The sequence below is a fragment of the Topomyia yanbarensis genome, chromosome 3 (assembly GCF_030247195.1).
Source record: "Topomyia yanbarensis strain Yona2022 chromosome 3, ASM3024719v1, whole genome shotgun sequence".
Taxonomy (NCBI): domain Eukaryota; kingdom Metazoa; phylum Arthropoda; class Insecta; order Diptera; family Culicidae; genus Topomyia; species Topomyia yanbarensis.
The window spans coordinates 364,898,584-366,013,457 of record NC_080672.1 but is presented as its reverse complement, the minus strand read 5'-3'; the positions used below and the strand labels follow the sequence as shown (position 1 = coordinate 366,013,457).

General features: G+C 38.0%; 14 protein-coding genes, 3 long non-coding RNA genes and 2 pseudogenes across 31 annotated transcripts; 10 read left to right on the top strand and 9 right to left on the bottom strand.

Moving 5' to 3' along the window:
* Positions 1-26,627: 26,627 nt before the first annotated feature.
* LOC131687657 (purine nucleoside phosphorylase) lies at positions 26,628-79,488 on the top strand. Of its 2 annotated transcripts, none has more exons than XM_058971754.1 (3): positions 26,628-26,886; positions 78,346-78,619; positions 78,685-79,488. In XM_058971754.1, the coding sequence occupies exons 1-3, from the start codon at positions 26,846-26,848 to the stop codon at positions 79,264-79,266; spliced, it is 897 nt and encodes a 298-aa protein (XP_058827737.1). In that variant the 5' UTR covers positions 26,628-26,845; the 3' UTR covers positions 79,267-79,488. The 2 variants fall into 2 exon arrangements, with proteins under 2 accessions (XP_058827737.1, XP_058827736.1); XM_058971753.1 differs by lacking the exon at positions 26,628-26,886 and adding an exon at positions 49,696-50,313.
* A 6,558-nt stretch (positions 79,489-86,046) lies between these two features.
* LOC131690090 (uncharacterized) lies at positions 86,047-88,756 on the top strand. The gene is made up of 2 exons (XM_058975603.1): positions 86,047-86,265; positions 86,351-88,756. The coding sequence occupies exon 2, from the start codon at positions 86,357-86,359 to the stop codon at positions 88,391-88,393; it is 2,037 nt and encodes a 678-aa protein (XP_058831586.1). The 5' UTR covers positions 86,047-86,265; positions 86,351-86,356; the 3' UTR covers positions 88,394-88,756.
* Positions 88,757-97,769: 9,013 nt separating this feature from the next.
* On the top strand, positions 97,770-240,073 carry LOC131693257 (cAMP-dependent protein kinase type I regulatory subunit). Of its 5 annotated transcripts, none has more exons than XM_058980946.1 (6): positions 126,580-126,705; positions 171,833-172,126; positions 222,931-223,290; positions 236,397-236,616; positions 236,693-236,847; positions 237,082-240,073. In XM_058980946.1, the coding sequence occupies exons 2-6, from the start codon at positions 172,109-172,111 to the stop codon at positions 237,301-237,303; spliced, it is 975 nt and encodes a 324-aa protein (XP_058836929.1). In that variant the 5' UTR covers positions 126,580-126,705; positions 171,833-172,108; the 3' UTR covers positions 237,304-240,073. The 5 variants fall into 5 exon arrangements, with proteins under 5 accessions (XP_058836927.1, XP_058836929.1, XP_058836930.1 ...); XM_058980947.1 differs by having other exon boundaries at positions 126,614-126,710; XM_058980945.1 differs by having other exon boundaries at positions 126,639-126,797.
* A 15,147-nt stretch (positions 240,074-255,220) lies between these two features.
* Positions 255,221-258,132, bottom strand: LOC131690962 (COP9 signalosome complex subunit 3). Its single transcript, XM_058977065.1, has 7 exons — positions 257,694-258,132; positions 257,470-257,624; positions 257,320-257,410; positions 256,528-257,258; positions 256,285-256,467; positions 256,145-256,215; positions 255,221-256,078 (listed from the first exon to the last, which is right to left on the bottom strand). The coding sequence occupies exons 1-7, from the start codon at positions 257,746-257,748 to the stop codon at positions 256,063-256,065; spliced, it is 1,302 nt and encodes a 433-aa protein (XP_058833048.1). The 5' UTR covers positions 257,749-258,132; the 3' UTR covers positions 255,221-256,062.
* Positions 258,133-267,423: 9,291 nt separating this feature from the next.
* On the top strand, positions 267,424-270,288 carry LOC131690970 (zinc finger protein 569). The gene is made up of 5 exons (XM_058977083.1): positions 267,424-267,702; positions 267,761-268,949; positions 269,009-269,439; positions 269,499-269,606; positions 269,667-270,288. The coding sequence occupies exons 1-5, from the start codon at positions 267,685-267,687 to the stop codon at positions 270,033-270,035; spliced, it is 2,115 nt and encodes a 704-aa protein (XP_058833066.1). The 5' UTR covers positions 267,424-267,684; the 3' UTR covers positions 270,036-270,288.
* A 14,309-nt stretch (positions 270,289-284,597) lies between these two features.
* LOC131690508 (uncharacterized) lies at positions 284,598-286,840 on the bottom strand. Its single transcript, XM_058976349.1, has one exon. The coding sequence runs from the start codon at positions 286,832-286,834 to the stop codon at positions 286,148-286,150; it is 687 nt and encodes a 228-aa protein (XP_058832332.1). The 5' UTR covers positions 286,835-286,840; the 3' UTR covers positions 284,598-286,147.
* Positions 286,841-307,917: 21,077 nt separating this feature from the next.
* LOC131693017 (uncharacterized) lies at positions 307,918-854,567 on the bottom strand. Of its 5 annotated transcripts, none has more exons than XM_058980473.1 (18): positions 853,618-854,567; positions 821,853-822,208; positions 726,111-726,129; positions 463,386-464,258; positions 439,874-440,010; positions 421,609-421,796; positions 421,099-421,544; positions 420,627-420,757; positions 397,723-397,923; positions 350,024-350,053; positions 312,558-312,749; positions 312,252-312,401; positions 311,921-312,156; positions 311,463-311,867; positions 310,986-311,400; positions 310,537-310,924; positions 310,268-310,481; positions 307,918-310,210 (listed from the first exon to the last, which is right to left on the bottom strand). In XM_058980473.1, exons 4-18 carry the CDS (start codon positions 464,071-464,073, stop codon positions 310,105-310,107), a joined length of 3,927 nt encoding a protein of 1,308 aa, XP_058836456.1. In that variant the 5' UTR covers positions 464,074-464,258; positions 726,111-726,129; positions 821,853-822,208; positions 853,618-854,567; the 3' UTR covers positions 307,918-310,104. The 5 variants fall into 5 exon arrangements, with proteins under 5 accessions (XP_058836456.1, XP_058836457.1, XP_058836452.1 ...); XM_058980474.1 differs by lacking the exon at positions 726,111-726,129 and adding an exon at positions 611,873-611,911; XM_058980469.1 differs by lacking the exon at positions 726,111-726,129 and having other exon boundaries at positions 307,919-310,210.
* On the bottom strand, positions 365,506-366,838 carry LOC131693021 (general odorant-binding protein 45-like). Its single transcript, XM_058980484.1, has one exon. The coding sequence runs from the start codon at positions 366,692-366,694 to the stop codon at positions 365,795-365,797; it is 900 nt and encodes a 299-aa protein (XP_058836467.1). The 5' UTR covers positions 366,695-366,838; the 3' UTR covers positions 365,506-365,794.
* LOC131693020 (serine protease snake-like) lies at positions 419,182-420,505 on the top strand. Its single transcript, XM_058980483.1, has 5 exons — positions 419,182-419,339; positions 419,406-419,426; positions 419,493-419,772; positions 419,829-420,082; positions 420,156-420,505. Exons 1-5 carry the CDS (start codon positions 419,270-419,272, stop codon positions 420,500-420,502), a joined length of 972 nt encoding a protein of 323 aa, XP_058836466.1. The 5' UTR covers positions 419,182-419,269; the 3' UTR covers positions 420,503-420,505.
* Positions 685,368-689,716, bottom strand: LOC131693018 (transmembrane protease serine 9-like). Its single transcript, XM_058980475.1, has 4 exons — positions 687,619-689,716; positions 687,390-687,562; positions 687,230-687,326; positions 685,368-687,165 (listed from the first exon to the last, which is right to left on the bottom strand). The coding sequence occupies exons 1-4, from the start codon at positions 689,186-689,188 to the stop codon at positions 686,948-686,950; spliced, it is 2,058 nt and encodes a 685-aa protein (XP_058836458.1). The 5' UTR covers positions 689,189-689,716; the 3' UTR covers positions 685,368-686,947.
* LOC131693023 (uncharacterized) lies at positions 763,683-765,378 on the top strand. The gene is made up of 4 exons (XR_009306134.1): positions 763,683-763,826; positions 763,905-764,514; positions 764,653-764,972; positions 765,052-765,378. It is a non-coding gene; the product is annotated as an uncharacterized LOC131693023 (long non-coding RNA).
* Positions 765,589-767,010, top strand: LOC131692665 (DEAD-box helicase Dbp80-like; annotated as a pseudogene).
* Positions 784,652-785,494, bottom strand: LOC131693022 (uncharacterized). The gene is made up of 2 exons (XM_058980485.1): positions 785,245-785,494; positions 784,652-785,124 (listed from the first exon to the last, which is right to left on the bottom strand). The coding sequence occupies exons 1-2, from the start codon at positions 785,419-785,421 to the stop codon at positions 784,942-784,944; spliced, it is 360 nt and encodes a 119-aa protein (XP_058836468.1). The 5' UTR covers positions 785,422-785,494; the 3' UTR covers positions 784,652-784,941.
* Positions 854,568-875,510: 20,943 nt separating the features above from the next.
* Positions 875,511-879,656, bottom strand: LOC131688225 (uncharacterized protein K02A2.6-like). Its single transcript, XM_058972397.1, has one exon. The coding sequence runs from the start codon at positions 879,654-879,656 to the stop codon at positions 875,511-875,513; it is 4,146 nt and encodes a 1,381-aa protein (XP_058828380.1).
* Positions 879,657-903,836: 24,180 nt separating this feature from the next.
* Positions 903,837-904,392, top strand: LOC131693025 (uncharacterized). The gene is made up of 3 exons (XR_009306136.1): positions 903,837-903,988; positions 904,068-904,193; positions 904,257-904,392. It is a non-coding gene; the product is annotated as an uncharacterized LOC131693025 (long non-coding RNA).
* Positions 904,393-906,803: 2,411 nt separating this feature from the next.
* Positions 906,804-908,816, bottom strand: LOC131688224 (DEAD-box helicase Dbp80-like; annotated as a pseudogene).
* Positions 908,817-912,816: 4,000 nt separating this feature from the next.
* LOC131688223 (uncharacterized) lies at positions 912,817-914,955 on the top strand. The gene has a single exon (XM_058972395.1). It carries the CDS (start codon positions 912,817-912,819, stop codon positions 914,953-914,955), a length of 2,139 nt encoding a protein of 712 aa, XP_058828378.1.
* A 44,609-nt stretch (positions 914,956-959,564) lies between these two features.
* LOC131693024 (uncharacterized) lies at positions 959,565-965,266 on the bottom strand. The gene is made up of 3 exons (XR_009306135.1): positions 965,221-965,266; positions 959,997-960,079; positions 959,565-959,728 (listed from the first exon to the last, which is right to left on the bottom strand). It is a non-coding gene; the product is annotated as an uncharacterized LOC131693024 (long non-coding RNA).
* A 12,302-nt stretch (positions 965,267-977,568) lies between these two features.
* LOC131693019 (GTP cyclohydrolase 1) lies at positions 977,569-1,083,108 on the top strand. 6 transcript variants are annotated; one of them, XM_058980479.1, is made up of 7 exons: positions 1,014,604-1,014,622; positions 1,036,112-1,036,547; positions 1,048,302-1,048,435; positions 1,048,930-1,049,005; positions 1,081,708-1,081,873; positions 1,082,073-1,082,189; positions 1,082,255-1,083,108. In XM_058980479.1, the coding sequence occupies exons 2-7, from the start codon at positions 1,036,166-1,036,168 to the stop codon at positions 1,082,382-1,082,384; spliced, it is 1,005 nt and encodes a 334-aa protein (XP_058836462.1). In that variant the 5' UTR covers positions 1,014,604-1,014,622; positions 1,036,112-1,036,165; the 3' UTR covers positions 1,082,385-1,083,108. The 6 variants fall into 6 exon arrangements, with proteins under 6 accessions (XP_058836465.1, XP_058836462.1, XP_058836461.1 ...); XM_058980478.1 differs by lacking the exon at positions 1,014,604-1,014,622 and adding an exon at positions 1,014,630-1,014,805; XM_058980477.1 differs by lacking the exon at positions 1,014,604-1,014,622 and adding an exon at positions 1,014,630-1,014,805 and having other exon boundaries at positions 1,036,077-1,036,547.
* The last annotated feature ends 31,766 nt before the right edge of the window (positions 1,083,109-1,114,874 follow it).

Sequence of the window (1,114,874 nt, the reverse complement as noted above, 5' to 3'; positions counted from 1 at the left end):
CCCTTTATTTTTTTACACTTTTCTTTTTATTATTACTCTACACTTCCGAGATTTTGCTTTACTCTTTACTCTTAGCTGGTTTTTACTCCTTACTCCATAGAGTTTACTCTTTATTCTATACTCTTTACTCTTTGGCCCTTACCTTTTATTCTTTACACTTTGCTTTTCACTCTTTACTCTCTGGCCTTTACACTTTACTCTTTATCCTTCACACATTATTCACAACTCTTTAGTCTTTTTTGACCGAGCCACCAACCTTCAATCCGTCATACCATCAAATGAGATCCTCATCCCATTTCGGCAACTGATCACCGATGCTCACTCAGCATAGTTTGGTTTTCTATCTCTCTCTTGCAGTATCAATCTGTAAATAAGCAACTGCGTTCGTTCGTGCATCGTGCTGTAAACTCATTTCTCCTTTTATTTTTATTTGACCTGTGTTTGTCAAATATAAAAGAATCCCCTATTTCACCAACCCAATACAAATGCCACAACCACAGATCAGTTCCACACTGGCATAAATTTCCGATGCACTTAAAACCCTTTTTTAGAAGGTATAAATGTTAAACATTCATTTTTCTACTACTGGTCCTGCTTCAAAAGCAACGAGCAGGCACTCTCGTGATATAAAGGTTAACACCAATTTAACACGACACCTTATGTACGGTGCAGAAGCTCAATAGCAAGCACCTTTGCAAAACAAGAAGAGCGCGAGTGCATTCTTTCACTACTTTCGCACACCGCGTACGCGCAAAAATAAACCCATAGCAACGAGCCATGACAATCTCGTGATACGGAGAGGCATTGTCAATTCAATCTATCAACTTCTTTGTTCCGATGCATTCCCGCTCAAGGGAAATATTTAAATCACTCATACACTCACATGTTTGCAAAATTCCCACTCGGAGGAACACAATTTTAATTTCAATCAATTTCCGAATGATGCCACTCGAGGCGGAAGCACTCCCATTTCCAGAATTGCACTAATACAAAAAACTGCCCACTCAGAGGACGTACTTAAAATGCTAATATTTGACCACTCGCGGCCAAATCATTCCCACACAAAGGAATCAGTTATGAAAAGCCACTCAGGGCCAATTTATTCCCGCACAGAGGAAGCGTCAGCCACTCGAGGTTGAGACACAACCGCCATTTTACTGAATTTCGGATAGTAAAATATTAGTTGCCGCTCGAGGCAAATATCTCTAAAAAACGCGCGACAAGTTTTTCAGGCTTGTCCGCTCTTTTGTTCAGGGCAATAACATACTTACTCGGGAGCGTTTCTTGCGCCATTGTCGTGACCGGAGCTGTTAGAACACAATTTGCGTCCGTTCTCGTCAACTTTCTTCCAAAATCTGGAGCTTGGTTGTCTGTCACAACAATCAAGGCTTGCTCATCTAAAATCGATAAGTTAATAATATTTTTCTTTTCTACTTTCTTATATCCTACATTCCGAACATCGTGTTTTTTTCACGAAGAAATTTTTTTAAATTGGACAGTTCGTAAACTCTCAAAACGATAGGTTTTACTTGACCGACCGTTCATAAGAGAATTTAAGTCATCGGTTGGCCACCCGGTGGCAACACCCACCACAAATAATGGTTTGGGTCGCTGTAACCGCTATCTCCAATCGTTTTCATCGTGCCTGGCGTCAGAGTAAGTACGACATATTATCAGGAAAGTGTTCTGGAGACTGCTTTGAAGTCGTGAACAGAGAAACATTTTGAACGAAAACCATGGATGTTTCAACAAGACTCGGCACCGTCTAACAAAGCGCGAGTGAACACAGGAATGGCTGAAAACCAACACTCCGAACTACATTACGACCACACACTGGCTCTCGTATGCATCATACGCGAATCCAATGAATTATTCGCTCAGGGTCGTTTTGGAGAGCAAGGTCCGAAGTAAGAAATATACAAGGGTCGAGCCACTGAAGAAAGTTATTGTCCGTGAGTGGGACAAAATACCGGCAAGTTACATTCGGGCAGCTTGCGATTCGCAAGGCTATAATCAATGAATTGATTCTTAATTTTTGTTTATTCTTACACATTCTGTACTTTGAAGTAAATTTAAATACTATTCCAAACCGAATTTATGATCTTTTTAAACGGTTACACTTGTTTCATTATTAACATTTTATTTCAGCAGCACGTACATTTTGTCATTATCTTCTCATTTCGGTATACTAATTTCATGTGTTAAATTCATTTTATGTACTATTTTTCGTTTATTTTACTTACTTTTACCACAGTTAACAGATGTTTAGGCTGGATTCGAAACGTGTGTAAATACTTCTGAATAACTCAGACACTAAAACACGTTTGGTAAACGTTTGTAGGTGGCGCAGTGATCGACGAAATGCAGATGGAGTTGAAACCGCTTACAGATAGCGCTGGAAGCAAAGTGTTGCTGATTTGATTCTGTTCTGTCATAGTGCATATATTTTCTGTAAACATTGGTAAAAATAACTTTTAAACACCAAATCACCGATCAATTTGTTGATAATTGTTTATGAAAATAAAGGAAAACCGCCATTTTATAAGATGATGAGTAAACATCTTGCGAAAAGGGTGTAAAACATAGTGGTTTCTTATATTATTCGCAGAGCTATATGTGTGTTGCTCCGAAATGTAATTTGTTGAGCACCGTAGCCGTCGCAACATCATTTCCCGTTCCTACTAAGTTAAGCTAAACCTTCATTAGATGGTGTAAATTCATGAAACTCTCCAGATCACGCGAGGAAAGAATATATCCGGCTAATAGGAAAGTGTCAGCTTTGTATCATACACAGCCGATCCTTCTCTCTGATAGTCCTCAGTGGCTCTCCTACGTAGTCCAAAATATGTAGGAGTTTGACTTTGTACTGATTGTGTCTCGGTTTCGAGTTGGAACTTTATTTATGGAACGATTTTTTTTTAACCACAATAATACCCCGATTACATTTCGAAGAAGCTAAATAGTTGCAAATGGCTGTAATTTCAGAATAATTGCAAATAAAACTAAATCTCTTACTCGTTTCATTCATATTTTGGCAGTGGTAAGCTTTTTCTGAGAAAATGTTTTTGTTGTAAGCTACGACTCACCTGCGGATGAAAAAAGCAAACTGTATCACTTCGTCAGTTCATGAGCTGAATCATAGGTGTCGCATGACTAATTTTGGTTTTGCTGCAAGTCGTCAAATGAATTGGCGATTTGCGGCAAAACCAAAATTAGTCATGCTACACCTATGATTCAGCTCATGAACTAACAAAGTGATACAGTTTGCTTTTTTTTCTCCCGCAAGTGAGTCGTAGTTTACAACAAAAACATCATTTTCTTCTCGGAAAATGCTTAGCACTGCCAAATTACAAATGAAACGCGTAAGAAATTTAGTTGTATTTGCAATTTATCTGACATTACAGCCATTTGCGACTATTTGGCTCATACATTTCTTCGAAATGTAATCGGGGTATTATTGTGGTTATAAAAAATCGTTCCATAAATAAAGTTCTAACTCGAAACCGAGACCCAATCAGTACCAATGTCAAACTCCTTCACTATCAGAGAAAAGGATCGGCTGTGTATGATACAAAGCTGACACTTTCCTATTAGCCGGATATATTCTTTCCTCGCGTGATCTGGAGAGTTTCATGAATTTACACCATCTCATGAAAGTTTAGCTTAACTTAGGAGGAACGGGAAATAATGCTGCTGCGGCTACAGTGCTCAACAAATTACATTTCGGAACAGCACACATATAGCTCTGCGAATAATATTAGAAACCACTATGTTTTACACTCTTTTCGCAAGATGGTTACTTATCATCTTATAAATTGATGGTTTTCCTTCATTTTCATAAACAATTATCTACAAATTGATCGGTGATTTGGGGTTTAAAAGTTATTTTTTACCAATGCTTACAGAAAATATATGCACTATGACAGAAAAGAATCAAATCAGCAACACTTTGCTTCCAGCGCTATCTGTGAGCGGTTTCAACGTAGAATCGCCAATAGAAAAAAAAGAAGAAAATATCCATCCGCAAGTCATGTCCCAGGTTACAATGGGTCGCTGAATGGCCTAACTGTTTGTAACGAAAAAGGGATTATGACCCGAGACACAAAAAGGCGACTAGGCAGACAGACCCGATTCAAAAGAACATAGTTTGGCAAAGCTGAGCCGGTAAATGTCATCTTTTGTGAGGCCGTCGGAGAATAAGTTTTCTTATCTACAGCGATTGCAATTAAATGAAGAATACACTTCTTTTATTACATAAATCTAACGACGCTGAATCCCTCTGGATAAAGACTCGACACGTCTATCGTTTGTTTACCATTTATCTGTCAGTGTCATTCCAATCGACCACGGGACCTGTCAATGGCCCTCGTTCCAGAAGGATTCGAAACGATTTTTTTTCGTTTTGAGTGTTTTTGACAAGTCTCGTGCTCGATTTGAATGACGTTTACAGATAAATAAGAAGAATAAGATAGACATGTCGAGTCTTTATGCACAGGGATTCAGCGTCGATAGAGCTCAACTTTTTAAATGTTACTGTATATTTCTCGACAAACATGTCAAGTGGTCCTAAGTACAAATGAGAGCCTCTCTTTCGATTATTACGGTGTCTTCATAAAACTTTTCAATATTGTTTCAGTATATATCGAAAAACTCTGATTTCGACTAGCATATTATGCTAAAAGTTAAGGAACAAACTTAAAAACGGCGGAGTTAATAGCGAAAGAAAAAGTAAACAAAGATAAACTTTCATTTGCCTTTAAGACCATTTGACATGTTTGGCTAGATTTACCTACCTCTTCAGACTTCAGCACGATTTTTAATTGATTTTCTACGAAAATGTAAACGCGCCCCATACTTCAGTAGATCTCTGCATGCCAACCCCGTTTGGGTGATTGCTCCATCAATTTTAACTGCCCGTGCTGATATGTACAAGCACGATACTTCTTCGCAACAATCTCGCTGCTGGCCATCTTTTTTGTCCGGTCAAAAGTGCAAGTTAATTACAGCTACTCTAAATCTATCTGACTGAACCTTAGTTATATCGTTGTCGCTATGTTATGATGACCTTGAAGGGATTATTTTTGTTTCCGGAAAAAACACCACGAAAGCACTGAGCGAACTGTGTGAATAATCTTTGCACCATTGGGTTTATCTGTTCTAGTTTTTCCATCCGAGCGTTTAGAAATAAAAGCAACAACCAAATGAGAAGAAAAAGCCAAAATAGGAAAGACTACAGACACTTTATTACAGCCAAACGGACTGTCAAAAAGTGCAGCCAAACGAGCTTGAGGGTTTTGAGAGGGGAAGTACAAGAGGAAGCCCATGCAAAGCTTATTCATAAAGTGTCTGTAGGTAAGACGTGAAACTTTGTTATGAGGCGCATGCATGCATGCAGTGTAGAATCCACTTTAAAAACCAGTCTTCCCAATTGAACATCGAACACTATGTTCGCTTTAGTTCTGTGCTCATCCTACACCACCATTTCGTGTGCAAACTCGAACGCGCTAATGCGTACCAAAACACGAGCACATGTTCGTCTGCACAACCGAACCTCATGTACGTATGCGGTGTTCGTACACACAGGTCACTCGCATTGACTCATTCTGTTTTGTGTTTGCCTTTCTTATGTACGCACACGGTGTACGTACACGGTGTTTAAACCTAAGTTTTTGACAAGATGGACCACACGGTCTTAGCCGTCTTTTTGACAACACAAAAAAAACCTAAGTTTGCACATCATTCGATGCGAACCTGTACACAAAGGCAAAGCGTGTTTGAGGTTGAACGCGTGCACGAAATTTTGTATACGGGTGCAAACTTGTCGATGTTCATGGGAAGACTGCTAAAAACAATGCACGATTTAATCGCAAATCAAAACACAAGTAAAAACTGGTCCTTCTCGGTCGCGAGCTAACACGATTCGATATATTGCATTTTTAAACTTCGTCATCCGAAAACTTTGCGTTTTTGAAATTCCATCTTTTATAACGTTTAATGTTCTACTTTTTGGATTTAGTCTTATGAATTGTTTGCCGTTAGATTCTCGGCCTTATTTCACAATATGCTTTCCGGACAATGATGAAATTTTCAGTATTTGTTAAATCTGGATGATTAACATTCTGGGGTGCTGAATTTGTTCAAAACGAATTTGTTTTTCTAGCATATCAATGTTAGGCATATGCCCTTTATGCATAAGTTTGGGTTTAACCCAATTTGCTTCCTAGGGAGAAAGAACATATTGTCACTTTGACACCTGTCCAGTAAGTAATTATCTGTGCGATTTATGTATTTGCGTTTTTTCCCGAATATTCACTTGTAATGGAGATTTGAAAATCAATCGAAAATGACATTAACTGCTCACACCAAGAACAGCTCATTTTACCAAAAACTCATAACGCTCTTGAAGATTTCAAATGAAGTTAATCCACCGCCAAAGTTTGATACAACCGATACGATCTATACAAAGCAAAGAAGAACCAAGCTAATATGCACAACATTTTACTATATGTACTGACAAAAACGGCAGAAGCTACTGTCGCGAACATACCGATTTTGTATAAATTATTTTTGGACTCCGCGTTTTGTTCGAACGGAAATTTATATTCGAGGCACAGCCACCAACACATGGATGAAACTGAAAATAGTCCGGAAATATTTTTCCGAAAATCGCAAACTACAAACCTTTTTAAAACTCTTTTAATCATGTATACAAGTTAAGGGTTAAAGGTTTAGGTCAAATGTTTAGCTCAAGAGCGTCTAGTCTTAAACATTCAATCTCGAGTAAACTCCAGTTCGTTGAATCAAAAATCATTACAACAAACATTATACTATTCGATATGATTATTATTATTACTCTACTATTACGGAAAACAGTATTCACAACGTCCAACTTTTGTTAGCTATGATACGCAATGAAAAGAGAATGCGTTAATAAATAAAATCCAGGCCGTTAATTTTAAAGTGAACTACATTCATTCTGAATGTGAAAAATTGTACTCATCTAAAATAATACACCTAATATGCAATATGTCACAATGAAGCGGGATAACACAAGCACATTTAACCGAATAAAAAAACATAACACACGAATGAACATCGTTGATAGTTGTTGAAAAACCACATTGAAAGAAAATAATACCATTATACACATAAACGAAAAGAGTCATGTTTTTTCGAAGTTATACACATAAATGAAACCATTGCTATTCATAGATCGAATCTACTCAAGATAGCGGAACAAGCGCGCGAACGAAATTAAACTAACACATTCCTCAGCCAAATATTGAAAACAGCATCAAACTTTTCTGGTTTTTTAAATGCAAAAAAAAAACAACAAATCCATGAACTCCTAAAATAATAAACGAATGAAACAAGGTGTAGTTAAATAAAAAAAAATGTTTTCGTTTTTGTGCACGAGTCGAATATCACTTTACCATGTCAACTCAGCAGTAATTCTAGAATTATCAGAAGCCACAAAAGGTCGAAAACAGTTTGGCATTCCACTCTCTAGAAGTAGTTCTAGAGTTATTCGTATCCACGACATCATCAAACATGTTGGAAATGATCTAATCATAGAACACTATTCCTAGATGTTCTTACATTTGGAATTTCAGTGATTAAATATGATTATGTATTAATGTATTATTATTAACGGTGGTTATTTGATCATTAATACGTCGGTTTATACAAGTCTGTTCTCTAACTCTTGCGTTATACTGTCGGAGCAGAGAGTCATATATAGCACCCCTTCTTCCACATCGTGTAAATGTTGTGCGATTCCCTGCGTTGATCATATGCAGATTCATGGTACTTCAGTTGTTATGTTTCAAGTACCAGGATTACAGCATCTTCGTGTACACTTATAAATATTTAAATCTGGTACGCACTATTTCAGACACCGGAACAGCTGCTGGTACTGTGTTTTAGGTATACTTATTTGAACTCATCTAAAAACGCAAGTTTGACTGTTTTCAATCACTTTCTAATCCAACGGTAAGCGACAAAAATCAATTCATTTGGTCCTTAGTCGTGTTGGTTTTTATAGTAATTTGGAGTCATTTGGAGTCTAACTAATAAACCAGGTTGCCAAAATAAAATTGATGATTAAATGAGTGACCGAAAATAAAAGTCGCAAGAACCGAACATGCTTCGTAAAACCCGCTTCAAATATATTAAAATATAAAAACCGGATATAAACTTCATGCATAAAAATCGGACTGGGACTCTCCTTTGAAGGATTCGGGTAAAGATACCTTCACTATAAATAACAAAAAAATCAATTCGATTATTACAAAGTAGTTTTTAAGCCGACGGACGGTTATACGGATGCTCCTGCGAAAGATTTATTTATTTTGAACCGGTTTTTATACTGGAGGTTCAACTTTGCCGAGTTTTACGGGGGTTAAATATTTTAGCGATTCTTATGCTGAAGGATCTATGTCGGATTTTTACGCTTGAAGTTTATTTCCGATCATTATTATATAATATATTTGAAACAGGTTTTACGAATTCTTTTTCCTTTTTTCATTAACGACTATTGAGTCAATTTTTAACTGTTGTAACGGCATTTAATTAGCAAGGGACTGGAAGGTGTGAAGTATATTTTTCAATATTAAGAGCCATAGTACTCAAGGATGAGCAAGGAGTTGAAAAAAGAAAGTGTAGAATAGCGCGGGATAGCGCAAGCTTAGAATTTCCCGGCGACTCAACTCTTTGTCTTATACCGCAAGAATCAGAGTATTTTGGCGATTGAAATGCGAATCACCTGAGTCTGCAGCATATCCGGACGAGCGTAAAGTAACTTTGTACTTCATGAAGTATTAATCTTCAGCATAGCACGTGCAGCAACTACGAATCTACCTATAACTTCCATAACTTTGGTTCAAGAGCCTTATTTCCAGAAAGGAAACTTCTATATTGGAAATCTACTTAACCCCGTCTTCATAGGTTTTTTTTTCAAAAATTGCATGACAAATCCACTTGAAATACCTCGTGCGTGTATACTTACGAATAGTGCTATTGCGCATATCTTATATCCGACCACACCACTTGCAATATTTGTGATATCACAGTCAATATTACTGTTGCCAACATAAACAAGAAATATGTCTATTGTTCGGCATATTTGCCGCATAATGAATCATCACCTTCTGATGATTTTCAAAGCGTTGTATCATACTGTAGCAGATATAAATTTGAGTGGTAGAGAAGATGTGTTAGATGTAACTCTCTGCTCTGATGGTATTACGTATGAATTGGCAAACTGGCTCGCGTCAAACGAGCTCGAGCCGTCGTTATCTGATCATAAGTGCATCGTCTTTGATCATTGAAACGTATCGCTATCACATATCATAATCCCAAATCTACGAAAAGAAAAAAAAGCTTGGCGACTAGGTTTCATGGGTATTTTCCGACTATAGAGTGACTTGGATGAGGTCGTGGATAAAACAAACTCACGCATAGTAGCAGTATACCAAGAGGCTTGGCCGCTTCGAGTTATGCGTGCCTCTAGAGGAACACGTTAGTGTAATACCTTGTTCGACTCAAAAGGTTATGTAGAAGAGTTTAGAATCGCTGACGCAGGAACGGGTCGGAGGCCTTTAAGTTGGTTTGCAAAGAATACATAAATGTCCTTCGATCCTCTGAACGAAGTGGTTGGAAAAGCCTCTCCACAAATGTCTCAAGTCTCAACGAGACTAGCAGATTAAATAAGTTACTTTCGAAATCTTTCACTTTCATGTCAGTTCGATTAGAACTGCTAATGGTGAATATTCGTCTGACGAAGATGTAGTACTAACTGTCTTTTTGACACACACACTTTCCAGGCTGTACAGAGACATCACTAACGACAGCCCCTGAGTTATTTTCCAGTAGATCTGATTCTTGAGCATTTGCTCGTAGAATTGTATTAACCTAATCGATCATATGGGCGATTGAAAACTCCGTATAAGTCTTCGGGAAAAGATGGAATCATTCCAGTTCTATTACAAAGAGGATATAAACACTTCAAGCATATTTTGAAAAAAGTTCTTACTTGTAGTCTCGCAACAGGATACATTCCATTAGCGTGGCTGGAAATAATTGTAAAATTCATTCCCAAAGGTGGCCGCGTTACTTATACGGAGACAAAGAGTTTTAGACCGATCAGTGTGACCTCCTTTCTTCTGAAAACAGTGGAACGTTTAATCGACTATTACATTCGGGATTTTAGCTTGGGTGAGCAGCCGCTACATGCATATCAGCGAGGGAAGTCTACTACCGCCCTGTTATACAACGCTGTCTACAGTATTGGAAAAGCTTTCTCGCAAAAGCAAGTTTATTAGTTTTTCTTGTATTGAAGGGGCTTTTGACGACGTGCCTTTCGAATCAATTTCGGAAGCAGCAAAAGGTCATGGAGTACCTGCATATACCACGAACTGGATGCACGCAATGCTTAGCAACCGACATCTGTGCTCATCGTTAAGACAAGTAGAGAATTATAGGAACTGAGTTTTCTGTGGATGTGGTCAAGGCGGTGTGCTATTACCACTTCCTTGGACCCTTGTCGTCGATGGCTTATTGTGAAAACCTAATGAGCTTGGGTTTCTGACATATAGTTTCGCCAAACATTATCATATAATGATCACCAGTATCTGCATTAGCATACTTTTTGATAATATGTAACAAGTCTTATGTGTTGTTGAGCAATGGTGTCTTCATGTTGGACTATCAAAAAATAAAACATCAATGGAGCATTTCACGCAACGAAGGATTACAACCGGAGCTCGTCCGTTGCAGTTCTTTGACTCTGAAATTATTGTCGCAGGTCAAGTTAAGTACGTTAGGGTAGTTCTCGCATTGCTTTCAGACAATGTAGACCGCCTTTTTGCTAAATTTGGTGACTCAAACCCAAGTACATTCAGTGGATCTACACAACAATTGTTAGACCAATACTGGGATACGTGTGCCTTATGTGATGGCAGAAGGGGGAAGTCATGGCAATCCAATCAAAGTTGAGCCATTTTTAGAGGATGGCCTTTTTTTTTTCATACGTTTATTTGACACGGCATTTGCAAAAGCTCTTTACGCCAGTTTCTTTTTTTTACATAGCACGTTACAAAAATCCTTAAGACTAATTTTAACTATACTAGTACTTTGTCTAAAACTAACACTGAAATCACTTTATTGTTTGCTTTTTTCCTTACATTGTTGTATTTCATAATGATCTAGTATTTTCGGGTGTATTTATTTACTTTTTTTCTGTTATTGTCTAAATTTAAAAACTAAATATTCTAGGACACTTTAATTGGTGAATGATTAGCCTTGGATGAGAGTATGAGGAGATGAATTTAATTAAATTTTGACAGACGCTGTTTTTAGAAAATGATAGATAAGTTCCATGTATAGAGGATCGCGATACGCCAGGATGTCTCTAACAGGAACATGGATTGGTCTTCCTCGGACTTGTAAAGAATCTACTAATTGTGATCTGGCTTCACGATATTCAGTGCAGGACCAAACAACATGCTCAATGTCATGGTAACCTTCCACAAGCACAATGATTACCCTCAGCGAGCCCAATACGACGGAGATGCGCATCTAAAGTATAATGATTGGACATGAGCCTAGACATCACACGGATGAAGTCCCGACTTACATCCAATCCTTTGAACCATGCCTTCGTTGATACTTTAGGGATAATTGAGTGTAGCCATCGTCCCATATCTCCATTGTCCCAAGATGTTTGCCAACTAGCAAGTGTCCTCTGTCGAGAAGCGCTATAAAATTCATTGTAAGCGATGGGTCTTTCATATATTTCACCATCTAGTGCACCAATCTTGGCTAAATTATCAGCTTTCTCATTGCCCGCAATAGAGCAATGGGCGGGGAGCCACACTAGGGTAAATTTATAACATTTTCTTGTCAGGTTACTCAGAGATTCTCGTATCTTCCCCAAAAAGAATGGATCGTGATTATCAATCCTCTTTGAGCGTAGAGCTGCAATTGTGCTGAGACTATCAGTGAGGATAAAGTAATGGTTCGGGGGTAAAGTATTAATTATTTGAAAACTATAGTGAACTGCTGCTAGTTCCGCTATATAAACAGAGGCGGGTTCTGCAAGTTTGAGAGAAATTGAAAAATTATTGTTGAAAATACCGAAACCAGTGGCCTCACTGATTCGTGACCCATCAGTGTAAAACATTTTAAGGCAGTCTATGTGTTGATATTTACTTGTGAATATTTTAGGGATCTCCCGCGAGCGTAGATGATCCGGAATTCCACGAATCTCTGCTTGCATGGACGTGTCGAAGAATAAAGTGGATTCAGGAGTATCTAGTATATTGACGCATGTGGGAACATACCTAGCAGGCGTTATTTCTTGTGACATGTGATTGAAATACACTGTCATGAATCTGGTTTGGGGTTGAAGCGCGACAAGTCTTTCAAAATTTTCAATTACCAGTGGGTTCATAACCTCACATCGAATAAGTAAACGAGAAGAGAGATCCCAGAATCGGTCTTTTAAAGGAAGAACTCCCGCTAGTACTTCAAGACTCATTGTATGGGTCGACTGCATGCAACCTAAGGCAATTCGTAAACAGCGATACTGTATCCGTTCCAGTTTAATAATGTGAGTGTTCGCAGCTGAACGGAAACAGATGCACCCATATTCCATTACTGAAAGTATTGTTGTTTGATACAATCTTATCATGTCACTTGGATGAGAACCCCACCATGATCCAGTTATTGTTCGCAGAAAATTTATCCTTTGTTGGCATTTCGTTATTAGATACCTAATGTGGCCTCCCCATGTGCCTTTAGAATCGAACCAAATTCCAAGGTATTTAAAAGTCAGGACTTGGGCTATCGTTCTACCAACCAACTGAAGCTGAAGCTGAGCTGGATCACGCTTCCTTGAGAAAACGACCAACTCTGTTTTCTCCGTAGAGAAATCGATGCCCAGCTTTAAAGCCCAAATTGATAAATTATCCAAGCTATCTTGCAATGGTTGTTGTAAATTTATAGCTTTTGGTCCTGTGGCAGAAACCACCCCATCATCTGCAAGTTGTCTTAAAGTGCATGGGCTGACAATACAATTATCAATGTCATTCACGTAAAAATTATAGAGAAGGGGGCTTAGACAAGAGCCTTGTGGGAGGCCCATGTAACTTATTCTGAGTGTCGCCAAATCGCCATATGAAAAATGCATGTGCTTTTCTGACAATAAATTGTATAAATAATTATTTAATATCGGTGAAAGACCACATTGATGTAGCTTCTCCGAGAGAACATCAATGGAGACTGAGTCGAATGCTCCTTTTATGTCTAAGAACACAGACGCCATTTGTTCTTTTTTTGCGTAAGCGAGTTGGATTTCTGACGAAAGTAGCGCCAGACAATCATTCGTTCCCTTTCCCCTCCGAAAACCAAACTGGGTATCTGATAGCAAGCCGTTCGCCTCAACCCAATTGTCGAGACGTCGTAGGATAATTTTTTCCAACAATTTCCTGATGCAGGATAGCATTGCAATCGGTCGATACGAGTTATGGTCGGAGGCTGGTTTTCCCGGTTTTGGAATGGCGATAACTCTCACTTGTCTCCAGTCGTGCGGGACTATGTTCTGCTCAAGAAGCTTATTGAATAAATTCAACAAGCGTCTTTTTGCTAGGTCAGGTAGATTCTTCACCAAGTTGAATTTAATTCTGTCTAGTCCCGGAGCATTATTGTTGCATGAGAGGAGTGCAATTGAGAATTCCATCATTGTCAAAGGCGAATCTATGAAATCGTTACTTGTGGGAGCATCGCGAGTGATTTTCTGCGCAGGAGCAGAATCGGGACAAATTTTCTTGGCAAAATTAAATATCCAACGATTCGAAAAATCTTCGCTTTCATTAGTCACGTTTCGATTCCTCATTCTTCTGGCTGTGTTCCAAAGAGTACTCATTGATGTTTCTCTTGACAAGCCATTAACGAAGTGTCTCCAATAACTAGACTTTTTGGCACGACGTATACTGTCAAATTTGTTTTGCAAAATGAAATAATTTTCAAAGTTCTCACGTATACCCCCTTTCTGTTTCATAATTTCTTTGTAGGCAACTTGTTTAGCTTCATATGCATCAGAGCACTCTTTGTCCCACCAAGGATTAGGGGGCCGTCTATTTATTGTCATTCCAGGATTGCATTTCGTTTGGGCTTGTTCTGCTGCTTCAATAATTAAACCCGCTAAGAATTCATATTCTTCGGTAGGGGGTAGCTCTTCTGTCGAAGCAAGAGAAGTGGAAATTAATGTTTCGTATGTTTTCCAATCAATATTTCGTGTTAAGTCATAAGGAACATTGATTGAATTCGTAAGGCCTAATTCACTGTTAATTGAAACAACGATTGGCAAATGATCGCTACCGTGAGGATCAGGTACAACCTTCCACGTGCAATCTAACCGAAGTGATGTCGAGCACAGAGATAGATCTAATGCACTTGGACGTGCAGGAGGTCTGGGGATGCGTGTTGTTTCGCCAGTATTTAAAACTGTCATATTAAATTCGTCACAAACATTGTATATCAAAGAGGATCGATTATCATTGTAGAGGGAACCCCACAATACTCCGTGCGAGTTGAAGTCTCCCAGTATCAGACGCGGAGCAGCCATGGATTCCACTACCTCAAAAATTTGACGTTGTCCAATTTGAACTTTGGGAGGTATATATATAGAAGCGATAGACATGTCTTTGCCTTTAATGTTCGTTTGGACAGCTACAGCCTCAATGCCCGCAAACAAGGGGATGTTAATTCTATAGAAAGAATAGCACTTTTTAATTCCTAGAAGCACTCCTCCATACGGGGTGTCTCGGTCTAGGCGAATAATGTTGAAATCATTTAAGTTGAAATTAATGTTTGAGGTAAGCCATGTTTCACATAGAGCAAAAGCATCGCATTTTAAATTATGCAGTAAAATTTTTAAGGAATCAATTTTAGGTATGATACTTCTGCAATTCCACTGTAAAACAGTGATGGAATCTTTCATTGGAGGAGGTGAATTACCCATTGAAAGATACAATCGCTGCAAGGATGGGCCATTGAGCAATCAGCTGCTCTAAAAATGTTCTAATTGTTGGGAGGAAAGCTGAAAGTATACTCTTTAGTGGTTCCGAAATATTGAATGCTTTAAAAATCCAATCAACAATTTCAGAAAATTTCAATAATCCTACCCCCGGCTGAGGCTCAGAGGAAGTCGAAATTTTATTATTTCCAGTAATGGTGTTCTGTTTGGATTGTACGTTCCCAAAACCGGGCGGAATTGATTTCGGTTTTGAATCGGAATTTTTCGGTTTTGGGCGCAGTTTATCTATTGGTGGAGAAATTTTAAGGCCCTTTCTTGGCAGCTTGGGAAAAGAAGACTGTTTTCTTTTTCTGGAATTTCCGGGTAAAACAAATGATGTACCTTCGCACGCTCCGTCAGAGTCAGACTGTTCCGAAAATAGAGATGTGTAAGTGTTTTCTAAGAAGATGGGTTTAGGGGTAGCATTTTTCAACATTTCTGCATAGGAGCGCTTAGACCTCTCCTTCAAGGATCGTTTAATTTTATCCTCACGCAATTTATAAATGGGGCATGCAGGGAGCTCATGTGAGTTTTCTCCGCACATTAAACATTTTTCTGAATTTTCATTGCATGTATCCTCTTGATGAGAACCCCCACATTTGCCACACCGTGCCTTATTGGAACAGTAAGTGGCTGTGTGGCCAAGCTGTTTGCAATTAAGGCAATTCATTACACGAGGGATAAAAAGGCGAACAGGGAGACGAATCTTATCGATAATGACATAGTTGGGCAGCGCAGACCCAGCGAAAGTCACTCGAAATGAGTCAGACAGTCGATAAACTTTTTTATCTCCTTCGTGTGATACTGAATGCAATTGCTTGCATTCAAGTATTTTTACGTCTTTAAGTATGGTGTCTTTGAAACGACCAACCCCATGCTTAATTATGTCATCAACAGTCAAACTCGATTCTGTGATGACCCCATCAATTTCAATTTCCTTTGAAGGAATATACGCTCTATACTCACGCGTAAAAAGCTCGCAAGAAGCAATTGCATTGGCTTGTTTGAGACTACCAACGACAATGCGTATTTTATCTTTATTGACTTTGACGATCTCTTTTACATCCGAGAATCGCGAAGTCAAATCTTTAGAAATTTGAATAATATTTAGCGCCTTTACTTTACGCCTAATAAATACAATCCATGGTCCCGTTGACGACTCTGGGTAAATTTTAATTCTAGTCGGATTTACATTTTCAGCATAAGGCTTAGGGGGAGGGTCTGTTACTCGTTCTCCCATCTCTTCATCCATTTTACCTAGCAAGAAAACTATCACAAAAAGAAATGAAGAATATACCTGTTATACCTGTAGAACACACCTCATGTGTTACGTTGTAAACTCGGTGCCCGTTGTTTGACAATGTGACACTTGCTGTCCTTCTTCGTCGCGTTGCTTCTTCAGTAGAGAAATATGCCTACCTGCAACACTTCAAAACTCTCTCCGGTTAAGCTGCTCGTCGGTATCACCACCACAAGCGCGCTCTCTTCGTATCCACCGCCGCGGTAAACAAATGTGGCTACCTGTGGCTTGCTGCGAAAATCCCACTGACGATGCGGAACTTTTCGGTGCCACTTGTTTTCCTTATTCGTCGTACCACTTCTGCGGTAGACGAATAGAGCAAATGGGTCTACCTGTGACGCTTCCCCTCTCGTCGATTAGAATTGCCCGACGACACCAATACAATATATTTTTTCTGTGTGTACAGGCACGATCACTGTCGATTTCTGCCACCGCGGTAGGCAAATTCGTCTACCCGCGGTTTGCTGTCCAAACACCGAGGATGCCGTTGACCACGCCTCCGACGTATCAACTGTCGACTCACACTTAACAAACTGGTCTCTCTCTCTCCCACAAAAACGCATACAGCGTCTCGCACTCCGTCACTCTCTCGAGAACAAAACCTTCCACCTGGAGGCACAACCGTCTCGGCCGGTTGCAAAAACTGTTATGAGGATGGCCTTTATAGCGCTGACTGTTGCGTTCTCGACAGACAACACATTCCGTCTCATGGTTACTGGCCATTGAAACAGTAACCCAATAGGTCGTGCAACTAGCCACACAAGCCTATGGCCCCAAATTATTAATTACTTGGAATGAGCATATACCTGCTCCCAGTGACCTTTCACTTACGTGTAGTTTTCCTTTTTAAACTTTCAATGTGAGAATTCCTTCTTGCGAGAAATGACCGTCTGGCTGGATAGAACGATAACTTGAAGAATACGTAGTTTGTTGTACTGACTGTTCTTTGTTGGAGGACCGAACCTGCTGGTGTCTATTGTTGTGATGATGATTAAGCCAATCTCATTCGCTTGGTAGATACTGTACCGTATTCCAAGCAGAAATTTTCGCGTTTCTGTGTGGCTCTTCAACAGGGAATTTGTGGCTAAGAATCTTTTTTTTCTCTGCCAGCCAGGCTGCCCTGAAAGCACTAAGAACGACAGATTCGAGATTTAAATTAGTAATCGCATGTCGAGCTCAAATCGAAGAACTTAGCTTTTCAAATGCTATCCAATTTCTATGGGTACCCGGTCAGTCCGGTATTACTGGAAATGAATGGGCGGACGAATTGGTTAGAGCTGGCGCTGCGACTGGCTTCGTTGGTTCAGAACCAGTTCTACCATTGCCAATAAGTTGGATAGAGCACAAAATTCGCTCTTGGGCTGCATCCGAACATGCCAACCATTGGTGTAGCTTGCAAACTTGCGTTTAAACAATTTTTTTGCATTTTTTCAAGCACAATTGCAATATTTTAGTCAGGTCACCGATTGGACATTGCAAACTCAATTATCACATAACTACTATTCAGCGTGCTGAGTAATATTTGTGTGATCTTTGTGAATCCGATTACGGAACTTCTTATCATTTGATATGTAACTGCCCTGCAGTAATGCAATTGTGTCTCGCGGATTTTTGGTTCTCCTTACATAGATCAATATGCACGGAGAGCTGAAACTCAAAGGTATGCTATTGTTCCTAAACCAGTGTGGTAAAGAGCTATAGTTTAAGCCGTATTTGAATGACATCATTTCTTCTAGGGTGTTGGTATATCCGCTCATCGAGAAGTGTCTTTTATTACCTTGGGAGCCTTCTCTGAGAGTTCCTTATCCCTAATCTTACCACTTCCGTAATTCTTCCCATCAGGAAACGATGAAAAGACAAATCACGGCTAGGCACAAATCTCCGATCAACATGGGAAACGTGCTATTTGAGCCAGTTTGCTACTGATCCCTAATGATCTCATTCATACTCAAAGTAGTGGAATGCTTAATTCTCTGCTACTTTCGGGATGTTAGCTTGAACAGGCAGCTGCTTTATGCAATCATTAGTAAAATTATTTTGTAGTGACACATTAAGGAATCATCTTATATAATGTGATGCTGTGAGTAGGCATCCTATTTCACTCCGTGTTCTGTAACATTGAAATATCTTTTCGCATTTTAAAAGTTAAAAGAAGTTCCACGAGATTTTACACATAGATTTATAGATTTTTGCAATTAGTGGAGGCATATAGACACTATTTGCTGGCACATAAACCTAATGTGTGTATTTACCAGTCTTCCCAAATGAACATCGTACACAATGTTCGCTCTTGTTTTGTGCTTCACAAAACCCACACACAGTGTACGAACTCGAACACGCTATTTCGTACCAAAACATGTGCACATGTTTGTGGCACCAGTTCTCTCTTTCTCACTCTCATTATCACTAGCGTTGACGCTGTTTGCCTTATATGAATCGTTCTCGTGTACGCACCCGGTGTACGTACACGGATGTTTGAACTAGAGTTTGTACATCGTTCACTTGTGTTCGACGTTCGAGGCGAACCTGTACATCGAGACGAAACATTTTTGAACGCGTGCACGAAATTTTGTACGCAGGTACAAACTTTTCGATGTTCATCGGAAGGCTGGTATTTACAAAAAAATATAAATCTTACGTTCACATTTCATAACTATAAAGCACATAAATTCCGTTTCTATCACAATATGCACATATAACTTATGTGTGTGTAATACACACTGTGTATACATAGTTTATACAGTTGACACATAGAATGTATTTATGCGCGTGATAAGATAAGCATTTCTTCTTCATATGGATTTTAAGTGGTTTGAAGGAAATATAATTACCGTTAGAATTTTTATCAGGGTATGTATATTGGATACCCACAATGCTTAGCAACCGACATCTATGCTCATTGACATTGTGTCCGTGGCTAACCTCAAGATGGTGTGCTGTCGCCATTGTCTTGTCGTCGACGGCTTGTTGAGAAAGCTGACTTGCAAATCACAACCACATTCTTTGTTTTGACACTGTAGGAAATCCAACATGAAGATGATTATTGGTTAATTTAAACAAAACACCAATAATGGCTTCACACAATCATCGGTTAGAGCCGGAGCTCCTTTAGACTTCTGGGACTTCTTGAATCATGACTTAATTGGTCTGCTCGATTGATTTCAGAGTCAAGAGCTTTTGGTCAATGCAGGCAAGCTTTTGGGAAAATATAGAAACATGGAAAAAAATGTTGAACCAATATTGGATCTTGTGTGATGACAGAAGCAATTTTTTGTGCACACCATCTTCAGACTTTTGAATAGTAATCGTGTAACTCGTCACACGCGATTGAGACTCCCATGTAGTTTTGTTTTCAAAATCTTCAATAGGGGCCATGCATAAATGACGTAGCATTTTGGGGGGTAGGGAGGGTATACCAAATTTGTGACGAAGTGTGACGAGGGGGAGGGTAGGGTCAGAAGTTGTGCGACGTAGCATTAAGTTTAAAACCCATTGTTCAGAGAAAACAATTTAATGATCCTCCATTCCCTAGAGAAATGAATTTAAATTCAAACAAGTTACTTTTGATGCGATTTTTCATAAGGTAAATTTTACGATTCGCGGAATTACACGTTTGCAAAAATACGAAAAGATTTTGTAAGCGGATTTAACTTGCTACATTAGTTAGCTAATGTTGCTAACCTGTAGACTTAGTTTGGAAGCTGAATTAAATTTTCACTTTGAATTCAACCAATTTAGTAATTTAGATGAATGAATGGTTCTTAGAATAATTTGCAGCTGCTCGATTGTGAACTGAGAGAACTTGTCTTCATGCCCCCTTGACATATAAAATTCAAAACAAAACTATCAACACTATATTTGTCATGAAATGGGCTTATTTTGCACGCAATTTGCTGTTATAATGAAAATGTTGATAAAAGTCGTCAAACATTTTGAAAGGACATGTATTTAAAATAATTGAAAAAAATATGTAATTTTTTTTCATCTCCCGGGCGCTTTGCATGGGACGAGGGGGAGGGGGTAGGTAAATGCTACGTTATTTACGAGGGGGAGGTTAGAATTTTGTGACCAAATGCTACGAGGGGGGAGGGAGGGGTCAAAAATCGTCGAAAAAAAGCTACGTCATTTGTGTACGGCCCCATATGAGAATTTCTCCTCGCGAAGAATTGCTGTATATAGTAACGATTCGAAGAATATGTAATTTGTTACAGTGACGGCTGTCGATCCGGTGCTGGGTATACTATCGTGAAATGAGATTGAACCAAGCTAATTCGTTAAGGTAGATACTATACGGTATTCCCGTGGAAATCGAACAATCGGAACTTTGATATGGGATTTAGCGCAAAGAATTTTTTCTCTTACAGATAACCCTTATGCCCTGAAAATTTCTAGAACTAAACTGTCAAACGAACGAACTAGAGCAGGCCCTGCAACTAGTTTTGTTCATTCAGAACCATTTCTATCATTGTCGATTCACACTGACTGGGCATACCAAACTATTTTATCAAGTGGCTACAGCAGGGGAGCGGGCCATCTGGCATAAAGTTATTTGGCATAATGGACATTTGGTATAACGTTTATTTGGAGCTATTAGTTCCAAATAGCTATTTGGCATAGTTTTGAGAATTGATTACACTGAAGGTCATTTGGCATAATGGACCTTATGTGATAATTTATTTTATCTTCAGTATAACGGCCATTTGGCATAATTTCTAATTTTGCGTAAAGTGACATTTGGCATATCATACATTTGGCATAACGGGCATTTGGCATAATTTTGCTAAGTGATCTCACTGAAGGTCATTTTGCATAACAAACGAATGTGTAGTTTATTAGGTGAATAACCCATAAGGTTAAAGCTACACTAAGCAATAAGAATAATGTGTTGTTTTCCAACATACGGGCCATAAATTAGTTTGAAGTCCGACGGAACGACAGCGATGTCGGACAGTACGCGACTTGAAGCGATGTGGCGTAGCTACATTAGGCATAAATGTTATTTATTAATTGGTAAAGAAGAATAAGCTAATTAATTTTGGTTCAAGTTCAATTTTAGTACTATTGGTAAAAAACTCATTTAAATTCATTTAAATATTTAGGTAGTATACGTTATGCTCAAACATTTGAGCTACATGCCAGCTGCTTACAACTGCACAAGTAACTTTCCCTCGAAAAATGAACATTGTTGTCAACATACATACAGGAAATGATATACTCAAAAAACATCTTCGTAATTATAAACTTTATCGCTACATATGCCTATGCCAAATGACCGTTATGCCAAATTACTGTTTTCCTTAACATAAAAATATTTATACGGAAAGACCTTCAGCAGTAGCACGCCTCGAAATTATGTCGAATTACCTGACTTTTCGAACAGTCTTAAATTATGTGGTGCGCTGTAGTTGCAAAAATGGCAAATAACCTCCAGTGTAATTGCTTCTCAAAATTATGCCAAATATACGTTACGTCAAATGTCCCTCACTTTGCGCAAAATTAGAAATTATGCCAAATAACCGTTATTCTGCAGATAAAATATCCCAATCAGAAAGAAATAACAAAATTATTACAGACTGAGTTACTTTGTTACGATATCAAGTTGTGTTATAAATTTGGTCTCGTTAGTTGGTAAAATAACAGAAAACATAACAGAAATTCTTCTAGTATATATCAAAAATATTACAACCTGTGATAGGCTTCTATCAGAATTATAACAAAATTTGTTAGGTTCTCCCACGGCCAATATAGCTTTTATTACCTATTGTATAGTATCAACGAATTTAGTGTGCAGGTCTAAAAATAGAATAAAATAGAAAAATATAGCATACATTAAGGCGCTTTTCGGTTGGAAGCAAAAAGCTTCATGTAGCAGCAAAAGCTTTCTATAGTTTTGTCAAATGATTGCATACATGCTGGCTGATTGTTATTATGAATATGTATATGACACGCTGATTATTATTAATGGATATAGCGATTTGAACCTGGGTATTCTGAGTTTTATGAGGATGTTTCCTGCATGAACCAACGACGTTGCTTTCAACTGATGTTTAATGTTAGCATAATATTCTACGCATTCGTCAAGGTCAAAACGATTATAGATGCAGAAGATGTTTCCAGAACGCACACATTGAACTTTGCCAAAGCCAAAGGACTGTTTGTTTTCCTTGTATAATACGCTTTGTTTTCATACAGTTTTGCTCACTACTACAGCTTCCTATATTACGATAGACTGAATAGCTTTATAATATCTTTTCAGATTAGGAAAGTGGGGCTATTTTTAGATTCTGAATTGTGCGCTTCGGTGCTTCTCTTGTACGTTAACATGATTTACACGATTTTTAGGAATAATGTCGATGCGATATGGTAACATTTAGCGGATAATTTACCTACATTAGTTTACGGAAAATTCGACAAATGTTACTTATAATTCCTAGTAGATTCAAAGAAACAAATACCAAAGTTTTGAGGCTTGCATTTTGAGATTTCAAGTAAAGTCGCTTTTGGGGTTTTGTTATTGGCATTTTTAAAATGGGAAAGATTAAGCAAACCAGCACAATTATCTCACATCTAATAAATTCTCAGAAAAACAATTTTTTATAATAGTTCAATCTATCAACTGCGAATATTATAACAGATAATCATAAAATACGAGAAATTGTTGAGGATTCTTCAGTGTGACGAATTTTAGAATATTTCATGTTTTCTAAAATACATTTTCTTTTCTAAATTTTATTTAGTTTTAAGGAGGAAATTTTTCAATATTTTTACATTAAAGTTTTCAGCTATTTCAAGCACTATCCAAAACACATATTGAAATTGTAACAGCAAACAATAATACCAGCTGGGATGTGTATTTATTCAGAGATTTCTAGGCCATTTTGAAATATTGATAGCTTTATGCAACATACTCACAAATATTAATCTTTCAACAATTTGAACAGGTTGCATTATTCCTTTTTTAACTTTCTACAAAATGAATCAAGTATCAAGATATTGACTTGATTATTGCGAAAATTTGTTAGTTCGATGTTTTTTTTAAGACGAACGAAGCACCATCGAATACAACGGAAACATTAGTACAAATGCGCATTCAAAGTAATTGTCAGTTCATTGTAAATGTCAAACTGTCTTAGGTGGAATGAAAAGATACAACAATCTCAAACTTAAACATTTTTATGCGGGGGTTGAAATAAAAGAAATTACAATGCTTTGGTAATTCGGAGAACGCACAAAATCAGATACCCACAAACTGGACAAGTTTCGGTTGTTTATGAAAAACCCGCATAAATTGGAGAAATCGGACTGAGGATTCTCGAAGATCCTCAAAATTCATGACGGTATTGTGGAAATCAGTATATATCAAACAGTTTTTTAAGTTCTGAAAATTCGTTTTCGCAATATACCCAATTAATTAAAAGGAAAAAATTTATAGAATCATTTGACTAAACCATTAAAAATAGTTTAAAAATGCTTTTTTATTTGAATCCGCGCTTCTTTATTTCATCTGGAGTGCTTGATACTTCCTGCATCTTCTTTAAAATAAGTTTTAAATGAAAATTATATTCTTTAGAATAGCTTGTTGATAACTTTGCGATTCCAAAACTTTTTGAATAAAGGCTTCAACATTGAAATCATAAGCCACATATTCGAAATTGCGTATCAGACGAGTGTTTCACAAAAAGGTAATCTCAATCGAAATGCAACCAAGTAAATTAAACACCTACCTTATTTTTAAATTTTCCGACCTCTTGCATCTAAAACTTATCTATTCTCGTGGAACTTTGAATGTCCATTTGAATAACGCAAATATATGGAAATCAATAAAAACTTCGAAAATTTGCTTTAAAAAGTTGAATAAATACGCATAAAAAGAGGCTTCAGCGTATTAGCAAATAGACGATCATTGGTGTAATATAACAATCATTCACAGTTGATCGATTGATTTGTTTATTGGGGCTTTAACCGACTGGTCATTTGCCCGCTTTACAGTTTACAGTTAGCGTTCAAAGATAATTGTTAAAGAATATGCAATATATTATAACATCATCGTTATATGCGTACATTAAAATCATATTAGCAGTTCAATGATATCAGCAGAAGATATAATCTTGATATAAGTTTGCTTTCCTTGCTGCTAGGGATATCACAAAAATAACACAGTGAGTAATAAATATCAACATGAGATATAAATTTGATAGCTTTCTGTTATGTCGTTCTGATCGGGATATTATGCCAAAAGTCAGTTATGCCAAATAACCTTCAGTATGTTAAATTCTCAAAATTATACCAAATGACCATTATCCCAAATAACTGTTATACCAAATGTCCGTCATACTAATGACCTTATGCCAATTGACCCAGACCTGTGCTGAGTATAGTTCCTGTGGCCTTTGTGAATCCGATTACGGAAGTTCATATCTGCAGATATTGAGTACACCACAGTAATACAAATACTTATCATTTATTGTGCTCCACTCATAGACAAACTTATGTACAGGGATACAATTAGGGTTGCCACCCCTCCGAGTTTCGTCCGGAGACTCCGGGTTTCACCCGGAGACTCCGATTTTCATGCGGAGGCGATCTCTGGGCCTCCAGGTTTTACATCAATTTCTCCGGGTCTGGTGAGACGACGGATAATTTTTACTTTTATAGTACTGAATTTCTAACGATTCCTTCCGGTTTTCTCGCTAGCTGTTCATGCAGCGTCTGTTTTCCAAAGAGGAGAGCTCTGCTACTTTGTAGGAACTTCCCTAGCGACTGTGGTGACGAATAACCGGATTCTTTGCACTCCGCCAAGCATTCCGGAAGACAACGCAGTGTGCTTCCCACACTGCTCTGAAGGAGAGGAATTCTCGTTTGGTTTATGCGCCATAGCGAGAGTGGCTGGTGCTTTTGGATTTTTCATCTATCTAAAAACGCGAGCAATTTGCAGCTTAATGTGACCGGTACACACATGTGGCGCGCATTATGCTTTGCCAAAACAAAGCACTCAACTGTCAATATGAGCTAATTTGGTAATTTTCCAACCAGTGCTAAATTGATGACCTGAAGAGTTGGATTCAAAGAAATAAACTTGCTTCTGTTCAACTCAGTAGGTAATAGAAATCGTCAAAAATATTCTAAAATGTCAAGCGATCGCTTTGATTCAAATTTCTGTCTGGTTTCGGCGTTTACTCATGTTTCTCTTGACACCTATTCTATGTCATTAAAAATCTCTGGGTGAAAGCATCACCTGAGGTGGTAACCCTAGATCCAATAGATAAGAATATGTAGTTGTTCTATCCCTATGTGGTAATGAGCTATTGGCTTTATCAGGAGAGTTCATAATTCCCTGAGAAGTGAAGAATCCAGGTTTATGTGTTACATTTCCGCACATTTTTTCTCCTCTTTTCCAGGAATATCGTATTATCGGTTATTGGAGTAGAAACAAACCACCCACGTAAGGAGACGTTTCTAGGGAATAGAGATGTAAAGTATCCCAATCTGTGTGTTCACTAATTCCGAATCCTATAGAGATGACATGGCAAAGAACTGATCTCCAAGCAGCGTAGAGGACGTACAAATCGAGCCATTTTATTCTAATTTTTGATACAAAATGTTTATCGAATCAAGAGATTCTTTCGATGCAAAAGCTCGAAACTTGATTTTCAAACAGTAGTAAGTAAATTAGTTCTGGAATTGGCGTTTCGACTTCGTCTCATCAGAATCCGACACTAGCTTAGTGACGCCGGATTGATGCTAACTCCAAAAAACGGAGACACAATTTGTGGTTCTGAGCAGACCCCTAGTCAAGCGTAGTAATATTTTTACTAACGACTAAAAGAAATAATGCTACCTTGAGTCTCACACGTTTAGTAAACAACGTTAACCGATTATGGCACCACAATATTCAGCAAGTGAAAACAACCGATGACGCGTCACTTTAATGAAAACAATAATACCCGCAAGCAATGAACTATACTGATCCGATAAGGTATTCTAGCCAATACTGAAACATATCTCTGTCGCTCAACGGCAATTCGTCCAGGATGACGTCCAATGAGAGCTTCATGAAAACGAGTTCGCGCCTGCGTGCTATGCAATTAAGGAAGAGTAATCGCATGTTTCTGTTTTGTTTTGTCGGTATCATCGATGAATACATCATTTTGCAGTGAGTCGATTGATTCTGTTGCCATTACGTGTTCCTGTGTTATTATGTCAAAACAAAACTATTTCGATTATAAATAGTGGATCGATCGGATTGCGCGAATCAATAAGTATTGAGTTGTCAAGCGTGAAACACGAGCCAGATCCTACGGCAGAAGTATTGAAAGAATATCTATCTCTAAAAGTGTGTGTTTACCATAGATATTGAACACTGTAAATGATATTAGATTACGACTTAAAGTGAGCGCTTGATAAGTTTAACGTGTATTTATTGGTATAAATTATTTTCTGTGTATTGTGCACCCACGAAACAAGACAGAATGACATCTTTTAACGATTGCAAGATGAATTTTTCAAGAATGTGAGTATTAAAACAGAACAAAATATTTTTTTTGGGTTTTTTTGATTAAATTACTATTATCTTTGACTTAAATACGAAGTTTATGCAACAGTACTGGTTGTCTATCTATATATAAATTTACCAGAATTGGGGAAGTTGGGCATTAATAGGTCAATGTGATCCGTCATTATAGATAGAGACGAATGTGTGAAGCAGAAAAAAAACAATACAACAGACCAATGTTTGCAAAATATAATCACAGCTACCTGTGGAAGCGATTGCCAAAATCACAATTTTGAAATTATATTTAAGGTTGTGATGCCGTTTTGGCTGATATTTTACTCTACTCATTTGCTCCAATTCTCTCTGAATCTGATAACCTCTCGATCTTCTGGAATCATTCGAGTTTTTCAGTAAAATAAATCGAACATTTTTTCATAGTGTATGTCGTATTTTAGTTGAACAAGAAGGGGTATGGTTATATTAAATATGATTCATCAAACAAAAATATGAATACACTAGAATCTTTTTTAAAATGAAGCTGTGTAAATAATCTAATGAAACTTCCTTCCTGGAAGGGGTTGATGATTTAAGGTAGAGTGTATCATTTTTCATCTTATATATTTGAAGCCATTGATTACAGCAACGTCTGCCATCTTTGCTCAACACCTTGGCTAACAGACGACACCTACCCTAATAGGGTCAAAGTAGGTCCACTACCGTGTTATTCAATTTCATGATTGAATTACACGGAACTGAATTAATCTTGATTTAACCATTGCCCTAGAAATTAAAATCATCAATCATTGCTTGAGAAATGTTATTATTTTTAGCGACGTTAGCAAGTCTTTACTCGGTCAAAGTTGACAACGCAAAACCAGTGGTTCGCTAGGTCATTTTTTAGTACAATAATAATAAAATATAATCTAAACGGAACATAGCGTGAGGTTTAATAGAAAAACGACCCCCTCGATGGCAATTGAAAGTGAACAGGCTACTTCGGGGCGATATCTGTTGCGTTAATCAAAACATGAAAATATTATTGTTCACAAGCTGATGGGCAAATAAAAAGAATGCCTACTTCGAAAACAACCGTTGATATGGCTACGGAGAAGAGTTTACGACAAACAACGCTGTCAACATGAACCCCCTATGTAGCGATGAGCTAATTTGCATAAGCGTAGCTATTGCTAGGCGGTCTTATCAGCTGCCGGTGACGATCAGGATTATTACACACTTACATGTTCGGGCATGCATAAACAGCAATCCGTGCGATTTATAATACTGAGGCAAGAAATTATTTTTGTTATTATTTTATAGTGGTTTTCTTAGTATGTAATCTGGTTGATGAGAAATTGAAATTGAGAATTCTTTACACAACCACAGTCTGCAATACTACTACCTCAGCTACAACTAATTGCCAACGTTGTGACAGCCGTTCAGCAAAGATGATAAAGTACAAGATATCCCACTGTCAGATTACACGAACACACCTTCGTCAACATCATTTTAGTGATTCCAACACCATCTTTCGAGTTCTCATTGAACCAGCAGAACGCACTTGTACTAATTTCTTTCAGCGTGCAATTGCGCGAGCATATCAGATGCTTTCGGAAATGTGGTTCTTTTCGCACCGGAATGAGAGTGAGCAGAATGGCAAATGGAATGAAATGATCAATAGGAAAACCAATGAAATTCTTTTGTAATTGATCGGCTCTAAATTCAGAAAGCACCTATGAGGAAGGATTATAATTTTCGTTTGGAGAACTGTTTGTATCGTTAATGAAATATGCGAGCATATCGTTTGTAGCGAACATTATCAAAGGAAATTAAATCCAAAAAGGCCAACCGGTTACTTCTTCCTGTAATATTTATAATAGGGTCGCAGATTTTGGAGGAAGCAAATAATAATGGTTTCAAGGTAATAGGAATGATTTCGGCGTGTAGATCTTTTAGGAACTGACCGAACACTTCATTATTTTAAATAAAATAATGCGAGTCCCGGCAGACTGACTCAGCTAGGGACTAGGCTATAGATCTCTCCAATCTGTATTGGTAGCAGCAGAATGTAAACGAGAATCGAAAAATATTTTTCAAGCAGACTCTTTCAGTATACTTTTTCCAGTTACTACCCGTCATTCTTTACCGCTTATGGCATTTTCGTTTTTGACAGTGCACTACACCGGTATAGTCGGTGCTACACTCATTCAAACTTGGGTGTAATCAGTTTATCTGGTTCTTGGCACTACACTGGTGTAGCACCAAGAAAAAACAAAAACGCTATTAGCTAATGCACTTCAGAAGGATGTGCTCCTTTTTCTTTGATGATGTCGTTTCATCTATCATTCTCTGCGCTCGCATGTCGGTGCGAACAGAACGTTATTCACAAACGTGCCGTGTGCATTGGGGCGACGAAAAGAAAAAAAATGACAGCTCTCACATATGCGCGCGCTTTGCGATACTCTTTAGTAGTGAAGGTGTTGGAAATAGGTAGATGATTAGTTCTATGTGAACACGTTCGATGGCGTTGGTGAGCTGAAGACTGATTTTTTTCAAAGTGAACAGGGTCTGCGTTCAGGTAATATCACAGGCTAACAGACATAACACTCAAAAACAAAGCTTCGCCCGCTTTAACGGTCAATTTAAATATATTTGTAGTTGGGACTGTGGCCACATTTAAAATTATGGCGCCACTGACATATGAATAAGCATATGGGGGATAGACCACTAGTGAAAAATTGTTCCCAAACCTGAGGGGTAACCCACCAGTAAATGAGTGTTTGGGACTGTGAATAAAAGGTGGAGCTAGTGTGCTGGGAAAATCGTCGGATCGATGTTTTTTGAGGGAATTCCCTCATAGTGTTATGTCTGTTAGTCTGTGATATTAGTTTTGGTTATGCCATTAGAAGCCGGACGACCAAGTACTTTCGACCAAGTACTGCGTTGATCGGTTTTACTACTCTTTTATCATCCAGTTGCTGTTCTATGGAACAGTAGCTGCTTTCGACCTTCACTGCCTGCTTAGCCTCATTTGGTTCCATCCGTATATAATCAAGGTGTCTGCCATGGGCCATAATCTTCTCTAGCTTGTTACTGAATACATCACTCATTTCGTAGAGCTTTTTGGCAATTTCCGGCACCGAACGTCTAAGCAATGCTTGCATGAGCTCTTCTTTCGACTGATCCAGCTCGAATTCACAAAACTTCGCTTGAGTCTCCAATCGCAAAACCCAATCGACGAACGGTTCCGTGTCTCCCATTCTCAACTCGCGAAATTTCATTCGTTCCTTCATATAATCGCACGTCTGATCGAAGTACTTATTCAGTGCAAATATTGTAGCAGTGTAAATATTGTCCGTGTCGCTCGCAAGAAGCTTTTCTTGTAGTTCGATTACACTTAGTAAATAATTACCAGTAAAAAGCTTCATTCCGGCTAGCTGCATTTCAGGTCCCACGGGTTCCTTGCAAGCAACAATTCGCTCAAACTGATTCCGAAACCGAATCCACTCAGCCTTGCGTTTGTTGAGTGGCAATTTTTCCTCGAACGGTTTTAACGGCCAAGAGCCTGAAAGCCATTTCGCAGTTGATTTTCTTCGCACTTCCATCCGCTTAGAATTTTCGCTATATAAATCATCCGACACTGAAAACTCCTCTGCCGCAGCGGCTTTTTCTAAATAGTCTTTTTTCTCAGCACTCTCGACTTCCGAACTTGATTCGTTAGATGACAATTTTTTTTCAAATTTTCCAATCGATCTCCAACTAGAGGAAACAAATAGACTTCTACAAATGGCTGCTTACTTGCGATCTCAGTATTCTTTTTGCGACTCTACTCACACATACCATTTCATCGGCGTTCCTTTCCCGTCTCAAGCCATTAACTGTCTTCATATATGCAAGTCATTTCATACACACCACTTGCAGTGTTTTTTCGGCTGTTACGGCCAAACTGTTTTTTTCTGCCAGAGGTTGGACATTCGTAGAACCAACAGCCATCATATCGAATGAAGAGTAGGGCGAAACTTTGCAAATGATACGTGTTTGCCTTTTCGCGATAGTTTACTAACACAGTTACAGACTGCAAAGTGCTCTATACAAATACGCAATGTCACATCGACAGTTCGGTGCTTGGTATTGTAAGCATTCCAGACAGTGCGGCCATCTGTGCTGCTTTTCGTTAATTCGATTATTTGCATTTTCTATATCTGATATTTTTTTGGATTTTGGCATAAAATCCAATTAACCATATCGATTGCAATTATGTTGGCCTTGAGCTAAACTCGGCGCATGTTATTTTCAAGGATGGTTTTAGGCTTAACCTGACTCACATGAAAAATGTTTGGCCTTGAGCTGAACTCGGCGCATGTTTTTCTTTGTTTTTTTTAGAGACGGCCTGAGATTTACCCTCACGTGAAATAAAAAACTTTTGGCCTTGAGCTAAACTCGGCGCAGAACTTCGACGTACAGCTTTGTTTTGGCTTTAACCTAACTCTACTGTCAGGCCTATTTGTTGGCCTCGAGATGAATAATCGATGTGAGAAACTAATGTGATGGTCATGGGCCTCAAAACTATTAATTTTTTAATGTTTTTTTTTTCATTTCAATGTAATTAATAGTTAGTTGGTCATGAACTTTACTCGACTCAGCTGTATCTTGACGGTAGCGAGTGGCAATTATGGCAAGTGGCAATTATTTTTTTTATGACTCCTCGAAACACTGGTTCTCTCACGCACTCTGAGAAACTGCAGCGATACACACGCTAATCCAGGATGCCAGATTTCCATTTGTCGTAGTGATATCGTATGCATTATACGCAGATTTCACGCAAACAATTAAAAACTTTCACCCATTGATTTTTTTATCTTTCCTCAAACTATCCTCTTCCATGAATTTAATTACTCACCTATTGCAGACTACTTATACTGCAAAACACTTCCACGGCGCATCAATCATGGCAGAATCGCCAATGTGATATTCTCAAAAATAACATACTTAAATAGCTTTACATTCTATTTACTGTCTCTATGAACGTCTGAGACTCGTCGTTCGAACGTTTTCACCCCTCGACACTCCAAGACACCCTCTTCTCTTTAACCTACACATTTATCTAGAATACCACAGGCAGTTCTTTTTATTGTTGGATGACAGTTTGCTAACTTGAAACAATTTAATTTACTCTCTTAATTTCATAGTTTTTTTGATATTGTCTAATTTCCATTTAAGATATTTTGATTTATTTTATTAATTTGATTTATATTAATCCTTTTAAACTATAAATATAAAACCTATAAATTTCGACTGTTTTTGACTACCTTTTCCAAGCTATTGAACTATTTTAAAATTTCTAGGAGAATTGTATTGAGCATAGAAAGGTAAAAGTTGAGTTGCTCTAGCAATGCAACAAAAGCACCACATGGATAAGAAAAAAAGTTGGTCATGAAAGGGTTAAGCAGCTGCGTGGATCAACATTTCATATTGATAAAGGTCAGCGAGAGGTTCTCGAGAAATATAAGTTGGAAGTTGTTTTTGCAGACAAGTTTGCCGGTAAGCCGGTTATCTGGCAGGGAATCTGCAGTTATGGCCATAAGACTCTGATTTCCAATACAATCGACAATATGAACCGAACGGATGAACGGATGCCTGAAAAACGAGTCATGATTCCTTAGGTTCCACCGACCGGGTCCCTACCAAGTTTTAGTCAGATTTGGCGAGTAGCCACCACAGTAAGAACGCGCAACAACATACCGAGATAATGACACTATTGTCCTTGATAATGGGATGAACTCCCTAAACTGCCCGGAATTTCACTCAACCGACATACATACATTCTACAAATGTATGTAGTGGAAACATGGCTAAAGATACTGTTTCAATGACAAGATATAATTAAAAAGCAGTCGGTGATGTTGGGCAGCAGCTTGTGAAGAAGTTGAAGATACGTATCAACCCCAAAGTTCGAATTTTAATTCGAGAGGATTGAAACCGCAAACCCTACAATGGATCTTTTACCTACAAAAAATAGGCAATTTCCTTCTATTTTTAGCAGGGTTAAAATTTATTACATGTAGAATGCATAAGTTAAATTATTAAAAAAGACATGTTTTAAATTTTTTTCCAGTTAGTTTATACTGAGTGTCGAATTTTGTAAACAAAGATTTATAACTTGAAATATAAAATAGATTGCAGAAAAAAAGTGTTGGTTATTTTACGCTAAAGAGCGCAAGAATTTTTTCGTGAAGATGTTGAAAAATTGGTTCGCAAATCTGACATGAAATTAAGTACATTTTTAAGAAACAAAAAAGATCAGCGAAAAATACTTTTTTTTTTGAGGAACCAGTTTCTGGATTGAGGAAATGAATAATGCGAATTTCAATAAAACTAAGTAAAATAACTGTTTTGGTATTAAACCGAAAATCTAACTGATACTGAAGGCTTGATAAAACTGGAAGAATTTGAGCTGTTAGCCCTCCTCCTAATGGAAAATGTTGCGCACGCCTGTGATTATGGTATTTTATGCCAACGTCACAGCTTGGATCCGTTTTACTTGAAGGTCAAACGAGTGTTTTCTTGACAGTAGTTCTCAACAGTAAACCTTGCCTGTGTAACCATCCTCTACCAGTATCCAAAAGTCCACACTAGAACAACAAGTGAAAGTAAATGTTTTCGCATCAATATATCACAACACTTCATCCATTGTCTATAGTAGGTATTATTAACAAATTCTGGCTCGTGCGTATGAGAACCACTCTCAAGTACCCACGTGCTCAGCGCCTTTGTTTCATAGCGGAATCAACTGAAACGAAGCTCAGGTGATTGGTTGAACTTGAATGCATGCTGGATTGTTGTGAGGCATTCCGTATTGTCTTGTATCAACCTATAAAAAATTCAATAAAATTTTAATATATGTAGTGGATTGTAAATAAAAAAAATCCCCTTAACCAGAGCTTAACATGAGACAGCACAATCGACACCCGTAAAATTTATTTTTTAGAAGAACTTGAGGAAGTCGAAGTGATGAAAAAGTAGCCTGGTCCGAAACGGTTGATCGTGCAAAACTTGGAATCACTTTCACAGCACGGTTCGATCATCCTACGGAAAGATGATAACAGACAGTTTGATTTTATTTTATTAAATAACCAGTAGTCCCTAGAGTAGTCCAGTGAGAACTCATTATATTTTTGCTGTCAGCAAAACTTGAGCCAGCGTGTGACGCACGTAATAGAGTCCAACTGCAACAGCACCAACTATCACTTTATCACTATAGCCGACGAAGGCCGGTTGGATGCTACGGAAAATTTATGCCATTTTATGTCGTTATTTTGTACCATCCTCTCAAGGATTGCAGTCGGCTACGGGATGATTATCAACAAATTATGGTAATTTTCCTTCCCACTGAACAAGATCTGAGCCATTGAGCGATTTGAAAATATTTCATCCTGGTTGAGAATAGCATAAGTGGAACGGTTCAAATCGAGCACCTGTTGTTTCGATAAACTGACCTGTGTCTTTTGAGTGATAGAAACCTGATTGTCCGAAAACGAGTTTCGTTTAGTCTTCCTTAAAATGATCACCAGGCTGTCCGGTTGTTGTGGTTCGCAGCGACGATTGATGCCATTAGTATTCTGAGGTTTTGGACACATGATTGGGGGCCGGTTCAAGACTCCAGCTCGGGATTGGGTTTTACCGCTTATCGTAGCACACGAGCAGCGGGGAAACGAAACGAGCACCGATTTCGATTTGCTTGTTTTTTTGCCTTTCCTTGTTCAGGTCTGGTTGATCTTTTTTTACCAGTGACAATTTAAATACAGAAAACATTTTTGAAGTTCATTGAAAATTAACAATTTTGCTTATTCTGCCAATATTTTTGAAATCAACGTAATGGCATATATTCAATGAAGTTAAAAAAACTTTCGCATGAGCTTGTGCGACCGCCCCAGGTTGCTACTACGGTATTGATCAGTACTAGCTGAAATTACACAGGGAATCAATAGATGATAAAGCATGAAAGCAACAAATCATAATCATTTATTGATTAATACAAGCGGTGGTCAGACTCTAACGTAGATTCCAATAGGAAAAGGAAGGAATGTTAGTCCGGCACTTGCTTTTACTCAGTACCGTCTTTACGCATGGGCACACTGGGCTTGGGCCAGGGCCCCTTGATTTTGGGGGCCCCGTACCGAGGGTGGATATAAGTGTAGCATCGTCGTCATGATTAGTCGTCACAACAACCGTGTGACATCAGCATCCATCATCGTCACACACTCTGTGCAACATCGACCGTATATTCGACAAAACCAAGCTACCAATTGTTCTCGATTTGCGCAATCTTTTTTTCCTATTCTCAAAAGCTAGCGAATAGAATTAATAAAACAAAACCCGATGATTTGTTTGAAAATGGGTTATTGTTTCAAGTCATAAACCAAATGAAATGGAAATAGATTTAGTCTTTATAGTTTATTACGAAACACGCTGTTTCCTTTACACCGCACCGAAAGAGCCATATGAGTCAATCCTAAAACCTTTATTCAAAAAAAACTTACGCTCGATCATTTATAGCTCCTTAGTGCGATGCTAAAAATGACTGAAAGTTGAAATGAAAGTCGTCTATCGTTCCAATTATATTTTGATTTATTAATATGCCAATGCGTATTGTCGACGAATTGGCATCGTTCAAACATGTCGATTCAAGTTTCAATATATTTTCGTTACAGTTGAAAACTGAAAAACCCAACCAGCGACAATCATTTTTTCTCTTGTTCAGTGCTAAACCACCATCTCGGAAGTAATGCGCATTATAGCGTATCAATTTACGAATAATGCGCACTACTTTCAACGTAATTCCCTTGTTTAGAACAAAAGAAAATACGATTGTCGCTAATTGGATTTCAGTTTTTGACGGTAATTAGAGTATTTTGAGCATAATCAGTAATATGTTTTGGACTACATGCATATTAGACATCTCCACATTTTGAAAAAGATTTGAAATATGCATGGGTCAGCTCAGATTTTTGTTCTAGGTCTGAATTTAAAAACTTTCGCCAAAAATGGCTTAATTTGGACATGATTTAGAGGTGTTTCCAATCAAAAATCGTATTTTTGCTATGTTTCCTATGTAAGATAACTTACACTCTGATTTTATAGGCCGTAGACGCCCACATATCACCAAAGGTTGTTTCTTATACTATCTTAACATGTTTTAACAAGTAAACATAGCTCTAATCGCAATACAATAGAATATTTGTTAGCTGGATTTTTATAAAGGAAAAATATCAAAACCAAGATAAAATATTGCTAATTTTCCTTGGTTTTGATACATTTTTCTATACAACACTCCAACAAATTTTCTATTGCGATTAAAGCTATGTTCACCTGTTAAAACATGTTAAGATATGTCTAAGTAACAAGCTTTGATGACATGTGGGCACGTAGGGCCTATAAAATCAGAGTGTAAGTGATCTTCCTATGGAAACATAGCAAAAACACGATTTTTGATTGGAGACACCTCTAAATCATGTCCAAATTAAGCCATTTTTGGCGAAAGTTTTTAAATTCACAACTAGAACAAAAATCTGAGCTGACCCATGTATATTTCAAAACTTTTTCAAAATGTGGAGAGGTCTAATGTATATGAAGCTCGGAATCGTAAGAACAAACAGAAAACGTGTTTGGCAAGCGTTTTGCGGTTGTGGTAAAATTATTCAGCTCTTTATTACATTTGGGACCATAAACGGCCAAACCTACAAAGACAAAACATTTCAATTTCTGCTTTTTTAAAGTCTCATGACGGTCTGGCAATGATTTGGCCAGATTCAGCATGCTCTACTATGGTGGAACCGTTTTAGACTGGTACGGATCCTACAATGTTGCTTTTGGAACTAACAGAGGTCAACCTTCAAATATCCCAGAGCTTCGCCCTGTCGAGAAAATTTTTTATCGTTTCTAAGCCAAATCTACGTAAACTCTCAAACGTATTTAAAAATGAACTTTAACACCATAAAACTGCAAAAATACAATGACCCCTGTTATTTTGTCACTAATAATATTTTTATGAGCATGCTTTTATTATGGAGAAATCCTGTAATCAAAAAGTACAATGGTTTAAATTTTAGATTGTAGTTTGTATTTGTTAAATTTAGAACCTCAGTTTACGGCCAAACGATAAACGCAAAGTCAAGTAATCTTAGAAAAACCCAATAACCACGAATGGGATTAAACCTAGACACGCTACGATGAAAAGCCGTTTGGCTCACTAGTTCCAAAATGCAAGTAGGAAGATTATTATTATATAAAATGTTGTATTTAGTTTATTTTTTACGTCTTGCCAATCTGGTCATAATAAACGAGTGTACAAAACGTCTATTGAATTGACAACAAAAAACCTACCCCAAAAAAAAAATGAACAACATGAACAACAAATAATTGTTTCTATATTTTAATCGCGTTGTATACAAGTATCACACATTTTTATTCTTACTCATAGTCCTCCAAAATAGTAACTATTGACATAGAATGCACCAATTGACAAGCGCACTTTGAACATGCGAAAACCATCCTGTTAAAAATATTTAAGATATAAGAAACGTCACGGTTAATTTACGAAAACCGCCTTGACACATGACGAAGACCTCAAACAACACCATGCAACTATGAAGGGCAGATTATTACATGTTAACTCTGACAGTACCCTTCATATTATGCAAACCTCACCTTATATCTTTATATCTTTCCAACTACCATCCAACTACCATAGGACCATTCATAAATTACGTAACGCGTTTAGTGGGGAGAGGGTACGTGAAGTTGTGACATATGGGAGAGGGGGAGTAACCTAGATCGTTACGTAACATGTTTTCACTGAACAAAAAAAAATTTTCAAGAAATTTGTTACGTAATAGGGGAGGGGGGATAGAGAAATTTGTGACAATTTGTTACATGGGGGGAGGGGGGAGTCAATTTTGGGCGATTTTTGCGTTACGTAATTTATGAATGGTTCCCATTACAATATGTCTCTTTTTGAAAATGTTGGATTGAAACGCGAATCTTCTTTTTGATATAATGCTTTATCATTTTTATCGCTAGGAACTCAACCTTAAGATGCCCGGCATGTTCATTCTTAGGAATCTTGCGCATGACCGAGTCATTTACCAAAATCTTTTCTCGATCTACTCAGATCAACTTACGTGTGTAATTCGGAATCTAAAACCATGTCTTTCTTCATATATTTTGATGAATTTTCCAATATAAATTTAATTCTAGGCTCAAATTTGGAAGAGTCTTACAATGGTATGGAGATCCATCTATGAACTATAGATCTGTTTACACCTTTTGAATGGTAGAGGCCCCTTAATTCAATTGTGCCCAGGGGCCCCGAGTGGTCTTGAAACGTGAATTCCACAAGTGTCACGGCGGGAGAGAGATTGTCAGTAAAGATGGGGGTTCAAAATTGTGTTAGACTAATCGGGTGCACAAAATATATTTTAGGAATGTCGTAATGGCGGATAACGAGACAATGTTTAAAATTATTCCTAATATTTTTACAGAAGCCAAACTAGTAAAAAGAAAGCAACAAAAATTCCAAAATAAAACTGGGGCCATAAATGAAAATATCGATTATTTTCACGACAAGGATATGTAAAAAATTTGAGCGGTGCAAAATCAACTGATCTGAAAACCCTTTTTTATTATTATCACAACTACTAGAAAGAAAAGCAAGTAGGTTTATCACGAATAGAAAAAGGAATGATAAAAAAATTACTAATTTCTTTCTCATGAATTGTCAATTCTCAAACCCGATACACGATTGAGTCATTATTCCACTCAGACAAGACCATGCGTTTTCCCTATTCACATTTAATGTCTTGTGGATAACTTCCCTACTTGGTCAAATAAACACTATACTAACATAGAAATTGGTTCCCTCAGTCCCAAAAAATCTCAGCTCGATTGGCATCACCCGGCGGATACGCGTTCTCTTACAATGCCATCAAATCAACGAACATTTAAAAAGACATACGACAAATTATGTGCTATTTTGAAAATTATGAAATGAATGTTACTAGTTATTTACAATAAAATAAGAATGGAAAAATAGTACCATAACCAAGGTGACTTATTTTCACAGTTAGCACTTTTGATGAATCGTCTAAAAAAATAGGTGATAAGGAATGCGCACGAAAATAGCTAACCACCGCCCCAATGAATTTCAAAAAAGTTTCTAAATTTTAGCCTATATTAATTGCAATCGATTGATATATAAATATACATTGAATAGTTTCGAATTCAAAAATTTAGGCTGAATAACTGTTAGCCATATTTGCTTGCCGCGCTTTTATTAATTATTATTTGATAATGCAACAAAAGCTGCAACAGCCATGTTGGTTCATGCGGGTTCGGGCCACGCATGCTCTTTACGTCATCAGTACGTAGTTCGAAATACGTTCGCGGCATTATTTATTTACAAATGATAACCCTTTTTTCTCGGCGGCATGTTGTTACGAACTAAATGTAGTATATGTGTTTTTAGAATAAAAGAGAAGTCCTCTTTCCCTGTTGTTATGAACTTTTCAAATTGTAACAAACCACGATGAATCTATATCTCTTGACGATTTCATTACTGATTGAATCGCTAAAATCGGCCAATTGTGTTGCCCGTAATATCTGGATTTGATATTGCAACGGCAAAAACTACCGAAAATGAAATTGTAGTTTAACTATTTTGGGTGGCTGGTTTGGGAAATTTTGACTTTATGAGCAACTTGTGGTTATGTATCTGGGGTACGTGTACCCCTAATGAAGATAAGGTATCCAACCTCAGTGTGGTATTAGGGTTGTGGTACCGGTAATACCGGTACCGAAAATCCCGGGAATACCGACCCATTTTTGGTACCGTAATACCGGTACTGAACAAAAGCCAGTACCGGTATTTTCGGTACTATACAATTTTTTATGACAAATATGTTAACTCTGCCGGGGGATCTGTTTCAAAATATCGGTCTGCAAGATAACGATTAATTGTGTTAATTTTCCTTCTAGATAAATCGTTGAGATAACACCTTTGTGTGGGAATGAGGTGGGGCCATAATCATAGTAATTCTTGAAGTTAAAGTTTTATTAGCGACATTCTGATTGGTTTCCATTATTCACCGGGTGGCGCGTAATAAGACTATGGTCTAAGTTATGTCTGCATTTGGTTTGCTCTTAAACCTTTATCTATAAAAGAACGAATAGCGATTTAGTAACCAACAGTTTTAGACTTGGTGAACTGCTTCAAATGGGGCGATTTGTAATTATTGGTGATCGGAAAATTCAGAAAACCTCCATAGTTTACAGGAAAGCAAGGAGCCTTGATATGAATTAGAGAACAGTAGGAAAACGACATAAAGGTTGAAACCAATTTTCAGAAAGGCAAGAGAGGAAAAGGAAATGCGATTAACCTGCTCGGATTTACTGCCATTCTCGCTTTGATTTACTGTTGATAATAGGGTTTCATACATTTACCATCTGTTCAAGTCGATGAAAGTCGCACCACTTAGCAGTTATTGATTTCAAAGTGGCCTAGATTTCGAAATAAAAGAAGGTGCCCTATACGAAAAATATCTTCTGTGAAATGAGTCTTGCCATTCCGAAGCAATCAAAAACAATAAACTTGTTTTTGATCAGCACAAATCAATCATTTGAGAAAAAGATCATCAGTATGAGCATTCAATTTCAGTTTGAAGCTTTTTTTCGAATTTTTTAAAGAAATATTCGAGTACCGGTACTTTACCGGTACTACCGGTACTGAGGGCTTCAGTACCGTAGTACCGGTTCTCGCCAAAAAGGGTCGGTACTGCGAACCCTATGTGGTATCTTTGATCGAAAACTGACAGCGAAATGGGAAACCGGCTAAGCGCCTACTTCCTACGCCAAGAGCGGCTTATCACTAAAACCGCAATTTTAACGGCAAGAGACTGGCAAAGGCTTTCAGGAGGGATGAGTCCCAAGAGCTACCACTAAAAACGGACGGAGATAGCAGCTATTAACGGCACAGAGGAAGTAACGCTGCTCCTGTGAGGAATGTTGTGAGTCACTACTTCTCACAGTACGATCATGTGCACGACGGAGATGAACAACATTGTGATCCATTTTCATCAGCATTGTGATCAAACAATCCGGGTACTTCGAATCATGACCGCATGGATTTTAGATTTCCATCGTACTCGATCTTGGGTCGTCAGTCTTTTTGAATACCCGCCGCACGCGCCTCAAGCAATTGCGGGGTGTGCTCCGAACTCGACAATCTTTTCCAGGCTCTCTGCTGAGCTTAGCAGATCTTCTCGCATTCGCACTACATGCCCAATCCACTGTAGTCTGACGTGTTCTATCTGTCTTCCGGTGTCAGCATGTTTTATACTTGGTACAGTTCGTGGTTCATGCATCTGGGACATTCTCTATTTTCTATGCCGAGCTCGTTTGCTTCCTTCAACACCCATATCGCGTGGCTGAACAGAGCAACAGGGAGTATTAGCGATTTGTATAGAGCAAATTTTGTGCGTGGCTGTAGGTTACGGGACTTTAACTGATTACGCAAACCATAGCAAGTCCTATTCGCAGCAGCAACACGCTTTTTACCTCTCGGCGAATATAGTTATCACATATCGCAGGTGTTTCAAGAGACGACACTGGTGGCTGAGTGGTAGGTGTGACTGCAGCTCAGTGGGTCTCGGTTTAACTCCAGCCGCGATCGTTGGGGGTTTCAGAGGCGGAAATCGCGTTGATCACGTCTTTCTTCAGAAGGGAGGATGTTGGTCTCGGTCCATGTTTTGATTGGCCGAAATCTAGGGCTCAGATGGTGAAGCCCCCTCTCTAGCTTCGGCGTTAGGTACTCAGTGCGGGCAGAAAAAAATATGAATAAAGAAATGTTCTAAGATATATAAACTCGTACTCGGTTTGGTTGCCGTTCTGGCAGGATCAGCAGTGATGCGTCGCTGTAGCGGGCTGTACGGCTTGTGCAAATGTAAATGTGCCGAAAAATATAGTTCACCCGTACCATATCCACGTGAAGTACCTCGTGCATGTATACTAGCGACTAGTGCTATTGGCGCAAGTCGTATATTCAACCTCACAACTAGCAATATTTGTGCTGACACAGTCAATATGACTGTTGATAACATAAATAAGAAATACGTCTATTGTTCGGCATATTTATCACATAATTAACTTTTGATAATTTCAAAAGGGTTGTATCATATTGTGGCTGAAATGGGCATTCACTCATAATCGGCAGTGATATAAATGCTCTCCACATCATTTTGGGCAGCTCAGATATTGATTTGAGAGGCATCAACTTGATGGAATTCTTAAGTAGGATAAATTTGCATAACTTAATGTTGAAAATCGCCCAACATTAGCACGATCTGTCAGGGAAGAGGTGTTAGATGTAACTCTCTGCTCCGGCGGTATTACGCATGAGTTGGAAAACTGGCCCGTACCCAACGTGCTCGAACCGTCCTTACCTGATCATAAGTACATTGTCTTTGATCATATATACGTCTCGCTAGATATCGTCACATATCGTAATCCCAGATCTTTGTAGAGGGCTTTGTTACTATGTTCATGGGTATTTTCTCATGATTGAATCTCCAAGTTACTTGAATGAGGACGTGGATAAAGCAAACATACTCATAGTAGCAGCATATCAAGAGGCTTGTCCGCTTCGAGTTGTGTGTGCTTCTAAAGGAACATCTTGGTTGAATACGGGACTTGTTAAACTCAGCGGTACGGGTCGGAGACATTTAAGTTGGCTCGCAAAGCATACAGAAATGCCCTTCCATCCGCAGTGGTTGGAAAAGCCTCTGCTAGATTAGACAAGATTAATAGATTATATAAGTTATTTTCGAAAGCGAAAAACTTTAATGTCAGTCCGATTAGAACTGCTAATGGTGAATAGTCATCTGACGAAGATGTAGTACTCAACTGCCTTTTTGACACACACACACTTTCCAGCCTGTGCCCCTGAGTTTTTTGCAGGTAGTTCTGATTCTTGGGCATTTGCTCGTCGATGGTGCGTTTCATGTAACGATGGTGTACTACCAAAGATAGTCCATTGTAGTTCCTTGATTCTGAAATAATTGTCGCAGATCAATTTAAATACGCCACTTCGTTACATCGATTCCTTGGTGGCCTAGTTCTCAGAATATCATTACTTTATTCCGCGTTGTCAGTTGTTGTAAAGATGTGATGCACTCCAACCAAACCAATTTGGACTCACATTTCGACGACGTTAATGCCAACAGTGCTGCTTGGCTGTCCAAGAAGATTGCGATTTTTCCATGGCTGTAGTTTTGTTTTCTAAAGATCTCCAAGCAGGTATATATTGCATATACATCTGCCTGGAAAACTGTAGGCCACTTTCCCATTGATATCGCTTCTTTAATTCTTGGTCCGTAGACTCCCGAGCCAGTTAGCTAACCCATTTTAGAACCATACGTATAGAATGATATTGTACCTTGAGGGGGGTATGGGACCCCCTACATCCCATATCTGACGATCCACTATGTGGATCTCATATGAGATATCGAAGTTAGGTTTAGCCTCCATTTTTTCGTGAACTGTAGTCAAGACAGGGTTAAGTTAGACTTCCTTTATTATACTCAGCTGACCATTTAAATCCTTATCAAATAGTGGTTTACCGTTTAGCACTCTCAGAGAGCCAAGTCTCGTATCCCCCATAACATGTTTGTGCAATGAAGGTAGATGAAGCATGGCTTCCATAGCTGTAGTGGATGTTGATTTCATAGCGCCAGTGATAGAGAGGCAGGCTAGCCTCTGAATTTTAGTTAGTTTAGCTTGGGCGGTCTTTTGCTTAACTTTGGGCCAGCACACAATGGAGGAATAAGTTAATCGTGTTCTCCACACATAAATGAACCTACGTGTCAATCGAGCAAATAAATTCCGACTCTAGTTTGTCGGCATTCAAGCATCATCTGCCACAGTTAGTTTAGTTTCACTAAATCGTACGCAGCCTTGAAATATATAAACAGTTGGTGAATCCGCAAGTCGTATTCTCGGAATTTATCTAGAATTGTCGCAGGGTAAAAATTTGGTTTATCGTTGACCGTCCTTCTCGAAACCTGCTTTGTTATCGCCGATTCAACCAATGGGCGCAGTCTGCTAAACAGAACAAGACGCTGCGGATCGTTATACCTCGATAGGTATTACACTTGAGTTTGTAGCCTTACCGTTTTTCAGCTATCGTCTAATGTGGATCCCTCTACAGCTTGTCAATCATCCTCAATCCTCATTCTGTGTATGCCTTCTCTACTGGTTTGTTCGGTCAATAGCTACGCAAAGTGCTCCTTCCGCCTGGCTGTCACTCCTGTACGATCTGTCAACAGATTCCTGTCCCGGTTGTTAATCATGACCAGCATCGGGATACTTTTCTTCCTCATGTTTTTGATCGCTTTGTACAACTTCCGCGAATCATTCCTTGCAAAGCTTCTTTCTGCCTCAGCGAGTACCATTTCGTTGTGCCCAATGTTACATTAGTGCGCAGTTACCTTATTCTATTTAGATTTGTTATTAACTTCATGATTTTAACCGGAAGTCGCGGTTATGGCCCACTGAATGAGCAGCCGCTGGTGCCTAAGACGATTTCGCTAGATTTTCAGAGCAGCGTGCACTCAGTGCACTAGCGCGACTGCCAGAAGGTTAAACAGTACAATATTACCGGTATATTGAAATGAAAATTATATTTCAGTAAAACCACAGATAACAGACGTTTAGGCTAGAACAAAATTTCTTCAAAAACCTGTGTAAACTTTCAAATTGATAAACGTTGGAAATCCGTGTTTCACTATTGCCATCTGCGCAACTATTTGCTACACGTGTTTGACAGCTGCACTCTAACTGCATTGTATCGATCACTGCGCCATCTACAAACGTTTGCCAAATGTGTTCCAGACGTCTGATTTATTCGGAATTTCAGTAGCGGGTATTTACACACTATTCAAACCGAGCCTAAATGTCTGTTATCTGTGGTAAAACCGAAGAAGACTGTATATCAAGAAGACTGGCAACTCTGTCCAGAATCTGGAGACAGTAACGGCAACGCCACTTTCGTGTGAAAGGTAGTACTTTTCATAGTGATGCACACACACACTTTTACCACACACATAACACTATGAGGGAATTCCCTTAAAAATATCGATCCGGCTATTTTTCCAGAACACTAGCTCCACCTTTTATTCACGGTCCCAAACACTTATTTGCTGGTGGGTTACCCCTCAGACTTGGGAACAATTTTTCACTAGTGGTCTATCCTCCATATCCATATGTCCATATGTCAGAGGCGCCATAATTTCAAAAGCGGCCACAGTCCCAACTACGAATATATTTAAAATGACCGTTAAAGTGGGCGAAGCATTATTTTTGAGTGTTATGTCTATTACTCTGTGCTTTTACGTTAAGCTTCCTACCTTCCTCCAATAGAGGCGCTGTTTGTCTCGTTTACTCAGTTTTGAGTTTTGGATGCAAATATGCAAATTTGAGTACATTTTACTCAAAAAGCAAATGCGAAAAATAATAATTTAGTATCTTTAATAATATTATAAAGAATGTCATTGGTACTTCAATTACCTGTACCTCCAGACGCTAGCGATGTCCGGAAATATAATCCGACGACGTTTCTGGACGTCTCATTCATGCCAATCTGTGTCTCCTAGTAACTATAAAAACACGAAAGGAAATTAGATTTGAATAGAAGCAAAACTCAGAGAAACCTACCTTTTTGTTTTCTGAATGATTCACATGGACTCTACAATTACTAGGTGCGATGCTTGATCTTTTATATCATGGTTTTAATCGACGTCAAGCTTTACGCACTTGAGGATGACTTTTTCTTTCACGCAAAACTTTAAAAATTTAATGGTTACACACCAGATTAGTCAATTCTACTCAAATTAAAACTTATTTTTGACATTCCCAACAAACAACAAAAGCTGAACAAACCTTTATTACGAGGGAATAAGCTGAACAATAACTGTTCAAGCCATAATCCAGCTAAATTGTTTGTTGGGTTGCTTCTATTTATGAAATTGAGTGCTCTGAACTCAAATTTTAAGTATTTTTGAATAAGCATGTATATGTAGTCTTCGGTAAAACATTACACTTCACCGAATCTTGCAATTTGTGACATCAATTGTAAATACATTATTTCCAAGCGCGTGTATCGCCTTATGGTAAACTCATTTTCTATCCACACATACCTTACTGTAGGTATAGAAAACATAGGATCAATATTTTCCCTTTTTGTACGAATATTTTGTCACGGCAGTTTTTTTATAAATATTCTTTGCCTTTCTAGGATATGCAATTACTCTAAAAATCGTCAAAGTAATCCCGGCCCGGAGGGCCGTGCGTCATATCCCATTCGACTCAGTTCGTCAAGATCAGCAAGTGTCTGTATGTGTGCGTATGTGTTTTCTAAACTCACTCATTTTTCTCAGAGATGGCTGAACCGAATCTCTCAAACTTAATTTCAAATGAAATGTATAAGGCTCCCATAAGCTGCTATTGATTTTTTTGTCGATCGGACTTCCGGTTCCGGAGCTACGGGTTTAAAAGTGCGACCGCCCAGAAATTTTTGCCTTTCTCATATAGAAAGGATATGCAATCACTCTAAAAATCGTCAACCTAATGACCAATTTTTTTACTGACATGAAGTTTTTAGATTTTAACAGGGGCGTTGCTAGGGGTGTGCGTAGAAGGGTTACACTCCCCTCCCCTCACTGGTAACCACCCATGTAAATCTCCCTTAGATCACCCCTCGTTGCACGCCCCTCAGACCACCACCCCATCCATTACTCATACCCCTCTCCTTCTCAACCCCATCATCTTTATACCACCGCTACATCACAAGGCATCCCAAATTAGGCTGGGGAGTGGTTCGTTCGTGGGTTTTTCACCCTCCACACACACACCCATGACGCATGACAAAATTAGTTAGCAGGAAGACAACATTGAACTAATGGCTAATTAAGTAGGATATTTTTTGTTTCAAGTGTTTCACCGTCAACAAGTAGCTCATCAAGTTCGTGGCTGGCAAGCCATTGTGTGTAGGTGCAATGTGTACTAAGAATGTATTAAGTATTTCCATAATTGAAACAACATAACCAGCCATGGAATCATAGCTTGGAGAAATGAGAAAGGCACAATTGCACCACTAGGTGGATTAAATCAGGTTTTTATTTTGTTTATCTGACACGGCTCAATGCGTGAGCATACCTGAGCCGTGGGTCATTTCTGATTTTTGCAATATGTAAAAATAAAAAATTAGCCTTCAAAAAGGCTGTTGATCGGGTCTTGTTAACGCAGCTTACTACTGCGTGTTAAGATCCTCTTCTTTGGTGGTGAAAAATTAGCCATAACTCGAGGGTTATTTGGTTAGCTTTCTCTTGCGTTTTCGCTCACGTCTATGTCGTCATCGGTACTGTATTCTTGTTGCTCATTGTCGCATTTTCTTATTTGTTTTTTTATGCTTACGGGTCGCTGTTGTAAATTCGGAAGATTCCTGGGTGTGTGATCAATGTTCGCTGACTATATATGAAAACATGAATTTATTTGCATTCGATGGTCTAGTAGGAGGGGATAGGGTTTGTCGGATGTATTCTCACCACACAAAACGTCGCTGCGAGGGCCTGAGAAGAAGTAACTTCAAGCATTACCTTTAGCGGCACCCACATCTCCATATGTTGACATCTGTTGTTTGATAATACTAGCATTCGTCATGTAGCTTTACCTCAATAGTGTCATCGTCTATATATGCTGGAATTCTGTATAAAGTGCCATTACATTGGACAACGTGTTTCAAACTGCTCTGTCAAGCAAATTGTTTTCCTTGGCTAACGAGTTTGAACATAATCAGTAGACCTCTCCACATTTTGAAAAAGTTTTGAAATATACATCGGTCAGCGCAAATTTTTGTTCTAGGTGTGAATTTAAGAACTTTCGACAAAAATGGCTTAAATTGGACATGATTTAGAGGTGTCTCCAATCAAAAATCGTGTTTTTGCTTTGTTTACATAGAAATATTACTTACACTCTGATTCAATAGGCCCTACGTGCCCACATATCGTCAAAGGTTGTTCCTTAGACACATCTTAACATGTTTTAACAGGTGAACATAGCTCTAATCGCAATAGAAAATTTGTTAATTGGATTTTTATATAGAAAATATATAAAATACTACTAATTTTCCTTGGTTTTGATATACTTTTATGAAAATCCAATTAACAAATTTTCTTTTGCGATTATATTTTGATTGTGGAATATTTACTGCAAATTCCACATAATCCGACAATGTTCAAGTTTTCATAGCGTCGCCAGTGTAGTTTCGTTTAGGCAAAGTTCAGATATTGTATCAATTTTGTTGGCTATTTTCGGCAAATTTGAGACTAAGAGAAACGAAAGCAATGAAATTGAAAGACAAATAGGTATTCTAGAGCGAATCAGTTATAAACTTAGAACGGAAAATTAGAACTGGGCAGGCTCATATGGGCATGATCGAAAGGAAATGTGAAGAATTCTTTGCCTTCTGCAGAGTAGGAGTTGGGCGTTGCACCCAAGTCTACCGCATGGTCTATGGTAGAACATAGCTCATCATCATGTTTTACCGCCGGCGTCGTACCTACCATCAAAGAATGTGAGCTGACATCAAACGCAGCAGCTGCGCTACGCTTAAAAGTTCAGAACACAAACTAACGAATTTTTCCTGTGTTCCCTTTTTATACGCGTCGCAGTTCATTCGATGAAAAAGAAGCAGTCCCAGCAGCGCTTGCTTTTTGAGCGAATTGTACCGACCAATCATGGATCAGAAAATAACTACTTTCATAAAATCCATTATTTCCGCTATTTTTAGAAATTGTACATACTACCGAATTGGATACAAAATTGTTGTACATATTTCCAATCAGATAGCGTAATAATCTTATTTTGCCATTCAGTACAAAGGCAGATATTCACGTTTAAAAAATCGGGTAAAATTCCGGTTTTTTAAATTTTTGAAACGGGATCCCTATGTTGAAACGATACAAGTATTCTACTTCAAAAAAGGATAAGTTGCTTTTGGAATGATTTGTCTGTTGAGGGTCCTAGAGGCGATGAAGAGTTGAATAATTTTGCCGCATCCACAGATCGCTTGGAAAACAAATATTCTTTGCTAAACTACTTCCTGTATAGATTTCTTGCGTGAGTTCTAGCCAGTGTGTTCTATTTGTCGCTATGGTACGGTACCATCCGAACTTTGTATAAGTTTGATTTTCTTCTAAGATGGTTTTCTGGTAACAAATAAGCTTGCTTTTTGATGTTGCATACTGAAATAACAAAGAAAAATAAAACACTTCATAAAGTAATGGCAATAATATATCACCTCAATTGTCATCTGACAAATTATTCCAATTGATGAAAAAAACCATCCTTCATATGCATTACATGAAGTGCGAATCTTGAGCGATTTATTCAACATAAGACGAGCTCACTGGTAATCAGTGACACTGTAATTCATCATCGGAATGGAGCACGACCGAGCAGAAAATGAATCTGGATCACCACATACTCTATCATCAGGGCTATGTATATAGGAACTCAATGATTCCGAGGAGCAGGGCGAGTTCGACCGACCGACCGACCGAGATCAAGTTCAATCAAAATGCCATCACCGCCGGCTACCGCTACCGAGAGGAAGCAAAGAACGCGCGAATGAACAACTGAACTGACCAACCACCTTCCACGCGACGACGGACGTGTCGGACGGGCTGAGAATCCAGAGCTCACATACAAACCACTTCAAATCAGCAGGCTCAGCTCAGTCCTAATCAGCGGTTCGCGACGAGTAGTCGAGTTCGTTTCAATCTCCAACACTTTGTCGGTTCGGTTCGTTTTCGTCCGTATATCCTGTTGAACGCCGTTTTTGTGATCTTGTAACATTAATTAGGAAATATCGAAACGAGTTTCGACCGTGGTGACATTCAAAGTTGTGACAAGTTTTGTAATTAGTCGACAATCCTTGCGGTTGATGCTTGCAAAAAGTGCTTATATTTAAAAACAAACACAAAAAAACGCCCGACACGCTATAAAGATTAAGGCTTCGGAGGAAATAAGCCGATCGAGGCGCAGTGTACATTTGAATTGCATTAGTCAATCATACAAAAAACAGCAATAATAACGGTGCCTTGCGTAATATCGCGCAGCGATAGAGGAAGAATATTTTCGCGCGTGCATTAAAATTGCACTGTTATCATTTAAACTTGATTCGGCTCTCAGTACCGCCTTACACGAAAAGGTTGAAACAATGAGTGACAAGATCTGCCTCAACGGAAACAGTGTGGATTCCAATGGAACCGGTATGACCAACGGAATCGGCGAGAATGAGAAAATTGCTGGCGTTTTTTACACTGCCAAGGAGTCCTCGGGGTAAGAATTACTATGCTGCGTTTGAAACGATATGCAGGCTGGTCATCAACTGATTGACGTCGTTTTTCCTTTTGGGTGATATAAGGACTTATACGGCATGTGTTGTAACTAACGATGTATAATAACCGTGTTGGATTTACTTCAGATTATGTGGTGTTTTCTGGTGTGAATCCAAACATTACGTCGCTCAAAATAAAAAGAAATCGCAAAGTTCACTCACAGTCTTGAGGACCATTCATAAATAACGTAACGCAAAAATTGTCTATAATTGACTCCCCATCTCCTGATGTAATATATTGTAACAAATTTCTCTGCCCCCCTCTTCTATTACGTAAAAAATTCTTTGATAAAAATTTGTTTTCGTCAGCAAAAATATTTTACGCAACGTTCTGACTTACTCCCCCTTCCCCATATGTCACAACATGTCACAATCTGTCGGAAGAATCGCTTAAAAAGTTCTCACCCGTAAAACTCGGCAAGGTTAAACCTCCTATATAAAACCCGGTTAAAAATAAATAAATAGTTCGCTGGAGCATTCGTATATAGTGATGTTCAAGCTTAAAAGTCGGCTAAAAAGATCTAATTTGTAAGAATCGGATATGTTTTTTTCCGATATTTATACTGAAGATTTTTTTAGAAAGAAAAGTCCCAGTTTGATTTTTATACTTGAAGCACAGAAAACAGACATCCATGATCGAGCAAATGTGGTAATAAAATTTGTGTAAACTTTTGAATGAATATTCTTTAAAACGCTAGCACTGGATTCATTTTGGAATCTGGCTCAAAGGAAACAACCGATTCCGACTCAATCGGTTGATGCATTTGAGGTGGAATCCATACTGAATCCACTCAGAAGTCCGAACTGGTTCCGGAATGGTTTGACTGGGTAGGGGTAGAACCGATGTAAATTTAGTTGAACTCAGCCACTAAAAACATGACGACAGTAGTGCAACTGGTGGAGATATCCCAACTACCTTCGAAAACGTTAAGGATTTTTACACAGGACTCAGGAATCAGAATATATTGGCTTAAATGGCACGTTCCCCGTATGTAGTCGGGGATTTGTGCCTTGGCGTGTGTTTTCATCTTTTTCTGAGCGGAAGGAAAGGACAAGGAGGTGTTGGGAAGCAGGGCCGGCGGAAAGCGTGGGTAGTATGGGTAGTAATACCCAGTCGAAAAAAACCGAGTGGGTAATTACCCACTCGAAATTTTGAACCGTTTCAAAAAAATTAGATGTGCAACGCATGTATCTCGCACTACACACATTTGAAAACATCGATGTACCACAATTGCATTTGCATAAACGAACGTGATTTAATGTGAATGTAATGTAGGCGTGTGTATTGCGAAAAGGGAAAAAATCCTTACTAATGGACCCCTCACCCTATGCTTTCTACCCACTCGGGTGTAAAGTGTTTCGCCGCCCCTGTTGGGAAGTAGAATTGAAAGGGTGGGGAAAATAACAGCACAAAAACAAAAACTAACAGCAGGTAAATTAAACTCACAAGTAGTTCAACTCACCTGCGAGTAAGCCTAAAGCTCTTTACCACATTGGATAAGAAACTTTAGTATGTCTCTGAGTTTCAGTCGTCCAAACATGGTTTCCTCTATATAGGGACGGCTGAAGACTCGAAATCGCAATTGCGCTACCGCTGGACAGTTGCATATCAGATGGTATGAGGTTCCGTAGTCGGATTCACAAAGATCACATGAAAAAGACTCAGCGCACTGAATAGTTGCCATGTGATAATTGAGTTTGCAGTGGCCGGTTAACGCCCTGGTCAGCATGCTGCAGTGGAGCTTCGAAAAATGTAGTAGATTTTTCGAAACCACTGGGCATGGTTGTTCTAGAAACGCCTTTTTTGGCGACATGTTTGTAGATTTCTCCAATAATTGCGGTGCTCGGACGAAGCCCAGGGCCGTATTTTTTCCCTTATCCAGCTTGTCGAAATAGGCAGCGCGGGCTCAGGACCGACGAAGTCAATCGCTGAACCTGCCCTGGCCAATTTGTCAGCCCATTCATTTCCAGTAATACCGCAATGTCCGGGCACCCAGACAAGGTAGATAGTGTTGACAATGCTTAGTTCTTCGATTTGGGTTCGGCACGCGATCACTAGCTTGGACCGGGATTTGTCTGAGCTAAGGGCCTTGATTGCAGCCTGACTATCGGAGCAGAAGTTTATAACACTGCCGGACAAACTCAGTTGAAGGGCCGATTGCACCCCGCACATAATCGCAAAGATTTCTGCTTGGAATACAGTACAGTATCTACCTAGTGAGCGAGATTGTTCCAACCTCATTTCACAACAGTAGACACCAGCACCAGCACGTCCCTCCATCAGAGAACCGTCAGTGTAACAGACTACTTGCGTTTGTTGTTGTCTTTCCATAAAGCCAGACAACCACTCCTCTCGAGAGGGAATCTTCACATAGAATGTCCTGTAAGGAAAACTACAAGTGAGTGTAATATCGCTGGGTGCAAGAATATCTTCACCCCATGTAACCATTTGTGACCACAATCGTGTATGACTGGTAGCAAGATCAACATGATTACTGTTCCAAAGCCCAGTAACCTGCAGTCTGTATGCACATGATAGTGCTTCTTGTTTGAGGTGTATGTGTAATGGTTTGATATTTAGAAGTGCCTCAAGAGCAGCAGTCGGAGTCGTGGTGAAAGCACCAGTCAACGCCATGAGTGCCATTCTTTGCAGATGGTTTAGCTTTGACTGGACTCCCGAGCAAACGGAAAGCCCATAACACCCCCATGCTCATGGGGCTTGACATGGGTGTTTGAAATGGGTTCAACCCATGAAAACACCATTACCATGGTCCGTTAGATCCCATATAAATTACCATATGGTGGTGTATTTATGGGTTATTGAGACCATTTTATGGTGTCTTGATGGTTGGGAATTTTGGCACGGACCATGTTTAAGGTCTTTTCAAGGGGCTATGTGGTGTTTGAACCCAAGAGTATTTGCTCGGGCTGTCACCACCTCCTCCCTCTGCCACCACACAAGGCATCCGTATGACAGTATTGGACGTACAATTGTCGTGTAAATCCAATAGATGTATTTAGGTTTGAGACCCCGGGTCTTTCCAAAAGTTCGTCTGCACTGCCCGAAGGCAGTGCACGCTTTCTTGACTCTGAACTCAATCTGAGCAGACCAATTCAGTTTGGAATCCAATATGACTCCAACGTATTTGACTTGATCTGCACACAGTAGCTCAGAATCAAAGAACTGCAAGGGACGAACCCCGGTTGTTATTCGCTTCTTCGTGAAAAGAACCATTGAAGTTTTGCTTGGGTTAACTGATAGTTTAACTTGTCGACACCACTGTTCGACAGCTCTTAATGCCTGTTGCATCAAGTCAAAGATTGTTCCGATGCAAAATCCAGTAATTAGTATTTGGTAATCGTCAGCAAACCCGTAGGTTGGAAATCCAATCTCATTGAGTTTCTTCAACAAGCCGTCAGCTACCAAGTTCCATAACAAAGGTGACAGAACGCCGCCCTGAGGACAACCGCAAATACTCAACTTCCGTATCTCAGCCTGTCGCAGTGACGAGCAAAGTATGCGGTTACTAAGCATTGCCTTTATCCAACCCGAGATACATGCAGGTATCCCATGACCGCGCGTCGCTTCCAGAATAGACTGGAAGGACACATTGTCAAAAGCAACCTCAATATCTAGGAATACATCCAAGCTAGATTGCTTAACGAGAAGGGTTTCTCAATGTTGTAAACAACATCGTGAAGCAGAGTGATCGTGGATTTCCCACATTGATATGCATGTTGCATTTTGTGCAGTGGATATTCAACTAAACTAACGTTCCTGATGTGATGATCGATTATCCGTTCCAAAGCTTTCAGAAGAAAAGAACTTAAGCTGATAGGCCTAAAATTCTTGGCTTCTTCATAGCTTGAGCGCCCCCCTTTGGGAATAAATCTAGCAGTTATTTCTCGCCATGCTTTCGGGATATACCCGGTTGCAAGACTGGAAAGCAAAATCTTTTTCAAGACATGTTTAAGAATATCAAATCCCTTTTGCAGTAGCACGGGAAGTATTCCATCTTTTCCGGGTGATTTGTATGGAGCAAAGCTGTCAACTGCCCACTTGACCGATTCAGTGGAAACCAATGTGCGTGCTAACGTCAACGAGTCCGAATCACCAGAATGAGATCTGTGAACATTGTGCAACTCCGGATCGATACAACCTGGAAAGTGTGTGTCGAAGAGACAATTAAGAACATCTTTTTCGTCCGTCACATAAACACCATCTCTGGTTTTTAAGGAGTTCATCTGAAAATCATTCGATTTGGAGAGAATTTTATTTAACCTGCTAGCCTCGTTCAGACTAGAGACATTAGTGCATAGGCTTTGCCAGCCAGCCCGTTCTGCAGATCTAAGACATTTCTTATATGCACTACGAGCTGACCTGAAAGCCCTAGAGGCATCACGCTGACGCCGGTTCCAAGCTCTTCTCATGACTTTCTTCATTCTTTCAAGCTCAGCCCTCCACCAAGGGGTTCCCCTAGTCGATTTAACAGTACGAAGTGGAGAAGCTTCTTTGTAGGATGCTAATATGAATGAGTTTGTCGTATCCACGACGTCGTCTTAGTCGTCTAGTTGACTAATTGTTGGAAAATATCCATGAAATTTAGTCGCCAAGTTTTCCAAAAAGAGGTCCCAGTTTGTAGATTTAGGATTACGATATGTTACCACATTGAAGGTGACATCAAAATAATCGAAAAATATATATTTATGTTCGGATAGAGACGGTTCAGTTTCATTTGGATCCTGCCAATCTCTCAGCTCATGCAAAATTCTATCAGAGCAAAGTGTTATGTCTAACACCTCCTCCCTCTCAGACCTCGCAAAAGTTGGTCGGTTTCACACATTCAGAATGCATGCACGAAGCATTTCACGTGGATTTGTCATGTCAATTTTGTCGAAAGCTACGAAAACGGGATTAAGTAGCTTTCCAACATAGAAGTTTCATTTATGGAAACACGGTTCTTGAAACAACGCAATGGAAGCTTTTCCTTCCTGCACAAGGCGAGATAGAATCGAAGATGGTGTACGTTTATGCTGAAGATTAATTAGGGCTACTCTAACCATACTCGAATAGGCCACTACGCAATTCATCACCAACACTTATTTCATCACCGGCAGGCACGTACAACTAGAAGATATCAAACACGTTGACTTAAAATCGGCTATAGTGAACCCCGAAATGGGTATTATGGATATGATCATCATTTGAATCCCATGATTTGCGAAGAAACAAACGTCCACTGTGTCAAAGATTCGCTTAACACAGCAAGGTGACACTCCGTGCACGACTGCCACATTTTAGACCTGCCAGTCATTCAGTCGTCGACACGGAGAAACACCTTGACTTGAGGAGTCCTGTTTTTAGTTGCCGATAGGGGAGCAGGAAGCTAGTGGATCAATTCTTGGTTGAGATGCCGTTGTGTCAGAATGCTAGAAAGTACTGCTGCAAGTGATACTTCCGCAAACGTGAGTTTAAGTCTTTAATGTGACCATAAGTGTGAAGCAATCATTCCAAACGAATTGAGAACCATCTTCCGCTTTATGCTCAACGAGCGTATCAAGTCACGAATTAAGAAATAGTGAGGGTGTCCATCAATTGGGCTGCTGACAAAGTGAGCGCAAACGCATCAACCTAGTTGTAAAAAACGACGCGTCCGCTTATGACTAAACTATAGACTGACGCGTTCACGCAGAGAAATGAATTTTACATTCAACAAAATGTTGGGTCAATATCGACGAACATGTTAGTCATCTATGGGCCTACAAATATTTTTGTTGATTTCAATGTTTATTGTCGTGACTCGACAACACAGGCATTTTTTTCACAATTTCGTTGATTCGACCAAGCAAAATTTCTGTACGTGTCAGCATTCGCGCTCACGTTTAGTTTTACAGCACATAGCCTAACATATTGTTCAATTGCGCGTAAATTGAGACGCGCAGATGCCTTCTTATCATTTTCTTCCTGCAGTGACCTTAGATTAGAGTAAATCAAGCATAGGTCGCTAAAATGCTTTCATTTTTTTTTTCTAAAGCAAAAACGGAAACGCGCTACTCTGCGTGTGGACTTTATGGTGAAAACATTGGTTGTGACGCACGCACAATACATCAATAACTACAATGAACAATGAAAGTTCTAGTAGGGTTTCCGGGTCAGCTAGAAAAACAAAAAAACATTCACAGAAGCACTGGTTTATCTAACCCCTGAATTGAATTGGAACCTCGTGCAGGGGTCAATAGCGATAGGACCCGTGACGATTGATTTTATTTCCAATTGATAAGTAAAATTGTGCTTATTTTGTTTTTTTCCATATTCTTTTATGGTAACAATAACTTGAGGAATGGTCGAGGAACAGGGACGACCCGTGAGCCATCAACAGGCCATCAGGGGTGATTAATGGGTTTTTCTTATCTACACTTGAAGCTGACCGGGCCAGTCGAATCAATGATTAGAGTGGTCGAGCCTCTCGTTCCGTTGTTAACTCTCGTGCTTTTGTTTCAGCAGTCGGCTTCCACAGATGTTCGGTTCACACTTGTTAGCTCTACTGGCCGGTTTTCGTGGAAATTTGTTTGTAGTGGAAAAGAATTTTATCAGAGACCATTTATTTTGATTGACGGCTTTACCTATGCCCCTATGACTTTCACCGTGCTTTGCGTCGTAGTAGCCATAGAAATTAATTGCTTTCAGAGGTTAGATTAAAATTGAGGTGTTCGGTTTAGCAAAAAAAAACCCGTTGTTTACATATTTTCAATTTTAAAACAATAATGAATAGATGTTTTATAAATATAGGATTTTATTTTATATACTTTTATAGACGGAAGACATCTGTCCTAAGAGGATTAATAAAAAAAGATAACCAAATGGGCTTAGAGTAAATTAAGGATATAATAAATCAAATGTTAACGCGTGTATCACTTAGTATTGCGCACTTCCCACCAAACTGGACTCCGCACTTTCAAAGTGCGAGTGATCAAACTGCTACTGAAAACTTCGAGCTGTCAAAACACGTGTAGTGATAGAGTGATAGAGATGGTGCTTTCATAGACAGACCAGTCGAACTAACCAGTCTATGAGAAGAATTTAATAGAAGAATAGTAAAAGCACAGTGCGGTTAGAATCCAGTTTTTAGTGCCACAAGCAATATTTGGAGACTTTATTATTTCCGTAGCAATGGTCTATACTAGAGATCCGACTTAGAAAGTTCTAACAGCAGTTTGCTTGGAAAATACACGTGTTTCAGTGGGAAAAAGTTTCGTCTTGGTATGATCAGTAAATAGTTGTGCTAGATGGAAGACGAGAACAAAAACAAGGGTGCGTAATGTCAGAGACATAACCGCAATGAAGTAGAATACACTTACACGCAGAAAAAATATTTTTAATTTCAAATAATATGAGGGTTGAAACAAAAAATATTCCAAGTTGTTCTGTGTTCAATAAAAAAATATGTTGATATGAGTAAATCAATCGTTAAAACAACTGTGAACAATTTATTAGTTCAAACATGGAAAATAGATTGGATCAAACATTTTTTTTTGTTGATCTGAACATAACAATAATAGAAATAAAATATAATTTTGTTGTTTCAATAAGTTCGTTTTGTTGTTTTGAGCCCATTAAATATTTAAATCAGTGCGTGTCAGATATTAAATCAAAAAAACTATTTTGTTGATTCAAATTGTATATTTTATTGTTAATGCATTCAGTCATTTTGAATCAATCATAGGCATGCTTTTGCTTTAATCACAGATTATTTTATAACAAAAAATAATTTGGCTGATCTTCGAAATGCGCACACAAAAAATTGTAAGATTGATTCAATAGATATTCTTGTTGATCCAGCCCAGAATTCGGTTTGTTTCAAAAAATTTCTTGATTTAAAATAAAAAACGTTCTGAATTTTAAAAGGAACAAATAATTTTTCGAATCAAACATGGACAATTATTTTGCGTGTAAGTTTTTTTTTTCCTTCTAACTTGTGCTGTCAATTGGGTCATTAAGATATATTTAGTATTCCGTTCCATTCGATAATTTTTTGGTCCAATATTCATAATATAACATCATTTAAAAAAAAATTCTTTGTAATATGTAAAAACGATTTTTTTGATTTTTTTAAATAAATCTTATGTAAACATAGACAACCACATATAGGAAAACTGTGGCTGTTTACAAAGAGAATTGGGAAAGAGACGGAGAGTGAAAATCAGTCAGAACGGCAACACTCCCTTTATGATGATTTTAGCACTAGAATTTTGGCAACCGCTTCCACAGGCAGCACTTTAAATGACTCCTATTATATTTTGAAAACAAACCGTACGTCGATCGTTGGATTTGTTTATCAAAGGATGTGCATTTCGAACAAAGAAATGAAATAATTTGCTTTTACTCATACATATACTCTAGAATGCACCTTACAATCACGATTGAACTAAGTTCTGACGAAAACTCAAATTTCTTTTTTGATAGATGTACAATACTTATCTCCTCTAACTCAGGCATGAGTAATGTTTATTTACATTGCACGATTGGTCTGCTCAATAAGGTATTTTTGGCTTCACACTACCCAAGTAACCACTAAGCCATGAAAATGACATCAATTCGGTCCTATATTCGCTTATAGATCAATGGTAGCAGAGCTAATAGGTTCAATATCGTACTTTAGTGCTGCTTTAAGGCCACTTTTGGCGAAATATTCGGCTGATATACTGCCTACTCCTACTTTTCCACCGCGCCTATGGAGATATGTCAAAACAATTTGTGGTGGGTAGAACCCACTGGTTGGATAAAACCGAAACAAAAACACAGAATAAAGCTTTTTTTTTCTCGTTCTTTCATTCAAGGTCTTTCTGTCGCATGAGCCGTTTGATTTTTTTGCAGTATAGCGTACGTTTCAGGCTCGAACTTCTGCCTTTAGAAGATTTGGAAGTTACTTTGCTCCAGCGCGCTTGACGTTTGATCCATGCGGGAGTTGGCTAATCTTACTGATATTTGGCGTTCTTAAATTGAGAGATTTCTGTTGTGATTATACTTATAATTGGGTGCAAGTTTTTGATCATATTTTTTAAACTATCATCAGATGTATACTAAATTGAAACTAGGGTTCGCAGTACCGACCCTTTTTGGCGAGAACCGGTACTACGGTACTGAAGCCCTCAGTACCGGTAGTACCGGTAAAGTACCGGTACTCGAATATTTCTTTAAAAAATTCGAAAAAAAGCTTCAAACTGAAATTGAATGCTCATACTGATGATCTTTTTCTCAAATGATTGATTTGTGCTGATCAAAAACAAGTTTATTGTTTTTGATTGCTTCGGAATGGCAAGACTCATTTCACAGAAGATATTTTTCGTATAGGGCACCTTCTTTTATTTCGAAATCTAGGCCACTTTGAAATCAATAACTGCTAAGTGGTGCGACTTTCATCGACTTGAACAGATGGTAAATGTATGAAACCCTATTATCAACAGTAAATCAAAGCGAGAATGGCAGTAAATCCGAGCAGGTTAATCGCATTTCCTTTTCCTCTCTTGCCTTTCTGAAAATTGGTTTCAACCTTTATGTCGTTTTCCTACTGTTCTCTAATTCATATCAAGGCTCCTTGCTTTCCTGTAAACTATGGAGGTTTTCTGAATTTTCCGATCACCAATAATTACAAATCGCCCCATTTGAAGCAGTTCACCAAGTCTAAAACTGTTGGTTACTAAATCGCTATTCGTTCTTTTATAGATAAAGGTTTAAGAGCAAACCAAATGCAGACATAACTTAGACCATAGTCTTATTACGCGCCACCCGGTGAATAATGGAAACCAATCAGAATGTCGCTAATAAAACTTTAACTTCAAGAATTACTATGATTATGGCCCCACCTCATTCCCACACAAAGGTGTTATCTCAACGATTTATCTAGAAGGAAAATTAACACAATTAATCGTTATCTTGCAGACCGATATTTTGAAACAGATCCCCCGGCAGAGTTAACATATTTGTCATAAAAAATTGTATAGTACCGAAAATACCGGTACTGGCTTTTGTTCAGTACCGGTATTACGGTACCAAAAATGGGTCGGTATTCCCGGGATTTTCGGTACCGGTATTACCGGTACCACAACCCTAATTGAAACAAACCATCGCAATGTACCATATCATTTTATGGCTCGAGGGTTTCGTGCCCTTTAATTTATTTACGACGACATGCCCAAACCTCGGAAGCTGATAAGGTTTTCTATGCTTACAATGTGTCTCATATCATATTTGTTTTGATTTGGAATTTATTATTTAGAGTAATGGAAATGTCAACTATAACAGGCATTAAAATGGCATCGGTGACAACCGTATCTGGCTTATAGCTGTAAGGTTTATAAGCTTTACAATAGAGCCTCATATACCCATATACGACCTGTTTTAATGCTTAAAATTCGTAGTGCTTATAAGCATTAGTAAAGCTTGTATAAAGCTTATAGACATTTGCAAAGCTTGTATAGAACCTATGAGCATCGAAAAGCTGTTATAAGGTGAATATAATGCTTGCTTTAGTGCTTAGTGGTTACTTGGGTATTCGTCTCTTTCCCTATTCTCTTTGGCTGTTTACATCTTACATCCCAGAATGAAAAAAACTATATGCATGGCGTTTATGTCAAATAAAAATAACCCTGCGGGAAAACCGGGAAAACATGTATTCATTTTTTCTGACGGCATCATTTGTCGTGAAATTTGATGGCAAATGCTTCTGATAGTGTCAAATCAAGGCTGTCAACATATATCTTTATTTTAAATTTAAATTTTATTTTCACGTTTCCTGTGTTGGAAATAAACATTGTTGTAATCACGAAAATCAGCTTTGTCGATGAATGTAATAAAAAATATTTTTTTCTCGTTTAATGACCCAATTGTTATCGGTAACTTTTTGTAAGTCGTTTGGGAAGATTTTTTTTTTCAATTTGGTAAACAAAAATCTCAATCGTTATTTATCAAATTAAAAAAAACCATCGCATTCAGTGTTCTGCAATGTGCAAGCACTTTAAAAGAATGAACATTTTCTCTAGGACGATATTATGACCTATAAAAAATCTAGGACTGAACCACTCCTGAACGTGTCCTGCGGTCATTACTTGACTCGAAACTATTTTCTCTAGTCGATCTAATCTGAGTGTAGTGTGCTGGATACTCTTTTTTTTTTTTTTTCAAAACACAGATCTAAATGTTCTTCAAATGAAGCAACAAAGACAACGGCAGCATACATTAATTTCGAAGTTTGAAACAAAACTGTTTGAAATAATAAATAAAAATGCTCTGCTGGAGATGAGATCATTTGATCGGTAAAAAAAACTAATGCTTGCAAAACTGTGGTAAAAATAAAAACCATCCTTGGTCCCTGCTCTAACATAATTCAATCACCTCACCCACCAAAATGTTCATCTAATCCCCGCCTTTAAGTAAGCACAAACCCAGTTGAGTCCACCCGTGCTTTATAAAAACCTACAGAAGCATGTTATCAGATGCCTTGATGATAAAAACGCATCACGTATATCCGAATTAGAAACGTATGCCAATAGGTTAATTACCCTAGGTACCTACAAACCACCAAAAGCATGTTGATATGATAATTGTCAATCCAAAACACACACAAGCATAAAAATAAACTATTTATCACCAACACTATCTAACAAGCAGCACTCACATGTCGCATTCAGCAGTGTGCTGAACTACATCCAAACGAACTCTACCAATTTCAGTTTTGCAATCATCGAGTGTACACGACTCGAACCATCCCATAACATTACTATACTTGTTCGTTTCAAATCGTATGATAAGCTTAGCACACAGCAAAGAAATGAGTGCAAATTCGAACATGGTGAACGATGTTTGACCACTTATTGTACCGTCTGGATGTTATAGCCATGATGTTGCTCGTTAGACAGGCGAGCGACGAATGATACAAACGGAAACGCACCACTTCTATTTATAACTTCACGTATTTCATTGAGTCTCTCGGATGTCACACCCCTATATTGATGGCTCTGGCTAACCAACCAAAAGCAGATCGCCTTTGATAAGTAACTGCAATCATTCTGAAGGCTGCTACGGTGTCAAAAAGATGGGTGGGTAATGTCTGCGACATAACCGGAGAGATGTAGAATACATAAGGAACACGTTCTTCAAATATGTTGATACTCATTGGAATTTTCGGACAAAAGGTGATTTGGGCGAGGAATATTTCAAATTAATCTTTACAAAAATGATGGTGGTCCTGAAAAGGACCGTTTTTGTTGGCGTTGTTGGCCTTGGTGAGGGAGATGGCTAACGATGAAATGAATTGTTAGCATGAGGAAGTCGCATAGTACTGGCCAATGGCAGAACAGATAATAATTGATTCCTGAAAATCAATTTTTCTTTATTCATGCAAATTATACATACTTACAAATCTAATAGAAGATTCCTGGTCATATTTCTGAATCATTAGTGCGAACATTGTGTAATTTGGTTAAGTACAATGAAAGTTGCAAACTTTCCAAACTCGACCTTCTGTTCCTTCCTTGAAATGGGGTGTCTATATTAAACCGTTAGTCGTGGTAACAATAAAAAAAGATGGGTGCGTAATGTCTGTGACATAACCGGAGCGTCGTGACTTCAATTCGAGACGTTAATTTAAATCTAATAATATTCAACAGAATCACGTTTGAATGAGAAATAATTCTCTATGGTAATAATAGTGGTTCTGAAAAGAACCTTTGGTTTCGACGTTTGTGTTGATGGTGATGCGCTGGATCGTTGGATATATTTGGCATGATAGTTACGTGCCTGGCGAACTGTTTTGTACCCTCGAACAAAACGACAAGACTGGCTTCTTCGGGTACCATTACGGCTGAACTTTATAAGCTTAGCTCGACTTTGAAATCCTGCACAATCTCACGAATCAGACGCTGGTAGGGCCATTTGGTTTGCTACTAGCATGGAGCTGCACAAACAAATCATTTAATGCAGTTAGTTCACGGAGGCTCCCAAAAAGCTCGAATAGAGGCATGCGCCTTCAATGTTTCTCTTAAACACATGCAATTGAAGCAACACTGATCACTAGAGGGATGGTGAGGAAACACGCACATTCGTTTTGGTAATACTGATAATAACAGTAGAAAGGAATGGAAAAGCAGTGCACGAAACGAGCGAGAGGATAATTTAAATTTTTGTTCCGTGTGCAAGCTACTTCTTTCCACACAACGTATTATGTTGCTTGTTGAAAATTTGTTACACATCTTAAAATGAAAGTTTCAGTTTAACTCTCACTAGAACACAATTGATTGGTCCTGAAAAGAACCGTTGCTTTTATTGTAATTTACGCCCACTCCCAGCGGACACTGTGAGCCAGTTTGATTTCTTTTGCGAGAAAGTTACGTACTTGGCGCACTATTTTGTATCCTCAAACAAACCGACCAAGTAGTCATCACTGGCTTCATTACGGCTGAGTTTTGTAAGCGTAGCTCGACTTTGAAGTAATACACAACATTACGAACCAGACGCTGGAATGTTAGCCAGCGGATTAGTTGCTCCGTTGCCCTTTAGTTGGGGCGAAATACTGGCATGGCGACAGTTCCTGATCGGTAGTTGGTTGCGATGGGCCACCAGTAGCTGGGGCACTTTTTCGGACCGTCATCATTGCCAACTGCTTTCCTCCGGTGGACTAGCTGCTTGCTAGTGCTTGAACGAATACTAATGATGAGAAAAACCGATCGACCAATACACTCAAGTTTTTTTACGCGGTTTTTTTTACGCGGGTTTTGAGATTTACGCGGTTTTCATTTACGCGGATTTTGAAATTTACGCGGTTTTCATTTAGGCGGATTTTGAAATTTACGCGGTTTTCATTTACGCGGTTTTTGAAATTTACGCGGTTTTCATTTACGCGGATTTTGGAATTTACGCGGTTTTCATTTACGCGGATTTTGAAATTTACGCGGTTTTCATTTACGCGACTTGTATCCCCCACGTAAAAAAACCTGAATGTATTCATATATGAACACACGAGAAAGCACTACTATCGCTCTCTCGCTCGTTTTCGTGCCATTCCTATGCCTTTCCTTTCCGTTCGGCTACCAATACTAGCATAACCAAAACGAATATTCTGTCTTTCCATCGCCTTCAATCTAGTGGCCAGTGCTAGCAAACTTGCATGTTCAGTTTTTCAATAACAACATTCCAACAATATTTTCAAAGATTGCAGATTTGAAAAGAAGGAAGGAAAAGATTTTCACAAATTTAAATTCTTTTGTCTTATTTGTTAGCGCTGATACTGACCATGGGATGGTGGGGGAACACGCACATTCGTTTTAGTTATGATGGTATTAGCAGCAGAAAGGAATGGAAAAGCAGTGCACGAAAACGAGCGAGAGAGGATGATTAAAATCTCTTTCTTTCTTTCCACACATCGTATTTCTTATATAGCTTTCTGAAAATTATTTGTTATACACCATAAAATGTAATTTTCAATTTAACTCTTATTAGAACACAATTAATTGGTCCTGTAAAGAACCGTTTATTGTTTTATTGCGGGAGCATAATTCAGTCGCACTCCCCGCGGACACGTTGAGCCAATTTAATGTAGTTTGCCTGAAAGTTATGCGCTTGGCGCACTATTTTGCATTCTCACACAAACCGACCAAGTAGGCATCGTTGGCTTCTCGGGGCATCATTACGACTGAGCTTTGTAAGCGTAGCTCGGCTTTGCTGTCCTGTACAATCTTACGAACCAGACGATGGAACGATAGCCTACAGATTAGTTGCTCTTTTAGTTGGGGCGAAATTCTTGCAGGGCGACAGTTCCTGATCGGTAGTTGGTTGCGATGGGTCACCAGTAGCTGGGGCACTTTTCGGACCGTCGTCATTGCCAACTGCTTTCCTTCGGTAGACTGGCTGCTTGCTAGCACTTGAACGTTGCCCTTTAGTTAGGGCGAAATACTGGCATGGCGACAGTTCCTGATCGGTAGCTGGTTGCGATGGGTCCTGATCGGTAGGATGGGTGCGAACAGTCTGCTTTAAATGTATTCTACATTAAAAGCAGACTGATGAATTTTTCTTCTGGATCATGCCTTATACGTGGTCGCAGTTTATTTGACAACAAAGGGGCCGTGATAACAATGGTAGCTCACTCGGTCGAATAGTACGGACCAATCATGGTGCAGATATTTACTGCTTTCACAAAATCCATTTTCGTTATTTGCACTTCATTCTACGGAACTAGTTAAAGTTTTGAAACGGGGTCCTCGTATTGAAACTTTAAAAGTATTCTACTTCAAAAATTTATCCTGCACACACCCATCGTGTAGAAATCCCGTGTTTGCATACTCCAGGACAAAAGTTTTATCAGGCTACATTACAAGGTGCCCCGCAAATTCAAGATTGTTTTAGACAATGCATTTGCGCAGAAAATGATCATCTAGCAATACTGTTTGATTGATTGTTTGGTTTAGGAAAAAGTGATTTTAAATCATCTAGCAAGAAATTTTCAGCTGCGGATTCAAAACCAAGCTTTTCACTCCAAAAAAAAAAAAGGATGGGCAGTGGTACCGAGACCAGAAAGTGATTTTTGTCCACAAGGATATTAATGCACCAAACTGCCCGCAAATTCGCCAAATTGAAAAGTATTGGTAAGTAATTATCAAGCGGAAGTTATAGAAAACTGTAAAAACGACTGAGAACGCTGCATATGAGTTTGACAGGCCAGTGTCGGGTTTTCGAAGGAAGTGTGTATGAACAATTTTGTTTTCTCATCTTCCATCCGTGCTATGGTTTTGCACACAAATGTCAAACAATATTAACTATACCTATATGCACGAACAAAATGCGAAAATGAACAAAAAATTTACAACTAAATGTGAACAGTCTTCCCAAATGGACATCGTATGCACTGTCCGCTCTGGTTGGTTATGTACTCATATTAAACCCACACTTCGTGTACGAACTCGAACGCGCTATTTCGTACCAAAACACGTGCACATGTTCGCCTGCACAACCGAACCCCATGTACGTACACGGTGTGCATATACATAGGTTCGTGACACCAGTTTTCTCTTTCTCACTCTCATCATCACCAGCGTTGACTCTTTTTGCCTTGTGCGAATCATTCTTGATTACGCACCCGGTGTTTGAACTAGTGTTTGTACATCGTTCGCTTGGGCTCGATGTTCGAGGCAAACCTGTCTCGATGTACAATATACAAACAAAGCATGTTTGAGATTGAACGCGTGCACGAAATTTTGTACACAGGTACAAATTTATCGATAATCATGGGAAATCTGAATATGAACGGTACAAAACAACGGTGAGTATAATGTGGCAATAACAAATACACTCTACGGAAAGAGTACGAAAATATTTCCACCCAGAGCTAAATTGTTACCCTGGCGGGTTGCAATATTATGGATTTCAAAGAAAAATGGCAAATAAAAACATAAGATTATAATTGGACTTGGTAATAAATGCGATAACAAGCACGAAATTTATATTTCTAGTTAGAAGGGTAACCAACCAATTTGTTAACTTAACAAAGCAGCATTAAATGTTATGCAATGGAGTTAACAATAGTATATTTCGTGTAACATTTATAAACAGTATTATGGAATAACATCCTCAAGTGATAAATCAAAGGTTCAAAGTTCGTCAGAAATCTTCTTGTACTAAATATTAATATTTAATTCTTTTGTTTACGAGTTTATACTCTTGTTATCATCATTTAACTGTAATGTGCTGCTTAGTTTTGTCAACATATATCTCGTCGAATTCAACAAATTCGAACTGGATTTCAGAAGTCTCCTCTTTGGTCATATTCTGTCTTCAATGAAATGTTCCCGAGGGGAATGTCACTTCAGAATAATTGTTATATTCCGTTCGCTTCTGCATGAATGCGTATTTTTCCGGTAATTTTAGAAAATTTAAACGATTAGGCAATCCATGAGACGTTTCTGATCAGCTGATTATTTCTTGTTTACTTCTTCTGACGTTACTCCGAGGGGTGCGACGTCCGACAATATCGTTGATTCGGTCCAACATCAAACGAATCGGACTAACGAAAGATGCTTGCCGGACGAGTTTTTCTGTTTGCAGGAGTAGACTTGTTGACAGAACCCACCGCTGAATTGTCAAACAAACGTCTAATGGATTGCCTAATTTTCTATCAATTGGGTCATTAAGCTATATATAGTTTTCCGTTCCATTCGATAAATTTTAGGTCCAATATACATAATATAACATTATTTCAAAATAAAATTTCGTTGTAATACGTAAAAACGATTTTTTTTTTGTTTTTTAAAATAAATCTTATGTAATCTGGGCAACCATACATAGGAAAACTGCGATTGTTTACATCTGGCCTATCAGGACAACACCCAAAATGAAAAAAAACTATATGCAATGGATGGTGTTATTGTCAAATAAAAATAACCCTGCGGAAAAACCGAGAAAACATGCCTTAATTTTTTTTCTGACAGGGCATCATTTGTCGTGAAATTCGATATGTCAAATCCTTTCTATAGTATCAAATCCAGACTGTCAACATATTTCTTTATTTTAAATTTTAATATTATTTTCACGTTTCCTGAGTTGGAAAAAACATTGTTGCAATTACGAAAATCAGTTTTATCGATGTAAGTAATAAAAAACGACTTTTTTTTCTCATTTAATGACCCAATTCAAGTATTGCTAAAAAATCGAATAAATTACAATATATTTATTCAACCTCCTTCCAATTTTGCTCGAATTCCGACGAATTTTATGCAACTGGTAAGTCTGCATTCTCTATTTTCGAATCTTTCCACAATTCTGGCAACAAAATTTCTGTTTGTTTTGATTTGTTCCTGCAGTTCTGCTGCTGGCAATGTTTTGTTTTGATTTCAGTGAGCACTGTCAAAACGTGAATTTTTTAATTTAAATTTTTCTTGACGCATTTCAAACCATCATTGGCCATTGTAAACCATTATCAATTAATGTTGGAAATTCGAATCTATTCCAAGCTAACCAATGCCAATTTTCATCAATCAAATCATAATTTCAAATTTTAAGCTCATTTCATCAACAAATCACGGAGTGTCGTTCCCCTCGAATGTTCCTCAATCGTTTGATTTTCGTCATCCATTGATTTGAACATATTTAAATAATTTCACCAAAAAGAGCAGGCGACCTACCATTACGATTTTTTTCACTTTTTGATTATTCTAACTCGATAAACAAATCCAGCTTTTTTCGTGCCATGATGGCGGTCTAAATTGTTCAGTTCGTAATACGTTTAATGGCCCTTTTTTGACTTTGGGCCCATATTATTGGCTCGAATCAAAACTCGTCGAAATGTCAATTGACGATAGGTTCATCCGGAGTGTTCATTTGTGTTTACCTTTTGCTAGCATTGCCAATTTTATTTTGTGTCCAGCACCCAATGTGGCTACGCCACATCGCTTTTGCACGTGCTGTCCGACTTCGCTACCGCTCAGTCGGACTTAAACTAGGGATAGCCCCTATGTTTGAGTAAGCCGGGCAAACGAGTGGATCACAGGTTCGCTTGCTTCCGACGGCGGGTCGGTGGCCACCTCGCCCGGGCCTCGGTTATGCGGCTAAGTCGCATCGATATGGCACCCCTTAAACATTCTAACTTGAATCGGTTGTGTCACCGGAGCCGGAATACGAATTAGATCCAGCCAGCATTCCGGCTGAGTTAAACTGGGAAGTTTAGTAAAATTTAATCTCGAAATAAATTTTTTTTTGGCAACGCTCCAGCACCCCGTTGATTTCACCACCTGGGCGCCAGGTTGACGATATGAAATGAACTTTGTTTACTTTCGACAAGTTTTGATTCGAGCCAACAACATCCAGCCTAATCGTTTACGTCAACCGCCCAGTGAGATTAAGTCATCCTACGTTAGTCCAATGCGTTGGATGTTTATTCAATGAACGCCCGATATCTTCAACTGGGCGTTACTGTCAAGCTGTCGTAAACGATTATTGTCAAAAAGAGGCCTTTAAACGTATTACGTACTGAACAATTTAGAAAGCCATTATGGCACGTAAAAAGCTGGATAGCTGTCAAGAAAGAAAATATTTTGATAGCAATTTTTTAAGACGTATTGTGGACTTTTTAGATAAAACATTACGAAGAGAACTTTTCAAACACGTAATTAGAGCAAATTACACGGTTAAAATAAAGTACCCATGAGTATTGTAATGCATATCTCCTACAAAACTGGGAAAACTCATTTATTGGGTACATATGACATTCGCAATAATGGGTACTAACTGTATACGTCAAAAAATGGGTATTTTTCTACCCAGTTTTATATATTGAATGAAATTGAAAATGGGTAAAAAAGTGCTCAGCTTTGAGTACTTTTCAACTGGGAAACCTTTTATATTTTAAGAAAATCTAGTTTGTATAGTATATAATGAGAAAAACTAGCAGACTAATAATTTATTGATTATGACATGTTTTAGATGCATTATCCAAAAATATTCATTTTAATTTTGCAACCAATTATGTTGCATTATGTTTATCAGATTCAGCAGAATGTCCGAAACGTCACCAAAATGGCCAAGCAAAAATTCGCCCCAGGAGTGGGAGGGTAGAAAAATCCGAGGAAAAATCTTTAAATCAGTGGGTACTTGTGATCGGCCATTCCGGAATTGCCAGAGCAGTTGTTTAAAACACTGCCAGTTTGAATAACGATTTGCATATTTTTTGGTGATCCGATGAACGGAATATAAAGCCAGCTTCAAAACCCTGGAAGAAATGAAATATTCTATTATACTCGAATCAAATTTCTTTCGTTGGCGCGACTAAAACTTACCTATTCAACAATAAGAACTATTTTACACTCATTTATTAATATTTGGTACTGTACAAAGGAAGGCAAAGTGTTTTTCAACCATTTATGAGTATTGTTTTACCCATTTTTATGGTTGAATAGTAATAATGAGATGGGTGATATTTTACCCAGTTCCTTATTAAAAAAATACCCAAATTGTGACAGCTGGGAATAAAACATGAAATTGGGTGTTTTCGATACTCATAAAAGGGTACTTTATTTTAACCGTGTAAACAAACTAATTAAATCAATAAAAAAATAACGATTGTACATTCAAATCCAATTTGAAAATGCATCACTTCCACCGGTTCCTCTTGACTATCGTTGAAATATGAAACGTTTTCGGTAATATTTTTTAAAACTGTTGATTCGGTTTAATGTTAACCCTTGTGAAGGCAAGCTAAAATCCTAACATTAAAGGGCAAGTCGGGCCTCTCCTCTTTGCCGTTCTCATATAGAAAGGTTATGCAATCGGTCGAAATTTCGACTTTTTAACCGAGACCCGCAGGGGCAAACCTCTTATACCATTCGACTCAGTTCGTCGAGATCGTAAAATGTCTGTATGTGTGTGTGTATGTGTGTATGTATGGATGTATGTGTGTGGCAAACAATCTCACCGATTTTTTTCAGAGGTGGCTGGACCGATTTGTACAAATTTAGTCTCAAATGAAAAGTACAGCCTTCCCATCGGTCGCTTTTGATTTTTTATTGATCCGACTTTCGGTTCTAGTTCTAGGTTCACTAGTGGTCTATCCCCCATATGCTTGTTCATGTCAGTGGCGCCATAATTTCAAATGTGGCCACAGTCCCAACTACAAATATATTTAAAATGACAGTTAAAGCGGGCGAAGCTTTGTTTTTGAGTGTTATGTCTGTTAGTCTGTGGTTACGCGTTGAAGAGTATAATCACACAGCAAATTTCTATAGAAACTGATACCACCATGATGTCCAAATGATGCAATATATATTAAAATATGTGCAACATTACTTGGCTTCGCATGTCTAGATCATTAATGATCCACCGAAGGCACTTCGACCACATTGGCCAGCTATGGCGGTTCTTGATGCCCCGGGAGAACTTACCAAGTTCGTAAGATAATGTCATACATATTTCTCAGCGAATTCTTTACCAATTTTTACAAACTTGGTTTCAAATGAAAGGTACAACATGCCCATTGGCTGCTGTTGTATTTATAATTGATCCAACTTCCGGTTCCGGAATTACAGGATGATGAGTACGAACACGCAGCAAATCCCGATTACAGCGTATAAGGCGATAGATGTAAAAAGGTCAATTTTTCCAAAAGGTGAGTACTCGGAAGATCACGTTGACTGTCGATTGGTTCTGAGCTCCATTTCGTTTGAACACGACCAATAAATGTTTCTGGGTTGCTATTAATTTCTTCTCATGCATAACCGGAGTACATATTCAGATTTTTCTTCCAAATCTGCATCAGATTCATCGTCGGAAGCAATATCATTCACATCTTCTTCCTCGCTTTGCGAATCCGTTTTGGAATCGTCTGCTGTTCAATTTGCTTGAATTTCTTCCGTTATTTCAGATTCTTTGAGACGATTGAAAACATGGCCATATCGTCTTATAGCCATTTCAATTTTTTGTTGCTTCTAGATCCTACAATTTGAATAATTACGACAACTATAACACAAAGAATAGACAACAAAAATAGACAATAACGACAGAGTTAGGTTATGTTGTATCCAAATAATTGTCAAGTAGACCACAGGGGGTGAAATAAAAGTATTTACCCAAAAAATATGACACACGTCATTATCGTATAAAAGAAATGTATAGAATTCGCTCAAACTTTCAAGAATTTTTTCTTATAAGAAAAGGTAAAAAGATAAAATCAATCGAAACATGAAAAAAGTTCCTGCTAATATGAAGATGAACTCATCAAAATGTTTTTTTTTTCAGATAAATATTAATATATAAAACTCGTGGTATTCCTAGTAAATATTGCATGCACACCGGGCCTGTCAGGCCCGGCTTGCCTTTTTGTGCATGTAAAAAATTCAAACATAGCTGCGCATCACTCCATAGATGAAAATTTCATAATTCTTTATTTTTGTTATATATTTCAAAGCTACTTATCAAAATTTCCATGCCCAAGCTTATACTGCATACGCTTGCCTTTTTGAGGGTTAAGCAATTAGAGATGAACTAATGATATTGAAACTTAATAGACAACTCAAGAAATTTAATTGTTGCATCAAACCAAATAAATGCAGAGAAACCTGGCAGTGTAGGGGTCCAAATTAGGTTGGTTACCCAACTAATCGTGTTTGTGTTGTAACATTTAAAAACAAAGAAAATTTTAAGAACAAATCGAACTAGTTTCATTGGTGGGCCAAACTATGAGCGCTATCATGTCGATGAAACGATGATTATCAGAGCTTCTTGTAGTTTAAAAAGTCTTCTAATCGAAGCCCCGACAGATTACTTTTTGTGCTTCTGAAAAGGAATATTGACGTTTTGGTGACTCCGTTTCTTCACATCTTTCGACATTCATAAGTAATGTGGAATAACTTCATTGAACAATTTCTTGAACTGGTGATTATGGAACTGCCTTAGGCTCAGATCAAACAGGAACCTGCTATGTCTAACACCCCACACGACAGAGAGTTTGGAGCGTCACGACACAACAAGTGTTGTTTGCATCGACCTTTCTGCCGCTTTTGATCAAGTGAACCACGATATAACAATCGGTAAAATGTAGAAAATTGGAATCAACGGTACTTTGGCAGATACTTCGTACCCAGGTCACAGATCGAGAGATAATGGTTGCCACTGAAGCTTTTTAGCCACCCACATTTACTTTTACGTCAGGTAGAACCGAGGGAAGCTAATTGGGACTATTGATGTTTCTGCTTTACTTTAATGACGTGCATTTTGTGCTGAAGACTGCTCGCCGGTCATTCGCGGACAATCGCAAAATATTTCGTATCATCCGCTGAGTTGAGGAATGTAGATTTCTCCAACAACAGCGTGATCGAGCTCTCGCGAAACACATTCTGGTCGAGCTATGCCTACCAGACCCACAGAAATATTTCATGATTGACGAAACCTTGGGGAAAACTTCGCCAGGCGAGTTCATCGACGAATATTTTAAATTTTGTGAAATAATTAAACTGACATTTTTCCCAGTACCGTCTTTACGCATGGGCACACTGGGCCAGGGCCAGGGGCCCCGGGCTTTTAGGGGTCCCCAACTTAGGATGAATATAGAATCATAGTTCCAAAAAATAGTAGCACTTAATTGTTTATAATTCTTTAGCATGCGGGGTAACAATGGATCAGTTGCTCGGATTGCACCTTATCCCATGTGATTTTTAGAGAGCATCAGACAATCAACCGGAGTGATGGTAGCGATAGGGAACTAGGCACTACATGATCAGGATAGTATTGGACCAATTCAAACGTCAATCGAACATTTTAATTCAAGTTTCTAATCATTTTGAACAAAAATAATGAATTATTTTCTACAATGCTAGTTTAGTCTAGTCTACACATACACAGCCAATACATGTAGGAATCCTGGAAAATTGCAGACTTTCACGTACAATTTTTCTTGTCAGTATTAATGTTTGTGTCACATATGGTATGTGACACAATCATCAAAACAGCCAGGCCAACTGTGCAGCGTACAGAATAAAGATGATTCAAAATTATACGGCAATCAAATTATTCATTTAATGAAGAATTCAATCAACGAATCATTTTGAACCTTGAATAAGGAAGAAACGTAAACAACCGTACGGACCGTTTCAATTTGATGGGGATATGGTAAATCGTTAGGAGTGATTTGGCTAAAAAGGTTAATGTCACTCCTTTGGTCCTAAGCTCCTGGGATGGGACAGAGGTATTTAGTCCTGCCCTGGCTAATGAGCTCAGATTATAGCGCATTTGTTGTATTGTATTGTCTTCGATTTAAAAAAAAAGTTACATCGTACAGACTTAGACTAAACACTAACTTAATCCTATTTTTAATTTAAACGATTCTTTACTAATATTAAAATCAAACAAATGATAGACACTATTGAAGAGTTGACAGCAAACATCCAAAGGATTATTCTGGCCGTACTGCGTGCGATGTGTTGAGCGTCGGAAAAAATCAATTCTTCGGAAAGATCTTCCCGGAACGCTGAGGTCGAGTTTTGCTAGAAGCGCAGGAGAGTTTATGTTATCCGTCAGAAGGTCGAAAATGAAAAGTCGTTGCAGAAAGATCCGTCTGTTTCGCAGTGTAGGGAGATTGATGAGGATACAGCGATCTTCATAGGGAGGAAGCTGGAAACGGTTTTGCCAGGGTAACCGACGAAGTGCAAACCTGATAAAGTTCTTCTGCACCCGTTCGATACGATTAATGTGTATGGTGTGATACGGAGCCCTCGAACTTAATTGGAGTATGTACTCGTGTAAAAGTGATTGTACTGTATTTTTGAATATTTACACTCATTCCGTTTCTGTCGCTCCAGTCAATGATCCTATCGACGTCCATTTGCAATGCACAACAGTCTACCATAGTTGTTATGACACGGAAATTTTTCAGATCATCAGCATACATGACTTTAGAAGACGATAATTCACTGCAGAGGTCGTACAAATAGAAGAGGTCCGAGATAACTCCCTTGAGGAACGCCCGATGAAATGTGGAAAGGATCCGAGAGTGTAGTTCCAAGTCGCACCGAGGCGCTACGGTTCGCAACATACGAGGAGATCCAATTAGTCAGCCAGTCCGGCAGTCTAGTCCGTCTTAGCTTTTCCACAGCAAGCTGATGAGGAACACGGTCGAAGCTTTCGAGAAGTCGATGTACACCGCATCGATCTGTTGTCGTTTTTCCAATTTATCAACTAGCGACGACACGTAGCTCATCAGATTTGTAGTTATCGAGCGCTTTTTTACAAAACCATGCTGGTCCAAAGTGATGATGTGTTTTAACGCGGGGTAACATCTAACAACATACTCTCGAAGATTTTAGGGAGGCAGCTTAAGATTGAAATTCCTCTATAATTGGTGACATCATGTACGTTGCCTGTTTTGTGGATTGGAGTTATCAAAGCTTCCTTCCACTTCGTGGGGAAAACATCTTCAACAAGAGAGCGATTGAATAGTAGAGATGCTGGTAGTGCCAAAGATGAAGAGCAACTCTTGATGAACGATGGTTGTAGCCCGTCGGACCCCGGGCCCTTGGAACTGTCAATCCCCCGAAGATTAATATGTACCTGATGTTCGGTGAATGATGTTGCAGGCAAATTCAGAGTGAACATTGGCAAACTACTCAAGTACGATTCAGACAAAGGTGGTGAGTTATTACTTAGCACGTTTCGAAAGAATGACGAGAATAGATTTGCTGACTCCGCTGGTGACGTTGATGTCCTGTCTCGATAGTTGACGCATTCCGGAACACATTTACGCGCTCCAATGAAATGTTTTCTACAATACGTATATAAAGTCCGAAAGGCACCAGAAGCGCCAACATGGTGGCAAAATTTGCGCAAGGAAGCTGTACAGAAAGTGGAAGAAGAAGATGTCGAAATTCGGTGCACAGTTCTTGTTTGGCAAGCGAACCACGCATGTGGAAAATTTTAATTTCTTCATCACATCAGGGATTGTGAATGGACACATCTTCATGAAAACCTCTAAAAATGACTCCTGGATTTTTTTTTATTCAGTTCGTTTATTTGATAGGCACAAATGCGTTAGCTTGGCGGTGCCATCCTCGTTTGTTTTTACATTTCGGATATCTTGAAACTAGGAGGTTACAATGTTGAAATATTTTTTTTATAAAAAAATTTTTTACAGCTATCCTAAAACGAGAAATTCAATGCTATATAAGTGGGTTGCAATAGTCTGTTGATTTTTTTGCAACTATCTTAAAACTAGGAATCCAGTTTGATTCTCCTCCTGAACTTCTTGAGATTTCACGATACTTTCGCGGCCAGGCATTTCCACTATGCCGTCGTAGTCTGGTACAGAATCAAATATGTTATTTTTGTACGGCACTTCGCCTTATCAAAAATATATTGGGCCGTCAGAATCAGGAATCAGCAGTCGAGAATTTGTGCCTCACGGCCACGTGAATTCGATGTGTTTCCTATTTTGAGTGTTTTACAGTGCTGGCATTGAAATGAATTTTTTTGTAACTTTAATTTATATTCATTTATATTTGGTTTTACATTTTGTATAATTTTGCTGTCATTCATCATTTGCTTGTCGTATTTGATGAGCTTCGTTGGTAGATGGTTGCATTTCTGTTTATGGCTGATTATGAATGAACTGCCAATAGTTGTGGTAGTGAATTGTTGAAATGAATTGTGTTGTTCATATTAATAGGTTCGAATAATTTCGAAAGTTGAAAAGGCTAATTATTGTTATTATTTTTTCTTTCTTTCTGTCTCCTTCTGCACTGAGTGCTTATCACCGACATCAGAGAGGCGATTCTACCATCAAAATCCTAGACTTACCACTTAACTACCGGCGCCGTCTTTGAGATACTAATTCGTTGAATATGAAAATACGTATTTGTTTGCTATCTTCGCCTCTCCAAACCGTTCACTATAAAAGATAGCACAAAACTTATGTTAAAATATATAACAAAAATCTACCTCATCGGCAATTTGTGTATGAAGAGACACTATTTCAAAGAATCCTGCAGCGAAAAATACGAATATATAAAAAGAATAAGCCTCGAATCGCGCACTTAGGTTCGACATAATATCGATTCATTTCAATGGCTGTAATATTCAATATTATCATTTGTAAATGTAGTTGAATTATGATTGAAATGTGTTGCTTTTTTAAAGTTGGGAATTGACTTTTTCCAACTGCATCGTACCAGGAACAGTAAGAAATTGAGAACAACTTTGTACGAATCAACTTTTGTAAATCACGTAGTCGTCATCTATTAACAATTTTAATTTTATTGGCATATTGTTAAATATTTTTCTTAGATTGTCATAGTGTCAGGACAATGATTGAATTAATCGTCCATATTGTAGAGTTGACGTTTAACTCTCCTTAATAAATCATTCCTCATTATTGACCCCAAACAACGTCTTACAACTATGAAGATCAGATTATATCATATGGGTTGGGAATAGCGCAGCTGGTAAGTCCATTACACTGTACACAGCTCACCTGAGTTCGAACTCCCATAACCGCAAATAGTATGTTATGCTCTTTGCCACTTTCGGTAAAATTGATTTTGATACCTACAGTACTTTTAATACTTTCATATGGTTGAATGATTTGGCTTAAATTTGAAAAATATATCTCAAGGTAGCATAGATGGCTCCCTGATGCTGGGGATCATTTTTTGATCATCTCTACAGCTACTCTACAGCAGTGTATGCCTGTTCAATTATAGGGGCCCCTCAACTCAGTTGTGCCCAGAGGCCCCAAGTGGTCTTAAGACGGCTCTGATTTTTCCTCATAGCATAAAAATTAAGTCTTTTAAATTTGTGAACTTGTTCATTAGTACATAAGTGAGATCGTGATTAATATAATATTAAACTAGAAGCAGTTCGCGAAGCAAACATGAACAATTTCTGAGATCCGTGAAATTGTTCACGTGAAAATATTAATTATGCGCCAAATTATTTATTTTATGATCTATAACTCATACATTTATAAAATAGAATGATTTTAGAGATTTGTCATGCGACAACCTAGCTTCTGGTGGTGAATTCATCAGTGCATCAGTGTTATTGTATGTTTGCTTTCATTTATGATATTAAAGACGTCTTATAAATAAATATCCTCACCAAAAAATACGTATACAGCAGATTCTACAACAAATAAATTCTATTGATCGATTTATTGCGAAGTCTATCATGTTCGCACCAGTAATTGATTTACCTAATGGGTATGTGTATAAATTAATTTATACCGCTTGCCACTTCCTGTACCGTATCAATTAGGATATGATTCTGTGACACATAGCAGAGCGGTCTACGTTCGCGTAATTATAGAACCGGTAGAGCTCTCGCATCGCACTGTATCGAAAAAATATAGATTTATATCACTTGTGATTAAGCCGCTAACGATCGCGCACATTCCTCTCACGTGTGCTTCTCCTTAATTAAGCCACAACTAATACGCTAACTTGTCAACTTCTAGGTACACCTACGACACGCTACAGGAAATCGCAAACCATCTGCTGCAGCGAACTCAACTACGGCCCAAGATTGGTATCATACTGGGCACCGGGCTGGGATTGCTGGCCAATCAGCTGACGGATGCAGACTACATCGAGTACCAGACGATTCCACACTTTCCCGTCTCGACGGTTGAAGGTCACGTAGGGCGGTTGATCTTCGGCTATCTAAAGGGTATTCCGGTTATGTGCATGCAAGGCCGATTCCACTACTATGAAGGTTATCCACTGGCAAAGGTTAGACTCGGTTATCATAGCAAGTGCGAAACTTTCTAAAATTCATCATTCTTATTGAATTTCAGTGCTCAATGCCGGTTCGCGTAATGAAGCTAGTTGGATGTAGCCATCTTATCGCCACCAATGCCGCTGGTGGGCTAAATCCTAACTATAAAGTTGGCGATATTATGCTGATGAAGGATCACATCAACATTATGGGTTTCGCAGGCAATAACCCCCTGCAGGGTCCCAATGATTCCCGCTTCGGACCACGCTTTCCCAACATGGTCAACGCGTACGATTGGAAACTACTGAAGAAAGCCAAAGAGATTGGAAAGGATATGGGTATTGAAAACAACCTACACGAAGGAGTCTACATCTGTCTGGGAGGCCCGAACTTCGAAACGGTCGCCGAACTTAAGATGCTGCGCATTTGGGGCGTGGATGCCGTGGGGATGTCAACGGTGCACGAAATATCCACCGCTCGGCACTGTGGACTAACGTGCTTCGCCTTCAGTCTGATAACGAATCTCTGCGTGCCAAGCTATGACGATGAAGAAACGCCCTGCCACGAAGATATCGTCGGAATAGGAAAACGACTGGAATCTACCCTGACGGAGTTGGTTCATCGAATGGCCAAGCATATTCACATGGAACTGAAGCAGTAAAGTGGTGTAATAGTTAGATCAGCAGCGAAGGTGTTTTTATTTTAGGGCAATTTTATTACTATTAGAATCCCGATAGTGCATTGGCAACTATTGTTATATTTTAAGTTTTAATAGTCCTAAGAGAACAAATATCTTATACTGACAATAAATACATATGTAAAATTTAATTTTAGTGAAGCCATAGATTGAAATAAATCGATAGATATATGTATTTTGCTAGAACTCGCGCGTCCATTTAGTTCGTTTGTGAAATTTACTTTACCATTTAGGCTAAAGCCGTAAGGTATTTTGTTGTACCTGGAAAAGCTCTTTCGCGTCTTTTTGAGGTTCCACGAGACGGTTGTCCAATATCTTTCTATTGAGCGGAGCTCTGGCGTGTTGTGAGCGTTGTGAGGGTTCATGTAATTGGAAACCATCTGAACATTGTGATCTGTCACCGTCGAATGAAGCGCTGCGTTCGGTATAGTGTCGCCGTAGCGAGGGGTTTCGTCGTAACATTCCCCCGCCCGTAAGACTTGGTGAGGAATAGAAACTCCTGCAATACCAGAACTGGGTTTGCTCTTCGGCTCGACATCCAAAACAACCAGTTTCGCGGCTGGTCTTCGAAGTAGACCCGTTGTGATTCGCACCAGGGCCTGCCGCACTCTACCGTCTTGTCCAGGAAACACTGCTTCGATCCGCCTCCGAGTCCACTGGTTCCTCACAACCTTGCCAACCACCAATACCAGATCGTCGTCCTCCAGATCCTCGAGCTCCTGGAACCACCTGCATCTGCGCGTAATTATTGGCTATTCCTTTAGCCATCTGTGTCAGAATCCGTCGGTGATGAACCGCGGTAACTTCCAGCTGCTTCTCCGTTCTATCGGCAGGCAGAAACTTGATGCCAGATGATTTTCTCAGGAAGAAGTGGTTTGGACTGCACCATATGTGGAGAAGCAGGTGGAATAAACTTCCATGTGTTTGTGCAGTAGTGAACTTCTCGGCGAGAAACGAAACTTTGAACAGCCATGATGCACAACTCCATACTCAGCGAGTGTATCACTTCTAAACGGATAGCTCTGGAAGTCAGTCGCGTTAAGAGGGCCACCCAGCGCTTTAAGTTGCTTCTACCTATCATGACAAGCACCGGCCCGAAGTAATCCAGTCCGGCGAAAGTAAATGGCTGGATGAACGAAGTAAGATGCATTTTCGGTAGTGGGGTCATAAGGAGTGGGGTCATAAGAGGGGATCATTAGAGCTCCTTTCTCGGTCCAATTCTTTGTAACGGGATGTACGATGGGGTCTTAATACTGCGGCTTCTCGGGAAAGTGAAAATCGTGAGTTTCGCGGACGACGTGTCACTAACGGTGATGAGCGAGTTATCGCCGAGATGATCCCCATCTGCATCACCCTTGCGGAGGATATCAAGTGCTACAATCACTGAAACGTGAGGAGAATCGATTCGATGGTGACGTGGTAGCAGGAATGGGACAAAACGGAGAATTCGAATTTTTCTCGCTGGGGAACACTTTGTCGGAGTGGGCTAGATCCATCTTCGGGAACTATACTGAGTAGTTCATGAACAAATCGGAAGTTCAACGAGGAAGTGGTACTAAATGGCACAAGGGAACCGAACGGCTCAGTAAATTAGACAGTCTTGCCGCCCAGATTATCCTCGTAAGGGAAGAGCACTAATTCTCGACCCAAAGCTAGCTTTCCTAATACCATACAGAAATTGCTACGTTGTGTGGCTGGTCGAAAACTGGTAGTGTGTCAAGAATGGGTGCTGTAACCCTACTGAATGAACTAACTGCTAAGTAGTTAGATACGATTGAGTGCTGTGCACATAAAAAACCTCTTCCCGAAGTAATGCCGTAAGGTAATGCCAGGGAGGAATCAGGTTGCGTGCAAAGTAGTTGTATACATGTATTAGCGGTTCGGGTGGCTACCCAAACCCGTTAAGTTGTTGATTTTTGTACATTTCTTCCTGCTCAGGTTTCTACGCACTACGCCACTGGTTCTTCATGAATGTGCATAATGTTTCTTCGTGCACTAAGTCGTTCGCTAGTGTATCCGGAATCGAGGAGAGTAGGTTATGGTCTCGTCAAAGATCTTCGAACTTCCACAAGTAAGTGCTCCACAGTGACTCTTGTGTTGCAAGTCGCACATATTTGAGGGTCGTTGCCGGTGATTTATGGGTGATCTTTGTATGTCCCATCAGAAGGCTCTTTGTCCATGCGGTTTTTGTGGTCAGTCAATTTTTCAATATCTTCTTTTCCTTTCTGAGCGTATCATTACAGGTTTCTCCTGTAAGTGACAAAGTGCACGTAGACTTAATAATGTCGGACGCCAGGATCCCTATAAAATAGAGCGCGTGAGTGGAGACCGAGCGCAACCAAGCGTTCTGCATCCTCGTCACCACAGATTCCGCTGTGCCCAGGAATCCAGAATATGGGGATCAACGGATCACAGGATTCTGGATGATGGTCGGCGGCGGCTTCTGCGGAGAAATCTGAGCAGACGGATGATACGGGACGGGCGGGACCTAGTCTGGCTTCTGGTGTCAGAATCGTATATGATGTCCTGTACTGTGTTACGGGTTCAGCTTATACAGCGATATGAAGGCTTTCTTAGATCGGGATCTCACACAGCGGGCACATATCTGGATCCTTAGGACCGATTTTGTGATGAGGAAAAGATCAGATCAGAGGCCCCTCGTTTCCTAGCTCGTTGATGGCTTGCAATAGTGTCTTCCGCTGATCTATTACGTCTCAGGACTTTAAGTAGCTGGGAGGAGGAAGAGGAATTCCCCGACCCAATTTGAGAATAGAGGGCATGATCTTATGCTTAATGGACAGACTTACTGGTTTGCAGGTTAACTGCACTGCTTGTTGGCTGTGTAGATCTTCGTTGTTTGAACTGTCGGGTCGCTAAGAGGCACGAAACGCTCTTCTAACACTCTCGTACAGGTGACTTTGCACGCGCACTCCGATTCGATTTTTTTCCATTAAGGCTTTGATACATCACACGCGTACAAGTCGCGATGGTTGGCGCACAAGTTTTTACTCGGTTTAGTTTTTACGGTTTTTACCTACTTAAGATCACTGAGAACTGACATATAAGTAAAGTTTTCAATTTGTGTAAGAAATAAAACCGTCGCTTTGAAATGACACCAGCAGCACAGAGAACAGACATCCATGATCGAACAAAAATATTTTAAAAACGTGTGTAAATATTTGAATTAGTATACTAAACACACTAGCGCCGCCACACCAAGCTATCCCAACTATCCGTCAAATCGATTCCGGAACCGGTTCGAAATCCTGGATGGATTCTGCATGGAATCTAGCTCAAAGAAAACAACCGATTCCGACTCTATCGGTTGACGCATTTGAGCTGGAATTCATGCTGGAAGGCCGAATCGGTTCCGGACTAGTTTGACTGGGTAGAGGAATAACCGCTGTCAATTCTGTCGCACTCAGCCACAAAAAAACATGACGACAGTAGCGCACCTGGTTTAGATATCCAAACTACCTTCGAAACCGTTAGAGATTTTACACAAGTTGAATGCTGAAGATGGACGTCTGTTCTCTGTGTCAGCAGGTAGCAACTTGCCACTGATCGGCGCTTCGATCACCCAGCAATCGCTATACGGGGCTTGTGTGCAAACTGGGATGCAATGGTGATTCACGCATGCGAACCTGTATGGATTTTGAACGTATTTTCATTTAAATGTTTACGCAGGTTTTTCGGGAAAGTTTGCTCTAGCTTATATCCCGTATAAATAAATACCATTCCAGAAATCTTCGGAACCATTTCCAAACTATTCGTATAATGGTCACCATATTGGGAATACTACTGATATATTTCACCATTATAATTGAACTGTTATACTACCATACCCATTTTAGTTACCATTTCCAATATCTTCCGTGTATCCTATATTGGAGATTTGTATACTACATTGTCCTTTGGCGCCAGAGGTTAATATTGCTCTGGTGGGCTTTGTTATTCGTATATCCACAGAGAACAGACGTCCATCTTCAGCATTCAACTTGTGTAAAATCTCTAACGGTTTCGAAGGTAGTTTGGATATCTAAACCAGGTGCGCTACTGTCGTCATGTTTTTTGTGGCTGAGTGCGACAGAATTGACAGCGGTTATTCCTCTACCCAGTCAAACTAGTCCGGAACCGATTCGGCCTTCCAGCATGAATTCCAGCTCAAATGTGTCAACCGATAGAGTCGGAATCGGTTGTTTTCTTTGAGCTAGATTCCATGCAGAATCCATCCAGGATTTCGAACCGGTTCCGGAATCGATTTGACGGATAGTTGGGATAGCTTGGTGTGGCGGCGCTAGTGTGTTTAGTATACTAATTCAAATATTTACACACGTTTTTTAAATATTTTTGTTCGATCATGGATGTCTGTTCTCTGTGGTATATCTGTTTACTCTGCTCCAAAAATCTGTAGTTTAAGACGATCAAAAATCCTCGTCTAACAATATTACGGAGATAGCTCAATTGGATAAAGTGTCAGTCCACTTAGTGTCAACGAAGCATTCTTCAGAAGATGGCGAGAGCAAAATAATGTTTCATCAATCGATAGAATTGAAATGTGAAAAGGGGAAGATTTCGTTTCGTTTCGTTTTTTTATTTACGAGACTTTAAAAAATTTTCATTCGTCACGTTAAAAAGGGGAAGAGATTTTTTTCTCCGGCTAATATTTTATCCATCGCTAGACCTAAAATATGCATGCCACCATAATCTGTATGGTTCTTGAATGGTATGTTGTCAAAATGTATATGGAAAACAGCACATTTTGGTATGGTGACTGCTCTTAACAACCCGTTGTTTGTATGATCGAGTATGGAAAAACGATACTGGTTATGTTCGATATTATACTAGGCAATGATTAATCTATTGTTGAACGAACCATATCGAAAATGGTTTTGAAACGATTGATGCAATGGTTGGCATATGGTACACATTTATGCGGGATGTCTGTTCTCTGTGTTAAGAGTCTATGCTCCTGATACCTGTAATGTCCTTTGGACAATTTTCTCGCGTCAAAACCTTTGTATTATTGGGACGTAGGTGATTTAGGTTCAAAACAAGCCTTTAGGCGTTGGAAACCGAAGACTCGTCGGTAGGCGGGTAACGAAGCATTCGATTATCGCGCTACTGATCGTGTAACGGAACACTGTACTCGAGTAAAGGCTCGCTTGGGTAGCGAGAAACTGTGCCGATTGGTACAAGATGGCAGAAGTCGAGCACTAGAGAAGGACCTAGATCAAAATCCTAAATGTATTACGAACTAGACAATTTGGACCGCCATTATGGCACGTAAAAAGCTGGACGTTTATGTTGTATAGGGTAACCCTGAGACGAGACATGCAAATAAGGAAAAACTGAACTTCAAATGCAGTCAGGGGGTAATGTCAAATGCAACCAGTCTATTTAAAATGTGTGAGGCACACTGAGTGGTTAGGCGAGATTAAAGATAAAATAAACAGAAAAAAATGGAAAACATCTATCCGCAGGTCCCGTCCCAGGAGTAAAGCACTATTTAGAGTCTCCGTGAAAATTTGAGACAAAATTTCTGACAAACCGTAACTCAACGAGAATGGATGATAACATTTTATAGAAGAGAAAAGTTTTCTCCTTCGTCTACTACTATGATTCATAATCTGCGATTAATGGTTTGTCCGGAATTTCTCCTCAAAGTGAATTGTGACAGTATACTGATTGGCTCTTTTCAAAAAAACACACGAGACGTCGTAAACAGTTGCAGCCGCGAACAACGATTTAACACTCAACTGGCAGTTTACAGTTTGTCAGAATGTAATCTGGTATTCAAAGGCGAACGTTGACCGTGAACAGCGATGACATTTGTATTCACCACTCCGCATCGATTCCGTCCATCGTTGTGTTTACACTTTCGGTGAACAAGGGAACTATCCACTGCAAACATATTTGGCCGTGGAATTAATGATCAGGGAATGTGAATATTATTTCATTGAATCCATTATATCCAATAACTGATACAGTAAATTCACATTAAATTTTACTGTTATCGAGAAAAAAAGTATAGAAAGAAAATCGATTTTTTAATGTTAAGATACATAACCATCCCTATTTTTTACCATAAAAGTTGATTTTACTTTGGAATTTACAGTAGAAACGTTAAAGTTTATTGTTTTTGTATTGTTAAATTACTGTACTGTCGCAGTGAAAATCATGGTTTTGTTACTGTACATTTCTCGACAAACATATGATTACGGCCTAAAAGCCAACTGTCAAAATCCACTTTGAATGGAAATTCCGGACAAACCGTTACTAGTCGAACACAGTTCACAATAGTTTATGAAAGAGAAAACTTTTCTCTTTCGTTTAATATCAACATTTGTGATTGGCGTGTAACGGTTTGTCCGGAATTTCCATTCAAAGTGGATTTTGACAGTTGGCTTTTAGGCCGTAATCATATGTTTATCGAGATTTCTATTCGCGCTGCATCCGCCCGGTCAAACCATTCGGAATCCTGAATGGAGTCAGTATGGATTCCAAATCAAATGCAACAACCGATTCTGAAACCGATTGAGTCGGAATCGGTTGTTGGATTTGATTTGGAATCCATAATGACTCCATTCAGAAATCCGAACCGTTTCCGGAATGAGTTTAACTGGGCGGTATAAACGTAAAGGAATCTGCATAAATGACAGCTCTGGAATTCACACTAGTTTTCACAGTTATCAAAAGGCGACTCGAGCTGCGACTCACCCCTCGAAATCTTGTTGTCAGTTTTTGACAGCACAGCAATCTCAATTCCTTCAAAAATAATAATAGAAATATAATTGCGCTGTATGTGAACATGAAAATTTCCGTTTTTCGTTAGAAAAAGGTGTTTTTTATCGACTCTTATAAATTTGAGTATAGTTTTTCGATAGTATTCAAAAATGGCAAAAAGTACATCACCCATCATTTTAGTTATTCTTCAATTCTAACTTAGCAAGATAGCGAAAGGTTCGGAATGTGTTTATCGATTATTTCCGCTGTGGCTGCACACTAATGCTCTTTATTCTTTCTATTGATTTGACCTGGATTGCAGCGCGTTATGCCTAATAGTGACTCGTCCGGTGGAATTTACACCCCCATTCCGCAAACAACGATAACAGATTCCGAGAGTGAAGAGGACGTGCACAGCGCAGCGCCTAGATCGCACCAGCTATATTCGGGTGTACGATTCGGAAAGAACTTAATTGCAATGAACGGTGGCAGCGGTGCGGTAGGGAAGGGACGAATGGTTTTCCTGCCTGCCTCAAACGGGTCCAGCATTCCAGCGGGACAACCTAGGAGCTTTCTGGTTAGTGGAGAGAACGGAAGTGCCATTTGTAACAGTTTATACAATGGATTGCCTAGTCCCAGTGATGTGGATGATGCCAACGGAGTATTTCATCCAGATAATGTTGCGATCTTGCAAGAAACTGGATCCATAGGGGCGAGAAAAATGTCCTTTCCAAGAAAATGTTGCTTTGTAGCTTCGCTTGCTGTATGTTTCTTATCGTTGGTTGTTTTCCTATGGGTGATTCCCTGCTCGGATGAACTTGCATGCCCGGCCGGATCGGAGAGAACCAAGACCCAGAACTGGATCAAGAACTATGAGAAAATAGAACTGAAAGGAGTGATTAATGTGGTTGAAGGAGTGCGTGGCAAAAGTAAGAATTTGATATTTATGTATCGTGGCGATAAACTGTTTCCGGAGTTCGAAGAATCGTACACACGAAGGAATGGAATAATTTCGCTAATTGGTAGTACCGGGCAGGTGGCTTGGTACGATCAGATGATTAATGAACCAAAAAGTATCGATTGTACGTTGATTGATGCGGATTTGAATGGTTCTCCGGATTGCCTAATTATGGATGAGTACGGACAGTTGGAATGCATTAATCCACTGTCAGGGGAATGGATCTGGCATTCACCAATCTATGATCGAAAGAATATTTTAAAGCAAAACGATCTTCTGGATTTTCCATTGGTGATTCCGGATGTGGATGGCGATGGTGTGAAGGATTTGTTCTTCATTACTAGCTTTGGTGAAACGAAACACAACAAATTCGTTATGATCTCCGGTCGAAAGGGCGAGCTGATCGGCGATTCCTATATTGTGAAGGAATGTATCTACGTTCATAAACTGATGATAGACGCTGAGTATAATGTAATGTTCAACTGTGTTCGGGAAAAGTCTGAACAGCAAAGATCTAAGCCATTGGCAGAATTGTACAAACTAATAAAACGAAAGGCGCTAGATATGAAGAAAATAAAAAAGCAGACGGATCTTCTACAGCATAAGTTTTATGGCCAGCGAAAGAACACGGAAAAGCAAAGAACCATCACGTATGTTGGCGGCAAACAGTTGGTTATCGAAAATCGCGGAAAATGTCCAGATAACTGTACGACATCCGTTTTGCTGACTGAAAGGTCAACCGGTAAGCTGCTGTGGAATGTATCAGGAAAGCAGTTATATGGAATGCAACCAGTTCGGCTAACATTTAACAACTTTGCAACCGACAATCGATCCACAATTTACGGGTTTGTTATTAAATTCTGGGAGTGGAGCCAGGAAGAACCAGATAATAGTAGCACTCGCAACAAACGCGATTCAAGTTCAAGCAATCCGTTCTCAAAACTGCTAGTTAAAAAACAAACGTGGGTACTTCCGGACGAGGACACCGGAACGGCATCTACTGTTAAGATCCGTCGTAGCGTAAATCAAACCCTGCGTCCAGGAATCTACAAAACCCGCATGCGTTATCTCAAAGAAACAGTGAAATTGATCGTTTTCAATTCTACCGATATCAAGATCGAGAATACCAGCCAATCCAACGTCATACAGTTTTGTCGTGAAAGTATGAAAGATACGTCGGACGTGATCTGTCAACCGGATCTTAACTATCAGGAAAACTCTTTGTTAATAGCCGATCTAGACGATGATGGTTCCCAGGAGTTGGTGTCGTACTACTCAACTTTCGTCAAAGCCGAACCGGAAGCAGGCGAACGCTCCGGTATGAAACTTAAAACATTTGTTCAATTATTACGCCTCGAATCTGAACTTCCCAAGCTCTATAATGCAATCGAGTCGATCAGAAACTGAACCGAACTAGCGCCATTTCCAAGTGGCAGTAAATTAAGGATAATTGTGTGATCTCATACCTAGTTAGTTTAGAACGTGTATTCTGGAACACGGTTTAATCGTATACAGTCATTCCCATGGATCTCGATGTTTGTAGGGAAACACACTTTTGTGATTACGAAGCTAGTCAGAACCATCTGAACACCCTTTGGATATCGTAGCCATTATGTAGAAGTGACGCACGTAGGCAAAGAACAATCTTAAACAAATCATCTCTCTTGTTAATTATTTTTACTGCACTTTGCTTAGGTGTATAACGTAGAAATAATACAGACAAATATTGTGCTGATCTATACTTGCAATATAATGTAGTATTTAGACTTATTAGGTTTAATAACGTTTCAGGTGACTAACGGAAAGAAAATCCTTTCATGCTTCGCTTTTTACTTCTACCTTCAAAACACCGGTTCCTCGAATAATGCGAGAAACATGATAACACCTTTTTTCAGTATGACAAAATAGTTTTGCTTCCTGAAAAAATGTGGAATATTTTTTATTTTTACTTATGTTGGTGCTCGAGCAATGTCTTATAAATGCAGTCCTGCTTTTATTTCAAAACTTCATTGAAATATTTAAAATTGCTGAATTTTAAACATAAGAGCAACGAGTGATCGTTCTAATCGATTGAAAAGCTTATCAATATGTTCTATCTATCTTGAGATAATCTAGCAATTCGTCGAGTTGTTGCTATAGACTTTTCTACGGCTCATGTACGTACACGCCACATGACACAACTACTACATCACAAGCTGGTGGAAAATAATAAACAAAGACGGCAAAAGTAAATGGGATTGTTTTCAACCAGGAAACTTCATTAGTGTTCGTGAGACCGGTCGCAAAGAACTCAATATGATAAACACTCGAGTGCAAACGAAACAAAAACATCAAAGCGCTTGCTCACCCGCACTGATGCAATTTAAATGGTCGCTTAACTGAAACGCGACTGAAAAATTGCAATGTGAATTTAAGAAAAATCGCAATATACGTTGGCAAATACCACAAATAGCACACGGCGCATAACGATCCAATATAAAATTTTGTGTTAGGCATTGACCGTTTAATGTAGCATAGTTCCCATAGTTCCAATTCGATCGACATGTAAAATTTATCCTAAATAAGTGCACGCACTCTTAGCGTGCAAACTGCAAAGATTGTCAAACTAAAAGGCACCACCAGGGTTTGCTATAATTTCAGATTACCAAAAAATCTCGAGTACTTTTTCAAATGGCCCTATGTAACTTTTGGTGGACCCCGAGAAAAACGGGTTTTATGTTTCTTGTCAAAATGTTTGAATCCTATTTCAAAAATATTGATGAAATTCCAACATCATTTATACATTAAAAATTCATTTTATGTTCATGTAACATAACAGTTCTATATGTTCGATGCGTGCATCACGTTAAAACTTAGAAAATATCTGCTACGTCTTTTCGATTTCCTGACAGTATCATACACTGTCGTAACCGTCGTTTAGAAATATATGTTGCGTGATACACGTCAAGCAGATAAGACTGCATGTGTTCGAACAAATAAGTTTATAATACTTGTGTAAACATGAGGAACGGATATCCGTTAAGGTTGGACAGAGAATGCGCAAAAATCGAAAACGAAAAAAGCAGTTTTTTCCACACCGTGTGTTAGATCTTCATAAAAATCAATCAGCATATGTAGAATTTTAATACTGCTGATTGATTTTTATGAAGATCTAAAAAAATTGCATTTATCGTTTCCGATTTTTGTGCGTTCTCTGTCCAACCTTAAAACAATCGTGTCGCCATAGCAGCCTATCTGTAATAAAAAAAAAATTAACCACAGATAACAGACGTTTAGGCTCGATTTGAATCGTGTGGAAATACCCGCTGCTGAAATTCCGAATAAATCAGACATCTGGAACATGTTTGGCAAACGTTTGCAGATGGCGCAGTGATCACTACAATGCAGTTAGAGTGCAGCTGTCAAACACGTGTAGCAAACAGTTGCGCAGATGGCAATAGTGAAACACGGATTTTCAACGTATATCAATTTGAAAGTTTACACAGGTTTTTGAAGAAATTTTGTTCTAGCCTAAACGTCTGTTATCTGTGCTTTAACTTTAAGTGCTTTAACCCATGTAGTGCAACGATTCCACATATCCCTGAACAGGTCGTTAGGCTCTTAAATCATACGATGTTTATTAGGGATCCCAACTAGAGGCATAATCTAGTGGCGGATCACTCTACGAATGTATAATATTGTCCGTGTTTTTCCAAAAGAGACGCGTCGATTATTTTTCGTTGCAGCAAGATTTATAGCGCTACTCGGCGCACGATTCGTCGCAATGTATTTCTTACGGGATGAATGACACTTTAATAAAAGGTGGTGCAATTTTGTGTATAAAACTCACTGTAAATAAAAATACGAAAACCTGGAATTTTAGAAGATCAGTTTTCATTCAGTTTTATTGGTAAATTCAGTTAAAGTAGTAAATAATTATCACACATTAAACTTGGGTAATACATATTGTTCGACGTTTTTGAGCATTTATTATCAAATGCGCCAATTCAATTCGTCGCATCAAAATTATTGAATAGCTCGTTTCCAATGAAACGTACAATAAATGTACATCAAATTGAAAAAATGCATTTCATTTCCATTTTTGCATCAACTTTGCTCTCCCTCGTAGACAAGTCCGTTTAACAAGCGTCTTACGCTGATCCCCTTCGTTTGGTTGGATATAGAGCTAGCTTTTCGTAAAGACACTTTATACACACGTAAAACAATTATCCATGTTTGATTCTACAATTTATATCTTTATTTTTAATCGTGATATTATTATTATTATTTTAAGTCATAGAGTTTATTGAAATAAAACGAATTTTTGGGTTGGATGAATCAAAATATTCATTGAATTAATCTTACAGGAATTGTTATCTATACTTTTCGTAGATCAACAAAATTATTGTTTATTGCAAATAAATCGGCGATTGATGCAAAAACATGCTACTGATTGAATCAAAAGGGTTGACTGCATTATTTCAACAATCCTTGTTAGATTGGAACAAAGAGATAAAAATTTGTTCCAACGTGTAGAACAGTTGTTTACACGTGCACAAAACTGGAGATATTCACCCGTCAAAAGGCGCCAGACCGGTACTAATGACTATTCTTATTATTACCTCACAATAAGAGGGTTCTAACAACGACGTTGGTTCTAAATAGTGGTAAATCATCAATTATTTAGTTTATTGTAATGAGTTTATTGATATATTCATTTATTTCTTTAAAGGCACGACTTCCACGAAGAATCAATGGATTATTTGCAGATTGCATGACGCGCAAAGGATTCAACATGAATGTTCGTATCCATAGAGCGTTGTTTCCAATGCAATAGCTGTAGCTGTTTGAAGCGTCAGACCCGTTACATAGATGGCAGCTATGAATTTTCCAACGGATACCTGAAAGATATGTTTCCTCCAAAGGACAGTCCAAGCAAGAAAATTCCCTTTGCTCATTCTTCGTTTGTATATTGTTCTGGTGGGACACGCATTGAAAATCGCCATTACATCCAGCGTACACAACATGGACGTTCGACTGGAATGACTACTGGGCTAATCATCTGTTTGCACTAGCCGTGCAAACATGTTTCGCAAGTGAAGCAGGATGTCACAAGTGGATTGCATATGATCATGATGCAATATGCGTACTGATGAACAAATCGCTGCCACAAATTTCATCAATTTAATTCTCGATTATCTTTTTCTATCTATCGCAGCTATCGTCAACACCAACGCATGTGAGTTAAGATACAGGATACAGCGACAACCGTCCTTATGCTGTTTACGCTGAACTTCGAGAATCACTGTTTGCAGCCGTTTATACAGCGTTAGGCGGATTATCTCATCATTTATCAAGTGGTACAAATCGAAGCGGTTCATAGACTAAAATTTTCCTTAGAATCAACAAATTCGGCAGATGAATCGGTTAGGCTCGCTAAGATTGTCGGCATGTCCTGAAAGATGTACTGATTGTTCTTTTACCTCTTAGGTTATAACTAACGTTGAAGTAGCTGTGATTGGTATGATATGCCCTGCAAAAAATAAAATTGCGACTCAACTTATAAAGTGCGTTAATTTGAACATATATTCCATTTGAAACAATAAAAGGTATAATCTGAATTAACAAAACTGTTTTTTCGTTTGAATGTTTGCCATACATTGACTCAAATATTTATAGTGTTTACAATGACAAAACAACGTTATTGAAACAACAAAATTGTATTTTTGTTTCCATTGTTGTTAAGACGAATTTCACAATTTTTTTTTGTATTCTATATTTGATTCAACAAATTATTCAGTTTTATTTCAACTATTATTTTATTTATGTCAACGTACATATTTAATTGAACGCAGAACAACTTTGAAAATTTGTTGTTTCAACTTCCATATTACAGTCGTGATTCGCTGGTTGAACACTTTTTAACTGGACCGCTTTTTAGTTGGACCTCCGCTAGTTGGACCATTGTCCAACTAAAAAGCATCTGAACGTCAAAATTTAGTGTCAAATTTACTTTGACAATCAATCTGACAATATTTAGAGATGTGAACAGATGCATTTATACTGCCAACATCTCCTTTGGAGAGTTTTTGACATTTGTCAGTCGGTCCAACTAGCGAATCAAATTCGTTAGTTGGACAAGGCTGTGGCCCAACCAGCGAATCACGACTGTATTTGAGATTAAAAATATTTTTTCTGCGTGCACAGACTAGCGAAGTGTCGAAAATTGCAGCCAAACGGACTGTCAAAAAGTGCAGCCAAACGAGTATGAGCGCTTTGAGAGGGGAAGTACTTATGGGAGCTTCCGTGATGCCAGTTTACATTCATGGCTGCTAGTTTTACTGTTTTTCTCTCCGCAAGTCTGTTATATAAAGTGTCTGTACATTCTGAATTTCTAATTTTATTGAAAAAAAGCATTCAATTTCGCTGATTTGTAAAAATGCTTCGCAAGTAATTGGCTCTTAGGGCATAATTATGACGGCTGTTTTTAAATTTATGTGATCGAAAGAGATTATAACTACTAAACTACATGCATAACTTAAAGCTCAATTGCCGCCAACCCGAGATTTGGGACGTTTTGTTGTTCTTCGTTTAGTTTAAAATTTAAATCCTTTTTCAGTGGATAACAAAATGTTTTTCTTTTGCTTCTTCTGTATCACAGACCACGTTCAGTATCACGACCATGGAACAGACGATGCGGCTGCGAATCTAAATCTAGTACTACAGGCTGATTCACTTGCACGTCACGTAACGTGCCAATTAGATCGGTCATTGGCCTGTTTTCGCAAGTGCACAAACTTTGCATACGCATTCTATAGAAATTCAGTCAAAATCCGGAGTGTTTAATTTTACTAAACCTAAACGCTCGAGATGGACGTCTTCTCTGTGATATTACGAATTGAAATTAACATTAGCGTTTACCCTACAAACAATCAAAGAACCAAGTATAGAACACAATATTAGGGTTATAAATGTTTGTAAATTATGTGTCGCAGAGTGCTTTTAGCAAATACACAACTTAACTAACAGTTGATTAATCTGTCCAACAAAAATGATATGGTCCCTGAGGTCAGAATCAGCGCAAGGTGTGAGAGGGAGGGCAAAATTGCTGAAAAATGAAAATAAGATGAATTTTTTTTCAAATTTCATGCAAATTTGTAATAAATTACTCGACAAACATGTGATTAAAGGACTCTCCGCTTTGGAGAGAAATTCCGGACGAACCGTTAGTTGCCCAGCATAGTCGTTGATAGCAAACAAAAGAGAAAAGTTTTATCTTTCGTTGATTGCTATGCACCGTGCTTGGGTATTAACAGTTTCTCCAGAATTTCTCCTCAAAGTGATTTTTGGCAATTTGAGCCCAAATCATATGTATGTTTTTCGAGATTTCTAGAGTGCGATATGCCCCTGATATAATCCGCACTATTTTTATAGTTAACGCCCACATGTCAACCATTTTTTCATATCTATGGCACAACAGTGCAATGTAGTACACAATTCTTCAAAATAGGATACAGCTAGGGATACACGGAAGATATCGGAAATGGTAACTAAAATTGGTATGGTATAGTATGGTAGTTTAATAGTTGAATTATAATGATGGAATATATCAGTACTATTCGCAATATGGTTATGAATAGTTCGGAAATACTTTCTGGAATGGAATTTATTTATACGGGCGACAAGTTACGGCGCGTAGGATAGAACAAAGTTTCAATAGGCTGTCGCTTGGCGCAGCATATATTTCAATCCGCCAAGTCACCTTTTCTTTTTCAAGGAGTCAATTAACAATAAATTTCGCAGTTTCTGAGAAAAAATGTCTGATTTTTTTTTCAACTTTTCAATGTTGAATAAATAAGCTCTCCTCTTTTAAATGGCCCTTACACGTTCATTATTTTTTGTCAATGCATAGCATTGACGATATTGTTACAATATTTCAATCCTATTTGAAATCTACATCGTCAGTACAATTTTTTTCCGTTACACGTACAATATCTTTGTCAATACTCTCTAGTATTGTTAAAAATATTGAACGTGTAAGGGCCGCTTTACACCGTAAAGGCTAGTTTATAGTTCGGAAAACGTGTCACGGGATTTGGGTCCCTGTGTATTTTAAATGGAGCTCGGGATCTGAAATCCCGTGACGGGAAATGAGTCTACACAAAAATGACAGTTTTCCTGAAGTGTAATCCGGCCGGAAACAATTCATCACAAATTGTTTCCGACGGGGAAAATAGTATTTTTATAAGGTTTGCAATTCGCTGCAAGTTTGGTACTGTTTGTATTTTTAAGAAACAGGAGAGTTTTTGGTTCGACAGTTATGAGAGCCCAAGTAACCAATAAGCATTATAACGTAGCCTAATATCTGCTTTAGATCCACATATAAAGCTGTCCTACAAAGCCATGAAGCCCTAAATACTTATATAATGCCGATATTATGCCAGAAAAGACGAAATATTGTGCTATTACTGTGCAGAGATTGACAGCTCGTTTCTGCAGTACTAATGCTATTATATGGCAAAAGCGTACAAATGTCAAATTTGAAAGCTTTATATTGGCAATACTAATGCTATTAAAAACTTCAGTTGGTTGTCATTGTCCGCCATGGTTTTAAAACCATTTCTTATTTTTCTTTCGGTATGATGAGCAAACAGGAAATTTTTTAAAATATTCTGTTTAAAACCGTAATAGGGATCTTTAATTTGGAAAAATTGTGCCAGTTTTTCATATGTATTGGTAGCGGGTGTCCTTACGAGTACACTTATATCATTCTTAAACCTTAATTATTCTTTTATGATTTTTAAATTTAAAAAAAACCAAATGAAATTCAACCAGCAAACTGATAGTTGTCCTACTAAATGACGTATCTGCAAATGTCTCGTTCGCCTCATTGTTAACCGGGACAGAACCCCACACAGCATGATCTGGTACTTTGTCAATCCGCTAGCAACCTGCCATCCCAAGTTTCATCTGCAAACTATGGTAGATTTGATAAGGCAACCTATAGAGTCGTGCAAGTCGCATGGGTTTGGATGTGTTATTGTCCTAAAAGGAAACAAACTAAAAAATGTTTTTTTCAATAGTTTCGGGCCAAAAAATTTAAAAAGACCTGAGATATTAACTCACGGTACTAATCTGCACCAGAATATGCACACCCGCACACCCCTAAAGATCCCTATTGACCCTGTTCTAATGCATTGTAATGAATATCCTTAATGGGTTTTCGTTCTCAGATGATATGAATGTTTACGAAAATTACCTTTAGTAAGTCTCGAACTGAGGTACCTTACCTCGTCCTTCACGGTAAGTGTGCTGCGTTTGCTTCCTGGACTATATTGCATATGTTCGATTGAAATGAAATATGCAGAATATAATCTTCAAGAAGAGTTGCATAACAAATAAACCCACAGCATTACAATAGCATTATATCAGCTTTTTATTTGCTCTATAATGGCATTAAATGCACTTGTAAAGCTTACATGCTTTAAAGATCCTTGATGCATGTACGCGTTATATCAGCTTTATATACGCATATAGACCAAGCTATAATGCTATATGTCGCCTGTGCAGTTATGCATTATTGATGCTAATATAGAGCGTTATTGCGTTGTTAATGCGGTAATGGAGTTTCAATGCAACATTAGTGCAAATGTATAGCAAATATAGTGCAATGGCTTAATGCTTATGGTTACTTGGGAGATCTCGACAGGAAATTTTCCCTGATCAAATCCCAACGCAAATCCCGTGCGAAATCCCATGATCCATTTCCCGAACTGTAAACTAGCCTTAAGAGTCAATTTTATATTTGATTTTAGATTGTACATTGCTGTAGACACGTTAAATTTGATCTTTATTGTAGCTTAACATTACAGTCGAATTACTGTAAAATGAGTGTACATTAATGTACATTTAGTTTCAACGAAAATTATCATGGTTTTGTTACTGTACAATTCTCATCGGGATAGCATTAATGCTATATTGTGTCTGCAAACAAAAATCAGAAGCGACTTGTCGCTCGTCAGCATACGTTACCCCAGCGAAGTTCATAGTTTCTTGATGTAGTGTAGACTTTGTTAAATGTGTTGGTTATAAACAAATAATTCAAAACCAATCTTTTTGTGATTCTTAAGGAAAAAAATCAAATTAGAGCCATACAATCGCATTTAAAAGTTTTATTCCTTTGTCATGATCTCACATGATTAAAATAAATAAGAAAGTGATTGATTTTAGTAGCATGTCGACTATAACCATGACAACACAAAATATAAGATTAACTATAGTTTTATTGACGAAAATTTATTTGTTTATTTTATTCATGAAATGACAATTCCACTGACGTCGCTAGAAATCTTCGCGTCGCTGGACTGTTCAGCGCAGCGACAATAATTATAGCACGAAAAAAATGAAATATAAAATCAAAATCTTCAAATCTCTGGCATCACTGCGCCCATGACAGCGTTTGCTTCATATTATTCCTTATCTTTTATTCTGTCCATTTGTCAAATGTAAATATCTGAAGTTACTTTTGTCCCGAGGATCAGAGATGCCAGATTTGCAGACAAGTCTGCAAATTCGCAGACTTTTAATTTAAGCTGCAGATTTTTTCGATGACGCAGATATTTGCAGATTTTCTAGTTTGGTTGCAGATATTTGCAGATTTTTTAGTTTTGTTGCAGATATTTGCAGATTTTTGAATATAAAAGCTTTTGGTTACACTAGCTTTCCTGACATTTTTTGTTCTTTCCAGACTTTTAAAATTATTATTGCAGACATTTGAAAAAAGTACCTGGCATCTCTGCCGAGGATTCCCTTCTACGTTTCTCAACATACAACACCTATCATCATTCGCTGTTAGGCGTATGTGACTGCCGTAATACAATTGAAAATTGTCGCGCATTAAAAATAGTTCAGAAGAAAACAGACAAAACATTAATCAGTGATCGAAAGGTACGTCAAGCTCTTCACCCAGTTATCGCAGTGGTCGCTGTGAACGGAAGCAGTTTTTTGCATCTGCTACCCACGTAGTTGAAGCGTTCCCCCTTTCTAATCTGGCTGCGATAGCCAGTGTTTTGTTTTGATTGTTCTAGAATATAGACGTATCCGTTGGGGATCCCGTCCCAATCCCTGTTCTCCACAAGTAGTGATCTGTCGTGTTTTGTGCAATCGTAAGTGATCCATTACTAAACCCGTAACAAAGTGCGAAAAGTGTGTGCGTGTGTGCGTCGTTGTTGCATTTGTGAAAGTTGGAAAGGGTTTTCCCCAGTATAACGGTTTCGAAAATTGCCCGTGAGTTGCACAAACCCCCAACGGATCTACCTCTAGATCCCAGCAGCAGCAGTAGCCACAGCAGAAGAAGGAATCACGAAATCACAGCATCGATTATGGCATCTCTGCTGGAGGAGGAGCAAAGCCTACGCGAATGCGAGGCGTACATCCAAACGCACCGGATCCAGCGGGTCCTCAAGGACTGTATCGTGCAGCTGTGTGTGGTTCGGCCCGAAAATCCGATCGCATTCCTGCGGCAGTACTTCCAGAAATTGGAGCGGGTAAGTTTTGTGGGCGAAAAATGATTATGATGATGAGGGATGGCATAGTTAGTAGCAAACCCAGTGTGTTCGAAACTTTTAAAACAGCTCATAAAATTTCATTTTTCGTAAAAAAAATTGTTAGTTAATTTAAAGATGTTTGAGACCAAATTTAGTCAATTTATAAATCTAACTGAACGGGGTCAAGCAAGAAATTTATTGGGAATAGGCTGTAACTGTTTCGAATCACAAACGCAACAACAAAATGCGATGTATCTAGTTCCCTTTTACATCCGTTGCTCCCTTCCGTTCTCGGCCCATCAATGCACAAAGTTCAACAGGGCTCAATTCGACTTAACAATTTCAACCTTCGCACCAAGTTCGATCGTGAGGCAACCAATTAACACCACACGAAACGGAATCACACAATACGGTTGTTTTCTCCATGATTCAAAGTTTGTCGTTCTACAAAGTAGGAATTCAAATATTTCAAACGTTACTCCCCCGTTATGAACAGATTTGTTGTATAATATCTTCTCGACATTGTCCTGGTTCATAGGAAAATTGTGAATGGCACCTAATTTGAAAGCCTTTCCATCATAATAATCATAATTTGAATGATCGACATTTCACTTAATTGTATAATCACTATTGAGTGAGTAAATTATAAAACACCCTATTTCAACAGATTTCGCGTGCGTTTGTTTGCATGTAGGGCTAGTGTTGCGATCATTCCACGGCATGAATCCTTTAGCAATGTGCCTTATCAAATAGACGAACTATATAAAAACTCTCAATCGCTCTTGGCTTTGGCTCGAACATACGACAATTGGCCAATGAAACTGGTACCTTGCCTCGTGATCTATCAGACCAAAGCAATGGGTGAGCAAGCAAATGTTAAGAATATGATAAAATGTGCTTCGCTCTCCAACATTCACGAGCACTAATCAATCCTACACGTTTCACGGCTAATAAAAAAGATTGTGAATAATAACTGCCATTACTCGTAGTACAGCGCTTGTCGCAGTACCACTGCATCGTCGCGGTTTCAGTTTGATTGACTCATTTGTCGGCGGTGACGTGATCGATTTGCTTGCCGCCCATGTTTCTGCTTCCGACAGACACGACCCGAAAGTGGCAATAATGCTGATGGGTTTGCGTGGGTGACATGATTGATATTGTTCAGAAGATTGCGAAACAAACGCTGATAGGAATAAGTTGGTTGCTGGTCGCAAGTGGAACTTCTTGTGTCGTACGTAAACCGAACATATCGTCTCGGTGAGGTAATCTCTGGGTAGAACTTAGCCTGCTATCGTACTACGGCTCGGGCTGGTACTTGAGATCGCTATATTTAGAGACACTTCAGAATGTTTAGTGATTTCTCATGGTTGTAGTTTGCGGGGACTTTAGTTGCAATTAGAGCAGACTTTTCAAAAATTAGCTGCAACATTCTAGGTTAGCTAATTAACCATCGCGACCTTGAAAGACGGAACACATCCTAATCTTCGAATAATCGTTCACTTTGTCCACCATTTTTACCCTAGACAATCAGCATTCGTGTCGAATAAACGAGATTCGATTCCTAGAATTGCGACAGGAATTTGAAAAAATCTGGTTTTCTATTACAGGACTGAATTATAAACATAATTATAATCCTGCTCTAGCCTTCTGTGTCTACTGTTTAAGAGATAAGCCTCTGCGTTGACGTCGCATTGTAATCCATTTTGAAAAGCAGCTTTGGACTCGTACACTCATTCATCGCAGTTTACTGCCGAAATGTTGTTAATCTACGGCGTAAACAAATTGCAGCATCGTACGGAGTTGAGCGTTGGTACCAACGTGAATCCACGATGAATTAACGAAGCGAACTGAAACTGCCACCAATTGGCAAATGTCGTGATTGATGATAAGGTTGTAATTATAATTCGTTTGCCATCGTGAAATTTGCAGGTCGCTGGAGGTGATGAGATTGTTTGTTTATTTCTTGATTCCGCTGTACAACATTAAGCTGCTCAGACTATTGTCGACGTAAATTGCTTACAACGAACTCAAAGTATGATTGCTCACGTGGGCACTAATCAGTCGGTAAACTAGAGATCAAGTAAAGTGGATTGTTTCGGCATTAGATTGTATGACGAGATGGAGACTATATTGGTGTAGGTTTTTTAGACTATGCTAAAGGGACTAAAATCTTATTTAAGGCTGTACATTAGGGTGACAATAAAACAAACATTTTTAAAATCGGTAATGTAAACCACCCAGCGTCGTTCAAAATCAAGAAAAAATGACTGTCCAAATATGGGTGAAATCGGTTAACCCGACAGAATCCCCCTAAGATCTTAAACTGTGTATGGGATTTTTGCCCAAAATGTAAGGGGAAACACTCACAGTTCACGAAACCCCCGTTAAGGTCACCGTAAACACCCTAACACGTGCTCAGGAAGGAATTAAGCTTTTCAATATATGCCGATCAACTCTGTCGAAGACTACAAGATAATTAATGTTGGATACTGCTGCTAAACATTCGCAAAGGTGTAAGTAGCGGGTTGGCCACTACTCGGGTTCTGATTTGCCAGGCAGACCCTTTTGTCTAGGCGGTCTAGGTGCTTCGACAAGAATTTCAGATTTTCGCGCATAAACAAGAAAAGGTGAACAAACAAATATAAATTTCGATTTACCGACTTTAATTCTCCTCTGCTATACTGTGCACTGCTGGATATCGCCGATCTGCTGCTACCGTTGGCAGGAAGACGGGAGGTTTCTTTCGACTGGCCGGGACAACAACGGCCGAGTTCGCCCGATTTACGTTGGCTGCTCCGACAGAGGGCCTTAACAATTTGCTTGGTTTGGTTCTTTTGTTGGAATTTCCCTAGCGACGTTGGTGACGAATCATAGGATTCCCTTGCTTCCCGCAAGGAATCCCGGAAGACATAGCAGTATTCTCTTCCCAGGTGAAGCCGCTGTCCTACCTGTTTCCCTCTCATTGACTGTTACCTGTAGAGGAGAGCAAGGCTTGTTTATTCTCTACAGCGAGAGAGGCGGGTGCGTCGGATTCTTAATGATTACCCAGGGAAGCGAAAACTCCTTTGCACTTTGCTTCTCTTGGCGGTGATCGGGCACCACAAGTCTCACGAGCGCCCAAGCCATGCGCCAGCACTTTTGACGAATATTCTTCCGTCACAAGCCCGCTTTTCACTAAATTGTTGCTGTGGCGGTAAGCAGTCCCGAAACTGCGCATCGAGGACGTCTTTCCTTCACCGTGGTCTGTCACTATCTCCCCTATTACTCAATGGCCGCCTTCCTCACCACCAAAACAAATCGTCCAAGCGCCTCGCCTCATAACTGTCAGCAAGAGGAGAGCGTTGGCCTATCGAATCCCTATGTTATTTATTCACAAATCTTCAACAAAACTTTGTACACCTATCTCCACGCACAAGACCGTTCACAAACGCGAAAATGAACAAAATTTACAAGAAAAAATGAACGATCATAAGGAACAGTGGTGAGCATTATGTTACGTAAACAATACACTCTACGGAGTGTATACACAAATAAGGGTATATTTCCACCCAGTGCTAAATTGTTACCCTGGCGGGCTGGCTGAAAATCATGAGGCCGAATTTACATAAGGCTGAATCTAAAAGGCTGAAAAATCAAAAGGCGGCCTTTCAAAAACTAAACTTACTGAAAAGTGAAATTTCAAAAGTCAAACTGATATCAGCTTTTCGTTTCATTGCATTTTGATACGAAATTAGGCAATCCATGAGACGTTTCTGATCGGCTGATTATTTCTTGTTTACTTTTTCTGACGTTACTCCGAGGGGTGCGACGTCCGACAATATCGTTGATTCGATTCAACATGAAACGAATCGGACTAACGAAAGACGTTTGTCGGACAAGTTTTTGTGTTCGCAGGAGTAGACTCGTTGACAGAACCCACCGCTGAATTGTCAAACAAACGTCTGATGGATTGCCCAATTTCTTCCACAACGATCGAACCGTGGTTATGACATTTTTAGTGCAGGACGGTCTCTATACGCACACTCCCAATTAAGCAATCCATTAGACGTTTTTTTGACAATTCAGCGGTGGGTTCTGTCAACAAGTCTACTACTGCGAACAGAAAAACTCGTCCTACAAACAACTTTCGTTAGTCCGATTCGTTTGACGTTGGATCGAATCAACGATATTGTCGGACGTCTCAGCCCGCAGAATAAGTAAACAAGAAATAATCAGCTGATCAGAAACGTCTCATGGATTGCCTAATAATATTTTTGTTTTTTTCTGTATTTAATTTATCGGCTCAAAATAGCTCAACTTCTTCAAAAGGGCTGAAGAGATTTTTGTAAACAAACTTATTTCGCTCTTTATTCCGCTGCCGAGTTGAATTACCTGAAAAATACACATGAATCAGCATCTCAACCCTTGGTAGAATCAATTGCAAATGTTTTCTGGGTTGAAATTACAACAAATTAAGAGAAATCAGCAAAACAAAAGTTTGTTTGCAAATCTGTTTACCCTTATTCAAATGTTGATATGGAATTATAGAATCCATTTATCATTACACAGTGGCACGACATTAATTGGCATTTGCCATATCGGTACAAATAGGACGGTTTTATGTAATTTTGCTGTGCTGAATTCGTTTTTGATACTAACCCTATTAAAAATGAACATTTACTATTCCTTAGGGTGTCTCAAAAATATAAATTTTGTCGAAAATGTTTTTAAAATTTTTGTATATTAATTTTTGTGTACTAGATCGTTTTTGATATTAACACTTGTTAAAAAAGCCTTCATTATATATTAGGGTGGCTCAAAAATAATTATTTTGTTGCGAAGGTTGATAATTTTTTTTGAGACCTCTGACAGACAATTGCTTTAAGATCATTACACCTCGATAGTGGTACACCGAGGAGACCAAGAGGGCTTATGGCCCTTTTTATGTTTTGTGTTTTTTCATACCCTGTGCGGGTCATTGTGTGTCCATTTATCGGTCGACTTCGTCATCGTGCACAGGCTAATAAAATTAATTTAATAATTAAATTAATTTAATAATTAAATTAGTTAAATATTACATAGGTAGAAATCCATTAGTTGTCGTTTTGTAATAATTGTTGATTTTAGTACTAGTGTACAATTGTTGTGTGCTAGTTGTATGTCTATCTGTGTTCGTCTAAGTATTTGTGACAGTTGCGTTTATGATAGAATAGTGGCTAATACTTCCGGTGTTCAATTTGAGCATTCGATTCTATTCATTCGGGATAAATTAAGCTACAATTAATTTACCGACACACGTGAATCATCCATTCCCGGTCAGCATAGCATAATGAAATTCTAGACGAGTTAAAGTAGTTTGATTGCGTGTTAAATGTGTTTTACTATTCTACTTCATTAGTCTGTTTCTTTTGTACTTCTATTCGTTTGCTTTTCCATTACCCATGTATACCAAAATAGTTTCGGTCAATTTATACACTTCTAATCGATCTATTTGCATCTTTTTTTCTTTGTGTGGCATGTTATGATTCATTTCATTTCTATATCCCTATACTATACGCTATCTATACTCATATAGATACAAACGTACAAACGATCGTGGCTTTCGCGATAACACAGACCTGGTCGCAAACTGCAGTTGCAATCATGTACATATACTTACACCCGCGATTTCGCCGACATTAAAACACCCCGGTAGTTAAGTAAACGTTGTAGCACCTATAAACTTACAAACGTCACTTCCGGAAGTCTAACCTCGGTCCAAGCAGCCTAGACTAATGCTTCAGTTGAACCAATAAAAATGACGCCCATATTCACTGAACAACGCGTTCCTTGGCGACATGACCTGGAACTTTAGTGATATGAGGAAACTGACTCTCTTCTACCATCTGTGCCATACACTAAAATTAAGCATCATATTCACGGTCCTCGCGCGATCATTCAAGAATACACGCCACAGCTCGAGTCCTTCGCGATGATATACACTATCGTGAAGTCCCTACGCCCGCACATATATGTGTCCGCAATTGTAGTGTGTGATTCTGACGGGGAGCCTTTCTGAGAACCTAGCTCTACAGCTCCAGTAGGACAACTATCGAAAAATTGTACAAAAAAGATTCGCCAGCACCTAACCCTCGAGTGCGGAATCTGCACCAACGTCAACAACCTAATCCGGGCTCACAGCGGAACACAACGTTAGTTGTTCTATCTTCCGGTAAACTAGCTAGCATGTACGGCCAAGTGTAGTCTGCCATGCTTTATATGCCTTGCGATATTAGCGTGCTTGTATACAGAAACCAGTGGTTTTGTGCGTTTCAAGTGACTTATAGTATGGGTTGTAGATATCATCAAATGCGAAATAATGTATGAAAAATGTTGTATGCCCTCAAAATCTTGATTTATAGCAACAAAACAATTTTCGGGACTTTCGGCCCAGAAAAATTTTCTATTTAGTCAATTTTCAACCGATTGTTTTGTGTTCTGGAAAGTAGAAGAAATTACCTTTCCAACGGTACGCTATGTTATGTTCTTTTGTTAAAAATACTATGCGGTTTTGGGACAACAATAACAAAACAACCATCATTTTGAAATTTTTTCATGAAATTTATGAAAATTGCTTAACGTTCTTTTAAGGAAGCGTCTTTTTTAATGAAAATTTAGTGAGAATATTCAATGACAATGAACAATGACAGAGTTATTATTTTATTCCAATTTGAATACTTGTTCGCATGAACTTTTCCAGTGCCGAAAGTCCTGAAAAATAGTTTTTTTGCTATGAATCAAGATTTTGAGGGTATATTAAATTGATCAAACGTGGTTTTGTGATGTATTTGACCAGACATACAACCTTTAAAAGACGACTTGAAAAGTACATGATATTTTTTTTATTTTGTGGTACCGTATTATCAAACTTCAACCGAATACACAAATCGTAGAAGATCCCATTTGCACACCCAATTCCCTTTGTATGTGACGGCTATCTTCTTTATCTCCCAGCATTAATGTTACTAGTCTTCCGAGATATATGAACTCGTCGGCAACCATGTACCCAAGTAACCATAAGCATTAAGCCATTGCACTATATTGGCTATACATTTGCACTAATGTTGCATTGAAACTCCATTACAGCATTAACAACGAAATAAAGCTCTATATTAGCATCAATAATGCATAACTGCAGAGCCAACATATAGCATTAAAGCTTGCTCTATATGCGTATATAAAGCTGATATAAAGCGTACATGCTTCAAGGATCTTTAAAGCATGTAAGCTTTACAAGTGCATTTAATGCCATTATAGAGCAAATAAAAAGCTGATATAATGCTATTGTGATGCTGTGGGTTTATTTGTTATGCAACTCTTCTTGAAGATTATATTCGGCATATTTCATTTCAATCGAACATATGTATTATGGTCCAGGAAGCAAACGCAGCGCACTTACCGTGAAGGACGAGGCAAGGTACCTCAGTTCGAGACTTACTAAAGGTAATTTTCGTAAACATTCATATCATGTGAGAACGAAAACCCATTAAGGATATTCAATACAATGCATTAGAACAGAGTTAATTACGGTTTTGAATAGAATATTTTATTTTAAAATTTTTCCTTTTTGCTCATCATACCGAAAGGAAACATAAGAAATGGTTTTAAAACCATGGCGGACAATGACAACCAACTGAAGCTTTACAATAGCATTAGTAGTGCCAATATAAGGCTTTCAAATTTGACATTTGTACGCTTTTGCTATATAATAGCATTAGAACTACAGAAACGAGCTGTCCATCTCTGCACAGTAATAGCACTATATTTCGCCTTTTCTGGCATAATATCAGCATTATATAAGTATTTAGGGCTTCATGGCTTTTTAGGACAGCTGTATATGTGGACCTAAAGCAGATATTAGGCTACGTTATAATGCTTATTGGTTACTTGGGACCGCGTCCATTTCTACCTCGGCGACCTGGTACTCTATCAACTGCCATTTACATTATTTTGCCAGAGTTTCTAGTCAGTCCGATGTTGGCAGCTTCTCTTACAAAAGGCTCTTCCACTGCTCAACGATCGACTCCAATGGTGTCCGGAAGCCAAGAAGCATGTGAGATCTCGTAATGACAGTGCCGTTCCTTTGCACACCAGATCTTAGCATCGCACTTTCAACCACGTTTGAACAACAAATCAACGGCATAAACGAGTCGGATGTCACTTTGGTTATTATGATGCTTGTCTTGGCCTAACCTATTCAGTTTGTTGGGAAGCCATGGTCAAGCATTATCTGGAACCACCATTCGTTTCGATGCACTGGACCTCGTGCACTGTCTTCAAATCCACTAACAGGTGATGAGTTCGAAAGTTGTATTCCCGAAATCTAGGATTTGTCTTGCAAAGAGCAATTATTGAAATCGAGAGCCATTATTTCGATGCATTGGTTCCTATCCGTGTAAAAAGTGCTATATTGAAAGTGCAACACTGTTGAAATTTTAATGGTTCACAACACACTACAAAATATATTTAATTAATATTTTTCAAATTTCGAGCAAAAAAATATTACATTGCACAAATTTGAAGAAAATATTCTGGTTCCACAAAATATCCCAATAACACTATTTCAGAATCTTCAATTGGAAAAATTTGTTGAGTTCATTGATGATCTAGGTATTCGCGTTGCTCTGCACTCCAAATGAATCTTTACGAACTGTTTAATTTTAATCCACTAGATTCAATACCAGTCAAATCTTGCTGAAATTTTATTCAGAAGTTTTCCCTATTTCTGCTTAACTGCATCAACCGATTCCGGTTCGATTGATTTCTTCCAATCTTGAGTACAAGGAAAAGCAACAACTGTTGGGCGTTCATGATAGAAATTTGATTGAAAAAAAACGAATGCGTATTATTTCTACTAAACTTCCATAGAATTCTGAATAAGTTATGAAATTTCCGTTGATGCCGCGAGTTGAGCCGTAGATCCGTAGAAAGGACAGAAATCCGTAAATCTACGGGAAAATCTGTACAGTAGGCCACCCTTAACCATATGGCAAAAAACTGCTAAAATTGATCTACACAAAACACACACTGACAAACAGCCTTCGACTGCTTAAACATAGGTAGTCAGTTAAGCAATAATTCAACATTCAGCGTACCTAGCGAAGGAATAACCAAAGAAGCAGATGGATACACCAGAAACACAAGAAGCATAAAAACATCCAACAGTCAAAACCAAAACTTCCCTAGCGACAACGACATGGAAGTGCACGAGAGCAAGGGAGAGGAGTAGACTGAACAACATCCAGCAGAGTAAAGCGCATAAAGGAAATAACGATTGCCTCCGCGAAAGAAGATCACGTGTAACAGCAAGCAGTGCGGACAGTATAGACGACCACAGGCATTGCATTTATCACGCATATGAGTAAATGGGTCCGGATAATTTACAACGCCGACAATAAAACCTCACATTTTCACACGAAAAGTTATTGACACTCACACAAGTTCTCCGGATAAATAAAACCGCCGGAGAATAAGCGAATGAGTTTATCATGGTATCCTTTTTGCACTCGTTGCCTTGCTGGGGTACTATCCCAAAACACGACAAAACAAGTCTAACGTACTTCTCCGGCGGTTTTCGTTGAAATGGTGTGCATATTTTGGCACTATTATTAATTTCCACGGAAATAAAATTTTATCACCTTCTCCGGTGGGAAGGAAAAAATCTAAAAATTTTAATCGGAAAAAATATTCCCGCGCTATTTGTGCAGAGGGAGAATTTTGCGACTCATCTTATCCTGGAAAAGTTGAACATCGGATAAGCTGGCTCTCGCGTGAGTGAGTGAGAATTGCAATGTTTTTGTTTTTTTCTTCTTGAATTATGTTCATTTAAAATGTATATTAATTCCGAAAAAGTCAAATGACATTTGAGTTTAAAATCATTTTAAATAAATATTTTCCATATTTTGGTCGCATATTAAAAATGATTATGCGATATTTCAGACCTCTCAAGTACCGTGCAAGGCCCATCTACCGATAAATTAACAGCCATTTTAACTTTTAGCGCACATTAAAAAATAAGAATAAAAGATAAATCTAATAGAGGTCCGTTTTCAACTAAAGTATTTAGACCCCTACTAAGAAAAAATACACAAATTTTCAAAAGAATTAGTGGAAAGTGAAAAAGAGCCGAAACGCCCAACTATTCTAGAGGGCCATTCGCCGATCTATACAAATAATGAGTATCAATTCTCCGATCACTTGTTATTACTCATCTTCTGGCCGATTAACAGTTTATAAATGAAAATTCTAGTAATATTTAAGGAGGTTTTAGTGATTTGAAAATCATGTAATACAGGAAAAACTAATTAATCCATCTAACAGTGTTACGACACCCTATACCACTAAACATATGTATTATTTGTATAATTGATTATGAAAATGCTCTCGATTTTATCTGCCAGGAAAATTGATCAATTCACTTGAGTGGGATTACGCAAGGTTCCTTCTAGTTGTTGAGTCTTTTGACCTTGAGTGGGAGGTTTGTTCAGGAAACGAGGGCAGAACTTGCACCATAGAGAGAGCGATTATTTGGGTGTTTTTTTCAAACTTCGCATAACCCTGGTTCTTGTAAATGTTAAGTCGCTTACTTAAATCGCTGTGGTTTGTTCAGGCGGAAAGCCCAGTTTGTTCAGACGGGTATACTGTTCGAACAGATTGGGTTCTTTCGGGGTTCCATGACATTAGCAATGATATTTACCATGTGATACTTATAAACACTTTCGCATGAAATTTTTTTCGTTGGGATTATTCTGTCAACAGATAGAGCTAGTCTAGGTCAGCCTAGGTACCTTTACAGTCGAACCGTAGTTCGATTCGAGTCACCGTAAAATGGGGCAACATGGATCACGTTTTGAGCTTGAGCTTGTTCGACCACCCCTGTTTGCTACTCCGTTATCGATCTGGACTAGCTGAAGTTGCACAGAGAATAAGTAGATAATTATGCTTGGGAGTAGTGAAACATCTTTCAATGTGCAACTCCTGGTAATCCTAAAGTATTGATCAAAACCGGCGCCGGTCAGGCCCAAACGTAGATCGCGGATGGAAGGGGAAGGAATGGTTAGTCCGTTACTTGCTTTTGATAGAGGCCGTATATACTACTACGCACTCCACAAGTATCACAGGAGGAGGATATTTTTGTTAGTAAGAGTATAGAAGTAGGATCACTTCTTCTTAACCGACGCCAGAGAGGTGACTTCAGTATCTGGACTAGATATCGATCCACCAAACTCATAGACCGGGGACCAACGGATTTACTTCCCTTCCAAAAGAAGACGTGACCACAGATTTTTTCACCTCAGAAAAATCTCAACGACCTCGGCTGGAATTGAACCCAGGCAAATTGGAATGAGTGGCGGTCACGCTTACCACTCAACCACCGGCGCCGTCAAGGGGCAACATTGATCACGTTTTCAAACGATTTTCGAATAACTTTCATGGTATCAATTAGATGTAATTGTTTGTATTATTCAAGCAGGTAGTGATACCCATAGATTCAAACCGTTGGGTGATTTATTTTGTTTTTGTGCAATAATATAACAATTTTATTTTGAATTTACAATCTTTGCTCTCGAGGTAACTTAAATTGCATACCTTCAGTCAAATTCCTGCCCAATATTGTTACGTCCCCAAAAAAAACAAAATTGCCTCTATAGATACAAAGTGCTTTCATCGAAGTTTTCCAGTAATTGTTTTTGTTTTGTTTTTGTAATTGTTTTTGTTTTTGAATTTTCTTATCGTACAGTTGTGTCCATGTGGTCAAAGTTCCCTCGTTGATCAAAGATACCACCAAGGTACGTTATTTAAATGTGAAGACTTGACCAATAGCTTAACACAGCGATTCTCAATCTGGGGTCCGCGGACCCCTAGGGGGCCATGAAATCGTTGTTGGGTGTCCGCGAAGAATAAAATCTTTTCCGGACGGATATTGAAATTTCAATATCCGTCCGTTTTTTTATCGTATCAGACTGAAAATAATACATTGACAGCATATAAATCGATGTTAAGCCGTGCGGTTCCGCAACCGCCCAGGGAAATTTCGAAGGGGTCCGCGACCGTCCGGGATAATTTCGAAGGGGTCCGCGATGACCAGGGTTGTTAATCGATAATTAATCGTCATCGTCGATAACGTTAACCACCCGTCAACGTCATCGGAAACTCCGTTAACGATAATTTATCGTCGGATTCATCGTCATCGTCGATAATTCATCGGTGGTTATCGCGATACATTTTGCGTTACATTCCCGTTAATTGGAGTTGAAGTTGATGCGGTTAACTTTCAATTGTTTTGAAATAAATAACTATTGCAGGACATGTTGTTGGGAGTTGAAAATCAATAGTTTTGGACATTTTCTATGACAGGGTGGTCCGACGATGTGTCAAAATGGAATTTTTTGTCAACTTTTCGGGAGAGTTTTATATTGAAAGGAAAGTTATTGGCAGTTGACAATCAATAGTTTTGGACATTTTTAATACACAGGGGGTTCGACGATGTGTCAAGATGGATTTTTTCAACTTTTGGGGAAAGTTTATGATATTGAAGAAGTTATTGCTAAGTGAAAATCAATAGTTTTGGGCATTTTCAATGTACCGTCGGTGCGTCAAAATAGAAATTTTTTCAACTTTTCGCGAACTTTTTATATTGAAGGGCAGGTTATTGGCGGTTGAAAATCGATAGTTTTGGACATTTTCAATTCACAGGAGGATCCACCAGTGGACAGTGTTTTCAAAGTGGCAAAAAGGTGAAAGAAATTCTTTGAACCACGAAAAACATTTTTTAGCTATAGTGTCTTCAGCAAAGTTTATTTATATTTTTTGCATTTAAAAAGTATTAGTTGGGTGGTTAATCCCTCTAAAGCTGAGCAGCAAGTTTTTGTTTGGTCATTTATGAAAATAAAAAAAACTTTCTTTGGCAAAGTTGTTGAGAATATCTTAAGTATTAACTTCACTGAAGAGACTATGTGTCTATCTGTCGATTTTAAATTACATTTGTGGAGATTTCTTTGATATACCCCTGAAAAATGCTTTTAAAAAATACTTTTCCTGGTAATTTTGTAGAATTTCAAAATGTTCCAAGATTTTGTTCAGCATAAGAAAATACAGAATTTTTGTAATGTAAGTTGATTTGTATCTCTTACAACTTAGAATGTTTTAGTGCCCAAAAAGCAATATTTTGGTATGGAAGCCGCAAATTTCCACAGACGAATACCAATACGAATCTGTAAAACAAACACTATCAAAATCGTTTGGTGGGCTCTAGCCTACGTTCAAGTTCGAGTAAATTCCTTCTTTAGCATATTTTTCTTATCTTAGAGATGCAAAATATACAAAAATAATAATACTGTACTGTAAGACCTCCTTAAGGCAAATTTTTACTAAATGATTAGAACGTGTTAAGAGGCTTTGTCGAGGGACTAAAGAAGAATATTTTAACCGCTCCGATTTATTAAAAAGAAAGAAAAAATATGTTAGTCCAGGTGTTTGCGTTTCGACTTCGTCTCTTCAGAACCAGAAAAAATATGTGCCGATTTTGCCAATGTCATCGATTTATCACCCTAAAATTCGCCAAGGGTCTGATAAAAACGGGTCTTCACTGTATTCAAAAAACGACTAAAACTCTATTATGAGGCCGTTCATAAATTACACTACATATTTAAGGGTAAAGAAGGAAGAATGAAGCATCTTGTTACATAGTGTAGAGAAGAAAGAGGGAGCTAAAAGCTTCCTAACTAGAAAAGGTAATCAAACATTGGAAATATGTAAGTATTTTCTCTTTTTTTAAATCCGAAATCTTCTAGTTTAAATTAAAATTATAATAAAATCTGTTAATCACCACACCACTAAAATGTGTAGTGTAATTTGTGGAAGGTCTAATAATAGCGGTTTAGAAGTTTTTTTTTCAATACACTACAATTTTGCGTGCTATAAATTACTAATTACACAATAGCTCAAAATTTGTTTTTTTCATGGTCAAAACAATTTTGATCACCTTTTTGCCGCTTGGAAACACTGTGCACCTGGGACTCTTCTGTGCACAAACTTACTCGAAAAGTTGAAAAATTTAATTTTGACACATCGTCGGACCCTTCTGCGTATTGAAATGTCCAAAATTATTGATTTTCAATTGCCAACAACTCTCTTCAATATAATACACTTTCCCGAAAAGTTTAAATAATTTCATTTTGACGCATCGTTGGACCCCGCTGTGCATAGAAAATGTCCAAAACTATTGATTTTCAACTGCCAACAACATGTCCTTCAATAGGATTTATTTCTAAACAATTGAAAGTTAACCGGATCAACTTCAACTCCAATAAATGGGAAAGTAACGCAAAATGTATCGCGATAACCGATGAACCGACGATGACGATGAAAACGACGATACAATTATCGACGATGACGATGAAAGCGACGATACATTATCGGAGTTTCCGATGACGATACATTATCGTTAACGAGTAACGCCGATAAATTATCGTGAAAAATGTATCGTATTAACAACCCTGGCGATGACCCAAGGTGATTTCGAAGAGGTCCGCGGAGCAATCAAGGTTGAGAACCGCTGGCTTAACACATCAAGAGAGTACACGTTGACGCATTCTAGAAATTACAACTAGATACCTACTCGGTAATTCGCATCTTCATCATTGGAAAGCACTGGTTATTTTCCGCATATTTTGTCCGAATTTCAACCAGATATGTTTTTGAAAGGAATACATTAACATGCCACGTTCAACTACAGCTATCACTCATATGAGCAAATGGGTGCCAATTACAGTTGCTTATCGGACTATTCAAACCTTTTGGATATCGCAAACTAAATGATATTAATTATTTCGTGATCGGTAAATAGAAGACACTTCATTTTCAAAGACCCGTTTACCGATCATTGTTTATTTTGAAAATTCTGGGTTAATAAGGTTTTATTCGCAGAAAATTAGATCAAAATGTTCTCTGCATGCCTTGTTCATTCTGTTTGTATATTGATTACTTAGAAATATTAACCATAAAACATTTATTTCCTTAAATTGCAAGTTTGCGTTTTAAGCGACAAAAATAACAAAAGCGCAGAAATGACGCTTGATGTGATGCAGCATACAAAAATGACAATTTGGCGAAATAATAAGAGATGCATACTGAAAATTTATATTATATTGATGTTGTAAGTACTGCTTCCATGTTTCGCTTTAATTTTAATTTCTTAATTCCATTTAATAATCGAAATACAACGATTTTTGCATCAAGATGATCGGTGAATGGTACCCGATCGGTGGATGGGCTCTGTACGGTAGTAATTTTCGCTCATCTGTCAACGTAGTAGGGCATCTACTGAAATTATAAGAAAGGTAGATTTACCATGTGAAATTTGTACTACGTGAAAAATTTGTGGTATTATAAATAGTAAATCGCGTCGTTTACAAAATCTACATTCAGTATTCTTCGCTAGTCTAGACAACAATTCGAATGATTATCATATACTCCACTATATTCCGTGTTTAGTTTAGTTTTATTGGTAGCGAATTTCGGGTTCTGCTCACTCGCCCAATAGCAGAATATGATGAAAACTACTGCGTCAAATTAATCAATTGACTTTTTAACCTAAATTTTAATTTGGTACAAGGCATAATATAACAAATAGATACTATCCATTCTGTGAGGGAAACAGATATGCAGGGATACGTCACAGCTGTCATTTGTGTTATTGTGAGCCACGCATGTTCAACAATTATCTAGTTTCACTAAGCCATATCAGTTGCAGCATGTCCAACAAAAATGCTATCAGCACAAAACATTGATAACGGTGAAAGTCGAAACCTCAGCTGGATAAATCCACCAGTTGCGATGTACTAACTTTGAACGCTTACCCCCAACAAAATCGATCACGGTGTAGCGTCAGTCAGTAATCAGTCATTATCATAACGACAAACTTATTCGACGGTTCGTTCCGTGAAGTATCTTCCACCTACGCTGGGTCTCCATTAAATTGCTTGCAAATAATTTAGCAGCTCTATCCGACGGTCGTCCTACTTGAGGGATACAAACGGTTGTCATTAAAAAATAATTTTTCTTCGTCACAATCATCTGAAGCTCTGCTTCTTCCTCGTTCTGTGCAGTACTTGAAAAGTAATTAGGACTTGTTGGATTACACTCACCCACCCTTTGGAAACCGAACGGGGCCGCATGGGAAATCAATTGATTGCACGCCTGGGAGGCACATTTGGTGCAGCTCGGAAGGTTGAACAGCCGCGAAGGCAACACGAATCGGAAGGGAACAAACCATCCGGTAAGTTTACCCGTATGAGATCGATAATTCGTGCCGCTAGCAGCGTAAGGAAATCATGGCGCAAGGATCGTAATCAGCAAAACACGGTGATCAACGAGGAAGAAGATTATCATCAATATGGTACGCCTGGCGGTGGTGGTGGTGGTGGGGATGATGGCGTTGGTAGTGCAGCAAGCCAGGATTTGCTCCCCGATAAACCTGATGAAGGACTCTTTCGCCGGAGAGTACATCATTTCGAGAAGGATGCTATTAACGCTAATTGGATAACTGATGCCAACGAAGGGAAGCAGGCGAGTGTGGATTTCGAGACATCCGAACAGGTAATTTGCGTGGGAAGAAATGCACGCTGAATAGAGGACTGATAGGGAAGTGATATTATAGCTATAGTGATGATTGATGTTTTGTTACGGTTTTGGCAGTCATTTTTTGTTTGCTGTACTGGGCTCCGAACGAACTAAAATTGCAATTTTTACAATTACAGTAACGTAAGTTAAAACGAAATTTGCTACATTCAACCAACATTTTCACACCAGCTTTGAACGTTCACGCTATTCACGCTAGTTAACATTTGATTTGAAAGACGCCTACTAATTTTCCAACTACTGTCTTCAGATCTGATGGAAAACAGAAAATAAATTAAGTGCAACGAATCTCAGCAAAAGATATGTTAAGGATTCAGGACAGCAGCTACTCACAGTAGATTTTGCATGGGTATGCCCCCTTGAATAATGCATCACAATTTGCTATGAAATGGAAACAGATGGTGAGAATGGAAATTGCTCAAACGGGGGGAAAACTTCGAGCTGTTCAGGTCCTACCCTTTGGATGTAGGAATTATTCACGTTTTATCGACTCATAGCTACCCAAGCATGTATTGCCATGTTTATGATCATTAATAATTAAGTGTCAATCCTGGGGTGACATTGCGCATCTGGATATGGAAGATTTTTCGAACGAAGGCTTGTGTGGGAAAGTCGTTTCGTCTTGGTTGCATGATATGGTGGCCCCTGAACTGACGGTCTGAGGAAAGACGCTGATCTCTTAAATGTCAGAGGTTATCCGTTCCTACCTCGAGCAGTAAGAATACGAATTCTTTGCGTCTAGAAAATGATTGTACTAACTCTGCCTTGCCTTGTACGCTGAATGCGTGTTGCGGAGGTTATCAAAATATAAGCTCAAGCGCCGTTGCGAACTGTAGTACCGAGGCTTTTCTTTTGCCAGCTCAAATTTGCACATTCATCTATCTGATTATGACGGGCAGGTCGCTTCTGTTTAAAGAACTGCCTTTACGGTTAGGTATTATGGCAATCATTCGTGTAAATATATCTAATGTCGAAAGTCGGGGTCGTATAAACTTTTCATAGCATATGATTGGATTGCGATTTGAAAAATTCTGTGTACAATAATGCCATTTGTATTTTTTCTGCATTGATTCTAGAAATATCTAAATGGTCTCTTCTATTGATTTTTATAGTTACGCGATTAATGTTTGATTTCTAGTCTAGTCTAGTCTAGTGTAGTTTAGTCTATGAAAGTAGATGAAAGGATCCTGGAAAATGTTCGCCTACCCTTTTACTTGACAATATTAATGATTGTAAGACACGGAAATGTTCAGGAATCAGGAATTAGTAGCGAATGGTTCAAATGGCACGCTCCTCATGTTGATCGAAGATTTGTGCTGTGATTCGTGTTTTCATCATTTTCTTGGGTTTAGGTACAAAAGGTCGAAGAGACGAAAAGCCGAAAGTCAAATGGTCGAAAGACAAACAGTTGAAAGGACAAAAGGTCGAAAAGACAAAAGGTCCAAGGGACAAAATGTCGAAAAGGACAGAGGGTCGAAAGGGGCGAAAAGTCGAGCACAGCAAAAGCTCGGAAAAACAAAAGGAATGACCAACACATATGAACAAATGTAGTTATTTTGTAGAATTAGAGTAGTAAACAAAAACAAAGGAGCGAATAGAACCGTTAACTGTATGTTAAAATGAAATAAAATTCAACCTTTAAAATGCCAGAGAAAATTGATAAATTTAAAATTAAATCAAAAAGTTTACAAATATCATACCATAATTGATTCCAACTAATATTTTTCCTTCTTTATAGCATGAGCAGTTTTTAATTGGTGATTGACCTAGTAATTATATTGTTTTATCAAGGATAATTTTCGATTTACGGTACAGTCGTAGCAAGCGATTTTCATACCGTTTTGAAGACTTTCTTTTACTTTTAAATGTGAGTTTTTCTACGAATTACCAATGTTTTAATATATGGATCGTTTACTGTGAATAGACGGTGACCGACGGTGGCCACTGGTTTTGTATGACCGGAGCAGGGTAGTGGAATTTGCTTCAGATTTGCCTGTACCGGACTCGGTCAAGCGTAAATTATTTCGTTTCTTTCGCACAATTATAGACCCGCAAGAAGCACTAAAATTCACTAGATTTATTTGTTTTACGATACACATAGGTTGAATGTCCCACTTACTTTTAATCACTAATCTTTGATACGCTGTAAGAGATAAAATACTCTACTACTCAAGACTATCTAACACTGCACGTCGCGCGTGCGTACGGTAATTACAATGACTATTTCGAAACCTAGGCACAGAATGATCACCGTCCAAATCATTTTCGCTTCAGCATAATCTTCGCTCAAAATAATTCTTTTTCTAAATGCCTGTATGGCTTATTCCATCGCTTAAGCAGATCACTGCTCCTCACAATCACCTTCTACTCTCGCGCCGGTCGCGGCAGGGCGATCACTTAGTACCGTTTGACTACTTAACAAATCATTATGACTTCTTATACACATAACCCTAGTAACAATCGAGGTTTTATGGTAGTTCTATAGCCATTGATAAAACTTAGATTGCACTTGTAGCATGCTGTTAAACGTCAAATTGTTACTTGGGGAGTGTCACATGTCCGCAAGAGAAGCCCGGAGATCACGACGCCTAAAAACAAAACATTTCCACTTTACTCGCGAGAGCAGTCGGTTACTCGTGGTTTGCTGTGGCAATTTTAAAAACAATAAACAGTCGCTCCCATGAAAACGCAAGCATCTTAGGCCGATGACAAGCTGAAGCGGAAAGCGAAGCGTTTGCGGGCGCGTCTGAGCGCTTTACATAGTGTTTTGCCGCGTTCGCCCCTCTTTTACTATGACAGTATTACGCGTTTTACATGCACACACGAAAGAGATAGGTCAAACGCATTCGCTTCGCTTACCGCTACCGCTTCGCAAATCGCGTAAGCATGTCATCGGCCTTAAAACATACAGCGGCGGTTGTTGCTTAGTTCGAAGTACATGACCTAGGCACAACGTCGGTGCCCGTGTGTTAAACAAATAGCTTGGTTTAAAGGCCGCTGCCCTATGATGTAACCTATCCATGAAATCTAGTTTTCATTATTTGATGAAAATGGAAAGTTTACCAGGATTGTACCTGGAGAAGGTTATCGGCTCAGCAACTGCTATGAAGATAGAAATAGAAAATAGTTTTTGAAGGCCTAAAGGCTTTATAAATTTAATTATCCCTACTATCACCTGTCATCTGTCTAACGGCATGCGAGATTCTAGAGCATACGTCACGTAGAACAACCGACGGTTTCGAGACAAACCCTGGAAATTTATCAACCGTCCTTCCCAAACAGCTACCTCAACTTTGTGTAGGTTGCAGTTGGAGAAATGACTTGACAAAGATCCGGATCGGCGGGAGCGAGTGATGCAACTGATCAAGAAGTATGACATCATACTCATCATATGCACTAGATCACCCAGAAGGAGCTAGAATCGTTAGTGTGGAGTCTAAAGAAGCCGTAATTCCTCAACGACATGCTTTTGAAAGGGCCAGACATACTGACGTCATTCTTTGCTGTTCTGTTACTTTTCCGTCAAAGGGCGGTCGCTGTATATGGAGGCATTCGCCAGATGTTCCACCAAACCTGCATCATCGCACAGAACAAACAATCACAGAGATTTCTGTTTCGTGTCTCGAAGCACCTTACGTGATGGATGTGGCCACCTTCGGTGCTTGTCATGTTCAGCTTAGTTCGTAAAGAACAAGAACGCACGAGAATTTGAACAGTAGTATCCCAGAGCGGTCGAAGTCATCATCAACGCTCATTACGTGGACGATTTCCTGGACAGTTTGGATACTTGGTGCAGCATCTAGCAAAAGTCTATAAATCTGGACGTTTCCATATACGCCGAATGTGTATTGGGAAACCCACCGTAGGTCTTTTTGCGTTTGACAATTCACTGAAGGTGAATGCATGCACCATATCTGGCGAACTGGCACCAGGCATTGCATTTATCGCTCATATGAGTAAATGTGTCCGGATAATTCGCTATTGCGACAATAAAAACTCAAATTTTCACACGAAAAGTTATTGGCAATCACACAACTTCGCCGGATTAATACAATGTGTTATTTCTCCGGATAAATAAAACCGCTGGAGAATGAACGAACGAGTTTATCACGTTATCCTTTTTACGCACGCTGCCTTGCTGTCGCTATTCCAAAATACGAAAAAACACGTCTATCGTACTTATTTGCCGCATTTCTTTGAAATTAGGTGTAGGTATATTTTGATGCTTTTAAGTATTTCCACGAAATTAACCTGCGGTGAGAAGGAAAAAAACAAATAAATTTTATCCGGAATATTATGCTCATGCTATTTGTGGAGACGGAGAATTTTGCGATTCATCTTATCTCGGAAAAGTTGGACATCGGATAAGGTTCTTCTCGCGTGAGTGAGAGAGAACTACAATGCCTGACTGGCACAGATTGGGACGAATAAATTACGACAGAATTACACGACTTGTGGATGGATTGGACTTGTCTACTAAATCGGCTGGGCGAGGTCTAAGTTCCTCGTTTTTATTCGGCGACGCATTAGTAAGCTACCCGCTAGTATCCAGTTATATCTCTTCGTCGACGCGAGTGAGCTTGCGTATGCGTGTGTGGCTTACCTTCGAATCGTTCAAGCTGGGTTGTTGTCGCTTGATCCATGGAATATGCGCAGCGTTGAATATCCTAATCGAGGGTGATATATCTGGACGGAATCCACAACGGTACTAGCTTGGATCAGATCCGACTGCCGCTGTTATCATCCGTATGTGACGTTTCGGGTTGGCGCAATCCTGAATAGCACCAACGCCGACGAATGGTATCACCTACCCTCCTGTAGAACGTGGCTGATGGTGCCACAAAGTGGGGAAATGGACCGGACTTCAATCCAAGTAGCACATGGTACAGCTCGACAGCGTTTCTTTACCAGCCGATGGTGGATGGTGGCCCAAGCAAGTCGAGAGTCAGTGGACTACGAATGAAGAACTTCGTGCGGTATTTCACCAGCGCAGAGAACTACCGTTGTCGTTGATCATTATTAGCAGGTTTTCAAATTCGAGTCGATTGATGCAAGCAGTAACATACATATAACAAGCAGTGCTAAAGTTTCGTGGACATAAGGTCTCAACGATCTACTGCGGGCTGAGAACTTCCTTTGGCGGCAAGTGCAGAGCCAATCCTATGCCGACGAGTATTGTACGCTACAGCACCTCGAAGTAACACCTAAGCAGCTCGAGAAGTGTAGCGATCTCTACAAGGAATCACCCTTTTTGGACGATGCAGGGGATATCAGGATGAACAGCCGAATTGCGGCTGCATCTACCGCCCCATTTGAAGCTAAGTATCTAATAATCTTGCCAAAAGATCACCGTTTAACGCACCTCCTTGTTGGCAGCTGCATGCAACAATGATACGGTGTTCAACGAGATTCGATAGCGGTTTAGATTTTCGCAACTGCGTTGTATGATTAAGAAGGCAACGACCCGACCGCCGATGATGGCGCCACTTCCAGAGGTTCAGCTTACACCACACATTCGTGCATTCAGCTACACCGGCGTAGACTACTTCGGTCCCTTCCAGGTCAAGCAGAATCGCAGCTTGGTGAAACGTTGGGTGACGCTGTTCACATGCCTCACTATTCGTGTGGTACACCTAGAGGTTGTCCACAGCCTATCGACACAGTCTTGCGTGATAGTGATTCGTAAATTCGTGAGCCGTAGAGCATTTTACTCCGACAACGGAACGAGTTTCAAGAGGGGTAAACAACTATCAGAACAGATGCAGAACATCCATGAGAACTAGACAGAGACCTTCTCGAATGCGGGAACAAGCTAGCACTTTAACCCACCATCAGCACCACATATGTGTGGATTCTGGGAGCGGATGGTCCGTTCTGTCAATGCAGCCATAGCAGCTGGCGCAGAACATTCACGTCAACCTACTGATGTGGTACTAGAGATTGTTGTGCTGCACGCGGAAGCAGTCTTCCCATGAACATCGACAAGTTTGTACCCGTGTACCAAATTTCATGCACGCGTTCAACCTCAAACATGCTTTGACTTTGTGTACGCATCGAACACCGAACCCAACCGAACGATGTGCAAACTTAGGTTTAAACACCGTGTACGTACACCATGTGCGTACATAAGAAAGACACACACAAAACAGAATGAGTCAATGCTAGTGATGATGGGTGAAAGAAAGAGAAAACTAGTATCAAGAACCTGTGTGTACGAACACCGCGTACGTATATGGGGTTCGGTTGTGCAGACGAACATGTGCTCGTGTTTTGGTACGCATTAACGCGTTCGAGTTTGCACACGAAATTATGGTGTAGGATGAGCACAGAACTAGAGCGAACATGGTGTTCCATGTTCATTTGGGAAAACTGCGCGGAAGCGATGGTCAGCTCGCGACCGCTAACTTGCATTCCGCTAGACGACGTCGATCAAAAAGCCCTCATACCCAATCACTTCCTGCTTTACTTATTTTGTGAAAGTCAAATTTTGGGCGCAAAAATATAATTTCACCTATCGAGCTAAAAACATGCACAGTTATCCTTGAGCCCAAATGATACCCAAAAAGTTGCTCGGAGCACGAATGTAATTTTTGTCCCACCTTAATGTCCATTATGTCAGATATTCGCTTAATACTACAAGGGTGAGATCCACGACGCTTCGTACGCGGCTAGCATATTTTAATCGTGCCAGCCAATCAGTCCTCGGCACAGAATAACACCTCGACTTGAGGACTCCTGTTTTCAGTCGCCTCTTACGAAATGGGAGCATGAGCACAGTGGATCAATTATTGGCTGAGATTCTTCAATATGCCGGATACCGCACGGCCTGTAGGCTGGTTTTGCCCAGAGAAAGATAATAGCCTGTTACCAAGCCCCTACTGAACCACAGCTACATCTGTTGTTAGTCGCCTCTTACCACATGAGAACAAAAACTCAGTGGGTCAATTATGGAACTCTAGTGATATGTGGAAACTCACTCTCTTCTAGCATCTAAACTGAAAATTATGAATCAAATTCACGGTCCGCGCGATCATTCAAGAACATACGCGAATGGCTACACGGTTATAAAATCGAATTCATGTACGCGATGTTACATACATGCTATCACACGTGACATACAAGCACCCACGTTATCAAACATGATTATATACAAACGCTCGGGCCCTTCACGATGGTACACCGCGATCATCCACGCACAACTAGGCCCGCAAACACAAAAACACCCTGACGATTTGTTTACTAAATAGAAGAAGCTATAGAACTTATAATATGATTACTCAGTCTCAAGTGCGAACAAATGAACGCTCACTCCCAAGCGATCCCACACATCTAAACCGTAGCCGCAAAATCACAATCAGAATCATGGCCCACTGCAATTGACCATAAGGGGAGGTTCTCATTCAAATGATCAAAAAGTAAGCAAAATTTGGAATACTTTTGTTAGCCAATGAAACAGTTTTAGAATTTAAAAAGCTTATGTTTTCGTCTTCATTTAGACTTTTTTTTAAACGAAAAAACGAAATGGTCTGCCTCAGATTCAATCTGAAACACAAAACTAAGAATAAGGCTCCAACGTAAACTAAATTTATTGAAGGAATGACCTAAGATCGGGTAAAAAACTATGTTGCAAATTTGACGTAATGGTGCGATATCAAACTTTGAGATTGGTTTTTAGCCCTTTTTTCACTTCACTAAAAATAGTGAGAGTTTGTGGATTTTATAGGTCATTCCTTCAATGAAAAAAGTTTTCTTTCGAGAGGTCAAATGCTGAAATCTAGAGCTTTTATTCAAAACGAAATATCTACAATTAGTGACTCTCTTTCTTTACTTTCTCTTCTGTTAATAAATCGGTCACTTTAACATTTATCCCTCAATTCTTTTCATAATACGCCAGTCAAAACTACCATCTTTCGATCTGTACTGTAAAATAAGTGAAAAGTTCTATAGTGACGCTATAAAAATCGAAAGAGAAAGTAAACAAAGAGAGTCACTCATTGTAGATATGTCGTTTTGAATAAAAGCTCTAGAAATTTTTAAATTGAACCGTTTTCAAATGAGAGTGCACGCAGTTTTGAAAAATTATGTTTTGAGACAAACGCATTTAAAGTTTTGAGAACGCTTTCGATGTCAATATTTTGTAACAATTGCATGGAATTGCATATTGCATGGAAATGCATATTGCATATTTTCGAAATTTAAAATGGTCAATCCAATATGGCAGACCCCATTTAAAAATAAGTGGTATTCCAACCAAAATCGAGTTAATATGTATAAAAATAAAAAATGGCGATTCCAACATGGCGGACCAAAATGTGACTAACAATTTTGACAAACATTTTTCGTTTTCTGTGGTTGTTTGATAACTCACGATTGGTTTGCGATTTTACTACCGATCAGGCCGTGAGATTCTCGAGACCTGTACACATATACAGTGCAACGTGAAGCATTCTGAGAACGTGAATAATGCCATGAAAAGGTTTCTACCTGAGGCGCGTGTCTCGAGTCGAGAGCGTCCCATGGCAGCAGGGACGGTGTTTGACCTGTAGAAACTTTCTTAACGAGCGACACTATACCTTTCAAAAATGCAAAAAAATAATCATTTTTTGAAACTTTTGAATGAGAGCCTCCCTTTAAGCAATGTTTTAGGGGGTGACATTTCCTGTCTCATCTGTAATTGTAGTGTGTGATGGGAAGTTCTTCTGAGAACCCAGCTCTACAACTTCAATAGGATAACCTTAATAAAAAATGACTTTTGGATGGAAGCATTAGAACTTGAGCTAGACCTATTTATTGGGCGCTACTATTTCAAAAGAACATATATCGATACGGAATATTCGATTTAAACACTTCACTTCACTTCGTACAAGGCGATGTTCTCGAAATCATATTTTCCATTAACCGGTCAATTTCAAATCAATCCAATTTTGTTAGAGAAAATCGTGACAAACCATATGAAATAATTTGCATAATGTAGCTACTATGATTTCGGAACAAAGAATGTTGTTTTTAGAGTTTTTAGTTGTTTACATAAAACAACTTTTGCAGGCACATAAAAACATGTATTCTTTCACACTCTAAAAATATACTGCTTTAATAAAAATCAAATAATAAATATGAATTATTAGTATGATAAGAAGTAAGCCTTATTATACTGGTAGGTAGATATAATCAGCGATCAGCGACCAAAAATTGACAAAAGAAATATAGTTTTGCATCGAAGTTTTCCTTCAATCCTTTCGTAAGATTTGGAATCACAGTAAAACGGTATTTTAATGTTGCTTAGATGCGCTATATTGATGGCTTTGGCAGAGATACGTGTACATATGTAAAGAATACATATATACATAGAAACTGTTATTTTTTCGCAAACCTTTGTTTAATCGATTGATGGTAAAACAAGGGCATTCTATCTATGGACGGATTCTCCTCGTCAGTAACTAATACCAACTTAATGCTAGTTAGATAAGTCCACACCTGCACCAAATTGGCGCTAGTTAGACACTAAAATCCAAAAATCCAAATGACTGACTTATACGAGTGATGTCTCGATAGTAAGCACAGAGGTTCTGTTTGCTGACGAGGAATGTGAACCGAAACTGTTTTTTGGTATAAGAACCAATCGCCTGGTACTATGCACAACTCCCTAATGGGATAAATTTTGGACATAACATGAAGTAAGTTTTTTTAGAGTTTCGAATTCTCCTCATCAGTAACTAACACCAACTTAATGCTAGTTAGATAAGTCCACCAAGCACCACTTTCAGTTGGTACTGGTGTGGACTTATCTAACTAGCATTAAGTTGGTGTTAGTTACTGAGGAGGAGAATTCGAAACACCAAAAAAACCATACTTTATGTTAGGTATGTTAGGTTAGGTCTTATGCACAAAAATTTGGTCTTGTTCAAATTTCTTCCCATTTAGGAATTTTGTATGAAAAGATTCGTTTTTAACTAATAACTATTAGGAATTGATAAGACGATCAACGGCATTTATATACAAAATTAATCGACTAGGAGTTAATTTGCTTTTAGAAAATGTGCAGTACAAATAGTGACTCACAAAAATTGTAAACATTCATTCAACTTGTGCCTAAAATTATAACCAACACTGTTGATAACACATACGACATTCTCTCGCAGTCTCTCAGTAAATCATTTCAACACACACTGAAACAGCTTTACATTTTGCTTGAACTTGACCCTGGTTGGAAAACATGTGCTTTTCCATACATAACTGAGAACTTTCCGTCGAAGCTTTCGTCGTTGTACATATACGCTCCCGAAAGCTTCTCGTCTTTTCACTTTTGCGTGCTTATTTGTATACTAATACCAACAGAAACCATAAGTGAATCAATATCGTAGGTAAGAAGCTTATTTCTGGTAATTTGTCATTCTCACAGTATTGATGCCGTTTGTTATAAACAAACTGTTACTATAAACATAACGAAACTGACATAATTTTTAGCTTTAGCTCTGCACATAATATTACTAGTTGGAACCACTGTTTTCGATTTGTACATATTAGAAAATAATTAGAAAATTTTATAAACAGCTCCGAATCTCAAAAAAATTGAGCTCTAAAATCACATTCGTTGTTTGAAAAACAAAGATGTATGACAAATAGCTTTAGTGTCTAAATGTGCTTATAACGTCAAGCAGAATGAATGAATATGAATCGTTGAGTGCCACTACTTGGATCTCACGACAGAAACAGACAATCGAACAAGAAGTCTACTACCGCTCTACAAATCGTCATCGGCTTGTTATGAATCTCACGTGCTATCCCGGGAGATAAGCTACTCGCACGAGATCGTGTGCGTATGCCCGATGCAAATTTCCCAATGGATTTTCCCTCGTTAAAACACTCTGGGTAGAGTAACGCAGGTCGAGATTTTTCAATTCACAGGTGGCAAATATGGCGGTGGCGGAATTAATATGATTTACCTCAAAAATTTACTGTCACGGGTCAAAGACCACCAGAACGCCTAATGTGACCGTTACATGTTGGCCAATTTGCTAGCCTTAGAACCCGTTGTGCAAAGGAATCAGGCTTCTCGTGCCAATGTGAGTGAACAGCGAAGAGAGAGAGCAACTTTCGCCCCAGCCTTTGTCCGTTCGATTGACGTCACACGGCGGTGTTGCGGCGACGGGCGGTTCGATGGTCGCGTGAATTTCACTCCTGAATTGGCGGAATCCTCCCGGTAGGGGATGACGGTGCGGTCAGGACGTGAGACGACACTTGGTGCTTTTATGGATAGCGTCGGACCTGTTTTTGCTCGTGGTTTTATGTGTGCGAATCTTCACGCTCGGATCGGAAGCAACCATGCACATAGATCGGCGTTTTACGATGATGGGTTGTGGGACAGCACGGAAGGTAGCAAACGCGAGTCGAACCGAGTGCTTTTTTCGAGAGTGCTGAGAAGATCGAAATCCGGTGGAAGTCATAAGAATTATTTTCGCTTTCAGTTTTCAATTTGAGGTTGCGATTATTGGTTGATGAATTGAAGTGGTGGCTTCAGCGGTTGAGCTGAGTGAAGTGAAGTATTGCTGTGAAGGGGTTTTACGAGCTTATTAAGTGTTATACAATCGTGACTCTTCAACAGGGTGGTGGATTTGAATCGAACACAGGTTTAGCATTCCACAATTTATTGATTCACGTACACGGGGCCCGTTGATTATAGTGATTCTAATTGGTGTGCAGAATTTCCGGATGACCTTGCCCTTGATAGTAGGGATCGGGTTGAGGTCCAATTGATAATTTATTGGATCGAACACATCACGATAGATGTTGTCACGCGGGCTCACAATAGCTTTCTCTCACCTTTGATTTGCATGCGTGTAACAAAACATACTTATGTGTTGTCAGACAAAGTATATAAAGTAGTGGAGAAGTGGACACATTACAATAAGAAGCAATCAGATTATGATGGATCCTCTTCCGTTGTCTTTGTCGCTATATTAATATGTAGTTATGTTTCCATGAGCCTGCAGATGCTTGGTAGGGTTCGAGTTGTGTATGTGACAGTATGGGTCGTTTTTCTCCGAAGGCTCCATTTATGATTAGTGTGAGAAGGGATCGATGGTAAACATAACCTGATTGAATTTTGTTTTGCTGAACATGGGCATATTCTTTCTTGACGGGGGTCTATGGAGTACTTCAATGTGTATGTTAGGCGCCGGGGTTATTGCGAAAAAATACCTGTTGTTTGGTTAAGCTTATGTAGTAAACGGAGTCATTACTACAGTTTTTGCTGTTACATGCCAACATCAAAGTTTTTCCATTCTTTTGTAGATATTTGTTTTTTATACATATTTCTCCTAGTTTGAATGACTGCTGGACGAAAACCCATTTTTCACCTAATAAACGCAAAACGGGTACGCGAAATTAGGCACAAATACGTTAAGCATAATTACCGATTGGCTTAATATACTTTTGGCATAATGGAGGATGGGCATTATTCACAAAAATAAAAATAGTCGCAAGGCTTTCTTTGTTGTAGTGATTGTAACCTTACAGTCGTTTTTTGAGTTAGAAAGAATCTGCGCTATGCTATACCATTTCTTCGTATAACTTTAACGAGAGATTGCGAAGTGAACAATTCCATGTGCCTCCTTACTCCTTACACGCGCAGACTTTTTTACGTTCTGTGCAAAGGAAAGACTTTCTTCATTTAAATATATCAGACAGTTTCCGTAGCTCTATCTTTGATGGCAACAAAAATATAAACAATGGACTGAATAGTGTGGGAGATGATCATTATAGAACCAGAAATATTTTTATATTCGTTGAATAAATAATAAAATGCATCATTCTTCATTTCATGAGCTGTTCTTCAAGGTTAATATTTTCTTTTTGAACAATTGTAACAAATATGTATGTAAGAACTAATCAAAGTTAGTGTGCGTTATTTATACCTACATATAAATGAGATTCATTTTAAACAAGAGGGTTTAGCCGATTTCAGTTCAGTAAAATTCATCGGTTTTACATCGAGAAATATGTACAAAAATAGCTTTCCCGCGGCAAACATTGGGTCTGCTTGCTTTATTTAGTAAAGAATCATTAAAATATATACAGGATAAACTGTTGATCGAGTTTGATCATCTTCTAGAGTAGTTCTAAAAAATCAACCAAAGTTCAAACATTCTTCCCCTTATCACCCGATGCCATCACCACTAAAAAATGAGTGTTTTAAGTAATACATCAACATGATAATTTATTCTTAATGTACATTATGAGGGATTCCATGAGAAACCGGCCGACCGCAAAATATGACCATCGTCGATTCGAACGAAACTTTGCAGGTGTGTTCGGTTTATGAATCTCCATGATATTCTCTGGCAATTGGAATATTTTGATACAAGAGCAATTTTTCAAAAGGGCGTAAACGTTTCTACGTGCATGAATTTCAAAATTTTGTTGTTCGATTACTGTATTTTATACAGCAAAACTATCGGAGAACGAGTTACAGGAAATGAATACTTCTGCCCGAAAAAAATATATACTGAAAAAAATGTTGTGTCATTTTTCAAAAAAACAAAAATTTATGTTAAAACTTAAAATTGCGACGAAACCCATTTTTTTTAATTTTTTATATTTTGTCAACAAAAACCTAAAGAGAAAAGAAACATTTTGAATGTAATCGCATGATGGAGAACTTATCGGTAAAAAGTTTTTCTAACAATAAATAAAGATACATGTTTTTAAATTTCATGTTAATTGGCATACAAAATTGTAATATTATTACAGAATATCATTTTAAGCATTATTTAAAATCAAAATGTATTTAACAAAAATCTTCCAAAATGCGATAGTTTTCGAGATATTTGGAATTTTGCTCCATCAAAAACAATTAATTCGAGTAATTATGCTTAAAGTTATTCGCGTTACCCCATCATAAAATGTCAACAATCTAATGTTTATCGTTTTAAAGACGTAAAAGCAACTTTTTTAGTGTATTTGGATCATGGAGAAACTTTCAATAAAAAAGTTTTCCTAACAACTTTTGACATATTTTTATAATTCATACTATTTGCAGTCAAAAATGAAATTTTCTGTTTGAATATGATTCTAAACGCCATTTTAAATCGAAATGCTTATAACAAAAAATTTCTGAAATGTATTAGTTCTCAAGATATTTTAACTTTTGTTTTAACAACACAATTATTTTGTTTTATTACGACCTTTTCATAAGTTATTCGCGTTTCTCCATCAACAATAATAGGTTTTTCAAAAGGCCCATAAACTTTACTGCAACTTTCCCTTTGACATCAAGGCGATATTGTAAACCATTTGAAAGTTACATGAAAGCAACCAAAATATTATTCAACCACAGAGACTGATGATTAAACTTTAAAGTTGAATCATGTTATGGTTGTTCTCTTGTAACTATTAAATGCTTTACAATATCGCCCTGATGTCAAAGGAAAAGTTGCAGGAAAGTTTATGGGCCTTTTGAAAAACCTATTATTGTTGATGGAGAAACGAGAATAACTTATGAAAAGGTCGTTATTAAACAAAATAATTGTGTTGTCAAAACAAAAGTTAAAATATCTCGAGAACTAATACATTTCAGAAAATTTTTGTTAGGAGCATTTCGATTGAAAATGGCGTTTAGAATCATATTCAAAAAGAAAATTGTATTTTTGACTGCAAATAGTATGAATTATAAAAATATGTCAAAAGTTGTTGTTAGGAAAACTTTTTTATTGAAAGCTTCTCCATGATCCAAATACACTAAAAAAGTTGCATTTACGTCTTTAAAATGATAAACATTAGATTGTTGACATTTAATGATGGGGTAATGCGAATAACTTTTAAAAAGAGCATAATTACACAAATTAATTGTTTTTGTTGGGCAAAATTCCAAATATCTCGAAAACTATAGCATTTTGGAAGATTTTTGTTAAATGCATTTTGATTTTAAATGAAGCTTAGAATTATATTCCGTAATAAAATTACAGTTTTGTATGTCAATTAGTAGTAAATTTAAAAACATGTATAAAGTTATTGTTAGAAAAACTTTTTTACCGATAAGTTCTCCATCATGCAATCACATTGAAAATGTTTCTTTTCTCTTTAGGTTTTTGTTGACAAAATATAAAAAATTAAAAAAATGGATTTGTTCGCAATTTAAAATTTTAAAATAAATTTTTATTTTTTTGAGAAATGACACATTTTTTCAGTGTATATTTTTTTCGGACAGAAGTATTCATTCCCTGTAACTCGTTCTCCGATAGTTTTGCTGTATAAAATACAGTAAACGAACAACAAAATTTTGAAATTCATACACGTGGAAACCTTTACGCCCTTTTGAAAAGTTGCTCTTGAGGCAAAATAATCTTGTTACCTGTGGAAATTTTTAGTCTTCCATGCCAGTGAAACGCGTAAAGTTTCATCGGAATCGAAGATGGTCGGTCACGAGTTTAAAGATTTTCGGACGGATCTTCGTGGAATTCCACTTAGGGGCCGTTCATAAACCACGTAGACTCATAGGGGGGACGGGGGGGTCTGGCAAAAGTCTACGTTTGTCTACGAGGGGGGACGGGGGGTCTTTGAAAAAGTCTACGTAGACTTTTATTTTTTGTTATTCTCGTATTACTAATTATGAATGGGATTTAAAGAGAGTTGTATTCAAAATATCGGTCTATTCAGTATTTATGCAGAAACTTCAGAGCTAGTACATTATTGAGGTAACTACTCGTTAAGCGACCACTCAACCCAGAACCCACGATTTTTTTTGGACAACCTCACACGTTTTTGTTTCTTGCGTATATTTTGATATAGTTTTGATCTGAGAATAATACAAAATGACAGTTCCAAAGACGATCGCCAAAAATTCCTCTCGTCGGAAGATTTTGACTGTGAAATCATCTGAAGCACCACTAGTTAGCAGACATGCATGGACCATTAAATGCAAGAACCATAAAAAGTTAAAACATGTTCAAAGTTAAGCATTGTAACAACAAAACACCCGATTTTTAACAATAAGTAGATTATTTTTTTAAATTTTTATTTAATAATTTCGGTGGTTAAAGCAGTAGTGTAGTTAAATTTCTACAACAAAGTGATTACTCGAGTTAATCAGTTTCTCTTGCAATCATTTACACTGATTTCAAAATCTTTAAACACCCGTTAAATTTTACGTCTTGACCCTATGCAACTCCGTGCAAACCGGCTCTACTATATTAATCTTCGAAAATATTCGGAGTTAAACTTTGATACTTTGCGATAATACTCTAACGTGATAATTAATTACATAATAAATATAAATATTTTTGGGAAGATTTAAATAGCTTCGTTCCCTTAATCAAATAAGGCAATTTAGATTATCTTATTATCTTAGAAATATTGAAATTTGTTCACGAAAAGTTAGATTTGTGTGCATGTTTGGTTTATTATTTTAGTCTAGATGATAGTACACATCAACAGTATTAATTTGTAATTGTTTCTTATTATTTAACAATTTTGAATGCACCAGTAAAGCTCAAAAAGTTTTTAGCAATTCTGCATTGTTGGTGTAGGTCGCACTTCGGCCAAAATTTAAGCTAGTTATAGTAATGTATCATTTTACATATATTTGAGTGACTAACCTTGAAAAGAAGTATTCCGCTACAAAAACGTTGGAAAACACCTTGAATCGGTATTAATTGATTTGATCAATCATAGACAAAAAACCAATGTGAAAAATCTTTCTTTAATATTTAAAAAGCTTGAAATAAATCTGAACGCTTATTTTTAATTGAACATTATAATGTGCTTCTTGCTAAATTCATATTTCCTGCGAATAAAAAAAATTAAAAGTCTACGTAGACTTTTGGCGGGGGGAGAGGGGTTGGTAAAAGTCTGCTAAGGTCTACTAGGGGGGAGGGTGGGTTAAAAATTCTGAAATTTCGGTCTACGTGGTTTATGAACGGTCCCTTATGCCAATCGTCTAGTATGCCTAATGTACATTTTCCCTAACATCTTTATGTCTAACGTCCATTATGTCTAACGTACGTACTCTTAACTGTTGTATGCCTAAAGTATTTCTGCCTAATTTCATACACCCCTCAAAAGCAACCCGGTATGAGTCATATTTAAGTAAGCATCGTTAGCTCAAATAGCAATAATTGACAGCGCAGTGTTTTTCTTTGCCTAAATCGTACTATCTATTCATTACGTCTAAATCGTTAAAGAATTTGTCATTTCTTCGGAGGAATTTGTGGACATTACGAGCCTTTTGCCAATAACTTTGCTGAAGACATAAAGTCTTTACTGGCAACCTTCTCACATACACATTCACCAAGCTGGAGTGTTCGCCGAAGTGAGCTTTTGGCCAAATGACGGCCGAAGATCCCTGTATTTTTTTGCACTATACTGATTTTCGCTCGTAGTATCCAGTCATATTTTCCACCTCTAGATTTGTTTTGCTTTGCACGATCAAGCGCCAGTGTTTCCCGGTAATGTTTAAGTATGGTATTCACAATCGATGCTGAAAATTTGGCACCTTTGTCGATCATTTCCGTTGACCTCGTACGTTTTCAATATGAATGAGCAAAATTATTTATATCTTTCTCGTTTCATCTTTGATTACATTTAAACGTGTTTATGAATCTCGATAAAAATTTTACCACTAAACACACAATTCTTCCTGATCAAAATACAGTATTATGCTACTCGCTACGACAACCATAAGGGCAACAGTAATTAAAAGTACGAGTCCAAATATTAAACAAAAAATCTTATAATCCGTCTACGTCTCCACTTAATCAACGATTACGCAAAAACTGGCAAATTCAGGCAAGATTTGTAATATCTCCCAAATGGACAATCCCTTGAGGAGCACGAATTGCCTCGGAACACTGTGGACATACTTTGATACTTGATGGGCAACAATTCGCTTCGTTGAATCTACGCCGAGTGAAGAAATCTCCTCCACTGGACTCGGTCCTGGGCCAATCTCTTCCAGTCACCCTGGACATTGAGTGCTTTTAGGTCCTCTCCCACTGCAAACAGCCATCGTGTACGCGGCCTGCCACGGAGTCGTCGGCCTCTTCCCGGTTCTCTACTGAATATTATCTTCGCCTGTCGTTCTTCCGGCATTCGAGCCACAAGACCAGCCCACCGCAGCCTGCCGTTTTTTATTAGCTTGACAATATCCACTCCTTTATATACTTGGTATAACTCGTGATTCGTGCGACGCCGACAGGTGTCATTTTCTTTTTTACCACCGAGTATTGTTCGCAGCACCTTACGTTCGAAGACACCGAACGCTCTACGATTAACTTCCTTTAAGGAATTGAGCGCTTGGTAGTATGCGTAGGAAAAATTGTGCGCAGCTTTGCCGCCGATTTATCCTATAGAGCATTCAGTAAACTGAAAAAGAAGAAAATCAGTCGATTTATTAGATTATCAGGCTTCAAATCATGCAAAATAGTTGGTATAAAATCAATTGACCGGGCGGGATGGTGCTTTTGAAAAAGTGGCTGTGGTTTTTTCACTACGCAGTTGTGTCGCGTGCCCCGGCACAGTGTGGTGATGTGACGAAAAATCACCGTCACTTTTTCAAAAGCATCATTCCACCCGGTAAATAGTTTTTCCACCAACTATTTTGCATGATTTGAATCCTGATATTCTAATATTCTTACTTTGATTAGTTCTTACATACATGTTTGTTACAATTGTTCAAAAAGACAATATTCACCTTGAAGACCAGCTCATGAAATGAAGAATGTTTCATTTTGTTATTTATTCAACGAATACAAAAATACTGCTGCTTCTATAATGATTATCTCCCACATTATTCAGTCCATTGTTTATATTCTTGTTGCCATCAAAGAGAGAGCGACGGAAACTGACTGATGCCAAATAGGATTTCTTCCGTATACTGCGATGAGTTGCCGAAACAAGCAAGGTACCGTCGGAAACGTAACATACTCAGACTGTCCAAAACACTGCAAGTTTTTATAGATTACAAAATTTTATTTTCCTCAATACTTTTCAATTTCGGTACCAATCGTATCGGTAATACATGTAACAGGCTTGAAATGTTCTTGAACCAAAACTGTTCATTTAAATGAAGAAAATCTTTCCTTTGCACGGAAAGAAAAAAGTCTGCGCGTGTAAGAGGTAAGGAGGCACGTGGAATTGTCCACGTCGCAATCTCTCGTTTAAGTTATTCGAAGAAATGGTGTAACATAGCGCAGATTCTTTATAACCCAAAAAACGAATGTAAGGTTACAATAATTCTAATATTCTATCAATATCTTGTACAACGCGAATTCTGTCTTCGTCTGCAAACTACGGGACATCGGCTGGCTATGAACTCCGTGAAAAGCCCTATTTGCAGCTGCAAGACGCCTTTTCACCTCGCGGGTAACATCATTATCGCACGTCACTAGAGTTCCAAGGTACACAAATTCTTCCACTACTTCAAATTTATCACCACCTAACATCACTTCACCACCAACGCCACTATTGGACCAACGTTTTCTTCCAGCTATCACGTACTTCGTCTTGCTGGTGTTGATTGTGAGACCAATTCTTGCTGTCTCCCTTTTAAAAGGCACGAATGCCTCTTCCACGGCTCGGCGGTCGATTCCAATGATATCAAAATCTTCCGCAAATCCTAGAAGCATATGCGACCGAGTGACGATTTTTGTTAGGGGAAACTTTGCCACTGCGACCACTATTCAGGTTATCTTTTGTGGCTGACAATGGTACCGTTCCTTTGCACGCCTGCTCTCCTGATGGCACCTTCAAGAGCAATGTTGAACAGCAAGTTTGACAGCGCTTCACCCTGCTTCAATCCGTCTAAGTTTACGAAGGACGTCGAAATCTCATCCGCAACCCGAACACTTGATTTCGATCCATCCAGCGTTGCACGAATTAGCCTAATCAGTTTCGTCGGAAAACCATGTTCTACCATTATCTGCTATAACTCGTTTCTTTTCACTGAATCGTACGCCGCTTTGAAATCACTAAAAGATGGTGTGTCTGCAAATTGTATTCCCGGAATTTATCTTGGATCTGTCGCAGGGTAAACATTTGATCCGTTGTTGATCGGCCTTCACGAAAACCACCTTGGTATTCGCCGACGAAAGATTCCTCCAACGGCCTCAATCTGTTGAACAGAATACGTGACATAATTTTGTACGCCGAATTGAGGAGCGATATTCCTCGATAATTGGCGTACTCCAGTCTTTGTCCCTTTTTGTATAAGGGACAAATGAGGCCCTCTAGCCAGTCAGCAGGTAGTTCTTCTTCTTCCCATACCTTCAAAAGACTACGGTGAAGTATTTCGTGCAGCTGCTCACTACCGTGTTTGAAAAGTTCGGCCGGGAGCTCGTCCTTTCCAGCAGCCTTACAGTTTTTCAGCTCTTTGATTGCCTTTTTCACCTCTTCTAGCGTCGGAGGCTCCACAGCTTGTCCATCGTCACTTATCCTTATTCTGTTCGTTGACGCGCTAACATTCTCTCCATTCAATAATGTCTCGAAGTGCTCTCTCCACCTGGCTGCTGCCATAGTTTTATCTTTCAGCAAGTTACCTTCATGATCATTGCACATGACGGGAGACGGCGCTGTTTTTCTCCGTACGCCATTGACAGTTTCATATAATTTCCGCATATCATTTTGTTCCATACTGTTTTGCTCTTCAGTAATGACGTTCTCCTCATACTGCTTTTTCTTTCTGCGGTGAATTCTTTTTTCGGCTCCTCTTGCTGCCTTGTACCGCTCTCTGTTCCGCCGGGTACCAGACGCTAACATCCGGCTTCTGGCAACATTTTTCTCATCCGTCACTCTCTGGCACTCTAATCGAACCAACTGTTTCTGGGTCGTCTCTGAGTTGTCGTCTACGTTGATTCCCCTTATCCGCTAATCAAGCTTCTGGCGGTACTCGTCCGTCACACCTTCTGCTGAGAAGCGCTCGATATTGAAACGCAACGGTCGCTGAGTTCTTGAGTCCGCTACGATTGATAACCGTGCTCGAATCTTACTGACAACGAGATAGTGATCAGAGTCGATGTTTGGTCCTCTGAAGGTCCTCACATCTATAACATCCGAGAAGTGTCGGTCGTCTACCAGAACATGGCCTATTTGATTGCAAGTTTCGCCATTCGGGTGCATCCAGGTGTGCTTACGGATGTCTTTGCGTGCAAAGTAAGTGCTGCTGATGGCCATCCCTCTAGCTGCAGCGAAGGTCACTAGTCTCGGGCCGTTGTCATTGGTTACAGAGTGAAGGCTCTCCTTACCAATGATTGGACGGAAAAAGTCCTCTCTACCGACCTGAGCGTTGGCGTCCCCGATAACAATTTTCACGTCATGCTTTGGGCACTCTCCGTAGGTTTTGTCGAGACACTCGTAAAACGCGTCCTTCACGTCATCAGGTGTATCGTTTGTCGGTCCATAGATGTTGATCAAGCTGTAGTTGAAAAATTTGCCCCGTACCCTCAATACACAGATTCGCTCGCTAACCAGTTTCCACCTTATAACACGCTTCATCTGCTTGCCGATCACTATGAAACCGACACCATGTTCTGTCTTTTCGCCGCCGCTATAGTAGATGTTGTATTTGAAGGAAGTGTTGGCGATAGGATTCACCGCCCTGAATTCACGTTCTCCTGTTCTAGGCCACCGCACCTCCTGAATTGCAGCCACGCTCACTCCAACCGTCTGCAGTTCGCGAGCCAAAAGACTCGCTCGTCCGGGTTCATTCAAAATCCTGACATTCCATGTTCCGAGTTTCCAATCATTGTCCTTATTTCGTAGCCGGGTCGGTTGCCGAAGGTATCGTTCGTTTTTCTTTTCTTCTTCATTTTTCGTGGTAAGTGGGAGGGTTCGGTATGCTACCTTACCGGGGCCGCGCTACCTACATCGCGCTGGTGTGGCTGCCACCTTAGGTATAGCTGACGCGATACAGTATTTCATACTCAGCCGCTGGATGCCAGAACTGACGCTGTTTGAGCCGCACCTCCTTGGTGAACAGACGCTCGGGACGTACCTCCTCAATCTATCTGAAGTCAGAAGGACAACAGTGCCCAGGCTGCACTACCAGCTAAGCACACAACTCTTAGCTGGCGGTCGTTGTAATCATATAACCCGGGAAAGCATGAGGTAGGGACTTGTGAGGACCACAGCTATGTTGGACGCTCCTTCCAGGTTGTCGAGTCACCGTTTTGCAGCCCTTTAAACCGGTTAAAAATACTATATCTTTCATACCGAAGACATTTTCAAAGTTTTAACGAAATTGAATTGCCTATTTGGCCCGTTTCGGGCAAGTTTTTTTTCCTGATGATGGCCTACTAACTCAGTACCGAAAGCAGACATTACAGCACAACAAATTGATTGAGGTTTATACAATGCAATGTCTGCCCATCAAAAACCAGGCAGCAAGTACTTCCAAACAACAAGCTCACTTTTATTCATTCTCTGTTTTTATCCCCCCGCTTTATGGTTTCCATTCGTTCGTTCCGCACCCGAAAAGCAGCATTCGTCGTATTTTTTTTTCAAGGAGGACATTTTTCAGGACTCACATTTAGTCTCGTGTTACTATGGGGAAAGGAAAATTTCTCCTCATTCTTGACCCCGATGTTTTCCTCTACCAGGGGAAATAATCAAGACGACGCCATCACGTCGCTATCGAAAAGATGATTGAGGTTAAGTAAATGGTACATGAACTACTATACTAGCTATGGCAATCATTTTATTTTAATTTTGCAACAGGACATTAAAAATGTAGCTTTTTTCAAGAGCGTGCAATACAATTCGCGAATGAATTTCAATCTACAACTACTATCTACACATTTAGAACTTTCAACAGCTGAATGTCGGTAATCAGTACGGTAATTGAATAAATTATTTAACGTTCGGTAATTAGATTTTTTGATGATCTGTCAAAAACTACCGAATAGTTGCGTAATGTTAGCAAAAGATTTACCGTGGATTTTCGAAACATTCAGTATTGATTTTCTATGGAAGTAAAATATTTACTGTATCGATTTTGTTGGCTATTTTCGGCAAATTTGAGACTAACAGAAACGAAAGCAATGAAATTGAAAGACGGATAGGTATTTTAGAGCGAATCAGTTATAAACTTAGAACGGAAAACTAGGACTAGGCAGGCTCCTATGGGCATTATAGAAAGGAAATGTGAAGAATTCTTTGCCTTCTGCTAAGTAGGAGTTGGGCGTTGCACCCAAGTCTACCGCATAGTCTATGGTAAAACATAACCCATCATCATGTTTTACCGTCGACGCCGGTAAAACAACAAGTAAAATATTTATAGGTGTTTCGGATTTGTTTATAAATAAAACCTGTTCAAACTATTTTGCGTTGGGAATTTTTAGCATTTGTTTAGCGATATTTAAGACACTAGATATACAATTCCTTTTACAATACGGATAAAAATGCTCCCGGTCGTCAGCATAACACGAGCCTGAAAAACAGTGTTGATTCAACGTGGCCTAAGCACAAGGTACCGGAACGGCCACGGGATAATGCATGGAAAAAATAAAATCTGTCACTACAGTTCCTGCTGCATAGTGTTTAAACTTTTATATTTACGATAAACGGAGCATTTTGTTCTTTTTATTACATTGATCTGCACTTCACATCTCTTTAGATTTACAAATGGCCACGGTTTGACAGTTCATATTTGTGAACCGGCAGTTTTACCAAAATTCGATATAAAACAATAATGCAAACTTCAGTCAGTGCTTTCTTTTGGTCAGATGATGGTATTGCTTTTGGGTTTACTACCAAGAACAGCTATAGATTACCTCGCAACTTTTTGAAAACAAATAAAAAATAAGCTGCTCTAACATAACTCAGCCTCGTCGCTCAGCTAAATCTCCAACTAACCCTCGCCATTTTTAGATGCAAATCCAGTCGATTCCGCCCGTGCTTTGAAAATAACTACAGAAGCATGTTGTCGGATGCCTTAGTGATAAAAAACTCCATACCTTACTCGACCTACAAGCCACAGAAAACATCGTCAATCCAACACACACAAGCATAAATCTAAATTATTTTTTTCAAACGCAAACTTTCAAGCAGCACACACACGTCGCACACTGCAGTATTGAACTCAATCCAAAACCAAACACCCACTTTGCAAACCATTCTGTGACACCATGCTGGCACCCGAAAGATTCGTACACGAATAAACTGTGTGCGCTTATTGTAGCGTCCAGACGCTATTGTCATGGTGTTGCTCGTTTGGCATGAGAGCACAAACTGATTCAAGTTACTCATTTTCGACAAAAATCCATATGGGACTCTTATGCTTTTATGTGCCGTAATTTTGTTGTACAAATAATAAATTATTACCAATATTCAAGTTAGGCAGCTGGTGAATAACTGATTTAAGGGGTTATATACAAAGTTGTGGCAAAATAGTGAGCTAAGTTCGTGATTTTTTAAAGTATTTTGTGCATTTTTTTTTGAAAAAGCGAAAAATAGTTCGTTAGTAGCATTATCGAAGATAGATAAAACAAGTGGAAATAAAAAAATATTCAAGACTGTCGGAGTTATGGCCCATCGCCCGAAATGTGTTTTTGCAGAGGTTTACGGTGAACGCCCTCCAAGCCAAACCGCTCAACTGAAATCCAAAAACTAAAAAGATTATAGAAGAAAAATGTATTGTGGTGTACTTGAACGGATCGGTTTCCCAACAAGATTTTTTTTCTTACAAATAGTTGACCACAAAATTAAGTTTTTCTGCGTTCAAAATTTTAAATAGGACTCCATTGCAAAGAATCCAAATTTTTTTGATGAAAAAGGAACCGTTCAAGTACACGAGAATGTAAATACAAACAATTCATAAAAAATGTTTGAAAATCGGATGAATAGTTTTTGAGATATCACGTTCACCGCAACGGTACTTTTCAAAAAACGTAATTCCGAGATAATTACGTTCCAAGTGTTAACTTCATTCGTAGAAGAACCAGCGCGCTGCAAACGGCTGTAATTTAAAATCTAGTACTCCGATCTAGATGAAATTTCGCACAGATATTTTCAAAAGTATGTACTTTCAGAATATTCAATATTTTTTTCGATTTTTTTGAGTTCCAACTTTGTATATAACCCCTTAAATCCGTTTTTACGACATAGTGAACTCAGCGTTATCAATCGAAGAAGTTACTATTGTCAAACCGAAATATTTCTCTTGGTCGTATAGTGACAAACTATAAATGGCCCAATTGCACTACTAGATGGATTAAAAAATTTCGATAATTTTCTTTTTGTGTCTAAGAACCTTTCGTAGAAAAAAAATGACAAAATAAAGCAAAAATAAAAGAAATCGGTCGTATCGTTCTTGAGTTATGCGATTACGAATGAAAACCTACTTACATCACTCAGGACAAGTCAGTCGCTTAGACGTTCACATATGTTCTGTGAACTGTTTTGAATTTTTATTTTGTGTCTAACTAGTGCTAATTTGGGTACTAGTCTAGATACAACGCCTAACTAGACACCTAGTTGGTGCTAGTTATTGACGAGATGAATTCGAAACACAAAAGAAAGTCAAACTTCATGTTATCGTAACTTAACTTCGCACAGTGGGACGAGCCCAGACTTATGTCATTATTTGAAGGTTATGCGATATTCTCACTAGTATTTTACTCGTATCAGCTGAGTCATCAGATATATTTTCGTGAGATTTTAGGTGATTTGAACGTAAAATGAATTTTTGACAGCTTTTTGAAGGGCATAACTTAGGTGTTTTTTGCAATATTTGACCATAGGAACTACATACAATTATTTTAGTTTTTCAAAGAAACGGTTGATTTTATGCTTTGCATTACTTCACCAAAATTATCCATGTGATAAAATTACATCGTAAAATCGCCAAAAATAAGTCACTTTTTCGTTTAGTTAGTGTTTAGATAACTGTTTGTCATGATTTTTTATTGAATTCGAACTTCTAATGCGATAACAACAACGATGCCCGTGAATGCCCGTGATCACACTATACTCATTCGAACGCTTCTCTTTAAAATGAGTCTATGCTAGTTTTGCAAAAACTTGCTATAAGCAATCCAAATTTAAAAAAAATATGAATGGAGACGCATGGTTAGTACTGATATTGAATTTGAATAATCACTTTATAGCTAGAGCATGATCTACAAGGGTTTCACTTGTGATCAAGATTAAGAAATCGAGTGAGAAGTATGTTTTTTTTTAAATTGTAAAGGTATTAAGAATGTTTAAAAATCTGTAAATTTTTTCAACTATCTGAAATATGTCATAAAATATTTCTAGAACTATTTCTTGCTAACTTTCGCAATAACTGTCAAATTGAGTGCAAAAAGTTGACTTCTAGTCATTTGGTGAGACTATTTTGATCCGAATTTGCATAGCACTAATATAACTTAAGGGTGCTAATATAAGATCATTTTTAAATCAACCATATTCGTGAAAAAAAGGTTTTGGATTTATTTTTATTTAAGCTTTGAAATAAGCAATCTAAGTAACTTAAAACACACCTGCGAAAAAAACTTTAATCATCTTGTTGATTAGTGAATGTATTTAAACATTCCACTAAGACGCTCAAAATGTTTGTTTTGAAAATGAAAGAAAATGTAGTTTTCATATCAAGTAACCCACTAATGAATTAAATGTCTCAAAATTAGTCAAACACAACTTATTTGATCCGTAAAAACAAAATAGTCATTTCTGAAGCCCCATAATGAGATTAATTCGTTTCAATATGGAAAAGAAATTCCAAAATCACTATTGAGAAAAATCACTATAAAGGACAAAATACTTACTTTTGATCCACTGTAATAAGTAGTAAAGCTAATTTCTATTTTTTATAACCAAAATAGGAATTAGGCGCACAAAAATTCCTTTAAAAAATGTTTGAACCTTCACAACAAAATAATTATTTTTGAGCCACTCTAATGTATAATGAATTTTTTTTACAGTTGTTAATATCAAAAACGATTTAGCACACGAAAATTAATATACACAAATTTTAGAAACTTCGAAAAAAAAAATATTTTTGAGACACCCTAATGAATAGTAAATGTTTATTTTTAAAATATTTTAATATTAAAAAAGAAATCAGCGTACCAAAATTACATAAAACCGTCCTATTTGAACCGATACGGCAATGTTTGGACTTTAGTCCACCTTTTGTTCTCTAAGTCGTGCCACTGTGCTTCGGCCTGCCGCCGACCAAGGGCTGCGATACCTAGCCTCGTAATATAGCGCCATCTTGGATATAGCTGACTAATGACCACCTTTTTCCTCCAGTCGCCTGTTCCGGGACAGACCCAGTTTAGAGCTGCTCCTAACATGGAGAACAGTCGCTCTTCCATTTCCCCCTTCCCTGTCAGAATACGACCAGAGGTCCCGCCGGGCCTTGTTATCCTATCTTCACTAAGGTTGTTCGTACCTCAGCTAGAGTAGGAATTCTATACCGGAAGTGCATGATTACATAATTTGGTCTTGTGTTGCACATGCTTCCTAAACGATGTGCATCCCGGCCAGAAACACATAACAAAAAGATTTCAAAAGTATATCTCGTTTTGTTACTTGCTATAATTTCCTGTTATTTTGACTACTAACCAGTCCTAAATAAGGTATTGGCACTTAAGTCAAAAGACCAAAAATTGAATTATTAGTTTAATTCCAACGGCGGGTTCGCTCCCGTCATACCTCTGTTCACTGGGCAAGGGACCAGAAATCGACAGTCTTCATTAGCTCTGTCACCCACTGAAGTACGATGGGTAAAACTAGACATCAGGCGATAATAAAAACCCGGGCCTTGGTATCTAGCGGGGAAATTAAAATTGATCACATGTGTTGGGGTGATCAGCTGCCGTTGTGTGTTGATTCTCGCTTTGCAGGCAGAGTACGATCACCGTCGCCAGTGGGATAACCATATGTTCTTTCTGGGATGTCACCATACCCAGGGATAGCATAAGGGTTAGTGCATTGGGCCGGAGTCTCAAAGCTTGCGAGTTCGAATCTCGCCTCTGGGGGGGAATTTTTTCACATGATTGTTAAGCTTCACTCACCATTTCCGATCATTTTTCCCCGTTGGATACCACCAGTCCTAATAACCAGAGCTAATTTATAACACAAAATGTTATGAAAATTGATTTCTGTTACAATCTTGTTATTTCATTCTGATCGGGATGCCACAATAGATCTGTATACTAGCCTGGTTCGTCTTCAACATCAAATTCAATATTGGCTTTCCAAATCTATTTTTGATTGGCTTTCCAAATCTATATTTTGTTCACGATGGAGGTCGAATATATAGTGGATTGAAACAAATTATTCACTCCAAAATTATCCTTAAGTTGACTGAAGATTACTGCAGTGAAAATGGGTTCTGCAAATGTTATGTGAATTAAATCGTTTTTCTAAGAAACTCTCTGTAGGATATTGGTGAATTCTTGTAAAATGAAAGGTGTACAATGGAACTTCCACGTTTGCAGCTATCTTTTTTTTAAATTAGTTGTCCTACAACTTTATTGAAGATAGTGTAGATATCCAGAACAATCAAAAAGATAATTTACAGATCTTGTTAAAATTAAAATCACCCTAACTGATTTTAGACAAAACGGGACATTATACAGATTACGAATATTTCCTCAAATTTACAATGAGGTTAAGTTGTAAAATTTTAGTAATAATTGAAAAAATAAAATAATAGGAAAAAAGAAAGAAGTTAGAGCATTAGATTCACAGTTTTGCTTCATCGAGATACGAGAACTTCACATTGTTAACGGTTTCAAAGGTTTGCTATTATACTGTTTCTTAGGAACAAACTGATTCCAGTCGATGCGCTATTCATTTATTGTGAACCGACTAATTAAGCTGCACCCTTTCTAATTGGACTAAATAGCTGACAAAGACCACCCGTGGTTGTGTTTGAAAACTTTTTGCGAGACATTGCTTTTCATTACCGCATTTAAAAATGATCCTACCTAATTCTCCCACAGCTTTCCGCCCACCGGACAAAAACACGAAAACAATATTGAATGTTTTGCATAATGAAAAATATGATGAATGAGAATACCGCCCTGCTTTGGTTTTGATGATTTCTGAGCATCGTCCCACTCAAAAAACTAATTGGGTGCATGAAAAGCAACGTAGTATTATTACGAGGAAAATTATACTACCGAAAAAAACAATTCCCTCACGCGAAAAAGAATACATTTTGATCAATCCGGAAACACATTATTATTTAGAAGAATGCAGGCCACGAATGACATTGTAGTGCTTCTGTTCCTGACAAAACCATCAGCAACAACCCACTGACTGACGCGTACCCGCATTTGAATACGTAGTTTGATCTACATCGTTGCGAAACCGAAAGCACACCCCGGTCAGATTGGCGCCGGAACGACATTAAATTACGGAAACAACGTTCAACATTACTTCATATGACGGATGCATTTGTACACACTACTACTCCCGCGCTTTACGTGAAGGTGTTTCCGCTTGAAAATAGACGCCGCCCGGCTCGTTTCCCCTTAATCTTTAGCCTGGTGCCTTTCTTTCTATTTAACAATACCTATGTACATATATACAAACTTGGCCGTAATCAAGTTCTTTTGTGTATGAAGTACGCTGTTACACCTATGGGTGGTGTATGCCAGTATGGCACTATTGCCCCCAGGCGGAAGTAACTACATGTTCGTAAAATTATACGAGTAGTACTAGTTAGTCCTATGACAGAGCACGGAACTGTGCTACTGAAAGCATATTGTCACCAGATGATGCTTATACACAGTAGAATGGTGTTACTTTTTAGGGAGCACAGTCTAATCGAATGTAATTGACTCGCGAAAATTTATTTCAAATTTTTGAAAAAGCTTTTTCTCAAAAGCAATCCAGCCTAACAGTTTTTCTTGATTTTGAAGGTTCTTTTGACAACATGTTTCTCGAATTCATTTTTAAAGCAGCACGAAGGAGTACTTTTATTTATCCCGAATACACGCAATGCTTAGCAACCGATATCTGTGCTTATCGTTAAGATATGAAGAGATAAGAAATTTGAGAGTCTGTAGATGTTCTCAAGGTGGTGTACGGTCGCCACTTCTATGGAACCTTGTCGCCGATGTTTGGTTAAAGAAACTTACTGTGCTTGGGGTTCCGACATATGGTTTCGCCGATTATTATCATATAATGCTCACCGGTATTTGCATTAACACACTTTTTGATTTGATGCAGCAATCCTTATGTGTTGTTAAGCAATGGTGTCTTCATGATGGACTATCAGTTAATCCAAATAAAACATCAATGGTGCTTTTCACGCAACGAAGTATTACAACCGGAGCTTTTCCGTTGTAGTTTTATGACTCCGAAACTGTTGTCGTCTATTAAGTTAAATAGGTTAGGGTAATTCTTGACTTAAAACTAAATCATATCGATTTCAGAATTAAGAAACCTTACGTGACCTTCGGCCAATGTAGACGTACTTTCAGCAAATCTTGGGGACTCAAACTCAAGTACATTCAGTGGATCTACACAAGAATTATTAGATCAATACTGACATATGGGTGCCTTGTGTGGTAACAGAAAGGAGTAGTCATGACAATCCATTCGAAGTAAAACCATCTTCAAATTATATGTATTTCTGAAACAAAAAACGCTTTCTATTCAGCCCGCTGTGTATTATTCGTGTGAATCCGATTACTTCTTATCGGTTGATATGTAACTGTTCTGCAGTAATGTAGTGGCGTATCAGGATTTTTGGTTAGCTAAAAATGAACCTATACACAGGGAGCTAAAACTCAAGAATATGCTATTGTTCCTAACTCAGTGTGGAAAAGTGCTATAGGCTTTATCAGTAGGGCTTATTATTCCTTCAGGAGTGAAGATATCAGGCTGTTTATTGTTTTGTGTGAGCGTAGTATGTCGTCATTTTTCATTTCCCTACGTTTTTCTTTTATTTCTCCTTCTTTTCACACCTGGAAAGTCATGAGACGACTTGGAAAGGACAAATCTTCGAATAACATGGGGAACGTGCCAATCGTATCAATATATTCTAATTCCTAAAAGGTGGTCTCAAGCGCCTACATACAAATGCTCGCTCTCGCGCGATCGTGAACCATATTCAACCTGGAGAACTAGGCAACAAGTCTCAGAGTGCCATAGTTGAAGACTTCAGTGAGATGGGGAAGCTCACTTTCTTCCTTCATTTGAGTACAAAATTAAACTCATAATTAATCATTAGAATGCAGGACCGCGCGGACTTTCAAACGTCGACGCGAATTTTCCCACAGTTACAAAGTTATATAAACGAATTTAATCACGCGACATAAAACGCCTACGCGATCAAACACGTTAACATAGAAACGCTTATGACCTTCGCGATAATACAAATCTGGTGGCGCATGCGAGCTTGCAATCGCAATCAGCCGCGCGCACCTCCGTTAGCGATCTCGCATACGTAAAATCATCATGCTCATGTTAATATGTTAGCACTTGCGAATTTATAAACGTCTCAAGTGCGATCATACCAACGCCCGTTCTCATGCGATCATTAATCGATCACATCCAGAAGCCTTTGGTCTTAGCAGCCTGGGCGTTCACTCTTTGTCTATAAAAACAAACTCGTGTGTACTAGGACTTTCTGGGTGTTACGATATCCGACCCTTGTGATATGGGGAAACCCACTCGCTTCTAACATCCGAGTCTCACTCCCAGGGATGCCAACGGTACCGATAAACTACATTTTTTTCGGTATATTTACATTTGAACAAGCCGTACAGCCCGCTACAGCGACGCATCTCTACAGCTCTTGCCAGAACGGTAGCCAAACCGAGTACATTTTCCCGTACAGCAGTAGAATACATTTTTGTTTTGCTGCTGTACTCCGACTGCTCGGTGAGAGTGTGGCGTAGTAAAGTTTGTTCTCTCGCTTTGTACATTTTTCTCTGCATAGTCAAAGGGAGAGGCCCGCACACGAAAGCGTTGATGCCGGCCGTGGCGTAAATGAGCCGCATTCATTGTCGTAAGTTTTGAATAAAAATATTAAAAAGATTGAAAATATCAAAAAATGTAAAATAAGGAAAGAGAAGCTGTACCTCTCGCGTCTGGCGGCTGTACTGGGGACAGTAGTTTTTTGTCATGTTACTGCTTTGCACACAGGCAGCCGTACAGCGCTGGGCGTCCTGCACTAGCGAATGACAGCAGCATCGAGAGAGAAATGAGAATGTAGGCAGAAAAATTACAGCCGCAGAAAAGGTAGGCATTTTGCATCGTTGCTCACTCCCAAAATTACACATTAATCTCACGAACTACCAAGAAGTCACACGAATATGCAAATGGTTTTACGTTAATATAATCGAATTCATCCACACGGAGTTACATATACATTGGCACACGTGCCATACAAAGGTCCACTCGATTAAAGTCGTTAGCATACAAAAATTGAATGTAGCTGAATAAATTCTTTATCCAGTGCTATCATTATCTTACTTTGTGAGATTTTGCGACTTAGTCCGATCTGACTTAACACCGACCAATTGGCAGAATACTTGCACGGAAATTAGTATTCGTGGACAGTACGGTTACCGGCGCTCCCTGATTTAGTTAACCTTTTCGAGCCCAACTTTTTTCTCGTACATATAGGGTTCCAAAGCTATTTTTTCCTTAAAAATGTTGGGGAACGTTGGGAAAAACCTTTTTTCATAAAGTTAGGTGCTTCCCTCGCAGTGTTAGTAGAAGCTGCTCAATTTTTACATTCCAATGCTCTATACAATTTTCGTAAAATTTTCACTTGTTCAAAAAATATTTTGGTTGTAGAACAGAACATACGAGTCTGTTTGTTCCAGCAATTGTGTGTGTGTGTGTGTGTGTGTACGTGTGTGTATACAATCTATTTCCCACTGTCCGGCAGTGCTTTTGTGAAAGAAACTTGTTTGCATCTACGTAATGATATATTTGTTTTCATCGATAGATGTACACAAGTTTAGCCCTGGAAATAAAAGGCGAGTCTGTTTGTTCCAGCAATTGGCACAAAAAGAACGTACGAATATAAAAATTAAATTATATTTGTCATAATGACCATGTCAGCTATGGAAGCGTCGCTGAGTCGGTGGCCTTCCTTAAGTAGGCATTACATAAGCATTTTCTACACTGTTTTAAGTATCGGAGAATATAGTCGTGGCCAGCAATGATGATTCAGCGTTGTGGTACCGGTAATACCGGTACCGTAAATCCCGGGAATACCGACCCAATGTTGGTACCGTAATACCGGCACTGAACAAAAGCCAGTACCGGTATTTTCGGAACCATACAAAAATTTTTATGAAAAATATGTAGACTGCATAGCGGGACCCGCTTCCAAATATCGGTCTGCAAGGTGGGTTTTAATTATATTTAATTATCTTCTAGATAAATCGTTCAGATTATCTAGAAGATAATCTACATTCTGATTGGTTCTAATTATTCACTGGGTGGCGCGTAATAAGGCTGTGCTCTATGTCATGTCTGTATTTGGTTTGCGCTTAAATCTTTATCTATAAAAGAACGAACAACGATATAGTAGCTTACAGTTTTAGAGTTGTATCGATTTTGTTGGCTATTTTCGGCAAATTTAAGACTAAGATAAACGAAAGCAATGAAATTGAAAGACGGATAGGTATTCGAGAGCGAATCAGTTATAAACTTAGAACGTAAAACTAAGACTAGACAGGCTCATATGGTGGACATGATCGAGAGGAAATGTGAAGAATCCTTTGCCTTCTGCTAAGTAAGAGTTGGGCATTGCACCCAAGTCTACCGCATGGTCGTTGATAGAACATAACTCATCATCGTGATTTACCGCTGGCTCACGCAAGAAATTCTTCACAAATCACACGAAGCGTGTCGGTTGAATGCATACGTCACGGATTGATGCTAGCAAAAGGGGAAAAGGATGATCGCATGGTCGTTCTAAGCGAGGAAAGTCGCTCCGCTTAGCAGTTATTGAATTCAAGCTGGCTTAGATCTCGAAGTAAATGAAGGTGCCGCATTCGAAAAATACCTTCTGCTGCAATGAGACATTAGTTTAATAATTCAATTTTACTTTGATGCGTTCCTCGAATCTTTTAAAAAAATTAAGAGTATCGGTACTTTACCGGTACTACCGGTACTGGGGGCTTCAGTACCGCAGTGTCGATTCTCGCCAAAACTGGTCGGTACTACGAACTCTATGATGATTCTCATGTTATTGGTTTATTAATTTCAAAAGAGATAAAGTTCATTTCCGAACATTTATCTCATAAGCAGGATAGTTAAACTACCTACAGGCAACATGATTATCGTTAGTATGCAATCTACGTATAGCGCCGTACTTCGCAATGCAACCTAGAACCGTTTCAAATAAACGAAATTTAGAAACCATCAACCAAGTTTGCAACCTATAAGGGTTGGGAGGTATGTCAAAATGGGTGCGCGACGTTAAGCATAATATACGTTATGCATAATGTACGTTAGGCATATTGAACGATAGGCATAATTCACAAAATCTAAAAGTAATCGTAAGGTTTTATTTATTGTAGAAATTTCAAACTTACGCTCGTTTTTTCGGGTTAGAAAAAAACCTACGTTTGGCTGTATGCAATTGCACAGCTTCGTAAATGAATGACAGCAAGCGAGATACTTGTTCCGTACAAGCGTACAATTTGTTTCTATTTTTCTGTGCAAGAGCTGAATGCTTTCTACATTTAAGTGAACAGTTTTGATTGAAGCACATTTCAAGCCCATTAGGTGTATTACCAATAGAAAAATATCAAAATACTGGAAAATAAAACAAAATAATGAACAAACATTAAGTTTTGGAACCTATGGAAACTTGTAGTGTTATGGACAGCATCACTATTAGGGTACGGATGTTATGTTTGTGCCGATACCTTTTTTGTTTCGGTAACTCACGAAAAATTCTTACTAGTATCAAACAGTTCTCGTAGTTCTATCTTTGATAGCATCAAGAATATAATCATTGAACTGAATAATACGGAAGATAATTAATATAGAAGCAGCGAATGTATCATTCTTTCTTTCATGAGCCGTTCTCAAAATATATATTTTCTTCTTGGACAATTGCACCATGCATGTATGTAAGAACAAATCTAAGTTAATATAAGTTGCTCATACCTCAAGACAAATGAGATTGATTTAAAACAAGAGTGTTGAAGCTATTTTAATCATGTGCAATTTATCGCTTGCACGTTTAGAAATTAACTCAAGCTGAGTTTCCGCATGCCCCAAGCATTCGGTCTGCTTCTTTTATTTGAACAAAGTTTTCTTCAAGTATATGCAGCTGATTTAAGTGTTGATCGAGTTTAATTAGCTTCCATAGTATTGGTACAACATCAAAAAAGGTTCAACCATTCACGCTCTTACCACTCCTCCAAAAAATAAGTTCCGTTAAGTGATACTTCAGTATGATAATTTATGCCTAATGTCCATTATGCCAATCGTCCACTATGTCTGACTAATATCATGCCTAACGTCAATTATACCTAACGTCTATTATGCCTAACGTAGGTATTTATGCCTAATGGAGTACACCCGACAAAATGTGGTGATAAAAAATGGAACAAGGGAAGGAGGAGTCAAATTTGAGCGATTTTTTCGTTTCGTAATTCATGAACGGTATAAAAACGCTGTCCTTAGTTTCCCGCTACGACAACTAGAACCGCTACAGTAATTGCAGAGAAATAATCAAATTCAAAAAGGGAACAGATTCTATAAATCAATAAGATCCAAATATCAAAACTCTGGAGTTGCTTATTCCAATATTAAAGCAGAACTATCCTCTTCAGACACTAATTTTATTCGGTGTCGTTGTATATATTTTCATCTTATTCCCCTCGAGATGAATCGTTGTTTGGCAAAAAAGATACACGTGCGTGATAAAAAGGAAATTTCTTTCCGTCCAAAACAACAAAACAGCTTGGAATGGAATCCTCGTTCGCTCAAGGACAAACTGGAAGTGGGGTAATAGGAAACCGGAGATGGAGCATTGTTAGAGTTCTAAAAAAGCGACAATGCAGGAAGCGTTCGCATGGAGTATATTTTCAATGGGACGTAAGTAACGTTGAGTACTCTCTTTTTGTTTACTTCTCTATCAATTATTGCGGCGCCATTATAAAATTTGTCAATACATATCCGTAGACGATGGTTTTGTCTATCGTATATTTACGGAAAACAAAATAAACAAACAGAACCTCTTATTATTAGTTACGTCCTATTGAAATTTGTCTCCAGATTTAGTATTCTGCAGTGTACAATCGAAACCGTTACAGATCGTCGTCGTCGACGTTGTAGTCGGGAGGGAAATGACACCTTCAGCAGTTTCTCGATTTTTGGCGTTCAAAGCAACAAGTTTTTCACCTTTTGGGCGTGTCGTGTGTTTGTTATCGGAAATGTTGGTGCCGGTGTTGTTTTTCAAAATTTTACAAATTTTCAATAGTATTACATCGAGCGCTGTCGTTCCTGGGGATGTCGGTTTATGATTTAACTGACTTTTTCCGTTAAGAAATCTGAAAACAAGAATTTGCGTAAAATCTGGAGAAAATTTATAATAGGATCTAAGTAACATTGAGAGACTCTTTTTGTTCACTTTCACTTCCGGCTATTCCCGATCAGAAACACATAACAGAAATATTTCAAAATTATATCTCGCATTATTACTTGTTATAAATTTCTGTTATTTTAACTACTAACGAGACCTAATTTATAACACAGTATGTTACAAAAATTGTGTTCTGTTATAATCTTATTATTTCATTCTGATCGGGTTACGACGTCACAATAAATGTTTCCCCAAACTTTGCAGCGCAGATCGAAAGACGAAAATTTTGACTGGAATATTATGTAATGAGGAGGGTAAATGTTAAGACCGAGTTATTAATAGAAAAGATAGTATTTAAAAATTTCCCTAGGAATCATATCTTGTATTGTTTTTTTGCTAAATCCAATATATGCGAGGCTTCGATCCTTTCCTTCGCCTATCTCATGGCATACAATATGTTATGCGATTATATTATATAGCCTACGAGCAGGTGTAATCTATTATTAACCGAATGAACCCCAATAAAGAGTTTGAATGGACGACAATGACCGTGGTCCCCGGTTCTGTTCCTTTTTATCTAGCAAAAGTCGTTAATATTTACCACTTGTTCCGAAAAACAGTTATTTTTCCTTCTTAGCGACCTTCGGAAGAAACTTTAAACCGTTATGCGATATAGTAAGCATATAGCCTCTTAGCACATTTTATCAGTATTATTTCCTACCATTCAAAGGTAAAAATAAACACGCACTTTCCCCACATTCAGTGCCACATTATGACGCGATATATATTTTTATTGTTCTTGTTGTTCATTGTAACATGCTCGAATCACGCCGAAAAAGGTCAGCTCACGTCTGCTAGAATTAACCTTTACGAAAGCAATATATGGAAGGGTCCCGTTCTACCTTAGCGATACGGTATATTCAGCGGTGTACTTTGTCCCACTTACAACCGGGCATAAAACGATTACGTGCCTTTGAAATGGCGTTGTTTTATATCCGGTCAAAGAACGGCTCATCACGTTTATTCGCGCTGTATTGCCGTGGGTGTAGGCAAAGCGAATCTAATTAGGCTTATATAAATTCACAAAATGGCTATCATCGTTTTTTGCTGTTACGGGATACTCTGATAACGGACCGAAATGACCTTTTTCTAACAAGCGTGACCAGAAGCGATATTTTGATTGCGTGAGAAGCTTCTCAAGGACAAAATGTCATCGTTGTTGAATGAAGGTGGCATACCGAATCTGCACTTGTTTTGTTTTTACGTGCTCAAGGCGCTAGCGATGTATTTTGCATTGTTTTTCTGAGATGATGCAAATGCTAGAGAAAAAGGAATATCTCAACAAGGCTCGAGTGATATATGTCAGTTGAGCTCGTTTGTGTATGAAGCTTTTCAATAACTGAAAACAATTGCTTTCGTACACTCGGGAGTTTTGATTTGTGCAACAAGCATTTCAAAATTAAACGATATAAGTTTATTATTTTTATAATCTACAATGAAAGGATCACGTGGATAGTGTCAATAAATAGGTAGGATGATTTATGTGTATTGTTAGAGATTAGTAAGAGAAGATCGCAGATTACCGACGAGGTCTCAATTCAGTTTTTCGCAGCACTCCTGTTTCTGCCACTCTTTGCAATGGGCTTATGGGCTTTGAAAACGAGTCGATACATTTCTTTATGGAGATATTTCATCCGCTTGACACAAACCGTTCTCTTGGCTGGTTTTTGGTACTAATGGACCACCGCCAAGAACGTAGCAAGAAACAGGGCTCGGGCCCCTTTCGAAACCAAATTAAAAGGTTTTTATTTAAGCCGAAAACAATGTACCCGTACAATGTAGTTTGCGGTCCCTAAAAACCCGTGGTGAAGCTATTTATAAAATTGGAAGGAGGCTGCACAATTTAAAACCAAAGTTTCTATGGACAAACCCTAAACCCCTATTAATTTTTGTTTTTATTCGTTTTCGCGGCTCAATTCGTTTGGAAAATCCAATGGTAAAAAGTTCAATGATAAAAAATGATTTTTCAAAAATTATCCTCAGGAAAATTTTGTTTCTCATTATCAAGGTATCAAGAAATAATGGAGAAAGATTTAGGTAAACACTATTGTTTCTCCATAAGGGTTCAATTGAGAAAGCATGGAAAAGCGACCATCTTGGAAAACAAAAAAATACAGTTTTTTCTCGCACCGTAGGAAAAATCTTCATGAAAATGAATCAGTAATACTCTACCAATGCCCCGAATACTTAAATTCATTTTCATGAAGATTTTTCCAACGGCTTCCTTTTGCGTTTTCCAAGATGGCCGCTTACGGAGAAAATTGTTTATAACCATCTTTGCGCGCGACGAACTCAAAACTTACAACTAAATTAATTGTGGAATATACGTTTCGACGTCTTCTCGTCAGAATCCGACACTAACTTAGGGACAGGACGAAGTTTTTGATTTTCGAGCAAATCCTACTTCCTATTTATAGTAATTTTCCGTTGAAACGTAATTGTCGATTAGTAACATTTATTATAATATATTTATAAAAGATAATATTAAAGAATATTAGGTGTAATTACAGATATTCACAGACACAACAAAATATAAGAAAACGGTGATATTCATTTTTATAGTTTTAGGAGAAAATAACATTTGTATGTGAGTAAGTTATACAATACAATATTTACTTTGTGCGTGTGTTCACTAACTATTGGAAAACATTATGATAGATCAAATTCAATATTGAATTTTGTAAAGTAACCCGACCCACATAAACATGTTATATGGTGGGTCAAAACTATCAACTATTTATTTTGTAAAGTATATTTTTAGAGGAACGTACCTGGGCCATGTTTTTGAAACAAACTAGACAAAAGAAAATTATCTGATAGAGGAAAGCTAACATAAGGTGCCTGTCCACGATTTAGTTAGGTAAAAAGGGTAATGGATGTGTTTCTTTTGTGACATAGTATTGAGTTGAAAATATTTTTTCTTGAATTGCCCATACAAAATTGAATGCTAAACTTAATTGTGTGTTGTTAATTGTTTTGGTTGTTTGAACGGTTAATAGATCAATATTGAAAGTAAAAAATGCCCTATGACATCAAACAGAAAACTATTACTGCTAAAGGGTTTCCCACATCAAATTACATCACGAAAAAAGCGTTGTAGAAAATAACCTATTGGGTATTTTCTCTTGTAAATTTGGGTAGACGTAGTTGAGAGCGTATTGTTTACACTGTATTTTTATAGCTGTATCCCGATCAGAAACACATAACATAAATATTTCAAAACTATATCTCGCATTGTTACTTGTTATAAATTTCTGTTATTTTAACTACTAACGAGACCTAATTTATAACACAATATGTTACAAAAATTGTGTTCTGTTATAATCTTGTTATTTCATTCTGATCGGGATGACACCCGAAAAGCAACGTCGCGAATTGATTTTGCGCTAGCACCTGGAAAATCCTCAACTCTCTTATTGGAACATCGGAAACAACTTGCAACCGTGCAGTCGTGTGATTAAACGTTACTACAAAACTCTGAGCACCGAACGGAAAGAGAAATGCGGTCAGCGTGTATTGAAAGTTGTTCGAAAATATGCGAAAAATCGTATCTCGAACCTCTTCCATATCAAATGAAGCAAAGTAACCTGGCGCAGCGATAACAAAAAACAAAAAAGGAAGCAAATCCATTGCTTTTTTGTTCTATCCCTTCGTAGCATGGAGCTCAATTTTAATATCTTTTTCGCACAATTCAATAATTACTTGGATAACCATTTATTATTTATTGGATATCCGAAAATCGTAGAGATCGCTGATCGATATCACTATTATCTTGCTCTAAACAAACCCAACCTAGAGGCCATGTCGTCGCTGTTGTGCTATCTTATGACAAGCGCCATTTAGCACATTTCGAGGAAAACGATTTTTAAAGTTTGAGATTGAAAATGTTGAAACTTATAAATGGTATAAACTATTCAAAGAACACAATTGATGCTTCTATCAATTCTGTATTAATCTCTAAAATATTACGAAGATCGGTTGACTATGTTGCAGGTTTTTACTGTAAATGTAAACAAAAGTCGCTCTCACACGTGTCATATTTAGGTGTGTATTGATGACAAAATTTGTGTGGCGTGTCATAATCGTGCATGGAAAATTTTCCATAGAAAAAAATCATCAATTTATAACTTTTATTTACATCTTTGGCTTCATTTGGTCTATAAACATTCGGGATCATCCATAAATGACGTAGCATTTTTTTTAGCAATAGCTTGACGGTAACTCTCCCCCTGTCCCCGCTTTTTTTTAAATAAAAACGATGTTAGTTATTCCCCTTTAAAAAATCTTCGTAGCCTGACATGACCCCCTACCCCCCCCCCCCCCCGTCGTCACACATCGTCACAAAATGCAAAACTCCCCCCCCCATATAATGCTACGTCATTTATGGATGATCCCTTCGGTGCATTGCATTTTGAAGGAAATGAGTCAGGGAATCTAGAAAAATAGTTATTTTTGGTTTCAGTGTTGCCAAATAAGCTATATTTTCAGTTTAAAACTCAAATTGCATTTTTCTCTGAATTCGTGTACTTTTGTTTTGAAATAGATTATGCCATTGTGTTTCTCAGATTGTTTTACACATAAGACTGTGTGTGGGGATTGGCTAAAGTTATCTTGATGTATAAGATAATCAAGATAACTTTAGCCAATCCCCACATACAGTCATTTGAAGCAAACAATTAAAAATTTCTCAGCACGTTTCTAAATAACCAAGCTGAAATTCTGAAAACGCCACTTTGTAGAGATTTTTTAGACCACATGCATATCTAACTCAGTTTACCCCAAATAGGCGTTTGTCATAAGATAGCACAACAGCGACGATGTGGCATCCGATGGCAGAAGCCAAGAATTGTCGTTCAATCTAACATTGTGGAAATGTCTATTACAGTCTTATTACACTTGGTAAGCATTAGACTGGCAACAATTTAGACTTTTTTTGGAACACTGTTAACCCTTGTGAAGGCAAGCTAAAATCCTAACATTAAAGGGCAAGCCGGGCCTCTCAGGCCCGTCTAAATTCAAGCTCCTTTTTGCCGTTCTCATATAGAAAGGTTATGCAATCGGTCGAAAATCTCTTATATCATTCGACTCAGTTCGTCGAGATCGTAAAATGTCTGTATGTGTGTGTGTGTGTATGTATGTATGTATGGATGTATGTATGTGGCAAATAATCTCACTGATTTTTATCTGAGGTGGCTGGACCGATTTGTACAAATTTAGTCTCAAATGAAAGGTGCAGCCTTCCCATCGGTCGCCATTGATTTTTTTTATTGATCCGACTTTCGGTTCTGGAGTTACGTGTTGAAGAGTACAATCACAGAGCAAATTTCCATAGAAACTGATACCACCATGATGTCCAAATGATGCAATATATATTAAAATATGTCCAACATTACTTGGCTTTGCATGCCTAGATCATTAATGACCCACCGAAGGCATTACGACCACATTGGCCAGCTATGGCGGTTCTTGATGGCCCGGGGGAACTTACCAAGTTCCTAAGATAATGTCATGCCTATTTCTCAGCGAATTATTTACCGATTTTTACAAACTTGGTTTCAAATGAAAGGTACTGCATTCCCATTGGCTCCTGTTGAATTTCTAATTTATCCGTCTTCCGGTTCCGGAATTACAGGATGATGAGTACGAACGCGCAGCAAATCCCGATTTCAGCGTATAAGGTGATGGATGTAAAAAGGTCAAATTTTTTTTCCAAAAGGTGAGTACTCGGAAGATCACGTCGACTGTCGATTGGTTCTGAGCTCCATTTCGTTTGAACACGACCAATAAATGTTTCTGGGTTGCTATTAATTTCTTCTGATGCATAACCGGAGTACATATCCACATTTTTCTGCATCAGATTCATCGTCGGAAGCAATATCATTCACATCTTCTTCCTCGCTTTGCAAATCAGTTTCGGAATCGTCTGCTGTTGAATTTGCTCGAATTTCTTCCATTATTTCAGATTCTTTGAGCCGATTGAAAACATGGGCATATCGTCTTATAGCCATTTCAATTTTTTATTGCTTTTAGATCCTACAATTTGAATAATTACGACAACTATAACACAAAGAATAACCAACAAAAATAGACAATAACGACAGAGTTAGGTTATGTTGTATCCAAATAATTGTCAAGTACACCACAGTGGGTGAAATAAAAGTATTTACCCAAAAAAATATGACACACGTCATTATCGTATGCTATTTTTACATTCCTTATAAAATAAATGTATAGAATTCGCTCAAACTTTCAAGATTTTTTTCTTATAAGAAAAGGTAAAGATAAAATCAATCAAAACATGAAAAAAAAAATCCTGCTAATATGAAGATGAACTCATCAAAATGTTTTTTTCAGATAAATATTAATGTATAAAACCCGTGGTATTCCTAGTAATTATTGCATGCACACCGGGCCTGCCAGGCCCGGCTTGCCTTTTTGTGAATGTAAAAAATTCAAACATAGCTGCGCATCATTCCATAGATGAAAATTTCACAATTCTTTATTTTTGTTATAGATTTCAAAGCTACTTATCAAAATTTCCATGCCCAAGCTTATACTGCATACACATTTTTTTGTAACTAAAAAATTGTAACGTGCCGGGCCTCTGAGACCCGGTTGCCTTTTTGAGGGTTAAATCAAACGGTAATTGGCTTCACATAGCTTTTATCAAATATGAACTTTTTTCCAAAAAACTCTAGTTCACTCACAAGAGTTTTGAAGTTTGTATGTGAAAATATATGAAAAATAGGGAATAAATTCAGTACAAAATGCCAGTGTCATCTTGTGAATTCCAAAATCTGCAAATATATAGTTTAAGGTGTAAGGATCAACATTGCCGAAGACTGCAAATTGATCCGATTTTGTAGTAAAAAGATATTGTCATATAAAGTTATGTGTTACCACTCTTTCTCACAAATGCTTAGAATAGGACTTTTCAAAAAAAAAAAATCCGTTGATCTTCAAAGTTAAATAACTTAATCGAGGAACCTCCAATAAATATGCAATCTGCAACAAAGCTATTCGTTATAAAATAATCTACGCGACCATAAGTGTTAAGGTATGCCGAGTTACTGTGGAATTTTTTATTGGATTTTAAGTTTTTATTTCCGAATTTCCATATATATTACTATAGAAACTTGAAACCACTTGTGGGTGTACTAAAGCTATCGAAAAAAGCTCATATTTAGTATATGATCTGTGCATGCAATTACCATTTGAATTTGCAGTGCTCCGAAAAAAGTCAAAATTGTTGCCGGTTTAGTAAGCATATATAAGTGCACGATTGTCAGGAACCTGATAAGCAACATGTCGACCCTAACACACTTGAAACAAAAATATAACATTTAATTAGCTTCATCACGATGAGTTCAATGTTGTCTTCATGTTAACATAATTTCAAATACGGTGTGGTGGGAGGGGGTAGGTGTATAATTACAGTCGGGTCTCCTACTACGCGGATTTCTACTGTGCGGATTCACACTGCGCGGTACCCCCGTATTAGGAATCCCATAGCTTATGGGATTTTGACTAATTAGGGCTGTGGTCGAATATTTCATCTGTTTTAACATTTAGCGCAATACTTTCTTTGGCAAAGTGGTTATACTTAGACCTATAATTTAGAGTAATTGGGTATCCAATTAGTTGAAAACTGTGCCGACAGGGGTGCTTAAGAGAGTAAATAAATCGAACCTCTCGTCGTGAATGTCACTGAATGGGTTTAACATGAGTTATATCGAAACACTGATTATTTTAAAAGGTGGTGTCTCAGGAAGATTTGTCTAGAAAGTCAAAAACTTCTGGATGGTGAAAATAATAACTCGGAATTGTCCCACCAGATGGCGAATGCAAATGTTGAACATTGTCAAATGTCAAAATCATTCTGTATCTCAATAACAAGAAAATTTGGAGGGGTACTGTCTTCAGTAAAATGTCTCGAGGAATCAAAGATAGATTAGTTTGGGATACTCTCACCATGTGGCGCTAGTGAGCGTATCACTTTTCAGCACATTGTAGAATATGATACATCTCAAAAGTCTAATAACTTAGAAAGATAGTGTTTTCAGCAAAGTTCTAGAGGATATCAAGGGCTACTTGATTATGGACAAATCATATAGAAATAAATCCGCTAGTCGGCGCTAGTGAGTATGTACTATTTTTCAAATTCTATATCTCGAGATCATGATAATGTTGGCCTTTCAAAATAATCAGTGTTTTGGATATATTTCATGTTAAACCCATTCTATGGTAGACAAATTCACGACGAGAGATCCGATTTATTTACTCTCTTTTAAAACACTCCTGGTGGTACAGTTCCCAACTTTTTTATGACGAAGTTGATATATCAACTTAATTTTTCTTTGTTCAGTTTTCATCACAGTTTTATCGTGTCAAAAATATACGCTTGAACAACGTCTTCAAATCTTGGAATGTTCAATAGAAAATGACCTTTCGATAAAGCAAACTTTACGTCATTAGCTGTAAAAAATTCATCTTTTTATGCGAAACTCATTTTTGGTGTATGGGATATTAAATAAACTAAACGGTTTATTCAGTGCGACGAACAACCAGAGATGAGCCTGAAGACGCCATTTTATCCCAATACAGTCACTGTGTGGTGCCGTTTGTAGACGATGCCATTTTCTTCAAAATTGACGCTATAGTAGTCGTATATCTATCTGTGTAGATGTTCGTCTAAGTTTTTGTGACAGCTGGATCAGGGAATGAATGCAGAGCTGACTTATATGATAGAATAGTGCGTAATTTATCATCTTACGTGTTATTTTTCCTTGTTAAAATTCGTTGGTCACTTTTTTTCGGTGTTCAATTCAAGCATACACTGGAAATTAAGCATCAGACTCACGGTTTATTTTGTTTTTTTTTATTGTATTAGCACCAACAGACCCCTTGGGCCCAATGGTTGTTCTTAGCCTAGTTAAAGTAGAGAAGCAATATTATTGGTCCGAGATGGCTTCCTTGTGGGATGCCAGATGTAGCGCAAAATGGTGCAGATAGACAGTCCTGAATACTGATTTGGAGTTGCCTTCCATCGAAGTAGGAACGAAACCAGTGCAGAAGTTGTCCATGAATACCGAGTTTGTCCAGCTTTGCTATTGCGATATCAAGGTTGATTTTATCGAAGGCCGCAGATAGATCCATGTAAATAGCATCGGTTTGCAAATCCGTCAGCGAATCCATCTAGTAGATATATTGTGAACGGAAGCAGGTTGGTCGTTGTGGATCGTTTAGGCATAAAACCATGTTGGTCAACCGCAATGTAGTGTTTACAGTGAAAGCAAATAGGGTATAAAACAACCAGCTTGAACAGTTTTGATACGGCACCTAAACACGAGATTCCCCGATAATTATCAATATTCGATTTGTTTCCTTCTCTATGAACTGAAACATGTTTCCAGCAGGAAGGGAATTTCAGTTTGGAATTTTCCGCAAGAATGGCAGCATTATCGACGCAAATTCGGTTGATGATTCGTTCTATAGAAGGAGTTAAATTGGCAGGGCAGCGATTTGTTTTGGTGGAAGGCTCTCATTGGAAAACGCTTGAAAATTTGTTGGAATACAGTTAGCAAATTTCCTTAGTGTGGGTGCCTAAAACTCCGGTCCGCGCGATCATTCAAGAACACACGCGAATATGCGAGTGGCCACATGGTTATAAAATCAAATTTATCCACACGAATTTACATACATGTTAGCAGATCTGACAAATACGTTAACATGCTAACGCTTGAGCTTCGTCCACGAACAACAACGCCCGCGGTATCACAAAAATGAAAACACTTGTTGTGATTAAGTGACCGTTTTAGCACTTATAAGCTTCTAAACGCGGTCTCAAGCGCGGACTTACAATCACATGTGTTTGCGCGATCATCAATCGGTCACGTCCTGAAATCTCTAATTTCGGTCTTAGCAACCTAGGTCTTTGCTTTCAGTTGGACAAAAAAAAATGAAGCTCATGTTCACTAGACAACACGCTCCATGGCGGTATGACCGGGAACTCTAGTGATATGGGCAGAGGCGACGCGTCGGTACGTTCAACCTGTTCATTGAACAGGTTGCCAAGATCAGCCGACTCGAAACCCATTTTGAGTTAACAGTAGAACGATAACTATTTTAAATGAAAGTAATAATATCCAAACCTTGAAGTTCGACAATTTCTAGAGCATTTTTTTCAAAACGACGTACCTACAATGAGTGACTCTTTGTTTACTTTCTCTTCTGTTAAAATGTAATTCGGTCGCTTTAACATTTATCCCTCAACTCTTTGCATAATATCCTAGCCAAAACCACTGTCTTTCGATCTGTACTGTGAAATAAGTGATAAGTGATGTAGTTACGTCGTTAAAAATCGAAAGAGAAAGAAAACAAAGAGAGTCACTCATTGTAGATGTGTCGTTTTGAATAGAAGCTCTAAATTTGATCTGAACCATAAACCAACTCAGCGTCTCCAGCGAGTAGAATTCAGAGATTTTCTGCTTTCCCATGACCGGTTCAACCAGAAACTTGCACGTACTCTCACCGCATGCTCTGGATGGAGCCATCTTGATGAGCGATGGATGGAATAGTAAGGTGAGAGTCATGGGTGAATGCTTTTTCTATTCTCTTTTGCACCGGTTCAAATCAAATATTGAACCAGCGTGCATTGTTGCGATGTCCACATGGGCGTTGGAGCGGTGTGCAAAACGAGAGCGTTTTATAATTTTTAAACACATTGCGTCATAAGTTCATAGCTGTCGGTTGTACGCTTGTTTTCTTGGGTAACCTAGCAAAATGTATCTGCTCTTGGGACATACTAGTAAGCGCGTATGTATTTAGTTGGTTCAACGATAATAATGAACCGTCCACTTTTGCTTCAAAGAAATTGTTTGTTTTTTGCATTTATGTACTGAAAATATGTCTACTGATGTTATCTTGTTCTACGGTACATTGAGCATTCTACAAGACTTTTGTTGAACAATTCATGGATGGGTTTTGACAACCAATTTGTTTTGTTCAGATCCGGCGAACAGTTTCCTGTCACAAATTCATTGGTCCTATTCGTTAGATGTTGGATGGAATCGACGACGAAATAAGCATATGATCAGAAAAGTAATGGAATCGAACTAGAGACGTTTCTGATCAGCTGCTTATTTCGTGACGTTTTGAGGGCCCTCGTGATATATTGAACAGGTTGATGGTGGAACCACGCGTCGCCTCTGGATATGGGGAAACTTACTCCCTTCTCGAATCTGAACCGTACATTAAAAATTAAGTATCAGGTTCACAGTCCGCGCACGATCATTCAAGAATTCAGGCGAATATGCGATTGGCCGCACGGTTATAAAATCAAATTTATGCACAAAAAGTTACACACATGCTAACACACGCGACAAATACGTTAACACTCAAACGCTCGAGCCCTTCGCGGTCATACAGGCCCGGCCCGCGATCTCACAAACATGATAACGTCCCGTTATCTAAGTGAGTGAAACTACAAATGCTCGTGTCAGCGCGGTCACCAATCGGTTACGCCTGAAAGCCCCTACTCTCGGCCCTGGCAGCCTAGGTCCATGCCTTGAGTTGGACCAATAAAAAATGACGCTCATATCAAACGGTGACATGACCTGGAACTCTTATGATATGGAAGAACCCGCACTCTTCTAGCATCGGAAACGTTCATCGAAAATTAGGAATCAGATTCACGGTCTGCGCGTGATCATCCAAGAACATACGCGAATATGCGAATGGATACACGATTATAAAATCGAATTTATACACGCGATGTTACAAACGCGCTAGCAAACGCGACATTCAAATGCCAACGTTAACGTACAAACGCTCGAGCTCCTCGCGATGATATACACGATCGCGAAGTCGCTTCACCCGCATATATCTGAACCGTACAATGAATATCACATTGAGAATCTCGACCCGCTGCAATTGGCCTTAAGCAGTGTTTTAGTGGGTGATATTTCCCGTCTCGTCTGCAATTGTAGTGTGTGATTCTGACGGGGAGCACTTCCGAGAACCTAGCTCTACAGCTCCAGTAGGGCAACTGAGCATGATATTAGAAACAACTTATTCGAAGACACAAAAATCTTCAAATGGTCATTAAAACCTATCCTGACGTACTAGAAACAAACGGAAATGTCATTTTTCATCATTTTTTGTACTTCCCGAAAAACAATGTTTTCAGTACACTCAAGATTTGTTTTGTCGAGCAGTCTTATTTTACGAAGCTCTTTTATCGACCCGTGATTTTTTTTTTGGTTTTGTTTTGGTAAACAGTGCTAACAAAAATTGACAAAAGATATATGCAACGTGGTTGAAAGATGTAGCTCTACAAATGCCAGCTTAAAAATGAGCTTATGAGGTTTGTTAGAAAATATTGAAAAACTAATATGTACAAACTACACTCACGACGGTACCTGATTAATTCACTATCATGCTGCTATATTTGTTGAAATTAAGCGATACCTCGAAACGTACCAAATTATTCTCGCAGGACCTGTTGCATCGGAAAATACATAAAATCGAAAACGATACCGCTTGGCATAGACAATTTTACAAAACATTAAAAATGATTCAGTAAATTAATCAAATTACCGGCAACTACTGTGAAAAGTCTTTGGCGAGCCACTAGTTTTCCTAGTATCGTATACCACAGATACAGTCAGAACATGTGCAGTACGATCGGTGGCCGTACGGAAAATTGCGTTTGGTTTATCTTGGTACTGGTTACCATTCGATTGCCTGAATACTACAAAAAAATCACTAGGCATTGGCGAACTTTGACATTTTGGGTCCTATTTTGGGCATGTTGACACATATTTTGATCGATTTCGGTTAGATACATTGAAACCTTGTAGATAAATATTAAGTAGTGGTAAGAAAACAAATCAACCACATACTATTTTTTTGTACAGGAACTATGAATCTTGGCTAAACGACTTTGCAAAATAATATCCCAAAAACCGTCCCCCATTTGATACTGGTCGAAGCAATTTCGTAACCCCCATGGCCATTACCCGCTTGCAGAACAGCACGAACCTGCCTGTGTCCAAAGGATCGCGTGCTAGGAGAGCTTTTTTCAGCTTCCGTGGGAGAATTTCAGCTCCACTAGCAGCCGGTCGGTTCGGTTTGGTTTGGAATACCCATTGGAACTAAAAAGGAAGCGGTAGCGGAAAAGTGAATTATGCATACTCGATTGCAGCGTTTTTGTTGAGGTGTTATTTTTAGCTTATTTGCCATCATTATCCTTGGTCACGCCACTTTCACTAGCCTCACACTTTTCCATGATCGTGTGCTATCACAAATTTTGTCGCACAATTACCGTTGGTTGTTTTTTTTTGTTGGGCCCACTCTGACGCAAAACATACGTTTTAGAATTCTGTGAATTCAAGCTTCGGTTGTTATCAGCTCATTATATCCATGATGATCCTTTTTCGGTTCGTTCGCACGGCTGGCATATGTAAAGAAAAGTCATCTCGTCTAGAAGCTTAGTTTTATGTTTCAGATGTTAACCTTTGACTTTTCAACGTTGAATCGATTCATTTGTGCTCGTTGTGTTCGGATATCAAACCAGCTAAAAATGAACTCTCAAAACTGAAACTTTTCCTACTTAGTTCCAAAAGGTCACTTGCCGCTATTTTCTCTCTCTCTCTCTCACTCTCTCTCTCTCTCTCTCTCTCTCTCTCTCCAAAGATCATCCGTTTGCTTAGCAAACGGAAATACACCAATTTGTTCTTCATTTGCTTGCTTGATAGGACTGCTTCGAAAACAAAGTTGCTCCTTGGCATTCAGATGCTATATTCGTAACAAAACGATTCACGGCGCGGATTCAACTTGACTCGTTCCTGCTGGAGAAGGACGACAACGACGCGCATCACCTCTTCGACCGAATAGAAAAGGGAAAAGCCCGGTTCCCGAACTTAATTTCACCCACGGGTGGCTTTGTCCAGCCGGGATGGGCTACAACCCGATGAATTCTCGTCGATTGGTTTTATTAGCCTGTGAAAAATTGCTTCCGGGAAACAGCATAATTGATGAAAGGAGAAGCGGAATAGAGTGTAGTTGTTTGGTTTTGTCCGCTCCGCTCGTAATTTCCTGATCGGGGAAAAGTTTATAATTGATATTTAAATTTCATTCGGTATACTAATTGCACTAGGAAGAAGGTTTCGTATTTTAGATACCGTTACCGTTAAGTACACGTGGCGGGCGATGAAACCGATCACTTACATATAACTATGGTGTATCCCCTTTTTGTGCATTGGACAATGCTTAGTTATCCGTTAATTTTTTTTAAAGAACCTTAATGTTGAATTTCGGATCTCTTATGGATCTGGAAATCTACTAACGATCGCTAAGCTCATTTTGATTCTAACTAGAGCTGGGCAATTATATAAAGGGTGTTACGATTAAAAATTGGTCAAACAAGAATGTGCGTAAATCGGTCAAACTTTTATTATTAAATCAAATCATGTTTTATTTGTAAGATCAATTCATATGTAATAAACAAAACGTTCATTCCAGCTTTATTTTTTAACCTTTCGTTTGATTCCTTCCATCAAGTTTTGCGCAGCCTCCTCGGTCATTATCCTCACCGCGGAATGCCAGTTTGCTTGCTTGAGGAAAGAACCCGACGTTTTGCCTTTATCATATAGAAAACTTATTTTTCCATGCAGTGCTATCGAACCTTTTTTATGATTTATTTTTATGAAAGATTTTGTTTACTGATGACTTATATCAATAGAATCATAAAAAATGGACAACACTACTTCAAATCCATTGTATAACGTGGTTATTGACTTTAGATTTTCTAATTATCGTGCACTAAACACCATGCGCCTCCCTATAAGTAACCAAAATTTAAAATCTCTTTAAACCTCTTAGTGCAGAATGGGACCATGATATTTGATAATTGACCATAGAATGTATTTATCCGTTCCGAACTGTTTCGCCTGATTGTACATAGCACATTTCAAAAATACGTATTTTTATCAGACCGCCTTATTTTAACAGGGATGTAATAGTTCAAAGTAAAGTTCTTTCATTTCCCTTCAAAATGGAACTAGTTGTGCCAAGTCGAATCAAAATCAAAAGAGCAACATGCATTTGAAGTGAATGTAGAAATTGTATTTCCGGATATGACAACCTTTTAAATATCCTGACATAGCTACGTTTGAATGGCTGTTAAAAATCTTGTTCTCATCCAATAGTCATACAATTTTGAATATATTTCAATCAATATATGAGAAGCTTATAAATAATATAACATCAATTATTAAAACATATTTTTGTGAGGTTTTGTCCGGCCTCCAGCCAACCAACGCCCGGTGTCAAAACAGCTGGCAACCAACGCCGGCTGGCATCTCTAGAGCGTGGAGCGGAAGGCCGGTAGTGGCCGTCCGGTGAAGATGAAGAAAAAGCTGCTCGATGACAAAGACGTAACGAGTGGAAAATATCACTGCACTCATACCTTGATTCACCGAACCCTCAAGATGGAGGACATCATCTGTAGGAAGAAGACTCGTACCCCCGAGTACACGTATGAGCAGATAGCGATCGTGAAATCGCAGTGCCGGTGGATGACGAAGAACTACCGCGGGACGTAGTGGAAAGTTACTTTCCACTCAGGAAAGATTCATATTCCAGGAAATGACAGCTACTATTCCAGCGACAAGTCGGCCACACCCCCCGAATTAAAAAATAAGTTTAAGAATAAATTTAAAAAAAAAGTTACGCTGTACATCGCCTTATCGGATAGAGAGATTTCAAAGCCGTGGTTCAAGCCGAGCGGTCTGGCCATCAATCAACAAGTGTGCCAGGAGGAGTGTCTTGAGAAAATTCTTCTGCCGTTCTTAAATGAGCATCATGCGGATAGGAAGTACGTCTTCTGGTCGGCCAAGGCGTCTTCCATTACGCCAAGAAGACGCTGGAGTATCTTGAGTAGAAAAAGATAACGTACGTGCCGAAAAAAGGAACCCGACCAACTTGCCCCAGTGCCGTCCCATTGAGGGTTTTTTCGGCTCCCTCAGTACCCTAGTGTACACAAATAATTGGCGGGCCAAGGATTCGAATCAGTTGACCACCAGGATCCGGAATTGTATCCGGAAGATGGACGTCAGTGCCGTCCAGCGCTCTTGTGAGAGCCTCACGACTAAGGGCCCCTTCTCCAATATTCATTGACGTTTTTTGAAGAATAAACATTATGTTTTTAATAAAAAATACTGAATTCGTTGAAAATTTTTGTTTCGTTTTTTAACTACATGACTGAAAAAATTCTCATTTTTTATTGAACACCCGTTAGACCAGATGTGCTTTGGGAGAGCAATGGGCAGTTAATAGGTCAGTTTAGTAGATAATTCTGGCTTTTTTCATCCATAAGAAGGGTTTGTAGCATCTGTGAAACCAATGCAACCAGCTAATTCAATCAAACATCGAACAGCGTGATCATTCAACTACTGTCCATCTGATGCTCATAACACAATAATTTCGTCATTGGCGAAATGTCAGTTCAATGAAACGACGTAGCCGCGACCTTTCGCTTATTTCAAGTATCCACTTTTGCCATTCATTGAAAGCTGTACAGAACCGCAATAGCAGCAGCCAGTGATTGGCATGATAGTTCGTTATTGGCTTATAAAGTTTTGATTTGGAGAGTCATCATAAAAAGACAATAGGGAATGTCACGAGAATAGTGACCTACACGTATACTACGAATGGTGGGGTGCATAGATTACCAAAAAATAGTTTTAATAATAGTACCTATCTATTTTATTTCATATGTTCTCAACTCTATTTGGACACTTGTAGACATGTCTATAATGGGTGTTAAGTTCCTTATCCAGAATGATACCATGTTTAAGCAGTGGACAGTATATAAAACACCACGAATTCTGGAACAATTCTGTTTCTACATAACGAAAACAGGACCGTGAACAAAAATCATGTGTTTTAGAATTATGTTCAATTTTCTTTCAGTAACGGTTGAAAAACGTTTTTCTTTATGGTGATACAGTGAAGACCCGTTTTTATCAGCCCCTTGGTGAATTTTAGGTTTTTAAAACCGGGACATTGATAAAATCGGGACATATATTTTTCTTTCTTTTTAAGAAACCGAAGCCCTTAAAATATTCTTCTTTAGTCCCTAGATATAGCCTCATAACCTTTCTTGATTATTTAGCTTAAACCTCCCTTAATTTTTTTTGCATATTTCGGATCTCTAGGATAAGAAAAAAAATAAAAAATATAGCATAGTAAGAAAAACATGCTCAAGAAAGGATTTACTCGAATTCAATTTGGTTCGTCTGCTAGAGCCTATCAAACTACCAACAATAAATTTTCATATGATGCTGATAAAGTCGGGTCAAAAAGCTGATAACATCGGGGGTAGATAAAATCGGGTGCTGATAAAATCGGGTTTTCACTGTATTTCAATTTATTTTGTGAACGGTTTCCGCTGTCATTTTTACATTTTTTTAAATATTTTATATTTTTTAAATTTTTTTCATTTTTGCATTTTAAGATTCTTTTACATTTTTTACCTTTTTTCCATTTTTTACATTTTTAACATTTTTAAATTTTTAATGTTTCTAACATTTTGAACTTTTTTAACATTTTTAACCTTTTGACATTTTTTAATTTTTTTGCATTTTTAACATTTTTGCGTTTTTTTACAGTTTTTACCATTTTTTACATTTTTAATATTTTTTACATTTTTTAAATTTTGCGCATTTTTTACATTTTTACATCTTTACAATTTTTACATTTTTTACATTTTGAACGATTTTTACATTTTTTACATTTTACAGTTTTAAATTTTTTACGATCTTTACATTCATTTGACATTCTTTATATTTTTTTTACATTTTTAACATATTTAACATTTTTCATATGTTCTATTTCTTTACTTTTTTTGCATTTTTTACATTTTTTGAATGTTTTTAATATTTTCCATTTTTTACATTTTTTACATCTTTTACATTTTTTACATTTTTAACGTTTCTAACACATCACTTACAACATTTTTAACATTTTAACAACTTTTATTTTTTTAAATTTTGCACATTTTTTACATTTCCGTTATTTTAAGTTTTTTACATTTTTACATTTTTTACATTTTTTCAAAATTTTGACATTCGTTACATTTTTAACTTTTTTACATTTTTACAGCTTTAATTTTTTTACATTTTGTTCATTATCCAGTTATCATGATTGTGAATTAGTTCACAAAGTCAAAACATCCTGTATATTTTTTCGGGAACTATTTCAAGAAATTTGAAACATTATTCATGAATGAATTCATGCCTCATGAACTAAATCATGATTCCTAATGTTTACAGTGTTTTTTTCCGTGATGCAATTTGACGTGGAACACCCTTTATACATTGACATCAGCATCTTTACTTTGTTCTTAAGAACTAATATAAAATAACAAATGGCCTAAGAAAGATTAAATGCTCGTGTTTGAGCGCACCGAAAACTCGAATCGAGTGCCCCAATCATTGCCCTACTTTTTGAGCCAATGCGTTAAACAAAGATGGCAACCAACGGCTTCAAATGGGTATGGTGATAATAGAAACAGGGCGAAAATAATCTCACTACCCTACTTATAACACATTCAATGCAATGGATTTTTCGGAAAAAAAATCGTTCATAGTATAACAAGTGCTCGTAACTATTTAAAAATATATTTCATCAAACAATTCCTCTGACTAATGAAACCGATTCGTAAGAAGCCTACGTAATTCTTTCTATTAATATACACCACACTATTGTTATTATACACCCGAACGAGTCAAGTGAACACAGAAATAAAATATTGATTTGATTTTTTGTTCTTTCACTCAGGTTGACGTAGGAATTATTGTAGGAATAATATATTCATTTCATCCTCTACCTCTAACGTAGCATTTTCATCTGCTTGTTTTTCATGCCCTCTTGTGTTTTCCCTAATTACGGTTCTCTGCTTCAACATGACCTGCTCGCTAATCAAGTGGAAGTTGTAGCCTCACGGCTACGGAGTCCAGTGTTTTTATACAACGACCATCAAGAGAATAACAGACAACCAACTAATCAACCATACACCGAGCTGACAACACGGCTTGAGTAAGAGTCCCTTGAGAACCTTTTATGTGAGCTTTGAATACATTTTCCATCCCACAAGATGGACCGTGTGATTCATCTGCCAACGTGTGTTACTCTCCATACTCGGCTTACGAAATTCAAATATGCACAAAAATTAAGCTTTGTGATGATTTAAAAAGCCAAGAGAAAGAAAAACTTGTAACATTAATTATTCGTTCTACCATCTAAATCGTTTCGACCGACTGCATCAGATATTTTGCCTTAGTAAAAGTGCTTTGAACATGAATCGGTTCCTAATATGTTGTAATATACATCGTCAAAGAGCAAAATTTGTTGCTAAACAAATTCAAATTATCCTCTACAAGCAACCACTCAACTCCATCAATCAAGCTCAACGGCGACGCATGGTAGGTCACGTCCATCGATCTCTATGCTGTTGTTGGCTCTTTCGGATTTCTTCCTAGCATTAACAAATTCGATTATCATAAATTATCATACCTTCACCATTTCGCCACCATTGTCATTATCAGGTGTCACACGCTAATGGAGCTACTCGACATTTTCCCCCACATTTAATTCGATCGTTCCACCACCGGGATCATCGTCGTCGTCGTTATATTTTACGCGTATTTTTCTTTTGTGTCATTCACGCCTGTCCGGCACTACGCTAGCTAAAGCTAGAAGATTAGGTGCGTGACTGCAAATTTATTTTTTTCCGGGAAATAACGCCACTATTCAGTGGCACGTTTTCACAGCGTTTCCGATTTAGAATGGTTATTGTACGCGCTGTCGACGGAAAAAACAAGCGCAATTTTGTGCGATACTGTACAGTATCAGAAATTATCTTTCTTACTTCCCGATTCCCGGCAACAGATCACCGAAAGCAAGAGCTGTTTTTTTTCTGAAAAATACGTACACTGTGATTCACTTTCCATTGGGCGCGATTTAGTCATTCGGGAATGCTTGCTCAATTGTGGAATGCAAATTTATTTTAATATTGCCTTTTGTCAGCCGCCCATAAACGTTGAATGAACGAAAGATCGAAATGAATTTTCAAGGACAAAGAAACCCATCGAGAACGATAATACAATCACTCACGGAGGATAAAGACTGGTAGGAGTGATAAAGTTAACTTTGAATCCGGTAAATTGATTCTCAGAAGGACAAACTTCGTTAAAGTGAATAGGAGTAAATTTTTCCTGGAGCTGGAGCTCTTATATCGAAACAGAAGATCTAAAATAATCATTCTATCACAATCAACTTAATAACATTGGGCCGAGGACAATCATGTTGACACTGCCACTGGTAAGCCAATTATTATGCCACTTCGTTATTAAAAGAAAGAAAACTTTGTCAATCTGCGCATATTTAACACCCCTCTTTTCCGTTAGCAAGATAATAATGTATATTTTCTCTATCTTTTTCAGGTAAGTCTGGTATAAATGTACAAAGCCACGGCCAAAGGTCTTCAAAGATATTGCTTGCAGATAAGTGAACAGTTTAATTTTTTAAAATTTACTTTTCAGGTCAATCAATAAATAAATAATCTAACTCATTAAATATTCTGACCATATTGGGTGAAGTTGATGAAAAAGCGTGCTTCGAACTAATATCGCGGTCGTTTTTTTGTTGTGCTATATGGCCGAGTATTCGTGATGTGGCAGATTTTCGAAAAAAGGAGGCTTGGACTTACCGATGTCGCCTTTATCCAGTTCCATCATCTAAGTCATTCCGTACTGACATCATTCTACAGGTTATTCCAAGCAGCAAATTTGGATTTCTGATGCCCATTAGACTGCTCAGAATAAAACGAATTTTTGAAAATTCTATCGGCCTCTGAGTCACCAGGAGACTCTGCTTCAAATTTGAGTTAAATTGGACAAATATAGCTACCGGACCAACGTGTTCAAAGCTTGTATGAGACTCTCAACTCATCTCTGTACATGGAGAAAGCCAACTAAGTTGCATTTTCACCGTTAGGTGGCACTGTATGCATCAGTTTATCACTGCAAATGAATATTAGATCGATAGTTTTATTACCTACAACTATGTCGAGAATTAGAAATAAAATCAACTTCATTGCTTATACCGAATTCCCACGATTTTGCAAAATAATGGTTGGGTTTAATTAAATAGTATTTTTCGAATTTGTCATCGTTCTACTACAACATTTTAGTTGAACATTTCACCGCACAAAGGGCGCTAACCTAACTTTTAAAGGAAGAGAGATAGAATATGGATTTGTTCACAAGAATTACTGGAAAAGACTTGTTTCGCAATTTCGTAGAAGACAGGTGATTTCTATCTCTCTCCGTCGAAAAGTTAGCTCTGATGCCCTCTATGTGGTGAAATGTAGAGTTGAAATTTGTACTATACTATACCTGTACTATACCTCTTTCAAAAAACCATTCAGCCATTATTTCGCAAAAAATAAAGTTCGAGGGAATCGACTACTGATTCACCACCATTTGGCTGTTAGGATCCATGCAAAACTGACTCGGCCATCACTTAATTAAAAGTTTAATAACTTCTCCTAAAGAATTCAATTATCTTTCTAATTTTCACTTGCAGTGATAAACTGACGCATGCAGTGCCACCTAGTGGTGAACATGCAAGTGAGTAGTCTTTCATGTAAATTGTCGAAAAACTCCATACAAACTATAAACACTCCGTTCGCTAGACTTGTGCGATTTGGCTGAAATTGGGAGCAGCCGCTCCCGGAATCGACTCAGGGTAGCCCGATGGGGGGGGGGGGGGTTTATTTTTTCTTGTCACTCAAAGAAGATGACACAATAGAAGTGCAACTGCACTGCATACCCGATCAGAAACACATAACAATATATTGTGTTGTTACTTGTTATAATTCTCTGTTGTTATGTTCCCAAACTTGTTTTTTGTGGTAAGGATGTGGGCGGAAAACCCTATTCCTCCCTAAACCTCTCTATCTATCTATCTATCTTTCTTTATATATAAAAGTTAATGTTTGTATGTATATGATTTATGGATCCCCAAACGGCTTAACCGATTGTCGTCAAAATTTATACATAGTAGGCATTTCTTATGGAGCGTGTTTGTGTACTATTGATTGGGGATTATTTGCCCACCAGATGGCGCTTCGGAACAAATTTTGTTTTCCGCCTATTTCGTTGAAATTCGCAGCAACGCGTGATGGGTATTAGCTAGTACAATATAAAATACACGGAATTAAAATTACACAAATCACGCTATGAACCCACCAAGGACAGATTTCTACGGGAAGCATCACAACTAGTTACTCACTCATCTGTGGCAATCATAATCAAAAAACGGTCTTCAGTACCATAACCTGAATCACAAACAGTTGTAAAATTTGTGACTGCTGTTCGGGTCATGATGACAACTGCAAAAGCAGCATACATCACCTCCAATTCAATAGCCAGAGCCATCAGAGAGGAATGTAATACCAATGCACAATGGTCCAGAATGTAAATTAAGCAGGAATTTTAACTTTTTGCTGAAACTAAATAGCTTAGCCTTATCATATGCTTAGGGAAGTTGTTGTACTTTACAAGAGCATTCTTTTCATTTGAACAGAAACTAGGGTGGTTCTTATTTTAGCAAGATCTAAAATTGAACTTTTTGATAGTTCGAGGTACAGCTTAACTGTCTTCAATGAAGTTGCAGAACGACATATTTTAGACAAATTTGCTGAAGATACGCCCCTGGGCTTGGGTGATGAGCCTAATGGGCGCGTACTCTTGCTTGGTCGATAAGAGTGGGAGATCCGAGCGAGTGCTGGTTCATTGACCTCTGAATCTCATGACTAATAATCATTCGATCGAGTGTTTTGGCGGGCGGCTGATATGGATGTTTCTACTTTCAAATGGGGGAACATGCTGGTTCGGTTGTTCGGGGACTCATTTGATCTTGAGCATAGTGATCGAGTCATTCGATTCGGATCGATGGACTGTCATCTATAAGAGATGATCAGACTGAAGGTGGGTGTTTTTATCTCTTAAATCGCTCTGTCGCTCTGGCTCGTGAAGATGGCGAGTAACACTCGTTTATAACGAATCGGATTCGCTGTTTTCAGAAACAGAGATGACAATCTCTTATGGATGGAACCTTCTCTTAAACATACTGTTCAGCCACTAGTTAATGCTCAATTAGATCAACTTAATAAACTGAAACACGTAGTTTTTGAAGAAATCCAATCCACGTGAACCACATCACCAAACACCTAAAAGTAGTTTAGATGCATGTAATATCTATTTCTGTGTTATCTATTATCGTATCTATTCTATTATCTATAAATATCTATTTCTTTATCCCTCTCGCAAGAGGATTGACGGTATTGTAAACATCATCAAGCCACAATAGACTAAATAGAATTATATAAATATAAGGACCCTTCGCTCTTTTTGGTTTCTATTTGCACCAAGTGCTACTACTAGAGGTTAATTAGTTCTTATGTTAATAATCCACCAATCATTATGACGCAAGATTTTATTTATATAAGAAGCCCGCTTCAAGATGTTGATTACAATACGCCTCGATAGTGGTGTATCGAGGAGGCCGGGAGAACTGATAGGAGCTTTTTTTTCTGTTCTTTATCTTTCTTCTATTCACCCGCTCATAAACAACAGTCAACTAGTAACAAATAGATAATTGAGAAAGGATGTGCTATGTGTGAAGTACTAATGTATGTCTTTCATGTTATGATCATAACTTTAGCTGTATCTTGTACCTGTTTTATCTATTGCGTCTCTCATATATTGTCTTTTATCTCTTCTTTTCGAATCCTATACTGCCATTCTACTCTCGCCTTCAGCTGGGTCAGCAAAAATGGTGATAGCCAACATCTTAACACTCACACATTCTCAAACGCGGTCTCAAGCGGGACCTACAAAAATGCCCTCGCGCGCGCGATTATGAATCGGTCACGTCCGGAGGTCTACCGTTGATCCCAGAAGCCTGGGTCCATGCCTTCAGCTGGACCAATCGGGCAAATACGCTCGTACCTATTCGGCGGCACGTCTCATGGCGACATAACCGGGAAGCTTATCGATATAAGGGATCCCACTCTCTGCCAGAATTCTGGCCGCACACCGAAAATTTAATATCAGACTCACGGTTCGCGCGACCATTCAAGAACACACAACACACGCAAATATGTTAGAAAATCATGTTAGCGTACAAACGTTAGAACCCCTCGCGATTTTCTAAACAACCTACGCCCACCAACTCGCAAGCATGATTATACCCCGGTGATAAGGTTAACGTCTTAGCGCTCATAAACTTATTAACGCGATCTCAAGCATTAATCTACAAACTACCGCGTTCGCGCCATCATGAATCGGATTCGTCCGGAAGTCTCTATCCTCGGTACCAACAGTCTAGGTCCATGTTAATTTAAAAAAAATAAATAAAATTGAAGAATTAAAAAAAAATTGCTCCCATATCCACTAGACAAAACGTTCCATGGCGACATGACCGGGAACTCTAGTGATATGGGATAACTCACTCCCTGTCAGAATGTGATCCGTACACCAAACTAAATATCAGAATGACGGTCCGCGAATATATGAATGGCCGCAGGGTTTCAAAATCGAATTTATACACGCGAAGTCACATACACGCGAGCACACGCGACAAACACGTCAACATACGAACGCTTAAGCCCTTCGCGATCATCTACGCACACCTATGCCCGCTATCGCGCAAACTTGATAACACTCCGGTAATTATGTGAACGTTTTAGTACTTACGAAGTTACGAACGCGAATCCGCAAACGCGCGCGATCATGAATCGGTCACGTCCGGAAATCTTTAGCCTTCATTCTAGTAATTTAGGTCCATACATTCAGTTGGACCAATCAAAAAAATAAAGCTCATATCCACTAGACCACACGCTCTACGGCGACATCGCCGGGAACTCGTGATATGGAAGATCTCACTTTCATTTAGCATCTGAGCCGTACACCAAATATAAAGTATTAGATTCACGGTCCGCGCACGATTATCCAAAGAACACACGCGAATATGCGAAATGCACACGGTTATAAAATAGATTTTATATACGCGAGGTTACATACACGTTAGCACACGCGACATACAAACGCACACGCGATCGAACACGTACAAATGCTCGAACCCTTCGCGATGATATATGCGATCGCGAGTCCCTACGTCAGCACATACCTGAACCGTACAATGAATATCACATTCAGAATCACGGCCTGCTACAATTGGCCTAATGCAGTGTTTTATTGGGCGACATTGCCTGTCTCGTCTGCAAATTGTAGTATGTGATTCTGACGGGGAGCCCTTCCGAGAACCTAGCTCTACAGCTCCAGTAGGACAACTCTCGAAAAAAAAATTGCTGAAGATACGCAAGCTCTATCTACCGTAAGTTCCATTGCACGAAAGATCCAAATGTAACCTCTAGGGTGTTCCTTAAAAAACAGTTCTATTTATATAACTGTTTTAGGTTCTACTTTACACTAAATGAGCTTCAAACAACTTGAAGATGATTTTGGAACCCTTAATTTGTTCCTATTCTTTCAAGCACTAAACTATTTTCATTTTACATAACATTTTACATTTTTACATGAAAAATATAACTATTTCAAATATCATCATCTTCGATTAGAGCACTAGCATTCAATACCACTTCTGCCATATTAAATATCATACCTTGTAGTATCACCAGCAAAATGGCAAGAGCGATTTTTTTAAATCTTGCAATAATAAGCTAGAGATTCAGTATATTGAGACGAAGCTGTTCTTCAAAATATCTGAAAAAATTCTAAACTCATCTTAACGAAAAATCAAAATTACAAAAGTTATATAAATAAAAACTTTTTTAAGTAGCACCCTATTTTTTGGTAAATGTCTTGTAAAATGAAAAATATAAGATATATAGCTGCAGCGTCTTCGACAAAGTTTTTAAAATTGTATCTTCTTAAATTTTCTAAAAGACCATGAATTTAATTAATCGAGAACCACTATTTTTCGAGTGTTTTTCCTACTGGTGCTGTCGAACTATGTTCTCGGAAGGGCTCTCCGTCAGAATCACTCGGTACAATTGCAGATTAGACGGGAACTTGCAGCGGGTCGTAATTCTGAGTGTGCTATTCATTGTACGGTTCAGATATATGCGGGCGAAGGGACTTCGCGATTGCTTGTATCATCTCGAAGGGCTCGAGCGTTTGTACGTTAACTTGTTCGATTGTTTAGTTAATATGAGCGTCATTTTTTGTTTGGTCAACTTGAAGGCACTGGATCTATGCAAATAGACTCGAGGGTAGGGACTTCCGATCGTAACCGGTTCATGATCCCGCAAACGCGGGCGTTTGTAGGTTCACACCTAAGACCGCGTTTGTGAATTTAAAAGTGCCAAAACGTTCACCTAGTCACCGGGGTGTTATCCTGTTTACGAGATTATGTGTGCGTGGATGATCGCGAAGGGCTCGAGTATTTGTATGTTAACGTTGTTGTCGCGTGTGCTAGCGTGTATGTAGCTTCGCGCGTATAAATTATTTTCTATAACCGCATGGTAATTCGCATGTCCTTGAATGATCGCTTACGGACCGTGAATCTTATAGCTAATTTTTAGTGCATGGTTCAGATGTTAGAAAAAAGCGAGTTCTCCCATTTAACTAGAGTTCCCTGCCATGTCAGCATGGAACGTGTGGTCTAGTGAATGTGAGCGTCATTTTTTATTGGTCTAATCGAAGGCATGAGTCTAAATTTCTAGGATCAAGGGTAGAGATCGTAAGTGCCCACAAACACTGCCACAATGCTTGCAAACACAGCGCACAGAAAAAGTCAATCCACGGTGATCCGTCAGTCGGCAGTGTGTACAGGCTATTGGTTTACCGTTAGTTTGGGCTTGTGCAGAGTATAAAAAAAACATATAACATGAAAAAGGCCCATAAGCCCTCTCGGTCTCCTCGATGCATCACTATTGAGGCGTATGCTTGATGATGTTTGCAATACCGTCAAACCCCTCAACCGAGGGGAGGGGAGAACCACTCTTCCCCACTATCTCTAAATATAAAAATAAAATGGTTTCCGTGCGTTATCCCATAACTCAAGAACGACACGACGGATTTCATTGATTTTAAGTTATTTCCTGTGAAAGGTTCTTTGGCACGAACGCAAAATATTAAAAAAAGATTTAATCCACCTCTTTGTGCAATTCGGACATTTTTAGTTTGGGATTGTTTGCATAGTTTACCATTATATGAAGCTACGTAATAAAATGTTATTGGTATGTTATTGGGTTTCAGTCCCAATAATTACAGATATAATTCCAGATATGTCCTCAAGCAAGAATCGAACCTGCGATATCCTAGTCGCTAGTTGTGTGCGTTAACCAATCCGCCATCTAGGAATTGTGATGATGTCATCACAGATTCCCCAACAGCATTGGTGTAGGACGGCCCACTGTAGGTATTGGGGCTGTGAATTCTGGTGAAACGAAGTCGAAAAGCAAATTCCATAATTAATTCAACATTAATACATAAAATAAGTATCAAATTGTCATGTAGTGCACTTACTTGAAGCGATTAGGAGAGGCTATTTTTATCAAACATAATATGGTATGCATTGCATTTCAGTTTTAATCTACGCGTGTATCCGTTTGATACTGAAACCTTCCGGGATACTAACCGCACCCAAAACAAAACAGAAAGTCATCATACAGATATAGCACACTATAATATCAAGCTCGTTGGATTGGTTTGTCCCTTTTTTGCGTTGCTTTCGCTCTCCGTTTTCCTCATTAATTGAATGTTCATATGCTGTGCTCAGCATTGGATACCATCATGGATGGAGAGATACTGTACTAACAGGATTCGAATCCAATCCTTATTTTAAGCTTTCTTCGTGCCATTCCAAAGTGAAAAGAGTATTTTGTGAAGAGCAATCCTAAAATCAAACTTTAATGATTATTACCCGCCTGCCAAGCACTAGACTCCAAATAATTATTTCTGAATTTGACTGGCGCTCATGCTTATGAGCCTTTTTTGAAGCTTGCTGGAATCCATTAAAAGTTCGTTATGGTATATACTCGATGTAAAGTTGACTAAGTAAATCGCATTTTCCGTTAGTGAAGCTTTTAGGTCAGCAGCCTGTCATCGCCATAAAATTGAAATGATATCGACTCTGTTTACAATTTTGTCTCTATGAAACCCGGGAGTTAATGCTATGATAACCGGTCATAGCCCAGGATTGTTTTTGTTTCCCGATGTGATGAGAATATCTTACCCTTAGCACTGTTCAGTTTTTATCAATTAGCCCTGATTATCGAGCATTTACGATACCGAATACAAAGTTCATCAAAAAATTAAATAATAAACAGTTCCTGATGTTCACCGCATTGGAATTACACATACGTTTTGGATGATTTATTACTAAAATCAAAAAAGTTCGTAAAACCCAATACTCTCTGTAATTTCACGCAGTAGTAAGCGAATTACTCTTCCCATTCATTACTAATTTTTATTTCTACTGACATGCTTTCCTACCTTCGATAGAGCGTGATTTCCACCATGTATCCATATTGTCGGCTAAAACATAATTGTCCACACCTCATTAATACTAGGTAACTAAATTCGCGGACTATGCTTGTATTTTTGTCGGTTTTAAAATTCCACTCTCTTGAGAAACGAAAACAACAACAAGACTTGCGCGACACTCTCTTGCTCTCGAATACCATTGAACGATTATACCTACGCGAATGGACGACACGACAGAGCGACGACGACGACGACTGCGACAACAACAACGCTGCGACGTTAGAGCAAAGATATTCAGTGTGAGACAGAAGCTGCTATCGCGTGGGGTGGTTCGACAAATTTACTAAATAGCCACCAGGAATTCATAACTGCATCTTTCCATTGTTGTTTGATATGATACCTTGGGTAAAGTTATACAGTTTCGACTAGGTCATTGCAAGGGGTGGTTGACATCCTATTGTGCTATACTATTTCGGTAATTACTAGATACATAATTGATGAATTATGTCTGACCCTGGATAGTGTTTTTCAACTGCAATAGTCCAAAAAAATCAATTCTGAAATCTCACTTCTAGGTGGAATTATTCCTAAAACATTGCATCGTATGACAAACCTTACTATTTTTGTTACTTATCCGATAATACTACGGACCAGCCATTTTAACGTAAACTAGTAGTCACAATTTTTTTTCCAAAATTGCCAAAATATTCCGAAAATACATTAAATAAGTGTTGTAACGGCATTTAATTAGTAAGGGACTGGAAGGTGAAGAATATTTTTTTTAATATTAAGAGCCATAGTACTCATGGAAGAGCAAGGAGTTGAAGAAAGAAAGTTCAGAAAAGCGTGGAATAGGGTCATATGAGCAAGCTTAGAGTTTCCCGGCGACTTAGCCCTTTGTCTTCTATCGCAGGAGTCAGGATATTTTGTCATTTAAAAAGCGAGATCTATTTTCTTCCTATCGACACCCAAACATTCGTTGCTCGTGTTTCCAAACACGACTTACCATAGATTGGACCATTCACAAAGTCTTGCTAATGGCACGGTGAGAAAGATCCGAATTTTCAAGGTGCGTGCGAAAAATTTGTTTATGCCGCTGATGTTCTCCATTTTCGCGACGATTGCGCAATTGCTAGTGAAACTTGCACAATGTAAGCTATACATAATGCACTAACTTTTTCCTAAAACTAAATTTGTTTGGAGATAATTATGGCACAAGTGGCTTTAACATAATTCTAGTTTTTAGGAAGAATATTCATATTGTTTATAATTTTTTAAATTGAGTTAATCACACATTCTCCGGAAGTTCGTTATATCTCCAGTGACCAATTGCCCCCATATCCAATAAAGTTTTTTTTTGAATTTAGACAGGCCTTCTCGACGGGTGGCTCTGGCCGAATAAAATTTCATCCATTTTTTCCGGAATCTATGAAGCTGTATGTGAATTGTCCATTCACATAATTCGGAATTCCTTTTTTTATTTATAGGTATCCAATGCAGCGAGTTTAATATTTTTCAATACCGTTTTTGACATACATTTGCTACTCAGTCTATCTTCTTATCTCGCACAAAGCAGAAGCAAAGAACCGCTTTGCTACAGACATCAGTGAAACAAGCAAGCAATATTCAATATTGTATCGTTACCCCCCACTGCACAGGAAGATAAGTCAACCAAAAGAAAATAAAAGTACCTGTACTACGGGATAACACAGTTTCGATTGACTTTAAGGGGTTAAGCCATTGTTGAATGTTGATAGAAATCGATTTTCTAATTATCGGTCTACAATGTGCTTTAGAATGTTAAAAATGATATCCCAAAACATGGAAGACAAAAACAATACATTAATGTCCAAATTTTCAATTCTGCCGCAACGACTCTTATGTAGGGTAAGGTGGGGCAAAGCCGACCGTTGGGTAAACCCGACCCCCTTCTGTTATCGGAAATCGGAAGCACTACGCGAACTAATGTCAATGTTGTCGTGTAGAGCATCGAAAATGATCATAATGGTGGCATGACAGCATTTTATTAGTCTGCATTGAGATGCTCAAACGACAATAAGTGTGTTTTTACAACTTTTGATTTGATTTTTGTGCATCATTGACTTCAAGATATTTCTGATTGTTAAAGTGATGGCATAATAAATGTAAGTGGATTTAAATTCTTTGATTTAAGTCCTGCAAAGTGCATAGATGAATTTAGGCCAACTTTTTTCATATTTTTTTTAATCGCGTCGTAATGAAAAATGTCGCGGTGGGGCAAATCCGACCTCTAAATAGTGGGGTAAATCCGACCGCTTTTTTTATTATTATTATTTTATTATTTTTAGCACAATGGTTCATAATTACAAACGAAAAACACAAAAACGTGATGAATATAGTATTCGTCGAGCAATTGCTCCGATGCGAATGGGAATATTTTTACGTGTTACTGCTCGTGATTTTGACATTCCAAAATTGACATTGATTTCCATTTTCTTCATGTTACAATTGAATAACATAACATTCATCGATTTATTATTGAACAACCATAAAATTTGGTAATATATGAACTAAATCAACCAAAAACATAGGCGGTCGGGTTTACCCCACCATTTTTGAAAACAGCAAAAATGAACGTTTCCGAAAAACGCTTTTATCTCCAATTTTTTCTAAAGATACAAATAAAATGCTTTATATAGAAATATTGCCCAGAAGTATAACCTTTAATTTGGTATATAAAACGACTTGATCCGATGTAAAATGAGCATTTTACAGCCAAAACCATTTACTAGGTCGGATTTGCCCCACCTTACCCTATATATAACTTTAACCGCGTTGTTCTCGAAACTAATTTTTTTGAGCTGGCCGGGAATGTAACTCGAACTGATTTTTAATTGCTTTAAAATTTTCACAGTATATTCGAAATTGATTTCTTCAGTGGCGTACGTAAGATTTAATTTTTTATTGCTTAACCGTTTTTAATGAAAAATTTTGCGTTGATTTTTATGACTTCCTAAATCCTATGTGCGTCACTTGCTATTAACATAAGGAATCAGGGAAACTTTAGTTTTAGGCTCTAGGTCAAAAATTACGTGAGATAGATTTCCAACCGTTGACCTTGACCCCTTTCAAAAAAATGCCATAGGGGAAAATGCTGCACAGCCGCCAACTTGTGATGAAATTGCGCGAAAAAAATTATTTTTGTTGATTCAATACTTATGTTATAAATCACATTTAACAAAATCTCGATGCACCTCTTTATTGCGCCAAGAAAAATTCTCGAAAAATGGCAATTTTTTCGTGCTCTATAGAGGTGTAATCCCTTAAATTCTCTTAAAATTCTTCATTTTATTTGATTAACAGAATTCTAACAGAGAGAATATCCCACATATATTGTGAAGCAAGCCCAAGAAAGAATTGAGATCGGAACGGTTCAATAAGTTGACCCAGAGAGAATAAAAAATTCCCATTCTTCAAAAAATTGAATAACTTTCAGAATTTCCATCCGATTTAAACTAATAATAGCTTATTTTTATTGGTTATTAGCAGGCAAACGACCGAAAGCGCATTCAACTACCTTTAATTCAACATAATAATATTTCACATCGACGCACTACAACCGAAGATATTTATATTTTACTGAACGTACTTTTTATTTTAAAGATGAAATTTATTTTTATTGTAACTCGAAAACTGTTGTACTGAAAATTTTTGGGACTTCATTTTCGGATTCAGCAAAATTTTACATCAGAAATGATGTTCAAATGTTTAAGTTCAGATTTTTGTTTTTATTTTGTAAACTAGTGTAATTTTTTTCCTGAATTTTAATGAATGAAAAAAAAGCCAAGCCTACATGACACTGTAAACCGTTTATGAGAAGTCTATCCTGAATGAGTAGAGAAATTCCGAAAGCAAAACTCGGCCAACCAGCCCCGGTCTCTTCTAATACATATCAAAAAGGATGCAACATTACCTGGAATTGCGGGTCTATATCACTATTGAGCAAACAAACTAGCTTTGACTACATTGTCACCTATGACGATTCTTGAGGCCCCCTTCGCCATGTTCCTAAACTAGCAAATTCCTAACCGATTTTTACAATTTACGGTGGGTTCCAAGCATATTCCAGAGTTAAAGTCGTATCGGTTCTTTGAACCGATTTGTACAAATCAAGTTTCAAATGGAGGACCCGGTTTCCGAGGCGTCCTACTCCTTCATACTAATTCACCCTGTATTCCAAAATATGCCAAAATAATGACAACATTGTACTCCTGCTGATTAAGTCAATTAAATAGTTTATTTTTGTGATTACAATGTTTCAGAGCCGATATGTTGCTCATCAGGTTCGTGGCAGTCGTATGTTTGTCAATGCGTGCCAAGTATAATGTAATAAACATTTCTACAATTATATTGAACATAACTAGCTATTGAATCAAAGTTTGAATATATGAGAAGGACACAATTGCACCACTAGGTAGATCGAATTTTTTTTTAAATTAGTCATTTGTGGAGAAATTCGACATCTGCTACTTTGAATTTGAAGACAAACATTCCAAAGGAAGTCATTTGAGATCATTTTTTTTGTTACTATGTTTTAATTGCCGCAAGGTTCTATTTTGTTGATTTTTTCGGCAAATTTATGACTAAAAGAAACGATAGCAATGAAATTGAAAGACGGATAGGTATACTATAGTGAATCAGTTATAAACTTAGAACGAAAAACTAGGGCTTTTTTGTTTCATTTATCAACAACTAATGAAATGTGGCCACAGTCTAGTTTCTACCTTTGTCGGAATCATACCTACCATCGAGCCAAGTGAACTACAACTAGCAGCCAGTGGATTATTTTTGTAATCATGAGTAAAGTTGGCGAAAAAGCTCCAATCCAGGAATCAGGAATCAGAATATATTGGCTTAAATAGCTCGTTCCCCGTATGTAGCCGGGGATTTGTGCCTTGGCGTGTGTTTTCATCATTTCCTGAGCGGAAGGAAAGGATAAGGAGGTGTGGGGAAGTAGAATTGGAAGGGTGGGAAAAATAACAGCACAAAACAAAAATAAACAACAGGTAAGTTAAACTCACAAGTAGTTCAACTTGCCTGCGAATAAGCCACATTGGATAAGAAACTTTAGTATGTCTCTGAGTTTCAGTCGTGCAAACATGGTTTCGTCAATACAAGGACGGCCGAAGACTCAAAATCGCAATTGCGCTACCGCAGGACAGTTGCATATCAGATGATATGAGGTTCCATAGTCGGATTCACAAAGATCACATGAAAAAGACTCAGCGCGCTGAATAGTTGCCATGTGATAATTGAGTTTGCAGTGGCCGGTTAAAGCCCCGGTCAGCATGCCGCAATGGAGCTTCGAAAAATGTAGGAGATTTTTCGAAATCACTGGGCACGGTTGTTCTAGAAACGCCTTTGTTTGGCGACACGTTTGTAGATTTTTCCAATAATTGCGGTGCTCGGACAAAGCCCAGGACCGTATTTTTTCCCTTATCCAACTTGTCGAAATTGGCAGCGCGGGCTCAGAACCAACGAAGTCAATCGCTGGACCTCCCCTGGCCAATTCGTCAGCCCATTCATTTCCAGTAATACCAGAATTTCCGGGCACCCAGACAACCCGAGCAAATACTCATGGGTTCAAACACCACATAGCCCCTTGAAAAGACCTTAAATATGGTCCGTGACAAAATTCACAACCATCAAGATACCATAAAATGGTCTCAATAACCCATAAATACACCAACATATGGTATTTTATATGGGATCTACCGGACCATGGTGATGGTATTTTCATGGTTTGAACCCATTTCAAACACCCATGTCAAACCCCATGACCATGGGGGTATTATGGGCTTTTCATTTGCTCGGGAAGGTAAATAGTGTTGACAATGCTTAGTTTTTCGATTTGGGTTCGGCACGCGATCACTAGCTTGGACCGGGATTTGTCTGAGCTAAGGGCCTTGATTGTAGCCTGACTATCGGAGCAGAAGTTTATAATTCTGCCGGACAAACTCAATTGAAGGGCCGATTGTACCCTGCACATAATCGCAAAGATTTCTGCTTGAAATACAGTACAGTATCTACCTAGTTAGTGAGATTTTTCCAATCTCATTTCACGACAGTAGAAACCAGCACCAGCACGTCCCTCCATCAGAGAACCGCCAGTGTAACAGACCACTTGCGTTTGTTGTTCTCTTTCCATAAAGCCAGACAACCACTCCTCTCGAGAGAGAATCTTCACATGGAATGTCCTGTAAGGAAAACTACAAGTGAGTGTAATATCGCTGTGAGCAAGAATATATTCACCCCATGTAACCATTTGTGACCACAATCGTGTATGACTGGTAGCAAGATCAACATGATTACTGTTCCAAAGCCCAGTAACCTGCAGTCTGTATGCACATGATAGTGCTTCTTGTTTTAAGTGTATGTGTAATGGTTTGATATTTAGAAGTGCCTCAAGAGCAGCAGTCGGAGACGTGGTGAAAGCACCAGTCAACGCCATGAGCGCCATTCTTTGCAGAGGGTTTAGCTTTGACTGGACTGTCACCACCCTCTGCCACCACACAAGGCATCCGTATGACAGTATTGGACGTACAATTGTCGTGTAAATCCAATAGATGTATTTAGGTTTGAGACCCCAGGTCTTTCCAAAAGTTCGTCTGCGCTGCCCGAAGGCCATGCACGCTTTCTTGACTCTGAACTCAATGTGAGCAGACCAATTCAGTTTGGAATCCAATATGACTCCAACGTATGTGACTTGATCTGCACACAGTAGCTCAGAATCAAAGAACTGCAAGGGACGAACCTCGGTTGTTATTCGCCTCTTCGTGAAAAGAACCATTGAACTTTGCTTGGGTTAACTGATAGTTTATCTTGTCGACACCACTGTTCGACAGCTCTTAATGCCTGTTGCATTAAGTCGAAGATTGTTCCGATGCAAAATCCAGTAATTAGTATTTGGTAATCGTCAGCAAACCCGTAGGTTGGAAATCGAAGCTCATTGAGTTGCTTCAACAAGCCGTCAGCTACCAAGTTCCATAACAAAGGTGACAGAACGCCGCCCTGAGGACAACCGCAAATACTCAACTTCCGTACCTCAGCCTGTCGCAGTGACGAGCAAAGTATGCGGTTACTAAGCATTGCGTTTATCCAACCCGAGATACATGCAGGTATCACATGACCGCGCGTCGCTGCCAATCGAGCCAAAAGAACGACAACTAGCAACCAGTGGATTATTTTTGTAATCATGAGTAAAGTTGGCGAAAAAGCTCCAATACAACCCAACGTCGCGGTCGTTGACTTAAAATTTTGTTCAATGCGACCAAGTATTTGTGAAGAGGAATACCTTCTGAAGGTGAAAATGAAGCCAAAGTTTACGGAGGTCCCGTGCCTTCAATATCATCATCTCCGCAAGGCAGTATTAATATCATTCCACACGTTAGCGCAAGCTGAACGATTCGTTTTGCAAAAGAACTTAAAGCACGTTTAATGGTTTAAAGTGACAACGTAGAAATTAAGGGGCATCTGGTGTAGTGGGCAAAAAATCGACTTCTTTTTTATACGCTTTACTGTTAGTTTGAATCTCAAGAATAGTTGCCCGCAATCTCGGTGGCCACGCTGAGCTTCTAAACAGTCATGCATTCCTCGCGCGTATTTGCTGTCATCAAATTGGCGAACACGATAACTCAAAAACTAATCAACAAATTGACTTGATTTTTTTATGGGATAATAATAATGCATAATATGTGTAGCCAGTCGATGAACCACAGAAAACTGAAGAAATTTTTTCTTCTCCCTATTATTTTGAAGGAAAAATGAGCGAATTTTACAGTAAAATATGAGATTTTTGCGTGACTGAAAATAGTTTTTTTTCGTGCACAATGAATGTATAAATTAATCTTATCATTACACAAAATATCCCTTGTTACCTTGCCTTCAAAATCGTGAAACAAAATAACTTTCGGTTTGAGTACTTTACACTAGACGCCCCCCGTAAGATTCCCGTGTACAAAATGTTACAAAATGCATGACGCAATAGGGAGAAGTAGAATCCGTTTCTTCTGATACTTGGAGCGACTTCTTCCCGGGTATTCCTATAGGTGTTCTTGTGGTGAGGATGCGGGTCGAAACTACTCTACTATAAAACTCAAAACTCACGGAATTACCATTAAACACACTACGCCATGAACCTATGAGGAACACACTCCGACGTGCAAGTGTTGCAATCAAACAGGGAACCATGGACAACCTTGCATTTAAACCGATCGCCAAGTCATCGGCGGAGAACCAGTCCAAAATACAGTTTTAATTACCAATACCTGAACCACAAACGGTGGTCAAATTTGTGGCTTCTGTCCAGGTTACAATGACTACTGCAAAAGAAGCATCAAGCATCTCAAAACCTAGTGAAAGCACTAGGTTGATAACAACACGAAGAAGATATGATGGCGGGTACCAAAACAGCTTGAACGATGATGACCTTGACATAAAATACACGAAAGAATTGAAAGAAGGTCTCCGTGCGCAGTAGAACGTTGTGTGCACAAGATCCAACGGATAATCAATAACATTTGTTTTTTTATACACTCTTAGAAAAAATGAAAATTACATTTGACATAAACAACGTAACGACGTATTTTTCCATCCGATATTAGGATTTTACATGTTATGATATGTAAAATAAAATATTGCGACTCTTTTTATGTAAAGCTTAGGCTGAATGACCTAGGAAAAGCCGAACAACTCACATTTTTACATGTAATTACATGTAAATTTATGTGAATTGGGACTGCATCTGGCAAGACGTAAAGTTACACCGCTTTTTTTTGCTGTGTATGTTTTACATATTGTAAACAGATCAAAGATCCACGGCTCAGTTAAGCTATTGCTGCGAACCGTGTTAAAATAAATGAATTAAAAAATAATAATAAAATGTTGTTCGACCAAAGCATCCTTCGGGTAAAAAGGTCAGTTATCATAAAAATGACTTGATTGAATATGGTGGCCATTGACCACAGGAGATGCTACGGATTTTAAATTACGGGTACGTCAAAAACTCAATTTTTTCGATGCTTCAAAATTTCTCGGTGGGTTTTTCTGGTCGAAACAAATAGCATCAATTTTTGCTTAGATTCTTTGAAGCAGCGGGGAAACTTACATTCACATAAAATTTAAAAAAAATGAAAATCAAGTTGTCCATTACTGCGATTTCAATAATATTCTAAAACCGTCTTGATATATATATTTGGAACTGAGTTCCTGTGTAGCTGAGATTTGCGCATAGCGAAACTAACTGCTTTATTTTTTATCTTTAAATAATCTACCCCGAATACCGAAAGTTGCAAAACTTTAACGACTCCTTTTCAAGCAGAAATCGAGTGGGACCACCCTGTGCAAGTATGCTCTATACATATCAGCGGGGTAAGATTCGTGTGATACATTCGGACGGAGCAACTGCCGTAAGGCGTGAAACGTCTTTTACCTTTCCTTTCGAGTGCAACACTTTTCAGTCGACTGGCGCGTTTCTCGGCGGTAGCATCAAACTCTCCGTTCTCTTAGAAGTGTTTTTGAGCTGGTATCGTTTTGCATTAGGTACAGGTGCGAGAATCTTAACCGAAGATACTATTTACGGACTATTTTGACGATCTGTGCGCGAACGGTTCATCCGAAATATTCTGTGTATTTGTGGTCTAGTTAGATAAGCGAACAATTTTGAACAATTTGATTAGATAAATTCCTCTGTTCTTTGGGTCTTTGCTAATTTCGTAGCCGAATATCAGTGTCAATTTCGTGTAGGAGCTTATGTTAATCCAGTAAATGTGAGGTGATATTAAAACAAGTGGAACGCTACAAACGAGTTTCATTTTAATGCAAATCAATAGGAGGAGCTTATAACGGCAGTCTAAAGGTGAACCAACTAATTCAATTAGTTTTCTGGAACGGTTGAAAAGGTAGCAAAGTGAAAAATTGCCACTCGCAATCTGCGACCCACTTAGAAGTGCAAAATAGTGAAGCTATTTAAAATTTACAATTCCAAATCATCCTAACTGCGTTAAGGTGGTCGTACTCTGATTCTCGGTTCGGGAAAAATACCACTCAAAACCGCAAGTGGCTACTAAAAATAGATAGCTCTCCTTTCTGAGTTGAAGATACGAATAGTCGAACCACTGTCGGAAAATAAGTTTGTGATGATTTTCCATGAAAGTGTGTAGCAAAACAAGACAAGCGGGATGTCTCAGCGTTTGTTTCGTCAGTAGAGGAAAATCAACAGCTGTGTCGGGGAAATTCTTGTCTGTCAAGAGCACATTGCATTGCATTTATAGCCAGCGTTGGAGCTACAAGTAGAGGGCGGAATCGTGTGAAAATTGTGTGCTCAGCAAAGCAGAGAGTGTCAGGTTTTTCTTTTACTGTCCTGGGTGACAAACAGCTGTTCCAACCCCCCGAAGAGGAGCCAATAAACTAATAAACTAGTCAATTGCGGGTGAATCGGATATAAACCGGTCGACACTCACGTACTGCATCAACTGGTCAATCCAACAAAAATGAGCGAGCAGGTTAGAAAAGATAGATAAATAAGTGCACTTTCAATGAGGATCATGTTATTTTTAAATGAGTCTGAATTGGTCTGTCTGATTGCGGTGGGGGGATAGTTGACAGCTACGGCAAAGTCTGATTGATGGATGATGAACCATCATGCAAGTGAATAATTTCACGTGCTTGATTCGAGGTGATGCGCGCCGACATTTGCCATCCGAGGAATGTGAGGGTAATCTAGCGGTTAAATGATTCACCCCGTTCGACCGTTGTTGTTGTGTGCGGTTCGTCTGCTGAACTGTCGATGGAGACGGACGATGTTTGATGTGGGGTTGTTTCTTTTCTCTGTAACAAAAATCATTCCTCACTTACGATATTTATTTTTACGCCGTACATGAATCGGCACTTACTGCTCTAGATTATTAGTGTTTAGAGTTGGACGTTTTCTTGTTTTGTTTTGTAACCGAGTTTACTGAGACAAACTGATGGATTCGATCTTTAAGTTTCAATGCAGATAAGAAAATATAATTTATTAATATATTTATTTGTAGCTTTCTCCGCAATATTCAATTGATGTATCTAATTTAGTGCCAGTACTGGTGCCATTCTATTCCAAACCGAGCACTACAATAGAGATTTGAATTTTTTTTGGTTATATACAGATTGGAATAATTATTCGCTATAACAATGACGTTCCTCAACAATTGAATTAAAAAAGTTGGTCCCCAAAATTGTATCATGGGATCATCGGTCCACGGCGAGAGTATCAACAAAAAATTAGCAGCCTTCCCTCCCTGATTCATCGTCTCTTTTTCTGTAACCAGATTTGTCTAATCTTGTTGTTTGATGTGACACTAGCGTCTAATCGCGTATTACCGGTCGGTTCCAGTCGTAAACCCGGTGGCTGTCGCGTGTTGCCTACCAATCGCAAATGGCATCGTTTTGGGCAACAAGATTCAACTTCCAAAAACGGATGGTGGACAACAAGGGCGACAACACCTATGAATGGACCATTGCGAGTTACCAAATATAGCCAAAGCTGAGTGGTTTTTGGTTCCGAGATCCGCTATCGCCATTTGTGCGTATGTCTACCTGCTATTCAGTATCGATGAACCATTACTATAGGATAGTGGATAACTGAAGAGCGCTTGTTATATCTTTCTGTAATCCGACCATCATAGACGAATAGTTTTTTCGGCGCGCTGGCCGACTGTCATCAGGTGCATATGTTTGCGAAAACGCACATGAAACGTTCCAAAGCTGAGTCGGCTTAGTTTGTATACTTTAATAGCTGTACATCCAAAAATAGAGAGCTTCGCTCCCAACTGGTGAATATAAATAATACACATTATAAAACCGAAATAGTACACTCGCTATTCAGGCGTAATTGAAACGAGTAGGAGATAGTGCCGTGCACCGACCAATAGACAGCGTTTTCGATGCTAGCAACCAACTGTTAATAACCGCCCCCGCAGCAAATATTACCCGAATTCGACGCATGATGTTTGAAGATTGGAATAGCGCGATCCGATAGAGCTGTTATTAGGTCATTAGCGAAAGATCAGTTCTCAACCAATCGAAAAACGAGCACCTACTTAAAATTTCTATTAGCCAGTTGTTGATGAGTGTTGAGCACTCCGAAGGACTTACTATTTGTGCACTTTGATGTTTTTGCGTCAATAGCGTCATTTTACTATTTGATCTCTTCAGGCCTAAATAATAAATTATCTCGAAAACTAAACGTAGGGGTTGGGTATTTTTTACATAGAATGTGCATGCAAAATTTGAAATAGATCGGTTAAGTAGTTTTTAAATGGCAGTTAACACCGCAAATCGTGTTTTTTCCAGAGATGTTCTACAAAAAGCTTTCTCATCGAGTCGCTCGATATTTGCATTGCATAGAAAAATTACAGAATGTTATTGAAATGATCCATTATAACTACAAAATCTTGATCAAATTTATAAGAAATGGCAAAAAAGTGTTCTTTTCACGCTGTAACATTTACACCCCCTTCAAATGTTCAAATGATCAAAAAGTAGACCAGAATTTGGCATTTTTTGCGGGCCAATAAAAAACATAGCAGTTTTAGGATTCAACAAGTTTATATTTTCGTCTTCATCTAGACGAAAAAACAAAATGGCGCTAGTCGTGACGTTCTGTCTAATGTTAGGTGCGTGTGGAATTCCAAAACTGCGTACATCTTGCTGCCTCAGGATCGATCTGAAACAAAAAAAACTTATATTATTATCAGTCTCTAAAGTAAAGCTAATTTATTGAAAGAATGGACCTTTTCCAATTGAAGGCTTCACTAAAAATAGTGAATACAAAAAATTTGTAAATTTTATAGATAATTCCGCCGATGAAAAATATTTTCTTTCGAGAGGTCGAAAGATACAGTCTTTAAATTGAACCGTTTTCAATTGAGAGTGTACGCTGTTTTAAAATATCATGTTTTGAGATAAATGCGTTTAAGGTTTTGAGAACGTAGCAAACAGACTCGTATATTCTGTTCTACAGCCAAAATATATTTTGAACAAGTGAAAATCTATTCAAAAGTTTTTTTTTGATCATTTGCAACACTGAGCAAATTATCAAAAAAAACTTTTGAGTAGCAAGAAGTAAATTTGCAATCACGCCCTTTGGAAATTCGTACTTATAAAATAGTTGTGAAATTGACCCTCTTAGTTAAAAATTATTTGCTCCGATAATCTTCCTGGTTAAAATGTCAAACCATATTGCCATAAAAACTAAATGACCCCCTAATCTTACGAAAATTCAATCACCCTCTTGTGAATATGTATAAGATAGCTATAAAATCTCCTTAGTTTCATTTAAAAAAATCAATATGTAATCTCCTAGTTTTAAGTTAATAATTCAATTTGTTTGTCTTTTGACTTAAGTGCCAATACCTTATTTAGGACTGGTGGTATCCAACGGGGAAAAACGATCGGAAATGGTGAGTGAAGCTAAGCAATCATGTGAAAGAAATTCCCCCCAGAGGCGAGACTCGAACTCGCAACCTTTGAGACTCCGGCCCAATGCACTAACCCTTATGCTATCCCTGGGTATGGTGACATCCCAGAAAGAACATATGATTATCCCACTGGCGACGGTGATCGTACCCTGCCTGCAAAGCGAGAATCACACACAACGGCAGCTGATCACCCCAACACATTTGATCTATTTAATTTCCCCGCTAGATACCAAGGCCCGGGTTTTTATAATCGTCTGATGTCTAATTTTTAGTTCATTACCCATCGTACTTCGGTCAGTCTTCATTAGCTCTGTCACCCACCGAAGTACGATGGGTAATGAACTAAAAATTAGACATCAGACGATTATAAAAACCCGGGCCTTGGTATCTAGCGGGGAAATTAAATAGATCAAATGTGTTGGGGTGATCAGCTGCCGTTGTGTGTGATTCTCGCTTTGCAGGCAGGGTACGATCACTGTCGCCAGTGGGATAATCATATGTTCTTTCTGGGATGTCACCATACCCAGGGATAGCATAAGGGTTAGTGCATTGGGCCGGAGTCTCAAAGGTTGCGAGTTCGAGTCTCGCTTCTGGGGGGAATTTCTTTCACATGATTGCTTAGCTTCACTCACCATTTCCGATCGTTTTTCCCCGTTGGATACCACCAGTCCTAGTTTTAAGTAATTTAAAATGTAAAACAAAGCAAAATTGGCATCTTTAAACTAACGCAAACGTGTCTTATCAAATAAACGAATTGAATAAAAGAAAAGAAGAAGATTGATAGAAAAAGTACGCGCATTGATTATTTAAAAAGTGAATTTATTCTATTTTGTTTTTTTTACCCTCCTTTTTACCAAGCATCAATTGCTTTAAGATGGGTATTGCATTACACCTCGATAGTGGTGCATCGAGGAGACCGAGAGGGCTTATGCGCCTTTTTTATGTTATATGTCTCTTCATACTCTGCGCTTGCGCATACCAACGTTAAACCACTGGTCTATGCGCGGTGGCGTGGCTGACTGGCGGATCGACGTAGATTGACTTTTGCTGTGTGCCGTGTTTGCAAATATTGTTCTATTGGCGGTATTCGTGGACGGGGCTCACGGAGGGAGTCATTGTGTGTCCATTTATCGGCTGACTTCGCCATCGTGCATATACTAATTAAATTAATTTAATAATTAAATTAATTTAATAAAGTAGGATAAGTAGAAACCTATTAGTTGTAGATTTGTGATAATCGTAGTTTTCCGTATTAGTGTTCAACTGTTATGTGCTAGTCGTATGTCTATCTGTGTATGTATTCGTCTGAGTATTTGTGACAGTTGAGACAGGGAATGGATGCAGAAGTGACGTATATAATAGAATAGCGGCTAATATTTCTGGTGATCAATCTGAGCATTTGGTTCTATTCATTCGGGAAAGTCGGGTTGGATAAATTAGGGTAAAATAAATTTACCGACGCACGCGAATCATCCATTCCCGGCCAGCATAGCATGATGAAAGTCTAACAGAATGCAATTGTCGTTACTGATAAATATACAACATTTGCTGCATTTAGACGAGTTTGATTGCATGTTACATGTGTTTTTTTCTATTCTATTTCATTAGTCTGTTTCTTTTGTACACCTATTAGTTTGCTTTTCCATGAATTGGTCACGTCCGGAAACCATTACTCTCTGTCCTAATAACTCAGGTCCATACATTCAGTAGGACCAATCAAAAAATAAAGCACATATCCACTAGACGACACGTTCCATGGCGACATCACCGGGAACTCTAGTGATATGGAAGGTCTCACACTCTTTTAGCATCTTAGCAGTACACCAAAAAATAAAGTATTAGATTCACGGTCCGCGCGATTATCCAAGAACACACGCGAATATGCGAAAGGCACACGGTTATAAAATAAAATTCATACACGCGAAGTTACATACACGTTAACACACGCGACATACAAACGCACACGCGATCGAACACGTTAACGTACGAATGCGCGAGCCCTTCGCGATGATACACGCGATTGCGAGTCCCTACACCCGCACATATCTAAACCGTACAATGAATATCACATTCAGAATTACGGCTCGCTACAATTGGCCTAAAGCAATGTTTTAGTGGGCGCCATTACCTGTCTCGTCTGTAATTGTAGTGTGTGATTCTGACGGGGAGCCCTTCCGAGAACCTTTCTCTACAGCTCCAGTTGGATAACTCTCGAAAAAAACTATGTTTCATTATTACGAATATATCTTAAGTGGGTTGATAGCAAATTCTAATAATATCAAAATCAGCCTTAACTATTTCCAAATTATTCGTAGCTATCTGGTCTCTTCGGGAAAGTTGCGGGTTTGTGACGATAAAAAATATCTTGGAACGTTGTTAACACGATAAGTCAGAAACAAAAAAACTGAGAATTTAAGGTGTTCATTATAGAAAACGTCACATAACTCGATTACTGTGAGTGACAGAGACAACATGTCTTCTGAAAAATTTATAAAATACTCTCCGCTACAACTTTGTCGAAGAGGGCCAAGCACTACCTCATTCGGTTCAACAGTTAAATTTTTCATAGAGATATTGCCAAAAGATGTTTTTTTTACACACCCACATACAGAATATATTTAAAATGACGAATTTCGCGCTAAATCGTATTCAGAGTTGGCAGCATCCTCTCAGATTTTAATGAAACTTTTTGTACATGAGAACTTTGTCACAAAAAGCCACTTTGCATACTTTGTTTTTCCAAAAATGATATAAATTGTCTTTTGAAAAGGGTCAAAATTTTTTCACCAACTTTTTTCAAATGTTTATAGTCTAAAAATGACAAAAAATGTAGTAAGAGTAATTTTTACAAAATTAGTCAAATTTTTGAATAAAAATATTGAAAAAAATCTTCATTGACTCCTACACTGAAAAAAATCGATTTTAAAAATTTAAAGTCAATTTTCAAAATAAAACCATCTTTGATTTGGATGAAATTTTGTTCCAAAATATGTACTTATGTTTCCTACCTACCATCAAAAATTCAAGTTGGCCACTTTCAAGGTAAAATAGTTAATGGAAAAAAAACTCTTTTTTGTCCGAACTGAATACTTTTTTCAGTCTATTTTTATCGAAAATTAAACCATTGAAATTCAATCATCTCAGAATCCAAATTCACAACTGTTAGTTGCCTGATACATGCAAAAAGTATCAGTAACGAATTTGGTATATATTCATAACAAACTTGAATGAGGGCAAAGATAAGCCATTTAACATCATCGCTATATGCGAGATTTAACTAAATACCACTTGGCCGTGTACGAAGAAGTATCTATGTACCCGCTCAGGCAGTAGTGATTGATGGTGTAGTCTCCAAAAAGGGCCTTAATTGCGAAGTATGGGGTTCGCTCCTTTAAGAAACCTTTTGCTTTGGCCAGTGAAAATTCTGGTTCGCAAGCAATTGCGATCAGGAAAAATCAAGGAGTGTATGAAAACAACTTATTTTCCATCAGCCTCATTTTGAACCTTTCACCGTATCTGCTCTTCTAATCTTTTGATCTTTTGGACCGGTCTACCTGTTGTGCCACGAGGCATGAACTGCCGTCGTTGCAAACAATTGGAAAATGCGGAGAGAATCATGAAAAGTTTTCCTACTGTGGAGAGACTCCGCATGAACTCTCGACATATCCCGCATATAAATTATGTGGGGACAAAATGAAACATTCTTTCGATGAACGCTCCGATAAGAAATGCAAAAGAGCGCTACAGCGCTACGCCACCGAAAACGACCAATTTCTTTACGTTTCCTTGTACACTAGTGAGCAGGAGTCTGACCATCCCATTGTGGGAACATCTTCTAATGTGCCTGTAAATTTCCGAAAGAAGAAAATCAGTTTTCTCTCCTAAGTTTCCTCGTAAAGGCCTGAGAGTGTCCCTTGAAGGGTGCTGTTACAAAACCAAAGTAAGTGGTTCCTCGGACACGGTAATCGTGGAAAATAGCAGGAATTTCCACATGGGACATCAAAAAAACCCCAAGCATCCCTATATTTCAGTCTCTGCATTTTTCCCCAGGTTTTAAACAATGCATTTGCACTACGATTAAAGGTCAGACGAAACGAGTACCCGACGCGAATAACCGTGAACAGTCTCCTACTTTGTGGTGGGCAGAGATTGCTTAGAATTGTACGCGAAGTGAACTTTTGAACGTCGGATCGCCCAAATTTTTCCCAATATACGCGACGCTACAAATGCAAATGAAAAACTTAATGAAAGCTGAAAACGCGATTATTGGCACCGGTTCGTCGAAGGATTAACGGACGGATCATCAGAGAAGCAATGTTTCGTCTGGAGGCTAGGGCCTACGTTGCGTATTCGATTTATCCTGTGATTGGAATCCACGGAACGTTCGTCATATGATGACAGCTATGCATCGCTTTTATGCTAACCATTATGACAGTAGTGGTGAGTGCAATCATAAAAGAGGCTGTGTTGCCAACATTCTCCCCACAAAACTGATGGTTTTATATTTATCTATCAACGATTATGCCTACATCGTTACAGTTACAGGAGGCTCTCCGTTTAATGGAGCATGGAAAGCACTCTTTGTATTTCCTGGAGAAAACATGGGAGTTTTTGAGTACTTCATCTGAAAAATCTTAGCAGATTACCTTAGTTTGAGTTCCTTCACAGTGCTCCATTCCAGGTAATGAGAAGGCGGACACTTGGATTGGAAAAATAATGAGAAGGTGAACATTCAGGCATTAGAAGGCGATATTTATGAAAGATCGCGTGGCTTCAACGAGTTTTTAATTATTTCTTCTCAGAGGATGCTCGAAAATTGGCAAATTTCGTGGAGCGATGGAAGCTTAGAAATCGCAAAGATATCAACAAACCTTGGTCCAAGAGAATGGATGAGGATCATGACTTCATTCGGGTGATATCTCGGATCATGTACAACATTATACGTAGAATGCCCATGTCCGGCGTATTAGGGTCGTGGAAATCGGTCTCTAAACTTGTGGTGCCGGTTATCGCTATATTAAACATGTTGTTTGGTCGTGCGCTAAGTGTTCTAGTACCAGATCTCCGTTAAACGAATCGCTTCGGCCTCGTTCCAGTCCAGTCCGAGATACTAATTCGTTACTGATACTTTTTGCATGTATCAGGCAACTAGCAGTTGGGAAATTGGGTTCTGAGATGATTATGACTTTTATTGGTTTAGTTTTCGATAAAAACACACTGAAAAAAAATCATTGTTTTCCTTGAAAGTGCACAACTTGAATTTTTAACGGTTGGTAGGAAACATAATTACGCATCGTAAAACTAAATTTCATCTAAATCAAAGATGATTTTTTTTTGTAAATCGACTTTGAATTTTTAAAATCAATTTTTTGTAGGACGGTCAATGAAGAATTTTTTCAATATTTTTATTAAAAAATTTGACTAATTTTGTGGAAATCACTCCTACAACATTTTTTTGTAGGATTTGTCATGTTTAGCCATTTGAAAAAAAATGGTAATAATGTTTGACCCTTTTCAAAAGGCAGTCTAGATCATTTTTGGAAAAAAACAAGGTATGCAAAGTGGCTTTTTGTGACAAATTTCTCATGTACAGAAAGTTTTATTAAAATCTGAGAGAGTGCTGCCAACATTTGTTCGAGTTGGCGTGAAATTCGTCATATTTAAAATCTATAAAATAGACAGTTTTGACTCCAATGAATCAAGTATCTCAAAACGCTGTTTTGAGTCACTGTGCATTGGCTCAAATAGTAGGGTCATAATTGGGGCACTCGGTTCAAGTTTTCATTGTGCTAAACCATAAATATTTCACCATTGTCAGGCCATTTTTACCCTACATATATTTTTGTTCACGCGGATGTTATTTGGAATAAATCGAATTCGATCCACAAAAAGAAACAAAATTTCAGCTACTTACAATCAGCAAACACTAGCGACATATGGTGATAAGATGTTATCGTGCTATAAGCAGGTCGTATCACATGCCCGACCCGCTGACGGTCAGATATCATCGGTTCGGTAGCCATGTTCACAAGTCGATGCTTCATCCTTGACATCGGCACTGACGCTTTGGTCGTTTCTTATTGATATGTAGGTAGCTATGTGTACAACAAAAACGAATGAGCACCACCCGGTTTGGGGAAAGGAAACATGAGCCCCGTCTATTGCACGATCAAAAGCAACTGCCCTTTGCCGAATGTTTGGCGTTTCCTTATATGGAGTAAGCTGTTTGCTGTCATGTGTATTTTTGCCGTGGCGAATGGCCCAATACCGGCAATAAACATTCTCTAACTCTATCTCGTTGTTTCGCACTAGCGCATTCGAATGACGGATCAAAAAGCAGGGTTACAATATGTTTCATAGTATTTATGGATGGAAGTTTCCAGCGCCAAATATGTACAGGATTTTACACCGAAGATCCAAGATTACGTTGATGAACCATCTGAGTAATGGTATATTTCGAATTGCATTGTGCCCGGAATCTACCGTAATCTCACATTAGAGCCCTCCTACAGGACCGAGACAGGAGTAAGCTGAAGGAAATTGCTTACAGCAACAGCTCACCCACCAATCCATGCAATCTAAGGGCTTGGGTGGAGGAAGAATAAGCCATGTAACTGCATCTGCAATTGAGGAGTGTAAGCATTTTCTCGCTGTTAGCTCCCGTTGACAAATGTACTCACTGCCACTTCGGCTCGCAATACTGTGGTAAGTAGTCATGCAGTGCTATATTGCGCACTTCAGCTCACCACGCCATGTACAGTGCATGGGGATGCGAGTAGGGCCATTCAGCGTTGACATTTGAAAGCAGAGGAGCCACTCTCAAGGACGCTACTGATTGTATATCGCCGACAACAGATGAAGACGTTTCATTCCACTATTCTTCCGGCGCTAGAATATCGGAAATTGGTCTGAGGGAAGAGGTACGAGCCTTTGTGTTGGACAATGGGAGGAATGTTATCATATTGTGTAGTCGTAATCAATCTATAATCCGCTGCGGTGCGACTGCATGGAAAAGACGGACAGAACCCGAAAAATAGTTGAAATTGATGGGAAATTAAGTTTGAGGCACTGAACTTGATTTTGATGAGAATGACACGGTAATCTGAATTTTCGCTGATTGTTGTTGCTGGATTGTTGTCGGCTCGGATTGTTGCGAATTATTTGCTGGTTTATTTATCATTCCAAAAATTGAATTATTTTCAACTATGATACTACTTAATGCCACATCAACAACATTTGTGTTCAAGATAATTCAATCATTATAAATATTGAAATGGGTCTTCTTAGTTTAAAACCAATGTATGTATGGAGAACTAGGGATAAAGAAGATTTCAATGAACATGGTCATCTTAATTTTTTTCATAAAATGTTAATCAAAATGTCAATCGTCAACTTTGGAGAATCAGGATCTTTCGATTGATCTGTACGCAGCTCACCTGTGTTCAATTCCCAACCGAATATAGGGTTAGAGATTTTTCCAAAAAAAAATTCTCCAACCCCAAAAGTTTCATAATATTATGCAGTGCATATTTTTGGAAAAAATAATTTTGGTGAATAATTCTAGAAATAATAATGGAGAAACCCCTCTTTAAAAACAATATTTAGAAGTTTGGTGTCTTCCGTAAAGTTGTTAAGATTGGTAACAACTTTGTTGAGGGCATGAATACTCTATGTATTCAGGATATCGAGATATATTAAAATATTTGCGAAACACCCTTTTAAGGCTAGAAGAATTTTCCACGTTCAACAAGGTACAATTTATTAAAATTGAGTGAAGAATAATAGAGATATATGCACGAGAAAATGATTCAATTTAATATGAATGATAAAAAGCCCTACAACCCCAACTTTTCGTATTCGGACAAAGGTCAAAAAGGTTCCGTTAGATTTCTAAAATTTTCACACATTAGAAAAACTGCAAAACGTGTATCATTTGCATCACGGAGCAGAAAAATTATTAAAAAATAGGGGATTTTGGGGACAAAATGGCCCAGTACCCCACTTTCCCATATTTTTCGAAAAACAAAAATATCTCCATTCAAATACTAAGGTTATTTCCTTTAAAAACAATTATGAATTTTAATTTTCTGAGTGCTACTTCAAAAGCTATAGCATTTAATATATTTTTCTTCCATATTTTCTCATAGCACCAATTTCAAAAAAATTCAAACGAAGTGGGCGGGGTCTAGAATTGTCCAAATGATGTGAAATCTGGCATATGTGCTTAATTTGACCTTTGTCACAAGATGAGAGAGGTGGAATTTGGGGATTAAAAAATTTTTTTGCAATGCCCTAGTGTGCACTGACAACTTCCCAAACAAACATCGTTCTGTGTTCATATTAAACCCACACGTCGTGTACGAACTCAAACACGCTATTTCGTGCCAAAACACGTGCACTTGATCGCCTGCACAACCGAACCCCATGTACGTACACGGTGTGCGTACACACGTACACACGAGACGAGGCATGTTTAAGGTTGAACGCGAGCACGAAATTTTGTGCACAGATACAAACTTGGTGATGTTTATGGGATGTCTGCTGACAACACGCTGATCGGGCCGGTATTCCGCGGTACAACAGCAAAATACGAAATTACTTGCAAATTTATCTATTTCTTATTTGCGGCTCACCATTCATAGATATAAAATGGGCGTTACTAACAACGCAGCCGGAGGAACTGTCAATTGCAGCTAGTCCATATAAAGTGTATGAGGCAGAGTGAGAGGCGATAAAATGAACAGAAAAAAAGAACACAAATGAGCTCCCCAGGTCCCTTCTTAGGTGCGGACCAATCATGGCGTAGATAATCGCTGCTTTCACAAAATCCATCATTTTAGTTATTTGTAGTAGTTGCACATTTACGGAATACATTTCAAAAAAGATACACATATTTTCATTCAGATAGAACAAAAGTATAGTGATTTCGTTCAACGAAAATTATTCACATTTAAAAACTGGAAAACTATCCCAGGAGAAATTTTTGAAACGAGTCCCTTGTATTGAAACTTCAAAATCCGATAGATAAAACATCCGACCGAAGCAAAGCTTTTAATTACTGGGTCTGCTGTGGTTATCAACAGCAATCCAATCAGTAATATACCTATTGAAACAATTTGGAATTTGATCATCTTATTATAGTGCATCCCACAAAATATTTGGACTTGTACTAAATTATGGTGAATATGGTTTGAACGAATCTGACACCAGTTTGATTTTACTATCATTATTGAGAATGAAAGTCATATTCGACCAAAAAGCGTTCCGTCATAATCCAACAACAACTGATTAACAAAATTTACATGCGTATCATAGTATGGGCGAAGAAATTTTTAGTTTGCCTTCTTACCCCACTATCTGACCGCGCATCGCCGTGCTTCCAATTCGACAAGCAAAAGTCAAATGGAGCACAAAATATATGCGGGCCTGTATTACTTCCCAATATTCGATCAGGCCTCTTAGATGCTCCATATTGACGGCTCTGTCTGCGGTAGACTGGTAAATTTCGGTTTTCTGCCAATCACCTGAGTCTAATGCATGCCCTTATAGCTTAAAGTAACTATGGTTCTGCAATCGGTTCCAGCTCATCATATCAAAAAGCTCAAGCTCCATAAACGTTTTAACCCATTCATGCCCATGTTGTTTGTGGACAAAAACGTTTTTAAACAGCTATAACTTTTGATTGAGGCAAGATTTGCTCACAAAAACAAGTAAGGCTAATAAATGTGACTATTGGCTTACATTTGAGTATTAACAGTTACAAGGATCAGCTCTAGAACTGAAGTTATTGCAATTAGTCGGATTGAACTCCGATGGAGCAGTGCTGCCAGGGACAGTTTACGTTCCTATTTATTTATTTATTTATTTATTGAATACCTTGTAACGTAAGACATGTATCTTTTTTAATACGTTGACGACGGAAAATGAATTTTTCATATAACTTCGTTATGTTGCAATGTTAGTGAAAACTGATAAAACTTATCAATTTAGACTATTTTTGGCTACGTTTTCCACGGAGTTGAACTATTGTAAATATTCTACGAGAATTGTAGTGAGCATTGGAAGGTAAAAATTGAGCAGCTTCTAGCACTGCAAGAGAAGCACCTGCTTTTATGAAAAAAGGGTTTTCGAGTTTCTTGACCCCATCACTTTCAAGAAAAAATAGTTTTGAAACCCTACACGTACTAGAAAAAAGTTGGGCATGAAAGGGTTAAGTGCAAATCAATTTATTTAAAATAAATAGCGATTTATTGATAATGTCAAACGAATAACAGATCGAAATGTTGTGAGTTAAACGGGGCAATTATGCACCCAAAACACACTCACATTTTTATGCCAAAAGCACAATTTTTTGCAAATGGAGCTTTTCGCGCACAGTTTGAGGTAAGTGCAACGTTGGTATGTGTTATTCAAGTTATCTCTGCATTGCCAAGTAGCTATGGGGTTCAATATCGTATTGCACAAGTATGAGATTGGTTGAACACTAACGAATCCTTTGGGAGCTTTTCGCTTAGAGTTCTAGAGCGAAAAAAACAGATGCATTTACGCTCCCGAATATTCGTTTTGGGAGTGCGAATAAATGTGGGTCTCCTACACAACGCACTAACCTTTGTGCTATCACTGGCACTTACGTTTAAAAAATATATTATATAATTGTAGCAATTTATTACTTGCTGAAACCGGGATGAAAACAACGTGCATGTTTACTAAATAATGTTGTGCTCGTAAATAATATATATCTCAGGACTAAAGCTAATCCAATCTCAAGTACTGTCATACCATAAATAAGTTAAAAACCGCTCGTTTTGCTACAATGAAATCCTGCTCCCCCCTTTGCCAACCCAGTATTCATTGTTCACCTCTTTCCACAAAGGAAAATCTAACAGACTTGAAAAGTTGGCTAATGGCAGCAAGGCGGTGAACAATGGCTTCATAAAGATTGTTGCTTTTGCAAGCAAAATAGGTTTAACTATATATCATATAAAATATACTGAGACAGCTGGCGGGGGTCCCATTGGCGTAATTCCGGGATAGAAAAGGAGGTATGGTAGTAGGAAGGTGGTGCAGTGCAAAGATGCGTTCTAAACGCGATATTTGCAACAGTGTTTTATTGTACCGGTGTGTCAAATTCAGTGTACAGATATGCTACCAAATGAGAATCACTTATAGCTAGTAACTTATGTCTACCTCTTCCATTTGAACGTTTGTGTCTAATTACATATTGAACATAGGCTAATGCAAATGTCGTATGGTTGGAAAATGATTGCATTGCTTGAATATATAAACAGTTCAATAGTCGATTGCAAATGCTTCCGAAAGCCTGCTTCGCATGTAATTAGTTCAATCCTAAAGGTTATATATCACTGTTAAATCCACCGAACAATACACTTTGGCACTATGCAAGGCTGATGAATCCTTGATAATTGAATATGTACCTACTATATAAATAATTTAAGTTTGCTAGCGTGCCGTCTCATTTAATGAATACAATACTTATTCGCTCATAGCTCGAAGGAGTTTTAATACCTTACAACCCAGTAGATATGAGGCATTAGTCCTTCGAGCTGAAGCAGCAGATCTTAAAGAGTGAATCTATTACCCAAAAGAAACTTTTCTGTAGAGTGGTTCAAATTTTAGCGGCCGTTCCAAAAGACTGTAGAACTAGAAATAACTCATCAATTATTCGCTTTCACACTAGAATATATTGAAGTTGTTATAGTAAATAGAAGCAGAATATTATTCAAAATCGATTTGCATACGTTTTCCAATGCATGCGAATACCCACACTGATATGGAAGAAGATAGAATTTGAAACACCCTTTTACTCACCTACATTCAGTTGCTTCGGTAGAAAACTTATGTGAACCTCTGGACACCCACCCACCTATTTAATATGCAATAGCAAATTATCTGTCAAGGGTACTAAAGCGAGCAAGTTAGTTGGTCTACGAAGAATGGTGCAAAAGTGGAAAACTTTCAAGTTTTATTGCGAGTGGTTATTATTCTTCTTCGACATAATGCTAATAATAAAGTAGACTAGGTGTATCATACAGTGATGTTGAGCAGCTTCCAGCTCAGTAGACTAGAAACGGTGGAAAATTGAATACGGACCTTATCTACGATAGGGATCGAACCAAAAGGGGATTATTTCAGCGGATGGATGGTTTTTGAGTTTGCCACGATGATAGCGGGGATGAAAAATACATGTATGGTACCTTCATGCCAGTGTATATTTTTCATTTATAACAATATGGTACTTGCGGGTGATATTGAATACACTACACATTTTTTCTAGTCTGTTCTTGCGCCCAATTTGTAATACTTAGTTAACAACAGGTAAAAGGTATCCATAAAGGGGTTCTGATTTCCCTTTGGAATCACCCCCGCTCGTTTTGGGTAACGAACAACGTACCTTCCATTAAAGTGAGCAAATATTTTTCATTGAAAGTACTTTCCATCTAGATTCCACCAACGAACCGAACGATTCTTCAGTGGCAACGAAAAACGATAGTTTCTGCCGGTGGGCGAAAAACGGTTATTACTTTTTCATCGTTGTTTCACTCTCGATTGTTGTTGTTTCCTGGTTGAGTAAATGTTAGTCTTTTGTAGTTAGATTTTTGCGAAATGGTCCAGTGCCAAGATTACATAAAATTATTGCTCTTATTTTAATAAAAACGAACCTGGAGGCCATAGAGTTCTAATCATAACCATAGCAATCTTAAGCTTTGGTTTGTTGGGAATTTGGGATGGTAAATTAGAGTTAAGAGCCTCTATTTTGGTATTATTAAGGAGCTGCCGCTCTATTCCCTCCCCTTGGCTGAGGGGTGTGCCTATATTGTAAAAAATATCAAGCATATTGCGTGCATCAGTGCTACAGAACCTCTGACAGACAATTGCTTTAAGATGATTATTGCATTACGTCTCGATAGTAGTGTATCGAGGAAACCGAGAGGGCTTATGGGTCTTTTTAAGTTTTGTGTTTTTTCATACTCTGCACCTGCTCATACTAACGCTCAACCACTGCCTGTGCGCGATGGCGTGGCCGGTAAACATTGTTTCACTGTTTAATGGCAGTGTTGGTGGATGGGGGGTCATTGTGTATCCATTTATCAGTCGACATCGTCACGGTGTGTATAATGGAACAATATTATGACAAAAAAATAAGCATCGCTGAATTGTTCATTATTGGATGAAGGAAACTTTTACCTTTAATTTAAAACTAATTCGGAAATAATCCACCGAGAGATCCAGAACAAATTTTTTTCCAGTTCAAATCTAAATATCATGATTTATGAAACATACTGTATTAGGCTGCTCCAAAACAATCGATGTACGAAAAGTCATGGTGCTCAACCCTATAATGAAAGCATATTCTAAGCACTTTTGTAGAACAAATCAAGTTTCTAAAAAAATCATCTAGAGGTTCCACAAATGCGATTTATGAAAAATGGCCATTTTTGAGTAAAATTGCTTATATCAATGATAGAACAAAATGATCAATGATTAAACAAAGCGAAAACAATATTTTTTCAGTCAATTCTAAAGAAAATCCACACAAATCATTTTTTTTTCATTAAACTAAAGGCATCTATTGGAAAGTACTAATCATTACAAAAGTTTTCGTGAATAAATATTGTGAAAATTCGGCTGAGATATGGTATTTTTAGTAAACGCTTTCAAACCATGAAACTTTGTCACATTTTTTATTGATCAATATCTCAACCTTAACTTCACCAGTGTAGGTATTTTGGGTGTCGAATAAAAAGGATTTCCCTCTATCTTACAAAAATTTTCCATATGTGGAATTTACCATAACCAGTATAACATTCACGATTGATTAGATTTATTTATTAATATAAATGTATGATAAGTCTTGTAATAAAACACTCAAACTCGTGTCCACTGGAAAACAGACAGAGCAAGAATGACCCGAACGGTGAGAATGAAGAAACGGGGGTCGATAGGTCAATTAGTAGAGTATTGGAGGCTGTGGCGGTGATCACGATACCGTCGGGAATATCTGATGGCATCATCACAGTTCCTCGATGGCGGAGTTGTTAACGCACCCAACTAGAGACTGGGAGATCGCAGGTTCGATTCCTGCTTGAGGACATATCTTTTCCCAGTGCTTCCAATAAAAAGGTGAATTTTCACCGTTTCTTCATTCTCACCGTTCCGTTCGTTCTTTCTCTTTCTGTGTTCCAGTTCCGTTTCTAAAAACCCTTGCAAAAGGAAAAAAACAAAAACTCACGTCAAAACAAGGTATATATACTCAAATTGAAACCATTTTATATGATATCGAATACATATGGCATGATTGATTATTTTGACCCCTTCTGCTTTTGGCGATAGTTAGCCACCCTCATTGAACTGAAAAAAAATGTTCGTCGACCCTCGGTGGATTATTTTCAAACAAATCTTAAATTAAAGGTAAAAACGCTTTTAATCCACCTAACAGTGTGATGAGACATTTCTTATAACTCTTATCACTCTCTTCGGATATTATATCGTTTGAGAACATTTAGAACGTGATGCTTCGCGATGTTTTTGATAACACATATTACATGGGATAGTGGCAGGACTCAGAGAATCGCTCAAATCAGCATAGGACAACATCAGTGCTAGAAATCTCAAACCAAATCAATGGGAAAGCGAAAAAATGGCCCATAAAATAAAATATCTAAATTGTGGTGGGAAAACTGAATTTATATATTGTACTGAGCCAAAAAAATCGAATTTTTTGCCTTTCTCATATAAAGAAAGGCTATGCAATCACTGTAAAAATCGACTTTTTAACCGAGGCCCGGAGGGCCGAGTGTCATACACCATTCGATTCAGTTCGTCGAGATCGGCAAATGTCTGTGTGTGTGTATGTATGTGTGTGTGTATGTGTGTGTGTATGTGTGTGTGTGTCATTTAAACTCACACAATTTTCTCAGAGATGGCTGAACCGATTTTTGCAAACTTAGTTTCATCTGAAAGGTATAACGCTCCCATAAGCTGCTATTGAATTTTTAGTTGATCCGACTTCCGGTTCCGGAGTTACGGGTTGAAGAGTGCGGTCACACAGCAAATTCCCATATAAACTGGTACCACCATGATGTTCAAATGATGTAAAACATATTAAAATTGATGTAACATTACTCTAGTTTGCGGGTCTGGATCACTAATGATCAATCAAAGCAGCTTTGACCACATTGGCCACCTATGACGGTTCATGACGCCCCCGGGGAACCCGCCAAGTTCCTAAGCTAATATCACACCCATTCCTCAACGAATTCTATACCGATTTTTACAAACTTGATTTCAAATGAAAGATACAGTAATACCATTGACTGCTGCTGAATTTCATTCGGTTCTGACTCTTACTTCCGGAGTTACAGGAGTGTTAGTAAGGATACACTGGAATTTCCCATATAAATCGGTACAATCGTAATACCTCAGAGGCTAAAAACTATTGAAATGGTCACCAAATTATTTCTAATCGCAGATCTAGATCACTGATTGCCAATCAAACATTCTTTGAATATATTGTCCACTATCGACGATTCCGGAAGTCCGGAATTCCGGGCATATTCCACAATTAAAGTCACATCGGTTCTTCGGTGATGACTGAACCGATTTTCTCAAACCAAGTCTCAAATGGAAGGCAAAATATGCAGTTGAGTATTCCGTCGCCACCCCTCCCCCCCCCGCCTTGCCCTTACACCTCCCTCCTTCATCACTCCCCTCCCCTTGGACTACCCTCACGCCCGCATTTCCTTCATCCACCCCGTATACCGAAATAAGATGAAGGATTTCTGACGCATCCTCCACTCCCACTCTACTAACCCCCCATTCCCTCCACTTTCAAACCCATTCCACCAACATTTCAAAATATAATCACATGAAGATAACATTGAACTCATGCTGATTAAGCTAATTAAATATTTTTCTTTTGCCTCTCTCATATAGAAAGGTTATGCATTTGCTCCAAAAACCGACTTTCTAACCGAGGACCGGAGGGCCGAGTCTCATGTAACATTCGACTCAGTTCGCCAAGATCGCAAAATATCTGTGTGTATGTATGTATGTGTGTTTGTATGTGTGTTTGTATGTGTGTATGTATGTATGTATGTATGTATGTATGTATGTATGTGTGTGTATGTGCGGATTTGTTAACAAAATGTCCACATCGGTTTCTCGGAGATGGCTGAACCGATTTTTACAAACTAAGATTCAAATGAAAGGTATAATATTCCCATAGGTTGCTATTGAATTTCATTTTCAACCGACATCTTGTTCCGGATTACGAGTTGAAGAGTATGGTTACAAAACAAAATTTGTTGATTTGTCCACATCTGTTTCTCGGAATTTTCTGAACCGATTTTGACAAACTTGATTTTAAATGAAAGGTCCATCAGCTGCTGTTGAATTTTGTGTGGATCCGAGTTCTGGTACAGGGTGAGACGTACGATCACGCAGCAAATCCTGATTCTAACGCGATGAATGTAAAAAGGTGAAATTTTTTCCAAAATGTAAACACAGCTGTTGAATTTGTAGATCTAGGTCACCAACAGTCATTCAAAGTCTCTTTGGCCACACTGGCCACCATCGATGGATCCGGAAGCATCCAAATTCAGAATAACGGTTATATTGGTTTTTCGAAAATGGCTAGAACGATTTGATCAACTTAGTCTCAAATGAAAGGTGTTGCGTCCCCGGAAACTGATATTAAATTCCATCTCCATCCGACTTCCAGCTCCGGAGTTACGGGTTGTGGAGTGCGATCACATAGAAAACTCCGATTCAAACCGATACCGCGATAAATGCAAAAAGGTGCTCTTATATATACTTACCAAGTGTAATAAGAATGAAAGACATTTCCATAATGTTATATTGTACGAACCAGCTATTAAATCATAGTTTGGAGAAATGAGAAAGGCACAATTGCACCTCTAGGTGGATTAAAACAGGTTTTTTGAATCGATTTGAAGTTTATACTTTACTCAAATTTCCAACGCGACTGAGAACTAAGAAAATTTAATGAAATCGCAGCTCCTGATATCACGCTATCTCTGAAGTGCATGCGTGCATAGTTCCAAATTTTACTTCGACATCGACTTTTTCTAAAGGTGACTTCCCAGTAGTATCCTTGATTTGAATTATTATCGCTAATCCTAATGCCAAAGAACAAATAAAAACCTCTCGAAAACGAACCGTTTGGGAAAATCATCATCATTACTGGCATTTTCATTTTCACAAAACTTTTCGATAACCTTCCGTCACCTGCGTTAATGCACTGGGTGCACAGTGCTCTGAAAATCTAGCGAAATCGTCTTAGTGCACCAGCGGGTCTAATTCAGAGCTATCTGCGCGGCGAGTTAAATCTGTAAAGAATACTAAAAATTAATTTCTATTCCATAATTTTCAGTTCAGCAATTCGAGAGATCGTGCTCACCGTAAGCCATGAAAAATAGACTACGTTGTGAAGCGATGGTCACTATTTATTAAAAAATCACGGTTAAATAAAAAATAAATCTATTTAAAAATTTCAAATAGTTTATAATTTTCACAAACTTATTAGGAAAAATTGCTTTCGTAATATTGTGTAGGAAAAAGCTGAAAATTTCAGTATTTTCTCTATCTGCAACATATAAACCGTTAAGTATACCGATTAATTGGTATACGAATTGGAATAGGTTCGCCAAATTTTGGAAGAACCCCTTGAAAACTACCTAAAAATTGTTGTAGTTCGATGCAATAAAAAAATCCCCAAAAGTGAAATATACCTATTAATGTGAACAGTATTTCAGGCTCACAAAATGTGTACATTGACTAAATCGGGCAATTTTTTTCTTTATAATAAACTGAAGCTGTTAAAATATTCTTCCCGTCCCTTGATGTAGTCTGATAACTATTTCTGATTACGATGAACTTTTTACTTTACATCTTTCCATCTCCATGATAAGGAAAACGTGCTCAAGAAAGGATTTACTCGAATTCTGTCTTGTTCGTCTGCTAGAGCCCATCAAACAGATGTTCATATTTGGCTGATAAAATCAGGGTTTCAATGTATTATAATAGATATTCAGCATTCGAAGAAGTTTCTTGTGAACGAGTGTAGAACGACTTTGTTTCTACTTACTTGAAGTCGGCGGCGTAGCCAGAAATTCGGTTTGGTGGGGGTTTGGTGAAAATCGATCATACTGTCCAAACGGCATAATTCCGAAACCGTAATTTTTGAAGTTTTAAAATTATGCAGAATTATTTTTTCAGAAAATAGCAACAGAGTTCGTGTCTTTAGCGAATTTGTTGAGACTTTATTGTAGTCCTGAATATTAACCTGAGAAAATTCACCATAAATACTTCTTGGACGATATGCCGTCAAAATTATTTTATCAAATGATGTGCTGTTTAACATTTGTAACACTCATCGAAGATACTAAACCTCCGAAATTGCCGGTTTCAAAATGATGCGATCTTGACCTTAAATTACTGTTTTTGAACATTTGACTTATACATATAATCGAACAGGACCTGCTAGAGTCGAATGGAAATCGTCATTTTTCATAAATTTCTCTCTACATTCGGAAAGTGTTATCCTCGTTATTAATCATATTACGTTCTCGTCTCAACTCGACGCATTCCCAAAATAAAAACCTGTTTTAATTCACCTAGTGGTGCAATTGTGCTTTTCTCATTCACCAGACTACGATTCCATGGCTGGTTATGTTCCATACAATGGTGGAAATGAATATTACATGTTCAGTACGATTTGCACATACATACAATGGATCGTCAGCCACGATCTTGAGATACTATGTGATACTGAAACATCGCTTGAAACCAGCGGCGGATTATGGAGAAAGATCCGGGAGATCCGGGTCCTGCCGAAAATTTTCAACTTGTTAAGAAATTTTAAACTAGTTTGAATTTTAAAGTAGCAACCCCTCACTGCATATTCTCTCCGGGCCGGTATGATTGACGATTTTTAGAGTGATTGCATAACCTTTCTATATGAAAAAGGCAAAAATGTACCAAAGTCCAAAAAAGTCAATTTTTGTCATGCATTTTAATGTTTCATGCATTTTAAAGTCATTTGGCATCCAAAATACAAATTTGATTTTGAAGAATTTTCATTTCAGTTTATATGGGAATTTGCTGTGTGATTGCACTCTTCAACTCGTAACTCCGGAACCGGAAGTCCAATCAATAGAAAATTCAATAGCAGCCGATGGGAAGGTTGTACCTTTCATTTGAGACTAACTTTGTGCAAATCAGTCTAGCCATCTCTGAGAAACAGAGGTCAAATTTTTTTTCCACATATACACATACACGCATACAGACATACACATACACACAGACATTTTCCGATCTCGACGAACTGAGTCGATTGGCATATGACACTCGGCCCTCCGGGTCGGGATTAGATTGACGAATTTTAGAGTGAATGAGAAAGGCAAGAACATTTTTAGCAAATGTTGAAAGTTATGCAATGTTTTGGTGAGCAGTTCTATGTTTCATAGACATTAAATCAATTTTAACTTCGCTTTCTATTAAATAAAGACCCTTATTACAAAATCGATCTCAATTTGAAAAGAAATCTGAGGATTATGATTGATTACAGAACTCTGGAATTTTCTATTGGAATGTTTTCAGGCAGGAATTTGATATTGATGCTATTAGACAACTGTGAAATCAAGACCAATAGATCAGTTACATTTCAGGACCCCATTCCGATAATTTATCAAAAGTCCTCATGATGTTTACAACAACAGGTTATCAATGTACGGATTAGATAATTGTTATTGTAATTTTGAATTAAATCAGTCAGCATCAATTAATTTTCAACTTCAATCCAATTTTTTTTTTGTTGGGGTGGGGAGGGGGGGGGGGGGCGTTGTATGGTGTTCAACCCCAAAACCTTCTCTGGGCTACGCCGTTGCTTGGAGTTATTTATTTCGCTTTTCATTTTCCGATATGTTTCAGATCGATCCGATGGTCATTAGTTAGAAAAATTGCAGTCAGAAGGTTCGCAGAAATGAACATTTTTGCACTGATAAGTTATCAAGTTCCTTCCAGACAACTTGGAAGTGTTCGGTGATTATTTCTAGCGGTTGTAGACAGAAAAATGAAATACAAAATTCGATTTGTCGTAATAATGTTTGGCTTATTTCAATGGATTATTTCTATATTGAACAATAAATAGGCGACAAAGAGTAATCCACAAACAACAAGCCATAACTTTTAAAGTATTCAAAATAGATATTTGAAGTCTTCAGTAAAGTTATTCGCAAAAGTAAGAGCTACAAATTTGCTGAAGGCATCATTTCGATATAATCACTTCCAAGAAAATTTGTGAAAATATCTCACTCATAGGGGGATTAATCAGCAAAAGCACAATACCAAAAGAAAGGGCATATTTCCTCCATTAAATTCTCCGAAGATACTATTGACCTAAAATAAGCCGTGATGATAAATAATGATGATAAAAATGATAAAAATCTTTCGTCCGCATTTAATGTTAAATATCTCTTTTGATAATAGTCCGATTTCAACAATCTATAGCTTGTTCGAAAGGTATTCGTTAGAGCTGTTTAAAAACATATAAATTGTTAATCTATAATGTCAATTTCGGCAGACAATTCAAAAAAACTGCAAAAAACGCCATTTTTACGCATTCAAACATTCATATCTTGGAAACTAAACATCAGAATCAAAAACAAATTAATAGCGTTCATACTGTTTTTTAGTTTTTTCATTTAAAATTGGTTTGGATAAGATCGGTTCAGCCGATGCTGAGAAACACGAATGAGAATTTGTCCGTTACATACACACACACAGACATTGTCCCAAATCGTCGAGCTGAGTCGATTGGTATATAAGACTCGGCCCTCCGGGCCTCGGAAAAAATCTTGAAAGTTTGAGCGGATTCTATACATTTCTTTTATAAGAAATGTAAAAGGTCTGCTATCGAATAGCGAAAGATTCAGCGATGCTTTTTTTGTAATAAGGTTATTTTATATTACACTCCGTGTCATCATCGTGCACAAGCTAATAACAGAAAAGAAAAATCCTAAGCCTATTAGAGGTTGTTTTGTAATAGTTGTAGTCTTTAGTACCTGCTAATGTACATTTGTTATGTGCTAGTCGTATGTCCATCTGTGTACGTGTTCGTCTGAGTATTTGTGGCAGTTCGGTCAGGGAATGGATGTAGAACTGGCGTATATGATAAAATAGTGGCTAATACTTCCGGTGCACAGAGGAGTAATTGGGCTCAAATCCTGGTCAAAATTATCTGTTGCTGCTATTGCTTTTATTATGCATTAATATGAACAATAACTAGTTTTTGTAACAAAGTTACATATACGTTAGCACACGGGACCTTCAAACGCACACGCGATCAAACACGTTAACGTACAAATGCTCGAATCCTTCGCGATGACACACGCGCCTCGGGTTAGAAATTTTGGAAATTTAACTCAGATTTTCACAGATTTTTTTCCTGTTTTTTGACCGAAACACAAATTTCAATGTGGCATCCCTGCTCATAGCCTTTTTTGATTATTTAGTCTAAATTCCCCTTAAGAAGGTTTTATAACGCAAAATTAAAAAAAAAAAAAATGTTTTTATTTTTGCCTATTTTGCATCTTGCATTCTTCTCAAGAAATGATTAACTCAAATTTGACTTTGTTCGTCTGCTAGCGCCTATTAATCGTACGAGGCTGACAAAATTGGGTTAAAAAGCTGACAAAACCGGAGGTAGACAAAGTCGCGTACAGGCAGAAAAAATTGGGTCTTCACTGTATTGTCAAATTTTTCATTTAGTGAGCTGAACTAATTTGACTTATTGTCTTTTTAATTTGATTCATGAAATGGGTAGAATGTTTTACGAGCTTGATATTTTTTTGCATCATATTTTTTTTAATTTATTCAGTTTATTCGAGGTTTTATTCGTGCAGGACTTGACACTGTAATCATTCTGGTAAAGATGGGTGCCTACTTCTCATGAATTCTGAAAACTAATAAATGATCCATCAGTGATATGTGTAGGAAATGTCTCATGTCTCTGTTAGGTGGATTAAGTCGGGTTTTTATTATTATAGTTCATTTATTTATATTAGAAAGATTTCAGGATGTTAATCATGTTACCGTACTATTATATTCAAGAGTTTAATATCGAATTATTCAGACAGTATAATATGATTCATGTACATGATTTCACAAGCTTACTCACGATTTGCATAATGTTTCTTCAAGCTATTTTTAGTTCACTCTCGTTTTTAGTGGATGTAATATGGCTCATATTCATGACTTCAAGAGCTTAAACACAGTTTTTGTAATTTCTTTGTGTTACCTTAACATTTTATTCTCGAGTTTTCTATCTAATTTGACGAGCGGAGTAATGGGCTCATGATTTTCGTAGATTCTCTTCGCATAATCTTAATGTGTTATTTTTCTCATTATCGGATTTTTTTACGCGGAGTAAGGTGACAATTTGAACTAGATCATGAAAATATAGCTGATCGGTGGCATCTCATGATTTTACGAACTATTTAACGAACATGAATTGTGACTCTGTAATGCATTTTTGGCGCTCAGCGCAGTTAGATCGTAAATAATATAGGGAAGTGTTCTAACGTCTAGATTGTGAGTGAATTCCGAACAGACATCGTCTATCTGCATTGTCTGTGCTGAACACAGTATTGAAGTGATTTTTTCAATATTAGCGATTTTTTCTCTCATAAATTTGTCGACAGACGGTGAGTAAAAAATGTATAAACTACGTATTAAGTATTAAGCTGCAAGCATACGAAGCGACAGGACACACGCCACAAAAAATATTCACTATGGATTTTGTTCTAGCTATTCCAACACAATAACAGCTACAGCGTCAGCCGCTCCTACAATTTTTTTTTTGCGGAGCGTTCCTAACTCGTTAGGATGATATTCAAAGAGGTGATTCGAAGACAAGAATCAATAACGTTAAATGTATTGAAGATAAAGACTTTGCGTCTTCGGCGAAAGATGTACATTATTGCTGAAGACACAATCATAAAACCATGTGAAAGGGCTTCACGAATTCCTCCGAAGTCGCCATTTACTCGAAGTTAACGATTTCGACACAAATAATCAAGTGTGGATTTTAGTAAAAAAAAAGACTGTACTGTGATGTTTTTTTATCTGTTACTGTATATACAACTAAGTCGGTTTTATTCCAATTGATAGTTTTCCTTCTTTACAACATGAGTTATTTTTTAGGTGGTCAGTAATCTGCATATTAAATATTTTATTCAAGGATGTGCTTTGAGACTGTAAACTTGTGCGTCGAGCGATTGCGTTAATTTTATTGATCAGTTTATTCCACTTATGCACATTTTTAAAACAGCCAATACAACATATTTAACGAAACGATTCATCGTGTGATCAAAACACCGACAATATTTTAATAACATGCTTGCGATTGTTTAAATTGCACTCGGACAAATTGCTCTTTTTGGTAAATATCACCACACACACACTCAATTCGGCTCGGTAATTTCCCAACAGCTGTGTAGTCAGCAAATTTCCCGATCAGAATGAAATAACAAGATTATAACAGAACACAATTTTTGTAACATATTGTGTTATAAATTAGGTCTCGTTAGTAGTTAAAATAACAGAAATTTATAACAAGTAACACTGCGAGATATAGTTTTGAAATATTACTGTTATGTATTTCTGATCGGGTCAGAAAACTGATATATCAGTAAAGTGAGATTAGTTTGCTGATTTTCGGTGAAATATTTTCCGAGCCTCAGCACTCAAACGTCACTTTTACTGAGATCTCAGCAAAAAATAATGTTTGCTGAATCTCAGCTGTTGAGATTTCAGCAAAAGATGCAGAAAAGCTGAGATTCGGCTGAAAAAATCATGTGTGCACACACGCAAACTCTGTACGTTGTTCGAAATAGGGCAGTATGTTTTGCCTTTTTTGTTAAGTGCACGAGCAGAAATATTGTTAATAAATCGATTATTCATTAATATAGAGGGTGTATGCAATCAAATTGCATCACAAGAAAAAAAATCATGAAAAATCGCCCATTCCACCATTCGTTTTCAAATTTTCAGGTAATAAAATCACATCCAACCCGAAAAGCGTAGGGCTATCGTTAAACCTCAGAAATGGAAGTAGACGCTGTTGGAGGCATTGTTTTAAGCACACTTTTATTGGCCGTTCCCATTTGTCGCGAACGAGATTTTCACACTAGCAAATTGCCTGTCAATTCATGATTTTTTTTTGCAAGCTTGGACATCTTATGTTTTCTAACTTCCCCAGGAACGTCGATCTTATAAAGAGCAGTGACGCAGAGGAACCTAGGAAGCTGTCGGAAATCTGCTTTCACATAAGTCTGGTCATCCATAACAAGACAATGCGGTTTCGTTAGCAACTGATTGTGAAGTTTTTGCGCACGTGATTTCCTCGTTGTATTCTGCCGTTGCGAGAATGCCGGACAACAACCCTGCTAAAATTGTGTTCTGCTCAAATTCGGCAGGTACAAGACGACGCGGAGCAGGGGGCTAGCTGGGTTGATCAGGTGCAGCAAGATCTGGAAGGTATCGGACGCAACCGTGGGTGGAGAGAAGCAGCCGCGAACCGAGTGTTATGGGAAAAGAATTATTGATCAGATTTTATCACATTGATTGATGTAACATCATATAGATAATAATTCTGCCATTCATGACGGCGCGAAGTCTTCCGATCATAACGACAAGAATAAAATAATACAACAGATTTAATTCTAGAAGGGGCTTATCCGTAGCAATAACGAAACGACTAACAAGAATTTTGAAAATATACTGCTAGCGCACATTAGAAAACGTCAGTCTTTGTACTGTTTGATGTATTTCCAACGAGATTGGTGCAAATATAAAGACATATCGAGCTGGATCAGAAATTCAAAAAGAAATTAAGGTGGGTTACTGGTTTTTACCTGATTAACAGTAAATAACCCCTGGATTCTGAGGATAAGTTGAAAAATGAGACCACAGATTACAGATGTTGATTTATTCATTTTATTTTTTTTTCTTTGCAATATTTACCACTCAAACCAAATTTTCGGATTAAAAATATTTGTTTTTAGAAATTTGCATCGCCAACTTATAGGGTCTAGAGTATTTTTTTCAAAATCAAGTTAATTGTATTGTTCAAAAGGAAATTACCGTATTTTTTTTAAACTCTCCACCAATCTGACACTTTTCACTGTATCTCAATAAAAAGTAATAAGAAGAGTTGCCAGACTCCTAACAAGTAGATTTCATAAGATTGAAATACTTCTCACTTCATATTCCTGCATTATGAACGAAACGAAAAGGTGGCTATATAGTTGCCACTGCCTTATAAAGGGTTAAATTATCTTTCTTATTTTCACTTACAGTGATAATACATACAGTGTCACCTAGCGGTGAAAATGCGAGATAGTGGGTTTTCTCCTTGTAAATTGTCGAAAAATCCCATATAAATTTTAGGATAGTTGGTCCGGTAGCTAGACTTGTCCGATTTGCTTCAAATTTGGAGTAAGTACTCCTGGTGGGACTAGAAATCGACTTAGGGGGCCGATTGAGTATTCAAAAATTTATTATTTTTCTAGGCAGTCTAATATACATAGATGTAGACAGTATTGAAACAAAGCTACGTGACATGACACCACGTACTAGTTTCGCTGCTATCAAACAACTCATGTCAAAATAAGGAGAGTTGAATTGTGTTGAGGAAGATACTTGGAGGAACTTCTTCCCAGGACTTCGCAACGGCGTTCGTGTAGTGAGAATGCGTCCAACTAAAGCTATTCCCTCCTCTACTTGACCCTAACATTCAATGATCCGCAAGGTGTTGAATATTCTCAACGAACACTAGTCACGTACCCAGGGCAGATTTCTACATGCCGATATTGTGATCAACCGCTACACCACGGAAAACCTTGCGCGGAGACCGGCAAGGAAATTCCACCTGATACCTTAAAAGCCGGTATACAGTCGTCGTGTAACCGTAAACCGGTTGGTAAACCAACGACTGCGGACCGGGCAGTAACAAATACCAGCACAACAACACAAAGTAACAACGATTACACCAAATGTCTTCTTCCAACAACAAAAAATCAATAACCGATGAAGAAGGATTTACAACAGTGAGCCGTAATTACAATAAACAAACAAGAACAAGCAACCGTGAGAATCATGAATGCAGTACCGATGACGACATGGACGTGAACGAAAACGCGAGAGAAGATGGACCGAATGACCCCCAAGATGCGATGGATAAGGCAACTAATGCTTAACCGCTAAGGAAAAGGATCTCAATACGCAGTAGCAAACTGCGTCAACAAAATCTGCCAGACGGGTATTCTTAGTGTTTTTGCCTTTCTCATATAGAAAGGTTATGCAATCACTGCAATCATATGCCATTCGCCCCTACTCGTCGAGATCGGAAAATGTATGTGTATGTATGTATGTAGGTGTGTATGTGGAAAAAAAGGTCACCTCTGTTTCTCAGAGATGGCTGGACTGGTTTGCACAAACTTAGTCTTAAATTCCCATCCGCTGCTATTGATTTTTTTTTATTGATTGGATTTCCGGTTCCGGAGTTACGGATTGAAGAGTGCAGCCACACAGCAAATTCCCATATAAACTGAACTGAAAATTGCTCAAAGGGGGAGGTAAAGGAAAATTTCAAACAACACATAAAAAACCCCTCGCCGTGGTTTTTAACGGGTCGGGTGGCAGCCCAAACCCGTTCCTTCTCAGGGCTTTTTTGAAAGTTTTTTTTTGTGCTCTAAAAAACACACACACAAACAAATTCTGTACGTTACACAGAGGAGTAACTAGAACAAGTTCCTGGCCAATAACCAAAATATTTTTTTTTCAATTTTTGTTTCATTATCTTTTTTTACTTACCTAAAAGCCTACTGTATAATTTGGCAAAATTAGAAGTATGTCAAAAATCGTTAGAGAATTTTCGCATGGATGCAAAATGGTGATATTTTAAGATGTCTTTTTATCATTTTTATTATATATCCAGCAATATCGCTATCTAGTGATGATGGCGCTATTAAATAAGACAATATTATTACAAACGTAGTTGAACACAATCATTTGTATAACTTAAGCCTAAACCTAACTCAAAATAGTAGTGTTGCTGTGCATTGCACCAACTTTAAGAATCACGTTTTTTGAACATTTTATTCCAAACTTGAACGATAAAAAAGTGATATTAAACGGCAGGATCCGGCAAAGTTGCTGAAGCAGCATTACAAAACAAGATTCCAGCTATCCAAAAAACATTCGAACTCTTCCGATCTTGTCTGATCCTCCAATTCCAAGCGATTTGAAAATATTGTAATTTTTACTAATTTGAGGTACACCGAAATGCTTTAGGGTCGAATACCATGTTTGAGAAAATGTACTTCTACGAATACGTGCACAAGCGTCCCTTCTCTTCTCCCTTTTCCACTGATCATCTGTTTATGCAACTAGAAAAACGAATGTATGTAATGTAATAGATCTACTCGAAATTACTAGTATTCGAAAGACTATAGAAAATTGGCCAGATGCCAATTAGTCATTGTCTATTTTTACTTCACATTAAGACATAATAACAGCAATAGCAGCAATAAATAATTTTGGCCAGGATTCGACCCCAGTTACTCCTCTGTGCGTAATTGGAAATATGGCGATATTTTTTGTCTGCTGTTTGCTAAGCGAATCCTATACGCGCAGAAATATTGACAATAAATCTATTATTCATTAATATAGAGGGTGCATGGAATCGAATTACATCACAAGAAAAGCTATGTCAAAATTTACACATTCAACATTCAGGTAATAAGATCACATGCGACCAGAAAAGCGTAGTGCCGTCGTTAGACCTCACAAATGGAAGCAGATGCTTTGCGAGGCGTTCTCTCAAGTTGACTCAAGTTATTGAACGTTCCGGTTGTCACGAACGAGGTGCTCCACACGAGCAAATTGCCTGCCAAACCATGATTTTTGTTTTCGCAAACATCTTATGTTTTCTATTTTCAGCAGGGACGTCGAACTGATGACAATCAGTAATGAAGGGGAACCCTGTCGGAAATCTGCTTTTACATATGTTTCGTCATCCATGACGAGATAATGCAATTTCGTCAACAGCTGAGTGTGGGGCTTCAGCGCACGTGATTTTCTCACTGTATTCTGATGTTAATCGCGCTTCGACACTTTTTGGGTTTTGGGCACGTGTCCTTCATGTTTTTTGCATCTTACACATAAGTTTTGCTTTAATGCAGTTTTTTTTGCCACGTCTCTCACTGAACTATTGGAATTGAAATGTTTCGACTACCCACTTGTGATTCTTCACACTCCATTTTGACAACTTTTTTCCTTCCTATGGGCGCGCCGGTTACATGTTCGGTGTGTTGTTTCAAAACGCGACCTACCTTAGATTAGACCATTCTCAGCTTATTGCTAAATACAGGTTGAGAAAGATCCAGATGTTCTAGGAACGTGCGAAAAATTGTCGGAAAAAGTTACAGCAATTTGAGAATTATGCAATATGATACCGTACACCCTATTATTGTTAGTGTAAAGATATCTTGAAAATACTAAACCTGGAGAATTCAAATAGGATTGGCGTACTGAAGCAGCCTTGGTAATATTTTTATTGTCATCTAAACATATCTTGTCTCATATCGGGTCCGTTTAATAGAATTCAGGTTAAAAAAGTTAACGAAACTGGTAGCCTAGAACTCGAAATATAGCAGCAGAGAAATGCTAAACTATGTTCAAACCGCACCCTAACCACCAGCAGCAATAAATTCTCGCTCGGTCAGCTCCTGCTGTCAGTGTGTATCCATCTAATTTGTGGTGGATAATTTGTGGGTTTGATCCTTTCCGATAGTAGGTAAATTGCTAATGGTTTGCGTGGCAATGCGTGATATAAATTTATTTTGGGGCGAGCGAGTGGTTTGATGTATCCGACAGCCGATTAACAAAATAACACACTTCGTATAGCTTTCTCTTCGATTCGATGGCCGTGTTTATTTTCTGTTTATGTACCACCAATTTGGGGTGTTTATTAATGGCCGTTTCGTTTTAATTTCTCTATTTTCAGGAACAGGCAAAACTGGATGCCAGCAAACAGGCTGCCAGCCCGGACGATCTGGATGATCTGAGCCCGATGCCGCAAACGGCCGTTCCGCCGGTGCGACGACGTGGTGGAATCTCAGCTGAACCGGTCAGCGAAGAGGATGCCACTAGCTACGTGAAGAAGGTCGTTCCCAAAGATTACAAAACGATGGCCGCTCTGTCGAAGGCGATTGCGAAGAATGTGCTCTTTTCCCACCTGGATGAAAACGAACGATCGGATATATTCGATGCTATGTTTCCGTGCAATTTTTTGCCAGGGGAATCGATCATCCAGCAGGGCGACGAGGGTGACAATTTTTACGTTATAGATATTGGTGAAGTTGAGGTGAGTGACAAACTTGATTTTTTATGATAAGCATAGAAAAATATCAAATTAGTCCCTGGACTAGTCGAACCGTTAAACAGATTACCTTCGGATAGTGGCATCACTATCTACATTCAGGCGACCGCCTGTAGCTCTAAGACGATTTTGTCTGAATTTCAGAAAGTTGTGCTTTCAGTATACTGCGCGACTTCCGGTGGGTTAAGTTAGCAGTCGTTAAATTTTTGAGTTTCGACCATCATAGACACAGGGTCAGTAGTATTATTGTACCTACCATTTTTGTACTTTAAGAATCGGTAGCGAGATATATCGAATTTGGATGTTAAATTCCCTAATGTTACGCGAATTTAGTATTCACCAAAATATTTCTAGTGAATGAATATGCTTTAACTGAACTTCACGATCTGAAGGTTTCATCTTGCTATTAGTAAACACTAATTTTTATTGTAATGATTCGTTATCAACATAGATTTTTTACATTTCAGATGTGTGTTGAGTATGCAGAGGATAAAAAAATTGATAAATTATAAATACCTGAAAAGTTGAAAGGAACAAAATTAAACCTGCTTCGAAAAAAAGACTCCAATCATTCGAGTGAATAAATTCGTTATTAGCAAAATTTTTTGCTTCACCTATCGTAAAATCTCCAACCCATCAAACACTAGACATTTCAGCTAGATTTTTTTAACAAACATCAAAGCGCATTCCTCCCAGCTAAATCTTACATCCTCCAGTAGCGAGTTTACCGCGCAATAACCTGTTACTTTCTGAACAAACAGAAACATTCATTTCAATTTTTCGCCCTGAATGCAAGCAGCCACAAACGCAGCACGATGGGAGCACGCCGGCCGTCTCAGCCGGGGGGAGTTTGGGCATGCTGTGATTCTGGCTGATGCATTGATTGATTAGTCTCTATAAACAAAGAAGATCGAACTGAAGCGCGGTTAAACATTGCCCGTCCCTACGGGAAGAGAACTTTCAAAACTCATCAAGCCCACTAATGTATGTATGTATGTTTATGGTAGCGCCCGGTGTGGGGTGGAGCAATGTGCTTGGATTTTGTTTATTTATTTGCTCGCTGGATAGCTCAATCACAACGGTAAACACCGTTGAAAAAGTCCGCATTCTAAATATTTCACTCAAGTTCTTTTCCTGTGCGGTCATTTGCGAAATTGGCAAGCGGATTTTATTGATCCAGTAATTGATTCGTGTTTGAGTTTATTGGGTATTGGAACTATTATGATAGAGTGAATGTTTTCCTGAATTGACAGGTTTACAATCTGTTGTATAGCCATGATGGATGTATTTACTAATGAATATATTTTAAACACGTAACAGTTTTGGTGCAGTTTTTCCTTCAGGCTGTGAGCATCTATGAGCGATGGACAGAGGATAAACTGTCTGCTAGCTTATCTAATTTGGGCTGGATTTACTTGAAATTTTAATAGAATCGTTCTGTTTACAAATAATTCGATTGCTTCAACATGTCTATTCTCATGCCAGCTTATAAGTACTCTATGCAGGTGCTATAAACAAAAGTTGAGAACTTTGTCAGCAGTCGGGAGGAACCCCGAACTGAAAATATAAAACTTGTTCCAAAATCATAAAAATGACATTGTATTCTGACCTTGTTCACAGATATTTCTGTGTCTCGAAAAATACGGGAAGGTGGGGTACCGGGAATGAGCCAGTACCCCACTTTCCGGTATTTTTTGAGAAACAGAAATATCTCCATTCAAACACCAAGGTTATTTTCCTTAAAAAAGTGTTATGAATTGTAATTTTCTGAGAGCTACTTCAAAAGTAATAGCATTTTATATATTTTTCCTCCATATTTTTCCATAGCACCAATTTCAAAAATTTCAAGCGAAGTGGGCGGCGTTCTAGAATTGTTCAAATGATGTGAAATTCGGCATCTGAGCTTACTTTGACATTTGTCACAATATGAGATTTTAATTTTTTTTTCTGAGCCAGGATGCAAATCATACATCTTTTGCAGTTTTTCTAAAGTGAGAATATCTCAGAAATCGACCGGAACCTTTTTGACCTTTGTCCTAATACGAGAAGGTCATAGATCCTTTTGTCATCCATATTCACTTTTATCATTTTCCCGTGCATATATCTCTATTATTGGTTATTCAATTTTAATAAAATGTACCTTGTAGTAAGTAGTAAATTAAATAAGAATTTATTGTTAAATGGAGTTAATATGTGCGATTTAATGATAAAAATGTGGAATCGACACTAAATGTCAGAAAATTTTATGTTTCTGAATTTTACCGGTAACGAATCCATTTTTATTTTGTTCCTAAGGATTTTCCACACATTTCAACAAGGTACATTTTATTAAAATTGACTGGTGAATAATAGCGATATATGCAAGAGAAAATGATAAAATTTGATATGAATGACAAAAGGCCCTATAACCCCAACTTGTCAGTTGTTTCCAAATTTTTGAACGGAGCAGATCGTTATACTTTACAGTGGTATTCGGTGTGTAATTCTCAGTGAGTGAAGCTCAGCCTTTGTTCGTTCGTTAGCCGCTGTTCTGCTGGTGCCGGTTGCATATCCAGTACATTGTTTTCGCTGGTGCGGAACAATCGACGTTGCTGCAGATAAGTTTTGTTTGTTTTTTCCCTTCGTTTGCTTTCTTTCCTTTTCTCTTCTCTTACTCTACCTTGTAATTAAATCATAAGACACATCGCCGTTTTTACAACGCTCTCCCCTCGAGCTTAAATGGCTGAGGGCGAAGTACCATCTGATGTTATCATGGAAGTCCCGGATTCCACTAACACGTGCATTGTCCCTCGTAACATTACCCTCTAGATTCTTCTGGGCCATAGGTGGTGTACTTTCGGAACGGGGAGAAACCTGTTAATATATTGAAACTGTCTCGGGACTTGACTACTCAGTTCCTGGTGGTAACTTAGATCACATGTGTTCGGCCAAACAAGATACGAGTTTTAGTGAATGATCTCGGTCAGGCAAACGAGATTGCTCGCTGTGAGCGCTTCACGCGGAATTTTAAAGCCTACGTGCCTTGTGTGGCCGTGAAAATCGATGGGGTAATGTCAGAACCGGGCCTGGAGTGCGAAGAACTGTTGGAGAACGGGGTTGGCTGCTTTAAGGACCTCTCACTTCAACAGATTAGGATCCTAGAAAGCAAGCAATTGTATACCACAAACACCGAGGGAGGTAAGACTACCTACTCTCTATCATGCTCGCTTCGGGTGACCTTCGCCGGATCTTCTCTTCCCAATTACATCCTCCTTGACAAAGTTCGCCTACTTGTTTGCCTGTTTGTACCGCGGGTCATGAGCTGCAGCAATTGTAAGCAGTTGGGCCACACAGCCACCTATTGAGGAAATAAAAAACGATGCGGCAAGTGCGAGGGAGAGCATGAGGATGACTCTTGCGGCAAAGAAACTGAAAAGTGTATTTGCTGTGGGGGCTCTTCGCATGCTCATAAATCATGCCCTGCGTACAAGCAGCGCGGGGATAAAATTAAGCACTCCCTTAAGGAACGCTCGAGACGCTCTTATGCAGAAATGCTAAAGAATGCTTCGCCATCTATCCTGTCCGAAAATGCCTTTGCTGATTTGGCTAGCGTTGAGAAAAAATCTGATGATCCTCAAGAAGGAACATCTCTCGTTAACCCGGGGGAGACCAGGAAGAGGGAAAATCTTGCCTCCCCTAGACTACCTCGTAAGGGTCCCAAGGTATTCTCCTCTGAGAGTGCGCCAACAACATCTAACAAATCTAACGGAAGTGCTGCCCCAAAGCCGAAGCAAGTTGCTCCAGGACTTGAAAATTTTAGTTCTAACAAGAATCCTCCACTTCCAGGGACACCAAAAACCCAAAGTGTACCCTTTTTTCAAACAGACACTCAGTCCAGTAACGGACTAATGAAATGTTCTAACATAGTGGACCTAATTTTCACAGCTTTCAATGTTGCTGATCCTCTTAAAAGCATTCACGGTGTTCCTAAAACAGTTATTAACAAAAAATGACCATAGATTTGTCATACGGCATTCGAAAGATACAGTATCCAAGCATCTTCTCAGTCAATTTCAAAATGATCCATCGAGAGATTCGAGAGAAATTGCGATTTGAAGTTTTATGACACGTTTCATAAGGCTACCAGCAAACACCCACGGGTTTGGTCCTATCTCTATAAACAAAAAAATATTTGTCTACTTATTTAGTACATGGCATTCGAAAGATATAGTAATAAAGTATATCCCCTGCAAGTTTGAAAATATTTCATTGACGGAATCGAAATTTATAACGGTTTGGATGTGGCATGCGGTCATAGATGGGTTTTCTACCAGACTTCAAGCGTGAATCCATGTTTGTCCATTGTGTCTATTTAGATCGTTTATACGTGCCGCGGTTTTTAAAGGAAAACCTGACCATTTAATTACATAAATATAATGAACAAAAGGTGTTATTTATATGGTACACTGAAAAAATATGAAAATAGGGTTGTCTACCAAACGTTAAATATAATGAGTAAATTAAAAAAATGGATAAAAGTCGGAATGTTTACTTCAAAAGGCCATATCTCAATGGTTTGTTGACCGATTCTAATTATTTTTTCATTATTGAACAAGTAGACGTTTCATCGTTAATTTTCATTAAGAAGAATATAAAATAGAGTTGCCTACTAGACAACATAAATATCCTCAACGCACGGATCGCTAATATGGTTCCGGAAATATAGACTGAACCGTCCGGTCACATATGAAATTCTCACAAAAGCCGGAAATCAAAAAAATTAAAAAAAATTTCAAAGGGGGACTCCATGAAATTTCAGAAATCGAATTCGTATTTTTGATGCCAAACATCTTTAAAATGCATGAAACGTCGAGATTTTATGTTATTACGAAAACATTTTTTTTTATAAAAATCTACTTTGGAACTTTGCCGATTTCGCACCTTTTTTTTCAGTTCAATATTACCGTGGCTGTTTTTTTTTCTTTTACAAAATTTTAGAACTCGAATAATGATTTCTTTTCTTGTATATAGTTGTCATGTCATGTATAATATTAAAATGTAATATATGCATTTGAAAACTTTTAAGGAATATAAACAGCGCAAACATTCTCGTGTTCATGATTGAGAAAGGCACAATTGCACCGCTAGGTGGATTAAAACAGGTTTTTTTTTATATGAAATATTATTCGCGAAGAAATTGGAAGAAATATGTTCAGGTAAAATTTTCCTGTTATGGTAAATGTAAATGTATCTATTTTGACCCTAGTCGATTTTTCAGAATTTCAAGTTGTGATTTGTATTTTCAGTTGGTTTCCATTTATCATTTATATTCGTAACGAGTTAACGGTATGTATTAGTTGTATATAGATATTTGTGCAAGAATTCTAAGACAAACTTTTTAATAAGGTGTGTCTTCTGCAATACAGGTCGAACTCGATTACCCGGGGCTTCGATTTTCCAGGGTAAATGATTCGATTACTGGTATACTAGAAAAAATAACGTAAGTAAGCTGGGGGTCGTCTGTTTCTTGGCTTCTGTTTAATTTACGTTGTGGTGTCACATATAACAGCCTAACGTTTCTTTTAACCCACTTTTTAGTTAGAAGAGGGCGCATTGCGCATCCAAAAAGAGATCCTTATCTTTGTAGCATCATTTAGTTGACCAATGGCGCACCGGATTGTCAGGTTAGGGACCATCCATAAATGACGTAGCATTATATGAGGGAGGAGGGAGTTTTGTAATTTGTGATGATGTGTGACGACAGGGGGTAGGGGGTCATATCATGCTACGTAGCTTTTTTAAAGGGATTAGGGGTTGACCTGATGTCACGACAATCTTACCAGTTTCATCTAACTGAGATCGTTTTTTTATTTTTTACGGGGACAAGGGGAGGGGTAGGGTTACCGTCAAGCTACGTAATTATCAGGGGGTGTTTAGAGGTTTGTGACGAAATGCTACGATGGGGGAGGAAGGTGTTAAAAATCACTCAAAAAATGCTACGTCATTTATGGATGATCCCTTATCACTACGCATATAGTCTTCGCAAACTCTCCAATTATGTTCGTCACCAGCGAAGGACTACAGATGGTTACGTAGATGATGGGTTCCCGGCGGCCTCAACGACTGTACTGCTGGCACACTCTTTACATAGCCCAACCGAAGAATTGAAATAAATGAATAAACAAATGATGCCAAAAGGAAAGTGTTTTTCCTTTTGGCATCATGAAACACGAAAAACCTAGTTTTATGAATATATAGGTGCTTCTTTCGAAGTGCTAGAAGCTGCTCTATATTTACCTTCCGATAAAGTTTTTTTTCCTGAAAAAAGTAGTTGAAGGCAGTCTAAATAATATTTACATATATTAGGCTAGTAAAATATTCCAAAATTTCATTTTCACCATTAACAAAAACTATCCCTGGTAGCACTATTTCAGCGGAATCCAATCAGATTAATTGTAATAATTTCTGTTCTACTGATAATATTTATAATTGTTAGCGCTCAAAAGAAAGATATTCGTCCCAGTTATTAGCCTTACTTGTCGTTGTAAACATACGTTGAGTAAACCAATAGTTATAGTCGTTTAAAAACGTGGTTTATCAACAACATTGGCATGAATGGATTAAAGATGCCATTGGAAATCTGAGCATGATCAATTGTTGAAGGAAAAAGAGCAATATTGTATCAAAGTCCACTGGAACTCAGAGCAGGATATTCATCAGAATTTTACACCGGATTTGATTGAAAATAGGAACATGATTCTATAAGCTTCTTTGCGCGGAATAACCCATATATAAGCTATTTTTGAGGTAAGCCAAAAATTGAGAGGAGGTTAGACACAGACTCCCCGAAAAAAAGTTTTGTTGGCTGTAATGGTCTAATTAGCACTATAATTAGACATTCTAGTTGAAAGTTGATTTTTTTGTAGCACCCGGATAATCGAATCATTTTCCAAGGATAATCGAATCACGGATAATCGAATCCGACCTGTAGTGCAAACACTTTTGAAGCAGTTGACTGCTAAATGGCCCCTCCTTGCAGCGATCGTATCCTTCGATGGCTAAGTCATCAAACGAGGTCACTGGTTCGATCACTGTTCTACAGTGGAATTGCAGAAGTTTTTTTACTAAACGGTTTAAAATGTGATGTTTTCGCATTATGTGAAACTTGGTTAACTTCTGATATAGTTTTCAACTTCCACGAGAAAACCCTTACGGATGCTTAGCACTTTTGGGGATGCTATTTTTTCATTCCTACACCACCAGAACGCGCAAGTGCGTCGGATTTATCGCTACAGTTAGATTACATGTGGAAGGTGATCCCTGATCCCCACGGTAGCGATCATTTGCGTATCGTAATTTCAATTGCTAACGGTTCAACACCATCAGAAACAATCAATGTCTCGTATGACCTCACACGGAACATTGATTGGAAGAGTTACGCGACCGCGATATCCGCTAAAATCGAATCCACCCAAGAACTTCCTCCGGAGAAAGAGTACAGATTTTTGGCTGGTTTAATTCTCGACAGCGCGAATCAAGCTCAGACTCTCGTTAGGTACCTCAAGTTATGTGAAACCCATTATCCAATGTGTTTTGGTTGCAAAACATTTTGTTTTGTGGAAGTAATATTGTGTTTTCGAGCATACCAAGTAAATTTCCTAAATTTTAAACACTGTGTTATTTAGGGCGATTTTCAATCTATTTCTCGAATGATTAGATTTTTCGATAGTTCGTGAAATGAGCTTTTTGTATCCGTATAGATATTACATCTATTCACAAACAAAAGTTCTCTTTTAAATAGTTTTTTATAAAATATGCGGTTGGGGCAAGTTGGCGGTACTATTTACGGTGCAAAAATAGTCTTCAAAAATTTTTATTTCTGGAATTCACTCCAAAGTAAGAAAACCTTTTTCTTGTGTAGCTCGTCAATGCAGGAAACATTTACTTCGGCCAATCGCCTGAAAATTTTCGATGGAGTACGCGTCAAAGTCAATATTCCGGGGTATTGAGAATGAAATTTAGTAGCAAATGTCGGTTATTATACAGTTTTCTTGAAAAAACATTCTGCACGTTCCAAAAGGACCCATATAGTATTTGATTCTCCATTTGATTGCTTATTTTTTGGCGTATCTACATATACCGCCAACTTACCCCGGGGCCGGGGCAAGTTGGCGCTTTTTCCGCGTCACATATTTTTGTCTCTAAAAATGGAGATACCCCGAACGAAACACCGTTTTCGATGGTGGAGTTCTCACTTGCTCTCTTATCATGCAACAATAACGTCCCAGGGTTAGACAGAATCAAATTCAATTTGCTGAAGAATCTGCCTGACACTGCAAAAAGGCGCTTGTTGAACCTATTTAACAAGTTTCTTGAGGGTAACATTGTCCCTCATGACTGGAGGCAAGTGAAGGTCATCGCCATCCAAAAACCAGGAAAACCAACCTCCGACCACAACTCGTATCGACCGATTGCAATGCTTTCCTGTCCTCGGAGGTTGTTCGGGAAAATGATATTATTTCGCCTCGACAATTGGGTCGAACAAATGGCTTACTGACAGATACACAATTTGGCTTCCGAGAAGGCAAAGGGACGAACGATTGCCTTGCGTTGCTTTCTACAGAAATCCAAATGGCCTATGCTAACAAAGAGCAGATAGTATCAGTCTTCTTGGATATTAAGGAGGCTTTTGATTCAGTTCCTATCAATATTCTGTCAGAGAAGCTGAACCAGCATGGTCTTTCACCAATTTTAAATAACTGTTTGCTAAACCTGTTGTCTGCCCTTTTCACGTGGCGATTTAACAACATCGCGATTTAGCTACATGGGTCTTCCCAGGGCTCATGTCTAAGTCCCCTGCTCTACAATTTTTACGTGAATGACATTGACGATTGTCTTGTAAATTCATGCACGGTAAGGCAACTTGCAGACGACGGGGCGGTCTCTGTTACAGGGCACAAAGCTGCCGATTTGCAAGCACCATTGCAAGATACTTTGGACAATTTGTCCGCTTGGGCTCTCCAGCTGGGTATCCAGTTCTCCACGGAGAAAACTGAATTGATTGTCTTTTCTAGGAAGCGTGAGCCGGCGCAACTCCAGCGTTCTCCCGCTGAAAAATCAATTTTGGGAGCTCTCATATCGATTGCTCATCCGATGTGACATATGACGCCGGGTCTCAGTTAAAGGATTCTCTTTGGGCCCGAGGTAGAACACCCAATGTCCCAGTTCGTGATATTCTGGCAAATCGCGATCTCCCATATATGTCCCTTATTTACATTTTTATAAAAACAATAAATATCCCAATCTAGCCCATCCCCTTTATTTCTCGTTTTTAGAAGTTCCCTGTCCTGCCTTATGGAGCCGACCAGCACTAGAGTATCACTATGTGACTGCCGTTGCCCTTACCATGCCTCAGGGTTGTTAATCGATAATTAATCGTCATCGTCGATAACGTTAACCACACGTCAACGTCATCGGAAACTCCGTTAACGATAATGTATCGTCGGATTCATCGTCATCGTCGATAATTCATCGGTGGTTATCGCGATACATTTTGCGTTACTTTCCCGTTTATTGAAGTTGAAGTTGATGCGGTTAACTTTCAAATGTTTAGACAAAAATAACTTTTGAGGGACATGTTGTTGGCAGTTGAAAATCAATAGTTTTGGACATTTTATATGCAAATGCAAATCCGACGATGTGTCAAAATGGAATTTTTTGTCAACTTTTCGGCAGAGTTTTATATTGAAGGGAAAGTTATTGGCAGTTGACAATCAATAATTTTGGACATTTTCAATACACAGGGGGTTCGACGATGTGTCAAAATGGATTTTTTCAACCTTTGGGGAAAGTTTATTATATTGAAGAAGTTATTGGTAAGTGAAAATCAATAGCTTTGGGCATTTTCAATATACCGTCGGTGCGTCAAAATAGATTGAACCAAATTCATTGAACCACGAAGAACATTTTTAGCTATAGTGACTTCAGCAAAGTTTATTTATATTTTTTGCATTTAAAAAGTATTAGTTGGGTGATTAATCCCTCTAAAGCTGTGAAGCAAGTGAAAATAAAAAAAAACTTTATTTGGCAAAGTTCGATTTTAATTTACATTTGTGGAGATTTCTTTGATATACCCCTTGAAAATTGCTTTAAAAAAAAACTTTTCCTTGTAATTTTGTAGAATTTCAAAATGTTCCAAGGTTTTGTTCAGCATAAGAAAATACAGAATTTTTGTAATGTAAGTTTATTTGTATCTCTTACGACTTAGAAGTTATCGAATGTTTTAGTGTCCAAAAAACAATATTGTTGTATGGAAGCCGCAATTTTCCGCAGACGAATACCAATACGAATCTGTAAAACAAACACTATCAAAATCGTTTGGTGGGCTCTAGCTTACTTTCAAGTCAAATTCGAGTAAATTCATTCTTTAGCATATTTTTCTTATCTTAGAGATGCAAAATATACAAAAATAATAATACTGTACTGTAAGCTCTCCTTAAGGAAAATTTTTACTAAATAATCAGAACGGGTCATGAGGCTATGTCGAGGGACTAAAGAAGAATATTTTAACCGCTGCGGTTTATAAAAAAAAAAGAAAAAAATATGTTAGTCCAGGTGTTTGCGTTTCGACTTCGTCTCTTCAAAACCAGAAAAAAATATGTGCCGATTTTGTCAATGTCATCGTTTTATCAGCCTAAATCCGGCAAGGGGCTGATAAAAACGGGTCTTCACTTTATTCAAAAAACGACTAAAGCTCTATTATGAGGCCGTTCATAATTATTTAAGGGTAAAAGAAGAAAGCATGAAGCATCTTGTTACATAGTGGAGAGAAGAAACGGAGGAGGGGACTAAAAGCTTCCCAACTAGAAAAGGAAATCAAACATTGGAAATAAGCATGTCCTTTTTAAAATCCAAAATCTTCTAGTTTAAATTAAATTGTGAATGGCCTAATAATAGTTGTTTAGTAGTTTTTTCAAAATATGTTTTTGCGTGCCAAAAATTACACAACAATTACACAATAACTCAAAATTTGTTTTCTTCTCGGTCAAAACAATTTTGATCACCTTTTTGCCGCTTGGAAACACTGTGAACCTGGGACTCTTCTGTGCACCAACTTACTCGAAAAGTTGAAAAAATTCTAGTTTGACACATCGACCTTTTGCGTATTGAAATGTCCAAAATTAACATCCGGATTTTTAACTGCCAACAACTTTCCCTTTAATATAATACACTTTCCCGAAAAGATGAAAAAAATTCATTTTGACGCATCGTCGGACTCCGCTGTGCATAGAAAATGTCCAAAACTATTGATTTTCAACTGCCAACAACAAGTCCTTCAATAGGTATTTATTTCTAAAAAAATTTAAAGTTAATCGCATCAACTTCAACTCCAATAAACGGGAAAGTAACGAAAAATGTATCGCGATAACCGACGATGACGATGAATACGACGATACAATTATCGATGATGACGATGAAGGTGACGATACATTATCGTTAACGAGTAACGCCGATAAATTACCGTGAAAAATGTATCGTTTTAACAACCCTGGTTGCACAAAATGAATTTAAAGCGAGAACGGGTTGATGATCTTCCCCACGGGTCCGAAGAATTCCACCCGTCAACCCGTTTCTTGACATCTTGGTAGCCTGAGGATCTAACTTATGCCGCTGATCTCCCGTTTGCCTGCAAGTTGCAAGTTTTGTTCTTTTTCCCATCATCGTGTCCGCCTACTCTCCCCTGTCCCTGATACAACTGCTGCTGCTGTTACAAAAATCAAATTTGTATTATATTCCTAGTTTTAAGATACTTTAAACTTTTTTTCATAAAAAAAAAATTGTCTTCCCCATCTTGTATACCTTATTGTATTCCTAGTTTTAAGATAGCTGTCGAATGTCTCATAAAAACTTATTCCCCTTCTTGTATATTAATAAGCATTCTTAAGATAGCTGTAATTTTTTTTCGTAAAAAAACATTTGTAACCTCTTGGTTTTAAGATATTCCAAATGTAAAAAAAAGAATTTGGCACCGCTAAGCTAACGCATGTGTTTTTCACATTAGAAAAACTGCAAAATATGTATGATTTGTACCAGGAAGCATAATTTTTTTTTAAATTGGGGATTTTGGGGACAAAATGACCCAGTACCCACCTTTTCCGTATTTCTCTAGCAGCAGAAGTACTTCCATTCAAATACTAAGGTTATTTCCTTTAAAAAGAGGTATGAATTGTAATTTTCTGAGTGCTACTTCAAAAGTGAACACTGGTCTAAAATTGTCCAAATGATGGGAAATTTGGCATCTGAGCTTACTTTGACATTTGTCACAGTGCACAGTGGTCCAGGAAGCGAATTTTGCGCGATCTTTGGATTTAGAGATTTGGTGTCTCAGAAACATTTATTGTGCGTGACCACTACTTCTTTTTGCATCGATTTTGTTGGCTATTTCCGGCAAATTTAAGACTAAGAGAAACGAAAGCAATGAAATTGAGAGACAGATAGGTATTCTAGAGCGAATCAGTTATAAGCTTAAAACGGAAAACTAGGACTAGGCAGGCTCATATTGACATGATCGAAAGGAAATGTGAGGAATTCTTTGTCTTCTGCTAAATAGGAGTTGGGCGTTGCACCCAAGTCTACCGCATGGTCTTTGATAGAACATAACTCATCATCATGTTTTACCGCCGGCGTCGGATGTAAAGTTGGAGAAAGGTCACTATTCGATTGCGCTGAGGGATGATCTTTTAAAAGATCTTCACGGGTGTCTCTTTTCAATCCCTCCTAACTCTTTCATCCCCAGCTTCTGCGTGTTTGCTTAAGGTATGGTATTGTTTGGTCCTCTCCGGATAACATTGCTAATTTCGCTATACTGAATCATACACTACTTTAAAATCATCAAATAGGTAATGAGTCCTTAAGTTATATGTTCGGAAGTTAACCAGGTCCGTCGTTGATCGTCATTTGTATTATTTCTATGGATAATGTTCACTGGTTCTTCCGGTTAAATCGAGCCAAACGGTATAAACATACTTATGAAATGTTTAAGATAACTACATAAATATAAACTTTATTCTAGCGGTACTGAATAATTATAATATCTTTGCATTTCTCCGTAGGTCTTTGTAAATAACGAGCAAGTGACGACAATTAGCGAGGGTGGTAGCTTCGGTGAGCTGGCTCTGATCTACGGAACACCCCGAGCCGCTACGGTACGTGCCAAAACTGACGTCAAGCTGTGGGGAATCGACCGGGATAGCTATCGGCGTATTCTGATGGGTTCTACCATCCGGAAGCGGAAAATGTACGAGGAATTCTTGTCACGAGTTTCGATTCTAGGTAATCTTCGAAAGCGAGCGTCACATCTAACATGTTCGAACTAAAAATGACGATTTTTTTAAACAACAAATTACAGAAAGTTTAGACAAATGGGAGCGTCTCACTGTGGCAGATGCGCTGGAACCGGTCACATTCGAGGATGGCGAAACAATTGTTAAACAGGGCGAACCAGGAAATGATTTCTACATCATCGTGGAAGGATGTGCCACCGTTAGGCAGAAGCGGGACGAGGTAAGTGCCGTAAATTGGAACTACTAATTGGGTAATTTCGTAGCCGTGTTTAATTAGTATTGTGGAGAGAGAGAGGGGGGAGCTGTTTACTTTTCATAGCGTCGTGGTTATAATAAGTTTTTCAGTTTGCTTTGCTAATGAAGTTAGACTAGGGAATTATTTTTAATTGTTTAATTGAATCAATTGGTTTGAACAATAAATGCTGATTTGGTGAATTTTTGTTCTGCTTTTCAGAACGAGGAACCCGCCGAAGTTGGCCGGCTGGGACCGAGCGACTATTTTGGCGAAATTGCCCTGCTACTGGACCGTCCACGAGCTGCAACCGTAATCGCGCGAGGATCGCTAAAATGTGTCAAACTGGATCGCGCCCGCTTCGAGCGGGTGCTCGGCCTATGCGCGGATATTCTCAAACGAAACATCACACAGTACAACAGCTTCGTTTCGCTATCGGTCTAAGTGTCTCAGTGTAGAACAAGTCCATCAAAACAAAACATAATGCGAAATAGAACCGCATCACTTTTATGCAACAAACCGCAGTAGGAAAAAAACAAATGACACACTTTACTGCTTACGAAACAATGAACAAAACACAAAAAAGCCAATGTTACGTAGTGAACAAATATTTAAAATCCCTTTTCCTTGATTCGGATCGGTTCAATGGATGTGAATCAATGTGACAATTTATGTTATCGTTCTTAACTACAATCCAGGCCAACTGGCAAATATTTGCCAGCATCGGCTCTGCCACATATTTACTTAACTTCCAAGATTCTAGATAGCAGCGATTAGCACACACTTTGACATTAGGTTCTTATCTTTCATCTTGTATTGCCCATTTAGAAAAGCATGTAGCAAATGTTGGAAAATAAACATAACAAAATTACAACAAACTGAAACAAACCGTGACTTTAGAGGAGTTGTCTTATTCTCATTGTAACATTTATTAGTGTTTATTCAAATTACATGTAAACAGAAAAGAAAATGACTATATAATACAATTACTGTAGATCAGCTGTAAGAGTGTATTTAAACAATATGTTGAATGATCAAGCATGCAGTAGAAAAACAAAATGTGTTATCTGTTAAGGAACGAGCTGAAACAAGCGCAGACGAAATTAGTTAGATTTTTTCTCTATACTATTTGTAGTGTTGCTGCTAAGGAAACAGTGTCTGTGTGTGCCGAGCAAATATCAATCCGCATGTGTGCAAAAAATAGCCACAAACATTAGGGACAGAAAAGAAAACTTAAAAAAAAAACAAATTACAGTAAATTTATATTGCAACACAATAACACTCAAACGTTGCAGTTCATTTTATTAGAAGATATGGGCAGCAAAGATGGAATTGAGCACGTGATCGATTCTATGGAAGCACTAGATAACATTGATGCACGAGAACGTGACTCTGTACGAGGGTGTGAGTAGAAGGTGAAACAGATGCCGAAGGGAAAGCCAACTATTTTTTAGGGAAAACTTTGCTTACAATAAAACAAGAAGTAAAAGATTATAGACATTCACACGACAAAATAGTACACAAAGAAACATACACATTCATTAATGCATATTTGCGGTGATGTTCAATGAAATATTCTAGAATGGGATAAAGTGATAAGTTTGCTCTCCATCTTAACTGTTAGGTGTATAACCAAACCGTCTGTTGGAAGTTTAATCAATGGATGAAGAAGAAACAACCTAGAAGCAACAATAGTACATGTAACATTGTTCAACAACCGGGAAAAATATTTACGTTTTCCAGCAGCATACATGGTTCATATATTTTCCGTATATTCTATCGGATACTTTAAATTTCTAATCTCTACAGATGATCCCCAATGAAATTGTTCTGTTAAAATTAAATAACATTAACTATTTGTTTTAGTAATGTGACTTGTTAGAATCTGAATAGTCAGTTCCTAACCACAAATACTGTTAAAATGCATGATTTTGCAGCAGCCAGAATGTGACTCAGCTTCAGCCTCAAGTAACTACGACATTTGTTTATTTTTGCATTGTATTGCTTTAGCATATAAAGCGATGGACAACTCTTCAATTTTTTAGCAAAAATATGTACGAATTATGAGTTCAATGCAAACATTTTTCGTTAGTACATAGACTAAAAAATTAACACATCATCCCTTGTTGTGTACTTCCATGGAATGTACTCTTCTGAAAGTGTCAACAGAATGTCTCGACGTCGGTATTCAACAAATCAAAAGAACGAAAGCCGACCCTTCATACCATCGAAAATTCATAAATTAAACACAAGAACTACAAAGCTGGGATGCTCTTGCTTTCATAAAACGTGATTTCCGCTACATTTATCTCATATAATATATACACACATACCTTTAGACGTAATCGACGAAGGAATTACAATTTTAACATCTACGTTATATTTACTAACTTTAATATGTTCACAGCGTAGAATTCATCAACTTTAGTGACATGGACGAAAAAAAGTGCTGATACTTTAGCGAAACAAAAAAAAAGGCTGGACCTTTTCAGTAAAACACAGATGACTAACTTTACTAACTGCGCATGTGAAATCGTTAACATTTGCTTCGTTACATTAGCTATCCCAATATACTTAGCACGTGGATAGTGCAGACACGGGAAGCTCATATATAATTTACATATAGTAGCACTTTTATTCCCTTCGCCAGAACGAGAATGATCGTGGAATCAGCCCTTGTTTATCCTTCTCCCGCTATCTTAATCCGTTAAAATTCAATTATTAACGTGAAAAAGTGAAACTACAGTACGAATGAGTCGTGATTTCATAGAAGAACAACAAACGTTGAAGATTAAGGATAAAACTGTGCTGTTTCCTGTGTGATGTAATTCATGAATGCTCCCTCAAGAAGAAGCTTATTTCTGTCCATTTATTCAAAGGCCAAATCAATGTAGGTTGTACCTAATCTGTCGTGAACTTTAGAGCAAACCAAATTTGCACCAATAGACAGCTCATTGAATCTTCTTTTACCGTCTGTATGCCTTTGTTAAAACTGTACACGTTTATTTTAACATTTGTATTGTAGCAGTAGAAAAATAGCAGAAGTAGCAGTTCAGCAATTGGTTGGTATAGTTAGTCCTGTTTGGCTTGTCTAGTGAAACATTCAATTTTATTCTATAGGAAAACACTCTACATTTAAAGAAAATGTTCGTTTGTAACCTATGTTTTAAGCAAATATTTACGGAGACTAATAAAAATGGAAGAGATCACAAAACACTTGATTGATTTCGTTGAGAAATGCCTCTCGACTACCTCCGAGCCCCGGTCTATGGTTAGAAACGTGTCAGTTTCTAGTTATACTAATTTGATTTAGTTGGAATTTCTTTATATTTAACAGTCGGATTTTTTCTGTGGGTGAATGGAGAACAGTGAGTCTACTTAAGTAAGGTATGCAAACTAGGCTCGATGGAACTACCCAAGTCAGTCTTGGATCACATACATTTGGAGCAACATCAATTGCTGCTTCAAACTGTTCTCAACCCCTATTCGGCAGTTTTCACCTGCGTTACGGCTTGGTAAGGCCGAACTTTAGTCATAGGGTATCAATTAAGGCTATCTGATGTATTATTGATGGTCACATATTACTATTTCTGCATTAGAAACGCCGCTGCTGACTATAAGATTAGGGATTCGCACCAGCAGAGCTCCGAAGGAAATGGCGGATCCGATAACAGAGATTTCGATTCTATGAGACTACAGCCACCAAAATGGCATCTGTAAGTAGCACTATCATACATTATAATTCCAGATCAAATAGTTTGGGAACTGTACGGTATGGCACTGGGTTTGTGGCCTTCGAGTGGCATAGCCCATCTCATTGGTTCGAACATCGTCATGACTGGTTGGTAGACATGTGCTAAGTGGATATATCTATTCGCTTGAGTGGAGAAACATGTGGATCCTGCTAGTTCTCGACTCTTGACCGTAGGTATGGGTTAGTTCGGACTTCATCCTGGCCATATCGACGCAGCAAGCATTGCCCCAGGGGTTAGATTCTACTTTCCTGAATAGCTCTTTGTAGCAGGTGGACTTGCTTAGCACTATCTAACGTATTAAAGTGGCCCTGGCCGCCCAAAATGTTACCTTATACTCTTCTCTGATGGCCACAGATCTTGCTCTCTAAACGCGTCTTCTGGCTTTCAAGCAGGCAGCCCGGCAAACGCAAAGGCTAAGCATCCTAGCCTTTCGTTCCACCAGTATGCCAGCAGTTCCTCGGCTCCATTTCCTCGGCATTGTTACATCAGATGCCCTCGCTACTGTTTCCGACAGCTCATCTGCACTCGGAATTGGAGAAACGCTGTCAGCACAAAGTGCTTGCACAAAAAGTCCTTATCGAAGTCCTTTATTTTCCACTTCCGCTCGCCCGTCCTCACTCTTGACGATAGCGTACAATTTCGCCGACTAATGGTGTAGTGGATCGCTTGGTGGTCACTATGTGTATACTGCTCACAAACTCGCCAATTCATGTTATCCATCAGCGAAGGACTGCAGAATGTTATGTCGATGATGGATTCTCGACCGTCTTTACGGAATGTGCTAGCGGAACCTTCGTTGCACAGTCTCACATCTAGCTTCTCCAATGCTTCCAACAAGCGGTAATCTCTTACGTTGGTCAGCCTGCTACCCCACTCGACGGCCCAAGCGTTAAAGTCTCCTCTTATAACAACTGGCGTTCGTCCGAGTAACGAGGCGGTTAGTGCGTCCAGCATCCAGCTACAGACGAATACACCGTTGATCGTCGCGATCGCTAAACCTTTGTGTGTGTTATCCACCACCTCTTGGACAGCTAAAGCGCCCGTTACTTGGATTGCTGAATCGCTGCAGTTCGAGTGCCTCCATATGACCTCTAAATCTGAATAGTCTCCGGTACATGTAGTTTACACTCAGTGGCGTAGTAAGAAAATTTTTCGGAGGGGGGGGGGTAAAGAAATTTTTGGTATATATATGAAAAAATGTTCAAAAACATTCTGAGCAGGAAAAAAATGTGCAAAACCAACAACTCAGCGAACGGGTTTGGGTAGTCAAGGTAGGAAAGCTAGCTGTATAGAATTAATGCTCTTCCCCTACGAGGACAATCTGGGCGGCAAACTTCAGACTGTCTAATTTACTGAGCCCTTCAGTTCCCTTGTGCAATTCAGTACCACTTTTTCGTTGAGCTTCCGACTGCTTCGCGAACTACTCGGTCTAGTCCCCGACGATAGATCTAGCCTACTCCGATGAAAAATTCCCCGGCGAGAGAAGTTCGAAAGCGAGCCAACCAGCCAGGTGCTGCGGTCAGTTCGGCGATTCCGGTAGAGTAGGGCATCCGATTTGCTGGAGCCCCGGCGCGGCTGGTGATGTATCGTCGCGATCTACGCGGTCTCGTTCCCGGCGGTGAATCTGACTGTACGCTGACGGAGAGGTCCCAGACGAAAGAAGTTCTCCCGATACCGATTCTTCAGTACTACAACTTCTTGAGCCCTTTGGCTCCGCAACTCCTTTAAGCCCTTTAGTTCTCTTCTTGGGCCATTTAGCACTACTTCCTTGATGATCCATTCAGCTCCTCGACTTGTTCACGAACAACTCGGTCTAGTCCCCGACGATGGACCTGACCTACTCCGACAGAGAATTCCCCAGCGAGAGAAGTTCTCCCGAGATCGCTAGGTGCCGATTCTGGTGAAGCAGGGTGTCCGGTGCACTGGTGCGGCGATGACCCGTGACTAGTGGTGTCTCGTCGCTGTCTACTCAGTCTAGTCCCCAGCGGTGAATCTAGCCTACGCTAACGGAGAGTTCCCTGGCGAAAAAAGTTCTCCCAATATCGATTATTCTTTGGTTTTCGCTATTTTTCTATCGGAACAACCGGTGGGGTGCCGTGGTCGGTCTGACGAATCCGCATGGAGCGTGACGTCCGGTTCGCTGGCGTTTCGACGACTCATACTCGCTGCTCTGTTGCAGTCTACTCGACTAGTCCTCGGCGGTGAATCTAGCTTATTCCTGCGGAGAGTTCCCTGGCGGTGATTGCTCTCCCGAAACCGTTGTTCAATGTCCATTCCGTTGTAAGACGGTCATGATCTACATCAGTGGTTCTCAACCTTTTTAGTACCACGGACTCCTTAGATATGACACTGGGTTGCTGCGGACCCCCATAGATAAACATCAATTTTGTATGCTATCAATATGTTATTTTCAATTTGTTAGGAAACATGACTCGAAATTTCAATATGCACTCGGAAAATATATTTTTCTTCGCAGACTCCCAGCAATGACTTCGCGGCTCCCTAGGGGTCCGCGGACCTCAGGTTGAGAATCACTTGTAGCAACCTGCCCACAGTCCTATCCCTCAGCAGAGTATTACCCCTCAATTTTTCTCTGCGTCTAGCTGTCACTTTGACAAGTCTGCGTTCATGCGGATCCGCTAACCTTTCAGAAAAAAGGTCTAACAAGTTTTCTGCTCGACGTGTGCTTCATTCTCAACCAGACCGTCACGTAATAAAGTACGCTACTCTTTTTTTTTTATGTAAAAATGTGTTCAGTGTAAAATCGCTTCCGAACGTCCCGTAAAATACCACACACTGATCTACATCATATCTCTGTTTACTGTGTTCCACGTCTTTACGTCGCTTGTCATTCTGTAGGCTACATTATCCGGGTTGATGTCTGGTCCTCCCGTTTTAAGTAGCTCCCTGCACGTCACTTCAAACCTCGGACATTCAAAGACTCTCCTCGGACATTCAAAGACTTCAAACCTCGGACATTCAAAGACGCTCCGGTGTCTCCTCGACAATCTCAGGAATCAGAATATATTGGCTCAAATGGCACGTTCCCCGTACATAGTCGGGGATTTGTGCCTGCCTGATCGATTCTCATCATCTTCCTCACGTTTCTGGCGTTTCATTGTTTGTAGTACTTGATATCCTCCGTCAGGGTAATGTAGATGGGGATCATCTCGGCGACAAGGCATACTGCCTCCGGTACACAATCGCAACTCGTACGACCAGCAGTCGAAGCGTCCTGTTCAGCTTTTCGCGGTTTCATTGTCTCCGTCACCGACACCTCCATTTGTTCAAGTGTCTCACCGTTAGTGACACATCGTCCACGAAACCAACGATTTTCACTTTCCTGGGAAGCCGCAGTGTTAAGACCCCATCGTACATCTCATTCCAAAGAGTTGGACAGAGAATGGAGCCCTGAGGAACGCCCGCTGTGACTCGCATTGCCTATTGCCCGTTTGTTCGTCTGGTACAGCAGTGCTCTACTATGGAAGTAGCTCTTCAGGATCTAGCTCATTCTTTTATGCCACGCTGCGGCATTGGTCTATTCGAGGTTGCATGGCTCGGTGACTTCCCACACTTTGGCAGCAACATCAATTTCTGCACCTTTCTCATTTCGGGGATTACCATCATCTAAAGACTTCAGCAGTAGCATCCTGAACATGTCCGGATACGCCAGGATCGCAGCTATCAGCGCCACGGTTGGTATTCCATCCGGACCGGGGGTTTTCTTTGATTTTAGTCACATCGACGCTTCTTTGAGCTCGTCGTTAGTCACTTACCACTCGGCTGTGTTACCTCCTTCTTCTTCATCGTATGATGTCGGTGACCAGGTAGTTGAATCGTGATTTGGGAAGAGACCCTCAACGATTATCTTTAGTTTTCCCGTGTATATTTCAGCTGGTGTCGCAGACCCTCGTCTTCGTCATGACGACTCAGTACGCGTCCCCCAGGGATTGCCGTTTATTTCTCAGCACAGCTACTTATGGAAATTGGCTTGCTAAGCTTGATCTCCCGTTTTAAAGAGTCCCTACCTTCTCGAAACGTCGTTTGCGCTCCTCTCGCACTCTCCGATCTTACGCTCTGAGCCCGCCTTCTGGATCTAAAACAAGCAGCGTGTAGCGTACTGAGCTACTCATTTAACCCGTAATCTGCACGCCGTCTACTGCATGGCCCTAGTTTTGTGACGTCACAACGTCACAAGCCGTCACAATCCTTCTTGCCGCATCAACGTACTTGATTCCGTTGTTCGCCGAAGTAACTCAACAAAGAGGTTTTCGTTAAAGGCTTTCGTCTTCCACTTTAGCTTGCGTCCTTCTTCGTGCTGCAGAATCGCCTGGTGGTCTCTATGGGGATACTTCTCTCACACTCTCCAGTCCATGTTCGCCGTCAGTCAAGGACTACAGAATGTGGCGAAATTTCTCTCGGAATCGATATCCGTTTCGTGAACCAATAAGCTCCCAGCTCCTCGCTTCGCCGCGATCTACTTGTTATAGTCCTCGGCGGTTGAACTAGCCTCCACAGCGTGCCGTCAGGTAGGTGTCGAGTCTGCAGCCAATTTTCACTACAAGGAAATATTTTCACAAGATAACTTTTGCAAATGAAACTTTCATTTCATTCGAAATTTTAGGCATATTTTTGTTTAACATATTGATTTTTTTCAAAATTCTCCAAAATATTTCGGGGGGGGGGGGGGGGGGTTCGTACCCAAACCCCCCCCCCCTTACTACGCCACTGTTACACTGCTCGATCAGTGCACCCTTCAGTTCATCTGCAGTCGGTATCTCGTCTAGACCCTTGCATTCGACGTTTACTTTGCTGCCCAAGGATTTGGCAACGAGCTCGCGGTAGGTCGAGCTCTTGACGGAGGGATCCTTCTTCAGCTAGAAGATCATCTTGCCCTTCTGAGTGCGCCTCGTTCTAACAACATTCTCTCCCAACTCCTTTTGCTCTGAGTCTTCTCTAACTTTCTTGAGAAGTGCGGTGTAGAACGTCGTATTGTTCGCATCTCCCTTTGGCGCCTTCTGACGAGCCGGAGGTTTTCCTTTCTTCTTCTGCTCCCTTTTTTGCTCTTCCTTCTGCTTTGGTTGTTTCCCTTGTTTCTCCTTCCGACCTACAACGGTACTTTAGCTTTCTCCCTGTTGGGTGTCGTCCTTTTCTTCGGAAACAGCAATAGCATCCTCGAGCGTCTGCTTCTTTGGCCCACCTGTTCTTCGTCTCCTGGCGAGGTTCTTGTCCTCTTGGAGTCGAGGAAACTGGCGTGTTCTCCACTCCAATCTGCTTCGAAGGGACTAGGAAGATGCTCACTCAGCTACATCAGCCCTCCGCGTTGCCGTGTCATACTCATTCATGGCAGACCGTAGCTCCTTTCGGATTCTGATTACCACCTCCTTAATGCTCCTCCATCAAGTGTTTCGCTGCCACTACTTTTGGCTTCTGTGGGGTGTAATTTATTCCGCTCTGCTCTGGCTGTTGTTGCTGCTACTGCTGCTACTGTTGCCGTTTTTCTCTCCTCCTGCTTTTGCTGAATAAGTTCAGCTGCTGGTGGTGGTGGAGGTGACCTCGCCAAACCACCTCTGGCGAAAGGAATTGCCATGCCTGCTCCGTATATTTGAGTTTACTGTTTTTTCTCCATTTTATTGGATCCTAACTCCGGGCCGCTATCTCCACTCGTTGTACATAGTCGCCTCTCGTGATCCCATGATTATCTATGCGAGCAGTAAGGTTGGTTGCTAGGGATGACATTATCCCTCATGGGGAGTAGTGTTTAGAGCCGGATCGGCGTAATATCGCGAATACTTCAACGGAATCTAGTCCCACTAACTGACGAGTTTCGAATGTACCCAAAGACCTGCCAGTGTTTTGTCGGGAAAGAGAGAGCCATGCTGTTAGCCCACTCGCCATTATAAGTCGGTGTAATCCTTCCTTACTCAGGGAGTAGAACAGCACACCTGTCAGCCCATAGTCATCGTTCAATTCGTGATCCGTGTCCTGTCCGTTGACGTTCGCCATGGCCAGTATGTCATAATCAGGATTGGCGTCGAACCTGATGTGCCGGTTGGCACTCCGGTTGGGCTAGAGTGCTTTTATTGCTAAGATCTTAGATAGCAGTCGGAAAGCTGGCTGGGAGTCGAGACTTAGTGCTCCTCCCTTACGAAGGCAATCTGGGCGGCAAACTTCAGATTGTTTAATTCACCGAACCCTTGGGCTCCCTTATGCCATTCAGCACCACGACTCGGCTCCATTGTGCCAGTTAGCACCGCAACTCCCTTCTCGCACCATTCAGCGCCATTTACTCGTTGAGTTTCCGGCTTGTTCGCGAACTACTAGGTCTAGTCCCCAACAGTGGACCTAGCCTACTCCGACGGAAAATTCCCCGGCGAGAGAAGTTCTCCCGAAACCGAGCCAACCTGCCAGGTGTAGAGGTCAGTTCGACGATTTCGGTGGAGCAGGGCGTCCTGTTCGCTGATGCTCCGACGATCCGCAACTGGTGGTGTCTAGTTGCGGTCTACTCAGTCTAGTCCCCGGTGTTGAATCTAGCTTACGCCAGCAGAGAGTTCCCCGGCGAAGAAAGTTCTCCCGATACCGATTCTTCTTTAGTTTTAGCACTACATTTTCTTGATCCTTTTGGCTCCCTGTCCGGTGCCATTTAGCACCGCTACTCTTTTAGGCCGTGTGGCTCCTCTCGATCCATTTCGCTCAACTTCCCCGATAAGGCATTCAGCTCCCGCCCTTACTTGTTCGCGAACTAGTCGGTCTAGTCCCTGACGATGGATCTAGCCTACTCCGATAGAGAATTCCCCGGTGAGAGAGGCTCTCCCGAAGCCGAGCGGTAGATTTCTCCCGATACTGATGTTCATTTTCGTGAGCCATTTAGCTTCTCGCTTCGTCCAGATTTACTCGATCGGTTCGCTTGTCCGGACATGCCGTAGACTCAGGTGATTCGCATTTCTAATGCCAAAAGATCTTGACTCCTACGGTAGCAGACAAAAAGTTAAGTCGCCGGTGAGCTCTAAGCTTGCATATATGATCCTTCCACGCTTTTCTAAAATTTCTCCCTTCTACTCCTTGCTCTCCCTTGAGTACTATGGCTCTTAATATTGAAAAATATACTTCACCTTCCAGTCCCTTGCTAATTAAATGCCGTAACAACTGTTGACAAATTGACTCAATAGGTCGTTAACAATAATGGTTAACAAAAAAATGGTAAAAATACACATCTTTTCAATGATATTGTCCACTATCGCACCAGTCATACCGCTTCGAACTTCATCGAACCTAGGGCATTCAAATACCATGTGTTCCGGTGTGTTTTGCACGTCCCCACACTCCGGGCAAAGGGGTGACGAAGCATGTCCAACCCGATGCAGGTACTTCCGGAAGCATCCGTGCCCGGACAAAAATCTCTCTATGCACCAAGCAGACACATTTGGGATGAATCGGTGGGTCCACCTTCCTTTCTCCGAGTTGTCCTACTCCTACTGCCATTTAGCAAACGAGTCCATTATGCATTACGTGCATTTCTCCGCTGGTAGCATTCCACGTCCTCAGCCAGAGTATTGCAGGTGGGGATTATCTAGGCGATAATGCATACTGCCTCCGACGATATTGGTCTGTAAGCACTCGCGACTCGTACGGCCATGAGCCGGAATGTCCCGTTCAGCTTTTCACAGTTCCGCTTGGTTTTCAGCGCAGCACCCGAGGCAGGAACCCCATATCGAAGTATCGATGACGAAACAGTAGATTGCAGACGTCTCGTGCTGCTTTTTGAGCCGCTGATGTTTGGCATGATTCTCGCTATTGCGTTCGTTGCCTTCGCCGACTTTTCACAGACGTTGTCAACGTGGTTGTTGAAGCTCAACCGGTCGTCGATTATCACTCCCAATAACTGCAGTGCACGCTTCGATGCAATCACGTGCCCTCCGACGTCGATCTGCATCCACTGAACCGCTTTGCAGCTACTGACCAACAACACCTCCGTCTTGTGGTGAGCTATTTGCAGCTTGACCCCGTTCATCCAGCTCTCGATCGCGTCTATTGTCTCCGTTACCGACACCTCCACTTTCAAGTGTCACCGTTAGTGACACGTCGTCCGCGAAACCCAAGATTTTCACTTTCCTGGGCAGCTGAAGCGTTAAGACTCCATCTTATATCCCGTTCCAAAGAATTGGACCAAGAATAGAGCCCTGAGGAACGCTCGCTGTGACTCGCATTGACTTCTGCCCTTCGCTCGTCTCGTACAGCAGCACTCTGCTTTGGAAGTAGCTCCTCAGGATTTGACAGTTGGGAACCGTCATTCTGTGCAGCGCTGCAGCGATGGTTTCCCAGCTGGCGCTGTTAAATGCATTCTTCACATTTATCGTGACCACAGCGCAGTTTTGATCTCCTCTTCGCTTCTGTTCAGATGTCTTCTCAGCACTCTCAAGCACTGTCCGAATTGCGTCCAGTGTCGATGCTTCTTAGTGGAATCCTAACTGCATCTTGGACAGTCCGCGCTCATCTTCCGTGAATTTCGTCAACCTGTTAAGGATGATCCTTTCCAGGAGTTTTCTGAGTGTATCCAATCCAGCAAACATATGAGCCTTCGGCAGCAACACCAGCTTCTGGACCTTCCACATTTCGGGAAAAATGCCTTCATTTAGATACATCTGCCACACCATCCTGAGCATGTCCGGATATGCCAGGATCGCAGCTTTCAGTACCACGTTTGGTATTCCATCCGGACCAAGGTTTTTTTTTATTTCAGGCGCTTCGATGCTTCTGAGAGCACGTAGTTAGTCACTTGCCGATCGTCCGTGTTTGCTCCTTCTTCTTCACCGTGTGGTGTTGGTGGCCAGATAGATGGATCGTGCTTCGGGAAATGACCCTCGGCGATTATTTTCAGCTTACTCGGGCACATTTCGGCTAGAAAAACTCTAGAAAGAGAACAACGGAGACTCCATTTTGGATCGATTGGATTCGCATTTGGCTGTCAAAAAACGAATCCAATCGAACGCTGCCTATCCTTATAACATTGGACGTGTTGCCATACAATGCTGCGGCGTACGTTGCCAAAAATGCTGTTTTTCTCTCCGCAGTTCTCTAATTTTCTAATTTCGGCTGGTGTCGTCGAGCTCTTCATTTTCGCCATCACGACTCGGTACGCGTCGCCCCAGGGATTGGCGTCTTCTTCTCGGCACAGCTTTTGTGGCAATCTGACTTACTAAGTCTGAAACACTTCCTTGTGCTCTTCTCTATCCGGCTCCGATATTGCTTTCTGAGCCCGCCTTCTGACTCCGAGACAAGCGGCGCGTAGCGTACTAAGCGTCTCGTTCCACCAGTAAGCTGGACGCCGTTTATTGCGTTGTTCCAGTTTTCGCGGCATTGTGGCGTCACAAGTCGCCCCAATCCTTCTCGTTAGGTCAACCGCATCCACTTTCTCGGTCCCGCCCCTGGGCACAACTGAGTTGAGGGGCCCCTATAATTGAACAGGTATAAACTGATGTAGAGTAGGATGATCAAAAAATGATCCCCAGCATCAGGGAACCATGTATTCCACCTTGAGATTGATTTTTCAAATTTAAGCCAAATCATTCAACCATGTGTAAATATTAAAAATACTGCAGAAATAAAATTATATGCAGAAAAAATATAGATTTCCACCACTATAGGTGGCATGGTAAATGTGCAGGTACCCTCGAAAAACGGATGATTTTGATAGATCTTAACAAATATTAGCATTTCTAACCAATCTGACCGAATGTGGTAAAGAGTCTAGCACACTAAATATATGTGGTTGTGGGAGTTCGAGGCGAGCAACGTTCAGTGTTATGTACTTACCAGCTGCGCTATTCCCCCAAATGATATAGTCTGATCTTAATATTTGTAAGACGCTGTTTGCGGCTGAAGAGTGCCTCCGTCAATAATGAGGAATGATGGAGTAAGGCAGGTTAAACGACAACACTACAATATCAACGATTCCTTCGATAATTGTTCTTTCACTAAAACCAGCTAGGAAAAATATTTAGCAATATGCCAATAAAATTCAACTTGTTAATCTTCATGCATAAATTGTTGGTGGGTAGATTTTCGTTATAAATTACGACAGAATTTTTTTTTGCTTTCTTTTAAAGTGAACGGTTTAGAGAGGTGAAGATAGAAAACAAGTATTATAAGTAATATTAATGTATTCATATTCAATGAATTAGTATCTCTACGATGGCGCTGATAGTTAAGTGGCAAGTCTAAGATTTGATGGTAGAGTCGCCTCTTTGGTGTCGTTGATAAGCACTCAGGCCAAAGAAAGAGAGAAAAAAATTAAATAATAACAATTATTAGCATTTTCACTTTTCGAAAGTACAAATTTTCAATACCTTCATTGTAACGTAAACAAACAAACATAGCGAAACTTCGAAATTACTCGAACCTATCAATATGAACAACACAATTCATTTCAACAATCATCTACCAACGAAGCTCATCAAAGGCGAAAAGCAAATGCTATATCACTTTACTGCAATATTATACAACATGTAAACCCAAACATCTTCTCGGGCAGCCAAGCAGCACTGTTGGCATTAAGGTCGTCGAAATGTGAGTCCAAACTGGTTTGGGAGTGCATCACATCTTTACAATAACTGGCAACTCGAAATAAAGTAATGATATTTTGGGTACCTGGCCACCAAGGAATCGGTGGTAACGAAGTGGCCGACGAATTAGCCAGGCGTGGTTCATCAAACATGTTTGTTGGACCAGAACCACTTCTAGGTATATCTACCTGTGCCATTAAACTAGAACTTTCGGCTTGGGCAAGAGACCAACTACTAAACGACTGGCGTAACGTAGAAGGCGCTCGACAAGCTAAGAAAATCATGCATCCAGATACAACGAGAGCCAAAAAACTAATGGATCTAAAACGTAAAGACAGGTTTATTTACGGGACATTGTCCTGCTAAGAATCATCTGAAAAAATTGGCAAAAGTCAAGATGACATTTGTCGATTTTGTAACTACAAGCCCGAGAGCTCGAAACATATTCTCTGCCAGTGTGTGCAGTACTATTTCTTCGAAGGAAGCGATACTTCGGATGGCATCTTATGACGCCTCACGAGATCTGACATACCAACGGATTCTCAGCTACATTAATAATGTACTACCCTTTTGGGACGACACATGTTTGTAACCAATCCACGACTACTGATTCCGGATTCTAACGGCCCAAAAAATGCCTAATCTGGCCGCGAAAGTATCGTCAAATCACAAGAAGTTCAGGAGTCATTTTTAGAGGTTTTCATGAAGATTTGTCGATTCACAATTCCTGATGAAATGAAGGAATTAAAATTTGCCACATGCGCGGATCGCTTGCCAAACAAGGATTGTGTACCGAATTTCGACATCTTCTCTTTCACTTTCTGTATAACTTCAATTTGCAAATTTTGCCACCTTGTTGCCGCTCCTGCTTGGTGTCTTTCGATCTTTCTATACGTATTGTAGAAAATATTTCATTGGGGCGAATAAAGCGGCTATAACCCAAGCTCATTAGCTAGTGCAGGGCTAAATACCTCTGTCCCATCTCAGAAGCTTACGACAAAAGGAATGACATTAATCCTCTTAGCCAAATCACTCCCAACGATTTACTAAACCCCCATCAAATTGAAACGGTCGGTCTGCGAACGTCTGCAATTTTCCAGGTTTATTACATATATTGGCTGTGTATGTGTAGACTTGGTGAGACTAGTATTGTAGAAATCAACATTTCGTTGTTTTTACTCAAAATGATTTGAAACTTGAATCGAAATGTTGGATTAACATTTGAATTGGTCCAATACCATCCTAGTCATGTAGTGCCTCGTTACCTACCGCTACAATCACTCCGTTTGATTGTCTGATGCTCTTTAACCCTTTCATGCCCAACTTTTTTCTAGTGCATATAGGCTTTCAAAACTATTTTCCTTTTTTTTCATAAAAATAGGTGCTTCCCTTGCAGTGTTAGAAGCTGCTCAATTTTTACCTTTCCATGCCCAATACAATTCTCCTAGAATATTTACAATAGTCTACTTGTGTGGAAAATGTAGCCAAAGACAGTCTTAATTGATAAGTTTTATCAGGTTTGAGTAATATTGAAACATAACGAAGATATATGGAAAATTAAATTTCCGTCGTTAACATAAACTGCCCCTGGTAGCACTGCTCTACTTCAATCCAATCAGACTAATTGCAATAACTTCAGTTCTAGAGCTGATTCTTGTAACTGTTAATACTCAAATGAAAGGTAATAGACATATTTATCAGCCTAACTTGTTTTTATGAGCAAATCTTGTCTCAATCGAAAGTTATAGCTATTTAAAAACATTGTTGTCCACAAACAAAATGGGCATAAACGGGTTAAACCTCACATGGGATAAGGTGCAATGTGTGAATCCGAGCAACTGATCCATTGTTACCCCAACCGCTAGAGTAATAAACAATTAAGTGCTACCATTTTTTGGAACTTAGCCTTCAAAATGATTCTATATTCGTTCTATGTAGGGGGCCCCTAAAAACCCGGGGCCCCTGGCCCTGGCCCAGTGTGCCCATGCGTAAAGACGGTACTGGTCCCGCCGTTCGGCTGAAGCGCCTCAACGAAGAGGTCTTTGTTGAAAGTTTTCGTCTTCCACTTTCGCCACCGGTAATCCTGCTCCGTACTGCAGCAAGGTTCCTTTAACCGATACGGTAGCGAATCGCCTGGTGGTCACTATGCGTATACGTTTCGCATACTGTCTAATCCATGGTCGCTATCAATGAAGAACTACAGAATGTGACGTCGCTGATAGACGATGATCTCCGTCCCGTCTCTCCGAAATGTGCTAACAGAACCTACATTGCACAATCGTACGTCTAACTTCGCTAGAGCTTCCCGCAGGATACACCTTTTTGTGTTGATTACTCTACTGCCCCACTCCACAATCCAGTCATTAAAGTCACTACTAACGACTACCGGTTTACGACCAATAAACTGTTCGGTTAACTGCTCCAGCATTAGGCTAAACTGCTCTACTGTCCACCTTGGAGGAGCGTAACAGCTGCACACGAAGACGCCGTTGATTTTGGCAATCACGGAGCCCTCTTATAAGAGTTCTATCACTTCTTGAATGGGGAATCTGCCCACAACTTGTATCGCAACTGTTCCCGATCTTTCCGCCACCCAGTTACAGTTATAAGGGGGGACTTGATACGGCTCTGCAATCGAAGCGACATCACACATTGTTTCTGTCGTAGACTGCCACAACGGCCACAACAGTTGCTCTGTGGTATCATAGTGATTCAGATTTATCTGGGTTATTTCCATTACCGTTGGGCTGTAATCGCCTTCTTATAGGCAGGGCATTTAAAGCCACCCGACTGTCGTTTCCGTCCGCTGGGGTGCAAAGCAAGCACTTCGGCCTCTGTGCAGTCTCTCGCAAGATAGCCTGTCTTCCCGCATTTCCAGCGCGTCTCGGATCTATCCGGGCTTTTGCAAGCCCCTGCCAAGTGTCCAAAGCCCAAACACTTGAAGCATTTCTCCGTTTGTTGTTTCGCTCGTGGCGAGGCTCTCAATGGGCATCTCGACCATCCAACCGTAACTTTGCCTGCCTTATCGGCAGCGGTTACCGGTAAACGAATCATCGCTGTCTGAGTTTCTCCGTATCCCTTCTTAAGCCGAATCGTCATATGCACCTCGCCCAGGTTACACTGCTGCTTCAGTGCTCCTCTCAGCTTGCCTTCCGTCATGATTTCATCAAGGTCATTGCACACAATCACCATCTCCGGGTTCAACGCTTTAACTTCTGCCTTTTCACCCATCGATTTGGTAATAGTCTCCTGCAAGTTGTGCGACGGTGTGTTTTCAACGATTTGTAGGTACGTACGGTGATGAGCCTATTGACACACACGTTCCATATTTCTAATATACGTGATGCAGACTCAACTTGATTTGCGCGTACTGAAAGGCGTGGGAAAGATTATTGGAACGGAAACAATTTTATCCTCAGCGTTTTGATTTAAATTGGCTAGGGAATTTGCGTTTCGACTTTGTCTCATCAGAATCCGACACTAACTTAGTGATAGAACTAACCTAGCCCCGAATTGAGGCTAGCTCCAAAAACGAAAACACTATTTGTGTTTATAAGCAAACCATAGTCACGCGTGATGGCTCGCAAGAAAAGGAGTTGTGAATTAACTGATTAGAATTAGTGAAATCAAAACTTTTGGTTTGGCTTAGCCAGCCAATGCAATATGCACTATGCTACATTTATCCTTAGTGGAGAAGGTAAACATTGGTTTTTCTTTGTTAAGGAGAAAATTGTCTAAAATCAGCTTTGCGCGTGAAGACATGTCCCCCATCCAAACGCATTGATATATCCACTTGTAAGTAGGAGCACAGTCTACCAACCAGCCATGAGGACATCCGAACCAATGAGAATGGACCAGGCCAGTCGTAGGCCCAGCGGCATCCCGTACAGTTCCTGAACTGTTTGAGCTGAATTTAGGCCCTATTCTCACAGTCACGTCACCTAGTGACTAGAAAAAATTTCCTTCTAGTCACTAGGTGACGTGACTGTGAGAATAGGGCCCTTTGTAATTTATTGCTACTTCATACAATAAAAAACGTGAAACTTCCTTTTGAAATATTTTTTATTGAGAGAATTCTTCCAAAAATCTTCTTCGTTGGCTACGTACTCTCACTATTCACTCGTCCCTTCTCGATCTCTCTAAACACAACAAACACGCGTTATCCTTTGCAAGTTTCCCGCTCGCTTTCTTTTTTACGATACATTTCATCTCTTTCTTTCTCAGAGCAAGCAAAATTAACAGCACGTTTCACTTGAACCCGTCAAGGGCCACCTACGCATGTTTAAAAGTTGAATCTTGCCTTCCTTCGTTCTCCGATGACTTCAAAACAAAAGCTGGATTTATTATTCTCACGGGTTTCTTTTTAATTATTTTGTAACAAAGCTTTTGCTCAACGTTTTACTTTTCGCTTTGAAGCTCATCTCATCTTGCGGAATCCCGAACCCACAAACGTCACTGTCCGTGAAAAAAAAACAGAAAAATTTCATTCGAAATTGGTTTCCTTTTCCTATGGTACTGTTTTGCTTTTCCGAACAGAACAGTGCAGTTTCTATTTCATGCTATTATCGCTATAATTGGTTGTAAATGTGTTATTCAACTGGGTTCCAAGCTTGTCTTAATTAGTTTGAATCACATCAACAACAAAATAGTTCGTTCGGAATTATCTACGCCGATTTCTGTTTGTGATTTGTGTGTATTTGTGTTTGTGTCTGCTGCTGGTGAATTCTAGGTCTGTTGCAGGACTTTGAGTCGCATTCTTTATTCGTGTTTACTTCACTGCGGCTGTTGTATTGTATTTAGTATTCTCGCATTCATTTTTTCCTACACAACTACTGCTAGCTTCCGGTGTTGTCAGTCGATTGGGTCGAGTCCACCCGCTGGTTGCATTATTCGGTGGGATCACTGGAAACGAAATGGAATGGACATTAAAAAGAAATATGATGCATCCCGAAAGGTGCCAATACCAACCCAGAGCATGATTTCGAATGCTGGCCGCCAAGAATATCGTCGTCCTGATTGCCCATGGATTTCTTAATGTACTATAAGGTACAAAATTATATGTATCAGCTTTTGTGCCAAAAACCACCAATTTAAATTCAGATACTAACCACAGGATTGAGCATAATGTCCTCTTCCATTTTGAGAATCTGTTTATTCAGGTCCATCACGCGACTGATTTCATGCTGCACCTTGTTAAACATGTCCGGGCTGTCGTACTTTTCCGGATCGTCTTTGAACACCACCATGCCGTCCTTCTGATTGATGGAGGCGAATATTTCACCCGATTTTATCTGAATGTCAAAAAAATGATTAAAAATCACGCTCATGCAAAGGAAAGTAACAATACTCACCATGTTCAGGATATACTTTTCCGCCTCGGCCGGCCCGGACAGCTGTACCCGGCTGGCCACATCCGCCAGCGACAGTGTCAAGAACGTCTTTGTTAGGCGCTGTATGTTTTTCTTGTACAACGACGAAACGACCTGCTTCACCAGACCCATATTGGTGTCCCGGATGAACGAATCCCGATACTTGTTGACCACAATCCGAACCTCATCGCTGTTGGAACTATTGTATGCACTGGACAGGTCATGGTAAGCGTGACTCAGGGGCTTCATAAACCGCGAGATGACTTGTGAGGAATATTTCGGTATGGGAATCACTTTCCCGTGCAGTATTAGCGAGACGAGTATGTACTTTTTGTACGATTCTAGCATGATGTGAGACATGGCCAGTGCTGGCGTCGAAACTGCCACCTCGAAGAAGTACAGTGCCCGTTCGTAGTTTTTGACTGTCGCGTACAACATACCACCGTAGTAATAGTACAGCAGGAAGTACTTCGTGTCATGGTTGCTGTCCTCGGTGTTGGCAATCGCCGTGACATCCGTATCGAGAAACCGTAGCGCCGGACTGAACACCTTCGCGCACAGGCACAGCTGGCACAAATCGGCGTGGACGGGGGTCAGTTGAGTGTCGAAAAGCCGGATTTTCTCTACCGCCAACGCTAGCACCTGGATTCCCTGAATAGTGTACTGCTTGTTCTTTGCCAGGGCAGAAGTGAATTGGTGGCAAAGCTCAAAATCTAAACATCGAACAAAGCATTAAATCGAATCATTGCATCTGCCGGTAAAAACAAAACTTACATGGTTGCGTGGCGAATCTGACTTGTTCCCCGTTGCAAAGTGTGATAAACTCTCTCACAACCCGTAGTACATTCTCGGCATCGTCGTGATTCTAAAAGCGAACAGCACATTGAACAATCGTCGCAAGGTAAAAAAAAACAACCAACTTACGTTCGGCTCGCTAAATTTGATCACTAGCACGAACAGCACCCCCAGTGAGTGCTGCTGAATGTCTAGCGTTTCCAACACATTGTCCAATATATTTCCATTTTTTGCCAACAGTTCCGTTGATTCTAGCAAATATTCCACCAGTTCTCGAAAGTTTCCTGTAACACAAGTTCGTTTTTTATCATTGCTCTAAATCCTGTTACACCCGGTTTAAAAATAATACTCACCAGCACTGCTCATTGTGCGGACATGATTCACGTAGTGTTCTAGCGGTGATGCCATTTCGTAACACTCGGTGGAATATCCGAAACTAACCAAATTAGAAAACCTCAGCTGTCTGCTTCTCCAGTGCTACAAAAAAAATCCTAAGAGCAAGCAGATCACTAGCATCAACAAAAGAACGGACCGATTTTTTTCCCGAATGTGTCAAAGTGAACACGCGAAGGGGAGAGGTTTGCGAATTATTTTCGCATAGCGCTTTTCCCCTGCGAACGATAGTCGAATTTGGTCGCAATCTCACCGAATGTTATCTATTTTTACGTATACGCTGACTAGCGACGCTATATCCACCGAAAAGGCAATTTATGCTGGCGTTATTTCACTCTCGGCTGCGGAAGATGTTGAAAAAGTGACAATCAGTGCTGATTGAAAAACGCGAAAAAATCGGCGAGCTGTCGTCGGAGTTGCACACAGCGAGCGGCTTTGCTAGTCCGACACTTGAGCTAACGTTGCGCGGAGTTGTCAGATTAGACACAAGATTTAAATAAAGCAAAGAGAATAGTGAAAGAGACGCAGAGTGAAAATCAGTCAAAACGGCAACACTCCCTTTACGATGATTTCAACACTAGAATTTGGCAACCGTTTCCAAAGGCAGCACTTTAAATGACTCCTATTATATTTTGAAAACAAACCTTTTGTCGATCGTTGGATTTGTTTATCAAACGATGTGCATTTCGAAACAAAGAGATGAAATAATTCTAAAACTTGTTTTTACTCATACATAGACTCTAGAATGCACCTTACAATCACGATTGCACTAAATTCTGACGAAAATTCAATTTTTTTTTTGATAGATTTACAATACTTATCTCCTCCAACTCAGGCATGAGTAATGTTTATTTACATTGCACGATTGGTCTGCTCAATAAGGTATTTTTGGCTTCACACTATTCGTCTCTTTTCCTATTCTCTTTGAAATAAAGGGGCGCCGACAGCAGTGTTGTCAGGTATACTGAGTTATCGATGTTTATTCTCATAATATTAACCCATTCATGCCCATGTTGTTTGTGAACAACAACGTTTTTAAACAGCTATAACTTTTGTTTGAGGCAAGATTTCTTCACAAAAACAAGTAAGGCTAATAAATGTAACTATTGCCTTTCATTTGAGTATCAACAGTTGCAAGGAACAGCTCTAGAACTGAAGTTATTACAATTAGTCTGATTGGATTTCGATGTAGCAGTGCTGCCAGGACAGTTTATGTTGATGACGGAAAATGAATTTTTCATATATCTTCGTTCTGTTGCAATATTTTTAAAAACTGATAAAACTTATCAATGTAGACTGTCTTTGGTTACGTTTTCCGCACAATTGGACTATTGTAAATATTCTACAAGAATTGCATTAAGCATTAGAAGGTAAAAATTGAGCAGCTTCTAGCACTGCAAGGGGAGCACCTATTTTTACGAAAAAAGGCATTTTGTGTTTCTTGATCCCACCGTTTTCAAGGAAAAATAGTTTTGAAACCCCACATGCACTAGAAAAAAAGTTGGGCATGAAAGGGTTAAGGGTAAAAGAGGTGTTTTGTTACACTTTAGGACATAGTTTTAAAATTTTGCGAATAAGACATATAACGACTGCAAGGTTGGTAAATATCATCAATAAAGAATCAGATTCCGATGGAAATGGATTTACAACAGCGACACGTAGGTACAAGAACCAAATAATAGCATCAGAACGCGAGCATCATGAATGCAGTACAGCGCAAATTCGTTAGTTGGGTATTCGCTAGTTGGGATGTTCGTTAGTTGGGTGTTCGCTAGTTGGGGCATGCCCCAACTAAAAGACACTCTTATGTCAAAACTGAAAGTCAAAAACTGATTGACGTTTGAATGTCATTGATTTCAAGAGGTTCATTGGTTGATTTCTGTGGCGATCCAGAAAAAGCATACTTTGAAATTCAATGAAATTTTATTTTTTGAATTCATATTTCGGAATGTTTATAATGAAATAAATGTGTTAAATATATCGCTTCTTCCATTCAGCATCAATTAGTTTGTGTCGCAGAGAGGTTAGTTTACTAACTTTTGAAGGTCATGTCTGATGTATTCAATCACATTATCCAATCTTTTTTAACTAGTGGCAACGTAGTATGTTTGTGCTTTATCGGCTTTTTCCCGGCGGTGTATCCATTTCCTGTTTTATGTGAAGGAATTTATCAAAAAATAATTGATGGCAAAAAGAACATTAATGACATACTTTGTCACAAAAAAAACAAATTTAAACTGGAAGGAAACAGCCAACTTTTGTGAATTGTAAAATATTTCTGTTTGTTTTTTATGAAAGTAAACAAAAAATCAGCGTTTCCCTTGTGTAATTTTTGTCAGCTGTCAGTTGCCCCAATTAACGGATACGATTCGCTAGTTGGGGCGCAGTCGTGACCCAACTAACGAATTTGCGCTGTATTGATGACGACACAGACGTGAGTAAAAACGCGAGACAAGATGATCCGAATGATCCCCAAGGCGCGGTAGACAACGCAGCTAATGTTTCATTGCCAAGGAAGAGGATCAACACGCAGCAGTAAGCTGCGGCAACAAGACCTGATAGGCAGATATTCTGGAAGTTAATTTTAATTTTTTGCACAGTATAAAAAATCTTAAAAGTCCCACGGCTCAGTTATGCTAATACGTTGAGCAGTATCAAATAAGTAAGAAGGAAAAATATGCGAAGCAACAAGCTTTGCCGCGTACACTCTTCATTGAGTACCAATTACGCTAAGAAACGAATGAAACGGTAAATTGCAGCAGATGTGGTTGAAATATGTTTTTGCCTACATCGTACAATATATTGTGGTCATACCTTATTGTACGATCTGCGGTGTATTTTTTGGTATAATTTATGCAATTTTACTTTCATAGATTAGTTGCTTGTTGTATAAATTATGATACTGTAATTGTAACAGTATCATAATTTATACAACACAACATGCCGCATTTTAATTACAATATGTTTTCAAAGTAGTTCACCAATGACACGACCTGAAACTTAATGAAAATTGCCAAACAAAAAGTTTTCATGTTATTTATCGCCAGGTACAAGCACATTGAGTTACCCCTCGATACGCAACATAAAATAATTTCTGCAGCAAGATTTTTCGTTTATTGGATTTTCAGTTGCTGAGCAACCGCATATGTAATGTTTACAACTTTTAAAAATCTTAAGTCGTTGTTGATACTTTATCGAGTTTTTCCAGGTATCTCCAACAATTATCTTGATATACAATAACTGTAATAACCGTTTTTCGTTAAAACTATTTCTAGATTATCAAAATTTCTTTCAGTATACTCAGATTCCCAAAAAGATTGCCTTCAAGAAAATTATTGCACAGAGAACAGACATCCATGATCGAACAAAAATATTTAAAAAACGTGTGTAAACATTTGAATTAATATACGATAAACACTAGCGCCACCACACCAACCTATCCCAACTATCCGTCAAATCCATTCTTGAACCGGTTCGAAATCCTGAATGGATTCAGTATGGAATCTTGCTCAAAGAAAACAACCGATTCCGACTCTATCGGTTGATGCGTTTGAGCTGGAATTCATGCTGGAAGTCCGAACCGGTTCCGGACTAGTTTGACTGGGTAGAAGAATAACCGCTGTCAATTCTGTCGAACTCAGCCACAAAAAACATGACGACAGTAGCGCACCTGGTTTGGATATCCCAACTACCTTCGAAACCGTTAGAGATTTTACACAAGTTGAATGCTGAAGATGGACGTCTGTTCTCTGTGATTATTGTTTCTTCGCAGCCTTAGTGCACTCTTTTTGGCTTCCATTTGCACGTATTGATTCAGTGGAAGCTTATTAAGAGCTGCCTCTATGGTCTTTGTTGGTGTACTATACATTGCTCCTGTTATGGCCATGCAGGCCAAGCGTTGTAATTTGTCTAATTTTTTCCGGGCCGTACATTGCTTTGTTTTCGGCCAACATACTAGTGCAGTATACACTATCTTGAGTCTTACTGTAACCGTGTAGATCCAATGAATCATTTTAGGTTTAATCCCCACTTTTTTCCAAAAGTTTTCTTACTTATCCAGAGAGCATTTGTGGCTTTGCTTATTACCTGCTCTAAGTGTAAGTTCCAGTTAAGTTTCGCATCTAGAATGACTCCAAAATATTTTGCACTTGACGAATATTTTAGGATAGATCCATTAATTGTCAGACTTTTGAGCGTCACTTTTCTTCTGCGAGTAAACGGAACCAAAACTGCTTTAGAGGGGTTTATGTTTAACCCTTCTCCTTGGCACCACTGGAAAGTGCAGTTCAATGCAGATTGCATTCGGTCTGTTATGATGTCGTCGAACTTCCCACGAACTATTATGACCACGTCGTTAGCAAACCCAACAACTTCAAAGCCTTTTTCCGCAAGTTTATTGAGTAGCTCGTCTACAATAAGCGACCATAGCAAGGGCGACAATACACCTCCTTGAGGACATCCCTTGGTGGTCGTTATTATTATGGACGATTCCCCCAATTCAGCAGATGCTTTTTTGTTATTCAGCATTTCCATGATCCAGACTTTAATGCAAGGATCAAAGTTTTTTTTCTCCATTGATTTTTTTTTATCGATTTGTAAGATGTGCTATCGAAAGCACCCTCTATGTCAAGAAATGCTACTAGAGCAATTTCTTTTTTCTCGAGAGTGCTCTCTATTTTGGTTACTAATGTATGTGGAGCTGTGACAGTAGATTTATTTGATTGGTATGCAAATTGAGATCTACTAAGGGGATTTAGTTGTAAATATTTTGATTTTATGTGTTCGTCAATTATCTTTTCCATGGCTTTAAGCACGGTAGATGTTAGGCTTATTGGTCTAAAAGATTTTTGGTTTTTTTGCTTGTTTTAGGAATGAAGACAACGCGAACTTGGTTCCATATTTTTGGTATGTGACCAAGTTTTAAACTTGCTTCGAAAATTGTTGTTAAGGAATCAAGCAATGCGTCTCCACCCTTCTGTAGAAGTGCAGGAAATATACCATCCCTTTCAGGAGATTTGAACGGTTCAAAGGAATTCACGGCCCATTCAACTTTAGATTGTGTGAATATGGTGTTAGGTAGGAATGAGTTGTTGCTCGTAGCCCTAGCTGGCCTCCTGCTCTCTTCAACCCCTACATCTATACTAAGTTTGACCCTGGAAAGTGTGTTTCCATCATTATTTCCAGAGTTTCTTTTGTATTTATAGTAAAATTACCATCTGGTTCCTTTAGATTTCCTAGGCCATTTGAATGGTCTTTAGAAAGTACTTTTTGTAGTTTTGCTATTTCTGGGGTTTTTTCAATGTTCTCACAATAGCTCCTCCAGGTTATTCTTCGTGATTTTCTTAGCTCTTTATTATAGGTTGTCAGGGCCTTTTTATATTCTTCCCATTGGCCCGAAGTTTTTGCTTTATTAAAAAGCTTTCGAGATTTTTTTCTTAAAATATTTAAAGTTCTATTCCACCAAGGAACACCTCTGTTTGAGATTTCTTTCTTAATTGGACAGCTGGCATCATACGCCTGTATAATTCTTTCAGTGATATCTTTTGCAACTCTGTCCAATTGTTTTGTTGATTCAATTGTACTATTCGATAAAGTGCTATCAGATTGCATTTTTGACTTATACCTCTCCCAGTTGGTGTTCCTAGGATTTTTGTAGACAACTTTGATTAATTCGCCAGCATTGTACATACTCAAACACTATGTGTTTATGGTCAGATAAAGATTCTTCATCTGAGACATGCCAGTTTTTAATATTTGTCGAAAGTATAGGACAAATTGTTAGATCCAATACTTCTTGTCTAGTTTTTGTAACAAATGTAGGCTGATCTCCTTTATTACATAAATCGATATTGTTCGAAGATATGTATTCAAAAAGGTCTTCGCCTCTTCTGTTAATGTCGGTGCTTCCCCATATGGTATGATGGGCGTTCGCATCGCACCAAACAATGAAATGTTTATTATTCATTTTTCAGAAACTAATAAAAGCAGTTAATTCGGGTGGAGGTACCGTATCCATATCTCCGGGGAAATAGGCTGAAGCTATATAAGCTTCGGTTTTCCCCCATGTTATGGGAATCTCCAATCGAATCGCAACTACATCTTTGGTAATAAATTGTGATATGGGTACGAAATTGATCCCCGTTTTTATTAGAATAGCTGTTCGAGGGTTAGGACAATTTTCATCATAAATCAGCTTACCTGTTTGTGCATCTATTCCAAGAACTTGGTGATTATGCGCCCAGGGTTCTTGTATAAGTGCTACGCATATACTTTCTTTCAAGAATCTTCGGCAAAGGATTCCTTTGGCATGATGTAAATTTATTTGCACGAACTTAATGTTACCAGCCATCTTTTGTTTGTTTTTTTGTTATTTTTTTCTTTTCTTTATTATTTTAGTGTGGATTGTCTTGTATGCATCTGGTCTTCTGAGAGCCCAGCGCATTTTTGGTCCTTTGAAGGCCCAGAGTGAGTTTGCTCATTAGACCCAGAATGATATTGGTTTTTTGGACGCCCAAATATAATCCGATTGTTTTGAGACCCAGAATTCTTCCGGTCCTTCGAAAACTCCGGAACACTCCGGTCCCTTTGGGACCCATAACCTTTCCGGTCTTCTGGAGGCCCGGTAAACTTCCAGTCCTTTGAAAGCCCAGAAACTTTCTGGTCTTTTGAAGGCCCAGCAACATTCCCGTCCTTTGAAGGCCCAGAACGATTTTGGTGCTTTGAAAGTCCTGAATGTTTTTTGTCCTTCGAAAAGCCAGAAAGACTCCAGTCCTTAAATTGCCTAGAGGCGTTCCAGTCCTTCCAATGCCCCGAAGAATTCCGGTCCATTGGTTTGCCTGAACTTTTCTGGTCCTTCGTGAGCCAAGAGCTCATCTGATCCACTGGGGGCCCAGAGTGACTCGAGTTCTTTAAGTTCCCAGAAAGATATTGGTCGTAAAAATTGCTTTGGCGATTTTGAGCTAAAAAGGGGTCAGAATTTGACTTTGAATTTAATTGTTTTTGAAGGACTCTATATTCGGTAAATTTTTATCCGTTTCACTGGATTCCGGGACATTTAGGTTTCCAGTACTTACCGGTTCCTCGTCATTTGATATTAGCATAACATCTGACTTGGGCTTATACATACCTTTTTTCGTAGTTGTTTGCCCAAACTAATAAGGAAGTTACTCGCTTTAAAATGTTGCATGGAGGCCTCATCAACAGTGAAGAACCATTCAACGTGTTTCTCGAAAAGAGTGTTACGTCGAATTATTTTCCATCTGTCGGTGCTCAAGCCATCGTTTTGGCTCTCTATGTAAATCCTGATAGTGTCGTTGTCGTCATTTACACTTTGAGGGAAAAAGTCAATCATTACGTCTAATCTTGGGATATCGTTCGCGTCAACTACCATTAACTGAGCGTTTTCCCACGGGATTAGCGTAGGAACCACAGAGTCTAGCCAATCCGCCGTTTCCGTGTCTAGACAGTTTACAACCAGATGTCCGGTACGTTACCAGCAGTTGGTATACTTAGGCTTGCAAGACTCTTTCCTTTGCTCTGTGATTTTTTGTAGAATGGCCTCCTGTACGATATTCAGTTGGTTCATCGTCAGTTGGATTTGTGGGTAGTCCTTTGGCAGTATTCCTACCTTTACCCATTTGGCCACGTCACTGTAGGTCGGTTGTTGTTCTCCGGAGATTGTTGTTGATTGCTCTTGCCTGATAATTTTCATCCGTTTGTTAACAGAATGATGGGTGTGCATTCCTTTTTGCTTTTTAGGAAGGGGTTTTCCGTCACTATTGTTACTGCTGTTAATGTTCCTTGGTCTTTTCGGTGTCGATACGTTTTGCGGCACTAGAACCATCGAAAGCGCTTCTTCCCGACCATGCCTACTCTGCAGAAATTTTTTAAACCTCTTCCATTTCGCTCCACTTAACTTTGGCTTAAGAGTTTGCCTTTGTTCATTTTTCTGTCGATTTTATTGTACCTCTTTGATGGTGACATTTATCCCATCGTCCTCGTCGGAGTTTAGAATGGGAGATGAAACTGAACCTGCACCCCCAACATCATCCATCGAACCACTTTGCAGAAGATCATTTTCTTCATCGTTCCCTTCTACCTCCATCGTATTTTCGGTTGCAGTATTTATGATGGATTCTTCGATTGACTCCATAATTCTGCACGATACAACGTATTTTTATTTATTTATTTACATTTATTTAAAGAGAAAAAAACAATTTTAAAGTTCCCAAAAAAGGATGGAAAAAAGATTATTTTTTATCCTTTTGTCGGCGCCGCGCACTATTTTGAGTGATTTGCAGTTTCCCTTATCACGTATCGGTAGTGGTAGTGGTGTCTCGATAGCACCTACCCGCTCTCTTGCTATGCGATAAATTAGCACTGGTACTAAACACGCGTCTATAGCCGGCACATTTGGGTTACTTTTTATTCCCTTACTCTCCACTACCAATACCCGCCTAATTACTATTTCACAATGCAATATTTTGACAAGGGGGCTTGCACTTTTCGGCGTTTTTTTCGCATGAAACACTGCAATATCCTAATGAACTCCACTTGCACGATGCACTATGGCACTTTAATTAGACTTTGTTTAAAATTTTGACCCGAATGGGACCACTTTGAATGTTATATTTAAGAGAATAAAAGAAGCTTATATCCAGCTAAGTAGCTGTCTTACTCAGGGTCATTAGAACAGGCTCAATATCTTTCGGGCTTAACTTTTGTCTTCGGCTAATGGGGGTCGAGCTTAGGCAGCATAACTACGAATTACTCGAGTTTACAGCAAATCTCCTGGCATACACAGACTTGTCCATCTTTTCCGTGAGAACCGACAAAAGAAAAGCCACGCAAGATCACCACTGAAAACCTGTCGACGATTAGCATCAATCAATGGTGATTGCTGCTGTTCATCTCTGTTTGCCTTTCGAATGTCGGGATAGATTTTATTAGACTATTGTCACTGCGCTTACAGTCGTAGTGGGTTTGCTACATTGTGTAAGGTGGTGGCTGTGTCTAAATAATAATTAGCACACATTAAACTTGGGTAATACATACACACAGAAAAAAATATTGGTAAAACTAAGAGTGTTCCGCTCTTAGCAAAAAAACCAACGTCAACTATTAGGTTGAAAGTAAAACTTTTAAATTAAGAATAATAATCAAAGTAAGTTTTCCTTTTAAGCAAATGAAGAATAGTACTCAAAACAAAAGTTTTATTTTTAAACTAAGAGTATGCGTTGGTTGTTTTTTGCTAAGAGTGAAAAACTCTTATTTTTACCAACATTTTTTTCTGTGTGTAATTTTCGACGCGTTTTTGAGCATTTATTATCAAATGCGCCAATTCAATTCGTCGCATCAAAATGATTGAATGGCTCGTTTCCAATGAAACGTACAATATTCTAGTACAATTTTTCTAAATAGTATTACTCTTTTAAAAGTGTGTAGATTTCTAACTACGTCTGTAGGAGGCTATCAAAAGTCTGTAAAATACACACATTTCTGTAAATCTGGCATCGCTCGCGTTGAGCGATAAAGCAAAATGAAATCAGCAACACTTTGCTTCCAGCGCTATCTGTGAGCGGTTCTAATGTAGAATCGCCAACAGCATGTTGTTGTCGTCGTGTGCCGAGTTAGCTCGAAGCTACTCCGACAACTAATTTTCGGTTGTGGTGCATACCATTCTTGCTTTAGTGTTTTTTGTGGATCAAAATTTTCTGTCTGTGGTTAAAAAATGGAATTAAGTCTGAACTGTTAGTCGCAATTACTGGTGAAATAGACTAGATAAAATAGCGTCGAATTATTGTGATATTTTACCAAATGTTTGAGTGTTTTATTATGTGTTGTTTCGTTGAATCGCTTCCAAATGATTGTGACTAAAGCTGGTTTAACAAGTTGGCCAACGGTCAAGTGATTTTTGTTTAGTCTTGCTGCGAAAACAATTTGCGGCTGGAAATGGAATCCGGCGTTGCTGTAAGTGTTTTTAATTGGCTGTATAATCCAATACGTTTTTATATTTTATTCTACGTAGGCTTTTGATCCGAACGATCTTATCAGTTACTCGCCGGAAGAGTCGGAGGATGATGGCGAACCGCCACCTGCGCAGCAGGGCTCACAATCGGTCCGTCGACCGCAACAATCAGTACAACCGGAAGGAAGCTCAGTTGATTTAGCCGCCATTTCCGGCGAAGAGATACAACTTACTGTGCCATCCGCGTCCCACGTAACGGTTCAGCTTCGTAGTCCTTTGCAGGGAGCTCGCTTCAAGTGCAAGTTTTGTCCAACTTTTACCAACACGGCCGAAGATTTCATCAAACACTTCATTATGCATTTCGGTAGGAACAGAATTTCTTATAAGCAGATGTCCCAGGAAGAAGTTCGCGCACTACCGAATGCAAACGAGAAATTTGTCTGTGGAGTTTGTGGCCGTTGCTTCGAGGTGCGTGATGATGTTAAGGATCATATGATTAGCGATCATGGCTTTGTTGAGGCGAAACCGAAAGATTCACACGAAGGCCCCAAATCGAGTCCATGCGCGGGGGTTGCGGTAAAGAAGAGGAAACTGGAAGACGAATTCGTTGATTCGCAGAAGTTATCGATAAGTGATAGTTCCTCCTGTTCGTCTGATGAGGTCAAGGAGGAACAGCTTCCCATGGGACAAACCACTACGGTCGTAACGGTTCCGCAGCCTGTTATTAGTGAAACTGCACTAGTAACACCCGCTGCGGTAATTACTCAGCAGTCCTCGTTGGTTCGCGAATGCCAATTGCCACCATCTTCCGTGAATCAGCAGCAGTCGCAAAATCAAGTTGGACCAACTAAGCCAGTATCAGTCCCTCTCCTTCCTAAGGTGGACCAATCGGAAGACGCAGAGCTTAACGAGTTTCTTCAGCCGATGACACTGAAGCAACTCAAACTCAAATTGCTAGCCGGTCTAAAGCTGAAATGTCCTCAAAAGGGATGTGTCTATAAATTTGAAACTCGCGCCAAAAGAGACATCCACATCAAGTGTCATAATATCGAACCGATACTAATTGGTCCGGGTGGGCCAGTTCCAACTGGAACCGGAAAAGATGAGAAAAAAGATAACTTCAAATGTTACCAGTGCGGGATTGAGTATCCCCGCTGGAGGGAGTGCTCCCAACATCTCTGGAAGCAGCATCAGGTGGACACAAATATGTTGAAGTGTCCGGTTTGTGATGTTAGGTTTGATTTTGCTGGTAAGTGTTAACCATTCAGCTTCCTACTTGTATTTTTTTCGTATGTTTTCGTTTTTTAGTCAAGGTGTACCGTCATTTGCAAACACATCGACCGGTTAAGGCTTTTGCCTGCTCGTCCTGTACAAAATCTTTTGCGACGAAATCTCAACTATTGGTTCATGAAGACATTCACAAGAAACAGCTGCTATCGCGTCCTAAACCAAAACCGGCCTCCACCACAAGCGGAATCGCTGATGGTGGTAAGGCACTGGGAACCGGCGACGAGGAGCGTGATGTGGATGCTGAAGATGAAGACGATGAGCCGAAAGATCCGGACGGAAAACCCGCCGACAAGCTACCGTGGTACGCGGAACGAAAATGTGACATTTGCGGGCACATGTTCAGCACATCGAAGGTACTGTCCAAGCACATCAAAACGGTACATCATAAGATCAAACCATTCATCTGCAGTGTGTGTGGGTACAAATCAGCCCGAAAGGTTACGCTGACGGTAAGATTATGTACTTCTAAGTAAGGTGTTTAATTGAAGAATTGTTTTGTATTTGGTAGATTCACATGCGTCAGCATTCGGGGCAGAAACCACTGGAGTGCAAAGAGTGTCAATTCCGGACGGCGGATCCAAGTGCACTCAAGTATCACGAGAAGCGTCACACCAAGGTTAGTGAGAGGAATTCTTACCATATCCATAATTTGATCCTAAAATCTGCTATTTTGCAGGACAAATGGTACGAGTGCAAGTTTTGTGGGCTACTCACCATCCAAGCCAGTGCCCTGAAGACCCACATCCGTCTGAACCACCCGAAAGAGTATGAATCGATCAAGTGCGATCTGTGCAACTTCACCTCGGTTAATGCGGAATTGTTGACGCGGCACAAGAGCGACCACAAGGCCGGTTTGATCAAGAGTGAGGATTCGCACGATTCGGTGTCTTCTAAGCGTTCGAAGAATGCTCCGGAAAGTTCGTCGGATTGTTTCTTACCGATAGAAAGCACGGATTCGGTGGTTCATGACGCCGGTGGATTCACTATTCCTGCTGTGATCAATGCACCAGTGGCACACTCGGAGGAAACGCAGTTTCCTACCTGATAAGTGCGGGGTGTATCTTGTTTTTTTCTGCATGTATTGGACGTTGTAGTATCTGCCTATATTTGTTTTCTACACTGTGTTGGTTTCTACTCGACACAGTGTGTGCATGTCGATTACTACTGTAGTAGCATAAATCATGTTTTATTTATTGATTAGTTTTACGATGGTAACCAATTGACTGTATTCTACGGTACAATATTTGTCACATTATGGTTAAACAGGTAATTAAAGTCAAACATGCTTGCTATAGTAAGTTCTTGTTTTTTTTTAATTTTTGTTAATTCTAGTTTGAAGAACTCCGAAATTTATCGATGACAAAGAATACTTTTGGAAACCGAAATGATCAAATACTACTACTATTCTGAGTTTTGTTTATCAAAGAGCGCCTAGACATCACTCTTCTACAGGAGTCTTGGGAGCGCAAAATCTTTGGCCTAAATTCCTCAGCTCACACCAGTAACGACCAGTTTACTCAGAGTTGCAGTTTTGATAAACAGAGCAGAAAAATTCTCGCCAATTACAAGATTCATTCAACGAGACGTCGTTGCAATAACAGTGGAGGCACCGACGGCTAGGGGAAAGCAGGAGATTGTGATCGATTCTGCCTAGTTCCCTGGCAATGCAATACAGCACCACCTTCTGAAATAGATGCCCTCACAAAGTGCTGCAGAAACATAAACAAACCCTTTATCATTGGATGTGATGCCAATGCACATCACACAATATGGGGTTGCACGGATATAAATACCAGAGGTGAGTACCTTCTAGAATACCTTTCGTCAAATGATGTCAATATATGTAACAAGGGAGTTGTACCTACATTTATGGACGCAGTTAGGAGCGAAGTACTGGACCTTACGTTATGCAGTGCTCAAATAAGGGAGAAGATAATAAGAACCAATCTCCAGCAAATATGGATAATGCAGCAAACGATCTACAAAAGAGTATCATAATCGCCTACAATGCCAGTTACCCTCTTGAAACGAGGTCTGTATCAAGGAGCTTTTATTCTCAGGTGATACGATCCTCGAAATCGCCGATCAGCCATGTTGGTTCTAGAAACGATAGCTAACAACATTGTTTACTATATTCCCATGCATGTTTGCTTGGATTTCGGTATGTAAACAAAGTTTTTCGCCGTCATATTTCTACTCCACAGCTTGCTGCACGCTTACCTCACTCCTCACCTAGTTACTGCCAAAGACGAAGCACCTTATAACTCTAAGCACCTTGGTCTGTATGTCGTGATGTTCCCTGGTGGAATGGAAATCTAGCAACACAGGAAGGAAACTAGGCGCCTTTTCAACAAAGCGAATATTATTGGTAACTGGTCAAACTACAGGAACGCACTTACAGAATACAAGGCCAAAAAACTATCAATACGCGAGTTTTGTGAAAACACTGGAAACTTTCCAGAGGCAGTTCGCCTCCAAAAAGCCTTATCAAAGGATCACACAAATGGCCTAGGGCAAGTGAAAAAAGGCGATGGTTCTCTCGCAATTGGCAATAGTGAAACATTGGATGCTCTAATGAACACCCACTTTCCTGGGTCGGTTGCGAAAGACGAGAATTCGACAGGTCAGGATTGTGATGGACTCCGTCCTAACAGGACTTGCGAGGCATCACAAAAACTGGCCTGTCAGATTTTTACACCATCTCTAATTAAATGGGCTATCAACACCTTCGAACCCTACAAATCCGCCGGCCCTGATAACATTCTTCCAATATTTCTACAAAAATCGGTAGACATAATTCTTCTGGATCTACTAAACATCCTGAGATCCAGTCTTATGCTTGGGCACACACCTAATAAGCTGGAGAGAAGTTAGGGTAATATTTATTCAAAAACGGGTAAAAAAGACCTGACACTACCCAAGCCCTTTAGTCCTATTAGTTTGACAACAACACTTCTGAAACTGATGGAAAAACTGCTGGACCGCTATATTCGAACGGAGCACTTAAAGGTCCGCTAAACAAGTACCAGGTTGCATATCAGATTCGACAACGAGTCGTGCTCGCAGTTAGACGTGATCTTCATTATCTCTTATAGATTAATCCACACGCTTTGTCTCAACCGGAACAATGGATTCGTCCATTGTGTGAATAATCAGTTGCCTTAAACCGAAGACTCCATATTAAGAATAGTGATATCTCTTTCCTTCCTCCATACAAACGAAGAGCGACAGAGGTTCCAGCGCCTCTACTGGAGGAAGGTAGGAAGCTTAATGTAAAAGTGTATATGTGTGTGTGCATCACTATGGGAAGTACCACTTTTACCCGCAAGTGGCGTTGCTGTTACTGTCTCCAGATTCTGGACAGAGTTGCCAGTCTTCTTGATATGCAGTCTTCGCTTAAACCGTATTGTGTGATCTAAGTGAGGTTATAATCAAACGACCACGTTTTTTGAAATGGCAGAGTCGAACACGTTAAAGTTTACCTTCGAGCGTGGTGCTAGTGAGCCTACGGATGCGGAAATGTTCAACTTCTGTCGAGAGCTACAGTTCAAACCGGAGGATGTTTACTCAGTTCACAAAGAAAGAGATGCAGGCGCAATTTTCGTTAAACTGAAGAGCGAAAGTGTAATGAGGGCTGCGCTGCAATCGATGCATCAAGTAGTAACTTTTAGTTACAATAATGGAACAACGACCAATGTAACGGTATCGGAAGCAGACAATTCCTTCAAGTATGTCCGGATATTCAATCTCCCTCCAGAGATTGAAGACAAAGAAATCCACATGGTTTTTGCGTAACATGGCCTTATTCGACAGCAAGTACGAGAACGATATCATCAAGACACCGGATTCCCAGTGTTCTCAACAGTTCGCGGATTGTATATGGAAATAACTAAGGAAATTCCCTCACCGATTCGGATTCGACACTTCCAAGCCAGAATATATTATGATGGTCTTGTGAACAAATGCTTCATATGTCGAAGCCCCAATCATGTAAAAATGAATTGTCCTAAACGTCCAGCACAGGTCCCGAAAACTCCAGCACAGGACCGACTGCACAGTGATGTGGCTGCTGCTCGGTCATTACTCCCACGATTTCTTAATCCTCCATCCACGGGAATAGAGGTCTGCCAGATGACCACTCTCGGCAAGCGTCCCGATGGCATCCAACCTACATTGACTATCGGAGGCGTTTCGAAATCACCGTCGCTCCCCAATAACCCGTCGGTGCCAGGTCAAGCGACAGGTTTGACAAGTTCGCCAGCAGATTTGCAGATAACAACAGAAGTTCAACCAACAGAGACACAAAGCGTAGAAGGAATCATGGATGTAGAACGAGACGCAGAAACATGGGAGAAGCAACGTAAGACAGGTCACCCGAAAAAACGAGAAGATTCCAGTTCACCAGGGTCCGAAGCAGTTGCGAGAAAGCGCGACGGGAATTCATTGCTGGCAGCACAATCGCAGCGTACTCGCAGCAGGAGTGAAAGACGAAAACCTAAGGGAAAACCGGTCACTACGACAACGTCAGCCGAGTCATCAATGCCCAAACAAGTTAACAAGCGTGACGACACCACCAACAACAATGACAGCGAATCACCATTTAATGCGTAAGTTATCGAATTCTCTAAAATGACTTTCACGAAGAAAATTGCTACTATTAATCTGAATAGTATTAGGACAAACGTCAACAAATCTTTGCTCAAAGATTTTATCATCAACGAAAATTTATATTTTGTTTTCTTGCAAGAAGTTTTATTTGAAGACTTTTCATTTATAAGCACGCATAGAGCGTTTGTGAACATAAGCGATCAAGACAAAGGTACCGCCATTCTTATCAGGAAAAATCAAAGTTTCAGGAACTTAATTTACGATCCAAATGGACGGATTTTATCTATTGTTTGCGATGATATCAATCTTGTAAATATTCATGCTCACTCAGGGACTAACAAGAAGCGCGACAGAGATGAATTGTTCAGAAATTGCATTACACCTCACGTTACGAAGGGTAATTGCACACAAACAATAGTTGGGGGTGACTTCAACTGTGTTCTTAGCAAACGAGACAGTCGAAGTACAACGACGAACTTTTGTCCTGGTTTAAAAGATTTGGTAACTTCGATGCAGCTCAAGGACGTAGCAAATGAGCAAAATGGATATAATGTTGAGCACACATTTCTCAGAGCCGAATCCGCCTCACGATTAGATCGATTTTATGTTACTGAGCAGTTTCTTGGAAAGGTCGTTGATATACGAACAATTCCAGTTGCTTTCTCAAATCATTCAGCAGTGGTAATGAAATATGAACTGAACCAATCAGATCTTTGTATACGGGGAAGAGGATATAGGAAACTAAACAACAGTCTCCTAACGAACGATGAAATCTGATCCAGATACGTTGCGGACTATGAACAGTTGAAAACTCGGCATATTCACTCGACTAATAAAAGTACTTGGTGGAACACTGTTGTGAAACTATTTTTCTTCAAGAATGGGAGCAAACAGTTAAACTATCGGATAAACGCTGCTAAGAGCACTCTTTATGGCACGATGTATGAACTTTCAGCTGATCGTGCTAGAGGAGTTGATAATAACAGGAATCAACCTCAAGTAATTAAATCAAAACTGATGGAAATCGAATTGGACAGATTAAAGTTTTATGGTTCAAAAATTTCGAATATATCCTTAATAAAGAGGGAAAAATGAGCGTTTTCCATGTGACCAATCAAAGGCATAAGTACAACACTTCGGGTAATTTTCAATTGAAAGACGGTATCCACATTATTCAAGATTCTAACCGTTTGAAAGAAATTTTTCATGATTATTTTACGAACATATTTCAAAAAGAAGACCCTAACCTGGAAAATGTAGCAACATAATTAAATAATATCTCCAAATCACTCGACCATCAGCAAATGCTGGACTTCGTTAGACCAATCACAGAGATTGAACTGATTTCGGACGAATTTTACTCTACCTACTTTGAGACCTTAAAGAATGAACTACTGCACCTATTCAATCGCTACTTGGATGGCTCTCTAAAGCCACCTAAGGAATTCACTGCCGGAATAATTATATTAATTCCGAAAGTGAAAAACTCTGAAACATTAGATGACTTCCGACCAATTTCAATGTTGAATACAGATTACAAAATATTTGCAAAGATTGTGGGGAATCGCCTTCAATCTGTAGTAGAACATTTATTGGGACCAGGTCAAGTAGCATGTACAAAAAATCAGTCATGTTCTTCAAATTTAATTGATTTAAGAGCAATTATTACAAAAGCTACTGAATCGAAGCGCTTCAAAGCTTTCTTACTAAGCATTGACCATGAAAAAGCTTTTGATAAGGCGAGCCACGATTTCCTGTGGAAGGTGTTACAGAAGTTTCGAATTCCGGAAAGATTTATAAACTGCATTAAAAATCTATTCTACTGCTTCATCACGGATTATTTTTAATGGCTTTCTCACATCGGATATCAAAATTAACAGTTCTGTGCGCCAGGGCTGTCCGCTGAGCATGCTTCTCTTCGTACTGTATATTGAAGGATTGATTCGGAAAATTTCATTGAACATCCGGGGAGTTTTACTATCTGGAAAATTCATTCGGGTGTTGGCGTACGCGGACGATTTAGTAATACTCATCAGGGATGACGCTGAGTTTGATTTGATCCTTCAAATTATCAACTCCTATGCAGAAGCATCCTGCATAAAGCTTAACCTACATAAATCAGCATTCATTCGTCTCAACAACGCAAAAAGTGGTCCGCAGCAATTCAAGGAAGCAGACGAAATCAAGATTTGGGGAGTCATTTTCAAAGAGAAATGATCATCCATTATCAAACGGAATTACGATAAGCTGGTTGATGACATCCGATATCGCTTATCCAAGCACAGAATACGTAACCTGAACATAATTGAGAGGTCATGGCTGCTGTATGTTTTCGTGCTGTCAAAAATGTGGTACATTTGCCAAATTTTTCCCCCAGATAATAAGCACATTGCCAAGCTGAGGAGGATAATTGGAAGTTTTATCCGGGGACCCAAACAATTTTTTAAAGTGGAGCGGAATCAGTTGTACCTCGACTTTGAGCAAGGTGGAATAAAGCTCGTCGATCTAGAAGCAAAAGCTAAGGTTTTGTTCATTACAAAAACGCTGTGCGGATGTGGAAGTGAGAATCTCGAAGACTCTACCCTTTTGTATTTCACCAAAAAACAAGCGTTGAGTAGAAATACAAAGAAATGGCTTTAGATTGCTTTGCAACTGAATCAGAATAACATGTTAACATCAGTACAAATACTGTACAACTACTTCAGAAATGAGAGAAATACAGCCCCCAAAGTCGTAGAGCATTTTCTGGAACTATGTTGGGAAAACCTATGGGGAAATCTAGGACATAGCTTCTTAACCAGTGAGTGTCGATCGCATATGTTTCTTCTCTACAATGATCTAGTGGTCTCGAAAGAAAAATTATTTGAATACAACATCGAACGTCTAACGGATAACTTGTGTGAGTACTGTGGTGTCTCGGAGAGTAATGAGCATAAAATTAAGCATTGTGACAAAACGCGTGAGGTATGGGAATGGCTTAGGAAAACTTTGAGTTCCCGTTTCAAAATTGTAGTAGACCCAGAAAATATTTTAAGTTGGCGAATAGATACCAAAAATCAAAAAGAAAAAGCAGCGCTTTGGCTAACCATGTATGTTATTTCATTCATCATCAAAACTTATCCTAATAGCAGCTTGTTTTGCCTCCAGAAAGGAATCAGAGATAATAGATGGAACAATCGACTGTATTGCAAAAATGTTTTCAATGGCTTGATGTATGCTAGGTATAGTAATATGATATAAAATGTAAATGTAAATAATTTGGACACAATAAAAAAATGTAGTAAAAAAAAGAAAAATCCCTTTAGTCCTATTAGTTTGACAACAACACTTCTGAAACTGATGGAAAAACTGCTGGTCCGCTATATTCGAACGGAGCACTTAAAGCTCCGCTAAACAAGTACCAGTTTGCATGTCAAAAGGGCAAATCTACGGAAACAGCCCTACATACATTAGTGACCCTTTTTGAGAAAACCCTCGACTTAAAGGAAATAGCAATTTGCGCTTTTCTTGACATCGAGGGTGCTTTTGATAATACGTCCTACATATCAATTCACAAGGCCCTGGCAAAAAGAGGAGTGGAAAAACCGATAGAGGACTGGATTCTTGCAATGCTCAAGAGTCGAGAGATCACAGCAACGTTGGGAGACACGAAAGCAACTATAACAGCCAATAGAGGTTGTCCCCAGGGAGGTGTGCTACCACCCCTGCTCTGATCACTAGTGGTGGACGATCTTCTCAATGATCTGACTGAAATGGGTTTCGAGATTGTTGGATATTAGAGTGGGACATCAGAGACTAATTGAGACGGAGGACTCGCGAGTTTCTCGTGGCTCAAGAAGTACCAGTTCATGTAGTACTAGAGGGTTCCTCGATATGTTAAACAGACAAACGCGGTGTTGTTCGGGATAATCGAGCATGCTTTGCGTTGCCTAGTGAGTTTGTTTTTCTGACAAGCTGTTTGTTTATCTGCAACGTTGGGCGTAGATCGGAGGAATCTACTCTTACGAAGGATACTGCAAGTAGCAACGGCAACTGTAGCAGAAACGACTAAATCGTGTAGTTCATGGTTGTGAAAAATGGATACCAACTCCAATATGTACCTTCACTTGTAACGTTATGCACATCTAAGGCTCATTACTGGCTCCTTTCAGCAGCACTGTAGAAACTTGCAAAGTGTCATTCCACTTTGCATGTTTCTACAGTAATTTTTCCTAAGGATGGTCTCCGAATATATACTATGAGATCCGTAAAAATATAATTCTAAATTCTCCATATAAACCAAATTTCTTTTTCGCAGGTCCGAGTTGCAAGAAAATATGCTTCTTCAACTTTCTTAAGACATGAATATGAAGGAAAACAAACTATTAAAAGCAAATTCAGATATGACTCATTTCAAATCAAACGCATTAGGTCTATACGGAATAACTTAATGTTTCCTCTACTGAAGTGGGCTTTTCTGTATCAAGTACCTCGGTGAGAATTTGAATGGCATGGTAGAAGATATAGGTATCCGCAAGATAAACAGCAACATTTGAGCGGGGATGGAAAGGATGCCTATGTTATGTGCTATGACCTAAGTTCATAAAATTGGCTAGAGATATAAGAAAAAAGTAATTTAAAATAGAAATTGAGAGATCAGTTACCTCTGGCCTCATAGAATAACATCTGTTACGTTAGTATATTTACGTGCCTGCGAAATTGATGTAATTTAAGTTTATGGGTCCGTGTACAGCAATTGTATAAATTGAAGATTAAAAATACAATTCAACAAAAATGCTCAAAGGTTTGACTTATTATAATTTTTAACATTTAACAACGGACCAAAAAGTTTGTGAGGTTAGTACATCGACGAATTAGTCTTTACGCGTCGTTTAACCACGGTTTTTCCCTCATACATTTTTCATATCGTTTTAGCGTTTAGTTCTTTATTGCACTCGGAATCATTCTATCAACGCATAGGTGAGAAACGGCTAAACCTTTTTGCACAGAAACGTACAGGCAAAAAAAAACGATTTTGTAAACAATGCTTGAAACCGGGTTGCTATGAATGCAACGTAGCAACGGTATTTATAAAACAAGAGTTTCTACCAACTTTACCATCTTAAAGAAAGCAGAACACTAGATTGTTTCGTGAAGGTTGGCAGAACTGAAAGGACCGACATACCTCTACTACTTCAAATTATCTAGTACCTAATGTAGCATAAAATATCGAAGGTTTCTTCGTGAGTTGGTAGTCTCTATTGGTCTCTGGGGACATGGTTATATGAAAAAAAAATGAAATTTCGCACCAAGTAACTTTTTGGGTCCCATTTAGCTCCCAGAACAACGCTGCAAATTTTTAGCTCGATCGATGAAACTATATTTTTGCGCCCACGGTTTAAAGTTCACATAGGATTTCGTATGGGGGAATCGTCTTTTGCAAAATAATTCTTCCAAGAGTCGCCCGTTACTTCCTAAAAATAAATTGATGTTTGATTTTTATAGGAAATTTGTCAAGGAAACAAAGTCTAGAGGACTGCGAAACAATCTGATGCTTGTGGAAAAAGTTATTAAGCAAAAACCGGTTGATGCCCTGAAGATTGATAAAAATTTCACTTTTCATAGCATCACTGCTGCTGACGGTCGAATTATATACACAATTTTTAACTTTCTCTTATTATGTACAAAACAATAGATAAATTATTTAGACACATTAAGAGAAGATTAAAACAAAATTGCGTATAATTGGTCAACCGACAGCAGTGGTGCTAGAAAAAAATGAATATTTTATCAATTGTCAGAGCATCAATTGGTTGCTGCTTAATAACTTTTTTCTCAAGCGTCAGGTCGTTTCGTGGTTTTCGAGACTTTGTTTCTTTGTTAAATTTCCTATAAAAGCCACATAATGATTTATTTTTAGGAAGTAATGGGTGACTTCTGGAGAAATTATTTTGTGAAAATTAATTTTCCCATACAAAATCCCATATAAACTTTAAACAGTGGGCGCAAAAATATAGTTTCAGGGATCGAGCTAAGAATTTACACAGTTGTTTTAGGACCTAAATGGTACCTAAAAAGTTGCTCGGAACTGAAATCTATTTTAGTTCCACTCTATTGGATATGCAGATGACATTGTCCTAATTGTGAGGGGAAAACATGAATCTTTACTAAGCGATCGGAGTCAACTAGCCCTAAACTTCATCATGACATGGTGTTTCAAAGAGGGTTATTGTACCGTTTTCCAATAGGAAAAATACAAAGGTGGTTCCCCCAACTCCCAGTGGAACTACAATCAACTACTCAGAATAAGCGAAACGCCTAGGTGTTATCCTAGACAAAAAACTGAACTAGAACTCGCACATGACATGCGCCATAGACAAAGCAACAACAGCACTGTGGGCGTGCAGTAAACTCTTCGGGATAACTTGGGGTCTCAAACCGAGGTTCGCTGAACCACGATTAACTTATTCCTTCATTGTGTGGTGGCCCAAAGATCGCGCAAGCTAAATTAACTGAATTTCAGAGGCTAGCTCTATCTATCACAGGCGCTATGAAATCAATACCCACTACAGCTACAGCTTCATTGCACAAACATGTTATGGGGGAGGCGAGACTTGGTTCTCTTTTTTTACAATGGAGAATGCAGTTACGCACTTACCCAGTACACGTACTTAGTAGTTGCTAAGCTACCACACGGAAGTGTACTGGCGTGTCGGGCTCGACCAGGAGGTCATACCGCTTAAACTCCATTGGGTTCCGCCATCTTTCCCCCATTACTTTTGGAAGGATGGCAGTACTTAATGTACTCACTCACTGTCGCTTATTGTTCGCACTCACGCTCACCCTACATTCCTTTGCCACGCCACGAGGTATCAATATCGTTAGGTACCAACATTTTACGCTACGCTACGACCCTCCCATCTCGACATGGACAGTCCATACATACTCGCTCTTCTGCCATGCTTCGGCATGATTATCGCGGTTGTCACCGCTGTACCACACTTGTCTCAGCATGACCATTCACTCACTTCTCCGCGCTCAGCCCTTTCCGCTCTAACTAACCAATCACAAGCTAGTCATGCTTGTCGTCTGCTGCTCGACGCGCCATATTCTCTGCAACCTGCAGGCAATCTAAGTGGTTGCTGTCGAGACTGCGTTCCACTTCTCCACCGCTTAACACATCCTCTGTATAAGGGTATCAGGGTTTGTGTCCCAGCCGCAGACGTCTAGCATTGCTCTTCTTTCGACGTCGAAACGAGGACATACGAACAGTATGTGTTCCGCAGTTTCGTCAACACCTGGGCAGTCAAGGCAGACTGGGGTCTCCGCGTGCCCAAATCTGTGGAGATACTGTCGGAAGCAGCCATGGCCTGACAGGAATTGTGTCAGATGGAAGTGAACTTCTCCATGGGGTCTACCCACCCAGCACGATATGTTAGGTATCAGCCGGTGGGTCCACCTACCTTTCGAGGAGTTATCCTACTTACGCTGCCATCTGGCGACCGAAGCCACCCTGGGGCGCTCGCGGGCTCCTCTATTGCAACGTTGCTCAAAGCACTCATCTTCCCGGATGACCAGCCCGACTGGCATCAAGCTCGCTATCACGCAGGATGCATCGTGTGATACCGTGCGGTAGGCAGCTATCACTCTGAGGCACATCCAGCGGTAGGTGCTCTCCAGTTTCCGAAGGTAACTGGTTACTCCCAGTGCTCTCGCCCTACCTAAGGATAGATACGGCAACACCTGCCAGTAACCTACGTCTACTGGCGCACGCCTTTGAGCTGTTGGACGTCATCCTCGATAGTGCCACAACAGCCGTCGAAGCCCTCTTGCACGCATAGCCGACATGGCTGTCGAAGGTCAGCTTGTCATCTATGCCGGCCCTAAGAATCATCACCTCCGTCTTATGTTGAGCGAGTTCCAGGCCCATTCCGTCACAGTGCTGATCGCGTGTGCTGCAGTCAGTTCTACCTCGGGGATTGACTCCCCGTAAACCACCAAGGATACATCATCGGCGAAGCCGACGATCTTGACATCAGGAGGGAACTTTAGTCTCAGAACCCCGTCATACATAAGGTTCCATAATACCGGGCCTAGGATCGAGCATTGCGGGACTCCTGCGGTAATAGGAACACTTCTCTGACCGGCATCGGTCTCGTATAATAGTACACGGTTCTGGAAGTAGCTTTCCAAGATCCGGTACAGACCCACCGGCAGGTTAAGCATAACGAGAGCTCGATGGCATCCCAGCTTGCGCGGCTTCTTCTTACTGGCCTCACCGAAGGGTCGAAAAAGTCATAACGTGGTTAAGGCATTTTGGTGCCCTATCGCATTTCTGCGCCTTGTGTCCCTCCTCACCACAGCGACGACACAACTTGCTCCTGTCTTAGCTCTTGCAGTCGTATGACTTGTGGCCGGAGTCTAGGCACCGATATAATATGTTCACTGAAGGCGGCTGGGGTACGCTTACTGGACATACTGACTAGCCGATCTTCAGCTTTCCTCTTTCGATGACCTTTTTGGCTTCCGTAACCGGTAGCCTGAAATAGGCTACCTGCGTGCCAAAGAGTCTATCCCTTAGGCATACACAGGTCCGCTCAATCTGCTCCATGACGGCTGAGACGACGTCGTCTGCGTTTTTTAACCTCATCTAGTTGCTTGCACTGGAGGGTCACTTCCGCACTTAACGACCTCACCTGAGCGCCGTCTCCCAAGACCTCTTGAGCCAACTTCCTGTACGCCGCCGATTGCGCACCTTGTTTCAGCACCAAGATCATTTTGCCGACCTTGGTGCGTCTAACGCTGCGCACATCCTGTCCTAGATTCGAGAGGCGCCCGCATTGATTTCAGGGCGTTGGCATACTTCTCCTTGTCGGTTTTCACCAACAGAGCTTCTCCTCTGTATTTGACCTTCTTTGCGGGTCGAGGTGCGTTGCGACTTCCGCTTAGGCCTGCTGACCAGCTGCCATGAATTTCCGATCTCTTGTGCCGATGGCACCGGCTGGCTGATACCTACTTGTGGCCCGACACTGCGCCCGGTTGGTGCCTTTCGTCTTCTTAGGCCGAGAAGTCACCTTTGGGGGTCGACGCCCTTCGGAATCCTTTGCACCCCGATCTGCATCTTCCAAACGACGTTTGGCCTTTGTGGTTGCGCGTCGTTTCGCAGTCTTGCCCTCAATTAAATTCTTTGTGGCCGTCAATGCGATATCTATCACCTGTAGCTCCTCCAATGAAGGAGAAGACCTCAGTTTGGGCGCCTTTATCGGAGAGACTGTGCTCTCTGAGAGTGCAAAAGAGTAAACCACTATTTGATGGTCACGTGAGTATATTAAAAAAACTCAAACTAAACCCTGTCTTGACTACAGTTCAAGATAAAATGGGGGCTAAACTGAACTTGATCCTAGAAGTCCAAATTCATGCCTTTAGTTGGACCAATAGAAATAAAAACTAGACAGGACGTCCACGCTCGATCATTGAAGAATACGCGAACATGCGAATTGCCACATGCTTATATAAATAATGTGTCTACGCGAAGTTACATACATACTAGCACACGCGACAAAAACGTCCACATACAAACGCTCGAGTCCTTCGCGATTATCCACGCACGACCACACCCACGATCTCGTGATGACCTGGTGACTAAGTGAATGGTTTAGCACTTATAAATTACCAATCCCGGTCTCGAGAGTAAACCTCCAAATGCCCGTGTTCGTGCGATCATGAATCGGTTTCGTCCGGAATCGCCTATTCTCGGCCCTAGTAGCATAAGTCCAATGCCGTCAATCAAAAATATAATGCTCATATCCACTAAACTACATAAAAATCGAATATATACACACAAAGTCACATACACGCGACAAACAGATAAAAAAATGCTTGAGCCCTTCGCGACCATCCACGCAACCTATACCCGCGCTCTTCCAGACATTATAACATCCCGGTGATAATATGAACGTCTCAGGACTTATAATCACTCAAACGCAATCTCAAGCGTGAACCTACAGTCCCCCGCACTCGCGCGATCATGAATCGTTCACGTCTGGAAGTCTCTATCCTCGATTCCAGAAGTCTAGGTCCATGCCTCAATTGAAAAGAAAGCTCTCATATACACTGGACAACACGGTCCATGGCGACATGACCGGGAAATCTAGTGATATGGAGTAACTCACTCCCTGTCAGAATGTGATCCGTACACCGAAAACTAAATATCAGAATGACGGTCCGCGTGGCACATACACACGAGCACACGCGACAAACACGTCAACAAACGATACTTCAGCTCTTCGCGATCATCTACGCACACCTACATTCGCGATCGCAACACTCCGGTAGAAACGTGAACGTTTTAGTACTTACGAAGTTACAAACGCGGTCTCAAACGCGCGCCATCATGAATCGGTCACGTCTGGAATTTTTTATCCTCCATTCTAGTAACTTAGGTCCATATATTCAGTTATACCAATCTAAAAATAAAGCTCATATCCACAAGGTAACACGTTCCTTGGCGACATGACTGAGAACTCTAGTGATATGTAAGAACCGACTTTTTTCTAGAATCTGAACCGCACACGAAAAATTTAGTATCAGATTCACGGTCCGCGCGCGATCATTCTAGAATACACGCGAATATGCGAAAACAAACGGCATTTATATAGAATTTATGCACGCGAAGTTACATACACGTTAGCACACGCGACATACAAAGGCACACGCGATCGAACACGTTTACGTACAAATGCTCGAGCTCTTCGCGATGATACACGCGATCGCGAGTCCCTACACCTGCACATACATGAACCGTACAATGAATATCACATTCAGAATCACGGCCTGCTACAGTTGGCTTAAAGCAGTATTTTAGTGGGCGACATTGCCTGTCTCGTCTGCAAATTGTAGTATGTGATTCTGACGGGGAGCCTTTCCGAGAACCTAGCTCTACAGCTCCAGTAGGACAACTCTCGAAAAAAAATACGGCATATTATTAATACTAAATAACAATACTAACTCTTCCCTTTATTTTATTTTTATTTATTTTCGGCCTCATGCGTTATATTCTTGTGATGACCTTTTCGAGCTCATACATCCAAGAAAAGCAACATTGCTGCCAACAATGATTCTTCTCTGTCATCAGACGTCGCCCGGTTTTAGAACAATGGATATGTATTCTCATACTAGATGGAATCAGATAAGTAGGAACGATCAACAAACTGCAAGTAGTATATTGCACATTTCTTATTTTAACGTATAAAATATTATTCGTATTAAAATATTATTTACAGGCTTCACACATATCTCAACACACAAATACACAACTACGTGACAGGTGACTGGGCCACGTGCATTCACTCATAGGATCTATCATTTCGCCTCGATTCTGCGAAACCAGTGCACAAGTAAGCTGACATAAGCTGACATAAGCTAGTCTGGTGAATGCATGTAACCTGGAAACCCCAGACACGACAGGACGAGACGGACAGACTGGACTCGACGAAGCCTAGTTCAGAGTTTTTGGGCATTTTTCAATGCACGGTTAGTGACCTAATAAAAAGAAACATTCGGCATGTTATGTTTCCTTTAATTACTATATCTTAAGTTAGGTTCATTACTCAGTAACACAATCAATTGCATATTTCCCATATACACTCACAACCAAAACGCACAAACGCCCCTAACTTTCGCGATAACACAAACCTGGTCAAAAACGCGATCTTACATTACAATTTCAATCATCCACACACACCTACGCTCGCAACTTCGCCAACATTAAAACACTACCTTACTTAAGTGTACTTTTCAGCACCTATAACTTTACAACCGCGGTCTCAAGCATTAACCCACCACTCGCGCGATCATAGACCGGCTACGTTCGGAATTCTCTACTCTCGATCAGTCTGGACTCATGCCTTCAGTTGGACCAATCAAGAATGATGCTCATATTCACCAGTCAACACGTTCCTCTACCATACACTAAAAATTAACTATCAGATTCACGGTCCGCGCGCGATCGTTCAAGAATACACGTAAATATGCGAATGGCCACACGAATCTAAAATCGAATTTATGCACGCAAAGTTAGAGACACGCTAGCATTCAAATGCTCGAGCCTCTAGCGATCAAACTATTACACAATTAGTAAACTCCCACGCTAATCCAGACAGATATGCACTCCTGGACTCGAACGCTAAAAATCACACCTTCCACGCATACACCACCCAGAACTTCATACATACAAAGCAACAAGGATTAATTACAATTAATTAACATTAGATTCATACATACAAAGCAACAAGTATTAATTACAGGTATTCGTCTGGCAACCGGGGGAAGTACATCTCAAACGCAGAACTTATCATTTCAATGATGGCCTTGGATCTGCGTTTCCTGTGTTCGAGGCACCATAGCTTTGTTCGTCAGGTCAAGGATGTATGAAACCCGCTAGCCACCACCCTCGGCCCTAGCTGCCCATAAAGGGATAAAAAAAAATAATATTGTTACATTTTTGTTATGATTTAGGATATGCCGTGGGAATACTAAAACTCGACGATTATACAGGAACATAAGAGATTACTATTCATTCATTGAAGCTAAATGCCCTATAGCCATTGTAAACGTTTTAGCTTCCAAGTGTGATTCTCTTCCGGCAAAAACCTGTTGTTGGGACTCGTTCCGATATTCATTGTACGGAACCGAATAAACACACGTCATACCAAGCTGTTTGAAGAGTTGGGCCGAATACAATCCCGTAGCATCTGTGCTGACCACTTCGACACCACATTTTTCCGCCTGCTCAAATTGTTTCTTCATCAGCAGCTTTCCAAGAGATCTTCCACGAACTTCCGGTGCAACGGCCAGACAGTGAATGTGATACGCTTTGGCCACTGTAAACCGTTGGCAGATGTTTGCTCCTTTGGCCATGTGAGCAAGAAAAAGTAAAATATCAGCAAACTTGACAGTATCAACTTTCGAAGCCAGATCCAACAGCTTTTCCGGCTCATCGGGTTCGATTATTCCTCCAATCGAAAGACCTACAATTTTTCCATTTTTTTTATCCACTGCTAGTATTACAAAACCATCGTCGATCATGGAAAGAGTAAAGTGCATGTCGTCCGCCGTAACTTCACTTCCACCGTAGTAACTGCTCGTAACCGGTTCATCGGGATAGAAGAAACGCCCCAAGGCGTCACGAACATCCTCTCTGTCCGCGGCAGTAGCCAAACGAAACACGATAGGAAAATGGTTGGAAACTGTGTCCATTGTGCGAGTGAGTTGTAGACTGATCGCTAATGGAGGCTGAAAAGTTCAAGATTCCGTTCAAACTATATCTGAGACTTGCATCTCATTTACACGAGTGATAACACCGTTTTTCCACGATGCATAAATTGTGTTTCATTTGAGATTTATATCGTGACTATTAACGGGTCGGGTTTTCTCCAGCCACTGGACAGATCAGTGTGTTACGATTGAATAATTCATCTAAAGCGTGCCCTTAGGCGTATTACACAAACAATTGAATCGATTACCTCACAATTATTTAGAATAGATTATATGGTGGGAATATCGTTATTCGTACCTTTTGATTATGGTAGTTTTAATTTTGGAATTATTTGCTTCTATTTTTGAGTAAGTTTATAATTCATTGTACCGGGGTGGGGAATCGAACTCAGAATGACTACATATAAGGCGAATATCTTAGCAACTGCTTTATGCTACCCCTACAATTATCTACTTTATCTTGATCCATGAACAGAATGTGAAGTGAGGCTGTGCTTCCCAGATCGAAAGAATGTTGCATTATTGGTTTCAATTTTTTGTTCTTTTAATTAGTAACGAGAGCTGTTTTATAATGCTTAGATATGAATGTGGATCTAACATAACGGTAGGGGAGAGTGGGTACACTTGATCCAACCTTTGTATTTTTATCTCATAATCATTTAGTTAAATAAAAATTTTAATGTCGAAAAGCACTATTTTGCAGTCAATTCGAATTGTAAGAGCTGTGAATAATGTGTAAATCCGAATACCACGTCCTGTCAGTAATATGAATAGTTTTGAAAACCATGCCAAAACGAAGTTTTTGTAAAAACGTGTGGTAACTCGATCTCCTGCCTACGAGCGCTAAAGAAATAAAGCACACTATGACCAATAGACACGAAAATTCAGCTAATCACCAAACAAGGCCAATTCATTAATAAGACTACCTTTTTAGATGCACGACAAACTTTAACCACAGTTGGAATTCAAGATAGTTATTTGCGGTACTGTTTAACTGGTTTTTCCAATATTCAATAACTTATATCATAATTTGTTCACGAAAAATCCTTTTAGATCAATTAATAGTCCAGGTCCTTGCTGAAAATGATCTTTTTCTATTCCTATACAGTTCGAATAAGGTTTGGGAGAGCTAATGATAGGGATCAAGAATACCCAGCGTTGCAGGGATCAAAGATCGTTGTATAAGGTGACCAAAATTTATTTTTTTGAATGTATTGTGAAACTTTTCATTCGAAAAACGTCTTTTTCTTGACAAAAGTTCTTAGAAAGTAATTGCACTTGAAAATATTCATATAGAAATAGTACGACGATCTCATACAAACCTTCAAAACATTTGTAAAAAGATCTTCGAGATAGATTTGAACCCATATTTTCAAATATATTATATAACTTTTCCAAAACAAATATTTCGTTTTCTTATTATACTGTGATAACTTGTTGTGTACAGATTTTGAGATATGGCCAGGAAATCAAATATCCCCAAGTGTCCTCACTCTCCCCTATTGGTCGCGCTTCCTCCGGTGGCCGCGGCTTATCGGTGTGATGTTTTGCGTCAAAATAGTCGGCGGCACAATTCGGCTTGATAGTAGATACAGAACACTAGATTAGGATTGTCGCTGGTGTTCCCATTGTTTTCGTTTCGAAGCATGTTTGTTTTGTTTTCGGTATATATCTGTCAAGGTATCGCACGGATTTTGGATTGTGAATCATAAGTTTTAAAATCGTTTAACTATTTTTTGAAAACTCGTAGCTAGTTACCGTCTGGTAAGAAAGCAAGTAAATCTCCTTCTCTGTCGTCGTTTCAGATGGCAACCCTACTATCGAGAACAGACACTCGCGTAAGTAGAAGATGAGGAAGGAAATAGAAAAACTGGTATATTTTTCTATAGACATTCTAATTTATATATACAAAAATTAAATAAATATACTAAATGCGCGTCGATTTCTTCCCTTATGTAAGGAATCGAAAGTCTTATTGTAATGTTATAATCCATTTGATACAAACATTACAGTAAGACGGGGCTGGTTGCTGGAACGATGACCTCGGAACATGTCTGGTGCTGTATACGAAATGGGTAATCGGAAAGTCAATTGAGCTAACACCTACCTAAATCCTTATACCAAGTTATTTGCATGGATATGTTAAAATACTTGCAAACATCTTTTTTCTGTAAATCACTACCAGCTAGTGGGAGTTAGGATGGTTAACACATACACATATCTGTTAAGGTATCGCACGTCTCTCTGGGAAAAGTCTTTGGTCCACATTTTTGGTACACGCAGAAAAATTTGGCTTGTTTGCAACAACAAACTATTTAATTGAGGTTCAAATTGGTGAAATGTAGAGTTTGCATATTTTCCATTTGCGTTTCTTTTATACTGCTGTGATGTTTATGCATTCAAGACAAGCATAACATTTACAGCAGAAAAAACGAGAGGCAGACAGAAAAATTATGTGAAATTTGCTATGAATCAAATTTCTGCGTATCGTATTACTATAATTTTGATTCACGGCACAGCAATTTCAATAGCTTTGACATGATATTTATGTGTGACAGATAATTTTTATGTGCTGCAAAAAATCAGGTGTGAAATCAATAGATTCAATATAGCGATTTTTCTCGGTGTAAATTTTCGACTGTTATTGTTATGAAATGAAAGAGTTTGTATATGGGTCATTCCATGCGAAGTGATCAAGGCACGTGTAATCGACCTTCACGGATTTGAACCAAATTTGGAGGAATTGTTCATCCAGGGTCAATATATAAAAACCCAAATTTTTGTAACAATTGAACCACCCCTCGGGTCATGGGAGCACCCCCCGTTTTGGCAAATTGCCAAAACCCTTGATTTTCTTTTGATCATATCTCCGGTTCTATTTACTCTAGAATCAAACCGCAATTTGGCTTTTGAAGAAAATTGTTCAAGGAGTCTAGAAATAATTTGCCAAAACGGGGGGTGCTCCCATGACCCGAGGGGTGGTTCAATTGACACAAATATTTGGGTTTTTATATATTGGCCCAAGATGAACAATTCCTCCAAATTTGGTTCAAATCCGTGAAGGTCGATTTCAAGTTTCCATCTTTTTTTGATCACTTCGCGTGGAATGACCCATATGCCACACAAAGAAATAAAAACTTATCAAAATTCAATACACGTTTAGACAATTTGTGCATTCTAATTAATGAAAACACACCAGCCAAGAATGGTCATTGTCTTGCTGGTTACAAGACAAAAAAAGATTAATCGCTATGAAATGACGATAGAGGATTTTTTTTGCTTTTTTTCTATTTGGCCCGTTTGACAGGTATATGCCGGAATCAAAACAATGATGTTCCTACCACTGATGTCAGCGACAATCCTAGTCTAGTGTTCTGTATGTACTGGTCTGATAAATAATTCCTCCTGCTTATCGATTGACTGGTGGAATAGTGTGGTTAAATTGTTTTTTTTTCCAAATGAATCTATGTTATGAATTTTTCAGCCAATCGAGTTATTTATTGATTTGAACTTGTCTGGATTCGCACAGATAATCCGTTGGCCGTTTTGTGACAACAATTCTTTTAACTAATAATAGGTATATAAGTCCTGATCCATCCTAGATGTTGGTTGAAAAAGTAATTTGTTATTCGATTGTAAGCCCCTACATGACTAGTCTGCTTTTGTTGTACTTCTATTAGTTTGACTTTTCATTGCTTCTGTACATAAAAAATATCGTTCAATTTTTACGCTCTTTTTAATCTGTTTGCACCTTTTTTGTTTTTATTAAGCATGTTATGTTTTCTTTTTTTTCTACATCCTCAATTAGACTTATACTAACATTCACTAACACAATAAATTGCATATTCTTTCATATACACTCACAATCTCTCTCACTTCAAACATACAAACGCTCATGACCTGCGCGATAACACAGACATTATCACAAACACGATCATGCAATTCATACACATATACGTAAGCCCGCGATTTTGTCTACATCAGAACTCCCCGGTAATTATGTAAACGTTTTAGCACTAATGAATTCACAAAAGCGATCTCAACGATTATCCACCGCTTGCGCGATCATGATTCGGTCACGTCCGACAATCGCTACCCTAGGTCTAAGTTGGACCAATAAAAAGTGTTGCTCATATCCACTAGACAATTCGTTCCATGGCTATATGACCGTGAACTCTAGTGATATGGGGAATCTCACTCTCTTCTAGCATTCAGAATGTTAACATACACACGCTAAAGATTTTCGCGATCATCCAGGCACACACAAGGCCACGGTCTCACGGTGTTTTAAGACCCCGGTGATTAAGTGAAGGTTTTAGCACTCAACGCGGTCTCAAACGGGAACTTACAAACGCCCATATTCGCGCAATAAAGTGTCGGTCATGCTCGGAAATCTTTACCTTCGGTCCTAGTTGCTTAGTTAAGCATCAGATTCACGGTCCGCGCCGGATCACTCAAGAAAACACGCGAATGACTATAAAATCGAATTTGGGATCGCGAAGTTACATAGACGCTAGCTCACGCTGAAACAAATTTACATACAAACGCTCGAGCCCTTCACGATAATCCACACACACACCTACGCCCGCGATCTCGCAAACAGGATAATAACCCAATAACTACGTGAACGGTTTAGAACTTATAAATGTGTAAACACGGTCTCAAGAGTGCACCTACAAAATCCGCCCATACCTTCAGTTGGAGCAATCTAAAAATCACGCTTATATCCACTAGACAATACGTTCCTTGGCAACATGACCGGGAACTCACTCTCTTCTAGTATCTGAACCGTAGAATGCATATTAAGTGATAGATTCACGGTCCGTGTGATCATCTAAGAATACATGCGAATATGCAAACGGACACACGGTTTATACACGCAGTTTCATATACTCTAGCACACGCGACATAAAAACGAACACCCCCCCCCGTCATACATTAACCATTCAAGTAATAGTCATCATAAAGGTTATCGTTTGTAGAGTAGAGTGGGGTCAACATACTCAATTCGGCTCGGTAATTTCCCAACAGCCGTGAAGTCAGTAAATTTAAAAACTGAAATCTCAGTAAAGTATATGATGACAAATGATGTAAAATGTTTGAAGTATTCGTAAAATATAACGCTGATTTTTCCATTTCTTATAGATTAATCCACGTAAATACATAAAATATGTGTACGTTTCGTTGGCATTAAATAACTTAATTGATGTTTGGCAACCCGGTTGTCAACGACTACTCGACAAAATGAATACTTTGTCCGTGAAGAGATTCATTCATTCGATTATTGTATCGATTTTGTGGGCTGTTTTCGGCAAATTTAAGACTAAGAGAAACGAAAGCAATGAAATTGAAAGATAGGTATTCTAGAGCGAATCAGTTATACAAATAACACGAAGCACTAGGACTAGGCAGGTCGTATGGTCGTTGATAGAACATAACTCATCATGTTTTATCGTCGACGCCGCGAATTATATTGCACACTACATTTTCAATGTCGCCGAGGCCGTGTCCTGCACACAACCCTTAATTTTTTTTACATACAGTGTGTTTGGTTCATGGTTAAGAACCTCTCGAGGGATGATTGATTGTCATATTTGGAGAAAAAAATCGTTCTACACATACCATGAAATCTCAACCGTTACTAAGTTATTGAACTTTTTGTGTTAAAAACTTAGTTGTCTTAAAATAGCTCTAACTCAAAAAATATACTTTGTATTTCAAATCTTTTAGATCCATTGGATAAGTGAGAAAATTTTCCACTGAAAAATGTCCTCAAATATTTCAGCTAATGAAGTTAAGTAATCTTTTCACAGTAGTTCATTTAAAATTTAACAATTTTGATCGATTTTTCGTTCACTTCGCGAAAATCTTAATAGTTAACATCACTATTTTAATAATTCAAATTATTAGTCTTGAAAAGTTGTATAATATGTTCTTGGACATGATATCTTGTCTTGTTTTCATGTGTTTGGGTTATTGAACTTAGATATTTTTATCTCATATTCACTAATACTAGCTCTTTTTGAAAAAAGTATGGCACTTATTATACCTTTTCTTATTTTTATTAGTTGTAGATAATATTAAGGGGCACCAAATGAACAATAGTGATGATAAATTTAGTTAAATAATAATTAGAATAATTACAAAAATCGCAAATTTTGAGTTAATTTACAAGTAAACAGTCATGTAGTACACTTAACTAAAAGATATCTGTACATACATCGAAAGGAAATTTTCTCAGCTTTCCAATGAAGCCCTGATAATAACGATATAAAGCACATTTTTTAGATTAGAGTCATTTAAGAACTTGCAAGTCGATTACAGGAAAAGTTTAGAAGTCAAATTACAAGGAAACGAGAAGAGATAGGAATATTATGTTGAAGAACGAATTATGAATCGTCCTCAAACCCAACTTTTGGATAATAGATATTGCTATAATCATAATTCATTATTTTGAGAAAATTAACAAAAACCTCATCAAAAACACTAATTTTTAATTTCAACTAAAAGGTAATTAAAACTAATTATGAAGGATATGAGAACATTATTCAATAGAAAATTTTCTCACCTTTCCACTGGCACTAAAAGATTCAAAATACGAGGTATACTTTTTGAGTTAGAGGTGTTTTAAGATAAACAAATTTTTTACACAAAAAGTTCAATAACTCTGTAACGGTTGAGATTCGATGGTATGTGTAGAACGATTTTTTGCTCCAAATATGACAGTAAATCACCCCTCGAGAGATTCTTACGCATGAACCAAACACCCTGTATAATTAATATAATACGATATTGAATATGATTAATATTATGATATATGAATTTTTAACGGATAATTAATAATATGACAATCTGGAAAATAATTAATGAGATGTGCCTTTTTAAAAATGCGGCTCGACTCGAGCCGCCATGAATTCACCAAATCACCACAAAATGTGCTTATTAGTTCAATACAGAGGAGCTGTCAAGTTGTCGCCGGGCTGCGGTGACATTAACACATCTTAAACCTAAAACAAGTGAAAAACAACCTATTTAAAATAAGAAAGAAAATCGGAAATTTCTCAATGTAACCTTCTTTTGGCACAACAAATTAATTCGTTGCATTTGACAGCTGAACTACAGTGATACACTGTTTGGCCCTGTGTAAAACGATTTCTGTCATAACCTCGTAAGAATTTGAATAACTTCGCCGGATTTAAAATAATTATTTTTTGATATGCAACATAAACGTACCCCATTTCGGATCATGAAAAACGCAAATTTCAAATTCAATGATATGGATGATTTTATTTTTTTTTCATTTCATTACTCCTAATTATACTTTCAAAATTTTCTTTAATAATGTTTTTTTGGTTTCTAATAAATTTCAGTTTTCAATTTTAATCGCCTCACTTAAGATCAACAGAGTTGCCTCTTCTTAATTGCTATTTTGTTTAATAATTAGATTTAGTTTTTAATCTTCTCCCATAACTGTTAGATTGCATTAGAGTGTCCCAGATTACACACAACAAACTATAGACTTCTTTCTTCTTTTTTTTTTGATTCGTTAAGAAAATTAGACGACCCTAACTTGAAACTATCCAATATTTTTGGAACAACAATAATGTTCGCAATACGTTACCTATTTTTACTGTCCGTGTTTTTTTCTTTTATTCTCCGCTAAAGACTAACGCAAAAATGTGACAGCTTTGGTTTGTTTTGATGATGATGATGATATAACCCACTGCAGCGGTTACGTAATTCCATGGCGGTTTTCAAATTTAAATATATATAAACATCTCTTTTATTTTCTCTCTCTCTCTCTCTCTTTCGGTTCTCTCTTGTCTTGTTTACTAGCAATATTTTATTGTCATAGTCTCTTCAACATGATTCTATGCTGGCTGTAGATTTCTGTTCTATTGCGCTCTCTGCAGAATGCCAAAAAATTTCGATAACCTAAAATTGATAAACATCATAGATTCTTTTTTTATTTTCACTGTTGGCTAAAGCTTTTGCTGGAAGATGTGTAAACTTAACAAAATTAGATTTTGTTTGTCGCAATGCAAACTATTTACAATTTTACTAAGTATCAGTTTATTCAAAACTTTTGCTACTGTTGGAGGACTTTCATTTTTTTTAACTGGTTCAGCTAAGCTTCATACTTTTGAGGGAAAGTGATGGCTCAGGCTAAGATTGAACCATTTTCTTTAACAAGTGTACCGGCTGGAAATGGATCTTTGTTTGTTTGCTCAGTAAATTTTTGATGTGATTTCTTTCTTTTCTGTACACACTGCATGTTTTTAGTTTTACTATTTTACCGACCGTTTGATAGCTGCGAGTGTTAGTTTTGTTTAAATTCCTAAATATTAAAATATCATCAACTCAACACGTTTTTTTGGCAGTTTATACTATAGACAATATTCCAATGCACGAGCAATGGTTCGACTCGGAAAATAAACACGTCCGCCATTGTTGTAGATCACCGTCAGGAGGGATAGGGTTGCACCTTTGTAAACATTCCGTAATTTATATGATCTTTTCAGTTAGTGCGAATAACAGTGGCAGTTTTAATTGGCGATGATTGGTTTATGAAATCACACATTTTGCAACTTAGTTATATTAAAAACGTCAGGTCGAGGATCTCATGGAAGCGGTCGAGCGTTGTTTAGTATAGAGATTGTGCTCGAAGTACAGGAAATCAATTATCAGCTGCAGTGGCGTAGCCAGAGGAGAGGGAGGTTGGTGTTTAACCTCCGCCCAAGCAAAATAATGTAGAATGAAGAAATAAAACTTAAAATAGTTTTAAAATAATATATTATCGTATTTATTTTTCAAGAGTATTATTTGATTATCATTTCGGAAACTCTCTAGTAGGGTGTCCCAAAATGACATCATGTTAAAAAAGTCATTGGGCTCACTTCTTAAATGAAATGTTAGGGTATTGGGACCACTTTCTTTTTCGGAGTGAGTTTGCTAAAACGCTTCCTACTGGTGGCGACTTTTGATTTTTTGAAAAATGGGCCGATTTTGGATAAAATTTCAAATTTATGCCTGTTGAAGTGGTCCTGAACTGTCTTAGATTTTTTTTCAGCATTTTTTATTTTTCTGGAGATCCAAACGGAGAAGTTTGGTTAGTTAGTTTGTACAAATTTAGAATTATAAGAGCGGCAGAGCCTTAATAACTTAGTAAAAAGTGAAATTTTTGGTGCTTTTCAGTATTTTTTCTTCAAAACTGGGTATCTACAAAATTTTAAAAGTACAGAAAACACTTTATATAGTTGAGCCGAGTTCAGGGGCGTAATTTTGCTGAAGAAAGTGTGTAGCTATGGCTAATGGGGTATGAGTTATTCAAGTTTTTGTTAGATAACCTTTGACATTTTCAGCAATTTATCAAAAATAATGCTGTTTCTAAAAATTAAATCAGTCCAAATGTGCTTTGACCACACATTGTTTTTCGAAAAATAGAAGGAAAATTATGAAAAATGACGTTTTCTGTACGTCTTTAGTATGTCAGGACGAGGTTTAATGAGCATCTAATGATTTTTTTTGTAACTTAAATTATAAAAATAATAACATTGCTAATGAAGCCAAGTTTCTAATTATTTTTTGAAGAGTTAATTCTCCATAATTACTTCTAGGAGGCATCTTCAACAAAACGATTGTGTTAGAAGATGCGCTGTATTCTGTTGTAAAACTTTTTCGAGGATATTTGCTCCAAATTTGACTATTTCGGAATTATGTGATCTAAACAGTAAATATCAGTTTTTCACCACTCACCTCACTCTTCTGCATTTTTATCCACTTCAAAGTTCCTAACATGAAAAAAAAGACTTTATATATAAAATGTAAGTACGTTAATCAATTCAGCCTTCAAATATACGCTATAACTTGCCATTCACTCAACATATTTGTTTAATTTTAGTGATTTTCAAACCCGCTAGGTGGCTATTAGTATAGAAAATATTTTTTTAAAAAATCGTCAAATGCTCATAAAAACCGATTCTGATGTACTAGAGACAAGCGAAAAACGCCATTTTTCATCATTTTCCTTCTATTTTCCGAAAAATAATATGCGGACTAAGCCCACTTAAGTTGTTTTATTTTGCAGAACAGTGTTATTTTTTATGAATATCATAAAATGTCAAAAGGTTATTTAACAAAAACGTAAATAACTTATACCCCATTGGCCGTAGCTATACACTTTCTTCAGCAAAATTACGCCCCTGCATTCGGCTCAACTATATAAAGTGTTTTCTGTACTTTTAAAATTTTGTAGATACCCAGTTTTGAAGAAAAAATACTGAAAAACTCCAAAAATTTCACTTTTTTCTAAGTTTTAATGGCTCTGCCGCTCTAATAATTCAAAATTTGTACAAACTAACTAACCAAACTTCTCCGTTTGGATCTCCAAAAAAATAAAAAATGCTGAAAAAATATCAAAGACAGTGCAGGACCGCTTCAACAGGCATAAATTTGAAATTTTATCAAAAATCGGCCCATTTTTCAAAAAATCAAAAGTCGCCACCAGTAGGAAGCGTTTTAGCAAACTCACTCCGAAGAAGAAAGTGGTCCTAATACCCTAATCTTTCATTTCAGAAGTGAGCCCCATGACTTTTTAACATGTCATTTTGGGACACCCTACTCTCTAGTTTACTTGTACGCACGCGCTTCTTCTACTCGCCAGCGAGTGCGAAGTCTGCCCGAAATCGTCTACCACTACCAAGTTCTCTGCTGCACATTACTTCAGCTGGTCTTTTTTTCAGGCATTCGTGCTACATGGCCAATCCACTCTAAAGAGTGTTACGATAGAGCATTGAACAATCGTGTTACTACAGGAAAGCCAACAGATGTTGTATCAGACATTCGCGCACGAAAAATTCGTGCTTGACGATACCGGTTGCAATGTAAATGTTTCTTTTCAAGCTACAGATACAGACATTCGGCCAAACTAGATATTATTTAGCAAACTACGACGATTTTATTTGTTGCCACATAAAAGCTCTGCGCAGGAAACTGTTTGATGTCTGCCTTGGTGTTTTCGTTTTTTAGAGCCACCGTCAATCCTGCGCTAACATAGTCCCGTCACTAAGTTAGTATTGGATTCTGATGAGAGAAAGTCGAAACGCATATTGCATAAATAATTTGTGATCGCTGCTGTAATAATGGGAAATAAATGTTTTGTTGGCTTTAATCTAGGAATCTGATAGCCAAATGCAGCGCGCAGCAATGATAAGAATGAGCGTGACTGGCAAGTGAGGATGTAGGTGCAAAGGAAAGTGAATATTTGTGAATTTCGTACACCCAAAATCCGACGGGTATGTTTCTATTACTTTTGAGTAAGATTCTATTGTCTTTTCGGTAACAGACCACGCAATTGCGCATTGCGGTATTAAACTCATATTCTTACAAATGCAGTAAACGGTGGAATGACGAATTTCGGTTGCTGTTCATGTACGTGTATCAACCTCGCCTCTGTACGCATGTAGGATAATTCGGTCGATTTCTATGATAGTATTAGTACCGAGTAAAACCAACCGGAATTCTGACGGAGATCCAACCAAATTCAGGCTGGAATCTGCCCCAATATTGGCAGAAACCAGCCGGAATTACGGATGTTTTACTGGGTAGGTTGGTCAGCGAAATAAAAATTTTAGGCGGTTTCTGGATCCGGCCTAGTTGCCAGATCCGGTACAGTTCCCGATCCGGACCAGTTCCCAAATCCGGACCAGTACCCAGATCCGGACTAGTTCCCGAATCTGGACCAGTAACCGGATCCGGACCAGTACCCGGATCTAGCCCATCCCCTTTTCAAGTCCGGACCTGAACCAGGCCCAGACTTGGTGCTTAGATCCAGATAATTGTCTGGATCCGGACCCTCGGTTCGGATACGTGGATCTAAACCATAGGTCTTGCTTCCCGTACATGACGGGAAGGACTGTTCATGTTTTGTGCAGTGTTGCCACTATTTTTCAAAGAATATCTGGCAGATCAACTAAAAATGTCTGGCAAAATCTGTCACTTAACAGCGACCTCAAAGTCATCAAAATTTATCAATAGTTTTTTAATAAATTTGGGAAAATATGTCCAAATTTCCAAAATATGAGTGCAAACACTTCTATAATTCAAAAATCTGGCAGAATGAGAGGTTTGTCTTTTTGTCTGGAAGCTGCAAAAAACTCTGGCTGTGCCAGATAAATCTGGCATAATGGCATCCCTGGTTTTGTGCAGTCGCTACCTTGCTGTTAACGTCCGTGATAGAAAAGAAATTTCAATTTAACACCGGCCGAAGTACCCTACCACTATTCCGAGTCGTTTTTTTTTTCGGACTATGCTTTGAAGCTAGCCGAGTGTGAGCCGAGCTTCAAATAATTTGTGTTGGTATTGCTGTTTGGGAAATTTTTTGTTGGGACCGTTTTAGCATGAAATGTCTTGCTATTAAAGAATTTTTTTTTCTTATTACCGTAAAGGTATTACGGTCGAGTTTTGAGTGTAAGCAACAAATAAATAAGAAACCAAATACCCAACTAAGTCTATTTTATGTGTGAATGTGATCCGATATTTTTGGAGCGCTTTGTGCTCACCTCAAACTGTGCGCGAATCAGTCCATGTTCAAAAGAAATTACTTTTTGACGTAGGACTACGTCTTTGTTTTCGATATGGGGGTGCACTCTGCAAATTCTACAAAAATGGTATGTAACGAAAAGTGGTCCAATTTTAAACGCATATAATTCAGCCATCTCTCGATAAATTTTCAAATTTTTTGCACAAATCGCCCCGAAACACTTCTAAGAATAGATTCCAACAGATAAACCCAAAGATTTTTAATATCATAGCATTAAAAAATTAAATAATATACAACCTTGTCAAAATATCGCGCATTAACACACAGAAGATAGCGCTTCCCAAGCCCTGTACGACAGATTGGTGTACCTAGCGCGCTACGCTTCTATTAATGACGTCATCATCGACTATTTAAAGAACGGACTTGGCCAGACACGCTCAGTTCCCTGTTGAACGGCTGGCGAAGCAGATCACTGCGCTGTGTTTTTTACAGCCAGTGTAGCTGAGTTAGAAGTCCGTTACACTGGCTGTGGAGGGACGCTACACTGTGTCGTCCAACAGGCGACCACTCCAACTGCTTCCTAAATGCCGCTGTAATGTTGCCAGTAATTTTTTGGTTTAACTAGCACATGTATTTGCTATTTGCGCTTGAAATTAAGTAATGTAGTGGTAGTAATAAGCTTCCCATTTTGGTTTAAACGCAAGGAAAGTTTTTAAAACAGGATTTGATTAATTAGTTTAGCTCATCCCAGCAATTTTATCAATTCTGTAATTTAAAAGGAATTTTACGGAACTTGGTGAATTTGACCCCACTTGCAACTGGTATAATCAACCTGCACAAAGTGTTGCATAACGCAGGACTGTTTTTGGAACAAAATGTGTTATCATTCAGCCCTTCGATATGCAAAATCACGATATTATGACAAATGGGCTAAGCGCGGCCGTTCCTTTCAATCGGGAATGGCCGCGTTGAATTTTGGTGAAATGCGCTAATAGTGTCGTGGTGGTACTAGTTGTCCCTTTCCCGCTACCCATCATCATCAGCGTTGACTCATTTTGCATTGTGCGCTTGGGTTCAATGTTTGGCACGAATGTGTTGGTAGGTAGGGGAACTGGCGGTAAAATGAACACGTTAAGCAAAGTCATTATTTTCTAACTAATAAGTGAATGAGATATTACAATCACCTTATATGAGATATTATAATCACCTTATATGTTTCTTGTTCTTGTACTTCGTCATAAACACATTTTTTCAAACATGATTCTTGATTTCCAACCATGTCCAAAAATGAGACATGTTTATAGCGAGTGGGTAAATTGAACATGTGGCGGTGGTAAAATGAACAGCTTCTGGTGAACTGCAAAATGTCCTGTATGTATGCAATGCGCAGCGTTGGAAAGCATTTTCCGATCAATGCTAATATCCCAACAAATCATGAGCTTTGCATACACACAGGGCATTTTGCAGGCAAAAAAAAATGTCACGGAAGAATTGAATTTTCATGACGTAATATTAACCATTTTACAATCCTGTGGCATCGAAACACATCTACAAACTTAGGGTTATCCAAGGGTGTATGAACTTTTAGGATCTGTTTGAGAGCAACTAGAAAGCTTGGTGTATACATGAGATGTGATTATATTGTCTAAAATTTGATTTTTCTTCACCGGTCCGGGTGTTTTTCCCACACACTAAGTACTAAGAAAATAAATATTTTACATTAAGTAGTATAGTCCTACGTCTACAGTTCGTGCAACCCCATAGGGCTGCCCTTTGTAGTTTTTTACTTTTAAAAAGACAAAAACGTCTCTTCCACAGCTGTGCGATCGACTCCAAAGATGTCGGTGTAGTCCGTGATAGTGTGTGATAGTGATAGTTCCGTCCGTTTGACACCATATTTTCGTATCGCACCTTTGAGCGCTATGTTAAACAATAAATAAAGATAAATATCGCCATCCTTTATCCCGTCAATAATTCCTAATCAGTCTACTTTTGACTGAGTCAGGCGTACAATCGAGCCAAGTAAACAACTACTAGTAGTCGATCTAGTGTGCATTTTTCGAGAACTAAGGAAACATTGCATTTATTCTTGTCACCATGAGTAAAGTTGACGAAAAGCTTTGCTTCGACCACACTTTGACCAAACGATCGAGTTTTCGTAAAGTGGAATATCTTCTAAAGGTGAAAATGTAGCTTAGGCTTAATGAAATTGCCTATCTTCAGTATCATCATCTCCGCAATGCAGTGTTGATATCGTCCAACATGATAGCTCCAGGCGAAAGTTTCGTTTTGCAGAACAGCTTAAAACAGGTGGTTGGCAACGTTTGAATTCTGAGCTAATTGCAAAATGCATGTCGCAATACGGAGAAGTAAATTCGTTTCACCTGATACTTGAAGGAACTTCTTTCCGGCTATTCCTAATGGTGTTCTTGTAGTGAGGATGCGGGTTTGAAGACCTATTCCCTTCTACTTGATTACAAAACTCAAAACTCACGGAACTACTATTAAACAAACCACACTATATAACTATGAGCGATAAACTCCTGCGTGGAAGTACTGTAATCAGAAATACGCCGTGGACAACCATGCGCAGAAGATGCAGAGGAAAATGCATCTCAACCACTTACAAACTCATCTACGGAATACCAAACCGAAACAAAATTTTCAATGTAAATACCTGAACCACAGACTGCGGCCGAATTAGTGGTAGCTATTCAGGCAATAATGACAACCGTAAAAGGAGCATCCAGTACCCCAAATTCAACTGTAAGCAACATCGCGAGGAAGTTAATAACAATGACGATAGATTGGCACTGGTCACCCGTAAGTGCAAGGAGCAGGGAAGAACATCTGATCGCGGCCACCAAACCAGTTTCAACCATGATGACTTTGACGTGAAAGACGGGAGAGATTTACATGACCTCCCTTACGCAGTAGGCGTGTAGACAAATGTTTCCCCGTCGCGAAAGATCTTCGCGCGAAATAAAAAGTTGTGTCCGCGAGATCCATCGGTTAATCAATAATATTGCTTTCATATTTTTGCATATTGTTAACATGTCAAAGATCCATGGCTCCGTATAGCTACGAAATCAAAGAATTAATAAACAATATAAATACTAATAATAAACAATGGTGTCCAATTCAATTTAAGCCAACACACAGACTTCAACGTCTTCAAAATGACTGTTTTGGACTTGCCAACCAACAACACTCGGCCAATTCACAGTCTACTTACTACTTCTGCCCAAGTCAAACGAACAATTGAACCAAGTGAACAACAACTAGCAATCTCTCGATCTAGTGTGCATTGTCTGGAGAACAAAGAAAAGATTTAATTTATGTTTGCCATCATGAGTAAAGTTGACGAAAAAACTCTGCTACACTCCAACACAGCCGTCGTTGACTTTAAATTCTGTTCAATACGATTGAGTTTTCGTGAAGTGGAATACCTGCTGAAGGTGAAGATGGAGCTTAGGCTCAAGGAGGTATCATCATCTTCGCAATGTAGAACTCGTACCATTCAACACATTAGCCCAAGCCGAACGTTTCGTTTTGCAGAACAACTTGAAGCACGTGGCTGAAAGTGATAAACTTGGAATTAAGATTCCCGTATATATAGAAAAAGACTACGTTAATGTAAAGCTACATGACCTATCACCACGTACCTCTCCTCATCTAATTGCAAAATACATGTCGCAATACGGAGAAGTAGAATCCGTTACACGTGATTCGTGGAGAAATTTCTTCCCAGGTACACCTAAAGGTGTTCTTGTGGTGAGGATGCGGATCGAAAGGCCTATCCCCTCCCACTTGACTATAAAACTCAAAACCCACGAAGCTACTATTAATAAAACTACGTTATGCACCCATGAGGGGCAAACTCCTACATGCAAGTATTGTAATCAGACAGCGCACAACGGACAACCTTGCGCGGAAGATACAAAGATACAGAAGAGAATGCATCTCTACTGATTGCCAAAGCACCCACGGCAAACCAGCCAAAGAAAGAGTTTTCAATAACAACACCTGAACCACAAACGGTTGCCAAATTTGTGACAGCTGTTCAGTCCATATAAAAATAAAAAAAACACTCGGCCAATTTTTTTTGACTAATATAGGTTTTCTCTATTTTAACAGCGGCGTAACTATGGGTATGTGGCGAGGGGTTACCCCCCACATGCCGATCAGAAACACATAACAAAAAGATTTCTAAACTATATCTCGCGTTGTTACTTGTTATAATTTTCTGTTATTTTAACTACTAACGAGACCAAATTTATAACACAATCTGTAACGAAAATTTTATTGTGTTATAATCTTGTTATTTCATTTTGATCGGGATTACATACCAGCCTTCCCTAAATCCCCATCAAGCCCCCCAACAGATCCCCCTCAAACGACCACTTCATCCACGCTTTTCAGATCCATCCTTCTCATCCCAATCACCTTCATCAAAGTTTTCGAATCGCTCATCAACGAGATATTGTTCTCAGATTGGCGACACTAGATCAGCGATTGTCAGCACGGTATCTTCCCTGGTCGATCGGTTGAAGTAAATCTTTTATATTTTACGTCGTTTTGCACAGCATAAGTATCCAAAAAAAACTCCAAGTGGTGGCGATCTATACAGATCTTAAGTCGGTTTTTAAGAGTGTTAACCATGAGCTAACGATGAAATTTTAACCACAGACTAACAGCCATAACACTTAAAAACAAAGCTTCACTCGTTTTAACGGTCAGTTTAAATATATTTGGGGTTGGGACTGTGGCCACATTTGAAATTATGGCGCCACTGACATATGAACAAGCATATGGGGGATAGACCACTAGTGAAAAATTGTTCCCAAACCTGAGGGGTAACCCCCCACTAAATGAATGTATGGGACCATGAATAAAAGGTGAATAACAGTCAACATGAACACTAGGTACACGACCAGACAACATATTTACTGTCGCGATAGTCATCAGCACAAGCACAGAGAGCGCTCTCCACGACCCCAACCCGCCGTAGATGCGCATTCAGCGTATTCCTAAACATCCATTGTCCCACAAAATTTGCCAATTTTCGAGCGTCACCTGACAAGAAATACTGCAAGATCGTTGATGCTGCGCGATCTTTCACAAATATTACCTTCTAATGCCCAAGTGTTACTTTTCTCATTACCCCGAATAGAATTATGTGAAAGAACTCAAACTATATCGGGTAATCGGGAACGATTTCGTCATAAAGAATCTAGGAACTCCCTTATTTTCTACAGGAAAAATAAGGAGTGCTTGAGTGCTTTCCATGCTCCATCGAACGAAGTGCCTACTAGGAACTGTGACGATGTGGGCATGGTCGTTGATAGGTAAATATAAAACTATAAGTTTTTTGGGCAAAAAGGCGAACAAGTAGACGAGCCCGGTTCAAAAGAACAAATTTTGGAAGAACAAATCCGGCGAAAAACTCGAAATGTGGCTGAAGGAATATAAGTTGTTCTCTTATACTCCTCGATTTTTGCTGAACGCAATTGCTTGCATACCAGAATTTTCACGCACTGAAGCAAAGGGATCTGGAAGGAGCTAACCCCATATTTTGCAATAGAGGCCCTTCTCGGAGAATACACCATCAATCTTTACTTCCCGGGCGGATACGTAGACAAAATACTTCTTCGTACATGGTCGAGTGTTGTTTAGTTAGATCACGCGATATATCGATGATGTTAAATGGCTTGTCTATGGTCCGGAAGAAGACCATCGAGGGGCTGGTTGCATTAGATGTAATTTGTATCGAAAGCGAGACTTATCGGCATTATTTTTCCCATCGGCGAAATATTCAAATCGTGATCTACTAAGCCTGAAAGGATGTCGGTCGTCGAAGATACCTTCCCATTAGTCTACACTATCATGCGGGCTTCAGTACCAGCGAAAGAAAGGTTTAATCGCAGAGATCGGAAAACTAATGCAACGAAATCTAAAAGAATGGAGTAATTGGTACTTAGGTGTGGAACATTTGTAGTATCTGTATTCAACACACACAGTACGGGGAGAAATCACCTTGAATCTTACTACCCACCCGGGGAAAAAGGTGTTCCGCCGGCCCTGTGTAATTTCGGTATTCACATTTGTTTACTAAAAAAAAATTCACTATTATTTCGCAGAATAACAATAATGAAATCTTGAGCGTTTTTCAAAAAGACATCTACAATAAGTGACTCTCATTGTTTACTTTCTTTTCTGTTAATAATTCGGTCGCATTTATCCCTCAACTCTTTACATAATATGCTAGCCAAAACTACAGACACTTTATATAACAGACTAGCGGAGAGAAAAACAGTAAAACTAGCAACCATGGATGTAAACTTATATACACTGATAAAATCAAGTACCCATTTATGCGTAGAAAACCACTCATTTTCAATGAAAGTGGAATAACCCATTAAATGGGTAAAGCGTTTGTACCCATAAATGAGTACAGACCTTGTACGTCAATGAACGTTCATGAAATTCGCGCCAGAATGAAAAATATTGTCAATATAATTTTTTCTGAATTAAAAAAAACATTCATTTCACATTATTGTTTCCTTATAAAAGTATAGGAATCTAGATAGAAATCCTATTCTAATAATACTTAACAAAATAAAACCGCCAACTGGTTATATTTTTGATGGCTGGATCTTTTGGCTGCTCTAAAATTGCCGAACTGGCGCATATTTTCAACATCCTCAGTAGTCTAAACAGACGTTGTTTTCGGAGCATTGCCGAAATGTTCCGTTTCCGCCACGGACTCCGATGCAGGACGATAATTTGCAGGTTCCACTACGATCCTTAGTTTGCAGGTTAACTCGCTTGAAATAATGCTTAAGGATTTTTCACCCATTATCAAGATCAGTATACCCATTGACATTACCTCATCGAGTAGTTGTGAAATGGATAAAAAGTACTCATTGTTAGAAACAAAAAAATACCCATTTTTTGACAGCTTGAATAACTTCCGAAAATGGGCAATTTGAATACATAAAATGGGTAAAGTTTTTTTTATCGTGTAACAGACTTTATATAACAGACTAGCGAAGTGTCAAAAATTGCATCCAAATGGACTGTCAAAAAGTGCAGCCAAAGAGAAAGCCCATGCAAAGCTTCCCTGTCAAAAAAATGCGGACGAACATGGTCAGGCGATTTAAAAAGTTTGACGTTTGACTCAACTCACCTGTGCTAATTGCCTCTAGGAACAAATGCAATTTGCGAATGCGATTTAAAGGCAATTTCAATACTTAGACAAATTTTCTGGCGGCTGAAATGGACTTGGTTGTTTTTTGCGTTTTTCAAACATGGCGGTTCATGTTTGGCTTAAGTTTAAAATTATATTTTTTTTTAAACAATTGGCGTGTTCCCGCTTGTGATTTGTTTGTTTAGTGCACTTAATTTAGCCAACGAATGTGGAAAATTGTGGAATCGTGTGTAAGTATAGTGGAACAAGATCTCTGAGTCTAAATGAAAGTCAGATTGTGGTAAGTTTTTGTGTGCAATACGAATTTCTCCATCGAATCTTCCTATAGTCAGGTGGTGATTACCTAGTGTACCGATATGTGAGTAGATAGTGAATCCGAAAATATTTAATATTTTTAATTTTCATATCAGGCAATTAAGGGCGATTAAATGACGCGTTCCCTGGGCGATTTAGGGGCGATTTAAGGGCGGGTAGAGCGGCAAAAAAAATGACGGCGGCAAATCGCCCAAATGTTGCATATAAAATAGCCCCCTAATTGCCAGCAACGTGCTGGCAAATTGTAGGGCAATTAGCGCATCCGAGTTGGCAAATAGCCCCCCGCTAGCCAGCAACTTGCCCTTTTTGACTGGGTTATGGGAGCTTCCATGATGCCAGTTTACATCCATTGTTACTAGTTTTACTGTTTTTCTCTCCGTTAGTCTGTTATAAAGTGTCTGTACTTTTTACGCATTTCACATTTCATTGCTGCCCTCAACGATGATAATTGATATGAATTTCGTTACACTGTTATAACTGTTTTCACGCAATATTGGCGGATAAGTGAACAGATTTTTTTCAATTTTGATAACCTTCAAACTAACTTTGAACATTGCTTAACGTTGCAGGCGCATTCAAATGTTCATAAATCGAAAGCTGGTAATGATAGAAAAAACTGCCTGGAAAATTAATGTGAGACTTGCGGATCTCTACAATGTGCAATTGTACAGTAATCTGAATCTGTCGTTTTTTGTAGACTTAACTGAAATGTGCGTAGCAGTTCAACCCAGTGAGCAAATTTTCTGGCAGAGACCGCTCAGCTAGATTTCTGTAAGTCTTGGTTTGGCAGCCCTGTCAGATTTCTACGCGTATCCTGTCGGGTTAGTTGAGCTAGGGCGAACTCAGATTCGCTCGCGTTTTCTGGCAAATTTTGACAGGAACCGAGCAAAGCCCTGACATAACTCGGACATAAACTGTGCAAAGATCCTGGCAATTCATACCTGGTAGAATTTAGCACGAATCGAGCAAAACATCTGACAAGGATGTGGCAGGAAGCGTGCAGAGATCTTAGCCGTACATTACTGGCTGGATTCTGGATAAAAGTGAGCAGCATCGGTTGGTTTAACCGCTTCTGTCAGAAACGGTTGTTGCATTTGAGCGAATTCGTTGCCAGAATTCTCGCACAAATCGCGCAAAATGCTCGCAGAAACTCTGCCAGCATCAATTTCGCTTTGCTCAACTTTTGCTAACTTCCTGCTTGCCACGCTGACCGGGAACGTGACAGATCCAAGCCTTGACCACCTTCATATTTTGCATAATTTTTGGTTGAAATTGAACATTATTAATAGAATGATTCGTATAGAATCAGAGCGGTGGCATCAATTAAGTTGGCGAAAGTTGTGCGGTTTCTGAAGGTAACCGTCACCATCTCGAATTTCAAAACGGCTTCAAGTTTCGATTTCCGTCATCTACTTATTCCCCTTTTTCAAATGACACCAATTTGATATGGGTTGTTAATGTTTAGTGGTAATTCTAAGTCGCTATCTTGAATTTAAAAATAGCTTTAATCTAAAATAAATTATTTATTACGCTTGTTCCTATAAATCATGTTACGCACTTGAAATATCCCAGCAGTTACTTATAATTTTTCGACGGTTACTTAATGCGATTCTCGGAATACCTCTGCGTGTATGAGGTAACTGGTACGTAAGGTAACGGTAACTCAAGTGAGGTGAGGAGCGGTGATAGAGTAGGACCCAAAAAGATCAACATTCATCATTGAATTGTTCGAAAGCCGTGCTGCCATCGAAGAACTTTCACACGGCGACCGTGTGCCTGATGATCCCAAATTAAAAGTAACTATACAAAAAAACGACTCGACCGCTTCCGATGACCTCAATTGCTTACGATACCGTTTGGTCTGTGTGGTTCCTTGCGCTGGTGCATAGTTATTAGGCAGCTGGCAGTAGTTGACTGTTGTTAGAGATTTGGTTTACCGCGTATGTTTTTTTTCGTAATGTTTTAGGAGATCTTAAAAAATAAAAAATAGAACAAGATAAAACCAAACTTATTCGATTCGAATCAGAATATCGGTAAATGATTGTGTTTGTCTGCTGACATTTTTTTTCTTATCGTTTAAATTTAACTCTATTAACTCGCTAGGTTTGGTTTTTGTAGTCTTGGAAAACTTGGCTCAATCTCATTCGTTTCCTTAGTTTTATGACCGACATTTCGCTTTCTTCTTGATTTTTAAATATTGGTCCATTTATATAAAACCGACATAAGTAACAATGCAACAATCCTGAACTTCCTAAGCTTGTTCTGTCCATAAAGGTTCATCTAGTTTTTTTTCTTCTCTTATATAATTGTATTACTTTGAATGATTAAAATTCACTAATTGTTCTCTTGTTACTGCTTGCTTTAAGGGATATATTTAGTAAATATTGTAATACTTTATTCATACTAAAACGTGTTACTTCATTCAACCAATTTTTATTTATTTTAGTTTTATATTTTGATTTTAGTAAATTTTCTTTAGCTTTTTTTTCTTTTCAACCTCTTGAAATGAGATCACTCTTTTCTTTCTGTTTAGCTGTGTAGTAGTATGGTAGACCTAAAAGCTCATCGCTTGCATGCATCTTTGAGAAATGTGTCTAAAGTTTTGTCTATCATAAAATTTTCTCAGAAAACAGTGTTTGTTTTATGGTTTTGATCCTACTTATAGTTTAACGTTATTTTAGTTCTAGAAACAGCGAGCATTTTGCCTCGTCCTTGCCGAAAGTCGATAGGATCGTTCGTAGGATTTTGTTTATCTAGCCGTCTCTTCGTTAAGTAGATTGGTTTAAAACACCTTCTAATCAGTTAGTTTTGTTTTGGTTTTTGTTTTGGAATCGTAGTTTCGTTATTAAAGTATTACTAAAACGTAGTACAAAAATGACAGTTTAGTCTCTTCCGTTTGTCCTCACTATAGCTGCGGTCTCCATCACCATCTTCTGAAATCTATTCTTATCTATTCACGCTTGCCTTCCTAAATGCTGCTCCGATTGTAGTTTGCCGGTGTCCGTTGCACACCGCTTTTTAAAACTTATTGATTATGCGAAAGGTAAAACAGAGTACAGTACAGTAGTCGGAGTGTTTTTTTAACATAATCCGCAATCGTGGAAGCTGTAGACAATTCTGTACGGTGCGTAGTCAGACCGTGGTAACCCGATCGATCTCCACGTACCGTACAGAATTGTCGTTTTGTCAGCAAATCACTTCCTTCTCGTCAAACACGGCCGTATCCATCGAGCTGAGCGATTTAAGTCGGGTCTGGAGAACGGACGTCCTCCGACAGCTGCGTTTGATTTTGCTGAAATGGATCGAGAGGTTATTAGTTCAGGTTCCTGTGCGTATGACGCCCTCTTACCGATACAAATAGGCGGTCAGTCCGAGGCAGATCAGTAGTAGCAGCACACAAAAGCCTGCTAGGATTTCGGCTGGAAGCCGTAGCAGTGCCGAGCAGTTGGTAAACGATTCGTCTTCTCCAGAGGGACACTGCTCGATTCCGTCGCACCAGATGGATGCGTTAACGCATGCGTTCAGGTCTGGACACAGGTATGGGCATTCTTCAGCGACGAGTGCTGTGAAATTCCGAAATTATCTGTTTGCTAGTTACTCTACTGTCTTTGATCTTACCGAAACTTGGGGAACGTTTAGACAACTCGAGCCAGCTGAATGAGTACGGTCCACTATCAGGATGTAGGAACTCTACGGAGATTACCTTCGATGGATCAGCTCCAAAGTAGGGATGCTTCCGACTCCAGCCGGCACTGAAGACTTCAACCACGTGACGGTGTCCTGTGTCGTCTGGAAGGGGACACGCAGTGATGGAAACTCCCTCACCATCAGTGATCACGACACGAGCCTTGGTATTACACCGAATCGGAGTTACCGTACTGAGGCTGGCGTTGTACCGCATCGGTACAGCCGGATTATTTCTCCGCAGGAAAAGCCCCCGCAAACGTACGTACAGGTATTTGTCGTGGGAGGGTTCTATTAGCCAGGGTCGGTTGCGGCACTCCGTCTGGAATTAATAGAATCAATTATCATCAGGATCAGGATCAAAAAATAACTTCACTATTTACCTCTCCACCGGAAAGACTAACGATCCCCGTCACAGCATTCTTCCGTCGCACGTCCTTGCACACAATCGGCGCTTTGATGAATTCGAAAGTAGCCTCGAAGTTTATCGAATCCGGATCGTCGCCACTGGTCATGTTTTCTGAGATAAAGTGGATCTCTACCTCCCTGCCAGTGGAGGTAAAAACGATCGGTAGAAACGATTTGTTCGTCGAGTTGCAGATGCAACCCCTCGGAAATAGAATTGACTCATGCCAGGGTCGCTCAAAGATCTCTATCCTAGTGCTGTGATTACCGAAGCAGTAGGATCGACCGATGTCAGGATCCACCCGCGAATCGCACGTTCGATTTCCTGTCATCGCCCGCATAACCTCCAGCCGTATCCGTTCTCCACGTTGGGCTTCAAAACGGTAGACGCAGCTGGAATTAAATCGAAAACAACTTGACAACTACTGACTAAAACCTTGAAATAGAATACGCACTGCAGCTGCTTCGCTCCACCCCGTCCAAAGAGGAAGATATTACGCACACTCCGCACCGGATGAGGTCCCTTTTTGTCAATTTGACTACTCAGGAATCGTCTATTGCATTCACTTTCCCTGCCAATTGGAGTTCCGTCCTGAAGAAAATCAACGAATTCATACCGCAAAGCGAACTGTAGTGGTCGAAGAACCGTCGATTCCGTAGTCTTCAACTCCAGTGTAACGAAGTCACTACTCGAAACGAAACTCTCCGTTAAGGTGCAGGGTCGCGAACTGGTCATATTAAGCATCCCATGATCACACGATCGCGGAATAGAACCTCGACAAAACCTAGCTATCACGTTGGTACTGTTCTGACCGAATCGGATGGTCGGCCTCTGGTATCCGTCCTTGTCAATTGTTACACTGTAAAACAATTCAATTTAATCCAACCTTTCGGATCATATCCAACTACTCACCAGTCGATATCTTTGCAAATGGGTACCTCCCTCAGCGGACCATCCCAAATCCGCAGCATTCCGCTGCAGTCTTCCTTCGACTGGTACTGCAGCAGCTGTTCGTCGGTGGACCCAAATTCCGGCTGCAGTTCAAATTTCATCACCGAAATCCACACCTTGAACCTAGTCGGCGACGTGGAAAGTGCTCCCGATCGCCGTGGAATGTTGATGGCATCTAGCGAGCGAGCTTCCGTACCCTGTAAAAAAAGTAGCAAAAAGACCAAACAGTGCCCAACCCGGAAGCAAACGGCTAGTATCGCAATTTGCTGCTGAATTCTGTGTGGATGCCTACTTGCAAGTGATAGAGACAGGTGGTGTTCGGGGCTAACGAGTGCTGGGGATTCTGCAGGACCCCGTGACCGGTACCTCGTAGCCAGAATTCGCAGATGCGTTTGCTTTTCGCGTACGTTGGACTCTGGAGGTCGACGAATTTCACCGAGACCTGCAGGGTGTTGTTGCGTTGTTGAACGGTTTTTTTTTGAAACGGTGCATGATTGATTGAACGAAGAGAAATTAAGGAAAAGAAAGAAAAAGAAAAAAACACAGGACAGCATTTGAAGAGTTGAGTAAATTGGTGTAAGAATCGCAGATGTGGTACCTCTAGCTGGAATCCGTGCAGCGAGTGACGTCTCGTTTCCGGACTGCTGAAAGTGCCGAAGGGGGAAGTCGTAAACTCCACCAGCAGTTCCGGACCACTGGAGATGGAGGGTGGAACGGGTTCTCCTCCGCCGCACAGTTTCAGTATGATCGGATCCCGGGTCGTGTAGCCATCGTAAACAGTGATGTAGTCCTATGGGATAAATGGTTAACGGAGTGTTAGTATGATGACTTCGCAATGGATTGAGAAAATTGTTAGATTTTCGCTACTTTCCAATTGTGATTGTTGTATGTTAAAGAGAGACAGAGAAAGAGAAAATTTCGTTTTTCCGCCTATGACGTGTGCATGTGATTACATTTAAAACTAGGTTTCCTATTGATTGAACGGGCATGCTCTACATTTCTAAGCGAGTGCGTTGAGGATTATTTCAGAGTGCGAATTTGTTATTTTTGTTGTTCTGATCTGAGGGTCCAGAGGGTACGGTACTGGCCGCAGAAGCCATTTGTATCATAGTACGTTCGTGGAGACCTATTCAGGAGGCATCCTTAGTGTTAGCAGAATCGTATCTTCGACCTTGTTTGGTCTATACAATGTACCATAAATGACAAAACACAATGCTGTGTCACTGACGAAGCGCCCAAAAGCGTTTCAAGAAGCATACCAAAACATGGACCGAGCGAGACAATGTTGTCATGACAATTTGGAAACTTTTCATTTTAGGTCAGACGCTACGTCAACGATAGAGCATTTTTTTCGAAGCTTCAATTATTTTCCAAGTTATGGCTGTTGTTCTCGCGATTGGTAACATAGATCTTGTTTCGAAGACTCTCGGAGCGTGTACGAGTTTTTTTCAGTTCCTGCAGTATAACGCTATAAAACGCTATATAACAAAACTTGCTAATCTGCTTTTAATGTTAAATCTTAAGCGTTCTCCGCCTGTTTGAGGTTTTTAAATTTCGTGTGTGCGGGTTAACCGTTATTCGAACAGCAGAGCAGTGGCAGTGTTTCTCATCACGTGAGCTGCCTGGATACTGTTATGAAAGATAAGTACCGCTATTGTATGAGCGACTGAAAATAAAAGTCGCTTCGCAAAAACCGTTTCAAATATATTAGAATATAAAAATCGCAAATAAACGTCAAACATAAAAATCGGACAGAAATTCTTCAGCAGAATAATCCCTTAAAAAGTTTTCACCTGTAAAACTCGGCAAGGATGAACAATCAGTATAAAATCCGGTTAAAAATAAACAAATCGTTCGCAGGAGCATCCGCATACTGCCCATGATCGCATATTTGTCCCGTTTTCTATGGGATTTCCTATCTTTATGGGACTGATTTGCGATCATGGGCAGCATATCGATTAAAAGTTGGCTAAAAAACTATTTTGTAAGAATCCGATGTTTTTCCGGTTTTTAAACTGAAGGTTTTTTTATCCGACTCTTACAAAGGAGAGTTCCTATCCGATTTTTATACTTGAAGTTTGAATCCGGTTTTTATATTCTAATATATTAGAAGCGGATTTTACGAAGCAAATTTTGTCCTTGCGACTTTTATTTTAGGTAGCTCATATTAGCATCCCCTTTCTTGGTTCTCTTATTAACGTTCACTGGACAATAGACCCGTGCAAGAATGATTTCCCCTGACAATGGTTGGCCTCAAAGGTTGGAGGAATATCGGAATAAAATCGACTCCCCGGTTCAAGCTATACTCATGTTCCTCAACTGGGCCCGTTGTGATCTTTTCCCGGGTCAAAGACTAAAAGTGTTTGAATTTATAACGTATTTCTCGTGATCTGACGCAACGATATTCGTCCGTGTTGCAAGAACATCGAAAATTCGCCCTGACAAGCTTCGGGTGGTAGCAAATAGTTTGAAGCGAGCAAATTATTTTGTTGGCTACGGGCTTTTCACTGAGGAGTACAGAGTATATGTACCAACTAATTAGGTTGAAATTGATGAGGTCGTTTCCGACTCGAGTTCAGGAATCGGTGACGACTGCCTCAAATGGCACGTTCCTTATGTTAATCTGAGATTGGTGTCTTTTCATCATTTCCCTAATGGAAAATGAACGTGGTAAGATTATCCGATCAGAAACACTTAACAAAAAGATTTCATAATTATATCTCGGGTTTTTATTTACTATAATTTTCTGTAATTTTAACTACTAACGAGACCTAATTTATAACACAATATGTTACGAAAATTGTGTTCTGTTATAATCTTGTTATTTCATTCTGATCGGGTAACGCGACCACATTTATAACACAGCTTACTACGAAAATTGCGTTGTGTTATAATTTTGTGATCGGGTAGGGATAAGGAAAATAACGACACAAAGAACGTAGACGATACGGAATTATTCTTCAATATCTAAGGGAATAAAAGACACTTCTTGATGATCGGGTATATCAACATCTCCGATGAGATATTGAAATAGCAGAACGACAACACCCCCGAAGAGATGTCATTCAAATTCGGCTTAAAATGAATACTGTTTAGAAACTTTCGCCGTGACTTTTTGGAATCCATACTTCAGATAACCTTTTTAGCCGAAAATTCCAGAGATCGGTCGTCAATATTGCAAAAGCACTGCTGTATTTTCTCTGTAATCGACTTGATTCTCAGAACCTCCCATTCTCAGCAAACTGCACGCTTACAAGGATTATGTAAATGTAGCCTCATCAAAACATGAGAATTCTTAAAACATTCATTGGGATTCCACAAAATATTAAGAAATACCTTATTCTGGGGATGGCCATATGGCCCTCCCACTTATCTCCTCCAATTTCCGTTTCAGTCAGGTACAGCTTAGTTCGTTATCCGGAAAGAATCAAATAATACCCTACCTTAAGCCAAACCCACTGAAACTGGGAATGAAAGAGTTAGGAGAGATTGCAAAGAGATACCAGTGAAGATCTTTTAACAAATCAATTCTTAACTTATAACTAGATTTAGTTGAATGAAGGTCGTAAACTAGAGCAGTTTCGGTGAATTTGCTACAACATCTGTTCACCGGATTATTCTGGCCATAAGCTGTACGACTTCTAGGAATCCACAAAGGCGGACGATTCCTTATACCACGAGGAGGAACAAGCAAATTAATCCTAGAAAGAATGTCGGGACAGTCAATATTGTTCGATCGCATATCGTAGATAAACATTCTTTGCAAGAAACTACGGCGAGACTCTAGTTGATCTGCATGCCGTTTAGTAAGCACCATTCCTCCATATTGTCTATATCATCTTAAAACACAGCAGAGTCGAGTCCTGATGCAATTGAGTGAAAGATTTTCAGATCATCAGCATAGAGTAATTTTTCAGACTTGATGCGGGTGCAGAGATCGTTGATGAATAAGAGAAAGATAAGTGGCCCTAAGTGACTTCCTTCAGGCACACCGGTTGGCGTTTCGAACGTGCTTGAACGTATGGTACCGATTCTAACGAAAGCGGATCGCTCGGAGAGGTAGGAATGTAGCCATCTGGTTACCCATCCAGGAAAACCCAATCGAATGTCTTTGCGAAATCAAAATGTATTGCTGGAACCAGAAAAGTTGTGTACGTCATCAAGTTCGAAGTGGCGGAACGTTTTTTTGACAAATCCGTGTTGATGTTTGTCGATTATGTAGGAAGAAGCAGCGTACATTGCATTGTAGATAAAAATTTGCAGAACTTAGACAGTTCAGCAGCGAGATTCCTCTGTAGTTTTCGATATTGTGGATGGGAACTATAGCAGCTTCTTTCCATACACTTGGGAAAACATTTTCCGAGATTGAGAGCTGGAAAATTATGTTTGCTGGTGCAGAGAGAGCTCGGGCACAATGTTTTATAAACGCAGGAGGCAAGCAATCCGGACCAGGCCCTTTCAATGGATCAACGCTGGACGGAGCGCTGAATACATCAGCATCATTTACGTTAGGAAGAGGTAGGTTGATAGTATACGTTGGTAATGTTTCAAGGTACTGTTGCGATGGATAGACAGGAGGGCAGGTAAATACATCTTGAAAGTGCTCTGAAAATAGGTCCGCCGACTGTGAATTTTTGTTTCGTAGATTTTCTGGTATACCCCCGGAACGTTTTCTGGTATTTATAAACGTCCCCGAATGTCGAGGGATTGTTTCGAAGGCTGCGTTGGACTTGGTTCAGATAGTCACCGAATGCACTGTTACGGGCTGTTTTATATTGCAGTTCCATTTGACGAAGAATAGTTTTTTGTCGTCGGTCCTACGACGTGAGTATCGCTTTCGTAGTTTCTGGAGTACGTTGCGTAGGCGACCAAGCTCGGGATTCAACTACGGAAACTTATAATCTGCTTTTCTGGTGATACGTTTTTAGGAACATTGCGATGAAGAATCTCATATATTGCCTCGTAGAACGCCGCAACTGCCTGATCTAAATCGTTTCCATCCATCATATCACGCCAATTGACTGCACTAATGGCCATTGAGGCTTAATCGAGGTTGCATCGAGTAAAGTCAAAGTTGATATCGTCGTTGATTGTATCAAAAGCGTCACTACCATCAGAACACATATCAAATCTCAAAACTAAGGGTTTATGGTGAGGGTCTACTAAATCAAGGGTCCGTCCATTCACGTTGCTAAGAGAGCAGATTTGATACAAGTGACCAGCGTTTCTGTGATAGCCATCTCTTGTTCCGATGTTGCATTTTCAGGAATGTAGCACTTTAGGTCGTCATCGAAGATCCACCGAAGGGGAGATTGTAATCGCCTACAACAAGTACATTGTTTTGTCGGTTGGTCTTCTCGAGAATATTCTGGATCGCAGAGGAGTGAAAGTTATACATGTCAAGATCGCTGTTCGGTCTCAGATAAATACAGCAAACATATAAAGATCGGCCTGGCAGTGAAATACGTACGGCAACTTGTTCCAAATGTTCACATCCAGGTAGCTTTGGTACAGTTCCAGTTAGATTTTTCTTTATCGCTATAAGAACACCACCTCCGCGGCTTAGATGACTGGTAGAAGAGTTGCTATCGCATTGGTAGATTGCTTAGTTCGTCGATAGCTCAGCGTTTAATATATCATAACGTAGCCAGGTTTCGGTGAGAACAATAATATCGTAGTCGCAGGAAGTGATGGCAAGCAAGAAGGCCTGCGTTTTAGTTTTCATTCCGCGAACGTTCTGGTAGTAGGCGTACAGGAAATCATGTCCCGGTGAAGGCAGCGCGGCATAAGTTTGTAGATGTAATCTCGATGATGGTATGGCTGTTATGCTTTGTTCAAGAAACGACGGAGTGCTCAAACGTATTGTACTCGATGGCACGCTAGAGCCCGAGTGATTTTCAGAAAGCGAACTGTCATGTAAAGCAAAATACTTGCCTGAGAAGGGAGTTCGGAAGACCCCCTCAAGACTTTCGAACGCAGGGCCGGGACGACTGAGCTGGTCGCTGGCTGGTTGCCCAACTGCGTCGGAGCGCTCGGGGGCTTCCGTAGAACTGTATAACGGGCGTCCCTGTGATGTTGTGGGAAGTGACTCAATTTTTAAATGATCAAAAAAGATGTACCTATAATCAGATAACGACGGTTCGAGATCGTTGGGTACGAGTCAGTTTGCCAACTCATGCGTAATACCGTCAGAGCAGAGGGTTACATCAAACCCCTCTTCTCTGCTGGATCGTGCAAATCTAGGACGACTTCTTACATTAAGTAGGTATATGCAAATTTGTGCTACTTAGGTATTCTATCATTTCGGTGCATTTCAAAGTGATATCAAAGCTGCCCCAAGTTATGTGCAATGCACGAATCCATTCGTCGTTTTCTGCAACGAAGCATTTTCGTGTTTTGTAAATAGTTGGTTTCGTTCATTTCACGATCTAAAAACATGGCGAGTTGATGGATGGAAATTTATTTAGTGTACATTGCAAGAAATTCATCATAGAAAGCGAAACTTTTTTTCGTGATTGAAACGAAATGTTTCTTTATTTTACCAAATTACGTATATTTTTTCAGTCGATCTTTAACCCTCAAAAACGCAAGCTAAAATTGTGACATTTAGACCTAATGGAATTAAAAGCCTCGTTTCAACAGTGAGGGAATTGAAAGCTCGAAAACGCCCGATTGCTTGAATTTCAAATTACTAGTTAAATGAAACTAGCCGGGCCTCTGAGACCCCTTGCCTTGTTGATGTTTAACAGCATCGATTATTTTATATGAAAGAGACCGATCTGTCAAAATCGATTTCATTTCAAACAATTTTTTTGTGTTGATCAAGAATCTAATTCGTTAATAGCAACAATATGCTATAAACATCTGTCGTAGTGATGCACTTTTTATAAAAAATAAATTGCCGCATCGATCTCTTTAATATAAAAAAATTGATATTGTCAAACAACGAGCCTTAAAGATCGGATGAAAAAATATACGAAAATTTAGTTCGTTGAAGCATAATGAAATCGTACGACTAACGAAACATTCGTGCAATGTACACTAAATATTTAACATTACGAAAATTTTCGTTCCACAAGTCGCTATGTTTTTAGTTCACGAAATGAAAGCATCTTATCTATTTTGAGCATATTTACGGATAAATTCGTTTAGCGATATGAATTTTTTGTGTATAATTATTTTGAGGATTCTTCAGAAAAAATCGTTCATATTACGAATGATGCTCGTAAATATTATAATAAAGACTTTCGTGTATTGTGTCAAACAATTATTGCAGTTAGTCTGATTGGATTCCAATGGAGCAGTGCTGCCAGGAACAGTTTAATTTGAGGACGGTAAATAAATTTTTCATATATCTTCGTTATGTTGCAATATTGTTGAAAACTGATAAAACTTATCAATTTAGAGTGCCTTTGGCTACGTTTTCCACGCAAGTAACTATTGTAAAAATTCTAGGATAATTGTATTGAGCATTGGAAGTTAAAAATTGAGCAGCTTCTAGCAGTGCGAGGGAAGCTCCTATCTTTATGAAAAATGGCTTTTCGTGTTTTTTGGCCCCACCATTTTCAAGGAAAAATAGTTTTGTAATCCTAAATGCACTACAAAACGGTTGGGCATGAAAGGGTTAAGTAGCTTTTTAACATAGAGGTTTCCTTTATGGAACTACGGTACTTGAACCAAAGCAATGATAATTTGTGCTACTCTAATCATACTCGATCACAGCACACACTAGGGCATTGCAAAAAAAACTTTTTTTTGAATTCTCAAAGGCCCCCCCTCTCATATTGTGACAAATGTCAAAGTAAGCTCAGATGCCAAATTTCACATCATTTGGACAATTTTAGACCCCCGCCCACTTCGCTTGAAATTTTTTGAAAATGGTACTATGGGAAAATATGGAGGAAAAATACATTAAATGCTCTAACTTTTGAAATAGCAATCAGAAAATTACAATTTATACCTCTTTTGAAAAAAAATAATCTAAGTATTTGAATGAAGGTATATTTGTCTCTTGAAAAATACGGGAAAGTGGGGTACTGGGTCATTTTGACCCCAAAATCCCCTATTTTTAATGATTTTTCTGCTCCGTGATGCAAAACATACATATTTTGTAGTTTTTCTAATGTGAAAAAATTTCAGAAATCGATCGGAACCCTTTTGACCTTAGTTCGAATACGAGAAGTTGGGGTTAAATGGCATTTTGACATGTGAAATTTGGCATCTGAGCTTACTTTGACATTTGTCACAATATGAGAGGGGGGGCCTTTGAGAATTCAAAAAAATTTTTTTTTTGCAATGCCCTAGCACACACATTACATCGTCAGCACTTGTTGTACAGCAACTAAAAGATACCAAACACGTTGGCTTATAATCGCCTATAGTGACCCCGAAACGGGTATTAGGGACATAACCATCCTTTCCATCCTACGATTTGCGAAGAAACAAACTTCCACTGTGTCAGAGATCTGCCTTACATAACCAGGGTAAGACCCAAGACACTCCGTGCGTGCCTGGTATATTTTAGTCCTGCAAGTCATTTAATCATCGGGACGGAGAAGCACCTTGACTTGAGGACTCCTGTTTTCAGTCGCCTCTTACGACATGGGTGCAGAAACTCAGTGGATCAATTGTTCAAAACCTGGGATATCACGGGTTTTGTCCGGAGTAAGATAATAGACTGACCCAAACTTGCAACATTAAACGGAAGATCAGCGATATTAATTACAGCCTTGATTGCCTTGACATAATGAACTGGTTCGACGGGTGGTACTCTTCGGGCCCGCAGGGAATCCTCCAAACGTGGTCAGACCATCAGGTCGCGCTGGTTTTAAATTCAATTAGTACCGGCATAGTGGTGCGGGCAGAAGTGGTCACATGATGGCACTTTGGTACAAGTCGGTCCCACAAAAGCAGTGCAGGATGATTCTGAAGACGATAGATAGAATAGAGGGGTAAGATTAGGATATTTATCGTTTCAATAAAAAGGTAGATGAGGGGCATATAGGAAAGATCGCGACTTGCCAAGCTATCCCGAATTGAAACATTGGGCAGTCTTCCTCGGGCCCAGAGGGAATCCTTCAACTGTGATCTGACGCCACAACACCCGGCGCACAACCAGACAACGCGATCGATGTCATGATAACCTTCATCAGAAGTGCACCGACTAGGCTCTCTGCAAGCCCAATACGGCGCAAATGTGCATCCAACGTATAGTGATTAGAAATAAGCCGGGACATTACACGAATGAAATCCTGACCCACATTTATCCCCCTGAACCAAGGCTTCGTCGATACTTTCGGGATTATAGAATGTAGGTATCGTCCAAGTGATCTTGAGCTTGAGCTTGTGCGACCACCCCTGGCTGCTACTCCGTTATAGATCTGGACTAGCTGAAGTTGCACACAGAATAAGTAGATAATTATGCTTGGGAATAGCGAAACATCTTTCAATGTGCAACTCCTGGTAATCCTAAAGTATTGATTAATACCGGCGCCGGCCAGGCCCGAACGTAGATCGCGGAAGGAAAGGGAAGGAATGGTTAGTCCGATACTTGCTTTTACTAGAGGCCGTATATACTACTGCGCACTCCACAAGTATCACAGGAGGAGGATATTTTTGTTAGTAAGAGTATAGAAGTTGGATCACTTCTTCTTTACCGACGCCAGAGAGGTGACTTCACTATCTGGACTAGATATCGATCCACCAAACTCATAGACCGGGGACCAACGGCTTTACTTCCCTTCCGAAGGAAAACCTTCCCTTCCGAAGGAAGACAGACCACGGAAAAATCTCAACGACCTCGGCTGGAATTGAACTCAGACAAATTGGAATGAGTGGCGGTCACGCTTACCACTCAACCACCGGCGCCGTCTATAGAATGTAGGCATCGTCCAAGTTCCCCATTGCTCCACGATGTTTGCCAACTGTTGAGTGTCCTCTCACGACAGATACTGAAAAGCTCATTGAAGCAAATTGGTCTTTCGTAGATATCACCTTGTAATGCGCCCATCTTTGCTTAAGAGTCGGCAGCTTCATTACCTGGGATGAACCAATGAGAAGGGCCCAAATAAAGGTAATCTTGTAGGATTTTTCAGCTAATGTACACAGAGACTCACGTATCTTCTCCAGAAAATACGGGAACTGCTTTTTAGGCTGCATCGCACGAAGAGCCTCGATGGAGCTGAGGCTGTCTGAAATGATGAAGTAGTGATCTGTAGGCTGAGTGTCGATGATCCCAAGGGTGTACACTGAATAGTAGCTAATTCTGCGATGTAAACTGAAGCGGGATCATTGAGCTTGAATGGAGTGATGATAGAATTATTGAAGCAACCGGAATCATCGAGATTTGATCCGATAGTGTTGAATATTGTGTTTCAGTTGACTTCTCGGAATTTATTATAAAACACATTGTGGATCACTTGCGGGTGTACATGATCCGGCATTCCACGAATCTCTTCCTTCATGGATGTGTCGAAGAATACAGTGGAATTAGAAGTATCTAGGAAACAGACACGACTGGGATCATATGAAGAAAGATTGATGTTCCGTGCCATGTAATCGAAGTACAAGGACATAAATCGGGTTTGATAATTAAGCTCGACGAGCCTCTCGAAGTGTTAAATCACCAACGGGTTTAAGATGTCGCATCGGGTGAGCAATCGACATGAAAGTTCCCAAAATTGATTTTTCAGCGGAAAATACCTACCAGCACTTCGAGACCGTTCGCAGTAGAGCGGAAACAGAAACTTCCGTACTCCATCACCGACAATATTGTTGTTTGGTCTTCTTGGTGGACACTCTACCATGTTCCGGTTATTGTCCGGAGAAAATTGATTCGTTGTTGGAATTTCTGTTTCAGATACTTAATGTCACATCTCTAGGTACCTTTAGAATCGAACCAGATCCCCAGATATTTAAATGTGAAGACCTGATTGATCGATACACCTGTTAATATAAGCTGGAGTTGTGCCGGCTCACGTTTTCTTGAAAAGCCGACCAGCTTCGTTTTCTCCAGGGAGAACTCGATACCCAGCTGAAGAACCCAAGCAGACAAATTGTCCAAAGTATCTTGTAATGGTCCTTGCAAATCGGCACGACAATTGTCAATGTCATTCACGTAAAAATTGTAGAGTAGACTTAGACATGAGTTCTGGGGAAGACCCATGTAGCTAAATCGTGATGTTTTTAGGTCGCCATGCGAAAAATGCATATGCTTTTCAAGCAAGAGGTTGCTAAACCTGTTGTTCTTATTTAAAATCGGTCAAAAACCATGCTGATGCAGCTTCTCTATAATAACATTGATGGTCATTGAGCCAATAGCCCCTTAATATCCAGGACAACTGATGCCATCTGCTGTTTGCTAGCATCCCAAGTAACAGTGCCCAAAGAGCGCTCATCGATGTCTCTCTCGTTAGTCCGTCAATGAACCGGCGCTAGTAACTCCGTTTCTTAGCTTCCATCAAACTCTTCATTCACGTGTCTAACGTCGCGTACTGTCGATAATGAATCGCTGGGTATATATGTTCTTTGACTCCAGCGAGCGTGTGCAATTTCTTGCAGTTTAATATTTTCACCGGTTGGAGTAGGATGTTTTTAAAACAGCCAGCCACATGTCAAGCTCGCCTCGGTGATAACCCCGTCAATTTCTACATCCATACGCAGTACATATACTCTATAGTGCTGCGTAAAGCGGGTACTGGAAATAATTTAATTTGCCTGTGAGATGTCGCTAACAATATTTTTTAACGTGTTCGCGCAAACTCTTGCAATCTGGGTTACGTTCGGGTAATGGTCTGTCAGATCACGTGCTATTTTCAAAATATCGTATGATTTATTTGTTGCTCGGAAGTAGACCACATATGGCGCAATAGAGTTCTGTGCGTTTGCTTTTGGGCGTGGGGTTTTGTAGGAGGTAAATCAGGGGAGGTTTCGTCATCCTTTTTATCATCGGTGGACTGACCACCGGGAGACATTTAAGTGTGAGATCAAAAGGATAAAATAAGAATATGATAATAATAGAAGTGTTAATTGCTTCCATCATATATTCAAGAAGAAAGACTTTTAAGGTCGTTTTAGAAGCGTGAACTTCTTTGAATACCGTTTAGGCGGTTTAAGTTCTGAGTTTTCAATATGTAAAGCAATTTCAAAAAGAAACCAACGATTTACATAAACCATTCTGGCCCTCTCACCACATCCCTCAAATAGCTGGCTACACTACTGTAAATGTCTAAACAGTCAAAATTCCATTGGACAGAAAATTGCATCGTAACGTTTATTACATGAAATGTTTTTATTGATTTTTTTCTTACTTTGTACACCATTGCTCATATTGTCCCACTAGAAACCATTTCCAATGGGTCAAGTGGTAGCAAGGTAATATTGCGGAGCAAACGTCCTGTTTATGGCTGAAACTGACCGCAACCGTGATGGCGAATCAAACCGGGGAAGTACGGTCCCTGGACAGTTTCATAGGTAGTCTGGCAATCACGGCCGCTCCTTTTATGTATGAATATGGTCATTAAATTGCCCGTAAGCGTCGAAACGGCCATCCGTATAATATACACAGATACACAACGTCCATTTCGCCATCGAGCCGAATCTGGCCTTGATCCTAATGCTCTCCCTGCCTAGAACATATTACCTACCGACCGAGGCAAACCGTGGATGATACGCTGGAATGGTGGCTCTAAATTTGACTTCTCTTCGCTTTTTTCCCAAAGGGGCGCCCGACGGTCACGATTTTCCGCATTCAGGACGCGTTCGGGACATTTTTCATCGTCGACCAGCCAGCGTTATGAGTTGACGCAACGCGTCATTTACCGCGCCATGTTACACTTGGCCATCGCTTTACGCGACTAGTACGTGCGGGAAAACAAGAAAAAGTTGTGATTTCTAAATTAAGCGACATCTCAGATTTGACGAAACTGGTTTCCCATTTTTGTTAAGGTTGGACAGAGAATGTCCAAATTCTCAAACGAAAAAAGCAGTTTTTTCCACACCGTATGTCAGATCTTCATAAAAATCAATCAGCGTATGTAGAATGTTGTTACAGTACTGCTGATTGATTTTTATGAAGATATGACATACGGTGTGGAAAAAAACTGCTTTTTTCGTTTGCGAATTTTACCCTTTCTCTATCCAACCTTAAGCAAAATATAGGTAAAATTGTTCATCCCTTAAATGTGCAAATTAATTTCTGTTTGCCAAATTTGGTGAAAAACTGCCTACTACGTTTTTTTTCTAGATGCTCCTCGAATTGAGAATTCTGCTGGAATTAATTACAATTAATTGGTTAATGCAAATGTGTAGGTTATCGCTTTAAATTCAAAACTATTTATAAAGCAAGATTTTTTTTTAAATTTTTACAAAATTTTTGTGAGTTTAAAATCAATATTGTCTTTGAAATTACACTTCAGTAACTACGAAATTTTTTTTAGAATCCTTAAAAAAGGTGGAATAAACCCATCGAAACGTTGGAAGTAAAAACAATATTGTGGTTTTCGTTGTCAAATTCACGAAAAATACCCTAGCAAAAAAAATCACACAATGTCGAGAAAATTTCCGGAAAATTCACGCAAAAAACACATAAGATAAGAAAGCATAAAAACAGGATCCACTGTATTGTTTTTGTTTTAGCTGGTACGGCAGGCTGGTCTGTCGGTGCCAAAACCTCAGTCATGCCCCGATGCCGATAAGAGGGACAATGGTATGTGACAGCACAATAGCAAAATGCGGATTGTCTGAAATGCCAATTCATTCCGGGATCCTGATCGAATTTTCCCCTGAGGAAAGGGATGCTAATTGCTGGTTGATTTCTTATCTAGCTTGTCGGTATATATTCCAACGCGTGCAGAATTAATTTTTTATGGTCTAAAAAACTTTCCTTGTCATTATTTTGAGCACTCAGGTAGAATAATTTAATCAATGACATGGAAGGATGTCCGTTTGTATTTAAGTAAATTACGGCATTGGATATTATACCTATAATATCTTTCCTTGCGTGTCTGCTGCAGGATATTTTTCCTTGTATCGCCCAACCTAATGACTAGTAGCATGCAATCCATCTCTGACGGGATTTGCTGGACTATTCAAAGTACGCTTTTATAAAGAAGTAAAAAGAACGTCCTTCTTTCGATTTCAATTTATCTAAATGCAGCACATAATAGTGGTCCAGAGCGAAATGAAAACAAGTTTACATCAGAGCGTTTATAGTGCACATTATTCCCCATCGGCACCAAGGTCAGAAGAATCATTCGCCAGGGTGTCTGAGCCGTACCAGGGATTTCACAATTTCCTTTTCAGAATCCACTCGAGCACACACTCTCTCACACACACAAATATATAAATTGATATCTGGAGATTATTTATCTGTAAGACATCAACCCTACGGGGCGAATTGATGTCAACTGAAGAAATTTCGCAAGAAAAGTTCGAGTGGTAAACCGAAACATGTTTTCACACACAAAACCTTTACTGTTGAAGCAGACATTTTTTACTTTTTGTGATTATTGAAGCTTTTATCGTAAGATCATTCGACTCTTTGGTTGGATATTTAATTCAGGTTAGTTGAGCACCAAGCGAGGACCGTACCAATTTACCAACTGCTGCTTCCTTAGCGAAGAAGATGTGAAAAACTTTCTTTATATCGGTTGGGTGATTCGAAACAGATGTTAAATAAAGCCATCAAATGAAGAAAATAATTGCTATTTTTCTTCTCTCACTCAAAAAGGCTGTTAAATAACTTCTGTTTGTATGTGGCCAAATAGTCCACACATGTATTTTAGAGAGAGAGCCAAGCCGATTTCTGACTTAGACTGGGATGACAAATGCAATATTGCCATTTATTGCTTTTAGATTTTATTTCGATCGGAATTTCGGTTGTGGAGATTTGAATTGATGAGTGCGCACATTGGGTTATTCACATCTTTCACATAACCACCCCCGCATATTAAAACAAGTTTGCACGAAGACAATACTCAACTAAGGCTGATTAGGCTAATTAAGTTTTCTATTTTGGTGTTTGTGTTTCAGTGTCGACAAATAGCTCAACTTGATGACGTGGCTGGCGAGCCATTTTATATATAAATACAAAGTGTACTAAGAGTGTAAAAGACATATCCACAGTTTTTTTTTAGCATAACCATCCATGGAACTATAGTTTGAGCCATGAAAAACGCACAATTGCACAACTAAGTGGATAAAGTAAAGCAGGTTTTTTTAAACAGTGCTATCTTTACCCGCCAAATACTGTCAGTTTATTTAGTGCGAATATAAGTATCGAAGGAATTCAATAGTGAGCGCGAACAGAGTCTGCAGCTGCTACCTGTTATTGTTTAACCTAGCGGTTCTCAACCGTTTTCGTCAGTCTCCCACACTCCCTTCTCAACTCGCACAGAGCAGAAGCACAAAATATTTACCTATCGCTTGTTCTTTATTCAGTGCTTTTTTCTCTTTTTGTTTACGACTGAGAGTAAGTCAATCGTTTTCCTTTTTTATATTGTAACGACATTTAATTTGCAAGGGACTGGAAGGTGAAATATTTTTCAAATATTAAGAGCCATCGTACTCAAGGAAGAGCAAGGATTTGAAGTAGGAAAACTTAGAAAAGCGTGGAGTAGAGTCAAAGAGCAAGCTTAGAGTTTCCCGACTCTTTGTCTTCTGCAACGCAGGAGTCAGGATCTTTTGGCATTAAATGCGAGTCTGCGGCATGTCCGGACAAGCGTTAAGTTACTTTAATGATTTATGCAGTCGGAACCGACTAACGTTAAAATCAGCATCCCTACAGGGATGACAATGACTCTATAGAAGTTGACTTACATGATTTATCTCCGCGCACTCTTGACATCGTGATTAGAAAATACACGTCAAGATACGCAGAAGTGGATTCCGTCACAGCTGGTACTCGGTAGAATGTCTTCCTGGGTGTGCTCGTGTGGTGAGAATGCGTCCGACCAAACCAATCCCTTCATACGTGACCGTTACATGCAGATCAACCGAAAATGCGGCTTTTAATCAGAGACCGCTGCACAGTGGTTTAAAACGCAAAAGAACGTTATCGTTTTGAATGACTCCAAAACGGTTTGATATACTATCTTCGGAAGAATTTATGATATTGAGACGCCCCATCTTTTCAAGTCAAAAGTTTGACGATTAATCCTCCTATAAGTGAGATTCAAAATTTATTTCTTGTATAATTAGAGATAGCGAGTTCGTATATTCTGCAAAGTTGTAGTAAATTCTTCTACAAGAAACTTTACTGAAGGTGGTAATAGTCTATCTTTAAAAATCTTTTATATATAGTTTAATAGTAGTTTAGTCTTTTTAGTTCACCGAATATGTTTCGTATAAATATTTTAGACTGCTAAATGATATTTTTGCATTTCTCATATAAAGAAAGGCTATGCAATCACTGTAAAAATCGACTTTTTAACCGAGGCCCGGAGGGCCGAGTATCATACACCATTCGATTCAGTTCGTCGAGATCGGCAAATGTCTGTGTGTGTGTATGTATGTGTGTGTGTATGTGTGTGTGTATGTGTGTGTGTGTCATTTAAACTCACACAATTTTCTCAGAGATGGCTGAACCGATTTTCGCAAACTTAGTTTCATCTGAAAGGTATAACGCTCCCATAAGCTGCTATTGAATTTTTAGTTGATCCAATTTCCGGTTCCGGAGTTACGGGTTGAAGAGTGCGGTCACACAGCAAATTCCCATATAAACTGGTACCACCATAATGTTCAAATGATGTAAAACATATTAAAATTGATGTAACATTACTCTAGTTTGCGGGTCTGGATCACTAATGATCAATCAAAGCAGCTTTGACCACATTGGCCACCTATGACGGTTCATGACGCCCTCGGGGAACCCGCCAAGTTCCTAAGCTAATATCACACCCATTCCACAACGAATTCTCTACCGATTTTTACAAACTTAATTTCAAATGAAATATACAGTAATGCCATTGACTGCTGCTGAATTTCATTCGGTTCTGACTCTTGCTTCCGGAGTTACAGGGGTGTTTGTAAGGATACACTGGAATTTCCCATATAAATCGGTACAATCGTAATACCTCAGAGGCTAAAAACTATTGAAATGGTCACCAAATTACTTCTAATCGTAGATCTAGATCACTGATTGCCAATCAAACATTCTTTGAATATATTGTCCACTATCGACGATTCCGGAAGTCTGGAATTCCGGGCATATTACACAATTAAAGTCACATCGGTTCATCGGTGATGACTGAACCGATTTTCTCAAACCAAGTCTCAAATGGAAGGCAAAATATGCAGTTGAGTATTGCGTAGCCGCCCCTTCCCCCCTCCCCACCTTGCCCTTACACATCCCTCCTTCATCACTCCCCTCTTCTTGGATCACCCTCACGCCCAGATTTCCTTCATCCACCCCGTATACCGAAATAAGATGAAGGATTTCTGACGCATCCTCCACACCCACTCTACTAAACCCCCATTCCCTACACGTTCAAACGCATTCCACCAACCTTTGCAAATTATAATCACATGAACATAACATTGAACTCATGCTTATTAAGCTAATTAAATATTATTCTTTTGCCTTTCTTATATAGAAAGGTTATGCAATTGCTCCAAAAACCGACTTTCTAACCGAGGCCCGGAGGGCCGAGTCTCATATAACATTCGACTTAGTTCGCCGAGATCGCAAAATATCTGTGTGTATGTATGTGTGTATGTATATATGTGTGTATGTGTATGTGTGTATGTATGTGTGTGTATGTGCGGATTTGTTAACAAAATGTCCACATCGGTTACTCGGAGATGGCTGAACCGATTTTTACAAACTAAGATTCAAATGAAAGGTATAATATTCCCATAGGTTGCTATTGAATTTCATTTTCAACCGACATCTTGTTCCGGATTACGAGTTGAAGAGTATGGTTACAAAACAAAATTTGTTGATTTTTCCAAATCGGTTTCTCGGAATTTTCTGAACCGATTTTGACAAACTTAATTTTAAATGAAAGGTCCATCAGCTTCTGTTGAATTTTGTGTGGATCCGAGTTCTGGTTCCTGAATTACAGGGTGATACGTACGATCACGCAGCAAATCCCGATTCTAACGAATTCTGCGATGAATGTAAAAAGGTGATTTTTTTTCCAAAATGTAAACACAACTGTTGAATTTATAGATCTAGGTCCCCAACAGTCATTCAAAGTCTCTTTGGCCACACTGGCCACCATCGACGGATCCGGAAGCATCCAAAGTCAGAATAACGGTTATATTGGTTTCTCGAAAATGGCTAGATTTGCTCAACTTAGTCTCAAATGAAAGGTGTTGCGTCCCCAGAAACTGATATTAAATTCCATCTCCATCCGACTTCCAGCACCGGAGTTACGGGTTGTGGAGGTCGATCACATAGAAAACTCCGATTCAAACCGATACCGCGATGAATGCAAAAAGGTGCTCTTATATATACTTACCAAGTGTAATAAGAATGAAAGACATTTCCATAAAGTTATATTGTACGAACCAGCTATTAAATCATAGTTTGGAGAAATGAGAAAGGCACAATTGCACCTCTAGGTGGATTAAAACAGGTTTTTTAATTACTGCTACCAGAGCCATGGATACAACCGGATACAAGTGATTCATACAGAACCTTGTAGCATCTTTCTTGTACTTTCAACTGCATACTGAGTGGTATGCCCGGTTTTGCCGTTCTTGAGTTATTTGAGGGCAAAGTTGGCCCTTTTGACGTAGGACTACGTCTTTGTTTTCGATATGGGGGTGCACTCAGCAAATTCTACAAAAATGGTATGTAACGAAAAGTGGTCCTATTTTAAAAGCATATAATTCAGCCATCTCACGATAAATTTTCAAATTTTTTGCACAAATCGCCCCGAAATACTTCTAAGAATAGATTCCAATAGATAAACCCAAAGATTTTTGATATCATAGCATTAAAAAATTAAATAATATACAACTTTGTCAAAATATCGCGCATTAACACACAGAAGATAGCGCTTCCCAAGCCCTGTACGACAGATTGGTGTACCTAGCGTGCTACGCTTCTATGAATGACGTCATCATCGACTATTTAAAGAACGGACTTCGCCAGACACGCTCAGTTCCCTGTTGAACGGCTGGCGAAGCAGATCACTGCGCTGTGTTTTTTACAGCCAGTGTAGCTGAGTTAGACGTTCGTTACACTGGCTGTGGAGGGACACTACACTGTGTCGTCCAACAGGCGACCGCTCAAACTGCTTCCTAAATGCCGCTGTAATGTTGCCAGTAAATTTTTGGTTTAACTAGCACATGTATTTGCTATTTGCGCTTGAAATTAAGTAATGTAGTGGTAGTAATAAGCTTCCCATTTTGGTTTAAACGCGATGACAGTCTTTAAAACAGGATTTGATTAATTAGTTTAGCTCATCTAAGCAATTTTATCAATTCTGTAATTTAAAAGGAATTTTACGGAACTTGGTGAATTTGACCCCACTTGCAACTGGTATAATCAACCTGCATAACGCAGGGCTGTTTTTTGGAACAAAATGTGTTATCATTCAGCCCTTCGCTATGCAAAATCACGATTATATGACAGATGGGCTAAGCGCGGCCGTTCCTTTCAATCGGGAAAGGCCGCGTGGAATTTTGGTGAAATTAATTGATTAATTAGTTTAGCTCATCTAAGCAATTTTATCAATTCTGTAATTTAAAAGGAATTTTACGGAACTTGGTGAATTTGACCCCACTTGCAACTGGTATAATCAACCTGCATAACGCAGGGCTGTTTTTTGGAACAAAATGTGTTATCATTCAGCCCTTCGCTATGCAAAATCACGATTATATGACAGATGGGCTAAGCGCGGCCGTTCCTTTCAATCGGGAAAGGCCGCGTGGAATTTTGGTGAAATGCGCTAATAGTGTCGTGGTGGTACTAGTTGTCTCTTTTGCTCTACCCATCATCATCAGCGTTGACTCATTTTGCATTCTGCGCTTGGGTTCAATGTTTGTGGCGAATGTGTTGGTAGGTAGGGGAACTGGCGATAAAATGAACATGTTAAGCAAAGTCATTATTTTCTAACTAATAAGTGAATGAGATATTACAATCACCTTATATGTTTCTTGTTAGACATGTTTTGTACATATCCGGTAAAAATACTTCGTCATAAACACATTTTTTCAAACATGATTCTTGATTTCTAAACATGTCCAAAAATGAGACATGTTAGCGAGTGAGTAAAATGAACATGTGGCGGTGGTAAAATGAACAGCTTCTGGTGACCTGCAAAATGTCCTGTATGTATGCAATGCACAGCATTGGAAAGCATTTTCCGATCAATGCTAATATCCCAACAAATCATGAGCTTTGCATACACACAGGGCATTTTGCAGAAAAAAAAAATTGTCACGGAAGAATTGAATTTTCATGACGTAATATTAATTATTTTAAAATCCTGTGGCATCGAAACACATCTACAAACTTGGGGTTATCCATGGGTGTTTGAACTTTTAGGATCTATTTGAGAGCAACTAGAAAGCTTGGTCTATACATGAGCTGTGATTATATTGTCTAAAATTTGATTTTTCTTCACCGGTCCGGGTGTTTTTTCCCACACACTAAGTACTAAGAAAATAAATATTTTACATTAAGTAGTATAGTCCTACGTCTACAGTTCGTGCAACCCCATAGGGCTGCCCCTTGTAGTTTTTCGAACAAAAATTGTAAATATCTCAGAAACTACTCAACATTATAAGTTGCTTACTTCACCGAGATTTTATATTTCATTAATTGTGACAGTTTTGTAGAACATTTTGAACTTCTAAAAAATCTTGGAAAGAAGTTATAATGAAAAAAATGCTTTTTTATGTGTTTTCTCTAATAATGCTCCATATCTCAAAGATTATTAAAGATAGACTATCGCCTTCAGTAAAGTTTCTTGTAAAAGAATTTACTACAACTTTGCAGAATACACCAACTCTCTAATTATACGAGAAAAAAAATTAAGAATCTCACTTATAGGAGGATTAATCATCAAAATTTTGACTTAAAAAGATGGGGCATCTCATTACCATAAATTCATCCGATCACGTTTTTCGCATTTTCAATCACTATGCGCTAGTCTCCGGTCCATGAGTTGATGGATCGATATCTATTCCAGATAGTGTAGTCACCGCTTTGGCGTCGATAACGAAGAAGTAGAATACAACTTCTATACTTACTAACAAATATACTCTTCCCGTGATACTTGGGGAGTGCGCAGTAGTGTGTACGGCCTCTAGAAAAAGCAAGTATAGGACTAATATCGCTTCCCTTTTCTGCCGCGATCTACGTTCAGGCCTGGCCGGTATTGATCAATAAACACTTTAGAATTTCCAGAAGTTGCATAATGAATGATGTTTTGCTACTCCCAGGCATTAATTTTATTTTATTTTTTTATTTATCATCTGACCTGGTTGATCTTAATGAATGTGGGGATGGGGTAAAGCCAATTTGAGTGAAACATTAACTATTCTCAAATTGGCATAAACACCCCATATCTTTTCAATTAAAATACAGAACTTAACAATAACAATAATAATTTAACAATAAAAATAAAAGAAAAAAAATGTAACAAAACAGGCTAATACAAAAAAGTAAATATATATATATATATATATATATATATATATATATATATATATATATATATATATATATATATATATATATATATATATATATATATATATATATATATATATATATATATATATATATATATATATATATATATATATATATATATATATATATAAAAGAAAAGAAAAGAAGCAAATAAAACTACAGATTAAAAGTCGTCGGTAAATAACTGTCAAGTCAGAGACTCCTTAGCAGCCGGTTCTTGAAAGTGGTGGAAGACACGTTGAAATCGAAATCCGCAAACACCTCGTTGAATATGGCAGACATGAAACGAATCGGATCATGACCACCATATAGGGAGTACCTATGTTCCAACAGCAAAAAACTTCGTTGACGGAGCACACGTTCTGGTGCATAGATGTGGAGTTGACCTAATAATTCCGGCGTATCCAACTCACCTAGAAGAATCTTAGCGACGAAAACAGCTTGGGATACTCTCCTTCTCGTTTCAAGCGTGTGTAGACCTAATAATATACAGCGGTCTTCGTACGGCGGAAGATTAATAGGGTCCTGCCACGGAAGGCGCCTTAATGCATAACGAACGAATTTTCTTTGAATGGCTTCAATTCTTGCTGTCCATGTTGCTTGATACGGACACCATATTATGGAGTTAGATTCCAATATCGACCGTACCCACGCGCAGTACAGTGAGCGAAGACAAAGAGGGTCGTTAAATTCATTCGAAATTTTAAACATGAATCCCATCTGGCGGTTTGCCTTGTTAATGATATAGTCGAAGTGAGGTCGGAAAGTGAGTGCAGAATCCAAAGTGACTCCAAGGTCACACACTTGTCGTCACGCTCAAGATGTTGATCTCCAATACAGTAGTCGTACGAAATTGGCTTGTGCTTGCGATGATACGATATTACACTGCACTTGTGAATACTAATTGTAAGCTAGTTTAAGGAGCACCAGTCATTGAAAGTGTCAAAGAGCTGTTGTAAAGCTAAGCAATCCCTGATGCACTTGACCGATCATGTATAATTTAACGTCATCAGCGTAGAATATACGACAACCCGGAGGTAATACCGTGCATAGACCATTGATAAAGAGTGTGAATAAGAGTGGGCCCAAATTACTTCCTTGGGGAACACCCGGGTTGTTCGTAAAAGGGGCAGAGAATACAATCCAATTTTTACTACAAGTGTTCGATCTCTCAGATATGATTGGAGCCAACGGATCAGGTCAAGAGACACTCCTAATAACTTCAGCCGTTCCAAAAGTATTGCCTGGTCAACTCTGTCAAATACTGATTTCAAGTCGGTGTATACAGTGTCAACCTGAGCACCAGCGTCCATATTACGTAAGCAGAATGACACGAATTGAGCGAGATTCGTGGAAGTTGATCTTTTTGGGATGAATCCGTGTTGATCAGGGGAAATGTAGCTTTGGCAGGATGCAGAGAGCACATCGTTCATTATGATCTCAAAAACTTTGGAGCAGGCACACAACGATGTAATTCCTCTGTAATTTTCAACATTTCGCCTATCTCCTTTTTTGAATACAGGAAACATAATTAATCTTTTTCAGCTGGAAGGATAACGACACTGCCTGAAGGAACTGTTGAATAGAGTTGTCAGCGGTAAAATTAGTACATTCGCGCATTTCTCGAGAACACATGAAGGTATGCCGTCAAGACCAGGAGTGACTGAATATTTTAGCTTATTGATTGTTGCAATAACCTGCCGATCTGTAACAGTGAAACTTCTCAAAGGACAAATATTTAATGGAGTGTCTCTACAAGCGTGCGAATTTGATCTGCAGATGAAATTGTTGAATGCGCTTTTAAAACGAGTAGTGAATAGGTCACACTTCTCCGAAGCCAGATTGGCAGTCTGCTCCTTCAAAAACATATCTGTAGGTAAACCGTTCTCCTTCCGCTTGGAGTTCACAAATTTCCAAAACTGTCGGGGATTACTGCGCAGATCTGCTTGTGTTCGAATGAAGTAGCGTTTGTACAAGAGAAGGTTATAAGATCGATAATTACTACTCGCTTCCGCAAAATGATATTTGGCGAAACGACAGCGTGTACAGCAATACAATCGAAGTGCCTTAGATCTGAGCCGTTTAAGATATCGTAGATGTGCATTACCCCACGGTGGCTTACGAGCTGGCCTACGCAAAGGAACATAATCAGCCATGAGAGCATTAATCACGGCAGTGAAATATTCAACGGTGGAGTCAATATCTTCCGTATCCTCAAGTGAATGCCAATCTGTATGAAGGAGTGCTGATGCAAGTCCCAAGAAATCAGCTCGGTGAAAGTCAAAACCAAGATCATTCAGGATATCCTCAAAAATAACAGGTTTCGGCTGACTGATAATAACTTCTACTGGTGGATGATTTGCGTCAATAACAAAGATGGATTCGGCAGGTTCGCCGATCTGACAGTCGGCAAGTGCAGTCTCATTCAATAAGACAAAGTCCAGGATACGACCATAACGGTTTTCCACGCTATTAAATTGTGTGAGACAGTTGAAGCTGAATCCATCTAATAGCGCAGCGCAAGCGGTAGAAATGTAAGATCGAAGTACGTTGACTACTGGTGCGACATTGTCATGTGTGTCCCAAATGAGGCCGGACTGCTTGTAGTCTCCAAACAATAATGCGCAGTCATTACTTCCAAGGCAAGAAAAAACAGCATCAATTGATCGCACATGGTTGTTTGCGCTGACTAGATCACTCTTACGATCTGGTGGTAAGTAAATTACATCTATGCTGACAAAACGATTATGTAACTTCAGTTTAACGAACAGCTGTTCAAGCGAAACAACAACAGGTGTTGGATCAACGAAACTATTCAATGCAGTAGATACGGCTATGAGTACGTCCCCTCCGCGTGATTTATGGCTGTTCACAAAACTGCGATCGTTTCTATAGACAGCATATGAATCACCAAAAAGCTGACGAGAAAGAATTCTATCATCTAACCAAGTCTCGGTGAGAACAATTACATCGTAATGGGAGGAAGAGATTGCTATGAAAACTTCGTCGATTTTTGTGCGTAGGCCTCGGACGTTCTGGTAATAAATCGTCAGTTTACCATTCAAGTCTGCGTCGAGAGTCAATTCCTCAAATTCCCCCACATCACTCCAAAGATGATCACCTAACGGTGTAAGGTTACAGGCTTGAAGACCAAGCAGATCTGATGAAGCGACAAAGCTTTGATGATCGGATGACGTCACGCACGCCTGGAAGGTACCATTACTTTAAAGGCGAGCAGTACCAGTCGAAGCTTCAGCAGGACAACTATCTACTGATTCCCTGTGCAACTTCAGTTAGTCCAGATCGATAACGGAGTAGCAGCAAGGGGTAGTCGCACAAGCTCAAGCTCAAGCTACTGGAACGCATACGTATATTTGTTATTGTTCGATGTCTAAAAGCACTATAAAAAGATTCTATATTAGCACTTAGAGTTTTCAATAAATGCTTCATAGCATTTATATTCAAAAGCTCTTTAGCACGATGTCTGTGTTCTGTATGTCATATAGTGCTACATTTAATGCTTTACATTTTAGATGCATTGAAGCATTACAAATGCTTCTATACGGCTAGTTACCAATGGAAATGCTAACTTATAGCTTATCTAGAGTTTTAAATTAGAGCTTATGGTTACTTGGGTTACGACACAAAAAAATTAAAACAGAACCTTCTGCACCCCAGGAAGGATGCTGAACGATCTGCAGGTGATATACGGAGGGATTTAGAATTTTTATTTTGACAGCGGATATATTCGGTTTTCTGCTTGATTGATGGTCTGGAACATAATCAGCACGATAAGTCTAACATGGTGAAATTGTAGGGTGTAAACATTGGCCATCTTTAGCTACTTTTAACAATAGATCTTAAGGAACGTCTCGAAAAGTAAACAAGAATATAGTTTGACCACAATAGGCCACTTTCTGCTTGTAATCGTCACCCATTTTTTTCGACATAGTGGGTTGGAATACGATATTTTGCTTTTACTGTGCAGACAAAACGACACACGGATTGATTTATTTGCTGGTAGCAATGGAGCTGTTTTTAGCTTTTGTTGTAAGCAAAATGAGAAGGTAGCAGATGCTGTTCGAAATTCTCGTTTAAAATCATGAAATCAAAAAGATTTTCAATTTACATAAGTTTATCTCATATTGAATCCAAAAAGTTCGTTAGTAACTAACTTCAAATCCTGGCCAAAAAAAGAAAAAATATTGTTTTTGTTTATTTGTCCATATTTTCAGCTTAAATTGTTCTTCGAAACATACTCTAACGTTTTGCTTAAAAAGAAAAGTGTTTTCGTTTGATAATTTTTGTATACAATTATTTGAAATAAGTGATTTTTTTTAGCTTGAAAGCCATTATCCCTAAAATTTTCAGAATGCTCAAGAACTAACTCAAACTCAAAGTCAATATATAAATCAAAATCGTGCTTTTCGTAGCAAACTCCAGCAACTACAATCAATTGGGGTCAATTTTAGCTTTTCTTTGTCATTTTTGGGTAGGTTTTATCTATTATCAATTTTCCACATATTCGTTAGTAAAAAAAGTACCTTGTCGGGCAATGTCGAGTAAATCTGTTAAACAGAGAAGATTATTTGGAGTGTCCTCTCACTGTTCGACGAAGAAAACATTCCCAATTAATCCCATTCGGTTTTTTACAGCTGTTTGAAAATGTAGTGTTGTTTGCTCAAATTTAAGAGAATACAATTTAAAAAAAAGGCTATTTAAAAGATCTTATAAGAAAAGAATAATTTGAGATGGCGCTGGTGGTTGAGTGGTAAGCGTTACCGCCACTCATTTTACTCGCAAGATTTTTCTGAGGTGAAAAAATCTGTGGTGATGTCTTCCTTCGGAAGGGAAGTAAAGCCGTTGTTCCCCGGTCCATGAGTTGATGGATAGATATCTAGTTCAGAAGGGAAGTCACCTCTATGGCGTCGGTAAAGAAGAAGTAGTATCCAACTTCTATACTTACTAACAAATATCCTCCTCCCGTGATACTTGTGGAGTGCGCAGTAGTATATACGGCCTCTAGAAAAAGCAAGTATCGGACTAACCATTCCTTCACTTTCCTCCCACGATCTACGTTCGGGCCTGGCCGGCGCCAGCATTGATCAATAAACAATTTAGGATTAGCAGGAGTTGCACATTGAAAGATGTTTCGCTACTCCCAAGCATAATTATCCTCTTATTCCCTGTGCAGCTTCAGCTTGTCCAGATCGATAACGGAGTAGCGGCCAAGGGTGGTGGTCGCACAAGCTCAAGCTCAAGCTTATATGACAAGAATGATTAAATTGAGTCCCCCATACTATTTTTTGTGAACCTGAAACAAAGTATTTTAATTTATGAAAACAAAAAAATAATAATGCTCGTGGAATTCGTTTATTTTTGGCTTTGCATCACACTGCAAGGAGGTTTAATATTTTCATATTTTGGTTATAAATTGTCTAAAACAATGAAAAACCATTGTTCATCACTTGTTATCGTATAAAAAAGCTTCAAAACATGTGAAATATTTTGGCCATGGATTTGATATAGTTACGCCACTGTGCGTAGATTTGGTACAGGTTTAATTGATAAACAATGTGATATGTCTAACATAGGAGCCGGTTTTTATATGCTGTGAGAATATGTAAGACGCGTCAGCAATATTGACACAGAACGCAATAATAAGACGCAACAACTTAACCCTTTCATGCCCAACTTTTTTCTAGTGCATGTAGGGTTTCAAAACTATTTTTCCTTGCAAACGGTTGGGGCAAGAAACACGAAGAGCCTATTTTCATAAAAATAGGTGCTTCCATGGCAGTGCTAGAAGCTGGTCAATTTTTATCTTCTAATGCTCAATACATTTCTCCTAGAATAATTACAATAGTCCAATTACGTGGAAAACGTTGCCATCGACAGTCTAAATTGATAAGTTTTATCAGTTTTCAATAATATTGCACCATAACGAAGATATATGAAAAAAATCCTTTTCCGTTGTCAACGTAAACTGTCCCTGGCAGCACTGCTCCATCGGAATCCAATCAGACTAATTGCAATAACTTCAGTTCTAGAGCTGATCCTTGTAACTGTTAATACTCAAATTAAAGGCAATAATCACATTAATGAGCCTTACTTGTTTTTGTGAGCAAATCTCGCCTCAATCAAAAGTTATAGCTGTTTAAAAACGTTGTTGCGTTGCGTTGCGTTGCGTAAGCACGGTATACTTCGTAGATTGCAGACTGATGACTCTCATTTCCAGCCAGACTACTTGAGGAGCATTGTTTGGGAATAACAATTGATCCAGTCCAAGCGAGAATTTCGCCTGAGAGCCACCATTGCGGGCCACGGCCATCTTTACCGTAACTTGGGATGAGAAAGGAAGTGTTGATGTGGTACTTACTTAACGGAAGGCCCCGACTCAGTGACACTCCCATAAGTACCACGGATTGGATAGTGGGTGGGTTGTTAGTCAGGATTCGCTTCAAGCAAGCGATGCGACTGAGAATATACTTTCGTGCATAAGATGTTTGAATAGTTTATTGACTGAAGGATACGTAAATGTTCTAGGCGTTTAAACTCTGGGTAATCGTCTATCGAAATTGTTTCATCGAAAACAACTTGAACTCCGAACAACCGGCTGTCGGGAGTGTTGTTGACAATGTAAAATGGACCGCAAACAATGAGTTTAAAAGTGGTGTTGTGGAACATTCACAAATTATGTCACGCAAAGATTACCCAACAATAACTAAGTCTCTGTCATATTACCACGTTATTTTTATCCTTGGTCTAATACGAATCAAATGATTTTAGTTTTTGCTTCATTTTGTAGTAGCACATTAATGCCGCTACTTGCAAAAGTATTCATGTTCCATGGAATTTCCTATATACATGGCGCAATCGTGCGTAAAACGGCCGATTGCGTCAAAGCACATCACGTGCTTCCCTCCCATTTATGTCACAATTAGTCATATCTCTTCCTCCTAATAGCGTGGCAGAATTTATAAATCGTCCTTAAGCATATTGTGATCCCGTAACTTGAAATTTTCCACCTCGTTCGAGTAAATGCTGCGTTCCTAAACGATATTAATGATGCACGAATCAAACACCCCCCGTTTCCAAATACTACGTACTTATTCTCAGCTCAGTATAATTAACTGATTAGTTAATGGACTAAAAGTTAACCATTATATATGACCATAAAAAATTTTTTATCTTGAAATGATTGCCGCAAATTGGTAATTGGATTTGAATTGATCTTGCGAATTGTCAATTCTCCACACTCATACATAATTCAAAAGTCATACACTCAGACAAGACCATGCGTATTTCCCACACGCATTAAAGACCCAGTGGATTCGTTACCTAGTTGGTCAAATAAACACGAAACAAACAAATAACTTAGTTTGCTCAGTCTAAAGAAATGTCAGCTCGATTAGCATCAACCGGCGGATACGTGTTCCCTTACAATGCCATCAAATGAAAGTACATTTAAAATTACATACGACAAAATATGTGCAATTCAGAATATAACGAAATGAAGATTGCTTAATTATTTGCATTCAAAAAAAAACCTGAAAAATTAGTTGCATAACCAAGGTGGTTCATTTTCAAAGATAGCACTGCTGATGAATCACTTTATAAAAATAGGTGATAAGGGACGCGGACGAAAATAGCTGACCACCGCCTATAGCTGTTTAAAAACGTTGTTGTCCACAAACAACACGGGGCATGAATGGGTTAAACAACTGCGAGCACAGTGGGCAACCGAGTACTGCTGCTGTTGGATGAACTCAACTGATTTGATTTCTTTATTTCGCACATTATAATTAGGTTCTTATAGACACGCATCTTTGGCGAGGCCCAAAATCACCGTTCTATCTCAACTTTTAGAAGAAAAATTCCTTAAACGTGCTATAAAAATACAAAATACAAAAATTATCTATTTTAATCACCTTCTACCAGTCTACCTTCTCATCTTATCCAGAGTAGAAACTAAAAATCGTTCCGCTATAGATACACGGAAAAAAAATCATCCCCGCAGGGCTCTAGAGAGATGTGCTTGCACGAATTATCTCCACACGCCTCTGACATCGTGATTAACAAATTTATGTCAAGATACGGAGAAGTGGCTTCCATGAGAGCTGTAACTTCGCATTTTCCCGGGTGTCCCTAAAGTTGTTATTGTGGTGAGAATGCTTCCGTTCAAATCAACTTTTTCATATGCAACCATTTTATGCGGATCAACCGAAAATGGCACGTTTCATCAGACAATACTGGTTATGCAACCATGGTAGATTCCTATGCGCGTATTCTACAAAAAGACACTGCACAACGGAAAACTTTAGGCAACAGCGGCTTAGAAAAGCCCACCTACTATAACCATAAACAGCACACCGTTATCTTATGCCAAACCACACACGGCTACAAAATCAATATCTACGGATCTGACAGGAACAAATATTCACTCAGCAACAATCACGCCCAGTGTCTCCAAGCCAACAACCGGCACCATCAGTAAAGAAGCGAACGTAGAAGAGGACGGATGCGTTTGTCCGTGCCCTCGCATTTCTGTTTGACGCTTTCTTTGCAAATACTTTGAATTGGCTTCTCAATATTTTGTAGTGTATTCCGGCGATTCAAGCAATAAAACTCGTTTCATAAACTTGTACACAAAGTAGACTCCCTTGAGAACGTTTGTTTTAACAAATGTCAAACGCTGTATTGTAAAGAAATTACTATTGCTATTTTTATTGGTCTTCTATGAATACCCGACGTGTTCGTCTATTTTCCAGGTAAAAACGCGGGCCCCCAAATGCGACCCGGGCCCCAGGGCAATTGCCCTGGCTGCCTCCCCCTCTCATCGGGCCTGCCTCCATTATGTCTATCTCCGCTACTAAAACAAATGTAAATATGTATAGAAATGTGTGAAGTTCGTGTGATTACCTTGATAGGGAGTCGGGGACAGCACAGTAGATGGTTGATTTTAAACACAGTAAAATCTGTTGGCGAAGTGAAACATTTCATGATATTGAATCCGAAGCTGTGCATCGCAGATACCAAAGGGTACTCTGAAAAATATGAGGTACGGAAAGACACTCAAGATTCCCGTGAATGTCGACATCGGAATCCGACGCTACCTGGGGCGGCATGGAGAAAGCTAGTCCTGGATGACAATGGTTCCGCATTGTTGGCAATATTGGGAACGGCACAAGATAATGTATGTGAATTCAAAGTGTACCGTAGTTTGTATCTTGCTCTTTCTTGATTCTTGATGTTACGTACACACAGTACAACACACAACAAAGCGGAATATTTTACCGTAAACTACTTTCCCACAAACGAATATACTCTATCTCGTTATGCACTCCATAATGATCCACTCCAAATCCAGGCTCAGCTTCGCCATAATCAATAATAATAGTTTCTCCTTCACGTATCTTCAAAATCCTAACAAGCTCAACTTTCAACATCAGCCTGAATGATGCACCGAAGACGACCACTGCCCAACCACCGATTAAACTACCAGGGGAGGCTCAACGGCTTTGACTCCGTTCGTTTCCATCCCATCACCAGGACTAAGTCCTGGTCCTTCATTTACAAGTGACATACTATGCAAGCCACCTTGAGCAGTCCGTTCCAAGAATGGTGACGGTGGGATGTGGGGGTACGTTTATTGGTTTTCTCCCATTCATTCAATCTAGAGCTTTATTGCACCCGGAACTAAGCGATGGTACGAAAAAGAACACAGTCCTGAAGTGAGCCATTCATGCATATTTCATTCCCTCCTCCCGGGTTGGTCAAAGTCGAGTCCACCGCTGTCTCCGCTGTCGCCGTTCGTTTGGCTTTGTTCTGAGTCTCGCTCGATGCCAGTGCAGTCAAGCAGTCAAGATCGGGTAGTGCTTGTTCTGGAAATAAGCAAACGGAAGGAAACTGCAGCGACAAGTTTTGCACCAGTTGACTTTAATTCAATTTGCTCCGGCAATCTCATGCCTCTTGAGTAACTAGCTTTGCCCATCCGGTTGTACTTTTCGCTTGCCCATCAGTTACGGATTTAATTTTATGGATCAATCCCACTTTAGAGCGAGAGAGAGAAACTAATTTCATTTCCTGGTAACAAAATTTACTTCTCTATCAGTTGCAATCAATTCCAGATGAGTGGAATCGGCTCTGAACAAGTTGTTGAAACTAATGTTGAAAGTTGCTTAGCAAATGAAGCGGCAACTAGATTTAAAGGCGATTAAACTCTGGTTCACGAATATGCGTGGGAAATCCGCATTGCTATGTATGAGTAGGTTTTAAGTCGACCTTTTTGGTAGTACTAGAATATCAGAACAAGGCATCAATTTCATACTGTTTGTGTTGTTAAGAATAAGAAGTCAATCTTTTTATTCTTGGTGTTCCAAAAGTATAACTTATAACGGGAATTACGAAACGGAAAATTTAAAAATCCGGGCAAGTCTATTTCTAAGATTTTTCGAATATATTTTTGATTTTGACGTGAAAGTAGTCAATACCTGTTCAATTGTGGTTGTGGTAACAGGGAAACAAATCGAGAAATGAAAAAGTGGAATAGCGTAAATGAAACGCATGAAAAAGGGAACAGATGATTGCACACACTGCTTCTTTGATCCTGTCATCACAAAGTCAGTGCACATGTTGCAATTACTAATAGTAATGTGAAAGCCGGTAAAGATCAAATACCTTTGAGCGGAAGGAGAATAGGGATTGCCTACAAAACAGTATCACCTACAATCAATCAAACGAATTGATCATCTGAGAGGTCTTAAGACCCGCACTATTTCTCATGCGCTGTGATAGTTCTCTATCCATCGCTGTACTGTAGCATAGGGCAATATGATTGCGTCGGAGTCGATAAGGATGTCAGGATCAAACCCTGGTGATAGAGTGGAAAATTCTTTTTCGCATGTTTTCGTTTGAGCTATTCCACTTGTTTATTTTGTGATATGTTCGCAAGTCATTACAACTATAGTGAAACGTCATTTTGTTTTGTTGGGTTTACTTGTAAATAAATAGATATAATAGAAATGGCTTATTTCTCTACTGGTTCACGTGATTTTTATCAATTTAGGAAGCGCAATAGATGTTATGTTGTCTTTAAGAGTATTAAATTGCATTGCTTAAAATCTGTTCTCCGCAATTGTACATTACTGGAACTCACTTTTATCCTTTCTAAGCATTTTATTTTCAGTTTTCTTTTTCGGTTTATTGTTTTTGATTGTTCGTTTTTCTTTTGTGGTTTTACGTTTCGCTTTTTCTATTCTTCGTTTTTTGATTTTTCGTTTTGAAATTTCCATTTCTTGTTTCTCGTTTTTAGTTTTTCGATTTTTAGTTTAGTTTGGTTTTTGGTATTTGGTATTTGGTATTTGTTTTTGGTTTTTGGTTTTTGGTTTTTGGGTTTGGGTTTTTCGTTTTCTGCTTTTCGTTTTCTCTTTTTCGGTTTCTGTTTTCCGTTTTTTGTTTTCCGTTGTTCGTTTTTCGATTTTAGTTTTTGGTGTTTCGTTTTAGTTTGCGTTTTCATTTTTAGTGCTTCGTTTTAGTTTCGCTTTGTTTTCATTTTCCATTTTATTTTTCTGTTCTTAGTTTTTCTGTTTCCCTCTTTTCCTGTTTTCTGCTTTTCTGTTTTTGTTTATTCCGGTTTTTTCCGTTTTCCGTTCTTCCGTTTTTCCGTTTTTTCGTTTTCCGATCTTCCGTTTTTCTGTTTTTTTCCGTTTTTCCGTTTTTTCCGTTTTTTTCGTTTTTTTGTTTTTTTTTGGTTTTTTCGTTTTTTCGTTTTTTCGTTTTTTCGTTTTTTCGTTTTTTGGTTTTTTGGTTTTTTCGTTTTTTCGTTATTCCGTTTTTCCGTTTTTCCGTTTTTCCGTTTTTTCGTTTTTTCGTTTTTTGGTTTTTTGGTTTTTTGGTTTTTTTGGTTTTTTGGTTTTTTGGTTTTTTGGTTTTTTGGTTTTTTGGTTTTTTGGTTTTTTTGTTTTTTTGTTTTTTCGTTTTTTCGTTTTTTCGTTTTTTCGTTTTTTCGTTTTTTCGTTTTTTCGTTTTTTCGTTTTTTCGTTTTTTCGTTTTTTCGTTTTTTCGTTTTTTCGTTTTTTCGTTTTTTCGTTTTTTCGTTTTTTTGTTTTTTCGTTTTTTCGTTTTTTCGTTTTTTCGTTTTTTCGTTTTTTCGTTTTTTTTTGTTTTTTCGTTTTTTTGTTTTTTCGTTTTTTCGTTTTTTTAGTTTTTTCGTTTTTTCGTTTTTTCGTTTTTTCGTTTTTTCGTTTTTTCGTTTTTTCGTTTTTTCGTTTTTTCGTTTTTTCGTTTTTTCGTTTTTTCGTTTTTTCGTTTTTTCGTTTTTTCGTTTTTTCGTTTTTTTCGTTTTTTTCGTTTTTTCGTTTTTTCGTTTTTTCGTTTTTTCGTTTTTTCGTTTTTTCGTTTTTTCGTTTTTTCGTTTTTTCGTTTTTTCGTTTTTTCGTTTTTTCGTTTTTTCGTTTTTTCGTTTTTTGGTTTTTTCGTTTTTTTGTTTTTTCGTTTTTTCGTTTTTTCGTTTTTTGGTTTTTTCGTTTTTTCGTTTTTTCGTTTTTTCGTTTTTTCGTTTTTTCGTTTTTTCGTTTTTTAGTTTTTTCGTTTTTTCGTTTTTTCGTTTTTTCGTTTTTTCGTTTTTTCGTTTTTTCGTTTTTTCGTTTTTTCGTTTTTTCGTTTCTTCGTTTTTTCGTTTTTTCGTTTTTTTGTTTTTTGGTTTTTTCGTTTTTTCGTTTTTTCGTTTTTTCGTTTTTTCGTTTTTTCGTTTTTTCGTTTTTTCGTTTTTTCGTTTTTTCGTTTTTTCGTTTTTTCGTTTTTTCGTTTTTTCGTTTTTTCGTTTTTTCGTTTTTTCGTTTTTTCGTTTTTTCGTTTTTTCGTTTTTTCGTTTTTTCGTTTTTTCGTTTTTTCGTTTTTTCGTTTTTTTGTTTTTTCGTTTTTTCGTTTTTTCGTTTTTTCGTTTTTTCGTTTTTTCGTTTTTTCGTTTTTTCGTTTTTTCGTTTTTTCGTTTTTTCGTTTTTTCGTTTTTTCGTTTTTTCGTTTTTTCGTTTTTTCGTTTTTTCGTTTTTTCGTTTTTTCGTTTTTTCGTTTTTTCGTTTTTTCGTTTTTTCGTTTTTTCGTTTTTTCGTTTTTTCGTTTTTTCGTTTTTTCGTTTTTTCGTTTTTTCGTTTTTTCGTTTTTTCGTTTTCGTTTTCGTTTTCATTTTCGTTTTCATTCTCGTTTTTGTTTTCCACTTTTTGTTTTTATGTTTTCCACTTTCTGTTTTCATGTTTTCCTGTTTTGTTTACTTTTCTTTGTTTCTGTTCTTTTGTTGTTTTGTATTTTCTTCTTCTGCTTTCGCTTTTCTGTTTTTCGTTTTGCTGTTCTTCTGTTTTATTTGTTGTGCAGTTTTTTTCTGTTTTTTGTTTAACTGTTTTTTATTTCTCTTTTTTGCTTCTCTGTTTTTCTGTTTTTGTTTTTTATTTTTCTGTTTTTCTGTCTTTTTGTTTTTTTTGTTTTTCTGTTTATCTGTTTTTCTGTTTTTCTGTTTTTCTGTTTTTCTGTTTTTTTGTTTTTCTGTTTTTCTGTTTTTCTGTTTTTCTGTTTTTCTGTTCTTCTGTTTTTCTGTTTTTCTGTTTTTCTGTTTTTCTGTTTTTCTGTTTTTCTGTTTTGCTGTTTTTCTGTTTTTCCGTTTTTCTGTTTTTCTGCTTTTCTGCTTTTCTGTTTTTCAGTTTTTCTGTTCTTCTGCTTTTCTTTTTTTCTGTTTTTTTGTTTTCTGTTTACGGTTTACTTTTTCCTTTCCTGTTTTATTTGTTTTTCGTGTCTTCTATTTCTTGTTTCTTTTTTTCCTGTTTCCTGTTTCCTGTTTCCAGTTTCCTGTTTCCAGTTTCCTGTTTCCAGTTTCCTGTTTCTTGTTTTTGTGAAGGGACCAAATACGAAGGAGGGAAAGACGAAAGAAGAAAAATGGAAAGCCAAAAAGACATAAAAATAAAACATAAAAAGACGGAAAGACGGAAAGACGGATAGACGGAAAGACGGAAAGACGGATAGACGGATAGACGGATAGACGGAAAGACGGAAAGACGGAAAAACGGAAAGACGGAAAGACGGAAAGACGGAAAGACGGAAAGACGGAAAGACGGAAAGACGGAAAGACGGAAAGACGGAAAGACGGAAAGACGGAAAGACGGAAAGACGGAAAGACGGAAAGACGGAAAGACGGAAAGACGGAAAGACGGAAAGACGGAAAGACGGAAAGACGGAAAGACGGAAAGACGGAAAGACGGAAAGACGGAAAGACGGAAAGACGGAAAGACGGAAAGACGGAAAGACGGAAAGACGGAAAGACGGAAAGACGGAACGACGGAAAGACGGAAAAACGGAAAAACGGAAAGACGGAAAGACGGAAAGATGGAAAGACGGAAAAACGGAAAAACGGAAAGACGGAAAGACGGAAAGACGGAAAGACGGAAAGACGGAAAGACGGAAAGACGGAAAGACGGAAAGACGGAAAGACGGAAAGACGGAAAGACGGAAAGACGGAACGACGGAAAGACGGAAAAACGGAAAAACGGAAAGACGGAAAGACGGAAAGACGGAAAGATGGAAAGACGGAAAAACGGAAAAACGGAAAGACGGAAAGACGGAAAGACGGAAAGACGGAAAGACGGAAAGACGGAAAGACGGAAAGACGGAAAGACGGAAAGACGGAAAGACGGAAAGACGGAAAGACGGAAAGACGGAACGACGGAAAGACGGAAAAACGGAAAAACGGAAAGACGGAAAGACGGAAAGACGGAAAGACGGAAAAACGGAAAGACGGAAAGACGGAAAGACGGATAGACGGAAAAACGGAAAGACGGAAAGACGGAAAGACGGAACGACGGAAAAACGGAAAGACGGAAAGACGGAAAAACGGAAAAACGGAAAAACGGAAAGACGGAAAGACGGAAAGACGGAAAGGCGGAAAGACGGAAAAACGGAAAAACGGAAAGACGGAAAGATGGAAAGACGGATAGACGGAAAAACGGAAAAACGGAAAAACGGAAAGACGGAAAGATGGAAAGACGGATAGACGGAAAAACGGAAAGACGGAAAAATGAAAAAATTAAAAAATGGAGTTGAAAAAATAAGAAGAGCACATTATTTCGATTATGGCGGACGTCTAGTATGTAGTGTAATTCCAGCTCACAATTTATTGCTGGATATGAATCCATATTCCTATTTTGTAGCTTTCGTCTGTTAGGTGTTATTTGTCAGAAATAAGTAACGAAAATTGATTCAATGGAACTTGTTGCAATCATAGCATGACTACAAATAGATTTAACGCAAACGGCAATAAATTTACGTTCAGAGAAAAATATTTCCAAATTCAACAGCTCCTTATTTTTCATGGTGTTGTAAATACAGGTGATTGTGTTACGATTGAATGTACAGTTATCATATTTACTGATTTATTGTTAAATGCTGCAAAAAAATGGAAATCGAGACAGAAATTTATTCAATAAATGAATTATTTATGAAACCTACGGATCCGCACCTGAACGCTTCGGCAAAAGTTCCTATTTACCTACCCAAAACATAATACCATTATCCGTTCGGATTTGCACGTTCTATCTACCGTTTTCTATTGACTCTCTGTGTGCAAGGATGGATTACACATTTCCACCGTACCAGTTTTTCCGCTGGATGAAATTTGATTATGCCCGGTCTCGGTTGGATTGTGCAATTGTGCCAGGGTCGCTTGTGATATTGTGTACCATTCATTGTCGGAACGAGTGGCCGCAGGAGGGAACGAAGGTTGATCCCAGTAACTCTTGGAATGTTTAATTAATTTTCAGAGAGGCTACCGATATTTCTCATTAATACCATTGTTGGTCGTATTTCATGCGGTGGCAAAATCCTACAAAACCACCATCGAAATACGCACTTTATCCTATTGCCAAATGAACGATCCATGCATTTTCATTCCGTTTTGCCTGCTGCAGGGATTTATATAGTCAGTTCTTCATGGTGAATACCAATCGATAGTGGCAAGTGGATTTATTGATGTAGTTTCAAGTGGTACTTTCGAGGAGATCACTCGAAATAGAAGTGTTAAAGCGAAGCAGGCAAAAGTCGGGGAATCGAAAAAAGATCATTTTTTATACTACTGTCTATGACTATCATTAATTTCGCTATTTTGAGATTGAAAAGAAAATGAAGTAACATTTCTATAATGGAGGTGCTTGGTGATTATTGATTGGGCTTCTCTAATAGGGGGGATTATCCTAAGTGGAAAAACACCGTTAGTGGAAATTGCAGGCTTTTTGTCATTATTAAGAACTACTTTTCCGAATTCGAATAGCGTACAGAAGAATAACGACTATGTAATACATTACTAGAAAATTGAACAGTGTGGAAGATGGGGGGTGCAAGAGGATACATCTATAAACACAGCTAATGGAATTTACCGTCGATTTCCACTTGGGATTCGTACTGTCCTGTTATGTGTTTTTATTCGGTTGTTATCGTAAGGTTTGATATTACGGTTGAAGATATGGAAGAAATAAACGAATGATACATTGTGTGGGTAATAACGAAAGATAGTTGTTTTAATTAGCTATTCGTTTGGTACGGGTTTCAGCTTTATCTACATTTTACAGCTGAGCAATTGCTATTTATGGAAAAAGGGATAAAGGCAAGACTATCTACACCATTTAAATCGAATGGGGTTAAATCTAAAATTAGTTTCTAGTTCAGTGCTTCTCTCTTTTCCGAATCGTCCCATCAAACTCTGAAAATCAGCTTCATCTACATGGACGGTAGTATGTGGAGAAGGATAATCAACAGTTGCAGAGGGGAACGCTACTGGCATCGTACTGTTTGCTTAACCACATCACAGAGCATTTCCAGTATAGAAACGGTTACTGATTGAGGTTCGATGCTCTACACAGGTTGATCGAACTGGCTGCTCGGGGCAAAATTGCAGTTAGTCAGGATTGAGCTAACTACTGCTGATATCAGTTTTGAAATCGAGTCAGGATAGATTCGCTTGTAAACATCCTCTTAATAAAGGAAGTTTGTAACCATGCTTTAGTCAAATACAAATATACATATTAATACGATATGTTCTGACGCTTTCTCGAGGACTCGTTTCAGGCTACTGGAAAAGTACATTGTCAAAGTGACAGTGTACTTAGGTGAAATAGTGGTGAAGCTGGTAGCATGGTAAATTGTAACATTTTGCGAATGTTTTCGTTTGCTGCTGTAAAACTTACAACTGATAAAATTCAGAACATTTTAAGATGTTCCGTACCTGTAAGTTGGCATTGATCTCCTTCACCAGACCGACGGTTCTGCTGCGAGTAGATATCAAATGCCTGCACGTTTTCCCGCTACTAACGAGCACAACTTGTTGTAAATCGAAAACGATTTGCTGCGGAGATTTTTGCATTTTCAGAACGCTTTTTTTCCTAGAAAATGTTCGTGGTTGAGTAAAACTGAGATTTTAACTGCGTAGTATTTACGACTACGGAGTGAAAGACAGTGAGGGTAATCGTTTTTTTTCGAAACCAACTCACTGTTCCTTTTTTGCGAATTAGTTTTTAACCTATCACTGCATAGAGAATCTGATGAAACGATAATAAGGAACTAAATATGTGTTGCCATTAAGGTTGCAGTATCGGGATTATTAAGGCCTATTTTGGTTCCATTTTGTCAAGGTGTTACATATGTTGAGGTCGATCAAAAAATCGAATTTTTTTCTTCTATCGTAAAGTTGAAGGTTCTTAAGAATGTTATCTCAAATTTTTATAGAGATCGGAGCAGTCGACGCAAAGTTATAGCATTTTTCATCTTGCTCCCTTATGGAGATTTCATCTTGCTCCCTTATGGAGATGTGGCTTATAGTTGAAACTTCAAACGCGATTGTCTCGAAATAATATTTTCCAAAAACGTCTTTGCGGTGACTACGATTGCCGAATAAGTTATCAACCGATTTCAAAACTTTTTTTGGCTTGTTCGTATTTTAACTGCCGTGTCCTTGAACGATTCCATTTTTCGTCAAAATTTTCATATTAATGTTATGAATTCTTTAATAATTTTGATCAGGTGAAAATAGTGATTTTTTTTGGAAAAATCGTCCCCTTTTCGAAAAAGAAGATAATTATTTTTTAATCAATCGTCCAAGGGCACCACAGGTACTTATGACTTTTTTTTTAATTTATTGGTTTCAGTTGAGCTGTTGGACTGGAATCGTAGTCACGGCAAATCTCTTTGAAATATACGGGTTTTGCGGAAATTACTATAGCTTTGAAAATTATTGATATTTTTTCATGTTCTCAAGTGGATTTTGCAAATTGGACATTGTACTACGTTAGACGTATAACATGTATTTCATAAAAATATGACTACATACCTTTATAAAAATTTAAACTGTCCCTTTTTTTTCGGCATCTCTTCATTTTTAAAATTATTAATGGAATGCTGCCTCGATATTTGTGTGATCGAATTGAAAGAGGAAGTGATGTGCATAGGTACAACACTAGAAACGCGTCTGATGCAAGAACACCTAACTTTTTATTTAGTAGATCACAGAACTCCTTGTTGTACAAAGGAATAAGTTTTTTCAATTCGATGCCTAGACATATTAAACGTGCGGCAACATTAGCGGAGTTCAAAACACTATGTATTTCACACGTAAAATCTGTTTTGCAGACAGATTTTTTGAATTTTTATATTTTGGAGTTATTTGAATAACTATGTAATACCACGAAGATTGTATTTTTTTCTCTTCTATTATTTGCATTTAGTCACACTAAGTTATTATATTCGCTATGATGATGATGGATTTTTGTTAATTGTTTATTATAGTTTTTAAAAATAATGAGATGTCTACAGAAGTCTGAGCCACGCGCGCGATAAGCAGATAGAGACTAACTTGAAATCGAACATGGTGACCAGTACTAAGAGCTCATCGGGTTGAATCGAAGCTTTTAGACTTTTGTTGTGATCAGGGTCTGATTTGATGATGGAGTTGATTTGCTGGCTTTGCTCGACAATTGAGTTAATCTCGGTTATTGCTGCCATAGCGGCAATAACGGAGTTGGTCCGTTGAGTAGGGGGCTTGGTGACTTCTTCTGATAAAACAAGATATCGGGTTCAATTCCTGATCAATCCAGGGTATTCCCGGAAAGGAACATCCCTGGATTGCCTTGGGTTAGTGGTACGCAACTTTCAATAAAGGAGCCTGATGTGGATGATATAACTCGATTAGACTCTGCACTGCCACTAGGCTCGTCACTTCTCACCTTAGCAGGTGGTAGTATCGATGTCTTGGTCAGGCGGGAGGAGTCTTACAGAGAATTATCAGAAATGGAAGCTATTGGGTTCAATTCCCGATTCTATCAAGTATCTTCCCGGAATGGAAATTTTCTTGATGGACCCTGGTTGTTGATGGAATATTCGAAATATATCTGGTTACGTTCTTTTGAAGGAAAGGCTATGTCTGTAAATTGAACCAGTCCGTTTTTTTGTTAACTGGTCTTGTCATGATTTAAAATATTAATTATCTTCTAGATAACTCGTTCAGCTCACACCTTTGTGGGGGTATGAGGTGGGACCATCATCATCATCATCTCAACATATATAACCCCTTAAATACTTGCTAGAGCTTCCATTTCCCAATGGTTTTCAACTTCCCAGGATTCGGGAAATAAATGAGAAATTTCCCGGAACATCCTGGGAATACAGAAGAAAAATAAAAAGTGAATTGTTTTCTTAGAAACAAAAGAATAAAATGAAAAGTTTTGAAACCCGATAGATTGCATGTTTATTAGACCTCTCCACATTTTGAAAAAGTTTTGAAATATAGATGGGTCAGCTCAGATTTTTGTTCTAGGTGTGAATTTAAAAACTTTTGCCAAAAATGACCTAATTTGGACATGATTTAGAGGTGTCTGCAATTAAAACTCGTATTTTTGCTATGTTTCCATAGTAATTTCATTTATTCTGATTTTTAAAAAGTTTTGGCCTCCAACAAAACAACAGACATTGTTCCTTGGACATATTTTAACATGTTTTAATAGGTAAACATAGTTCTAATCGCAACAGAAAATTTGTTAACTGGATTTTTGTATAGAAAATAATATCAAAACCAAGAAAAAAAACCTGTTTTAATCCACCTAGTGGTGCAATTATGCCTTTCTCATTTATCTAAACTATGATTTAATGCCTCATTACGTTCAATATAACATTGTGGAAATGTCTATTACATTCTTCACACTTGATAAGCATACATATAGTATATATATACTTCAAACAAAAATATAATATTTATATAGCTTAATCAGCGTGAATTCAATGTTGTCTTCGTGTTAACTTCATGGTGGAGAAGGGAAGGGATATAATTAGTGGGAGGGGTAGGATGCGTCGGGAATCATTTAAATTACGTTAGTATACGGGGTGGATGAAGGGAATGTAGGAGGGAGGTTGGTCTGAGGGGGGGGGGGTGAGAGAAGGGGAAGGGGGGTTGAGAGGTAAGAGTCGGAGGAGCAGATGGATGGTTCAACACCGAACTTCATATTATACCATCCATTTGGGACTAGGTTAGTGAAAATTGGTTCAGTCATCACCGAAGTGTCTTTAGATTTTAAATATGCCCGGAACCCGGGACTTCCGGAATTATCGATAGTGGACAATAATCCAATTATCTAGGCCTGCGAATCGAAGAAATTTTATTTTCATTTTAATAGAATTTAAACCTTTGAGGTATTCAGGAATCAGTAGCGTCTGGCTCAAATGGCACGTTCCCCATGTTGATCGGAGATTTGTGCCTGGGATGGGAATTTGCTGTGCACTCTTCAGCCCGTAACTCCGGAACCGAAAGTCCGATCAACTAAAAATTCAATAGCGTCTTATGGGAGTGTTACACCGTTCATTTGAGTTTGTGAAAATCGGTTCAGCCATCTCTGAGAAAATTAAGTGACATTATTTGACACACTCACACATACATACACACACAGACATTTTGCGATCTCGACGAACTGAATCGAGGGATATGACACTCGGCCCTCCTGGCCTCGGTTGGAAAATCGATTTTTGGAGTGATTGCATAGCCTTTCTTTATATGAGAAAGACAAAAATGCTACTAATTTTCCCTGGTTTTGATATACTTTTCTATATAAAAATCCAGTTAACAAATTTTCTATTGCGGTTAGACCTATGTTCAGCTGTTAAAACATGTTAAGAAATGTCTATGGAACAACTTTTGATGATTTGTGGGTGCGTAGGGCCTATTAAATCAGAGTGTAGGTGATCTTACTATGTAAACATAGTAAAAACATGATTTTTGATTTCAGACTTACTTTCCAATTACGTTTATGTTATTTAAAAAATCGTTCTGAAAAGTTCTTTCGAAGATTTGTTTTCTTCTGCGATAATACGATATTGCGATATTGAAATGTAGCTATTACTTTTACATTTGCAGGGTTATATAAACAATACATTTCTGCGATGAATTTGATCCTTTTAATTTGAAATTGTAATAGTATTTTTTATTAAAATATGCTAGCAAGTTGTTGTTTTCAATGAAGTTATTCTGGATTGTACTCCTTCCTACGTAACCCAGGAAAACGAAACACAATGCGGTACCATTAAACAAAGAACTATTTACAGATTTAAAGGACAATTTATTACTTAAGGACCAATTTTATACTCGACATCATATCACAGAAAACCATGTTCAGACACCGCTAAGAAAAAACTCACTCAGGGCATAATTACAGAAAAAGGCGCATCCAGTACCTCAAAATCAACATCATGTATCATACACGAGAGAGCATTTGTGAAATTCGACGGGTTCGCAATCGTAACCAGCAAGGGTAAGTAAGCAATTAAGAACATCGGATCGTAGCAATCACGGTGACGATATGGTGACGTATCCGAAAACAGCGCAAGAAGGTCTCCAATAAAAACGGGAAGTCGCGTAGTTTGTAGGACAGCCACTAATAAAGAATGAGTCGTCAAATATTGCGTCAATTTAGGTTGATTGGTAAATCGGCTGTAGTTATCGAAATGAAACCAAATCAGGATTCTTTTCTTGGCCTACTAGACGAAACTTCGCGAAATATCTAGTTTTCTGGCTAAGACCCGTGTCGAAATATTCGGATTCTACTTGAAATGAGCAATCAATGGTCTGTCGTTTTTTTTGCGTTGTTTCTAGTTTTTGTCCAGGTCCTGACTTGTGGTCCACTATCATCCGTTCCAGCAACCTTAGTTGAAATTTTGATACGATGAAATGATGTATATCAATCAGTTTTCCTAAGGCTCGAGGCGACAACCCAGGTTTTCGCATGAGGGTGAAATAAATTCTTTCGCGAACGGTTTGCTGATTTTCTTCCATCTCGACCGAAATTTGACTGACAACTGCTGAACTTAGAGGAAATAAACAATACATTCTAAAGAGAAACTGAGCAAATTTGAGTTAATTTCGGTCATGTATGAAAAAGTTACGCAAGTTTCAAGCTATCGCAATAATCTACTCACTTTTTATTCGTTTATTTAATTTTATTTTCCATCTTTTGAACTTATAAAATAAACTAAGGTTCAATTAAGCTAACGCATTGAGCCGTATCGAATAAATGATTTGTATAAAAAAGGTTTTATTTGAAAGGTCTACTTTCTACTTCTACCCAAGTCAGACGTACAATCGAACCAAGTGAACGACAACTAGCAACCTCTCGATCTAGTGTGCATTGTCTCGTGAACAAAGGAAGCGTTTAATTTATTATTTTCATCATTAGTAGAGTTGACGAAAAAACACTGCTCCGACCCAACACAGCGGTCATTGACTTTAAATTCTGTTCAATACGATTGAGTTTTCGTGACGTGGAATACCTGCTGAAGGTGAAGATGTAGGTTGAGCTTAAGGAGGCTGTGTATCTCCAGTATTATCATCTTCGTAATGTAGTACTCGTATCATTCAACACGTTAGCCCAAGCCGAACGTTTCGTTTTGCAGAACTACTTCAAGTACGTCGCTAAAAGTGATAAAGTTGGAATTAAGATTCCCGTGTATATAGAAAAAGACTATCTATCACCACGTAACCCTCCTGATCTAATTGCAGAATACATGTCGCAATACGGAGAACTAGAATCCGTTACACCTGATACGTGGAGAAATTTCTTCTCAGGTACACCTAACAGTGTTCTTGTGGTGAGGATGCGGATCGAAAGGCCTATCCCCTCCCACTTGACTATAAAACTCAAAACCCACGAAGCTACTATTAATCAAACTACATTATGCACCCATGAGGGACAAACTCCTACGTGCAAGTATTGTAATCAGACAGCGCACCACGGACAACCTTGCGCGGAAGATACAGAGGAGAATGCATATCTATCGATTGCCATACGGCATACACGCATACACAGCAAAGTGTTCAATACCAATACCTGAACCACAAACCTTAGCCAAATTTGTGGCAGCTGTTCAGTCCAATAGCAGCATCCAGCACTCCAAAAACCACTGTAAGCAACATCGGTGAAGAAGATAATAACAATGACAACGGAGATACATTAATCACCCGTAAGTGCAAGAAGCAGGAACGAACATCTGATCGCGAGCACCAAGACACTTTTATCGATGATGACCTTGATGTAAAGAACAGGAGAGAATTAAATGATCTCCATGGCGCACTAGGCGAGCCGCGAAAGAAGGTCTCCGCTCGCAAAAAAAGTTGCGCGCACGAGATCCAACGGATAATCAATAATATTTGTTTTTATTTTTATTTTTTACATATTGTATACGCATGAAAGATCCCTGGCTCCGTTAAGCTACCGCTATGAGCCGTGTCAAATAAACGAAGTTAAAAAAACTCCCCGGCTCTGTCAAGCTATCACATTGAACTGTCCCAAATTAACTAACTGTAAAAAAGCATGGGTAGAGTTGTTTGCACTAAAATCAGGATCATGAAAATATAAATTATGTTGGATATCCACATTCGAGATTTTATTCACGGCACACACACTGAGTCGCGATCAATATATGATGAATAATGAACGAGTTCACGAAGCATAAACAGAATTCACCATTTGGATATTGTGAACTTATTTATTATCACAAAATCCCGATGGCGATTGGAATGCAAACGTTATTCCTTAATGAATGAATTAAATAGAAAATCAGAATTATGATTGAAGTTCTAAAACTTGTGAACCAATTCACAGATATCATAAAAGGAATTAGATTTATTTACAGCAGGAACCATGATTGAAATTGACAAACAAACATATAAAGTAGTAAATTAAACTGTTACACAGTTACGGGAGAAAAACTGGATCTCATGAAGTGACTGTTCCAAAATTCTTAATTCATTGTTCACGAATTTCAGAAGATAATTTTCTCTGTAGTTCAAAAACCAGCAATTCACGATAGCACTGTATGATTCTATAATTTTCTATGGTTCTATAGTTTTTGTAATTTGAATTTTGGCTTTTCTATCTTTTCAATACGTGTCAACTCGCTTTTTTCTTTTCCTTGACCTTTATTTGTTCTAACCCGAAAGATGCGGCGAATGAACAAAACAACATGACACATTTAATCGAATTGACGAATTTCGCGCAAAATCGTATTCAGAGTTGGCAGCACCCTCTCAGATTTTAATGAAACTTACTGTACATAAAGACTTTGTCACAAAAAGCCACTTTGCATACTTCGTTTTTCCAAAAATAATCTAGACTGTCTTTTGAAAAGGGTTCAAACTTTTTTTACCAATTTTTTTTCAAATGGCTATAGTCTAAAAATGACAAATCCTACAAAAAAATGTTGTAGGAGTGATTTTCACAAAATTAGTCAAATTTTCGATAAAAATACACTGAAAAAAAAAATCAGTTTTCCTTGAAAGTGCCCAACTTTTGACGGTAGGTAGGGAACATACTTATCTATCTTACAACAAAATTTCATCCAAATCAAAATTGTTTTTTTGTAAATCGACTTTAAATTTTAAAAATCAATGAAGAATTTTTTCAATATTTTTATTCGAAAATTTGACTAATTTTGTGAAAATCACTCCTACAATATTTTTTGTAGGATTTGTCATTTTTAGACTATAGCCATTTAAAAAAAATGGTAAAAAAAAGTTAGCCCTTTTTAAAAGACAGTCTAGATCATTTTTGGAAAAACAAAGTATGCATGCTTTTTGTGGCAAAGTCTTCATGTACAGAAAGTTTCATTAAAATCTGAGAGGCTGCTGCCAACATTTGTTCGAGTTGGCGCGAAATCGTCAATTAGAAAACCAGTGTAATAGTTTTGGGCTATTTTTGAAACTGATTGCCGTTAGTTGATCGATCAACCACATAAGAGGGATTCCATGAGAAACCAGCCGACCAGAAAATATGACCATCGTCGATTCGAACGAAACTTTGAAGTTGTGTTCGGTTTATGAATCTCCATGATTTTCTTGATTAATTGCAATAATTTGGTACAAGAGCAATTTTTCAAAAGGGGGTAAACATTTCTACCTGCATTAATTTCAATTTTTTTTGTTCGAATTCTGTATTTTATACATCAAAACTTTCTGAGAACGAATTTCAGAGAATGAATATTTATGTACGAACAAAATATACACCGAAAAAAAATCACAAAAACAAAATTTTGTGTTAAAAATTTAAATTGCAAAAAAAAAAATTTTTTATTTTTTTTTTGTATTTTGTCAACAAAATCCTAAAGAGAAAAGAAACATTTTGAATATAATTGTATGATGGAGAACTTATCGGTAAAAAGTTTTTCTAACAATAACTTTATACATGTTTTAAAATTTCATACTAATTGACATACAAAACGCAATTTTATTACTGAATATAATTCTAAGTATCATTTTAAATCAAAGTGCATTTAACAAAAATCTTCCAAAATGCGATAGTTCTCGAGATATTTGGAATTTTATTCCAGCCAAACAGTTAATTCGTGTGATTATGCCCTCATTAAAAGTTATTCGCGGTACCCCATCATATAATGTCAAAAATCTACTTTGCATCGTTTTAAAGACGTAAATTTCAGTGTATTTGGATCATGGAGAAGCTTCCTATAAAAAAGTTTTCTTAAAAACAACTTTTGACATATTTTCATAATTCATGCTATTTGCAGTCAAAAGCACAATTTAATTTTTGAATGTGATTCTGAACTCGATTTTAAATCAAAATTTTAAATGTAGTGATTCTCGAGATATTTTGAATTCAATTCTTTTCTTTTACTACGACCTTTTCAGAAGTTATTCGCGTTTCTCCATCAACAGCAATAGGTTTTTCAAAACGTTCATAACATTTTCTGTAACTTCTCTTTTGATATCAAGGCGATATTATAACCCATTTGAAAGCTACATGAAAACAACCAAAATATGATCGAACTACCCAAGTAACCAGTAAGCATTATAACGTAGCCTAATATCTGTTTTAGATCCACATATAAAGCAGCGCTTTAGAGCTGTGAAGCCCTAAATACTGATATAATGCTGGTATTATGCCAGAAAAGGCGAAATATAGTGCTATTACTTTGCAGAGATTGAGAGCTCGTATCTGCAGTACTAATGCTATTATATAGCACCAGTACATAAATGTCAAATTTGAAAGCCTTATATTGGCACTACTAATGCTATTAAAAAGCTTCTGCTGGCTGTCATTGTCCGCCATGGTTTTAAAACCATTTCTTATGTTTCCTTTCGGTATGATGAGCAAAAAGGAAAAAAATTAAAACAAAATGTTCTGTTTAAAACCGTGATTGACTCTCTTCTAATGAATTGTAATGAATATCCTTAATGGGTTTTCGTTCTGACATGATATGAATATTTTTCGAAAATTACCTTTAGTAAGTCTCGAACTGAGGTACCTTACCTCGTCCTTCACGGTAAGTGCGCTGCGTTTGCTCCCTGGACTATATTGCATATGTTCGGTTGAAATGAAATATGCCGAATATAATCTTCAAGAAGAGCATTACAGTTACGGGAGCATTACAATAGCATTATATCAGCTTTTTATTTGCTCTATAATGGCATTAAATGCACTTGTGATGCTTACATGCTTTAAAGATCCTTGAAGCATGTACGCGTTATATCAGCTTTACATACGCATATAGCGCATATATAGTGCAAATGTATAGCCAATATAGTGCAATGGCTTAATGCTTATGGTTACTTGGGTATGACCCTATGGTTGAATAGTATTTTGATAGTTTTCTTATAGCTTTCAAATGGTCAACAATATCACCTTGATGTCAAAGAGAAAGTTACAGGAAATGTTATGAGCCTTTCGAAAAATTTATTATTGTTAATGGAGAAACGCGAATAACTTCTGTAAAGGTCATAATTAAACAAAAGTATTGTGTCGTTAAAACAAAATTTGAAATATCTCGAGAATTACCACATTTCAGAAAATTTTTGTATGAGCATTTTGGTTTAAAATAGCGTTTTGAATCATATTAAAAAAAATGTATTTTTGACTGCAAATAGTATGAATTATAAAAATATGTCAAAAGTTGTTGTTAGGAAAACTTCTTTATTGAAAGCTTCTCCATGATCCAAATACATTGAAAAAGTTTCTTTCACGTCTTTAAAACGATATACGTTAGATTTTTGACATTTTATGATAGGGTAACGCGAATAACTTTTAAAAATGGCATAATCATACGAATTAACTGTTTCGCTGGAACAAAATTCCAAATATCTCGAAAACTATCGCATTTTGCAAGATTTTTGTTAAATGCATTTTGATTTAATATAAGACTAAGAATTATATTCTGTAATAAAATTACAGTTTTGTCTGTCAATTAGTATGAAATTTAAAAACATGTATAAAGTAATGTATTGTGTGTAAAGTTATTGTTAGAAAAACTTTTTTACCGATAAGTTCTCCATTCAAAATGTTTCTTTTCCCTTTATATTTTTGTTGAAAAAACATAAAAAAATTGAAAAAATAGGTTTTTTGCAATTTAAATTTTTAACACAAATTTTTGTTTTTGTGAAAAATGACAACATTTTTTTCAGTGTATATTTTTTCGTACATACATATTCATTCCCTAAAACTTGTTCTCAGTAAGTTTTTCTGTATAAAACACATTAATTGAACAAAAAAATATTGAAATTAATGCACGTAGAAATGTTTACGCCCTTTTACAAAATTACACTTGAGTCAAAATAATCTTACTGATTGTGGAAAATGTTCAGTCTTCCATGCCGATCAAACGTGTAAAGTTTCGAAATAATCTAAGGGTGTCGGTCACGATTTTAAATAAATTTCGGACGGATCTTCATGGAATTCCTCATAAGCAGGAAAATTAAATAGTGAAACAGTTCACGAGCGCACAGTGCACTATGGTCCCAAAGCTGTATTTAGGAAGACAAAACTGTTTGCGCCTAAACCGTTGGTTATAGATATAGTATAGTATCTTCGGAAAATTTTCTTAGAACTTTCTTGCCAAATTTTTTATATTAGTTGAATTAGGGTGGTCCTTTTGGTTAGGGTGTTCAAAGTATCAAATTCTTAGATATGTGAAATTTTGCTACATAATTTTCTACAAAGTTATAAATCAATTAAATTGAAGCAACTTTTGCCAAGAAACTATGTGGCTATCTCTAATGGTTCATGTGTTATGACTTTTGCAATATTTAAGGTAGGGTGGTTCTTGAAAAATTGGTTTTCTAATAATATATTTTTATGTGTTAATGAGTGTATTAGCGAGATACTTTGTTCTAGAGGTTTTAAGAACCTTTGTAAATCCACATTTTTTCCGAAGCAATGAAGTTTCTATCTCTTTTGTTTGCATAGTTCAAGCGATTTTCAAAACAAAAATGGGTTTTTTCAAAGCTATATCTTCCAACATTGCAAATGAATTTTCAATCTTTTAATTTCATTTGAGAGATCGGAACTTGTCTACTTTTTGGTGAAAAAACTGCAGGAGCGTTATGTCTGTAAAAAAAAATAATTTTTGAAAAATGGTGTATTTTTTAACAAAAATCGTTCATAACTTTTCAAATAGATGGGATAATAACTTTGTTACTTCAGCAAAAATCTTCGCCATGCAAAGTTCTAAAAGTGCTTCAAACAAAGTATTTACTATAAATCAATGTATGAAGTGAAAAATGAGAAATAGTGATATTAAGGGGTTACGTTTTCATCGCTCAATCTGTTATGGTAAAATCAACTGAGAAATAGTCAATGTGTGTGATAATGCCAAAAGCCACAGAAAATCTATTGAATATGTGACACTTTTTGAAAATAAAACAGTCTAACAGTATGATTTTTGTTGAAAAATACACCATCTTTAAATTTTTTTTTTACAGAAATAACGCTCCCGCAGTTTTTTTTACCAAAAACTAGAAAAGTTCTGACCTTTCAAATGAAATTAAAAGATTGAAAATTCATTTGCAATGTTGGAAGATATAGCTTTGAAAAAACCCATTTTTGCTTTGAAAATCGCTTATAACTATGCAAACAAAAGAGATAGAAACTTCATTGCTTCGGAAAAAATGTTTATTTACAAAAGTTCTAAAAACCTCTAGAACAAAGTATTTGCAAGAAATTAACACATAAAAAGATATTAATAGAAAACCAATTTTTCAAAAACCACCCTACCTTAAATATTGCAAAAATCATAGCACATGAACCATTAGAGATAGCCACATAGTTTCTTCACAAAAGTTGCTTCAATTTGATTGATTTATAACTTTGTAGAGCATTATGTAGCTGAATTTTACCTATCTAAGAAGTTGATACTTTGAACACCCTAACCACAAGGACCACCCTAATTCACTTAATATAAAACAAACTTTTTTACCATTGGGTAAAAATCAACCAAATTTTGCACACTTTGTCATTGATGTGTATTGTTTACATGCTGTCAAACTCGAAGTCGTGTTTTTCGATTCAACGAAAATGGAGGTGAACCAACGCGAACCGAGAGAACAAATTCTTTCCAAACACCTGGAATTTCCTGACCTGTCGCACCGGCAGTTGGGAAAAATGTTGAACATTCACCATTCAACCGTCTCCAGAGTGTTGAAGCGGTTCCAGGAGCGGTTGATGTTGGACCACGGCAAAGGAGCTGGAAGAAAACCGGGACCGGAGAACAAAAAGACGGAGGGAAAGGTGAAGCGGATGATTAAAGCAAATCCCAACGTCTCAAGCCGTGATTTGGCTAAAAAGATCGGCATGTCGCAGAGCTACGTCCAGAATGCAAAGAAGAGAGCTGGACTACATACATACAAGGTACAGAGCTTCCCAAACCGCGATGAGCGGCAACAATCGACGGCTAAAACTCGGGCATGGAAGCTCTACGAGAAGATGCTGACAAAATATGGCTGCTGTGTGATGGACGACGAAACGTATATAAAAGCCGATTTTAAGCAAATTCCGGGGTTGGAGTTTTTCACCGGCAAGAGCAAGTTCTATGTGGACGACAAATTTAAGAAGAAGAAAATGTCGAAGTTCGCCTCCATATGTCTCATTTGGCAGGCCATCTGCTCTCGCGGACTGAGGAGTGAGCCTTTCGTGACAAAGGGCACAGTAAATGGCGAGATCTACAAATCTGAGTGCCTCGAGAAGCGCCTTTTGCCGTTCTTGTAGCAACACGACGAAGCTCCGCTATTTTGGCCTGATTTGGCATCATGCCACTATTCTAAAAGTGTCCTGGAGTGGTATGAGGCCAGTTCTGTCCATTTTGTTCCAAAGGACATGAGTCCGCAAAACTGTCCGGAGCTGCGCCCGGTGGAGCAGTACTGGGCAATGATGAAGCGAGAACTTCGGAAGAGCAAGAAGACAGTCAAAGACGAGACGGACATGTTAAAAAAATGGAGAAAAAAAACTAAGAAACTGGTACCGGATGACACTGTAAAGACTTTGATGGAGGGCATCAAGCGAAAATGCGTTCAATTTTACACTCAAGGCTCCACCGATTAACTTTTCCTTTGATTTTTGAAGTAAATATATGTATAAAACTACCGTAAAATTTTGGTTTGATTTTAAACATTATAAGAAAATTGGCATGACATTTTCGGTGTCGCAATAATTTCGTGTTCGCCCTTTATAATTCAAAATCAATTCTTCAAAATGATGAGATTTTTGTAAACCAACTTGTTTTGCTCATTATTTCGCTGCTGAGTGGAATTTCATTGAAAATAAACGGTAGTCAACATCTTCACCCTTTGTTCCACATGTTTTCTGCGTTGAAATTATAGCCAACTTAGAGAAATCAGCAAAACAAAAGCTTGTTTACAAATCTTATTAACTCTTTTGAAAAGTTAATATGGAATTGTTTTTGAAACTAATCAATTAAGTAATTTTTGACGCTCGTATTTGTCAGGTTCAGGAGACGTAAATTTACACTATTTTTTCTAAGTGTGTACAGGAAGTACAATACTTACTAATTTCCATTACAGTTTATTGCAAAATAAACTTATATAATTACTAAAGCAATACAAAAAATGTGTTTAAGTATCACCATATGCCTGCAAATATGTCTGAAATTTATTGGTTTTAAATAACCACATTGCGACACTAAAGCCAACAATTGACGTTTTCCATGTTGTTAGAAAACTTCATCTGTGTGTGTTAGGACCACCCTTATCAATCCAAAACCATTTTTTTTGAAATCATATATGCCGAAATGGAATCGAGGGTACTAAAAATATCCTAGTTTCGTGATTGGAAAGTTTTAAAGATTTTGGCTAACTTTTGTTCTGAATGGTATCACTGTGGAGCGCTTTAAGCTGAACGTATGGCATATGTCAAGTAACATGGACCACTTACAAATACAATGAGCGAATCGTAAACAATGAAGCTTAAATACACAAATTATTTTTTTTTCAATTTGGTGAAAATTATCTCGTAGTTGTGACAATTATTTTGAGATGTGTTTCTTCTCAAAAGAACATTGCGCATTCAACGAATGAATTAAGTCCATGTGCCTTAGAAAAAAGGACGTTACGGGAGACAAGTTGAACACGGACTTAACTACCGGGGGTATCGGGATAAATTGTCGAAGTTTGGGCGGTTTCTATACCTCGTCTTAATAGACAAGACAAAAAGTGACTGCTTCAGAACCGTATTGTTACTGAATTTTTTCCCAAATTCTTGGCCGGGAAGTGAAAACAAGTCATGAGTAATAAATAAATGTCTATATTAAATATATTCTAGTATGTACACAGCTAATTTAGTTTTCCTTCCAACTCGCACCCTAAGTTAAAAATTGGTAACCTAATCCGCCTCAATGGTTAACGAAACATCCACTAAAGGATGCAGCGGAATCCCGCCCGTTTTCGGAATATGCACATAGCTTGGTCCCGCGAAAATAGAAGCCACTCCCGGCGAAGATACGGCTTGTGCGACTGACCCTAGGAGAGTCGTTGCCGCTGCCACTGGGCCCGAGTTCTGTGGGAAACACTCCTTCGCGATTCGTGCGGCCAGCGTGCAGTTATCCAAACACTCGGCCCTCAACCGGTCGACGCACCGTTGAGCGTCCCGTTTAAACAGCTCTTCGGGGGTGTCATAGCCGCCACACTGTACGTACATCCGGTCCAGGTTGGGTCCACGGGCGTCATCGTATAGACCCTGACGGGTGATAATACACCGGATCAGACAGCGAGCTTGCTGATTGAACTGGAACTGGGTGCTGGCGTACACTGGAAGCTCGTGGGGCGCAATCTGCAGGATGCTGGCACATTCGAGTATGGTGCTTATTTGGAGCAGCTTAGGCAGCGGAACAAGCTGCGGTGTTTCAAGGGCGCTCCCGTAGTTCTGACGGAAGCAGTCCAATGATACGGAAGCCCGTTTGCACACTTCACACGTGGGAATATCACGTAGCCTGCACTCTAGACAGCTACTTGTGCGATTGTAAATGCTGCTGTAGTCTTGTTTGCTGTAGTGGTAGTGGCGTGCCAGTGGTAGTCCAATGATACCAGTCGAATCGTTCCAGGCTCGAAGAACGCGCAGTGTGCAGCGATTGTGACAAAAGTCCTGCTGGTAGCTCGGTTGGGAGAGATACTGTGTGCATTCATTTTGAGCTTGACTCAGACTTTTCAACACTACTTTGTGGTTCCCGTTGGCGGTGGTAGCTACCAATAGAACTATGGTAAATATGGTTGATAATCGGTTCATTTTGGCGTGGAACTGTTGTTCGTCGCTTCTGAGGCACTGGCACGAATTGAGGTGTTTTCGTTGTGTAACGTTTTTTTATACCGTTCTAATGACCCGTAATGAAAGATTCCGTGTTGCTTATTTTATTTTAACAACAAAGTTGCGTGATTTTTTTCTGCGCAGATGTAGAAAAAAACCGCAAGTTCCAAAAATTACAAGTATGCTTTCAAAACAATTCACCTTAATTTGGTCATATTTTTGTAGAACACAGCTGAAAGGCATGTGCATGTGATTGATGTTCGACTTAAATTGCACCAGCGTGACTGAAACTAGAGCACACCAGGGGAAATGTTGTGGTTTTTATTGGCATCCATCACAGTTGTGCTTACTACGAATGAGGCGTAACACCGGTTTGTAAACAATAACATCAACCAGCGTATGATGTTGTTTTACTCGTCCACAGCAAGTCATTCACACGCCTCTCGTCTAATAACCGACAGCAGAGTGTGATTATAAGCAGCTTTCGCTAATGTCCCCAACCATGATTTTCAAAATCAACGGAATAGCATCATGGCTGCAGTCTTCCGTTCAATCAATATTTGAGAATTTCGTGAAATGGTTATTGATTAGCATCTTAATAATTTATATTAAGGATAAATAGAATATCCAGAATCGTGGCCAAATGTTTTTTGAAAAGGTAAAAAATGTAATACGAAAGCAAGATATTTTACCTGTTTAGTCTATCACAAAAAGATAGATAAATTGTGAAAAATAGCTGTGATATACCTATAATTTTTTCCGCCGAATCCCAGCATTTGTTGCATGTTTTGCCGAGATATGAACAGCCGAACGCTCTGCAAAACCATTTTTAGCCGAGATCTCAGTTAAAGCTATAATTGTTGGCTGAGTCTCGGGAAATCTTTCGGTGAAAATCAAACAAATGAAATTTTTCCGAGATATCGCTATAAACATTTACTGATTACTCTGCTGTGCGAGAAATTGAGCTTAACTAAGTGTGTACCCAAGAAACAATTCTGGTTTTATAGCACACTACAAGTGCATTCTAAGTTTTAAGAAGGGCTTCAAGAGTGTCATTTGTTACTAGGGTAGGGAACATGCGCCGAAGATGATCACCCCGAGTAAGATGAGCACCCCTAAAAGTTTTGTTACAAACCATGTTTTCTAAATAATTTTTCTGATTTGAACTAGGTAAGGAATTTGCATTTCTCATCAGAATCCGGCACAATATTAGTGGCTAAGCTAGTGCCGAATTGACACTAGCTCCAAACTAATACAGTTTAGTTACTAATAGTGAACAAGTCCTTTTGAATCACACCTCACATAGCTGTTATGACAACTATCAAAAATATCAACAAAAACAAAGCAAAAATGGATAAACATGCTCGCAAGTCCAATTTATCTTGATACTGTAAAATGGGGGAACATTGATCAATTTTTAAAAAGTTTTTCGAATAACTATCTTCAATTAAAGTAGATGTAACTGTTTGAATTTTTAAAACAAGTACTGGTACCCATAGATTGAAAATGTTCAAATTGTTGGGTATTTTCTTTTGTTTTACTATAAAAATAAAATTACTTTCTTGTAAATTTTCATTCGTTGTTTTTGGGGTAACATTGATTAGCAAAATATGTGTATCGAAATGAGAGATAACGCTGGAAATGTTGTGTAAATTGAATATCCGTAGGCAATGGCCTGGCATTGTGTCGTCTCGTATAAAACCAAAATTGCCTAGAAGGATATAGCCGACTTTTAGCGAACTTTTGGGGAAAGTAGTCAAAATTACATAACAACCAAAATCTCGGATTTTTTAAACGAATTATAGGATAAAATTTTTACGGTTTCTAAAAAAGTGATCAGTTTAGTTGAAGTTAATTTATTTCATTAATATTCAAGGAATTGTTTGAACAGATTGAAACTATGCATAAAAGTTGCATCATTTTCAATTTGAATTTGTGTTCATAAAAGATACATTAAATGACGAAATAATCGTTGCCGATAGATGCTGAACATGTTTGGAATATGGTTTGAATGTTGTTTCGATGATTTTGTTAGAGAGAATCATCTTATCGTACATTACTGAAAAAAGTCTTATGTGATCAAACTTACTCCAGTGATCAAAGATACCCCGTTTTACGGTAGCCATTTTTCTAATAATGGGATTTTCAAAAACATTTAATAAATTTCTTATTTTCTCAAATTCGTACAATCCAGTTTATTATTTTACTTTATTAAAAATGTTTTTAATTTCATTCTAAATAGGGTACAATTACAACACTGGAAATGTGAAACAATCCTTATTATTAACTCACGACAATATTATTTACGTTTATGTGCGTCCAGTTGCATCACAAAGCGCTGAAAATTTTTCAGTACCACATTAAAATTTGTTATTTTTAAAACTATTCGATTCTTTTTGGTAAATCATGCATCGGTTGAATAGCTGGGACCTTTTAGAAGACATTCTGATCATGAGCACGGTCATCCACAGCTTCAGAGGAAAATGTCGTCGTTCGGCATCTCCTCTGCCATACAATTGGGAGAGATGCCGCATCAAAATTGCGGGTGAGATGCCGCACTCGATGGCGGAGGATACGTAGCTAAAATGTATTTTTTTCATCTCGGAATGTCATTAAATGATCATTTGCGTCAGGTATAGGTTATTAATAAGGCATATCCACAAACTAACGGACCTAATACAGTGACATATCGTCGCTGTTGTGCTATCTTATGACAAGCGCCATTTTGCACATTTTAAGAAAAACGATTTTTAAAGTTTGAGATTGTATATCTTGAAACTTATAAATGGTAGGAACAATTCATAGAAGACAATTGATGCTTCTATCTATTCTGTATTAATCTCTCAAATATTACGAAGATCAGTTGACTATATTGCGAGTTTTTACTATAAAAGTAAACGAAAGTCGCGCTAAGACGTGTAATAGGTGTATATTGATGATAAAATTTGTATGGCGTGTCATAATCGTGCCTGGAAAATTTTCCATGGAAAAAAAATCATAAATTATTAACTTTTATTCATATCTTTGGCTTCATTTGGTCTATAAACAATCGGTGAGCTGCATTTTGAAGTAAATGAGTCAGGGAATCTAGAAAAATAGTTATTTTTACTATCAGTGTTGCCAAATATGCTATATTTCCAGTTTAAAACTTAAACTGCAGTTTTCTCACAAGTCGTGTATTTTTGTTTTGAAAATGATTATGCCATTGTCTTTATCAGATAGTTTTACAATAAAAACATCGTATACACTAAGATAATTTGAGGCAATCCCCAGACACAGTCATTGGAAGCATAAAACTAACAATTTCTCAGCACGTTTCTCGCTATATCTCAGTAACCAAGCAAAATGTCAAAATTCTGTAAACGCCACTTTGTAGAGATTTTTTAGACAAGTAATGTGGCATTTCTAACTCCGTTTACCCCAAAATGGCGTTTGTCATAATATAGCACAACAGCGACGATATAGGAGTATGAGTTTATTTATCTATATATTTAAACTGGCGATATGTATCTAAGTATTAGTTACTTGAAAATTTCAACGAATTGATACTTTTTCAAAATGAATCTTTCAAGAACAAACCTAAGTTTTATAAATTCATTGTTGGGAGAAACAGCCAAACACTGCTTTCTAGGAACCCCTACCAACACATAGATGTATATCGCTCGTACAGACATATAAATAAATAGTGGTTACTCCAAGTTAACCGTTACACAAGGTTGCAAAAGAAAAATATTTTTAAAATGTTGAATAAAAAAATGTTTCTAGAAATGGTATTACTCCCTTAAGAAAAATGAAGATGCTGGCCGATTTATAGGTGTAATCAAACCTCATGAAACTCAGCTGAAGAACCCTAATCACAAAAACATCAACGGGAGCGAAAAATACTACTATACACCATTTTTCAGTTTGTGACCATGGTGCGGCATCTCTCCCGCAATGACCTTTTTTTTTAAAAATATTCATGGAAATTTCATGAATTTTTTTTCGTGACAAAAACCATTTCATAGTATTTTAGAAACTTGTCGCAATTGGAACAAAATGATTTTATCAAATATTTAATGGTTTACTTTGATGCAGGATCGATTTGAAGAAAAGTGCGGCATCTCTCCCCAAATTATCCTAGTAATTTTTTCAGTTTTCTTCATTTCAATGATTTTATTCGTCTTGTTTATTTTATTCATTTTGAATATTTGACTAATTCTATATATATATATATATATATATATATATATATATATATATATATATATATATATATATATATATATATATATATATATATATATATATATATATATATATATATATATATATATATATATATATATATATATATATATATATATATATATATATATGATAATTACATTTTAATTATTTATTTAATTCATCATTCTTCTATTCATTTTGTTCATTTGGGTTCATTTTATCTATTTTATTCACTTCATTGTTTAAATTCACTCTGGTCAGATTATTCTTTTCATTCATTTTATTCATATCATTCATTTAACTTATTTTATTCAATGTTTTCATTCTATGTATTCTATAATTTTTTTCTAGTTCATACATTTTATTCAGTTTTTTCACTTTAATAATCTGATTATTTTTTCAGTTTTATTCATTTCATCTAAATTATTTATTTGACACAGTTTATTTTTTTCAATTAATTTATAACCTTTTACCGTCGTTCAATTTTTCATTTTAACCAATTTATTTCATTCTGCTAATTTTCTTCTTTTTATTCATTTTATCAACTCTATTCGTTTTGTTAATTTGATTTGTTTGTTTTGTATTCATTCTATTCATTACACTCATTCCATTAATTTTATTCGTTTGATCCATTCCATTCATTTGATTCATTGCTTTCACTGGATAAATAAAATTCATTTGATTCATTTGTCTCATTTGATTCATTTAATTCATTCGATTTTTTACTCATTTTGCTCATTTGATTTATTTGATTAATTAGATTTATTTTAATTATTTGATTAAATTGAATTAATTTGATTAATTTGATTCATTGAGTCCATTTGATTCATTTGATTCATTTGATTCATTTGATTCATTTGATTCATTTGATTCATTTGATTCATTTGATTCATTTGATTCATTTGATTCATTTGATTCATTTGATTCATTTGATTCATTTGATTCATTTGATTCATTTGATTCATTTGATTCATTTGATTCATTTGATTCATTTGATTTATTTGAAGACTTTTTTTCATTAGGTCCAACCGGCAAATGAGAGCTCTCTTTTTTCGCTTTTTCTTTTGATTTTTGCCGTGATACCACAACACTTTTGAAACATTTATCGGTATCTTTCGAAAGACCAAGATTTTTACTAGCTTATTATGCATACAGTTGACGGGAAATCAAAAAGGTGACCGTGTAATTCGTGGAAGAGAAAGTAAACAAAGAGAGGCTCTTCTATGGCACCTCCTCTTCAAGTCTATTCCGAAAACACCCATATTGAATGGGTTATAGCAAATTTCGCTAAACCGGAAGTCGCCATCTTTGATTTTAAAATTACGCCAAAAACCAATTTCTGGAACCTACTGTTCAAGACCATTCCGAAAATACCCATATTGATTGGGTTATAGCGAATTTTACTAAACCGGAAGTCGCCATCTTTGATTTCAAAATGGCGTCAAAAACCAATTTCTGGAACCTACTCTTCAAGACCATTCCGAAAATACCCATATTGATTGAGTTATAGCGAATTTTACTAAACCGGAAGTCGCCATCTTTGATTTCAAAATTACGCCAAAAACCAATTTCTGGAACCTACTGTTCAAGACCATTCCGAAAATACCCATATTGATTGGGTTATAGCGAATTTCACTAAACCTGAAGTCGCCATCTTTGATTTCAAAATGGCGTCAAAAACCAATTTCTGGAACCTACTCTTCAAGACCATTCCGAAAATACCCATATTGATTGAGTTATAGCGAATTTTACTAAACCGGAAGTCGCCATCTTTGATTTCAAAATGGCGTCAAAAACCAATTTCTGGAACCTACTCTTCAAGACCATTCCGAAAATACCCATATTGTTGGGGTGCGGACCATAAGGAATCTTCCAGACCCGTCTCTTCCATCTTTCCGAAAATCTTCTGCATTCAAAAGGACTTAGAATATTTTTTGCAAAAACCTTGTTTATGGCGAAATCCGCGCAAAATAAAAACTGCCAAAATTCTTCTAAGTTCTTTGCATTTAAAAGGACTTGGAAATTTTTTTCAGAAAAAAGTCGAAGTCTTTTGCATTCAAAAGGACTTAGAATATTTTTGCAAAAACCCGCGGTAATTGGAAAATCCGCGAAAAAAAAACCGCGTTAATTGGAAAATCCGCGTAAAAAAACCTCGTAATAAAACCGCGCAAAAAACCGTGCAAAAAAACCGCGTAAAGAAAACCTGGGTGTATAACACCATATATTTCTAAAGGTATTCTTCAAGTTAACATTTTCGTGGAACATTGCAAGGTTTGTAAAAATTCGCTGAGAAAAGTTTTTAACTAAAGAAGCAGCATGACTTCAAAACAACTGGATATTATTATTATTCATGGCAGCCCTGTTTGAATAGCTAATTGATGCAGCTACCTGAGAATCTGAACCCAAACGGGTTCCCAGCGGATCCAAGGAGGCCAGTATGAAAAGCTCAATAGTGTTTCCACTTGTTTCAATTTTCAATCCAATAATACTTCTGGTATACGATTGAATATTTAGTTTATAAAAATATTACTAACTGCATCCTTTAGTCTGGATAAAAAAGCAAAAATATTTTTTTTGTAAATCGATCTAAATTCCTTGTTTTAAGTTGTAGATGTGTCAAAATATATTCCCCTTAATATTGATATAAAAAATTATTTCAAATTTCAAAAAAAATATTGTTATCCCACATTTTCAAAAACTTCAAATTGTAATACAAAAATCAGACAAAGGTTGCATCTGTATAAAAATATGAAATTGTTGTATGTCGGGATTTTCAGATGCATGCGTTTTGTTCCAAACTTTCGAGTGGGTAATTCCCCCCTCGGAAATTTTCGAGTGGGTAGTATTACCCATACTACCCACGTGTGTTTCGCCGGCTCTGCCCTCGGAGGTGTTGATATATCCGCTCATCGAGAAGTGTCTTTATTCCCATAGCAGTGAAGAATACTTCCGTATTATCTATGTTTTCAGTGTCGTTATTTTGCTTACCTCTAAACTTATCACTTCCACAATCCTGCCCATCAGGAAACGATGAAAAGACAAATCACGGCAAGGCACAAATCTCCGATCAACATGGGGAACGTGTTGTTTGAGCCAGTCGCTACTGATTTCTGGTAGATCTCAGATACACTTCATGGAAAGTTATAGGCCCTTCGTAGGTTACTTCTGAATAAATTTCATGTTGCACAGAACTGTGCTCCGTTCAGCCACGAGAGGACTCCATTTGATAAGGGGTAATGAGCCTATTTTCAGTATACCAAAGCATATTCTCATGGGCTCAGACACCATACAACCCCTAAAAAGACCATAATTTTGGTTTGTGCCAAGTTTCACAACCATCCAAACACCATAAAAACCCATAAATACACCAAAATATGGTTTGTATATGGGATCTAGCGGATCAGGTAGATAGTGTTTTTATGGGTTGATCCTATTTGAAACACTATCAAAACACCATACAATAGGGGTGAGATTGGACCATGACTAAAATGGCCTAGACATGATGAAATATTTGTGTTTGAGTGCAATACAAATTTAATTGAGTGTGACGTATCCAAATAGGCAGGTTGATAGTAGGAATACGGTAAAAATAGGTCATTTACCCTGCATATATTTACGCAAACAAACATTCTCGCGTAATGTTCACGTTTGTCGGTAGCCGGTGCTGCTTATTTCCCCGAAGAAAAATGAAAAACAATATTTAGGCTGCGATGATGAGCTGCAGCGCACGTATCGCTGCTTCCTGTAGTAAATAAAAAAGAAGCTCGATTTCTCGGTGGTATAAAAGAGTACTTTTTGTTATGTTCTTTCGTCATACCACCTGCGTGTCTCTAAAGTATATTGACAAGGTTACCAAAGTGCAACATGTGGTGGCTTCTTAGTGTACTGGCGATGCTATTCGTCACCATCATCGCCGATAGTAATCACAAAGCAGTACTGAAAAGTCTTCGCCAGGCTAAGAAAGAGTGCAAGATGTACCTGAACCAACCGGACTACTTAGATGAACCTTGTCAAGATCGTTGTGAGCTGCTGGTTCTACGTTCGTGGAACGATTCGACTGGAGTAATCGGGATACCTCTGGCACGTCATTATTCGAGTCGAGACTGTGGAAACGTACAGCGCACCACCGACTGCCTCAAATGTAAACTAAGTCAAATCCCATCCTGTGATGTCTGCAAACGAGCTTCCGTATCGCATGATTGTTTCCGCCAAAATTACGGACCTGCAGTGCAAACCCCACAGCTGGCTCCCCTGCCGGAGTTGGTGCGATTGAACATCATTCTTGAATGTGCCAAAATCCTGCAGATTGATACTAGTGAGTTGCCATTGTACGCCAGCTCTCAGTTCATGTTCAATCAGAAATCTCGCTGCCTGATTCGCTGCGTGATCACTCGTGAAGGATTGTATAACGATGTTGCAGGACCGGATCTGGATCGTATGTACGTACAGTGCGGCGGATATGACACATCTGAGCAAGTGTTCAAACGAGAAGCTCAGCAGTGTATCGATCGGTTGAGGTCCGAGTGTATTGATAATTGTACGCTGGCTGCTAGAATCACGAACGAGTGCTTCCCGCAGAATTCCGGTCCCAAATCGGATATGATTAATATTATAACCACTTCATTGGGTGGTGTGTCATCAGGTATAACACCGCCACCGGTAATATCCTCAATTAATATCCAACAACCAGCCGCTGCACTATCCATAATACCGGCAGCAACGTCTTTGGTAACTAACGTACTACAGGGATTACCACTGTCGCAAATCGTGCCAAGTTCGTTGATCAGCTCACTGCAAGGTTTATTACCGACGCAAATTATTTCCTTACTGACGGGATTGCCAATCTCTCAGCTTGCACCAAGTCAAATCACCGGAATACTACAAGGCTTACCAACATCCCAAATAACAGCCGTACTCCAGGGATTACTATCCATTCTTGCACCTGGACAATTATCCGCTCTACTTCAAGGCTTACAACCATCACAAACTACAACCATTCTTCAAGGATTGCCATTGGGTCAACTTGCACCAGGTTCATTGACCGGCTTGTTGCAAGGCTTATCGCCTTCCCAAATAATTGCAGTTTTACAAGCACTTCCGATAACTCAACTCTCTCCAACCCAATTGGCCGCATTACTTCAAGGACTACCTACGTCGCAACTGATTGCAATACTACAGGGATTACCAGTATCACTAATCTCGCCAGCCCAACTGGGAGCCATCATTCAAAGTCTAGCAACGTTGGATATCATAGGGCTGCTACAGGGAATACTGTCCCTTCTATCGCCAGCTCAAATCACCGGTCTACTGCAAGGCCTATCAACATCGCAAATAATCGCCATTCTACAAGGATTGCCCTTGACTTCACTCGTCCCAGGTCAATTGAGCGCTCTACTGGCCGGTCTACCAACGTCTCAAATAACTTCAATCCTGCACGGGTTACCGCTGTCCACACTCTCGCCGGATCTGCTGACTGGTATACTGCAAGGCCTTTCGACGGCACAGATTATCACCCTACTGCAGGGAATCCCGCTGTCGCTACTTTCCCCAGCGCAATTGACCTCGCTGCTGCAAGGATTACCTTCGTCGCAAATAACAGAAATTCTACGAGGATTACCGATTTCAGCCCTTTCATCGGGTCAGTTAGCTTCTTTGCTGCTATCGTTGCCAGTTTCGTTACCAGTGACGGTGCCGTCGGTGACGGGATCACCGGTGACGGTTCCCACGGTAACACCTGGCAATCTCATCACGAATCTGCTGACTGGTTTGGGAATAGGATCAATCGGCTGAAAGACCTATGTTTTGATGGGTTCACGCAATTATTTTAGCACGCCGGTAATGAAATAAAATAATTTTATAGAATTTTATGTGTTGTGATATTAGAAGTCCATTGTATCAAATCACTTACTAATACTGAACTAACAGAAATGCATCATTTATGTGATTTAAAATCTCAGTTTATTTAAATTATTTCTAAAACGGGAACCCTTGAAAAAAAAATTTCTCTCTCGTCAAGATGAAGTACAATGTCAAAAATCATAAGTCTTGCCACCATGAGTAAGTTTGATGAAATTGCGTTGCTCCTGCCCGCAAACCCGTTTGTCGACTTCGAATATCACGTGGCGGAAATTGTCTGAGGGAGAAATCAGACCATACACTTACGCAAGCCTCCTTCATCCAGTTCAATCACCTACGTAATGTAGTGCTGATATTTTTCAATAGGTTAACCTAAGAAAAGAGTTTTGTGTTACAGAGCAACATAAAACTTATAATTGCAAGTAGAGATGGGCGAAACAGTTCACTTCGCAGAACCATTCCCGACTGAACAGTTCTGTAAAAAGAACTAGTTCAGATGAACCGTTCTTCCGTTCAGCTGATATTTTACTTGTATCTAGCGAATGTCTCTCAAAACATTCGATTCTTGGAGAGGAACCAAACAGATGGTGCCCAAACTATTATACCCCTGTATGCTTAACAAGTTCATCAAGGGTAGCGATTTCTTCATGATGTATAACTAGAGAAATAGAGAATGTGATGAGTCGTTCTTCGCCGGTTCCATTCTCGGAGAGCACAGAGAGCGGTTTGTGGGACGGCAAGTCGGTTCATTTTCATTCGTTCACCTAAAAATCGGTCCGAGAAATTCGCCAAACGGCTTTGGGTCAGGTTCAGTTCATTCGCTTTGAAGAGAATTGTGAACTACCGTTCTTTTAAAAAGAACTTCCGTTCGCTCATTCTCTTCGAAGAACCAGTTCACTTGAACCGTTCGCGAACGAATGGCCCATCCCTAATTGCAAGTGAGAGCGTTAAATTCAAAATCCTTGTGCATTAGTAAGATAGTAAAATATTGAGGCAACTATACGACTTGAAATGGGCAAACCGATTCAGTTTAGTGAGTGAATCGTGTCCGATTCACTCACAAGAAAAGAATCGACTCGTGGTCGATTCAGTGCGATCTATTAATCACGCCTAAATCGGTAAATTTGGGTCGATGACGTCTTCGGAGGAATTTTCCGACATCACAACCATTTCCATATGGTATTGCGATTTTGATGATTATTCTCCCTAAAATTGAAATATACTTATCCACATTCTTGCAAGCACATATATTAAGATTGTATCTTCAGCAAAATTGTAGAGTAAGCTTTTGCCAACAACTTTGAGGAAGACACAAAGACTTTATCTTTAATATCTTTAACATTATTGCTAGTTGTTTGTGGACGACCATTTAAAAGCCAGTTTATTAATATGCTTTAATATCATGCTGTCTAGTAGGGTCTTAAGTATTTTGACATTTTATGATAAATAATAGCAACTAGAGCTGGTTGCCCGTTTTGCCCGTTCAAAAGTTAATTTTTTTTTTAAATTTTCGCGAATTTTATGAAAAATTGTCCAATATCTTCTAAGTCACGAAAGATAGACCAATGATCTTTTCTGGAGAGATACATATGTACTTTGATAAGACGAATAACTTTTTGGAATATTCTGAAGCTTCATCTACGATATTTAAGAAGCTATCGTGAAAAAACTTTCTAGGGGCTTTTAAAAAACAGTCTAATACTTCGAGTGTATTATAAATAGATATTTTTTCTTTTTAGTAAAGATGTTCGAAAAAAAAACAAGTCCTTTGACATTTCTGAAAACTTCATCGTATTTTTCATACTTTGAAAAATTTGTAACTAATATCTCACTCCAACGAGGATTAATCACTATATAAAAAAACTGTTTTGTTAGAAAATTATAACAAAACCACACCAAACCCCCAAAAAGCCTTCAAAATGAACTTTGACCCACATTTAGACCCACAGACCCAAACAAGTGGCTACAACGATTTGTATAGGAGTTGTCAAGTTGTTCCCCCTCTGCAGATAAGCCGTTTATCATGGTCCCCGATAAGCCGTTTATCATGAGACATAAAAGGTGATCCATGGTAACAGCTGAGGGCTTCCATGAGAAACCGGCCGACCGCAAAATATGACCATCGTCGATTCGAACGAAACTTTGCAGGTGTGTTCGCTGTATGAATCTCCATGATATTCTCTGGCAATTGTAATATTTTGATACAAGAGTAATTTTTCAAAAGGGCGTAAACGTTTCTACGTGTATGAATTTCGATTTTTTTTTTGTTCGATTACTGTATATTACACAGCAAAACTATCTGAGAACAAGTTACCGGGAATAAATACTTCTGTCCGAATAAAATATACACTGAAAAAAAAATGTTGTGTCATTTTTCAAAAAAACAAAAATTTATGATCAAAATTTAAATTGCGAAAAAACCCATTTTTTTAAATTTTTTATATTTTGTTACCAAAAATCTAAATAGAAAAGAAACATTTTGATTGTGATTGCATGATGGAGAAAAAATCGGTAAAATAGTTTTTCTAACAATAACTTCGTACATGTTTTTAAATTTCATACTAATAGACATACAAAATTGTAATTCTATTACAGAATATAATTCTAAGCACCATTTAAAATCAAAATGGATTTAACAAAAATCTTCCAAAATGCGATAGTTTTCGAAATATTTGAAATTTTGCTACTTCAAAAACAATTAATTCGTGTAATTATGCTCTTTTTAAAAGTTATTCGGGTTACCCCATCAAAAAATGTCAAAAATTTAATGTTTATCGTTTTAAAGACGTTAAATTAAAGACGTTGCTTTTCAACCTTTTTAGTGTATTTGGATCATGGAGAAGCTTTCAGTAAAAAAGTTTTCCTAACAACAACTTTTGACATTTTTTTTATAATTCTTACTATTTGCAGTCAAAAATACAATTTTCTTTTTGAATATGATTCTAAACGCCATTTTAAATCGAAATGCTTTTAACAAAAATTTTCTAAAATGTAGTAGTTCTCGAGATATTTAAACTTTTGTTTTAACAACACAATTATTTTGTTTTATTACGACCTTTTCATAAGTTAGTCGCGTTTCTCCATCAACAATAATAGGTTTTTCAAAAGGCCCGTAAACTTTCGTGCAACTTTCTCTTTGAAATCAAGGTGATATTGTAAACCATTTGAAAGTTACATGAAAGCAACCAAAATATATTTCAACCATAGGGTCTGTTGATTAAACTATATAGCGAAAGAAGCGTAAGGTTCTTAATACCGACCCTCTTTAGCGAAAACCGGTTCTGAAGACGAATTTCGCGCCAACTCGAACAGATGTTGGCAGCACCCTCTCAGATTTTGATGAAACTTTCTGTACATGAGAACTTTGTCACAAAGAGCCACTTTGCATACTTTGTTTTTTATAAAATGATCTAGACTGTCTTTTGAGAAGGGCCAAACTTTTTTATCAATTTTTTCAAATGGCTATAGTCTAAAAATGACAAATTCTACAAAAAATGTTTTAGGAGTGATTTTAATAAAATTAGTAAAAAATTTATAATAAAAATATTGAAAAAATTCTTAATTTTAAAAATTTAAAGTCGATTTACAAAAAAACCCTTTTTTGATATGGATGAAATTTTGTTGCAAGATAGGTAATTATGTTCCCTACCTACCGTCAAAAAATGAAAAAAAGTTATTTGAAAAAAACTTTTCCTTGTCCAAACTGATTTTTTTCAGTGATTTTTTATCGAAAACTAAACCAATGAAAGTCATAATCATCTCAGAATCCCTTTTCCCAGCTGCTAGTTGCCTGATACATGCAAAAACAATCAGTAACGAATTTGGTATATATTCATAACAAACTTGAATGAAGACTGGACGATAGGAAGATTGGCAGACTAAATGACCGGAAGACTTGAAGACTGCAGTTCATTTGTTCCTCTCAACACTGATAAATTTTATGAAACAATTGACAAACTTTTCTAAAATTTATTTTATGTCTGATGGAGTAGCAGCATAATACAAAAATAAAAAAAAACTTTGCAAGCTTGTGTAGATTCCAGTCAAAGTATGAATTAAGCGCAGAATGGAATTTTGTTGCAACATCCCATGGAAAAGGACACTGTGATGCTATTGGTGGCACTCTCAAGCGAATGGCAAAAAGAGCCAGTCTTGCTCGCGACTATGGAAATACCATAACAAGTCTCCGAGAGTGATATAACTGGGCAGTTGAACAAACTGATAAAAATATCACAAAAAAAATTTTCTGCTGCATATTTACTGAACAGTACAACAAAATGTCAGAAGAACTGTAAGAGCTGTATAATAACGCCAAAACAATATCTGGAACTCAAAAATTCCACAGTTTTATGCCTATTCCTGGGGGCAAACTAGAGACGTATGTACCGTAACCAGTCTTCCCAAATGAACATCGAACATTATGTTCGCTCTAGTTCTGTGCTCATCTTAAACCCACATTTCGTGTGCAAACTCGAACACGCTAATGCGTACTAAAACGCGAGCACATGTTCGTCTGGATAACCGAACCCCATGTAGGTACGCGGTGTTCGTATACACAGGTTCTTGATACTAGTTTTCTCTTTCTCTCACTCATCATCACTAGCATTGACTCATTCTGTTTTGTGGGTGCCTTGCTTGTGTACGCACTCGGTGTACGTACACGGTGTTTAAACCTAAGTTTACACATCGTTCGCTTGGGTTCGGTGTTCGATGCGAACCTGTACACAAAGGCAAGGCATGTTTAAGGTTGAACGCGTGCACAAAATTTTGTGCACGGATGCAAACTTGTCGATGTTCATGGGAAGACTGACCGTAACGCTTACGCAACGCGTCACAATTTGTTTACGGATCTGCGGAAATGAAGAAAAAACGCAACGGATTATAAAAGAAACGAACACTATATATTTTCCCTACTTCTTTTACACGATCTCACCTCCTAAACTACCCTACTGCGCGATTCTTTTGCGTCTAACTATACTTTTATTGGTCTAAGGTCTTAGTAGCCAGAGGTACGCATAGTACATGGGCCGACTATCAAGACTTATCGCTTAGAAATAAGCACAAGAGCATAACAGCACAAAAGAACAAAAGAGACGAATTCAGAAGATGAACCAAAAATATTTTTCTTGTATAGAAATAATACAAAATAGCATGCATGAAGATAGTTTTAAGACAAATGCAATATATAAAAATGAATAAAAAATTATGTAAAATTCAATACATAATGTTGTGGTGGTTATTTCTTTCTATTAATGGAATATTAGTAATAATGGAATATTTGTTTAACAACATAAACTCTTTTCAATGGGATTCTTGATTAAGGGGTTACATACTATTTAGTGCTATTGTCCCCCATCTGATAAATAGAATTGTATCCCTAGTTTTAAGATATCTGGGAAATTTCTCATAAATATTTGTTCCCCCTTTTATATACCAAACTATATATTTAGTTTTAAGATAACTGTAAAATATTTCGTAAAAAACTATTCCTTCCATTTTGAGTATCAAACTGAATTCCTTGTTTCAAAATTTTTTATAAAAAAAATCTTTTGCCCCCACTCTTGTATATTGAACTGTATTTCTAGTCTTAAGATAGCTGTAGAATTCTTCCTCTCAATTTAAAAAAAATATTTGAACATTGTATCCTCCTAGTTTTAAGTATTTAAAACGTAAAAAACAGAAGAATTTGGCACCGCCAAGCTAACGAATTTGTGCCTATCAAACGAACTGAATAAAAAGTACTATTTAGTGATAAAAATATCAAGAAAGTTTGAATTTAAGTAAAGGAATAAAGCAGTGATTTCATTACATCAAACTTATGATATTTTTGTAGTACATTTTTCAGTAAAATAAATAAGCATAAGTTTATAAAAATAAATTGATAATGGGCGGAGTTATGGCTTTTTCCCCGGAACCCTATTTTATTTAAGAGGTTTGCAGTGATCACGATTGGAGACCAATAGATCATATAAAATCCCAAAATTCAAAAAATTCCATTAATATATGAGTATTCTTCGTACCTTAACGATTAGTTGAATAAATAATAATTTTGTCCTGCATTCGAGAACGTTTTTAGTAAAAAATCGCTGTTTTAAGCTCTAAAAATTGTACTAAAAAATTCTTATCTATGAAACAAAAATTTACGAATATAAAAGGAATCGTTAAAGTACGAAAAAAAAAAAAATTAATTGCGATCAATCAAAAAAAAATTAAGAAAATTGATTAAGTAGTTTTTCGGCAATCGTGATCAAGGAAAACCATTTTTAGCAAAACGACATTTCGAGATAATCGAGTTTAAAATTTCAAATTATAACTGCTCTTGGTGGACGAAGCGCGCTTGGAAGCGCTGTAACTGTCGATCCTTTTCTCGGATCTTTATAAAAATTTGGGAAAATAATCTCAAGGAGTTGTACTTTCAGATAAAGTAATAAAAAAATCTATTTCATGAAAAATGAAAAAGTAATAATTAGTAAAAATATGCTTAGTTACTAAATTAGACAATATCTTCTCACAAACTGAGTTTTATTGGATTCTGAGATGATTATGACTTTCATTGGTTTAGCTTTCGATAAAAATACACTGAAGAAAAGAATTCAGTTTGGACAAGGAAAAGTTTTTTTCAAATAACTTTTTTTCTTGAAAGTGCCCAACTTGAATTTTTAACGGTAGTTAGGGAAAATAATTAATCTTGGAATCAAACATGGGTTTATTTGTAAATCGACTATAAACTTTTTGAAATCGATTTTTTTAGTGTAGGAGTCAATGAAGAATTTTTCAATATTTTTATTCAAAAATTTGACTAATTTTGTGAAAATTGCTCCTACGCGATTTTTTTTGTAGGATTTGTCATTTTTAGACTATAGCCATTTGAAAAAATTGGTAAAAAAAAGTTTGGCCCTTTTCAAAAGACAGTCTAGATCATTTTTGGAAAAAAATATGCAAAGTGGCTGTTTGTGACAAAGTCTTCATGTACAGAAAGTTGCATTAGAATCTGAGAGGGTGCTGCCAACTCTGAATACGATTTGGCGCGAAATTCGTCTGCATTACTGAAGCCCTTTCAGTACCGGTGTTTTACTTTTATATTATTTTTAATTTATAATAGTATTTATTTTTAGGTATAGTAGAATGAGATTAGGTATTAGGTGGACGATTTTAGAGTGATTGCATATCCTTTCTATAGGAGAAAGGCAAAAAGGATTTCATCGAAATCGATACACGAACCCTAGTAGGGATGGGTGACACTTCCCCGAAACGGCGGTTAGGCAAATGCTACTGATTGCTCCCGTCCCGTTAAAACTTTGGTAGGTCTCCAAGTACGTTTGAAACCATAGCCGGTGGAAGTAGGTTCAGTTGAACGTTCCTGATTAGCACCGATCGGGCTCTGAACGCGGTACCTCATGAAGGACCTCGTCAGCCCTCGCGTGCGACCTCACTGCTTGCAAAGATAATCATGGGACCAGATAGGAGCGACTACTTGTTACGGACATAGATAGCGGTTTGGAGATGGGACTCAAAAAATCATAGATGAAGACAAAAACAAACAAAAAATTAAAAAAAAACATCGAAGCAAGTGTGGCCAATCCTTTCACCAAAGGTGGACTAGCGAGGTCGCCGGCCCAGAAAAACGACCAAGTGCAACGGTAAACGCAACCGCAAGAGCTGCTAAGGAGGCCTTATCGAGCACGATCGGCGACAAACCAATAGGAAGGACGCCAAGGAAAGCTAGGGTTTCAGGTGCGCACACTGAAACCTACATTACCCAAGACGATTAGCAGTCTGGGTTATCTAAAGTGACGAAGCTGTGGCAAAAAATCGAAGAACTTTATAAATTCGTGAAAAGCAAGGGCCATGTGCACGTACAGATCAGGGATCTTGTGGTTAGCAACAAATACACCGTGGCAGCAGCCGTATGCGACAGACGGCGTTACTGTAGAGAACTCAAAGCATTATTTTCACCTATCCGATCCGATTAAGTGACGGTTCAGTACCGTGCGAGCATTCACACTTCTCCGGAACAGGAACCGTGCCGGACAAGTGTAATTGCTCGTATTTAGACGGCACTCAACCGTCACTGAATCGCTTCGGATAGATGTAAATTTGGCTTCAAACGCCGAAAAGACACTGAAAACCACGGATATAGCGAAAGTAGAAGCCCATGAGACGCCGAAGGGTGACCGGTATTCCCGTTCTGTGAAAAGAGTAAAGATCCATTGATCAAGAGCTCGGCCTGTCGGGAACTCGTAGCAGAAGCAGTGGGAGGAGAACCGAATGTGAGCTTTAACGACGCCAGCTGAAAATTATCCGCGTGGCCGCTTACATCGTACATTGATGCAGACGATGGAAATGCTGGTGGCAATCGAGTCTTCAACGACGAGCTCCTTATAGTAGCAAAAGGGCTGAAAGCGAAGAAAGCTCCCGGTCCGAACGGTATCACCAACGTGGCACTGAAGACCGCGATTCTGGCGTTACCGAACATGTTCAGGATAGTGTTACAGAAATGCCTAGATGAAAGCTACTTCGTGGATAGATGGAAGATCCAGAAGCTGGAGCTGCTGCCGAAACCAGGGAAACCTCCAGGAGATCCAGCATCGTATCGACCTATATGCCTGCTGGATACTCTTGGTAAGCTCCTGGAAAGAGTCATCCTCAACAGGTTGACGACCTACGCTGAAAGTGAGAACGAACTGCCGCAGAGGCAGTTCGTGTTCCAAAAAGGGATATCGGCGGACGCAATCGAATGCGGGTCCCGGACTGTGCAAGGTTCTGAAAAGTTAGGAGTCTAGAAAAATATTAACTTTTGGGGGCAGTGCTGCCAACTATGCGATTTTTTCAGTTAAATTATAAAAGTTAATTTTTCTCCCAATACATATATTTTAATTTTCAAAATTGTAATGCCATCGTGTTCCTCAGACATTATTACATAAAAACACTTATAATCCCAATATAATTTGGGCGCATCCTAAGATACACCGTTTTGAAGGGAAAAAGTCGCATTTTCTCATATAAAAATTAAAAAAATCTTCAAGCGGTCATAAAAATCGACCCTGATCTGCTAGAAGCAAACTAAAAACGTAGTTTTTCATCATTTCTTGTCTACTTCACGATAAATTATATGTGAACTCAGAATACCCAAGTTGGTTTTTATTGTTGTGCGCTTGTGATTTTATATGGGAAATTGCGACTTTTTTGCTTCAAAACAGAGTATCTCAGGATGCGCACAAATTATATTGAGAATAAAAGTGTTTTTATGTAAAATGTCTGAGGAACACGATGGCATTAGAATTTTTAAAATTAAAATATATGTATTGGGAGAAAAATTAACTTTTAATATTTAACCAAAAAAAATTGCATAGTTGGCAGCACTTTCACCAAAAATCAATATTTTTTCTAGACTCTTTGAACAATTTTCTTGCTGTTTGATTCTAGAGTAAATAGAACCGGAGATATGATCTAAAGAAAATCAAGGGTTTTGGCAGATTGTCAAAACGGGGGGTGCTTCCATGGTCCGAGGGGTGGTTTGATCGACACAAAAATTTGGGTTTTTATATATTGGCTCTAGATGAACAATTCCTCCAAATTTGGTTCAAATCCGTGAAGGTCGATTACACGTGCCTTTATCACTTCGCGTGGAATGACCCATATCTTCCTTTGTTACTTGTTATAATAATAATTGTGACGGATATCTATTGTGTGGTTCACTGTCAATTCAGTAAAACTCACGCACTAAACGGAATAAGGACAGAACCGCTTCTGGAGGTTACATCACAATTATCTTTGGATGTGTCGTAAATTTGTTAGCTAATTTTTTACGCTTTAGATAGACATCTGTTCTTTGTGCCTAAATTGAGGTTGCTTCTAAGTTTTGCACGACCCAGAGGGAACTTGGTCTTAACCCCACTGCTCTGTCATCGATGTTACGTGATATTCGTTATGAAATACTCATAAACTCTGTCTCGCAGAAAAGAAAAAAACAGTCTAAAATACACTTTCCCTTACAAGCATCTTGCAAATTGTTGTTGGTTTTATTATCTCCGCTCCACTAGCACGTCTCAAGTGCATTTTTAGTTTTTATCTCGATAGTTTATGTTACGTCACGCTCTTTCCTAACTGTCAACATACGACATCACTTATGGACGGCCCTTTGGTGATGTATTTAGAGTAGACAATGAAAAATAGGATTGACAGGATTTCAGTGGGTTTTTAGCACATTGTGTCACATTTTATGTTCGTTATGCATAATAAGAATACCAAATCATGTGATGCCATGGCCGGAAGATTGAAGGTGAACCTCCCCCGCCTCATCGCATGTTTAAAAAGAACCTCAGTTTTGGTGAAAAAGTGCTCATAAAATTTCACAGAAAATAGTTTGATATGTGATGCCACGAACAAATTATACGTCAATCTTAAAGTTGTTCGAAGATTACTGCCGGTATAAGCTTAATTGTCCCATATTCTATGGGATTCCTTATATATATATATATATATATATATATATATATATATATATATATATATATATATATATATATATATATTATATATATATATATAATATATATATATATATATTATATATATATATATATATATATATATATATAATATATATTATATATATATATATATATATATATTATATATATATTATATATATATATATATATATATAATATATATATATATATATAAATATATTATATATATATATATATATATATAATATATATATATATATATATATATATAATATATATATAATATATATATTAGTATAATATATATATATATATATATATATATATATATATATATATATATATATATATATATATATATATATATATATATATATATATATATATATATATATATATATATATATATATATATATATATAGAACGGCAGATTACTTCAGCTTCAAATCAACACCTCAAAAGTTATATACTTAAAACAGTTTTTCTAATAAACACCCTGAACCTTGATTTTAAATTTCTTTGAAAATAAAAAGTATGACAGAGAGCTTCCATGTCTTCAGCAAACTTTTCTAATATTTGTCGCCCTACAATTTTACTGAAAGTAGTATGACTGTAAGTTAATTTTTTGATCTTGGTAAAATTAGAATCATCCTAATTATTGTTTGAACAAGAAGAAGGGGTTACAAACTATGAAAACATATCCCAAGATGTAATGAGGCTAAGTTCTTCAGTTTTCGTAAAAATTTAAAATTCCTACTAAATACAGTGAAAACCCGATTTTATTAGCCTACGATTTTGTCTGCTCTCGTTATTGTCTTGCCAAGAATTTGGCAGCTTTTTGTCCCGATTTTGTCAACCTCTTATGAAAAAATGTTTGACTGACTCGGCACGCACGAAGCCAAGTTAGAGTGAATCCTTTCTGGAGCATATTTTCCTTATCTAAAGGGGCGAGTGGGGGTACTAGGGGTTTCGGCGTGAAAAAAAAAATTGGGCGAGAGCTTTGGGTGAGCGAATTGACTGAAACTGTTGTGCATAATAAAGTATCATTTCAGTAATTTTCTGCGGTGTAAACTCTCATTCAAAAACTACTTAACCGACTTATTTTATATTTTGCTTCACCCAAAGTTCTAAAAAAATTCCCAAAAAAGTAAAAAGTTTTCTCACGCCGACCCCCTTAGGTTCTCCATCCTTAAGATAAGAAAAATATGCCTGTTTTTTCGCGCAGAAACTATTAGCTCCCCTTAAAGATAAAAATATGATTTTTGTTTCATTTCGCACCGGAAAACCCCCCCTAAGGAAAATTTTAAATGATCAGAAAGGGTTATGAGACTACATCAAGGGACTGAAGAAGAATATTTTAATAGCTTCGGTTTTTTTTTAAAGAAAGAAAAAAATATGTCCCGATTTGGTAATTAGAGTGGGACATGGTTATATGAAAAAAATAAAATTTGGCTCCATGTAACTTTTTGGGTTCCATTTAGCTCCCAACACAACTCTGCAAATTTTTAGCTCGATCGGTGAAACTATATTTTTGCGCCCACAGTTTAAAGTTTGCATGGGATTTCGTATGGAAAAATTGCCTTTTGCAAATTAATTCTTCCAAGAGTCGCCCGTTATCTCCTAAAAATAAACAGATGTCTGATTTTTATAGGAAATTTGTCAAGGAAACAAAGTCTAGAAGACTTCAAATCGATCTGATGCTTATGGAAAAAGTTATTAAGCAAAAACCGATTGATGCCCTGAATATTGATGAAAATTTCACTTTTCATAGCATCACTGCTTCTGACGGTTTTATTATATACAAAATTTTTAACTTTCTCTCCTTATGTACAAAAGAAGCCTCAATTTATCCCTCAAAGCCTTTCGAAGTGGCCAAATAGTATAGATAAACGATTTAAGAGAGGATTAAAACAAAATTGCATATAATTGGACAACCAACAGCAGTGGTGCTAGAAAAAATGAATATTTTATCAATCGTCAGAGCATTAATCGGTTTCTGCTAAATAACTTTTTTCTCAAGCATCAGATCGTTTCGTGGTTTTCGAAACTTTTTTCTTTGTTAAGCTTCCTATACAAGCTACATAACGATTTATTTTTAGGAAGTAATGGGCGACTCCTGGAGGAATTATTTTGTAAACGTTAACTTCCCCATGCAAAATCCCATGTAAATATTAAACAGTGGGCGCAAAAATATAGTTTCACCGATCGAGCTTGCCCAGTTTTTCTAGGACCCAAATGGTACCAAAAAAGTTGCTCGTAGCTGGAATCTATTTTTTCCCACCCTATTGGTCATACATATTATCAATTGTCAACCCAAAATACACTAAGGGGTTGATAAAACTGGATCTTCACTGTAATATCATATGTTGTAATTAGCTGATTTTTTTTTCTGCGAAATAATACAGCTTTTTGTCTGCCTTGAATTACAACAATTCCGCCCCTTAGGCACTAGTTTGGCGTTCCAAAATAAAGTTTTTTTTACATTTAAAAAGTCTTGTGTCCAGTAGTATTTGACCAGATATTTTAACAAATTGGCCGCTTCATTCCGATTTCATTGGAAATATGTCGAAATAATTTTATCGTTTTATTTAGTCAACTTTCATTTTGAGAACTTTATATTTAAATCAATCCTAACCAGAGCGCCGGATTCCAACTGAACCATACTTTAGATTTGCCAACGCCAAGGGACAAACCAATCCGAAGTAGAACATGGATTAGCATTTTTACCCGCAAGAATGATATGAAAATTCCCGTTTTATACCGCAAACTGCAACAGCTATCACATCGGGAGCCTTATGCTGTATTGAATTAATTTAACACAGAAAAAGTTTAGAATGCTGCCTACTGACTCGGCTTAAAAACCTGGTGCGTTTTGAAACATCGATGCGGCACTACAACTGGACCGAAGTCCCGAATAGTCGTCGTTCACTGCTGCGTAGGACTACTAACTCCTACGCATACCAGCAGTGCTAGTTATTCAGCAGGATTAGGGATCATTTCCAGTTTCGATGAATGACGACCAACCGGGTGGTTATACCATTTGAATTGCAAATTTTCGGATTCCTACAGACGCAGTCCCGAAAATGGTTGCAGCTGATGACGAAGGGACGTTTGTGCGTATACATGTATTTGCATCGATGTACAGGATTACACCCCGGGTTTTCCGATACCAGGCGGGCGGAAATTATTTGGCAACGCAGGATTTGGAACGAAATAAATTAAAATGTTATCGAATTTTATGAACATGATGCGGTGGATGAATGAATTGGCATAGTTTTGCGCCTTTTGCGTTTTTGGTACGGAACCCTGTTGAATAGTGGGGAATGGTTTCGAAGGCAGATTGAAGTTTAAGAGATTTTCGCACTGAACTAGAAACGTTTGATTCGACGGAGGTTGAAATTCTTTATAAAACATAATAATTTAGTTTAAAAGCTACTCAGGAAATGGTGGAACAGTTGAAAAAACTAGTAAAAGGATATCTTCAGTAGTGGCTGAAATGAATAAGCTGGATGGCATGAGAAATTTCACTATATGAATCGCTTTAATTATAACATTGGATAAGAACATAGAGAAGATGAAAATGATAACCATATAGTCATTGTTGCTGGATATTTGTTTCATAAATCACATCACGTAGCGAGTAACTAATTTGAATCGTACTCATTAAAGAGTTCAACAATATTGATAGTAGGCTCTGAAACGTGGCCTGCTTCGACGGCGAGTTTGTTAATCCGTCAGTTTACAGGAAGGTGTGCAGTACACGGAAAATCGAGCGCTCGAAAAAAAAATTTCCGCTGTTTTCATCTCTATTTCCTCTAACTTCCCAATAATGAGACTTTTATATATTCTAACGACATTTAAAATATCAAGGGAGACTTCAAGCTTACTTAATATTTTTACTTATTTTATGAAACAGGCCAATAGCAAATGAGAGTCTCTCGTTGTTTACTTTTCCATTCGATTATTACGGATTTATTAGAAAACTTTACTGTAATTTTCTAGTAATCTCAAAAGATGATTGGCTAACAGGAGTTAAGGAACAAACATAAAAGCGACCGAAATATTAACGGAAGAGAATGTATACCAAAGAATGTAGGCTTCATTTGCAATGACGTTGTTTTTTCAAAAAATATAGTTCAATTAAATGTTGTTGAACTCAAAAAAATTAAAACTTTTACATCTTATTTTTGCTGATCCTTTAAACATATATTTCCCGTGAACTGGTAGGTAGTTCAATACTCTCCCCTCTCTACAAGGGAGAAATCACACTAAAGTTTGACCAAAAAGAGAAAACTTTTTCCCAACTCGTACCCAAATAATCCCATCCTATTTCATCTAGTCTTGTCAATCTTGCTTAACTTTTCTTAACTGAAAAAGTTAAGAAGTTATCATAGTTTATAACTTCATAACTTTTTCCGGTCGACGTTAGCTTCAGACAGGACTAAGTTGTAGAGTGATTTCCCCCTCGACTTCATTTTATCTTCAAGTAGAAAACCAATTTTGTGAAGGTTAAACTCAAATCGAATCAGTAAATTGCTAATCCGCAGCTTTCCGTGTGAGCATGTTTTGCGACCGTCGCGACGGTGGGAGTGGAACATGGAACTAAGTTTGAAATGTTTGCTTGTCATACGGTTGGGTTAAACACCCACCTGATTGGCTAGCAGTGTTCTAAGAGTGTGTCGTATCGTGTGGGTGGCAGGAAAATTAATAATGGATGGGATGTTTGCAGAGGATTTTCGCAGAATGTATTATGTTGATCACAATTTGCAGTGTCGGTGCTGGGAGGCGTGGAGCGGTTGGGTGTGGGTGAGCTTACGTATATCGGGTGTTGAGTCTAAATTCATCTTCATTTTAAGATGTTGGTTAGAGCTGCGTTTACCATTTTTGATCAACGTACCGGCTTTATTAGTAGCATGAAATTAAGCCCGTCACCCTATGTGTTTTCTGACGATTCACTCTGTGGATGATTCAAGCTTTATGTACATTTGTATGCTTATCTGCTCAGACTTTTCTTAGCACCTTGGCACGATGCTGATGGATCTCGCTGGAAACGTTTTGACAAAAGCAAACGAGTTGCGGTTTTGAAGATAATTACCACAGCATCGCTGACAGAACCGATTCCGTTTAATTACTTTACCTAATTGGAACTGTTTCTAATCGAGCCACATTCTTTCGCTTGCCCGTCATCCAAAGACCTGGAAGAAGTCAGAATATTTTAACAGACGTTCTTAATTTATTTTGATCTGTTAGGAATCCAATTTAAAACCGCAGGTTCAACGTCCTTGAAGTTTGTAGATTTTTCTATATATGGAGAAAACCCCACTAGATTAAATTTTCGCCACTAGATGGAACTCTAGGCATCAAAACAGCACAAGAATCGACATTCTACAACTTGGCCGAAGACTGTTAAAATATTAGATCCCGTCTGTCCAAATAAGCTCCACATTGTGATATCCTGTCTAAACCAAGCAAATGATATTGCTCACAACCATTATTTTATAAAAGGCTACCGTGTCTACATTCCCGCCTACGAAGTAGAGACCGATGGCGTGATCATCGACTAGTTTTAAATTCTATTTAAAGCCGCCTTTGCAAAGTGTAAGGCTGTATTACTTCATTGCCACTAAAATTGCTTTTTTACTGTTAGTTAACGGGCTAAGCTAGCGCCGGATTGACGCTAGCTCCAAAAAAACGTAGAAACAATTTGTGTTTCCTGTGCAAACCCCCACTCAAGCGTGATGTCCCACAACAAACTTTGTGTTATTGCGGATCTCCTTCCGACAGTAAGGGGACTTTTATCCTCGCGGTATGATATGGAGTTGCTTTCTCGATTTTTTTCAATTGGATTATAAAAGTTTGCAAGCTAGATAAAACTTTTTATTGCAAGAAAAAATGCAATCTTTTTGTAAAACCGTTTCAGCGCTTCAGCATTGCACAGTAGAGGAAAATTTGGAAAGATAATGAAATCCGATTAGATGACTGAAAAGAAATCCGATTCGATTAGAACACGTTTCGGAATGGAAGATTTTCTTAACGGCATAAACCAAACAGACTCAGGTCTGAGAGTAATTTAGCTAATTTTGAATTTTGCTTTTGAAATATTTCCGGAGATAGTTCTGAGTCTAACAATTAATGACATCTATAAGCAGGAACACCTTACTTTGGCGTAAAAAAGAAACTCATTTTAATTAAAATTTGTATTCCCATTTTTAGGAAGTTTAGCAATAGTTTTGAAAATTGTAAAAAAAACATTTTATTCAGATACTCAAAAAAAACTGATTTGGCAAGGGATCTGTCCCTCTGGCAAGAAAACCATCATTTTCATGACAACAATATAAATTCAGCAGTAAATGGAGGGAATAAGTTCCAAAATTGTGCAGTTCCCTTCTGGCCAGATCTAGTCAGCTGCCATAACAGAAAAATCACTCTACAATGGCCAAAAGAGTTATCTCTATATACGTATATAAAGGTGATGTAACGCTTCAAAGACCGCTAAAGCATGTATAATAGAGTGACAGAAAAAAATGACCCCCATCGGCCCACCCCTGAGTCGATTCCTAGTCCCACCAGGAGTGTCTGTTCCAAATTTGAGCCAAATCGAACAAGTCTAGCTACCGGACCAACGTGCTTGACGTTTCTATGGGATTTTTCGACAATTTACATGGAGAAAACCCACTTGCTCACATTTTCGCCACTAGGTGGCACTGTATACATCAGATTATCACCAAAAGTGAAACTTAAGAAGATAATTTTATTATCTACAACTTTGTTGAAGACTGCAAAGCGATCCGACTCCAATAGGAAAAGTTATTAAACTTTTAACGAAGTGATGTCTGAGTCAGTTTTGCATGGGGCCTAGCAGTGCATGATAGTGTATCAGTACTAGGTTCTAACAAACTAAACATTTTTATGGAATAATGGTTAGATTTAGCTGAATAGTATGTTCGGAAGAATTGTAGTACAATTCATGGTTTCGGTTTTAGTTTCGGTTTCTGTTTTGGTTTCAATTTTGATTTCAGCTTCGGTTTCGATTTCAGTTTTTGCTTCGGATTCGATTTCGTTTTCAGGATGGGTTTGGGTTTCGGTTTTGGTTTTAGTTTCGTTTTTGATTTTCGGTTTCGGCTTGGGATTCGGCTTCGATTCCTGTTTCAGGTTGGGGTTCTATTTCGGGTTGGCTTTCGGTTTGGGTTTTGTTTTCGGTTTTGGTTTTGGTTTCGGTTTCGTTTTCGGTTTCGGTTTCGGTTTCGGTTTCGGTTTCGGTTTTGGTTTCAGTTTCAGTTTCAGTTTCAGTTTCAGTTTCGCTTTCGCTTTCGCGTTCGGTTTCGGTTTTGGTTTCGGTTTCGGCTTTGGTTTCGGTTTTGGTTTGGGTTTCGGTTTGGGTTTCGGTTTCGGTTTTCAATTTCGGTATCAGTTTCGGTTTTAATTTCGGTTTCGGTTGCGGTTTCAGGTTAGGGTTCTACTTCGGGTTGGTTTCGGTTTCGGTTTTGGTTTCGGTTTAGATTTCGGTTTCGGTTCCGGTTTTCAATTTTCGGTTTTCAGTTTTCGGCTTTCGATTACGATTTCGGTTTCGGACTCGATTTATATTTTCGGTGATCGATTTCGGTTATTCTGTTTTTCTATTTTTCTGTTTCCCTGTTTTTGTGTTTATTCTGTTTTTCTGTTTTTCTGTTTTTCTGTTTTTCTGTTTTTTTGTTTTTCTGTTTTTCTATTTTTCTCTTTTTCTGTTTTTCTGTTTTTCTGTTCTTCTGTTTTTTTTCTGTTTTTTTGTTTATCTGTTTTTCTGTTTTTCACTTTTTGTTGTTTTCCGTTTCTCTGCTTTTCTGATTTTCCTTTTCTGTTTTTCTTCACTTTGGAATTTCTGTTCTTCTGTTTTTCTTTTTTTTGTTTTTCTGTTTTTTTCAGTTCTTAGTTTTTCTGTTTTTCGTTATTTTCTGTTTTTCTGCTTTTCAGCCTTTCCGTTTTATAGTTTTTCTGTTTTTTTCTGTTTTTCTGTTTCTCTTTGTTTTTGTTGCTTCGTTTTTCTGTGTTTCTAATTATCTGCTTTTGCAGTTTTTTGTATTTCTGTATTTCTGAATTTTCTTTCTATTTCTCTGTTTTATATTTTTCTGCTTTCCTGTTTTTTCAGCTCTTAGTTTTTCTGTTTTTCGTTATTTTCTGTTTTTCTGCTTTTCCGTTTTATAGTTTTTCTGTTTTTATGTTTTTCTGTTTTTCTGTTTTTATGTTTCTCTGTTTTTCTGATTTTTGTTTTTTGTTTTTCTGTATTTTTGTAATCATGCACTTCTGTTTTTTCAGTTTTTCATTTTTTGTTTGTTTTTTAGTTTTTCTGGTTTTCTCTTTTTCGTTATTTTCTTGTTTTCTGCTTTTCAGTTTTTCCGTTTTATAGTTTTTCGGTTCTGCTACTTTTCTTCTTTTCCTGAATTTAGTTTTTGGTTTCTAGTCTGTCTCTTTTCCTGTTTTTGTGTTTATCTGTTTTACTGTTTTTTTAATAATTTGTTTTCTGTTGTCTATTTTCTGTTACCAGTTTCAAATATTCAGTGTTTCTAGAGATAAGATTTCGTTTTCCATATTCCAGTTTCCTGTTTCCTGTTTCCAGTTTCCAGGTTCCTGGTTCCTGGTTCCAGGTTCCAGGTTCCAGGTTCCAGGTTCCAGGTTCCAGGTTCCAGGTTCCAGGTTCCAGGTTCCAGGCTCCAGGTTCCAGGTTCCAGGTTCCAGGTTCCAGGTTCCAGGTTCCAGGTTCCAGGTTCCAGGTTCCAGGTTCCAGGTTCCAGGTTCCAGGTTCCAGGTTCCAGGTTCCAGGTTCCAGGTTCCAGGTTCCAGGTTCCAGGTTCCAGGTTCCAGGTTCCAGGTTCCAGGTTCCAGGTTCCAGGTTCCAGGTTCCAGGTTCCAGGTTCCAGGTTCCAGGTTCCAGGTTCCAGGTTCCAGGTTCCAGGTTCCAGGTTCCAGGTTCCAGGTTCCAGGTTCCAGGTTCCAGGTTCCAGGTTCCAGGTTCCAGGTTCCAGGTTCCAGGTTCCAGGTTCCAGGTTCCAGGTTCCAGGTTCCAGTTTCTTGTTTCCAGTTTCTTGTTTCTTTGTTTCCTTCTTTCTGGATTGTCTTGTGCAATGAAATTGTAAATTTTAATTTTGTTTTGCAGATGAGTACGTAATGCAGGTGATAGTCGGAGTAAAACTTAATTTTGTTCCTTACTGCTGAATGCTTTTTTCCTGTTGTCGAGAAAATTCATAAAGAGGAGAAGTTAAAACGGTGTGATTTCAAATTAATTTTTAGTCAGGTCACTTCCCTTAGCTTCCCAGCAAGCTAAAATCAGTCGTATTTTCTGGGTAGTTTTCCGGAATAAAGTGTGTTTCGGCAGCTGCATTTAACGGCCTTATCCAACATTAGATGATGAGAGATGAGGTTAATGATAAAATGTGGCTAAATTACTTTAAAAAAATCAGTACTATTTAAATAGACGGCCATCTTTAGTCTTAAAAAGTTCAGGCATAAGTTGCCATACCGAAAGTTCAGAAATCTTAAACTTGTGATGAAATCGGCTACAGCGAACCTTCTCCCGCGATTTGCCCACCCAATGTTTCCATAAAACATCTTGAAGCCCTTGTAAGTAACAGTGATTTACATAACACGCCGACGCTTTCGAGCATATAACGTAAACCGTACGCATTAGAATGGAACCATTAGCGAAGGAACGACGCGATAGCTACACCATCAGTTCCTTAAATACTTCATTAAAAAGTGTGTTCGGAGAAAGCATCCCCGAAAAACCTGTCTAATCAGATTCGCCCACCGTAAGGCGGGGATGAACTCTGATTTGATGGTTCCCACAGAAATAAAAATATTAAACGAGAACAGAATTTCTTATGAGACTAACCCTAATCGGCTGCTGTATTTGCCATGCCGTGAAAGCTCTTCCTGTTCCTTTATCTAAATTTATTGTTCAGCATGTGGGCGCACAGATTATGCTTTAAAAGCAGTAGCAAATAGCATACTTACAAAAGCACACAAAAACAGCACCGGGACAATTTGCGCACTGCAAGCACATCGGCTTATACATTAAGGCTGTTTTTATTACATTACGTGGCTGGTATTTTCATGCTACTGATGCAGTTTATGTAAGCAGAATCGTTCCGTTTTTATGGGCTGCCAGTTATGTGTGTGAGTTTAAATGTATGAAACGGGGTTGTTGGATTGCGTGTGTTTTTGTATGTGTTTTGTACAGATGAAAAGGATTTTGGTTGGAAAGCTTTGATCTAGGATCATGTTTACATTCATCGAATTTGAGTTTGACCACCGTTAATTTTAATAGTACTAACCACTTAATGGGAGATACTGTTGCATAAACAAACCCAATTTGATTTTCACAGCTACACTGAAAAGCTGGCATGGCCGTACCTATCTACTGTACAAGCAATAGGAGTTGGAAAAGTACCGCCGAACTATACACAGTAAGGGAACAGAATGAACTGGCAACTTACCTGGACACTGTCGCACTCGTTCCAGGTATGCAGCCGAGGTTTATACTTTTCCTTATCGCTGGTAGTACTGCTGCCACCGCCGCCAGTTCCACTGCCACTACCGCCCGGGGTGACCGCTGAAGCATCGGTCGAAACCCAGACCAGATTGCCTTTCGGTTGGCTGATCACGATGAAGGCATGCTTGCCCGGTGGGACGTCGTGCTGCGGAAATAGACATAAACAAACAGATTTCAAAAATGTAGACCACTTTCCCCGCCATTAACTATTCGATCGTAATGTGAAGGGATTGTTGTTGTTGTTGTTGCTGTGGTTATCGCTGCTGGAAAGAGTGATGCCTGTCAGGTACAATAAGGACAATGTGTAAAATGGACATTTTTAGAGTACTTGCGAATCGTCACAACATGGTGCAATACCACACAGGAGGGAATTCTGGTATGGGGCCGTACACAAATGACGTAGCTTTTTTTCGGCGTTTTTCGACCCCTCCCTCCCCCCTCGTAGCATTTTGTCACAAAACTCTAACCTCCCCCTTGTAAATAACGTAGCATTTCTGACAACCCCCCCCCCCCCCCTTTCCAACGCGACCGGGGAATGAAAAAAAAATTTAATATGTTTTACAATTTTTTTAAATATATGTATTTACAAAATTTTTGACGGCTTTTATTAACATTTTGATTATAAAAGCAAATTGCGAACAAAATAAACCCATTTCATGAAAAATATAGCGTTAATAATTTTGTTTTGAGTTTTATATGTCATGGAATATGAACAAAAGATCTCTCAGTTCACGATGCTGCAGCTGCCCATGATTCTAAGAAGCATACATTCGATAAAATTACTAAATTTTGTTTGGTTGAATCCGAAGAGAAAACTTAATTCAGCTAACAAACTAAGTCTACTAGATAGCAAGATTAGCTAACTAATGTAGCAGGTTAAATCCGCATACACGTAAACTTACTACATTAAAAATTTCATGAAAAGTACCTTGTGTGAATTTAAATTTATTTCTCTTGGGTCCTCCATTCCCATCATCCATCAAATTGTTTTTTTTCTAATCAATGGGTTTTAATTCCCGTAAAAAAAATCTTAACGCTACGTCGCGCAACTTCTGACCCTACCCTCCCCCTCGTCACACTTCGTCACAAATTTAGTATACCCCCCCTACCCCCCAAAATGCTACGTCATTTATGCATGGCCCCTATACTATGAAAGGACGTTCGAGGTGGTCGGAGTCCATACACTACACTGAGAAATGCGTTGTCTAGTGAAATATATTTACATATTTTATTGCTTTTATTGCATTTGCATTTTATTACTGATGATTACGTATAGATTGCATAGTTTTTTACATCGTTTGTTGTGAGTATAATATTTCAAGAGAAAATTTTACCGATGAATTTGAAATTTGGTAATGTTGTTAGAAATTGTCAAATGCGCACTCTGAGAGTTGGCATTTGTTTGACCGTAAAAATTGATCTACGCTTCCAGAGCTCAGCAGTAATAGCCTCCCATAAGCCAGCGAAGCCTTCTTGAAAAGGTTGTTCACACTGTGCGCTATCTACGCCAAGTGAGTGACATGCCGGAAAAGAAAATTAAATATTCTTCCAGCTTGAATTATTTGCAATCTTGATGATGCTGTGCGGCGGGGCACTTGTTTTCAGTGTAATTGAAAATGTAGGTGTGCACTTTTTCCTCAAAAGTTTCTCAGGTGTGTGTTGTTTTCAAAAGGTTGAACAAAAAACAAACTAGCTTGGGAAGAGCGAGAGGGAGAGAGGGTCCAATAAATAGGAAAATAGTAAGATGAGAAACTATTTAAAATATCAACTGAACGGACTATTAAATGATAGACTTCTTAGTTGAAATAAAAATCGACTTAATCCACCTAGCAGTGAGACGAGACGTTTCTTTCTCATATCATTGTAGGATCATTCATAATATAATAAGCTGAATAAAATGTATGTCCTGGAAATATAAATATGAATAAAAAAAGTTACTAAAGCGACTTTTGAATTGACAAAAATTAATGAAATAAAAAAAGAAAAGAAAAGGATAAAAATAATAAAATAAAGCAATAAAAATATAATTTTAAATAATGAAAACACTACAATGAATTGAATGAATAAAAAAAAACAAATTGAATAGAATGCATAAAATCAATAAGAAGAAGAAAAAGATAAACAAAAGAAAATGCATTAAATGTTTGAAATGAAAAATTACATGATATTGAAAAAATATGGAATTAAATTATGTCAAAATTGTGTCAAATAAATAATTTGAATGATATTAATAAAATTAGTGACTACAAAAATAGTCAGATTATTAAAATAAAGAAACAAATGGAGCAACCATATCATATCTTCAGCAATTTCTATTGTAGTAACATTTGCTACAACTTTGTCGAAGACACAAATTATTTATCTTAATTATTCCAGAAAATAAATTTCGTGCATCACTTATAGTTGTATTATTCACTAAACGATAAGTTCCTGTAGATGTACTATCATAAAGGCAAGAATTTATCCGAGCAAACTGTACTACAGCTCGCGACACGCGGCACAAAAATGCGAACAGTTAGTCGAACCTTGTCAAAGAGGGGGTAGTTAGGTAGAGCAGAGCCATCGAAGGTAACCCTATGTTCTCTTCCAGTCAGCTGCGATTGTAGCTAAATGCAAACGTTTTTTTTTTTTTTTTTTTTTTTTAATTTTATTAGGATCATTGGTTTCCCATTACAGAGCCGAATATCAAATGCACAATAAATAAAATCTTTTGAAAATTGTTAGAATTCGAATTTTTGATTAAAGGTTAGTTTAGTTAAACAGTAAGGTTATGAGCTTCTTTAGACTTATGTTAGATTTGTGTTTTAGTATTCATGAGGAAATTGTTTATCATCATCATATACGGTATGTCCATTGTCCCCAACACATTTCGAATCGGTATACTTGTTTCTCGGCCAATGCTGATTAGGTCTTGTACTAGATTATTCCTAGGAGTATCGAATCGGTCGCAGTTCCAAATCAAATGGTCTATGTCACCATAACCCTTCCTGCACTCGCAAAGATGTTTATTCTGAAAAGATGCGCATTTTGAGTGTAGTGGTTGGCAATTAAACGGGACATATTTTTTATAAAAGGTCTCTCAACGTTTTTTCCGGAAAACCATGGAGTTCTATTCACAGTAGGTAAAATGCTATGGCAGTGCCTTCCTAATTCACCTTCCGTCCACATTCGCTGCCAGTTTTCGGTTGCGATTTTATCGACCAAAGGAAAGAAATCTTGTGGTTCTATTGCTCTATGAAAAACACTGCCTTCTCTAGCCCCTTTCTTAGCCAGCAAGTCTGCACGCTCATTACCGTTTATATTGGAATGTGCTGGAACCCATAGCAGAGATATTTTAGATTGGTGTTCAGACAGGTAGTGGACGGATTTTCGTATTTTAATCACAGCTTGCACTGATTTGCTATTAATTTTTATCGACTCCAAAGCTTTAATTGAGCTGTAACTATCTGAGCATATTAAAAAGTTCCCTTGAGGAAGGGACCGGATATACTCGCACACATACAGAATAGCAGTTAGTTCGGCTGTATACACAGAACATGGGCTTTCCAGTTTGAAGAAAGCTTCATGCTGGCTGTTATAAACTCCAAAGCCTGTGGAGTCGTTTATCATCGAGCCGTCTGTGAAAAATATGTTTTCTTGCGGGAAAGAAGACATTTTTTCATCGCACAAAAGTTTTATTGGAGATGGACGGATATAATCCGGAATGGATTTCATATCGCGAATAAGAGATGTATCTGATGGGATTACATAAGTACGAGATTGTATGGAAAGATCATAATAATGCATTAGGCTAGATGTTGATGACGGAATGGACAAACATTCTCTATAGACAAATAAAAACTTGCATTGTGGGTTTACCTCAAAAAGCAAATCAAGCCTTTCCATGATTTTTGTGGACCTGACATGACAGGAAATTAAATATCGAGAGTTTAGTTGACAGAAACGGATAAATAATGGCGGGACACCAGCTATAACCTCCACAGACATGGTATGGGTCGAAATCATCAAACCTAGACATATTCTCAGGCAACGGTATTGCACACGTTCAATTTTTGCCAAATGAGTTTTAGCCATCATTTGGAACGCAACACATCCATACTCTATGACGGAAAGAATTGTTGTCTTGTACAACATAATCATGTCCGAGGGTTGCGCACCCCACCATGTGCTAGAAATTGTTTTTAAAAAGTTTGTACGTCGTTGACATTTACTCATCAAATATTCCACATGAGCTTTCCAGGTACATTTGGAGTCAAACCAGAGACCAAGATACTTGAAAATTAGAGATTGCGTGATCACAACATCATATAAGAATAATTGAATAGATGAAGCAGGACGTTTTCTCGAGAAAACTACCATTTCAATTTTGGCTACTGAAAATCTAACTCCAATCTGGTCTGCCCATCTAGCTATGTTATTCAGGCTCTCCTGTAGATGTTGTTTAATATCATCACATTTCTTTCCCGTGGCCCATACACAGTAATCATCTGCATATTGCACTAAAACACAATCACTTTGTAAACAACTATCGATATCACTAGTGTACACATTGAATAGCAAAGGACTAAGGGTCGACCCTTGTGTCAATCCCATATGACTAGTGCGAAAAGCCTTGATTTCGTTGTTATGAGCAAAATGCATCTGTTTTGTATAAAGAAGATTGTATATAAAACCACTCATGGCCCGCGGAACTCCGTTGTTGTTAAGCTTTTTACACAACACATCAATTAACACTGAGTCGTAGGCACCTTTGATATCCAAGAAAACTGCTGCCAATTCTTCCTTGGATTCGAAAGCCAGTTGAATGTCTGTAGCTAACAAGGCATGGCAATCTCTTGTGCTACGGGTCTGTCGAAAACCGTACTGAGTTGGAGAGAGACAACCGTGCTTTTCGGCCCAGCTTTCAAGTCTTGTGAAAATCATTTTTTCTAAAGTTTTACGCAGACATGAAATAAGACCTACTGGGCGATATGAAGTGAAATCGTTGGCATCTTTCCCTGGTTTGGCAATGGCAACTATTTTAATCTGTCTCCAAGCCTCCGGTACTACGTTATTCGAGAACATCCAGTTGAATGCGTCTATCAAAACTAGTTTTGCGGGCAGCGGTAGATTTTTTATAAGTGAAAAGCGGATATTATCTAATCCAGGAGAGGAATTGTTACAATCATGCAATGCACATTCTAATTCACCAACAGTAAATTTATCGTCCAGAGAGCAGATTGATTTATGGGAGTTGTGAAATATTGGGGTATTTACAGCAACAAATGCAGGGCATAAATTGTCTGCAAATTGCTCCATCCAATTAGAATTATATTCTTCGCGATTGCTAAGTTCCGGCTGCAAATTTCGCAGTTTCCGAGCAGTAGACCACAGTGTGGACATTGCTGTTTCTCTAGTCAATGATTGGACAAATTTTTTCCAATATTCCCGTTTTTTTCTTTTTAATATTTTCTTGCTTTTAGCCTCAGCTTCTTTATATTTTAGAAACTGTTCGAATAAACCCTCTTTCCTAAATATTACAAACGCTTCCGATCTTATTTTAATAATATCTGTGCATTCTTTATCCCACCATATTGTCGCCAGATTGGTGAATCGGTTTGGTCTGCGCTTGGAGGGCAGAATCCACGATCAACTGAGATATAAACGAATACAATTCACTTGGGTGAACCGGCCTGTAGCTTTCAACGTTTTCCAAAATAATAGCAGAATATGCTTCCCAATCTATATTTTTACACATATCAAATGACACATAGCACTCATTTTTTGAGTGGGTTGCGTACTTTAACAGAATAGGGAGATGATCGCTTCCCGCTGGATCATCAAGTGTGCTCCATGAGCAATTAAGAGCAATCGTAGATGAACACAGAGACAAATCAACTCTGCTACATCGTGCTGGAGGACAAGCTATTCGTGTTATCTCTCCTGTATTGAGAACAGAGAGGTTGTAATCGTCTAGCAACTCGTAAATCACCCTAGATCTAGTATCGTCGGTAGATTCTCCCCACATACATCCATGCGAATTGAAGTCTCCAAGTATGAATGTTGGGTGGGGAAGGCGCGCAATCAGTTCTCTCAACTTTTGAGGATCTAGTTTGTTTGGTAATGGTGGAATGTATACCGGAGCAATGTTGAACAGTTCGTTTTTAATTGTCACTGAACAAGCTATAGCTTCGATGGGTAGAATATTGGGAAGATTAATTCGACGATATGAATATAAGTTTTTGATACCGAGCATAACACCTCCCGCTCGAATTTGTCTATCCGACCTGATGATATTGAAAGACGGAATGTCAAAGAATAAATCTTGTGTTAGCATCGTTTCGCATATGGCAAAGCAGTCTATATCGTATGTTTGAATAAATGAACGTAAATTAGCAGATTTTGGAATTATACTTCTACTGTTCCATTGGAGCATCGTGAGCATTCTATTTCGGGTGTGTCTATCCATCGATCGTCAATAAAGATCCAAGGAGTGGCCAAGATAAAATGAGCTTCTCGATAAAGGTATTCAGAATGGGTGACAGTTGGATCAGAAGGGACTTCCACGTTGGGTCTAAATTCAATAGATTTGCAAAGAAATTAATTACATCAGAAATTGTAAACTTTTTCACTGGAGCCGTCTCTTGGTTTTTCGGATTATCCAATTTGTTTTTTTTCTTTTGTATCATTAGATAGGCTAGGGAAATCGTTCTTATTAAACTGAAAGCCCGAAGTAGCGGAAAGCTTTAGATGAGATGGCTGCGACGAGAGTGATCTAGCGGACAGAGATTGAGAAGTTGGGCAAGGTTTAACTCTTTTAGGGTGAGATATACGTTGAACTTTTTTACGTTTGGGGGTTTCTGCGTAACTACTGTGAGGGATTGCTTCGTCAATATCTGAAAGCTCACTGAGAGAGCTAAACTGGTTCTCGTGAGTAATATCGACGGAATTACTGGTTTGTATGGCAGCAGCGTAGCTCAATTTAGATTTTTGGATTATCCGTGCTCTAGCTAGTGAAACTCTTTGCTTATACACTGGACAGTCCCGTTGCGAAGCATGAGCGCCTTGGCAATTCAGGCAGACCTTTTCTTGTATTTGGCACTCATCTTCATTGTGAACTTGCCCACAACTACATCTAAATTTGTTGGCACACATCGCTTCTGTGTGTCCGTACCTTTTGCATTTGTTACAGATCATCAATTTAGGAGAGTATAATCGAACCGGAATCAGAACCCCATCTATTTGCACAAAGTCCGGGAGAATAGTTCCTGAGAAAGTTACACGGATCGAGTTGGAAGGGGCATATTGTTTAGAGTTTCCTTTGAAGATTGATTCTGCAAGTTGATGGCATTCGAGAATGGATACCGATGGAACACGTGGATCTTTGAACTTTCCGATGCCGTCGTTAATGACACGAATAAAATCAAGATCAGATTGATGGATTACTCCGTCAATTTCTACTTTTTCACTGGGCACATAAATTCTGTACAAACGGTTTAGGAGCTCATTGAAGACGACCTTGTTAGCTTCTTCTCGATTCGAGAACACTATGCGGAGCTTACTAAAATTCACTTTGCGTATCTCCTTAACGGACTTGTAGTGCTTATGTAGCTCAGCTGCAACAAGCAACGCGTTAATGGGTTTATCGATTTGTCGAGCGAACACCTCATACGGGCCTTTGGAAGATTCCGGATATTGCCGAACACGTTTTGGCTTTTTTGTTATCGATTGAGGGGTGTCGAGGTTAGATTCAATTGCCGTATCGGCGGGGGAGGACTGATTATCAGGTGTTTCTATTGATAGAGGCGGCGAAGTATTCTGATTCTCGGTAGGAGGAGGGTCTGCTGAGTTATTGGAAATCTCAAATTCCATGGTTTTCGGATGGAGCCAAGCTCCCAACCAACCGGAGATTTAACCTCACTAATTACAGTTAATGTGGAAAAAAGATGTAAGATACACAATCACTTATCTGTTAGAAGAGCTACGAGCAGACGACGCTGGTGTAAACCGAACAATAGACCACTATTCACTCACAATCTTCTACCTATGATAACACAACCGAACACGCCGAGAGTTGAATATCGACTGGAATGCAAACGTTTAACAGCCAACCTCATGCGTCAGTTAATCCGCACAATTCAAACTCGAATCGGAGACGACCCCATCACATTAAAACCAATTCGATGGTACATATACTCTAAACTCTTTCGTAAAAAGGTTACGAGAGAGATTTTTTTCAATTTCATTTGCGTATGATTGTAATTTATTAAAACGTATTATTGATAATATTTGTGCGACCATTGTTGGTCTGTTTTGGGACTGCGGAATCTGATTCTCTGGGCCGAATGACAATGTTTAAGTTCCACGGTATGCTGTACCACGCTTTACGACCGGTTTGGAGTATTTAGGAAATCGGTTAGCGGACTGAAATATATCTTCAGAAATTCTTGAATGGTGGATACAATCACTTTTTTCATACCTCGGGGCAGAAAGGGGCAAAACAAGACATTCATTTTCGGAAACTAATTTTCAAGCGTCATTAACTACAAACGATCGTTCCGAACTGTTTCAAAAAATGTACAGTCACTTTGAACATTATAAGTTTAATTTAATGCGTGATTTTTTTTGTTCTTCATATATGAGCGTGAAAAAAACTTGCATCAACTTAATCGAATGGCAAGTATAAGCTTAGCGAATAATCTTTAAAATGAAACCAGTTCGACCCTAATCGGAATCTAAACTAAAAAATTATAGTCATTTTAATTAAAATAGGTTTGAATAGAGATTTTTTCAAGAATTGATCATCTTTTCACCTTTAAAGTTCTGTAAAAAATCTATCTTTCTTAAGACTTAATATTTTGAGAAGACTCTATTCAATCTGTTTACAAACATAAAAAAATTGTATATCATGAAAAATTCATAATAAAATTTTGAGGTTTAGTCTGGTTAGGCGACACTGTGCGCCGCTAGTGAAACACGTTCGACATCATCCCCCCTTGCATCTCGCGCTCCAGGACGGTCCGAATTCAAAATTTGTGAATAATTCTTCTAATCCACTTCACAATTTCAAGCGCGCCGATTATGTCAGTATGCTGGATGTACTTAATGATATCGACTGGGACTCTGTTCTGGATACTAATGATGTAAACACTGCCACACAGACTTTCTGTAACATCTTGACCTACCTGATGGATCGCCATGTTCCTAGAATGAGTAGTCACCAAGCTGACAAATCCATATCAACATTAGAATAGGGCTAATAAGATTTGTAAACAAACTTTTGTTTTGCTGATTTCTCTTAATTTGTTATATTTTCAACCCAGAAGACATTTGAAATTGATTCTACCAAGGGTAAAGATGTTGATTCATGTGTATCTTTCATGAAATTTGACTCGACAGCGGAATAATGAGCGAAATAAGTTTGTTTATAAAAATCTTATTAGCCCTTTTGAAGAATTGATATTGAAATATCCGTGGTACACTGCAGAGCTTCATCGTCGGCTAAAAACAGCTAAACGTGCAGCGCTTCGAAAATTTAGCAAGCACCGCACTTTGTTCTTAAGAGATTACTACATCAGACTAAATCATGATTATAAAAAACGCGATCTGTTTTTCCAGCTACGAACGATGAATGCAACGCAAGCTGAAAGCGGATCCAAAGTATTTCTGGAGATATGTGAATGAGCAGTGAAACGAAACTGGTTTACCCTCGACGATGTTTTTAGATGGCGAAATCGAGAACAATACGCAAGGTATCTGCAAAATGTTCGCCACAAAATTCTCCAGCGTTTTTGTCGCCGAAACCTTGTTTGCGCACCAGGTTGCCACTGCCACCAGTAGTGTACCTCAACTTGAACACTCGATAAATGAGCTTCATGTGAGTAATTTGCAAATTATCTCAGCTGACTCTCGGCTAAAATTATCGTCCTCTCCTGGCCCGGATGATATTCCGTCTGTGCTTCTGAATAAATGTATTAGCGGCTTGGCCGAACTACTGCGTCGGTTGTTCGAATTATCGCTGTAATCGGCAACGTTTCCATTGTTATGGAAATCAGCATTCGTGTTTCCAGTTCATAAGAAAGGAGATAAAAAGAACATAGAAAACTACCGTGGAATTTCTGCACTATGTGCTGTATCTAAACTTTTCGAGTTAGTTGTAATGGAGCCGGTGTTTTTTCAATGCAAGCAATATATTTCAGATGACCAACATGGATTCATGCAAAGCCGATCAACTATGACGAATATATTGTCGTTCACTTCATTCGTCTCTGAAGGATTCGAGGATGGCTTGCAAACCGACGCTATCTACACCGATCTGTCCACCGCTTTTGACAAAATTAATCACGACATCGCCATCGCCAAATTGGCCGAACTGGGATTCAATGGATCACTCCTTCGTTGGTTCCAGTCGTATCTCGTCGGTCGCCAACTTAGCGTGAATATAGGCAGCGACTACTCTGAAATGCTACCTCTGGCATCCCACAGGGAAGCCATCTTGGACCACTCATCTTCCTACTTTACTTCAATGATGTGAATTATAGACTCAGTGGACCACCATTCAACGCAAATTTATACGATTTGCTTCCTTGGTGCGATCCTTTTCGGCTACCGTAAAACGGGGTATCTTTGATCAGCGGGGTAAGTTTGATCAATTGAGATTTTTTTCAGTACCATACCATAAGATGATTCCCTCTAACAAAATCATCGAAATAAAAAACAAACCATGTTCTAAACATGTTCAGCATCTATCGACAACGATTATTTTATCATTTATTGTATCTTTTATGACCATAAATTCAAATTGAAAATGACACAACTTTACTGCATCGTATCAATCTGTTCAAACAATCCCTTGTATCTTTATGAAATCAATCAACTTTAACTGAACTGATCACTTTTTTAGAAACCGTAAATATGTTTGTTCAATAATCCATTTTAAAAACCCGAGATTTTTGTTGTTAACTATTTAATTTCGACTATTTTCCTGAAAACGTTCGATAAAAGTTATCAGTATCCTTCTAGGGGAATTATGGTTAAAACCGACACCTTAAGCTTAACACTTTTTCTAAGTTGCCACAAAACCAATAAAATTATAATTTTAATGCACAATTCTTCTTCAGAAAATTCTTAACAAGACTTCATTTTTCAGCGCTTCGAAAAATTAATTTCATTAACAATTATTGGTTGTAAAACTTGGAAAACAAAGTGACTTTTTGGAAGCACTGCGGGTAAAACCGACACCCTATAGGGGTAAGATCGACACCCCCTTTAATTTATTTTCTCTCCACTTTATTAAAATCTTTTTCTTTATTAAAAATTAGATATATGCGTGATTAATAAAGTATGAGTATGTATGATGCAAATATGTGCTTTTTATTGCTTCATCATGTAGTGAGGGAAGAAAGTTGGAAAGCGTAGTACTATAAATAAGAGTATTTTAAGCTATAGGATTATTTATTGATATGAGTATTTCCAAATAATCCTTGCGCACATCATTGCAACCTCCAGTGTCATTTTATAAGAGAATATTTGCAAGCGTTCTACGTTCTGCTAATTGAATTCATTCACACACACACACACACACACACACACACACACACACACTTCTAAGTAAAACTATCTTTTTAAGATTTGATTTTTCGGACTCTGATCATCAACGATCTATTGGGGTATACATAAGATCATTGTCTCATTGTGATAAAGTTCGTCTATGACAAACCAAGAGAACACTAGAAATTCGGTTTGATGAGCTTTTTGCAGAAATAGCAAAAGCTTCGATAGAAGCACAAATTCCAATTTTTGATTTTTAAAGAGACTCACAAGAAATAAACACAATAAAAGTATTTCTGTGTATTTCTGCTAATACTATAGTGTTCAAATAGGCTAATTGAAGTGTCACAAAAATCCCCAGTATTTTGAAATGAATCGCAAGTATACACAACCATCTTAACAGCGTGTCGGTTTTACCCTAACCATAGGGTGTCGGTTTTACCCCAACAGCGCACATTTTTTTTATAAAAGCAATTAAAAATATTGAATTTTTCAAACTCGTCTTCAATGCAGCTAGTTGATCATAGGAAAGGCCGATAATAATAGGTACAGAAAATGGGGTGATTTGAAAAGCTTTTGTTCGGTTAAAACCTTAAAATCTGCCAACGAAATTTTACATCCAGACGAGTATGAACGCTGCTGTCGTATGTTTTGTTTATTTTTATGACATTCGGCGCACTGACGTAGATCGAATTTTTCTTCAAATGCTCTACATAAACGTACTAATAATAATGTATCATTATGAAATGAATAAAAATTTGATTTCTAGGAAAAGTTGTGGGGTGTCAGTTTTACCCACAGTGTCGGTTTTTCCCACAATTCCCCTACACAATTCAGTTCTCGTTCGAGACGTCGCAATTAGAGATGGGCGGGTACGGGTATTTTTACCCGATACCCGACCCGAACCCGTACCCGTAGGATTCGGCGCGGGTTCGGGTTTTGTTATCACCGGGTACGGGTCGGGTCGGGTACATTTAAAAATATTTATTCCGGGTACGGGTTGGGTCGGGTTTTTACGAAATATTCTGCATTTACCCGTTTAAATATTTTTGAATGTTTGGGTCACCTTTTCTCACCAATATCAAAAAGTGATAACTTATCCTCGTAGAAAAATATTAAAACAAGCGTTATATTCCCATTTTGATATACCGTCGTCCTATAGGTCAGCGTGAATTGAATGAACGGGACCATTCATAGATTTTGAGCTGGAAGTTCATAATCTAAATTTTGCTATACTATTAAACGGGGAAACATTGTTTTTTGTGAAGTTCCTCGAGCATTTTTGAAGTATTAATGTTGTAAATTTCCTTCACCTTTCCAACATTCAGAAAGACAAACAAGTGTATGGGAAAGATATGACTTCTATCGGCCTGTTTAAGGAAAATAGTCTAGATTAACCACCAAACATAAATGTAGATTTTTTATGGTTTTATTGACAAAAACGTTTAGCGTTACTACAAAATTTATTGATACACAAGATTATTCCGATTAATAAAAAAGCAGATAAATTGTACCCTTTTCAATTGTAAAATCATTTAATAAATTACAAAACAATCATGGATAGAAGTTGAGCGTATTTAGAATAAAATTGATGTTTGTTTAGATGTTTTTGGAAGAATTTATCTTATCGAAAATTTACTAAAAGAAGCCCATTAAACTGAAATATACCCTGATTTTAAGGTAAAATAGTTCCTCAAAAAATGTCCTCGCATCTCACTAACTACACCGTGATTAGTGGCAGCTTCTATGTCAAATGCTGTTGCCGAGAGGAATCTGGAACTGTGGTATTTCTGGTTTCGTTCACATGGAAAGATTTATGCCGAAAGATAAGCATTTCTGAACTCAATAAATTGATAGTCATTTTCAATGTAAAATCGTATACTGAATCCAGAATCCAAAAAATTTACCGTAGAACAGTTTTCGACTTAGAGTGAAGAAATAAATTTCATCTTTAAAATAAAATGTACGTTTAGTAAAGCACAATTATCTACGGTTAAAGTACATCGACATGGAATATTATTATGTTAAAGTAAGGATAATTGCATGTATTTTTGGTTGACCGAGCATTCTGTTTTAATACGACTAACAGTTCTGACCGTTGTTACGAGTTTGTAAAACTTTTTCTTATTTTTTCCTCGTTTAATTAGAAAAATGAGCGCTTGGTCAATATTTTGGGCAAGAGAAAGCAATTGAGAAAATTATTTTTGAGGAAAACTGAAAGCTTACTAATATCCAATGAATATAAACACTTGTTTGTTTGAATCAGATGAAAATTGCGAAAGTTATTCATTTTTTGTAAAATAGAATTTCCAATTTGAGTTTCTCTGGGTCAATTTTTTGAACCCTCTCTTTTTCATTTAGAACTCTGTTAAAAAATAAAATGAAGAATTTTGAGAGATTTTGAGCTATGGTAATATTCAACTATAACAATAATTTCAGGCTAATTGAAGTGATAAGTCATCGAATGATTGGTATATAATACTGCGTGTAATATTTATACGAGTTATACAGAAAATAATGATACAAAATTCGTTGCAAACTTAACCCTTACACGTCATAAAGTTCTTATCTTGAAAGTCAAGCTGCAGGACTATGTTTTGTGCAATAATAATACAAATTTTGCTACATACTACTACATACGTTAAGTATTGTAAAGCTAATTTTTTTTCCTAGAGCATCTAGCAGTTCGTACAAAGCTCATTTTAGTTTTAAAACCTGAAAATGTGAAGTTCAAAATAATTTGAAGAACCTAAAATATTTTGTAGCTTACTCACGCACGTAACACTTCTGCAATGTATTTTAATATAGAAGTTTTGTGGATCAGTGCAGTGAAATCGATACGTCGTAAAAGCCTATGTGAATTTAGTATAATTTCAAATTACAAACTTCTAGCCGTTTTATTAAAACTGTTCTACTATAATTTTTTTGAACTTCTTGTTCGGATTCAGCACACAAATCTACATCGAAAATGGAAGTGATATATTGAAGTTCAGAATTTTATTTTTATTTTGTTTATCAGTGTCCCTTGGCCTGGATAACAGTTTTCGAACGTAATAAGCGAATTTCCTTCAAAAATTAAAATACCGCTATGTAGCCTTGGGCACGCCTACTCCTTCGAATCACGTAGATCAAATTTATTGATTGAAAATCGGGATTGGGTCGGGCACGGTTTTTAATTTTTTTTAATGCTGGTGCGGGTCGGGGTTGGGTCGGGTTCGGGTCGGGTACGGGCCGGGTTCGGGTTCGGATTCTTTTTCATGCTCGGGTACGGGTCGGGTTCGGGTTTTGTATTTTTATAAAATCCGGGTACGGGTCGGGTTCGGGTAAGCTTACAAAAATAATATTCGGGTTCGGGTCGGGTCCGGGTACGAAAAATCCCATATCCGCCCATCTCTAGTCGCAATATGGGGCCATGAAATAGCCTGCAGATATGCAATTTACACAACATTTCGAGCGTTATCTCTCATTGCGGTAGACATATTTTGCTGATCAAAGTTTCCCCGAAAACAACGAATGAAAATTTACAAAAATCTAATTTCATTGTAATAGTAAAACGAAATGAAATACCCAACAATTTGTACAGTACTTGTTTTAAAAATGCAAACAGTTACATCTACTTGAATTGAAGATAGTTATTTGAAAAACTTTTGAAAAAGTGATCAATGTTCCCCCAATTTACGGTACCTAGTTACGAGAGTCGCTGTCAACTTATTCAACTCGACACTCTCCAACAACGCAGAAATACAGCAAGAGCCCTAGTTGTTGCCGATATGCTGTCAGCACGCATCGATTCTCCAGCCCTAATAGAACGAGTCATACAGCGAATGCGATTACAACGCATTTTGAATCGCGTGACGCATTTGTTTGATTTTTATTTGTCCCGTAATAATCAAGTCTAAGTTTTTGAATTTTTTTAAGAGTGTTTAGATTAAGATATCATTATTGGGGCCGATTGCGGCCTGTTAATGATTTTCGTTCATTTATAAAATAAATAAATAAATAAATCAAACATCTGCGGGTTCTATTGTAGATAGACACCTGTATACGATTTTCTGCACATGGCCGTTGCTGGTCAAGGGTATACCAGACAAGTATAGCCAAAAGATTCTTGGTGCTGTCGCTGATATGATAGATGGAATTATATCACGGTGTGTTTAGTAGAATAATTTTATTCGAAAAAAATCAACATCGCTAAAACTTCAGCATGTGATAGAATGGGCTTTTCCCTTTCATTTGAAAGTAAAATTAAAATATTCTGTCGGGGGCTCCAGAACAACTATTTTATTTTAAAGGTTTTTTGTTTGAAGACCTGGGTTTTTCAATGAAACTGGTTCACATTTTTGCCCCTAGGTAGTACTTTAGATATTCAAATATTACAAAAGTGAGAATATGATGGACAATTTCATTGTGTACAACTTTTTAGAAAATTACATCGCGATCTAAAATCGCCAGAGAAAGCTATTAAATTTTCATCAAAGTTTCTAGATTCGCACGGGGCCTATTGGTTAAGAAGCTTTATTCCAAAAACATTTTTATTTGTCAAAAAAATGGATCGCCTTATTTTAACAGTGTTCTCAGAAGAAACTGAATGTTAGCAAAGTCCCACCTTTAAGCGTAAAAAGCATAATTCCAGATTCCACCGTTTTATGCGCACCAATGATATTTTAGGAGCATGGAGATATAGAGAAGAGTAGATAAAATTTGAACGAAATTAAGCGTTTTTTGAAAGATGCTGGGTAATGCAGCTGAATGAAACAGTTTTTTTCTGTCACAGATATATTTGTTTCTTCTTTTTTTTTCTTCACTCATTCTGGAGTATGCTTGATGTAATCTTGAATCAACCTTTTTGCTCGTTACCGTCTTGTGGGATATATTTGGCCTAAATTTTAACTTTATATTTGATCAAACTCGATTAGATATTCAGTCATTTGATTTGATTACGATTGAGAATCCTGATTGACAGTTTCATGAAAGATAGAAAAATAACTCGATGAGATTTATGTTCAAGTTTGTTAACTTTTGGGAATCGCTGTACATTGAACAGAAATCGCATAGTAAATGAGAAATAAAGGTTTTGTCTATTGTACGAAGATAGCGATCTCAATATAAAAGTAGATATAGAATGTATCACCTTTACCCGAAAGACGTGTTGCTGTTAATGTTTTCAGATTCTGAACTTAACTAGCACCTCTGTCTTCTTGATATGTTGTCTTTGCTCTTATCCCATATTATGAGGGAAATCTTCAATAAACAGACTTACTTTGAGAAGTTACTGAATGTATGGTCCAGCCTGATATTTTCTTGTTCGTTTTCTGTTGTGATCCATGTTCAACGAGTAACGACTCCGGAATTTCTTCTTAAAGGAAATTATGAAACTTTGTTTTGTTCTTTTTTCTAAGATTATGTGAAGTGTGTTCGATTTGGAAATAAAATTTGAGGACTAGCAAAAATCTGCATCTATAAATTCTGATGAAATGAATTTACCCCAAAAGATAACAAACTTGGATCCAAAACTCGAAGAGTTTTTTTCTTTTTCAATCATCTTGCTTTTAATGTTGATAAAGACAAACAGAATTCTCAACTCAAAATTGCAAAAAATCCGTCGTTTATTTCAATGACTAGAACTGTCTACTTTTGTTCATTCAAATATAAAGCTTTGAATTTAAGCCAATTGTATTTTACCAGGCAGAATAGGATCAGGAAGAAGGGTCATTCTAGTTTACATTAGCTATCCCCCAGAGCGAGAAAAGAAATGAAAAAGGCATGATAAAATCCGTTACTATATTAATCAACAAGATGTAAGATTATCGAATAAATTTGGTCAACACCTTTCCACACCTCCTTGTTCATAAAGTGTCATTTTCGCCCAAGACCCGGAGAAATCTGAAAATATATTTTTTCTGCTGAGAATGGGACTTTGTATATACAGTAAGATTCCGTTTTTGGCACGTTCTGTTTTTGGCATGCTCCATTTTTGGCAACAAAAATGTTCCGTTTTTGGCAACATTGTTGTTGTACATAGTAAATCTTTTACAAAATGCTCATACACATTTAGTTTTAATAATTGATATCACTTTTGACTTTTTGCCTTTCTCATATAGAAAGGTTATGCAATCACACTGAAAAACGTCAATCTAATCCCGGCCCGGAGGGCCGAGTGTCATATCCCATTCGACTCAGTTCGTCGAGGTCGGAAAAAGTCTGTATGTGTGTGTGTGTATGTGTGTGTGTATGTGTGTGTATGTGTGTGTATGTGTGTGTGTATGTGTGTGTATGTATGTGCGTATGTGTCAAATAATGTCACTCATTTTTCTCAGAGATGGCTGGACCGATTTGCCCAAACTTAGTCTCAAATGAAAGGTGCAACCTTCCCATCGGCTGCTATTGAATTTTGGATCGATCGGAATTCTGGTTCCGGAATTACGGGTTTCAGAGTGCGGCCACACAGAAATTTCTCATAAAAACTATAGGAAAAATTAAAAATAGAATTTTTATTTTTGATGCTAAATGTATTCAAGGTGCATAAAACGTCGAGATTTGATGCAAACACGAAAAAAATTTGACGAAGATTCACTTTTTTGGATTTTGCACATTTTTGCCTTTCTCCTATAGAAAGGTTATGCAATCACTCTGAAAAACGTCAACCTAATCCTAATTTTTTTTCGACTCGCTTAAGGTTTCTGGATTTTAACAGAGGCGTAGTTGATGGTTTACGGAGAGGGGTTACACTCCTCCTCTACTGTTCACTCCCCTCCTTTAAAAATCTCCTTAAATCACCCCTCAGGCCATCACCTCATACCCCTCCCTTTCAACCCCATCATCTTTAAACCACCACTATATTACAAAGCATACCAATTTAAGCTGGGGAGTCATTCGTTCATGGGACTTTCGCCCTCCTCACATATCCATCCCCGCATGACAAAATGAGTTAGCAAGCAGATAACATTGATCTAATGCTGATTAGGCTAATGGAGTATGATATTTTTTTGTTTCAAGTGTTTCACCGTCGACACGTAGCTCATCAAATTCGTGGCTGGCATGCCATTGTGTATAAGTGCAAAGTGTACTAAGAATGTAATGGACATTTCCACAATTATGTTGAACATAAAAAGCCTCCGTGCCATAGTTTAGAGAAATGAGAAAGGCACAATTGCACCGTTAGGTGGATTAAAACAGGTTTTTCCAGTCATATTTACTACATTTTATGGGGGCAGGCATAAAATTATATTTGCTGATTTTCTTCTATCATTTCATTTCATATGACATATTCTTATATAATTACTGTTGTTGTAACATTTATGATGTAACAAATTGAAAATAAAAGCTTTTAAAGTAAGGTTCCATTTTTGGCACGGTTCTTGTTTTAGCAACTGAAAAAAAAATTATTGTTGCCAAAAACGGAATCCTACTGTATTGAAATTTATCTGAATTTACTGTTCATTTAAACCCAACGTTTTTTGTAAGTCCTTGTTAATCGACTTGTGACTTAATCCATATGCCCCACGCACACCTAAAAACTGATAAAATTTTAATAACTTTCTCGGGTGATTTTATATCGATTTATAGCATTCTACGAAGTTGTAGACAATGATATTGTTCATCAGATTTTCACTTTTAGTATTTTTGAATGTCTATAGTATCAATTATTGTCAAAAATGCGATTTAATTTCATTAAAAATCTTAAGTTTTCAATCAAAAAACTTTAAAATAAAAAGTTGTTCTAGACCCCCCGACAAAATATTTTCATTTTACTTTCAAATGAAAGGGAAAAGTCCATTCTTCCATATCCCGAAGTTTTGCAGATGCAGAATTTTTTTGAATAAAGTTGTTAGACAAAGACACCGTGATATAGCAGAGAATAATTCGTTTGCCTAATGAATCCGTTTCGTAATGAGCCAACAAAAGTCGTTTCGTGGTTTTCACGAAAAACTCGTAATAAAAAATAAAAGTGTTTCAATAGAACTACGAATGAATCATCATTTGCACGAGAAATTCGAATATTTTAGGAAAATTGTCTGTACGAAACTAATTTGCACGGTTTTACAAATATATTCTATCAGTGTGAGCACTAACAGTTACAAGTATTAGCTCTAGAACTGAAGTTATTGCAATTAGTCTGATTGGATTCCAATGGAACGGCGCTGCCAGGAACAGTTTACGTTGACGACGAAAACTGAAATTTTGATATGTCTCCGTTATTTTGCCATATTATTGAAAACTGATAAAATCTATCGATTTAGGCTGTCTTGTACGTAGTTGGATTCACGGTATATAAAAATGGATAGGCCGCTATTTTTAAAACAAAAATATTCACTAAATAATGATAATACATATAGTTGAGATCAATTATATTGTCTATTTATTGATGTAGACAACTCTATTTTATGTACTTCTTAGTGAAAATTAACGATAAAACGTCTACCTGTTCAATAATGAAAAAAATAATTAGAATCGGTCAACAAACCATTGAGATATGGCCTTTTGAAGTAAACATTCCAACTGTTATCCATTTTTTTAATTTATACATTATATTTAACGTTTGGTAGACAACCCTATTTTCATATTTTTTCAGTGCACCATATAAATAACACCTTTTGTACATTATATTTATGTAATTAAATGGTAAGGTTTCCCTTTAAAAACCGCGACACGTATAAACGATCTAAATAGTCAATGGACAAACATGGATTCACGCTTGAAGTTTGGTACAAAACCCTTCTATGACCGCATACCACATCCAAACCGTTATAAATTTCGATTCCGTCAATGAAATATTTTCAAACTTGCAGGGGATATACTTGATTACTATATCCTTCGAATGCCATGTACTAAATAAGTAGACAAATATTTTTTGTTTATAGAGATAGGACCAAACCCGTGGGTGTTTGCTAGTAGCCTTAAGAAAGTATCATAAAACTTCAAATCACCATATCTCTCGAATCTCTCGATGGATCATTTTGAAATTCACTGAGAAGATGTTTGGATACTGTATCTTTCGAATGCCGTATGACAAATTTATGATCATTTTTTTGTTAATAACGGTTTTAGGAACACCGTGCGGATTATGTTAAATATTCTACGAAAATTGTATTAAGCATTGGATGGAAAAACTTGAGCATCTTCTAGCACTGGTACCACGTATCTTTAGGAAAAAGGATTTTCGTGTTTTTTGATCCCACTACTTTCAAGAAAAAATAGTTTTGGACCCCTACATGCACAAGAAAAAAGTAAAGCATGAAAGAGTTAACACAATCTGCAGAAAACGTATTTCGACTGTGATGGATGAAAGTGGCGTGAAAAATTTCAGTTTCGGAAGCGGAGCAGTTTGCATCATTCTATTCTGAGATTTTTGCCAGAGAAGACGGTTGGATCCAAGGTTGAGTCCCTTAGCATTAGCTGATCGGTAGGGAATTCCGAGAAGTCAATATCGTCGTCATCGTTTGGTTGATCGGCACTATAGTTCATTATTCGGTAATATCTGGCCAAAAAAACATAAGTGTCTTGTTTCAGCTTTGTGAAAAAGTAAGAATATTCTACATAAATTTAGAAGACTGGCAACACGCACCACTAAACATTCTAAGTCATCAGAGCGATGCTCTCTCACCTTTAGACTATGCATTTATGCATTGCTTTGCATAAATATTCCATATAGCGTGGTCCAACCGCTCAACAACAGACAGATCAGATAGGGCGTTGAGCCTATTTGCATCTTGTTGCTAGTATTCGAGCTTCTCAGAAACGAAAACAAAATACCGAATATTAATTGATTTGAATGGATTCTAAATATAGGCAAATCACCCTATCTCCCGTCGAGATGTGCAAACAAAAACACGTTCGGTACCTGTTGCTATCGATCATTCCACTTATTCGGCTCGGCAAGGTGTGACCAACTGACCAAACCGCGCACGGTTGACGCGCAATTTCATTCGGCGCAACATGTGAACGGATCATCTTCATCAACCATGTTGTTGATCGTTGTCGCGAGCTTGTCATTGACCTTGGTTACCTTTCGGATGGCGTCAATTGTTGGTGGTAAGTTTTCTCTCTCTAAGGAGAGGATCTCCTTAAGACGTTTGATTAAAATGAATATTTTTTCAGCTCAATGGACAGCCGAAATGAGTAAGTTTCTGCTAATCGAGTAATTGAGAAAATTTAGCCACGAATTATGAGTAACTTCTCCGACAGAGTGTCGAGAATATCGCAACCTGACGGTGTTGAGAACGGCGATCATTCCCTTAACCGCAAGACCGATTCCGGTGTTCCAGGAGGTGTTCAACTGTTCCCACACTGTTGACGTGATCGTTGGCGGTGAGGAGGCGCAGGAAGGTGAATTTCCGCATCAGGCTTTGATCGGTTGGCCGGCGGAGGAGAATCATGATGAGCAGTATGACTTCCTCTGTGGCGGATCGCTGATTAGCGAGAGATTTGTGGTGACTGCAGCTCATTGTGGCTCTGAGAGTAGCAGGTACTTTTTGACAGTAAATGACAGTAAAATAAATAACCGTAAACATTTTATTTCAGAGGTCGCCCGGTGGTGGTTCGTCTGGGTGAGCACGACCTGGACAATGAGCTGGATCATCAGGTGGATTTCGATATCATTGACATTGTGAGGCATCCGGAGTACAGAGGCAGAAGTGCCTATTATGACATTGCGTTGATTAAGTTGAAACGAACGGTGAAATTTTCCTCCTACATACGTCCAGCCTGTCTGTGGACATCGATATCACTAAACTACACGACGGCAATTGCCAGTGGATTTGGTCAGTTGGGATTCTGTAAGATATAATCTCATCCCCGAACGGTTTTGGAATGTCGTTAGTTCTAATCACCCACCTTCAATCGTTTCAGTAACAAGCCCGGCTCGTAAACTGAATAAAGTTTCATTGCAATTTTTCGGCTCGGAACGTTGCAACAAAGCCTTTCCAAGGAACCGCAAAATGGAAACTGGAATACGTGATAGCCAGATCTGTGCCGGTAGTGCCGATGGACGGGACACCTGCAAGGGAGATTCTGGTGGACCGCTTCAAGTGAGAACCGAAGAGAAGGGCTGTCTGTATCATCTGATAGGGATTATTTCCTGGGGTCAGGATGCCTGCGGCTACGGACACAGTCTGGCAATCTACACTAGAATTGCATCCTATGTGCGTTGGATCGAACAAATTGTTTGGGAAACAGATAAGTGGATTTGGGACTGAATAAATGACTTCTATTGATAAAATCATCTCCTCCCTATTTGGCAATCAATTTTCCTGACAGTGTTCTCTCCAGCAGCTGCAAAACTAGAGGAATAGGAATTTGTAATGAAACTGTTCCACTCACCTGTCGCACTGCAAAGTAGCAGGTCAAATTTCTCGGATAGACTCCCGGGAAATTGGGCGATTGAAGCCGGCAGGCTTTCTTATCACAGTTGGTGAATATCCGAGAGCAGTACGTCCCCGGCATTAGGTCACCTGTTGCAAGTGTCCATTGGATTCAAGCCCCGATTGAAAGGATGGAAGAGAAAATGTGTAACAAGATTTCAGTTGAGCTTTTGTTCGTGTGCAAATCAACAAGGACATCAAAGCCCCGAAAAGAGCTGCCGCTACTAGTTGCTGTGTAGGATTGTGAGCAAGTACAATCTTGCAGCGTTCGCTAGATTGCACTTTCTATTTGGTGTCATCCTGATTCAAGGCGTGTTAGGGTGGTCTAAATTTTTGGCGAAATTTATTTCTAGAGCTTAGAACGCTTGCAAACCAGACCACCCTACCTCCACCCCACTGGTGATGTATCTGAAACGGACCGGTCCCATTACCTAGGTAATATTTCGGTTCGGTGTAGTTCTCCTGCTGGCCACTCATCGGTGGGAATGCCAGTGATGTAAGATTTCGAATTGAGTACGGACGTTCTCGGTTCTGGGCGAACAGACCACTGCCGCCGGTCGCCGCTTGGCTACTGCTTCGGCCCAACCCGAACGACGAGGACGCACCTCTTCCGGTTGAATTGTCAAAGCTCAGTTCGACTGCTCCACGCTGACGATTGCCTCCGGTCGCATCGTAACTGCCGTACTGTTGCTCCGAGTGGGCTGTCGAGTTGGTGAAATCGTCAATTAACGGATAATTGGGAATGTAGGTAATATTGGTCCAGGGCGGGATGTGTTCGTGCTTGATGCCACCGTACCGGACGACGGCACTGTTCCTCGACAGCATTTTGTACTGTATTCGAAAGTCAAAGTTGTATCCGCTTTGATCTCGCGATAATCTGCCGATGGGGGAAACAGGGCTTTTAGATAAGCGATAGGGTTAACTAAAACAACTAATCTTACTTGAGCAATTTAACAGTCATTATGAGCGAGCGGGTTTCACTGTAGAAAATTGCCGGTCCCCAGGTCGTCCCGCACCACATTCCGCCGACGGGAGTCCGGGCCGCTTCCGCCACCTGCAGGTATCCATCGGGGCAGCCATTGTCGGTGTAGGAAACGAACCTTCCCAGTGTGAAGCTCTCCAGTGTGACCTGAAAGGAAGGGAAACGATTGACGCTATAATTTACTGCTTGTCACAATCAACCATTCAATTCAACCAGTCATCGTAATCGATCTCAAAGACGACAAACAATTTGTTAGTTCAAGTTACTCTTCTATACAGTATGGCACTTGGAAGGCATATTATGGCCACGCACACAATGCCGGTACGTTCTCAAGTTTTCATTTTCAGATTCATCAATCAATGTTCCACGCCCATCTTCATTATTTATAGTGCCTCGAAATAATCGAATGGGAAAGTGGAAAGTGCTCCTTTATTCAATGTTTTCATATTGGTTATGCTGTTAAGTTGTTAGCATGGGCGGCATCAACCAATAGGTAATGGAGGGAGGGTAGCTCTGTTTCGTGACAAAGTGTCTTATTAACGATTTAAAATATATCCAACGGAAGCTACAAAAGTATGAGATTTCAAACTAGTATACCTTCCGCTTTCTGAACACGTTGTCTTAAGCTGCCAGGCCCGATGAAGGGGGGGGGGGGGGGGGGGAGGGGCAGCCAGGGCGTTTGCCCTGGGGCCCGGGTCGTATTTGGGGCCCGCGTTTTTACCCGGAAGATGGTTGAAGACGTCCGGTACTCATGCACTGATAATAAAAATTCGTAAATATAATGAAATCGATCATGCAATGCACAAATTCATTCGTCGTTTTCTGCAACGAAGCGTTTTCGTGCATTCTAACGAAAGCTTTCGTAAATTTTACACGTTTAATGTATGCTGCACGAATGTTATCGTAGATAACGACATTATTTTTCGTGAATGAAACGAAATGTTTTGTTTATTTTAATAAACGTGTGTGTATATTACGAACGATTTCGTTGGTCGCACGAATTCATTTCGTTTATCTTATAAAAGTTTTCGTATTTATCAGCCTCTTATTGTTTTCAGTCGATCATTCGGGATCGACGTTTGACAACATCGATTTTTTTTTTATTTAAAAAAATGGATGTGGCCAAATCTATTTTACTGTGGTACGAAGAAATAAGGTGAACTTTACTTATTTAGTTTACATTGCACGAATGTATCCGTTGATAACGACATTATTTTTCGTGAATGAAGCGAAATGTTTCGTGTATTTTAATGAACGTTTATGTATATTACAAACGATTTCGTTTGTCGTATTCGATCTTTTAGGACAGCACCGATTTTTTATTAATTAAAAAGATCGATCTGGCAAATTCGATTCTATTTAAACTGCTCGTCATTATTGAGGACTAGAAAGATTGTGGTGTGAAGAAATGGACGCTTGATGAACAATAGTTTCAGTAACTTTTACTTATCTATTGTACATGGCACGAATGTTATCGTTGATAACATTATTTTTCGTGAATGAAACGAAATGATTCGTTTAATTCGATAAATATATATTATATATTACGAACGACTTCGTTGGTCGCACGAATTCATTTCGTTCATCTTAGAAAAGTTTTCGTATTTATTAGCCTTTTATTGTTTACAGCCGATTTTTTTTAGTTAAATGTTAAATGACAACACCGATTTTTTTTAGTTAAAGTTGATGAACGAAAGTTTTCGTAAATTTTACTTATTTAGTGTACATTGCAGGAATGTCGACGTTGAAAACGACATTAATTTTCGTGAATGACACAAAATGTTTTGTTTATTTTAATAAACGTCTATGTATATTACGAACAATCTCGTTGGTCGCACGAATTCATTTCGTTCATCTAAGAGAAGTTTTTGTATTTAATAGCATATTCTTTTGACATTGCTTCGGCAGAGAAAAACTCAAACTTATTTATACAAAACCAACGAGCTACTACTTACTAAAAATAACGGAAATAGTGGATTTTATGAAAACAGTAATTATCTAATGACTGGTCGGTACAATTTAACCAAGCAGCGAGCGTTGCTAGGACCGCCTCTTTGTCATCGAATAAACTGCGACACATATAAAAAGGGAACTTAAGAAAAATTCGTTAGTTTGTGTTCTGACGTTGTAAGCGTAGCAGCTGCTGCGTTTCATGTCAGCTCTCATTCTTCGGTGGTAGGTAATACATCTCATGACTGCCGCCAGGCGCTGATAGCATTTCATTCTAACGATGCACTGGCGTTCCAGTTTCATGTATACACGGAAAATACAATGTTGACACACCACAGAAAAATCAGAAAGTTCGTTCTCTTGCTCTTTAAATTATTGGGGAAGATCGGCGTTGTGTAAAGGAGATGATGTTGGTTTGATACGAGTTACTTCGTAAAGCTTATTTACGAGTTCGTAGGGCTTTTGTACACTACCCGGGGAAACTTAAAATAATCGGTTCTCGGGGCAAACGAAAAAAGTTTTACGTATCATCAATGTTTAAACACAGATGCATGACAGGATTTTTATATCCACATTAAGACCAGCTTAGTTCACGTGCGGCTAGATGACGCAATGTGCATTTTACTTGTTTTGTTTACAAATATTGCGGCTTAACAAGTGAAAAGTTCCATTAAATATGATGTCCTGGTAAGGGAACTGTGGGTAAAATGAACAGGGGGGGGGAGGTGGTAAAATGTTAGTTAAATTTAGAACAAACTTTACAGAAACCTAACCTGTCAAGTATTCAAAGTATTTTGAAACCATTTCTTTTGATGAAAAGCTGTCGAATGTGAAATAAATACGATAAAAATCATAATCGACGTTCATATTTGTCGCTGATGTTAAATTCGGCATGTAGAAAAAAAGTTCTTTTGAGGTGAATTTTAATTTTATTCTGAAAATGGTGTTTCGTCACAGTAATTGAGCCTCTTGTCGATATTTCACTGCAATAAGTAGAGATCAAGACAAAATGGCTCAATCGGAACGGCTGTTTAAAAATAAAATGTCTTGGGGGTAAAATGGACAGGTTGTAGTGGGGGCAATATGAACCATATTCATATATCTAAGTACCAAGCCTCAAAATTAGTCGGAACGCTAACCTTAAGTTGCTATATCTTCACCGTTTTTCAACTCATCAAAAAGTTGGAAAAAATTTCCATCTTGACGCATCGACGGATCCCCCTGCGCATTGAAAATGTCCAAAACTACTGATTTTCAACGGCCAATAACTTCCCCTTCGACGATACTAGGTGGCCGCTAAAATTTTGCTTGCAGTTCTTTCCTATAGCAAGCGAAAAAGAACTGCCGTATATTCCAATCTTGCAAATATAAGCCATGAATGTCGCTCATTACATTCATTTTGAACCGCTGCTATGAAATTTATTTGCAACATTTCCAACGCAACGGATTATGAAAGTTAGACACACGGGGATTCACATACTTTTGCAACTGTCAGCGAACCAAACCAAACTACGGCACCAAGCCGAATAACCGAACTTTCACGAACATTCAACAGGCACGCTCAGTAGCACGAACGTTTTTGCTTTTCTCTCGTACGTTTACATGCACAGCAGCCGTAGTCAAACTTGCACCGGTGCTGTCGTGTTGGTTTTTTCCCGAACTTTCGCATAAAAATGTCATTTGAAATTACTTCTTCCAGCCTTGAGGCATAACCGGAGTGAAGCAGAATACACTTTAGGCTGTTAATACAAATGCTACAATTTTTACTATCTTCTGATAGGTTGTACTGAAACCAGCTATTTCGTTATTTCTAATGGAAATATCGAAATATCGGTACCGTAAAACGGGGTATCTTTGATCACCGGGGTAAGTTTGATCAAATGAGACTTTCTAAACAAAATCATCCTCTAACAAAATCATCGAAACAAAATACAAACCATATTCTAAACATGTTCAGCATCTACCAGCAACGATTATTTCGTCATTTAATGTACCTTCCATGAGCACAAATTCAAATTGAAAATGATACAACTTTCATGCATCGTTTCAATCAGTTCAAACAATTCCTTGTATATTAATGAAATCAATCAACTTCAGCTGAACTGATCACTTTTTTTAGAAACCGTAAATATTTTTGTCCAATAATTTATTTAAAAATGAGAGATTTTTATTGTTAACTATTTAATTTCGACTATTTTCCTGAAAAAGTTCAATAAAAGTCTGCTGTATCCTTCTCAGCAATTTTGTTCTCTCTCAATATCGGGCAAAAGCGTCTACAGATATTTACACAACATTTGGAGCGTTATTTCTCATTTCGATACACAAATTGTGTTGATCAAAGTTACCCCGAAAACAGAACGAAAATTTACAACAAATTTATTTTATTTTTATGGTAAAACGAAAAAAATTCGCAAACAATTTGGACGTTTTCAATCTATGGGTACCAGTACTTATTTTAAAAATGCAAACAGTTACATCTACTTAAATTGAAGAACGTTATTCGAAAAACTGTAGAAAACTTGATCAATGTTCCCCCGTTTTACGGTACACGTACATCGAAATCTAAAACATTCGAACATATTTATCCTCTTGTGGTAACCCTGAAACGAGTATTTAATGAAAGTGAAACAATTCATTTTGGCAACAGTAGAGAATCGGATATACTAGTACCGTTACTTCGCTATTTCTTTTAGTAATACCGAAATAACTTATTTTAATAAAACCTTTCAGAAATTAGTAAAAATTGCAGCATTCGTATTAACAGCGTAAAATGCAGTCAAAAAAAAATGCAGACGAACATGGTCGTAGAAATGGTCGGGTTTCAATTTTTTTGAACCCGAACCCGAGAGCTTAAAATTTGAAAAACCCGCACCGAGCCCGAAAATTTTAAAATTAGAAAATCCGGACCAGACCCGTACCCGAAAATGACTATTTTGTAAAACCCGAACCCGACCCGACCCCGAGAATTTTTAAATTTGAGAAACCCGAACCCAACTTGCTAATATGGAGAATCCACCAAAGATCTAGAAGATTTTTAATTTTAGGCACCCTAGGCTCATCTTAGAATAGTAGAATCACTCGAATCTGAAGTAGCACTATACGCGTTGAGTTATATCTGCATATGGCATCACTGGCGAGTAGAATCCGCATTTCTATTTGCTATTATTGAACGTCGAATTTGTAATGTTATGAGAAACTTACAAATCGTATTAACCGGAATGCAGAATAAATCGGTCGCTAACTCATGGGGAAACAACTTAATGGTGAGAGTTTCAAACAACCTTGCCCGTCGTACTTAACCAAAATTTCTAATTTTATATCAAAAGTGAATTCTATACATTTCTTTTCTAAGAAATGTAAAACCATTCCTGCAAGGCAGTTTTGTATGATTTATCACATGTATTAAATTAGCTATGGTAATTCAAGGTGTTCCTAAAACCGTTATTTACAAAAAAATGACCATAAATTTGTCATACGGCATTCGAAAGATACAGTATCCAAGTATCTTCTCAGTGAATTTCAAAATGATCCATCGAGGGATTCGAAAGAAATTGCAATTTGAAGTTTTATGACACGTTTCATAAGGCTACCAGCAAACACCCACGGGTTTGGTCCTATCTCTACAAACAAAATTTTTTTTGTCTACTTATTTAGTACATGGCATTTGAAAGATATAGTAATCAAGTATATCTCCTGCAAGTTTGTAAATATTTCATTGACGGAATCGAAATTGATAACGGTTTGGATGTGGTATGCGGTCATAGATGGGTTTTCTACCAGACTTCAAGCGTGAATCCATGTTTGTCCATTGACTATTTAGATCGTTTATACGTGCCGCGGTTTTTAAAGGAAAACCTGACCATTTCATTACATAAATATAATGTACAAAAGGTGTTATTTATATGGTACACTGAAAAAATATGAAAATAGGGTTCTCTACCAAACGTAAAATATAATGTGTAAATTAAAAAAAATGGATAAAAGTCGGAATGTTTACTTCAAAAGGCCATATTTCAATGGTTTGTGGACCGATTCTAATTATTTTTTCATTATTGAACAAGTAGACGTTTCATCGTTAATTTTCATTAAGAATATAAAATAAAGTTGCCTACTTCAAACAATAGACAACATAATTATCCTCAATTATATGTATTATCACTATTTAGTGAATATCTTTGTATTCAAAACGATGACCTATACATTAGTTGAATGCAACGAACGCAAACTACAAATGATGGAAAAATAAAACCATAAATTTAAAAAATATGAAGGTATTTGCTGATTCAGATCAATTTATGTTATGATACGGTTTTTGTTGGAAATTTTGTACAATCGCTGGTTGCGTTGACAGATGTTAAAACTGGTCAAAGGGGATGTTATTAGTACAAGCTCATATCTCTAACTATTGTCAGTTTTATTGTCGAATTGAACTTATCATGAGAATTTGACATTCAGATGTTTATACAGCAATTGCAATCAACTAGTATATAAAAATGGATAGGCATCTATTTTTAAAACAAAAATATTTACTAAATAATGATAATACATATAGTTGAGATTCACTGTATCGCCTATTTATTGATGTAGATGGCTCTGTTTTATATTCTTCTTAATGTAAATTAACAATGCAACGTTTACCTGTTCAATAGTAAAAAAAAAAATTAGAATCGGTCAACAAACCATTGAGATATGGCCTTTTGAAGTAAACATTCCAACTTTTATCCATTTTTTTAGTTTTCACATTATATTTAACGTTTGGTAGACAACCCTATTTTCATATTTTTTCAGTGCACCATATAAATAACACCTTTTGTACATTATATTTATGTAATTAAATGGTCAGGTTTTCCTTTAAAAACCGCGGCACGTATAAACGATCTAAATAGTCAATGGACAAACATGGATTCACGCTTGAAGTCTGGTAGAAAACCCATCTATGACCGCATACCACATCCAAACCGTTATAAATTTCGATTCCGTCAATGAAATATTTTCAAACTTGCAGGAGATATACTTGATTACTATATCTTTCGAATGCCATGTACTAAATAGGTTCACTGAGAAGATGCTTGGATACTGTATCTTTCGAATGCCGTATGACAAATTTATGGTCATTTTTTTGTTAATAACGGTTTTAGGAACACCGTGAATTGGCAACAGCAATACCACCAAATTCATTTTTGTACACCGCCATGCGGAATGTTTATATGTATTTTTCAAGTAAAACATTAGTTTACGTGACATTTTATATATGTAGAAATAGTTTACTAGATAGCATAGGGAAGATACAATAATTATCTTTGTACAACAAATGCTCATTTAAAAAAAAAAAAATCATTATTCTAAAGATAGTCAAATATACACGCAATCTCATATTCGTACAGCACACATATATTTTTTCAAAAATCAATTGAAATTTCTATAATAAATATTCAATGTGGTACCTTTTGTTTGTAATTACAGTTTTCAATCGTATTGGAATGCTGACCACTAGTTTTATCCCATTCTTTTAAATAGTATTTTCTAAGATGATTCTTATTATAATCCGGATAGTTCTGCACTTTTTATCCAAATGCTCCCATTTATTTTTCTAATCAGTTAATAAATGGGGTCCGCAGTGGAGAATTCATAACATTTAAACAATTATAAATTTACTCTAAACGTTTTTTGCACTCCTTGTGCTTTAGGTTCTTCTCCTGATCAATTTTTCAATATCCACCATTTTAGTAAAAGTACCATTTTACGGAAGCTTTACTTTAAAATTTATTTTAAGATATTCATATTAAAATACACATTTTGATCCATCATTCCATCAATGAAGACCAAATTTCTAGTACTTCTAGTGGACATATAATACCCCATACAATTACTCCACTGTCCCTGCGCTTAGTTACTGTTATAAGACTATTACGTCCAGGTCTGAGTTCGATTTTCTCCACTTAAAACAACAGCCATTTGAGTCAAAGATGTTGAATTTGGACTCGTAGACAATGTTTACAATCTTTCCAATATTCCAATAAAGTTATTTAGTGTATAAAAATCAATTATTTGTTCTTCTCATTGATGAATAGCTTCTTGCTCAGAACACAGGCATTGTAATTGTCCGTTCTCCGTACATTACGAGCCGTACCAGAGCAGACTTATACTTAAATGCTATGATTCAATTTATTTACCATGTATATAACATTAATTACTCGATTTTCCCAAATTTTTCTAATTAAAAATCGTTTATACCTCATCGTAAATTTTTCACAGTTCAAGTTTTCCGCAATATCTTTTCTGCATTTCGCCACATCAAAGTTTTTAACATGTTAAATAGTTGGACGCAACCTTTGAACAATTTCAAAGATTTTATGAAGTGATTTAGCTTCATTTTGGGGAGTAATAATTAGTGTCCGTCCCACAACGGCAGTTAGTTTACTTTTTTTTTAACCATTACATTAATTTAAGGGAATTTCTTAAACTGTTGAGGAAACTGTGCCAATGAACACTTTTCTGTAGTCATAAAATCTTTTTTGTAAGTAAAACAAAATAAAATAAAGAAATAACAGGTCTTAAATAACAAATTAATCGACTTTTCAAAAGTGTACGAATATGAAATTGTGCCGTTTTCACACCAAGTAATGATATTTTATGGAAACTTGCACACTTTTGATTACAAACGATAAGAAAATGACAGATTATGATTCTACTACCACATTTACAAAACAATAGCTATATTAAATAGCGCAAACATTTATTAAACAATATTAAACATATACACTAGAGGTGTACGAATATGAGATCATTGTATGGGAATTGTGAAATCGTCCCCGGGCTACAACGCCCTTTTTAGTCAATGGTAACAGTTTACTTTAACTGCAAGCAATCTTTATCATAACTCAAAAATAGTTTGATCAAAATTGTTCTCCACTAAGTGGAAATATAGCATAGAAAAAATATTGTTTATTTTCGTTTCTCTATGCTCGAAAACATAAAGAAAGAGTAAAATAATTATCACCATAATCAAACGTATTACCTTTAAAGCCTTATACCTTATATCTTTACCAATTAAGGTATTTGACATGTTCAATTGGCTTCACTCAGTGTTTCCGCCTAACTATGAATATAGTAACCATAGTCAAAACGGGCTGAGTGGATTCGTGAGCAGAAACGCTCACGCGCACTCCACGGGAGACAAGATTCCCTTACAACAATAATATCCAGTCGGGAGATAAAACACTTCACCATACGTACTTGAACCCATCAGACGGTTTGTTTTGGGAAGGATGCGTCAATCTCATACCAGACCTTCTGAAGGAAACAAGTTTCCTTCAAAGTACTTGGGCTGGTTATCCACGTTCCCTCGTCCAGTCCTTATCGAATCAAAACCAATTAACTACATTGACATTGACGAATGCGTAACCGATCCATAACGACAAAGAACGTTGATTATTAAAATAGCTGAACACTCGGTGCCGCTAAGAATGGTAATTACGTCAGCTTTAATAAACGGCTCTAGCATCTGTATGACCGACGTAATGTGAAACGCCACAACACGTTAAAACTACACAGGTTAAGCTTTATATAACGCTTCTTATTTCATGTTCACCCCGGAGCTCTGCTCTTTTCACTGCTTCACCTTAACCTTCACCGTCTTCAATTGTAGCAGTTTAAGTTACACAACACAAAACATGTTGACACACACAGTTTTTTTTTTCCTTTCATAGCTGATACACTGAAAATTAAAATTATGCATTTTACAGGTAAAATTGGCTTTCTTTTCGGAAATTCCGCATTGATGTTGGTAATTTTTATTCGAAGAAATTTATCACTTGCGAAAACTGTGCCAAACAGGTAACGACTTTGACCCCTGTCAGCATGTTCATGGATATAGCAGTATCTCAAATAATCGTGTACCAGCACATACGGAGCATTTATAAGGCGACAAAACATTTGACGGCGTTATTACAGCTTAGCGCCTCGTCCGTTCGATTGTCTACCACACACCTGCCCACTTAGCGCTTCACGTGGTTACTCAGATTCCAAGTTAATCCTCAGCACTTGACCGACAAGTGGATTCATTTAGGTGAGACATAAGCATAAAGTAAAACACTTAGAAGACTTTAATTGAATTAGTTTGTATACAACATGCGGGTGAGGGCGCCACCCCACACCATATTCGTCGGCTCAACCTCGGTTACGATTTGCCATAATGGAATGAAATCGATTTGCTACCGAAATAATCACTGCATATATATGGGGTTATATGTTTTTCCAAGCAAATTGTAAGTGGAGTATAGTACCTCCAGTTACAAGTTACCTAATTGGCAATGATTGCCTGTCGAAAGTCAACGAACAGCCATCGAGAAAATTCTATCAAAGTTAATACACCGCTATTTTGCAATTAATTTCCTGTTCGGGCAGGTGGCCTATACCATGAAAATGCGGCCCGGAACGTGAAACTTTTCGAATTTTCGCGAAAAGTCGCCGGCGAAAAGTCAGCAGCGAAAAGCCGTCGTCGATATTGGTTGGGCTTACGAAACGAAACTCACAATTATTGACAAAGTGAGTTTAAGCATGGCGCACCGCCGGTGACGGGGATTAAACTTTAATTAAAATTTGATTACACTTGCGAAAGTCTTTGTGTAGGTAGCGGATGCCGATTGAAGCTGAGTCATATTTTTTTCCGGTTGCGCATTCTGGCTCCAACACGGATCGGTCGTACGGTGGTTGAAATGAAATTCGCTTCTGTATGGTCTGGCACTTTGAAAGCTTGTTATTGTTTTTTCGGTTCTCTGTTCGGATATTTTATTTGTTTTTCCTTTACGGCTAAAGCACGGAAAGTTGCAATACGGCGGAACTGACCGTATATGAGAACAATGAAAATTGAACTATACTGACACAAACAAATTGATCCGGCGGCAGCGTCAGCAGGAAATGACTTTTACAGCTCACCCATCCTGGTGGTTCGGTGTCTACAGATTTAAAGCGGAATAACCAGGCCCCTGGCTGCCTAGCATTTTGTCCTAGCCAACATCAGCCTTTGTTAAAATCAAAACAACCCAATGCTATTGCACGGGCGACATGGGCAAAGAGGCGGCTAGGCCCACATATGTTGACTACTGTCTGTATATATCCATAGCGGATGACAGAAGTGACACCCCCCTGGGAATGACAGTCGAAGTAGTTGAACGTAATGTGAACAGAAGGAGTATTAAATTTTACGTCAACAAATTTTCAGTGGTACTTTATCCAGTGTTTTTATTCAACACATATTATTGCTACAGACACTGAATCACTCTACTTTTAAGACTAGCTAACATTTGTTTATTATTTATCTGTCAGTGTCATTCCAATCGAGCACTAGACATGTTAAAAGCACACAAGCCGACGAAAATCTAGACGGCGCTGGTGGTTGACCACCACTTACCCCAGTTGGTCTGAGTTCAATCCTAGCCGAGGTCGTTAAGATTTTACTGGGGGTTTTTTTTTATAATTGTCACGCCTTCCTATGGAAGGAAAGTGAGGCCGTTGGTTCGCGGTCCTTGAGTTGATGGATCGACATCTAGTTCCAGATGATCTCTGGGGTCGGTGTTTGGACTCGTAGCCGAAATAGGCCGATAAAAAGACATGTGAAGAAGAAGAAGAAAATCTTTCCGAATCCATATAGAACGAGGGCCACTGACAGGTCTTGTGCTCCATTGTAATGACAATGACAGATAAATGATAAACGAACAATGGATATGACGAGTCTTCATACCAGGGAGATTCAGGAACTTCCGGGGATTGAATGTCTACTTTGACCATTAGCTAGTGGCGTGTAAGATTCGCTCAAGAATATCTATAGTTTAACCGGTTTCAGGTCTAAGAGAACCGTACAATTGAACATACAGCGACTGCAGGCAGAATATTTTGCTGAGGAATAGTCCCGGAATCAAGATGAACAAATCGAAGAACGGGTCAACCAGTGACAATCTGAATGCAGCGTTGCGGTTGATCCTTGAGGTGATATGTACAGCTGCTACATTAGAGTTGGGTACCACACCTGGGAATCAACGTGAAATGGCTGGTTCGACGTTGATTGCCATAAAGTGACGGATGAGAAAAACCTGGCTAGAAGCCGAATGCTTACAGCGGCGGCCACACGTCAGAGTAGAGAACAATATAGTGAGCTTTCATCCCAGTTGGTCTTGGTTCAATCCCAGCCGAGGTTTTTGAGATTATGCTGAGGTGAAAAAATCTGTGGTCACTAGACCTCTCCACATTTTGAAAAAGTTTTGAAATATACATGGGTCAGCTCAAATTTTTGTTCTAGGTGTGAATTTAAGAACTTTCACCAAAAATGGCTTAATTTGTACATGATTTAGAGGTGTCTCCAATCAAATATCGTGTTTTTGCTATATGTCCATAGGAAGACCACTTACACTCTGATTTAATAGGCCCTACATGCCCACATATCATCAAAGGTTGTTCCTTAGACATATCTTAACATGTTTTAACAGGTGAACATAGCTCTAATCGCAACAGAAAATTTGTTTACTGGATTTTTATATAGAAAAGAATACCAAAATCAAGAAAAAATGCTACTAATTTTCCTTGGTTTTGATATAAATTTTTGTATTGTTGTATTGATGTACTTTTAGTTTTTAGTATTTTTCGAATTTGTTGCATTTTATGTATTGTTTGTATTTCTTTTATTTTTTGCATTGTTTGTACTTTTTATATTTTTTTACGATTTTTGCATTTTTGTGTCTTGCATTTTTTACATTTTTGCTATTTTTTGTATATTTTGTATTTGTTGTAGTTTTCGTTTTTTTGTGCATTTTGCATATTTAGTATAATTAGTGTATTTAGTATATTTAGTATATTTAGCATATTTAGTATATTTAGTATATTTAGTATATTTAGTATATTTAGTATATTTAGTATATTTAGTATATTTAGTATATTTAGTATATTTAGTATATTTAGTATATTTAGTGTATTTAGTATATTTAGCATGTTTAGTATGTTTAGCATATTTAGTATTTTTAGTATTTTCAATATTAGCGCGTTTAGTATTTGTTGCATTTTTATTAATTTTGGTATATTCAGCATTTTTTGTGCATTTAGTATATTTAGCATTTGTAGTATTTCTAGCATTTTAGTAATATTTGTATTTCTCGTATTTTCAGCATTTTTGGTATTTTGGAAAGTTGCATTATTTTTAGTATTTATAGTAACTTAAGTAACTTAAGTATTTTTGGTATTTTTAGAATTTTAAGCATTCTTAAGATGTTTAGTATTTTTAGTATCTTCAGTATTTTGAGCATTTTAAGTGTGTAGAGTATTTTTAGTATTGATTTTAGTATTTTTAGTACATGTAGCATTTTTAGTATTTTTAGCATTTCTAGCTTTTTTGGCATTTTCAGTATTTTTAGTATTTTCAGATTTTTTTGTTATTTTTAGTATTTAAAGTATTTATAGCATTTTTAGTATTTTTAGTATTTTATAGTATTTTTAGCCTTTCTACTATTTTTGGTATTTTAGTATTTTTAGCATTTTTAGTACTTCTAGTATTCTTAGTATTTATAGTGTTTTTAGTTTCCTTAGTACTTTTAGTACTGGTAGCATTTTTGGTATTTTTAGAACTTTTAGTATTTTTAGTATATTTAGTATTTTTAGCATTTTTGGTGTTTTTATAATTTTTAGCATTTTTAGCATTTTTACTATTTTTAGTATTTTTAGTATTATTAGTATTTTTAGTATTTTTAGTATTTTTAGCATTTTTAGTATTTTTAGTATTTTTAGTATTTTTAGTATTTTTAGTATTTTTAGCATTTTTAGCATTTTTAGTATTTTTAGTATTTTTAGTATTTTTAGTATTTTTAGTATTTTTAGTATTTTTAGTATTTTTAGTATTTTTAGTATTTTTAGTATTTTTAGTATTTTTAGTATTTTTAGTATTTTTAGTATTTTTAGTATTTTTAGTGTTTTTAGTATTTTTAGTATTTTTAGTATTTTTAGTATTTTTAGCATTTTTAGTTTTTTAAGTATTTTTAGTATTTTTAGAATTTTTAGAATTTTTAGTATTTTTAGTATTTTTAGTATTTTTAGTATTTTTAGTATTCTTAGTATTTTTAGTATTTTTAGTATTTTTAGTATTTTTAGTATTTTTAATATTTTTAGTATTTTTAGTATTTTTAGCATTTTTAGTATTTTTAGTATTTTTAGTACTTTTAGCATTTCTAGAATTGTTGGTATTTTCAGTATTTTTAGTATTTTCAGCATTCTTAGTATTCTTAGTAGTTTCAGTATTTTTAGTATTTTCAGTGTTTTCAAATTTGTAAATATTTTAACATTGTTAGCATTTTAGTATTTTTAGCATTTTCAGTATTTTTAGCATTTTTAGTGTTTTTAATATCTTTAGTATTTCTAGTATTTCTAGTATTTTCAGTATCTTTAGCATGTTTAGAATTTATAGTATTTTTAGTATTTTTAGTGCTTTTAGCATTTTAGTATTTTAAATATTTTTAACATTTTTAGTATTTTTAGTATTTTTAGTATTTTCAGAATTTGTAGTATTTTAAGTATTTCTGGTATTTTTAGTATTTTTAGTGTTATTGGTATTTTTAGCATTTTTAGCATTTTTAGTATTTTTAGTATTTTTAGTGCTTTAGTACTTTTAGTATTTTTAGTATTTTTGGTATTTTTAGTATTTTTAGTATTTTTGTATTTTTAGTATTTTTAGAATATTCAGTATTTTTAGTATTTTTACTATTTTTAGTATTTTTAGTATTTTTAGAATTTTTTAGTATTTTTAGTATTTTTAGTATTTTAGTATTTTTAGCATTTTTAGTATTTTTAGTATTTTTAGTATTTTTAGTATTTTTAGTATTTTAGTATTTTTAGTATTTTTAGTATTTTTAGTATTTTTAGTATTTTTAGTATTTTTAGTATTTTTACTATTTTTAGTATTTTCAGTATCTTTAGCATGTTTAGAATTTATAGTATTTTTAGTATTTTTAGTGCTTTTAGCATTTTAGTATTTTAAATATTTTTAACATTTTTAGTATTTTTAGTATTTTTAGTATTTTCAGAATTTGTAGTATTTTAAGTATTTCTGGTATTTTTAGTATTTTTAGTGTTATTGGTATTTTTAGCATTTTTAGCATTTTTAGTATTTTTAGTATTTTTAGTGCTTTAGTACTTTTAGTATTTTTAGTATTTTTGGTATTTTTAGTATTTTTAGTATTTTTGTATTTTTAGTATTTTTAGAATATTCAGTATTTTTAGTATTTTTACTATTTTTAGTATTTTTAGTATTTTTAGAATTTTTTAGTATTTTTAGTATTTTTAGTATTTTAGTATTTTTAGCATTTTTAGTATTTTTAGTATTTTTAGTATTTTTAGTATTTTTAGTATTTTAGTATTTTTAGTATTTTTAGTATTTTTAGTATTTTTAGTATTTTTAGTATTTTTAGTATTTTTAGTATTTTTAGTATTTTTATTATTTTTAGTATTTTTAGGGTTTTTAGTGGTTCTAGTATTTTAGCATTTTTGGTATTTTTAGCATTTTTAGTATCTTTAAATTTTTAGCATTTGTAGTATTTTTAGCATTTTTAGTATTTTTAGCATTTTTAGTATTTTTAATATTTTTAGCATTTTTAGTATTTTAGTATTTTTAGCATTTTTAGTATTTTTGGTACTTTTAGCATTTTTAGTTTTTCAGCATTTTGAATATTTTTAGCATTTTTAGTACTTTTAGTTGTTATAGAATTTTTTAGAGTTTTTAGTATTTTTAGAATTTCTATTTTTTAGCATTTTTAGCATTTTTTGTATTTTAGTATGTTTAGTATTTTTAGTATCTTTAATATTTCTAGTATTTTTAGTATTCCTAGTATTTTCTAGCATTTTTAGCTTTCTTAGAATTTTTAGTATTTTTTGTATCTGTGCTATTTTTAGTATTTTCGGCATATTTAGTATGCTTAGTATTTATAGTATTTTTTATTATTTTTGGCATTTTTAGATTTTTAGTATTTTTAGTACACTTAGCATTTTTAGTATTTTAATATTTTAGCATTATTAGTGTTTTTAGTTTTGTCAGTTTTTTAGTAATTTTAATGCGTCTAGTATTTTAGTTTTTTAGTATTTCTAGTATTTTTAGTATTTTAGTGTTTTTAGTATTTTTAGTATGTTTGGTATTCTTTTAATTTTTTGTATTTTTAAACCTTTTACATTTTTGGTATTTTTTATAGCCTTTTGATTTCTTGTATTTTTTAGTATTCTGTCTTTTTTTGATTTTGTTGTAGCTATTGTTTTTTGCATTTGGTGAATTATTTGGGCTTTTTGTGTATTTTTTGTAATATTGCATTTTTGCAATATGTTGTATGTTTTTGTTAATTTGTATTTCTTGTTTCTTTTTGCTTTTTTAGAATTTTCAGTATTTTTTCTGTAATATTTGTAATTTTTGTGTACTTTTTGTTTTTTTATTTTGTATAATTTTTATTTCTTGCATTTTTCGCATTTTCGGATATTTCGGATTTTTGTATTTTGCGTATATTTTTAATATACTTTGCAGCTTTGCATTTTTTGTAAAGGTGGTATAGTTTGTAGATTAGTGATTTTTGTTGTATGTTGTTGTTTATTTGTTTATTTAGAATAGTTTGTATTTTATTGAACTCGTTCTATTTTTTGTATTTATAGTATTTCTTGTACTTTTGTGAAGTTTTTGCATTTTTCGTATTCCTTTATATCTGAATTTTTAATTTTCTGTTTTTGATAATTTCTAATTTTTCGCGATTCTTACATTTTTTCTGTTTCTCGTATTTTTGTATATTTAGTTTTCGTGAATTTTTCGTACTGTTGTATTTTTTGTACTTTTACTATTTTAAAATTTTATTTGGTATTTTTTGTATTTTTGTTAATTTAGTTTTTTTTCTATTTTTCGAAATTTTGTTTTATTTTTTGCTTCTGTTTCTGTTTGTATTTTCTCTAATTTTTGGAATCGCTTCCATTTTTTGTATTTACTGTATGTTATGTATTTTGTTGTAATTTCTGCATCTTGCATTTTTTGTATTTTTTGCATTTATTTTGCTATTTTGACTGTTTTTTGCATCGTTTGTGTTTATTTTCTTTTTAGCATTTTACATATTTTGGTGATGATTGTGTTTGGTTGTGTTTACATTTCCAGTATTTGTGTTTAGTAATGTTTGAATTTTACTTGCATTTTTTTATGTTTCTATGTAAATTTTTCTATTCATTAGATTTCTGCATTATTTGTATTTTTTGTAATTTAAATATTTTTAGTGTTCATCATGTTTCTGCAGTTTTGGTGTTTTTTTAACTTTTGTTGAGTTTTTAATATTTTTTTTCGATTGTATGTGTTGTTTAAATTTGAATATTTTTTGTGGCATTTATTTTTTATTTTCGCATTTTTGGTATATTTTATATTATTTGATTTTCGTTTCATTTTCAACCTATTTGTGTTCAGTTGCATATTTTTTAAATTTCTTGTTTATTTTGTATCTTTTATATTATTTATATAATTAGTATTTTTGCAATTTAATTATTTTAGTTGTTTATTCGTTGCATTTTTCCATATTTTGTAAGTTATACATTATTAGTTTTTCGGCAATAATTCAAACGCTGCATAGTCTTGCATTTTTTTTATATTTTAAATTATGTGGGTTTGTTCATTCCTCAAATATTATACTGTTTGTATGTTGTCAATATTTGCATTTTTGGATTTTCTTGTATTTAATTTGTTTGTACTTTTTTAATTTCTTGCATTCTTCTTAATTTTGTATTTTTAGCATTTTTTAATTTAATTCACTATGGTAGTTAAAATTTGCGTTTCAAGTTTTGATAAAGGTTTTCATATAAGCTTGCGTGTACGTTTGCGTTCAAGTTTACTTACAAGTTAGTGTGCCAGATTTGAAGCCAAGTTCGCATTTTTTTATTGATTATTTTTTTTGCATTTGTAATTTTGTATAGTTTGTATTTGGGGTATTTTTGGTTTTGTACCGCTTATGTTTTATTTGTATTTTAGATGTTTTTATGTTATTAAACATAATATGAGGGGTGGGGATGTGTACCCAAACGAAATGCGTACACAGTAATCAATCCAATTTTTTCCAATTTTTATATAATGGATTTTAAAATTGAGATTTCTTATCGCTTTTTGTTCTGAGCTTCAACTTTCGTCTAAACAATTTTAAAATAAGGAACTCCTGGTATCATTCCTCTACCCTACATTCTCGTTTGTCGTCCAAGGATATTATGCTCGGATATCTGTAAACAAATCATCTTACCTGCACAATATCGCCTTGATTGCCACCAGCCGCGGTAAACGTCAGGATGCACACGTACGGTATTCGATCCTCTTTCGGCCGATGCAGTTCCAGATCGTACGACAAACCAATGTTGCCATAGTAGGTCCGATTACATCCTGAAACAAGAAGAAAATACTAAGCTGAGCATTCGTGAAATCAATTAACCATCGATTTTCGTTTATTATTTAAACCAGTCATTCAGAAATGATTACTAGCTACAGGTGTCAGTGTCCGAGCATTTTTAGCGATCATTTGAACTTGAAATTTGTCGTTACAGAATGTCCGGTTTTACTAAATCCCGAAGGTAAACAAGGGAAACTGCTGTCGACACAATCTGTAAACAGTCGGAAAAAATCGGCGTTTTCCTTTGTCGCACCAAAGTCGTTCCACCCCGTTCCAGTCGTTGCACAAGCACTCATCCAAGAAAAGAAACAAACAAAAGAGAAAGAAAACAGGCGACCGGTTGATGAATTAGTTAGAGGAAGGAAGCAGCGAAAACTGCCGGAAAATAGCTATTATTCTTGACCAAAAACAGCAACAGACGGGTAATAAAAAACAACACTCTGAAAACTGGGTCCCCTACTCGCTAACAACAGTATCGACCCGTAAGTATGACTAGTTCTAGTTTTGTGGAGTTGAAAGTAGGTTGTGCTTTGTTACTCTCGCTATATACATGCCCAGTTAGCAAGGATATACTGTGTATGAGAAGAAAAATCTCTACTCCTTTCATTGTGGGAAATGTATAAAAAAATAAGAAGAAAAAACCTCTTCAAATATACAATTTCAACATAAACAATCACAGCTTTCGACTAATCGCATGTGGGATTCTTCATTGCTGAATCTACCGCACGATGATAATGCAATGTGGCCTCGCCTTCCACTGCATAATGTGTTCCATCTGACTCCAAACGGATTAAGCTGTTACTTCCCACCGTCATCCAATCATGCCCGTGGCTTTTTCCAGGTACAATGATTTGAAACAACAAACCTGGCTGCTCACTTCTTTACGTGGGAAGTAATTTATTACACTAACAGCGTAACGAGATGGAAAAATTAAATTACAGTCGTTTGCTTGAATACCATTTCACCGTTTGCACAGTTACACGCACATACACCAACCTTCATTCAAATACACTCATACCGTTTCCACTTGACGGGCTGTTTCAGTTTTTATTCCTTTACAATTTTCCCTCTTTAGTTTTTCATCAGCGTCAGCATCCTTCAGTTCTAGAACCGGGCGGTGGTCGCCCGCAGGCAGTTTCGTTTCATTGGGAAAAAAGTGATCCTAGCTGAGAGGGTGCTTAAAGGTGAAGAGTAATTCAATCAGGCGCACTGAGCTGTTGGTTTCAAAAAAACAATTGCGCGCAGCGCTCGTATCGGACAGGTTAACCGCGTGTTCAGGGTGTGTTAGCATAATGAGTTTTCTTTTGAAGACGATAGGAAGTAATTTGAAATATCTTCTTAATGGATATATAATTAGAGTACATTTTGTACTGGCATGAAAACATGGTACAGTACATTTTGACAGTAAAGTATAACGCATTGGCTTGCTAGCGATGCGATCTCATCAGCTAACAGAACATCAGCACCTACGGGACATCGACCGAGGCCAGTCGTGGGCTTGAACCCAAAGTCAATATGGTTGACAAATCGGTTGCCTTATACTGATACGGCTAAGTCAAAGCCTTAATCCTGGCTTACTAAAACCAATTTGAATCCCCTTGATGGTATCATAATCTTTTTTGTATACAGTTCACAAATGCCTGATAAAAAGCAAATTTGTAATACTACTGAGGAATTACGATGTAACGTCCGAAAATAATTAAAATCCTGATCGACTATCTTAGATTCCTATGAAACTTTACACATTTCATCGGCATGGAAGACTAAACATTTTGCACAATCAGTAAGATTATTTTGACTCAGCAATATTTTAAAAGGGGCGTAAACATTTCTACGTGCATTAATTTCAATTTTTTTCTGTTCGATTACTGTATTCTATACAGCAAAACTTTCTGAGAACGAGTTTCAGAGAATAAATATTTATGTACGAAAAAAAATACGCTGAAAAAAATGTTGTCATTTTCCACAAAAAAAAAAATTTGTGTTAAAAATTGAAATTGTAAAAAAAACTTTTTTTCTTTTTTTATATTTTGTCAATAAAAACCTCAAGGGAATAGAAACATTCTGAATGTGATTGTATGATCGAGAACTTATCGGTAAAAAAGTTATACATGTTTTTAAATTTCATACTAATTGACATACAAAATTGTAATTTTATTACAGAATACAATTCTAAGTCTCATTTTAAATCAAAATGTATTTATCTTCCAAAATGCGATAGTTTTCGAGATATTTGAAATTTTTTTCAACAAAAACAGTTAATTCGTGTGATTATACCCATTTTTAAAGTTACGCGTTACCCAATCGTAAAATGTCAAAAATCTAATGTTTATCATTTTAAAGACGCAAAAGAAACTTTTTCAGTATATCTGGTTCATGGAGAAGCATTCAACAAAAAAATTTCCTTACAACAACTTTTGACATATTTTTATAATTCATAATATTTGCAGTAAAAAATACAATTTTCTTTTTAAATATGATTCTAAACGCTATTTTAAATCAAAATGCTAATAACAAAATTTTTCTGAAATGTTGTAGTTCTCGAGATATTTCAAATTTTGTTTTAAAAACATAATTCTTTTGTTTTCTTACGACCTTTTCAGAAATTATTCTCGTTTCTCCATCAACAATAATAAGTTTTTCAAAAGGCCAATAACATTTTCTGTAACTTTCTTTTTGACATCAAGGTGATATTGTAAACCATTTGAAAGCTATACGAAACAAACAAAATACTATTCAACCATAGGGTCTTATGATTAAACTAAATAGTTCGATCACATTTTGGTTATATTATTATATATTTTATATTATTATATTATGAATTATAAAAATATGTCAAAAGTTGTTGTTAGGAAAACTTTTTTATTGAAAGCTTTTCCATGATCCAAATACACTTAAAAAGTTTCTTTTACGTCTTTAAAACGATAAACATTAGATTTTTGACATTTATGATGGGGTAATGCGAATAACTTTTAAAAAGGGCATAATCACACAAAAACCAAACAGTTAATTTTTTGTTGGAACAAAATTCCAAATATCTCGAAAACTATTGCATTTAGGAAGATTTTTGTTAAATACATTTAGTTTTAAAATAAGACTAAAAATTTATATTCTGTAATGAAATTACAGTTTTGTATGTCAATTAGTATGAAATTTAAAAACATGTATAAAGTTATTGTTAGAAAAACTTTTTTACCGATAAGTTCTCCATCATACAATCACATTCAAAATATTTCTTTTCTCTATAAGTTTTTGTTTCTAAAATATAAAAAATTAGAAAAAATGGGTTTTTTTGCAATTTAAATTTTTAGCACACCTTTTTGTTTTTGTGCAAAATGACATTATTTTAAGTATATATTTTTTTCGTACATAAATATTCATTCTCTGAAACTTGTTCTCAGAAAGTTTTACTGTATAGAATACAGTAATCGAACAAAAAAAATTGAATTTGATGCACTTAGAAATGTTTACGCCCTTTTGAAAAATTGCTCTTGCATCAAATATTGCAATTGTCAGAGAAAATATTAGAGACTCATAAACCGAACACAACTTCAAAGTTTCGTTCGAATCGACGATGGTTATATTTAGTGGTCGGCCGGTTTTTCATGGAATTCCTCTACTGCTACTGACATTAGTAATACCCTTCTTGGTTGGATATCGAACACACGACCGACGACTGCTTCGTGAGACAAACGCCTTACTCTCTGTACCGTCAAATTTAGCCAAAAAGGATGTGTTGGTGACGTCAGTGATATAACCGAGGTGAAGTAGAATATATGTTGAATTGTCAATTCCCGTGATTACCAAGTAATTTATTAAAATCAGATTTTTCGATGTTATTGAAATTGAGGCAAAAAAAAATTCAAACGGGTCTCCCAAATTAGGTAAAATTTCAATTTCGATGGAAGATTCAATTTTTCGGGAGTGCCATTGCAAAATTAAATCCAGGTGGATCCTGCGAAAAAATATAACCTGTTTCTAAAACTAATTGTTCTAAATTATTTATGGAATTTGCGTTTCGACTTCGTCTCATCGGAATCCAACACTAACTTAGTGAAAGGAATAAGCTAGTGCCGAATTGATGCTTGCTCCAAAAACACTATTTGTGTCTCTGAGCAAACCTCTAGACATGCGTGATGTCCCACAAGAAAAGAGGTTCTGATTTAAGCTGATGAGAATTAATGAACCGAAACTTGGTTAGGCTTTGCGGGCGACGAGCATAAAATCTATAACTAAATTATTTATGAATCCAGCGCTAGATTAGTCCTGTCACTAAGTTAGTGTCGTATTCCATAACTAATTTAGTTATAGGTTTTAAACAATTTTCTCCTTAAATGTTTTCGCTGAATTGTTCTCCACTAAGGAGAAATATAGCACAGTACCGTATTCCTTCCTACGTGACCCTACAATCTGGATCTGCCTATTCTCAGACCACACTGTATACCTACGGTGATCAGTGATCCACACGTCAATAGCTTTATCAGCTTATTAAACATTTTGCACACCGCATATTGCCGTGAAGAGATTCGGTCCGTTTTCTCCGTTACGAAAGCAGGTGCTAGTCCATTCCTTTGTAATCCATCTTTGTTCGAAGGAATACATCACTGATATTTTGTGAGGTCATATGGTTTGCTCAGTTAGTTTGGAATAGATATATAGAAACGTCGCACCTCGAGCAACGTGAAACAATTTTATGCTCCGATTACCAATTAGACTTGGCCAAACTTTGCGTCTACGATTTTCCAGAACCCTCAATGGATCCGTTAACTTCGGTTGACTCCTCTTTTAGATCGTTGAAATTGTAATTTTCGTTTTATTAATATTATTATTTTAATAACGATTTTGTAAAGATTTGCCTGTTAGCAATAAGTTTAAAATAAGTCATCATTAGGGCTTTAGAATGTTGGTAGGCTAATTGAGAAAACAGCCGTGTAAGAAAAAATACGAAATTTATTGAATCAATGATACATAAATTTGTATGAACAAAAAAAATTTAAAAGATCGTGGTTTTGACTTTTTTCACAAAAATTACTATAACTTTGCGAATTTTCAACCGATTTGAAGAAAATTAAATGATTCTAAAAGTTGAAAGAATGGTCTAAAAACGTTTTAAAATGGATTTCCAAAATTTTTGAAAAAGTGCAATTATTTGGAAGAGTGAATGTTTAAAAATCCAGTTTTGGAAAATGCCACTAAATTTGGTGAAAATTGAAATGAATAAAATATTTCTGATCAGTAATACAATTGTAACACACAACGTTACTGTTACAGCAGATACTATGCGCAAATTATACTTGCGAGTCATTATTTTGATTGAAAATAAACAATAAAACAATAAAAATCAGCAAAAATGAGAACAATTTTTTTCTACTTGAAAATTAAATTAAATTAATTGAATAAATGATTAAAAACGAATATATAATACTAATTGTTACTTACGTAGTAAAACAATCAGTATTTAAACTGGTATTGTCACAAATCACATTTCCACTGACAGCACGAAACCTGACAAAACACTAACGGCAACCGTTCACTGGGGCACAAATGTACCCCACGCCATCTTTGACACCTGCTTCCACGAAGGCTATAAGCAAACTGGTTATGCCACCTTTTCCTACTCTTACTAGGAACTCTAATTTGAATAATGGTTATGGTCCGAGGTCAGTAAATGCCGAATTCTCGTCTTCACACGGCTCCAAAGATGGCGTGGGGTACATTTGTACCCCAGTGCAACGTTCCATACCAAATTCGCTTTTGAAGAGAAAAAAGGAATTGCAGCAATGAACCTATTTAGTTTGCAAGTCTTATTTAACTTATTCTAAGCATAAAAAGAATGTTTTTGGGCTATAAAACCAACACAGTATAAAAAATTAAATAATCTATGAAAAAAGACTGTTACGTTACAAATTGTTTTTGGCTCTACACAATGACATATATAAATATACCACCATAGTTTTATTTTTTTTTTAGAAAATAGGTCAAAAACGCTCGAAGAAAATTTCATGTTTTTGGAAGATTTTCGACTGCTGGTGGAGTTTGAGGTTATATATCGGCTTGAAAAAGGCGCAGTATGTGTCGCCGAAACGTCGGATATAAAGTACATAAACCGTGTTTGACATTATCTCCAGACTGAAAGCCGATATATAACCTCAAAGAAAATTTCATGTTTATGTTTTGTTGACGTGGTAATCTACGCACAAAAAGACGTTTTGGGATTTTGGACTGTTACGTTACATTGAAAAAAGCAACCGAATACGTTATCAAAACTGATCAATATTTGTTTCTTTGAGTACTCCTTACAGTTACATTTACTTAACTTTAATCTACTTGAAAAAAATTATAACACGTAAAAATTACATATGTCGAATATAGCTTTTCAGTTCAGCGTTAATTTTTTGCTTGTTTTTAATTACTAAGAGACAATGTAAAATCGAGCGTGATATTTTCGATATCTATAACAATTTTAAAGTAACAGTTGCATTGCTCGATACTTCAGGATGTCTAAGTGCACGACTGCCGCGAACGTGATGAGTAACATGTCGACGCTGACACACTTGAAACAAACAAAAATATAAAATTTAATTAGTTTAATCAGCGTGAGTTCAACATGGTCTTCATGTTAACATATTTTGAAATGAGGGGTGGTGAGGAAGTGGGGGATAATTAGTGGGAGGAGGAGGATACGTCGGGAACACCCTATCGTATTTTGGTATACAGGTGAATGAAGCGAATGCGGGTGTGAGGTTGGTCTGAGAGGGAGAGGTGCGAGAGATGAGGAGCGGTGTGAGAGGAAAGAGGGAGAGGAATAAATGGGCAGTGCAGCACCCAACTTCATATTATAGCTTTCATTTGAGACTAGGTTAATGATAATTGCTTCAGTCATCACCGAAGTGGCTTTAGTTCTGGAATATGCCCGAGACCCAGGAATTATCGATAGTGAAAAATATGCTCCAAGAATCTTTGATTCACCAACACGGACACCATTTTGTTACCAGTTCATATGGAAATTTGCTGTGTGACCGTACTTTTCAACCCGACGACGGATCAACTAACAAATCAATAGCAGCTTATGTGAGCGGTATACCGTTCATTTTGACCTTCCGGCAGTCGCGCTAGTGCACTGAGTGCACGCTGCTCTGAAAATCTAGCGAAATCGTCTTAGAGCAAATGCGGGCGCTCGTTCAGTGAGCCATTTGCGCGACTTCCGGAGGGTTATACTGTGCAAATCGGTTCAGCCATCTTTGATAAAATTGAGTGACATTATTTGACACACACAAACATACATACATACATATACACATTTTGCGATCTCGACGAAGTGAATCGAATGGTATAAGATAATCGGCCTTGCGGGCCTCGGTTAAGTCTAGTCGAAATTTCGACCGAATGCATAACCTTTACAAAAAGTCCCAAAAAATCGATTATTAAATTATTTTTTGGGATAACATAAAATCTCGACGCTTCATGCATTTTAATGAAATTTGGCATCAAAAATACGAATTCGGTTTCTACAATTTTATTGTTTCGGAAATTTTAGTGACCGGACGATTAATTCTATATTTCCGGAACCAATGCGTACGAAATTTCATAGCAGTCTGTCGAGATAATGTACATGATGTAGATAATCATTTGAAACTAAGTTTGTGAAAATCTGCCCAACCGTCTCCGAGAATCTAATGTGAGTTTGTTAAGGGGGCGTCTGTAAAGTGTTCAAACCGAAAGTAATTTTGTTTTAGGCAAGGACTAAAGGAGTGACATTAACTATCTTAGCCAAGTCATTTGCAACGATTTATCAAACCCCCATCAAATTGAACCGGTCGGTACGGTTGTTCACGTTTCTTCCTTATTCAAGGTTCAAAATAATTTGCTGATTAAATTCTACATTAAATAAATAATTTGATTGCCGTATAATTTTGAATCAGCTTCATTTTGTACGCTGCATAGTTGGCCTGGCCGCTTTAATGATTGTATCACATACCACATGTTCCACAAACATTAATATTTACAAGAAAAATTGTAGGCGAACGTCTGCAGTGTAGACTAGACTAGACTAGACAAACCGAAAGTAATTTTGTTTTACGATTTCGAAGATAAGGCAACAATGTACTTGTGCAATGTAAGGATTTATTTACACATTCAACGTGTACGAATTAGTATTTTTCAGTCACGCAGAGCCACACATACGAGTGTGCCAAGAGTAGATGTCCAACCATTTCCACGTGCCGGCTGTTCGGCCATCTATGGGAGCTGTCCATCAATGTCAGCTTCTTTCTCTGAACAGCCTAGATAAGCCGTGTAGTGTCGGTAGTGGTTGTTTCAACCGGCTAAGAATTACACTACGGACTACCTGTTCCGGTGGTAACACCAAACAGGGAACCCCAATTCCATAGTGTCATGCGACCCGTGCTATGGGTAAAATTGTTGAGGGGGTTTGAAATATTCTCAATGGCGAACGGAGCCTGGGAAGAGCCGGGCGAACTCCCCAGTAACTGGCTGTGGTCCACTAGGAGGTTGATAATTCTATTATCTTTCTCCGGACATGGAAATAACTGTCAAATTCATTCCCAAAGGTGGCCGCGTCACTTATGAGGAGGCAAAGAGCTTTAGACCGATCAGTCTGACCTCCTTCCTTCTCAAATCAGTGGAACGTTTAATCGACCACTACATTCGGGATGGTAGCTTGGGCGAGCACCCGCTGCATGCAATGCAACATGGATATCAGCGGGGGAAGTCTACTACCACCCTGTTACACAATGTTGTCTACAACATTGAAAAAGCTTTTTCATAAAAGCAATCAAGTTTAGGAGTTTTTCTCGATATTGAAGGTGCTTTTGACAACGTGTCTTTCGAATCCATTTTGGAAGCAGCACGAGATCATGGAGTACCTTCATATATCACGAACTGGATACACGCAATGCTTAGCAACCGACATCTGTGCTCATCGTTAAGACAAGTAGAGATGAGGAAACTGAGTGTCTGCGGATGTCCTCAAGGTGGTGTGCTTTCACCACTTCTATGGAACCTTGTCGCCGATAGCTTGTTGAGAAAACTAAATGAGCTTGGGTTTCCGACGTATGGTTTCGCCGATGATTATCATATAATGATCACCGGTATTTGCATTAACACACTTTTTGATTTGATGCAACAAGCCTTATGTGTTGTTGAGCGGTGGTGTCTTCATGTTGGACTATCAGTTAATCCAAATAAAACCTCAATGGTGCTTTTCACGCAACGAAGGATTACAACCGGAGCTCGTCCATTGCAGTTTTTTGACTCTGAAATTATTGTCGAAGATCCAGTTAAGTACGTTGGGGTAATTCTCGACTCAAAACTTAATTGGACAGCTCACATCGATTTCAGGATCAAGAAAGCTTGCATGGCCTTTGGCCAATGTAGACGGGCTTTCGGCAAATCCTGGGGACTCAAACCCAAGTACATTCAGTGGATCTACACAACAATTGTTAGACCAATACTGCCATACGGGTGCCTTGTTTGGTGGCAGAAGGGAGGAGTCACGACAATCCAATCAAAGTTAAACTTTCTTCAGAGGATGGTCTTGATGGCGATGACTGGTGCGTTCTCGACAACACCTACTGCTGCTCTCGAGGCACTCTTGATCATAAAACCACTACATGTGTTTCTGAAACAAGAAGCACTTTCTTGTGCATACCGTCTTAAGGTTACTGGGCTCTGGAACAGTAACCCAATAGATCGTGTAACTAGCCACACAAGACTGTGGCCCCAAATGGTTACTTGGGATGAATATACACTTGCTCCCAGTGACCTTACACTCACATGTAGTTTTCCTACTAAAATTTTCAATGTGAGAATTCCTCTTCGTGAGGGATGTCTGTCTGGCTGGATGGAGCGACAACTTGAAGAATACGTAGTTTGTTATACGGACGGTTCTTTGTTGGAGGGCCGAGCCGGTGCTGGTGTCATGAGATGAGATTAAACCAATCTCATTCGTTTGGTAGATACTGTACCGTATTCCAAGCAGAAATCTTTGCGATTCTGTGTGGCGTACAATCCGCACTTCAACAGGGAATTTGCGGTAAAAGAAACTATTTTTGCTCTGACAGTCAGGCAAATCGAAGAACTTAGCATTTCAAATGCTATCTACCTTCTATGGGTACCCGGTCATTCCGGAATTACTGGAAATGAATGGGCGGACGAATTGGCTAGAGCTGGCGCTGCGACTGATTTCGTTGGTCCAGAACCAGTTCTACCACTGTCAATAAGTTGGATAAAGCACAAGATTCGCTCTTGGGCTGCATTCGAACATGCCAACCATTGGCGTAGCTTGCAAACTTGCGTTCAAACAAAGGCTTTTCTGCCGGATGTGAGTCCGAAAATGTCAAGAAATTTGTTGCATTTTTCCAAGCACAACTGCAGTATTCTGGTCAGGGCACTGACTGGACATTGCAAACTCAATTATCACATGGCTACTATTCAGCGCGCTGAGTATTATTCATGTGATCTTTGTGAATCCGATTACGGAACATCATATCATTTGATATACAATTTCCCTGTATTAATGCAATTGCGCATCCGGATTTTTAGTTCTCCATACATCGATGAACCTATGTACAGAGAGCTGAAATTTAAGGATATGCTTTTGTTCCTAACCCAGTGTGGTAAAGATCTATAGTTTTTTAGCCGTATTTGAATGACAATATCTCTTCGGGGGTGTTGTCGTTCTGTTATCTCAATATCCCCTCGGGGGTGTTGATATATCCGCTCACTGTTTGAGTAGAGGTTCTAAATCCCTCCGGGGGTTGGAAGTTTTATTCCTGCTGTTGTAGCACCTGCATATCGTTCAGCATCACTCCGGGGGCGCAGAATGCTCTGTTTTAATTGTTATGTGTCGTTGTTTTCCTTACCCCTAACCTTACCACTTCCCCAATCCTTCCCATCAGGAAAATGATGAAAAGACGATTCTTGGCAAGGCACAAATCTCCGATCAACATGGGGAACGTGCCATTTGAGCCAGACGCTACTGATTCCTGATTCCTGAAAGTGTTCAAATCGAAAGTAATTTTGTTTTAGGCAAGGACTAAAGGAGTGACATTAACTCCCTTAGCCAAGTCACAACGACGCAACGATTTATCAAACCCCCATCAAATTGAACCGGTCGGTACGGTTGTTCACGTTTCTTCCTTATTCAAGGTTCAAAATGATTTGCTGATTGAATTCTTCATTAAATAAATAAGTTGATGGCCGTATAATTTTGAATCAGCTTCATTTTGTACGCTGCACAGTTGGTCTGGCTTAATGATTGTATCACATACCACGTGTGCCACAAATTAGGAAAAATTTTAGGCGGAGGTCTGCAATTTTCCAGGACCTCTACATGTTTTGGCCGTGTAGGTGTAGACAAACCGAAAGTAATTTTGTTTTACGATTTCGAAGATAAGGCAACAATGTACTTGTGTAATGTAAGGAATAATTTATACATTCAACATGTACGAATTAGTATTTTTCAGTCACGCAGAGCCACACATACGAGCGTGCCAAGAGTAGATGTTCAACCATTTCCACGTCGTGAAGCGCCATGGCGGACATGATAACTCTTGATGCAATTGTCTGAAATAGGAAAATCATTAAGATTTTTAAAGCTAAGAATTGTAGTTACTCGATGATCCAAAAAAAATAGAAAAAAACTAAAAATTTCTAACAATTCATAAAACCCGAAAAAAATCATATTTTAGTGTAGAATTCACTCACTATAATGGGGAGAAACTTTTTTTTATTCAGTTTCCCGTGGTTCATCGGGTGCTTACACTAGGGCATTGCAAAATTATTTTTTTTGAATTCTCAAAAGCTGTGACAAATGTCATAGTAAACTCAGAAGCCAAATTTCACATCATTTGGACAATTCTAGACTCCCGCCCACTTCACTTGAATTTTTTTAAAATTGGTGCTATGGGAAAATATGGAGGAAAAATATATTAAATGCTATAACTCTTGAAGTAGCAATTAGAAAATTACAATTTATACCTCTTTTTAAAGGAAATAACTTTAGCATTCCTGTTTCTAGAAAAATACGGAAAGTGGTGTACTGGGTCATTTTGGCCCCAAAATCCTCTATTTTTAATAATTATTACAACAAAACTAGATTCGTTAACGGTAAAATTCAGCATCAAATTAATTTTTTTGACATTAACTCTACAAATCAAATTTTTTTTCGTTAAATGTCCTAATACCTCAACTTCCCTATTTTCCCAGAAATTAAGTTTTTCTCATGTGATCCCTAAGCGTTTTTTACACTAAAATTAGTAAATTGAATAAGAATTTTGTTGTTAAATGGAGTTAAAATGTGCAATTTTATGATAAAAATGTGAAATCGAGATTATATATCAGATAATTTGATGATTCTGAATTTTACCGGTAACGAATATATTTTTATTTTGTTCCTAAGGATTTTCCACGTTCAACAAGTTACAACTTATTAAAATTTTGTTAAGGATAATCGAGATATATGCACGAGAAAATGATAAAATTTAATATGAATGACAAAAGGCCCTACAATCCAAACTTCTCGTATTTGGACAAAGGTCAAAATGGTTTCTTTCGATTTCTGCGATTTTTCACATTAGAAAAATGAAAAAAGTGTAATTTGCATCACGGAGCAGAAAAATGATTAAAAATAGGGGATTTTGGAGTCCTAATAACTTTCCTGTATTTTGTTAGAAACAAAAATATCTCCATTCAAATACTAAGGTTATTTGTTTTAAAGAGAGGTATAGATTATAATTTTCTGATTGCTACTTCAAAAATTGTAGCCTTTAATATATTTTTCGTCCATATTTTCTCATAGTACCAATTTGAAAAATTTCAGGGGTCTAGAATTGTCCAAATGATGTGAAAATTGGCATCTGAGCTTACTTTGATATTTGTCACAATATGAGAGAGGAGGCTTTTGAGAATTAAAATTTTTTTTTGCGTTGTCCTAATAACCGTAGACGTCCATCAGGGTGGTTCTTCACTGCAGGAAGTACGACGAAGCTAGGAAAAAATATTGTGAATTTAAAATTGTGATGTAAAGTGGATGAATACGATTATTGGAACCTTTTTTCCGACACTAATACACCCTTCTGGTTTCAGTTATCGTTAATAAACAACCACAATAACATTCCATTTTGCTAACAGAGCACTCGTTGAAGGCGACCAGTTCAGAAAGTGATTTAGTTATGCACATTTCAAAAAAAATAATAATAACAAACTTCATACTTAATTATTAAACATTTTACCAGTTGGAAAAAATAAATATTGATTGCTTATTTTTAAAGATAAAGTTTAATTCAAATTATTTTCATAGCTAAACTTGGAAATCACTCGAATCTATTAATATTGACCAAACAACTTATTTCAAAACCAATCATGAATTTATTAAGATACAATAGAAAACACGTCAAGTGTATCAGACCGTCGTCCGTTATTTTGCCATAGTTTTTGGCGTTTGTCAATAGCTGGACAGATGCAGGCTTTGTATTCCATATTTAAAAAAATGTGTTTCAGTAGCAGAAGAATTTTCTGTTTGGGTTTAATATATTGTTTGGTTCTTCATAATTATATATAGGGGCCCAGTTTCAAAATTTCGAAAGGAAAAGTATGCGATTCTGACCATTAATACATTTAGTTGGTTGTTGTTAAATCAGATCGGACTAAGTCACAAAATCTCAAGAAATAAATTTCTTCAGCTACTTTCGACTTTTGCCAGATTATAAATATGTTATATTATGGAAGAATTATGGCAAAAATTTATTTTGAATTATTGCGTAAAGATACTGCGATTCAAACTTTAAACTCCGTAAACTGTATTAATATCCGATGATCATAATAAGTACCGAAAAATCGATATTGATGCTATCCTGTCAAACGCACGTAAAAATGGTGCATTCGAACTGCCTCAAGTGTATTCTGCCTCGCTTTAATTGTGTATCTGACAGTACTCACCCATCTTTTTTCGTGACAAAAAGAATAAGAACGCCTCTTTTCTATACTTTGGGTATTGCCACCAGCAAGGATGCAAAATGCCTGCTGTAAAATTTTTGCCTACATTCTCCTTTCTTCTATAACGCTGCAGCCGTTCGCTACTGCATGACGCCCAGCGCTGTATGGCTGCCTGTGTGCAAAGCAGTACCATGATAACAAAATACTGCTCCTAGTACGCCACCAGACGCGAGCGGTACAGTTTCTCTTTCTTTATAATACACGTGTCGCCGATACCCCTTGTTGTGGCGCGTCACTGGTGAACCATATGTCCTATCCCTCGCTAACCTAACATCACGACCAGGCAGTGCGAGCGCTTTGACAGATGATCAACATAATTATTCAGCAGAATTGATAGCGAAGTGACAAAAGTAATCCAACTCACGTTTTTCCGTACAATCACAGTTCTGTCGCGAGTTGTAATTAAATTAATAGTAGTTATTATACGTTGCGCTATATTAGCCACACAAGTGGAAACCTAATTAAAAAGCAGAGACTAGAAAGTGAATTCAGGTATGAAATTACAAACTAATACTTACCTAGATTTATTACTTACCACTAAAACCTAACCTAAACTTACCGTTAACCTTTGTAGAATACACTGGAGTATCCTTCCACTGTAAAACAGGAACCTGAAAAGATAGGGAAACACTGTAAATGTAAGCAAACACACATACAAATACTTACCAATTACCACTAATGAAATTCAATAAATTACAGCCTTTTAGCTGTGCAGTAATCAACTAAAAGAACGGTGTTTGTTCCGACTTCGGGAACATTCTAAAAGGATTTACATCCTAAGTTGGATGATTGATTGCTACCCTTGGAAGTTCCTCCAACCGATATCCTGTAACCGGGAAAAGATACACCGCCGGGAAACGAGCCAATCTATAAGGTTTGAGAGTGCATTGGTTTTGATCGTTCGAGTAGAACTGTTGACAATTAGTCCCGTCATTCAGTCGCGAGTCCCGTATAGTTTCCCAACCGGGCTGGTGTAAATTAACACAGTTGAGTTGCTCCGTTTCTCGAGATGTCAGAAGAACGTGACAATACGAAACCGGAAGGCAATGACAGGCACTGTAAAAGGTGCGACCGTGCCGATGCGGATGACGATATGGTGTGTTGCGATATGTGCGAGTCGTGGATCCATTTCCAGTGCGCCGGTGTCAGCGAGTCCATTGCTGAACCGGATAGAAGTTTTAAGTGTAGCAATTGTCTGGCAGACTGGGATGGTGCGTCGAAGTCGGGTGTGTCATTCAACGAGTCATCCGTCAGCAAGAGCAGTCGAGCGTCGCAGAGGTTGCATCTCAGTTTACAACTTCTAGAAGAGCAACGGAAGCTGAAAAAGATGCGTGCGGAAGAAGAAATTAAAACCAGGAAAATGGAAGAAGCAGCCAAATTGAAGGAAATCGAAGAGGAACAGGAATACTTGAAGCAGAGATACGATTTGCTGTTGCAAATCGGCGATGAAAATGATTCGGCAACTAGGAAAAGCGGGGTCAGTGTCAAAAAGAAGCGCGAACAGATGGAGAACTGGCTTAATAAGGGAGCACAAGTGGACGAGGTTGGTAAGTTGAAACCAACAGCGTCTGAACAGAAAGCTACCCTGTCAGTACCGGCTGTTAGCAAACAGGATCGCGTAGTAGTAGTACCAACAACAACAATCTCTGTTTCGAACAAGCTTGCTTCCTTGAATACGGATAAGCTTCATCCTGATCCGACTATTCCAGTTCCTGGTGGGAGTGTCAGTGCTTTGACTAAATCTTTCGAGTCGTTGGTCGTATCGATGCCAGAAAAAGCGACCTCTACAGTTCCAGGAATAACAGGGGATGCAGTAGGTGGAAGTGTAGTCACGTCGGTCTTCCACGCGCCGACGAGTGCTGCATCGACAATCGGGCCCATGTTGACAGTTCCTAAAGTGACTCTTGCAGGAGTTCGAAATTCTCTGGTTTGTCCTGGTACAGCACCGGTTTACTCGTACCCAGGAACGACCGTCACACTGTCGAGTGTAGCCGAGAGGGTTCCGGCGATGCCGTATGTTTCTAGTAGTTTTTATGGAAACCAGGAACAGTATCTGACTACAGTCGCGTACAGTTCGTCACAGTTGCCAACTTCGATTAATACCGATCCACTATATATCGTTCCAAAGAATCCTCTTGTCTCTTCTGCTGGCCAGTGGCAGTATGACGGTGTCGTACCACGGAATCCAATCTTAATACCAAACTCCAGAATTTCAAATAATGTAAATATACACACTGAGTATCCGAATCCGCTTCCACCGACAAGTGTTCCGTATCCCGGGCTGAGGCCGGAAATCGTACCCTCGATAGTACCACCATCTTTAGGATTCCACGGGAATGGGAACAGTTTTCGGCCAGTGTAGGGCCAAATAGTGCGCAATTAGCAGCTCGACAAGTAATGCCACGCGAATTGCCGAGGTTTAGCGGGGATCCTCAGGATTGGCCTATGTTCCACAGTTCTTTCAAAAACACGACGGAGGTCTGCGGATATTCCGACGCTGAAAATCTAGCCAGATTACAGCGTAGTTTGGGAGGGGCAGCACTGGAAGCAGTTAGAAGTCGCTTACTTCTGCCAGCATCTGTACCCTACGTGATGGAAACGCTACATAAGCTGTATGGTAGACCAGAGATTTTAATAAGTTCTCTTCTGAAGAAGGTGAGAAATGTTCCGCCGCCAAAGTCGGATAACCTGAGCTCGATCGTTGCCTACGGATTGGCAATTCAAAATCTTGTCGATCATATCATTCTGTCTGATCAGCAAGCACATTTGTGGAATCCAATGTTGCTCCAGGAGTTGATCGATAAATTACCCACCTCACTGAAGATGCAATGGGGTACATTCAAGCAAGCGTTTGCGAACGTCAACTTGGCGACATTCAACAGTTTCATGTCGGGATTAGTAAATCTGGCTTCCGAGTTGAGTATCGATGTGAGTTCTGTCCAGAACTACCACCAGCCACAGAGAGCGGAGAAGTCAAAGCCGAAGGAGAAGCTTTTCACTCATGCGAACGAACCACCAAGCGTATCGAAGGAGTTTGCGATAAAAGGACATACGTCAAAAGCGTGCTCCTATTGTGAGGAAGACAGTCATCTGATCCTAAACTGTCCTCGCTTTAAATCATTGGACATCGGAGGCCGATGGAAGGTGATGCGGCAGAAAAACCTATGTCGACTGTGTTTAATCCCGCATAGTAAATGGCCGTGTCGTTCAAAAAGGGAATGCGGGGTAAACGGGTGTCGCGTTCGACATCATATGCTGCTGCATAGTAATCGTAGCGATACTTCCGACGGTTCAAGGTCTGGAGAGATTGTTCACCAAAATCACCATTCTACGAAATCATTTTCACTGTTCCGCTACCTGCCAGTAACACTGTACGGAGACGGGAAACAAGTAGAAACATTCGTATTCTTGGACGATGGGTCGTCATGTACACTACTCGAGGAAGGAATCGCAGCACAGTTGGGCATAGAAGGTGAACCTGATAACCTGTGGTTGAGTTGGACCGGCAAGATTAGCAGGCACGAGAAGACTTCAAAGCGAATGAGCGTGAAAATATCCGGTAATGGACATAGGGAAACGTTTCAACTAGCCAACGTACGCACGGTGCGGGAATTAGGCCTTCCAAGTCAAACGTTGGACTATACAGAGCTGTCGAATACGTACCCGCATCTTCAAGGCCTTCCTGTGGCCAGTTACACCGATGCAAAGCCCGGCATGATCATCGGACTTGAACATGTACGGTTGTTAACAAGTTTGAAGACCCGTGAAGGCAGCAGCAACGAACCAGTAGCAGCTAAGACTCGGCTTGGTTGGTGCGTGTACGGGAGAAATAACGGAACTGAAGGTTCAATTGAACAAGTGCACGTCCATACTTGCGGAGAGATAACGAATAGCGACCTACACGATTCAATGCGAAAGTTCTTCGCAGTTGAAGATGCTGCTTCCGTGCAGCAGTTGGAATCCGAGGAGGACAAGCGAGCACGCAGTATTCTTGAGGCAACTACGGTACGAAAGGGAAGTCGAATGGAGACGGGTTTGCTTTGGCGAAAAGAAGACGTGAACTTCCCGGATAGCTACCAAATGGCGATCAGCCGTTTGAAAGGTTTGGAGAAACGACTGGCGAAAGATCCCGAGCTGCGTAAGAAAGTCAACGAGCAAATTGAGAGCTATGAACAGAAGCAGTACGTCTGCAAAGTATCATCGGCAGAGATGGCGAACGCAAACCCTCGGCGAGTGTGGTACCTCCCGTTGGGGGTGGTGACGAATCCCAAGAAACCAAACAAAATCCGACTGGTGTGGGATGCGGCCGCGAAGGCTTGTGGAGTTGCTTTCAACGACATGCTTCTCAAGGGCCCGGATCTACTCGTATCGCTAGTGAACGTCTTGTTGCGATTCAGGGAAGGCAAGATAGCAGTATGCTCCGATATCCGAGAGATGTTCCTGAGAATTCTTATCCGGGAGGAAGACAAGTGGTCACAGTGCTTTGTATGGCGTAGCTGTCCGTCGGATGAAGTTCAGATATACACAATCAACGTCGCTATGTTCGGGGCAACCAGTTCCCCGTGCACGGCTCAGTTCGTGAAGAACAAAAATGCTCTCGAATACGCGCAATCATACCCCAGAGCGGTAAACGCAATCATCTACAACCATTACGTGGATGATTTCCTTGACAGTGTCAACTCGGTAGAAGAAGCAGTACAGCTTGTCAAACAAGTGCAGTTTATCCACGCAGCAGCGGGGTTCGAATTCGGCAAAATTATGTCCAACTCGCAGGAGGTTCTTGATCGTCTTGGGGAAACTAGTTCGCCGGACAGTAAGTCACTAGTATTGGACAACGATCACACGTATGAGCGCGTCTTAGGTGTAGTGTGGGTTCCATCAGCGGATCACTTCACCTTTGACCGATATGGGGTCGTAGACGTTTCGGGCAGTGACCAAACAGTTCCAACGAAGAGACAGGTGCTACGAATCGTGATGAAGCTGTACGACCCTTTGGGATTTGTGGCGCATTTCGTAGTACAGGGAAAAATCTTAATGCAAGAGATTTGGAGAACGGGAACAAATTGGGACGAGCCCATATCAGAGCAACTGTATGATCTGTGGAGTAGGTGGATCGAGCTGTACGAGACGATTGATGAAGTGCAAGTACCGCGTTGCTTCTTCGAGAATTCTACAACGCCAGAGGTGGACGAAATCGAGATTCACGTGTTCACGGATGCTAGCGTAGCGGCATGCGCGTGTGTAGTGTATCTGAGGATGGCAAACAGCGGCGGTAGTTGGTGTTCGCTAGTAGCAGCAAAAACTAAAGTCGCACCACTTCGTGCGCTCTCCATCCCGCGCTTGGAGCTACAAGCTGCTATGATGGGAGCACGATTGCTGCACAACGTTTGTTCGGCACTCACTCTCAACATACATAAACGCTACCTGTGGACGGACTCCAGTACAGTTCTGGCGTGGCTTCGCTCGGACAGTCGCCGATATCACCAGTTCGTCTCGTTCCGAGTCGGAGAAATTCTTTCACTCACCAGCGTAGATGAGTGGTACCACGTACCTTCGAAGCTAAACGTAGCGGATGATGCCACCAAGTGGAATTCAGGACCATCGTTTGATCCGAATAGTCGCTGGTTTCAAGGCGGGTTCCTACGAAATGCGAAAGACCAGTGGCCAAAGCAATCAAACAAGGTAGATGAAGTAGATGCGTCAATCGAAGAGATACAAATGGTAGCTGTACATCTGACGTCGGAGGAGATCGTAGACATCGAACGCTTTTCAAATTGGAATCGTTTAGTTCGAACGATGGCCTACGTTCATCGGGCGATAAGAAGCTGGAAGCAGATTGGGAATAGTAAACACCGAAGACAAAATCCAGATCAAGAGGATTTCGTAAAGGCAGAAGAAACCCTTTGGCGTCAGGCTCAATCGCAGGCATACAGTGAAGAGATTCATCAACTAAAAATCGATGGCAGCGTTGACAAACGGAGTTCACTGCGTTCGCTGCTCCCTTTTTCCGACGAGCACGGAGTCATGCGGGTACGAGGTCGGATTGAAAACGCGCCGCATATTCCGTACGCTGCAAAGTATCCCGTAGTATTGCCGAGGGAACATCGCATAACTTTTCTTCTGGTGAATTACTACCACCAACGGTTCCTTCACGCCAACGGAGAAACTGTGTACAACGAACTACGCCAGAAGTTTTACATTCCGAAGCTTCGAATGCTAATACGTAAAGTTGGCAGGAGTTGTCAGTACTGTAAGGTACAGAAAGCTGTTCCAGTGCCGCCGCAGATGGCGCCACTTCCGAAGGAACGCCTAACCCCATTCGTCCGGCCGTTCACGTACGTTGGCGTCGACTACATGGGGCCCTTCGAAGTTAAAGTCGGCCGCAGTCTGGTGAAAAGATGGATCTGCTTGTTTACCTGTCTTACGGTACGGGCGGTTCATCTGGAGCTAGCACACAGTCTTTCAACATCGTCCTGCGTGATGGCCTTTAGGAGATTCGTGGCCCGACGGGGTGCGCCGCTGGAGGTTTTCTCCGATAATGGCACTAACTTTGTCGGAGCCAATCGCCAGCTGTCGGAAGAAAAACAGAAACTTCAAGAGATCGTCGTAGACTGCGCCAACACATTCACCAACGCACACACTCAGTGGCACTTCAACGTTCCTGCAGCCCCGCACATGGGGGGACCCTGGGAGCGCATGGTCAAGTCAGTGAAAGTCGCAATGAAAGCTGTTTCTGACAGTCCCCGTCATCCTAGCGACGAAGTATTAGAAACGATCATGCTGGAGGCCGAAGGTATTGTGAATTCGCGACCGTTAACCTATGTTCCCCTGGAAGCTGCAGATCAGGAGGCACTCACACCAAACCACTTCCTGTTACATGGGTCGAACGGAATCAAGCAACCAGCAAGCGAACCTGCGATCACAGGAAACGTTCTTCGGGACAGCTGGAAGCTGGCCCAGCACATTGGAAACGAATTCTGGCGAAGGTGGATCCGGGAATATCTCCCAATGTTGACACGGCGGGTGAAATGGTTCGATACCGTGAAGCCCCTGGAACCTGGCGATCTAGTCGTCATAGTCGACGAACATGCGAGGAACCGCTGGGAACGAGGACGCATCCTGGAAACCTTCCCAGATAAGTCCGGACAGGTGAGACGCGCAACAGTACAGACTAATAGAGGTGTGTTCGAGAGACCTGCTGTAAAGCTCGCTGTTCTGGACGTCGTAAGCTGTAACCAGAAGTCGGATGAAGCCGCTGCGGGACCGGTAATGGTTCACGGGTCGGGGGATGTCGCCGATACCCCTTGTTGTGGCGCGTCACTGGTGAACCATATGTCCTATCCCTCGCTAACCTAACATCACGACCAGGCAGTGCGAGCGCTTTGACAGATGATCAACATAATTATTCAGCAGAATTGATAGCGAAGTGACAAAAGTAATCCAACTCACGTTTTTCCGTACAATCACAGTTCTGTCGCGAGTTGTAATTAAATTAATAGTAGTTATTATACGTTGCGCTATATTAGCCACACAAGTGGAAACCTAACTAAAAAGCAGAGACTAGAAAGTGAATTCAGGTATGAAATTACAAACTAATACTTACCTAGATTTATTACTTACCACTAAAACCTAACCTAAACTTACCGTTAACCTTTGTAGAATACACTGGAGTATCCTTCCACTGTAAAACAGGAACCTGAAAAGATAGGGAAACACTGTAAATGTAAGCAAACACACATACAAATACTTACCAATTACACCTAATGAAATTCAATAAATTACAGCCTTTTAGCTGTGCAGTAATCAACTAAAAGAACGGTGTTTGTTCCGACTTCGAGAACAACACGTTTTATAATTTTTAATCTATTTAATATTTTTAACCACAAACAACGACAATGAATGAGGTTCATTTACGAAACGACCGGCATCATTGCTTCTGTGTGCGGTCCTCTCTCTTTGAATGGACAGAGAAGAGTGTATAAAGCGAGAGGCAAATTTTACTGCACCATACTCTCACCGAGCAGTCGGAGTACAGCAACAAAACAAAAATCTTGAGCGTTTTTTCAAAACGTCATATCTGCAATGAGATACTCTCTTTGTTTACTTTCTCTTCTGTTAATAATTCGGTCACTTTAACACTTACCCCTCAACTCTTTTCATAATATGCTAGTTAAAACCACCGTCTTTCGATCTGTACTGTAAAATAAGTGAAAAGTGTTATAGTGACGCCTTAAAAATCGAAAGAGAAAGTAAACAAAGAACTAACTAAAACTGGACTCCGCTTTTACATTAAATCGTTTTCATGTATGAGGCGCATTTATTCCTCGTTGGATAATACAAAAGTGCGCAATAGACACCAAGACAATTCAATGTAAAAGCGCAGTTTTATTTGTGTTTCCGCACTTTTAGTCGCACTTATTATGTGCGCAATGCGCTATATTTTACTGCTGTATGGAAAAGTTTCGCGTGTTTTTTGAAAAGGGCCAATTAGCATACTGTCAAAATTCACTTTGAGAGAAAATTCTTGATAAACCATTAATCGCCGATTATAAATTACAACAGCATACGAAAGAGAAAACTTTTCTCTTTCATAAAATGTTAACATCCATTCTCGGCGAGCTACGGTTTGTCCGGAATTTTCTCTCAAAGTGAATTTTGACAGCATGCTTATTGACCGTTTACAAATAACACGCGAGAAGTGTACTCGGTCTGGCTACCGTTCTGGCAGCAGCAGCAGTGATGCGTCGCTGTAGCGGGCTGTACGGCTTGTGTAAATGTAAATATACCAGAAAATATGTAGTTTACCGGTACCGTTCGCATCCCTGGCCACCAGTATGGGTAGCTAGTATAATTTTATATCAATTCTAAGTGTGGGACTCCTGGCCCTAGCCCAGCATGTCCATACGTAAAGAACATTTTCTGGCGTATTCACTAGAAACAAGTTTGTTAAGGGTTGAAGAGATTTTTTTTTGAATTTTTCATCACCTTGCAAACACGTTGCAGTGTTTTATTTAATCTCCATTTTTCTTCACCAAAATTTCCGGAGAAGGGGGAGAAATATAAATATTGGACTGCAATAAAATGTTAATGTCGTGTGGAGATGGTTTGGGCTACATTATTCATCCCCAAAAATTGTCACGTACTGCCCGGTTGCCTCGATGTAGGTTGAAACACTGGAACATCATCCGGAAGTTATATTAAACCATCAAGCTCTCCAAGAACTGCTGTAAACAAAACTGCCAACAGAAATCTCAATCGGCTACTCGCGAACATGTGCGCCATCGGAAGTCAATAATCTCACTAGCAACGATCCCCCCGCACACATTTCCCCGCAAGCAAACAGGATACTTACTCGTGCAGTATCGCGGCTCATCGCTTCCGTCCCCGCAGTCGTTCACATTATTGCAATATTTGTTGAGCGGTACACAGCGTCCGTTGTTGCAGGTGTGTTCCGAAATTGCACACTGGTGGCGCTGTTTCTGTGCCGCCGCCACCGGATCCGTGGCCGCACCGGGACTGCTGCTTATTTGCTGACCTGATTTGGCCGCGATTGCCGTCCCCAGCACCGTCGACGACGTCATGCAGCAACCGAGCAACACTAACAATGCCACCAGCGGAATTGGGACACAGTTCCAACTCCAACTCCGGTGGCCGCTAGGCAGATGGTTAAACCCACTCCATCCACAACAATGCTTCCAGCTGCTGGCGACTGTGGCAGTGGTAATGTTTACTACAAGTGGATCCTGCCGCCGTGATTGGCGATGCCGGAACCGGTGGTGACTGGGATGCTGCTTACTCCTCCCGGTGGCCTCCTCACTTGCAGTTCGCCAATGGTCCCCGGAGGAGTGCGAGTATGAGTAACCGTTTGGGTGCAGGAAACGGATTGTTACATTTTCCGTACTACTACCGTTGTGCATAGTGTTTGTGCCACTGCCTCCAGCAGCTGCGGCGGCCGGGGTAGCTACGTTGCTAGGAATGAGGTTTTGTTCCCTTTCGTTAGCCGTTTGCTTTTTATGGCGATGTCGATGGAAGCTGCTCATTCGCCGGGAGCGCTTCCGAAACGTTGCCGCGGTCCGACTGCTGTTCGTGACGGGATTGGTGTTTCTGGATGACGCAGATACTAGGCCGTCGAGATCAGTCGACTCTGCTGACGCAACGGTTGCTGCCGTTTCTGCTGGCGATACTGCTTCTGTTCCCGACGGTTGTGCTGAGTGTGGGGAAGAGCCTGGAAAAAAAGGAGAAAAAAAATGCAAGGATGTATTAATTTCGAGCCGAAACACGTTTCTCATTTTGTGATGGTGGGATGAAATGATGTAATTTTCCAGATGAAGCGTTTAGTTATAAAACGTTTGTGATATGCAAGATTCGAAGAAGAAAAGTTGCCGGAAATCGAGTTTTCTGGCGCAGTTTGATGGAATTACACACAGAAGGTACTGTATTTCAGATCGGTCGATAAATTGGAACTTTTCGCAGGTTCTATTCAATTTTGACCAGTTTCATTTTATTTATAAAAAAACCAAAGAACGTAATTTTTACAAGGTTCGAAGGAGTCTTAGGTAGTAATCGACTTAACTCGACGATTTGGGATATATGTGAGTGTTTGTACCGTAATATCACGATATGCTTTCCTGGCGGCTTCTTAGTGATAATATGATGATGGCAGCTATTCAAATCATCTGTACACATTAGACCTCTCCACATTTTGAAAATGTTTTGAAACATACTTCGGTCAGCTCAAATTTTTGTTCTAGGTGTGAATTAAAGAACTTTCGCCAAAAATGGCTTAATTTGGACATGATTTAGAGGTGTCTCCAATCAAAAATCGTGTTTTTGCTATGTTTCCACAGGAAGATCACTTACACTCTGATTTAATAGGCTCTACATGCCCACATATCATGAAAGGTTGTTCCTTAGACATATCTAAACATGTTTTTTTTTATAAAAAAAATAGTTAACTGGATTTTTATATAGAAAAGAATAACAAAACCAAGGAAAATTAGTAGTATTTTTTCTTGGTTTTGGTCCTTTTCTATATAAAAATCCAGTTAACAATTTTTTTATTGCGATTACAGCTATGTTCACCTGTTAAAACATGTTAAGATATGTCTAAGGAACAAGCTTTGATGATATGTGGGCATGTAGAGCCTATTAAATCAGAATGTAAGTGATCTTCCTGTGGAAACATAGCAAAAACACTTTTGATTTGATTTTTGATTGGAGACACCTCTAAATCATGTCCAAATTAAGCCATTTTTCGCGAAAGTTCTTTAATTCACACCTAGAATAAAAATTTGAGCTGACCGATGTATATTTCAAATCTTTTTCAAAATGTGGAGAGGTCTAGTACACATATAGCCGACAGCATTCCGAAAATATCCGTATCGTTGGAGTTATATCACGATACGCCTACCTGAAAATTTATCTGAACCGAAAATTCCCTTCTTTAATTTCAAAATGGCTTCAGATATCGATTTCAGTCATCTACTCGTCAACCCCATTCCGAAAACACTAATATTATTGAGGTTATCGAGAATTTATGTAAACTGAAAGTTGCCATCTTGGTTTTCAAAATGGTTTCAAACATTTCCGTCATGCACTCGTCAACCCCGTTCCGAAAATACCTTTTATTGGTAACAGTTAGCAAAGAATATGTGAAATTGTATTCAACTTCATATTGCTATTTAAACTTTTTTTAGAATTCGTTATTTCGAATTTGATTCGTGAAAAAATTAAGTAAATCACATATAACGTAAAAGAGAGTTCATGAATTGAGGTTTCAGTGTATTGTTTTCAAACAAATTGCAAAGATTGGTCGAGTAATAATAAAGATTTCGCGGGTTAACTAATTTTTTAATTTATTTTTTTTTGCTGCATTGAAAAAAAAACCTAACGATGAATCGCCACGTATTTATCAAATTACGAAAATTTTAAGGAAAACTTGACTTGCTGTATATGAACAATAGTCCTGCAAAGTTAATACATGAAAACGTCGGTGCTAAGCTCAAAAGTTTCAGAATTGTTATAAATCGGTTTCATCAAGTGAGCCAGATTTCAATTAGGGGGTAAAACGTATCCCTGGGGCAAAATGCACTCCTTGCTTATATCGAAAACAGCTGAAAATTTCTAGAAAATAGTAACGCCAGTCGGAAGTCTGGCATAGTAAACATACACTGTCCAAGTTTGATAACCGTTAGGGCATCGCACAATTTTTTTTTTTTAATTCTCAAAGACCCCCTCCCCCCGCTCATATTGTGAAAAATGTCAAAGTAAGCCCAGATGCCAAATTTCACATCATTTGGACAATTCTAGACTCCCGCCCACTTCGCTTGAAATTGCTATTATGGGAAAATATGGAGGAAAAATATATTAAACACACCAAAAAATTATGAGTTTTATCGTTGACGTAATTGCAAACATGACACAATTACACAAATCGTAATTTACGAAATGACGGAACATTACCGTGTTCCGTTTAATTTTACATGAAACATATACTTTACATGCGCAATGACATAAAATTACACTTCCTACCATTCAGAACAAACGCTGTATGAGGAGTAAAATTACATGATTTACGAAATTCAACGTCATGTAAAATTAAAATCAAACGTAAAACTAAATCATTTTTGATGCTCGTATATGTCAGGGTCAGAAGACGTAAATTTACTCTATTTTTTCTAGGTGTGAATGCTATAACTTTTGAACTAGCAATCAGAAAATTACAATTTATACCTCTTTTTAGAGGAAATAACCTTAGTATTTGAATGAATTTTGTTTCCAGAAAAATACGGGAAAGTGGGGCTTTGGGTCATTTTGGCCTTAAAATCCCCTATTTTTAATAATTTTCCTGCACCGTGATGCAAATCATACATATTTTGCAGTTTTTCTAATGTGAAAAAATCTCAGAAATCGAAAGAAACCTTTTGATCTTTGTCCGATTACGGGAAGTTGAAGTTATAGGGCATCTTGTCGTTCATATTAAATTTTATAATTTCCTCATGCATATATCTCTATTATTATCATGCATATATCTCTATTATCTCTATTATTCAATTTTCATAAAATGTAACTTGTTGAACGTGAAAAATTCTTAGGAATATAACAAAAATATATTCGTTAGCGGTAAAATTCAAAAACATCAATTTTTTTGACATTAATTCTCTAATACCTCAACTTTCCCTATTTTTCCAGGATTGCAACTCTTCTCATGTGATCCCGTAGCGTATTTTACACTAAAAGTAGTAAATTAGATAAGAATTTTGTTGTTAAGTGGAGTTAATATGTGCGATTTTATGATAAAAATGGGAAAGCGAGACTATATGTCAGATAATTTGATGTTTCTGAATTTACCGGTAACGAATCCATTTTTATGTTGTTCCTAAGAATTTTCCACGTTCAACAAGGTACAATTTATTAAAATTGAGTCAAGAATAATAGAGATATATGCACGAGATAATGATAAAATTTAATATGAACGACAAAAGGCCCTATAACCCCAACTTCTCGTATTCGGACGAAGGTCAAAAAGGTTCCGTTCGATTTCTTTTTATTTTTTCACATTAGAAAAACTGCAGAATATGTATGATTTGCATCACGGTGCAGAAAAATTATTAAAAATGGGGGATTTTGGGGCCAAAATGACCCAGTACCCAACTTTCCCGTATTTTTCTAAAAAAAATATCTCCATTCAAGTATTAAGGTTATTTTCTTTAAAAAGAGGTATTAATTATAATTTTCTGATCGCTACTTCAAAAATTATAGCATTTAATATATTTTTCCTCCATATTTTCGCATAGTACCAATTTCGAAAATTTCAAGCGAAGTGGGCGGGAGTCTAGAATTGTCCAAATGATGTGAAATTTGGCATCTGTGCTTACTTTGACATTTGTCACAATATGAGAGGGGGGCCTTTGAGAAGTCAAAAAAAAAAATTGCAATGCCCTAATAACCGTACATCAATAGCAGTTCTAGAAATAAACAAAAAAAACAATAACGTGCTCTTCTCATGAAAATATTGTGGCTCGTGCAACAAGGATTTTCAGCTCTTATAAATGTTGTTTTAATATTATATCAGAGCACTCCAGTTCTATTTATACCGATGTTCATTATCCTGTCGCACTACCTATGGAAAATCTACTAAATAATTCACTTTTTGCTATATTTATATCTCTGCTTCATCAGGGGCAAAATGCCCACCTTTTATGATTTTGCTGTTTTTTAAATCGAAAACAGAAAAATCTTTCTGAAAACCTACTAATTGCATAACCTGAGGCTACACCCAAAACAATTTCCCAATGCAAAAAAGGCATTACATCCTTTCGTGCACATTCCGAATTAGAATCATGCCATCTTCGCATTGTAGACCAATCATAGTTACTGCATTAAGCCAACACAGCTTGATTCATGATGAAAGAAATTGATTGAGAATACACGCTACCATATTATCTGCCCGCATGTAAAAGTATTTGTTGGTTTTGCTTGCTGAGTCTGCCAAAAAGGTGGTGTATTCTATACATGAATACCTCTGTGGTGTTTGTAAGAACTTCTGTCTTCATACACAGTTACGCTTTTTTGTCTGCGAACAGCTCAATTCCAACCACACTAAACGCGTGAACAGTTTACGTTCACGAGAGTGTGTGATATACGCGTTATTTTTCCATCGCGAATCGTGTTTGCAGTAAAATCATCGCTCTCTCATTCTGTGCTTCAGAGAAGAGTGGAAGAAAATGATTTGTGCTCAGATTGATTTGCGATGATCGTTGCCCAGGGCGATGATGTGCGCTGGATTCGCATGTTCGGGAAATAATACAAACTGAAATGAGTAACTGCCACTGCAGCTCAAAAGTGCAAAACCATGTCATCACTGCCCTTATAGTTTATGATACTTTAAACTTAGATACTTTTACTGCGAAATACTGATATGATATCACCTGAAAGTACTGTTAATATGAGGAATGCCAGAAATGATTGGCGGACGGCTTCTATCCGACAAATGTTGAATTAACTTGTTAACCCAATGTTTCCATATAGGTAACTTTCTCCTGCGTATAGTGCGCTTAAATAATCATTAATCATTATTTATGAACCTATCTAGTGGCTAGAAGTCGCATATCGCCGGTAAATTTAGGGTTTAGAGAACGCCGAAAGCTCAACATATTATCAAAACAAAATCATCATCCACACCCCACCAATTTGATGATGCTATAAATTGTTCTCTCCAATGTGCAGCATGTGATCAGTAGAAAGGCGAAATGGAAACTGTTCTTTGAGCGTGTATTAGTATTTTCAGAGCGAACATGTATCCGAGTGGAGATGTCCTTTACATGTGTATTAGTGCGGAGTCATTTTAATACTAATACTCCGATATCGTTGAATTCACTAATACATTCCCAACTGTGGGTTTGTGTGTGTTTCTGTGATGTAATCGCCTTAATGCATTTTTGTTCCGGACCAATATCGCTTTATATGCATTATACCAGTTACAATGCAAAATTCTCATTAGAATCATGCTTATTCGCATGTAATTCATACGGTTCGCGTTTTGGGTGTATTTAATGACACACTTCTGTGAAGTCCGTCAGAAAACAAAACTACTTGCTTGTTCGCCGAGCATTCTGCCCCGTAGTTGCGGTGCATTCTACCTCGTTGTTGTGGTGCATTTTACACCCGCACTGGTGTATTTTGCCCCGCTTATTTTGCAAAAAGTAATTTTAAATGATTTTGAAAAATTGAATATTGTTCAGGTTTTTTGAATATTTTTCAAAGTGTTATGATTTTGATTACAGAGGAAAATGTTAGCTAAACGATACCATTAAATAAATTCTCCTAATTGATGCTCTATAGCTGAATTATGATCCCATTTTCTTAGGGGGTGTGTTTTACCCCATCTTCCCCTGAAGAATTCATTTTCATACCATTCGTTTTCGAGCGCTCGATCGAGACACAAGTGTTTTGTTCCAGTCAGTGAAGTGTATAGCTACAAAGAATAGTGCTAATCCGCGTTCAAGGCTATCTTTCGCATTTTCTGCCTCTTCGAGGTTTCGGACTTTTTTTTTCTTTTGTGCGTGTGTTAACCATTAGGCAGCATTCCTCAGCCATTTGTTTGCACAGTGAGGATTGAACAATAGCCAGCTATATAAGTTGGACTGGTGCATCGTGGGTAACAAATATAGGGGAAAGCCGGCTAATACGGGCAATGTGGGTAAGACGGACACCTTGCGTTTCTCACAAACTGCAAAACTAAAGAAAAATATAATGATATGGTAACATTTCTAAAAGATTTCAAATGCTTCTGAAAGATACTGAAAAAATGTAGAACTATCAAATATACAAGGAAAACAATTTGTTTTTTCGACAGCTTGGTAATGAATATAATTTTTTGATAGTAGACAATAACGATTAAAACTTGAAAATCGTTGACCTCGTGAAATATTTCCAAGTGGGCATGCGGTACTGGGTATTTAACACTTGACTAGCGAAACATACAGAAGCTTTACATAATCATTCTGAATAAAGGCACATATTTCAAAATTTGTATCATGTTGGGTACAACGGACACAGTAGGGTAGGGTAAGATGTACCTATTATATTTGATCTAATATGAGACTTATTTTAGTAAATGTTCGAAAACACATTTCTTCAAACAATTACCAACCATCTTTACCAATGCTGCATGTTCATCTTACCTACCCCAGGTGTCCATCTTTCCCATACCACTTTTGAAATGGCGATTTTGGGCCTCTTTTTCATAACCTTTTAAACCGTTTGAAATTTTATTAGAATAAGTTCTTATATTGCTGCAATATGATCTCAAATCACGGTTTTCGTGCAGTTTGCGAGCAATGCACAGTGGAAGAAATCCGACCAAAAAGGCATTTAATTGGAAGCCGCTGGAAAAGTATTACAATATATACCAGAAGTTGCGAAATTTTGTAGGAAACAAAATACAATCAAATTTGATCACCGCACGAAACTCTGGTCAGAGATATAGGGCTTTGAAAATCTGGAACATTACCGGTTTTTATCAAATCAGGCGTAATAATGCCAGTAGTCACGATGTTTGTGAGATGTGGGATTTTTTTTTCGAAGCTGTTTTACCATTAAATTAGGGTATCTTTGATTTTATATGAGACTTATTTTAGTAAATGTTCGAAAACACATTTCTTCAAAAAATCATCTTAACAAACATTAATATGAATCTAAACTCTCTGAACTTCTGAAAATTTGAATTGTGAAATCATAATAATTAATACCCCGAAGTTTAAGAAAGGAAATTTTCAACAAAACTATTTCAAAAATGCTCGAGAAACTTCACAAAAAGTCATAAATATTTCCACGTCTATCAGTACAGCAAAATTTCCCACAATTTTTTCCAAACTTCAAAATCTATGAATAGTCGCGTTAACCCGATAAACGCTCACTTATGGGACGAAATTTTGCAGGTTAAAATGGAAAAATTATGCTTATTTAAATATTTTTCTAAGGGTATCCCCTTAGAAAAATATCTATTCCTTTTTGATATTTACGGAAAGGGAGCATCCAAACATTCAAAACCATTTAAACAGGTAAGTACGAAATGTTTCGAAAAAACCCGTCCCGGCCCGTACCCGGACTAAATATTTTTTAAAGTACTTGACTCGACCCGTACCCTGTGATAACAAAACCTGAACCTACCCCAATTCCTACGCGTACAGGTTCGGGTTGGGTATCGGATAAAATTATTTTAGTGTATAATTCTTTGTAGTTTTGCAGCGGCTTCTGCATTGGGCCTCTGATTTGAAGAAAACCGGTAATGTTCCGGATTTTCAATGCCTTATATCTCTGGCCAGAGTTGCGTGCGGTGAACAAATTTGATTGCATTTTGTTTCCTACAATATTACGCAACTTTTGGTATATATATATATATATATATATATATATATATATATATATATATATATATATATATATATATATATATATATATATATATATATATATATATATATATATATATATATATATATATATATATATATATATATATATATATATATATATATATATATATATATATATATATATATATATATATATATATATATATATATATATATATATATATATATATATATATATATATATATATATATATATATATATATATATATATATATATATATATATATATATATATATATATATATATATATATATATATATATATATATATATATATATATATATATATATATATATATATATATATATATATAATGTTATAACTTCTCCAACGGCTTCCAATTAAAAGCCTTTTTGGTTGGATTTCTTCCACTGTGCGGTCCCTTTGTGGTCTTCTTTCGGCCCAAAACAAAATCACTGATTCTCTTACAGATTTCGAAAGACCTGACGGAACGGTTCTCGTCTGTAACCGAAAGAAGAAAGGTCCGCTCAGACAGGATCAGGGTCGTGTTCAGGATCAGGGTCGTGTTCACTAATTCAAAGCAGGCAAACGATATTGCTTGCTGCGAGCACTTTACGAAGGACTACTATGTATATATTCCAGCTGTAAAAGTACAGTCTGAAGGCGTTGTCACCGATGAGAGTTTGACATGCGAGGATCTGCTATGGTAAGGGGTTGGCCGTTTTAGAGACCGCTTACTTCAGCCAGTGAAAATACTTGAGTGCAAGCGTTTGCACTCAGGATTAGTTGCGGAGGATGGTTCAAAAATGCACCCCCAATCAAACTCTTATCGGGTGACCTTTGCTGGTACCGCTTTGCCAAATTATGTCCTTTTGCACAAGGTTCGTCTGCCTGTGCGTCTGCTTGTACCGCGGGTCATGAATTGCACAAAGTATAAACAATTGCATAGATATAGATCTCAACTTCCACGACTTTAATCGAGGAGTGCTTTTGGGGATCAAAAAGTGCTATTCCTTCTACAGAATTAACCTTCCCTTGATAACAGGTATTGAAGTTGTCGCTTGTCAAGTAACAACCAAAGGCAAAAGCCTTTGCATAGCTTACATATATATTCCCCCCAACACCGCGGTTGGGCACCGACGGCTTCAAGACATCTTAGAATCCTTGCCAGCACCGCGACTAGTTTTAGGAGACTTTAACTCTCACGGTACAGCATGGGGTTGCCTCTATGATGATAACCGGTCTTCCTTAATTCACGATCTTTGCGATAACTTCAATTTGATAATTTTAAACACGGGTGAAATGACACGGATTCCTGCTCCTCCAGCGCGCCCGAGCGTCTTAGACTTGTCCCTTTGCTCAACATCGCTGCGGTTAAATTGCACGTGGAAGGTAATTCCTGATCCCCACGGCAGCGACCATCTACCGATCGTAGTCCCAATCAATAACGGTTCAAGGCCATTGAAATCAATCAATATTCCGTATGACCTCACACGAGATATCGATTGGAAGAGCTATGCTGCCGCGATATCCGACAACATCGAATCTACCCAAGAACTTCCTCCGGAGGAAGAGTACAGCTTTTTGGCTGGCTTGATTCTCGACAGCGCGAATCAAGCTCAGACTAAGCCAGTACCCGGCGCGAACATACAAAAACGCTCTCCTAATCCGTGGTGGGACAAAGAGTGCTCAGACGTGTACGCGGAGAAGGCCGCCGCGTATAAGACCTTCCGGGATGACAAGTTACCCGCTAGCTATCGACAATATGCGACGTTAGAAACGCAAATGAAGAGTTTGATGAAAGCCAAGAAACATAGTTACTGACGCCGGTTCGTTGACGGACTAACGAGAGAAACATCGATGAGCTCTCTTTGGGCAACGGCCCAAAGAGCGAAACCGAAACAGTACTAACGAGAGTGCAGAATAATCAAACCGTTGGATATTCGATTTCGCCAAGAAGGTTTGTCCGGATTCCGCCCCTGCACAGAAGATCTACCGCGCCGCGAACGAAACACCTTTTTCGATGGTGGAGTTCTCACTTGCTCTCTTATCATGTAACAATAAAGTTCCAGGGCCAGACAGAATCAAATTCAACTTGTTGAAGAATCTGCCAGACTCTGCCAAGAGACGCTTGTTGAACTTATTTAATAAGTTTCTTGAGGCTAACATTGTCCCACACGATTGGAGGCAAGTGAAGGTCATCGCCATCCAAAAACCAGGAAAACCAGCCTCCGACCACAATTCGTATCGACCGATCGCAATGCTATCTTGTATCCGGAAGTTGTTCGAGAAAATGATCCTATCCCGCCTCGACAATTGGGTCGAAGCAAATGGCTTACTGTCAGATACACAATTTGGCTTTCGCAAAGGCAAATGGACGAATGATTGTCTTGCGTTGCTCTCAACCGAAATTCAACTGGCCTATGCTAGTAAAGAGCAGATGGCATCAGTGTTCCTAGATATAAAGGGGGCTTTTGATTCAGTTTCTATCAACATTCTTTCAGAGAAGCTGCACCAGCATGGTCTTTCAGCGACATTAAACAACTTTTTACTAAACTTGTTGTCGGAAAAGCACATGCATTTTTCACATGGTGACTTATCGACATCACAATTTCTATGTCAACGACATTGATGAATGTCTTGACAATTTCTGCACGTTAAGGCAACTTGCAGACGATGGCGTGGTTTCTGTAACGGGACCCAAAGCTGTCGATCTACTAGGACCATTACAGAATACCTTGGACAATTTGTCTGCTTGGGCTATTAAGCTGGGTATCGAATTCTCCACGGAGAGAGCTAGTTGTATTTTCTAAGAAGCGTGAACCAGCACAATTACAGCTTCTATTAACTAACTATAGCTCAGGACTTCACAGTAAAATATCTAGGGGACTGGTTCGACTCTAAAGGTACTTGGGTATGCCACATTAGGTATCTGAAACAGAAATGCCAACAAAGGTTCAACTTTCCTTGTACAATAACCGGAACATGGTGGAGTGCCCACCCAGGAGACCTAATTAGGTTGTATAAAACAACGATACTGTCGGTAATGGAATACGGATACTTCTGCTTTCGCTCCGCCGCGAACATAAATTTCATCAAACTTGAAAGCATTCAATATCGTTGTTTGCATATCGCCTTAGGGTGCATGCAGTCAACTCATACGATGAGTCTCGAAGTCCTGTCGGGCGTTCTCCCGCTGAAAAATCGATTTTGGGAACTCTCATATCGATTGCTCATTCGATGCGATATCTTGAACCCGTTGGTGATTGAAAATTTCGAAAGGCTTGTTGAGCTCAATTCTCAGACCCGTTTTATGTCCCTGTACTTTGACTACATGGCGCAAAATATTAATCCTTCTTCTTACAATCCCAACCGTGTGCATTTCATAAATACTTCTGAATCTACTGTTTTCTTCGACACATCCATGAAAGATGAGATTATTGGAATTCCGGACCACATACGCCCACAAGTGGTTCCAAATATTTTTTATAATAAATTCCGAAAAGTCGACTGTTCTAAGATGTTTTATACTGACGGATCAAACCTCGAAGGGTCCACTGGCTTCGGTATTTTCAATCAAAAGTTCACCGCCTCCTACAAACTCAGTGACCCTGCTTCAGTTTACGCCGCAGAACTAGCTGCTATTCAGTATACCCTTGGAGTCATTGACACATTACCCGCAGACCATTACTTCATCGTCTCGCATAGTCTGAGTTCTATTGACACTATTCGCTCGATGAAACATGGAATGCACTCCTCGTATTTTTTGGGGAAAATACGGGAGCTACTGAGTGCTTTATCTGACAAATCTTTCCAGATTACATTGGTGTGGGTCCCTTCTCATTGCTCCATTCCGGGCAATGAGAAGGCGGACTCCTTAGCTAAGGTGGGTGCCCTTGAAGGTGACGTTTTTGAAAGACCAATTTGCTTCCACGAATTTTTCAGTATTACTCATCAGAGTACCCCCGAAAGTTGGCAAACCTCGTGGAGCAATGGGGAGCTAGGAAGGTGGCTACATTCGATAGTCCCTAAGGTATCGACGAAACCTTGGTTCAAGGGGATGGATGTGGGTTGTGACTTCATTCGTGTGATGTCCCGACTCATGGCAAACCATTACACGCTGGATGCACACTTCCGGTGTATTGGGCTCGTGGATAGTGGTATCTGCGCTTGTGGCGACAGCTACCACGATATCGAGCACGTTGTCTGGGCGCGCACCGAGTACAGTTCCGCCAGGTCTCGGATAATGGATACCCTCCGGGCCTGAGGAAGACCAACCAACGTCCCGGTTCGAGATGCACTGGCAAACCATGATCTCCTCTATATGTCCCTCGAATACACCTTCCTAAAAACTATTAATATACAAATTTAACTGCTGCTTCTTATGTTTCTTATCATTCTCAGAAGCGCCCTCTTCCACCTGTACCATATACCCACGATGGTTTGATGCGACTTCAAGGCGACACAAAACAATTTTTTTTGAGTGAGCCAACAAACACGGGACCTACAGTACGAACATCACACGCGCAACTCGAAGTGTTGCCGATCCACATCTGAGCCGTACTACGAAATCGTCTGGAGAAACCTTTGCCGTCTAGAGGAGTATCACCCAGTGTCCCAGTAAATGATTCTTCTTGATGAAGGCCATAATCTATGCCATTGATCTTCAGATGCCAGAAACTGGAAGTTTATAATTTGCTCCACCCTGTTATCTTTGTCCACCTTCCTTCCCCTGACTCTTATACCCAGAAGTAAAACCCCTAGTTATTCCTACTTTTAAGATAGTTGTAAAATTGTCCCCCTTAGTTAAATATTATTTGCTACAATAATCTCCCTGCTAAAAATGTCAAACCATATTGCCATAAAAACTAAATGACCTCCCGAATCTCACGAAAATTAAATTGCCCCCTTGTTTATATGCATAATATAGCTAAAAAATCTTCTTAGTTTCATTTGACGGGGGGTTGACGAAAATCGTTGATTTTTCGAAAATGCTTCAATATAATGTAAATTTGATAAAATATTAAAAGTTCACACACAAAAACAGTTCAGCGGTTACCATTCTATTCTAAAAAAAAAAATTAAAGGGTTGTGTACAGGACACGACCACGGGGACATTAAAAATATAGCTTTTTTCAAGAGCGTGCAAATGAATTTTATCTATCACACATATCGACACACGTTCTTGTTCACTCGCCTGTTTTCATATGTTACAATTTGCTATATACCCTCCCCATTAAAACATAATTTATTGAAGGTCTTTTAACGGTAATCTATTAATTAATCAAGTATCTTACTAGGTGATTGGCATTATTTGGCTGATCCATCTAGTAAAAATAGGCTGGTCTGTCCAGAAAATATATTCAAAGGAAAAGTTCCATATTGAAAGCTGTGATGAGGAAGCCCACGCCCGCCAACGGAAATATACAGATTCTCCAGAAAATATGAAATTTCATTTTCCATTTAAATTTTCAATAATGTACTAATGAACTTAAGTAAACAATCTTAAGTTTAAGTATTTCTTGATCGATTAGTGGTGGAAAAATGAAATTATTTGATAAATTACATTGTTATGCAACGTTCGCACTACCAGTTAAAACGGGTTTTTATGCTATCTTGGTGACATTTTTCTTGTTGCTAATTATTAAAACGTGTTATAACTCTGTAGTGTAGACATTGTATTATTAAACCAATTCTGCAGCGTTTTATGTTATATAGGTGTTTTATGTGGTAATAGGACTGACATAATTATATCTTCAGTACAGCGGTTTGTTTCATAATTTAAAACAGATTTATTTTAAAATTTAAATTAGTATACTCAACCGTATTTGTTGTGTACCTTAAAACGCAATTAGAACTGTGTTTTAAATACATAGGGTAGGACAGATATTCTGACTGGTTAAACTGGGAAAACAATTTTAAATCCAGTAACGCTTAAGACATGGCTTGAATTTGAATCGAAAAAGAACACCCGCTTCAACTGCTGCTGGGACGGTAAGTTCTGTTTTAAAATTTTCCGTTGTGTGCAGTACGAAACAAAAGTGTTTGAAATTAGAAAACAAAAAGTTCTGCTGGGAATGTGATTGTTTCCGATGCAATTACACTCAGATTTTTCACGCAGGGGATACAGGCCGTGTAAATGAAAACCGCATAAATTTAAAAAAAACGCGTTAATGAAAACCGCGTAAATTTCAAAATCCGCGTAAAAAACCTGAGTGTGCTCTCCTATATAAAATACTACGCTGCTGAACAGTGCAATAACTACAGAAGCACGTTGTCAGATGCCTTACTGATAAAAAACATATAACCGAAATATGAAACATGAAAACCAAAAGGCTCTTTACCCTACGCAGCTACAAAGCGCCGTAAACATGGATTAACAAGTTACAACGCACACGTATGCATAAAAATATATTTTTTTTTCAAACGCAACACTCTTAAGCAGCACACACCGTATTGAATTAAATCCAAACCACCCCGCCCACCCACTTTGAAAATCATTCTGTGACACCATGCTGGTACCCGACAAATCCGCACACGGCCACCGCTGCCGAAAATGTATAGCGTCTACCGCTTATCGTAGTGCCCAGACACTGCAGCCATGATCTTACCCGTTCGACATAAGAACAAAAACTGATTCAAACGGGTACGCGTCACCTCTATTTATAAACTAACCGTATATGGTTCAGTCACTTAGGTGCGAGTGTGTGCAAATGCCAACGTTACCGAAAATCGATAGCGCTTATTGCATCGCCCGGAGACGACGTTGCTCGTGTGGGATAAGAGCAACAACTGATTTAAACGGACATGCGTTGCTTCTATTTATGACTTTTCGTGTTTCATTGAGCAACTAAGCTGCCCTCTTTTGACGGCTGTGTCTGAGAAATCTGCCTCACGAATGGTATTTTTCCCGTTTTTCGTGAACTTTTTAATTTTACCAATTTCCAAAAGTCTACTTTTATTGGGGAGATATTAAATTATTACCAATATTTAAGTTAGGTGTTTCTGAATCGGTTGGTGTATGAATGATTAAAATCCATCTAGTAATATCGGAGTTATAAGCGTGCAAACCTTACATAGTTTCGTTACATGGGAGATAGTTTAGAGTTTAGAATGACACCTAGCCCCAGATAGTGGAGTAAGACATTTTTAATGTCAAAAGAAAAAAATAAAGAATACCTTCAATATCTTCATAGAGTTTTACAATGGAATATATCTTACGGTCAACATCACAAAATTTCGAAACCATCAACTTCGAAGGTTGGTCATCAAATAGTGAATACTTCCCAGTGTTCACAAGCTCCTATCTCATGCTTTCCTGTGGCGCGTCTATTGATGACCCGGCATCGACTGGGTATCCCGGCATCGACTGGGTACTACCGTCTTCTGCAGTAGAAACGAATTGAGAAGGTGCGAGTGGGCATGTGCGCTATAACCCTACCGTAGACAGAGCTGAATACTTGAGGTGGCAAAAAAACCCGCGCGGCTGTCCGAGGAGACATGAGGTTGTGTCAAACCCAACAAGCCGACCGGAAAACACCACACTACGAAGTATCAGGAGGACAAGGCGGATCGGAATAATCGATCAAAGCCCACGTAACGAAAAAAGGACTACAATTGGAAACTTGGTACATCGAACTGTAAATCTTTTTGCTTCCCTGGGTTCGAACGAATCCTACACAATGAGCTGAAAACTCGCAACTTCAAAGACGTAGCATTGTAGGAACTTTGCTTGGCGGGACAGAATGTGTCGAAACGCGGGCATTGCGCGGTTACATTCTACTAGAGCGACGGCACATCAAACAAGTTGTGAATCAGCTTTGTAGTGCTGGGCAAGATGCACCAACACGTAATCTAGTACCAAACGATCAGAGAAAGGAGGTGTGTGGACCAAAGGCCTTTTCTACAACTACAGCATCGTTAACGTGCACTGCCCTCACGAAGCGTAACCCGAGAACGAGAAACCTCATTAACATTAACCTCACCCCTGAGATCACCTGATTAACAAATTTAGAGCCAAATCGATCACGTTCTAATGAACGTAAAAATTTTCTCCAGCATCACAAATGTGCGCACCTACCACAGTGCGAATATAGATTCGAAATCGCCTACAGGAAGATAGGCGATGGAGCATCTGTATAGAGTTATGAAACTTCTACGAGTAGGTAAATCGCTCAAGCAATGGCTATGTGCCATAGGCTGACATAGGAAGAGATACTAATGGAGACCTTCTCACGACCGAGTGCGAGCTGATCGATAAGTGTATTATGACGAACATCGAAATAGCAGTAGACGACAAGAGTATCGCAAGAATCAGTCTGGGGACATGCGCAGCTGACAACAGATTCCTAGCACAAGATCTACCGATGATTCATGAGGTGATCGGCGGGTTGAGGACTGCTAAAGCCGCTGGCAATGATCAACTACCATGTAAGCTGCTAGAACAAGGAAGAGGGGCGTTGTGTAGAGCACTCCACTGGGTGGTTTTAAAGATCTGGGAGAAACAGATTTTACTGGAAGATTGGATGGAGGAAGTAGTATGTCCCATCTTTAAAAAGAGTGTTAAGCGGGAGAGTGGCGAGTTACAGCGGGTAGCCTAGAACAATGTTTCAATAGCCTACCACTCGTCGGCATGTTTTAACCCGTCTAGTCGCCATTTCGTTTACTGGGTGAGCTCGTGTATTTGGGCTCACTAATGATCGCCAATAATGACACCAACAGAGAAATTTAGAAAAGTATTCTAGCTGGTGAACGTTGTTACTTTGGGCTTCGAAAAACCCTTCGATCGACGAAGGTACGACACCGAATGAAGTTAATCTTCTACAAATCGCTCTTTGGACCGGTTGTCTTCTACGGTCAAGAAACCTGGAGCATGCTGGCGGGAGATCAACGCGTTCTTAGTGATTTTGAATGCAACGTGTTGAGAACGATTAGTTTCTAGAGCCATTTTACCGAGTTGTTCACCATTCTGAAAACATGCAGCTGCCCAAATTTCGCTGAGCGAACAATGGATGGTTCTCCAAGCTACTGTTGCAATTCGTTGTCCATACGCCGTCTCCGCATTCCGTCTTTCATATGCATCCCATCGTAGTACTTCCAAAATTATTATTTGAATATTAAAAATTAAATATTTTTTATATTAATTTGGTCATTACCAATCATTGTTTTTCAATTAAATTAATTTTAGTTTGGGGGGGGGGGGGTTTAACCCCCAAAATCCCCCTGGCTACGCCACTGAAATTACTATTCGGTTTTTCGCCGACTGGTATATATTTTAAGCATGCCCTTGGTCGATTGTGTATCAAATAATTAAAAAGGCTAAGCGAATCCGGGTTTTGATTAAATTTGATCAAGCCACTTCAAAGTGGAAGTAGAAGGCTAGTTAATTTTTATGTTTTTACATTTCTTACGAAAGAAATGTGTAGGATTCGCTCAAACTTTGAAAACTTTTGTAAAGAAAAATTACATTTTAAAGTCATTTCTTCAATTTACGATTCTCGCGAAGTTTTGCTCCCGAAATGAATTTTTCGTATGAATAATTTTAAAACAGTGTTCATGCATCAAAAAGCACGCGAACTGACTGGCCAATGAGTTGTGGAAGGCTCGTCAAGAGCTAGTCATTTGGGCGTGTGTGCATAACTGAAAAGCACACGAGTTGTCATGGTGGCTGAAATTCGGTTATGAATGTGCATATACCCTGCCACAGCAGATTTTTTTTGTGGGTTACCAAAAAAAGAAGAACCTATTGCCCGACTTACATCAGTAGCACATCCCACAGCAGCAAATATAACTTTTTCCATTTATTACCACACCAAACTATCATGGTGCATCAGTGAGAAAGCGCCTTCCCGCCTTCGCCACTGTTATTTATGGCGATTTCGCTTGAACCTGAAACTGAGTCAGGTTCTAACCCCAACTGCTGTCAGTTCATACATTTTGACAGCAGTTGGGGTTAGGAACTGACTCAGTTTCGCTTCAAACGAAAACCACATTAGTGCGGTGTGTGTGTAGAAAAGAGAGGTCGGGAAAACGGTGGATAAATGGAAATTTATCGCGCACCACCAAAGGCACGGACAGCCCTAAAATTTCAACTGTTTGCCTTAAACTATCCAGCATTCGGGCATCCTCCTTTGGCGTTCCTTCGCGTGGACTGTGGCAATGATGATGATGATGCTGGCAGATTTAAGCACGTCCTGCCAGTCAAGCACATTTGCGCAGATTTGCCCCTTTTTTGCCAACCTCATACCCCATGGGGTTCAGTGCGGTGCGGTGTTGAGTACTAGCGAAATCTGTTTGCACAATATTTCACCGGTCCTCCGTGGAATTTGGTGTGGGACCGTCCAACTGGCTGTTGAAGTTTGCAGTACTCGTATTCTTATTTGCAAAGGTACAGCGAATGGGTTCGACTGCTCAAAACGTACGTTAAGGGAGATCGGGCAACTGGAAAGTCGGTTATATGTAAATTTGTTTTTCCTTAATAAAAACCAGTACAGGTTATTTAACTATACAGTTTATTTGAACAATTATGCAAACCTAATATATATTAATATATACGATACGAAATAGTGCAGAGTTTATTTTAAATATTGAATGTTTATTAACTCGCTACAAAATAAACCTTGAATCACTTCAATATCAGTTTTTTTTCTAGTCAAATTTGAACAACGCGATTTCCGTCCAGCGAGCAGTACGAGCCCCGCCCCCCCCCCCTATGTACAGTTGCACTGTCGTCACTGCGCGGATTCGACTCAGTGTTCATCCGTTTCATTCGAAACATTTAATGCTTTACAAGCTGAATTATAATTTGCACAATTAGTTTTCGAAAATTGACCCATCGAATAAAAAAAAAATAAACCAGTTTTGTCATCGCTCTAGTCGACGGGCATCCCTTAAGTCAGTGGGAAGTCAGTGGGGCAAATTTTTGTGGCTATCAAATTCCGCAAAACGCTTACCCATCGCAAGGGTCAACCAAATGACCGAATAACTCCCACTGGCCAGGAGCAGTTGACAGGCTGACACTAAGGACAAAAACCACAAAACTGGATTTAAATTAAATATGCATGGCAGCTGCCTGTGTTTGCACACATCCCGTGTACCCGTGATATGGGTTAAATTGAAATTTTTCACTTTCATCCTGACCGGTACGTGGAAACGATGTCACTTTGGTGAAGCATGCACCGAGTATACGGATTTCAATGTCCCACTTCTGCACTGTCCGTGTTCATTAGCAATAATATTTATTTAAAACCAGACCGAACAATCTACCTCCCCCACTTCTATTCCAGTTTTACTCGGAACTGTCCACCAATATTAAATATTCTTTGCTCAGCTGCAGTTTAGCCCTCCGCAATCGGACACATGAATCTATGCATTCCGGGAAAACGATTTTTCATTTTGGGGCAAATCGTTTTTTTCTGGTAGCTGGCAAAGACCGTGCCGGTGAAGTGTTAGTTGGGTTGAAATAGTTCTACTGGGTAAATTTGACCAGCCCTATTTTTAGAGGTGGGTATTTTCCATACGGAATCCACTCGGTCTGTTTCACGGCTAAAGTGCATAAATGGCTGCACAGGGTTTTAATTACATTTGCAGCGATGATTATTTGATATGGTTTGAGTTTTTGTCATTCCGGAGGATATTTAGCTGGTTTGGATCCTTAATTGGTACTGGAGGGCTTTTTTGTAGGTATGTAGGTCAAATGGCTAGGTTATTACTGAGTTTACTGTTTTGGGCTGTTTTCATTAGCATTTTACGTAATTGTATTTGCTTGATAATTGTAGATCTGTTTCAGAGCTTGCCCGTGGGTTTTCAGTTTCCCGAGATTCAGGAAATTAAAATTCCCGGGAATGCAGGAGAAAGATGCAACAATTTGTCTACAGGACGTAGATGTTCTCGTAGCTGTTCGGAAGGATCGAAACTCGTACTTGCTGTCGTCATTTTCCGGGACACTCGTCTGATACACAACTTCGAATATGAGATATATGATTTAAATGTTAAAGCCTTTATTCATAAAACGTTTTGGAATTGTGAAGTTATTAAAAAGGTTTTCTAAGGATTGTAATTTTGTTAACTGGTGTAACGGCATTGAAATAGCATGGGATTATTTTTCAATATTGGTAGCCATAGCACTCAAGGGAGAGCAAGGATTTGAAGGAAGAAAGTTTAGAAAAGCGTGGAATAGAGTCATATGAGCAAGCTTAGAGTTTCCCGGCTACTTAACCCTTTGTCTGCTACCGCTGCAGTCATGAGCTTTTGGCATTAGAAAGGCGAATCACCTGAGTCTGCGTCATGTCCGGACGAGCGTAAAGTAACTTTGTGCTTCATGCTGTCGGAACCGACAAAAAGTTAAGTCATGGAGAACTTCATGACTCTATTCAATCTAGACTACTGTTAAAGATTTGTATTTCTGGGAATTTATTAGATGTGAGATAATTCTTCTGGTTTACTTAGTCTTTCCCATATCAAAAAGGCCAATAAACAAACCCCAAAAGAGACTTAACTTCATACGTAAACCTCAAAACTTTGGCATTTATTTCTTTGAATCTACTCAACGTCATAAATAATGTTTGTCGTATTATCCGTAAAATGATACCATATCGCATCGACTTTGTTTCTAGAAATCGTGTAAAACATGTTAACGTACAAGAGAAACGCCGAAGTACAGTATTTAGAATCTAAAAATAGCCCAACTTTCCTAATCTGAAAAGATGTTATAAAGCTATTCAATCAATCGTAATGGATTTATGCCGAAACGTTAAACATCTACAAATCTTCTGTCGTTCACAACATATGTGATAGATGCCATGTCTGATGGCCCTTCAAACTGACATTATCTACACGGGCCTTTTGGCAAGATTAATCACGCTATTGCAGTGGCAAAGTTGGATCGACTTGACTTTGGTACTAATATTCTCCGTTGGATGCAATCGTATCTCAGTGATCGTCGTCTAGCAGTCAAGACAGGTTCTTCGCTTCATCCGGAATTCCGCAAGGCAGCCATCTCGGGCCATTGATTTGTCTTCTGTATTTCAACGACGTCAACTTTTGTTTAGAAGGACCACAGTTGTCTTTCGCTGACAACCTCAAGTTATACCACAAAATCCGGAATGCTGATGATGCAGCTTTCTTTCAACGCCAACTGGTAACCTTTGCGGAATGGTGCGAAATCAACCGAATGACCCTACAGCCCAAGAAATGCACGGTCATTACGTTCTCGAGGAAAAAAACGCCAATTCGATTCGAATACTGTCTAGCTGAATCCACGATTGACAGAGCGAATTGTGTCAAAGATCTTGGAATTTTTCTCGATGAACAACTGACGTTTAAGCAGTATATCAGCTATATTGTCACAAAGGCATCACGCTGCTTGGGGTTCATTATGAGAATATCTAAGCACTTTTCAGATATTTACTGCTTGAAATCTCTTTACTGCTCACTCGGTCGTTCAACACTGGAATATTGTTCAGTTATGTGGAATCCTCATTATCTAAACGGTGTCCATCGAATTGAGACAGTACAGCGCAGATTTGTTCGGTTTGCTCTTCGTCGATTGTCTTGGTACAACCCTCACCAGCTGCCAAGTTACGAATGTCGTGGTTTGTTAATTGGACTAGACACATTGCAAGTGCCGCTATCAGGTCGTCAAAGGGTGAGATTACATAGTCTTCACCAAAAGGGATTGGAATGGCAAGGAGACGCCATGTTCCGTTTGGAGTTTCAATTCAGCTGTAGAAGCTTATAGCTGAGTTCGGATTGAGGACGGAGCATGTCGTTTCTTTGTTTTTTTTATCTCTTTAGTTCTTACAAGTCTCCTATCTCATGCCTCCACGCGAGTCTAAGTCTATTGATGACATTTGGTCCTTAGACCGGCGACGACTGGGTGCTATCAGCCTCAGGACCGGCGGAACACCTTTTTCCCGAGTGGGTAGTAAGATTCGAAGTGATTTTTTCTCGTACTGACGAAAGTTCAGATATGGCGTGTGTAAGTGAAAATGAAAATTCCCTGATAATATCTGGTGGCTATTTGGAAACACTCTTTGTTAACAGGGCTGTTTGTCCGACGGCTCAGCGAAAATGTGTTTGTTGAATACTACACCGAAAAACAGACCACGTAATTGCGCATTTCGGTATTATACTCATATTACCGCAAAGGTAGTAAACGGCGGAAAGACGGTGTAGGACAATTCGGTCGATTTCTATAATGGTATTAGTATCGAGTCGAACCAGCCGGAGTTCTGGCGGATTTCTACCCAAATTCAGGCTGGAATCTGCACCAATTTTGACGGAAATAGGCGGAATTACGGATTTTTTATAGGGTAACTTGGATAGTGAAAGAATAATTTTAGGCAGTTTTCGGATCCGGCCTAGTTTCCGGATTCGACACAGCTCCTGATTTGGACCAGTTCCCATATTTGGACCTCCCGGATCAGGATCAGTTTCGGGATCTGGACTAGTTCCCGATCCGGACTAGTTTCCGGATCCGGACAAGTTCCCGAATCTGGACCAATACCCGGTAAAGGACCAGTCCCTGGATCTAGCCGATCCCCTTTTCCCCTTACCAGGTCGGGACTTGAACCAGGCCCAGATTTGGTGCTTAGATCTAGACAAGAGTCTGGATCCGGACTCTCGGATCGGATACGTGGATCCAAACTATATGTCTTGCTTTTCGTACCTGACGGGAAGGACTGTTCATGTTTTGTGCTGTCGCTATCTTGCTGTTGACGTTCGTGATAGAAAAAAAAATCAATTTAACTACGACCGAAGTACTCCACCACTATCCGAGTCGGCTTTTTTCTGACTGTGCTTTGAAGCTAGCTGAGTGTGAACCGATGGGTAGCTTCGACGACCGACATCCTTTCAGGCTTAGTGTAGGTCAATTTGAATATTTCTCCGTTGGCAAAAATAATACCAATAAGTCTCATTTTCGATACAAATTATATCTAATACAACCGGCCCCCGAATGGTCCACTTTCGGACCAAAGACAAGCCATTTCACATCATCGATAAATCGCGTGATCTAACTGAACAACACTCGACCGTGTACGATTTGTCTGCGTACCCGCCCGGGAAGTAGAGATTGATGGTGTAGTCTCCGAGAAGGGCATTGATTGCGAAATAGGGGGTGGCTCCTTCCAGATCCCTGTGCTTCATTCATTGTAAATTCTGGTATGCAAGCAATTGTGTTCAGTAAAAATCGAGGAGCATTAGAAAACTTATTTTCCATCAGCCTCATTTCGAGCCTTTCGCCGGATTTGTTCTTCCAAAATTTGTTCTTTTGAACGGGGACTTTTTGTAACCCGGGGCATGAACTAAAGAACCTATTCTAGAAATAAGGCACGGTGTGGAAAATGCGGAGAAGATTAAGACATTGGCTCCTGGGCTCGGAAAGTCCACATGGGACATCCAAAACTTCAAGTGTCTCTATATTTCACTTATATTATTTTTCTAGGTTTACTTCCGACGTAGATCTTCCTCAATTTTAGCATTATTCGCCATGGCCGAAAACAATATTAAGCAGCGTTTTGGGGATCAAAACGTGCGAATATTTCAATCGGATTAGCTTTTGCTCGGTACCAGATATTGAAGTTTTCGCTTGTTAAATCTGAATCATAGGCAAAGATTTATTGATATTCTTTCCATATACATCGCACCTCAACTAGGGTTGTGGTACCGGTAATACCGGTACCAAAAATCCCGGGAATACCAACTCATTTTTGGTACCGTAATACTGGTAATGAACAAAAGCCAGTACCGGTATTTTCGGTACCATACATAACCTCTCTAGGGGGACCTGTTTCAAAATATCGGTTTGCAAAATGATTTTTAATTATATTAATTACCTTCTTGATAAATAGTTGACCTAACACCTTTGTGGGGGAATGAGGTGGGACCATTATTGTAATGATTCTAGAAGTTAAACATTACTAGCTCCCGTTGTACTGAACGGTATGTCTAAATTTCTGTTTTATTTTGTCGAAATTAAATTTTAACGATCTTGCACTAAATTTCAAAATATTCACATCTAGCGCAAGAGACGTAAAAATTTGCTATGAATTTTTTATTTGCGACATTCCGATTGCTTTCCATTTTTTTTTTTATATTTCGTTTATTTGACACGGCTCATAGCGGTAGCTAAACGGAGCCGTGGATCTTTCATATGTTAACAATATGTGAAAATTAAAAATAAAAGCAAATATTATTGATTACCCGATGGATCTCGTGCGCGCAACTTTTTATTGCGAGCGGAGACCTTCTTTCGCGGCTCGCCTACTGCGTCATGGGGATCATTTAATTCTCTTCTATCGTTGTCTTGGTGCTCAGATGGTCTTTCCTGCTTATTACCCTTACGGGTGACCAGTGTAAATCCGTCGTCATTATTTTTATCTTCTTCGCCGATATTGCTTACAGTGGTATTTGGGGCGCTGGATGCTGCTTTTGCAGTTGTCAATATGGACTGAACAGCTGCCACAAATTTTGCAACCGTTTGTGGTTCAGGTATTGGTATTGAAAACTCTTTTTTGGGTTGGTTTTCCGTGGATTCGTTGGGAATCGGTAGTGATGAATTCTCCTCTGTATCTTCCGCGCAAGGTTGTCCGTGGTGTGCTGTCTGATTACAATACTTGCACGTAGGAGTTTGCCCCTCGTGGGTGCATAACGTAGTTTGATTAATAGTAGATTCGTGGGTTTTAAGTTTTATAGTCAAGTGGGAGGGGATAGGTTTTTCGATCCGCATCCTCACCACAAGAACACCGTTAGGTGTACCCGGGAAGAAATTTCTCCACGTATCAGGTGTAACGGATTCTACTTCTCCGTATCGCGACATGTATTCTGCAACTAGATTAGGAGGGGTACGTGGTGATAGGTCATGTAACTTTACATCTACATAGTCTTTTTCTATATACGCGGGAATCTTAATTCCAACTTTATCACTTTCAGCCACGTGCTTCAAGTTGTTCAGCAAAACAAAACGTTCAGCTTTGGCTAACGTGTTGAATGATATGAGTACTACATTGCGAAGATGATGATACTGAAGGTACATAACCTCCTTGAGCCTAAGCTGCATCTTCACCTTCAGCAGGTATTCCACTTCACTAAAACTCAATCGTATTGAACAGAATTTAAAGTCAACGACCGCTGTGTTGGGTCGGAGCAGACTTTTTTCGTCAACTTTACTCATGACGGCACGAATAAATTGAATGTTTCCTTTGTTCTCGAGACAATGCACACTAGATCGAGAGGTTGCTAGCTGTTGTTCACTTGGTTCGATTGTACGTCTGGCTTGGGCAGAAGTAGAAAGTAGACTGATTGCTTTCCATTATTCACTGAGTGCTGCGTAATGCCCTTAAACCTAAAAGAATGAACAGCGATTTAGTAGCTAACAATTTTAGACTTGGTGAACTACTCCAAATGGAGCGATTTGTAATTATTGGTGATAGGAAAATTCAGCAAAACTCCATAGTTTACAGGAAAGCAAGGAGCCTTGATATGCAGGTCGAAACCAGTTTACAGAAAAGCAAAAGAGAAAATGAGAGCAACCTGCTCGGATTTACTGCCATTCTCGCTTTGATTTACTGTTATTAATAGGGTTTCATACATTTACCATCTGTTGAAGTCGACAAAGTCGCACCGCTTAGAAGTTATTGATTTCAAAGTGGCCTAGATTTCGAAATAAAAGAAGATGCCGCATACAAAATTTATCGTCTGCTGAGATGAGTCATGCCATTCCGAAGCAATTAAAAACAATGAACATGTTTTTTTGACCAGCACACATCAATCATCTGAGAATAAGGTCATCAGTTTGAGCATTCAATTTCACTGAAGCTTTTTTCGATTTAAAAAAAAAAATATTCGAGTACCGGTACTTTACGGTGCTGAGGGCTTCAGTACCGTAGTACCGGTTCTCGCCAAAAAGGGTAGGTACTGCGAACCGTAACCTCAACTGGTTCGAGAAGATTTCAACTCCAACGGCTTGTCATGAGGATGTCTTCATGCTGAAAACCGATCTATCTTACTGCATGATATTCGCGACAATTTCAGTATGACCATCTTAAATACAGTGGAAATAACACGAATGCCTACCAGCGCGGCCAAATGCGTTAGATTTATCGTTGTACTCTACCTCATTAGTGTGCCCATTGATTGAAAGAGCTACGCATCCACCATACCCGAAACAATTGAATCAAAATGAGAAATTCCTCCGGTGGCAGTGTGCATCGTTTTGACTGGCTTGGTTTTCTACACTGAGATTAAAGGTCAAACGAAACGAATACCTGTCGCGAACAATCGTGGACAGTTTCCCACTCCGTTGTGGACAGAGAGTGCTCAGAATTGTATGCGAAAAGGTCCTATGAGGAATTTTTGAACGTCAGATCGCCCAAATTTTCCCGAATAAACGCGACGTTAGAAACGCAAATAAAAAACTTGATGCAAACTGAAAAACGTGGTTATTGGCACCGGTTCGTCAACGGATTAACGAGAGAAACAATATTTCGTCTAGCAGCTGGGCCCTACGTCGTGTACTCGATTCGACCTTTGATCTGAATACACGGAACTAAGAATAACTATATTCGAAATAAAAAAGTAAGGAATTCTGCCTAAATACCGTTACAATAGTTAGTGATCCGGCCCATTACGCTGATAAGATTAGCTTTTCTAGGTAATACTCCCACGGTCGGCTGTGTAGCGTTCAAATTGCTTTTGTTTAGGAAACATAGGATACTCTCGGTAGCCGGCTGCCCAGAGTTTAAAAAGAACTAAAAACTAAACAAGATCTTTTCTTTTTCGAGTGATCGTGTACTCGATGACTATATAACAACTATATAATAAAATATTCTTCACAGGTCGCATCGCTTGCTTGAAGCGAATCCTAGACCTGATACCCTTCCAAACTACCAACTCCGCGACACCTATGGAAAAGTCTGATGAATCGTCGTCCTTCCGTTAAGTAGGTAGAGCATCAACACTTCCTGTCTACCTTATCCTTTATCCTTCCCCGTGAACAATGAAGATGGGGGCGGCCGGCAATGATGGCTATCATGCTGTTGAGGTTTTAATGTGGGTCGGATTGGTATGAATTCCTACTTACCATTTCCTAAGCAACTCTTATTAGATAATCAGCAGTCATACATGATGAAGTCAGTGTGCAATCCGCCAAAATCATCGTCACAACGCAACGCAACGCAACGTACCGCAGCAGTCAGGAGCTTTTAGCATTAGAAATGCGAATCACCTGAGTCTGCGTCATGTCCGGACGAGCGTAAAGTAACTTTGTGCTTCATGCTGTCGGAACCGACAAAAAGTTGTCATGGAAAACTTCCACACTAAGCTTCCACTGGGTGAAGGTTGCCGACACCGTGACATGTGTCTATATGACACAGATACTGATGCAGTTACAATAGTCGATCAAATAAAATACTCAGGCAGGCAATTTATGAGGGACAAAAAACAAAAAGCTAGCTCATTCAAGAGTTTAACGTCACAAAGGCTTAGTGTGGAAGTTTTCCGTGACTTAATTATTGTCGGTTTCGACAGCATGATGTACAAAGTTACTTTACGCTCGTTCGGACATGACGCAGACTCAGATGATTCGCCTTTCTAATGTCAAATGATCCTGACTTCTGCAGTAGCAGGTAAAGGAGTAAGTCGCCGGGAAATTTCAAGCTTGCTCATATGATCCTATTCCACGCTTTTCTATAAACTTTCTTTCTTCAACTCCTTGCTCTTCCTTGAGTACTATGGCTCGTAATATTGAAAAATATAGTTCACCTTCTTGTCCCTTGCTAATTGATTGCCGTTACAACATTTAACAAATTGGCTCGTCGTTAATAAAAAATAAGAAAAAAAGATTGTAATTTTCCTATAAAACTTAGTGTGAATTGAAATCAAAATCAAAAAACACTTTTAAACCTTTTTTATGGTTTAGTCGAATGACTATGTACTAAATTTTGATTTTATCTAAGATGCATATCGCGAAAATGAATTTTCAGAGCATAAAAACTATCTGACTGATCTCCATAATTATCGTTATGCATTATGTATCTTTAAATTGATATCACTTTCAATGCGATTTCTCCAGTTTATGCGAGTTTTTATGAACACTTAAAACTTATCAAGTTTGTGAGTTTCCCAGTTTGTGCGTTTTTTTGAATTTCCAAACTAGCACGATTTTTTTTTAATTTATCCCTCTCATAAAAAGTGTTTGAGTTTACTTGAGTATTATATCTTTTCATCTTCCGTAAGATAAGTTTGACATTATACGGTTGAACTGACAAGTGTTTTGAACGTCCATATTTTCTACTGTTTCCGCTGTGATCGATGGTGCTACGTTCCTCTCAAAAAATTTTTCATAGATCTAACGAATTCCCGTGATAAACAAGATGCTTGAAAATACTAGTTTCATTTTGTAGAAAGTTTAAAAAAGTAATATGGCGACCTTTTCAAATTGTTGAAAGATGAATATTTCTTCGTATGCATAAAGCTATCATTATTTCGAAATGGCTCAAACCTCCGAAACCTTTCAAATGGGAAATAAAATTCATAAGCGAATAGTAACCTCTGACAATATGCCCAACGGGCATTATTAATTGTTGTTACAATTTAAATATTTAAATATTATTTAATTTCCTCCTAAAAATTAAATCTGATTAGATAGTTAAACACGGAAAAATATTTGTTCATGAATTCATGAACAAAGATCACAATTTCGTGAACTGAACCATTTACGAAAGCTGTAACCAAGTTCCTGAAATTATGAATAATAAACCTCGTGTTTATGAAATTATTTGTGTTTTCAAAAAACTAGGTCGCCTTGAGTACGTACATGGTGTTACATTCGAGTGTTTGGTTGGGTTTTAGTTTTTGTTATGATTCTTGTTCATGATTTGGAAATACGCAGCCGGTAGTCAAACGATGTTCATGATTTCAGGAGCGGTTTTTGTGATTTCTCAGCACGTAACTGTGCAATTTTATTCATGAGTTTACTATCGGATTTTTTCTTTCAGACTAGCGTGATTTATGTTATTGATTTCAGGATCTTAGTTGCGATTTTTGTAATTTATATTAACGTTATTGTGATACTTTAGTCATGAGTAGAGTGATTAATGTTACTGATTTCAGGATCGTAGTTACGATTTTCGTACTTTCTGTTCACGTAATCATAATATTTTATTTTAGAGCTCACTTTCGACTTTCACACGTGGAGTAATGTGACGCATTTTCATGATATCAGCAGTTTAATCGTGGTATTCGTAATATCTTCGCCTTACTACGATTTGTTATTTTATTGGTTACTATCGTTTTTGCCTTTCTCAATAGAAAGGTATTGCAATTGCTCTGAAAACCGACTTTTTAACGGAGGCCCGGAGGGCCGAGTGACATATACCATTCGATTCAGTTCGTCGAGTTCGGCAAAGGTCTGTGTGTGTATGTATGTGTGTATGTATGTATGTGTGTGTATGTGCGTAGGTGTGTGTGCATGTGACCAAAAATGTCACTTTTTCTCAGAGATGGCTGAACCGATTTTGACAAACTTAGTCTCAAATGAAAGGTGCAACGTTCCCATAGGCTGCTATTGAATTTCTAATGGATCCGACTTCCGGTTCCGGAATTACAGGGTGATGAGTACGAACACGCAGAAAATGTCGATTTTAATAAATTCTGCAATGAATGTATAAAGGTGAATTTTTTTCCAAAATATGACCACAACTGCTTCGATTTGTAGTATTAGGTCACTAACATCCATTCAAAGTCTATTTGGCCACATTGGCCACCATCATCGGTTCCGGAAGCCCAGACGGAAGTATCTAAATTCAGAATAACAGTCATATCGGTTTCTCGGAGATGGCTAGACCGAATCAACCAAACTTAGTCTCAAATGAAAGATGTTGCGTCCCCGTAAATGGCTATTAAATTTTATCTACAACCGACTTCCGGTTCCGGAGTTACAGGTTGTGGCGTGCGATCACATAGCAAATTGTGATTCAAACCGATACTCCGATGAAAGCAAAAAAGGTAAAAATTTCGCTAAAATGTCTCTCAAACAACTTAAATTTGCTGTTCTAGGTCACCGACGGCCAACCAAACTTTCGTTGACTACATTGACCACCATAGACGGTTCCGGAAATGTCCGGGAAAAGCGGCCATCTTTCAAAATTTACGAACTCACATCAGTTTCCCGGAAATGGTTGGGCCAATTTTCACAAACTTAGTCCCAAACGATAGCTATAATATCCCCATAGATGTCTATAAAATTTCATACGGATCGCTTATATGGTTCCGGAAATATACACTAAACCGTCCGGTCACATATGAAATTCCCATATAAGCCGGAACTCAAATTTTTTTCAAAGGGGTGACCTCATGAAATTTCAGAAATCGAATTCGTATTTTTGATGCCAAACATCTTTAAAATGCATGAAACGTCGAGATTTTATGTTATCTCGAAATTTTTTTTTTTTATAAAAATCGACTTTTTGAGACTTTGCCGATTTCGCACCTTTTTTCAGTTCAATATTACCGTGGCTGTTTTTTCTTTTTCAAAATTTTAGAACTCGAATAATGATTTATTTTCCTGTATATAGTTGTCATGTGATGTATGATAATAAAATGTAATATATGCATTTAAAAGTTTTTAATGAGTATAAACAACGCACACATTCTCGTGATTCATGATTGAGAAAGGCACAATTGCACCGCTAGGTGGATTAAAATAGGTTTTTTTTACTTGGAGTAACGTCACAATATGAACCGTATCATAAAAGTGTGACTGATTCACATTATTTTGTACTGTGAACTGCATCACGAACACGATTTGTGGTGCCCCACGCAGTTTTCGTTTTCTGTCCAGACATCACACTGAAACTTATCAAATGAATAACGAAGTTCGAGGTCCTTTTAATTTTCCTATAACTACTGCTCGTTCCTCGTTCGCTAGCAGCTGGACATTTCATGAAAAAGTGCATGGAACAAAAATGATTCCACGAATAATACTCCGAATTTTGTGTGAAATTGAAAATGATTAGGGATATCTTCTTAATATCACTATCACGCAAAATAGATCACAAATTGTGTACTAGAAATCATGAACCAGATCAGGAATACATGAATAATATTTCATGATTTTGTAAACTATTTCACGAGCACGGATACAGGATCGTGACTAATATATTAGGAATCATGAATTAGTTATTGAGGATTGAAGGAATTCATAAATAAAATTCCGAGTTTCGTGAAATATCCAGAATGTTTTGATTTCGTGAACAAATGCTTCTAAATCTATGAATAACATCATGAGTCAACTTGTAATTTTATGAATAATGTTCATAAAGTTGTGAACTAGTTCACGTGCAGAACACCGGTTTTAGTGGTGACATGGCGGAAATTGTGAATGAAGTACACAGGACAAAATTAAATATTTCCACTCATGAAAGCGTTATGCGGGCGTTACTAAAGGAAAATGGAACATGATTATAAAACACATAATGTTTTGTCCTGTTTCTGTAACGTAAAAACGTCATTGTTCCCGAATTCATGGCAATCCATTCCCAAAAATTCCCGGCAAAAAAAATCCGTTCAGAAAAACATGAAATTTTCAAGAATTTGAGAATCAAGGTTGACCACTGTTAAAGATTTGTATTTCTGGGAATTTATTAAACAATAAACCAATAGACAAACCCCAAAAGAGACTTTACTTCATACGTAAACCTCAAAACTTTGGCATTTATTTCTTTGAATCTAAGAGGAATTCCACGAAGATCCGTCCGAAAATCTTTAAAATCGTGACCGACCATCTTAGATTCCAATGAAACTTTACACGTTTCACCGTCATGCAAGACTAAATATTTTCCACAGGTAATAAGATTATTTTGACTCAAGAGCAACTTTTCAAAAGGGCGTAAACGTTTCTTCGTGTATGAATTTCAAAATTTTTTTGTTCGATTACTGTATTTTATACAGCAAAACTATCTGAGAACGAGTTACAGGGAATGAATACTTCTATCTGAAAAAAAATTACACTGAAAAAAATGTTGTCATTTTTCAAAAAAACAAAAATTTATGATAAAAATTTAAATTGCGAAAAAACCCATTTTCTTAAATTTTTTATATTTTGTTACCAAAAACTTAAAGAGAAAAGAAACATTTTGATTGTGATTGCATGATGGAGAAAAAATCGGTAAAAAAGTTTTCCTAACAATAACTTCGGACATGTTTTTAAATTTCATACTAATAGACATACAAAATTGTAATTCTATTACAGAATATAATTCTAAGCACCATTTAAAATCTAAATGCATTTAACAAAAATCTTCCAAAATGCGATAGTTTTCGAGATATTTGAAATTTTGCTCCTTCAAAAACAATTAATTCGTGTAATTATGCTCTTTTTAAAAGTTATTCGCGTTACCCCATCAAAAAATGTCAAAAATTTAATGTTTATCGTTTTAAAGACGTAAAAGCAACTTTTTAGTGTATTCGGATCCTGTTAGAGTTAGCAATCTCTTCACAATTTTCTCAACAGTTTGTTCACCCCAAACGAGATACAAATTTGTTAAGAGATACATGTTATTCCTTTTTTCAATTTTTGGAAATTTTCGGGAGGGGTTTTAGTTCTCCTCATCTGGCTACATGCCTGTTAAATAAAATAAGTCGAGCGTTCTTTCACACAATAAATAGCACCTGTCGACAGAGTATGTTAACACTGAACGAAAAATCGGCCAAAAAACCACCGTACACAATGTGACATTCCCATTCGCTATTTAGTAGGATATTCACCGTTCCAATTTGCTCCCTTCCTCAACCAAACTTGTGTTAACTACATCGGTTAGAATACATCACCACAAATTCGGGAGGGGAGCGGAATGTAACATGTAATAAAAGGGAGCCATCATAAAATAAAATCCACTTTGCCTGCACTTGTCTGTGGAGGTAAATACCTACCACGCACATCGTTAGATAGAGCTCCCACATCGGAAAGTCGTTTATTGAACCTTGCCAGGACAAGAGAGTACCCACTAGAGTAGAACTAAGAGGACGGAGAAAAAACATCTAGGTGGGAGCTAAGTTATGAGTGGAATTTAAATTGAGTTTTAATTAAATTTTGAAACTTTTGCATTTTGTCCTCTATACCAGCTACTAGCTGATGGAGGTGACTCCCAATGTGCTGTATCTCGTCATTACTAGAATGGAGCTAAGTAGGGTTTGCGTCGTTATCTCCGATGTTTTCGAGAGTTTTGACACATAACACAGCTTTAGAAGGGTCTCATCAGGTGAATGGGATTCAATCAGCTTACAATTATGTGCATTAAAGTGACGTTAAAAATGATCGAAACTGACTGGCTCCTGAATCAATTTCTAGTTCTTGATGTCTACTGTAGTCGTGCTGGGTTATTTCCAGTAATATAAGAAAGGTGGTTTGAAGAAGCTCGCCAGACCTCTACTGGTTAGACAATCACCATTAATTTTCAGTTAAAATTTAGAATTGATTTATCATACAGAGGTTAAAGCGAACATAAGATGAATTTACTGGCCAACCTCATGTAATCAATTGAATGCTCAATTTTGAACACACCAGAGCCATAAATCCTGTCAACCTTGGCAATTACAAATGCATGTGCTTAAGCATAATCCATATTAAACAATATCTACCTTGTTACTTCCACCATTCACCCATCCCAGAAACACCTCAAATTGATTCAAAGAACATTGAAAACCGCTCAACACAATGCTCGCTCGCTCAGAACACGTCCGAGAAGCATCCCCGAGTGGCAAGTTCAATGAATAAATTACTCTGGGCAATTAAAGTGTTTGCATATGACACATTCTTTCGTGACGTTACAACGATTTGACGCGTCTCTGTTCCGTAAATATACCATAACTTTTTTAAATGAACAGTTACATCAAATATTTTTAATGATGCAGAAAGTAGACAAAATTTCCTATAGGAATCGAAGTACATAACTTGCGTTCAGTTAAAGACGAATCTTTTATAAGCGGTAGTCTAACGTGACGTTACAACGCGTCACGAATCAGTACTTTCCACCTCTTTTCATTAAAGTCCAAAAGTCTGCTCTATAAGATTTTTTTTGGAAAATCAGTCTTCTAGGATTCATTTACAGATGGAAAATGGATGATTTGGCGAGATAAAAGATATTTTTTAAAAACTGATTTATTTACCATCAACTTTTATTTTTCGTGACGTTACAACGCTGCCTATTCAGAAAACAGATATCTCATTGCGTTGTAACGTCACGAAAATCTTGAACTATTTCAACACTTCGTAAATTGCACGTACTGTAACTTTTGGAGTGATATAAATAAGTATTAATCATAATTTGGCATTTTTATAATAATTTGCCTAAAAATAGGGGGTCGTTGATAAATCGCGACACATTTAAGAGTCGACAATAAATCACGAAATGATGATTGAAGTATTAATTTAGTTTAATATTTAACTAATCAAGCAGAGGAGAACATTATTTTCACCTTGTATGCGAATGTATTTCTTTTTGTCCACTGATCAATTCTCAGGCTTTGTGTACTTATTTGAGATGTTTATTTATTATTTGATTTGAAGATACAATCTCAGTATTTAATTTTAATTCTTGAACTCAAGTGCGTTGTTGGCGCTAATAATTTTTCCATCCGGATATATACGAAATATGTGTTGCTTGCTGATTCCGGGATAAGGAGAGGAATCTTCGAAAATTCGGTGCTCTTCATTGAGCTGCGTTATATCACATTCTAAAACTTCAGATACATAAATATTTGGAAGATTATTTCTGGCAATGCGTACAAAATCTCTCGCTGAATTGACTGTATCAATACGGTTGGCTTGAGCAAGAAGTTTCTCCCGAACCACCATTTTCGCCTTTCCACCAATAGCATCACACTTGCCCTTGCCGTGAGATGTACAAAAAAATTTCCACGTGAAGTTTTTATTGTACTTTTTGGCCAAGTATAGAAGTATGCGCAGCATGAATTGATTCTTGAACTCACTAGCTGCGCCATCGCTCCAAATAACTTCTTGTATCTTTGAATCGCTGACGTTCGATAGTTGACCGTAGATATGATCTAAAAAAGTGAACACTGCCTTCTTTTCCTTACTCTTATAATTCGAAACAAGTAGCATTGATTGATCAGTTCTATTTAATTCCACAGCCACTGTGAATAGAGTTATTGATGATCTCGACCATAGGGCGCTCTGAATTTCTCGCTGAGGTTCCGGGATGAAGTTCATAGCGAAGTCCACATTCACCAATCTCACATTATTCGTGTTTTGATCTTTTTTGTGTTCAGAGAACTGGATTCGTTTCAAATTTACATGATTTACAAAGGTTTTCCACTGAGAATGGATTTCGACAACGACTTGTTCTATCGTCGTTTCTTCAGTGATACGTTGCAATCGTTTATCGGGTTGCTTCTTCCAAACGCACCGATTGACAATGTTTGATAGCGGCATGTCAATGGAAAAAAGTTTACCATTGCTGCACTGAGAGCAATTATTATTCCAGCAACTAGAGTTTGCTGTCGGGTCACAAAGCGTCTTGACCCAGAAACTGTCTTCATAATGTATGCCCAGTGCAGCAAGCGCGAATTGAAAATTCGCATGCTTTTCGCACAGACATTGTTCTTGTGGAGTATTCTTCAGGAGTAGAACGTTCTGAGGACGATACTTACAGAATGTTGAAAATGCAACTGAATCATCTTGATGCTCTTCACAAAACATGACGAAAGCTTCTCGCAGATACATAGTCAAAAAGTGTTTTTTGAGTTTTTATTTGCCATTTGGCGTTTGTATGATGACGTGATCTCGATTAGACATGCCTTGATTTAAAAAGAAGTTATTGTACATTACTCTTACTATTGAATTTTTTAACAAATACCAGGTGTTGTATATGATATATCTCTACGTAAATAGAATTTATGAATACAATCGATGAGTTGATTCGGTTCATTGGCCTGTTGAAGTTGCACTCTCATAGGTGATTGTTTATTTTCCGCATTTACTGCTTCGAGTATGTAGCCATGTTCGATACCAATACGCTGCCAGACATATTTTCGCAAAACATCGTCTTGAGGTAGTACTGCTTTTGCTCTAGCAACAGCCTTTCCAGCAGAGCTCCGCGATTTGTATGGAGAAGCAAGGTCGCATCGACTTTTAACACCTGAATTCGACAGCTCTTCCGATATGATGACGGCTTTGGATTGCCGATAGTTTTTTGTTGAATGGCACGTCTTTCCTTAAACTCTTGACTTAGAAATGATCGAAAACGCTGCTGTCTTACGAGCCCTTTTTGTTTTTCTGTCACAAGTTGCTCTGAACTTCGAAATTTAGCCTTTTTATTGTCGCGATATTTTTTTGCACGTTCTGCAGCCGTAAGTGCTGTTTTACCCATTATTTTTGTATTGTTTTCACTATAACCTGTCAACTACTATGAGTTATATGTCAGAGAAAATATGTTTGTAAACAAATGTCTCAATTTTCAGACTGTAAACTGCTTAAGAGAGCTTAACTAATTTGTAGAGAGACTTAAAACTTATTCTCCTCTCACTTTTGAGAGTATTTAATACCTTATCCCGTCAAACCATACGGAAACCGTTGCGATTCCTGTGATGTGATTTTAGATCCTAGATTTTCGCCTTGAACCGACAGTGTCAAAAACTATCATATAAACAATTGAATGAATTCAGAAAAAAACTGCACTGGCTATAGTACGGACTTACGGAACAGAGTGCAGCGAAAATCATATAAAAGATGTTTACAGGTATAAAAGATAGTTGTTTTTCTAATTCTAGAAAACTAATTTTATTAGGGTAATTAACCCTCCGGCACTCGTACCGTTGTATTTTGTTCAACACCTTCAGATAATCTAGCGAAATCTTCTTTCAGCACCAGCGGCTGCTCATTCGGGGAGCCATTCGCGCGAGTGCCGGAGGGTTAATATATACTGAAATTCGTGACGTTACAACGCAAACTTAATCCTGTTGTAATTTCAGTTCCACACATTCGATTTACGAAATTAAAAGTGTTTTGGAAAGGCATTTTTAGGTTGGAAGAGAATTGGGGATATCAGTTTGAACAAAATTATAGTTTTCTGATGAATTAAAAAAATATATATTTTTCGTGACGTTACAACGCGGAAACAAGCAAAACTTCAATCAGTTCAAAAGCAGTTAGTTTTCAAATATTGGTGAAAATCTTTCTAGTTCCTTTATTCTGCACTTAATTACGAACAACTTGCTTCAAACAGGATTAAAAAATCAACACTAGCTTCTTGAAATACAACTTTTCAAGAATTCAATAATTCAGAAAGCATTTTTCCATGAAATTCAATGAACTTTTCTATGCATTTTTGTATAATTTCTTGACATGTCAGAAGTTCGACTATATAACATTCCAATGGTTTAAACACCCCAGAATCGAGAATGACTTACTGGTGTACCAAAATAAAACATAAAAAGAATGTCCTTCTAGTGTACAAGCCCGCGGAATGGGTCATATACATTATGTTTTGCCAGAGTGCACGGTCCATCGGTTACATTGTGTCAGTCCATCCAGTTGTGCAGGCATGCAATTGAAACTAATCAAGCCAGGTTTGCTCCGTCAGCAAACGAGTCAGGTCCAATTGTATACGAGTACTGGGAAGCAGGTGGATGCTTCCCACGGAAATCTTGATAGCAGACTGTGCGAATATTCCTACACAAATAGGTGATGATTATAATTACCCGAGTTGGGAGTGTTGTCGGTTGATGTTGTTTTGTTCGGGTTTAGGGAACACCGTACCGTTATCGTGGGAATAACAAATTACTAGCAACACTGACTGAAGTTAAACTGCTCGGTTTCAAGTTGCACCCGCCAGCTCGAATTAAATCCTACATTTCTTTCCACCACCTAGTGTGCGACCTGCACTACAGTATCTGACCTAAACGGTAAGGATAAACATCAGGTAGATAGATCCTATTAACACGCCTACAGTCAACGTTGCTTCTCGCTCCAATGCAATACAAACTCGGCGTGGGAGACTCCATTAACTGCCAGTTTTTTTTTGTTGTTGTTGCAATCAGTGCAAATCCCTTTCACGGGTGAGACGGTGTAACGCTCAACTAAAAGCTAAACTTGCTTCCCTACAACTCAACACCACACTTCCTTTACCTCCTTAATCACCTACGTCATCACCACCGCCACCACCACCGAAAGGGCTATCGCTGGCTACAGTTTGAAATCCATCAACATAGTTTTACGCCATAGTTATGCAATAGATGCGCTGTGCACTGCAAAAAGGACTCTTGCCGTTCGTAGCGGTTGCAGTTTTTTTGCCTCTGTCTTCAAACCCTTTCGCATGAGTAAATCCGGAACGGCGACGCGCTCCGCCTCCACATGACGTGCATGACCCGCTTGAGTTCGCTGTCACGGTTCTCCGGCGAGCTGTGTTTCACGGTCGGCCAAGCATTGAGGGCTTCCTCGCGATATTCTATGCTGTGATACGGAGTTTGAGCTAGTTTTTTTTGTTGTTGTTGTTTTAATGCAGAATACGAGGTGTTTTATACGCAGTTCCTAGCCAACAAGCAGGAGTGAGGGTATTGCCTTCGTTCATTAGTGACGCTGACACGACGGGATGTAATGAAACTTGAGCAGGGCATAATGATTTCGTTTTGATACATGTTTGCACATGTAAAGTGTGTGCTCTTTTTTTTAGTTGTATATCGAACGACGGGGGATTATAGGTAAATCTTTTCCTTCCTCAAACTGAAAAAATTGTAAGTGAAGGAAATTTACGGGGAAAATGCGACTTTTAAAATTATAATGAATTTTGCTAAATAAGATTCATGTTAGAGTACACGAAAATAATCTGTTCATGAATTTATGAAAAAAAAACACGATATCGTGAACTGAATTGTTTACGAGAATCGTGATCAAGTTCTTGAAATCATGAATAATAAATTCATGAAACTATTTGTATTTCCAAAAAAACTAGGGTAGGCCAAAAATATACATAGCGTTGTTCGGTTGGGTTACTGTGGTTGTTTCCTGGACAGTTAAACGATTTTCCTGATATAAGGACTTTATTCGCCATTTTCGTAATTCCTCTTCACGCTACCGTAACATGTAATTCTTGAGTTATTATCGGGTGTATTACCCTGAGTAAGTTGACAATATGGACTGGACCACAAAAGTGTAACCGACTCGCAGTATCTTGTTTCATGAACTGTTTCACGAACACGATTTGTGACTCCATAATGCTTTCGTTTTCTGTCAGGCAGTCTTCCCATATGCACATCGTACACAATGTTCGCTCTGGTTCTGTGCTCATATTAAACCCACACTTCGTGTACGAACTCAAACGCGCTATTTCGTACCTAAACACGTGCACATGTTCGCCTGCACAACTGAACCCCATGTACGTACACGGTGTTCGTACACATCGGTTCGTGGCACCAGTTTTCTCTTTCTCACTCCCATCGTCACTAGCGCTGACTTTTTTTGCCATGAGCGAATCGTTCTCGTCTGCGCACCCGGTTTACGTACACGGATGTTTAAACTAGAGTTTGCACATCGTTCGCTTGAGTTCGATGTTCGAGGCGAACTTGTACATCGAGACGAAGCATGTTTGAAGTTGAACGCGTGCACGAAATTTTGTACACAGGTACATAGTTGTACATGTTCATGGGAAGTCTGCTGTCAGGGCGTCACACTGAACCAAAAAATATCATAAAATTCTCATATCCTTTTAATGAAAGATGATTCGACTTCGTCTTTTTGTTTTTTATTCATTTCGTTTAATTGATAGGCACAAATGCATTAGCTTGGCGGTGCCAAATTCTGTTGTTTTTACATTTTAGATATCTTAAAACTAGGAGGTTACAATGTTGAAATATTTTTTTTTATAAAAGCTTAAATTTTTACAGCTAAGATTAGAAATAAAATTCTATATACAAAAGAGAGAAAAAGGGAAACAAGGGATTCAGTTTGATATACAAGAGGAGGAGTAATAGTTTTTTACGAAATATTACCCAATATACCCAAAAAGGGGAACAAATATTTATAAGAAATTTCACAGATGTCTTAAAACTAAGGATACAATTCTATTTACAAGATGGAGGACAATAGTTTTAATACAGAGTAAAAATTACAGCTATCTTAAAACTAGGAATACAGACTTTGATTTTTTAACGAAGACTTATGTTTGGTCAAGATATTCATAGGGGGCCTTATTTCCACATCAGTGTAGCAGCAGTTGTATCAAGGACAGGCGAAGAAGGTGTATATGGTGACAGGGAAAGAAGAGCAAAACTTGCAACTTTCGGGCAAACGGGAGATCAGCGAAACAATTTAGCGCCTCAGTCTAGTAAGTCGTCGAGTACCGGATTGGCGGATGGTATTCTTCGGACCCGCGGGAAATCCTTCAAAAGTCATCGGACCTCGAAGTCGCTCTCGATTCAGTTTCCTTCTATGCAGACGTAGTGGTAAGGGCGACGACGGTTACATAGTGGCACTCTGGAGCTGATCGGTACCAAGATCGGCAAGAGAAAATTTCTAAAAACGAGAAATGAAAGAGAGGGGCTGAATTGGGATATTTATCGTTTTTATGAAAGTATAAATTAGGGACATATAGCGAAGATAGCGATTTACCAGCATATCTCGAACTGGGACATTGGGTGGTCTACCTCGGGCCCGAAGGGAATGCTTTAACTGAGACCTGGCGTCCAAATACCCGGTGCATACCCAGACAACGTGCTCGATGTCGTGATATCCCTCGTCACAAGCGCACAGACTACTCTCCGCAAGCCCAATGCGCCGTAAATGCGCCGTAAATGCGCATCCAAGGTGTAGTAGTTGGACATAAGTCGGGATATTATACGAATGAAATCCGGACCCACATCCATCCCCCTGAACCAAGGCTTCGTTGATACCTTTGGGATAATCGAATATAGCCATCGTCCAAGTTCCCCATTGCTCCACGAGGTTTGCTAACTGTTGACTGTTCTCTGACGACAAATACCAAAAAAAAAAAATCGTTGAAGCTAATTGGTCTTTCGTATATGTCACCATTTAATGCACCCACCTTTGCTAAAGAGTCGGCCTTTTCATTGCCCGAGATAGAGCAATGAGAGGGGACCCAAATAAAGGTAATCTGGTAAGATTTTTCAGTTAACTTGCGCAGAGACTTCCGTATCTTCCTCAGAAAATACGGGAATTGCTTTTTAGGCTTCAGCACACGAAGAGCCTCGATAGAGCTGAGACTGTCCGAAATCATAAAGTAGTGATCTGTGGGCAATGTGTCGATGATCCCAAGGGTGTACTGAATAGCAGCCAATTCGGCGACGTAAACTGAAGCAGGATTATCGAGCTTGAATGAAGCGGTGACATTACCATTGAAGATACCGAAGCCAGTGGACCCATCGAGATTTGATCCGTCAGTGTAAAACATTTTGTCACAGTCGACTTCTCGGAATTTATTATAAAATATATTGGGGATCACCTGCGGGCGTATATGGTCCGGGATTCCACGAATCTCTTCCTTAATGGATGTGTCGAAGAACACAGTAGAATCAGAAGTATCTAGAAAACGAACACGGTTGGGACTATACGAAGAAGGATTAATGCTCTGTGCCATGTAGTCGAAGTAGAAGGCCATAAATCGGGTTTGAGAATTAAGCTCGACGAGCCTCTCGAAGTTTTCAACCACCAACGGGTTCAAAATGTCGCAGCAATCGATATGAGAGTTCCCAAAATCTATTTTTTAGCGGGAGAACGTCCGCCGGCACTTCGAAAGTCGTCGTGTGGATCGAGTGCATGCAATTTTGATAGAAACTGAGTCAAAAGCCCCCCTAATATCCAAGAAGACTGATGCCATCTGCTCCTAGTTAGCATAGGCCATTTGGATTTCTGTAGAAAGCAACGCAAGGCAATCGTTCGTCCCTTTGTCTTTGCGGACGCTAAATTGTGTATCTGATAGTAAGGCAGCATGGTCAGTAAGCCAGCTTCGACACAATTGTCGAGGCGAAACAAGATAATTTTCTCGAACAACTTCCGAATACAGGACAGCATTGCAATCGGTCGATACGAGTTGTGGTCGGAGGCTGGTTATTCTGGGTTTTGGATGGCGATGACCTTCACTTGCCTTCAGTCATGAGGGACAATGTTACCCTCAAGAAACTTGTTAAATAAATTCAACAAGCACCTTTTTGCAGTGTCAGGCAGATTCTTCAGCAAGTTCAATTTGAATCTGTCTTACCTTGGGGCGTTATTGTTGCTGAATTCCACCATCGAAAACGGTGTTTCGTTCGCGGTATCGTAAGGAGACGCGGCGCGGTGCATTTTCTGTACCGGGACAGAGTCCGGACAGATCTTTTTGGCGAAAGCGAATATCCAACGGTTTGAATATTCCTCGTTCTCGTTGGTACTGTTTCGGTTACGCATACATCGAACCGTACCCCAAAGAGTGCTCATCGATGTTTCTCTCGTTAACCCGTCGACGAACCGGCGCCAATAACTGCGTTTTTGGCTTTCATTAGACTCTTCATTCGCCTTTCTAACGATGCGTATTGTTGATAGCTAGTGGGTAACCCGTCAGATCGTCTTTTTGTTGCCTCATTCGTTACTAATTACATACAAAGTAAAACGAAAAAGACAAAGTCGGCTTCTTCTTTCGTTTCTATGAAAACGAATAGCAGAAGTAGCAACTTTCGTTTTCCTATGACAATACGAAAATTCAATCTCGTTTCAACTTTAAATCAGCAATTTTGATTCTCATTTTAAATTCAATTAAACCAACCAAGCAACCACGGGAAATATGCACACCAATAGTGCTTCAGTCGTCCAATATCATCGCTAGCTCGTAATTCCACGAAATCAAACAAGGACAAGCAAATATCGTCAATTCGCCCATGCACCATGTCAAAGCAAAAACGAGTGTGCGGAGGAAATAATAAAATTGAATTTACACGTATGAATTGTTCTAGGCGGTTGTCTCATTTTCGTTTTCACAAATTTCTGGTGCTTTACAAAGTTCCGTCACGTCTTATCATTTTCGCCTGTTTTTGGAAAATTAACAAAAAAAACATTTTTAGACACTGCACTGAACCATATCATTTGAATTACGCAGGCCCGTAGCCAGGATTTTGTTTCGGGAGGGGCTAAGAATACAATACCTCAAACGGGTTTACTTGCAACACTTTTTGTGTTCAAAGCTATATAACTAAAAATACTGAAACTTTTAATTAATAATCAATATGCACAAGCGCTAATGGGGGAATTTTGAATACTACGTGGTACTTATTAAACCAAAATATCGTTTCCCTCTTTCAGGATTAACAAAAATCATGCATGTTGCAAGTTACCCCGTATATGGGGTTACTTGCAACACATGATCTGCGTTGTAGTTGGCCGGAGTATATTATAGTTTACCTCTAGTACATTGGTAAGGGGTTGTATAGCTTGGTCACATAAACACAAACAATGATGAAAAAAATATTTTATTTAATTAATGTTGATGTTTGTGGTATTGATGAGGTATTCAAGTTTTCTTTTCCTTCGTCGGCCTTTTTGAAGTCAACGTCTTCGTGTTCCTCTTTGCTCTCTGCTTTCGATTTCTTTTGGCTTGTACTTCTTTATTCTTCATTTCTGATTGTTGTTTATCTATGTTACTTACATTCAATGCCTTCTTGCGTATAATTTGGGTCACCTTTTTTACCGGTAATAATTCCGTTAAATCGTCGACTTTGACTACCTGCCCTGGTTCAACTTGGATCCTCTTTTTAAGCTTTTGAGGAACGGATTGATTTCCAAAGCGAGCTTCTTTGAGAACATCTACAAATGCACTTGACCATGCATCGTCAGCTTGATTTCCCGTCCTTTTGGCATCGTTTGGTAGTTTCTTTAAAACCTGAGTACGATTCAAAGGATAAATTCCAGTTGCTCTAAAGCCGGAACGCAAATTATCACCAGCCCTCTCCCTATTATCAATGGCTTTTTTTAAAAGTCCAGGAAATGCAGTTTTTGGAGTAGTACCTCTGTATTTGGCCTTGTATTCCAAGAGTACATCCCTCCATTTAATTTTAAGAGGCCTAAAGAATGCGACATCTAGAGGCTGACAAATATGTGTGCTATTAGGAGGCAAAAACACGAAGCGGATGTTGTGATGTTGACATGCTGCAATCACTTGAATTGACAAGTGGCTTGCCAAATTATCCCCGATAAGCAATTTAGGGGCTTTTTTCCAGTGGTAGAATCAGCAGCTTTAAGGTGGGGTAGAGCAATCTTAAAAAAGCACTGCTCGAATAAATAGCTGTCAAACCATCCACTACACGAACGATCATAAACCGCTCCTGCAGGCCCATAGCTAGTCCATGTGTCATAGAGGAACTTACTTTTATACACCACAAAAGGAGGAAGCATTTTTCCGGAAGCTGTTCCCGCAAACATCACCGAAGTACTTGTTTTAGTGGAGTCCATAATCCGCTCAGCATGCTTAGCGTCGCACGATTACTTTAGAGCGACCCGGATCATCCGTTAAATTGGTTTCGTCATAATTAATGATGTGACTAGGAGAAATACCTTTTATAGAAACGTCCAAGTTATCAAAATACTTCTCAATAAGTTCTTTGGACACAGCAGCTCTTGATCTCTTAATGTTTTCACAACAGCTGATCTTCAGCTCTTTGTTTCGATTCAAAAACGAGTTACACCAGTCGACTCCAGGGAAGTCGTTCTTGAAACGGTTTTCTCTTCTGCCCGTCTGATCAAGAAAGAGCTTGACAACAGATCGCAAGTCCGTTTGGTCGAAAGGCATCCCCATTCAGCAGCTATTAGGAGACCTTGTACGAGCTTCTTCTCTTCTTGCGTCGTTAGTACAATGGGCCTCCCGTACGATCGTTCCGTACATGCTTTTTCACTTTTTAAGTGCCGGCTTATTGTAGAGGGACACAAACTGTACTTTTTTGCTGCTTCTCTAATACTGATGGATTTATTTTTAAAGCCTTTTCCAACGCATCAATAGAAAAGTTTGAATAGTGTCGACTTCCTGGCATTTTTTTGTGTTTACGGGGCATGTTTATACCGTAGTTGCAAATTAAACCTATGAACAGCGATTTAAAACTTTACCAAGACTATTATTTCTAATGATTTATTCTGCCAGCTAGCGATAGGATTAATAGTAATAAAACAAAATAGTGTTGCAAGTAACCCCACATGGGAAGTCAATATCGTCAATGCGTCATTTCATGCTGATTAAAGATGGTAAACAAATTGTTATCAGGCAATAACGTTTGCTATTGTTTACTCAACTTGTACAAAAGAAAGACAAGTAAAATGTTCTTACCGTTGAAGTGGAGTAAAGCACGACGTTTAGGCTTCTTTTCTATTGGGAAAACTCGAAACTCAAATAATTACACTGTCGCTCTAACGATACAACAAATAATGCCTGCTAGTGCATAATTATATTTTGACATATACCAACATTGGGCAGCCAGGTTGCCAGATTGTCATCATTATTATTAGCGTTGCCAAATTTACGTTATTTTAAACATGTCAAAGTGTTGCAAGTTACCCCGCTGTTGCAAGTTACCCCGTTTGACGGTATGTAATTTTAATAGTGTTTATGATTTGAGATGACCGAGCATACAGTACCAGAAAACCTAATGATATTTCGAAACATCGTTGCTGTCTAAGCCTATGTATTTGCGAGCAACTTAAAGACTTAATCACTCGCAACACGGCTCAATGTGCTAGGTTAACGAAGCCGTGGATCTATCATATATTTACAATACAAACACGCAACCAGCTATTTGCTGTGGATATCTTCTTTCATCTGGGAGAAACAAAGGCTTCTTCGCCTACTTTATCTTGGAGGTCATCCAAATCACTCTCGATGTCGTTATCGTCATCGTTAACGCTGTGATGGTGTTCGTGTTCAGATGTTCTTTCTTGTTTCAACTTACGGATCACAAACTGTCTTTGGTATTAGCTTCCTGCTGGCTGTTTATTTGGGGGTACCGTAATCTGCATTTTGATGTCTCTGCTGTTTCATCATACATTGCGCCTGTGTGTATATATACAATCATGTAAAGAGACTAAAATGTTGTTACTGATAGTAACATTGAGTTCTTTATGATAAAATCACCTAAGAACAATGATGGAAGCAAAACTTGATACAAATTAATGTGACTATTGAACTTATATGTGATTGGTATCTGACCAAAAGAGACGACTGAATCACGTAGCTTATTTTAAGGGGAGGTTTTCAAGTAAACTCAATTTATTTGGGGAACGACCTAAGTACGGGTAAAAAACTTCAAATCTGACGTAATAGTGCGATCTCAAACTCTGAGATCGATTTTTTAGCCCTTTTTGCCTTTCTCAATAGAAAGGTATTGCAATTGCTCTGAAAACCGACTTTTTAACGGAGGCCCGGAGGGCCGAGTGACATATACCATTCGATTCAGTTCGTCGAGTTCGGCAAATGTCTGTGTGTGTATGTATGTGTGTGTGTGTATGTGCGTCTGTGTGTGTGTACGCGAACACAATCTCACTCACTTTTCTCAGAGATGGATGAACCGATTTTTACAAACTTAGTCCCAAATGAAAGGTGCAACGTTCCCATAGGCTGCTATTGAATTTCTAATGGATCCGACTTCCGGTTCCGGAATTACAGGGTGATGAGTACGATCACGCAGAAAACGTCGATTTTAAGAAATTCTGCAATGAATGTATAATGGTGAAAATTTTTCCAAAATGTGACCACAACTGCTTCGATTTGTAGTACTAGGTCATTAACAGCCATTCAAAGTCTCTTTGGTCACATTGGCCACCATCATCGGTTCCGGAAGCCCCGGCGGAAGTATCCAAATTCAGAGTAACAGTCACATCGGTTTCTCGGAGATGGCTAGACCGATTCGACTAAACTTGACCTCAAATGAAAGGTATTGCGTCCCCGTAAATGGCTATTAAATTTTATCCCCAACCGACTTCCGGTTCCGGAGTTACGGGTTGTGGCGTGCGATCACATAGCAAATTGTGATTCAAACCGATACCCCGATGGAAGCAAAAAAGGTAAAAATTTCGCTAAAATGTCTCTCAAATAACTTAACTTTGCAGTTCTAGGTCACCGACGGCCAAACAAACTTTCGTTGACTACATTGACCACCATAGACGGTTCCGGAAGTGCCCGGGAAAAGCGGCCATCTTTCATAACTAGCAAACTCATATCAGTTTCTCGGAAATGGTTGGGCCGATTTTCACAAACTTAGTCCCAAATGATAGCTATATTATCCCCACAGATGTCTATAAAATTTCGTACGGATCGCTTATATGGGTCCGGAAATATAGACTAAATCGTCCGGTCACATATGAAATTCCCATATAAGCCGGAACTCAAATTTTTTCCAAAGGGGGGACCCCATGAAATTTCAGAAATCGAATTCGTATTTTTGATGCCAAACATCTTTAAAATGCATGAAACGTCGAGATTTTATGTTATCTCGAAAATTTTTTTTTTTTTATAAAAATCGACTTTTTGGGACTTTGCCGATTTCGCACCTTTTTGCCTTTCTCAATAGAAAGGTATTGCAATTGCTCTGAAAACCGACTTTTTAACGGAGGCCCGGAGGGCCGAGTGACATATACGAGTCCGCTAACTATGAAAGCTTGAGGCAAAAAATTAATGCAATAAACTGGCAAATGATTTTAAGAAATGAAGAAAATGTTGAAGCTGCCGTAGACATCTTCTACAAAATATTATTTGAAGTCATTCACGAAGATATACCATTGAAAAGAAGAAGGCGTCACTATAACTCAAAACATCCCATCTGGTTTAATAGAGAAATCAAAAATTTAAAAAATCGTAAGCAGAAAGCACACAAAATCTACAAAAAATACAACAGCGAAGATAGCTTAACAAACTATTTAAATCTATGCGATCAATTGAACCTTGCCATTGATATCGCGTTTGAAGAGTACAATGCAAGAACAGAACGCAATATAAAAACTTGCCCAAAAAACTTCTTTAATTACGTAAAAACTAAAATAAAATCGGATTATTTCCCAACAGAAAAGCATCTTGATGAAAAGGTAGGCGATAACTCAGAGGAAATCTGCAATCTTTTTGCAATATTCTTCCAGGAAGTTTACACTACATTTTCAGAGAAGGATCGAGAGCGTGAATACTTTTCATTCCTCCCAGAACTTTCAAGAGATATTAACATTAAACAGATAAAAGTACATACAATCATGGATGCCTTAAAAAACTTGGATAGCTCTAAAAGCCCTGGACCTGATGGCGTTCCACCGGTGTTTTTAAAAACTTTGTCAATAGAACTAACCGCTCCTTTATTTTGGCTTTTTAACATGTCTCTAGAATCAGGTTGTTTTCCTAAAACATGGAAAAGCTCTTTCCTAGTTCCAATTTTTAAAAATGGTAAAAAATCCGATGTGCGTAACTATCGTGGAATAGCTATCATCTCGTGCATTCCCAAGATTTTCGAGGCGATTGTTAATGAAAATTTATTCCACCAAATCAAGAACAGAATTACCCATGTGCAACATGGTTTTTTCAAAGGGCGTTCTACAAGTACAAATCTACTCGAATTCATTAACTACACATTAACAGCAATGGATAACGGAAACCACGTTGAAGCTCTTTATACAGATTTTAGCAAAGCATTTGATCGCATCGACATACCCATGCTACTTTTTAAATTAGAAAAAATGGGGTTTGAGCCAGGACTTCTTACATGGGTACAATCATATCTTACAAATCGTGAACAAGCTGTTAGATTTAAAGGGATAAAATCAATCCCAATTCAAGTTACATCAGGAGTCCCTCAAGGGTCTCATTTGGGGCCGCTATTCTTTATTTTATTTGTTAACGACATTTCCTTCATTCTAAAAAATGTAAAAGTTCTTATATATGCTGATGATATGAAACTATTTCTAGAAATAAGAAATGGTGAAGACTTTCAGACATTTCAAAACGAAGTAAATATATTTTATACATGGTGTAATAAAAGCCTGCTGAAACTGAATGTAAAAAAATGTAATTCCATAACATTGAGTAGAAAGAATAATATACAGAACAATAGAATCTTATTGGGAAATCAACAAGTAGAAAAGTGTGACAGAATAAGAGATCTAGGAGTTATTATAGATTCCAAAATAACATTCATAGATCATTATAACACAATAATTAACAAAGCAAATAGCACACTAGGTTTTATTAAACGCTTCTGCTATAATTTCCAAGATCCCTACACAATAAAAACATTATATGTAGCCTATGTGCGTTCAACACTAGAATATTGTAGTATAGTTTGGTCGCCTTTTTCAGCAACACATGCAAACCGGATAGAATCAGTACAAAAGCAGTTTTTGATGTTCGCTCTTCGTAAACTAGGTTGGACTGGACTACATTTGCCATCTTATGAAGCACGGTGCATGCTAATTGACGTTCAAACCTTGAAAGATCGTCGTGAATTTTCTATGGTATCATTTGTAAATATACCATACCATACCATATTGTAAATATACATATACCATTCGATTCAGTTCGTCGAGTTCGGCAAATGTCTGTGTGTGTATGTATGTGTGTATGTATGTGTGTGTGTATGTGCGTCTTAGTCCCAAATGAAAGGTGCAACGTTCCCATAGGCTGCTATTGAATTTCTAATGGATCCGACTTCCGGTTCCGGAATTACAGGGTGATGAGTACGATCACGCAGAAAACGTCGATTTTAAGAAATTCTGCAATGAATGTATAATGGTGAAAATTTTTCCAAAATGTGACCACAATTGCTTCGATTTGTAGTACTAGGTCATGAACAGCCATTCAAAGTCTCTTTGGTCACATTGGCCACCATCATCGGTTCCGGAAGCCCCGGCGGAAGTATCCAAATTCTGACTAACAGTCACATCGGTTTCTCGGAGGTGGCTAGACCGAATCAACCAAACTTAGTCTCAAATGAAAGATGTTGCGTCCCCGTAAATGGCTATTAAATTTTATCCCCAACCGACTTCCGGTTCCGGAGTTACGGGTTGTGGCGTGCGATCACATAGCAAATTGTGATTCAAGCCGATACCCCGATGGAAGCAAAAAAGGTAAAAATTTCGCTAAAATGTCTCTCAAATAACTTAACTTTGCAGTTCTAGGTCACCGACGGCCAAACAAACTTTCGTTGACTACATTGACCACCATAGACGGTTCCGGAAGTGCCCGGGAAAAGCGGCCATCTTTCATAACTAGCAAACTCATATCAGTTTCTCGGAAATGGTTGGGCCGATTTTCACAAACTTAGTCCCAAATGATAGCTATATTATCCCCACAGATGTCTATAAAATTTCGCACGGATCGCTTGTATGGTTCCGGAAATATAGACTGAACGGTCCGGTCACACATGAAATTCCCATATAAGCCGGAACTCTAATTATTTTTCAAAGGGGGGACCCCATGAAATTTCAGAAATCGAATTCGTATTTTTGATGCCAAACATCTTTAAAATGCATGAAACGTCGAGATTTTATGTTATCACGAAATTTTTTTTTTAAATCGACTTTTTGGGACTTTGCCGATTTCGCACCTTTTTGCCTTTCTCATATAAAGAAAGGCTATGCAATCACTGTAAAAATCGACTTTTTAACCGAGGCCCGGAGGGCCGAGTATAGTACACCATTCGATTCAGTTCGTCGAGATCGGCAAATGTCTGTGTGTATGTGTGTGTATGTGTGTGTGTGTCATTTAAACTCACACAATTTTCTCAGAGATGGCTGAACCGATTTTCGCAAACTTAGTTTCATCTGAAAGGTATAACGCTCCCATAAGCTGCTATTGAATTTTTAGTTGATCCGACTTCCGGTTCCGGAGTTACGGGTTGAAGAGTGCGGTCACACAGCAAATTCCCATATAAACTGGTACCACCATAATGTTCAAATGATGTAAAACATATTAAAATTGATGTAACATTACTCTAGTTTGCGGGTCTGGATCACTAATGATCAATCAAAGCAGCTTTGACCGCATTGGCCACCTATGACGGTTCATGCCGCCCTCGGGGAACCCGCCAAGTTCCTAAGCTAATATCACACCCATTCCACAACGAATTCTCTACCGATTTTTACGAACTTAATTTCAAATGAAAGATACAGTAATGCCATTAACTGCTGCTGAATTTCATTCGGTTCTGACTCTTGCTTCCGGAGTTACAGGGGTGTTAGTAAGGATACACTGGAATTTCCCATATAAATCGGTACAATCGTAATACCTCAGAGGCTAAAAACTATTGAAATGGTCACCAAATTACTTCTAATCGTAGATCTAGATCACTGATTGCCAATCAAACATTCTTTGAATATATTGTCCACTATCGACGATTCCGGAAGTCCGGAATTCCGGGCATATTCCACAATTAAAGTCACATCGGTTCATCGGTGATGACTGAACCGATTTTCTCAAACCAAGTCTCAAATGGAAGGCACAATATGCAGTTGAGTATTGCGTAGCCGCCCCTTCCCCCCTCCCCACCTTGCCCTTACACCTCCCTCCTTCATCACTCCCCTCTTCTTGGATCACCCTCACGCCCAGATTTCCTTCATCCACCCCGTATACCGAAATAAGATGAAGGATTTCTGACGCATCCTCCACACCCACTCTACTAAACCCCCATTCCCTACACGTTCAAACGCATTCCACCAACCTTTGCAAATTATAATCACATGAAGATAACATTGAACTCATGCTTATTAAGCTAATTAAATATTATTCTTTTGCCTTTCTTATATAGAAATGTTATGCAATTGCTCCAAAAACCGACTTTTTAACCGAGGCCCGGAGGGCCGAGTCTCATATAACATTCGACTCAGTTCGCCGAGATCGCAAAATATCTGTGTGTATGTATGTATGTGTGTATGTGTATGTGTGTATGTATGTGTGTGTATGTGCGGATTTGTTAACAAAATGTCCACATCGGTTACTCGGAGATGGCTGAACCGATTTTTACAAACTAAGATTCAAATGAAAGGTATAATATTCCCATAGATTGCTATTGAATTTCATTTTCAACCGACATCTTGTTCCGAATTACGAGTTGAAGAATATGGTTACAAAACAAAATTTGTTGATTTTTCCAAATCGGTTTCTCGGAATTTTCTGAACCGATTTTGACAAACTTAATTTTAAATGAAAGGTCCATCAGCTGCTGTTGAATTTTGTGTGGATCCGAGTTCTGGTTCCTGAATTACAGGGTGATACGTACGATCACGCAGCAAATCCCGATTCTAACGAATTCTGCGATGAATGTAAAAAGGTGATTTTTTTTCCAAAATGTAAACACAACTGTTGAATTTGTAGATCTAGGTCCCCAACAGTCATTCAAAGTCTCTTTGGCCACACTGGCCACCATCGACGGATCCGGAAGCATCCAAAGTCAGAATAACGGTTATATTGGTTTCTCGAAAATGGCTAGATTTGCTCAACTTAGTTTCAAATGAAAGGTGTTGCGTCCCCAGAAACTGATATTAAATTCCATCTCCATCCGACTTCCAGCACCGGAGTTACGGGTTGTGGAGGTCCGATAGAAAACTCCGATTCAAACCGATACCGCGATGAATGCAAAAAGGTGCTCTTATATATACTTACCAAGTGTAATAAGAATGAAAGACATTTCCATAAAGTTATATTGTACGAACCAGCTATTAAATCATAGTTTGGAGAAATGAGAAAGGCACAATTGCACCTCTAGGTGGATTAAAACAGGTTTTTCAGTTCAATATTACCGTGGCTGTTTTTTCTTTTTCAAAATTTTAGAACTCGAATGATGATTTATTTTCCTGTATATAGTTGTCATGTGATGTACAATAATAAAATGTAATATATGCATTTAAAAGCTTTTAATGAATATAAACAACGCACACATTCTCGTGATTCATGATTGAGAAAGGCACAATTGCACCGCTAGGTGGATTAAAATAGGTTTTTTTTTTGGAAATCGACTTTTTGGGACTTTGCCGATTTTGCACCTTTTTGCCTTTCTCAATAGAAAGGTATTGCAATTGCTCTGAAAACCGACTTTTTAACGGAGGCCCGGAGGGCCGAGTGACATATACCATTCGATTCAGTTCGTCGAGTTCGGCAAATGTCTGTGTGTGTATGTATGTGTGTGTGTATGTATGTGTGTGTGTATGTGCGTCTGTGTGTGTGTACGCGAACACAATCTCACTCACTTTTCTCAGAGATGGATGAACCGATTTTTACAAACTTAGTCCCAAATGAAAGGTGCAACGTTCCCATAGGCTGCTATTGAATTTCTAATGGATCCGACTTCCGGTTCCGGAATTACAGGGTGATGAGTACGATCACGCAGAAAACGTCGATTTTAAGAAATTCTGCAATGAATGTATAATGGTGAAAATTTTTCCAAAATGTGACCACAACTGCTTCGATTTGTAGTACTAGGTCATTAACAGCCATTCAAAGTCTCTTTGGTCACATTGGCCACCATCATCGGTTCCGGAAGCCCCGGCGGAAGTATCCAAATTCAGAGTAGCAGTCACATCGGTTTCTCGGAGATGGCTAGACCGATTCGACTAAACTTGACCTCAAATGAAAGGTATTGCGTCCCCGTAAGTGGCTATTAAATTTTATCCTCAACCGACTTCCGGTTCCGGAGTTACGGGTTGTGGCGTGCGATCACATAGCAAATTGTGATTCAAACCGATACCCCGATGGAAGCAAAAAAGGTAAAAATTTCGCTAAAATGTCTCTCAAATAACTTAACTTTGCAGTTCTAGGTCACCGACGGCCAAACAAACTTTCGTTGACTACATTGACCACCATAGACGGTTCCGGAAGTGCCCGGGAAAAGCGGCCATCTTTCATAACTAGCAAACTCATATCAGTTTCTCGGAAATGGTTGGGCCGATTTTCACAAACTTAGTCCCAAATGATAGCTATATTATCCCCACAGATGTCTGTAAAATTTCGCACGGATCGCTTGTATGGTTCCGGAAATATAGACTGAACGGTCCGGTCACACATGAAATTCCCATATAAGCCGGAACTCAAAATTTTTTTTCAAAGGGGGGACCCCATGAAATTTCAGAAATCGAATTCGTATTTTTGATGCCAAACATCTTTAAAATGCATGAAACGTCGAGATTTAATGTTATCTCGAAAAATTTTTTTTTATAAAAATCGACTTTTTGGGACTTTGCCGATTTCGCACCTTTTTTCAGTTCAATATTACCGTGGCTGTTTTTTCTTTTTCAAAATTTTAGAACTCGAATAATGATTTATTTTCCTGTATATAGTTGTCATGTGATGTATGATAATAAAATGTAATATATGCATTTAAAAGTTTTTAATGAGTATAAACAACGCACACATTCTCGTGATTCATGATTGAGAAAGGCACAATTGCACCGCTAGGTGGATTAAAATAGGTTTTTCCACTTAAGGGCTTCATTAAAAATAGTGAATACAAAGAATTGGTAGATTTTATAGGAGGAAGAATGAAACAGGTTTTCTTTCTACAGGTCAAAAGATAGTCTTTAAATTAAACCATTTTCCAATGAGATTGCACGCAGTTTTGAAAAATGGTGTTTTGAGATAAACGCGTTTAATGTTTTGAGAACACTTTTGATAAATTATTAGTGGTAGAATGTTAATATTACATACAATTATGAGCAGAGTTGCACGAAATCATGACTATCACCTTTTCATCAAAATGTACGTAAAACTTCGGTCACAAATCAAAATGATCGTCGTTTTTAGTTGAGAGAACTTGAGCAACCAAAACTTAGCATAGTGAGTGCCAGCAACAGTGACGAGGGGGAGTGAGAAAAAAAAAATGACGGCGCGCAGCGCAGACAGCAGAGTCAAGTGAGCACACAATGCAAATTCTCCTCTTTCCGTTTTGTTTACCTCGCGCTGTTTTGTCTACCTCGTAAATTCAACAAGCTTAGTTTTATTCATTGAATTATCACCATATGATTCAATCACTAGACAGTATTTATTGACCCTTCTGCGCTTGCCTTATATTCGAACGAAAACAGTAATATACTGAAATTTAAACTTGAAAGATACGTATATGCTTTTTGACCTGGTTACCTGTAAACATATTTATCAAGAGATAGAGCACATTTTTAACTAACCAAACACATCAATATGACGAAAAAACTAAAATCTATTTGTTTTGTTTTCCTTGCATTTCAACTCTGCCTACTGCGATTGCGAATAAATAAAAGTCAGTTTCATATTATTAGGGAAGCCCATAGAATGCAACACGAATATTATATTATTAAATATTACATTGCTTTAGCTAGTTCCATAGTCATACATCAAATGAATTTATGAATGCGCGTAATTCTATTACAGCTCTTATCCAAACGGCGAAGGAAATTGAAATACAATTTTTCTCGAACAATCTTTGGTTAGCAACCAAACCACTTTTAAATAGGTAATGTATTTGAACTGTAATATTGAATTCAAGGTTTGTATCGTGCAGAATTTAAAACTTCCCTTGCCAGACTTAATGACAATAATTTTCGAAACTGACTGTCATCGAGAGGTTTCAGTCAAGCTGAAACGAAACGAAGTGAGCAAAAGAGCAAAAAGACAGAACATTTTTCCGCAAAGGTACTCACGTAGTATGACTGACAGTATATGTTGCTATCTCAGTGTGAGAACTTACATGGAAAGAGAGTCGAATATGAGTGCTTGCGACCGTGTAGGATGGTTTTCTGTTTACGGTTACCGAATGCAGCACTGATTATGAGTTTTTAGGTTTCTCAAAATTCAAAATAGCCTATCCAATATGGCGCACCACCACTAAAAAAATAAATGATATTTCATCTAAAAGCGAGAAAAAATTTTTGTGATTCGAAAACAATAGTTAAAGTTTATATGAAACAACATAAAATATAAAAGTGGCGATACCAATATGACGAACTAAAATGTGACTTCAACAATATTCACCAACATTTTTCGTTTTTCACGATATTTTGTGTTTTGCCTTTCTCAATAGAAAGGTATTGCAATTGCTCTGAAAACCGACTTTTTAACGGAGGCCCGGAGGGCCGAGTGACATATACCATTCGATTCAGTTCGTCGAGTTCGGCAAATGTCTGTGTGTGTATGTATGTATTTGTGTATGTATGTATGTGTGTGTATGTGTGTGTATGTGACCAAAAATGTCACTCATTTTTCTCAGAGATGGCTGAACCGATTTTGACAAACTTAGTCTCAAATGAAAGGTGCAACGTTCCCATAGGCTGCTATTGAATTTCTAATGGATCAGACTTCCGGTTTCGGAATTACAGGGTGATGAGTACGATCACGCAGAAAATGTCGATTTTAAGAAATTCGGCAATGAATGTATAATGGTGAAAATTTTTCCAAAATGTGACCACAACTGCTTCGATTTGTAGTACTAGGTCATTAACAGCCATTCAAAGTCTCTTTGGTCACATTGGCCACCATCATCGGTTCCGGAAGCCCCGGCGGAAGTATCCAAATTCAGACTAACAGTCACATCGGTTTCTCGGAGGTGGCTAGACCGAATCAACCAAACTTAGTCTCAAATGAAAGATGTTGCGTCCCCGTATATGGCTATTAAATTTTATCCCCAACCGACTTCCGGTTCCGGAGTTACGGGTTGTGGCGTGCGATCACATAGCAAATTGTGATTCAAACCGATACCCCGATGGAAGCAAAAAATTTCGCTAAAATGTCTCTCAAATAACTTAACTTTGCAGTTCTAGGTCACCGACGGCCAAACAAACTTTCGTTGACTACATTGACCACCATAGACGGTTCCGGAAGTGCCCGGGAAAAGCGGCCATCTTTCATAACTAGCAAACTCATATCAGTTTCTCGAAAATGGTTGGGCCGATTTTCACAAACTTAGTCCCAAATGATAGCTATATTATCCCCACAGATGTCTGTAAAATTTCGCACGGATCGCTTGTATGGTTCCGGAAATATAGACTGAACGGTCCGGTCACACATGAAATTCCCATATAAGCCGGAACTCAAATTTTTTTTTCAAAGGGGGGACCCCATGAAATTTCAGAAATCGAATTCGTATTTTTGATGCCAAACATCTTTAAAATGCATGAAACGTCGAGATTTAATGTTATCTCGAAAATTTTTTTTTTATAAAAATCGACTTTTTGGGACTTTACCGATTTCGCACCTTTTTTCAGTTCAATATTACCGTGGCTGTTTTTTCTTTTTCAAAATTTTAGAACTCGAATAATGATTTATTTTCCTGTATATAGTTGTCATGTGATGTATGATAATAAAATGTAATATATGCATTTAAAAGTTTTTAATGAGTATAAACAACGCACACATTCTCGTGATTCATGATTGAGAAAGGCACAATTGCACCGCTAGGTGGATTAAAATAGGTTTTTTATTGATAAGTTTGCGATGCCTCTACGGATTAAGCCGTGAAATACGTTCACGAGACCTGTTCACATACGTACAGTGCAACACGAAGCTTTCTGGGAACGTGCATAATGCCATAAAAAGATGTCTCGGGCCGAGAGATTCCTATCACGGCCAGGACGCCGCTTCAAACAATGGCTCGTAGGAACGAATCGAAAAACCCGTTTAACACAATACAGTAGATACTTATACCTTTCAAAAATGCAAAGAAAAAAAATCAATTTTTTGGAAATTTTGAATGAGAACCCCTTAAAAATTTTATCCGATACTATTAGTGTATACGAGCTCAAGTGGTCGGTGTTATGTCAGACCGGACTAAGTGACAATTTATTGATTTGGAGAAAAACGAGTTTAAAGTTTGAATCGCAGCATCCTTTATACTATAACTAAAAATATATTTTTGCAATAACTATTGCTAGGTGTTACATATTAAAATTCTGACAAAAGTCGAATGCAGCTAAAAAATTCTTTATCCAGTGCTATCGTTACCTATTTTTTTTTATATTTTGCGACCTAATCCGGTCGGACTTGACACCGACCAATTCTTGCTAACATAGGCTCTCATAACTAGATTCGCAAACCGTTTAACTCTTATTGAATACCTGTATAAGTAATTATCTGTTGTTTATTATCCTAGCAATCGGTAGCGGGCTAGAATTGTGAGGTGAGCCATGGAAGGAAGCATGAACTATTTTACGAATCCATGAATGTAGTTTGCGGGCACGAATAGGGACCATTCATAAGATTCGTAACGAAAAAAATGCGCATAATTGACTCCCCCTTCCGCCCATGTAATAAATTGTCACAAATTTCTTTATTCCCCCCTTCGCTATTATATAACACAGCGATTCTCAACCTGGGGTCCGCGGACCCCTAAGGGGCCGTGAAGTCGTTGCTGGGGGTTCGCGAAGAGGAAATTTTTTTCCGGACAGATATTGAAACTTCAAGCTTTTTTTTATCGTATCAGACTGAAAATAATATATTGACAGCATATAAATCGATGTTAAGCCGTGGGAGTCTGCGACCGCCCACGATAATTTCGAAGGGGTCCGCGAGGACCCAAGGTGATTTCGAAGGGGTCCGCGGAGCAAACAAGGTTGAGAACCGTTGACGTAACACATTCTTTAACGAAATTGTTTTTCTTGCGTTGCGTTGTGTAAGCACGGTATATTTCGTAGATTGCAGACCGATGACTCTCATTTCTAGCCACACTACTTGAGGAGCATTGTTTGGGAATAACAATTAATCCAGTCCAAGCGAGAATTTCGCCTGAGAACCACCATTGCGGGCCACAACCATCTTTACCGTAACTTGGGATATGAGAAAGGAAATGTTGATGTGGCACTTACTTAACGGAAGGCCCCGATTCAGTGACACTCCCATAAGTACCACGGATTGGGTAGTGGGTGGGTTTTTAGTCAGGATTCGCCTCAAGCAATCGATGCGACTGAGAATGTTTGAGTTTAGTGACTGTAGGATACGTAAATGTTCTAGATGTTAAGGCGGATAAACTGGGTAAACGTTTATCAAGAAAATAACTTGAACTCCGGACAGCCGGCTGTCGGGAGTGTTGTCGTCAATAGAAAATAGACCATAAACAATGAGTTTTAAGGGATGCGTTAGTCTGTATAAATCTCAGCGAATTGGAAAATTAGTATTGGGGACCATTCATAAATTATGTCACGCAAAGATTTCCTAATACTAGCTATCTCTCTCTCATATTACCACTTTCTTTATCTCCTTAGTCTAATACGAATCGAATGATTTCAGTTCTTCCCTTTTTTGTAGGAGCACATTACTGCCGTTACATACAAAAGTGTCCATGGTCTATGGAATTTCTTATATATTTATACATGGCACAGTCGCGCGTAAAACGGCCGAATGCGTCAAAGCGCATGACGTGCTCCCAATCTTATTTATGTCACAATTTGTCATAGCTCTTTCCTCCAATAGCGCGGAAGAATTTATAAACGGTCCTTTATAGGTATTATCACAAGCTTTTTGAGATCCCGTAACTTCACATTTTCCACCTCGTTCGAGTAAACGTTGCGATATTACAAAGTAAACCATTAAATATGACAATAAAACATTTGTTCCTCGCGCTGAATAGATTGCCGCAAATTGGTAATTGGTTTTAAGTTGTTCATGCGAATTGTCAATTCTCACCCCTCATACACAATACAAAAGTCATCATGTGCTCAGTCAAAACCATGCGTATTCCCCAAATGCATTAAATACCCAGTGGATTAGTTTCCTAGTTGGCCAAAAAAACACTAAACAAACAAAGAAATTAGTTTGCTCTGTCTAAAGAAATGTCAGCTCGATTGGCATCAACCGGCAGATATGTGTTCCCTTACAATACCATCAAATTAAAGAACATTTAAAATTACATACAACAAAATATGTGCGAAATGAAGACTGCTTAATTATTTGCATTAAAAGAAGATAGGAAAAATTATTTGCATAATCGAGGTAGATCATTTTCAAAGATAGCACTGCTGATGAATCTCTTTATAAAAATAAGTGATAAGGGACGCGGACGAAAATAGCTGACCACCGCCTATCCTGGCCGCCTGTCCCGCATTACTGACAAAGTCGCCGCTTTGTCCGGATACTGCTCACACTGCACCCAATGAAAGATTGTTGTCTCAGTCTTTGCGATTTCTTCTCGAGTGAGTGGTCCGTCCACTCGAGTCGAGTGTACGTAAACATGAATCGCTCCCCCCTCACAAGTTGCGGTACGATATCCTCTTTATGCACCAAACACGATCTCAGCTCTTCATCGGTTGTCGCGCCGATTGAATCTGCATCTACGGTCCATTGCCATCTTCTGGCAAATATAAATCGTTGTCACCACGAAACCAAAGGCCGCCTGAGGACAACCACGGCCCTTTTCCCTGCTTTGTCGCATCGTCGGCGACGTTCTTTCTGGATAATATCCAACGCCATTGCTTCGCTTCTCACTTGGACCCAAATCTCACCCACTCGGCAGCGACAAACAGGCGATACCTTCGATGATCCGAATTTATCCAAGCCAGCACCGTCTTAGATTCACACCATAATACTCTGTTGTCTCGACTACCAACGAGGATGATCTTCATCAAGCGTACTCCGATTACTGCTGCCATCAACTCCAACCGTAGGATGGAGTGTGCCTTCAATGGAGCTACCTTGGATTTCACACCGACTAACGCCACAATTTTAAAGAAATTGCTAGATTTTAGCGACATTCAATTAGCTAGAGAGAGGTTATCATGGTAAAGAGGAGCAAGTCTGTGTTTGCCGAGAGACATGTTGGTAGAATTGAGCGATTCGTGGCAATGCTCGACTCCCATCAGCAGAAGACAAAAGATTAGTCCGCAAGATTTTAAGCCTGCTCCTAATGACCCTGTCACTGCTAGTTTTCCTAGTCTGTATATTTCAACTCTTTGCTCTCACTAGAGTACTATGGCTCTAAATTGTTCTAACTTTCCCTACTCAGTAATCTCCAGCTAATTGAATGTCGTTAAAAAGTAAAAACAGAAAATGTGACTACATATTAGTTGAAATATCCCCCCTAAATGCGTAACGTAAAAAATTATGATTGGTCTCATAATGAGTTGTGATTGATATGTTAAGAATCGTGGACCAATTCACGAATCAATGAACAGTATTTTATGATTTCGAAAACTATTGTACGAGCGCAAATTGTGAGTCCTAACCAATATATAATAGAAATCATTAACCAGTTAATTGTTATAATTTTGTGAGCACGAATGTTCAATGGTGACTAATGTTTTAGGAACCATTTATAAATTACGTAATGATATCCGGGGCGGAGGGGGGGTGCGTGGTTTTGACAATATGTTACATTTTGTGACATATGAAGAAGCGGGAGTAAGCTAGAACCTGACGTAACGTGTTTTTACTGAGGATGAAAAGCTTAAAGCTTAATACGCGGGGAGGATGAGTCAATTTTGGGCAATTTTCGAGTTACGTAATTTCTGAATGGTTCCTTAGGTATCATGGATTGGTTCGTGAATAATATTGTGAGTTTCGTGAAATAGTTCACCAAAAATATCCAGTATGTTTAGATTTTGTGAGCTAAATCACAGCTACGAAAACCATATACCCAGGTTTTTACGCGGTTTTTTGCGCGGTTTTTTACGAAGTTTTTTTAGGCGGATTTTCCAAATAACGCTTTTTTTACGCGGATTTTCTAATAAACGCGGTTTTTTACGCGGATTTTCCAATTAACGCGGTTTTTGCAAAAATAAGTCCATTTGAATGCAAAAGACTTAGATTTTTTTTCTGAATAAAATCTTTAGTGCTTTTAATTGCAAAGAGCTTAAAAGAATTTTGGCAGTTTTTTTTTTGCCCGTATTTCGCAATTAACAAGGGTTTTGCAAAAAATATTCTGTCCTTTTGAATGCAAAAGACTTAGAAGATTTTCGGAAAGGTGGAAGAGACGGCTCTGGAAGATTTCTTATGGCCCGCACCCCAACAATATGGGTTTTTTCGGAATGGTCTTGAAGAGTAGGTTCCAGAAATTGATTTATGACGCAATTTTGAAATCAAAGATGGCGATTTCCGGTTTAGTGAAATTCGCTATAACCCAATCAATATGGGTATTTTCGGAATGGTCTTGAAGAGTATGCACCTGAAATTGATTTTTGACGCCATTTTGAACTCAAAAATGGCGATTTCCGGTTTAGCGAAATTCGCTATAACCCAAGCAATATGGGTATTTTCGGAATGATATTGACAAGTAGGTGCTAGAAATTTATGTTTGACGCAATTTTGAAATCCAAGATGGCGACATCCGGTTTAGCGGAAATTCCCTACAACCCATGCAATATGGATATTGTCGGAATGGTCTTGAAGAGTAGGTACCAGAAATTTATGTTTGGCGCCATTTTGAAATCCAAAGTGGCGACTTCCGGTTTAGCGAAATTCGCTATAACCCAATCAATATGGGTATTTACGGAATTATATTGACAAGTAGGTGCTAGAAATTTATGCTTGACGCAATTTTGAAATCCAAGATGGCGACATCCGGTTTAACGGAAATTCCCTACAACCCATGCAATATGGATATTGTCGGAATGGTCTTGAAGAGTAGGTACCAGAAATTTATGTTTGGCGCCATTTTGAAATCCAAAGTGGCGACTTCCGGTTTAGCGAAATTCGCTATAACCCAATCAATATGGGTATTTTCGGAATGGTCTTGACGAGTAGTAGACAAAGATCGATGTTTGACACCATTTTGAATTCCAAGATGGCGACCTCCGGGCTAGCCACATTCACTATAACCCTGTCAATATGAGTGTTTTTGGAATGATCTTAATGAGTAGGTTCCAAAAATGGTTTTTTGACACCATTTTTAAATCCAAGATGGCGATTTCCGATTTCGCGAAATTCGCTATAACCCAAACAATATTGGTATTTTTGGAAGTTGAAGTTGTAGTTAGTGGTGTGCGCCGCACCGCCGATTTCAGGTAAAGGTCGGCGGCGCGCCGGCGCACAGTGATTCAACTTCATACAAAAGTCGGAAAAAATTAAAAAAGTGTATTAAATATTTTCAAACAATGGTTTCTTGGGTAATTTTGGGTCGCTGATTACGAATATGATGTCTACATAGCCCTAATACCTGAAGATATCATGATAGGGAGGTAAATGGGGGGTGGCTGTATGACGGTCAAGACGGCTGTCATGTGCTGAAGAGCGGAACGCGAAACGTTAAAAACAATTTCAAATAATTTAAAGAAAATTTCACGTGGTTACTTGGGTCCAGGAAGGATTGTACAAAATCTCTAAACAATTGATCCAGTACATTTTGAGTTATGATGGACACTGCATTTTTTCAAAGTGCCTCTGGAGATTCACTATCACTCGCTCAATTTCTAGCACTTTGCTATGCAAACTAAAGAAATTATTCTTCAAATGTTGCCATATACAGTGGAAATTGGTTGACTATTACCACTCTCTGTATCGCAAAGAAATCTAAAAATTATTCCTTTTTTAACCAAATTACTTGAAAATTAAAAATTGTGAAATTTGCTTGAAATAAGGTGTTTGGATAAATCAATGTATCGACTATAGTAGTTTTGAATCGAAAGGACACTGAATCGTCAATAAAATGCACAGAATTTTTTTTATAATTTTAAATTTATGTTCATGCACATATTTGGAGCATGAATATTTATGTAAAATTAAGTCCCACCACACACACACCACTTGTCGTGCTTTCTTCAACGATTTTTTTTATAAATTTTCACGTTGATTGAAAATTACAGCTCCATTAAACGGGATACCAATGCACTTTAATGTATTTTTAAACCAATATTGCTGTAAAATAAATGACATGTAATATCACACGAACGAAACTGTAAAATCGTATGCTTTTTGATGCTCCCATTGAGTACATCGCATTCAACGTAATTTTCAATCAAATTTTTGATTCAAGCTGTGTATGTTTACATTCGTATTGATTTACATGTCGTTTGAATTTCATTATTTTCTGGTGTGTGGTGAAACACATAACTTTATTTAAATAAAATAGACTCGCATGAATATTCATTTTCTCTTTCGGTAGTACTCCCATTTCAATATGTTTGATTCATTAACTTTTTACGGTTCTAAAATGAAAAAAAATCTGGTTTTTGAAATTATCCAAATTAGATTTGGAATGATGCCAAATTGTAGATCCTTTATTTTATTCGATTTTATAATAAAAAAGTTGAGAGAAAAAAACAATTTTGAACTAAAGTCACACAGATAAAAAACGCTTTTAATCCACCTAACAGTGTGATGAGACATTTCTTATAACTCTTAGCACTCTCTTCGAATATTATTTCGATTGAGAACATTTAGAACATGATGTTTCGCGATGCTTTTGATAACACATACTCAGAGAAACGCTCAAATCAGCATAGGACAACATCAGTGCTAGAAATCTCAAAGGCTGAACCAAATCATTGGAAAAGCGGAAAAATGGCTCATAAAATAGACGGACAAACGAATTATTGTTAATGCTCTGTTAATAACATATCTAAATTCTTCAATCAATGCATTGTGTAGGAAAAACTGAATTTTCCTAAAGTGCTGGGCCAAAAAAATCGAATTTTTTTTAATCTATTTGAATTTCATACTCTCAATTGCTTTATTTTCCATGAAACATACCCGTTGTTTAGTTTCTTTTTTTTACAGCATGGGACACTCTTTCTGGAGATCGATTAATAGAAGTTCTTCCGGCCGAAGTTTCAGTGACGAACGCAAAAACAATAGCAATATAATTTTTTTTTTGTAAAATAATTGTAATTAATTTAAAAAATTAGGTGAATGACCCTCGGGGTTAAAACCTAACAATAAACAACAACAACAACAACTCTCAATTGCGCTTACTCAACTTTCCAACACGACTGTGAACTAAGAACTGAAATTGCAGCTCTTGATATCAAGCTACCTCTGAAGTGCATGCGTGAATAGTTCAAACTTTACTTCGATATCGACTTTTTTTAAAAGTGACTTCCCAGTAATATCTTTGATTTGAATTAATGTTACTAATCCTGTCAATGTCAAAGAACATATTATAAAAAAACTCTCATATCTCGTCACGGAAAATCATTATCATTACTAAAACATTTTTTTCGCGAAACTCTTCGACAAACTTCTGTCACCCGCGCTAGTGCACTGTTCACGCTGCTCTGAAAATCTAGTGAAATCGTCTTAGGGGTCTGATTCAGAGCCATTTGCGCGATTTAAATCTGGGTGAGTAAAATCTGTAAAGAATATTAAAAACTAACGCCTATTCTATAATATTCAGTTCAGCAATTGGAGAGATCGTGCTCACCGCAAGCCTTGAAAAATAAACTGCGTTATGGAGCGACGGTCATTACTCAGTTTATTAAAAAATAATACTCAATTCGCAATATATAAGCCCTTAAGCATACCAAATAATTTAGGATATCCTTTTAACATAAACTATCGCACGAATGAGAGTAATCGTCGACAGGTTTTTAGTGGTGATCTTACTTGACTTCTCTTTTATCGGTTCTCACGTTAAAGAGGGACAAGTCTGTTTTTGCCGTTGAGACATGTTGGTAGACTTGAGCGATTCGTAGTAATTCTGCCTAAGCTCAACTGCTAGCAGCAGAAGACAAAAGATTAGACCGTAAGATTTGAAGCCTGTTTCTAATGACCTTGCCACTTCCAGTTTTCCGATCTGTATATTTCACATCCTTGCTCTTACTTGAGTACAATGGCTCTAAATTTTCATAACTTTCCCTACTCAGTAATCTCTAGCTAACTGAATATCGTTAAAAAGTAAAAAAGAAAATTTGGCTACATAATAGTCGAAATAAAGAAGGGAAAAAGAATGGGAGTAGGTTCGCCAAATTTTGGAAGAAGTCGATAAAATAAATCCTTGAAAACTACTAAAATATTAGTGTAGTTCGTTGCAATTGAAAAAATTATCCTCAAAAAAAATGTACCTATTAATGTGGGGCAAATTGAATAATAAATACAGTAAAGACCCGTTTGTATCAGCCGCATGGTGTATTTTAGGCTGACGAAACGGGGACTAAATCGGGACATATTTCTTTCTCTCTTTAGAATAAACCGAAGCTGTTAGAATATTCTTCTTTAATTCCTGAAGCCTCATAACTATTTCTGATTATTTAATATAAATTTCGCTTAGAGGGAAAACTTTAAGTAGATTGATCTTTTTATTTTTGCATCTTTGCATCTTTAAGATAAGAAAAATATGCTCAAGAAAGGATTTACTCGGATTCAGCCTTGTTTGTCTGCTGGAGCCCATAGAACATAGTTTGATATGAAGCTGACAAAATCGGGTCAAAAAGCTGACAAAATCGGGGGCTGACAAAATCGGGGGCAGACTGAATCGGGGGCTGTTCAAATCGGGGGCTGATTAAATCGGGTCTTCACCGAATTATAATAGATAAGCAGTATTCGAAGAAGTTTCTTGTGGACGAGTGTAGAACGACTTTGTTTCTACTGACTTGGAGTCAGCGGCCAGAAATTCGGTTTGGTGAAAACTTACTGTCAAAATGGCATTCCGAAACCGTCACCTTTGAAGTTTTAAAAATGTGCAGAATAAATTTTTCAAAAACAATAGTAGCAGACTTCGTGTCTTTAGCGAATTTGTTGAGGCTGTCATTTGAAACAACCTTGTTGAAGGCATGAATACTTCGTGTGGGGAGTATATCGAGCTATAAAATGATATCTTTCAAAAATAACTTATTATTGTGAGCTTCACAAACTCAAGCTTTGGATAAAATTTAAATTTTATTGTTTAAAGTAGAAAAGATTTCTCATAAACAGTAAAATCATAATGTTTTTAAATGAAACAAAAATAAAGCTTCAAATTTAATGAGACAAAACCTCGAACAAAACTTACCATTAACTGGTGCATTCATGACGTATGCACAGAATTGAGGAGAATAACAAGTGGTTAGTATATCAAGTGATAATCTTCATAAAGAAAATATGTTTTTTGAACCATAAACATAACGTAGCACTTGTGAGTTAATACGAACTGATTAGTTTAGATGGCCAATTTTAAGTGATTCAACCAGATACAAGTAGGTAAGATCAATCATAGATGCAAAATGTCGATGACTACTTGATCAAAATTTGTCATATGTGTCAATAAACAACAACCATATATCAAAAACTGCTATTTAGAACACAAACCAAATTAAAAACGTTAAAATCAAATATTACAAGCAAAATGCCACTAATGCACCGAACCCCTCCCTCCTCCCTTCTCATTCTTTATATGTGAACTCCCACTCGCCATATTTTATCAAAGTAATATATTAACCACCAGAACGCAGACTGTCAATAGCGCATGTTGGATGAAATCTTCTAAAAAATGTTCTTTGTTGGCCTTACGAACTAAAAACCTCACATGATACACATGCTATTACAACCTATACATATTAAGGAGGGGATAAGGTTAATTTGGTACAAAGACACGTTTTCTTTAAATTTGGAGATACAGAGTGTGTTAGTAGATTAGTTTGTATAGTGTACATCGCATTTGTTCGAGGTATCTCCTGAAGATTCAGTGTCACTCACCCAATTTTCAATATATTGCTATGAAAATTAAGGAAAACATTGTTCAAATGTTGCATTGTTGTATGGAAATTCATACTCTACATCACCAAAAAATGTTTTTTGAGTTAGATAGTTTTTACCGAGAATACCTTACCTTACTCTTAGTTGATAGAAGAAAGGTTTCATCGGACGAATTTCGCGCCAACTCGAACAAATGTTGGCAGCACCCTCTCAGATTTTAATGAAACTTTCTGTACATGAAAACTTTGTCACAAAAAGCCACTTTGCATACTTTGTTTTTCCAAAAATCATCTAGACTGTCTTTTGAAACGGGTCAAACTTTTTTTTACCTTTTTTTTTCAAATGGCTATAGTCTAAAAATGACAAATCCTACAAAAAAATGTTGTAGGATTGATTTTCTCAAAATTAGTAAAATTTTTGAATAAAAGTATTGAAAAAACTCTTCATCGACTCCTACACTGAAAAAAATCGATTTAAAAAATTTAAAGTCGTTTTACAAAAAAAACCATTTTTGATTTGGATGAAATTTTGTTTGTTGATAGGTAATTATGTTCCCTACCTACCGTCAAAATTTCAAGTTGGGCACTTTCAAGGAAAAAAAGTTATTTGAAAAAAACTTTTCCTTGTCCAAACTGATTTTTTTCAGTGTATTTTTAAACCAATGAAAGTCATAATCATCTCAGAATACAATTTCCCAACTACCTATTGGCCGGATACATGCAAAAAGTATCAGTAACGAATTTGGTATATATTCATAACAAACTTGAATGTAAACTTTAAATTAGCAAGTGGTCGTTACTGGTCGTTACTGGTGGATAATATAAGCTAAAGTGGGTAAGACAAAGCGAAGTACTCACGCTCACATAGCAACACTCAGGAAATACGCCTTAATATACAACATTAGGTCAAGATCATTCCACCCGTGCTTCATTCAAGTTTGTTATGAATATATACCAAATTCGTTACTGATAGTTTTTGCATGTATCCGGCCAATAGGCAGTTGGGAAATTGGATTCTGAGATGATTATGACTTTCATTGGTTTAGTTTTCGATAAAAATACACTGAAAAAAAATCATTGGACAAGAAAAAGTTTTTTTCAAATTACTTTTTTTCCTTGAAAGTGCCCAACTTGAAATTGTGACGGTAGGTAGGGAACTTAATTACCTATCTTGAAAAAAAAATTCATCCAAATCAAAAATGGGGTTTTGTGCAAATCGATTTTAAATTTTTAAAATCGATTTTTTTTTAGTGTAGGAGTCAATGGAGAATTTTTTCAATATTTTTATTCAAAAATTTGACTAATTTTGGGAAAATCACTCACACAACATTTTTTTGTAGGATTTGTCATTTTTAGACTATAGCCATTTGAAAAAAATTGGTAAATAAAGTTTGACCCTTTTCAAAAGACAGATCTTTTTTGGAAAAACAAAGCATGCAAAGTGGCTTTTTGTGACAAAATCTTCATGTACAGAAAGTTTCATTAAAATCTGAGAGGGTGCTGCCAACTCTGAATACGATTTGGCGCGAAATTCGTCATCGCACTACTAGGTGAATTCAATCGATTTCGTCTCTCATACATGTATCTAGATATTTTATGAAAACATTTTTCTTTGAGTTTCGGCTTAATTTTGGAGTTTACAAACTCTTATTTAATTTAATTTAAACTCTTCTTGATCGAAAAGAAAAAAGAAAGTTTTCTTAACAACTTTTAGCATATTATTAAAATTCATACTCCTTTCAATAAAGAATGTTATTTTATTATTGAATATAATTCCAAATACTATTTCAAATCAAAATGCTCATAACAAATAATTTCGAAAATGCATTAGTTTTCGATATATTTTAAATTTTGTTTTAACCAAAACTATTATTTTGTTTGATTACGACCTTTTCATAAGATGTGCGCGTTTCTCTTTCAAAAATAGTAGGTTTATGAAAATGCTCATTGAATTTCCTGTGGCTTTTCTTTTGACATCAAGGTGTTATTGTAAACCTTTTGAAAGCTATCAGAAAACTACAAAAATATGATTCAACTATATAGTTTGATCATCTAATCCTATAGCTGAATCATATATTCATTGTTTTCTTGTAGCTTTCAACTTGTTCCCAATATCGCTTTGATGTCAACGGGAAAGTTGCAGGATATTTTATGAGCATTTTGCAAAACCTTCTGTTCTTGATGAAGAAACACAAATAACTTATGAAAAGGTCGTAAACAAATGGAATAATTGTTATTGCATTTATTGGAACAAAATTTAAAATATTTCGAAAACTACAATATTTAAAAAAATCAGTGTATATTTTTTCGTGTAGAAGTTTCCATTCCCTGCAACTATTTCTCAGATAGTTTTGCTGCATAAAATACGGTAACCGAGAAATTTTCATTCTCATGCTGCATGCAAAAATTTCTACGCCCTTTTAAAAAAATGCTCTTGTATCAAAATTGACAGAGAAAATCATGGAGATTCATGATCCGAACACAACTGCAAAGTTATGTTCGATTCGGAGATGGTCATATTTTATGGCCACTTTCACATGGAATCCCTCAAGTACGTTAAATCGATGTATACCTGTATACTGTTAATACCAAAAAGATGTGGTTTGCGCAAAATTGCGCAAGATGTCATAGAGATTTTCGAAAAGCTGATAAAAAAATCTTCAAAATGGGCCTAGTGTTACATGAGAAAGTTTGTTTCAGTTTCTCCATATATTTTACAAGGGAAGAAAAAATCGAACAATGAGCGCACTGAACTTTGAAATACTGTAGCGGGCCAACCACTCATCCAAACGTCCTGAAATTTTGGCAAATCATTTCTCATATACTGTACAATAATACAAAAATAACCTTGGAACAAAATTAAAAGGTGCATTTTTTGACTTTTTTCCGCCTCGGCATCACTGTGCGGCGTCACGCCGATGTGCTTACTATTTTTACATGCAATCGTCGGCGCGGCGCGAATTTTGCTAAACCGGAAGTCGCCATCTTTGATTTCAAAATGACATCAAAAATCAATTTCTGGCACCTACTCTTCAAGACCATTCCAAATATACTCATATTGATTGGGTTATAGCGGATTTCGCTAAACCGGAAGTCGCCATCTTTGATTTCAAAGTGTCATTCAAAAGGACTTTGAATATTTTTTGCAAAAACCGTGCGAAATCCGCACAAAAAAAAACTTCCGAAAATATTCTTTTGCTGAGAGTTTTTTATTACGCGGATTTTCGAATTAACGCGGTTTTTTACGTGGATTTTCCAATAAACGCGGTTTATTTTTACGCGGTTTTTTACGCGGTACGTATCCCACGCCTTAAAAAAACCTGGGTGTATCATGCTCTAGATGTAATAATTCATGAATCGGTTCACGTGGTATAGTCAGACCGTATACAATGTTCCTAAATTTATAAATAAAACCATGAGTGCAGGACAGATGCAGCAATTGACTTCCTTTGGTCCTGAACTCGCTTAGCCAATTCCGATAAGTTGGATAAGAGAAAAAATCCTGGGCTGCATCCGAGCCACTCAACTTTTGTAGAAATCTACAAACGTGTCGGCAAACAAAGGCGTTTCTAGAACAAACGTGGTGCTCTGTGATTTCGAAAAATCTATTACATTCCTTGAAATTCCACAGTGGGATGCTGACCAGGGCTTTAACCGGCCACTGCAAACTCAATTGTCACAACTATTCAGCGCGCTGAGTCATTTTCATGTAATCTTTGTAAAGCCAACTATGGAATCTCATATCATCTGATATGCAAGTAGCGTGCTATTATAGAGCAAATATGGAGCCAATAAGATGCTAGTGTAATAATGTGGATTTACTAGTTATATATCTTTCGACGATGAAAAGTATTTCGGTTTGAGCCTCACTAATTTTTCGTATCAATAGTACGATATAGTGTTAAAAAAAGTTCTGTTACTATTAAAAGATTCATCTCATATCATTACAAGACATTTAAAATGCGATAAAAAATCATTGCGAGAAATGACAACAAATTAAAGCTGTCTAGAAGCATGAGCAGTGCCGATAACGGTCATGATTACTCTATAATAGAGTGAGTAATGCAGGGATATCGATCTCTAGTAGCACAGGAATTCGTTTTTTTCTAGCACTATATCAGCATTAAATCAGTATATAGAGCGTAAAGGCATTATTTGGTTTTTATCATCTTGTCATGTACATGACAATTTCAGTGCCTACTAACATTAACACAATTTGGGGATCGAACATGCGACAGTTGGCTTGTGATACCAGTGCCGTACTCTCTGAGCCACCACATCGAAAAAATATCTACGGCGAGCAATTAATTTTAAAAATGTTCCTTAGTACTTCACAGCCAGTTCTGAATTCATTGTCACGAGAATCCGTTTTACACAGTGGATTAAGTTGGTTTATCCCCGAAGCGACATTTTCGACGTTCGTGCGTCCCGCCCAATCAGATTCGCAGCGAGAACTCGTCCATCACCGGTACTTACGTCCCCATTCCAATTGTCACAAAGCCTAATTGTTTATCTGCACCCATCCACCATCCATCAGGACAGTTTTAAATGTTCATTTAAATACGTTCCGACTCGATGGAGTATTGTGCAAAAGAGAAACAGCAAATGAACGGTTTCGTTTAATTTAATTAATTAACAATTTTCCAGAGAAACGCGCGGGAGTGATTATCGCAATTGGTCGCAATTGACTCACAGTTCGCGAAGGATCCTTTGTTCCTCCGCGCCGGAAGTGTTCGCTGCTTCAACGACTGCTGCTGCTCAGACGACCGAATAAATATTAGCTGATGGGTTACTCTAAAGTTAAATGAATCGTAAATAACGTGAAGTTTTGTCTTTTTTCCGGTCGATAACCTTCGATCGTGTCGTGTGGGATGTAGTGAAGCAGAATAACAAGTGTAGTACACATTTCCCGGGAAGCTAGTTATTCCATTCGACTGGGGTACAGCCCACTAGCATCCGTAAATAGAGGCAGTAGAAATCAATTTCGATTTCCAAAGAGGAGAAAAAAATCCCGCGACTTCTACACAAATGCGCCGGCAGTCGCGGTCGTTCGGAAATTTTAGGACTCTATATCGTGAGCCGGTCGGCGCGTGATGTCAGAATGAAATGAATCTATTTTCGATTTTATTTTCTATTATCAGACGTTGGAGTCCCGGTAGCAGTTTGCTCTGCGGGAGGGTAAGAGGTGGAGAAGGTTCGAGTCGTGCAGTGAAGTATAACAAATCGCTCGGGAAACGAACCGTACCCCGCACGCCACACGTTTGTCGGCCGTCATTCATGCGGTACGGACTGGCCGACATGGATCCCCCTCCCACCCTGGTGCAGATCGTACAATGTTAGCATCAATGGAAGGACGAAGCGTGTACCTACAAATGCTGGCCAATTGTCGCAATACGTTCTGTAACTTTTTTCCTTTTTTTTTTCTTTTCACACCATTGTTGGAGGAGGTGGTAGAAGGGAGCACGGAAAAAATCGATATGCCATTTGTTTTGGTCTGGTACGCGGGATGCCGATGTGGGCGTGGATAAAGCTGCTTCTGTTTGCTGTGAGTCTCAATCTGGACCATGTCTAAAAGTTTGTTCTTTAGAGATTTTAACGATATTCCATTTATTATTTAACAAGTGTGGGTTGTCTTAGTCGCACTTTCCGTGACATTCAGCATTCAGAAGTAGTAGATTGGGTCCTATCAACTTCTTCGGTACATGGCTTTCCACAATGTTCAGTTTGGTTACATAACTGGTACGGATTCGTGGTACTTGTACAGAGTTAATTACAATAGTCAATGTTTTCCCCTCCCATTAGGTTCAAAATTTAAATCGGAAAGAATAGATTTGGTAAGCCGTACATTCTCCACATGAACGCCACTGGAAACGAAAAAGTTTCTCCAAATAACGAATACGTCTTTCCTGTATTTTGACATGTGTTTTTAAGGGTATCCTATACAGAGTGTTTGGTTCACGGTTAGGAATCTCTCGAGGGGTGATAGAGGATCATATTTGAAGAAACAAATGGTTCCACACATATCATATTCAATACCGTGTTGCATGTTGTACATTACAATAAAGTTTCCTACATTTACGGACCTGGTCTCGAAGTTAATCTCCATTTTCACAATTGTTACATCTCAAACGCTGTAACTTCAAGACGAGCTTTGCGTTTTTCGGTTGTGTAGATGTTTTTAATTTTTTTTTGGCTTACGCATTTCACTGCGCAGTACAAACCAAACAAACCGTACTTATTGTGTGGTGCATATGTAACAAAGTGGTAGCTACAATAGCTTTAATTGATTATTTGTTATGTTCCATTTTAGTCTTCTGTCTCTTTTAGTCTTTTCCTGTTGTTTTTTTTCATTTTCTTTTACGTCAGTTCCACGATAATCCAGCCGACCACGTAATATGATCATCGTCGATTTAAACAAAACCTTGCAGTTGTGTTCGGTTCATGATGTACTCTGGCAAATACAACATTTTTATACAAGAACTAATTTTTCAAAATGCCGTAGACGATTTTGTGCGCATTACTTTAAAAAAATTGTTTGATTACCGTACTTTATACAGCAGAACTATCTAAGTAAGAGTTACAGGGAATGAATACTTTTGTACGAAAGAAATATACACTAAGCAAAATGTAGTGTCATTTTTCTCAATAGTAAAACACTATGTTAAAAATTTAAATAACAAAACCCATTCGTTTAATTTTTTACTTTTTTGTCAACACTAACCTGAAACGAAAAGGAATTGCACATATTATGTCGCATGTAATTTTAAATGTACTTTCATTTGATGGCACTGTAAGGTAACACGTATCTGCCGGTTGATGCCAATCGAGCTGACATTTCTTTCGACTGAACAAACTAATTTATTTGTATGTTTAGTGTTTATTTGACCAACTAGGAAACGAATCTACTTTAATGCGGGTGGGAAATACGCATGGTCTTGTCTGAGTGAATGACTTTTGAATTATGTATGAGGGTGGAGAATTGACAATTCGCAAGATCAATTTAAATCCAAATACTAATTTGCGGCAATCATTTCAGCACGAGGAACAAATGTTTTATGGTCAAATTTAATGCTTTACTTTTAGTCGATTAACTCATCAGTCAATTATACTGAGCTAAGAATAAGTACGTACTATTTGGAAACGGGGGGTGTTTGATTCGTGCATCATGTTAATATCGTTTAGGAACGCAGTATTTGTATATTTCCTGTAACTATTCCTTGGACTTCAAGGCGATATTGTAAACCATTTGAAAGCTACATGTAAACAAGCGTAATATGATTCAACCAAAGGATCTGACTATCAAACTACATAGTTGAACCATATTTTTTCTCTGCAACTTTTTAATGGTTCACAATATTGCCAATACAATATACAGACCATTTTATGAACATATTGGAAAACCTATTGTTCTTAGTGGACAATCCCGAATAACTTATAAAAAGATCGTAATAAATGAAATTAAATATTTTGATAAAATTAAATTGAAAATATCTCGAAAACTAATAATTTTTCGAAACCTTTTATTATGACCATTTTGATTTTAAATGTCATTAAGACTCATATTTAATAAAAAAAAAATTGTATTTATGACTGCAAATAGTGCGAATTATAAAAATATGTTAAAAGTTGTTGTTAGCAAAACTTTTCTTATGAAAGTTTCTCCATGATATAAATACACTAAAAAGTTTTTACTTCTTTAAAGTGATCAACATTTGATTGTTGACATTTTATGGATGGAGAAACGCGAATAATTTTGAACAAGGGCATAATTTTATGAATTAATTGTTTTTGTTGGAAACAAATACCAAATATCTCGACAACTGTCGCATTTTGGAAGATTTTTGTTAAATGTATTTTGGTTTACTTAGACTTTTATTCTGTAATGAAATTATAGTTTAATAAGTCTAGTATAGTATAAAATGTAAAAACATCTATTAAGTTATTGTTAGAAAAACTTTTTTATCGATAAGTTCCTCATCATGCAAGCATTCAAAATGTTTCTTTCTTCTTTGGGGTTTTGTTGACAATTATTAAAAAATATAGTAATGGTTTTCCCGCTATTTAAATTATTAACATAACTTTTTGTAAAAAATGACATTTATTTCAGTGTATTTTTTCATGCAGAAGTATTCATTATTCGTGGTAAATCGTGCGTTGACAGTTTTGTTGTATATATTACAGTAATCGATTTTTTTAAGATGTTACATGCAAAAATTTCGGCGCCCTTTTAAAAAATTATACTTGAGTCAAAATGATCTTTTTGACTTTGGAAAATGTTTAGTGTTCCATGCTGGTAAGACGTGTAAAGCTTCATCGGAATAGAAGAAGGTCGGTTATCTTTTTCTTTGTTATTTTGCTTTTTAAACTTCTTCCTCTTTGTTTCCTACTTTTTGCATTGCGTTTTAATCGTTAATCAATTTGTCTTTCTTACTTTTGTTTGTGTTCGTCTATTTTTTTATTTTTGCTTTACTTGTCGTTCTTTTATTTTGTTTTTTTTTGTTTTTTATTTCCTCCCTCTTTTCTCGTTTTCTCGTTTTCTCGTTTTCTCGTTTTCTCGTTTTCTCGTTCTCTCGTTTTCTCGTTTTCTCGTTTTCTCGTTTTCTCGTTTTCTCGTTTTCTCGTTTTCTCGTTTTCTCGTTTTCTCGTTTTCTCGTTTTCTCGTTTTCTCGTTTTCTCGTTTTCTCGTTTTCTCGTTTTCTCGTTTTCTCGTTTTCTCGTTTTCTCGTTTTCTCGTTTTCTCGTTTTCTCGTTTTCTCGTTTTCTCGTTTTCTCGTTTTCTCGTTTTCTCGTTTTCTCGTTTTCTCGTTTTCTCGTTTTCTCGTTTTCTCGTTTTCTCGTTTTCTCGTTTTCTCGTTTTCTCGTTTTCTCGTTTTCTCGTTTTCTCGTTTTCTCGTTTTCTCGTTTTCTCGTTTTCTCGTTTTCTCGTTTTCTCGTTTTCTCGTTTTCTCGTTTTCTCGTTTTCTCGTTTTCTCGTTTTCTCGTTTTCTCGTTTTCTCGTTTTCTCGTTTTCTCGTTTTCTCGTTTTCTCGTTTTCTCGTTTTCTCGTTTTCTCGTTTTCTCGTTTTCTCGTTTTCTCGTTTTCTCGTTTTCTCGTTTTCTCGTTTTCTCGTTTTCTCGTTTTCTCGTTTTCTCGTTTTCTCGTTTTCTCGTTTTCTCGTTTTCTCGTTTTCTCGTTTTCTCGTTTTCTCGTTTTCTCGTTTTCTCGTTTTCTCGTTTTCTCGTTTTCTCGTTTTCTCGTTTTCTCGTTTTCTCGTTTTCTCGTTTTCTCGTTTTCTCGTTTTCTCGTTTTCTCGTTTTCTCGTTTTCTCGTTTTCTCGTTTTCTCGTTTTCTCGTTTTCTCGTTTTCTCGTTTTCTCGTTTTCTCGTTTTCTCGTTTTCTCGTTTTCTCGTTTTCTCGTTTTCTCGTTTTCTCGTTTTCTCGTTTTCTCGTTTTCTCGTTTTCTCGTTTTCTCGTTTTCTCGTTTTCTCGTTTTCTCGTTTTCTCGTTTTCTCGTTTTCTCGTTTTCTCGTTTTCTCGTTTTCTCGTTTTCTCGTTTTCTCGTTTTCTCGTTTTCTCGTTTTCTCGTTTTCTCGTTTTCTCGTTTTCTCGTTTTCTCGTTTTCTCGTTTTCTCGTTTTCTCGTTTTCTCGTTTTCTCGTTTTCTCGTTTTCTCGTTTTCTCGTTTTCTCGTTTTCTCGTTTTCTCGTTTTCTCGTTTTCTCGTTTTCTCGTTTTCTCGTTTTCTCGTTTTCTCGTTTTCTCGTTTTCTCGTTTTCTCGTTTTCTCGTTTTCTCGTTTTCTCGTTTTCTCGTTTTCTCGTTTTTTCGTTTTTTCGTTTTCTCGTTTTCTCGTTTTCTCGTTTTCTCGTTTTCTCGTTTTCTCGTTTTCTCGTTTTCTCGTTTTCTCGTTTTCTCGTTTTCTCGTTTTCTCGTTTTCTCGTTTTCTCGTTTTCTCGTTTTCTCGTTTTCTCGTTTTCTCGTTTTCTCGTTTTCTCGTTTTCTCGTTTTCTCGTTTTCTCGTTTTCTCGTTTTCTCGTTTTCTCGTTTTCTCGTTTTCTCGTTTTCTCGTTTTCTCGTTTTCTCGTTTTCTCGTTTTCTCGTTTTCTCGTTTTCTCGTTTTCTCGTTTTCTCGTTTTCTCGTTTTCTCGTTTTCTCGTTTTTTCGTTTTTTCGTTTTCTCGTTTTCTCGTTTTTTCGTTTTCTCGTTTTCTCGTTTTCTCGTTTTCTCGTTTTCTCGTTTTCTCGTTTTCTCGTTTTCTCGTTTTCTCGTTTTCTCGTTTTCTCGTTTTCTCGTTTTCTCGTTTTCTCGTTTTCTCGTTTTCTCGTTTTCTCGTTTTCTCGTTTTCTCGTTTTCTCGTTTTCTCGTTTTCTCGTTTTCTCGTTTTCTCGTTTTCTCGTTTTCTCGTTTTCTCGTTTTCTCGTTTTCTCGTTTTCTCGTTTTCTCGTTTTCTCGTTTTCTCGTTTTCTCGTTTTCTCGTTTTCTCGTTTTCTCGTTTTCTCGTTTTCTCGTTTTCTCGTTTTCTCGTTTTCTCGTTTTCTCGTTTTCTCGTTTTCTCGTTTTCTCGTTTTCTCGTTTTCTCGTTTTCTCGTTTTCTCGTTTTCTCGTTTTCTCGTTTTCTCGTTTTCTCGTTTTCTCGTTTTCTCGTTTTCTCGTTTTCTCGTTTTCTCGTTTTCTCGTTTTCTCGTTTTCTCGTTTTCTCGTTTTCTCGTTTTCTCGTTTTCTCGTTTTCTCGTTTTCTCGTTTTCTCGTTTTCTCGTTTTCTCGTTTTCTCGTTTTCTCGTTTTCTCGTTTTCTCGTTTTCTCGTTTTCTCGTTTTCTCGTTTTCTCGTTTTCTCGTTTTCTCGTTTTCTCGTTTTCTCGTTTTCTCGTTTTCTCGTTTTCTCGTTTTCTCGTTTTCTCGTTTTCTCGTTTTCTCTTTTTCTCGTTTTCTCGTTTTCTCGTTTTCTCGTTTTCTCGTTTTCTCGTTTTCTCGTTTTCTCGTTTTCTCGTTTTCTCGTTTTCTCGTTTTCTCGTTTTCTCGTTTTCTCGTTTTCTCGTTTTCTCGTTTTCTCGTTTTCTCTTTTCTCTTCTCCCTTTTTAAAATGAATTAAACTATTTTTTGTGCAGAAGTATTTATTATTCCCTGTAAATCTTCTGCTGATAGCTTTGCTCTATAAATTAAAGTAAACGATCATTTTTTTAAAGATATCACATGAAAAAAACTTCTGCGCCCTTTTAAAAAAATACACTTGATTTCTTGACTTTGGAAAATATTTAATCTTCCATGCTTGCAAAACGTTGCATTGGAATCGAAGAAAGTCGGTTACTTTTTTCATTGTTATTTTACCTTTTTAACTTTTCCTTCTTTGTTTTCTACTTTGTGCTTTTCCCTTTCATCGTTTTTCTTTTCAGCTTTTTCGCTTCTTTTTATTTTTTTCTATTTTGCCTCTCTTTGTTTTTTTTTCATTTCCTCCTTTCTTTTAACTATTTTTCTTTTTTAAATAATTTTGTTTTCTTCTCCTTATTTCTTCTACTTTTTGGTTATTTGCTTTTCCTTTTTAGTGTGAATTTGAATATTGTACCTTTTGTACTACTTCTTTTCTTTTTTATTTTCCTTAGCTTTACTGTTCCTCTGTTTTCCTTTTTTAATGCAGACTTTTAATTTTTCTTTTCTTACTCTTTGTCTATTCGATTCTATTTTGCCATTTATATTTTTTTCTCTTTCCTTCATTCCTATTGTTCGTTTTGTTTTTTCGATTTTTTATGCCTATTTGAAGTATTACTTATTCGTTTCCCTTATTTTATTTCTATCTTATTCTTATTCCCTTTTCTTATTCTTCTTGTTTTATTTGTGCTTTTTTCTCTTCTTGTTAATGTTGTTTTTTTTCTGTTTGGTTATTGGCTTTCTCAGTCTAGTGTATATGTATCAAACGACTTAATTTTTGATAATCAAAAATTAAGTCGTTTGATACATATACACTAGACTGAGAAAGCCAATAACCAAACATAAATCACCCCCAGTCGTTCAAAAAAATTGCTTTTTTTCTTTTTACCGATTTCTATTTCGATTTCCTTTTTTCCTTTTTTACCCTTTCCTTTTTCTTTCTTCCGCTTACCTTTTCTTTTCCCTTTCTTCTTTTTTTCTTTTGGGGTTTCCTCTTTTCTTTTACCCCTTTCCTTTTTGGTTTATCTTGATCCTTTTCTCTTTGTTTGTTTTTCCTTTTCCAATTTTCGCTTTCCCTTTTTCGGTTTCTTTTTATTCCTTTATTCCGTTATTCCTTTATTCCTTTATTCCGTTATTCCTTTATTCCTTTATTCCTTTATTCCTTTATTCCTTTATCCCTTTATTCCTTTATTACTTTATTCCTTTATTCCTTTATTCCTTTATTCCTTTATTCCTTTATTCCTTTATTCCTTTATTCCTTTATTCCTTTATTCCTTTATTCCTTTATTCCTTTATTCCTTTATTCCTTTATTCCTTTATTCCTTTATTCCTTTATTCCTTTATTCCTTTATTCCTTTATTCCTTTATTCTTTTATTCCTTTATTCCTTTATTCCTTTATTCCTTTATTCCTTTATTCCTTTATTCCTTTATTCCTTTATTCCTTTATTCCTTTATTCCTTTATTCCTTTATTCCTTTATTCCTTTATTCCTTTATTCCTTTATTCCTTTATTCCTTTATTCCTTTATTCCTTTATTCCTTTATTCCTTTGTTCCTTAATTCCTTTATTTCTTTATTCCTTTATTCCTTTATTCCTTTATTCCTTTATTCCTTTATTCCTTTATTCCTTTATTCCTTTATTCCTTTATTCCTTTATTCCTTTATTCCTTTATTCCTTTATTCCTTTATTCCTTTATTCCTTTATTCCTTTATTCCTTTATTCCTTTATTCCTTTATTCCTTTATTCCTTTATTCCTTTATTCCTTTATTCCTTTATTCCTTTATTCCTTTATTCCTTTATTCCTTTATTCCTTTATTCCTTTATTCCTTTATTCCTTTATTCCTTTATTCCTTTATTCCTTTATTCCTTTATTCCTTTATTCCTTTATTCCTTTATTCTTTTATTCTTTTACTCGTATTTCCTTTATTTCTTTATTCTTTTATTCTTTTACTCGTATTTCCTTTATTTCTTTATTCCTTTATTCTTTTATTCTTTATTTCTTTATTTCTCTATTTCATCGAGAAAATTTTGGCCTTACATTTATTTTTTAATATAGTATTATACTGAACCGAAACTATTAGAAATGAGTAGTAATTAACGCAAATAAAATTATGCTTTTGTGGTTGGGTAATTTTACAACTTCTTCAGTTACTAACTTAATCCGATTAGCCCGTATTTCTTCTATCGACAAAACACCCCCGTCGGTCGTGGTCACGAATTGCCCCAAATCTATGTCAATTAGCCGACGCGATAAAAGATACTGACAGTCTCCTATGCCTACTGTATTAGCATCAACAGACGATGACTACTGTGGCGGCGAAGAAGAAGTTTCTTTTTTTCCGTTTGCCGTCTGGCGGCATGCAGGCAGTTCAGCCTATCAAGATTGATTATCGGCGGAAAGTTTCGGCCATTAAATACTGGGAAGCTTGACTTAAATTAGTCTCGATTACCCGCGAGCACGCAACGAAATATACATATATTACTGTTCACGAAAATTGTGCCCGTACTGGTTGATGGACTCATTAATGACGAAACGAATATCTGAAACTAGACGCATATTCATATTGATCTAATAGCAAGCCTTGATTAGTGTCGAAAGCTGTTTTTATGGAACACCATCCGCCTCCATCAAAATAAATTAGTATGGAGAAGCCAAATCCACCCAGTTCCATTTTGATCGGCAACTCGTGAAACAACGGAGGAAGCAAATCAATTCACGGAATTAGCCTACATTCTGGGACGGGGATGGCTTCAGGTCTGCAGTTCCGCCGTAAATCATATCGTGGATTGCTGGAAGGCGCATGGAAAGTCAAAACGTGCCGACAGCTCCTAATGATAGTTGTAACGAGAATGTAGCGGATTACATACATTAAGGCTGCTGCATGGCAGGGCAGACCATTGGTATGATAAACAGGCCTGGATTGGCTGGAAGACAGCTGCGAAGCGCCCAGCGAAGGACTGGGACTCGTTATACCATTAAATTACATTTGCTTGCCGCAAATTGCCCTTCTACGGCTGTGTGTGTGGGTGTTTGCTCGGCCGTCGGCGCCTTCAAATCGAAAATGTTAGTATTTGAACTAACTCGATGAAAACATGCTTGCGGCGGCGGTGGCGATTGCTGTAATATGCTTCCGACATATTAGCCAATCGGGGGTCAGCGCAGTGTTTAGATGATTACACAGTCGATGATACAAGAGATGTCAGAGAGAGAGAGAGAGGGGTCCGTCCAGTAGGACCGTGGTAGATAGTATAGTGAGTGAAAACAAACATTTGCTGGCGGGTGATGTTTGACCGGTAATGTTTGTCTTTGAGCTTGCTTTGGCTTGTATGTGTACCCCCAAAACGAACTGGATTCCCGCCACATGTCATCAACAGAGCCGGAGTGTTTTGGCACCGGTTGCCATTCAAAGCTTCGGACCCTGTTGATATTAAGTTGATGCCACAGTATCAGTAAACAGTCGGTGCTTTCGATGGTAAATAAATTCGATGGTAAATAAAGTGGTTGATCTGAGATTTGAGTCATACGTGTTGCCATCAGCACATGGATTTAGAGGCGGATACTGGGGTACATATTCGTGAGATGGCAGCACTTAATTTTTAGCATTTTTTTTATATTTTTACCATGAATTTGCACGTTCAAATAAAAGCTCTTTTGGATCCAGCTTTTGGAAGTGACACCCGGTAAATAACGACTTTTCATGTGAACAAGTAAACACGAACCGTTTTCGCCTACGGGTGCAATTTCAGTGTTTCTCCTCTCTTCTCGCAATATCGCAATTTTGTTTGGCGCTGATCGTTTGGTTTGTTTTGCAAGCCAAGCGCTAAATAGCGGGAAAAACAAACTTCATCATACCGATGTAACTGACATTGCTATTTATGGAGCTGTTTTCTCTGTGGGATGTTTAAATTCATTGTCTTTGTGCAAGGATACTTGTAGAACAAAAACACGACGCGGCGAATGAAAGCTAAAACTGAATTTAAAACTAGTTTGACAAAGAAATAAAATAAGTTGGTTTTGAATGTTTCGTGTTTCACTCGTCAGTAACTAACACCAACTTGCTGTTAGTTAGATATATCGTCTAACACCAAATTGGCATTACACAGTTATAAAGTTTTATGCTTGGATTGTTCGATTCGATAATAATCTGATTTTTTCCCATGACACATTTTTTATTCATATTTAATTTTCAAAAATTCTACATTCGCAATTTGAAAATTCGAAGACTCAGGAATTCAAAAATTCTAGAAATTAAAAATTCGAATGATAAAAAATTAAAAAATCAGGAATTCGAAAATTCAAAAATCCGAAAATTCGAGAATTGGAATGTTCGAAAATTCGAAACTCGGAAGTTTGAGCTTTTGCTAAAATTTTTTAAAAACAATTCGAAAATTTGGAAGCTCGAAAAATCGAAAATTTGAAGATTCTAAAATTCGATAACTTGAAAATTTGTAAATTCGAAAATGCGAAAATTCGAAAATTTTAAAATTTGAGAATTCGGAAATACAAAAATTCAAAAATTTGAAATTCGAAAACTTGAAACTTGTAATTTGAAACTTGAAATTTGCAATTTGAAATTTAAATCTGAAATTTGAAATTTGGAATTTGAAATTTGAAACTTGAAATTTGCAATTTGCAATTTGCAATTTGCAATTTGCAATTTGCAATTTGCAATTTGCAATTTGCAATTTGCAAATTGCAAATTGCAAATTGCAATTTGCAATTTGCAATTTGCAATTTGCAATTTGCAATTTGCAATTTGCAATTTGCAATTTGCAATTTGCAATTTGCAATTTGCAATTTGCAATTTGCAATTTGCAATTTGCAATTTGCAATTTGCAATTTGCAATTTGCAATTTGCAATTTGCAATTTGCAATTTGCAATTTGCAATTTGCAATTTGCAATTTGCAATTTGCAATTTGCAATTTGCAATTTGCAATTTGCAATTTGCAATTTGCAATTTGCAATTTGCAATTTGCAATTTGCAATTTGCAATTTGCAATTTGCAATTTGCAATTTGCAATTTGCAATTTGCAATTTGCAATTTGCAATTTGCAATTTGCAATTTGCAATTTGCAATTTGCAATTTGCAATTTGCAATTTGCAATTTGCAATTTGCAATTTGCAATTTGCAATTTGCAATTTGCAATTTGCAATTTGCAATTTGCAATTTGCAATTTGCAATTTGCAATTTGCAATTTGCAATTTGCAATTTGCAATTTGCAATTTGCAATTTGCAATTTGCAATTTGCAATTTGCAATTTGCAATTTGCAATTTGCAATTTGCAATTTGCAATTTGCAATTTGCAATTTGCAATTTGCAATTTGCAATTTGCAATTTGCAATTTGCAATTTGCAATTTGCAATTTGCAATTTGCAATTTGCAATTTGCAATTTGCAATTTGCAATTTGCAATTTGCAATTTGCAATTTGCAATTTGCAATTTGCAATTTGCAATTTGCAATTTGCAATTTGCAATTTGCAATTTGCAATTTGCAATTTGCAATTTGCAATTTGCAATTTGCAATTTGCAATTTGCAATTTGCAATTTGCAATTTGCAATTTGCAATTTGCAATTTGCAATTTGCAATTTGCAATTTGCAATTTGCAATTTGCAATTTGCAATTTGCAATTTGCAATTTGCAATTTGCAATTTGCAATTTGCAATTTGCAATTTGCAATTTGCAATTTGCAATTTGCAATTTGCAATTTGCAATTTGCAATTTGCAATTTGCAATTTGCAATTTGCAATTTGCAATTTGCAATTTGCAATTTGCAATTTGCAATTTGCAATTTGCAATTTGCAATTTGCAATTTGCAATTTGCAATTTGCAATTTGCAATTTGCAATTTCAAATTTCAATTTTTTTTTTTGAAATTTGAAATTTGAAATTTGAAATTTGAAATTTGAAATTTGAAATTTGAAATTTGAAATTTGAAATTTGAAATTTGAAATTTGAAATTTGAAATTTGAAATTTGAAATTTGAAATTTGAAATTTGAAATTTGAAATTTGAAATTTGAAATTGGAAAGTTGAAATTTGAAATTTGAAATTTGATTTTTTTCAATTTGAAACTTTGAAACTTTGAAATTTAAAATTTCAATTTTCCAATTTCCAATTACCAATTTTCAATTTCCAAGTTCCAATTTCCAATTTCCAATTTCCAATTTCCAATTTCCAATTTCCAATTTCCAATTTCCAATTTCCAATTTCCAATTTCCAATTTCCAATTTCCAATTTCCAATTTCCAATTTCCAATTTCCAATTTCCAATTTCCAATTTCCAATTTCCAATTTCCAATTTCCAATTTCCAATTTCCAATTTCCAATTTCCAATTTCCAATTTCCAATTTCCAATTTCCAATTTCCAATTTCCAATGTCCAATTTCCAATTTCCAAATTCCAATTTATGTTCGGAACACTTGGATCGTTTGACCACTGTAATTATGATTATTACAGCAAATAAAAAATCTCGGCAGCTGGCTGCTCAGAGAGTTTAAGATATGTTAGCAAAATGACCCTCTACTATCAAAATATCTTATGTTGCGGTACATGGATATGGTTAATTTTATTTCCTTCCCCAACAGTTCAGCATTCGGTTGCAGCTGATGTCGGTATTGATCAACATTCATGGTAGAAAATTTGTTGCATATCAACTTCAACTATGCGCTTCATCATGGTTCAACGCTAGACTGTACATATGTCTATTGCAGTCTGGTCTAGTCGAAGTTGGAGCATGCAGTCGAGCAACTCCCGCCTCAAACGCACGCTGGTACCATAGCGAAAGACGCACAATGATTGATTGATAAATGTGCCAGTTGACGTGCTGAATGCATTCCGTAGTTCTGCTACATTATCGAATTAAGTGCATTCTCACTTAAATAATGCTGTCTGTCAGCATAGAAGCAGCTGAGTTGGATCTGTCTTATGCAAAGTGCATATCGTAGAATTTTCCAGCTGTACATGCATGAATAATTTATAAAACTATATGCTTGGAACGTAAAGTTGATAAAACAGAATAATAAGAATGAAGCAAATTGTTACTCATAGCTCGCTACATTAATCCCCCCGGATACATATCATACTTCGCAACCATAATGCATGGAACCAGAGTACACCCTCATTATCCGCGGTTTTCGGAAGAAAACGCGACTAGACAAGGCTGAGAACCCGCGTCGAAAGCTACCACCGCTATCATCACAACCGGTGCTGGTAAATAATTTCCCACCCATGCGTACGGTTGAATATCCTCTTCCAGTCTCGTCTAGCACTCAATGCCGGCCAAAGAATAATCAGGTGTGAAAAGAAGTGAAAAATGAAAAATGAAAATAACAAATCACTCTTCATCACAATTCAGCACGGACCATTGAACTCTCTATCTCCGGACCGGGCGGATAGGTAGGTCTTCCTCCGAACGCTACGAAAAAGGCTTTTATTCTGTCGGAAAAAGTGGGAAAGATAGATACGGGGCTAGAATGAAGAGGAAGCGGAAGAACATAAAAATGTGTGTTTCGTTAGGATATGGGTTTATAGTTAGTGTTACCTACCGAGCAGGATGGAGCGAAAAAGATACGGCACATACTCAGCCAGCCAGTCAGCGAACTACTTTCCATCAAGATTCAACATTATACTCGACTGATTGTAGACACTCTTTCAACCTTCGCGGCGGGAAAGGTGTTCGTTAGGCAACGAATCATCGGGTGCTTGGATGGGATATATCAGCTTTTAAGTTAGGGTTAGGGCGTTCGATACTTGTTCCTTGAAATTACTATTTGGGAAAGTTTTGTTTTATTACTTCTCGACATTTATTACTCGCAATGTTTCTACATTCCCAATCAGTAAAACCAATTAAATAATACGTTTCTTTGATATTACTGCACGCTGGGCCACAGATGGTAATTGATGAGACTATTTGAAAAAGTTGGCCAATACTATCGAGCATGCAGGTGAAATACGCATGGTGTTATCTGAGTGGGTGAGTTTTTTCCCTTACGTGCTTCTAAGGATCAAATCAGTTTTCTATGCAAACTTACAGCGTAGTATTTCATTCGCTTTGAACTTCTATTGCAAACGAATGCACATCTATTCAGCTACGTATTTTTATCAAATTATATTCTAAAAATCTGCTAAGAAGAACACGAAAAACCTGAAAATTCGTCATCATGTCCGTAAACTAAGGTCCCATCTCAACGTGCACGGTCACACGGGCGAAAGCTGCATTCGCATCTACTAAATATACAAATTCGTACCGTCTGCAAATCTCAATCTGGAGCGGGGGGATCTATTTCGCATTACATTAAACGAATTCATTGTACGACGTGAGTCTGTACTAATTCAGACGAGTTTCGGTGGGAACTAACGATGCCGCGCAATCTCAATCCAGCTCGGAGGAACCAACGGCAAAAAAAACCGTTTCCCGGCGCCCTTTTCAGCAGCAGAGCTACTGTAGCAGTACCATTTATACATTAAAGAAACGAGATTGAATGCAGTACTAACTAGGGTAAAGTGTGTTTGCGCTGCTGTATTCTGGTTTTGTACCTACCCTATTTTACGATGGAATGCAACTGCAGAGCTACATCATATGTGTACAGGTTGGTAATGGTTGCTTTTTGCCTGCGAAGGGAGTGCGCTAGGCGGGGGCAGAACATGAAACGATTTCAGCGCACCGGCAGATAAAAGGGCATGGAAAGTATTTTCATTAGAAAATTACTTCAGAAGAAATTGATGGCTATGTTGGGTGGCGAATTGATTGCCTCTGTTGAGAGATGTTTCGAGGAAAAGTATTTGTGATTATGTAATATTTATTCTGAGTGGGAAAAATTGGATTATACCAATTTGTGCATAAAGGGAACATGACCTAACTTAAATTTTTGTGTTTCGTCAGTAACTAGCATCAACTTGGGGCCAAGTTAGACGAGGTATCAAAACAAATACTCAAATTAGCAGACACTATATTTCAACAGTCACACGAAATATCTGACGCCTAAAGTATCTGGCAAGTGCCAATTTGGTTACTAATTTTGATTCAACGTCTAACTTGGCCTCAAGTTGGTGTTAGTTACTGAAGAGATGAATTTTAAACACACAAATCCAACTCAATTTATTTGTGATTGTAAAAAGTTGCTCAAATGCTATTTGAAGGTTATTTTTCTGGAGGCTTGCTTAGTTATTGATTTATTATAGTGATTAAAATTCAGAAATGAGAATCAGATCTGGAATAAGTAAGCACTATATCTGAAACAAAAATGCTTTTTTGAAAAATACCAGGGGAATTTTTTGACGAAAATAACAGCTCTTCTCTATCGAAAAAATCGATACTTGATTTGACGCAACAGAAACGAATATTTTTTTTACATTTAACACGCCCATAAAAATAGCATTCTTGTATCGGCAAAGACAACGAAGTAGCCAATTGAACCGACGGAATAAATCCCGCATATAAACACGTTCCACCGGATTCTTTACTGGCTGCCGCAGCAGAAACGTCATCAACAAACCGACCGCAGCTGCCGTTGTCGAGCGGAGCCTGAATCCTGGGGAAATATTTGAAAAATCCATTTCCGCTTGTTTACGACGGGATAACATCTGTACGCAGTACGGACCCTTTTCTGTGCCAACTGTAAAACTGGGACGGACGAAGCGTCACCACGTATACGGGCTTTTCTGACTGCTCGCATCCAATTTGCTTGCAATATGTAAACACGAAAGTATAATCTAGGACGAATGGTTGTACGGGGCTAATTTGACGTTATGAGTGTGTTTCTGAAACAGAAGTAAAAATTCAGACGAAGTGAGGACTGGTGACTCTATACCCTATATCTTCGGAAAAAATATGCGACGGCAGACAACATATACATAAACAACTTCATATAAATTACGGTGGGGTAACAATTTTTTGAGAAGAAATTTCATTTTTGATTCCAATTATGTTCGCTAATGACTGCTACCAAAAAATAAGGTACAATATATTGTCACCCGTCATAACGCATCGAATTGAGTTAAAAATTTGTATGAAACTCAGTATGGGAAATTTCATTCGATTTTTTAACGTGAATCACTGAATCAAAAACATACGATTTTTGCGCTTTCAGATTGAAAATATTCACAACAATTTTGTAACAAATTTCGTTAAATGTACAGCATAATTGCAGTTGCCTGTCAAACGTGGATCGCTCGTGTGTCAGCTAGAGCCGTCAATATGGGGCAATTAAGAGACTCACCAAATACGTGAATTTATAAATAGAGGTTCCGCGTGTCCGTTGGAATCATTCGTCGCTTGCATGCCAAACGAGCAACATCATGATTATAACGTCCGGGTGCACAGTGATCATTTTCCATGCAAAAGTTGGCAAAACTTCAAAAGTGGCCCGAATTTGAAAACTTCACATTTTTGTAATTTTGTGGCACTGAATTCATATTTGATGTTTATCCCTTCCCTAGGTTAACGGGTTTGACGGTATTGTGAACATTATCAAGCTTATTTGTGCATCAGTTTAAATAAAACCTCTGACAGATAACTGCTTTATGATAATTATTATTTTTTATTCATTTCGTTTATTTGATAGGCACAAATACGTTAGCTTGGCGGCTCCAAATTTTTTGTTTTTACATTTTGGATATCTTAAAACTAGGAGGCTACAATATTAAAATAATTTTTTACATTTACATGCAAATTTTACAGCTATGTTAAGACTAGAAATAATATTCTATATACCAGAGTGATGATTATTTCATTACGACTCGATGGTGGTGCATCGAGGAGACTGAGAGGGCTTATGGGCCTTTCTTACGTTTTGTGTTTTTTTTCATACTCTGCACCAGCCCAAACAAACGGTCAACCAGCCTGTGCACAGTGGCTAGTCGCCGTAGATTGACTTTTCTGTGGGCTGTGTATGCAAATATTGTTCAACAGCATAATACCAGTGTTTGTGAGCACGGCTCGCAGTGGGGGTCAATTTATCGGCCGACTTATTCGTGCACTGGCTAATTAAAAATATAAAAATAGCCTATTAGTGGTTATGTTGTAATTATTGTGTTTTTAGTACTAGTGTGTCTGAATATTTGTGACAGCTGATTCAGAGAATGGATGCAGAACTGGCGTACACCCAGATTTTTTTACGTGGGAAATACGTGCCGCGTAAAAAAACGCGTTGATTGGAAAATCCGCGTAAAAACCGCGTTAATTCGAAAATCCGCGTAAAAAAAAGCAAAAGACTTTGGAAGAATGCTTTTGGAAGTTTTTTTGCACGGATTTCGCAATTAACACGGTTTTTGCAAAAATGTAGTCCATTTGAACGCAAAAGACTTAGATTTTTTCCTGCAAAAAAAATTCTAAGTCCTTTTAAATGCAAAGAACTTAGAATAATTTTTGCAATTTTTTGAGCGGATTTCGCAATTACCACGGTTTTTGCCAAACATATTTTAAGTCATTTTGAATGCAACAGAGTTAGTAGATTTTCGGAAAGATGGAAGAGACGGGTACTGGACTCCTTATGGCCCGCACCCCAACAATATGGGTATTTTCGGAATTGTCTTGGTAGGTACCAGAAATAAATAAATAAATAAATCTGCTCTTTCCCCGCGAGGTTTTCCATGAAAAATTGATTTTTGACGCCATTTTCAAATCCAAGATAGCGACTTCCGGCTTAACGAGATTCTCTACAACTCAATCAATGAGTATTTTCGGAATGGTTTTGACGAGTAGGAGACAAACGTCGATGTTTGGCGTTATTTTAAAATTCTAGATGGCGACTTCCGGTTCACCGAAATTCCCGTATGAAAAATCTGGGCAGTCATCCAAAACATCCTCAAATATAAGATCGAATCATAACCCAGCAAAATGCAAAATATTTTTATGTGTTCATCCAGAAGAGTGCGGTGAGAATGGAAGAGACATGAGTTGGGGGTTTGAATTGATTAAAATTAAACACATTGCTTAAATTCAAGTACATTCAACTGTTTAAATAAAACTATTTGTACTACAACTTCAACTTCCAAAAATACCCATGTCGAATTTCGCTAAATCGCAAATCGTCGCCATCACGGCTTTCAAAATGCCGTCCAAAATCAATTTCTGACACCTACTTTTCAAGATCATTCCGAAAATAACCATATTGATTGGGTTATATTTCACTAAATCGGAAGTCGCCATCTTTGATTTCAAAATGGCGTCAAAGATCAATTTCTGGCACCCACTCTTCAAGACCATTCCGAAAATACCCATATTGTTAGAGTGTGGGCCATAAGGAGTCTTCCAGACCCGTCTCTTCCATCTTTCCGAAAATCTTCTAAGTCTTTTGCATTCAAAAGGACTTAGAATATTTTTTGCAAAAACCGTGTTAATTGCGAAATCCACGCAAAAAAAACTTCCAAAAATATTCTAAGTCTTTTGCTGAGATTTTTTTACACGGATTTTCGAATCAACACGGTTTTTTCTACGCGGATTTTCCAATTAACGCGTTTTTTACGCGGATTTTCCAATTAACGCGGTTTTTTACGCGGTACGTATCCCCCGCGTAAAAAAAACCTGGGTGTACATGTACTACTTACCAATTTACGAGCATTTTCGGGGGGACAAAACCGTGGGTACCTAACGTCCAAAAGCAGGTAACCCACAATTTACACGTCCATTTCCTAGCTTTCATTATAGAGTTGAAGTGTTTTTAGTGAAATTTGATCATTACATATTAGTTCGTGATTCAGTCGCTATGGCGGCGCTGATATCAGCTTTTTAATGGTACGAGGTAGAAAGATGGTGTCTACGACAAAGTTGTATGTCAGGTAATTATAAGTGTATCTTGTGAAAATACTAACTTTCCTACAAGTTATGAAATATAGTGCATTTTTGAAAACATAATCTGTAAGTAAAATTTTTACCCAAAACATACTCCATCTCTAAACATACAGGACCTACAAAGTTCGCATCTTCAGAAGATATAGATGAATTTCGCGATAAATCGTATTCAGAGTTGGTAGCACCCTCTCAGATTTTAATGAAACTTTCTGTACATGAGACCATTGCACTGTGGTCGGAAACGCCAAAAACGTGAACTTAATTGACTAGAGGCCAAACCATCGAATATATTAGCTAATATATTCGTATGAATATTCCCCACAATCTGATAACAATTGAAATTAGGCATGGCTTACTATGATCGAACTAAAAAAAATAACTTTGTATCCTGACGAGGTAGAAAGTTGGTATCTTCGACAAAGTTTTAGAAATACTCATAGTGAAGAATTTTGTTGAAGAACTGTAAAAGTCTTTATTAACTTTTAAACGTAAAATGTAAAAGTCTTTATTAACTTTTAAACGAATGAGTATTTTTACATGCAGTCTTCGGAAATATTATGTAGTTTTGATACCTACACATTTGTCTAGAACATAGTTTGCACGAAAAGTCACAATGAAAGAAGTTATATTAAAAAAAACTAGATTTAAGGGGATTGCCATAGAAAACGCCTTATAAATCGATAACCCTTAGTCGTACAAGCTCAAGTTCTTCAACAAAATTCTTCACTATGAGCATTTCAAAAACTTTGTCGAAGACACCAACTTTCTACCTCTTCAGGATAAAAAGTTAATTTTTTTAGTTCCATCATAGTAAGCCATGCCTTATTTTAATTATTATCAGATTGTGGGGAATATTCATACGAACAATTTCTCCAAAGACGCCCTGTGAATATATTCGATGGTTTGGCTTGGAATTAAGTTCACGTTTTTGGCGTTTCCAACCACTGTGCATTGTCATGAAAAGCCACTTTGCATACTTTGTTTTTCCAAAAATGATCTAACTGTTTTTTGAAAAGGGTCAAACTTTTTTATCATTTTTTTTTCGAATGGCTATAGTCTAACAATGATAAATCCTACAAAAGATATTGTAGGTGTGATTTTTACAAAATTAGTCAAATTTTTCAATAAAAATGTTGAAAACATTCTTCATCGACTCCTACACTGGAAAAAATCGATTTCAAATATTTAAAGCCGATTTACAAAAAAATCCCATCTTTGAATTGGGTGAAATTTTGTTACAAGCTAGGTAATTATGTTCCCTACCTACCGTCAAAAATTGAAGCTGGGCACTTTCAAGGATAAAAAGTTATTTGAAAAAAAATTCCTTGTTCAAACTGATTTTGTTTAGCGTATTTTTATTCAGGGTCCATATCCCAGAGACCAGAACCCATAATCCCGAGGAGACCAGAGTTCAGAGTACCTAGGAGAGAGACCAGAATCCAGAGTCGCGAACCACTAACCCAAAATACTGAGGCGAGTCTAGAGTCCAGAATACATATTTCAATGTCGGGAATGCAGAGTCCAAAGTTCATAGCGCAGCGATCAGAACCCAGAGTTCCGAAGACAAAGCTCAGAGTCTAGAGTTCTCATCACCCCACTGAGCCCAGAGTCCTCAGCACATACTCCGTAGTCCAGAACCCAGCGTGAACAGTGCAGCATCCAGAGCTCAAAGTCGAGAGTCTAGAGCTCAGAATCCAGAGACGAGAATTCTGAGACCAGAGTTCAGAGGCAGCCAAAATACTGAGCCCAGTGTCCCGAGTTCGGAGCCCAGAATCCAGAGCACAGAACCCAGAATCCAGAGAGCAGAGTCCTCAGGCACAAAAAACTGAGCCCAGTGTTCCAAGTTCAGAGTCCAGAGCCCAGAGACCAGAGAAGAGAGCGCACAGTCCAGAATCCTGAAACTCGAGTGCAGAGCCTAAAATTTAGAGTCCAGAGTTTAGAGTTAAGATTCCAGTAAAGTGAAGAGTCCAGAATCTAAAGTTCGGTGTCCATAGTCCAGAACACAGAATCCAGAGTCCCGAAGGGAGAGCCAAGAGTCCAGAATCCAGAGTGCAGATTGCACTGTTCAGAGTCCAGACTTCAAAGTCTAGAGTTTGGAGTCCAGAGTCCAAAATCAAGACTCCAGAGACCATAGTTCAGGGCCTAGAGTTCATAGCATAGAATACCGAGGCCAGAAGCCAACGTGAAGAGTGCAGAGTCCAGAGTTTACAGTGTAGAATCTAGACAGACAGGGTATTTTAGGAATGGTCTTGACGAGTAGGTGCCAGAAATTTATGTCTGACGCCATGTTGAAATCTAAGATGGCGACTTCCGGACGTAAATTATTACGATTACACTTCGAATTGATTATCTTTGCACAGCACTTGATACTGTTTAACTTTGATTTATACAATTGATCCATAATGATATTTTTACTAGAACTGCTCTTCACAACTATAGTTACTAGACTGCTTTAAGGCCTTAGTTTTATAGTACTGTTATTTGGTAAAATGAGTATTGATGCAGGTAAGGTACAGGTAACCAGGGTAATATGCCAAATGACTACCAAATTCGTTACTGATACTTTTTGCACGTATCGGACAACTAGCAGTTGGAAAATTGGATTCTGAGCTGATTATGACTTTCATTGGATTAGTTTTCGATAAAAATACACTGATAAAAAAATCAATTTTGGGGTGGGCGTAGCGTAGTTGGTAAATCGATTGCCTTGTACGCAGCGCACCTGGGTTCGAGTCCCGACCCCATACATAGGGTTAGAAATTTTTCATAAGAGATTTTTCTAACCCGAAGAGGCGAATGACCTTAAGGTTAAAACCTCTATAATCGAAATAAAAAAAATCAGTTTGGACAAGGGAAAGTTTTTTTCAAATAGCTTTTTTTCCTTGAAAGTGTCCAACTTGAATTTTTGACGGTAGGTAGGGAACATAATTACCTATCTTGGAACAAATTATCATCCAAATCAAAGATGGGTTTTTTTTGTAAATCGACTTTAAATATTTAAAATCGATTTTTTCTAGTGTAGGAGTCGATGTAGAATTTTTTCAACATTTTCATTCAAAAATTTGACTAATTTTGTAAAAATCACTTCTGCAGTATTTTTTGCAGGATTTGTCATTTTTAGACTATAAAATGGCAAAATGAAAAAAAAAAAATGGTAAAAAAAGTTCGACCCTTTTCAAAAAACATTCTAAATTTTTGAAAGATTAAAGTATGCAAAGTGGCTTTTTGTGACAAATTTCTCATGTACAGAAATTTGCATTAAAATCTGAGAGGGTGCTGTCAACATTTGTTCGAGTTGGCGCGAAATTCGTCTATATTTAAAATGATATGACCTTCAACTTTTTCGAAGACACCACATTGCCATCTAGTGTGATAAAAAAGTTGATAACCGTGCTGCCCTAGCGGCTGAATCTCGAACTAGTATGATTCAACCAAATTAAACGCTAAGTGCCATACAGTAACTTTTCTGGAGACACTATAACTCTATAGCTTATGATAATAATTGATTCTACTTTTTTTGCCAACCACCATGTACCTTTTTTTCTCAATCCGTTATTGCTCGGTCATCTTTCAATGTAGAGACATGCTATGTTTAATGGAATTTTCAAAAAAAAAAAAAATGCGCTCAACAATATACATTCATGCAAGAAATGTATTAGAGAGAAAATAGCCATACATAGCAAGTATGTGAGCGGCACTCACCTTCAGGAACGACTGTTTGGGCCGAAACGTCAACATATAATGCAATCCAACTAAAAGCAGTATTATGTCGAGTTCACGGAAATATGAGCTACAACATAATATTCGTTGATGGCGATCGATAGACTACTTTTTCTTAAAACCTCGGAAAACGAATGGAAAAAACTTGAATTTCCATAAGACACAACGTGGGGTTTCTCTCTTTTGGGCGCCAGTTAGTACTGGGGTTGCCTTTATGATGAACTTTGCCTGCTAATAGAAAAAAATCTAAAAATTATTTTCGAATTTCTCAAATCGCAGTCCACGTGAATTACTTAAAACTATTAAAAAACGCAAAAATCTCAATTTTGGAAAAATGTGGGTTAGTCGTGTTTGAACGCCAGCCATTCAATTGCAGTTGCCCGTCAAACGTGGATCGCTCGTTTGTTAGCTAGATCCGTCAATATGGGGCACCTAAGAGACTTGATCAAATACGTGAATTTATAAATAGAGGTGTCGCGTGTTCGTTTGAATCATTCGTCGCTCGCATGCCAAACGAGCAACATCATGACTATAACATTCGAACGGTACAACAAACACCGTTAAACGTATACGAATTCGCATTTGTTTTTTGCCTGTGTGTAAAGTTTATAGTGATTTATTCTCCGTTTTGCGCGATTTGAAACGAACGAGTACACCAAAAAATAATGAAAATTAAACGACATGTAAATCAATACGAATGTATATATACAAAGCTTGAATCAAAAATTTGATTGAAAATTAAGTAAAATTCGATGCACTCAATGAGAGCATCAGAAAGCATGTGATTTTACACTTTCGTCCTTGTAATATTACATGACATATATTTTACAGCAATATGGGATTAAAAATACATTCAAGAGCATTGGTTTGCCGTTCAATGAAACTTTAATTTCTAATCAACGTGTAATATTACAATATTAAAAAGCACGACAAGCTGTGTGTGTTTGCGCTGGTACTTAATTTTACATTTATATTCATGCTCCAAATATGTGCATGAAAATAAATTTAAAATTGCAAAATATTTTTTTCTGTGTAGAAATATTATGGTTTGGTTCGAGATGTGTACACACAATGTTTTGTAATATGGGTATGGATTGAGTTCAACATACTGCAAGGTGTGACGTGTGTGTGCTGTTAGATTACTTTGGAAAAAAAATTAATTTATTTTTATATTTGTGTGTGCGTTGAGTTGGCAATTTTCATGCCAAAATCAGTGAAGCCAATTTTTATCAAAATTAACAGTCATTGCCAATCAAACCTGATGATAATCCACGGTTTCGATGCACGAACATGTGTACAGATGAAAACCTTCCGTAGTAATCTAGTTTCAAGTTGCAAACAAATCTAAATCTATAAAAAGCGGGACCAAGTTCGCTTGTTTGTATTCCTTCCATTCAGTCATTACGCGTGATCATTTTTCAATCTGAGTGTGCTACACTATCTTCAATCCATATCCATTCAGAAGTAAGGCACGAGCTCCATAATATTTTGCGCATTCTATCGAAGTGATTGAGACAGTTTTGATGCTCTAATGCTTAGGAAGGGAATTTGAAAGCTATAGTTAAGGGCCTTTATGACACTAGAATCTCGGTTAGAACTAGTAATATCCTCATTTTAGCTCAACAAATTGCAACGAATGCTATTTGAATCATTCATCAAGCATCGAAAGTTATCGATTGCAATGAGGAAACATCCATATTGATCCCATCTTCACTCAATGCTGGGTTTCCTCTGATAACACGTAGTACAGCATTTATTAACGAATGCATTCTATTTAGCGCCTTTTGATTTTGGATTTGATCACCTACTACACTGACCGGATAAGCAAGGACGATTGCTTCGGTATTCAACATTCGACGTTGATATGCATCATTTTGGATCATCAATATTTCCATCGATCACCATCACTGGCCCTAATTTTTTCAGGCGCTTTCTAGGTATCTATGGTAATGAGCATATTGACACACTCGTTCCGCATTTCGGATATATGTGATGCGTTTTTATCACTAAGGCATCTGACCACCCTTTTCTGTAGGTATTACTAAAGCACGGGTGGACTCAACCGGGTTTGAGTTTACTTAAAGGCGGGGACAAGTCAGTTGCAGATTTTGGTGGGTGAAGAAATTTAGTTATGTTAGAGCAGCAACCAAGAGAATGCACTAATTGATTTTTATTGTTATCACAGGTTAGCAAGCATTAGTATTCTATATCGTTCAGCTACGTAGTATTTTATATAGTAGTTTCAAAGTGCACTTCGAACGGAAACGATCGCATACCCAGCAGAGCGTTTTGATTTATTACTTCAAACTGTTTTGTTTCGAACTTTGAAACTGGACTATGCTTCCGTTCTTTTTGTAGCTTCATGTGAAACTAGTTTAGAATTCTGTTTTGAATTAAGGACGCGTTCAGAAGTGGTTTAGCTCAAGATTTTTAGTTGTTTACAAGTAGGTACAATCCTTGCAAATATCGGCATGGAGAAAATTGTAACGGACTTACTTTCTAGCATCACAAATTATTCCCACAAAACCAATCCCTACATGCACCAATGTGAATCCTTCTCAGGTCACAGGTCATAAAAACCAAATTTAACATATCCTTTAGTCAGGCCACTTGAAACGAGGCCACACTCATATTTTCCCACAGATCGTAAATTACTTGAACGATCGTTTTCAAATCCAACTTGCATAACCAGATGGGCGCATTTCAGTTAAACTATTCTGGGTCGCACCACTTGTTATAGCAACATTCTCACTAGGTCATTATTATGCTGAGGCGACAAATAAACAGCCTTGCGTAACCAAACAAGCACCGATAGCAACCGATGCACCCATATTTATGCATTGATTTGTTTTCCCCTTTTTACGCTACCCGTACATAATTATGTACTTTGAAATTGTAACTGACTCCTCCCATTTTGATGTACATAGAATAGTTTAAGTCAGGTTAGCTAAGTTAGCTCGTAAGATTTTAAAATGGAATAAAACACATTATGCTAAACAGCCAACAAGTGTACAGGCTAAAAGTCTAAAAGTAATATCACGTATCCAAAAAAACATTCGTTGTTTTAAATAGCTTGCATATTTCAGAACACTGAAATCGATGATAATTTTATTTCGAATGTGATAAAAAACGATTGAGATTGTTGTTTACCAAATTTGAAAAAAATCATCTTAAACAACTTACTTGGAGATTCTTGGATGACAATTTACCGCACAAGTTAGAAAAGAAAAGTTAGGTGTATTCTACTTCATTACGGTTATGTCTCTGACAATACGCACCCATCTTTTTGAAGTAGAATACATCTAACGTTTAAATACAGGGGTCCCGTTTCAAAAATTTCTGCTAAGCTACTGTCCCAGTTTTTAAATGCAAATAACTTCCATTGCACTGAACGAAATCACTATATTTTGCATTGTCTGAAAAATAACGAATTTTTGGAAACTCAATTCGGCCACCCCTTAGTCGATTTCTTATCCCACCAGGAGTACTTGTACCGAATTTGAAGCAAATCGGACAAGTCTAGCTACCGGACCAACGTGCCTTAACTGTATATGGGATGTTTTGATAATTTACATGGATAAAACCCACTATCTCGCATTTCCGCCGCTAGGTGGCACAGTATGCATCGTATCATCACTATAAGTAAAAATAGGAAAGATAATTTAACTGTCTGCAACTTTCTCGAAGGCTGCTAGTCAATCCGGTTTTGTTAAAAGATGTTATTAAATGTTTAACGAAGTGATGTCTGAGTCAGTTTTGCATGGGGCCTAGCGGTGCATGGTTGTGTATCAGTACTCAATTCCCACGAACTTAAACATTCCAAGAAAATTATTAACTACAACAGTCAAATTTCAAACCAAAGTATTCTGTTTCAAAGGCAAGTGAATATTTTTCAACGACGACGACTATTAACGAGGCAACATGAAATACGACCTTCGATTCCACAATTCATCTCGGTACCTACCTTTCAGCATGACAAAAACAAACGACCCACTTCTGCACTGTGCCGTTGGCGCGTCGCCACCCAGACATTGTGATTAATGATGCGGGATAAATAACCGATTTCCTCTGCACAACGATCCTTTTCGATTTCTGCTTCTTACGGTCGGTAGAACCTCTCACCTGATGCAAAACACCAATCACCGGAGACGATATATGCACATTCACATAGAAGTTTCATATGTGTATAAGGCTAACCCAGTTGAATAACAACACATACCAATCGCGATCGGATCGATTGTTATTTTTTGCATATTTTAGTGCTCCCATTAATTACACTAATGCCGCAAGTTGCGTGACACAAAAAACTGATCACCCAGTATAGTCCATTCAAGGGAAATCAGGATTCCATTACTAAACCCGGTATTACAGTAGCTTTAGGTCCTGTCTGCTACACGGGCACAGCCCATTCAGAAGGGACCGAAGCGGCCAACTCCTATGCGAGCTTTTTCTACACCCGGCAGACGGCAAACGTTCTGGGTTGGCGGATTCAATCGAGTCTGTAGAAGCGAGAAGCCAAGGGAAGGGAATCCGGCGGAAGCTTTTATGTAGTCAGCCACCGTAAAAGTGTTGCAGGATATTAAATTTGCATTTTTATCACATTGTGAGGCAATTTTTTTTATCAGGTGTTTTCAGTTAGTCAGAACTCAGAACGAGACGAAGATAATGACGTTATTGCGGAGAGTAGTGTCAGCTTCATACTCGACACAGAGTCGATGGCCGACAACTGGGGACGGTCACGCGATGGTGGCAACGGTACGAGTGTCAATTGTATTACGGGGCGTGGAATGTTTTGATTGATTAATAGTCGATCGCTGAACTGGTTGGAACTTGGTGTTGTTTTTATGCGGTTTATGGATAGATAGTTTCGTATATTCGCATATTCGGAATTTATGGGGCAAATTTGAAGACTGACGGTGTTTGGTGACGTGGAGAATTTCTCAACAGTATTGTTTCTATACATATATAGGCAGTAGGCACACAGAGCGTTATGAAAATCATAATATGAATTATCCAGCATGGGAAAAATCGCATCGCGAACAGTACGTTCATTTTCTTCAGTTGTGAAGCATTATGTTAGCTTTAAAAATGATACCTAGTAACCTGTCGCTACGAACACACGCGATCCAAAGCTACAACAACCAACGAAGAAGCACATAAGTTGCGTCTTTATTCTGTCCTTCCCCAGCGCGGATGGCTTCGTTAGCGAGGCTTTTCTCGAGCGGTTCGCGGTTTGCATAGGATTATCATTACACAGATTTGTTTCATTTTAATATACGCGCAATATAATTAATACTTGGAAAACTATCTACCATTTTAAGAATAGCCGATAATCAATGTTTTTTCAAAATTTGCAACCATGTATCGCTAACAACTGAGCCGCAAAGAACTTCAGTAGATCAAATTGCTTGTAGTGTGTCGCAAAACTACACATAACGCGCTCTGTCAGCAAAAAATGCAGTGAACAAAATAGGTACTATGTCATATTCATGCATCAAGAAACCATTGTGAGCTTCGTGAAGCTATGTGACAAACATTCACGAGCGAAGATGTGACGCTGCTCTTAAAAATTTTAAACTGCTCTGTTTATTCCCAGTTTTTTTCCATCTGTGAAGTTTTTAGACCTATCCCTTGGTGCGTTGTTCGTGGTTAATTAGTGAGCACAAAATTTTGGTTACTTTGTGATCCACATTTAGCAACAATCACGCGAGTGAGCGAATTTTCCCATGCCTGAATGGATAACGCTATAACAGCAAACAGCCTGCGTGGTCTCCCAATAATGTCTTCTCAGTATACCGATTTCGATGTACAGTTCTGAAATAGCAGCTTCGTTAAATTCACCTGCCCTTCAATCCTCAATTCTGTTGGCGCAAATTCAATTGAGTCCGCCCGTACTTTGTAAAAGTCGAATAAAAAAACCTTTAGCAAAAAAACCGGAATAAATATATCCGATTCTTACAAAGTAGTTTTGACATTGAAAATGTCTTACTGCACTATCTGGGGTGGGGTGTCATTCTAAAATCTAAAATCAAACGATGTCACGTTTTTGCGTCACTATTTTGAACACTAATAACTTTGTTATTTATGAGCGGATTTTCGTTTGGTTATCACCAAACAATTCGGAATTAACTAAAATTATGTTTTACTGCTATAGTGTTTTGTATTTCAATAGCACACTATTGAAAAACAAGAAAAAATGAATAGATCTCGGAAAACGTGAAAACTCCCATGCATCAGTCAATCTATCCCCGGCAGAGCCGTCAATAGGGAGCACCTTAATGACTCAAAAGAACACGAAAAGTTATAAATAAATGTGCCGCGTGCCTGTTTGAATCAGTTGTTGCTCTTTTACCAGACAAGTAACATCGTGCCTATAGCGTCTCGTACAACAGATTTGAGCACCTAGCACACTACGCTTCTATGAATGACGCCATCCTCGATTATTTAAAGAATATCATTCCTAGCGCGAGTTCATTCCCCCGTCGAACGTCGGGCCGTAAAGAACAGCAGTAGTAATCAGGCATGTTGACAATGCGCTGCGATGAGTGTTGCATTTGATCACTGCTACCGCTGGGGGTAAACTCCGCTAGCGAATGACGGATCTCAATAGTAGCATGTCCGTAATAACCTACGAACTTGGAACTATTGAGAACCAGAGCTACAGGTCCAAAGCCCTGGCAAAGGAGGATGGTTGTGATGATCTGGGCCGCGATCATCACGTAAAGCAACAAAGGTCATAACCCCAAGTCCAAGGCGTGAAGCGACCAGTGCCGAGGGATGAGTGGTCGAGGGGGTGAAAAAGATACTCGATCGTTAACGGAGCCTGTGGGGTACCTGGGCAACCCCCACAGTAAGCGTCTCTTACCACGTTACTGCGGAGCTCTGGCGTGGCGGACCTTTCTTTCTCGCGCAACTCATGTGAACAATATGAGTGAAGTAAATAAAAATAAAAACCAAAAAACGGAGGTGCCGCACCCCTTTGCCAAAGGTGGTTTGGCGAGGTCTCCCCCCAGTGGGGGAGGTAGTGGAGCGACGAGGGCTGCATTCGACAGCACCAGTGACGCTGGGGGTGGGGACGACGACAGGTCTAGGTATCCAGTGGTCAAGTACTCGTGATGTCTCCTGTCCATGGCTCTGATTGGCTGTATTGATTTTGCCGATGACATCATCCTCGGATATAAAGCTTTCAGCATTTCTCGGGCGGGCTCATTCTCTGGTCGAACGTCGAAGCGGAGACGACAGCAGTAGCCGACAGATATATTTGAATTATGCAGTGCGCTGTTTACTGCTTTGCACCACCACGCGTCGACTGCTGTTGCGGCTCTATCGAGAATGATGTCCAACAGCTCAAAGGTGTGCGCCAGTAGACGTAGGTTACTGGCAGGCGTTGCCGTATCTATCCTCAGGTACGGCAGCCCGTCATGGTCAAAAGCACTGAGGGTAACCAGTTACCTACAGAAACTGGAGAGCACCTACCGCGTGATTTGCCTCAGAGTAATATCTGCCTACCGCACGATATCACACGATACATCCTGCGTGATAGCGAGCATGATGCCAGTAGGGCCGGTCATTCGGGAATATGAGGAGTGCTTCGAGCCACGTGGAAATAGGGAAGCACGCGAGCGCACCAGGGTGACCTCGGTCGCCAGGCTGGCAGCGTGAGTGGGATAACTCCTCGAAATGTAGGTGAACCCACCGGCTGATACCTAGCATATCGAGCTGGGTGGGAAGACCCCACGGGGAAGTTCACTTCCATCTGACACAATTCCTGTCAGGCCATGGCTGTTTCCGACAGTACCTCCACAGGTTCGGGCACGCGGAGGTCCCAGCCTGCCCCGACTGACCAGATGTAGACGAAACTGCCGGGTCGTAGTGTAGTATGTTGGGACTTAGCTATCCATGCCTCGTGGCGTGGCAGAGGAGTGAAAGTCAGTCTCACACGGTATGTTAAGGGTGAGCACAAAAGTCAGCCTCACAAGGTATGAAAACGGTGAGCACCCAAGTAAGCCTCGCATGGTATGTCAGAAGTGGGGCCTAAGAAAAATGTCCCACATGGGATGCCAGGGGGAGCGACAGGGGTATAATAGTGTGATACGATCGAGAGTGAACCAGGTGATAGGGTGAGCATCCAAGTCAGCCTTGCAAGGAAAAGGTGAGCACAAAAGTCAGCCTCATGTGAAGTGTTAGAGAGTGAATCAAGGTGCGGTAGAGAGAGAGCACCCAAGTAAGCCTCATACAAGACGTATGAGCGCGTGAGCGAGAGTGAATGAGTACATCAAGTACAGCCATCCCCCCAGAAGTAATACCGAGAGGTAGTTCCTGGGGGGAACGATGGCGGAGCCCAATGGAGTTTAGTCGGTATTAATGGCAGCGTCATCATTCGAGCCCGACTCGCCCCCAGTACACCCCGTGTGGTAGCTTGGCATCTACTAATAGCACGTGTACTGGGCTAGTACGTAAACGTCTTCTCCATTGTAAAAAAAACACCACAACTGGAGAGCTACGGCACTCAATGCTAGTTGAGAGCATGCCGTTGCGATGAGTCTTGTACCGCGTTGCTTTTTGCGAAACTAGAGTTTATAAACTGACAAAAATACAAATCGAAGGTTCTCAAATTTGGAAAGCCGATTATTTTGAGCTTCGTGGAACACCTTGAAGCTCGGTGTATTATTACCCACCGATGAACAAGGCTCTAACGGTAGAAGTGACTCTGGTATCGGCAGCGCCGGATGACGGACGACGGTCTTTTACGATTAGGCGCGGAATCCTCCCGGATTCGCTTGTTGAACCGTGTGCTGGTGTTTGGTGCAAAGATGCGCTAAGAGGTCCTGAACGAATCGATGCACTTAAAACAGACTTCCCGCTTCGCAATGGGGGGGGGGGGGCTATACACTCAACTTTAATTAAAATTAAAACTTCAGCACACGGACACCTGATCTACAAAGAGACCAAAGTTATGCACTACTGGTCCTTTTATATAATTTTGAGGTGCATGTCCCTCTAATTTTCACTCGAAAACCATTTTTTGCTGACTGGGTGGATCTCCTACCCACTGAGACGGACAGACAGCTTACAGCGGTACGCACCCTTTCGCTACCCTGCATACTGTTATTGTGTATTTTTTTTCGAGAGTTGTCCTACTGGAGCTGTAGAGCTAGGTTCTCGGAAGGGCTCCCCGTCAGAATCACATACTACAATTTGCAGACGAGACAGGCGAATGACGCCCACTAAAACACTGCTTTAGGCCAATTGTAGCGGGCCGTGATTCTGAATGTGATATTCATTGTACTGTTCAGGTATGTGCGGGCGTACGGCTAAGATGCTAAAAGAGAGTGAGATCTTTCATATCACTAGCGTTCCCGGTCATGTCGCCATGGAACGTGTTGTCCAGTGGATATGAGCTTTATTTTTTGATTGGTCCTACTGAATGTATGGACCTAAGTTACTAAGACAGAGAGTAATGGTTTCCGGACGTGACCGATTCATGAGCGCGCGAAAACGGACGTTTGTAGGTTCGCGTTTGGGACAGCGTTTGAAACTTCAGCCATCTCACGATAAATTTTCAAATTTTTTGCGCATATCGCCCCGAACTACTTCTCAGAATAGATTCCAATAGATAAACCCAAAGATTTTTGATATCATGGCATTAAAAATTTAAATAATGAGCAACCTAGTCAAAACATCGCGCATTTACACACAGAAGATAGCGCTTCCCTAGTCCAGCACGACAGATTTGTGTACCTAGCGCGCTACGCTGCTATGAATGACGTCATCATCGACTATTTAAACGGACGGATTTCGCCAGTGCAGCTCAGTTGCCTGTTGAGCGGCATACGAAGCAGGTCACTGCGTTGTGTGATTTCACAGCCAGTGTAGCTTAGTTAGAAGTCCGTTACACTGCCTGTGGTCCTGTGGAGGTACGCTACCCAGTGAATGCGACTGTGCTTGCCGTTCAAACACTATCTTTTGTGTTGTGCTCGTTTCCAGCACACTTTTATGTCTAATTATTCGTACACAAAATAGTTTGTACATGCGAGCTCCATTTGCAAAGACGGTTAACATAGTGTCGTGGTATTAGTTGTCTCTTTCGCTCTACCCATCATCATCAGCGTTGATTCATTTTTCTTTGTGCGCTTGGGTTTAACGTTTGAGTCGAATGTGTAGGTAGTTAGATCTAGTTTGTTACTAAATTGCACAACGAAAGTTTATTATTTACGTTCGATCAATTCATTGATTCATTTCCCCTTCACGTGATTCATTTCCACTCAGCCTATAGTATTTTGATTCTACTAATAGGTACATACTTTATGAATGAATACACTGCCACTTGAAAAACCGTTGCAAAAACGTTTTCGATTCTTGTATATTTATAGTTTCGATATATGATTAAGACCACTGCATTCGCTATATTTGTATGCGTACTTTAGGAAAGTTACAATAATGGCAAAATATAACTAGACCAAGCATTCTGGTCTATACATGAAATGTGATTATATTGTCTAAAATTTGATTTTTCTTCACTGCTCCGGGGTTACAATCGAAAAGTTTTTAACAGCTAATCTTACGCTATAAAGATTTAGTTCCAGATATTAGTTCGGTCACAGTTTTCTGTCTTCTTTCTTCAGATCTTCTTAAATAAGTTCAATCGGATTCGATCACCTACTACAAATGAAATGACCTGATAACCAAGTAGGTTTGGTTCAATATGTAATACTCGATGTTGATTGGTTGTGATTGCACCATACGCAAGAAATATATTTGATTTATTATTACTATAAATGTACCAAGAAAATAAATATTTTACATTAAGTATTATAGTCCTACGTCTACAGCTCGTGCAACCCCCTAGGGCTGCTCCTTGTAGTTTTTAGTTATGTACGATGTTACTTCAAGTAACGAGAAGCCCACTATTTCCCGTAGCAGATCACAAAACCGTAGTCGTATTAGGATCAGCTGTAGCTGAAATTTATTTTGATTTGATTAATGCAATAAAGTTTTAAGCGTAAGTCCTACTTACAATTTTATAGTGATAGGCCAATTCTTTTTCATGCGGTATGAGACTTAATCTCCTATTTCGCTTGTTTAGACCACAACCAAACTTCAACTATTTCCTATAGTAATTATAATAATAATTTAAGGGCATTGCGATTAAGTAAGCTGTAAGTTACCTTTCCAATCGTTTAGCTATTTCTTGCTGACTCACTAGGCAGCGACTCATTCGCTAAGGTTATGTCTAGTTTAAGAATGCATGTGTAAATATGTATATATAGAATCCGAATTTTAACAATAATATTAATGTTATTTACTTTAGGATAATTTAGCTTAAGAATTTCTCGTAGAAGTATATAATTATAATAAAAAAATCAACTAATAAGGTAGGAAATAATAGGAAAATTTAGAAAATTTACTGGGCTGATAACTGGCACTTGCACTAAGTTTACTCTGCCGAACCACTATCGTCTTTGTTTTGACAATTGCTTTCAGTGATTAATAATGATCTCGTCGTTGGGGTTCCGCTCGCAAATGAGCAGCTCAATTTGTTGCATACTGGCGTCGTAATATACGGAAAAACTGTATATACTTTTAATATGATGATAATCGATGTAAACTGTTTGAAGTATTCGTAAAATATAACGCTGTTTTTTCCATTTCATATATATTAATCCACCTATATAAACATAAAACACAAACATAAAATATGAGCACGTTTCGTTGGCATCAAATAACTCAATTGATGTTTGACAACCCGGTTGTCAACGACTACCCGACAAAATGAATACTTTGTCCGACCATATCCGTCAAGAGAGTATACGTGCGATATTTCGACTAAGACTAAGAGAAACGAAAGCAATGAAATTGAAAGATGGGTATTGTAGAGCGAATCAATTATAAACATAACACGGAAAACTAGAACAAGGCAGATATGGCAATGATCGAAAGGAAATGTGAAGAATCCATTGCCTTCTGCTGGTAGGAGCTTTCCACCCAAGTTTACCGCCTGGTCGTTGATAGAACATAACTTATCATCATGTTTTACCGCCGGCGCCGCGAATTATATTGCACACTACACTACATCAATGTCGCCGTGGTCGTGTCCTGCACGCAATCCTTGCATTTTTTTTTGTCAAATTTGACGTCGTCATTAACAGAAGACAAAGATTAAGCCCGTACGATATTAAGCCTGTTCTAATGACCCTGCCACTTCTAGTTTTCCGCTCTGTTTACTTCACATCCTTGCTCTCACTTGAGTACTATGGCTCTAATTTTCATAACTTTGCCTACCCAGTAATCTCTAGCTAATTGAATGTCGTTAAAATGTAAAAAAAATCAAAAATAATAATGTTCCAAAAATAAAACAATTCAAATGTGCTTTGACCACATATTGTTTGTCTAACTAGACATATTTGTTTAATTTTCATGATTTTCAACCCCACTATGTGGTTATTAATATACTAAATAATTTAAAAAGAAAAATCGTCAAATGCTCATAAAAACCGATTCTGATGTAGTAGACACAAGAAGAAAACGCCATTTTTCATTATTTTCCTCCTATTTTACGAAAAACAAAATGCGGACTAAGCACACTGAAATTGTTTTATTTTGCAGAACAGTGTTTTTTTATGAATAGCATAAAATGTCAAAAGGTTATCTAACAAAAACTTAAATAACTCATCTCTCACTAGCCGTAGGTATACACTTTCTTCAGCAAAAATACGCCCCTTTATTTGGGTCAAATACTTGAAGAGTTTCCTATACTTTTAAAATGTTTTAGATACCCAGTTTGAAGAAAAACTAAAGAAAAACACCAAAAATTACACGCTTTACTAAGCTTTCAAGGCTCTGTCGCTCTTATATTCCACAATTTGTACATACTAACTAACCAAACTTCTCCACTTGGATCTCCAGAAAAATAAAAAAATGCTGAAAAAAATCTAAGACAGTTCAGGAGCACTTCAACAAGCATAAATTTGAAATTTTACCCAAAATTGTCCCATTTTTCGAAAAATCAAAATTCGTCACCAGTAGGGAGCGTTTTAACAAATTCACTCCGAAGAAGAAAGTGGTCCTGATACCCTAACCTTTCATTTAAGAAGTGAGCCCGATGACTTTTTTAACATGATGTCTGTTGTGAGCCAGGATAAGCGCGTTCCTCTTAGATTTCTCGCGGCACAGGAAACACAAGTGTTAATTAAAAATAGGTACTATTTTATTGCGCTAGAGAAACACTTAATTAGTGACCTATTCGGTTGGTGGTTAACACTAGACTACTTGAGTATATTTTATAATCAGTTGTTCGCATATACACATAAAACATTTGAAAAATGGGACAATATAAAACTAAACTTCCTGAATTAAAACTTATCGTTTTTCAGCCGTGCTACGTTGTGCGCTTCGCTGGCAGCCCTAGCTGCTACCAAGCAACTGTTCCGACCTGCAACAATGTCATTTTGGGACACCCTACTACATATCTTTTGTTGAAGTTGCATTCTTATAAAGTTGAAGAAATTTTGAATTCTTTTAAAGGTATGAAGCAATGATTTTATGACATCAAAGTTATAGTATTTTGATAGCACATAATTAGCGTGATAAAAATTGTAGAAAGAATCGAAAAAAATGAATGAAAAAAGTAAAGTTGATATGATAACACAGTCATCAAAAAATATCGTTTAAAAAAATGATGAAAATCACCTTTACAAGCACATCGAATAACATAATTTTCAAAATATTTTTAATTAGTTGTGTAGTCCTACGTCAACTGCTCGGAGAACCTCATACCTTGTAGTTTCGGGCAACCTTTTCAAATTTCTATATTAGAAATCATTATACGGCATTATCCAATTGCTGAAGCTGTGTTACACTGCATGAGCCCAGTTATTCATACAACATTCAGACTCATTTAATCTTATTCAAGCACCTGAATGTTTTCAATACATCTGGTCACAATTCAAAAATATCCAGGTTGATTATTGGCACCATTTTATCTTTAGTTTTCTGTTTCAAGAATATATTTTCCGCAATTAAATAGTGCGTAAGCCCCAAATAGCAAGTTGAAGAATTCTTATGCCCGCCTCGGCCTTTGCATACTAGCCAGAAGTCGTTCCAATAATGGGTAACAGGACGAACGTACATACGTTCGTACCGGTATTTTATCCTCCGAGGTCATCCGCTGGTAGACTAGTTGTCGTCTCGGTACCACAAACCCGCGTCTAGCTGCGTGCTTCCATTGCAAATGGGTGGCACGTTTCGGGCTGCTGCCAAAGTTTCCAAACGCGCCACCAAAAAAAAAGACATTGAATTAGTGAACCAACTTTGTGGAGCCGGTCTTACAATGAACCAATTTTTTTTTTTCGCGGAGCGAAAATCTGCCACGAGTACGCTTTTCTCGGTCTGAATGAGAGCTTGAAAGAATTAAAAGTTTGCTCCGCTTTTGTTTGCGAAATGCGAAACTCGAATGCCGAGACGCACAAGACGCCGGGCGTTGGGGCAATTATGTCAAATTAAAAGTTCGGCGTAATGAAAAAGATCAGATGGGTTCCAACCCGCGAATGAACTCGGTGGCACGTATCTACTACAACTCATCATCGTGGCAGCATCGCATCCACAGACAAGAAGGGAGTAAGTTCACTAATTAGTTTCACCTACGAAGAACAAAGCCCGGGGGGGGGGGGGGTAGTTTCGTTGAAGTTTGCTAAATTTTTGATGCACCGCGACGAAATTAGTTCATTCATTTCCATTTCAGCAGCATCCCTCGACGCGGTGACTTTTTCGTCAGCGTTTGAGCCGCGTTGAAAAGACATCAATCCGTGGAAATGGTATTATTACATCTATCTTCCAATTCGGTTATTGTCAGTTCCGAGATAATTTAGCGATCATCGTGTTGCGCTCAAGCTGATGTAAATGACGTGTCGCGTAGTTCGGCGCTTTACTCGCCAGTCGCAGCACTACGGAAAGGATTTTAGAAAAGATTTGCAATACAGTGTTATTTCCCATTCGCAACGGAAATGGGCCAAAACGAACCGCATACGAAACAACTTTTGCCAACGAATCCGATTAACTGGGATAGGCGTTCGTGGCTTTCCTTTCCGGTGTGTTACTTAGCGTTGGGAAATTTTGCAGCTGAATTTCAGCTTTCAGCGCAAAATGAATTATGGCAGAAATTTTAGTGCATTTTAAAGTCACGCGCGAAAGCATTCAAGTGGATCTCAATGGCAATACTACTTGGGAAAAAAATATAATATTTAAACTAGCAGCCGACTGGTAGCTACTATCGCGGAGAAGCAAGAAAAGTAACGTACCATTTGCTTCGGCCGTTTGTTGTTGGAAAAAGGAACATTTCCTTCGATAAGCATCTGAGATTGTGAAAAATCCGGGTTTGGGTTCTGGTTGTGTTTGGTTCATAGAGGCTGCGAAAGTAAATGTACTTTTTTACTCTTATCTGTGCTAACCATTTTCATTACGAACTCCTTCTACTAGAAACCATCAGCGGTTGTGATAAAAACGCAGAGCAGGGCAAAATGACAATTTTGCCTCTCAAGAAGGGCTGTCATTAGGCATTGAAGATAGCACTGAAAGATGGTTGATGATATTTAAGATCTTCAGCTCTCGACAGCATTTGAAAAATAATATTTTTTCTATTCTATTTTAACTCTAACACCATCTGTATCCTGGAAAAAACTGCAGTCAATTTATACTGTTTCTCTTGTCTGTATTAATATGTCAAACATGTTATAATATGTCGCAAATATTAAAACGGCCAGGCCCATTGTGCAGAGTTGAATTTGAAGATGTTTCAAAATTATACGGCAATTAAATAAGTCATTTAATGAACAATCTAATTAATTAATCATTTCGAATCTTGAAATTGGAAGAAACGAGGATGACCGCACTTGGCTAAGAAGTTTGTCACTCTTTTTGTCCCTTGGGATGGGACAGAGGTATTCGCCCTGGCTAATGAGCCTAGGTTAAAGCGCCTTTACTCGCTTTCTAAAAACAAGAGATGAATTTAAAAAAAAAAATGCTTTCGCTATATCCTCTTGCAACTGACCCAAGATGTTCATGTAATTTGTTATTAGACGAATTTCGCACTAAATCGTATTCAGAGTTGGAAGCACCCTCTCAGATTTTAATGAAACTTTCTGTACATGAGAACTTTGTCACAAAAAGCCACTTTGCATACTTCTTTTTTTCAAAAATGATCTAGACTGTCATTTGAAAAGGGTCAAACTTTTTTAACTATTTTTTCAAATGTTTATAGTCCAAAAATGACAAATCTTACAAAAAAACGTTGTAGAATTTAAATAAAAATATTGAAATAATTTCTCATCGTCTCCTACACTGAAAAAAATCGATTTAAAAAATTTAAAGTCGAATTGCAAAAAACCCATCTTTGATTTGGACGAAATCTTGTTCTAAGATAGGTAATTATGTTCCCTACCTACCGTCAAAAATTCAAGTAGGGCACTTTTAAGGAAAAAAGTTATTTAGAAAAAAACTTTTCCTTGTCCAAACCGAATTTATTTTTTCCGTGTATTTTTATCGAAAACTAAACCAATGAAAGTCATAATCATCTCAGAATTCAATTTCTCGACTGCTAGTTGCCTGATACATGCAAAAGGTATCAGTAACGAATTTGGTATATATTCATAACAAACTTGAATGAGGGCAAAGATGGGCCATTTAACATCATCGATATATGCGAGATTTAACTAAATACTACTTCGCCGCGTATAAAAAATTATCTAGTCTATGTACCCGCCCGGGAAGTAGAGATTGATGGTGTAGTCTCCAACAGAGGCCTTAATTGCGAAGTATGGGGTTCGCTCCTTCAAGAACCCTTTGTTTCAGCCAGAGTCGGAAAATGTTTTTTTCCTTTTGCCAAAATCAAGCGAAACTGACGAAAGAACGAAGCTTCTTTCCATACCACTAGCACTTTGCGAAATCGAAAATGAGACAACGGGCTAGGACAAAGCAAGCATGTAGCAGAGCGTTTTCATTATTCTCTCCGCACGCTCGTTTTCGCTTTGAGATTCAGAATGATATTGGTAACTTCGACATTGAACTTACTGCTGGGGAAACGAAAATACACTAGCAATGATATTTATTTGTCGATGCTCGATTCTGTAGATTTGCGAGCTAATGATGGTATTGTAAGACGGAAGCCTGATCGATGTGCATATTTCTCATTTTAACTATGTTATAGTTGCATTATTAGATGCACATTACATTAATTTCATTTAATGAATGAGAATCGCAAATTACTGAGCATGCATCAAAACGAAATTGCAAGTTCGGATTGTCATAGGAAAATGAAAATCGCTGCTGCTGCTACTCGTTTTCGTAGAATCGAGAGAGGAGGGGACATCGCCTGTATTGTTTTAATTTTTCATGTGTTTAGCGACGAAAGAGGCAGGGAAAGGACGAAGATGAATTCTCTGAATTTCGTCGTTCATTGAATAGGTATGAGAATTTTGGGCTCTAGTTTCAGCCAGTGCAAATTCTGTTTCGCAAGCAATTGCGTTCAGGAAAAAATCAAGGAGTATTTGAACACGACGTATTTTCTATCAGCCTTATGTCAAACCTTTTGCCGAATCTGCTCTTCCAAACTTTGACATTTTTGGCGGGGCTAGTCTACCTGTTCGCCTTTTCGTGCCGCGAGGCATGAACTTATTGTAGAAACAAAGCACGCTTAGGAAAATGCATATCAATTATGTTCTTTTAAGGAACACTCCGAAAATGCAAAAGAGCGCTACGCCACCGACAACGACTAGTTTCTACGTTTTCTTGTCCACTAAAGTGCGAGAGTCTGACCATCCCATTGTGGGAACATCTTCTAATGAGCCTAAAAATTTCCGAAAGAGGAAAATCAGTTTTCTCTCTTAAGCTTCCTCGTAAAGGTCTGAAAGTGTTCCTTGAAGAGTGCTGTTATAAAACCAAAGTAGGTGGTTCCTGGTCTTGGTAATCTTAGAAACTAGCAGGAATTTCCACATGGGACATCAAAAACCCCAAGTGTCCTAATATTTCAGTCCCTATATTTTCCTCCAGGTTTTACACAATGCATTTGCATTACGATTAAAGGACAAGCGAAACGAGTACACAACGCGAACAAACGTGAACAGTTTCCTACCTTGTGGTGGGCAGAGATTGCTTAGAATTATACACGAAAAGGACTTTTGATCATCGGATTGTCCGATTTTTTCCCAATATACGCGACGTTACAAATGCAAATAAAAAACTTGATGAAAGCTGAAAAACTCGATTATTGGCACCGGTCCGTCGACGGATTAACGGACGAATCATCAGAGAAACAATGTTTCGTGTGGTGACCAGGGCCTACGTTGTGTATTCGATTCATCCTGTGATTGGAATACACGGAACGTTCGTCATATGATGACAGCTATGCATCGCTTTTATGCTAATTTTTATGACAGTAGTGGTGAGTGCAATCATAAAAGAGGCTGTGCTGCCAATATTCTCCTCACAAAATTGATAGTTTTATATTTACCCATCAACGACCATGCCCACATCGTTACAGTTACAGTAGGCTCTCCGTTTGATGGAGCATGGAAAGCACTCTTTGTATTTCCTGGGGTAAGCATAGGAGTTTTTGAGTACTTTATCTGAAAAATCATAGCAGATTATATTAGTTTGAATTCTTTCGCAGTGCTCCATTCCGGGTAATGAGAAAGCGGACACTTGGATTAGAATGATAATGAGAAGGTGGACATTTAGGCATTAGAAGTTTTAAAATATTTCTCCCCAGAGGACGGAATCCCAAAGGTATCAACGAACCTTGGTCCAAGAGAATGGATGATGGCAAGGCCAATTTCCGGCGTATTGAGGTCGTGGAGAGCGATCTCTGTGCTTGTGGTGGCGGTTATCGCGATATTAAACATATTGTCTGGTCGTGCGCTAAGTATTCTAGTACCAGATCTCCGTTAAACGAATCCTTTCGACCTCGTTTCAGTGCAGTCTGAGATGCTATACCAAATTTGTTACTGATACTTTTTGCATGTATGGGAAATTGGATTCTGGTGATGATTATGACTTTTATTGGTTCAATTCTCGATAGAAATACACTGAAAAAAATCAGTTTGAACAAGGAAAAGTTTTTTTTTAAATAGCTTTTGTTCCTTAAAAGTGCCCAACTTGATTTTTTTTTCGGTAGGTAGGGAACATAGTTACCTATCTTGGAACAAAATTTCATCCAAATCAAAGATGGGGTTTTTTGTAAATTGACTTTAAATTTTTTAAATCGATTTTTTTCAGTGACGGAGTCGAAGAATTTTTTCAATATTTTTATTCAAAAGTTTGACTAATTTTGTGAAAATCACTCTTACAACATTTTTTGTAGGATTTATCATTTTTAGAATTTAACCATTTGAAAAAAAAAATTGGTTAAAAAGTTTGACCCTTTTCAAAAGTTAGTCTAAATCATTTTAGGAAAAACAAAGTATGCAAAGTGGCTTTTTGTGAGAAAGTTCTTATGTACAGAAAGTTTCATTAAAATCGGAGAGGGTGCTTGTTCGAGTTGGCGCGAATTTCGTCAAAGCCTGTAGCGGTTGGCCAGGTTAGCCTCCGCCAAGGGCGCCAACGGGCGCTGAAATCTTGATCTGCTCAATAAAATAAATTAGGATAAGTCATAAAACAAATTAGGTTAAGTCTTCCATTTTCAGGTACATTAATGTTCGATAGTCGGACTGGGAAGAAAGCCAATGTAAACATCAAGGGGCGCAAAACTGAGACTCCACCAAAGGTCCACAAGACCACGATACGGCCCTGTCAATCGTATTTAATTCACAATAAATAGTGTTATTCTGAAATGTAAAAAAAGATAAAAGAATAATTGACAATCGTGTATGAGTTGCACGACACGAAAACTTCAACCGCAATGACGCCAAATTAAAGAATAGAGAACTTCATTACAAATTTTATCCCTCGTTTCCTTAATTTTATAGATACACAAATGGACAGATAAGTGGCCAAGGGCAGTAAAGTAGCGTCCTCCTTAAAGATGTAGCAAAGATCGTGGAGTAAGCTTATGTCATACCGCCACAATTGAAGTTGTCCGCGGTGCTCGAAGTAGTTCCGCGATATCAAAACGTTGCCGGCACCCTACCAGTCAGTCCTGTATTAAGTTGAATCTCTGGTTGAAAAGTGAGATGAGATTAAGGTGTTCATGGAAGCACTGGAAACTCCTTGTTCAATTTCAAATTTCTAAGACCAAGAGCTTTGTATCAGAGCTTTATCAAGATCATGTAGACTCTGTCCACAATAGGTGCACTCTTAAGTCCCCCATGAAAATCAGCCTAACTCATGTCATTATCACACTGGGTCGTATTGCTATGATGGCTTGTATTTAGTGCGATGCAGCAATGCATGAAGCGATGGTAAAATCATCTATCAGGCAGACGATCTTTATCGAAGAACCGCAAAGTAGTTCCACCAAAGATCACCTGATACGGGTTTGAAGGGACACACAATTTTGTTTCGTCCAGTGCGATCGCTAGAGTAAGGGGCCAACATGTACATTTGTAGATCCATACACTCGAATCGGTGACCACATCGTTGATCTCAACTTTGTGAGAGGGCATGTAGACGCGGTAATGGTTCATGAAAGACTGTCATTAGTAACGTCATTTGCTTGCTTTAGACGGAATATGGAATGAGGTTATCTGGGCAAACTTTCGATCTTTGTCACGGCTGAATTTTTGTGTGGCTGAATATTTCTGCGTCAGCTTATTCGAGAATACTCAATCTTAGAATCTTGTTTCACATCCATTTGATCATCAGCTGGGTCTTTTTAGGAGAGTATGTTTATGCTGGGGCTAGAGTTCATTGCGAAGTGACGAATACGAAAGAATGGACAGAAAATACGAGAGACATAATAAATTGAAAGACTAGTCAGAGGATAGCAAAGCAAAAATGCGGTTACCTCTCTTCCCTCGATGTATGACTGGGTGCTAGCGATTTTTTTTAAATAACTGGCACGTATAATATGCAAAAACTTTATCATTAATAGATTATAAAATCATCTTTGATTCATGTGCAAAATTATAGCACATAACCGGAATATTGTGACTGCCATTGGACTGTTAACACAAACGTAATGCTATGCACCATAATCAACAATCCACCAACCAGGTCAAAGCTCATGAAAATTATCTCCTCCGTATACTGGACTTAACATACAGTTTTCTGAATAGATACTCCCATTGTCGCTTTTACATACCTAACGTCAACTGATTTAACAAAAAATCCAGTTGTACATACAGTTTCCCTGAACAGTTCTGCGCCCGTTGCCTTCAAATGCCAATGGAAAAACGTCAACTGATTTCACAAAGTCCCACAAAAGATGCTCCGCTCGTCACCTTAAAACATCTGACATCGAGTGATATTACAGACAAATATACAGTGAACTTATAATTTAAATTTTACAAAATTTGAGTGTTCTGTTGGGGCTCCATACTGATGGCTTTACCTGAAATAGGGTGAGAATTTTCGGTTATCCGCGATGCTTTCAAAAGATTTTTTTCAAAATTAGTTTCCACATCTTTTTAAAAGTTATACATACTTCTAAATTGAATGAAAATTGGATAAATCTGCACAATTTTCCGTCGGCGTATTTCGCCGTCTGTGCACATTGTTTGAGTAAAGAATAAACCTTTGGGTTTGAAAGAGACAGTCCCAACTGTTTTAACCCAAACTGCCATGTCAAATTAATAAAACTTTTTTGGATTGTCTGTAAATGAGAAAAAACAGCAAGCTGCATTTTAACGGTACATTCACAGTCCTAAAAAAACACCGAAATCTTGAACTACTTTATAAACTAACGGGCATTCAATAAAAAATTAGAATGATTTCAATACCTTTCTGTAATTAAAGTAAAGAGCGTATTTTTTTCTCTTCAAGAGAATTGCTCTCTGGACTCCCTAGAAATGGGTGACATGTTTCTTTTCGCTCGGGTGCTGTCAGTTCAATCGAAGATGGCATCGAAACAGCAAGCACTCCGCGAGCGTGTTGTACGGTTTTACGAAATGCATGGTCATCGTGAAGAAAAAGTTTTCGGTAGACCACTTCGCAGTGCGACGAGCCCGGACTTAAGTCCATATATGAATGTTATGCGATATTCTCACTAGTATTTTTCTCGTATCAGCTGAGCCATCAGATACATTTTCGCGAGATTTTAGGTGATTTGAATGTAAAATGAATTTTTGACAGCTTTTTCAAGGGCATTACTCATGTGTTTTTTGCATTATTTGACTATAGGAACTATATACGGTTATTCTCGTTTTTCAAAGAAACGGTTGATTTTATGCATTGCATTACTTCACCAAAATTATCCGTGTGATAAAATTACATCGTAAAATCGCCAAAAATAAGTCACTAGTTGGTTTAGTTAGTGTTTAGATAACTGTTTGTCATTAATTTTTATTGAATTCGAACTTCTAAAGCGATAACAACAACGACACCTGTGAATGCCCGCGATCACACTATGCTCATTCGAAAGCTTTTCATTTTCTCTTTAAAATGAGCCTATGCTAGTTAGCGAAAACTTGCGATAAGCAGTCAAAATTTAAAAAAACTGTGAATGGAGACGCATGGTTATTACTGATATTTAATTTGAATATTCACTTTATGACTAGAATAATGACACTAATTTATGCACAACTTTCAAATAGCATTTAGAGCATGATCTTAGGTTTACTAGTGATCAAGAGTAAGGAGCGAAGTGGGAAGTGTGGTTTTTAAGTGGTAAAGGAATTAAGAATGTTTAAAATTCAGTAAATATTTTCAACCATCTGAAATGTGTCATAAAATGTTTCCTGAACTATTTTTGCTAACTTACGCAATAACTGTCAAATTCAGTGAACACAGTTGAGTTCTAGTCATTTGGTGAGACTATTTTTTCCGAGTTTGCATAGCACTGATATAGCTTAAGGGTATGCGATATTATCCAAATAAAATAAGACCATTTTTAAATGAACCATATACGCGAAAAAAGGATTTTGGATTTATTTTAATTTAAGGTATGAAATAAGCAATCTAAGCAACTTAAAACACACCTGCGAAAACAAAATCGGTAACCATCTTGTTGATTAGTGAATGTAAATCAATATTCCACTAAGACGCTCAAAATGTTTGTTTTGAAAATGAAAAAAAAAATGTAGTTTTCATACCAAGTAACCCACTAATGAATTAAACGTTCCAAAATTAGACAGTCACATCTTATTTGATCCTTAAAAATAATATAGTCATTTCTAAAGCCCCATTATGAGAGGTCAATCAATTCGTTTCAATTCTGAAAATAAATTTCAAAATTACAATTGAAAGAAATCTTTATAAAAGACAAAATATTTACTTTTGAGCCACTCTAATAAGAAGTAAAGTTAATTTCTATTTTCTATAACCAACATAGGAATTCAACGCACAAAAATGTCTTTAAAAAAAATTGAACCTTCACAACAAAATAATTATTTTTGAGCCACCCTAATGTACAATGAATTTTTTTTTTGCAAATGTTAATATCAAAAACGATTTAGCGCACGAAAATTAATATACACAAATTTTAAGAACGATTAGAAAATAAATATTTTTGAGACACCCTAATGAACAGTAAATGTTCATTTTTGAAATGTTTTAATAAAAATGTAGAGAAATTTTTATATTTTCAATGAAAAAGTCGCAAAATAATGGTTACTTTCATATTGTTGTCCCAGTATCGCATAGTATGTACTTTTAACAAAAGAACATAGCATAGCACACCGTTAAAAAATTGAAGAAGCAGAAAAATAAAGCAGCATTGGATAATTCAATCAATCAAATCATACGAAGAAAATGAAACTAGACAAAAATTGAAAAAAATGAAAAATTATTGCAAAATGGTAATCATAAAAAAAAAAATACCATAAACATAAACGACTAAAGGAAGAAAAATAAATACAACAATAAATAGAAAAACAATGTGACAAAAAGTAAACAAACATAGAATCCATTTCATCTACTGAGTTAGACACAGAAATAACAATGATACAAAATATTTGAAATATAAAACGAATGAAAACAGGAAAATGGGAAAACAAATTTTAAAAATGTTTCAACATACAAGAAACGATAAAAAAGAAAAATGAAATCAATATGAAGACATAAAAATAGCCATAAAAATCAAAAAGAGAACAAACTGTTTTTTTTTAAATGATCCAATTTAGAATTAAATAAGTGCAATGGAATACACGCAGGTTTTTTTTACGCGGGGATACGTACCGCGTAAAAAAACCGCGTAAAAAACCGTGTTAATTGGAAAATCCGCGTAAAAAGAACTGCGTTATTTGGAAAATCCACGTAAAAAAACCGCGTTAATTCGAAAATCCGCGCAAAAAAAAACTCTCAGCAAAAGACTTGGAGATGGAAGAGACGGGTCTGGAAGATTCCTTATGGCCCGCACCAATAATATGGGTATTTTCGGAATGGTCTTGAAGAGTTGATGCCAGAAATTGATTTTTGACGCCATTTTGCAATCCAAGATGGCGACTTCCGGTTTAGCGAATTCGTTGTAACCCAATCAATATGGGTATTTTCGGAATGGTTTTGACGTGTAGCAGACAAACGTCGATGTTTGCCGTCAAAATTCTAGATGGCGACTTCCGGTTTACCGAAATTCTCGCATGAAAAATTTGGGCAATCATCTAAATCACCCTTAAATATAAGATCTAATCATAAACCAGCAAAATGCAAAATATTTTTATGTGTTCATCCAGGAAAGTGCGGTGAGAATGGAAGAGAGAGGAGAAAGAGACGTATGTGGTGTGAGTTGGGGGTTTGAATTTATTCAAATTAAACATATTGCTTAAATTTAAGTAAATTCAATTGTTTAATTAAAACTATTTGTACTACAACTTCAACTTCAAAAAATACCAATATTGATTGGGTTATAGCGAATTTCGCGAAATCGAAAATCGCCATCTTGGCTTTAAAAATGGCGTCAAAAATCAATGTTTGGAGCCTACTCGTTAAGATCATTCCAAAAACACTCATATTGACTGGGTTATAGTGAATGTGGCTAACCCGGAAGTCGCCATCTTGGAATTCAAAATGGTATCAAAAATCAATTTCTGGAACCTACTCTTCAAGACCATTCCGAAAATACCCATATTGTTGGGGTGCGGGCCATAAGGAATCTTCCAGACGCGTCTCTTCCATCTTTCCGAAAATCTTCTAAGTCTTTTGCATTTAAAAGGACTTAGAATATTTTTGCAAAAACCGCGGTAATTGGAAAATCCGCGTAAAAAAACCGCGTTAATTGGAAAATCCGCGTAAAAACCTCGTGAAAAAACCGCGCAAAAAAACGCGTAAAGAAACCTGGTTAGAAATAGAAATAAATAGGAACAAATGGACGGAATTTATTGGGGAAAATTAAACAGAAAACAGAAATTAGTGGAAATAGCTCAAAAAGTGGCAAAAGCTATGTCCTAGAAAACATGTAAAATCAAAATGGTTTAAATGAATAAAAATGTAAATGTTGGAAAAATTGCGAGAAATTAGAGCAAAATAAGAGAAAATTAAAATTATATATAAGTAGGTATAAAGTAAAAGTGGGAAAAAATTAAAATTTGATGAAATGGAAAACAAAACATGCGTAAAACGCAAATAGATCAAAATGAAACAATGGAAAAAATATTCAAATGCAAAAATAAACAAAATAGAAAACATTGAATTCAAAATTTTTTCAAAGGGTAAACGAGAAAAATACGAAAAAGACAAAAAACTATTTCAAAGGTACATACAAGAAACCTAAAAATAGGATACGGACGTAAAGAGAAAATAATATGATAGGTCTATTGAAAAATAAGAAAAAATGAATGAAAAGCTTAGTGTAATAAATCAAATAAATTCAATGAAATCAATTGAACAAACATTGAAAAAGAAACAAACAAAACGATAGATAAAATGAATAAAATTAAATAACGGCAAAAGATGAAACGAACTGAAAAACGTTAGGCGAATAAAAAATTGGACGATTTTTTGGAAGAAACAAAAATGGTAAAAAAAGAAAAAGGAAAATATGTAGCAAAATAAAGCAGAATTCACAGTGGTCCAGAATGCAAATTTAGCAGGAATTTTAACTTTTTGCTAAAATTAAATTAGCCTTACAACGTGTTTGGCAAAGTTGTTGTACTTTGCAAGGCCTTTCTTTTTGTTTAAACCGATGCTAGGGTGGTTCTAAATTTAGCAATATTTACAATAGAACTTTTTAACGGTTTGAGATAGAGCTTTACTGTCTTTGATGAAGTTGTAGAGCAACACATTTTAGACAAATTTGCTGAAGACATGCAAGCTCTAGCTTTTATATTTTCCATTGCACGGGAAATTCAAATGTAAGCTTTAGGGTGTTCCTTAAAAAACGGTTTTATTTCTATAACTTTTGAAGTTTTTATTTTACGCTAAAGCACCCTTTGGACAACTTAAAGATTATTTTAGGGCGCATAATTTGCTTTAAAGCACCAACTACTTAACCTTTTTCGTTTTAAAGTTATAAGAACTTTTATATAAAAAGTATAACTTTTTCAAATAGAATTATCTTCGATTCGGGCACTCAACATTGAATACTGTTGCTTTCATATGAAATAGCATGCTTTGTAGTATAGATCACCAAAAAATGGCAAATACGATATTTTTTTATATCTTGCAATATTTACTCAACAAATTGTTTATTTTTGGTAAAAAGTATATATAACTTTCTAACGAGCGAAGCTAAAGGTTCAATATATTAAGACAAATTGTTCTACTTCAAAATATCTGAAAGTTTTTCCAAGTGAAAGTGATCTTAATGAAAAATCAAAACTGCAAAAGTTATACAAAGAAAACCATTTTTTAAGAAACACCCTAAGTTTTTTTGGTAAATTTCTTGTAAAATGAAAAGTATACGACATAGAGTTTCAGTGTCTTCGACAAAGTTTTTCAAAATTTCATTATATTCAATTTTGTGCAAGACAGCGAAACTCTATCTCGAACCATTAAAAAGTTATTTTTCTGATTTTAAAAAATTTAGAACCACCCTAATCACTATTTAAAACAATAGAAAAATATTGTAAAGTGTAGTATTTTATCATGAAAACGAAACTACATTTTTTATATTGTTCACCGTGAAAGTAATTTAAACATATATTACAAAGAGTCAATTCATGAAAAACCAAATTTTTAATATTGCTTTTTCAGTTTTCATTTTTTTACAACCTATCCTTCAGATGTTTTTCAGAGTTTTTGAAGACGAACATTTTCTTCTAATACATCAAAACTCTAGCTTTTATTGTTCAGAAGATATAAGCACATAATATTTCAAAAATAGATTTTTTTAAATCAATTTTATGAAATTTTAAAAAAAATATCGTAATCGCCATTTTTTGCTCAATTATAACTCTAATCATGACCTTGTTTATAGTTCAAAAAGAATTATCTTTTATTTGCCCCAAATGAGTGATATTGTTATTCAAAACAACCTCATTTTTGGCGAAAAAGTGCTCATAACTTTTCAACGCAAATAGCTAGATATATAGTGCCATGAAACAAATTATTCGCCTTGAAACAATCTTAAAGTTGTTTGAAGACTACTTCAGTTTTTAATGAATACAGCAAAAGTTATTGGAATAAAACTGTATTTCGAAGAAACACCCTAAGCTTCGACTTTAAATTTATTGTAAAATAAAAAGTATGACAGATAGAGCTTACATGTCTTCAGCAAACTTTTCCAAAATTTGTCGTTCTAAAACTTCGCTGAAGGTCGTTCGGCTCTAGCTAGAATGATTAAAATGTTAATTTTTTGATCTTGGTAAAATTAGCACAACCCTAACTGTTGCTTTAACAAAGGGAAGGGGCTCATAAACTACACAAACTTCTCCAAAGACTTAATAAGGCTAAGTTGTTTAGTTTTAGTAAAATCTCAAAATTCCTGCTAAATTTGCATTCTGGACCACTGTGGAATGGAGTCAAAAAGGGATGTACCCCATTAGGCATAAATAGGTTAGGCATACGGACGTTTGGCCTACATACGTTAGGCATAATGGACGTTAAGCATAAAGACGTTAGGCATAATGGACGTTAGGCATAATATATGTTAGGCATAATGGACGTTAGGCATAATGGACGATTGGCATAAATTATCATGTATCACTTAGAGCAGCGGTTTTCAACCTTTTTCGTTCCATTGACCCCTTTCCGAATATTGATGTCCACGATGTACCTCTTCCAGAAAATTGCTCACCATCATTACCCTGTCAGAAAAAAAATATTTTCGTTTGGATGGAAACCCTATTTTTCCAATTTGAAACCTGCTCCGGAGCACTCTCAATAAGCATCTTAATTTTGGCCACACTGAACCAATATAAAGAGACAAAGTCCCTCTGAGTCAGTGGTTGAAAACCACTGACTCAGAGGGACTTATTTTTCGGCAGTGATGGCCTCGGGTGGTACGAGCTTGTATATTTGAATTTTTCGATGTTGTAGAATTACACTCAACAAATAAATCACTTTGATTTTGAGTGATTATTCACGTAAATGTACAAATTTCACCTTTCGAAAGACATCACATGGTTCCTGTAAACCACATCTGACATCCTGTAGAACAGGGGTTTTCAACCGGGGGTGAATTCACCCCCAGGGGTAAATTAGTCTAATGTAGGGGGTGGTTTATGCGGGATTAACTTTAACCTGTTAGCCTTACATTCCCATTGGATATTTGTCTTTATATATTGGTTCAGTGTGACCATAATTAAGATTCTTACTGAGGGCGCTCAGGAACAGGTTTCCAAGTGGAAAAATATGTGTTCCATCCAATTGAAAATAATTTTTTTCTGGTGAGCAATTTTCAGGAAGAGGTACATCGTGGAGATCAATATTCGGAAAGGGGTAAATGGAATGAAAAAGGTTGAAAACCACTGCTGTAGAACCTATCGGATTTACACATAACCCTGAAGTGACGCGACAATGAATCGTCCATTATGCTTAACGTCCATTATGCCTAACGTATGTATGCTAAACGTACTTATGCCCAACGAATTTATGCCTAACGTCGCGCACCCGTCAAAGAGGTACGGGGTACAAGATGTATATGACATTATCTTTGCTATTCTATTGCAGAGCTCGCTCGTGTTGCGTGAATTAGAAACATGGTATTGAACATCGTTGACGACTATCATTTCGGCTGTTATCGTGGATTAGCCGTATCAGCTGTATTAGCTACGGCGTCGTTTATCTTTTCTGCAAAAGCAAATTGTCTTTCATCCTCAGTACAGTACATACAATCTATGTAAAAAGTGAGTTTTTTCTTACCTAAAAATTAATGCTGGACATGAATTTTATGTTGGTTTTCCGAAATTTTTGGATTTTAAAAACAAACGGACATCAACATGCAACCTACGTTTGGGGCACGATAGGTCAGTTATTTGGGGGCAGTAGTGACATATAGCACTATTATAATGGAAATTTGAATTATTTTGACAGTAAAATGGCACGTAATTTTGCCTGAAAAATGCTAAAACGAAGTGAAGAAGGTATAAAGAACGCATATGCAGCTATTCAAGATGGTGCAATTATTCGATCAATCTCTAAACAATTCAAGGCTCCCTTAGAAACATTACATGCTCGTATGAAAGGAAAGTGCTTGTCAACAATGAAAGCACGTTAGATATTTAGCGTGAGTTTAAAATATAATAATTTAAGGTGTTGTTAAAGTAGATAATCGAAGAAACATGATCGAAAAAGAGAAAGAAAAGGAATCCAAAAAATGCTCCCAAGCGCAAACGCGTGGTCGTCCAACAGCCAAGCAACCATGTGGGCCGGAATGCACAACTTCCATTCCACACTCTGGCGATGACGACGACACCGCAGAAGTCATTCACAAGTGCACAGCCAGACGCAGATGCTGAAAAACACACTTTTTTCTACGCGGTTCTTTCGTGATTTTTCAAATCATTTGCTGCTACCTTCTCATTGTCTCACCCGAATGACTTGAATGGATTCCATTTATTATTTGAGCTATTAATTTCCAAATAATCTGCATTATGCACACTCTTCAAGTAAAGTTGAACCGTCGGTTTTCTAGGTGTGTATATTGTTTTATTTAACCCCGAATATAGTGACATATCGTACCCCCAGATTTTAAAAACATCGAATAAAAGTACTTTCGCCCTATTGACTTTAGCTTGAAATTTTTTTAACTAGGCATAAAAATCATAATCAGAATCATTCGTTTTGTTCAAAGTCTGGGCCCAGTATTTATAAAAATGGATGGTCTTTAACAAAATTTCAGTCAAATTTACTATCATTAGTAAACTACATATATTATGAATAAAATGAGGTTACGAAATATTAACAATTTTTATATTTAAGCAGAAACAGAAAATTTCGGGAGGGGTCTGAAATTTCGATTTTAAAATAAACATTGAACAATTCGTCATGCGTAATAACCTTATTTAATGAATACATATACATCCACATTTTGTTGGTGGGAATTTGGGTTGAAATGATTTTGAGTTTGAAACTAATATAAACTTGAAACTAATTTAAAATTTCTCAAAAAGTAAAAATTTCGGAGAATGGAGTCCGTGCTCATCTCTGGAGTCGTCCATGATCACCAATATTGTAAAAATTGTTTGATCATTTTATCTGTACCCGTTGACATCAACTACACCCATCGAAGCAATCAATGTCCTGATACCGTGTTTGTTCGCCCCCATCATCATATGATTTTACCTTTGAAAAGTCATCCATTAACCTGCGATTCAATTTCGTTGATCAAATAATATTGGCATTCATGTGCCAACGGGCAAATTTCAACCCTTGTGCTAGCATACATATGTGGTTCACTTGCTCCATCAGTTCAACGATTCGACCCACTTTCATTTGGACCATGTTTATACATTTACATTGTGCAATTTGTTTTTCCCCCGAGCGGATTATTCGGCCTTGTGGAAAAATCCCCAATGGAGGTTGTTGTCCATTCTCCTGGCAGCTGGCAGGCACACAGTTATATTTACAAGTGCTCTTGAATTTAGTTTTTTTCCAATAACCTAGAAACTAGGCTGACCGATTCTGCTTCACAACAACACGAAACGGCCGAACACGACGGGTGCGCCTACCGAAAAACTACACAACCCTCATCAGTTGAGGTCATCTCAAGCCCTAAAGCGAACGAAAGAGAACACTAGCCACTTTTTGAAGGAAGGAAAAAAAAGCTTGTGCATGTCCTCCAGCTCTGGTGCACTTTCCGGTTTTGCGGGAGCAACATAATTTGGACTCGACTTGTTACCATGATACTCGAGACCGGTGTATGTAGGGGGCTTGTTCTTGCACTTTCTTTGGTTAGCTACTAGGTACCTACCTACTGACGGAGTGGTACAGTTCTTCCAGTCAGTCCAACCAGAAATATATAACGTTACTCAGCTCGACAGCAGGGGATGCTTGAGCAAACATAAGGGAATCGATTTTTTTCCGGCTGAGCTATCTGTCTTGTACCATTTTCGACATAGGAAGGCAGGCTAGGAGTGGTTAGATTTATGTTAAAGGATGCAGAAAGCTAAGTTTCACGGCCAAGAGCGCTGCTTAGGCCTTTCGAACAAGGTTGAGCCGGAGGGATAATAATTCTTCTGGTTGTTGCAGAGGATTGACTGATTTGCTGAGGTGGCTTTAGTGTAATACTTTTGACACGTAATAGGAAGGGCGTTTCGTGTTGTTTTTTTGTCGGATATATTCGAGTTCGGATACGATACAACGCATATCCCGGAACACTAGCTCACGATATCTACATTTAACCATGCAATTTCAGTCGAATTCAATTTCTTTTTGACGAAGCATGTTTTTGTCAGCAAACCGTCCATTACAAGGGTAAATGCAAAACCCTAATTCCTAATAAATATTTTCCGAAGTACCTGACCCGACCCGGACCCAATAGTATAAGAACACATACTTGCCGTGATTCTCACGGATACAGGTTCGGGTCGAGTTTCGCTTAAAATACCTTTATCCAATCAGAAGAAACATAGTAGCAATTGATTGTTGATTGAAGATTCGTCCCTCTGCTGTTCGTGAAGTTGAATATTAGTTTAGCTTCACACAGCTTCAAGTTATATTGTATAAGGTACGTGGTGCTTAATTCATCCAAGAAGATAGTTAGCGCAGATATCTTCATTTGTCGAACCAGCTTGAAAGACTACACTGAACACAACAGTGTTTAGGTTAAGATCTCTGATTTTGAGGACGATATCACAATCGAGGTAAGAGTACATCATCGATGCAACCGAAGATTCGATTCATAATGCATTACGAAGAAAAGAAATTCATTACAAATGATACTTGGAGATTGATAACTACGGACGAACTGTTGAAAATGCATTTAGCTCGAGTTTCCCTTCTTTCGGATCAATGACCTTCCTAAGTTCTATATGCTTAGACCACGGCGCCTACTTATGGAAATCAGGTTGTCACGTGTGCTAGCTTTTTACACAAATTACCCTCTGCGGAATTTTATAAGGAAATGACGACAACTCTAGAGGAATTCCACGAAGATCCGTCCGAAAATAATTAAAATCCTGATGGACCATCTTGGATGTCTCTGAAACTTTACACATTTCATCGGCATGGAAGACTAAACATTTTTCACAATCAGTAAGATTATTTTGATTCAAGAGCATTTTTTTAAAAGGGCGTAAACATTACCACGTGCATTAATTTCAATTTTTTTTGTGCGATTACTGTATTTTATACAGCAAAACTTTCTGAGGACGAGTTTGAGAGAATGAATATTTATGTGCGAAAAAAAATATACACTGAAAAAAATAATGTCATTTTTCACAAAAACAAAAATTTGTGTTAAAAATTTAAATGGTAAAAAACCCATTTTTCTAATTTTTTATATTTTAGAAACAAAAACCTAAAGAGAAAAGAAATATTTTGAATGTGATTGTATGATGGAGAACTTATCGGTAAAAAAGTTTTTCTAACAATAACTTTATACATGTTTTTAAATTTCATGCTAATTGACATACAAAACTGTAATTTTATTAGATAATATAATTCTAACTCTCATTTTAGATCTAAATAAATACAAAAAATTTCCAAAATGCGGTAGTTTTCGAGATATTTGGAATTCTGTTTCAACAAAAACAGTTCGTGTGATTATACTCTTTTTAAAAGTTATTCGCGTTACCCAATTATAAAATATCAAAAATCTAACGCTCATCGTTTTAAAGACGTAAAAGAAACTTTTTCAGTGTATTTGGATCATGGAGAAGCCTTCAATAAAAAATTTCCTATCAACAATGTTTGACATATTTTTATTATTCTTACTATTTGCAGTCAAAAATTCAATTTTCTTTTTGAATGTCATTCTAAACGCTATTTTAAATCAGAATGCTCATAACAAAAATTTTCTGAAATGTGGTAGTTCTCGAGATATTTCAAATTTTGTTTTAACAACATAATACTCTTGTTTTATTACGACCTTTTCAGAAGTTATTCGCGTTTCTTCATCAACAATAACAACTTTTTCAAAAGGCCCATAACATTTCCTGTAACTCTCTCTCTCTTTGACATCAAGGTGATATTGTAAACCATTTGAAAGCTATACGACAACAATTAAAATACTATTCAACCATAGGGTCTTATGTTTAAACTAAATAGTTCGATCATATTTTGGTTGTTTTCGTATAGCTTTCAAATGGTTTACAATATCACCTTGACGTCAAAGAGAAAGTTACAGGAAATGTTGTGAGCCTTTTGTAAAACTTATTATTGTTGATGGAGAAACGCGAATAATTTCTGAAAAGGTCGTAAGAAAACAAAAGAATTGTTGATATTAACATTTTGATTTTAAAGAGCGTTTAATATCATATTCAAAAAGAAAATTGTATTTTTTACTACAAATAGTATGAATTATAAAAATATGTCAAAAGTTGTTGTTAGGAAAACTTATATATTGAAAGCTTCTCCATGATCCAAATACACTGAAAAAGTTTCTTTTACGTCTTTAAAACGATAAACATCAGATTTTTGACATTTTATGATGGGGTAACGCGAATAACTTTTAAAAAGCGCATAATCACACGAATTAACTATTTTTGTTGGAACAAAATTCCAAATATATCAAAAACTATCGCATTTTGAAAGATTTTTGTTAAATACATTTTGATTTAAAATAAGACTAAGAATTATATTCTGTAATAAAATTAGAGTTTTGTATGTCAATTAGTATGAAATTTAAAAACATGTATAAAGTTATTGTTAGAAAAACTTGTTTACTAGTAAATTCTCCATCATACAATCACATTAAAAAAATTTCTTTTCTCTTTAGGTTTTTGTTTTTATGATATAAAACATTAGAAAAAATGGGTTTTTTACAATTTAAATTTTTAATTCAAATTTTTGTTTTTGTGAAAAATGACACATTTTTTTCAGTGTACATTTCTTTTTCGCACATAAATATTCATTCCCTGAAACTCGTTCTCAGAAAGTTTTGTGTATAAAATACAGTAATCGAACAAAAAAAATTGAAATTAATGCACGTGCGAATGTTTACGCCCTTTTGAAAAATTGCTCTTGTATCAAAATATTGCAATTGTCAGAGAAAATAATGGAGATTCATAAACCGAACACAACTTCAAAGTTTCGTTCGAATCGACGATGGTCATATTTTGTAGTCGGCCCCTCTCTAACGAAAGCAAAGTGAATACGATTTAAGGTAGTTCGTCCAAATATAGAAGTACGGTATCTAAATAATCTTTAGAATCTGGACGAGTTTGTCGGCGCCTACGATGCTCAAGGGCTGCACGAAATCTCCTCCTTTCTGTAACCTCGGGGTTTGCCAGAGGGCCCTGGGAAAACATCATAGATTTAATGGAAAAGATTTACATCTTCGGGACGCCGATGTTGCCCAAGATTACGCACAGCGGCTGGAAGCAGCACTACCCACGGAAGAACAGCTTGGCGCAGCTACTCTTGAAGATGGCTGGAGGGAGATCCGTTCCGCCATGGGAAGTACTGCTATAGCGGCACTAGGTACAGCGATTCCGAATCGAGGAAAGGACTGGTTCGATGACGAATGAAAGTAGTTAATAGAGGAGAAGAATGCGACACGGAACGAGGCAGAATGTGGAGCGATACGATCAAGCACGGAACAGGCAAACCTCGGCGCTCCGGAGAAAGAAGCGCCCACAGGAGGAACAAGATCGCGAAGCGATGGAACATCTGTACCGCGTAAACGACACACGGAAGTTCTACGAGATGCTGAACAGTTCGTGCAAAGGCTACGTTCCGCAAGCCGATATGTGCAGGGACTTAGACGGCAACCTTCTTACGAACGAGTGTGAGGTGATTGAGTGGAGGAAGCAGTACTATGACGAGCATCTCAACAGTGAAGTAGCAGAGGACGAAGGCGTTATGCCAACGGATCTTGGAGCACGCGCAGAAGACGATAGGCTGCCGGCCTCTGATCTTCTAGAAGTCAAGGAGGAGATCAGTCGGCTGAAAAACAACAAAGCTGCCGGTGTAGATCAACTACCCAGCGAGCTATTAAAATACGGTGGTGAAACACTGGCTAGAGCGCTGCACTAGGTAATCACCAAAATTTAGGAGGGGGAGATTCTTCCGGAGGAGAGGATTGCCCAATCTGCAAAAAGGGTGACAAGTTGGATTGCTGCAACTACCGCGCGATTACACTACTTAGCGCCGCCTACAAGGTCCTCTTCCAAATTCATTGCCGTCGATTGTCACCATTTGCAATGGAGTTCGTGGGGCACTACCAAGCGGAATTCATGGGTTCCCGCGCCACCACGGACCAAATATTCGCGATGCGGCAGGTTCTGCAGAAGTCCCGCGAATTCAACGTGCCCACATCCATTTTTAAATTGTGACATAAGATTTTTTACTAATCTGAAACATTTGTTTCCGAAGACAAAACTACTTTTTGTTTGCTGTTTCTCTAAAAATCGTTTTTGCACTTTAGTATACTAAGGAGTCGCTCACGGAAACAAATATGTTTATATTATGAGAAAAATATAACTAAATAATGCTCAACCCTTGCTCTTCCCTTCGAAACGTTGCACTATGGGAAGGCATCTGACAAAAAAATCCAATTTAATCTAATTCCACACTGCGCGTTTATATACACTAGAATCATTGTGACTCAGGACAATATTTGACTTAACTGGGTTATATGGATGTTTGAAAATGAATATTTTGAAATGAGGTATTCCACGTATTTTTAAACTTCTCGTTTTTCTATTGAATTTTGAATGAAACAAATGTTCAAGTATGTCATTAGAAAACTAAAAATACCTGTTTTATGATAATATATGAAGATAGTTTGCGACAAACAAAGTTACCCAAAGAACTCTGAACTCTGGATGCGGGATTTAAGTATAATGCTTGTTATTACTTTGTAATATTTGTAAACATTGTTAGTAAATGTCTAAATGTGAAATAAATGTCATAGCTTACGTGTTTACATGATTGAAAAATGGGGCACGGCGGAATAAAAAGGGCTTCCGGGGTCGAGAACAAGATCAGATAATAAAATCCAGTCCGTGGAGTGAAGTTCAGTGGCAGTAGGTCTCTTCGCCATATTGGGATAGTGTATTTCACTCGTTTCTATGGAAAAGCAAAAGTGGGATCAGACAGATTCGAAGAACGATCCGCCAGAAGCACTATACGGACGTTTATTCCTGGCCGAGCGAGTGTGGGTCCAAGTGAAGTGTCACACACAGTATAGTCTCAGCGTGACACTGAAGACTGCGATCCTGGCTTTTCCGGACATGCTCAGGATAGTCCTACAGAAATGTCTGGACGATGGCTATTTCCCGGATAGATGGAAGATCCAGAAGCTGGTGTTACTGCCAAAACCAGGAAAACCACCAGGAGATCCAGCATCGTATCGACCTATATGCCTGCTGGATACTCTCGGTAAACTCCTGGAAAGAGCCAACCTCAACAGGCTGACGACCTACGCTGAAAGTGAGAACGGACTATCGCAGAGACAGCTCGGGTTCCGGAAAGGTATATCGACGGTGGACGCCATCCGCATCGTCATCGCGAACGCGGAGAAAGCATTGAAGCAAAAGAGAAGGGGTAATCGCTACTGCGCCGTGGTAACAATAGACGTGAAGAACGCGTTCAACAGTGCTAGCTGGGGAGCCGTCGCCGTAGCGCTGCATAGAATGCGGGTTCCGGACTATCTGTGCAAGGTTCTGAAACGTTACTTTCAGAACCGAGTACTGGTCTACGAAACGAACACTGGGCAGAGGTCGATTAGGGTAACGGCGGGAGTACCTCAGGGCTCCATACTCGGCCCAACGCTCTGGAATATTATGTACAACGGAGTGTTAACACTAGAACTACCCAGGGGAGTGGAGATCGTCGGCTTTGCGGATGATGTTGTCCTGACGATAACGGGCGAGACCCTTGAGGAGGTGGAGATGCTGACGGCAGAGACAATAGGCATCGTGGAAACCTGGATGGTTAACGTCAAGTTGCAGCTGGCTCACCACAAGACTGAGGTAGTGCTGGTTAGCAACCGTAAGCAAATCCAGCGTCTCAAGATCAGCGTCGGGGGACAATCCATTCCATCGATGTGCGCTAAAGCACCTGGGTGTGACGGTTGACGATCGGTTGAATTACAACTGCCATGTCGACTATGTATGTGAGAAGGCTGCGAAGACAACTAACGCATTGGTAAGGATCATGCCGAACCACGGATGAGCAAGAAACGTTTCCTGGCGGGTGTCTCATCCTCAATCCTGAGATATGGCGTACCGGCCTGGGCTGCTGCGCTGAACTCAAAGCGGAACCGGACGAAGTTGACAAGCACTTTTCGCCTAATGGTTGTTCGTGTCGCGAGTGCGTACAGAACGATATCGTCGGAGGCGGTTTGCGTAATTGCCGGGATGATTCTCATCTGGATCACTCTGGCTGAGGACGTGGAATGCTACCAGCGGAAAACACACGTAATGCAAGGAGACTGGTCCGAGTGGACTCGTTGACTAAGCGGAAGCAAAAGTGGGACAACACGGAAAAAGGAAGGTGAACCCACCGACTCATCCCAAATGTTTATGTGCTTGGGTACATAAAAGGATGGAGAGGTAAACTACCATTTGACGCATTTTTTGTTCGAGCATGGATGTTTCCGGAAGTACCTGCATCGGTTTGGACATGCTTCGTCACCCCTTTGCCCGAAGTGTGTGGGGACGTGCAAGAGACACCGGAACACGTTGTATTTGAATGCCCTAGGTTCGAAGAAGTTCGTAGGTGTATGCCAGATATAACAGCGGATAATATCGTCGAAAAGATGTGCCACGAAGAGCGTATCTAAGACGCTGTCAACAGAGTGGTTACGAGTATACTCTGCGAGCTACAGAGGAAGTGGCGAAGCGACCAATAAAGTAGCGTTTCGGTTTCGGGAGAAATTCCGTCGCCGGGAAACTCTCCGACGGTGTAGACTAGGTCCATCGCCGGGGACCAGTTGACTAGTACGCGACATAGCACCGGGCTTAGGTCGTCGGGACGCCAGCTTCACCGGAATCGCCCGAATGACCTCGACACCCTACCGGGTAGCTCGTGAATAGGCTAGATCCACCGCCGGGGATCAGACCGAGTAGACCGTGTCGAATTGCTAGCAGTGGGTACTTGGGGCGCCAGTGAACCGAAAGCTACGCTCCACCCGGAATCGCTGGAGGACCTCAGCACCTACTGGCTGGCCCGTTGAGTAGGCTAGGTCCACCGCCGGGGACTAGACCGAGTAGACGGAGCGGGGAGCTAAATGGCTCACAGAAAGGTACATCGCTATAGGGAGCAATCTACCGCCTGGCAATTCACGGTAGGGTAGGGTTTCGCCGCCGTGGACTACTCGATAGTATCGTGACGAAAAGGGGAGCTAATTGGTTCACGAAACAAACATCGGTACCGACAGAAATACCGTTGCCAGAGAACTCTCAGTTGGAGTAGGAAAATATTCGAGTTGATCTCGATAAAGCTAGGAGCTAAATGGCTCAAGGAAGCGAGTATCGATGTCGTGGGAAATTCCTCCGTCGAGGAAATATCGGTCGGAGTAGAGTGAGTTTACTGTTGAAGACTATCCATGTGGATCGTGATAAGGCGGGGAGCTAAATGACGCACGGAAATTTGAGCTAAATGGGTCAAGAAATCAGCACCTAAAAGGCTCAGAGGACGAGAGCTAAACGGCGAAGTAATAGATGAAGACAAGAGGCGAGAGAAGAGTCGAGAGTTAAACCAAAGCTCATAGGTCGAGCCACTCCATGAACCAAGTGAGGCTCCGAGATAGAGCAGAAGGCTCCGAGATAGAGAATCTCGGCGAGCTGAGTTGAATGGTTTTAGAGATTTGGTCCGGCTGGCCGCGGTTGTAAAGTCGGAATTCAGACCGATTGCATAACCTTTCTATATGAGAAAGGCAAAAAAAGATTCAAAATCCATTGAGTAGATGCTTTACAATTTATCTCCAAAAAAGTGCTCATTTTTAGGCCTCGCGAGTAGAACCCCCTTAATAGTCCTGGGTTCTCCTATTATTTATATTTTTTATTGCAAAGTTGGATTTGGCCGAGAGGTCTAATTAGATTTGTGCATTACTAATGAAGAATATAACATATTTTTGCACACATTTTTATCTAAACAGATATTGTCAGTATCTCATATGCTTGGTTCGAAACCAAGAGGTTCGAAATAGGGTCACAATACGCTCTATTGTTGTAATAGGCACAATACCCTATACGCAGATTTGTGCTGCGTAAGTATTCCATCAATTCGGTGACTCTCAAACTGGTATCTGTGCTGCCACAAATTAGTAGGCATTTGGACACTCCCGTTTACGAGTGGAAACCCACTTCTGCCACAGTATGATACAACCCTTGTGAAATCACCAGAAGGTGATGATTCATTATACGGCAAATATACCAAACAATAGACGTATTTGCTGTTTATGTTATCAGCAGTTATATTGACTGTGACAACACAAATATCACGAGTGGAGAGGTCGGATCTAAGAGGTGCGTTAATAGCCCTATTTGCAAGTATACTTGCAAGAGGCATTTCACGCGGATTTGCAAGGCAATTTTTGTTGGAAGCTGCGAAGACGGACTGTGTCCGAGATTCGCTTAACACAGCAAGACCCACGACACTCTGTGCGCGACCGGCATATTTTAGTCCTACCAGCCATTTAGTTCTCGGAACAGAGAAACGCCTTGTCTTGAGGACTCCTGTCTTGAATCGCCTCTTACGACAGGGGAGCAGGAACCCAGTGGATCAATTATTGGCTGAGATACTTCAACGCTCCGGATACCAGACGGTCTCTAGGCTAGTTTTGTCTGGAGAAAGATAATCGACAGTTATCAACCCAGTGGACCACAGCCGGATGTGCATTCAATTTATGCCAATCGTCCATTACGCCTAGTACACATAATACCAAAGATACGCGTGACAAAAGCAAAACAATTAGCAATTATTCCGATAATACATAAGTGTTATACATACTCCAATGATAGACCTCTAATGTAGCAATAATCGCCTACACATAGAAAAAAAATGTTGGTAAAAATAAGAGTTTTTCTTTCTTAGCAAAAAACAACCAACACATAGCCTATGGTGATGAATGGATATAGCCAGGGGCATCGAAACGATATAGGGATGCACTGCATCGGTCTGTCGTCTATACGTTGCGCATAGTGTGAGTGGAACCAATGCCAATACTCCACGCACACTTGGACCTCGCCGTCGCGTCCTATCTTTGTTCACCAGCACTGGTGCGTGCCGCGTAGGTACTCAGATGGGTCTGGTGCGAGGATGGGTGATTCGCGCTTGCTCTCTCATTGCATACTCGGACGAGAGTGTGCGTGCGTTCGTGGTTGACCCAGCGTAGTGGGCTGATGGCAACCGTTTTCTTTCTCTTTCGCACTAGTGAATGAAGCTCTCGTCGATTGTATATCTTTTCAAGGGCATTCTACAGAACTACACTTTGTAACAGCAGCGCATCAGTGAGTACCAACACACCCTCAGTTGGCTCTCACTATCTTGCCATCTCCTTTGGTAGATTTCGCATACAGCGTTATAGATCGATCTGACCCGATGCGCTACCGTGCTCGAGCAGTGTTGTATTTGCGAGGGGGTGTTTACTCATAAAAATGGGGAATTTTTCATGAAAAATAGTAGTATTTATTTAAAATGAGTTAGGAACCCCTTTAATTGAAGATTTGTCTCAGGAACTCAACATGGGGGTTGGGTGTTTTTGGTATGGAATATGTGTGCAGGGTTTGAAAGGGATCGGTTGGGTGGTTTTGCAATGGCAGGATGCAACACGAGTCGTGTTTTTCCGGAGACGAAGGTTTCGTCACCGAGTCGTTTGTCGATGTTTTTGCATGGAGGGATTGCAGTGTGTTGTTGGGGTGGTGCGCTGTGGTGTGCAGGGGTTTCGATCTGTTCGCTTCACGCGGGGTTTTAGAAGGGAGTGTTCTTTTTTTCTCGCTGAAACCCTTACCCATCCTTAACCTTCCGGAAGTCGCGCTAGTGCACTGAGTACACGCTGCTCTGAAAATCTAGCGAAATCGTTTTAGCGCACCAGCGGCTGCTCGTACAGTGGGCCATCTGCGCGACTTCCGGAGGGTTAATACAGTTTAATATTAATAAAAGCCCCTCTTATTACTAAATCATTATACATGTGCAATTCCAACTATCTAAAAAATAGCACTCGACGCCAGAAAAAAAAATAAAGACGCACTCAAATATCTTCTGTATAAGATTCCGCATTTTATTCAAACGATCGCCGGGTAAAATCAGCACCGACACGCTAGAAACCTCGAAAAAAAATCGTCGCGTGATTGAATATTATTAAAATATAAGCAGTGTTCCTTATAGCCGGCTATCCGGAGTTCAAGTTGCTTATTTTGCTAATCGTATTAATACAACAAATGATAAATACTCCAAATTGTCTGCAGCCAGCTGCCCAGAGCAATTATTACATGATAACGCTATTGGCACACTTACTAACAACTCTCCCCTTCCCGTGATAGATGTGGAGATGCAGAGGATTCCTCGGTCTCTAGTAGCAACATGTATCTGACTAACATTCCTTCCTTTCCCAGAAGATCTGCATTCGGACGTGGCCGGCGTCGGTATTTATCAGTATGTAGGGATTAATATAGATTGTACAATGTGGCTCATCGTGTTATTCCCAAGCATGTTGTTCCAATTAACATTTTGCAACCTCATTTGGTTCTGGTCAATAACGGAGTAGCAACTACGGGCGATCTCTTATGCTTATGCTTATGCTTAGCAAAAACAACCAACGCATACTCTTAGTTTAAAAATAAAACTTTTGTTTTGAGTATTATTTTTCAATTGCTTAAAAAGAAAACTTTTACTTTGATTATTATTCTTGATTAATTTAAAAGTTTTACTTTCAACCTAATAGTTGGCGTTGGTTGTTTTTTGCTAAGAGCGGAACACTCTTATTTTTACCAATAGTTTTTTTTTTCGTGTGTATCGGATAACGATATACGACATATACTGACGAAGTAGAGCTTCGATGTGACGTAGATCAAATTCAAAGTTTGAAAATCGCACTACTTAGGCTGTTTAAGAACTGAAAAATGTATCACAAAGTGCGAAGAATGGTCTTGATAACGAAGTTCGAATAGAGAGTAATATTCCATCATTCCTTAATCTTAGCCAAGGCAAGGCATCCTCAAACAACGATATTTCACTATATGACCAGATTGATATGTGTTAGCTCTGTTAGTATAATGCTAACTGCGGATTATATTACAAGCAAAGTTTGTTCTAGCCTTCGAATGTTTCGTTATCTTTCCAATTTTTATAACCATAAGTTTCAATTTGGTAACCTTTGATTGGAATATGTTCTGCTGAACTCAATCATCTCTGTGTCGTAATGCGTCATTGTTTCAATCAAATGTAGCAACAAGGTTAAAAACAATTAATCTTCGAAGGACAAAGTACTAAAATATGCTGATCGAGAAATTTTCTGCTTATTTTTTTTTTAAAGAACATATATCAGCGCTTTGTATCTAGTGCTGATTCCACACAATGAAGCTGCGACTACCTTAGACAAAACGCTGGAATTTCAGTATTTTTTTTGTTACATATGTCAGTCGTGGACACTTTAAAATTTAGCACAAGATTTATGAAGGTATTTTCGACCATACAGCGCAAAAATCTGTTGCTGTACTCTGTAAAACGGCAGTTTGAAACATTCAAAATCTCATGTAGCTTTTATTCCTTAATTTTTAAATGGGATAGGGATACATATTCAATTGTTAGACTTACACACATTATCAACAAAATAATTTAATTTTGAAAAACCATAAATATGTGGAGACACTAGAAACATTGTAACATATTCCAACCTTCTCCGATTCCAGCCAGTGAGACTGTTTCTTGGTGACATCCTGGAATATGCTATTAAAAAAAATCGTGCGACTCGCTCAACTTCCCAAGAAACTTGACTACCAGACGGAACCATCTCATGCATACAAAATAAGTGTAATTCATCCATCCGCAACCGGGCCGGTCTCATCTAGGTCCGGGATAATGAATGGTACTTTGTCACGCAATGCATCACGCACGGAGAATTAAAGCATCAATTTCGCTGGGTGTCGTCGTCGACTGTAGTGGGGAATGGGAATTGTTTGTCACGTAACTACGTACCTATAGAATCTGTGTGCCACCATACTACAGGGAACACGGCTTCCGGGCGTGTTGAACCGTTTGGTTGCTGTGACATAATAGCCTACTACCACTACTGGGTATGGGTTTCGATCAAAACACTGAGTTATGACGGGACTGGCAGTAGTTGGTACGGACTTGTTCGGTCGCCATATTGGTTGCGCTGTCACGTTTGTGATTGCTCTAAATTATGCGTGTGCCATGTTCGAGTCGCTTTGCTGGGACTAATTTAGCGAATCTCGTGTAATTTTGAAATTCGTTCCAAGCCAGGTCCGTTATTTAGGATAATGATGTCTGCAACAGCTCAAACCAGAAATTATTTCGTTTTTTTTGTTCGGACTGTTCAGAAATATTAGAAAATGTAATATGTAAAACATGCCGGTTGCGAACGGCGGATGGCGCTAATAGCACGAAGCTCGAACATGGTACAGTTTTCGTGTAACATCTGTGACCGTGTTTCCCTTATACCAAGTGTCCACAGAGAACGATGTTTTTGTTGAAGCCCAAAATTATCTGGACACCGATTGCCGGAATGGCATTTCTACGATTAATTATTATCGTTATAATGTTTTTGTTATGCCTCGGGGTCATTCTGGCAACGTATGAAATCGGTGGAATCGGATCGCTGGCGTTGAGTGCTGACTACCACCGAGATGGGAATAATGATGCTGATAATGATAGTGATAGTCAAACAGATTTCGATGCAATCGTTTGTGAAATACACTTATTGATTGAAAACCACCGATAACGGACGGCTGTCGATGCCAGTGTCAATTTTAATTTACTGGATAGGTTTCAGCACACATTGGAAATAGGGAAGCGACGTTCGCCATTGTAAAGTGTTCGCTACAGTATAGGCTCTCTTACGAACACAGGCACAGATTTGATTTCATAACGGAATCGCAGCCGCCGAAATTTTAATAATTTTGTTTGATCAAGATAATTATTATAATGCTGGTTCGTGTAACACTCCAACAAGTTTGTTGTTGAAAATCTTGACTCCGCCTAAGTGATACTCTAACGCACTCAAGCATTTTCGTCCCTCTCGACTCTACACGGCTAAAAGGATTCTTTTATTTGGTAGCTGCTATTTCTATTCGACCCTTCCTTTATTCCTGCACGCTCTTGTAGAAGTTTGCTTTTTTCGGTATGATTGAATGATTCTTTTTTTCAGTTGGTAGAGAAGCAAACACTTCTATCCAACATAGGTACCCATAGTATTTGATTTTAATTCGTTTCTGCTGCCATGCTCAACCAAAGTTCTTACGGACAAAGTGGAAGTTTTCAAAACAGCCTGGCCGAAGTTTTGCAACAATTTGGATCGAATTTAGAAACAATGTTGCTCGTTTGTTCTTATTCGGTGGTAAAGTTGACTGTGCAAACTGTCGAACGATATGTAATATAACTACGTGTACTTTAACCCTGTTAATGTTGCTTTGAATCAATACTGCGAAAACCATCTCCAAATAGTCGCCCGTAGCCAGGATTTTGTTTCGTGCTTTTGAAAAGATCTTAATGAAAAAATTTCCAAAGCTAAGACAATATAATATAAAAGTCCTAAAAATATGTTATCCGTTGGAAGAAAGTCATCACATCGACGGATTATTGATTTTGAATTTGATTTTAATTATTATCGCTAATCCTAATGCCAAAGAACAAATAAAAATCTCTCGAAAACCGTTTGGGAAAATCATCATCATCACTGGAATTTTCATTTTCACGAAACTTTTCGATAACCTTCCATCACTTGCGTTAATGCATTGGGTGCACAGTGCTCTGAAAATCTAGCGAAATCGTCTTAGGGCACCAGCGGGTCTAATTCAGAGCTATCTGCGCGGCGAGTTAAATCTGTAAAGAATATTAAAAAATAATTTCTATTCCATAATTTTCAGTTCAGCAATTCGAGAGATCGTGCTCACCGCAAGCCATAAAAAATAGACTACGTTGTGAAACGATGGTCACTATTTATTAAAAAATCGTGGTTAAATAAAAAATAAAAGAATTCCAAATAGTTTATAATTTTCACAAACTTATTAGGAAAAATTGTTTAATAAGCTTTCGTAATATTGTGTAGGAAAAAAGCTGAAAATTTCAGTATTTTCTCTATCTGCAACACATAAACCCTTAAGTATATCAATTAATTGGTATACGAATTGGAATAGGTTCGCCAAATTTTGGAAGAAGTCTATGAAATAACCCCTAAGGGATTCCATGAGAAACCGGCCGACCGCAAAATATGACCATCGTCGATTCGAACGAAACTTTGCAGGTGTGTTCGCTGTATGAATCTCCATGATATTCTCTGGCAATTGGAATATTTTGATACAAGAGTAATTTTTCAAAAGGGCGTAAACGTTTCTACGTGTACGAATTTCAATTTTTTTTTGTTCGATTACTGTATTTTATACAGCAAAACTATCTGAGAACAAGTTACAGCGAATGAATACTTCTTTCCGAAAAAAATATACACTGAAAAAAATGTTGTGTCATTTTTCAAAAAAAAACAAAAATTTATGATAAAAATTTAAATTGCGAAAAAACCCATTTTTTTAATTTTTTTCTATTTTGTTACCAAAAACCTAAAGAGAAAAGAAACATTTTGATTGTGATTGCATGATGGAGAAAAAATCGGTAAAAAAGTTTTTCTAACAATAACTTCGTACATGTTTTTAAATTTCATACTAATTGACATACAAAATTGTAATTTTATTACAGAATATAATTCTAAGCACCATTTAAAATCAAAATGCATTTAACAAGAATCTTCCAAAATGCGATAGTTTTCGAGATATTTGAAATTTTGCTACTTCAAAAACAATTAATTCGTGTAATTATGCTCTTTTTAAAAGTTATTCGCGTTACACCATCAAAAAATGTCAAAAATTTAATGTTTATCGTTTTAAAGACGTAAAAGCAACCTTTTTAGTGTATTTGGATCATGGAGAAGCTTTTAATAAAAAAGTTTTCCTAACAACAACTTTTGACATTTTTTTATAATTTTTACTATTTGCAGTCAAAAATACAATTTTTGATATGATTTTAAACGCCATTTTAAATCGAAATGCTCCTAACCAAAAAATTTCTAAAATGTAGTAGTTCTCGAGATATTTTTACTTTTGTTTTAACAACACAATTATTTTGTTTTATTACAACCTTTTCATAAGTTAGTCGCGTTTTCCCATCAACAATATTAGGTTTTTCAAAAGGCCCGTAAACTTTCGTGCAACTTTCTCTTTGACATCAAGGCGATATTGTAAACTATTTGAAAGTTACATGAAAGTAACCAAAATATATTTCAACCATAGGGTCTGTTGATTAAACTATATAGCTGAATCATATGTTGCACAGAGGAGTATTTGACCGAAAAAGCTGGCCGAAAGTCATATTTTCCAAAAACCATTATCAAGGACATTATATTATATCATAATATTGCCTAGTGATTTCTGTATTAGATGGCAATCACGTTACGTGTATTTATTAAAGTTTGGCAACGCTGTTCACTGTTAAAGGTAGGGTTTTTTTAATACTCCAGGCTGATTTAAAGTTGCGCGTGGAAACAAAATTTTCCAAACATTAATGATTCGAATTGTTTCGACTCAAATATCCTATATTTTAAATAAACCAAGGTCAGGGTTATATTTTGGTGTAGATGGATCCATATACTCTAAAAATAGTAATCTTATTAAACTTAAATACAAAGAAAAAAATCCGCCATTTTCTCACTTTTCAAAATTGAAAAAGTTCATGTTCCCAATCTGCCCCAGTGAAAACTCTTATGCCCTGATTCAGTTTAACCTAAATACTACTAGATCGACGAAAAAAACTTGCGCATAATTGCTCCATTTTGAATGGGAGCTATTTGAAAAATTTGATATTTTTGACATTTTTTCTCGTTTTATTACATTGTCCGTGCTAAGTTTAAACTTTTACAAGGATATTTCGTTTCGAAATAATGGGAACCAAAATGATGGTTTTATTGAACCAGAGCGCTCCAAAGTGCTTCGAATCGTTTAGTTTTAGTACTGAATTGAACTACATATGTTGCTTCAACTGTGTTCCGAAATGACTCAGTTGGTGCCGAAGCACTTTGAAGCACTCTGGTTCAATAAAATCATCATTTCGTTTCCCAGCTAACTAAACCTAAATCTTGCCAAGAATTACACATTATTTCGAAACGAAATATCCTTGTAAAAGTTTGAACTTAGCACGGACAATGTAATAAAACGAGGAAAATGTCAAAAATATCAAATTTTTCAAATAGCTCTCATTCAAAATGGAGCAATTATGTACAAGTTTTTTTTCATCGAATTTTGAAAAGTAACAAAAAATGGCGGATTTTTTTTCTTTGTATTTTTGTTTAATAAGACTGATATTTTTTTAGAGTACATTGATCCATCTACACCAAAATATGAACCTGACCTTGTTTTATTAAAAACATAAGATATTTGAGTCAGAACAATTCGAATAACTAATGTTTGGAAGATTTTGTTTCCACGCGCAACTTTAAATCAGCCAGGAGTATTAAAAACCCCTACATTTGAACTGTCAACGTTGCCAAACTTTACTAAATACACGCAACGTGGTTGCCATCTAATGCAGAAATCACTAGGGAATATTATGATATAATATAATGTCATTGATAACGGTTTTTGAAAATTTGACTTTCGGCCAGCTTTTTCGGTCAAATACTCCTCTGTGGTGTTGGTTGTTTTCATGTAACTTTAAAATGTTTCACAATTGCACCACTAGGTGGATTAAAAAAGGGTTTTGAGAATTTTTTTTGCTTAAAACAGTGTTTTAAGAATTTTTTTGCTCTACTTTCGTTTAATCAAAAAAATGTTTATTTACTAAGTTGTAGAATAATATTGTGAACATCCTATGAAGAAATGCTGACTCTAAAATGAAACCTGAGGTCTCAGATACAATGTGTCCCACATTTTGACATTGAATATGTCTTATTGCACTATCTGGGGCGGGGTGTCATTCATGTTAAACGATGTCACGTTTTTGCGTCACTATTTTGAACGCTAATGACTTTGTTATTTATGACCGGATTTCCGTCTGGTTATCACCAAATAATTCGGAATTAACTGAAATTATGTTTTATTGCTATAGTGTTTTTGTATTTCAATAGCGTACTATTGAACAACAAGCAAAAATGAATAGATCTCGGAAAACGTGAAAACTCCCATACATCAGTCAATCTATCCCCGGCAGAGCCGTCAATAGGGAGCACCTTAGTGACTAAAACGAACACGAAAAGTTATATAGAAATGTGTCACGTGCCTGTTTGAATCAGTAGTTGTTCTTTTGCCAGACAAATAACATCGTGCCTATAGCGTCTCGTACGACAGATTTGAGCACCCAGTACACTACGCTTTTATGAATGACGCCATCCTCGACTATTTAAAGCAGCGGTTCTCAACTTTGTTTGCTCCGCGGACTCCTTCGAAATCACCTTGGATCATCGCGGACCCCTTCGAAATTATCCTGGGCGGTCGCGGACCCCTTCAGAATTACCCTGAGCGGTTTCGGACCCCCACGGCTTAACATCGATTTAAATGCTGTCAATATATTATTTTCAGTCTGATACGATAAAAAAAACTTGAAGTTTCAATATCCGTCCGGAAAAGATTTTCCTCTTTGCGGACTCCCTCTCAACGACGTCACGGCCCCCTATCGGTCCGCGGACCCCAGGTTGAGAATCGTTGATTTATAGCATATCATTCCTCGAGCGAGTTTATTTTCCCGCCGAACGTCGGGCCGTAAATAACAGCAGTAGCAGCCAGGCATGTTAAGACAATACACTACGATGGGCACTGCATTTGATCACTGCTAGATCTAGGCATCAAGCGGTCAAGCGCTCGTGATGTCTCCTTTCCATGGCTCTGATTGACTGTATTGATTTTGCCGATGACGTCATCCTCGGATACATAACTTTCAGCATTGCTCGGGCAAGCTCATTCTCTGGTCGAACGTCGGAGCGGAGACGACAGTAGAAGCCGACAGATATATTTTAATTAGGCAGTGTGCTGTGTACTGCTTTGCACACCACAACTTGAGAGTTACGGCACTCAGTGCTAGTTGAGAGCATGCCGTTGCGATGAGTCTAGTACTGCGTTGCTTTTTGCGACACTAGAGTTCATAAATTGACATAAAACAAATCGACGGATCTCAAATTTGGAAAGCCGATTGTTTTGAGCTTCGGAGAACACCTTGAAGTTCGGTGTATTTACACAGGCACACTCTCGCTCATTTCGATTTATTTAGGTACTTGTTGTGCGTATCGAAAATGTTGTGCCTTAGTTAGCTTGAGCCATATCGTAACCCTTACCATTGGGGCCGTACAGAAATGACGTAGGTTTTTCTGCGAATTTTGACCCCTCCCTCCCCCTCGTAGAGTTTCGTGACAATTGTTGGAAATATTTTTCGACTTTTCCTCAATAATTTGTTCAAACCAAACGAGCTACTATTTTTTTTGTAAAGTCGCCGAGAAACATGTTTTTTTTAAATTTGGAGAGGTTATTAAACCCCCCCCCCCTCCCCCTTCTGGCTACGTACCTGCGCCTACCGCAGCAACGTAGATGCACAGTTTGTCGCAATATTACACTGAGAAACAAAAATATGCATAGTTAGCACTTTTTATTCCCTTTTTTTCTTCTGCTGTGATTTTTATGCATTTTCATGCATATACTTCTAGTAAGCATTCAATGAATGGATATACCGAATATGTCCAATGCATAAAATTACAGCAGAAGAAACGAGAGGCAGATAGAAAAGTATTCTATCGATGCATAAATAAAATTGTGCGTGTAGTTGATACGGATACACACTTAATTTTTTCTGTCAATTCTCAGCTTTTTTTGTTCCTTTTGCCGAAATCTCAACAGCCTAGATTCAGTAAACAATTTTTTTGCTGAGATCTCAGTAAAAGTGACGTTTGATAGCTGAGACTCGGACAATATTTCACCAAAAATCAGCAAACAAATCTCACTTTGCTGATATATCAGTTTCTAAGTTTCGACTGCACAGCTGTTGGGAAATTACTGGGCTGAAGTGGTCCATCAGAAGATTGATAACAGTCTATTGGCTTCCTCCGAAAAAAGATACTAGAGGCCGTGTGGAATCTGGCGAATTTAAGTACCTCAATCAAGAATCGATCCACTGGGCCTGTTTTTCCCCCTGCCGTATAAGGCGATTAAAAACAGGAGTTCTCAAGTCAAGGTGTTTCTCCGTGCTGAGCACTAAATGGCTGGCGTGACCAAAATATATTTCACTCGCGCACCACGACAAGACTTAGTGCTACTCTGTAATAACACATTTCTCACGAACTTAATATCTAATTAATGAAAATAACATCAATTTGAGCTTATGCCAAAATCCCATCTAAAATACTCTTCAAAATACACGTCGACTAACTTCTTGTAAGACATTTTCCGAGTGCATTCATGTGGTTACAGTTCACGAAACACACACACACACGCACACACATACAAGCCACATTATTGACAGTAATCCCACAATCGATTGCAAACACTTCAAGAGTGCATCGAAAAGCGCATTCAGAACTGTTTGAGAACTCGAAAGTACAATACACAATCACCGCAAACATCTTCCCTGAAGGACCCGTCCGTACACCGACATCCATTAGTCAATGCCGGATCTTTTCGGTTGGCAGCAGCAGCAATGTACAGTATCGGTAAGTAGGTATGTTTAAACGTGTGTGTGTGTATTTAGGTAGCGAAGGAATGAAACAATCTCATCCCACGCCACCAACGCAACTCATCTCGATGTCGATTTTCATCTCGGATGCGGTTGCTGCTTCTAGCGGGAAATCGGAAACACTTTTACGCCCTTAACGGTGGAGAAAGTGCCTTTCGATAAAGTTTTCCCAGCGCCAGCAGCGGAACCATACCATCGCCACATCGCAATGCGATGTGGCGGGTGTACTGGTCGTGTACGGGATAGAACGTCCGCAAAGCGAACGCAACGGGCAGGGATCGGGCAGGGATCGAACGCCACTTCCGGTGAATTTAATTCGACAATGTTTGGACATTGTTTCTGGGCTTTGGTGGGTTGGGGGAAACGGGTGCGGCTCTAGGATCAGGTAGTGGCATGCATGCCGCGAGGGTTCGACAAGAGGAAGGATAAGGAAAAGTTTTGTCTTTTGTTTGAGGAATGTTTCGGCTAAGAAAAGTAATAACAAGAACAAGTTAGGTTGGCCTAAATACGATGGTTTCGAGCTGTGCATTCGTGATGTGGTTGCAAAATACAGCTGCTTCTCAGCTATGATATAATTCAAATTGTAGCCAATTGTAACAAATGCTTGTGGTAAATAGCTAATTTTAACAACTAATCATGAATATAAATGAATTTCGAAGTTGTGTGTTTTTTGTAACAATCTAGGAATTGACTCAATCGAATACTCGTAAAAAAATTGTGTGCTCTCATGGAACATCCGGAGAATCTGTAATCAAACCGTGTTAAGAGTACTAGTTAAAAAGGTTTAAGGGTCGGTTCACGTAGGATCACCAACTCGGAGCAGGTAGAGAGCACTCAATTTTCTACCTGCATAATCAAGAAACGTTACGTTTTTGGATTTAGTGACTCTCTGGATAACAAGCCGGTGCCAGACACTGATGAGACGAAGTCGAAGTACAATACATGATTAGGTTGGTTCTTGGTAAATGATTAATTGTTAAGATCAGTCTAAAGAGTCGAACACGATTGGCTGTCATTGACGGAGCTTCAATAGCAGAGTTTGAAATTTTTTCTAACTATAGGGATTGCATTCTGTAACGAGCGTGGCGATGTGTTCTCGACAACTGAGGAGTTTTTCAAATCGAGTCAGACACAAATGGAGCATTCTGTTTAACCCTTAACTGTAGAATGAGTCGGAAGAGCAGATTAATCTTGGCTGGTGTTTCGGTGCTAATTCTATCGTTCACTTACAGCTTTCTCAAGATGTCCCCGCTTTGTTCTTGGGTGTAGCCTGACGAGCCAAATAAATATTGACTCAACTCAAGAGGATGTTAAAATCATTAATATGTTTTTCAATTGGTGCATAGTACTCACTTTAACGGTTGTAATAGGGCATATTTCCTCGATTCTCACCTGCAAATAAAAAAAGGAAACAAAATAAGATAATGCTGACATGTACACCAAATCAGTTTAAATAAGTTCGGTTCCGAAGGTACGTCATATTTAAAATTTCCATATAGTAAAATCAAATCGTTTGACTTGCAATCAGTACAGACATAAAAATGATTGAATTAAGTGAAAAAAATATATTAACTCGTTTTATAATACGGTATGGAGTCGATAAAGTGGATGTTTTGTGTTTCGAATTTATCTCATCAGTAACTAGCACCAACTTGGAGCTAGATAGACGATAAACCCAAACTAGTACCAATTTGACACAATTATTGAATGTTTATCTTGGTCGCATATGACATACAATTTGATGCTTTGAAATAGTTTTAGATTTTTTCGAGAAAAATTGGAAAAATTTCGTGAATTACGCATTCAATGTTGCCCTGTAGCTTATCAGTTGCTTGCTATTTGTCGGTGTCGACGAGAAAATTAATCTAGTATCATGAAAAACATATCAAGGACGTCAAATCGCAGGAACGACGAAACTAATCGTCATTCCTTATTTTCAATTAAATTCATCTATCGAATATTTTCTTTAATAAATCGATGCACTGATAGAATATATTCGTAAATCGCTGTGCATTAGTTTCGTACAGATAATTTTCATAAAATATACGAATTTTTCGTATATATGATGTTCGTAGTTCTATTTAAACACATTTATTTTTTATTACGAGTGTTTCGTGAAAACCACGAAACGACTTTCGTTAGCTTATTACGAAACTGCTTCGTTCGGCAAACGAATTGTTCGCTGCTATATACGAATATGTTTATAATACTTACGACTACCATTCGTCGAACCGTCAACGTCAACAGAGCTTCAATATGGAGTCATTGTTGCTATATGTCAGATAAGTGTTGATCATCAGTCTATTTGCAACCATCAAACACATCGGTCACGATACTCAGTGTGCTCCTGCTTCTGTCCGAGCCAGTGCAAAGCAAACGAAAAAAAAGTTACTTGTGCGCATTGTCTGAACAACAAAGGATACCGTTATTTTTATTCTCGCGTGACCTATCATGATGACTGAGTCTCATCAACAAAACGTTATTATTCGGCCTAACACAGTGGCCATTGACTTCAGGTCTTTTCGCAAGTTAAGAAAAAGAGTTTGTGATACTCTTTTTTAAAAAACAACTACCCTACTCTACTGTTCAACATCGAATGCCTATATTTCAATTAATTAGCCCTAACTACAGTTCAATACTGCTAACTCTGCAATCCACGCGGTGGTGCCATCCATCCGGTCACACGTTGCCATCGATTGGGTCGCACGTTGTCGTCGTCTAACAAAAATGCCTGGCTTGGCGATTGCGATGTTTGCCGGTTGTCTCGAGGAACTTCGACGTCAGCACCTGAGTCGCGTGGCTTCATCGTTAACTCGCTAAGACCAAGTATTCGTGATGTGGAACATCTGCTGAAGGTGAAAATGCAGCTTCGGTTTTCGGAAGTCACCTCCATACAGCTTGAGCACGTCAGGCATGCGGTGCTGATAACCTTCAACAAATTCGCCCAGGCGAAAAGATTCATTTCGCAGAACATCTTAAAACACGTGCTTGTTTGTGACAACGCTGAAATCAAGATCCCTATATACATGGATAATGGAAATATAGAAGTTAAATTACACGATTTATCTCCACTTACTTGTAAAGTGGCAATTAAAAGATTTATGTCGTATTTCGGAGCAGTGGAATCTATTACGGAGGACACATGGAGAAACTACTTCCCAGGTATTTCAAATGGTGTCTTTATGGTGAGAATACGGGTAGACCAACCTATTCCCTCTTACCTTACCCTGCAGTACAACACAGAAGGGGGTGATACCATTACACAGCGAACTCTTTGTACATATCAAGGACAAACTAAAACGTGCCAATTCTGTTAACAAACGGCGCACTACGGACAACCCTGCCCAGAAACTGCTAAGGAAAGCTCAGTTGCAGAAAAAATATCTTTACCTGAACCACAATCGGTTGCCAAATTTGTGGCTGCAGTTAAGGTAATAATGACAACTGCAAACGCTGCGTTAAGTAATTCGAACGTAACAACTAATACCACCAGTGAAGAAGCTACCACCAAGGATGGAGTGTTCACATTCGTGGCCCACAAGGGCAAGAAGCCAGGAAGAACATCTGATCGCGAGTATCAAGGTAGTAATCAAGATGATGATACGAACCTAAACGACAACGAGAGAGAGTTGTTGTAGTTGCAGTTGTAGCAAGTTGCGCGCACGGGATCTTACAGGCTCAAAATAAAATGTATTGTAATTTTTATTTTTTACATATTGTAAATATAGAAAAGACCCATGGCTCCTCTAAGCTAACGCATTGAGCCGTGTCAAATAAACCAATTAAAAAAACCTGTTTTAATCCACCTAGAGGAGCAATTGTGCCTTTCTTATTTCTCCAAACTATGATTTAATAGCTAGTTCGGGATTCCGATCACAGTAAGCGTACGCGTCGGGTGCAGATTTTTTTCGCTCCTGACATTTCTTCAATTACAAGTTGAAAATTGTAAAATTTTAAAGTTTTTTATCTGTAGTCGTCGCGATTTGTTGACAAGTGGAAACACACATGTTCCTATCAACGTTAATCTGCTTCAGTGCGTCATGCGAAGGTGGCAGAGGAACAGTGCCTTCGGGAAATCCACCTGTTAACTATATTCCAGTTGAAGGATGGATTTCAAATTCAATACCAGCTACTAGGTCCATTGCGGTTGGCCAGGAATTAATTACTACAATCGTGAAAAGAGATTAGTTGTTCGAAAATTACCTTTCACCTACACCGAAGCATATCGTGGTTTTTCTGAGGACCAGCCGGTGAATGAAGACCTACATGCGGTACTCCAGATGATTTACTATGAGCTAGAGTTGGTGTAGGGATGATTCCGCAACATACTGTAAGTTGTTTATGGGTAGGATGCCGTGTCACCGAAGTAACCAGTAAGTACTACTATGACTGTATTCAATATATTCAATGTGGTACACAGTCCCAAGTCGTTCGCCGTGGTTTTAGGAAGTTCCGGAGGATTTTCCTAATGTTACTGGTTATGGTTTCTTATCGTTTTTATCTTTTGTGTTTGTGTATTTGTTTGAGGAATCACTATAGTTCCTTTGAGCCAAATAGAAATAGCAATGACTTCTCAGTTAATTTTTAGTATCGGTTTGGCCTATTGTGAAATATACGGTACAATACGGTCAACGCTCAACGAACGCGGAAGGTTTCTGTTTTCAGGATCCTGTACTGCCTATTAGGACATAGAAGTCCTGTATGGATTTTTGTCGAAGGTGCGTTGTCTGTTGGTTTGTATTTTTTATGCGTTTTTTGTTTATATTACTACTAATTAACCGATTTCGCCAATTTTCTCTATTGTTTCAGAGAGCGAGTAAGGGCGCTATAACCCTGGCTCATTAGCCAGGGCAGGGCTAAATACTCCTGTCCCATCCCAGGAACCTAGGACCAATGGAGTGACATTAACCCTCTTAGCAAAGTCACTCCCAACGATTTATCAAACCCCCATCAAATTGAAACGGTTGTGTACGGTTGTCCACGTTTCTTTCTCATTCAAGGTTCAAAATAATCCGTTGATTAAATTATTCATTGAATGCGTAATTTGATTGCCGTATAATTTTGAATCATCTTTATTTTGTACACTGCACAGTTGGCCTGGCCGCTTTAATGCTTGTGTCATGTTCAATATGTACCACAAACATTAATAATGACAAGAAAAATTGTGGACGAACGTCTGCAATTTTCCAGGATCCCTACATGTATTGGCTGTGTATGTGTAGACTAGACTAGACTAGACTAGACTAGATTTAATAGCTAGTTCGTACAATATAACATTATGGAAATGTCTTTCATTCTTATTACACTTGGTAAGTATATATAAGAGCACCTTTTTGCATTCATCGCGGTATCGGGTTGAATCGGAGTTTTCTATGTGATCGCACTCCACAACCCGTAACTCCGGAGCCGGAAGTCGGATGGAGATGGAATTTAATATCAGTTTCCGGGGACGCAACACCTTTCATTTGAGACTAAGTTGACCAAATCGGTCTAGCCATTTTCGAGAAACCAATATAACCGTTATTCTGAATTTGGATGCTTCCGGATCCGTCGATGGTGGCCAGTGTGGCCAACGAGACTTTGAGTGACTGTTGGGGACCTAGATCTACAAATTCAACAGTTGTATTTACATTTTGGAAAAAAATCACCTTTTTACATTCATCGCAAAATTCGTTAGAATCGGGATTTGCTGCGTGATCGTACGTATCACCCTGTAGTTCAGGAACCAGAACTCGGATCCTCACAAAATTCAACAGCAGCTGATGAACCTTTCATTTAAAATCAAGTTTGTCAAAATCGGTTCAGAAAATTCCGAGAAACCGATGTGGACAAATTAACAAATTTTGTTTTGTAACCATACTCTTCAACTCGTAATCCGGAACAAGATGTCGGTTGAAAATGAAATTCAATAGCAACCAATGGGAATGTTATACCTTTCATTTGAATTTTAGTTTGTAAAAATCGGTTCAGCCATCTCCGAGTAACCGATGTGGATATTTTGTTAACAAATCCGCACATACACACACATACATACATACATACATACATACATTCACACATACATACACACAGATATTTTGCGATCTCGGCGAACTGAGTCGAATGTTGTATGAGACTCGGCCCTCCGAGCCTCGGTTAGAAAGTCGGTTTTTGGAGCAATTGCATAACCTTTCTATATGAGAAAGGCATAAGAATAATATTTAATTAGCTTAATAAGCATGAGTTCAATGTTATCTTCATGTGATTATAATTTGGAAAGGTTGGTGGAATGGGTTTGAACGTGTAGGGAATGGGGGGTTAGTACACACCAAAAAAATCTGAATTTTATCTTTGACGTAATTGCAAACATGACACAATTCAACAAACCGTAATTTACGATATGACGGAACATTACCGTGTTCCGTTTAATTTTACATGAAACATATACTTTACATGCGCAATGACATAAAATTACACTTCCTACCATTCAGAACAAACGCTGTATGTGGAGTAAAATTACATGATTTACGAAATTAAACGTCATGTAAAATTAAAATCAATCGTAAAACTAAGTCATTTTTGATGCTCGTATATGTCAGGGTCAGGAGACGTACATTTACACTATTTTTTCTAGGTGTGTAGATTGGGAATGGAGGATGCGTCAGAAATCCAGAATGCGTCAGAAATTATTTCGGTATACGAGGTGGATGAAGGAAATGCGGGCATGAGGGTGGTCCAAAAGGAGGGGAGTGATGAAGGAGAGAGGTGTAAGGGCAAGGCGGGGGGGAGGGGCGGCGACGCAATACTCAACTGCATATTTTGCCTTCCATTTGAGACTTGGTTTGAGAAAATCGGTTCAGTCATCACCGAAGAACCGATGTGACTTTAATTGTAGAATATGCCCGGAATTCCGGACTTCCGGAATCGTCGATAGTGGACAATATATTCAAAGAATGTTTGATTGGCAATTAGTGATCTAGATCTGCGATTAGAAGTAATTTGGTGACCATTTTAGCCTCTGAGGTATTACGATTGTACCGATTTATATGGGAAATTCCAGTGTATCCTTACTAACACCCCTGTAACTCCGGAAGCAAGAGTCAGAACCGAATGAAATTCAGCAGCAGTCAATGGCATTACTGTATCTTTCATTTGAAATCAAACTTGTAAAAATCGGTAGAGAATTCGTTGTGGAATGGGTGTGATATTAGCTTAGGAACTTGGCGGGTTCCCCGAGGGCGTCATGGACCGTCATAGGTGGCCAATGTGGTCAAAGCTGCTTTGATTGATCATTAGTGATCGAGACCCGCAAACTAGAGTAATGTTACATCAATTTTAATATGTTTTACATCATTTGAACATCATGGTGGTACCAGTTTATATGGGAATTTGCTGTGTGACCGCACTCTTCAACCCGTAACTCCGGAACCGGAAGTCGGATCAACTAAAAATTCAATAGCAGCTTATGGGAGCGTTATACCTTTCAGATTAAACTAAGTTTGCGAAAATCGGTTCAGCCATCTCTGAGAAAATTGTGTGAGTTTAAATGACACACACACACATACACACACATACACACACTCACATACATACACACACAGACATTTGCCGATCTCGACGAACTGAATCGAATGGTGTATGACACTCGGCCCTCCGGGCCTCGGTTAAAAAGTCGATTTTTACAGTGATTGCATAGCCTTTCTTTATATGAGAAAGGCAAAAATCGGTCCTAACAGATCGAATACGACAAACGAAATCGTTTGTAATATACATAAACGTTTATTATAATACACGAAACATTTCGTTTCATTTACGAAAAATAATGTCGTTATCAACGGATACATTCGTGCAATGTAAACTAAATAAGTAAAATTCAACTCATTTCTTCGTACCACAGTAAAATAGATTTGGCCACATCCATTTTTAAATAAAAAAAACCGGTTTTAATTCACCTAGAGGTGCAATTGGGCCTTTCTCATTTCTCCAAACTATGATTTAATAGCTGGTTCGTACAATATAACTTTATGGAAATGTCTTTCATTCTTATTACACTTGGTAAGTATATATAAGAGCACCTTTTTGCATTCATCGCGGTATCGGTTTGAATCGGAGTTTTCTATGTGATCGACCTCCACAACCCGTAACTCCGGTGCTGGAAGTCGGATGGAGATGGAATTTAATATCAGTTTCTGGGGACGCAACACCTTTCATTTGAGACTAAGTTTAGCAAATCTAGCCATTTTCGAGAAACCAATATAACCGTTATTCTGACTTTGGATGCTTCCGGATCCGTCGATGGTGGCCAGTGTGGCCAAAGAGACTTTGAATGACTGTTGGGGACCTAGATCTACAAATTCAACAGTTGTGTTTACATTTTGGAAAAAAATCACCTTTTTACATTCATCGCAGAATTCGTTAGAATCGGGATTTGCTGCGTGATCGTACGTATCATCCTGTAATTCAGGAACCAGAACTCGGATCCACACAAAATTCAACAGCAGCTGATGGACCTTTCATTTAAAATTAAGTTTGTCAAAATCGGTTCAGAAAATTCCGAGAAACCGATTTGGAAAAATCAACAAATTTTGTTTTGTAACCATACTCTTCAACTCGTAATTCGGAACAAGATGTCGGTTGAAAATGAAATTCAATAGCAACCTATGGGAATATTATACCTTTCATTTGAATCTTAGTTTGTAAAAATCGGTTCAGCCATCTCCGAGTAACCGATGTGGACATTTTGTTAACAAATCCGCACATACACACACATACATACACACATACACATACACACATACATACATACACACAGATATTTTGCGATCTCGGCGAACTGAGTCGAATGTTATATGAGACTCGGCCCTCCGGGCCTCGGTTAAAAAGTCGGTTTTTGGAGCAATTGCATAACATTTCTATATAAGAAAGGCAAAAGAATAATATTTAATTAGCTTAATAAGCATGAGTTCAATGTTATCTTCATGTGATTATAATTTGCAAAGGTTGGTGGAATGCGTTTGAACGTGTAGGGAATGGGGGTTTAGTAGAGTGGGTGTGGAGGATGCGTCAGAAATCCTTCATCTTATTTCGGTATACGGGGTGGATGAAGGAAATCTGGGCGTGAGGGTGATCCAAGAAGAGGGGAGTGATGAAGGAGGGAGGTGTAAGGGCAAGGTGGGGAGGGGGGAAGGGGCGGCTACGCAATACTCAACTGCATATTGTGCCTTCCATTTGAGACTTGGTTTGAGAAAATCGGTTCAGTCATCACCGATGAACCGATGTGACTTTATTTGTGGAATATGCCCGGAATTCCGGACTTCCGGAATCGTCGATAGTGGACAATATATTCAAAGAATGTTTGATTGGCAATCAGTGATCTAGATCTACGATTAGAAGTAATTTGGTGACCATTTCAATAGTTTTTAGCCTCTGAGGTATTACGATTGTACCGATTTATATGGGAAATTCCAGTGTATCCTTACTAACAACCCTGTAACTCCGGAAGCAAGAGTCAGAACCGAATGAAATTCAGCAGCAGTCAATGGCATTACTGTATCTTTCATTTGAAATTAAGTTCGTAAAAATCGGTAGAGAATTCGTTGTGGAATGGGTGTGATATTAGCTTAGGAACTTGGCGGGTTCCCCGAGGGCGTCATGAACCGTCATAGGTGGCCAATGTGGTCAAAGCTGCTTTGATTGATCATTAGTGATCCAGACCCGCAAACTAGAGTAATGTTACATCAATTTTAATATGTTTTACATAATTTGAACATTATGGTAGTACCAGTTTATATGGGAATTTGCTGTGTGACCGCACTCTTCAACCCGTAACTCCGGAACCGGAAGTCGGATCAACTAAAAATTCAATAGCAGCTTATGGGAGCGTTATACCTTTCAGATGAAACTAAGTTTGCGAAAATCGGTTCAGCCATCTCTGAGAAAATTGTGTGAGTTTAAATGACACACACACATACACACACACATACACACACACATACATACACACACAGACATTTGCCGATCTCGACGAACTGAATCGAATGGTGTATGATACTCGGCCCTCCGGGCCTCGGTTAAAAAGTCGATTTTTACAGTGATTGCATAGCCTTTCTTTATATGAGAAAGGCAAAAATCGATGTTGTCAAACATCGATCCCGAATGATCGACTGAAACAATAAGTGGCTGATAAATACGAAAACTTTTCTAAGATAAACGAAATGAATTCGCGCGACCAACGAAATCGTTCGTAATATACACACACGTTTATTAAAATAAACAAAACATTTCGTTTTATTCACGAAAAATAAAGTCGTTATCTACGATAACATTCGTGCAGTATACATTAAACGTGTAAAATTTACGAAAGCTTTCGTTCACCAAGCGGCCATTCTTGTTCATGAAATGAACGAAACCTACTATTTAGAATGCACGAAAATGCTTCGTTGCAGAAAACGACGAATGAATTCGTGCATTGCATGATCGATTTCATAATATTTACGAATTTATATTATCAGTGTGGTTGCAGCGGCCGTCCGACTTGTTACCCCAACTTATTTAGATAAAAGGTCTTCTAAATCTTTGACAAGCAGTGCGAATTTCGTTATTCAATCAGTTGGATCATACTGTTGGAAGGAGATTTTTTGATTCCCACGGATACCGAGTAGGTGTGTTTGCTGACGGGTTCCCCCTTTTGGGCCCTTCATATAGCGGTACGTTGGATGCAAAATGGTAACGAGATTTTAGCTTACTATCAAGTGTAGCTGCAAGCAGAGCAAAACTGAAGCTAGGATGGTGGCAGCCTACATATCTACAAACATACATACATACATGTAGATTTTTACCTAAGTTTTAGTGTAAACTTTGTCAAGTCCCCACTTTTATTATTTATTTCATTTTATTGTTTTTTTTTCAAACAGAAAAAAAGTATAAATTGACATCTAGTTAGGAACCTATAATCGCATCTGTTCTGCAAATTGAGGAATGATCCAACAGTGATATGTGCAAGAAATATCTCATTTCTCATGTACCATGCTAAGTGGATTAAGTCGGGTTTTTATTGCATAACACCGATAAACTGAACGTGACACGAATGTTTTCTTAATTATAAGCAACAATATTTCATCCACTTCCATTCGCATACAATCGATGGACTCGAACCTCAAATAAATTCTATTCAATTATAAACATGCTCTCTATCTGATGAAAACAGGTTTATCACGCTCCACAGTGGCGGATTTGCCTAAAAACCTGGCCAAAAGTCGAAAATTGCATGTTAGTACTTTGGGTTCTAGTACATATATTGTCCTTCAGATGGTGCTGCCGCATGCTATTGTAAGTAAAACGCTCCAAAATGTCCATATTTGAGGTGTTGGCATATCCAAACAGTTTAAACCATCGCATTTTGCTCATCTTTTTTATTACATTTCTTACAAAAGAAATGTATAGGATTCGCTCCAACTTTGAAAACTTTTTCCGAGGCCCGGAGGGCCGAGTCTCATATACCAATCGACTCAGCTCGACGATTTGGGACAATGTCTGTGTGTGTGTGTGTATGTAACGGACAAATTCTCATTCGTGTTTCTCAGCAATGGCTGAACCGATCTTATCCAAACCAATTTTAAATGAAAGAACGAAAAAACAGTATGAACGCTATTAATTTGTTTTTGATTCTGATGTTTAGTTTTTAAGATATGAATGTTTGAATGCGTAAAAATGGCGTTTTTTGCAGTTTTTTTTAAATTATCTGCCGGAATTGACAATATAGATTAACAATTTATATGTTTTTAGACAGCTTTAACGAATACCTTTCGAACAAGCTATAGATTGTTGAAATCGGACTATTATCAAAAGAGATGTTTATGTTTATGTTTATTACCTTCACCAACAAGCCCCTTGGCCCCAATGGTGGTTGCTTAAACTAATTACATTTTAAAATTGACAACATTTTCGCTTTTATAGCATTCCGCGTCCGGTTGAAGTCGAAGGCCGTCGCCACACTGTTAAAAATTCGTTGGAGTCCGGTTACAGCGCTCTGGCAACCATAGTTGGTTCTCCTGAACAGAACTCGCAGAAGGGAGTTATTACGTAAAGCTCGAACGCGGGCTTGAAGATCCAGACGTCCGAGGATTGTAGGGCAATCCACTCTGGCAGAGAGTAAGTTCGAGACGAACAGGGCTCGAGAGCAGTCCCTCCGAATACTGAGTGTATCGAGGTGTATAAGCTGGCAACGGTTTTCATAGCTCGGCAGCTGAAATCTGTTTCGCCATGGGAGATGACGAAGGGCGAAGCGTATGAACCTGCGTTGGACAGCCTCGATTCTGTCAATCCCGTTCTGGTAGTACGGATTCCAAACAGCTGAACAATATTCTAACGTTGAGCGGACCAACGCACAGTAAAGCGATTTAAGACAATATACGTCCCTGAAGTTTTTCGCTATTCGGAAGGTGAACCCAAGCTGTCGTGATGCCTTATCCACGATGTATGACGTATGTGGTTTGAATGTTAATGCCGAATCCATGATGACTCCGAGATCTTTGATGTGAGAGTGTCTTGGAATGCTCGAGCCGAAGAAATGGTAGTTAAACTGAGTCGGTTGGCGTTTCCGCGTGAACGTAACGATTGAGCATTTGCTCGGGTTTAAAACCATTCTGTTTTGATCACACCACGTGCTAAAGCTGTCCAGATCCCTCTGAAGAAGCTCGGCATCGGTTTTATCCCGTATTTGTTGAAAAATTTTCATGTCGTCGGCGAAAGAAAGGCGGGGTCCTTGTAATGTGAAATTGACGTCATTAAAGTAGAGGAGGAATATTACTGGACCGAGATGGCTTCCTTGTGGTATGCCGGATGTAGCGAAGAATGGTGCAGATAGACAGTCCTTAATGCTGATTTGGAGTTGCCTTCCATCGAGGTAGGAACGAAACCAGCACAGAAGTTGTCCATGAATGCCGAGTTTGTCCAGCTTCGCTATTGCGATATCATGGTTGATTTTGTCGAAGGCCGCAGATAGATCCATATAAATAGCATCGGTTTGCAATCCGTCAGCGAATCCATCCATTACATATGTTGTGAACGAGAGCAGGTTTGTCGTTGTCGATCGTATAGGCATGAAACCGTGTTGGTCATCTGCAATGTAGTGTTTGCAGTGAAAGAAAATAGGATCTAACACAACCAGCTCGAACAGTTTTGATACAGCACTTAAACACGAGATTCCCCGATAATTGTCAATGTTCGATTTGTTTCCTTTTTTATGAACTGGAAACATGTGCGCTGCTTTCCAGCAGGAAGGAAATATATTTAACTTTAAATGCGGACGAAAGATTTTTATCATTTCCCATTGCCAGAAATATGACCAAAAACATGTAATCTATTATTAACGCCAAAACGGCTTATTTTAGGTCCATAGTATCTTCGGAGAATTTAATGGAAGTAATATGCCCTTTCTTTTGGTATTGTGCTTTTGCTGATTAATCCCCCTATGAGTGAGATATTTTCACAAATTTTCTTGGAAGTGATTATAACGAAATGATGCCTTCAGCAAATTTGTAGCTCTTACTTTTGCGAATAACTTTACTGAAGACTTCAAATATCTATTTTGAATACTTTAAAAGTTATGGATTGTTGTTTGTGGATTACTCTTCGTCGCCTATTTATTGTTCAATATAGTAATAATCCATTGAAATAAGCCAAACATTATTTCGATAAATCGAATTTTGTATTTCATTTTTCTATCTACAACCGATAGAAATAGTCACCGAACACTTCCAAGTTGTCTGGAAGGAACTTGATAACTTATCAGTGCAAAAATGTTCATTTGTGCGAACCTTCTGACTGCAATTTTTCTAACTTATGACCATCGGATCGATCTGAAACCTTTCGGAAAATGAAAAGCGAAATAAATAACTCCATGCAACGGCGTAGCCAAGAGAAGGTTTTGGGGTTTAACACCATACAGCCCCCCCCCCCCATCACTCCAAAAAAAAAAAAAAAATATTGGATTGGAGTTGAAAATTTATTGATGCAAACTGATTTAATTCAATATTACAATAACATTATCTGATCCGTAGATTGATAACCTGTTGTTGTAAACATCATGAGGACTTTTGATAAATTGTCGGAATGGGATCCTGATATGTAACTGATCTATTGGTCTTGATTTCACAGTTGTCTAATAGCATCAATATCAAATTCCTGCCTGAAAACATTCCAATAGAAAATTCTAGAGTTCTGTAATCAATCATAATCCTCAGATTTCTTTTCAAATTTTCAGCTTTTTTCCTACACAATATTACGAAAGCTTATTAAACAATTTTTCCTAATAAGTTTGTGAAAATTATAAACTATTTGAAATTTTTTAATAGTTTTATTTTTTATTTAACCGTGATTTTTTAATAAATAGTGACCATCGCTTCACAACGTAGTCTAATTTTCATGGCTTGCGGTGAGCACGATCTCTCGAATTGCTGAACTGAAAATTATGGAATAGAAATTAATTTTTAGTATTCTTTACAGACTCGCTGGTGCCCTAAGACGATTTCGCTAGATTTTTAGAGCACTGTGCACTAGACTGCCCAGAAAAATGATGAATTTTTGAAAACTCAATCGGCCTACCCCTGAGTCGATTCCTAGTCCCACCAGGAGTACTTGTACCAAATTTGAAGCAAATCGGACAAGTCTAACTACCGGACCAACATGCCTGAAGTTTATATTGGATTTTGCAACAATTTACATAGAGAAGACTCACTAGTTCGTATTTTCGCCGCTAGGTGGCACTGTATACATCGTATTATCACTGTAAGTGAAAATAAGAAAGATATTTTAATTATCTACAACTTTGTCGAAGACTGCTAGTCAATCCGGCTATGTTAAAAGAAGTTATTAAACTTTTAACGAAGTGATGTCTGAGTCAGTTTTGCATGGGGCCTAGCAGTGCATGGTTGTGTATCAGCACTCGAGTCCCGCGAACTATATATTTTTGTGAAATAATGGTTAGATTTAGCCGAATAGTATGTTTACAAGAATTATAGTAAATAATACGAGTTATGTTTTGGTTAGAAAATTTTAGTTCCACCTGTGACCGCATAGAGGGCGCCACTACTAACTTTTCATAGAAGAGAGATAGAGTATCAAGATGTTCAGAAGAAATACTGAAAAATGCCTGTTCTATAACTTTGTAGAAGACACCAAATTTCTATCTCCGTTGAAAAGTTAGTGTTGGCGCCCTCTATGTGGTAACAGGTGGAACTAAAATTTTCTAATCAAAGCATGACTCGTATTATTTACTATAATTCTTTTGAACATACCATTGGGCTAAACCTAACGATTATTTCACAAAAATGTTTAGTTCGTGTGAATCGAGTACTGATACACAACCATGCACTATTAGGCCCCATGCAAAACTGACTCAGACATCACTTCGTTAAAAGTTTAATAACTTCTTTTAACAAAGTCGGATTTACTTGCAGTCTTCGACAAAGTTGTAGACAATTCAATTATCCTTCTTATTTTCACTTACAGTGATAATACGATGCATACAGTGCCACCTAGCGGCGAAAATGCGTGCTGGTGGGTTTTCTCCATGTAAATTGTTGAAAATGCCCATACAAACTTCAGGCCCGTTGGTCCGGTAGTTAGACTAGTCCGATTTGCTTCAAATTTGGTGCAAGTACTCTTGGTGGGACTAGGAATCGACGCAGAGGTGGGCCGATAGGGGTCATTTTTTCCTGTCACCCTACTGTGCACCCAGTGCATTAACGCAAGTGACGGAAGGTTATCGAAAAGTTTCGTGAAAATGAAAGTTCCAGTAATGATGATGATTTTTCCAAACGGTTCGTTTTCGTGAGGTTTTTATTTGTTCTTTGGCATTGAGATTAGCGATAATAATTCAAATCAAGAATACTACTGGGAAGACACCTTTAAAAAAAAAGTCGATGTCGAAGTAAAATTTGAAACTATGCACGCATGCACTTCAGAGATAGCGTGATATCAGGAGCTGCGATTTCATTTCAACGCTTTTTTTGTGAAAAGGGCGATACTTACAAATGTAAATATAGGGCTTTTTTCTTACATGCGAATGAGGGCTTTGAAACGCAACAAATTAACCTAAAAATTTTGATTCTACGATATTGCTTTCTTAAACTACAGCAAAAAATACAACGGGCGAAACTGTATTTTTGTTTGTTTATTTAAAGTTTCGTCCTCCACGCTCCATGCAAACAAACAGAGCGATACTTTTTTTGCTAGCAGTTTAGAGGCGAAACTGTTATTTTCGTATTTTTTAGGATTATCAAAATGATACCAGCTGTAAATAGTAACAATGATCTCTATTGAAAAAACCCGGACGAAATCGGTGGTGTAAAACGGTAGTTATTGTAAAAAAAAACGTAAGGGCGATACTTCAATGCTGATAGATGGGACCGAAAAAGTAAACAATCGCCAAAGGGGCGATACTATCATTTTGTCAATTTCAATAGCAAAAACAAATTTTAATTTAATAATTTCAAATACTTTATGAAGTTTTGGGTTTCGATCACTGAATCATGCAATCTAGGATGTCAAAAATCACAATAGTTCTTAAATAGGAAATAAAACCAAGTCTGGAAATATTCACTGTTGATTTTCTTTGAATGGTATCACTGCTAGTATCGCCCTTTTCAAGAAAAAGCGTTGATTTCTTAGTTCTCAGTCGCGTTGGAAATTTGAGTAAAATATAAAATTCAAATCGATTCAAAAAAAAATTCGTTTTTTTGTTTCGGTACAATATATAACCCCTTTAGGAAAATTCAGTTTTCCCACCACAATTTAGATATTTTATTATCAGAGCATTAACAATAATTCGTAGCTATGTCTATTTTATGGGCCATTTTTTCGCTTTCCCATTGATTTGGTTTGAGATTTCTAGCACTGATGTTGTCCTATGCTGATTTGAGCGATTCTCTGAGTCCTGCCACTATCCCATGTAGTATGTGTTATCAAAAACATCGCGAAGCATCAAGTTCTAAATGCTCTCAAACGATATAATAGCCGAAGAGAGTGATAAGAGTTATAAGAAATGTCTCATCACACTGTTAGGTGGATTAAACACGTTTTTTATCGAGCGTTCGAAATATCAGTATTATTCAAATGTAGCTGGATTTTGATAAAACTACCGGTTTCGAATATGGAATAATGGAAAGTTATGCTAAAGGTATGTACTTTATTTATATGTATTGATGTCAAAAGATATTATTTTGTTTGTTTATAGAAAATATCAATAACTTTCACGATTTTGTAGCAGACGGTTTCAGCACACATTTTTGCAAAATTATTGAAATACTTTTTTTGTCCACGTATATCCACCATGTTTCAAGGCAATTTGTGTTCCTTGAACGATTCTCCATTTGGAACACTATAGAATTCTTGCCCGAATTTGCCCGTTTTTGAGTAATCTTTGATTAAGTGGAGACGGAGATGGATTATAAGATTTTCAGTTCAAAATTTAGACTCGTACTTTTAATTACTACTGCACCTCCGGTTGTCATAGCGAGTCGCACAATACTGCATTTTGCACAGGAAGAATTGTGTATTAAGTGGTGAAAATTTCATCGAGATTCATTAACATTTTCAAAACTTATCAAAAGTTGAACGCAAAAGACGTGGATAATTTTGGTCATTCATATTGAAAACCAACGGAGTGAGCAGAAGTGATCGCCAAAGGTTCCAAATTTCAAAAACCGTTTACGAATACCATGGTTAAACGTTACCGGGCAACTATGACGTTTGATCATGCAAAGTAAACCAAATCTAGAGGTGGAATATATGACTGGATTCTACGAGCGAAAATCAGTAATGAGTGAGGGCAGAGTAGTGCAAAAGAATACTAGGAATACTTCGGCCGTGATTTGGCTAAAAATTTCACTTTGGCGTACACTCCAGCTTGGCGAATTTGTTCGTGAGAAAGTTGTCAGTCGTAGTATGTCAGCAAGCATGACAACAAAACGTGGTTGCTCAAAACTATACCAGGAAGCGGTACAAGCATGTTCTGACCAAGTATAATAATTCATCGTAATAATGAACTTTGCACAAATCCTCGGTCTAACAATTTAAATAAAACTATGAATCTTAGTTAATTACACTTGTTTTCATTTTTTTGTCATATTTATTTTTAGTTACTACAATTTGCATTCAAACTTGTTGTCAATTTTCACTCCATGCATTTCGTCGTAGAATCGGCTTATTTTCTATAATTTAAAAAAATACTATTTTTCGTTCTTTGAGAAATATGTGCATCGGACAGCAATTGAATAATAATCGTACAGAGAGTTGAAAAGTTTTATAACTATGTTGTATAATATTTCAAAATACATAGTTTGAAATAACTAATAACATCAATTCTCATAAAAGCTACATCATCTAGACACCCAAATATCTTATTGCGTGCAAATCAACAAATTCTATCATTTAACTACACACCATTTAAAATTTGATACATTATAAACGTTATTGGCATACAATGGAACCATCAAAATTATTCATTTGTGAACATTTACTAATATTTATATTAAAATGTCGGCCATTTTGTATCCGCCATTTTGAATTTTGAAAATCTGACATCAAAATCGTAATCTAAGCCCCAAAAACCGTGGTATGTACATTTTCAGGTCAATCAAAACCATTTTCGACTTTTGGCCAGGTTTTTAGGGAAATCCGCCACTGTGCGCTCTCAAAGTGTTTTTATAAGGAAAATCATAACACGTACTGATGGCATGGTAGTCTTGTCATAGTTTGAAGCAGAACTCATCATTATAAGGATGTATCGATAAAATAATCAAGTTTCAAACTCTTGAGAACGTTTTCAAGTATGGGCATCTTTCATAGTATTAATATCAGTTTTGATGAAACATTGTGAAATAAATTGCTTTATTTTCTGTTTTAAGGATCGAGTCTTCTTCAAGTGTACTTTCAAACCCAAGTTATTTGAGATATGTCTAATTACAATACAATGTATTATCAAAAAGTGCAGCTTTTGGTTTCAATAGATTATTGCAAGTAAAAATGCAGCTATACCTGGGGATTGCGATAACCGTGTATGACCTGGGTCGAAAGTGAATGCGGCACCCACTCCACCTGTCACAGGGTGGCTGCTTTGTCCGGGTATTCCAATGAATGACCTGTCCCCATTCCAATCCAAACAGCTATGCAGCAGCCAAACAGGCATCAACGACGTTGTAACGCGGGCGGTTGTAGGTGGAAAAACGGGCACCACCGAACGGGGAGGGGGAGGGATGATACTTTTGCGGTGATTGTGAAATGTATAGATGGCACAGAAACCTCGTTTCAACCCCGGTTGTCGGTCGGTCGCTCGGTCGGTCGATCCTTGGCTTAGTCAGGACAGGAGAGAGAAAATTTATCTGCATTCAACATAGATTTCAGTGGAAATTTCTTCCGGTTGATATGGCTAGGCTGCTGAGTTAAGCAAAGGGGTCAGTCCAAATGTTCGAAGCAGAAAATTTAGTCCATTAATCGCATGTGTTTGCACGTACATAATTCCAATTGTATGTAGGGTACCATCAAACGAGTGGATGGCGACGATAGAACACTAGTAGATGGAATATGATTGCTAAGATGCTTTAAGTCGGCACTGGAAGGAGGAGAGAGCGGAAGTGGTAATGCTTTATGCGATGAAAAATGTAGGCCGGCTGCTGCTTTTCTCATAAGTGAAAATATGAATTGTGGTGCTGCTTGAATGTGGGAATTTTAATCCAGAAGTGCAAATTTTCGGTGGAGTGAGTTGGAAACGATTCTAACTGGCATGGGAGATAATCGTAGATATGAATATTTATTTGCAGAGGATGCGGTCGGAAGAGTGTTAGTGTGTGTGTGTGCTCCCTCGAGAATCGGATCCGGTGCGAATGTTGGGAAGCAGAATGTCGAGCAAGCTTTTCTCTTCTTGCTCGAAACGTTGTGGGTTATTGAACCGTGGCGAAATCGAAAAAAAAGTGTAATCACGAATTTCCTATTCCACCTAATGGTTTCCCAGTATAGGGCTCTTTATGTTTTCAACGATATTTAGAAGATACACACTTATGTACATACATGCATTTTACATCTTTAGCTGCTTCTTGCTCTATTAAGTTCATTAAGAGTGCGAAATGAATTTATAATATGTACTTCTTTGCATCCAATCCTTCCCGTGAGATGTGGCACATTTCCAAGGATCCCCCAGGATACTGCAAAGGTCAACTTTTGGATAGCAGCTTCTCTGCGCACTGCTTCTCCTCAAAAGTGTCCGACAAACTGTGTGGTAATAAAATTTTATGACCCATTCAAAGTTCCCCAAAGAGGGTTCAATGCTTGTGCTTAGAAAGATCATCAACCGATAGAAAAAAGGCAGAATGAAAGGGTGTAGGGATTTGATAGCGTATATCTTGATATTCGTATAACTACCGAAAATCTCAAAGGGTCGTTTTGTCACGCTGCCATCCCCTGACCCTACGACCTAATGGGACCATGATTGTACCAAGTTTAGCCTAAAACGAACAGTCAGCAGCCCATACTGAGCTGGGAAAATGGTTTCATCGAAAATTTGCAGCCCAGCTTCATTTACGTACCCTGTGATTGCTTGCGGGTGGGGACAGTTCTCGTTCCGGGTGACAGCAAGGGGAATCAAAAGTTTCTTAGCTTGGTGTTTGTTCTAGTTTTAATTTCCTTGCTCGCATGGAAAGACAATCCCGGGGTGTTTCAGCTCCGGGAGAAAGTTTGCACGGCCGAGTGCTGTTCACAAAGAAGTCAGTTGCAAAGTTGCTTGCATATTGTGCACGCATTTGTTCGGGAAGATATCACCATTTGCGGTGTGTTTTTGTGTAAGTAGTTAGTAACCAGATGGCGGAAAATGGGGACAAATGACTGCAGCTGTGCACAAAGTTTGAATGAGGCAAATGAAAGATTAAACATCCCAAAAGCCGATCCAGTGAATCATGCATGTTAAGCTCCACAAAAGCAATCCTATTATCTTTTAGTGTTGGGTCATTCTGACGAGGAATCGTTGTAAAAGGATCTGTAGGGGTTTTGATTGCCCACCATAATTACCTAAATATACTTTCTTTTATGCTGATCCTTTTCCCCTTTCGGTGCCTATTTCATTATTCTATTTTTCACTGTTTAATAACAGCCATTAACGGGCTGAGTAAATGCAAGAATTAAACCGGCTGAAAACTTTTGGCGAAAAGAGAAACAAGGGGGATCCGGCCTATGGTGTAAATAATCTGGATAATTGCGAAAAGGAAAAGTTTCTGTTGTTATCGTTGCTGGTGTGTTGCAGTATGCAGTACGGCAAAGATAAGGTGAGCCGAGCAAAAGTATGTGGAACTAGGTGACTAATGACCGACTTTTTCAGTAGTTTGGAATGGTAATGTTTTTTGCCTATTTTCATCTGTGTTCTTTAAAGTCCAACGCTTCATTTATCATTTGCAAAACATTTGGATTATTTTTTTTCGTAAGAGAAATGGAAAGTTTGAAAGAAACCTATAAATTATCATAGAATTAGATGTAACAAACGGCATTCATGGAATATAGCGGAATGCCACGTGCGTTATGAAAATTACATGACCAACCGTCAATACCGGAATTCAAACCCACAACCGGCAAACATTTGCTCACTCAGAATGCCCCTTTACAAACTGGGCTATACTGACACAGAGCTTGTTTTGTCGTGACTAACGACTTATTTATTTATTTATTCTTATTTTTCATCTGACCTATGTTGGTCTACATGAAATGTAGTGGAATGGGAAAAGCCCATATCAGGATATACTTCAGAAACAATCCTCAAATGGGCGTAAAAACCCATTATCTTTTCATATATTCACACCTGATTACAATGGATTTACACTACAATAAAATATAATCACATAATACACAGCATTACAAAAATAAAAAATACAAATATTACAAAAAATGAATCTTAATATCTAAGTCAACCTTCTTAGTCTATTTTTGAAAACATCACAAGATACAGAAAAATCAAAATGGTCATAAACACTATTAAAAACATTACACATCGTTCTAATGTCAGTTGTGAGTCCAGAAAACGGTGTCTTTGTCGAACAACTTTATTCGAAAAAATTCGGCATCTGTAAAACTTCGGGATATGAAAGAATGGACTTTTCTCTTTCATTTGAAAGTAAAATCAAAATATTCTGTCGGGGGGGTCTAGAACAACTTTTTATTTTAAAGTTTTTTTTAATGAAAACTTAAGTTTTTTAATGAAATTAATGCGCATTTTTGCTACTAAGTGGTACTATAGACATGTCTATAACTTCGTAGAAATCTATAAATCGATGTAAAATCACCCGAAAAAGTTATTAAAATTTTATCAGTTTTTAGGTGTGCCTATGGATTAAAAAGTCGAATATCAAGGACTTACAAAAAATGTTGGGTTTAAATGGACAGTAAATTCAGATAAATTTCAATGTTTACAAAGTCCCATTCTCAGCAGAAAAAATATATTTTCAGATTCTTCCGGTTCTTGGGCGACATTGACACTTATGAACAAGGTGTGGAAAGGTGTTGTCCAAATTTATTCGATAATCTTATACCTTTTCAAGATAGTGATTAATGTAGTAACGGATTTTATCATGCCTGTTTTCATTTCTTTTTGCGTTCTAGGAGATAGCTAATGTAAACTAGAATAACCCTTCTTCCTGATCCTATCCTGCCTGGAAAAATACAATTGACTTAAACTCAAAGCTTTATATTTGATGAACTAATGTAGACAGTTCGAGTCATTGTAATAAACGACGGATTTTATTGCAACTTTGGGTTGAGAATCCTGTTTGTCCTTATCAACATTAAAAGAAAGATGATTGAAAGAGAAAAAAGTTCTTTGAGTTTTGTGTCCATGTTTGTTATCTTTTGGGGTAAATTCATTTCATCAGAACTTATAGATGCAGAGTTTTGCTTGTCCTCAAATTTTATTTCCAAATCGAACACACTTCACATAATCTTAGAAAAAAGATCAAAAGCATGTTTCATCATTTCCTTTAAGAAGAAATTCCGGAGTCGTTACTCGTTGAACACAACAGAAAACGAACAAGAAAATATCAGGTTAGAGAATATATATTTCGTAAATTCTCAAAGTAATACAAGTCTGTTTATTGAAGATTTCCCTTATAATACGGGACATCATAAGACGCCATATCAAGAAGACAGAGTTTCCAGTACAGTTCAGAATCTGGAGACATTAACAGCAACACGTTTTTCGGGTAAAGGTGATACTTTCTATATCTACTTTTGTATTGAGATCGTTATCTTCGTACAATAGACAAAACCTCATTTACTATTGCGATTTCTGTTCAATGTACAGCGATTCCCAAAAGTTAACAAACTTGAACATAAATCTCATTGAATTATTTTTCTATCCTTCATGAAACTGTCAATCAGGATTCTCAATCGAAATCAAATCAAATGACTGAATATCTAATCGGGTTTGATCAAATATAAGGTTAAAATTTAGGCCAAATCTATCCCACAAGGTGCAAACGAGCAAAAAAGTTGATTCAAGATTACATCAAGCATATTCCAGAATGAATGAAGAAAAAAAGAAGAAACAAGTATATCTGTGACAGAAAAAAAACTATTTCATTTTGCTGCATTACCCGGCATCTTTCAAAAGAGTCTTAATTTCGTTCAAAGTTTATCTACTCTTCTCTATATCTCCTTGTTCCTAAAATATCATTGGTGCGCATAAAACGGTGGAATCTGGAAATATGTTTTTTCCGCTTAAAGGTGGGACTTTGCTAGCATTAAGGCTCTTCTGAGCTCACTGTTAAAATAAGGCAAACCATTTTTTTACAAATGAAAATGTTTTTGGAATAAAGCTTTTTAACCAATAGGCCCCGTGTGAATCTAAAACCTGTGATAAAAAATTAATAGCTTTTTCTGGCGATTTTAGATCGCAATGTAGTTTTCTACAATGTTGTACACAATAAAATTGTCCACCAGATTCTCACTTTTGGTAATATTTGAATGTTTAAAGTACTACCTATGGGGGAAAATGTGAACCATTTCATTGGAAAACCTAAGTTTTCAAACAAAAAAAACTTTAAAATGAAAAGTTGTTCTGGAGCCCCCAACAGAATATTTTAATTTTACTTTCAAATGAAAGGGAAAAGCCCATTCTATCACATGCTGAAGTTTTGCCGATTTTTTTCGAATAAAATTGTTCTACCAAACACACCCTGCAGAAGTACACCGAGGTCTCTGACAACTGTCATTCTCTCTACCGATTTCCCGGAGATGGTGTAGTTCCACAGTATTGGATTTTTTCTACGTGTAAAAGATCTTATGGAGCACTTGGACATGCTGAGAGCCAGCAAGTTTCAATTACATCAACAACAGAAAGCATCTAAGTGTTGCTGTAGTTCCTTGCAATCTTCTATTGACCTAACAATAAGAAATAGTTTGAGATCATCGGCATATATAAGTCTACACCCAGGAGGTATAACAAAACAAACGTCATTGAAGAACAACGAGAAAAGCAACGGTCCTAGATTGCTCCCTTGAGGCACTCCCGACAAGTTGATAAAACTGTATGACTCGTTATTTCCTAATTTTACATTTAATATGATTTAAGCCACCCTATAAAATTTTTCGAAGCGCCCAGCCACTTCATCTTTGCCAGTAGAAGAGAGTGATCTACACGATCGAATGCAGCCTTGAGATCCGTGTATACAGTATCGACCTAAGTTCCAACTTCAATATTTTTAATACAGAGCAAAGTGAATTGGGCTAGATTAGTAGTTGTCGATCTACCTGGATAAAAGCCATGTTGGTCCTTCGATATATATGCTCTTTTCTCACGAAACAGCACATTTCCTACTAATATTTCAAATAACTTTGAGCCAGCGCAGGGTGATGTTATGCCACGCTAGTTCGCAACACTTTGCTTATCACCTTTTTGCCTTTCTCATATAAAGAAAGGCTATGTAATCACTGTAAAAATCGACTTTTTAACCGAGGCCCGGAGGGCCGAGTGTCATACACCATTCGATTCAGTTCGTCGAGATCGGCAAATGTCTGTGTGTGTATGTGTGTGTATGTGTGTGTGTCATTTAAACTCACACAATTTTCTCAGAGATGGCTGAACCGATTTTCGCAAACTTAGTTTCATCTGAAAGGTATAACGCTCCCATAAGCTGCTATTGAATTTTTAGTTGATCCGACTTCCGGTTCCGGAGTTACGGGTTGAAGAGTGCGGTCACACAGCAAATTCCCATATAAACTGGTACCACATGTAACATTACTCTAGTTTGCGGGTCTGGATCACTAATGATCAGTCAAAGCAGCTTTGACCACATTGGCCACCTATGACGGATCATGACGCCCCGGGGAACCGGCCAAGTTCCTAAGCTAATATCACACCCATTCCCCGATAAATTCTCTACCGATTTTTACAAACTTGATTTCAAATGAAAGATACAGTAATACCATTGACTGCCGCTGAATTTCATTCGGTTCTGACTCTTGCTTCCGGAGTTACAGGGGTGTTAGTAAGGATACACTGGAATTTCCCATATAAATCGGTACAATCGTAATACCTCAGAGGCTAAAAACTATTGAAATGGTCACCAAATTACTTCTAATCGCAGATCTAGATCACTGATTGCCAATCAAACATTCTTTGAATATATTGTCCACTATCGACGATTCCGGAAGTCCGGAATTCCGGGCATATTCCATAATTAAAGTCACATCGGTTCTTCGGTGATGACTGAACCGATTTTCTCAAACCAAGTCTCAAATGGAAGGCAAAATATGCAGTTGAGTATTGCGTCGTCGCCCCTTCCCCCCCCCCCCCCGCCTTGCCCTTACACCTTCCTCCTTCATCACTCCCCTCCTCTTGGACCACCCTCATGCCCGCATTTCCTCATCCACCCCGTATACCTAAATAAGATGATGGATTTCTGACGCATCCTCCACTCCCACTCTACTAACCCCCCATTTCCTACACTTTCAAACCCATTCCATCAACATTTCAAAATATAATCACATGAAGATAACATTGAACTCATGCTGATTAAGCTAATTAAATATTATTCTTTTGCCTTTCTCATATAGAAAGGTTACGCAATTGCTTCAAAAACCGACTTTCTAACCGAGTCCCGGAGGGCCGAGTCTCATATAACATTCGACTCAGTTCGCCGAGATCGCAAAATATCTGTGTGTATGTATGTATGTATGTATGTATGTATGTATGTATGTATGTATGTGTGTGCAGGGTTGCCAAAATTAAATCTGTATTTTTGTCCTTAAAAATCTTTTCATCTGTATTTATTCTTCGAAAAATCTGTGTCGATATCTGTATCGAATCAGTTGAGTCGTTTAACCTGGATTTTGCTGGATTATCTATCGAAGATATTAATTCCTGTGGTTTAAATCAGTCAAGCAAGGACCTGTCTACGTCTTCATAAAAAACACTACAAATCGTTATGATATTTTAAATCCAGAAACTTGAACTTTACCGATGTGCACAATGGAAAAATAAATTTCTTCTTCATTTAAATACTTTTGTTGATATATAATGTAATATACATTAGGTCGACCCATGTATCTATCGAATTTTCGGACAAAAATTGAGAATTAACAAAGTCGCAGAGCATTACAATCAACGTTTCTGGAAATAGACTTCAGCCAGGCGTTTACGGGGTGCTAACCTGAGTGTATTACAAACCTTTACCTTTCAGAATGTACGACTACTCTCAAAAGTAAAAATATATTTTAATATAGAGGGCTAAGCTGAGAGAGACACAGAGGATGTATTACTGAAACAGAAAAAAATATTTCAAAAAATAGTTTTTGTAACATCATTTCTCAAAAATCTGTATATCTGTACATACACACAAAAATCTGTATATCTGCACATACAGATTCTTGGTCTGAAAATGGCTGAAAAATCTGTATAAATGCAGATTATTCTGTATTTTTGGTAACCCTGTGTGTGTGTATGTGCGGATTTGTTAACAAAATGTCCACATCGGTTTCTCGGAGATGGCTGAACCGATTTTTACAAACTAAGATTCAAATGAAAGGTATAATATTCTCATAGGTTGCAATTGAATTTCATTTTCAACCGACATCTTGTTCCGGATTACGTGGATCCGAGTTCTGGTTCCTGAATTACAGGGTGATACGTACGATCAAATCCCGATTCTAACGAATTCTGCGATGAATGTAAAAAGGAGAATTTTTTTCCAAAATGTAAACACAACTGTTGAATTTGTAGATCTAGGTCACCAACAGTCATTCAAAGTCTGTTTGGCCACACTGGCCACCATCGACGGATCCTGAAGTATCCAAATTCAGAATAACGGTTATATTGGTTTCTCGAAAATGGCTAGACCGATTTGGTCAACTGTCTCAAATGAAAGGCGTCGCGTCCCCGGAAACTGATATTAAATTCCATCTCCATCCGACTTCCGGCTCCGGAGTTACGAGTTGTGGAGTGCGATCACATAGAAAACTCCGATTCAAACCGATACCGCGATGAATGCAAAAAGGTGCTCTTATATATACTTACCAAGTGTAATAAGAATGAAAGACATTTCCATAAAGTTATATTGTACGAACCAGCTATTAAATCATAGTTTGGAGAAATGAGAAAGGCACAATTGCACCTCTAGGTGGATTAAAACAGGTTTTTAAAAACAGGAAACAACTGATTTTTTCCAACAGACGGGGAACGTTGATTGCGACAGCGATTGGTTAAATATTAGTCTTAGAGGCGTACACAATGCGCTTGCGCATCTTTTCAGTATAATGGAAGGAATACCATCTGGTCCTGCCGATGTTGAAGACTTTAGCTTTCTCATAGCAGTTAGAATATCTTCGTCAGTAAATTAAATAATGCCTAAATTAATTACATCATGAGGGACATCCTGAAGACTATGTTCCACCTGAGTGGAGTTGGCAGAGACTTTTTTAAACACACTTGAGAGATGCTGCGAAAATAGGTCACAGATGCCGCTTGGGGTGCTTGATGTTCCATTTGGAAGGAACATACTGGAAGGAAGCCCATTTTCTTTACGTTTCCCGTTAACGAAAGACCAAAATTGCTTTGAATTTTGTTTCAGGTTCGATTGGGTTTGTGCGACGTGTTTTGAATAGCGAAAGCAATTATTTGTCTTGTAACTGTTGCTGGCTTCAATAAACTCTCGTTTTGTGAGGGGGTTTCGTCGGCTGGTGTAATGCGGAAGTGCAGCTGCTCGCAGTCTTTTCAGTTTACGTAATTGACGATTGGACCATGCTGGTTTTGGGCGGGGACGTGATGCGGGAACATGTAGTTTGATAAGTTGTTTTAGGGCCAGTGAACGTTTTACTACGGCAACATCTACATCGATCGCGGAATTCAGCAAAGTCTCCCAATCGAATGCATGCAGTGAGTTCTGGAGCCTATTGAAATCAGTTTTTGAAAAATTGAACTCCCTGACAACTAGCATTTCGTCATAAACAACTAACTGGGGACAGATTCGCGTTACTAGAAGAGGAGGATGGTGTGCGTCACAAGCAACTAACGGCTCAAGGGCTTCTGAAACGGTGCAGTTAATAGAAGCTTCTTCATTTACGAAAAGGAGGTCCAGGGTTCGATTTCGTCTGTTATTTACTGTACACATTTGCAGCATGTTCAATACAGACATTCCGTCCAGTAAGGCAATACTGAGTCTATGTGCTTCTGAATAATATCTATATCGCATGCGAGGTCGGGGAATATACACTACACCAACACAAATATTAGTATCGCGACCGCGAATATCTACCCATAGTTGTTTGAGATCGGTTCTAGCAGCTTTATGTTTAGACGAGAGCCGGTTGGACACTGCGATAAGCACACCGCCACCGCGTTTTTTCCCTGTACTGTCTGGATCGCGATCGTTACGGTAAGCCGTGTACTTTGAGCCGAATAGCTGGAGTGAATTGATTTGATCATTCAGCCACATTTCGATTAGAATAATAACATCATATTCGGCGTCTGAAACAACGATGAACAACTCGTCAATTTTGGTGCGTAGTCCTCTCACATTCTGATAGTAGATACTAAGATGTTCCTGCAAGTAGTGTCCTGACGGTTGAGCGGTAGAAAGATGAGCGGCGATGGCGTCCACCTGTAATGGGGGCGGGTTTTCAGCGGGGGCAGCATGTTATGTCCTACTTCGGAAGAACATATACATTCATTGCATTTACCTGACAGGGAAAGGTTGCTACCATAACATAAAAGTTCCGTGGAGAGCAGAACGTCGTTGATGGAATCTGGCTGATTGCACCCGTTGGCATGCTGCAATTGTGGATCTAGTTTAAGGTGCGCAGTATCTTGAGTAGCTTCGAGAGGACATATATCCTCCTTAGCTTTACCTGACCGGGAAACGTCGCTGCCATGGCAGGCATGTTCCGTGGGAAGCAGATGAACGTTGTTGATGGTACGATGTTTTGAACTGTACAATGATTGCTACTTTGAATAATCAATCATGTTTTTCGCTTTTCTAAGTGTTTAGTGTAGACCAGGCAAAGGACACTCCAAGCAGCGTGATTTGTGTCAATGGTAAGCTTTCTCTTAATGTTGAGATTTTCACAGTTTGCACACTTCTGCGTCTTGGATTTACATTCTTTCACGGGGTGGTTTTCACTGCAGATTGGGCACTTTGAAATTTCTGCTTTACATTCATTGCTCTTGTTGTTGTATCCGCAACATTTAACGCATCTTGTCACCTGAAGTCCATCAAGCACTCTGCTCGGTCCCACCCGCAATTAAGTTTTTCTTTCTGCATGACCGCAGTGAACGTTTTAGCATCGAGTTCAATGATAGCGCTGCAGTTGTTAAACTGAAATTTCTCATTGCGGAATGCTTTTCGAAGCTTGAAGTGCGCCAGGTTTTCAAAGACGTCGTTTTGGATCACTAATGTTTCTCTCAGCTCATTTTCGGCGGTGGTCAGCTATTTTCGTGCGCTTCCCTTATCACCAATTTTTATACAGTGATTCATCAGCAGTGCTATGTTTGAAAATGAACCACCTTGGTTATGCAACTATTTTTTCCGATCTTTTTTAAATGCAAATAATGAAGCAATCTTCATTTCGTTATATTCTGAATTGCACATATTTTGTCGTATGTAATTTTAAATGTACTTTCATTTGAAGGCACTGTAAGGGAACATCTATCCACCGGTTGATGCCAATCGAGCTGACATTTCTTTCGACTGAACAAACTAATTTATTTGTTTGTTTAGTGTTTATTTGACCAACTTGGAAACGAGTGCACTGGGTGTTTAATGCGGGTGGGAAATACGCATGGTCTTGTCTGAGTGAATGACTTTTGAATTATGTATGAGGGTGGAGAATTGACAATTAGCAAGATCAATTCAAATCCAATTACCAATTTGCGGCAATCATTTCAGCACGAGGAACAAATGTTTTATGGTCTGATTTAATGGTTTACTTTTGGTCCATTAATTCATCAGTCAATTATACTGAACTAAGAATAAGTACGTACTATTTGGAAACGGGGGGTGTTTGATTCGTGCATGCTGTTAATATCGTTTAGGAACGCAGCATTTGTATTTTTTCTGTTTCGCGTCTTCATTGTAATATCGGAACGTTTAACTCGAACGAGGTGGAAAATTTCAAGTTACAGGATCTCAATGTGCTTGTGATTATACCAATAATGACCATTTATAAATTCTGCCACGCTATTAGGAGGAAGAGATATGAATAATTGTGACATAAATGGAAGGGGAGCACGTCATGTGCTTTGACGCAATCAGCCGTTTTACGCACGATTGCGCCAAGTATATAGTAAATTCCATAGAACATGAACACTTTTGCTAGTAGCGGCATAAAAGTGCTACTACAAAATGAAGGAAAAACTAAAGGAATTTGATTCGTATTAGACCGAGGGGAAAAATAACGTGGTAATATGACAGAGAGTTAGTTAGTATTGGGTAATCTTTGCGTGACATAATTTTTGAATGTTCCACCATAACACTTTTAAACTCATTGTTTACGGTCTATTTTATATTGTGGACAACACTCCCGACAGCCGGCTGTCCGGAGTTCAAGTTGTTTTCGATGAAACAATCTCAATAAACGATTAGCCAGAGTTGAAACGCCTAGAAGATTTACGTATTCTACAGTTAATTAACTATTCAAACTTGCACGAAAATATAGTCTCAGTCGCATCGCTTGTTTGAAGCGAATCCTGACTAACAACCCACCCACTACCCAATCCGTGGTACTTATGGGAGTGTCACTGAGTTGGGGCCTTCCGTAAAGTAAGTACCACATCAACACTTCCTTTCACATCCCAAGTTACGGTAAAGATGGTCGTGACCCGCAATGGGCGGCGAAACTCTCGCTTGGACTGGATCAATTGTTATTCCCAAACAATGCTCCTGAAGTAGTCTGGCTGGAAATGAGAGTCATCAGTCTGCAATCTACGAAGTATACCGTACTTACGCAACGCAACTAATGTTTCTCTCAGCTCATTTTCATCCAGTACATCACTCACCCCTGAATCATAAACTAGTTCAATCATCCTGAACTAGTTCATGACTCCTAATAAATTAGTCACGATTCAATATCCGTGCTCGTGAAATAGTTCACAAAATCATGAAATCTTAATCAAGGAAACGTGAACTGTTTCACTACTCCTAGTATAATTGGCACACATGACAATGTAGGCCCATGAAATAGTTTTCGTGAACTGGTTAATGATTCCTAGTATATTTTTTTACGATTAATAGGAAGCGAAATTGGAAACACATAAACATGAAACATAGAACTGCTCATCGAAAAATTGCACAGCATTCAACATTTGCTGAACATGTCTTTATTTTGGGAATGCGTATAGTTGATACGAAAACGTAATATGATTAATAACGAGGACAACACTTTCCGAAAGTAGAGTAAAATTTATGAAAAATGGCGTTTTCCGTTCGACTCTAGCAGGTCCTGATCAATTTCGATGAGCTTTAAATTTTTATTGTGCTACCAATTATATGAATAAGTAAAATAAATGTTCGAAAACAAGAATTTAAGGTCAAGATCACATCATTTTGAAACCGCCAATTTCGCTGGTTTAGTATCTTCGATGAATTTTACAAACGCTAAACAGCACGTCATCTGATAAAATAATTTTAGCGTTATATCCCCCAAGAAGTATCTATGGAAAATTTACTCTTCAATTAAAATTTAGTTCTTGACTTAATGTCTTCAGCAAAATTTTGGGTAGTGATACTACCACTTTGTTGAAGACATGAACGCTCCATGTGTTCAGGGTATTTTAGTTATTTGTATTTAATTTTAAAATAAATTATAATTTTACTGTTTATGATAAATCTCTTCTGTTGTTTATAAACAATAAAATTCACATTTTGTCTATAGCTTGAGTTTGTGAAGCTCACAATATAAGTTATTTTCGGAAAAAAAACTAGATTAAGGAACACTTCGAAAATATCGTTTTATAACTCGATATACTCCATATACGTAATATTCATGCCTACAATAAAGTTGTTTTAAATGAAAGTTTCAACAAATTCTCTAAAGACAGGAACTCTGTTACAATTATGTGAAAAACTGATTCTCCATAATTTAAAAATTTCAAATATGGCGATTTCGTAATTATGCCACTGGGACAGTAAGTTACCGCCGGCGTCGGTGGTAAAACATGATGATGAGTTATGTTCTACCATAGACCATGCGGTAGACTTGGGTGCAACGCCCAACTCCTACTTAGCAGAAGGCAAAGAATTCTTCACATTTCCTTTCGATCATGTCCATATGAGCCTGCCTAGTCCTGGTTTTACGTTCTAAGTTTATAACTGATTCGCTCTAGAATACCTATCCGTCTTTCAATTTCATTGCTTTCGTTTTCCTTAGTCTCAAATTTGCCGAAAATAGCCAACAAAATCAATACAGAAGTTAGATTTTCACTAAACCGAATGACTACGCCGCTGACTACAAGTAAGTAGAAACAAAGTCGTTCTACACTCGTCCACAAGAAACTTCTTCAAATACTGCCTATCTATTATAATACATTGAAGACCCGGTTTGATCAGTCCCCAATTTTGCCTCATATGAAAATATGATTGATGGTCTCTAACAGACGAACAAGGCTGAATTTGAGCAAATCCTGTCTTGAGCATGTTTTCCTTATCTTAAAGATGCAAATATGCGAAAATAAAAAAAAACTATTTTTTTAATTTTCGTGCTAGAAGACTATATTAAATAATCAGAAATAGTTATTGGACTACATCAAGGGAAGGGAAGAATATTTTAACAGCTTCAGTTTATTATGAAGAAAAAAATGTTCCGATTTCGTCAATGTTCCCATTTTGTCAGCCTAAAATACACCATGGAGCTGATAAAAACGGGTCTTTACTGTATTTATTATTCACATTAATAGGTACATCCCAGTTTCTAAGGATATTTTCATTCAATTTCATCGAACTACCCCAATTTCTAGATAGTTTTCAAGGGGCTATTTTATCGACTTCTTCCGAAATTCGGCCAACTTATTCCCATTAGTGCTAGTTTATTTTAAAAGAGTATCCAAAATTAATTGGTATACTTATGGGTTCATATGTTTCAGATAAAGAAAATTCATAAATTTTCAGCTTTTTCCTACACAATATTACAAAAGCTATTAAATAACTTTCCCTAATAAGATTCTGAAAATTAAGTATTTAATAAAGTATTTGAAAATTTTCAATAGAAGTGACTGAAGGTTATCGTAAAGTTTCGTGAAAAAGAAAATTCCAGTAATGATGATGATTTTCCTAACGGGTTTTGGGAGTTTTTATTCAATCTTTGGTGTTATGATTAGGGCTAATAATTCAGATCAAAGATACTACTGGGAAGTAATTTTTAGAAAAAGTGGATATCGAAGTAAAGTTTAAACTATGCACTTCAGAGGTAGCGAGAGATCAAGAGCTGAAATTTCAGTGCTTAGTTTTCAGCCGCGATGGAAGTTTGAGTAAATGCTATTGAGAGTATGAACTTCAAATCCATTCAAAAATTTGTTTTTGAATTTTTTGACTTAGCACAACATATATAACCCCTTTAGAAAAATTCAGTTTTCCCTACACTATACATTGATTGGAGAATTTAGACATGTTATTAACAGAGCATTAGCAATAATTCGCTTGTATGTCTATTTTATAGGCTTTTTTTCAGCTTTGCCACTAAATTGGTTTAACCTTTGAGATTTCTTGCACTGATATTGTCCTATGCTAATTTGAGCGTTTCTCTGAGTCCTGCCATCATCCCTTGTAGTATGTGTTATCAAAAACATATCGAAGCATTAGTATCAGTATTTACCGCACCCGCAACACAAAATCTGCGGTGCAGTGAGACACTTTTTCCCGCAGATGCGGTGCGGGAAAGAGCTTTTACCGCGCGGTTTTACCGCAACCGCACCGCAAAAAAAATGATAAAGTGATAATTTTTGATTATTCTAAATTGATAAAGAGACTGCTATTACGAAAGAAAATCTAGCTGTCTCCGAAATATTTTGACGCTATTATTTTTACGACATATTTTGGACTAGTTATTTTATACTTCTAAGTAAAACTTCGCAAACTAACCATTTCAAATAGTGGATCTAATAGAGACAAAATTATTAGATAATTTAAAAACAATAAATTTGTATTCTTAAATCCAATTTAAAAGTGCATCACTTCTCCCGATTTCTGTTGGAAATCGTGGAATTATGAATCGTTTTCGATATCAATTTTTCAACTGTGAATTTTGACTAATTTAAAGGAATTAGAGATGAACTAATTATGCTGGGACTAAAACACAATCCAAAGAATATAATTATCTTCATCAAATCAAACGAATTTGGAGTAATTGGCAGTAAAGGATACAAATGTATGAAAGCGTCCAAAATAAGGAGGGGTCCAAATTAGGATGAGTATTCTATCATTCGTTCATCAACATCGTATTTCTATCTTCTTAGATTGCTGTGTAAATTCAATGTGAATTTTTCTGCAGTCAATTTTATTGGACTCTTTCTCAAAAAGTATGCTACATAACTTTTTTTCGCGTACTTCCATTCAAATTTACTATAATTTTCTACCAAATTAAGTCCAAATATTTTTCAGTTAAGACTATTTTGTAGCTTTTTTTTGCCAAATACCACATAGTTTGACTCCCGTTCACTTCAATTGAAGTTTTTGCCATTGGTTCTTTGGGAACATTTTAGAAGAAAATACATTAAATGCTAAAACTTTCGAACTAGCCTTTAGAAAATTACACTTCATACATTTTTAAAGGGAGCAATCTTAGTCTGTGAATGAGAATACATCTTCTTGAAGAATTCGGAAGTTAGTGTTTTGGGATATTTTGTCCGTAAAACCCCCTATTTTTAAAAATCATTTCTGCTGTATGCTACAAATCATACATTTTTGCAGTTTTTCTAATGTTCAATAATGTACCAGTTGTGACCGGACCCCTGATTAGATGTAATGTGTAGAGCAATTTTTTTCGTCAAATATGGCATCGTTCTTATTGATGAAATACAATATGTTTTTATTTCACTGTATTGGAATATATGCGCTACTATATAAAAGTACTGGTATTTCGACTATAATTTCTTTTGGTGAAATTCTTTTAAGCATGAAAGGTGGTTTTTACTACTTAAACGCGAAAATCATCCATTTCATTTTCATATGTCAAAAACATTGAAAATATGAAAATTTAAAGAAAAAACTGTGCAACTTCATTTCTAATTACATTTTTGTTCCCCTTTTTTCAATTAACTGAAGGGTTGCTAAAATAAAAGATTTCCTATTACTGCAGTAGAACGTTTTTGAATGTAAAATGATTTTTTCATAAACATTACATTCTGAGGAGTTTCTTAAAGTTAAATTTCGTGTGAATAACATTTTATTATATATAGTTACACAAATGAACAATTTTTTAACACTATGTTTAAAAATATAAAAATTTTACCGCATTTACCGCTTTACCGCGCGGTGCGGTAAATAAAGTGCGGTTGCGGTAAGCGGTGCGGTTTTATTATTTTTTGCGGTTGCGGTACGGACAATCCATTTACCTCCCACATCCGCACCGCGACGAACCCAAGTTCTAAATGTTCTAAATCGATAAATTGCCCGAAGAAAGCGATAAGAGTTATAAAAATGTATCATCACACTGTTAGGTGGATTAAAAGCGTTTTTTCAAATGGCTTTAGTCTAAAAATAACAAATCCTACAAATAAAATGTTGTAGGAGTGATTCCCACAAAATAAGTCAAATTTTTGAATGAAAATATTGAAAAAATCCTCATGGACACCTACACTGTAAAATATCGATTTTAAAAATTTAAAGTCGATTTTTAAAAAACCCCATCTTTGATTTGGATGAAATTTTGTTCCAAGATTGGTTCCCTATCTACCGTCAAAAATTCAAGTTGGGCACTTTCAAGGTAAAAAGCTATTTGAAAAAAAAAATCCTTGTCCAAACTGAATTATTACTATTATATTTTTATCGCAAAATAAGCCAATGGAAATCATGGTTGTTGGTTTTTCTCTTTCCATTTTTGTGCAGAATATAAAACATCATAAATTAATGTGGAGATGACTTGGGAAGGGCACAAGACCGCATTGAAGCGGCCGATGTGTTTTCCCGGACACAAGATTACGATGTCGTTAAATTCTGTCAATACAGAGTTTATGTAAAGAAATGTTCTTGTTGTTATTGTTTTGTTGTTGCTAAATGAATGAATTAATGATATATAATGACCTAGGTTTTTTGTTTCGATTGTAGAGGTTTTATAATCTTATAATCAAAACGATCGATTTACCAACTAGGCTATGCTCGCTCCTAATAGAATGCTTTCAAAAATCTCGTTGAAAAAATAAGAAAAAAAAGCGGTTGTGTCCAACGACCACTAGCCCAGAATCAAAGATATTGCTGCTTTCCTTCCAATGTAATACATATCCAGAGGTTTTCTCTGTTATTGAAACGGTCTCCTTATATTTCGTTAAGGAGTTTTTTTTCTATTTTTTTTAATCTTTTCAAAACTTTTCGATTTGTTAAAGTGGGTCGAATTCCCATATCGTGAAGACATTTAATGATAGTCTATAAATTATTTCAAATAGAATAACAAGATTGCTCACTTTCCGCTTGAAAAACATATTCCAACGAAAAAAAACTCTCCTAACTCTCTTACTTCACACTTCCGAATTATCGATCGCAATCGAATTCTCCACACCGCCTGTTCTGTCGAACTTGCACCAGCACTCGATTTCTGTTGCCGCACCGGATGTAATCTTCAACCCAGTCACCGCAGTACCACCACGCGCTCCTCCAGCAGCCAACGACACAGGCACAAACCGGCGGCCAATTTTCGATTATATCCAAATCCAAGCATAAAGTTGCCCCGGTCGGTGCTGTCCCAGGGGCCGGGATGCTGGCTGCTGTTCGCGTTTGGACGATGTACCAAAGTTGTCCCACAGAGTAGCAATTTATGAGGCTGCAAAAGTGTGAAAAGTTAAAAGTTTTCACAGTTGTTGCCAGCGAAAATCGTGACCCTGGAAGAGGACGGGTGTATAGTGGGATAACTTTTTTTCTCGATTTACCTCGCGCTTGCAGTGTGGAAGTTTTTTTTTATTTTTAGCTACATGTTTCTATATACTCGAAGTTCTGGAGAATTGAAGTCGTTTTATTTATGGTATAATTCAGTTAAGTGAGTCAAGTAAGCTTTGGCTGGTCTCATCAGCAAATCAGAACTTCTGTTCTTACGGGACCACACACTTGACCAGTTGTTTGTTTTGGAACACAAGCGATTCTCAGCCAGCACTCCGACCATCCGACTTTTATCTTTGCGGTCTCCGCAAAGGCCACCGGTAGTCGAATCGCCGCCGTTTGAGTTCCTCCGTACGATTTCCAAATCCGGATAGTCGCCGGTACATCCAGTTTGCCACCCTTCAGTTCTTCTGCGTTCGTTATCTCGTCTAGACCCTTGCCCTCGACTACAGCTTCCTGCGACAGAGCTCTCACGTTTGCTTCGCAGCCCAAGGATTTAGCAACAAGCTCCCGATAGGTCGAGCTTTTGACGGAAGGATCCTTCTTCTGTCGAAGATCATCTCGCTCTTTTGTGTGCGTCTCGTTTTAACGACGTTCTCTCACAGCTCCCTCAACTCTGGGTCCTCTCTCACTTTCTTGAGAAGAGCGGCGTAGGACGTCGTATCGTTCGCTTCGATGATTAGTGCATCGCTCTTGTACCTCTCCCTAGAAGGCTTCCGTTCCTCTTTCTTCTCTTATTCCTTCTTCTTTTTGTTTCCGTCCCCTCCGCTTCACCTGCTGGCTTCCCACAATGCGCCAACCATGGTCTTTCACAACGTTCCTGTGGTCGCTGGAGCCCTCCAGCTCGCTCTTCTGCTTTTCCGGGTCCTCTCCCCCGGTGTGTCAATAACAAAATAATAACAAAATAGGCGTGTTTCGAAATTCAACATTGCTCAATAATTGGTCATCGATGACCAAATTGTTGAGTTAAACATGGCCGCCGTGACTTTTTTCAGTGAGCGAAAGAGAATACTTTTGCTCTGTTGTGATACAAAACATCGCATGCAACATCTCGTGCTGGAGAGCAGCGATACGCATATCCCCTCACCACTGAGCGGTAAAGAGAATTTAAAATTTACCACTGCCAGGGTTGCCACATGCACGAATTTTTCTATAATATCTAATTTATCTAATCATGTTTGGTTACAGATTCTAGTTCGCAGATTGCAGAGTTTTTTCGCTTTAGTGGACTATTTCATTGGTTTTATGAAAATATATGAAAAGATTTCTTAGAAACTTCAAATGAAAACACAGATCTTTTTTCTATTTTATTATCACAGATGGTAAAAGATTTCTTAGCATGTTCAACTCTAAGAGAAGAGAAGACAATCGCGTAGCCAATTTGATCCAGTCCTAACCTCAATATTGAACCAGCTTCTGATTGGTCGTTTAGCCAGTCAAGAGCGTTCATAATATTTTCAAACGGGATGAAAAACAGTGCTGCTGAATTTATTTTGGCTACTTTTCATACACATGAACATTTCATGCAAATTGAATAAATACCCTGAATTACGATTTAACTACGTGTATTGTCAAGAGAGACACGAATAAACATAAAATTCAATTTTTAAATGCAGCTAGTATTGTGAATTCTTGACAGAGGGTCGATATTTGAGGTACAATTATTTTCAGCAATTGTGAAAAACATGCAAATGGAATCTGGCAACGATGGATGCTTGTTGTCTTTGGAATTACGACAGGGCCTGGTAGATAAAATTAAGAAGAGCAAGAAGCCTGTTGTCGTCTCTTCTCTTAGGTTCAACTGGCTTCCCGGTCCCATACATCTGCCAATCTCAACGAGAGCGGTCATCATGCTGTAGTGCTGTGTTTGTGAAATTTTGCAGTGCTATGAGAATGTACGTGCTATAAACGTCCCTTTTCTTCTATATTTACAAATCATTCAGAAAAATTTCATGTTCAATATTGCACAAGTTACATTCGACAATTTTTTTTGAGATTTAGTTACATGTGCTAGCATTGTTGGACCTAGTTTGCATTTATGTATTTATGCTGTAACGAACATAACGTCCCTGGTGAATATTTAGGCTGAAAAACTGCAATCGCGACTTTTGAAGCAGGTATTATAAACAGTATTATTTTAGTTGAAATTATTATTGACGATGGAAAAAATCTTAGTTTCAGTCTGCTAAACGTATTGCACCTGTAGTTTGCGCATCATTAGGGTATGATGATACGTGAAAAAACTTGTTCGGAGCATCTGATAGAACTGGGACAAAGTATTGATCGGGAAGAGTTTGATGGCAAAACTAATGGAAAGTTCAGTACTACTGGAAACAAAAAAACGTTAGCGATAGCAGGACTCACCAGGTTACATCAGTTAAGACCGAATGAAGCGCTAATGAGAGACAGATGCTGTCTGATTTTTGTACAGTGAGGTCCCAACTTATTTAACCCTCCGGCACTCGCGCCGTTGTATTTTGTGCAATACCTCCCGAAACTAGCGAAATCTTCCAGCGGCTGCTCATTCGGGGAGCCATTTGCGCGAGTGCCGGAGGGTTAAGTAGTTAACCGATTTTCTTCTTAGGGAGTGTTATAACAATGAAAAGATGGCCAAAAAACATCAGACTGCTTCTGATTTTAGTTTATGTAACATTTTGTGATTATTCCATTTAAATATCTGCAAAAAGATGAGTGGCAATTGAACTAATATATTGGGGATAAAATCTAAAAGTCCTATTTTAATCCACCTTGTGGTCCAATTGATCCTTTCTCTCGAATCCATGATATCATGGCTTATTTTCTATATAAATGTCTTGAGTTGTTATTATACTTACCACCTACCTATCTGTGAAGCAGTTTACGATATGCACGAATTTTGTAGTTTAATACTGCTATTATTTTAGTTGTTTTGAAAGAATTAGTTTGTTCCGTCAGCCTTTCTCATTCAAATAGCCGGCTAAACTAAACCCACAGGTTACAAAAGTACAGTGCTTACCCATATTTTTGAACACCCGGTGTATATACAAACCCAATTTTACTAACTTTAGTAACCCAATGTATGAACCATATCATAGCATCAGAATATAGCCAATTGTGTAGGGTAATGGACCCTCTTGTTGGCTCCACTATAGAGAACGGCTAAATGAAAAACTTATTTCTACATGTAATATCAACACATCCATACGTATGTGGTTCAATAGTTTTCTAGTAAATTTTGTCATGCTCATCAACATCTTCATTGAATTACTAAAGAAAAAAGTCTGTTTTAATCCACCTAGTGGTGCAATTGAGCCGTCTCTCTTATCCAAACTATGATTCCAGGGATGGTTATTTCGAAAATAAAGTTAGTTATTTCGAATATGATTCTCAACCTGGGGTCCGCGGATCCCTAGGGGGCCGCGAAGTTGTTGCTGGGGGTCCACGAAGAAAAATATATTTTTCGTGCAGATTGAAATTTCAAATCTTATTTCCTAACAAACTATATTGATAGCATACAAAATCGATGTTTATCCGCTGTAACCCAAGGCGATTACTAAGGGGTCCGTTGGACGAAAAGGTTGAGAACCACTGAATTAGACAATGTCTTGAGTTGTTATTACAATAACCATCTACCGTTTAGGGTTATAAGCCTCTTTTCGCCTTGTTTCTATTACCTCCCAGTCGTTGTGCCTTAACTTTAGGTCACCTGGATGACATTAACGCTGAGGATACCGCCACAGAGAACAGACGTCCATCTTCAACATTCAACTTGTGTAAAATCTCTAACGGTTTCGAAGGTAGTTGGGATATCCAAACCAGGTGCGCTACTGTCGTCATGTTTTTGTGGCTGAGTTCGACAGAATTGACAGCGGTTATTCCTCTACCCAGTCAAACTATTCCGGAACCGGTTCGGACTTCCAGCATGAATTCCAGCTCAAATGCATCGACCGATAGGGTCGGTATCGGTTGTTTTCTTTGATCAAGATTCCATACTGAATCCATTCAGGATTTCGAACCGGTTCCGGAATGGATTTGACGGATAGTTGGGATAGGTTGGTGTGGCGGCGCTAGTATTTATCGTATATTAATTCAAATGTTTACACACGTTTTTTAAATATTTTTGTTCGATCATGGATGTCTGTTCTCTGTGATACCGCCATGGAGGTAGCCGTTTAAAAATGCACCACAAAAATTGTTTGGTTCTGATGTCATTTCGATGTATTGGTGCACAGGGCCTTATTCATGGCAAAGGAATTCGACTGTGCGCTGCGTAATTTGATTCAATTTGCAAGCCATGCGAAAACGATTGATTCGATCAAGTTCTTCGTTATCCTCACATGGGCGCAATGTGCTACAGTAAACTAAATCCAAAAACATATAGCCACGTTACATCTCAGTTACTTATATTTCAGAAGGCTTCTAAACCATAAAACTCGTTTAACACTATATACACGAATAAAAAAGTAATTTGGTGACCATTTCAATAGTTTTTAGCCTCTTCGGTGTTACGATTGTACTGATTTATATGGGAAATTCCAGTGTAACCCTACTAATCAACCTGTAACTCCGGAAGCAAGAGTCAGAACCGAATGAAATTCAGCAGCAGTCAATGGCATTACCGTATCTTTCATTTGAAATCAATCGGTAGAGCTTTCGCTGGGTAATAGGTGTGATATTTGCTTAGGAACTTGGCGAGTTCCCCGGAGGCATCATGAACCGTCATAGGTGGCCAATGTGGTCAAAGCTGCTTTGATTTATCATTAGTGATCCAGACCAGCAAACTAGAGTAATATTGAACCTATATTAATATGTTTTACGTCATTTGGACATCATGGTTGTACCAGTTTATATGGGAATTTGCTGTGTGACTGCACTCTTCAACCAGTAACTCTGGAACCGGAAGTCGGATCAACTAAAAATTCAATAACAGCTTATGGGAGCGTTATACCTTTCAATTAAGTTTGTGAAAATCGGTTCAGCCATCTCTGAGAAAATTGTGTGAGTTTAAATGACACACACATATACAGACAGACATTTGCCGATCTCGACGAACTGATTCGAATAAAATAAGACACTCGGCCCTCCGGGCCTCGGATGAAAAGTCGATTTTTTCAGTGATTGCATAGCCTTTCTTTATATGAGAAAGGCAAAAAGTGGTTGATCTATCCCCACTCCCCCTACATTTCAAAAATGCAAAGAAAATAGAAATCAATTCTTTGAAAATTTTTAATGATAACGTCCTCCTAAACAGAAAGGGTAATCAATATTGTATGATGATAACGATAAATGTCAAGAGCATCTTTTAGTTTTTGAGTCTTTTAAGTCTTAAGTTGTCATCCATTATCGCGCAGGAAAATTTGGTCAAATATCCACGAAGAACTATTCGAACAAGTATTTAGCCCTCACATTCTGCCTATCAATGTGGTACGGAACAGTCACAACCTGAACCTGGCTGTGAACCATTTGGCGATTTTTTTAACCTTTAGATAAAATTTGGCAGTTCGAAAGTTATTTTCTCTTGAATGGAAAAATTTAACCGAGAGAGCGAACCATTTCAAAAGTTGACATAAGGATAGTTATTTAGAATTGCAGCTGCGATGATCACAAGTTGGAATATTTTAAAATTAGTTTTTTTTCTTATTACATTAAGTATGACAGTCATAGCCACGAAAAGTAAACATCCACGTCATGAAATAACTCAAACAAATCTTAACACGTTATCGTTTTCATCTTTATCCCTTAATTTCGTATTGAAAAATATTGATAACCTCAATTAGGTACAGGAAATGTTTCCACCTTTTTATTCTGCATCATGGGCAAAATTTTAACCATCGAGCTGTCCAATTTAACTATCTCTCTGTCAATTTTAACCATGCTCCAGAGTAGGGTTATTCTGCAAATAACTTTCGAAGTGTCAGATTTTAACCAAAAGTTAAAAATTTCACCAAATGGTTCACAGCCTTAAATGACTTCCTTACTGGTGTATTCCTAGCAACAGTGCAAATAAAGAATGGCTGGCATTCTTCTGAATGTTTGTCTCACTATCGTATCCATTTGGTCGTTTCTTAAGTTTTTTGCATTTTTTATTTGTAGCTATTGGCAATCGAGTATTAGACGATTTTGAAACTCTGTGAACAGAGCTTGCAGATAAGCCAAGCTTTTTTAAAAGTATTTAGTCCATATATGTGAGAAACATTTCATTTTTTGGTTTAATATTTCAAAAGATCCTTGTATCCAGATTTTGTCGCGCCCGAACACTGATAAAATAAAGCACCCATTAATGCGCATTTTCAATAAAAGTGGAATAACCCATTGAATGGGTAAAGAGTTTGTACCCATAAATGGGTACAGACCTTGTATGTGTATCTAGGGACCAAAGAAGAATATTTTAAGAGGTTTATTAACCCAGTCATGCCCATGTTGTTTGTGGACAACAACGTTTTTAAACAGCTATAACTTTCGATTAAGGCAAAATTTGCTCACAAAAACAAGTAAGGCTAATAAATGTGACTATTGCCTTTCATTTGAGTATTAATAGTTTCAAGGACCAGCTCTATAACTGAAGTTATTGCAATTAGTTATTGACCATGGAAAATGAATTTTTTATATATCTTCTTTATGTTGCAATATTATTCAAAATTGATAAAACTGATCAATTTAGACTGCCTTTGGCTACATTTTCCAGGCAATTGGACTATTGTAAATATTCTAGGAGAATTGTATTGAGCATTGGAAGATAAAAATTGAGCAGCTTTTAGCATTGCGAGGGAAGCACCTATCTTTATGAAAAAAGGTTTTTCGTGTTTCTTGACCCCACCGTTTTCAAGGTAAAATAGTTTTGAACCCCTACATGCACTAGAAAAAAGTTGGGCATGAAAGGGTTAAAAAGAAAGAAAAATATATGCTGACAAAAACGGGTCTTCATTGTATTAGGTAGCCATACTTAAAAAAAGCGATTTTTACAAGCATTTCAGAACTTTCAGAAACAATGGTGCTCGAATTCGTCTAATTCGTTTCATTTATTTACTTTATTTAAATCATTTTTGTTTTAAATTTTAATTTACATGTTAATTCTTGTCAGTTTATTCATTTCGTGGATATTATTCATTTTGTTTATTTCATTCATTTTGAATATTTGACTAATATTATCCACATGATCATTTCATTTTAATCTTTAATTTGATTCAGTATTCATTTTATTCATTTTGTTCATTTCAGTTCATTTTATTACTATTATATATTACATTTGTTTTATACTTTTGGATCATTTGGATCAGTGTCTTCATTTTATTCCTTTTTTTCAGATCATTCATTTAGCTCATTTTGTTTACTGCTTTCATTTTTTATATTTTATTCATTTTGTATAGATTTTACATTTTGTTCATATTAAAAATTAAAAATAAAATATCCACCTTCCCATTTGTCGTTATTGTTTTTTTATTGATCCGACTTCCGGTTCCGGAGTCGAGAGTTCGTGTCTAGATCATTAATGACCCATCGAAGTTGCTTTGACGTATTGTCCACCTATGACGGTTCTTGATGCCCCCGGGGAACCTGCCAAGTTTCGAAGTTAATATGTATCATACCTATTTTTCAGCGAATTCTTTACCGATTTTCACAAGCTTGATCTCAAATGAAAGGTACAGCGTTCTCATTGACTGCTATTGAATTTGTTATGGATCCGACTTCCGGTTCCGGAATTACAGGGTGATGAGTACGAAAACACAGCCAATCTCGATTTCACGGTATACGGTGATAAATATATAATAAGGTGAATTTTTCTCCAAAAGGTGAAAATTTTTCTAAAATGTGACCACATCTGCTTGAATTTTTAAACCTAGGTCACTCACAGTCATTCAAAGTCTCTTTGGCCACATTGGCCACCATCGACGGCTACGGAAGCCCCCGCGGGAGTATCCAAATTCAGAATAACTGTTACCAATTGCTCCGTAATGACTGGATCTTATTAAATTTTATTTCGATCCAACTTCCCGTTGCGGAGTTACGGGTTGTGGAGTGTGGTCACAGAGAAATCTCCCATACGAACCGATACCGCGATGAAAGCAAAAAGGTTTTTTTTCTAGAATAGGAGCCTAACATCTTGCATTTGCAGTTCTAGGTTACTGGCGGCCCATCGTAATATTTTGGCCACATTGACCACCATAGATGGTTCTGGAAGTGTCCGGCAAAATGGATTCAAAATTAAAAAGCTTATCAGTTCCTCGGAAACGATTGGACCGATTTTCTCAAACTCAATCTCAAATGAAAGGTATATTATCCCTTTAGATTGCTATGAAATTTCGTACGGATCGGTTATATGGTTCCGGAAATAGAACATGTATCGTCCGGTCACATAAGAAAATCCCGTATAAACGAGAACTAAAATTTTTATTCCCCATGAAATTTCCCATGAAATTTCAAAAATCTAATTCGTATTTTTGATACCAAATGTCCTTAAATTGCATTAAACGTCGAGGTTTCATGTAATCCAAAAAACTAACCTTATTTTTCTTTTAATCATTTTTTTATTTCGATTTTCTATAATTTATTCAGTTTATTCGAGATTCCAACTTCGTATGAGTTCTGAAAACTAATGAATGATCCAACAGTGATATATGTAAAAAATGTCTCATCCTACTGATAGGTGGATTAAGCCGTTTTTTGTTTTAGTAAAACATGGTACGTAAAATCTAGAACATCTTCCTTCTATCGCATATGTCACATTTTGTCATACGACCCCCCACCTTAAATTGTTACATAATTTTTAAATGGTCCCTTATAGCACGTAAAATGCTGAATAGTTTTTAGTGATTATATAAAAATGCGAAATGTTAATTTTGGTTATTTGTTGTAAAAAAACAAACTACCCGATGGATCAATGGATAAAGCATTCTCATCAGTATATATCAAACTACCAGTAACCATTCAACAATTCGCTTCTTATAAAAATCTTACACTTCCGCCTTACGCTTAATCTCCTCCTCCCCTTACCTCTCTTTTTGTGGTGGTCAAGAGAGAAGTGAATGAATTGGAACCGTAAACAAAAAATTAAATGGAATCGCACATTATGAAAAATGGTTCATAATCTCGAATTCGGCAGATACCAGATTATTAAAAAGATTCAAGGATCGGTCTTGGGATTGGATCAGAATGTCGATATTTGCATCGAAATAAATTCTGATAGTATGCTGAGCTACTTTTATGCATTTCTACCCACAAGGATTGATCCAATGAACTTCTCTGAAACTAAGTCCAATCGCAACCTATGAATGACCAGAATGAACCGGGAACTCAGAAAGGCTAATGATTAAAACATGGTCCAAAAATGACGATAAGTATTTACGGATAGCGTGAAGCGAAATTATTGAAAATTGTTGCCTTACAAATTTGGTTTTATCCGAGTTTATCTTTCGATGTATCGGGAATGCCTTACTAAGCATACGTTGCGAATGCTTAATCCATCGATGCATGGGAAAGTTTTAGTTTGGGCAATCAAACTTGTCAAGCCTCTTAAAAGCGTGACAATACAAAACACTTTCAAATTAATTCTACAATCATAGTAGAATGACACTTTGCCGTGCCAAAAACTTTAGAATGAAAAGATTGAGAAATGTAGTAACACACCTTTATCAAATTAAAAAACTCCATTTATTTGAACAATTACTTAATAGTATTCCGTGCCATCACATAATTATTGGCATCGCTTGTAATAAATTCACTCTGCTCCAGACAGATCGCATTCTTTGATCGCCATCGGTCACTCCCATATAGTACGTACGAGATTTGCGGTTTGCTGGTTCTAACATCGCATGGAACCGGTCACCAAACTTGTTGCAAATATGCGCCATATTAAAGCGTGCGGTAGATTCGATGTGATGTGTGGCAGGATCTAGTGATAGGTGAAAATAATGATCTTTCCTGAATGTTTAAGCTTTGTTTTGGTTTTAATTTACTCCAGCATATTAGGGCAACGACAAATTCAATCAAAGCGACCGGTTGCGCACAGCTTGCAAATTAAATCAAAGCTCGCAACACGTAGTCAGATGCCTTTCCCTTGACAAGAATATGTGCACAATACATCGAAATAACAACAAATCAAGAATTTTACGGTGTGCACGGTTACCAAAGATAAACTCAAGATAGAGTGGTCAAAGGTTTCCCATGTACCATCTAAATGCGACCCCTCGATGAACTCGGTTCACCGTCAGAGTGACAGCTCAATACTAAAGTAAAGCGAAGCTTTGCGAAAAAGGATGCAACGTCGATCTTTGCGTCGTATCCATGACAATCACTTATTACGAAAATAACAATACATTTTTCAGCAGAAAAATAAACAAACTGAGCTTTTCGTAGATCGGTAATTAGTTAATGTGTCTAAGTTAAATTTCTGCTATTAATAAGCAGGGCAGGAAAATTTCGAAAAATGAATTGATTGCTGTTCGAAGCTTCACGAAGCACCTTCTCAAGCATACCACATGCAATCGATGAGTTTGACACAATCGCTGCGAACATTTAGGGGTAAAACTTATGTCTGCTCGGACGAAGCGAGCTTCGCATCTAGTTCGCTCTTTACAATGTTCGAAAAAGTTCACATTAACCTTAGAAGCACACATCGTCGAACACGAGGTAAGCTCTTGGCTCGTGGTTTTTGCGTTTTTGGAACATTTCCACAGAGTTTCGAAGCGATATTCGGTGAACACATATAAAGCGAATGCCTCGTTTATTTGAGAATCGCGAACATCGAAGTTTTATATCGCTTCAAGCATCAGCATCATGAGGCCACCGCGAACATGTTCGCTACGTGACTATCTGTCTTAAAATCATAAACTGTAAATCTTATTTTGAGTATAAATAAAATGGATTATTTTAAGATTATAATTTAGGATTTAGGGATTAGGTGCGTCGCATACCTTACCAATTTATGAGCCACGAGTTTGAATGAGCGTAGTGGTAGTGAAATTCAAATTCTTTTTTTCGGAATACAATTATGTTTACTAGCTACTTTGATTGCAAACTCGTCTTTTCTTCTTCAATCAGAGTATATTTTCCCTGCCAAGGAGTTTAGGTGAAGATGTATAAAGTATGTTTAAGGGGGTAAGGGTTTCAGCGTGAAAAAATGTTTTTTGGTGAAATGACTCTTTTGGATGAAATGATACATTATAATGTACAAAAGTTTTGATCAATTCGCTTCGCCCAAATTTCTAAAAAAATCGCAAATAGTGTTTTTTAACGCTAAAAACCATTACCCCTCTCTTAATAATCTCCCTATCTAAAACAAATTCTTCCTAAAAAGAACAATTTTCGGATGGAATCTCACTGCTGACGTCCGAGTTCAGTTAGACGGCGAACTTCAGTTATTTGCATCCACTGAGGGGTAGTTAGGCGTAGTCCGTTGGCCTTTGTTTTCAACTTGTTGCAGTTTCTAACGTTCTTGCGCAACATTCCTAAATCGGCTAGTCATATTCACTCAATAATATGCGATGATTTGTGTGTTAAACGTTATTTTTAATTTTACCAAATGAATTTATTAACAAATACCTACATACTTGAATCCATTATTATTGTCATTAATTGAATTATAATTTCTTGGCATCTGTACCAAACCAAGAGGAAAGCTTCCAAATGATTTTTATAATATTGTTTTATAAGTTTATTGGTTGATTACCTAATCACAAGAGAGAAAATATTTATTTTCAAACATTTTCGACAGAATCTGTTCACTTAATAAATGAAGTGTCAAACTTATTACATGTTCCACTTTTATGAAATTTTTTTTCCTGACTCCTGTACATGTGTTTTGTGATAAATAATGAGAAGGATATTCCAACTTGTTTGTATTGTATTTGTTAACTAATTAATGATGGAGAAACGCAAAGAACTTACAAACAATGTTCTAGTGATTTTTTTTTTTGTTAGAAATCCAAAAACAATTCTGAAAAGGACAAAATTTGGTTTATCTTCTCCATGATGTAATTTTCCTTTATTTGACTTTTACTAATAAAAAATAAAAGAAAGAAATCTTTAGGGCCCCCTGTATTTTTTTTTTTGAATCAGTTATAGCCGAAATGCTTTATGTAAGGGAAATCTCGGAAAATGAGAAGCGAAATAAATAACTCCAAGTAGAATGAAAGTCGATCTAAACTCGAACTTTTTCGAATACTGTCTTTCCATTATTATTCGCTTTTTGTCGCATTCCATATTTTGATATATTATTTTGAAGACCCATATTTAAGATCAATACAATAGTAATTCTTCAAAAGGGCTAATGAGACTTTTGTAAACAAACTTATTTCGCTCATTTTTCCGCTACAGAGTTGAATTTTATGAAAAATACACATGAATCAACATCTTTGCCCTTGGTAGAATCGATTTCAAACGTTTTCTGTGTTGAAATGATAACAAATTAAGAGAAATCAGCAAAACAAAAGTTTGTTCACAAATCTTATTAGCCCTATTCAAATGTTGATATGGAATAATAAAATCAATCAAGATCAATTTCGATTTTTTTTAATTTTGCGGTGGTGTAATCCCTTAAGTGGTTGATTTAACGGCTTCTTTCAAAATTTATCGAACCTACTCCCATTCGTTCATTCGTTAGAGTAGTTTATGTTAAAGAGAGTGTACTAAATTAATAGGAACACTTAAATTTAGGAAGTTATGACCCTCGCTCCACAATGCAGTTTGCGACAGAATTGCTCAACTGAAAATTATTAAATGAAATGAATGAAAACAAACATTAGACTATAGCATTTTGTACGCATGCACTTCAGAGGTCCAAGGGTTACAATTTCTATTCTAGTTCTCGGATCGCCAACACATTTTTTTCGATTTTTTGGCCCAGTTCTCAAGGGAAATCCAGTTTTTAACTTTTTGCATACATATTGCATTGAATGAAGAACTTAGATAATGTATTCATAAAGTATTAGTAATAATTCGATTGTCCGTTCATTTTAAAAGGCTATTTTCTATAACTTTACAACTGATTTAATGTCACTTTCAAAATTTCTCGAAATATCATGCTCTAAAAGTTCTCAACCGATATAATATTCGAAAACAGTTATAAAAATGTCTCATCACACTGGTAGATGGATTCAAAGCGTTTTTTTTAAATAAGTGCACGAAAAAACATGCGCCCTTCTAAAACATACTTCTGAATCAAAATGGTTTTACTGTTAGTCGAAAACAAGATTTACAAAACGACCAGAGCTGCCAAATATGAATCGGGAATGGTCGAGTTTATTGACATTCCCTATTTATTTCTAGGATTCATCATACACATCATGACGTTATTTATTTAACTGATAATCGATTTTTTCCTTTGAATGGATATCGATATCTTTATCCTCAAGAAACTGACATAACTGGATCCTCAAGAAACTGACATAGGAACATGACTAAGATAAGCGAGCCACTCAATACGTTGTGTACATTGTGTTTAACTTCATTTCTAGCCCTAATTTATTTCATTTGAAAATTTATCCCCGCCCTGTCACGAAATCTTGATTTTATTCCTACTGGTAATATATCAGTAGGGTATCTTAAATAAACTTGTTACGTCACTTTTCAGTTAACCCCAGCATCCATAAGCTACACATTGTCACAATTATTTTTCACCTATTCCACCCTTAATACAAGGCCTCTGTCTAGAATATACTTTTTTTTTGCATAACTAGTAGGTAGGTATTTGAATAAAGAAAACTAATATCGTCCGGCGAACATGTTAGCGATGGCCCTCGCGATGCTAAATTGATATAATCCTTTGGTGTTCGCGATTCTGAAATACTTCGACGTAATCTTTTTTCTGTGTTCGCGAACATCGCTTAGAAGCTCCGTGTAACTGTTTCAAAAATATCGATCACACGAACCAAGAGCTTAGCTCGTGTTCGTCGAAAACTACGCAAAAGCTTTTACATATCTTTCCGAACATCAATGAAATGAACAAGAAGCTTCATTTGTCCTCGCCGAAGAGCATGCAAAAGTATCGCCCAAATGTCCGCAATTACGATGGTAAGCGATTGTGATGCGAAGCTTGTGAATACGAACCAGTAACGCAAAGCTTCGCGCTTTGAAAGTATTCGAACATAGGTTCGGTTCGAATATTTCCTGCCCTGTTAATAAGTAACTAATAAACTAGTCTACTGACTGATATATTACGTCAAATTCTGCAACGAAGTACCTTTGTATTAGATTTACCGAAGCCTTTGTATTAGATTTTGCAGAAGAATCAAGTGGATATGAGCTGTACGAATTTTTTTATTCTTAATTCTTACGAGATTCACCTGATCAGGATACTAACTGTAGGAAACGGACGAGCTCATATCAATAATTCTGGTCATCAGTGTTCCAGAAATAGGCATTTAGTAGTAAACGTAGTTGAACAATGTTTCACTCGTCGATTTGGACAACATGTTTGTTTCATAACAAGATTGTTTACAACTTTGATTTGATTCGTAACCATAGCATTTTGTCGACGCATTCTAAAAAACATCGACGCCTATTAACGAGGGGGTAGCTAATGCTTACTATTACTGAGTTCACTGGTTCACGGTTACTGATCCATCTTTCGTTAATGGTTTGTTTGAGACCTAGTAATCTTGAGTTTATCTTTGCGGTTACCTCCATGTCGTATCCTGACCGTTAATGTCATCAAAGAGACCTAAGGTTAGGGCACATAGGCCATAACTCCTCGCGGATATTGGTTTCCTATAAAGGAATGGAAACGTATGTTAGACATTAATCGAATGTAAATAAACATCGCAGTACTCACGTGATATGTCCAGTACCAATTCCCGTTTCGATTTAGTGTTTCATCAGCTTGTTCAGTACCCGTAGGATAAACGTAATCTGGATCAAAATGATGTTCACATCCAGATTATTTTTTCTGAATTTTCCTTATCCGCTTGTCAAAACAAACAGAACAGAAGCACTCTCGTTGAGATGATTAACTGATGTATATATGGGGCAGGGATGCCATTTTGTAATCGGTATTCAAAACGAAAGAATCTTTTATCGTCTGTGATAGTTAAAATAAAAAAAAATATCTATAAATGTACGTGGGACAATCCATAGAAATAGGTACAAATATAGAAATTCTTATAAAACCTGTGAAATCTTTCAAAAACGTGCAAAAATCCTTCATCTGTGGAAAAGAAACATATCCAAAAACGATTAATTAAATCTGAAATATGACAGAAAAATCTGTAAATGTGGCAACTTTGCTAGGGGGTGAAATATAAATCAATATTAATTCTTCAAAAGGGCTAATGAGATTTTTGTAAACAAACTTCTTTCGCTCATTACTCCGCAGCCGAGTTGAATTTCATGACAAATACACATGAATCAACATCTTTACCCTTGGTAGAATCAATTTCAAATGTTTTCTGTGTTGAAATTATAACAAAATAAGAGAAATTAGCAAAACAAAAGTTTGTTTACAAATCTTATTAGCCCTATTCAAAAGTTGATATGGAAATTCTCTTTATCGCTCAAAAGCGAGAGAATCCATTTGTTGACCAAAGCATCAGCCGTCACCCTACGGTGAGTAGTAACTCAACTGTTGAGCTCACCGATGACTCTCGCGCAACATAAACAAGCTTTGTTTATGTTGCGCACTGGTGTCACAGCGCGTCGCTTTACTCTCCCGCAACAAAAAGTCATCAAAATACCGATGAGTTGTTGGTGGATTTAAGAACGCGCCTAATAAGAACATTTCTTTACATAAACTCTGAATTGACAGATTCCAACGACGTCGCAATCTTGTGCCGGGAAAACACGTCGCCTGCTTTGATGCGGTTCTGTGCCCTTCACAAGGCATTAATTTATGATGTTTTATATTCTGCAAAAAAATGGAAAGAGAAAAACCAACAACCAAGGGTCAAAGTCTGAGCCGGGACGTCAGTCTGTGTCAGTCGCTTGGTGAGACCGTGAATTTCCCTTTCCCCTGCAAGGTTATTATGCGTACGACAAGTTGTATCGAGTAGTGAAAGATGATGGTCGACGAATACAAAACGGACGTGCCGAGGAATAAATTGACAGCAGAAGAAGCTGCTCCACTGTGGCCGGGATGGTGCTCGACTTGAAGGACAATTACTTTGTTCTATCTGTCTGGCTTTTCTAGTTGATTAAAATATAACAGACTGTCAGTGAACATTTGCCTGCGGATGCACGAAACGGACATAAGCGTACGAAATTTTCCTACAACCGGCAGACTACTGAATGGTACAAGCGAAACATGTGACCTGGAAAACGGAATCAGAAAAAAACTTACATTGTTTTCGTTTTTTTCCTCGCTCGGACCTCGATTTATGAGTTTTCTTATCCTGCTCGATTTTCACCATTATCCTGGGAACTACGTACGGCTGAGAAGCTGCAACCCTTTCCGCCGTCTAGCACCGGCATCCGAAACAAAGAGCACCCGAATCGGTTCGGTCCGGAACCGGATTCTGAATCGGAATAAACTTTCTCCATATCTATGGCTCGGCCCATTTGTGCGAAACCACCAGAAAGGAATCGAGAACAATTTGGAGAAAAGTTTCCCACATGTGGACCCGTTCCCTGGCACCAGATCAGCCCGGTTCCGGTCGTCGTCGTCGTTGTCCGTTCCAAATGTTCGGTGGTATATGCTAAACAAAGGCAATGGTGTGGCAAATTGGAAAACATTTGGGCCAAACTGTGTTGTGCGGTGGTTCGCACAGCTGAAGAAAATTCACAACCTTCTCCCGGCAAATTGGAACGAGTGTGCCCGAGTCCAATTTGCGTCGTCCGGGGACTGTTTGTCTTTGGCCTAGTTATCTGCTCTAGCCGGTCTAACTAACCGGAAATTCCGGGAGTAATAAACCGTTGCGATCGTGTAGCGCGTGAGTTTTTATGGGGTTTCGGTTAGCTCACCCTGATATATTTTAATTGTTTGCCAACCGGTTCTGGTTGGTTGGTTGGTTTGTCGTCTAACTTCTCGAAATGTCAATGAGAACTAACTAGTTGAAAGTTGTCTACTCAATCTGGGAGTTTACTAATTAAATCTATTGTGTTGGTTGGTTTTGTGGGTTGGCAGTAGCTGATTAATTAGTTCCTTCAATTTGGTTTTATGTTCCGATGGAGCTGGTCTTTTGCAGAACGATGAAAATTGATTTCTCGGAGTTTATTAAAATTAGCGATAGTTTTAGTAGATTTAATTGAAATTGACAGTGGAATCGGAACTTTCTTTTATCAGTAATAATTTTGCCCCAATGGGCTTTGCACTTTCCGAATAAGAAGCCTCTGTAAATTTTTGAGCCATGTCGGGTAATTTTTTTGTCAAATTCGGATTTAAAAAATGAAAAAAAGTGCCAGATTTAGATTTGACATTCACATCATCTATGACCATGACCTATGACAGTACGGAGTAGCAGCAAATATCAGCGACTTATATAGATTTATTTCTGGGCGCGTCCAGAAACTACGGAACTTCAGCTTACTACCAAAAACCGTAGCAAGTCGTATTCGCAGCCGCAATATGTCCCTTAACCTGGCGGCTATCATTGCTATCACATGCCATCAGTGTTCCAAAACAAACCAACACCCTCCGAGATGCCTTATTCTTTTCCAACTACTACGTAAACTCGTCTAGTCTGAATTTATAGTCAGCTTTATTTACATAGCTATCCATTTAAAAGGGACAAGCGCCGCTTCCACAGCCATACGATTACGTCCAATAATACTAATGTCATCTACGAAGCCAAGAAGCATCAGATCATTGCATCGCATCTTCTTACGCTATGATGAACAACCAATTAAAAAGTGCATCATCCCACTTCGATTCCTCGCACGTTAAGTCAGGGGTTTTAGTCTTTCAGATTCTTCTTGTCAGTGTAACAAGCTAGCGGTTGAAAACGAGTTGACTGTCTCTTTGACTATTCTGACGTTTGCGTTTCACTGAATCACATACTGCCTTGAAATCAACAAACAGATTATGAGTCCACATGTTGTCTTCCCGAATTTTATTCATGATTTATTGCATGATATACAACCGGTCTGTCGGTAATCGTCCTTGTCGCAACCTTGCTTTGGCATTCGCCGACAAAGGATTCAGCCTAGGGGCTCAGTCTGCTAAACAGAATACGGAAGAGTACTTTATGGGCGGTATCCCAATTAGAATGCTATAACAGAATTAAAACAGAATGCAATTTTCGCTATAAGTCCTGATACAAATTTGATCTCATTAGTAGTTAAAATAAAGGGTGTCCCAAATCAAATTGCATCATGGAAAAAACGCTGTAGAAAATTATCTAGTGGACTGATCCTTTTTTCAAACTTTCAGACAATAAAATATAACTTATTGGTAAGTTTTTGGCATATTTATTTCATTCAACTTCAATACCATAACTGTACTTTCATACCTTACGCTTAACTCCACTCATTAGGTTCTGTACAACATCTGGCTGTAGTATCTTCTGTACGGAACTTTTACTTCATGTCTTCCTCAGATTTGACCTTCTTGTGTTCTTTTGTCGATTAGTTTTTTTTTTCTAAACGCATAGCTGTCAAGCTGTGCCTAACTGTAGAGTGAATTGGAACATTAACATAAAGTTGGCTAGTCTTGCAATCCTAATTTTATCATGGAATGACGTCCAATAAAATTCGCAGATTCCTTGAAAAAGGTCCGATAACGACCGAAACGTCGGAAGAAGAGCGCCTACAGAAGTTCTTTATTAAAACAAACTGAAATGCCGATTCCTATCGATGCATTTTTTGTAACGAGCTTGACGAGTAGACGCAAAATATTGATGCCTGAGGTCATTTTGAATACCAAGATAGCGACTTCCGGTCTAACGGAATTTTCTATAACCCAATCAGTAGGGGAGTGAGGGTACGCTTGATCCCACTTTTGTTTTTTCCCATAACTTTTCAATGAAATAAAAATTTCAATTGCACAATTCGCCATCTTCTAGTCAATTCGAATTGTAAGAGCTATGAAAAATGTGTAAATCCGAATACTATGTCCTGTCAGTAATATGAAAAGTTTTGAAAATCATGCCAAAACGAGGTTTTTGTAAAAACGTGTGGTAACTTGATCCCCTGCCTACTAGGACTAAACAAACAAAGCACACTATGACCTATAGATACGAATGTTAGGCTAACCACTTATCCTGACAAAGTAATTAATAAGACTACCTTTTTAGGTGTACGATAAACTTTAACCACAGTAAAAAGTCAAGACAAGCATTTCCGGTAAATGAATGCAGTTTAACTAGTTTTTTCAACCTTAAATAACTTATACCAACATTTGTTCACGGAAAAACATTTTAGATCAATTAATAGTGTCAGGTACGTTATAAAAATGATGTTTTCCTATTTCTATACATTTCGAAAGGGTTTGAGAGAACAAATAATAGGGATCAAGAATACCCGGTGTTACAGGGATCAAAGATACCTGTAATATGAGGTCAACAAAATTTATTTTTTTTTGTACGTGTAGTGAAACTTTTTATTCGAAAAATGTGTTTTTCTAGACAAAAACCCTTAGAAGATAATCGTACTTAAAAATATTCATAAATAATTAGTTCGACGATGTCATACAACCGTTCAAAAAATTTGTGAAAAGAGCTTCGAGAGGGATTTAAACACATATTTTCTAAAATATTATACAACTTTTCCAAACCAAATGTACTACATTATATTTGTTCTTTAAACATCATAAACGACCAAATACTTCATTTTCTTTTTATATTATGATAACTTTATAAATATATATTAGGAGATATGGCCAGGGATTCAAATATCCCCAAGGATCAGGTGTCCTCACTCTCCCCTACGCATTTTCAGAGCGGGTCTAATGAACGCATGATAGAATCAATGTCTGAGGTCGTTTTGAAATACAAAATAACGACTATCGGCTTAGCGATATTCTGTATATCTCAGACAACGTGGAGTGTTTTGGAACGTTTGGTAGGGGGACCCGGGGCTATTAGGACCGTGCAGATAATTCCCTCGATTTCTCAAAAAATCGTAAGACTTTCTGACTGTCGTACATATCGTGGATCCGCTATTTTAAATTTGACAAAGATTTTCCTAGGTTGGTCTGAATAGCCCCCTATAAATATCCAGCGTAAAACAAAGGTTTATTTTTGTATATTTTGCTTTTATAGGATAAGAAAAATGTGCTCATGAATGGATTTACTCGAATTGGAGTTGGTTCGTCTGCTAGTGCTCATCGAGCGGATTTTTATGCGAGGTTCAAAATCGAATCAAAAAGCTGACAAAATCAGGGGGGAATAATAAAATCGGGTCTTCGCTGTATTATTCAGATGAATGAGATGATCAGAAGACTTCCGGAATTGAAATCCGGTATCCATTCATCAACGCTATTCCAAAAAAACTCACATTGTTTTGGTAATTGAAAATTTTACTAACCCAAAGTGGCCATCTTGGTTTTCAAAATGGCCTTTGACATTGATCTCTATCATGCGTTCATTCAATTATGCATACTGATTGGGTTACAGAGGATTCCGTTAGACCAGAAGTTGCCATCTTGGTATTCCAAATGGCTTCAGACATCGATATTTGGCATCTACTCGTCAAGCCTATTGCCAAAATTCCCATATTGATGGGGTTTTGGAGAATTCCATTTAACCGGAAGTCGCCATCTTGGTTTTCAAAATTGCTTTCAGGATCGATTTTTGCCGTTCACTCATCAATCCCGTTCTATATTGATTGGGTTTTAGACAAATTCACTGAACCGGAAAAATGGCCTCAGACATGAACGTTTGGCATCCGTTAATACTGTTTCAAAAGTAACAAGATTGTTGAAGTGCTAAAAGCAATCTTCAAGATAAGCCTTTGCCACTTTTCCAAAAATCTTCTAATTTCTTTGCATTCAAAAGGTCTTGGAATAAAAGCAGAAACCGTGTTAATTGCAAAATCAGTACAAAAAAACTTGATTAAAAATCGTGTAAGTCTTTTGCCTTTAAAAGGACCTCAATATTTTTGCGAAAAACCGTGTTTATTGCTAAAACCGTGCTAATTGCAAAAACGGTCTAAAAAGCGTGTGAAAAAACCATGCAAAAAACCTTAGTGTAATTGAAAATATTTATTATGAAGGATACTGCAAGAAATAAATTATCGATAGTTAAAAAATCTTCACAGAACAAGCTTTCTCTATTGACGTCAAATCCAAGCCTGCTTCAGAGATCGAAGCCATTTTAAGTGGTAGTTTGTGTAATGGGAAGAATGAGGGTCAAATAGACTTTTTTTTACATAAGAACTTTTATAGTGAAGACCCGATTTTATCAGCACCCGGTTTTATCAGCCACCGATTTTATCTATCCCCGATTTTATCAGCTTCATACGAAAATTGATAGTTGGTAGTTTGATGGGCTCTAGCAGACGAATCAAGTCGAAATCGAGTAAATCCTTTCTTGAGCACATTTTTCTTACTTTAGAGATCCAAAATATGCAAAAAAAATTTTTTAATTTTTCGCTGTCAGACCCCCTTAAGGGAAGTTTAAGCTAAATTTTCAGAAAAGGTTATGAGGCTATATCTAGGGACGAAAGAAGAATATTTCTTAAAAAGAGAGAAAAATATATGTCCCGATTTTATCAATGTCCCCATTTTATCAGCCCAAAATTCATCAAGGGGCTGATAAAAACGGGTCTTCACTGTATTCCTTTCTCGGTATTGTACAGCCCTACGTTCGCACCAAGCAGCCAAATACGAATGATATTAGAAACAAATCTTTAGCTGATCTATATTTAAAACTTTTCATCATTGAGTGCAGCATGAAGGATGAGCCTAAGCAATTTTGGTCTTATCTGCGGAACAAAACGTCTTCCGGAGGAATCCCTGCAAGCGTCAACTATCGAGACAGGACATCTACGACAGCTGCAGAATCAGCAAATCTATTCTCGTCATTCTTTCAAAACGTGCTAAGTAATAACTCACCACCTTTGTCTGAATCATACTTGAGTAGTTTGCCGATGTTCACGTTGAATTTGCCTGCAACATCATTCTCCGAACAAGAGGTATATATCAAGCTACGCGGTATTGATAGTTCGAAAGGACCGGGGTCGGACGGACTTCAACCAAGGAATGCTCTTCATCGGTGGCTCTACCGGCATCTATACTTTTTAATCGTTCTCTCGCTGAAAATAGTTCCACTAAGTGGAAAGAGGCTGTGATTAGCCCTATCAACAAAACCGGTAATGTACATGATGTCACAAATTACAGAGGGATTTCAATTCTAAGCTGCCTCCCAAAAATCTTCGAGAGCATGTTGTTAGATGTTATCTATCCCGCCGTAAAACACATCATCAGTTCCGATCAGCATAATTTTGTGAGAAAACGCTCTACAACTACTAACCTCATGAGCTATGTGTCGTCGTCCATCGTTGACAAGATGGAAAAACGACAACAGATCGATGCGGTGTATGTTGATTTTTCGAAAGCTTTCGATCGTGTTCCTCATCAACTTGATGTAGAAAAACTAAGGCGCAATGGATTTCCGGACTGGCTGACAAATTGGATCTCATCGTACCTTTCAAATCGCAGTGCTTCTGTGCGACTTGGAACTACACTCTCAGATCCATTCCATATTACATCGGGCGTTCCTCATGGAAGTCATCTTGGACCTCTTCTTTTTGTACTCTTCGTGAACGACCTCGGGAGTGAATTGTCGTCATCTAAAGTCATGTTTGCAGATGATTTGAAAATGTATCGTGTTATAACAACTATGGACCTCGAAAGGGTTATGGATTGGTGTGAGAGAAACGGCATGAGTGTGAACATTCAGAAATGCAGCATAATTACTTTCGCACGAGTTCGATCGCCCATTGTTTTCGAATACCTGATGTGTTCTGCTCCTGTACAACGAGTCGCATCAGTCAAAGATCTAGGTGTCACTCTCGACTTAAATGTCACTTATTCACCGGTTCACCGCACATGTTTCTTCTGTCATAGCTGTACTCGGACTCATCAAGCGCAACACTCGTGATTTCAATGATGTTTACTGTCTTAAATCTCTATACATCGCACTGGTACGCAGTGTTCTGGAATACGGAGTTACCATTTGGGTCCCGTATCACATCGTCCACATTAATCGTCTCGAACGGGTACAGAAGAATTTCATGAGGTTTGCCCTTCGTCGGCTGCCCTGGCAAAATCGATTACGGCTACCTCCACACGAAGATCGCTGCGCTCTCATCAATCTCCCTACGCTGCGAAATAGGCGAATTTTTCTGCAACGACTCTTCATCTTCGACTTGCTTGCTGACAACATAGATTCCCCTGCGCTGCTAGCAAAGCTTGATTTCAACGTTCCGGGAAGGTCTTTCCGGAGAAATGATTTTTTTCCGGCGTTCAACACACCGCACGCTATACGGCCAGAATAATCCGCTAGATGTTCGCTGCCTGCTTTTCAACAATGTTTATCATCTCTTTGATTTGAGGTATAAGCAAAGAATCATTCAAATTAAAAATAGTTTATAGTTAGATTATAGTTATTTAGTCTGTGCGATGTAATATTTTTAGTCGAAGACAATATACAATACAATACATTTAAGTGTTCGATTGGTGCACCATGTTGATGGCTCTGACCGAGATGCGCTGTAAATTTCCGCCATTTCCTAGTATTTTTTGAAAGATTTTTCAAAACATGTTATACATACTCCAAATTTTAATACAACATTGCTGAACATATTTCCGACAAAATGGCCCAAACATCAAATCTCGAGTACTTTTTCAAATGGACGTAAGTAACATTGAGAGCCTCTCTTTGTTTACTTTCTCTTTCGTTTATTACGACGTCATTACAACACTTTGTACTAATTTTCCAGTACATATCGAAAGCCGACGGTTTTTACTACAATATTATGCAAAGAGTAGAGTAGTAAATGTTGAAATGGCCGAGTAATGAACAGAAGAGAAAGACCTCAAAGAGAATCTCTCATTGTTACTTACGTCCATTTGAAAAAGTACTCGAGAAATCTTTCTGTTAACGGACCACTTCGTAATAAACTGTGAATATTTACCTTCTGCATATAACGATTTTTGTCACCGTACCTATGGCGCTGACGGCGTTAAAATTCATAAATTCATTCTTAGCAAAGATATCCTGTCCAGAAAACTAAAGGCCTAGTACAGATTGCAATGCTATGGTGCTACCTGTTGCTGCAATTTTTTGGGCCTAAACCCCTCAGCCTCTACCAAATAGATAGAACTCAACTCACCTTGATCCCTTTGTGACACCCAAAGAAAGCTCTATAAGTCAGCAGAATCCATAAAATAGACTCTTGAATCGGAATTTCCTGTCCGAAAGTTTTATGAAAGTAACCTTTTGTTTACATTCATATTGGCAACACTATGGAATTTGTAAAAGTTAGCGCGCACTGTGTGCATTTTGTTGCAATGTGGTCAGTATTCAATATTGAATCATGTGAGACATAAATTTCGAAACATTATTAATTATTATTGTTATTAATTAATTATTAATATTATTATTAAACAATGCATCGACAGTATATTTTTTTAATTTTGGTGCGTATTTTTTTCGATTATATCAAATTTATGGAACCGATTTGGCAAAAATTGAATAAATGCAATAGTTGGTATTTCCGGTTCTAGTAAAACTTTGTATTCAATAGTGAATAAAGATACTAAAGGTAGTATATAAATGAAACTTATCCCTGAGGCAGACATCATATGTCTCTAAAGAACATTTGCAATATAGCCAATCGTTTTTTGGAGTGCCTAAATTTGTAATACTATCCAACAAAGAATATACTTTTACTACATTCAGTCTAATAACTGATTGCAACCGACGTAAGGTAATAATGATTGCATCTGGCGATGGTTTGTGAAAAATATATTGCAGTCGTCGGTAGAAATGTGATGATAAGTTGAGTTACTTGTAGAAGAGAAAAAGCAAGTTATTGAACTATCAACGTATACGCGCCAACGAAAAGCCCGATGATATGAAAGGGAGTTCAACAAACGTGTAGACATGACGTATAAAGAGTACTTTAAACATGGCGTGAAGCTGATCAGCGGGGTGGCAAATACTAAGGCCGGTATGGAAGAATTTTTTCGACTAGTTAGTGAAGGTGAAAGTCGCCACAGAACCACCAATGACAGCGTAAACGTAAATATCGCAGCAGCCAGAGAAATGACTATGCGTAATACTTACTTAGAACAACACAATATTGGGAAACACACCTGTAGACATCCGAATGGTGAAACGAGTTTTTAAAACAACCAGGTTTTGACAAATGGTTATTTCGTTGATGTCGTCAATATCCAAAAATCGTCGATTCTGATCATGATGTGCTGGGAGAGAACTATTTACGTGCTCGGTTAAACAGTGACTGTTGGATCAGAATGCTGCAAAAGAATATGCTGAGAGGCATAAAGAACAAATATATGAGCTACTAATCAGAGATAAACTAAATAGAGCAAGGTATCAGGATCACGAGGCGGCCTACTACAGTCACAAAGTGTTAGGAAACACAAAAGGAACGGCTGGATCGACGTTGAATGACCAATAGCGACAAACAAGAACATCCAGACTGCGAGTCGAATGCTTGCAGCGGCTATGCAGGCAACTTACACTTTGAAGTGAGAGCCGGTGTAAAATTTTATCGATGTAAAGAGGGGTACCACGAGAAGAAAAAGTCCAAGGTAAGCTTTTTCTGGAAAGATTTGCAAAAAAAAAAATACGGGACTATTTTCAGCACAAAAAAGAAAAGTTCTGCAGGATCAGATAGGATCAGGATGAGAAATCTGTTGTCAAATTAAACAAAGACAACTGCCAGCGGTTGTCATAGAATGGACAATCAAATAGAGAATGAAATCACAGAAAAAGGATTGATGATGAAAGACAGACTATGAATCTACTCTCGCTAGAAGAAGTTGAAGATATTGTGATAACAACATTTCAATAAAATGAGATAAGTTTATGAAGTGTCAAATGAGTAGAACGTGTAGATAAGCATTGCGTTACAAAAAAACGAAATCATATCTGCCAATCTTCAACTAGATTGCCAGTTCGATTAGGGTCGTTATTATAGTTTTTCAAATATCTTTTATAGCAAGAAGTGTTTACAATTTTTTTGAATTAGTAGATATATGACAGTGAAAAAAGTTTATAAAAATTGAGTAACTAAATGATAATTTGAATACAACAGAGGCTGTGCAAAACTTACCTCCTCTCTACAGCAATGAATGTTTCATCCGAATATTTTTTACTTTTCTATCGGTTGCAATATTCTAGTCAAAGCACTGACTGGATATTGTAAACTCAATTATCGCATGGTTACTATTCAGCTAGCTGAGTATTATTTGTGTGATATTTGTGGATTCGGAACTTCATATCATTTGATATGCAATGCTTTACAGTAATGCAATTGCGTAATCGGATTTTTGGTTCTCCATACATAGACGAACTTTTGTACAGGCAGCTAGGTAGGATATGCTATTGTTCCTAACCCAGTGCACACTGCAGTGTGGCAAAGAGCTATAGGCTTTATCAGTAGGATTAATTATTGTTCCGGGAGTGTTGATTGTATCCTGTTGTCATTTTCCATTCCCCTTCCTTTTGTCTCCCTTTCCCTTCCCATTAGGAATGTTATTAGGAGCACCTATAACATGGGTTGCGTGCCAATCGAGTCAATACATACTGATTCCAATTTTTAGAGCAGTTATAAAAAAAATGATTGCACGATCCAGAAGGGCGAAGTTCTACTGTTTCCTTGCGTGTCCCTGTCGAACCATTTATTCTGTGTACAGTTACCCTGCCTTGTATAAATCCGAAAAAGTTATTGTAAAACTAATGGCACTATCATAATAAATGAGCTAAATGATGCTTTGACCAGTTCCAGTTACGCGGTACTCATATTATAGGATATAATCTTATTTTTGCACTCCGATTTTGTTGTTGAGCATGTTGTAAACATTTGTGAAAAATGACTTTTTCAAATGAAACGCTAGATTTTTGTTTGGCATGTCATGTCAAAGCAATTGAGTTCTATAAGACGACCACACGAATGAACTCATAATGAATGAAGTTCATGTTTGACAATTCTCGGTGGTTTGTTTACTTTGTCAGTTGCGTGAGTGCGAGTGCAATGGGTGCTCATCTGTTACATTCGAACTCACATAACTACCATGTAAACAAACCACCGAGAATTGTCAAACGAAGTTCATCTGGCTCATTTTGTGGGGTTATGTCGGTTGGTGTAAAACCACGTATATGGCACCCCTATCCTATTTGTATTGAACTGACATAAGTCAACAGCTCAGCGGGCACACAAATTATGGGCCCCACTGACAGTTCAAATTGTTCTGCTTGTTTTGCTCGAAGCTCGATTTACACTAGTCAGATACCATACGACACGACTCAATTTTTAGACATTCGTTAAAAAGCAAAAATATTAGATAGCTAATAAAAGAAGTGTGTTGTTTTGGACATGTCGGTGAATAACAAAAATTTTACACCATAGTGCACCAACAAATTAAACAAACTCGACTATCACAAAATTGTGTTGAATGAAATTGATTCTGTTTATTGCAGAGGTGGAACAACTTTACAGCTACTATACAAATAGTTGAAACCACTTTTTTGGGTCTGTGGGTCTAAAATGGCGGTTCAAACTTTATTCAAGAGCAACTTCTAAAAAAGCGTAAACTTGTTCACAGCGAAAATTTTCTTGTTCAGATTTTTTTTTACTTTGGATAATTCATTTTTGAAGACTTTTTGGGGGGTTAGTGTTGTTTTGTTATAAAAATAATGCATCTTTATTCCGATGCATTATTTTTAAATGATTCATGATTTTTTGGAATCATCAGCATACAAACCAGCGGCGCTTATACTAGTTAGTGAGCACCTTCATTTAGTCTTAAGGTATTAGGTAGTAATATCTGTATTGCAATGTAAACAACACACACAATGGTACTGGACTGTTTTTCTTCCTCTCCGATAAAGCCGTCATCACTTCTGAATTTCGTGGAAACCTTTACATCGTAAATGTCGCAGCGCCTATCAGTTAGATACTATGCTGTCAGAAATAATCAATCGATGTCAATCCCGCCTTGTTAAATGCGAATTGAAAAATAATAATCACAAAACTAAATGTATTTAAAGATTAACGATAAACTTTCGAAAATTGTCATATACGAAAGATGTTTCAAGAGCGACGGGAGAAGAAAAAGTTCACACTAGAAGCGTACTCAAATCAAATCATGCGTTTTACATTTTACATTCGGCACAATTTGTAATCTTTTTATGAAACTCCAAAATTACGAATTAACTTGTTTGTATTTATATTAAATTATTACGCTGTTTTGAAATGATCATCTTGATTACCTCTTCCGAATGTAAATAAAGAAAACAAGTTCGTAAAAGACGTCACGAAATTATTTTCTCGCATAGAAATTTACAGTATCACAATTAGTGGACGGCGTTCTATGGTGGCGACATCATTCGAAACACGGTGGTTTCAAGCAACTTAGGCTAAACGTCAAGTTGCGGGAGGGTTGGTTTATTGCAATGAGGTATATATAGGTGTGGCAGAGCACACGGTTTGCTAGTGTTGGTAACCAAAAATATGTAAACAATCCAGAAGCACAACGGGTCGACGTCATAGCGGTCACACGATTCAATGGGAGCGGAACGACCGCAATGACGAAAGCAAGTTGATTTATACTGTGATCACTCACACCACTCATGTAAGATTCATCTTACGAATACCAAAGCGCCATCTTTGCTAGACCTGTATATACGACATTGGGTTTATTGTGGATCGACACTAACGCGACGTTTTAGATGTTGGCATAGAAATCATAGCGGTGTAGAAGATACCTGTGTAAAACCTAATCAAAGTAACCAACAGTGTTCCTAGAATATTATCACTATCAACACATTATTTCCATTAAAGTGGTTCCTTAAGTATAATGGAAGTTTTTAACGTTCAAAATCTGACGCGGCTGCCACAGCCAATATTTTGAAACGGAACCCCTATATTGAATGCTCAAATGTATTCTACATCAAAAAATAATTTAAATGTTTTGAATTTTGGTATCGAAACCTCTACCAAAAATCTAACTGATAATGAAGGCTTGACGAAACTGAATGTATTTGAGGTGTTAGCCGCCTTAACCCTTTCATGCCCAACTTTTTTTTCTTATACATGTATGGTTTCAAAACTATTTTTCCTTGAGAACGGTGGGGTCAAGAAACACGAAAAGCCTTTTTTGCATAAAGATAGGTGCTTCCATGGCAGTGCTAGGAGCTGGTCAATTTTTACCTTCTAATGCTCATTACAATTCTCCTAGAATAATTACAATAGTACAAATACGTGGAAAATGTAGCCAACGACAGTCTAAATTGATAAGTTTAATAATTTTTCAATAATTTTGCACCATAACGAAGATATATGAAAAAATCATTTTCCATCGTCAACGTATATATTAAGCCGTATGAATAAAAACTAGCATTTGCTCAGCTTCTTGAGATTCTAGCAGTCGAGCAGCTGCGTTGAGCATTTACTCAAGTTGGTATGAATAAAACTTTGCTTTGACAGTTGCTTTCTCAATTTGAGTGTTTGTTTTTCGAACATCTGATTCCGTATGATTAAAAGTATAAATCGTGAGCAAATGCTCAGCAAAAGTTAAGCAAAAGGTTGTAAATGTTGAGCATGCTCGGTTGCATGCTAAAGTTTTTAATTCTATGTTTTTAAAAAAGCAATCTAGTTTTAAAAGTTTCTATTTGTCATCTAAATCGGACCTGAACAGGTACAAAACACAAATAAAACAATCAGGAGCCAACAAAATATACCAAGAGGTAAATATTTAGTATTTTTATTTTATGTATCACTTTAAAACAGATTGCTTTTTTTGTAGCTGATAACAGTAAATAGTACTTCTATAGTTGTTTCGTTCGAACAGAATTCGCAATTGTTCCCTATGAAGGGAATATTCGCCGGATAAGCGAATTGTTTTATAAAAAAAATTAAATTTCCAACAATTTGTCGATTCCCTATATGGATGGAGAAGGAAATGTCTTATAAATGTAACTGTTGTGAGAAACAGGTTCGAGGCATAGGAGGAAACATGAATATAACCAAAATGGCTTACGCATAAAATGAAAAATCACTGTTCAAACACAACCCTTTGTTCATCTTCCCAGTAAACTTCAGCCGGAATGCTGGCTAGTTCTAATTCCCATTCCGGCTCCAGTGACCAGGAGCGGATCTAGAAAATTTCTTTGGAGGGGATCCAAAATTTCGACTTTAAAATGTCCATTGTACAATACGTAATATGTAATACCTTCATTTAATTAAACTCAGTTTTGGTAATCGAATCTGATTTGCAAAGATTTTGAACTTAGAATGAATTTAAAAAAGAAACTTTTTTAAAAATTCTCAAGATGATGAACATTTTTTGGGGGGGGGGGGGCGGACTTCCAAGACCCTCTCCCTGGATACGTCACTGCCAGTGACAACCGATTCCAATTTCCGTCCAGGAATACTAACTAGAACCAACCAGAATTCTGACTCATTTCCGCCTGAACTTTACTGGGTTTGTGTCTGACTGATATGCAAAAACACGATTTTTATGCAATACTAATAGTGCAGAGGAACTTTATCATTCTGTCGGAAATAATTAGGTTTGTTCCAGTACCAGGAGAAACTGGAAGTACTCCGGAGCAAACAGGGAGAAAATCGTTCCTGTACTATCTTCTTCTCTTTTTTCTTCGTCTGGTGGCAAACCGGAGTGAAAAGGAGCAAAAATTTTTTGCTCCGGAGCAACAGGGAGTAACTTCCATGTACTGGAACAAACCTATTATGTTCCGATTGAAAGCGCAAAGCCAGCTTTTTACCGTTATCATGTAAAGTTTGCGAAACAGAGAAAACACGTTAGTAAAATATTTGGCAAGAGATAACTTGTGTAAAACAGTCTTTGGCTACAAACAGAGTGATGGCAAGAAGCCTAGCTAGTACTAACGCCAAGATACGAAACCTGCTTGAACGATGGTAAAGTAAAAGCCCAGCGAATCGGCGTGAATTACCTTCTTTTACTCTGACAGGCTTTATTTAATTTACTGTAAGCAGGTTCTCGCGTCCTCAAATTGTCGCCGCCACTCTGTTGGCCACCTTCCGATGCATACGTTTATCCACTGGGAGATGATGGATAAGCAGTTCCAAAAGCGTGATCGCCAATCTAAGCCAATAGGCCTTAGAGGCAATCTTTTGTAAAAAATATGCCTATAAGGCCTGTGAGCAGGAACTTTATTCGTATCGTTTTTATTCGTTAACAAAAAATCCACCATGTAGGTTGGTCTAGCTATCCTTCAGGGAGAGATGTGCGGAGAAAAATGCAGAAAAAATGGCAACCTTTTAATCCATCGTTAAAATCTAAAAAAAGTAGATTGGCTCGGCTGGCTGAAGAATATTGCAGTCCCGCTGGTTCAAGATGGCGTCACCGCATATTTCTCTCTAAAGTTTAACTAGGTTGGTCATATTTGGATTAACAAATCGGTCCATATATTCAGCATTCTGTTTCACGTAGACTGTCCCTTTTTCCAGCGAATCACTGATGCTATTATCACTGTGCCGTTTCGAAACTGATCCGAAACAAAAAGAGGTGAATGGTTTTTCAAATTGCGGACAGGTGTTTCGTTGTACATAAGCTGATTACCTTGTACGCTGCTCCCCTGGGTTCTATTCCTGACAACAGCACAAATGTTTAGAATGTTTTGATCGAATACAGAGGGTAAATAACCCAAATCTAAAAAAATGCACAATTGAAACAAAAAAATAGTGCAGTGCTCTGCCTAACGGGACCAATATAGGCTATTTACCCTATTCTTAAAACACGTACATTAAAAATTGCTCAAGGTCTTAGCTCGAGATAGCTGCAGTACGTGAAATTCAGGAATTCATGGCACGTTATCTCCAGATGTCGCGTAGCGTTCGATATGCAGGACTATCGCCATATATCCAGAATAAATTGGGCTCCTTTTGCGTCTCCCATATACATTCAATATAGTACTACACAGATAAAAATCACTGTTTATGTTATCCTCGGTACCGGATGCGCTATCTAAAACACATCCACAACATTCGCGTATCGTCCCAAGTACTGAGCAGGTAAATAGAGCTAGTTAAAGGATCAAGAGGATCAATGACCAACTGGTGATCACCATGACAACCAGGACGTGGTGTATGTTCCAATCAGTTTTAATTTTCAGTGCGATTTTTATTCCTGCATTCCAGTTGATCGGATGTAGTTACCTGTATTCGTTATTATTGTGTCATTCCAATCGAGCGCGAGACCTGTCAGAAGCAATCAATCCGATAAAAATCGCTTCGAATCCTTCTGGAACTAGGGCCATTGACAGGTCTCGTGCACGATTGGAATGACACTGTCAGATAAATGGTAAACGAACGATTGACGTGTCGAGTCTTTATCCAGAGGGATTCAGCGTCGTTATGCCGATAAAGCGTGAAACCGCATCAAACTAGAGCACTCTAGTTAGAGTGTGGCCAAGAGGCCATGACGTATCGAAACGAACATGGAATTTGACGTATACATAATAGAAATACGTCAAATTTCATGTTCGTTTGGACCCAGTTAAGCTCAGCCGGAAATGAACCGGAATTCTGGCTGGTTCCAGTTCGTATTCCGGCTCCAGTGACACAATCGATTCTAGTTAGAATCGGTTGTGTCACTGGAGCCCGTGTACGAACTGGAACCATCCAGAATTCCAGTTCAATTCCGGCTGAGCTTTACTGGGCAATACGTCATGGCTAGAGCACTCTAGTTAGAGTGTGGCCAAGACGCCATGACCTATCCAAACAAACATGAAATTTGACGTATACACAATAGAAATACGTCAGATTTCTGCTCGTTTGGATACGTCAAACGCGTCTTGGCCGCACTCTAACTAGAGTGCTCTATTCATGGCCTCTTGGCCACACTCTAACTAGAGGGCTCTACATCAAACCGCATCTCATTACAGGAATGCCATATATTTTAAGTGAAATGTCTGTGAAAGTTTTTAGATTGAGATATAGCATAAATAATTTATTATTGGTGACATTTTATTATTTTAAACAGGATAAAAAAGAATATCTACAATTTCGAAGAAATAAATTATGTTCGAATGCAGTCAATCAAATCTAGTTTTGCAGTAATAATAGGTGAAAACACTCGGAATACGGTGGAAATTTGGTAGGGATAACAAACGATGGGTTCTCTTTGCATTGAGCGTAATTGTATGTTTTCCACGTCCAGTCGCCATTTCAGTAATTGGTCTTGAGAAAATCATGAAATCATAGCTGGAGCCGGCAGCATATCTTTAATACACAGAAATTTCTGCCAATCCGGTAACGTTTGATATCACATGTAGTAATTGTTTCAAGGGCATCGGACTGGTGTCCGAAAAGTTATCTACAGTTAACATAAAAGCTATTTTTACATATATGTTTAAACTTACTATTAAAATCACACATATGATAAAACCCAAAATGCAAGAAATAGCAATTTTGTGTCGTTTTTTGTTTGGCCCTTAAAATGTATCAAGTTCTATCCTCAACCGCTGCTAGTTTGGCCAGTTCATACATCTTGACAGCAGTTGGGATTAGAGCCTAACTCAGTTTCGCCAGTGGATACAGAAGACTAGCTTAGGATTGTAGCTAGTTGTACCGTTTTCTTTGCGTCTTTCGTTCTCGTAGAGCGCTCATTACTATTGAGATTTTCGATTGATGTGCACCGGTGTAGTTAGGGTTGCCACCCCTCCTGGTTTGACCCGGAGACTCCGGTTTTCGGGAGCAACCTCCGGGCCTACGGATTTTACATCAATTTCTCCGGGTTTGGTGGGAAGAAGCATAATTTCATTTTTTATGGAATTAACTGATTCTTTACAAAATATTTAAAAAGTCTAAGTTAACTATTACTCTGGTTCAGATTTATTTTGTCCGACTAACCCTTGATTTTAAGGTGGCAAAGATGAGTTCACCAAATATTGCTGACTTCTTTCACAAAGCAATGAAAATGAAAAACAAATCAAATTTACTATCAAGTAAGAAAAGTAATATTTCGCTATATGTTACAACCGACCAGATTAAACCGATAAAACCGTTCTTAAACGTTGAAATTTACAGCTTAAGCTCTAAAATGCCGAGCAATCGCTTTCGTCTAGTTCCACTCAAAATCCATCCCCCCCCCCCAGGTCAGTGAAAATCACCGGGTCAAAGCCTCTCCAGAGGTGGCAACCCTAGGTAAAGTGGAGTGCACTGGTTTTGCACTTCCTAGCAGAAGTGTCAATGGAACATACCCAGTTTTCTGCACTTCTGCTAGAAAGTGCAAAAATAGTGCAGTTCCAGTGCACTCCACTACACCGGTGTCAATCAATCGAAAATCCCATATGAAAGTTAGCACGGCAAAGTGACAAGTTAATGGGCGCTCTAAGAGAGCAAAGGGTAGAATAAGGTTACTGCTGTCTATGCACACTCCATCTAGAAGCAAGTAGGGAAGAAATATTTTAAAATTCTATGTGCAAGCAAACTTAATGAGATATAATTACATGCACGTTGTTTATCTAGAGCTATAGGTTCAACCGGTGGTGAATATGACAACAGTATGCTGGTTGAACAATTCGAAAAACGGTTTGGAATGCTGAATTCCAGGTTTTGGAATCGATTTGAGCTGGCATTAATTAAGGATTCCGAACCGATTTCCGAGTGGTTTGACCGGTTTCATGTATAGTCCCGTCGGGGAAGTTTTTGGAAATAGCTTAGAAAAGGTTATTTTACAGACTAATTGAAGCGGCCACATGATGAGCATCTTCGAAGTTGTAAACAGCTCGTTTCAGCATAGTAGCTGATCCTCATTCAACTGTTTGAACTAGCACGTACATAGAACGTCAGTTACCTCAACACTTACATCTTCTTACACTTCTTTGTAACCTGTAATAAGAGTTAAGTCAGTTAGTTGGTTAGATTAAAAGAGTTGATCCAAATAGGGTGATGAGCCTATTTGCGCCATGTTTCTATTATCAGCCTACTCATTTGAAGCCGTTGGTTAGAGCAGTGTCTGCCATCTTTGTTCAACGCATTGAGTCAAATGGTAGCGCAACAATAGGGGCACTCGATTGGAGTTTTCATTGTGCTCAAGCACGAGAATTTTACTGTTTTCAACGCATTTGTGATTTTATATTGGTTCTTAACAACGAAGCAAAGCGGTTGATGTCAATTTTCACGCATTCCATTGATTGTGAGGCAAGAAATTACCGAATTAGTGAGGCGCCTTGCTTAGTAAGGTGAAAATAGGCTCATCACCCTACGTACCGGTGCCATTTTTATTCAACGTTGGTTGGAAAACCAGAATTTCGTTGTGTTTTTGTGATGGTATGGACCTTCAGGGTGTCATGTCAGTTGGCATAACGTTATTTAGCATACAGTTGTTTTGTATACCGCGTCAACAAATACAACGATTACATAAATTGATTACGTGAGAGCAAATCAGTATGGATGGGACCATTATAAGGTGAAGGCAAAATTTAGCGGAGCCAGCAAGCAGGAATAACTGTCCACCTAATGCAAGCTGTTGCTTTTAAACTCTCCAGCACTTCACAACTTTAGCCAGGGGCCCTCGCAATCAGGTTACTGGCTAACAAGAGAAACTCGGCACATCTGTTCCTGCACCCATATTCATCATATTTCTAAACCACTCTCAATTCACTACAACCGGATGTTTTAACCTTGAGCTGGCCCACCCCTGCGTAGAATAGATGTTTTTTATCACATTAAAATTATTAAATATTAGTTGGAATATTTTTATTTACCTTTACAACAACCAGAATTTTATTTCTACTTTGAGTAACCGCGATTTTTGACAGATGAATGACGGAGTAAAAGCTAAGTTCGAATTTCGAACTTGCTACAGTCTAAAATGAGCAAAGTATGCTTTTATTCATACCGAGTTGAGCAAATGCTACGAGAGTTTACTTTGCTCAGAATCGAGCAGAGCAAACTTGTCTTGAGTAAATGCTCATTTTTATTCATACGGCTTATTGTTCCTGGCAGCACTGCTCCATCGGAATCCAATCAGACTAATTGCAATAACTTCAGTTCTAGAGCTAGTCCTTGAAACTATTAATACTCAAATAAAAGGCAATAGTCACATTTATTAGTAGGGTTCGTCGCGGTGCGGATGTGGGCGGTAAATGGATAGTCCGCACCGCAACCGCAGCAAAATAATAAAACCGCACCGCCTACCGAACCGCATTGCATTTACCGCACCGCACCGCGCGGTAATGCGGTAAATGCGGTAAAAATCATGCATTTTAAAAATTGTGCTGAAAAATTATTCATTTATTTTGTAGAGCTATTTATAGTAAAATGTTATTCTTATTTACACGAAAATTATCTTTGACAGAATGTAACATTTATAAAATTATTCAACTTTGCAAGTTTTATTAAGAGGGGTTTTGGCGTAAAAAAAACACTTTTTCTCGATTTTTTTTAAACTTTGCGTGAAGCGAACTGATCAAAACATTTGTACATTATAGTGTATCATTTCAATAACATGTTGTAATTTTTCCATGCAAAAATATCGACAAACGACTCGGTGACGAAGCTTTTTGTAGAACGTCTCTGGAAAAACACGATTTGCGGTGTTACCTGCCATTCAAAAACTATTTAGCCGATTTCTTTCAAACTTTGTGTACAGATTCTATGTAAAAATACCTAACCCCTACGTTAAAGTTTCGACATAAATTTTCAATTAAGGCAAAAACTATCCAAACTATGCAAAATTTGGCATCTGGGCTAACTTTGACACTTGTCACAATATGAAGGAAGACTTTGAGGGGGACTTTGAGAAAAACAAAAAAATCGCAATGCCCTACACTAACTTCGAAAGCTTTACTTTCAAAAGTTACAAAATACTCCTAACTAAAAAATATTATTTGTTAATTTGGTAGAAAATATTCCCAGTTGGACGAACAAAGGAGGCACGCGAAAAAAAATTCCTCCAAATTCGTTTGATTTGATGATGATAATTACATTCTTTGGATTGTTTTTAAGTCGTAGTATCATTACTTCATCAAAATTCACAGTTGAGAAAATGTCATCGAAAACGATTCATAATTCCACGATTGTCAAGAGGAATCAGGAGAAATGATGCATTTTGTAATTGGATTTGACAGTAAAATTCAATTGTTTTTCAATGATTGGATTTTGCGTTTTATGTATTTGAAAAGGTATAAGTATAAAATAAATAGTTTTCAAAATATGTCTTAAAAATAATGCTGTCAAATTATATGTTTTATCACATTTGAATGACCAAAATATAAAAAATCAAGTAGCGATAGGTCGAGAATACAGATTATATTCGGATTTCTTTTCAAATCATTGTCAAGCCTATGGAAATTAGAGCAATTTAATGTTTATCATGTTTCTCTAATGTAGGGTAATAAAAAACTCGAAGGTTGTGACAGAGAGATGTTCCTAATAATGACATTGCTAAGCATTCGTTCAGAAAATAAATCTAGTTGCGTCCTTCTCAAATGGTAAAAGTCATAGTTTTAATTCACTTTTTAATGCAGACTGCAGACTTTATCAATTATTTTTTGTAGTGCGGTTGCGGTAATACCGCGCGGTAAAAGCTCATTTCCCGCACCGCAACCGCGGGAAAAAGTGTCTCACCGCACCGCAGTTTTTGCGGTGCGGGTGCGGTAAATACCGCGCGGTTGCGGTAATTACCACAACCGCGACGAACCCTATTTATTAGCCTTACTTGTTTTTGTGAGCAAATTTTGCCTTACTCAAAAGTTATAGCTGTTTAAAAACGTTGTTGTCCACAAACAACATGGGCATGAATGGGTTAAGGAAAAAGGCTGCGCACGCCTATGGCAATCAGCAATATATAACACATCGTAAAATTATAGCCGATTGATCTACACTTACACCAATCATGTCAGAATCGCATTCAATAATAACGAATCAGCTTGAAAAAAAAATAATAGAAAAATCGCAGATTTTTTTGGTTTTATATGCAAAATAAAATTGTGCAACATGACGGAAGAATGTTATTATGAAGATTTGTTATTGCTATTCAACCAGATGACCCATGACAGTTCAGACTCATATTGTTACTATTTTATTGTCTCGGAACATTTGACTAAACGTGGGCCTCTAATAGAGTCGATGGCCACGTCCGATAAAATAAACACGGGCACAGCCATCTTTCCCGCGCATTCCCATCAGCTGCCAGAAAACATGTTTGCTATCATCTCCGTTTGTGTCAAGTCTTGTAAAACCCCACCGCATTTGCTCGATTACAAACGGACAGGACGGGCGGGATGGATATAATCTTGTTTTCCCTGGTCGAAATATATATATATATGGTACTTGAATAAGTATTTCGAGCAAAGTACTCTCCGTCCGTGTCGGCCCACTAACCAACACTTGTGCCGGCGTTGGCTGTCGTTTCGAAAAAGGTCCTCGCCAAGTCTGTCTCGGTAAGAAAATTACCGTCTTCCTCCACCAAACGCCCCGCTGCCTGTGCCTAAGTAGCATCAGAGCACTTTGCCCGGTACCAGTCGCCATTAATTTTGTGAATGGTTGCGAATTCCGAGGAAATTGTCGTTCACAAGTGCCGTAATGCGATGCTCAAGTATGGTAGGACTACCACAAGACACACATTGCCGGGTCCTGAATGTGAGTGAGAAAACCTTTGTGCTGCTGGTTGGTGTCGACAAAGTTGAAGGATAAAGTTACAATGAGGAGGGACACATACCCGGGCACAGACACACACACACTTTGCCGGACCGGACATACAGCTCTGACGAGAGTTGGTAATTATACGAATTTGGGTCATATATTCTCTACTATGTGAAGAGGCTTATAGGCGACATGTTAATGAAGGTCTCTCTCTCTCTCTCCCACGTTTTATCACTCAGAACAGTTTGGATAGCAGGTCGCTTGTCAAATCCTTGATAAAACATTTTTTCTTCGTGATTATCCGCTTAAGACCGCTCTCGTTGCTCTCCGCTGAACCGCTGCCCTTTTTGCAGCGTTTTCGCTGCTGGTTCTGCTGATCGCCGCCATGGTAATGGTGGTGATAATGGTGATGGATGTGCGATTCACCGGGGTACTGGGATGGACTGGTGGTAGCTGAAACAATAAATCAGAAGTTGAGCAAATTTAAACTGGGAATGCGTCCAGAATTTTAAGATACCAAGCTCGGGCTGTGTCGTTGCATAATTGGCAGCAGAATGCAGGAATGACATTTTCCTATCTGAACCTCCTTGTGTAATCTGCAATGCAGCCTTAATCTGCAATGTAACGAAAAGAATGATCTTATTTGCTCTTTTATAATGCTACTTTTTGGCTACAACCTCATGTTTGATCCATTTCAAAAAATGACCAGTACTAGCTACCTTTAGGTAGCCTTCGGGATTGCAAAAACCATTAACAGTATCTAGTGCAGAAACTACTCCTTTAACTGTCCAGAGTCCGTCTTCCTCGAAGAACATTCCTCCTCCCGAGTCTCCGGTGCACGCGTTTGACCCTACGAATGTATTGTTCATAAACAGCTCAAAGCATTACCCAATTTAATCTGATTACCATTGCCGGATCCAACGCAGATAACACCATCCATTTCCGCACCGAAATCCCCTCCAACCACACACAGCGACTGATTGACGACGGGAAGTCTAGTGGACTGCAGCGTGTTGGCGATCATAAACGACCATGGCTGCTCATATCCCCAACCGATGATGGACCCAAGCGTCCCGAGTAGATTCGATCCGTTACCGTCCTGCTTCTTCGGTAAACAAGCCGGTTGAATGTAATCGTTGAACTCAACATTCGACGAGAGTTCCAGCAATGCAACGTCATGCGTCTTACTAACAGGATCAAACTGTTTGTGAGGTGAGATCTTGTCAACTCGAACCTCCCGCATATTGACGGAGCTTTCGAAGAGGTCGTTCTGTCCGAGTTGCACCACTATGGTTCCTGATCGCGGTTTCAAAGCGTCATCCAACATACAGTGAGCTGCTGTCATTACAAACTGATCGCTGATAAGCGTTCCGCCACAGATGTACCTTTTTTGGCGACCGGTCACTTCAAATATTGCCACATGCCAAGGCCACTCGCCGGAATAGCTACGAACTCCGTTCACGATCAGTTGCCGTTTGTTGATTTTACGTTCACCGCAAGGTACCTGATCCTCCTCATCCTCCTCCTCTGGTGGTTCTTCGACCTTTTTCTTCGCTAGTGGAAGTTTGGAACGATCGGGTAAGTCCTTCCTATCGAGAATACCGCTCAACCAGCCCCGATAATATCGGACTTTGGTGAACCCTGCAAACTCTTCGCTATCGCACAACGTCCTCTCATTATCGCGAAGAGCAGTAAACGAAACGATTCCTCGCAGGACCCAGTGGTCCCGGTTGAAAGACACCAGACCCCCACCCGAGTCTCCATTGCAGACACTTGTCCCATTGGCATAACCAGCGCAGAACATCCCATCGTAGATGGTTTGAGAAAACACCGCCGGATTGCTCGCTAGGCAGCTAGTGTAGTTAACGAACGGCAGTTCTGTCATCCTTAACCAACTGGAAACGGAATCGTACTCGGTATAACCCCAACCGGCAACCTTTCCGTACTGTTTATAGAAATGATTATCCTCATTTTCGCTCAAATCCACACAAATCGGCAAAACTCGCTGCGTGAAACCAACCCGTCCCGTTAATTCCACCAGCGCGATATCATGCCGATAGTCCCCCAGCTGGTACTGCTCGTGAACGTGAATTTCCCGAACCTTCATCTCCTGCACGCACCTATCCTCCGCTCCCAGTTCATGGCCACCCAGCAGCACCTTCAACCGCTTCGCTGTAATCCGATAACCATTGTTCTGATTGATCACACAGTGTGCCGCCGTAATCACGAACCGCTCGCTGATCAGTGATCCTCCACAGCTGTAGCTAAAATTCCCATCCGCCTCCTGATACAACGCAGCATGCCACGGAAATTCACCCCGGATTGCTTCGGACGGTTGCGATGGTAGGGCGTCCGGTTGTAACTTTGGAACTCCGCACCGAATCGGAGAAAATAGTGGTTCACAGCTGAAACCTTGGTCGGCGAGGGCCGATTTAACCAGTAGGACGATTGAAACCAGTGCGTAAGCAGTGAGCATCGCGATCCAACTGGTTCCGAATTTTCGGTGGTGGAATCCAAACACCCAAATTCTTAATCGGCGTGTGAGTTCTCAAACACCGTATCACAGCTTGGGGTTTTTCGGTAATTTTCGGTTCTGCGAAATGAATCTTATCACTCTGGCTAGGTGACAGGACTGGATTTAGGAAGTATGAAGCATTCACAAACGAAAAATTATTAATCTGTTAATGCGACTCTCGCCATTTAAATGGCGTTCAGTGACCACTTGAATGTTTTCTAGTCTCGACTGATTGGATGATTAGCTTTTAGAACAGAATGGATGCTTCTCATCAAGTGGGAACGTGAGTACTGATTCGGATGATTTGTTTGAGAATACACGTTATCACATGGTTGGTGGCAAGAAAAGAGAAAGAGTGAAGGGGTACTGAATGAACTGAATGAAATGACGCCGCGCCGACGTCTCTCGGGCTGGGTAGTAGCAAGAAAGATTGCGTTGGAATAGAAAATCAATGTTTACATCAGGATCTAAATTCGTTTGCAGATTCATATGACTTGACGATAACTTACACTGAAAAAAATGTTTCCGAAATCGTGAATAAAGTGCCATGCATTCTGGAACAATCACGCTTTTGCTTTACGAAAACTGGACCATGAACAAAAATCATGTTTAATAATTATGTTCTATATCCTTTCAATAATGGTTACGGTTTCCGCCATGTCATTACCAAAAGGATTTTCTGTACGTGAACTAGTTCACAACTTTATGAAAAAATTTCCTAAAACCAAAGGTTGCCTCATGATGTTATTAATAAACTTAGGAACACTAGTTCACAAAATCAAAACATTTTCTAGTGAGTCCATTCAATCCTTGTGAACTAATTCATAATTCCTATAATATTAGTCACGATCCAATATCCGTGCTGGTGATATAGTTCACAAAATATTAAAATACAATTCATGTATTCGTCACCTGGTTCATGATTCTGAGCATAATAGTCATAACAGACCATGTGTGCCCGTTAAATAAATCACAAAATTACAATTCATGAACTGGCTCATGATGTCTAATACATTAGTCACGAACCAACACTCGGTCTCGTGAAATAGTTCACAAAATCATGAAATATCATGTATTCGTGAACTGATTCATGATTCCTATTAGATAATTTACGATCTATTTTGCGTGCTTGTGGTATTCAGGTGATGTCCTTAATCAATTTCAATTTCATGCAACATGTGGTGAAATTTTAACGTGAACCATTTCACAAAATTTGGAGTATTGTTTGTGAATTCATCTTTGTTCCATGCATTGTTTCATGAAATGTCCAGCTGCTAGCGACCAGTAATAGGTACGAGCAGTAGATATAAGAAAACCATTAGGACCTTGAACCAGGGTTGCCACTATTTTTCGGAGAAAATCTTGCAGTTCAACTAAAAATATCTGACATGATCTGTCACTTGACAGCGACCTCAAAGTCATCGAAATTCGGCATACATTTTGGTCTTCAAATGGTCAAGGCTCCGAAAATGGCAACCACAGACGAAATTTTTTTTATCGAATTTTGCGTCAAACTGTTTGTTTTCCGTATGTTTATAACCTCTAATATTAAAAATATGAATGGTGAGCCCAGAAAAAAATCCATGTCTTTTATTTATAAAAGTTTGTTGATGCTACTTGCATGACCTGAAAATGACTAAAAGACCGTAAGAAGTTGAAAATGTACACAAAATGCATACTTTCAACTTTTTTCCTGGAACCACATTTTTCCATCGTATTCTAATTTAAATTTGATGATATTGCTTGAAAAATTGAGATGAATATGGGTCATTCCATGCGAAGTGATCAAGGCACGTGTAATCGACCTTCACTGATTTGAACCAAATTGAAAGGAATTGTTCATCTAGGGCCAATATATAAAAACCCAAATTTTCGAGACAATTGAACCACCCCTCGAGGCATGGGAGCACCCCCCGTTTTGGCAAATTGCCAAAACCCTTGATTTTCTTTTGATCATATCTCCGGTTCTATTTACCCTAGAATCAAACCACAAGATGGCTTTTGAAGAAAATTGTTGGAGGAATCTATAAAAAATATTATTTTGTTTTTGCCGTCAGTGCTGCCAACTATGCGATGTTTTCAGTTGAATATTAAAAGTTAATTTTTCTCTCAATACATATATATATATATATATATATATTTATATATATATATATATATATATATATATATATATATATATATATATATATATATATATATATATATATATATATATATATATATATATATATATATATATATATATATATATATATATATATATATATATATATATATATATATATATATATATATATATATATATATATATATATATATATATATATATATTTCAATTTTGAAAATTTTAATGCCATCGCGTTCCTCAGACATTTTTACATAAAAAACACTTATCATCCCAATATAATATCAGCGCATCCTGAGATATACCGAGATTTCCAAAATTTGTGTGTAACAACTTCCCTAATTTAAAAATTTGATAGAATAAGAGATTGGACTTTTGTTGGGAGTTTTAAAAAAACTACTGTTCCAGATAAATCTGCCATAAAGGAAACCCCGCTAGGGTGTAACGTAGAAATCAGAAAATCTGGAAAATTCTGGCAAAATTTAAAAAATCTGGCAAAATATCTGGCTTGAACGATAGTCTGTTCAATTGACAAAAATCTGGAAGATGCCAGATAAATCTGGAACATTGGCAACGCTGCCTCGAACATCATTATTCATTTGATATGGTTCAATGTGATGTCTGGACAGAAAACGAAAATTACTCGCAGCACCACAAAAATATTGATCGTGATATAGTTCACATAACAAGATACCGAGAATTAGTCATACTTTTATGATCCAGTAAGGACTGGAACAACCACTTTGTTCTGTAGATTTAAAGATCGTTTTTTGGTCTCGGATTACAATCACAAAACATTTATTTTGCGTTAAACGTCAACGTTTCAAAGGGAGTTCATCTTCAGGACAACTACAATTTGTTACAAAGCATTACCAACATTTTTCACAAAGTTCTATATTTAACAAATTTACTCACAACGACTACAAATATTTTCCTGATTCTGTTCATATTGTCACGTTACTTCGAGTAAAAACCGATAGTGACCAAAAAAACAGATCCCGATGAGGCGATGAGAATTTACGAATACCATGATAAAACTGCTGATGTCACGAATATTAGTCACAGTACTCCATGTGTCAATTTCGAAAGTAAACTAAAATATCACGATAACGTGAACGGAAATTACGAAAATCGTGACTAACATCCTGAAATCATAAACATAATTAAACATGAATCTCCATTATTTTTAAATTTTTGTCGAGAGTTGTCCTATTGTAGTTGTAGAGCTAGATTTTCTGAAGGGCTTCCCGTCAGAATCACACACTACAATTGCAGACGAGACAGGCAATGTAGCCCAATAAACACTGCTTAAGGCCAAGTGTAACGGGACGTGATTCTGAATGTGATATTCATGTACGGTTCAGATATGTGCGGGCACACGGGTTTCGCGAGCGCGTGTATCATCGCGAAAGATTCGAGCATTTGTACGTTTACGTGCTCCAACTCGTGTGCTAACGTGTTTGTAGCTTCGCGTGTACAAAATTCTATTTTATGACCACGACCGTTTGTCTTTTCGCATATTCGCGTCTGTTCTTGGATGATCGGGCGTGGGCCGTGAAACTGATACTCAATTTTCGGTGTACCGTTCACATACCAGAAAAAAGTAATTAATGCTATAGATTTCTCGGTCATGTCGCCATGGAACGTGTTGTCTAGTGGATAAGAGAATTATTTTTTTTTCTTTTTTTATTTTAGTTTTTTTATTAATTGGGTTTCTAATATTCTCAACTACCTAATCGACCGCCATCTGCCAAAACGAACAATTAGTACCGATCAGCACCTTCTTTGGCAATCCATCGTGCTTAGACGATTAAATACTACCAAACAAGCCGCATTTAAAAAATTCTCGAAACATAAGACACTTGCATTACGAAACCAACTCAACCACGAATACAAACAGCAAAGCGCGCCTTTTTAGATACCAGCGAAATGTAGTTCTGGAAGTAAGTGAACGAGCCGCGAACAGAATCCGGTTTACCATCTTGTATGACATTTCATGGAATTTTGGCCATCGACACTAATGAAATTTGCAAACAGTTCTCCGACAATTTTCCAAGCGTTTTTTCCAACGAGCGCCTGCTACCACAACAAATCGCTGCCGCCGCCAATTTAACTCCTTCTCTAGGACGAACCATCAACCGAATTTGTGTCGATAATGCTGCCATACCTATAGCAAATTCCAACTGAATGAATCTAGTTCCCCGGGGCCAGATGACACTTCAGAGAGTGTTCGAGCTTACACTCACTACTGGAAAATTTCCTTCCTGCTGTAAAGCAGCACACATGTTTCCAGTTCATAAAAAAGGAAACAAATCGAACATTGACAATTATCGGGGAATCTCGTGTTTAAGTGCCGTATAAAAACTATTCGAGCTGGTTGTTAGACCCTATTTTCTTTCACTGCAAACACTACATTACAGACGACCAACAAGGTTTTATGCCTAAACGATCAACAACGACCAACCTGCTCTCGTTCGCAACATATGTACTCGATGGATTTGCTGACGCATTGCAAACCGATGCTATTTACTTGGATCTTGGATATCTGCGGCCTTCGACAAAATCAAGCATGATATCACATTAGCGAAGCTGGACAAACTCGGTATTCGTGGAAATCTTCTGCGCTGGTTTCTCCAAATCAACATTAAGGACTGTCTATCTGCACCATTCTTCGCTATATCCGGCATCCCACAAGGAAGCCATCTCGGTCCAGTAATATTCCTGCTTTACTTTAATAACGTCAATACCACATTACAAGGACTCCGCCTTTCTTTTGCCGACATGAAATTTTTTCGACAAATACGGGATAAAACCGATGCCAAGCTTCTTCAGAGGGAACTGGAGAGCTTTTGTACGTGATGTAATCTAAACATGGTTTTACATCCGAGTAAATGCTCAATCGTTACGTTCACGCGGAAACGCCACTCAGTTTAACTACCATTTCTTCGACTCGACTAGATACTCTCACATCAAGGATCTCGGAGTCATTATGGATTCGGCACTAATGTTCAAACCACATACTTCATACATCGTAGATTGGGTTCATCTTCCGAATAGCGAAAAACTTCAGGGACGTATATTGTTTTAAATCGCTTTACTGCGCGTTGGTCCGCTCAACGTTAGAATATTGTTCAGCTGTTTGGAATCCGTACTACCAGAACGGGATTGACAGAATCGAGGCTGTCCAACGCAGGTTCATACGCTTGGCCCTTCGACATCTCCTATGGCGAAACATATTCGAACTGCCAAGCTATGAAAACCGTTGCCAGTTCATATATCTCGATGCACTCAGCATTCGGAGAGACTGCTCTCGAGCCCTGTTCGTCTCGGACTTACTCTCCGCCAGAGTGGATTGCCCTACAATCCTCGGACGTCTGGATCTTCAAGCCCGCGTTCGAGCTCTGCGTAATAACTCTCTTCTTCTCAGGAGAACCAACTATCCCTAGTAACAATCGTGGTTTTATGATAGTTTTATAGCCTCTGATAAAACTTAGATTTCACTTGTAGTGTGCTATAAAACTTCAATTGCGACTTGGGATGGTTGGTAGAGCGCTGTTACCGAACTCCAGCGAATTTTTAACAGTGTGGCGACGGCCTTTGACTTCAACCGGACGCGGAATGTGATAAATGCGAAAATATTGGCTATTTTGAAATATAATTAGCTTAAGAACCCCATTGGGGCCAAGAGGCCTGTTGGTGAAGGTAATAAACATAAGCATAAACAATACAATGCATGGACCGCGAGCGCGTAGGTTGACAGCTTGAGATTGCGTTTGTAAGTTTATGAGTACTGAAACGTTCTTCTTATCACCGGGATGTGGGGGAGATCGCGGGTGTAGGTTGCTTGGACGATCGCGAGGAGTTCAAACGTTTGTATGTTAACGTCTTTTTCACATGTGCAGGCGTATGTGCGTATGTGATTTCGTGTGGTATACAGTTGATTTTTTAACTGTGGTACCATTCACATATATGCGTGTGTTCCGGATTGATCGCGCGGGCCGTGAATCTGATACTAAATGATTAGTGTGCGGTTCAGATGCTAGGAGGGAGTGAGTTCCCTCGTATTGGCTAGAGTTCCCGGTCATGTCATGTTATCTGGTGGATATGGGCGTTATTTCTTGACTGGTCCAGCTGAAGGTGTGTGTAGAATGGCAGTATAGAACTCGAAAAGAAGAGATAAGAGGCAATAGATGAGAGATGTAATAGACTAGACAGGTACAAGATACAACTAAAACTGTGACCATCACATGACATAGCATATACTTTCTCATTTATCTATTTCCTTCTTGGTTGATTGTTGGATGTGAGCTGTTAAATGGAGGAAACGACGGAACAAAAAATAGGCTCACAGCAGCCCTCCCGGCCTCCTCGCTACACCACTATCGAGGTGTATTGTAATCAACATCTTGAAGTGAGTTTCTTATATAAATAAAATTCTCAGCAGTTATAATGATTGGTGGATTATTAACATGAGAACTAGTAGTAGAACTTGGTGAAAATAGAAACTAAAAAGATCCAAGGTTATATTTAGATAACTCTATTGAATCTATTGTGGCTTGATGATGTTCACAATACCGTCAATACCATCAACCTGCAAAAAGGTAATTAAACATGAATCTCTATTCGTGATTAAAATATCACGAAAACGTGAATGGAAATTATGAAAATCATGATATAAACAACATTGCTCGTGATTAAAATATAAAAAATAGTGACTAAGATCCTTAAATCATGAATCTTTCTACTCATGATTGAAATATTTCGATAATGTGATTAAAAATTAGCGTATTTCGCAGCTAAGATTCTGAAATTATGAACATTAATCCCGATAGTCTGACAGAAAAATCCGATAGTAAACTCATGAATAAAACAGCACGGCAACCTGATTAGAAATCATAAAAATCGCTAAGCTCCTGAAATCATGAACATCGATTGATTGTTAGCTGAGTAATGTTACCGTTTGGGTACTTTACCCTATGCAGCTATGGGAAGTGAGTAGTAAGAGCGTGAGAGAGGCACAGGTCATACTGCTGTTCATTACAAATGAGCGCAGATCGATGAGTGCTTATCTGCCATAAAAACACTAGTAACCGGTTATAATTAGTTACATATATACACATATGATGTTGAGAAGAAATAATTAAATAAATGTATTTCGAAAATTATTACTTTTGTAGTTAGGTTAATGTTAATTTTTGTAAATTATAAGAAAAAGATAAAATACTCCACTATAATATATGCGACTAACGGTCATTTTAAAAATCCTAGAACAAAATTTGTTAAACAGTACACTTAAGATTACAACACAAAACACATACATTCACTGACTGATCTGCCGGAAAAGGAGGAAAATGCGAGAAGTTGTGGAAAAAGGGAAGAAAAGAGAGGGAATTGGTTAAGGATAGGTGGCTACTGGATTAAGAATTTCATTAGGTTCACTTTACGACCGAACAGCCCAGTGATCAGATGGAAAGTTTAACTGAAAAAGTTAGTGAGTAAAACAGTAAGGCAATATTCGGAAATCAAAAGTTATTTATAATAAAAGCGTGAAAGCATTTAAAATTATACAAGAATCAGGTATGTCAAAAACAGACTACACTCATGTACCCAGTAGCATAATCTCATTAAAGTAGTAGCCTAACTTTACACCATCCGCCAATTTCCCTCTAACCAGGACCCATTCGGTTTCTTTTACGAAACCTTCGAGAAGTGCCGCACGAGTGGAAATCCCGTGCCTTAAAAGCCCAGGAAACAATACGAGGTCAGGACCTTTCATAACGACCACGCGGGTCCAGACAACCGCTACCCTTGTGGGAAAGGTAATCGCCGCACGTGGAAAACCAAATCCACACATCCAAACGACCAGCTCAAGGGACGCTTCATACGGTCGCTACCGAGTTCATCCGTCGAGTATCCAGCAGCATCGAGCGTGTGTTCATTCGCCGAAGCGCCCCGTATGCTCAAATAGTCGACCACCCATCCACCCAACAGGTCGAACACCGTCGAAGGTCGGGAAATCGTCACCAGCTGCAGATCCAGTCATCGTCGGCCGGCCCCAAATACACACACACACACACCCATTGTAGGTAATAAAATTTAAGTTGGATTGATTCGAGTCGCGTTCTTGTCGTTCTGATTGGTGTCCCTATAGCCGACCTTGAGAGTCCCGTCTCTCACGCTCGAGCTTGCCTATGCAAAAGAGGCCGTTGAGAGCCCACCCCAGACGGTCCCCGTGGCTTGACCAGGGACTAGGGGTTTTGTCGAAGTCCGTCTGACCAAGAGGTAACAGTAATCCCATATTATGAACAAGAATCATAACAAAACTAAACATGCCCAGGGAACAACAACAGTAACCGAACCAAACATCCAAATATAACGTCATGTATATTATCGGGGCGAGCTAGTTTCTTTGGAAACACAAATAATACGAGGTTTATTATTCATAATTTTAGTAAGTTGGCCACGGCTTTCTTAAATCGTTCAGTTCAAGAAAGCGTACTTTCTCTTTCAAGAATTCATGAACGTATTTTTTCCGTGTACAGAGTTGTTATCGAATTACTAGGGTAATGAATTTACCAAAATGGTAACTTGTCTAGGAAAAGTATTGTTTACATATCATACATATCAATAAGGAATGCTATTTACATATTATTTAGTGTGTGGTCGGTGTTAAGTCAGGCCGGACTAAGTAGCCTTGCATATAAGGTTAAGGTTTGACATAATTCTTGCTTATTACAACATATTTAAAACCTACGAAAGTCGATTGTAGCCGATAAAATTCTTTATCCAGTGCTAACGTTATCTCAATTTTTAAGATTTTGCGACTTAACACCGGCTAAATCAAATCTTGCATCTAGGGGCGCAGAGTGGCGGATCTTCAAACAAAAGTCGGACAAAACCTCAAATGTTACCTAATTTGACTGAAAATCACTATTTAAGCTAATTTTGAGGTGGTGAGCTCATTTTTGATGTCAAAAGTCGTAAAATATTAAGTGCATTTTTCCATACAGTGTCATTGAACCTTTCTTATAACTATGATCCCGTTTTCATGATAGATTTTCCGTTACTGATTACCAAAGTCAGCAATATCATAAAAAATGAAGAACACTACTTTAAATCCATTATATAACGTGTTGGTTTACTGTAGATTGTCTAACTATTATACACAAAACACCATGCGCCTCCATATCAGTAATAAAGCTTCAAAATCTCCTTAAAACTTTTTGCGCACCTAGGCGCAGAACGAGACCATGATATTCGAAAAGTAGAGGATATTTCCCATAGAATGTATACTATGTGACCGTTCCGAAATGATTCCGAAATTTGTACAGAATACATTAGTGAAAAAAGTATTTTTGATCTGACTACCTCAAACATATTTAAATGAAAAAGTCATAGTTCCAAGCAAATTTACCGAATGTATTTTATTCGATAACCAAGTTTTTTTGTTCCTCTACACAACGAAACTAGTTGTGCTAAAATCGGACCAAAATCAAAAGAGCAACATGCATTTGATGTGAACAGAGCAATGGTGGTTTTGGAAATGAAAATCATTAAAAAATCCGGACTTTGCTACGTTTAAACTCATGTTAAAAATCGAGTTCTTATCCAATGATCATAAAATTTTGAACATACATCATTCAATACATGAGAAATTTAGGAAAAATATAAAATATCAATATTTCAAAAATAAATTTTTGATGTTTTGGCCAGCCTCCAGCCACTGTGGGGCGTTGGTAAATCGATTGCCCTGTACATTAGGGTGGGGCAAAATGATCGTTTTTTCAGCACAGCACTTTTTTGGTTCCTTTCGGGGTCCCAAACAACTGTGCAAAATTTGGGGTCGATTGGTGTTGACCCAGCGTAGCGCATTGCGTTTGAAATTTGTATGGAGATTAGTATGGGAAAACCTACATTTTTGCATTTTTAATTCTACGGACTACAATTCTTCCTTTAGTATGCAAACAAATAGATAGAAGTATAGTCCAGGATATGCTGAACAACTTTGCCGAAGGATGTATGGTGTTAGAATGTCTTTAAGCCATGTTATAGCTGTTCAAAGTTCGATTCATCGAATTAAATGCCAAAAATCATTTTTATTGCCAACACTGCGGGTGTACCAATGGTATTTCATATAGCATTCCGAAATAACATTATATATTTTAGTTTTACCACATTGGTATGTTTGAATGAATTATTCAAAAGCCTTAGATCAATTTCATGAGCGTAAGTAGTTGAGCAATAGGGCGTAGTGAGGGGTGAGGGGGATGGGGGGACTTTAATATGTAGAAATTCGAACTGAAATGTTGTCGAGTTGGAATGTTCAGATGAATTATTTCAAAACAATTACACAATGTCCTACGCATAACAGTAATGATGAAATAAAATATACTGTATTCCTTTGCCTTGACTTTTAACAATAGAAGTTACGTTACAGACTGAATCAACTGATGTCGAGTTGATATGTCAGAGGATTGCATTGATTATGTTTCAGTTTAATAGGCACTATGATTTGATGGGATGCTCATTTCGATGCTGTTCGATCACCTGAAGCAAAAATTGTTGTAGGGATCTGGTGGATTTCGTGTTGAAATCCAGAAATTAGATTCACGCCTCGTGATCGAACAGCATAAAAATGAGCATGCTATCAAATCATAATGCGTATTAAACCGAAATATAATCCTCAGACATATCAACTCGACATCAGTTGATTCAGTCTGTAACGTAACTTCTATTGTTAAAAGTCAAGGCAAAGGGATACAGTATGTTTTATTTCATCATTACTGTTATGCGTAGGACATTGTGTAATTGTTTTGAAATAATTCATCTGAACATTCCAACTCGACAACATTTCAGTTCGAATTTCTACATATTAAAGTCCCCCCCATCCCCCCTCACCCCTCACTACGCCCTATTGCTCAACTACTTACGCTCATGAAATTGATCTAAGGCTTTTGAATAATTCATTCAAATATACCAATGTGGTAAAACTAAAATATATAATGTTATTTCGGAATGCTATATGAAATACCATTGGTACACCCGCAGTGTTGGCAATAAAAATGATTTTTGGCATTTAATTCGATGTATCGAACTTTGAACAGCTATAACATGGCTTAGAGACATTCTAACACCATACATCCTTCGGCAAAGTTGTTCAGCATTTCCTGGACTATACTTCTATCTATTTGTTTGCATAGTAAAGGAAGAATTGTAGTCTGTAGAATTAAAAATGCAAAAATGTAGGTTTTCCCATACTAATCTCCATACAAATTTCAAACGCAATGCGCTACGCCGGGTCAACACCAATCGACCCCAAATTTTGCACAGTTGTTTGGGACCCCGAAAGGAACCAAAAAAGTGCTGTGCTCGGTTGATGTGGCTATGATTACGTTTTTCCATATAACAATGCCCCACCCTGTGTACATGGCTCAAACTACTAAGCTTAAATCCTTACAGAACAACTTTCGATGATTGAACACGTAGCGCAGTATCGTATCTCGTGCTTTTTTGTGTTCGTAACAGAATAAAAAGAATCGATAAAATGGAAACGACTCAGGAGCGATCGTCGCTATTGGACAGGCTCAATTGAAAGGTTTTTGAAATTGCGCATTCATACAGCTTTAATGCGTGTATATTAAAGCATTGAAATATATGTGCTGAAGAAGCTCGAAGGATGTGTTTTGTTCAAAGATTTAGGCGTAATCTTAGACTCCAAGCTCACATTTGTGGAACATTATAATACAATAATAAATAAAGCAAATAGTATGCTTTATTAAACGCTTCAGATATAATTTTGAAGACCCCCACACAATCAAATCATTTTATAATACACATGTCAGGCCAATTTTGGAATATTGCAGCGTAGTATGGAACCCATACACTGTCCTGTACGAAGAACGCATCGAATCAGTCCAGAAACAATTTCTTTTGTACGCACTTCGTAAACTAAACTGGACGACATTTCCTCTTCCATCGTATAAAGCACGTTGTATGCTCATTAATATACTAACACTTAAAGAACGCTGCAAATTTGCCATACTTTGCTTTATCAAAGATATTATTTTTCAACGTGTACAATCCGCATCATTACTCTCGCAAATCAAATTTTATGTACCTAGCCGTCAACTAAGAACTCGTAATTTATTCCAAGAAAACAATCTTTTAGGACAAACTATGCTAAAATCGCCCCATCAATAGAATGATGCGTCATTATAATGAAAATTGTGCAATAATCGACCTTTCCATGTCCAGAAAACAAATTAATTTACTAAATTAAATTAAACTCAATCGTAGAAATAATGTATAGTATATAAGCAAATATTGTAATACTATTCTATGTAGTCTACATATGCTTGACGGAAATAAATAAATTAAATTAAAATCTGCGAAAAATGACCAAAAAAATCAAAACTTGGAATCGATCCTCAGGGATTAGAACCAGTTTGTAAGAAATTGTTTGAACCACCCCTCGGTCCATGGGAACACTCATAATTTTAACAAATTGTATAAAACATTGTTTTTCTTCGGATGATATCTCTGATAGTGTTTGAACTAGAATTAATGAGCGAAATAATTTTTGAAGGATTAGTTCAAAGAATCTAGAAAAATACAAAGTTTGGACGGCAGTATTGCCAAAAATGAAACTTTTTAGTTTTAAACTCCCTTTGACACATTTTGACACATAAAATACCATTATACCTACTTTGTTTGGTTGGTTTCTGGCACTCTGGGATAATGATGACATGCTTCTCAGGATTCTGTTTGTATACTTTCCAGGATTCTGATCGAAGTTTTCTTAGCATTCCAATGGAATCTATTTCAGAATTTCGATTAAATCGTTATCCGTATTCGTACGGCTTTTCCATAGAATTTTGATGCACGATTCTAGAGAAAAGCTTCATAGAGGTCTGGTGGAATCCTTATCAAGATAGAATTCTGCTGAAGATTATGATTTATTCAACAAAATCCAGTGAAAATTTTTGATGAATATTCTGCTTTGAGTTCCAGTGGACTTTGATGCCATATTGCTCTTCAGCCTCTATCCCCTTCAACAATTGATTCTTGCTCAGAATTCCAATGGTATCTTTAATCCCTTCATGCCCATATTATTGATAAATAACCACGTTTCTAAGCGGCTCTAACTTTTGGTTTACACACCATATGTTTACAACGCAAGGCTTATAACTGGGAATACTATCTTTCATTTGAGCACTAACAATTATAAATATAATCAGTAGAACAGAAGTTATTACAGTTAATCTTGGGTTCCGCTGAAGTAGTACTGCAAGAGTATTTTCTAGGGCCGTCTTAAGACCACTCGGGGCCCCTGGGGACTACTGAGCTAAGGAGCCCCTATAATTGAAGAGGTAGACTATAGCGCAGGATGATCAAAAATGATCCTCAGCATCATGGAGTCATTTCTATTTTTTGGGAGGGTGGAGTTTGGGAGAAATATAACATCATTGTATCTGTGCCAGCCTAAGACGGAATATAGAAAGATGCCAAATCAGTAGGTTCACTAATCACTCAGACAAAACAATGCGTATTTCCGTCTCATATTCATTGTTTGGACAAATAAACACAAAGTAAACTTGAATTAGTTTAAAAATTTAAAAGACCCTTAATCCCTCAAAACCATACAAAAACAACACAATAGGTACCTAACTAATTGAAACCAGTTCATGTCGTCCGGTTACTACATCCAAAAGGATTCATAGGGAGCGTAAACGCATCTGTTTTTTCTGCTCTCAGACTGTGCGTGAAAAGCTCCCAAATTATCTGTTAGTGTTCAACCAACCGCATAATTTTGGAATACAAGATCGAACTACATAGCAACATGCTATTGGCTACATAAGTCAGAGATAAATTGGATAATAATGATGCTGCAATGACGAGAAGTTTATATAGTTCATTCGAAGAGCTAGTAATCATGCATATGGCCTAGAGAGTAGTGACGTTTTCAACCAGTAGATGTTTGTCGGTTCAAGTTCTGATGCTAATCAGTTGTTTTTCTAGTAAGGCTTAGTTCCCAACACATACAAACCACAAACGGGATCTTAATAACAGTGGAAAAATGGTACAAAGTAAAATACCTCAATGATACTGCTGAAATGCCACCGGCGGTGAGGCAAACAAAATTATAACACTCATCATAAATATTACAGTTGTACCTATATACTATTTTACGACTCAACGAGTGTGTGTCGTAATGACACCTTAAACAGTACGCGAATAGCTCCATGATCAGAAAACATTGCTTTTGGGCATGAGATTATGAGCGTAAAAACAGGGAATGTGAGCGTGCTGATTTGGGTGTAAGTGTAATGGTCAAGTCAGCGACAAAATGTCTCCGTAAGGCGATAAGGAGGAACTACGTGAATCAGATTAAAGCTCGTAAAATACTGAACATCGCGATAAGGCTTTAAAAATCACGAATGTAAGCCACAACACTAAGTGTGAAACATTTAGATGGGAAGGTCAAGAATAAAATATCACGATAATATAAATAGATATGACGAAAATCATGACAAAGCTGCATGGTTTTTTGTAGTGTTTCGGACTCTCCTCGTCAGAAACTAACACCAACTAACCTTAATGCTAGTTAGATAAGTCCAATCCAGCACACTAAAAACAAACGTATATTATATGTTAGGTCTTGTGTCCTCAAGCCCAAAAATTTGGCCGCATCCAAAAATTTACCTGCTCGGGAATTTAGCATTGACGATAACGTGAGTCTATTTACTACGCTAGCAACACAAATTGAAAATTGTTTTGAACCTTCGAGTGAACTGGTGTGTATTTTTATCTGTCACACCTCCTTGATACATAGAACAATTGGTCGGTGTTAAGTCAGACCGGACTAAGTCGCAAAACATCAAAAAATAAGATAATGATAGCACTGGATAAAGAAGTTCTTCAGCTACATTAGACTTTTGCCAGATTTGAAATATGTAACAATAAACAAGAATTATGGCAAAAATAATTTTTCAATTATAACGGTAAGGATGCTGCGATTCAAACTTTAAACTCGTTTTTCTCGAAATCAATTTCTTGTCACTTAGTCCGGTCTGACTTAACACCGACCAATTATTGTGGAAAGAGAAAATATATAATAACGATTGCGAGATATAGCATCACTAATTTAACATTACGTATTTAATTTTTTTAGGTGATGCTAAACTTTTCGGAAGGTGTTACAATATTTAGTATGGGTTTTACAATACGTATTGAAGCAATATTCCATTCTTTTGACGGGTACTGTACAGCGATTACAACTTTCTGGGCAAAGTTATCAACACCCTAACAAAGCTTTCGCATCCGGCAGTCAACGAACCGTCCGTCGCGACGACGCGTCGGCGGTAACAGTATCAACAGAATGTTGCAAGCATATCATCCACCCGGACTACCGCGACTGGCGCTACTAAGTCACGACGAATAGTGTGCAGCTAACACAACAATGGAACCGGTATTTAGCTGGAAACAAAAGCTTCGAAATAATCCGCTCTCGCCCCCCGCCTGTTCCGACCACCGCGTGCGCGTCGTCAGCCGGTCGCTGGGAATACAAGCTTATTATTACAGTCATTTCCAGTTAACATCTCCATCACCACTAGCGTACCGTGAGTTGTTGCTAAGGAACCCGCTCAGTACCGATACCTATAGGTACACCTACATATGTACTGGTAGTGCAGCCGTGCAATGGAAAACCAAGCGACAGTTTGAGCAATGGCAGCTTTCCTCGACGGCACGCTAATTCGTTCCTGATGCCTTGTGGAGCGAATCCTATCCATATTTAGCTTGTATCGCACAGTGGTCTTAAATTGGGGAAGGCGGTGGTCATAAATGTTTTGTGGCTTTTACTTACGTTTTCGTGCTTCTGGTGTTTTCAGTAATATGTCATCATATTGTATTTTAATTATTTTTAAAATTTCAATATGCACTTGAAAAAGAACAATTTTAAAAAATATGTCCTCATCCCCAACTTAAGATCCAAATTACTAACATTGATTTTGCCCATTTCAGGGAAAAACAAAACAAATGGTGTTAAATCTTAATTAAACGGCAGAAGTTCGAAGAAAATAATTACAAATTTCTGTTGAGGGTCTGCTATATAAAACGTTCCATTTTTCGATAAGATGAAAAAAACGACATCTTTTACTCTCAGCAAAAAAAATTCTTGTGATATTATCTAACATATTTTATCGAGACCAGAAATAATGAAAAATGAAAGCAGAAAAAAATATTTTTCGAGCTATCTTCCGAACATCTAAGGGACTTTTCATATGCAAAAAAATCACCAAAGACAACACCTGTCAAAAACGCAATATTCACGAGACCATCACTTTCGACCGCTTTTTCCACACATCTAGCCCACTGTGCTTCACCAGTTTCTATACGTGCTACGGCCGGTATGTCGGCAATGTCTCTCGCCGAAACAAACGGGATCTGGTTTTATTTGACTCGGCCTATGACGGCGTGGATCAGAATATCGCGCTTTTCTCGCTCGAAAGCGGGATTTACATATATTAGGCTTTGTCTATAGAAATTTCACCATCTCGGCACAAAAGTGATGGTGAATGGTACAGCTTGGCGATTGTGCTGCCGCCACCAGACTTCGAGGCTAGCGCAACTGAAATAACATCTATTTAGCTGCGTGTTCGGTTTGAAATAGCAAACTTGGAGCGTGGTTTGGAGGAAAATATATATTTGTTGTTGCTTAAATTGATGATCGGGGAAGGTAAATTAGATTTCGGATTAGGTTGGTGTCGAACTGGTACATGGAAAGATCAAAATTTCAAACAAAGAAGAGTACTAAAAAACTGTTTGGTTGTGTGATGTTCAAACAGTCATTATCATTGTAAAAAAAATGTACCGTAATGTGCTATTACATGGTCTGTTATTCAAAAGATAATAGAATATAATCGAAGAGTTATAGAAAGTTAGGTGGTAGGTATTAAGTATTGAATTTTTATTGTATTGTTAATTTATTTAAAAATTTGCATTCCATGTTATTGTAGGTAATGAATCTTACAACTAAATTGTTATTTCGAATAGCAAGTTACACTTCACGGGTCGGTTATCAAATATTTAGTTTTGAAAATGATGAACTTTTATTTAATAGAATTTTAAATATTTCTATTATTTTAAAGTTATTTTAAACCAGAATACAATTCCCCTCCCCTAGGTTCATTGGTTTGACGGCATTTCAAACATCATCAAGCATATTTTGTGCATCAGTTTTAAAGACTTCTTACAGACAACTTCTTTAAGATGGTTATTGGTCGCTTCGATAGTGGTGCATCGAGAAGGCCGAGAAGGCTTATCGGCCTTTTTAATGCTTTGTTTTTATGACTTTCGCTGTGGGCCGTGTTTGCAAACATTGTTCCACGGCTTAATGGCGGTGTTGGAGGCTCGCAGTGGAAGTCATTGTGTGTCAATTTTTGGGCATCGTGTTCAGGCTTATTAATTAAATAAATGTAAAAGTAAAAACCTATTAGTGCTAGTGTAGTAATAATGGAAGTTTTTAGTACTGTACAATTGTTATGTGGTAGTCGTATGTCTATCAGTGTTCGTCTGAATATTTGCGATAGCTGGGTCAGGGAATGGATGCAGAACTGGCGTATATGATAGAATAATGGGTAATCAATCTTTCTTAGGATTCGTTGGTCACTTTTCTCGAATACCGCATTCGTGCATTTGATTCGATTCATTCGGGAAGATCGGATTGGATGACCTAAGGTACGATTAATTTACAGACGCACGTGAACCATCAGCATAGCATGATAATATTCTAACAGAATTATATTGTCGTTAATGGTAAATCAATATCATTTGCTGGCATTTAGGCGAGTTCAAGTAGTTTGATTGCATGTTACGTGTGTGCTTTTTTCTACTTCATTAATCTGTTTATGTTCCAGGAATGTCTGTTCATACACGTGCATTCTAAGGCCGCCTCCATATACAATAAGCCCCGTCGAATTCATCCACGCATCAATTGGATATTTGCAAAATATATTCGCACTTCCAGAATGAAAAATAATATTTTTGATTCTGGCAGGAAAATATTTGGGGAATACAGATAAGCATTGAAAAAATAACATGAAACGATCTCACCAGCGTGTTGCTTCGAATAGATCAATTCCTTCCGTGGAATTGTTACATAAACTACTGAGGTACAGATGGCGCTGTAGGCACTAAGCGAAACGTACGTGCATATTTTGGCGGTTTACTTCAAACACGTCAATGTCTAAGTTATTAGAATTTGACTATAAATCTCTACATAAAATTACACTTTTCTCGCGACATTCCAACTTACTAACACACAACTCAACAGGCAAAATGCCTACTGAACGAGTTACTGCGATTTACTGTTAGATATGCTTTATATTACTGGAAAACTTTAAAAAATATTGAACGAGCCCAACGACACATCCGAACGATTCGCCAGTGTTGCCGCTTTTCTCCTTGTTTACTTTTCCGTTACGTATGTGTACCAAAAATAATATCGATCAATTTATACGCTTCCAATTAATTTCCTTCCTTTTTTATTTATTCGTCATATTATTTTTCCCTTTCTTGCAATATTTTAAATTGGATTCATACTAACACTCTTTAACACAATAATTTGCATTCTCTCTCATATACACTCACAATCTCTCTCATTCCAAACGTTAAAATGCTCGTGGCCTTCACGATAACACAACCCTGGTCACAAACGCGAATATGCGATTATAATAATCAAAACTAATAAATAAAACAAATACTACGCCCACGATTTCGCCAAATTTTAAACATTCCGGTAATTAAGTGAACGTTTTAACACCTGTAAATTTACATACGCCGTCTTATGCATTCATCCACCACACGCGCGAACATGAATCGGTCACGTTCGGAAGGCTCTACCCTCGGTTATAGCAGCCTTGCCTCATGCCCTCAGTTGGACCAATCAAAAAATGACACTAACATTCACTAGATAACACGTTCTATAGCGACATGACCGGGAACGCTAGTGATATAGGAAAACTTACTCTCTACTAGCATCTGAACAATACAAAAAAATATTAGGTATCAGATTCACAGTCAGCGCACGATCATTCATGAATACACGCGAAATTGAGAATGGCCACACTGATATAAAATCGAACTAATCCACGCGAAGGTACATACACGTTAGCAGACGCGAAATACACGTTAACATGCAAACGCTCGAGCCCTTCTCGGTTATCTACGCAAACCAGCGCCCACGCCTCAGAAACTGGATAACGCCCCGATGACTACGTGAACGTTTAGGCAATTATAAATTTACAAACGCGGTCTCAATAGTGGACCTACAAACGCCCCTGTTCACGGGATCGTGAATTGGTTACGTCCGAAAATCCCTACCCATGGCCCTAGCATCATAGGTTCATGCGTTCAAGTGAACCAATAAAAAATGACGCTCATATCTACTAAACCACGCGTCCATGGCGACATGACCGGGAATCTTGAGGATAAGGGGAATCTCACTATCTTCTAGCAATCAGCACGACAACATGCGTACGCTTAAAACCTTCGCGATGATCCACGCACACCTAAGCCTGCGGTCTTGCAAACATGAATACAGTGTGACAAAATTGTACCATACATTAATTCCCGGTAACGATAATATAAATCAAACCGTAGACCATATATCACATTTCCAACGTATAGTTTCCCATGACTCAAAAACTCGATTTACCCAAATAAACTCTGAACATCACCCAAGAGCCCACATTTTTCACACCTCACGATAATTCTCCATGCCAAAAAGTAAAACCTCAGTGACTAAAGCTAACCATCATTTCACACCGAAATAATCTAAACACAAAATATCGATAAACACTCCATTAGGATTTCCCAGAAAGCGCTGCAGAAAAGGCATGTACTAGTAACCCAGAAACCTGGAAATAAACGTTCCACCAAGTGCATTTCCGCTCACACCTAATCAAAATACTTAAGACCCAGAAAAAAATCAGAATTTGTACAGAGTCAGATTACTCAGCAGAGTTCTTGACCGAGACCGAGACCGAAAGACAAACTAAACAAACAAAGAAACTCAGTAACTCACGCTCAAATTCCAATTACTCAAGAGACGACGGTCTGACGCGCATGCGCACCACGATGAGCGCAGCGCAGAGAGAAATCAAACACATTGTCATCTCCCTTCTCCTCACACATACATTAGCATTACTACACGTCCTTTAAAGTTAAGCCAGAACCAACCAGAATAAAAATGACGAACCGGCAACCACGCCCGTTAGATTCCGACGAATCCGATCAGAAAGTAGTCTTTAAGTTACGTATGTAGTAGTGCACTATAAAAAGTTAAGACAGTAACAAACACAGTGTTCTAATTAGTATTCACATGTCCCTTTTTACAAAGTGAATAATTACAACATAATACACACGCTAGCACACTTGACATACAAACGCCCACGCGATCGAACACGTTAACGTACAAACACTCGAGTCGTTCGCGATGATACACGCGACCGTAAAGTCTCTGCGCTCGCACATATCTGAGCAATGAATATCACATTCAGAATCACGGCCCACTGCAATTAGCCTTAAGCAGTGTTTTAGTGGGTGACATTTACCGTCTCGTCTTCAATTGTAGTAAGTGATTTTGACGCGGAGCCCTTCTGAGACACTAGCTCTACAGCTCCAGTAGGACATCTCGAATAAAACATTTCAGTGCATCTTCAAATATATGCCAGTTTTCGTTGAGCAATTCTGTATTGAACCTAAATTGTTCTCCATTAAGGAGAAATATTGCATAGTGCCACTTGCATTGGCATGCAAAGCCAAATCAATTGTTTTGATTTCATTAGTTCTCATCAGCTTAAAATGAGCTCCTTTTCTTACAAAATATCACGCTTGGCTAGGGGTTTGCTCAGGAACACAAATTGTGTCTCCGTTTTTTTGGATCTAGCGTCAATCCGGTGCTAGTTTAGTTCTGTCACTAAGTAAGTGTCGGATTCTGACGAGGCAAAGTCGAAACGCAATTCCATTACTTATTTAAAGGAAACTAGCTAATCAAAATCTTGTTTACAAAATCTAATTACCCGTTTGAAAAGTTGATATGGAAATAGTCATTTTATTATTAGATCCGCTGACCTTCAATACTACCATAGTTATATGCTTCAAGCAAGTGTATATGAATCGTTGGGGCTACCAACTAATTCTCCATTAGCAGTGCACCGTGTGCGGGAATTGATCCGGAACGCTCACGCATACTATTGAAATCTCCTGCTCAGAAAAGTCAGATATTAAACAATGGCTGCTTTTCGTTCAGAGGTCATCTTCACTTGTGCGGCCTTTTCAGCTGTAGAACCGGTATTTTCTTCAATTCTCAATTTGAATTCGCAAATATTATAGCTTGGGCCGATGCATTGTTTATTTTTATTCTTTAAACACTTAAATGACATTTTTTCCTCAGCGACGGAATCAAACTGACCGACTTGCGTACAGTGCTGCTAAAAACACTTACTCAATTTTTTCCCCTTCGAGAAAAAAAATTGGATAGTGCCAGGCGATTGATCCGCAAACCAAAAGATTAGTTTTGGACTTCCTCATCGATGAACCAGTTGGTTTCGAATTATCTACCTAAGTTGATGTCTGTTACTGACGAGAAGAATCCTACACACTAAAAACTAAACTTTCAAATTGGCTAAAGAAAATCTAACTTTTGAACAAAAAGGAGCATTTCATTGTCTCTAAGAAAGTAGAGGAGAGTATTTACATAAATTTGACTGAACATATCTTGTCTCTCTCCCTCATAGCTACCGATGCATGGAACATTCTCGATAACGAGTTTCTTAAATTCTATTTTTTGCTTCTAACATTTTTGTTTGTGATTTCTCGTGTTAACAATGTTCAAAGGCATTTTTTATCATAACAAATTACACCACATTAACGAAGAGACCCAATCACTGTGATTTGCAAAGAATTGTGATAGATTTTGTATTTACTTTCAACTGTTTTGGAACCTGCATAACTTTTCCATGGGCAAAAATGTTATGTTATGTTATTCATTATTCAGATAGAGCTAATTTCCTCTACAAAACGGAGATAAACATGTTTGCCATAAAACACTCGTTCAGAATTTATATCTAAGCCAATTAATTTAACCCTATGCCACTAAAGTCGATGGTGCACTGAGCTAGCAACTGCAGGAGCTCAAAGATGATATCGCTCGATTTGTAAGGCGGCGTGCAATCATTATTCATGAACTTGCTGTGTAACACTTCTAAAATATTAGCATATTAAAGGAGGCTAATGGAAACATCTTTAATCCAACAAAGCCCATTTCGGTTGAATAGGAGGCACGTACTGTAGGCGTAAGCCGCTTATATTCATTTCCATCATATAAGGTAATTAGTAATGATAATGTTAAACAAATTAGCCCTGAAGAAAAAATTCATTTTGCTTAACTATCTATCCCAAATAGCAATTTTTGTTTGAGTAACTATTTCATAACCAGTTGGTAACAAAAAATAGGTGCTGTTGCAACTGACATCTAACTTCCTGCGCGACCCAAAAAGCGCAGTTTTAGGCCGATTTTCAACATAATTATGATTGAGCAAAATTGTAAAAACTAGTTCCCGTTTCGTTGCAATAACGATTCGAGAATAGCTAAATGAAATCATATTGTTGTCAATATGTTGAATGTATATCACAACAAGATTACTTAATGATACCTTTTTGTCGTTGACCTGGACTGACAATCGCAACTGAAAAGTAACATATGTTCATGCAATTAGTTAAGATTGTGTTACTAGTTGAAATAAAAATGAAGACCAAGTCAAAATACATGTTGATTATTTAAATATGAGCAGTAGCGTCATTCTTCATATCAAAAATTTCCAATGAAGTATCAAATTTTACTGCGCATCAGTGTCTATCGAGCGATATTTTATTCTACTTCTTATTATTTCACGCGCTCTTGGTGAAACCAAATTATAAATAGTATTTAAAAACAGTTTTTCAAGGGGGGAACCGAATCATATTAGAAGTTTAAGGTTATTTAATAAAACACACATTAATCATGAATCAGGAACATAAATTGCTTTAACGATAGACTTATAAATGTTCGCGAGCCGGTTGAGGTTTTATTTCCAATACAATAGAAAATGATGCATATAAGCAACATGGCTTTCAAGCCATCCAGGGCCAAATTCAGGATGTGATTTTGGTGAATACGAAACAATGTGCTTTTCGAACAAATTTATATCAATGAGCAAAGATTTTTATTTGTAAACAACTATTATTCCAGCATACGTTTTGCTCCATCGAACAATTTTCAGTTCTCATCAAAACATACCTTTCCTTAATATGACCCTGTACTATACTATTCTAGTTGAAAACGCTCTAGTCGTATTCTTGTCATACGCACGTATCAGACACATGTCATCGTTAAACCTTGAATCACAAACTCACACGTATTTACGAAAGGCATTCGCAACACTGAATTGACCAATTCATAACTAAAATTCAGCAAAATAATAATTAAGTTGTATTTTTGTTTGCATTACGTTGCGAAAATTCACCGATGACACTTCATGCGCTACACTTCATATTATACAGGCGTCGAACTGTACGGTGGCGCCAACTATAACATATTCGGTGTATCGGAAAAATGTAAACATGTGACATGAATGATTTTAACGAAATCTTTCTGTTGCCGCAGTAGTAGCATTAATACCAATAGTTGAACTATTGGGTTATACTCCTATGCGAAGCACAGGGAAATATTATTACTAGACACAATAAAAATAAACTATTTCCACTAAAATAGGAGCTTCTGAATTTTAAACCAACGGCAAATCAAATGTATTTATACTTGCGCATCTTATAAAAACGAATGGATAGGAATACGGACTCAATGGTTATAGGAACTGAAATTGGTAATAACGCAATTACAAATTAAAAAATAAATTTAATCGCAACTTTGATATTTTTTTTAAAAAATAGGCATTAAGAGTATTGCTGCAATATTTTTCTACTTAGTAATACATTTATCGATAAAGGGTGCTCAACGTTTTATTTTTATTTTAGATTATATGACGACTGAGTTGGCATGTGATCATAAATTTTTTTCATTATTTCAGTTTTCGTTATCTTCTGAATTATTATAAAAATGGCAGTCCGTTGAACCAAACTTTTCCTAGTTCACCATTTTAGTCACTTTCTAGAGAACGTGAAAAACGCATTCAATGATGGCATCTAGCTCATCAGTTGTTACGATTATGAGAGACGTATTTAACCTCATTAATTCGAATGGTATCGAAGCGCAAGAGCACGCGGTCAATCGACATTACCCTTATTTTCAATATGATTCATCTTTCGAACTTGGTTTCAATAAATCGATGGTCGGCCGTATGACTTATTACATTACTAAAATTGAAACTTAAGGGTGTTGCGAACCTTGTACCGCAATATTTAGAAACAATCAGTTCTCTGCATAATTTTTGAAAAAAAATACAAAATTTAAAGGATGCCACGGAGTTTCTAGGATATCTTTAGGCCACTCATCATACCGACAACATCGTTTTATTCATTTTTCGTACTCATTTAACCAAAAAGTAGTCTCGTCTAAAAAAGTAATTGTTTTATGTAAAATATCAAAATTCGAGAAGGTAGTTCAAGCGTAGATTTTTTCATGAAGGCTGCAACAAAAAAATAAGGATACTACATCAACTCATTTGGTAAATAATCTCAATTGTAACTAAATGCTACAAAATACCCATTATACCGCCGCACGAATTGGAAAAAAATGTTTTAGAGGAACATTTTTAAATACTTTTTGTTGAGAAAAGTCTAGTGGGTCTAAAAATGCCGGAATTTTTTCTACACAGATTGTTGACCCTTTCCGGGTGGCGTTATCAAGAAATTTTTACATTCATAGATAAAATTTCATTCAGCAAAACAATTACAATTTTTTTTAAATTAACATATCATGGACTAGTATTTTCATACGCTGCACATATTAAACAAGGAATTCGCTAAATAGTATTACTCCCAAGATCACACTATTTTGTTTTCGGGAGGTACTCTAAGTAAATAATTTGTTTCAAATTCGTACTACTCGTTCAACCCTTCTTGTTCTTAGTTCCGAAATTATTTTCTAATATATTAATTGTATAATCTGTGTAGAAAGGATTGAATCGTTTTGTTCAAAATCAGCAATAACATACATGCTATTTGATTATATTTTTCCAAAACACCGAACATATTATAGTTGGCGCCACCGTACAGTTCAATGCTTCTATAATGTTAAGTGGAGTGCATGAAGTGTCGTCGGTGAATTTTCGCAATGTAATGCCAACAAAAATACAACTTATTTTTCGTTTTGCTAAGCATTAGTTGTGAATTTGTTGATCCAGTGTTGCGAAAGCATTTTATTAATACATGTGAGTTTGTGCTGAAAGGCGTAATGATGGTATGTGACGGATACATATGTATAACACGAATATGACTTTGTAAACTGAAACGTTTTCAGTAAGAATCTTGGTGTTGGACAAATGTGCAATTGTCAAAATATATATCACAAAATCAAATTCGTAACTAAATTTCAACAAATTCTGCAGTCTCAACAATCAGTTCAGAACATGTTACAGCTGGCAACATAAATGACTATTTGGTGACAAAAAATGTTATTAAATAACCTTCATGTTATCCATGCTTAACCAGTGCAACTAAAATAACTTTAATGTTTTGTCGTTGCAACATAGTTCGGACTTAGACGATTAAAACTAGTTGCGATTTGCTACTTGGGATAGGTAATGTGTTCCAGTAGTAAAACCATAACCCCGTATACATGAACGACTGGAAAGTCGAGGTACGGTTACTCGACCTGGCACCAAGTATTTACAACGTTGTCATTAAAAAAATATGTCACAATTCTGAGTAGTGAGACCCAATACGGAGAAAGGTTTTTCCAATGCTGTGGTAATTTTATGATAAGAATGCGGTTGAACCGATGCAATCATTCCTACCTGATCAAACGATACAAAACACAAAGTTATACCAAATACAAATTAAATACGCCAAGGTCCCAAAAAAATGATCATCATTTTTTGACTCACCGAAAACTAGATTTAAAGAACCCTATGCATGAATTTCGCTTGACAAGTGACAAATCCTGAAAAATAATAAGAAATGGCAACGCGTTTTGATATATCTAATCCGAGCAGGTCGTGCTTGTATCTTTTTTTTTTGGTTATACTATTACACATATGTACCATTTGTTCCACAAATCAAACAAAAATTAATATGTGTAAATTTCGTAATTAGACTAGAACTATATGAGAAATTATGCTCAGACACGGATAAGGAAAACTCATTTACGGGAAACAAATCTACAACATAGTTTACACTGCCAATTTCTGATTTACCGAATTGGTGACTATTAATGAAAAACCTGCAACAGCTGCGTCCAGTTTCTTAAAATCTACAACCAGCACAATCGGCAATAAAACAAAAACCAAGTAGCACATTGATAAAATAAATTCGTAAAAGGAAAGCAAGTGGTCGTACAATGCACGAGTTCATCGTTGTTTTCTGCAACGAAGTGTTTTCGTTCGTTGTAACTAGTGATAGGGTGGTAATGGTCACGCGAATTGTTTGGCGATTTAGTTCGATAGTGCTTCATTTTATCAAAATCTGGCATGGAAAATACGGCATAGAATCTGCAGTCGTGGACTGAAGACTGCGGTTTTCTTTGCAACCAACAAGAGTTTGAAATTGGCTCTTTTTTCATGACAAAAGATTTACCCTTTTCACTACAAGCAGTTTTTCTTCCATAGTAGGCATATCGTCCATATGTCAGTTTATGAAAAGGAAATTTACAAGCTCTTCAACAAACAATATTGGCTATATACTGAAGATAAAACATAGGTAATAACATTTAATTTTGCGAAAATACCTAAAATAAACAATTAATCGTAATTTCAAAGAAATCCACACACTTTTCTGTTCATGTCACTCTCATCCGGCGCACACTTTCTTCAGTCACAGTTTTGGCCTGCTAATTCCACCAATTCTTCAACCGACCAATGTCTGTGGAGCCTGTGCTCTTCACCTTCAGTTTCCGCTTCATTATTGCCCAACACTTTGCTATTTGACGGAGCTGGGGATTCTGCTCTTTTTAAATAAGCTGGACTCCATACATGACCTTATCCTTGCTGTAAGTGAAGCTGGCTTGGGCTAAGTCTGCCCAAAACGTAACGGACTATCATGTAACTTAACGAAGGTAGAGTAGACCGGGGTCAAATAGTTATGGAGGTACAATAGGTATAGGGTATTATATTTGCTATTTCATTGCAGAGGTCGATCGTATTGCGTGAATTAGATACACGGTAGAGAAGCCCGTTGACGACTGTCATTTCGGCTGTTACAGTGGATCAGCAGTATTTATTTACGGTGTCGTTTATTTTTTTGCATGTTGTTCTGTGAAAACGAATTGTCTTTCGTCCTCAGTACAGTAGATTTGATCAATTTAAAAAATGGTCAAGTGAGTTATTTCATATGCAAAAATTAATGTTGAACACTTGTTTTCCGTTAGCTTTTCGATAATTGTTGTATTGAAAAAAAATACGGACATCAACATAAAACATACACTTGGGGCACGATATGTCAGCTGATTGGACACATTATATGTCAACAATGTAAATTTTAATTATTTTGACAGGAAATGGTGCGCAATTTATAAAAACGTCAAAACACATTGAAGAGGACATAAAGAACGCAATTGAATTTGTTCAAGATGGTGCCAGTATTCGATCAGCCTCTATACAATTCAAGGTTCCGTTCGAAACATTGTATGCTAGTGCGAAAGATATCAATATAATAATTTAAGGCGTTGTTGAAGTAGGTAATCGAAAAAAACATGATCGAAAACACGAAGGAAAAGGATTCTAAAAAAATGCTCCGAAGCGTAAACGTGATCATCGCACAGCTAAGCAACAACGTGAGCCGTAATACACAACTTCAATTCCACACTCTAGCGATGACGAGGACACCTTATAAGTCATTCTAAAGTGCAAAGCGTGACGCTGCTGCTGAAAAAAACATGTTTTTTCAACATTCCCTTCCGCGGTTTCATGATTTTTCACATCATTTGCCACTTCCACATTTACTTTCCTGAATGACGTCAATGGATTGCATTTATTATTGGTGTTAATAATTTTTAAATAGTCTGCAGAAATCATACTCTTCAAATAAAAGTTGAACCGCTGATTTTCTTGGCGTGTACAATCTTTTATTTAACCTCGAACCTATCGTACCCCCAGATTTTAATAACATCTTACCTTTGCCTGATTGGATTTATCTAGAAAAATATTTAACCAGGAATAAAATCATTATTGCCAAAACGAATGCTTGTTTGTCAAAATCAGTGCAAAAACACCATCGCTCGAGTTCGCCAAAGAAAACTGACCCCACTCTTATCTAACATTCGTTTGTTGAGCATTCGTAGTGTCATTCGTTTAGGAAAACATTGGTTTTCTTGCTACATGAACATATCCCTTGCCAAATCATATTTTTTCGTGAACCTATCCGCGAAATTTATTGTCAATCAAAACACATTCAAAGAGTTTCTTCAGCACTTGGCCGAACAACTTATGGACCTTGATTCTGGCCATAGTTTGTTGCTTTAGGTTTCGTACGGTTTGTTTATACGGTTACGGTTCTATCCCGAGGCTTGGTTTGCACTTTGTTATACTTTTAAAAAAATTACAAAATTTCAAAAAAAATAAAATTATAAAATTTCATCAAGATCGGAGTACAACATTTAAAGTTGCAACCCTTCACAACCTCTAAATAGTTCATAGGCGGATGTTGGTTAAGGTTGAATGTGTGCTCCAGATGCATGTAGTCAAATGACTTCCACCAGAACCATGCATTTATTAAAATAGCAATCATTACTAGCAACTTTTGGGGGTCCTTTTAAGAATTTCGAGAGAAACAGGAGGGAAATTTTTTGAACGTTAGTAACATTCATTTCACTGAAAAGAACTACTTTATATTTGCACTAATCGGTTGAAAAAATGGACATACATTTTCTGGAAATTTTCAAAGTAGGCACGACTTTTACGAAAAACGCAAAAACTTTCGAAAGACAGTCTATCTTCCGACTTCGCACAAAGCAGAAGCAAAAAATCGCTACGCTATAGGTACCAGTGAATCAAGCCAGCACTTTGTTATATATCCAGTGCACAAACAGTACTGTATCGTTGACCCCTGCTGCGCAGTGAAATGAGTCTTTCGAAGGAAACAAAAGTGCCCGTGCTATGAGATAACACAATTTCGATTGAACACTCGTGTTAGACCCACAGTTCAGGAGGTGGAACAACTAGTTAAAGTTAAAATGACGCTTAACCTCGCGGAAGTTACGTAGATTAAGCTGTAGCACGTCAAAAACTGTATTTTGATTACGTTGAAAAGTTTAGCACAGACAGAAAACTTCATTACAAAGAACAACATGCAACACGAGATCGAATTTAATAACACCAGAATCAAGATCCCCGAGTACATGGAAAACGACATGGTGGACGTTCGTATGCATGATTTGGCACCTCGCACTAATGACTCTTACATCACACGAATTATGTCGCAATACGGAAAATCTATTACGAATGACATCTGAAGATTTTTTTTTCACCGGTATTTCCAACGGCTTTCGTAATGTGAGGATGCGAGTGGTTCTTACATGGCTGTCGAATACAAAACACTGAAGGCTGGCGTTACCTATAATCAAACAACGCTGATCTTATATCCCGGGTAGGCTCCAACATACCATTTCTATACCCAACATGCGCCGAAGCAACTAGTCAAAATTCATCTACCACCCTAATAAGCAGCCACCGATACTTACCCGTAAGAACAAGAAACAAATTAGAGCCTCTGACCGTGAACAGGAAGATAGGCATTCTCAGTATTTTTTTTATTTTTTCTTATTGTAAAAAGTTAAAAGATCCACGGCTCAGTTATGCTAATGCATTGAGCCGTGTCAAATAAACTTTTAGAAAAAAAATCGAGCTGCCATTGATCCATCCGAGAACTAGTGATCCATCAATAATATAGTCAACTGACAAAACCCAACGCGCACAAAATGTGTCACAATTCAGAGAAGTCAGATCCATTACGGAGAAAGTACATCATAGGTATTTCCAATGGTGAGGTAATTTTATGATAAGAATGCGTTTGACCCGATGATTTTCTTCCTACCTGTACAAACAATACAAAACACAAGGCTGTACTACTACACAGACCATTCGTCGCACATACATGGGGAAAAAATATATGTGTAAGTTTCGGGATTAGACCTAACTCTATGGAAAATTATGCTCAGACACGGATAAGGAAAGCGGGAATCAAATATGACACATAGCTTACGATACTATTTCCTGATTCACCAAATTTGCGGCTACTGTTAACGAAAAAAGTGCATTAGCTGCGTCTAGTTCCTCAAAATCAACAACCAGCACCATCGGCAAAAAACAACTAAAACCAACGAGCAACGGCTTCACACTCGTGACCCGTAAGTGCAACAAGCGATTATCAAGGTAGATTTAACGAAGAGAACATGGATGTGTACGAAGACGAGAGAGAAATTAATAACCTCAAAAACGGAGTGTCGGACAAGGGCAGGCTTATGTGCAAATATGTTCTGTTTCGTTTTATGAATTTTTCAATATTGTCTATCGAAATAAAAAAAAATCTATATACTTAAACACTTTACTATCAGGAAACTCTAAATTGAACATTGAAAATTCTTCGATGAGTAGCAGAACAATAAGCGTTTCAACAGAATAAATTTTTGGTCAATAATGAACCAATTTGATGAATTGCCAAATGCTTATTTTTAAAGAGTTAGTTGTCATAAAGATCACAACTTTAAATGATTTGTTTTATTATTAAAATAATTAATTGTCTAAACAACAATTGGCGAAAGACCTTCCGTGTAGTATCGTGCGTGTTCGTGTTTGAACTTCTCTTTCCGTCGGTTTTGTCGATATGATATTCCAAAACACCGATTCATATATTTGCACTTAGAACTGATCCGTCCTTTCCGAGAAAGCTCGGCCTGAACGGTTTTTCACCTAGCTCACCAGCCGTTTAAGTTGCCTTGAATAATGAACTGTGAAGGCGTGAAATGATTGCTACAATCAGCCCAAAATTTACGAGCAGCCTAAAGTTCCCCGGAAGAGCATCAGATAATCTGTGAATATAACCAGATTCGGGCCCGAGGACATGCAATACAAATTGTCGCCATCCACCGGAATGAAACGTGTACGGTGCAACGAAGCAAAAATTTACTGACCTGTTTACTCTGAAAGTAATTGCCATCAGCTCTCCTTGCAAACTAAACGTAGGGACTCAAAAGTTCCACCAGGAACATGGAACCGTTTCCCCAAGGAGGCTATGGGGTGGGCAGACGTGGGGGAAAACGAATCTCTTCATCCTTTTTCAGCATTCGGTGTGTGCGCAAAAACGGCACAACAGGCTTGGTGCCAAATGGGTCACAAAGCCTCCTAAATAGGAGATGTGTGTCTCTTTTTTGTTTGCCATCCGACCGGTTCACTGGTGTTCTCAGGCGGCAGCAGGCATTCAGATGGCGGAGGGGTTGCTGCTAAGAATGTCGCCAATGAAGGAAATTAAATAACTTTGTCTAAAACACCCGAATAAATATCCAAAATAATGAAGCTACATTTCGAAATAATTCCAAATTCTTGCGGACCCCCCGATTGAACCCGTCCTAGAAAAATTCCTATAGAAAGAATCCCGAGACCCGACCCAGTGACTCGGTGATCCCGCGTTGTCTTCCCTGTTGTGCTATTGCACTCAAAACTGGGCAATGTCATCCGAGCGGTGGGAAAAGTGTTTCACCAACCAAGCAGGCGTTTCCACCCCGAAAAGAAGGCGAGAAACAAGAATCTGGCACAGCTTGTGAAAATGCTCTTCTTGCAGGTTTTTTCCTCCTCCTTTCTCTGTCCCTCCCATCCCTCTGACCTGGGGTGTCCAGGGACACACTGCATTCACAGAACAGCAAGGAATGAGTGTATTGAGCTGGAAACGAGAAATGTTACGACCTACGACGGAGGAAATGTGTACTCAGTTGACTGTGCAAAAACAGCAATCAAAAGACTGTGCGAGAACATGTTGCACGCAGAGGACTGCTGCTACTAAAGGACGCAGCCAGCCGAATCAAAAAAAAATGAACGAGTGAAATGTCACCTAACAAGTGTGTTTTTGAGTTTGTTAAAAGGGAATGGCAGTTCTAGGATAACAAATGAAACATAATTGGATCGCATGAATGGTAAGACAGCTTTGTCATTTTATGGCTTCAATTTTTGAGTCAAGGAATGACTTAATTTGGTTGTAGTCGGGGTAGATTTTTTTTCTCGGTGATCACCAAAATAAAGATCTGAACCCACTCTATCCATTCCATGATTCAACCAACCACCATTTCCAGGATTTTTCTGAATAATGTGATACCTATCCCAGCTGCCTCTGGGAAACGAAGGAAATTCCAGCTGTGCGACTTTTCACTGCTTGTATAACAATTGAAATTCGTTAACGGCACGACATGTCAGCTGCAGTTGTCTCCACTAGAGAAACGGCAAAATTCCTCCTCCGCTAGCTGAGAAATGGTTTTTTCCCTGAAAGTGCACATGTTGCGGAATGCATTCTGTTGACTGTACACTGGCACTAAACTGCCTTGTTGGTATCACAGTGACACAATGTTATTTTGCGAGCAAAAAAAACCACTCCCACTCGTCGACGGAAGACTAGTTTGAGCATCTTTTTTTTCATTCAAAACAGAAAAGCTTTTCCGTTCATCTTTCATCTCTACTCTTTCTCGTTGGCGGTGGTCAGCTCAGTTTTTCCGCGTTCCTCAGCATCTATTATATTACTTTATGTATCGCTATTGTATTTTATGAAATTGCGCATTGCATGTCGTAAGTAATTGCAAATGTTCGTTGATTTGAGGTCATAGTAAAAATACACGCATTCGCCGAAGGACATCGAGTGAGCTGACATACACGGAAAAAAATCAGTTCATAAATTTATGAACAAAAGGTCACGATTTAGTGAACTGAAGGATTTACGAAAACCGTGACCAAGTTCCTGAAATTATGAAACCTCGTATTCATGAAACTATTTGTGTTTTCTAAAAACCAGTTCGCCCCGAGTATATACATGGCGTTACATTAGAATGTTTGGTTGGGTTACTGTTGTTGTTCCCTGGACATGTTTAGTTTTTGTTATGATTCTTGTTCATGATATGGGAATACACAGTCGACAGTCAAACGTTGTTCATGATTTCAAGAACTTATTCGCGATTCTTGTGAATTCTCATGACGTTTGCAGGATTAAACTTTCATGATTTTAAGATCGCGATGTTCGTAATTTCTATTCACGTTATCGTGTTATATTTTAGTCATGAGTAGAGTGATTCATGTTCATGATTTCAGGATCATTGTCACGATTTTAAATGGTTTTGTCACGAGTTGTGTGATTTGTGTTCATGATTTCAGGATTTTAGTCACGATTTTTGTAACATCTGTTTATGTTATTGTAATAATTTTGTCACGAATAGAGCAATTCATGTTCATGATTTCAGGATCTTAGTCACGATTTTAGATATTTTTGTCACTAGTTGTGTGAATTGTGTTCATGATTTCAGGATCTTAGTCACGATTTTCTGAATTTCATTTCATGTTATCATGATATTTTATTTTAGAGCTTACTTTCAAAAAGTAATGTAACTAATGTTCATGATATCAGCAGTGTTATCATGGTATTCGTAAATTCTCTTCGCTTTATCGTGTTCTATTATTTTTTGGTTACTAACGGTTTTTTTTATCCGAAATAACGTGACAATATGAAATGGATCATTAAAATAAGACTCATTCGCGATATCTGGTTCTGTGAACTATATCACGCACACTATTTGGGGTTCTCAGTGCAGTTTTCGTTTTCTGTCCGAACATCACAACGAACCTTATCGAATGAAAAACGATGTTCGAGGTCCTAATATTTTTTTTATATCTACTGCTCGTACCTATTACTGGTCGCTAGCAGCTGGGTATTTCATGAAAAAGTTCATGGAACAAAAATGATTTCACGAATATTACTCTTAATTTTGCGAAAGAGTTTACGTAAAAATTTTATTACCATATTGCATGAAAATGTAAATGATTAAGAATATCTTCTAAATATCACAAGCACGCAAATAGATACTAGATAGATCGTAAATCATGTGGAATCATGAACCAGATCACGAATACATGAATAATATTTTGTGATTTCGTTAACTATTTCACGAATAACGAATGGTAAGTAAGTGACTATTAAATTTGGTATCATGAACCGGTTCACGAATACATGAATAATAATTCATGATTTCGTGAACTATTTCACGAGCACGGATATTGGATCGTAACTAATATATTAGGAATCATGAACCAGTTTACGAATACATGAAAAATATTTGCTGATTTCGTGAATCATTTCACGAGCACGGATATTGGATCGTGACTAATATATTAGGGATTAGTTCACGAGGATTGAATGTATTCATGAATAAAATTCCGAATTTCGTGAAATAGTTCACGAAAAAATAGCCAGAATATTTTGATTTTGTGAACTAATGTTCCTATATCTATGAAAAAAGTCATGAGTCAACCTTTGGTTTTATGAATATTGTTCATAAAGTTGTGAACTAGTTCGCGTACTGAGAATCGAATTAGAAATAACTTGGCGGAAACCGTAATGTAAAAAAGTGATTGTTCCAGAATTCATGGTACAGTTTCGACCCGTTTTTATAAACTCCCGATTTTATGCTCCCCCGTTTTTATGCGCCCCCGATTTTATGAACCTTTTGTACCCGATTTTATCAACCCCCCATTAATTTATTTTTTTATGCCAGCAATTAAGGCCTACAATCTTACAATTGTATTCAATCAAGGTAATGGGTCCTACATTGTTAGGTAGCAGTCAAATTGTAGGTTAGTTTACCCAATTTTGGTCCCATTTAGGGTAATTGATGAACTAGATTCACATTTTGCTAGAATTCTAAAAAGAATCAAAGCTGTGTGTTTTCATGATAAACTATTACACTTTCACATATTATCCGTAGAAAACATAACTGAAAGAGTATGTAGTAAAAGTTGTGTATTTAGTAATATTATATTTTTATTATATTGTAGTTCATGCTAAACTGCAAACAAAATTTAAACCAAAGACAATTTTTGGCGGATTGTCTGTAAACACCGGTCCAGAGGATACAATTTAGCGCATATTTGTCTCAGACACTGTGATATCTGCTCTCTAGTTTATCTACTCCTATAAAACGATCTCCTGCCAGAGCACTTGAGTTATCATTAAACAAACTTCAAATTGAATCAGCTATTGTCTTGTTCCTATTCTCTTTTGATATCTCCTATGTCATCCAAGTGGATTGATCTAATCATTTGTAAGTAAGAACAAACCAACCAGAATCAACGAGAATGGGTCATGCCAGTCGAAAGCCACTGACATAGGCTCAAACTGCCCATCTCCATAAAAATACGTGTGCCGATTCCAAACTCTTTGATACCCGATACGGAATATTGTTTGATGACGAAAAATCCTAAAAAAATATCAAACCTGTTTTCCCATTCTTGAAATTCTACGCATAACTGTTCTACTTCTACTAATAAAAAAAAACTAAAAAAGTAAATAAAGTTTGTGGAAAGAAGAAGTTATATTAACTAAGAGATGGGTTCGATATTAATAACTACAATAGTGAGATCGATCCCGTAAAACTATTCATCACTTTCGTCGCTTCCAAAAACTTAAAACATGACGAACTCATCCATTTTCGATTTTAGTAAAACTTGAAGTAGCCCGCTTAACAAGAAAGCTCTCAGCGCACACTTTCGTAAATAAAATGAAGTGACAACTCATTTGTGGTGGCTGGACCAATATGCTAAGAATTTTCGAATTTCTATCAGATTTTTCCACTGAGCATTTTTCGTAAAATGTTCCTTAAAGTGAATTTTTCTAATGAAAAACTGGACTAATTATACTAGAAACGTTGAATATGAACGTAATTTTAGACTGTAAAACTTTATTTGATCCACCGTTTCTCTCCAGATTGCACATTTAATTTTCATCTTCGATCGCGTTTTTCTTAATTGTCAGTTTTGGAATATGGACGTAGAATAACAGTGAACTACCAACGCTCTGTATCTAATTAATCGAAGAATAGTTTTTGCATCTCGCTTTTCAGGAGATTAACTGTTAAATTTCGTTGACAGAATACATTGTCATTCATAATGAGTCTATCTGCAAAATTTCAGATAGATCCTATGCTTGGAAGTTGGATTAGACAACTTTCGAACGGTTCGGTTAAATACGTTTTTTGCACTGATAGGGCAATAGGTTTATTTTTTCTGTAAACTAACAACTTGAGATAATTCTTAGGTTGCTTTTGATTATGTATGATTGAAAAAAAAAATTCCCGATTTTATCGACTTCCCCGTTTTATCAACCAAATTTTTTCGATTGGTTGATAAAAACGGGTCATTACTGTACTTTATTCACGATTTTGGGAACAATTTTTTCCCATGTATCCTTGAACGGAGCAAAAAAAATCTTTTTTTAAATGATTCTGATGAAATTTTAATAATATTGGAGCCATTTCAATTTAACAATACTTACGAAGTGGTCAATTTTCATGTATAATACCTTGTTCCGTGTGCTTTACCTGAAATTAACAAGAAAATAGAATGAAATAAGTTGACAGGATACAATGGCATTATATCGAAGCCACATATTAAATAGACTTTTTTTCCTTTTTTTTATTAACGACTAAGAGTGAGTGAATGGTTCTTTTTGCCTTTCTCAATAGAAAGATATTGCAATTGCCATTCGATTCAGCTCGTCGAGTTCGGCAAATGTCTGTGTGTGTATAGGGTGACCATATCAAGCGAGTAAAAAACCAGGACAGTTCAAAGGGGACTACCTCCCTTCATCAGCTCTAAATTGGTTGTGCCTTCTCCTCATATTTTCGGCAGCTAAAAAGTTCTAGCTCCTAGCAGGCAGAGCCTCGGTAGTACAACAGTTCTAGGGTCTGGCAGCCATAGCTTAGCCAAAAAGTCTATCATGAGAATTCGAGCACCGAGCTCTTTTTTCGGATTTACACACACGCAGTTCTTGCTTCATGGCTACATGATGTTGTTGAGAAAATCGGCAATCAGGAATTTAGCGGATGAGACGAAATATTTTGAAATCATCTGTGCAGGACCGACGAAGAGTTATCAGCACTAAACACGCGTCATTGAAGTAAAGCTGAAACATAAACGGTTCCAAGCAGCTTCCCTACGCTATTCCTGATTTAAAAATAAGTATCTGGCAATCTCTAATGACAATCGTTACATCTGGATCTGAGAGCTAGCATCGAAACAGCTGCAAAAACTAATGTTAATTACAAATTTTATCGATTGATATATGAAAAACAGCAGATAGGTTGGTGTAAATAATATCAGTTTGAGTGGGACCTTCCATACTCGCTGTTATGTAGGTTGCTAAACTCGGCAGGTTAGTCTCAGTTCAGCGTTCAGGCGTGAAGCCATGTTAATCGTGGATTAGGTACCATTTGCATTGACCCTGAAGTGGTTCCATAATCACCAGCTAGAGAGAGCACTCAATGAAGTTATTCCACGATAGTTTTTTTATGTTTCGTCATTTACCTTTCCTTGGATTGTAGAAATGTTCGCGGATTTCCAGTAAGACGAAAAAAGGCCATTGAAAAGAGAACTCAAGCAGAAGCAAAGTCGCCAAAACTTCGATTCACAGAGGCACCAAAAGAAATTCTTCGGGTCCCGGATTGAAAGACGATTAAAGCCGGGAAGAAGTTCTGGTATTCATTATTTCAATGCCATTGATAGCGGCCAGAGTTTGGTCCACAACTGGAATCATTTCGATTTGTTCGGCTGCCAAATTTCCTTGCAAACGGACTACAGGTCATTCATATGCTATGTACATACGAACGCCTCGTTCTTCTGTCCTTTCAATTTCCATGTAAGATTACAAAAGGACATCTGATGGAACAATTGAGAGAATTGAGTGTATAAAACTTTGTCGTATTCGTTGGAGTTATGGTTGCGATCGGTCGTAATTGCGATCTGAACCAGACGAAATAGAACGAAGACTCAATAAAGAAAAATATTTTAGACTTACAGGACAAAATCCAGGACAAATCAAGCATTTTCCTCGACTTCCCAGGACACCAGGACAGTTAGTGAAAAATCAGGACATGTCCTGGAAAACCAGGACGTATGGTCACCCTAAGTGTGTATGTATGTGTGTGTACGCGAATACAATCTTACTCACATTTCTCAGAGATGGCTGAACTGATTTTCACAAACTTAGTCCCAAATGAAAAGTGCAACGTTCTCATAGGTTGCTATTGAATTTCTAGTGGATCCGACTTCCGGTTCCAGAATTACAGGGTGATGAGTACGATCACGTAGAAAATGTCGATTTCAATAATTGCAGAAAATGAATGTATAATGGTGAAAATTTTTCCAAAATGTGACCCTCAACTGCTTCGATTTGTAGTACTAGGTCACTAACAGCCATTCAAAGTCTTTTTGGTCACATCGGCCACCATCATCGGTTCTGGAAGCCCCGGCCGAAGTATCCAAATTCCGAAAAACAGTCACATCGGTTTCTCGGAGATAGCTAGACCGAATCAACCAAACTTAGTCTCAAATGAAAGATGTTGCGCCCCGTAAATGGCTATTTCATTTCATCCCGATCCGACTTCCGGTTCCGGAGTTACAGGTTGTGGCGTGCGATCACATAGCAAATTCCGATTCAAACCGATACTCCGATGAAAGCAAAAAAGGTAAAAATTGCGCTAAAATGTCTCTCAAACAACTTAAATTTGCAGTTCTAGGTCACCGACGGCCAACCAAACTTTCGTTGACTACGTTGACCACTATAGACGGTTGCGGAAGTGCCCGGGAAAAGCGGCCATCTTTCAAAATTAACGAACTCATATCAGTTTCCCGGAAATGGTTGGGCCGATTTTTACAAACTTAGTCCCAAATGATAGCTATAATATCCCCACGGATGTCTATAAAATTTCGTACGGATCGCTATGAAATTCCCATATATGCCGGAACTCAAATTTTTTTCAAAATTCAAATGCCAATCTTTGAAATGCAGGAAACTTCGAGATTTCAAGTTATCTCGAAAAAAAATTTTTTTTTAATAAAAATCGGCGTTTTGGGACTTTGCCGATTTTGCACCTTTTTTCAATGCAATATTACCGTGGCTGTTTTTTCTTTTGCAAAATTTTAGAATTCCAATAATGATTTCTTTTCTTGTATATAGTTGTCATGTCGTGTATAATAAAAATGTAATATATACATTGGAAAGCTTCTAATGAATATAAACAACGCAAAAATTCTCGTGTTCATGATTGAAAATGGCACAATTGCACCGCTAGGTGGATTAAAACAGGTTTTTATCATTCGAGTTTAGAATGAAATGTTAAAAAAACGTATTTTTCAAAGTTGGTGCAATGCACAGCAACACTACTATTTTCAGTTGGTTTTAACCTAAAGTTATACAAATGGCTGTGTTCAACTACGTTTGTAATAATATTGTCTTACTTAATAGTCATCATCACTAGAAAGCGATATTGCTGGATATATAATTGAAATAATTAAAAAAAACCCTTAAAATATCATCATTTTACATTCATGCAAAAAATCTTAAACAAGTTTTGACATACTCTCAATTTTGCTACGTTATTTAGCGGGCATGTAAAATGTAAAATGTGACATAAAATGTAAAAAATACCTATATAACGAAATAAAAAATCAAAAAAAAAACAAATATTTTGGTTATTGGTCAGGAATTCGTTCTAGTTACTCCTGAGTGTATCGCGCCGTTATGCAAAATCAGCTCTAGAGCTCTATAGAGTCATCAAGATATTTTTTTTGCCCAAAGACTGCAATACGCCAAACTGCCCGGAGTTCCAGGAAACCGAAAGATACTTGGCAAATACGAAGCAGCAGTCAAATTAGGTGACACTGAAAATGAAATGAAAATGTAATGACGATAGCAGATAGCTGGGAAAGAAGTTACAGATACTACTGTATAAAAATTTGAGTGCCATTCAAAACTGTTTTTAAATATTAGGTACATTGTCACAAAATGAATCTATATCTTAATTTGGATAACAAAATTATTTTTGGCCACGGTTTCTATAGTGCAATAATTTTGTCCAAATAATTTTTTATTTGGAAAGATAAAAAATCTAATATGCGAGAAGTTTTGATATAAACTACAACAATATCACTCAGTTTGATTGAGCTAGTGAAATCAGAAGTGCATATGTTGAAAATTCGTTTGTCGGTTTCGCTTGTCCATGCATTATAATAGGGCTGACATAACATTATGACAATCTACGAAAACCAAGTAATAATATGCCAATAAAGGTTAAAACGAATATATTTCACAAAAATTGATATTTTTTTAAACTATGAGGCTTACTAATGTTATATTCTTAACACATTTAACATGAGCATGAGTACCACGTTCCTGATGTGATGAAACTGGACATAATGCGGCTGCAGAAAAGTCACATCTTTTTTTTTTTAATCTAATGATTTATTTGAAACGGCTCAATGCTTTAGCACAACTGAGCCGTGGGTCTTTTAATTTTACAATAAGTAAAATAAAAAAAAATCTAAGAATGTCGGTCTGCCAGATATTGTTGACGCAGTTTGCTGCTGCGTGTTGAGATCGTTTTCCTTGGCGGTGAAGCCGCTTGGGGGTCATTCAGTCTGCCTTCTCTCGCGTTATCGTTCCCGTGCATGTCATCATCGGTACTGTTTTCTTGCTGATCAGAGGTTCTTAATTTTTATTGCGCCAGCAGCGCAGACAGCTAGTATGATTTTATGCGCCTATTATCATCCCAGTTCCTCTGGCCTGGGCCTAGAGTAAAGACGGTACTGATTAAATAGATAAATTAAACATTCTCCCTACTTATCCGCAAGACGAAAAAGTTACTACAGTTACAGACGCCCCCGTTGCGTCTGATGCAAAGTGCTCAAACCAAAAGTTATTTTCTTTTACGATTTTGAAGTCAAGGCTACAATGGATCTGTTGCGTAATGTTATCATTGTGTACGAAAAAAAACTATTTGCAGTCAGACGAGCGTTCCAAGAGTAGACGTCCCACAATTTCCACGCCGATGAGCGCCGCACAGTGGCGGGTCTTCAAACAAAAGTCGGACAAAACCTCAAATGTTACCTAATTTGGCTGAAAATCACAATTTAAGCTAATTTTGAGGTGCTAAACACATTTTTGATTTCAAAAGTCGTAAAATATTAGATGCATTTTTCCATACAGTGTCACTGAACCTTTCTTATAACTATGATCCCGTTTTCATGATAGATTTTCCGTTTCTGTTCACCAATGTCAGCAATATCATAAAAATGAAGAACACTACTTTAAATCTATTGTATAATGTGTTGGTTTACTGTAGATTGTCTAACTATTTTACAAAAAACACCCTGCGCCTCCATACCAGCAACAAAGCTTCAAAATCTTCTTAAAACATTTTGCGCACTTAGGCGCAGAACGAGACCATGATATTCGAAAAGTAGAGATTATTTCCCATAGAATGTATATTATGTGACCGTTCCGAAATGATTCCGAAATTTGTTCAGAATACATTAGTGAAAAAAGTATTTTGGATCTGACCACCTCAAACATATTTGAACAAAAAAGTCATAGTTCCAAGTAAATTTACCAAATGTATTTTATTCACTAACTAAGTTCTTTTGTTCCTCTACACAATGAAACTAGTTGTACTAAAATCGGGCCAAAATCAAAAGAGCAACATGCATTTGAAGTAAACAGTGGTTTCGGAAATGAAAATCATTAAAAAGTCCAGACTTTGCTTCGTTTATACTCATGTTAAAAATCGTGTTCTTATTCAAAGATCATAATATTTTGAATTTACATCATTCAATATATGAGAAATTTAGGAAAAATAGAAAATATCAATATTTCAAAAATAAATTTTTGAGGTTTTGGCCAGCCTCCAGCCACTGTGCGCCGTGGCGAACGCGATAACACACAGAAAATTCAATAAGATTTATGCTATATTTCACCCTAAGGAGGAAAATTTGGTAAAAACCAAAATTTCTCACTAGGGTGAAAATTTGTTGGCTTAGACTTGTAGTTGAACTAAAAAAAAAGTTAATGTTTCGGGCAATGGCTTCATGAAAGCCGGAGAATCTCATATTTTGCTGTAAAATCCGCTCACCTTTCTTTAAAATAATTGGGAGAATTTTTTTATTCAGTTTTCTATTGTTCATCGACAGGCTATACATATAGTACTGCCTAGAAAAATAACGGATTTTTGAAAACTCAATCGGCCCACCACTGAATCGATTCCTAGTCCCATCAGGAGTACTTGCTCCAAGTTTGAAGCAAATCGGATAAGTCTAGCTACCGGACCAACGTGGCTGAAGTTTGTATGGGGTTTTTCGAAAATTTACATGGAGAAAACGCACTAGCTTGCATTTTCGCCGCTAGGTGGCACTGTACCACCTGTGGCCGCATAGAGAGCGCCAACACTAACATTTCATAGAAGAGAAATAGAATATCGCGATGTTGGGAAGAATCATTGAAAAATTCATATTCTACAACTTTGTGGAAGATACTTAACTTCTATCTCTCTCCGTTGACAAGTTAGTGTTGGCGCACTCTACGCGGTAGCATGTGGAACTAAAATTTTCTAACCAAAATATAACTCGTATTACGTACTACAATTCTTCTGAGCATACTATTGAGCTAAATCTAACCATTATTTCACAAAAATGTTTTGTTCATGGGAATCAAGTACTGATATACGACCATGCACTGCTAGGACCCATGTAAAACTGACTCAGACATCACTTCGCTAAAAGTTTAATAACTTCTTTTAACATGGCCAGATTGACTAGCAGTTTTCGACAAAGTTATAGAGAATTAAATTATCTTTCTTATTTTCACTTACAGTAACAATATGATGCATACAGTGCCACCTAGCGGCGAAAATGCGAGCTAGTGCGTTTTCTCCATGTAAATTTTCGAAAAATCCCATACAAACTTCTGGCACGTTGGTCCGGTAGCTAGACTTATCCGATTTGCTTCAAATTTGGAGCAAGTACTCCTGATAAGACTAGGAATGGATTCAGTGGTGGGCCGATAGGGGTCATTTTTTCTTGTCACTCTATTGTACATTCTCATAAAAAAGTTAATTCGTTGATTAGTTTTTCAGTTGTCATGTTCGCCAACGCTGTAGAAAATAACCCATTTGGTATAATCTGTTGAAAATTTGGGTAGAAGTAGTTTAGAGTGTATTGTTTACACTATATTTTAATCGCTGTCAGTTTTTTCGAAAATTGTTGCCGATAGATTGAATTCTGCGTGTATTACACCAAATACACGCGAGGAATGCATGACTGTTCAAAACAAAAGAAGTTCAGCATAGCCACTGAGATTGCAGGAGGCTATTCTAGAGGGTTCAATAGTAACAATAAAGCGGATAAAAAAAGTCGATTTTTTTTGCCCACTTAACCAGACGTCTCCCTTAATCTAGTAGGGGGGAGGGGGGAAGGGATAAGGGAACAATTACTTGTAAACTCGCCGCTCGAGTGCATCTCAGAAGCAGCGTTGCCAATGTTCCAGATTTATCCGATATTCTCCAGATATTTGACAAATGGACAGATGTCTGGTCAAGCCAGAGATTTCGCCAGATTTTTTGAATTTTGCCAGATCTTTCCAGACATTCTGAATTCTACATTTCACTGCAGGGCAATAAAGTTAGCTACTTATGAAAATTGATTGAACTCTTTGAGAATCTCCTCAAAAAACTTAAAAATTTGTCGATGTGGCAGGAAACAAAGTACATATTAAACGTATTTTTTAATTTATTATATTGTATCGACATTCAATTAGCAAGGGACTATAAGATGTGAAGTATTTTAATAGTACTCAAGGAAGAGCAAGGATATGAAGGATGAATGTTTAGAAAAGCGTGAAATAGGGTCATATGAGCAACCTTTGAGTTTCTCGACGACTTAACCCTTTGTCTTCTACCGCAGGAGTCAGAATATTTCGGCATTTTCATCCATTGCGAATCACTTGAGTCTACAGTTCATCCGGATGTGCGTAAAGTGACTTAGTACATTATGCTGTTCGACAAAAGTTAAGTAACGGAAAGCTTCTACACTAAGCGTTTTGTGACGTTGAACCTCCTGAATGAGGTAACTTTTGTCCCTTGCATATCGCCTGCCGGTGTGCTTTATTTCATCGAGTATTGTATTTGCCTCAGCATCAGCGTCATATAGTTGCATTGTGGATTGAACACGACGATTCTCTTGTATTCGACCTTTGTATTAAGCTTGGAGAACACGTTGAATCAGTCAGGAATGTAACATGGATAAAAAATTGCATAAATTTTAAATAATTTTCCCTCACAGTTTAATCCACAAAACATCATTATTAAGATCACTTAGGAAACTTGAAATTATAATTCAATTTTGCGACTCAAGCATATCAAACATATTGGCTCGTGAAATGTATTACAATGTTCAAAAATTTTTGTTTTGTAACATTAAATTGTTAATTTTTCTATCAAACACAATATAAAAAATTAATATGTCTAAAACCAAAAGTTGTCCAATTGCTAATCGACAATTAGAAACATGGTTCTAACTACTTTTTCAGCTTCCGATTTTTACTATAACCAAATGTTGAAACTCGTAAATTCACCACTACAACACTGCTTAAGGCCAATTGCAGCGACCGCGATTCTGATTGTGATATTGAGACCGCGTTAATCAGACTATAAGTGCAACAGAGTTCACAAACTATTTGAGGCGTTTTTGTGTCTACAAAATCTTGGACGTAGTTGTGCGTGGATAATCGCGATTGCATGGTCGTCTTTGTGTATCATCGCGAAGGTCTCGGGCGTTTATAGGTTAACGTGTTCGATTGCGTAGGCACGTCGAGGGGGCGTTTATAAGGCGCGTGTGCTAGCGTGTATGTAACATTGCTTGCATAAATTCGATTTTATAACCATGTGGCCATTCGCATACTCACGTGTATTATTGAATGATCAGGCGTGAACTGTAAATAAGTTATTTAATTAGTGTATGGTTCAGATGCTAAAAGAGAGTAAGTATCCCCATATCACAAGAGCTCCCGGTGATGCCGCTATGAAACTTGTTGTCTAGTGGATATGAGCGATATTTCGTGATTGGTCCAACGGAAGACATGAATTTAGGCTGCTAGGACTGAGGGTAGTAACTTCGGTACGCGACCGATTCATGATCGCGCGAACGGTGGGTTAATGCTTCAAACCGCGTTTTTAAATTTATAAGTTCTAAAACCTTCACCTAGTGACCGGTATGTTTTAATGTTGGCGAGAAGGCGGTCGTAAGTTTGCGTTGATGATTGCATCTAAATTTTCACGTTTGTAACTAGGTTTATGTTATCGCGAAGGCCCCGAGCGTTTATACGTTTAAAAAATTTCGAAAATTTGCTTTTGAATAGGGAGTACGCGTCAAAGTCCAAATTCCGGGGTATTGAAACTGAATTATAATAGCAAATGTCGGTTAATATACAGTTTTCTCGAAAAAACGTTCACCATGTTCCAAAAGGACCCTTGAAATAATTGAATATCCATTTGATTGCTTAGTTTTTGGCGTATACTCACATACCGCCAACTTACCCCGCGGAGTAAGTTGGCGGGTTTCCCGCATCACATATTTTTGTCTCTAAAAATGGAGACAATGCATCAAACACTTTAAATTAATCTCCAACAGTCTGCTCTTTCATGCCGCGTATTCTATTTTGCAAGGTCTACTTGCATCAAAGCGGTAAAAATTGAAAATTGAAAACACCGCCAACTAGGCCCAGACTCCCCTACAACGTCTTACCGCACCTTCTCCTGAGTCAAACCTAGTTCCTCGTAACAATTTTGGTTTTAAGGCACTCTTGTAGTTGCTCATAAACCGTAGATTGTACTTGTACTATAATACCACGAATAGTAACTGGGATCTGCTACAAAACACGGAACACGGGTGGCATAATCATTTCCTAGCCGGTACAACCTGTGAATCTTGTCAAACAAAAACAAACGTTCCCAGGAGGCTGCAACTGGTTCAAACATTCTACAAAGTTAATAATTGAGAAAATATGCGAAAGTCCATTTCACAAATTAATAGCGGACCAAAGTTTTTTTGCTTCTTACAGGATTTTTCTTTGTAATCTACCAGATGGACTCGAAGTTTGTGTTGGTCCTGAACACATTTCCAACGATAATGAAAAGAACAGCGAACATTTAGACACCGTCAGCGAATTCGCACAGCTGACGTTATGCCCACGGGAATCCACACTGACTGTACGTCAGTTATGCGAATTGCGCATAGCAGCGACACCGGCAAACAAACATTTTCATTTGTTTTTCTTCGTTGCCTTCGTCACAACTTTTTTCAAGAAAACATGGCGTAAGAAAAATTCAGAATCGTTCAAAGTGGGAGCAAAAAAATTGCTTTTCCCCCCAGCAGCAGCAGAAATAGCGAAGGTAGAAAAAGACGATTGTCGTTTGTGGCTTGCATAAAAGTTGGCCACCAGTAGCAGCACATTTAAACGGAGTTGAAAGGGAGGGCTGTGATAAATTTTTTTCTTGCATTAGTCAGACTGACAAACTTTTTGGTGAAATGAGAAAATAACTCATCAGAATCAAATTAAATCCTATGCCAGATGATAGTCACCGATAAGGGCAAAGACGCTGAACAGGGTTGTGAGTTTAAATAGTAGCTAAGTAGCTGACGATGGAAAATAGTAAAAAGTGGAAAAACATATTTTCGTGGCACGCTTTTCAAATGCTAGAAAAGTCACATTGAATATTTTAAAGCTGTTGATGACGCAAAAACTGCGGCACGTCATCACGCGTTCAGATTTGTTAACCAACAGTGAAGTGTTTGGCTCGAGAGTACTCAACGTAGCGCAAATTTTTGAACTCACTATACCCATCAGGAGTGCTGAAGCTAGCAGAATATCGCTAGTGGAAAGGCCTGCTTGTCACCTATGTGCTATGTGTATTTTAGCAAACGAGAGCATTCGACTGTAACCGAACAGTTAATGAGTTATATACTGTTGCTTTTCTTCATTTTTACTGCTCTCTTTTTTACCTAGCTTGGTTTTTGCTCTCTTTACGCTTGTTACTCTATTAAACTTACTAAACTTTGGTATTTTTACTTACTTTACTCTTTTTATTCCCTTTATACTTTTTGTTATCTATTCTATTTTTACCCTTCTCGTTCTTTTAAATCTTTTGTTCTTTTTTCCTTAACAACACAACATTCCTAACATCGTAATTCTATTTACACACTTCACTCTATTTGCACTCTTAAGGTTTTGCCTTTCTCAATAGAAAGGTATTACAATTGCTCTGAAAACCGACTTTTTAACGGAGGCCCGGAGGGCCGAGTGACATATACCATTCGATTCAGTTCGTCGAGTTCGGCAAATGTCTGTGTGTGTGTATGTATGTGTGTATGTATGTATGTGTGTGTGTATGTGTGTGTATGTGACCAAAAATGTCACTCATTTTTCTCAGAGATGGCTGAACCGATTTTGACAAACTTAGTCTCAAATGAAAGGTGCAACGTTCCCATAGGCTGCTATTGAATTTCTAATGGATCCGACTTCCGGTTCCGGAATTACAGGGTGATAAGTACGAACACGCAGAAAATGTCGATTTTAATAAATTCTGCAATGAATGTATAAAGGTGAAATTTTTTCCAAAATATGACCACAACTGCTTCGATTTGTAGTATTAGGTCACTAACATCCATTCAAAGTCTATTTGGCCACATTGGCCACCATCCTCGGTTCCGGAAGCCCCGGCGGAAGTATCTAAATTCAGAATAACAGTCACATCGGTTTCTCGGAGATGGCTAGACCGATTCGACTAAACTTGGCCTCAAATGAAAGGTATTGCGTCCCCGTAAATGGCTATTTCATTTCATCCCGATCCGACTTCCGGTTCCGGAGTTACAGGTTGTGGCGTGCGATCACATTGAAAATTGTGATTCAAACCGATACTCCGATGAAAGCAAAAAAGGTAAAAATTTCGCTAAAATGTCTCTCAAACAACTTAAATTTGCTGTTCTAGGTCACCGACGGCCAACCAAACTTTCGTTGACTACATTGACCACCATAGACGGTTCCGGAAGTGCCCGGGAAAAGCGGCCATCTTTCAAAATTTACGAACTCACATCAGTTTCCCTGAAATGGTTGGGCCGATTTTCACAATCTTAGTTCCAAATGATAGCTATAATATCCCCACAGATGTCTATAAAATTTCGTACGGATCGCTTATATGGGTCCGGAAATATAGACTAAATCGTCCGGTCACATATGAAATTCCCATATAAGCCAGAACTCAAATTTTTTTTTCAAAGGGGGGACCCCATGAAATTTCAGAAATCGAATTCGTATTTTTGATGCCAAACATCTTTAAAATGCATGAAACGTCGAGATTTTATGTTATCTCGAAAAAAATTTTTTTTTGCAAAAATCGACTTTTTGGGACTTTGCCGATTTCGCACCTTTTTTCAGTTCAATATTACCGTGGCTGTTTTTTTTTTCAAAAGTTTAGAACTCGAACTCTTTTAATGAATATAAACAACGCACACATTCTCGTGATTCATGATTGAGAAAGGCACAATTGCACCGCTAGGTGGATTAAAATAGGTTTTTAAGGAATATTTTTATAGTCTATTGTTCTTTATTGGATTTAACCATAAAATCTTTTCTCTTGCTGATGTTGACATGGTGGACCTGTGGATGACAGTGACAGTACCCTGTTTAAAATTACAGAGTCAAATGGCGTGTAATGTTGCATCTATTCTGGTGATCTACTAGAACAAGGTCCTGATCGTTCAAATTTTGAAAAAAATTGATATCTCATAAAACTGCGGGCATTTTTTTAAACGTGTATTTATTACCCACGTGTTTCAGTTTTTTGTAGTTTTTAGAAAGCAACAAACTAAAATTTGTGACTGTGTAGCACGAACTAACTCCCGTTTACTGTACTCCAGCGCAGCGGAAAAGAATAACCACACGAATTCTATGGATACACTATGGGTATGTAAATTTAATTCTTTTATTGGTGTAAATACATAAAAGACATACGGCTCCGTTAATCTCGTGCTGTGGCAAATATCTTGAGCTGTGGCAAATAAACGAATTAGAAAAAAATGATATTCGTCAACCCTAAATTTAAGGTTTATACTTGTTGAGGTCAACCCTATCGCGGTGTATTAATTAGTGCTCCGTTCAGCGCTAGGCTCTAACTCGGCAGCATAGCTGTCAATGTGTGATGCCTGATAAGCGCATCAATGATGTGGTTGTCAGTTTCAGTTTGTTTACGTCCTGCATAATGTTGTACCGTGCTTTTAATGTGTTCGATAAATATAGTTTGTTTTAATTGTTATCGTTCGCGTTTTATTCCTCTGATATAGAGACGATCCGTAAGCAAGTGTCGGGGACTACACGGTTTAAAAGTGGCGAAGAGAATTCGCGAGTTTGGGTAGTTTTTATTCGCCGATAAACAAAACTAACGCAACATTTCGTCACCCGCGCGGAAGAAAAGAAAGTGGCTGATGACGGTAGTGAGTTGAACGGACAAAATGGTGTTGACCCCCCCAGGACTGTTAAATCAACGGCAGCAATTGAATCAGCAGATTAATCCCGCACCAGCGGCCCACCAGCAGCAGCAATTTTTCGCTCCCGTTGTGACTACACGCCAGCAGCAGCAGCCGTTCATTCCCGTTTCTGCAGCTCAGCAGCAGCTGTTTACAAACATTCCACCCCACCAATCGCAACCCCAGGTCAGTAATGATATGCTCATGCAAATAATGCAGATGATGCAACAGCGGCAGCAACAGTCCGACGAGCAGCAACAACCGAACCCGGAACAGATCCTTGACTCCATTGCAAGCAATATCAAGGAATTCCGGTACGAGATCGAGAGTAATGCCACTTTCGCAGTGTGGTACTCTAGATACGACGATCTTTTCGAGAAGGATGCTGCTAGGCTGGATGACGAGGCAAAAGTTCGTCTCCTAATGCAAAAGTTGGGTTTAGCAGAGCATAAGAGGTACGTAAGCTTCATTTTACCAAAGTTTCCGAAGCATTTTAGTTTCGCACAGACAGTTGACAAGCTCAATAGCCTGTTTGGAGCGAAAGAGTCGGTTATCAGTCGTCGATACCGATGTCTGCAAATCGCGAAGAATCGTACTGAGGATCATGTGGCGTTCGCGTGTAAAGTAAACAAGGCTTGCATAGAATTTGAACTGGGAAAGCTCACGGAAGAACAGTTCAAGTGCTTAGTATACGTGTGTGGTCTGAAATCGGAGAATGACGTCGAGATTCGTACCCGTCTCCTTACAAAAATTGAGGACAATAACGACGTTACATTGGAGCAGCTCTCCGAGGAGTGTCAGCGTCTGTACGACCTCAAACGACGACAGTGCGATGATTGAGTCTGCGGCACCATACAACCAAGTGCAAGCGATACAGAAGTTTGGTGGGAAGCGATTAGGCGAGTGTGACCGAGAGTCACCACAACTGTCTTAGAGTGCTACCGGAAGGAAGCCAAGTTATCCTTGTTGGCTTTGCGGTGCATTACATTTCGTCCGAGACTGTAGTTACGACAACCATAAGTGCTCCGATTGCGGCCAAGTCGGACACCGTGAAGGATACTGCGACAGTGCAAAATCTCGGAAACCTGGAAGCAGACGTAAGAAGCGAGACGTCTCAGCCAAAGTGGTGGTGGTCGACGTATGCAGCGTGGTGCAGCGACGCAGATTTGTATCTGTTGGCCTATCTGGAACGGATATTCGACTGCAACTTGACACTGAATCTGGCATCACCGTCATCAGCAGGGAGAGTTGGCAGAAACTCGGTAGTCCTGCGCTTTTGCCAGCAACAGCCAAAGCGAAGACAGCATCTGGTAACATTTTGTCACTCGATCGAATTCGAGTGTGACGTAGCAATCGGAGAAAGTACACGACGTGATCTGATCCGTGTTACCGAGAAACAACTTCATCTGCTCGGTTCCGATTTGGTCGATAGTTTCAACCATTGGTCCGTGCCCATGGACACCTTCTGTTGTCACGTGTCATGCTCTTCTGCGGCACCCGCTGCACTACAATCGATTTTCCCAAACGTGTTCACCGATCAGCTCGGTTTGTGCAGCAAAACTAAAGTGAAGTTGGAGCTGAAAAAAAGTGTTCGACCCGTCTTCTGCCCTAAGCGCCCGGTTGCGTACGCGATGTATGATGCCGTTGACCAGGAACTCGACCGACTGGAAAAGTTGAATATCATCACCCCGGTCGAATATTCGGAGTGGGCTGCTCCGATCGTTGTCGTCCGTAAAGCCAATGGTTCCATTCGAATTTGTGGAGACAATTCCACGGGGCTTAACGCTGCGCCCCAACCAAATCAGTATCCACTTCCCCTACCGGACGATATCTTCGCTAAGCCGACTAACTGTAAGGTGTTCAGCCAGATCGATTTGTCCGACGCTTTCTTGCAGGTGGAAGTCGACGAACAGTATCGTAAGTTGCTAACCATCAATACACATCGTGGCCTCTACTCCTACAACCACCTCCCGCCGGCTGTGAAGATCGGACCTGGTGCCTTCCAGCAGCTCATCGATACAATGCTAGCCGGTCTGCAGTGCACGTGTGACTACCTCGATGACGTCATCGTCGGCGGAAAAACTAAAGAAGACCACGATCGCAATTTACGGGCTGTTCTAAAACGAAGTCAGCATTTCGGGTTCACCATTCGAATCGATAAATGCACCTTCCACAAGCAGCAAGTGCAGTACGTGGGTCATATTGTCGACAGTCGCGGATTACGTCCAGATCCGGCCAAAATCGAAGTGATATCCAAGCTGCCGCCTCCAACCGGTATCCGGTGTGCGATCATTTTTGGGGGCTATCAACTACTACGGCAAGTTTGTTCCCAATATGCACAAGTTACGATATCCGCTGGACAACGTTCTCAAGGACGATGCGAAGTTACAGTGGACTGATGAGTGCCAGAGAGCGTTCGAGCAGTTCAAACAAATACTCTCCTCGGATCTACTTCTCACACATTATGATCCGAATCGGGAGATCATTGTCTCTGCCGACGCTTCTTCCGTTGGGCTCGAGGCAACGATTAGCCACAAGTTCCCCGACGGCACAATCAAAGTCGTCCAACATGCTTCCAGAGAACTCACAAAAGCTGAATAAGGCTACAGCCAACCGGATCGTGAAGGTTTAGCTATCGTTTTCGCCGTCATGAAGTTTCACAAAATGCTCTTCGGACGGCACCTTAGTTTGAAAACCGACCACCAGCCCCGTATGTTTGGTTCTAAAAAGGGAATACCGGTCTACACAGCCAACCATCTCCAACGATTTGCGCTCAATCTGTCGCTCTACGTTTTTGACATCGAGTACGTGCCCACCCGCAGGTTCGGCGATGCAGACTTACTCTCGAGGTTGATCAACCAGCATGTCAAACCCGATGAGGACTATATCATCGCCAGCATCAACCTGGAAGAGAACCTCAGGCACCCAAGCAGACCCACTGCTCCGAAAAGTCTACCATCACATTCAGCACGGTTGGCCGCAATCTGAACATTCAGAATCCGACATCCAGCGATTCCAAGCCAGACAGGAATCACTCTCCGTGGTCGATGGGTGCATCATGTTTGCCGAACGGCTCGTCATCCCGTCGATCCATCGCAAGTGATGCCTTGAACAGCTCCATTGTGGCCATCCTGGTATGCAGCGTATGAAGGCCCTCGCTCGAAGCTACGTGTATTGGCCCAGTTTGGATGCTGATATCGTCAACTTCGTCAAGGCATGCCAACACTGTGCGGCCGTAGCCAGGTCACCTCCTCATTCTTCACCGGTGCCGTAGCCCAAGCAGACCGCTTCGTAGCAGCGCGTCCACGTGGATTATGCCGGTCCAATCGAAGGCGAGTATTACCTGATTGCCGTCGACTCCTTCTCCAAGAGGCCAGCAATCATCCAAACGTCCCGTATAACCTCGGCGGCAACCATCAGCATTCTCGGTGGGTTGTTTGCTCGGTTGGGTATGCCTGTTACACTAGTCAGCGACAACGGAACCCAATTCACGAGTGCTCAATTCGCAGATTTCTGCGCCTCAAACGGCATCGAACACCTCACAACTGCTCCGTTTCATCCACAATCAAATGGCGAAGCTCAACGATTTGTTGACGCGTTAAAAAGGGCTGTTACAAAAATTCGAGAGGGGAGAGGATCGATACAGCAAGCGTTAGACATATTCCTGTTAACGTACCGAAGTACACCCAACCGGGCACTGCCAGACCAAAAGTCGCCGTCCGAGGTCATGTTTGGTCGCAAAATACGCACCTGTCTCGAGCTTCTACGTCCCCCAACGGTACGAACTTCAGTGGCACCGTCAGACGACCACACAAAACCGAGGTTCTTCAGCCGGAACGATTCCGTTTACGCAAAACTTTATGGCCGTAACGGTTGGAAGTGGGCTCCTGGAACAATCATCGAACAAATAGGAGACGTGATGTATAACGTATGGGTCGATGATCGCCGAATGCTGCGTTCCCATATCAACCAACTCCGGAGTCGCCTAGCTGTTGACTCGATACCAAAGCAACCTGCCAATCAAGCCACCTCTCGTCAGCATTCGTTACCGCTCGACATCCTGTTGGGTGCCTGGAATCTACCAAATCAATCTTCTAGCACGCCAGCACCGTCCCTTGTTGCGAGCGGATATGAATTATCACCTGTCTCCAGTCCCGAGCATACCTTGCTAGGTTCAGTGCCGGCGCTTGCGTCGTCTACACCACAGCAGGAAGTCTCGGCTTTCCCATCAACGTCATCGACATCAACAACATCAACATCAACCGAATTCGAATCCGCCATCGAAGTCGAATCCGTAGTAAATCTACATAGACGTTGTTCACGAACCCGAAGACCGCAGAACAGGTTTGATTCGTACCACCTTTATTAAGAGGGGAGATGTTGAGGACAACCCTATCGCGGTGTATTAATTAGTACTCCGTTCAGCGCTAGGCTCTAACTCGGCAGCATAGCTGTCAATGTGTGATGCCTGATAAGCGTATCAATGAAATGTTTTTGTGGTTGTCAGTTTCAGTTTGTTTACGTCCTGTATAAAGTTGTACCGTGCTTTTAATATGTTCGATAAATATAGTTTGTTTTAATTGGTATCGTTCGCGTTTTATTCCCCTGATATAAAGACGATGCGTAAGCAAGTGTCGGGGACTACACGGTACAAAAATACTTAAATTTATTCAAAGGTAAATATGGAAGATCACATCCCGAATCAAATTGCTTCAAATCAGTGATATCTCTGTAAATTCTACACATCTAAAAACTAACCTCACATTCAATTCAATATAGTTTTTCAACCATGAACCAAACCAAGCGATTTCGGTCTAGTTTACCTTCATCATTACGTGTTTGTGTCAGTGTTTTTGCTTTTTTTTCGCTGATTTCCACCACAAACCATTGTTTGTGTGTATGTGTGCGCTAGCTTCTCAGCTTTTCGTCATTTATCATAGCAAGCGAACCGTGTTCGCGCCGAAGACATTGTCTTTTGTGTTGTGGAAGTCGTTGACAGGCAAAACCTCCCAGTTATGTGCTGGCGTCTGGCGGTGATGATGTGCTCGCTTCTAATGATGGCGACGAAGATCAAACCAATTCTCAACGGCTTCAGCCGTTGCCTTTTTTTACGGGTACTCGTATCACCTCTAGCAGTTGTGTGTGGGAAAAACCATAATAAAACTTAATCTAACAAACCAACGCACGGCTGGGGATGACAGATTTGGGCACGACACATGTTATTCAACAACCTCTAGGTACAGACGGCGGCCAAAGGGTACACGTCCTACTGGAAAGAATGAAGCGCAAATGTGCCCCCCCCCCCACGGTGATGTTTTTTTTTGGTAGAGGGAGTTTCAAAATTTTATGAAATGTCAGAGAATTGTGAAGTCCCCGAGCGGTGACCCGACTAAACCGTAGCGTGGCGGCGGTGCCAGCAATTGAGGAGGCTAAGGACTGTTAGCTGCTACTGAAAGAGGACCTACCTACCTACCTACTTCCAATGGAGCAGCCGCCAATTTGTAGGAGCTACTTCTGGGAAAGCTTTTGATCCATCGGGTAGGCGGGTGGTATCCGTATCAGCAATGGATCTGCTTTGCCGGGCAAAAGGTCAATGCGCGGAAAGAAGGCGTTTTTGGGTGTGTGGAATATAATTAATTTTTTTGTTTCGTATTTAAGATGGGTGGGTAGATAATGTCAGGGATATAACAGGAGTGAAGTACAGCACATTTGAGGCGATAAATTTGATTTGGACGATGTGGTTATTTTTACTTTTACTTTATGAAAGGTGTAGAGTTTTTTTTCCATAATTACTCGGTCTATCATCAATCGAATATGTAAAAATAGGTATCAATATCCTTGATTTTTTCTTAGAGTGAGAATCATAACAAAGAAAAAATGGGATTGTAGTTCGTAAGTCGATTGCTAGGTACGCAACTCACCAGGGTTCGTTCCCCAATCCACGCACATATAGCTGGAAATTTTCCAAATTCGAAAATAAAAAAAATAAAATTCAAAAATTAGTAAAGCAAAACAAATGAGAAAAAATATTCATAAAATGGGTAGTAGGGTTTTAAATTTGTTCAGGTCAAATAAAAATTAGACAATGTTAAAGAAAGTTATAAAATTAATAGAATAAATTAAATTGCTTCAAACTAACAAATTGGATAAAATGAATAAAAATAACGACTGAACAGAATTAATAAAATTAGTAAAATGAAGAAACTGAATATAATATATGAGTTGCAAAGAAATAATAAGATAATAAAATGAAATTAATGAAATGAACAAAACAAATAAAATGAATTAAATGGCCCGCTGTCCAATTCGGAACCCCAGCTGTTTCTCAGCTATGGTAATATTATAAAAAACGTATACATCGTTTTCATGGTTGTCATGCAGCTCTGTTCTATCTCACAAAATTTTGCGATTCTCAGTTTTCGTGTGCGTGCGCTTAAGGAGAATGTTGTTCGAGGCGCCGTTTTTGAAAAATGTGTACGCCGAAAAACAAGATTGTTATTGGCAACAACAATTAATTGCATCAAGTGCATTATCGTGATTTTGGATCTACCGGATAATATCTTTTATTCAATGACTTGTTTTGAGTAAGACTATCAACTGTTTTCGTTTAACCGGTGTGTGAATAATAGAATATGGGTTGGTATTATTCGGACCTTTTGCCGTATATCTGCCGATCTGATACGCGATCGCGAAAAAACCGTTTGAGAGGAAAGTGTGCGAAGTCGGTCGAGCTTCTAGAAAAAACATATGTTTTCGAAATTCGGTTAACAGATTTTGACGTTATAGCTCATAACCTATTTTTAGGTTATTTGGCCCAGCTCTTACATTTTATTGTATATTTACTACAAAGTTTAATAATTCAAGGAGAACTTTTCATTTTACAATTCTAAATTGAGTGAAAATTAAATAGGGATAGCTTAGGCCAAAATAGAAATTCATTTCTATTGCATAAAAACGATAAGAAACGGGTGATCCAAATTGGAACAGGGTTGGGATAATTCGGACCTTTCATGTACTTTGACGCAGAACCGTTTATACGCAATACGGTAAAAGATCGGAAAAAGTCGCCTTAGAAAATAAAAGTGCTCGCGATTGATCAGGCTTTCAGGAAAAAATATTTATTTGTGAATCGGTTGACACGTTCCAGTTCAATAGCTCATAAACCCTTACTAGGTTCGAATTGGCCCACTTCCCCATACCTACACCTGTTGAACAATAGTACCTAGAGTTTTGATGTGTTAGAAGAAAATGTTTGTCTCCAAAAGCCCGGAAAAACATTTGAAAGATAGGTTGGATAAAAATGAAAACTGAAAAAGTTATATTAAAAATTTGTTTTTTTCATAACAGTGGTTTTTTTTCTGCCAAAAACGCGCGAAAAATTATTTACGCGAAAACGGTAAAGCGTACAGCAATGGTGTCTTCTAGGATGTTTCATGAAGATCCAACACCTTCATTTTGATGATATAATTAGAGTGATTAATTCCCTTGAAGTGAGATATTTGCCACAATTTTTTTCAAAGTTCGAAAAATAGGATGAAGTCTTCAGAAATGTTAAAGAACATGCGAACATCTTTACTAAACACCAAAAATCTCTATTTATAGTACACTCGAAGTTATTGACCGTTCTTTGTGAAGGGCCCCTTAAAAATGTTTTTGCAACATAACTTCTTGAATATCATAGATAAAGCCTCAGCATGCTCCAGAAAGTTGTTCGTCTTGTCAAGATACACATCTTTCTAGAAGAGATCATCGGTCTATCTCTCGCTACTTAGAAGTTGTTGTCATTGGGTAATTTTTGGTAAAATTTTTAAAAGTTTTAAAAATAATAACTTTTGAACGGAAAAAAATAGGCAGCCAACTCTAGTTGAAATTATAAATGCTGCATGAACATTATAAAACTCAAAAGAGTTTACTTGTCTCTCGTTGTCTTCAGTAGAGTTATAGATGATTTGAAAAAAATCGTTATATTTAAAAAAATGTCCAATATCTTCGAAAACACTCGAGTTATGAAAAATTATGCGTGTATAAAAATTGTGTATTTTACCTTCGTAGAATATATGAAACCCATAGAAATGATAATTAAAAAGATATTTTAAAGTACTTTTGGGGTTATCCAAGTATAACGAACTATAACTTCTTAAGTATTACAAGAAGAGACTTCATGTATTCAGAAAACATATTCATGAATTCAATCTCCACAACTTTTCCAAAGATGTTAGCTCATTTTGTTCAGCATAAAAAAATAGTTGAAAAATCTCACTTATAGGAGGATAAATAACGAAAATCATATCAGCAAATAACAGACCTTGCAATTTTTGATAAGTAGTCCGAAAAATCTATTAACGTAAACTGAGCCGTTTCCACGCTAGCAACTAATCAACATTTAAAATGCTTTAATTTTTAAAAATCGCAAAATAATTTAGAAATAAGCCGTTGTTGTAATATAGAAAGTTGTCCGTTCTGATAATTTAAATCTTTTTAGGGGACATATCGAACTTGTCAGAATAATATTCAAAAAATATGGTAATGAATTGACTTGAAAGAGATCAAACAACCAGCAATACACCCAGGTTTTTTACGCGGTTTTTTTCCAATTAACGCGGTTTTTTTACGCGGATTTTCCAATTAACGCGGTTTTTTACGCGGATTTTCCAATTAACGCGGTTTTTTTACGCGGATTTTCCAATCAACGCGGTTTTTGCAAAAATATTCTAAGTCCTTTTGAATGCAAAAGACTTAGGGACCATTCATAAATTACGTAACGCATTCAGGGGGGGGAGGGGGTACAACAAGTTGTGACATGTTGTGACATAGGGGGAAGGGGGAGTTAGCTAGATCGTTACGTAACATGTTTTCACCGAAGAAAAAAAATTTTTTTCTAGGAATTTGTTACGTAACAGGGGAGGGGGATGAAGAAATTTGTGACAATTTGTTACATGGGGGGAGGGGGGAGTCAATTTTGGGCAATTTTTGCGTTACGTAATTTATGAATGGTCCCTTAGAAGATTTTCGGAAAGATGGAAGAGACGGGTTTGGAAGATTCCTTATGGCCCGCATCTCAACAATATGGGTATTTTCGGAATGGACTTGAAGAGTAGGTGCTAGAAATTAATTTTTTACGCCATTTTGAAATCAAAAATGGCGACTTCCGGTTTAGCGAAATTCGCTATAACCCAATTAATATGGGTATTTTCGGAATGGTATTGACAAGTAGGTGCTAGAAATTGATTTTTGACGCCACTTTGAATTCCAAGATGGCGACTTCCGGGTTAGCCACATTCACTATAATCCAGTCAATATGAGTGTTTTTGGAATGATCTTAACGAGTAGGTTCCAAAAATTGATTTATGACGCCATTTTTAAATCCAAGATGGCGATTTCCGATTTCGCGAAATTTGCTATAACCCAATCAATTGGTATTGTTGGAAGTTGAAGTTGTAGTTCAGTTAGGTTCACTCACTCGGAGCCGATAGTTGTTCTCAACACAAGCTCCGCGTTTAAAAACCCAAACTTTCGCCCGGTCCACGCCACCCATATAGCTTCCGAAGTTCGGGCTCAGCCTCCCGGTTAGTATACCAACTGGCTTCCGCCCGGTCCGTTACGCGAGTGCGAAGTGCCGTGTATCATCAGTGCGAAGGCTACTCGAATTTTAAGCGGTAAATTTAAAATCGACTTTCCCACTGATACCAGGAGCACAGACTCCGAAGGAGTTGAGCGATAGCGCGTCTCCATCAAACCAAAAGTACAAACCGTGGTCAACCGTCCGCCTCCACCACGAGCATTGGTTTGAACAGTTGCACGTGCGCGCACGAATTCAAACCGAAATAGTGTAATCGGCTCCATAGGTGCCGGCGGTAGTGTAGTGCAGTGTAAAGGGTGCAATTTTGAAAGAGCCAACTTCCGCCCACTTGACCCCATAAACAACCCAACTAATGGGGGAACCTCCCCCTCTCCCCACCCCGGGGAGCAGCGGCCCATCTTTGAGTCGGACTTTGCCAGGGTACTTAAACTCTGGCGACATAATTGACAAGCAGACTCTGCTACTGCGAGCAAAATCATTGGATGGTGATTCCGATGCCCGACTGACGACTAACCCGTTCACTATTTTGAAATCGGTTCAACGTGTGCTAGGATGCGATCCGACAAAGGTGGTTTCGACCACAAAAGAAGGTAGAGGGACCCGCTATGTCTTAAGGACGACATCGAAAAAGGCATATAACGCTCTGATGAGTTTGAACGAGCTGATCGACGGGCAAAAAGTTGAGGTGGTTTCTCACCCCACTCTCAACATTACTCATGGTGTCGTTTACGATATCGACACCAAAGACATGAGCAACGAAGAACTTCTTCACGAGCTGAAAGGTCAAGGAGTCACAGCAGTGCGTAGAATCACCAAGCTGCACGAAGGAGTAGTAAGCAATACTCCTCTGGTGGTGATATCTTTTAGTGGCTCAACCCTCCCCGACTACATTTACCTCGGATTGGTACGCACCAACATCCGGCCCTACTACCCATCACCCATGCTGTGCTACCGCTGTGGCAAATTTGGACATGGTACTAGAGTGTGCCCCAACAAGGAAACTTGCTTGAACTGCAGCCTGAACCACCCATCAGCCAAAGATAACCCATGCACCCAAGTCTCGAAGTGTATAAACTGCAGCGGAGAGCACTCAACAAGAGCAAAAGAGTGCCCCAAGTACATGGAAGAGGTAGCCATCATTAAAGCAAAAGTTTCCCTAAACCTTTCCTTCCCCGAAGCAAGAGCTCTAATAACACAAAAGCGCAAAGGACCAAGTTACGCCGAACAAACCCAGAAAGGCACGGAATCGAAAGACAACGAGAAAGATTCCACTATCGCTAGACTGAAGGCGGAGCTCATTCGGCTAAAGGGCGAAAAGAGCAATCCGCCAAAAGATGACCGGGACGATGAGATATTAAACCTAAAAAACCACCTGGCGGAGGCCGTTCGCCAGCTTAGAATTGCCAAGCAACAACTCACCGAGGTAACGAAGGAAACTAGCAAAGCTAACACTTCACCGAAAGTAGAGCAGGGAAACGTCAACAAACTAAACCCGACCACCATGATATCGACCGAATGTAACGTAGTAGCCGCAAAACAACAGCGAGACCCCCGACTTCGTGACGAACGAAAGCAGCAAAGAAATCGTAGTCGAGCAGGCGATGGGGATAAATCCCGAAGCCCTATCGGAAACAAAACAGATACAGCACCACCGAAACAACAACGGACAACCCGAGCGAATTCCCGCAACAACAGCCCTTCACTAACCGGACAGTTGAACATCTCAGACACTGAAACGACGCAAAACTCCATGCCGCAAGCGTCTTTCGTAATGTCCGACTAGCTCTACAACGATTACAGCAACTGGGGATACCAATAAAAAACAACGAATTCAACAGCAACATAAAACAAAGCCCGCCTGTGTCGACCCTGACCGGGGAAGTTCCGGATACGTCCGACGCACCCTCGGCGGCTGTTGACACAGGACCATTGGAGTATCAACAGGAAAGTACCTTTAACATCCCCATTAGCATTCCATTTACGCATTCAACATCCATCTCAGGACAACCAGACATAAATCCAGAAAATCCACCAACACAGCAATCCCAAACGACGGGAACCACGACCGCCTCCAGCGCCCCGCATCTTGCCGGGCCCCAGAGTAGGCGATCTTCCCGCCTGATCTCAAAAATGACACCAGTACCAGGAAAACCAAGCGAACAACTCCACTGCAATGAGAACCGGTTCAGGTCTCCCGATATCTCCGCACCTGGCGGACCACCGGGAAGAACTCTCAGCCGGGAAACTCCCACTCACCAACAGCAACGAGTACGACGAGACCTCAGTCCGGTTCCCGGTTGCTCTTGGCATCCGGTACGTTTTAAACCATCCAGGAATCCAGTAGTCACCAATCGTGACGCCCACTTCCCCGTGCCGGCCCTGACCGGGGACGTTCCGCCTTATAGCGATGCTCCCCCGGCGGCTGCTGGTGCGGGAGGCCCGGGCACATCCCGGGTAAGTTCATATCACCATTCCAACCGACAAGAACAATTCAGCGCCACAAACTCTTTTTCAAGGAATGATCGAACTTCCGACGTTGCGCTGACCACTCGCTTTAGAAAACGATACCAAAACCTACCCGCAACGCAACGCACAAAAACCACCGACACAACGCCTGTGGACCCCTTGCCATACCTCCCGCGGTCATTGGAAGGGACGTACGCCAGACCACCCATCAACAACTGCAACAAAAACTACCCCCTCAACACCAACAAAGCGCACGAAACCGATAGCTTCCTGTCAAGGAAGAAAGCCTCTTCCCCTGCACCAGCCCTGTCCGCGGACGTACCGGCCCTCACCGACGAGCCTTCGGCGGCTGCTGGTGCAGGGGGCCCGGCTACCCCCCGGGTAAGTACCATCTCTCGTTGCTTCTCGCCCGAACAATCGTACGGCCCTGAACCTCTTCCAGACTGCATACCATCGAGCCCGCCCAGCCACCGATCACACAGCAACAACAGTTCCAGCGAAGAGACTCTGAGTGCCTCCGCCAACCACCACAACACTCCTCCCTCACGAGATGCTCCTCAAAACCCAGTCGCCCACCGTCACAGTAGAACGGCGCTACAAAAACACCCGGAAAACTGTACACTCGCAGTCCAGTGGAATCTAAACAGCCTCCGAGCCAACCTTGGAGAAGTACAAATTATCGTCGCACGAACGGAACCCATCTGCCTGGCCTTACAGGAAACTCACCTAAGGGACAACAACAACCTCGCCTCTTGGTTTAGCCACCGATATACATGGGATACCGCAAGAGGATCCAACATTTACCAAACTATCGCACTCGGAATCAGAGCCGACATCCCGTCCGAAACCATCCAGCTCAACACCGAACTAATCGCAGTAGCGCATAGAATCCTCTTCCCGGCGAAATGCACAATCGTCTCCATCTACATCCCACAAGAAGTCAACGACGTCGGGAATAAACTCCGGAATCTAGTCAGACAACTGCCAACCCCATTCTTAATAATGGGAGATCTCAACGCACACCATACCATGTGGGGCTCCTCGAAGTGCTGCCATAGGGGCAACGCCATCGCCAAAGTGGTGGAGGAAACCAACGCCATCACCTTGAACGACGGAAGCATTACTTTCCTCAGGGGTCGAGCTTCATCTGCCCTTGACGTGACGATGTGTTCCAGCTCGATTGCAAGTTCCTGCGGTTGGGCAGTACTGCCAGATCCAGGGAACAGTGATCACTTCCCAATTTCAATATCTTACGGTCGCTCACTCCCAACCACATCCCGACGCAGGCGTTGGATCTTCGAACAAGCGGACTGGTCTGTATATGAAGAAAGGATACTGGATGCAATTGATCGCGATCGACAATACTCGCCAGAGGAGCTAGCAGAAATTATGTCCGAGGCCGCAACACCATGCATCCCACGAACAAAAGGTACCCCACCAAAACGTAGTGTCCATTGGTGGAACCCTGAAGTCGCCAACATCCTGAGATCAAGGCGGAAAGCTCTTCGTGCCCTGAAGAGAACCACACCCAATAACCCTCAATGGGAAGTACTCGCAGCAAATTTCCGCCATCTAAGAACCACCGCAAGAAAAGCAGTAGAAGAAGCGAAATCAGCGAGCTGGTCTCGCTTCCTGGACGGTATCAACGCAGACTCCTCTACAGCTGAATTGTGGCGAAGAATCAACGCCCTCAACGGAAAACGCAGACAAAGAGGCTTCACACTTTCCCTAAACGGCACCGCAATAGTAAACCCGGGAGAAATAGCCAACGAAATTGGAAGATACTTCGAGTCACTATCATCTAACGATTCACGTCCCACCAACTTCTCAAAACGAAAAGAAACCCTCGAACTCTCGCCAATCACTTTCATCCCTGACTCGAGCCACACATATAACCGGCCTTTCTCCACCAATGAACTGGCGACAGCTTTAGGCCGCACCCATGGAAAATCCACCGGCCTCGACGACATTGGGTACCCCATGATCAAACATCTACCCCCAACTGGAAAAAGAGCGCTCTTAGAAGCCTTCAACAGGATCTGGGAAGGCGGGCCCTACCCAGACAGCTGGCGGACCGCACTGATAATACCGATCCCCAAAAGGAACCAGGGAAGCAGATCTCCCAGTGACTTCAGGCCAATAAGCCTACTCTCCTGTGTAGCCAAGACATTCGAAAGACTGGTCAACCGACGACTCACAAGTGTATTAGAGGAAGGAAACCTGCTGGACCGCAGACAATTTGCGTTCCGAAAAGGACTCGGTACCGGAGTACACCTAGGGACATTTGGAGAAATCATCAACGACGCACTGGCCGACGGGTTGCACGCTGATATTGCCATACTCGATGTGGCTAAAGCATACAACACCGTATGGAGGGAAGGCATACTTCGACAACTACACCAGTGGGGGATCCGGGGGAATCTTGGCGCTATCCTCCGGCAATACCTTTCAAACCGAAGTTTCAGAGTCGGCATAGGCGGTACACTCTCTGATCTCTACAAAGAAAGTAACGGCGTACCCCAAGGATCTGTATTGGCTGCGACACTGTTCCTGGTCGGAATGAACACAGTCTTCGACTCCCTACCCAAAGGAGTATACATCCTGGTCTACGCAGATGACATCATCCTCATAGTCGTTGGAAAAAGTCTCGCCATAATCCAAAGAAAACTCCAAGCAGCAGTTAGCGCGGTCGGACGTTGGGCGAATTCCGTAGGCTTCAGCCTATCCGCCCAAAAAAGTGCTATCGCACACTGTTGCGGTTCTCACCACATCGCAACTGGCCGACCAGTGACACTAAACGGCAACATCATCCCATTCCGGAAGGAACCGCGAATACTAGGAATAGTGATCGACAGGAAAATGACCCTACTTCCACACTTCCGCCAACTCAAAAAAGATTGTGAAAGTAGAAAGAGATTAGTACGAGCCATCAGCAACCGACACACCAGATGCAACCGCAGAACGGCCCTCAACGTCAGCCAAGCCCTCATCAACAGCCGCATTTTCTACGGACTGGAACTAACCTGCCGGAACATCGACGGACTCATCTCCATCCTTGCACCATTGTACAACGGGGCGGTAAGACTCGCTTCAGGCCTGCTTCCCAGCACCCCAGCAGAAGCTGCCTGCGTCGAGGCTGGAATACTCCCCTTCCGGTGGGAGGCTGCCGTCGCGGCACTTAAAAGAGCACTACTCTACTTAGAGAAAACATCTGGCAACGACTGCTCCATCCTCAACACTGCGAGAGACATCCACGCCAACTACACCAGTGAACCCCTACCGAAAATCGCTCGGCTACATCGGGTCTGGGACCGACCATGGTATGACAGAGGTCCCAACATAGACACCAGCTTAAGTCGGAAAATCAAAGCAGGTGACCCCACAAAACTCGCGCGGATCGAGTTCAACAAACTTGTCAACCAGAAGTACAACAATCACCTACATCTATTCACCGACGGTTCCAAGCTAAACGAGGAAGTAGGAGCAGGAGTAAGCGGAATCAGAGCTGGTCTATCGCTTCGCTTGGCAGCTTCTTGCTCTGTCTTCTCAGCTGAAGCAGCTGCAATCTTCACCGCAATCACCCAAAAACCCATCGATACACCTACGGCTGTATTTTCGGACTCCCTTTCGGTCCTAACTGCGCTCGAGACTGGAACCTCCAAACACCCGTACGTGCAAGCAATAGAAGCTAACTGCGACACCCTCACTACATTAGTGTGGGTCCCCGGCCACAGCGACATTAAGGGCAACTGCGAGGCAGACCGCCTGGCAGCCATCGGACGTAAAGCCCGCACCATGATCTCCCAAGAAGTTCCTACCTGCGACATCATCAGAGCATTCAAACAGAAAGTAGAAATCGAATTCACCAGGTACTGGCAGTCATCCCAAGGACACCTACAAAAAATCAAAGGCACCCACCAAAAATGGACAGACCGAGACAACATGCAGGAACAAAAAGCTCTCTCCAGACTCCGAACTGGACACACCAGAATCACCCACGCGCACACCGTGTCCAACGTCCCCCCTCCCATCTGCTCCACATGTGGGACCCGGAAAACGGTGGAACACATTCTCATTAATTGTGTAGAATATCGAGATCTTCGGACCAGAACTGACCTTCCGCTATCCATCAGAGACGCCCTGTCCAACGACCCGGCCAGAGAGGAAATTATAATCTGTTTCCTTAAAGGCGCCGGCCTCTTTGACAGTTTATAAAACTAACCAAACCCACAATTATGCAACACAGACAACCAAGAATCTCACCAACAAATACTACGTAAAAATTTGTAAAAATACTTGTAAACTCTGTAATCCTCTTTTTCTTTTTATGGGCGAATGACCTAACGGTTAAAACCCAAAATAAACAATAATAATAATAATAAAGTTGTAGTAAAGCAAATAGTTTTAATTAAACAGTTGAATTTACTTAAATTTAAGCAATATGTTTAATTTGAATAAATTCAAACCCCCAACTCAACTCGGAATTTGAAAATGGCACCAAAAATCAATTTTCATGGAAAACCTTGCGGGGAAGGTGCAGATTTATTTATTTCTGGCACCTACTCGTCAAGACCATTCCGAAAATACCCATATTGTTGGGGTGCGGGCCATAAGGAATCTTCCAGACTCTTCCATCTTTCCGAAAATCTTCTAAGTCTTTTGCATTCAGAAGGACTTTTTTGCAAAAACCGTGTTAATTGCGAAATCCGCGCAAAAAAAAACTTTCAAAAATATTCTAAGTATTTTGCTGAGAGTTTTTTTTGCGCGGATTTTCGAATTAACGCGGATTTTTCAATTAACGCGGTTTTTTACGCGGATTTTCCAATGAACGCGGTTTCTTTTACGCGTTTTTTTACGCGGTACGTATCCCCCGCGTAAAAAAAACCTGGGTGTAATGTTGAAAATATTAAAGATGAGGTCTTTATGTCTTCAGCAAAGTTATTGGCAAAAGCTTGCTCTACAACTTTGCTGAAGACGTACTTTTAATATATGCACTTGCAAGAAAGTTGGTATATATATATATATATATATATATATATATATATATATATATATATATATATATATATATATATATATATATATATATATATATATATATATATATATATATATATATATATATATATATATATATATATATATATATATATATATACATATATATATATATATATATATATATATATATATATATATATATATATATATATATATATATATATATATATATATATATATATATATATATATATATATATATATATATATATATATATATATATATATATATATATATATATATATATATTACAGAAGATCGAGGTCTAGCATTCAAAAGAAATTGAAGCCGTATACAAAAAGGCTTCGGGGAAATTTACGCAATTTCGTGAACGATTGTATAGTTCCGGTCACAAAGATATGACTCTCATGCTTTGAACTGTGGACTCCAAAGATCTTATCTTTCACTTTGTTCTGGATCGTGGAAGAGGCAGGAGTGGTTTAGTTTTTTTTTGCGCGCCTCGGTATGATTTAATAAGTTACAGATTAAAATCGTGAAATTCTTTACATCAGCTTAGCCATACAATTAGTTTTCCCTTCCCAGTTCTAACTCACAAAAGTGGCTTCCCGCATATAGAAGCAGCAGTTTAGAGAGTCGGTATTCCCGAATTAAGGTAACGTGCAAATTGTGGACAGTGCAATGCGTGCTCTAATACCCACTTGTCGTTGGCTGCGTGTTTTTCGTGCAGGTTTGAAGCTGCAGGATCCCGTCACACCGATCATCATCCGCTATCAACCGCTTCCGACCCCGCCATCTAGCTACAAAGTTCCCGGTGAACCATCCGGCAGAGCGACGACCGTCAAATTCGCGCTAGTAAGGGAGCAGCGTCGTTGCCAGCATACGTCCAGTTGCTGGGCACCGACTATCGATCAACTCGCGTGGGAAACATGTAATGCAGTGACCTCCATCAGGCCAGATTCTGCCAACAAACGACCGGGCCAATCGTTTGTTGCAACGCAACCGGATCAGCATCTCCAGCGGACTGGATCTTCGAGCAACCCACGCAAAGCCATGGTAGCCTGAGTACTCATTTCCTTTTTTGACATGCACCTGATCAATAAGTGACAGCCTTTTCTTGACAAGCTCAAAAGGTCCGGGTTCGATTTTCAGTCTTTTTTTTTGTTCGGCGGTTTTATTTTTCCCGCCCCGTGAAAATCCTAGTTCAGCGATGAAATCGGTGTATTACACGCAAACACGCCGACTGTAGATGCACGCACCGTAAATTGAGCCACTCATTTTCGGATGAACACCACGTTAGGTAGTTAGATTTTCGATATTCCTTGGGAAGGGAGAGAAAATGGCGGAAAATGGCTAGCAAGTTGGAAGGCCTGGGTTCGAGACCCGAAATGTGAAATAAATATTTTTTTTTGTGCGCGAATTACACTAGTTTACAAGAAAAATGAAGCTTCAAGAAAAAATATTTTTTAGACTAATTTTGGGTCGCTGAACACGAAAACAATATTCATTTTTTTTGTTCAAAGAAGCGATTTTGTGATTTTCTCAAAAAACTTGTTTTTGAGCACTTTTTGTAGTTTTTAGTCAAAATCATCCAATTAATATAAACAATATGCAGGTTGAAAGGTGCCGAGATTCCCTTTCCAAAAACATATAATATGTGTCGATCATATGTAAAATTTATGGCGCATTGAGCGAAATTTAAATTTTATGATTTTAGCAGTCCCTGCCCTGGTGCGGCGGTTTAGAGGGTGTAGCACTGGTCTCATAAACCAGTCATCAAATATTCGAGTCCCTATCGGGACTCAGTGGGATAGTAGCACTAGCCACGTTATGTTCTGTGAACTGAGAATCGGCTGGGAAGCCTGTTGAAGCAGAAGGCGAAAATTCCTTTAATTCGTAAAATATGTACTCACCACAGACAAAACAAAACTTTTCCAACGAATATTTCCACATTTTAAAAAGAGCGCTTAGTTGTACAATGTTGGATGTTTCCATTCAAATGCCGCAGGATGGATGGATGCAAGCTCGAGAAGACGGTAGCCAACACAAACAATAACTATCAAGTATAGAAGATTATTTCAGCCAAAAATATGATTGCGCGAAAAATAAAAAGTTTTGTGACCATTGGCTTAAAATTTATGCAAAAAGATTATTTATCTCATTAGATTTTAAAAGAATTCTCTTCAGTCCTTGATTTATTATAAAAAATTAACTAGAAATATGCATTTTTTAAAAAAAGGTCGAACATTAGACTTTTTTTTTACTTTGGTCGATTTTAATCATAATAAATGTACATTTGATCTACACATATTATACATTTTCGGAAAGGGCATACCAATACCTTTCGAACTGTTTCGATCGGTTCCTATTTGAACGAGGTATTGACAAATAACTAAAATAGTGCCCAAAACACCTTTTTCGAAGAAATCTTGAAAATGCTTCTTTAAAAAAAGTAGACTTTGTTTTCGAATACGCGATCGAATAGCGATCCAAAATTAACTCAGAAAACAACTTTGTTATAGCTTATCACGATTACCTTAAAATTGTTAAAATCTGTCACATAAGATTCGGAAAAAATGAAAAATCATTTTTCTGTAATAAAAAACAGAGCAAAACCAAAAATGAGGAATCAAAAGAATTTTTTTTTAAACTCGAACTTCTTTGAAAGAGAAATTGGGTATTATTTTCGTGTTCAGCTACCCATAATTAATCTAGAAAACACTTTTTCTCGTAACTTCATTTTTCATGTAAACTAGTGTAATCTTATTTAAGACCAAAAGAGAAATGTGAAAAACAGAACAATTTTCACTCGGTGCTTAATAACATCGCCAGTTTATATCGGATTTTCGTGATCTTAGGCTTAAAATTCACGTGAGAAGTTTGTCTGTCACATAAGATTTCAAAAGATTTTTCTTGCCGAATTATTTTTTTATGAAAAATCAACTAAAAATGAGTAATTTTACCAAAAATTACTTTTTTGACTTTGGTTGCTCTTAACCCTAAATTATTGATATTTAAACCAAACATGTTATACATTTTTAGAAAGGGGCACATCAATACCTTTCGAATGGTAATTGTGTTAATCGGAAGATTTGTTCCTGAGATATTGATCAATAACTGCGAAAATTGCTCAAAAACACGTTTTTCAAAAAATCTCCAAAACGGTTCTTTGAAAAAGAAAATGAATATGATTTTCGTGTTCAGCGACCCAAAATTGACTCAGAAAACACCTTTTTTCTTAACTTCATGCAATCACCCCAAAATTTGTAAACTAGTGTTATGAGTTGAAGTGATGAAACAGTTTTTTGCAGTAAACTATTTTTTGGTATTTTCTGGTGTAGGTGGTTTCACGATTTTCGGTTGTTTCCGTTTTGTAACGAGCAGAGTTGATTCCTTTTCCCTTCGACTCCACCTTTCTTAAATTGGCCACGATTGGGACCCTTGTGTTTGAGAAGATCTTTGCCCGTGATGATAAAAAGCGTTAGAGCTAATCAATTATACCGATCTGAGGCCTTCTTTGTATACTTAACAAATGTTTTCAAACTGGTAATCAAGGTACCTGAGTCCAGTTGAAGCCAGAACTCAGAGACAAATAGTACCCGCCCGTAGGAGGGGTCTCAAGAGCTGGGCAAACCGAACAAGGCGAATGGTCTCCTTCGGGAATGGCGCTGAAGCCATCCGCTAAATATTGATTTAGGCTCCGGCTCCAACTGTCTCGGGTTACAGTCTGTAGGGTGGTTCTAAATGTATAAAAAATCAGAAATTTAACTTCTTAATGGTCCGAGATAAAGTTTTGCAGTCTTTGAGAAAATTGCAGAAAACCAAATTTAATAAAATTTTGTCCAAGACACTGAAACTCTATGTCTTGGGTTTCTTGGGTTTTATATAGCTTTTACGGTTTAGATTTTTCATTAGCGGACTTTAGAAATATTTTCAGATATTTTGGAGGAGAAAAGTTCGTCTCAATATACTGGACCTCTAGCTTCAATTGTTAGAATGTTGTAACTTTTTACTAAAAATTAACTATTTTTTTAATTAACATTGCAAGATATACAAAAACATCATATTTGCCATTTTATGGCGATCTATACTACAAAGCATAACATTCCATATGACAGCCACGGTATTTATTATTAAGTGCTCCAATCGAAGGATATGCTATTTGAAAAACTAATCTTTTTTTTGTAAAATTTTCATAATTCTGAAATGGACAGCGATCAGCTATTTTCGTCCGCGTCTCCTATCATTTATTTTTATAAATTGATTCATCAACAGTGCTAACTTTGAAAATGAACCACCTCGGCTATAGAACTGATTTTTACGGATCTTATTTTAATGCAAATAATTAAGCAGTCTTCATTTTTTTTATATTCAGAATTGCGCATGTTTTGTCGTATGTAATTTTATGTATGTTCTTTGATTTGATGACTTGGGAAGGGAACACGTATCCGCCGGTTGATGCGAATCGAGATGACATTTGTTTGGGCTGAGCAAGCTAATTTCTTTGTTTGTTTGGTGTTTATTAGATCATCTAGCAAAATGGGTTTTTAATGTGCGAGGGTAATACGCATGGTTTTGTCTGAGTGAATGATAACATTTGAATTACTTGTGAGGGTTGAGAATTGACAGTTCACGAGAAGAATCTGAAACCAGTTACCAATTACAGTAGTCGTATCAGCACAAAGAATAGATGTTTAATTGTCATATTCATTGGTTGACTTTTTGTTCATGAAATCATAAATCAATTATATTAATATTTATCATTGTATTGAGTACTTTCATATGCATGGGAGTAGTACATCCACTATATAATTGTCATGTAAAAATGTTATAAATAGCTTGATTGTTGACGCTCTAGTAGTTAGCGTAAAAAAGCTGCGCACATGTCTTCGGTTGTATATTAGTCCTTTCAGGTATTTCGGTAGTGCTTATTTTATACCGTTTAAAATGTACCTCAGACAGTATAACAACGCGCTCAATTCATTTCTTATAATAATTCTAAAGTATATTCACGATAAATAATGCTTGTATTACGAAATCTTCAATAACATAAATATTTCAACAAATTTCTCGAAATACATAAAGTAATCATTTTTCATTATATTGCATTGTTTTTGGAATGTCATGTTTCGTCGGTATGAAAAAACAAAAAATAATAAAATCGTTAACCTGCCGTAAGGTTTAATTAAACATAAGCAGCACTCGCGACTGTGAGTTGTTCGGAGCTAAAGTTGCTTTTTTGCAAACCGAGTATTTCAAATTTAATTCATCGAACGATAAATCTATCAGAAATTCTCGGCAGCCGGCTGCTGAGATAGATCGTTTAAATAGAACGTATTATTTATCGAAGGGATTCAGATTTGTATACATGGTCTCCATAACGACGTTTGTTACAGTAATATTCCTTTCCTTCTCCGACAACTAGAAGGGCGTGGCCTGCACCGTTATTAGCATTTCAAAGTATAGAACTTTCTAAACGTGTACATTGAGGATGGATAGCTACTCCCAGTTATACAGAAAGTTGTAGACAATGACATTGTCCATCTAATTCTCACTTTTAATAATATTTGAGTGTCGATAGTACTCGTTTCTCTTATGCTACCACTTTCCTTGATTATCGAGATTGATTGTGTAACTACTCCAGAATTTGATTCAGACTTTTTTCTACAGCGGTCGGTGCGATGATTTAACTACCTATGTACTTTTGAGAAAATATTCTCGACAGAAAAAAGACGCCTGTTCCAAATTAATAGAAATGACCCTGTAGTATGAGATGGTTTTTCCCTGCTCCAATAAAGAGTAAAGAATAAAGTATGAAATACAGTCTATTATGATTGAAACAAAAATTATAGCCTGGTATGAACTTTACAAACTTTTGCTTCTAGTTATGTTGTTCATAATGAAGGCTCTATTCGAGATGAGAGGATCTAGCAACCCTGCTTGGATGTAAATGGTGAAAATGAGAGCTGAGTATTATTTGGCGAAATGTTGCGTGCAAATCTAGTTTTTAAATATGGAGGGGTAATTGAATAGTGTGTGAATAAGTGGGATATTCGAAAATAATATTGGTTTCCGCGTCAACACCTATGGTGATACGAAAAACTCGATGTAATTTTGCATAGTCAAATCTATGACATCCATCTTGCAACTGTAGACGCTGTAAAAAGGGAGTATTTTTGGATTTCTTATATTTACCGGTTTATTTACATGCGACAACATTATAGTCAATAGTGCAAGTATTGGCCATTATTTAGATGTGAAATATTTTTAGTAGGGTTGCCACCCCTCCGGGTTTGACCCGGAGACTCCGGTTTTCGGGAACGATCCCCGATCAGAACGACATAACAGAAAACTATCAAATTTATATCTTATGTTGATATTTATTACTCACTGTGTTATTTTTGTGATTTCCCAATCAGCAAGGCAAGCAAACATATATCAAGTTTATATCTTCTGGTGATATCATTGGACTGCTAATATGATTTAATGTACGCATATAACGATGATGTTATAATAAGTTATGCATATGTTCTTTCACAATTATCTTTGAACGCTAAGGGTACACTGCAAACCAGGTTAATGACCATATGGTTAAAGCCCCAATAAACAAATCAATCAATCAACTGGGAATGATTGTTACAATACACAAATGACCGTCAATTTACTAATACGCTAAAGTCTCTTTTCATGCATCGTTATTCAACTTTTTTTCCTCAACATTGTCTCGAATTTTCTGATTATCTGATATAATATTCGCAGTTGGTAGATCGCACTACCGTAAATGATTTGTATTTATAGGAATTTATTAGGTTTAGATAATTGTACTGGTTTGCTTAATCTTCCTAATATTAAAAGTGCTAATAACAAAACCTCTTGAAATTTCAAAAAGCAAACCTCGAAACTTTGGTATTTGTTTCTTTCGGAATCATAAATAACATTTGTCGTATTATCCGTTAAATAATGTACGTAAATTATCCGCTCAATGTTACCATATCGCATCGACATTATTACTAGAAATCGTGTAAAACATGTTAACGTACAAGAGAAGCGCCGAAGTGCACTATTCAGAATCTAAAAATAGCCCCACTTTCCTAATCTGCAAAGATACAATAGAGCTATTCAGTCTATCGTAATATAGACAGCTGTAGTAGCTGATAATTCTGGGCGGATTGTTTACATGGGGGCTCCGTTGGTTTGAGTGGTAAAGCTAAGTATGCACCTCTTGCGAAATGAAATTTCCTATACAAAACCTATGCATAAAAAACGTCGCGAAATGTTCGCGAAAAAAAATTTCGTTTCCATTTCGTAAGCGGTACGCAGCTCTCGCGAAAACGATAACGAAAAATGAAGTTAGCTGAGACACGGATCGACAAACGATAAGTTTCATAATAGTTCCGCGAGACAGCGCTGCTTTCTATGCGCTGTCACCAAGGCAAACTTTTTCCTTGCGAAATAATGGTCAGCGGTATTATTTCGCACGGAGGCTCGCGAAATTTTGACAGGTTGCAATGAAAAAATATAAGAAAACACAAGATTGGCAATTTTTTTCATCGCAACCTGTCAAAATTTCGTGGTTTAGAAATTCAATATTTCGAATTTGAATGGTAAGTTTAAAAATATTACTGGAAGTGATTGTTTCTAGTTTTAAACAATTAAATTTAAATAATTAATATTATTTGCAGCACACCCAAACAAAGCAAATCAGCTCAACTAATCTTGTCTCAACATCCTGGATCTGGCAATCAGCCAACCAACATTAAATCGATACAACCGCAGCAGTACCAACTACTCCAAATCCAGCAACAGCCCCTCAAAAAAGGACCACATAGCAATTACTGCTCAAACGAACAACAGGAGTTTACGAATGATGGACACATCGGAAAACATTTCATCGGCACATTCTGCCTTAAAACATGTCTGCCACTATTTTTGAAAATATCACTGCCTACACAGTGCTCGTGATTCCATTCCAGCAGCAGCAAGCAATCACTATTCGAGTGCTTATCGCCAACATTTCACAGCAAGCTCAGCAGCAGAACCACCTTCAACCACAACATCAGAAAATTAAGATTTCTTCCAGACCATGACCATCATCCTAAAGGTCGGTAGCAATAACGTTCAACCGACGGTACAACCTGGTCAGCAACCGCAATTAGTGCAATAGATCCAACCCAAATGTAGATTTACCAACTGCAAAAAAGATAGCAACAGCACATTCAAACACAGTAGCAGCAGCATACTATACTGTACCATGCGGTGTGCAGGACTTTTTTATTCAGTTGGTGCGGCAAGGTGAGACATTTTTATTACCTTTTTTATTTCGAAAGGATCAGTACCGTGTTTAGTACATTGTAATGTAATACCCTATTCTTCTTTAAAAAGCTCGAGTTCACTCATTTACGGATATTTTTTTATTATGATTTTTTTCAGATCGAACACCAACAACATAATATCATGGTAATCACCCAGCAAGAGAACGCAGTGATAATGGGCCAACAGAAAACACAACATCAAGATGCAGGGAAGTGAGCAGGCAAAAGAAGGCATCGTTTTTTCCGCAAGGTCGCTCTGGTCAAAATTTCAGCGAATTGCAAGGAATAAACCACCCGAGGGACAGTACCCGTGCTGATTCAGGACGATTTCCCATACTTTGTACCTTGCTATTGAATTTTAATACCCGATCGAAACGATGGCAAGCGCTGCCGATAACTGGGTCAAAAAGACGACGGATCAAGAAATTTCTGCACTCGGTAAGTGTTTTTTTGTTATAACCTATTTTTGAAGCGATCATTGGGATGGGATTTGAATTTTTCTTTTCAATACAAATAGGTTAGCGAACTGAGTACATATCATCAAGGATAAGGATTCAGAGCCGGCGGCTGGCAGTCCAGAGAAAGAGAATGCGGAAAAACCTAGTCCACCGGCAGTAGAACCAAAGCTGCACCTGATGTTTGGAGTTCGGTAGCTACAGAAATTCTGACTCTAGCAGCTCCTGAAGAAAAGCTGCAAGAGAAAATGGAGAAACACCTTCCTCCGCGGAAGATGCAGAGGCATTCAAGTAAGTCGAAATCTGCAGAAAATTTTGATTAGGACATAAGGAACATTGACAGCCTCTCTTTGTTTACTTTCTCTTTCGATTATGACGTCACTATAACACTGCACTAATTTTCCAGTACATAGCCGATGGTTTTTACTAAAATATTAGGCAAAGAGTTGAGTACTAAATATTGAAACGACCGAGTAATAAACAGAAGAGAAAGACCCCAAAGAGAATCTCATTGTTGCTTACGTCCTATTCTAAATTTTCTCCCGAAATATTTAGTATCAGCTTTAAAATTATCCGTGACTAATCTTTTAGCCCGGCGGATGCAAGTTTGCTAATGAAAGATGTTCACTAAGGTCTAGTAGAATTAAAGCTGGATCTGAAGGTGCAGCGAATCGCCGGTTGGTTGGTTAAAACTTTCGAAGTTTTGCACGTGAAGCCGGGATTACTTCAGGGAGTTTATGCGATGGGTTTCAACGCCCTTCCAAGATTCAGGAGATGGCTCTGTTGGCCGGTCCGCCACGGAATATAATCGCCCAGAGTCAGTCGGGAACAGGAAAAACCGCTGCCTTTGTGCTGGCAATGCACAGTTGAGTCCATCAGTTAAAAAACTATCTGCAGGTGATTTGCCTTTCCCCCACGTATGAGCTGGCAATTCAGAAGGGGGAAGTAGCTGCCAAAATGGCAAAGTTTTGTCCGGAAATCAAACTTCCTTACGCCGTTCGCGGTGAGGAGACCGTCAAAGGGGCGAAGCTGACTAATCATATCATCATCGGAACACCCGGCAAGCTAATTGACTGGGGTATAAAGTTCAGGACGTACGACCTAGTTTTTCCTATTTGTACTGGACGAGGCGGGTGTTATGGTCGGTGTTCTTCTTGGCCACGTACGAGCGCGAGGTAATGGAGTTTGCCGAGTACATCGTACCCAATCCGATCGTCATTCGGCAGGCGCGGGAGCAAGAATCACTCGATAACATCAAACAGTACTACGTCAAGTTCCGCAACCAGGACGAGAAATTGTGTGATTACCGTCGGACAAGCGATCATTTTCTGTCATATGATGTATAGGACAGTTGTAAACGTCCAAGTAAACTTATTTTCAGAACTGTTAATCGATCGAAACAGGTACGAAAAACGGCCGGTTGGTTGACCTGCAGGATGTCCCAGGATGGTCACTCGGTAGCGGTACTGTCCGGTAATCTAACGGTGGAGCAACGGTTGGAACGAACGTTTTGTCCAGGGGTAAGTTCCACCACTTGATTCTGGCTACAGCACCAGGTTACGGAGAGATTCTTTCGTCTTAGGTATCGACGTCGAACAGGTGACCATTGTCGTCAACTTCGACCTGCCGATGGATTAGCAGGGACGAGCCGATTGCGAAACGTATCTACATCGAATTAGACGCACCGGTAGATTCGGTAAGTGTGACTCATTCTTGTGATCCTATAGATTGTATTTCTTCCCACTTCTTTAACAGAACGGAATCACCATCAACCTAGTGGGCAGTGATCGAAACATGATGATTTGCAGATCAATCAAAAAACACTTCCGGAAAAAGATTCAGTTGCTAGACGCGGAGAACTCGGACGAAATTGAAAAGATCGCACCGTAAAGTGTTTTCGACCAGCTACTGGTCATACTTGTTTTGATTCTGAATTTATAATTTTATATTTTTTTAATTTACAAATGTAACCAACAGGGTATCGCAAGCTAATAAATTTACAATTACAATTACAATCTCTACCCAGTTCTATCCAAACATTTGAAAAGGGCCTAACCACAAAATGTAACAAATTGAAATTTCATGTTTTCCATTAACAAATATCTACCCGAGCACGTACATAACGCAACATTTGATTATGAAGAATTTTGATAGCGATTTTACAACAATTTATGAAAGGGCCTAATTGATTTTTATGACCGAACTGATTATGAAAAGACCTAACTGATTGAAAAGTGCCTAACTAGCAATACACTCGTTTTAAATGGATTATAACGTATTATTGGATTATGACTGATTGTAAAAGGCTTATAACATCTTTTCCATAATTTACATACAGGGTCAATTTGACCATCAAATTAGAATTCAGTTAATTCGTCTAACTTTCGGTGTAATATCAGACTTGAACAGCATTTTTTGTGTGAGGTATTCTGCCGCTAGAAGCAAAACTGTCCCATGTTCTATGGGAATCCCTATACACATGGGACAATTATGCTTCTGGCGGTAGTAATACAAGTAGTAGCAATATGCGCAATTCCTTAGTGTTTCATGCAATAAGAATTACCACGAATTACTTATGGCAATAAATTTCAATTACGATTCTCACAATTGTTATACCAAAAATAGGTTTGTATCCGTACTGATTATTGGTAGCATTCCCTGAGACTTCCGGAACCTTTAGTAGTAGCCATTGTTATCATAATCGATTTTTAACGTAGTTTAAAGCCTAGGGTTTGGTTCGACCTGAAACCGGTTGAGTCGGAGTCGGTTGTTATATTTGCGTTATATTTCCGGATTCCGAAACGTGTTTCGAAAGGTAGTTTCCCCGAGACTTGTGAAAGCGGTAAAGGCGGCCAAGGCAATCAGATTTGCTTCTTAACGGTCAAACGCCGATTTAGACTTACGATTCGGACAATTACAATAGATTTGGTTTGAGCGAATTTCGATCATTTCCCTGGGTCTTCTAGAACCGGTAGAAGCAGCCAATTTAGATAGAAATTGGCCAGCCAATGATTTAAATTTCCGATTGCAGGAATTGTGCTGTCTAAATTGGTCAGACTGAACTTCCCCGAGACATCCGGAACCGTCACAAATAAGCATTATGATTAATCATTCTCGAAATATGATTCACGCTGAGTACGTCACTTCCCTGAGAGCTTCATGAATGGCAAATAGGTTTACAATTGTTACCGATTTCATACACATCCGTGATGAATTAATAAAATACATCATTTAAAACATTTAAATGACAACAGAAATATAAAAAAGAAATAAACAAACAACAGCTGATGTCGTTTTCCAGTTATCAAAAGCGACATCTAACAGCAAACACACAGACTAGTTTTCGCGAGCAAATGTCAAAATTCCGCACGGAAGAAGGAAAAATATTTCGCGACCTCATTTCGCAAGAGGTGCATACTAAGCTTAACGAAGTAAACGGGCTGCCGAGAATTCTTGAGCGTTTTTTCAAAACGTCATATCTGCAATGAGTTACTCTCTGTTTATACTTTCTCTTTCGATTTTTACGGCGTCACTATAACACTTTTCACTTATTTTACAGTACAGATCGAAAGACGGTGGTTTTAACTAGCATATTATGCAAAGAGCTGAGGGATAAATGTTAAAGTGACCGAATTATTAACAGAAGAGAAAGTAAACAAAGAGAGTAACTCATTGCAGATATGACGTTTTGAAAAAACGCTCAAGAATTGTCAAACATGAACTGCATTTATCAAGACCAGGGATGCCAGGTACACTGATTAACCTGTGTTTCACAGATTTTCAATGTTCTGCACAGATTTTTAAAACTGCACAGATTTCCACAGTTTTCTGTTTCAATGCACAGATTTGAACAGTTTTCTATTGTACGGCACAGACTAGCACAGAATATTCAATTTTTGCTTCGAGAAAAGACTGAAAAAGTTCGCACAACACAGATTTGCATAGATTCTTATATAGACTGCGCACAGATTTCGAGAAATATGACCTGGCATCCCTGATCATGAGTTCATTCTTGTCGTTATCTTGTCGAACTCAATTGAATACTTTACGCTGACGTCACAAATGAACTGAGTGTTCATTTTTGACAGTTCGCTTGTACTGTTTACATGGACTTCGAAAAATTCTTTACGATTTCCTTCGAGCGAATCTAGTCGTCCACAAAATTTTCTAAGTCCATGTAAACAGTACAAGTGAACTGTCAAGAAAAGTGAGGTTAACTGTATCAGTAAAGATCCTAATGGCAAAGCGTTTTATTTTCCAGGCATAGGTGCAATTAACATGACACGTTGGCTTCCAATGGAGGAGCAGAACGTAAACCTCCTTGTTCCGTCAGAATTCGTAGAGTGCATTTCTAGTGTGTGTATTCACATGTTCCGTACGTCAAAATTCGTGCCATTGGTGTGTTATCCGTAGGAACTCCATGTAACTGATTTTGAGGTTCCGTTGATGTGCTGTGTCGTTGTCGAATGAATTCGAGTCGTGTCAATAGCACTTCATCCGACATTTTTTGTTAAGAGTTCTATACAAACGATCAGCTATCATATATAAAACTGTCAGCCAATTTAAACATTTAAAGTATTTATAATAGTGTTTTTTTTTCAATTTGTTTATTTGATAAGGCACGTATGCGTTAGCTTAAAGGTGCCATTTTTTTCATTGTTTTACATTTTGAATTTCTTAAAACTAGGGGGTTACACATTTCAATATTATTTTGTTTTATATAATGAAACTAAAAAAAAACTTTACAGCTAACTTATACATATAAAAGAGGGTATAATATAATATTCGTAAGATTTGGGGGACGGGTCATTTTGTGTGTTCTTTTTATAGTAATTCACTTTATGATTTTTAGAAGGGAGATTGTAGGAGAAATTAATTATTAACTAAGTGGAACATTTTACCAGCTTATTAACTAGAAATAACTAGAAAGAGTGGTTCAAGATTAAGGGGAATTAATTAGGGCTATTTTAAAGTAGTGGTACTGTTGGGCATTTCTTAACGAGATTAAATATTGATCAACTAAAACTAAGCACTTAAGTTTTGGGAAGATATTCAAAGGGAGAAGGGGTGAAGTCATACATCTGTGTATCAGAGACATGGGAGAGAGGGTGGACAAGGCTGAACGGAGGGGGGGGGATATAAACTTTCAGTTTCCGTCATCAGGAATCAACGGCCAGGATTACAGATTCGAACGGATGTATCAAGTATTGGGACGCCGGGCGGTTTTCCTCGAGCCGGCAGGGGTTCCTCCAGACGATTTCGTAGTACGGCTCAGATACGGATCGGGAACACACCGCGCTGCGTGTGTGATGTTGTACTGTAGATCTCGTGTTGTTGGTTCATTCGACAGATGTTTTGTCTCGTCTTGGAGTCGTATCAAACCATCGTTGGGGTACGGTAGGCAGAAGAGGGCACTTCTGGGAATGATAAGAGAAAAGATAGGGGCATTTAAATTTGGATATTGATGGTTTTGAGGAACGTGTATATAAGGGACATGTAGAGAATATCGCGGCTTGCTAGTACATCTCGAACCGGGACATTGGGTGATCTTCCTCGGGCCCGAAGGGAATCGAAAAGTTGAGATCTGGCAGAACAGTACTCGGCGCATGCCCAGACAACATGTTCGATTTCGTGATAACCGTTGCCACAAGCGCAGATACCGCTATCCACGAGCCCAATACGCCGGAGATGTGCGTCCAGCGTGTAGTGATTGGACATGAGCCGAGACATCACGCGAATGAAATCCCGACCCACATCCATCCCCCTGAACCAAGGTTTCGTTTATATTTATAATAGTGTTGAAATGCTCTGTGTCGCTGTAAAACTTATTCGGGGGACGTACAATTCCGGTTGGTCATATTCCATCATGAAAATAATCCGACCGAAAAGTTATTTTCGATTTGTTTTCCTCCATCTATGACAGGTGGAGGAAAACAAACCGTTTAACACACTAAAACAGTTACAGATTGTCAAGTACTCTATAGCGGACCACGCTTATGTGCGTGTTAATGGATGTAGAAATAAGCATGTAGAATCGAGAAAGCTTACTGAAGTGAATCTGCGTGCGAGTAGTGGCTTTTCTTTCTGTACTTTTTCTTGATTCAACGGCTAGGTCACATTTACGTTTGATGCTCATCAATTTGCGTGGTGTGCTGGTCGGGGTATTAGTTTTTTGATAGGTATGTGAGGAAGCAATATTGAGGTTTTTTGGCGGTGTCGTTTTCATCGCGTGAATGGGAGGCTTAGCAAAAGGGAGGCTCTATATTCCATATACACTGGCAATTTTATTTAGTCCTCGGCAGCATATATTTCTGCCAGCCTCTTGTCTCTTCTGCAGCAAGTTTTATGCATTGAGCATATCTGGAGGGGGTTTGGAGTGGGGCGTGAGTGACATTGAGAGTCTCTTTGTTTACTTTCTCTTTCGATCATTACGACGTCACTATAACGCTTTGCACTAGTTTTCCAGTACATATCGAAAGTCGACGGTTTTTACTGGGATGTTATGCAAAGAGTAGAGTAGTAAGTGTTCAGACGACCGAGTAATGAACAGAGGAGAGGGACACCAGGGAGAGTCTCTCGTTGTTACTCGCGTCCTATTCTGGGTTTTCTCTAGATATGTATTCGGTTTATCTACTTATTGAATGCATACTCGAAGTATATTCGAGAAGATGCATAAAATTATGGAAGAATGAATGATACAGGGATTGAATATTTTCAGACCACATATTTGGTTTCTCAGCGTAGGACTATTTCAAGTAATCAAGTGCGTGTTTATGAATACAATAGTGACCTGACCTATAGCTTGCACCAGTGGGAGTGTGAAAGCGTTTTGGTTGTTTCGTTCGCACTCACGTACATGTTTCTCACATAGCGGTAACTCGACAAAATGGTGGTTTGTTTTGAGATGAGCAATAATATTTTGTATTCTTGTAATGAAGTTCTGTATCAGAAAGTTTATTTAAAGGAATAATTCTGGAGATAATTTTCGGTGGGACCTGAGTAGCATTGTGTTCCTTTCTTTTACTGATTTCGGTTTTGGGATTGGGTCGCATTGGGCTCGCTTGGAGTTGTCACATTTGTATGGATTTAGCAAATATTGGAGCGAACCTAGAGCGATTCTGGTCTAGAACCGAAATCAGCTTTTCTTCTCTGGTTTTCCGGTCTGGGTTGGAGAACGATGGATCTGATTAGCAGATTGTGCATCGAGTGGTGCGATGTATGTTAGAACGGTCGTCTCTCATTGTTTCTTGTGTCCTATTGTTGACTGTCTCCACTATTCATGCTACTCCTAATAATTTATTATGTAAAACGAATCGAGCGCGGAAGGATAATTCTTAAATTCGTCTAATTGAAAAAAAGGTCGTCTTCTGGATTACATAATAATCATTTTCTAATGCTGGCTCTCGTTCATGTTGACTAATCTAAATCGTAAACATAGTCGCGGTTTGCTGTAACTGTTTAGAATCAAACATAGCATTCCCTAGAGTTATTACATTATGCATTTCGGGTTATTTATTTTATTTCAATGACTGCAATATACATATAGAAGTTTTCAGACTTTGCTTCAGTAAAACATTCAACGCGATTGACTTAATACTATATCGATGAACTTGCTGAAGGATTTTCGGTTTAATAAAAGAGCAACACTCCCTATAGCTGACTGTATATAAGTTGCGGATTTCTCTCCTCGGAAAAAGTTCGAAAAATTAATTACGCGTATTCTGTATAATGTATAGATTTTATTGTCTACAAATATCTTGATATTTCCACTATACTACCAGCAATTACTTTTTCGCTATTCTCGTGGTTCTGCGGAGATGTTCTTGGTCCTAGAAATAGCGAGTATCGGACAGACTGCTCTTTCCTCTTCACGAAGATTTAGCTTGGGTACTTGCAAAAAGTTATATCGCTCAGGATTCACGCTTCTTCGGGGCAGAAAAGTTAATCGCTGTACTTTGTATTGCAGGCAATAACTAAATTGTTCACATGTCGTTTGAAAAATATTAGATTCAATTAAATATAACTAACACTCCCGACAGTCGGCTTTCCGAAGTTTGAGTTGCATTTTTACAATCTCCGAATTAATACAACAAACGATATATCTATCATAAATTCTCGGCAGCCGGCTGTCCAGAACAATAAACACATGATAACACCTCGGAGAGTGGCATAGATCGCATCACTTATCAAGGTGAATCCAGATTTATGTAACGCTTTACCATATCCCACTAACAAAAACCCCTTCCCGTGACAAGCGTGGAGATGCAGAGGTATACACGGTCTCCATAACAACGGTTGTCACACTAACATTCCTTTCCTTCCTCGATGACCGTAAGGACGTGGCCGGCGCCGTTATTGACTTTTCAAAGTTTAGAATTCTCGAAACGTGCACATTGAGGATGGATAGCTACCCCCAGGCCCCATTCGTTGATTCTTTGTGCAATTTCGATTATTATGGTCAGTCACGGAGTAGCAACCACGAATTGTCCGGTCATCATGCTCATGCTCATGCTCATAATGAAGGCTATATTCGAGATAGGTAACCCGAGCAAACGCAAAACCCATGCCCCATGCTCATGGTCCAAATTTACTCCCACTGCATAGTGTTTTGATAGTGTAACACCATCACCATGGGCCGGAATATCCCATTTAAAAATCATATTCTGATGTATTTATGGGTTTTTAAAAGCATTTCATGGTGTTTTGATGGTCGTAAAATTTGGCGCGGACTATATTCATGGTATCTTTATAGGGTTATATGGTGTTTGAACCCATGAAAATTTGCTCGGGAAGGCATTTTCACGTCGTCCTCAATAGTTTGTTGAACTCGGGTTTTTTCCCTATGGTAGTAAATTTGTTGTGCGTTGCCACTGTGTCTCATTAGAATCTGGCACTGACTTATCACCAGATTAAATCTAGTTATGTTGTTTAGTATAAGTTTAAAATCTCAGAAATATTGAAACAAGACCCTCCATAATCGAAACGATAGAACAATTTTTCTTCAGAAATTAACAACGGTCAAGCCGTTTTTGAGCTTCATTTTAATTTGCTTATAGCCTACGTCTCCTTACTAGGAAATAATTTGAAGGAGACGCCCTATATTTTTTTCGCAAATAATGTTACTCGTTCGACAGAATTAATTCATTTTGAATTTCACCCTTTATTTTTTACAACTTTTGCTTCAGCAAGAAGCAAGAGCACCGAAGAATTCGATTGCGAGTTAAGTTGCTGCTCTAAAAGAATAACTGAATTTCGTGCTTTTCCTTGTCCGGAGTGTAACAACCCTTGCACCATCCCCAAAGCACAAACATGATTTCTCCATTTTTCAAACCGCACTCTGGCCGAAATACGATAAAATTGAATTGGATAAATGTGATTGCGATGGTTCGTGTTGTGACTGGCTGGTAGCCTGCACCGAAAAACAACTTAAAAAACTCTGGCATTCTCTGATCCTTGCTTCTTTGGCTGACTGACTGACTGAGCGCTGAATGCCGACATTAGTTGGGAGTTCAAAAACGGTATTCGGCATCTGGAGGAGAGAGAAAACCACCACCGCCCGCCGTTGTGTCGTGATTGCTGCAATATTTTTCGAGAATGCAGCAAAATGAAAATTTCATCCATCATGATGCGGCGAACCGGGAAATGATAATAACTACTTTACCGGGCATCGTTTGCCGGGTAAAACACTTGACGGGGTTATTACGATTGATGCAATGAAATTCCGGATTTTTTCACGTCACTTTGATGGATCCAATAACCAGCGGGTTAAATTCAAACAAAGGAACAGAGTTCAATGCATCTGACAGACAGGCATGAAAATATTAATAAAAATCGTTTTCATTTACAACCATTTTGATGTGTTGCTGCAGCAGATTTCCCCTTTTCCCAGTCAGTGGTTTGTTAACGATCGGCAATTGTCGTTTGGCATGTCGCTGTTGTAAAATTGCCATTTATTCTCACGACCTCGCATCCTTGCTTCTTTATATCAAATCAGTTGCGAAAATGTACAAGAGACTCATGTCAAGCCCGAGGTTCATTAAACATAATGCAAATTAAGCGCCGATTGCATTATATTTATAATATTCCATCCCCATTTGGAAAGTACGTGACACGGCGAACGGAAGCGCACATAATTCTATAGAATAGGTCTGATTAAATTGCAATCACTAAAATTAATTCTAGCAGCATCCCGGAGTAAGTATGTCGCCCGTTTGTCCCATTCAGAGTGTCTGCGTGTGTTCCGAAGCAGTACCCGATGGCCTTTCTGTCCGTTCGAAACGACCCATTCGGGGCGGGGTCGGGTGTGGACCATCACTTCAAGCTGCACATATTCAGTATCATTATTATTATTATCCTCATCGGAACGGAACGTCATATGAGGGAGAGAGAGAGAGAGACCTGTGCTTCCTCCCGAATGGGGCTTAAAACAAGCGCGTATCATGCTGTTCGTCAAACGGTACGAGTCCGGTACTTTATCGCATGGTCTTTAGGATCCTTTTGAGGTCAGCGCATGCATCGACTCGATTTCGTTCGTAGCAGTAGGAGATGAAAAGTAAAACATTGATACTTGTTGTAGTGGACATTCACTGGTGATTATAGAGCCATGTAATTGAAAGTTAATCTTTATCATGAGATAGTGATTACAAAAACCTATTTTAATTCTCAAAGGAGGGGTTTTGGTTTTTTTGTTCCTTGTATAAGAGTTTTATAGAAGCCCTCTAACGTTGAAAACGTTTTTTCGAGTCCTGGAGGGCTGTCTTATGTCGACTTGGCTCGACAAATTGAGACAATGCCTGTTATGTTATGTTACTGTCCAATTTTCGTGGCATAACTGATCTGCTCAGGTCAGCTACAAATATGCGAACCGATTCAGAGATGCCGAACTTACATTTTTTTACAACCATCTTTGAAAGCGATTATCGTTCCTAATTATCTACTAGCTGGTGCTGAGAGTTTCCCGGCGACAGAATTACTCCCGATACCAATGACCGTTTTCGTGAGCCATTTAGTTCCCAGCCACTCTGGTGCAGTGATCACCAAAGATGAAATTTCTCTATAAAATAATATCCCTTGCTTCTTCTAGTTCGTGTTATTCGTTCGCTATTGTTCCTGTTGCTGGCTCATTGAATGACCTTTGCTACGTAACTGATCTACTCACAACTGTTGTTAATATCGAAACTTGTCGAGACGTGAGCCGATCTAGCGATGCCGACTAACCTGTCTTACATCCTTTTACATGCACCCTCGAAGGGTTTCTTCAAAGATTTGTTTCTAGAATGACCGAATTCAAATGATATTGTGTGTAAAAACGGCTCGCAGTATAGAAGTATCATTCTTGACCAGGAAGTTAAGAATTTTTCAAAAGTAATTCAAAACTTTGAATCCCTTTCCTTGGCGTGAAAGTACAGCGACGAGTATTCAATTTCGAAGCATTGCTCGTTCATTCACTAGCAAGCTAACTGAAGTTTTATGTAGAATCGATTAGTTATAAAATTTGCGTTTCGACTTCGTCTCATCAGAATGCGACACTAACTTAGCGACGGCGCCGGTGGTTGAGTGGTAAGCGTGCCCGCAACTCATTCCAGTTGGCCTGGGTTCAATTCCAGCCGAGGTCGTTGAGATTTTTCTGAGGTGAAAAAATCTGTGGTCACGTCTTCCTTCGGAAGGGAAGTAAAGCCGTTGGTCCCCGGTCCATGATATCGGTGGATCGATATCTAGTCCAGGTAGTGGAATCACCTCTCTGGCGTCGGTAAAGAAGAAGTATATCCAACTTCTATACTCTACTAACAAAAATATCCTCCTCCCGTGATACTCGTGGAGTGCGCAGTAGTATATACGGCCTCTAGCAAAAGCAAGTATCGGACTAACAATTCCTTCCCTTTCCATCCGCGATCTACGTTCGGGCCTGGCCGGCGCCGGTATTGATCAGAAACACTTTAGAATTACCAGGAGTTGCACATTGAAAGACGTTTCGCTAATTCCAAGCATAATTATCTACTGATTCCCTGTGCAACTTCAGCTAGTCCCGATCGATAACGGAGTAGCAGCCATGGGTGGTCGCACAAGCTCAAGCTCAGAATGCGACACTATCTTAGCGACAGGAGACTTTGGGTTGAAACGGTCTGCAAAACTAGGAAAAGCATAAATCAAAAAACAACTGCAAAGTTTCGAAACAATTGAGGATGGTGGAGTGTCATGGCTTGCTACAAAGAGAACAAATAATAAAAAGAAGTACAAAGAATCTTTCCAATTAAAAGACATTACATTTTTTTATCTTAATTCAATTCAAGTAAAAAAAATAACAGATAAAATAGTAAGAAAGCATAAAAGATTAAAAAATGCTAAAAAAATTTAAGAGTAGAGAGAGTAAAAGGAGTAAAAAGAATAAATAGTGAAAACTGAGTGAAAATGTGGAAACAGTTTACAGAAAGAATCCTCTAATAGCTTATAAAATAAATAGAGCAAAAAGAGCATGTGTATAAAATATAATACGAGTATAAAGAGTATAATTAGTATAAAAGAATGACAAGATTATAAAGGCAAAAGAGTGGAATTGTTAAATTAATGAAAAGAATGAAATGAGTATAAAGAGGGGAAAGAGTAGAAAATGGTAGGAATATAGCAGGTAAAATTAAAAAGAACAAAGAGTAACTAGAGTGAAAGAAACACAGTGAACACGGTAAAACAGTAAAAAGAGTAAGGAGAATAAAAAGAGCAAAAAGACTGAGTAGAGTAAAAAGTAAAAATTGTAAATGTTGTAAAAAGCATAAATGAGTAAAAAGAGTAAATGGAGTAATAAGCGTAGAACGAGCAGAACAGTTAAAGTAGTAAAATGAGAAGAAGTAAACAGAGCGAAATGAGCATAAACACTATAAAGATAAAAGACTACGAATTAAAAATAACAAAAAAAATTATGGAAGGTGTAAAATGATTTAACAAGTAAAAATGAAAAGAGAATAAAAATAGAAAACAAGTATAAGAAAAGGATAAAAAGCAAAAATGGAATAGCAAAGTGATAAGAGTTGAGCAAATAAAAATAAATAAATAAGAAGATAAAAATTTACGATAAAGAGTAAAAGAATAAAATAAAAGTTAAAAAATTGGTAAAACTAGAATGACTAAAACTATTGAACTAAGGAAATAGAAAAAAAAAAACAGCAAAAGTGGTATAATGAGTGAAAAGTGTTATAGTGTATGAAAGATATTCTTAAATAAATGCAGAAGAACAAAAAATCACATGGTCACTAAGAGTCAACTAGTAAAATGAGAATTGAAACAAACCGTGTAACAAAAGCAAACAAAGTAAGAAAGTAAAAGTAGTGATTTTAAAAATAAAGAAAAGAGTAAAGCAAGGAAAATTAGTTAAAAGAAAGTAAATCAAAATTTGAAAACTGAAGGTTAATAAAAAGAATGAAAATACCAAAGTAGTGAAAATAGTACAAAAAGAAAAAAAAGAAGCTGAAAAGTAGAAAGAACGAAAATAGTATAACACGTGGAAAAATTGACAGTGTAAAAAGATTTAAACGAGTAAACATAGTAAAAAAGGTAAAAGATAAAAAAAAGTTAAAAGAGTAAAAAAGTGAAAGAGTAGAAAGAGTAAAGGGAGTAAAAACAACAAATAGAGTAAACAGAGTGAAGTTGTAATAGTAAACAGAGTGAAACGTGAAGAGGTAGTGATAAAGCTAAGAAAACAAATAGAATAAATAGAAAACTGTGTATAAAATGTAATACGATTAGAAAAAGTAAAGAGTTTAAGCAGTAAAAAGAAAGACAAAATTATAAAAGCAGATGAATAAAGAGTCAAAATAGTAAAAAAATTGAAAAGAATAATAAGAGATGTTAAAGTAGAAAATAGAAAGAATAGAAAAAGTAAAAAGAGTAAAAAGAGGGATCAGTGTAAAAAGAAAAACTAAAGTAATAGAAAATCAGTAAAAACGGTAGAATAGTGAAAAGAGTAAGGAAAATAAAAAGAGCAAAAAAACTGACTAGGGTAGAAAGAATAAAAATATTATTAGAGTAAAATGTGTAAAAAGAGTAAATGCACTAGTAAAGGTAGAACGTGTAAAAAAGTGGAAAGTGTAAAGTGATTAAAAAAAGAAAATCGAATATAAATAGTATAAAAATAAAAGAGCAAAAAAATAAAAAGGGAAGCGAAAGTTATAGGATTAAAAAGATTTAACAGAGCAAAAACTAAGTACAATGAAAATAGGAAAAATAATTAAAGAGAAGATGAAAAATATAGAAAGAAGAAAAGAGAAAGAAACAGCACAACAAGTAAAATGAGATAAATGAGCAAAATAAGCAAAAAATGTAAAGCAAAGAAAAGAGTAAAAAAATAAAAACAATAAAAAGGTAAAACAGGAAAAAGAGGAAGAGTAAAAATATTGAACAAAGTAAATAGAAAGGACATCAAAAATGGTAAAATGAGCAAGAGCTGACAAATAGAATAGAAAGGAGAATAAATAAAGTAAAAAGAAAACAGTAGTAGGTGCAAAAATAGCAGAAAAAATAAAATGGGTACCAAGAGTACCCATTTTACTTATTTACTTTTTGCTAGTAAAAAAGAGAACTAAAATGATAAGAAGAGTAATAAAAGTAAACATAGAAAGAAGAGTAAAGGTAAAATGAGCATAGAAATAGAGAAAAATAAAAAGAATGAAATTAGTAACATTAGTAAAAAAGTCGATTGAAAATCGAAAATTGAAAATCGAATATCGAAAATCGTATATCGAATATCGAATATCGAATATCGAATATCGAATATCGAATATCGAATATCGAATATCGAATATCGAATTTCGAATTTCGAATTTCGAATTTCGAATATCGAATATCGAATATCGAATATCGAATATCGAATATCGAATATCGAATATCGAATATCGAATATCGAATATCGAATATCGAATATCGAATATCGAATATCGAATATCGAATATCGAATATCGAATATCGAATATCGAATATCGAATATCGAATATCGAATATCGAATATCGAATATCGAATATCGAATATCGAATATCGAATATCGAATATCGAATATCGAATATCGAATATCGAATATCGAATATCGAATATCGAATATCGAATATCGAATATCGAATATCGAATATCGAATATCGAATATCGAATATCGAATATCGAATATCGAATATCGAATATCGAATATCGAATATCGAATATCGAATATCGAATATCGAATATCGAATATCGAATATCGAATATCGAATATCGAATATCGAATATCGAATATCGAATATCGAATATCGAATATCGAATATCGAATATCGAATATCGAATATCGAATATCGAATATCGAATATCGAATATCGAATATCGAATATCGAATATCGAATATCGAATATCGAATATCGAATATCGAATATCGAATATCGAATATCGAATATCGAATATCGAATATCGAATATCGAATATCGAATATCGAATATCGAATATCGAATATCGAATATCGAATATCGAATATCGAATATCGAATATCGAATATCGAATATCGAATATCGAATATCGAATATCGAATATCGAATATCGAATATCGAATATCGAATATCGAATATCGAATATCGAATATCGAATATCGAATATCGAATATCGAATATCGAATATCGAATATCGAATATCGAATATCGAATATCGAATATCGAATATCGAATATCGAATATCGAATATCGAATATCGAATATCGAATATCGAATATCGAATATCGAATATCGAATATCGAATATCGAATATCGAATATCGAATATCGAATATCGAATATCGAATATCGAATATCGAATATCGAATATCGAATATCGAATATCGAATATCGAATATCGAATATCGAATATCGAATATCGAATATCGAATATCGAATATCGAATATCGAATATCGAATATCGAATATCGAATATCGAATATCGAATATCGAATATCGAATATCGAATATCGAATATCGAATATCGAATATCGAATATCGAATATCGAATATCGAATATCGAATATCGAATATCGAATATCGAATATCGAATATCGAATATCGAATATCGAATATCGAATATCGAATATCGAATATCGAATATCGAATATCGAATATCGAATATCGAATATCGAATATCGAATATCGAATATCGAATATCGAATATCGAATATCGAATATCGAATATCGAATATCGAATATCGAATATCGAATATCGAATATCGAATATCGAATATCGAATATCGAATATCGAATATCGAATATCGAATATCGAATATCGAATATCGAATATCGAATATCGAATATCGAATATCGAATATCGAATATCGAATATCGAATATCGAATATCGAATATCGAATATCGAATATCGAATATCGAATATCGAATATCGAATATCGAATATCGAATATCGAATATCGAATATCGAATATCGAATATCGAATATCGAATATCGAATATCGAATATCGAATATCGAATATCGAATATCGAATATCGAATATCGAATATCGAATATCGAATATCGAATATCGAATATCGAATATCGAATATCGAATATCGAATATCGAATATCGAATATCGAATATCGAATATCGAATATCGAATATCGAATATCGAATATCGAATATCGAATATCGAATATCGAATATCGAATATCGAATATCGAATATCGAATATCGAATATCGAATATCGAATATCGAATATCGAATATCGAATATCGAATATCGAATATCGAATATCGAATATCGAATATCGAATATCGAATATCGAATATCGAATATCGAATATCGAATATCGAATATCGAATATCGAATATCGAATATCGAATATCGAATATCGAATATCGAATATCGAATATCGAATATCGAATATCGAATATCGAATATCGAATATCGAATATCGAATATCGAATATCGAATATCGAATATCGAATATCGAATATCGAATATCGAATATCGAATATCGAATATCGAATATCGAATATCGAATATCGAATATCGAATATCGAATATCGAATATCGAATATCGAATATCGAATATCGAATATCGAATATCGAATATCGAATATCGAATATCGAATATCGAATATCGAATATCGAATATCGAATATCGAATATCGAATATCGAATATCGAATATCGAATATCGAATATCGAATATCGAATATCGAATATCGAATATCGAATATCGAATATCGAATATCGAATATCGAATATCGAATATCGAATATCGAATATCGAATATCGAATATCGAATATCGAATATCGAATATCGAATATCGAATATCGAATATCGAATATCGAATATCGAATATCGAATATCGAATATCGAATATCGAATATCGAATATCGAATATCGAATATCGAATATCGAATATCGAATATCGAATATCGAATATCGAATATCGAATATCGAATATCGAATATCGAATATCGAATATCGAATATCGAATATCGAATATCGAATAGCGAATATCGAATATCGAATATCGAATATCGAATATCGAATATCGAATATCGAATAACGAATATCGAATATCGAATATCGAATATCGAACATCGAAAATCGAATATCGAATATCGAATATCGAATATCGAATATCGAATATCGAATATCGAATATCGAATATCGAATATCGAATATCGAATATCGAATATCGAATATCGAATATCGAATATCGAATATCGAATATCGAATATCGAATATCGAATATCGAATATCGAATATCGAATATCGAATATCGAATATCGAATATCGAATATCGAATATCGAATATCGAATATCGAATATCGAATATCGAATATCGAATATCGAATATCGAATATCGAATATCGAATATCGAATATCGAATATCGAATATCGAATATCGAATATCGAATATCGAATATCGAATATCGAATATCGAATATCGAATATCGAATATCGAATATCGAATATCGAATATCGAATATCGAATATCGAATATCGAATATCGAATATCGAATATCGAATATCGAATATCGAATATCGAATATCGAATATCGAATATCGAATATCGAATATCGAATATCGAATATCGAATATCGAATATCGAATATCGAATATCGAATATCGAATATCGAATATCGAATAGCGAATATCGAATATCGAATATCGAATATCGAATATCGAATATCGAATATCGAATATCGAATAACGAATAACGAATATCGAATATCGAATATCGAATATCGAACATCGAAAATCGAAAAACAAAAAACGTAAATCGAAAAACAAAAGTCGTAAAAACGTAAATCGAAAATAGAAAAAAATGTAAAAAATTGAAAAACGTAAATCGAAAATCGATTTGATGGTGCTGTAACAGCAAACGGTAGGTAAAAATAATTTCGTAACTTGAAATACTACACTGTTAACAAGCATAGCGCTTCTAAACTGATCGAGATGAGAAAATAGAATGTCATATTTGATATCGATGAATCGATTTTCGATTCATTAAAATTTTACATCATCGATCAATCTATTTTTCGACTTAATCGATTTATCGATGTTCGAATTACGATCCCATCGATGCTCGAATAAGCGATATCCAAACAATCGATTAAACGATATTCGAATAATCAATATCCGATTCTTGAATAATCGAATAATCAATAAGCCAATATAAAATTAATGTATTAATCGAATACCCATTAATCGATATTAAATCATTTATTAATATGTATTCGATTATCGTTGATTAGATTTTTGACTTCAATGTACTGGATTAATCGATTTATCGATTATGGATTATCGTTTATTTTCGATTATCGGCTTTCGATTACCGATTTTCTATTCCTTATAATCGATTATCGATTTTCAACAAATCGATTATTCGGAATTTGGTAATTGAATAATCGATATTCCAATAATCGATATTTGATTATCGATCATCGGTATAGTTTTATCAATTATTATAAATTCGACTTTCGATTATCGATTAAACAATATCCGATTTTCGAGAATCAAATAAACAATATACCAATAAGCGATAATTGGTATTGGAATAATCGAAGCAATATTCGATTAGTCGTTTAACCGATAAAATTTTAAAATCTATTTACACTTCAATTTGACGTTAAAATTTACTGACATTTCGTTATCTTTTTGTATATCTCATCTTGTTCCATTCAATTTAAGGAAAATCGAAATCTTCCCTAACATCTTCACCAGAATGCTTCTATCTTTCGCCATATCCAGCAGATCTAACAATAATAACCCAACCAATAAATCACGACCCCGGGCATGTCTCCTGACAATACACTTTCGCAGCTTATTTTCCAGATAAAGAACTCTCACTCTTATGCCCCGCCAGTGCTCGGCCCCATTTTGCAGCTTTGATAAAATCACCCAACGAGCTCCAATCCAAAACATCGCGGAGTTTTTTTTTTCTTTTAGCAGCCCAAAAAGAAGGAACAAAACGCTTTGGTTTTGTTATATATTTTTTTCGTTTCCTCAGTGCCATTTCTCATGTTTAACTGACGGTAAAATAAAAACTTGGGCACAACCGAAGCTGCTATCTTCTTTCACTGGTTACGCAGGGTGGAAGCCGACGGAAAAAATGGTTTCTCGGATCAGGGAACGAATAGGAAAGTGCATAGTAGGCTATGATCTTGGGCACATGAAATTTATACAGGTTTTATAGGTTTCAAATAAAAATAATTTAATAGTTAATTTGATATTTAAAATTTTTATTAACTTTGGTAAAATTTCAAATATTAGTTACTTGCAGAAATTTTAAATTTTGACCATTTTTCCCATGGAGTGAACCAAAAACTTGGATCGTTGTGAGTCTGAAATAACGAGAGCGGAAAAGCATCCTTTTATGCCGTTTGTTTTCGGTTTATTGTTGTTAATTTATTGTTTCTTCACTTGTTGGTTGAAACATCCGCATCGTTCCAAAACCCATTTTTATGTTATATAAATGTTTATGAACCGTATTTCGCGCTATTGAACTAGCTCACTTCCCGTACACCTCCACGGTAAAGTTGAAGCCCCCGTAGGGTCGTGAGGTCAGCCGTATGGTGGCCTGCGTTCGATTAACGCCTCCCGAAACGAGGGTCGCCAAACCGCCGCGGCCATTTTTCACATTATCCCGTGCCACAATGTAGGTCACGTTCGGTGACCGGCCAGCTCCTAGCCTCTGCAGTGGAATCGTCACGCAATGAATGGTGGAAGTTGGTGAGGTGGCGGAAGAGACGTGGTAAAATAAGTTGTAGCATCAGTTGGGTTATCAATTAGAGTGCTCAACACACATGCTTACCGGTGGCGAGTACTGAAAGACGGCACTTTTGACCGGGACCGGAAGCGAGTTGTTTGCGATGGTGCCTCGACTGAGCAACCGGTCACGGAACACACGGCGGCCCCATTGGGTGGTCTCTGCGTAAATTAAGACCCCGAAGGCGAGCAGGAGAATGGAAGTGACAAACAGAGTTCTCATTGTCCGAATGCGCTTCTGGAGATACAATGTGAGACTGGCGGCGGTGTTGCAGCAAACTGACTGCAGTCTTCGGAAGTTGGCTTTTATTATAAAGGAAAATGAGAACCGTTTCGACGCTACTGCGAGAGATAATGAACGGGAAGTTTGTTCCTCGATAAGAGTTGAAGTGAATAAGTGTAGATACTTGTTCGGAACACTTGAAGTCTGCTTTGTCCATTTTAAAAACAATTAAAAGTCGAGCTAATTGTTTCCACTACGAAACTGAAAGCTAATTGAAAGATGCGTAAGCGTCAATTTATACTCGTATTTAAAACGTTCACTTTTATCTAGCAATTCCATTCATTACACACTAATAGCACCATTTTCGTTTCGACTTCGTCTCATCAGAATCCGACACTAACTTAGTGACATCACTAAGCTAGCGCCGAATTGACGCTAGCTCCAAGCAACGGAAACACTATTTATGTTTCTGAGCAAACCCCTAGTTCTGCGTGATGTCTTTTTCCTAAATTTTGGTCCACTATTGAGAAATATAGCAGACCATCAACATACCCAACAACCAAACTTCTTCGCTATTAAAGCACATCACCATAATCTTAAATGATTCTGCTCGACTTGAAAATCGAACAAAAATAAACACAAACATCTCGCGTTTCGTTTGAATAGAAATCGAGGATATTATGTTAATGATAGTGAATAGGACGACGGTGATGATGGTGAAGTTCTAAATTTCCCTGCCATCCCAAATTATACACGCACAGACATTGATGTGCGCTCGCCTACTACGTCCTCTTTAATCAGCCGTCAGCATCTGGCGTTGAGTTTCTTTTTAATAGCTTGCTATGCTTTTAAAATTTCTTTCCGAGATATCACCCATACTGGACTATAATCCTATCGACAAGCAGACAGGCGTAACCTTGTTGCCAAATATTTGAAACCGAACGTGGGGAGAATCGTCTCGTTCAAAATTTAGCTTTGATTATAAATGCAAAGGATAGAGCGTTCCACCCGCAAGGAGCTTTGCGAATTTCAGTCTATGAGCACATGTGGTGCAAAATATAACTGGACTTATACGGTTTTCTGACTTTCTCCTCACAGCAGCAATATTTCCCTTGTTAATGCAGCTAATACTAAAGGATTTTGTCTTCAAATAGGTGACATGAATTAAAGTAACGTTGTTTTGCTCATTCAAACAGGATTTTTTCTTCTTCTGAGCAACGATTTTTCCCGTGTTGTTAGAGAAAACTTATCAACTCTTCAAGCAATGCTTTAAAACAACCCATAGCAAAATATTTCAATTTTTTATACTTGTTGCCATTTGTATCCTTTGGCTCTCTTTATTCATTATCCGGTGCTAGCTAAGTTAGTGTCGCATTCTGTTCAGACGAATTCGAAACGCAAATTCTATAAGGGTTATTCCACGCGAAGATGATCAAAAATAGATGCAAATTTGAAATCTACTGTCACGGATCGGATCCAATTTTTAAGGAGTTTTTCGTATAGGACTAGCAACTAAAAATCCAAATTGTTGTGCCAAACCCGTTGGGCCCATTTCGACAAATTGTCAAAACTTTTGTTTTGCTTTTGATTGTATCTCCGATTCTATTTACTTTAGAATCAAACCGCAAGATGTTTTTTAGGGAATTTGTTCAAGCAGTCTAGAACAAAATATTAGTATTTAAGGGCAGTGCTGCCAACTATTCGAGTTTTTCAGTTTATAATAAAAAGTTATTAATTGTAAAAATTTTAATGTCATCGAGTCCCTCAGAAATTTATACATAAAAAACACTTATAATCTCAATATAATTTGAGCCAATTTCGAGATACACCGTTTCGAATGGAAAAACTCGCTTTTTGTTATATAAATATTTATTGATCAATATTGCGAAAAATCGACCCTGATCTGCTAAAGGTAAACCAAAAACGTAGTTTCTCATTATTTCTCGTTTACTTCATGATAAGATAGCTTTTTGTTGTTGTCCGCTTGCGATTTTATATGAGAAATTGAGGTTTTTTGCCTCAAAACAATTTTTTTTCAGAATAGGCTCCAATCATATTGAGGTTATAAGTGCTTTTTTGTGTACAAATGCCTGAGCAACACAATGTCATTAATCCATTTAGGTAAATTACACGTGCCTTGATTATCTCGCGCGGAATAACCCAATTAATTTACTTATAGATTTTGGCCTATTCCCGAACCCAATTTTCTCCAAAGTGGAAAAAATTGATTCACTCCCAAATTTTCCCCTTTGAGAAGAAATATAGCGTAGTGTTTCTTTATTCATTAAATCCTCATTTATTCTCATTCGAGTATCGAGAATCGAAAATCGAGAATCGAGAATCGAGAATCGAGAATCGAGAATCGGGGATCAGGAATCAAAAATCACAAACCTAAAATCGATAATCGATTTTCTTTCCGTTTTTCGATCTTAAACTTTCAAATTTTCAATTTCTCGCATTTAAATTTTTTTTAATTTCCAAATTTTAGAATCTTACGATTTCCGAATTTTCGAAGATTGATATAATCGAATCTCCGAATTGCTGGATTCTCGAATTATCGAACATTTGCGTAATATTTGAGTATTCGAAAATTCGAAATTTTGGCATCTTCAAATATACATATTTTTGAATTGACGAATTTTCAATTTTAAGAATTTTCGGTTATTCGAATTTTGAAAGTATTAATAATGGAATTTTCTAAATTTTCAATTTCCTAAATTTTGAATTTTCTAAATTTTGAATTTCAAATTATTGAATTTTGGAATTTTTAAAAATTCCATTTTATTTTTTCAGTAATTCATTTGTTAAAATTTTAGTATTCTTCAATTTTGAAATTGAGAGTTTCCAAAAAGTAGTACATTCGAATTTACGAAATTTGGAATCTTGAAATAAATTTTTTCGGATCGTCATGTTTTCGGATTTTAGAATAACAAAATTATTGAATTTTCGTCGAATCAAATTTGGGAAGTTTTGACTTTCAGATATTCCGAATTTTCGGATTTTTGAATTTGCGATTTTAAAATTGTTTGAAATTTTTAATTTCGAATTTTCGAATTGTTCACAATTCCAATTTCCAAAGTTCTGAATGTTGGAATTTAATAATTTTTGGATTATCACATTTTCGAATCCTGGAATTTTCGATTTTTCCGAATATTACAGTATCCTATTATTTAAATTTTCGAAATTTTAGAATCGGTAAAACTTCGAACTTACGAATTTTCTAATTTTAGTATTTTATAGTTTTATAAACTAGAAATTTTTGAATTTATCGATATCTTGAATTTAGAATTTTCAATTTTCAAATGATCCAATTTTCGAATGTTCAGATTTTTGCATTTTGGAATTTGGGAATTCTGGATATTATTTATTTTGAATCTTGGTATTTCGCGATTTGAAATTTTTGAATGCTCGCGTGCTTGAATGTTTAATTTTCGATTTCTTCAATTTTCCAAGCTCTCCCATCCCCCAGTTTTTCAATTTCTCCAATATTCGAAATCTTCAATTTTCCAATATTCCAATTTTCCAATTTTGTGCCAATTTTCAAATTTTAAAATTTTTCGATTTTCCAATTTTCCAATTTTCCAGTTTTCCAATTTTCCAATTTTCCAATTTTCCAATTTTCCAATTTTCCAATTTTCCAATTTTCCAATTTTCCAATTTTCCAATTTTCCAATTTTCCAATTTTCCAATTTTCCAATTTTCCAATTTTCCAATTTTCCAATTTTCCAATTTTCCAATTTTCCAATTTTCCAATTTTCCAATTTTCCAATTTTCCAATTTTCCAATTTTCCAATTTTCCAATTTTCCAATTTTCCAATTTTCCAATTTTCCAATTTTCCAATTTTCCAATTTTCCAATTTTCCAATTTTCCAATTTTCCAATTTTCCAATTTTCCAATTTTCCAATTTTCCAATTTTCCAATTTTCCAATTTTCCAATTTTCCAATTTTCCAATTTTCCAATTTTCCAATTTTCCAATTTTCCAATTTTCCAATTTTCCAATTTTCCAATTTTCCAATTTTCCAATTTTCCAATTTTCCAATTTTCCAATTTTCCAATTTTCCAATTTTCCAATTTTCCAATTTTCCAATTTTCCAATTTTTCAATTTTCCAATTTTCCAATTTTCCAATTTTCCAATTTTCCAATTTTCCAATTTTCCAATTTTCCAATTTTCCAATTTTCCAATTTTCCAATTTTCCAATTTTCCAATTTTCCAATTTTCCAATTTTCCAATTTTCCAATTTTCCAATTTTCCAATTTTCCAATTTTCCAATTTTCCAATTTTCCAATTTTCCAATTTTCCAATTTTCCAATTTTCCAATTTTCCAATTTTCCAATTTTCCAATTTTCCAATTTTCCAATTTTCCAATTTTCCAATTTTCCAATTTTCCAATTTTCCAATTTTCCAATTTTCCAATTTTCCAATTTTCCAATTTTCCAATTTTCTAATTTTCCAATTTTCCAATTTTCCAATTTTCCAATTTTCCAATTTTCCAATTTTCCAATTTTCCAATTTTCCAATTTTCCAATTTTCCAATTTTCCAATTTTCCAATTTTCCAATTTTCCAATTTTCCAATTTTCCAATTTTCCAATTTTCCAATTTTCCAATTTTCCAATTTTCCAATTTTCCAATTTTCCAATTTTCCAATTTTCCAATTTTCCAATTTTTTTAGAGATTTGAAATACGCAAAAAAATCATTTTATTTTTTTAAATTTTGCGCTGTTAGACCCCCTTAAGGGAAGTTTATGCTAAATAATCAAGAAAGCTTATGAGACTATATCTAGGGACTACAGAAGAATATTTTAGGAGCTTCGGTTTCTTGAAAAGAAAGAAAAATTTATGTCCCGATTTTATCAATGTCCCAGTTTTATCAGCCAAAATTCACCAAGGGGCTGATAAAAACGGATCTTCACTGGATTTGCATTTGCGATTGTTAGAATTCTCAAATTTTCAAACTTTTGAATATTCTAATTTCAGAATATTGAATATTCTAATTTCAGAATATTGATGATAACGAATATTCGAATTTTTACATTTTAGGATTGGAAAGCAAATGTTAAAAAAAATATCTTTGAACTCTCATTTTCATTTTGAAATTTAAAGTTTTCGAATTTACAAAGTTTCGATTTTTCGAATCTTTGAAGGTTTGAATTTTCGAATGTTCCATATTTTAAAATATTCAAATGTTCAAAATTATATATTTTGGAATTTCGGAATTCTGGTAATATAAAATTTTGTGAATTTTAAATTTCCTAATATTAGAATATTCAAATTAACAAAATTTTGAATCCATGAACTTTGGAATTTGAAATTTACGTACATATTTTCATGTTGCAGAAATTTGAATTCTCGATTCTTTAAAAATTCAAAATCTTGAATCTTCGAATCTTTAAATTTTCAACCTTTCGATATTTCGACTTTTTGTATTTTCAAACTTTCCAATCGTTATTTTATCCAATTTCTGCATAATTGTAATTTCTAATTTTTGAATATTCAAATCATAAGATCCTTGAATTTTCGAGCTCTTGAACATTTGGGTATTCATTCATTCCAATTTTCAAAAGTTTGGAATATTAGAATCTTCAAATTTTCGCATCAGCAAATTTTTTAATTTTCTAATTTTAGAACTTTTGGATTCCTAATTTTTGAATTTTCCAATTTTTGAATTTTCGTATTTTCGATTTCTCCAATTTTTGAATTTTTGTGTTTATGAATTTTGGAATGTTCGAATCTTACATTTCTCTAACTTTCAAATATTCGAGTTTTTGATTTTTCTAATATTTTTTTGATTTTTTTTTAATTGTGGGCTTTAAAATTTTTGAAATCTCGTAATTTTGAATTTCAGAACTTTTGAGTCTTCGATTTTTTGAATTTTTGGATCTTTTAATTTTCAAATTCACAAATTTGTGGATCCATCCAGGCGTCGTGGACTGGTTCAGAATTCCTAGTATATTAATGAATATCCGCCATTTGTGCTCATGAAATAGGTCACAAAATACGTTTTCTCATTCATAGTGAAATTGACAATTTCGTGTACGATCTTAATAATATTACGTTAAAAATTTCATGGAACTCAGAATGATAGTCATGGACTCGTAAACTGGTTTTGGCATGCTTTTGAAAAATATCACAATTATAGAAGATACCCTAATCATTTTTACTTTATCACGACTATGTACATGGTCCTGAAATTTTTACGTGAACTTTTCCACAAAATTTGGAATATTATGATTAACTATTAACGATTATCATCAGTTATCGATGTCTGAGTTTTTGTAGAATGTGTATCACAAAATCATCCACGAACCGACTGATGCCAAATTTTGTGAACCATCTTTCCGAAATGTAGCCGTTCTTGTATTTTCTTTCTGCCACAGCCATGAAGTCTTTGGCCGAGCCCCGGGAAAAAAACCCTACTCGTTGGAATTTAACCGCGTAAGAACAGACAACCGTACAGACAGCTGAGTCATCTTGATCAGGGCGATAGAGAAAAACAACGGGTAAAAGACTCACTGTTTCTTCGCATCACACCCCGGTAGGCTTCGGTTAGTGTGATTCAAGGAGTTCTGTAGTTGTTTGGATAGTATGTGTCTTGAAACGAGACTGGGCACGATAAAATGTGGAAATTCAGCGCTAGCTTAGTCCTGTCACTAAGTTAGTGTCGAATACTGATGCGACAAAATCGATACGTAAATTTCATGACTAATATGTGGATAGAAAACAATTCAATGTTAAACTGATAAAAAAACGAGTAATTTCCGTTTAATAAGCTTAAAAAAGTAATAAACTAAACATGAAAGCAATAACAGCAGCCAGCCCAAACAAAGAACCTTTGTTTTCGTGCTCAATTTTATCGTGTTTTCCAAACTTTTTTACGGACTTTTCATCGCTAGTACCAGTTTTTCCTTCTTTTACCAGTCGCTCTCAAACTAAGAGGGGGTAGGAGAGTGGATAGATCGTGCCACAGGAAAAAAAAGTATACATATTTCCCAAGCCAGACAGGGGCGGTTTTTTGTCAGTGATACGGCGGAAATGAAAGCCGTGCGCAATCTGAAAGCTGTGTGCCAGGGAAGTTGAATGTGTGCGGCAGGAAGTTGGGAAGGCAGGCAGGAAAAAATGTGACGCTTTCACAAGAACTTGAAGAGTGCTCGAGAAGGAAACGATGAAGTGATGATTGGTCGAAAAAAAAATAGATTCGCCGAGAGGATACAGGAGTTTAGACGAGGGAAAAAAGTAGAATTTTTGTTAAAGGAAAAATGCTTCAATAGCGTCGTTTTACTGGGAGGGAAAGTGGAGCGTTGTTCTCGTGAGGATGTTTTCTTTTTTCGACACTTCTCTCGGGACAGAACTAGAGGATTGTCATCTTGATATTCGAAATAACAATAAACCTAAATCATAATTCTGCTTGGCATAAAGCGATTTGTTGATTGGACCTCCCTCCTTTCCTAGTATAATATAACTCAGCAACTTGGAATCCGTGTTTCGCCCCTTTTTCCCCGAATCCCATTTGCCACACTCAGAACCCCGAAACTTTCTGCTGATTTGTGCGTCTGTTATCGGGCTAACAAGCAGCTCGCAAGCAGCCATTCAATACCAGACGTGGCCTGCTTGGGTCCGGGAACCTTTTCCTATTCTCTATTTTCCCCGACTCACGTCAAAGCACGTCGACCGGGCAAGAACTCATACATCTTAACCCAAATACCATATCGGCTCGGCTTCTGTTCCTTTTCCCTTGCTTCTTGTTGGGAGGTTGGTCGCATTCACCAATCCCAGCCAACCCAACCATCCAGGCCGGTACAAGGAGGCTGGCTGCACTCGACCGAGAGGAAATCGATGAATGACCTGTTTGTCCTTTACGGAGCACGCAGGAGGAGGAGGAGGAGGAGGAAGAACAAAAAATTCCTACCGTGATGACACCGAACAACACACACAGCACAGCTCAATGAGTCCCCGGGCGATCGTTGTTCGGAAAGTGGACCGAGGAGATATCATATGAAATCGCGATAACGCCTCCACGAGCTAGTGTCTCTCTGATGGCATCGCATCGGCGACAACCTGCCTGGCACGGGAAGCGGCCGGCGGATTGTGCTGTAGCCCCCACGGTGATTGAGCGGGCGTGTTTCCATTCGACGGTGATTGGATGACCATTTAACTGATGGGATTTCCAGTGATTTGCGATTTTCGTTTGTCATCAGTGCAGTGGGAGCAACATGTTTGCTGGGTAAAATTGTTTGTGTGGAAGGATATTTGATGGACTTTTTAATCATTTCTGGTGGAACTAAGTAGGAGTTGGAATCAGTCATTAGCTCAATTGTGGATAATGAAGGCTTCCTGACCGGAGAATTTCAATTTGTTTTTATTCTGTTTTCAACAGATTGAGGTAATATGATAGTACTAGTAGATGAGTTGTGGGTACACGTATAATAAATATTCCGCTTTCAAGTGTACATGCACGAGACATTTCACATGAAATTAGTGATTTTGAATTCGCATACATTGTGTTTTTATTAATAACTTAATAACTTTTCACGCGATTTATTGGTGTGCAACACCGCGAAGAATGGCAGGGTCAGAATGTAATTTTGTGATTTAATGCAAAAAAAAAAATTTAATCTAATGTTGGATTTTAAATCGGAGCCACCGGAATTTAAGCCAAGAAAAGTATACAACTTCCCTTCACCAGTTCATTGAGCATTGGACAATTAGGCATTCGACTTCCGGTAATATTGATTTAAATGTCATATATATGCTTATAGAGGACGCTCGCCTGTTAAGCTCCAGGGAGCTTGAGGAATTGTAACATTTTTCCTTCCATACGTTTTATCGTCTAACTAAAACTACATTTCAGTTTTCCGAATATTGTTCAAATATACCTACATATATGTAAAGTGACCAGACGTTCCGGATTAAGCAGCACTGTTCCGAATTTCATGGTCTTATCCCGCATGATAAAACGTCCCAGAAAGTGGTCCGCATTTATCAAAATGCTAATTTTGTTGAACGAGGTCCGAAATTTCGATGTCGAAATGGACATTGCACAGTGGTCCAGGAAGCGAAATTAGCGGGAAACAATTAATTACGCTTTCATCTTTGGATTTCGAGATTTGGTGTCTTAGAAACATTTATTGTGTGTGACAAACTGCATCTTTTGGCTGAAACGGTCTTAGGGTGGTCTTTAAAGTGTCAAAGTTGTAGAAATTATTTCAAATTTTAGTTGAGATAGAGTGATACTTTCTTCTACAATATTCTAGAACAATCAATTCTGAGCAACTTTGTTGAAGATTTTAACTTTGTATCTCAAACAGTTTTCATTTTATAGTGAGTTCCATGTCATTACTTAGGGTGTCTCTCAAAAAAACAGTTTTCTCCGTACAGTTTTTTAGTGTGATTTTTCTCACAAAAGTACTCTATTGTGTTCTTTTAGAGCATAATTAGGGGCAACTTTTTCTGAAGGAAGAAATTTTTTATCTTGTCTGGTTCAAAAGTTATACATAATTTTCACTGAAAAATACGCCCTTTTCAAATGTCGATATCTTAAAAGGGGGCAAACGAAAATTAATAATTTTGATTGCATTTGAAAGGTTGTACTTGTGCCTTTAATATATTAAAAAATTGGAGAACGCTTTTTTCTCTATCTCAAATAAATCAAATTTAAGTAAAAGCATGTTTGCATATATTCCTACAGCGCTCATATAACCAAAAATATTTATTTTACACAGATTCTGTGAATTTTTACCAAGACTTTTCAAGGACCACATACATTTGTAGGCTTTTCATATTGATGATAGTGTAATGACCAAAATTTGGGTCTATTCGTTAGGGTGCCGCACTATATCATCAATTACTCGATCTATGTACAATCGTTGAAATGCATATGAATTATAATCAATGCGTTAGGGTCAATATTTGCTTTATTCCTGAGAACTTGTATATTAAAGAAAAACTTGCATGCAATCGCAATAGAAACTAGAATCGCTTTCCTCTCACTTCCACCTTACCATACTACCAACAATAATGGAGCCAGCGAGAATGCAAATACCAAATATACACTGAAGTCTTTTACGCGCGTATTCCCTGCGTAAAGGAACCTTACCCAAGTAGCAACTGAAGTTTTATGACACTCTTGAAGGAGCTCTCAAAACTTAGACTGCTCTTGTAGTGTGCTATAAAACTTTAAATGTTACTTAGGTAGTGTACATACATTTTTATGGTACAGGGTTATGTTTGTCAACTGTTGTTACGGTATCTAATTAGCAAGGGACTGGAAGGTGAAGTATATTTTTTAATATTAAGAGCCATAGTACTCAAGGGAGAGCAAGGAGTTGAAGGGAGAAAGTTTAGAAAAGCGCGGAAGGGTCATTTGAGCAAGCTTAAAGTTTACCGGCGACTTAACCCTTTGTCTGCTACCGTAGGATTCAAGGTCTTTTGGCATTAGAAATGCGAATCACCTGAGCCTACGGCATGTCCGGACAAGCGTAAAGTAGCTTGTTACTTCATGCTGTTGGAACCGACGTTAACAAAAATGGTTAACAAAAAATGGTAAAAATAGGGTTATGTTTGATGATTTAAAATTCATAATTAGCACGTCTTTTAAAGATGTCCAATAGCGGAAAGCGTTTCCAAACATCTTAGCTACCATGAGTCAAACTCTTATCAGTTCACCATTTGATAATCAAAATAATGCTTAGTTTTGGTATTGCACATGTTGTATTCAAGCGCTTTGCAGAGTGGTTTACCAAAACAACGACAGTTTTGAAAATTCGTGTGGGTTTAATTGCAACTTGTTTGAAGAAAAGAAGTTAATCAAAACAAAGTTTAATGACAGTCACAAAGCCAAACAATATTTATGCACCTAATCAAATTTCAGTGAATACATCTGTACATATTCGTAAATTACTGTAATATAAATCTGTAGATCGGAACATAACTGTATTTCAAAAAGCTTGAAAATGTGTGATGATTATAAAAAATCTTGGCGATGATTGGAAGCAAATTATAGGTCGGCATTAGTGATATAGAACGGCACCCTAACGAATAGGTCCAAAATAGGATCATTACCCTATCTACAAAATAAAACAGCCTGCATTCTTGAAAAGTGTTGGCAAAAATTCACAGAATCTCCGTAAAACAAATATTTTTTATATGAGCGCTGTAGGAATGTATGCAAAAATGCTTCTACGTAATTTTGGTTTATTTGAGAAAGACAAAAAAGCGTTCTCCAATTTTTTAATATATTAAAAGCACAAGTACAGCCTTTCAAATGCAATCAAAATTATCAATTTTCGTTTGCCCCCTTTTAAGATTTGAAATTTGAAAAGGGCGTATTTTTCAGTGAAAATTATGTATAACTTTTGAACCAGACAAGATAAAAATTTTCTTTCTTCAGTAAAAGTTGCCCCTAATCATGCTCTAAAAGTACACAGAAGAGTACTTTTGTGAGAAAAATCACACTAAAAAACTGTACGGAGAAAACTTTTTTTTTTTGAGAGACACCCCAAGTAATGACATGGAACTCACTATAAAATGAAAACTGTTTGAGATACAAAGTTAGAATCTTCAACAAAGTTGCTCAGAATTGATTGTTCTAGAATATTGTAGAAGAAAGTATCACTCTATCTCAACTAAAATTTGAAATAATTTCTACAACTTTGACACTTTAAAGACCACCCTAAGACCGTTTCAGCCAAAAGATGCAGTTTGTCACACACAATAAATGTTTCTAAGACACCAAATCTCTAAATCTAAAGATGAAAGCGCAATTAATTGTTTCCCGCTAATTTCGCTTCCTGGACCACTGTGCATTGTGCAATTGTAGTACGTATTAATCTCAGGTTATTATCTCTTAGGTTGTTTTAACGGTTAGAAGAGCTTACGGTTCAACTGCGAAAGTCCGGAAAATCGACCGGCTCTGGAATCGATAAAAGCGTCTTTCTCCATACTGTTGACAAAATCTTAATGAACATCAATCAGTAGTGCACTACCAATACTCCGAATGCAACTGAGGTATTCTCAGTGAAATATTAATAGAGAGCAGAAAAATTGTCCTATGGCATCAAAGAGAAAACTCTCCAACAAACATTTCGTGGTTTTATAAACGTTTTAACAGTTGCTTTATTCAGCTCTAGCTGAACATTGGCAATATAGTGTAATCATATATCGTTTATTCCACCGTTAAGCATCTGGATTTGGAGAATTTGTTTAGCTTGTCCTGATTAAGACACATTAAAGAATGCTTAAGATTTCACCGATATACCGCCCTGAATAGAGTCTGTACCAAGGCTACAGTAGCCTTTTATAGATTTGAGTGAACCTAGTTGGCTTGGGTTCGAATCCCAACCTACGATAATTTTTTTATTTTAATTTTTTTATTTAATAAGTTTTAGAACATTCGAGAATCTTAAATTAGACAATTAACTAATTTCAAAAACTGATGATTGTAGACGTTTTTGTATCCAAGGTGAGAACTTATGGTTGTCACAAAACATTTAGATAAGTAAAAATGGGTGTCATATGAAAGTGGTGGTAACTGAATGATGGATTAAAGCCAAAGGACTCGATTTATTTACCACTCTCTACCAAATGAGTTTCTTTCCATCGCGATTTTTTTGTTGGTAAGCGGAAGTCGCTGTTCGAATTCAATAGTTTATATATTTATATCAATTAAGTTCGCCTGCGTGAATAATCTTTGTACCTTTGTTTGCAAGTCGATGGGTAGAAAAAATCATGGTAACAATGCTGGTGTCAAAAATTTACAGCAAAGTTGGAACAAAAAGTTTCTCTTGTGTTCAATATGAGAATATTCATGTTTCACAACTAAACACTAAACAGACCGTTTCGAATTAAAAGGTAAATTTACATAAACAAGGGCGCGTGTGATTTGGTAAGCTTGTACATTGAAAAACTGTAAATCGTTGGTTTCACATGCTGAAAACTCAGTAGATATAAAAAAACAGAATAAATTTTCGTTCGATTATTGATCTATTGCTCCTTTACCGTAATATATGCAAAATATCTTAATTGGAATATACCGAAATACTTAGAAAATACATTTATTTGTCACTTGTAAGATTAACGAGTACTGTTGTCACCAATGTAATAATCGTATGTTATTCCAGCGACTCTATAGTCCATAGACAGGCACTTACTTCGAAAACCAAAATGAATTGTTTTCAATTTCATACAAAAAGTTTCTGTACAATACAAAATCCTCTGAGGTATTTTTGAAATTTCTACTTATTGTGAGAAATATAATATGATTCTGGAGCTAATTTTAGATAGCAAATAGATGACGCTAAAACTTCCTCAATTTTGCCAAAAAGGTTTTTTTTTATTTTTTTGTGAATGAAAAATAATGAATTCGTGAAAAAATAAGGTTAACGGAAAAGCATTTTCTACAGCTTATTTCTGCCTACAATACGATTGGATATGCACTCGGTAAATTCATTTTTCGCTTAGTAAAAGCTACAATTGTTTACTGGGAATCAGCAAACAAACGACACTTTGCGAGATATCAGTATAAAAAATTACTTCTTACTCGGCTGTGCGGGGATTTGGCTGAGTTCAACTAAGTGTGTATGTATATACAAGTCATTGGTAAGAATTATTTTTTTTAGAGTTGCCAATTTATCGTACCAACTTGATAGTTTCTTTTTGTTAGCAATGACATTTTTTCAAGACGAAATTAAAATTGTAAATTATCTGCATGAAAATATTAAAAAAAAAACTGTATGAATGTTACAAGACAAAAAACAACGTTAAAACAACAAACAGATATAATTTTGAGAAGTCCTTCACTTAAAAGTAGAAAAAAATGAAGTGCGTGTATTGGGACTCGAACCCAGGTCAGTTGCCATTCATCATGGTTTTGCTAATAGTGCCATTTTTTGTAATAGGTACAATTACCTTTGTTAAACACATAATTCAGATAAAAGTCAAAGGTGGTATAACGGCAAATGTAAAGGTAGAAACATCCTTTTGAAAACATGTAGTGCAGCTTAATGATTAAAGGTAACATCATCATTTATTCAACTCGTAATTCAGTTTAATTAACATGGTTGAATAAAAGCTTTAATATTGTCTCTGTTACATTTATTAGCAGTATAGTTCAGCCTAGTTGGATCTGTCGAATACTGGATTTTAAATAGGCTGAATAAACTGTTAATGTTTAAATTGTTCAGCGAAAGTTTTATTCAGCTTACATAACCTTTAATCTGCTTTTAATCAACACGTAGTTTTAAAGTTCAGCTCCTAATATTTGTTGGGTAGTTCTGCTATCAGTAAGAGCATTTTGAAAACTCTTTGAGATGTTTAAATTTCTTGTTGGTAACATAATAAGTAGTCAATTTGATGTGTTGCCAAAGAAATAGAAAACATCTTTTAACGAACGACAACCATCAACGATTTCAAAATTAGATGTCGTATTTGATAAACGCACACTGAGATCAAAATAAGATTTCATTTTGCTGCTGACAGCAAAATGTGCACAATGCTATACTTCTCTTTAGTGGAGCAAAATTCCGGCAAAAACTATTTTTTCTCCACTAAGAAGAAAAGTGTTTTAAATCACCCGCAACACCTATAACTAAATTAGTTATGGAATTTGCGTTTCATCAGAATCCGCCACTAACTTAGTGACATGACCAAGCTAGCACCGGATGGACACAAATAGTGATTTGGTTTTTGGAGCCAGCGTGAGCCCGGCGCTAGCTTAATCTTGTCCCTAAGTTAGTGTCGGATACTGATGTTTGGATTTCAGAAACTCCATTCGGATCCTCCGATTTCCGGAAGCATGTTCGAGTGCTGGGATACTATTTGTGAATTTCAATGGAATACTAGCAATATGGGTATCAAAATTCTTGGAATGGCTTCATTACGTTGTATCTCGTGGTTTTAGAACCATTAGGTGATTTGACCCCGGAACGTACATTCCGGAGCAGGTCGCCGCGAGTGGCAATTCCGAGGTCAAATTGCCAGGTGGTCCTGTAACAATAACAGACTTCCGAAACAATTTGAAGAGTTTTGATACTAATATTGCTAGGACATTATTAAAATTTACTAATCATACCCTAGTACTGGAACATTATCTCGGAAAATCCGGAATACAGTAATGTTTCGATTATATCACTATGCGTTTATATCAATACTCGTTGATATCACCCTCGATTATATAACGGTTTCGTCTCGATTATATCACGCTTTTCGAAAAACAGACAAGGCACACTACGTTTTGACCCAATTAAGTCACATGTTGTGTCCTGGCACTTTTAGGATTTTTTTACAATTGGTTTGCTTATTTACATGTAGAGTAATGAGCCTATTATTGGGTTTCGGACTATTTCGTTAAGGGTTTATATATGATGGGGTCGGTCAAAAAGTCGAACTTTTTTATTTTTTTATCTTAATGAATAGATTATTAAGAATGAATCTGAAATCTTTTTAGAGGTCTAAGTAGTAGAAACAGTAGTTATAGCGCTGTTCATCTTGTTCCTCTACGTGGACGGAGGGCGGGGCGCGAAACTTTAAACGTAAATATTCTCGATATCATATTTTACCAAAAATGTTGTTGCAATGTCTAGGAGTGCCGAAATATCTTTCGGCCGATTCCAATTTTAGTTTTAAATTCTTATTTGCCGTGTCCTTGAGGGGCCCTCTGGTGTATTGGGTAAACAAATTGACTTTTTTTTATTCGCTTAATTGTTAGTTATCCGCAGAAAAAAACTAACAAAATAATGAAAAAACCAAAATACGCAAGATATGATAGGTATGCCAAGCTATGCCTTTTCTCTTGAATTGATTACCTTTTCTTTTGAAAGGACAACATGAACAATTGGAGATGGGATTATTTCTATGGATGTTGAAACAACGAGAACTGAATCGTAGTCTCTTCGAATCCACTGAATTCAATAGTCATGATATTTGTTCAAAAGGTGCCAGATTCCTTCAAGTTTAGCTTTAGGTGGTTCAACAACTTTATGAAACGGTAAAGTGAAGCTGTGTGGGGAAAAATTATCCGCTTATGCCACATCGTTTTACCCAATGCGTTGAACAAAGATGGCAGACGCTGCTCTAACCAACGGCTTCAAATGGGTAGTGTGATAATAAAAACATGACAAAAATGGGCTCATTACCCAACTATGATTTATTCTTTTTGACTAACTTTAACTTTTTATTACTTTTTGTTTATAGAAACACATTGGTTAATGCTTGAATGTAATGTTTTGTTTTGTTTTGAATATGTATATATCACGCTTCAAATATGTATATCACGCTAAAATACTGACAGACCGTGACTGTACCAAGAACTAGATCCATTCATCCAATTTCACAGAATTAAAAAGTGGACGAGTTCTTGAATCCAAAACATCAAAAAGTTTCCAAATCGGTTAAAGGAAGCCATAGTTATGAGCATATCAATTTGTGGGTACCCTCGTCGGCCTGTTAAAGGTGTTTTTTGTTGTTTGACACACAGCAATTAATACTCATTGAAGAGCTCGGACTTATTAAATTTTAAAATTGTATCTTTCTTGCATTCACTTCTTGCAAAAGTATCATCCTTTTTTCTGCTTGATTGTTAATTAATAGAGTTTGAAAGCTGCTTTGTTTGCATATTATCGGCCAGGCCCATGCGCAAGAGGAGGGTTTTAGGGGTTGAATCCTCTCCCATGAATGGTTTGAGTTTCTTTTAAAAGTATTTCATCTTTCTGTTCAGGAAAAAAATTATGCTGCGAGCTTTTTTTGACACATAAAATGTCAACTGAGTTCGGTCACTCTAGAAACAAAATCGTGGAAGAAACCAAGGAAGAAATCTTGCGAGGGTGGCTGGAAAGGTAAAGTTGGTCAGTATCTCCGGATCGGTTCACGAGTCAAGTATAGATATTAGCAACAGTTGTGAGTAAACCAATTACACAGAAAAGGTGGGTCAGCGGGCTATTAACGGAAACTAAGAAGAAAAAAAAACAAGAAGTCGAAGAAAACTGGGCATCGTTGTCTAGAGAAATACCGCCACCGAGAACGTCTCGGCACCAGCTCGCAGAGAAATAGGAACGAGTAGTGCCAAAAGGGATAAGAATCACTGCGGAAGTGATTGTAAAGAGATTTCAATCATTATGGTCGGCACCCCCGGATCAGTTCGTGTCTCAACAGGTGACGATATTTGAAGCAGACATGAACAGGTCAGTTATACCGCGAAAGTTGGACAGTAAGCAAAATATGGACGAATAACACAACATGAAAAACGCAAGCGCACAATCCCTACTGAAGTTGTACTTAACAGTTGCTTCGGATGGATGAAAACTGTAAGAAACAAGAGCATTAGGTTTAGTCGGAAGGCTTAACTACTACAAATTAACGCGAATCTACCACGAGCCAGTTTGTTGGTGAATCTCTCTCAATAACAGATAATTTGTTGATCTGAGTCGATTGGCACACATGACTTGGCCCTCCAGGCCGAGAAACAAGAAATAACAAAATTAAAATCCCTCCCTTGAGAATTTTCTGCGCACGGGACTGTTATCGGCCAACTTAGAGCACTCTAGTTAGAGTGTAACTATGAGGAAGAAGAAGACACATGACGTATCCAAACGAGCATGAAATTTGAAATATTAACAATAGAAATACGTCAAATTCCATGCTCGTTTGGATACGTCGTCTTCTTCGTCACGGCCACACTCTAACTAGAGTGCTCTAGGCTAACTAATCAGAATATATTGGCTCAAATGGCACGTTCCCCGTACATAGTCGGGGATTTGTGCCTTGGCTAACTAGTCATCCCGCAAATGCATTTTGATCAAAATCTTTTGAGCTTACCTGAAATTGATTTAATAAAATTTGCCTCTAAATGAAATATCTTAATGAAGAAAAGGAAATGTTGGAAAAAATAAAGGGTTGTGTACTTGACACGCCCACGATGACATTAAAGATATAGCTTCTTTCAGGACTGTGCAATATAATTCGCGAATGAATTTTAATCAACCAAAATTATCGACTCATTTCAGGTCTGGAGATTATATCGTCTTCACTAGAAACATGCTACGCAACGTTCGAGCTTTTTGTCCTGCTCCCATATGTTACAATTTGCTAAATAATAAAATTCTAAACCCAAGTATTACTTGCTTTCTGCTGTACTTTTAAACTACCCGGTTATTTCAATTAAGCAATTATTTCTCCCTCTTGGCATTAAACGATTACAATTAGCAACTTTGTTACTATGTTTTAATTGCCGCAAGGTTCTACTGTATCGATTTTGTTGGCTATTTTCGGCAAATTTGAGACTAAGAGAAACGAAAACAATGAAATTGAAAGACGGATAGGTATTCTAGAGCGAATCAGTTATAAACTTAGAACGGAAAAGCCCGCCTAGTTCTAGTTTTCCGTTTTAAGTTTATAACTGATTCGCTCTAGAATACCTATCCGTCTTTCAATTTCATTGCTTTCGTTTCTCTTAGTCTCAAATTTGCCGAAAATAGCCAACAAAATCGATAGCAACTTTGTGAAAAATATACACAGACACTAAGATTGGAGGAAAAAAATAATATTGTGTCCAATAACTCTTAAGAAATGACGTGGAATCAATTTTAAACTTAAGATAACACCCCCTCACCATTCGTTTTCGAGCGCTCGGTCAAGACACAAATTTTTGTTTCCAGTCCGTGCAGTGTATAGCGAAAATAATAGTGCTAATCCGCGTTCAAGGTTATCTTGCGCATCGTCGAGGTTTCAGTTTTTTCCCTTCTTTTGTGTTTCTGTGTACCGCTATCCGACCAGTGACCAGTGAAGCAGAGTTTTGCTAGTTAGCCGTCTGAATACCGTTATACACACAAGTTAAGGTTCAACTGAGAAAGCTTGGAAAAGCGGCCATCTTGGAAAACTGAAAAAGCAGTTTTTTCTCATACCGCTGGAAAAATCTTCATGAAAATTAATCAGTAGTACCCTACCCATGCCCCGAATACGTTGATTCATTTTCATGAGGATTTATCCAACGGTGTGAGAAAAAACTGCTTTTTTCGTTTTCCAAGCTGGCCGCTTTTCCAAGCTTTCTCAGTAGAACCTTAAGGACATGCTCAATAGAGTCACAAGGTGGCAGCTAAAATGGCTGCCGTCGTTTCTGCTTCTTCTTTTTATTTCATCGTCAAAATCAAAACATTGCGTTGGCGTCCAAGACAAAATCGTTTGTAACTTAAATGTCTTATCTCAGATTGGTTAGAAATTGTATCACTGTATGTAAGCATGTTAGCACATGCAGATGAGTAGATCCTCTTCGCGGGATTTTGATTCATTTGGAAAATTTGTACCTTTTTGTTTTTCAAAACAATGAAACATGTAGTACAAAAATCAGTCAGCTGATTGCTGAGCGATACGCTTGTGTGCTTGCCATATCCTATCGGTATAGTACATTCTAGTCGCACACAGATGCTAAACGTAACCATAACCGAAGCTTTGTTGTGATTTTGGCATCGCTTCACCCTAAGTACATACCGTTTTTATTTACGTTTCCCCTTCCTGGTTCGCATACTAACGTGCACTGGGCAATAGGCCCGTACAAAAATGACTTCCCCTGACGGTGGTTCATCTCAAGGTGAGATGGATGGCGAAACAAAATCGGCTCCCCGGCTTAAAGTATATCCAAGCTCGGCCACCGAACCCTTCGTGATCTTCTTCCGGACCAAAGACAAAAAGTGTTTGAATCTATTGCAGATTTCTCGAGTTCTGACAGACCGGTATTCTGCCATGACAGAAATATCTAAAATTCGTCCTGATAAGCTACGCGTGGTGATAAACAGCTTAAATCAGGCAAATGATATTGCTGGCTACGGGCCCTTTACGAAGGAGTACAGGGTGTATATTCCAGCTAACAGGGTTGAAGCCAGTGGGGTCGTTTCCGATTCGAGTCTGAATTGCGAGGACCTGGCTGTTTCAAAGACCCCACGCTTAAGCCAATGAAGATCCTGTAGCCAGCCCTGGTCGATCCCTAGCAAGCGTGCAGCTTATGCGCCACTTCCCGTAGGAAGAATGCACGCCAAGATTTGTTTGCCCGGATGAGACTCTTCTTAGGGCGAGTCCCTGAAGAAAATTCACCTAAAGAAATTATTCAGATTCAAACCAGACAGGCTTATCAAAAGTTAGCCTCCAAAAGACGGGTAGACGACCCTATTATCAGCAGCAGTAATCATCAGAAAACCTAGTCACCCTCAAATAATTCGCGGTAAGAAACTCCCCATGCCTAACTTATCATCACTGGAACTGCAGCCACTCATCAACAGGTGGCACAACACGCGAAGCTTTCACCACTCATCAAATTCCGCCAAGCGGAAGACAGTGAAACGAAACGAAACTACACCGAACGAAGTGACGTAACCATACTAGAACGAGACTAAAACCATCAGGGAGTACTACAGGCATCTACAAACAATTGTTACAATTAAACTAAACCATTTATTTAACGGTGCACTGAAAGAATTTCATTTCTATTTTATGTTTTGTATTTGAAAGTTTTCAAATTCTAGGCCTAGCTTCTGTCTGTGTGCGTGTTCTCTCCCTACTGTGCTCATTGACCATACTGTGTGCTTTTTCCATCAAAACTCTCCCAAACTTTTAGTGACGTCACCTCGCTGATCCAGTGCTCTATTGGCTAGCACTCTGCACCCGGGTGACTAATTATTTAAAGGGTTGTGTGTAGCGTTCATAAAAACGGAACTCGAGATAATGGCCGACACACAACCTCACTTCATGGACGCGTCCCTAAATCTAGCCGCCCGTGGACGACTTCTCGAGCGTTTTGCACTCTGGCGGCCCTGGACGCCACCCTTCACACTTAATTAGCAAGAACGATACGACTCACCAGTTCTGCTGCTGTTGGTTTCTGCTGCTGTCGGTTTCTGCTGCTGTCGGTTTCTGCTGCTGTCGATCGTTCTGCTGCGATGACGGGCGATCACATCGATCGGCCGCGCCGGTTTCTGACCAGCGGTTGTTGGATGCTGGTTGATGGCGATTGAAGGAACGGCTTTTAGACGGACCGTCCTTCCTTCCGGCGGCGTAACGGTACCGGGTTCAAATTTCGTCCGATGCGCTTGGACCTGCGCGCGTGTGGTTTTTCCTCTCTTCTTCCTCTCGTTCGTCGTAGCTGCGTGAAATAAAAAAGGTGCCGTCTGGCTTTCTCCTGATTTCGTACGCACTTTATCACACGCTAGAGTTTTCTACGAAATTACAGATAATTGGAAACTATACCGAACAAACTACGCGCACTTTCATTATGTTTGGTGGACTGGGATGAAATGGACTAGCAGCGTTAATCCTCAGATTAGGGAAGGTAATTTCGTACGAACTTACAGGAAGCGCGTATTTTCCCGCAAATTTCTTCGGGCAAGTTCGGAAATCAACTACCCTACTAGCTGTTTTATTCTGTCAGCTAACCTTTGGCTCTATCTGTCCCTTTCCATCATGTATTCCAAGCGAAGGATCGTCATGGTTTTCGTCTTCAGGAGAATCTCAACAGGCAATTTAATTTCTTCCCCTCGCGGAGAGGAGTATTTGCTAGGGTGTTGCACAAGAGTCGATCAACGGTAGGTTGTCTAACTCTTGGCGCAAACAAATCAGGCTGGTTTTACTAAATTTGAAAAATATTGCTGAATATGACATGACCGCTACAATCATGGAGTGCAGACGTTTGCATTCAGCATCAGTCGCAACTGACAGGAATAGCATACGTCAAGTCAGACTCTTATCAGATGACCTTCGCCGGTTCTGCTGTACCTAACTACCTCCTCTTTGACACGGTTCGTCGCGCATCTTTGTGCCGCGGGTCATGAACTGTACTAATTGCAAACAATTAGAACACACAGCCTCCCATTGTAGCAATAAAACCCGCTGTGAGAAATGCGGTGAGAATCATTCGGATGGTTCCTGTGGAAGGGATGTCGAAATGTGTCTCTACTGTGGGGGAAACCCACATGATCTCTTTTTTTTTGTCCCGCGTAAAAACAGCGCGAGAAGAATCTTAAGTGTTCCCTTCAGGGGCGCTCAAAGCGGTCTTTTGCATAAATGCTGAAGATAGCTACGTCACCTATCTCTACGAACATCTATGCCAACTTGTCTACTGACGAAGGCAACTGTGATGAACCCTAGGAAGGAACATCTTCTGCTGTGCCTAGAAGCAATAGAAACAGGAGGAATATTTCCCCTCCCAAGCTTCGGTGTAAATGCCAGAAGGTGTCTCCTCTAGGTCCCTCAAAAATAACTTCTCGAGCAAACCCGAAGCAAGTCGCTCCCGGTTTCAAAAATCTGAGCTCAGAAAAGGAGTTCCCAGCACCCCTAGGAACATCAAAAACCCCAGATATGGGAACCTCCGCCTGAGAAAGAAACCAGCGCTGGTTTAATAAATTTCTCTGACGTTATGGACCGTATTCTTACAGTATTAAATATTTCCAACCCCATCCGATCAGTTCTGGTTACAACACACGGAATGAATAATTTTCAAGCAGATAGTTTTTTTAGGCCTAGCCAGGGCCGTCGAGAGCCCCAAGGCTTGTATTACTACCGGGCCGTTTTAAACCTAAGCCCTCTAGTTCAACATAAGTTAGAACCTCTTCAGTCAGTCTCCGGTTGACTCATTGCAACATCCACAAATAGCGTGCCAGACAGTTGGATTTCGACAGATTCTTATTTCGTGCTATCCAAATCGGGTAAAATTGCCAAAAATTTTCAATTTGCGGGTACTCTGGTGTACATACCGATTAACAACGTAATTAAAAGTGCTAATTCGTGTATTCGTACCTCGTTTGTATCATTGCCTATTTATAAAGAGGTACTGACTTCATGTTACCACATCCACCGATATTTTTCGTTTCGCGAAAAAGATGCTTCTGGTTAATTGATGGTCTGGAACATAATCAGCACGCTATGTCTAACATGGTAAAATTGTAGGGTGTAAACATTGGCCATCTTAAGCTCCATTTATACTTTTAACAATAAATCTTAATAAACAGAAATACAATTTGACCATAATAGGCCACTTTCTGCTTATAATCGTCACTCATTTCTTCGACATTGTGGGTTGGAACACGATATTTTACTTCTACTGAGCAGACAAAGCGACACACGGATTGATTTGTTAGCTGGTAGCGGTGGAACATTTTTTAGCTTTTATTGTAAGCAAGATGAGAAAGTAGCAGATGCAACTCGAAATTCTCATTTAAAATTATTAAATCAAAACGATTTTCTATTTACATAAGTTAATCTCTAATTGAATGCAAGAAAAACGTTTCTAATCATAGATTTTATGCAGGTTTTGTAAATAAACAATGTGATATGTCTAACGTAGGAGCTGGTTTTGATATTCTGTAAGAATATGTAGAACCCGAAAACAATAGAGACACAGAACGCAGTAATCAGAAGCAAATTAAACAACTGCGTGCAACCGAGTACTACTGCTCTTGGCTGAACTGAACTGATTTGATTTCTTTATTTCGCACGTTATAATTGGGTTCTTATAGGCATCACACGCAGCTTTGGCGAGGCCCAAAATAAATGTTCTATCTCAACACAATGCATTTTTCGGGGAAAAATTCCTTGAACGTGCTAAAAAAATACAAAAAATAATCCATTTTAATCGCCGGTTAATTGAAATCAGTCCACCTTTTCATCTCGCTCAGCTAAGCTAAAAATCGTTTCGCAAAAACGACTGCAGATGAACTGTGTTGCTATTGATTTTTGGAGAAGTTATGTAAGACCAGCTACTGGGGAAGTAAAACAATTACTAAACGTGCAGATTGTGCTCGTGTATATAGGGCTCATCCCCGTGTATATAGGCTCTAGAAAGATGCGCGTACATAAATGACCCTAACGTTGTTCTTGTTGTACAAACCAACTCCTTCATACTCAACCATTTTTATGGATCAATCGAAAATGGGACGTTTCATCAAACAGATCAGGTAGATTCCTATGTGCGAATTCTCCAAAAAGACACTGCACCACGGAAAACATTGTCCAAAAGCAGCTAAGAAAAGCCCGCCTACTATAACCGTCAACAGCACACCGTTATCTTACATGAACAAATATTCACTCAACAACAATCGCGTCCAGTGTCTCCTAGCCAAAAACCGGCACCACCAGCAAAGAAGTGAACGCATAAAAGGACGGATGCGTTTGTTCGTGCGCTAGTATACCTGGGGTGGCATTCCGCATCTCGCGAAACGTTTTGAAGTCGTTTCGACTAAATTGCGGCATTACGTATCGCATTCGACCAAGCGTTCGAGCTTGTTAGATTGCGGTACTAGATTTCGACTGCCTGATCGAGCGCAAACTGTCAAATAAGAGTATACACTGAGAAAAAATATTTTTAATTCTGCTACAAATAAGTTTCATAAAACCAACTTTGGTAAAATATAAGAATTGCTTTAATTGTTTTAGTTTTTAGTTGATTGTTATCGAAATATATATGGATAACTTTCGCAAATATAAATTTTTTTTCTAGTACACAATAGCACTATGAAATAAAATCGATGTTGTCAACATCGATCCAAAAAGACCCGTTGTAATATAGAAATACAAATAAATTTACCTTTTCAAAAAATACTATATAAATATAAATACTATATAAAACAACTGATAAAAAAACGAATCATTTCGTTTCATTCATGAAAAATAGTTTAGACATCGACGATAACTTTTATACGCCGTACGGGCCAATCAACGTCAGATTTACAAATAAAATTTTTGTTCATTCAAAATTTTTTTCTTCATTCTTTGTTATGCCTGAATATAATATTTACTTCAAGGTATGAGTTTTCAACTTTTGAAGTTAGAAAAATTGAACATTTTTCAATCGCTGGTAGCACGGAAAGTATTTGATGTATGGAAAAAATATTAAGTTTAAAAAGTTGCATTTTCGCATGAGCTTGCCGGAAAAATTGAGAATTTTTTTTTATAGTTGGATAATTTTTTTTGCTTTTTTTTTCTTTAAATAATAAAAATCATGTTGAAAATATTGTGTAAAAATTTTGCAGTGGATCTCAAAATGTTCTGCGAGATAAAACAATTATAACATTAAAAAGGGCGATTTCACATTAAATGCTATGTTATGGGCCAGCTTTAATTGAAATATTTCGTAAAGTAATAAGGTTCTCAATATAATTATAAATGTTTTCATAGAGTAATAAACTTATTAGTCCAAGCTTGTTTTTTCAATATGTTTTTAAAATTTGCAGAATTCATAACATAAATAACAAATAAAACTATATCAGATTTCTATTGGTGAGCTCATTCGAAAACGCACTTTTTATTATTAATAAATTTTTCCGTACAACTAAGAGTTTCCGAGAAATGGTCCAATTCAAAAAATTCAAAAACTCATAACTTGAAACAAATTTATCGTATTCAGCCAAAACAAAAAATAAATGTCAATTATTTTGTGCTAAGAATGCAAGAATTTTTTTTTTTGTAGGAATTAAAATTGTAGTTGTAAATTTGACGTGGAATAACCCGTACATTAAATATGTAAAACTAATCAACTTTCGTGCATCAAGAAGCCATTTTTTTCAGTTCGTAAATTAGACGAAACGAACTATTTAAGATACACGAAAATGCTTCATTGCATAAAACGAGTAATGATTTTGTTCATCGTATGATAATTTTAATTCCACCTAAGATTTTTTTTCAGTGTAAACAAAATTGCAGTTTTTTTGTTTTTTTTCCGATGAGCGTCAAATTCACAGAATAAAAATAGTGATAGTGGCAAATAAATTGACCCAAACATGTTCATAATTTGTTCACGTCACTCACCCTCACCACCTTTTTCAATGCTTGGGCATTATGTTAGTTTGATATAACTGTATTCTTGAACTTCTTACCACAAAATTTTAGTATATCTCACTGTTTAAATTCGTAACATCGTAATGTTTAGCTAGTAGTGTCTTTTATTTGGACCTCAGTCGCATGATGAAATGTATTATCTGCAGAAATCGCTTTTATCAAATCTTTTGGAAAATAATCATAGCGAGCAAACTGTCCTTTACAATAAAAATGGCTAATTTTGCATTAAAATTTTGGTTTTCAGAGTTTTTTCATGAAACTGATAGCTTCCAAAAGCAACAATTTTTTCAGCAATTGATGACGCAAAAATTTAAAAACTAGTTCGTTGAAATAGCCATTTTTAGTTGAAATAGGCAAGACAAAAATTCGTTTTCGTGTTTGCGGGGTTTTCCGTGTACTTGTTCGTTAATTATTTTGTTATAGCACACAACTAGAGATAGGGAGAACACAATCGAAATGAGGTGTTTCCAGAAATTGTAGATGGCATAATTTTCAATCGGTTGATGCATTCAAATTTGTTAGTTATTCAATTTGATTCAAATTTCTTTGCTATATAAGATAATATTTTGTATTTTCATGCATTTAATACAAGTGACGATATAACACCTAATTCTGTTGGTGTATAAAACGTACATTATGGCATTGAATTTAAGGCTATATTGTGATATTGAAAACAATTGAGGTATAGTCGGGAACAAATGCATCAATTAGAATATAAAATTGTTTAAATCACCACTTGAAATCACGAATGATTGTGATTCTATACATCTATCAAATAGCGATTAGACAAGTCAAGGTGTCTTCACTTTTCTCCATCGATTTGTTTCAACACTTTTTTATTATTGCTTGGTGTAAGATAATTTATTATCAATATTTAGTATTACTTTTTCCAAAAAAAAGTATGTTCCTGATGGTGAAAATAGATATAACATACAGTAACTCAAAGTACGTGGGAGTTTTTTACACCTTTTGGTAATTTTATATCGTCTAAGTATTCCGAAATAAAAACAGATATCATAATCTCGAACGACAGTCGACAGCAATAAAACTATCGAGCAAATACGTTCGACTCGAGTCGCTTTCGAGTTCTATTGTTATGGTTCCATAATGCCAACACTTCTCGATAATCTAGTACTTCTTCGAGCGAACTCGAACGAAAATTTACTTTCGAGCTCGGTTCGAAATGCATAATACGAAACAAGGCCAAGTCGATAGAATTTTGATCGAATCGAGATGCGTAATGTCACCCCTGTTTGACTCTCTACTGCTTTCCTCGAAAATAATTTGAATTGGCTTCTCAATATTTTGTAGTGTATTCCGTCGATTCAAGCAATAAAACTCGTTTTTGACCTTGTATACTAAGTAGACAACTCCCTCAAGAACATTTGTTTTAACAAATGTCAACTATCAAATAAAGTTTTCATTTTTTACGCTTTCGTCATATAATAATTAAACGAGGCGAACTACTATTACTATTTTTATTGTTCTTCTATGAATACCGGACGTGTTCGCCCATCTTCCGGCTAAAAACGCGGGCCCCCAAATACGACCCGGGCCCCAGGGCAATTGCCCTGGCTGACCCCCCCCCCCCCCTCTCATCGGGCCTGGGCCTAGCCATAGTGCGCAGTCATCTCATGGGGCGGTGTTAGCAATGCAAAAGAAAAACTCTCTCGCCGGTCGATCAATAGACAACCAATCAGGGCACACAAAATCCCGAGCTACTCATACTCATGGGTTCAAACACCACATAGTCCCTTGAAAAGACCATAAACATGGTCCGTGCCAAAATTCACAACCATCAAGACACCATAAAATGGTCTTAGTAACCCATAAATATACCAACGTATGGTATTTTATATGGGATCCACCGGACCATGGTGATGGTGTTTTCATGGGTTGAACCCATTTCAAACACCCATGTCAAACCCCATGAGCATGGGGGTATTATGGGCTTTTCGTTTGCTCGGGATGACTGTGTTCGGTACAAGTAGGTGGAAAAACGTAGACGACCACGAATCTGAGCTAAAACTCAAACGTTGACATTCGGTTGACACCGTCACAGTGAGCTGTCAGATAACGTGGCACAACCCATCACTTTGACAAATTCATTGAAACTAATAGGAAGCAGGAATTGAATTTATATTGTGCTTATATTCATTTACAATCTAAAATTTATTTGTAGCCTAAATTAAAATTAAATACTATTTCCGGAAGCAATTTCTGTTCAATTAAAATAAATCGGAGACTAGATTGTAAGTAAGAGCTAAGATTAAAATGTATCGTTCTCTAAAAATAAAATTTATTCACAGCTTTAGCTGAATACTCTAGAACCGGGTGTTCTGCTGTGAGAATTCCGAAATCATCACGAACAGACTGATATTACGATTCGTTATTAATAGAATCTATAAATCATCCTGCGAAAATCTAATTATTTTGTTCAGTTTACGTTTATAATTTCGGGAACTATTCCGGTCGATTTTTAAAATGGAACACTATATTAAAACTTCAGAAGTATTTTACTACAAAAAATCACGAAAAACCATCATTTTTGAAGGATCTCAATAGAGAGTGTTCGATTGTAAACTAGCTGAAAAAACATATTTATATATTCAGTACATATTGTGCTCCCATCACGCTGTAGAGGCAGAAATGCGATATTCTAACAAATTTCTCAGACGACGCCCACCCCCAAATGGCTGTCAAACCACTACCCCACTCGTGGGCCCTCAATATAAGATACTTTCGTCGAATATCAAATACAGCCGGCTGGCTCTGAGGCGAGTGGCTTTCACAATTGATTATGAGCTCATTTTACTAACTTTTTCTTGACGATGAACTTTTTTTTTCTGCTAGGTCGTCGCAGGATGTGAAGCGCAATTCAGGACAAGATGACGGTGGAATTGTTGGATCCCAACAAGTTATGATGGTTTGTTTATTCTTTCGAGGTTTGCGACAAGTTATTGATCATTTTAAATTTTAAATCGATTTGCGAAATATTTGTCTGAATTTGATATAAACCGACAAAGTAATCTAATATCGCTAATACGCTGTCTAACGACGAAACGATTCATAGGGGTGACGCTGCAGTAGGTAACATCACAGATAACAGACGTTTAGGCTCGATTTGAATCGTGTGTAAATACCCGCTACTGAAATTCTGAATAAATCAGACGTCTGAAACACGTTTGGCAAACGTTTGTAGATGGCGCAGTGATCGATACAATGCAGTTAGAGTGCAGCTGTCAAACGCGTGTAGCAAACAGTTGCGCAGATGGCAATAGTGAAACACGGATTTCCAACGTTTATCAATTTGAAAGTTTACACAGGTTTTTGAAGAAATTTTGTTCTAGCCTAAACGTCTGTTATCTGTGGTAACATGTTTGATAATGAAGCTGTCGAAATTGAAACTAATTTTTATTCAATGCAAAAATCGTGTATTTCTGTTTGAAAGTATCAATTTTGAACGATATCCAACCATCGCTGGGTTGGTATAGGGAAAAGTGCCTATTTTCACCATATTAAGTAGGGTGCCCCACTAACTCATTGATTACTCGACCTACATTCGATGGATACGCACAAATTGGCATCAACAGCTTCGCTTTGTTGTTAATAACCAAGATAATAACACAAATGCGCTGAAAACAGTGAAATTCTCGCGTTTGAGTGCCACGAAAACTCTAATCGAGTGCCCCTATTGTTGCGCTACTATTTGACAGATAGTGCTTGTTTCATATATGTACCACCGATTTGATGGTGGCGCTAGTATGCCTTCTCTGTACGAGTACCACGAATAAAGAAACGAAAAAGTTTCAAGCGAAAAGCGTGTTTCGTTACGTGTGTTATGAACGCCATCAATGCGGCTAGAGCAACATTTAGAAAAAGCGTATTCCAAAATGAAAGAAAACTATTATTAGAGAGTAAAGTAGCCGGGAAACTCTAAGCTTGTTCATTGACCCTACTCCACGCTTTTCTAAACTTTCTTACTTCAAATCCTTGCTCTTCCTTGAGTACTATGACTCTTAATATTTGAAAACTACTTCACCTTCCAGTCCCTTGCTAATTATATGTCGTTACAATATATATAAAAAATAGAGAATAAATTTACAGGTAAACTTCGATATAACGTACATCTTGGTTTAAAAATTGTACGTTATACCGAAACATTCAAAATGTTCAAAGAATTGTTGTTCATGTTACTTTATTTTGTAGAATTTCGATAACGCGTAACTAATTTTGAACATCTAACCTGCCTAGCAGTGCGAAACAACTTTTTTAATAATAAAATTATAGTGGTTCCATAAAAAAGATGTCACAATCCTTTTTTTGCTTATATGAATTAAATTTAATGAAAATTTTCTTTCTGATTTTGATTATAGAGGTTTTAACCTTAGGGTCATTCGCCTCTTTGTTGGGTTAGAGAAATCTCTTTAGAAAAATCTCTAACACTATGTGCGGGGTTGGGAATGGAACCCAGGTGAACCGCGTACAAGGCAATCGATTTACCAACTACGCTTTCTCCACCTCCGAAAATATTCTTATTCTGATTCCTTTCCTAATTATTAAGTCATTAGTCATTATTATTCTGTCTGGGCTTATAAAGTGTTTTTTAATATTCCCACCGCCTGCGCCTCATAAAATAAAAGCAATTTATGAACTTTAAACATTAGAATAGAATATAAGATCCCCTTGTATCCACGATTCAAGATTTTCTGAAGATACATTTCAGTCCGCGAACCGACTTCCTAAATACCCCAAACCGGTCGTAAAGCGTGCACAGTTTTCCGTGTAACTACAAATATGATCTCTCATTCTTTTTGTGGCACAGCATTGTCATTCGGCCCAGAGAACCAGATTACGCAATCCCGAAACTAAACAACAATGGTCGCACAAATATGATCAATTTTAGTTTTCAGTTAGAACTTACTGATCTTGGATTATTTATTGAGATAAATGGTTGGTTTTAATAAAGTATGATCATACGCAAATGAAATTGAAATAAAAATCGTTCTCGTAACCTTCAATGAAGTAGTTAATTCCTAACATGCTCAAGAGAAGCCCAATTTGTGCGTTGTAAGATTGTGTGTAATATTGAATTCTTAAAATATGGAATACGTAATTGAAGAGAAAGTTGGACCTCAAAAATAAATTAAAAAATATGTACGTTATATCGAGGAAAAATATACGTAATATCGAGTGACGCTATATCGAGGGTACGTTGTATCGAAGATTACTTGTATCCCTAACTGGAAACCGTCAGCAAAGTTACATATATCTTATTATAAATTTAGCTGGAAGTCGTTGTTTTTAGCAAACGGCTTTCTTCCTTCCTAAAAATGTTTTGGTTTTCTTGTTGTGTGCAGCTTGTAGTCGGTAAATCATTAGTGCTTTTTTCTTGAGAAATATAAATGAAAAACATTTTGACCAATGAAAGTAAATCACCAAGCTTAACCCTAGAACGTTGCACTTGCGTTTTGCACCCTAGAACGTTGCACTGGGGTACAAATGTACCCCACGCGTTTGATCGCAATTTTCGTAGGTAAAAATGCAAAGAAAAGAAATGTATAATACATCATTTTCTTCGTTTTTTAATTGCAAAAATAGCTGTGTAAGTGAAAGTGCGGAATTTATTGAATAAATGGTACATAAATTGGCTTGAACAAAAAAACTTGACTTTTTTCACAAAAATTACTATAACTTTGCGAATTTTCAACCGGTTTGAAAAAAAAAACAAATGATTCTAAAAGTGGAAAGATTGGTCTAGAAACGGTAAAAAAAGGAATTTCGATATTTTTGAAAAAGTGCAATTATTTGGAAGAGTAAAAGTTCGGGTCGAGCGAAAAATCGGGTTTTGAAAAAAATCACGAAATGAGGTGAAAATTTAAATGAAAGAAATATTTCTGAACATTAATACATTGGTAATACGCAACGTTACTGTTACAGCAGTTACTGTGCGCAAATTATACTTGCGAGCCAATGTTTTGAAAAACTTCAAAAAATAAATAATAAACAATAAAAATCAGCAAAATGAGAATGATTTTTTTCTACTTCAAAATAAAATTAATTGCATAAATGATTAAAATTGTTACTTACGCAGAAAAACAACCAGTATTTAAACTGGTATTGTCACGAGTTACATTTCCACTGAAAGCACGAAACCTGACGAAACGCTAACGGCAACCGTACAAACGTACCCCAGCCAACTTTGATACCTGCTTCCACGAAGGCTGTAACACAGATAACAGACGTTTAGGCTAGAACAAAATTTCTTCAAAAACCTGTGTAAACTTTCAAATTGATAAACGTTGGAAATCCGTGTTTCACTATTGCCATCTGCGCAACTGTTTGCTACACGCGTTTGACAGCTGCACTCTAACTGCATTGTATCGATCACTGCGCCATCTACAAACGTTTGCCAAACGTGTTTCAGACGTCTGATTTATTCAGAATTTCAGTAGCGGGTATTTACACACGATTCAAATCGAGCCTAAACGTCTGTTATCTGTGGCTGTAAGCAAACTGACTATTCAATCTTTTCCTACTCTTACTAGGAACTCTAAATTGAATTATGGTCAGGGTCTCAGGCTGGTAAATGCCGAATTCTTGTCTTTCATGGCTCCAAAGAAGGCGTGGGGTACATTTGTACCCCAGTGCAACGTTCTAGGGTTAACAATTCGTTAACCTACGATATCTTACTTGAAGTTCATTAAAAACTCCAGGAATTCTAGTATTTTGAACGGAAAAATAAACAATATATGCAGGATTTTCTACTTATTTAACAAAATTGGTTTTGAATAGAATTTGTGTGCTTTTATCAGAATTCTGACAGCAAACCGGAAGAATGCTGTCAGGAATGTACAATTTTGTTCGACTCCTTCCAGAGTTTTCTTCGACTTTTGCAATATTTCTGTCCGGAAGAGATTACGATGGTTTTGGTACGGACACAGATAACAGACGTTTAGGCTCGATTTGAATCGTGTGTAAATACCCACTGCTGAAATTCCGAATAAATCAGACATCTGAAACATGTTTGGCAAACGTTTGCAGATGGCGCAGTGATCACTACAATGCAGTTGAGTGCAGCTGTCGAACACGTGTAGCAAACAGTTGCGCAGATGGCAATAGTGAAACACGTGTTTTCAACGTATATCAATTTGAAAGTTTACACAGGTTTTTGAAGAAATTTTGTTCTAGCCTAAACGTCTGTTATCTGTGGTACGGATCTAAGAAGGAGAAGACAATCGCGTAGCCAATATGATCCAGTCCCAACCTCAATATTGAACCAGCTTCTGATTGGTCGTTTTTCCAGTCAAGAGCGTTCATAATATTTTCAAACGGGATGATAAACAGTGCTGCTGAATTTATTTTGGCTACATTTTATATACATGAACATTTCATGCAAATTGAATAAATACCCTGAATGACGATATAACTGCGTGTATTGTTAAGAAAGACACAAATAAACTTAAAATTCAATTTTTAAATACAGCTAGTATTGTGAATTCTTGACTGAGGGTCGATATTTGAGGTACAATTATTTTCAGCAATTGTGAAAATCATGCAAATGGAATCTGGCAACGATGGATGCTTGTTGTCTCTGTTGGCAACGATGGATGCTTGTTGTCACTTCGCTAAAAGTTTAATAACTTCTTTTAATTCCGCCGAATTTACTAGCAGTCTTCAACAAAGTTGTAGACAATTAAATTATCTTTCTTATTTTCACTTACAGTGATAATACGATGCATACAGTGTCACCTAGCGGCAACAATGCGAGCTAGTGGGTTTTCTCCATGTAAATTGTCGAAAAATCCCATACAAACTTCAGGAACGTTGGTCCGGTAGCTAGACTTGTCCGATTTGCTTCAAATTTGGTGCAAGTTCTCCTGATGGGACTAGGAATCGATTCAGTGGTGGGCCGATAGGGGTCATTTGTTTCCTGTCACTCTACCCATCACCCTATATAGTCATTTTTACCAACCTATTTTTCACTCCATTTGTTCGGTTTGTATTACGAAATATTACTATTCATTCATTTGTTTTCGAATTAGTATACTTGTCAAACTCATTATCATTTTCGTGGTTCATAAAATGAAACACAGGCGGCGCTGGGTAATTTAAAGTACTAGAATAAAACCATTCCCTTCGACCGTTGAATGACTTCAGTCCGACCAAGATGGAGGAGCGGTTAGGCGGTAAAGCGAAGCTTTTCTGAGATTATTTCTATGGCATTAATGGGAAGAAAAGAAAATTCATTAATGGCTCTTCCAATGAAGCAATTTGCTGGGATTTTGCTCTTCCGCAAATGGCTTAGTCCGGTTCTCTACCGTTGTTGTTGGTTAGTTAGACACCGTGTCCGAATAATAACGATTCTGCCGTTTCAGCGCCCATTGATTCCAAAAGGGAAGTCTGGAGTAAAATGTACCGAGATGTTACTGTCATTGAAAGTTTCTGTTAAACGCAGTTCCCAAAATACCGTTCAACGATCGACGCCATCGCACCTTATGCCTTATGAAAAGAAATTTAATATTCTTCCTTCGAACGATTATCTGCTCTGCTCCTGCAGTCCCGCTAGTTTGTATAAAAGCCTAAAGGACTCTCAGACGACCTGTTCTTCGAGGCACAAAAGCAGAAAAGCCGTCATTTTATAGACGATGTCATATTTTTGCCTCCTTTCCAAAGGAAGCGCGCCCATCATTTGGAGTCCCCCCAGCAGATGATAGGATGGGAAACGATGATAATTATATTTTTTTATCTTTCTCACATTTTTTTTGATATCGTTTCCTCCATGTTGTTCTGTTGTTCATGTTGCGCGGTTACCCAGAGGTGAGGTAAAGGTCCGCATCCTGACGCTCGTTACGCTTCTCGTCTTTATACTGCACCGGTGATGGTAACGATAATGACCGCGTTGATTGCGTCATAATACTTTTACCGTGATGCCAGACTTTAAATTGTAGATTTAGTCAGAAATGCGAAGATTTTGAAGAAAATATCATGACCTGTACATTTTAACTAGTTACGAGTGTAAATGACAGTACCTAACCTCACATTTGATTAGCTTTACAAAACCAGACATGATCCACTTTTCGAGTGAAATTAAATAAAATTAACTTTGGCATACACTGCTACGAAATGAGTTCAAAATTCGACACCGAAAGACGTGCTTGGGGTGGCTCCCCCAGGACCGATCCTTTTTTTTTACTCAGAGAAATGGAAAATTGGCAAGAAGATGGTAATGACATTAGTCCATGGAAGCTAGCGACGTATAGAATCACCTCTAATGCCAAGAGGAAACACCAGTTCGCCGGGACAAAAGAAGAAGGGATGAAAATAGCAGTTTAAACGATTTCAAGGTAATTGTAGCAAATTTGTGCGAACATATAACGGGGGGGCCAGTGTCCCGAACATGGCAGGAACGGGTGGCAGCGAAAGGTGTCTTCATCCTTCTCGGAAGAAGCTTAAAATCTGTGAGGGATAACGAAATTCCACGAAAGGCTTCCAGTGCCAACAAAGAAAGCCATTCAAGTATAATGTCAAAATGGAATGCTGAAAGGGAATAGCTCGGGACAGAACAACGCTAGATTGAGTCATATCTTGTGGAAGGTCAAACTCGGTGTTCGGTTTCAGCCTATCATTGATTGTTCATTTGTTCGATGTAATAGCACAGACTAACAGACATAGCACTCTAAAACAATGCTTCGTCCGCTTTAACGGTCATTTTAAATATATTTTAAATTATTGCGCCACTGATACATGAACACGCATATGGGGGATAGCCCACTTGTGAAAAATTGTTCCCAAACTTGAGGGGTAACCCACCAGCAAATGAGTGTTTGGGACTGTGAATAAAAATTGGAGCTAGTGTTCTGGGAAAATTGCCGGATCGACTTTTTTTGAGGGAATTCCCTCATAGTGTTATGTCTGTTAGTCAGTGGTAATAGTATCAACTGAGAGGATTTTGTTATTTTTGCATTTCTCAATCACTCCGAAACTGGACTGTTTTGAAGAAATTGGAAGACATAGTATCAAACACCATTCGACTCAGTTCAACAAATTCGACAAATATTAGCGTGTATATGTGTATATTTGGGTGGACGAACATGATCATTTTTTCAGAATATCCTTTCATCAAACAATGATCGAAAACTACACCCGGAAAACAAACTTCCATACTCAATCGCCCGATTGATTAGGTACATCAAAGCAGTTTACTAGAGCCGACCAAAAGATTCTTCAACTTCGCCCTTCTACTTTATTAGCAATTCGGTTCGAACCTTCCGCATGCAAGTTTTTCTAAGCATGCCGGAGTCTCTGTTGATTGATTTGATTAAGTCCCAATCGAAAAAAAAAGTTCCCCACTCCCACCCGCATCAACTGTCTGATGGAATTGATGAAAGCGGAAATTGAACGTCCGCCCCCAAAAAAAACTCCATTGCCGACCCGACCCGACCAAAGATGATGGATGTATCGACGACACGACTCGTCATTGCATGCAATTCTGTTAACCGTTTTACACCACGCCTCCCCTCGGGCAAGGTCAGTGCTGGAGTCATCTTTCACTACGTTATTTGGCCTAAATTGAGCTGAAGATTGAATGATTGAATTGTCCCGGGGTTTCGGAAGAGAGCTTACCTCTCATCAATCGGCGTTGAATTTTCATCCTCCTGTTGCTGTTTGTTTCGTCGTAACGATTGAACACTTTATGTAATGATTTTTTCTTCTTCTTTAACTTCGCAAAGAGGCAGTGGTAACGATTTCGAATGTAACACTTTAGTTGGTACTAATCAGATGCTAATATTTTTAATATTAATTTCAATTGCATTGAAAACTGTTACTCAGAAACGAATTTTCTAACGATTTAACACCGATTTCTAATTACGGGACTATTTCCAACTCGAACATTGCAGAACACTGTACGCTAATTTATTTATTTTCACTACTTGAACTTTTTACACACGAATTACTTTGAGTGACTGGCGAATGACAATCTGTAAAAAAAGAAAAAAATATTTATCAATTTAACGAAAAGTAGGAAAAATATTCATATTACAGGTATTTCGTTTGTGCGACATTTAGGCAATTTACAAAAAAAATATTCAGCGGTTAAAAAAGTCAATGAAAATATGCTCATTTTATTTTCTAGCAAAATTGTTTAGCTCAAACTACTTGAAAACTTTTTGGATGTCAGCAGGATTGATACAATTTCGTGTAACACAAGCCTACATATAAGCATAAATCAATCATGAATAAGATATTAAATGATAAGTTATATGACCTACGAAAAGCAGCTCATGTTGTAAAGAAGGTAAGTTATAATAGATTCGACACGTTCTACGCAGCAACAGTATCGTGTTCTTCCCGATAACGGTAACTGGGTCGTGGATAGTGGCAATCCAAGTGATAGGAGGTTTCCCTGTCCAAGTGGTGTCGGATAGCACACACGAAGGCTTCGTGATTGCCAGGATCAACAGCGTATTCATATGTAGCGCTTATGCTCCCCTACGGTGGACACCTGAGCAGTACAATCGGACGCTGAACGCATAAACCGACTCGTTAGCCGGACGAACGCCGGTTGTTATAGGAGAAGATTTTAACGCTTGGGCCGTGGAGTGGGGCAGCAGGCTGACCAACACAAGAGGTTACAGCCTGTTGGAAGCCCTCGCGAAACTGAATGTAAGGTTGTGTAATTAAGGTTCCACTAGCACATTCCGTAAAGACGGCTAGGAATCCATCATCGATGTGTAGTGCGTCGCTGATGGATAACATGACTTGGCAAGTTAGTGAGTAGTATACACATAGCGGCCACAAGGCGATCCACTACACCATTGGTCGGCGAAATTGTACGCCAACGCCTAGAGTGAGGACTGGCGAGCGAAAGTGGAAAATAAAGGACTTCGATAAGGATTTTTTTGTGGAAGCACTTCATGCTGACAGCGTCACTCCAATTTCGAACGCCGATGAGCTGTCGGAAACAGTAGCAAGGGCATGTGATGTAACAATGCCGAGAAACATGGAAACGAGAAACCACCGGCGTCTGGAGTACTAGTGGAACAAAAGGCTAAGCATCCTACGAGCTGCCTGCCTAAAAGCCAGAAGACGCGCTCAGAGAGCAAGATCTGTGACAGTCAGAGAAGAGTATAACGTAACATTCCGGGCGGCCAGGGCCGCTTATAAGCGCGAGATAGTGCTAAGTAAGTCTATCTGCTACAAGGAGCTGTGCAGAGAAGTAGAAGCCAACTCCAAGGGCAATGCTTACCGTGTCGTTATGGCAAGGATGAAGGGTCCAATGACGCCAATTGAAATGTGTGCTGACAAAATGAAAATTATCAAGGAGGGTCTCTTCCCGAAGCACGACTCAACCGTACGTCGATGCAGACGGTGGAAATGCTGGTGACAATCGAGTCTTCAACGACGAGCTCCTTATAGTGGCAAAAGGGCTGAAAGCTAAGAAGGTCCCGGACCGGATGGTATCCCTAACGTGGCACTGAAGACTGCGATCCTGGCGTTTCCGGACATGTTCAGGATAGTTCTACAGAAATGCCTGGACGAAGGCTACTACTACTCCAGATCCAGAAGTTGGTGTTGCTGCCAAAACCAGGGAAACCACCATCGTATATACCTGCTGGATACTCTTAGTAAACTTTAGTCATCCTGACCAGGTCTACGCTGAAAGTGAGAACGTACTATACCAGAGGTAGTTTGGGTTCCGAAAAGGGATATCGATGGTGGACGCCATCCGCAGTCATCGCGAGCGCGAAGAATGCGTTTGAACAAAAGAGAACTAGGAATTGCTTCTTCGCCACGGTTACGATCGGCGTGAAGAACGCGTGCAATTGCGCCAGCCTGGCCATCACCGTAGCGCTGCACAGAATGCGGGTTCCGGGCTATGTGTGCGAGTTTCTGAAAAGTTATTTCCGGAACCGAGTACTGGTCTACGAAACGAACAAGGGGCAGAAGTCGATCAGGGCCACGGCGGGAGTACCTCAGGGCTCCATACTTGGCCCAAGGCTTTGGAATATAATGTACAATACACTGGAACTGCCCAGGGGAGTTGAGATCGTCGGCTTTGCAGATGATTTTGTCCTGACGATAACAGACGAAACCCTTGAGGAGGTGGAGATGTTGACGGCAGAGACATCGTGGAAACCTGGGTGGCTGACGTTGCAGCTGGCCAAGAAGGAGGTGGTGCTAGTCATCGATGCGTGCGTTGAAACACCTAAGTTCGATGGTCGACGATCGGTTAAATTACAACAGCCATGTCGAATATGTATGTGAGAAGGCTGCGAGGACAACTAACTTACTGGCAAGGATCATATGCGAACATTGGAAGAGCAAGATGCAGCACGAGATGTCTTCTGGCAGGTATTTCATCCTCAATACTGAACCTCGAGAGGGCACTTGCCACACCGGTCGTTATGGCTTCAAAAACCCATTTTCTTATATTAAGTACAAACCATGTCGAAGGGGTGTATGACTCTTCGGCTGTTTGTACCGCGTACGAGTGTCTCGTTTTAATTAGCTAAGCAGATCATCCGATACGAGTTGGAAGAGACATACAATTTTTTCCCGTCTTGTGCGATTGCCATTCAAAATGTTCACTTGGTGAAGAAAGCGGTTCTTACAATGGCAAACCTTTTCACCACACGCATGACCAACTCGAATCGTTCACCACACCGTCGATCTTAACTATGTGGACGGACACGTAGACGTGGTAGTCCATCATAAAACACTTACCGTCAGTGATGTCATTTACATGTTTTAGACAGGATATCACAATTCTGAGCGAACTTTGGAAATATTTGCAATCGCTGAATATTTCTGCGTCAGTTTTTACGAAATCTAGCCGCCTTCAAACGACTAGTGTAGAGTGATTTTACGAATTTGCAGTTCAAAATTAGCGGCTGAAATTTACATGAAATGAGCCGCAGTCAAAAACGAACAAACTTCGGTTGAATCAATTCGAAATCCGGTTTGCGGTGCTTTTGATAAGTTTCCCACCAGCTGAAATAAATTTAACGGTTGATGTAGTAACAAATATTGAAATAAACTCTTCGGATTGTTGTATGATAGAGGCGGTTGAAATTTTCTAATTAATTTTCTGCTCAGTGAACTAAATGCGTTGCACTTTAATACCTAGCGTAAACTTACTTCACAAATTCTACTGCAAAAATGGTCCATCAGTCGCCTTCAAAGACTTGACTTCGAATGATGTTGCTATCAAATCTGTAGTGAACTTATCTTTTTAAATTTTACAAAACTTTAGTGTCGCTTTCGGAGAACCAACTACTGATAATTTTGATTTTTTTTGCGTCTCATTCGGAAGATTTTCTCATAATCATTTTTCGTGTTTTCTTATAAAAGTCATACATATTTCCAAAATAAAATTGGTTTCAAATTGATTAATTTTGCTCAATTTTTCATCGGCATATTTCGGCTTCTGTACACATTATGTGAAGAAATACTCTACCGGGGGGACGTCTGCAAGGGACGCTGAAATCTTTAGTTGTTTTACAAACAAGTCGAAGATTAGTCATAAAGTAAGTTGGGATAAGTGTAATTACCATTAGTACTATTACCATAAGTACAAACTTTATTATTTTTCGGAAGTGAAACAGAAAATGAAAGCCAACATAAACGACAAAGGGGCGCCAAATTAAGACTCCGCCAAGTGCGCCAGAAGTCTACGCTACAGCCCAATGAGTAGGTTAGATCCACCGCCCGGGACTAGATCGGGTAGATCGACACATCAGTATCGGGAGAAATCTATCACCATAGGGTAGATTCACCGCCGTGGACTGTCCGACTATATCGTGACAAAAATTAAAGTTAATTTGCTCACGAAACTAACATCCCTACCAAGAGAAATTCCGCTGCCGGGGAACTCTCAGACAGAGTAGGGTAGTTCACCGCCAAGTATATCTCGATAAAGCTGGTAACTAAATGGCCCAAGAAAGCTGGTATCGGTACCGGGAGAAATTCCTACCGTCGGGGAACATTCAGTCAGAGTGGGATGAGTTCACCGTCGGGGACTATCCGAGCAGATCGTGATAAGACCGGGAGCTGAAGGACTTACGTAAACAGGACGGTTCACGGAATCGAGCGCTAAATAGGCGACGTAATAAACGGAGACAAGAAGCAGAAGAGTCGAGAGTTATTCAAAGCTCGAGATTGAGTCATTTCATGAACCAAGTGAGACTCCGAGATAGAGCAGAAAAAAAGCAAAACGGGCCCCCTACGAAGTAATATTTTGATGTAGTTCCGTGGAAAAGAAGGGCGAAAAAATAGTAAGAAGTTTTTTTTAGTGGTTAGGCAAGAACGTAAGTCGTGAGTCCCACACAGTTCCAGTACATTACAGGCCAGAATTTTAAAGTTTTTTAAACCTTACTATTAAAAAATGCAGACATTGTCCCAATATGTCAAGGTGAGTCGATTGGTATATGAGATGTTTTTCAAGTTTAAGCGAACTTTATACACTTCTTTTTTACGAAATGTAAAAGAAAAAAATTGACATTGGTTAACTTTTCAGGAAGAGCCGTCAATAGGAAGCATCTAAGTGGCTCACCTCACTCAAATACCAGAGGATGTAGATAGAGTACCGGTTGTCCGATTGAAGCATTCGATGCTTTTTCCCGTACCCATTTCTTCGCAGCGTACAAAGTTTTTTGTGTGCACTTCACCACACTGTTCGACCCGAAACCTTGCATTCACGAGGGAGTTCAACACTGCAGGGTGCAACGTGTGTGCGCCACTTGTGAGCGTGCGTCGGGTTATTTTAATGCTTGTGTGTGCGTTTGGTTGAAATTCTCATGCCAAATTTTTTTCGACGAATTGTGTTATCTTTTGGTTAACGACACTGAATCCCTCTGGTGTAAAACTCGCCATTATCGTTTCCTTACCATTTATCAGCCAGTGTCATTCCAATTCCGCACAAGACCTGTCAATGGCTCTCGTTCGAGAAAGATTCGAAGAGATTTTCTTCGCATTGAGTACTTTTGACAGGTCTCGTTCTCGATTGGAATGACACTTACAGATAAATGGTATACAAATGATAGAGACGGCGAGTCTTTATATCAGGTCCTGAACCAGGCTCAGACTTGGTGCTTAGATCCAAACAAGTGTTTGGATCCGGACCCTCGTTTCGGATGCATGGATCTAAACCATAGGTCTTGCTTCCCGTACATGACGAGAAGGACTGTTCACGTTTTGTGCAGTCGCTATCTTGCTGTTGACGTCCGTGATAGAAAAGAAATGTCAATTTAACACTGACCGAAATACCCCACCACTATTCCGAGTCGGTTTTTCTGACTGTGCTTTGAGGTTAGCCGAGTGTGAGCCAATCTTCAAATACGGAATGCGTTGTGTAGAGAAAAACGAAACTCATCTTTATCCACATTGTGTTTGACTGTTTGCTTCGTTTGATGCGCAATACAATGAAGCGAAGTGCTGCACACTTCCAGACAATCCAACCGTTAATATTTATTGAGTAAGAATTGATGAAACATGAGTGCGATGCAGAGGAGATGTGAATGTGTTGGTATTACCGTTTGGAGATTTTTTTGTTGGGATCGCTTTAGTAATAACCGTCTTGCTATTAGAGCATTTTTTCTTATTACCGTAAAGGCGCGACGGTCGAGTGTTGGGTGTATGGCGCAGAAACCGGAAGATACACCCGTTGTTGTGCTGCCGAATTCTGTGTCAGTCATTTCCGCGCTCTAGTCGGGGAAATCCAGCCACCCTTTCATTCAGGCAATCGAGGCCGAATATGACGCACTCATAACATTTTGCGGGGTCCCCGATCATTGTATCATCGACGGCCATGAATGAGTTGATCGCCTAGCGGCAAGGAGAGACACGCCCGTCGACGTCTCACTCGACTTGTCCCGGTTGCCGATATTCTGGGCCAGCTGAAGTTAAAGATAACCGAAGCTTCAGTGCGTTATTTGGCGTGGCAGTCCTTCAGCAGGTCAAAAGCTCGCTAGACCGATGAACAGATCGGACAGATAGAAGAGTAAAACAAGCACTGTCGCAGCTCAGAGTTGGGCATACGCATGTCTTCCAGGCCCACACCGCATCGCGTGTCCCTTCACCAACATGTGTTACATGCGGAACCCGAACCACGGTGTAACATGTGTTAGTAAACTGTCCGGAGTTTGGCGTCGGCAGCGCTATACTCTACCGTACTCCATCAGAGAGATCCTTGGCAACGACCGCGCCCGAGAGGAAGTGCTGTTGTCTTTTCTTCGGGATGCGGGACTGTGACGAATCAACCACACCGCTTCTCCAGGAACCACACCTATATAACAAAATAATCATTTGCAAATTTTTATAATGTAATGTCAATAATCATCCTACTTTCATTCTCACGAGGCGTATGAAATAAATTTATTCTAACTAACATATATATGTTTTGTAACCCGTCAGGGTAACAATTTAGCACGGGGTGGAAATATACCTATTTGTGCGTACTCTCTCCGTAGAGTGTATTTGTTTACAAAAAAAAAATATGCTCACCGCTGTTCGATACCGTTCACATATTGTTGTAAATTTTTGTTCATTTTCGCGTTTGGGAAAGGTTTTGTTCGTGTGGATAGGTTAGATAATTTTTGTTTTATGTTTGTGAATTAATAACATAGGGCTTAGGAAGGTCACCGCTCCACAGTGGTCCCAAAGAGCAAAAAAGGGGGCTTTTTAGATTGCGTCAAAACGATTGACTTTAGCAATATGATGTCTTTGAGAAAGTTTCTTGGAGTAGAACTCCCCTTCTTTTTGTCTTATCAGATTAATGATTAATCCCCCTAATAGTGAGTTACGGAATTTATTTTCTCCAATAATTCAGATAGACAAATACTTACTTCAGCAAAGTTGTAGAGAAACTCGTTATAAACATTTTACCTGAAGACTTCAACTCTCTATCTTTTAAGGTTTTTGAGATATGGGACATTATTTGTAAAAGACCCTTAAAAACAGTTTTTTCATCATAAGTTTTCTTCTAGATTTTTTCCATTATATAAATGTTCTAGAACATTATTTGGACTATTAAACTGCATTACTTTGCCGAAGACGGAAACTTGCTATCGCTAGTATTTGTGGAGATATTTACGGTTTTTGATTGAAAAATAGTTTTTTTTCCAATGCCGATAACTTTTAAACGGGCAAAAACGGACAAACCACTTTGTAAACAAATTAAAGTGGAAGAAAAGCACAACAAATGCTGGAAAAATCAGATCTCCCCAAGGCGGCCCTCTATGGAAATACTAGAGCCTAAGTTTGTCCATACTAGAGCTGTTCCGGCATTAAATACATCACCATATATTACTGTTAGTTTTTTTTTATTTCGATTATAGATGTTTTAAACCTTAAGGTCATTCGCCTCTTCGGGTTAGAAAAATCCCTTATGAAAAATTTCTAACCCTATGTGCGGGGTCGGGACTCGAACCCAGGTGCGCTGCGTACAAGGCAATCCATTTACCAACTACGCTATACCCATCCCCTACTGTTAGTTCTGAAATAAAGGGTTAAAGTCGTAATAATTATCCTTTCTTACTTTTATAAGCACGTCTTAAGTAAATACCCAAGCAACCAAAAGTTGATATAAAGGAACTACATAAGCTTCTTGTTTTAAGTAATTTTGCAATACGTTTTATGTTCTAATAGCGGGTTAAGCAGTTCTATTAAAGCTTGAGCAGCTTGAAAGTTCGCTAAGAACTTTTTGTGAATTTTAAAGTGTGCTTTTTAAGTATTATCCGAACTTCTGTTTGCTTGGGTCAAAAGTTACAGTTGTTCAAAAACTCAATGCATACGCCTGACACCGGAAACTGACAATTCCCTTGCGCCTACTTCATAACAATGGCGCAAGTGCAACCAAACGGCGAGTAATCAATTGCATTTGATGACGGGATGAGACAAACTTCAGCTCAAGTATTTCCATAGAGGGCCGCCTTGGGGAGATCTGATTTTTCCAGCATTTGTTGTGCTTTTCTTGCACTTTAATTTGTTTACAAAGTGGTTTGCCCGTTTTTGCCCGTTTAAAAGTTATCGGCATTGGAAAAAAAGCTATTTTCAATCAAAAAACGTGAATATCTCCACACATACCAGGGATAGCATGTTTTCGTATTCGGCAAAGTAATGCAGTTTAATAGTCCAAACAATGTTCTAGAACATTTATATAATGGAAAAAATCTAGAAGAAAACTTATGATGAAAAAACTGTTTTTAAGGGGCCTTTTACAAATAATGTCCCATATCTCAAAAACCTTAAAAGATAGAGAGTTGAAGTCTTCGGGTAAAATGTTTCTAACGAGTTTCTCTACAACTTTGCTGAAGTAAGTATTTGTCTATCTGAATTATTGGAGAAAATAAATTTCGTAACTCACTATTAGGGGGATTAATCATTAATCTGATAAAACAGAAAGAAGGGGAGTTCTACTCAAAGAAACTTTCTCAAAGACACCATATTGCTAAAGTCAATCGTTTTGACGCAATCTAAAAAAACCCCTTTTTTGCTCTTTGGGACCACTGTGCGCTCTCCTCTTGCTATTATATTCGTTGCTGGTTGGGCTGCAAGGGAGATGACAGTTATGCGGCGGTGCAGTTTTGTGGTGTCGATTTTTTTTTTGGTCGGGCATAAGGCGGCCATCATAGAGAAATGAGATAGTGACGGACCACGGCAACTAATAAACGTTCCATAATTTTATTTTATTTTTCGGGACAGTTTCCCGCCACGTTAACGAGTGAGGTGAAGTGCGCGCGTGCGACAGAAAAGGGCATATTGCGAATGATAGCCTCTCTGCGTTTACTTTCTCTTCCGTCTATAACTAGGCCGCTTTTGTGGTAGCTCCTTAACTCTTACCATAATATGCTAGACGACATCAGAGTCTTTCGATATTTATTGAAACAATGTTGGAAAGTTTTATGATGACGCCGTAATAATCAAAAGAGAAAGTAAACGCAGAGAGGCTCTCATTTGCGATATGCCCTTTTCACATTTTTATCCACACTATACACTGTGCCCGTGGTTCGGGCACAGTGTATAGTGTGGTGTCGGTTTGTCAAAACGGGTTAGCTAATTGCAAAGGAGTTCTTTCGCTACCCCGGCTAATTAACGAGGAACCGAACACCGACCGTTCTCACTGTGGAGGATCTGTCGAACGAGCCAAGCTCTCCTCCACAGTTAATCGCCAAGGAAAACGAAGCAGAGCGGACAAAGGATCCCCCTGGGAAGACTTCCGGGATCGCTTACGGCGAGTAGACAATCCGGTGGTTTATCACCACTGTCGCCGCACCAGATTCCAACAAAGAAGCCTAGCTCATCTCCCTAGCTAAGAGCCAAGGACCGCTGCCGGAGCAGTGACCGAAACGACGAAGGTGACGGCGGCCGTTGGCATGCCAGCCGGTCGGAAGGGACCGCTTGCCCACCTACCCGCAACAGCATCTCGCGATAGAAGTGTTGACATCAGAGAAGAGTGACGTTAAGTTTATTTGTTTGTTTCCTTTTGTTGTTTATTGTGTTACGAAAATCCGAAATTCTTGTAGAGGCACCTAGATTTACAACCAAAATTTTAATCACATTCCAATTTTTTGACGTAGGACTACGCCTTTGTTTTGGGGATGAGGGTGCACTTTGTAAATGCAAAATGGTATGTAACGAAAAGTGGTTAGGTCTTAAACGCTTATATTTCAACCACCTCACGATAAATTTGCGAAATTTTAACACATATCGCTCAGAAATAACTCCAAGAACTGATTCCAATGATTTAGTCAAAATACCACGCATTTCCATACAGAAGGTAGCGCTTCCGAAATCTGGCACGACATTTTTATGTACTAAGTTATATTTCTCCTTAGTGGACGAAATTTAGGTAGAAATATTTTTTTCTCCATTATGAAGAAAAATGTTTAAAACCATCTTTGCGCGTGAAGAGCACAAAACCTATAAATAAATTAGTTATAGAGTTTGCGTTTCGACTTCGTCTCATCAGAATTCGACACTAACTTAGTGACAGGACTAAGCTAGAGCCGGATTGACGCTAACTCCAAAAAACGGAGAAACAATTTGTGTTCTAATCAAGAGTCCCGCAAGAAAAGGAGCTCATTTTAAGCTGATTTTAAGCTGATGGCATATTGTATTAGCTTGCCAAGCCAAAGCACGTTTCGATTTCATTAATTCCCGTCAGCTTAATCTGAACTCTTTTCCTTGCGGGCTATCACGCTTGACTGGGGGTTTGCTCAGGAACGCAAATTGTGCTCCATTTTATTTGGAACTAGCATCAATCCGGCGCTAGCTTAGTCCTGTCACTTCAAGTTAGTGTCGGATTCTGATGAGACGAAGTCGAAACCCACATTCCATAACTAATCCAGCCATAACATTTTTTGAATCTCTTGAATTTTTAAACTTTTTTCAATTTTCTTTATAGCACTTTGAAGCATTAAAACTGATAGAAAATCATAGAAAAGTTGTTGGAAATTTCGTAGAAACATCTTTAACCGTTATGTGTCCAACAAAAAACACCTTTAACAGGCCAACGAGGGTATCCGGGTACCCACAAATTGAAATGCTTATAACTATGGCTTCCTTGAACCGATTTGGACCCTTTTAGATGTTTTGGAGTCAGAAACTCGTCCTCTTTTTGATTCTGTAAAATTGAACAGGATGAATGCATCTGGTTCTTGGGAATCCGGATTTTCGTGGGTAAGTCGACTGGAATTTCACCCTTCTGCTCTCTAACGATTTGAACCAACTAAATGAAGTGGCACTTTGTTTGTCGCTGCCATCGCCGGGACGCCCGTTATACAGCACTACGGAAGCCCCCAAGCGCTCCGACGCAGTCGCGCTACCAGCCAGCGATCCGCTTAGTCGTCCCGGTCCTGCGGTCGGAGGTCGTGAGGGGGTCTTCCGAACTCCCTTCTCAGGCGAGTATTTTGCTTTACATGACAGTTCGCTTTCTGAAAACCTCTTGGTTCATAGCATGCCGTTGCGTACAACTCCAGATTTCCTGTCCGTCTACTACCAGAACGTTCGTGGAATGAGAACAAAAACGCAGGCTTTCTTGCTTGCGCTCACTTCCTGCGACTACGACATTATCGTTCTCACCGAAACCTGGTTTCGTGATGATATATTAAACACCGAGCTTACGACGAACTACACAATCTACCGATGCGATCGCAACTCTTCTACCAGTCATCTACGGCGCGGAGGTGGTGTTCTCATAGCGATAAAGAAACATCTAACTGGGACTATACTAAAAATGCCTGGATGTGAATGTTTGGAGCAAGTTGTCGTACGCGTTTCACTGCCAGGTCGATCGTTATATATTTGTTGCATTTATCTAAGGCCGAACAGTGATCCTGACTTGTACTATGTTCACTCTTCTGCAGTCCAAAGCATCCTGGACAAATGTAATAGGCGCGACAAAGTACTTGTTGTAGGTGATTATAATCTTCCTAATCTTCGGTGGATTTTTGATGACGATTATAAGTGCTACCTTCCTGAAAATGCAACCACGGAACAAGAGACGGCCACCAAAGAAACTTTGGTCGCTGGTGGATTGTATCAAATCTGCTCTGTTAGCAACGTGAATGGACGAACCCTCGATTTAGCTTTCGTCAATGACACGGACGTGTTCGAACTGATTGAGCCTCCCACATCTATACTGAAGGTTGACACTCACCATAAACCCTTCGTTTTAAGACTTGAAATGCGTTCTGATGACGGTGAAGCTTTTGATACAATTAACGACGACTTCAACTTTGACTTTACTCGATGCAACTTCGATGAAGTCTCAATGGCCATTGGTGCACTCAATTGGCGTGAGATGCTGGTTGGAAATGACTTAGATCAGGCAGTTGTGGCGTTCTATGATGCCATATATGAGATTCTTCGCCGTAATGTTCCTAAAAAACGTCTCAGCAGAAAAGCAGAATATAAATTTCCGTGGTGGAACGCTGAGCTTGGTCGCCTACGCAACGTACTCCGAAAACACCGAAAGCGATATTTACATCATAGGACCGACGACAATAAAACTATTCTTCGTCAAACTGAACTGCAATATGAAACAGCCCGGAACAGTGCATTCGGAGAATATCTGAACCAAGTTCAGCGCAGCCTTCGAAATAATCCTTCGACATTCTGGACATTTATAAACAGCAGAAAACGTTCCGTGGGTGTACCAGAAAATGTCTATCTTCGAGACAAAAATTCACAGTCCGCTGACTTTTTGCGGATCACTTCCGAGATGTATTTTCCAGCCCTCCTGTCTATCCATCGCAACAGTACCTTGAAACATTGCTAACGCATAATATCAACCTTCCTCTTCCTAACGTAAATGATTCTGATGTAGCGAGCGCTCTATCCAGCGTTGACCCTTTGAAAGGGCCTGGTCCGGATTGCTTGCCTCCTGTGTTTATAAAGCATTGTGCCCGAGCATTTTCTGTACCAATAAGTATTATTTTTCAGCGTTCAATCTCGAAAGATATTTTCCCAATGACATGGAAAGAAGTTGCTATAGTTCCTATTCATAAGGCTGGAGATAGGCACAATGTTGAAAACTACAGAGGAATCTCGCTGCTGAACTGTTTAGCTAAAGTTCTGGAAAAGTTTGTGTACAATGCGATGTACGCTGTTTCTTCCGTCAAATGATTTATGAAAAAAACGCTCCGCCACTTCGAACTTGATGACGTACACGAGCTTTCTAGTTCCAGCTGTAGAGAAGCGTCAACAAGTGGACGCTATATATTTTGATTTCGCAAAAGCATTCGACAAGGTGCCCCACAACATTGCTGTTTTGAAGCTGGAGCGACTAGGCTTTCCTGAGTGGGTTACCAGATGGCTGCATTCTTACCTCTCACAACGATCTGCCTTCGTTAGAATTGGCACTACATGCTCAAGCGCATTCGAAACGCCAACCGGTGTGCCTCAAGGAAGTCACCTAGGGCCACTGATCTTTCTCGTATTCATCAATGACCTCTGCACCCGCATCAACTCTGAAAAACTGCTCTATGCTGATGATCTGAAAATCTTTCGTTCAATTGCTTCAGCACTCGATCCTGCTGTGCTCCAAGATGATATAGCTAATATAGAGGAATGGTGTTTGCTGAACGGTATGCAGATCAACATTGTTAAATGTAAGATGATAAGTTTCGGACGCTCGGCAAATATAAGGCGTTGCGAATATACTCTTCAAGCCTGTGTCATCGAGCGGGTGGATTCTATCCGTGACCGTGGGAGTGTTATTCGACAGAAAACTTCGTTTCGCCGACCACATCACTGCAACAAAGGCGAAGGCTTTTGCAACATTGGGTTTTCTAAAACGTAACGCTGTCGATTTTGTGGATTTCTACGCACTGAAATCTTTATACTGCGCACTGGTCCGGAGCACTTTGGAGTATGCTGTACAAGTATGGGCGCCATACAACGCCGTTCAAAATAGCCGACTGGAGCTATATATATATATATATATATATATATATATATATATATATATATATATATATATATATATATATATATATATATATATATATATATATATATATATATATATATATATATATATATATATATATATATATATATATATATATATATATATATATATATATATATATATATATATATATATATATATATATATATATATATATATATATATATATATATATATATATATATATATATATATATATATCGAAGATGTAATAAATAAATAAATAAAAAGTAATGTTCTAGTACTATGATATGATTTGTAAATTTTCATAATGTCCTAGCAATATGGGTATCAAAACTCTTCAAATTGTCTCGGTAGTCTGTTATTTGTGGTTACGGGACCCTATGGTAGTTTGAAAAATTGAATTGGAATGGAATGGCCACTCACGGGAACCTGCTCCAGTATATCCGTTCCGGGGTCAAATCACCAAATGATTCCAATACTACGAGATATAGCCAAGAATTTTGATACCCATATTTCTAGTATTCCATTGAAACTCACAAATAGTATACCAGCACTGGAACATGCATCCGGAAATCCGCATTCCCGGGAACTGAATGAAGGAACCCGTTTCGTTTAAATCTAAAAGTAGATGAATTCCCATATCCAAAACTCCAAAAAGTATCAAAATCGGTTAGAAATTACCAGTTATTGGTATTGCAGTTTGGTGGGTACCCGGGTATCCACGTCGGCCTGTTACACAGTAAAAAAATTCAGGAGGCCCTCCTCGCTCCCTCCATTACTATATCAACAATATTATTAACCGAAAAGCTTGACTTAGTGAAGTTCTAAAATGTCACAAAGTTTCAATTTCCAGCTATGGATAAAACATGGGAATTTTATTAATTGAAACCTAAAAAGGTACCCGGGTACCGCGTCGAACACATAACGGTTAATATCGCACTGTTATACTGTCCCCATCGTTTTCATAAAATATGCAAATGTGTCCAACGAGAATCCACTTCAATTTCACGATTGTGTCACTTCTAAGCACAATGAATAACAATAATTTGAAACATTCCCGACCCAAACACGCCGTCGGTTTACCGTCACGTCACATTTGCTCAGTCGGCGGCTGCTGCTTCGATCGAAACTTTGAAAAAGGTGCTATACTTTCTACTTTGAACCACCCACACCGCCATCCACACTGGTTTCAGGTGAGAATTTTCACCACTGCCCGCGCTGGAATTTTTTATTTTATTTGTTTTTTTTTAGACGAACATTCGTTGTTTCTTTTTTCAACTTCGCTAACGATATTGCTTCTGGTGCCAGCCAGGTATCAGGTCCAGGTCTCAAAGGTAATCAAGTTTCCAGACAGCTGCACCCAGGGTTCGCCATCTGGGCACCGACCGATGGAAGATTGTTCTATTAAGAAACGTGTTAGCAGTTCTGTCACCCGGACGGCTGGCTGATTATCGGCTGTGATGTGAAAAACCATCGAGCTCAGTTGGAGAATTTACATTATGTTCAGTAAATAGTTTGAATTGAATTGAAATTGTTTCCTCCGGGGACATGTGCTGGAATGTTACGTTGATAGATATAATGTTTCACCGGGATTGGAATGAGATTCGTGGGAAACAGTATCGTAATAACGAATACCTTGAAGCTGATGACGATAATGAGCTACAAATTGTCATAATTATTTTATTACATTAGTACCATTACGTAATTAAATGGAAACGAATTATGTTACGCGATGTCGCCCTTTCAATCAGCCATATCAATGAAACCTCTCAGCGCTGGCGAAAATTTTATTCGATGCCATTCATATCTCGCAATTATTGCTGAAACAGCATTCCACAAGCGATTATATTTCAAACAATTTTCCAGCGATAGCGCAATACAACAGTATAAATCTGTGATCAATTGTTGAATTGGAACAAAAAGTTGAATTTCTGTAGTATTTAATAGAATGAATCGGAACGCATTACGATACAGTGAAGATCCGTTTTTTCATGCTCTCTGGTGTATTTTAGAGTGACAAAATGGGGATAAAGACAAAATAACATTTTTTTTTCTTTTTAATAAACCGATGCTATTAAAATATTCTTCTTTAGTCCCATGATATAACCTCATAACCCATTCTGATTATTTAACATAAAAAAAATTTATGACCCCCTACAGTGCAAAATCTATAAAAAATGGCATTTTTAGTTTTGCATAATTTGCATCTTTAATATAACAAAACTATACTATAAAAAGGATTTACTTAAATTTGGATTGGTTCGTCTGATGAAGTCCATCTAACATATTTTCATTTGAGGTTGGCAAAATTGGGGCAGACAACATCAGAGGGTGATATAATCGGATCTTCACTGTATTTGTCTCTAGACCCGGGACTAGCTTCCCAACTGAGCAAACCGAATCATTTCATCGTGATAGTGTCGCTAATCTGTATTTCATTACATAAAAACTAACAGGTGATTATAATCTCATTATTCTCCCTCCTCGCAGCAGCTCAAGACAAAAAAAAAACATCCATCTTCTTACAATCCCCTGCATTTCCCAGCACCCAAGACCCAATGTTCAATCCTTTTGGGGTGTAAAATCTCCGACGTCTTCCACTTGACGTTGATCCAAGCGTTCGCCATCTGAGCCCAATGCAGTCAACCGAGTGGTTGGGATAATCCTTCTTCCGCGGCACTGCCCACCGCCCGTTCCTTTCTGACACATCTTACTCAGGCAGCAGTCAGTCAGTGTAAGAGTGTGAGAGAGAGAGAGTGAGTGAACTTAAAAAAAGTTCCATTTTCCACCCAACGCGACGACCGAATGACTGATGCTGGGGCTGCCTTCATCCATCATAATCAAACATGTGGTACTGATTTTGAATAAGAGAGATTTATGCTCCCGCCTGGTTGCTGCTAGTGAGTTGAACGTTCCACCGCGCTTCTTCGTCATCGGTGTTCCTGTGTGAGGCTGACGATGTTCAATGACACAACAAAAACTTGACAAAGATTTTTTTTTCATCAACTGATGAAAGTCGAGTGGTGGGAGTCTGATATGTATTTATGCAGGTTTTTGGGTATTTTGGAGAGAAAAATGGTGACCGATTCAGGAATGGAAGCTCATTTGAATTGGACGTCAGCGAATGACGTCAATCCCTAGTTGAGGACCTTTTTGTTATTTTTCACAACAAATACATAGCAAATGAGACAGTGTTTTTTTCCAAAACGAAAAGGAATCAAATCAGTACGAATTAAACTAATATTTGTCTGACGACAGGTTAGCGAAGGGTGATTGCGTAGTACATATTTGTTTATATTACTAAAAGAAGAAAAATTCATTATGCTGTATTTCTCCTTAGTGGAGAAAAATTGAGGTAAAATATTTGTTTCCTACTAAGGAACCACGTTTGCACGGTAAACCAAAACCTACAACAAAATTGTGGAATTTGCGTTTCGAGTTCGTCTCATCAGAATCCGACACTAACTTAGTGACAGGATAGAGCTAGCGCCGAATTCGTCATGTCACCAAGTTAGTATCGGATTCTGATGAGACGAAGACGAAACGCAAATTCCATAAATAATTTAGTAAAATTCTGATATTTCCATTTTAAAAATCCGTTCTTCGAGCCTCTCCCTCAGTGAAAATCAACAACATTATCTAACACCACATCCACCCATTTGAGGTTGAAGTGCACATACAATCTTCCACTGACATTAAATTCCGCCTCAAGCGAAGCAACACACTCATCACGTGATTTGTCAATCAAATTGAAACTAGTTCAAGTGGTTCGGTGGAAATGTAGCCATGGTTTAGAAATCGAAGGGAATGAAATTACAGCTAATGATTTATCACTTGAGAGAAGGATGCAAATATGATTCATTGCCACAGAGCAACCAACCAATTGAAACAGAGAGACAGATAGATTGATGATCAAAGAGGCAGTGGTTGGTTGGAGAGTCCTAATTAGCTAACAGTGTTTGTTTTTCAGCTTGAATAAACTTGGGGACGACGATTGATTTGATGAACTCGACGGGTGTGACAGAGGAATTAATTGACCATGAATGAAATGAGGTGCTACATAGCTTCCGGTCAATGACGAAGTAAAAATGCCGAATCAATCCATCTGACAGTGATAAAATGCAATTCCTATTGCATTAAACTTTTTCATTTAGAAAACCATTTTAATTGCTTGTAATGAACACCTAAATCATTTCTCGAATTTAATGGTGTTTGAAATAACAATCCCTTGGCTCACAACGAGAGCCCCAATCTAGATATGTATCGCTCCACTGCTAAGTAGAGTGTGATACAAGAATTCAACAAAAACTGTCAAAACCACAATTAAATGCAACTCACTTGCTGGGAGCGGCAAACGCTGCAAAACATGTTACCATTACGTAATTTGTATGTATCATGCACAGGCGATGCACAGCACGCAAACGTCCAGGTCCGGCGGCAAAAGTTTCACTCGGGTAGTTTGTTACTTTGTAGGTACTACAGTGAGAGGGAGAGAGATGAAGGCAATGTTCGTTAAGAGATACATTTTCCTAGTTGGTACGGTACGGCTACCAGCTCCAACTCTATTAAATCGTCTACCAAAGTCCATAAACAGGAAAAGTTTCTTTTGGTTAAATTACTACATTTTACATTTCTTATTTAATATTTCAATATATTTACATATTGACGGATTGATGGAATCGCTACTGTCAGTCCCATTTGAATGCATATCGTCAATCCAATTTTTTATTACAACAGCAATACTTTTGTCAATTCTCTCTAGTATTGATAAAAATATTAAACGTGAGATATGAGCGTTCTATAGCGGTCCGTTATAGAACGCTCATATCTGGAAGATTTTTTTCTAGACCGTTACTTACATAACATCTCCACAAATTGGGACAATGGCCATGTGTGGCTGAGTGTGTAAATGTGATCCACAATTTCATGCATGTTTCTCAAGAATGGTTAGACCGATCTTTAACCAAACTAGTTGCAAATGGAAGATCCCACACCCGTATAGTACGATATTAATTTGCTCCCCAAAGAGAATAATTGATTTATTACTTTACTTTATGCTTGCAGGGCACAATACCTATCTTTTAACTATTAGTTTGTTTTCGATTCTAAAATATGAATTTAGTTTCTAAGACATCAATAACCAAACTAAAATCCAGTTTTTTCAATTATGTTATAATCTGTCTAATTAAGTATTACTAGCAGAGACATTTAACATTATTTACGTACGAAAGCTGAATACGATTACCCGATATTTAGTTATAAGACCGGTTCACAGTGCGTTTGTGTCTAAACCATGCGGTTAGTTAATAACGCATTACATAAAAAAAAGTGTTGAAGTGGTAAAAAACAATCAACCAATTGTTACTTGCCGGACCAGAGGGGTCGCGGCTTATATTGCCCTGGTCAAGTCCCTGGTCAAGCCACGGGGACCGTTTGGGGTGGGCTCCGAAGGCCTCTTTTCTTGGCTAGCTCGAGCTTGAGGCACGGAGGCTTCAGGGTCGGCTCAATGTCACTCTATCCCAATCAGAAGACAAACACGGTCTTTTTCACTTTTTTTCAATTATTTATTTAACTTACAATTTTGGTGTGTGAGTGTAGGTGTGTGTATACTAGACTGGTTCAATTTTTGACTTTTAGCTCCTCCAAGCTCTACTGATTCCTTTTATGGCCCTTGGTAATTGTGCAAATTTTGGTACCGATCGGTTGTGTCTAAGGACCCTTCAAAAATTTCAAAGTTTATATGGAAATTAGTATGGAAAATCGGTTAAAATTGAAAATAAATTCTTAAAAAATCACCTCACCAATCAATTCATGAGAACACTATATATTTCTAAAGGTATTCTTCAACTGAACACATTCGTGGAACATTGTAAGTTTGTGAAAATTCGCTAAGAAAAGTTATTAACTAAAGAAGCAGCATGACATTAAAACAAGTGGATTTTATTATTAATCATAGCAACCCTGTTTTAATAGCTCAAAAATATATAATTATCTTCTTACTTTTTTAACCGTTGTGTATCCGACGCGGTACCCGGGTACCTTTTTAGGTTTCAATTAATAAAATTCCCATGTTTTATCCATAGCTGGAAATCGAAACTTTGCGACATCTTAGAACTTCACTAAGTCAAGCTTTTGGGTTAATAATATTGTTGATATAGTAAGGGAGGGAGTTAGGAGGGGCTCCTGAATTTTTTTACTACGTAACAGGCCGACGTGGGTACCCGGGTACCCACAAAACTGAAATACCAATAACTAAGGTAATTTCCAACCGATTTTGATGCTTTTGGGTGTTTTGGATTCAAGAACTCATCCGCTTTTGGACGTGGTAAAAATGAATCGGGTTACTTCATTCAGTTTCCAGGAATCCGGATTTCCGGAAGCAGGTTCCAGTACTGGGATACTATTTGTGAACTTCAATGGAATACTGGCAATATGGGTATCAAAATTCTTGGAATTGTATCAGTAGGCTGTATCTCGTGGTTTTGGAACCATTTGGTGATTTGACCCCGGAACGGACATTCCGGAGCAGGTTCCCGTGGGGCCGTGAGTGGCCATTCCATTCCAATTCCATTTTTTAAATTGCCATAGGGTCCCGTAACAATAAATAACAGACTTCCGAGACAATTTGAAGAGTTTTGATACTAATATTGCTAGGACATGATTAAAATTTACAAATCATACCCTAGTACTGGAACATTACCCCGGAAAATCCGGATTACCAAGAACCAGATCCATTCATCCGGTTCAACTTTACAGAATCAAAAAGTGGACGAGTTTCTGAATCCAAAACATCTAAAAGTGTCCAAATCGGTTAAAGGAAGCCATAGTTATGAGCATTTCAAATTGTGGGTACCCGGGTACCCACGTTGGCCTGTTAAAGGTGTTTTTTTTGTTGGGCACATAACTGTTAACTTTGATGTCTGCCTTTTTTGAAATCTTTAGCAAAAGAGACTCGCATTCTTTCTCTCCTAACCCAGTAGCTTCCCTCTCACTCGCAGTTTTCCTCTCCCGTTTGGTTTTACTTCATGCTTTCCCGTAGTTTCCCTGTCCCGAGCGTTTTCTTGTTTTCCTAACGTGTGTGTAATTTGATGTTTTGTGTTCATGTGTTACATATCAAAGCTTAATATTTATTTCGACCGTTTAAATATAATTAAAGTGTGCTTTTCTTGTATTTTCCTCCTAAGTTTTTTCATTATAACATTGAATATTCATACACAAAAAAAAGTTATGTGTGTGTGTGTGTGTGTGTGTGTGTGTGTGTGTGTTAACCATCCTAACGCCCACTAGCTGGTAGTGATTTACAGAAAAAAGTTGTTTGCATGTATTTTAACATATGCATGCAAATAACTTGGTTCAAGGATTTAGGTAGGTGTTAGCTCAATTGACTTTCCGATGACCCATTTCGTGTACAGAGCCAGACATGTTCCGAGGTCATCGTTCCATCAACCAGCCCCGCCTTATTGTAATGTTTATATCAAATGGATTATAACATTACAATAAGACTTTCGATTTCTTACATGAGGTAAGAAATCGACGCGTATTTAGTGTATTTATTTGATTTTTGTATATATAAATTAGAATGTCTGTAGAAAAATATACCAGTTTTTCTATTTCCTTCTTCATCTCCTACTTACGCGAGTGACTGATACTTGCTTATCCATTTTTCGTCCCATTCCAAACCTCCATATATCCTCAAAATCTCCAGCTTCTTTCTCACGCATCAAACAGCCCGAGCAATCCTTTCTCTTTCTCACGTTTGCAAGTACAGCGCAGTTTATCAACAACAGTATGCATGCAGCAGATACAGAAGACTCCACTGGCCACGCACGTGGTCCTGACCCGAAAAAGGCTTGGAAAATCTCGGAAGAAAAAGAAAAATTGACCTGCAGGTTTCCGAATGTGGAACTAAGAAATTGGTGCGACAACTATCGGGCGATAGCTACGGGTGACGCGCTGATAATTTGGAATCGCCACTTTTTTCACCAAGTGACGCCGTTAAATTTTCACTTTTTGGGAAAGATTTATCACTGGGAAAAAACACTTTTTTTGTGAGTTTTTGATCTCCACTATTATTATTTACGTTGTTAAAACACTTTTTTTGATTCCTGCATCGGGAATAGACGGCCCGGGGGGAGCACTTTTGACACTAATGCTGTGTGGCTTTGAACAGACTTGTTATAAACACTTCAACACACAATCATTCATACACAAAAAAAAAAGTTATATACTTTAATTATCCAAGACACATATTGATGGCAGGGCCGTCTTAAGACGACACGGGGCCCCTGGGCACTATTGAGCTAAGGGGCCCCAATAATTGAAAGGGTGTAAACAGTAGGGTGCGACAAAAATTAGATTCCTGCTCCGAGCAACTTTATAGGTACAATTTGGGTCCTAGATCAACTGTGCAAATTCTTAGCTTGATCCCTGAAACTATATTTTTGCGCCCACTGAGTTTACATGGGATTTTGTATGAGAAAATCAAATTTCACAAAATAATTCCTCCAGGAGTCGCCCATTGCCTGCTAAAAATAAATTGTTATGTGGCTTTTATTGGAAATACAACGAAGAAACAAAGTCTCGAAGCCAACGATACGATATGATGCTTCAAAAAAAGTTATTAAGCATCAGAAACTGATTGATACTCTGACGTTTGATAAAGTATTATTTTTTTCTAGCACCACTGCTGTTGGTTGCCCAATTAAATGCAATTTTTTTGATCACCGCTTAATGTGTCTATTTCAATTATCTAAACTGTTTGGCCACTTCACAAGAGTTTTGAGAGATAAACTGAGGCTTATTTTGTACATAATAAGAGACACTTAAAATTTTTGTATATAATTCGACCTTCAGCAGCAATGATGCTATAAAAATTGAGATTTTCGTCAATCTTCAGGGCGTTAATAGGTTTTTGCTTAATAACTTTTTCCACAAGTATCAGATCGTTTCGCGGTCCTTGAGACTTTGTTTCCTTGACAAATTTCCTGCCTATAGATCTATTTACTTTTAGGTGGTAACGGGCGGCTCTTGGAAGAATTGTTTTGCGAAAGTCGATTTCCCCATATGAAATCCCATATAAACTTTAAACTGTGGGCGCAAAAATATAGTTTCACCGTTTGAGCTTAAAATTTGCTGATTTGTTCTGGGACCTAAATGGAACCCAGAAAGTTACTCGGAGCAAAATTTAATTTTTTTATATAACCGTTTCCCACTCTAGTAAACAGCTGCAGAGTAGGATGATCAAAAAATGATTCCCAGCATTACATAATTATTTCTACTCCATGTCACTCTGAGACTCTTTTCTAAATTTGTGCCAAATCAGTCAACCGTGTTGAAAATGTTTTGAAAAATAAAGCGGGACTCAAAATGTATTGAGAACAAAGAGTATTGCAGGTTTTCACAACCAGGTGCCGTTGCTGATGTCCAAATCACTAAAAGCGGTGGTGTGAGTTCGATCTCAGGTGACGTATAATGTAATGGACTCACCAACTACGCAATTGTCTTCCTAGACGATGTAATCTGACTTTCATATTTGTAAGAAGTTCTTTGAAGATTAAAAGTGCCTCAATCAAGAAGGAAGGATGTTGGAGCATGGTCTGTTAAACGTCCATTAAACCAAAAACGAAGCGTACTGCCGTTCATGATTTTTGGAATACTTGGTGTAGTTTGCACATGTTCATTTACATTGTTTCGTTTAGTGTTGATCTTGATAGCTTCTTGATGCTCTTGATATGATGAATAGAAACAGAGTCGACTACCGACTTTGGAAAAATGCACATTTTTTTCTTTTAATCGAATATTGTGAATTTACTTACAGGTGGCTGAATTCGGGAACCTTTGAAATCAATCTAAGCGCGCGAATCGCCTTGAAATTCATTCATTTTATTCTCATTACTTTCAGCCGGAATAGAAATTACGGTTCTTTAAAATATGATTTATTCATTGTACAAATTGTTGGTGAAGTTGCTTTTTGTTATATATTCCGACAGACGTGCTGTGCATTCATTTATTGTGACCGGTTCGGATAGGCGTAGCATTTAAAGTAATAATAATAGTATCCCTACTCAACAAATTGGTGTTTTGGAGACTGCTCTGGTGGTTGAGCGGCAAGCCGGAATGTGGGTCTGGGTTCATCCCCAGTACAACCCGTTGAGATCCTTTGATTTGAAAATTCTCTGGCTACATCTTCCTACGTGGGAGAAGTAAAGCCGACCGGTGTGATATCTAGGGTTCAGTTAGTAGAATCGCTTCCCAGTGCGAAGAGGGACCGATGGAAAAGAAATGTGAATATTAACATTAGTTAGTTAGTTTTTAGCGTTTTAGATTCTCCTCGTCAGTAACTAGCACCATCTTGGTGCCAGTTAGATGATTAATCTTAGATGCTAAAACCATCTCACTGGCACCAACATTATGCTAGTTACTGATGAGGAGAATCCCAAACGTTAAAAACCAACTTTAAGTTAGGTATTGTTCCGTTCGTACAAAAGAATTCGGATCTACAACAAATACTTTTTTCTGCGTCCCAACATTTTCACTATTCAGTGTTAGAAGTATTCAATACTTTAACTTCGTTCGTTTAAAATTGCGTTCAAAACGAAACATAACAATACTCGAATCTATCAATATCATCTGTATAATTCGTTTCAATGCTTTCGTCATTTGTCCATAAACTGAGGTTTTGAATATAGCAAGGAAAAACTGAATTTTGAAAATTAAATTATTCCAATAGCACAAGAATGTTCTACTTGTGTGAAACATACTTTGAGGACACACCACAATACTCGAATATTTTTAAAAATATTGACACTAATAAATGTCCAAGATTCTACAAATATCCTCAAATGCACTTACATTGACAGTGACACATTTAGTCAAATCTAGGAGAAAGGTAAGTTTGATACATGTATACATGTATATGTATACATGATACGATTCACAAGGGCATTTTAAACTTCTTTTTTTGGGATTTCATGAACGTTTGTCTTCAAAATGGATTAAATGGTTGTGATAGGATGGAGTATACTGCAAAAACAACATTATTGGTTCTGTGCCAGTCTAAGACTGATTGGGCAGAGGGAAACATGCCAAATCCGCCCAAAAAGTGTTGATTCTTCGTAAGACCTCGAGAAGTCTCTTTTGGACGCTTCCATGTGGATTTTTTCGTTGACAGACTCAGATGTAACGAAGAAATATAATTAATATTTTGCCACATCCACAGATCGCTTGCCAAACAAGATTTTCTGGCTGGTTGGCTAACGTCCGGAGCCTTCCAAACTTTTTATAGAGGGTGTACCAAACGTTTCATTACTGTTGTTGAAAATAAATTGAAACTTGAATCGAAATGTTGGATTTACGCTTGAATTGGCTCAATAGGCATGCAGTGCCTCGTTTCCTATTGCTCTGATGCTTTTTAAACATCTTGTTCACCTGGAATACAGTACAATGTGCGATTCCGAGTTGCTACTGATCTATTGTTACCCACATATTAAAAAGTAATGAGCAATTGAGTGCGACTTTTCTTTGAAATATAGTCTACAGAAGGATTTTATATTCATCTTAAGTGCGGGGCCCCCAAAATCCCGGGGCCCCTGGCCCTGGCCCAGTGTGCCCATGCGTAAAGACGGTACTGATTGATGGAATAGTTTTGGTAGTAGATACTTCCTATCTGTTATACGCATTATTATAGCGAATCCACTACTGCCTACGTTCGTGTCGAACAGCAGTATAGTAAACTCTCTCGCTCGCGTTTTGCTCTCGTTTTTGCAACAGGTCTATGGGGTAAAGGGTCCAAATGGTAACACAATTTAGATTCAAATAAAACAACATGCGCTTTATAAAAAAATATATAGTGTAGAGAACAAGTTTATTCTCAATTTAATGATTCCACTACACAGTGGTCGGAAACACCAACTTCAACCTCGTATAAGAAAGAAAGGTGCAAACCAAAATGCACTTTTTTAAATGTCTAAACTATGCACAATAAAGCTAAGAAGGTTTGATGCGTGGCACTCTATAACCCTATGAATAGAGTCAGCTTCCTTTATCATGTTTTTTTACTTTTTCCATACAAAAATCGGCAATTTTTTTTGCCCCAATTTTTGAAATTTTTTGTTTGATATTCAATTAAAAGTTTTATTTTCACTTATACCTGAATATTTCAGATTTTATAAATGTGGGAGCAAAAATGTGAAGTTTTTAATATAATTGGAGATCCCAAACTGCTATATACTCAAATAGACATGTCATAATGAATTTAATGCTTACAAAAGGTTGTCATACCATTAATTACAAATCGGAAAACTAGAAGTGGCAGGGTCATTAGAACAGGCGTAATATCGTACGGGCTTAATCTTTGTCTTCTGTTAATGAGGGTCGAGCTTAGGCAGTATAACTACGAATCACCCGAGTTCACTAACATGTGCCCTGGTAATGACAACCGACACGGTAAAGATGGACACGTCTATCATTACCAGGACACATGTTAGTGAACTCGGGTGATTCGTAGTTATACTGCCTAAGCTCGACTCTCATTAACAGAAGACAAATATTAAGCCCGTACGATATTAAGCTTGTTCTAATGACCCTGCCACTTCTAGTTTTCCGATCTGTTTACTTCACATCCTTACTCTCACTTGAGTACTATGGCTCTAGTTTTCATAACTTTCCCTATCCAGTAATTTCTAGCTAATTGAATGTCGTTAAAATGTAAAAAAGAAAATGTGACTAACATAGTCGAAATAAAAAAGGAATAAATTAATTACAAATTACTTTCCAGGAAGAACACAACTGCCGCTGCCACCCAACACATTTGATTTCACCGCTGATGCCTGATTGTAGATCCAGTGGCGTAGTAAAGGTGGGGGGGGGGGGTTTGGGGCGAAACCCCCCCGAAATATTTTGGAGAATTTTGAAAAAATTCAATATGTTAAACGAAAATATGCCTAAAATTTTAAATAAAATTCTCAAAGTTTCATTTGCAAAAGTTATCTTGTGAAAATATTTTTTTGTAGTGAAAATTGGCTGCAGACTCGACACCTACCTGACTGCACGGTGTGGAGGCTAGCTCAACCGCCGAGGACTATTACAAGTAGATCGCGGCGAAGCGAGGAGCTGGGAGCTTATTGGTTCACGAAACGGATATCGGTACCGAGAGAAATTTCGCCACATTCTGTAGTCTTTGACTAACGGCGAACATGGACTGGAGAGTGTGAGAGAAGTATCCCCATAGAGACCACCAGGCGATTCGCTACCGCATCGGCCAATGGAACCCTGCTGCAGCACGAAGAAGGACGGGCCGCAAGCTAAAGTGGAAGACGAAAGCCTTTAACGAAAACCTCTTTGTTGAGTTACTTCGGCGAACAACGGAATCAAGTACGTTGATTCAGCTAATCTAACAAGAAGGATTGTGACGGCTTGTGACGTTACAATGTCACGAAAACTAGGGCCATGCAGTAGACGGCGTGCAGCTTATGGGTTAAATGAGTAGCTCAGTACGCTACACGCTGTTTGTCTTAGATCCAGAAGGCGGACTCAGAGCGTAAGATCGGAGAGTGAGAGATTCAACTACCTGTTCACCGACACCGTACGGCGAAGAAGAAGGAGGTTACACAGCCGAGTGGTAAGTGACTAACGACGCGCTCAAAGAAGCGTCGATGTGACTAAAATCAAATAAAACCCCCGGTCCGGATGGAATACCAACCGTGGCGCTGAAAGCTGCGATCCTGGCATATCCGGACATGTTCAGGATGCTACTGCTGAAGTCTTTAGATGATGGTAATCCCCGAAATGAGGAAGGTGCACAAACTGATGTTGCTGCCAAAGTGTGGGAAGTCACCAAGCCATCCAGTCTCGAATAGACCAATGCCGTAGCGTGGCATAAAAGAATGAGCCAGATCCTGAAGAGATACTTCCAGAGTAGAGCACTGCTGTACCAGATGAACAAACGGGCAATAGTCCAACACTTTGGAATGGGATATACGATGGGGTCTTAACACTGCGGCTTCCCAGGAAAGTGAAAATCGTTGGTTTCGTGGACGATGTGTCACTAACCGTGAGACACTTGAAGAAATGGAGGTGTCGGTGACGGAGACAATGAAACCGCGAAAAGCTGAACAGGACGCTTCGACTGCTGGTCGTACGAGTTGCGATTGCGTACCGGAGGCAGTATGCTTTGTCGCTGAGATGATCCCCATCTGCATTACCCTGACGGAGGATATCAAGTGCTACAAACAATGAAACGCCAGAAACGTGAGGAAGATGATAAGAATCGATTCGATGGTGACGTGGCAGCAGGAATGGGACAATACGGAAAAAGGAAAGTGGACCTACCGGCTCATCCAAACCTGTCGGCGTGGGTCAATAGAAAGCACGGAGAGATGACCTTCCACCTGAAACAGCTCCTACCGAGCCACGGCTGCTTAAGGAGTATCTTCATCGGTGTGGGTACGCAACGTCAACACTGTGCTTGGAGTGTGAGATCGTCGTGGAGACACCGGAGCGTCTTTGAATGCCCGAGGAGAGTCTTTGAATGTCCGAGGTTTGAAGTGACGTTCAGGGAGCTACTTAAAACGGGAGGACCGGACACCAACCCGGAAAATGTAGCCTACAGAATGACAAGCGACGTAAAGACGTGGAACGCAGTAAACAGAGATATGATGTAGATCAGTGATTCTCAACCTGGGGTCCGCGGACCCCCAGGGGGGCGCGAAGTCATTGCTGGGAGTCCGCAAAGAAAACTATATTTTCCGAGTGCATATTGAAATTTCAAGTCATGTTTCCTAACAAATTGAAAATAACATTGATAGCATACAAAATTGATGTTTATCTATGGGACCGCGCGATCCAGTGTGATATCTAAGGAACCCGTGGTATGAAAAAGGTTGAGAATCGCTGATGTAGGTCATGACCGTCTTACAACGGAATGGACATCGAACAACGGTTTCGGGAGAGCAATCACCGCCAGGGAACTCTCCGCAGGAATAAGCTAGATTCACCGCCGAGGACTAGTCGAGTAGACTGCAACAGAGCAGCGAGTATGAGTCGTCGAAACGCCAGCGAACCGGACGTCACGCTCCATGCGGATTCGTCAGACCGATCACGACACCCCACCGGTTGTTCCGATAGAAAAATAGCGAAAACCAAAGAAGAATCGATATTGGGAGAACTTTTTTCGCCAGGGAACTTTCCGTTAGCGTAAGCTAGATTCACCGGGGACTAGACTGAGGAGACAGCGACGAGACACCACTAGTCGCGGGTCATCGGCGAAACAGTGCACAGGACACCCTGCTTCACCAGAATCGCCGAACTGACCTCGGCACCTAGCTGATTAGCTCGATCTCGGGAGAACTTCTCTCGCCGGGGAATTCTCTGTCAGAGTAGGTCAGGTCCATCGTCGGGGAATAGACCGAGTTGTTCGCGAACAAGTCGAGAAGCTGAATGGATCATCAAGGAAGTAGTACTAAATAGCACAAGAAGAGAACTAAAGGGCTTAAAGTAGTTGCGGTGCTAAATGGCACCGATCACGGAGCCAAAGGGCTCAAGAAATTGCAGTACTGAAACCAAATAAGAATCGGTATCGGGAGAACTTCTTTCGTCTGGGTCCTCTCCGTCAGCGACAGTCAGATTCACCACCGGGAACGAGACCGGGACGATACACCACCAGCCGCGCCGGGGCTCCAGCAAACCGCATGCCCTACCCGAGCAGAAGAAAATAACTGCGGAATACTAAATTTAGTTATCAATACCATCGACTGTTTACCACCATATGGTATTAATGAGCTCTACATAAGAGGTAAAATACCACAAAAAATAACACAGGTATGTTCTACAAATAACTATTTGATAATAAAACGAGTTATTGTAATACCTGAATAATAATAATAAAACTTATTTGAACCTTCCAGTAACAAAATTCACTCTATAGAGGTATTCAATAAGGTATTGATTTGGTATTTGTAAAATTCACTGGAATACATAAATAATACTAAAATAAAGTATTATACCTCATTGAGGTATTAAGCAAGTATTGAAAAATGTTTCTTCAATACCTGCTTAATACCTCAATGAGGTATAATAATCAATTAATACCAAGTTTTGATATGAATACCAAAAATCAGTATGCTTGGGTTATTTCCCAGTTATTTTCTCCTGGTCGGGTACTCTACCGGAATCGCCGAACTGATCGCAGCACCTGGCTGGTTGGCTAGCTTTCGAACTTCTCTCACCGGGGAACTTTTCGTCGGAGTAGGCTAGATCTATCGTCGGGAACTAGACCGAGTAGTTTGCGAACCAGTCGGAAGCTAAACGAGAAAGTGGTACGGAATTGCACAAGGGAACTGAAGGGCTCAGTAAATTAGACATTTTTTTCCTGCTCAGAATGTTTTTGAACATTTTTTCATATATATACAACAAAATTTCATATTCCCCACCCCCCCCCCCCCCTTACTTACTATGCCACTGTGTAGATCATTACCCATTGAACTTCGGTGGGTGACAGAAATAATGGAGACTGTCGATTTCCGTCCCTTGATCAGTTAACAGAGATATGAAGGGAGCAATCTCGCCTCTGGGGTGTTTTTTTTGCAAAATTGCTTTTGTTTAACTCACCATTTTGACCTTTTATTCCCATTGGATACCACCAAAAAAAGTCCTAAATTAGGTATTGACGTTAACGCCAAAACCCAAAAACAAAAATAAATTATTTTTTTTAATCAAAATAATTAAATGAATAATTTGCAAAGGGCTGCATTTCTCCGTAAGGAGGAAATCTATTGAAATCATTTTGTTGAGTAGAGCGTAATCATTAAGACGCGATTAACGTTTCAATTACATCACATCAGTATGTGGCAGACAACATGAGTGCACATACAAACAGAAAATCATCATGAAGTCCCGCTATTACAAAAGTTGATATACAAAAAAAATATACGTGAGATGGCATGAACATAAATTTTCACAAAACATCATCCTCCTACATTGTCTGTAGGCCTGACATGACGATATTTTTCGCTATCCCGAATAGGGTTCTTCTAAGTACAAATATTTTTCCTTATAATTTTATATGGTCAACTCATGTTAAATGTCTGCTGAATGTACATTTACACCATTTACTGTGACATAACATTTTCAATTTTTCTGTTCAATACACTTCCTCTTTAGTCAGTTTTTCGGAACAAAATCTAAAACGGAGCACCAACGGTAACGAAGATACTCATTAATTTATTCTCCGTGAATTAAAGGAAAAAAGCACGGATACTTTCCAACCTATGTTACTCGACATTCAAATGCATTATTCAAGAAACAAGAACAGTACAAGCTCCCATCACAGTTACAGCTTCCGGAATCTTACGTCACCAACTTTCCGATCCCGTTTTAATTACAGAACAAGACCCAACTCGCACCCCTTATTGACTTCTTTATCTCTGCATGAATTCATTTCATTATACAACCGACCGAGTGTTCCCGCAATGCACAACCCCACCCCACACCAAGCGCCACCCCGTCAACGCCAACCAACATGAATGGGGAAAAGCCAAATGGGTCGGTTTGAATTTTTAATTTCTGCCACTAGTCCTCCGGCAGAACACAACCCGTCAATATCAGCACTAACAGCAGCACCAGCAATGGAATGTAGGTTCGGCGCTTTTCAAAACCAGTTCAAGGACAACGATCACAAACACTGACGCAAAAAGGCACCCTTTCGCGGCAGGGAACACACTCACACAGTCACAAACAACTGCTCCATCCACCACCCGGGTACATGTTTCGATTATAACTGTTGGCCGCTAGCTCACCTACCGTAATATGTACGAAGTATGTGGAACGGAACAACATGTATCCCTAGGTTGGAAAACACATGGTTGTTGTTCTGCTTTTTGTCACGCGAGTTCATGAAAAATTAAGCCTACGGTACAAACATGAACTGTTTTGCCAAGGTTGGGCGGAAAAACAAACCTTTAAAATTTATATTGCTCTCGTTGTTGAATTTGCTGCTGGATTGAATTTAAATCTGCCAACACGTACGTACTTTTCTGGTTTGCGGTAATCCTTGAATGCTACGGTTTGGATCGATTCTGCGGTTTTTGGCTCGTCACTTGGGCTGACCTTCCGAAATGCCTATTTTTCACTGCATGGAACAGCTGTCACAAGATTGTTGTATAATAACATATAACCAACTTTTTCACCTTCGATCCTGAACACAGGTTCACTGGATTGTTTTTCCTTTCTTTACTCACAACAATCCCTTTTCGGAAATTTTCAAGACTCCTTCACTTGCAAACAATCAACACACACGCCAGAGGCAAATATTTGGCAGTAGATTTTATATTTTCACCGGACAAAAACACTTCTCACTCTGACCAGCAGCGCGGATGTCGCATTCATCATCGAGTAATTACAAACACTTCACAGCATCCACTGGCCTACTATGTACTGTCAGCCGTACGAGCAGGATCAGGATTTTTCCTCTCGCAGAAGGTATTCCGTTTCGATTCGCTTCGGCTGAACTCTCCTCTACTCTCGCTCAGAAACACGACCCGAACACACGGCTGGATGCTGGCAGTAGAAGCACTGAACACGCTAGACTTGCCTTCTTCTTTGTGGAACACCGAAACGTATCCGTTCCCCACTAACCGAGTTTTGATTTTCCAACAAATAGCGCACTAAATCACCACGCGCCTCCACCGGAATATCGGTGTGCAATCACTTCGAAAAACATCTTCATCTTCAACAATACATTTTTTTCCAAACGTCAAACTCCAATCGGACACAAAACCGCGAACCGCGCTTCCACCTGCACTAGAAAAATACTGCCACTACCGCCACCACCACCATCATCGCCACAGAACAGGCAGGTGGACCACACACGGAACAGCGAACGACCCACCGAACAGGACACGGCCAAATCTGCACCTCGACTGACGGGACTAACTTCACGGGGCTGGAGCTCGGCGCCGAGCGAACTATACCTCTCCGTTGATCGTCCAGCTCCAACTCTCTTCTTTCTCTGTTTCGGATTTTCCAGCAAACGCAAAACAAACAGGGCGCCTCGGTCAGATTCACGTGACAGTTTTTCCACCCATAGCAAGCGGTGGGAAAATTCTCTGGAAGCACATTTACATGGCTGGCAGTCAGTGGTTGTGAACACGGGTGAACCTCGGTCACGTGTTCATTCGATTACACACACACAGTCACGAAAAGGAACTTGTTTTGGTAGGTTGCCTGCCGAGTTCGCGAAGGCAGCAAATTCCGCCAAAACAATACCGTGTCAGAGGCTCAGCTGTGATTGCGCGTACGTAGAAGCATGGAAAGGGCTATCAGCGAACTGGTGGTTGTGTGAAAGCTCGATGACGTACTTTGTGGGAATATAACGGACATGCGCTATGAATGCTGTGTGGAAGCTTTCTCACGAACGTGGGAACTTTGACAGGTACACTGTAGATGCAATTTTCTGAACCACGAATTTCAAACTTTAATTATTCGTTCTTGGTCTTTTCGTAATTTAGTGTTTTGGCTATTTAACTTTTTGTCTTTCTGTCGTAGTTTTATTTCCAAGTGTATTTGTTTTCGTTTAGGTATTTTGTCTGTTATTTTATCATTTGCCTTTGTCGTGTTGTCCGATTTGCCCGAAACGCCCGCTTTGCTTGTTTTTTTTTTGTTTTTGCCAATTTCATCATTTTGTTCGTTATGTGCTCTTGTCCGTTCTGTCCTGTTGTCCTTTTATTCTTTGTGTACGAAAGCCATGTCGCCCACGTATCACTATATCACTTTGTCTTTGAGTATTTCCGTCCTTCCGTCGCTTTCGGACTTTCGTCTTTCTTTCGGACTCTCGTCTCTTTCGGACTTTCGTCCCTTTCGGATTTTTTCCCTTTCGGATTTTTTTCCCTTTCGGATTTTGTTCCTTTCGGAGTTTTGTCCGATTCGGATTTTTGTCCCTATCCGATTTTTGTCCCTTTCGAATTTTTGTCCCTTTCGAATTTTTTTCCCTTTCGGAGTTTTGTCCGATTCGGATTTTTGTCCCTATCCGATTTTTGTCCCTTTCGGATTTTTGTCCCTTTCGGATTTTTGTCCCTTTCGGATTTTTGTCCTTTTCGAATTTTTGTCCCTTTCGGATTTTTGTCCCTTTCGGATTTTTTTCCCTTTCGGATTTTGTTCCTTTCGGAGTTTTGTCCGATTCGGATTTTTGTCCCTTTCGGATTTTTGTCCCTATCCGATTTTTGTCCCTTTCGGATTTTTGTCCCTTTTGGATTATTGTCCCTATTGGATTTTTGTCCTTATCGGATTTTTGTCCCTTTCGGATTTTTGTCCCTATTGGATTTTTGTCCCTATCGGATTTTTGTCCCTTTCGGATTTTTTTCCCTTTCGGATATTGTTCCTTTCGGAGTTTTGTCCGATTCGGATTTTTGTCCCTTTCGGATTTTTGTCCCTATTGGATTTTTGTCCCTATCGGATTTTTGTCCCTTTCGGATTTTTGTCCCTATTGGATTTTTGTCCCTTTCGGATTTTTGTCCCTTTCGGATTTTTGTCACTATTGGATTTTTGTCCCTATCGGATTTTTGTCCCTTTCGGATTTTTGTCTCTTTCGGATTTTTGTCCCTATCCGATTTTTATCCCTTTCGGATTTTTTTCCCTTTCGGATATTGTTCCTTTCGGAGTTTTGTCCGATTCGGATTTTTGTCCCTATCGGATTTTTGTCCCTTTCGTATTTTTGTCCCTATTGGATTTTTGTCCCTATAGGATTTTTGTCCCTTTCGGATTTTTGTCACTATTGGATTTTTGTCCCTATCGGATTTTTGTCCCTTTCGGATTTTTGTCACTATTGGATTTTTGTCCCTATCGGATTTTTGTCCCTTTCGGATTTTTGTCTCTTTCGGATTTTTGTCCCTATCCGATTTTTGTCCCTTTCGAATTTTTGTCCCTTTCGGATTTTTGTCCCTTTCGAATTTTTGTCACTTTCGGATTTTTGTCCCTTTCGAATTTTTGTCCCTTTCGAATTTTTTTCCCTTTCGGAGTTTTGTCCGATTCGGATTTTTGTCCCTATCCGATTTTTGTCCCTTTCGGATTTTTGTCCCTTTCGGATTTTTGTCCCTTTCGGATTTTTGTCCCTTTCGGATTTTTGTCCCTATTGGATTTTTGTCCCTATCGGATTTTTGTCCCTTTCGGATTTTTGTCCCTTTTGGATTATTGTCCCTATTGGATTTTTGTCCTTATCGGATTTTTGTCCCTTTCGGATTTTTGTCCCTATTGGATTTTTGTCCCTATCGGATTTTTGTCCCTTTCGGATTTTTTTCCCTTTCGGATATTGTTCCTTTCGGAGTTTTGTCCGATTCGGATTTTTGTCCCTTTCGGATTTTTGTCCCTATTGGATTTTTGTCCCTATCGGATTTTTGTCCCTTTCGGATTTTTGTCCCTATTGGATTTTTGTCCCTTTCGGATTTTTGTCCCTTTCGGATTTTTGTCACTATTGGATTTTTGTCCCTATCGGATTTTTGTCCCTTTCGGATTTTTGTCTCTTTCGGATTTTTGTCCCTATCCGATTTTTATCCCTTTCGGATTTTTTTCCCTTTCGGATATTGTTCCTTTCGGAGTTTTGTCCGATTCGGATTTTTGTCCCTATCGGATTTTTGTCCCTTTCGTATTTTTGTCCCTATTGGATTTTTGTCCCTTTCGGATTTTTGTCACTATTGGATTTTTGTCCCTATCGGATTTTTGTCCCTTTCGGATTTTTGTCACTATTGGATTTTTGTCCCTATCGGATTTTTGTCCCTTTCGGATTTTTGTCTCTTTCGGATTTTTGTCCCTATCCGATTTTTGTCCCTTTCGAATTTTTGTCCCTTTCGGATTTTTGTCCCTTTCGAATTTTTGTCACTTTCGGATTTTTGTCCCTTTCGAATTTTTGTCCCTTTCGAATTTTTTTCCCTTTCGGAGTTTTGTCCGATTCGGATTTTTGTCCCTATCCGATTTTTGTCCCTTTCGGATTTTTGTCCCTTTCGGATTTTTGTCCCTTTCGGATTTTTGTCCTTTTCGAATTTTTGTCCCTTTCGGATTTTTGTCCCTTTCGGATTTTTTTCCCTTTCGGATTTTGTTCCTTTCGGAGTTTTGTCCGATTCGGATTTTTGTCCCTTTCGGATTTTTGTCCCTATCCGATTTTTGTCCCTTTCGGATTTTTGTCCCTTTTGGATTATTGTCCCTATTGGATTTTTGTCCTTATCGGATTTTTGTCACTTTCGGATTTTTGTCCATATTGAATTTTTGTCCTTATCGGATTTTTGTCACTTTCGGATTTTTGTCCCTTTCGAATTTTTGTCCCTTTCGGATTTTTGTCCCTTTCGAATTTTTGTCCCTTTCGGATTTTTTCCCTTTCGGATTTTGTTCCTTTCGGAGTTTTGTCCGATTCGGATTTTTGTCCCTATCCGATTTTTGTCCCTTTCGAATTTTTGTCCCTTACGGATTTTTGTCCCTTTCGGAGTTTCATCCCTTTCGGATTTTTGTCCCTATTGGATTTTTTTCCCTTTCGGATTTTTGTCCCTTTGGGATTTTTTTCCCTTTCGGAGTTTTGTCCGATTCGGATTTTTGTCCCTATCCGATTTTTGTCCCTTTCGGATTTTTGTCCCTTTCGGATTTTTGTCCCTTTCGGATTTTTGTCCCTTTCGAATTTTTGTCCCTTTCGGATTTTTGTCCCTTTCGGATTTTTGTCCCTTTCGGATTTTTTTCCCTTTCGGATTTTGTTCCTTTCGGAGTTTTGTCCGATTCGGATTTTTGTCCCTATCCGATTTTTGTCCCTTTCGAATTTTTGTCCCTTACGGATTTTTGTCCCTTTCGGAGTTTCATCCCTTTCGGATTTTTGTCCCTATCGGATTTTTGTCACTTTTGGATTTTTGTCCCTTTCGAATTTTTGTCCCTTTCGAATTTTTGTCGCTTTCGGATGTTTGTCCCTTTGGGATTTTTGTCCCTCTCGCATTTTCGTTCCTTTCGGATTTTTGTCCCTTTCGGGATTTTGTCCCTATTGGACTTTCGTCCTCTTCGAACTTTCGTTTGTCCTTCTGGGTTTTCGTCCCTTCGAATCTGCCTTCTTTCGTTTTTTCCTAGTCTTTCGGGACTCTTTCATCATTTCGGAACTCTTTCGACCTTTCGGAAATTTGTTTAACTTTCTGCACTTCTGTTTTTGGCTCTTTTATTGTTCTGTTGGTTTGTTCTTTTCTTTTGTTCTTTTGTTCTTTTGTTCTTTTGTTCTTTTGTTCTTTTGTTCTTTTGTTCTTTTGTTCTTTTGTTCTTTTGTTCTTTTGTTCTTTTGTTCTTTTGTTCTTTTGTTCTTTTGTTCTTTTGTTCTTTTGTTCTTTTGTTCTTTTGTTCTTTTGTTCTTTTGTTCTTTTGTTCTTTTGTTCTTTTGTTCTTTTGTTCTTTTGTTCTTTTGTTCTTTTGTTCTTTTGTTCTTTTGTTCTTTTGTTCTTTTGTTCTTTTGTTCTTTTGTTCTTTTGTTCTTTTGTTCTTTTGTTCTTTTGTTCTTTTGTTCTTTTGTTCTTTTGTTCTTTTGTTCTTTTGTTCTTTTGTTCTTTTGTTCTTTTGTTCTTTTGTTCTTTTGTTCTTTTGTTCTTTTGTTCTTTTGTTCTTTTGTTCTTTTGTTCTTTTGTTCTTTTGTTCTTTTGTTCTTTTGTTCTTTTGTTCTTTTGTTCTTTTGTTCTTTTGTTCTTTTATTCTTTTGTTCTTTTGTTCTTTTGTTCTTTTGTTCTTTTGTTCTTTTGTTCTTTTGTTCTTTTGTTCTTTTGTTCTTTTGTTCTTTTGTTCTTTTGTTCTTTTGTTCTTTTGTTCTTTTGTTCTTTTGTTCTTTTGTTCTTTTGTTCTTTTGTTCTTTTGTTCTTTTGTTCTTTTGTTCTTTTGATATTTTTTATTATGTTATTTTATTATTCCGATATTTGAATATTTTGTTGTTTTCTAGTTTTCTTGCTTTCTTGTTTTCTTGTTTTCTTGTTTTCTTGTTTTCTTGTTTTCTTGTTTTCTTGTTTTCTTGTTTTCTTGTTTTCTTGTTTTCTTGTTTTCTTGTTTTCTTGTTTTCTTGTTTTCTTGTTTTCTTGTTTTCTTGTTTTCTTGTTTTCTTGTTTTCTTGTTTTCTTGTTTTCTTGTTTTCTTGTTTTCTTGTTTTCTTGTTTTCTTGTTTTCTTGTTTTCTTGTTTTCTTGTTTTCTTGTTTTCTTGTTTTCTTGTTTTCTTGTTTTCTTGTTTTCTTGTTTTCTTGTTTTCTTGTTTTCTTGTTTTCTTGTTTTCTTGTTTTCTTGTTTTCTTGTTTTCTTGTTTTCTTGTTTTCTTGTTTTCTTGTTTTCTTGTTTTCTTGTTTTCTTGTTTTCTTGTTTTCTTGTTTTCTTGTTTTCTTGTTTTCTTGTTTTCTTGTTTTCTTGTTTTCTTGTTTTCTTGTTTTCTTGTTTTCTTGTTTTCTTGTTTTCTTGTTTTCTTGTTTTCTTGTTTTCTTGTTTTCTTGTTTTCTTGTTTTCTTGTTTTCTTGTTTTCTTGTTTTCTTGTTTTCTTGTTTTCTTGTTTTCTTGTTTTCTTGTTTTCTTGTTTTCTTGTTTTCTTGTTTTCTTGTTTTCTTGTTTTCTTGTTTTCTTGTTTTCTTGTTTTCTTGTTTTCTTGTTTTCTTGTTTTCTTGTTTTCTTGTTTTCTTGTTTTCTTGTTTTCTTGTTTTCTTGTTTTCTTGTTTTCTTGTTTTCTTGTTTTCTTGTTTTCTTGTTTTCTTGTTTTCTTGTTTTCTTGTTTTCTTGTTTTCTTGTTTTCTTGTTTTCTTGTTTTCTTGTTTTCTTGTTTTCTTGTTTTCTTGTTTTCTTGTTTTCTTGTTTTCTTGTTTTCTTGTTCTCTTTGTTTTCTTTGCTTTTTTACATTTCTTATAAAAGAAATGTATAGAATTCGCTCAAACTTTCAAGATTTTTTCCGAGGCCCGGAGGGCCGAGTCTTATATACCAATCGACTCAGCTCGACGATTTGGGACAATGTCTGTGTGTGTGTGTGTGTGTGTGTCTGTGTGTGTGTGTGTATGTAACGGACAAATTCTCATTCGTGTTTCTCAGCAATGGCTGAACCGATCTTATCCAAATCAACTTTAAATGAAAGAACTAAAAAACAGTATGAACGCTATTAATTTGTTTTTGATTCTGATGTTTAGTTTCCAAGATATGAATGCTTGAATGTGTAAAAATGGCGTTTTTCGCAGTTTTTTTTAAATTATCTCCCGAAATTGACAACATAGATTAACAATTTATATGTTTTTAGACAGCTTTAACGAATACCTTTCGAACAAGCTATAGATTTATCAAAAGAGATATTTATAATTAAATGCGGACGAAAGATTTTTATCATTTCCCGTTGCCAGAAATATGACCAAAAACATGTAATCTATTATCAACGCCAAAACGGCTTATTTTAGGTCAATAGTATCTTCGGAGAATTTAATGGAGGTAATATGCCCTTTCTTTCGGTATTGTGCTTTTGCTGATTAATCCCCCTATGAGTGAGATATTTTCAAAAAATTTCTGGAAGTGATTATATCGAAATGATGTCTTCAGCAAATTTGTAGCTCTTACTTTTGCGAATAACTTTACTGAAGACTTCAAATATCTATTTTGAATACTTTAAAAGTTATGGCTTGTTGTTTGTGGGTTACTCTTTGTCGCCTATTTATTGTTCAATATAGTAATAATCCATTGAAATAAGCTAAACATTATTTCGATAAAACGAATTTTGTATTTCATTTTACTATCTACAACCGCTACAGATAATCACCGAACACTTCCAAGTTGTCTGGAAGGAACTTGATAACTTATCAGTACAAAAATGTTCATTTGTGCAAACCTTCTGACTGCAATTTTTCTAACTTTGAGGAGAATGACCCTTAGGGTTAAATCCTCTATAATAAACAACATCATCATCATTTTCTAACTTATAACCATTGGATCGATCTGAAACATATCGGAAAATTAAAGCGAAATAAATAACTCCAAGCAACGGCGTAGCCAAGAGAAGGTTTTGGGGTTTAACACCATACAACCCCCCCCCCCACACTACACCCAAAAAAAATATTGGATTGAAGTTGAAAATTTATTGATGCAGACTGATTTAATTAAATTTTACAATAACAATTATCTGATCCCTGGATTGATAACCTGTTGTTGTAAACATCATGAGGACTTTTGATAAATTGTCGGAATGGGGTCCTGACATGTAACTGATCTATTGATCTTGATCTCATAGTTATCTAATAGCATCAATATCAAATTCCTGCCTGAAAACATTCCAATAGAAAATTACAGAGTTCTGTAATCAATCATAATTCTCAGATTTATTTTCAAATTGAGCTCGTTTTTTGTAGAAATATACTGTAATAAGGGTCTTTATTTAATAGGAAGCGAAGTTAAAATTGATTTAATGTCTATGAAACATAGAATTGCTCACCAAAAAAATGCATAACTTTCAACATTTGCTAAAAATGTTTTTGCCTTTCTCATTCACTCTAAAATTCGTCAATCTAATCCCGACCCGGATGGCCGAGTGTCATATGCCAATCGACTGAGTTCGTCGAGATCGGAAAATGTTTGTGTGTATGTATGTGTGTATGTGTAAAAAAATGTGACCTCTGTTTCTCAGAGATGGCTGGACCGATTAGCACAAAGTTAGTCTCAAATGAAAGGTACAACCTTCCCATCGGCTGCTATTGAATTTTTTTATTGATTGGACTTCCGGTTCCGGAGCTACGAGTTGAAGAGTGCAATCACACAGCAAATTCCCATATAAACTGAAATGAAAAATTTTCAAAATCAAATTTGTATTTTTGATGCCAAATGACTTTAAAATGCATGAAACATTGAGATGTTTGACAAAAATTGACTTCTTTGGACTTTGGTACATTTTTGCCTTTCTCATATAGAAAGGTTATGCAATCACTCCAAAAATCGTCAATCATACCGGCCCGGAGGGAGTATGCAGTGAGGGATTGCTACTTTAAAATTAAAACTAGTTTAAAATTACTTAACAAGTTGAAAAATTTCGGCAGTACCTGGACCTCCCGGATCTTTCTCCATGATCCGCCGCTGGTTTCAAGCGATGTTTCAGTATCACATAGTATCTCAAGATCGTGGCTGTCGATCCATTGTATGTATGTGCAAATCGTACTGAACATGTAATATTCATATCCACCATTGTATTGAACGTAACCAGCCATGGAATCGTAGTCTGGACAAATGAGAAAAGCACAATTGCACCACTAGGTGGATTAAAACAGGTTTTTATTTTGGGAATGTGTCCAGTTGAGACGAAAACGTAATATGATTAATAACGAGGATAACACTTTCCGAATGTAGAGAGAAATTTATGAAAAATGACGATTTCCATTCGACTCTAGCAGGTTCTGATCGATTTTGATGAGCTTTTGATTTTTGTTTTATGACCAATTATATGTATAGGTCAAATGTTTAAAAACAGTAATTTTAGGTCAAGATAGCATCATTTTGAAACCGCGAATTTCGGCGGTTTAGTATCTTCGATGAGTTTTACAAACGTTAAACAGGGCATCATTTGATAAAATAATGTTGATGGTATATCGTCCAAGAAGTATTTATGGTGAATTTCTCAGGTTAATATTCATGACTACAATAAAGTCTCAACAAATTCGCTAAAGACACGAACTCTGTTACTATTTCCTGAAAAATTAATTCGGAATAATTTTAAAACTTCAAAAATTACGGTTTCGGAATTATGCCGTTTGGACAGTATGATCGATTTTCACCAAACCGAATTTCTGGCTACGCCGCTGATTTCAAGTAAGTAGAAACAAAGTCGTTCTACACTCGTTCACAAGAAACTTCTTCGAATGCTGAATATCTATTATAACACATTGAAACCCCGATTTTAACAGCCAAAAATGAATGATGGGCTCTAGCAGACGAACAAGACTGAATTCGAGTAAATCCTTTCTTGAGCATGTTTTCCTTATCATGAAGATGGAAGTATGCAAAAATAAAAAGTTCATCATAATCAGAAATAGTTATCAGACTTTATCAAGGGACGAGAAGAATATTTTAACAGCTTCAGTTTATTATAAAGAAAAAAATTGCCCGATTTAGTCAATGTCCCCATTTTGTCAGCCTAAAATACGCCATGAGACTGATAAAAATGGGTCTTTATTGTATGTATTATTCGCTGTGTTTCACATTAATAGGTACATTTCATTTTTGGAGATTTTTTTATTGCATCGAACTACAACAATTTTTAGGTAGTTTTCAAGGGGTTATTCTATAGAATTCTTCCAAAATTTGGCGAACCTATTCCAATTCGTATACCAATTAATTGGTATACTTAAGGGTTTATATGTTGCAGATAGAGAAAATACTGAAATTTTCAGCTTTTTTCCTACACAATATTACGAAAGCTTATTAAACAATTTTTCCTAATAAGTTTGTGAAAATTATAAACTATTTGAAATTTTTTAATAGTTTTATTTATTATTTAACCGTGATTTTTTAATAAATAGTGACCATCGCTTCACAACGTAGTCTATTTTTCATGGCTTACGGTGAGCACGATCTCTCGAATTGCTGAACTGAAAATTATGGAATAGAAATTAATTTTTAGTGTTCTTTACAGATTTAACTCGCCGCGCAGATAGCTCTGAATTAGACCCGCTGGTGCCCTAAGACGATTTTGCTAGATTTTCAGAGCACTGTGCACCCAGTGCATTAAGGCAAGTGACGGAAGGTTATCGAAAAGTTTCGTGAAAATGAAAATTTCAGTAATGATGATGATTTTCCCAAACGGTTAGTTTTCAAGAGGTTTTTTATATGTTCTTTGGCATTAGGATTAGCGATAATAATTCAAATCTAGGATACTACTGGGAAGTCACCTTTAGAAAAAGTCGATGTCGAAGTAAAATTTGGAACTATGCACGCATGATAGTGTGATATCAGAAGCTGCGATTTCATTTCAACGCTTTTTTGTGAATAGGGCGATACTTACAAATATAAACATAAGGCTTTTTCATACATGCGAATGAGGGCTTTGAAACGCAACAAATTAACCTAAAAATTTGGATTCTACGATATTGCTTTCTTAAACTACAGCAAAAAATACAACGGACGAAACTGTATTTTTGTTTGTTTATTTAAAGTTTCGCCTTCCACGCTCCATGCAAACAAACAGGGCGATACTTATTTTGCTAGCAGTTTAGAGGTGAAACTGTTATTTTCGTATTTTTTAGGCTTATCAAGCTGATACCAGCTGTAAATAGTAACAATGATCTCTATTAAAAAACACGGACGAAATCGGTGGTGTAGAACGGTAGTTATTGTAAGAAAACGTAAGGGCGATACTTCAATGCTGATAGGTGGGACCGAAAAAGTAAACAATCGCCAAAGGGGCGATACTATCATTTTGTCAATTTCAATAGCAAAAACAAATTTTAATTTAATAATTTCAAATACTTTATGAAGTTTTGGGTTTCGATCACTGAATCATGTAATCTAGGATGTAAAAAAAACACAATAGTTCTTAAATAGGAAATAAAACCAAGTCTGGAAATATTCACTGTTGATTTTCTTTGAATGGTATCACTGCTAGTATCGTCCTTTCAAGAAAAAGCGTTGATTTCTTAGTTCTCAGTCGCGTTGGAAATTTGAGTAAAGTATAAACTTCAAATCGATTCAAAAAAAATTTCGATTTTTTTGGCTCAGTGCAATATATAACCCCTTTAGGAAAATTCAGTTTTCCCATCACAATATAGATATTTTATTACCAGAGCATTAACAATAATTCGTTGGTATGTCTATTTTATGGGCCATTTTTTCGCTTTCCCATTGATTTGGTTTGAGATTTCTAGCACTGATGTTGTCCTATGCTGATTTGAGCGATTCTCTGAGTCCTGCCACTATCCCATGTAGTATGTGTTATCAAAAACATCGCGAAGCATCAAGTTCTAAATGTTCTCAAACGATATAATATCCGATGAGTGATAAGAGTTATAAGAAATGTCTCATCACACTGTTAGGTGGATTAAAATCGTTTTGTTTTATTTGATTTCTTTGTTTTTTAGTTTCTTTGTTTTCTTGATTTCTTTGTTTGCTTTCCATTCTTTGTTTGATTTGTATTCCTTGTTTGCTTTGATTTCTTTGTTTTCTTTGTTATCTTTGTTTTCTTTGTTTTTTTTTTGTTTTCTTTGTTTTCTTTGCTTTCTTTGTTTTCTTTGTTTTCTTTGTTTTCTTTGTTCTCTTTGTTTTTATATTTTCTTTGTTTTCATTTTTTCTTTGTTTTCATTGTTTTCATTCTCTTGCTTTCTTTGTTTTCATGTTTTCTTTTTTTCTAGTTTTCTTTGTTTTTTTGTTTAATTTGTTTTCTTTGTTTTCTTGTTTTCTTGTTCTCTTTGTTTTCTTTGTTTTCTTTGCTTTCTTTGTTTTCTTTGCATTTTTTATTTTCTTTGTTTTTTTTTTGTTTTCTTTGTTTTTTTGCTTTCTTTGTTTTCTTTGCTTTATTTGTTTTCTTTGTTTTCTTGATTTCTTTGTATTCTCTGTTTGCTTTGCTTTCTTTGTTTGATTTTTTTTCTTTGTTTGCATTGTTTTCTTTGTTTTCTTTGTTTTCTTTGCTTTCTTTGTTTTCTTTGTTTTCTTTGTTTTTTTTGTTTTCTTTGTTTGCTTTGTTTTCTTTGTATCCTTTGTTTTCCTTGTTTCTTTTTCGTTTTCTATGTTTTCCTTGCTTTCTTTGTTTTCTTTGCTTTTATTGTTTTCTTTGTTTTCATTGCTTTTTTTGTTTTTTTTTGTTTTCTTGTTTTCATGTTTTCTTGTCTTCTGGTTTTCTTGTTTTTTTGTTGCTTTCCTTGTTTTCTTGCTTTCTTGGTTTCTTTTTGTTCTTTTGTTCTTTTGTTCTTTTCTTCTTTCGTTCTTTTGTTATTTTGTTCTTTTGTTATTTTGTTATTTTGTTATTTTGATATTTTTTATTATGTTATTTTGTTATTCCGATATTTTAATATTTTGTTGTTTTCTAGTTTTCTTGGTTTTTTGCTTTCTTGTTTTCTTTTTTTCTTGTTTTCTTGTTTTCTTGTTTTCTTGTTTTCTTGTTTTCTTGTTTTCTTGTTTTCTTGTTTTCTTGTTTTCTTGTTTTCTTGTTTTCTTGTTTTCTTGTTTTCTTGTTTGCTTGTTTGCTTGTTTTCTTGTTTTCTTGTTTTCTTGTTTTCTTGTTTTCTTGTTTTCTTGTTTTCTTGTTTTCTTGTTTTCTTGTTTTCTTGTTTTCTTGTTTTCTTGTTTTCTTGTTTTCTTGTTTTCTTGTTTTCTTGTTTTCTTGTTTTCTTGTTTTCTTGTTTTCTTGTTTTCTTGTTTTCTTGTTTTCTTGTTTTCTTGTTTTCTTGTTTTCTTGTTTTCTTGTTTTCTTGTTTTCTTGTTTTCTTGTTTTCTTGTTTTCTTGTTTTCTTGTTTTCTTGTTTTCTTGTTTTCTTGTTTTCTTGTTTTCTTGTTTTCTTGTTTTCTTGTTTTCTTGTTTTCTTGTTTTCTTGTTTTCTTGTTTTCTTGTTTTCTTGTTTTCTTGTTTTCTTGTTTTCTTGTTTTCTTGTTTTCTTGTTTTCTTGTTTTCTTGTTTTCTTGTTTTCTTGTTTTCTTGTTTTCTTGTTTTCTTGTTTTCTTGTTTTCTTGTTTTCTTGTTTTCTTGTTTTCTTGTTTTCTTGTTTTCTTGTTTTCTTGTTTTCTTGTTTTCTTGTTTTCTTGTTTTCTTGTTTTCTTGTTTTCTTGTTTTCTTGTTTTCTTGTTTTCTTGTTTTCTTGTTTTCTTGTTTTCTTGTTTTCTTGTTTTCTTGTTTTCTTGTTTTCTTGTTTTCTTGTTTTCTTGTTTTCTTGTTTTCTTGTTTTCTTGTTTTCTTGTTTTCTTGTTTTCTTGTTTTCTTGTTTTCTTGTTTTCTTGTTTTCTTGTTTTCTTGTTTTCTTGTTTTCTTGTTTTCTTGTTTTCTTGTTTGCTTGTTTTCTTGTTTTCTTGTTTTCTTGTTTTCTTGTTTTCTTGTTTTCTTGTTTTCTTGTTTTCTTGTTTTCTTGTTTTCTTGTTTTCTTGTTTTCTTGTTTTCTTGTTTTCTTGTTTTCTTGTTTTCTTGTTTTCTTGTTTTCTTGTTTTCTTGTTTTCTTGTTTTCTTGTTTTCTTGTTTTCTTGTTTTCTTGTTTTCTTGTTTTCTTGTTTTCTTGTTTTCTTGTTTTCTTGTTTTCTTGTTTTCTTGTTTTCTTGTTTTCTTGTTTTCTTGTTTTCTTGTTATCTTGTTTTTTCGTTTTTTTGTTTCTTGTTTCTTGTTGTTTGTTTCTTATTTCTTGTAGGTTTCGATATGCAGTTCGAAGAGAGTTTTTAATTTTGTATGTATAAAATTCATTTTCTTCTTCAAACTTCTGTTTCGTTTCTTGATTGAAGATTTGAAAAGGATCGGTAAACTTTGCGACTCTGACTTTGGACTAGTTCCACTATCCATGCAGTCGAGTGACATCCTGTTTTGCCATGTCACCGGATGCAGTTTATCCATCTGATCTATTCTGGCGTGACTATAATGTGAGTTGATGCCGAAAGATTCAACTTTTGATGAATGAATAATAATGCTACGAAGAGAACTTCGAAAACTTTTTTGACGAGATGCCAGTCCACCAACCTTGACCTTTTAGTCTGCATTAAAATTTCTAACGGGAGCTTTGCTCTTGCCACTCATGACCATGACTCCCCAAAAAGTACTTGTCTTCTACTTAACTTTGTTACAATTTCCATCCACCGACCGTGTCCAAAATCAATAAAGTTCAAGTATTGGCACCAAACTCGTAAAACTTACCTCCATTCAGAACCCCATCACCATGGAGATGAGGAGAAAAGTTTTTCATTCCAGAAGGCGACCCTCTCGAAATGAAATTCTCTGCGAAAAATTTAGGGTGGCTGTTCCTTTATCCGTCTTATTCTATTTCATCGATTGACCAGCCTAAAATCGATGAATTTCGATTGAGAGTATATGTTGCTCTAACTAGTATATTCAGATGGTTAGGATTAATGGAAGGGTTGAGATGATTTAACGAGCTGTTACCCTACAATTTCGTTGGTTTAGCTTTGGCTTTTTACCTCATCCCATCGTCATCCGCTTATACGATGGTTCGTTCCAGCACAAAACAGGCAAACGCTGATCCTGAAAAGATGAAGCTTCTTCAATGGTTCAAAGCAGCCGAAAAACAACACGATCCTGGTTGTAGACAGGTTAGGAAAGAAGGTCGGTGTGAGTGGTTGTAATAAATAACTAAAAGATTAGTTGACGTCAGATTGGTTGTTATTGTTGCAGTTGAGCAGGACGAGTGCACAAAGGATCAATGGATGGAATTTGCGTCTCGTGGATGCTCGTTCATTCGATGGTGTTTTGACGATATTTTTTTCGTCTGGAATGTGAATGAACGGAGCTGATCTGGTGGGGGATTTCGCCGGTTGTTGGATTTTAATACAGTTTTTTGAACTGAGACATAGCTTTTATTGATAGCGATGAGACGTAGTAAATTTGAAGGCGTCCATAACGTTACTGATGAGAAATGGGAATCGTCTATAAAAAAGTCATTAAATTTGATTTGGGAACGTTGTAAATAATCAACCAATAATCTGGCGAAAAAAGCACTGGATTGTGCGGTGTTATTTCTCTCACTTGGGATAAAATTGGTCGATTCATATGAACCAAAAGAAGTATACGTGTTGCTTGAGAAACTTAGTTTAAGGTCTTCTCAGCAGAATAGCACAGTACAATCCAGCTCGATAGCCGGATCGTCTTCCGGTATTTTCTCAACCGACCTATCACATCAGGATTTTTTTACTAAACTTAACGTCTATATGCCCTGGTCAAGTGGGTTGGACCTCACTGATGATAAATTTAACCTCACTTATCACAGCTAGAAATGTGATTGAACCGTATCACAAAACAACAGATAAGTTTTGAATAATTATAAAACGTGCGTCAACTTTTAACTATCACTCGAAAATCCTCAAATTAGTTCCTGATTTGCCAAGGAGTCTGCGGTTGTGGTAAAAAACTGCAATTGAACTGAACAGCAATCATGGATGAAAAATTTAAAATATCAAACATAACAGTTTTTTGCCATCATTTCAAGAAACTCTCAAAAATTACCCCCTCCACGCCATGGGAAGTCTATTATGATCTCGAAGCTATGAACTGGGTGCTCTTGAGCTGCCATCAATCACAAACAACGTACCCCTCGAGGCGCCGCGCTGTGGCAAGATCATAACGCTGCATGACACTATTTCCTTCCACATTTTCCGACCAGTTTCTCCTTGGGTTTCTTCGCGTTCAAATTTCAGCGGCTGAATGTATCAAAAAATAAAAATCCAGTTCACTGCCATGGGCCTTGGAATGAACTATAATAGAAACAGAGCTGAAAAAAATGGAGCAAACCGGTTCCGGAAAGAATGATTACGTGCAGAGCATACTGATAGGGAACCGAAGGATTTTGGTATCGTATGAATATGATGATGAACGGGAATATGTTTCAGTTCAGCTCGCAACGGACGGATATACAATAAGGGTACGGGATGAGAAATCCTGATGGAGATTGTGGGGAACACTCATATCGCCCGAGGATGCTGGCATGTAGTTATGCTATGCTATTGATTGTTCCGGGTATCGAACATCATAGTCAATTTTATTCTTTGCTCGCTCCGTCGAAGTGGAAGTGCTTTGGTGAATTGGCTGATATAAGATGGTGCAAGAGTGGGGTTTGTAGACATCCTTGGAAATCAGACAGTTTTCGAGCAGAACCTTTAGATGAGTTCGAAATTTGTATGAACTCGTTGGTACAAACATTTTGTCATCATTAGCGGTGGCTTGAAAAGTGTAAATCTGCGTTTAACCAGCCCATCTTATTCACAATTCGAATAATATGCTCATTCAATTTACTTTAGATCGTAACATTTTTTATCAGCTTTGTTGTAGTTCATTAGGCGTTTGTCATTACCTTTTTCCAGTCCAGTCCACCGCATTTTTTGGTTGGTCGAATCACGCATTCAATTGATAAAAGTGGCGATGAAATCACTACGCAAAATGACACTATTCTCCCATTATTTTCACAACTATTAGGTTTTACACCAACCAACATAACCCCACAAAACGAACCTGATGAACTTCGTTTGACAATTCGCAATTGTTTGTTCATATGAACCCAGTCAAAAAGGGCAAGTTGCTGGCTAATGGGGGGCTATTTGCCAAATCGGATGCGCTAATTGTCCTTCAATTTGCCAGCAAATTGCTGGCAGTTAGGGGGCTATTTCAAATGTAATATTTGGGCGATTCGCCGCGTCATTTTTTTGCCGCTCTACCCGCCCTTAAATCCCCCAGGGAACGCGCCATTTAATTGCCCTTAATCGCCTAATATGAAAATCACAAATAATACTTATTTTCGGATTCATTATCTGCTCACATAAACATATCAGTACACTAGGTAATCCACCACCAAACTACAGGAAGAATCAATGATGAAATTGGTATTGAACAACAAAACTTAGCACAATCTGACTTTCATTAAGACTTTAGTTCAGAGATCTTGTTCCACTACACTCTGGCAAAAAATTACAGCGAATTTCATAGGAATATCGTATAATTTTTAGCCACAAGAAGCACGTATGTAAATCATAAGATTATCTTATGAAACGGCATTAATTTTGTTAAATCGGTTTGCTATGATTTCATGTTCCATAAGGTATCTTTGAATTAACATAAGACAATATTATACATTTCTCTTATGTTTATGAGAATCATAAGATGCTCGTATGAAATTCGTACGACTGGCATATGCAATAACTTATAAAATGTTAAGGCAATGATAAAAGTCGTATGTTTTTCATATCAATCTTATGAAAACATAGTTTTGTTACTTTTCTATTCATCATAAGATAAATCTTATTGATTTCGCTATGCGTTTTGCCTTAGTGTATACTAACACACGATTCCACAATTTCCCACATTCGTTGGCTAAATGAAGTGCACTAGACAAACAAAATAAAAGCGAGAACACGCCAATTGTTTAAAAAAACTATTTTAAGCTTAAGCCAAACATGAACCGCCATGTTTGAAAAACACAAAAAACACCAAGTCCATTTCAGCCGCCAGAAAATTTGACTAAGTGTTGAAATTGCCTTTAAATCGCATTCGCAAATTGCATTTGTCCGTAGGGGCAATTAGCACAGGCGAGTTGCGTCAAACGTCAAACTGTTTAAATCGCCTGACAAATCTGCTAGACAAAAGAGAATGAAACGCTTAGCAGTTAAGGTTCAAGTTACCTTTTTTGAGCATGTGTTAGTTTTGAACGCTGGGTAGTATGGGTAGGAAAAATTGTGTCCAGCTTTGCCACCGGATTATCCATTTAAATCTTTTCAAAACTCTAAAAGAAGAATATCAGCCGATTTATTAGATCACAACGATTCAAATCATACAAAATAGCTGCTGGAAAAACTATCGGTTTCGCTAAATGGTGCTTTTGAAAAAGTGGCTGTGATTTTTTGTCACACTACCACTCGTGATGGGGTACGCAACACAACAGCGCAATAAAAAAACCACATCCACTTTTTCTGAAGCACCATTCAGCTAAGCCGATGGTTTTTCCAGCAGGTACTATGCATGAATTGAATCGTGATGATCTAGTAAATCGACTGATATTCTTCTTTTAGAGTTTTGAAAAGGTTTAAATGGATAATCTGGTGGCAAAGCTGAGCACAATTTTTCTTACGCACACTACCAAGCCTTGAGATAACTTGAGCCTTAAAGCAGTAAGCGATGCTTATTGAGTTACGGTTCTCATTCCAATGAATTGACAGCAGTCAGACGGTTCTCTTCTGAATCTCTCACTCATTGCAATCATTATTGAGAGGAAAGGAAATTGACGGTCGTTTTATTAACAATATAAATACGGTTATGACGGTCATCTTATTGCAAACAATGAGCTAGAATTAACAAACAGGCGGCTTCACATAAATAGTTATGCATAAAAGAAACTGAAAGGTGCAGAAAAAATCAACCAAGCACTGCATGCTGCCTGAATAGAATACACTGATAATATTTAGTTTATCATACCAATACAAAATAAATGGTACTCAATCTGCCTATCATTTCAATGCGTTCTCTCTCGCACGGCTTCTGTGAGAGATAGTTCACTGAAACACTATCTGAGGAAAATGGAAATGAAATAACGGTCATTTTTGTGGTGATACGGTCACTTCAAATTTACCGTCACAATTCAAAGACCATCGTGAGATTGTACAGCACTGCGAGAAACGTCAAACATGAACTACATTCATCATGATGAACTTCATGATGCGTGTCGTCATCTTGTAGAACTCAATTACCGCCCTCAGTAGACGGCATGCTGAACCATTGCACAGTGGTCCAAGAAGCGAAATTAGCAGGAAACAATCGTTCACGCTTTCATCTTTGAATTTAGAGTGTAGATGCCTTAGAAACATTCATTTTGCGTGACAAACTGCTTTTTATGGCTGAAGGTGGTCCTAAAAAATTCAGGTTGCAAAAATTATTTCAAGTAGTAGTTGAGATAGAACACAACTTTCTTCTGCAAATTCCCAGAGCAATCAAGTCTTAACAACATTGTTGAAGATTACAACTTTGTATCTTAAGCCGTTTTCATTTTAGAGTGATGTCCATATCATGATTCAGGGTGTTTTTTTTAATGCAATTTTTCTAAAAAAGATGCGTGCTGAGTACTTTTGCTGAGAAAAGTATTTTTATTTTAAAAGTAGGGTTTGCACGCATTGGGCAGAGGTTCCAAGGACATTTGATTAGCTAGAGATTACTAAGTAGGGAAAGTTACGAAAATTTAGAGCCATAGTAAGATAACTGTGAAAGTGGCAGGCACGCTTGTTGATTGCTGTGTGAACGTCGATTTTTTCCCGTTTCGTTCTCATAGGCTGTCTAACGCAAAAGTATAAAGAGGCATGCGCCGCCTGTCTCTCATAGCATGAACCAAAAAAATGGTTTTGATTTTGGCATGCACCATACAACTCGCGAACAAAATCAATCGATACGCAGTAAAAACGTAATATTTCTTAACATATAATAACGATACTGTTCTGTTCATTGCAGCTAAGGATATAGATGAAGCCGTGGCGCATTTGAACGAAGATTTGCATTCCCTTGCTCGTTGGTTAAAATTTAAACAATTAAAGTTAAATGTTGCTAAAACTAAATATATGATTATCTCTTCGGCTAATACTAGGCCTGACGTTAACGTTGAAATAAATGGTGAGACTATTGATCGCGTTAGTGAATTAAAATATCTTGGAATAATCATTGATGATAAATTAACCTTTAAGTCTCACATCGACAATGTCATCAAAAAGATTGCTAAAAAGTATGGTATATTGTGTCGTCTGAAAAATGATTTAACAATTAGTAGTAAAATTTTATTATATAAATCTATTGTTTCACCACATATTGACTTCTGCCCATCCATTTTGTTTCTTGCCAATCAAACACAAATATTGAGGTTACAGCGATTGCAAAATAGAATCATGCGATTAATTTTAAAATGTAACAGATACACTTCCTCTAGTTTCATGCTAAGCGCATTGCAATGGCTCTCTGTGAAGCAAAGAATTTATTACTTAACAATGGTGTTCATTTTTAAAATTATTAATGGAATGCTGCCTCGATATTTGTGTGATCGAATTGAAAGAGGAAGTGATGTGCATAGGTACAACACTAGAAACGCGTCGGATCCAAGAACACCAAACTTTTTATTTAGTAGATCACAGAACTCCTTGTTGTACAAAGGAATAAGTTTTTTCAATTCGATGCCTAGACATATTAAACGTACAGCAACATTAGCGGAGTTCAAAACACTATGTATTTCACACGTAAAATCTGCTTTGTAGACAGATTTTTTGAATTTTTATATTTTGGAGTTATTTGAATAACTATGTAATACCACGAAGATTGTATTTTTTTTCTCTTCTATTATTTGCATTTAGTCACACTAAGTTATTATATTCGCTATGATGATGGATTTTTGTTAATTATTATAGTTTTTAAAAATAATGAGATGTCTACAAAAGTCTGAGCCACGCGCGCGCTAAGCAGATAGAGACTAACTTGAAATCGAACATGGTGACCAGTACTAAGAGCTCATCGGGTTGAATCGAAGCCTTTAGACTTTTGTTGTGATCAGGGTCTGATTTGATGATGGAGTTGTGTTGACTTTGCTCGACAATAGAGTTAAGTTCGGTTATTGCTGCGATAGTGGTAATAACGGAGTTAGCTCGTTGAGTATGGGGCTTGATGACTCCTTCTGATAACTACTAGATATCGGGTTCAATTCCTGATCAATCAAGGATGTTCTCGGATAGGAGTATCCCTTGATTGCCTTGGGTTAATGGTAGGAAACTTTCAATAAAGGGGTCTGATGTGGATGATATAACTCGACCGGACTCTGCACTGCCACTAGGCTCGTCACTGCTCACCTTAGCAGGTGGTAGTACCGATGTCTTGGTCAGGCGGGAGGAGTCTTACAGAGAATTATCGGAAATGGAAACCATTGGGTTCAATTCCCGATTCTATCAAGTATCTTCCCGGAATGGAAATTTTCTTGATGGACCCTGGTTGTTGGCGGAATATTCGAAATGTATCTGGTTACGTTCTTTTGAAGGAAAGCTATTGTTTTGTATACGACATGTGGTGTTGTTGAGTATCTTCTTATAACTGTTTATTGACATATGAAAACTTAGGGTGGTACAAATATGTGGATTATAATAGGGTGATTCAAATACAACATCTTCCCTTTTTTGGGAAGCTCAATTTTTAATTAAATATAAGGGCAAGTCTAGTTTACATCGCATAATCTGAGAACCTCGCAGGTTTCTTTACCTCTCGCCTAGGTCGAGCTGAAGAAGATGTTGACGCGACCTCATTCTCCTCTACGGTTGAATCGAGATGACCCTCTATATCCAACGCATGGGGATGCTTTCGATTCTGGTTAGCTAATATACCTTTGTTTCCAGTCGAGTTTACCTTGTTATATGTATATCGTTCAAACACACGCTGCTTCCGCGACTCTGCCGATACATTATGTTCCTCATCGCGTTCAACCATTGGTTCCTGCCGAACTGATTTTTCCACCGGCTCTAGTTGCAAATTTTGTGTGTTTTCTGCCTGCATTTCAGTTTTACTGCCTTGAACTCGTTTACCTGGCTTCACGTGCACAGCACTTCTGCGATATACTGCTCCATCTTTCATTTGTACTTCACATGATTGATCTTCGAGTCGCCGCAACAAAATTGCTTGCTCCCATGCTGATTGAAGATCCGGCCTGCGTTGAACCAGTACATTCTCTCCGACTTGCAAATCTGGTAGCTTTCTTGAATTTTTATCATAGCTCACCTTGGTGATAGCTCGCTTATGACGAATACTTTCCTCCACCTGCAGTGCTTTAGGTGGTTTCAAACGATTTGTGATGACCGGTACTGTATTTCTCGTATCCCTGGAATATAATCTCTGGTTCGGACTTGATCCTATGGAGTTCGGAGTGTTGCGATGCTGCTGTAGAGCTCTCCAAAAATCGGTTCCGCTTTTTGTGCATTTTCTGTAGAGCTGTTTCATTGATTTTACTGCTGACTCTGATTTTCCATTGCCTTGAGCGTGATATGGAGATGACGTTACTGGTGCAAAATCCCATTCATGTGCAAACTTAAGCCATTCCTCATTATCGAACTGCGGTCCGTTATCGGTAACCACTACTTCAGGACTGCCATGCCGTGCGAAATTGCGTTTGCATGCGCTCACAACAGTTTTTGTCTTGGTATCGCTCAAAAAATCCACTTCCACAAAATCCGAATAACTGTCTGCTGTTACCATTATTGTCAGCTTCTTGTTGTCTGTTTTTATTTCGCCCAGATCAATATTAACCCGCTGAAATGGATACTCTGGTATTTGGTGCGTTGTCATTGGAGGTTTACATTGGTGTCCACTAAACTCCATACACACTTCACAGTTTCTTATGTAGTTTGTGACCTGATCACTCATTCCTGGCCAGAAGAAAGACTCCCTTGCTGCACGTATAGTATAATCAATCCCCAAATGCGCAATATGCAGGTTGTCTAACATCTTCTTCCGAAGACTTTTTGGTACCAATACTCTACCATTTTTGAAGATAATTCCTTGATGCGTTGACAGCTCGTTTTTATTTGTCCAGTAAATGTGCATTTCGTCATCAAGATCAGATTTTCGTTCTGGCCATCCTTCGATGAGCAGTTGCGATAGTTTGCTTAAAGTGAGATCCTTCTTGGTTTCTGTCGAAATTTCTTGAAAACGTTCATCCGAAATGTTAATAAATTCCATTACATTAATGTCTGCGATCTCTTGAAACGCTGTGTCCACTTTTCCTCCTGGAAATTTATTCGTTTCCGTGGCAGTCCTAGACAGCAAATCAGCTATATGCATCTCACTACCTTTCCGATATCGAACAAGTACATCGTATCGCTGCAACGTCATTCTCATTTTCTGAAGTCTGAGCGGTGCATCCGTAATCGGCTTTTTGAAAATGTCTTCCAAAGGTTTGTGGTCTGATTCTACTACGACAAACCGTCCGGCTACATATTGATCAAATCTTTTGCACGCAAACACGATTGCCAAACATTCGCGTTCTATGGGAGCGTAGTTGCTTTCCGTCTTGTTGAGTGTTCGAGAAGCGTAAGACACTGGTCGACCCTCTTGAAGCAAAACACATCCAACACCCAACATGCTTGCATCGCATTGAATCACGAGAGGTTCTGTGGGATCATAATAACGCAATATTGGTGCCTCTGTCGCCAACTTTTTTATGCGTGTAAAAGCATCTGCTGCTTCCTCATCCCAGATGTATTCTGCTGTGTCTCGGGTCAGTTTCCGAAGAGGAGCACTAACTTCAGCCAGTATTGGTAGAAATCGTCCCAGATATGTTGCAAGTCCTAAAAATGTCAGTAATTCCTTCTTATTTTTCGGAGGATGAATGTTCACAACAGCTGATATTTTTCCGGGATCCGGTTTCACTCCTTCGTTGGTTAAAATATGTCCAAAGAACGGTACCGATGTCAACGCAATTTTCGCTTTTTCTCGGTTCAGCTTCAGTCCTCTGTCTCTGCATCTTTGAAGTACCTCCTCCAAATTTCGATTATGGTCAAGCATTGCCTCTTCCATAGTATCTCCACAACCAAATACCACTGCATCATCAGCCAAACAACGTACGCCTCGAAGACCAGCAAAAATCTGTTGTTGCGCCTTTTGAAAAACTTCTGGTGCGCACGAAATACCAAATGGCATCCGCTTCCAACGATATACGCCCATTGGTGTCCAAAAAGCTGTTAAATCCGAGCTACATTCGTCCAGTTCCAAATGCCAAAATCCGTTTTTGGCGTCGAGTACGCTGAACACCTTAGCCTTAGCGAATTCCGGAAGCAGTCCCTCTATGGTGGGGATTTGGTGATTGACTCGTTTAACAGCCCGGTTGAGCTCTGCCGGATCCAGGCACAGCCGCATTTTGTTGCCTTTCTTCACTAGCACCAGATTACTTAACCACTCCATGTGTTTGTTCACTGGTTCCACAATTCCTCGTTTCTCCAAATCGTCAATCTTTTGCTTTAGCTCTGGGAGATATGCGAGGGGGATCCGTCGGGCCTTTTGTTGAACAGCTGTAACGGAGTCATCAACTTCAATTTTGAATTTTCCACGGAACACACCGTCACCTTCAAAAACATCCTTGTACTTACGTAGTAGTTCGTCACAATCTTGATGTAGTGAATTCACATTATATATATCATGGACCTTAATGATACCGAGATCTATAGCTGACTGCGCTGACAGTAAAGGCGGTCGCGTTTTCTTGACGACCAGGAATGTCAGCGTTTTGGTTCCATCCTTCAGTTTGATATCTAATTCTGCTCTACCTTTCGGTTTGATGATCCTTCCAGAGTAGCACCTCAATTTAATCTTTGTGCTGCGTATTTTTACCTTGGCCGACACACGCTTTAAATCACGGTAGCACAGTACATTCACCCTCGCACCTGTATCAACTTGTATCTCCAACGGCTTAATTGTTCCAGTGCCATCCACTACTTTCAGTTGTACCATGATTCTGCCAGCGTCTTTTGTATCCACACTGTCGACCTTCGCGATATCGACGAACTCGAATTCTTCTTCATCGTCAGAGCTCTCCGTGCTTCCTACATGGTCTTCCATTTGCCGCACATTTTTGCTCCTGAATCTCTTCTTCGTTGTCTTCGCTCGACAGACCTTCTTGAAGTGATTGAGCTTGCCGCATTCGAGGCACTGCTTACCGAATGCAGGACACTTGTTTTTATCCTTCTGATGTTTTCCCCCGCAGTATCTGCAGTTGTTTTCCATCCGCTTTGTTGTTGTCAATTTGAAGGTGTCTCTCGAAGAATCATTGACTGCCGTCATACGTTCATATTTTTTCGCAAGTTCCTCTATCTGCTGATGGTCTTTGATTTTCTTCACCATATCATCCAGTGGTATATCACCAGCTTTGAGTAACTCTTTTCTTATCTGGTGATCTCGAACTCCCGCAATCAACCGATCTTTCAACAGTTCTTTTTGTTCCTCCACTGTATAACCACAATCTGTCGCTTTCTTTTTGAGACGTTTCACGAACTCTTCTATTTTTTCTTCATCGTTTTGACACATTGTATTAAACTCCGCTCTTTCCATACGCTTGTCCCGTTGTGGAGTCAGATGATCCTCGATTTTCTTCAAAATCGCATCCGGTGTCGCACGATCCGCTTCAATCAGTTGTAATTCCTCTACTAGCATCACACCTTCTACACCCATAACCGCCATCAATGTTGCCGTTTGTTGATTAGCCGGTTTTTCCGCTACTTGCGTGGCAAGCGCGTAGTAAGTCCACTGTAGCCTGAATATTTTTATTGCCTCACTATCATTTACGCCCAACTTAAGCGGAGCGGGAACGGGGATGTTCGCCATTTTTAGGTTAGGTTTTCTCTAGCGAAATTTATCAATTTTCGACGCTGCTGAGGAAATCCTTCACACAGTTACAAAGAATTACTCCCGAGCTTCTTTTAAAGGCAAATATATTCAATTCCGTATGCAAATTAACGCAAAATCCTACTTCTGACACCATGTTTTGTATACGACATGTGGTGTTGTTGAGTATCTTCTTATAACTGTTTATTGACATATGAAAACTTAGGGTGGTACAAATATGTGGATTATAATAGGGTGATTCAAATACAACAGCTATGTCTGCAAATTGAACCAGTCCGTTTCTTTTTGTTAACTGGTTTTGTTATGGATCAAAATATTAATTATCTTTTAGATAAATCGTTCAGCTCACACCTTTGTGGTGGTATGAGGTGGGACCATCATCATCATCAACAAAAGCTGAAGGCACTGGGAAGAAAGTTGATTTTCTTTAAATTCCAGTTTTATTTTTTGTAAATAAATAACTTTTATCAAATATCTTTAAATTATATTTAAAAATTTTCATTCGATATAAAAACAGTTTTCTAACCCTTTAACGATTGAATTTGGTTCGCAAATGATACTTTTAAAGAGAAATTAACGATGTTTATAACGAAAATTTTATTTTGCTTGTATTTTGACAGCTCCATTAACAAACATGATCATTTTGACTGCAGCGCAGCTCTATGTGTCGTTTTGTCGTTAGACAACGAATAATGGTTTGTTCATCTCCAGCTATCTGTTCATGCGATGAATTAGGCAATCCATTAGACGTTTGCTTGACAATTCAGCGGTGGGTTCTGTCAACAAGTCTACTCCTGCGAACAGAAAAACTCGTCCGACAAACAATTTTGTTAGTCCGATTCGTTTGATGTTGGATCGATTCAACGATATTGTCGGACGTCGCACCCCTCGGAGTAACGTCAGAATAAGTAAACAAGAAATAATCAGCTGATCAGAAACGTCTCATGGATTGCCTAATACAATGCCTGATGAGTGGCGTTGTTGAGTAAAGGCTGGCACAATCTAGCTTAGAATTGCTCACACAGCATTTCGTACGATGGATGAAATAAATTCTCCCGAATGCCACGCTCACTGAATCTGGAGGCAGCATTATCATGCGAATGCGATTTTCGCCGCTCGTGAGAATCTTTTTTTGTAAGAATGTGTTGAAAGAAATTGCGTTTGGCTGCAGGATGAAGAGTCAGGTTACCAGACGCATAGCGTGTGCAGATGCACAGTGATTTGGATTGAAATTATCACGCATCCAATGATGTGTATGTATTGCTACCACCCATTGTAGCAGGTCTACCGCCTATAGCACTGGGCATAGCGGATTGTATTTATCCTCTCATTAAAATTTGATCGAGCATTACCCACTAACCATAATCACGAGCCATTGAAAAAAGGGATATGAGTGACAGGAATGAAAATATCGTAATCTTTCACTCTATACCCGGATAGAATTTTACAATAGCATTTACCCTACAAAGAATCATAAAACAATAAAGATTATAGTTATTACTGTTTCAACATTATTCGATGCCAAGTTCTCACAGTAGATTTACAATAAAATTTCATGTAACAATAAATTTCACTGTTCAGTAAAAAACAGATAAGTGCATTCACATTAAATTTTACTGTTTTCGAGAAAAAAATGTATGGAGAAAAAATGATTTTTTTAATGTTAAGATACATAACCACCCCCCTTTTTCACTGTAAAAGTCTATTTTACATTGAAATTTACTGTAAAAACGTTAAAGTTTATTGTTTTTGTATTGTAGCATAACACTAAAACTTACTGTAAATTATTGTAAAATTACTGTACTGTCACAGTGAAAATCATTGTTTTGTTACTGTGCATTTCTATTCGGGTAACAATATGGTAAGGAAATATATTTTGTTCTCTGCAAACTTATGACTACACGATGCTATAGTGATTTTAAACTGCTAATGTTCATCAAAACTTTTCTCTTTATCAAATATTTGGCACAGCTTAAGATAGTGTTATTCGAAAATCGAGTCTACAGGTTTAATGCAAACTATCCTTGCAAGTGAAGAGTCGGAAACAGAAATTGAATGTGTTAATATATAATATGCTATATAGTTACATAACGCATTAACTGCCCATGATCACATATCAGTCCCATAAAGATAGGAAATCCCATAGAAAACGGGACAACTATTCGATCATGGGTAGTTAATCTGTTTGAAATGAGTGTTTAGTACAAATTCTACGTTGCAATACGAGTTCTACAATGTAGAAGAACCATATTTTAGAATGTGTTGACTTTGATGAACCGGATAATTTGAAATATTGTAAATTGTATTTAAACGGGCATTTTATCTGATCAAATAGGTCATATATAATCACAGTTCTGGATATTACATAGGTTTAAGATTTACAAGTTTTCATACTCATATCCGATCAAAATAAATTAACAGAATTTTATTACTATGCTATTTTCGTAACAAGTTGGGTTATACATCTAGCAAACTTATTCAAAGATCGATGTGCAAATGAGAACGATATAATATCCAGTCGATCAATGAGAAAGTTTTAGGGGGACCTGGGTTAATTCGGACCTAGTAAGGGTTTATGAGCTATAGATCTGAAATGTGTTCACCAACTAGCTGCACTTATTTTTTCCTGGGAAGGCTGATCAATTGCGCACATTTTTGCTGATACGGCTTTGTCAATCTCTTACTTTTATTGTGTATAAACGCTTAAGCGCAAAAGTACATCAGAAGTTCGAATTACTTTAACCCTGGACCGCCTATGCAAAATCATCATATCATGTTATCAGATCAGATTTTATAGATTGGATTGTTAGTATAAAATTTTAAAATACACAATGAATAGAGTGATAGAAACAAAATTTTTAAAACTTAAATTATATGCAAACAAAGAAATTCACCTGAGTGAGATATTTGAAATTAATTATTGAAAAGTATTTCGTTAAAAAAAATGCAAATCTCTAGAAAACATAGGAAATATACTATAATTTTGCCGAATAATTTAAGTTGTTATACAGATTAATGAGATTTACTTTTATGGGAAGGTACTTGAAAGAAAATAAAGAAAAGTTTGTTTTTATTGTAAAATAGTTAAAAAATCTTTCGGTTTTGCTGATTAAATACGTTCAGACTTCGTGAAAATCAGTATCTGGGTGAAATTCAAATTACCGGTTTCAATATGGCGAATTCCATCAGCTACTACGAGCGAAACACGGCCCGAAAATTACGAGTCTGCAGCATCTTGTAGTAAACTAAAATCTAAAATCATTGTAATTTCCTAAAGTTAATGAAATTTTGCTCGACTTATACCTAATTGGAATGAATTTTGACGATGAATTGATTGCATAACAAATATTTGAATTATTAAATAAATTTTTATGTCATCTTTTTTCATTTGAATCACGTTGAAAAATTATAAATAAATAATCAATATTAATTAAAAAAATTATAAATAAATAGTTAATATTAATTAATAGTTTTAGGTATAAGTCATACAGAACTTCATTAGAAAATATAGACCTTTAAGAAATTGTAATGATCTTCGATTTTGGTTTACTATACAAGAAACTTCAAGTTCGTAGGTTTTGGACTATGCTTCGCGCGGTTGGGCAGAGGGAAATCGCCATTTTCGATTTCATTCGGATACTAATTTTTACAAAGTCTTGAATAATAAGCGTATTTAACCATCAATACCTAAAGGTCTTTAAATTATTCCACAAAAAAATAACAAACTTTACCCAGTTATGTTAAACCGGAAAATGAGCCGGAATGCTGGCTGGTTCTAATTCGTATTCCGGCTCCAGTGCCACAACTTGAATCGGTTGTGTAGGAGTATGAATTAGAACCAGCCGGCTCATTTCCGACTGAACTTTACTGGGTATATTTAAAGACTTTTTTTTTACAGAACGACTTTGCAAAAAAATACTAGCGCAGAAAAATCAAGTTTTCGCGAGAAACAAAATTTAGATTACCCAATTGTCGCTTTGGCCACTTTGTGCTCCATACGAGACGCTTTTCTTAGATAGAGATTGTTGATGGGAAGTATATATACTAGAGTGACAGTACAAAAATGACCCCTATCGGCCCACCCCTGAGTCGATTTCTAGTCCTACCAGGAGTAATTGTTCCAAATTTGAGGCAGATCGGACAAGTCTAGCTACCGGACCAACGTGCCTGAAGTTTGTATGAGATTTTTCGATAATTTACATGGAGAAAAGCCACTTGCTCACATTTTCGCCGCTAGGTGGCACTATATGCATCGTATTATCACTGTAAGTGAAAATCAGAAAGATAATTTAATTGTCTACAACTTTGTCGAAGACTGCTAGTGAATCCGGCTTTGTTAAAAGAAGTTATTAAACTTTTAGCGAAGTGATGTCTGAGTCAGTTTTTCATGGGGCCTAGCAGTGCATGGTTGTGTGTCAGTACTCGATTCGCACGAACTAAACATTTTTGTGAAATAACTGTTAGATTTAGCTTAATAGTAGTACAGCCATCCCCCCAGAAGAAATAAGGTCTTCTCCATTGTAAAAAAAAAGAAAAAAATAGTATGTTCAGAAGAATTGTAGTAAATAATAGGAGTCATGTTTTGGTTAGAAAATTTTAGATCCACATTGTACCGCATAGAGGGCGCCAACACTAACTTTTCAACGGAAAGAGATAGAAATTAGGTGTCTTCACAAAGTTGTAGAACAGGTATTTTGCAATAATTCTCCCGAACATTTTAATATTCTATCTCTCTTCTATGAAAAGTTAGTGTTGGCGCCCTCTATGCGGTCACAGTTGGAACTAAAATTTTCCAACCAAAACATAACTCGTATTATGTGGTATAATTCTTCTGAACATACCATTGAGCCAAACCTAACGATTATTTCACAAAAATTTATAGTTCGTGGGAATCGAGTACTGATACACAACCATGCACTGCTAGGCCCCATGGAAAACTGACTCAGACATCGCTTCGTTAAAATTTTAATAACTTCCTTTACCAAAGCCGGATTGACTAGCAGTCTTCGACAAAGTTGTAGAGAATTAAATTATCTTTCTTATTTTCACTTACAGTGATAATACGATGCATGCAGTGCCACCTAGCGGCGAAAATCCGAGTTAGTGGGTTTTCTCCATGTAAATTGTCGAAAAATCCTATACAAACTTCAGGTACGTTGGTCCGGTAGCTAGACTTGTCCGATTTGCTTCAAATTTGGAGCAAGTACTCCTGGTGGGACTAGGAATCGAATCAGACGTGGGTCGATTATGCTTTCAAAAATTCATTATTTTTCTGGGCAGTCTAATATATACTTTGTATGCTTTTGTATGTTTTGTATGTGATGATATCCCAAAAAATGGAAGACGAAAGCAAAATATAAATATTTAAATATTCAATTCTGCTGTATCGTATGTACACTTGGAGTGTACTGAAAACTTGTGATGAAAATACTCGAAATTTTTATTCATTACTTATGACATAAATCCCATTTAATAAGATCTCAATTAATTTATTTATTGCGCCACGAAAAATTCCCGAAATATGCCCCTTTTTTCGCGCTCCACAGTGGTGTAACTCCTTAATGTACAAGCCATTGATCCCCATGCGATTTTTTTTTCCACCAAATTAATTTATAATTTATGTTATTGGTATGCTTTGAACACTGCGCTCCATTTGATGATAGAAGTGTGCGCATTCATTTAGTATATCGGGTAATTTTGCACGCAGTATTTCAATTCCCGAAAACAACAGCCGCCCACCAAAATCATTTCCTTCCTGCTCAGGGAATGGAGGCAGAACACATTATAGCCACCAGCCACTAGCAGTATTCCGAATCAATTAGGATCTACAATAGAGTGCCCAGAAAAATAACGAATTTTTGAAAACTCAATCGACCCACCCCTGAGTCGATTCCTAGTTCCACCAGGAGTACTTGCTCCAAATTTGAAGCAAATCAAACAACTTTGTCGAAGACTGTTAGTCAATCCGGTTTTGGTAAAAGAAGTTATTAAACTTTTAACGAAGTGATGTCTGAGTCAGTTTTGCATGGGGCCTAGCAGCGCATAGTTGTGGATCGGTACTCGATTACCACTAACTATACATTTTTGTGAGATAATGGTTACATTTAGCTGAATAGTATTTTCACAAGAATTGTAGTACATAATACAAGTTATGTTTTGGTTAGAAAATTTTAGTTCCACCTGTAACCTCATAGAGGACGCCAACACTAACTTTTCATAGGAGTAAGATAGAATATCGAGATGTTCGGAAGAATTATTTAAAATTGCTTGCTCTACAATTTTGTGGAAGACACCTAATCTCTATCTCTTTCCGTTAAAAAGTTAGTGTTGGCGCCCTCTATGCGGTAAAATGTGGAACTAAATTTTCTAACCAAAATATGACTCGTATTACTTACTATAAATCTTCCGAACATACTATTGACCTAAACCTAATCATTATTTCACAAAAATGTTTAGTTCGTGCGAATCAAGTACTGATCCACAATCATGTACTGCTAGGCCCCATACAAAACTGACTCAGACATCACTTCGTTAAAAGTTTAATAACTTCTTTTAACAAAGCCGGATTGACTAGTAGTCTTCAACAAATTTATATGCAATTAAATTATCTTTCTTATTTTCACTTTCAGTGATAATATGATGCATATAGTGTTACCTAGCGGCGAAAATGCGAGTTAGTGGGTTTTCTCCATGTAAATTGTCGAAAAATCCCATACAAACTTCAGGCACGTTGGTCAGGTAGCTAGACTTGTCCGATTTGCTTCAAATTTGGAGTAAGTACTCCTGGTGGAACTAGGAATCGACTCAGGCATGGGTCGATAGGGGTCATTATTTTTCCTGTCACTCTAATCTACAACCAACGCGCACAAGAATAGCAGCAGCAGCGGCATCGAAATGGCGCTCAAGAACGGCATTCATGCGAATGCGATTCACTCAATTATTGCGAATTTCATTCTCATGATTCTAGACTCCGAAAATTCGTGCGAGTGTGGACTCACAGCCTAAACGAAAATGTATTGAGGAGAATGGCATATGAATGAACCTATGCTGTGAGTTTGTTTATACTCTCTCTCTCCCGAAGCTCTCACTCCCTCGAGCTTGATTTCGGCTCTCGTTTTCAATCTGTGCTATGGTTCTTTCCAGTATTGCCTTCCGACAAATCTAGCACCTGAAGCCATTCGGCAGATGAGTTCATTTCGCATTCAGGCGAATGAAAATTATACAACCTTGGTGGCACGGTTATTAGAAACAGTATTAAAATCTTATGGACTATTTTTTTGTCTTTTGCTGGCAGGAATCGAGCTTAGGCAGAGTTACTATGAATCACTCAAGTCTTCCAACCACGTTTCACGGCGTAGACGAACTGAGAATGAAGAGAATGGAAAAGAGAAGAGACGTATGTGGTGTGAGTTGGGGGTTTGAATTTATTCAAATTAAACATATTGCTTAAATTTAAGTAAATTCAACTGTTTAATTAAAACTATTTGTACTACAACTTCAACTTCCAAAAATACCAATATTGATTGAGTTATAGCAAATTTCACGAAATCGGAAATCGCCATCTTGGATTTAAAAATAACGTCAAAAATCAATTTTTGGAACCTACTCGTTAAGATCATTCCAAAAACACTCATATTGAGTGGGTTATAGTGAATGTGGCTAACCCAGAAGTCGCCATATTGGAATTCAAAATGGCGTCAAACATCGATCTTTGTCTACTGCTCGTCAAGACCATTCCGAAAATACCCATATTGATTGGGTTATAGCGAATTTCGCTAAACCGGAAGTCGCCACCTTGGATTTCAAAATGGCGCCAAGCATAAATTTCTGGTACCTACTCTTCAAGACCATCCTGACAATACCCATTATGCATGGGTTGTAAGGAATTTCCGCTAAACCGGATGTCGCCATCTTGGATTTCAAAATGGCGTCAAACATAAATTTCTAGCATCTACTTGTCAATACCATTCCGAAAATATATCGAATATATCGAATTTCGCTAAACCGGAAGTCGCCATCTTTGATTTCAAAATGGCGTCAACAATCAATTTCTGGCACCTACTGTTCAAGTCGATTTCGAAAATATCCATATTGCTGGGGTGCGGGCCATAAGGAATCTTCCAGACCCGTCTCTTCCATCTTTCCGAAAATCTTGTAAGTCTTTTGCATTCAAAAAGGAATATTTTTGCAAAAACCGCATTAATTGCGAAATCTGTGCAAAAAAAAACTTCCAGAAATATTATAAGTCTCTTGCTGAGAGTTTTTTTACGCGGATTTTCGAATTAACGCGGTTTTTTACGCGGATTTTCCAATTAACGCGGTTTTTTACGCGTTTTTTACGCGGTACGTATCCCCCGCGTAAAAAAACCTGGGTGTACTATTGAAACAGATAAATACGACAACAATTTTTTATTGACAATTGTTAATTAATAGCGATACAGCCGTTTTATTACGTCACGCTTTTGGTGACCTGGATCACATTTCAAATTTTGGTTTGCTAGGCCTCTTATAGTCGATCAAAGCAATTTCTATGCAAAAATGTCGAAGCTGATTGTTATATTTACTTATACCTAAAACTTGTTTTAATTCACCTAGTGGTGCAATTGTGCCTTTCTCATTTATCAAAGCTATGATTTAATAGCTGATTTCATTCAATATAACATTGTGGAAATATCTATTACATTCTTATTACACTTGGGAAGTATATATGAGTGCACGACTGCCACGAACCTGATAAGCACCATGTCGACGCTGACACACTTGAAACAAACAAAAATATAATATTTATATAGCTTAATCAGCATGAGTTCAATGTTGTCTTCATGTTATTATTTATTTATTAACAGATTAAGGCCGAAGTGGCCTGTGCCGTATACAAAAGATTCCTCCATTCCACTCGGTCCATGGCCGCGCGTCGCCAGCCACGCAGTCTGCGAAGGGTCCGCAAATCGTCTTTCACCTGGTCGATCCATCGTGCTCGCTGCGCGCCACGTCTTCTTGTACCGGTCGGATTGCAATTGAGAACTGTTTTCACCGGGCTATTGTCCGACATTCTGGCTACGTGCCCGGCCCACCGTAGTCGTCCGATTTTCGCGGTATGACAGATGGGCGGCTCCCCCAACAGCTGATGCAACTCATGGTTCATTCGCCGTCTCCATGTGCCGTCTTCCATCTGCACTCCACCGTAGATGGTACGCAGCACTTTCCGTTCGAAGACACCAAGTGCGCGTTGGTCCTCCACGAGCATGGTCCAGGTCTCGTGCCCGTAGAGAACTACCGGTCTAATCAGCGTCTTGTAGATGGTCAACTTCGTACGACGGCGAACTCTGTTCGACCGAAGTGTCTTGCGGAGCCCAAAGTAAGCACGATTTCCTGCCACGATGCGTCTACGAATCTCTCTGCTGGAATCATTGTCGGCGGTCACCAGTGAGCCCAAGTACACGAACTCTTCAACCACCTCGATTTCGTCGCCACCGACGCAAACTCGAAGCAGGCGGTTCTCATTCTCTTCTCGTGAACCTCTTCCTATCATGTACTTTGTCTTCGACGTGTTGATGGCAAGTCCGACGCGCTTGGCTTCTCTTTTCAGTCTGATGTAGGCTTCCTCCATCTTCTCAAAGTTTCGTGCAATAATATCAACGTCATCGGCGAAGCCAAGTAGCTGAACGGACTTTGTGAAAATCGTACCACTCGTGTCGATCTCTGCTCTTCTTATTACACCTTCCAGCGCGATGTTGAATAACAGACACGAGAGACCATCACCTTGCCGTAACCCTCTGCGTGATTCGAAGGGACTCGAGAGCGTCCCTGAGATACGTACTACGCACATCACCCGATCCATCGTCGCCTTCACTAATCGCGTCAGTTTGTCCGGGAATCCGTACTCGTGCATAATCTGCCATAGCTGATCTCGATCGATAGTGTCGTATGCGGCTTTGAAGTCGATGAACAAATGATGTGTGGGCACATTGTACTCGCGGCATTTCTGTAGTACTTGACGAAGAGCAAACACCTGGTCCGTGGTAGATCGTTCGCTCATGAAACCCGCCTGGTACTGCCCCACGAACTCTCTTGCAATTGGTGATAGTCGACGGCATAGTATTTGGGAGAGTACCTTGTAGGCGGCGTTCAGCAGGATGATTGCTCGGTAATTACAGCAATCCAGCTTGTCGCCCTTTTTGTAGATAGGACACACGACACCTTCCATCCACTCCTCCGGTAAAATCTCCTCCTCCCAAATCTTGGTAATCACCCAGTGCAGCGCTTTAGCTTGGTATTTGGTCAACCCCAGCGGCTTTATTATTTTTGAGCCGGCTGATCTCCTCCTGGATTTCTTGGAGATACGGATGTCTTCCGCGCGTGCTCCCAGGTGCGTTACCGTGCCATCCTCGTCGTCTGCTGCATCGCCGTTCAGGTGTTCTTCGTAGTGCTGCCGCCACCTCTGGATCACCTCACACTGGTCCGTGAAAAGATTCCCGTTTGTATCTCTGCACATGTCGGCCTGTGGTACGTGTCCCCTGCGCGAGCGGTTCACCTTCTCGTAGAATTTCCGTGTGTCTTTAGCGCGGTACAGCTGCTCCATCGCTTCGCGATCTCGGTCTTCCTGCTGGCGCTTTTTGGTCCGGAAAACTGAGTTCTGCCCGATGTTTAGCCGCGGCGTTCGGCTTCGACGAGAGCTATGCACTGTCGAAAGTTTTTTATTTATTTATTTCCATTTTTCATCTGACCCATGTTGGTCTACATGAAATTTAATGTTGTTGTATGGGAAAAGCCCATTTCAAGGTTCACTTCAGAAGCAGACCTCGAATGCGCGTAAAAACCCATAATCTTTTCGCATGTTTTTCCTACAATAACAATGAACTGACATTACAAATTAACAAAATTACATACAAGGTATACAGCATTTCAATAACATTACAGAAATATTTTCACATAATCTTATAAGCTAAGTCAATCTCCTAAGTTTATTCTTGAAAACATCACTAGAAACATAAAAATCGAAATGGTCATACACACTATTGGAAACATTACACATCGCCCTTATGGGTTCGTTCTGACCGTACTCGGTGCGCTGAAAGTCTAGTCTTAAAAAGTTACGTGATCTAAGGATTTGTGAGAGAATATCTGGGGCATCCATTTGGCCAGTCAATATTTTCCCAACAAATATCGCTCTGGATGTATTTCGCCTTTTTGCCAGAGTTTCCATATCGAGCAGACGACAGCGATCAATGTATGGTGGTAGCTCTATTGGGTTACGCCACGGCAAAGTTCTAAGAGCAAAGCGGAGGAATCTTGCTTGTACTGCTTCAATTCTGTTAGTCCAAATGCTCGTATAAGGACACAAAATGGCTGCGGAAGCTTCCAGGACAGACCGAACAAGTGAAAAATACAATGCCCGCAGACAATATGGATCAGTAAACTCGTTGGCGATTCTTATTATGAAGCCAAGGTTTCTATTTCCCTGCGCTATAACGTGAGAGTAATGGTTTCTGAATGTCAGTTGCGAGTCCAGGAGTACACCAAGGTCTCTGATAACTGACACTCTCTCTAGCAATTGGCCGGCGATGTTGTAGCTCCAGAGAACTGGATTTTTTCTGCGCGTGAAAGATATTATAGAGCATTTGGACACACTGAGAGCCAACAAGTTGCGATTACACCAGTTACAGAAAGCATCTAGATGTCGTTGAAGTTCGATGCAGTCCTCTATTGACCGCACAATGAGAAAGAGTTTGAGATCATCAGCATATATGAGTTTGCACCCTGGGGGTATAACATAGCAGACGTCGTTGAAGAATAAAGAAAAAAGCAACGGTCCGAGATTGCTCCCTTGAGGTACACCCGACAAGTTGATGAAGCTATATGACACGTTACTTCCTAATTTCACGGACAGAGAACGATCTACGAGATATGATTTAAGCCATCCTGTAAAATTTGATGGAGCACCCAGTCGCTCGATCTTTGCCAGAAGAAGAGAGTGGTCTACACGATCGAAGGCAGCTTTAAGATCAGTGTATATAGTGTCTACTTGTGATCCATCTTCGATGTTTTTAATACAGTACGATGTAAATTGGGCTAGATTGGTGGTTGTTGATCTGCCTACAAAAAAACCATGTTGGTCCTTCGATATGTATGCTTTGGTCTCACGAAAGAGCATATTTCGTACTAGGATCTCAAACAACTTTGATCCAGCGCAGAGCGAGGTTATACCACGATAGTTCGCAACATTTTGCTTATCACCTTTTTTAAAAACGGGAAACATTACTGATTTTTTCCAACACACGGGAAACACTGATTGCGACAGTGATTGGTTGAAGATTAGTCGAAAAGGTGTACACAATGCGCTTGCGCATTTTTTCAGTATAATGGAAGGAATCCCATCTGGCCCCACCGATGTAGAGGACTTTAACTTGCTTATGGCAGCCATAATGTCTTCGTCAGTAAATTGAATGTTTCCAAAATTGATTACATCGCGAGGGACATCTTGAACGCCTCAGTCCACCTGAGTTGAACTAGCCGATTCATTTTTAAACACACTCCAGAAATGTTTTGCGAACAAATTACAGATACCGCTGGGAGTATTGGACGGTTCACCTGCGAGGAACATACTGGAAGGAAGCTTATTTTCTTTACGTTTCCCATTTACAAAGGACCAAAACTGTTTTGGGTTTCGTTTTAGGTTCGATTGGGTTTGTGCTACGTGTCTTGAGTAGAGAAAGCGGTTATATGTTTTGTAGCTGTTACTGGCTATAGTGAACTCCCTTTTTGTGATTGGGTTTCTTCGAATAGTGTAATGTCGAAGCGCAGCAGCTCGCAATCTTTTCAGTTTACGTAGCCGGTTGTTGGACCATGGTGGTTTTGTTCGGGGACGAGGTGCAGGCACATGTATACTGAAAAGCTGTTTTAACACCAGTGAGAGTTTTTCTACGGCAGCATCTACATCGATCGCGAAATTCAAGAAAGTCTCCCAGTGGATTGTTTGTAGTGAGTTATGAAGACTAGAGAAGTCAGTCTTCGAAAAGTTGAACTCCCTTACATCCTCCATCTCGTCATAGAGAACCAGCTGCGGACAAATCTGCGTTACCAGAAGTGGAGGATGATGTGCGTCTACAGCAACTAAAGGCTCAAGTGCCTCTGATACGGTACAGTTCATTGAAGCTTCTTCATTTATAAACAGGAGGTCCAGGATTCGATTTCGCCTATTATTCACTGTAGACATTTGTCGCATGTTCAGTACAGACATTCCGTCCAGTAAGATAGTACTCGCCCTCGAAAAGGTTGATTCAGAAAGGTCTGGGAAAGCATACCCGGAAGGAGTGCTCTTCCAAAGAAGTCCAGGCTGGTTGTAATCACCAAATAGTAGATGTGCCGTGTTGGGTTCAATGGAAGTTGCAATGGCAAGTGCGGAGTCTATGTGCTTCTGAATAACTTCTACATCACTTGCGGAATCGGGAGGAATATATACAACACCCACACAGAGATTAGTATAGGGGCCACGGATATTTACCCAGAGTTGTTCGAGATTGTGAGTGTCATTTTTGTGTTTGGATGAGAGTCGGTTGGAAACTGCAATGAGCACACCACCACCACGTTTCTTCCCTGCACTATTAGGATCGCGATCGTTACGATATACAGAGTACCTTGAGCCAAATAATTGGAGCGAGTTGATTTGATCATTCAGCCACGTTTCGGTCAGAACAATAACATCGTGATTAACATCCGAAGCAGCGACGAACAGCTCATCAATTTTTGTGCGTAGCCCTCTCACGTTCTGATAGTAGATTTTAAGATGTCCCTGCAAGTTTTCTCCTGACGGTTGAACGGTGGTAGATCGAGTGATTGTGGAAGCAAATGCCTGTAAATGGGGTGGGCTTTCAACGGGGGCAGCATCTGTATGTCCTACTTCGGAAGGACATATACATTCATTGTATTTACCTGAGGAAACGGATACAGGAATTCCATGTCCTTCGAGTTGGTCTGACTTGTTTAGAGCGTTGTTATCTGACCGGAAAAGGTTGATGCCGTGTCCTTCAAGTGCTGTTGTAGACGGGTGGGTGTCGGTGACGTAGTTGACCTGATTACGTATGTTGGCAGGCTGCAATGGTGGATCAAACTCAGGGGGCGCAGTATCTCGAGTAGCTTCGGGAGGACATATACCCTCTTTAGCTTTACCTGACCGGGAAAGGTCTCCGCCATAACATCCAAATTCCATGGCAAACAGATGGGAGTCGGTGATGGAGTCAAGCTGATTCCGTTCGTTGGCAAACTGCAATTGTAGACCAAATTCAGGGCGCGCAGTATCTCGAATAGCTTCGGGAGGACATATACCCTCCTTAGCTTTACCTGACCGGGAAAGGTCTCCGCCATAACATCCAAATTCCATGGCAAACAGATGGGAGTCGGTGATGGAGTCAAGCTGATTCCGTTCGTTGGCAAACTGCAATTGTAGACCAGATTCAGGGCGCGCAGTATCTCGAATAGCTCCGGGAGGACATATACCCTCCTTAGCTTTACCTGACCGGGAAAGGTCGCTGCTATAACATCTATGTTCCGTGTCAATCATATGGGTGTCGGTGGCAGATTCTTGCTGATTACATCGGTCGGAAAACTGGGCGGCTTCGCCGTGTTGCGCTAGTTGCTATGTACTGTAGTCAATAATACGGCGTGACTTCCTAAGTCGAGTTTGATACAGGGGGCACTCAGAACTCCAGGAAGCATGATCAGTTGGCGTTTGATCTTCAGGATTTCTTGTCACATTTGCATTGTGACAATTAATGCATTTTTGGATATCTGAGACACACTCTTTGTGCTCATGCCCTTCAGCGCAAATCGGACAGCATGGGGACTTCTTGCATGTGGCAGCTCTATGGCCGTACTCCGAGCAGCGATAACAGCGGAGCACGTTTACACATTCAGAGATCTTGCAGCGCATCCAACCCAAGTTGACATGTTGTAGTTGCATCAGCTTTTCGAATGTTTTGGCATCAGTTTCAATAATGGCAGACATCGGATTATCTGTGTGTTTTTCGTTTCGCACAATTCGTATCACCATCAGGTTGGCAGGCTGAGGAAAATTATTTTGCTGAATTAATTTTTCCACGAAGTTTTCCGCAGTGATGTCGTCAGTAAAACCAGCAACTTTTACTCTGGGTTTTAGAGCTTTCTGGACGTCGGCGTTATACTTCTCAGACAGATTCGCTTTCACTGTACTGAGCAATTTAAGCGCTGATTCACGGGAGTCACACCTAACAGTTGCTTCTCCATTGGGTCGGTAATATACCTCTTTGACACCCAATGAAACTGGGTCAAGCTTGCCTTGAATTTCCTGCTTTGTAACAGTCGCAACTTGCTGCTCGATTGGTTTAATGATGACTGTTCGCTCTCGCTTCACAATTGCATTGGACTTAGCTGGATGTGTTTCTGCAAAGTTACACAGGGGTGCGCTTTTGGGCGTATTCTCATTGCCAAGGTTATCACTGCTAGGTGGAACAGTCAAAAATCGACGTTTGCCCGACCGAAGTTGACCTACTTCCATGGAGTCGCAATTAGAGTTTGACTGTTTGTGCACCGGAAGATCACCTGCAGTCATGACGGCAGCTTTCCTCTTTCTAATTGATGCGGGGTGGCCCACATTGGCTTGAACGACGTCAGCATATGAACGAACATTTAAGTTTTCGTCTGAGTTAACATTCACGGACCCTTGTTTGCTAGACTGGAAAAGGTCCGCAAGTTGCTGCTTGATCCCGCTTTCGATTCTACTCACGCATTCATTCAACAACTTGTTGGTCAGCTCATGTTGTGCCTTCTGCAGTTCAGCAACCGCGCTCTGTAGTTCCCGCATTTTTTCAGCACATCATTCAGGCAAGACTGTTTTTTACGACAGTCAAAACACACATATCGCATTATTGCTTTTATGGGCACTTACACTAGCGGTATTGAGATCCGCACATTTCTCATGTAGGATGTGATCGCAGCCGCCGAAACAATACACACGATCACTTGCTGACGAAATTTTCAAGGCACACGCACTGCACACGCCCCGCGACGGGCCAACGAAGCAATAATAAGCCAGTTGTGTCTGACCGGTAGCAATAGCAAAGCGTTTTATCGCTTTAGTTAAGTCGATTGCACTTTAAACGTTAATCAAACCGTATCACCTTACAGAAAACTTTTCCGCGCACCCGCTGGTGTCAATTTTGCGGCGGTAATTGATCTTTTTCCTGATCGAAAATTGATTTAATTAGACCACAACAATTAACATCACCCGAACGAATTCAATCACGGACATAGCGTAAGCATACTGCAACCAGGTGGTGGTCCGAATCTATATTCGCACTGCGGTAAGTGCGGACGTTTGTGATGTCCGAGAAGAATCTACCGTCGATTAGAACGTGGTCGATTTGATTTTTTGTTACTTGGTCCGGTGATCTCCAGGTGACTTTGTGGATATCTTTGCGAGGGAAGAAGGTGCTTCGAACTACCATTCCACGGGAGGCTGCGAAATTCACACATCGTTGTGGGATATCGAAGTTGCGGGGGTGTAGCTCGTCGTAGATTATCCTTTCACATCCTGCGAAGCCGAGCGATCTGCAGTTCCATGTTCCGAGTTTCCAATCGTGATCCTTTATTCGTCGCCTGGGTCGTTGCCGATTGTTCTGGGTCGTATTCTCTTCTGTATTGTTCGTTATGTGGGTTTTTTAAGGGGCGGCTTATAGGGCCTACGCCAACCACCTGTCTCGCCGGTGGGCCATCGTGCCAGGACTGCTTAAGGTCCCACCTGGGCACCAGGACAGGTTTACACCTTCCGAAGAAGGGTAACCCCCCCTTCCTTGCCAGCATACGACCAAAGTTCCGTTGGTTACCCGATCTTCACTAAGGTTACTCGTATCCCAGTCGACGCCACGAGGAGGCCAGGGCTAGGAGTTACTGGGCAGAAAGCTAAGGACCGCAAGTGGGGTCTATTTTATGCCTTCAGGTACAAGAGGCTTACGCACTGCCCAGTCATTGTCGACCAAAAATCCGTAAATATGGAATAAATAGGGATAAACGCATACAATTTTCACAAATTTGTGCTAGACTTTCCCTAACACGGACCGCATCTCGACATTCATAATATAGGACTATCATTTATACATTCCATCGCTTGATATAAAAGGAATATTTTTGACCGAATTCCTTCATTGCCATGCCTGCTCTGCTGGCAGAACCAATTAGATTATCGCTACTATTGCTTGTAGGATAGAGCTACAGAAGGGGAACGTTTATCTGTCCGCTGGAAGGATTTTGTTCGCAGTTCCAACTGACGATGGCGGAACCGAAGAGAGATGGCGAACTGATGGTGCATACCGTTAATATTAGTCGTGCAGGCAAGGCTCAAATCGTTCCATAGGATTTTCGTCCGTAACCCAAAACATGGTTATTAGCAAACCGTCCTTATTAGGACGAATATATAATGGAAAAAGAATTCAATTAGAAAATTTCTTTAATTAACTTGTATAAAGTTTGTTAATTCTGTTCCTTTACCAGCGAATTGTAATATAAGCAAATATTCAAAATAGTAATCCCCGATGATTTCTGCAAAACCTTTAAGAAAATTAGGGAATGTGACAACCCTGCCACTAAGCGAAAGCCATACCAAAAACGCTGCATTTTCAATGTGACTGCGGTCGTGTCTTGTGCACAACCCTTTAATTTCTTTCATTTGAAATCAAGTTTGTAAGCATCGGTTAAGATTTTGCTGGCAAATAGGTGTGACATTAGCTCGGGAACATGGCGAGTTCCCAGGGGGCATCAGGATTCGTCATAGGTGACTAATGTGGTCAAAACTACTTTAATTGTTCATTAATGATCTAGACCCGCAAACCCAAGTAATGTTGAACGTATTTTAATATGTGTTACATTCTTCGGACATCATAGGATTACCTGCTTATATGGGAATTTGCTGTGTGACCACACTCTTCAACCCATAACTCCAGAACCAGGAGTCCGATCAACAAAAAATTCAATAGCGTCTTATGGGAGCGTTATACCGTTCATTTGAAACTGAGTTTGTGCGAATCGGTTCAGCCATCTTTGAGAAAATTGAGTGACATTATTTGACACACACAGCCAGACATTTAGCGATCTCGACGAACTGAATCGAATGGGATATGACACTCGGTCCTTCGGGCCTCGGTTTGAAAATCGATTTTTGGAGTGATTGCACAGCCTTTCTTTAGAAAGGCAAAAAAGAAACTTTACAATACTTTGTTCCGCCGCCCTAAAAAATTTGACCGATTTGTCCACCGAATTTCCCGGAAAAGAAAAATCACTCCTCTCGAACAAATTGCAGGTCCTTTCCAACCAATCACATTATGCTCACGTTACCATGAGATAACCATAAATTTTCCACACCAACGTTCACATTTATCACCCACTTCAAACTCCACTAAGTACTGGTTTTGCTACTTTGCCAGTGAAAGAAGCCCCAGCCGCCGAATGCCCGAAGTAAAAGAATATGATTCCCTATTTGTTTTGCGCAGCCCGCAACAGCCAGCGGACATATTTCGTGGATGATGGTGAAAAATGCCTTCGTCATTTCGAAATGAGGTTTCACTTTCGGAAGTCTGCGAAATTTACTACCACGCTCCGTAGGTAGGTAGGTAGGTACCGTAGAGCAGCAGACAGTATTGGTAGTAATTTCCGATTTTCGCCAGGTCTTATTTTGCCCTTGACGGTTTTTCTTAACTAGAGTAAGAAAAAACAGCGTTATGATGTAGGTGGTAGCAAGGGACCAGATGGGGAAATGTAATAATAAGTATGGATCCGTGACGTTTCCTCTCTTTGCTATGCATAAATTGTAGGTCCTTAGTCATCCACGTTGAAAACTTTAACCAACCCCTGAATACGCCTCTATGAGCCAGCCGCATGGTAAATGCGATTTTCCCTCAGCCTGCTACGCTTCCGCCAGTGCCAAGCAAGGTAGGCGAGAGAAAAATGAAAATCTATACTTTCGGCGGAAAAACCCATTTTTCGCATAGCAGTCGCCGAGCGGCGCTCGGTCATAAAGTTGATTTATAGATATTTTATGTTCTCGTCGTAAAGTGTAATTTATCATTTATCACACACACACAAGGAGGTAGTGAAGTCTTACAGCAGCAGCAGCGGCAGCATCGTGGAAGGTCCCATAATCGGAGCGGCGAGACACGAAGCACCTATCGGAGCAGATTCTTCGTCAACCGTGTGGTTTGGAAAGAGAAGATACCTATCCGCAACGGTTCTTGAAAAAAATGCTCGCGAAGTTATGGTGATAACTTAGTTCCATCGGGAGTAGGACGAAGGTAGGAGAGACAGGGAATACCGAGACATTCCTACTAAAAATAATCCTGGCTAGATCAAGTCGTGGGAAGTTGAATGGAAAATATGAGACTCTTTTGAGTTGAGGACGAGAGCAGTCATAGAAATGCAGTGCAATGAGGGAGTTGACCGATGAACTAGGAATCTCTTCGTCTGGTATAAGCTCGTTAGTTTAGTTTCTTCCCAAGCTTTATCAATAGACTGACAGGAACGTTGTAGATTTCACTCAAGAGGGCATTAGTATTTTAACAAACTTTTAGTATTTTGATTAAAGTTATGTTTTGCGCATTTTTATTTGTGGTTGAAGCTCACCTTCAAATTAAACCTGATTGTTACCTGAATACATTGAATTAATTTTCAGTAGATAAGAAAAGCGAAAAATTCAATTTCGCAAATCCTACTCTCAGGAAGAACAACAGAAAATGGACAAGAATAATGACCCAGATAAAGACGCCCTTCCGACGAGATAACTCCAGTGGGATAGAAAATTGAGATTGTTATTTTTTCATCATGCTTTCAACTTCGATGTAGGTACCTTGTTTCTCTGCCCACCCACCGTAGGAAAAGCATGGCAAACCACCGAGTCCTAAACTTGGCAAAATTAAATCAGATTTCAAGTCCTCTCACCGCAACAGTTGAAACGTGTCGGACTAAGGATGATTGCGAACGAAGTGATAGTGGACCGTGTCGGTTTGGGTTGGAAGATCAATTATTTTACGGGTTTTCCCGATAATTGTTTCTTCAGCTGGATGTATTTCGTTGAAATTTACTTGAAAAGTACTTTGTTCACATACGATGTCTAAGTCATCCTTCGTTAGCTCAATGCGTTGGACGGTTGTTCAATAAACACCCGGCATTCTTAGAAGGCGTTGCTGTTAAGCTGGCCTAGACAACTAGTTACTGTCGAAATAAGAACTAATAATCGTATTTATTACCAACAAGACAAAGTAGGTCGCCATGAGGACACCGCTGGAGACATTGAACAGTAAGAAATTGTAGTAAAAAATGTCCTTTATTTCAAATAATTTTATTGCAAAAACTAAAATCAATCTAAAATTCAAAGATATTGAATACTTCAACACAGACAGTGTAATATTTCTTATTTAGATGCTGGACATACATTAGCCTGAGTATAATGAAGCTGTGCTTCTTTCATAAATATTACCAACATGAATCTTATAAAAAAACCTATTTTAATCCACCTAGCGGTGCAATTGTGCCTTTCTCAATCATGAATCACGAGAATGTGTGCGTTGTTCATATTCATTAAAAACTTTTAAATGCATATATTACATTTTATTATTATACATCACATGACAACTATATACAGGAAAATAAATCATTATTCGAGTTCTAAAATTTTGAAAAAGAAAAAACAGCCACGGTAATATTGAACTGAAAAAAGGTGCGAAATCGGCAAAGTCCCAAAAAGTCGCTTCTTATAAAAAAAAATTTTTCGAGGTAACATAAAATCTCGACGTTTCATGCATTTTAAAGGTGTTTGGCATCAAAAATGCGAATTCGATTTCTGAAATTTCATGGGGTGCCCCTTTGAAAAAAAATTTGAGTTCCGGCTTAAGCTTAGTATGCACCTCTTGCGAAATGAGGTCGCGAAATATTTCTCCTTCTTCCGTGCGGAATTTTGACATTTGCTCGCGAAAACTAGTCTGTGTGTTTGCTGTTAGATGTCGCTTTTGATAACTGAAAAACGACATCAGCTGTTGTTTATTTCTTTTTTATATTTCTGCTGTCATATGAATGTTTTAAATTATGTATTTTATTAATTCATCACGGATGTGTATGTAATCGGTAACAATTGTAAACCTATTTGCCATTCATGAAGCTCTCAGGGAAGTGACGTACTCATATTTCGAGCATGATTAATTATAATGCTTATTTGTGACGGTTCCGGATGACTCGGGGAAGTTGTCTGATCAATTTAGACAGCACAATTCCTGCAATCGGAAATTTAAATCATTGGCTGGCCATTTTTTATCTAAATTGGCTGCTTCTACCGGTTCTAGAAGACCCAGGGAAATGATCGAAATTCGCTCAAACCAAATCTATTGTAATCATAAGTCTAAATCGGCGTTTGACCATTAAGAAGCAAATCTGATTGCCTTGGCCGCCTTTACCGCTTTCACATGTCTCGGGGAAACTACCTTTCGAAACACGTTTCTGAATCCGGAATGGATTCCAGCGCAAATATAACAACCGACTCCGACTCAATCGGTTTCAGGTCGAACCAAACTCTAGGCTTTAAACTTTGGCTGACGTTAAAAATCGATTATGATAACAATGGCTACTACTAAAGGTTCTGGAAGTCTCAGGGAATGCTACCAATAATCAGTACGGATACAAACCTATTTTTGGTATAACAATTGTGAGAATCGTAATTCAAATTTATTGCCATAAGTAATTCGTGGTAATTCTTAATGCATGAAACACTAGAGAAGGTTTAAGGAATCCCGGGAAAGTGTTCCATGGTCTGAATCGTGATTCCAAATTACTGGATTATATTATATAACTAAATTAGTCACTTAACAAAACCGAAGGTCAAACGAATCGTCAACCAATCGGATCAACAACTGCTGTACTTCAAGAATACCGTATGTGCTATAGCACGTTTACTTAATCACCAGGCTGCTTTTTTGTATGCTAGACGGTGGGTAACGGTGTGTGTGTGAACGGTCACGTTTGCGACCGGGTTTGTATTATCGCGAAGTTCTCAAGCGATGCTATGTGATGCGCGCATTTATGTGACGTTTGTGTGACGAGTCTAGTAGAGCATTCATCATCATTGAGTATTGTATATCAAATATAAAACATTGATCATTAAATACTAAATATCACGCATTGAATATGTATATTAAACATTGAATATTATATTTTATATATTAAATATCAAATGTTAAATGTTAAATATTCAATAATAAATATTAAATATAAAATAAAAAACATAAAATATTAAATACACCAAAGACCCGATTTTATCAGCCTCCTCATATGAAAATTGATAGTTGGTAGTTTGATGGGCTCTAGCAGTCGAACCAAGTTGAATTCGAGTAAATCCTTTCTTGGGCATATATTTCTTGTCTTAGGGATCCAAAATATCCAAAAATAAAAATCTGATTTTTTTTAAAATTTTGCACTGTCAGACCCGCTTAAGGAAAATTTAACCTAAATAATCAGAAAGGATTGTGAGACATCTACACTGAAATATAAATGAATAATAAATAAATAGAGAAATTAATAAACCAATAAGTAATTAAATTGGTAAATAAATTAATGAATAATTTCTCGGTTTATAGGCATTAACATAAACATTTGTTACCTTACCGATGCAACAAGGCTCATCGGTAGAAGCGACTCTTTTGCTGGTATCGCAGGGTCGGCTAGCTACCGGGTAATCAAGGGCAACGCGGATCAAGAACAAAGATCTAAGACCATTCACTTTTCTTATACACTTTTTATTTGTGAGTATTTGTAGTGTGTGGGTGTGGGGTGTAATTTACAATTTGTATTCTAATTGTGGCGTGTGCACTACTGCTATCACTCAACGTACCGTACTTTTACTGCTGCTGTTGATGTGCGTCGCGACGCTGACGATGCCGACGGGCGAGATCCCCTCGCGGACGTCGGCGAAACTGGCCGGATGAAGGCCCCGGTACCGGTACGATGGTGATCCAGATGCAGCGGGTGGACGGACCAGCAGGCGTTGCTGGCTTGGATGCAGGCAGGCGTCTTCCCTCCTTGGCAAGCATCGGCGTGACCGCGGCTAACCGCAATGGCCACCACCGAGAGGGGACCCTCCTTTGCGATTAGGGCCTTTGCCCGAGGGTATGAAGCGGAGGCGCGCAGCGCCGGATGACGAACGACGGTCCTTTACGATTAGGCGCGGAATCCTCCCGGATTCGCGTGCCGAACCGTGTGCTGAACGATTTGATGCGGCGCTAAGAGGTCCTGGTGAAGAAAATAGCAACGCGAAGTTGCTTAATGGTCTGCTGGACTCTTCCGGTCAAAATCCGAATTACCTGAACCAGCTGTAAACGTTATAACACACTTCCCACCCCAAAGGGGGGGGGGGTATACACTTAACTTCACCGGATAAAATATACTTCAGCACACGGACGCCTGATAGAAAAGAGACCAGAGTTTGAAACTGCTGGTCCTTTTATAATAATTTTAAGATGCATTTCCCTCCAATTTTTATCCAAAAACCATTTTTAAAATTTCAGCATCGCGCGTCTCCAGGCTGGGTGGTTCAGCTACCCACCGAGACAAGCTGACAGTTTGCAGCGGTACGCACCCTTTCACTACCCTGCTTACTGTTGTTGTGTAAATTAGTACAAAAAACGTGAAGGTTCTAAAGACAAACAAATAATATTTACAACAAAAACCTAAGCAATGGAACCAACGGTTACACTATCCACCACTCCGGTGAAAAAAATGTGAAAGCACAAAGTGATTTTACATTTTTTTAAATCAAATGCTTCCCTAAAATCATCCTCGGCTTAAAGTGAACACAAAATTCTACAAACAATATTTACAACATATTTACAACGCGCGAAACCATAATTATAATTTACAAACATATTATAATAATAAATAAACAAATTAAAAATTCAAACATAATATGTACAAATCAAATTTATATATACAAAACAACTATACAAACAAAATACTACATTTTAAATAATTGGACGAACTATTTACAAAAGTTTGCAACAAAATAGTATACACCCTATTTACATGTATCTACAACACTTTTAGATCACTTTCGATTCCCACGGCAAACCCCCAGGCGGGCAAGTCTACCGGCGGGCAACCTGACGTTTCTCACGTCAGCTACAAAACGTCACACCAATGTCATGGGAGCATATCGTTATGCTCAATGTTTATTTAGTGACGAAAGTGCTAAAAGTGTAATTTCAGTGCAATAATCGTTGAAATCGGCCAAATTTTCAACGAAAATCGAGGTAAGTGATAAATTATCAATGAACATATCGAAACTTAGCCTTCGACAGCTGTTCATTGTTAAAAAATTGTCTCTTTTAGGACATAACCAGTGGTGGTATTTTGCTGCCAGGATGCAATTTTTCTGCGAAAGATTGACCTGCAGTAACCATCAAATCTTCCCGGGATCAACCATGAAGCCATCTTGACTTGCAAGATGCACTACAGGTAAGTAAAAGTGCACAAATTAAAAAATTGGATGTTATAATTGAGCCATTCTTTCTATTACAGATATGGCCAATTTTACCTAGTGAGCCATCCACTCATCGCATCTCCACCGTCGGCGCTCGGATGGAAGGCAAAACATTTAACCCCTCCATCGTTCCCCGGATCGGCCAGTGCGACTATGGATACCCGTGGTAAAATAAAAAAGGCAAGTATGAACAAGAAACACGAACTGACGAGATTTCAATTCCTTCCGTGTTCGGTTCATCTTCCTTTTCCAAACTAATTGTTCTCTTTCTCTCCTTTACAGTACTTATGATGCCATCGGACCAACCAGCAAACAAACGGATCACAGGATCCAAATCGTTGGCCCCAGAGAAAAATTGGAAACTTCGTCCGTACCCTCTGGCCATAGCCAACATCCGATCCTGCCGTTCAATTCTTACGGTCTGGCCCGATCGGCCATCAAAATACCTGTAAATGATTAAAATAAACTTCTTTTTAAACTATCCGAACCTATCTTTTCAAATGGTCCGAACTTCATTCTCCGCCTCATCATTTCAGACAAAATTTTATGCAGTTAAAATTTCACCTATTCCCCGCGTTATTATCTTTGCGGTAAGTTTCAATATTTAACCATCCAGGTTCAATTTCACTACTAGATTAACCCAGGCTATGGAAGCCGGGCGTATTACACTGGTTGGGACTGCTATCAGTACCCAACGGGGAGCGACTGTCCTGAAGTAAGACTTCCTATGCACAATTGCAATCTTCCAATTTTATTTTGATTAGCAGATTGGTATGGATCGTAGGTAGATTGATCCTCATCCAACCGATCTGCGTATTCTGATCATTTTTGTGCTGATCAATTTTTAAGGTTCAATTTATATCATCGGTGCGCTCTATTGTGTGCGGATCACAAGTGAAATAGAGCAAAGCGTAGATGATAAAATGATGAATGATTCAATTATTGCAAAAAGGTATGTAAAATTTGTGCTATTGTTAAACTAATGTGGATTCGGTACAGTATGTAAAGCAAAATTATGAATTTTCATGGAATGAATCAAAATTAACGGTTCACGACACACAAGGCAAACCAAAAAACACGAATTTCTTCGCGCAGAAAACGATTTTGGAAAGCGTATAGTGTCCTCTTTGGCGTTCAGGACCTCTTATCGCGTTTTATCGTCACTTTCACTTTCTTTTCTTTTGGAGCAGTGGGACAGTGGAAGGGCACAAACATTCGTGCTTTACACGAATCCCTGCCACCTCCCGTCGGAAAAATCCTTAGATTTTTGAACTCTACCGAACCCTTGATTACCTTTCGCGGACTTTTAGTTGGGCGCCAATTGTTACCTAACGATTGAACAAGGCTCTACGGCAGAACCGACTCTATTGCTGGTATCGCAGGGTCGGCTAGCTACCGGGTCAAGCTGACAGTTTGCAGCGGTACGCACCCTTTCACTACCCTGCTTACTGTTGTTGTGTAAATTAGTACAAAAAACGTGAAGGTTCTAAAGACAAACAAATAATATTTACAACAAAAACCTAAGCAATGGAACCAACGGTTACACATTTCACATATGTTTCAGCACATATCGAAGGACGATGGTTTCGTCTAGCACATTATGCAAAGAACGAAGGGGCGAATGTTTAAACGGCTTGGTTTATTACAGAGTAAAAAGTAAACCAAAAAAATAACATTGTTACTTACGATACGACTTAATGAAAATTTTCCCCAGAAATAAATGAACATATAAGTAAATAATGAAGGAATAAATAAATGTAAAAATATACTAAATTCAAACCCAGTCACTTTCGCCTTGAATCGCTTCAAAGCATATATCAGTTAAGATATCTTTTTGTGTTTTTATAGCTATGTTTTGTCTTCTTGGAATTTTGATTCACATGATAATGAGCAAAATATTTTTCATCTTCTGCTTCAAGGTTAGTCTTTCGGATAATTTTTCCACCGCTTTCTCTACTGGCCGTTCAACGACAAAATAAAATAAAAAACAAAGTCGGGTTCTTAAAAGTCCATTTAACTGAAAGTTATAACCATTAACTGAATTCTAAATTGATGGTCAGATTGACCCCACTGAACATCATAAAATCAGATTGGCCCTGTATGTAAATTATGGAAAAGATGTTAAAAGCCTTTTACAATCAGTTATAATACAATACGTTATAATCCATTTAAAACGAGTGTATTGCTAGTTAGGCACTTTTCAATAAGTTAGGTCCTTTCATAATCAGTTCGGTCATAAAAATCAATTAGGCCCTTTTATAAATTGTTGTAAAATCGCTATCAAAATTCTTCATAATCAAATGTTGCGTTATGTACGTGCTCGGGTAGATATTTGTTAATGGATAACATGAAATTTCAATTTGTTACATTTTGCAGTTAGGCCCTTTTCAAATGTTTGGATAGAACTGGGTAGAGCTAAATTGTAATTGTAAATTTATTAGCTTACGATACCCTGTTGGTTACATTTGTATACCTTATGTCAGGTCAAGAAATAAAAAAAATAATAAAATTATAAATTCAGAATCAAAACAAGTATGACCCAAAAAAGCTCCTACGCCTTTCACCAGTAGCTGGTCGAAAACATACGGTGCGATCTTTTCAATTTCGTCCGAATTCTCCGCGTCTAGCAACTGAATCTTTTTCCGGAAGTGTTTTTTGATTGATCTGCAAATCATCATGCTTCGATCACTGCCCACTAGGTTGATGGTGATTCCGTTCTGTTAAAGAAGTGGGAAGAAATACAATCTATAGGATCACGAGAATGAGTCACACTTACCGAATCTACCGGTGCGTCTAATTCGATGTAGATACGTTTCGCAATCGGCTCGTCCCTGCTGATCCATCGGCAGGTCGAAGTTGACGACAATGGTCATCTGTTCGACGTCGATACCTAAGACGAAAGAATCTCTCCGTAACCTGGTGCTGTAGCCAGAATCAAGTGGTGGAACTTACCCCTGGACAAAACGTTCGTTATAATCTGTACCTTCTCTAGTCCGGTTCGGAATCGATCCAGAGCGTCCAACCGTTGCTCCACCGTTAGATCACCGGACAGTACCGCTACCGAGTGACCATCCTGGGACAGCCTGCCGGTCAACCAACCGGCCGTTTTGCGTACCTGTTTCGATCGATTAACAGTTCTGAAAATAAGTTTACTTGGAGTTTACAACTGTCCTATACATCATATGACAGAAAATGATCGCTTGTCCGACGGTAATCACACAATTTCTCGTCCTCGTTGCGGAACTTGACGTAGTACTGTTTGATGTTATCGAGTGATTTTTGCTCCCGCGCCTGCCGAATGACTATCGGATTGGGTACGATGTACTCGACAAACTCCATCACCTCGCGCTCGTACGTGGCCAAGAAGAACACCCACCATAACACCCGCCTCGTCCAGTACAAAAAGGGAAAACTAGGTCGTACGTCCTGAACTTTATACCCCAGTCCATTAGCTTGCCGGGTGTTCCGATGATGATATGATTAGTCAGCTTCGCCCCTTTGATGGTCTCCTCACCGCGAACGGCGTAAGGAAGTTTGATTTCCGGACAAAACTTTGCCATTTTGGCATCTACTTCCCCCTTCTGAATTGCCAGCTCATACGTGGGGGAAAGGCAAATCACCTGCAGATAGTTTTTTAACTGATGGACTCAACTGAGCATTGCCAGCACGAAGGCAGCGGTTTTTCCTATTCCCGACTGACTCTGGGCGATTATATTCCGTGGCGGACCGGTCAACAGAGTAGGTACAGCCATCTCCTGAATCTTGGAAGGGGCGTTGAAACCCATCGCATAGACTCTCTGTAGTAATTCCTGCTTCATGTGCAAAGCTTCGAAAGTTTTAACCAACCAATCCTTCCGCTGCACCTCCAGATCCAGCTTTGATTCTACTAGACCTTAACGAACATTTTTCATTAGCAAACTTGCATCCGCCGGGCTAAAAGATTAGTCATGGATAATTTTAAAGCTGATACTGAATATTTCGGGAGAAAATTTAGAATAGGACGTAAGCATCAATGAGATTCTCTTTGGGGTCTTTCTCTTCTGTTTATTACTCGGTCGTTTCAATATTTAGTACTCAACTCTTTGCCTAATATTTTAGTAAAAACCATCGGCTATGTACTGGAAAATTAGTGCAAAGTGTTATAGTGACGTCATAATAATCGAAGGAGAAAGTAAACAAAGAGAGGCTCTCAATGTTCCTAATGGCCTAATCAAAATTTTCTGCAGATTTCGACTTACTTGAATGCCTCTCCATCTTCCGCGGAGGAATCTGTTTCTCCATTTTCTCTTGCAGCTTGTTTTTCTTCTGGAGCTGCTAGAGTCAGAATTTCCGTAGCTACCGAACTCCAAACATCAGGTGCAGCTTTGGTTCTACTGCCGGTGGACTAGGTTTTTCCGCATTCTCTTTCTCTGGACTGCCAGCCGCCGGCTCTGAATCCTTATCCTTGGTGATATGTACTCAGTTCGCTAACCTATTTGTATTAAAAAGAAAAATTCACATCCCATCCCAATGATCGCTTCAAAAATAGGTTATAACAAAAAAACACTTACCGAGTGCAGAAATTTCTTTTTGACCCAGTTATCGGCAGCGCTTGCCATCGTTTCGATCGGGTATTAAAATTCAATAGCAAGGTACAAAGTATGGGAAATCGTCCTGAATCAGCACAGGTACTGTCCCTCGGATGGTTTATTCCTTGCAATTCGCTGAAATTTTGACCAGAGCGACCTTGCGGAAAAAACGATGCCTTCTTTTGCCTGCTCACTTCCCTGCCATGAAACCGATGATGAGCGCTTATTCCAAACGGTTAGCCGATTGAACATGACGTGCCATTATGTTTGTTCTGTGAATTGATAAGGACATCTAGATATGCAAAGGAATGTTTGGAGGAGGGATGCTACTGGTAAATACATACCGAAAGAGAAAGTCCTTTCCGAGCATATTGATGTTGTGTTTTCTGTTGATCCATTATCACTGCGTTCTCTTGCTGGGTGATTACCATGATATACAACATATGTTGGTGTTCGATCTGAAAAAAATCATAATAAAAAATATCCGTAAATGAGTGAACTCGAGCTTTTTAAAGAAGAATAGGGTATTACATTACAATGTACTAAACACGATACTGATCCTTTCGAAATAAAAAAAGGTAATAAAAATGTCTCACCTTGCCGCACCAACTGAATAAAAAAGTCCTCCTGCACACCGCATGGAACAGTATAGTATGCTGCTGCTACTGTGTTTGAATGTGATGTTGCTATCTTTTTTGCAGTTGGTCAATGGTCTTCTACATTTGGCTTGGATCTATTGCACTAATTGCGGTTGCTGACCAGGTTGTACCGTCGGCTGAACGTTATTGCTACCGACCTTTAGGATGATGGTCATGGTCTGGAGGAAATCTTAATTTTCTGATGTTATGGTTGAAGGTGGTTCTGCTGCCGAGCTTGCTGTGAAATGTTGGCGATAAGCACTCGAATAGTGATTGCTTGCTGCTGCTGGAATGGAATCACGAGCACTGTGGAGGCAGTGATATTTTCATGCAAGGAACTGGTAGGAACCAAGGCTGGAATATAGCTTTTGTGCTTGACTCCGATTTCTCTAAATCAGGAACGCAACCGCTGGTAAAAATAGTGGCAGACAAGTTTTACTGTGCCGATGAAATGTTTTCCGATGTGTCCATCATTCCTAAACTCCTGTTGTTCGTTTGAGCAGTAATTGCTATGTGGTCCTTTTTTGAGGGGTTGTTGGCTGTTGCTGGATTTGGAGTAGTTGGTACTGCTGCGGTTGCATCGATTTAATGTTGATTGGCTGATTGCCAGATCCAGGATGTTGAGACAAGATTAGTTGAGCTGATTTGCTTTGTTCGGGTGTGCTGCAAATAATATTAATTATTTAAATTTAATTGTTTAAAACTAGAAACCATCACACTTCCAGTAATATTTTTAAACTTACCATTCAAATTCGATATATTGAATTTCTTAACTACGAAATATTGACAGGTTGCGATGAAAAAATACAAAAAATTACCAATCTTGTGTTTTCTTATATTTTTTCATTGCAACCTGTCAAAATTTCGCGAGCCTCCGTGCGAAATAATACCGCTGACCATTATTTCGCAAGGAAAAAGTTTGCCTTGGTGACAGCGCATAGAAAGCAGCGCCGTCTCGCGGAAGTATTATGAGACTTATCGTTTGTCGAACCGTGTCTCAGCTAACTTCATTTTTCGTTATCGTTTTCGCTTACGAAATGGAAACGAAAATTTTTTTCGCGAACATTTCGCGACGTTTTTTATGCATAGGTTTTGTATAGGAAATTTCATTTCGCAGGAGGTGCATACTTAGCTTTATATGGGAATTTCATATGTGACCTGACGATTTAGTCTATATTTCCGGACCCATATAAGCGATCCGTACGAAATTTTATAGACATCTGTGGGGATATTATATCATTTGGGACTAAGTTTGTGAACATCGGCCCAACCATTTCCGGGAAACTGATGTGAGTTCGTAAATTTTGAAAGATGGCCGCTTTTCCCGGGCACTTCCGGAACCGTCTATGGTGGTCAATGTAGTCAACGAAAGTTTGGTTGGCCGTCGGTGACCTAGAACAGCAAATTTAAGTTGTTTGAGAATTTGCTATGTGATCGCACGCCACAACCTGTAACTCCGGAACCGGAAGTCGGATCGGGATGAAATTAAATAGCCATTTACGGGGACGCAATACCTTTCATTTGAGGCCAAGTTTAGTCGAATCGGTCTAGCCATCTTCGAGAAACCGATGTGACTGTTATTCTGAATTTAGATACTTCCGCCGGGGCTTCCGGAACCGATGATGGTGGCCAATGTTGCCAAATAGACTTTAAATGGATGTTAGTGACCTAATACTACAAATCGAAGCTGTTGTGGTCATATTTTGGAAAAATGTTCACCTTTATACATTCATTGCAGAATTTATTAAAATCGACATTTTCTGCGTGTTCGTACTCATCACCCTGTAATTCCGGAACCGGAGGTCGGATTCATTAGAAATTCAATAACAGCCTATGGGAACGTTGCACCTTTCATTTGAGACTAAGTTTGTCAAAATCGGTTCAGCCATCTCTGAGAAAAATGAGTGACATTTTTGGTCACATACACACACATACACACACACATACATACATACACACATACATACACACACACAGACATTAGCCGAACTCGACGAACTGAATCGAATGGTATATGTCACTCGGCCCTCCGGGCCTCCGTTAAAAATTCGGTTTTCAGAGCAATTGCAATACCTTTCTATTGAGAAAGGCAAAAAAATGAGGAATAATCAAACTGAGGTCGCCTCTTTATGGAACACAGCATTTCGATGAAGCAAATCGATTTCGGTTTAACTTTACACAGATTCAGACAAATTATAATTGATTGATCAGTATACCGATTTGCGTTCCTCTGTGGAATAGCTCTTGTATGAACATGATCAAAAGAAACAAAAAGCGTTAGCTTTAAACAAAACGCCTGACACGTATGAAAACGAATGTACAGTATCTTCCTATTAACGTTCGCATCAATCGCACATGTACCTGATAGTGGCAGATCAGGCGCATTATCATGTTACTAATAACGCCAGTTATGGCAACATTCTGAATATTTAAAAATCTATTTGTAGTTATTATTCTTATTGTATTCCCGTAAACTCTTACCTTATTTGACTTCACAACATTAAGACATATTAATTCCTTTACTCTAGGTTGTAGGAAATACATATTTGTATTTGATTGTAGTATACAAATTGAATTTAACGTACATGTTCGAATAAAACGATTCTCCGAGATCCTAGCAGTCATGACAATAAGAAGATCGTAGTAACCATACGCGTCGGATGCTACCATTTTTTCCACATCCGTTAATTTTTCGAAAATGTAAAAGGATGTATAAGATATATGTTGTTGTGAAGCCGAAATAAGAATAATTCAAAATTAATAAAATGTTTTTTGTTGTGAAATTAATTTAGATATAGCTAGTTAGAAATAAGAGTGTAAATAACATAATATGCGATTTGGTTGGTAGCAGGAAATGGCAAATGCAGGTTTCTACCTATACACTCAAATGCCACGAAGGCAAGCAAATGAATTGTATTAGTTAGTCTGAATATAAATGCGTAAGAGACACCACGTCTTTTTTCTTCCCATCAAAAATTCGAAGCCCAGTAGTACCCGCGAACCTCTCGAAGTCCCGCGAACAAGCCTCTCGAATTCCCGCGAACAAAATCGACACCGTAAGCTAACGTCGCGAGTGTTGGATTTTTTGCAAGTGTAACCCATCAAGGATTTAGTTCACAACAAAGTTGGTGCCGAAACCCGGGAGGAATTCCCACATAACAGTGTTGAATTGGGATTCCACGTGCTGCTGGTGGTGTGGTCGAATTACTCTCGCACCCAGTTGGTTAAAACTGGACAACTCACTCTCGTCGTCGACCGACACCCCTCAACACGGAATTGTTACGGATTCCCGAAAAGCCGTCGTCAAGCAGCAAATCCAGCAGTTGAGGTTAAGTTTTGCCACGTGTCCAGACCACATCGAATTAGGTGACTAATTGTATACCATTTTTGTAATGGCTCCAAAGAAGGTCGCCACCAGGAAATCTTCCTCGAAATCGACTCCGGACAAACATTCTCTCCATTACAAAACTCTGTTGCGGCGGAGAAGCAATATTCTTGGTTCGGCGGAACTCATTCAGAAATTCTATATGGAATTTACACCGGACCAGACAAATCAAGTGGCAATTAGGATCACACATCTCGATGACCTCTGGGAAAAGTTCGAGTGTGTTCAGGAGGAAATCGAGGTACTCGAGAATGAAGTGGAAAGTTTTTCAGATACCCGGTTGCAGTTCCAAACAATGTACTACGAGCTGAAGGCAGCGCTGCTAACCATTCTGCCACAACTCACAACAGAGCAAAATCCCATCGTAACCGCTGTAGGACATCAGCCTCTTGCTAACCACACACTACCGGTGAAGCTTCCTGAACTTCGCATTCCGGAATTTAGAGGAAATCCGGAGGAGTGGATTGAATTTAGAGACCTTTTCAAATCCGTGATCCACACTAATACTAATCTTTCGGGAGTACAAAAGATGCACTATCTGCGCAGCTCCCTCAAGGGTGAAGCTGCCCGGCTAATAGCTTCCTTTGCGATAACGTCAGACAACTATGCGCTCGCGTGGAAGACTATCACCGATCGGTATGAAAATGTCAACTTTCTCGTGAAGCAACATATGTCGGCGATTCTAAAAATCCCTTCCGCGCGCAAGGATTCCGCTGCTAGTCTCGCTGAAGTCGCAGACGAATTCAACCGTCATGTTGGTATTTTGGACAAGCTGGAAGAACCGGAGAGTCACTGGAACTCCTTTCTAGTGGAACGACTGAGCAGTCTACTGGACGAAAAATCTCTGTTGGAATGGGAGAACAGGTGTAAGGACGAAGAAGCACCTCAGTATAGTGACTTGCTAGAGTTTATCCATAAAAGATCGCGTCCGCTGCAAAAATGCAAGATCGTTAGTGGTACGCTCTCTACAGGCTCTAACTCTAAACTGAATAAGGGAAAACCGTTTTCGTCTCATGTGGCCTCCGACAATGTGCCAAGATGCCCAGGATGTAAACAGCCACATATGGTAACTCAATGCGAAACCTTCCTTAGGCAAACACCCAACAAACGCCTCGAATTTGCAAAAACTCATCGCTTATGTATAAATTGCTTGCGCGGTGGGCATATGGCCAGGGATTGTAACAGCAGTCTGTGCAGAACGTGTGCTAAAAAACACCACACTTTGCTGCACCTACCACCAGTAGCAACAGTACCACACGGAGAGGAAAAGCATTCGTCAGCTGTCACCCAAGCAGCAACGGCTATCTGTACAAATGAGGAGCACAGTACTTCGCCGTTGGTAGGGGAGGAACAATCGCATATGTCACCTGCCAATCGTGTCGCGTTAGAACCAGCTTTCTCGTATCACCCACATGGAAATGTTACGACTCTTACTGAATCCAATGAGCGCCAGGATAACGTCGTCTTTCTATCAACAGCTGTTGTTGGTATTCAGGATATCAGTGGTAAAACTCATCATACCAGAGCCTTGTTGGATAGTGGATCTCAATCCAATTTTATTTCGGAGGCACTGTGTCAACGTTTGGGCTTGAAGCGCTCGCGAATCAACCTTCCCATTAGCGGCATAGGCCAGGCCGCTGTCACTGTACACCATAGAGTGGATACCATTATTGTTTCTCGTTTTGGCACATTCGAACATCCGTTGAACTACCTGGTGCTGCCAAAGTTGACAGTTTGTTTGCCTAGTCAACATGTGGATGTGTCTCACTGGAAAATTCCCCCCAACATACCATTAGCGGACCCGAGATTTAATATCAGCCGTGGAGTTGACCTGATTATTAGAGCGGAACTGTTTTATACCCTTATCGAACCGCATCAGTTCATTCTTGCTAATGAATTTCCTCTGTTGCAGAAAACTCTTCTGGGCTACGTAGTTTCAGGCAAACTCGCTACAACGGATAAGAATAAGGTGGTGTGTCACGTCGCAATAGGACAAGATTTGAATATTCAAGAGAGATCGAAAATTTCGACATCGGAAAATCACCATCTCAGGAAGAGCAAGAAGTTGAATCCCATTTTCGTGATACAGTGTCCAGAGATAAGGATGGACGTTACATCGTTCGGCTGCCATTTCGAGAAAATATGATATCCCTATTAGAGGACTCTTATACACCAGCATTGCGGCGATTCGTGATGATGGAGCGACGATTTGCGGGAAATGTGCGTTTACGTGAAGCCTATACACAGTTCATGGAAGATTACGAGCAGTTAGGACATATGGAGGAATGTTCACGTATTGTAGGCCCGCAGTTTTTTCTCCCCCACCATGCCGTTCTTCGTCCCGAGAGTAGCACGACAAAAATTCGCGTCGTCTTTGATGGTAGCAGTAAGGCAGCAGGCAAGCTTTCGTTGAATGATATTCTCCACAGTGGTCCTACAGTGCAACCTCCTTTGCTGGCTACTGTGATCAATTTTCGGATGCCTCGATTTGTTTTCACGGCAGACGCAGAAAAAATGTTCAGGCAGGTCTGGGTGCATCAAGAAGACCGCAAGTTCCAATAAATTATTTGGCGAAAGGATCCGTCCGGACCACTGAAGTATTACCAACTGAAAACCGTCACATATGGTCTGTCTAGTTCACCCTATCATGCTGCCAGGGTCTTAAATCAACTTGCGGAAGACGAGGGTCAAAATTTTCCTCGGGCTGCACAAATTGTTACTAAGCGAATTTACGTTGACGATGTTCTAGCTGGTGGCGACGACATAGAGGAGGTCGCAGCAGATTGTGCCGAGCTGTGTAATTTGCTTTCGCTTGGCGGATTCTCACTAAGGAAGTGATGTTCAAATGACTTAGCAGCATTGAAGCATGTTCCCCAAGAGCTGTGGGATGTTACTTCAGAGTTGGAGATTGGACGTGCAGAAGGATTGAAAACTCTTGGCCTCTTGTGGCACCCTCTGTCGGACCAACTGGCCTTCAAAATTCCAGCGCTGGCGACGACGGACAAACGTTTGGTGGTATCGGAAATGTTATCGCTTTTTGACCCGCTCGGATCAGTCGGACCAGTTGTAGTTAGCGCCAAAATATTCGTGCAACGTCTCTGGGTGAAAAAGATTGGCTGGGATGAAGAGGTTTCCGAGGAAGATCGGATTTGGTGGTTAGGATTCCGCCAAGAATTAATACAGCTTCAGCAACTAAAGATTCCTCGACGCATCGTAGGGAACATCAACCGAGAGTATACACTACACTGTTTCTGCGACGCCTCCACGAAAGGGTACGGTTGCTGTATCTATGTTACGGGCCCAGACATGGAGGGACAGCTGATAACGCGACTACTCATTTCGAAATCTCGAGTCGCACCTGTACGACCATTGACAATTCCTCGTCTAGAGCTTTGCGCTGCTTTATTAGGAAGTCAGTTGATGGAAAAGGTTCGAACTACTACAGACTTCACTGGAACTGCAACGTTTTGGACGGACTCGACGATTGTTCTCCATTGGATTCGCTCCCCTCCTGCAATTTGGAAGGTTTTTATCTCTAATCGGATCGCTGAGATACAATAACTCACCAAAGGATGCGAATGGAGACATGTACCAACATTCCAAAACCCAGCCGATCGTGTGTCTCGTGGGACACGTCCTAGCCAGATTTTGAATGACACATTGTGGTGGCATGCTGCTAGCTTTCTTTCGAATATGGTCGAACCCTGGCCAATCATATTGCCAAGTCTATCTGCACCAACACAGAGAACATTAAATGCTGAACGACGGGAAATGGTCGTATTAGCAACAGTCACGATCGAAGATGGTTTGTTTGAGCGGTACTCGGAGCTTTGAAGGTTGCTGAGAGTTGTGGCTTGGTGTATACGTTTTTTCAACAATTGTCGGATCTCAAGACAACAACGCATCATCGAACGTCTACATTCTAAGGATATTGAAGGTGCTTTGAAAAGACTAGTTCGACTATGCCAGGCAACTACATTTCCCCAAGAAATTCGTCAGTTTGAATTGAAAAACATTCGACCTAACCACACTGTCGTTTTGGGAAATAATTCGCCTCTCAAAAACATGAATTTGATACTGGACGAATATGGATTGCTGCGACTTGATAGTCGTTTAAAAAACCTCAAGGACACTTTCGACCGCAGGTATCCAATGGTGTTACCGGCACATCATCGTTTCGGGGAATTGATCGCGCGATCATTGCATCTTCAGACGGCACACTCCGGCCCGTCTTTATTATTCGCAACTATTCGACAAAGATTTTGGCCGCTTCGAGGCCGAGAACTTGCTCGCAGGACAGTGAGAAAATGCATCACATGTTTTCGCTGCAATCCAGCACCTTCACAACAGCAGATGGCTCCACTTTCATCGGTTCGAGTAACTCCTGCTCGTGTCTTCTCAAAGTCCGGTTTGGACTACTGTGGGCCGTTCAATGTGCGTCCGTTAGTTGGGAGAAGTGCCAACGTTAAAATGTATGTTGCGGTTTTTGTATGCATGGCGGTGAAAGCAGTGCACTTCGAGGTCGTTCCCGATTTAACATCCGCCGCATGCATAAATGCAATTAAACGGTTCGTATCTCGTCGTGGGCGTTTGACTGAGTTGCATTGTGATAATGGTACTGCGTTCGTTGGTGCTGATCGCGAGATGCAGGACTTACGCAGACGCTACATACAACAGTTCCAGACAGATCACTGGGAGAACTACTGCCTTGAGTCGGGAATCACATTTCATTTTATCCCGGCTCGGTCTCCGCACTTCGGGGGACTCTGGGAGGCCGGAGTAAAGTCTTTTAAGTTCCATTTTCGCCGTATCTTTGGTGGTCGATCGTTCACAGCAGATGAATTGATGACAGCAGCAGTTCACATCGAGAGTATACTCAATTCTCGGCCTCTCACCCCCCTGACAGACCATCCAGACGATTTAGAGGTGTTAACTCCAGGACACTTCCTTATCGGGGAACCAATGTTTTCGATTCCCGAGCCCGATTGCACCGATCTCAAGGTCACGCGACTATCACGTTTCCAGGAAATGCGTCGTTCAGTTCAAAATTTCTGGAAATGTTGGTCCAGGGATTATCTCGGTCAGCTGCATCAACGCGCGAAATGGAAGAACCCCAATGACAACATTCAACTAGGTGCACTTGTGTTATTGAAGCAGGATAATCTACCACCATTTCTATGGAACCTTGGTCGGGTAGTAAAGACATTTGCAGGCGACTCTGGATTGGTGCGTGTTGTTTTGGTGAAAACCGCTCGAGGACTTTACAAGCGAGCAATTACGGAAGTCCGTCTCCTCCCAATGGAAATAGCTGATGACTCAGGCAGTTATTCGAATGTCGACATCTCAGCAGACTATCAAGAGCAATAGTGGTTGAAACGGAGGGTTTCAACGGGCCCCGGGATGTTGTGAAGCCGAAATAAGAATAATTCAAAATTAATAAAATGTTTTTTGTTGTGAAATGAATTTAGATATAGCTAGTTAGAAATAAGAGTGTAAATAACATAATATGCGATTTGGTTGGTAGCAGGAAATGGCAAATGCAGGTTTCTACCTATACACTCAAATGCCACGAAGGCAAGCAAATGAATTGTATTAGTTAGTCTGAAAATAAATGCGTAAGAGACACCACGTCTTTTTTCTTCCCATCAAAAATTCGAAGCCCAGTAGTACCCGCGAACCTCTCGAAGTCCCGCGAACAAAATCGACACCGTAAGCTAACGTCGCGAGTGTTGGATTTGTTGCAAGTGTAACCCATCAAGGATTTAGTTCACAACATATGTTTTTGACAGTGGTAAAATTTTTTTGAGTGAATTAAAGTGAATAGTGTACACTTCTCATCGATTTTCGTTTGTGATTCAGTGACGCATTTGTATTTTACTGCCCGTACGACACAAACTGTCAGTGGACACTATCCGCAAAATTTGACGATTAGAATTTTATACAATCAGGGTTCACTAAAAAGGTAAAATTTACAAATCATTTCTGCATTTGAGGAATCATGCACAACTCCCTTGTTATAATGCCTCGATTCGATAGGATCGCAACAGAAAATTGCACAATATTCACAATCAGATGTACACTGATGAAAAAAGGCTTAAGAATTTCATAAGTCAAGACTTATAAGTCCTGTCGCCTCGTGAGCGAACTCACGAGGCGACAGGACACACGCCACAAAAAATATTCACTTTGGATTTTATTTTACCTATTACAACGCGGCAACAGCAACAGCGTTGGAATAGGTAGAATAAAATCCGTAGTGAATATTTTTTGGGGCGTGTGTCCTGTCGTCTCGTGAGCGAACTGCTATAAAGCTGTACAATATTGATTCCATTAGACGATTATGTATTTCATAAGTATGGCTAATGGAATTTGTTGGCGGGTTTTATGTTTATCTTAACATTGTTAATGTAAAAATTTCATTATTTTACTCGATAAAGCATAGTAAAAATGAAAAACAAAAAACTCTACTGTTGGAAACGGATTTATTCTGTCACCCAAGTTTCAAGTTGGTGGAAGCAATGTAAGTGTTGCTCTCCGTATTTTTTACATTCTTTGCTTCATACAATTTTATTTATTTTGCAGAAAAGAAATATTGTGACTCAGCAGAAGCATAACTACTACTTAGGTGATTGCGAGCTCATTTGGAAATATCAGGTTTCTCTAAATTCACCGAGTAAAATAATTCAATGTAAGCTTAGCTAACAATATTTTGTTTTGAATATTCTTAGAAAAAAAAAACAAATATAAGTAGTATTTATTTCTTTTTACGATTCAAATGAATATAGTACACCTATGAATATCAAGGAAATTGCTATATAAAATTCATAATGCATTTCAATGATTTACGTAGGTATATCGTATAAACCTATACTTGAACATACATCTCGACAAACATGTCAAATAGTCCTAAGTGCAAATAAGAGCCTCTCTTTGTTTACTTTCTCTTTCGATTAATACGGCGCTATCTTTAAACTTTTCAATACTGCTTCAGGATATATCGAAAAACTCTGATTTCAACTAGTTTATTCTGCTAACAGTTGAATAATAAACGTATAAACTGCCGAGTTATTAGAGAAAGAGAAAGTAAACAAACAGAAACTGTCATTTTCACTTAGGGCCATTTGACATGTTTGGCTAGATATATTAGCGCGAGACCATTAAGTCAGGTTAGGTTATGACCAGGGGCGGATATAGAAAAGTATAAAATTTCTATTTTGGAATGAACATTGTGCATTACGCTGTACGCAAAAACCGTATTTTTATTAATTTGCTGTAGCCATACAGAGAGTGTTACTATATTCATTAAATTTCCAAATAATAACACAATTGAGCAATGTTTTCTCAAAACGTCATTGAAAAATGCTGAAAATTGAACGAGTGACAGTGACACTCACTAAAACGCGATGCGAGATAGAAACACAACACTTATCGTCCTTACTAACTATAAAAAGAATTGAATTTATCCTTTTGCCTTTCTCATATAGAAAGATTATTGTCGATCGGTTTCAATGTTGTCCATCTACAGGACGATATCCGACCTTTTCTGCAACGCTAATTTTTTTTTTGATTCCGATATTTTTTTCGCCGAAAATACCTTACCGCCCCCCGCCTCTCTTACGAAAAGCAGTTTTGGTGGCCAAATTTGGTTTGCGTTTGAAGCTTATATAAAATTGAAACTACTTTGTAACTTCTCAATAAGTGGAAATTTCTCGGGGATCCCTCACACTGGATCTGCCACTGGCATTTTGCTTGCATTTGAGATTTTTAGTAATTGTCGGTTGTCACGGTAAAGACAGACACGTCTATCTATACCACGACACATGCTAATGAACGCGGGTGATTCGTAGTTATGCTGCCTATGCTCGACCCTCATTAGCAGAAGACAAAGATTAAGCCCGTACGATATTAAGCCTGCTCTAATGACCCTGCCACTTCTAGTTTTCCGATCTGTTTACTTCACATCCTTGCTCTCACTTGAGTACTATGGCTCTAATTTTCATAACTTTTCCTACCCAGTAATCTCCAGCTAATTGAATGTCGTTAAAATGTAAAAAAGAAAATGTGACTAACATAGTCGAAATAAAACAGGAAAAACCTGTTTTAATCCACCTAGCGGTGCAATTGTGCCTTTCTCATTTCTCTAAACTATGGCACGGAGGCTTTTTATGTTCAACATAATTGTGGAAATGTCCATTACATTCTTAGTACACTTTGCACTTATACACAATGGCATGCCAGCCACGAACTTGATGAGCTACGTGTTGACGGTGAAACACTTGAAACAAAAAAATATCATACTCCATTAGCCTAATCAGCATTAGATCAATGTTATCTGCTTGCTAACTCATTTTGTCATGCGGGGATGGGTATGTGAGGAGGGCGAAAGTCCCATGAATGAACGACTCCCCAGCTTAAATTGGTATGCTTTGTAATATAGTGGTGGTTTAAAGATGATGGGGTTGAAAGGGAGGGGTATGAGGTGGTGGTCTGAGGGGTGATTTAAGGAGATTTTTAAAGGAGGGGAGTGAACAGTAGAGGGGGGGGGGGTGTAACCCCTCTTCGTAAACCATCAACTACGCCCCTGTTAAAATCCAGAAACCTTATGCGAGTCGAAAAAAAAATTTGCCGGGATTAGGTTGACGTTTTTCAGAGTGATTGCATAACCTTTCTATATGAGAAAGGCAAAAATGTGCAAAATCCAAAAAAGTGAATCTTCGTCAAATTTTTTTCGTGTTTGCATCAAATCTCGACGTTTTATGCACCTTGAATACATTTAGCATCAAAAATAAAAATTCTATTTTTAATTTTTCCTATAGTTTTTATGAGAAATTTCTGTGTGGCCGCACTCTGAAACCCGTAATTCCGGAACCAGAATTCCGATCGATCCAAAATTCAATAGCAGCCGATGGGAAGGTTGCACCTTTCATTTGAGACTAAGTTTGGGCAAATCGGTCCAGCCATCTCTGAGAAAAATGAGTGACATTATTTGACACATACGCACATACATACACACACATACACACACACATACAGACTTTTTCCGATCTCGACGAACTGAGTCGAATGGGATATGACACTCGGCCCTCCGGGCCGGGATTAGGTTGACGTTTTTCAGAGTGATTGCATAACCTTTCTATATGAGAAAGGCAAAAATGTAGTAATAGAAATTAGTATGGGAAAATCTAAAAAAGATTTGAAGATTTTGAAAATTAAAGCGGGGCCTCAAAGTTCAAAGCCAAAATTTGTATGACCAATGTTCAATAAGGAAGGTGCCAATAAAAATGGCCATATTCTAATATCCCACCAAACCAAAATTTTCTACAAATTTTGACTTCTTCGAAAAATTAACCAATGTAATTTTTAGCTTATTCGGACACCATTAAAGTGTGCTGCGCTTGAAATATAATTTCTGAAAAAAAAATCCACATGAAATGTTAAAAATCGATAACAAAAAATAAACGAAGCATGTCTAAAATAGTATAAAAAAATTCGATTGTCAAAAAAATTTTAGTCTCAAGAAGAACATTTTTACAAAAAAAAATCTCCCCATAATTTTTTTTCTTCTATGAACTTATATTTACTGTTAAGAAGAAATTTTATTTCAAAACGTGCTTTTTGCTGTGATATTCCATAGTATTACTCGTCAAAGGAAGTTTACATAGTTGGCGGCAGTCTTCCCATGAACATCGACAAGTCTGCACAGAATGAGTCAACACTAGTGATGATGAGTGATAGAAAGAGAAAACTAGTGTCAAGAACCTGTGTGTACGAACACCGCGTACGTACATGGGGTTCGGTTATGCAGACGAACATGTGTACGTGTTTTGGTACGCATTAGCGCGTTCGAGTTTACACACGAAATGAAATGTGGGTTTATGATGAGCACAAAACTAGAACGAACATGGTGTTCGATGTTCATTTGGGAAGTCTGGTTGGCGGCTATCTTGGAAAAATGGATAACGGATTCAATGTATCGGGGTTTGGTTCGTGTGATGGCAAGAGGCGTGACGAATCTTTATACATTAATGAGCGTCTCCGCCGTATAGGGTTCGCAGAAGATAATTATTGTGCTATCGGAAAGGGTTATACAGTGAGTATGTTGTTTGGTATGTGCGCGGATAGCATGACACCAAATCCAACATCATGCGGTTGGAACACAAGAAAAAATACAATTGAAATTTTTAAATAGATGCAAAGTGCCCTTATTTACTCATTTATACAGTACATACAAGGAGTTTGATTCATGGGTAAGAACATCTCGGGGGGTGATAAATTGTCATATTTGGAGAAAAAAATTGTTCTACACATACCACCAAATCTCAACCGTTTCAGAGTTATTGAACTTTTTGTGTAAAAAACTTATTTGTCTTAAAATGCTTCTAACTTTGAAAGTGTACTATGTATTTTAAATCTATTAGTTCCATTCGAAAGGTGAGAAAATTTCCTATTGAATGGTGTTCTCATATCTTTTGGTTAATTAGTTTTAATTACCTTTTAGCTGTAAAGTAGTTAAAAGTTAGTGTTTTTGAGGAGGTTTTTGCTAATTTTCTCGAAATAATGAAGTATGATTATAGCAATATCCATTATCCAAAAGTTGGGTTTTAGGACGAATCATAATTTGTTCTTGGACGTCATATTCCTATCTCTTCTCATTTCTTTGTAATTTCATTACTATACTTTTCCTGTAACCGACTTTCAAGTGCTTAAAAGACTCTAATCTAAAAAAATGTGCTTTATATCGTCATTTACAAGATTTCATTGGAAAGCTGAGAAAACGTCCTATCAGTGTATGTACAAATATCTTTTAGTTAAGTGTAATAAATGATTTTTTACTACCGAAATAACTCAAAATTTGTGTTTTGTGGAGAGGTCTTCAATTATTCTAATTATTAATCAACAAAATTTATCGTTACTATTGTTCATTTGATGCCCCTAAATGTTCTCTATAACTTTTTATTTGACACTTTGTCTATATCTCTTTTGATTTTGCTGCTATTTAATAGGTAACACAGCATGACCTCGCCACAAATGTAGTGGGTTCGAAATCGTTATTTTTGCATATGAAACGATGTGATAAAAACGATTTTGCGTCGAAACTAAAAGAGATAATTGAATGGAGAAAGAACTGTAGAACTTGCTGAGATGCATTATTTCCATGATAATAATGGTGATGTTTATTATTTACTATTATAAGAAAATTAACGAAAATGCTAATAATAGCACTAACTTTAAATTAATTTACTTCTAAAAGAATACTAAACTAACTTAACTGAAAGGTATTAATACATTTTTCTCTGTAAAATTTTCCTAGCTTTCGAATAAAAAGAAAAAAAGTACAATAAGTGCCATACTTTTTCAATTGGAGCTGGTATTAGTGAAAATGAGATAAAAATATCCAAGTTGAATAATCCAAACTCATGAAAATAAGAAAAGGTAAGTGTATCATGTCAAAGAACGAATTAAGCAGCTCATCAAGACTAACAATCTGAGTTATTAAAATGATGAGGTTAACTATAAGGATTTTCAAGAAATGAACGAAAAATCGTTCAAAATTGTTTAATTTTCAATAAATTACTTTGAAAAGGCTACTTAAACTCATTAGCTGAAACGTTTAAGGGCATCACTCAATGCGGAATTTTCTCACCTTCCCAGTGGGCCTAAAATATTTGAAATACAAAGTATACTTCTTGAGTTAGGGGTTTTTTAAGACAAATAAGTTTTTTACACAAATAGTTCAATAACTCTGTAACGGTTGAGATTTGATGGCATGTGTAGAACAATTTTTTTCTCCAAATATGACAGTCTATCACCCCCCGAGAGGTTCTTAACCATGAACCAAACACCCTGTATATTTTTATAAGTTTTTGAGATATATAGTTTACAATTTTATCATGCAATAAAGTTTAAATGTTAATATCTTAACGAAAAAAAGAAGTTTTAACGACATACGTATAACAAAATCTATTCACCATAATCCCTATACAATAAAGCATATCTCATAAAAATCGGCGATTTAGCGAAAAATGCAAGGATCACTTGGCATGGCGTTACTCAACTGGAGATAATGAATTTTAAGTGCCAGTGCAGTAAATTGGTTTAGCACCAAATTCTAACAAGCTGTTAATAATGGCCGGACACCAGATCCTACCGAAGGAGAGTTGAACTATTTTACCACACCCACAAATCGCCTGCCCGATCAGAAATTTAGGGCAACATTTGAAATTTTCTTCACTTAAATCTAGTTTGGGACGGTAAACTTGAACACTGAAGTATTGATGTCCAGGGCAAAACCCCGGAAGTCGTCCTTGTCGTAAGCTTTGTCATCCATAACAATGCAGTTCGATTTGATAAGCAACCGCGCTTGCTATGACATTTGTCTGCTTCTTCCAATTTGACATTTTCTACACCTTGTGAACATTTAGTCCAGAATACTTTACATTCTTGCAGGCCCGTAGCCAGGATTTTGTTTCGGGAGGGGCTTAAAAATTATTGCATAAATGTATTAATTCTGATGACTTGAAACAATCACTGGAAACTGAATGTAATTATGAAAAGTTCTTAGTGAAAACAATTCCAAAAATAAGACAATAGACACTAAAAACTCTAATAATATGTTGCCTGTTACAAGAAAGGCTATAGTGCATCGACGAATTAAATTTGATTATTTTTGATTTACAAGTTAGAAATTTCTCTGGTTACAAAAATGAATAGTCAAAAGCTCAAAGTATTAAGGACTGCTTGAAAATGCTACGCTGTATGCTACGCTGCTTGAAAATGCTACACATTCGATACACCTTTACAATTTGTAGAAGACGCTAAATTGGAATGAGTAGAAAAATATCCAAAAATCCGTCTCATGAAACTTTACACGCATTTGCTAATCAGAAGAACGAAACCAACGTCAAGGTTGTCCCCATGAATAGGAATATATCAGTGTGAAATCAAAGTTTACCGTTGCAAAGAATGTCCGAACAAAGTGAATGTCGAAATTTGCTTCAAATCTTCTGATAAGGCAGGCGATTTGTAGATGCAGAAAATAGGTTCAACTCCTATTTTCATGATCAGGTTTCTTTCTACTATTACTAGCTCTTTGACTTCATCCGAAGTTTGCGTTAACTCGACTTTATGAAATTTTCAATTTAAATGATACTGATCATGTCGTAATCAAAACAATCCTGAAAAAACACATGTTTTTTTTCATTTGACTCTCATAGGTAATGGGTTAAAGACTATCTTCGACAACATTATCAGGCAACTCAGAATAACTATCTTTTTATCTATTTAAGTTGATTCTTTTTAGGTACTTTTTATATCATTGTACTTATGAATTAAAAATATCGTAGACTGATTTTCCTAGATCCCTAAAACTATAGTAAAAGTCAAAATGTAAAGTGAGTGCAAAAACTACTGATTTCACTACAAAGCAAGAATGCCTTAGCTCTATTGACTTTTGACAATCTTGCGAAACCGTTGTAACTTGAGAAGATTACCTAGATTAAGTAAATATTATATTTGAACATTTTGGTTTTATTTATTTATTTGAAGGTTTTATTTCGGAATTCGTGGGGTTTTGGACAATGTCAAATATATATTTCAATGATTTAATCTACTAATGGAAACTACCCAGAATTTAATCTACTGAGCGAAACTGCTCAGAATCTATTCACAAATCGAAAGAAAATTACTTAGCACTGATTACTCAATGCTTCTAATTTACATAAAATTTGGTAAATATAACATTGATGACACCACCAAAATAACTAGAGACTATAAACATAGATAATAATTTCAGCATCACTTGCTTCCGACACATGGAAGAGAACACATCGCACTTGCACCTAATTTGCCGAGGCTTTCTTTTAGAGTTGTCTGTTTTAAATTACAGCAAATTATCCGTTTCCTGTAAAACTTTTGCAAAACTCTTTGCCAATTCATTAAACAAATATGAACACTAATCTGTTTAGTAATAGGTTTGTTTGTGAATAAAAATAATTAGCTCTTGATTTTTTTCAATCATCATCAAGATTGGAAGAGATGTATGATTTCTTGAAGAAAGTTGTAATGTTTGTCTGATTACATGTTTGTTTTATCACTATTTGGGAAAAAGTTTCAATTAAAGTTGTTGCACCTAACGCAACGAAGACGAAATGAGAAGATCAGAGCGCAATTCGGAAAGAACTCGTGTTGAGTGTATAGTAAAGCAGGCCCGTAGCCAGGATTTTGTTTCGGGAGGGGCTTAAAAAAAATTGCATAAAGCTTTTAATTCTGACAATTTGATATAGTCACTAGAAACTAAATTAAATTTTGAAAAGCTCATAATGAAATGAATTTCAAATCTAAGACAATCCTAAAAATATGTTCATTGTCACAAGAAAGGTTATAGTACTTACTCTCGTTACAACAAAGTATATTCTAGAGTTCACAGTGTTTATGCGCTAACCGAATATGACAATGCTTGACGGTGCTGGAAAACACTAGGTGTTCCAAGCTACACCTTTAAAAGGCGTAGAAGATGCTAAACCGAAATGAGTAGAAAAATATCCATAAAATGTTCGAACGAAGAGAATGTCGAAATTCGCACAAAATCTTCTGATTTAGCGAGCGATTTGTAGATGCCCAGAGACGGTTCAACTTCTATTTTCTTTGTCTTGCGTTCTGCGAGTATTACCAGTTCTATTTAAATGAAACTATTTTCAAGACTAGCCTTGGTCTGGTAGATTAGAGATTAGAGGATTTTTGGTGATCAATAGGATCAAAATATAAATTTAAATGATTAAATAAACTGAAGGAAACTGCCCACAATTTAATTTATTAAAGAAAATTGTCTACAAATCGAACGAAAACACTGATTACTAATATCTTTTAATTTTCCTTCAAGTCGCCAGTCGCCGTGCATATTTCGTTCATCGTGCTGTTTCAAAATCACGAAATTTAAAGAACTAGCTCCTTGAATCTATCGGAGAGATCCAGATCCCAAATCCTCTCGTTTCATCGTTTTATTGAAGCATTCCAACTAAAGTTGAATCAAAATTTTAAATACACGGTAAGTTGATCATATAACGTGCACTGGTGCCAAACAAACTACTTATTCTCGTTTTGTTGCTAATAGTTTTATATTATTTCTAAATTGTGACGTATTTAGATAGGTATTTTTACGGTGACTATGAGAGCGGTTTTCATTTTGATAAAAAACAGAGTTGGAAGTCACGTCAAATCCACCTAAACGCACGGTAACTGGTGACTTGACGGTACGTGAAATTTGTTAAATGTATTACCAAAATAACTAGAATGTCTATCTTCTGACGTCGCAAAAAGCAGAAGCAAAAAAAATTGCTACGCTTTAGCAGGCTATAGGCACCAGTGAATCAAGCTAGCTATTGTTCTATATCAGTGCACATACAAATTGTATCGTTGCTCCTGGCTGCGGAGTGAAATGAGTTTGCCAAATGAAGCAAAAGTGTCTGTGCTACGGGATAACACGAACAGTTCAGGAAGTGGAACAATTAGTTAACGTGAAAATTGAGCTTAATCTCGCTGAAGTTACCTACATTCAGCTACATCACGTAAAAAACTGTGTTTTGATCACGTTTAGAAGCTTAGCACAGGCCGAAAACTTCATTGCAAAGAACAACATGCAACACGAGGTCGAATTTAATAACACCAGAATCAAGATCCCCGTGCATATGGAAAACGACATGGTGGACGTGCGTATCCATGATTTGGCCCCGCGCACGAAGGAAGATTTCATCAAACGAATCATGTCGCAAATGGAGAAGTAGAATCTATTACGAATGATACCTAGAAAATTTTTTTCACCGGCATTCCCAACGGCGTTCGTATTGTGAGAATGCGAGTGACTAAACCAATACCTTCTTACATGACTATCGAATGCAAATCACCGAAGGATGGCGTGACCTATAAGCAAACAACGCTAATCACATATCCCGGGCAGACCCCAACATGCCAATTCTGTAACTATACAGCCTACTACGGAAAAACATGCGCCGAAGCAACTAGTCAAAACTCATCTACTACAGCCAACTCTAACTAGCAGCCACCGATACCTTCAGATAAACCTAAAACAACGATCCAATTACCCAATAATGCAGGTACAACGACCACGACAACCGCTCCCAAACCAACAACTAGCATCGCCAATAAAGAAGCAAATACCGATGAAGACGGATATACAACAGCGACCCATAAGAACAAGAAACAAATAAGAACCTCTGATCGTGAACAGCAAGAAAGCAGTACCGATGACGACATGGACGGGAACGATAACGCGAGAGAAGGCAGACTGAATGACCCCCAAGCGGCCTCACCACCAAGGAAAAAGATCTCAACACGCAGCAGCAAACTGCGTCAACAAGATCTGGCAGACCGACATTCTTAGATTTTTTTTAAATTTTTATTTATTGACCCACGGCTCAGTTGTGCTAACGCATTGAGCCGTTTCAAATAAAACTTTAGATTGGAAAAAAGAACTAGATAGTATTAATATGAACAAGCTCAATAATTTCAGCATCTTTTTATTCCGACACATGGACGGGTATACATCGCACTTACTTCACCTCTGCCGAAGAGTAACGTAAGGCCAACTTTCTTTGATGATTTCTGTTGTTCTGTAGTTGAGTGCCCAGAAAATATAGAACAGCTGCTCTTGGGTCGATTTCAATTTATTTATTATTTTCTCTCTCTTTTTCTTCGTGATCTCTGCTCATCTCTCTCATTTTATTTCATAACGAACACAAATAAAACGAAAACATGAAATCGAAACATTAATCCCAACTTATTGACTGTAGACTCAACTAGTTACAACATTTTAGTCGCTCTTCGTGATAGGCTACTGATGTTTGTTCACTTTATCGTCACGTCGTTTTTAGACTTACATGGACATTAATTGGAAACCATCGAAAGAAACAGAAATGCTACTGCTTACAACATTAAGTTTATTATGACTGATTGACTAATATGTGGTTTAGCATCAATTGACATCCGTTGAAAAGTAAGGATAAAATTACAACAGATAGTCCTACCGCTACTATGTACGTTTCTGTATGTCAAAAACATTAGTAATATACGACGGTATACAATTCGTGGGTTGATGTACACCTCAGAAAAACTACTGTTTTACCACTTTTTGGCTTGTTTATTTTTTGGTGTTTTTCTTGCTTATTGTTCGATTGTTTAAAATATCACTAATTTGCGGACTAATAATGTTTAAATACGGAACGCATTCTCCGCATAAAATGAAATTGAGTGTCAACCGAAATACTTTACTATTGCATTAAAATGACGCGAAAACAAAAACTGTCTTCTCGACTATATTGTCATCAACTAACGGAAATGTTTTTGTCTAGCACGCTTGAGTGAGATGCCTGATGTTTCTACTAAGTGTACAGTGCACTAACCTATTACAGAAATGCAATTTGCTTATGCTTTAACTAACTTTATTCTGGCTAATATATAACATGATATCTGAGTTTTGTTAGACACAACCACTAGCGATAAAGTTCTCATTTTGGGACAGTTTTTGAGCTCACTTTTCTATAAAACTTCTGCAATTTTATTATATATTTCGTTTATTTTATTCGGTTCAATGCATTAGCTAAATGAAGCCTTGTGTCTTCAATATATTTCCATGATGTGAACAATGAAAGTGATAAAACGTAAATGGTTGTCCTACAGATCTCGTGCGAACAACTAGCGATTGCATGTGGAGAACTATTTACTAGGCTGAGAAATATTTTTCCTAACCAACAGTGTCGCGGTGGTGTTCATTTCTATCTCGTACACTTCCTTATCATCATTGTGATTACTGCCATGTCCATGTTCGCGAATTTCTGACGGGTCACGAGTGTCGACTTCCTCAATGATGGTGCCGACCGTTGATTTTGAGATACTAGACGCAGTTTTTGCCGTCAATATTATCCGAACAGCAGCCAAAATTTGGCAAATGTTTGTTTTTCAGGAAATGGTTTTGGAGACTATGTATATGCAAAGATATAATGTGTAAAATAATACTATCGCATTCAGTTTTTACGTGCAGGGTCAGGTTGGAGGAAATATGTCTGTTCACCTAGATTTTCACCACAAAAACACCATTTAATATATAGGGAATTACTTCCTAGATGTGTCCTTTATAATAAATACCATTTTTTTTTTTCAAATGTGACAGGAATCTTTTAATAGCCACGGTGCAAGTAAGTGGTATCAGATCTTGTAGCCGAGCAATGATTTTCTCATCGTCCATATATATGAGGATCAACCACATGTTTCAAGTTGTTATGCAAAATGACTGGTTTCGCTGGGCTAATTTGTTAAATGGCATCAGTACTGAACGCCTGACAAGGTTAAACTCGTTAAAGGCGATGTTCGTAAGCATCACCTCCATATTCACCTTCAGCAAATATTTCACATCATGAATGTTGCTCCAGCCAAATACGGAGGCTATTGACTTCAGGTCTTTTCGCATAAGATCGATCTTATGCGAAAAGACCGGAAGTCAATAGCCTCCGTATTTGGCTGGAGCACTACTTCTTGCTTCTGCGACTCAATCATTCGACAGATCCACACAGCAAGAATTAAAGTAACAATTTCTTTTGTTCTTCCGACGAGTCACACAACATGAAGGGAACTGTTTTATCACACTCAGCATACTGAGTAGATATCCTGACCGCTGTCTTCGGTGGTTCGAAATAGCAATCTTCCTCACAATTCTCGCATTAATTTGTTGAAACCAAACAAGATACATTTTGTTTAAGAGTCACCGAAAAACAGGTTGTTTCTTAAATTTATTTTTGAAAATTTTCGGGGGGGGCTTTAGCCCCCTAGCCCCCCCTCTGGCTACGTGCCTGTAGTAAAGATAGAAGAGTGATCTTGAGTCGATTTAGATTGGTTGATTTTTTCCTCTCTTTGCTCTCTTATTTAAGATTATCTCTCTCATTTTATTCCATGACGAGCAAAAACGGAACGAAAGACTGTCACATACTTAAGACATGAAATCGAAACTGTTATCCCAACTTATTGACTTATAGATTCAATCAGTCCCAACATTTTAGTCCCTCTTCGTGATTGCCTATTATTTTACCACTTTTTGCCCGGTCCACTTTTAAAAGAATTTTTTTTGCACGTTTGTCGAAGATATCACGGATTTACGGATTAACAGTGTATTAGTACGGAACGAATTACTCGTAACAATGAAATGAAGCGTTAATAAAAATGGTATTGCGTTAAAATGACGCGAAATGAAAATTCTATTCTCGGCTCAATCGTTCTCAGATAAATTGAAATACTTTTTGTGTAGCGCAGAGTAGTGTACAGTTTTTTAAATTTATTTTTGAAAAATTTCGGGGGGGGCTTTAGCCCCCTAGCCCCCCCTCTGGCTACGTGCCTGCATTCTTGAATACCCAATGTTTTAACTCTCATTGTAAAAATTATTTCATTATTTAGTCCTTGTCTGAGGTCGTATTTTTAGGCATTTTTGACCTTATTACATTCGTTTTGGAATTGCTTTTACACTTCAAAATTTTGTTTAGAGTTCAGTGACTATATCATGCCATCTTGTGCAGGGGCGGCGACACACTTTACGCCCGTGTGGGTAGAAAGCATAGGGTGAGGGGTCCATTAGTAAGGATTTTTTTCCTTTTTCGCAATGCACACGCTTACATTACATTCACATTAAATCTTGTTCGTTTATGCAAATGGAATTGTGGTACATCGATGTTTTCAAATGTGTGTAGTGCGAGATACATGCGTTTGCGCATCTAAATTTTTTGAAATGGTTCAAAATTTCGAGTGGGTAATTACCTACTCGAAATTATTTCGAGTGGGTAGTACTACCCATACTACCCACGCTTTCCGCCGGCCCTGATCTTGTGCATTCAATTTTAAGCCGCTCCCGAAACAAAACATCTGTCATCGACCAATTCAAACACAAGATGAAGGATGGATGAAGGATAGTGCAGTTTACTACAGCTATGACATCTACAAATGCCATTGATAGTTTGTGACATATCCGTGATTTCAAAGCAACAGTTTGAAGACTAATTCGGTAATAGATTCACTAAACCAACTTATTTACAAGCGAACCACTTTCTTTTTTACAACCAGTTGCCCTTACTCGTTCGATGTAGCTCCACTAGATTCAGCACTCGTCACGAATAATCACTAGCTGTGCAGCATTGTCAGTGTCATAGCAGTTAACGAGAAGGTGAAAAATAATGTAGAAAACTTTAATTAAGTCCATAGAATTAGCTCTAGGAATGCAGGAAAAAGTGAATGTCTTCCTAGACAGTCCTTCAGTGACCTATACTTTGTAATAGGTATTTCCATTCAATGAACACCTGCGTGTTAAGGAATTGGAAACGAACAAAATAAACAAGCGACGAACCCGGTTTCGAAGGGTGCACTTCTGAACACTACCACCTGACCAATTCCTGGGGTTATTGAACCAACAATACTCACCTACTTTTGGAGCACCAGTCAATCGCCTAACCTTGCCTTTAAATTGTCTAGCCCGTCCAGTCCAATCCAGCAACCTGTTTCTCGGGTGAAACCGGTAATCTAGAACCGCGGGTAGACTGATCAGTATTCCTTCATTTACCGGCCCCCATTTTTTTTTCATGGCGCCGACAAACCTTAGTCGAAACTTTTACTTCCGAGTTGTCCTTCGAACCATTCGATCAGGTTCAAGGTTACCCTGCTCAGCAGCTCAACGCGGAGAGTGTTGCAGCAGCCGCAGTCAGTGGGGCAGAACCGAACGTCGTCGAGTTGAGTCGCGTCGAGCGCGTTGTTGGTAGCAAAAAGTGCAGCAGACTGGTTATTTTTTGACTACACAACATCAATTAATCGGTAGTTAGCTTTCAACCACCGCAAAAGTGGGACACCATTATACCGGATCGAACGAGTTTGTTTTGGTTAGAAGGTTCAGAGTGCACATAACTATCTCGTTTGATCCAGTCTGGTGTTGGTTCTGAGATTTGATTGCGTACTGTACCTACCTAGACCTACAATGAATACTTTCGAGAAACCCCCTTAGCAACTGTCACCACTTAATAGCGTGTACGTATCAAGTCGGGGGTGACGACGACCAGGTGATATTCGATTGGAAGGCTCATTTCAAGGCCGGTTCTCTCTATCTCTGAATTGCTATTAAATCAGGCGGTAAATTATAAAATCAGCTGACTGTGTGATTTATGACTGTAAACGGTTGCGGACTTGTTCTGATTGTTTTATGTTTCACCTGCCGGCAGATCGATAAGTCCGGTTAATCTGATTCGGTTTTAATCGAGTAATTCCAGTGGATCGGTATCGGACAAGTAGCTCTAATGTAAGCGGAACGGACGGTCGCATACTGGTCTGACAGGAATAATTTATCAGTTACTCACACGTGGAAACACGGTTGGTGGACTTTTCCTTGTTTCTTTATAGACTTTTTGAACTTGACATTCATTATATTTTGTTGGGATTGTTTGAACCTGTAAGGGTAATTTATTAACTCGTCCGTTGGAATCACCACTTTACAGTAACCATACATTATCTTTATTTAGCTTAAAATGAAAAATTTGAAGATTGTCATCAATAATAGGAGAATTAAATTTTCTCTATGTTGTTGATACAGATAAATATCTAGCATTAACTATAGAATCACTCAAATTTTGTAATGCCGCATAAAGGTTAGCTTTATTTTTTAAATCATGATCATGATTAAAATTATTCTCAATTTAAGTTTTGTACCTTTCCCACTTCGCTTTGTGATAATTAAACACTGAGCTAATGGGATTGGAAAACGCTTCTTGAGAAAGTGAAAAAGTTACTGTAAGGTGATCAGAATCAAAGTCAGCATGTGTAATCAATTGAGTTCTACAAAATGACGAAACGAATGGACACATGATGAATGAAGTTCATGTTTGACAATTCTCGGTGGTTTGTTTACTTTGTCAGTTGCGTGAGTTCGAGTGCAACGGGTGATCATCTGTTGCATTCGCACTCACGTAACTCCCATGTAAGCAAACCGCCGAGAATAGTCAAACGAAGTTCATCCGGCTCATTTTGTTAGTTTATGTTGGTGCGTTTAAAACCTAATTCGCTACAAATGTGACTCTAATCCGTCAAAACCAAATCAATTGTTAGTAGATTCCTTACAGACGAATAGCACGTAGGACCATTTGGGGAACAAAAGTGAATATAACTTCATTATGACAATCATTCAAAAGTAATTTACCGTTGGAATGGAGCATTCTTCGAGGATCGGTGTTTAGCGTTAAAATGACCGATTTAAAAAAAATCGTTCTATTTCACGTAAGTTTTTATAAACCTCCTTTTTTATTTTTTACATTTCTTATAAAAGAAATGTATAGATTTCGCTCATACTTTCAGGATTTTTTCCGAGGCCCGGAGGGCCGAGTCTTATATACCAATCGACTCAGCTCGACGATTTGGGACAATGTCTGTGTGTGTGTGTGTGTGTGTGTGTCTGTGTGTGTGTGTGTGTATGTAACGGACAAATTCTCATTCGTGTTTCTCATCAATGGCTAAACCGATCTTATCCAAACTAATTTTAAATGAAAGAACTAAAAAACAGTATGAACGCTATTAATTTGTTTTTGATTCTGATGTTTAGTTTCCAAGATATGAATGTTTGAAGGCGTAAAAATGGCATTTTTTGCAGTTTTTTTTAAATTATCTGCCGGAATTGACAATATAGATTAACAATTTATATGTTTTTAGACAGCTTCAACGAATACCTTTCGAACAAGCTATAGTTTGTTGAAATCGGACTATTATCAAAAGAGATATTTATAATTAAATGCGGACGAAAGATTTTTATCATTTCCCATTGCCAGAAATATGACCAAAAACATGTAATCTATTATCAACGCCAAAACGGCTTATTTTAGGTCAATAGTATCTTCGGAGAATTTAATGGAGGCAATATGCCCTTTCTTTTGGTATTGTGCTTTTGCTGATTAATCCCCCTATGAGTGAGATATTTTCACAAATTTTTGTGGAAGTGATTATATCGAAATGATGCCTTTAGCAAATTTGTAGCTCTTACTTTTGCGAATAACTTTACTGAAGACTTCAAATATCTATTTTGAATACTTTAAAAGTTATGGCTTGTTGTTTGTTGATTACTGTTTGTCGCCTATTTATTGTTCAATATAGTAATAATCCATTGAAATAAGCCAAACAATATTTCGATGAATCGAATTTTGTATTTCATTTTTCTATCTACAACCGCTAGAAATAATCACCGAACACTTCCAAGTTGTCAGGAAGGAACTTGATAACTTATCAGTACAAAAATATTCATTTGTGCGAATCTTCTGACTGCAATTTTTCTAACTTATAACCATCGGATCGATCTGAAACATATCGGAAAATGAAAAGCGAAATAAATAACTCCAAGCAACGGCGTAGCCAAGAGAAGGAAGAGTTCTGTAATCAGTCATAATCCTCAGATTTATTTTCAAATTGAGCTCGTTTTTGTAGAAATGTACTGTAATAAGGGTCTTTATTTAATAGGAAGCGAAGTTAAAATTGATTTAATGTCTATGAAACATAGAACTGCTCACCAAAAAAATGCATAACTTTCAACATTTCCTAAAAATGTTTTTGCCTTTCTCATTCACTCTAAAATTCGTCAATCTAATCCCGACCCAGAGAGCCGAGTGTCATATGCCAATCAACTGAGTTCGTCGAGATCGGAAAATGTCTGTGTGTGTATGTATGTGTGTATGTGGAAAAAAATGTTTCTCAGAGATGGCTGGACCGATTTGCACAAAGTTAGTCTCAAATGAAAGGTACAACCTTCCCATCGGCTGCTATTGATTTTTTTATTGATTGGACTTCCGGTTCCGAAGTTACGAGTTGAAGAGTGCAATCACACAGCAAATTCCCATATAAACTGAAATGAAAAAATTTCAAAATCAAATTTGTATTTTTGATGCCAAATGACTTTAAAATGCATGAAACATTGAGATTTTATGTAAACTCGAAAAAATAATGTTTGACAAAAATTGATTTTTTTGGACTTTGGTACATTTTTGCCTTTCTCATATAGAAAGGTTATGCAAACATTCTAAAAATCGTCAATCATACCGGCCCGGAGGGAGTATGCAGTGAGGGGTTGCTACTTTAAAATTAAAACTAGTTTAAAATTTCTTAACAAGTTGAAAATTTTCGGCAGGACCCGGACCTCCCGGATCTTTCTCCATGATCCGCCGCTGGTTTCAAGTGATGTTTCAGTATCACATAGTATCTCAAGATCGTGGCTGTCGATCCATTGTGTGTATGTGCAAATCGTACTGAACATGTAATATTCATTTCCACCATTGTATTGAACATAACCAGCCATGGAATCGTAGTCTGGACAAATGAGAAAAGCACAATTGCACCACTAGGTGAATTAAAACAGGTTTTTATTTTGGGAATGCGTCGAGTTGAGACGAAAACGTAATATGATTAATAACGAGAATAACACTTTCCGAATGTAGAGAGAAATTTATGAAAAATAACGATTTCCATTCGATTCTAGCAGGTCCTGATAGATTTTGATGAGCATTTGATTTTTGTTGTATGACCAATTATATGTATTGGTCATATGTTCAAAAATAGTAATTTAAGGTCAAGATAGCATCATTTTGAAACCGCCAATTTTGGAGATTTAGTATCTTCGATGAGTTAAACAGCGTATCATTTGATAAAATAATTTTGACAGTATATCGTCCAAGAAGTATTTATGGTGAATTTTCTCAGGTTAATAAAATTCGGTTTCGGAATTATGCCGTTTGGACAGTATGATCGATTTTCACCAAACCGAATTTCTGGCTACGCCGCTGATTTCAAGTAAGTAGAAACAAAGTCGTTCTACACTTGTGCACAAGAAACTTTTTCGAATGCTGAGTATCTATTATAATACATTAAAACCCAGATTTTATCAGCCAAATGTGAACATATGTTTGATGGGCTCTAGCAGACGAACAAGACTGAATTCGAGTAAATCCTTTCTTGAGCATGTTTTCCTTATCATGAAGATGGAAAAATGCAAAAATAAAAAGTTCATCATAATCAGAAATAGTTATCAGACTACATCAAGAAACGGGAAGAATATTTTAACAGCTTCAGTTTATTATAAAGAAAAAAAATTGCGCGATTTAGTCAATGTCCCCATTTTGTCAGCCTAAAATACACCATGAGACTGATAAAAATGGGTCTTTATTCTATGTATTATTCACTGTGTTTCAAATTAATAGGTACATTTCATTTTTGGGGATTTTTTATTGCATCGAACTACAACAATTTTTGGGTAGCTTTCAAGGGGTTATTTTATAAACTTCTTCCAAAATTTGGCGAACATATTCCAATTCGTATACCAATTAATTGGTATACTTAAGGGTTTATAAGTTGCAGATAGAGAAAATACTGAAATTTTCAGCTTTTTTCCTACACAATATTACGAAAGCTTATTAAACAATTTTTCCTAATAAGTTTGTGAAAATTATAAACTATTTGAAATTTTTTAATAGTTTTATTTTTTATTTAACCGTGATTTTTTAATAAATAGTGACCATCGCTTCACAACGTAGTCTATTTTTCATGGCTTGCGGTGAACACGATCTCTCGAATTGCTGAACTGAAAATTATGGAATAGAAATTAATTTTTAGTATTCTTTACAGATTTAACTCGCCGCGCAGATAGCTCTGAATTAGACCCGCTGGTGCCCTAAGACGATTTCGCTAGATTTTCAGAGCGCTGTGCACCCAGTGCATTAACGCAAGTGACGGAAGGTTATCGAAAAGTTCCGTGAAAATGAAAATTCCAGTAATGATGATGATTTTCCCAAGCGGTTCGTTTTCGAGAGGTTTATATTTGTTCTTTGGCATTAGGATTAGCGATAATAATTCAAATCAAGGATACTACTGGGAAGTCACCTTTAGAAAAAATCGATGTCGAAGTAAAATTTGGAACTATGCACGCATGCACTTCAGAGAGAGAGCGTGATATCAGGAGCTGCGATTTCATTTCAACGCTTTTTTGTGAAAAGGGCGATACTTACAAATGTAAACATAGGGCTTTTTTCATATATGCGAATGAGGGCTTTGAAACGCAACAAATTAACCTAAAAATTTGGATTCTACGATATTGCTTTTTTAAACTACAGCAAAAAATACAACGGGCGAAACTGTATTTTTGTTTGTTTATTTAAAGTTTCGCCCTCCACGCTCCATGCAAACAAACAGGGCGATACTTTTTTTGCTAGCAGTTTAGAGGCGAACCTTTATTTTCGTATTTTTTTAGGATTATCAAGCTGATACCAGCTGTAAATAGTAACAATGATCTCTATTGAAAAAACACGGACGAAATCGGTGGTGTAGAACGGTAGTTATTGTAAAAAAAACGTAAGGGCGATACTTCAATGCTGATAGAAGGGACCGAAAAAGTAAACAATCGCCAAAGGGGCGATACTATCATTTTGTCAATTTCAATAGCAAAAACAAATTTTAATTTAATAATTTCAAATACTTTATGAAGTTTTGGGTTTCGATCACTGAATCATGCAATCTAGGATGTAAAAAATACAATAGTTCTTAAATAGGAAATAAAATTAAGTCTGGAAATATTCACTGTTGATTTTCTTTGAATGGTATCACTGCTAGTATCGGCCTTTTCAAGAAAAAGCGTTGATTTCTTAGTTCTCAGTCGCGCTGGAAATTTGAGTAAAGTATAAACTTCAAATCGATTAAAAAAAATCGATTTTTTTGGCTCAGTACAATATTTAACCCCTTTATATATAATATATATAATTCAGTTTTCCCACCACAATTTAGATATTTTATTAACAGAGCACTTACAATAATTCGTTGGTATGTCTATTTTATGGGCCATTTTTTCGCTTTCCCATTGATTTGGTTTGAGATTTCTAGCACTGATGTTGTCCTATGCTGATTTGAGCGATTCTCTGAGTCCTGCCACTCCCCAGGTAGTATGTGTTATCAAAAACATCGCGAAGCATCAAGTTTTAAATGTTCTCAAACGATATAATATCCGAAGAGAGTGATAAGAGTTATAAGAAATGTCTCATCACACTGTTAGGTGGATTAAAAGCGTTTTTTATATATTATTTTCTATTTGATTATATTGTTTTGTTTGCATTACATTTCTAATTTAGTATATTGGGTGTTCAGCCACAAGTGGTGACTTTTCATCCCTAAACCTCCTTTTAAGGAATTACTTTGCAAAGGCAAATATTCTGCTGCAATTAAAACGATACCAAGATCCGCTTCAACTTAGATACCGAAACTCTCGATCACCTTGCACAGTGGTCGGAAACGCCAAAAACGTGAACTTAATTCACTAGAGGCCAAACCATCGAATATATTAACAGGGTGTTTTTGGAAGAATTATTCGTATGAATATTACCCACAATCTGATAACAATTGAAATTAGGCTTGGCTTACTATGATCGAACTAAAAAATCAACTTTTTATACTGACGACGTAGAAAGTTGATGTCTTCGACAAAGTTTTAGAAATGCTCATAGTGAAGAATATTGTTTAAGAACTTGAGCTTGTAGGACTAAAGGTTATCGAGTTATAAGGCGTTTTCTATGGCAACCCCCTTAAATCTAATTTTTTTAATATAACTTTTTTCATTATGACTTTTCGTGCAAACTATGTTCAAGACAAATGTGTAGGTATCAAAACTACACAATATTGTCGAAGACTGTATGTAAAAATACTCATTTGTTTCAAAGTTAATGAAGATTTTTACATTTTTTTTACACCAACTTCAACTACGTATAAGAATGAAAGGTGCAAACCAAAATACACGAACACGCACTTTTTTCACTGTCTAAACTATGCACAATCAAGCTAAGAAGGTTTGGTGCGTGGCACTCTAGAACCCTATGAATAGGGTAAGCTTACTTTATCAAGTTTTTTGATTTTTTCCATACAAAAATAAGCAAAAATTTTTTTTCTTTTTTCCGTAAAATTTAGTAATTAATGGTATGACATCCTTTTGTGAGCATTAGATTCATTATGACATGTCTATTTGAGTATATATTAGTTTGGGATCTCCAATGATATTAAATAATTCATATTTTTGCTCCCTCGTTTAAAAAATCTGAACTATTTAGGTATAAGTTGAAATAATACTTAAAATTGAATATCAAACCAAAAATTTAAAAAATTGGGGTAAAAAAATTACCCTATTCATAGGGTTCTAGAGTGCCACGCACCAAACCTTCTTAGCTTTATTGTGCATAGTTTAAACAGTTAAAAAGTGCCTTGTCGTGTACTTTGGTTTGCACCTTTCATTCTTATACGTAGTTGAAGTTGGTGTAAAAAAATGTAAAAATCTTCATTAACTTTGAAACAAATGAGTATTTTTACATACAGTCTTCGACAATATTGTGTAGTTTTGATACCTACACATTTGTCTTGAGCATAGTTTGTACGAAAAGTCACAATAAAAAAGTTATATTAAAAAATAGATTTAAAGGGGTTGCCATAGGAAACGCCTTATAACTCGATAACCTTTAGTGCTACAAGCTCAAGTTATTCAACAATATTCTTCACTATGAGCAGTTCTAAACATTTGTCGAAGACACCAACTTTCTACGTCGTCAGTATAAAAAGTTAATTTTTTAGTTCGATCATAGTAAGCCATGCCTAATTTCAATTGTTATCAGGTTGTGGGGAATATTCATACAAACAATTCTTCTAAAGACACCTTGTAAATATATTCGATGGTTTGGCCTCTAGTGAATTAAGTTCACGTTTTTGGTGTTTCCGACCACTGTGCCTTGGTGTCAAGAGACGATAAGACGCGATGTTTGATTCTGATGTTAACTGCTAATGCGATTCTTCCGCCGAATCCTTCCGTACTTCGATCGGATCGATGAATAACAAAATTAGAGTTACTCTTCAATTTAATATTTGGTTTTTAAACAGTCACAACTGCTATATACACATTATATCCCCTAAAAAAGTTGAAAAATTCTTCTTCGCACGTTTTCAATGAAAGAGCAATTCAGTTTAATTAATTTAAATGATGCTTTAAAGCCTTTTATTTCATCACAAATTTGTTAGCGAATTCCAATCCAGTTTGAAAAACTTCAAACGTTGAGACAGACTTTAGCATTGCAGTCATCGATTGAAACATTGAATTCTGCGAAAAATTCAATTTTTCGTTCGTATTACTACCTAGATCCCTTGGGTTACATGAAGCGTTGAGTGTGAAGCCGTCGCTCTCTGTTCATCTCGTTATTTTCGATGTAAGGTGGGCGTTGTGTGATCCCTCAATTGGCACGCACCTTTACATAGGTCACCCTGGTGAGAATCGGTACTGCAGGCGGGTAGGATTGACAGCGAACAAAAGGTATTCGAATGAAGGAGTAAAGATCACGTGGAAGATGTTCTATATCTCCAAAACAAATACATTAAAATCCAGTGAATTTGTGAATTATTATATATCATAAAACTAAGTACTACTACTAGTACCACGCATTTACACTACTTAACTTAAAAATGTCAAAAATCTTATTGACACATTCTGCGGACTTGTACACCAGAAGGACGTTTTTGTTTTGTCCTATTTTGGTATCACAATATTTTTTCTCGATTCGATAGTGTTTAACCATTGAAAAGTTTTGTAATCCAACTTTTGACATTTCGACAAATAGTTGAAAAATATATAGAAAAATAAGTTGGATTTCACGAAAAAATGGTTTATGGATCATTGACTTCTAAAACAAGTTCCATTTCATGTAACTATGACTGACACTTTTATCTGTTTAAAAGAATTTGTTCGTTATTGAGTGTAGAATAATAAAACCTGTTTTCATCCACCTAGTGGTGCAATTGTGCCTTTCTGATTTGTCCAAACTACGATTCCATGGCTGGTTATATTCAATACAATGGTGGAAATGTATATTACATATTCAGTGCGATTTGCACATACATACAATGGATCGACAGCCAAGATCTTGAGATACTATGTGTCGATACTAAAACATCGCTTAAAACCAGCGGCAGATTAAGGAGGAAGATTCGGGGGATCCGGACCCTGCTGAAAATTTTCAACTTGTTAAGAAATTCTACACTAGTTTAAATTTTAAAGTAGCAACCCCTCGCTGCATACTGCTCCTTAAGCCTATACAAGTCAAAAAAATTTTGGTCGGGATTAGGTTGACGATTTTAGAGTGATTTATGCAATTTATGCATTTCTATATGAGAGAAAGGCAAAACTAGAAAGATTTCCACCAATATTTGATCACTAATATTTTTTAAACTAATAGAAGTTTTGGTTGTTTCTCTGTTGTAAAGTCACGAAAAATACCCATTTTTCATTTTATCAAAAAATTATAATTTTGTTCAAATTTATGTTCTGAATTATCTTTGCATACAAAAATACCTTTCTAAAAAGCCTCCAACCAGGGATGCCAACGGTACCGATAAACTACATTTTTTTCGATATATTTACATTTGCACAAGCCGTACAGCCCGCTACAGCGACGAATCACTACAGCTCTTGCCAGAACAGTAACCAAACCGAGTACATTTTGCCGTACAGCAGTAGAATACATTTTTGTTTTGCTGCTGTACTCCGACTGCTCGGTGAGAGTGTGGCGTAGTAAAGTTTGTTCTCTCGCTTTGTACATTTTTCTCTGCATAGTCAAAGGGAGAGTCCCGCACACGAAAGCGTTGATGCCGGCCGTGGCGTAAATGAGCCGCATTCATTGTAGTCATTTTTGAATAAAAATATTAAAAAGATTGAAAATATTAAAATATGTAAAATAAGGAAAGAGAAGCTGTACCGCTCGCGTCTGGTGGCTGTACTGGGGACAGTAGTTTTCTGTCATGTTACTGCTTTACACACAGGACAGCCGTACAGCGCTGGGCGTCCTGCACTAGCGAATGACAGCAGTATCGAGAGAGAAATGAGAATGTAGGCAGAAAAATTACAGCCGTGGAAAAGGTAGGCATTTTGCATCCTTGCCTCCAACTTCTCTTTTTGGATGTGTGAAACCAAAGTTACAACAGGATACACTTTGCGTTGTTACGTCACGTAAATCAACTTTTATCACTCGCTTAAGTGATTTATCAGATATAGTGTCAAATTTTATTTTGGATGGTTTACTAAAACGCTTTCATGTTGGAATTATACTAGCGTGATATTTATAAATTCCCTGAATCTTTGTAACTATAATATATACAATATACAATAGATGATTAAAAAGAAACGAAAGAAAAAAATAATATTTAATGACACCCAGTTATTCGTATGTAATTTAGAAATTCATCATAGAGGTTCTTTATAAAAATTCTTATAGAGCAGATATTTTGACTTTCACAGAAATACGTTGAAAGTTCTAATTTGTGACGCGTTGTAATGTTACGTTACATTATCAATCTTAAAACAATCCCCTTTCAGTATGTTCAGTTTATGTTGATTGAATCATTCGCGAAATTTTGTCAACTTTTCGAAGCTGTAATAAGTTTAGATGTAGGCGTCCATTTAATAAAGTTATAACATATTTATGGAATAGAGATTCGTCAAATCGTTGTAGCGATACGAAAGAATGTGTCTATTTAACCTAAGATACCCGCAAATTTACTTCACTAGGGAAAACTGATTGAATTGTATTTGAATGCACTAAATGTAAGTACTATTATGCTACTTTGAATTATCCCCAACAAAATATGTTTAGGGTGATGTATTCGATTGTCAATAAAGGTTCCCTGATTCAGAAACAACGCCATTCAGTTCAGTTACGTGTTGTTCCTGTAGAACTAAACGCACACTTTTTGATAGCAATATATTTTTTATTAAATGCTGCAAAGCTGTAAACACAGATATCTATCAGTGGTTTAATTTCGCAGTGTACTGTACTGACAAGTAATGTGCTTATTGCATGAAACATGTGGTTCATGTTGGTCTTCAATAACCGTAAGTTGAGCCTTCACTGTGTTTCTGTTATGTTGATTAAACTATTCAAATAAAAATTTTAGCATATAGCAAATAATAATAACGTACCAATTGATCTTCGTGAAAGCTGTACAGAAATTTTTATCCGATTGATCCGGAATTAACCTCCTACATTCAATATTTATTGCGTCTTTATTCTTATTATTTATTTGTTGCGTTTTTTATTCTGTCCAGTTATTCATCTGACACGGGTAAGCCGATGACGGGTGCCTCTGCTGAGCCGGGTTGCCGGATTTGATGAAATTCTATACACCTACACGTTGACAGGTTTGGGATGAGCCAGTAGGCCTACCTTTCTTTCTTCGTATTGTCTCATTCCTGCTGCCACGTCGCCAACGAATCAATTTTCACCATATCCTCCGCCAGGGTGATACAGATGGGGATCATCCCGGCGATAACGCATACTGTCTCCGCCGATATTGTTCCGTAAGTACTCGCGACTCGTACGGCCATCAGCCGGAATGTCCTGTTCTGCTTTTCACGGCCCCGCTTGGTTTTCAGCACCACACCTTAGGCAGGAACCCCAAATCGCAATCTCGATGACGAAACAACAGATAGCAGACGCTCGTACTGCACCGCCGACGTTTGGCATGATCCTCGCTATTGCGTTTTTTTGCCTTCGCTGAATTTTCTCAGACGTAGCCGACATGGTTGTTCAACCAGTCATTGATTATCACTTCCAACTGCTTCAATGCACGCTTCGATGCAATCACGTGCTCTCCGATGTCGATCTGCACTCGCTACACAGCTTTACAGTTACTGACTAACAACACCTCCGTCTTGTGGGAAGCTATTTGCTGCTTGACCCCGTCCATCCAGCTCTCGATCGCGTCTATTGTCTCCGTCACCGACACATCCACTTCTTCATCACGTCGTCCGCGAAACCCACGATTTTCCTGGGCAGCCGCAGCATCAAGACCCCATCGGACATCTCGTTCCAAAGTGTTGGACCTAGAGTGGAGCCCTGATGAACGCCCGCTGTGACTCGCATTGACTTCTGCCCTTGGCCCGCCTCGTACAGCAGCACTCTGCTCTGGAAGTAGCTCTTCAGGATCTGACGAAAATTGACGAGGACTCTCATTCTGTGAAGTGCTGTGGCAATGTCTTCTCAGCTAGCACTGTTAAACGCATTCTTCAAATCTACCGCAGCGCAGTATCGATCTACACTTCTCTTCTGTTTAAATGCCTTCTCTCGAGCACCGTCCGAATTGCATCCACTGTCGATGCTCCTTTGCGGAATCCGAACTGCATCTCGGACAGTCCGCGCTCACCCTCCGTGCATTTCGTCAGCCTGTCAAGGTTGATTCTTTCCAGGAACTTCGAGTGTATCCAGTAAACATACATGCCTGTACGAGGCCGGATCACCCGGTGGCTTCTATGGCTTTGGCAGCGACACCAGCTTCTACATTGCGGGGAAGTTGCCTTCATCTAGACACTTCTGTAGCATCATCCTGAACATGTCCGGATATACCAGAATCGCAGCTTTCAGCACTACGTTTGGTATTCCGTCCGAATCGGCGGCTTTCGTTGATTTCATTCGCATCGACGCTTCTGCGAGCTCGTTGCTAGTCACCTGCCGATCGTCCGTATTTGTTCCTTCTTTTGCCCTATGCTATATTTCTTCTTAGTGAAGAACAATTTTGGTAAAAACATTTATTTCTCCATTAAGGAAAAAATATCTTTGCATGTGAAGAGCACAAAACCTATAAATAAATTAGTTATGGAATTTGCGTTTCGACTTCGTCTCATCAGAATCCGCCACTAACTTAGTGACAGGACTAAACTAGCGCCGCTTCAAAAAAAGAAAGACACAATTTGTGTTCCTAAGTAAACACCTAATCAAGCGTCCCGCAAGAAAAGGATCTCATTTTAAGCTGTAAAATTTTCCTGGCTTTCGAATAAAATGAAAAAAAGTACAATAAACGCCATATTTTTTCAATTAGAGCTGGTATTAGTGAAAATGAGATAAAAATATCCAAGTTGAATAACCCAAACTCATGGAAATAGGAAAAGGTAAGTGTATCGTGTCAAAGAACGAATTATGCAGCTCTTCAAGACTAACAATCTGGATTATTAAAATGATGCGGTTAACTATTAGGAGTTTCCAGAAATAAACGAAAAATCGATTAAAATTGTTTAATTTTCAATAAATTACTTTGAAAAGCCTACTTAAACTCAATAGCTGAAACATGTGAGGGCTTCACTGAATGCGAAATTTTCTCACCTTCCCAGTGGACCTAAAATATTTGAAATACAAAGTATACTTTTTGAGTTAGAGGTATCTTAAGACAAATAAGTTTTTAACACAAAAAGTTCAGTAACTTTGTAATGGTTGAGATTTGATGGTATGTGTAGAACGATGACAGTCAATCACCCCTCGAGAGGTTCTTAACCATGAACCAAACACCCTGTATATACGATTAAATCATTAATGACAAATCGTATTGTATATTTTATGTATTAGGGTAAACGAGCCCTTATTCATCTCATTAGTCAGGATGTCACACTATTTCGTTGATAACTCGGCCTACTGTAACTGGATTGCACTTAAATATGTTTCAACATCTTTGCTTCGTTCCTAAGAAGTAATACATTGAAGAATCGGACCTGGAAAATGTAAAATACTCACGTTTGAGTGAAGTGAAAAGTCGAGTACAACGCACCCTTATTCATCCTACCATTTAAGCTAATGCGTTGAACGGAGATAGCAGACACTGCTCTAACTAATGTGTTCAAATGGGTGGGATGAATAGAGGTGCTAAGATGAATTAGGGAGCTGTTACCCTAGATTATTTTCGGACATGTTCGGTAGAATTTAATAATGTTCTCAATAAGAATTGTAACACACATGTAAAAAAATTGGAATTCTAATAACAGGGATTTTTCTCATCTTTGCAATACACATTTGAAGGGATGAGGGACAAATAGTTAAAATTAATACTTGATAAAAATACAAACTAATGAAATGGAAACATTTGGTTTGGCAAGATGCACTATGCTATATCTCTCCTTATGGAGAACAATGTAGGTTAAATTTTTTTTCCCCAGAGAAAAATTTATTAATACCTTGCTATTATTAGCATTTTCGTTAATTTTCTTAAAATAGTAAATAATAAACATCACCATTATTAGAGACCATTCATAAATTACGTAACGTTTTTAGGGGGGAGGGGGTTCGACAAGTTGTTACATATTGTGACATAGGGGGGAGGGGGAGTAAGCTAGATCGTTACGTAACATGTTTTCACCGAAGAAAAAAAATTCAAGGAATTTGTTACGTAATAGGGGAGGGGGAATAAAGAAATTTGTGACAATTTGTTACAGGGGGGAGTCAATTTTGGGCAATTTTTGCGTTACGTAATTTATGAATGGTTCCTTATCATAGAAATAATGCATATCAGCAAGTTCTACAGTTCTTTCTTTGACTCCATTCAATTATCTCTTTTGGTTTCGTCGCAAAATCGTTTTTATCGCATCGTTTCATATGCAAAAACAACGATTTCGAACCCACTACATTTGTGGCGAGGTCATGCTGTTTTAACTATTAAATAGCAGCAAAATGAAAAGAGATAAAAACAAAGTGTCAAATAAAAAGTTATAGAGAACATTAAGTGGCATCAAATGAACAATAGTAACGATAAATTTTGTTGATTAATAATTAGAATGATTAAAAAACTCTGCAAAAAACACAAATTTTAAGTTATTTCGTTAGTAAAAAATCATTTAGCACACTTAACTAAAAGATATTTGTACATACACTGATAGGACATTTTCTCAGCTCTCCAATGAAATCTTGTAAATAACGATATAAAGCATATTTTTTATTAGAGTCTTTTAAACACTTGAAAGTCTGTTACAGGAAAAGTATAGTAATGAAATTACAAAGAAATGAGAAGAGATAGGAATATGACGTCCAAGAACAAATTATGAATCGTCCTAAAACCCAACTTTTGGATAATGGATATTGCTATAATCATACTTCATTATTTCGAGAAAATTAGCGAAAACCTCCTCAAAAACACTAACTTTTAACTACTTTACAGATAAAAAGTAATTAAAACTAATTAACTAAAAGATATGACAACACCATTGAATAGGAAATTTTCTCACCTTTCGAATGGAACTAAAAGATTTAAAATACAAAGTGTACTTTTAATGTTAGAGGTATTTTAAGACAAATATGTTTTTTACACAAAAAGTTCAATAACTCTGTAACGGTTGAGATTTGATGGTATGTGTAGAACAATTTTTTTCTCCAAATATGACAGTCTATCACCCCTCGAGAGATTCTTAACCTTGAACCAAACACCCTGTATAGTCTTTCAGTATGGGGCTACTTGAGCTATGTATATACTCCAAACATTGATCAACAAGTAATCCTGATGCGGGATTTCGAAATTCTGTTTCACCAAGCTTCGATTTTCAGCATACAGGATAATTGCAGTGCTTGTGTTACTTTCCTATAGACAATAAAAATCGTTCGGAGCTAGGCGGACTACGACGACTGGCTTACCTGACCAGACTTAATATTGCGTAGTAAATCCAAGTAACAAGGTATGTATTTGAAGGATGTTTTAACATAAGAAGGATATTGCATCAGACGAACCGTTTGCGTACTATAAATAATGATCTATCCGTATATAGTTTAGCAGGAATCTACAAGTCATTAAATCACCATTCACTTCAAAAGGAATGTTGTCGTTCAAGTAAGAGCACGTTATGCAGCAAACCCGGAAAATAGTTCCTGCCACTCAGGATCACAAAGGGTGATGTGTCTATTTTAATCAGTGCTGTGTAATTTCACAACGATCTTTGAATTGGCGTTGGATATAACTTGTTTACTAAGTTACTATCTAATTAATATCGCTTCCTGGAAATATCCTTATAACCGACTGACCGTAATTCATTTTAAGAGATTAATGACAGGTCATCGCAATTGCGCTGAATGGCTTCATCCTGTGATACAAAGAAAAGACAGCAAAAGACGATATTCATCTAGCAAACATAACGATTTTTTATTTGATCTTTCTTTCATACGACCTGCATTAGTCTTTATGAAATTCTGCTGAGTGGGGAAATCCCAATTAAAGACTAACTTTTGAAGCAATCTTGAAATGTGCGTTAAATTGCATCACATTTTCACATACTTTTTTAATTTTTTAGTCTTATTATTAGAAAAATCGATAGTTATAAAAAAGTTAAATAGATCATACATACTAGGGTTCGCAACCGTGCGGTATTTACAGCACTCGCACCGCAAAAACTGCGGTCTGCATTAAAAAGTGAATTAAAACTATGACTTTTACCATTTGAGAAGAACGCAACTAAATTTATTTTTTGAACGAATGCTTAGTAGTGTCATTACTAGGAAAATCCCTCTGTCAGAACGTTCGAGTTTTACTTATTACCCTACAATAGAGAAACATGATAAACATTTAATTGCTCTAATTTCCATAGATTTGACAACTATTTGAAAAGAAATCCGAGTATAATCTGTATTCGACCTATCGCTACTTGATTTTTACATTTTGGTCATTATAATACGAAAAAACATACTGTTACTATGAAAGAAAATCTATAAGCTGTGTCCAATATAATTTGGCACCATTATTTTATGTCATATTTTGAAAACTATTTATTTTACACTCCACAGAAAAAATTTACAAACGAACCTTTTCAAATACATAAAACGCAAAATCCAATCATTGAAAAACAGTTGAATTGTACTGTCAAATCTAATTACAAAATTCATCATTTTTCCCGATTCCTCTTGGCAATCGTGGAATTATGAATCGTTTTCGATGAAATTTCCTCAACTGTGAATTTTGATTAATTTGGAGAACTTGAAGAACTACTAATACTAAGACTTAAAAACAATCCAAAGAATGAAACTATCATCATCAAACCAAACGAATTTGGAGGATTTTTTTTCACGTGCATTTATTGTTCGTCCAACTGGGAATATTTTCTACCAAATTAACAAATAATATTTTTCAGCTAGGAGTATTTTTTAACTTTTTGAAAGTAAAGCTTTCGAATGTAAGTGTAGGGTAGTGCGATTTTTTTGTGTTTCTCAAAGTCTCCCTCAAGGCCTCCCTTAATATTGTGACAAGTGTCAAAGTTAGCCCAGATGCCAAATTTTGAATAGTTTGGACAGTTTTTGCCTTAACGGACCACTTCAATGAAAACTGTGGTTATGTGACGTCTCCGCAAAACAAATTGTTTCTCCGTATATATCGCTCCAATTTCGTTAAAATCCTCTTACTACCTAAAATGAAGTTGAAACAATATTTAGGAATTTACCGAAAAGCGAAATATGCATTTATTACAAAGATTTCCTGTCCAGAAAATTGTTGGTCCTGTTCATAAATTTAAGAACATTGTTCACGGTTTGACGTGAACTGATTAATGATTTATTACATCTTTATCACGATCAGGCTTTAATTTCACGAAATAATATTCATGGATCCCTTCAAGCCTCGTAAACTGATTCCTGATTCCGAGTATGTTAGTCAGTATGAACCCTTCTTATTCGTAAAACAATTCACAAAATCAAAATACATTTCAAATTTCATGATATAGTTCATGAAATATGCAATTTTGTGCATGATATGCTTCATGCTTGTGAAATTTAGAAGATGGTAGTGGACACATCAGTTCTCAGCGACAAAAAAAAGGCAACACAAGAAGAAAAAACAATTCGCGAATACGCTGAGAACAAAAAAGACAAAAAAAATACGTGAAAGTAACCGGCACAATAAAGATATTAGAGTTAAATGCAAGAAAAATAACTGCATCGAGCTCCCAGTGGAACGATGTTCCTTTTAAGGGGCTCTCTACAGTAACTTTTTGGTGAATAACTAATTCTATATTAAAAATTCTCTAATTTTATTTTTTAAAAAACATTTCAGCCTTGTTTCGAATTGGATGCGATTTGTTATCTGTATTAACTCAGTAGGAAGCCGATTATAGACCGTTGGCCCGATAAATGAAATACGTTTTTGACCAAGGTTAGTGGAGGCCCTGGAGCGTTGTAAACTATTGGCTTGCCTGGTACTATACACACGAGTGCCTGTGGTGAAGTGTAAATTATTATGCGCTATTGGGTTATGCAGAGCATTAAAAACATACATTGCTGTTTGAAATTCTGTCAAACCAAGCAATGGCAAGATGTTATGTGAATTATTGCTGTAGAGTAGCATAGTTGAATACATAACTGGTTTCTTAAAAATAATTTTAAGACATCGATTCTGAAGAGTTTGTAGTTTTTTTAGATTTGATATGCTGGCACGCCCCCATATTGAAACAAGATAGTTTAGTAATGAATGAATGTGTGCATAGTAAAACTTTAATAGCACGTGCAGAGGTACAAAAGTACAAACCCGACGCATAGCCCCACATAATGCAGCCACTTTTTTTTCGAGAGATTTTAGATGGTCGTTCCAGGAGAGTGTAGAATCTAACCAAAGACCTAAATATTTGAAACATTTCGTTTCCTCAATCTCGTAGTGTTCAGCTATTGGATGCGAATGATCTTCTATGGATTTTCTAGATGAATGGAATAACATGTATTTGGTTTTTGATAAATTTAGGGAGAGGAGGTTATCGTTGAAATATCCGATGAGTAATTTCAAATCATATTCCATATCACAAGCTATGTTTCTAGAGCTATTGTTTGGATAAAACAAAGCTGTATCATCTGCGAAAAGACGTGGTATGCCTTTCAATTTAAGTCTTCCTAGGTCGTTGATATAAAGAAGAAATAGTAATGGTCCAATATTGCTTCCCTGTGGTACTCCTATTTCAACGTCTCTGTACGAACTAGTTACATTGCCAATAGACACGCATTGAAGTCTGTTCGACAAGTAGCTACGAATTAGATTATTAGCTAAGCTTCTTATGCCATATCGTTCTAATTTTCCTAGCAATATAGAGTGATCTAATGTATCAAATGCTTTTTTTAAATCCAGAAAGAGAGCACCGACAACATTTCTCTGATCAATTTCATCAACAATAGACTCAACTAATTCAGTCATTGCAATCAACGTACTACAACCCTGCCTAAAACCGTACTGAAAATTATAGATTATATTGTGTTTGTTTAAGAAATCGAGTAACCTAGAGATCAACAATTTTTCAAGCACTTTATTAAATACTGATACTGTTGAAATAGGACGATAGTTGCACGAATCACAGGGATTTCCAGATTTGAAAATGGGAATTACTTTGGCAATTTTTAAACAATTTGGATATTGACCGGTGTCGAACATTAAATTAAAAATTTGGGTAAGGATTTTTGCAAAAGCTACACAGTTGTTTTTCAGAATATTAACAGGTATATTATCAGGACCACTGCTATGGATTTTCTTGAGACCGTTGATTAGTAAAATGACTTCATTAACAGTTGTGGGACGCAAATAGATGGTTTCACGAATACGTTGAGTATTAGAAAAGGGATCTGCTGTGGGGTTGGTGGGTATATTATCGGCCAATTTTTTCCCTACATTGACGAAGTAGTCATTCATCGCTTCGCATACCGCGCTAGTCTCGTCTATTCTAATTCCATCGCATACTAAACTTATGGGATCTGCAGACTTGGAACGGCCAAAAATGTAATTAATGTGTTTCCAGAGTTTCGAATGAGGTGTGTTTGTAAGGATATTTTCAAAATGTGTCTTTTTGCAACGTTTTTTCATTACATCAACTTTTTTCGTTACATGGCGAAGCAGGCTTTTGAGTTGTTCATTATTAGGATTATTTTTCACCCTTCTAAGGTAGTTGCTCTTAATTTTGATGAGTGGCCATAAGTCAAAGCTCATCCATGGACAAAATACACCTTTGCATTTAACAGTTTTAGAGACTGTCTTCGAGCACTGAGTTAGTAGGGAGTTGTATGTGGAAATGATTGTATTAAAGCACGAGTCTACGTCATTGGTTACCTGGAAGCTATTTATGAAATTTATGAAATAAGAATTAAGTTTTTCGTGGTTGACTATTGTTTTTGTTAGCCGTACTAGTTCTTTTTCTACAACAAGTTTATAAGAAGAAATTATTTGAAGGTGGTCACTAGCAGTCGTAAAAACCGTGTCATTTCTCAAACGCGGAACATCGTCGAGTCTACAAACAACGTGATCTAAAATATTCGAGCTGGCTGGGCGAGTCGTAAAGGTGTTGGTACACGCAAATCCATAGGATTCAAGAAGATTTAAGTATCTAGTTACAGCATTGTTATTCGGGCGATTTACTGGTATGTTAACGTCACCTACAATGAAACATGGACGCGTATTTGAAGTTGTTGACAAAGCATATTCGACCTTGTCTAGAAAATCCCCGAGATCATAAGATGGGGGTCGGTATAGGCAATGGATATCATAGTAATTTCGATGAATGCACATCTCTCATCTTTTTTAACAAGAACAACACCCCCTCTACCTGACCACACATATTTAATATTAAGTTTTTCCTGACACTCGCGCATCTCATTTAAAAGTTCTAACCAAAGCGGCGTCAACTCATCTCTTATCGCAACATATGTAGGTTTACCATTAATCACTAAAGATTTATCGATTGTTGTAGATAACAGCCTTCCAAACTCTTTCTTTGCTGCGAACACCTTTTCCTTGGGTGCTTCGTCTTTTAAAATTACCCTAATAGGAACCAGGCTATTGGTTACTTTATTTCCTGGCGACAACCTTGAAGCAGACAAGACGGCATCACGGTCTAAAGGCAAACCAATGCAAATATCAATTTTAATTACTATACCGACAGAGTCTTCATTGGTAAGGAAGGGGACTCCCAAAATGATCGCATTCTCAGAAACTTTTCCCTTTATGGCTTTGTCCAAATCCATTTCTAGTTTGTTCACATTGGTGGAAAGGCAAGACTGTGATTTTTTTAAGCATTTGATCTCATGTTTTATGACCTCGTTTTCGGATCTCAGATTTCCAAAGTCTGCTACAATTGCATCAAACTTTGAAGAAAGAAAATCCTGCGAGGTTTCAATAGCCGAAGTTATCAACTTAAACTCCTCCCGTAAATTTTTCATCTCAGAAGCCACTGCATTTGAAACAGCTTTCTTCAATTCAGAACCTAGTGCGGAAACAATGTCACTTTTATTATTTTGCATGTCAACTATTTGTTTATATATGTCAGAGCAGCTAGGTGTGCAAAAGTACATATTTTCCTTTACACGACGAACGGCATTGCCAACAATATTACGGCATTTATAATGCGCACTTTTAAAACAATATAAACACATAACAAGTTTGCTATAACATCGTCGTTATCCATCGTAGGCAGGCAATAAAAAGCACACGCAAAAACGTCAAATAATTAAAAAATAAGCAAAACAACAATTAAAAGGGCAAAAAGAAACGTAAATAATTTTAAAACCTCAACAGTATCTATTTCTGAATGAGTCATAGGCAGGATGCGAATCAGTTATTTTATTGAATCAAGCAATCACGGAACACGTATACCTACCTTGTACCAATCAGAAATGCATTTATTAAATGGATGGGCGTAAAGAGTTTCACTTATGGGGTCACACCACACAACCAATTGCGACGGCAGCTGACCACCGGGTGCTTGCTGCACTTATCACAGCTACGTCAAAAAAGTTTGAGTCGACCGAAGACTATTCCAACATACATACAAACCGTTTGGTAACAGCGGTACGCAGCGAAAATTGTCCTAGCCAACGTCAAAACCACTCCTGACGTACAGAATACTTGTTAAGCTCCCCCAAGCCGATCCAGAAACCTCTCAATATACACACGAGCTATGGTTAGATAGTTGCATGCGGCAAGATCTCTTCAACCAGATGACGGGAACCACACACAGATACTCGAGCCGAAAGAAAAAAAAATTTTTGCACCGGCCGATCGAGCGCCACCACAAAACACCGGCTGTGCCGCTGTAACCTATTACACAAGTGAAGACAAGATAAATTTACACAGCTGATCGGTACAATGCACTGGTACACACTACTGCGTCTTCGAAGCCAATAATGGTTGTACCAAAAGGCCAATAATTTAATGCACAAAATAGCGATTAAAACACATCAGCGCACCGTCCCCTGACTCAACCAGGTGACAAACAAACTGATGAACGTTTTAAAATATATATCGCGGATAAACTGTACGGAAAACACTCAAAAATTTAACGATTATGATAAGCACAAAACACTATGCGTCAATCACCAAAAAGCAGTGCTGCCAAAAAAAAAAGATATCTCTAACCATTTGCACTTTCATGCAACTCTGCATGGAAAATGGAAAATCTGGAAAAAATTTCGTGAACAATTTCACAAAATTTTGGAATATTATAATTATAAGTATATAATAACTATAAATTGTACATATAATATACAACGCAAAATGAATATTAAATTTGTGACTAAGCTCCTCAATTTATAAATGTGAATGACATTATTATGCCCGAAAAATCATATAGAAAACTCATCAACTAATATAACGACAATGTACATAGTAATTGCGAAAATCGTGACTAACCTCTTGATATCATGAACATCGTTCAATATTCAGCTCTTTTGGTCGAAACAGTGTTTTTTCAAATTATGAACTAGATTTGTAAGATAAAACTAAACATATTTGGTACACAACCGCAATGATCTTACTAAACATTTGAGTGTAACACCATATGATATTTGGCGTGAACTAGTTTCAGGGCCGGTGTTAGGCTAAAAACGTGGTGGGATTAGATAAATACCGCATTTTTGCAATACTCATAGTAGCATAACAATCTGATAAAATTACCCGCGGTGCGTTTGTAGCACATGACATCTCGGTACATCGAGGATTTCAGACGGGAGTATTGTTCGTGCGAGGCACTTGCTCGTCTGATTTCAAATTTTGGGTTCGTTCTAAAAATTTCAAGTGGGTAATTACGCTCTCAGATATATTCGAGTGGGTAGTACTACCCATACTACCTAGGTCATCCGCCATCTCTGCCTAGTTTTGTGAAAAACTTCTATGCAGTAGCAAAATGCAGAATTAAAATCATCCGTCACCGTAGTTATCAAATAGAGATAACCTCAAGGCGCCATTTATTTATGCATTCACTGGTTGGAAAATCTGCATCGCTGCGGTATATCTGATTTCCTTGTATCCTCAAAAATTACTGTCAAACTAATTAGATCAGGTGAGGTTTCGACCAGTGTTTGCAACGCAACTTCAGCAACATTCTCTCTAGAGGTTGTAATCTCTTTTTTGCAAACCATTCCAGTAAAGTTCAGCTGGAAAATACGCCGGCATTATGGTTGGTTCTGGTAAGTATTCCGACACCAGTAACAAACAGTAAGTAACAGTCCCTGGAGATTGAAAACTAACCGGTCATCAACCAGAATTCCGGCTCATTTTCCGGCTGGACTTATTAGGGTGTTCGTTGCTATACACGCTTACCGGCCGTTACCTAATTTTGGGTAGAATCCTACCCAAAATGGACTAAAGTGCATCTCCTCACTTTTGGGTAACAAGCTTTGAACTTAAATTTTGGGTAGTGTGAGGACTACCCAAAGTTTGGGTTACAGATAACCCAAGCGTTGGGTACAGAGCGGGTAACCCAAAGTTTAAGTAACGATGAAATAATCCAAAATTTGAGTAACGAGCGGATAACCAAACATTTGAGTAACGCGCGGATAACCCAACATTTGAGTACTGAGCGGATAACCCAAAATTTGAGTACTTAGCGGATAACCAAAAATTTGAGTACTGAGCGGATAACCCAAAATTTGAGTAAAGAGCGGATAACCCAAAGTTTGAGTACTGAGCGCATAACCCAAAATTTATAACGAGCGGAAAACCCAAAATTTCTGTAACGTTCGGATAACCCAAAATATAGGCTTCCAATATATATTATATGGATGCTTGGCATTCGCACTAAGAACAACCATCAATATGGGTATCATTTGAAAAGTAGCCATTCGTAGAAGCTGTAAATTGATGATTGGCGCCATTTTGAAATTCAAGATGGCGGCTTTCGGTTACCACAAAACACTTGAAACTACCATAAATATGGGTGTCATTTGAAAGGTATTGATTAGTTGAAGGCGAAAATTGATGATTGGTGCCATTTTGAAATCCAAAATGGCGGTTTCCGGTTATCACAAAACACTTGAAACTACCATAAATATTGGTGTCATTTGAAAGGTATTGATTAGTTGAAGGCAAACATTGATGATTGGTGCCATTATGAAATCCAAAATGGCGGCTTCCGGTTACCACAAAACACTGAAAACCACCATCAATATGGGGGTCATTTGAAAGGTAGTAATTGTTAGAAGACGAAAATTGATGATGGCTTCCGGTTACCATAAAACACTGAAAATCACCATCAATATGGGTGTCGTTTGAAAGGTAGTAATTAGTAGAAGGCGAAAATTGATGATTGGCGCCATTTGGAAATCCAAGATGGTGGCTTCCCGTTACCACAAAACACTTAAAACCACCATCAATATGGGTGTCATTTGAAAGGTAGTAATTAGTAGAAGATAAAAATCGATGATTGGTGCCATTTTGAAATCCAAGACGGCGGCTTCCGGTTACCACAAAACACTGAAAACCACCATCAATATGATGGTCATTTGAAAGGTAGTAATTGTTAGAAGGCGAAAATTGATGATTGACGCCATTTTGAAATCCAAGATGGCGGCTTCCGGTTACCATAAAACACTGAAAATCACCATCAATATGGGTGTCGTTTGAAAGGTAGTAATTAGTAGAAGGCGAAAATTGATGATTGGCGCCATTTTGAAATCCAAGATGGCGGCTTCCCGTTACCACAAAACACTTAAAACCACCATCAATATGGGTGTCATTTGAAAGTTAGTAATTAGTAGAAGGCAAAAATTGATGATTGGTGCCATTTTGAAATCCAAGATGGCGGTTTCCGGTTACCACAAAACACTGAAAACCGTCATCAATATGGGTGTCGTTTGAAAGTTAGTAATTAGTAGGAGGCAAAGATTTTTGATTGGTGCCATTTTGAAATCCAAGATGGCGGTTTCCGGTTACCACAAAACACTAAAAATCACCATCAATATGGGTGTCATTTGAAAGGTAGTAATTAGTAGAAGATAAAAATCGATGATTGGTGCCATTTTGAAATCCAAAATGGCGCCTTCCGGTTACCACAAAACACTGAAAACCACCATCAATATGAGGGTCATTTGAAAGGTAGTAATTAGTAGAAAGTGAAAATTGATGATTGGCGCCATTTTGAAATCCAAGATGGTGGCTGGTAACAAAACACTTAAAACCACCATCAATATGGGTGGTTACCCCTCAGGTTTAAGAACAATTATTCACTAGTGGTCTATCCCCCATACGCTTGCTCATATGTCAGTGGCACCATAATTGCAAATGTGGCCACAGTTCCAACTACAAATATATTTGAAATGAATTAATCATCAACAAAAAACAAAACAAAAATGAATGCACAATTAAAATACTTGTCTCTTAGACAGCCAGAATTCTATATTATATTCCAGCCGGTATGACTGAAGTCAAATGGAATTGTAGTGGCTCGGAGCTCGGGTAAGCTACAGTCTTGTTCAAATGTTCCGTATTGCTCGATGTATCTGAAGTCAATAACCGAGATGACGTTGTTTCACCGGTGTTGACTATTGGAAGCCTCAGTTTGACATGACTGAATAGTTTCCTGAAAAAAAATGTTATTATATATACGTTATACCACAACCGATCATCTTAACCATACCTAAAGTCACCACGCAGATGCGAGGTCATCTAGAGGCAACCAAGGCCCATAGCAACAGGTGGAATATCGAAACAAGCCACGCGGCTCGCTACCAACGAGTTGCCGATCCTCGAGGCAGCACGTCGAAGCCACGTGAACGGAATCGAACGACAGCAAGGAGTGCAGAGGCAGCAGAAATAATCTATAAAAAGTGGTAGAAATTAAATTAGTCTTATGGCGCTTTCGTTTGTTCTTGGTGCTACACAGGTGTAGTGCAAAAAAAGAGATAGACTGATTACACTCAGGTTTGAATGAGTGTAGCACCGACTACACTGGTGTAGTGCAGAGTCAAAAACGAAAACGCCATTAGTTTATCTTCCAGTGTATCCACAAGTAATAGTGAATAAATGTCGTTTCCACGCCCACGATAACAACTTATATTACATGCAAAACTGTTCTTATTTACTTACCAAATATTTTGAGGAGAAAAATTTCTTCAATTATTTATTTGTTTTCCGTTCGTTGGCAACAAAAAGTGCAACTCGATCATCATCTGCAAAACGAAACGCGTCAGATTTTTAATTTTTAGTTTGTGTAATTTTGCAACATTTTCCCTTTAGATAGATTTAATAGGTGTTTGAAACAAGACGACCTAAAATGCACGGAATAAATTCTTCGATGTCGCACGCCATATTCTTTAGATTCGGAGTCACAGAACCGAATCAATTTTGCAACCCTGGGGGTATTGATGACAATGCTTTAAATATACGATTCGATTAATAGAATTAAATTACAGGACTAGATTTAAAATAATAAATATCCTTACATATCCAACTGCTCCGGAAAACGATGCGAGGCTACCAAAATTTGTTTATATTTCTTTAACCGTATCCAGGCCTGCGTTGACGATTTTCGTTTTCTCAGTTTTCTCAAACCACTCAAAAGAAATATCAAACTGGGACGTCATCAAGCGGTAAGTGCGGTCAAATCTGAAGGGACATGAGCCACTCATTATAAAAGTGTTAAATGTATCACTATTTGCTATAACTTGTTCGTACGATTTACGTTTTGCCTTTCTCAATAGAAAAACTGCTCTGAAAACCGTCTTTTCAACGGAGACCCGGAGGCTCGAGTGACATATACCATTCGATTCAGTCCGTCAATTCTCTGTGCGTATGTGACCACAATCTCACTCACTTTTCTCAGAGATGGCTGAACCGATTTTCATAAACTTAGTCTCAAATGAAACGTGCATCCTGTAGGCTGCTATTGAATTTATAATGGATCTGACTTCCGGTTCCGGAGTTACAGAGTGAAGAGTACGATCACGCAGAAAATGTTGATTTTAAAAAATTCTGTAATGAATGTATAAAGGTGAAAACTTTTTCAAACTGGTGCCACATCTACTTAGATTTGTAGTACTAGGTCACTAACAGCCATTCAAAGTCTCTTTGGTCACATTGGCCACCATCGTCGGTTCCGGAAGCCCCGGCGGAAGTGTCCAAATTTAGAGTTACAGTCTCATTGGTTTTTCGGAGATTCGACCAAACTTGGTCTCAAATGAAAGGTGTTTTATCCCCTTAAATGGCTATTAAATTTCATCTCGATCCGATTTCCGATTCCAGAGTTATGGGTTGTGGGGTGCGGTCACTAAGCAAAATCTGTTTCAAATCGAATATTCTAGGGGAATTGTATTGACCATTAGAAGGTAGAAATTGAGCAGCTTCTAGTGCTGCGAGGGAAGCTCCTATCTTTATGAAAAAAGAATTCGTGTTTCTTAACATCACTGTTTTCAAGGAAAAATAGTTTTGAAACCCTACATGCACAAGAAAAACTTTGGGAATGAAAGGGTTAAAAGCAATAGATAGATGATTTGAAAAAAGGAAGAGCGTCAGTACGATGATTTCCATTTCACCGAATGCTAGTTTACGAAATGGATGATTCTAGAAACATAGTTATTTTTAATGGTACTATCGAAGTACTTAGAAATATAGGGAAGATCCGATATTATCAGCCACCGATATTGTCTGTGCCTGATTCAGTCTACCCCCGATTTTTTAAGTGCATTGACCCCATTCTGTCACCTCTTGCATGAAAATTTGTTTGATGGGCTCTATCAAACAAACCAAGTCAATCGTCTTAGATTTCAAAATGGCGCCAATCGTCGATTTTTGGCTTCTACTAATCAATACCTTTCAAATCACAACCATATTGATAATGGTTTTTGATGTTTTGTGGTAACCGAACGCCGCCATCTTGGATTTCAAATGGCTCCAATCGTCAATTTTCGCCTTCTACTAATTACTACCTTTCCAATGACACCCATATTGATGGTGGCTTACGGTGTTTTGTGATAACCGAAAGCGGCCATCTTGGTTTTCCAAATGGAACCAATCATCAATTTTCGCCTTCTTCTAATAACTACCTACCATTTTGGGTGATTTTCAGTGTTTTGTGGCAACCGGAAGTCGCCATCTTGGATTTCGGAATGGCACCAATCATTAATTTTTGCCTTCTACTAAACACTACATTTTAATTGACACCCATATTGATGATGGTTTTCAATATTTTGTAGTAACCGGAAGTCGCCATCATGGAACTCAAAATGGCGCCAATAGGGATCTTTAATTTGGAAAAATTATGTCAGTGTTTCATATGTACTGATAGCGGGTGTCCTCACGAGTACACTCATATCATTCTTAAACCTTAATTATTCTTTTCTGATTTTTAAATTTAAAAAAACCAAATTAAATTCAACCAACAAACTGACAGTTGTTCTACTAAATGACGTATCTGCAAATATTTCGTTCGCCTCATTGTCAACCAGGTCAGCACCCCACACGGCATGATCTGGTACTTTTGCAATCCGCTAGCAGCCTGCCATCCCAAGTTTCATCTGCAAACTATGGTAGATCTGATAAGGCAACCTATAGAGCTGTGCAAGTCGCATGGGTTTGGATGTGTTATTGTCTTAAAAGGAAACAAACTAAAACATGTTTTTTGAATAGTTTTGGGCCTAAAATTGAAAAAGGACTGAGATATTAACTCACGGTACTAATATGCATCAGAAAATGCCTTAACCCGCACACCCCTAAAGATCCCTATTATCAATTTTTGCCATCTACTAATTACTACCTTGCAAATGACACCCATGCTGATGGTGGTTTTCAGTGTTTTGTGATAATCGGAATACACCATCTTGGATTTTTAAATGGCTCCAATCATCATTTTTTGCCTTCTAATAAACACTACCTTTCAAATGGCACCTATATTACCGGTGGTTTTAAGTGTTTGGTTGTAACCATAAGCCGCCTTCTTGAATTTCAAAAAACGCCTATCTTCAATTTACGTCATTCAGAAACTTCCCAACTGCCATTATCCAAAAGGAAATGTTACCCGAAAATTCAAAAAAAAAATCTGAAAGTAAACGCAACACTTTTTGGTTCTAATCACCTACATTTTTTAGGTGAGCACACGCAAAAAAATAATTATTAAAGTCGAATAAAATGAGGGTTAAAGCAACAAATTAATCAAATTGTTCAGTGTTCAATAAAAAATGTTTGTTAATTTAAATAAAACAATTGTTGAAATAACTCTGAATAATTTATTGGGTCAAACATGAAAAAAAGTTGAATCAAAAAATGTTTTATTGATCTCATCATAACAACAATCGAAACAAAAATACAAATTTGTTGTTTCAATAAGTCCGTTTGGTTGCTTTAAACAATACAAATATTTGTATCAATACATATCAAACATTGAAATGAAAAAAAACTATTTTATCAATTCAAATTGTACATTTCGTTGTTTTAAATATAAGAAACGTTCAAAATAATGGTTTTGAAATGTTGAGTCAACACCAATTTTGTTGCAAAATGTAATTATATTTGTTGCAGGGCATATAATTTCAACCATCGCTCCTTCACCTGGTACATTCGCATCAACTTCAGTAGTAACAATCGGTATATTTTCCGTGACACTATCGAGTGTCTCCTGTTCATCTGCAGAATTCACTTATTCTGGGCCAATTTCAGTAGCATCTATAAGGACTATTTAAGCGTGAAAAAACATCGCCACTGTCGCTGTAGCCTGACGAATATCTCGTACTACTAGAACTGTGTCTTCTGCAGAGTTATTCTATAAAATGAAGTTGAAAGCAAGCAAGACTCTATGGATGCGATCGTCTCTGTTCTATTCTTTGACGCGTCGAAAAATCCAACAGCAGATTTTTCGTAGCATTCGTTGTACCTTCAAATGAATAAATTGTTCTCAACTCATTGCGCAAGACTAAATGATAAGTAACTTACCACTGAAGAATTTTGTTATGTTTAGAACCTTCGGCATAGCGACGGCCTACTCGCGTAAGACCATTACTTCCGCGGGATGCTTTTGCTCAGTTAGTTCCTCGGTCAAATGCTCGCTTGATATCGACTTCGAACGACTCAACGAATCCGGCAGTAATGCCAACTTGACCTTTGTTGCTATTGAATCCAACAAATCGCTGGAGAGTATATTTTCTTTGGGATTTTGTTTTCGATGTAACGCATCAAAAACAAATTACTTTCGATCGCTTCAGAATTCGATTGTTTGTCGCACGTGTAAACAACGTTCTTATTAGTTAGAACAAACTTTTATCTCTTTGTTTCAATCCAGCAAGGATTGTCGAACTAATACAGGAAGACTTTTGGAATCAATCAGACGCATGTTTATACTTCAATCACTGATTTATTTGAAATAAACAATAATTTGGTTGATCTTCGAAAAACACAGATAACAAAACCTGTAAGATTAATGTAATAGATATTTTGGTTGATCCAACCCAAAAATCCATTTTAGTTTAATAAATTCCTTGATTTAAAATGAAAATTTTATCTTGATTAAAAGTGAAGAAATAATTTGTGGAATTAAACATAGATAATTCTTTTTCGTGTATTTAGTCACTTTTTCCCATCTTACGGTGACCGTCGTCACTCAAAATGATTATTGGAATCGCTCTGCCAGGTGACTTCTGTCACCTTGGGTGACTATAGTCACCTAAGTGACTGCGGTGATCGCTTTTTCGCTCTCACCTCACCAAACTAGGCGAGGTGACGCATCATAACGGTGAGAATACATTATTCTGTTTTTTTAAATTTTAAACTTTTGTTTCATTAAACCTTTAGTAACATTGGAACCTTTGTTATTTTCAATCATTTGCTATATTCGACCTTTTATCATTCAACATTTCGTCGCATCTTTTAGAATTACCCCGTTTACTAAATTCACACCGCTTGAGGTTTTTGCCTGCTTTTGATCAATAGACTCGAATTAGAATTGTTGCAGCCTGGAACATTTGGCATATAATTGCCAAACTGTATCGCTTTGTAGCTGCTATTGTTACTCATTACTTTAACCTGCGTGTGTCAGGGGCAACAAATGTCAATCTAATGGGCCCATCATATGTAAGAACGAGAAAATATTTAATCACCGCTAGCCGCTGCCATTACCCTCTAGTAGTTATATTCTATTTTAACTCTAGCGATATGCATTTCAGACATTTCCAAAAAATATGAATCATCAACGTCCCATCATGAGTTCAATGTGTCTTTCGAGGTCCGATCGGGTTTCGGAATGATGCGGTGGCCGCTATTTAAGTACTATGAGCAACTCAACATGAACCCACAAGCAAAAAATAAACAACGTTTCAGTACTCACCGACTCATGTTTTAGATCCAGCGCTAATTGCTTTATCCTAAGTTTCTAGGCTGAAATAAATTAATCATTAATTTTAATTGAAATTATTGCATTATGCATTATAATTACCATTCTTTTTCAGAGCCACTTCATGCAATTTGATTCACAACAATAACAATGGCTGTCAAAAACATTACCTACTACTTTGTTTGAAATGGACTACCCAAAATATAAGTACAAAGCGATGAACTTGAATTTGAGTAGACGTCATTATTCAATTCCTACCCAACACGAAGTTCACAGCGACCAACTCAAATTATGGGTAATCGCCATGTTCAAATTTCTACCTAATTTTGGGTTGCCCATGTATAAACTTTCCAGTGAGCAAATTTAACCCAAAAAATAGGTAACTTTGATTTTCAGTGTACATAATATACTGAGACTTTATTTAGTCATCGATAGCATATATTTATATCTGCCTCTTGCCTCTTCAGCTATAAATTGCTCTTCCCGTAATTGAATGCTTCCTAGAAGCACATGCTAAAAATGCATAAAAATCACAACAGAATAAAAGAGACGGAAACAGAAAATATGCAAACATTGCATATTTTTTTCTCAGTGTATACAAATTTGTAAAAATGTAACTTTTTCAAATAAACCGCTAGATTTTTGCTTGGTCTGTCTCACGCAGAAGAATCAGGCCTTTTTGAATCAACAAAACGTTTTGTTGAATCTAAAACGTGGCGAATGACTGTTTCAAACTGAAATGGGCGTTTTTCAAAAGCATGTATTTGGTTTAGTTCAACAAATACTTCTGTTCACATTTTAAATAGAAACATTGTTGAATCAAAATAAAATTTGTTAGATCTAACTGATCCCTTTGTTAAAAACCAACAGAATCTTTGTTTAATTTCAACTAAATTTGAGTTGTTCTCTCCTTTGGTTGATACAAAAGATTTGTTTTTGTTCCTTCAAAGTTGATGTTCGGTTAAACCTAACATGATTTTGTTGTTTCAAACGAAATATTTGTTGAAACTACTGAAAAGCCAACAAACGAATTAGTTGGTAATTTCAACCAACAATATTGATTGAATCAAACCTGAATCTTTGTTTGTCACTATATCAAACGGGAAAATTGTTATTTAAAACCAAAATTTGTTTATATTTACTAATTTTTTTTCTGCGTGCTTGTCAGAACCATCAAAGTAATCAACAGTGTTCCTAAAATATTTTCTGTGGCCAAGCATTTTTGCCATTGAAGTGGTCCCTTAATTGAAAATTTAAAACGAAATCTTAACGTAGGGGTTAGGTATCTTTTACATAGAATCTGTTTACAAAGTTTGAAAGAAATCGGTTAAGTAGTTTTTGAATGGCAAGTAACATCGCAAATCATGTTTTTCCAGAGATGTACTACAGAAAGCTTCGTCACCGAGTCGTTTGTCGATATTTTTGAATGGAAAAATTATAGTATGTTATGGAAATGATACACTATATTGTACAAAAGTTTCGATCAATTCGCTTTACGCAAAGTTTAAATAAATCGAGAGAAAGTGTTTTATTACGCCACAACCCTCACCCCCTTAATGAAACTTGCAAAGTTAAATATTTTCATAAATGTTACATCCTTAGGAGTCCGTCAAAGTTAATTTTCGTGTAAATAAGAATAAGATTTTATTATTTTATACAAAACAAATGAATAATTTTTCAGCACAATTTTTAAAATACATGAATTTTACCGCATTACCTCGCGGTGCGGTGCGGTTTTATTATTTTTTTTGCGGTTGCGGTGCGGACTATCCATTTACCGTCCACATCCTCACCGCGACGAACCCTAATACACACTATGCAAAACATTGCAGAACGCCCTCACCGCTTCGCTCTATCCGAACTCGGTGCGCTGAAAATTGAGTCTCAAGAAGTTCCGTGATCTCAAGCTTTCAAGCCAGCTGAGGGTTAGCAAATAGCAATAACACCAATCACAGAAATTGTCAGCATGTATTGTATGTAGCATATTATTCGGTTTACTAATTCTATGCTCTGCCTACACCAGCTTTGATATTGATTCCGACAACTATCTGAGTTTTGGGTCTGTTTATTTTAACTGTCAGAAAATATTGTTTATGCCTTGACTGTGTTGTGCTGAATCGGTGATATGGGTTTTATACCTTTACTATGACTACTCTATATCGCTATTGCTGCTATCTTCGTGGGATGGTTTATGTTAGTGGCTGCGTCTTGGGTGATCTGTTCCAAAAGATATATGCTAACTGTTAATGCAACTTGAGTCGTCCACTTTCGAGAAGTGTTTCGCAAATAGTTTGCAAATGCCGCTTGGAACGGTGTTTTACTTGCCAGAAAGCTCGCTTACTTTACGTTTTTCGTTCACAAAGGACCATTTTAGAATTCGACATAGGCGGCTCAAATCGGCTGACAAGGGGGGGGGGGTCACCTGACCAAATTGTGTCAAATTTTGTAAACCTATTTTTTAACGCGGTTCGTATTTAAAGTTTTGCGAATAGTTGGACAAATCACACTATCCTTGAATGCAATCACTATTTTTTATCTATTAATCTTCAGGCAGTCTATTTCGCCAGTGATCCTTTTTTACTATAAACAGCTCATGGTGATTCTTTTTGTGTAGGATCCAATCTGGTCAATCTGAAGTGTTTTGCTGTAGAAGATCTGTTTCCGATGCAAACTCAAAAAGTATTTTCAGTGTCAATGTACAATTGTGCTATTTCCCGCGCAAAGTCAAACATCAAAATTACAGCAAAACGAAATAACATTTTAATATTAGCTTCAAATCCAAATGTTATTTTGATTTCATGTTGTGATTGCCAAATAAAATAGTTTGTTCTCATTTTGCTACACTTATTTGTTTGTTTATTTCAAACATCAAATTGAATACTTGCTTTCTTATCAACAAATAATTTCAACAACTCGATGAATTTTCAATTTACTTTCACTGACTGCACTAAAAGATGACATGGGGCAACTTTGCCCAACACCACATATAAATTCTGCATCCTTGAAAAACAGGATCAATCATAGTTGAAATACGTATAGGGTTCATACTAGCAAGTCACTTAGGACAATTGATCTTTGATTCGTCACTGAGAAGGTAAACAGCCCAACAGTAGCTCCAAACAACAAAACGATTTAATCCACCTAGCAGTGAATTGGGACATTTCTTACACATATCACTATTGGATCATTCATTAGTTTGCAGAACTTATGCGAAGCAGGCACCCAACTAGTGGTGGGATGAAAACAGTTTCTAGTCCTGCACGAATAAAATCTCGAATAAACTGAATAAATTATAGAAAATCAATAAAACGAACGAAATAAAAAATAAAGCAAAAAATAAAATAAAAGGTGTTCAAATTCATAAAACGGAATGTGTAAGTAAAGGTTTTGCCCACTACTCGGGTTCTTAATTGCCCGGCGGACCCTTTCTTTCAGGGCGGCCTAGGTGCTCCTAACGAAATTTCGGATTTTCGTATAATAACAAACAAAAAAACGAGGAAAAAAAAAGAGGAAAAAACAAATAAACTAAATTTACCGACTTTTATTCTCCTCTCCTCTGTGCTGCACTCTGCCGGATAAACCTTCGCCTTCCGCCATCGCCAAAAGTAGCTGATTAGTTTCTCCGGCAGAGTGCAGCACAGAGGAGAGGAGAATAAAAGTCGGTAAATTTAGTTTATTTGTTTTTTCCTCTATTTTTTGTTTGTTATTATACGAAAATCCGAAATTCCGGTAGGAGCACCTAGGCCGCCCTGAAAGGAAGGGTCCGGCGGGCAATTAAGAACCCGAGTAGTGGGCAAAACCTCTACTTACATTTGGCGCCCAACGTGGGGCAAAACACACTGAAAAAAATATTTTCCTATTTTTGAAAATATTTTTTTCTTCCGGAGTGTGGGGTGCTTCTACTAAATGGAGGATTTTCGTAGAACAGTGGTGAGGTTTCTTCCGCAATATTGTTCCGCGGTCGTATTATTTATTTATTTACATTTTGTGGTATATTTTTTCGATTTTTTTGTATTTTCCTTTTTTGTCCGAATTTGAGGATTGCGTTGTTTGTGTTTGGTCTGCCGGACGAGTAGTTTGAAGGTTGTTGTCATTTATTCGGTTGCGGTGGCTAATTGCCTCGAATTCTCAATCCGATTTTAGACATTTTTGGAGCAGCTTGATTTCCTGAAATTTTATGGGAATCGTTAGTGGGCGAAAAATTGAAATTTTACCGTATCAGTACTTACATGCTTTGTGTCTTGGTAATTTCTTCCAATATAGCGCATGTGATGATGGCGTTGGAGAAATTCAACCAAGCGTGTGTGTTCATGCGCGTCGATCATTTACATTTCGATGAGCTGGATTTTGAGTTGCTATCTCGAAGCATTTTTATCTCTCCTGATTCGGATCTTTCGGGTGTACAGCGGCAGCGGCGTCTTCGGGAAATTTTGTCAAAATTTTTGCCCACTACTCGGGTTTCTAATTGCCCGGCGGACCCTTCCTTTCAGGGCGGCCTAGGTGCTCCTAACGGAATTTCGGATTTTCGAATAATAACAAACAAAAAAGAGGAAAAAACAAATAAACTAAATTTACCGACTTTTATTCTCCTCTCCTCTGTGCTGCACTCTGCCGGAGAAACTAACCAGCTACTTTTGGCGATGGCGGAAGGCGAAGGTTTATCCGACCGGCCGGGACTCCGACGGCCGTGTTCTCCCGCAGGTACCGTTGGCTGCTATCGCAGCGGTCCTTTACAATAAGCCAGGGAGGTGAGCAAGGCTCTTTTGTTGGAACCTTCCCGCCGCATAGCTGTCATCACCTATGTGCAGCATAGCCAGTACACGTATTTCATCAGTAGGAGAGCGGTGGCCTATCTAAGCCCTATGTTACTAATTCACAAACGTAAAACAAAAATTATCTAACCTATCTGTACGAATAAAACCGTTCACAAACGCGAAAATGAACAAAAATTTACAACTAAATGTGAACAATACCGAACAGCGGTGAGCATAATTTTACGTAAACAATACACTCTTCGGAGTGTATACGCAAAAAAGGGTATATTTCCACCCAGTGCTAAATTGTTACCCTGACGGGTTACAAATGATTAATGTAAATCCAAATTATAAAATACACGAATCAATGAATCAAATGAAGCAAATGGGTTAAATGAACCAAATTAATTTAATGAATCCAGTGAACACAATGAATCAAATGACTAAAATGGATCAAATGAACAAAATGAATAGAATAAACAAAATGAGTAAAATCAATAAAAAAATGAAATGAATAAAAAATCAAACGAATCAAATAAACAAAATGAACTGAATTGATAAATAAAAGAAGAAAATGAGCAGAATGAAATGCATTGATTAAAATGAAAAATTAAAGATGTTAAAAGGTTATAAACTAATAGAAAAACTAAATTGGGTCAAATAAATTATTTGGATGAAATGAATAAAACTGAAAAATAATAAAATGAAGAAACTGTACAAAATGTTTGAAATGGAAAAGAATGAATAGAATGCATAGAATGAAAACAGTATATAAAATAAGTTAAATGAATGATTTGGGTAAAATGCACGAAAAGAATAAACTGATCAGAGTAAATCTAAAGATAAAATGAACGCAGATTAACCAAATGAATAAAAAAGTTCTGAATGATATAATTCATGGAAATGCAATGATCATATATTTAAAGTTAAAAAACATTTTTGAATAATGAAAATTAATAAACCGGATTGTACGAACTTGAGAACCACTGCATTAGAAAGTTATGAAATGTTTTTGAAAATCCCGTCTTCTGAGAAAAGGCTCATTAATACACAATGGACTTTCTAGAGTTTCCACCCTTTTTTGTTTTATTCTTTTCGTTTCGTTTACTTGTCGGCGTCGTTTTAAGATTATCTGGTGTTTATACTCTATTGGTGGACATTAATTAGTTATGAAGAATGATAGCCATTAATTTCCTTAATTATAGTATATATAGAAGCTATGAATAGCACTGAATTAAATTTGAGTTGATGTAGTTTTCGACTTCGGGTCACCTGTCTACCCAGAGTTCAACGTTTCTTTCATTTTGAGGGTTTTGAACATTTGAAAATAGTTATATTTTCTCAGGACTACAAATGGTTTATTTGCCATGTAGGGCTCTCTTCTACACTAAAACGCAAAAAACTATTTATAGGGTAACAGCAGACAAAAAATAGTTTTGTTTTCTCAAACCTTCACAATTACACCGCACACATGAAATTAGCTTGGATTTTGATACATATTTTAGAATAGCAGAAAATGAGAGAGCGAAAGATCGAGAGAGCGAGAGACCGAGAGAGTGAGAGAGCGAGAGAGCGAGGGAGCGAGAGAGGGAAAGAGCTAGAGAGTGAAAGAGCTAGAGAGGGAGAGAGCGAGAGAGAGAGCGAGAGAGATGGGGGAGGGAGCAAATGATGGTTAATATCTTAATTTCACTATGAACGCAATATTTTGTCTTTGAACTGAACTTACATATTGATGTTTGAGAAATAGTTCGTTTATTGTAGAGGTAATTCACAAAATATTCTCAAAATCGAATTTCTGGAAGCACGGAGATGTGTTTTCATACCCTGATATTCAAAATCGGTTTAGTTTTGCCCCCAAAACACCAGTGTTATTTTACTCTGTATGAAACGGTCTCCTTTTTAATTAGTGAAAATTGGTAAGCGAAAAATAAAATTACAAAATGTTCAATATATCCGCCGCTCGCGAACGAATTTTAACAATCAATAGCTTGTTAGAAAGGTATTTTTACAAGCTGCATAATTATAACGGCAGTTTACGGGGCATTGTATTGCTTTTTCGAATGTTATTTGCTAAAAACCTGCTGCATTTTGACAAAACCACCCATATCCAGAAATTAAACAACATATCGTAAAACCAAAATAATAGTGTCAAATGGCAACGTTAGGCAACGTTGATTTGAAACTAGGTTCATTAAGATCGGTTCAGCCATTGCTGAGATAATTACATGACATTTTGTACATACCTACATACATACACACACAAACATTGTCTCAATTTGTCGAGCTGAATCGATTGGTATATCAGACTCGGCCCTCCGGGTCTCGGAAAAAGTTTTCAGAGTTTGAGCGAATCCGATACATTTCTTTTGTAAGAAACTTTGCAGCGAAATGCTATGAAGAGGAAGGGGGGTTTCAAAATCGCTCAAAAATGCTTCGTCAATATTTATGGAACCCTTTTGATAGACGCTTCTTTCGCAGTGCTGGAAGCTGCTCAATGTTTACCTACCGATGCTCAATTCAATTCTCCAAGACAATTTTCAATATTCTATATGCTAGGAGAAGATAGTCGAATTCGGTCCAAATCGATACGCTGTAGCAATTTTCTATAATAATAAAAATTTCATTTATCAACGCTAACTGAAAATATTTCTGGTAGCACTGCTCCAGTGGATTTCTATCAGACTAATAGCAATAATTTATAAATAATAGCAATAACTTCAGTTCTAGGGACAATAATTATTAATTTTAGCGCTTAAATGAAAGATAATAGTCCTAGTTACTAGTGTTACTTGTTATTGTGAGTAAATTTTGCCTAAATCAAAAGTTATAGCTGTTTTAAAACGTTGCTGTTTATAAACAACATGGGCACGAAAGGGTTAATGTGCGTTATTTATATTCTAATGTAAATGAGACTGATTTTAAATAAGAGTACCTGTTTAGTAATTAGTTGTTCGCCGAGAAATTAGCGCAAGCTTTGAGTGAAGATTTCTTCAAGTATATAAAATAGAATTAAAAGTTGATAGAATTTTATCAGCTTAAAGAGTAATTCAACAACATCAAAAAAATTCTAACATTTGCGCTCTTACCAACCGAGGCCACCACCACCAAAAAGTGATTTCCTTACAATGATACTTTGAATATATGATAATTTATGCCAAACCTCTGTATGCCTGACGTATTTATCAAGCAGTTGCCGGGATACGATTTTTTCGCGGTTAATGACAAGTTTGCTATGTACAACCGTTTCTAGTGGAAGAAACTATCGAAAATTGTTTCGAAATGCCTGATTTGGCAGGCCATATGCACTGATGGCAAGCGTAGTAAAACAGTTGTGACCAAGGGCATCATGAACGGAGAGATTTACGAAACTAAGTACCTACAAAAGCGGCTTTTGTTGTTTTTGAGACAGCATGTTCAAGAACCGTTGTTTTAGCATTATGCTACAATCTCAAAACCGTACAGGAGTGGTGTGCGACTAATACGGTGGATTTTGTGCCGAAAGACATGAATCCATTATACCTATTGGATTATAATAAAACGCAAACTTCGGGAGACAGAAGGAGAGGCGAAGGCCGAAAAATTAATGATGAGGACGTGGCTCTGATGGAGGATGTCAATTCTAAATATTCTATAAATTGAACCGCATTTACTGAATTACTGCAAAACTTTGATTTCATTTGTTTATTTGTTTATTTGTTGTACCGTCACCAACAGACCCACAGTGATCACCTTCCATACAAAAGTCGCACAAAACCTAAAAAGTGGCCTGAATTTGATGAAAACTTTACATTAAGGTAATTTTGTGACGCTGAATTCATATTTGATGTTTATTTTTTGTTTTTTTATTGCCTCAAAATTTTGGCACCTAGGGTGGTTCGAAAATTCAATATTTACGAATATAAAGTGCACTACATCCGAAAATTCATTTTCAAAAAATTAGGTGCTGTGATTTTTTTAAGAGAATAAAAAATTTTGAATTGTTAATAATGATAAGACACATTTATAAATTATATTACGAACCCTGGGTAATCAAAGGCTACCATGCGTCTCCTTCAGACATATCATGAAAAATCACCTTTTTTCATACCTCGGGGCAGAAAAGGGCAAAACAAGATATTTATTTTCGGAAAGTACACTAATTTTCAAGTATCATGAACAACAAGCGATCTTTCCGAACTGTTTCAAAAAAGTACAGCCACTTTGAATATTATAACTTTAATTTATTGCGCGATTTATTATTTGTTCCTCATGTCTGAGCGAGAAGAAAGGTTTGTATCGACTAAATCGAATGGCAACTATAAGTCCAGCGAATAACCTTTAAAATGAAACCAGTTCAATCCTAATCGGAGTCTTAACTAAAAGATATATTCATTTGAATAACTTAGGTTTGAAAACAGTGTTTCTCAGAATTGATCAACTATTTCATCTTTGAAGTTCTGTAAAAAAAACGAACTATCGGCCTCATGACTTTATATTTTGTGAAGACTTTATTGAACCTGTTAAGAAACAGGGAAAAATGTTAAATCATGAAAAATCTAAAATAAAATTTTGAGGTTTTGTCCGGTTAGGCGACACTGTGAGACCCCTTGGCCCCAATGCACAGTGGTCGGAAACGCCAAAAAACGTGAACTTAATTCACTAGAGACCAAACCATCGAATATACTCACAGGATGTCTTTGGAGGAATTGTTCGTATAAATATCCCGCACAATCTGATAATAATTGAAATTAGACTTGACTTACTATGATCAAACTAAAAAAATTAACTTTTTATAATGACTAGGTAGAAAGTTGGTGTCTTCGACAAAGTTTTGGAAATGCTCATAGTGAAGAATATTGTTGAAGAACTAGAGCTTGTAGGACTAAAGTTTATCGATTTATAAGGCGTTTTCTATGGCAATCCCCTTAAATCCAGTTTTTTAATATAACTTCTTTCATTGTGACTTTTCGTGCAAACTATGTTCAAGAGAAATGTGTAGGTATCAAAACTACATAATATTGTCGAAGACTGTATGTAAAAATACTCATTCGTTTAAAAGTTATTGGAAATTTTTACATTTTTTTTACACCAACTTCAACTACGTATAAGAAAGAAGGATGCAAACTAAAATGTACAAAGAGGCACTTTTTTAACTGTCTAAACTATGCACAATTAAGCTAAGAAAGTTTGGTGTTTGGCACTCTAGAACCCTATGAATAGGGTAAGCTTACTGTATGATGTTTTTTGACCTTTTTCATACAAAAATCAGCAAAAAAAATTTCAGTTTTTTTGAAATTCTTGGTTTAATATTAAATTACAAGTATTATTTTCACTTATACCTGAATATTTCAGATTTTATAAACGGTGGAGTTTTTTACTGTGAAGTTTTTAATATCATTGGAGATCCCAAATTAATATATACTCAAATAGACATGTCATAATGAATTTAATGCTTACAAAAGGATGTCATACCATTAATTACAAAATTTTACCGATAAACACGAAAAAAATTCTCTTGCTGATTTTTGTACGGAAAAAGTAAAAAAACATGATAAATTAAACTTACCCTATTCATAGGATTCTAGGGTGCCACGCACCAAACCTTCTTTGCTTTATTTTGCATAGTTTAGACAGTTAAAAAGTGCCTGTTCGTGCATTTTGGTTTGCAGCTTTCTTTTTTATACGTAGTTGAAGTTGATGTAAAAAAATGTAAAAATTTCCATTAACTTTTAAACGAATGAGAATTTTTACATACAGTCTTCGACAATATTATGTAGTTTTGATACCTACACATTTCTCTTGAACATAGTTTGCACGAAAAGTCACAATGAAAAAAGTTATATTAAAAAAAAGATTTAAGGGGGTTGCCATAGAAAACGCCTTATAAATCGATAACCTTTAGTCCTGCAAGCTCAAGTTCTTCAACAAAATTCTTCAATATGAGCGTTTCTAAAGCTTTGTCGAAGACACCAACTTTCTACCTCGTCAGTATAAAAAGGTATTTTTTTTAGTTCGATCATAGTAAGCCATGCCTAATTTCAATTGTTATAAGATTGTGGGGAATATTCATACAAACAATTCCTCCAAAGACACCCTGTGAATATATTCGATATTCGGCCTCTAGTGAATTAAGTTCACGTTTTTGGCGTTTCCGACCACTGTGCAATGGCGGTTACTTAAACTAATTACATTTTAGACGATTTTTTACGATAACTATAGCCGATTTACTCATCAATCTAAAGTGTCGCCATAATTATCGATTATTTGCAGACGGTAGGTAAATACTTTTATAAAACCATAGTATTGCGCCACCGTCTAGACAGCAGATAACTAACAATTAAACTGTAGTAAATTTATAAAGTTTGCAATCCATCCTTCGTATCGAAAAGCCATATCTAAACTCCAATTGACCAAGAAGGCCTAACCATTGACCACGGTCTGGTGATTAGCAAGCAGGCCCGCATTGGTTCTATTTCACACTGTTCGAGGGGAACAATCGGAACTGAACGCGCAATGCCTGAGCCTGTTGCACGCGTTATCTGTTAAATATATCGTATTGCACTTTAATCCGTGCCTGTACCGCCATGGCGGTGTCTAATGTTGTGGAACGATGACTTGCAGAATGGGATCCGCCGGTGGAGTTATTAAGAGCCAATTAAAATCACACACTAAGTCACAAAAATTGAAATTTTGCCTGACATTGACCATGGGCTGAATGCATTTCATTTAATTGATGATGTTGTTTGTGTGTTGGTGTGAGAGATATTTAGTAGTAGACAAGATATAATTAAAAGAATTATACCGACTTTTCAATATTCCAAGATCACTATTAATCACAGAAAAACTCAACTCACTGAGGTGAATAAAGCGATGTCCTCCCTTTTTCAAAGTTCTAACATTACGCATGACATGTCGGAAAAATCCCTTTAACCTACATATACTATGTACTTCCCCTGCCTATATCGAATGATTCACCGAATCACGAGACACGCACATGTACCAGACAAGAGGCCACACGTTTTTTTCGCTTGCCGGTCTAAGGCCCACCACACACCAGGTGCCCACTAATAAGTGCGGTAAGTTAAATGCAAAACCACGACCATTATGCCAAGCGGTAAATTAACACGATGACGATTGAGGCTAACCGTCGTCACTGCATCAATCAATAGCATACCGAAAGGGACAATCAGCTGATATCAATCGCGCTGAGCGAAAGGTCGACTTGAGGAAACGTTTAACAACACACTACGCTAAAGCTTTTCTCTCGCCGCCACAACTCGTCGAGGTGACTCAGAACTCGAACGGATTTCGCACCTTCATCACCAGCGCCCCCATCCCCCGCACATGGGTTTGTGCCGGTCACTGGCATTGTTAGCAGGTCGCTTGCTGTTCAATCGATCGATCTACCAACTGATCGATATCTCCGACCGCTCTCTCTCTCTCTCTCGCTCGGCTCGCTCAGCTTAACAACCGCAATAGCTTAGTCAGCTCATCGGCACAGGCCGGCATCAGGTCTAAGTAGCAATCATCGCGAGGTTTTCGCAGGACCTCCGCCAACATTAGCTGGTCGCGAGGCGCAGACAGTGAACTTTAGTTCCAGCCGTGCGGTCGTCTGAACAGGTCGTCTTCTCCACTAGCGATCGGGATCGTTTTCAACAAACAACCACAACAACAACAACAACAACTTGCAACACCCTTGTTTTGGATAGTTAACCGACCGGTAACCGCGTGGTCGATTAGAGCGAGTAATAAACAGTGACTGTTGGTAATTTGCTGGTCCAGATTCGAATGTTCGAGTGAACTAGTTTCGATTGTTTCCTGGGTGGAACGCGGGTCTCTTTATTACGTAGGAAAAAGCAAGTTCCTGACTGAGCCTCGAAGTGAAGGGGAAGAAGGTGAATGTGTTACTGAGGTGATTGTTTTGCATACTGGTCTGTTTTTAAAAGTGGGATAACAAGTGATCGCCAAGCCACTTCCCATATCAAGTGTAAAATCGAGTAGTGACAGTAGTGACAGGAAGAAGTGTAGGTGATCATGCCAAATGCTAGTGCCATGCAAGAATCCCAACTGAACGGAAGTAATCTAAGTGAAGTGAGCAACGGAAATGGATTCGCATCGTCGCACAGTGAAGGCAATGTCAATGGTTACCAAATCAACGGAATCAGTGAGTTGATGAAACGGAAATGTTCCTGCCAGAATGCCGCTGCCAGTTCCAGCGATAGTAATAACAATAAAGGTCAGTTAAACGAAGGTCCACGGTGGAGTGATTGATGTAACAGTTTTTGAATGCTGCGAGGGTTACGTCAATTGATCTGTTTTCGGAGATCAATCAAAGATCGTAGAAAGTGTTAGCATGTACCAACTGTCAAAATGAGGCACGGTTCGAAAGTCGAACCAGCCTCCGAATGCGAGTAACAGCTGAACGGTGAACTTGAAAATTGCAAGTCACTCTGATTTTTAATGCAAGTCATCTGCAAAAATCGAGCATGCACCGGTCTCGTGTGTTGACCACCTGCCAATATAGGTCTTGTTATATCGATATAAATCCGTTTTCTCATGCAAAATATCGCGTTTCATAAAATTCGTGATATATTTTTTTGCAACAAATGTAAATTAGCTCATGTTCAATGTTTATAAAGATTACATAACTGCACGTCATATCGGTCTATAATATTAATTTAACAAACTTTTTACGTAGACGCCTAGAGTAATTCTATTTTTATCAAGAATCGAAGATTGATCTTTGAAGCGTTTTAGAGAGAGTCATTGTGAGAAAAGATTTATAAACTCTTATCAAAGTTTAAAAAAACTGTGCTATATTTCTCCTTAGTGGGATCAAATTTTGGTAAAAACTCCAAACAATTTTTTGAAAATTGTTTGAAACCATATTTGTACGTGAAGAGCACATACCTGCAACTAAATTAGTTATGGATTTTCGTTTTAACTTCGTCTCATCAGAATCAGGCACTAGCTTCGAGACAGAACTAGCCTAGCGCCGGATTCTCATCAGCGTAATCAGAAATCTTTTTCTTGCGCGACATCACGTAAGACTAGGGGTCTGCTCAAGAACACAAATTCGTTTTTTCGGAGCTAGCGTCAATTCGGCGCCAGCTTAGTCATGTCGCTATGTTAATGTCGGATTCTGGTCAGACGAACCACCGTTGAGCAATGCTAAAATTCAACGCTTTTTCTTGAAAAGGGCGATACTAGCAGTGACACCATTCAAAGAAAATCAACAGTGAATATTTCCGGACTTGGTTTTATTTCCTATTTACGAACTATTGTGTTTTTTACATCCTAGATTGCATGATTCAGTGATCGAAACCCAAATCTTCCTATAGTATTTGAAATTATTAAAATAAAATTTGTTTTTGCTACTGAAATTGACAAAATGATAGTATCGCCCCTTTGGCGATTGTTTACTTTTTCGGTCCCACCTATCAGCATTGAAGTATCGCCCTTACGTTTTTTTACAATAACTACCGTTTTACTCCACCGATTTCGTCCGGGTTTTTTCAATAGTGATCATTGTTACTATTTACAGCTGGTATCAGCTTGATAATCCTAAAAAAAATACGAAAAAAACAGTTTCGCCTCTAAACTGCTAGCAAAAACAGTATCGCCCTGTTTCTTTGCATGGAGCGTGGAGGGCGAAACTTTAAATAAACAAACAAAAATACAGTTTCGCCCGTTGTATTTTTTGCTGTAGTTTAAAAAAGCAATATCGTAGAATCCAAATTTTTAGGTTAATTTGTTGCGTTTTAAAACTCTCATTCGCATGTATGAAAAAAGCCTTATGTTTACATTTGTAAGTATCGCCCTTTTCACAAAAAAGCGTTGAATTATTAAAAATCGAAAAAAATCAGTTTAGATTGTTTTGCATTTTTACATTTCTTATAAAAGAAATTTATAGAATTCACTCAAACTTTCAAGATTTTTTCCGAGGCCCGGACGGCCGACTTAGCTCAACGATTTGGGACAATGTCTGTGTGTGTATGTAACGGACAAACTCTCATTCGTGTTTCTCGGCAATGGCTGAACCGATCTTATCCAAACCAATTGCAAATGAAAGGCCTACTACCCAGACAGAACGCTATTAATTCGTTTTTGCTTATGATGTTTAGTTTCCAAGATATGGCTGTTTATAAGTGTAAAAATGGTGATTTTCGCAGTTTTTTGGGATTGTCTGTCGAAATTGACAACATAGATTAACATTTTTAATATTTTAGCTAGCTTATACAAATACCTTTCGAACGAGCTATAGCTCGTTGAAATCGGACTGCTATCAAGAGAGATATTCACTGAATTCGGACGAAAATTTATTACCATTTCCCATATAACTAGAATAAGACCAAAAACCTGCAATCTATTATTAACGCCAAAACTAATTTTAGGTCAATAGCATCTTCGGAGAATTTGATGGGTGCAATATTCACTTTCTTTTGAAATAATATTTTTTGCTGATAAATCCTCCTACAAGTGAGATATTTTCATAAATTTTCTTTTATGTGATTATATCGAGATGATGTCTTCAGCAAATTTGTAGGTTACTTTTGCGAACAACTCTACTGAAGACACCAAATATCTATCTTGAATACTTAAAAAGTTATGGTTTGTTGTGCGTGGATTACGCTTTGTCGCCTATTTATTATTCAATATAGTAATAATCCACTTAAATAGATTAAGTTTTGCTTTTTTGTGTTTCGAATTCATCTCGTCAGTAACTAGCACCATCTGGGTGCCTAGTTAGACGATGTATCTAAACTAGTACCCAAATTAGCACTAGTTAGACACAAAAAATTCCAAACAGTTCACACGAGATATGTGAACGCCTAAAGACAAGAGTTCGTCTTCGCTTTCTCGTCAGCAAACCAGAGCTATATTTGCTTCCCGGGACATCACTCGAGACATATGGCTTTAGGCGTTCGCATATGTCGTGTGAACTGTTTGGAATGTTTTGTGTCTAACTAGTGCTAATTTGGGTACTAGTTTAGATACATAGTCTAACTAGACACCCAGATTGTGCTAGTTACTGACGAGATGAATTTGAAACACAAAAAAGCATAACTTTATTTATATTAGATCTAGTGCCCTTAACGCGCAAAACGGTTTAGTCCAATTTTATTGCACTTAAATAGGCCAAATATAATTTCGAAAAAACGAATTTCGTATTTAATTTTTCTATCTACTATCGCTAAAAATAACGAGAAGTGGCAGCACTGCCGAATCTCTCGGAAGTGATTTTGTGTTCCTCCCATAGTTTGCAAAATTTTGCAGTGAAATGTAATATATTTGATAGGAAATCGAAGTTAATCGCTCGGTAGGTCGTTTCTCCTGTTGTGTTATGTGTTGGTAGGCAAAAGTATCGTTGGAATAGTGTAATTTAACGTAGTGATTTTATCGTCACATCACAATTATTTTACTATGTATGTGCGCGAGCTACCAAAAAAATGTTCCCACTTAGCATTGACAGCGCCATCTGAACTTGACTAGTTGATGCAACGATTTCACTGATTCCCAGTTAAACTCATTCCGGAACCGGTTCGGATATCTGAATAGAGTCAGTACCCGGTCAAAAAAAATGCGGACTAAGATCGTCAGGCGATTTTAATAGTTTGACTCAACTCGCCTGTGCTAATTGCCCCTAGGAACAAATGCTATTTGCGAATGCGATTTAAAGGCAATTTCAATACTTAGACGACAAATTTTCTGACGGCTGCAATGGACTTGGTTGTTTTTGCATTTTTCAAACATGGCGGTTAGTGTTATCCACATTATTCATATTATTTATCTTATTAATTCAATAATTTTTTTTTATTGCTTTATTCATGTTAATTGTTTCATTTGTTTTAATCATTTTATTAAATTGTTAGTTTTCCCAGTTCATATATTGTTCAGTTCCTTCATTTTATTAATTCGGTTTAGTCAGTTCTTTTAGTTATTGGATGACAGTTAGCTTGAAACAATTTAGTTTACTCTCTTAATTTCATAACTTTTTTAATATTGTCTGATTTTCATTTGAGCTAATTTGATTTGTTTTATTAATTTGATTTATATGAATCATTCTATCCATTTTATGAATAACTTTTTTTGTTTCATAATTGCTTTGATTTTTGGTTTGTTTTGTTATTGTTTTTTAATTTATTCAGTTTATTATACGTGTTATACGTGCAGGACTCGAGGCTGTGCTTGTCTCACATATAGTTGCTTGCCAGCTTTGCGTGCGTTTGGCAAATTAATGAATAATACAATAGTTATATGTATGAGAGGTATCTCATCCCACTGATGGGTGGATTAAATCGGTTTTATGTATACATGTGTGTATATATGTGTATGTGTTATGTGTGTATATGTACATATAAATGTTCAAAAAATGGTTGCATTATACACGGGATTGTTTTGTAGTGTACATATATAATCTATTAATGTGAAAAACTGATACTTCTGGATAGAAATCAGATCTTTCTCCAATTACAGCTCCTTGGAGATCTCCAATGGAACAACTTACACAAGTCCAACAGGCAGTGACACCAGACTAGGAGAAACGGAAGCGCTGAGGAAAACACGGAGTCTATTGGTTCTTTTTTATTATTTCCCCTTTTCTTTCTTAAATAAGCAGGAATTCAAGAAATGTGGATGAGAGTTAAAGGAGACATAAATGGAAGATATGAATGAAGGTAGAAAACTGAAAAATGGTAAGTTCTAGTACACATGTGTTATGTTATATATACAAATTGAACCATTATAATAAATACGCGTCGATTTCCTGCTTGAATGGAATCGAAAGTTTTACTGTAATGTTACAATCCAATTGATACAAACATTACAGTAAGGCGGGGCTAGTTGATGGAACGATGACCTCGGAACATGTCTGGCACTGTACACGAAATGGGTCATCGCTAAAAATAACCACAGAACAATTCTAAGTTGTCTAGATGAAACTTCATCACTTATCAGTACAAAAATTTTCATTTATGCGAATCTTCAGACAGAAATTTTCTAATTTATCGATGGATAGGGTAGACGAGCCGTTATTCATCTCATTAGTCGGGATATCACACTCTTTCGCGGATAACTCGGCTTTCAGTGATTGGAATGGTCTTAAATCGGTATCAACATCTTTGCTTCGTCTCTAAGAAGCAGTAGAATAAACAATCTCGCCTGGAAAATGTAAAATACTCCCGTTTAAGCGAAGCGAAAAGTCGAGTACAACGCACCCTTATTCGTCCTACCATTTGAGCCAATGCGTTGAATAGAGAGAGCAGATACTGCTCTAACTAATGTGTTCAAATGGGAAGGATGAATAGAGGTGCTAAGATGAATTAGGGCACAGTAACCCTATATCGATCGATCTGGAACATATTTCGGAAAGTAAAAAACAAAATAAATAACTCCAACAAATAACAGCGGCGCGTCAACAAAACGAGGATTTGGGTGTTCAGACCCCCCCCCCCAAACCAAAATTGATTGGATTGAATCGAAAAATTTATTGATGACGATTGATTTGATTCAATATTATAATAATAATTATATGATCAGTACATTGATAACCTGTTGTTTTAAATATCATGAGCACTTTTGAAAAATTGAGGGAATAGGATCCTTATCTGTAAATTCTGTAATTATTGGTCGGGATATCAAAGTTGTCTCATCATATCAAATAGCTGCATGAAAACATTCCAATAGAAACTCAATCCGGAGTTCTGAAATCAATCCTCAGATTTCCGGATGCACCAGATGTACCGAAATATGGACTGAAGTCAATTTTTTGTATAGGCAGCGAAGTTGGGATTGATTGATTTATTTATTTATTTATTTATTTCGTCAATCGATGTAGACAGGTATACTTACAGGAATAGTTCCATTTTTTCTTAATTACTAAACTATATACAGGGTGTTTGGTTCATGGTTAAGAATCTCTCGGGGGGTGATAGACTGCCATATTTGGAGAAAAAAATTGTTCTACACATACCATCAAATCTCAACCGTTACAGAGTTATTGAACTTTTTGTGTAAAAAACTTAATTGTCTTAAAATACCTCTAACTTTAAAAGTATAGTTTGTATTTTAAATATTTTAGTTCCATTCGAAAGGTGAGAAAATTTCGCATTGAGTAATGCCCTCACAAGTTTCAGCTAATGAGTTTAAGTAGCCTTTTCAAAGTAATTTATTGAAAATTAAACAATTTTAAACGATTTTTCGTTCATTTCTTGAAAATCCTAATAGTTAACCTCATCATTTTAATAATTCAGATTGTTAGTCTTGATGAGCTGCTTAATTTGTTCTTTGACATGATACACTTACATTTTCTTATTTTCACAGTTTTTCAACTTGGATATTTTTATCTCATTTTCACTTGTACCAGCTCTAATTGAAAAATTATGGCACTTATTGTACTTTTTTTTCCTTTTATTCGAAAGCCAGGAAAATTTTACAGTGAAAAATGTATTAATACCTTTCAGTTAAGTGAATTTAGTATTCTTTTAAAAGTAAATTAGTTTAAAGTTAGTGCTATTATTAGCATTTTCGTTAATTTTCTTAAAATAGTAAATAATAAGCATCACCATTATTATCATGGAAATAATGCATCTCAGCAAGTTCTACAGTTCTTTCTTTGACTCCATTCAATTATCTCTTTTGGTTTCGACGCAAAATCGTTTTTATCACATCGTTTCATATGCAAAAATATCGATTTCGAACCCACTACATTTGTGGCGTGCTCTTGCTGCGTTAACTATTAAATAGCAGCAAAATGAAAAGAGATATAGACAAAATGTCAAATAAAAAGTTATAGAGAACATTAAGGGGCATCAAATGAACAATAGTAATGATAAATTTTGTTGATAAATAATTAGAATAATTAAAAAACTCTCCAAAAAACACAAATTTTGAGTTATTTCTTTAGTAAAAAATAATTTAGTACACTTAACTAAAAGATATTTGTACATACACTGATAGGACATTTTCTCAGCTTTCCAATGAAATCTTGTAAATAACGATATAAAGCATATTTTTTAGATTAGAGTCTTTTAAGCACTTGCAAGTCGGTTACAGGAAAAGTATAGTAATGAAATTACAAAGAAATGAGAAGAGATAGAAATATGACGTCCAAGAACAAATTATGAATCGTCCTAAAACCCAACTTTTGGATAATGGATATTGCTATAATCATACTTCATTATTTCGAGAAAATCAGCAAAAACCTCCTCAAAAACACTAACTTTTAACTACTTTACAGCTAAAAGGTAATTAAAACTAATTACTTAAAAGATATGAGAACACTATTCAATAGGAAATTTTCTCACCTTTCGAATTGAACTGAAATATTTAAAATACAAAGTATACTTTTAAAGTTAGAGGTATTTTAAGACAAATAAGTTTTTTACACAAAAAGTTCAATAACTCTGTAATGGTTGAGATTTGATGGTATGTGTAGAACAATTTTTTTCTCCAAATATAGCAGTCTATCACCCCCCGAGAGATTCTTAACCATGAACCAAACACCCTGTATACGTAATTTTATTATGAATAAAGCAATTTTGATTTTTGTCACCAATTATATGAATAGGTAAAATAAATGTTCGAAAACAGTAATTTAAGGTCAAGATCATATCATTTCGAAACCCCCAATTTCTAGGATTTAGCATTTTTTCAACGAATTTTACAACGAAAAATTGCACACCATCTGATAAAATAATTTTGGCGTTATATCTTCCAAGTATGTATGGAGAATACATTCTTCAAACAAATTTAGTTCGAGACAATATCTTCAGCGAAGTTTTCGAGAGTGCTTTTACAAACTACTTTGTTGAAGACATGAATACTCTATGTGTTTGTTGTTGATATTAGTGTTTATGATCAATCTCTTCTACTTTTCATTAACAATAACATTTACATTTTATCCAGGGTTTGAGCTTGTGAGGCTCATAATAATAAGTTATTTTGAAAAGAAACTAGATTTACGAATTTAGTAAATATCATTTTTTAGCTCGATATACTCCTTACATATAGTATTCATACCTTCAACACAATTATTCTAAATGACAATCTCAACAAAATTTGCTAATGATGTAAAATCTACTACTATTTGTTTCTGATGAATTAATTCTCTATAAGTTACTTCTAGAAAATTAAACACTAAAATTACTATATCAGAAGATGCGCTGTGCTATGTTGGGAAACTTCTTCGAAGTTTTAAAACTTCAAAGGTGACAATTTCGTCATTGTGACAATAAGTTCGATTTTCACCAAACCGAACTTCTGGCAAAGCCGCGGACTTCAAGTAAGAAGAATCAAAGTCGTTCTACACTCGTCCTGCAGAAATTTATTCGAATACTGCTTATCTATTTTAATACAGTGAAAGCCCGATTTTAACAGCCCCCCATGTGGTCGACCTCACATGAAAATATGTTTGATGGGCTCTAGCAGACGAAAATGGCTAAATTAGATTAAATGCATTCTTGAAAATATTTTCCTTATGTTAATGCTAATGCTAAAATAGAAAATTCAATCTTTGTTGAATTTTACGCTGGAAGACCCTTTCAAGGGAAATTTATATCAAATAATCGATAATGGTTAGGAGTCTACGTCAAGGGACTAAAATAGAATATTTTAACAGCTTCGGATTATTGCAAAGAAATAAATAAATATGTCCCGATTTAGTCAATGTCTCCATTTCGTCAGCCTAAAATACACCATGAGGATGATAAAAACGGATATTCACTACAGTTATTATTCACTGTGTCATTGAAATTTGGCGAACCTTCCAAGGGTGTCCTAAATTAATCGGTGCATTTGAGGGTTTGTATATGATACGGTTCGAGAAAGTAAATAATAAATAGTAATAATAAAAACTTATTAAACAAACTTTCACTAATAATGTTGTTAATACTATAAAGTATTTAAAAATTTATCTTTTTAATGAACGGAGTAGTTACCTTTGCTCCACAATGCGGTTTATTTTTCGTGGCTTGCGGTATAGGCGGCTTCAGTCCAATGGTTAAGGAGGGCATCTTGGCAAAATATATCTGATGATTCACGATTTGGAAAGTGGAATTTCGTTTATCGAGAATGTTTTTTTGAGTAGCGTGGAGAACCATGAATAATTTGTCAAAAAGTACAATCCTCGAAATGTTGAAAAATATGCAAACGCTTTTCTACTGGAACACTTTCTGGTTGAATAGGGGGCACGTGCCTCCCCCTGGAGCCGCCAATGGTCTTGCATTGAACGCAAATCGCTGAACGAAAACCTGTCAAATAGACATTAGTTTGTAGCATTCTTTACTGATTTAGCCTTTCGGAAGACGCACAGCTCTGAACAAGAACCGCTGGTGCTCAAAGACGCTTTGGCTAAATTTGCTGAGCAGCGTGCACCCGGTGCACTACCGCGAGTTAAAAAAGGATATCGAAAAGTAAATTATTTTTTTGACTTCTTAGCCCAGCCCCTTTAGGAAAGTTTTCCCTACATAATGTATTGATTGAGGAACTTAGATATTTTATAAACACAGTATTAGTATTCATTTGTCAGTCTATTTTTTCGCTTTATCTTTCATTTAGTTTAGCCTTTGAGATTTCTCACACTGATGTTGCTCCATGCTGATTTGAGTGTTTCTCTGAGTCTTGCCAGTGTCTCATAAAGTATGTGTTATCAAAAACATCGCAAGAAATCATGTTCTAAATGTTCTCAATCGATATAATATCCGAAGAGAGTAATAAGAGTTATAAGAAATGCCTCATCAGACTGTTAGGTGGATTAAAAGCGTTTTTATAAAAAAAAATGCTATGCAAACTTTCCGAAGCCCGGAGAATTGATTCTCATATACTAATCGATATGATATCTCGACAAATTGGGTCAATCTTTTTTAGAGAGCAGAAAAAACGTTAAAAACACCCTGAGAAGGAAAAAATGTGCACAACCCTAACGTCTCACGGAACGGGTTTGGGCATCCACCCGACTCGCTAAAACCAAAGGTCTGCCCCAAAGGGAAAAAGAGCGTGTCCGGATAAGAATAAGAAGTGTGGCGCAACACAGATTCAAAATAATCTGCATAAGGTGTATGCATGTGTGTACAATAATATTTTTGGTGGAAAACGCTTTGAGAGGCTGAAAGCACTAGTTTATATATTCAAAACATTGTTTTAATTAATTTCGTTTTTATTAACCTCTTTTTGCCTTTCTCATATAGAAAGGTTATGCAATCACTCTGAAAAACGTCAACCTAATCCCGGCCCGGAGGGCCGAGTGTCATATCCCATTCGACTCAGTTCGTCGAGATCGGAAAAAGTCTGTATGTGTGTGTGTATATGTGTATGTATGTGTGTGTATGTGTGTGTATGTGTGTGTGTGTATGTATGTGCGTATGTGTCAAATAATGTCACTCATTTTTCTCAGAGATGGCTGGACCGATTTGCCCAAACTTAGTCTCAAATGAAAGGTGCAACCTTCCCATCGGCTGCTATTGAATTTTGTATCGATCGGAATTCTGGTTCCGGAATTACGGGTTTCAGAGTGCGGCCACACAGAAATTTCTCATAAAAACTATAGGAAAAATTAAAAATAGAATTTTTATTTTTGATGCTAAATGTATTCAAGGTGCATAAAACGTCGAGATTTGATGCAAACACGAAAAAAAAGACTTTTTTGGATTTTGCACATTTTTGCCTTTCTCATATAGAAAGGTTATGCAATCACTCTGAAAAACGTCAACCTAATCCCGGCCAAATTTTTTTTTCGACTCGCATAAGGTTTCTGGATTTTAACAGGGGCGTAGTTGATGGTTTACGGAGAGGGGTTACACCCCCCCTCTACTGTTCACTCCCCCCCTTTAAAAATCTCTTTAAATCACCCCTCAGACCACCACCCCATCCAGCCTTTATACCCCTCCCTTTCAACCCCATCATCTTTAAACCACCACTATATCACAAAGCATACCAATTTAAGCTGGGGAGTCGTTCGTTCATGGGACTTTCGCCCTCCTCACATACCCACCCCCGTATGACAAAATGAGTTAGCAAGCAGATAACATTGATCTAATGCTGATTAGGCTAATGGAGTATGATATTTTTTGTTTCAAGTGTTTCACCGTCGTAACGTAGCTCATCAAGTTCGTGGCTGGCATGCCATTGTATATAAGTGCAAAGTGTACTAAGAATGTAATGGACATTTCCACAATTATGTTGAACATGAAAAGCCTCCGTGCCATAGTTTAGAGAAATGAGAAAGGCACAATTGCACCGCTAGGCGGATTAAAACAGGTTTTTGGGAAGTGAATCAGTATTTACGCAATGTCGATCTTGCCAATCGTAAAACCAAAACTCTCGCTTTACGTATGCCTATACCTTATCTGGTATCATCTTGGGTTTTCACGTCATTTGCAGTTTGACAAGACCAAAATTTGACAAGACCATAATTTGATGTTGGAACGGTCTATCCCTGAGAATGATCATAGGAAGGGCAATCTCTCGGCTAAAATAACTACTCTTGCACAGAACCTGATTCCTCCTCGGCACTACCTTGCGGCATTACTTCGGGAAAAGGTTTTTTATGTGCATAGCACCCACGCTAGTCTATCTACTTTGCAGTTAGTTCCTTCATCAAGGTTAGAGCACCACTCCCCGACATACAACCAGTTATCGACCGTCCATACAAAGTAGGCCATTTCTATAGGGCAGTAGGAATGTTAGATGTGAGTCGAGAATTAGTGCTCTTCCTCTACGACGAGAATCTGGGCGGCAAGCTCCCTTCTCGTGCCATTTAGCACCACTTCTCGTTGAATTTGTTCCCGGACTTCTCGGTCTATTTAGCCCCTGACGATGGACCTTGCCAACTCTTCCGGAGAATTTCCCGACGAGAGAAGTTCTCCCGAAACCGAGCCAACCAACCAGGTTTAGAGGGCAGTTCGGCGATTCCGGTAGAGCAGAGCGTCCGGTTCGCTGGTGCCCCGACGACTCGCGACTGGTGGTGTCTCTTCGCAGTCTACTCAGTCTAGTACCCGTCGGTGAATCTAGCTTACGCCGAAGAAGAGTTCCCCGGCGAAGAAAGTTCTCCCGATACCGATTCTTCTTTGGTTCTAGTACCACCCTTTGGTGCTCCTCTCGTTTCATTTCCCCCCCCCCCCTTCCCCGATGAGCCATTCAGCTGCCGACTTTATTCTTGTTCGTGAACTACGCGTTCTAGTCCCCAACGATGATCTAGCCTACTCCGACAGAGAATTACTCGAGAGAGGTTCTCCCGAAACCGAGCGATAGATTTCTCCCGTTACCGATGTTCGTTTCCTTGAACCATTTAGGCTCCCTCTTCGTCCGGATCTACCAGATCTAGCCCCGACGGTGGACTTAGCCTACTCAACAGGCCAGCCGGTAGGTGCTAAGGTCCATCCAGCGATTCCGGGTGGAGCGTAGCTTCCGGTTCACTGGCGCCCCAACGACTGCTGGCTATTCGACGCGGTCTACTCGGTCTAATCCTCGGCGGTGAATCTAGTCTACTCACCCTAGCTGCCCGGTAGGGTGTCGAGGTCGGTCCGGCAATGCCAGTAAAGCCTGACGTCTTGTCCTCTGGCGCCCCGACGACCCGAATCCGGTGCTATGTAGCATACTATTCAACTGGTCCCCAGCGGCGAAATTTCTCTCGAATCCCGATTTGTGCTATCACGGCGCCAATGGTGGTACTTTGTTGGTCCCTTCGCCACTTCCTCTGCAGCTCGGTGAGTGTACTCGTAACCACTCTGTTGACAGCGTCCCAGTTATGCTTGTCGTGGCATATCTCTTCGACGATATTGTCAACTGTGAGTCCAGGCATACCCCTACGAGCTTCTTCGAACCTAGGGCATTCGAAGACCACGTGTCCCGGTGTCTCCTGCACAGTCGCACGCTCCGGGAAAAGGGGTGACGAAGTATGTCCAAACTGATGCAAGTACTTCCGGAAGCATCCGTGCCCGGACAAAAACTACGTCAAATGGAAGTTCACATGCACCCAAGCCGACACATTTGGGATGTGTCGGTGGGTCCACCATCCTTTCTCAGCTTAGTCCCACTCCCGCTGCTATTTAGCCAACGAGTCCGCTTGGACCGGTCTGCTTGCATTTCGTGTATTTCCCATGTCCTCGGCCAGAGTGATGCAAATGGGGATCATATCGGCGATAACGCATGCTGCCTCGGACGATATTGTTCTGTAAGCACTCACGACTCGTACGCCCGTCATCTGGAATGTTCTGTTCAGCTTTTCACAGTTCCGCTTGGCTTTCAGCGTAGCACCCCTGGCAGGAACCGCATATCGAAGTATCGATGACGAAACAGTAGATAGTTTCTCGGACAACCGACGTTTGGCATGATTCTCGCTGTTCGCCGACTTTTCACGTGCGTAGTCGACGTGGTTATTGAAGCCTAACCGGTCGTCGATTATAACTCCCAATTGCTTCAATGCACGTTTCGATGCAATCACGTGCCCTCCGACGTCGATCTGCATCGGTTGAACCGATCTGCAGTTGCTGACCAACAACACCTCCATCTTGTGGTGAGCTATTTGCAGCTTGATCTCGTTCATCCAGCTCTCGATCGCGTCTATTGTCTCCATCACCGACACCTCTGTGGGGAATAAAGCCTGGATGTACATAAAGCAAAACGCATTACGTGTTGGCGTAGTTTTATATTTAATAAGAAGCTTGGTGAATATGGGCATTTCATTTCCCTTCTGTATGTGCATTTGCCCTCGTATTGCATATTCTATACGACTTTGAAACGAGCAAAAACTAATACGAGCACTAATACCGCCAAATGTATCGCCGCTTGCTTTATACCTACGAGTGTATGTATGCGTTAAAAAATCACATCAAGCGAACGGGTACGAAAAGGTCCACAGCGTGCTTCGAGAAAGTAACATCCGAGTTCACAATCTACCTTTCGCTCACCTTCCTACCTGTGAGTGCATGTATGCGTATAATAATCGCGGTAGATTGAGCGAGAGCAATATTCTGTGAGTGCAAGAATCCGAAACTAGCATCGGGATAATAGCTTACCCATGTATGCGTGTGAGACTGTCCGATGTGTGTGGATTAGCGAAAGAATTTCAGCGTCGTTCTTCATTCACCCGATCAAGTTTACCGCGTATGGACGGCTCAATGGAGAGCGCTCATTAGCCTGGCAAAATTCACGACAACCTCCACTTCATCGAGTGTCTCACCCATTACCGTTAGTGACACGTCGTCCGCGAAACCTACGATTTTCACTTTCCTAGGCAGCTGCAGCGTTAAGACCCCATCGTACATCCCGTTCCAAAGGGTTGGACCGAGAATGGAGCCCTGAGGAACGCCCGCTGGGACACACAATGACTTATGTCCTTCGCTCGTCTCGTACTCTGCTCTGAAAGTAGCTCTTCAGGATCTGGCAAAGATAGTCGGGAACCCTCATTCTATGCAGCGCTGCAGCGATGGTTTCCCAACTGGCACTGTTGAACGCGTTCTTCACATCTATCGTGACCACAGCGCAGTATCGATCTCCTCATCGCTTCTGTTTAGATGACTTCTCAGCAGAGCTGCAAATTTTCAACAGTTTGTTTTGAACTTGAAGGAGGAAAAAATCTCAAATCATGGCCTACTATGTTCAACTCGCAGTTGTTCGTTTCCATTCTTCATTCAAACAGGCGACCGGCTCAATCATTTTCCATTCATTTTCAATTTCATTGACCCTGTGAATATCTCTTTACTGGGGTATTGACTAGGTTTTTCCAACAAAACTACTCTGAACATAGTTCTTACTGTCCATGTAAGCTTGAAAACGCAAAACATGTTGACATTTAACCTATACTGGCCTCTACAGAGCAGATGGCAGCTTTGGTTGGTGAATGAAAAAGCATCGATTTGAAATGAAGACGTACGATTCAGTTATGAAAATCCCGCCAAATGGAAAGTGAATGATTGAGGGAGGCTTTGAATTTGAATCATGGTTGGGTTTGATTGAACTGAAAGTTTGCATTTGAAAATGAAAATTTGCACCACTGCTTCTCAGCACTCTCGAGCACTGTCTGAATTGCACTGGACAGTCCGCGCTCACCTTCCGTGAATTTCGTCAACCTGTTAAGAATGATCCTTTCCAGGAGTTTTCCGAGTGTATCCAGCAGGCATATGTGCCTGTACGAGGTCGGGTCGCCAGGTGGCTTCCCTGGCTTCGGCAGCAACACCAGCTTCTGGACCGTCCACATTTCGGGGAAGTTGCCTTCATTTAGGCACTTCTGCATCACTATCCTGAACATGTCCGAATATGCCAGGATCGCAGCTTTCAGTACCACGTTTAGTATTCCATCCGGACCAGGGGCTTTCTTTGATTTTAGGCGCTTCGATGCTTCTGCTAGCTCGTCGTTAGTCACTTGCCGATCCGTGCTTGTTCCTTCTTCTTCGCCGTACGGTGTCGGTGGCCATATAGTTGGATCGTGCTGCGGGAAAAGACCCTCGATGATTATCTTCAGCTTTCTCGGACACATTTCGGCTGGCGTCGTCGGACCCTTCATTTTCGCCATCACGACTCACCCCAGGGATTGGCGTCTACTTCTCGGCATAGCTCCTTGTGGCACTCTGACTTGCTAAGTCTGATCTCTCGTTTTAAAGCGGCCCTAGCTTCCCGAAACGCTGCCTTACGCTCTTCTCTATCTCTTCTATATCTCTATCTCAGACCAACCTCACACCTGCATTTCCTTCATCCACTCCGTATATCAAAATAAGTTAAATGTTTCCCGATGCATCCTCCCCCTCCTACAAACATTGAACTCACGCTGATTAAGCTATTTAAACAGTAGGGGGATCTGGGCCAAATCGGACCTAGTATGGATTTATGAGTTATAGAACTGAAATGTGTCAACCGAATCACAAATATGTTTTCCTAAAAGCCTGATCAATCGCGCATTTTTTTTTTTTTTCTAAGGCGACTTTTTTCGATCTTTTACCGTATTGTGTATAAACGGTACTGCGCAAAAGTACATTAAAGATCCGAATTACCCCAACCCTGTTCCAATTCGGACCACCCATTTCTTTTCGATTTCTTGCAATAGAAATGAATTCCTATTGTGGCTTAAGCAACAGTTGATATTCTCGCCCAAAACCGGGTATATATAAAAGATATTATTCGGGAGATTCAAAATCACGATAATGCACTTGATTTAATTAATTGCTGTTGCCAACAAAAATCTTGTTTCTAAATTTTTTGTCGTGACTAACGACTTACCTTTCAATATAGGGGCCCCTTTTCAAAATTTCGGAAGAAAAAAGATGTAAGATTTTGAACGCTTATATCTTTTGTTGTTCTGAATGGATTTAATCAATTTATTCGGCATTTTGTCGAAAATATTTGTACCAATATTGTATTAAATTTTGGAATATGTAGGACATTCATTATCAACGGAAAAATAATGTTTTGAAAAATCTTTCGAAAACGACTCGGAAAAGTGAAAATTTTCAGCCCATCCCGCACAGAGCCGTGAATATGGTACACCAACCGAACAATATAATGATGAAAAGTTTTAAATATAGGTCCACTACATGTTTGTTCCTATGATTATTCGTATTGGGTTGCTTGACGAGAGTAGTTGGTGGGGGAAAGCCGGCATATTCGTTTTGGTTATGAAATTGGAAAGGGACCATCCATAAATTAGCATTATATGGGGAGGGGGGAGCATTTTATTTTGTGATGATGTGTGACGACAGGGCGGTAGGGGGTCATGCCATGCTACGTAGCTTTTTTCAAGGGGAATAACCAACATCGTATTTTATTTTTTTTAAGTTTGCGGGGACAAAGGGGGGAGAGTTACCGTCAAGCTACGTATTTACCAGGGGGGGGGGGTATTTAGAGATTTGTGACGAAATGCTACGATGGGGCAGGGAGGTGTTAAAAATCACTCAAAAAATGCTACGTCATTTATGGATCATCCCAAACCGGACGGAAATGAAAGAAAGCAATAGTAGTGCATATTAGCGAAAGCGTTACGTACATTAACAAGTTTTTGCAAATCCTTCCAAGAAAATCAGTGAATGTGGCAACTTTACCACTTAGCGAAAGCTACACCAAAACGAATGATGAAAATATTTTCATTTATCGCACAAAAGGAGGGCCTTTCATCTGCATCGAAAAGTTAATAAATTGGAACGCCTTGATGCAAAGCGTGCTCATTCGGTGTGAGCTGCGAAAGGGAAATGATCAAATGTGTGTACGCAGTAAAAACAATCGTCGGCAAGGTTTGAATTGTTTCAAAAGATTCTCGTCTTGTATCAACATAGTTATCTATAAACCGTCCTGGGTGTTGTGATCACACTTCGAAGTCATTTCAAATCTTGCAACTCCACTCCACTCCACTAAAACACTTCAGAACCCTCCCACCTGTCATACATGTACAATGTCTGCTTGTTGAAATCATTATATGAAATTATTGACCTGTATTCAATGCGGAGAACTCGGCAATAAAATTGTTTTACTGAATATGCTAACGAACGGAATCCCCAGGAAAATTTCGCTGAGCCCGGTGAATCGAAATGCGTAAAATTTAGCCATTTGAAAGAGATACAAGCAGAATTATAAGAATATGGTCATCGCGGTTATGTCCCGGACATTACCCGCCCCTAGTTCTTCGCTAAGCGTGTTCATTTCTGTACGCTAGGCAAAAGATTCTGATGGTTGTTTCGAGAGATTTTAACATTAATATTTCAAAGCAAGAAAAAATGAAATTTGTTCATTTCATGAATGAATGTCTTAGAATCCAGCGTATCTTCTATCAACGCAGACGCCAACAACAAAGGTTCTTTTCAGAACCACCATAATTATTATAAAGAATAACTAGAAACATTCCCACATATTACATTGAGTATCATTCGATTTGAATTACAAGTCAAACGAGTAGTCACGACACTCCGGTTATGTCCTAGACATTACCCACCCATCTTTTCAAAATATTAACATATTTATTTCGTGGACTTGTTGATTTTTCTCGGTGAAAATGAGTTGCAGTTAGTCTGCTCTCCTGGTTTTCGATTCTTTCCAAAATCCGGGTGTTGGCGAAATCGAAGATGTGTCCTTCTTTCAGCGTGTGTTGGGATAAACCAGTTCTCGCATCTTTTTTCTTCGCGTCGTTCTTGTGCTCCGCTACTCTCGTTTTCAGCCTTCTTCCCGTTTGTCCTATATACGTTTTGCCATCGCCTGGTCCACACGGAATCGAATACACCACGTTCTTCTGTTTCCCTGGTGGGATCGGCTCCTTCAGCTTAGAGATGGCTGAAGAACAGTAAGCCGAAACGTTACGTGTAAAAATGGGAAAATTTGCAGTTTCATTTTCACCGAGAAAAATCAACAAGTTCACGAAATAAAAATCTTGTTTTTCGGCTTACACATTTTTCAAAAAAAGCGCTCCGAAGCAACATTCGCGTGTGATAAGAATGTAATAAACATTTCCACAATGTTATATTATGTAACGTAACCAGGTATTAAATCATAGCTTGGATAAATGAGAAAGGCACAATTGCACCACTAGGTGGATTAAAACAGGTTTTTTGCAATAAATCAAGATTTTGAGACTGTACAACAGTTTTCAAACATTGTTTGTTTACTAGGTCGCTTGAAAAGTTCACAGCAGCACCGTGTTGCCATCGTCACTAGCGTTTTATTGTCGACATCTGTCTCTATATTCTCGCTTCGACAACCAGGGGTATACAGCAAGAAATATAAGACTACATTCTAAATATAACGGACTTTACTCCAATATACAGTGAAACGAACCTGTGAACCATACCGAACTTATTACGACTGTATCACGGAACGATAAAATGGATTCCTTAGGGGGTGGAAAGAACGGAAAACACTTGGTGTATATCTACCTACCTACATACTGATTCGCAATTCTGTGTATATTGACCGTGGGCAAGGATGTGTAACGAACAACCAGAATCATCGGCCAGCTTAATGCTGAAGGCGATAAAAGTAAAAACCACACACACACACGCATTCTCAAACACAACGTGCCAGTTAACGAGAAGAAAGAAAGAGCAAAGCTTAAAAGCTTTCCACTTGTGTATGCAATCCATCGCCATTCAGCGGAACGTGCAATCGACGTGTTGTTCTTCGTGGAAGAACTACTTGAAAGTAAAAGTCTACACTTACCTTAAAGAAGCACCAGAGGGTGAAGTAAAATTACTACTTTCTATTCTATTCTCACATCGTCGTTGATTTAAATAATAATAAATATTAAAGTCATCATTCTTACGGTAAATAGAGACAGATAAATGTACCCTGGGTCAACCGTCCTAATCTAAGCAGGCTTGAAAATCCCCTATGATAAATCGCTCATCGTTAGCATAATCTCCGTTCCCAGAGCACGTACGTCACAAGCTCTACCGACCAGGAGCCCCCATCGGAGCGAACCAGCTAATGCAGCCCCACTGCTACCACCCATACACGCACGCCCCTTTCCATTCATGTCCTATCCAACGTCCAAGCATGCGGGTTCCTACAGAATATCCCACCTTTGCTACAACACTCGGAGGGGGGGGGGGTCTACCCTAGAGCATAGCATGTATACATATCTTCGAAATCAGGGAAGAGTCAAACGGTAGCTGGCGAGAGAAGCTTGCTTCGGCGAGTTGGTGCGATGGTGGGTGAGGTGATTCCGGGTAGTTCCCAACAGGCAGCAAAAAGCAGATGGCAAGCGGTCGAAGCAAAGAATGAATGGGGAAATTCGAGCGTGACATGTTTGAGTCACGAGCGGTGATTTTCTGAGGGCAGTGCTGGCAGGAATTATTTGTGTTGTGATTATGTTCAAAAAGCCATTAGCCACAAAATATCGGAACAAGTTAGTAACAGTTAGTCTGGGCTGAGAACAACAAACTTAAACTCAATCGACACAATCGATGAAGGTGTGTCAGCCCCATTCGAAAAACGTTAGATTGGGAAAATGAGTAATTCATATCTTAACTGTTATATCCACTTACGGTATAACGGTTATTAGAACAATAGATTATATTATCACCATATTTCGCATCACCTGATTTACAATCAAGAATTTGAGATTATGATAATATCAATTTGGATAAAATTGATGTACGTCTAGGCTATATCCTTTATTATTATAAACATATTTGTTGGAATTGAAATTATTTGGGGCCTCACACTTAGGATACATATGGGATCATACTGTCTGCGTTGGCTGCGTAATAAAAAGTGCAGAAACAGGGGTCCCAAATTTTTCACAAAAAAAAATATTTCTATGACATTGAAATGTATGGTAGCGCTAATATATGAATTCTCGAGTTATTTTAATGTTTAGCTTCAAAAGAAATTTGAAACATCCGTTACAGTCGACTGCAAATGACTCTAAGACTCTTACCTGAAACCAAGAGGCTAGTATCATCCAAGCAAAATGACTTTTTATAGCCTGCGGGCAGATTTGGAAGATCATAGAAAAAAATATTATATAGGATTGGAGTGATGCGTCCTTGTGGGACGCCTGCTTTAACGCTATTATAAATTTATGAAATTGAGCTTAAAAAAGATTTATTTTTGTATTTTAGGTGTGTTTTTTTGAAATTAGAAGGAGAAGTGAACCATCCAACTTTTATTTTCAAAAAATGCACATACATAAAGTCAAATGTCGATCTGGGCGTTTTCGAGGTCGTAAACTACTAATCCGTTCACAGATTTGCAAAATTCAAAATGGCCGGTTTAAAATGGAGGGCGAAAGTTCAACATGATGGATTCAAAACGGCAAAAATAGTAGATCTGGAGGTTTTTGGTCGCTAATTTCTAACTAAGGATTAGGTAATAAGTCTATCAATAACTTTGTACACATTTGAAGCCATTGGTTTTAGCAGCGTGCCATCTTTGTTCACATTGGCTCAAATGCACAAAGTAGGAATAAGGAATAAAATCCTCGAGTTTGAGCGTACATATGTTCATCTGTGTATAAAGAAACAAAAATCCAGATACGCAATTGCATTACTGCAGGGCGATTTCATATCAAATTATATGATGTTTCATAATCGAATTCACAAAGATCATATTAATAATACTCAGCATGCTGAATAATAGCCTTTTGATAATTGAGTTTACAATGTCCATTCAATGCCCTGACTAGAATACTGCGATTGTGCTTGGAAAAAATCAGCAAATTCTTTGACATTTTCGGACTCACATCCGGCAGAAAAGTCTTTGTTTGAACGCAAGTTTGCAAGCTACGCCAATGGTTGGCACGTTCGAATGCAGCCCAAGAGCGAATCTTGTGCTTTATCCGACTTATCGAAAGTGGTAAAACTGGTTCTGGACCAACGAAGTTAGTCGCAGTGCCCGCTCTAGCCAATGACCGAGTAGCCATGGAAGGTAGATAGCATTTAAAATGCTAAGTTCCTCGACTTCCCAACCAGCCTTTTTGATGGTATATCCAAGTTGCAACGCTTATTTACTACCAAAAACAGTCGCACTAAATGCACAAAATCGGCATATGCGTACCAAACTGGAGGCGATATATGTACATAGCGATTGGAATTGATGATTGCAGACAACAATATACATGTGAAGCGTGATAATTTCTAGTATGAAAGAGACTTTAGAGGATGTATTTACGATTGGACATGCGAGACAATCTCAGATTATATACGATATCCATAACTAGTATACAATTCAGCAATATATATATATACGATTAACTCTGATTCGTCGGTAAAGAAGATCAAATGTTAAAACAGTAATTAGCAGTGGCGGATCCAGGGGGAGGGTCATGGAGATCCGGACCCCTACGAAACTTTTCAACTTGATGAGAAATTTTGAATTAATTTAAATTTTATTTTTTTTTCCTTTTTTATTTCGACTATGTTAGTCACATTTTCTTTTTTACGTTTTAACGACATTCAATTAGCTAGAGATTACTGGGTAGGGAAAGTTATGAAACTTAGAGCCATAGTACTCAAGTGAGAGCAAGGATGTGAAGTAAACAGATCGGAAAACTAGAAGTGGCAGGGTCATTAGAACAGGCTTAATATCGTGCGGGCTTAATTTTTGCCTTCTGATAATGAGGGTCGAGTATTATTCGTATTTATTCTGCCTAAGCTCGACCCTCATTATCAGAAGGCAAAAATTAAGCCCGCACGATATTAAGCCTGTTCTAATGACCCTGCCACTTCTAGTTTTCCGATCTGTTTACTTCACATCCTTGCTCTCACTTGAGTACTATGGCTCTAAGTTTCATAACTTTCCCTACCCAGTAATCTCTAGCAAATTAAATTTTATATTAGTATCAAACTCAAAATCATTTCAAACCAAATTTGACCACCAAAACTGCTCATTCCAAAATCAAAATTTCGGACCCCTCCAGAAATTTTTTTCTCCATCCGCTCCTGGAAATTAGACACATCAATCATATTCAGTATAACAAAAATTCGTTAAAAACGAACTCTAGGAAGAAAAATGAAGCGATGGCAAAAACCAACCACAGATACCTTAATGCTAAGATCGGATTCGAGCTTGCGTCGTTTGGATTCTGACTACTCGGAACTATTTTAATTATTATAAGTGTGGCAATATTTCGTGGCAATATTTCGTCGTTGTCTTCAAGTAGAGATACTCTATTCCGATAAATTATATTCGCCATATATGTAGCAATCTCACTTCAAAGATATGAAACACGTCGTAAGTAATTTCGCGAAATCATTTTTCGTATAGGTTGTGATATATTAAGTCGTAGGGTAGACGAGCCCTTATTCATCTCATTAGTCGGGATGTCACACTATTTCGTTGATAACTCGACTTAGAGTGGCTAGATTGCACTTAAATAGGTATCATTATCTTTGCTTCGCTCCTAAGAAGTAGTGCAGTTAAAATTTTTACTCGAAAAATGTAAAATGCCCGCGCTAGAGCGAAGCGAAAAGTCGAGTACAACGTATCCTACCATTTGAGCTAATGTGTTGAATGAAGATAGCAGATACTGCTCTAACTAATGTGTTCAAATGGGTGGGAAGAACAGAGGAGCTAAGATGAATTAGGGAGCAGTAACCCTATCTAAATTTTTGAAGTCATTGTGATGTATATCGAAGTCCTACATATGTTTATGCTGCTTACTGACCATTCCCACAAATAGAAACGACAACAATGACTTTATTAAGTTGTTAATCCGACATTGATCGAAGTAAATTACGATCAAATGTGAGCAAAAATACGATTTTTAATTATTCAAATATATGTAGCTATATGAATAAGTGCTCTACGACCAACTCCGATCGAACACGATTTAGAACATAGAACATCAATGCGATTTTGAATGAAAGGTCATATTCAAATCATATTTTAGTAATATGCGTAATAAATCAATTTCAGCCGACTAAAATCGACTGTCATAACGATTTTGACTCTTTGCAGACATCTTTACGAGTCTTTTTCTACATTGTTATACGATTGATGGTTTGCTGGTTTGAGTTAGACATGCGATTACTAATTTCGATCTCGAATCTGTCCAACTAAGTGCTCTCAGGGCAGCCTGACTGTCAGAGCAAAACAGAACATGGTACAGTATCTACCAAGTGAATGATGCTGGTTTAATCTCATTTCACGACAATAGACACCCGCACCGATTCGCTCCTCCAACAAAGCACCGTCAGCATAACAAACTACGTATTCTTCGAGTTGTTGCTCCATACAGCCATTCCTCGTGAGGAGGAATTTTCACAATGAAAGCTTTAAAAGTAAAACTACATGTTAGTGTAAGGTTACTGGGAGCAAGTGTATACTCATCCCAAGTAATTATTTAGGGCCCCAGTCTTGTGTGGCTAGTTGCACGATCTATTGGATTACTGTTGTTCCAAAGGCCAGTAACTTTAAGACGGAATTCACAGGGAAGTGCTTCTTGTTTCAGAGCAGCAGTCGGTGTTGCCGTAAACTCACCAGTCATCGCCATCAAGATCATCGTCTGAAGATGGTTAACTTTGATTGGATTGTCTTGACTTCTCCCACACCCGTAAACCAGAATTGGTCAAATAATTGTGTAAATCTACTGAATGTACTTGGGTTTGAGTCCCCAAAATTTGCCGAAAGCCCATCATGAAATCGACATAAGCTGACCAATTTAGTTTTGAGTCAAGAATTACCCCAACGATTCTACACCAATAATTTCAGAGTCAAAGAACTGCAACGGACGTGCTCCGGTTGTAATCCTTCATTGCGTAAAAAGCACCACTGCTGTTTTGTTTGGATTAGCTGATAATCCAACCTTAGGACACAATTGCTCAACTATGCTTGCTGCAACAAATCAAAAAATATGTTAATTCAAATACTGGTGATCACTACATGATAGTCATCGGCAAAACCATACGTCGAAAACCCAAACTCATTAAGTTTCCTCAACAAACCATCAGCAACAAGGCTTCATAGAAGTGGTGACAGCACACCACCTTGAGGACACCCACAGACATTCGGTTTACTTATCTCTACTTGTTTTAGCGATAGGCACAGACGTCGGTTGCTAAGCATTGCGTGTATCCCGATCGTGATATATGAAGGTACTCCGAGACCTTGTGCTGCTTCCAAAATGGATTCGAAAGCCACGTTGTCGAAAGCACCTTCAATATCGAGAAACATTCCTTAATTGCTTTTGCGAAAAAGATTTTTCAATTTTGTAGGCAACTTGCATTGCATTGCATTGATGCACACCCAAGCTAGCATCTCGAATGTAGTGGTCGATTAAACCTTCGACTGATTTGAGAAGAAGGAGGCCAACCTGATCGGTCCAAAGCTCTTTGTTTTCTCATACTTACGGCGATAACTTTTGGGAAAAAAATTTAAATTTATTTCCCGCTGCACTAATGGAATTATCCCGTTGTAAGTACTCGAAGTGTTCATATTCTCTTTGAAGTAGAACTTGAATGATTCCATCTTTTCCCGGAGGCTTATACGGAACAAAACTTTCAATCACCCATTTGATCGATTAGGTTGTCACGAGCAAATGTTCAAGAACCAGAACGTGCTAAATTGAATTGCGAAATAAAATTTCGTATACGAGGCTTCATTCTCAAGTTGTGAGCTTTAATAGTTAAGAAAATTAAAATATTTTTTTTGAGGTTACGATCACATCAGTTCGAAACTGCCAACTTTGGATTTGTAGTATCATTGAATAATTATTCATCGTAAAACAGCACATTTTCTGATAAAACAACTTCGGCGCTTAATTCTGTCAGAAGCAATTATAAAGAAATCACTCTTCAAACAAATTTAGATCGAGACGGCTGGATAGATTCATAATTACTGTATGTTTATGCTGAAGAATCACCGCTGATGATATCCGTGTCGGAGTGGCTGACAGGCTGGATCGGGAGAAATACCGCCGCTAAGAAACTTTCAGCACCAGCAAGCAGATAAATAGGAGCGAATATCACCAAGAAGGGAAATAATCCAACGAAGGTGGTTGAAAAGAGATGTAAATCACTATGGTGGACACCTCCGGATCGGTTTGTGTCTCAAAAGGTTACGATATTTGTAGCAGCCTTGAGCAGGGCAGATATACCGTGAATGTTGTACAACAAGCAATAAGAAGCAGCAGTGGATAAAATATGAGGGATATACACAGAATAAAAAGAGCAAGAGCACAATTCCCACGGAAGTAGTATCTAACGGTTGCCCTGAATTGAATGAGGATTGCGAGACACAAGAGAGTTAGGTTTAGTCGGTAAGCTTAACTACTACATACCAATACAACACTACCACGAGCAAGCGAGCAACAGTGTCTCTTGATTATTCTTTCTCGATAACAGAGATTTACCAAATCTGTTGAGCTGAGTCGAGCAACACTCCAGGTCTCGGAAAAAATCTTCAAAGTTTGAGGGTTTCTATACCTTTCATCTGTCATCTATCATTAATCAGAGTCAAAAAATGTTTTTTTTTCTCATTTGCCAAAATCAGCCGAAAAAGACGAGACAGCGACGCTACTTTCTAAAGCACCAGAACTTTGCGAAAACGAAAATGAGACAACGGCCTAGAACAAAGCATACGCGTAAATTCAATTCCATTATTTCCTCCGCACATTCGTTTTCGCTTAGAAATTGAGAGCGACATTAGTGCCTTCGATATTGAGCTTAGCGCTGCGCGAACAAAAATACACTATTAACAATATTTACTTGTCGTTGTTCGATTTCGTGGAATTAGGAGCTAGCGATGATAATGGACAACTGAAGCACTATTGGTGTGCATATTTCCCGTAATTACCGCGTTCTAGTTGCAATTTTATGATGCACATTGCTATAATTTCATTTAATGAAAATTAAAATGAGAATCGAAATTGTTGATTTAAAATTGAAACAAGAATGAATTTTCGTATTGTCATAGGAGATTAAACGTCACTACTTCTGCTACTCACAGTCATAGAATCGAAAGAAGAAGCCGGATTTGTTTTTTTTTATTTTGCTTTGTGTGTATTTTGTGATGAAGAAGCCAGCAAAAAGACGAAGGTGAATCCAGTGGGTTTCATCGTTTATTAAAAGGATATGAGAATTTTAGGCACTGGTGTTAACATCCTTGTCAGAGACGAATATTCTATAATCGACGGCGGTTCATCGAGAATCACAGAATTCATTATTGTTTCAGCAGTCCACCATTCAACCGTCCATATCAACATCTACGTTCAACGAAAACCATCTAATCGTAGCTGAGAACGACTGCGAATATGACATAATTGTACTGATCGCAACAAATCTCATCGAAAGTATAACGGGCGCAACTATGCGGTGAAGTATGATATGTACAGAAGCGATCGCGATAAGTGTAATGGTCGTAAAATGTCTGGCGGAGGAATACTCATAGCTGTTCACATGAATTTTGCATCTGCAGTGATATGCGTTGATGCAGCTGCAGATAAAAATGAAAGACTGTTTTCTCCACATATGTGCCGGCTATATCCTTCCAGAGGTTAGCAGAAAAAATATAGTTTTGTAAAAACGCTATTTTGAGGCCGCCATTTTGCATTTTCGATAAAAGAAATCATTTTCTAATTTTCGAATAAAAGCTAAAAAGCAGGAGAAGAACCCTTAAAGTAAAAAATGACGTTTGTGAATTTTACCGGCAACGAATCTATTTTTAGTTTGTTCTTAAGAATTTTCCACGTTAAAATAGGTATATTTTATGAAATTCCCTCCCCAAGGTTGAGGGGTTTGACGGTATTGCAAACATCATCAAGCATATTGCTTGCATCAGTGCTACAGAACCTCTTACAGACTGTTGGGGACTGACCGCTTACCTTCCAGGGTCTTCGATAGCGGTGATAGCAGTGGTGCAGCCAGGTCCAACATCGACCGTTGATTAGGTGGTGAAGGGGTAATGTTCCGAGGGGGACCAAATCCAAAATTGGCGGACCGTTGATTAGGACCAACTGGTGGAAGCTTGTTCGGTAATGACCAATATCAGGTCAAGTTCACTCACGCACAAAAACTCGCGGGTTAGGCTAAACACATTTTAGTGACACACTTTTATTCGACCGACAATGAACGACATGCAAATTGTACTTAACTTCTATATTTTACTTAATCCTAAAACACGTTAAAATCTTGCGGGTCTGTTGCCCGTTCTTGGTGGTGACCTAATTTCGACTGCTATCCCGATCATATTTAGATAGCTAGGAAAGCGATGATCGAGAGGCCTAGGTTCGGCTGATGGTATGTGAGAGATGATGGGATCTCACTCTCTTATCGCCCGTTATCAGTTCGGCATTTTCGGTGATGATAGTGGTTGTAGTCATATCGCAATTACGCTGGCTCTCCATCGTAGGTAGATTGTACCTTCACCAGTGCATAGGCCGGACCGGTACCTTGGTGCTCTCGACGGTGGTGTGATCACGATTGGTTTTGCTGCTGACCAGGGATGTAGTGTAGGGTGGATCATTGTTAGTCGCAAACACAGACAATTGCTTTAAGATGGTTATTGCGTTACGCCTCGATAGTGGTGCATCAAGGAGACCGAGAGGGCTTATGCGCCTTTTTTATGTTATATGTTTCTTCATACTCTGCACCTGCGCATACCAACGCTCAACCACTGGTCTGTGCGCGGTGGCGTGGCCGACTGGTGGGTCGACGTGGATTGACTTTTGCTGTGTGCCGTGTTTGTAAATATTGTTCTATTGGTGGTATTCGTGGATGGGGCTCACAGAGGGAGTCATTGTATGTCCATTTATCGGTCGACTTCGTCATCGTGCATATACTAATTAAATTAATTTAAAAATTAAATTAATTTAATAAAGTAAAATAAGTAGAAACCTATTAGTTGTCGCTTTGTAATAATCGTAGTTTTTCGTACTATTGTACAACTGTTATGTGCTAGTCGTATGTCTATCTATGTATGTATTCGTCTGTGTATTTGTGACTGTTGGGTCAGGGAATGGATGCAGAACTGACGTATATAATAGAATAGTGGTTAATACTACTGGTGATCAATCTGAGCATTTGGTTCTATTCATTCGGGAAAATCGGGTTGGATAAATTAGGGTAAAATAAATTTACCGACGCACGTGAGTCATCCATTCCCGGCCAGCATAGCATGATGAAAGTCTAACAGAATGCAATTGTCGTTAATGATAAATCTACAACATTTGCTGCATTTAGACGAGTTTGTTTGCATGTTACATGTGTTTTTCTATTCTACTTCATTAGTCTATTTCTTTTGTACATCTATTAGTTTGCTTTTTCATTTATGTATACCAAAATAGTATTGTTCAATTTATACACTTCTAGTCAAGCTCTTTGCATCTTTTTTCTTTATCCGGCATGTTATGATTCCTTTTATTAGTATATCTCTACTATACGCTATCTATACCCATATAGGCACAAACGCTTGTGGTCTTCGCGATAACACAAACCTGGCCACAAATGCGACCATGCAATTGCAATAATCCACACATACTTACGCCCGCGATTTCGCCTACATCAACACACCCCGGTAGTTAAGTAAACGTGGCATCTTTAAACTTCCAAACGCGGTCTCAAACATTAACCCACCACTCGCGCGATCATGAAAGTGACCGCACTTCCAAAAGTCTTACCTCGGTCCTAGCAGTCTGGACTAATGCCTTCAGTTGAACCAATCAAAAAAGTGACGCTCATATTCACTAAACAACACGTTCCATGGTGACATGACCTAGAACTCAAGTGATATGGGGAAACGGACTACCATCTGTACCATACACTAAAAATTAGGCATCAGATTCACGGTCCGCGCGCGATCAAACAAGAATACACGCTACATCATTGTAAAATCGAAATTAGTCACGCGAAGTCACATACACGTGACAAACATGTTCTTATACAAATGCTTGAGCCCTTCGCGACCATCCACGGCACCACACCCATGGTCGCACGATCGTGAATCGGTCACTTCCGGATGTCTCTATCCTTGATATCAGCAGACTAGGTCCATGCCTTCAATTGGATCAATTAAAAAAAAGCTCTCATATCCACTGGCCACCACATTACAGTGCGACATGACCGAGGACTCTAGTGATATGGGGTAACTTACTCCCTGTCAGAATGTGAATTGTACACCAAAAACTAACTATCAGAATGAAGGTCCGCGTAACCATCCAAGAACGCACGCGTATATAGGAAATGCCACACGGTTACAAAATTCAGTCTTGTACACGCGAAGTCACGTTAACGTACGAACGCTTAAGCCCTTCGCGATTAACAACGCACACCTACGTTCGCGATCGCGCAAACTTAATAACACCCCGGTAATCAGGAGAAAATTGTAGCACTCACGAAGTTTCAAACGCTGTCTCAAACACGAACCTACAAACGTCCGTTTTCGCGCGCTCATGAATCGGTCACGTCCGGGAACCATTACTCTCTGTCCTAATAGCTTAGGTCCATACATTCAGTAGGACCAAAAAAAAAAATAAAGCACATATCCACTAGACAACACGTCCCATGGCGACAATACCCGGCCTTCTAGTGATATGGAAGATCTCACACTCTTTTAGCATCTTAGCAGTACACCAAAAAATAAAGTATTTGACTCACGGTCCGCGCGCGGTTATCCAAGAACACACACGAAAATGCGAAAGGCACACGGTTATAAAATAGAATTTATACACGCGAAGTTACATACATGTTAGCACACGCGACACACCAACGCACACGCGATCGAACACGTTAACGTACAAATGCTCGAGCCCTTCGCGATGATACACGCGATCGCGAGTCTCTACGCCCGCACATACCTGAACCGTACAATGAATATCACATTCAGAATCACGACCCGCTACAATTGTCCTAATGCAGCGTTTTAGTGGGCGACATTGCCTGTCTCGTCTGCAAATTGTAGTATGTGATTCTGACGGGAAGCCCTTCCGAGAACCTAGCTCTACAGCTCCAGTAGGACAACTCTTGGAAAAAAAATTATAATTCATTCAAAAGCCTACATTTCTCCCGATCAACATGGTTTTCATCCAGCTTCATCTGGGACAACCAATCTGCTCGGTTTCATATCAGTTTGCATAAATAACTTAGAAAATGGGAAGCAAGTCGACTCTATATATACTTACCTCAAAGCTGCATTTCACAAAATTGATCATGGCATACTTCTGTTTAATCTATCCAGTCCAGGTACATCGGACCTAATCCTGCAATGGTTGGAGTTCGTTCTACTTGTGTGGGACAAAAGTTTGTGTTAAACTCGGGTCGTTCACGTCAGAGTGATTCGAAAATAAGTCCGATTTCCCACAAGGTAGCAATCTTGGACCATTGCTATTCGCTGTGTATTTCAACTATGTTGCTGAGCTGCTTAGAATCGGTTGCAGATTTTTCTATGTCGTTGATATGAAAATATATATGGCAGTTGAAAATCCAGGTGATTGACATAAGCTTCAAGATCTACTAAATTTGTTGCATGAGCCAAGTTCAAGGACGATCAGAAGAGATTAATGTCAAAGTTTATTTATAATTAAGTTTTTGTACCCTTATCACTATTTTTTAAGATATTTTGTTCATTAAACCCACAATTTGTCAGTTGAATTATAAGCAAAATAAACAAATATTCAAAATCACAGTCTACTTTCTACTTCTGCCACAGTCAGACGTACAATCGAGCCAAGTGAACAACAGGCCTCTCGATCTAGTGTGCATTGTCTCGAGAACAAAGGAAACATCGGATTATTCTTGTCATCATGAGTAAAATTGACGAAAAAGCTCTACTCGGACCCAACGCTGAGGTCGTTGACTTTAAATTTTGTTTAAAACGGCCGAGTTTTAGTGAAGTGGAATACCTTCTGAAGGTAAAAATGCAACTTAGACTTACGGAAGTGTTGTACCTTCAGTATCATCATCTTCGCAGTGCAGTGTTAATATCATTCAACACGTTAGCACAAGCCAAGCGTTTCGTTTTGAAGAACAACTTAAAACACGTGGTTGATAGTGACAACGTTGGAATTAAGATTCCCCTATATATTGAGAATGATTATATAGATGTAAGGTTATATGACCTATCACCTCGTACCCCTCTTGAGCCAATTGCAAAATGCATGTCGCAATACGGAGAAGTAGAATCCGTTACACCTGATACTTGGAGAAACTTCTTCCCGGGTACTCCTAACGGCGTTTTTGTAGTGAGGATGCGGGTTGAAAGGCCTATACCCTCCTACTTGGCAATAAAACTCAATACTCACGGAACTACAACTATGCAAACTACGCTATGCACCCATGAGGGGCAAACTCCTACGTGCAAGTATTGTAATCAGACAGCTTATCATGGACAACCTTGCGCGGAAGATGCAGAGGAAAATGCATCTCAACCGATTGCCAACTCATCTACGGCAAACCAACCTAAAACAGAGTTTTCAATACCAATGCCTGAACCACAAACGGTGGCCAAATTTGTGGCAGCTGTTCAGATCATAATGACAACCGCAAAACAATCATCCAGCACCCCAAAAGCAACTGTAATCAACATCGGCAACGAATGCAGTAACAATGACGATTTACACTGATCAACAATAAGTGCAAGAAGCAAGGGAGAACATCTGATCCCGGACACCAACCCAGCTTCGACCGGGACGTGAAAAACAAGAGAGAATTAAATGACCCCCCTGACGCTGTTTGCCAACAGACCTCGCGAAAAAAGGTCTCCGCTCGCAATAAAAAGTTGCGCGCACGAGATCCAATTAATTAATTCTTGTTTGTATTTTTATTTTTACATGTATTGTAAACGTATAAAAGATCCACGGCTCCGTTAAGCTACCGCTATGAGCCGTGTCAAATAAACGACTTAAAAAAATATTCGAAATCAATCAAAATAATTTTCAATTTAACAAACGAGTTTTATTTCAGTTCAAAGATAGGGTTCGTCGCGGTGCGGATGTGGGCGGTAAATGGATAGTCCGCACCGCAACCGCAAAAAAATTATAAAACCGCACCGCTTACCGCAACCGCACTGCATTTACCGCACCGCACCGCGCGGTAATGCGGTATATGCGGAAAAATTCTGTATTTTTGAAAAATGTGTTGAAAAATTATTAATTTTTTGTATAATCATATGTAATAAAATATTATTCTTATTTACACGAACATTAACTTTGACGGACTCCACAGAATGTAACATTTATTAAAAAATGTCAACTTTGAATGTTTTATTAATAAAATGCCGTACATTTTGAAATAAATACTTTCGAAACAAGATAAATATTAGCATAGCATTGAAGTCCTATGAAATGTAGCGCTGTATTTCATCATTATACATACAAAAACGTTCTTCCGAAGCAATTAATAGGAAAACTTTTAATTTAATTATCAGAAATCATTCTACACATAACATAACAGGAATCCATCCCATCTCAACTGGTACAGAGTTGTTGAACGACATTTGAAAAACTGCAAAAGATGTATGATTTACAGCATACAGCAGAAATGTTATTACAAATAGGGGATTTTAGGAACAAAATACCTCAAAACACTTGCTTCGTATTTTTCAAGAAATGGATGTATTCTTATTCAAACACAAAGATTGCTCCCTTAAAATTGAATTAGTTGTAGTTTTCTAATAGCTAGTTCGAAAGTTCTACCTTTTTACGTATTTTTTTCTAATATTTTTCCATGATGCCAATGGCAAAAGCTTCAATTAAAGTTGCTAGGGGTCAAAAATTATCCAAACTTTGCAAAACTTGGCATCTGGGCTAACTTTGACAGTTGTCACAATATGAAGGTAGGCTTTGAGAAACACAAAAAAATCGAAATACCGTACACTAACTTCGAAAGCTTTAATTTCAAAAAGTTACAAAATACTCCTAACTGAAAAATATTAGTTGTTAATTTGGTAGAAAATATTCCCAGTTGGACGAACAATGCACGTATGCGGAAAAAAAGTTATGTAGGAGTCTTAAAAACGGACTGCAGAAAAATTCATTGCGAATTTACACAGAAACCAAAAGAGATAGAAATATGATGTTGAAGAATGAATGATAAGGTTATCAGCCTGGACCCCTCCTTATTTTGGACACTTTTCAAACAATTGTCTCCCTTACTGCTGATTCCTCCAAATTCGTTTGGTTTGATGATGATAATTACATTCTTTGGGTTGTTTTTAAGTCCTAAGACTTTTTTAAGTTCATCTTTAAGTTCTCCAAATTAATTAAAATTCACAGTTGAGAAAATGTCATCGTAAATGATTCATAATTCCACGATTGCCAAGAGGAAGCGGGAGAAATGGTACATTTTTAAATTGTATTTGACAGTACAATTCAATTGTTTTTCAATGATTGGATTGTGCATTTTATATATTTGAAAAGGTTCGCTTGTAAATTTTTCAAAGTGTTCTAAATATGTCGTAAAAATAATGATGCCAAATTATATTGGACACAGCTTATAGATTGTTGTATCATATTAGAATGTAACAAAATGTAAAAAATCAAGTAACGATAGGTCGAATAAAGATTATATTCGGATTTCTTTTCAAATCATTGTCAAGTCCATGGAAATTAGAGCAATTAAATGTTTATTATGTTTCCCAATTGTAAGGTAATAAGTTGCGTCGTTCTTAAAAGGTAAAAGTCAAAGTTTTAATTCACTGCAGACTTTATCAATTATTTTTTTAAGTGCGGTTGCGGTAATACCGCGCGGTAAAAGCTCATTTCCCGCACCGCATCCGCGAGAAAAAGTGTCTCACCGCACCGCAGTTTTTGCGGCGCGGTTGCGGTAATTACCGCAACCGCGACGAACCCTAGTTGATACACTGTTTTAATTAATTAATTTGTATTAACGAAACCATTGTTCATAACATTAGTTCAAATAGTAGCAAATTTTTAAAACAAGCTTTTATGAGTTTTCGCAGCATTTATTAAATTTTTGGGGTTGTTTGAGATTGGTTAAACGATCGAGCTGAATGGTTTAGTAATGAAGATAGAATCGGATGAAATTAGTTCAAGATTGTCATTTTTCCGCTGGGTAGCTCATGGTTATTATCTTTGAATAGGGTTCGTCGCGGTTGCGGTAATTACCGCAACCGCGCGGTATTTACCGCACCCGCACCGCAAAAACTGCGGTGCGGTGAGACACTTTTTCTCGCGGATGCGGTGCGGGAAATGAGCTTTTACCGCGCGGTATTACCGCAACCGCACTTAAAAAAATAATTGATAAAGTCTGCAGTGAATTAAAACTTTGACTTTTACCTTTTAAGAACGACGCAACTTATTACCTTACAATTGGGAAACATAATAAACATTTAATTGCTCTAATTTCCATGGACTTGACAATGATTTGAAAAGAAATCCGAATATAATCTTTATTCGACCTATCGTTACTTGATTTTTTACATTTTGTTACATTCTAATATGATACAACAATCTATAAGCTGTGTCCAATATAATTTGGCATCATTATTTTTACGACATATTTAGAACACTTTGAAAAATTTACAAGCGAACCTTTTCAAATATATAAAATGCACAATCCAATCATTGAAAAACAATTGAATTGTACTGTCAAATACAATTTAAAAATGTACCATTTCTCCCGCTTCCTCTTGGCAATCGTGGAATTATGAATCATTTACGATGACATTTTCTCAACTGTGAATTTTAATTAATTTGGAGAACTTAAAGATGAACTTAAAAAAGTCTTAGGACTTAAAAACAACCCAAAGAATGTAATTATCATCATCAAACCAAACGAATTTGGAGGAATCAGCAGTAAGGGAGACAATTGTTTGAAAAGTGTCCAAAATAAGGAGGGGTCCAGGCTGATAACCTTATCATTCATTCTTCAACATCATATTTCTATCTCTTTTGGTTTCTGTGTAAATTCGCAATGAATTTTTCTGCAGTCCGTTTTTAAGACTCCTACATAACTTTTTTTCCGCATACGTGCATTGTTCGTCCAACTGGGAATATTTTCTACCAAATTAACAACTAATATTTTTCAGTTAGGAGTATTTTGTAACTTTTTGAAATTAAAGCTTTCGAAGTTAGTGTACGGTATTTCGATTTTTTTGTGTTTCTCAAAGCCTACCTTCATATTGTGACAACTGTCAAAGTTAGCCCAGATGCCAAGTTTTGCAAAGTTTGGATAATTTTTGACCCCTAGCAACTTTAATTGAAGCTTTTGCCATTGGCATCATGGAAAAATATTAGAAAAAATACGTAAAAAGGTAGAACTTTCGAACTAGCTATTAGAAAACTACAACTAATTCAATTTTAAGGGAGCAATCTTTGTGTTTGAATAAGAATACATCCATTTCTTGAAAAATACGAAGCAAGTGTTTTGAGGTATTTTGTTCCTAAAATCCCCTATTTGTAATAACATTTCTGCTGTATGCTGTAAATCATACATCTTTTGCAGTTTTTCAAATGTCGTTCAACAACTCTGTACCAGTTGAGATGGGATGGATTCCTGTTATGTTATGTGTAGAATGATTTCTGATAATTAAATTAAAAGTTTTCCTATTAATTGCTTCGGAAGAACGTTTTTGTATGTATAATGATGAAATACAGCGCTACATTTCATAGGACTTCAATGCTATGCTAATATTTATCTTGTTTCGAAAGTATTTATTTCAAAATGTACGGCATTTTATTAATAAAACATTCAAAGTTGACATTTTTTAATAAATGTTACATTCTGTGGAGTCCGTCAAAGTTAATGTTCGTGTAAATAAGAATAATATTTTATTACATATGATTATACAAAAAATTAATAATTTTTCAACACATTTTTCAAAAATACAGAATTTTTCCGCATTTACCGCATTACCGCGCGGTGCGGTGCGGTAAATGCAGTGCGGTTGCGGTAAGCGGTGCGGTTTTATAATTTTTTTGCGGTTGCGGTGCGGACTATCCATTTACCGCCCACATCCGCACCGCGACGAACCCTAGTATCAACAGAAACTCTGACAGTCCAATTTATTAAAATGAATATCTCACTTTCAAATGACATTTATAAATCAAGCCTCCTATACTGAAAATACTCCCACTAACTACGAGCTCCCGGCAACACTGTCATCCACCTCCGCAAGAGATGACTCCGGCGGTCGGTATAGGTACGTGTGCTTCCACAATCCAAACAGGCTCTTTTTCTGCGAACATTGGCAGACATTAAACAACACACAGACATATAAATGCGCACGCCTCGAGCAGGGACATTTCAGTTGAACAACTTTGGTGCACAAATTTAGACCTATCGGGCCCGACTCGAGTGGTGAGTGGTTTCAGTGGTCCACCGTCTCCTCTCCACTACAGTTGAGCCTTTCCTTTTCCCGGACCGAACCGAATCCGAAAGCGATCGATATCGTAGAAAAAAAGAAACAAGTGCAAAGTGCGTGTGTGCATATATTAAGTGTGTGTTTCGGCTCGTGTTTCTCGAAGGAAACTGAAAATTCAAGTTCGTACGAAAAGCTCCCCTTCGAAAAAAGGAAAACCCGATCAGTTACTACTGTCAGGTGCAGGAGGTGGTGGGGAGAGGGCTGACACTCAATTAAACAGTTCAAAGTCAAGTCCTTGGAGCTGTCAAGCGCAGCAACCTTTCGCTTCCAGTCAGCCGAGACTCGAGACTAGAGTCGCCCTCAAGTTCGGTTCCGTCGCGGAACGTTCAAGTGTCGGAAAATAGTCACCATCAACAGGTGGCGCCAGTTCGGCCACTTACCGTGGTGGTGACTACCAAATCAGCAACAGTTGGTTGTGTAGTTAAAAGTGTTTACCGACCGAGAGTGACAAAACCGTCCCCCACCCCCTTCGGCTCACGGCTTCTGTGTCGATTCACATATTTGCGAACGGGCTTAGTTTGGCAGGAGGGCGGGGATTTGGGTGGAGGTCCATTACGGGGCAATACTGCTGGGGAGCAAGTCGGCGAGTGAGTGAGTCGAGGCGGACAGAGAATGGCAGTGGGAAAACCTGTTGCATTTGAAATTCTGATACCAAAGTGGATTAATGACTGCTAGCTGGGGCAGGCTAGTGCGATAGTGACGATAGTCCATCTGGCTAATTGATTCCGCCTTGAGGGTGGACGAGAATTTTTCACTGCATCACGTGTTGATTGGCACTGAGCACAACTTGCGGGGTGCGGCTAGTTTAAATAGTTGCAGTAGAATATTTGTATCCTTTCAATATAAACCAGTAGATTTCAAATAATGAACGTAATAATTTAATTCTAGACTATTTGGTCGAACATAGTTTCATCTACTTTGTACTCCAGAAAAACTGAGATTTTTTGAACAAGACTGGAAATGCCTGGATGGTATATACAGGCCCGTAGCGTGCGATTGACCAGGTTAGACCCCGCCAAGGGCGCCAACCTTAAGGGGGCGCTGAATCTTGATCTACTTTGTAAAATAAGTGAGGTTAAGTCATAAAATGAATCAGAATAAGTTTCCCATTTTCAAGTACAAACTAAATTATTGTTCGATACTGAAAATGAACGTCAATGTAAACACAGAATAGTATTGTATCGATTTTGTTGGCTATTTTCGTCAATTTTAAGACTAAGAGAAATGACCATTAGACGGGTGGCTTTAAATGCCCTGCCTACAAGAAGGCGACTGCAGGCCGACGGTAATTGAGATAATTCAGATAACTTTTTGTGGCAGTCTACGACAAAAACTATGTGTGATGTCGCATTGATTGCAGAGCCGTGTCAAATCACCCCTGATAACAGTAACTGGATGGTGGATAGATCGGGAACGGCTGTGATACTAGTTATAGGCAAATTTCCCATTCAAGAAGTGGGCTTCGTGATCGCCAAAATCAACAACGGCGTCTTCGTGTGCAGCTGTTACGCTACCTCAAGGTGGACAGTAGAGCAATTGAGCCTAATACTGGACTAGTTAACCGATCAGTTGATCGGTCGGAAGCCGGTAGTCATTGGCGACGACTTCAACACCTGGGCTGTGGTTTGGGTAGTAGAGTAACCAACACAAGAGAGTGTATCCTGCAGGAAGCTCTAGCGAAGTTAGACGTACGCTTGTGTAATGAAGGTTCTGTTAGCACATTTCGGAGAGACGGGACATCACCGACGTCACATTATGTAGTCCCTCATTGAAGGCGAACATGGATTGAAGAGTATGCGAATCGTATACGCATAGCGACCACAAGGTGATTCGCTACCGTATCGGTCAACGGCACCCTGCTGCAGTACGGAGAAGGAAAACCGGTGAGCGAAGGTGGAAGACGAAAGCCTTCCCCAAGCAACGATTTAAGTTTTATGGTACTCTTGAAGTCGCTCTTAAAACTTAGATCTTGGGTCATCAAACACCTCTTCGTAGAGGAACTTCAACCGAACGGCGGGACCGAGAATGTGGACGCAGCTGACCTAACAAGAAGGATTGTGGAGCCTTGTGACACCACAATGCCGCGAAAACTGAAACCACGCAATAGACGGCGACCAGCTAACTAGTGGAACGAGACGCTTAGTACGCTACGCGCTGCTTGTCTCAGTGCCAGAAAGCGGGCTCAGAGATATCAATATCGAATAGAGAAGAGCGCAAGGCAGCGTTTCGGGAAGCTAGAGCCGCCTCAAAACTTAGCAAGTCAGACTGCCAGAAGGAGCTGTGCCGAGAAGTAGACGCCAACCCCTGAGGCGACGCATACCGTGCCGTGATGACGAAAATGAAGGGCTCGTCGACGCCGGCCGAAATGTGCCCGGGTAAACTAAGAATAATCATCGAGAGTGCTTTCTCGAAGCACGATCCAATTATCTGGCTACCGACACCATACGGCGAAGATGAAGGAACAAACACGGACGATCGGCAAGTGACTAACGATCAGCTCGCAGAAGTATCGAAGCGCCTGAAATCAAAGAAAGCCCCCGGTTCGGATGGAATACCAAACGTAGTGCTGAAAGCTGTGATCCTGGTATACCCGGACATGTTCAGCATGGTGCTGCAGAAATGTTTAAATGAAGGCAATTTCCCCGAAACGTGGAAGGTATAGAAGCTGGTATTGCTGCCGAGGCCAGGGAAGCCACTGGGCGACCCGGACTCGTATAGGCTCATATCTTTGTTGGATACACTCGGAAAACTGCTGGAAAGAATCATCCTTGATAGGTTGACGACTGAGGGTGAGCGTGGAATGTTCCAGATGCAGTTCGGTTTCCGCAAAGGAGCATCGACAGTGTATGCAATTCGGACAGTGCTCGAGAGTGCTGAGAAGGCATCTAAACAGAAGGGAAGAGGAGAACGATACTGCGCTGTGGTCACGATAGATGTGAAGAATGTATTTAACAGCGCCCGATGAGAACCACCGTCACAGCGTTGCACAGAATAAGGGTTCCCGACTATCTATACCAGATCCTGAAGAGCTACTTCCCGAGATGAGTGCTGCTGTACGAGACGAACGAAGGGCAGGAGTCAATGCGAGTTACAGCGGGCGTTCCTCAGGGCTTCATTCTCGGATCAACTCTTTGGAACGGGATGCCAAGCACTGCCGCTTGCCAGGAAAGTGAAAATCGTGGGTTTTGCGGACGACGTGTCACTAACGGTGATGGGTGAGACACTTGAAGAAGTGGAGGTGTTGGTGACGGGGCCAATAGACGCGATCAAGAGCTGGATGAACGGGGTCAAACTTCAAATAACTCACCACAACTGCAAAGCGGTGCAGCAAATGCAGATTGACGTCGAAGGGCACATGATTGCATTGAAGCGTGCACTAAAGCAACTGGGAGTGATAATCGATGACCGGTTAAGCTTCAACAACCACTTCGCCTACGCCTGCGCAATGTCGGCGAAGGCAACGAACGCAATTGCGGGAATCATGCCAAACGTAGGTGGTCCGAGAAGCAGCACTTCTACTGTTTCGGCATCGAAACTGCAATATGGGGTGCTGCGCTGAAAACCAAGCGAAACTGTGAAAAACTGAACAGGACTTTCTGGCTAAAGGCCCTACGAGTCGCGAGTGCTTACAGAACAATATCGTCGGAGGCGGTATGCGTTATCGCCGGGATGATCCCCATCTGCATCACTCTGGCTGAGGATGTGGACGTACTACCAACGGACAAAAGCACGTAATGTAAGGAGACTGGTCCGTGCGAACTCGTTGGTTAAATGACAGCAGGAGTGAGACAACGCGGAGAAAGGAAGGTAGACCCGCCGACTTATCCCAAATGTGTCGGCTAAGATTTTGTCCGGGCACGGATGCTTCCGGAAGTACTTGCATCGGTTTGGACATTCTTCGTCATCCCTTTGTCCGGAGTGTGTGAACGTGCAAGAGACACCGGAACACGTGGTCTCCGAAGGGGTAGGCCTGATATAGCAGTGGACAATATCGTCGAAGAGATGTGCCACGACGAGCATATCTGGGACGCTGTCAACAGGGTGGTTACGAGTACTCTCTCCGAGCTGCAGAGGAAGTGGCGAAGGGACCAACAAAATAGCGCCATTGGCAAGAAAGTCACTGTGAAGCCCCTAATCGGGTTACGGAAGAAATTCCGCCCCCTTGGAACTCTCCGACAGTGTAGACTAGGTCCACCACTGGGGACCAGTTGAGTAGTACGTGGCATAACGACGTGTTCAGCTTATCAGGCGCCAGCGAACTGGACCGGAATCGCCGGACCGATTTCGACACCCTACTGGGTAGCTCGTGAGTAGGCTAGATCCACCGCCGGGGATTATACCGTGTAGACCGCGTCAAATAACAGTGGGACGTTGGGGCGCCAGGGAAGCGGAAGCAATGGTTCACCCGGAATCGCTGGATGGATATGGCTGGCCCATTGAGTAGGCTAGGTCCACCGCCGGGGACTAGACCGAGTAGACGAAGTGGGGAGCTGGAAGGCTCACAGAAACGAACATCGGTATCAGGAGCAATCTACCGCCAGGGAATTAACGGTAGGGTAGATTCGCCGCCTTGGATCACCCGACAGAATCGTGACGAAAAGGTAAGCAAATTGGCTCACGAAACAAACACCGGTACCGAGAGAAATTCCGTTGCCGGGGAACTCTTAGTCGGAGTAGGAAAATATCCGAGTTAATCTGGATAAAGCTGGGAGCTAAATGGCTCAAGGAAGCGAGTGTCGGTCGGGGAACTATCCAAGTAGATCGTGATAAGGCCGGGAGCTGAATGACTCAAGGTATCAGCACCTAAACGACTCACGGGGACGAGAGCTAAATGGCGACGTAATAGGGTGATGAGCCTATTTTCACCATACTAAGCAAGGTGCCTCACTAATTCGGTAATCTCTTGCCTTACAATCAATGGAATACGTAAAAATTGACATCAACCGCTTTGCTTCGTTGTTAAGAACCAATATAATAACACAAATGCGTTGAAAGTAGTAAAATTCTCGTGTTTGAGCACAATGAAAACTCGAATCGAGTGCCCCTATTGTTGAGCTACCATTCGACTCAATGCGTTGGACAAAGATGGCAGACACTGCTCTAACCAACGGCTTCATATGGGTAGGGTGATAATAGAAACATGGTGCAAATAGGCTCATCACCCTAGATGGAGACAAGAAGCAAGAGAAGAGTTGAGAGTTAAATCAAAGCTCAAAGGCCATATCATGAACCAAGCTAGAATAGGTAGATCAGAAGAAAGAGGTGCGGCGAAAGCACAATAACCCCCTCCACGAAGTAATACCTTGACGTAGTTCCGTGGGGAAGAAGGGCGTAAAAATGTAAGGAGTATTTTTAGTGATTAGGCACGAACGTGAGCCCCACACATTGCATAACGTATCTTTAGGAGAAAATCAAAAACGAACATTTTCCGCGACTCGTTTAATCAAATCTAGAGTAAGACTAGTGATGATATATGTAAAAACTTTCAAACGGGTATTTTCAAACTTTTTTTTGGGATTTTATGAACGTCTTCATGACGGCTTAAAACATTTTTGATAAGCGGATGGACCGCAAAACAACATTATTGGTCAGTCTAATGCTGACCAAGCAGAGTGAAATATGCTAAATTAGGAAAAAAAGTGTCGAGTCGTCGTCAGACCGCAAGAAGTCACTTCTGGACGCTTCCATGTGGAGTTGTCTATTTACAGGCACAGATTTGACATAGAAATGAATATTTTTCCACATCCGCAGATCGCTTGTCAAACAAGGTTTTTCTGGTTGGTTGGCTAAGGTCCAGTGCCGTTCAAACGTGGTGTACCAAACGGTTAATTGTTGTTGTCAAAAATAAATTGAAACGTGAATCGAAATGTTGAATTGAATCAACGACGGTTTTGTGCCCCCGGCAACAGATTCATACGATATGCAGATTCATACGATATGTGTTACGTCAATTGCCTTGGAACGATCCGCTGAACCTGCCACCATACGAGGATCGTTTTTACGATTTTTATGACTTTAGAAGATCATTGACACGCGTCGCAACTTATTTTCGTGTCCAAGCTTCTTCTGGCTGAATAAGCTGTTCCCGATCTCCTATCATAAATTAACCTTTTACGCACCAACCCGTGTCCCCCGTCCTTGAACACTGCTGCAGACTGAAATGCGCAACACTGACTGCGTTGCCAGCAGACAAATATTAGAAATGACCCGTCGCTTCAACGATTATAGTGACATCTTCGACTTCGTTATAAATTCTACACAGTTTCGTAATCGTTTGTTGCCACTTTAGGTCATTTTTTTAGTTTATTTCATTAAGACTCAGTGTCAGTTGGACTTCAATTCAAATACTAATACAAGTACAAAAGAATGTCGAAATTCGCTACAAATCTTCTGATCAGACAGGCAATTTGTGGATGCGGAGAAACGGTTCAATTCCTATTGAACTATTTTCGGCAATATTATCAGACAAGACAACTAATTATTGATCTATTTAAAGATTCACATTTTCTACAGATCCAATTTTTTATTAAATTGATACTTTTTATATCATTAGACAGGCTGATTTTTCTAGGAATTATTCTACTAGATGCTTGAAACTGTGGCAAAAAAGATCAGTAATTTTGCTCGTTAACACGTAAAGTGTGTGAAAAAAAAACTACTAATTTCACTAAAAAGCATAAATACTTTAGCTATATTGACTTACAATCTTGTAAAACCGTTGGGACTCGATAAGATTACCCAGATTAAGCAAATATTGTAGTGCAATACAAGAGATATGTTTCAATGAATCAATCTACCGAACTAACCGGAATTTATCCACTACTGCTGTTCACTAATCGAAAGGAAATCCCTTAGTACTGATTTCTGTTATCTTCTAATTTACGTAAATTTTGTAAAATGTAACATTGATGACACCACTAAAAAAAAACTATAAATATGGGCGAGCTCATCAATTTAAGTATCACACCTGCTTCCGACAAATCAAAGAGAACACATAGCACTTGCTTCTCATGTGCCGAAGATTTCTCTGTTTTTAAATCACTGCAACTTATTCGAATCCTATGAAGTTTTTGTAAAAAAATTATCAGCGTGGCGGCTGTGTGCATAGCCTATTGTCTAGTTCCTTCCATGAGAAACCGGCCAACCGCAAAATATCACCATCGTCGATTCGAACGAAACTTTACATTTGTGTTAGGTTTATGAATCTCCATGATTTTTTCGGGCAATTTCAATATTCTGATACAAGAGCAATTTTTCAAAAGGGCGTAGACGTTTCTACGTGCAATAATTTAAGAAAAAATTGTTCGATTACTCTATTTTATACAGTAAAACTATCTGAGAACGAAATACAGGTAATGAATACTTATGTACGAAAAAAATATACACTGAAAAAAATGTTATCATTTTTCACAAAAACAAAAATTTATGATAAAAATTCGAATTGCAAAAAACCCATTATTTCTATTGAAGTAAAATACTTCTAACGTTTCAATATGGAGGTCCCTTTTCAAAAATTTCTGCTGAGATATTTTCCCAGTTTTCAAATGCGAATAACTTCCGTTGTACTGATCGAAATCGCTATATTTTTGCACTATCCGATCGGTAATATGTGCACGTATATTGTATTTGAACCCGTAAAATGTACGTCTATTATAGATAACAAAAATAATGTAATTTGTTAAGGTGGTAATTATCTGCGCTGATTGGTCCGTACAATTCAACCAAGCAGCGAGCGTTGCTAAGACTGCCTCTTTTTTTATGAAATGAACTTCGCCAGGTATAAAAACGGCACATAAGAGAAAATTTGTCAGTTTGCTTTCTGACCTCGTAGTAGCTGCTACGTTTTGTGTCAGCTCAAACTCTTCGGTTGGAATATATTCAATGACTGCCTCCAGGCATCGTTCCATCCAATGCAATGATCATACAATGATCAGCGCACATCGCAGAAAAGGCAGAACGCTCTTTTTTCGGAGTTCAATACGCGGATTGCAAGTGTGCGCGTGTGAAGGGGTGGTTGAGTGCGAAAGACTGCGCTCTCTTGCTCTATTATGCGTGGCGGGCTCAGATAAATTCATCATTAAATGATTTTGTTTAATTTTCTTTTGGTAAGCGGTAGTATGATTGACGATGACGATTTTAATAGCATTGGTTGTTGTGTGAAGGAGATGATGTTGGCTTATTGGATACTGATACAATATGTTTCTGCCGTTCATTTGGGGCAAACTGGGATAACTTTCTACATATCATCTATGTATATGCTGTTATAAACACAGTTTAATTGTATAACTGCTGCATGTATGACGGAATTTGTACATCCACATTAAGATCGGTTTATTTTATGTTCAGCTAAATGATTTTACTTATTTCGCAGTTCAACTAGTGAAATGCTCCATTAAAAGTAATGTCCTGGCACCAGCGATACCAGATTTACAGACATTTCAGGAATAAGGAACAGGAATTCTACAGACTTTTGATATCCTCCTACAGACGTAGTTGGAAATCTACAGACTTTTAAAAGAGTAATAGTATTTAGCAAAATTTAACTATTCGTCTACGAGTGATTCCTTCACTAATAGTATTCTAATTTCAATCAATTTTTAAATTAATATTCTAGTGTAACTAGGATTTACTCAACCATCTAGAGACATTTACAAACATTTTAATAATTCTTCTACAGACATTTCATTAAAACATGTGGCATCGCTGCCTGGCACTACATTCGTTGTGGGATATTATCATACGTGACAATTGCAAGCTTATTGCGAAAACTCCACGCTAAGAAACCTGCTTGGTGAAGGTTTGAACATATTATGTATACGGCATTCGCCTTAACTCTCTAATGCTGACATTCCACGCGCAAATGCCCTTCTGCTGGTTATTAACTGTAGAGTAAGTACAATTTACAGTAAGTCCAAAAACTTTTTTTTAACCGATTTGGCCCTTAATTTACTTTATTTGTACATGTCATACTTTTAAGTGGCCTATTTATAAAAATATTCACCAAGACGAATGTATTTTGATCCCACTATACATATGTGTAATGAAATATTCAATAATCAGGGCCGGTGGGTAATGCGAGTAGTTAAAAGGTAGCACTATCCACTTTAAAATAATCGAGTTGGTAATTAATAATTATCCACTCGAAACTTTGGAACAAACCTAACATTTGAATTTTGCCACGCATGTGTCTCGGGTGCACGTTTGAAATTTTTGAGGTATGTTCAAGATTCCATTTGCACAAACGCGTCGCAAGTGATTTATGTGAATGTAATGCAAGCGTATGTAGAGGTAGATGGGATAAAATACACCCTGTGCAGGGGTAAAATGCACAACAACGGGACATAATACATCATAACAAATATCGAAATAGCTGATTTCAATGCAGAAGATAGCAAAAATTGCAGAATTCGAAATAACAGCTTATGTGTATTCTACTTCACTTCGGTTATGTCTCTGACATTACCTACCCATCTTTTTTTTATATTTTGTCAACAAAAATCTAAAGAGAAAAGAAACATTTTGAATATAGATTCATGATGGAAAAATTATGGGCAAAAAAGTTTTTCTAACAATAACTTTATACATGTTTTTAAATTTCATACTAATTGACATACAAAACTGTAATTTTATTACAGAATATAATTCTAAGTATCATTTTAAATCAATATGCATTTAACGAAAATCTTCCAAAATGCGATAGTTTTCGAGATATTTGGAATTTTGCTCCAACAAAAACAATTAATTCGTGTAATTATGCCCTTTTTAAAAGTTATTCGCGTTACCCTTATCATAAACTGTCAAAAGTCTAATGTTTATCGTTTTAAAGACATAAAAGAAGCTTTTTCAGTGTATTTGAATCATGGAGAAGCTTTTAATAAAAAAGTTTTCCTAACAATAACTCTTTTTGAGAGCAACTCTTTTCCGAAACTATTCGTTATGAGTGCATAGAAAAGATAGAAGAGATGCTCTTGAGGCGACTTAGATTAGCACATTCTCTATTCCTCCTCCGTGATTTCTGATCATCTCTCTCATTTTATTCTAAAACGAACAAAAACCAGACCAAGATACTGCCATATACTGACGACATGAAATCGAAATTATTGGACTTATAGATTCAACCAGTTGCAACATTTTAGTCGTAACAGTATTTTAATACGGAGCGAATCTCTCGTATGATAATGAAATTAAGTGCCAATGAAAATGATATTGCGTTAAAATGACGCGAGAACAAAAACTGTTAAAATTTACTGAGAACGATATAGCCGTGATGACAGGCTATATCGTACTCAGTAAATTGAAATATTTGTACGCCTAATACGCTTGAATGTGATGCTTAGTATTTATACTAAGAGTATAGAGTGCAAGATCTAATACAGAAATTCATACAATTGAGTACACTTCAAAAACTTGTCATTTAAATTTAAAATAGAATTGCTTATACCGAGTATTACATTTGAGTTTTGCCTTTCTCAATAGAAAGGTATTGCAATTGCTCTGAAAACCGACTTTTTAACGGAGGCCCGGAGGGCCGAGTGACATATACCATTCGATTCAGTTCGTCGAGTTCGGCAAATGTCTGTGTGTGTATGTATGTGTGTGTGTATGTATGTGTGTGTGTATGTGCGTCTGTGTGTGTGTACGCGAACACAATCTCACTCACTTTTCTCAGAGATGGATGAACCGATTTTTACAAACTTAGTCCCAAATGAAAGGTGCAACGTTCCCATAGGCTGCTATTGAATTTCTAATGGATCCGACTTCCGGTTCCGGAATTACAGGGTGATGAGTACGATCACGCAGAAAACGTCGATTTTAAGAAATTCTGCAATGAATGTATAATGGTGAAAATTTTTCCAAAATGTGACCACAACTGCTTCGATTTGTAGTACTAGGTCATTAACAGCCATTCAAAGTCTCTTTGGTCACATTGGCCACCATCATCGGTTCCGGAAGCCCCGGCGGAAGTATCCAAATTCAGACTAACAGTCACATCGGTTTCTCGGAGGTGGCTAGACCGAATCAACCAAACTTAGTCTCAAATGAAAGATGTTGCGTCCCCGTAAATGGCTATTAAATTTTATCCCCAACCGACTTCCGGTTCCGGAGTTACGGGTTGTGGCGTGCGATCACATAGCAAATTGTGATTCAAACCGATACCCCGATGGAAGCAAAAAAGGTAAAAATTTCGCTAAAATGTCTCTCAAATAACTTAACTTTGCTGTTCTAGGTCACCGACGGCCAAACAAACTTTCGTTGACTACATTGACCACCATAGACGGTTCCGGAAGTGCCCGGGAAAAGCGGCCATCTTTCATAACTAGCAAACTCATATCAGTTTCTCGGAAATGGTTGGGCCGATTTTCACAAACTTAGTCCCAAATGATAGCTATATTATCCCCACAGATGTCTGTAAAATTTCACACGGACCGCTTGTATGGTTTCGGAAATATAGACTGAACGGTCCGGTCACACATGAAATTCCCATATAAGCCGGAACTCAAAATTTTTTTCAAAGGGGGGACCCCATGAAATTTTAGAAATCGAATTCGTATTTTTGATGCCAAACATCTTTAAAATGCATGAAACGTCGAGATTTTATGTTATCACGAAATTTTTTTTTTTTAAATCGACTTTTTGGGACTTTGCCGATTTCGCACCTTTTTTCAGTTCAATATTACCGTGGCTGTTTTTTCTTTTTCAAAATTTTAGAACTCGAATGATGATTTATTTTCCTGTATATAGTTGTCATGTGATGTACAATAATAAAATGTAATATATGCATTTAAAAGCTTTTAATGAATATAAACAACGCACACATTCTCGTGATTCATGATTGAGAAAGGCACAATTGCACCGCTAGGTGGATTAAAATAGGTTTTTTTAAACGTGATAATCAATTACGATAAAGTGTTCACTTTTGGAGAGTTTTAGTGCTCAATCGCCAATAAAAAAATTTCCTACTTTTTTTTAAATAATTCGTTTAGTGGACTCGGTTCAATGCTTCAGCAAATCGGAGCAGTGATTCTTTTATCTATTTCTATCTATTTCCAACAATAAAAATAATAAAACGAGCTTGTCCAGCAGATCTCGCGCAAACTCTTCGCAATTGCACGTGGATACCTGTTTACGAGACGGGGAAATATTTTCTCCTCGCCAACTGCGTCCAGGGGGTAGGTCATTCAACACTTCCGTGAGATCATCGTGGATGTTGCCTTTATGTTCGCGAACACCTGATTTATTCGTTGCTTGTTGCCGTTTACGAACGTGACTTTCCTCAATGATAGTGCTGGCTGTAGATTTTGAGATACTTGACGCAGCTTTTGCCGTTGTCAATATTACTTGAACAGGTGCCACAAATTTGGTAATTGTTTGTGTTCAGCGGTTTCTGATCGGGGTAAACCATAATGTGCCGTTTTTCATAGAACTGGAATATACTAGTTCGTCCTTGATATGTGCAAAGAATACTATGTGTGATTCTATTATCGCATTATGTTTTGTACAGCGTTTCTCCCAAATGTAACATGTATCTACAAAAAAGCTGTATGCGATCTTGTAACCGAACATTGATTTTCTCACTATTCATATACATGAATTATAGCATTGTCCCACACAACCTTGTGTTTTGGTAGTTAGTCCGGTCGACTGATTTGAATTTCAGATGTTATTTTGTTCGGCATGCAGTCATCTGACATAATAAAACAGTAGTCTATTAATCCACCGGGACCACTCAGAGAAACTCACAAAACACTCAAATTTAAAGCATTTTTAACAACACGAACAGTCTAACGCATTAATGCCGAAGCAGTGTACACGCCAATTAATATTTTCAGCCCGCCCCACACTTATGTACACGACCTGGACATATAACAGACGAACGAATGTTGAAGTACAGCATAGTATGACAATAGACAGACATCTAGTAAGTAGAGATACAATAGACATACATGTACTATATAAAGATTGTTAACTTTTTTAGTAGTGATTCCCAGAAGAAGGCAAAATACATGAGCCGAAACGTCGGATAAATAGACCACTCCTATTTTATTGTATCAGATGACTGCATGCCGCATGTTATGTTATGTTTTGATCATAGGCGGCTCCAGCCGGATGGTAAAGGGGGGGGCACGCCTTCTTGAATAAATGTGTCTGACGCACGATTTGGAAAATGAAATCTCGAATCTTGGAAACGCATTTCCTGGTAGGCGTGGAGTGTGGCGAAAAATTTGTCAAATGAAACACAGAAATTATTTTATATGTTCCTTAAGGAATCCTCTAAGGTTTAGTTGAATAGGGGGGGGGGGGGCACGTGCCCCCTCGTGCCACTCCCTGGAGCCGCCAGTGGTTTTGATTTATTCAAAATGAGTGGTTTCGCCTGGGCCAGTTTATTGAACACTATGAGCGCTGAATACCTGACATGGTAAAACTCGATAAAGATGACTATCATTAGGCTAACCTCCATTTTCACCTTCAGAAAATGTTCCTCATCACGAATACTCGGTCTAATACTGCGAATATTAATGTCATTAATATTCGCAGTATTTGGCCGAAGCACCACTTCTTGCTACTGCGACTCACTACATCTATCTACTATTTTTTGTCGTTCGCTTCGCACTGGCTGATACAGAAGCATACAGCACTGAGTTCCATGATTTGTTCACGCCAAGCGAGCTACAAAATTGTTAAAAGTCGCTGATAAGCATGTTTTCTAAATTTATTTTTGAAACATTTCGGAGGGGGGGGGGCTTTTACCCGCAGCCCCCTGCCCCTCTGGCTACGTGCCAGGTTGGCTGGGTTAGTTCATGTTCATTCGATCCCTTTAAACTCGGTGTTTTAGGTGATGTTCAACTTATTCGATTTGAAGATAATCTAGAACTTTCGTTCACCCTTTCTCTAAACCCTGACGCAGAAACGTGAGATGGATAGATTTTAGAATTACACGTAAGAGGATTTTAATATAAAAAAATTATCTGCGATTCGTCAAAAATCTAGCAAAATATGACAAGAAAAAGAAGAAAGATTGAAGTAAAATTAAGACACCACCATACATAAATAAAATAAACTAGGAAAGTGTTTAAAATAAAAGTTAATCGAATCAATAACGGAACAAAAATTAAAATTTAAAATGGCGAATAAATTCATTGTTAAATTGATTGAAATGTCATTAACCCTAGAACGTTGCACTGGGGTACAAATGTACCCCACGCCTTCTTTGGGGCCGTGTAAAAACAAGAATTCGGCATTTACCGACCTGGAATACTAACCAATTTTTAATTTAGAGTTCCTAGTAAGAGTAGGAAAAGATGGTATAGCCAGTTTGCTTATAGCCTTCGTGGAATCAGGTGTCAAAGTTGGCGTGGGGTACATTTGTACCTCAGTGTACGGTTGCCGTTAGTGTTTCGTCAGGTTTCGTGCTGTCAGTGGAAATGTGATTCGTGACAATACCAGTTTAAATACTGGTTATTTTACTACGGTAGTAACAATTAGTATTATGTAATGTTGTTTAATCGTTTATTTAATTAATTTAATTTAATTTTGAAGCGGAACAAAAATCGTTCTCATTTTTGTTGAATTTTATTGTTTTATAGTTAAATTATTATAGTTTTCCAAAGCAATGGCTCGCAAGTATAATTTGCGCACAATAACAGCTGTAACAGTAACATTGCGTGTTACCAATGTATTACTGGTCAGAAATATTTTTTTCATTTCAATTTCCACCCCATTTCGTGGTATTGTCCAAAACCAGTTTTTTAAACTTTCACTCTTCAAAATAACTGCAGTTTTTCAAAAATATCAAAATTCCATTTTATACCGTATCAAGATCATTTTTTCAACTTTTAGAATCATTTGAGTTATTTCAAATCGGTTGAAAATTCGCTAAATTATAATAATTTTTGTGAAAAAAGTCAAAGCAGCGATTTTTTCACTTTTTATTTTGTTCAAACCAATTTATGTATCATTGATTCAATAAATTCCGTACTTTCACTAACACAGCTGTTTTCGCAATTGAAAAACGAAGAAAATGGTGTATTATACATTTCTTTTGCTTGCATTTTTACTGCGAAAATTGCGATCAAACGCGTGGGGTACATTTGTACCCCAGTGCAAAGTTCTAGAATGGAAAACGCAAGTGCAACGTTCTAGGGTTAAGGTAGAATATAAGTAGGAGTAATAAGAGTCAAAAACTAAAATAAATATTGTAAATTTGAAGGATATGCGAAAAATTTTGACAAAACCAATACTAAAACTCGGCATACTGTGGAACATTGTGGCTTTTCATTTTTGTGGTATGAATATGGAACGTCAGTCTCGCTTCCGTTAGTGTCAGAAAGAATTTTAAACATTTGCACCCGTTGTTTCTATTTTTATGTCAAAGCTTCCTGTTAATAATTTGGTAACTATTAAAAATAAAACCTAAATATTTGATATCCCTCCTTTTACCAACAACTTCCCTTCAATTAAAATGCGTTAAATGCACAGAGTACAGTAGGTTTGCCAGCCCTCCGGGTTTGACTCGGAGACTCCGGGTTTTCGGGAGCAATCTCAAGGCTTCTGGGTTTTACATCCGGGTTTGGTCGGAAAAGCATAATTGGAAATGTTTTGAAAATAATTGATTCTTTGCAAAATATTCGACAAGTCTAAGTTCACTGTTACTCTGGTTCAGATTTATTATGCTCGACTAACTCTTTGTTTCAAGGCGGCAAAGCTGAATGCACCAAACATTGCTGATTTTGCTCGTAAAACAATGAAAATGAAAAACAAATCAAAATTTACTACAAATTAAAGAAAGTAATATTTCGTTATATGCTACTATTGAAAATTTTCATCATTTTAAGTCGCTCAAAATGGTGTTTTGCTGCAATTTTACCAAATCACTTCACTGTTAGTGGTGCTTGTCCGTAGCTGCACCAAGGTATGGCGGATTTGTGCTATTCCAACTGGCTAGGTCAACACCAAATGGATCCTTCCGGTGTTGTTACTACTCCTGCAGCGACCCTTAACTGTGAGTTTTGCCCCTTTGTTGGGACCTCTGGTGATGAATAACCGACACCCCATATTGCTTTCCATGTGATGCCGCTGCCCTGCCTCTTTTGCTCTCCTTTTCCTGTTAGTTGTGGAGAAGAGCAATCCTCTTTCGACTTATCCTCCACAGCGAGAGTAGTAGGTGCTTCTGTATTCTTGACACTTAGCTGGGAAAGTGAACTACTACACCTGATTAAACCGACAAAACCGTTCTCAAATATGAAAAATTTACAGCTTTATTATAAGACCATGGAAGAGTGGTCCGCACTAAGCTTGGCAAAAACATAACACTCTACGGTCATTGTGTGATAATTTTTGGTAATTTTCTAATCAACCAGTACTAAAATCCACAACGACTTACTGAAGGAATGAAACTTTTTCGCTCAAAAAGTAATAAAAATTGATTCCAATTTCCGTCTAGTTCCACTCAAAGTCAGCGAAAATCTCCAGGTCAAAGCATAAAGAACAGACATACAAATTAGAACAAAACATTATCGAAAACATGTGTAAACATTCAAATAAAACTATACGATACAAATCATCATCGCACTCAATTCCGCATACATGAATAACCATTGCACAGTGGTCCGGAATGCAAATTTAGCAGGAATTTTGAAATTTTACTAAAACTAAACAATTTAGCCTCATTAAGTCTTTGGAGAAGTTTTCGTACTTTGTGAGCCCCTTCTTTTTGTTAAAACAACAGTCAGGGTGGTTCTAATTTTACCAACATCAAAAAATTAACTTTTTAATCATTCCATCTAGAGTCAAACGACCTTAAGCGAAGTTGTAGAACGACAAATTTTGGGAAAGTTTGCTGAAGCCATGTATTATATATTAGCTGTCATACTTTTCATTTTACAACAAATTTAACATCGAAGGTTAGGGTGTTTGTTAGAAAAACTGTTTTATTCAAATAACTTTTGCGGTATTGATTTAAAACAGAAGTAGTCTTCAAACAACTTTAAGATTGTTTTAAGGCGAATCATTTGTTTCATGGCACCACATATCTAACTATTATCGTTGGAAAAGTTATGAGCACTTTTTCGCCAAAAATGGTTTTTTATGGTAAAACAATATAACTCATTGGAGCAAACAAAAGAAAATTCTTTTTCGACTATAAACGAGTAATAATTGAGCAGAAAATGACGAAAACGTTATTTTTTGAATTTTCATAAAATTGAGTTAAAATAATCTATTTTTGATATATTAAGTGCTTATATCTTTTGAACGATAGAAGCTAGAGTTCTGGTTGGGAAAAATGAAAGTTATATAAAAAATGGTTTTTCATGAATTGGCCCTTTGTAATATGTATAAATTACTTTCACTGTGGACAAAATAAAAAATATAGTTTCGTTTTCATGATAAAATATTGCACTTTACAATGCTTTTCTATTTATTAAATTGTGGACAGGGTGGTTCTAAATTGATTAAAATCAAAAAATCAACTTTGTAATGGTTCGAGATAGAGTTTTGACGTCTACCAGAAAATTGAAGAAAATAAAATTTTAAAAAACTTTGTCGAAGACCCTGAAACTCTATATCACATACTTTTCATTTTATAGGAACTTTACCAAAAAAATAATGCTTTTTTAATGGTTTTCTTTGTATAACTTTTGCAGTTTTGATTTTTCATTAAGATCACTTTAAAAATACTTTCATATATTTTGAAGGAGAACAATTTGTTTTAATATGCCGAATCTCTAGTTTCCCTCGTTAGAAAGTTATATATCCTTTTTACTAAAAATAAACTATTTATTGAGTAAATATTGCCAGATATAAAAAAATAACGTTTTTGACATTTTTTGGTGATCTATACTACAAAGCATGTTATTTCATGTGGCAGCAACAATATCTAATATTAAGTGCCCTAATTGAAGATAATGCTATTTGAAAAAGTTAAATTTTTTATATAAAAGTTCTCATAACTTTGAAACGAAAAGACTTTGGTAGTTGATATTTTAAAGCAAATTATGCGCCCTAAAATAATCCCCAAGTTGTCCATAGAGTACTTTAGTATAAAATAAAAACTACAAAAATTATAGAATTAAACCGTTTTTAAGAAACACCCTAATGCTTACATTTGGATTTCTCGTGCAATGGAAAATATAAAAGCTAGAGCTTGAATGTCTTCAGCAAATTTGTCTAAAATGTTGCTCTACAACTTCATCGAAGACAGTAAAGCTCTATCTCGAACAGTTAAAAAGTTCTATTTGAAATAGTGCTAAAATTAGAACCACTCTAGCATGTTTTTAAACAAAAAAGAAGGGCCTTGCAAAGTACAACAACTTTGCCATGTTGTAAGGCTAAGTCATTTAATTTTACCAAAAAGGTAAAATTCCTGCTAAATTCCCGCATTGCACAGTGGTCCGAATTCACAATTTAGGAAGACAAAAATAATTGAAGCTAAACCATACGTTTTAGAGCTATCCTGTCTTCAGGACAAATAATCAGTACCAAATAGGCCATCTCCAGATGTAGATGGTATTAGGGTGGCTCTTATTATTAGGGTGCTTCAAAAATTATTTTCTGAATGTGAGGCGACCGAATATTGCAGTCTTCAGCAACATTGTAGAGGAACTTGTACCAAGCAACTTTTCCGAAGACGTCATAGTTGTATCTCCAAAGGTTTTCATTTTATAGCTATTTTAATTGAGCAACTTAGGGTGTTCCTGACAAAAACAGTTTTTTTGCTTTAATTTTTTTATTTCTCATCAACGGTGTCTTCAGACAACTTGTAAAGCTCATCGAGACAATTTTTTTGATAATAGAATATAATAGAAGATAAGATAATAGAATTCAGATATCACTTTTAGAACCGAAGCTATGAGCAACATTGAATAAAAAATAGGCCCTTTTACAATATTTATATCCAAAATTGGGGCAAACAAAATAATTTATGCTTCTTGCATAATTCTCTACGGCGGACCCCGTTTATTCACTGATTAGAAAAAATTATGGGAGTATTAGGATAAAAAATGCGAAACTATCCGGATTATAATGAGAATGACCTTAGAAACTACTATTTAGAAGAATGAGATAAAATTTAAGTACAATACACACAAAAACTCAAAGCATTCCAATACGATTGAAAACTGTAATAACAAACAAAAGCTATCACATTGAATATTTATTATAGAAATTTCAAATGATTTTTTAAAAAAAAATATGAGATTAAGTGTATATTTGACTACCTTTAGAATTATGATTATTTTTTAAAAAATAGGGCATTTGTGGTTTAAAGATAACTATTTTATCTTTCCCATGTTGTCTAGTTAACTATTTCTACAAAAATAAAATATCTTGCAAACTAATTTTTGACGTAGGACTACGTCTTTGTTTTCGATATGTGGTGTGCTATTTGCAAATTTAACAAAATTTGTATGTAACGAAAAGTAATCAGGTTTTAAACGTTTATAATTCATCCATCTCACAATAAATTTTCAAAATATTTACGCATATCGCTCAGAATTATTTCTAAGAACATATTTCAATGTACAAACCCAAAGATTATGGCATTTAAAATTTAAATTATGTGTAACATAGGCAAAATACCTCGCATTTACACACAGATATGTACCTAACATGCAACGCTTCTATGAATGACGTCATCATCGACTATTTAAAGCACAGATTTGTTCGAACAAGCTCAGCTGCCTGTTGAACGGCAGGCAGAGTAGAGGACTGCGCAGCGTGCTTTCACAGCGGTATAGCAGACTGATAAGTACGTTACACTGGCTGTGGAGGAACGTTACGCAGTGCAGTTCAACAGGCGACTGAGCTTGTCCGATCAAACACCATACTTTCTTTTTTGTCGTGCTCATTTCAAGCACACATTTCATGTACAATCTCGAAAGCGCAAATTCGTATAAAACACGAGCACAAAATCGATTGTACAGTCGAGCTTCATGTGCAAACACGATTAACATAGCGTCGTGGTACTAGTTGTCTTTTTTCGCTCCACCCATCATCACTAGCGTTGACTCATTTTGCTTGGTGCGTATCTTTCATTCGTCTACGGACACAGCTGTTAAATTCGAGCACTGTACAACTGTACACCATTCACTTGGGTTTATTGTTTGAGGTGAATGTGTAGGTATATCAAAGTTGTTGCAGTCACATGCCTGATAGACATCTGAGTTTCCATTGTGCAAAGGGAAAACTTTTTTTTCTTTGTATTGTCATCTCCCTGGCAGGTTAAGGAGACGAAAACTTTCTTAGCAATAAATTCACGCGAATCGATTAAAAGCGCAACGAAGGTTTATTAATTACGTTCCATCAATTTATTCATTCCATGTGATTGATTTCCACTCAACCTATCTCACTTTGATTCTACTAATACATAGGTCCCTGAAAGACTATTTATGAATGAATACACTGTTACTCAAAAAACCGTTGCAAAATACGCATTAGTCCATATATAAAATTATTTTCGATTCTTGTATATGTTTTGCTTCGTAATATGATTAAGACCACTGCATTCGACACATTTATATGTGTCCTGCAGGAAAATTACAATAACATCGAAAAGTTTTTCAGATTTTTTAAGGCTGAGAAGCTCCCATAAAGATTTAAAACAATTCCAGATATTAGTTCGGGTTTCGATTGCAGTTTTCTGTCTGCTTTCTTCAAAGCTTCTTAAAGAAGTTTAATCGGAGTCGATCGGCCATTATAAATAAAATGACCCGATGAGCAGGACGGTTTCATTCAATATGTACCATTAGATGTTGATTGGTTATATGTGAAGTGAACTGTAGAAAACAATATTTTTGATTAATTATTAATCCAAATGTAATAAGAAATGGAATATTTTAAATATTGCAGTCCTAGTCTTAGGGCTGTCCCATGTAGTAATTGTTACTTGCATATAAGCATTCCGCATAGCGGTGTGAGATTGTGTCACTGTAACATGGAATTAATATCTTTATTCCGTTCCTGTGAACTAGTATAATAACAAATATAACCAAAGATGGCAGACGCTGTGCTAACGAACAATTTAAAATATTAGAAGTCGCGTGAAAATAGGCTCCTTACTCTGCCCAGAAAGCCATAAATTGCTAAGCCTTCGTCACTCACTACGGTTCACCGATCAACGACCGGTAAACACGATTAAAAAGCCAACCTTTTCTTAAATTTTGATTACGGGTAACTACAACCCCACGGGCTTGGCAAAACACAGTCTCACTCAACTGTTGCTAGTAGTATTGCTTCGTGTCCTGCCTCCGTCGACCGCCTGCCAGACTCAACAACAGCACAGCAAACGAGTGTCGACTTACGACGCCCGACAGCGTGCTCCGACCGTGAGTGTTTTCAGTACACTCGCAGCCACGCTCAGGTTATCACTGCGTTCATCTGTCCGTCCTGCCCCAGCATCCGTCACAAGCAACGTTTTTGTGTTTCCATAGACAACCAGGTTATTGTTTTGTGCGTACAAAGGGTGCGCGTTGTTACCAAAAAAAATGAATGCGAATCGATTCGAGATCTCGGACAATGCCGACGAGCTGAACCAGGAGATCGACGACACCAACTTCCCGCGCAGTAATTCAATCAACGGAACCGAATCGATGATCAGCTTGAACGGACATGCCGGAATGACACCGTTCGCGACACGGCGTCGTTCGAGCAGTCTACGGAAGACCGACTCGGAAGTGGTGGACGATGAAGCCGAGGGCGGTGACAACGCTAAAGTTGTGGCCACCACGGCACCGGATTCGCTGGAAAATGGTGGCCCCGAGGTGAATCGAGCCGTTCCGGCTCCGCTCAGGACTTCCAGCTTCTCAGGTGAGGTGTTTGCTGGGGGGAATTCCGTTCCGAGTACTCCGCGCACCATACTGACCCCAGGTACTGAATGGGCATGTGCATTCGGTTGGTGTTTTGTCCGTAGGCGTTCTTTCACTGTGTTAGACGGATTGTGTTTTGTTTATACATTAGTAGTAGTTTACGTAGCTTCAATCCTTCTGTTTATTGATAGACGTTGCTATGGAGTTACTTTCATTCAATCCTGAATACTTACGGCGGTAAGCTGATTTGTTCCGAGGCGTTTATGTGTTTACGGTATGGGATAGTACGACTTTGAGAGCTTGTTGCTTACGGCTATCAATATACTTCTCGTTACTAAGAACGTAGAAAATGGCTCGCATCAACAAAAAGATGCCGGAAAACAAAGTTATCAGGGTCAATGCTTGTTGTTTGCATGTTTCGCAAAAAAAACATTCCCACTGCTACTGTAAAACGTGAAAGGTTATCGGGACAATTATATGGTTTGTCTACACGCTTACTGAACCTGTTTATTATTTTTGTCTGTCTGAAAACACATGATGCTTATTTTGATCTTGTTTTCAGCGTATTTCTACGCCAAGTTGGTTAAACTTGAAATTTAAAACTTTAGATTGAAAGAAGTAGGGTGAGTGCTCCAATAGTTGCAGCAGTGGGTTATACGCCTAACTAAGGTACCAACCACCAACAATTTTTTTTATCGCACTCAAATTATGCGACAATAAAACTATTATGCTTGAAATTTGAAAGCTTTCGTTTAATATATTAACATTGCCCATAGTTCTGTTCACCAATTTTTTTTCTTTAATATGCGACTGTATGTAATGTAATCATAAAATGGAGAAATATTGAAATTACTACTAGGGTGGATGTACCAATCCACACTAGTAGTAATTTCAATATTTCTCCATTTTATGATTCCATTTGTAAATTTTATTTTTCACACTTTTACTTTTTACATTTCAACATTTTCATTTTATCAGATCAGTTTTACTATTTAATTTCGCACTGATTTCTTTCGAGTTTTAGCAATTTTAATTTTGTTTTACTTTACTCGTACAGATTTAACTTTTGCATTCTACTTTTCATTTTTTCATATTTGACTAGTTTCAGTTTGACCATCAACCGGTTTATTTTGACAGTTTTGCTTTTTACCGCTTCATTTTTATTCATTTCAATTTTAACTGATTTACTTTTGGGCGTTTTACTGTATTTATCAACTTTTTATCATATACCATCATTTTGTATTTTTTACCTTTATATTTTTTATTGCTATACTTCTTGCCTTTCATTTTTTATTATTCAATGTATTCGTTTATACCTACTGTATATACTGTCCGTTAGTCTTTTTTTAAATTTTAGTTTATACCGTTCTACTTTTGAAATGTTTACTTTCAAATGTTTCTCGTTGGACTTTTTACTGTTTACTTATGAGCATTTCACTTTACCATTCCACTCTTGCTTTACATTCTGTAGTTCATCGTTCAACTTTTTAACATTCTACTTTTTTTAAAAATATGCGTTGTTTTACTTTAATTCATTATTATCGTTTTCCACTATTAGTTTAACTTTGAATCAGTTTGCTATTGATCGTTATACTTTTTAATACATTGAAATTTGACAGTTTCACTATACATCGATTTACTTCCTTCTGTATTATTCATTATTATCCTTTAGATTTTTGGCGTTTACCCTTCTATTTTTATAACTTGTCCTTTTACCACTTCTCGACAAACATATGAAAATGCCGACTGTCAAAATTCACTTTGAGCGGAAATTCTGGACAAACCGTTACTCGCCAATCACAGATGTTGATAATAAACAAAAGAGAAAAGTTTTCTCTCTCATTAACTGCTGTGAACTGTGTTCGGCCTATAACGGTTTGTCCGGAATTTCATTTTGAAGAGAACTTTGACAGTTGGCTTTTACGCCGTAATCATATGTTTGTCGAGACTTTATTTTTTGTTCTACTTTTAAACGCTTTCTTTTTTTTCAATTTATTGTTTTGTTACTTTGTTTTAATTGCCGCATGGTTCTACTGTATCGATTTTGTTGATTATTTTCGGCAAATTTGAGACTATGAGAAACGAAAGCAATGAAATTTAAAGATTAGGATAGGTATTCCGCCGACGTCGGCGGTAAAACATGATGATGAGTTATGTTCTACCATAGACCATGCGGTAGACTTGGGTGCAACGCCCAACTCCTATTTAGCAGAAAGTAAAGGATTCTTCACGTTTCCTTTCGATCATGTCCATATGAGCCTGCCTAGTCCCAGTTTTTCGTTCTATGTTTATAACTGATTCGCTCTAGAATACCAATCCGTCTTTCAATTTCATTGTTTTCGTTTCTCTAAGTCTCAAATTTGCCAAAAATAACCAACAAAATCGATACAGCAATTTATTGTTTTACGATATTCTTTTAACTTTTTATTTTTCTCCTTTGTCAACGCTATTACCTCATCATCTTTTTACATTCAACCGCTTAATTTTTCACCGTTTAACTTTTTATCGTGATACGTTTTTATATTCGCTTTTGATTTTTCATATTTTAAATTTTATCATCGTTTAGTTTTTTCGTTTGACATATTTCCTGTTTGTGTTTATTCTTTTTACTTTTACTAATCAATACACTTTCTTTCGTTTATCTTTAAATCGTCTTTGAAACAATTTTTTAGTTCTATATGTCACCACTTCATTGTTTAACATTTAAAGATTTATCATTTAACGTTGCTTCGTTCAGCTTTTAAACGATTTACTTTTTGTCTCATTTCTTTTTATCATTTCATTTCGATTTAATTTCTACATTCCATCATTTATCTTGTAGTTCATTTTTCAGTCTATTTCTCTTTTAACTTTTATTAGTTTTTCGCATTAAACTTTTTATGTTGTACTGTTTACTTTTTACATTCCACCGTTTGACTGCATTCTATTTTATTGTTAATTCTCTTTTTAGCTCTGATTTAGATCTTTTTATCAATTCACATTCTTCTCATTTTGCTCGTTCCTCTCAAGTTGTCTTGCTTCCGCATACAGTACCTTGTTTCTCTTTTCTTCCATAAGTTTCGTGCTTATAAATTCTATTTTCTTTTCCTTAATCCTAATTCATTCTATTGTTCGAGAACCTAAATTTCAGTCACTTCATTTCTCCTCCTTCTTTTCGTATACTACCCTTTTTCTAGTATTCTGCAACTTATCTCTTTTCTTCTATCTCTTTCGCGTTGAATCCATCATTTTTCATCATTTTTTACAATTTTCTTTTCGCTATTTTTGCCCTTTTTAATCTGCTGCCTTGCAGTTGTATTGTTCATATTCTTCTCAATTCTACCTTCTTGTCGCTTCTTCTTTTTTCATCAATTCTATTCACTCCTTCTTTTATAGTTCATCCTATTTCATTCTTACTTTTGTTGTTTCCTTCCTTTATTTTGAACTTGCCTTTTGTTCGTATGCCTCATATTTGCTGTTTACTGTTGCCTTTATCTGCCATTTTGAATTATTTTATTCCATCTTTCTTTTGTTTTCCTTGTTTATGTTTAGTTCTTTCTCTCTACTACTGACATATATTGATAATTTTAGCCTAATTTACCTTTTCTCCCCTTTTCACATTTTCACTTTGATTTTCTTTCTCTATTTCACAATTTATACTTTTCCGTATTTCACTTAAACTTTTTCTTCTCTTTTCTTCTTTATCTTTTTATTTTCCTTTTTTGTATATTTTTTCTTTTCTCCTCTTTCTAGCACCCGCCACAGCTCTGATCTCTTCTACGTGGAGTCTCATTTTTTTGACTACGTTTTACTCATTCTTATACGTCTTTCGGATATTTTCTTTTGTATTGACTCCTCATCGTTTTACCATCTTATACTTCCATCGATTCCTCTTTTCGTTTTACTTTTACTTTGTTGTATCTTTGACCACCTAATATTGTATTCTTGCTTTGTTTTTCTGTCTTTTCTCGTCTTATGACTGTTCCTTTATTTCCTGTTTTATGACTTACCCTTTTTTCTTACCTTGTCATTCACTATTTCTTCTCTTTTTTTGCGTTTCGATTATAATGGTTTTGACCTTAGGGTCGCTAGCCTCTTTTCTCGGGTTTGAAAAAGCTCTTCTAGACAAATTTCTAACCTTATGTTCCAGGTTGAGAATCGAACCTAGGTAAGCTTCGTAAAAGGCAATCGATTTACCAACAATTTTATACCCGCTCTACACTTTTCTTCTTATAGTTATCTAATTTTTTTTTCACCTTCTATATATTACCATACCGTTTCTCTCTTCCTATTTCCACTTTAGTCTTCTTATTTTTTAATTGCTATCAAAACAATTCTTCCCGATTTTGGCGTTTTGCCAATTTTCGTTTTTCTCTTTTAATCTTTTGATCTACATTTATTTTTCTTTTATCTTGCGTCCATTTATTATACTTTCCTCTTTTGTTTCTATTCGTTGTTTTTTCTTTTTTCTGTCTTTCCAAGGTACTAGCTACAACATCAAAATCTGTCAATAGAATTACAAAATATTTAGTTTTCCTAAAAGCTTGACCGACTGCGCACACTCTCCTCTCAAACGTTTTCCGCGATCTTGCAGCAGATTTTTTTTGTAAAATCAGTTGTTTAGTTTATTTATAAAATATTTACAGTTCAATTTCTAAGTGAAATTGTATTCATTTCAAACGGTCAAATTGAACTAATGCATAATCCACAATACACACAACGGTTTAGTGAAAACAGTTGATGGCCTCATCTGAGGTGAGATGTTAGATAAAAGAAATCGTCCACCAGATTCATAAACACGATAATTACTTTTTACTTCTTACCTTTTACCTTACAACTTTTACCATTTACTTTTTGTTTTCTACATTTTACTTCTTACTTCTTACTTCTTACTTCTTACTTCTTACTTCTTACTTCTTACTTCTTACTTCTTACTTCTTACTTCTTACTTCTTACTTCTTACTTCTTACTTCTTACTTCTTACTTCTTACTTCTTACTTCTTACTTCTTACTTCTTACTTCTTACTTCTTACTTCTTACTTCTTACTTCTTACTTCTTACTTCTTACTTCTTACTTCTTACTTCTTACTTCTTACTTCTTACTTCTTACTTCTTACTTCTTACTTCTTACTTCTTACTTCTTACTTCTTACTTCTTACTTCTTACTTCTTACTTCTTACTTCTTACTTCTTACTTCTTACTTCTTACTTCTTACTTCTTACTTCTTACTTCTTACTTCTTACTTCTTACTTCTTACTTCTTACTTCTTACTTCTTACTTCTTACTTCTTACTTCTTACTTCTTACTTCTTACTTCTTACTTCTTACTTCTTACTTCTTACTTCTTACTTCTTACTTCCTACTTCTTACTTCTTACTTCTTACTTCTTACTTCTTACTTCTTACTTCTTACTTCCTACTTCTTACTTCCTACTTCTTACTTCTTACTTCTTACTTCTTACTTCTTACTTCTTACTTCTTACTTCTTACTTCTTACTTCTTACTTCTTACTTCTTACTTCTTACTTCTTACTTCTTACTTCTTACTTCTTACTTCTTACTTCTTACTTCTTACTTCTTACTTCTTACTTCTTACTTCTTACTTCTTACTTCTTACTTCTTACTTCTTACTTCTTACTTCTTACTTCTTACTTCTTACTTCTTACTTCTTACTTCTTACTTCTTACTTCTTACTTCTTACTTCTTACTTCTTACTTCTTACTTCTTACTTCTTACTTCTTACTTCTTACTTCTTACTTCTTACTTCTTACTTCTTACTTCTTACTTCTTACTTCTTACTTCTTACTTCTTACTTCTTACTTCTTACTTCTTACTTCTTACTTCTTACTTCTTACTTCTTACTTCTTACTTCTTACTTCTTACTTCTTACTTCTTACTTCTTACTTCTTACTTCTTACTTCTTACTTCTTACTTCTTACTTCTTACTTCTTACTTCTTACTTCTTACTTCTTACTTCTTACTTCTTACTTCTTACTTCTTACTTCTTACTTCTTACTTCTTACTTCTTACTTCTTACTTCTTACTTCTTACTTCTTACTTCTTACTTCTTACTTCTTACTTCTTACTTCTTACTTCTTACTTCTTACTTCTTACTTCTTACTTCTTACTTCTTACTTCTTACTTCTTACTTCTTACTTCTTACTTCTTACTTCTTACTTCTTACTTCTTACTTCTTACTTCTTACTTCTTACTTCTTACTTCTTACTTCTTACTTCTTACTTCTTACTTCTTACTTCTTACTTCTTACTTCTTACTTCTTACTTCTTACTTCTTACTTCTTACTTCTTACTTCTTACTTCTTACTTCTTACTTCTTACTTCTTACTTCTTACTTCTTACTTCTTACTTCTTACTTCTTACTTCTTACTTCTTACTTCTTACTTCTTACTTCTTACTTCTTACTTCTTACTTCTTACTTCTTACTTCTTACTTCTTACTTCTTACTTCTTACTTCTTACTTCTTACTTCTTACTTCTTACTTCTTACTTCTTACTTCTTACTTCTTACTTCTTACTTCTTACTTCTTACTTCTTACTTCTTACTTCTTACTTCTTACTTCTTACTTCTTACTTCTTACTTCTTACTTCTTACTTCTTACTTCTTACTTCTTACTTCTTACTTCTTACTTCTTACTTCTTACTTCTTACTTCTTACTTCTTACTTCTTACTTCTTACTTCTTACTTCTTACTTCTTACTTCTTACTTCTTACTTCTTACTTCTTACTTCTTACTTCTTACTTCTTACTTCTTACTTCTTACTTCTTACTTCTTACTTCTTACTTCTTACTTCTTACTTCTTACTTCTTACTTCTTACTTCTTACTTCTTACTTCTTACTTCTTACTTCTTACTTCTTACTTCTTACTTCTTACTTCTTACTTCTTACTTCTTACTTCTTACTTCTTACTTCTTACTTCTTACTTCTTACTTCTTACTTCTTACTTCTTACTTCTTACTTCTTACTTCTTACTTCTTACTTCTTACTTCTTACTTCTTACTTCTTACTTCTTACTTCTTACTTCTTACTTCTTACTTCTTACTTCTTACTTCTTACTTCTTACTTCTTACTTCTTACTTCTTACTTCTTACTTCTTACTTCTTACTTCTTACTTCTTACTTCTTACTTCTTACTTCTTACTTCTTACTTCTTACTTCTTACTTCTTACTTCTTACTTCTTACTTCTTACTTCTTACTTCTTACTTCTTACTTCTTACTTCTTACTTCTTACTTCTTACTTCTTACTTCTTACTTCTTACTTCTTACTTCTTACTTCTTACTTCTTACTTCTTACTTCTTACTTCTTACTTCTTACTTCTTACTTCTTACTTCTTACTTCTTACTTCTTACTTCTTACTTCTTACTTCTTACTTCTTACTTCTTACTTCTTACTTCTTACTTCTTACTTCTTACTTCTTACTTCTTACTTCTTACTTCTTACTTCTTACTTCTTACTTCTTACTTCTTACTTCTTACTTCTTACTTCTTACTTCTTACTTCTTACTTCTTACTTCTTACTTCTTACTTCTTACTTCTTACTTCTTACTTCTTACTTCTTACTTCTTACTTCTTACTTCTTACTTCTTACTTCTTACTTCTTACTTCTTACTTCTTACTTCTTACTTCTTACTTCTTACTTCTTACTTCTTACTTCTTACTTCTTACTTCTTACTTCTTACTTCTTACTTCTTACTTCTTACTTCTTACTTCTTACTTCTTACTTCTTACTTCTTACTTCTTACTTCTTACTTCTTACTTCTTACTTCTTACTTCTTACTTCTTACTTCTTACTTCTTACTTCTTACTTCTTACTTCTTACTTCTTACTTCTTACTTCTTACTTCTTACTTCTTACTTCTTACTTCTTACTTCTTACTTCTTACTTCTTACTTCTTACTTCTTACTTCTTACTTCTTACTTCTTACTTCTTACTTCTTACTTCTTACTTCTTACTTCTTACTTCTTACTTCTTACTTCTTACTTCTTACTTCTTACTTCTTACTTCTTACTTCTTACTTCTTACTTCTTACTTCTTACTTCTTACTTCTTACTTCTTACTTCTTACTTCTTACTTCTTACTTCTTACTTCTTACTTCTTACTTCTTACTTCTTACTTCTTACTTCTTACTTCTGATTTTTTGCCATTTACCATTTCATACGTCATTGTTCGATCTACTTTACCTCTTTTCGTTTCATTGCCTGTTTCATTATTTTCATTTTGTTCTTGTTACTCTTGTTTCTATCTTCTGATCTATTTTAGCACCTTCTATATACCCATAACTTTTTTGCTATTTATGCTCACGTTTTAATCGTCCTTCATTTTTACTATTTTTTTTTTGTTTCAATTTAAGGCTTCCTGCTGTACTCGTTCCATTTCTACCTTTTTTCTCCTGATTTCCTTTAATCTTTCTTCAACTTGCTTCTCATCATTTTTTTGTATTTTGCTTTTGCTTCTCCTTTCCTTAATTTTCATCATCTCATTACTTTTCGTTATCATCTATTCTTTTTTCCAAAATTATTCTTCGCTTTGACTTCAACATTTTTCCATCTTCCTTTCACGTTTTTTTCACTTCCTTTTCTACGTTATTTTCCCTCTTAATAATTTCGTCCTACTTTTTATTCATTCTGTTTACTTCTTCCTATTTAAAACTTTCTATTTCCTTTTTACGGTTTCTGCATTTCCCTTTTTCTTCTTCCATTCCGAAATCGAATTTTACTCATTTGTCCCACAATTCCAGTTTTCTTATTCCTTTCCTCATTTTTCTGATTACATTCTTCCTCGACATTATCTCCGTTCTTTTTTCTCTTCGTTCTTTTTGGTGCAATTCATCAGCTCTTCTAATTTCGTTTGTTTCTCATTTTTTGACTATTTTGTTTTGATTTTTGCTTTTTCCTCGTACGATTTAAATTTTTCTCTTTATCTCATCATTGCTTTCGCTTTCCTGTTTCTATTTAACTTTATACTTCTTTTCATTCTTCGTACATTTTTCTTTCGTTCTACTTTTTTCCTGTACTTTTTCTTTTTCTCCTCTTTCAAGTTTTTACCACCCCTACGTTAGATTCTTCATCCAGTTTCTCTTTCTCTCCTTTTTTCCTTATACTTCCTTACTTGCCCTACTTTCTTTTCCATTCTTGGCTCTCCTCACTTTTTAGTGGAGATGAAACAACAAGAATCTATCCGTTTGTTTTTTTGCTCCTTCCTTTCGCCTTTTTCTTATAGTTTTTGCTGATGTGTTCTGTATTCTTCCAACACATTACTTTTCCCGTTCTTGCATCCTTTTTGTTCTGCTTTTGATCATTTGACTATTATCTTTGCCTTTGACTCCTTCATTATCCTTTCTTATAATATTTTTTTCTCTTTACTTTTCTTCTTTTCTTATCGCCTAATTCATTTTTGTTTCTAACCTAACTACTTGATATTTCTTCTTTTACTTGTTTATTTTTATATTTCTTTTCGTCTCCCATCTTTCACCTACACGTTTATCCTTTCATTTTCTTCCACCATAATTGTTCCTTCTTCTTTCTGATTTCCTTTTTAGTGCTGTAGTTTGGCCTCTTTCAGTTTTTATTGTTCTTTAAGCATTATTATCTTCTTGTTAAAAATTATCGTTATTCTTTTTCCACAAACATATTTTTTTTGTTTAATTCCTTACATTTTCCATTCTCTTAATTCTCACCATCTTCATTCTCTTTCCCTTACGTCCATACTGTTTACTTTACTCCTTTTCTATTTTAGGCTCTTTTTTTCTTCTATATTGTAACTTAGCTCGTTTATTTTCCAGCTATAGTTTTGCATCCATTGTTTTCCCGTTATTATTTTCCTATTCGTATTTGTGGCGGTCTCTCAACTATTTTTTTTTTCCTTTTTCTTGCTTTGCTTTCTTATTTTTATCCATATTTTTACGCTTTGGGTTTCATTTGTCCTACTTTTCCTTATATTCCCTATTTCTTACCTTCCCTTTTCCACCTTTCCATTCATTCCGTCCCTTCTCTCTCTTTGCCTTTCACTCATTATTTCGATAAAGGTGGTTCCAACTGCCTAAAAAAAATTCTAAATGATGATAGTAATCTTTTTTCGCCCACTATATTTGCTCCTCTCTATTTTGTGCCTCCATTTTTTTTTAAATTTATTTCCACCTTCCTTGTCTTTCAATCTGTTTCGCTTTCTATTCCACTTTAATTTTACTCCTCTCTTTGAATTCTCTTTATTTTTGAACTTTCTTAGCCCTACTTTATTTTTGTACTCTATTTATCCTACTCACTCATATACCTCCGTTTTTCACTATTCATTTAAACTTTCGTTTTTATAACTTTCCTTTTTCCATCTTTTTGTTAAATTTCCTTCTACTGTTCTACCGTCCTTATTTCTGCTTCGTTTTTCCTACTTAGTTGATAGTAACTGGTTCCTTGTTTTACTAATTGCTTTAAAAATTTATTTCGAATACAAATGAAACTTTATAGGAACAAATTAAATGACTTCTTAGTTTACAAAGAATATATCTACAAAGACTTTATAGAACGGGTGTAACCAGTTTGACATGATTACTCTGCCTTCGATTTGTTACTTCTGTTACTTTTATTTTTATTTTTTATGTTAATTTTTTTACTTTCTTTCATTTCTGCTGAATCCAAACTCCTTACTCTTTTTATTTATCCACCCTCCATTTTTCATTTTTTTTCTTTTTTTTAAATTTCTCGTAAGTCGATCTTTATTTTTACCTCGTGCTTCAATTCATCTTTTCCTTCCTTTTTTCGTTCCTTATTTTCTCGTCCTATCCTTTTTTGACATTTTCTCAGCACTTTTTTTCCTTTTTTCGAACTTTCAGTGACCTTTTATCTCATTCGTCTTCTCTTTTGATTATTTTATCCTTCTTTCATTTTCTTCCGCGTTCTTCCTTTTAACGCCATTATTTTCTTATCCATTTTTCCTCCATTCCACCTATTACCTACTAGATCCTTGTTGTTAGTTGCTTTTTATTTGATACAATTTCACTAAAGAAATAACAACTTTGCTATCTGACATTGAATTTTCACTTCACTTGAGACCGGGGTCAAGCTCATAAAATATGATCAGCCACCCAATCGCCGTTTTATTACCAATCCGAAGCGAGCCCCACTAGCTATCGGTGTCTGATACAATTGTTTATATGTTTGGCTTCAATTGCATAACGGGCTCAAATGATTAATCCCCTTGCTCTCAGAGGGCCCATATTTACTCCTAATGACTTGCGATGGTAATTACCTTCTCCAAATCCAAACCACAATCCAACTTAATGAATATGGTAAACTATCGGCAATTGCTCAGCAAACGCTTCCCCTATTTGATCCCATTATTGTATGAGATGGTGATATGTGGGGGGGGGGGGGGGAAGGGGACGTAGCGCTATTATCAATTCCATACATATGGTGCAAACAGGTGAGCAACGGCGGTGTGCTGTGCATGCTTACTTTGAACTACACCAAACCGAACTGGACAATCTGGATCAATATTTAATGCCAGTTATGGGCCGTGAAATCACTTCCACTCTGGTTGTGGTTTACACAAACGAAACGATTATGTTGTTATTGTTGCGTAATTACTCCGGTTTGCCGGTGCTCCGAACCCATTCCATCAAGAGCGGAATTTCATCAGCTTTTAGCTTACAATTTGATTATGTTTCAACTGATCCTAGATGTTTGCATAACGTGCGTGATTATATTTCCAAAATTTATTTAATTCTGCTTCAATCCTCGCATTGTATCTGTACACATGTTTCCCACAAATCCTTTTTAATTACTTGAACTAATCCAATCTTAATTATATATACACACACATACATCCAGGCCACGAAAAGTGCACATTCCATCATGATCTGGAACTGGACCACAAACCGTTGACCCGAGAGGATCTGTTGCCGCTGATGTCCAAATCGTACCGAATGCTGCTGAGCAGCCTCGGCGAGGATACCGAACGACAGGTGTGTACTAGAGAAATTTGTATTATACAGATATTGTTCTGGTTTTGTCAGTCATGAGAAATCGATTTTTCTAAAAAATGCTCGACTAACTTACGATTATGGCGCAACTGTAAAAATTAATGTTGAGAGTAAATTCCGGATGATCCGGAATTCGTCAATCTCAGCTGTCGATAGCAAATGAAAAAACCAAAAAAATGTCTCTTTCGTTGATTGCTGTAAAATGTGCTTGGCCAATAACGATTTGTCCGGAATTTCCAACCAAAATGAATTTTGACAATTGTAATTACGCCCCCCAATCAATATTTTGTCGAGCATTTTCTTTTTAAAAAGAAGTTACAGTATGGTGTTTCATTGTACAACCTAATCTCATAGTACTTTCAAATCTATGAACTGACCAAAAATGCTTGCAAAATTGGAACATTAATGTAGCTGTATGACTCGTATAAATCTTAAAATATTGTGTTATGCATATCTTTAAATTGTTTCATCGACAGGGTCTGTTGAAAACTCCCGAACGTGCTGCCAAGGCTATGTTGTTCTTCACGAAGGGCTACGATCAAAGCTTGGAAGGTGAGTGGTGTTGGTGAAAAATGCAATTTGAAAGTTCATTTCGTTTCCTTAAATAACGTTTCATAACAATACGTTCGTTTCTCATGGCATACTGCATTAGTTCACGGAGTTGAATATTAGGTTCTTTACTGACACAGTTAACCTCATTTTTCTTGACAGTTCACTATTACTGTTTACATGGACTTTTGTGGACGACTAGATTCGCTCGAAACAAATCGCAAAGAATTTTTCTGAGTCCATGTAAACAGTACAAGCGAACTGTCAAAAAAATGAACACTCGAGTTAATTTGAGACGTCAACCTAAAGTACTGAATATTTTTATATTTACACTATTTTGATTCTTTTTCAATTATTCGGTTCGTCTACCAGTATTCTCACGAATATTCATCAAGCGATGGCGTTATTGGATACCTAGGTTAAACCCTAGATAACAGAAATTCAGGCTAGAACAAAATTTCTTAAAAAAAACCTGTGTAAACTTTGAAATTGATAAACGTTGGAAATCCGTGTTTCACTATTGCCATCTACGCAACTGTTTGCTACACGTGTTTGACAACTGCACTTCAACTACATTGCGTCGATCACTGCGCCACCTACAAACGTTTGCTAAACGTGTTTCAGAGTATATTTTATTCGGAGTTTCAGTAGCACACATTTCGAATCGAACCTAAACGTCTGTTATCTGTTGTTAAACTTCATGATGGAATTTGATTCTTCGCAGAAAAAAATCTATCACGATTTCAAAATGTGAACCGTTTACGAAAATCGGGACAAAACTCCTGAACTTATGAATATTAAACCTCGTATTCACGAAACTATTAGTATTTTTATAAATCCAGTTTACGCCAAAAAGATACATAACGTTACATTCGAATGTTTTGTTGGTTTACTGTGGTTGTTTCCTGAAATTTCCACGATTATAGTTCATAACTTGTATCGAATTTTGTATTAATTATATCGACTAAGGGAGTCGAGAATTAAACGATTCTCATGATTTCAGAAGGTTTGTTACGATTTTCGTAATTACACTTAAAATAATATGTCCCGCGTTAACGACATCAGACGGCGCCGGTTGCTGAGTGGCCAGCTTCTAATCCCTGAAATTCCAACGACCTCGGCTGAGGTCTGAGTTCAATCCCAGCCGAGGTCGCTGGACTTTTATGAGGTAAAAAATCTTTCTGATCACGTCTTCTTCTTTCTTCTGAACTGAAGTAAAGCCGTTGGTCCCTGTCCATGTGTTGCCCATCAATCGATATCTAGTCTACAGGTGGTAAAATCGCCTCTCCGGTGCACTATGGGTCACAAGGGCGGTTTTTTCGGTACAAAAATCAATAACTCCCAAATCGTTTATTTTAGAGATATTTCGAGAATATTTTTGGGAATAAAATTGGCTTTCTTTTAAAGTAAAATGTAACTAGGGTGGCCCTCTCGAACATTCTTTTCGAAAAATTATTTTTCGAGCTAAATGGTGTAGCAAGGTACTTACTTCAGCAAAGTTGTAGAAAAATGTTTTTCAAGTAACATATTCAAATGCATCAAAGTTATAGCATTATCGGTTTTCATGTTATAATTATCTTTCTAGGTTAAGTGTTTCTGAAAAGTCAGTTTTTTAACTATAACTTTTTAAATAGTCAGTCTATCTTCATACTCTCTATGAAGCAATTTTAGTACTTTTCATTGCGCATATTTTTGTTGAAGAATGTGAATTGATGTCATTTTTCGTTATCGACTTGCGATTATTTCTTTAAATAAAAATGATAGTTTTCAATGACCTCTAGCTAAGAAAGTTGCAAAAAGTAGCAGCTAAATTTGTACTCTTTCGAAAGTGCATCAAAAATACTATAAAATATCTCAAAATCAACTTTTGCTTTTTTATCCTTCAGCAAAAAATGTTAAAATCAACATTATGATCAAATGACATCAGCTTACAGCTGTTTTCAAGGGCCTGGTTATCGCCATTTAGCACCTGCTTTACTAGATCAAAAAGTCGATTTTTTAAATGATTTTTTGAGCTTGTCAAATATATGTACACAGATATTGAAAACGTTAGGCTCAGGCAGATATTTATTTTACTATTCTACATTACTATTTTATTATAATCGTCATCCTCATAATTATTATAATCACAATCATCAACATTATCAGCATCGTCGTCGCTATAGTTATCGGAATCGTGTTTCTTTTCCCAAAGATTAAGTTTCCTTTTCCTTTTCAAGCACAATTCATGCACTCGTTTTTTTGGACGGTCTATAATTTTGAACGTTATATAAACAATATAAAATGTAGAGCATGTTACTTTAAAAAGCGAATGAATTAAGAATTACCCTTCATTCCGTTCTGAGTAAGCGACGAATTTCTGTGAATGCTGGTTTGGGAGGATGTTCATTTTTTGGGACTGTTAACGGCTTCTCAAAGTATTTAGAATTTTTATCGAGCACTTTCTCAATTTGATGACTGCCTTTCCAAAATTGATCAAACCTTTTACATGTTTTAATTGCTACAGCTTTTGCATTCCGAGCGAAATTCTTTTTTCATTTTCTCCCACATCAAATGATCTCAAAATTTCCTCAAACACAACCTTTATTTTATTTTTATTTTCACCTTTGGTCACTTTCCAGAGATCGAATGATTTTCTTTCATCAGTTTTAACGGAACTAATAATACAAAGTACTACACGCGTTCATCAAAGCAGTCGTCGGCTACTGCGATTCCGTTCATGAATGGGATTGATACCAATTAAACTGTCACGACTCATGGTGTTGTTGTTTATATTTGACATCGAAAAACAAAAAAGCAAAAGTTAATTTTGAGATATTTTATAGTATTTTTGATTCATTTTCGAAAGAGTACAAATTTAGTTGCTACTTTTTGTAACCTTCTGAGTTAGAGGTCATTGAAAACCATCATTTTTATTTAAAAAAATGATCGCAACTCGATAACGAAAAATGATATCGATTCACATTCTTCAGCAGAAATATGCGCAATGAAAAGTACTAAAATTTCTTCATAGAGAGTGTGAAGATAGACTAACTATTTAAAAAGTTATAGTTAAAAAACTGACTTTTTCAGAAACACCCTAAGTTAAAGAATAAAAACAATTATAACATGAAAACCGATAGTGCTATAACTTTGATGCATTTGAAAACGTTTCTTGAAAAACATTTTTCGACAACTTTGCTGAAGTAAGTACCTTGCTATACCATTTTGTTCGAAAAATATTTTTTTGAAAAGAATGTTCGAGAGGACCACCCTAGTTACATTTTACTTTAAAAGAAAGCCAATTTTATTCCCAAAAATATTCTCTCAGACATAATTTCTCTAAAATAAACGGTTTGGGAGTTATCGATTTTTGTACCAAAAAACCACCCCTGTGACCCATAGTGCGGTGTCTATGGTACTCAAGGCGGACAAAGGCCGACAGAAGCTTCGCCATGATTTTTTTTTAAATTTCTCTTCGTTTCATCGTGATATGTTATTCTTGAGTTTGCTATGGGATGTTTTACGCGGAATAATCACACAATTGTTCCCAAAATCGTGAATTCTAGAACAATCACGTTTTACCGTTACGAAAATAGGAACATAATTAAAATTCAATTATGTTCAATTTCTAAACTGATATTAACACTGAAGAAGACTTCGTCGTAATCGAAATATTAGTATATGTTGTTTGATGGTGAAAAGCAACTGTTTTTCATTATTATTACAGTGGAATTAAATGGATGACATCTTTCTCAAGAGGGTTAACCGTGAACTAGTTCATGATTCCTAGTATATTAGTCACGATCAAATATCCGTGCTCGTGTAATATTTTACAAAATCATAAAACATTCTTGTATTTTTTGCCTGGTTCATGATTCTTAGTATAAAAATCACGCCTAACCACGCGTGCCCGTGAAATAGTGCGCAAAACTCTAAAATATTATCCATGTATTCGTGAACTGGTTCGTGATTCCTAGTACACGATTCACGATCTATCTCAAGCATTTGTAATATTTAAAAGATATCACTAATCATTTTCAATTTTATGCAATTCTGCACATGGTCATCATATTTCACGTGAACTAATTCACAAAATTTGAGTTTTTTAATGAAATATTATATAGTTCTGTAAAAACCTCGAACATTGATATTAATTTGATAAGGTTCTGGACAGAAAACGAAAACTTCGCGAAGCACCAAAAATGCATTATATATATATATATATATATATATATATATATATATATATATATATATATATATATATATATATATATATATATATATATATATATATATATATATATATATATATATATATATATATATATATATATATATATATATATATGTATATATATATATATATATGTATATATATATATATATATATATATATATATATATATATATATATATATATATATATATATATATATATATATATATATATATATATATATATATATATAGAGAGAGAGAGAGAGAGAGAGAGAGAGAGCCACAAACCGTGTTCGTAATATAGTTTACAAAACAGGATACCGCGAATCACGCACACTTTTATAATCCAGTTCATATTGTCATGTTACTTCGAGTAAAAAATCCGATAGTCATTAAAAAATAATTATAAATTACGAATATCGTGATATCACCGCACCTATATTATGAACATGAGTTATTTTACTTCACGCATCAAATTCGAAAGTGAGCCCAAGAATATATTACGATAACGTGCATAAAAATTACAAAAATCGCTACCAAGATCCTGAAATCATGAACATAAACCACACTACCTGCGACTAATAAATCAGGATAACTTGAATTGAAATTACGGAGATCGTGAGAAGGGTCCTGAAGTCATGAACATAAATCGCTCCACTCTGCCAAAAAAATCCGATAGTAAACTAGTGAATAAAATATCACGGTAACGTGATAAGAAATCACGAAAATTGCCACAGAGGTCCTGAAATCATAAACCCCGTTTAAATCTAGGTTCTTTTAGTTTTTTTCCTTCTTGTTCATTTGACAGGGCTCAATGCGTTAGCATAATTGAGCCGTGGTTCTTTTATTTTTTTCTTTTATATTTTTACCCAACTGTCCATCGGGTCTTGTTGATGCAACTTGCTGTTGCATGTTGAGATAACGATCTTCCTTAGTGGTGAAACATAAGGTGCGTTGTCTGCCGCACCTTTGGGGGCATAACTTTGAAAATCGGCATAAAAAACTGCATAATGTGTGAAATGTTTTTCAATATTAAGAGCCATAGTACTCAAGGAAGAGGAAGGATTTGAAGTAAGAAAGTTTAGAAAAGCGTGGAGTAGGATCATATGAACAAGTTCAGAGTTTCCCGGCTGCTTAACTCTTTTTCTTCTGCAACACAGGAGTCAGGATCTTATGGCATTAAATGCGAATCACCTGAGTCTGCGTTATGTCCAGATAAGCGTAAAGTCACTTAGTGACTTATGCTGTCGTAACCGTGGCTCCCCGGAATCGTAAGACTTACCTCGGCTCCTAACCGACCAGCATCGAGATAGCGATTTCGAGAGAAATTTCAACGTCGGGAAATTTCTACGTCGGAGTAGACTAGGCCCACCGGCGGGGACTAGTTCGAGTAGATCAGGAAGTAGCTCCGGCAGATGCTCGTCGGGGCGCCTGTCAACTGGAAGTCACCTCCACCCAGAATCGCAGGACCGACTTCGGCATCTGCCCGGGTAGCATCGGTTTCGGAAGATCTTCCACTGCCGGGGAACTCTTCGTCGGAGTAGGAAAGATCCATCGTCGGGGACTATTCTGAGTAGTTCGTAGCGAATCGCCGACTTGAATCATCGGGGCACCAGTGAACCGGACGCAATCCTCCACCGGGAATCGCCGGACTGATCTCAGGCAAATGTCGGACTTCTTGGTGGAATTTAGAGGAATAGGGTTCAGAGTTATCTTCTCTGTTCAGAGTCCCTTACTCTGGCACACGATGGACGAAATCGGTAGTATGGTCTAACTACTGAACGTGTGCCAGGTCGGCGTAAAAGCTTTACCACCAAGTAAAAAAACTACACGCTCAGAGACTTTTTTCCGATCTTGCCGAACTGAGTCGAATGGTATAAGAGATTCGGCTCTGCGGGCATCGGTTAAAAAGTCGAAATTTCGACCGATCGCAGAAGTTTTATTATGAGAAAGGCAAAATGGTATTCAGTCATTTTCTGTTTATATTTTCACTGCATCAAGAATGCTTCTCATATCCTTAACCCAAAGACTAGTAATTTATATTCTATTCTATTCTATTCTATTCTAATCCTTACACAGCCAGTATTGAAAAGCATCCTGAAAAACACTGCAGTTCTTCTTTAGTGTCTTTCTTGTCAACATTAAAATTTGAAGCATATTATAATATGTCGCAAAAATTGAAACGGCCAGGCCTACCTAGCAGAGTAGGGTTTGAAGATGTTTCAATATTGTACGGTAATTGAATTAATCATTTAATGAACAATTCAACCAACGAATCGTTTTAAAACTTGAATGAGGAAGAAACGAGGACAACCGCACCGACCATTTCAGTTTGTAGGGGGTTATAATAAAACTTTGGGAGTGACTGGCTCACTAAGCCTAGGTTAAAGCGCCTTTAGTCGCTCTCCTCCAAACTAATACTGACTTCGGTGTTAGATTCGAGTCGCCCAAGATTCGCTCTAATATTTATTAAAGCCATATAAAAATGACAGTTCAGAGCGAACCTAGAGCGACTCCGATTTAAAAATGAAATCAGCATTTGCACCTGTGCTTTAAACTTTCATTGTCCTTACGAGATTATTTCGAGGAAAAAATAGATGTTATTATTTCCTAGTTTTACTATTTAAGTACAATTATCAGATTGGAGCATGGCAGAATGGTTATTTTCGTTTAGTTGATTAACAGAAGGGAGACAAGCGAAACAGAAAGATGATTATACATTATAGAAATTATGGGTATAAAATGAAACTCTCGGATAGAACCTTAGACTCCGGACAGCAGGTTTATTGCTAAATCTAGTTCCATGGTCATGACTGATTTGCTCTAGAACATCAGCTTTCAAACCATTGTAGCAAATATAAATCATTGGCTACCCCTCTAATGAAAAGGGCTGCACACGTTCTAGAGCATGGCGCAGAGTAGACGCACAAAGCATAGAAGGTCGACTGGAGGAGATAGCATAGCATAGCATATAAAAAACGACCGCACTCATCGTGGGAGGCGGATACAGTAAAATCCCCTTATACAATAGTATATTCACTGCACATCTGGCCATATACTTACGATCGGGAAGGAAATAGTTGAATACCTACTTAAGAAGATACGGGGAACCCACTCCATAGGTACTACGGATGTTAGAATGTGTTAGTAGGGAAGGAAATGGGGTGAGAGTGGGATAATAGACTTCATAGGACATAAATTAAATAAAATGGAAAATTCTCACCGGGAAATCCTCTATCCATCACCTTATCTGCTACATGCTTGTACATTGATATTCGACCTAGACCACCTTGTCGATGTTTTCTTGTGCCAGGAAGTCCGCTTCAGTTCCTGTGCTTGAGGGACTCGTTTATTTATCCTCTTAGTCAGGTCCTGCATTCTGAGAGTGTGATTTTCCTTCGCGAGCCTTATTAGGTATCCACTTTCTTCAAACAAGAACAACAACAACTTTCCGAAATTAGTCATACGATCGATGCTGACAACGAAGTGCTTCCTGGAAAGCGCAGACAATCCACACGCTACACTGAATGACTCGTAGCAAAACTAATGGGCAATCCCTCGAGGCCAACTGGTGATGTTAGGCAGTTGTTTGTAAATATTCGAAAATGGCTTTAGATCCCGTTGATTAACTTTCCATGCCGACATTGTACTGGTCTGGTCAAATTAGCACGTTTAATTTCGGAAAAAGTTGACGAGAGCGAAAAAAGTTCACCTCCATCGTCTAAGGTTGCTGCGATCCTTTTTTTGTAACCCAAAGATTAGTAATTTATAATCTAAAATAAAAATATGAACATTTTATGTCTTTTGTTTAAGCATGTGCATTCTAGAGGATTTATCGTTCGATAAAAGTCGCTTCAGGTGATGCCCTAAAAATTAAAAGGAAGCTGCATAAAAAAAATCTCATAACTTTGAAAATCCGCATTAAAAACCACATAACTTTGAAAATCCGCATAAAAAAGTCGCATAAAAAACCGCATAAAAAGACTTCAGTGTACCTTATTGAGAACCTGACACAAATGACACTAATTTACAAGAAAAATGAAGTTTCAAGAAAAAGTATTTTTAGACTAATTTTGGGTCGCTGAACACGAAAACAATATTCATTTTTTTGTTCAAAGAAGCGATTTTGTGATTTTCTCAAAAAACTCGTTTTTGAGCACTTTTTGTAGTTTTTAGTCAATATTTCGTGTCAAAATCATTTATTCATTTATTCAATATGCAGGTTGAAAGGTGCCGAGATGCCCTTTCCAAAAACATATAATAAGTGTCGATCATATGTAAAAATTTTAGTGCTGCAAGCGACCAAAGTTTAAAAAAAGTGCATTTTTGACCATTTTTTGAAGTTACTCATTTTTTTTACCAAAAAAACAAATTTTATTTTGGTACCTTTTAGAATCTAAGAGGACAGATAATATGTTTACGTTAATTTTAAGCCTAATATCACTAACATCGGATGGAAAATGTTGATGCTATGGCACATTGATCGAAATGTAAATTTTATGATTTTAACGGATCCTGCCCTGGTGCGGCGGTTTAGAGGGTGTAGCACTGGTCTCATAAGCCAGTCGTCAAATATTCCAGTCCCTATCGGGAAGGAGTCTCAGTGGGATCGTAGCACTAGCCACGTAATATTCTGTGAACTGAGAATCTGCTGTGAAGCCTGTTGAAGCAGAAGGCGAAAATTCTTTTAATTCGTAAAATATGTATTCACTACAGACAAAACAAAACTTTTCCAACGATATTTCCACATTTTAAAAAGAGTACTTAGTTGTACAATGAAATATCCAAAACCATTCAAATGCCGCAGGATGGATGGATGCAAACTCGAGAAGACAGTACCCAACACAAACAATAACTTTCAAGTATAGAAGATTATTTCAGCCGAAAGTACGATTGTGCGAAAAACAAAAAGTTACAATTTTCACTCAGTGCTTCATACCATCTACATTTTTCATCCGACTTTTGTAACCATTGGATGAAAATTTATTCAAAAAGATTATTTATCTCATTAGATTTTAAAAGCATTTTCTTCTGTCCTTGATTTATTATAAAAAAATTACTAGAAATATGCATTTTTTTTAAAGTTCGAACATTAGACTTTTTTTACTTTGGTCGATTGTAATCATAATAAATGTACATTTCTCGACAACCATACGATTACGGCTCAAAAGCCAACTGTCGAAATTCTCTTTAAAAGGAAATTCCGGACAAACCGTTACTGGCTAACTGCAGTTCATAGCAGTTAATGCAAGAGAAAACTTTTTTCTTTTGTTTACTATAAACATCTGTGATTGGCGGGTGACAGTTTGTCTGAAATTTCCTTTCAAAGAGAATTTTGACAGTTGGCTTTTAAGCCGTAATCATATGTTTGTCGAGATTTGATCTACGCATATTATACATTTTCGGAAAGGGCACATCAATACCCTTCGAACTGTTTCGATCGGATCCTATTTGAACAAGATATTGACAAATAACTAAAATAGTGCCCAAAACACCTTTTTCAAAGAAATCTTGAAAATGCTTCTTTGAAGAAAAAATGATTAGATTAGATTAGATTCTGAAAATATGAAAAATTATTTTTCTGTAATAAAAAAATAGAGCAAAAACAAAAAGCGGAAGCAAAAGAAAAACTTTTTTTTAAACTCGAACTTCTTTGAAAGAGAAATAGAGTTTTATTTTCGTATTCAGCGACCCAAAATTAATCCAGAAAACACTTTTTCTCGTAACTTCATTTTTATTGTAAACTAGTGTAATCTTATTTAAGACCAAAAGAGATAAGTGAAAAACAGAGCAATTTTCACTCGGTGCTTAATAACATCACCAGTTTTTGTCGGATTTTTGTGATCTTAGGCTTAAAATTCACGTGAGAAGTGTGTCTGTCACATAAGATTTTAAAAGATTTTTTTTGATGATTTATTTTTTTATGAAAAATCAACTAAAAATTAGTAATTTTACCAAACACTACTTTTTTGACTTTGGTTGCTCTTAACCCTAAATTTTTGATATTTTACACTAACATATTATACATTTGAATGAGCACATCACAACCTTTCGAATGGTGAGTCATTTGTGTTAATCGGAAGATTTGTTCCTGAGATATTGACCAAAAACTGCAAAAAGTGCTCAAAACCATATTTTTCAAAAAATCCCAAAAACGGTTCTTTGAAAAAGAAAATGGATATGATTTTCGTGCTCAGCTATCCAAAATTGACTTAGAAAACACCTTTTTTTCTTAACTTCATGCAATTAACCCAAAATTTGTAAACTAGTGTGATCATTTAATGACATTCCGAGGTGAAAAAAATACATTTTGGCTACCCATCCTCCTCAATCGAGTGCGGCATCTCACCCGCAATTTTGATGCGGCATCTCTCCCAATTGTAGGGAAGAGATGCCGCACGACGACATTTTCCTCTGAAATTATAAATGACAGTGCTCATGATCAGAATGCCTTCTAAAAGGTCTCAGCTATTCAAATTTTAATGCGGTGATGATGGTGCACTTCGTGATGCAATTGGACGAACATAATCATTAATAAAATTTTTGTGAGTTAATAATATGGATTATTTTACATCTCCAGTGTTGTAATTCTTCGAAAGACAAACTCACAATATCATATTACCGTATAAAAGTGACCCTATATAAGAAATATAGATAGTGGGGCATCTCACTCGGCGCGACATCTCCCGAAATTACCCTATTCCAACACTAACAAGTTTTAAAACGCACCATCGAGCACTGAACCGTTACCGTTCAGCAACTCAATGCAAAACGACTCTAGAAACGAACGAACGACATCAGGTTGGTGCCGGAAATCGAGTTAGTGCCAAGAACCGCAACAGTTATCACGTCAGAAGAGGCACCTGTTACGCTTCCTACTAGTGCATGCGTTAGTCATTTCCTCGGTAGCTATGTACAAACTGGTGGAAACTTTTCCTCCAAGCCAAAATTCGTCAGGCTATCGATTTTCATTTTTGATGGGGAAAACTTTTGCCAACTGGGGCACTGCTCCGAAAAGCAAGGACAGTGCCTTCGTCGTACGATGGTGTACCAATTTCGGGTAACGAAGTCAATTTACCTATACTCGATTTAAAATGTGTGCTGAACCGCATCTTCCACCAGGACGTTGTTCTGTTCAAGATCGAAAGTTTTACTAGCTGTTGCCAAGTGCAAGACGATGATAGAGAGAAGGATTTTTTTATGACCGATGTGCGACTAGTGATGCAGTGGTGACTTTCTCAGATGATGGTGGGACAGTAATTCGAAGAAAAATTTAAGTTTGCTTTTACTGCTAAGTTTAATTTTAGGTTTTCCGGATACGGCTGACGCTACTGACGAAGAGAATTCGCTATAAGAAAATTTCGTGTGATAGATACAGTTGATTATGGTCGAACTATTGTAGACAGTCGAATTAAATAAAATATTAAATGAAAATCGTCGATTTTTTAAAAACATTTTTCGACATAGAAGTGTTTCTCCAAAACTAATCACTTCAGATATAGTTAATCGTTCTCGCATGTAATAAAAGGATTGTTTGAACTGGTCTATAGACTGGTTTATAGAAGCAGAACCTTTTTAGAAAATAATCGATATTTTTATTCTACTACTTTGTTAAAAAGAGCAACCGAATAAGGAATACCGCTCATTTACTATAACCATTCTAATTTCGTTTATTTTTTTGGGTGACGGAACCGTTTATCAAGAGTTAGTATACGCAGAGGTCTAACAAACGCGTATAAGTCATCGTATCATCATGAAGATGCATCCGAATGGGTTTTGATTTTATTGCCTCAATACATCATCCGTTACCATAGTGCGAATTAATCTTCATCCTGATGCTGTGCATCCATCTCTAGGTAAACGACTCTGCATTTTTCGGAGTATTTATATACGTTATATAATCCAAAACGTCTGATACGACTTTATTCAAAAATCTATTACTTTCCCTCAAAGAGTTATCATTGAAAATGAAAAAATAGGGCGGATGTTAAATTCGTTTTTACAGTATTTTTTTTGCTCTGTGTTACAAAATAGCCTTAGTAAATTTACGTTAAGGTCGACTGACTTTTCTAAGGAAAGTTGGAAGTTGTTAAAAATGAGATACGCAGCTAAATTTGTTTCACGATAAAGAATGTTTTCTTTTCTCTAATCTCAAACGACAATCTATAATCATCCCCTAAACCTGCGGCAGCTAAAGTCATCATCGAACGGAAGGGCCAAGGTGTGGGGCCAACAATGCCGGCAATGGCAACCCATTCGAGCAAGCAATTTTTTTGATTGTTACTCTGTGAATAGCTGCTTCCTTCTAGTGTTCCGTGTTTCCGTTTTGCAACCGTTTCCACAGCAATAGCAGTGAGGTGAAAACGGTAAACGGAAGTGTGGTCTTTCATTCGCTGACTCCCGATGTGATGCGAGAATATCGATGCAAAGTTCGCATCCTCGAGGGAAAATCGTCGCCCGCCGGTGGCTGTGAGATGGGACAGTGACTGTGTAGGATTTTGAGTGATTTAACTCTGCTCATGAATGCGAACCTAGAATTGCAAATTTGAACGATATTGTATACCCGGAGGGGTTAGCGCACAGGTGCGCGTTCTGCTTCGTATTACGGGACGGCATTCTACATACGCAGTTTGAAAAAATCTTGTTGCTTTACATCTTACAAAATGCAAATATCGTTAGACTTGCAAAAACTAGTGTAATGACGAAAAGTAATAACAATTTTCTAGGGATTGTTTACGTGGTTACATTTGCAACGAACTAAGACGTTCTCAAAGAGATTTTGGCGACTAGCATAAGTATTTTCCAATGATTGAATCTCCTCTGCTCAAGAAAGTAAAAATACTTATTTTCGTTTGTAAAAGTCGTTCGCATGTGTTTTTGGGTTAAATTAAAAAAAAATTGTTTAGAAAAATCTGACCCTATGTTCGGGGTTGGGAATTGAACCCAGGTGAGCTGAGTACAAAGCAATCGATTTACCAACTATGCTATACCCGCCTCCTAAAAATACTGAATAAACAATTGTACTCAGTATTCACTTGAAGGACCTTGTTTTGATTGACGAAATTCATTTCTCTTTTCACGTGTTTGTCTCTCGTGTGATTCATAAAGCATCTTCAATTGGGAAAAAAATCATACTCATCGATAACCCGTTCATAACTATGTACAATATCAAGTACTAGTTGTAAACGGGTTGTTGTTTTAAAATGAAACCCTCATAGATCTGCTCTTTAAATAAGCACTTAGATATTAAACCCTCAAAGATCCCCATTGTAAACCTGTGACAAGATGTGATGATCGGCCACTTACGAATTTGTACGAAAATTGGAAACACAAGACGAACGAACTTGTATGCAAACCTTCGAATTACTGCGCATACTTGCACTTGTATACTTGTATACAAATTTTCAATAAAATTAGTATGCAAATTTTTAGACTAATTTGAAACGCAAATTGTTAAGCAAATTTGGATCCAAACTTGTACGCTATGTTATTTCTTTAAAACTCGTATAGAACTTGTATAGAAACTTGAACGTCCTTAACGCAAATTTGTACACATACTTGAATGCAAATGTAATGCGAACTTGTATGCAAATAAACCTATACGCCAGAGCGGGCATATCGTAGTTGGTATATTGGTTGCCTTGTTCGCAGCTATCCTGGATTCTATTCCCAACCCCGCACATAGTGTTAGACATCTAACCTGATAAAAGGTGCAAATGATCCTGAAATTAACAACTTTCAAAACAAAAAAACCTTCTAAGTTGTAGGTCTACTTGTGTCTAAAATTGCTTACACTCTTGTATGCGTGATTTTATGAAAATTGGTACGCTAACTTGAAATGCAAATTGCATGCAAACGGTACGAGAACTTGTATACTTGTGTTTCTATGAAAACTCGTCGCTAACTTGAAAGCCAGTTTCACACGATGCGATTGTAGCGCCGATTTTTTGTTGCCTGTGAATATTCACTAAGGACTTTCATTGAGCTGTTCAAACGGAGCAACCTAGCAAACGCCACGACAAAATGTTAAGAAGATTTTGGCGCGACATGTAAAAAACCATCTGGTTGTTGTCTTTGATGAACACATTTCGATTAATTTCAATCATAGCAACCAATTGTTTCTTATGTTATTATTTTCAGTAGCAACAACAACTTTCAATGATTCGCAGATTCTTTCTATTTTTTGCCCGTTCACTAGTGTTAATTTACGATATTATAAACCCATTTTGGAATTTCGACCCACTTTGAAGCCGATTCTGATCAAACAGGATATGCGCAGGAATAGATTTACGAACAAGTTACCCATCTAGAATGTCTTCTGGAGATGGCGATTGGCGTGACTAGCAGTACGGGACCAGTCCAATTAACTTCAGCTGTTGTACTATTCATATAAAAGTTATGTTTGGAACCCTGTGAATAGCTGCCCAAATACAGTTCAAATTATTTATTTTTATTAGAGATGCGATTTTTTGTAAATTTATAAAATGTAATAGGTTTAGGAAATTTCATAGCTGAAATACGTTTTTTAAAAGAACTGATAACCAACGGATACAACTGAAAACATTCCATATGGCAAAGCGGCTGGTCTCGTAGCCTTGGTATGTTTCTTATGCATATTCAAATAAGAGATCAAAATATCGTTCAAAGAAAATTTATTTATTAATAAATTTTTGCAAGTTTAATATAGAACTTTTCTATATGTCTTCTAGTTCCTCGTCCTCAGCCTCAAACACAATATTAAATATACTTCGCTTAATTTTTAGTTGCGATCGGCGTGGTAGCTTACGAACTGATTCGCACGTATGCATGAAAAAATAATCAAGCTCATCTGGAGTTCTGTTGTTTCTGCTCCCTAAATAATTCATTATTGCTGTTGTAGCCGAGTTCTCATTACCTTTGCGTTTTCTTTGTGAACCTATAAACAATAAGTTATCGACATATAAAAAACTTCAACTTTTCCGATACAAAATATACTTTTTCCATCAGTTCTCATCAAAACATCTTCGGTTTCCTCTTCTCCAATAACTTCTGACTCATCGTTTGTGCTTATAGCATTTGGTGTACATAGCGTTTTTCCTTTGCCTATGAAAGGATTAAGAAACGTAAGATATCTGGCGTATTTATATGGTGTTTTCCTTTCCGCTGATTGACCGCTTTTTCCTCGCATTTCTTTTTTGTGACGCGCGAAACTCGAACGTATATTTTTCCATGTCATTTGAATCGTAGAAATGTATGCAGGGGTTATTTTGGGTTTGGGATCCTCGTGGCCTTTTTCGACGAGCTCCTCGCAAATTCTCTTCCAAGCAAGTGTCCTTTTCGTTTTGTTGCGATAATCATCATGACCTAAATTGTATAGCTGTTCATACCGTGCAACAGCTTCTATTATGCATAATTTCTTATCGAATAACAAATCAGCATCCGAATCTTCTACACCCACGGCGTTAATGTCAGACAGCTCGATCTCCTCTTCATCGCCTGTAGAAGTCCAATCGTAATCCTCTCACGACGGAAGAAGTATTGAAGCTTGATCTAGTGCTATATTGAATAGAAGACTTACCGCATCGTTGATCATCGTTGGTTATGCACAAATTCTAATCAGAATTATCCACTCCAATTAAAAATGTCTTCTGACAAACTAACCAAAACAAATATTATGTTTGCAGTACATAGCAAGGTTGCTTCGATTGAAATAATGGAAACGTGATAAACGATGCCCTGAATATAAACCAAGAGATTTATTGAAAGCTTCTAGGCTAGGGTTGTGGTACCGGTAATACCGATACCGAAAATCCCGGGAATACCAACCCATTTTTGGTACCCTAATACTGGTACTGAACAAAGGCCAGTACCGGTATTTTCGGTACCATATACAAAATTTTCATGAAAAATATGTGGACTCTCTAGGGGGATCTGTTTCAAAATGACTGCAAGATGACTTTTAATTATATTAATTGCTTTCTAGATCAATCATTCCTTTATGGAGGAAACAGATGGGGCCATCATCATAATAGTCCTAGAAGTTAAACATTACTAGCTCCCGTGTACTGAACGGTTTGTTTGAATTCCTGCACTATTTTGTCGAAATTAAATTTTAACAATCTTGTGCTAAATTTCAAAATATTCACTTCTAGCGTAAGAGACCTTAAAATTTTATTTGATTTTTTTATTAGCAACATTGGTTTCCATTATTCACTGGGTGGCGCGTAATAAGGCTATGGTCTATGTCATGTCGGTATTTGGTTTGCTCTCTTAAACTGCCGTTCTACGCCCAATTGTCCCATGTTCCAAAACAGGCAACTGAGAAAAACGCGATTGAAGATGAAAATTGTATTAGCATGTAACAAATAAAGCTATATTGTCTAGAAATACGTTCATAGCAATCGTTTCCAATATAATCAGTCCAGTTTTTCATTATAGAGATCCAATTAACGTTAGTTTTTTCGAAAAATGTTAAGTGGGACTGTTATGCCAAGAAATCGAACGGAAACCGGAAAATTCTACGCATTTCAGTCCCATGACGATCTATGTAAACGATGCTCATAACTAATTTTTTTTACAAAAGTGTATGTCGTGAGTTTTCCTGTTACTCGAGAGATTTTTTGCTTCATCAAAATTGGAAATAGGGTACCTATTTTTACTCTATACAGAAGGGTACCTCACAAAATCATCAATTACTCTGCCTACACTCGATGGAGTGCATATAATTTGGCATCCAGAATCTTGCTTCGTTCTTAAGAACCAATCTAATAACACAAATGGCCTGAAAACGATGAAATGCTAGTGTTTGATCGCAACAAAAGCTCCAATCGAGTGCCCCAATTGTCGCTCTACCATTTGACCCAATGTGTTGAACAAAGATAGCAAACAATGCACTAACCAACGGCTTCAAATGGGTAGCGTGATAATAGAAACATTGCGAAAATAGTCTCATCATCCTAGATGCGTTCGCCATGTTATGCAAGCGACGATAGTAATGAAGAGCTTTAAAGGATTGTTCTCACTGCTGGGATTAATATTGCCACTGCCATCTCTTTTTTATTGAACCTGTATTTTTCCGTCAATTTTTTCAGTGCCCGACATCTAGCGTAATGTACTTCTTAACTAAACGCTACGTAATTATTCTTTTATTGTGCACTTTTTTGGGATTTTTGTTAGTGGGACAATTATGCGTAGAATATCAACTTATACTTTTGGTTCATCTTCTGAATTAGAATACCTTTTCGTCTCAAATTCGCCACCAGGAATAGGCACAAAAAAGTGGAATTTTTGAGTTCCAGATATTGTTTTGGAGTTATTATACAGCTTTTCGAGTTCTTCTAACATTTTGTTGTATTGTTCAGTGAATATGTAGCAGAAAATTATTTTTTTGATATTTTTATCAGTTTGTTCAACTGCCCAGTTACATAACTCTCGGGGAGTTGTTATGGCATTTCCATTGTCGCGAGCAAGACTGGCTCTTTTTCCATTCGCTTGAGAGTGCCACCAATAGCACCACAGGGTCCCTTTCCATGGGATGCTGCAACAAAATGACATTCTGCGCTTAGCTCATACTTTGACTGAAATCTAAACAAGCTTGCAAAGTTTTTATTTTTGTATTGTGCTGCTGCTCCATCAGACATAAAATAAATTTTAGAAATTTATCAGTTTTGAGAGGAACAAATGAACTGCAGTCTACAAGTCTTCCAGTTTTCATTCAAGTTTGTTATGCATATATATATATTTATATATATATATATATATATATATATATATATATATATATATATATATATATATATATATATATATATATATATATATATATATATATATATATATATATATATATATATATATATATATATATATATATATATATAATTCGTTACTGATGCTTTTTGCATGTATCAGGCAACTAGCAGCTGGAAAAATGGTTTCTGAGATGATTATGACTTTCATTGGTTTAATTTTTGATAAAAATACTCTGAAAAAGATTCATTTTGGACAAGGAAAAGTTTTTTTCAAATAACTTTTGTTCCTTGAAAGTGCCCAACTTGAATTTTTGACGGTAGGTAGGGAACATAATTACCTATCTTGAAACAAATTTCATCCAAATCAAAAATGGTTTTTTGTTAATCGACTCTTTAAAATTTTCACATCGATTTTTTTCAGTGTAGGAGTCAATAAAGAATTTTTTCAATATTTTTATTTACAAATTTGACTAATTTTGTAAAAATCACTCCTACTACATTTTTTTGTAGAACTTGTCATTTTTAGACTATAGCCATTTTAAAAATATTGGTAACAAAAGTTTGGCCCTTTCCAAAAGACAGTCTAGATCATTTTTGGAAAAACAAAGTATGCAAAGTGGCTTTTTGTGACAAAGTCTTCATGTACAGAAAGTTTCATTAAAATCTAAAAGGGTGCTGCCAACATTTGTTCGAGTTGGCGCGAAATTTTTACGTTTTTACGGGTTTGAGTGTCGTAGCTCATAAGGTTCGTGGCTGTCGAGCGCTTGTATACACGTGCTATGCTTAATAAGAAGTAGCCATGGAACTAAAGACTCCCCAACAGGAGAAACAAACCAGTCCGCCAAATAATCTCTGGCCTGCTGGGCAGTTTTCGCTGTATTTCCTTGAAAAAGCTTCAATGTTTTCTTTTTTGATGACTGATTGTTCCTTGAATTGCTCAAGATGTGTTTTGCTTGATGTTTGGAGAATCCTTGGGGATTTAGGAAAGCGTGGAGAATAACTGCCATGATCACTTTGGTGGCTGTACTTTTACAGCAACACATTTTACCCTGCAACAGATGGGTTGGGAATTTTTACATCAAAATGGCGTTCATTTTGATGTAAAAAATTCCCAACCCATCTTCTGCAACATTCCGTCCTCTTGAAAGGCGATAATTGAAAATTTGCTGCTTTCTTGTCAAAAACCTCGACCTAGGACTTGAGTATGGCCGCATTACGTGTTTTGTGAGTTGGAAGGTTTCATCAGCTAGCACAACAGGAGGAACTGCAACTTTTTCTATGCCGGGAAGTGTGATCGTATCAGGAATGTTGAGATGCTGCGGATTGTGTAGCAATTTTTTCCCGAATTCAGATGCTTCAAAAATAGCTCCGTCGCTATTTTTTCCAAGACCTCCTACGTCAGCAAAGATTGGCCTATATCTATGAATAAACTATTTTAGTGCTCATAATCATTATTATCAGTACATACGACTTACTTAGCATCAAACATTATCATCAAAACAATGGAGTAGTACTGTTTGTAACAGTAGTACAATGAACCGGAATGCGATGGTTTAATAATTTCCATATGACGACCATCAACGGCTCCAATAGCATTTGGAAATCCCCAAAGCTCTTCGAAACTCTTCGCTGAGTCCATCCAGAACTGTCGAGTTATGGCAGGGAAAGCCTTTGGTCCTATGACATCAATGATTGCTTGGCACACTTGCGGTATAATACCAGAGATCGTAGACAATCCCAACCGATAGCTTTGAGAAAGTGCGCGAAAGCTGATCCCGTGGGCCAAGTATCTATTTCAAAAACAAAACTACAGGTATATTGGGAAAACCTTATTGTATCAACCTACCGAAGAGTAACACCTAATCTTTCTTCTGGTGGAATTGGATCACGCATCGTCGTGGCTTGTTTAGCAATTTCCTTTCCGATGAGTGACAATATATTGTCGAAATCAAATGTACTCATTCGGAAATATTGATTAAAACGCGCTTCATCGCAACGATACTCCTGGAGAAACGAAAATCAATGTGATAGATCCACTAGCATTAAATTGGGATAGGTGAAACCTGATTGTAAATGTGCTTTACCAACGAAAAGAACATACCTGTACAAGATTGTGAAACTCCCCAAGAAGCATCCTTTTTGAAACAGTTTCATGCTCCCAGTACCGCCGAGGTGCCCTTTTCTTCTTATTGCTCTGTCGCAATGCAGCCACTAGAAGCAACCCTTCTTCTTCGGAATTATCACAAAACATTTTATATTATTGCAATAATTGAGAAATGACAATGAACAATTGTTATTTTGTAGACACAAAAGCATGGGCTACTTATCTGATTTGATTTATTGATGTTTGACGGGACGGCATTGTGTAGACAAGTTCCAGGACGCAAACCGTACCATGAAATAGTAGTGAACAAAAAGTTTTATCATGTGAACACAGTAAGCGATTAAAAATCGCCTTAAAAAGTTGCGCCACAAAAAATCGCATCATGTGAAACCGGCTGAAACGCTAAGTTGTACGACAATGTATTTGCGAACTTGTATTTATAAAAAAAATTGTGCGCAAACTTGTATACATACGTATACACAATCTTGTATGCAAATTTGAATGAAAATTTGAACGCGATCTTGTATGCCAACATGTTCGTTAACTTCAAAAGTAACTTGTATTCAAATTTGTTCGCTAACCTGAAACTCACACATTGTGAAAAAAGAGTAAAAAACACCAATGGAAAAAGAGCTGCACATAAACGCTGCGATGTGCACAACGAGAAACTTGAAAACGAAAAAGTGAAAGATCTGTCCTCTTTCGCACAAAGAGTCACTTTTTTAAGCCTCTCCTCATTGGCAAACAGGGAGAAAGGCGATTTAAACTAAAAATTTTGGTTCCCTTCACAGCTTCCGTGCGCGTGGGACCAAGATGCACAGTAAAGAGCCTCTGTATATCTACTCTCTTGTGTGTGCAGCCACGGAGTAGAATGTAAATATGGGAGTAACTCACATCGGAGTGAAGATGTATATTATAAAAAAAGAGCGGTGGTTCGCATGAAAAGTGCAAATAGTGCTTTTATTCTTCTCTTTATTTGCTATGAAGTTCATTCCTACTGGTACTCACTGGTGCGTAAAACTTGTACGCAAACTTGTGCCCAAATTGTATGCAAAGTTTAAACTGCTTGTATCCAAACTGGTACGCAAATTTTTATATAAAGTAGTACGAAAATTACAGTAAAAGCTTCTACGCAAACTTGTATGCAAGCTTGAAAAATATGTATGCTTGTATGCAATACCAATTAATACACAAGCTTGTATTCAAGTTTAAACTGCAAACCTGTATCCAAACATTTACACAAACCTGTACGCTACCTTGAAGCGCAAGCTCGTACTTACTTGATACTTGATGGGCAACAATTCGCTTCGTTGTATCTACGCCGAGTGAAGAATTCTCCTCCACTGGACCCGGTCCTGGGCCAATCTCTTCCAGTCGCCCTGGACATTGAGTGCTTTTAGGTCTTCTTCCACTGCAAACAGCCATCGTGTACGCGGCCTGCCACTGAGTCTCGTCGGCCTCTTCCCGGTTCTCTACTGAATATTATCTTCGCCTGTCGTTCTTCCGGCATTCGTGCCACATGACCAGCCCACCGCAGCCTGCCGTTTTTTTATTAGCTTGACAATATCCACTCCTTTATATACTTGGTATAACTCGTGATTCATACGACGCCGCTAGATGCCATTATCTTCTTTACCGCCGAGTATTGTTCGAAGACACCGAACGCTCTACGATCAACTTCCTTTAACGTCCACGTTTCATGACCGTACAAGACAACCGGAACTATCAATGTCTTGTACAACGTGAATTTTGTCTTCGTCTGCAAACTACGGGACTTCAGCTGGCTACGAAGTCCGTAGAAAGTCATATTTGCAGCTGCAAGACGCCTTTTCACCTCGCGGGTAACAGTCACTAGAGTTACAATGTACACAAATTCTTCCACTACTTCAAATTTATCACCACCTAACACCACTTTACCACCAACATCACTATTTGACCCACGTATTCTTCCATCTATCATGTACTTCGTCTTGCTGGTATTGATTGTGAGACCAATTCTCGATTCCAATGATATCTACATCGTCCGCAAATTCTAGGAGCATATGCCATCGAGCGACGATGGTACCGTTCCTTTGCACGCCTGCTCTCCTGATGGAACCTTCAAGAGCAATGTTGAGCAGCAAGATTGACAGCGCATCGCCCTGCTTCAATCCGTCTAAGATTACGAAGGACGTCGAAATCTCATCCGCAACCCGAACACTTGATTTCGATCCATCCAGCATAGTACGAATCAGCCTAATCAGTTTCGTCGGAAAACCTTGTTCTACCATTATCTGCCATAACTCGTTTCTTTTCACTGAATCGTACGCCGCTTTGAAATCACTAAACATATGGTGTGTCTGCAAGTTGTATTCCCGGAATTTATCTAGGATCTGTCGCAGGGTAAACATTTGAACCGTTGTTGATCGGTCTTCACGAAAACCACCTTGGTATTCGCCGACGAAAGACTCCTCCAACGGCTTCAATCTGTTGAACAGAATACGTGACATAATTTTGTACGCCGAATTGAGGACAGATATTCCTCGATAATTGGCGCACTCAAGTATGTGTTCCTTTTTGTATAAGGGACAAATGAGGTCCTCTAGCCAGTCAGCAGGTAGTTCTTCTTCTTCCCATACCTTCAAAACAGAACGGAGCAGTATTTCGTGCAGCTGCTCACTACCGCGTTTGAAAAGTTCGTCCGGGAGCTCGTCCTTTCCAGCAGCCTTACAGTTTTTCAGCTCTTTGATTGCCTTTTTCACCTCTTCTAGCGTCGGAGGCTTGTCCATCGTCACTTATTGTTATTCTGTTCGTTGACGCGCTAACATTCTCTCCATTCAACAATGTCTCGAAGTGCTCTCTCCACCTGGCTGCTACCATAGTTTTATCTGTCAGCAAGTTACCTTCACGGTCATTGCACATGACGGGAGATGCGGCTGTTTTTCTCCGTACGCCATTGACAGTTTCATAAAATTTCCGCATATCATTTTGTTCCATACTGTTTTGCGCCTCAGTAATGACGTTCTCCTCATACTGCTTTTTCTTTCTTCGGTGAGTTCTTTTTTAGGCTCCTCTTGCTTCCTTGTACTGCTCTCTGTTCTGCCAGGTACCAGACACTGAAATTCGGCTCCTGGCAGCATTTTTCTCATCCGTCCCTCTCTGGCACTTCTCATCGAACCAACCATTTCTGGGTCGTCTCTGAGCAGTACCTATTACGTGGATACGACAAACTCATTCATATTAGCATCCTACGAAGAAGCTTGTCCACTTCGTACTGTTAAATCGACTAGGGGAACCCCATGGTGGAGGACTGAACTTGAAAGAATGAAGAAAGTTATGAGAAGAGCTTGGAACCGGCGTCAGCGTGATGACTCCAGGGCTTTCAGGTCAGCTCGTAGTGCATATAAGAAATGTCTTAGATTTGCAGAACGGGCTGGCTGGTAAAGCCTATGCACTAATGTCTCTAGTCTGAACGAGGCTAGCAGGTTAAATAGCAGGTCTCTCCAAATCGAATGATTTTCAAATGAACTCTTTGTAAACCAGAGATGATGTTTATGTGACGAACGAAAAAGATGTTCTTAAGTATCTCTTCGACACACACTTTCCAGGTTGTATCGATCCGGAGTTGAACAATGTTCACAGATCTCATTCTGGTGATTCGGACTCGTGGGCGTTAGCACGCACATTGCCCAAGCAACACGGTATGTTGATAAGCTGTTTTTACAACACCTATGTCAAACATTAATTTGTGAAAATATTCGTGCAGCAAGCGTTATTCAACTGTTATGCAATTAAAAAAGCGCAAGAGGTGGAGCTTATAAGCAACATGTTCATTTGTTACGAATGATGTACCAAGAATCATAATAGCAACAGAGATTGTTGCAATAATGCTAGCGAATGCTTTGAAAATAACTTTGTCGGAATGAAATGAAAATTCATGTGTTTCATGAAAGCATAAATATTATGTCCACGTCTATTCGAATATGACAATATTATTGATGTGGGTGAAAATGTATAACCAATAAAAATGAATCGAGCAATTTATAAAAATACTTTGATATTTTTAAAAGGCCTTAAAACATCGTTGATGTAAACTAAATAAATTTTATACTTCTTGTGTGAATTATTTATGATACACAAAGAACTCTATTCAAATATGCTTTTTTCGAGAGTAATCAACAATTATGAATAAAGCCATCAATATTAATGAAGAAAATTTTAAGTTCTGATCAAAAAATCTAAACTGTTCGTAAGCAACTTTTATTGAGAAACAATTCATTCAATCAATAAATATGGCGGTTGTTTTTATGTCTACTACGTTACAAACTCAAGTTGAGTAAAAGTTTTATAAGTGTATCCGGAATAAAGTTTGCTGACAAGTTGAATAATAATGTTATCTACAGTTTTTGCGATGATGCTCGCAACAAAATTGTTTTAGCTGTGCAGTAGAGTCACCAAGACGTTGCAAAAAACACCCATGATATGTTTCAAAGTTGATTGTTTCAGAAAACATTAGCAATACAAATAAATAACTAAGATGTAACGTGCAGCAGCTGTGTTTCACACATGCAAAAGTCTTGTCTTTTGCAATTCTGTTGTCATTGTAATGCAACAAATAACATTTATTGTTTTTCTAGAACATGTTGCAAGTGCTACTTGGGTGGTTTCCACTGTATCGGTCAAGTGGGCAGTTGACAGCTTTGCTCCATACAAATCACCTGGAAAAGATGGAATACTTCTCGTGCTACTGCAAAAGGGATTTGATTTTCTTAAACATGTCTTGAAAAAAATTTTGCTTTCCAGTCTTGCTACCGGGTATATCCCGAAAGTAGGGCGATCAATAACTGTTAGATTTATTCCCAAAGGGGGGCGCTCAAGCTATGAAGAAGCCAAGAGTTTTAGGCCTATCAGCTTAAGTTCTTTTCTTCTGAAAGCTTTGGAACGGATAATCGATCATCACATCTGGAACGTTAGTTTAGTTGAATATCCACTGCATAAAATGCAACATGCATATCAGTGTAGGAAATCCACGATCACTCTGCTTCACGATGTTGTTTACAACATTGAGAAGGCCTTCTCGCTCAAGCATTCTAGCTTGGATGTATTCCTAGATATTGAGGGTGCTTTTGACAATGTGTCCTTCCAGTCTATTCTGGAAGCGACGCGCGGTCATGGGATACCTGCATGTCTCTCGGGTTGGATAAACGCAATGCTTAGTAACCGCATACTTTGCTTGTCACTGCGACAGGCTGAGATACGGAAGTTGAGTATTTGCGGTTGTCCTCAGGGCGGCGTTCTGTCACCTTTGTTATGGAACTTAGTAGCTGACGGCTTGTTGAAGAAACTCAATGAGCTTGGATTTCCAACCTACGGGTTTGCTGACGATTACCAAATACTAATTACTGGATTTTGCATCGGAACAATCTTTGACTTGATGCAACAGGCATTAAGAGCTGTCGAACAGTGGTGTCGACAAGTTAAACTATCAGTTAACTCAAGCAAAACTTCAATGGTTCTTTTCACGAAGAAGCGAATAACAACCGGGGTTCGTCCCTTGCAGTTCTTTGATTCTGAGCTACTGTGTGCAGATCAAGTCAAATACGTTGGAGTCATATTGGATTCCAAACTGAATTGGTTTGCTCACATTGAGTTCAGAGTCAAAAAAGCGTGCATGGCCTTCGGACAGTGCAGACAAACTTTTGGAAAGACCTGGGGTCTCAAAGCTAAATACATCTATTGGATTTACACGACAATTGTACGTCCAATACTGTCATACGGATGCCTTGTGTGGTGGCAGAGGGGAGAGGTGGTGACAGTCCAGTCAAAGCTAAACCATCTGCAAAGAATGGCGCTCATGGCGTTGACTGGTGCTTTCACCACGACTCCGACTGCAGCTCTTGAGGCACTTTTAAATATCAAACCATTACACATACACTTAAAAATAGAAACACTATCATGTGCATACAGACTGCAGGTTACTGGGCTTTGGAACAGTAATCATGTTGATCTTGCTACACCAGTCATACACGATTGTGGTCACAAATGGTTACATGGGGTGAAGATATTCTTGCTCCCAGCGATATTACACTCACACGAAGTTTTCCTTACAGGACATTCCATGTGAAGATTCCCTCTCGAGAAGAGTGGTTGTCTGGCTTTATGGAAAGACAATAACAAACGCAAGTGGTCTGTTACACTGACGGTTCTCTGATGGAGGGACGTGCTGGTGCTGGTGTCTACTGTCGTGAAATGAGATTGTTCCATTGTTCTCACTCACTAGGTAGATACTGTACTGTATTCCAAGCAGAAATCTTTGCGATTATGTGCGGGATACATCGGCCCTTCAACTGAGTTTGTCCGGCAGAGTTATAAACTTCTGCTTCTATAGTCAGGTTGCAATCAAGGCCCTTAGTTCAGACAAATCCCGGTCCAAGCTAGTGATCGCGTGCCGAGCCCAAATCGACGAACTAAGCATTGTCAACACTATCTACCTTATCTGTGTACCCGAATATTCCGGTACTACTGGAAATGAATGGGCTGACGAATTGGCCAGGGCAGGTTCAGCGATTGACTTCGTTGGTCCTGAGCCCGCGCTGCCAATTTCGACAAGTTGGATAAGGGAAAAAATTCGGTCTTGGGATTCGTCCGAGCACTGCAATTATTGGAGAAATCTACAAACGTGTCGCCAAACAAAGGCGTTTCTAGAACAACCATGCCCAGTGGTTTCGAAAAATCTCTTACATTTTTCGAAGCTCCACTGCGGCACGCTGACCAGGGCTTTAACCGGCCACTGCGAACTCAATTATCACATGGCAACTATTCAGCGCGCTGAGTCTTTTTCATGTGATCTTTGTGAATCCGACTACGGAACCTCATATCATCTGATATGCAACTGTCCAGCGGTAGCGCAATTGCGATTTCGAGTTTTCAGCCGTCCTTATATAGACGAAACCATGTTTGAACGACTGAAACTCAGAGACATACTAAAGTTTCTTATCCAATGTGGTAAAGAGCTTTAGGCTTATTCGCAGGCAAGTTGAACTACTTGTGAGTTTAACTTACCTGTTGTTTATTTTTGTTTTGTGCTGTTATTTTTCCCACCCTTCCAATTCTACTTCCCCACACCTCCTTGTCCTTTCCTTCCGCTCAGGAAATGATGAAAACACACGGCAAGGCACAAATCCCCGACTATGTACGGGGAACGTGCCATTTGAGCCAATATATTCTGATTCCTGATTCCTGAACCGTTTCTGGGTCGTCTCTGAGCAGTACATATTACTTCTCGCGCTGCTGTGCTCACCGCTCCGTGGAAACGCAAGCTTGTATGTAAGCGCAAAACACAACCCTGTACCGATCAGAAATACACAACAAAACTATTTCAAAACTATATCTGGCGCACAAGTTTGTACAGTGATCTTGAACGTCTTAAACTCAAACATGAATGCAAACTTGTGTACGAACTTGTTTGTAAATTGTATACACAAGTTTGAAACAAACATGTGCGACTTGTGTGTACACCTGTACAGAAATTTGAACGTACATTTGTATACAAGCTTTTCTGCAAGCTTCTTTGCAGCTTCTTTGAAAACCGCAAACTTTTACACAAACATGTATGCAAGCTTGAAACATAAATTTGTTCGCAAATTTTATGCCAGCAAAAATCCTCGCCAACTTGAGCGTAGCTTGATACAGTTTTTACGCGCCATAGTAACGAACAATATTGTCGACGGCGCCGGTGGTTGAGTGGTAAGCATGACCGCCACTCATTCCAGTTGGCCTGGGTTCAATTCCAGTCGAGGTCTTTGAGATTTTTCGGAGGTGAAAAAATCTGTGGCCACGTTTTCCTTCGGAAGGGAAGTAAAGCCGTTGGTCCCCGGTCCATGAGTTGATGGATCGATATCTAGTCCATATAAGAGTGGAGTCACCTCTCTGGCGTCGGTATAGAAGAAGTAGAATCCAACTTCTATACTTACTAACAAATATCAAATATCCTCCTCCCGTGATACTTGTGGAGTGCGCAGTAGTATATACGGCCTCTAGCAAAAGCAAGTATCGGACTAACCATTCCTTCCCTTTCCTGCCGCGATCTACGTTCGGGCCTGGCCGGTGCCGGTAGTGATCAATAAACACTTTGGGATTACCAGGAGTTTGCACATTGAAAGATGTTTCGCTACTCCCAAGCATAATTATCTGTGCAACTTCAGCTAGTCCAGATCGAAAATGGAGTAGCAACCAGAAGTGGTCGCAAAAGCTCAACCTCATGCTCAAGCCATAGTGATGAACAATATCGCCGTGTTCGTAATATGTTAAGAGCCCTTAATTTAAAAACCGTTTACTCCAACCCCCTTGTAAAAAAAAGTCGGCCCATATTAGTCCAATGCGATAGACGTTTGTTCAAGGGATGGCTCATTCCTAACGGGACATTGCTGTTATGGTAGCGTAAACAAGTCAGAAAATGAACTGCTTGATCATTACGAACAAAATAAAATGACTACCATTATGACATGTAAAAAGTTGGAGACGCAGAGTTGTATGCAAACTGTACGAAAACTTTCATTAAAAAAATGTATGAAAGTTTGCATTTGAACCTATACGCCAAATAAAGACTAATCTTGTAAGCAAGCTTGAAACATACACTTGTACGCAGGCTTGTTATTTGCTCACACAATGTGCCACAAAGAACAAAATACACCGATGAAAAATAAAGCAGCACAACAACACTGCGATAGGCAGAACGGCCGCACAAAGTGAAATTTGAAAACGAAAAAGAAAAAGATCTGTGCACCAAGAGCTGCACAATTTCGTTCAAAGAGTCACCTTGAAGAGCCAGTTTTTTGTGCCTCCCCTCACTGGCAAGCAGCTAGGAAGGCGAATCAAACTACAATTCAGATAAAGTTTAATCGGAAGAACGTTTTTAAAACGTTTTTTGGTTGTGCTCTCTGCTTCCGTGCGCGTGGGACCAAGATTCACACTAAAGAGCTTCTTTATTTCTACTCTTTGAGGTGTGCAGCCATGGAGTAGAATGCACGTATGGGAGCAACACACAAGTGAGGAGTGAAGAGGATTATTGTGAAAGAGAAGAGCGGTGGTTCGCATGTGCAAAGAGCGTTTTTTATTCTTCTCTTTATTTGCTGTGAGGTGCATTACATGCCTGCTTGTACGCGAACAAAAATAAATTTTATGGTATGTAACTAAATTGTTTGTTAACTCGAACGTTTTAAACAGAAACTTGAAGCGAAAATTAATACGCAACATAACTTGTACGCGGGAGTGAGCATAACGTAGTTTGAAAATCGATTATCTTGTAAGCAGCTTACCAGAGCTCGATTCCCAAGCCACAAATAATTTGAAATTTTTGTAATAATCCTGAGGTTTAAAACTCCATAATCTAAATAAACAAAATGTATTTAGCGAACTAGAAGGTCAACTTGTATGCAAACTTTCATGCAATCTTGAACGTAGACTTCTTTGCAAATATATACACAAACTTATATGCAAACTTTGATGCAGCCTAGTCGGCAAAATTGTAGTCAACACTCATACAAGTGCATGAGAATTTGAACGCTAGCTTGAAATACAATCATTTACGTAAAATGGTGTAAAAACTTGCACGCATACTTGAAACAAAATCTTCTAAGCACATTTGAATACAAACTTGTACGTGAACTTGGATGCAAACTTGTACCCCAACTCGATACTATACTTGTATTCAAGCTTGTAACACATACTTGTGTGCAGAATTGTGCGTAATCTTGCACGCGAAAAAATCAAAATTGCTTTAAAGCTGAATTTGAATTTTATTTGTACATTGTAACTTGCTTTTCATACATTGTCATAGAGTTATATGAGTCCCATCAGAATGCATAGTCAAATGGAACAGACAAACGAACCCTCGGCGCATGCAACTCTGATTTCAACTAGCTCAGTCCGAAGTAAAACGTATCAAACAGAGCGGTAGTAATGTAGTTTATATCATATGTACTTCTAGTATTTTTGATATTCTTTTAGCTTTAAAAGGAAAGGTTGTCCTCCAAATAATAGCATTACGTAGAAACTGTGGCCGAAGATTAATTCGTTTTTTATTTCGATTATAGAGGTTTTAACCTTATGGATAGAAAAATCTCTTTACAAAAATTTCTAATCCTATGTCCGGGGTTGGGAATCGAACCCAGATGAGCTGCGTACAAGGTAATCACTTTACCATCTATTGTATGCCCGCACCCAAATTAATTCGTTATCCTTATTAAAAAAAGGATTCAGTTTGTGATTTGTAATATTTCAAAAAAGTTTTGATTGGCTCTCATAAATTTTTATACAGTAGTTTCTGTAGCTTCTCTTCCAGCTTTCTTCTACTTTCATTGCATTTTCATTTCATTTTTAGCAACATCTGATTTTATAGCTACTACTTCGTAATTGTCTAATATCTTTCGAGTTACCTCAAGTTCCAGGCAGTTGGACGTATTGCAGTCTTTGGTAACAAAATTTATCTTGATGACTTTATAAAATGTCAAAGCAGACCAAAACAGCGAAGAATCACAGTCTTGTCTCTCTTTGTGGCAAGTTTCCTGCGCTAGTTTATAATCCCGGTTGTGACATAAATCTGACTTAATTTTTCACAACTGCAGATTGCTGGTCAGACCAAAAAATCTTGGTCAATTTCGAATTATTGTTTGTATTTTTTAGCGATATATCAAGCACTACCGAAACGGTTGGCGTTCACTACTCCGAGTCGTTTCTAAGTTTGCAATGGGATAATTTAGAATTCTTGCAATGTGTGAGTTGAATTGACTTACGTTTGCTTGACAATTTTTTGTTGGCTATTTTAATCTATAGAAAGAAATTTCACCAAATTTAGAAAACTAATTTAAATTTTACCAAATTTACAGAATCTGAACATTACACGTTAAATCGTGTTTCTACAAAATTTGGTTATTCTGAGCCGTTTGGAGAAGGACTTGTTGTACATTTTTTTTCATGAATAGTATTAAGAGTGAGAAACCAAAAAAAAATGTTTTAATGTAACAAAAAGTGTTATACTTCAGCGATAGATTTCTAAACTAGTAATGTTCGCCCACCTATGAAAGAAGATTTTGACATTTAATAGCATACATAATAAATGTAATATTTACGCAGTTAAAAATATCCGAGCGCATTGTTGACGAAAATAGCCATAAACGCATCATGAAGTACGAAGAATTCGAATGGTGGATTTACGGTTAATCTGCTCTCTTCCAATATTCCTCCTTCTTGGTCAAGAAACTCATCATCCTCAAACAACGCAATGTAATTAAGGAGGTCAAATTACTATTGTAAATTCTGTCAGTGTACTGCTAACTGCGAATTAAATTATGCGAATGGTATTAAAAGAAACGCAACGCATATGTCTAGCCTTCAATTGTTTTCTTTTCCTTTCAATGGCCATTACAAAATATCCCATTTTGGAATCTTTAAAGTAAGATAAAATCTGCTGATTTCATCACTGTGATGTGATAAATCTGTTTACATCACAGTTCAAGAGCGAAAAAACACATGTATTATCGCTCCAGACTTTTTGTTTTGGGTGCATGCAAATTTGTATGAAAAGTTGTACGCAAACTTGAAACACAAATTTGTAAACAAACTTGAAAGTATGCTTAATACTCAAACTTGTACATAAACTTGTTGGTAGACTTTTAAACAATTTGTTTGTACATGCAAACTCGTTGTACGAAAATTTGTGAATTTATACGCAAATTGAGTGACCGCAAATAAATGTCGCAAGGACAGAACATGCTTAGTTAAACCCGCTTCAAATATACTAGAATATAAAAACCGGATGTTAACTTCGAGTATAAAAATCGGACTTGGACTTTGTAAGAGTCGAATAAAAAACCTTCAGTATAAAAACCGGAAAAACATATCCGATTCTTAGAAAGTAGGTTTTTTAGCCAGCTTTTACTCTTGAACCTTGCGATATACGTATGCTTTTAACCGGTTTTTATACTTGAGATTCAACCTTGCCGAGTTTTACGGGTAAGAACTTTTTAAGCGAATCTTATGCTGAAGGATCTCTGTCCGATTTTTACGCTTTTATTCCGATATTTGTGTTCCAATATATTTGAAACATGTTTTACGAAGCATGTTCTATCCTTGCGACTTTTATTCTCGGTTGCTCAATTTGTATGTTAACTTGTATTCAACAATGTGCGCACACATTTGTACGTGAACTGGTGCGCAAATTTTTATACAATCTCGTACGCAAACTTCTATGCAAAACATAACCAAAACCTGAATGCTAACGTTTATGCCAACCTGTATACAGTTTCTAGGCAAACATTTAATACATCACAAATTTGTGCACACACATTTGTGTTCACTGCGATTAAACATTTGTAACACAAATCTCGAGCTTTTTTTTCAAAAAGACATCTGCAATGAGTTACTCTCTTTGTTTACTTTCTCTTTCGATTTTTACGGCGTCACTATAACACTCTTCACTTATTTTACAGTACAGATCGAAAGACGGTGGTTTTAACTAGCATATTATGCAAAGAGTTCAGGGATAAATGTTAAAGTGACCGAATTATTAACAGAAGAGAAAGTAAACAAAGAGAGTAACTCATTGCAGATATGTCTTTTTGAAAAGTCGCTCAAGAAATTTGTGCACACTGCCAAATACTAATCCATTACTCCCTTCTTTTTCCATCCAGAGGCTCTCAATGGCGCCGTGTTCGACGAGGACCACGACGAAATGGTAGTGGTGAAGGACATTGAAATGTTTTCGATGTGCGAGCACCACCTGGTTCCGTTCTACGGCAAGGTGTCGATCGGCTATCTGCCCTGTAAGAAGATTCTTGGCCTAAGTAAACTAGCCAGGTAAGTACTCCGTCCAGCCCTCCAAAGTTCCACTAACAAACGCACTTAAATCCATATTCCTTCCTTTCCCCCCAACACTCTGTAACCTACTGAACAAAAGTGACGGGAAAGGCCAAGCCCTCGTTAGGTAATGTGGCGTTCGAAAAAGTTTCTCAAAGTAATTTCATTTTCTTTCTGCCTTTCACCAATTACTCCACAGAATCGTGGAAATCTTCTCCCGTCGACTGCAGGTTCAGGAACGTCTAACGAAACAGATTGCCGTAGCCGTCACTCAGGCCGTCCAACCGGCCGGGGTTGCCGTCATCATCGAAGGAGTGTAAGTTGTTTGTTTCGCCTACTTATTCTTCCCAAAAAAAACTAATTGTTTTTCTTTTCCTTCAGACACATGTGCATGGTGATGCGGGGCGTCCAGAAGATCAATAGCAAAACGGTTACTTCCACGATGTTGGGAGTATTCCGCGACGATCCGAAAACCCGCGAGGAGTTCCTAACTCTGTGCAACAATAAGTAAGCAGCGGGTCGATCCCAGCGAGAGAAAGTGCGTTAAACTTTACAATGAAACGAAATGTTGTACCGTAGCCTGTGTAGGAAATTTTAAACTCATCCATTTGTGGCAGGATCAGAAGATATCGGTCTGTTGTCTATTTTAGAAAGAGTTATTTAAAGTCAACCGAATTTTATTGTGTACGAACATACAATGAGCGTAAAAGTGTCTGGTCTGGAACTTATGATAAATTGTTGTTAATAAAAAATTGTTACGTCTATACGAGAGAGAGAATAACCAACTGCACACTAAACGAATGAATATGATAGAAACATCAAATCGGGGACCAACCGAGAGATACAATGAAACAATCATACTCTTATAATATTGCCAATAATAAACATACAAGGGACATTTACTGTAATAACAATGATGCGATACGATTTTAAACTACGAAGTATTTTAGAGGAAGCATTTTACTAGCCAAAATCGTCTTGTTGTTGAACATTGAACCGGTTGTAGAAACATAGTTCCGATATTATATACTATACTGTTGTACTACTGTACGATGTTTTATTAGAAAACGGTTGTTTTCGTCAAATTTTGTATTTTTATTTTCCTATTGAAACAACACTATTCAAGAGAGCTAAGTTAATTTTACCACACATCCATTGCCAACAATGTGTATTAGCACGATCATGAACGATCATAATGAAATAAATGTTATCGTGATGCTTCACCAACTGCATAACCGTAGGCGGTTTGTTATTTCCCATCCGAACGATCAATCGCTGCGAAACGATCAATTTCAGTAGTTCTGCCAGTGGAACACAGGTAGCGTTTCACGTGATCTTTTATCGTACTTTCATTTTGTTTGCACCAATCTTAGGGTAATCATTTATCGCTATCAATTATACAAGGTGATTAATTCCTTGTTAAAAATATTCAAATGGATTTGTAGAAGTATATATAAAATGTATATAATATATAAATATATGACATATTCGCTGATAAAGTTGATTTGTTTTGTTTATATTTAGTATGTGCGTCACTAATGTGTTCAAAACACACAGGTGAAAGGATACTTTACAATCTTAAATTCTAAAATATACTAAAAATAACAAAAGATTTTTTTTAAACGGATTAGGAAAAATATGTAAATCCACCGGTGTATGCGTTCTATGTCGCTCAAATAATATTTACAGTTTCGACACGTTTTTATGCACACCCAATTCAATGAGTTTTTTGCAATCGATGTAATCAACCTCCTGTCAATTTAAACTTTTATTACAGCAAATTTCAACCACAGAACGTCATACAATCCCCAAGCCTTTTGTTAAATTTGTATGGAAACATTTAATTTCTGAACGACATTGTGATATTTTAGATTTATCATAATAACACAACGTCAAAGTAATCTATAGACTCTGAAATTGGTTCGTAATTTGAAGAACAAGTTTTCAGCTCCAAAATATAGTGAAATTTGACAAAGTTACTGCAAAATGAGTCAAGTGATTCAGAAGGAAAAAAAATTCTCAATTTTTGTTTAGAACGATTTCCGCGGATGATAGTTGCCATCGATGTTTTCAATTTACCCAAATGCTACACAGTAATGCAATTTTATTTAGACTAAAGCATGTAGTAAGATATATTTTAATGACTAGATCACAGAGAACAGACATCCATCTTCAGCATTTCAACTTGTGTAAAAATCCCTAACGTTTTCGAGGGTAGTTGGTATATCTCCACCAGGTGCGCTACTGTAGTGAGGTTTTTTGTGACTGAGTTAGACTGAATTGACAGCTTGACCTCTACCCAGTCAAACTATTCCGGAACCGGTTCGTACTTCTGAGTGGAATTAGTATGGATTCCAGCTAAAATGCATCAACCGATTGGGTCGGAATCGGCTGTTTCTTTAGAGCCAAACTAGACTCGATATACTGTGAAGAGATTGTGGATAAGAATGACAGGAAAAAAAGAAAAATAAACTTGCAGGTTTTTTACAAACGGAAGATCACTGTTAGGACATCATGAACAGGATCGCCGACTGATCTTCTTGGATCCACTATGAACTCTTGAGATAATATTTCCAGGTAGCTGTTAACATGTCAAGGGATAACATAATTTGGATATCTATCGTGTTTAAAAATATATATATGAGATGCATATAGAAGCGATCGAAGATAGTTAACACATCTCGGATTGGAACGAGGCCGATGGGATTCATTTACCGGAGATCTGAAGCTAGAAGACTAGGCGCACGACCAGACAACATGTTTAATGTTGCGATAACCGTCACCACAAGCGTAGAGACCACTTTCTACGACCCAAATACGCCGGAGATGCGCATTCAACGTAAAATGTTTGGACATGACCCGAGATATCACCCAAAGGAAGCTCTTCATCGATCCCCTTTAAACCAAGGTATGTTTATACCTTTGGGATTCTTAAACTTCCCTACGAAAGTTTCGAGCGTCCTCTGACAAGAAATACTGAAAAAATTCGTTGAAGCTACGCATTCTTTCATAAATATCATATTCTTATTTCTAAGTGTCCACCATTCTAATATAAGTGCCGCCTTTCTCGTTACCCGGAATGGAGCAATGTGAAAGAACTCAAACTAATATTTGTATCTGGTAATGTGGTACGTGTGGTTTTCAGATAAAGCACTCAGGAGCTCCCCATTTTCCTAGAAGAAACAAGAAGTGCTTTTCATGGTCCATAAAACGGAGAGCCTCTTTGGAACTGTAACGATGTCAGCATGTCCGTTGATGGGTTGATAGACGAAATATTGTTTGTCTCGTTAATGCGTCGATGAACCGATGCCAATAACCGCGTTTTCAGCTTCCTCAAGTTCTTCATTTGCATTTCCAACGTTGCGTATATTCGGTAAAATCCGGGTGATCCGATCTATTGATGAAAACCTGCAGTCGTTGCATGTTCTCCACTGATACGCACCAGATTTCACTGGCATATAGTAGTACAGATTTCACGTTCGAGTTGAATATTCGGATTTTGGCGCGTCGACTAATCTGATTGTTTTTCCAGATATTTCTTAAACTCGCAAAAGCAGCCCTCGCCTTCTTGATCCGTGCTCCTATCTCGATCTTGGTGCCTCCATCAGACGCCATTTGGCTACCAAGATATTGGAAGCTTTCGACATTCTCCACAGCTTGCCCAGCTACCGTAAAGCTGGAAGGGTTGACCGTGTTTACGATTTGGTCTTGTTGACGTTGATTTTAAGACCTGCCGCTGAGGAGCGATCGGCAAGATCATCAAGCTTACTCTGCATGTCAGAGCGCCGTTGTGCTAGAAGAGCAACGTCATAAGCCAATTCGAGGTCATTCAGATGCTCCATAGTAATAGGTTGCCACAGCAACCCACGATTTGGTTCACGGTCAATCGCTCCTACCAGGATCTCGTCGATTACGATGAGTAACACTAGCGGTGATAGAATACATCCTTGCCTAACTCCAGCCACGACCCGGATGGGGTCTGATAAGCAACCATCATGCAATATTCTGCACGAAAATGCTTCGTACTGTGTTTCAATTAGACCGATGATTTTCTCAAGGACTCCCTTGCGTCTCAGGGCATATTTTCATGATTGAGACGGTCGAAAGCTTTTTCGTAGTCGACGAACACTAAGTAGAGAGACTCTTGGAATTCATTGACTTGCTCCAGGATGATACGGAGCGTGACAATATGGTTCGCACAGGATTGTCCGACACGGAACCCTGCCTGCTGCCGTTGCGTCAATCTTCTCCTGTATCCGGTTCAGGATCACTTTTGCAGAGAACTTTGACAACGATACACAGTAACATGATGCCCCGCCAATTATCGCATACAGTCAAGTCACCCTTTTTGGGTACCTTCACTGAGAGGCCTTGCATCCAGTCGGCCGGAAAAGTCGCGGTGTCCCAGATATTGTAGAATAATTGATACAACAGTTGTGCACATACTACGGGGTCAGCTTTGAGCATCTCTACTGATATGCGATCGACCCCTGGGGCTCTGTTCGATTTCATGCTACGAATGGCTGCTTCTATCCCTTGCAATGATGGAGCTAAGGTGTTGACGCGGGTAGTACGTCGAACCCTTGGCGGATCAGGCCGAGTTGTTGGTGGTGTGGCCGTCACTTGAAAAAGGTTTTCAAAGTGTTCGAACCAGCGTTTCAGCTGGTCAGCGCGGTCGGTTAACAACTGTCCAGACGTGTGTTTCACGGGCATCGTAGCATTAATCTTTGTCCCACTAAGGCGGCGTGTGATATCGTAGAGGAGACGGATGTCGCCAGTGTTTGCGGGTTTCTCACTTTCGTCGGCTAGGGAGTCTGTCCACGCTCTTTTGTCCCGTCTACATGAGCGTTTCACTTGCTTCTTTACAGCCGAATAGCGCTGACGGGCTGCGGCTTTGGCTCCTCGTGTTTTAGCTCGCTCAATCGCGGCTTAGGCGTCCCTTCGTTCCTCTAGCTTCTTCCAGGTGTCATCTGTGATCCACTGTTTTCTTTGAGTACGTAGCTCATCCAGATTATTCTCGCCGGTGGCGATGAAGGCGTTCTTGATGGCGGTCCATTGATCTTCTACGCTTCCACCTTCCGGAATATCTGCAGCATGGTTCTCCAGCTCCTCGACGAAGGACCTTCTTACCGCAGCATCTTCCAGACGACGTGTGTTAAACCGACGCCCAATCTTCTCCTCCTGTCGATGAATCCTTGGAATAAGCAGCCGGATCTCGCCGATTAGGAGATGGTGGTCGGACGCTATAGAGGCGCTACGCTTGTTACGCACATCAAGGAGGCTCCTTCTCCATTTTCGGCCGATGCAGATGTGGTCGATTTAATTCTCCGTGAAGCCATCACGGGAAACCCATGTCACTTTGTGTACTGGCCGATGGGGGAAGAGCGATCCCCCGATCACCATGTCATTGTTGCCACAAAACTCCGCCAGCAGCTCTACGTTTTCTCCGAGGCCATGATGTGCTCATAGTCCGAGTTATCTGAGCCCACCTTCGCGTTGACGTCGCCCATGTAGATCTTGATATCACCTTTCGGAATTTTATCCACGACAGCATTCAGTTGACTGTAAAAGTTTTCCTTTTCTTGCATTTCGGCAGCATCAGTTGGCGCGTAACATTGGATCATGGTAAGGTTTCGAACCCGTGTTCTGAATCTGGCAACGGTTTTTCTCTCATTAATAGGCTCCCACTTCATTAGCACAATGTAGGCGTGCGCGCTGAGCAGGAAGCCAACTCCACGGTGACGAGGAGCGTGTTCACCTCGTAGACCAGAGTATAGCAGAATTTGACCCGACGGCAATCTGTGTTCTCCAAAGTTCGGCCAACGAACTTCGCTCAGTCCTAGGATCTCAAGCTTCATCCGGCATGCCTCAATGGCAAGTTGTGCCAATTTGCCCTGTTGGGCTAGGGTTAATACATTCCAAGTTCCAATTCGTGTCCATTGTTTCATACTAAAAGACGTTGCCTTTAAATCAGTTTGAAATCTTTCTTTTTTCGGTTTCTAGAACGGTTTGTGAATTTCGGGAACAGTAGGTGGTTAGCCTAGTTAGTTATCACACCGTGATGGGGCTGCCATCTTGGATGTTGCTCCGAGGAGAGCATTTCATGTTCAGCTGCTGGATACCAGAACAAACGCTGTTTGTGCACAGTTTTGCTTAGAGTCCCTCGCTGGCACTCGGACGATGATCAGCCGCCTCTAACATGAGGAACAGACGCTGCTGTGGGCCGCTCCTAGCCTGGAGAACAGACGCTCGTTCAGGTTTGTAGGCGCAATTGCTTGCATACCAGAATTTTCAATGACTAAAGCGAAGGGTTCTGGAAGGAGCCAACCCCATATTTCCCAAATAAAGCCACTCTCGGAGACTACACCAACAATCTCTACTTCCCGGGCGGGTGCGTACACAAAATACTTCTTCGTACACGCCCGAGTGTTATTTAGTTAGATCACGCGATATATTGATGATGGTAAATGGCTTATCTTTGGTCCGGAAGTATACCATCCAGGGGCCGGTTGTATTAAATGGACTTGGTTTGACTTGAAAAGGATTATTTTTGCCATCGGTATCCAACGCCCAATAATTCCAAAACACTTACTACCCACTCGGGAAAAAAGTGTTCCGCCGGCCCTGCTTCTGCTAGCCTGCAATATAACCCTTCGATGTGACGTTTTGAAATGAGCGTGTATAGGGACGTTGCGATACTTGCGATACTAGTACGGAATCGATACTTCTGTTTCCGCTTTTTTGGTATCGATACCACAAGCACGATACTATACCGATATCGGTACAATGTTTATGACATCGAAGACAATCGAAACAAACACCGCTAGGTTGAATAATTTGATTCGGAATTCTGAACGATTTTGGAATGATTTCTGAGTCAAATGCAATCACCGATTCAGACTCAACCGTTTCGGAATCAGTTGTTGCATATGAGTTGGTGAAAAATTTGGAGCATTTGATGAAAATCTACTCGATAGATGATCAATAGTTTGCACATATTGCACATTATTAGGTAATCCATGAGACTTTCTGATCAGCTGATTGTTGATCTCTTCTGACGTTACTCGAATGGGCGCAACGTCCTACAGAATCGTCGACTCGATCCAACATCAAACGAACCGGACAAAAGTTTATTTATCGGACGGATTTTTCTTTTCGCAAGAGCAGAGCAAAACATTTGCTGACAAACATCACTGATGACTATACTGTAATAGTGTGGAACACGAAGCGACCGTGCAGCAACGAATCAAACGTATCAAAGTAGGCCCTGGCACAATGAAAGCGATGATGCTTGTTGTTTCATATGCTTTATCGGCATTTGAAAACATTTTCCTAGATATTTAGTGTAATGAATATATTGTACGATATTCAACTGAATGAATAAGATGGATAGTTGGATGAATATTTTTTCTATTCACCACGTGTCGCAACAGGTTAATTTTCAGCCGTCAAAAAAGAGCTTCGATTATTTTCGATCTGGTGTGGAATCGAATGGCGATACCTTCAAGTATCGTAACCACGACTGCGGTGACATCAAAGCTATCAGTACTTGCCTTCGATACCAGTATCGACTCTAAGTATCGATGTATTTTAACATTGCAACGTCTCTACGTGTAGAGACTTTACAGATAGGACGATATAGGAATATAAAAAAAATGCATTTAAAACTCGATTAAACCTGTTTTTCGTACGGGATAAAACTTGATTACTTGCCCTCATATGGTTTGTGTGCCACCTGAGCCATAATATTGCACATAAAGGTCGAAAGTTGATTCAAATTATTGAGATGTATGCAAGAGGAATATGGCGGCATTTTACGCTGTTTTCGTTTGGCTTCAGGATGCAATCATTTCTGCAATGACAGGTATTAACGTCTTAGACCAGACTAAACTCCGGCCTAACATCAAAGATAATACTATGTGTGCCGGTACCAACTAGATTGAAGCTTACCGCTATTAATTTAGGACTTCCTCCTCACGAGGAATAACTGTATGGCGAGATGGAGCGATAACTTGAAGAATACGTAATTTGTTACACTGATAGTTCTTTGTTGGGGGTTGTACCGGTGTCTATTGTCGGAAAAAGGAATTAGATCAATCGCATTCGCTTGGTAGATACTGTACCGTAGTCCAAGCAGAAATCTTCGCGATTCTGGCTGGCGTACAATCGGCACTTCATTAGTAATTGCATGTCGAACTTTAATCGAAGAACTTGGCATTTCAATTGCTATCGGTCTTTTATGGGTACCCGGTCATTCCGGTATCACTAAAAATGAATTGGCAAAAGAATTAGCTAGAGCGTGCACTGCGCCTAACAGCCCGGGGACAACTTGACAGCTCCTATATATTGAACTCATAAGCAAATTTTGTGGTGATTTGGTGATGTCATGGCGGCTCGAATGGAACAAAAAAAACATTTTTTTTCAATTATTTTAAATACATGTCCTTTCAAAATGTTTGACGACTTTTATCAACATTTTCATTATAACAGCAAATTGCATGCAAAATAAGCCCATTTCATCACAAATATAGTGTTGATAGTATTGTTTGGAATTTTATATGTCAAGGGGAGCATAAAGAGAAGTTCTCTCAGTTCACAATCCTGCAGCTGCCAATAATTCTAAGAAGCATACGTTCATCTAAATTACTAAATTTTGTTTGGTTGAATTCGAAGTGAAAATTTAATTCAGCTTCCAAACTAAGTTTAATAGTTAGCAACATTAACTAACTAATGTAGCAAGTTAAATCCGCATACAAAATCTTTTCGTATTTTTGTGAACTTGTAATTCCGCGAATCGTAAAATTTACCTCATGAAAAACCGCATCAAAAGTAACTTGTTTGAATTTAAATTTATTTCTCTTGGAAATAATGGAGGATCATTAAATTGTTTTCTCTAAACAATGGGTTTTAAACTTAATGCTACGTCGCACAACTTCTGACCTTACCCTCCCCCGAGTCACACTTCGTCACAAATTTGGTATACCCTCCCTACCCCCCAAAATGTTACGTCATTTATGCATGGCCCAATTCCTGGCAGCATTCTAAAACCGGGCACTACCGGTTTGCTGTCAGAATTCTGGTAAAAGCGCACAAATTCTATCCAAAACCAATTTTGCTAACTGTGTAGAAAATCCTACATATTTCGTTTATATTCCCAAAATTCTAGAATTCTTGACGTTCTAAATTAATTTGAAACAAGATGTCATATGTTCACGAATTGTTAGGCTTGGTGATTTACTTTCATTGGCCAAAATGGTTTTCATTCATATTTCTCGGGCAAAAAGCACAAATGATTTACCGATTACACACTTCACACAACAATAAAACAAAAAAAAACAACGACTTCCAGTTAAATTTATAATAAGATTTATGTACCTTGCTGACAGTTTCCAGTTAGGGATAAATTTATTCTCTAATAATTGTTTTCTTTATCCACATTTTGGAATACGCTTTTTCTAAATGTTGTTCTTGCTGCATTGACGGCGTGCATAACACACGTAACGAAACACGCTTTTCTCTTGAAACTATTTCGTTTCGTTGTTCGTGGTACTCGTACGGAGAAGGCATACTAGCGCCACCATTGAATTAGTGGTACATATATGAAACAAGCACTATCTGTCAAGCTGTCCCCGGGCTGGCGCCTAACTTCGTTGATCCATAATCAGTTCTACAACTGTCGATGAGATGGATCAAGCACAAGATTGGCTCTTGGGCTGCATCCGAACAGCTTGTAAACTTGCATTCAAGCAAAAACTTTTCTGACGGGTGTTAAAGAACTGTTGCATTTTCTCGAACACCTTTTCAGTTTTCAGTCCTGGCTGAATATTGCAAACTCAATTGGCGATTCTACGTTGAAACCGCTCACAGATAGCGCTGGAAGCAAAGTGTTGCTGATTTGATTATGTTCTGTCATATGCGTGATTACACTGAAAAGCAATACATGGTAGTTCTAGCTATATATGTATAGTAGAATGTACCATTTTCAAGAAATAGTAATATTTACAATAAATTATTCATAAACTACCATAAAATGTTTGGAACCACAATTCGGTTCGAAGAAACGTCCATAGTATTTTTTACTATTTTGCGTATTTGATTTAATCTTGATTCCATGGTTGAAGATAATACTAAAATTTTTAACAACTTACCACAAACATGGTAAACATGAAAGGATTTACCAGTGTTTTTCAACTGAACATGGTGTACTTTTGAAAATACCACAAAAATGGTTATTTTCTGAGGCTTTATAGTATTTGTACAATAACTGTATGCCATGCTAAAAAACCATTCCCGCTTGCATACAAAATAATAAGTACAAGTGTTTTAGCTTCATTTTGTTTTCCAAGTTGTAGTGAAATGAAGGCGAATCAAGTGGAATTGGTTTCTTTATTTTTGACCCACAATCTACCATCGGTAAGAAAAATAACAATTAATGAAGGCAATAAAAAATATTTCTAAATTGTATTATTGCATTTTCTATCTTCTAGGCTCCGACGAAAAATATGTGATCAATGGAGATTGGAATATTCCGTAGAAAATTAGAAGTTTAAAGGGGGCTAGAAAAATTTTCAGGATAATGCTGACGAATATATTAAGAAAATTAAAAAACCCCTTGTTAATTTAATTAAAAGAAATGCCTTATTTCTAGTATGCCTATACTGTACTACTATTACTATGACATGGTAAACAACAATGGTAATTTAAACTAGTTAGAAATTCTCAAAGCAACCATGTATATGGTAATTACGACAACTAGATTGAAGTTGGAGGTATAGTAAAGGTTACCATTAATCTACCACGAAATAGTAAGAAATACCTTGTCTCTATGTCGAAAAGGGCATAGTACATATAACAGGAATGGTATTCAAATGAAGTATTATATATTGTCTACCAAAATTCACTGGTACAGCCTTTTTAATTTAAACCTCTAATATAGTAGTTTTTACCATGGTACTCGTTTCAGTGTATGATTATGCAGCGTACGCCGAAAGACCGAACACCGACGGATAGTGCGGACGCGCGTGATCGCGAAATATATACGTATTACGAAAGTATAGAAAACACGTCTTTATTGTATCGATAGCGTTACAGGAAAAAAAAGGAAAGGAAAATATTTTTCTTCACTTATGTCTACAGTGCTGACAACCGTTGTTGGCTGTCATTGCAATCCAGTGGCGCAGGGAAAATAACGCTCATACCTATACTACCAACACTCCTCCTCGATAACTTCACTGCGAATCTGCTGCCTAACCATTTTTGCTGATTAATCCCATCGCGGCTAAGAACTTTACCTGTTTCAAACTTCCAACGGGCTTAGTCAACAAATCCTCTGTCATGTCTTCCGACGCACAATGCTATGCATTCGAGTGTCAATATGTTTTGACCTTCGTGACTGACGCTCGATTTCGACAAAATTTATGCAGCTTATGTTGTCTTCAAACATTATTGTTGGTTCTTCCTGCTTGCAGTTCATATCTTCCAGTAGTCTTCGGATCCAAATCAACTATTTGCATGCTTCAGATAGGGCAGTGTACTCTGCTTCCATGCTTGAAAGAGAGACACACGTTTGCTTTCGACTAGCCCAAGATATGGTAGCTCCTCTCAGTTTTGACTTCCGGTCGGTGATATCACTACTCCAGTCGGCGTCGCTAAAACCATGCAGTACCAAAGAACTCTTCCTGTCTGACTTCAACACCAACTTATAGTGATTCGTCTTTAACAGGTACCGGACTACTCTCTTGAGCTCCAACCAGTCTACTTCTGTTGGGCCACTAACGCTTCTGCTCAGAATTGACACGCTTGCAGCCACGTCAGGACGCGTGTTCACTGCCACGTACAAAAGTGCTCCAACTAGGCTATGGTAATTGTCGTAACCGGACGTTTTGCTGTGCCCAGACAGCTCATTGGCTGCCGTTGCACTGCTGTGCGTTGCCATTGTAATCGCTGGCCGTTATTTGCCGCGGACTTTCGACAGAGGGCTTGCAGTTACTCTGTTCCCGAAGAACAGAGGGCTCGCTTACTCATCTACTTGTCACTGGGAGGGGATTCTGCTGAAGGCTGCTGGTTGCTGATGCTGGTCCTTCCTTCTAGGCGTCCGAATTGCGAATGACTCGCTTGTTCGTCGCGCACGCCTTATATAGCGGTAGTACTCGTTCTTGTTTCGATTTTGGGAGGGGATTCTGATGATGGCTAGCGGCAGTGCTCGCTCTCGCTTCGAGTTCGGAAGAGGGTGAATAAGTAGAAGTCAAATACTAAGAACAATGTAACGTCCCAATCAGCGAAAGCAAGGGAAGTTTCAATCAAATTGAATCGTGCTAATTTATTTCAAAGTTTTTCATTTATTTATTTATTTTTATTCTACTAACATATTATTTACTCTACAGTAATCTTGATTATCCGTTAACTTCTTGCTGCTTACACGATTTTTGTAGTAACCGGGATCTAGAGGTATCTTCGATTCTTTCGCATCTGCAAGACCGAATCGGCTGGCAATCTTCCGAATAAACGTTTCTTGATCCAGTGCGAAATACCTGTTGTTGTCCTTCGTTACACGAATACCTAGCAACTGATTCACCGCTCCAAGAGACGACAACTTGATCTTCTTCAGTAGCTCTTGTTCTACATTGATGATTTCCGCTTCGTTAGTACTCGCAATAATCATATCATCTATGTATATCAACAAAATAATCGCCTCTCCCTGCGACAAAGTCTTTGTATACAAGCAAAGATCGGACTGCGCTTGGGCGAACCCCATATCAGACAAAATTCTGTCAATCGTGTCGTGCCAGACTTTGGCCGCTTGTTTCAGACCGTACAAACTGCGTGTAATTTGCAGACTAGCTTCTCATTTTCGCGGACCACAAATCCTTTGGGTTGATGCATAAATATCACCTCTTGTAATTTTCCGTGTGAGTATGCACACTTCACGTCGACATGACGCACAATCATTCGTTTCTGTCCCGCTATTGTTAGAAGGGTCCTTAATGTGGTCTGCGTAGCGAGCGATACAAATACCGCATCGTAATCGACGCCATATCGTTGCGAGAAGCCTTGAGCAACTAGTCGGGTTTTGAACCGTGCTACGTTACCTTCAGCATCCTCCTTTCTTTTGTATACCCATTTACATCTGATGGGCGAACGACCCGCAGGCAAGTCCACCAACGACCACGTTCTATTCTGCATTAAGGCTCAAGTTACCTCAAGGCTTGGTAGTATGCGTAAGAAAAATTGTGTTCAGCTTTGCCACCAGATTATCTATTTAAACCTTTTCAAAACTCTAAAAGAAGAATATCAGTCGATTTATTAGATCATCACGATTCAATTCATGCAAAATACCTGCTGGAAAAACCATCGGCTTAGCTAAATGGTGCTTTTGAAAAAGTGGCTGTGATTTTTTATCACACTACCACACCGAGCTGGGGTACGCAACACAACTGCGCAATGAAAAAACCACAGCCACTTTTTCAAAAGCACCATTTAGCTAAGCCGATGGTTTTTCCAGCAGGTATTTTGCATGAATTGAATCGTGATGATCTAATAAATCGACTGATATTCTTCTTTTAGAGTTTTAAAAAGGTTTAAATGGATAATCCGGTGGCAAAGCAGAACACAAATTTTCCTACGCACACTACCAAGCGTTCAATTCGAACACATGCTTAAAAAAGGTAACTTGAACCTTAAAGACTCGTACTCATCTTTCATGGCCGCTTGCCACAACGATCGCTCCGGACTGCTCTACGCCTCCTCGTAGCTGGTAGGGTCAAGCTGTGCACTCATAGCAACGTCAACTTCGTAATCCTTCAGCCATTGCGGAAGAACACCACGCGTGCTCCGCGTCGGTCGCTGGGCACCCTCGGGACAACTGGCTTCTTCACTAGTCTCGTCACAGCCGAAGTACTCTTCTCCCAAGTCACTTAACTACTCCTGAATCGATGACTGTCGTTCATTTATCGGCTTCTTCGGCGCAACGTCGATCAGCTGTTTTTCATTCTTCTCATCAAGATCATCGTTCATCAGCGAACCGTTCTGCAGCTCAATGAACCGAGCATCTCGACTGATGATGATTCTGTCGGATGTCGGATCCAGGAACCTATAGCCCTTGCGGTTTTCGCAGTAGCCTACAAACACTAACTTTTGTGCCTTGTTGTCTAAGCTTCGCCCGCTTCAAATCAGGAATATGTACATAAGCGACGCTTCCGAAAATCCGAAAATGCTTCAGCGAAGGCTTTTCCCCATACCATTTTTCGTACGGAGTCGTGTCCACTGAGCGCGAGGGTAACCTATTGTGGACGTACGACGCAGTCATGATTGCCTCGCCCCAATACCTTTTTGGAAGTCCCGCGTCCAGCAACATACAGGTGGCCATCTCCTGCAGGGTACGGTTTTTCCGTTAGGCCACGCGATTCTGCTGGGGTGAGTACGCTGTCGTAAACTAAACTTGGATCCCTTCTAACGCATAAAACTCCTTCAGCTCCTGATTTGCGTACTCGCCATCCCCATCTGAACGAATAACACATGGTGCCCTGCCGAATCTATTCTTCACGTGGGCCACGTACCGTTTAATGCACCGAGCTGCATCGGATTTCTGTCTCAATAGGCAGACTACCGTGTACCGACTGAAGTCGTCAATAAGAGTCATAAGGTAACGGCAGCCCCCCGGGGTTACGTTCACAACCGGTCCACATACGTCCGTGTGAACCAAATCGAATACCCGTTTGGCTTTACTCTTAGTTGATTTTGGGAAGGAATTTCTAGGCAGTTTACCTTGAAGGCAGTGTTCACATACTATCCTTAATCCGCAATCCTGCACTACTAGTCCATCGCCAAGGTTTTCAACGACAATCTGTTCCAGCACCGCCGAGTCACGATGCCCGAAACGTCGGTGCCACGTATGCTGGCAGTTCTGCAAATGCTTCTTCTCACTGCTGATTTAGGCTTCCTCTACCTGTCGCAAAACGTACAGGTTTCCACACAAATCCGCTACTACTGTTCCTTCACGATCAACGATTTCACATTTCGACGCACCAAATTGCACAGCTAACCCCTTTTGTGTCAGCTTCCGAACGGAGTAGACCGCTGTCAAGATCGGGAATATACAAGACTTCTTTGATCAAAATTTGCTGTGCTGCACCGTCGACGTTAAGGCACTTTACATATCCTTCACCGATACCGACGGATTTTGTGGTAGATCCATCTGCCAGCATAACTTCGATCTTCACATTGTCGTTGAGCTTCTGCGGGTGAAACGCTTGAATGTACATTATTTTCGTGTCTGTTGACGATTAAAAAGGTAGGGAATCGAGACTGACGTATGCGATCGAACAAAACTATACACATATTCCTCAGTCTCAAAAGATTCAACTGAGATGAGTTTCCGAGCGTACTTGAAGTTGTGGGAGTATGCAGACTAATTAGCTGGAATTGAACCAGGAAGCTCTATCATATACAGGGTGTTTGGTTCATCGTTAAGAATCTCTCGAGGGGTGATAGAGAATCATTTTTGGCGTCAAAAATCATTCTACACAAACTATCAAACCTCAACTGGTACAAAGTTATTCAACTTTTTCCGTGAACAGCTTGTTTGTCTTTTAATATCTCTAAATCAAAAAGTATACTTTGTGTTTCCAATCTTTTAATTCCATTGGAAAGGTGTTCCCTCTCCTGTTACGTGTAACGTGGTCCAGCATAGTCGATAAGACAACCGGTCTAATAAGTGTTCTATAGAAGGTTAGTTTCGTGCGGTAGCATACGTTCATCGACCGAATAATTTTTTGGAACCGGCGATTACCAAGGGGTAAACAAACCAGCATTTTTTGTTCACTGATTTCTAGACGGAAGATTATCCGAGAGCTTAAAAACGATAAGGCCGTTGGGAAGACAAGACGCACCCAGCGTTTGAATAATTTTTTTTTTAGAAATTAGTTTATAAATTTATTCTCAGTCCGAAATATCATATTTGAATTCAAAACCAAGGAAATATTTGCATGTTTTTAGATTACTCAAAAATTTTCAAGCGAACTTTATTTCACATGAATTATTTATTTTTTCCTTATTTTATGTGTCTGTAGAAAAAGCCCCACCTTGTCCCACTTATTTCTCTTCGTGGTTATAAAGTTAAAGGTCTCTACTCGTCATAAACAAAATTCTAGCTGCCGCCATCTGCCACTTCGTGGGTTATTACAAATTTTGTGGAACATATTTTTTTAAAATATTTATGATGAAAACACTCTTTAAATGTCATGATAACATCTATTCAATGTAACTTTTCAAGTGATTCAGAAAAGGTTGCAGTTCTGGTCAAATACAATACAAACCTACGTTTGATCAAATTAATATACCCTTAAAATATTGATCTATAGCAAAAAACTATGTCCCGGGTCTAAAAAATTAGTTACGCGGTCATTTGTTATGTTCTTTTGTTAAAAGTATTGTGCGGTATTTTTCATAACAATCAGTTGAAAAATGGCAGTGTTATTCATTTCTTTTCTTTAAATTAGAAACTAGCTCGCATGAACTTTCACGGAGACGGTTTCATATAAATCGAATCGATTTTTTTTGCTCGATTGCGTATACATTTAAAAGTATGTGTGTGAACTTTGAAGTTAAAATTATGAAAAACAACGGAAGTTACGATTATAGAATGCCATAGTGCGCGCAATGCCTAACTAATCCCTTAAGCGTTCATGCAAGCAAGTGTCTAATTTGGAGAAACAAAAATTAACTTTATAATTTTCAACCAAATTTGGAGATAAACAGATCGTTAAATGCAGAACTAAATCTCTCTAAGTTTTTAATAAAATAAGAATGTATAGTAATTTTACTAATTTTCATGAAAAAATCGCAAAATATTGATTGTTTACAAATTGTTGTCCCAAACCCGCAGAGTATTTTAAACAAAAGAATTTAACTTAGCATACCGTTGGAAAAGTCTTTTATTCAGAACACAGAAATTGAAAATCGGTTAAAAATGACAGTGTAGATTTTTTTTTGCGGCAAAGGTCCAGAAAATGCGAAATTTTTTGCAATATATATTAAGATTGTGAGGGAATACAGCATTTTTGATACATTATTTTGAATTGTATTTGATGAGTTCTACAACCTATTCTAGGTCACTTGAAAAGTACAAAATCACTATAGCAACGTATTATTTGTAATACTCCAAAGGCAAGAAGAAAGTGAACATTGTGATGATTTAGTATGAAAAGTTATTATTTATATAATATACATTAATCCATTCTTGTCCGACTTTTCTTTGGCGCACATACGGTTCCAAAACATTTTTTCATCAAAACTGTGGGGATCAAGGAGCATGAAAAACCTGTTTTAGGTTCTTCTTTCGCAGTGCTGCTTGCTACTCAAAATTTACCATCCAATGCTCAATACAATTCCCCTAAAATATTTGTATGGAAAAGGTAGCAGAAGATAGCCTAAATTGATAGGGTTTATCAGTTTTTAATAATAATTCGAGTCATCATAAATATGACAAAAATTTATGTTACGCCCTGAACAGAAACTGTCCTTGGCAGCACTGCTCCAGTGGGATCTAGCCAGATAAATTGCAATTATTTCAGTTCTACGAATAATACGTATATATGCTCAAATGAAATTTAATAATCTCAACAATTAATTTTATAAGCTAGTCTTGCCTTAGCCAAAACTTATAGTTATAGATAGAAATGGGTTTATTGCGGTTAAAGGTATATAAAGTTTCTCTGATCGTTTGGCTAGAGAATTAAAAAAAAGACATGATTTGTCCCATTCTTTGATCAGTGTTTTTAAATATGTAAGTTTTGAAAACACGTTAATTTTTTTTAAATAATTGTGATGTATTCAATAGGAACTTTTTAGTAACTTCGCTATTTTTTTGTCTTTATATAATATTAAAATTAATTAATCTTGCGCTTAAATTTTATACTTTGATTTTATATTTAGGGTAATTATAACTAATATCTTATATTTTATAAAGGATCTACCAATAGCGCGGCGAATACATGTGAGCGGAGTCATAGCATCACCTTTTGCGAGCAAATTTATGCGCAGCACTACCCCCCTTAAAAAATTGACAATAATATTGACAATAAAATCATTTTCATGAAGACATTTTTTAATACTTTTATCATATTTATTTCATATAGGGAAAAAATTGAACTCTTAAAAATTCATTATAAAAGGGGCGGCAAATTGAACTTTTGGCCCCGAGCGGCAAAACACCTTGCGCCGCCACTGATTGCTCGACGAATACTATAATCATCACGTTTTTGTGTCTTTCGTTTGTAATTATGAACTATTTCGCATAAAAATAATAAATAATAACAATAAAAATATATCTAAAATTGATAAATAAAAATTTTCTTTGCAAAAAAACGGTCGGATTTACCCCAATATTTAGAGGTCGGATTTGCCCCATCGCGTCATTTTTCATTACGATGCAATTAAAAAAAATACGAAAAAGGTTGAACTAAATTCATCTATGCACTTTGTAGGACTTAAATCAAAGAATTTAAATCCACTTACATTTATTATGCAATCATTTTAACAATCAGAAATATCCTGTAGTCAATGATGCACAAAAGTCAAATCAAAAGTTGTAAAAACACACTTTTTGTCGTATGAGCATCTCCATGTAGTCTAATAAAATGCTATCATACCACCATTATGATTATTTTCGATGCTCTACACGACAACATTGATATTAGTTCGCGTAGTGCTTCTGATTTTCGGTTACAGAGGGGGGTCGTGTTTACCCAACGGTCGGATTTGCCCCACCTTACCCTATAAGTCTTTACTTATCTCGTTTTTCAAAATCCCTTAGTAAATCTTCTACTAAACTTATCGTAGTAAATGGTACTGAATTGCAAGTATTAGGCGAGGTAGAAGTTATGGTGAAATTTAGGGGAGCCAAAGCAAATTTGAAATTGTGGATTATAGATTGCCAAAATGATTTCTATCTGTTACTTGGACGAACATGGTTGGACGTTTTTATTCCCAACTGGAATTTTTTTTAAACTGGTATGAAGTTTCCAGTCAAAAATACTTATGAAAAAAATAATGTGGCTGAAATCAAACAAAGATTTTGCTAAGATTGACGTTAAAGATTTTATTTCACCTATAAATAATTTAGATGCTAAATTCATTCCTAAAACTGACACTACAACAATTAGAGATGCATACGACATACCTATTATATTAAAAGAAAAAGTAACAAATATTTTTAGAAAATTAGAAATTGAAAAAAATATTATACCTATCCAATCTCATGACTTTGACTGTAAATTGTCAATACAGCAACTCTTAGTACCAAAACAAAGCCTTTTTTCTAAATGGAAGGAATTTACAAAACCGTTTCACATTACATGTAATACTATTCTACAATTGATAGATAATTTCTCAAAGGGGGTGGAAATGGGATGGATAGTAAATGAAATCGTAGTGAAGTTGGAAAATATTTAGTTGCTTTTATGGCAAAATTTGGACAAACAGTTTTTTTAGTTTATACACTGGCCCGCTTTTCAATTCCTTTAAATTATGTTTAGAAAAACAAAGAATCAAAATTCTTAACTGTCCTCCGTATAATCCTGCTAGTAATGGCCAAGCGGAGAGATGTATAAAAACGGTAGAAGAAATGGTAAAAAAGTTTTTACTGAATCCAGGTATTTTGGAGTTGACTTTGAAGGTCCAGATAAATCTATTGCTATATAACTTTATTAATTATTTGACGAAAGATGGTATATTTCCATCCGCAAGAGTTTTCTCATATAGACCTAATATGTTAACTGATTTGTTAATTAGCAAAAAGAAAACTCAACGTTATTTATTATAGCAAAAAGAGTGTCCGGTAATTTCTGGAATGTTATTAAACAACCTATATATGGGAGATAAGCTGTGGTATACAAAATGTATTCTATGTACAGTACCGTGTCTAAAAAGATTTTCTATTAACACTTCCCAGATTCAAATTGGAAGCATTCCAATTCTCGTCCATCATACACAGCTTAGAGTTTCTGAAAATCTGGACTTGATGGTTCGGTCAAACGCGCTAACTACGGCCAGGTTGCGTAAACAGGACGAGGGACGAGAAAAAGCTACCGTCAACGAGTATGCTGAAAATAGCAGCAACGAAGAATTACGGCTGGAGCAAGAGGAGATTTTACGGCTTATCGAAGTTCCGCGGCTTAATTGGTCAGTGGCAAATGAATCGTCGAGTGACGCCGAGGCTTTGTCTCCAGCTTTGTTCCGTGGTTTCCCAGAAGAGACTTCCGCGGCAAAGAAGCGATCGAGGAAACGCAAGGCAGTGATGAATGCGTGCGAAGCATTCTCTACTAGATTCAAGAGATTTAAGATTCCAAAAAGTTTCAATGATTTTGTGACTTAGAATTTGTCATGTCGATTGCTGTCGATTTTTCGTTTAGAATAGTTTGATTAGAAAGTTTTTAAATGTTTGTAAATATTAGATATTGTGATATCTTTTCGAAAATTGTATAATTTTCTTCCTAAGTGGTGTGTACCCAAAAATGAGTATAATTTAGTACAACACTGAATTATTAGGTTACGCTCTTTTGGCGTACCTACCTTTACAGAAAGCAAAATAAAAACATCTGCATTCGCGACGTCAGTCTCTTTTTGCAGTACGTGAATCGAAAGTGAAAAGTAGTGTTATTTAATCTTAGGAAAAGAATTCCCTTTCTCCTTTCCTCGGTTCTTCCCAAGTGGTTCCTGCATCTACGGAAGCTGTTCCTGCTCTACTGGTCCACCTCCCGGACGGACGGATCTTACATACTCAAGCTCCTGCCCCGCACACGACAATCGGTCAAAAAGTTCTTCCAAAATGCTGAGTTATCATTCGTGTAATCTTTGGGAATCTAATTCCGGAACTTCCGATTTGAATTTTTGCAATAAATTTACTTCAACAAATTACTGTTTCAAGTAGTTATACCAGTACACTTAAAACAATCGAAATGCTATAAACTTTACTCTCGACAGTTTCTTTTGCAGCAAATCGGCTCAGGTTTGTCTAATGAGCTGAACAATTTAACACAATTCATTATTTTTTCAACAACTTCTATTTATGTTTCTTAAAGATTGAGGAAACTGTGGAAATGTTCTCAAATGAAAAAGAAAAATCTCTCTGCACTATCACCAGCCTCAGTGAAGATCTTTGATCCAGATCATGAACCTCGCCAAATAGCATCAGTGCTGTGCCACGAGCCAGATTAGTTCAAACCGTTCAAACCCGGATCACCGACCGATCGAATGACCCATTCATTCACTAGCTTGACCGTTCGGTCTCGAAATCCGGTCATTTGGCTATCATTTTATAATAGTTCATATTTCAAAAAAAATGAATCTAAGGCAACTTACAGAATGGCTATAAGAAGATGAACAGGAGATGAAACTCTCATTAAGTTTTACTTGATGTTTAAATTTCAGTATTTTTGTCCACCTAGTTGGTAGTTTAGAAGGACTAAAGATGTAAATATGTTTGAATGTATCAGGAGTACGTTGACCGATTATTTCGGCGTGCTGACCTCCAATAAAATCTTGATATACTCTCAGTAAGAATATATCAACTTCTAATTAGTTAGTTGAAAATTGTAAGCTTTCTTAGTTCTTACCCAACCATGAGTAGGTTTTAAGGTAGAAACCAGTTTAACTTAGTACTGTTCGAAAAAGTTTCATTGATGTCTTCTAAAAAGAACATGATTAACCAGGATATACCAATTACCAAAGCAGAGTCCATTAAAAAATTTACGAGCAATTAAAGTCAGACATCACCCTTAGGTGCCCGGATTTCGAAGCATTACGGTAAACTGGAAAACGGTTATCGAAACCTGATTGCATTATTATACTCAAACTCACGACCCTTCGATCGTTTCCTTCCGTCTCACAGCGCGTGCATCACCTAAGGAAAGTGCAATCAGTTCCAGAACCGCGCCGATTGAACAGCGGAGATTTCAACTAGGGTTCGTCGCGGTTGCGGTAATTACCGCAACCGCGCGGTATTTACCGCACCCGCACCGCAAAATCTGCGGTGCGGTGAGACACTTTTTCCCGCAGATGCGGTGCGGGAAATAGCTTTTACCGCGCGGTTTTACCGCAACCGCACCGCAAAAAAAAATTGATGAAGTGATAATTTTGATTATTCTAAATTGATAAACAGACTGCTATTATGAAAAAAACCTAGCTGTGTCCGAAATATTTTGACGCTATTATTTTACGACATATTTTTGACTAGTTATTTGATACTTCTAAGTATAACTTCACAAACTAACCATTTCAAATACATAAAAAGCAAGATCCAAATAGAGACAAAATTATTAGATCATTTGAAAACAATAAATTTTTACTCTTAAATCCAATTTAAAAGTGCATCACTTCTCTCGATTTCTGTTGGAAATCGTGGAATTATGAATCGTTTTCGATATCAATTTTTCAACTGTGAATTTTGACTAATTTAAAGGAATCAGAGATGAACTAATTATGCTGGGACTTAAGCACAACACAAAGAATATAATTATCTTCATCAAACCAAACTTATTTGGAGTAATTGGCAGTATAGGATATAAATGTATGAAAGCGTCCAAAATGAGGAGGTCCAAATTAGGATGACTATTCTATCATCCGTTCATCAACATCGTATTTTTATCTTCTTTGATTGCTGTGTAAATTCAATGTGAATTTGTCTGCAGTCTGCAGTTATTGGACTCTTTCTAAAAAAGTATGCTACATAACTTTTTTTTCGCGTACTTCCATTCAAATTTACTATAATTTTCTATCAAATTAAGTCCTAATATTTTTCAGTTAAGACTATTTTGTAGCTTTTTTGAAGCTTTTGTTGCCAAATACCACATAGTTTGACTCCCGTTCACTTCAATTGAAGTTTCTGCCATTGGCTCATTGGGAAAATATTAGAGGAAAATATACTAAATGCTAGAACTTTCAAACTAGCCTTTAGAAAATTACACCTCATTCATTTTTAAAGGGAGCAATCTTAGTTTTTGAATGATAATATATCTGTTTCTTGAAAAATGCGGAAGTTAGAGTTTTGGGATATTTTGTCCGTAAAACTCCCTATTTTTAAAAATCATTTCTGCTGTATGCTACAAATCATACATTTTTTGCAGTTTTTCTAATGTTCAATAATTCTGTGCCGGTGAAAATCATCCATTTCATTTTCATATGTCAAAAACATTGAAAATATGAAAATTTAAAGAAAAAAATATGCAACTTCATTTCTTACTACATTTTTATTCCACATTTTTCAATTAACTGAAGGGTTGCTAAAATAAAAGTTTTCCTATTACTGCAGTAGAACGTTTTTGAATGTATAATGTTTGCCTTAAATCTACGGAATTTTATTAATAGAAAATGCAAAAGTTGATTTTTTTCATAAACATTAAATTCTGAGGAGTCTCTTAAAGTTAAATTTCGTGTGAATAAGAATAACATTTTATTATATATGGTTACACAAATGTACAATTTTTCAACACTATTTTTAAAAATAGAAAAATTTTACCGCATTTACCGCATTACCGCGCGGTGCGGTGCGGTAAATAAAGTGCGGTTGCGGTAAGCGGTGCGGTTTTATTATTTTTTTGCGGTTGCGGTGCGGACAATCCATTTACCGCCCACATCCGCACCGCGACGAACCCTAATTTCAACACCCGGAGGCTTTTCCTCTTACCACGTACTCCACCCCCATCCTTACTTAACCCTTTTAATTCGGTTCAAAATCTGTGCTGGCTAGAAGCTGGCTGGCTGGCTGTTGGGCGCGTGCTACGGCTTTACATTGCACACCGGTTTAAGCAGGTACGGGGGCGGTGGTAAACAATGGATAACACGTGAAAAGGAAACGATTTCGAAGTGGTTTAGTATGAAAAATGACCGAGTGGCAGAGAAAGGCCGGTGCCGTTCTGTTTTACGACGAGGAAGTTCGGTGAGAGATAAATTATTAAATGCACATGCAACTTAGGTGTCGTTATGATTCAACTACGTTTGAAATAATAGCACTCGAACGAAAATTTACTTTCGAGCTCGGTTCGAAATACATAATGCGAAACAAGGTCATTTGGAAAAAAATTTACCTTGTCCAAACTGAATTTTTTTTCAGTGTATTTTTATCGAAAACTAAACCAATGAAAGTCATGATTATCTCAGAATCCAATAAAACTCAGTTTGTGAGAAGATATTGTCTTATTTAGCAACTATTTAGCACTAACTACTTTTTCATTTTTCATGGAATCGCAATTTTTTTATTACTTTATCTGAAAGTACAACTCCTTGCGAATGGTTTCCCAAATCTTTATAAAGATCAAAGAAATAGATCGAAAGTTGAAAAGAAGCAGCAATTTAAGCAATTATTCAGCTAAATTGTTTGCTGGGAAAGCATGCTATTTTGTAGTATTTCTATACAAGGAAAATATTTTTGGTTCATCTTCTGAATTAGAATACCTTTTCGTCTCTACTTTGCCCCCAGGAATACGCACAAAACTGTGGAATTTTTGAGTTCCAGGTATTGTTTTGGCGTTATTATACAGCTCTTAGAGTTCTTCTGGCATTTTGTTGTGCTGTTCAGTGAATATGTAGCAGAAAATTAATTTTGTGATATTTTTATCAATTTGTTCAACTGTCCAGTTACATAACTCTTGGGGACTTGTTATGGTATTTCCATAGTCGAGAGCAAGACTAGCTTTTTTGCCATTTGCTTGAGAGTGCCAGCAATAGCATCACAGGGTCCTTTTCCATGGGATGGTGCAACAAAATGCCATTCTGCCGTGACCAGGATCATTATGATCGCGCCAGTGATAGGTCCCTACGTTGTGTTTTGTGCGGCTGTCGGTAGAAAGGACACCAGATTCAGATATTTTCCACATTTTAAGCTCACAGATCGACGAAGAATACGTAAGTACGCGGCGAATTTACTGGTCACTTCCAGATATGGGTGAAAGGCCGATTTCAGGGTGAGAAATAGAAAACTATGTGATTGCTGGACCAACCGCCCGTGGCGGTGGTCTTTCTTGGACTGGATAATTTTATTCTAAGAAGCGTTCATTTCAATATATGCACATCATCATCTTATTTCGACACACACATGTCTATCAGCTGCCTCTACCTGCTGATGCTATACGTTACAGAGGGATTTTAGTCGTAGGGTAGGGGAGCGTACAACAATAACGTTGCGCCGCAACAGGCAGTCTACACTGAAATGAAAATGTCTTTTGTATTCATTAGATTTCTCATATAGATCGCAACTCGCTTAGTGATGTAAAATTTATATGAACCTATATAAATGTTACTAAAAGTTCATGTTAAAACTCAGTGATATCCAATAAGTTTGAATCTTGCGCGGTCAATATGAATAAAATTAGAATAGCATATTCAAGTTGATCTTAGTTATCTCATTGCTACTGGTTTGGGGAATGAAGTCTGACAAGAAAAAAAACAAAATGGCTGACCGAGAGCAACTCTTAAGTTTGAGTAGTTCATAACTTGAAATTAGACACAAAGTCGACGAACTTTTGGAAAAAACGAGAAATTTTGAAGATTTGTTGCTCTTTAAAAAACTACTTTTTTAACAACTTTTTTCTCTGTTGTGGGAGCAGTTCTCTGGCTGATACCACAGGAAAAATCACTAGTAAATACAGGTACGTGCAATGATTACGTGGTTTGACAAACTTTAAGTGGGCACTGTTGATCAAGTGAAAGAAATATGTTGTACCAGCTTTTATGAAAATTTAATAATCAAATTGATTTATGATAAAGATTACTTGTAGTTAAACCGTAACGGAATAACAGGGATTGTAAATAGCTCTGCGGTACAAATGTAGCCCACAAAACCGTTCTAGGGTTAGCCGTAAGTCTAGGAATTCCACGAAGAGCCGTCCAATTTTGTAAAAAATCGTGACCGACCATCTTCAATTTTGATGAAACTTTTTACGTTGCGCCTATGTGGGAAATTAAGTATATTCAAGAGATAATCAAATCATTTTGTCTCAAGGGCAATTTTTTAAAAGGCCGTATGTGTTTTTGCGTGCACTACTTTCTAAAAAATATTGTTCAAGAACCATAATTTGTACAGCAAAACTATTCGAGAATGCGTTGCAGGGCATTCATTAATCTTTTTAAAAAAAATATACACTGAAAAAAATGCACCGATTTTCAAAAAAATTATAATTTATATTAAAAATTGAAATTGAAAAAAAACCATTTTTTTTAATTTTTTTTTGCCAGCGAAAACTTAAATAAAAAAGAAACATTTTAAGTCTAATTTCATGTTGGAGAAGTTATCAATAAAAAAGTTTTTCTAACAATAACTTTGTACATGTTTTTCAATTCTGTACTATTTTACAGACAAAAATATTTTTTTTTATCGATTGTGATTCTAAATGTCATTTCAAATGAAAATGCTCTTTACAGAAATCTTCGAAAATGTAGTCGTTTTCAAGATATTTTAAAGTTTGTTTCGACAAAAAGTAATAATTCGTTAAATTGCGCCCTTTTCATAAGTTATTCGTGTTTCTCCATCAACAATCGTACGATTTTCATAATAGTCATAATACATTCTATAACTTTTCTCTTTACGCCATGACGGTATAACGAACCATTAAAAAACTACAGGAAAATAATAAAAAATTTATTTGACTACATAGAAATTGAATTCTCTAAAAATGTTTTCAGCGCCAAGGTGATAATATTCGGATTATAGTTCAATTTGTACGTTATTTAAGTCGCACATTTGAGAATTACTCTTTATTCTGGAGAAACCATAGGAGGACATAGATTTTACCTGCTAATGTTTTCTGAAGCAAAATAGTTGATACCTGTATGAACCATGTATTAAAACTTACCTATATTTTACATTGAAATAGGTTAACACATTAAAGAGACTTAGTCAGTACGGTGTTTTGGTGTCAACAAGAGCAAATTATTATGGATATCAATAAAGTAAGATGTTGTAAGCCATTCCCTAGTAAACGGTGTTCATCGAAGCTTCGCAAAGTAACGCAAAAAATTATTGAAATTTTAAAGTCCACAGGGTGTAAAATTCAATTGGATGAGTCTGTTTTTATATGTGATACTTGCAGGTTGCAGGCATGCAATTCTGACAATATAAAATATCTGCAGTTACCGAGCATCTACACTACAGAACCACAATCATCACCTTCAGGATATGATCCAGTAGACATACCATCGGTTACATCAATCTTCTCAGCATCTACTCAGGAAAGCGATGTGCAGGATTATTCCAGAATACATAACATTGAAATATCAAATATCTGGGAATCAACGTTTCACCAATAGCAATAAACAAGCTTCAACAAGTCAATTATTCCAATAGTAAATATTCGAATATTTCACATGGAATACGAAAACATTTATTCGGGTTTAATGTAGAAAATGATGAGCTGGAGTTATTAAAAACGAAAGCTGCTGACCTTGATGATATAATTTCTCAACTGAAAGAGAGATTTGCAGATTCAGGATGCTCAAGAAACGATCAAGTGAGGTTATTGTCTATTTTACCAAAATCTTGGTCAAATCAAAAGATAATGGATGAATTTCATGCAAACAAACACATTGTATCGCAAGCTAGGTTGTTAGCAGAAGGAAAACATCACAACAACAAGAACAACAACAACGAAAAGATGGTTCATACTTTTAATTCATAAACAAAAAACACGGTGTTGGAGTTCTATGATAGCGACCAGATTAGCAGAGCCATGCCTGGGCTAAACGACTATGTTTCTGTGAAAAAGGATGGTAAGCGTCAACATGTACAAAAACGTCTGTTAATTTGTTCATTGAAAGAGGCTTTTAATAGGTTTAAGGAAATTAGTGAATTTACTATTGGATTTAGTTCATTTGCATCATTGAGACCGAAGAATTGCAAGCTATTAAGAAGTTCAGGTTCTCATAACATTTGTGTTTGTACGATTCACAAGAATATTATTTTAATGCTCCATAGTCTACAAAAATATTCTTTCGAAAAAGATTACAAGTTGTATTTCGAAAAAATGTTGTGTAGTGCATCGTCAAGATCAAAAGATTGTTATCTTCGTGAATGTGACCGCTGCCTAAATCTTTCAATGTTTGAACACAATTTTTCGGAAGAATTGGAGGAACGTTGTGTTGGAGAAATAGCTTTCGAACAATGGGTTGCTACCGATAGATGTAATCTAGAAACACTCGTCAAATCAGTTGATGAGTTTGTAACATATTTTGGTGAGAATTTGGAAAAATTGATAACTCATGATTATATAAAAAATCAACAGTCTATTTTTTTAAATGAATCAAAATCGTCTTTAAAAATAGGCGAAGTTTTAATAATTTGTGATTTTCTGAGAATTATTCATTTGTTTTGCAGGATGCTTCTCAGAGTAGTTATTGGAACAATGATCAAGCTACAATTCATCCGTTTGTTATTTATTATATGGACTCTGGAATAATAAAAAATTTAAGTTTTGTAATAATATCCGAAGTTCTAAAACATGATACAATCGCGGTGCAGGTATTCATTTCAAAGTTACTAACTTTTCTAAAACCAAAAATGCAATTAAAGAAGACTATATTTATGTCTGATGGAGCTGCTTCTAAATACAAAAATAGAATTTTTTTGCTAGTCTTTGTAAATATAAAACTAATTATAACATTGATGCTGAGTGGCACTTTTTTGCAACTTCTCATGGAAAAGGACCCTGTGACGCAATTGGCGGGGCATTGAAACGAATGGCAAGAAATGTTAGCTTAGCAATAGCACACGAACATCCAATCACAAATGCAGAAGAGTTATATAAATTTGCTAACCAGCAAAGTAATGAACAATTAACAAAAATTTCGTTTTGTTATGTATCACAAGAAGAATACGAACAGGGAGCAGCTGAATGGAGTAGCCTGTATCAGAAGGCAAAAATGATTCCAGGTACACAGAAATATCACTCTTGTTCCTATTTCAGAAAATAAAAAATTGCCGCGAAACTGTTTTCGAATGACGAAACACCAAGTATTTTTAGCATATATAAACGAACAACGTGTTAAGGTGTATATAGAAGATAGGAATTGTATATAATAGGAAGAAATAAATTTTTGTATAAAAAATGACCGATAGTGATTTTAAAAATCGGACCTATAACTTGCAACATTATCCTCTTATCATCTTGGTGTCAAAAGGTAAGTTGTAGAACTTATCGTGACTATTATGAAAATCGTACGATTGTTGATGGAGAAATGCGAATAACTTATGAAAAGGGCGTAATTTATCGAATTATTACTTTTTGTCTAAACAAAATTTAAAATATCTTGTAAACGACTACATTTTTGAAGATTTTTGTGAAGAGCATTTTGATTCGAAATGACATTGGGAATCACATTCTATAAAAAAACATATTTTTGTCTGTAACATAGTATAGAATTGAAAAACATGTACAAATTTGTTGTTAGAAAAACTTTTTTATTGATAACTTCTCCATCATAAAATTAGACTTAAAATATTTATTTTTTATTTAGGTTTTCGCTGGCAAAAAAAAATTTAAAAAATGGGTTTTTTTAAGTCCAATTTTTAATATAAATTATAAATTTTTTGAAAATCGGCACATTTTTTCTCAGTGTATATTTTTTTACGTAGATTAATGAATGCCCCGCAACTCATTCTCGAATAGTTTTACTGAACAAATTATGGTTTTGGTATTATTATTGTTTGTTCATTGTGCATGAAAAAACACATACGCACTTTTAAAAAAAGCTCTTGAGTCAAAATGGTCTAATAACCTGGGGAAGTCATGGAGACTGATAAACCAAACATAGCTGCAAATTTTTGTTAAAATCGGAGATGGTGGATTTTTATGGTCGGCCACTTCCCCGTGGAATTCCTCTATATTTACTTGTTCGGAACTCGTTCAAAATTCTATTAGAATCTTACTCAAGTTTCGGATGATATGCTGCTGAGAATTCCGATCGATTCTGGTAGTATTTTATGAAGAAAAGCTTCTTAGAGTGCTGTTGAAGACAATAAATATTATGATTTGCTCAGAATATTGATGGAATCATGCTCTTGTTTCTATCGTGAAATTCTGTCAAATATTTTTATGAAAACCCTGTTCAGAATTCTGGAAAATTTTTTGTTCTTTATTTTAACGTAATATTTCTAACCCTTTCAGATTTGTGCTCAGGATTTTGAACTGTTCTTGCTAATCAAACGTTCAGAAGAAAGTCAGGTGGATCCTTCTGAAATGGCCAAAGCAAAGCACTTTATTTTAGTATTCACCACAGGAAATTAATCTAAGTGGTGTAAAAATATGAGGGAACAAGGCAAATTAGGTATGCAGAATATGGGGTTAAATAAGCTGTTCGCATTATTTTTTATGTTTTCAATAGTAATGGACACCAACCTAGTTTGGACCCAATATATTTTGGATCCTGTTAATGTATTTGCCTCATGCACTGCCAGGCTTCTCTACATTTGTTTGGTTTGATGCAACAATTACAATGCTTGGGAGGAATTCCACGAAGATCCGTCCGAAAATCTTTAAAATCGTGACCATCTTAGATTCCAATGAAACCTTACACGATTCACCGTCATGCAAGACTAAATATTTTCCAAAGGTAATAAGATTATTTTGACTCAAGAGCAACTTTTCAAAAGGGTGTAAACGTTTCTACGTGTATGAATTTCGAATTTTTTTTGTTCGGATATTGTATTTTATACAGCAAAACTATCTGAGAACGAGTTACAGGGAATGAATACTTCTGGCCGAAAAAAATTTACACTGAAAAAAATGTGTCATTTTCCAAAAAAACAAAAATTTATAATAAAAATTTAAATCGCGAAAAAACCCATTTTTTTAAATTTTTTATATTTTAGAAATAAAAACCTAAAGAGAGAAAAACATTTTGAATGTGATTGCATGATGGAGAAAAAATCGCTAAAAAAGTTTTTCTAACAATAACTTCGTACATGTTTTTAAATTTCATACTAATTGACATACAAAATTGTAATTTTATTACAGAATATATTCTAAGCAACATTTAAAATCAAAATGCATTTAACAAAAATCTTCCAAAATGCGATAGTTTTCGAGATATTTGAAATTTTGCTCCTTCAAAAACAATTAATTCGTCTAATTATGCTCTTTTTAAAAGTTATACGCGTTACCCCATCATAAAATGTCAAAATTTTAATGTTTATCATTTTAAAGACGTAAAAGCTACTTTTTTAGTGTATTTGGATCATGGAGAAGCTTTCAATAAAAAAGTTTTCCTAACAACAACTTTTGACATATTTCTATAATTTATACTATTTGCAGTCAAAAATACAATTTTCTTTTTGAATATGATTCCAAACGCCATTTTAAATCGAAATGCTCTCAACAAAAATTTTCTGAAATGTAGTAGTTCTCGAGATATTTTAACTTTTGTTTTAACAGCACAATTATTTTGTTTTATTACGACCTTTTCATGAGTTATTCGCTTTTCTCCATCAACAATAATAGGTTTTTCAAAAGGCCCGTAAATATTCCTGCAACTTTCCCTTTGACATCAAGGCGATATTGTAAACCATTTGAAAGTTACATGAAAGCAACCAAAATATATTTCAACCATAGGGTCTGTTGATTAAACTATATAGCTGAATCATATTTTGGTTGTTTTCATGTAACTTTAAAATGTTTCACATTATCGCCTTAATGTCAAAGAGAAAGTTACAGGAAATTTTATGGACCTTTTGAAAAACCTATTATTGTTGATGGATAAACGTGAATAACTTATGAAAAGGTCGTAATAAAACAAAATAATTGTGTTGTTAAAACAAAAGTTAAAATATCTCGTGAACTATTACATTTCAGAAAAATATTGTTATGAGTATTTTGATTTAAAATGGTGTTTGGAATCATATTCAAAAAGAAAATTGTATTTTTGACTGCAAATAGTATAAATTATAAAAATATGTCAAAAGTTGTTGTTAGGAAAACTTTTTTATTGAACACTTCTCCATGATCCAAATACACTAAAAAGTTGCTTTTACGTCTTTAAAACGATAGACATTAATTTATTGTCATTTTATGATAGGGTAACGCGAATAACTTTTAAAAAGGGCATAATTACATGAAATAATTGTTTTTGATGAAGCAAAATTCCAAATATCTCGAAAACTATCGCATTTTGGAAGATTTTTGTTAAATGCATTTTGACTTTAAATGGTGCTTAGAATTATATTCTGAAATAAAATTACAATTTTGTATGTCAATTAGTATGAAATTTAAAAACATGTACGAAGTTATTGTTAGAAAAACTTTTTTACAGATTTTTTCTCCATCATGCAATCACATTCAAAATGTTTCTTTTCTCTTTTGGTTTTTGTTTCCAAAATATAAAGAATTTAAAAAAATGGGTTTTTTCGCAATTGGAATTTTTAACTTAAATTTTAGTTTTTTTTTTTGAAAAATGACGCAACATTTTTTTCAGTGTATATTTTTTTCTGATAGAAGTATTCATTCCCTGTAACTTGTTCTCAGATAGTTTTGCTGTATAAAATACAGTAATCAAACAAAAAAATTTGAAATTTATACACGTAGAAACGTTTACGCCCTTTTGAAACATTAGTCTTGTATCAAAATATTCCAATTGCCAGAGAATATCATGGAGATTAATACAGCGAACACACCTGCAAAGTTTCGTTCGAATCGACGATGGTCATATTTTGCGGTCGGCCGGTTTCTCATGGAATCCCTTCATAACATTCTAACTTTCCTAACAAAATAGAGTGATCTAGTGTATCAAACGCTTTTTATTAAATCCAGGAAAAGGGCGCCAACAACTTTTTTTTCGTCAATTTCTTTTGCAATAGAATCGATTAATTCAGTTAATGCAATCAAGGTACTACAACCCTGCTTGAAGCCGTACTGGAAGTTATATATTATCTTGTGTTTGTTTAAAAATTTTAGTAATCGAGAGATCAACAGTTTTTCAAGAACTTTGTAGAAAACTGAGACTGTTGATATCGGACGATAGTTGC

Bases quoted from the DNA above. Each gene is read 5' to 3' on its own strand.
- LOC131687657 (XM_058971753.1), top strand. From the start codon at position 50,192: ATGAGTGACAAGATCTGCCTCAACGGAAACAGTGTGGATTCCAATGGA. The intron at 50,314-78,345 runs GTAAGAATTACT...GTCAACTTCTAG, and splicing joins ACTGCCAAGGAGTCCTCGGG to GTACACCTACGACACGCTAC. The intron at 78,620-78,684 runs GTTAGACTCGGT...ATTGAATTTCAG, and splicing joins AAGGTTATCCACTGGCAAAG to TGCTCAATGCCGGTTCGCGT.
- LOC131690090 (XM_058975603.1), top strand. From the start codon at position 86,357: ATGCCTAATAGTGACTCGTCCGGTGGAATTTACACCCCCATTCCGCAA.
- LOC131693257 (XM_058980944.1), top strand. From the start codon at position 98,347: ATGGCATCTCTGCTGGAGGAGGAGCAAAGCCTACGCGAATGCGAGGCG. The intron at 98,512-222,930 runs GTAAGTTTTGTG...CTCTATTTTCAG, and splicing joins ACTTCCAGAAATTGGAGCGG to GAACAGGCAAAACTGGATGC. The intron at 236,848-237,081 runs GTAAGTGCCGTA...TCTGCTTTTCAG, and splicing joins TTAGGCAGAAGCGGGACGAG to AACGAGGAACCCGCCGAAGT.
- LOC131690962 (XM_058977065.1), bottom strand. From the start codon at position 257,748: ATGGCATCACCGCTAGAACACTACGTGAATCATGTCCGCACAATGAGC. The intron at 257,411-257,469 runs GTAAGTTGGTTG...GTTCGCTTTTAG, and splicing joins TCAAATTTAGCGAGCCGAAC to AATCACGACGATGCCGAGAA. The intron at 257,259-257,319 runs GTAAGTTTTGTT...TTCGATGTTTAG, and splicing joins CAGATTCGCCACGCAACCAT to ATTTTGAGCTTTGCCACCAA.
- LOC131690970 (XM_058977083.1), top strand. The intron at 268,950-269,008 runs GTAAGTGTTAAC...TTCGTTTTTTAG, and splicing joins TGTTAGGTTTGATTTTGCTG to TCAAGGTGTACCGTCATTTG. The intron at 269,607-269,666 runs GTTAGTGAGAGG...GCTATTTTGCAG, and splicing joins ACGAGAAGCGTCACACCAAG to GACAAATGGTACGAGTGCAA.
- LOC131690508 (XM_058976349.1), bottom strand. From the start codon at position 286,834: ATGGACACAGTTTCCAACCATTTTCCTATCGTGTTTCGTTTGGCTACT.
- LOC131693021 (XM_058980484.1), bottom strand. From the start codon at position 366,694: ATGAACCGATTATCAACCATATTTACCATAGTTCTATTGGTAGCTACC.
- LOC131693020 (XM_058980483.1), top strand. From the start codon at position 419,270: ATGTTGTTGATCGTTGTCGCGAGCTTGTCATTGACCTTGGTTACCTTT. The intron at 419,427-419,492 runs GTAAGTTTCTGC...CTTCTCCGACAG, and splicing joins TCAATGGACAGCCGAAATGA to AGTGTCGAGAATATCGCAAC. The intron at 420,083-420,155 runs GTAAGATATAAT...CAATCGTTTCAG, and splicing joins ATTTGGTCAGTTGGGATTCT to TAACAAGCCCGGCTCGTAAA.
- LOC131693018 (XM_058980475.1), bottom strand. From the start codon at position 689,188: ATGCTCACTGCTTACGCACTGGTTTCAATCGTCCTACTGGTTAAATCG. The intron at 687,563-687,618 runs GTAATCAGATTA...ATACATTCGTAG, and splicing joins CTGCGTTGGATCCGGCAATG to GGTCAAACGCGTGCACCGGA. The intron at 687,327-687,389 runs GTTGTAGCCAAA...GTTACATTGCAG, and splicing joins TGAAATGGATCAAACATGAG to ATTAAGGCTGCATTGCAGAT.
- LOC131693022 (XM_058980485.1), bottom strand. From the start codon at position 785,421: ATGAGAACTCTGTTTGTCACTTCCATTCTCCTGCTCGCCTTCGGGGTC. The intron at 785,125-785,244 runs GTAAGCATGTGT...ATTCCACTGCAG, and splicing joins TCTTTCAGTACTCGCCACCG to AGGCTAGGAGCTGGCCGGTC.
- LOC131693017 (XM_058980469.1), bottom strand. From the start codon at position 821,880: ATGAAAATTCAACGCCGATTGATGAGAG. The intron at 421,797-439,873 runs GTAAGATGATTT...CCTTCCTTTCAG, and splicing joins ATCAAGGCGATATTGTGCAG to GTCACACTGGAGAGCTTCAC. The intron at 397,924-420,626 runs GTGAGTGGAACA...CTATTTCCGCAG, and splicing joins GCTACTTTGCAGTGCGACAG to CACGACGTCCCACCGGGCAA.
- LOC131688225 (XM_058972397.1), bottom strand. From the start codon at position 879,656: ATGGCGAACATCCCCGTTCCCGCTCCGCTTAAGTTGGGCGTAAATGAT.
- LOC131688223 (XM_058972395.1), top strand. From the start codon at position 912,817: ATGGCTCCAAAGAAGGTCGCCACCAGGAAATCTTCCTCGAAATCGACT.
- LOC131693019 (XM_058980479.1), top strand. From the start codon at position 1,036,166: ATGAATGCGAATCGATTCGAGATCTCGGACAATGCCGACGAGCTGAAC. The intron at 1,048,436-1,048,929 runs GTGTGTACTAGA...TTTCATCGACAG, and splicing joins GCGAGGATACCGAACGACAG to GGTCTGTTGAAAACTCCCGA. The intron at 1,049,006-1,081,707 runs GTGAGTGGTGTT...TTTTCCATCCAG, and splicing joins CTACGATCAAAGCTTGGAAG to AGGCTCTCAATGGCGCCGTG.